Source organism: Pleurodeles waltl, chromosome 5 (genome assembly GCF_031143425.1).
Source record: "Pleurodeles waltl isolate 20211129_DDA chromosome 5, aPleWal1.hap1.20221129, whole genome shotgun sequence".
In the NCBI taxonomy this organism is placed as follows: Eukaryota; Metazoa; Chordata; class Amphibia; order Caudata; family Salamandridae; genus Pleurodeles; species Pleurodeles waltl.
Window position 1 is genome coordinate 83,019,252 of NC_090444.1, and position 1,038,541 is coordinate 84,057,792.

The following is a 1,038,541-nucleotide window of genomic DNA, read 5'->3' on the forward strand; positions in this document are numbered from 1 at the left end:
CTGATGTAGATTATGTATTTGACCCTAAACTGCAGACTCAAGAATTTCTTCAATATGAGATGGAATACCCTGTTCCTGCTGGTACGTTGCCTATTGACCAATATCAAGTGGTCATGTATACCGATGGCTCTGCGCAACCAGCGGTTGGGACTAAACAACAGTATTCTGCTGCATGTGCGGTGGTGAGCGGCACTATGGAGGGGGAAGTGTTCTGCCCCCGACATACTTATACTAAAACCTTGGGAGATTGCACGGCACAGCTGGCTGAGCTCAAAGCTCTATTGTTAGCGTTGGAGCACGCGGATCCGGCGATTTTAACCTTGCTGGTCTGTGACTCCTACTACTGTGTACAGTCTTTCAATGAATATTTGCACTATTGGAAGATGAATGGGTTCAGAGATTCTAAAGGCAACACCATTAAACATAAAATGTTGTGGGGTAAGGTTGCGGATCTGAAGGAAACGCTTCCTAACGTCCATGTTGTACATACACTTGGACACCAGCGCGTTGGAATACACGTTGCTGGGAATACTTTGGCTGATGAAGCCGCGAAATCGGCAGTGGCTGTCGCCACTGTGGCCGCAGTGACTCGTTCGAGTTCCAAACCAGACACAGAAATTTCGCCTGCCATAAAGGCTACGGCTGATGGCACGCCCTTTCCTAAAGGATTTCCTTCTAAATATAGTTACTGCTTGAATGGTGCGCTGAATGCTACTGTTACAATTCCAGGCATTGGTGTACGTGAAATTCCCAATAAAATTGAGAGACCTCGATTAATTTCTGCAGCACATGGGGGGGTGGCTTCTGCACATGCTGGGGTGGCTGCCACGATTTCACTTTTACAGGCTCGTTACTGGTGGCCTGGTCTCTATAAAGAGACAAAGCAGTATGTCCTTTGTTGTGACATCTGTCAACAAATTAAAGCATCGTCGGCTAGACGCCCGCAGCAGACGCCCCTTCTGATTTCAAATAAACCTTTACAGTGTGTGTACTTGGATCATTGTGGTCCGCTGACACCAGATAGTGCATACAAATATATATTGGTTGCTGTAGATTCGTGCTCCAGATTTGTGTGGGTATGGCCACAACGCTCGGCTGACGCTCGAACTGTTATTAAAGATTTGCGCATCTTTGTCGATACATTTGCAGTTGCGGCTTTTCATTCGGACCAGGGCCCTGCTTTTGCCTCTAAGGCATTCAGGGACACTATGGCTTCGTTGGGGGTCCAACTCCAATTCTCGTCTCCATTTCATCCCGAGGGAAATTCTGTCGTGGAGCGTTTAAATCGTGATTTAAAGCAATCCTTAACGGCCAGGGTTATAGGTACGGGTCGTGGTTGGCTAGCCCACCTATATGGAGTACAGAGAGCACTTAATAACTTGCCTAGAAGGTCACTGGGGGGTCGTACTTCATATGAGTGCCTGTTTGGAACACAAATGTATGTTCCTGATCTAGATGGTCCTGGTGTGGAGGCGGCAGATACGCCCTTTGACATAAATGATCGTGTCACTGTTTTGCAGGATTTACAACAATTCCGTGAAGATAACTCTTCTGCCTGTGCTGCCTCCTCAGGAATTAAGGATGCACACTTACTGGTTGGATACCCAGGATTGGGGATCTAGTGCGTGAAAAGGTCGCAGTTAAAAAAGAATTTGGTCCTTCTTATCGAGCACCTGTCCCTGTGTTGGGGGTAAGCGGCACGAGAACTGTGATTTTACCGCCGCTGCGAGGGGCCAAAGGAAATCGCTTTGTTTCCATTGATAATGTCAAGGTACAACATGTGGCCGATTCTGCACAGCAGACCAAGAGGGACACCCAGTAGTTCCGGAATCCCTCTCACTACTGGGGAAGAAGTCCTGCTGCAGGTGATTTTCACCGACACTGTTTCCTCTCCGAGCTTGGGGAGGGTGGATGATGATCTTGCGATTGTTCCACCGACGACGATTAATATGGAATCTTTTGATCAACTTGCTGTACGTTCTACTGATGTTTCTGAACATGTGGTTTATAGCGTGCCAAGGCGAGAGCCTCCATCTGCTTCTTTGTTCACAGTTGCACCTTTTGCTAGAACTGCCTCTGGCTGCTTCAAAAACGCTGATACTAATGTGTCCGGCTCCTCGTCCTCGATGTCTTCTGTCCACGGTCCACGTCGGATGCTGGATTGGCTTAAACGCACATATTTTGTTTTTCCTTGGAACTATTTGTGGCTGTTTTTGGCCGTGATGACTCTTTTATTATGGTTGGGATTTGTGGTTACTTTTTTTCTGATAATACGTGGTCATTTTCTTCCTGATCGATCTGACATTGAGCACGTGGAGACTGTGTTAAAACTGCATTTTTCGGCTCATATGGTTCGAAGAGACTTGTCCACAGTAAACATTTCTGCTATACCAATTCCGGATGGGATTGTGTGGGATAAATTAATGTTTGATATATATGGTCCCACTGAATTGATTCAAATACTGTATGTCCTCAAATTATCAATGAATGATATTGTTATACCTGGCATTGTTTCTGATGATTGGGATGTGAAGACAGTAGATTCTATGCTAACGGATCTGCAATATTATACTGTCTATGACGATGAAGATGCTTACCAATTTAGAGATAATCATGGTGACATGTTTTGCTACAACTATTATGGACACCACTTTATTCATAAAGCTAGTATCCCTAAGTCCATATTTAATTATGTGCAATGGGAACATTGCTCGATTCCTCCACAAGGGAGTTCGAAAACGTATTATGATAAATTTGCATATTTTTCTGGGCATGATCAACGAAATGCTAAGTCTTACTATTTTAAAGTTGCACCGTATTCCAATAAGCAAATGTTATTGACCGATACTAAATTACTGTATTCAAATTTGTTTGTATCTAAACTTTCGGTCGAGGGGTATAAATACTGGTTTAAAACTGTTGATTTGAAAAGTGTTTGGGGTTCAAAAAATTTGCAAATTCGAGGCAGGGACACGTTATTTAGAGCATGTATTATCCCTGTGCAGATGATTTTCCTCAATGACACAGTACACCAGCCTAGCTGTTTGGGCTTAGCGACAATTAGAGAGTTGACTTTGCCTAGTATACCTGTCCCTTCTAAATTGAGAGATTGGCAACATTATGTGAATGCTATCTTTAGTGAATTTACACATTGGGTCCAGAATGGTACGCTTAACATTTCATCGTTACATCCAGGCGGGTGGTTATTATGGCCTGTAGACACTAATGTGTGTCATCAACGTTTTGTCACCTCTTCAGGGGGGTTCAGGACTAGTAGGGCAGACCCTCGTTACATTTCACCAGAACATGCTGATATTATAACTACATACAGTGTGGGGAAGCTTTGTCAGCAATGGTTGAAGTCATCCACGCTGGATGCAGTTAAGTCACATCTCACGTTACTGTCTAATGATACTGATTTACAAGATTTTTTGTCGGGTCCCAAAGTACCACGGAAGAAAAGGTTCTTATACGAAGTTTATAATGAGATTTGGAAGCTTTCACAACAAGAGGCTGCAGCTCGGTTGAGGCAGATTGATCAGGAAAACCTGATGCAGACTTTGGGGGTCATTCTGACCCCGGCGGTCTAAGACCGCCGGGGCCAGGGTCGGCGGGAGCACCGCCGACAGGCCGGCGGTGCCCAGCAGGGCATTCTGACCGCAGCGGTTCGGCCGCGGTCAGAAGAGGCAAACCGGCGGTCTCCCGCCGGTTTACCGCTGCCCTTAGAATCCCCCATGGCGGCGCAGCTTGCTGCGCCGCCATGGGGGATTCTGACACCCCCTACCGTCATCCTGTTCCTGGCGGTTCGCCCGCCAGGAACAGGATGGTGGTAGGGGGTGCCGCGGGGCCCCTGGGGGCCCCTGCCGTGCCCATGCCAATGGCATGGGCACGGCAGGGGCCCCCGTAAGAGGGCCCCAAAAAGTATTTCAGTGTCTGCTAAGCAGACACTGAAATACGCGACGGGTGCAACTGCACCCGTCGCACCCCTGCAACTACGCCGGCTCAATTCTGAGCCGGCGTCCTCGTTGCAGGGGCATTTCCTCTGGGCCGGCGGGCGCTCTTTTGGAGAGCGCCCGCCGGCCCAGAGGAAATGTCTGAATGGCCGCCGCGGTTTTTTGACCGCGGTGCGGTCATTCAGCGGCGGTACCCTGGCGGACGGCCTCCGCCGTCCGCCAGGGTCAGAATGAGGCCCTTTGTCTGTTGTTGATAATGGCATGCATACCCTTTCTGACCGTGTTTACACGATTGACAGCATTGTTTCCTCTGCCATTGACATTATTAAATCAGATATGTCTTCTTTATATCATGGGCAGAGTCAGACGCGGTCCATCATGCAGCTGGGTTGGACTCTTCAGACCTTGAAGGCGGGTCGCGTTAGATCTTTATCTCTTTTAATTTGACTCGTCAGCAACAACTGATGGCTAAAAAGGAAGCAACATATGTTATGTTGAATATTGAGAAATTAGAGAAACTGCCTTTCACGGTAGCTGAGATTCCGTCAGCTGAGTGGTTGATTCATGGGGTTATTAATTTGCCTATCTCCACTTTGCAATTTACTTTGTGTTTGAAGCACATTCCGGTGGGTAGATATGAACTATTGGGAGACAGTTACATACACGAGGTGTGGGAGCTTCCCTTTCAGTACAGATGTGTTAATGGTTTGAGGGAGCTTTTTCTTAGCGGCAGCGAATGCGAAGCTTCTGTCAGCCATTCAATGGTTTGTAAACAGCTGTCCTTGCACGGGGCGTGTAACGCTTCGATTGCTAACTTAGCTTGTTATCGGAAGGGAGTTCCAGTCCCAGTTATTAAAAACACTTTCCAGGTGCTTTCTAACGGCAGTTACGTTGTTCTTAACAGCGAACGTTGCTGTGGCATGCGTGCCGGAATAGTTTACATCGTCGTTGTCAACAAGGCCGTTACGTGCTGCGGGAATGTGTTGTTTCCCCCACTCAAATTAGGGAGGTAGCAGACATCTGGCCTCATATTGCTACTTCCAAGGTTGATTTCGACAAGTTGAGTTGGCTAAAAGCTTTATTGTTTCAAAAGCATGTGGCCCTTACATCGGCAAGCGAGACCTACGCACTTCAAGTGGCAAGGTCATCGGCGGAGATACAGTCCCTTTTGAATACTAACTTTCCAAGTCACTTCGGTGAACTTGTGGGACGTATATTTAATGCATCCAGCACTGCTGGTATTGCACATTTTTCAAAAGCCGTTGGTGTTGGTTTTACTCACACCTTCTCTTCCATATTCGGTTTGATACCTTCGGCTATACATTCTATTTTCGGAAGCATTTTTGGGGGTTTCCCGATTACTTTGGCTTTATTGGCTGGAGTTTAGCTGTTGTTGCTATTTTTTCGCAATGGCTGTCCCGTCACGACAAGATCCTGTATTACTGCTCCCGTCAGCGCAGCTGTGTCGTGAACGCATGATGCAGCATTTTGGAGCAACACTCCTGGGACATTTGGAGTGTGACTGGTCTCTGTCATTTAGACCGGTTTTGGATTGTGTGCAACCCGTGTTTCGATGCCTTTGGTGCTCGTTTGAACATGCACTGGCTCTCTGTCTCTCACTGCAGTGCTCTCCAATGGTCGATGCTGATCTGTTGATGTTCCCGATTAGGGCTCATTCCCAGACTTGTGCACTACGGATGCGCTTGCTTCGTGAGGCGGTTTATGAGATTCCCTTCCTGGAGGAAGATGGTATTGTCTCTTTCATAGGCTCTGCACGGGGTGCCGCCCTGAATGGTTTTGGGGCTTTGGACCACACCTGCTCCATGGTACTTTGTGGCGTGGATCTTCCGGTATTAACATATATCGAAGTGGAGGAACTCCTGCGTTCTGTTGCTTCTGTTTGACGATTGGATTTTTTTTTCCTTTTTACGAAATTGACACAATATTGAATTTGGTTTTATGGTCACATGTTTCCTAAATTTATGACTTTGTTGTCTTCTCACCTTGACAAAATATATGATTTTATATATTGTTTATTTCTGGGGCATCCTTTTATATTATTGGAACCACTTGCTACCGACAAGGGGAGTGTGTAGTGTGGTCAGTTTTACGTATTCGTTGCGCTTTAGCTTCAGGCTTTAGGCCTTTGTGCACTTTGCCCTGAATATATTTTATTCATTTGCTGACAGCTTAGAGCCTCTGTGCACTTTGCTCTACATGCTTTTTATTAGGCTTCGTACTGTTATTTTTCGAATAGCCAGTTCTACGGTGTTGTTTTGTTATTCATATCACACTGTTTTGCCTACTTCAGCACTGGAGTTCTCCATAACATTTATTCTGTGCTTCAGTCAAGGATACAGTCTGGTACATTGCCGATAGACGTGGTAGGAGTTTAGACTTGGCATTCCTGCGTAGGGACATTTTGTGATCACGATGACATGTTAGTTATAAAATCACTTCCTTGTCCCAATACAAGCAAGAGGGAGATTCCGACCAGGGAACCACAACTAGACGCTGACTGCCTCGTTGCAGATGCTGAACCAAGATCACAGGTCTTTGCTCAGGTATGAGGTCTGATGTCTCCACAGTGATTCTGACAGGCAAGCTAGAAGCTTAACATGCTGTGCTATAAATAGAAACTGTTAGACAATATGATAGCTTTGTTCTTATGTTTTACTCTCCTGGTGACTATTTCGATCCTACTGTGTTGTATCGTTCTGGTTATTGCGGCTCACGCCTTAATATCTAAAATACAGTCGTTTTATTAAAAATATTATATAAAACTTATACTGTCTTTGCCATTTGTATATGAGATCATATTGGAAATAAGAGAGTTGGTTTGGATCTGAGTGACCACGACTTCCCTGAGAAGTTCCAAAGATGTCATGCGCTCGGCTGCCAAATCATTCCTTCCTCATGGGAAAAATGAGGCACTGCTAGTTAGCCGGAGCAAAAGCCGGATTTAGGGTGACAGAGTTTTTTACACGTGGGTCAGACTCAGTCCCCCACACCGTTATAGATCCTGCCGCCTAGAAATCCAGTAGTCTCATTTAGAATAATGAGAGCCCACGCGACACTCTGCTGCTTCCTAGAGATTTTCTCACCCTTCTCTTACATTTTCTTTGCATATTTCCTCCTTTGTCATTCATTCTTTCCCTCACTACCATTTCACTACTTTCTTTGCCCTTTTACCTTCTTTGCCACTTTCTAGGGGCAACTTCATTTTCCTTTCTCTTTTATTCTCTGACACTTTCTTGAACATTTTGACCCTTTCCTTGCAGTTTTTGTTCATCTCTCATTCTTTCTCATTTATTCCTTTCCGTTTTTTTGTGCGTTCTCTGCCCGATATTTATACTTTTTTAGCGTCGCATTTGCGTAATTTTTTGACGCAAAAGCGGCGCAAACTTACAAAATACAATTGTATTTTGTACTTTTGCGTCAAAAAGCAGCGCAAATGCGGCGCTAAAAAAGTATAAATATGGGCCTCAGTCTTTCTTTGCCACCTCTCTGTGAATTTCTCATTCTTTCTCATTCATCACTTGCTACTTTTTTTGTATGTATCGTAATGTTTCTTTGCGACTTTTCTGTGATTTTCATATTCTTTCTCACCTGGTCTTTGCTGCTTTTTGACCATTTCTCACTCGTGCTCCTTCCTCTTTTCTGGGTATCTGTCACTCTTTCTCATTCATTTTCTGCCTCTTTACTGTGCTTTTGCCTTTCATTCTTAACATATCTCTCTGCATTTTTCACCCAGGCCTTGGCTCCTTTTGCTTTTTTTTGTTTCAGCCCTTTCGCCCTTCTTTAAATTTCAAACTTTCAAGTAGTGCTGTTTTACTTTCTTTCTGGTCTTCTCCCCCGCCTCATCACCCGTACTGTGCTCCTTTCCCACTTATCGCTTAGCCCAACCATAAACCCCATGCTCCTCCCCCGATCCTACTTAACGCAGCCACAGTGCCGATGCACAGTGAATGCTTGCTGTAGGCACCAAAGGGAAGCCCACCTGAGCCTGTCTGCACACCACCCATGCCCAGTGCCAGGACCCGTGGTCCTCTTCCATTCCACTGTTTCTACTCCTTTGCTTCCCTCATCACCCGAATCCCAGATGCACATCCCACTGCTACTTCCTAGCCTCCTTGGCTGATGCCAAAAGTGGCTTCTCTGCTAAACGTGCCATTTCTCCTGCACCCTCATGCCACCCCTGCATGCACCACACACAATTACAGATCTCACGCTCTCCTCTTCTCACTTGACCTTCACCTCTGGCAGCCGCACCCCTCCCTTCCCTGCCTTCTCCTTAACACCTGCTCCCCCACCAAGTGCACCACTGCACTGTACGACCACACCAGAGACCCGCTCTTCCTAATAAAAACGATGTAGGCTGACTCACACATTGGCTCCCAACAATTCTACAGGTACCTCCACCCCCCCAGAAAGAAGACAAGGTCATTAGACAGGACACAAATAAAAGATCTGGACCTCTACCTCGGCTAGCACCAGCAGCACCCTGGGACATCTGACCTTAAAACACAACATCACTGCCATCTACAACCTTGATGGCACCCTCGTCTACTGACCCATTGGGCCATTGGGCCCTAAGCCAACTTTGGAAGCACAGTCGTGGAATTTGTCACCCTCTGATACTCAACTTAAGTGCCTTCATCCTCTTCAGAGACCTCAACTACGACCTGGAGGGGATCTCACTGATTTCAACACAGCCAACCTCCTGAAGGATCTGACAAATTTCAAACTTACCCAGTGAATGAGAGTCCCCTCCCGTGCACCCAGACACCCAGTGGGTTCCATCTTCACCAGCTTCAGCAAAATCACAGTGGACAAGCCCAAACCCATCACTTGGTCCAATCATGCCCTCGTCCATTTCATCATATCCATCCCTCATCACCGCAGAAACCCTCACAATGTGACTGGAATTTAAAATAAGAATTTAAAATAAGAGATTAAAGTCATTATCTGGTTGTTTGGCGTTTTGAGACAAGGGTTTGTATATGATCAATAATATTTTTTTAATAGTAAGAATTCATTGGTTAGACCACTTTTTGTGATGGGCCTTTGTCTGCTTTTATTTCAAGTGAACAGTTACATGTTCCTTATAGGCCCTGAAAAGGCCAGAAGTAAAGAGATCGAAACGCGTCGACTATTCAATACCAGGAGTCCTTATTGAATGCAGATTGATGTATGGTGACGAATGTCCATCAATTGTTCTACAGCTTATATAACTGCAGTGGACTGTGTTAAATGATGTCTTTATAATGGACTACCTGCATAAACGGACCTGGATGCTGTAAAGACTTTGTGGATAACAGCTGTTAAGAAATTAACACATAAGGAATACGTACAGATGATAGTTTGTTATTAAGATAATAGGTGGTGGTAAAGGTATGTATACTCTATGAATTAAAAGTGGCGACTGGTGAATACCGTATAGAGGGAGCTTTTTAAATTGATGAAAATGATAGAAATAATTTTATGAGGACAATAATAATTTATTTTTATTGATCCAAATGATGAATGTCTATTGATTCCTCAAGAGTCATTTTTTTGTTTTCTTATGAGTTGTTAGACTGCCCAGACTCTAGGGGGGTGCTATTGGGCAAACTTCTATATATGTATAAGAAGTGTTCCCGCGAGCAGCGTCTCGCAAAGACACTTGAACAGCAAGTTCTGGTTAGTGTCTCAGGTTGGCTTGTGTGCAGAAAATCCTGCTACGGCAATTCCCTTCACTGCTCTTCCGTTTAATTTAATAAATAAGCAGTGTTTGAGGGGATAAGAGTTTAGAGAGTAGTGTCTTGACTTGTTCCTGGTAAGACTTTTTTTCCTCATTACATTTCTACATTATTGGAAGTGTTCCTGTTGAGCCAAGTATACTGCAGGAAATAAAGCACTATTCAGACTACCATCTCTAAATAATTATATATATATATATATATTTATATATATATATATATATATGTGTATCATTTACACCACATGAAGAAAACAGAACAGAGAACTACGGGCATATTTATACTCTGTTTGCGCCGAATGTGCGTCAAAAAGTTTGACGCACATTCGGCGCAAACCTTGCCCCATATTTAAACTATGACGCCCGACCCCGTGGACATCAAAAAACCTCTGTGTGCATCATTTTTTGGATGTGGGAAACCACCTTCCGTTAATGACATGCAAGGTAGACGTTCCCATCCAAAAAATTACTTTAAGGCCTCTGCGCCTTATTTATACTCCTGGGTCATTTTGACGCACAGGAGGGGGCGGGCCTTATAAAATGGCGCACAGCCTGATGTGTGCCGTTTTTTAACTCCTGGGTAAGGGCAGGCGTTAAGGGACCTGTGGGCTCACTTCCATGGTCTCAGACCATAGAAGCAGTCCAGAGGTGCCCTTCCCTGCCCCCAGGGACACCCCCTGCCACCCTAGCCCACCCCAGGAGGACACCCATGGATGGGGGACCCATCCCAGGTAAGTACAGGTAAGTTGAGGTAAGTATTATTTTTTTATTTTTTAAAGTGGCATGGGCCCCCCTACATGCCACTGTGCCTAATGGCTGTGCCCAGGGGACAGAGTTCCCTGGGCATGGCCTCTGGGCAAGGGGACATGACTCCTGTCTTTGCTAAGACATGAGTCATTTCAATGGGGGTTGTGCGTCAACAAATGGTGCAAGTCCGGTTTGAGCCATGATTTTTTACTCAAACCTGACTTGCACCATTTTTTTACGCACAACCTCATTTTCCCCTACGCCGGCTAACGTCAATCTTTAAATAAGGCACCCGCATGGCACGTAGGAATGGCATTAGCCGGCGGTAACTTTTTTGACGCAAGCCAGTGCTGGTTTGCATCAAAAAGTATAAATATGGGCCTGCTTTTTTTGTGTTATTGAAAGAACTGTTGATTTTACAAGGACAGTACCATTTCCATTTAATCTATCCCAAATTTCAGACCTTCACTTAATCAGCCCCCTTGGTTGTCAAAGGAGAGTAGAGCACACTTTGCACTCATAAGGTAGTCAGATATTTTATTGAAAATGTGAAATCATAATTAGAGGTTATTATTAAGAAAGGTATGAATGCAATAGTATGTATCATATATCTCCCATCTGCAGGTAATTAACATCAATCCTCAAGAAAGAAAAGACGAATTGGGTACAAAAGACCAGGGTGAAGTGATTCCAGCAAAGCAGTCTCTCTTTTCTTATCCACTTCCCCTTTCCCCCTCACTGTTATTTCATACGGGCAGATGTTATAGCTGTCAGTGTGGAAATCGGTGGTGGGGCATTGGATTCAGCTTGTGCTCCTGAGGAACCTAGCCACAGGGTCTCCAGTGCTTGACAGATCCAACAAAGACTGTACTTCATCAGCTCAGCCTCACGCCAACCCTGAACAACTTGATCAACACAGCCACTTTTCCAGATGCCTGGAAGCACGCATTCTCCCTCTCCTATAGAAGCCCTCAGGGAACCCTAAAACATTAGCCAACAATCAGCTTATTTCCCTGTTACTGTTCCCGGTAAAAGTGGTAGAAAAGATCATAAACAAACATCTAGCCACGCATCTCATGTCGATGGCCGGGCGTGGTGTAGACTTCGGATCCTGGAGACCTTGATGTTGAAGAAAGGGCGATCTCTTCTCGAAGCCACCGTGCCAACAGGGATACCCCACGCTAGCAGATGCCCAAGAAAAGAAAACACTTCTGAAGGAGGAAAAGCCAATGGCCCAAAAACCTCCAAAGGAATTCATAAGGGCAGGAACCTCTGATAAGACCAGCCTGGAGCAAGGCACAAGAAAAAACTGGTCAGAAATACAAAGAACTGACAAGGAGCATGAACAGCGAACAGAAGCGTTTGCAACACACGCTAAACAAAGTCTCACTGCCTTATATATCAAAAGGTGACCTGGAAGAGGAAGTCTCACAAAGGAAGTAATTTACCAGCATATTGGATTGGGAGATATGCCTCGGTACTAATGTCAAGGAACTATCTTTGATAGGTTATTGTATATATGTGGAAATGGCATCTGGGAGAAAAAACAATCTTCATGAAATGGTGCTACTTGCCCTCTTAACCCGAGCACCCTGTGCTGCCTGCAAACACCCAGCCTCCCAACCCACAGATAAGGGGCAACGCAGGTGAACCACAGTCTGTGTGCTGCCACTGCAGCGGGCTGTTAAGACCCATTGTGTTCGGTTTCGAAAACAAAACGTGGCGCGCCCAACACCTCAAAAATCACAACCTCCTGGACGCCACCAAATCTGGCTTCAGACCCAACTACAGCACTGCAACTGGTCTCATCAACACCATGGATGATATCCCACTGATCATAAATAGAGGAGATATCACTACACTCAGCCTTTGGGATCTATCTGCTTGCTTAGATACCATTTCCCACCCTATTTTCAGTCAATGCCTGTACGATGCCAGCATACTAAAAGGGTTCTCCCTAAAGATACATTTGCACAATGTTTAATCAACAATAATATAATCTTATTGGACATAACCATATGCTATGGTACCAAAAGTTTATGCTTGATTAATTCATGTTACACACATCCTAACTCACCCAATTTAACCATATACATGTAAATCTGGCATGTTACAAAATGTGTTGTTACAAATCATGAAATTCTCACAACAAATCAATGTTCCATGAAAATGAGACTTCCTTAGATTAACTTTTCCTATCCCCCAGTCCCCTGTGTGAAATGAGGATACATTGGGAGTAATAAATAACCTGCAAGAAAACTGAGTGTAACCTACCTTGAGAGTAAATAAGTAATGATGATTAGAAATCTCTGCAAAGTGTTGGACCTGCCAGAGTCGCATGTAAAACCAAATTTTACGAAAGGGCTTGATAAGCACTACAAGGCTTGTTTGCAGTTGGTCATCATGGCTGTGTTTTGTTTTTGAAGTACATATTTGGTGTATTGCTATTAAAAAACAGGCACCTCTAAGGTGTAGTCTCTCTTCAGTGTTTTTTTAATGATAGAAAAATTAGAAGTAGAAAAACAAGATGAGAGGTCGCACCTCATGTTTTAATTACCTGGGTCCAGATTTATCAATGTATTGCATTGCCCTTGCGTCACGCATGTGGTCACAAAGGCAATGCAATACTAAAGTCATATTTACCAAGGAGCGCAAGGCCACGCTGCGTGGCCCTGTGTTGCTTGGTAAATCTGGAGTAACACAAGGCAGAGCAAGTAGCCGCCTTGCTTACTCTGCCCTGGGAAAGCACTCCAGACTTTATTCGTGGAGCGTGGGTGTTCCCATCCACCCATGGATTTTGGTGCATTCCCAGATTCACTAGGGCTGGTAAACCTGGGTATGTGTTTTATTTCTCTTTGTGGTTTCCTCTTTCTAAGTGTGCAGCTTTCCGCCTCTAAGGATTGTTCTTGTGCTGAAAAGTGTCCCTTCCCATCTGATAGCATTGCTTTTGAAACAATTTTACTATGACCTGTTTTGGCTTATGCTAACTAGGCCTCAATGTCATCTTGTTAAATATGAACATCTCACCCTGCACATTCACGATTTATTATTTCTCCTACAGGTATTCATGCAAGTCATGTTTGTTTCTATGTTTATTTCCAAATGACATTGATTTCGAAGAAGTCTCTCTAACGTGGCCTCAGTAATGTTTTCGCCTTTTAGGTGTCTTCTGCCTACTTGCTCTATTGCATTCATTCACAATAGTTCATTGTTATTTTGTAACTAGTTTGTTCTGCCATCTCTGGATGACATTAGCATAGAGGAGGCTGAATCAATATTCATGTGAACGGAAAGTGCGTAGGTGTGAAGGCCGTGTGACACTGTATGACACTTCATTGTGATGTTTTGATTTGCTGAACTGTAAGTTAGATAGTGCTAGAGACAGAGAATGGTTGAGATGGCTAGGGAGGTGCAGTCAGAGATGTACAGAAAGATGTAAGGTTGAGAGAGTCGTAGCATAGAGAGATAGGCAAAGTGAGAATGGAAGCATAGAAAGAGAGGTCATACAAAGAGAATAGTGATTCAAAGAGAAAGAGTGAGCCAGAAGGATGAAGGATGCAGAGAAGAGTTGTAAAGCGAAAAGAGGTGTAGTAGAGAGACTGATGTGAGACACAGAGAAAGAAATGCGAAGTTGATTCAGGGGTAGCAAGAGGGTACGAGGAAGACAAATTGGTGAAGTTGAGACAGAGAGGTAAGATAGAGAGATGAATAAAGAGAGAGATGAAGTAGAGAGGTTGTACAGAGAGATCAGAGAGAGAGACATTGAGGTGGTAATCATAGAAAAATGAAGGCGAGAAGAAATGCATAAGGTAATGAGAGAAGTGCGGCCAAATGGCAAGGTAAACTGAGATGAGAATGAAAACAAGATGGGGTGAAAAAGATGGGGTACAAACATAAATAGACGTTTAATGTATGTACAGAGAGAAATAGTGTACAAAGAAGTGAGAGTGGTGAGGTACAGAGAGAGGTAAGATAAAGGCAGTGAACTCAGAGGTATGGAATGATGGAGAGACAGAGAGGTTGAAGTTGAGAGAGATTAAGGAAATGGGGGAGAGAAAAGATGTAGAGAGGTGGCCGAGGTAGCGTAGGTCAGGAAGAAATGTAATGGTAGGCATACAGAGAAGAGTAGTCGTAAGAGGTAGTTGAGGTTATGAAAGAGGCAGGAAGAGGTGCGTGAGACAGAGGTGTCTGAGTGAGGGAGGTGAGATAGATAGAAATGAGCTGGAGTGTTTAGATATAGAGGGTGTAGCTACATAGAGGATTAGAGATGGCTAAAGAAAGAAAGACGAGGTACAAAAGATAAGGTGAATTAAGAGATAGATATCAGACAGAAAGGTATGTGAAGCTGAGAAAGAGGATAGAGGGTGGAAGAAACTGGTGACATTGAGGTAATTTGAGAGAGGGATAGATAGAGAAGTGAAGGAAAAAGGGTAGTGATTTAGTGATTGATTAGGTAGATAAAGCTAAGAGCTAGAGGGCCAAAGGTGAGACAGATGAGAAAGCGTTTAACAGTGGGAGGTACGGTGAAAGGTAAGTTGGAGGTGGGCAGAGAAGCAGAGAGCGGTAAAGGGGTGAGATCTGGTTGGGAAAGAAAAATAATAGAGCCAGTGATAGTTGCGTCAAAAAAGATAGCAAGGTTGAAGTACAACGGAAATAGGGATAGGGAGAGAGAAACAGAGTGAAAAATAGAGGTTTACAGAGACAGGATGAAAGTTTGAGATAGAGAAAAATACATCGGGGAGATAGAAAAAATCACTCTACTAGGGGCCACTCTTGAAGGTGGTGTTGCGTTGGCTCTCATTATACCAATGAGTCTGCTAGAGATGGGGTGTACCACTTGTGCCGGCAATCCTATCTGGTCGCAGCCTTGAAGAAAGCACAGAGTGAAAGAATGTCATGCTAAGAAATGTAAATGCTTTCCTAGGCGAAAGGACAGCACGATAAAGGAAAATAAAACATCACCACAAATGTGATAGTTTTTAAAAGAATAAAATTAAATAACACAATATGTTACTAGGCTAAACGGCGCAGGCCTAGTAGATAAAATAGCATGCCCACAAACATCACTAAAATGGCTCAACAACAGTAGGCGATATCCTATTTTGCTTTACAACATCTGTGCCAGACAAAAACACACACCTGGGTATTGAAACAGGACCAGCCATAGGACTTGAGACTAGCTGCAACCGTAAGCAGGCACTGAAAAGTCTTACCTCAGGATGAAAACAGAAAAGCAGTCACCAGGCTTGACTCCAAGGGCAGCATCCCTACAATATCCATGCTGGAGTTCCAAAGGCGAATGAGAAAATAAGTTGTTGTGCGTTCAAAGGTAAAGTTAGTCTATGTCTTCTGACAAATTGCTGCTTATTCTTTTAACTTAACATTGGTGTTTGCTTTTCTTTTTTGACTGCAAAGTGAGAGAACTTTATAAAATGAACTATGTGACAATCTTGTGAGAGAAGGCTGCGAGATCCAAGATTTTTCGAACACACAACAAAATTTTATGACAAATATTCTCTGATCCCCACTTTCCACACATTACAGTTGCTCCTGTGTGCTATATAGTTTTATCAGTAAAACTGTATGTCTTTGCAAATGTAGTGGTCATTTCAATGGAGAATGTGCTATCTGTACATGTAACATTGATGGCAGCACCACCACTCTGCAAATTGTTCCAGCACCATCCCATACCTCATAGCAACAGATTGGGCCTTGCTGAGACGCAGACATGAGACTATGGCATGCAACAACGCCAGGGCCCGTATTTATACTTTTAGCGTCAAAATATTTTGCGCCGGCTAACGTCATTCTGAAGCGCCATGCGGGCGCCGTATTTATTGAATGGCGTTAGCCGGCGCAAGCAGACCGGCGCTGCCTGGTGTGCGTGGAAAAAAACCACGTACACCAGGCAGCGCCGGCGTTGGGAAAAATGGCGCTAGGGCGTCTTAAAAATGGTGCAAGTCAGGTTGACGCAAAAAATCGCCTCCACCCGATTTGCTCCAATTTTAACGACGCCCAGACGCCATTTACATGACTCCTGTCTTAGTAAAGACAGGAGTCATGCCCCCTTGCCCAATGGCCATGCCCAGGGGACTTATGTCCCCTGGGCATGGGCATTGTGGCATGTAGGGGGGCACAAATCAGGCCCCCCTATGCCAAAAAAAAAATATAAAAAAAAAAAAATTATACTTACCTGAACTTACCTGAATGTCCCTGGGGTGGGTCCCTCCATCCTTGGGTGTCCTCCTGGGGTGGGCAAGGGTGGCAGGGGGGGTCCCTGGGGGCATGGGAGGGCAGCTGTGGGCTCATTTTGAGCCCACAGGTCCCTTAACGCCTGCCCTGACCCAGGCGTTAAAAAGAGGCGCAAATGCGGGGTTTTTGCCCGGGAGTATAAATACGACGCATTTGCGTCGCAGACATTTTTTGGGACGGGAACGCCTACCTTGCATCTCATTAACGCAAGGAAGGCGTTCACGCAAAAAAATGACGCTCTTTACTCCTACTTTGGCGCTAGACGCGTCTAACACCAAAGTATAAATATGGAGTTAGTTTTGCGTCAGAATTGCGTCAAAAAAAACGACGCAATTCCGGCGCAAACGGAGTATAAATATGCCCCCAGGGCTTGTATTTATACTTTTTGACGCAAAACTGCGCTAACGCAGTTTAGCGGCAAAAATTTTTGCGCCGGCTAACGTCATTCTGAAGCGCCATGCGGGCGGCGTATTTATTGAATGGCGTTAGCCGGCGCAAGCAGACCGGCGCTGCCTGGTGTGCGTGGAAAAAAAACACGTACACCAGGCAGCGCCGGCGTTGGGAAAAATGGCGCTAGGGCGTCTTAAAAATGGTGCAAGTCAGGTTGACGCAAAAAATCGCCTCCACCCGATTTGCGCCATTTTTAACGACGCCCAGACGCCATTTACATGACTCCTGTCTTAGTAAAGACAGGAGTCATGCCCCCTTGCCCAATGGCCATGCCCAGGGGACTTATGTCCCCTGGGCATGGTCATTGGGCATTGTGGCATGTAGGGGGGCGCAAATCAGGCCCCCCATGCCAAAAAAAAATAAATAAAAAAAAAAATGTATACTTACCTGAACTTACCTGAATGTCCCTGGGGTGGGTCCCTCCATCCTTGGGTGTCCTCCTGGGGTGGGCAAGGGTGGCAGGGGGGTCCCTGGGGGCATGGGAGGGCAGCTGTGGGGTCATTTTGAGCCCACAGGTCCCTTAACGCCTGCCCTGACCCAGGCGTTAAAAAGTGGCGCAAATGCGGGGTTTTCTGCCCCGCCAACTCCCGGGCGTGATTTTTGCCCGGGAGTATAAATTCGACGCATTTGCGTCGCAGTCATTTTTTGGACGGGAACGCCTACCTTGCATCTCATTAACGCAAGGAAGGCGTTCACGCTAAAAAATGACGCTCTTTACTCATACTTTGGCGCTAGACGCGTCTAGCGCCAAAGTATAAATATGGCGTTAGTTTTGCGCTATCAGCTGACACAGAGAAGTAGACCGCAGCCAGCAATGGAAGAACCACTAAAGCCTAGAAGAAAGGACCAGAATAAAGGCAGACAGTCATGCCCAGGGAGAACAACAGATGTTTTGAGCTCAAGCTAGAAGCTTTCAGGTCTAGAGCAGATATAGGATGCAACCCAGCAAAGTCCCCCAAAAGGTGTCCAAAATGTGTACATATATCATAGTTCCATAACAAACATCTAAAAGGATAGCCAAGTATTACCCATTTCTCCTCAATGCCATTAAAAACATTCAGAGGTCTTGGTAAAGACAATACAATACATCTGTTCTTGGCAAGTTGTGCGATGGTTATTTTTTCTTAATTTTTGCAAGCATATGGTATAAAAACTAAAAAAACAGAAACGTTGTTACATATCTTTATTTTTTTAATTAAAAAAAATTCACTGATGTGGCCATTTTTCTAGGGAAGTTTTTAAATAAGAAGCCTTTCGGTTATGCAATGTAGTTTTGCAATTATTAAATTATTATTATCATTATTAGTATTATAATTACTGTTATTATTATTTTTTATTAGTATTATTATTATTAATACTATTACTATTTGTGAAGGAGCCAAAAATAAACTTTACATAACCAAGCAGTGGTGGCTGGTGACTGAAAGCAGTAGTGGGGCACAAATACAAGACGGAATTGCACCTTGTGAGAGAGCCTCACTACCCACGTATTTCCATTCACCTACTCACCCATTGCCTTTGGTCACCTACCCATTTACTCATCCACATTGTCATCCACTGTCATTCACACAACTCTTATACACTGACACCCACATTTTCTCAGCCACTCTGTCAAGCCCTGTTAACACATTCAAACAAACACACATTGCCTCACCCATCCAGTATCCAGCAGTTTCAGTGATAAAAGGTACACGTTTATTTGAGCTGCAGATTACATGTTTAATATGACATCTCACGTCATTAGTCTGCAGAAGAAATAAAACAATAACTAGCCATGATAAATTACTGGAACCATTATTGCCTTTGAGAGACGCAATCACCTACAGAGGCAGTGAAAGGAGAGGAGAGCTGAGAGAACAGATTATTTTCTTGTTGTCTGTAAAAAAGATAGAGCTCCAACTTACTTGTGTGCAGGGCTGTCTTTGGCATATTTATAACTTGAGGTCTTCAGGTCACACTCCTGTCTCCCAGAGAGCCCTGGATGGAGTTATTTATTGTATTTATTCCATTTCTCTGCCACAGACTGGGAATTTTCTTTGCGCAATGCCACATTCTTTTAATAAAATGTGACCTCTGGTATGTAGACCCTTCTAATCACACCCCACCATTTGAGTAAATAGGAAAGGGTGGAGAATAATATCGGAGTGATATGAAGTTTTCAGAAACCTGGGCTGAACAAAAAATGCTCCAGGCTGTTTACAATCAGGGCTTCTGGTGGAGGAGGAGATAAGCCAGGTACGTCACTGGGTTCTGAGAAAACGTAAGGGCTTTGCGTGGGCAAGCCCTGTCAGCCCTATTGTGTAGCTTTCAGCCACATATTTACACAGGCGCAGTGGGGCTTTTCAAAGTGCACAACTTTCACTCCGAAAAAGTTGTGCAGAAAATGTTTTACTTTCATCATGTAATTATATTTCTGTTTCACTAGAGAGGCCAGAAAAGGCTAGGGGCGCAGCCCCTTAGCCCTTGAACACCAGCCGCCCCTGTAACCAAGCACTCAAATTGGAACCAGCTAGAGTGTTACTTACACACATTACAACTTTAAACAGAAGACGTAAAACGAGACCACATCACTTGTCACATACAGTGCAGGCAAAATAAATAAATAAAATAAAACCGCAAGCAACTGTTTTAAGGAGGATGTGAACAATGTGCAGAGGATGCCTGCAGTCACTCAAACTGAACACAGCCAATGGAAACAGTGGGCTGATTCATTACCCCGGGCTGTGTGCTGTGGTGGGCGGAAGCAAAACGGGCAGCACGTGAAAGACAGTTTAACAGACCAATAGATAATGCCCTTTGACAAAAAGCTCCTCTCAGTATGTGTATTGTGTGTGGTTTGTTTTTGTGAAAAGTAATAGTCTGGCGCAAGGCAGGTGAAACACGTTTCAACAGAATCTGACTATCAAGCACAGTCCTGAAAATTAGAGAACTCATTAAGGCCTGTACACAAGTCTTGTAACACAATCTGTTGGCTTACGTTTTAACTAGCCCCTGTATCAAATTGTAGGGTGGCAAAAGTGCTTTTCATAGGTGTGTAACTGATAGGACCAAGCAGGTGAGATGAAAGAAGTTTATGCAACTTATGATTTTCATGGAAACAAAATTGTGCTTGCTCCCTATACAGGGTGTTTCAAACAACTCAAATAATCTTCACTTGAGTAGAGTCAGATAGTGGAATGCCCTCATAGAAGATGTAAGAAAGATCAAAGGCCTACCGTGCTTTGTTAAAAGGTTAAATACTCTCCTATTTTAAGAGCCTGTGGAGTACTGTCATGCGATGGAGGCTGTATACCCACTGGTTCTGGCAACTCATACATGTTACAGCCATGATTAGGAAGGAAGAAGGCGTCACGCCAGGATAAACAAGTGAAGAAGGACTTCACAGGACCAAGGGCCCTTGTGACCCAACCGCAGCTGAAAGAGTACCACAAAGATGCTCCAGTTTAAACCAACACAATGGCAACCTTGTGAGGGATTCCAGAATGAAGAAAGGCCAAGAGGACCCACAAGTATCCGTACCCTCAAACAGCAGAAGAAAACAGAACCTTGCAGCGGCCACGAGTCCAGGTACCAACCAGCCTCAGATGCTGAGAGCCAGACCCCTAAGTAGTAGAAGTCCTGGGATAACCCATATCCCAGTGTTGCCACCCACAGCACAGGTGGATAGACTGCAACCAGGAGAGATGAAGCAAAGGAATTTTCCAGGAAAGCACAAGGATGACTGAGCACGGACAAAGTTAGAAGACGCTGAAAGAACGAAGCACAAAGACCCAACACTCTAAATCGCCCAATCCAGGAGCCTTTCACCACATGGGCATTGGGAATCTGAACACCCCCAGGTCATGGGGAATCTGAATTCACCTGAAGATTTCCCAGATGAGACATAAACCACAGAGCACACAAAATTAAACACCACCAAGCAGCCAGAGCAAACAAGCCCCCACTAAAGTGAACAGCCAAACGTAGAGACTGCATCACAAATGGGCATGAGCTTGATGTAGTGGGAACAATAAGAATGAGTCCAAGCTCAGAGGCCTCAGAAAGACCCAAAGAAGAAACCCATGCATTATTCTTCCACAAACAGTTGAAACAAACAAAGGAACAAAAACCCTACTCCCAGAAACACATGCTGTCATTGGGGTCATGGCATGTGACTCAGGCCACAGTGAGCATAGAAGTAACCCATTCAGGTTTAAATCTGGTTCTTCACCACACCTAAGAGTGGTAAGGAAACAATAACAAGAATACCCTTACATAAAATACTACCCTCAATTAAAACAGCTGAAAAACCACCATGTTGAAACCAGAAAGGTTCCCTGCGTGACTCAGGATGCCAAATAAGTTCTGTAGGGTTTTTACTTTTTGGCTCAGCACACAAGACAATCATGAATGTGCACGAAAGGATACCTGCGATACAGAAAGCAACATCTAGTGTTTTGTTTTAGGCTCTTTCTATAGATAACTTTAAGTGTCTGTTGAAAAAGACCTAGGCCCGTATTTATACTTTTTTTGCGCCGCATTTGCGTCGTTTTTTGACGCAAAAACGGCGCAAACTTGCAAAATACCATTGTATTTTGTAGGTTTGCGCCGTTTTGCGTCAAAAAGCGGCGAAAATGCGGTGCTAAAAAAAGTATAAATACGGGCCCTATTGTCTTAGAGTATTTAGAGGAGGGCGTGGCTACTGCCCAAGAAGATGGCCGCTTAGAGCCGGACTTCCACCATACCCACTGCTAACTGTGCCTTTTTCCAGCAGTCACACCACATTCTATCTCGCTCCATGATGATTGCGGACATAGTGGCGATGGGGGGCCTTGGTGACTTTGCCTGCCTCCTCATTCCGGCCCCTAAGACAGCAGTACGCTCAAGGCTCGCCCAGGACCACATGGCAGCCCAAATGTGTTGTGAGGGCTTGCCTAACCCTAAAATGGACGCTGCTGGTACAAAAGCATCTGAGAACAATATGTGAGTCTTCTCTAAACTGTTTTTTTGCTAGCAACACAATTTTATCACAATAACTCTCCAGGGGTGGAGACCCATTACACTTTCAAGGCTTGTGTACATCTAAAATCGAAATAAATCCGCCAATTAACAAAGCCAATTGCCTCACCTCCTGATGGCTGCCATAATCACTAATCATTAATGGATTATCATGATTAAATCCATAGCGTTGTTACTGTTGCTGATTGTCATATCGAGCTGGGAAAAGAGATCCCATCACGCCCAAGCAGGTCCGCTCAACAATGCTTCACCCAAGTCTTTAAGCTTCGCCCACGAAGAAAGAGGTGCCCTCCCCACAGTCACCCACCATCATCCGAAATGTATCTTTTACGGGGGGTCCAGAACACTCATCCCAGCACTTAGGTTCCTCACGGCATTATTACTCTTGAATTAATCTCACCGTCCAAATCGGACCAGGGGTCTCACAAACCCAGGGATGGCAGGTGGGGCCAGAATGGCATTAAACCTGCAACAAAGAGATCCCAGCAAGACCTCCTTGCCCAGGAATTGCCAATTATACCCAAAACAGATGCTAACCCTACTCTGGATCTCATCATGCAAAAGCTCTACGCTCTACACATTCTGGAGCAATCAACTAAAACCAGCACAGACTCCATGTAAAATGACCTCCCAAGCATTAAACAGGACATACATGGATTGGGAGGGATAATGATGGAAGCTGAATCTCGTATAGGTCACCTAGAGGACCACAAACAAAATGCTTCAAAAGCCATGTCCCCCACCATTTCAAGATTAGTCAGGTTGAAGAGAAACCCTATGGACTGGGAGGACACAGGCCTCATCCTGTGCTGCCTTCATAGAAAAATGGTTCCCACAAACTCTGGGTTTGACCTTTACAAAAGACCTTGAAATATTTAGGGCTTGCAGAGTCCCCATCTTTAAACCAAACAACAGCCCAATGCCCAGAGCCCTGATCTTTCACCTTCTTCGCTACTCCCACTCAGACTAAATCCTATCCCGAACAACGAAAGTGCAAAGGATCACCTGGAACGGCTCCTCCATGGGCATATCTCACGGCTACTCAAAAGATACGGTAAAAAGGAGGAAAACATTCCTTGCCCAAAGAAAGACTTTGAAGAACCTGGAGGGACAATTCTCCTTCATTGCACCTGCTTGACTGAAAACTACGTACAGCAGTAAACCCTCCATCCTCAAGGATGCTGCGGACTTGGATTCCCACATTGTGAAGATTGAGGAATCAAATATGAACTATTAAGTTACCTTCTTTTTGGTCCACTAACTCGCACATAATCCACACCTAACACTTAACATCTAGTGACGAACCATTAAGGTACAAACCCATTCCTAAGCTCCTAAACACTTAAGCATTTAACAACACCCCAAGATGAACTAAAACACCTCTCTTTTTGACTAACCAACTAATTTACCTCTCCAACCAATTCTTATAGTGCTACCACACCTTTCTCTTATGGTCATGGTAACTGACCCAATCTAACCACTTCTAATTCCACCACCCTACCAAATGGGGCACCTTCTAACTATGTGCATTTAAATCGCTGATTCTGACACTATGTTGTTAAAGCATGATTATTGATCCAGAAGCATGCACCTAACCTCTAACCGAGAGCACTAAGTCAGTATCAAAGTTTCTAGTTCAATACACCGCTTACAACCGCTTATTTACACAATTCACAACCTACTTTATCTCCCCAGGATATGTCCCTTTCCGGTGGCATCTATGTTCATGGGTCTTTCATAAACAGTTGTTGACTTAAAACAGACCTGGCAATCCATAACAGTCACTTGTGTCATGTTCACCATCAGTTGTAATGACTTAAAGAGCTTTAAGGTTGCAATGACCACACAATGGGTTATAGGTTTCCACTTTGCCAAGCATGTAAGTAGCACCATATAATCATTGGATGTTCATTATACCTACCAGTTTTACCCTGATATATTGTGTCTCTAGATAGACCATCATTTTACCTCACTACAATGTGCTTAATATTACTGACCTAGGCCAACTGGATATTTTGTGAACTTGATGTGTATTAGGACAAAAGGAACCACCCTCAACAGTTAACATGATTCCCCTCAACCAAAGTTTGACATTTACCTCACAGTTACATTATTTTGAGAATGCGGCTTTATATGTATATTATGTTAAATATATGAGATATTTTAGTCATGCACAATGTCACACTAGACCACTTACCAGACCTCAGGTACTTCATGGATACTTCCCATCTCTTAACTAGTTTTCTGCCTTAATAGACAGTTATGATAAATAAGTTACTGTAGTAACACACTTGTGGTACTACAACCTCCTCATAATATGTATCCCCTCCCCATCCTATTTATCACTCCATTTTATGACAACAACCACTGGATAAGCCCAGTTCATCTACTCCTCAGCCTTTACCACTCCTGGGGTATGGCACTCCACCTTTGACTCAGAGCTCAACTCCGTGTGGCCTCCATCGCCTTATCTCTCGCTGAAATTGGCATTCCAACTGGGTGCCTACTGAGGCACATGGATTTCTGTTCTTATTCTCCACTTCTCCTTTAGTTCTCATGGTTGTTCCTTCTTCTTCTCTCCCATCTTCCCAGCCCCCCTCCCATTCTCCACACATCACCATGACCTCCATATTGCCTGACCCATATTCTTCTCCTCCTTTCCACACCCCACCTATCTGCTGAATCTCTCCCTCTCCTATCCCTTCCTCCTCCAGTCCCTCACCTACGTCGGCTGGCATCGAGACCTTCACTCTGTCCTAACTCGCCATTTCAAATCTATAGACAACCCGAACACACAATTCCAAAAATGCATATCCCTCAATGTGAAGGGACTAAACCACCCCACAAAACACCAGAAAAATCTAGACTACTTCCATAAACTCATGGGTAATCTAATTCTCCTAAAAGCCACAAAGGTTGCCTTGAAAGCAGCCACATCCTAATCTAAACTACCTATCCTGTACCCCTGCTACTAAAAAGAAAAATGGCCTCATTAACCTTAAATCTAAACTCCAACTTAAATCAACTGAAACAAGAAATACAATTATTACAGCATGACCTTTAAGTAAACCCAGATAAATCACGCCTAAATCAGCTAGTAAAGCTGAAATATGAATTCAATAAAACTTTAAGCAACAAGGCACACATCATTGTACAAAAAAACAAAGGCATCTCCTTTAGCAGGCATAATGAGGCAGGAAGAATTATAGCCCTGTATCTTAAACAAAACAACTGCCTACCCAAGATAACCTATATTATCCAAGAAGACAGCTCACCATCCACGAAAGAAGTGGATATACTTGCTACCTTCGAATCCTTCTACCGCAGTCAAGTCCAGTTTACTCTAAAAGTATTCACATCCCCCACAAAATGTACATCCAATACCTAAACATGATTTCCATTTAAAAAATAGACAAGAAGGCCAAATCCTAGACAGTGATCCCCATTACTCAGAATGAGATCATAAAAGCAATCAAGCTACTGAAACCTGGGAAAGCACCAGTCCCTGACATCTTCCCTGTCTCCTTCTACCAAACATGGGGTGAATCCCTTATTTCTCCTCTGGAAGACCTCTTCTTTTACTGCTCGAAAACAGGAATGGTCTCAGAGACCGCTGTGGAAGCAACAATATTTGTAATTCCCAAAGAAGAGAAGGATCCCACTACCCCAAGAATTACCTCCCAATCTCCGTAATAAACACTGACTGCAAAATATACACAAAAATCCTAGCCCTCAGACTAGAAACAACAATACACCTGCACAAACAGGTTTTATTAAGGGTAGATTTAGCGCAGCTAATATCAGAGTCTTAAGTCATGTCACTGAGAAAGCACACTGCCTCAACCAATCTGCACGTGCGATTGCATTAGATGCAGAAAAGGCCTTTGACAAGGTCTTGTGGTCTTTTCTAAGAGCCACCCTTAGAGCATTTAACCTAGGCCCCAATCTCTCTAAAATTACTTTGGCTCTATAAAAGGAACCTACAGCCAGAATTAACATCAATGAAAACCTGTCACAAAGCTTCGGTTTGCACCAAGGAACTAGACAAGGTTGCCCCCCCATACTCTTCCTACTTACTCTGGAGCCACTGCTCATAAAAATTATCAGGGGCGCAGACAACTCATTAAACTCTTCACTTAAGTCTACTTTCAAGAAAAAGCAAAACATCTGGCTAAAACTATACACATACATCTCCAAGAACACTCCATCATAGATGTCGCCCCCTCCACTTCCTCTTTCCCCTCCCTAATCATCTCTCAAATTGACCCTTCCCTCCCCCCCAACCTCATACCCCACTCCCTACTTTGCTCTCTGCTTTCCACTAATCTTCCTCCCTCCCTCTCTCTCCCTATTTACCTCTACTTCCCTCCTTTGTCCCCTTTTTCTTTTCTCTCCCCTCTTCTATGCCAGAACACTACCTAAGGATATCCTTTGCTACAATCATGCTAACCATTACCCTTACAGCTCCAAAGTTACCTCTAACCCCCAAATCAACACTGCTCCATAGACACCAGAATTTGCTGCAACTATATGCCTCTTTGCTACCATACCTCAGTTATTAACTGAGTATTTAACTACTGTCATTCACCTTTCCCCAATATGAGATATATTTATTTTTTCCCTTTGTACTGCACTTCTAATGGTGGTTGTATAACATCTCAATAAAAATAATTTGAACAGAAAATACAGTAGTTAGAGTGTGCTTTGTGGCCTCTCCTTGCTCCGGAATGGATTGCTTTCTTGTCTATGTCAGTTCTCTGATTGACTTTACTGCCTTGCCTTATGTTTGTCCCACCCCTAGAGCATAGCTTCTTTACATTATTTTTTACTAGATTAATTTTTATTGTTCCCCTGCCGATGTGAGTGGACTTTTTTTTACTTCTTCATGATAATGCATTGCTCTCCTTGCTTTTTTCTCTGTTCCCCCAACTGTTTTATTTATATATTTTGCAAGTGCCCTGTAGCTACACACTGGTACCAGGCTGCCCGTATTTGCCCATGTGTTTAATGTCAGCTCTGCACAGCGCCATTTTGGGGAGGGGGAAACAAGTGTTGGCTAAGACAATAGATATCACAGATAAGACCTATTGGCTTTATCAATGCTTGTTTAAATTACTCTGCCAATCACTTGCAATGGTTCTTTTGGTCCATCCATATGTAACTGGGATGCCACTTGTCTCGGAATGCCAAGTATGTGTAGAAGGAGTGTGTCTACTACAAGTGGCTTTACCCACACCGTAGTTGATTTATAAATTAAAAGAGTTGGCCTTAAACTAGATGGTTGTAGAAAGGCCCAAACATGCAATGTGATATTAAAGTGGTTCTCCCTATTACGTCTGAGATATTTATATACCAGACTTGAGGTTGTGACGGATAGGAAACAGGACGATTTGTAGTGTCTCTTCCTGCTTCATTCCCATATGTGTCACACATACCAGCTTAAGTTGTGGTTCAGTGGGTAAGCCCTCCTGCTTTTGTGCCTTTGCTTTATGCTTTGTTTTGAAGACTCGCACCTCCACCACATAATCCTGTTGACACAATGAACAGTAACCAAGGTGGTCATTCTGACTTTGGCGGTCTTTTACACAGACCGCCAAAGCCGTGGGCCCAAGAAGACCGCCATATTATGAGTACTGAAGGATTTCTGCCACAATTTGGGCGGAAATTCTTTAGCAGTCGTGCTTGCGGTTGGTGGCACAGAGGCGGTTGCACAGCCTTCAACACCACACCACAAGGAGTCCGCCCGCTGTATTACGAGCAGTAATATGGTGTGGCGGTGTCCTAATGGTGGGGCGCTGCCGGTGGTGGAAGGGCCTGTTCCCGTTCCCTGGTAGACGACCTCCCTGTCGGACAAGGTAAGTCAATCGTCAGGCAGGGGAGGGGGGTCGGAGAGTGGGGGGTGTTGTGTATGCGTGCGCGCATGAATGTAAGTGTGTATGTGTGAGTGAAAGTAAGCTTGTGTGATTGTTGAAGTGAGTGCGTGTTGGTATGTTTGTGTGAATGCATGTCTGTTGGTGCGAGTGAATGCGTGTATGTATGCATGTTGGTGAACGCATGTATGCGGGGTGTGTGGGTGTGTGTGTGCACATGTATGCACGGAAGGTGGGGTGGGGGAGAGTGTTGCTGTCTTGGAAGGGTGGGGTGGGGGGAGTCATCTGCTGGCAACAGGAAAATAATTTCTGGCAGGGTTTTCGTGGAGGTGCTACCGCAGCGGAAACCCTGGAGGACAGGTGACTCCTAATACCTGTGGCGGTCTTCAATGGACAGCCGGCCTGGAGGTGCTGCCCTCCGGCCCGGCTTTCCTACCGCCCTGGCGGTATGAGTGGGGATGTGGGGGTTTGACAGAGGCCAAACCGCCACACTCGTAATGTGGCGGTCTTCACCGCCAGCCCGTCTGCAGTGAGACCACCACCGTGGCCCTGGCGGTCTTCAGACCGACAGGTTCAAAATGACCACCCAAGTCTGGACCATTCTAGGAGGATTACCCTTGGCAGAATTACCCTAGGCAGTAATTGCCTGAAACCGAGCCAAGAAGTAGACTAATAATATATACACAAACTGTGTCTGCAATTCCAGTAGGAGTATAGGACAGAAACTACCAGCCAGAGCTCTAAGATATCTTTGCTAGAAGCAGTAGGCCCCAGCAGCAGTGGAGCTCGTGAAACTCTTTTGTGTTCCAGGGTTGGGGTTGCTGACTGGCAGCTTCCCTTCACCAGGCTGGGGAAAGTGAAGCTACTCAGTCTGCAACCTTCCAGGAGAAGGGCTGCCTGAGGCCTGCCTTGAGAGAATGATCTGACTGCTGGCTGTGGAAGGGTGCTGGAAAAATTCTTCCATGAAGAAGGCTCTGCCTTGAAAAGAAAGACTGCTAGTAACTGAGGCAAGAGGTGCAGAGCACAACCTTCTCCACCCTAGGAAAGGATCCTAATTGCCATTGTATATTGAGAGGCTTAGCAATCCACTAATCCCTGCACTGTGCAGTGAAGTTGAAGAGCCCGGAAAACTTTACCCTCAAGGAGATGACATGTTGGGGTCTGCCACTGTAACAATATTCAGTGTCTGTGATTGCGTGGCACCTGAACAACCACATCAACAGCAGTTACACTCACAGATAGAAAGTGGATAGAAAGTGGATAGTATCACAGGATTGCACTCCATGGTGGATCTCCTTGACATATGTTGGATCACATAGGTAGAGGAGGAAATAGTAAAATTGATCATATCCTTGCCTCAGTGAACCGTAGGAGTACACCTATTAATTTCCAGGTGGGGGGAAAATTGTATTAGTGATCACAATCTGATAACCTTAACCGAACAAATACGTTTACAACCAGCAGATCATCTAGGTAGAATATCAAAAATCAACCCAGTCGGGTAGAATGGTAGTGAAATAAAATAGACTGGGTTGATCCATCTAGCTTCACCTTACTGGAAATCTAGGTCATATTTTAACCTGCCTTGATCATGAAGCTGATTATAAACAGATTATGAAAGCACATGTTCTAATTTCTAAATCTATCAGCCAACCTGTGACTGGGTTAATCAAGGGTGAACTACATTGGGGTTAAAGGATGGTTTAATTATAAATGCAGTTGTGCTCATAGTCAACTTATCAAGTTGGTTAATTGCCATCCTGGGAATCCTGCTGCTATCCAGGCTAGTAGAATCAGACATAAAGGGGCAATAAATGATAGGAAAAAAGAGTTACAAGAGGAAGTCTGGAAAAAATTAATTCAGACTGCACAGACCAAGGATAATACATTATTCTGGAGGACAATAAATGCCCCTCTTTTTAGGAATAATTCTGCACCTAATCTTGATTGCTCGATTCTGGCGGCATCTTGGAAGGATCATTGTGCCTCAATTTTCTTGCCATCTTTAAAATCGGATGTAGAAGTTGTGGCTACCTTGGAATCATCTTCAACCCATATTGTCTTTAACTGAGAGGATGTAATTAGAGCATTAGACAAAAGCCAAGTGGGAAAAGTTCCTGGCCCAGACGGTGTCCCAGTGGACACCTATAAGTATCTTGTTGCCCTATGGACACCCTTGATAAGTAAAGCCCTAACTGGTGCTGGATTTAAACCATCGTCCTGGTCTTAATCATTAATCATCCCAATCTTCAAGAAGGACTCAAAAAGTGACCCAAAGAGTTACTGACCTATGTCCCTGCTTGATTCTTCAGCCACATTCCTAGAAAGACTACAACACTAGGCTAAAGATAATATTCTGACTAGTGCACAATATGGTTTTAGGAGAGGGGTGGGGACTGTGGAACAGTGTCTCAACCTGAGCCTTTTGGTGGGGAAGTACAGAAAGGCAAAGGAAGGTAGCTTAAATATGTGTTTCACAGGCTTTATTGTGGTTTACCAAATCAAAAGCACAACTAAGCTGCAGAAGTGTATGGATTCACTGAAGGCCCTGAAGGACATGATTTGGTGCTAGCCTATATGTCTAGTAATCTATCACCAGGAGTACCGTGTAGGCCACTGGGGGAACTGACACAACTATTTAGGATAGGAAGACGAGTGCGCCAAGGAACTGTTTTAGTGTCATTTCTTTTCTTTATATATCAATGTTATTGATGGAAAATTGCAATCTCTTGGTGCTGATACTCCTAGAGTTGGTCAACAGCCTGTACCGATCCTTTTCTATGCGGACAATGCAGTTCCACTATCCATAACTCCAATAAGTTTCCAAAGTCCTACTAAACCTTCACAGAGTTCATGGAAAAGATAGAACTAAGGATTAATCAGGGAAAATGTTCACCATTTGCTGTGGTAAAAATAGATGGAAGACCTGTAACTTTAATATAAATGGAAGTAAGATTTAAAGTACTAAATGTCAGTTATTTAGGCCCACAATTATCATCATGGTTGGAATCATCATTGAGAAATTAGCTCTCCCAATATGCTAAGAAATAATGAAGGGATTTTGAGAATTATGACAAAATTAGGTACCAAACCTATTAACAAATGCTGACCCTCTACAGTGCCAAAACAGTTGCTGCAGCAACATATGGTGCAGGTATATGGTGTGCGAGAGTCAATGTAATATAATAATTACAAAGGCAAGAGAATAGGTTTCTGAGATGACTGCAGTACCAAACACCCCAGAGCCAGTTATACACATGGAATTAGGGCTCCACTTTCTAGTACATTTAATAGAGGATAAACCACTGCTTTTATGGCATTCAGTCTCATCTAAAACTCAGACTAAGTTTACCAAAATAATTCTCAGAGACTGTTTAGCGTTGGACCAGGAAACGTAAAATCCCTTGGATAGCCTATATTAGAAATATTATAAAGGGACTCGATCATTCAGATGGGAAACTCTGGAAGACTCTGGAAAATAAGGTACAGGTCTGAAAAAAGGGACTTAAAAGATTACTCCTTCGGGTTGACTGCACAAAAAAGGCTTTTCAGAGACCAGACAAAAACTACTGTGATGAGTTATATGTCACTTCATAAACATTGAGGGTTTCAATCTTATATTAGTTTCCCTCCAATGTGCACTATAGATGTCTCCTAACTCAATTCCATTTCTCTATAATCATTCATCTTGTTGCATTCCCAAAAAGCAACAACTCTGCCTCTCAAGCTGAGATGCGAAAACAATTTCCTGCATTTCTAAAAACCTATCTCTTCCCATAATGTTGTGCTAGTGCTGGGAAGCCGGTTCCGGGTAGCCATGCACATTATAAATTCCGTTAATTGAATAGAAATGGGGCTATTAGGGCCCTAATAATTTAAAATGTCCATGTGACAACAGATCCACTCAGTCAACACTGCACTGAGAACTTTTTTGTAAGTTGTATCTTGTTTATAGGAAACAGTACTTAAAACCATTATTTTAAGAGAGAAGTTGTTTCGTTCTTGGGAGGCATTTCAGTATTTGATCGATTTAAAAGATGGCACTATCTGCTATGCTGCAGAAAAGTTCTTTATTAATGTTCTCCATGCAAGAAAAGCTCTGACACATTTGTAAATGGGAGGTGCTCAGCTTAGCTGTTTGTAATTTTATTTTTGTATATCATGTGGGGTATCTGTAGTTCGATGTCGTCTCAGTACAACCTATTGGTCTATATTTTTATAAGGGCCTGCTGGGGTTTTAAAAATGTGAAATGCCCATGTGTCAACAGATTTATACATCATCATTGGATATAACACTTTAATATGATCTTTTTTTTGGTTTTTAGGAATATTCTTTTAAATGTTTATTTTAATCGAGGAGTTATTTGATAATTGAAAGATATTTTAATAGTTGATCGCATAACAAGATGGTAATGTAATGCTGTAAAAAATCATCTTATCAATGTAATTTAGGTGAAAAGGTTTTGACATATAAGGTTTCGGGATATCAGCCGCTGCTATCTTGTATTTACACATGATGCGGTTTATCTGTACTTAGCTGCAGAGATTTTCATCCTGTTATTATGTATCCACGACATTGATATGTATTTTCTTGTGATGCAATACAGTTTTAATGAGCGTTGATTAATGTTGTTTTATGGTTTTATGGTTATATGATATGGTGCTTTTATGGTTTATTTGGTCATAAACCAAATAAAGATTAAAAGAAGAAGATAACCAAACTGGTGTCAGTGGGAAAGGTGTAAGACAACCTCTTCTTAAGAAGTGTCTTCAGGAGAGTTGAGTATGTTGGTGAGATCTGCAAAAGATGGGGCTTTGAAGGATGACCATTGCAGAATTCCACCAGAATTCTAACAGACTCTGTGTTGTTGATGTGCTGTCAGCTAATAAACAAACATAAATAAGACAAGAATTCCAGATTTTATGAGTTTATTCAAAAATATATTCATTATGGAAAGCAAAAAGTGATTAGTCATTTAGGAATTAGCATTACACAAAATAATTAAAGTATAACTCTGCAAGAGGACTAACATGAGGTTTGTTTCTGAAGAAAGCCTGAGGAAAAACTAAATACAAACTTGTAAACATAATAATACAGAGTCTGTCTTAAAAGAAATAGGCCAAAAGAAATATGTATGAGTCAAACAGATAGACTGACATAGAGTCTGCTCAGTTAGAAAAAGAAAGAAAGTTCTGGTTCATCTCACGACACCCAACTGATCCTCTCCCTCACCAAGGACTCCGCCAAGACCAACGTCCACGAAGGAATGAAGGCCATCGCCCAATGGATGAAGAACAGCTGCCTCAAACTCAATTCCGACAAGACGGAAGTCCTCATCTTCAGCTCCAACCCCTCCGCATGGGATGACTCCTGGTGGCCTGCCACTCTCGGAGCCGCTCCGACTCCCACCGACCAGGCACACAACCTAGGATTCATCCTGGATTCCTCATTATCCATGACTCAGCAAGTCAACACCATCTCCTTCTCCTGCTTAAACACCCTCCGCATGCTCAGAAAGATCTACAAATGGATCCCACTGAAACCAGAAGAACAGTCACCCAAGCCCTCGTAAGCAGCAAACTGGACTATGGCAATGCCCTCAACTCAGGAACCACGGCCAAACTCCAGAAGAGGCACCACTGCCACATCACAGGCCATCTGAGAGACCTGCACTGGCTCCGAGTAAACAAGAGAATCACCTTCAAACTCCTCACCCACACTCACAAAGCACTGCACCAGACCAAAATACCTCAACAGACGGCTCTCCTTCTACACCCCGACCCGGCATCTCCGCTCCGCCGACCTCGCCCTTGCAACCGTCCCACGTGTCCTCAGAACCACAACCGGCGGCAGATCATTCTCGCACCTCGCCGCCAAGACGTGGAACACCCTTCCCACCCACCTGCGTCAGACCAAAGACTTCCTTACCTTCAGGAAACTTCTCAAGACCTGGCTGTTCAAGCAGTGGTAGCACCTCGGCGCCTTGAGACCCTCACGGGTGAGTAGTGTGCTTTTTACAAATTCCTGATTGATTGATCTCCAAAATGACACAGTTTTTATAAGATTGTATGGTAAGGAAGCCACACATACTTTATACATACTACCAATGTTGCAAACATTTAAACTAATCAATATTTTGGTAAACAAGATACTTCTTGAGACACCTACTTTCTATGCATTCTATTGGTTAGGCTATGCATAATTAATTAAGGAAACAAAGTGACATTTTATGTAACACAGCATGGCCCCCTCCTTAAGCCTCGTTTGGGCCCCATTATAAGGGCAACAATAACGTGTGCTCTCGTCATACACAGCCATATTACATCACTCATGACATGTTCAATAACATCACTGAAACATTAGAAATGACATCATTGATAATAAATTTGTGCATGGCAGAAGCGTGAATTATAGTAACCTTAGGGCACAAGTTATAGTTACTAGAGATAACTATAACTGGTGATTTTCAGTTTTGTTTCAGTTTAAAACATTATGGCCCTGATTCTGACCCCGGCGGTCTGAGACCGCCGGGGCCAGGGTCGGCGGGAGCACCGCCGACAGGCCGGCGGTGCCCCGCAGGGCATTCTGACCGCGGCGCTTTGGCCACGGTCAGATGTGGAAAACCGGCGGTCTCCCGCAGGTTTTCCGCTGCCCCTGAGAATCCTCCTTGGCGGCGGAGCGCGCTCCGCCGCCATGGGGATTCTGACACCCCCTACCGCCATCCTGTTCCTGGCGGGTCTCCCGCCAGGAACAGGATGGCGGTAGGGGGTGCTGCGGGGCCCCTGGGGGCCCCTCTATGTATTTCAGTGTCTGCTTTGCAGACACTGAAATACGCGACGGGTGCCACTGCACCCGTCGCACCTTCCCACTCCGCCGGCTCAATTCTGAGCCGGCGTCCTCGTGGGAAGGTTGATTTTCCCTGGGCTGGCGGGCGGCCTTTTGGCGGTCTCCCGCCAGCCCAGGGCAAATCCCAAAATACCCTCAGCGGTCTTTCGACCGCGGAGCGGTATTTTGGTGGGGGAACTCTGGGGGGCGCCTCCGCCGCCCGTCAGGGTCAGAATGACCCCCTATGTTGTCACTCAATTTTTCACCTAGCTATAAAGTCACGTTAACCTTTCTTTTCTTCAGTGAATTGCAACAGGCAATCAGAGAGGAGGCACCTAGTGGTTTGAATTGATAAATGTATTTATGTATTGCCATATGTATAACTCTGATTGACTTGTTTGGGCAACCTTTGACTGAACCATAAAGATTTTGCTGTGCAAAACAATCTTTTTAAGAGCTTGTGCATAGTCCTTCCACAGTTTCTAAAACAGTTTAATCTCAGTGCTAAATGTGTTATAATCCATAATAAACTTATATCAGAAAGCTTCGATTTGTTCTTATATTTAATTTTCTGCATTGTAACTAAGAGATCATTTCTCCTCTTCAAGCGCACACAATCCACAAATTAAAGTTTTTGCCAAGACTATTTGTGGATAACTCTTTTGTTTGAAACTATAAATAATTTCTATAGTTAGAAACTGAGTTATGATTCTGGCTCAAATGGCTAAAAACACTAAAATTCGCCAGATATGGTTTGCACAGCAGACTATAATTTAGGCCACCTCTTTGAGCTGCAGATGACTGCATACTTGACATTATAAGTGATATAATGGATTGTATCACTTATGACATCATCAATGACATCACCAATAACATCATTGCTTGTTGTTACAATGCATTAAGTTCCCTAAATTGCATTGTTATATTTTTACTCAGAACGCTCTACTGTTTCTTGAAGGTAATTAAATTAATTTTAGAGATCTGGTCCTGGTTGGTGTGAGAACTATGGTTTATTTGATGTACCAATTGTTGCTAAAGGTTGGAGTTCTATGTTGTTATTAGAAACATGTTTGGACAGCTACAATATGGTTCTTAGTTTAAAATAAAGGAACATAAACAATTTAGGATGTTAGCATGTAGAGCACCATATTATTCAGAATGAGAGTGTGCTTCTCCTTGCTCGTTGTCATTGGCTGCTTATTTTATTTGTCTTTATTTTAATTTGTGGTTGTATTTTATGTGGTCTTGTTTAATAAAGGATTTCTTTTAAGTTAGTTTCTTATTTGTTTCAAGCTTTTTTTTATCTATGGTCTTACAATGGTCTATGAAGATTGCATTGGTGTGTATGTTATTGTATGTTATCAGTAGTTTAGCGTATTCATATTTCTTTTTTATTGAGGCACATAGAGAAATAGGGTATAGGAAACATATAGGTGGCTTCCCATTGTAAAAGCAATGCAGGTACATAAACATGTTCATCATGGTATTAGTATATTGACACAGCAAGTCACTAAGGTGCAGAGATATAGACAGAAGGACAGACAGAGACAAATGATTATATTGTGCCCATCCCTCAGTGCTTCAGTTTCTTACCTTTTCTGTACTTACTTATATTTAGAGATATTGATACTATCAAATTGTTAAACACTCCTGCTCTCTGCAAGACATATCTTTACATCTGACGTCGTGACATTGTGTGGTTCTTAGCATTAAATTTACATTTTGTGTATTTGACCACGTCTTAGAGATTTTAATAGTGTTTAATTGTGTGTCTTGGTGTACCTGTACGTTTGTTTGTGTATAGAAATCTGTGTCTATATATGTGTACACGTGGACTGGGTTGATCCATCTAGCTTCACCTTACTGGAAATCTAGGTCATATTTTAACCTGCCTTGATCATGAAGCTGATTAAAAACAGATTATGAAAGCACATGTTCTAATTTCTAAATCTATCAGCCAACCTCTGACTGGGTTAATCAAGGGTGAACTACATTGGGGTTAAAGGATGGTTTAATTATAAATGCAGTTGTGCTCATAGTCAACTTATCAAGTTGGTTAATTGCCATCCTGGGAATCCTGCTGCTATCCAGGCTAGTAGAATCAGACATAAAGGGGCAATAAATGATAGGAAAAAAGAGTTACAAGAGGAAGTCTGGAAAAAATTAATTCAGACTGCACAGACCAAGGATAATACATTATTCTGGAGGACAATAAATGCCCCTCTTTTTAGGAATAATTCTGCACCTAATCTTGATTGCTCGATTCTGGCGGCATCTTGGAAGGATCATTGTGCCTCAATTTTCTTGCCATCTTTAAAATCGGATGTAGAAGTTGTGGCTACCTTGGTATCATCTTCAACCCATATTGTCTTTAACTGAGAGGATGTAATTAGAGCATTAGACAAAAGCCAAGTGGGAAAAGTTCCTGGCCCAGACGGTGTCCCAGTGGACACCTATAAGTATCTTGTTGCCCTATGGACACCCTTGATAAGTAAAGCCCTAACTGGTGCTGGATTTAAACCATCGTCCTGGTCTTAATCATTAATCATCCCAATCTTCAAGAAGGACTCAAAAAGTGACCCAAAGAGTTACTGACCTATGTCCCTGCTTGATTCTTCAGCCACATACCTAGAAAGACTACAACACTAGGCTAAAGATAATATTCTGACTAGTGCACAATATGGTTTTAGGAGAGGGGTGGGGACTGTGGAACAGTGTCTCAACCTGAGCCTTTTGGTGGGGAAGTACAGAAAGGCAAAGGAAGGTAGCTTAAATATGTGTTTCACAGGCTTTATTGTGGTTTACCAAATCAAAAGCACAACTAAGCTGCAGAAGTGTATGGATTCACTGAAGGCCCTGAAGGACATGATTTGGTGCTAGCCTATATGTCTAGTAATCTATCACCAGGAGTACCGTGTAGGCCACTGGGGGAACTGACACAACTATTTAGGATAGGAAGACGAGTGCGCTAAGGAACTGTTTTAGTGTCATTTCTTTTCTTTATATATCAATGTTATTGATGGAAAATTGCAATTTCTTGGTGCTGATACTCCTAGAGTTGGTCAACAGCCTGTACCGATCCTTTTCTATGCGGACAATGCAGTTCCACTATCCATAACTCCAATAAGTTTTCAAAGTCCTACTAAACCTTCACAGAGTTCATGGAAAAGATAGAACTAAGGATTAATCAGGGAAAATGTTCACCATTTGCTGTGGTAAAAATAGATGGAAGACCTGTAACTTTAATATAAATGGAAGTAAGATTTAAAGTACTAAATGTCAGTTATTTAGGCCCACAATTATCATCATGGTTGGAATCATCATTGAGAAATTAGCTCTCCCAATATGCTAAGAAATAATGAAGGGATTTTGAGAATTATGACAAAATTAGGTACCAAACCTATTAACAAATGCTGACCCTCTACAGTGCCAAAACAGTTGCTGCAGCAACATATGGTGCAGGTATATGGTGTGCGAGAGTCAATGTAATATAATAATTACAAAGGCAAGAGAATATGTTTCTGAGATGACTGCAGTACCAAACACCCCAGAGCCAGTTATACACATGGAATTAGGGCTCCACTTTCTAGTACATTTAATAGAGGATAAACCACTGCTTTTATGGCATTCAGTCTCATCTAAAACTCAGACTAAGTTTACCAAAATAATTCTCAGAGACTGTTTAGCGTTGGACCAGGAAACGTAAAATCCCTTGGATAGCCTATATTAGAAATATTATAAAGGGACTCGATCATTCAGATGGGAAACTCTGGAAGACTCTGGAAAATAAGGTACAGGTCTGAAAAAAGGGACTTAAAAGATTACTCCTTCGGGTTGACTGCACAAAAAAGGCTTTTCAGAGACCAGACAAAAACTACTGTGATGAGTTATATGTCACTTCATAAACATTGAGGGTTTCAATCTTATATTAGTTTGCCCTCCAATGTGCACTATAGATGTCTCCTAACTCAATTCCATTTCTCTATAATCATTCATCTTGTTGCATTCCCAAAAAGCAACAACTCTGCCTCTCAAGCTGAGATGCGAAAACAATTTCCTGCATTTCTAAAAACCTATCTCTTCCCATAATGTTGTGCTAGTGCTGGGAAGCCGGTTCCGGGTAGCCATGCACATTATAAATTCCGTTAATTGAATAGAAATGGGGCTATTAGGGCCCTAATAATTTAAAATGTCCATGTGACAACAGATCCACTCAGTCAACACTGCACTGAGAACTTTTTTGTAAGTTGTATCTTGTTTATAGGAAACAGTACTTAAAACCATTATTTTAAGAGAGAAGTTGTTTCGTTCTTGGGAGGCATTTCAGTATTTGATCGATTTAAAAGATGGCACTATCTGCTATGCTGCAGAAAAGTTCTTTATTAATGTTCTCCATGCAAGAAAAGCTCTGACACATTTGTAAATGGGAGGTGCTCAGCTTAGCTGTTTGTAATTTTATTTTTGTATATCATGTGGGGTATCTGTAGTTCGATGTCGTCTCAGTACAACCTATTGGCCTATATTCTTATAAGGGCCTGCTGGGGTTTTAAAAATGTGAAATGCCCATGTGTCAACAGATTTATACATCATCATTGGATATAACACTTTAATATGATGACCTTTTTTTTGGTTTTTAGGAATATTCTTTTAAATGTTTATTTTAATCGAGGAGTTATTTGATAATTGAAAGATATTTTAATAGTTGATCGCATAACAAGATGGTAATGTAATGCTGTAAAAAATCATCTTATCAATGTAATTTGGGTGAAAAGGTTTTGACATATAAGGTTTCGGGATATCAGTTGCTGCTATCTTGTATTTACACATGATGCGGTTTATCTGTACTTAGCTGCAGAGATTTTCATCCTGTTATTATGTATCCACGACATTGATATGTATTTTCTTGTGATGCAATACAGTTTTAATGAGCGTTGATTAATGTTGTTTTATGGTTTTATGGTTATATGATATGGTGCTTTTATGGTTTATTTGGTCATAAACCAAATAAAGATTAAAAGAAGAAGATAACCAAACTGGTGTCAGTTGGAAAGGTGTAAGACAACCTCTTCTTAAGAAGTGTCTTCAGGAGAGTTGAGTATGTTGGTGAGATCTGCAAAAGATGGGGCTTTGAAGGATGACCATTGCAGAATTCCACCAGAATTCTAACAGACTCTGGCCCTCATTCTGACCTTGGCGGTCTTTTCGCCAGACCGCCGAGTTACCGCCGCGGTGAAGACCGCCGACCGCGGCGGTATGCCGCTGTGCGCATTCTGACCGCTGGGAGCGTACCGCCGGAAAACCGCCAGCAGCCACACTGGCGGTCGGCGTGAAAGTGGAGACTGGTCAACCTCCACGCCACGCCAGCAAAACACCGCCCACAGAATTACGACCCACATTTCTGTGTGGCGGTCTTCTGTTGGCGGTCTTCTGTTGGCGGTCACCTCCCCATGGCTCCTGTCACCTCCCGGAGGACCAACGCACAAGGTAAGTTGATCGTCCGTGAGGGGAGGGGGTGGGGGGGTGTTGTGTGATGTGTGCGTGCATGGGGGTGTGCGTGGGAGTGTGTAGAGGGGGTGTGTGAGTGCGTGCATGCGGGCGGGGAGTGCTGCTGTGCCTATGGGCAATGTGTGTAGTTCGGCGGGTGCGCATGTCGGCATGTATGTGTGCGGGTATGTGTCCCCGTTGTGTATGTGTGTGTGTAGGGGGTGTGTATATGTGCATGTAGGGGGTGTGTGCATGTCGGGGTGCGTGTATGTGCATGTCGGGGTGGGGGTGGGGAGGGGGTTCGTACCACCTCTGGGGGGTGGCAGGGGGGTGGAGGGTGTGGGGGGAGGACTCGGGGGGCAGTGGGGGGTGGGGGAGACCCCTATCAGTGCCAGGGAAGGAATTCCCTGGCCCCGATAGTGCCTACCGCCATGGTTCGCATGGCGGTTCCCGACTGCCAGAAACCACGGCGGTAAGCAGGGTCATGATACCGTTGGCGGTCTTGGGTCGACCGCCGGACCGGAGTGCGCAGACTCCAGCCCGTCGGTCATGACCGCCGTGGCTGTCGGAGTGGGGAAGTGGCGGTCGGTCGCGGCGGGGACCGCCGCGGTCAGAATGCCATTTTTAATACCGCCGGTCTGTTCGCGGTCCGACCGCCGTCTCTCCGCCGACCGCCAAGGTCAGAATGAGGGCCTCTGTGTTGTTGATGTGCTGTCAGCTAATAAACGAACATAAATAAGACAAGAATTCCAGATTTTATGAGTTTATTCAAAAATATATTCATTATGGAAAGCAAAAAGTGATTAGTCATTTAGGAATTAGCATTACACAAAATAATTAAAGTATAACTCTGCAAGAGGACTAACATGAGGTTTGTTTCTGAAGAAAGCCTGAGGAAAAACTAAATACAAACTTGTAAACATAATAATACAGAGTCTGTCTTAAAAGAAATAGGCCAAAAGAAATACGTATGAGTCAAACAGATAGACTGACATAGAGTCTGCTCAGTTAGAAAAAGAAAGAAAGTTCTGGTTCATCTCACGACACCCAACTGATCCTCTCCCTCACCAAGGACTCCGCCAAGACCAACGTCCACGAAGGAATGAAGGCCATCGCCCAATGGATGAAGAACAGCTGCCTCAAACTCAATTCCGACAAGACGGAAGTCCTCATCTTCAGCTCCAACCCCTCCGCATGGGATGACTCCTGGTGGCCTGCCATTCTCGGAGCCGCTCCGACTCCCACTGACCAGGCACACAACCTAGGATTCATCCTGGATTCCTCATTATCCATGACTCAGCAAGTCAACACCATCTCCTTCTCCTGCTTAAACACCCTCCGCATGCTCAGAAAGATCTACAAATGGATCCCCACTGAAACCAGAAGAACAGTCACCCAAGCCCTCGTAAGCAGCAAACTGGACTATGGCAATGCCCTCAACTCAGGAACCACGGCCAAACTCCAGAAGAGGCACCACTGCCACATCACAGGCCATCTGAGAGACCTGCACTGGCTCCGAGTAAACAAGAGAATCACCTTCAAACTCCTCACCCACACTCACAAAGCACTGCACCAGACCAAAATACCTCAACAGACGGCTCTCCTTCTACACCCCGACCCGGCATCTCCGCTCCGCCGACCTCGCCCTTGCAACCGTCCCACGTGTCCTCAGAACCACAACCGGCGGCAGATCATTCTCGCACCTCGCCGCCAAGACGTGGAACACTCTTCCCACCCACCTGCGTCAGACCAAAGACTTCCTTACCTTCAGGAAACTTCTCAAGACCTGGCTGTTCAAGCAGTAGTAGCACCTCAGCGCCTTGAGACCCTCACAGGTGAGTAGTGTGCTTTTTACAAATTCCTGATTGATTGATCTCCAAAATGACACAGTTTTTATAAGATTGTATGGTAAGGAAGCCACACATACTTTATACATACTACCAATGTTGCAAACATTTAAACTAATCAATATTTTGGTAAACAAGATACTTCTTGAGACACCTACTTTCTATCCATTCTATTGGTTAGGCTATGCATAATCAATTAAGGAAACAAAGTGACATTTTATGTAACACAGCATGGCCCCCTTCTTAAGCCTCGTTTGGGCCCCATTATAAGGGCAACAATAACGTGTGCTCTCGTCATACACAGCCATATTACATCACTCATGACATGTTCAATAACATCACTGAAACATTAGAAATGACATCATTGATAATAAATTTGTGCATGGCAGAAGCGTGAATTATAGTAACCTTAGGGCACAAGTTATAGTTACTAGAGATAACTATAACTGGTGATTTTCAGTTTTGTTTCAGTTTAAAACATTATGGCCCTGATTCTGACCCCGGCGGTCTGAGACCGCCGGGGCCAGGGTCGGCGGGAGCACCGCCAACAGGCCGGCGGTGCCCCGCAGGGCATTCTGACCGCGGCGCTTTGGCCACGGTCAGATGTGGAAAACCGGCGGTCTCCCGCCGGTTTTCCGCTGCCCCTGAGAATCCTCCATGGCGGCGGAGCGCGCTCCGCCGCCATGGGGATTCTGACACCCCCTACCGCCATCCTGTTCCTGGCGGGTCTCCCGCCAGGAACAGGATGGCGGTAGGGGGTGCCGCGGGGCCCCTGGGGGCCCCTGCAGTGCCCATGCCAATGGCATGGGCACTGCAGGGGCCCCCGTAAGAGGGCCCCACTCTGTATTTCAGTGTCTGCTTTGCAGACACTGAAATACGTGACGGGTGCCACTGCACCCGTCGCACCTTCCCACTCCGCCGGCTCAATTCTGAGCCGGCGTCCTCGTGGGAAGGTTGATTTGCCCTGGGCTGGCGGGCGGCCTTTTGGCGGTCGCCCGCCAGCCCAGGGCAAATCCCAAAATACCCTCAGCGGTCTTTCGACCGCGGAGCGGTATTTTGGTGGGGGAACTCTGGCGGGCGGCCTCCGCCGCCCGTCAGGGTCAGAATGACCCCCTATGTTGTCACTCAATTTTTCACCTAGCTATAAAGTCACGTTAACCTTTCTTTTCTTCAGTGAATTGCAACAGGCAATCAGAGAGGAGGCACCTAGTGGTTTGAATTGATAAATGTATTTATGTATTGCCATACGCCATATGTATAACTCTGATTGACTTGTTTGGGCAACCTTTGACTGAACCATAAAGATTTTGCTGTGCAAAACAATCTTTTTAAGAGCTTGTGCATAGTCCTTCCACAGTTTCTAAAACAGTTTAATTTCAGTGCTAAATGTGTTATAATCCATAATAAACTTATATCAGAAAGCTTCGATTTGTTCTTATATTTCATTTTCTGCATTGTAACTAAGAGATCATTTCTCCTCTTCAAGCGCACACAATCCACAAATTAAAGTTTTTGCCAAGACTATTTGTGGATAACTCTTTTGTTTGAAACTATAAATAATTTCTATAGTTAGAAACTGAGTTATGATTCTGGCTCAAATGGCTAAAAACACTAAAATTTGCCAGATATGGTTTGCACAGCAGACTATAATTTAGGCCACCTCTTTGAGCTGCAGATGACTGCATACTTGACATTATAAGTGATATAATGGATTGTATCACTTATGACATCATCAATGACATCACCAATAACATCATTGCTTGTTGTTACAATGCATTAAGTTCCCTAAATTGCATTGTTATATTTTTACTCAGAACGCTCTACTGTTTCTTGAAGGTAATTAAATTAATTTTAGAGATCTGGTCCTGGTTGGTGTGAGAACTATGGTTTATTTGATGTACCAATTGTTGCTAAAGGTTGGAGTTCTATGTTGTTATTAGAAACATGTTTGGACAGCTACAATATGGTTCTTAGTTTAAAATAAAGGAACATAAACAATTTAGGATGTTAGCATGTAGAGCACCATATTATTCAGAATGAGAGTGTGCTTCTCCTTGCTCGTTGTCATTGGCTGCTTATTTTATTTGTCTTTATTTTAATTTGTGGTTGTATTTTATGTGGTCTTGTTTAATAAAGGATTTCTTTTAAGTTAGTTTCTTATTTGTTTCAAGCTTTTTTTTATCTATGGTCTTACAATGGTCTATGAAGATTGCATTGGTGTGTATGTTATTGTATGTTATCAGTAGTTTAGCGTATTCATATTTCTTTTTTATTGAGGCACATAGAGAAATAGGGTATAGGAAACATATAGGTGGCTTCCCATTGTAAAAGCAATGCAGGTACATAAACATGTTCATCATGGTATTAGTATATTGTCACAGCAAGTCACTAAGGTGCAGAGATATAGACAGAAGGACAGACAGAGACAAATGATTATATTGTGCCCATCCCTCAGTGCTTCAGTTTCTTACCTTTTCTGTACTTACTTATATTTAGAGATATTGATACTATCAAATTGTTAAACACTACTGCTCTCTGCAAGACATATCTTTACATCTGACGTCGTGACATTGTGTGGTTCTTAGCATTAAATTTACATTTTGTGTATTTGACCACGTCTTAGAGATTTTAATAGTGTTTAATTGTGTGTATTGGTGTACCTGTACGTTTGTTTGTGTATAGAAATCTGTGTCTATATATGTGTCAGTAGATCAGTGGTGTGTAATGTCTATGGTGGTCATTACAACCCTGGCGGACGGTGTTAAAGCGGCGGTAAGACCGCCAACAGGCCAGCAGTAAAAAAATTGGAATTGCGACTGTGGCGGAAACCGCCAACAAAGACAGCCACTTTAACACTCCGACCGCCACAGCGGGACAGACAAACAGCTTGGCGGGCACCGCCAACAGACAGGCGGGAGACAATGTACCGCCCACACTATTATGACAGGCCAATCCGCCACCTTTTCCGGGTGGATTCACCGCGGATAAAAACACGGCGGAAACAGGAAATTCGAAGAGAAAACGCTCACCTCATCACACTCCACGAGGAAGGAGGGCACCATGGAGCCGGAACTCCATATTCTTCCTGCGTTAGTCTTCCTGCTCCTGTACCAGGAGCACCAACGCCAGCGGCGAAGACCACGGTGAGTACTGCACCTACGACATAGGGGTGGGCGGTGGCAAAAAACAGGGACACACACACGCAACACCCCCACCCCCACCCCCACCCTCACCCACTACAACACACACACTAATACAGCATGTCCAAACATTACAGTAACACCCCCCAACCCCCTCGGAAGAATGCAAAGACAAAAGGAAATGAGTGTAACCATTGTATAATATCTAAATAGAGTAGGCAAAAATATACATATATACACTATTAACAAAATAGACACCACGAATAGTAGTCCAAGTAATACACCATTCATAGTCCGTGGACCACTGGGCCCAAAATGCATGGGCGAGGCCCACACAAGATACCCGAACATGACGGAGAGAACACTGCAGGGGCATCAGACAGAAATACAACAGGCACCTCAGGGGGAAGGGAAGGGGGGCACCTCAGCCGGATGAGTGCACGACGCCAGATCCACGAGGGGGCTCCATGCCCATTGATGTATCCTGGGGAGTGCAAAGCCACAGTCTCTCAAGTCTCTCCAGTGGGTGGTTTGCCCACTGCCTTATCCTGGGAGTGCAAAGCCACAGTCTCTCAAGTCTCTCCAGTGGGTGGTTTCCCCACTGCCTTATCCTGGGGAGTGCAAAGCCACAGTCTCTCAAGTCTCTCCAGTGGGTGGTTTGCCCACTGCCTTATCCTGGGGAGTGCAAAGCCACAGTCTCTCAAGTCTCTCCAGTGGGTGGTTTGCCCACTGCCTTATCCTGGGGAGTGCAAAGCCACAGTCTCTCAAGTCTCTCCAGTGGGTGGGTTGCCCACTGCTTTATCCTGGGGAGTGCAAAGCCACAGTCTCTCAAGTCTCTCCAGTGGGTGGTTTGCCCACTGCTGCATCCTGGGGAGTGCAAAGCCACAGTCTCTCAAGTCTCTCCAGTGGGTGGTTTGCCCACTGCTGCATCCTGGGGAGTGCAAAGCCACAGTCTCTCAAGTCTCTCCAGTGGGTGGTTTGCCCACTGTTGCATCCTGGGGAATGCAAAGCCACAGTCTCTCAAGTCTCTCCAGTGGGTGGTTTGCCCACTGCTTTATCCTGGGGAGTGCAAAGCCACAGTCTCTCAAGTCTCTCCAGTGGGTGGTTTGCCCACTGCTGCATCCTGGGGAGTGCAAAGCCACAGTCTCTCAAGTCTCTCCAGTGGGTGGTTTGCCCACTGCTTTATCCTGAGGGGTGCAAAGCCACAGTCTCTCAAGTGGATAACAGTCTCCACTGGTTCTGGAGGGGGACTGGTGCCCAGAGTGCTTCATCCTGTGCAGGACAGACTGAGTGGATGCATGTCTCCACTGGTTCTGGAGGGGGACTGGTGCCCAGAGTGCTTCATCCTGTGCAGGACAGACGGAGTGGATGCATGTCTCCACTGATTCTGGGGGGGACTGGTGCCCAGAGTGCATCACTCACCCCGTGACGGTCCCTGTTGCATCACTGCCCCTGCCGATCATGGGCTAGCGGTGCTTGAGTTGGCGGTCCTTGCTCTGTTCAGCGGTGCTTGCCCTGTTCAGCGGTGCTTGAGTTGGCGGTCCTTGCCCTGTTCAGCGGTGCTTGAGTTGGCGGTCCATGCCCTGTTCAGCGGTGCTTGCCCTGTTCGGCGGTGCTTGAGTTGGCGGTCCATGCCCTGTTCAGCGGTGCTTGAGTTGGCGGTCCTTGCCCTGTTCAGCGGTGCTTGAGTTGGCGGTCCATGCCCTGTTCAGCGGTGCTTGCCCTGTTCAGCGGTGCTTGAGTTGGCGGTCAATGTCCTGTTCAGCGGTGCTTGCCCTGTTCAGCGGTGCTTGAGTTGGCGGTCCTTGCCCTGTTCAGCGGTGCTTGAGTTGGCGGTCCATGCCCCGTTCAGCGGTGCTTGCCCTGTTCAGCGGTGCTTGAGTTGGTGGTCCATGCCCTGTTCAGCGGTGCTTGCCCTGTTCAGCGGTGCTTGAGTTGGCGGTCCTTGCCCTGTTCAGCGGTGCTTGAGTTGGCGGTCCATGCCCTGTTCAGCGGTGCTTGCCCTGTTCAGCGGTGCTTGAGTTGGCGGTCCATGCCCTGTTCAGCGGTGCCTGCCCTGTTCAGCGGTGCTTGAGTTGGCGGTCCTTGCCCTGTTCAGCGGTGCTTGCCCTGTTCAGCGGTGTTTGCATTGGCGGTCATTCATTGCCCAGCTGGGCTGGGGCTGGCGGGCCTTCATTGCCCAGCTGGGCTGTGGCTGGCGGGGCCCTCCTGGGCAGCTGGGCTGCGGCTGGCGGGGTCCTCCTGGACAGCTGGGCTGTGGCTGGCAGGGCCCTCCTGGGCAGCTGGGCTGTGGCTGGCAGGGCCCTCCTGGGCAGCTGGGCTGTGGCTGGTGGGGTCCTCCTGGACAGCTGGGCTGTGGCTGGCGGGGCCCTCCTGGGCAGCTGGGCTGTGGCTGGCGGGGCCCTCCTGGGCAGCTGGGCTGTGGCTGGCGGGGTCCTCCTGTACAGAGACGAGGGGACTGGCGGTGGCCTCCTGTACAGCGATGAGGGGACTGGCGGGGGCCTCCTGGGCAGCGACGATGGGGCTGGCGGTGGCCTCCTGGTCAGCGGGGAAGATGGCGGTCTTCTCCACCGTGCTGCTCCTCCCAGACTTTGCGCCTTTCTTCTGCCCGTTCCCCACCTTGGGAGGAGTCACAGCTGAGTCCACACTCCCCCCGGGACCCCTGTGAGCAGCTTGGGTGGCTGGAGTCTTCCCCCTCTCTCGTCAGGCACTGGCCAACTTCTGGTGCTTGACAGGGGGGGGACTGGCTGTGCTCTGGCTCCGTGTTACACTGGCTGGCCTGGTGGCCGGTGCACTCCACATACCTGTCACAACAGGCACCACTGGTCCCGGTGATTTTGTGGCTGAGGTGCTAGTACGGGACCTATGAGTTGGACGGGGGTGGTGGGAAATAGGTTAAGGGTGGACATGAAAAGTTGTATGGAGACACTGGGACGGTAGCTGGAGGGGGTTTGGGAGTGGACGAAGAGGTGGTGGTTGTAGGAGGTGTAAGTTTTGTGGATTTGGGTGCAGGTGCATGCGCTGGAGGCTGTCGTGAGGTGGATGGCTGTTGGGTGGGTGTGTGGCTGCGTTTGTGTATCTTGGGAGGGGGCGTCACAGACACACTGGGAGAGGACACAGGGGACGTGTGAATGGTAGTGGGGGTGGTGAGTGCACGTGAGCGGGGTGTGGTGGTGGGTGTGCTGGTGCGGGACGTAGTGGCTGTAGTGGTAGTGCATGCAGGTGTGAGTGTAGACGAGACTGGGAGGGGGAGGGAGACGACGAGGAGGGGACACAATGGAGGCAGTGGATGTTGGTGTGTCTGTATGTGTGTGATGCTTGCATGAGTGCATGTGGGATGTGTGGTGCTTATGTTTGCCTGAGCTTCCCTGGTGTGGTGAGGTGTGTGCAGACTGGTCTGATGGTGTGCTTGTGATAGGCAGAGGTACAGGGGATTGGGTCTGGGTGGAGGAAGTTGGAGGGGGAAGGCTAGACACAGGGTCAATGGCTGCCATCAGTGCTGAGGCCAGAGTTTGAACCGTTCGATGAAGGGCAGCCTGACCAGAATGAATGCCCTCCAGGAATGCATTTGTGTGTTGCAAATCCCTTTCTACACCCTGGATGGCATTCAAAATGGTAGACTGCCCAACAGTGAGGGACCTGAGGGCAGCAGAGGTGACAGGGGCAGGGGCTGAGGTGCCTGTAGCGAAGGAGATGCCCACTCTCCTGGGTGAGCAGGCACAGTGCGAAGGCTGAGGGGCTGCTGGGAGGGCGGTGCTGGTAGGGGGGGTGGCGGCTGTACCTGTTGAAGTGGGGGGCACAGATGTTGCCGCCACCACAAGGGAGCTCCCATCGGAGGACGAGTCCGTGTCGCTGGTTGCTGATCCTGTGACCGCCGTGGTGCTTCCCTCGCCCTCCGTCCCACTGGTGTATTCCGAGTCCGTAGTGTGGGCCTCCATGGCCATGTGGGATGCAGCTCCCTCGTGCTCCGGTGCCACTGCTCCTCCGCCTGATGATGCTAATGCACACAAGAACAGGGAGACCGCAAAAAAAGGGGGGGGAAACAGAAGAAAGACAGGTTGAGTGCATGGCTTACCGCTACCGTTGGTGGACAAGACAGACACAGAAGCCCCCTGCATTACGCCGCGCACTTGGGCTCTACAGTGCACTTCCTGGGAAATGGCCTACAAGGCTATGGACGACATCTGCACACATAGATGAGACAGGGGCATGAATAGCCGTACTTGGCACTCTACAGAGGTGGGGTGGGGGGCCACAGGGCCATGCCTTACGAAGGGGCCTAGCCTACGGAACTCGCCCTGGCCTAGGGAAACCCACAGCCCTCCTCCCCCACCCAGACACCTCCACTGCACGTAAAGTCAGCAGAATGAGAGTGTACTCACCCCCTTGTGTCTGCTGTGATGCCCTCAAGCGCCCATCCAACTCAGGGTAGGCCACAGCCAGGATCCGGAACATCCGGGGGGTCATGGTTCGACGAGCACCCCTCCCACGTTGGGAGGCCACCCCCAGCTGAGCCTCCGCCGTCTTCTTGCTCCAGCGGCGAATGTCCTCCCATCTCTTCCGGCAGTGGGTGCTCCGTCTGTGGTGGACCCCCAGGGTCTGAACGTCCTTGGCGATGGCACGCCAAATATCCTTCTTCTGGTGGGCGCTGACCTACATGAAATTTACAGGGGAAGAAGAGAAGTCACTACCAACTGCACCGTCAAAGTGATTGGCCCCCATCCCTACCCTTGCCATGTGGCACATGCACCCACCGTCTTTCATGCACGCAGGACTCTCCCCCCTTCCTTCTTACAACCAGCCCTCTCCACACAGGCATAGCCCATACAACATGCTCCCTGTGTACTTACCTGTTGGTATGGAGGACCGTAGAGTAGCGTGTACTGGGGGAGGACCCCGTCGACTAGCTTCTCCAACTCCTCCGATGTGAAGGCAGGGGCCCTTTCCCCAGACGCACAAGCCATTGTCTCTTCCAGACCGAGGTCACAGCAGCACTTGCAGTGTAGGTCCTCTCCTGTCGAAGATCAGGTATCGAGTGATTCAACAGATAGAAAATGGCGGTCACGTCCACGGCGGTGCGTACCATCACCGCCGCCGTACATCGTCATTGGCTCCTGGGACCCATAGGGTCCAATGTTGACCAATGCAGCATTGCGCCGCGGTCTTCGACCGCCTACCGCGACGGTGTACAACGCCAGCGCAGCTACCTCACATACCATTGTCCCGCTTTAGAGGTCAGGAAGCCGCAATTTCAGGGGCCCACATGGCCTAATTACCAACTGTGTCACACATACCTAGGCCTACTCTCAATACACATACAGGACAGATTTTGTGTATGAATCGTGTTCTGTGTAGACTGTGGGTATATACCTCTGAGTTGTTTGACTCTGTGCTCGCTACTGTCCTTCATAGGCACCGTCCGCTGGGACATGTGAGGAGATGGCGGAATCCTCCGGTGTACCGACCGCTGGTGGACCTGTCGACAATGGAGGAAAGAAATTTGATAATCACCTACAGGTTTGACCGTGCCACAATCCAGGAACTGTGTACCCAGTTGGAGCCAGACCTGATGTCAGCAATCTGCCATCCCACAGGAATCCCCCCTCAAGTGCAGGTGCTGTCAGTGCTCCATTTCCTTGCAAGTGGGTCATTACAAACAACTGTGGCCATTGCATCAGGGATGTCCCAGCCTATGTTTTCCAACGTATTGTCCAGAGTGTTACACAGCTACATCGTGTTCCCTCAGGTGGAGGACTTGCCTACAGTGAAAGGTGATTTCTGCCCTTGGACATATCCCCAACATCATAGGTGCCATTGATGGGACCCATGTGGCTTTGGTCCCCCCCACAGGAGTGAACAGGTGTACAGGAACCGGAAGAGTTATAATTCGATGAATGTACAGATGGTATGTTTGCCCAACCAGTACATCTCCCATGTGAATGCCATGTTCCCTGGCTCAGTGCATGACGCCTACATCATGCGGAATAGCAGCATCCCTTATGTGATGGGTTAACTACAGAGGCACCGGGTGTGGTTATTAGGTGACTCTGGTTACCCCAACCTGTCATGGCTACTGACCCCAGTGAGGAATCCCAGGACCAGGGCAGAGGAACGCTACAATGAGGCCCATGGGCAGACTAGGAGGGTGATCTAACGCACCTTCGGCCTCCTGAAGGCCAGGTTTAGGTGCTTCCATATGACAGGTGGATCCCTATTCTACTCCCCAAAGAAGGTGTGCCAGATCATCGTGGCCTGCTGTATGCTTCATAACTTGGCTTTGCGACGACAGGTGCCTTTTCTGCAGGAGGATGGTCCAGATGGCGGTGTTGTGGCAGCTGTGGAGCCTGTGGACAGTGATGAGGAGGAAGCAGAGGAAGAAGACATTGACAACAGGGAATCAGTCATCCAGCAATATTTCCAGTGAAACACAGTTGAGAATACATTCCTGCCTACTACATGTACTTTTACACTTCTACCTCTATCCTGTCTGTCGTTTTCACCCAGTGTATGGTTACTGAGTTGTCACTTTCCCTTACGGTTTCACAGATGTGGGTCCCAACCTGTGTCATCTGCTTAGATTCCTCATGGGCTAGAGCTGTGTGACATAGGTATGTTGACATTACTAATTCCTGGAAATGTTGTCACTTTCATTGCAAATACACTATTTCAAAATCACAGACAGACTCCAGATCTTTTGGTGCTTTAGGTGTGTTTATTTAAATACAAAAAATTGGAGGGTGAAGTTAAATGGTATGGGGTGATGGCGGAGGAGTGTCCATGGCAGAGTCCAGTCTATTTGTCTCATAGGTGCATTGCCCATATGGGCATGGGAAGTGGAGCTGGGGCAGTTCCAATATGGACAGGGTGACAAAGTGGGACAGTAGGATGACAATCAGGGTGGTCTCATTTCTTGGCGGGGGTCTTGGCATCGTGCTCTGTCTTGTTCCTGGATCTCAGGGACCGCTTGCGGGGTGGTTCTCCATCTGCAGGGGGTGGGGTGCTGGTGTGGCGGTCCTGTGGCGGTGCCTCCTGTCCACTAGCGCTGGCGGAGGTGGTGGGCAGTTCATCGTCCATGCTAGAGTCAGGGGCCCCTTGGAGTGCCACAGTGTCCCTCCTGGTGTTGAGTATTTCCTTTGCACCCCTACGATGGTGCCCAGGGCGGAGCTGATGGTTCTGAGTTCCTCCCTGAAGCCCAAATACTGTTCCTCCTGCATGCGCTGGGTCTCCTAAAACTTGGCCAGGACCGTTGCCATCGTCTCCTGGGAGTGGTGGTATGCTCCTATGATGGAGGAGAGGGCCTCGTGGAGAGTGGGTTCCCTTGGCCTGTCCGACCCCTGTCGCACAGCAGCCCTCCCAGTTCCCCTGTGTTCCTGGGCCTCCGTCCCTTGGACCGTGTGCCCACTACCACTGCCCCAGGTCCCTGTTGTTGTTGGGGTGGTGAGTTGTCCTGGGTTCCCTGTAGTGGTGGACACACAGCTGATTGACGTGTCCTGGGGACGGAGTTATGGGCCCGCAGGGTGGATGCTGTGCTGGTGTTACCAGAGGGGGGTAGGTCTGTGGTGGCCTGTGCCTGTGTGAGGGGAACCAACTGTCCCGAGGCCCACGATGGTCCGGGCTGGTCATCTAGATCCAGTTGGACAGAGCTGCTGTCATCACTGTGGGCCTCTTCTGTGGGTGGGGTGGAGATGTCTGGACCCTCCTGTCTGGTGACGTTGGGTAGTGGTCCTGCAGGGGTGTAAAAGCATGATTATTGCATCTGTGTGTGTCATGGTGTGCAATGGGTGGGTGACCGTGTACCCCAGTGCTTGCATTCCTGTGTGGGGGCTTGTGTGATGCTGGTTTAGGGGGGTGTTTGGGTATGTGCAGTGGGCATGCTTCAGTGATGGGTGTCCATGGGTTGGTGTTGCATGCAGGGCTTGGTGTTGGGATGTGTGGTTTGTGATATTGGTACATTTGTGAGGAGTTGGAGTGATAGGGGTGGGGGTATGTGATATCATGCAGGTAGGGTGGGGGATATGGTAGTTAAAGTTTTGACTTACCGGAGTCCATTCCTCCACCGACTCCTGCGAGGCCCTCAGGATGCAGAATCGCCTCCTACGCCGACGACACCCAACTTGTACTCTCCCTCACCAAGGACCCCGCCAGCGCCAAGACCAACCTACAAGAGGGTATGAAGGACGTCGCAGATTGGATGAGGCTCAGCCGCCTAAAGCTGAACTCTGAAAAAACGGAAGTCCTCATCCTCGGCAACACCCCGTCCGCCTGGGACGACTCCTGGTGGCCCACGGCCCTCGGCACCGCACCGACCCCCGCAGACCACGCCCGCAACCTCGGCTTCATCTTGGACCCTCTTCTCACCATGACCAAGCAAGTCAACGCCGTGTCCTCCGCCTGCTTCTTCACTCTCCGCATGCTCCGCAAGATCTTCCGCTGGATCCCCGCCGACACCAGAAAAACCGTGACCCACGCCCTTGTCACGAGTCGCCTGGACTACGGCAACACCCTCTACGCCGGGACCACCGCCAAACTCCAAAACCGCCTGCAACGCATCCAAAACGCCTCGGCCCGCCTCATCCTCGACGTACCCCGCAACAGCCACATCTCCGCACACCTGAGACACCTGCATTGGCTCCCAGTCAGCAAAAGGATCACCTTCCGTCTTCTCACCCACGCACACAAAGCCCTCCACAACAAGGGACCGGAATACCTCAACAGACGCCTCAGCTTCTACGTCCCCACCCGCCCCCTCCGCTCCGCTGGCCTCGCACTTGCTGCCGTCCCTCGCACCCGCCGCTCCACGGCGGGTGGGAGATCTTTCTCCTTCCTGGCAGCCAAGACCTGGAACTCCCTCCCCACCAGCCTCAGGACCACCCAGGACCACTCCGCTTTCCGGAGACTCCTAAAGACTTGGCTGTTCGAGCAGCGATAACCCCCCCTTTCCCCCCTAGCGCCTTGAGACCCGCACGGGTGAGTAGCGCGCTTTATAAATGTTAATGATTTGATTTGATTTGATCGCTAAGACCTGCTCCTCCCATGTTGTTAGTTGTGGGTGAGGAGGTGGGGGTCCGCCGCCAGTCCGCTGAACCGCCTGGTGGTGTCTTGAGACCACGGAACGCACCTTCCCCGTAGGTCGTTCCACCTCTTCCTGATGTCGTCCCGATTTCTTGGGTGTTGCCCACTGCGTTGACCCTGTCGACTGTTCTTCTCCATAGCTCCATCTTCCTTGCAATTGAGGTGTGCTGCACCTGTGCTCCAAATAGCTGTCGCTCTACCCGGACCATTTCCACCACCATGACCCTGAGCTCCTCCTCCGAGAACCTGGGGTGTCTTTGCCGTGCCATGGGGTGGTGTAGGTGATGTGTGGGGTGGTGTGTGTGGTGATAAGTGTGGTGATATGTAGTGGTGTGTGGTGTTTTGTGCGTGGAAGTTGTGTGGGTGATGGTGTTGAGTGCCTGTGGCTACTAGTTTGTGGATGGTGGTGTCTCTCTCTGGCCTTCTCTCTGTAATAGTGGTTGTAGGGGTTTGTGGGTGATATGGGTGTGTGTTTTATATTGTATTGGGTGTGTGGGAGTGGTGTGTTTATGTGTATCAGGTGTGTGTATTTCGAACTGTCCAATGTGGCTGTGTTTTGTATATGTGTGTGTATTTTGAGCGCGGCGGTGTGTACCGCCTATGGAATACCGCGGTTGAAAGACCGCCGTGTGGATTCGTGTGTCGTGATAGTGTGGGCGTATTTCTGTTGGCGTGACGGTGGAGGTTTTGTTTTCGCCAGTTTATCACTGACCTTTGGTGTGGCGGACTTGTGTGGGTGTCTGAATTTTGTCGGATTTCGAGATGTGGGTCATAATAGCTGTGGCGGAATTCCGCAGCCGCAGCGGTGTGTTGGAGGTCTTCTGCACGGCGGTAAGCGGCTTTTACCACCAATGTTGTAATGACCCCCTATGTGTCCCTGTATGTATGGCTATCAGTATTATTTGTAATGGATGATCTATTCATTGTATATTACTTCATCTTTTTGTAAATGTGAGTTTCTAAATATGAGAGTTAGAGTGTTTGTCTCATGGTTTTATTTATTCCCCTATGGTGTGTGTGTGTTGATTTTTTTATTTTTATTCTTCTTTGTATTTGTTTTAATATTGAATGAGTAGAGTTGTGCAAATATGTATCTGCAAGTCTGCCACACTGTCTCACCATGCATGTTAATCTTTATCTGAGTCTCTGTTGTCCTCCTAAAAGTGTGCTCAAGTGTACCTTTGATTATGCTGCTATACCTCCTAATTTGAGAGTTTGTGTGGGTGTGAAAGACAGCAGCATTGTGTAAATGTGTATTCCTAAGCGTGCCTCTGAGTGTGTCTCTATGCCTTTGTGATTCTGACCCGGAGTCTGTGGTGCCCTGCAAATGGTGTCCCTACGTGATACTCATTGTGAAGGTGTGTCTCATGAGTTGTGTGCTGCAAATGTATGTCGCTGAGTCTGTTGTCTCTTTAGTTACCCCAGTCTATATCTGAGACAATGGTGCAGTGCAAGTGGTATTTTGGTTTTAGTTTGAGAGTCCATTGTTACTTTTTCCATTATATATGTGTCTATGCTTTTGTTTGTTTATAGATGCAACAATGTCAATATCCTTGGTGGTGTCATAAATGATGTCATTAATAATGCCACTATTGACGTTATGCATGAAGTAATAGCTCTGAACAAGATCCCGGGCCTCAATGGCCTACCGCTAGAATACTACAGTACATTCTTGCCCTGCATCCGCCCAACCTTGTCACGCTAACACGATGCTCCGGGGTGAACTCTCTGCTGGTCTCCATCCCAAATCCAGACAGGAATTCTATAGATCTGACCTCGTATAGGCCAATAGCAATACTTGGTTCGGACTATAAAATACTAGGGAAGCTGCTGGTGGATAGATATTCTCAAATCCTCCCAAACCTTATACATATTGATCAAACTAGCTTCATGCTGAGATGAAGCACATCCCACAACATCCGCCGCCTGTTCCACTTACAGGATCAGTTCCGGGCCGCTACCCCCTTTAGGCCTGCCTGGTCTTGGATCTGGAAAAGGCCTTTGACACCTTGACCTGGTCCTACCTCTTTGAGGTGTTACACTGGGTGGGTATTGGACCTCAGCTGTTGGCTTACACTAAACTCTTCTACAACAATCCCTCTGCCCGAGTCTGCTTGGGGCATTACATTTCAGCGCTGTTCCCCTTCAAACGGGGGTACCCAGCAGGGATGTCCCCTTTCGCCCCTGCTGTTTTCTCTGGCAGTGGAGCCGTTAGCCCTGCGGCTCCGGGACAGTGGTGAGGATTGAGGCATACCATTGGCGGACAGGATCCATGCGGTATCCTTATATGCCGATTATCTCCTCTTATATATCTGAGACATTAACATGGACCTTGCTCCGATCCAAAGTTTATTGCAGGAGTTTGCCTCAGCTGCTGGTCTTCGAGTTAACTGGGCTAAATCAATGGTCTACCCGCTGTGCCCATGGCAACCACCCCAGGATGTAGTGCTCGGAGGCATTCCCCTCCTGGGGTACCCACAAGCAGTCCGATACTTTGGTGTCCATCTTTACCATACACCCCCTGATTTGTTCGACAGCAATTACTGTCAATTCTTTAACAGGATTCGCTCCCAAATGCATTTCTGCTAGGCTCTTCCCTTGGCCCTGTATAGGGGCGTGGGCGTTGGGTTCAATAGTACAGAGGCTCAGAGTCAGTTGATAAGGGTTTATACGGCTGAAGCCAAGGTTTATTGGTTCACCAGGGAAAATAAAAAAATAATGAAGGAAGGTGAATAACCCCAAAAAAAAGGTATTAATTAATCTTCTTCCATAGTCTTTTCACTGGCCCGGAAGTCTTGGGTTTAGGGGTGGGGTGGATGGTATAGATTCTCAAGGTTTCCTCCTGTTCTTCTCATAGGTGGTGTTCTGCTGACGGCTTCTTCCCTGGACGCCCGTGGACTCTCGACAGAACAACAGAACAGGTCTCGGTGAGTAGAATGGTAAGTTTACTATCTTTCTTATTTATTAGTCTAGGGGAGGGGTGTGAGGAAAAAGAAACGATGGGGGTGGTGTTGTTATGGGGTTTTGGTTATAAAATAGAGAGTGAACAAAGACCTGGGTGATTACGGGGCTGTGTCAGAGTAGAGGAGGGGTTTTGATATGCTCTGTGGCCCCCAAGCTCCCAGTTCCCCAACCCAGGCTGCTCTGTTCCCCTTTTACCGTCCCCAGTTCCTTTACCCCACCATTCCCCTCCCTCCGACCCCCTTATTGCGAGTATCCCTGAACAGGCTCCGTACCTTGTATAGCCACGACCCTCCTGGGTCGTGGCGGGATCCTTCGCGTTCTCGGGAGTTTTCCCTCTCTCCAGCGCGAGGACAGGTCTCCTGCTTCTTCCCTTGTTCCCCGTTCTCCACTGGCTCCACGCTCTTTACTCCTTTAAGTCTCTCCGCTCCTACTCCTGTCGGCTGGGTCCCCGTCAGGTCCGGCATTCCTCGTTATGGCGTCTTCCTTCCTTTTTGTGACGGCAACCCGGAAGTCCGGTTGCGCGTCTCCGTTCACTCCCCACGCGTCTCCATGACGACGCATAGTGGAGAGTGAGGAGAGACTTCGGCGTCGCCAGGGCTGCATCTCTGTAGGCGAGGTGTACGACACCCGCCTACAGGCCCCAATAGGCAAGGTAGCTCTGGCCAAAATGATTATCCTGCCGGGTTTATTATACTACTTCACCAACCTTTCACTTGTACCCCCGCTCCCTCTTTCGCGGAACTGAACACCCTCCTCATCGCCCTAATCTGGGGCACTAGCCATAGGCGGGTCTCACTTGCTAAATTGCAATTGCCGACTAACCAGGGAGACATGGGAGCCCCCTCTTTTGAGGCCTACTTTCTCACAGCACAGCTTCAACGGCTATCCAGATGCATGGTGGGCCATAACCTGGGGGAAACCATGGGTACCCTGGGGCAGATACCACTCCTGCTGCTGAGAGGACTCCTCCTGAGGAAGACGAACCCCACTGCGCGCATGGCCACTACAAGTAACAATAGCTTCCTGGTGCTTGACCTGGATACAGAGTCTATCTCACAACGTCCCGTTATACACCCCGTTGTTCCCACTCATCGGGTTACCTCATCAACACGGTCACCACACTGCTGGCGAACTACATGTGTGGTCCAACAAGGCTCTCAACACAGTGGGAAGTCTTTTCCAGAGTGGTCAACTGCTACCATTCGCACAACTGGCAGAGGAGAATGATCTCCCCGGTGGACAATTTCTTCTGCATACCAGGATGGTCCACGCATGCAGAGCACTCTGGGACCTATCGGAGGGAGAACCTCCCATCCATCTGGTACAGCATTCCATCCTCTTGATGGGGGAGGGTAGGGACCTAATCACATGGCTCCACACAGCAATTAGGGAAAACATGCATGTTCCACTAACCGTGCTCTGGCGGCAGTGGGAGGGGGATTTCGGAAGGGCACTTCAGGATGAGGAATGGTGCGTACCGATTTGGTCCCCCAAGTCAATTTCACATAACTCCTGCTTCAGGAACATACAGCTCTTTATACTACACAGGGCGTACCTCACCCCAGCGCGCATAAACCACTTATTCCCTAATGCATCGCCGACTTGCTTGCGTGGCCCAAACCAAAGGGTAGATTTCCTCCACATGTTCTGGTCCTGTCCGTCCCTCCAAAACTATTGGCACTCCGTGCACTCCACACTGCAAACCGTCACGGGACTCACAGATCTGCATACATGGGAGGCTAGCTCCCTAGGCATATTTCGACATACCATGTGGCAGCAGGTGCGACCCTGCTTTGTGTCACTAGCACTTCTTCTTGTGAAGTGTACCCTACCGATACACTGGCGCTCACTCTCAGCTCCCCCTGTGGCCACATGGCATGGTACTGTGTGCAAATGGCAAGTTGACGAAGAGGACAGCCTCCAATGTGAGGAGGTACGCCATCTCCGTAAATGTCTGATCTCCCCCCAATGGGCCACCCTGCTGGCACATTTCCATCAGATGACATCGCCCCTACCACGATTCCCACCGTGTAAAATTACCACCATAATCCACACCATCCACAAACCCGATGGGAGGCACGATACACAATACTTTCCTGCGCATCAATACAATCCCCCTTACTGACCGCACACCACCTAAGCTGCATCCCCCATTCTCTTCCTGAGTCACACGGCTGCTCCGCCCTTACTATCCCCTAAAACCTCAGTTCCCCTTAGTTTCTCTCCCCCCATTTGTTGATCCTATATGTTATTCACCCCTACCGTTCACCACAGTGGACCACAAGGATCCTGACCATTGCTCTACAGTCCACTGTACGCCACGCTTGCAGATCAAGGACAAGTTTGTATCCTACCTGAATCACAGTGTCATACTCGTAATCTGTAACATATTTTTGATCACCCTGTTTGTATTCTCTACCAGAAAAATTCATTAAAATGATTTTTTTTAAATGGATGAAGTCATAATTAGTGCAAAAGAGATTGGGGTTATAGTTTGCGCCATGAACCACAGCTGGTGAATTTCAATGGTTTTAGCCATTTGAGCCAGCACTGTTTTTTTTCAGTATTTTCATATTTAAAAAAAAAAAAGAATTGGAAGGTTAGATAAAAATGTTACATGTAGTATGATGCTGCATTTCATACATTAAACAATTGTCACTTATTACTCACTTACTACTTCTTTTTTCATAGTTTTACCCTAATTCTTTGAGAAAGCGTATTCCTTTAATCTTCAAAAACTGTTATTTTGAAATATATAAAACATATTCAGTAACTGTGGGCTTGACGTCATTGGTATATCACTAAGTCAATGACAGTGAGTATGTTTAAGTCTATACATGTACCACTACAGTGTGTGATTGAGTGACTGGTGGTGGGCGAACACATGCCCTTTTTTGTGACTCTGACTACGTCACTGTGCCATTGCCTCCATTGGTGTGTCACCAAGTTAGTGATGGTGAGCATGTTAAGGTTCCACAGTATTCCCCTCAGTGTGCACCTGAGTAAATAACAGAAGCATACACATGTCCCTGTGTGTGACTATGTGACTGTGACATTGCCTAAGTTAGTGTTTCACATGTCAACGACAGTGAGTATTACTCAGGTCCCTCAATGTACTCATCATTGTGTGCCTGAATGTATAATTGCCAGTGTTTCATAAAATGGAGGAGGGTTCTATAACATGATGTTTTTTCGAGCCAATAAGGCTGATAAAAAAAAATCAAATGTACTCATAATGTAATAATAATGTAATAATAATGTACTCATAATATACGTTGTTGTGACAAAATCTTTTACAAAGATCCCAAGAATTGATAGACTTGATCTGGCTCACCAACTCTTTACGTGGATAGATGCAATCACATGAAATTTTGTAATCCAGGTAGTTGACCTCATGCAACCCAAAAACCCACTTCCCTGCTTTCAAAATTAGTCAAGCCTCTTGTAATCTGCTCAGTACTTCTCTGACTCTCTGGTCGTGTTTTTTAACTTTGGAGGCAAAAATCAAAAAGTCATCCTGGTAACATTTTACTGCAGAAATACCCTTCAAAACCATCATCATTGCCCGTTAGAAAATGGCTGCAGCTGATATCAGCCCAAAGGGCATTCTCTTAAAATGATATACTCCCATGGGTGTCACGAAGGCTGTCCGATTCTGTGATGCTCATCAAGTTCTGTTTGATGGCATGCTGACACAAGATCTAGTGCAGTCAATACTTCAGCTTCAGAAAATATTGCAATCATTTTCCCAGTGTTCGGTAACAGGAATTTGTCTACTATTACCTCCTTATTAGGAGAGAGCAGATCCACACACAGGCAAATGTCCCCATTCGTTTTGTGTGCCACAACAATGGGAGCCACCTACTCTGTTGCTTTCACCTGCTCAATCACCCCCATCTCATATAACTTCTCCAATTCACTTGTTACTGCATGTATGCTCAAAGGAACACCCCTCACTTTCACCATCACAGGAATTGCAGTATCCCTCACCTTGATCTTGTGTTTGAACCCTGCTAGTTTGCCTAGTCTGTCCTGAAACAATCCTTGAAATTCCCTGATGAATCTGTCATCTTCCGTTATAACCTCCTCCACCTGAACCCATGAGACTTTGTTAGGATTTAAGCTTTGGCCCAATCTTCCTTGGTGAACCCACTCTAACAAATCATCACACTCATGTGACACATACATCTTGCCATGTGTATGCTTGTTTTTCATCTTGATGCAAGCCTCAAAATATCCCAGTATTCTGATAAAGGTTCCACCATACCCATCATCCATTTCCATTAACTCTCTCCTTTCAGGAAAACAATTCTCCAATGTATTTTGGGAGATTATGATGATTTGTGAGCGTGAGTCAAATTTCATTGGTAATTGTGGTCTATCAACTACCACTACCTCTGTGAGATAGCCCTTAGTCACCAATTTTATTTGCAACACTACTTCTTGACACACTTCTGAAATCTTATTCTTGGACCATTTCTTCATATTACTTTTGCAACATTTTCTAAAGTGACCTTTGCCCCCACAAGCATTAAAAGTCCGAAACCATGCCGGGCATGACTTACCATTGCTCTTCCAAACCAAAGCTAAAACATGTTCCATTAAATTCAGTTTCACTTTTCTTCTGTGAAACTTTGGATTATACTACACACACATCTGTTGCATTGTCTGTAGTTGCTCTGTTTTTTCCTTCTTTTCCTGCACTGAGTTCCTCTACACATTTCAACATGTGTTCCACTTGTTTGGCACTATAAGCACTTCCTCTAACGGTGGTTTGTCTTTCATCCATAGTTCCTCTCAGATTTTGTTGCTATTATACCTTAATACAAACTGGTCTCCAATCCTCTCCTCTATTGTCTCTCCAAATTTGCAGCGCGAGGCCACCTTCCTCAGACTAGTGACAAATTCCTCTACAGATTCATTTTGACCTTGACTCCATAAACTAGAATGATAGCTTTCTAATATTGTGCTCACTCTTGGTAAATAATGTCGGTTTAACTTAGAAATAGAAATTTCATATTCATTTAAATTTTGCATCTCATTTGGAGTTAGTTCTGGTAAATTTTCAAGGACTTCTTACCACTCTACTCCGAAGCAATGTAACAAAAGAGCATGTTTACTTTCAGCACTGAGATTTGTACCACAAACTTGTGCATACTTCCCAAAAACTTGTTTCCACTTGCTCCATTTAAAAATGTTTTTTCCCCAGGGGGAGGTGGGGAAGTAAAAAAAAAACAAAATGGTACAGTGACATTTTGCATTTTGCCATCTCTCAATGGTACACTGTCACTCACACGGTAAACAACACACACTGACTATTCTTCATTGAGGAGCTCTCACAGGCCTGATGCATCTATGTCCTGCCACTACCAGGGACATGCCTGACACCACGCATGTGACACTACTTCTTCACCACTACTGGACTTGCGCATATACTCATATCCCCGGTCCAGCCCGAATTAGGCACTCTGAGACTCTTGGCCCTCCTAAACAATTTCTGCTGCCACGCCTCACTCGATGTCAGGCTCCACTAGGCCCTTCAGGCAGTATCTTCCAAATGATCCTACACACCCCTCGATGCTCACCCGCAGGTGTAAGCGCTCACCGGCTGGAGCCTTGTGTAGCCATGGTGCCAGACATTGTTCTCCACTTCTTTGTTGCCAAAATTGTGATGTTCCTCCTCGAAGACGACAGGAGAAAGGTTGAGTTAAGAGAAGTCTTTATTCAGAATGTACCTCAGCCACCTCCACCAACAGCTCCCTTCCAACTGTGACCTCCAGTTCCCCCACTTTCTCATTCCATTACCTCTGCACATTATATTAGACCCTATCCCATGGACAATGTACTCATGGCCTATGATGGACTATAATTACAACACATTATACATGCCATATTTGTCAGGCTCTTACCTTTTTGCAGGAGTGAAATGAACACAAGCGGTCCCCTACTTCCCTGCAAGTCAAGCGGACCACCAAAATGATGATCAAGTCTGACCCACCTGGACGAAGGGACGAAAGCTGATAGATGCAGACACCAGACCTCCACATATGACCTCTGAGTTTGCCGGCCTTGTTTAGCTTCTACAAGATAAACAACAAGATTCAGAACACAATAATCATCAATGTAAGTCACCAATATACTGTGAACCAATGCTTAGTTTACCTAATGTCCCTTCCTCCTTTGTTGATCATACTGTTTTCACCAGGTAAGTATTCAGTACATTTGCAAGACAGAGCTACACATGTCAATTCTTAATATCCCAACATATGATATCATATGTAGAACACTCTAATCCTATGTATCCTAATCTTTCTAACACCTACCTACGCTTTCTATAAATAGTGACTTCCACTAATACTGATTTTCATTTCTTATACATATATAACAACTCCTTCTGGAGTACACATGTTTTAACCAAAATACAGTTTGAAAACAAATCACACTGATATTTACTCAGCTCGTTTGTCAGTGTTTTTTGGCTTTATCCTGCATGAACTTAAATACTTACACACATTTGTCTGTCTGTTTGTTCTTAGGATCCACTGAAGTCAACATACACCAACAGTTTCATGCTGCAGTTCAACAATATATATCCACGAGTTACTAACTTTCATCCAGAAGCGCCTTAGATGAGTTTAAATAATTATACAAATGCACAGCGTATTATCACTAATAAAGGGATTGCCGCTTGATACTGTACGTTGTCTATCAGGTATCTTGGTTTTTACGAAAATTCCACTGCAAGTTGCAAGCCCGATGGACCCGATGCCAAGAGATGAACCGCTGCGAAAAAACAGAAGAGCAGGAACTCTGAACGCCAGCAACACGGGACGCCACGGAAGGATGCCGAGAAGGAGGTGCAGGGCAGGAGTCAAGCACCACTGGAGCTGATTGCTTGGGCAGGACGTCAACAGCACAGGTGAGTAAGAGGGAACACTCTCAGAATGATGAGCAGCCGTTTATGGTGCAGTGCACAGCCTTAACGGCTATGCACCCCACTCATTAAAGGAACCGCTCCAGTCAAGACGCTGCACATGCAGTTCACCTAACAACATTGGGCTTACCTCCAGACTTTGGCCAGTCAATGCAGATGATCTTACTGCTTCCTAAAAAGACAAAAGCTCTGGGCAGGTGGCAAACATAAGCACAATGGTGTTAGCGGGGACACTGCATTTCTTAGAGCACAGCTCATAGCCCTTTGCCCATTTCACCATCCTTTTAAGAGTCCAATAAGTTCTATGGAGGGTACAAGGATAATTCCTTTTAAAAGTAGCCGGGCTGACAATAGCATAGAGAGTATTCAAAGATACTTGGCATAAAACTTCAGCTTCTCATCTGGCAAGTATCCATTTCACACTCAATACATGGTCTATCTCTCCATATCTTCCACAGTATACAGGAATCCGTACCATCTTGCCACCTCCTTCTTAAGTTTCGCATCTGAGTAAAGCTCTTCCGAAAAGCCCCCACTATCGTACCTTATCTCAATTTGTGTCAAATACCACAAAGAAATTTGGTTATATTTGAACCTTGAGAGTTTCCCGCTGGTCACAGTATTTAAAAGATCCCAGGATATTAAGCCATTAACCTTCATAACTTCATCCAGGTTATCCTCAGATCCTTGAAGGCCCAGACACAATTGTTGATACAAGTTTGCAACTTCTGAAGGGCTTTGGGGTCAAAGCGTATTGGGATATTATAAAAAACAAAATAGATATTAGGCATAATTCACATCTTAATTAAATTAACCATAAACTGACAAAGGGATATTATGCCATTTTGCCAGAGGTTTCTTACCTTCTATCATGGTAGATGTTCATCCCTATATATCTCATTCATTCAGTGGCCCTAATGGACCCTTTCGTGCCCCTCCCAGATCCCATGATATTACATTTGTTTTAATCCTGTAGAATACTCAAAGAGGGGTCCAAAACTACCCATGATTTTTTCATGTTTATGTACTGCGATCTCTGTGCACTTGGTAAATAAGAGCAAATCATCTGCATATAATGCAACTTTCCTCCTTATCCCTGACACTTTGGAAGGAGCTATGGCATCTTCTGCTAACCTCTAAGCTGGGGGTTCAATAAACAAATCAAAAGGAATCATCTGGTAATAATATCTTACTTTATGTTACTTTATCTTACCTTATATTTAAAAAAAAAACGTAGAAATTCACTTAAAAAATCGAAGGGTAAAGTGGCGTTATAGTTAGGTGAACATATCAGTTAAAATACAATTTTATACTCAAAAACACTACAATTCACTAATTATAGCTTACTGAGCTAATTATAACTCGTGCCCTCACCATGCACTGAGAGGACATCCCTGCCCCGTACCTCAGCCTATTAGAATCTTTTGGGTCAAACAATTCTTTACACAGATCTTTTCTGAGGACGTATAGTTTTAGTCATAAAACTATAGCACTTAAGTAATAATGTGCATAAATTGGATTTTTGTGAATATTTGTTGTTTGTATATCACCACGTAAGGTGTCTTGATGTGTTTTGATTTTATTAAAATCTTTATTTCCAGCACGCTTAAGAATTACCAAAAATGGGCTTCATGTGCGCTTTCCTAACTGCTAACTGCATCATTTACAGGTATTTACATTTTGTTGTGTGTTGAAATAAATTACATCATACAGCCTTTTCTTTCACACTCCCTGTATTCCAGCAAGAATATTGTTGGACCTGGCCTTTTTTGCAGGGTTATCCCCAAACCTTTTGCCTTCTTCCTCCTTTTTTTTCTGACCTGTTTGTGTTGGCTTTTAGGACTCTGAGCCCTTTACCACTGATAACCAGTGCTAAAGTGCATATGCTCTCTGTCTAAATTGTATTTGTGATTGGTTTCTCCATGATTGACAAATTTGATTTATTAGTCAGTCCCTAGTAAAGTGCTCTATGGGCCCCCAGGGCCTGTAAATCAAATGCTACTAGTGGTCCTGCAGTACTGATTGTGCCACTTACATGAGTAGGCCTTCAAACGTCTCAGGCTTGCCACTGCAGTGTCTCTGTGTGCAGTTCTAAACTGCGATTTCTACCTGCCAAGTTCACCCACTTGCCAGACCTAAATCTTCCTTTCTACTAGAGGAAAGTCACCCCTAAAGTAGGCCCAAAGCAGCCCCATGTGTAGGGTGGAGTGTATTTAAAAGGTAAAACATGTACTGGTGTGCTTTACATGTCCTGATAGTGAAATACTGCTAAGTAGTTAGAATCTTTCTGGACTGAGGACATTCCGCCAGCAAGAAGGGCAGGATGCTGTTGGATTGCCACTCTGCATGTTGCTTTGTTGTGCTGGCCTGCTGTATGCTGCTTCTGTCCTGGGATTGAAAAGACTGGACTTGGATTTCTACATCCTGCTTCAAAAGGGTCTCCAAGGGCTTGGACTGAGCTTGCCCCTGTTAAGAAGTCTCAGAGACATCAAAGACTTCATCTGTCAGTGACTGGACTCTTCTGCTGAGAGTCCTGACTTACCAAGTGGTGCCAGCTCTATTCCCTGGGCCCTTGAAAGTGCAAGCTGGTGATCTGATGGAGAAAATACACACATCAATGCGCCACGCCGGAAGAATCAACGCAGCGCCAGTGTTGTGGCTGAAAAATCAATGTATCGCCTGTCCCACAACTGCAGAGTTGATGCATCGCCTGACTTCCGGCTGAAACATTGACGCTGCACCTGTCCCGCAGCTGCAGAATCGATGCAGAGCTTGTTTCAATGCGGTCCCATCAACACAGCGCCTCTGGATTTTCCACACATTGTCCCTGGATGCCAATTTCTCATCGACCCTGCACCTCAGTAAGGAAACGAGGCCGTGTGCCTGGAAATCAACAAATCACCTTTCCTGCGAGGAAAGAATTGAGGCATCACCTCCCCTGCCAGTATGAAACCAAAGCATTGCTTTGCTTTTCCGGCACCTCACCTCCCCTGTGGCTTACATCATCTTTGTTTTTGACGCATACCAGGTACTTTGTGCTAAAGAGATACATCCATTGATTGCCATGGAAGTATGGCTTGCTCAAACTTTTAAAAAGTGAAATCTTGACTTGTGTATGTTGGATTTTTGTCTTTTTCGTCTTGTTTTAGTCTGATAAATATTGGCTATTTTTCTAAACTGGAGTGGATTCCTTTTGAAGTGTTTTAACTGTGTTAGTGTGTGTGTGTGTGTGTGTGTGTGTGTCTGAGTGCGTGTGTGTGTGTGTGTGTGTTTGTGTGTGTGTGTGTACACAAATGCTTTATACATTGAGATGAGGCTGACTGCTTGAGCCAAGCTACCAAGGGGTGAGCAGGGGTTATCTTAGCTGCTTAGTTCCGTTACCCTGACTAGAGTGAGAGCCATACCTGGACACGCTGCAAGCCACTGCCAACTAGAGACCCCATTTCTAACAATTATCACATCATTCACATTAAAAACCTGTCTCATTTTGCAGTGATGGGGGCTACACATGTCCATGTGTGTGACATTGCCTCAATTGGTGTGTCAGTGACAGTGAGTATATTCAGAGACATCAGTAAACTTAAGACTGTGTGCCTGAGTGTAATATGGCCAGTTACCTCTGAATCGAGGCTCTTCAGAAAATAGAGGGGGGTTCTGCAACATGATTTTTTCCGGTGAATCAGGCTAATGAAAAACTCACATATGAATGACATTTATCTGGGCAGCAGTTAAATACAAAAGTGATAACCCTTACAAGCCCACCTGACAACATTTTAAAATGTTAATTTATTTTAACGTAGTAGACCGATATACACCAAACTAACAAAAATATGCTTTTTGAGTAAAGTACTGCTATCATGTCAAGTTTGGTGTAAATCTGTTCAGTGATTTGGGCTGAACAAAATTGTCAAATTACTGAGAATAGGTCAACAGAAAAGACCATAGACAGTTCATACATGGAGAAGATGGAAGACAGGTTAGTAGAAACTACACTTTTGCAGGATGGGCACATCCAGCACTTTGCTATCTGCATACTGCCGCAACCACTAGAGGGTCGGTAGACTATGCCGACAGTGTCTAATTAGGTAGAGCCCTATAAAGACTACAGAACAGGTGTCTCCCAACAGCAGTTGTTACAACTATCTTGCTTTTGTATCAGTTTCTCACCGGACCTCATTTCCTCACTTTTATTGTTTCGTTCCACCCGTTGACTCTGATGGTACTTTCCTCCAGTCCTGCTTTGATTTGTGCCTGACTGTGAGTCCTCTTCAGCAGTCCTGTTTGACATCTTAGCACCACCCAGCCTTTCTCCAAAGTGGTGGAGTTTGATTATTTTCACTTCTATGGCAAATTTCCAGGTTTGCCTGGAGGGTAGTTAAACTGAAACTCCTCAGCTCACAGAGTAAACATTTATGTCCTCTCTCCTGGTGTTTATGTACATTGATTTTACATCCGGGGCTATACTTAGATTATTCCTGCCTGTCTGTGTTCCTCCAGTCGTGGTGATCCAAATAAGTGAATATGTGCAAACGGTAATCTGTGAGTCCAGTCTAGATCTTTCACCATTGTAGTTTGATGAAAATGTTAGTTAAAAAATACCATCTTATACTCAAAAACCCTGAAATTCACCAGTTTACTGAGCTAACTATAACTTTTGCTCCCACCATGCCGAGAGGACATCTCTATTGTGTACCTCGGCCTATTAGAACCATTTGGGTCAAACAATTCCTTACACAGCTCTTTGCCGAGGTCAGTGTCAGTGATAAAACTATATAGCACACAAATGATAATGTGTGGAAATCGGATTTTTGTAAATATTTATCATTTGTGCATCACCAAGCTAAGTGTCTTGATTTGTTTTGATTCCGTGAAAATCTCTGTTTCCAGCACACTTTAGAATTACAAAAAAAATAGTTTTTTTGGTTTTCTAGCTGTTGAATGCATCACTTACAGGTATCTATATTTTGTTGTGTTTTGCAAAAAAAGGACATTTTACAGTCTTTCCTTTCACACTCCCTGTACGCCAGCAAGATTATCACATATTTTACTTTAAAAACTCCTCTCACTTTGCAGTGATTGGGCAGACACATGTCCCTATGTGTGACTCTGACTATGTGACTGTAACATTGCTTAAATTGGTTTGTCACTGTGTCAATAGATGATGTCATCAATTATGTCATTTATAATGCCATCAATGATGTCATTGAACATGTCATGAGTAGTGGAATATATGAGATCATAAGTAGTGCCAGGCAGGGGCTCACGTTATAGTTAGCTCGGTAAATTTTAACTTATGGAGTTCAATGAGGTTTTGAGTTTAAATTGGTATTTCCTATCTGCCATTTTCACCTAATTATAAAATTTCTTTAGCCTTTATTTTTTCAGTGAATTTCTAAGGGCTTTTGATGTAAAGTAAGATATTATTACCAGAATTAACTATAACATCACTTTAACCTTTGTTTTTATGAGTTTAAACTGGTATTTTCCAATAGCCATTTTCACCTAATTATGACATCCCCTTAACCTATTATTTTCAGCAAATTTCTAAGGGTTTTTTCATTGTAAAGTAAGATATTATTACCTGAACTAACTATTGTCACTTTAACCTTTGATTATTTCAGAAAAATTCTGTTTTTTTAAACATGAAGTAAGATTGATTTAGCTTACTTCATTATAATGTCACTTTAACCTTTGTTTTTTTCAGTGAAGTTTTTACATCTTTACTGTTTTATAAAACAAAGTGATATATAACACTGGTGTTACATAAATGAAATCCTCTTAGTTATCTGAGCATCACAATTTTCCACAAAGAGAAATAAGAGAAAGGGCAGAAAAAACAATAAAGAAAAATTACAACAGTAAATTCATTGTACATTGTATATGTCCACTATGTTCAGTAAAGTAAAGTACAACTGAGAGAGTCAAGGGAGAACAAGAAAGATCTGATAACTGTATGACAGAATGCCAGAAAATAAAGTGATTATTCAGAGTGGCTTAATTTTAGTGAGATAAACGTCTAGCTTGTCCCAAGTCGGAGGAGTTGTGTCTTTACATGGAGATTGTAGAAGGGTTATATTATCAGCTCCAGTAATAAAGAAGAACCATTTTTTCAGTTTTTGAACCAAGGCCTTTCACAAGTCTTTCCTGTTATATAAAATAATCTTACATGCTAATGTGAGAAAACAAGATCTGAGAAATAAGCATCATCATTACTGACAGAATCGGAGTCTGTGGGGAAAGTCAGCAGATGAAGGAAGATTCTGGTAGGGATAATCTCTAAGACTACCTTAATAAAGTGAAAGCTCTGCAATCAAAATTCCTGTAATTTCGAGCAGATAAATAACATGTAAGCTAGATCTCCATTTGTCGTATTACAATTCCAGCATAAGGGATTCTCTCTTTGTTTAAGCTTATGTAACATTTGTGGTGTCTACTATGCCCTGTGAAGAAGACAGTATTTTGTTTATATCAGGGAAGAAGCAATTTTATTTTTCAAATTCTAAGCCAATTGAGGGTGTCCTGATTTGATTCAAATTCCCATTTGGATTGGGTCGCATGGACCAATTTTGCAAATTTCAGCAGGAATATGGAGTATGTTCTAGAGACAGCATGAATCTTACTCAGATTAGTGATGAATGGAACTATCAAGGGATCCAAACCACTTTTGTTTGCTTTACTTATAGAGGCTTTTAGCTTTGAAAAACAATAGAATTTAATAGTCTCCTAATCGAATATGTCTGTATGTTAGCAAATGTTAATTGCTGCGAGATGGCATCAAATTATCCCATTGTGATTATGCCCCTGGACAGCCATTAATGCCTTTCCAATTCTACCCATAGATTTTAATATCCTTATGGTGGCAAAGAGAGGCTAACTTTGAGGTTTTGAGCTGTATATCCATAGTAGAATCAATCTGTGATATAGCTTTTTTAGTGTCTTTAGAGAACGGTGTTAGAGTGGGGACATGCAAGTTTTGTAAATGTAAAATATGGGATGAGAGAAGCATTTAACAGGATTGTATTCTCTACATCTAACCATATGGGATGGTAGGAGTCAGGACTGGTTACCCACTCTAACCTTGTTTGAAGAGAAAAGCTGACTAATTTTAACCTTGCTGTTCCTTGGGGAGTCTGAGCTTTTTCGGAGAGATCCTTGAAAGTTTGTCGTTCCAGAGGAAGGAATTCAATATATTATCTAGTTTGGAGAAGAAATCATCTGATAGCATTTCTGGGATCATACTCAATATTCAGTTAACCTTTATAATGAACATAATGTTAATGGTCTTAATTCTTCTCCACCACAAGAATGTGGGAGACCAGCTCTCTACAGGAGTTAGTTTGTGTAAAACAACATTTTCACTATGTGTTATTGTCTCCAAGAGATCATCATTAAACTCAAAACCAAGATATTTTATATACTTGGATTGGCAGGCATGTCCCTAAGTGCTTAAAAGTTCTCTCCCTCCCAATTTATCTAACACCATAACCTCCAATTTGTCTCTATTCAGGGTGTTGCAGAGTACTACAAGTAGGTTTCTATAGTTTGAGACAGAACTGCAATAAGATTGTTCTGCGTTTTCGGTAAAGACCAGGAAATTTTATGCAACCTCATCAAACGCCTTTTCAGCACAAGGAGAAATCTGCACAGCCAGTGTGGCAGCTAACTTAGCCTTTTCTATAACATAATCTAGTAATATTATGAGAGAGTCGATGTTTAACAAATCTCACCTGAGTGGGGCGAATTAGGTCAGGTAGGAACTAGCCAATCTTATTACAAGGATTTTCACATATATTTTGCAATCTATATTAATCAATAAGATCAGTATATAGGTTTACGGTTGGGTAAGATCTCTGCCTTCTTTAGGTATAACCACTATGACAACTTTTGCCGGGGTTCCCTGATCTACTCCAGTGCTTGTGAAGATTTACTAGCGGGAATTGTAATCTGGACCAAAAGGATTTATAGAATGTATCTATGTAGCCATCCGTTCCTGGAGCTTTGTTTTTAATGTATTAATAACTTTAATTCTTTCATCAATAGTAGTTGAAAAATTAATACTGGTTCCATCCGCATCGGAAATTGAGGGAAGATCATGGTTGTCTAGATATTTTGAATATATTTGCGGGTCCGATGGATAAGTGTTTCGATATAACTTTGTGTAGAATGCTTTGACTGATTCCAGTATATGGTCAGTGTACGAGGGGTGAGTGTAGCGTGACGCGAACAGAATGGAAACAAGTTGGAATATATGGGGTTTTAGTTTAAACTTGTGCTATGCAGGGGAGACCCCTTAAGTTTCGTTTTCCTATCGTTTTTCAGTCTCAGGGTGCCTTTCACACAGTGTGTCTCATCACCAGGGAGATTGTCTTTTGTGAATCTTTTAGGGGCACACAGGGTTTGTTAGAGCTGTCACTATGCAAGATATAGATAATCTCACCAAAGCTATTGCAGAACTCCTGTCGGAACAAGCACTCTAAGCCTAGCATAACAGTAATGTGATTGAGCTAACTGGACAGAACATGAATATGAAATAACTGATAACAGTAGAGTATAACAGAATAACCTGAATATTGATTGTGCAATTTTGAAAAAAAAAACTCTTTTAAAACATCAGACATCACGAATTTAAATGATTGGTTAAATATGAACCTAAGGCGGCCCTGGAATAAACAGCAACTCATATTGAGTATCTGACCACATTACAACCAAGGAAGGACAAAAATTCATTTTTAGTGGATTAATTTATTGAAAAATAAATAAGTCGCCACTTAGCTACAGAACAGGAATAAGTGTTCTGTGTCCGTAGTGTGATTACAATATTTGTAGAAAATACATCTTCTCCACTCAGTCTGAGAGTCGTAATATGCAAATTGTTAGTATTAAATGTAAAAATTAGTCTCTCACCCAGGGTGGGATGCTCCCAAATGCCCTTTCTTCTGTTCATACCCTAGTTATTTATCCTTACAGGATGCGTGAGGTGTTATCAAAGTTATGCTGGTGGGTATTTTGTGAACTGCAGCTAGTTCACAGGCCCCTGAGACATATAATTCAGTTTTGCTCAAAGTAGGTGCAATCACTGTGTTTGTTTGGACCTGTTCCTTCCTGTCCCCGCGCCCTTAGAGCTCTACAGAAGCCTTCTAAATACCACACTCGGCGCAGCCAAGGAACGTTTCTGATTATAATGCTTCGTTTTTGAAACTGTATGTAATTAAATTATGTAGTGTGCAATGTCAGCGAAAATAAATAATGATTCCATATCTGCACCAAACTATATCGCTAGAAAGAGAGCACTGGAGACCTGTGCATGTATTCCAGACAAAGTACTGGATTCTATAAATCAGATGCACTGGGAGGCAACACCACACTTGAAGCCTCGGGTATATGTGTGTGTGTGTGTATACATGTCTCTGTGTGTGTGTGTGCGTATATACATACCTGTGTGTGTGTGTGTGTGTATATCTATATTGATAGATAGATAGATGTGTGTGTGCGTGTATACCTCTGTGTGTATGTGTGTGTGTGTGTGTGTGTGTGTATATATATATATATATATATATATATTGATAGATAGATAGATAGATAGATATATATGTGTGTGTGTGTGTATACATGCCTCTGTGTGTGTGTGTGCGTATATACATACCTGTGTGTGTGTGTGTGTGTGTATATCTATATTGATAGATAGATAGATGTGTGTGTGCGTGTATACCTCTGTGTGTATGTGTGTGTGTGTGTGTATATATATATATATATATATATATTGATAGATAGATAGATAGATAGATAGATAGATAGATAGATAGATAGATAGATATATGTGTGTGTGCGTGTATACCTCTGTGTGTATGTGTGTGTGTGTGCATATATATATATTTATATTTATAGATAGATAGATAGATGTGTGTGTGCGTATATACCTCTGTGTGTGTGTGTGTGTGTGTGTATATATATATATATATATATATATTTGTAGATAGATAGATAGAGATAGATATATGTGTGTGTGCGTGTATACCTCTGTGTGTATGTGTGTTTGTGTATATATATATAAATATATTTATAGATAGATAGATAGATACATGTGTGTGTGCGTATATACCTCTGTGTGTATGTGTGTGTGTATATACATATATAGATAGATAGATAGATAGATAGATAGATAGATAGATAGATAGATAGATAGATAGATAGATAGATAGATAGATAGATAGATAGATAGACTGCTGATCGTCGTGTTAAAACTCCGAAATAAAACTAAAATACAGTGCTTAATCGTTTCTTGTGTCCTTATGACGGTTGCGGCTTTACATTTTCAGAAAGGACACTCGACAAAAGTCTCGTTCATATTAACAAAATCCGCTGTCCTGGCTGCTTCCCTTCCACTCTCATGGCACATTTTTAAAAATGACTAAAACAGACAGAACAATTTGAGAAGACCTCTTTCTCTTTTGACATAAATACCTTTTATGTTTAGGTCAAAATATCAACCATTAGAAAGTCACATTTAATAGAAACCGTGGTTTCCTTCTAAGACTAACCAGGGAGGCCACAGTGCTCCACCTCCACCAGCACTGAGACAGCAACACAACACCCACGCAGGGAGCGTCACGAGACACAGTGACCAGAACCACGAGCTCCACATTCAAGAGGAAGGAAGGTCATACCACCAGGAGACCAAGAGGCCCAAGGAACCCAAGCAAAGGACTACAGGTGCTCCAGCCTGGGGTTAAAATACACACCCTTCTCAGAAACTGCAACTCCTACTACTGTCTTACTGCAGTTTTTGAGTAACACAGCACAATTCTATTTTAGGACCGGAGGCTCGGATTAGGCATTCTCTTTCTTTTACTGAAATTCACAGCAGCCAATCAAATTACAATAAACTAAAAACTACATTTCCCATGGTGCTAAAGTCCAGTATCACATGCACCAATCACTGCTCGTGACCTATTCCACAACCTGAATGAACTCACACTTCACTTCCTCTTTCTTTGCTGCTTCGCAGCAGATAAGTAGTGTTTTCATTTTCTCTCATGTGATTGTACTTATTTTATATTTATTTGTATGCATTTGTATGTGCTTTTATTGCGACACGATTTCGCTCTCGCTTTATTTGTTTATATTCTTCTTTGATCGGACTCCTCCGATTTGTTGTGCCCGTTTATTTAAAAAAATCATTGGTGGAGTTGGAGCGGATGCGTCTACGTGCGAGGCGCATAGTCTGTTTTTCCTTTCAAGGAAAACACGTGCGCATGCGCGACTTGTTTCACAAGCCGCTCTCTGTGAATTCTGAATCCTGGAGAACGGCTCGTATTCTCGCAGCGCGCGCTTCAGAAAAGGCTATTTTTAGCCTCTGTTGTGCCTCCTTCGACAGCGTGTTTATAGAAGAGCTTCATAGCTCTGTATGCTCCCAGACGCCCAGAGTGCCTGACACCTGGGTTGTAAAATTCATTAGGCTCTGCCTAGAGTGGTTGCAGGCAGCTCCCTCCACATCCTATTGGGCCCTTGAACAGTGCCTGCGAGGGTTTTTTTCCACTCCCCCTAATTATTATATATTTTGAAAAACAGAATTCAGAGCAATATGGCTCAATGGGAAGATCCAGAGACAGAATACTTCCCTGATGATTCTAGCAATCAGCTAGAGGTTAATTTGGTAGAGGCTTTAGATAACAGAGTACAGCAATCTGTAAACAATGCCCTAGTTAGAACCTTGGGACCCTTTTCAGGGCAACTTTGCCCAGTCGCAGGGCTGGTTGTCTAACCAAAATACTTCCCTTTTGGGAGAAGATTCAAATAAACAGAAAGCAAGATCTAAGACTACTGAAGATGTAAGATCCCCTTCTCTAGATTCTCATGCGGATGCCTTTGAAAAGATTTGCAAGAAAAGAGTGACAGAACATAATTATAGTTCTAGGAAAGACACCCAGCTAGTGTCTTCCTCCGATAAAGACTCTTCCAGTGATTCTGAGACTCTGATGTCCCTGGACCCAGGAAAAAAATCAGGAAACAGTCTCCTGCTTCACAGGTCTTAGACTTTGATCCAACTGAATTGATTCACCCCAGATCCTCCAATTGGATCCCTTCGGCTGAGGTGGCGCAATATGTACATTCTAATCTCAGGAAGGACTTTGATAAGTAAGTCTGCGTTTGTCTTCGAGCAGAATGTCCCAGACCTGACTTAGACAATAAGGTTTCAGACACTCCTGAAATAGACCCTACTATGGTCACTTTTATGAAAAAGTTCGGTAAAGACCCTAAAAAAGGCTTGGATAGGTCTTGGAGACTTTGTCAAGACAAGCTCCTTGACTTATCGGGACCTCTTACAAAAATCCTGGATATGGCCGTTAATGCAAAAGAGTCAGGGACTCCTGTTCACACAGATACCTTAATGGGTTGGACGCAGCGAGCCATTTGCCAATTAGGTAACACCAATTGTGCCATATCCTCAGAGCGCAGGAAGTCTATTTTTATGCGCATTGACCCTAAATTAGTGGACCAAGCGACTTCGGAAGCTGGTCCTGCGGCTGACAGAATGCTATTCGGCTCGTCATTCATTAAAGAATTGGCAAAATTCTGCTCTACTTTTTCTTCCCTTAACAAAGCCCAGATGTCTATCAAAAAAGTGTTCAGAAGGGGCCTTTTTGTCAGGGCCGGTCGTTTTGGTGGACGAATGCCTGGCTGAGGGTCCTATTCTAGTCCCCAAAACTATTACCCCAGAGGTAGAGGGGGATGGTATTGAGAACAATCGGAGCCTACCTTTTATCCCACCCGCACAAGAAGCAACCGGCCCAGATTCCGCAGAGGACAACGCAGAGGTCAACAGGGAGCCATCCAAGATGCTAGCTACTCAGGTAAACATTATTCATCACACTCAAGTTCTTCTTGGGGGCAGAGTGGGTCTATTCTTAGATAATTGGAAGAAGATCTCTGGAGACCCTTGGATTCTTCAGACGGTCGCTGGATTCCATTTAGAGTTTATCAGAACTCCAACCCAATTCGTTCCCCCTATACAAATGAATTTTTCCCACGACGTTTAGACTTTTATAGATACAGAGGTTCAGTCCTTGATAGACAAAGGAGCGGTAGAGTATTCTGTTCCTCACCCCTCTGGATTTTGCAGTCCTATCTTTGTAGTAGACAAAAAAGGAGGAGGTCATCGTCTAGTCCTCAATCTGAAAGAGTTGAATTCTTGGATTGTTTACAGACATTTCAAGATGGAAGGGATCCACATGTTGAGAGACATTCTATCAGAAGGAGATTGGTTGGTCCGTCTCGACCTGAAAGATGCTTATCTATCAATCCCAATCTCTCCCCCCCACACACGATTTCTTCAGTTTCGGTGGAAAGGCCATTGTTTGGAATTCAAAGCTCTACCCTTTGGCCTGTCATCAGCCCCTTGGTGTTTCACGAAACTGTTGAGACCAGTTGTGGAATCTTTGAGAACCAAGGGGGTCAGACTGATCATATATCTGGACGACATTTTACTGTTGTCTCAGGATCCTTGTTCTCTCCCGGTTCATCTGAAATGGACCATCACCTTATTACAAGATTTGGGTTTCCTGATCAATGCGCAGAAGTCGTCATTGATTCCATCTCAAGTGATGGAGTTTCTGGGATTCAAGATAGACTCAGTACGAGCCCTTCTGGTTCTGCCATCAGCAAAAATTTGCAATATCAAGAGGGAGTTGAGAGCAGCGTTAGCAAACACAGTTATCTGTCTAAGTACCACTGCCAGATTAGTGGGTCTGTTGACCTCCTCTATTCAGGCAATTTTCCCAGCCCCCTTACACTATCAAGCTCTTCAGAGATTAAAGATAAGACACCTACAGCAGGGTCTGAGCTATTCCAAGTTGGTTCCCTTGACGACAGAGGTCAGAGAGGAAATTCATTGGCGGTTACAACACATGGAGGCTTGGAATGGAAGAGCCATTTTTGGGACGCATCCAGAAGTAGTGATCGAATCAGATGCCAGTCAGTGGGGTTGGGAGCCCGATGCGGATCCCTAGTGACAGGGGGCAGAAGGTCACAGACTGAAAGTTCCCTCCATATCAATTGTCTGGAACTCCTAGCAGGCTCGTTTGCTATAAGGAGTCTTTCTCTTCAAAAGACGAATTGTTGCATACTACTGCGAATGGACAATATTTCAGCAGTACAGTATGTCAACAAACTGGGAGGGACGAGATCCCGAGTTCTAGCGGAGATAGCCAAGGAATTTTGGCACTATTGTCTGGAACAGCGATTAATAGTGGTGGCGGAGTACCTTCCGGGGACTCTGAACACTATTGCGGATTGGAACTCCAGATACCTGACGGATTCCAGCGACTGGAAAATGGACCCAGTCATTTTTTCCCAGATAATCATAGAATGGGGCCCTTGCGGTGTAGACCTATTTGCCTCTCAACTCAATTCTCAGACGCCGAACTTCTTCAGTTGGCGTCCAGACCCTCTTGCTCTAGCAACGGATGCATTCTTACAGGATTGGTCCCTGTTTCAGAGTTATGCGTTTCCTCCGTTTCTATTGATATCCAGAGTTTTAGCCCAAATACAGGGACAGAAAACAGATTTGATTCTAGTGACACCATGTTGGAGGTCACAACCCTGGTTCCCAATTGCTCTACAACTGGCGTGTTCCAGTCCCCTTCTCATTCCTCCTCGTCTGAATCTTCTTTTGAGCCCAGAGGGCCATCAACATCCACTGATACTTTCAGGGAAGTTGACGTTGATGGCGTGGTTAGTTTCAGGGAGAGATGGGGTTCCTCAGGCCTTTCGCAACAAGCTACGAATTTTATCAAACAGGCTTGGGCCCCTAGCACTCACAAAAGATATACGTCAGTCTGGCGTAGATGGAATAGTTGGTGCAGTAGAAGAACTTGTAATCCCGTGGAGTCGGGCATTGACTTGATAGTTAACTTTCTGGCTGAATTGGCTTCTTCAGGTTTAGCTTACAGGACCATCAACAATTTTAGATCTGCTATTTCAGCTGGACATTCCAATGTTGATGGTAAACCAGTGGGTGAACATCCTTTAGTATGTAAACTTTTGAGAGGTATTCATTTGACTAATCCTCCGCAGGCTAAATATTCCCAATTGTGGGATGTGAGTATTATTTTAAAGTTCCTGGAAGAATGGCCATCCAATAGATATTTATCCCGTAAACAGATTTCTGCAAAATTAACTATGTTGCTTTGTTTGATATCTTGTAAGAGGGTCTCAGATGTTAAGGCTTTAGACCTTGCAGGTAGAGTATATTCTCCAGACGGAGTATCATTTAACATTACTAAAAGAACGAAGACAAATTGCAGGTTAGTAATGTATCCTAAATTTCCAGACAATTCTAAATTGTGTGTTGTTCAATGCTTAAAAGATTATGTGGCAGTTACTGAAGAATTTAGGCAGAATTTAAATGTCCAGCTACTCATTTCCTTACAGAAACCCTTTAAACCTGTTTCCTCAGCCACTCTTGGTAGGTGGTTGAGATGGCTGATGAGTGAAGCAGGTATAGATATAAATATCTTTGGAGCTCACTCTGTTAGAGGAGCTAGGGCATCAAAAACCTTTGCTTTGGGTTCGAGACTAGAGGACATTATGAAAGCAGCAGATTGGTCTTCTGAGTCTACTTTCAAAATATTCTATCATAAACCAGTACTGGAAGTTGCTTCTGTTGTTATTGATCAGCTTTGAATGAGCATAATCCGAGACTCCGGTCCTGAAATAGAATTAAAAAAAATTCTAGCTTACACGTCTAGAATTTTCAATTCTATTAAGGACATGGAGGCGAGGATTATCCCACCCGGAAATGTTTTTAGACATGTTATAAAAGAATTATAAATGTAAAGTTATTTCAGATGTTATTATGATGCCCACCCTGTGTTATTAAATAAGATGTTTATATTTGTAGAGATATATCAAAATTATAAGATATTACCTTTTATTATTATTATTTTTAGGCTCTGATCAGAAGAATACTTGATTATTTGGATTTTGGATATCAGTGAAGATATTTTTTCCGATGGATCTTTGAAAGTTATTCATCTTCCAGTTTTCATGGAGTTTGGTTATGTTGGAGAAGAATGGAAGGTGTCGAGTTCTTCAGTTCTTTAAGACTTTTTCGATGCAGAAGTTTCAAGGCTATCGTTTTATTTTCGCAAAGAAAGAGGAAGTGACGTGTGAGTTCATTCAGGTTATGGAATAGGTCACGAGCAGTGATTGGTGCATGTGATACTGGACTTTAGCACCATGGGAAATGTAGTTTTTAGTTTATTGTAATTTGATTGGCTGCTGTGAATTTCAGTAAAAGAAAGAGAAAGCATAATCCTCGCCTCCGTGTCCTTAATAGAATTGAAAATTCTAGACGCGTAATCTAGAAATCTTTTTATCCACTTTACCAGCTAGACCACCTTCATGTCACTAAACCATGTCTTTAAAAGTCCTGTTTCACTGATGTGTGAAGTGACATTGTCCTTGCATCAGATACCCAGAGGAGCACCTCATGAGTGCCCAAGGAAGGGGGCGCTGAAGATTGCTCTTCTGACGGTACTCAAGGACTACCATAGCATGCATTGAACGTGGTGAATGAAATAAAGTTTTGCAGAGACAAGACTATGGCCCTCATTATGGCCAAGGCGGTTGGACTGCCGGACCGGAGATTAGCATTTCCGACCCGGCGGTCCAATGAAGACCACCGGTGGTATTAGGAGCCAGCTTTCCACCAGGGTTTCAGCGGCTGTGGCACCGCCACAAAAACTCTGTCAGAAAGGCTACCGGTGACAGGGTATTTCTTCCCTGTCACCGGCAAACGATTCCCCCCCACCCTCCCAGCAAGTACAATCCCCATCGTAATACGTCTGGTGGAATCCTTTTGGTGGGGCAGGGCAGGTGGTGGGACCGCCCATGCGCCTCCGCCTGCCAGCACAACTACTGCAGGATTCTCGCTTAGAATGTGGTGGAAATCCTGCAGTACTCGTAATATGGTGCGCGGAAGACCACAAGCACTGGAGGTCTTCTGGCACCCGCGGCTTTGGCGGTCTTTAAAAAAGACCGCCAAAGTCATAATTGGGGCCTATATATTGAGTGAAAAGGGATTGGCTAGAGCTCAATTGCCTCCTCTTTGTCTTGAGTGTATTGATGTTATTGAAGTAGGCACCAGATTTAGATGTATTAAGATTTATGTCACAAAAGGTGGTCACAATTTTGAACCAGTATCTTATTTTGCAAACCAACATATGTATTAATACGACAGTTTGCACAATTCTTATTCGGAGTGGGCAGCAGTTCAACCTACCTTATGAATATTCATTAGGCAGGTTACAAATTGTGACCAACTGTAAGGTTACAATCACAAGGATGGTGACCTGCAATGGTCAGCAGCCCACCATCCCATTGATTGCTTTTGTAAAAGGAAAACGTTTTTCAGGAAACAGAGCTGCTTTAAAAAAAAAAGTTGTCATTTTTCAAAAGTTGTAATGAATGTTGGCAGTGGTCCATAACACTCTGCCTGAAACATGCTCCCTAATTCACAAAAGAGAATGGGTCCAAAGGGAACCCCTTTCCTTTTCACAAATAAGTTAGCACCCCAACTTGGGAGCCAGTAACTTTTCAATGGTTTGAGACCAGGATTCCTTTTGCAAATAATTGATACATCTGGTACTGAATTGTAATTTCAGAGGGATGGACACCACATGCCCCTTCCAAACTGAAATTCTGAATCCAGTCGCAATCCTACTTTAGGATTCGGTAAGACATTATTGACTCCTTAAATGGGTTTTGTAGACGCCAAATAACTTTTTTGAGGTTGAAAACACTGAATTTGAGTGTTTGTGATCACAAAAAAGTTTAACATATTTGTCCCCAGACCCTTATGAGATGTTGTCTTTGGTCGATATAAACCTTTGTCTATTGCTCCCAACATGTCCTGCTAATTTAATTGTTCAATCTCTTCCTATGTAGCTCCTTGAAGAGCGTGCTTGCTTGGAACACATGCAGGCCATCTCAACCTATGCCCTTTGCTTTGGATAATGTTAGGCATGAAGAACAACAACAAAATACTTTCTCTGTTCCCAGTGTCACATCAATTACTGACGCATTTCATTTAAACATTCCTATTCTGTTACAATAACTCGGGACACCTTTATCATCTATCTTTCAAAAATAGATCTGACTGTACAGATAGTAATAAGAGCACGCAAAAAATTAATTAACAATATTAATTCACATATGTGCTATGTGTTTGTCCATCAAATGATGCAGAATGTTTTATGTTGCCCAGGCACTTTAAATGGGCAAATTGATCCTGCCTGCACTGAAGGACCAGCCTTTAGCGGGGAAAGGACTCTGTAGGCTCGTAGCGCAGCCCACCTAAGGCACCCTGTTGTATAAAGTAAGCTCTGGTCCCTTAGAGGCCAAATTAGAGTGTTTTGTTTACAGGTCTCAGGGTACATTTACAGTTCAATTTTTATGAATATGTTCTTAGGTTAATATCCATAGGTTTGGATTGTTCCTATAATTTCTGAGCACTTTTACGTTAAATAATGAAGGATGTTTTGTGTGTTTACATTGTTCGGATGCACGTGTATTGGTTTTATAGCTGGCACTGGTTTTAATTATCTATGCTAGTAAACTTGACTTTGACTTCAGCACATCATTTCCTGTTTCCCACATTTTGAACTCGAGGATGCAGTTCGTTCACATCACTGGTGCTTCATGCTCAGCATTTTCTGGGGACAGCCTGTAGAAGGCTCACTACATTATTACATGACAGAGGGGCAAGGCGTTTTAAAGCAGTATCTGCCACAACAAAGCTTGACATGCAGAACCTTTTGGCTGAACAAAATGTGATATGCTCCAATGATGATGACAATGTCTATACTCTTATATTATAAAATCAACAAAGAAACAGAGAAGTGCTCACTCGTCAGAACTTACAAAACCTTTCCTACAAGGAGGTGAGAGTCAGGACATGCTGTGTACAAGGGGCATGTTTTGGGGTGTCCCTGGGGGGCGTTCACCTTTGTCAGGATTATTGGGTCAGAAGAGACCAACACACAGTCCCCTGTGCTTGCCCATGAGTTGCAAATGGGTCTACAAACAGACAAGAGCACACACAATCACTCACCGATACACCTACCACCAGGGGCCTACAGGCAGACATGAGCACACACAATCACACACCAGTACACCTACCACCCTGGGCCTACGGACAGACAAAAGCACACACAATCACACACCAATACACCTACCACCAGGGGCCTACAGGCAGACAAGAGCACACACAATCACACACCAGTACTCCTACCACCATCCTCCTCATCATTTACCACTGGACATAAGTGAGTAGGTGTCTGGGTTAACAGTTAGATGCTGCTAGATAAACAAATGGGTTTAGAACTATAATAGTTGCACAGTATTTGTTGTCCTCTAATTATTATAGTTGTTAATCCTCTTGAAAGGTTCTATTGGTTTATGGCATATGTTTGATCACGGGCAAGGTTTGGTCGGTATTTCTGCACGGTGCTGAAGACATGACCTACCTAGGTTCACACTGCTAAGATTGCAAAAGATCCAAAACACCACAGCAAGACTTCTATTGCACTTCTACTCTAGGGATCATATGACACCGGCACTCCAAGCATTACACATGGTGCCCATAGCCAAACGCCTTCACGGCACCACGCATGGTCCACAGGCCCACAGAAGGCCTGCTGTACCTCCAACTATACTCCCGGAATATGACGCTCAATTCAAATGAAGCACCTCTAACCTCAGTCTTTCTTCCTACAAGAAAAGGTTTACTGGTGGAACATCATTCTTAAGGTAAGCTGCAAAACCTTGTAACTCTCTTTGAGTTAAGGCACAAAATATCCAGAATCATCTTAAATTCGGGAAAGAAGAAGAAAAAATCACACTATATGCAAGTTTGTGACTCAGAACATCTTATATCAAACAAAATAAAATTTGTGATCAATGCAGTGCACTCCGCAAGAAAATGAAAGCACTGTAGTCACTAGCGGGCTGAAACCAAAATCTTCTCATGACTGACTGTTGGCACATTTTGCAATTAGTTGTAATTATCCAAAAATAAAGTTGACAATTGGTTAACTTGTGAACCGCCCTTGTACATAAAATGGGCATCCTTGAGAACTCTAGTGTAGTCCATCTTAACTAACAGATCTGCTTCATATAGCTGGTATTCTGGCGAACTATAATATAGTCCATCCCTTCAGGTCCCAACAGCCTCAACAGTAAGTTATAGCCACATATAAGTGATGGCTCCAGGTCAAGGGAATAAACAGAAAAATAAAATACCCCTCCCACTTTGAGCCACATAGAACAAAGGGCCATATTTAATACAAAGTTGTGCATTAGAGCTGATGCGCCACTTTTTCTGCGCCCCCCCTACCTGCACCTAATGACACCATGGTTGTGCCGTATTTATGATACGGAGCACCATGGCGGTTGTCAGCACAATTAGCATCAACATTTTTGATGCTATTGTGGTGCTTTAAAGGGAAAGGAGGCCCATAGGTTTCTATGGGAGCATCAGTTTAACACCTGCTCTGAGCAGTCGTCAAAAATGACACCACAAATGGCGAAGGGAAATCTGTTAAATTTCAATGCGCCATTTTTGCAGGCCTCCTAGAGCCGGAACGCACCCCTAGCATAAATTATGTCTGGTACAGACAACATGTGGCGCAAGGGTTTACAAAGTGGTGCAATGCATGCACGTAGAAAATGCAACTTTAGCGTTTTCTTACCGTCAAAACAATTATGCTATGGCGGAGCTAAGGTGGCGCTAGGGGCTCTTAAATATGCCCCAAAATGTTCTAGCACAGTGAGCGATCCCACCCCTTTCTACTAAGACATTGCTCCCAGAAGAAAAAGCTTCAAAGTTATACATTCTACAGCATGTTTTGAAAAGAATGCGGCCAAATCTGCACATTTACCAGCATTGATGTATTTCTTTGATGTATTCTTTCCTTTTTTCACTCCATCTTTCTTTCCTACATTTTATTTCTTTCTTCCCTTTTCATTACCCTCTCATTCTGTTTTTCCATCTCTCTTTTCTTCTGCCCATTCTTATCTCATGTGTCTTTTGAAGTCTCTGTCCTTTTTTATATTTTTGTTCATTTTTCTACCTGCTTTCCACTTTTCTTTTCCTTAGTACCATTCTCAAATTCTTGTTCCCTCCATTCTTATCTGCTGTACTTCCTTTGCCCCTTTTCTCACCCTCTTTCTTCTTGAATTCCTTCCATTTGCTAATTCGTTATTTTCTTTCCTTTCACCGACCTTCCAGCCTTCTCTCATTTCTTTTCACAATATTTAATTATATTTTACTTTCCTTTCTTTCTCTCCTCCTATTTTTGTTTCTTTGTTTCTTCCTGCTACCCCGTTTCAATATGTTCTTCCTCTTCCCATTCTATTCCCCTTCCTGTCCTTCTTTCCATTCTTCTTTTTTGCCTTCCTCCCATCCTACTTCCTGTTTTTATTTGCATTCTTCTTTCCTTCCCTCAAGCTATTTCATTGTATTTGCCTGTAATGACCTGCAAGCCGGAGAAGAAAGTTATGAAGGGCCGTAAAACAATTAAAGTGTCCCAGGCCGTGCTTAATTTGTAAATAAAAGGGTGCTGGTGCCCAGAGCTCTCCTCTGAAACACGTGGCTGTTGCAAGTAAATGTGCCAGCACTGAATTCTGAGGAGGCATAATCCTGAAGCCATCTCGGGCCTCTTTATTCTATTTACAGCCACTCTCTGCCCCCTCAGATCACTCCTGCAGCTTTCTCCCTTCGTGATGCTTTTTCGTTTTTCTCTTCTTCCGCCTTTCCCATATGTGTCTTTTGCTTGCAGTAAATGCTTGAGGCCGAAAAATACGTGTTGGTGCCCCGCACCGGAAACCACCGGCTCAAATTAAACTCTGGTCCCAGGCACCCCCACTTAAGCTGACACAACAGGGGTTTTATTACCCCCTTGCTCCGGGTGGATCTCATACCTCCTCTCCATCCCCTTTTCACCCACCTCCTATTTTTCCAAAAACCAGCAAGACTTGCAGAGCCGGTCTCTAACTAAGGCTTTCCCACAAAGTCTTACATAGATTGAAATAAACAAAATACAGACAGTTTTTGTGTAATCACTGGAAAGGTAACATGGGTCTAGCAGAATGGACCGGTAAGTGGCCCACGAATGGAAACAATAGCCTGACAGCATCATCGTTTCACATACCCTGTCTCCAAAAGGCTTCCCAGGTAGGATTACAGCAAATACCACACCTGGCATCCAAGCACTTCCCACTCAAGATGTAGCATGTGGCAGCATTTATATAAGAAGCGCTACATACATTCTACTACCATGAGTACCCATTAGTTTCTGAAGTCAGGCCTTTTTGGCACAGTTTAACACTGCAACCAGCAAACTAATTAAGGAGGTAAAAACGAAATACCAGAATCACAATGTGAATGATAACATTCAACACTAAGGTAGAGGACGGCACAAGCCGGTGTGAGAGTGGAACAGCTGAGCACTGAACACGGAAATGACATCAAACATGCACCCTGCGCGTGAGGCCGCGCCAGGAGCTTGGCCAGCTGCAGTGGAACCGAGCTGGTTCTCCAGGAAGTGCTCCGGATGTGCATCTAGCAGCAAACATGAACTATTTCCGGTAAAGGCCCTACAAGTAACTCTACAGGACCCCGCCCTCTCCACTCTTTGGTGTTTACAGACTTCCAGGAGCTGTGGTGCTGACTGCCATAGCTCAGGGCACAAAGTCATAACTTATGCAAAGTGTGTAAACTATGCTTATGTGTTACTGGAGTTACAACTGCTATTTGTTTAATAGATTTTCAATGCATGGGCAATGCACGCACTGCATTCATTATGTTCTAGTTTATTCATATACATTGGTGACTTATGCTTCAGTTACTTACCAGGAATCCCATTACTCTGATTCTAGTTCCTCGTCTTAGTTCTTACATCTTGAGGTTTGTCCACACATTAGAGAGAGGCCCACCGCTGCCTGCGTAGAAGAAACAGGTGTAAACTCCTCCCTCTCCAGGTGTGTCTAGAAAAGACCACCTTTACCCAGAAACCCCCTGTGCTGACTACCCCAGGATTGCAGCAGACTGTGATGGAAGCCGGGCACACATCCTGAAGACTGAGGCCTGGGGGTAGAATCAGTATAATAGGATTACCAAAAAGTAATCAAAGGATTACCTAGTCTTAATTCCTCATTAGTTCCTTGTCCCAGCTCTTACTCACAAGTGTATACCACAGCACTACTCCCATTAACCTTGTGTAGTGAGCATGACTTATGGAAGTTTCGGAAAGCTTTAAAGACCTTGCTACAGCTCTTTAAAGATGAGTTTCTTTATGTAAGACTCTCAGATGCTGCATTGTTAGAGCCATTGTGCCTTCAGGTGGAAGGGCACTTAACAAACATCCAAAATAAATAAACAAAACAAATAGATAAATAAATATATACACACATTTATGTCAAAGTAGGCAGCAGTGGCATTGATTGCCCACCAAGGTACCCACAGTAGATTTGCAATAGTTAAATCCGCTTCCACACTGTTGGACTGAAACACAAACATTTAAAACCAAAAAAAGTCTGCCAAAGTGAAGATGCGTTCACTGGACCCTAAAGTGTGTGAGAGACAAAAACACAGAGAGGGAGGCCACGCAAGGCCCCTTGTATGGGGAAATAACAGAATCCCCCAAGGCTTTGTCCAGAGGTGTTTCCAGAGGGGCACATGCCTTACAGGACCACCAATTCACAGATCCAAAGGAGTAGATCTCTTCCAGTTTTATTTCCTACAACATTTTTGGTGACTTATTGAAGATGGGCCCAATGCTGTTATGCCTTGCCAACAATCTCTGGGGATCGTCCTCTACCTGAAGCCATACAGAATGTATGTGTTACTTATGTTTTTTTAAAAATGTGTAAACACTGTCACATGACGCCCCTGCCCCACCCCCTTAATCCCCCCAACTGTAAGTCTTGGTGGCTGAAGAATGGGCCTGTGTGATCAGAGAAGAACATGGAAACAGAGATCTGCCATTCCTTGGGCGCCATCTTGTGACATTGGTTTATGCCAATGATCTGCTACCATGCTAAAGACCCCCATCCTAATCTATCTATAATCTATAATCCGGTACCTTCTCTGGGCTAAAAATACATTGAAGAAAATCCGTACTTTCCCTTTAATGTCAGCCACTAGAGAATGTCCATTGAGCTCCTACCACTATGGACAACTGAGCCTGTCCACTACTTAGGAACAAAAGCACACAGAGACCCTGCACAGGGCATTAATGAGAACTATGGCGCAGCACTGGGCAGACTCACTGACAACAGGGTAGACAGATGGATAAAACCACCTTTGTCACTAGGGGGCCAGATCGCTGTCATGAAAATGGTTGTGCTGCCGCGGCAACTGTAATTCTTCCTTGATACTCCGATGGCTCCACCCAAGGCGTTTTTAATAATCTTGGTGGCTGGCCTGGGTGAGTAGCAGCCCTCATCGCCTGGCCCACCCTTGAGCTCCCGCATACAGGGGGGACCCTGATTTTTAGCGTTACTACAATGTCACAGATAGTCAATTTTTGTACATTTGGAGACACATCCCCAAGAACGCCACACATAACATTAGAAAAGGGTGCTACTGCCTCTAAGACTTTGGCAGTAAAGTTATTTGAGATTACCTTCAGAAAATACAGTTTTATAGATCTGGTAGGGAGTACCGCTTACGCAGAGTACTGGTTGTCACAGAAGATAGGTTGTGGAATGCAGGGCACAAATCCTAAAAAAGAAGTGGAGGGACTACCAAGTTAGGCAGTATGCAAGTGACATCACGGCGCAGCGCATGACATCACACATGGCATTACAGGAAGTGAGATCACAGGACGTGACATCACAACCCATGACTCTACAGGAAGTGACATTAGATCTGAAGACCTCACACATACATTTAGTAGGTCGATCATGAGTACATCTGAGTGCATTATAAGTATACATACAAACACTCCTCACATGTAACACCTACCTAATGCAAGGTAACGCAATGCAGGGCAATGTGCTACCTTGCGTTCATGTAATTTTTTTAACAAATCAACTCAACCAGGATTTGTGTGGCACCATAAATCCCAAAATAGATTTTGCATCAGGGTTGCACCAGAAAAGGGGCGCAACCCTAGCACAAAATCTGCGCCTCTACTTATACATTTGTTTTTAAAAACTCTTCCACAAAGAAACTGGCAAAAATGAGAAACAGGACAATAAATCTGTTCTACTTAATTGGTTGCAAAGTCTGAACTTTAAAATATCTTATGGGGTTAAGGCATCTGCTGCAAGATCTTTGGGTTCCTAGTAAATGTGAGTGAATAATAATAATGGTAAGGACACTTAAAGGATTAACACATTTGTTGGAAAGATCTGTGTTTTGTCTAGTGTCCCTTTGAACTTAAAGTGGCATAGATGGTTTTTGTGTCTCTTGCAAAGTACATCATGTAACATAGGACAGAATTTTATTTTATGTAGTAGGTAAGTCTGTACTGCTTTTAACACAGAGACATGTTTGTTACTTGCAGTTCATAAATTTGATTCCTTCTAATATAGCGCAGTGAACTATGAAGGATAATGTGTGACTCTAACACCTTGTAACCCTCACTGTCTTATGTAACATATCTTGAACATTGATGTACAAACTTGTGTGGTTGAATGCCAACGTAATGAATGTGTTTGATTTAAAGCGCTCTGACACCCTGCATTTTGATGAGTAGCGTTATAGCAGAAATAAAAACATTAATAGTTCTTTTGTGCAAATACCGGGATAGACCAACATATCTGACATTCTTACAGCAGTGCATGTATATCACTCATATGCAGGGAAGGCACAAAGTCGAAGTGTGTCTCTCTTAAGTACTTGTGAAGTCCTAATAAACTGTCACCCTTTGTTTCTCCTCCACTGCATTTACATCTAGATGTTAGGCTCAAGTAGGTGCAAGGCAGGATACTCCAACAAAAGGAGGCCTGAAGGCCTCTTAAATTTGGCCTTTGTTATGGGCCTATCTGGATCTTGAACTATGAAAGCCCCATGCAGCCTGCAAGTTGTTGCATGGACCGAAAGCAGACAACATGCAGACGTTGCTGAATGTGCCCTTGTGTCTGAAAATTACACCAAGCATTTTGTGGTAGGGTTCAGCTTAGTGGATGGATGCCATCCACCCGCGTGTACCCCCGATTTGTGCCCTGGCTGTACTCCCTGAATGTAAAAATTGACAGCTGTGCTTAGTTTCCAGTCTACTACAAAAGGGGTACGTGCAAACCTTGCAAAAATGAATATACTTACTTTAGGGGACCTGTTTCATAATAATTGATTCCTCCCCCAGCCTAGACCAGCTCAAAGCTCGTACCCGACTTTAAAAAGTCCAACATATTTTTCTATCACAGAATATGTCCAATGCAATATCCGTTGTCAGCCACTGATTTCCCACCTCTCCGCGCTGTCCTGGAGGTCACAGCCACACCCCCTTCGAGAGCGCGTGCGCATTCAGTGTCAGACCGAAGTAGGCGAAGAGCTAGCAGATGACCAATGGAAGTACCAATGGAAGTACTGCTGCTCAGTCAAAAGCAGCATATCCTACCCAACAAACATAGGTTGACCCACCTGAAATACTTACAACAATTTTATCACCCCACTGTGAAATTGCACAGATTTGGCCTAGGACATACTCTATCTGCTTACTGTGTCATTCCACCTGGCATGCGAATGTCCTAGGGTGGTCATGTTATTTAAAGGGCCAAAGTCCCCGAGCTCCACGGTGCATCTTTCAACATGTGCTCGAGGGTGTAACAAGTAAAGTGCACCCTAAGAAAATTAATGCGCTGCCCCCCGGGCAGCCGTGAAGTTGTGCTGCGCTGGGTGCAGCAAAGTCAGTGAAATATAGAGGTGACCTATTGGGTCGCACTATGAGTGTGCCTCCTAAGGGCCTGTTTGCATCTGCCCCTGCATCTATAATACAGCGCAGGCACAGAGGGAAAGAGGCTCCCTCATTTGCATGAGGCCACGCCCTATGTAAATGAGGGAATACCATCTCATGATATTGCAGACACTACGGGGCATATTTATACTCTGTTTGTGCCGAATGTGCGTCAAAAATTTTGACGCACAATCGGCGCAAACCCTGCCGCATATTTATACTTTGACGTCCGACCCCGCGGGCGTCTAAATTCCACCATATGCGTCATTTTTTGGAAGGAGGAACCAGCCTTGCGTTAATTATATGCAAGGTAGGCGTTCCCTTCCAAAAAATGACTTTAAGGCCTGTGCCCCTTATTTATACTCTGGCGTCATGACGCCTGATGGGTGCAGTTTTTTAACGCCTGGGTCAGGGCAGGCGTTAAGGGACCTGTGGGCTCGGAAGGAGCCCAGAGGTGCCCTCCCCTGCCCCCAGGGACACCCCTGCCACCCTTGCCCACCCAGTAGGACACCCAAGGATGGAGGGACCCATCCCAGGGAAGTAAAGGTAAGTTCGGGTAAGTATTTTTTCCGATTTTTTTTGTGGCATGGGGGGCCTGATTTGGGCCCCCCTACATGCCACTATGCCCAATGACCATGCCCAGGGGACAGAAGTCCCCTGGGCACGGCCATTGGCAAGGGGGCATGACTCCTGTCTTTGCTAAGACAGGAGTCATGTCAATGGAGGTTGGATGTAAAAAAAAATGGCGCAAATCCGGTTTGAGGCCTGAATTTTGCCTCAGACCTGACTTGCCCCATTTTTTGACGCACAACCCCCATTTTCCCCTACGCCGGCGCTGCCTGGTGTGAGTCCTTTTTTTTTACGCACACCAGTCCGCAGCGCCGGCTAACGTCATTCTATAAATAAGGTGCCCGCATGGTGCGTTGGAATGGCGTCAGCCGGTGGTAACATTTTTGAAGCACAACTGCGTTGGCGCAGTTGTGTGTCAAAAAGTATAAAAATGGGCCTCCATGTGCACCAACGCTATCAGTATTACAGAAAAAAACGCACAAGTGTCTGCAACCTCTTCTGTAGTACCATAGTGCCCCTAGGGTGCACAAAGTGAGTACATACGCTCTTTGCACCCTCCCGGTCCACAATGTACAATATGAGCCCAGGTGTACAAAACTATTGTGAGGAGTACACGAGAAATTAGAGAAAATGATGCATATTGAACTGATCCCTAAAATGGCTCTGCTGTGGTATGTGAAACGTGCCATCAGCGATGCGTAAGTACACAGCGTTGCCACTATTCCTCGCAAAAACACGTGGAGATGACTGGGTTAAAGACCTGATATACTGCAGTGCTGTGGCCTAGTAATTTCACCATGCTAATGCCCATCCAATTTACACCTAAAGATATATGGGCGCCACCTGCTATAATATATAACCAGAAATGTACTTATTACTACTTTTGCTAAAAATTACTGCTTATATACCTTTGCTATTATACGATAATAGTGTCGCTGGCATTCCCTGAATGTATTATTGCATACTTATTGTAACTCTGCTTCTTTTTGGGAAATTTAAACAAAGAAATAAAAACTTTTTCATTGTCTCTAGATCATAGGAAGGCCTGAGTATAGAAACACACCAAAAAGATAAAAAGTTCCTCATATTCAGGGCAATCACTACTTTATTAGCGTGTATGTGATGGCATAATTAAAATAAAACATGCTGTCACTCTCATAGAATCTGTCCATTCTGTGGCTCTTAACAAGTCAACAGGTTTCTGAACTAATGGCACAAATTCATTCAAATTCATCAAGCCTTAAAAATGCTCTCACTGACATCAATAACAGGTGTGAACAAACTCGGCCACAAAAAAACAGCACACAGAGCACCCTTTTGCGTAATTTCTTGAAAGGCGATATTTAAAAGCAGTGCTATTGAGATACTTATTGCAGTTAAAAAAGTTTGAAAATGGCAGTCACTACTAGGTAGTCATAGTTCGGACCCAGTTTCTACAGAAAAAACTTTTTTTGACATGCGTATATCTTTGGCGCCGGTTAATGAATCTTCACAAAATGTTCCACAACAATTTGACGTTCCCTTCAGCTGCTAGTCTGGAAAGTGTTGGGGTGATCCGTTAAGCAAGGGCTGAGAAAAAAGGTGGGTTGGGTCCCAAAATGTGTTTCCCCATGTTAATTCCCATAAGGTTTTTGAACACGACTACAGTGCGAACCGCTGGATGGAATTACACCAAATTTGGCAGAAAGGTAGCTTTTGGTACAGAAAGTGCCTTTTTTGTTATTTGTTGTAAATCCTTTCAGTTGTTTTTGAGGCATTAAAAGGAAACCAAATTTGTATATCTAGGGACATGGATTCTCTGAGGATACACAGTCCCCCTGCTGAAATCTGAATAGCTGCCAACACTTCAACCAGGAACCTGAAAAAATGTAAAAAAAAAAAAAACAGAAAAGGAGGCAGGGTAGAAATACCCTGACCCTTTAGCTTTGGTGTTGGGGTCCCAGAGAGACCCAGTTGGGGCAAAAAAGCATGTTTTTTACTTATTCGCCAAAAATTGTGACAGATTCATGACTTCAGTGAAAAAAAAAAAAAAAAAACAAGATTGGGCTCCTGCACTTGTTTGCAAAAAATCCCTGGGTGAGCCAGGTTCTGGGGGAATTGTTTGATAAAAGGAGGGGGCACATGGGATCCCCTCCTGAGGCTCTATAAGCCCTAGGGACCACCACTACCCCTGGGTCAAATCAGCAGTAATGGGGGGGTGGGCACACGGACTCCCCTTCAAGCCCCAGGGACCACAACCTACCTGGGGCTAAATCATATGTAATGGGTCTGCCCTGTGGACCCCCTTAGGCCCTAGGGACCACCACCTCCCCAGGGCCACATACTTTTAAAAGAATGGGAGAGCGGCCACATATGGCACCAGCGACCACCACATCCCTGGGGCGGGCCCATAAAAGTGAAGAAGGGGGGGGCTACGTGGCCCCCTCCTGGAGCCAGTAATGGCCTAGGGACCACCATCCCCAGGGCCAGCTACTGTATGTGTCAGGGTGCCCACCCCGGGACATAGCTGTTTACTTTTGCTTGGTGGAAGCTGAACTCCGGTTCCAGGCGACGGGAACTGTCAAAGTGCTCCCGCCCATTGGAAGTGAAGGTTTCATCTCTTTCCTTGCCCGCAGACATGCAGGCAGGGAAAGAGGTGAAACTATTACTTTTGCACACAGGGAGCTGCATGTTTAGCAACTCTCTGTGTGAAATAGTAATGCTGGCTGCTGCAGGAGTCGGAGAGCTGGCTGGGACTGCGTGAGCCTTGAGGCTCCCCCTGGGGTCCCGATCCTGCACACTGGGTGCCAAAGGACACCCAGGAGACATGGCCAGGCCCTGGGGGATGGGGTCCCCAGGGCCAAAATGGGCCTATGGAGGGGGGCCATGCGGCCCTACTCCCCCATTTGTTTTTGGCCGGGCCCCAGAGGATGAGGTCCCAGGGGTTGAAATCAGCCCGGGGAGGAGGGCCATGTCCAGTCCTCCATTAATTGTGTTTTCTCAGCAATTCCATATTGAAAAACAATCTGAAATCCTTTGTAGAGGTGAATGCAATTTGATCTATTGAAGCACAATCTGTATGTGACTGTGACGAGTGGGTTCTTACTTGTCCTTTCCTGGTAAGAGCAGAATCCATAGATTTCCTTTAAATTGCTACGAGTATGCAAATATGCAAATTACCTGGATGCTCCACCTGCTTAGCCCACCTTAACCGTACACAAAGGTCTTCCCGCCTTTTGTCAGGATGAAGGACATCTTACCAAAGGGTCACCCAGTGCGTTTTCTGCCGATTTTGGTGGCGCATTCTTAAATCCGAGGAATATAAGGACAGGTCCACAAAACAAAGAAGCACTTATGTCATATAGATTACAAGAAGGATCCTTGTTTGGTGGAGATTTACGTCTTTGTAGTCTCGTTGGCCTCTCAATAGGAGGAATCATGTTATCACATATTTCTGGACAAAGACGCACCAAGAACAATCATATTGCCAAAACGCTGAAGGTTCTTTGCTGTGCCTCTGTATAGTTTCAATCTGTTGTCAGCACAGATGCTTCTTTGCTGTGCATCTGTAAGTTTCACTCTTAGTGCTGTCAGCACTGAAGGTTGTTTGCTGCTCCTCTGTACTGTTGCGCTCTCATTCCTATCAACACAGGTGCTCCTTTGCTGTGCCTCTGTGCAGTTTCACTCTCATTGCTGTCAGCACACATGCTTCTATGCTGTGCCTCTGTGCAGTTTCACTCTAATTTCTGTCAGCATAGATGATTCTATGCTGTGCCTCTGTACAGTTTCACTCACACTGCTGTCAGCACATATGCTTCTTTGCTGTCCCTCTGTACAGTTTCACTGTCATTGCATCACAGATGCTTCTTTGCTGCGCCTCTGTGCAGTTTCACTCTCACTGCTGTCAGCACAGATGCTTCCTTGTGGTGTTGAGCATTTGTACAGTTAATTCTCACTTATATCAGCACAAATGGTTATTTGCTGTGCCTTTGTACAGCTTCACTCTTATTTATATCGGCACACATGCTTCTTTTACTGTGCCTCTGTACAGATTCAATCTCATTGCTGTCAGCACTGAAGGTTATTTGCTGTGCCTCTGTATAATTTCAATCTCATTGCTGTCAGCACTGAAGGTTATTTGCTGTGCCTCTATAATTTCAATCTCAGTGCTGTCAGCACAGAAGGTTCTTTGCTGTGCCTCTGTAAATTTCACTTTCATTGCTGTCAGCACTGATGGTTCTTTTCTGTGCCTCTGTACAGTTTCACTCTAATTTCAGTCAGCACAGATGATTCTATGCTGTGCCTCTGTATAATTTCACTCTCAGTGCTGTCAGCACAGATGCTTCTTTTTTATAGACATTCATGCTTACGGCTGTCACTAATGATGTTTCCTTATTGTGACTTTGTGCAGCTTCCCTCACATTGCTATCCATACAAGTTCCCCGTTATTGTGCCTTTATGTACTCAGGACATCAGATTTTTGTTGTGTTTTTGTACATTTCAATCACAGGGCTGATAGTTTAGAAAATTCACATTTGCTTTCTCGTACCTGTTGAGTTGTGCAAACACGTTTCATCTTTTTCTCAGGGAGAACATGTTTTTTACATCCATATGTTGGTATCTTCATACTTTACGCTGGCAGCAGCACAAGAGCACAGCCACAGAATCTGTTCTAGAAACTATGTGCAGCGTTCACAGACCTTGTTGTGGTCTTCTCAAGCCGCAACCCTCAGTCCAACAGCTGCATGGCCGTATATTAGGCCTCGCGAGCCAGGTCCTCAGGATGTGGTCACTCGCTGTGCACATTTTTGTGCTCTTGACACTTATCTCTTGAGGACTTCAGATATAGGTCGGTATGAGCGCGTCTCTAGCAAGGAGGAAGCTGTAGCTTGCCGCCTAAACTGCATCCTTTACATCTCTGACCACCGACCAGGCAACCAAGTCATGTGGTTGGGTGATCCGAAGCCCTCTCATTACACACGCAGGCAGAGGACGTGTAAATGTGGAACAGGGTAAGGTTGAGCTCCCCGGTTACCCACACTGTCAGTTGTCAGAGACAGATCTATCACAAGGTGTTCCACGCGCTGGTCCAGCAGGCCATGTCCATCACGTTATCTATCAGTGGTCGTTCTGCTTATAACTCTGAATGCCCTTTCTCCTGTTTGAGGCTAGCCTGGTCCTTTTGAGACATTTACTAACCCTGTGCTCCACCATTCCATCACTTTTTGTGAGGCAACGGCAGCACAAACCTTTAAATCATATTTATAAGGCCACGCAAGGAACTTGCATTGGTCTGAATGGCCTCATGGATATAGAGTAAAGCAAGGCACCGCAAATCACTGCGTTGCCTTATTCTGCACAAAGGAGGCGCTCCATGGGTGTTGCGGTGGGTGCTCCCACACAACACCCATGGATTTTAACACATCCCCTGATTTACAAGATCTTGTAAAACTGGGGATGCGCCAAAACCTTGTGCCTCCCCAGGATAGGCCCAACATTGAGAAATATCTTTATTTCTCCTCGTGTTTTCCTCTTACTATGTGTGCTGCACTCAGCAGCACATATCAATAGAGAAAAACGCCTCCCAGGTGCCCCTTCCTGCACAAAAACAATCCTGCCTGCAACGCAGACACCCATTCACCATGATGCAAGGGTGCCTGCAGTGGCGTTAGGCTTCCAAAACGGCTCCAGTGCAGTGGGAAAGGACAGGAATGCACCATGTGCCATAGATACGGCACATTCATGCCCTCTCCCTTTGACGCAGGACAGTGCAGCGATGTGACTTGCTGCCCTATGCCAAAATATGGGCCCTTGTCCATAAGAAACAGTCAAAATACCCTCTTCCAGGCAGCGTTAAACATGACTTCTCTACGGTGCAGTGCAAAGCCACCCACCACCAGTACTACCACATTCACAGCCTTCTTTGCAAGAGGTTCACCAGGGTGCATGTCCTGAACAAAGTCCAATTATTATATTGAACGTATAGAATTCAGATATCTGCCATGTGTCATGTCATTAATTTGTGTTTTTAAAATAGTTATCCTCCTTCTCAGGTTATAGTGCTTCTCAAATATCAACAGCTAAATGCTATCATTTACCATGCTGAAAGCAATCCCCAATGAACATTGCTTGATCCATACACCATATGTTTTAGGGTCTCCAGTCAGGGCCAGTAAAACATTCCCCCCAGCCTCCACCAGGGTGCAATAGCTTCTTCCTACTACAGCTGCACGGATGAGGTATAGTTTTGTCACTCCGCGGAGTCTGCCTGCCATCAGATGCATATGGTTAATGAAGCTTACAGAAGGGCTGCACTTTTAAGTTTCTAGTTGGCCCATTTCTGCTAGGTGGAAGGTGAAAAGTCATCAAGCTCTGTCAGGCTTGTTCCCTGGTGGTGCAAGTCATTGAGCACCCGGGTTTGCCAGAAGGTAAATATTCACTGACTTAAGGGCACTTCATTCCACATCCAATGAATTGTAAGAAGGCTTTTTGCTAGCCCTATCATGGGATGTAGTAGGAACCTCTGGAAGTTACTCCTACATCCCAACTGTGCAGCACACAAGCCTAGGAGTGTGATTCCAGGGTGTGTCACAGTAGGGCCACCCAGCCCTTTTGCAACACACTAAGAATGGCTCTCCAGAATATTCATATAAAGGCACAATCCCACCAAATACGCAAAGCTCGGCCTGCATCGCAGCTGCAACATCTGTACATATCTGCCTAAGGTGGTGCAGTGTGAAGTACTAATGAGACATTAATTTGTAAGATGATTCCTTATGTAATATATTTCTATGATATTTGGGTATGCTCTGCCAGAGGTCCTGCTTTTCTCCTTTTGATATTTCTGTGGCCTGTTCTCTTGACCAACTTTCTTAGTAATTTTAGGAAAGCTGTTTCCCTCAGTCTTCTAGAATAGAGTACATGTGGGATGCTAGTCTCCTGCAGCCCTCAGATATCCTCATATTCTTCTTCAATGCTGTGGGTGGTCTGACTACATTTATTTTAATGTATGGGTGGCAATTCCAGTGCCTTGGCACTATGTATTGTAATCTATCCCTCTCTGAGACCCAGAAATCTCATTTACACCTTTCGAATGATTCAACTTGCCGCTTTCCATACATGTCCTACAGTGTACGCCTCTCACCCCTTTGCCAAACTACAAATTCATTCCCTACTATTGCAGGGGAGACATCAGTGTTGAAGTGGACTGGTGTATATAAAGGTGAGAATGTGGTGAGGCCTCTCTTTCATTCCTGACAGTAAACCCTTCACAATCCAAGAGATATCCCACAAAGTTCTTCCCACTAGGGCTTGCTCCCTAAAGAGTCACTCTTCTGTCGCTTTGACTGGAGATTTGATTGCTATACGCAGGCGGGCGGTCCAGTAATAAATAACTATATCAGGGAAGGCTAAGGCCTGGATTCCCTCAGAGCCATGAGAATCTTCTTATTAATTCTAGCACATCAGCCCAAATAAACCAAAAAATACTTTGCTGCAGGGCATTAAGTTCACCTGTAGGGATAGGCATCGGTAGAGATTGGACAGGTGTAGGAGTACATTCATTTTAGATATATTGAAACAACCTATCCAACTTGAAACTTGAACCTTTTCATTAAATAAGGAGTGATTGCCATTTAGATAGATCAGCAGAGATCTGAACAAATGGCAATTTGCAGGGCATCATCATCCCACTGCTTCCAAATATTCAATCAAAGTTTGGGTCCAATTGAACCCTGCCAGTGCTTTCATGGACTGAGCTTGCTCTTGTGGTACAGATGTTGAGTATTTCAGATTTTTCTTTTTTTATCTTAAAACCCAATACAAAGTCTCTCAGTATTTTCCTTATTGTGAGGATACAAGCTTCTGGTTCTGAAAGCGAAAGGACGTTGTCCATGAAGTGATTCATTTTGTGATGAATTCTCAAATCGAATTTCACTCTTTTCAGTTACGCATCACATTGTAACGGTTGTTGCTTCAATAGTCGGGTCAAACAAGAGGGGTCACACCCTTCCTGGACCATCACTGGAACATAAAACTTGGATTCAAAACTATAAAGCCTGATCCCACCAACCGGGTGTTTTATTAACCATCAACCAATTTGTTTTTGATCAAGAATCACTTCTAAAATGTCTTAGTTCACCCTATCAAATTCCTTTTTTCACTTTCAATACCAATGTTTCGTCTGCAGACAGATCTCACCACAGAGCAGCCTTTGTTCCACGGAGGCAGCGTGCTAGGTGTGCCGGAAGGATTTCCTGCTTGCTTCACCCAGGACCATCGGTGAGTGTTGGCATGCTAACAGCTAAAGTGGTCTGGAAGGGTTTTCACAGGTGGTGGCTGCTCTGGGTGAAGTCCAGGATTTCAAGCTGAGAGTTTGGAGGTAGGAGTACGGTGGCACTGAGTTTCAGAGACACCAGATGGATAAATGGCTGGATACGGGGTATTCAATCTCAGTTCTTGTCCCTGCTGTACAATGATCATTCCATATTCATGTGATGGTGGGTATGATTAGGTTTATGTTCAATTCTAACCACGATGCTTGTCTTCTCAGTTTGTGCTGCTAGAACTTCCCTGTCTAAAATGGTGCACAACCATTTTCTTGTGAAGTCATTTCCCGTTCTACTCATATACAGATACTTTTCATCCCTGACTTTTGCTTCTTTTTTCTGCAGCTGTTTTTCCACGTTGGACTCTTCAGCCCAGGACATTATGCTAGACATTTTCTGTATTCTGCCTAAGGGTAGTTTTTTGTGTCTTGCTTCCCAATTTTTGTAAAGCTCTTCATCTTCATACATGTATTGCAAAGAGGGGTTATCTTCCATTGTGGCTTTTGTCCTCCTATTTGGGATTCTTTTAGGGAGCCATGTGACAGCTTTGACGCAGAATGCAATGTGGGACACCGACTCCTGGCAAGAGTCATCCTTTCTTCCGGCAATCACAAAGGAAACAAGAAAGAGCTTCACTGTGCCCAGCCCTTGACAAGCCATTAAGAGGGCCGGTAAATCTTTCCCCACTAGGGCCCTCATTATGAGTGGTCCAGTGAACGAGACAGATTTTCTCCACCCCAGAGTTACCTATATTGAGGGTACCAGTAACCCCGGGGTGGGGAAAAGCCGGCCCATTACGAGTTGGACCCCGAGTGTACACTATCAAATGGGGAATTACCATGGGAATCGATAACTCTGCATCAGATTACCCCACTAATTTCTCAATTTGAGCAGCACTTTTTACCGGTGATTTCAGCTGGTTTAGCAGGTAAGAGATCTATGGTGTTTCTGCTGTTGTCATCATTACCGGGGCTGGTGGCTGCTGTTACTGGCCCCATCGGATTTGAGAGGCCACTCATTGTGATCAATTTTCAATATATTATTCTGTCCTTGCCTACTCCTCAGAAAGCCCAACTGGTCCCACTCAACAAAGAAGAGCAGAATGTATCATCCCTTTTTGTAAGGACATTAGTAAATATTTTTGCATCATCATTAAATGATGCAATGGGCTCATACAACTTACAGTCTACATCGTCTTTACCTGGGTTGGAAATCTAGCACTATGTAGGAAATTTGGGCCTTCTGCCTCAATGGAGTTAGCGTCTCCACCTTTGAGAAAGCGTTAATAGAAGTTGCCAGTGTTCCTTTAAGGTCACCTTTAAAGAGTTATAAAAGAAAAACTGTGGTTAAACTCATTGAAACCTAGGTGTTATTAGCTTGCATATGCTAACATAATTTCATGTGGTTCTATAGTTTTATCCAACACGTTTGTTATCCTAAGATTATTTTTAAAGAATTTAAAATTATTGAATTGGCATCTCTTCTCTCAGTTTCCTGGTAGAACACTGCTGATAACAGGACAGGGTTGGAGCTCTCTTGGTACTCTCATCTGCCACCAGACTTTACCTGGTGTTTTTAGGCAGATTATAGACTTACCAGCGGTGTGAGCTTGAAGTCTCAAGGTAAGACGTCTATATACCTTATTACCCTTCTCATAAAATGTCTAATTCAGTTTCAGGCTGACTAGAACGTAAGGTACCCTCATTTACCATAATTCTTAGATACACTTGTGTCAAAACAACATACAGACTTCCTTCATCATGTGGTAAACGTTTAGTTCAACCTTGTGACTTCTGTTTCGGGAGCGCCAGCTCTACCCAAAGAACATTCAGTTGATCCTCCTGTGGTTCAACCCAATAGTTTTCTTTTTCTTCCTGTGATAGCTCTGTGGTGAGTTGCAACTGCTGGAAAGCCTTCTCCCTAACGCTATTGCAGGCCATCTCAAGGTAGTCTTATATTCATGTCAGTGCATTTCTAGGGAAGTATCTTGATTCTTATTGTCCTTAAAGAATTGCAGGATGCCCTGGTGCATTTATTTTCTTTGGGGAGGTCTTGAATGAGCCTGCGTGCCCTTGCGTATTCAACCCACTGGCCCCCAATAATTTCAACTCTAAATGTGCGTTGTCTTTGATTCAGTTTCCTGAAATGTCATCTCTTTGAAGCCCTTGTTTGAAGAACTAAGACATAACTACAGAACCAAATCAGATGTGTAGCTGTGAGTGAAAGGAGATGTGCTTGTTTACTGGGTCTTGAAAGTGCCATGTGTGTATCATCCCCAACTTGGAGCACAATCATTTAGGCATCGCTCTTGCACTCTGTGAATAGATTGCATACCTATCTTCTTCTGTATCCCAAACTACGTTAGGGTCTCCTTCCAGAATGATGTCTTCCTATACCTCTCACACCACTTCCATTAATAATCTATGCATCATATTATACAAACATTATCAAATTCTTTTGTATCTCCAGGGCACCAAATATATAGCTCCCACATGGCTCACTCTTGGTTTTGCCATAGATGAACGTGAGGTCATGTCTGTACAATATTACTACGCCTGTTGTCTTTGTATTTGTGGTGCCAAGAGACAGAGCTGCTATGATCTATGTCTCATTCCTAAATGATCGTCCATCAAGAGATGGGTGTCATCCAAAGTTTTAGGCCCCGAGGTGGCTCCATATTTTAGGAGTTTGGACACCTCACACTGAGAGATATGAGTTAAACAATTTAAATTATTCCATTGTGCTTCTAATATCCTGAAGCCTATCCCCATAGATATGATGACATTATATGTATCCAACTGACAACCCAAAGCACCTACTACAACAATAAGTGAAAACACCTTGAATATGAATCTGTGTGATCCACACCTCATCGCCCTGTAAAGCAAGAATTGTGGCCCATGTCTTCACAGAGATACCCAAAACCACCTTCTGAGTTGGTAAAAATCTTCAAACAGGCCGACACACAAATGAAGACACCCATCTTCCTTTGCATTTTCCCTGAAATGGTTCCCACTTCCCTTTCCTTAGAGTGGCTCCTTAGTTCGCATGTTTTACCAACCCAAGGTAGCATATCTCTGCTGCTGCCAAGGTGCATCAGGAGGAAAGGATCCCACAATTCCGATCAAGCTGACCCATTCTCTGTATAGTGAGCCCCTCTGTGGTTGTTTGTTGACTGTCCTCTGTTTGGGACCACACCACCCACCTCGTAAAATGGAGTGGCTAGGTTGTCGATCACCCCAAATAAAGTACATCACTGTTTATTTCTTTGCTTGATGCTCTCTCCTGGTGGCTTTACAACTGTGTGGTCTGTGTTCTGCCCCCCTTGTGTGATGTTCTGTATTCACTGCTGGCCATACTTTCTTGCACTTTGCTATGCAATTCTTCTGCTTTCCGAGGAGACTGGATTGTCACTACATTTCCATTCCACTGGAATTGCAAGCCACCCAGTATAATCAAACTGCAGAGCAATTGCTTTTTCACAAGAGGTTATTAAAGTCTGAGTCCATGAGGGTCCACAACCTATTTCTGACAGAGAAGATCAGCATGAGTAAATGGCATGTCCTTCAGACAACTTTGTATCCTCATCAGAAAGTTAAAAGACTTGTTATTTTTGGTGGCCTTCCCTTTGTCATGGTCATAGTCAGATTAAAGAAGTATTTTATGCTAAAAGTCTGAGAAGCAATGAGTCAGAACTTCGACTGAAAAGAGTCCCCTCCATATTTTCTTTATTTTGGGTGGACATCTCCTACTCAAGGGTGCATTGTGGCACTTTAGAAATCGGAAATAACAACACATGAATAGCAGGATGTAAAGTAACGCCTAGGTGTAAACTGAAATAAAATTAGCCCAATTTTAGCAATGGATAGGAGATGGAAGGAGACCTGAGAAAATAATGTATTTTAACATTTTTATGGTAGGGTACAGGAAATAAGACTGGGACAATGTACATGTGGAAACACATAGTGAATGGGGGTGAGTAATGGCCCTGATTCCCAATGATATGGGAGCAAAGGTAGGAACCTTGAGATCATGTAGCGATAATGCAGGGGAGAAAGACCAGGTTGGGGGGGCAAGATGTTGCAGTATCTAGTGGATTCCTCTGCTCCAAGTATAGTGGCTAGTGTGGGAGTTGGGGAGGCATGTGCTCTGCTGGACTTCATTGCTCTCATCATGGTGAAAAGGACATCCTCTGCCCCATAAACTTGGGATGTGAAAAGTCTGTTTGTTGCCCAATATTGATGGGGGTGTGAGAGGTCTTCTCTTCCTGTGGTTGGGACTGTGTTATGGTATGTAATTTTGCATTTGTAAACAACCATTGTAATGGATTTACAGGGCCTGCCTCAGAGTCAAGGACCCGATTGCCTCTTCCTATCCTAGCATCAAAGAGTGTGCAGGAGGTGAATTCTACCCTCCCATCAGAAACTGAAGACCTGACTTGAAGAGCCATTCAGAAGATCATAGATCAGACTTTGCTGTGCCCCTATAGAGTTTCACCCTCATTGCTGTCAGCACAGATGCTTCTTTGCTGTGCCTCTGTACAGTTTCACCCTCGTTGTCAGCACAGATGCTTCTTTGCTGTGCCTCTGTACAGTTTCACTCTCATTCCTGTCAGCACAGAAGGGTCTTTGCTGTGCTGCTGTACAGTTTGACTCTCATTGGTGTCATCACAGATGCCTCTTTGCTGTGCCTCTGTACAGTTTCATTCTCAGTGGTGTCAGTACATGTGCTTCTATGCTGTGCCCCCTGTGCAGTTTACCTCTCAGTGCTGTCACCACAGAAGGTTCTTTGCTGTGCTGCAGTGCAGTTTCACTCTCATTGCTGTCAGCACAGAAGCTTCTTTGCTGTGCCCCTGTACAGTTTCACTGTCATTGCTGTCAGCACAGAAGGTTATGTGCTGTGCATTGGTACAGTTTCACTGTCAGTGCTGTCAGCATAGATGCGTCTTTGCTGCGCCTCTGTACAGTTTCACTCTCAGTGCTGTCAGCACAGATGCTTCTTTGCTGTGCCTCTGTACAGTTTCACTGTCATTGCTGTCAGCACAGATGCTTCTTTGCTGTGCCTCTGTACAGTTTCACTGTCATTGCTGTCAGCACAGGTGCTTCTTTGCTGTGCCTCTGTACAGTTTCACTCTCAGTGCTGTCATCACAGGTGCTTCTTTGCTGTGCCTCTGTACAGTTTCACTGTCAGTGCTGTCAGCACAGATGCTTCTTTTTTATACACATTCATGCTTATGGCTGTCACTAATGATGTTTCTTTATTGTGACTTTGTGCAACTTCCCTCACATTGCTATCCATACAAGTGCCTCTTTATTGTGCCTTTATGCACTTTTATTGCTCTCAGGACATCGGGTTTTTGTTGTGTTTTTGTAAATTTCAATCACGGACCTGTCAGTTTGATCATTCCCATTTGCGTTATTGTACCCGTGGAGTTGTGCAAACACATTTCATCTTTTTCTCAGCGAGACCATGTTTTTTACATCCATATGTTGGTACCTTCATACTTTACGCTGGCAGCAGCACAAGAGCACAGCCACAGAATCTGTTCTAGAAACCATGTGCAGCGTTCACAGACCTTGTCGTGGTCTTCTCAAGCCGCAGCCCTCAGTCCACCAGCTGCATGGCTGTATATTAGGCCTCGCGAGCCAGGTCCTCAGGATGTGGTCACTCGCTGTGCACATTTTTGTGCTCTTGACACTTATCTCTTGAGGCCTTCAGATAGAGGTCAGCATGAGCGCGTCTCTACCGAGGAGGAAGCTGTAGCTTGCCGCCTAAACTCCATCCTCTACATCTCTGACCACTGACCAGGCAACCAAGTCATGTGGTTGGGTGATCCGAAGCCCTCTCATTACACACGCATGCAGAGGACTTGTAAATGTGGAACAGGGTAAGGTTGAGCTTCCCGGTTACCCACGCTGTCAGTTGTCAGTGACAGATCTACCACAAGGTGTTCCACGCGCTGGTCCAGCAGGCCATGTCCATCACGTTATCCATCAGTGGTCGTTCTGCTTATAACTCTGAATGCCCTTCCTCCTGTTTGAGGCTAGCCTGGTCCTTTTGAGACATTTACTAACCCTGTGCTCCACCATTCCATCACTTTTGTGAGGCAACGGCAGCACAAATCTTTCAATAATATTTATGAGGCCACAAAAGGAACTTGCGCTGCTTTGAATGGTCTCATGGATATGGACTAAGGCAAGGCACCGCAAATCACTGCGTTGCCTTATTCTGCACAAAGGAGGCGCTCCATGGGTGTTGTGGTGGGTGTTCCCACGCAACACCCATGGATTTTAACACATCCCCTGATTTACAAGATCTTGTAAACCTGGGGATGCGCCAAAACCTTGCGCCTCCCCAGGATAGGCCCAACATTGAGAAATATCTTTATTTCTCCTCGTGTTTTCCTCTTTCTTTGTGTGCTGCATTCTGCAGCACATATAAATAGAGAAAAACGCCTCCCAGGTGCCCCTTCCTGCACAAAAACAATCCTGCCTACAATGCAGACACCCATGCACTATGGTGCAAGGGTGCCTGCAGTGGCGTTAGGCTGCCAAAAAGGCACCAGTGCAGTGGGAAAGGACAGGAATGCACCATATGCCATACATACAGCGCATTCATGCCCTCTCCTTTGACACAGGGCAGTGCAGCGATGTGACTTGCCACCCTATGCCAAAAGATGGGCCCTTGTCCATATGAAACAGTCAAATACCCTTTTCCAAGAAGCTTTAAACATGAGTTCTCTACAGTGAAGTGCAAAGTCACCCACCACCAGTACTACCACACTCACAGTCTTCTTTGGAAGAGGTTCACCAGGGTGCATGTTCTGAACAAAGTCCAATTATTATATTGAACATATAGAATTCAATATCTGCCATGTGTCATGTCATTAATTTGTGTTTTTAAATTAGTTATCCTCCTTATCAGGTTATGGTGCTTCTCAAAAATATCAACAGATAGGTGTTATCATTGACCATGCTAAAAACAATCCCCAATTAACATAGCTTGCTGAGGTGGAAAGTCAAAAGTCGCCAAACTCTATCAGGCTTGTTCCCTGGTGGTGCAAGTCATTGAGCACCAGGGTTTGCCAGAGGTTAAATATTTACCGAGTTAAGGGCATTTCAGTCCACATCCAATGAGTTGTAAGAAGGCCTTTTGCTAGCCCTATCATGTGATGTAGTAGGAACCTCTGGAAGTTACTCCTACATCCCAACTGTGTGGCATACAAGCCTAGGAGTGTGATCCACACCTCATCGCCATGTAAAGTGAGAATTGTGGCCCATGTCTTCACAGAGATACCCAAAACAACCTTCTGAGTTGGTAAAAATCTTCAAACAGGCCTACACACAAATGAAGACATCCTTCTTCCTTTGCAAGGTGCATCATGAGGAAAGGATCCCACAATTCAGTTCAAGCTGACCCATTCTCTGTATAGTGAGCCCCTCTGTGGTTGTTTGTTGACTGTCCTCTGTTTGGAACCACACCACCCACCTCGTAAAATGGAGTGGCTAGGTTGTCGATCACCCCAACCAAATTACATCACTGTTTATTTCTTTGCTGGATGCTCTCTCCTGGTGGCTTTACAACTGTGTGGTCTGTGTTCTGCCCTCCCTTGTGTGATGTTGTGTATTCAATGCTGGCCATACTTTCTTGCACTTTGCTATGCAATTCTTCTGCTTTCCGAGGAGACTGGATTGTCACTACATTTCCATTCCACTGGAATTGCAAGCCACCCAGTATAATCAAACTGCAGAGCAATTGCTTTTTCACAAGAGGTTATTAAAGTCTGAGTCCGTGAAGGTCCACAACCTATTTCTGACACAGAAGATCAGCATGAGTAAATGGCATGTTCTTCAGACAACTTTGTATCCTCATCAGAAAGCTAAAAGACTTGGGCCCATATTTATACTTTTTGACGCAAAACTGCGCTAACGCAGTTTTGCGTCAAAAAAATTAGCGCCGGCTAACGCCATTCTGAAGCGCCATGCGGGCACCGTATTTATTGAATGATGTTAGCCGGCGTTAGCCGCCGGCGCCGTCTGGTGTGCGTTAAAAAAACCGATGTACACCAGGCAGCGCCGGCGTAGGGGGAAAATGGAGTATGGGCGTCCAAAAATGGTGCAAGTCAGGCTGAGGCAAAAAAATCGCCTCAACCCGATTTGCGCCATTTTTTTTTCACTCCCAACCCCCATTGAAATGACTCCTGTCTTAGCAAAGACAGGAGCCATGCCCCCTTGCCCAATGGCCATGCCCAGGGGACTTATGTCCCCTGGGCATGGTCATTGGGCATAGTGGCATGTAGGGGGGCACAAATCAGGCCCCCCTATGCCACAAAATAAATTTAACAAAAATACTTACCACAACTTACCTTTTCTTCCCTGGGATGGGTCCCTCCATCCTTGGGTGTCCTCCTGGGGTGGGCAAGGGTGGCACGGGGTGTCCCTGGGGGCAGGGGAAGGCACCTCTGGGCTCATTCTGAGCCCACAGGTCCCTTAACGCCTGCCCTGACCCAGGCATTAAAAAGAGGCGCAAATGCGGGGTTTTTTGCCCTGCCCACTCCTGGGCGTCATTTTTGCCCGGGAGTATAAATCCGACGCATATGCATCGGAGTCATTTTTTAAGACGGGAACGCCTACCTTGCATATCATTAACGCAAGGAAGGTGTTCACGCCAAAAAATGACGCTAACTCCATGAACTTTGGCGCTAGACGCGTCTAACGCCAAAGTATAAATATGGAGTTAGTTTTGCGTCGAATTTGCTCGAAAAAAACGACGCAAATTCGGCGCAAACGGAGTATAAATATGCCCCTTGTTATTTTTGGTGGCCTTCCCTTTGTCATGGTCTTAGTCAGATCAAAGAAGTATTCTACGCTAAAAGTCTGAGAAGCAATGAGTCAGAACTTCGACTGAAAAGAGTCCCCTCCATATTTTATTTGTTTTGGGTGGGCATGTCCTACTCAAGGGTGCATCATGGCACTTTACAAATCGGACATAACAACACATGAATAGTAGGATATAAAGTAACTCGTAGGTGTAAACTGAAATAAAATTAGCCCAATTTTACCAATGGATAGGAGATGGAAGGAGACCTAATAAAATAATGTATTTTAACATTTTTATGGTAGGGTACAGGAAATAAAACTGGGGAAATGTACATGTGGAAACACATAGTGAAAGGGGGGTGTAATGGCCCTGATTCCCAATGATAAGGGAGCAAAGGTAGGAACCTTGAGATCATGTAGCGATAATGCAGGGGGAGACAGACCAGCCTGGGGGGGGGGCAAGATGTTGCAGGATCCAATGGATTTCTCTGCTCCAAGTATAGTGGCTAGTGGGGGAGCTGGGGAGGCATGTGCTATGCAGGACTTCATTGCTCTCATCATGGTGATAAGGATATCCTCTGCCCCATAGACTTGGGATCTGAAAAGTCTGTTTGTTGCCCAATATTGATGGGGTGTGAGAGTTCTTCTCTTTCTGTGGTTGGAACTGTGTCATGTTATGTCATTTTGCATTTGTAAACAACCATTGTAATGGAATCACAGGGCCTGCCTCAGAGTCAAGGATCTGATTGTCTGTTTCCATCCTAGCATCAAAGAGTGTGCAGGATGTGAATTCTACCCTCCCATCAGAAACTGAAGACCTGACCTGTAGAGCCATTCAGAAGGTCATAGAACAGACTTTGCTGTGCCCCTATAGAGTTTCACCCTCAGTGCTGTCAGCACAGATGCTTCTTTGCTGTGCCTCTGTGCAGTTTCACTCTCAGTGCTGTCAGCGCTGAAGGTTCTTTGCTGTGCCTCTGTACAGTTTCACCCTCAGTGCTGTCATCACAGATGCTTCTTTCTAATGCCTCTGTATAGTTTTACCCTCAGTGCTGTCAACACAGATGATTCTTTGCTGCGCCTCTGTGCAGTTTTACTCTCGGTGCTGTCAGCACAGATGCTTCTTTTTTATAGACATTTATACTTAGGGCTGTCACTAATGATGCTTCCTTATTGTGACTTTGTGCAGCTTCCCTCACATTGCTATCCATACAAGTTCCCCGTTATTGTGCCTTTATGCACTTTTATTGCACTCAGGACATCGGGATTTGTTGTGTTTTTGTAAATTTCAATCACGGACCTGTCAGTTTGATCATTCCCATTTGCGTTATTGTACCCGTGGAGTTGTGCAAACACATTTCATCTTTTTCTCAGCGAGACCATGTTTTTTACATCCATATGTTGGTATCTTCATACTTTACGCTGGCAGCAGCACAAGAACACAGCCACAGAATCTGTTTAAGAAACTACGTGCATCATTCACAGACCTTGTCGTGGTCTTCTCAAGCCGCAGCCCTCAGTCCGCCAGCTGCATGGCTGTATATTAGGCCTCGTGAGCCAGGTCCTCAGGATGTGGTCACTCGCTGTGCACATTTTTGTGCTCTTGACACTTATCTCTTGAGGACTTCAGATATAGGTCGGCATGAGCGCGTCTCTACCGAGGAGGAAGCTGTAGCTTGCCGCCTAAACTGCATCCTCTACATCTCTGACCACCAGCCAGGCAACCAAGTCATGTGGATGAGTGATCCGAAGCCCTCTCATTACACACGCAGGCAGAGGACGTGTAAATGTGGAACAGGGTAAGGTTGAGCTTCCCAGTTACCCACGCTGTCAGTTGTCAGAGACAGATCTATCACAATGTGTTCCATGCGCTGGTCCAGCAGGCCATGTCCATCACGTTATCCATCAGTGGTTGTTCTGTTTATAAGTCTGAATGCCCTTCCTCCTGTTTGAGGCTAGCCGGGACCCTTTGAGGCCTATTTAGAATCCCCTTGTGCTGCTGTTGCATCACTTTTTGTGAGCAAGGGCAGCGCAAACCTGTAAATCATATTTATAAGACCACGCAAAGCCACATTGCATGGCTTTGAATGGCCTCCTAGATATGGAGTAAGTCAAGGCAGCGCAAATCGATGCTTTGCCTTACTCTGCACAAAGAAGGTGCTCCATGGGTGTTGCAGTGGGATTTTACTGCATCCTCCAATTTACAGAGTTTGTAAACCTGGGGATGCACCAAAACCGTACGCCTCCCCAGGGGAGGCGCAACAAGGAGAAATATCTATTTCTCCTCGTTTTTTTCTCTTTCTATATGTGCTGCATTCTTCAGCACACAGAGAAAGAGGAAAAAGCCTCCCAGGTGCCCCTTCCTGCACAAACATTATCCTGCCTACAATGCAGACACCCTGCCAGGGTGCCTGCATTGGCGTTAGGCTGCCAAAATAGCGCCAGTGCAGTGGGAAAGGACAGGAATGTGCCATAGATACGGTGCATTCATCCCCTCTCCATTTGACGCAGGGAAGCGCATCAATGTGACTTGCTGCCCTACGCCAAAAGCCTATAAATATAGGCCTTTGTCCATAAGAAACAGTCAAATACCCTCTCCCAGTCAGTATTAAACACAACTTCTCTACAGTGCAGTGCAAAGTCACCCACCACCATTACTACCACTTTCACAGCCTTCTTTGGCAGAAGTTCACCAGGGTACATGTTCTGAACAAAGTCCAATTATTATATTGAACATATAGAATTCAGATATCTGCCATGTGTTTTAAAATAGTTATCCTCCCTATCAAGTTACACATTTTTCTAATTCAAACTTTTATTCTAATTTGAAGTGCTTCTCAAATGTCAACAGCTAGGTTCTACCAATGACAATGCTGAAAGCAATCCCCAATGAACATAGCTTGATGAACACACCAGGGCCCATATTTATACTTTTTTTGCACTGCATTTGCGTCATTTTATGACGCAAATGCGGCGCAAACTTACAAAATACAATTATATTTTGTAAATTTGCGCCGCTTTTGCGTCAATGACGTAAATGCGGTGCAAAAAAGTATAAATAAGGGCCCATATGTTTTAGGGTCTCTAGTCAGGGCCAGTACAATATTCCCCCCAGCCTCCACCAGGGTGCAATAGCTTCATCCTACTAGAGTTGCATTGATGAGCTCTAGTTTCCCTTACTTCATGAAGGAGTCTGCCTGCCATCAGATGCTTATAGTTTAATGAAGCTCATATGAGGACCGCACTTTCAAGTACAGCAGAAATTCCTCTAGTTGGCCCATTTCTGCTAGGTGGAAGGTCAAAAGTCGCCAAACTGTATCAGGCTTGTTCCCTGGTGGTGCAAGCCTTTGTGAACCAGGGTCTGCCAGCAGTTAAAGATTCACTGAGTTAAGGGCGCTTCAGTTCACATCCAATGAGTTGTAAGAAGGCTTTTTGCTAGAACTATCATGGTTTGTAGTAGGAACCTTGGGATTATACTCCTATGTCGCAAATGGTGGGCACACAAGCCTAGGAGTGTGATTCCAGGGTGTGTCACAGTAGGGCCACCCAGCCCTTTTGCAACACACTAAGAATGTCTCTCCAAAATATTCATATAAGGGCACAATCCCAACAAATACGCAAAGTTCGGCCTGCCTCGCGGCTGCTACATCTGTACATATCTGCCTAAGGTGGTGCAGTGAGAAGTACCAATAAGACATTAATTTGTAAGATGATTTCTTATGCAATATATTTCTACGATATTTGGTTATGCTCTGCCAGAGGTCCTTCTGTTCTCCTCCTGATATTTCTCTCGCCTATTTCTTGACCAATTTTCTTGGTAATTCTAGGAAAGCTGTTTCCCCCAGTCTTCTAGAATAGAGTACAGGTGGGATGCTAGTCCCCTGCATCCCTCAGATATCCTCATATTCTTCTCCAAAGCTGTGGGTGGTCTGACTACATTTCTTTTAATGTATGGGTGGCAATTCCAGTGCCTTGTCACTATGGCCCGCATTATGACATTGGCGGTAAATCCTGCTTACCACCACACTGACAGCCGCCAACATACCGCTGCGGGGGCGGATATCTGTTCACTATATTATGATACACACACACCAATCTGATAGAATACAGCCACATACACAAATCTGCCAAACCAAAGGTCAGTGATAAAGTGGCGGTCTCAAAACCCATGCCATTATGCCAACAAAACAACGCCCATCACATTATGACCTACGAATCACCACAGCGGACATTCAATGGCGGTAAACCATTGGCAGTACATACCGGCGCGCACAGAATGGACACCCACATACAATATAACACAACATTGGCCAATACCAAATACACACACCTGACACTCATACACACACCACACCCACGGCACTATAAAACACACCCCCACATTACCCACAACCCTTTGCCAACACCAGTTGCCACCAGGAGACTGAAAAGAAGAGCACAAAGACAACTAGACACACACACCGCTTACACCCATATATCCCTCACACACTCCACATCACAAACCCCACCACATCACCCAACACACCCTCACCAACACACATCACACAACACCCATGGAACCACAAAGGCACCCCTGTTTCACTGAGGAAGAGTTAAGGGTCATGGTGGAGGAAATTGTCAGGGTAGAGCCACAGCTGTTTGGAGCAGAGGTACAGCAGATATCCATTGCAAGGAAGATGGAGCTATGGCAGAGAATTGTGGACAGGGTGAATGCCATAGGACAGCACCCAAGAACAAGGGACGACATCAGGAAGAGATGGAATGACCTACGGGGGAAGGTACGTTCCATAGCAGCAATGCACCAGTTCGCCATATAGAGGACTAGCTGTGGACCCCCACCTCCTCCCTTCCAGCCTACAGCATAGGAGGAGCAAGTGCTGGCATTACTGCATCCTGAGAGACTCACTGGAGTAGCCGGAGGACTAGACACACGTAAGTCAACATTTACTAATCATCACCCACCCCGAAAACCTGCATGCCATCTCACACCCACACCCTCACTTCCATCACTCCACTCCAACCCACACACTGCACCTATACATCTCACTAACCCCAATGCCAAGCCCTGCATGCCATACCAATACATGGACACCCCTCCCAGCCCTGTATGTACACCCATCACTAAAGCATGCACAGCATAGGGAAACTAACAATCCCACAATACATCACCATACACAAGCAAAAGCTGGCAGGGCAACACCAACCATAGAGCGGAAGCTAGGGATGTACAAATGTCATACACTTGAAGCATAATACATCACTTACATTCCCACAGGTACCCCAGCCAATGTCAGTGGAGAGGAGGTGCCATCACTATCCAGTCCCCCAACAGAAGAGGCCCCCAGTGATGACAGTAACTCTGGACTTCTGGATCAGTAGGACCTACCTGGCCCATCAGGGATCACTGGACAGCCGGTCACCCAAGCACAACCACAGACCAGCACAGAGTCACCCCCATGTGGATACAACACCACAGCACCCACCCACCACATCCAAACCTCGTCAATCAGCAGTGTGCCCACCTGTACAGGGACCCCAGGCCACACCTTGCCCCCAAGACAATCAGGAACCTGGGGTCAGTGGCAGTGGGCATACCGTTCAGGGGACAGGGGCACAGGCCAACAGGGAAACTGGGAGAACTGATGTGCGCCGGGGAAGGACAGGACCAGGGAACCGACTCTCCAGGAGGCACTCTCCGAGATCCTGGGTGCCTACCAACATTCCCAAGACACGATGGGCCAGATCCTAGAAAACGTGCAGGAGAACAGGCGGCTGCAGGATGGACAGTACCAGGTGATCGGGGTGGACTTGCAGGCCATTAACACTACCCTGATCTGCATAGCAGGGGTGCTGGCAGACATGGCCAACATCATGAGGGAGGCAACAGCACACCAGCGGGCCCCTACCACTAGCCAGTCCATTGACCAGCCTTCCACTTGCGCCATCACTAGTGGACAGGAGGCCCCGCCACAGGGCCCACAGGCCACCAGCACTCCCCCTGCAGAAGGTGAACCACCCCGCAAACATTCCCTGCGACCCAGACAGAAGCCAGAGACACTTGCCAAGACCACCACCAGGAAATGAGACTCTCATGATTTTACCCTTGTGTCCCACTCAGTCACCTTGTCCACCTTGAACTGCCACTGATCCACTTTCTATGGCCCCTTGGATACTGCACCTGTGCTACAAACAGACTGGAACAATACCTTGGACTTTCCTCCATCATCACCCCATTCCATTGCACTTTCATCTCAATTTCTTAGCACTACAATAAACATCCTTGGAAAAAAATCAACTACTAGTATTTCATGTATTGAACATTTGTATTGATAGAAACAGCTACATCCATTGCAAATGAACTGTATATAGTGAGAGCACAGAAAGAATGACCTGTAGCTGGCTGTAGTGATCACATCAGGACACTGTTGTCATATCACCAACATCTGTAAAATATTAATCCATAGGTGACAGTAAGTAGAAGTAAAAAGTGGGTAATGCCATCATGGCACAAGCCACACAGAAGACACCAATAGTCACAGAAATGTGAAGTTGCACTGTCTTACCTGTGTGTCATTGGAAGTACTGACGGATAACTGATGTTCTGTTGTCCACATCCTCATCCTCTGCCTCCTCATCGTCACTGTCCTTAGGGTCCACTGCTGCCACAGGGGCATCTCCAGTCTCCTCCTCCTGCAGAAAAGGTACATGGCGTCTAAGGGCCAGGTTGGGCAACATGCAGCATGCCACTACTATCTGGCAGACCTTCTCAGGTGAGTAGCACAGGGATCCACCTGTCAGATGGAGGCACCAGAACCTGGCCTTCAGGAGGCCGAAGGTCCTCTCAATGATCTTTCTGGTTCGCCCACGTGCCTCATTCTAACGTTCTTCAGCCCTTGTCCTGGCATTCCTCACAGGGGTCAGCAGCCACAATAGGTTTGGGTAGCCAGAGTATTGCAGGTATTGAGGGACAAAATTTAGCCACACACTATCCTATTAGGTTAACATCAGAGGCATACACTAACATACACAAGGTGGGGATCAAGGCTCAACTGTAAGCCACACCCTGGGCCTCTGTAGCTGGCCCATCACATTTGGGATGCTGCTATTCCTCAGGACAAAGGCATCATGCACTGACCCAGGATATTTAGCATTGACGTGGGAGATGTACTGGTCCACTTGGCACACCATCTGCACATTCATTGAGTGGAAACCTTTATGATTCCTGTACACCTGTTCATTCTAGTGGGGGAGGCGGGGACAAACGCAATAGGTGTCCCTTCAGTTGCACCAATAATAGTGGGGATATGTCCCATTGCATAGAATCCAGCCTTCACTGTGACCAAATCTTCCACCTGGGGGAAAGCAATGTAGCTGCACATGTGTTTTACCAGGGCAGACAAGACTCTTGCCGGCACGATTGAGAACATTGGCTATGACATTCCTGCTGCCAAGCCCACTGTCACTTGGAAAGAACCAGTTGCCAGGAAATGGAGCACTGATAGAACTTGCAAAAGAGGGGGGATCCCAGTGGGATGACGGATAGCTGATATCAGGTCAGGCTCCAACTGGGAACACAGCTTTGTGATTGTGGCCCTGTCCAGTCTATAGGTGAGTATAATGGGCCTGTCCTCCATTGTAGCTAAGTCCACCAGGGTTCTGTACTTGGGGGTATGCCTCCATCTCCTATTCATCCGCAGCAGTAGGTATCTAAGGGACACAAGAGTGAGTAGGCTGTCACAATTTGAACAACTAAACCACAACAGCAGTCCACATCGTGCAAGTATGTATTGGGACAGTGTAAATTTCTAAGTATGTCCCTATTTATCCTGTGACACAGCAATTATCGATAGGCCTGTTCACCCCCCCCTGAAATGGCGACTGCCTCTCCTGTGTGGAGGGACAGGGGGAAGTGAGGTAATTACGCCGACGTTGGGCGTCGTGGCGGTAGGCGGTCGTGAACCGCTGTGCAATTTCTCATTGGATAATGATGGGCCTATGGAATACAGTGGCCAATGGGGATCTACGCCGGCAGTGAAGGTGTACACCGCTGCGGACGTGACCACCATTTTCTAAATCACTCCTCACTTTCCTGACCTTCAACAGGAGAAGACCTACACTGCATGTGCTGCTGTGACCTGTATCTGGAACCTACCATGGCCCGTGTGACTGGGGAAAGGGCTCCAGCCTTCACTCTGGAGGCGTTGGAGCTACTGGTGGATGGGGTCCTACCCCAGCACGGACTGCTGTATGGGCCTCCAGACCAACAGTTGAGTACACTGTGGGCACAATGCATGTGGCATGGATGAATGGAAATGTGTGTGAAGACATCGTGTAAGGGGGGATTATCTGTTGGTGGTGTACATGTTGTACGCTGGCCAATGTGTGTGCCAATGGTGATGGAAACGGGTATGGTGGGCCATGTGTGTGACAGGCTGGACTGTTAGTCTAATGGTGTTCTCCTGTCTTTATTGCCCCTGCGGGTCTGTGCCCATGAAAAGAAGGGAATATGGCATGCCATCGCCAAGGAGGTGCGGACCCTGGGGTCTATGGCAGGTGGAGCACCCACTGTCGGAAACGGTGGGAGGACCTGAGACGCTGGGCACAGAAGGCCGAGGAGGCCCAGCTGGGGATGGGCTCCCAAAGAGGAAGGGGTGCCCGTCGGACCCTGACCACTTGATAGCCCGCATAGTGGCAGTGGCGTACCCTGAGCTGGATGGGCGCTTGAGGAAATCACAGCAGCCACAAGGGGGTGAGTACAATGGGTATCATTACATATTTTGGCTGGTGGGGTGTTATACAGGTGGTGGTTGTGTGTTAGTGAGTGCCCCTAAGGCCAGGCCAGACATTGCAGCGTGGGTACTCTGAAGGGCAATGGTTGCATGGCAAATACAGGTAACCTAGCTTGTTAGTAGTCATTTTCAGGCAGGGCATCGTTGGTCCCAGGTATGCGGCGGTGTGTGCTCCTCATCATGCCTTGGTGACTAGCCATATCACTGGTAGTGCACTGCATATTGCGTAGGCCTGTTCCCTGTGTGTGAGGTTGCTGTGTACACCAACAGTGGTGTTGGTGCAGTCATTGACCCAGTGTATCCTTTGTCTCTCTCCCCACCATTCTTGTTTTGTCATCCTATCCTTATGTGCATTAGCATCATCTGGTGAGGGAGCAGGGGCACCGGTGACAGAGGGAGCTGCATCCCACATGACCCTGGAGGCAGAGTCCACCAACACCGAGGGAACCAGTGGGACGGAGGGCGAGGGGAGCACCACCGCGGAGACTGTAGGAGAGAACACAGACACTGATATCTCCTCCGATGGGGGCTTCCTGGTGGTGGTGGACACCTCTGTGGCCACCCCAGCTGCAGGGTCAGCCTGCACCCCCCATACCAACACCGCCCTCCCAGTAGCCCCTCAGAGAGTTGCCCATGCCCGCTCACCCAGGAGGGTGGGCATCTCCTTCGCCCCAGACACCTCAGGCCCTGCCCCAGTGAACCCTGCTGCCCTGAGTGAGGAGGCTATTGACCTCCTGAGATCCATCTCTGTAGGGCAGTCAACCATTGTGAATGCCATCCAGGGGCTGGCATCCAAGATGCAGCAATGCAATGTATTCCTGGAGAGCATTCACGGTGGATTGGCGGCCCAACAGAGATCGATTAAGGCTCTGGCCTCCTCTCTGATGGCAGCCATTGTCCCTGTTTCTACCGTCCACCCTCCACCTACCACTTCCCAGTCCCACTCCTCTCAACCTCAACCCATCCCAGGCACACATACAGACGAGCATGCATACAAGGCAACACACAAGAGTGGCACAGGCAAATACAAGCACCACACTTCATCCCATAGGCTGTCACACAAACACCATACAGTTGCAGACACAACATCCACAGCCTCCACTGTCTACCCCTCCTCCTTCTTCTCCAGCTCCCTCCCAGTCACGTCCACATTCACACCTGCATGCACAACATCTACATCCACTATCAGCATCACCACACCAAGCAGAACACACACCTCACTGGCAGACACCTCCACAACAACCATGCACACGTCCCCTGTGTCCTCTCCCACCCTGTCTGTCCTCCCCTCCTAAGGGACACAAACGCAAGCATTCACACACCCAACAGTCACCCACTTCACATTAGCATACAGCCCACGCACCTGCACCCAAGTCCAGCAGACATACACCTCCATCAACCACTCCCTCATCCTCCAGTCCCATTACTCCTCCCTCCTCCCGCCCCAACATCCCTGAAAAGCTTTTCCTTTCCCAAATCTACCTCTTCCCTACCTCCCACCCATCCTGCACGTATGGGAAGGGTACCAAGGACACAGCCCAGCACCTCAGCCAAACAGTAGACGGGGACAGTGGCAGCACCACCTACTCGTGGTGGTAAGGATACCAGACCTACAACACAGAAGGGGAAGGAGCCAGCACCACCAGGGAAGAAGGGGAAGGGGCCTGCACCACCAGGGAAGAGTCCTGTACCACCAGGGAAGAGTGCGAAGGGGCCTGCACCACCTGTGAAGAAGGAGTCTGCACCACCCCTGCCAGGAAGGGTAAGGGATCAACGACCCACAGACAGGTGGAGATGAGGCACTCTATGCTAGCGGAAGCTGTGAGGCTAACACCGTCACCACCACCAGCTGTCACGGGCCCCCACCACCAGCTGTGGAAGTGCAGCCAGCAGGGAGTGCAGGGCCTGCCTAGGAGGCTCCTCCAACCACCACCACAATGCAGCCATCAGACAATGCAGGGGCTGCCCAGGAGCCTCTCCAACCACCACCACAGTGCAGCCATCGGACAGTGCAGGGGCTGCCCAGGAGGCTCCTCCAACCACCACCACAGTGCAGCCATCACTGCCAGAGGACGCCATGTAGGCCACCCTCCAGGGGCTGCTGTGCGGGCTGCCCCCTCCAAAACCAGTGGGCAAGTCACCCACTTGAGAGACTGTGGCCCTGCACTCCCCAGGAAACACCACTGGCATGTTGCTCCCTCCAGAACCAGTGGGCAAGTCACCCACTTGAGAGACTGTGGCCTTGCACTCCTCAGGACAAAGCAATGGGCATGTTGCCCCATCCAGAACCAGTGGGCAAGTCACCCACTCGAGAGACTGTGGCCTTGCACTCCCCAGGACAAAACAATGGGCATGTTGCCCCTCCAGAACCAGTGGGGACATAACCCACTTGAGAGACTGTGGCCTTGCACTCCCCGGGACAAAGCTATGGGCATGTTGCCCCCTCCAGAACCAGTGGGCAAGTCACCCACTTCAGAGACTGTGGCCATGCACTCCCCAGGACAAATCAATGGACATGTTGCCACCGCCAGAACCAGTGAGCAAGTCACCCACTTCAGAGACTGTGGCCTTGCACTCCCCAAGTGACAAAGCAATGGGCACGTTGCCCCATCCAAAACCAGTGGGAATGTTCCCGTATTCGGCTGAGGTGCCCCCCATTCCCCTGAGGTGCCTTCCCACTTGCATAATGATGCCCCTCCAGTGTTCTCTACGACTGTGTCAGGAAACAGGTTGGGCCTTGGACTGTGCCCTGTGGCCTTGTGTGCCCTCATGACGTTGGACTGGGCATTGGCCCTTTATGGACATTTGTATATATTTGGTTTGTGTGGTGGATTTTGCTATGGTAATACATTGTTGTTACTCCTGCATTATGGTTCGTGTTTTATTATGCTGTGTGTCATGTGCCATTGGTTTACATGTGCAGCTGGTTGTGTGTATGGTGTGTGTGTGTGTGTGTCAGTTGTGTGTTGTGCGTGTGTGTCACTCTCGTCTTCCTCCCACCCTCCCTTGTGTGCTAGGCGGCTGTACTCACCGTCATCGTATTCGTCAGCGTTGATGTTCCAGGTGGAGCATAACATAGAAGATCATCGGGAAGGCTTGCAGTTCAGTTCCATGGCGGCGTGGTTCTTCCCTGTGTCTCCAACGGTGAGTCCTTTCAGTTCTGAGCTCTGTTTCCACCAGGCTTTTGTTGGCGGTTTCGTGTATTATAATATGGTGGGCGGTACTTTGTCTCCCGCCTGGCTGTTGACGGCTACCGCCATGGTAACTCTTGTTTCTGCTGTGGCGGTTGGTGTGGTACATTGGCTGTCTATGGCAGTTATCACCGTCATGGTCATAATTTGGCAGTACTTACCGCCAGCCTATTGGTGGTATCACTGACACTTTATCACTCCACGCCAGAATCATAATGAGGGCCTATGTATTGCAATCTATCCCTCTCCAAGACCCAGAAATCTCATTTTCACCTTTCGAATGATTCAACTTGCCGCTTTACATACATGTCTTATATTGTACGCCGCTCACCCTTTTGCCAAATTGCAAATTCATCCCGTACTATTGCAGGGGAGAAAGTAGTGTGGAAGTCGACGTGCATTTGAAGGAAGGAATGCGTTGAGGTCTCTCTTTCATGCCTGACAGTAAGCCCTTCAAGAAACTAGGGATATCCCATCAAGTTCTTCCCACCAGCTCTTGCTTCCTAAAGAGTCACTTCTTCTATGTTTCTTATAATTATTAATTATAGTCCTTCAACCCAAATAAACCAAAAAATAATTTGCCGCAGGGCATATTAAGTTCACCTGTAGGGATAGAAATTGGCAGAGATTGGAATAGGTAAAACAGGTGTAGGAGTAAATTATTTTTAAATATGTTTAAACAATCTATCCAACTTGAAAACTGAAACTATTCATTAAATAAGGAGTGATTGCCATTTAGATAGATCAGCGGAGATCTGAACAAATGACAGTGTGCAGAACACCATCATCGCACTGCTTCCAAATATTTAATCAACGTTTGGGCCCAATGGAACCCTGCCAATGCTTTTAGTGCCTGAGCTCACTCTTGTGGTAGAGATTTTCAGTATCTCAGATTTTTCTTTTTCCATCTTAAAGCCCAATACAAATTCTGCCAGTATTTTCCTTGTTGTGAGGATGGCAGCTTCTGGTTCCAAAAGTGAAAGGACATTGTCCGTGAAGAGATTCATTTTGGGATGAATTTCCAAATCGAATCTCACTCATTTCAGGGACGGATCACATTTTAATGGTTGTTGCTTCAATAGTCGGGTCAACAAGGGGGTCACACCCTGCCTGGACCATCACTGGAACATGAAACTTGGATTAAAAGCCATCAAGCCTGATCCTCACGAACAGGGTGTGATAGTTCACCATTATCCAGTTTGTTTGTTTAATCAAGAATCACTTCTAAAATGCCTTAGTTAGCCCTACCAAATGTTTTTCTTTTTTCACTTTCAATACCAATGTTACGTCTGCAGACAGATCTCACCACAGAGCAGCCTTTGTTCCACGGAGGGCGCGTGCTAGGTGTGCCGGAAGGATTTCCTGCTTGCTTCACCCAGGATCATGGGCGAGTGTTAGCATGGTCACAGCTACAGTGGCCTGGAAGGGTTTTCACAGGTGGTGGCTGCTCTGGGTGAAGTCCAGGATTTCAAGCTGAGAGTTTGGAGGTAGGAGTACGGTGGCACTGAGTTTCAGCGACATCAGATGACTCAGTGGTCGGAGCTGGGGTATTCAATCTCAGGTCTTCGTCCTGATGTGCAATGACTATGCCATATTCATGTGATGGTGGGTGTGATTAGGTTTATGTTCCTTTCTAACCATGATGCTTGTTTCCCAGTTTGTGGTGTTAGAACTTCCCTGTCCAAAATGGTGTACAAAACATTGTCTTTTGGAGCCATTTCCTGTTCTAGTCATATACAGATACGTTTCCTTCTGTTTTCTGCAGCTGTTTTTCCATATTGGACTCTTCAGCCTGGAACATTATGCTAGACTTTTTCTGTACTCTGTCTAAGGGTAGTTTTTGTGTCTTGCTTCCCAATTCTTGTAAAGCTCTTCTCGTCATACATGTATTGCCAAAGAGGGGTTATCTCCCCTTTGTGGCTTTTTTCCTTCTATTTGGGATTCTTTTAGGGAATCTTTTACGCAGAATGCAAGGTGGCACACCGAATGCAAGAAAGAGTCATCCTTTCTTCTGGCAAACAAAGGAAACAAGAAAGAGCTTCACTGTGCCCAGCCCTTGACAAGCCATTAAGAGGGCCGGTAACTCTTTTGTTTGTGCTTTCTCTACTAGGGCCATCATTATGAGTGGTCCGGTGAATGAGATGGATTTCTTTCACCCCAGAGTTACCTATACTGAGGGTACCAGTAACCCCGGAGGTGGGCAAAGTCCGGCCCACTACAAGTTGGAGCCCAAGTGTACCCTAACAAATGGGGAATTACCATGGGAATCGATAACTCTGCATCAGATTACCCCACTAATTTCTCATTTTGAGCTGCAATTTTACCAGGAGATTTCAGCTGCTTTTAGCAGTTAAAAGATCTATGGTCTTTCTGCTGTTGTCATAATTATGGTGGGGCTGGTGGCTGCTGTTACCGGCCCCATCAGATTTAAGAGGCCACTCATAATAAGTGCCTATGTGATCAATTTTCAATATATTATTCTGTCGTTGCCTACTCCTCAGAAAGCCCAACTGGTCCCACTCAACAAAGAAGAGGAGGACCTATCAACCTTTCTGTGAAGACATTAGTAAATATTTTTGCATTGTCATTAAATGATGCAATGGACCCATACAACTTAGAGTCTACATCATCTTTGTCTAAGTTGACAATCTAGCTCTATGATGGAAATTATGGCCTTTTGCATCAATGGAGTTAGGGTCTCCACCCGTGAAGAAGAGTTAATAGATGTTGCCAGTGTTCCTATAAGGCCACCTTTAAAGATTGATTTATAAATGAAAAACTGTGGTTAAACCCCTTGAAGCCTAGGTGTTATTAGCTTGCATATGCTGAATGGCTAACTGAATTTCGTGTGGTTCTATAGGTTTGTCCAACACAGCTGCTATTCTAGGATTATTTTTAAAGAATTAAACAATTCTTGAATTGGCATCTCTTCACTAAGCTTCCTGGTATAATACTGCTGATGATAGGACAGGGTTGGGGCTCTCTTGGAACTCTCATCTGCCACCAGACTTTACCTGGTGGTTTTAGGCAGGTTATAAACTTACCAGCTCCTTGAGCTTGAAGTCCCAAGGTGAGAAGTCTATCTACCTTATTACCCTTCTCATAAAACGTCTAATTCAGTTTCAGACTGACTAGAACGTTAGGTACCCTCCTTTACCATTATCTTTAGATACACTTGTGTCAAAATAACATACAGAATTCCTTCATCATGTTGTAAACATTTAGTTCAACCTTGCGACATCTGTTTCGGGTGCGCCAACTCTACCCAGAGAACATTCAGTTGATCCTCCTGTGCCACAACTCACTTATTTTCTTTTTCTGCCTGTGATAGTTCTGTGGTGAGTTGCAACTGCTGGAAAGCCTTCTCCCTAATACTATTGCAGGCCATCTCAAGGTAGTCTTATATTCATGTCAGTGCATTTCCAGGGAAGTATCTTGATTCTTATTGTCCTTAAGGAAGTGCAGGATGCCCTGGTGCATTTACTTTCTTTGGGGAGGTCTTGAGTAAGCCTGCATACCCTTGCGTATTCTACCCTCTGGCCCCCAATAATTCCAACTCTAAATGTGTGTGGTCTTTGATTGGGTTTCCTGAAATGTCATCTCTTTGAAGCCCCTGTTTGAAGAACTTAGACATAACCACAGGACCAAATCAGCTGTGTAGCTGTGAGTAAAAGGAGATGTGCTTGTTTACTGGGTCTTGAAAGTGCCATTTGTGTATCATCTCCAACTTGGAGCACAATCATTTAGGCATCGCTCTTGCATTCTGTGAATAGATTGCATACCTATCTTCTTCTGTATCCCAAACTACGTTAAAGTCACCTTCCAGAACGATGACTTCCTATACCTCTCACACCACTTCCCTGAATAATTTATGCATCATGTTAGGTGTGTGAGTACTGACAAACATTATCAAATTCTCTTGTATCTCCAGGGCACCAAATATACATATATATATATTTACCCCACATGGCTCACTCCTGGTTTTGCCAAAGATGGTCCTGCGATCATGCCTGTACAATATTACTACTCCTGTTGTTTTTGTATTTGTGATGCCCAGAGATGGAGCTGGCATGATCTATTTCTCATTCCTAAACGATCAGCCATCAGGAGATGGGTGTCTTCCAAAATAGTAATGTCCAAAGTTTTAGGCCCTGATGTGGCTCCATATTTTTGGGAGCTTGGGCACCTAACATTGAGAGATATGAGTCCAACAATTTAATTTATTATGTTGTGCTCCTAATAATCTGAAGACTATCACCATAGATCTGATGACAATATATGTATCCAATTGATAACCCAAAGCACCTGTCACAGCAATAAGTGAAAACATACCTTGAATATGAATCTGCATGATCCGCGCCTCATCTCTCTGTAAAGAAAGAATTGTGGCCCATGTGTTCACAGGGATACCCAGAACCACCTTCTGACTTGGTACAAATCTTCAAACAGGCCTACACACAAATGAGAACATCCATCGTCCTTCGAATTTTCCCTCGAATGGCTTCCACTTTCCTTTCCTTAGAGTGGCTCCTTAGTTCACGTTTTACCACCTCAAGGTAGCATATCTCTGCTGCTGTCGAGCTGCATCATCAGGAACGCATCCTACAATTCTGTTCAAGTTGACCCATTGTCTGTATAGTGAGCCTCTCTGGTGTTTGTTGTCTGGTGGCTGTCCTCTGTTTGCGGCTGTAAAATGGAGTGGCTAGTTTGTCGATCACCCAAACTAAAGTACCTTACAATTTATTTCTTCCTGGGTGCTCTCTCCTTGTGAACTTACAACTTTTTGGTCTGTGTTCTGCCCTCTGTTGTGTGATGTTCTGTATTCGATGCTGGCCTTACCTTCTTACACTTTGTTATGCAATTCTTCAGCGTTCTTCTGATCGTCACCATATTGCCATTTCAGTGGAATTGCAAGCCACCCAGTATAATCAAACTGCAGAGCAATTGCTTTTTCACAAGCAGTTATTAAAGTCTGAGTCCATGAAGGTCCACAACCTATTTCTGACACAGAAGATCAGCATGAGTAAATGGCAAGTTCTTCAGACAATTTTGCACCCTCATCAGAAAGTTAAAAGACTTGTTATTTGTAGTGGCCTTCCCTTTGTCATGGTCTTAGTCAGATTAAAGAAGCATTTCATGCTAAAAGTCTGAGAAGCAATGAGTCAGAACTTCGACTGAAAGAGTCCCCTCCATATTTTATTTATATTGGGGGGGACATCTCCTACTCAAGGGTGCATCGTGGCACTTTACAAATCGGACATAACAACACATGAATAGTAGGACAGGGGCGGTTTCTGGTTGAGGGCGCCAGGGCTCCGCCCCCTTTACTTTCACTCCCAGGGCCAGCCATTGCCAAAATTAAAGGAAACTGTTTAAATCTGCTTCTTTAAAAACAAAAAAACACGCACACATCTCTTGCTTATTATCGGAGTTGACTGCTGCTCACTGTGCTCGTTTGTTTGTTGCTGTGATGAGTCATGAGTGACACACTGCCAGCCACGCCCAAAATCTACAGTATTTGCCTGCCTGACGATCTCACCGCCCTGAGGCCTGTGAGGTCATCAGCTCGGGAAAGACATAGCCTTGAGGACCAGTCTCCACCCCCTGATGACGTGGGAGTAAAGTTAGCACTGGGCGCTTCAGGCTGAAGCCCTGTAGCACCAGGGGCTTCATGTCAATCAGGGAGTTGAGAGCATGGTCACCCCACCCTTTTCCAAATCGTCACAGAGTGGGGTGTGTCCCAACCTCTGACAAGTTGGGAAAGGGTGGGGTAGAGGCTGCAGGCGGGAAGCAGACAAATCAAGTCTGCGCATCAGTTTTGAAAAAACACTGCACAGACTTCAGATATCTGCTTCCCCTGTTAAAAGGACCTTGGACACAGTTGAGCTTCAGTGTTTTTGGTTTCACCGGCAGCTGAGGTGCGGACAAGGTGGTGTGCATGTGTCTGTGCCAGATTAGACTTGAAGCTTCCCTCCAGTCACGACAGTGCATTGCAGCCCCCAACCCTGTGAGTTAATATCTGTGTGATATGGGAGACTACGGCCCAGCTTAACATTCTGCAGGGGCTGGGAGGTATCATCCTGTGTTATGCCACTGACTTCATTTTGTCACTTATTGCATGCTTCTATAAACAGACATTACTTTGTACAAGAAGCTGGGTACATCTATGAAGTTACCGTTCGAACTCCTCTGCAAGTAGGCACCAGAAACAGGTGTAATTCTATCAACAAAGATATTGAAATTTCCTAAGGACAGCTACACTATTCTAAAGGGACATACCTCTGAGGTGTATATGTTGAGTTGTTTTCCGCTTCCCACATCAGGAGCACTTTTTTAAGACACTATCTTTTCTTAAGCGCTATTCCACTTAAAGCTTCGCTGCAATATCTTCCTGCCAATGACAGACTAAGAACAAGAAATTAATCATAGCTATTTCCGATTTACTTTTTGGAAATGATATTTGGAATTACGAAAATTTGGAATTATATCTTTTTTGTGTTCTCATCAGTAGGTTGAGTACTGCGAGTCTGTGTTTAAATTGTGAGTATATTTTGGCTGTGGTGATGTGTCTAGTCTTTGAGGCTCTCGTCTGGTGCAGTGTGACCAGTTTTGCAGATCACATGTGGGGTACAGTGTGCAGTTGAAGGAACTGGTACTGGATAATGGAAGATGTCTATTTTCAATACAGAGATCGCATAGACAAGGGGGCTGCATTTGCAGTGCTGTGTAAACTTAGAATGAGACGCGGGTGGAGTCCAAGTGTGTGATGTCTTAGAAGCTGTACAATAAGTTACTAACTTCAGATAGAGCCTCCATCAGTAGAATGGCAGGAGGCAACATTAGTACATTCATTTCAGGGGCTGTGGCCCAGAATAGTGGTGGTTGCAAGGAGGTTCTGAGGATAGAACTAGAGAGCAGATAGATGCCCGGGGGGCTTAGAACAGGCAGGCCTCATTGAGTGTAAAACTATATGTCCAGTGCTTAATTTGAGCCTCTGGTTACCAGTGGGGCCTACCAGCACTAATTTTTGGGGCCTGGCACTTATTTTTCTGCATCAGACATTTGCTAAGAGCAAGAGAAGGAAAAACACCTAAAGGGGAAAGACAGAAAGGAAGAGAATGGCAGAAAAAAGTGTCACAAACGGAGAGCGCAGGAACCTGCAGGACTGAGGGAAAGGGTCATGGAGTGTCTGGTAGTGGAGTAAAGAGGCTGAGGTTCATGTAGGACTATGCAGCCCTGTATACCTTTTGTGCGCATTTAATTGTACCCGCTGCATGATTTGCATAGGAAATGGCGACCGATCTCACAAAAAAAGCTGTGACCGTCTAATATGAACCTCCTACTCAATCCGAGATTCCCCCCCCTAACTAATACCCACCAACACCCCACCCTGGTCAAGCCCAGCCCCACCACTCTTAAAGTTCACTAGCCGCCCCTGTAATAGGATATAAAGTAACACATAGGTGTAAACTGAAATAAAATTAGCCCAATTTTAGCAATGGATAGGAGACGGAAGGAGATCTTATAAAATAATGTATTTTAACATTTTTATGGTAGGCTACAGGAAATAAAACTGGGGGAAATGTACATGTGGAAACACACAGTGAATGAGGGGGTGTAATGTCGCTGAATCCCAATGATATGGGAGCAAAGATAGGAACCTTGAAATCATGTAGCGATATAAAGTGGGAGACAGGCCAGGTTGGGAACAAGATGTTGCAGGATCCAGTGGATTCCTCTGCTCCAAGTATAGTGGCTAGTGGGACAGTTGGGGAGGCATTTGCTATGCAAGACTTCATTGCTCTCACCATGGTGATAAGGACATCCTCTACCCCATAGACCTGGGATGTGAAAAGTCTGTTTGTTGCCCAATATTGATGGGTTGTGCGAGTTCTTCTCTTTCTGTGGTTAGGACTGTGTCATTTAGTATTTGTAGAGTACAAACAACCACTGTAATGGAATCACAGGGCATGCCGGAGTCAAGAACCTGATTGCCTCTTCCAATCCTAGCATCAAAGAGTGTGCCGGAGATGATATCCGCCCTCCCATCAGAAACTGAAGACCTGACCTGTAGAGCCATTCCAGAAGATCATAGAACAGACTTCTTCGCCTCCTGCACGGGGCGAGGGCTCTGCAAATGCCTGAACTGTACAAAGTGATGACAGCCAAGTCACAGACGCAGCGACTGCGAACAGGGAAAAACACAAGGTCCACCAAACACATGGGTAAAACTCCCTGCATGTTAGGGATACCACTTTTTGTTTTACAGTAACAAACCCCCATTTTAGTAGTTTGTATCTGTAAAAATAAATTAACAATGCTGAGCGGGCCGCCATGGCAGCACCGTCCAACCAGAATCGTCTATGTGATGAAAGTACTCCTACTACGTTGCCAGAATGCGTTCTCTAAGAAGTCCAGACCAACCTTGAGAATGACTAATTATGACTGGCAGTTTGTCGCCAGGATGATGGTTTGGCAAACCATCCACCATATTTGAAATTACCCCCTTAGGGCCTGACTTAGGCCATTGCAGGCTGGCTGCTAAGCTGCTGTGGTGATGGCACCCCCATATACCAGCCCTGTCCAGTTGTGCTGACTGGGAGTTTTCACCCATGGTGCTCCAGCTAACGCGGGGGAGCACATTCACTGATGACATGACTGGCTGGGCCGCTGTATCATGGCGGCACTCTTGCCATTTTTTTGTGTTCCTAAAACCAACAGGCAACATTTGGGAGTTACTGTAGCTTTTTTCTGGTTTGGGACCACCATACCTTACCAGGAAGTCACCAACAGGCAACAACAGTATCAGAAGGTCTGCAGAAAATAGGGCGCGCTTCCCAGCGCCTTAAAGATGATAGTCCTGTGCAGGGCCGACAGACCTTTTATTCCACTGGGCATGTCTCTGGTTGGCTGAAGCCCTTGGAGGCCGGTTTTGAAAGCACAAGGACCACTCCTGCTGGTCCCTTTGTCACTTTCCTCAGCTCCACAGGATTATTTACAGAAGGCACAGGGAGGCTTCAAGGGACAGAGAAAGAGAGGGAGGGAGGGGGAAGTAGAGAGAAAGTGATCAGAGAGGGAGAAGAGACACAAGAGAGAGGAAGGATGGATGAATGGAAAAAGAGCAACTGCTCATAGAGAGGAAAGGAGCCGGGCTGGTTTTAGCTTTTTTGCAAGCGCTTCTTTTGATTTCCTAGTACAGCCTTTGTCCTATAAAAGATAGACTGATGGCAAAAGGCTTCCCACAGTGCAGTGTGATGAGGCTCTACCATTGGAAACCTAGCATTTTTCCTCCCTGAAAACAAGGCAAGCTGAACTGGGTGGACAGAGAACTCTATGACTCTTAGCAGATGACTGCTTCTGTCCAACCTTTAATGATCCCCTTTGTACGCCGTTCTTCTTTAACAGGTATGCCCAATAAAGTTAAGTCTCATTTTCCCGACATAGTTTCTGCTGCAATTGGATTATATAAGGAAACCATTTGATTACATTGCTGCAAATACTTTGAGTCAGATTTGAGACTGCGTTGCCCCGGCATAGGCATGGGGTGATGCAATGCAAAGCGACACGGAACCACAGCATGGACTTACTTTCCAGCGCGAAAGGTGGCATTTTCATAGCACCAAGTCCACGCTGCACCACTTTGTGTCAAAGAAGCATTTCTGGGGATGATCACCGCAAACACCTATAGTTTTTTTTACACAAAGCCCGATCTGTTAAGGGACTCATAACAGAACTTGGGGTAAAAAGTCTAAAAGATTAGAGGAAGCAGGAACAAACAAGGGGGAAGGAGTTGATTTCCCCCAGAAACTGACCCATTGGATGTGTGCTGCAGTGCACAGCACTCACCCAATGCATCTGGCCCTTCTGTGGCACATGAATTTGCAGAAATGTATGCTTCAAGTACTGATGCTACCCTGGACCTCACACAATCGCCTATGTGCCATGGTGCGGGATTGTGCACGGCACAAGGTCTGTGCACTGGTTAGAGGATAACACCAGCAGCAGGACAATCCTAGTAGATACAGCTCTCCACTGTTTTTCCCCTTTGTGCAATAAAATATCAAATATTAGGATGCTGTGCTGTGTTATAAGCAGAGGTGCTCGACCAATTTTTAGAATGCGGGTGCTGCCATCAGCGCTACAAAAGCATAAGGAACAGATGATGGACGGAATGCTGAACAATGCATTCACCCCCAGTGACAAAGATCTGGGTTTAATCCATCACTTTTTTGCCCTGAAACCGGTCCCAGGATGCTTGTTTCCCATCCAGGGAGGACCTGGCTTGGCATTCAGGGCTGGACTATTCCCATGGGGAAAAGGGTCAAGACTGATTTGCATATGGCTGGGTCCAAACTCGGGTGGCGTTGTGGGAAAAAATACAATGGATTAAGCCCAGATCTTTGTGACTGGGGGTGAATGTTTGCATTGTTTAGGATGCTGTCCATCTATGTTCTTTTTGCTTTTATCAGTGTTACATCACCGAAGTCAGAGGGATTCTGAAAAATACAAGGGATTCACAAATCACAAGTGTAACAAATGAGCACCGCTAATTCAGGAGGGGCGTGGTAAAGATGTGGTATATAGCCAGTGGCGTATTTTGGAGTATTCAGTTGCAAATATATTACTAGAATATGATGTGGTAGTGCACTGTCACAACAATATAGCACACAAATGATGTCTGGAAATCTAATTTCTGCAAATATTTGTTATTTTCACATCACCAAGTTGTGTGTCTTGATTTACTTTGATCCTTCTAATGACTTTGTTTCTCGCACAGAATTACAAAAAATGTGCATCATTTTTGTTTCCTTAACTACTGATATATTTGGAAATATTTGGAAAGTTGATGTACATGTGTTTACATGTTGCTGTGCTAGAATAAAATTGACATCCTACAGTCTTTCCTTTCACACTTTCAGTATCGCAGCAAGATTGGCACAGTTTTTTATTTAAAACCAAACTTTACTGCGTATTCAAGAAGGACCCCATCTGTAATCCGCCAGCAGTACAATCATATCATCAAAACTTTGCATCGTCTGGTGCATCTTAAACAGATCAAGGTTGTACACAGAGTCATCAGATCAGCATATCATGGTGACTAGCTTACTTGGAGACAACTGCAGTTCCTCCTGAATCCACTCTTAACAATTCCCGCTAAACCCCAGCACCCCCCCCTTGCTGGTGCATTGCGTGGGCATAGGCAAGAGAGCAAACCAACTAACTTCTTTCCATGGTAGAGCTAGTATTAAGAGGTGACGAGGTCAACTTCATTTATCCGGGACTACCCCCTATTCCGTCGTTTGCACCCCATTCATTAGCTCATCTGAGGAGGGGTTCAGACTTCAGTTTGAGGGCGATCCTCTAGGTCCCTTAGGGAGTCTTCCAATGCGCCCCAGGAGACTGTCACATAGTTCACTTTACAAAATCCTGTCACTTTGTAGTAAGAGAAAGAAAAGTAAACACCAAAACCCATATTAAAAGAATAAGCAGCAATTTGTTAGAAGACATAGACTGACGTTAGACCTTTGTCTGTGAAAGCACAGCCACTGTGACACGATAAAAACATTTAAGGGCATCCTTATTGTCTTCTGAACTCCAGCACGCTTGTTGTCGAGGTGCTGCAGCACCCTCAGAACCCCTACTTCCAGCACCAATGGTTCCCGGAAATTCAAGTGAATCTGGGACCTTGACATAAATGCTCTTATAATTTGTCATTTCCTTCCTTTCATGGTCTCGACAGCCACTTTTTTCTTTTTCACCCAATGCATCACAGGCTTTATGTGACAACACCTACATTTGTGAAAGCAAGGACCAGTTGTGGGGGTGAAGACGCACACACAGGTAAGTGTGAATATCCAAATTTATGCTGACAAAGTGGGAGTCCACGCCCAGAGCTGCCAACTCCAAGAGAGCTCGGCCACCACTGCCTAGCAGGCAATCGAAGCCTCTGTGGAGTACCAGCCTACAACATGGAAGCGGCCAGAAATACTAAAAGAAACATTCTTAACATGAGATAAAATTCAAAGAGGAACATTCTTAACATGAGATGAAATATAAAGAGAAACATTGTTAACATGAGATGAAATACAAAGAGAAATATTGTTAACATGAGATGAAATACAAAGAGAAACATTCTTAACATGAGATGAAATACAAAGAAAAGCATTCTTAACATGAGATGAAATACAAAGAGAAACATTCTTAACATGAGATGAAAATGCACAAAATCAGCCGTACTTTGTTGTGCTGTATTGGTACCAGTCCTACCTGAGCTAACTATATTCTAAAAATGTGACTGTTCATCAACAAAGCCGCCAGTTGCTGATTTACATGAAGAGTGGTGTAACATCAGCCCCACGGTGTAGGGGGCCTGAGCTCCAGGGGGCCCCTCAGCACAGTACACTGTGCATGGGTGGCAGGGCCCTGACTGGGCCAGGGTACCCTCCGTGTGACTTTGCAGGGATCAGTGCATAATTTGTGCCTGCTGTTTCCGATGCGGAGCACCAGCACTTATTTTTAAGGCTGCCGCTTAATTTCCTGCCTCAAGCATTACTATGAGCAAAAGACACATATAGGAAAGATGGAGGAAGAGAAAAACCAAAAAGCGTCACAAAGGGAGAAACCAAAAAGCTGCAAGAGTGAGTTGAAGGGGCAGGGAGTGGCTGTAAATAGATTAAAGAAGCTCAGAGATGGATTCAGGATTACGCTGCCTCAGTATTCCGTGTTCGCACATTTAATTACAGCAGCCAGGTGTTTAAGAGGAGGGCTATGAGCACCAGCACGTTTTTATTTACAAATTAAGCACTGGCAGGGAAGCACCCTCAAGTTTTGTTACGCCACTGTCCATGCAGCTCAATAAATATTCTTTATTGTAAGCCAGCGATGACTTATTCCTTTTAGTTGCAAAACCTATTAAAAACAACTGAAAATAAGAAACTTTAAGCTTTGTGAGTAAATTGCCAGCTGTGAAATATTTTGTACTTTGTGATTCTGGACAAATAATGTTATCATCTTCCCCTGTTTGAGTTTATTTATTTTCCTAAATTTGGATCACTTACTGAAAGGCTAAACGCCCATCAGGAGCAGCATAAAATACTGGAGATTTGCGTGTATTTTCTAAAGACTTACAGCAAAAACAATCTCACATCCATGTGTCTTGTAACCATGCAGGGGAGATAGCTTCCATCGGTGCAGCTGGTGCAGTGGCGCCGGGCCCACTGAAACACAATTATTAATGTGTTTTGCAGTTCAAACGGCTGCCAGGGGACCAATTTCCTTCCTTGCACTAAGTCCCATGACACACTGGCTGCGTCACAGTAACCACGGGCACGTTGGCAACCATATTAACCCGACGCACATTTGCAGCCATGTTCGGCTGCATGTGCACGCGCAGCCATGTTCACCTGGGCACTTTTGCCGCTTGGCTCGCGCCGAGGGATTCCGCCCAGGGCCTCGGGGACAAGGCTGCTCAGTTTCCATTACAGGATGGGAAGGTCACGTCACTCCTGATATCACAGCGAAGCTCGCGCCATCATCCCCGCACGCAGCGCGCGCCTAATTAATGCCCCCGCATCCTGGCGGCAGCGTGCAAGGCGAGCCAATCAGGTTCCTTCCCACCCACAGGGCCCAAACGACCACTCCAGGCTGCACACCCCCCCTCCCCCGACGTTTAACATTCGCTGGATGGATTTGTGCGCGCGGGCAGAATGCACAAATGGGGCTGCAAATGATCAAGCTTGGAGGGGGTGGTTATCATATGAGGTAGATGGAACGTGAGACATACATCCACGCAGAAGAGAGAACACAGCGTGGAAAATACCGACCTCACTGCGTAGATTTGGGCGGTAGGCTGTTGTAGTTGCAGCCAAGCACCCCTGAAATAAATGATGTGTGGGTGAAAAGTGCATGCCCGGGGACGGTGAGATGATGTGAATTTTCCATATCAATCACAGCCGCACATACCTACGATTTCCGACCAGACACTGCTCATATCATTTTGTTTATGAAAGCAGAATTTTTGCATCGGCGTGAAAATTATATTTTTGTGCTGACTAATACCAAGTTTCCCTGCGGTGTAAATTTTTGTAATTCTGTTCCATTATCTACCTCCTAAAACGTCATTGCATCCCTTCCAAGTCACCTTAAATGGAAAGTTACTACCAACCAATTTCTAGCTACTTCTACGTTAGTCTTATGCCAAACAATGTCAAAGTTATGACAAAAAAACTGGACGACATAAAACACTAATGGCGCAGGATAAAAACATAGGCCCTCATTCTGACCTTGGCGGTCGGCGGAGAGGCGGCGGTCGGACCGCGAACAGACCGGCGGTATTAAAAATGGCTGGCATTCTGACCCTGGCGGGAACCGCCAACACAGACAGCCAACTTAACACTCCGACCGCCACAGCGGTACAAACAAACAGCGCGGCGGTTCCCGCCAACAGCCCGGCGGCAGACAAAGTACCGCCCACCCTATTACGACCCACCAATCTGCCACCTTTTCCGGGGCGGGAGCACCGCCGATAAGAACACGGCGGAAACAGACTACGAACGGGAAAACGCTCACCTCTACGCACTCCACGCGAGATTCCGGCAGTATGGAGCCAGAGTTACAGGTCATCCCCGCACTCCTATTCCTCCTCATATACCAGGAGCACGCCCGGCGGCGCGGAAGACATCGGTGAGTACTGCACCTACGACACAGGGGAGGGAAAAGATTACCGGCACACACCCACCCACCCACACCCACTACAACACACACATCAATGCATTCCCACAGATCACTGTCACAACCCACAAACCACCCCCCTCCGAAATAATGCAAAGACCAAAATAAGAGATCATAAACGGCCAGATATATTGAAATATGGACACCAGTAATCCAAATAAATAAATAAACTATGTACAAAATATATACAGCTACTAAATGTAGTCCAACCACTGTCCGTGGATCACAGGGGTCCTGTGCAAAGGGGCAAGGCCCAGTCCCACGACAAGAACTCCACGGAGAGAACACTGCAGGGGCATCAGAAAGAAAATAGGACAGGCACCTCAGGGGGAAGGGAAGGGGGGGCACCTCAGCCACTTGAGTACACGACGCCAGATCCACGAGGGGACTCCATGACCACTGGCCCATCCTGGGGAGTGCAAAGCCACAGTCCATACAGTCCATACAGTGGGTGGCCTGCCCACTGGGCCATCCTGGGGAGAGCAAAGCCACAGTCCATACAGTCCATACAGTGGGTGGCCTGCCCACTGGGCCATCCTGGGGAGAGCAAAGCCACAGTCCATACAGTCCATACAGTGGGTGGCCTGCCCACTGGGCCATCCTGGGGAGAGCAAAGCCACAGTCCATACAGTCCATAACAGACCCCACTGCCACTGGAGGAGGCAAGTTGGCCAGAGGACATCCTGCAGCCCTGCCCGAGATAGATCCTGCCCTGCCACGTCTGCCAAAAGGCCAGCGGTTCTTGCCCTGAAGGGCCCAGTTCAGCGCTTCTTGCCTTGAAGGGCCCAGTTCAGCGGTTCTTGAGACGGCGGGGCCCAGTTCAGCGGTTCTTGCCTAGAAGGGCCCAGTTCAGCGGTTCTTGCCTTGAAGGGCCCAGTTCAGCGGTTCTTGAGACGGCGGGGCCCAGTTCAGCGGTTCTTGCCTTGAAGGGCCCAGTTCAGCGGTTCTTGAGACGGCGGGGCCCAGTTCAGCGGTTCTTGCCTTGAAGGGCCCAGTTCAGCGGTTCTTGCCTTGAAGGGCCCAGTTCAGCGGTTCTTGAGACGGCGGGGCCCAGTTCAGCGGTTCTTGCCTTGAAGGGCCCAGTTCAGCGGTTCTTGCCTTGAAGGGCCCAGTTCAGCGGTTCTTGCCTTGAAGGGCCCAGTTCAGCGGTTCTTGCCTTGAAGGGCCCAGTTCAGCGGTTCTTGCCTTGAAGGGCCCAGTTCAGCGGTTCTTGAGACGGCGGGGCCCAGTTCAGCGGTTCTTGCCTTGAAGGGCCCAGTTCAGCGGTTCTTGAGACGGCGGGGCCCAGTTCAGCGGTTCTGGAGACGGCGGGGCCCAGTTCAGCGGTTCTTGAGACGGCGGGGCCCAGTTCAGCGGTTCTTGAGACGGCGGACGGTCTATGGCCAACTGCTAATTGCCTGGTGGTGCCCTCCTGGGCAGCGGGGATGGTGCTCCTTCACTGCCCACCTGGGCTGTGGGTGGTGGGGCCCTCCTGGCCAGCTGGGCTGGGTCCTCCCTGGGCAGCGGCTATGGGGGTGGTGGGCTCTCCCGGGGCAGCTGTGCCGGTTCCTCCCGGGGCAGCGGCTATGGGGGTTGTGGGCTCCTCCTGGGCAGCAGGCCTGCTGCCTGACCTCTCCAACTTGCTGCCCTTGCCCTCCTTAGTCGTCGGCCTGTGGCCCTTGCCTCCCTTTGGAGCTGTGGCTGGTGACTGTCTCTGGGTGGTGTCCGGGGGGGATGTAGAAGGCGGGCTCCTGCGGCGCCCCTTCCGCCTTCTGCTCCTCTTCCCAGGGGGTGGGCTGGCTGTCCCCTTGCTGCTGGGCGAAGATCCAGACATGCGGGCTGGCGGGCTCCAATACCCCTGCACCCTTGTCAAGGGGGCTGCAGGGCTGGTGGTGGCTGAGGTGCTCTTCTTACCCCGACGAGAAGGAGGGGGGGGCTCAGGGTCAGGAAAGAAGTTAGTAATGGCGAGGAAGAGCTTCTTGGGACAATGGAGAGTGGTAGGTACAGTGGGAATGGGAGTGGAGGGAGAGGATGTGGTTGTAGGTGAGTCACGTTTGCTGTCTTTGGGTGCAGGTGCAGGAGGGATAGGCTGTCGTGAGGTGGATGGCTGTTGGGTGGGTGGGTGGCTGCGTTTGTGTGGTGTGGAAGAGGGGGTGACAGACACAGTGGGAGAGGACACAGGGGACGTGTAAATGGCAGTGGGGGTGGTGACTGCACGTGTGCGGACTGGAGTGGAGGGTGTGCTGGTGATGGAAACACTGGCTGATGGTGAGGTGAATGGAGGTGTGAGTGTAGACGTCACAGGGAGGGAGGAGGGAGACGAGGAGGTGGGGGTCACAGAGGTGGTAGTGACTGTTGGCATGTCTGCATCGGAATGTTGCGTGTGTGAATGTCTGCGTGATCTGTGGTGCTTATGTTTGGATGAGCTTCTCTTGGGTGTTGAGGTGTGTGCAGGCTGGTCTGATGGTGTGGGTGGGACAGGCAGAGGAACAGGAGACTGGGAGGAGGGAGTTAGTAGAGGCAGGCAGGAGACAGGGACAATGGCTGCCGTCAGTGCTGAGGCCAGAGCCTGGAACGATCGCTGATGGGCAGCCTGACCCGAATGAATGCCCTCCAGGTACGCATTGCTGCGATGAACCTCCCTCTCCACCCCCTGGATGGCATTCAAAAGGGTAGTCTGCCCAACAATGAGCGTTCGGAGGAGGTCAATGACCTCCTCACTGAGGGCAGCGGGGGTAACAGGGGCAGGGCCTGAGGTGCCTGGGGCGAAGGAGATGCCCGGCTTCCTGGCAGAGCGGGCACGGGGCGAACGCGGAGGGGCTGCTGGGAGGGCGGAGATGGTGCGCTGGGTGGCGGCTGTACCTGTAATGGCGGGGGGCACGGATGGTGCCACCCCCGCAAGGGAGCCCCCTTCCGAGGACGTGTCCGTGTCGCTGCAGGCTCCAGTCGTCCCCGTCGTGGAGCTCCCCTCGCCCTCCGTCTCACTGGTCCAGTCTGACTCTGTGGCATGGCCCTCCTGGGCCATGTGAGATGCAGCTCCCTCCTGCCCCGATGCCACTTCTCCTCCGCCTGATGATGCTGATGCACACAAGCACAGAAAGACAAACAAAAAGGGGGGGGGGAGAGAGAAATAAAGGGATATTGAGTACATGGATCTCCGGTACAGTTAGCGGACATGACAGACACAGATGCCCCCTGCACTAAGTTGCGCACTTGGGGTCCGCTACGCATTCCGTGGAACATGCCCTACACGCCTAGAGTTGTCAACTGCACCCATGGATGACACGGCCCAGGGATGGCTGTACTGACACACTACTGAGGGTGGTGGCTGGGGACACAGGGCCTTACGGGGGTGCCCAGCCTACAGATATCGCCCTGGCCTAGGGGGACCCACAGCCCTCCTCCCCCACCCAGACACCTCCACTGCACGACAACAGAGTAGATGATGCTTGTACTCACCCCCTTGTGTCTGCTGTGCTGCCCTCACGCGCCCATCCAAATCAGGGTAGGCCACCGCCAGGATCCGGAACATCAGGGGGCTCAGTTGACGGCAGGCACCCCGCCTACGTTGGGAGGCCATCCCCAGCAGAGACTCGGCGGTCTTCTTGGTCCCGCGGCGGATGTCCTCCCACCTCTTGCGGCAGTGGGTGCCCCGTCGATGGTGGACCCCCAGGCCCCGGACTTCCTTGGCGATGGCACGCCAAATCCCGATCTTCTCATGGGCGCGGACCTATGTGACACGTACAGGGAGGGAGAAATACCACGTTCAAGTTACTCAGCATTTTCCTTTCCAGTGGCCCAACGCCCGCCATCCCCGCCAGGCCCCCCGCCAGCCCCAACATGCACCCCATCCCCGCCAGGCCCCCCGCCAGCCCCAACATGCACCCCATCCCCGCCAGGCCCCCCGCCAGGCCCCCCGCCATGCCCAACATGCCCCCCATCCCCGCCAGGCCCCCAAGCCAGCCAGTGGCCCCAAATCCAGATAGAATTAAACTCACTTGTTGGTCTGGAGGACCGTAGAGTAGCGCATACTGGGGGAGGACCCCATCCACAAGTTTCTCCAACTCCTCTCCAGTGAAGGCAGGGGCCCTTTCCCCAGTCGCAGCAGCCATTGTCCCTTCCAGACCGAGGTCACAGCAACACTTGCAGTATAGGTCCTCTCCTGTGAAAGTTCAAGTCGCAAGTGGATAAGTAGATAGAAAATGGCGGTCACGTCCGCGGCGGTGCGTACCGCGGCGGTGCGTCCCGCCACCGCCGGCGCCCTTCGCCATTGGCTCCTGAAACCCATAGGCTTCAATGTTAACCAATGCGGCTTCGCGCCGCGGTCTTGGCCCGCCGCCCGCCGCGGTGTGCCACGCCAGCGCATTGACCTCACATCCCATTGTCACACTTCACAGGTCAGGCAGCCGCCATTTCCAGGGCCCACATGGCTCAATTTCAACTGCGTCACACAGGCCTAGGCCTTGCATAGCCACTCATACACGCCATTCACTGCATAGAGAATCGTATACTGTGCTAGCTGTGAGTACGTACCTGTGGGTTGCCTGACTGTGTGCTCCATGTTGTCCTTCCTAGGCACCGTCCGCTGGGTTGGGCGAGGAGACGGATGAATCCTCCCGTGTACCGACCGCTGGTGGACCTGTCGACAATGGAAGAACGCCACATTATCCTGACCTACCGTCTTAACCGTGCCACTATCCATGAACTGTGTGCCCGGCTGGAGCCCGACCTGATGTCCCCCATCCGCCAACCCACAGGGATTCCCCCTCTGGTGCAGGTCATGTCAGTACTCCATTTCTTGGCAAGTGGGTCATTTCAGACAACCGTGGGAATTGCTTCTGGGATGTCTCAGCCCATGTTTTCAAAGGTGTTATCCAGAGTGTTGTCTGCCCTGATGAAATCCGTGAGGAACTACATCATTTTCCCTGAGGTGGGCGAACTGGCTACAGTGAAGGGTGATTTCTACGCCCTTGGACATATTCCCAACGTAATTGGTGCCATTGATGGGACCCATGTGGCTTTGGTTCCCCCAAGAGACAGGGAGCAGGTGTACAGGAACAGAAAAAGTTACCATTCAATGAACATCCAGGTGGTGTGTTTGGCTGACCAGTACATCTCGCATGTAAATGCCAAATTCCCAGGGTCAGTGCATGACGCCTACATCCTCAGGAATAGCAGCATCCCTTACGTGATGGAACAGCTACAGAGACACCGTGTATGGCTAGTGGGGGACTCTGGGTACCCCAACCTGTCGTGGCTACTGACCCCAGTAAGGAATCCCCGGACCAGGGCAGAGGAACGGTACAATGAGGCCCATGGGCGTACTAGGAGGGTGATCGAACGCACCTTTGGCCTCCTAAAGGCCAGGTTTCGCTGCCTGCATATGACCGGGGGATCCCTAATGTACTCACCTAAGAAGGTGTGTCACATCATCGTGGCCTGCTGCATGCTTCACAACCTGGCTTTGCGCCGCCAGGTGCCTTTCCTGCAGGAGGATGGTCGAGACGGTGGTGTTGTGGCAGCGGTGGAACCTGAGGAGAGTGACGAGGAGGAAGACGACGGGGCTGAAACAGACAACAGGGACAGAATCATTGAACAGTACTTCCAATAGGACACAGGTAACATTTCAAAGATAATTTAGTAAAAGTTAACTACTCTGCAGCATCTCTGCTGCCTGTCTATTTGCCCCAGTGTATGATGACTGAGTTTTGGCTTTTCCCTCCCTATTTCAGATCTGGGGTCCCCACTACGAGTCCTGTGCTTCGTTTCCCCATGGACTACAGCTTTGTGGCAGCTGTTTGTTGACTTCACCATGTACAAGGACATATTTGCACTGTCATGTCAATTACAATCTATTGAAATCACAGCCAGACTCCTGATATTTTGGTGCAAAATAGGTGTTTATTGAAGTGCTCAAAATGGGATGGGTGGTTTCAAGTGGGTGGGGGCTATGGTGAAGGAATGTCCATGGCAGAGTCCAGAGTAACAGTCACACAGGTGCATTGTCCAGAGGCCTGTGGAGAGATGGAGCATGGGCAGTTCGAGGATGGACAGGGTGACAATGTGGGACAGTGGGATGACATCAGGTGGTATCCATTGCTGGCGGGGGTCTTGACATCCTACTCTGTCTTGCGAGATCTCAGGGCCCTCTTGCGGGGTGGTTCTTCTCCTGCAGGAGGTGGGGGTCTGGTGGGCTGCTGCTGTGCGGGGGCCTCCTGTCCACTAGCGCCGGCGGAGGTGGATGGCTGTTCTTGGTCCCGGCTAGTGGCAGGGGCCCTTGGGTGTTGTTCAGTGTCCGCCCTGCTGTTTACGAGGTCCTGCAGCAGCCCTACCATGGTAACCAGGGTGGTGTTGATGGCTCGGATGTCCTCCCTGTACCCCCGATAGTGTTCCTCCTGCAGCACCTGGATCTCCTGGAACCGGGCCAGTACCGTCGCCATCGTCTCCTGGGAGCGGTTGTATGCTCCCATGATGGTGGTGAGGACCTCGTGGAGAGTGGGTTCCCTGGGCCTCTCCTCCCCCCCCTGTCGCACAGCTGCCCGCCGAGTTGCCCTGTTTCCCTGGGCCTCTGCCCCCTGGCCGGTGTGCCCACTACCACTGCCCCCAGGTCCCTGTTGTTGTTGGGGTGGTGGGTTATCCTGGGTGCCCTGTAGTGGTAGACACACCGCAGATTGACGCGCCCTGGAGACAGAGGCATGGGCCCGCTGGGTGGGAGCTGTGCTGGTGTTCCCAGAGGGGTTAGGGTCTATAGTGGCCTGTGCCTGTGTGAGGGGAACCGACTGTCCAGAGGTCCCCGATGGTCCGGGCTGGTCATCGGTGTCCAGATCGACAGAGCTGCTGTCATCGCTGACGGCCTCTTGGGTGGGGGGTGTGGATAATTCTGGCCCCTCCGCCGCGGTGTGTTGACGGTCGGGTCCTGCAGGGGTATAGAGGTATGGTTATAGTTTCAATGTGTGGCATATGGGTGTATCTGTGGGTTCCCGTGTCCCCAAGTGCTGGCATTCGTGTGTGGGGGCTTTGGTGAGGGTGGCTTGTGGGGGGGATGTGTATATGCATTGGGCATGCTTTGGTGATGGGTGTCCATGCTTAGTGGACGCATGCAGGCCTAGGTTTTGGGATGTGTGGGTTGTGATGGTGAGACATTGGCGGGGAATAGGTGTGCTGGGGGTGGGGGTGAGGATGGTGGTGGGGGTGAGGATGGTGGTGGGGGTGAGGGTGGGGGTGAGGATGGGGGTGGGGGTGAGGGTGGGGTTCGAGGATGGGGGTGAGGGTTGGGGTCTGATTTGGCATGCAGGTGGGGGGGAAGCAGTATTGAAGCTTCAACTTACCAGTATCCATTCCTCCGCCGACTCCTGCGAGGCCGTCAGGATGCAGGATGTTCAAGACTTCCTCCTCCCATGATGTGAATTGTGGGGGTTGAGGTGGGGGTCCTCCGCCAGTCTTCTGCACGGCGATGTTGTGCCTGGATACCATGGAACGCACCTTCCCCCGTAGGTCGTTCCATCGCTTCCTGATGTCTTCCCGATTTCTGGGGTGCTGTCCCACTGCGTTCACCCTGTCGACAATCCTCTGCCATAGCTCCGTCCTCCGGGCAATGCTGGTGTATTGGACCTGTGTGCCGAACAGCTGGGGCTCTACACGAACGATTTCCTCCACCATAACCCTGAGTTCTTCGTCTGTGAAGCGGGGTTGTCTTTGGGGTGCCATGGGGTGGTGTGTATGATGTGTGGGGTGGAGTATGTGTATTTAAGTGAGTTGAGTGTGGTGGTGTGTGTTGTTTTGTGTGTGGATAGTGTGTGGGTGATGGTGGTGAGTGGCTGTGGCTGTTATGTTTTGGATGCTGGTGTCTCGCTCTTGCCTTCTTTACAATTTTGTAAGCGTAGGGGTTTGTGGGTGATGTGGGTGGGTGTTTTATATTGTATTGTGTGTGTGGGAGTGGTGTGTGTATGTGTATCAGGTGTGTGGGATTCAAATCGTCCAATGTGGGTGAGTTTTGTTCGTTGGTGGGTATTCTTACCGCGCCGGTGTGTCCCGCCAATGGAATACCGCGTTTGAATGACCGCCGCGTGGATTCGTGGGTCGTAATGGCATGGGCGTATTTCTGTTGGCGTGACGGTGGAGGTTTTGTGACCTCCACCTTTCCGCCGACCGCTGGTCTGGCGGTCTGTTGTGGCGGTCGGATTTTCGGAGGTTTGCCTTCTGCGGGTCAGAATGACCGTGGCGGGTTTCCGCGACCGCGGCGGGATTATGGAGGATTTCTGACCGGCGGTAGGCGCCTTTTACCGCCGAGGTCAGAATGACCCCCATAGTCTCCTTTACCATCTAACGTAGTTTGGGTCACAGAAGAATATAGGTGTGCAAACTATTCACAGATGCCACACAAACAATGGGGTAGGGCGGGGTGGGGAGGTGGCTGGCGTCCTCCAATGTCTAACCAAATCGGGAGGTCAGTGAGGTAACGAAATTGAGGGCTAGGGGGCTGCAAATTACATGGAGGGGCCCCTATTCCACACTGTCATGTGCTTTGAGGCCAGGGTACTGTCCAGAGGGGACCCTTTGGAGCGAGAGCCCACCATTGTACCGCAGGGGCTGCGGGGGCCTATGTTACGCCACTGCTGGAGGTGAAAATCTTGGTTTGATAATCTGGAGGGTATGTTTAGTTAGTGACATTTGGGCTGATGGATCTCAAATTCCTCAAGTAAAGCAGCGGGCCGCAGGGTGGACAGGTGAGATGGCCAAGGTTCAGGTGGAATGTTTCCATGAGAAACGGGTCAGTACTGATTTTCATTAGGTGGGCCTCTGTCCCGAGTGGCGCAGTGGACTAAAAACTACGGGTTGGTATGCTACCCGAGCCATTGCCACTGGTTAGACTATTTGCAAATATTCATCCGATCACTGTTTGAGTGTTTGATTGCCAGTAGTATGTCTGGAAGATAAGAGGGACGGAGGCTTCCAAGTCTGCTACTGCTATTGTTCGTGAATTCCAAAAAGTAGTGAATTTACACCCATTCAAGGAGTACATGTATAGCTGCACAATTGGTACTTTTTTGGTAAACTGGTCAGATCCCGATCTGAAAACTGGCAAAGTTAGAACCTCTTAGTGAAATGAGAACTAGGAGAAAAAATTACACAGACATAAAACACCTGACTCAGGTCCCCAAGCCCAACTACCAAAGCAAAAGTGCATTTGAGGGCAAACACCCCCATTGAAGCTACACACCTGCTCATCCCCTGCTAGTTCTCCCAAGGAAATCATTATCACAGTCATGTACAACACAAGGGCCTGGAGACCATGCCCCGGGATCACATATTTTAAATGTATTTTCACTGCACACACTTGTCTTTGCTACAAGAAGCCTTACTGGCAGAGTTGTCAAATCGGTGCATGTGGGCAGGGCTCCACGTTTCTAGTCCTAGCTTTTTACAAACGGATTTATTAAGTGACTAACAGTCCCATGTACGAAGCCTGAGTTACAAATAGATGAGGGCCCGCAGGAAAATGAATGGGGCAGGCTGAGCCAGAGCCGCGCCACACCAAGGGTTTGCTTGGCTCCCAGAATCCGTGCACTAGCCAAGCCATGAAAATGTTTGTTGTGTACAATGTGCAATAAACCAAGGCCTAACCCAGTTAAGGAGTAATCCAGCAAGACAACTTAGTGCAATGTGCTGCGTCAAACGTGGAGAAGGAATGTGCCATTATCACTAACACATGGTTCACTCCTGCTCTCTCTGCGCTGGTGCCGCTGTGGCTTCCAAGTGCCAGCGCAAACCCCCTTGCGCCATGGTGCAGGGGTGCCTGCATTACAAACAGGATTGTCTTTGGGCAGGGAGGGAAATCTTCCTGTACAAAAACAATCACCAAAGGCATTTTCCCTGTTTCTATGTGGGTTGTAGAATGCAGCATACCTAGAAAGAGGAAATAACGAGGAGAAATAAACATCTGGAAATGGTTAGCATTTTGACGCATTGCCAGGTTTACTAGTCGTGGGAACACTCACACTGCACTCATGGAATGCCTTCCCCGTGCTGAGTAACGCAAGGTAGCAACTTGTGCTGACTTGCGTTACTCCAGATTTACTATGCTGAGCCACACAAGGGGGGTCTGCCTGGCATAGTAAATCTAACTTAAGGGCTTGCACTGGCTTGTGTTGCCTTGCGTGAGCAAGAGCAATGCAAGCCCTTGATAAATCTGGGTCATAATGTAAAAATACAATACAAACTCTTAAAAGTTTTTAAAAAGTGTATTTATTTAAAATGTGGAAACGTTTCACCTTAGTACATCAGATTATATGATTGCATATACAGACATTTATTACATTTATTAAAAGTGATCTTTTTAGAAACATTCATAGCTTGTTCCCTCAACAGCAATGCCATTAGTGAACAAAGAGGCAAGTCCGTCATGTATACCCTAAACGTGTCCTCCATGCCTATTATAGATGGAGAAACATTACAGTTTATTAAATCAAATGTAAGCTGCACACATCCTGAACTCAAGCTCTGTGAAATAAAATATGTTCCTAGGATCATACTATCTGGACAAGCAAGGTTGTAGGTATTGATTCCAGGTTATCTGGTTTCACATTTTACCAGATGGGTATTTCTGACCTCTCTTCCCTCTCCCTCAAGTTTACATGAAATGTCCCTGTTTTGCCTTTCATTCATGACAAGGAAAACCAACACAGAGATTGCAGACTTGACTCAGGATGCCCAGACCCAACAATAAAGCCAAGAATAAATTTATCTGGGGTGTGTCACACCCCAAACAACCGCCCTGAAGTGACGTCCCTGTTTATAATTGATTTGTGAGTGTGGCGCACAGAGGATATTTTCTGCTCCAGGCAGATAGGAGGATTGATGGGCTTCCAGTTGTGGAAACATGTTCACTCTAAAAAGGCCGGGGAAAAAAGTTTGGCAGGACAGCAAATGCAAATGCTGCACCATTTTAAAGCAGGAAGTAAAAAAAGAGAATGAATAAGATTTAAGAATAAAATGCCATAGAAGGAAGTGACCACAACAAGGAAGTGTAATGCCCAAACACACAAGGCAATGGAGAGTATATATGTTTGTAAAATTAAAGTTTTTATTTACTATGACAATGACAATCAGATGGCTCATTGAGGTTGTTAAAATTGATCGACCAGGCAGGTACGAAGCACTTTATACACAGAGAAGAAAGGGTAGTGGTGGTGAGCGGAATGCACTTCCCAAATGTCATTTAAGTATGAATATAATATATTTAGCAAAGAAGTGTGTTGCAGTACTGTTGAATGAGCTCCACTACCCTAGAGCGTGTAGTGATATTTCAAAGAAACACCACATAGTAAATATGAAGCACTTCTCAAGGCTGCAGATCTTTGCAAGCATCCTCGTCAAGTGCTTGAGCGCCCGATGACTACAGCATAAACAGAACCCCATTATTCCATGATGTCAATGAGTCTTGCTGGAGGCTTAATAATCCGATGAGGTCGAGAAGAAACAACTAAAGAAGAATCCAGTATAGGCACAGAGATAGCAGAGTGAGACAGACAGGGAGAGAAAGAGGATTTAATGATAGTACAGCAAAAGGTACAACATCACAGTTTGATTACCTGTAACTGTCATACCTGGTATCACTGACATCAGCTCCATGTTGACTCAATGAGTAAGCTATGGGTCCACTTTCCTACAAAAGGCCATCAATGGACAGTATTTTAAATGTCTCCCCCCGGAAAGTACAGGAAGTGGGATAAAGTTAGAGTGATGGTGTGACCATGTTGCTTTGTTGTCACCACGGAGTCTTTGACAGCTGGGACCATGTACGGTCCAGGATCATCTTTAAAATTCCATGTAGCTTCACCAACATCAGTTCTGCTTGCTACATTTTGGACACTCAAGATCTCCTTTTCCAGTTATCCTACTGCTTAATTTTTTTCCTTTTTCAGGGTGTCTCACGCTCTGTCCGTGTCCGTGTTGCTCTGTCCCTTCTACCTCCCACCCTCCCATTTTCAGTTTTCCTTCTTCCCGCCTACACTCTCACAGAGGAGTCTCCGGCTTCCAGTAAAGACTCAGTGGGGGTCTCTGGATTCCAATAGTGGTTCAGTGGGGATCCCCTGGGTCCAGTAATGATTTAGTAGGGGTCCACAGACATCAAACGTTTAAGGACCACTACTAACAAATTGTCAAGATCAATCTCAACTTGCTTTTGTACATTGCAAGGAATGCCATGAAAGTGATGAGCCACTGGCTACTAACTCACTAATGTGTAAACGCCTCTGGTGATTCATGAGTTTGCCGATACCTTGAACAATTCAGGAGACATTTGTGTGAATTCAGCTGTCCCTTATACGTCAGCAGTTTGTGCAGCGATCTGGCATAGTACTAGGACTATAGACATTTTCTTTTACACTTTGAAACTTTATAGATAGCCGGTGCCAGCTCTGTCTTCCATCACATATACGTTGCTGTCAGTAGGGTGCAGGAGATGACAACATTTTGTGTGAAATAGGCCATATGCGTAGACGTGGACACTAGTTGTGGTCAGTGGCGTTTGTTGGGCGTGTTTATGGAAGTACTATCGGTTATAACATTTATTGTGGAGTCAGAGTCCACCAAAAAGGGAATGGGTACTCCATGGGTGTCAACATGTGATGCCAGTTTAGACAAGTCCTCGCTATCATTTAGTACGCTGCCTCTAATGCTTCGGCTGACGAAGCTACTGATGAAGAGCCTGCATGCGGTTCTGCATCTCTTGAGTGATGGTGTGCCCTCAATGCGCGCTGGCACGTGGAATCGTGCAGTTTTGGACTTGGCAGTGGCAAGGAGTGTCCGAGCATGCTTTTGGGTTCTTTTGAACCCTTGCAGACTGTTTGAAAATGACCCGGCTTCTAATAAGGTTGGCAAGACTTGTGTATAGTGCAGCATAGACCAGAGCGATGCAGACGGTACGTACAATGGAAGCATCAGCATCTTGAAGCATTGTCTTTGGCTCACTGATCTTTGATACTGTTGATCATCTCCTCTGTCACATTCCCATACTTGTGTCTGCTCATTATCTGAGCCGCATACTCAGCAGAGTGAGGCGCATGAATCATGGACAAAATGCCCTCCACTTTCTATGACTTTTGAAGTTGTTTTTGGTGAACAGTCACAGGCTGCAATGGTTTGACACATAAGTAGTTTTCAAAGTTACAGTGGCATAGATACTCTTTTGGGTGCATGACAAATTAATGAATTGTTGCTTATTTGTTAAGAATTAAAAATGTACCTCTCGTAATCAACAGTCTTTTTTGTTACAAAGTATGCCTCAGACTGTCTTTGATCTAAAAACAAACACCCAATATTCAAAAGAACATGGGTTACACAGTCATTGAAGAAAAGTATTCCCCTAGGATTCATTCAAATACCAACTAAAAATATTAGAATTATATAGCTGGCCAAAACACAAGTTTTTTTCCTATGTAATAAATCACTCCACCATGAACTTACCTTGTGAGTCAAATCTTATTCTGCATTGAGCATATCCAAGATTGCACAGAATAGTTTAAATGAAGTAGGTGCTCCCAGTGGGGACGCACTGCAGGTGCATATAACACATTTGAGTGTAGGCAATATTTACAAACTATACATAGAGGGTTACACCAGTGTAATGACTGCAAAACTGTATAGCACAGTGTACAATAGATCTATATACAAAGTTTTTATTTGCCATAATAATCAGCTGGCTTATTGGGGTTGTTACAATTGATCAGCCTGGCAGCTCGGGATGGAGCACGGATCCACACTCCCTCAAGGCTGCTGCATAAGAAGCTCTTTCCGAGAGTCCTCCATTCCTGGAACTCACGCACTAATTGACAGGTCCACCTTCTCCCACTCATACGTACCTCCCAAGCGGAGGGGCGGACTTGCTTCGCGCCAGGAAGGGACATCTATGTGAGGCAGAAGAGTGGACATGACAGGACGAGAAAAAGATAAGGAAAGCATATTGCACTACCAACTGTGATCTGTTTGTAAACTCCATGTCACTGGCTTGAACTGCAGTAACTAGAGAGGGGCTTAGAGGGATATGAAGGAAAAAGGGGTGCCCTCCACTCAAGTAGACACAATAACAAAAACCCCTATTTCCTATACCCCTAAGAGAAACTCTTCACAAGTAAAAACCCCATTCTGAAGCCTTGTATGTAAGGGACTAGCCAGTTGAATCATCTGGCTCAAAAACAGGTACGGGTATGTGCAATTGCATTCAAGAAAAATATTGTACTTGGTGCTTGATCGTTTTTGCTAGAAAATTGGAGTCGCCTCATGTAAGCTACCGCCATTAACCACTGGGTGACAATCCCTCTAGCTACTGCTTCCCAACATTGGCAGAGCGCCTTCCTGCAGGGAAAACACATGGGATCACAACCCGTAAAATCATGACCCCCGGTCACTATTCCATAAATCACTGGGAGAGGGGGTTACAAAATGTACACCCCCCTTCAATATCACCCTGCAATTAATGTTTGTCAGGCCCTCAAAAACCCTAAGTGCTCAACTACATACAGAACACGTGGAACACTCTTCCTATCCACCTGCGACAGACACAGGACCTGCTAACCTTCAGGGGACACCTCAAGACCTGGCTGTTTGAGCAGTGGCAGCACCGCCCCCCCCCCCCACACTCCCCAGCGCCTTGAGACCCTCATAGGTGAGTAGTGCACTTTACAAATGCTATGATTGATTGATTGTAAAGGGAACTGTGCCAACTCAATTTAAATAGTCCAGACCATGATGCATGGTTGAAAACAGAATCACATGTTCTGACTAGTAATCATGAAAGGCCAACATGTTTCATTGCCATAGTGAGTTAAAGGCAATTTTGCAGGGCTAGAGGGCCAAGGCAGCGAGCACTTATTTTTTTGCTGCACCTAGAAAAGAGGTGAACAAATAACTAATTAAAGTGGTAAAAAAATAATATATATAATTTCTGATGTGAAAAAAAGTTTAAGAGATAAATAATTACCCAATGTGTGCCAGGTGAGTGCATACCAGTGGACACTGGATTCAGCAACTCATGTGGGTTCACACTGCTTGTATTGCCACCCAAAAACAGCTCAGGAGATCTTTTATAGACAGCAAAGCTTTTAAACAATACAGTTATGTGAAGAGAAACACAAGTGTTGTTACTCAGTTGTTAGGCAATAGCCACAAGCCACAGAAAGCACAGATAACCACAATCTCTTAACTGGGGAAATAATCATGTCATTCCATCCAAGGCGAAACGTGCCAATCTGACACATTTCTATCCGCGGTCAGCGGTAAAGCAAGGAACACGCGCGGAAGGATCTCCCACCCTTCGTCTTTCCTCCTTACCTGTAGTGCCGGTGGCTCCACTATGACAGGGAATCCACCGCCTCCCAATAGATATAAGCGGCTAACTTCCTGTGGCCCAAATCCTTCCCCCTCAACCAGACCTGCCAATCCAACAGGCGCCATCTTGGATGTAGCTCGAAACTTGTGGAGGGAAAATGGGCACCATTTCAATCCAGTGAATTATCCCTTTAACAGAGGGCACAATGTATCTGGGTGCGGCTACACCTAATACTTTTTACCTGACCTCTGTCACATAACTGAGTCGTTCTTAAAAATGACACAAATTATTCAAAACAACAGCTCATTTGAAATGTACCTGGAACATCCCTTATATTCAGATCATGGGCCAATACACACTTTGTTGGGGTGTGGGGTGAGGTGAATACTGTGTGGATCCTCATTCATGAAATGGCAGTCAGGCAGGCAGGGCAATGCCCCTTCAGCAAGGAGATGGGGTTTGATGACAATATTGTTAAGGTTAAATGGTGGAATGGGGGCAATGCGATGGGCAGCTTCTCTCTCTCTTCAGATTGGCAAATTTGGGGGTATATTTATAAGCCCCTAGTGCCACCTTGCGCCACATTTGTGGAACTTATTTTGAAGCAAATGTGACGTTAAGGTGGCATTCCCCACGCGCCATATTTACAAAGTGGTGCAATGCTTGCATTGCGCCACTTTGTAAACCCCTGCACCACATTATGCCTGCACCAGGCATAATGTATGCAAGGGGGGCATTCCTCCGTTAGGGGGGCCGTAAAAATGGCGCAAAGAAATCTAAGCGATTTCCTTGCGCCAATTTTTTCAACACTTTTAACCCCTGCTCAGAGCAGAATTTAAAAGGCGGCATACAATTATTTATAATGGGCCCCTCTGTACTCTGCAGGAGTAGCGCCAACATTTTGGCACTACTCCTGCAGAGTACATCAATAGCGTAAAAAAAAAAAAGACATCATTGCCCACTACCCTGCGCCATGATGCGCTGTATTTTTAATACGGCGCATACATGGTGGAGGTAGGGGGGCGCAAGGGAAGTGGTGCTGAACTAGATGCATCGCCACTTTTCTTAAATCTGCCCCTTGGTTCGTGGGAGGGGTTGTCGGGATGTGTAAGTGACTTATTTAGGGGAGAATGATTTAGGTGCAGTTGTGAGGGATTTCTCTTTTGAAAAGCACAAAGAGTGGTTTTAGGGAGTTGAAGTATGGGCTGTGACAGCAGTGGTTTGGACTGAGTTTTTGCCAAGTTGGGGTTGGCATGGGGCACTGTGTCCAGTCACCATTGGCAAAGCTAGAAGAAGAGGAGATTGAAAGAATCTGGCAGCACATGGAGGTTAGGTTTGAGGAACATCTGTTTGTTACATTTAGGGGAGACAGAGTCTATTTGATTTTTATGATAATGGAGCTGTCTTTGCTTGGGTTGCGTGAGAGTGTGGTACATTTATCAGCAGACAGGGCTTGGAATTTTTCTGAATGGCAGATCTTTGGGTTTTTGCTCTCGGCTGAAGGGCTGGTTGGTCTTGCAACTCGTCGAGTAGTTTGGGTCTAAACAGGGGCGGGGCAAAAGTTTAAAGATGTCGAGGAGGAAGTAATTGGAATTTGGTGGAACGGATGTTGGGCAGGGAGGTGACTTAAGCAAGACTGTGTGAGGATAGTTTTGAGAGCTGCAGTTTGGGAGGAGTTAAAGCAAAAGTGTTGGGTGTTTAGGACCTGGAGGAAATTGTTCAGGTACTTCTACATGTTTAGTGAGGCTACATAGAGTCTTGCCTGTGAGTGTCTCATTAAAGTGGCTCTTTTCACCCTTACATCTAGTGTGGCTCCAAGCATTTGCTCACTTGGCAGAGCAACAACAGCTCCCTCCATCTAAACCCTCTTTATTATTGCCTTGTCTCTTTCCTCTTCTAGGCAGATCATTAAAACTATTACCGAGACCCCCCTCAACCCGGATCCATTCCCGAGCACTTTATATTATTTGTCCAAGCCCATGGTTTATCCCTGTAATGCTTCATCTGGAATGTTGATCACTCTTACTCACTGTTCTATAAAGTCATACATGCAGGATTCTATCAGTGATTTACCTGACTTCCTGAGGAGCATCACTAGAAGTTAGTACATTTCATCTCAGGTCTGCCGCACTGCTCTCCTGGACTTCTGGCATGACACTGGAACTCTGCCTTGGTGTCCACCAACGCTCAGTGGCTTTGCAGCGTTGTCCCTCTGGCAGGTGCTCCACGTATTCCATCAAATGACCTACCAGGGGATATGGATCTACAAGAGACATATTTCTTAGATATGGAAATACAGGAGACATCTTTCTTAAAGGGATGATTAAGTCATTCAGCCAGGTGAAGAAGGATTACAGCATTCATGAAGCAGAACATGATACTACTGTGCTGTCCCTTGAAAGTGGAATATCTGTGGTACTCGAGAAAGAGGAATTTTATATCCTACACGTCAAGCACGACAAAACGATTGCTGCAGAGAGTCAAGTTGATGTAGCCCCGCCTCCCTGCGCATTCAGGAAGTGCCAAAGATAATCAGCGCTTCCTAATCCACAGGGGACTGTGCTGGGGACAGGGCTGGCTTTAGGGGGGTACGACTGGTGCGGTCGCACTGGGCGCTGACCTGGAAAGGGGGGACAGAGACAGCGTGGGGGCGCTGTGTTTAGCAATAACGTATGATTTAAAAGCACTGAGGCAGTTTCTTGTGGTCCAGCTTTCAAGCAGCAATAAAAATGTCAAGCTAACTCTTGTGATTAATGTTCCTGCTGGAGAGAGAGATGGGAGTTTTGTCTAGTGGTAGTTTTGACTCTTTATAAAGTAGCGCAGAAGGTTAATGTGCCTGCTGCAAAGAACAGATGTGCATTTTATGTGGATAGCAGAGTGGATTAGTAAAATCAGCCTTTACCAGTGCTTTAATACAAGTGAAATGTGTATGAGGGAGGGGCTATGGAGAGATGAGGGGCACTTTTGCCAGTTGGTAGTGAGGGAATCAGAGGAGAAGGACATGGGACGGGGCACCCAAAAAGATTTTCGCACTGGGCGCCACCAGCTCTAAAACCGGCCCTGGCTGGAGATGATTATGGATGGCACCACGTGAAACTGTGCTCTAAAATTTCAGAGAGTAGTCTTTTTAAACTAGTGTTTAATTCCAACATTATCAGGAAAATCTTGTTATCATGCAGCTGCTGAAACTGTTATTTCCTTTTGAGTTCTGTTTGTGCAAAGTACACAATAAACCCCAGGCCCCAAGGTTAGTAAAAAAGGCCTCTTTCTTAGGACAGGTCTGTAGTTTAATTCATAAAATTGCAATACATAAATAAATCAACCTCTTTAATAAATTTAAAATTTCTAATATCGGCCCTCCTGTACCTCTTTCCAAAATGTAAACAGCCCCCAAACAACTCCTTCCTACCCTGAGACATCCGTCCTTCTTCCATTCACAGCTCTTCCTTTGCATTCCCTAATTCTCATGCGGGTGCCCCGCCAAACAGATCCAAGTCAATTCCCTTTCTCTAAAGCCTCAAACTTGTCTTTTTCTCTTCTCTGTGTCCATTTTCCAAGAGGTGGATACACCCACACCAGACTCAGCCGGGCCCCCAAGCTACCACTGTCAAGGGAAACCATGGAAGGTGTTTTTTTGCCCCGCCCTACGCGAGCCGCACATCAATACCATGTATTCACCAAGATACCACAGCTTCTCATTCCACGTTCCTGCCAACATTTTCCTCAATTTCAACACATGATACGCATTTCCAAACAAGGTATCCATCCGACTGGTGTAAACAAGCATCCTTCCTTCTGATGGTCCCATGGTAAAACCATTTCTTTTTCAGCAGCATTAACTCCTCCTTCATTTGCTTAATCAATGTCAACCTGGCAGGTCTACAAGGTCATGTTCTCCTATATGGGTAACCGCCAGGTCTGGGCACACTCAACCGAAAAAAGCTCTGCTAAATAAGGTAACAACTTGCCCCATCACATGCCACTTTTAATTTACCACATTACCTCTTGTCTGCTACTATGCAGTGCCAGACAGCATCCAAATATCCGCTCTTCTGCCTATTTTACTGCCCAACGCACCAGAGAATGTCCAACAATCCATTTAACCATTGTACCCGCCAACTGGCCGTTAATACAACCTGTAGTAAAACCAAAAATACCTTTCAATAATCCTGATGTGACACACCATCCATTCTTCATTTTCAATTGTACTTGTCATAAAAGTTTTACTTCCATCTCCCAATTCGCCTGAAATCCTCTGAATTCAAACCCAATCTGGTTTTCTGTGTCACCACCCCAAATCTGAAAGAGTGTCTCCCATATTTTCCTGGTTGCAGGCTCAAAATATTTAGTGCTTTCCTCACAACTCCTAAAATATTAGCTGCCATCATCCAGGAGCATGGCAAAAAATGTAGTCATATCTCGTCCCAGGCCACACCAAGAATGTTTGCCAACCACTAACCTGGAAAAGGTCATCAGTCCCTCGGCTGTTCAACCACACCCATTTTCCTCTACCTACTTGATCCGTTTTTATTGCATCAGCCAAATCCATAGCCTTACTTCTTACATTTTTATTTTCTCTTTTCTCAAGCCCACGCTCCTATTCGGACCCAGCAATTCTGACACCTGAAATGCCCTGTAGAACATCCATAACAAGCACAACATAAAAATACTCTCTTCAAATTTATCATAACAACACCCAAAACCATTACCAGCTTCTGCAATAAGTCAAATGTAACAGGATGCCTCAATTTATTTTTGGAACCCCTCACCCTGCCTCTTCTGCCCGGTCATATTACAACCACAACTTTCCTTGAAGTGGTACCACAGCCAGTTTGCCTGCAATAGTCACTTGTGAATGACCTCTGTCAATCAGACTCAGAACACAATTCGGTAAACCCTCTTTTTAGCTTTCATCCCCTCCACTGCCCTCAGATCTCCTGTTTTCGAATTCCAGAAAATCCTCCCACGCTTGCTTCCAACCCATCCTAGAGGATACTGCAAGGGACTTTTCAAGTAAGGCAACAATTCTCATTCTCCTAATGCTCAAATATTCTGCAGCAACACATTCTTCCAATCGTCTGCTTCCGGTACCAGCATTTGAAACCGCTGCCCCATCGAACAAGATAAAGCATCAACAATATTACTGTTTGCACATGACACATAACATGCTTTGAAACAATATTCACTTCCAAACACCTTGAAATGAACCTTCTCAACAATCACAGCTCTTTGCTTGTTCACCAGTTCAGCAACTGCCATGTTATATACACAGAACATCACTTTCCTGTTAGCCAGTTCCCTCCCCATATCGCAAGTGCGAGAATCAATGAAAAATAAATTCCAAGAAAGCTATGCTCATTCCTAGTGGTACCCAATGCACTGGCCACATCCAGCCAACCAACAACCGTCACAGAAAAGCCCAACATTTTTTGCTTCTGAAGCATCCAAAAAATGTACACTTGCCACAATTTATCATCCACCCAAAAATTGACACATCATTGAAATCATCCAAAAATGATCTCCAAATGTACATGTCAGCTTTGACTGCCATTATGATCCTTATCCTATGATGCAGTAAAACTGCTCCTGACAAGGCAAAACCCAGCCTCCTACGAAATGTCCTGCCCACTTTCACTACCATGAATGCAAAATGTAGGCAGCCCAATAGCTTCTACACTTTGCTGAACTTCAGATGCCTCGCAACCCTGACCTGTTTCAAAAACTTTTTTCTCTCTCTCACTTTATTTCTGGCAGTCTAGTTACCATTTTCACTGTGTCCAGTTCAATTCCTAGAAAAGTCAACTTTGTTCATGGCCCTTTGTTTTCTCTGGGCCAGTCTTTTGTTCGCTCTTCGAAATTCATCAAAACTCTCAGTCACCTGAGTTGGCCTCGCCCACAAGCAAAACGTCATCCAAGTAATTTGTCAGCAATGTATGACCAGACTATACAAACTATGCCCATAGCAAAGAGGGGCTAAAGTGTCTCAAATAAGGAACAGTAGGTCACACATCCCATTGGCAGCTAACTCTCGACAATGATAGCGCCATCTAATTGCAGAGATAGTAGTAAAAAATCCTCAACTGTATATCAGCATTATGCTAAATGCACATTGAAAATCACATTTGCCAAATTAGCTCCTTCCCCACCCATCCTAACCAATCCAAAGGCATCATCAACACTAGCATATTTTACATCAGTATCTTCCAGCTACATGATATCATTGACTGAAGCCGCCCCCTGGCCATGACAAATGATGGATCAGGTGAAACCTCCCCTTCTGTTTTTTGGGGACTGACAGTTAAAGGGGAAATTATTGAGTCCTTTAATGGACACTCAAAAAGGGCCATGAAATTCTGCCTTGTGGTGTAGGAGTCTTTGATTAAATCTGCACTTGTTGTCTTCCACCCTCTTGCTGCTCGCCACTGTTCCCCATCGTGCACCAGTCCCAAACTTTGTGTAAGGGGGGTGTTTGCCTTCACATTTGGAACATTTGTGTTTATATCTGCACATCTGCCTGGCAAAATCCCCTATTAAACCCCTAACAGGATCCTGATGTTCCAACCTGTCCCCTTGTATATGTACCCACCCCCTGTGGGATGGGGCATTTAACTAAAGGTCAGAAATTGTTGGAAGCCCACTTGCTGCTTGCGCTACTGACGTTGGGTGAGTAGATGCCATCCATTCCAGCCACAATTCTAAATCTGCCTCCTCTGGCTTCTCCGGGTTAACCCTCAACCTTGTTATATCTGAGCCTTGCAAAATGTCCAAAATCGAGTTGTGCCATCCTTCTACCATCCATGCATTTGAATAGAGCAACAGCCCGGTCTGTTTAGTTTTCAAAAAGGCTGATAACCAGCTTTCAGTTTCCAGGCATCAGTGGACACCAAACCAGCTCCCCTCTTCTCCTTTTGATCCGTCCTTGAACTATATTTCTCTATGTAGTAACTTGTAAAGGTCAATAAATTAACTTTTCCATATCTTTTCATTTGTTTTATCCGATAAGTGTGAAACCAAAGGCACTGAGATCCCATATATAGCAACTTCTTTTTGTGGTCTGTCTTCACTTTCTCTTCTTAAGTTTTTCTTATATTTATCTTCGTCCCCTTGTGTGTAGCCCCTTTCAACTATCTGTACCTCTTTATCACATCCCAACTTCTTACACTCCTCATCCATTTTGACTGTATTGACCTCCTTATCAACTTTCTGTTTCCCCCTTGTTTCCTCACAGCCTTCAATTACCCCTTCCCCATTCCCTAATCCATTTAACACCAAGCTCCCTTTGTCTTCCAATACCCACATCCCAAACCGACTTCTACCTTGTTGCAGACTTTGCCCTTTGTCACTAAACACCGCCCTACTTTCTGCTACACTTCTATTTTCCAGCCTTTGATTCTTCAGGCCGAGGGATTGCTTTGCCCTTACGTCACACAAGGGAGTCACAAGGGTAACGCAATCCCTAAGTGAGATTTACCAAGCAACGCAAGGCAACCTTGCGTGGCCCTTCATTGCTTGGTAGATCTGGCTGCCTTGCACTTCTCTGCCCTGGGAAGGCACTCCTTGGGTGGAGAGTGGGTGTTCCCAGGCATCCACCCATGGATTTTGGCACATTCCCAGACTTCCCAACAATGGGATGCGTCAAAATCCTAGGCCTTCCTGGGAGAGCTGCAGCAAGGAAATATATCTTTATTTCTCCTTGTTGTTTCCTCTCTCCAAGTGTGCTGCAGAAGGCAGCAAACCTAGAAAGAGGAACACGCGTCTGAGGATTGTTTTGTGCAGGAAGGTACTCCTTCCTGCACAAAACAATCCTGCTTACAATGCAGGCACCCTTGCACCATGGCACAAGGGCACCTGCATTGGGCCAAGGCAACACATTGTGTGCCACCACAAGGAGAGGACCGGAATGCGCTATATAATCCCTGCCCTCTCCCTTTCACACAGCTCAGTAAGGTGTCTTGCTGCGTTGCATTGCATGAAAGGTAGATAAATCTGGGCCTTAGTGTTTTTGCTGAGTTCACTGTTGAAATCTGAAACGTATCAATGCTCCTTTCTCCTTTAGATACAACTCACCACTCATTTTCACTCTCTAACCCGACGTTTCGTTCTTCCAGGCTTCACCTTCACGCACTTGTCCATCCTCCCACTTATCACTCTCCTCATCATAATACAAGAGCACTCCTTCTCCGTCATTCAGACAACTCCAGCCCCTCGCACATTGTTGATTGTCATCTCACACACCCCCATCATACATTTTCCTCTCTTCATCTGACAATGTTAGTTTTCTGTGATGCAGATATCGCTCCCTCGATGTTATAGAGGCTGCCATAAACCTCTTCCTTCAGACTAGCTGTAGAAAAGTCCCCTCTTTCAGGCATGGTTACCCCCACTTTTTGCCTGATGTCAGTGTGCTTAAATTGTTTTTACTGGGATCCTGCTAATCAGGATCCCAGTGACTATGCTCTCGCCTCCAAATTTGGTTGTTTTGGTACTTCATACACCCCACAATTGGCATACTGGTGTACCCCTATAAGCCCCTGGTAGATGGTACTTAGGTACCCAGGGCACTGGCACACCAGGGGTCTCGCATAGGTTGCAGCATGCATTATGCCATCCAGAGGAGCCCATGCAAATTGTGTCTGCAGGCCTACCATTGTAGCCTGCATGAAAAGGTGCATGCACCCTTTCACTGCTGTTCACTACACTAGGCCACTGTAAGTCGCCCCTATGGTAGGCCCTTCCAGCTAAAAGGGCAGAGTGCAGGTCCCTGAGCTTGTGGGCATCCCTGCAAGAGCAGAGGTGCCCCTACGAACTCCAGTTCCAATTCCCTGGACTTCATAAGTGCGGGGAAGCCATTTTGTCTATGTACTGTCCACTGGTCACTACCTATGGTCCAGCTGCATAATGGTAACTTTGAATCTGGGCATGTTTGGTATCAAACATGTTGGAATCATACCCAATACTGATTCCAGTATTGGTGGCATGATTCCATACATTCTGGTGGTTCCTTAGAGGATCCCCAGTTCTGCTCCTACCAGTCTTCCAGGTTCTGCGGGCAGCTCACACTGCTGCACCCCCCAGACACGATTCTGCCTTCTTGCTGCTTGACCAGCTTGAGCAGGGAACAGCAGAACATAGGTTTTCCTGTAGGAGAGGAGTGCAACCTCCTCTCCAATGGAAACAGACGTTACTGGGCTGGGGAGGGGTAGCCTCCTCACGCCACCGGACTGCTTTGAAGGGCACATTTGGTGCCCTCCTTGCATAATCCAGTTTGCACCAGTCCAGGGACCATTGGTGAAACACACAAGGAAAGGGCAGTGACCACTCCGCAGTCCATCTTCACCCGTGGGGTGGTGCCCAGAGCTCCTTCAGGTGGCCACTTGGTTCTGCCATCTTGGGAACAAGATGTGCAGAGGTCTCAGGGAGCATCTGACTGGGTAGGCTAGGTAGCTGATGTCAGTGACCCCTCCTGACAGGTTGTCACCCCAGAGAGTGACCAAACCCCCTTTTTGGGCTCTTTAGGGACGCCCTTAAGGGTGGGTCCCCAGATTCGTCATGCAAGATACTGGAAGGATCTCTCGCAAGACATCTTCTACTCCTGGCCTCTGGAACCACTGCTGGGCTACACAGGAACCAAACAAAACTGCACTGGCTGAGAAGATTTATCTTTGCAACATTGTTTCCGCGGCTCCTGTCAGCATTCAGCAACATCTCCAAGGCTCTGCATCCTCTGGGGCCAGCAAGACTTTGACTGCACCAAGAAGCAAGAAGGAATCTCCCTTGCAGGAAAGGAGTCACTCCCCTGCATCACCAGGCACCTAAGGGAACGACGTCAGGCTGGTGAGATCTTCTGTCTGTCAGGTCTGCGAATATTCTCCAACACAGGTGGTGGTTCTGAAGGATCCCCTGGGCCCTCTCTGCCTTCTGTCCATCATGGGAGACGGTCTCACTGTGACTTACTGTGCCTGCTGCCAGTGGGTTGCTTCTTCTGGCTCTCTTCCATCCTGAGGGTCGGCCCGGACTCCCCTTCAAGGGTCGAGTCCCCAGGACCAGTGTAAACTGCTGCTGCTACCCCTCTTGATGTCCTCTTCTATGGCCTCCTCATCCAAACTCACGTCTACCCTAATACTCCTGGCCTAATGAGGCTTTCTCTGACATCTGCACACAGTACCTGCAGCACTACCCTCACCACTTTCCTAGTTTCCATTTATCTCACACTCTGTGTATCTATGATCTGTCTTACTCTACCCACTTGCAATTTTCTGATCATATTCACCCAAAACAGTCATGCTTACCTGTGTCTAATCATTGCCTGTCTGTCCAGTGAGGGTTGGAATTAGAGAATACCTGAACTCCTGATGCCCAGTCCCTTAAATGGTCCTGGCACTTAAACCCCGCGTTCTCCACCCTAAACCTATCTCATACCTCTTTTTCCTTTGCCACTCGCAGGAAGCTACCCCGGGAGAGACCAGCTTTGCCTTTTACTCCCCTCAGGAACCCTCATTGGGATTGTTCATTGGTTTCTGAGTGCTGTAACTCAGTTTACAAAAGTTTATGTGACAATCAGGATTCTCATTGCAATTCTGTGCATTGTATGATCTTCTGTGATAAGATAAGTGATCTATAACTGATCTTGTTACGCACTGTGGAGTCCTGTCTGAATGTTTAACCGGCAGGAGACAGTGAGTTGCGCATTGTATCCCAAAGTACTCCTTAGAAATGCATAAGATACTGATGTCTAAATACAGTTAAAGAGCAACAGGCAGTTGACAACAATGCACTGATAAAGGGGATACCAGATAGTGGTTGTGCAGCAATCTCCTTCCGAGGCTTGCTTTTTAATCTTCCCATTCCTATACATGCAAACATTTAGAAGAAAGAAAGGGGGAGATTTTGAAACATAAATAGAATGGAGGGAGTTTATTTTCCTCACTAACTTGGAATGAAGTGGAAGCAAATTTAGGTGGGAGAAAACTAAAATACAACAATTTTTGGCTTTAAACATCGGGAGCATCCTGCTTGCCTCAGGTGTGTTTATGTGTGTGATTCCCTTTTACCCCATGAGTTCGCACTTCCGCCCTTCACGGTAGAAGTTAGAGTCTCAAGCCGATGACATGTGAGTAGCCTTCAGGGCTACGGGACAACCCTGTGGCCCGCTGAACCTGAGGATACGTAAGTAGGCAGGCACCAGCTTTCTCCGATATTCTCTTCCCCAGGACACAAAAGCAGAAAAGGCGTGGGAAACCTCAGGGGCTACACTTGGGTGGGAGATGCAGTTGGGTTGCTCCGCTGGTGATGGAGGGGGTGAAGGTGTGGTGCAATCGGCCAAGTAGGGCGAGGGCTCTGAGCAGAGACACTGCCATGATCTCAACAGAGGGGATCCTGCTGGGTGAACAGACTGGTGTTTGGCGATCCCCTCCTGGGCTCTGTAGTAATGAACGGTGACATATGCTCCAGAGAGGCAGGGAAAGACCCCAAAAAGAGAAATGGTGATGAGGGCCCAGCACCAGGGAATTGTATAGGGCAGTGGCTCTTAACTTTTTGACTTCTGTGGACCCCCACTTTTTCTTTAATGGAACCAGGGGACCTCCAATGAATCATTATTGGGATCTAGGGACCCCCCTCATTGAGTCATTACTGGAAGCCAGGGACCCTGGCCTGAACATTGTCGATAATTTGAATCGCAAACCAATACAAACAAATAGAGAAACAGGCATTTATCAAACACACATGCATAAAGGATAACACATTTTATTTAATTTCCAAACAAATATAATAAAAAATATATATTTTAATAGGCAGGTTGAGCTTAAATTAAATTGAAGCCACACACCATCCCTACTATATTGTATTTGATGCACCTCCACTGCTCCCACCAATCAATCTGAGGGTGCTATTTTAAGTTTTAGCCTCCAAATTCAAATTCTTTGACATTTACAGAACATTTTATAATTTTCAGTGTACATTTAGCCACTTTATTTATAAAGAAAGGAAAGAACCATGTAACCTGACAAAAGGTGCACCAGCATCTGCAGGGGGTTACCAAAAGCCTTCCTGAAGGCAGTGACATGGGAAAGACATTGTGTTAAGGAGAAACAGAACCCAGAAACACCACGGGTCATCCCTGAAGGCAAATGCCAAGGGAGAGACTGTGGGACAATGATAATGTTTACACCTGAACTGCAGTGAAAAAAAAAGGGGTGCAAGTCCACTTCAAAATCCAAGTCTTCAAGAAAGCAAAAATGCAGGCGATAGCCCACTTCCTATTGCAACTCAGTGCACTCTAGAGGGATAGAGAAACAGAGACAAGGGTAACCAAAGAAACGACCACACTGCCTCAGGAATCCATTTGCCTTGTGTCACTGGGTTAGATTCTCTTCTGTGCTGCGGCAAATATGGGATTAATTCCATTTGTTTGGCTTTTTCATGGTTAAGCCTAGAATTGGCCATTTATGCCAGGATGACTTGCAGTCGAGCATTGGCTTCCATAAGGCCTCTACCAATTCTGTATGCCCGCACTATTTCAATGTGACAGTCCAGTTTCTCATGCAATATGCTCCTGTCCTGCACCTCTGTTTCTTCTTTAAGAGTCCAGACCAACTATAGTCCCTTTTAGATCTGCTCTACAGGTTCTCACACTTGTCCAGATGAGATTTGTTTGGGACCCCAAATGTGCAATAATTGTGCACCAGCTGTGCAAAGTCTGCATTTGTAGTCATCTGCCCCTCAATGCATTCTAACTTCTGGTTCAACATCTGCATGTCAGTTTTGAGATCCGAGATAGCTCTGAACAATGTCAGAATGTCCATTAGAGCATTCTCTAAAAGAGGCGGTGGGAATGTATCTCATCCCATAGGGGCCGATCTTATGATCTCCCTGTGATGGGGGTTGGGCCCAGATGGTTAAGAACTATTTTAAATTTGTGGAGTTATGTTGTTCGGTGTTTCCAGTATGTCCACTAATAACATGAGACTAAAATTGCTTGAGGGGATTTATTCATCGGTCCTGGAAGAAGCAATATTCAAGATACTTCCTCTTAATGTGAAGGGCCATAACTCCCCAAATTAGAGACAATAAATAAGGATTATGTTGCATGACCTTGACATAATATTTCTGAAAGAGACACATCTTCAATGGGATCAGTGCAAATGAGGCACAAAGTATACCTGATGCACTTCTGGACATTGGCTAGGATTAAATGCCTGAACTTCAATCCTAGGTAAACAAAGCTTAGGGAGTGACTATATAAAGATTAAGAGAGACCATGAGAGGATGGTAATATGGGTACTGATGCACCTACACATTAGGCCTTTTTTGTCAATATTTACACCACGCACAACAGACCTTCCGGGGGGAGCAGGGAGGAAGACCTTGAGAAATTAGCATCAACAGGCACAGGGGAGATTATCCTGGGTAGAGATCTTAACCTGACCTGGACTAACAGATGGATGGATCTAGGGCTATGTCCAAGGGTTTGAGAAAGCAGCTTGCAGAGACTGGTCTTGAAGACACAACATCTCTCCACACCAGATGCATTCTGTTCTCAAGTGCTCAAGACATACTAGCATATCCATTCCAGACCTGGCACTCTCACAATTGCTTCATAAACATGCTATTTCAGACCTCTCTGTATTGGGTCACACATATAATGAGATTGAGTGGCTGGGAAGCATAAAACACCCAATGGGAGGATCATGGAGGTTAAACTGGGAGGTTTTCAGAGAAGCCACAAACAGATGTGCAAGACAGGTAGTGGTATCATTTACGTGATATATTGATATATTGATTCTGTCACCACTCCAGCAAAAAAAAGTGGGGTGCTTTTGTAGCAAAGCCAGGAGAATAACCATAGGCATGTGTGCTAGGGCTGCCTGGGAGAGGAAGTTATTAGAAGATAAACTGACCAAAGAGCCAAAGATATTAGAACAGTCAGACAATTAGCGGTACATGAATTAACCTTGGGCAGATATCCATCATCATGTTCAACTCCATGTACTCAGGACAAATACAGCTGAGATTATTCTACTGAAAATAGGACATGTACTATATGATAAAAGAGACAAAGTAGGTACTATTGTGGCCAGAGGATAGAGAATGAAAATAACTAACAGGCGCATCACAATCATTATGAGACATGATGGGTATTGGGTGAAATGCACATTACACACATTACAAGACATCAAGGGGATTGGGCAAATGCACATCATATACATTACAATGTAGGATGGGTACTGAGTGATAAGAGAACAGTAAAGCCAGGCAATATTCCAAAACTGTTTTTCCAAAATCTTTATGGAAAGAACACAAATCTCAAGAGAATGTAATGGGGTACCATGTGCACATCATCCCACAGTATTGTGAGGAGAAAATTAGGAACTCCACAGGTACTGGTGAGGTCTGCGGGCACTGCAGGAGATGCGTACAAATAAACTCCACGGGCGGATGGACCCTTTGGGGCATACCTGGAGAAACAGCTGATCAGCCTATGTAATACTTTCATTATTCTGTTAAGGGATGCAGACATCCCTCTGATCCCAGAGCCGGGGAAGAACTACTAGGGCTGCGCCTCCTTCAGTCCAATCTTTCTAAAAAAAAAATGTTCACAAAAATGACATCAGTGTTTTTACTATGATATTGGTGAACAGACTTGGGTCCATATTTATACTTTTTTAGTGCCGCATGTGCATCATTTTTTTATGCAAAAGCGGCGCAAACTTAGAGTATAATGGTATTTTGTAAGTTTCCGACACTTTTGCATCAAAAAATGACACAAATGCGGCGCTAAAAAACTATAAATATGGGCCTTGATGCTTTGTAAGTCAAATCTGACCAGTTAGGATTATAACGAAGGAAGTATATGCAAGGACGTGACAATATAAGAAGGATAGTGCATATATTAAATGTTATAACACATAAATTTAAAGTGCTCATTCTTTGGGTGTTTAGTTTTCAGGAATTAGAACTTCCACATTGAAGCACTGAGATACTTACAAAGAGATATGCTAAGGTGGATCCATTCACTTTTACAGCTCAGCATGGAACCTTCTCTGACAAGTTACTTAAGTTATCTTTTGATTCTGTAGATATCAGGGACATCCTATCTACAATCTTAATCAAGAGCAGTGACGAGTCAGTGCGGCGGAGTCCCGTCTCTCTGTTTTCTCTCTTATCCCATCCCCTTTCCCTGTTTCTGCCATTGGCCTCATTTTACTAGGCCCGTGGTCACTGATGGAGGTGGCGAGAGATGGATGAGTGCATCGCTACCATTGGTTTTTATGCAAGGTTAGCGCACCCTGACAGATCACCACTATATGGACAGAGAAAGTCCCCTGGAACTGCCTTTAACCACAAAGATCCTTCCGCAGACAAGCCTACGCTTGCAGACAGCAGCCTCCCCAAGAACCTACGGAACTAGTGAATTCTGCAAAGCAGGGAACTAGTGGGGCATAGTTTAGTGTGAACGTTATCATCGTTTTCTGCCTGCTGCTTCTAGTGATGGATCTATTTTAGTAGTACATTTTCCATTTCAAACCTTCCCTGGTTTCGAAATTCTGGTCACCAACTCTCTGCTCCAATCAGATCCACTAGAACCCATTTGTAACCGGCCAACTGGAATTTCTAAAATAGAAAATAGTAAAAGAGAGGCGAATGCACCAAACGTTTCAATCTCCTTGCAGAGCTAGGAGCCACAGTGGTACATAACTCACTGTGTGTAGCCAACTAGGGCCTGCGTCAGCATCACTGCCTCATTACCTCAGTGGCTACTGAACAGAGCCGATGCCGTCGCATGGCAGTGGCTAGGGTTCTGTGACGGCCAAAGTGCCAACCATGCCATGAGTTCGCCTTTCACTCAGGATGCTCGGTGGCTACAAAGGCGCGCGAGGCTGCGCGCGCCCAGGTGGATCGAAACCTCCGGCTGCGCACGTGAGAACTGCAGGTGACGTCACCCAGGAAGAGGTTTTTCTTTTTTTAACAACTTGAGTCTGAGTTCCCCCGCCTGGCCCCATCACATCAGGTTGTAGGAAACAGAAAAAAACGCCTCTGCGGTTTCCGTGAGCCCCGAGTTGTAAACAGACACGTGCCCCTCTTCAGAGGCGTCTGTAGTAACACCTCGGGCCCCCCGCTTCCTTCCTGCCCCTGTGCTGGGTGCGCAGGCGGCTGTGGGGACCCTTGACTCACTGAGGGGACAGGTGGACAGCGCTACAACAGGAAAGGTCAACGGTGTTTGGTGAGAAAAGTGCTTGTCTTTTCACTGGATGCCACGTCACATAATGGTGACCGATAAAGAAAGAATCACAACATAGTTAATATTTTTTTCTTCAAATCTACGTCAAGTTCCTCTTCCAGTTCTATCTAATAACACAATTTGTCCCGGAAATAAATGCTTTCGGATGCACAACCTTATCTCCAGTAGCAAATGCTCGGTCTGACTAAATATTGCGCGGGCACTCGAGTCGCATGGCGCTGCACAATTTTGGTCTGTACCCTGCAAAACTTTTAATTTTAGGTAAATCAACACAATGCTTTGCGTCGCTTTGTGCTACTACAGTAGTGTAGCCAACGTGTCATGCGCCCTTGTGCATGGAAGCAGATGGGCCCCAGCTGCTGAGTGAATGATAAAATATAGCAATAATCAGTGTATTCAGTGGGCCCCTCAGGACCAGGTGTTACTCAGTGGGCACCTGCTACGTCAATGGAAGCTACGCCCCCGTGCTCCTGGGCACTGTGTTAATAAACAATCCACCGGTTACATTCACCATCTTCAATGACATCATCACTTTTGGATATAAAATAATCTCTAATCCAGTAACGAAACTACAGGGACACAGAAAAACTGGTCTCAACCTAATCTTTGCCAGAATGCTTGGTTGCACGATGTAAAATAAATCTAAATAGTTTATTTCTAATCTCAATAATCTTCCAACCACTAGTCTATAAATCCTTAATTCCTTGGATATGGTACTCCAACTAGCTTTACATCTGCAGACCTCAGCACCTGAAATCCTATTAATTTGTGGTTTTAACTTGTGGTTGACAACAGGCCTTCAGCAGACTTGACTGAACACAACCAATAGGATTCACCCAAGTTGTCAGCGGCCCAAAGCACGCAGCAGCCATGTGCTTGACTTACATAACATAATACCCTACATCTCTCGGTTTAGCCACAGATCTGGCCGGACTATCCTTTCAATACTCTCAAATGTTCTGTCCTGCCAGCATCCTCACAACAAAGCAGAGCCATCCCAGAAACCCATCCAAGTACCATGTCACAAGCACCAGAGCAAAGCACCCCAGCAGCCAACTATTACCAGGGACATTGTTAGGAAGCATTTACCATACATTTCTGACGTGCATGACAAGAGTGTCCCGTGCAAAACAGGACCATTTGATGATGGCTCCAAAGCACCAGCAAGTGGTTCAGTCTCGCTGTGGAAGAACTGAAAAAGACAATGCCGCAACTTGAAACACCAGATGCTAACATACCAGTGGAACCTTGTCCTGCAACCCAAGTGACCAATGCTTGTTATGATTGGAAGCAGACATGGCCAGCTCATAACCTACAGTAGGCATGTTCCCAGCCCGTTTGAAATATCCGTTCATATTACACGATCAGTAGTTGTTTGAGGGATGGCCTGCTTTTCTTTCCCTCTACCTCGTCATTGTATACAGAAAAAACGTCAGTTGATTGGCTCACCTAGTGGAGTTATTTAATCTAATATGTGGGTTGTTTCACCAATCACCGTTAAGGTACTGAATTTTCACAATTTCTAATTGTTGTAGAATAGAATTGCTTGACTTTTTGTGATTGGTTATTGATATGGATTTTCTTCAGCGCCATCATTACTCCGTCATGCTGATGCTATCTGAAATATTTCACATGTAGACAAATGAGAAACCTTCTCTGTAAAAGAAAAATTATAGCATCAACACACAAATGCTCAACTCCTGTTTTAATGCGTTTAGATTCTTATCATCGATATGGCCTAATATCATCCAGTTCGCTAATGGTGAAAATCTGCGAAAACGGATAGACATTTAATAATTGTAAACAACTAGGGCAGATAAACCATGAGAATGCTAATTTCAAAGGTTATTCAGTGGTTTAAAAGAATCACAAAACTAAGCAACTACACACATGAGAAGAGTTTTCCCTAGGACATACAGGAACTCAAAGAGAAGGCAAACTTTATACTAAAATATCAGTGAAGTAAGAAGCCTTGCAAAAAACCTTTTCCAGGAAATTGAGTTTTTGGGATACATTAGATCACAGTAATAAACAAGTCCAGTTTAAGGACTTGAGCTCAGTAAGGGAAGGCTACAATTATGGGCATTGTTTTTGAGTATTAGATCGGGGACAATGTTCAGACGGCCTTTATTGTATTCAAAATTCCCCCACCATAGTTCAAAGTTTAGAGAGATTGTAGAAGCAAAAGAGACTTTAAAATCCACATGGTGAACTTTTCAAACCAAGTTATTTTGTGAAATGAAAGAACGAGTTCACAGTGAGGGCTGGGATTTGATCCCACCACAAGATTCAACCCCTCCACTTGTTGGTCCCAAACTACTCAACTTTCTATGAACTAATTGCTTGTAACCTTCTTCCAATTACCCTCTTACACATTCAATTCCTCCATAATATTTAATATATGGAAAATCAATATTGAAAGTTATTGAACATTTGGAATGTACTCATTCAAAACCATCACAGTAAACAAACAATTTAGAAAAAGTTCTACATTCCCTTTCCATGAATGACAATTCAATATCAAACCTGCTGACAAATGCAAAGCGGTTATTACTATGGATTGACAATGTACTGAAAAGTGACATTACACACATTTGACGGTACAAACAGTGGGTAAAAGAAATCTTACATTCTGAAGAAATCAGAAAGAAGCAAAAGAGCCAAACGTTATCTCCAAGAAGAAGGAAGACCTTCTGTAGGAATAAAATTCATGCATTGCTCTGTTTTACATGCTGCTGAAGATACATAAGATCACATTTCTGCCACCTGCCATTTTTGCGAAATCAGAGATACTATCAAGACCCTTTTCCATCTGGGTGATGTACTGAGTCTAGCCTCTTCCATCTCGGACAATACAGACTTGTTGAACACAGGCAAGGAACTGAGCTTTGACGCCAACAAGGACTATCTCATCTCCTTAAACTTCAAAGCCCTTTATATGAGTATCCCCCAACAAACCAAATTTGGATTTCAAAATGATGCTTAACAAACATAAATTATGTTATTGGTTTTTAAATAAACTATTATTATTAGACTATTCAGGTACATTGCACACCTTTCGTATTGTTGTGCCTAAGTAGTGGCTTACTGTTGTTAGAAAGCAGAAGATCCCGGTATATTTCTGATATATTTCTCAAACTAATCAATATAGTCAGTGATGAGATTTGCATGCACAACAAAGGTATATAAACCAACAAAACTCAACAAGATGAGTCTGATGGCTGACATCTGTAATTTGCTATACTTTGGATCAGTGTTTATAAGCTGCTTTTAAGTGTACACTTCAGCTGAAGTTGTTGGTGTTAGCTAATGTGCTATGAAGTATTTAAACCGAACAGTATTTGTCCACAAGAAAGATTTATTGAAAAAAACCAATGTTTTAAATTCTTGTTGCCCATTCTCATTACGTTGTGGTGTAAGGCCAAATGGTAGGTGCGTCTGGAGATATTCAGTCTACCTTCTGTGCAGAATGTAAGGAGAGTATACATGACTTGGCCCACTTTACTTTAAGTCCTGACATGTTGCTGAATTCCTTCAGCATTGCAAACTTTTAGTTCAAGTCCAGAGCGGGCAACCTTTAGAAATAGGAACAGCTGCATATGACAAGAGCACATGTATATCATCATTAACCCTTAAACGTCTGTCCCTACCTTGAAGCCACACCAATTTTGCAAACAGCTCCATGGCCAATGCAAAAATACCTATGGGTAGAAACAACCTTGTGTCCCTCTCTTAAAGAGGTATGGCTGTGATAATAACTGACCATTACAGTCAGCTGTGAGTATAAGAAGGAAAACCACTTCAACACTTCTGGCCCAAAGCCCATTTCTTCACTTCTGTAAATGAAAACTTCCAGCTGATTGTATTGGCTGCTTTTTGTAAGTCCAGTACCATCACCGCTGAGTGTGATGGTCCTGGGACCGCCTCCCACATTACAAAGAGGAGCCATCTTATGTTTTATGAGGTTTTGTGCCCTGGGACAAAACCACTCTGCATCCACTATCTACATAAGTATTGGGAATATCCTGCTAACCAAAACCTTACCAAGTATGCCATAGTATATATTCAATATAGAGAGGGATGTATGTAGAGATATCCAGCACATCCTGTGTGGGCTTTAACAAAGATGCTACCAAGGCCTCATTAGTTGAACTAGGTGTGGTGTATACCTCAGCCAGTGTAGTTGCAAATATGTTTGCACATGTGTGTTAAATAACTCAGATGGTAGTACTTCTTAAACTGGGATTTTTCCTTTCACCTCATCCCCTTCAACATTTTTTCCAAACTTTACTTACCCTCTTTTTCCAGATACATAAGTTTTATATTTCAAGTTCAACAGAATGACACAATGCAAAACTGGTATTGAAAACACAATGCCACATCTTTACAATCCACAATTACTTTTGTACATCACAATATATTCTGATCTAAATATTCCCCTTCAACGGGACGTGTCTTTTCAATATATGTTATTTCATCATTTCTTTTTTTATTGTAAACAGATTTTATTGTAAGTTTTCCAAATTACAGTAACAACTGCAACTAGCCATGCCATGCATCTGTAATTTACAGCTAAACAGCCGGAGCTCCCATAGATGCAGTTATACAAGTCACTTGCAATACAACTTTGACTGCATACTCATAAAATTTCTGTAACTTCACCCCCTCCCTGAGTCGGTGTGACTGTGATTGTAAAGTTCTTAAGGGTTTGTTAGTCACCTTATTTTTTGACGTGTGGGTATACCAGTGAAGAAGCCAGTGAGCTGGAGTAGTTGGGACCGATTTCTCAGTGATCGCTGCCAATAGTCTCATGATCTCAGCCTAATAAGGGTTAAATTTAGGGCACACCCACATCATATGCAGGAATGAGGCATCCAGCATCTTGCACCTAGGACAGGCTGCCTTCTTTGTGCCAAAGTATTTGTTGATCCTATCTGGGGAGAGGTATGCTCTATGCAAGATGTGAAAATAAATTAGCTTAAATCTTGCATTCCTGGAGACCTTCGGAATTCTCTCTAGGATGGTCTCCCAGGCCCGCTGCGGAATTGAGGTTGCCAAGTCCAGCTCCTACTTAGCCAGGAGGGCATCAAGAGGCTGCATTGTCTCAGTCTGCAAGTAGCGGTACAGGCAGGTAACTGCCTTGAATGTGCCTGACGCCTGGAGCAAATATGTACAGCGGTGATGTTTCTGGGTTCCGCATTCCCCATCCTCCAGTGCTGACGGATAACTGTGTGTGCTGACCTGTGTAGCAGGAAACAACCTCCTGGTATGCCAAACTCCTCTCTGAAGTCATCAAAAGGGAGTAGAGTGAAGTCCCAAAAAAAGGTCTCCTATCTTGATAGCTCCCTCCTCAACTCAGGTGCTCAGCCCTTCCCATCTACTCTCACGCTTGAGCAGCAAATGGCTGCCAGAGGCAACACGGAAGAATATGGCAACGCGGTATTCGTCTTTCTTATGCAACGTGCCCAGCATTTCTGCATGGTCTGGAGGGGCCTGCGGGGGTAAATTGGGGGTACAGGCATTTTTATTACGAGCCTTAGTAGGGAATCTTGGGTAGGGGTAAAACAGTCTATGCACTCGTCAGGAAATCGCCGGCTTGCCATCCCCCTTGTGAGCCACTGCAGTTCAGCTGCTATGTAGTAAACCTCAAAGTCTGGGACTGCCAGACCTCCCTGCGATGTCGGGCGCTGGAGGGTGGAAAGTACTACCCTTCTCCGCCATGTGCCCCATATGAACGCCATGAAAACAGCAGTTAATTCAGTGAAGAAGGACTGGGGGCAGCCTAAGTGGGAGAGCCCCGAACAGATAGAGAAGGCGAGGTAAGGCCACTATTTTTAGTAGGGCAGTGCAACCCACCACAGATAATGGGAGCATCTGCCAAAAGGTACAGTGCAACTTCAAGTTACGGGTCGCCACTCCGTAGTTCCCCTCCAGCAAGTCAGTAGTGGAATGAAAAAGTTTGACTCCTAAATATGGAAGACAGCTGGGTTCCAGCTCCAAATCTGATGGAGCGCGCCCTAAATTGGCGTTCCTGCTGGTGGGAAAGAGTTTCATCTTCGCCCAATTTACCCTTAGCCCCAAGACATTGGCAAAGCTCTCCAGTAGTGTTCTAGCTCCCCCCAGGTCCCTCTCTGTGTCATGCAAGAACATGAGGAGATTGTCAATGTATAAAGCTATCCTTTTATCTTATCTCCAGTCTGGATGCCCTCGTAGTATGACCCAGAGCGGCCTAACAATGCTGGGGGCTCCATTGCAATCGCAAATAGCAGGGTGGACAATGGGCAGCCCTGCCTCGTGCCCTTCCCCACTCTCAAACTCTCTGAGAGCTGCTGACCCAGGCGGACCCGGGCTGCTGGGCTGGAACACAAGAGGCATGTCCAAACCACAAAGTCCGGTCCCTACCCAATATGCTTCATGACATTGTATAAGTAGTCCCATTCAACACTATCAAATGCCTTCTTGATGTTAACTGCCAGGATAGCAGCAGCATTTTTGCCGTAGGTGTCATCATTCAGGATAGCCATTAGCTGCCTAATATTGAAAGCAGTATTGCGTTAGGGAAATGAAACACACCTGGTCTGGATGGATTAGTTTGACCATATGGGGGAGGAGACGAGAGGCCAGGACCCTGCTCAATATTTTGTAATCTACACTAACCATTGAAAGCGGTCTATAGGCGCCAAGGTCTGTAGCCGACTTCCCTGGCTTCAGCAGAGGAACTATCAGTGCTTCCCTGCTGGACAGTGGTAAGCAGCTGTCAGCATTTGCCCCATTTCAGATGCCTATGTGATGTAAAACTCAACAGGTAGACCGTCCGAGCCAGGGAGTTTATCTCGGGCCATTCCTTTAATTGCCCCCAATACTTCCGGCAGGGTAGTATCCACCCCCAAACTATCTGCATTTTCTTGAGAAAGCTGCGGTATCGTAGGCATCCGGAGAAACCGGTGTCACCCAGACGCATGAGAGGGCAGTCTGCTGGTGTACAGAGTATGGTAGTAGGTGGAGAAACCCTTGTTGATTTCATCCTGGGTGACAAGGGACTTCCCGTAAGGAGTGATCAGCTCCACTATGGGCGCACCCCTAAGAGCTGGGTTGAGTAGCCATGCCAACAGGTGACCTGCTTGGTCCCATTCAACGTGAGATCGCTCAATGTATGCCTTATAGTTGAAAGAACGGAGGCACTCAGTGCGCTCCTCAACTACCTCCTGGGCGTCTGATAGGGATTATTGCAGGTCAGTGTGGCCCTGTCGGTCTAACTTCAGTGTGTGGAGTCGGGATTCAGTAGCTAATATTTTGCACAGGAAAGTAGCCTCCACCCCCATAGACCGCCATGCAATGACTCCAGATGACCACTTTAAATGCCTCTCATTTGATCTGACTGGCCAAAGATGTCCCCTCATTGTCAGAAAAGTAGCTCACTTTCTTTCTCTGATGGCATCTTGAAACGGGGGTCTTCTAAGGCTTCAGGTTTTAGCTTCAGGTGGGAATCTTAGCTAAGGGCCAAGTCCATTTTAATCGTAGCAAGACTAGGTTGTGATCTGAAATTGTACGGGACAAGTATTCTATCCCTCCAAAATATGAGTGTATGTTTGAGGAACAGAGGAAGGAATCAAGCCTTACATGCAATTCATGCAACGAGGAGAAAAAGGAATAATCCTTTCCTTGGGGGTGGTTATGTTGCTAGATATCCTGCAGGCCCCAGTTGTCCCTCCAATCACAGAATGCATGCACAGACTGGTGGGTTGGAGAGTCTGGCAGATTGGGGTCTGCCACACAGTTGAATTCCCCCCCACTACTACTGTGCCTGCAGTATGGTGGACAGTTGGGATGATAGTCGGTCAAAGAAAACAGGTTGGTTGACATTGGGGCCATAGATATTGACTAGTGAAATGTCTTGCCCATTCAGCTTACCCAGCACAGCCACAAATCTTCTCTCGGCATCTATTACAGAGTGCTTGAGTTGGAAGAGGACTCCAGCCCTGACCCATATCAGTGTCCCCCTGGCAAATGCAGAGAATGTAGTGTAAAAGGCATGCCCCCTCCATTGCTGCTGCAGCCCGGCTCCCTCCTGGCCATCAGGTGTGTTTCCTGCAAAAAAGCAAGGTTAACTCCCTGCCTCTATAAGTACGAGAACACTTTGTACCGCTTAACCATGGAGTGGATGCTCTGGAAGTTCCAGGTGATGATCTTATAAATATTCTCTTGTGCCATGAACAGCCAGCGGAATGCCCAGTGGGCTTCTCACCCAACTGAGTAAAATTATGTGGGGGGAATTACTAGTCTTCCCAATGTGTACAATGCAATTAATAGTACTTAGCATACAACTCAGGGAGGTGCCTCTCAATCCCCAAACCAAAACCAGAAACAACTTTTCCCAACTCCTGCACCCAAGGACAGGGAGAACCCCCCCCATCCAAACTATGGATCAACTGTGACTTCGTCTTTCTGGAAGACAATAACCAGCAGCACGCAGCTCCAGATACTCTAGGCACCGATTCACCCATCAGTGAGTCAATACTTGCCACACCCTTGTGCATCACATCCCCAGGTAGAGGAGCCCCCGACCAGGCAATGATTACCACATCATAGTAAAGACCATACATCCCCCCACCCATTTCTATGCGACCAAGTCTGTATTCAAACGCAGTCCCTCAAATCAGTCATTGGCCGTCCTGGGGGTTACGATTGGTAAGATAGCACTTGACTGGACTGATGCAAGTGAATTGCTCTCAGAGTCTGATTCCCCCTCGCTCTCCTGCTGAGATGGGGACTGCGGACCAGATGCCGTACAACTCAACGAGGCAACCACTTCGACCAGTCGCTAGGACTCCAGTTGTTCTTCCGCTTCCATTGGGTGGCCAGATAAGGCTGTAGATCTCCGCTTTGGCGTTGCAGGTGCCATCGTCTTTGCTGTGCCCAGGGCTTTCCGCTTGGGCAAGGGCCAGGTTGGTACTCTATCCACGATCAGGCTTCCTGAGGCGAGGAGAAGAACTGTACCCCCTCTGGCATCACCACTCTGAGCCTGGCTGGGAACTACATGGGGTACACCACTCCCAGTTTCAGTATTTTTCTCTTCACTTCTGTAATAAAGCCGCTCACTGGCACTGCACCTCCTGTGAAAAATCCAGAAAAAACATTTCTTCATGAATTCTCTACCATGAAAGTCTCCTTCCAGCGAGCTTGCTGCAGAATAAAGTCACAATCTTTGAAGTGTAGCAATCGTGCCACAACTGGCCTCGGAGGAGCGCCCAAGGGGAGCAACCAAGCTGAGACTCTATGTGCCTTCTCAAGAGCGAAAAAGGGGGATAATCCCTCAGGTGCAATCTTGCACCAGAGCCATTCCTCCAAGTAACGAACCATGTCTGAGCCCTCCACCCTCTCTGGTGGCCCCACTACCCTGATGTTCTTATGGCACACTCTATTTTCAGCATCTGCCCTGGTCTCAAGTGTCTTTAGGTGGGATTTGATGGAGCTCATTTGAGCGCAGGTCGCCTCCCCAAACGGGGTTGTATCGGAAAATTCCCTCTCAGCACCAGTGACCCTCTCCACTAATGGATGGTGGTCATCACAGAGGAGCCCCAGATTGGTGCTTAGCATGTTGATTTTGTTTTCCAGGGCCCCGGTGAAGCAGTGATGGCCTGTAATACATCTTGAAGTGTGGAGGAGAGGAGCGCAGGCCTGGCGGATGGTCCCTCAGGGTACCCGGGGCAAGTAGGTTTACTGCCAGGCTGCAAGGGGCCTCTCAAGTCCATATCCCTCCTTTTTTGTGCTCTTCATCATGCTGCGATGCCACTGGGTGGGACACCACAGCCAGGAGGGCACCCCCACTAAAATCAATGCTTATAAAGCGTGGCTAAACACCCATGAGGGACTCTGGACAGCTTTGGCTCCCCCTTCGCAAGCTTCTGGGTCCGTCAGCATGTTCCTCAGGGTGGTTTACTGCCTCAATCAGTAGGAAGCACAGGGGGCACCACCTAGGAGCTCACTCCCAAATCTCCAGGACATCCTAGTGTGAAGGTCCTGTTTCCAGCACTCTTCGCAGTGCCCCTGCTTGACGGCGTCAGCCAGAACCCCCGGGGACTTCCTCCAAGGGGAAGAGGTGAGCTGGATTGGTGGGGTCTCCTTGTAGTGGGCACAGTTCGTGGTGTCTCCCTGTGAATCAATGCCCCCGCCCCTTCCACGTAGGAGCCCCGCTCCCATCAGTTAACAATTGGGTGACGGGGAGGGGAGAGTATCTAATTGTGGTCAACAGGCCCCTGGGGCCGATCACTGCACACAAGAATCAACAATAGTGGGGCTCCAACCAATGGGTGCCAGTACAAGTACTCCCCCCAGCTCCTCACCTCTGGGGTGATTGGGCTTCACCTCTCCGGAGGCCGCCTCAGGGCAAAACTCTGTATCTCTGGCGGGCCACCACTGCATTCCTCTAGTGCAGCCCACTGTCCTCAGCCGGACTGCCCCCGCCTGCTGAACGGCCTCCCAGCCGGCAAAGCAGAGTCTCCACAGAATGCAGCCCACCCAGCAATTGCCCTCGGCCCGCCCCAAATTCTCCAGGTCCAGGTCCTCCACGGGGGCTGCATCCACCCCCTGCACACCTTCACCTGTCAGACAGTAAGCCGCTGGTGAGCTACTCCTGCCCCCACTGCTCCCCGGGTGTGTTCTCTAAGGGACAGACCCCGGCCCTGCAATGCAACAGGCCAGCCCTCCTTCCAGGCCCCGCCACCAAGCCAGGAGTTGCTCAGCGTTCACAGGGCTGGGTCGACCCCCAGCCACGGCATTCCGCGACTTGGTCTGCCGACCCCAGCGCACTCCACTCGGCTCACTGGATTCTGGCTACCACTAATTGGGCCAAGTGGCAACCACCATTTTGTATAGCTGCGCACCTGCGGCGGCAAACTTGTCCTCCACGTCGCAGTCTCGCTCTAGGCAGCGTCAGGGAGCATCATTTGCTGACTGGGGTTTTGCTGGACACCCTCAGCACCTGGGGCAGAGATGTAAAGTCCAGGATGGGTTTGGATGGGGCCAGACTCTCCGGAGCTCCCGGGTCTTCCATCCTATGCCATTTGCTGCTTGGCCACACCCTCCATTCCATCATTATTTTCATCATACAATATATAATAAGTATTCAATTCCATATCAGATATATAAGCTTCCGATGAGATGCTAGTGTTGCAAAGGCCTGATATGTGAATTTCTGCGGTCATGTGCCTTGGGCCCATCCAATACCACCCCTGTTCTTTGTGTATATTTTGAATGGACCCCATGTGCTACCAAAGTTGTTAATCTTCTTGTGAATCAGCGTTGTTAATTCTTCCATTTCATGATTGGATCATAACATAGACCACAAACTCACCAGAAGAAGGGAGGTGGGCAGTTTTCAACCATGGGTAATTGTTTAGGAGCTTCCCCATCATGGCGGTGTGTGGGTATTATCGGTAGTTACCAGTATCTCCTAGAAGTAAGGTAAGTGGGTTAGGTTTCAATTCAATATCTGTTATCCCCTTAACATGTATAATTATTTCTCTTTAAGATGGTTCGCATTTCGCTGCAGGATCACCACTTATGTGTCAATGTTCCTTTTTCCTTACGCCCCCTCCAGCATGTATCAAGGGATCTAAACATGGCATGGCGTCAAGGTGGAGTTAGGTCCCCCTTGTCAGCACTTTGTAACTGTTTCCTTATGCTGACTGCATATGGAGGATGTGGCAGCCTTGCACCAACTATTAAGCCACTTTTCATCGTAGGTTTCTGTTCCTAATTTTATTTCTAATTGTTGTGTATATTTGGGCTTTGGTGTTTCTCGTGGATTACCCAAATGTCTATAAATCTTATTTATGCCTTTTTTGTATGTTGTTCTTTCAATAAAGATTTAATAGATGTTAAATCAATGAATCATTTTTTTTTATTAATAAAGCTCTGTATGTTCTATGCCCTATTTTGCAAACGTGGAATCATATTTGTTAGATTATATTTATTGAAGAGTTCTCTTAGAGTTGCTTCAGTATTAACCAGCCATTTTATATAACATTTAGCTTGGACTCCATGAGGAAATCGAAGTTTTGTAATATAGGGGGCATTGCAGATGGACAGGCAGTCACACCTCCCCTTCTCACCTTAGTTTTTCAGAATGTATATGTGGTTTGGGTAATGTATTGCAATGTTTCATCATGTATTGTATCCAAGGTAGAACGTGTACTGTGTTGATTTAGTATACCCATTCTGGTTTTACCCCATAGCTATGGGCTGTTGGTTGAGGTTAGATCAATTAAGGGTCTAAGTTTGGTAGCTTGAATATACCACTTTGTGTTAGGAAAAGCCAATCCCCCCTCATATTTTCCTTTGTATAAAGTTGTTCTTAATGCTCTGTGCTCGTTCCCACCCCATATAAATGCTTTGAGTCGAGAGGGAAATAGTAACAGTACATAGCAATAAAATTCATTTTTATACTGGCTACATGGCAAACTAAGAAATCTCTAATAAAGCAAAAAAAAAAATTGTATAAAGTATCTAACAGAGGAGAAAGTTTGGCATTGAATATAGGGTGTCTGTTGTTTTTACAATTCTAGTGCCTAAATATTCTAAAGGTCCTGCAGATAGCCTGATCCACGATTTTCCATTTACTTTTATTGGGATGGTGTGACAGACCATCATTTGTAAAAGAATAAGTGCTGGGGGCCAAAATATTGCTCAGAAGCCCACAGTTGTTGCTGTAGAAGGTTGGGGGTACTGAAGGGGTTCCACTAAGCCTGCAGGAGGAGGCAGGGCACTAGTAGGGTAAGAAAACAAAAGGACAACTGGAGGTGTACAAAAAATGAGAATTAGATAGCAATTAAAACAAGCATTTGCAACACAATGGGTCTTGTGTTTGCTTGAGTTAAAGCTATTAGCGTTGTAAACTCCTAACCGGACTTTTCTTGCCACATAAACTGAAAATGAAAAGTAAAACAGTTTCACATAAGCGAACCGACGGCCGCCATGACCGCGAAGAAGATACACAAAAGGTAACAGAATTTCGCTCACAGTGAAACTTATCAACAAAAGTGCAATTCTCCATGTAACCACCGGCAAAAGTGCAATTATCCATGTATCAGGGTCGAAGTCATGCAAAGCGCTAGACTACTGCCCAGCCAGATTGCGCTGCCTGCAAAATAAAGAGAAAAAGTAGTCCAGAAACCAGGCTGAAAACATGGATCCTTGAATTTTTTCAGTAGTTGGCCAGTGCGCTCAAGGAGGGCTAAACACCGGAAAAGGCATGAGGTATGCATACCTTTCACTAATTAAATCAAGCGAATTTTAAAAGGCAATCCCACAAACCAACCAAACTGATGGGCGTGCGGTGTGCGTGGTTAAAATCCCACAGAGAGATTACAACAGGGACAGAACGCTTTGCACGCTCGACCCTAAAAAGAAAATGATTTAAGGAAACAAGTTGAAAGAGGAATGTACAGGAGCGCTGTACAGGATACAATCCCAAGTAGAGATACAGAGAAGAGAGGGTACACTTAGGAAGGAGGGGGAAGAAAATAGAAATACACACACTTATATACACAACTGTGTAGTGTGGTCAATCTTTGTCCGTTATAGGTGGCCCACCAGTTGTACCTTTAGCCCTTTGATAGCCTCCATAGAAATATTTTCTAGAGACGCCTTTGACTAGGATCCGTGGATCCAAAATCATAAAAAAAGAAAAAAGTATAAGACGAGGCCAAAGACCATGCTCTATCGACTAACTCTTCGGTGCAACGGGGATGGCTGCCCACATCAGGTTGGCGCAGAGCTTGGGAGCAGGTCCTATGCACAAAACACACATCATAACTAGCGCTGCCTGCCATGCTCAAAACACCAATCTGGCAGTAGTACAGAAACAAAAGAGCAATCAGAGAACAACAAGCAGCTTGTGAGTTATGTCACGCGCTCTATGCGCTGGTAAGCATAACTGGTGAATTTCAGTGGTTTTACATGATTGAGCCAGAAGCATAACTCAGTTTTTAATTGTATAGATAGAGTATCAAATTATAATATTATTAAACGTTATACTCATTTATTTTGACTATGCCACAATTAAGTATTTTGAAAACAAGTTGATTTTCATCTGGATCCTTTCACAAACGGAAGAATTTGATTGAGACCTTCTTCTAATCAACATTTTCTAATTGCAACCTTTTTATGGAGGGTTTTAATAGCTGACTTAGCTTTCTGTGGTAACATTTGTTGCTTAGAGTAAGTGTCATGTTTCTCACCACAGGGAGTACATTTGGGGACCCAGGCTGTCAAGTAGGTAGTGTCCAGTTCCCCTAAAGATGGTGCATAGGGGCTGTTGCCTGGGCCTTTACTTTCTCGAGGGTTCTTCACTTGGCCTACGTTCATCTGTCGGGTGGATTGATCCTGTGGCCACTTTGTTTATGGCCTTTTACACTAGGAGCAGTTGAACCTATGGACAGTCATTTAGAGGTCGCCAGGGGTCGCAGCTGTGACCCCTGGCTTGCCCTTTGCTACCCCTGGCACTGCCTTTGCGACCCCTGGCCTCAAAGGGGGCAAATTCAGTGCCAGGACACAGAGACAGCTCGTACTAGTGGACATCAGATGGGGCTCCACTCTGTTTTCTGTTAATTTTTATTACACTAACAGTGGATAATACTGTATTATTCACTATTAGTGTAAAAAAAAGAGAGTACAGTTAGCTGGAACAAGCCCTTGCACGGCAGCTGAGGTAAGTGAAAAATGCTTTTAAATGTATGTTTTGTGCGTGCTTGCGGGTGAGAGTGTGCTTATGTGCAAGAGCGTGTGTGTGTAAGTGTGCGTATGTGTGTGTGAGCGAAAGTGGAGGTCCAAGATCGCATGACGTCACTTCTGCTGCCCCCGGCATTTTGGTGAATTGAGGTCCTTGGTTGACCCCAGTAGATTCTGATCACGTTGTAAACTGGGCGCCATTGTGCGTTAGGCCAGAGTCTCTGCCTGCTGCCAGATTTGATAAACCCCACGAGGGTATACTTCACGCACTGGATCTGTGAGGCAGGTTTCTCTATCTTTGCAGTCCAAGCCAAGTGAAACTCTGCAGCTTTCAAGTCTCTGGGAAGCAGGGCCAGGCAGCTTAAACAATGTGAAACGCAGAGGGCAGGAGAGAGGCCGACTTGCAGTCTGATGGATGGAAAATCCAGCTGTAAATATTTACGAAGTGTGATTGATCACATGCCAAACCAGAGGGGATCTCTGTTTATCTGAACCAGCTTGCGTCGTTCCTAAAACCGGCCCATCTGGAGGTAAAATATGAAACAAGCGCAGCCCTGGTTTGTAGAGCCAGGCGCAACGTCGAGGCAAGATGGCGCTGTCTCCCTCTTTTGTGTCTACTGGCACCTTCTGCCAGTAGTGTACAGAAGTTTCCTTCTGTAAATGTTGAGCGGACGATGAAGTCCCCATTTTCCAGAAGAAGGGACGCCCCCCCCCCCCCAATCCTTTTGAGGCTGTGGTGGATGAAGGGCCCACTTCCAGGTAATAGTGCCTCGAAATTGCTGCAGGAAAGCTTCTAGCCACCCAGCATGAATGCTTACTGCCATGCAGTGCCTTAGGTAGAAGGATGAGGTGGGTGGTCGGTTAAAGGGGGGTGGCCAAAGAAGCATAACTAGGAATCCTTTACAAAAGGCGCGGTCTGCGCCCGTATGGGTGTGGCTGAAATCTTGACACCGCGTGCCACCTGACTTTTTCTATTGGTGCATCCAAATACATCAAATAACAACAAGCTTGTACGCCTAAATCAAGCCAGGCCTACTGGCTTTACCAGTGCTCGTTGTAGAACCTTGATGTAATGCGCATTAGAATCCTCGTGGTTCTGGGCGGACTCTGAACAGCAAATATGTAATGTATGGGGAGGTGTTAAGGTTTGGTTAACGGAAAGTATTATATAATGCCCAGTGTGTTAGCATATGCTGAGGAATAAAATAATGTTTGACCGCAGCTCCCGTGTGGCATAATTCATCGGCATGCTTCAGGGCTGGGGAACGATGCTACACTTGTCAGCCCTGATTTTGATCTAATATCACATAAATTAGTAAAACCAGAAAAGGGAGGAGATGTGGCCTAGCAGCTAGCGCTCCAGCTTTGGAACCAGGGGATCTAGGTTCAAATCCCTGCCTCGGCGCTTGACTCAACATCTTGTGATTCTGCTCAAATCACTTAGGGCCAGATTTATACTTTTTCACGCAAAACTGCGTTGCTGTCAATATTTTCTCCGGTGTGCACCTTCTTCACACACTTTCCAATAGAGTCATAAATACGATTGGCACATGCATGACCACTGCTCTGCGCGCTCTACAGAGAGGCCAAGGATTGGATGAGCATGCAGTGTGAATACCTTTATGACCCATTGACAGGCATTGTGAGCAAACATGCCATAGACCAGATTCAGATGGGAGATTCCTGATTTTTGAAGCAAAAAATTGTCTAAATTTCCCACCTGAAATTGCCTCTGTTTCAATAAAAGTCAATGGGAGAAATTCTCTTATTGTTTTACAAATCTCCCACTTTCCTCTTCTGAAATGTTGGCATGTATGACTGTGACATACTTGTACGGCCTCTGGCCTGAACTCCACAGCTGTGAATCATCCATACATTGGACTTACCCATAGCCCCAGAGGAAACTCAGTTCACAGTATCCACTTTACAAGACTCACGTTGCAAATAAACGCATCTGGGAAAAGGAAATACTCCTGGGAAATATGGACACATTTACATGAAGCAAATGAAGATGGATAGGGACTGCATCTGTAACTGGACAACCTTAAGGGTTCTTGTACGCGCTGCTGAGAAAATATGTCTTTCTATTTGTTAAGTTAACAACATAAATGTAGGGTTCTGCAGGGACCCTTTTCAGTGTCTGCATTTTAACTATGAATAGTGCTGAGGACAGTCAGGTCCCGCGCCACTTAAAGCCCCGCTGCTATGAAAGAACAGGCCACACACAGGGTGCATATGCACCAAATATGTATTTATAACAAGGTAATGGATTAAAGTCTCGCCCATGTGGAGGCTGTACATGGACAAACCTCCATTGTCAAGGCCCTAGCATGCCTAAAGGTACCCATGGACACTGAACCCCCAAGTGTGTGAGCAGCATTGCTCACACTGGAGGACAGCTTCTCCAAGGGCTGGCGAGGTGCACACAAGAATACATGCTCTTCCAGAGAGAGAAGCAGGACCTAAGGGCACATGGCCATCACAAGAGTGCCTCAAATCCTTCAGGTGCTTTTGGGGCGCAGCCTCCTTCCTGGCACCCAAGTCCTAAAATGGAAGAGGATTAGATACCCAGACTAGATAAAGCAGCAGAAGAGGCTGTAGGAATAGACAGTGCTTGAAATGGAAAAATTAAAGTGCCGGTACTCTGTGATAGAGTACCTGCTTGTTCCTGAGAAGTGCCGGTACTCTCCTATTAAAAGTATTACGTTTTACTTGAAATGTGCCGGTACTCTCCCTCTCAAAATAAAAAAGTGCCGGTACTCAGTACCGGACAGTACCGGCCCATTTAAAGCACTGGGAATAGACATACATTGGGTCCCACTTTTTTGGAAACTTTAGGCATAACTACTCACCAGCCACCTCCCTTTTACTGCCCTTAAAACCACAACCTATCACCCGATCAGCAGACCTCATCCCAGGAAAACCTTCACTGAGGAAATCACAGCTGTCAACAGCATCTCCTCCATCATGAAACCTACAGTACTGGTCCTTCAGGGTCTTTCACTTGAAAATGTTCAAGCAAGAACTCATCACACTTGTAATCACAACTGACTTCAAAGGTGATTTCAGCTCCCTCCTGCACTTAGTTAACCTGATCCAATATTGACACTCATGCCCCCCAACGGTGTGCTCTCTAGCCCATAGCATCATGTGCCACCCAGGAGCTCACTTGCAACAACAAACTGTCAGCAAGAAAAGAAAGAGCACAAAACCCAAATATGAGTCAGAAATCTCTGTCCTTACAAAGAAACCTCCTCTCAGTAGCCAAAGCCATTTATAACAATTATGCTGAATCTTCAAAGCAAAACTATCCAAGCCATCACTGATTGCCTCAATATGATTCCAGACCCACACAATGTTTGACTCAACTGGCAGTATCAGTATCAGTATCAATTTATTGTTCAGTTAATTAAAACCATTACAAGAAAGCACAGTGGATAATATTTGCATTACAATTTGGTCACATTAAATAACATTAAGAAGAAAGGAAAAAAGGGAAAAAAGGGAAAATAAATTGTTAATAAGGAGTTAGTGTTTCTCTCCATTTTCAGCACGAGGCGCTTAGATTTCCTTTGGCCCTACACAAACCATGCTGTCCACCCCCACTGACTGGGCTAGCAGCCGCCTAAGAATTATCACGTATTTTGCACATCTAGCCAAGGCCTATGCAGCAGAGCGTGAAAAGCAGAGATTGGATGTCTCCATGCAAGTCCGCACCCCCAGAGCCAAAGCTACTGGAATTATTAACTGCATCTTATCGGCTGCAAATATGGGACAGCAGCACAGAAGGTGTAGCCAACTTTCATGATGGTAGGAGCAGAGCCTGCAGGCTCCTTTGTCCCTATGTGCAGCCCAGGAAGGATTAAAGTCCTTAATTGGCAGGACTAATGTTCGCATATACAAAATCTGGTGCCGAATTCCTGCATTTATTGCTTCTAGGAGGTATGGTTGAGGGACTCCAATCAAACAAGAATCGTTTAACGCTGGCACTGTTGATGGTGATTTGGCTGACAGTAGATCATGCTCCCTTGAGATTTCCTTTTCTCTTCTGTTGATTGATTTTTTTCCAAGCACCAAATGGCACAGTGTCCGCCAGCTGAATGGATACGCCTGTTTCAAAGTTCTTCAGTGCTTTACTTAGCTGAGTGAACCACAGGTTGCCAGAAGTTTCAAAAATAGTTCTCAAGTGATGTTATAATGTGAGCGCATTGGCCTTCCTGAGCCTGATGTAATATTTCAGGATGGCAGCTCGACAATCTGTCTGCTGCGACACTAGGTGCAGTTCCAATCTGAGCCTGGAGCAAAGGGTGTACTTCGGTTGTTGGAAGATTTTTAAATATGCTCTTCAGTGAGCTTGTTCTATGGTGGGTTCTGAAGACCCAGGAAATGCCAAGTAACCGTATTGCAGAGCAGGAAGTAGGGTCGCCTTTGTTACCCTCAGTAATGGGGCAGCCAAAGCGCTTCTTAGTTGGTTACTCAGTTGGGAGATTCCATATGTGATGGTGACAGCTTTTTGTCTGATCACGCTTTTCTGTTTCCCTGCCACGTTATTTTCTGTGAACCGCACCCCGAGGTAATTATATTTCCTGGCTTTGCTAATGGTCTGGCTTCCCAGCTGCCAGGTTATGATCTTTTTGTTCTTGTACCTTCCAAATATGAGGACTTTTGTTTGTTCCTGGTTTACTTGAAGCTGATTAGCCATGTTGGAAGTGTTCAGGACGTTTAGAGCACGCTGCAGGCCAGTTTTTGTACAGTCCATTATCACAATGTCATCAGGTATTGGATGATTTGGAGTTTTGTGGGGCCAATCTTTGGTAAAACTAGACTGATGGCCTTCAGATGTTTCTCTAAGTCTGCAGTGTACAAATTAAACAGTACTGGGGCCAAAAAGCAGCCCTGCTTTAGGCCTCTGTTGGTTTCTATTTTCCGTGATAATGATCCTGGACCTGTTAAAACCCAAACCCAAGTGTGAGAGTAGAATGATTTATGGCTCTTAAGAGTTTTTGTGGGAATGCCCCATGTTGACAGCTTCCTCCGTAGTGTCTCACGGTCTACCCTGTCAAAGGCCGCACTGTAATCAACGAAGCAGCAGAATAGCGGGCGGTGATTGGTGTTAGCTGCTTGATGCTGCAGATATAAAAGCGCCACAATGTTGTCCACTGTTGAGGCCCCAGGTCTGAAGCCATATTGGAAGAATGGCTGGATTTGACACTGCTAAGCCCAGGCTTCCAGTTAGCCCAACCACAGTTGAGCATACATATTTGCCTCCACATGCAGGAGAGCTATTAGTCAATAGTTTGAAGATACTGAGCGATCCCCCTTCTTGTAGATTGGACAGAGTATATACCCTCTCCAGGAGTCCGGGACGGTGGTCAGCTGACACGTGCTATTAAAGAGCTGAGACAGCCTCCCTGCCCGGTCTGACAGAGAGCATTTGAACAGAGAAGCTGGTAGGCTGTTTGGCCCTGGGGCGCCGTCCTTCTTAGTACTCTTTATACCGTTCTCTATCATGCTAATGGAAAAATAATTCAGCTCTGTGCCTTTCACCTCGTCAGGTGCAACTGGATGATCTGCTTCACTCTCTAGATGTTCTTCAACCTTTGATGGGTTCCTTAACTTGTTTACGTGCTCCCAGAAACGGGCGTGATTTGGGTCCTTTAGAAGCTGGAATATGGTTTCCCATTCTTTCTGGTCTTTTGCCACCTTGTGCTCCCATATTTGTTTCTTGAGGGATCTTCTGATTTTTGTTATCTGAGCCACTGTTTCCTGTGTGGGCTGTTGTTTGTGCTTGCGTAGGACTCTACGAAGTTCCCGCCTTGCCTTGAGAACATTTTTGTCCAGTACTAATGTCGTACTTCCCCAGGCGGGGTGAGGTGAGTAAGCACCCGTTGGCTTGCCATGCAGCAGAGTGATTAGGTCGTCCACCGACTTCACCCCCCATTCAAGATTCAGGTTACACTCCAGAGGCTGAGATTTTAACCAGGTGGCTACTTTAGATAAATGCTCTGGTCTGCATTTAATTCTTCTCGCCAAGTGTACCTTCTCCGTGCCCTTGTAGGTTAGTGATCCATTTCAGAGGATTATGATCGCTCTCCGCCTTCTCCGTGACTTCAAAGTTGCTGAGTGTCTGCGTGAGTTTTTCCGAGAGGTACACGTAATCAGTAGTTGAGCCTCCCTTGAAGGATGGATGAAAGGGGCAGCCTTTCAGATTGTTCACGTACTCCTGGCGGGTTGAAGGTAATCTGAAAGTTGTAAGAAAATTTTGTAGTAGTTGATGGCCTCTGTCCTGGGGGGGAGTCCTCTAGTTGTGCATCTAGCCTGCTTACGTTGAAGTCTCCCAGCATGACTATTCCATGGCCGGGATGACTGAAGATGGCCGTTTCCAAGTTCTCCAGGAGTTTGAGGATTGTTATTACCTTTGATTTCTTTGGAGTGTTTATGTAGCAGTAGATCAGTATCAGATTTACCTTTTCTCGATCAATTTTCATGCTGCTAATGGTGATTACTTGGGCCATTTTGCTGTTGCTGGTCAGCTCAGTGGCTGCCAAACAGACTGCATGCTTTATGAAGGTGGATGAGCCACCAGAGGGCTGTGTGGCTGGCTGGAAGACCTAGTAATACCCTGGCAAGTGAGATGGAGTGCATTCTCACATTTCTTGCATACAGATGATGTCGTTAGAGTTTTAATGGAATCTACCTCGCTGGATCTGGCGATACTTCTGAGGCCTGCCACGTTCCATGACAGGAGTGACAGGGATTTGGATGAGCACAAGGGGTTGTGCTCTACGCTCTGCTTAGTTCTAGGCCCTCTACCCTGTTTCTACCCAAGTCCCTCTGCTTGCTTTGTGAAAGTAAATGTGTGACCGTGCGGACCTCTCTTCTGTTTTGCACGCTGACTACGGTTATAGTCTGAGGGGCCTCTGTTGTGGGGGTCCAATGATTCCTCCCCCCCTTTTGAGCCTCTTTAGATGGTTTTCAGCCTGTCTCTAGGGACAGTGTTTAAAAGGATAAACGGGTATTTGTCAGGCGGAAGGATGTACAGTTCAATGCCCCAGTCTGCAAAGGTCTCTCTTGCGTCCCAAACTGCAGCCCTCTATGCTGTGATTTTCCAGGTTGTTTTTGTAACCTCTCTGCTTGTATTTAGGAAGGGTGGCTCAAACCTGACCCATTCCATGTCTTCCGAGGTGATGTGCCTGGGAGCTGGCACCTAAGAGAATAGCCACAGTAGGTTCCTTCTGTTTAAAATGTTTATAAGTCCTTGTGTGGTGTAGTGAGGGATGAACATGAGCTCCAGAGGGTCCTGCTCTACTGATTCTGGTGTGTCGTATCCAGCGGGCGGCGGGCCAGTCTGGCCTGCTGCCGATTACTTGGCGCTCTAGCAGAATGAGAGGTATCCGTGCCAGAAGGGGCATGATGAGTTGTGTTTGTCACTAGATAGGGGGCCAGCTCTCTGCTGCTCGCGTAGCTGGTTGTGCCGGTTGGCTCTTTGAGCTGTGGTTGTTGTGCACTTTTTGTGCCAATTTGCGGATCAGGATAATTTTCTTGTATGCTGTGTGGGCTGGAGTACTCCCTTGCGCCCTCGTTGCTAGAGCAGGCTGTTGTCATCCTTACTGGGATTGTTTTTGGACAAGCCCTTAGATCTTTGATTCTGTGATCCAGGGAGGCCTTCTGAGCCCCTGGACTCCCTGATATATCTAATGGACCTCTTTTTCAGTTTTCTGGGGGAATGGGGGAATCGTCTTTGTCGCTGCTATGTGTTCTTGTAGTTGAGCCAGTTGTGATAACCTGGGTGTGCCAACTGTTGGCGTTTGTGATTTGAATGTAGCTTTCCCTTCCCTCCGTAAGGGGGCTGGTAGCAATTCTGCCGCTTGTTCTTATTGAGGGCCTTTTGTGTTGTGCATGTCTGAAAACTTTGGAACAGCTTTGCTGTGCCACTAACTTCCAGTACTTCGGGCGGTATTTGTTTTGTGCCTTTTGTCCGATCTCATTTGGCTTCTTTGTTTCCGGGCTTGCTTTTTTAGTTTCTTCTTCGCTCTCCTTGTAATGGTTAAAACTTGAATGGGCTTTGAGGGAAAGTTGCTTGATTGTGTTGTGTCACCAAGATTGGTGGTGTCTACTTCAAAGTTTGGTTCCAGTTTTTCATACTTACAGGGCTTATATCCCTACTTGGGGAGGGAAGGGGATCTGAGGTTCAGCACTTTGCCCCAGGACTCAACTGGCAATTTCAATGTCATCAGTCAATTATTTATTAAAACAAGGACTGATCTAGCACCTTGCCAATACCACAAAGCAACTTCTTGCTGTCTCAATATAACTAAGTAGACAGCTGTAAATGTGCACCCCTATAAATCCTGTAAATCTACTGCATGTGGAGACAACATTCTCACATCCACAATCCTGAAGACCCTCTCCAGAAAAGCACTCATACCAATCAACAGCCAATACACGCCTTTAAACAATTATCTTTGACAGGTCAGTCAAAACTGGAAATGTCACTATTTACAGTAAAACGGAAACCACAACCATGAAATCACTACCAACCCTTCACTTATATTCCACCAAAGTATTATATCCAAAAAAGTCTGTAAATCACCAATCAACCCTCTGAAACCATTTGTGGAGAGAAGCTCAAGGGGGAAAGACAAGATTAAATTTTATATCGTAAGATACCCAGGTTTAAACTAGTAGTCACATGAGGCAGCTCTCAAGAAGATTACGACCAGATGCCCAGATGAGCTCACAAGAAGGGTAACAAAAATGAACAGTCTTGTCCAGAGCAGGCTACTTCACTGTTGCCACACCTCGAGAGCCAAAACTCAACTCAACATCGGATAGCAGCACTTCCTGTAGGCAATGTCCACCTAAGAAACAAAGCATGGCTGAAGAACAGTTACATTAATAGGGCAAGTGTGTTTCACATTTTTCACAATCCCGCCCTCTTGCCCTGTTTGTTTGTGCAGGCCAAGACACTTCAGTATTCATGAATCAATACGCTTCTTGCTCTGAATCAAAATCTGATTTCCAATAATCATCGTCATCATCCTGAATTATTAATAGGTACAATGTAAAGGACTCTTTCCTGCAATAAGGCATGAGAAGGAGGCAATACACGCTCGGTCCTGGAGGAAAATCAAGAGAGCAACAAAAAATGTCAACACAACTTTCACTATCTTTATACCCATCCTCCAAAAATACTTCCCAACCATCACCAAAGTTCCCATCTTTTGAAACTCACCCTCTTTGTGTTATGCACATTTTTTACACCTTTTCTTATTTTATCAATCTGTTCATGGATGCCAACTGAAATGTTTGGAACATAGGAGCAATGTTTGACTCTGATTACAACATAAACACCTCCAGTACCAGCCAGGTTACAATCAAGAGGCAATTTGCAAAATCACGCTTTGGTGGGCCACTAATGGGGTTGTAATTAACTCTTGACATTTGCAGTTGAATTTGTTACCTCCTCCAATACTTTCTCAATTTGGAGTATCTTATAGATAGGGAGCCTCTTTCCACAGCGTGGGGTCCAGATGGCCAAGGATCAGCAGTCTCTGAAATGCATCTGGTCTGTCTCATGCACAGGGCAGGAGGGCGAGCAAGGAAATGTCTGATAGAAAGCACAAAATATGCAAGATCCACACAAGTTGCAAGGAAGCAACACATAAGCCCTGTTGCTGTAAGCATATAGGTGCCAGTAAGATTATCAAGCCACTGATGGCGAATAATGTACCAGAAGGAAAGATTTGTCATAGGATTTCAACCTAAGTAAAGACTAGAATACTAATTGTGGCAGTTTTCTTCAGGATGGACACTTTGCATTTACTGTGTCCAATGAAGAGAATGCTGTTTCTGACTTCAAAAAGCAATCATTGGGCAATTGATGCAAGATGTACAGAGGGGGGCAAAACCTGTAGCTCAGGCAATGTCTTTGTCAGATCAGCAACAGTTACACAGACGGTGTAGTTGTGAAATTCAGCAATAAAGTGCCTGTGCTTCCAGTCAAAAGAACTGGGAACATTGGCACTCATCCAATGGAGTCCATGGGCACATGGGAGAACTGTATGCATGCATGCATGTATGTATGTATATGGGATTTCTGTAGCGCGAACCTACTTAAAAAGAAAGGCAGTGAAGCTCTGTACATGGTCAAAGACAAACAGAGCCTATGAGTAAGAGGAGAGGAAGCTGAGTTGTGGGTGGGTTAAGCATTGTGATGTAGTGTTCTTTAAAGAGGTAAGTCTTCATCTCTGTCCTAAATTGGAGCAGCGTTGGGACGGTCCTGATGGATACGAGGATGTTATCCAATATCCTGGGTGCATAGATGGAAAAGGCCTGCTATCTTGTTTTTCTTTTTCACACTTCTTAGTCTGCAGTCTGATGTTGTCCTGGCAGCGGGTGTGCCGAGATCCACCAGAGATGGGGAGTTTGTCTACAAAATAAGAGACAGTATTGGTTTTTCAAAGCTTTGTAAATAATGCAGCTGATTTTGAAGATGGTGAGGGGTGGCAAGGGGAGCCGTTAGCGTTCCATCAGGATGAGGGTGATGTGATCATAGTTCTTCAGGCCCTGGATGAGATGGTCTGCAGTGTGTAGAATGGCCTCACTGGGTGCCAGAATGGAATCTGGAGGCCTTGGAGTAGGGTATACCACCATTAAGATCCAAGAGTATGAAGACTTGAACAGCACTTCTGAAGTCAGTTTCTGAAAAAAATGGTTTGACTTTCTTTAGAAGGTAGCAGACCATCTTTTTTTGGCAATGTGTTTCTTAAAAGTGAGGATGGTGCCCAGGGTAAATTTAAGTGACTTGGTGTTCGGTGAAAGTTGGGCATTGAAGCCATCAAAGTCAAATTCATTGAGCCTCGTTTGTACTGTATCTTTTTCATTGTTATTGGCAAATAAAAGACAGTGTTTGAGGCATTGGACTCCGAAGCAGAGGAGACGCTCAAGTAGAGTTGTGTATCGTTGGCATATTGGTGAATCTTGATGCTGTTATCTGTGAGTAGAGAACCAGAAGGCTCCATGTATAGGTTGAAGATTGCAGGGGACAGTATCAAGTCCTGGGGGACTCATAAGTGATAGACAACAAGCACAAGGCCTTTGCAAGAACCCATGGCAAAATAGTAGCCGATTCAGGCACAACAGTATTTACACCCTGCATACGTCTTTACTAGTTATTTTGATAGGTGGGATGGAAGTGCTGCAGCTGCTTACAGTGGGTACTAACACCTTCCACTTTAACAGAGGAGTAATAACCAGACAGATTCCTGTTACATAGTGAGTACTGAGGTATGCTCACGGACCTCTTCATTAGGTTCAACCTGATTTTGTCTGGTTCAGAAAGTAAAATACAACCTTCATTGCCAATATGTTGAGACCATAAAGAAGACAAAACGTGATTCAAAATATCAGATATGGTTCGAGATGGGAAATTCACAGCATCGTGTGTGTGCACGAACAATCATTTTCACATATCACCAAAATTGCATTTTCATTATCAGTTGTCACATTCAATAGACACCATCACTAGTTCAATGATGGGACCTAAGGAAATAGATACCAAGGTAGTAATTAGTTGAGGACTATGTGCAAGATCTAATTCACAGCTGGACGTATTATAAATAATATCTATGCTGTTGTCTCTATTGATATCTGTATTATGTTTTTGTGTTTACAAATCTGAGAAGTTACAACTTTATAGTATTTTTTGTTTAACTATGATTTGATTTATTGTCTAATTCACTTTTTGACATTTTGTTTATATATTGACATGCACTTCTCAATAAAAATATACAAAAACCGAAGAAAATGTGCATAGAAATGCCAGCGGCACCATTGGGTTTGCTTGAGAGAGAGCAACAGTAGCAAATTCAGAGTTTTTTAGGGCTGATGGACGAACACTATCAATGACGAATGAAGTAGACTTTCCGTTAATAATACATAGTTTGCACGCTTTTCGGATCTACAGGAATAAATGGATGTACACAGCCGTCAGCTCTCCTCGGGGAGTCCAACCATGCTAGCTAGCAGTTCTGTAGGGGAGGAAGAAAGACTGTTCTGGTTGAATATGTGAGCCCCAGGATTGTTGTAGGCAATCCTGGATACAGTGCCTTAGCTGGCTACAACAGAAACCTGAGGAGTTGCCAGACGGAGCAAACCCATCCGCCTCCCTGTCTGATTCGCTCCCCCCACTCACCTAAGCTCACATTTCCTCCTGCACCTCTCCCATCAACTGTTTGTCAGAAGGATTGCATTTGTAATTAGATTACTTTAGTTTCAACTGATTATTTCTTACACTCTTGAATAGCTCAGCGGTGTAACTTGTTCAGGAAGGTTGATGGGGGGTGAGCTTCAGATTTCTCAACCATCACGCTGGCATATCATATATATATATATATATATATATAGTGTTAAAATAAATTATACGACAAGCAGGACACACGAGAGGAGCTTAAGGAGCAGCGGAAAGGGAGAGGAATGAGGATTGGTAGGGGTACTAAGTGAAAGAAACACAAAGTTTTCTGAAATAACCAACATTTTGAGGACTTTCAAACCAAAGATGAAAGAGTGTGTGCGTGTTTTTGTCAGTGTGTGCATGCAAACATTCCAGGTGAAATTTGCCAGACACCTTACAATAACTGACCAAAAGCACCTGTAACCAACTATTCATCAGAAAATACATTTATTAGGGGGGTGTAACACCCCATACACCCCCCTGAAGCCACGCCCCTTGAATAGCTACACAATGATTTGCTACTGAAGCCCATTTGGACAGATTTTGTTGTACCTACCATTAAACATAGGGTCTGATTTAGATCTTGGCGGAGGGGGTTGCTCCGTCACAAACGTGACGGATATCCCGTCTGCCATATTATGATTCCATAATATCCTATGGCCATCCTAATGCAGTGGATGAGATATCTGTCACGGTCGTCCTCTATCTGCAGCAAAAAATGAAAATATTGCCATTATTTATTATATTTTTTTATATTATTATTTTGGGGTCCCCCCAACCTAGTGTTGGGACCCAGAAATTACCTAGACAGAAAGAGCACATTGTGCGGTGAGTTATGGGCAAAAATGTTGTGTAAAAGGAATGCCCCTCAAAGCATTAAGAGGCAATTTCCAAGTGCAGCGAATATTGTAGTATCTTGACTGCAATGCTCAGAACAGCACGTTGAGGGCACTACTATAAAAATAACATGTGTAAGAAATATTGTTATGTGACCATATACTCAGCCCCTAGAGAGCATAACCACATGAAAACAGAATGGCAGAAGGTAATGCAGTGTAACCATATATATAGCCCGTAGAGACCGTAGTGCATTACACATTTTCAGGCCTAGCAGGCCTACAAGAATAATATTACAAAAAAGGGAATTAAAACACAAACTATTCCCAGCTGTAAAACAAAAGTTCCATCCAAGAGAGAACTTAAACACACACTGACTGATGGGAGGGGTTATTATTTTACAGTACCCCCAACCTAGTGTGGGGATGCAGAGATGCCCTAGGCAGAAAGAGTGCATTGTGCTGATTTTGATGATGGTCCCATTGTCTTAGGATCACCACACAGTGAGTTATGGGCATAAATGTTTTGTAAAAGGAATGCCTCGCAAAGCATTATGGGGCAAGTTTCCGAGTGCAGCAACTATTGTAGCATCTTGATTGTAATACTCAGAACAGCCTTTAGTGGACACCACAATAAAAATAGCTTTTGTACGAAACATGGTTATGTAACCATATAGTCAGCCTCTAGAGGGCATAACAACATGAAAACAGAATGGCAGAAAGTAATGCAGTGAAACCATATATGTAGCCCCTAAATGGCATAGTGCCTTACAGATTTTCAGGCCTACTGCTATACTATTACAAACAAGGCCCTTAAAACACAAACTACTCCCACCTATAGAACAAAGGTTTCAGCCATGAAAGAGCTTAAAAAGACATTGAATGGTAGGAGAGGTTACTATTTTGGGGTCCCCCTTAACCTAGTGTGGGGCCCCAGAGATGACCTAGACAGATAGGGAGCATCGTGCTGGCTGAATGGTTTGGTGGTGGTCCAATTGTCATAGGACCACCACAGGCTGAGTTATGGGCAAATTCTTTTTTTAAAAGAAATACCCCGGAAAGCATTATGGGGCGAGTTTCCCAAGTGCAGTGAATATTGTAGTATCGGCTCTCCCGCTGTGCCAGGAGAGCCCCTTTGAGGATTTCTGTGTTTTTTTCTATGTTAAATGCTCCAGTTTGTATATTTTTCAAATGCTAAACTTGTTAAGTGGTACTCATGTAAAGCGCTCCTCAGATCCAGGTCGATCGAGTTTGCGCTATATGAAACTTCACGTCCTCAGGTAAAGCGCTCCTCTGATCGGTTTTGCCCTATATGAACTTTTTATTTTTAATTATTAAATTAAATAAAAATAAACCCTTTCCAGCTTGCAGCCTTTGCGCGGTCAGATACCACAAAGAAACAGCGGCATGCCCAAAACAAGGAAGAGAAAGATACAACATACGGCCACGGAGCACGGAGCGGCGAGGCAAAATAAAAATATTGTGCCCTACACTAAGCTAGATGGCCGATCGTGCAATAATCCATGGAACAGTGTCAGTCTCCAAGGCGGTAACAAAGCAGCCTTAAGGCGGGACAAACATAAAACATTTACCTACAAAATCAAGAGAATTTTGAAAGGCAGGCCACGGAACAAATGAAAATGATGGGCGTGAGATGGGCGAGTTGCAAGCCCACAGATGTAGATTGCAACATGTCAAGAGACAGCGCTTGCGCGCTCTCTAGCCTCGACCTAAAAAAGGGATGGGAAAAAAGGGAAATTGAAAAAGGTGGAATACAAAAAGAAAAGAAAAATGGAAAGGAAGTAAAACCTAAAGAAGAACCAGAGAGATATTGAGGTGGAAAGGAAGAAAATGCAAAAATTGAAACAAGTACAGAAATATGAAAATAAAGGAGGGAAAGAAAAGTGGAAAAAAGGAACAAAAGAAAAATAGAAATAAGGAAGCAAAAATTGAAACAAAATAAAGCATAGAAGAAAAGAAGCCAGAAATAAGGAAATAGAGTGGGGGAAAAAGGAAAGACATGGAAAGAAAGATTAGAGAAAAATGAGAGAAAATGGAAAGAAAGATATATTAGGAGTTCGTCAAAACCTTCCTCCCCCACCAATCCTAATATCTCTAGAGTGGATAAGCCTTATCTTGTGCACCTTAAATGTATCACAATCTTTCCAGAGCACACCTTTATGTACAAAACCCATAGATTTATCATCCTTATTTGAAATGTGTTTTGTAAAATGCATGACGTAGCCTGTCGCATAGGTTCTTGTTATCCTAATGAGACTACTGGATTCGGGAGGCAAAATCACCTGGTCTGTGGGGGACTCAGTCAGATCCCACACCATGTGACACCTGTCGGCCTAATCCCGGTTTTGTTCTGGCTAACTATCAGTGCCTCACCTCCACCCAAGAGCAGGGATGATTGGGCAAACCGGGCGCATGACATAAATTACTCTTCAGGGAAATCGTTGTCACTCAGATCTCATCTATTTCTCTCAGTTACATTAGTCTCACATATGCAAGGACAATCAGAGGCAGAGTATAGTTCCATAAAGTTTTATTGAAGTAACTGCATCTTAGATAATAAAGCATGTATTGCAATAACTAGGACGATGAAGCACAATAAGATTAAGATTGTGACAAGGAGAGTAAAACACAAAAATAACGCTACCATAGTGTCACTAAGATTGTTAAAGATAGTTCCTACCTAGGCTATGTTAGAGCACATTCATAGAGCTGATCTTCAGTTGCATTTATATACTTTTGCCATTTGTAAAATTTTACAGGGGCGGGAATGTGGGTGCATTCAACTCCTAAGTTTTTGCTAAGCCTAAACAACTTGTCTGCTGCACAGTTTCATTTAAGAATATCATTTGAACAGGTATCAGGCATGCTCTAAATAAAGCTTCCGTGCCCCTTTTTGCCAATTTTTTGTACCCCACACACTTTTTAAGTGAATCGACTTCAACCAATATTCATAGTCTTCTATAGCCAACCGGGAAACAAAGGAATCCAAATAAATTAATTTTGTATCCGTCAACAATATATGTACATTTTCCATAAATGGCAATTTGAAATAATATGACTCAGCATTTATAACATTGTTCCCCAAAAAATATGCACATTTTTCAGAATATGTTTTAGAACTCCCCTGTGGTGGAATTGGACAATGTTCCCATTGTGTGTAATTAAAGATAGTCTTTGGGGTACTTGCTCTGTGATTGAAATGATGTCCATAATAATTATAGCAAAACATGTCACCATGATTTTCTTTGGATTGATAAACATCCTCGCTTTCGAATACAGCAAAATACTGCAACTCAGTCATCAAAGAATCAACTGTTTTTACATCCTAGTCATCAGAAACAACTCCGGGTATTATTACATCGTTCTTAGAAAGTTTAAACACATATAGGTGGTCATTACAACCCTGGCGGTCGGTGTTAAAGCGGCGGTAAAACCGCCAACAGTCAGGCGGTAAAAATAATGAAATTAAGACCGTGGCGGAAACCACCAACATAGACAGCCACTTTAACACTCTGACCGCCACGGCGGTACAAACAAACACCGCAGCGGTAACCGCCAACAGACAGGCGGAACACAATGTACCGCCCACACTATTACAACCCACCAATCCGCCACCTTTTCTGGGGCAGATTCACCGCGAACAAAAACACGGCGGAAACAGGACTTCGAAGGGAAAACGCTCACCTCTACACACCCCCACAAGGAACCAGGACACCATGGAACCGGAGCTCCAAATCCTGCCAGCCTTCATCTTCCTGCTCCTCTACCAGGAGCACGAATGACGGTGGCGAAGACAACGGTGAGTACTACACCTACGACACAGGGAAGTGGGGAGGGGGGAGGGAAAAGAGAGTGACACACACACGCAACAAGCAAAACACCCACCCTCACCAACTACAACACACACGCTAATACACATTGATACATAACAGTCCTACCCCTCTAACCCCCCTGGAAGAATGCAAGGACAAAAGGAAATGAGTCGAATAATTGTGATATATTCAGTTGCATACATCAGAAATATTTACAAATACATACATTTGTACTATATACAATTATATACACCAAGAACACAAGTCCAAGGGATTCCACCATCATAGTCCGTGGATCACTGGGCCCAAAAGGAATGGGCGAGGCCCACACTCAATACCCAATCAAAACGGAGAGAACACTGCAGGGGCATCAGATAGAAATAAAACAGGCACCTCAGGGGGAAGGGAAGGGGGGGGGGGCACCTCAGCCGGTTGAGTGCACAACGCCAAATCCACGAGGGGGCTCCATGCCCATTGATGTATCCTGGGGAGTACAAAGCCACAGTCTCTCAAGTCTCTACAGTGGGTGGTTTGCCCACTGTTCAAACCTGGGGAGTGCAAAGCCACAGTCTCTCAAGTCTCTACAGTGGGTGGGTTGCCCACTGTTCAATCCTGGGGAGTGCAAAGCCACAGTCTCACAAGTCTCTACAGTGGGTGATTTGCCCACTGTTCAATCCTGGGAGTGCAAAGCCACAGTCTCTCAAGTGGATAACAGTCACCACTGGTTCTGGAGGGGTCCTTGTGCCCAGAGTGCTTCATCCTGCCAAGGACAGAGGTAGTGGATGCATGTCTCCACTGGTTCTGGAGGGGTCATGGTGCCCAGAGTTCTTCATCCTGCTAAGGACAGAGGTAGTGGATGTATCTCTCCACTGGTTCTGGAGGGGTCATGGTGCCCAGAGTGCTTCATCCTGCCCGTGGCTGACTCAGTAGCGTCGGAATCATTTGCGCTGACTGGCCTGCGGGGCTGCTGTCGGCAGTGTCCTGGGCAGTGGTGCTTGCGGCGGTCTCCTGGGCAGCGGTGCTTGTGGTGGTGTCCTGGGCAGAGGTGCTTGTGGCGGTGTCCTGGGCAGCGGTGCTTGTGGCGGCGGTGTCCTTGCCAGCGGTGCTTGTGGCGGCGGTGTCCTGTGCAGCTGTTCAGCTGCTGGCAGTCTTGTCCTGCCCTGCGGGGCTGCTGGTGGCGGTGTCCTGGGCAGCGGTCCAGCTGCTGGTGGTCTTGTCCTGCCCTGAGGGGCTGCTGGTGGCGGTGCCTTGGGCAGTGGTTCAGCTGCTGGCGGTCTTGTCCTGCCCTGTGGGGCTGCTGCTGGCGGTCGCTTCCTGGGCAGTGTGGCTGCTGGCGGTCCTGTCTATGGCAGCGGGCTGCTGCTGGCGGTCGCTTCCTGGGCAGTGTGGCTGCTGGCGGTCGCTTCCTGGGCAGTGTGGCTGCTGGCGGTCCTGTCTGTGACAGCGGGGCTGCTGCTGGCGGTCGCTTCCTGGGCAGTGTGGCTGCTGGCGGTCTTGTCTGTGGCAGCGGGGCTGCTGCTGGCAGTCGCTTCCTGGGCAGTGTGGCTGTTGGCGGTCACTTCCTGGGCAGTGTGGCTGCTGGCGGTTGCTTCCTTGGCAGTGTGGCTGCCGGCAGTCCTGTCTGTGGCAGTGTGGCTGCTGCTGGTGGTCGCTTCCTGGGCAGTGTGGCTGGTGGCGGACTTGTCCGCCGTGCTGATCTTCCCAGACTTGCCGGTTTTACTGTGCCCCTCTCCCACCTTGGATGGTGTCGCAGCTGTCTCCACACTCCCAACTGTACCCCTGGGAGCTGCTTTGGTGGCTGGTTTCTTACCCCTCTCCCGCCGGGCACTGTCCAACTTTTTATGCTTGACAGGTGGGGGACTGTCCGTGCTCTGGCTCCTTGCCACACTGCCGGCCCTGCTGCCTGGTGCACTCCATAATCCGGTGACTACTGGCACCACTGGTCCCGCCGATGTTGTGGCTGAGGAGCTAGGTTGGGAGCTGGAGAGTCGGGCCCTAGGAGAATGACGGGGTGGGGGAGGTGAGGGAAAGAGGCCAAGGCTGGCCAGGAAAGGTTTCTTAGGAACACTGGGACGGGTAGCTGGAGGGGGTTTGGGAGTGGAGGAAGAGGTAGTCGTTGTAGGCGGTGTACGTTTGGTGACTTTGGGTGAAGGTGCATGGGCTGGAGACTGTCGTGAGGTGGATGGCTGTTGGGTGGGTGTGTCGCTGCGTTTGTGTACCTTGGGAAGTGGCCTCACAGACACACTGGGAGAGGACACAGGGGATGTGTGAATGGTAGTGGGGGTGGTGAGTGCACGTGAGCGGGGTGTGGTGGTGGGTGTGCTGGTGATGGACGTATTGGCTGAGGATGTAGTGCATGCAGGTGTGAGTGTAGACGAGACTGGGATGGAGGAGGGAGACGAGGAGGAGGGGGACACAGTGGAGGCAGTGGATGTTGGTGTGTCTGCATGTGTGTGATGCTTGCGTGAGTGCCTGTGGGATGTGTGGGGCTTATGTTTGCCAGAGCTTCCCTTGTGTGTTGAGGTGTGTGCATGCTGGTCTGATGGTGTGCTTGGGATAGGCTGAGGTACAGGGGTGTGGGTCTGGGTGGAGGAAGTTGGAGGGGGGAGGCTAGAGACAGGGACAATGGCTGCCATCAGTGCTGAGGACAGAGTCTGAAAAGCTCGCTGAAGGACTGCCTGACCAGAGTGAATGCCCTCCAGGAATGCATTGGTTTGTTGTAACTGCCTCTCTACACCCTAGATGGCATTCAAAATGGTAGACTGCCCAACAGTGAGGGACCTGAGGAGGTCAATGGCCTCCTCACTGAGGGCAGCAGGGGTGACAGGGGCAGGGGCTGAGGTGCCTGGGACGAAGGTAATGCCCACCCTCCTGGGTGAGCGGGCACGTGGCAAAGGCTGAGGGGCTGCTGGGAGGGCGGTGCTGGTAGGGGGGGTGGCGGCTGTACCTGTAGATGCAGGGGGCACAGATGGGGCCGCCACCGCAAGGGAGCTCCCATCAGAGGAGTAGTCCATCTCACTGGTGTCAGCTCCTGTCCCTGCCGTGGAGCTCCCCTCGCCCTCCGTCCCACTGGTGAACCCATGTGGGATGCAGTTCCCTCCTGCTCCGTTGCCACTGCTCCTCCGCCTGATGATGCTAATGCACACAAGTACAGGGAGACCACAAAAAGGGGGGTGGAACAGAAGAAAGACATGTTCAGTGCATGCAATACCGCTACAGTTGGCGGATACGACAGACACAGAAGCCCCCTGCACTACGCTGCGCACTTGGGGTCCACTATTCAATCCCTAGGACATGGCTTACAAGGCTATGGCCGATTTCTGCACACATGGATGTCACAGGAGCATGACTAGGTGTAGTTGGCACTGTACACAGGTGGGGTGGAGTGCCACAGGGCCTGCCTGAAGAAGGGAACTTAACTAGCAAACTAGCCCTGGCCTAGGGGAACCCACAGCCCACCTCCCCCACCCAGACCCCTAACATGCGCGCTGAATCAGCAGAATGAGAGTGTACTCACCCCCTTGTGGCTGCTGTGATGCCCTCAAGCACCCATCCAAGTCGGGATACGCCACCGCCAGGATCCTGAAATCAGGGGGGTCATGGTGCGAGAGGCACCCCTCACCACGTTGGGAGGCCATCCCCAGCTGGGCCTCCGCCGTCTTCTTGCTCCAGCGGCGAATGTCCTCCCATCTTTTCCGGCAGTGGGTGCTCCATCTGTGGTAGACCCCTAGGGTCCGGACTTCCTTGGCGATGGCACGCCAGATGTCCTTCTTCTGGTGGGCGCTGACCTACAGGAATTGTACAGGGGAAAAGAGAAGTAATTAACAACTGCACTGTCACAGTCATTGGCCCATGTCCCTACCCTTGCCATGACGCACATGCGCTCACCGTCATTTCATGCATGCCTCATTCTCACCCCCCCCCCATCTTTCATCCACCCCACTCCACACAGGCATTGCCCATACAGCATGCTCATAGTGTACTTACCTGTTTGTCTGGAGGACCATAGAGTAGCGTGTACTGGGGGAGGACCCCATCCACGAGTTTCTCCAACTCCTCCGTGCTGAAGGCAGGGGCCCTTTCCCCAGACACAGGAGCCATTGTCTCTTCCAGACTGAGGTCACAGCAGCACTTGCAGTGTAGGTCCTCTCCTGTCGAAGATCAGGTATTGATTGATTGAACAGAGAGAAAATGGCGGTCACATCCGCGGCGGTGCGTACCGTCACCGCCGGCGTACATCGTCATTGGCTCCTGGGACCCATAGGGCCCAATGTTAACCAATGCAGAATTGCGCCGCAGTCTTCGACCGCCTACCGCGACGGTGTAGAATGCCAGCGCAGTTACCTCATATCCCCCTGCCCCACTTTACAGGTCAGGCAGCCGCCATTTCAGGGGCCCACATGGCATTACTTTTGACTGCGTCACACATACCTAGGCCTTGCCTAACCACTCATACAGGCAAATTTCGATTTATGAATATTTTCAGAGTAAGCTGTGTTTACGTACCTCAGAGTTCGTTGACTCTTTGCTCGCTGTTCTCCTCCATAGGCACCATCCGCTGGGGCATGTGAAGAGATGGCGGCATCCTCCCGTGTACAGACCGCTGGTGGACCTATCGACAAAGGAGGAAAGACATGTGATCATCACCTACAGGCTTGATCGTGCCACAATCCAGGAACTGTGTGCCCAGTTGGAACCCGACCTGATGTCAGCTATCCGCCATCCCACAGGAATCCCCCCTCAAGTGCAGGTGCTGTCAGTACTCCATTTCCTAGCAAGTGGGCCATTTCAAACAACAGTGGCCATTGCATCAGGGATGTCCCAGCCTATGTTTTCCAACGTGTTGTCCAGAGTGTTGTCGGCCCTGCTGAAACACATGCGGAGCTACATCGTTTTCCCTCAGGTGGAGGATTTGCCTACAGTGAAAGGTGCCATTGATGGGACACATGTGGCCTTGGTACCCCCCCGCAGGAGTGAACAAGTGTACAGAAACCGGAAGAGTTACCATTCAATGAATGTGCAGATGGTGTGTTTGGCAGACCAGTACATGTCCCATGTTAATGCCAAATTCCCTGGCTCAGTGCATGACGCTTACATCCTGCGGAATAGCAGCATCCCTTATGTGATGGGGAAACTACAGAGGCACCGGGTGTGGCTATTAGGTGAGCACCTGGACCCAAATCAGTGGGAATAGTTGTCTGGGTCTGTGGATGTCCCTATGAGTTAGTGTGTGTCTAACAGTTGTCCCTCACCATTTGCAGGTGACTCTGGTTACCCCAACCTGTCATGGCTACTGACCCCAGTGAGGAATCCCAGGACAAGGGCAGAGGAACGCTACAATGAGGCCCATGGGCGAACTAGGAGGATTATAGAGCGGACCTTCGGCCTCCTGAAGGCCAGGTTCTGATGCCTCCATATGACAAGTGGTTCCCTATTCTACTCACCAAAGAAGGTGTGCCAGATCATCGTGGCCTGCTGTATGCTTCCCAACTTGGCTTTGCGACGACAGGTGCCTTTTTTTGCAGGAGGATGGTCCAGATGGAGGTGTTGTGGCAGCTGTGGAGCCTGTGGACAGTGAAGATGAGGAAGCAGAAGAAGAGGACATCGACAACAGGAACACGGTGATCCTGCAATACTTCCAGTGAGACACAGGTAAGAAGACATAGCTACCTGCTACATCTAATTTAATTCTACTACCTCTCTACTGTCTGTCATTTTCACCCAGTGTATGGTCACTGAGTTGACACTTTGCCCCTACGATTTTACAGATGTGGGTCCAATGTGTGACATCTGCTTTGTTTCCTCATGGACTAGAGCTGTGTGACATAGGTATGTTGACATTACATTTGAAAGAGAATGTTGGCACTGTAATTGCTAATACACTATTTCGAAATCACAGACAGACTCCAGATTGTTTTGTGCTTTAAGGGAGTTTATTTAAGTGCTCAATATTGGAAGGGGTTGTAAAATGGTGAGGGATGATGGTGGAGGAATGTCCATGGCAGAGTCCAGTCTATTAGTCTCACAGGTGCATTGTCCAAAGGGGCATAGGAAGTGGAGCTGGGGCAGTTTAAGTATGGACAGGGTGACAAGGTGGGACAGAAGGATGACAATCAGGGTGGTCTCATTTCTTGGTGGGGTCTTGGCATCGTTCTCTGTCTTTGCCCTGGATCTCAGGGACCGCTTGCAGGGTGGTTCTCCCTCTGCAGGGGGTGGGGTGCTGGTGTGGTGGTCCTGTGGCAGTGCCTCCTGTCCACTAGCGCTGGCGGAGGTGGTGGGCAGTTCATCGTCCAGGCTAGTGTCAGGGGCCCCTTGCAGTGCCACAGTTTCCCTCCTGGTGTTGAGGAGTTCCTTCAGCACCCCTACAATGGTGCCCAGGGTGGAATTGATGGATTTGAGTTCCTCCCTGAAGCCCAAATACTGTTCCTCCTGCAGCCGCTGGGTCTCCTGAAACTTGGCCAGTACCGTTGCCATCGTCTCCTGGGAATGGTGGTAGGCTCCCATGATGTTGGAGAGGGCCTTGTGGAGATTGGGTTCCCTGGGCCTGTCCTCCCCCTGTCGCACAGCAGCCCTCTCAGTTCCCCTGTGTTCCTGGGGCTCTGTCCCCTGAACCGTGTGCCCACTACCACTGCTCCCAGGTCCCTGTTGTTGTTGGGGTGGTGGGTTAGCCTGGGTTCCTTGTAGTGGTGGACACACTGCTGCTTGATGTGTCCTGGGGACAGAGGTATGGGCCCGCTGGGTGGGTGCTGTGCTGGTGTTTCCAGAGGGGGGAAGCTCTGTAGTGGCCTGTGGCTGTGTGAGGGGAACCGACTGTCCCGAGGCCCCAGATGGGCCGGGCTGGTCGTCTATATCCAGTTGGACAGAGCTGCTGTCATCACTGTTGGCCTCTTCTGTGGGTGGAGTGGACATGTCTGGACCCTCCTGTCCGGTGACGTTGGGTAGGGGTCCTGCAGGGGTGTAAAGGCATGATTATTGCATCTGTGTGTGCCATCTTGTGCAATGGGTGGGTGACCGTGTACCCCAGTGCTTGCATTCCTGTGTAGGACCTTGTGTGATGATGGTTTAGTGGGGTGTATGGGTATGTGCAGTGGCCATGCTTTGGTGATGGCTGTCCATGCTTTGGTGTTACATGCAGGGCTTGGTGTTGAGATGGGTGGTTTGTGATATTGGGACATGTGTGAGGAGTGGAAGTGATGGGGGAGAGGGCGAGGGTGGGGGTATGTGATGGCATGCAGGTAGGGTTGGGGATGTAATAGTAAAGATTTGCCTTACCAGAGTCCATTCCTCCAGCTACTCCTGCGAGGCCCTCAGGGAGGCCCTCAGGATGCAGAATAGCCAAGACCTGCTCCTCCCATGTTGTTAGTTGTGGGGGAGGAGGTGGGAGTCCGCCGCCAGTCCTCTGTACCGCGATGTGGTGTCTTGAGACCACGGAACACACCTTCCCCCGTAGGTCGTTCCACCTCTTCCTGATGTCATCCCGTGTTCTTGGGTGCTGTCCCACTGCGTTGACCCTGTCCACGATTCTTCGCCATAGCTCCATCTTCCTAGCTATGGAGGTGTGCTTCACCTGTGATCCAAATAGCTGTGGCTTTAACCTGGATGATTTCCTCCACCATGACCCTGAGCTCCTCCTCAGAGAACCTGGGTGTCTTTGCGGTGCCATGGGGTGGTGTGGGTGATGTGTGGGGTGGTGTGTGTTGTGATGTGTGGGGCGGTATTTAGTGATGTGTTGTGTGAGGTGCGTGGATGTTGTGTGAGTGATGGTGTTGAGTGCCTGTGGATGCTGGTTTGTAGATGGTGGTGTCTCTCTCTGGCCTTCAGTTGCAATTGTGGTGGTAAGGGTTTGTGGGTGTGTGTTTTATACTGGATTGGGTGTGTGGAAGTGGTGTGTGTATGTGTATCAGGTGTGTGTATTTGGAATTGTCCAATGTGGTTGTGTTTTGTAAGTGTGTGTGTATTTTGAGCGCGGCGGTGTGTACCGCCAATGGAATACCGCGGTTGAAAGACCGCCGCGTGTATTCGTGGGTCATGGTAGTGTGGGCGTATTCCTGTTGGCGTGACGGTGGAGGTTTTGTTATCGCCAGTTTATCACTGACCTTTGGTGTGGCAGACTTGTGTGGGTGTCTAGATTTTGGCGGATTCCGGCCTTATGGTCATAATGACCGTGGCGGAATTCCACGGCCGCAGTGGTGTGTTGGCGGTCTTATGCATGGCGGTATGCGGCTTTTACCGCCAATGTTGTAATGAGGGCCCTAGTATTTGAATAACCTCCGTCGGGCCGTATATAAATGTGACTTTATCCCAAACAATCCCCTCTGGAATTGGTATAGCGGAAATGTTCACGGAAGACAAGTCTCTGCGGACTTTGTGAGAAGAAAAATTGAGTGTTAAGACCTCATCCACCAGTTCAACTGTTGATCATTCAGGAAGTTAATGACCATGTATTATTAGAAAGAAAGTAATAACAAAGCCAATTCAAAGGAGGAATGCTAATACAGTCAAGGAAAGCCACAGATAGTTCCATGGGAAAATAATGTAATTTGTTTTAAGCCAATTTATAAGCTTACATGTTTTTGGCAGTTCAGATGCAGAAGAGACAAATGAGTCTGAAAAGGAGTCAGTGCTTTCGGCAAAGTATCCAGAAGCAGTTTGTGCAAAAACTGGAGCCGTAATTGAAGGAGGAGGACTGGTGGAAGTCTCCTGCAGTGGTTCACAATAAATGTTGCCATCCGTTTGTGTAGAAGTTGAGTCAAATCAATCAGCAATTTCCATGTTGCTTGTTGCAATAGCTGTTAGTGGAACTAACAATGCAAGATCATTTTCCACCCTCCCCAAGCTCGGAGAGGTGTCAGGATTGCTGCTCAAAACTTGTAGAGGGACATCATGACCAGTAGTGAGAGGGATTTGGGTACTGCTGGTTGTTCCTCTTGGTCTGCTGTGCAGGATTGGCCACATGGTGTAACTTGACATTGTTGATGGAGACAAAGCGTTTTTTTAGAGCCATGCAGTGGTGGCACAATAACAGTTCTGGTACTGTGTATTCCCAGGACTGGAACCGTGCACGATAGGAAGGACCAAACTCCTTTTTCACAACAACTTTTTCCACGTACTAGATCCCCAACCTTTGGAATCCATCTGGTAGATGTTATTTGTACATCCTTAATTCCTACGGAGGTAGCACTGGCAGAAGCATTGTCACCACGGAACTGTTGTAATTCCTGCAAGACAGTAACACATTAATTTATGTCGAAAGGTGTTTCTGCCGCCTCCACGCCAGGACCATCAAGATCTGGAACATACATTTGAGTTCCAAACAGGCACTCGTATGAAGTACGACCCCCCCATGGACCTTCTAGGCAGATTATTAAGTGCTCTCTGGACTCCATACAGGTGATTAAGCGAACTACGACCGTACCTAATACTCTGGCTGTTAAAGATTGTTTAAATCCCGTTCTGTCGCTCCGCAACACAATTTCCCTCGGGATGAAATGGAGACGAGTAATGGAGTTGGACCCCTAACGAAGCCAAGGCATCCCTGAATGCCCTTGAGGCGAACGCAGGGCTCTGGTCTGAGTGGCAAGCCGCAACTGCATATGTGCCAATAAAGACTTGCAAATCTTTAATAACAGTCCGAGCGTCAGCCGAGCATTGTGGCCGCACCCATAGAGGAGTCCACAGCAACTAAGATGTATTTGTATGCACTGTCAGGAGACCTCAGTGTACAAGTACACACATTGTAGTGGTTTGTTTGAAATTAGGAAGGGTGTCTGCGGTGGGCGTTTGATGGTGGACCCCTTAATTTGTTGCCAGATATCACAACAAAGGACATACTGCTTGGTCTGTTTGTAAAGACCTGGCCACCAATAATGTGCTTGCAATAATGATATTGTAGCCGCCACACCAGCATGGGCAGAGGCAACCCCCTCATCCACTACTTTGATCAACTCTGGTCTTAGGTTTTTATTGGGAATTACTCAAACTCACACGCCTGGTATTTTTACTTCTGCATCTGGGAAACCTCCAATCCAGTAGGAATATTTAAAGTGATATCCTTTAGGTAAAGGTGTGCCGTCAGCTGAGGCTTGCATGGCAGCCAGTATTTCATCATCCGGTTTCGTTCTAGAACGAGTAACTGCAACAACAGAAGCCGTAGCTACTGCTGATTTGGATGCTTCATCAGCCAGTGCATACCCAGCAATGTGTATTCCAACGCGCTGGTGTCCAAGTGTATGTACAACATGGACATTTGATAGCGTTTCCTTCAGATCCGCTATTTTCCCCCACAGAAGTCGGTGTTTGAAGGTGTTAACTTTGGAATCTCTGAACCCAATAATGCAGATATTCATTAAAGGACTGGACACAACAGTATGAATCACAGACAATCAGCGTTAGCTGGTCAGGATCCGTGTGTTCCAGTGCCATCACCAGAGCCTTTAGCTCTGCTAGTTGTGCAGTGCAATCCCCTAGGGTTTGCATAAAGGTATGTTGTGGATAGAATTTACTACCCTCCATATAGCCACTTACGACTGCGCAGGCAGCAGGTTATTGATGCTTAGTGCCTATTGTGGGTTGTGCTGAGCCATCAGTGTACATGACTCTTTGATATTGATCAATAGGCAATGTATTTGCCGGAACTGGGTATTCTAGTTCATAATGAAAGAATTCTTGAGTTTATAATTTTGGGTAAAAAATATAGTCCACATCAGTGGCTGTCAGAGACGTTGCCCATTGGATCCAACGTGGATGTAATGCTTTAGCGTTTGGAACGCTGGCTTTGGTAACAGCCTCAAGGGCTGGGATTGGAGATACAACAATAATGTGTTTCCCCTGGGCCAGTGGTCTTTCTTTAATGACAGCCATCTGAACAGCAGTGAGAATTTTCTCAGTGGGAGCAAAACGTTGTTCTGCTGTTGAGAACAAATGTGATTTGTATGCAATCGGGACTGTCTCGCCCTCATTGAATGTTACATAGGTGAAACCAATGGCACCAGCAATAACTCTGATGACCAGATGTTTTTTATTGTCCCTTGTGTGTAGGTGTTGTGCTGCAAGCATGTTTTGTTGTAATGCTCTGAGAATGCATGTGTGTTTGACTGTCCAGAATTTACTGGAAAAGTCAGGACGTATTAAGTCATATAAGGGTTTTATGTGTGATGCGTAATCTGGAAAGTATGTTCTGCCAAAATTTAGAAAACCCAATAGGGACTGGAGTTTTTTAATGGTATTTGGAGGTTGTAACTGTGCGCATTTTTCTAAGAATTGTGGCGCTAGGCTCTTTCCTTCACTTGATAATTCGTATTCCAGAAATAGGATGCTAAGGAATGCTATTTTTTTTTTTTTAAGTTGAATTTAAAGCTGAATTCGGCAAATCCTACAACAATGCGGGGTACCCGTCTTAGATGTTGCAGTAATTCATCGTCTGTAAGGTAGATATCATCTACATAGGACAATGCTTCAGTGTCAATGTTGTGCAATATTGAAGATACACGAGCAGCGAACAGTCGTAGACTGTTCTTGTACCCCTGTGGTAAATTACAGAATTTTTTCTGGGAGCCTAGTTGTCAGGAATAAGGCTATTCGTGATCTAGGTCCCGCCCGAAACTCCGCTGCGCGGATTTGCGGCGCTTCATGCGCACCACTTGTCACCCCTTCTTGTTCCAAAAGTGGTCATCAGCGTCATCTGCCCTGTGGTAAAGCTCACGTAGCTGCAGGGTCAGGACATTGGTGGACAAGATGCACTTATCAGTGCTATTCTATGAAGGGACTACAATTCCCATGTTTTTAGAGGCAGCAGCCATCTTGGGGTGTGGCAGGCACATTGCTCACTATTTTGAAGACTTCGATGCAGTCAGACCTCGTGGGGGTTTCTCTGAAGAAGAGCAGAGTTCCTGCATGGCAGATTGGCATCAAATCGGAGTATCCTTGTTTCCATGGTGAATTAAAAAACGAATAGCTCGTACTCGTAGTGGTAAGGCCTTGATGGGTCCAATTTTGAAGGAAGTCATTACTTCCAAAGGAAAAGCTCCCTTTAGCACAACGAGCAAAGCGCTTTAGTCCACAGGTGTAAAGCGCTCTTGGCACAGCAACCAAAGCGCTTCAGTTCACAGGTGTAAAACGCTCTTGGCATGGCAATTCACGCGCTTCAGTCCACAGGTGTAAAGCTCTCTTGGCACGGCAATTCAAGCGCTTCAGTCCACAGGTGTAAATCGCTCTTGGCACGGCAATTCAAGTGCTTCAGTCCACAGGTGTAAAGCGATCTTGAAACGACAATTCAAGCACTTCAGTCTACAGGTGTAAAGCGCTCTTGGCACGGCAAATCAAGCGCTTCAGTCCACAGTGTGTAAAGCGCTATTGGCACGGCAATCAAAGCGCTTCAGTCCACATGAGTAAAGCGCCCTTGGCATGGCAATCAAAGCGCTTCAATCCACAGGAGTAAAAGGCCCTTGGCAGAACAATCAAAGTGATTCAGGCCACATGAGTAAACCGCCCCCTTAGCATAACGAGCATAGCGCTTCAGACAAGACAAGTAAAAGTGCTTCCTGGTATTATAATTAAAGCGCTTCAAGTTCGATGAGTAAAACTTTCAGGTCTATAGTTGTTAATATGAAAACATTCTGGAGATAAGCAAATTATAGTTTTCATTGTTCTTTTTGGAAAGCATAATATGTGAGATACATATTTAAGACTTAGAGAATTTCTAGGCCATGATCCAACGTTTATGTTATGAATGCATAGTAGTTACAGGATTGATATTCCGAGTATGACCATAGGCCAAAGCTCTTGCAGAGGTAGTAGTTTGTTCTTATTTCATGATTCAAAGAAGGGGCTTCGCCCTCATTTCACAAAAGGGTCTCAATCTGATATTCATGGAGATGCCTTTATTTTCAAGAGTCTATTGATGAGATAAACTACTATGAATGAGTATATGCATATTTGTTCTAACCTTTTTTTTTCAGATCTCTTTCCCTGCTTTTCCCTACCCTAATTCCCTTCCCCCTGCCTGGCTTCATCATAACTCTGTGCTATAATAGCTTTCTGAGTTGGTGACGCCGGGAGGTGGGCCTTTTGTTCGGCACCGTGCAGATCCAGAGGAAAGGGCACCGTGACACTAGTGTGCTGAAACTTGTTAGGTCTCTACTCAGGCGCTAGATTTGGCAGAAGAAGCCATTGGAAGTGTCCATTGTTGTTTTGTATTTTTTGCGCACTATGTTGTTCATAAGTGCTGTGCTATGAGAGTTTTGTATAGCATATTTGCATGTATGACTGTTTAAGTGTCTGTAGTCTAAGACTATTCTGTATGAATGGTCCGGTTTAGTTACAGGGAATAAGGGATTATTCATTGGTGAGACACAGGGTTCGATTATGCCCTGTTACTCCAGTTGTGTGAGGATTTCCCTCACAGGTGCTGTAGCATCATGTTTTATTGGGTACTGGGGTTGGGGTTGATTTTTTATTGGAATTATATGATAGGGGGAATCTTTATCCCACCGTACGTGGTTGTGATATAACGCGGGTGCCTGCGCCAATGCCCACTCAATGGCGTAGAATTCTGCGAGCTCATCTGGAACAAGGGCGAGAAAAAAGGCTTGATAACCTCTTTCCCATATGGGCAAGTACGGACAAATTCAGGTGGCCAATCCTTTTTGGCCAGTAGAATATCATAAATGTTTACGACGTGGTCCCAAAAGATTGCGTCAATTGTGCGTTCAATGTCTCCTTCTATCTATATCCTTACTTTGCACACCCTGTCAGGCGTGGAAACATGCATATCCGCCGTTTCAACTTGTAAGAAGTCATCAGTTGCTTTCACCTCCAGATGCTCTTGAAGATTCCAGCAAACTATTGTGACCTCTGCAGCGCTGTCTGGCAGAGCTAGTGCCCACGTCTTGTTCTTCAATAGAGCCCTCTTCTTGAGTGGCATGACGAATCGCAACTGCTGACACTTTTTTCATATTTTAAATTGGGTTTTGTGTTGGGGAAATTTCTCTTCTTTTTTAACAGAAACTTCTGTAGAGCGTTGTGATTCCTGTCTCGGTTTCATGTACTCATTTCTTCGCTCTGACCGCCCACCTCTCTCACTGCGTTTTTCCGGTGAGTCCTGAAAGGAACAAGATTGGCGTGTATCAGTATCTTGATATCTGTCAGGCGTTTTTATATTATCTCTATTTCTGAGATTATATCTATTCTGTGGGGTCTCCGTATGCAGAGATTCTCCCCTTTCTTTTTTAGGTGTTTGTTGTTTTTTATCCCAGCGTTTTTTAGAACCCTGAGGTGCTTGCTTGGTAGAATCTTTATTAGATTTACCCTGAAACTGTGGTTTTGTGGGTCTGGCCCCCAGACTATCTCGACCAATACTAGAGTAGGTCTCTGCGATAATCTTTGGCAGCTCACGTTCTTGATCCTGTGGAGGAACGTCCCATAGCCGCCTACGCACTGCTAGTGTGACTGCTTCCCCTTTAAGGTTACTTAATAGAATTAAAGATACAGTGGCAAAATTGCCCATAAGTTGCATCCCCAAGTCTAGGGCCGGGGCAGCCCCGTATTCATCTTGGATTTGTTTTAATTCTTCCGGAAGATCGGCAAGTGTCAGTATACCGTGTGCTGTAGTATAGAGCATGGCAAATACCGTGCCCCAAGTATTGCAGTTATCTACTGTGGGAACCATCGCAAATGCCAAGCACATAGTTAATATTCAATGCTTATCCTGAGGTCCTGTATGGGGAAATACTGCTTCCAGTGCATTTATGTTTTGAGCTAATGAAAGCGGAATCTCTTCCCGTTTGGCGGGTACCTTACCCATAATCGAATGTACAGTCGCAGGATTAATGCCTGGCGTTGCTGCATGTAGTTGCACCGGGGAAGCATGTGCTGGGTTTGTATTTAATGTTTGCAATACAAACTGTACTAACCGTCTGTATATTTCCGTAAGCTCAGTATATAAGCGGCGGACTTCAACTACCATCAAGGTTGCTGCATCAGGGTGCCATGTATATATGGCCAATAAAGGCCAGGTAGGACCATCATTACTTAGAGGACCTAATCTAACGTGTAGGATTGTATGTGGAAGGGCGCCATCAAGCCAATTATTATGGTCTTGATATGATAGAGATATTTCCAAATATGCATAAGCTCTATATTGTACAGGTATGTTTGCAGGTGTATAGTGACAAAATGTATTTGTGTTCCCATCAGCTGCTGGAAATGTGACCCAAGAATAGAAAGTTTCTGTTCTATAGGCTGGATGAGCCTCAGCAACAAATGTAACTGGACGCCCCTGGGCCGTTAGGCCATGTGCCAGTAAATGTGCGGTAAGGAGTGGTCGCATATTGACCGCAATTGCTACCCATTGCGGGTTCGCCATGGTGAATGGTAAATTTTGTTCAGAGATAAGCACACCTAATGGGGATTATCCTTTTAGGGTTCAAGCTTGAACAACGGTCAGCGTTAGTTAGGTACTCCCTACTTACCTGAGGAAAAATCCTCAATACCATGGACGTCTCCGTAAATAGTACTGAGGTGTCTTTGCATGTAGTGAGCCAGAGATACTCAGGAGGACCCGAAAATTAGTGCCTGACCAAACGTTGGCCATGCCATGTCACGTAGGTTCTCATTATCCTAATGAGGATACTGGATTCAGGTAGCAAAATCACCTATTCTGCGGGGGACTGAGTCTGATCCTGCACCATGTGACACCTGTCGACCTAATCTGGGTTTATTCCGGCTAACTAGCAGTGCCTCACCTCCACCCATGAGCAGGGATGATAGGGCTACCAGGCGCATGACATAAATGACTCCGCAGGGAAATAATGGTCACTCAGATCTCATCCGTTTCTCTCAGTTACATTAGTCTCACATATGCAAGGACAATCAGAGGCAGAGTATAGTTCAATAAAGTTCCATTGAAGAAACTGCATCTTAGATAATAAAGCATGTATTGCAATAACTAGGACGATGAAGCACAATAAGATTAAGATTGTGACAAGGACTTTAAGATACAAACATAACGCTACCATAGTGTCACTAAGATTGTTAAAGATAGTTCCTACCTAGGCTATGTTAGAGCACAGCATGTTAAGCTCTAATTCTGCCCTTTGGGTTTCCCTTGGGAAGACATCATCGTTCATACCTGAGCAAGAGGCCTGTAGTCTACATAAGCAGCTGTAGCGAAGCAATCAGCAGTCAGCATACGGTCGTGGTCTTCTGGCTGGAATCTCCCTCTAACGTACATGGGTCAAAGTACTGTTTTTGTAATAAAACAGCTGATGTTCCAAGAAAGTATCCCCACGTAAGAGTGTCTATGTTTCTGTGACCATTGGAGGCAAAGCGTACCACTTTTAGTGGCAACCTATCTCACTGCAGCCTTGAGAAAGCACAGAGTGAAAGAAATGTCTTGTTTAAGAACGCAGTGATGACCTAGGCGAAGAACAGCTAGATAGAGAAAATAAAACAAGACTACAAATGTGGCTAATGTTAAAATAATATAACAAAGCTAAAACAAAACATATCTAGGTTAAGGTGCACAGCGGCAGGCCTAGTTCGCTAAAATAACGTGTATAAAACTATAGCTAAAATGGCTACACAACAAGCCTATATTTGTTTTTTAAAAATAAATATTGACCCTTTAAACATTTCTGAGAAAGGTTAGGCCTTGAGGAGTCTGATTATTTCATGAGTGCTCATGCAGAAGTTTCTGTAAAGACTCTTTCTTTTTAATAAATGATTTCAGGTGTGGAAGCAACACCCGAAACAAATGCTGGGCTCACTTGACTTACTCACTCACTCACTCACTCACTCACCCACTCAATGTCCTTCGAGATATGATTCAAGGTGAGGATATGTTTTCTGGCTACTCCCTCGGAGCAGGGTTGGCCACTGACTCTGCACTCATGTCACATGTGACATTGATCTCTCTCTCTCTCCCATTCATACCCTCTGCCAGGGAGTATGTGCAGCCATGTAGCAACCACAAGATGGTGCTCAAGTGTGCTATGCAGAAATCTTAGGTTTTGCAGGACCCTTGCCAGACCTTTGCCTTAAAGCCAAACCTCTCTCCAGCAGTCAACTATTAGTATTACTTTCTGAATTCATTCATTCTAGAAATAAAATGTATTCACACCGTCATAAATCACTACTGACTAGCAGCCTTCAGCACTACACAACCACACAAGTTAGTCAAACCATCTCTCGGGAATTCCAAATAACTCTGTCCCTTGTTTCCCCTCACCTTCTCCAAACACTTTTATAAGGGTTTCCTTAAATGAGATAGGAAGGGTCTTTCAATGACTCACATGCCTGGGTCCAGGCTTCTCCAACTGGTGGCTCTCCAGCTACTTGTAAGTGGCTCTCCTGTGTACATTCCAGCTTACTAAATTAGAAGTTTTGCTTTGTTCCATATTTATATCAAATTTGCGATTATGTGCTCCAAACAAAAATGTGTTTATTTTCAGAAGTCACAGGCTGATGTTCGGAGAAAAAAGGATGAATTTCCAAAATCTACTTAAAGCTGATATTTGAGTGATAAATCATGCGGGGGAGACGTATTACTAACATTGGTGACAGGGGCATTGCAGCTAAGGCTGTTATGTATTACACATTTGGAGCCATTCCAAATTGAAAAAGCATTGTTTAAACTACTGATGGCAACTGTGCCTGATGCACTAAAGTGTTCACTTCTACTAATCTTGCCTATAGCGACCACTAATCCTCTGGATGAATTTCATTGAACATAACTAGCTATTGGTACAGAAATGGTTGGAGACCCCTGCCTGGAACAAACCTTCTTGCTCTGATTTAGGCCCCTGCAGTATACCACTGTAAGGCGTTAGTCCCTGGGTCAATCAGAATGCTCTATTTTTAAGAATTGGGTTGAGGGACTCTTGTGTGAGTCCCTTGAACCAAACAGACCAGATATACACCTTCTTTTGATCCCTAATTCTAAAAATCTCCTGAATGGATATCCACCAAATTACAATGAGCACATTTTCTGGACCGGGATCTAGCTTCTTGCCAAATTTGGTCATTTGGTTCAGCAGTTTTTGCAGTAGTGTTTCTTAAAACAGTCTATAGAAAATGGATGGGGATTTTGTGTTTTGGGACCCCCTTGTGTTTCTTGGTCCCTGCTTGACGAATCAACCTGAAGCTTTCCAGGCACAAACTGGGCAAAAGAGAAACTTCTTGTGGAGATTCCTCAAACAGCGCCAAAATTATCAGTAAAACATAAATAAGCATTCCCTATGGAAATACTGACCTAACTATAACTACCCAGTGGTGATCCCCACTGGGCAATATATAGATATATAGTTCACACAAATAAACACATACAAAGTAATTTATCCATCTTAAGATTACAAATTAAACATTACTAGGGTCTTTGGGAGGGGTAGTGGTCTTGGGAGAGCCTCAATCAGTCAGTCGAAAGGCCACTGTCCATATTTAGTAATGTTTGACACAAGGCAGCGCAGCAAAAAAAAGAAAAAGATGCCTTGGGAGGGAATATGACAAATGTGCCAGATTTATGCAGATATTGCATATTTTGCTCTCCGGTAACAGTGGTGCACGTTTGGTTACCACGCACAACACACACACCCTTTTGCCATAGTGCAAAGGGGTGGATGTTCTCTAAAGCACTGATTTAGATAGGGGTAGCCTACCAGTACAAAAACTATCCTTTAAGGCTTTTTCCACGTGGTATGTGTGTTGTATAATGCAGCACACATACAAAGTGGAAAAAATAAGGAGAAATGAAAATAGTTTTCCTTGTTACGAGTGCCTTGAGGACATGGAATGTTTTGGTGCAAATCCCTGTCTACATATGTTAGTAGCTAAGAATTTGCATTAAAGCCCATTGATGGTTTCATGGGAACACCCATGTATCACCCTTGGAAAACTCCCTAATGCAAAGGAAATCCTGCTTTACATTGTATAGTAAATCCCACCTCAACTCATTGTGTTGCATTTGCGTCACTCTTGTGATCCAAACCTGGTGCAAAACGTTTGTAAGTTATGGGCCCACTTTTTCTGCAGTCTCTCAGGTAAACTCTTACACCCATTTTCTCCTGATACTTTCCTGAAACCCTCCATCTGCATAGCTCATTCCTCATCTCTTTCCTCTACAACAACAGCGGCAGGCATTAGTAATTTTTAATATGTATTGAATTAATAAACAACTCTAAAATAGAGAAACAGCGCCAGCATGTGGCAGACTGTCAGAAGTGCCAGTGCCAACCCCCGAAACCAACAGCTCAAATTAAGCACTGAAAATGCACCCACTCACCTATAAGCAGTACTTTTTCTTTAACTTTTGCCCTGACGCTTTCGACAGTGGTGTACCTCTTTCACACACTCTCGCATAGGATCCCATTTACAATTGGCACACATCATCATCGCTCTATACGCTCAACAGAGAGACCAAGGATTGAACGAACATGCATTCTTAACCTCTTTCTGATCGACTGACCGACACTATGAGAAATTTGCTCTTCCTTCCACCTGAACTCCACAGTCCTCTATCATGGCCGGGTATAAATACTCACCCACGCCCTGAACTCACACAGATAGAGCCAGCTTTTTTCACACTACACTCTACACATGAGTAATATGTTGCATGACAAAAGCTACAGAAGCCCAACATCCTAAAAAAAAACCAGTCTTAGGGCATTCAAGAATAAATCAAACTTGAAATCTAAATGGGAACAACATTGCTGATGGCTGACAGGCCAGTGTCTGTTTCTGCAGGCTGAGGCTGTCATTTGGTGGTGGGGTACAACAGGGGCCAGGACAATTGCAGATGGGGTATCAGCCCCATCAGTATCCTTCCTCTTTCCCTCCCTCTCCCCATCGACACCACGAGTTAACAAAGATACTCTTGGATGCTTTTGTCAAACTTTTAGAAATCCAATAGTTTGGGCATTTGTATAGTGCAAAGGTTTTCTTAACGTGCAGGCACTCAGGAATACAGGATGTGAGCACCACTGAATGCATTTGAATGCATAAAAAGGTTAACAGAAAAAAAATATACCCCACTGAGTCATATCCGAATACCACTGAGTGAGCCAGGCCTTCGTTTAGGGGTTTGCTTCCACAAGATATATATATATATTTTTTAAATGTAGCCTAATGGTGCATTCCACACTTAGGGACTCATTACGACGCTGCCGCCCATGAAAGTCCTGTGTTGGGTTGACCGCCTATACGGCCGTCCCTTCACGGGACCTATTATGAGTTTTCCGCCGTCCAGCGGGAAACTCACCACAACATTGACGAGCCAGCGGCAATGTTGCGGTGCGTCGGGTACGACAGCACCCATCGCGCTTTTCACTGCCCATAATTCGGGAAGTGAAAAGCGCAACGGGCAGTCCAGGTGCATGGGCAGTGCAGGGGCCCTCATGGCCTGATGCCCCCTTTCTACCAGGCTCGCATGGCGGTCCAACCGCCATGCAAAGGCTGGAGGAAAGGGGACTCAGAGTGCTTCCCTGGGGAATTACAACTGCAAGGCTGTCGACTGGCGGCAACTTGGCGGTGCCAGCGCACGGACGGTGGCTGCTCCGCCATGGTCATAATGTGGCAGTCACTCGCAATGAGGGCCCTCGTTTCTTAAATAATAGTGCAAAAGATAGTTTACAGGAAGTTCTGCATAGGCACTTATGAATTTTTTTTTTTAAATCAAACTCATCAATGGCTGCCCCGTGTGGCTGACCTTCAGGATTTTGAAAGAGTTACTATTTACAAAGAAACATTTTAAAAACTTGGGCAATGTTGAGCATTTTACACAATATTTAATTGTGTTGGCTAAAAAAGTACAGGTTTTACAGGCAGTTTAAGGGCACTCATTAATATTCTGATGTATTTTTGGTGGAAAGACAAGGCCTTTCCATCTGTGGTATTAGGTGCCCATTCCCTCTCTTTCTATGTCTTTCTTTCTTCCCTTCCCCTTCCTTCTATTTTTGCATCTTTCATTTCTTGTTTCCTTCTTAATTTTTATATTTCTTGTTGCGTTTCCATTCTTCAGTCTTTCATTGCATCTTTTTTCTTCCTTACTTCGTCCTTCTTTTCCATCTTTGCTTCTTCCTTTCTGTCTCTATTCTTTCATTCTTGTTTCCACTGCATCTTTTTTACATTCCTTCTTTGTTTTCCTACTTATTTCTTTCACTTCATCACTTTTTAATCTTTCTTGCCTCATTCTTTCTATCTTCCATTTTACGTTCATCTTTTTTCCTGTGCTTTCTTCCTGTCTTTTTCATTTGCTTTTTCTTTCTTTTTCTTCAGCTAAAGTGGCAGAACTGACTTGAAGTATTATATATGACTTACAGCCACTTGTCAGCTATGTTTCGCAATTTAACATTTTTGCCTAATCCAAAAAAAAAAATGCTTGTTTCATAACTAAATTCAAAAGTAAACTTTGCTTACATATGTTGTGTTCCCTCATTCACACATGCACATCATGCATTTAAAGAAGCTTGAGCAATGTGGATAAACTTTTCTTAAGTGTAGTGGAAAGTTTAATAAAAACAAATTTAAAAAAGTGTGTTGGAAAGTTTTATACCAAGCGCCACAACACAATAAAAGGTACAAATAACACAAAGACAAGTGGTTGTTGCAGAATGAACATCACATGATTCTCTCACACATACAGGACAAGAACACCTCATGTAGCTAACACACTAACGAGAGAATGAGACGAGGTAAAGACTGTTGTACGCTCTTCGTAAACAGACAAACATACAAGAAGTACGACACTCAAACCTCCTCCAGAATCGCTATACATTCATTTACTCGAATAGTCAGGGCCGGCTTTAGAGCAGTGTGAACGCACCGGGTGCTCACCTGCATTGGGGGGCACTGACCTAAGAGGGGCGCTGTGTTTAGCAATAACTTACGAAACTTGGGTTTAAAAGCACCTGCTGAAAAGTTCGTTGTGCGTCCAGCCTTAAGGAAGCAATTAAAATGTCAAGATACCTCTTGTGATAGGGAGATAGAAATGGGCATTCTGTCTAGCGGTAGCTCTGACTCGCCCTAAAGTAGCGCAGAGGGTCAATGTGCCTGCTGCAAAGAATAGAACTATAATTTATGTGGACAGCTGAGTGGATTAGTAAAGCCAGCCTTTGCAAGTGCTTTGAAACAAATGTGTGTGAAAGGGGGCTATTGAGAGATGAGGGGTACATTTGCCTGGTGATAGTGAGTAAATCCGAGGAGGTGGTCATGGCTTGGGGGCACCAAAATAAACTGTCGCGCAGCCAGCTAAAGCCAGCCCTGGCATGATGAACCCTCACCTGCTTAGTGGGTTACACATCTAGTACTGGGAGATATCTAAAAGTAATATTCCTTATGGTTACGCAGTCTCCTAGTTTTGAGCTCCCTAGTTTAAGTGAGATTATATCACTTATGCCAATATTTATGTTCTTCCTTTGTTAACTCAGAGCTGTATTAAAGCTGTATGCAGGCAAGCTAAAAATATTTTTACTGGTGTCTCCCTAACCCACAATTAAAAACAGGAGGGCCCAGAAACTGATTCAAATTCTCTTTTCATCAACATGTTTCAGTACTCGTATATTGCCCCCACGGGGTAAGGCATTTTACTTAGGAATATAGACATTGCACATGAAATATAGTGAAACAATCACTGCTTCTTAGGGCAGGTTCACCAGATTCAGAAGAGGTAGGAATATTTTCTCACGGCCCTCATGACATGCTATTGGCGAGGCTAATAGCATGTTTTACGTGGCAAGTCACTGTAACCATAGCCTTTGCTATGAAACAGGATGTGTACACGCTGCCAGGCCACACTCGTTGCTGCCTGGTGAGGCCAGTGGGAAAGTATGGGCCTTAAGACTGCGAGCCAGGTGCCCTACACCCAAGCGTCTCCCGCCCCGCTACCAGTGTGTCAGGAATGTATGTCGGAACAACGCATGCTGGAACCACGCATGCCTGAACAAAGCGGTCGGAACAACGACCGCGTTGTTACCACTAAGGCCTTTACCACGAATGCCTTAACAACGATTTTTCGTTGTAAAGGCATTCCTGGTAAAGGCATGTGTGAACGGCATGCATGGTTCCAGCATGCGACCCCCTGGCTCTCCACCCCCACCCCTAAAATTACAGCGACCCCCACCCCTAAAACCTAAAACCACCCCAACCCCTCACCCCTAAATTACTGCGATTCCTCACCCCGCCCCTAAAACCACCCCAACCCCACACCTAAAACCTAAACTACCCCAACCCCCCACCCCTAAAACTACTGCAACACCCACCCCCACCCCTAAAACCTAAAACCACCCCAACCACCCACGCCGCCCCTAAAACCTAAACTACCCCAACCCCCACCCCTAAAACTACCACGACCCCCCACCCCACTGCTAAAACCACCCCAACTCCACCCCTAAAATTACCGCACCCCCCACCCCTGCCCCTAAAAACACCCCAACACCCCACCCGGCCCCTAAAACCTAAACTACCCAAACCCCCACCCCCAAAAAGTAAAAATACCCGACCCCCCACCCCGGCCCCTAAAACTAAAAATACCCCGACCCACCCACCCCGCCCTTAAAACTAAAAATGCCCGACCCCCGCCCCTAAACCACCCTGACGCCCCACCCCCAAAAACTAAAAATACCCGACCCCCCCACCCCTGTCCCTAAAACTAAAAATGCCCGACCTCCCTCCCCTAAACCTAAACCACCCGACCTCCTACCCCTAAAAACAAAAAATACCCCAACCCTTCCACCCCGCCCCTAAAACTAAAAATACCCCGACCCGCCCATAAAACAGCCCCAGCCCCACTTACCTGATAACGTCCTCCCCGTGGCCAACTCCCTTCTTCTGTGCCTTAACCACGCATGTGCGTGGTTCAGCCCATGCGTGGTTAAGGCTCCGAACAAGGAAGTCGTGGTTAACGAAAGTGTTGTTCCGCTTTTGTTGTCCACAACTTCGTTTTTCGGGAGTCGTGGTTTAGGCTGCTTCCCCTGTGTCAGTGGTAGTAAGGCGCTGATGTCTGGGTCCCATAATTCTCCAAGGCCTGTCTGTGCTGCATCCTGTCTGTAAAAGCAGCGTAGTGAAGGCTGAGGCAAACACATCTTAGCTCAACCTGGACCTACTGCAAGTGCCCCTGACTGCATCTCTATAGCTGAGGCATTTAACATGTATGAGAAAATGTTTACGTTGAATTTCTTGAACTTCAAGACCTTAGGTTATTTCACTGCACTGAGTGGCCTTTATGAGAATCAGTGAACCACTCCTTTCTTCTGTGACAATTTTACTACTGACTCAAGTCACGTGCCTTGTTTGTCCTATGTAAGCCTTTATTTTGTACAGCTGGAGCAGCATTATGGCCTACTAAACCACACACAAAAGGAATTATTGTACAATATGCATCCTGAAATTAATTATTTCAAAGTGCTCCCAAATATGATGATCATGGAAGAGGAGGCAGAGGGAAGAAAAGTAACTATCCTGGGTCACACAGTTTACTCAAGCTGGGAAGCTATGACTGAAACCATAGTCGGCAGGTCAGGGCCCTACTGTTAGGTTTTGCCTGGGTCCAACATTCAACAAACACTTCTCACTGGGCCAGGCATGTTGTGCAAGTACATTCAAAATATCCTTTATTTTTTATAAGATGGTGAAACAGCAGTGGAAATACACTTCTTCACAGAACAGCTACACTTTGGGCAGAAACAGTGCAAGCATCCCTCCTCCAGAGGGCAGGCATAGCTATGGTATCATCGGTACAGGCATTTGCCATCACAGGACAGGGAGAAATTTGGCAGCAGTAGTGCAAGCTTTACTTTCTCACAGACTAGGTACATCATAGCAATAAGAAAGCAAGCTTCATACTCTTACAGAAGGCAGCAAGTGCAAGCTTCAGTTTCCCAAAGAACGATTCCAGCAGTGCACACTCGTAGAAGCTTTCATCAATCCCACGGCATTCACAGCTAAGGCATGAGTGGCATGTAGGTTACAGGCAGATATCAGGAGTTGGTGCATCACTCAATGAGATGAATTAATTGGTGGATGAATGAGTGAATGTGCGAGATCTGAATTAGGTGATTTTCCAAATGAGCCCCCTGAAGATCCTGATGCTGTCGCTTTGATACCTATAGCAAACCCCAGCCTGCCCAATCAACGGAACCTTCGGATGCTGAAATAAAGTACAAATAGTTCTGTGGAAGGTGAAAAGTGAATTGAGTGGTTGTTCAAATTGCAAAAGTAAAAATGTTAGTTAATTTTTTTTGTCCATTTAATATAATATATTCGGGACACACAGCCCAAATGGTGAAACAAAGGATCTGTAAACAACGAAGCAGGATAAGATGTCACACGGAGGAAGCACCACTAGTCAAACATTTCACAGAGCTACAACACACGGAGGACCTGATGAGGTGGTATGTGGTTCATGTGGTCAAACTGGACTCCAGGGGAGGAAATCTGCACGAATTGCTCAACCTCCAGGAATGCAGATGAATGGAGCACAGTACATGGACTAAACAATGTTTACGAATTGGGATTAGTAGTAGCCTCCTGCAACAGAGTGTAAAGATGATGTGGATTATTCCCAACAGCGAATGATGTATATCTTGAAATACTTACATGCGTACTAGTTAGGGGCCTATACCGGAACTGGTGTGAATATATGTAATTATTCAATACAAAAGGCAGAGATGGGGTGTGATCATTCACTGCAGGACTCGATTGGATTCCTGCATGACTGTACAAACGTAGCGTCTGGGTGCTCGGATCTCTTTTCTCTGTGCGTGTTCACGATTCTGTTGGAGTGGAGGTTTGTGGGTGATGTGGGTGTGTGTTTTATATTGTACTGGGTGTGTGGGAGTGGTGTGTGTATGTGTATCAGGTGTGTGTATTTGTAATTGTCCAATGTGGTGGTGTTTTGTAGAAGTGTGTGTATTTTGAGCGCGGCGGTGTGTACCGCCAATAGAATACCGCGGTTGAAAGACCGCCGCGTGGATTCGTGGGTCGTGATGGCATGGGCGTATTTCTGTTGGCGTGACGGTGGAGGTTTGGTCATCGCCAGTTTTTCGCTGCCCTTTGGTGTGGCGGACTTTTGTGGATGTCTGTATTTTGGCGGTTTGCCTGTTGTGGGTCAGAATGACTGTGGCGGTTTACCGCGGCCGCGGCGGTGTTCTGGCGGTCTTCTGTACGGCGGTAAGCACCTTTTACCGCCAAGGTTGGAATGACCCCCTATGTGTTGATTATGCGTGAAAACTTCCAAAGATATAATATCTGATTAGAATTGTAAGTGGTGACACACGAGGCTGTATAAGGCTCTTATTGCAAAACCTAGTAACATATGCTATAACATGTGAACACGTAAGGAGTTGTGGGGTTATCTAAAGATGACCGCTGGTGTTAGCAGTCTAGCTTCCCAAATAAGACCAAGGGACTCATATGTTGCTGTTAGTATTACCCTATAATACACCTAACATGTGGGCGTTAGTGAGATGCAGGAATGGGATGATATACATGCATTTAATGAATACATCCGTTATAGGGAAGCATTTAATTTGGTTGCCCCCAAGTACACACATTACCATCAAGACTTAGTTTGAGCTTGTTTTAAGATGGCCACCACTGTAGAAAGTCTTTTTTAATATAAAGTAATTTTCATTACTAGAGGTTAATCCAACCACCGCCACGCACAGCCTTTGACCGTGTGTGGCGGGGATTGGCTGCAGGGCTTGACTGGTGGCCAGATCCTGCAGCCAACCTCTATAACCACCTAAACCTGTGCATGGCCTCTGGCCATGTGCAGCAGGGGTTGGCTGCAGGGCCTGGCCACAGGCAGGCCCTACTGTCAAGCCCTTATAACTACCCAACCCTGCCCTGCACAAGGCCTTTGGCTATGCACTGCAGGGGTGGGCCACAGGTCCTGCAGCCAAGCCCCTATAACCACCCAGAGAGAAATTCACAGAGGGAGAAAGGAAGAGAGTGAAAGAGCTTTTTCAGGCTTTGATGAATTATATAGTTAGAATGAGATCTTTTTAGACAAATTGAAAACAAAAATGCATTTGTCAAGTAAGTAGAGTGAGATCACTTGTTGATATGTACCTTAAATATTCGAATCTGAAAATATACTGAAGCACGCAAAATATTTTTTTTTAAATGTGAACGTGAAGGCTGTGGGTTCTAGTCTAGGTATGACTATTCACAACTAGCCTAGAACCCACAGCCTTCACTTTCACATTTATTTATTTTTCCAAAAGAGTAGAGGATCACGGGGAGAGCCTGAAGGCCCTGCGGTCCTGGCTTGCTCATCACTCCTGCGGGAGCTGGCATTGCTCCCGCAAGCAGGGAGCTGCTTGGAATAGCAGCCCCCTACTTATGGGAGCAATATTTTCATCTGTTTCCCTGCACACATATTTGTGTGCAAGGAAACAGATGAAAACTCTGCTTTCTGTGAGCAGGAACTGTTTGACAGCTCCGCTGTCAGAAAGCGGACTTTGCTTTTGCTTGGTGAGAGCTGTCAGCTTCCACCAAGCAAAAGCAAACAGCTATGTCCTGGGAATGAGCATCCCCGGATTTACACCACATTACAAATAGCGCAATCTGTGCAACAAGATCTACCTTCCTGACATATTTGGTGTAATTCCGTTCAGCAGTTTGGGTTGTAGGCATGTCTAAAGACCCTATAAAAAAATTAATGGGGAAAACGTGTTTTGGGAGCCCCTCCTTCTTCTCAGCCCCCACTTCACGGATCACCCCGAAACTTTCAAGACAGCAACTGAACAGACCAAAGTATAAGTTTAGTAAATGTTGAGCAGATTCGTCCAGTGGCGCAAAAGTTATCAAAACAAAAAAAACTCTTCCTATTGAAACTAGGTCCTAACTCTAACTACCTACCGCCAGTAGCTACTATATAGTAATTTAACTGCTGTACTATGGCACTTATGAGCCCTGCACCTTATTGATATATTGTCTGTTGTAAAGAACAATAAATTTGTGATTTTGCAGCTAATCAAACATTAATATTTATTTTTACCTCATGGGGAGTCCCACAGAAACTTTTTTTCTTTATGGCACTTTGAGACTGTCTGTTAATGTTGCCTCTTTGGGGTTCCATGTATTGAGAAGTCGGAACAAGGTATAGAGACCTCCCGCCCAGTGCCTTTACAAGTGATTGGGCGTGTGGTTTCTATTTCTTGGTCTGGTTCAGATTTGCCTGAATCTGCCCCCTAGTGTATACTTTGTTTAGGGGCCCTCTTCCTTGTTTTCTTATTATGTACTGGGAAGTCGCCATCACCTACTAGGCCATTTTGGGAAACATCCTGAACAACTAGGTCTAAACCACTACTTGCCTGAACCACTACTGCTAAACAACTAAAAAGTCTCTACAACTAAGTACTGAACAACTACTGTCTAAACAACAATTGTGCCTGAGTAACAATTGCCTGAACAACTAATTTTAAGGTAAGGTTTTCTTTTTTGATTTTTATGGTTTATTAGTTGTTTAGAATATATATATATATATATATATGTATATATATATATATATATATATATTAGTTGTTCAGGCAATTGTTATTCAGGCACAATTGTTGTTTAGACAGTAGTTGTTCAGTACTTAGTTGTAGAGACGTTTTAGTTGTTTAGCAGTAGTGGTTTAGGCTATAGTTGTTTTTGACCTAGTTGTTCTGTCACATATTCGGCCATTTTTATTTAGAGCGGCTCGAACACAGCCTAAGTGACTACGCTCAGACAGGCACATACGTGCCAACCTCTTTAAAAACGTTTTCATTTCGCATGCGTTGGGCGCTGTGGAATCCCAGCCTTGGTGCTGCACCTGTTGAAAATGTTGAGGGCCGCCAGTACCAGGTAGTGACAGCCTTCTTGTTGTGCCAGTTGATATGGGAATAGTTCCTCCTCATGACCCCCTGGGGTCCACCAGTGTGTTCGTCTAGGATCAGTGTCTCTCGCTGGGATGCTGTGAGCCATGATCTGCCAATATGGTAAGGTGCCCCTGTCTCAAGCTAGGCTCTTCCCCCTGCGTCCTATAAGCAGTGCTTGAAATGGAAAAATTAAAGTGCAGGTACTCTGTGCCAGAGTACCTGCTTGTTTCCCAGAAGTGCCGGTACTCTCCAATTGAAAGTATTACGTTTTTCTTGAGATGTGCCGGTACTCTCCAATTAAAAGTATTACGTTTTTCTTGAGATGTGCCGGTACTCTCCCTCTCAAATAAAAAAGTGCCAGTACGCAGTACCGGAGAGTACCGGCCTATTTAAAGCACTGCCTATAAGTCGGCCACAAGATATGAGCCCCCACTGTGGTGGAATGCAAAATGACACTGTCCACCCCTTACCAGAATGGGATGATGGGCCTGGAGTATCTTATATCTCACAGATACTCATTGGCCTTCAGGTGAAGGGGGCCCTCTGGAAGGCTGAGGGGCCCCCTGCACCACCAGGGTCTGCATTACACCCCTGGGCCCTCAGTGGGGGGGTGTCATGGGTTTACCGCCAGCCAAGGAATTGCTGTGCTGTGTCCCTCAACTCCTCCCGGTCACCTCAGCCCCTGGAGACGACAGGAACCTCAACAAGGGACGAGTCTGGGAATCTGCCTGCCTGTCACTGCCTGGGTCTAGAACCGGCCCATGCACCTCCTGGGTCCCAGAGAAGGCCTAAGCAAAACAGGATTATGCCCCATTTCAGAGCACACCCTATGTCCGGCAGGGCTAGGCTCACCCCCTCCCATCCTTCAGCAATAGCATAGATAGGATGCCGGGCCCTGGTACAAGCAAGGAAAATGACCCCTTTGACTGCTGTTGGGGAAGTAAAATACAGCAACATTCAGGGTTCAATGGGCCCCCTCAGTGCCCTGGGCCCCCGGTGCCACTGCACCTGCTACTCTACCAACGTCAGCGGGGCCCTCGAGGGCTGCCCCTCAGACAGCGACCCCAGCAGCCAGGCAAATCTACCTCCGCTGCAACACGTGCAAGTTATTAAATGAACCAGTATGAACATGAACTCCCCCCCCTCGCCGCCCGAGCCGACAGAAACCATTGCTTCTTTTTTTAAATCAGTCTGTCTTCCAGGAACAGAAACGCTGGTGGCTTCCAGGCCCCCACTCCAGGCCTCCTGCACCAACACAGACGTTCACACTTGCCTGTGGGCACGGGGGCCGACGTGCGGTGTAGGTGTGCGGTGCAGAGAGGCGCTATAAATAGGCGCCTGGTGCCGACTGGAGGCGTGAGGAGAGCGGCGCGGTGCAGGCAGGAGGGCCGGGGCGCAGGTGTGCGAGGGGGCGGTGGTGATGGGAGAGGGGTGAGTGCACACGTCTGAGACCAGGACAGTGGCAGGGCCGCCCTAGGCACGTCACTGGGTGGCAGCGGATGCCAGGCACGCGGTGGTGGTAGCAGAACTCACAGAAAGCTGGGCCTGCATCCCTCGCATCCCTGCGGCAGGACATGCAGACTCCAGCCCGCAGCATCAGGGGCCCTTCACCCCCGCAGGGGCGCGGCGTGGCCAGCAGGGCTGGGGGGTCAACACGCAACAGTCAAGCTGGCTCATAATGTTAAACCATATGGCATGGGAGGGGCTCAGAGGGCAGCGGAAAGGGAGAGGAATGCAGATTGTTAGGGTGCTAAGTGAAGGAAACAACTATATTTTGTAAATGAATCAACATTTTTGAAGACTTTCAGAACAGTGTGTGCGCCTTGTGTGTGCGTGCATGTGAAAATACCTGATGAAATCCGACAGACATCACCCTGCCCGACTGAGAGCACCTGTCCTCAGCTATTTAGCAGAAAATACATGTATCGGCAGGGTGGGGGGGCCTTAAGGCAGGAATGCGGCAGCTGGAAGACAGCGCCGCCCGTGTTTTGCAGCGCATTCTAGGCGCTGCGCTTTGGAAGGAGTGCATGGCAGGCGTTGCTCCTGCAGTGCCTTCATTCCAATCAGCAGCACCCGTGCGCTGCAGGAGCACGCCTAGCTCCCACTCTAGGCTTCAGCTGCACTCCGTGCACTTGTGCTGCAGGTCAGAGCTGATGACGTTTCATGTTGCCAAACACAAGCCTAGCCGCCTCCATCCTGGGAGGGGTTGTCGATGCTTCTAATACGACAAGTGAAACTACTCGTAGCACGAAACGTAATAAAAACAGCACTAGCTCTCCTGTGACTCTTAGCAACCTGAGCTGGGTATGAGATTCAGCACAGCACTGCACTACATACAGCCCTTCGTATTCTGAGTGTGCATTTTTAAAAGAGGATGGTGCAGTTCTGTAAAGGCAAAAAGCATAAGATAGGGCTCCTTGCTCCATGCAAATTCAGGTTCATATTAAACAATAATGGTGCTGAAACTCTTCACACCTAATGAATACATGGCTCGGAGCTATAGCTAGACTTGCATATATGATTTATTTTATACATCCACATTCACAAGCAGTTATAATGCATCTGAGCCCCACACCCCCCTCCCAGAGTTAAAAACTGTATCATCAAATACAATATTCTCTTGAGCATTAATCATAAATAACAAACAGGGAGTCAAATGTAGAGGCCACTAGCGTCTATTCCATTTTCCACACATACTCTAGCAAATATACTTCAGCAAGTCCTGAACTCCCAGTCATTATCCAGCTATCTACTACGATGTCATTGTTTCGGCTTGATCATGTGACTGGCCTTCATCAGGATAACAGATGTATTGACTGCTATTTCTTCAATCAAGCTGTGGTGCAGATGTGTCTCAAGTAAATGATGCCAATGCCCCTCACATGTAGGACTGAGGTCTACGGTAATCTGAAGAGATGCTTGAGTCAGAGGAGCACACCAGACAGTTGGAAAGAGAACACCCTTAGCCCCATGGGGTGAAACATATGTGTAGAATTTCCAAACGCTAGAGGCAAAAACCCGAGCTTCCATGGCACTCCGGACTGGGAGCGGGCCATTTAAGAGAAAGCCACTTTAATATTGATATGGCCCAGAACTGGTGTGACATATGGGATACCGTCGAGGACCTGGACACCTAGTACCTTGTCAGGCATTTGAAGTACTATAAACATTCAACTGCAAACAGCATAACTTAGCATTAACCTCTAGAGTGCGGGCATCGGCCACTAGCTCCCTGGTGCAGGTCACGACCAGTGGCTGACACCAGGGAGGGGATTACATTTTATTTTTTTTCTTTCTAAACACCCCGGGAGACACGGAAGAGCTTCTGTGTCTCCCCCTGCTCCCCATCCACCCCTCGTGACCCGCTGACATCACTGTTTTGTTTTTGCCGTCAAAGCAGGAAGCGGCCTTGTGGCCGCTTCCTGCTCCAACAGGGAAAACAGCCCCAAATGGCCCTCTGTCCCCTTTCAAACAAGGCCTTCCTGAACATGTTTCCTGGCCCTCGGTCACAGCACAGCTGGAAACCCCACTAGACACCAGGGATTTCACTTGGGTGGGTCGGCCCCCTCGGCAAACTGGCCGCCCCTCAGCCCCGGGGGCATATTTGTTTTTTAAAAAAAGGTAGGTGTCCCATGGGGGTGCGCGATCGGCTAAAAAAAGAAAAGAATTAGTAATTGACAGGGGGTCGCCCATGGGCAGGGCGACCCCCTGAAGGGCAATATTTTTTTTTACTAGTTGTATGGTGTCCCTGGGGGCCATTATGGCCCCTGAGGAAACCATACAACTACTAAAAAAATATATAGATTTATATATATATACCTAGCTATGTAGATAGATATATCTAGATAGATATATATCTATATATCTATCTATATATATATAGATAGATAGATAGATAGATAGATAGATAGATAGATAGATAGATAGATAGATAGATAGATAGAAAGATCACTTTTGTCAATGCATGTGTGGTTTCCCCGGGGGCTGCGATCGGCCCCCAGGAAAACCGGACACATATATAAAAGTAATATATATATATATATATATATATATATATATATATATATATATATATATTATAATGACTTTGGCTGTTGATGAAGACCGTAATGGTCGAAACGCGTTGCCAGGCTTGATAAGCCTTGTGGAATGGTTTTGAAGATTTAAAATAAACTTCGTCATTATTCAACAATTGTTGTGAGTGCCTTTTTTCTACTATCCATTTTGAGACATTTAAATATGGGTCATGCGCCCATAATGGTGCACCAGCTCCTGAAGGCCAGCGCTGGAAGAACAGCAGGAGCAGTTTGATTGATATTGATATATATATATGTATATATATATATATATATATATTTGCCACCGGTTGTCTTGCAGTTGCAGCTTGCGACTTCAAAGCAATGAACATACTTCAACTGACGCGTTTCAACTGTAGCTTTTAGGCAGCAATGAAAAAGTCAAGTAAGTCTTGTTTTTATGTTTGTGCTACAAAAGGATCAGACTTCTGTCTAGTCTCAGTTTTGATACCATAAAGTAGCACAGAAGGTTTATATGCCTACTGCAAAGAACAAATCTGTATTTTATGTAAATGGCTGAGTACATTAGTAAAGTCAGCCATCCTGCGCTATAATACAAATGAAATGTATGTGCAGGGGGGTGGCTATGGAGAGATGAAGGGTAATTTTGCTGAGTGGTAATGAGGGAATCTGAGGAGGAGGACATGGGAGTGGGAGCATCAATAATGATTGTTGGACTGGGCGCTAGAGGTGCTAAAGACTGTGACGAATGGTATGTGAAAAGGTGTTTTTTGAGTGTCTTGAAAGAACGTGCCGATTGAGGGAAGAAGCGCAGGTAAGGTGGCCTCTACTGTTCCACGTATCACACACACACACACCAGCAATTTTGTGACTGTCTACGTAGGCTAGTGTTTTAGAGGGACAGCTTAGCCAGTAGCAGAGATGACGCCTCGTTGGATGACTGCTGCTCAAGCCCTAACTATGGTTATAGAGGACCGCTCTGACATAGGATCAGAGACTGAGACATCAGATACTGAGACAGCATCTGAGGGATAGGAAAATGGCGCAAACTCTGGGAGTGATTTTTCAGTCGGAGGAGTCCCATTCGAGGACTCCTCTTCCAGTAATTATGAGGGAGGTGATGAGGACAGTCCTGCTGTCCCTTCGCAAGCACAGTCTGTGCAACTGGGTAATAGTGGGTTAGCCCAACCCAGAGAGCAGGTGAATGCGGCGGCAAGCACAGAGAGAGAGTGCTCTTGTGGGAGCTCCCCAATTTAGTTCAGCCCCAAATTCCTCCGCCCAAATCGTATTGTGGAGACATCAAAATTATCTATCACAAAACAAACTTGTTTTGTAAGGCAGGCGCCTGTGTTTTTGGTCCTGGGCTCGGCGGCCATATAGGGAAACATACTAAACCCAGACATTTCTGGAAACTAGACATCCAGGGGAGTCCACAGAGGTATGAATTGTGTGGATTCCCCAAAGTTTTCTTACCCAGAATACCCTGCAAATCTGAAATGTTGAATAAAAACTCATTTTTTTCTTGCATTTCTGCCACACCTACTACAGAAACAAGCTGGGATCCACAAAATTCCTACCACCCAGTGTTTCCCCACCTGTCCTGATAAAAACACTACCCCACTTGAGTGCCTGTACCTAATGCCTGCGTCAGGAATGGATCACCCCAGGGTCAACAGCTGCCCTCATGTAAGGACCAACATTGACCGCTGCGTGATCTATTCCTGTCGCGAGCACTAGGCCTACCCACACAAGCGAGGTACCATTTTTATCGGGAGGCTTGGGGGAATGCTGGGTGGAAGGAAATTTGTGGCTCCTCTCAGATTTAAGAACTTTCTATCACCGAAATGTGAGGAAAAAGTGTTTTTTTGGCCAAATTTTGAGGTTTACAAAGGATTCTGGGTAACAGAACCTGGTGAGAGCCCCACAAGTCACCCCATCTTGGATTCCCCTAGGTGTCTAGTTTTAAAAAATGCACAGGTTTGGTAGGTTTCCCTAGGTTTCCCTAAGCTAGAGGCCAAAATCTACAGCTAGGCACTTTGCAAAAAACACATCAGATTCCTATGTAAAAATGTGATGTGTCCATGTTGTGTTTCCTGTCACGAGCATTAGGCCTACCCACGCAAGTGAGGTACCATTTTTATCGGAAGACTTGGGGGAACACAGAATAGCAGAACAGGTGTTATTGCCCCTTGTCTTTCTCTTCAATTTTTCCTTCCAAATGTAAGACAGTGTGTAAAAAAGACATCTATTTGAGAAATGGCCTGTAATTCACATGCTAGTATGGGCACCCCGGAATTCAGAGATGTGCAAATAACCACTGCTTCTCAATACTTTATCTTATGGCCATTTCGGAAATACAAAGGTTTTCTTGATACCTATTTTTCACTCTTTATATTTCAGCAAATTAATTGCTGTATACCCAGTATAGAATGAAAACTCACTGCAAGTTGCAGCTCATTTATTGGCTCTTGGTACCTAGGGAGCTTGATGAACCTACAAGCCCTATATATCCCTGCAACCAGAAGAGTCCAGCATACGTAACAGTATATTGCTTTCAAAAATCTGATATTGCAGGAAAAAGTTACAGAATAGAACGTGGAGAAAAATTGCAGTTTTGTTTCAGCTCAATTTCAATATTTTTTTATTTCAGCTGTTATTTTCTGTAGGAAAAGCTTGTAGGATCTACACAAATGACCTCTTGCTGAATTCAGAATTTTGTCTGCTTTTCAGAAATGTTTAGCTTCCCGGGATCCAGCATTAGTTTCACACCCATTTCTGTCACTAACTGGAAGGAGGCTGAAAGCACAAAAAATAGTAAAAATGGGGTATGTCCCAGTAAAATTTCCAAATTGTGTTGAAAAATGTGGTTTTCTGATTCAAGTGCCTGTTCCTGAAAGCTGGGAAGATGGTGATTTTAGCACCCCAAACCCTTTGCTGATGCCATTTTCAGGTTAAAAACCACAAGCCTTCTTCGGCAGCCCTTTTTTCCCATTTTTTTGAATTTTTTTTATTTTTGCTGTATTTTGGCTAATTTCTTGGTCTCCTCCAGGAGAACCCACAAACTCTGGGTACCTTTCAAATCCCTAGGATGTTGGAAAAAAAGGGCGCAAATTTGGCGTGGATAGCTTATGTGGACATAAAGTTATGAAGGCCTAAGCTCAACATACCCCAAATAGCCAAAAAAGGGCTCAGCACTGGGTGGCGGAGGGGAGGCCCAGCAGCTTAGGGGTTAAAGTGGCTGTTCAGAGGAAATGTTCCCTGTGGATGTGTTCCTCTCATCCATCTTAAAAACATGAGCAGCCCTTGCCATGGTTGCTTAATGCCGGTAGCGGACCTCGCCTCAAGGGCTTAAAACCAGCTCTTTGAAATTATGCCAATGCTGCTGCTTCCCATAAAACCTCCCCTGAACCCCACTAAAACATTCCCTCAGCACCCCCTTCCTTCACCCAACCTTTTCTTGTTTCAGGTTCTCTATTTCTGCCAGCAGTTCCTAACCTTTTGACTTATGCTGACAACCACTGAATCACTAATGGAAGCTGGGGACTCCAGCCTAAGCAATTTCCACTCTTTTAATCTCAAAACAATACACAAAATACAGAAACAAGAAAACATCAAAACACAAATCCTGAAGTATTTTATCAAATTTACAACCAAAAGCTATACAAAAATAAAACTTTGCATTTTAATGGGAATTTTTTAATTATGTTTTATTTCACAAAGGCGAATCAATGTGCTAGACTATAGAATTTCACTGTTCGTTTTTTGCTCCTACTTTATGCCCCATGTGACGCCACCAGTCGTCCAGTTTAGATTCAGTTTGCTCTAATTGCGCTGATCTCATTAAGCTAAGGCTACCACCTTAATTTTTAGCCTCCAATTTAAAATTCTTTCACATTTACAGAACGTTTTGAAGGTGGGAGTACTTGGTGTGCTAAGCAAGGGAGTCATAGAGGTGATGCCCCTGGAAGTGAGGGGCACAGGATTTTACTCCTTTTCTACTTGGGTTCCAAGAATGATGGGGACCTTGGACCCATTCTGGACCTGAGGCTTCTCAACCTTTTTCATCTGGTAAGACAAGTGTAAAATGCAGGTGTCAGCCGGTCAATCTCCACCTCCCAGATCTAGGCAGGTGAAGGACAGCACTTCCTGCAGACGGAGGGTGATCGAGTTAATGACAGAAGGGGTAGGGCATAGCCATTGTAGATAAGGCGGTACATTCAGCAATCCATCATATTTGTCTCTCCATTGGTGAGACCCTCCCCTCGACTGGAAGATGTTGATAGAAGAGGAGGTGGTCAAATGTCTGTTTACGCTACAGATCCAGCATAAGACGGGAAATACTGGAGCTGCTGCGTTTGCTGTATTGTCCACTTCTCCCACAAAATGACTGCCAGAACTGTTGTGGAGTGTGGACCGGCTGAGAGAGCTGACATTGCCAGGAGTGCTGTCCTCTGTCGAAGCCCTGGAAGCCTCAGTATTATTGGTGGAATTATTTTGCTAGGGAAGCTTAACCCAGTGCATGGGCTATGGCACAGCTGTTCTTAAAATGCTCCAGGGAGGTTGCCTCCTCTCCATGTTACTTCCAGCCTCCTACCGCCCAGTAAACAAAAAAAAGTGCTATGGCTTGGCCAGCGCTGGCCACATCATATTGCTTTTCCCCCGCATGCTCTGTTATCGTTGTTGCCCCACATGCATCCCCTCCCTGCTACCTCCTATCACGCCAGCAATAAAAAAGCTAATAAAAAAGCTATAAAACAGCAAACATAGGCTGAGTAATAAAGCTTTTTAATGTTTTTTTTTTTTTTTAGTAGTTTCAGCCATGGTGTTTAATAACGCTGATAAAAGTCATTGACAAAGCCAATAGCTTTTTCGTATTGCCTTTCCCATTGCTTGGTTCTTGTGGGAATGCTCCTTGGAGAATTGCTCCTTGGAGACTTATACCTGAAAGAAAGGACAGGGACCACTTTGGGATAGTCTTTGTTGGCTCTTCCAAAAACTACTTGGACTTCTGCGCATAGACAAACAGGAGTCACAAGTCAAGGGATTATGATCAGACACCACTTGCAGATGTCATGTGGATCCATTAAAGACATCTTGTTACACTGTTCACATAGTTTAAGCCCAGAGACCTTAGGAGGTGACATTTGGCTTAGTTGCTATTGAATTTGCTTAAGTATTTAAATGGTGAATGGGCGAGAAGAGCTCAAGATCCCTTTTGTTAAGGAAAAGCAGGAACTGATGGCTGTATGCCAGATGGCACTATATAGAGCCTTAAGTCATCATATCTAGAGTGGATGAATCTACAGTTACGTGGATCACCTGGCAATGCTGGAAGGCTATTGCTGATGTAAAAAGGTTTTAGGATACAGTCTGGCCCCCTGGAGAATAGTTACAATGAGCAAAATCTGAGGAAGAAGAATCCATCATAAATATCCAATATGGTTGGATCAAATCTCAACAAGGAACCTATGTCACACAGGTCACTGTCCGGTTCCTGAAACAACACTGTTGGTGTGAATCACATGTCTGTATGTTCAGCATTTCCTTATCAATATACATTTCTAGGACTCCTTTTCTTAGGACCAACAGCATCACAATTCTCAGAGCGTTGGCCAGATGGCCATGTTAAAGGTGAAACCATGATAGAGTCCAGGTGCTCTTCTTACATAAACGTAGGCAGTGTGTTATACTTCACAAGAGAACACTAGCAATTTACTCCATAGGTACAGCATGTAGAAATCACTGCTAGGCTGACCACGTCCAAACCCCTTAGCCCTCTCTCCAGGAATGCGCTGCCAGCATTCCAACTATGACATCAAAAAATATTTGAATGTTGGCAGAGATCCACTACTTAAACCAGCCACAACATTATCTCTATTTTTTTTTCTCTAAACAGTCTTCCCCTTCACACACGAAAACCCCCAAATACATTGTGCCTATGTCTGGAACACAAAAATAACACAAATACCTACTAAAATACATTTAAATATTACAAAAAAATTACATAACCTACGGCCTCCGAAACATTCCCCCCCCCAAAAAAAAAAACACATAAACCTACTACAAGAAACAAATTAAAAACTTAATGTATAATGCCTTTATCACAATTTCCATGGCACCTGTGTAAAACGAGACTACCTATGAGGGGTATATTTAAGGAATTACAACTTTCTTTGCCCCAATGAGATGTTGCACAATTTCGCTTTTATGGGCACATTTTCGTGAGATGATTCATCTTAAACTACCTCTTTACCCACTTTCACAGCTCTTTCTGCATTCCATCATTGACGACCCTGCACTTTCACCGCATTACCACACACTTTCTCAACTCTGAGAGGGTTACTAAAACAAACATTACCCGTCATACAAAACCTGATTTTTCAACCAGCACCAAATCTCCTACCACTCACTTTTTATTTTTCGTATGTTCTCTGTTATTATAGTCAGCACGCTGTTTCATGTGGGCCTCCCTTACTCTTTTCCTATCGCATCCACACCCTGCTCTTCCTCCCCCTTGAACAGTTACTTTGACATCAGATCCAACCAAGCAGGAATCACAGAATTTAAAACCACATCAATGGGAGGTGAAAGCTGAACCAAGTACTATTCCAGTAATCCACAGGAGGTCATTAGACGATGAGTGTATAACTATTACAGTTACCAATTCTGAATATGCCGAACGTCAAGGGACTCAAACAGGGGTCAAAACGGATCAGCTTTGGGTAAAAAAGGAAGAGGGTCTGCCATCAAACAGCTGGAAAGGGTGAGATTAGGGGCAAAGGGTATGGTGGAATATCCCAGACCACTCTCAGAGGCACAGCTCCCAAATAGATCAGTTGCAAGGCCAAATATATCAAATCCAGGATGGCCAGATGAAGACTTTGTGCCACAGGTAGGTGTAACAAATCACAATAATACAGCCCAAATGGGAGAACAGGACGATTCTATAAGAAATCCCGACTACGGTTCACCCTTAGATTGCAAACAACTAATTCTGGAACCACAATATCAATCTAGGGGCCCATATGACATTCTAAATCGATGAAATATACTAAAACGTTTACAAGTTATTCCGGCCTTTAAAGATATGAAGTCTACTGATATTATTTCTATAGAATTCCAATTAGGGGATAAAAGCAATTAAGGCAAACTTAACAAATCAACCCTGGTAACTTGGAGGACATCCCAAGTGGCAAGTAGAGTCGTAAAAGAAAAAAGTTCCTTTTTAAAATGGGAAATTAAATTTGGTATGCCCCAAAAATAGGTTATCCCGACCCTCTAGAGGCCCAAAATAATATGCCCAATTTAAACAAATCAAAAGACTTAAATAAACCTTTTTCAGTCCTTAGATCTGGAATCGGGAGCCAAGGTACCGATGATCAGTATACGGGGCACAAAGCATCCAATAGTCACACCTCAGAGTAGCTAGATCTAGGGTGGCTGTCGGATGTAATTCACCAAGAAAATCGTCAGTGACTTCCGAATAGCCGGGCACACTCTGGGATGGTAACTCCCTACGATAAACCCCTCCAAGTCTGTTCTTGGAATATAAACAGGATTAAATCAAATATTCAACACAAAGACCTGACTAGTCTAATAAAAAAAAATCAAATTATCTTTTTACAGGAGGCTAGGGCTACCAACCCATTTACAATTGATGGATTCATAGGCTTTTTCTCCCCAGCAATAAGGGAAAAAAGGTTTGGCCACCCAAGGGGGGGGACTAGCAATCTTTATTTCAGGAGGTCTAAATATATCATGTACACGAGTAAATGAGGAAAATGAAGAGTTTTTGTTAGTGAAGTTAGATGGATGGAACAAAGAGCATTCCAGCTCACTTTTGCTAATTAATGTCTATATCCATCCAGATGCACGCTCCAGAAAACAGATATCCTCCAAACTGATAGACACAATATTAACTGTCTATCAGGATCTAGGATCCCCAGAGTTTCTAGTAGCTGGGGACTTCAATATGAAATTACTAAATCCTTTTGAAAGGGATGCTCAAACCATCTTGCAAGATCAGGTGTGGGCAGTCCTGCAGCAGTCCTTGGGGTCACTAGAGCAAGGTAAACCTGACACTAAGGCGCTTTCCGTAGTAAAAGATCTTGAGGCCCTCGGGCTCAGACTCCTAAACAGGAGGTTTCCACAAGATACTCCGCCGGCGACTACTTGCTATGCCACTGGAACTCAAGCAACAATCGATTACACTGCGGCCTCTTTATCCATACTTACTTTAATTTATAGGTATCATATTATAAAGTCAGATAAAAGTGACCATGGTCAACAATGTCTGGAGATTGGCTGTTGCTTTCCTATATTTAATCCTGCCCCAACCACATCAGGGGATGTCACGACAACGAACTATAAGAAACTTCGATGGAATGAAAAATCAATGGAGTTCATTGGAGAACGGTCAACTGTGATACTTGACCAATGCCATTACGATATATCCTGTGACCCAATAGCCATCTGGTTGACATTCCTGGACAGATGTGCAGTTGATCTCATAGATAGACCACACAAGAATTACCAAAACCAGGGGCGAGTTAATACAAAAAAGAATATAAAGATTTCAGCTCATACGACCAAACTAAGAAGACTACGAAACAGACTCTGAAGGCTGTATAAGAAAAACCCAACTGATTGTCATATTAAGGCTGACTTAAAAAACGTAAATAACATCTATCAGAAACAAATATGGGATGATAAATTACAGAATAGTCATGACGTTTGGGCAAAGGCTTTATTTCTGAGAAAAAAATCAAATGCACAAGGATTCTGGAAAATGGTTAATGAACTGAATAAAGCCCCAATAACCTTGACTAGCTCCAATATTGCGGAATCCACATGGTCTGATTACCTAACTCACCATTTTGGTGAAAATAAGAAAGACACTAAAAATTTAGAGGAGATAACAAATGAGTTAAGCCAAGAAGGAGTTTTATCAAAGACCCCAACTCTCCTAAAGGAACGCACAAATTTAATCTTCTCGATGTTGAAGTTGTGAATTCAATAAAGAACAGCAGAAGCACAGTGGCTCCAGGTCCAAATGGGATCCCTAACACATTATTTAAAACAAACCCGGACTTTTCCCGTGAAACCTTGGTCTTGATTTACAACCACTGTCTAGGATGCATTCCGAAATCTTGGAAGGGGACTATAATTCATCCAATATTTAAAGGAGTTAATAAAGTTCATCCTGAGAATTACTGATTGATTACCTTAATGGATGTAGAGGCTAAATACTATGCTGGGCTATTACTGGAGCATCAAAGCAGCTGGGCAACAGAGAACAATATAATTCCTCCCTAATCAGACAGCCTTTGCAACGGGCCCCAGAACAACTACAAACATCTTAACTCTCTCCATTGTCATCGACAAATGCAAACAAAAAAGTCAACCTTTGTATTTGTGTTTTGTAGACTTCAAATCAGCTTTTGATTTGGTACAGCAAAACCTTCTATGGGAAAAATTAGCATCCTGGGGCATACCAGACAAATTGTTAAAGGCCATTCAGCAGTTATATACTGATACATGATTCAGAGTAAAAATAGGGGACGGATCTTTTCTCTCAAGAAAAATTGAGACAAAACAAGGTCTGAAACAGGGTTGTGTGCTGGCACCGTATCTTTTCAATCTTTATCTATCAGATATGACCGTTATGCTTAATAAGGTGAATGCACACTCTCCTAAGTTTGGAGACATGTGTATCTCTAATCTGCTATACCGTGATGGTGTAGTACTTCTGAGCCAAACTAAAGTAGTACTACGACAGCTCATCCTCAATTTAATTGAATACGCAGAACAGAACGGAATGGAAATCAACCAGAAAAAACCCAAAGTGATGGAAATCAGTAAAAAAAAAACTTAGAGATAAAGAATGGCATACACAAAGGGGAGTCTTAGAACAAGTCAATCACTATAGATATCTCGGCGTACTATTTGATAACCGGGGTTCCTTTCTCCCATAGAAGCAGGATTTATATAGAAAAGGAAATGTTCTACTGCTTGCCTTTCGCACACTGAAAAAAGTCGCTAAGCGGCCCTAGCTACCGTCCCCTGCTACAAGTTGTGGCAGCTAAACTAAATTCAGCAATATGGTACGGTAGCGAAGCCCCGCATGGGCAAGATGCCGCCATCCTAAATGGTATCCTTGGAAAAATATTTAGGTCTGTATTTCAATTACCAGGGTATACTTCCCAAGCTCAAATCAGACTGGAGTTTGGTTACTTAAACCAAAATATAGCAAGGGAATGTAGCTATATTAAAACCTGGAAACACCTACAGCTATCAAAGGGAAATCAACTCTGCCAGGCGATTTGGAAGGAGATTAGTTTGAATCCTACAGCCAAATCCAGACAGTACCTAGATCAGACATTAGAAGATTCGAAAGTATGGGAACTATGGGACTCAAACCTGTCCTATTATGCATTTAAAAACAGTCTTAAACCGAACAGCGAAGAAGAGATCAGTAATAATGGATAAGAACCTGTTAGGAGCCAGGTCGCACTCTTGGATGGTAATAAATGAGTATAAACTCCTGAAATATCAGCCATACCTGGAGGCCGGATGGTCAAAAGCTGAGAAGGATCTTTTCACTAAACATTGATTTGACCTTATTCCTGGCGGTGTCCACCAAGCCCCATGGGAATGTACTACAACAATTCCCCAGTGTAGGATCTGTTGCTGTGGACTGGAAGACATTACTCATCTGATCTGTAATGGCCTACTGAATGAGCATAAGACTCTAGTGAAAGCAGCATTCAATCAGAGGGGAATACGGTCCTGCAGAGACACGGTGACACATGCTTTAAACCTTCTGACTATATCTTGAATACAAAGTTTTTATGTCTGACTTCTAAAAAACTATTGCAAGCTCATCAATCAGTATAAACTTAATATATGTTTCCGTTGGCATACAAGGCCTCCGCACAGTTTCCAGGAAAGTATTTTTAGCTACGGAGTATTAATTTAATTGTAAATATATTTACAACTTATTTTAAAGAAAAATTATTCGAAATTTTTAAGATACCTCTCTAACATGCTAAGAATCGCATACATAAGATGAAGAGAGTGGGAAATCAATGCACTTTATAGGAAAACCTATGTGGCTATGACTAAAACATACTCACTCTAATCAGGGGCTATTTTGCTAGCAAAAACAGCTAACAGTAATATTTTATGAAATGTATAATTAGGAGAAAAGTTATGGTTAGATATACTGATCTTATATTTTATAAATTTAAGAAGAATTATTAGACTAGAATGGAAGGTATTTGCTTTTTATTTTGTATGGGGTGAATAGTAGCTTTAAAAAATGTATGATGTATCGGTTTTTATTAACTATGCATTTAAATAAACTTGAACTTCTTTGACATCCATAATGAAACCAGCACTGAGGTGGGTTTCCGTCCCCTCAACAATTCAAAAGGAGAGAACTTGGTAACTCAATGAGAAATGGTGCGCTAAAACCACAGGGTGGCTCTTACAGACTCCTCTACCACACACCCATTACTCTTGGCCCACTTAACACAATCAGTTACAACTCTATTCATTCTCCCAACCAATCAATTGGTTTGAGGATGATACAGAGAACTCTTGAGGTGGTTAACCCCTGACTCAGGCAGAAATTATGTCATATCTGATCCACAAACTGCACACCATTACCTGAAATCAAAGATTCGGGGAATCCTTCTCTTGAAATAAAAAATCTCTTAAAAATTCTACAGCTTTTTTAGCCGTTGGCTCAGAGATAAATCATATCTTAGGCCACCTACTGTAATAATCCATAAGAACAAATGCAAATGATGCTGAGCTATTAAGAAATTAAGGAACCCACCATATCTATTCCTACCTTACTCCAAGAGCTACCAGTAAATTCAATAGGGTACAATGGTGGTGAACACACTAAAAACCTTTCTCAGAACTACTGCATATCACACACTCTTTCACCACAGCTGGAATCTCTCTGTCCATTGCTGGCCACCAAACTTTCGCTCAAATTCTTCTTTTAGTCATCGTGGAACCTAAATGACTTCATGACCCAATTTCATCAAATCTTTCTGCACACTAACTGAAGCAACCAATCTTTCTCCTCTTAGAACCACCCCATCTCCAACAGATAATTCACCTGCAACCTTCACAAATGGTTGTAACACACTTTGCACACTCTTTTCTTTTGGCCACCCATTCTCAATGTAATTCATAACCATCTTGAGCAAACAGTTGTTTTCACTCGCTGTTTTCCACGCCTCTTGCGAGCAAACACCCACTTTTGACACATCAGTCGCTGCAATGAAACAATTATCCACATCATCATCATCATCAGAGTAACATCCTCGCTCCTTAATGGGTAACCTAGAAAGAAAATAGGCTTATACATTTGCACATCCTGGAATGTGTCTCACCCCAAAATTATACTGTCATTCCTTTGTAGTATGTCTGGCTATGTGTGGTGTGTCACTATTCACTTTCTCACCATTCAAAATATACACAAGTGGTTTATGATCGGTCTGTAAGGTGAATTTTTTTTCCCATACATAACAGCCAAATGTTTAAATTGCCCAAACACATGCTAGCAATTCTTTTATTGCGGAATAATGCATTTTAGGTTCTCTCAGCACCCTTGACGCATAGGAAATGGTAAATTCCTTTTATGAGAATGCTGTGTCAACACTGCACCTAACCAATTTTTACTTGCACCCACCGCGAAAATACATGGTAGCACTGGATCATAAAAGATAAGTGATTTTGCATTAACCATGTAGAACTTCATTTAATCAAATGTAGATCGACATGCATCATCTCATACAATACGCATAGATTTTCTCAACATGTTTGTAAGGTTTTCATTTTTGAAGCATAATCAGGAACAAACTTTGAATAAAACTCACAACCCTATGAAAGAGCGCAAGCCAACCTTGTCTGCAGGCACAAGAAATTCTACCACACACTTCACCAACCAAGGCCTAGGTATTATGCCAGCAGAAGAAAGAGCAAGCTCCAAAAACTGTATGTTTTGTTTCCAGAACACTAAATTTTTAGGTCAAGCCTAGGCAGCACGCATGCGCTGCCTCTCGACATGTTGTAATCTACTTCTGTGGGCTTTCACCACGCCCGTCACTTTCGTTTATTCCTTGGCCTGCCTTTCAAAATTCCTTTGCTTTCTCAGGTAAATGATTTACATTTGTCCCGCCTTGGGGCTGTTTGCTAGTGCCTTGGAGACTGACCTGTTACATGGATTTTCACATGATGGGCCATATACCTTAGTATGGGCGCACTACTTTTTTCTTTTGCCTCACGCTGATGATGGTATGTTGTTTCTTCCTCTTCCTTGTTTGCGGGCATCTTGCTGTTTCTTTGTGATGTCTGCAGGTTCTTTTTTTTTTTTTGCAGTTTTATGTAGCACTAACTCAACATGAAGGTAGTGGGGCGCTTTATTTCTTTATTTTTCAGTTTTAAATAGCATGAAAGTATTAGAGCGCTTTACATGAGCGCCTGCTACATTACAGAAGGACACATTCATTTTTGGTAGCTAGGGGAGATTAAGTAATTTGCCCAGAATCACAGGATGTTGAGCCTGGCCGAGACTCGAACCATGTTCCCCAGCTTCAAAGTTGGCAGCTTTGGCCGGTGCACCACATTCTCTCCCCTTGGGCTCTTTGTCTGGTGCATGTTGGGGGGCAGTCTGGGAAGTTCTCTTGGTTGTTCTCGGCAAAGCCGGTGGTTCCTTCTTGAGTCTCATACAGAGATATTAGGGGCCTCATTACAACCCTGGCGGTCAAAGACCACCAGGGTTGTTTTGGCGATTGTACCGCCAACAGGCTGGCGGTACAATCTGCCTTATTACGACCGCCCCGGTCGCACTGCCGGGACCGGCGGTTTCCCGCCATGGTTGTCCTGGCGGTTTACCGCCATGGTTGTCCCGGCGGTTTTAATCCGCAAGGGCAGCGCTGCTTGCAGCACTGCCCAGGGGATTACGACTCCCCTTCCCGCCAGCCTGTCCATGGCGGTAGAGACCGCCATGGAAAGGCTGGCGGGAAGGGGAGTCGCGGGGCCCCTGGGGGACCCTGTACTACCCATGCACTTGGCATGGGCAGTGCAAGAGCCCCCAGGCACAGCCCCACCCTGTTTTTCACTGTTTGCACAGCAGACAGTGAAAAGTGCGACAGGTGCAGCTGCACCCGTCGCACGGCCGCAACACTGCCGGCTCCATTAGGAGCCGCCTCCAATGTTACGGCCCAGCAGGGATGTCGTAATGCGGCTGGCGGGATTGCGGCTGCATAGGCAGCCGCTCGGCGGTCCAACGTTGTAATGAGGCCCTAGATGTACACAGTGTGTATGTATAACTGCACTGCGCCGTTGTGCCAGACCAGACTGTGGGCTCCCCGGCGCTTTCTACCCTCTGGCCACAGTCAGTGCTTTCCAGGCATCATCCAGAAGGCATCGCCTTTTGTCTGCAGACCTCTTGACATACAGTGTTCACATCGCTAACTAGACTGGTTCCTCAGGCCCCGCGGTGCTCCTGGGACAGGCTGTCCACTGTGAGCCCCTCTGTACAGCTCCGGCCTCCTTCAGGCCGCTCCTTACATTTGTCATCGTCTCGCAGCATCAGGCGGGAGCTGTCACCTATAGCGAACAGCACAGCGCCTAACTAGACGGATAGCGGCAGGACCGGCTCAAATCAGAAAAAACTTTTCCAAATCGTCAAAAACGCATTTTGCCTTGGGAGGGAGGCAGGAGCCAGGCTGAGGGGGAGGGAGTGCTTGGCGCGCAGCTCTGCTCCAGGTGACGGTTTACTGTAAATAAAACAAAATAAATAAAATGTGGCGGAGTGGAGCCAGAAGTTGTTTGGAGGAAACGGGGACTGTTAGCTTTTTTGGGACAGGATGGAAAGATTTTTCACTTAACAGACTGTTTTCATTTCTGACCTCCGAGCGCCTCGTTCAGAGTTTCATGGTATATGTGCGCCTCAAACGTCACACGGGATTACTGTTTGCTACAACTGAAGAGCGGCCACATTTCAGCTCGCTTAATTGTCTGGTAACACAGTGAGACAGGTTTGACCCCCCCAAATGACGGGGTACAATAGAAGGCAGCCATTGTGGTGCTTTGGGCTCTGCATTAGTCAGTCAGCTTGCCCCAGATACGAGTGGGCGACCATGTTGTGCACTCACCCCGCAGGTCTCGGCTCTGACGGCTCGGTGGGCTAATGCTTCGCTGCTGGGCGGGTTGTGTGGGTTCACAATGGGTCCAATCAGAGTTTCTTCCATAGGTGACAGATGAAATACATACAATTATGTTGGTTCTCAATAATTATCTCTGCATTCCTTGTCCTCGCCCCAGTCATTACTTAGATTCTGAAAATGAAAGCCCCACCTGTACAACTGGGTCCCATAAGGAGGCTGGCATGCCCCGCAGCCTCCTGGTGTGTTTCCTGGTCCCAGGACGACGATGCATGATGGTTGGACCTCATATATGACAGGAGATCACTGTTGGTGCCTGCCTCCCTGCAGACTGGGGCTGTGGAACCTCCTTGCATCTGGGGAGCTGCTGATTCTCAGGGTCATTCTTGTGTTATCTTTCGAAGTGTAGACCCCTTATGCACTTACCACTTACTGTACTCAATCTAGTCTGTGGGTTTCACCACATCCATCAAACACCCATCACTTTCATTCGTTCCTTGGCCTGCCTTTCAAATTTCCTTTGCTTTCTTAGGTAAATGCTTTACATTTGTCCCACCTTGGGTCTGTTTTGACACCGTCTTGGAGACTGACATGGATTATAGAACAATGGGCATATCCCTTAGTGTGGGCGCACTACTTTTTCGGTGGAGCCACTGGAATTTTGTGGCAGAGAGGACTAAATTATGTGGCAGGGTTCACCAATCTATGTGGCAACAAAAGTCAATATACATGTACAAACACAATAGCTCTAACTCAAACAAATGCAAGACCTATTGCATTGCATATGCTTGTTTTTCTAAACAGCCAAGTCGCTCCCCGTTTTCTCCAGGCCGTAGACCTCGGTTTGAACGGGCATGCCTGTTGAGCGGCAATTTTCAGTCCCACTACACCTTCTTGGTGCCTGATGCCTCTAGCTGAGTCTCTCTGCCACTGCTAACCAGAAACATTTTTGCTGGGATTCCAGCAATGCGCTGTCTGAAATCAGAGTGATGATGCACAGCTTCTGTTCTAGTGGTGATCTTCCAGGATAACTCGTCGCCAAATTTATGTTATACTTCACTACAGGAGCCAAGTAACGTGAGTATAATTGAGATTTATTCCATAGATATCGCATGTAGAAATCACCACTAGGCCGGCCAGGTCCAAGCACCTCAACCTCCTGTCCAGGAATGTTACTGCTAGCATTGCAACTACAATGACATCAACAAATGTTGGCAGAGATCCTCTATATAAACCAGCGACAACACAGTGTTTGAAGTTTTCAAAGAGTACTCTTTTTTTATATCTTGTCTTTAACAGCGATTTGTTTTTCCTATGTAGCACCTAAACCCAGGGCACCAAGTTTTTCAAGTTCATGCGTGAGTAGCTTAACTCATCAATTTTTGTCTTTGAATTCTTGGACTTGTAAACCTGGTTTAGTAATGGGATAAGCATAACTGCAAAAACTAGAAGGCAAAGAAAAAATGGACTAATAAGCTACTCATACATTGACCTGGGAAGCTTTAGAGCTATTATAACCCGGTTGGGTGTCTAAGATCTGCTATAGCAGATGTAATTACAGAAAAAAATACACTGAAAATCATTTGATGGGCCTTGGAGGGATAAAGGGTTGAGTCAGCTGTATTACCCCAGTAAACTTCCTCACAGGGATTTGGATGTGTAATTCTCCTCAAAAACCCGATTCTCAACCTGCTCTCAACACCCTTTGACTGTCCTCAGTCCACAAACCTACCATACCACCTTCCTTGCGAGCACAGTCAATCCTCCATCTTGTTGGAGGTGGACGAGCCCCTGAAGGTTTGAACGGGGAGCCTGGGGCTGTGCTCTGACTCAGCTCGAGGACCATCCAGGACTCTTGAGCCAAAAACGAGCAGACCCTTCCTTGTAGCGTCTGCCTCGCAGGTCCACTCCCACATCATCATTTGCAGGCGTTCTCCACGCACCAATGCATGCAGCGTGGGAGAGGCTGGACAGAACCATGCGATCTTTGCATTTAGATAACCCCCTACTGATGTGGAGGGTCCAGGGTGGGGAAGCACCCCCCTGCCCAATCCTTTTCACAGGGAGATGTGCTTTCATGGACAGAAACCCATTGAAAGGCACAGAGAAGTGACCGTGCCAAACATCCCAACAACAAAACAGTAGGCAACATGGAGAAACCAAAGCTAGTAACAGAATGCTCCACTCTTCTGAAAGGGAATGCGGTTTTGTTGCTGGAGTCTGACACGGTGGGGTGTTCAGACTCGTCATCCAGTTACCTGCTCTCCATTCTCATGATTACAATGTTTGTTTTTGTCCTTTCTCCCAGTGATCGGGGAAGGAGATGTGGCTGTAGACTGTTGGAAATGTATCCTTTCTGAAAGGACATCCCAACTGTTTGCCATCAGTTGCTGAACCTGTTTCTTGTTGGCCATAAGACGTACTCCTGTTAGCCACTGGTAAAGTGCTTGTGCTCTCCCTTTTAAATATGGTACAATTGGCATCCAGGATTGGCACAACTAATTTACTTAAAGTTCCCTAGTCTATTGTACAACAGGTACCCAGAACTTGTCAATTAAATTATAAGAATGGGCTGCAGCACTCATTGTGCCAGCCTCTGAAGTAGCACTATAAAGCATACCTTAGGCCTGGCATTGCAGCCGAAGTGTGCAGTTTTAATCTGTCATTTCAACCTGGCAAGATAAACCTTTAGCCAGGTAGAAACCTTCCTTTTTATACTTATTAGTAACCCCTAAGGCAGGCCCTAAATGCCCATAGAGCAAAGTGCATGGTATTTAAAAAATAGGACATGTATAGTTAATGTTTTATATGTCTTGGCAGTGAAAAACCTCCAAAGTGATTTGTCACTGTAGCCAAGCTAACTCTACCGTATGCTAACACTGCTTTACCCTATTAAATTTAATAGGGGCTAAAGTCAGTTTGCGAGCACCTTGGGAAAATTTTCAAAGACCCATTTTGGCAGTAATTTAAAATCCGACTTAATGGTAACGTTGGATTTCATATTACTGTTTTGGAAATGTTGCTTGTAGAAAGATGTCATTTTCCTGCCTAAACCTGAAAGGCTTTACTGCTGGTATCCAGTCACCTGACCCCCAATAACTCCCCTGGGGTGTATGTGTATTGCTTCCAGAGAGTGGAGAAAGGGCTTGGGTGCGGCAAAGTGATGACCTTTCCTTTACAAGATGCCTGCTAACACCTCAAATAAGCCTTCCCTGTCACAAGCAGATGAAACTGAGGCCTAGGTCTGCCCCTACTTTTGTCCAGCAAGCCAGCTCCAATCACAGTTGGTCTGCTGGAGGTTTACACATAAACCTGGGGTGCACTTCAATGGCACTAGGACAGGATACCAAAACAGCTCTTGTAAATTCACTGTCTGCCTGCTAAAAGGCCAGCTTTTATTCAACCAGATTGATGTGTCTGAGGGTACAAGGACTATCTCAAACTGGATTTTGGTATAAGATGTGGGAAGACTCTTGTATTACCATAGTACACTCCTCATGCACATCTCCAGCCCTTAGAGACCCAAATTTAGTGTGGCCAAAGCCTTCCCCCATCTTGGAAAGGGCCATAGTGGGTAGGGTTAACATCAGGAACCTTTACCCCATTGTCAGGGCATCCAGAGGCATCATTCCTACCCACGATCTTGTACAAGGCATAAATATGGCACCTCCAGGCATCCACTTCAGAAAAATGCTGGACCTGAGGAACAGATGAGAACTAGACCTATTGTCTGTGATATGAGACGAGAGCTGAAAACTGACATCTCCCTCTTGTACTCAGGACAAAAAAGTGAAATCCAAGGGTCATAAAGCTGCCCTCCTGTTGAAGCTACAGGCCCACAGTAAGCTGAAGCTGCAAGAGGCCTTTTCCTGCAACTGCCCAGCTGACCAGTGTAACAGGATCTGGACGGGACCCTGCAGCGGCCTCTACTTGCCAGCCTGAGAGCCTTTGAGTTCCTCCCATAGGTCCTGGAGGCTTCAGAAGTGCTCGTAAACATTTAAAGGACTAAAGTCAGAAAGTAAAAGCTTTGTCCAGGACAAACCTAGTTAGTATATCATACCTGGGCTCCTTCGTGGTCAGTGTCAAATTGAGTCTCAGTTCTGTTTGCCCATGACCATTGACTATCTTTGGCACTCCGCGTTTCTTGGTGCTATTTTCAGTTAAAACTCAGAAAGATTCACAACTCTGGTTCCTCCTTTTGGAGTCTTGTCATTTTGTTAATTTTATCCTATTTTTCTAATTTGTTTTGGTATTTTTTCACAGTTATGCGTTTCAACTTTATTACTGTTTTTTTGTACTGCAAAATTAACTTGCACTTTGCTTCGAGGTTAAGCCGGACTGCTTTGTGTCAGTCTACCAGAGGGTTAGGGTTTAGTGGCTTTTGTAGTTCACTCTGGCAAGAATTTGGCTTATTTTTTTTAAATGGGTTTTCACCCCCTCAACTAATACTCCCAGTTTCGTACACCGACCAGGAACTTGGGGAACTAGGTTAAAATCCAGGCCTCGGCATAACATCTTGTGATTGTGGGCAAATCACATAACCTCCCTGTACCCGAATGAAAGTGTAACGTCTGGTTCTGTTGTAAAGCGCTTTAACGCCATCAGATCTAGAAACCTGCAATACATTAAAAAACATAATAGACTGCCAGGGAGGAAGCTTCTTAGTTCTCTGAGAGTTGTATTCTAAAAGGGTCCCACTATGTAAAGCTGGTCAGGTGCAGCAAATCAGCTTTGAGGTGCTGCTATTTTGAAATACTTTTTAAAGGAGAGATAAATGCTTTTAACAGGAGCCAATACAAACAGAGTGCCGCTGAACCATGTTTTTTTAAAGTGTGCATTCCAGTGTCCAGCATTTGTATACATTTATTCTAACATACAAAACATGCGGGAAGCTAAGTAGGTGGAAAAGGGAGGACGATGACCCTTGATGAATGTGTGACTACAGGGATCGCCCACCCCACTGCCTTATGAAGCAAACCGATTGTGTGTTACATAGCCTATAAAGCAGAAAATGTCCATTATGGTCAGTATGTCTCATGTCTGCTTCATGTTGTTTGTTCATTTGAAATGTTAAAGCGTTGGTAGTACCAACCACTACCTAGAGGGATTAAAAAACGTCCTTTAGTCATGCAGAAAGCCTGCTGACCCCGAGTGACACCATGAAGGGTGAAACATGTCGACCCACTGAGGTTACAGGTCATAGCACCCAACAACAACTCCTTGTTTTTAACCTTGCCAAAGGACCGTAATAGTAAAACAGGGCTGGGATCCGGAAGGCAGTTTTAACTGTACATTTGAGTACCCTTTAGCACTAATAAAGAGCTCAGCTTACAAACTGCGTTGAGCCCACCCACTCATACTAGGTGTAGTGGTTGAGGATCCGATGATGCAGCATGCCGCAGGTGGTTCTAGTGGATTAGGATCCTACTAATTCACCTGTGTGCGGACCCTACATCAGTCTCCTGATATATATACCATGAAGTGATCCTTTTAGAGTGAAGGAATCACCCCGGATTACTAGTGAACCCTCTTTTGTTGAGTTAGCTATGCTTATTCGTAGACAATATTTGGTTTTGTTTGCTTTCATCGCCCCCACCCTTTAAGATGTTCTTCGTAGCTCGGGTTGTGTATTCTTCACTGGGCTGGAGGTGTAACTTAGCAGGCAGAAATGCACGGTCTGGGTTAAGTGAGATGCCCTCAGGATGGTCAGAGACACGCCTGACATAATTGTAATGATTGAGGCACTGGCAGTAATATAAAAAATGCATTACGTTCAATCTAGGTATTATTAAAATCTATATTTTGGAAGCACCATTTTATCTTAAACCTTTTTGCACATTTTGTAGCAGTCTACCTTATACTGTGTGTAAAGCAAGTTTAAAATAAACATATATTCACAGTGCTTTCTGTCACAGGCTGTGACCTTGTAGCACTACACATACAAAAGTCACTTTTCTCCACTGCACCAACCAAGATTTAATTCTGTGGCTTTCTGGTTATACCTAGAGCACTGCAGTTCATTAACTAAGAGAGGTTTCATAATGTACTATAGTGCATTTCCCGCTGAGTAACTTTTTAAATGTATTTTTCATTTAATGTATGACGGGGAGCATTGCCCCCCTTGTGAGCAGCAGCTGCTGCAAACCTTTAACAATAAAACAATAATAAACATAGTTTATTATCGTTTTATTGTTTAAGGGGCGGGGCCATGGAGGATGACATAGACAAAGGGGGAGTGCATAGCACTCCCCCTCAGCGCACATGCATGTTTGGCCAGCCCATGCGCACTGTGCTTTCTCCAACGCAGCATTGTGTTGCCGGGCTGGAGAGAGTAGGCACAGGCTCCCAGTTTGCCTGGGAGCGCCCAGCCAGGGCACTCCAGCCAATCCTAACGTTGCTTTCATGCAGCGTTAGGATTGGCCGCAGGGCAGGCTGGGAGCCTGTGCCTCCAGTGACCAGGAAAGAGGAGCGGTGCGGCGGCGAGGCAGGTAAGTTTTCATTTTTGTTTTTTTAAATTGAATGCTTATTTTGGTCCCCTCCCCCCCTTGCCCCGCGCCACACCGCCCATTCACCACGCAGTGAGCCATGACTGATGAAGTTTCCTGATATTTTTTTTTAGCCACACCTTTGATCCCACCCCCACTGCATGCAGCGTTACAGTGCCCATACGTTTTCTTAATGCACTTCAACCACTGGGAAAGAGAGACATATGGGGGCGAAGTGGAGTATGACAGTCATTAGTGCCCAGAAGCGTTAGGCTGATCTGTACTTGATGTATGTGAAAGACAAAAAGATAAAAAGTGTATATGTGGGGGGGGATCAAAAGCAGTTACGGCGCACAGAAGGGGCGGGCGGCGTGCAGGGAGGGGGGAATAAACATTAAATTAATAATTTAAAAACCACTTACTCCTGCCGCTGACACCATTGTGCCGCTCCTCTGCTGCAGGCATAGGCTCCCATCCTGCCCTGCGGCCAATCCTGATGCTTTTCAGAGCAGCTTCAGGATTGGCTGGGAGCCTACTGTGCATGTATGTGTGTTTGGCCGGCCCGAGATGGCCGGCCAAACATACATGTGGACTGAGGGGGAGTACTGTGCACTCCCCCTCCCCTGCTCTTCACCCCTGTGGCCCCACCCCTTTACAAGAAAAAGATAATAAACATGGTTTATTTGTTTTCTAGGAACGGTTTTGCAGCTCCCACTGCTGGCGGGGGGGGGGGGGGACTCCCCAACGAAAGAGTCACCCCTGATCAGAAGTAAAAGAAAAAAATGATGCAGTGAAAGATAAGAAAGGCAACGGGCAGTGCTCTAAAAGGAAATACAGAAGGGCAGGTACTCTCTAGAGGAACTGTTTGCTCCTGAGCAGTGCCAGTAGTCATGCAATGTAATGTATTGCAACAGTGCTGAGAAGTGCAGGTCATCTCCCCTCCAGGTAAAATAAGTGCAGGTACTCTCCTCTCCAGGGTAAAGAAGTGCAGGTACTCTCCCCTCCAGGTAAAATAAGTGCAGGTACTCTCCTCTCCAGGGTAAAGAAGTGCAGGTACTCTCCCCTTCAGGGTATAAAAGTGCAGGTACTCTCCCCTCCAGGTTAAGGTTAAAGAAGTGCAGGTATTCTCCCCTCTAGGGTAAAGACGTGCAGGTACTCTCCCCTTCAGGTTAAAGAAGTGCAGGAACTCTCTCTTCCAGGTTAAGGAAGTGCAGGTACTCTCCCCTCCAGGGTAAAGAAGTGCAGGTACTGTCCCTCCAGGGTTAAGAAGTGCAGGTACTCTCCCCTCCAGGTTAAAGAAGGACAGGTACTCGCCCCTCCAGGTTAAAGAAGTGCAGGTACTCTCCCCTCTAGGGTAAAGAAGTGCAGGTACTCTCCCCTCCAGGTTAAAGAAGTGCAGGTATTCTCCCCTCTAGGGTAAAGAAGTGCAGGTACTCTCCCCTTCAGGTTAAAGAAGTGCAGGAACTCTCTCTTCCAGGTTAAGGAAGTGCAGGTACTCTCCCCTCCAGGGTAAAGAAGCAGGTACTGTCCCTCCAGGGTTAAGAAGTGCAGGTACTCTCCCCTCCAGGTTAAAGATGTGCAGGTACTCTCCCCTCCAGGTTAAAGAAGTGCAAGAACTCTCTCTTCCAGGGTAAGGAAGTGCAGATACTCTCCCCTCCAGGGTAAAGAAGGGCAGGTACTCTCCCCTCCAGGGTAAGGAAGTGCAGGTACTCTCCCCTCCAGGGTAAAGAAGGGCAGGTACTCTCCCCTCCAGGGTAAGGAAGTGCAGATACTCTCCCCTCCAGGGTAAAGAAGGGCAGGTACTCTCCCCTCCAGGGTAAGGAAGTGCAGGTACTCTCCCCTCCAGGGTAAGGAAGTGCAGGTACTCAGTACCGGACAATGCCTGCCCATTTAAAGCACTGCCAACGGGTGATAAAGTAGTTTAGGGGGGCAGAGAGTAAAGTGCCATTTATAAAACTCAAGTGGTTTTTGTGACTTTCAAAACTCGGGGATTTTTAGCTGGCCTGGGGCTTGCGCTAGGACTGTGGAGCCAGGCCAGACCCTGGCTCGGCTCGGCTCTCCCATGGGTGCTCTGGCTCGCCCCACATAGCCCCCACCTCGAGGGTTCCCGTTCCAGTGAGCCCCCCCTCTCCCCCACTGCATGGAGCTGGGTTTCACGCGCACGAGGACTCACGGGATTTCTGATTTATTCCCATTTGAAGCTCACCTGCGAGGCACTCTGCGTTCCCATAGCAACGGCCCCGAGTGGCGGAAAGACACAGTTTGACAGCTTTGTGTGATCAGGGTTCCCTCCCAAGCCCGTTGTTCGCAGGTGAACCTTTCAAGGGGCTCTCCTACCGCCAGCGCCCCAGATTTCACGAACCGGTACTAAACCAGGGCAAATCGATGTTTCCATCTGTTCTTCATGTCGTAAGGTGTTTAATTGTATTTATTTGCTGCAAAATTATTTCCAGCGTTTATTAAAAAAACTGCAGCTAAATAATGAGCTGTTCAGGGCCAGATGGGTTTCTGAGGCCTGTTCGTGAGGTTCTAAAATATTGATCGTGCCCCCCTCTCCCCCTTTTAAGTCTTGGATTGTGGCTTTTTAACTATAACATTCAACAACTCCTGCACTTCTAATCACCGCACAGATAAACTGGTAATCTGAGGTTATAGTAAAATGGAAAAACAACATCACATGTTGTGGTCTTTGTGGTGATGCGCCCCAACAGGCTGCATGGCACAATGCCCATTTGCAGGCGGGAGGGGGTCACAGAAGGACTTCTAATGACTGATAATTAGGGCAGTCACTACGTGCCATTTGCCAGTAAGGGATGGATGGTCATCTATAGGGGGCTGTAGACGGCCATCCCTGCGTTCACCTTCTTAAACTGCAAACTTTTTTTTAAGCACCAATACAGGTTTAATAAAAAGAGAAAAAGTATTTTGGAAGGACATCTGAGGAACGGGAAGAGATCACTTGGAACACTGCCTGCCCCCGCTCACCCCCATGGAACCTACTTCACACAGTTCTCAAAGGGTTGTATGCCCCAACTACGCATGCCCGAACCACGCATGCCTTAACGCGGATGGAACCACAACCGCGCCTTTACCACGCATGCCTTTACCACGCATACCTTTACAACTAATTGTGTTGCAGAAGCATGCTTAGTAAAGGAATTTGTGGAAACGGCATGCGTGGCTGTGTTATACAACCCCTCCCTTAACCCAAAGAACTACCCTGACCCCTCCATCCACCCTGAGGCCTATAACAACCTCCCACCCCATAAAACCTCCCCCCCAAATCCCTGGCCCCTGTTTACATAAAAACAACCACCCGACACCTCCACCGCCTGAGCCGTTAAACATCCCCCACCCCTAAAACCTTCCCCCACCCTGACCCACCCCCTGCAATGGTCCCTAAAAGCTTCCCCCAACCTTAAAAAATGTCCCCCCAAAGGCTGGCCCCAGACCCTATCTGCCTTGAGGCCTAAAACTACCCCCACCTCTAAACCTCCTACCAAAGCATGACCCCAGCCCCTTTCCGCCCTAAAACCCTGCCCCCTGTAAAACTTTAAATAAATAAATAAATAAAAAACGACCCCAACACCCCCTAAAACTCTGGCCTTTGTTTAAAAAAAAAAAAAGACTACCCTTCCACCCACCCCCAAAACACTGGGCCTTGTTTACAAAAAAAAAAACCAAACCTTCCCACCTCCCCCCCCGAAAAAATCTTCTCCACAAAACCTGGCCCCAGACCCTACCTGCCTTGAGGCCTAAAACTACCCCCACCTCTAAACTTCCTACCAAAGCATGACCCTAGCCCGTTCCCCACCCTGAGCCCTAAAACCCTGCCCCCTGTTAAAAAAAAAAAACTACCCGAACACCCCCTAAAACCCTGGCCCTTGTTTAAAAAAAAGACTACCCTTACCCTCGCAATTCATCTTTAGCCCTAAAACCTTTGCCACCCCTAAAAACGAAACTATCCCCGATCCCTCCACCCACCATAAGCCCTAAATCCACCCCATGCCTAAAAACTACCCCGAACCCCAGCCCCACTTACCTCATTGCGTCCTCTCCCGATCCTTCCTGCTCTTCTCCCTTCCTAAAACCTCCCTCTACCACTAACAATAAACTCCCCCACCCACCCTAATCCTTAAATCCACCCCTCCCCTAAAAGCTACCCTCCAAGCCCAGCCCCACTTTCCTCCCGTGTACTCTCCCGATCCTTCCTCCTCTTCTCTCCACCGCTTCGCACCACTAGACTGCTCTCTGCCTTAACTACGCATACGCCTGGTTTAGGCACATGCCTGGTTACGCCAGAGAACAAAGCAGTCGTGGTTAAGGCAAGTGATGTTCCGCATGTGTTGTAAACATCTGCGTGGCTTAGGCCGCGTTCTTTAGGACATCTCCCGTCTCAAGGAGGAAGCGGTCCCATAAGGGGTCAGTTACCACTTCTTTTGAGGAATCGGTATCTTTGCAATAGTTTGCAATCACAACTTCAGTAACAAAAACATCAACATATATAATCCGAACTGCATTGAGCGGGAGGCAACCTTTTCACACCCCCTTCTAGTTTCATTTCAGAATGAGTAGCAAAGTCACTTCTCAAGTCCTAACAGCGTTTCCAACTTGCAAAAGTGGTTTAATACAAGGTCAAATACCGTTTTGCGAATCGCAAATCCTGTGATTTTGTTATTCATAGGGGTTGCGATTTATAGGGTTTGCGAATTAAAATTTGTTCCACACACCTAGCTCTTACTTGGCCAAAACAGGACACCTTTTCAGACATCGTGCTGATGCCTTTGTGAGCATCCCTATACATTGTCTTCCTTTGGAGATGTATAGGTCAGTTTGGATCAAGTTAATGTACTCACTGACCATAAAAGAGGAGTTGCTTCCAGTAATCATCATGAGGAAGGACGAAATCGAGTATTGAGCAAAACCGCAAACTGGATCATATCTAGCACTGCCAGGCTAAAGAGAATAAGGGGGTTATTACAACTTTGGAGGAGGTGTTAATCCGTCCCAAAAGTGACGGTAAAGTGACGGATATACCACCAGCCGTATTACGAGTTCCATAGGATATAATGGACTCGTAATACGGCTGAAGGTATATCCGCCACTTTACCGTCACTTTTGGGACGGATTAACACCTCCTCCAAAGTTGTAATAACCCCCTAAGTGTCAAGTTAATTCTGATTTATATATTTAATTTGGTTTTAAGTGACACAAAACACAGCCAGCCAAATAAACAACAGACCAGAGGGGCGGCAGAAAGGAAAATGGTGAGGAAAAGGGAGAGTCGGAGAACTGTAAGAGGAAAGAAGGGTGCTAAAAAGTGTGTCTAGGCATTTGATAAGAGGGTCTGAAGCTGCCAAGCATGTGGTGGATCAGAAAGGAAACTTAGCGAGGGGAGACGTGAGATGGGCTGACGTATTCAAAGGGGGGGGGTGTTGGTACAGAAATAGTAAGAGGAGACAAATTATAATTTGTGAAGGACAGTGTAGAGTCTTATCTTATAATCAATGTTCAGAGTATCTTGTCTTCATCAAGGAGGGTCCCAGGTTTCTTCTTTGTTTGAGGGGGCTCCCCCCATCATGGGTTTGGAAGGGTAGTTATCCAGTGAACCACTAGGGCACTGGTAGCGCGAGTGCATCCTTGAACCATTTCAGAGTTGTGCTCTATCATCGATCTTGTTTTCAAGTCTGTGGAAGTGACTGACGGGTTATGGTCAATCCAGTTGGTTGTGATATTTTGGAGTGCAGCCGTAATTAGATCTAATTGTTTGACTCTTTCTCGGGCCAGTGAAGGGCATGGTTAAAAAAAAAAAGGTTGGGAGAAGAGTTTCTTAAAAAAGAAAATCAAGTGCAATAATGTTGAAGATCTATTTATGAGATCTCACTCTGGTACGACTAGCTTGGCAGAGTAAAAGATCACATGCTCTACAGAAGTACCATCTTTTAGACCCTGCCAGCAGGAGCCCATTTCTGAAAGAGATGGATTGCATAACCCATGCCAGTTTGGAACATTTACTGGCCCTCTCAAAGACTGCTCTATGATTTTGCGTAGGTAATCTAATTTAGATTTGGAGAGTGCTGCTTGTCACCCGTGAGAGGTGTTCTTGCCACATCTGTAGGAGAGTGGATACAGCAGGTGTGATCTGGTTTCTTTTAATGCATTTACGCATAAATGAACATTTTGTCAGTCGGCCCTACATAGGTGAGTTAGGAAGTGTGCACACTCTTCCCTGAAATTCAATGCACTGTTGTTTGAGATCCTCATAAGGTTTGGTTTATCCTTGAGAATTCTGGGGCATCTATTCCAATGATACACCATTCCTTGTCAATTTAATCTCTTCATCCCTTTGCCTAGAATTTCTTGAAGGACAGTAATTGGGTTTCCTTGATTTCTGTTCAAATTTTAAAAAAGCGGCTACCTGGATACTGATATCTGAACCAGGCAAACATGTTTAGACTTGATAAGGGATACAGTATGCTGAGAACACTTAGGCCCTCATAATGAACACAGCGGTGTTTACCGCCGTGTTCAGGCTGGCGGTCATTTAACTGACCGCCAGCCAGCCACATAAAGAACATTCTACTGGGCTGGCACCCACCGGCCTAGCAGAATGCCTGGCCGGGACATTGCCTCCACATGGAGCCGCCGTCAATGCCTCTGTGCAGTGGGTGCAGCTGCACCAGTCGCGCAGATCACTGTCCATAAATCGGGCAGTGGCCTGAGATATGGAGCACTGCACAGGGACCCCTGCACTGCCCATGAGCACCCCGCTGGTGGCTGTAGGGATCATTATCCGAGGAGCAGCAGCGCTGCCCTGTCGGATGATGATTCCTTCCACCATCAGGCTGCCTGTCGGAGGCAGCCTGGCGGTTGAGGAGGGCCGGCTATGGCGGCTCTCCATGTGTACATTATATTGCGGTTCAGCCCGCCATGCCGGTGGCGGGCTTTTAACCTGCCGTCGGCATGGCGGGCTGAACCGCCAGAGATCATAATGACCCCCTTAATGTTGTGTTTCCTCTTCCCGTAATCAAAGTGTGCAGCCTTTGTGCTCTCCTTGACCAGAGTCAGAACAGGATTGCCCAAGAAACCTGTGTTCACGATTTGTTGTTGCTACTGAGAGCATTTGTTACTCTGTGACCAGCTGTCATTGCATTACTTCACTTCTCGAAGTGCCGATGGATTTGGAATACCAAACCTCTGGTATGCCAACACAGAGCAAGAGATAAATTTTCTCTCTTAAGCCCCAGCATCCCCATCGATGAAGGAGATGATGCCGTCTTCAGAGAAATGCCAACCGTCCGAATATAAAAAGGACTGAGAACTTTCCAAGGCTGGGCTAGCCCAGATAGAAAGATTGGTTGGTGGGTTGGATCTGAAAAGGCTTAGCATGAGGGGACGTGGCTGAATGTGCGATGGGGAAAAACTGGAACAACGCAGAGATAGCCAAAAGGACACTAGGACAGATTTCTATGAGATGACACTCAAGCACTGTGTGTTGCTTTCTGAACACAGAGAAACATTAGGCTGAGCTGAAGATTTTGTTAATGGAATAACTGGGCGATGACCATGTGTGCTGAACTGACAGATGTAGCCAAAGATCTACAGTAAGCATTCTGTATTTTTCATTACTATCCTAATAACCCCTAACAGTGTAACCACTTCTCTTTCATCCCTGCCTCCTTCCCATGCATCTACCCCTTACACAATCCTACGGCTGATGGGGAACGTCAAGTTCAATTGAAGGATGTGACATGTGACATTGTGAGAATCTGGATTATACACTGAAAGAGAGCAAGGTGGTACTCAAGAATGTAGCTTCAGGGGGATATTTGGGGTGTAACACCTCCCACACTAATCAATTATTGGCTTGGTATTTGGGTCTGGAAGCCCTGAGTTGGGTCTGCCATGTCTGTGTCAGTATTTCTAGTTTGTCTGATTTCACAAAAAGGTTTTATCTTGTTTGCTTTATGCATCAGAACATTAATATATTTAGTGACCGGTTTACCACAAAAGCAGGAAAGCTGCACCCATAACAGTACTCCTTGAATGGATGAAAATCTAATGTTTTTTAGAATTGGCAGTAGTAGGCATGGAAAGCTGTGCCAGTCTTAGTTTCCCCAGACATGCCACTGTCAATCAAATCCAAAATGTAATGGCATGAATGCTTGCAAATAGTCTGACCACTGGCTATTCCTCATGATAACATTACAAACCATTTTCTTTTCTTTACCCACTGTGCCACTCTAGACAGAGGGCCTGATTTAGGATTTGTTAGATAGGGTACAGGAAGACTGGGTGGTGGAGAACTTTATATCTGCCATTCTATCTTTATTCTGCCTGCCAACTTTAGAGATGTCTGTCGGCCGCTTGGACATGATAGCTGGCTATCAAACTCTTACAACTTTTTTTTTTTGTTGTTGAAAAAAACACATTCATGATGGGGGAGCAATTAACAGCCTCAGGCAGCTGGAAATTCCTAGAAGGCCTCAGAAGGTTTAGGGCAGGAAAATGCTAACTTCCCAAAAGTGGAATTTTCAAAATTGTACTCTAAAATCAGACCTTACATTAAAGATGATTTTAAATTACAATTCACAACATGACATTTCTACCTGTTTCCAATCAAAGGTTAGTACTTATTAAATGTAATAAGGTAACCCAGTGTTATCCTATAGGAGAGGTAGGCCTCACAGTTGTGAAAAACATATTTGGGAGTGTTTCACTACCAGGACATGTAAAACTTAAAACAACATGTCCTATCCTTTAAATAGAATGCAGCCTGCCATATGGGCTGTTTGGGGTCTACCATGGGGCTGACGTATGTGTTAAGAAGGGAGGTTGAGGTATAGTAAAGATTTTTTTTTGCTAGGTCGAATCACAGTTTAAAATTACACCCTTGCTGCAATGGCAGGCCTGAGACATGTTTCTAAAGGTCTACCTAAGTGGGTGGCACAGTAAGTGCTATCTGCAGGCCCACCAACAGCATTCAATATACAGGCTTCGGGTACATGTAGTACCACATTAATTGGGACTTATGAGTACATTAAATGTGGCAGTTGGTTGTAAGACAATTTTATCATGATTAAAAGAGAAAGCGCAAGCACTTTGGCACTCGTTATCAGTGGAAAGTGCACAGGGTCCTAATGCCAAAACCCCACGAAATTCATAAAACAGGAGAGGTGAAGGCAAAAAGAATGGGGCAAGACCACAACAAGGATGACAGTCCTAACACCATCCAATTGTCCACTCTAAAAAGGATAAATGGATGTTTACTTCTGATACCACCTATTCTGGTAGAGGACGTTTTAAACTGACAGAGTAAATTTTACTCCGTTGCTGAAAAACTCGAGTTCCGTCTGACTTAAAATCAGGCAAGTGGACCCTGAGAGGCCTTGAGTCACTGTTGAAGTGGAGTATCTGTCTGCCAAACTCTACATCAGCCCCAGAGGCCCACCTGTACAAATAAATACTGATGCTTCGCCTCATGGGAACAGTCCATTCTAAACCTTGGTCTTCTCAGCCACTAGCCCGCTGTTTTTTTTTTAGTTGGGAAATTTGACATTCCTCTGGCTCTAATGGACTAAACTGTGACCCTGGTGCTGCTCCTGCAAGGTAAGTAACCTTACGGTAAAGAGCATATTTCAGTGATGAACGATATGCATACCCTTAGTACCTATGGCTGAAACAACAGGCTTGAGCGGAAAAAAAGCAAATAAAGTATTTAAGCACCACTTAAACAACATTAAAGACAGGATTCCGAAATGCATTTACTAAAAATAAAGATTAATGTATTAAGTAAAACACCATTGAATAGTTAAAATTGGCTAAAGGGATTGGGAGTTATGAATTTTTGACGAAAATGCCAAAAAATGCCCATAAGAAACAATGAGGAGGCATAAGTCAATGTTAGTCTATAGGGTGCGGATGACCAAAACACAGGCACATTTTTAGCCCAACCACAATTAAGCGCAGGTTGTCTAATACCTACTGGTTCATGCTTGTAAACAGTTTTACCTTTAGACTTAGGGGCTCATTATGACATTGTCGGTTAATACCGCCTACCGCCACGGTGACGGCTGTCAACATACCACCACGGCAGCTACCATCCTTCTGCCATATCAGGAGCACTGCCGGACTTCCGCCACAATAAGGGCAGAAATCTGGCAGTGTTCATGGTGGTGGATGGTGGTAAGCTGGCTCAGCTAACACCAGCAACGCCCCGCCAGAGAGTCTCCGCTAGCCGTGTTTTGACCTGAAATACAGCTTGCTGGTCTTCTGCTGGCAGGGCGCTGCTGCCTTTCCCGTTCCCTGTCGGACGACCTCCTCACCGCAGAAGGTAAGTCGGGCGTCCGACAGGGGAGGGGGGTGAGGGGCTTGAGTGGTGTTGGGTGTGTCCGAGTGTGTGCATGAGTGTGTGAGTGTGTGTGAATGCGTCTGTGAGTGTTGTGGTGTATTCGTGGTTATATGCATGTGAGTGAATTCGAGTAAGAATGGTGAAGTGAGTGCGGGTCTCCATGTCAGTGTAATTCTGTGTAAGAATGTGTGTGAGTATGTCTGGAAGTATGTGTGTATGAATGCGTGTATGCCAGTGTGTGTATGAATGTGTGCATGCCAGTGTAAGTGAATGGGTGTATGCGTGGTGCGTGTGGGTGTCTGTGTGCGTGTATGCAGGCGTGGGGTGTGTGGTGAGGGGCGCTGTGACTGCAGCAGGGGCGGGGAGAGGGGAGTTATGTGTGTGTGTGGCTGTGGGGGTCAGTTGTGTGGTGCATGCGTGTCTGCGGGTGTGTGCATGTATGGGGGTGGTGGGGTGTGTGAATGTATCAGAGGGGGTGGGGGCGTGAATGTATTGGAGGGGGTGGGGGTAAGTGAGTGGATTGGAGGGGGTGGAGGTTAGTATGTGTATCAGGTGGGTGGGGGGAGTGTGGATGGAGGGGGTAGGGGCGTCAGGTGAGTGTTGGGGGTGGGGTAGCCACCTACCCGTGATAGGGAAAGAATTCCCTGTCACCGGTAGATCCTACTGCCATGGTTTTCATGGCGTTGCTAACACCACGAAAACCATGGTGATAGGCCGGCTCATAATGCCATGGGTGGCACTATGTTGGGTGCCGGGCTGGAGATAGACATCTCTATCTGCAGCCAACCCACCAACCTCATAATGTGGCGGAATGGTCCACCAGCCTGTTGGTGGTAATACCGTCAGATAAACCCTGCCGGTCAGAGACCGCCAGGGTTATAATGAGGCATCTTTCAGTTTGATGCCAATGTTGTCCAGCGGGGTAATGTTGGACACTGGATATGTTTCTCCGAGTAACCCCTACAACACTCATAGAGACAACTTCTAGGATACTAGGCCCTGATAAGAGCTAGAGACAGGTTGAACTACACACTACAACCAGGATCTAGCCAAATTCCAGTAACAACTTGGTAAATGGAGTTTCTCTAAAAATGCCTTTCTTTTGTTCATCAGCTCCCTGGAAAGTATGATCAAAGGTCTCAGTCCCCCCACCCCCAATCCCCCCCCACTCTCCGCCGCCCCCAAGGGCAGACAGAAGTAGGTTATTGCTTCAGAGAGCATATCCTGGAATGACAGAATCCGGTTAGGCCATGGGAAAGCCCACATCAAGGGGAAACCCCCACTAGACACGTTTTAGTATAAACGTGATAATAGCAGCGCTCCTGGCTGTGTGGTTGGTGTAACTGTAACATCCCCCCCCCCACTCACACTCCTGAGAAGAGCAGAGGCGGGTGTTTGTGTAATTAACCACAATCTGCCTTCCGGCCAGAAATCTTCAGGTACAGCGGCAATCCGAAAAGGCCTTTTGTTCTCAGAACATGTGTATATATATAATAATTCGTTATCTCATAGTTAATTAAAACCATTCAATAAAGTGGATCAATACAATTCATTCAAAAAGAAGAAAAATACTATATGAGTGAACATGTTCTAAAATGCTGATGAAATAAAAAAAAACACGGTTTTGCCTGATATTGACGGCGCACGGATGCAATCAAATTAAAAAGAAATGGAATTAAAACTTCAAACGTCAGATTGTTTGAGCGACCGCAAGAAAAGTGCTGTGTGCACTGGGCACGTCCTAACATCTATTCTTCAAGGGGGCGGCTCCTGCCTTCGGCTGCTGAACGGTTCTCGATAAGCTGTGAGCATCTCACCGTGAGTTTTCAGTCTTTTTTCCTGAAAACAGGGCTTGATTGCCTCCTGGCAGGACTGAATGTGCACTTCCTGGGAGAGTGGCTTAAGCAGTATCCTTTACTTCTGGAAGGTGGGCAGGTGCACAACATAGGCCAAAGATTATTTCGGGTAGGGGCAGAGGAGACAAGAGATGTCTAGGCCTACAGGTTTCATCCTTGAGACACTTCCCTGTTGCCAAATAGACTCATTTGCTGTCTTAAGAATGTTAGACAGACAGGGACAGCGATAAATAATGTTTTGGTTGCAGCTCCGTATACGTTGGTGCTACAAATGAATGGTCTTGGCTTGTAGCATGAGTTGATCGTTTTGCCCTGATTGACTTTTCATAATTGTCCTCAGGAGACATCTGAAGCAGCCTTAGGAGATGTTCACGGTCCATGGTTGAACCATCTGAAGATCTCTGAGGCGCTTCTCTGTTACAGTTTGCCAGGGAAAGGCAGGGGAGCCGGTCAATTCTTCACCAAGGTGGAATTTGAACTCCTGGCCTCTGCCTTTTTGATTTGAACCTGAGCTTCAGCAAGTTTGTCCTCTGCATATGGACGGATTCCAGGTGGATCTGATCTTAGTGGAGTTTGAGAGTCTGAGCCTTTTGCTGGAATGCTGGCATTTTCCGATGCTATGCAAAGAGGTTTAGCAGTGTTGCCTAGTGATTTAGCTTCCTGAATACGGGAGACCTCGGCTGAAGCTATTGGACTGATGGATGAGGGTGGAAATGAGTGGGGGGGAGCAATTAGTGGTTTTTAGGGAGCCTGAGTTACACCATGGAGACCTGAGCTCCCGGGATCACCTGTTTGGCTCTTGAGGGCCATACTTGGACCAGCTTCACCTGTACTTGCTAGGTCTCCAACTTGGTTCTTGGGTGAACTAGACTGGGGGTCGTCTGCTGGTATTGCTGGCTTTTTCAGGAACAAGGGATATCGTTTCCGCTGACTTGTTATCAGTGTTGTTGTGCCCTTCTTGTATTTGTTTAGTTTTCTGAGTCTCTTGTAACTCTTTTTAGACAGAAATGGGACATGTCCTCTGTTATTTTGACTACTGGGATTGTTTGTAGTTTCCAGGTTGAGCGCAAGGTTCAGGTTCAATTTTCCGTCTTTGATAACAGATTTGTTGCGACTGGTTGCGGCCCGTCCCCGGTCTCACATCTAGCCAATGATGTTTTTGGGGACGTTTGCTCGCTAGATTTAAGGGGATCTGCATGAATTGTGTCACTAGTTCCATTAGTGGCTGCGGTTCCTTCAATGGAATTTAGGGGCCTGCTGCCTTTTCTGGTAGTCGGATTTATTTGCAAGGCCTGCGGCAGTACGCTCCATGTGGGTAGGTTGTGAATCTCGGCAGCAAAGATTATCTCCTTTGTTTGCATTTCTTTGTTTGTCCTGCTCAAGCTGTCGCCAGGCTGATTGAGTGTACTGAATTCATTGACTTAAAGTCTTTTATGATTGATTGTCAAATAGTTGGGACCTCTTCTAGCTTTGATATGATAAACTGACACGAATCAGACCATGAGACTAGGGGGGGCCAGCGAGGATGCTTGGGTTCTAACTATTAGCAAATTCAAATTGTTGAGCTTGGCCACAATTCCACCCCTCGTCCGTGCATTGCAATTCATAGGCGGCTGCTAGTTGCTTTTCCATAATCATAATTTGCCTTGATATGGCTGAGATCATGAAAGTTTGTAATGCAGAGAATTCATACTAATTAGAGGTGTTATTCTTTTGCATCCTGCATGGTATTTATTTCTGACTCCGTTGAGGTAAAGTGTTCCCAAGGATTGTTTGAGCTAATGTCAATAACTTCTTGTCGGTGACAAGAGGAGCTCTTGATAGAATCTTGGTCTCAAAAGAGGTCCTTACTTGCCTTAGACTCTGCGGTACAGGAGTGAGTTGTGGTGGTGGTGGCGGGGAGGGGGTTTCAATGAATGAGACAAACTTACTTGGTTGTGAAAGGCCTTGGTTGTTCATTCTTGTCCTGGTGCTGTGCCTTTTTTGACTGTTTTGGGTCCCCTCCTACTTATTATATATTTGCAACAGTCAAAATGGGGAGCACCCTGTCTTCCATTCCAGCATTTGTGACCCCAGGGCATCATGGTAAATGCAGTCATTAGCACAAATTTGAATAGAGTTTTGAAAGTTTTTCACCATAAGTTGGTGCGGCGAGTGCCGTATCTTCGGACACGTGTTTCTGGCTATTTGGCTGTCATCAGCGAAGAGCAACGTGTAGCTGGCGGGGTTGCTTGAAATGCCGCCTTGAAAGTATTCACAGGTTTAAGTACCACTCAAGAAGGCACACAGGTGCTTCACCCGAGCTCGTCAGCTCAGAGGCTCACGGGAGCCTTAATTACAACAGTCAAAATGGGGAGCACCCTGTCTTCCATTCCAGCATTTGTGACCCCAAGGAATCATGGTAAATGCAGTCATTAGCACGAATATGAATAGAGTTTTGAAAGTTTTTCACCATAAGTTGGTGCGGCGGGTGCCGTATCTTCGGACACGTGTTTCTGGCTATTTGGCCGTCATCGCGAAGAGCAACGTGTAGCTGGCGGGGTTGCTTGAAATGCCGCCTTGAAAGTATTCACAGGTATAAGTACCACTCAAGAAGGTGCACAGGTGCATATATTTGCGTTTCCACAGATGGGGCACCATTAGTTGGGAGCAGAAATAAAGATTTGTTTATGGAGATTCTTTGAGGAACAACCCTATTGGGGAGCCTTTTTTACACGTAGTGCCTTTGCTAGGCTTGGAACTCTACTGGCCCTCCTTCTTGAGGGCATCTTTGAGATGCTTGCACTTCTATTGTTTGGCGTGGTCAGCTTTTAATTTGAAGGCAGCGACACAATGATGGGGCAGAGGGCCTTCTAGAATAAGCTTAATATTGCCTTCTGGAGTAAGCTAGATATTATTTGGGAGGAGATAATAGTGGTTTCTTGGTGTGCCTGGTTTCTCCTGGTTGCAAAGGTTACTGAAATCAGAGGTGGAGTCCTACAAGTGCCAAACACCCTGATTCTTAGCCTCTCAAGCACTCGGAATCTCATGCTCCTGTACGATGTGGGGGAACAGTCCTGCAACCCACCCCAACACCTTAGAACCTCTCTTAATATCAACTCTCCATTCATTATTGACCTCTACTTTCTGGTAGCAGCATGACTATGTCTGCAGGGTGCACAGTGAGTTGCTGGATGACAGCCATGTCTTCAGTCACACATTAGGGTGGGGTACCCCCACACCAGAACCCACACATGATACCTATTTATGCCACTGGGTTAGTTTCTACAGCAGTTTCTTGTGGCCTAACATAAAAGTCAGATAAGCCAGTAGGTTAGAGCCAATTATTTGGCAATGCTGAGGGGTCAGATCAAATGCACAGAGAGGTATCACACAACCTCTCAGTCCCCCGAGTCCAGATATGCTGCAGAGCCACTCCAACAACATGGGTCAAAAGGTACTCTTGCCCATAGGCATGCTTCCAACTCAAGGGAATCGCTTTCACCAACGTTTCATCGTTGCTATAAAAAGGTTGCGTGCCCAAAGATTGGTGCTGGAGACGCCTGAGGCACATGACGCAGTTATTACCTCCTGTCTGCCTCTGTACATAAATGCCCCCTGCCTACACGTGATAAAAGAGACCCAACTTTATGTGAAAGGAACCCAGTAACTGGAAAGTCAGTAAGAGGCCTGCAGCTGGCAACTCTTTTTCGTAGTTTTACAAGATGGTAAAGGTACAAAGCCTTTTTCAAATCCCTGAGTGCGATTCCTAGGGCTAGACGGGTGTTAATGAGCTTTCTTAATCCTGTAAACTGTTTCCCAATTCCATAAAACGTGCACAGTGGAGCCCACAAGGGAGAGGTTTTTTTTTAAGATGATGAAAACTGGAAAGCTAAGTTTTCCAGCCGAATACTGTTGACTTTCTCTTGAAGAGAACGTGGCTAGACAATCAGAAAGAGCTGCAGATGGAGAAACAGCAGTATTCTGGGCTGAGATTTGAGAATTCCCCAAACATTTTGAAAAGCTTACATCGTTTAAGGAATCAGAGTTTGCTGGAGGTGCGCAAATTTTGCGTAATATACAATCAAAGAATTATGCGATTTTTCACGAAATTACTCAAAATTGCTAGTAATTAAGCGCAAACCAAATCTTTAATTTCACGTTAGATTTTAACACGAAATGTACCCTGATGTGAATTATAGGCACGATGATTCATTTATACACAAGTATGGCATACTCGTGTTCTGTTGTTCCCTTGCGTTTGCATTACATTTTTTACACCCAATAGAGCATTTTGTGGTATTTTTTTCCTGTGAGTGGTGTGTAATTCCGCAAAAAGGTATAATTTGGGGAATTTCAAATAAGCCTAACATGAAATTACGCAAATTACACTGGCCTAATTTAGATTCCACCCAGGCCTTGTTGACATTAGACTAAAAGTGTTCTTTATGTCCTGAAGGAATCCTTGCTACCCTTTGAGATTGAAAATATGAATCAATCCTCAATGGATTCTGAGCTTCACATGCTATCAACAACAGAAAACATGCTTTGGGTATTTTATCATTCGAATTGCAATATCAAACCGTGACAGAATGGTGGCTGCCATCACCTCCCACACTTTTGGAGCAGACAAGAAGAGCCCTCGGCTTGCATACCAATGGCATGCTTGAGGCCAAAATACGCAAACACATTCTCTGTTTACATAAACAGCAATAATAATGCCAAGAGACTGTAAGCAATGTGGGGAATTTATTAAATAATAGGCAGATGAGCGCGCATGGCTTCCAGTTTACATTTGTTTATCAGACAGTTTTGCAACATGTACAGGATTTTCAATGACATTTGTGACATTTAGTTGATGAAAAATCATCCACACACACACACACACACTTGGTGATAAACCAAAAAAACCACATCCATTCAACAGTGGTATCCAGTACCAGAGACAGAGCTCCTTGCAACACACTAGAGACAGGCTGCAGCCATGCTTTGTTTACTTTCCTTGTCACTTTATTGGATTTAGAGCTAGGGATGATTCTAAATAAACTGTGCCAGGGACAGGAACCCAGCCTGCCCCGTCCGCCAGTCTAATGGGGCTTCTAGGGACCTGACCAGAGCTGGGAGGACTCCCTGGAACTGCAAAGGAGGCGAACCACGTCACCGGGAAGGAGCCAGGGGCCACTTGGTGCAGCCACAGGAACCGGAAGCGTCCCTTTCAAGAACAGCAGGGAGAGGCAAGGAGGCCTGGCAGCAAGCCATGATCCCGCGAGAAGACAGAGGGTGTGGGTTGGGAGGCTCTCAAAGTAAAGGTTGTGGGAGAAACTACTGGTCAGTCAGGGAACCAGCCTGGGTCAACAAAGTGGAATTACTGTGCGGCAATGTAGAGGAAGACACGGGTCCTTTGATTATCTCGAGGTAAAATACACCATGGACTCTTGCAACTGCAGCAACCTTGGTGTTCTGTAAATATATTTTACATACAAACACAGAGCCACGTGCACCATTCACATTAGGCAAACAGATTGCAAGCTCTGGGAATCTGCAGAAGAAGGGAAATATGAAAAAGCATCCAGAAGGGGATTCACGGAGAGAAAAGCGATGTTGCCAGGGGACAAGTAAATACCATTATTTTGTATATTTTGTGAATAAGTGCCTGTTCGACACTGGAGAACCCAAACTCACAAACAATTACATTCAGATTTCACAGAAAAGAAACCCAACAAAAGAAATTAAATTCCTTCTCAACAGACACTAAAAACTTACAACCCCCACCAGCGAAAAGCAGAATGTTCATCAGGTTCCAGAGGTAGCGAGCCTGAGAAAAATAAGTCAAGGGAAGTCACAATGTTACCGTACTGAAGCTATGCTTTACATGTAAGGTTTTCAACCGCCCTTTGAAGTCGCCTCTCGACTGTCGACACATGCTGCTTTACCACACATGAAAGAGGTAATGCTCTACATGTGTGTGAGAAATAGCATGCAATCTCAGTAATAACATGCAGGCTCCCAATCCGACACAGGGCCACCAAAAACCTGGATGACTGATAACTTGGTAGCTGTGTGGACTGGAGAAGAGTAGGTGAGCCCACTCAAAGTTAGGCGTTAAGGTAAATCGTGGATGGTGGGTTAAGGAGCAACTTATCCAATTGAAATGTTCAGGAACAATCAAAACATGGTCAAGGTCATGTTGGTCGTCCAGAATTCTACTAGCTGTTTGGGCATCGGCTGGATGCTGAGAGGTTCCACCATAGGTGGCTGCTCCCTCACATGTACCATGGAGCCTTGGCTGTCTCTCTGACGCAAGGCACTTCACATCTTTGTGGTGGTCTCCAGTAGGTCCAGGAACTCCCTCGGGGTGACCTGTAATGCAAGGCTGTTTCACTGCTCACTGCAGAATTATGCAATGACGCTTTAACCTTTTTGTAGCCCTTGATTGCCTCCCAGATACTGAACTAGGGGACCGCTAGAGACATTACTTCACCATCTCATCTACCACGCATTACAATTCAGTCTCTTACAATTTTTTATATATTTTAAGAGTCACTCTGACATGATGCAGTATTCTGGGCTTTCAGCAGCCCTGCCTTGTAGTGCAAAGTGTGAGGCACAGGCATTTCCTGCTGCAGGCTAGAGGTGTTTTTTGAGACTCTGGCTTCTCAGACCCAGTGAAAAGGCGAAATATAATATACACAAACAGAAAAAATGTCTCATGAAAAAAATAGTTGTCCTGAAGGCAGTCAGTGGGAAGCTTGAGAGCAGATGGCAAAATACGATGCACGAAAGCAATCGTACTGCCAGTCAAACACACCAAAGAGGGAGTAGAAAAGTCATTTAGCAACCTCAGTCTCTGACAGACATGCCAAGCTTACAAGATTTTAAAAGAGTGTGAATCAATTAAAAGAGGCTTTTGACTTGCACATTATCACAACTGGGAGCAGGCCTCTTCTTCAACAAGGAATCAGGTTTCTGATCAAAAAACCAAACAGCGTTGTCATCCTGACCAGGTACAATAACCCCCGAATGAACTACCTATTGAGGCCATTACCAGCAGAATACATGTTCTCGAGTCAATCTACCCAACTCCAGAATGCTGCCAAATGGCTAGCACTGTCTAACACATGTAAAGATAAATACAAGTAGAGAAAAAGGTTTGTATAGTTGACAAACGTGACAAAAGTCAAGCAGTAAAAATGATAACACTTCTCGGTAAATAAAACCAAGGACATGTGTTCATGAATTGAAGGGACCAGTGTGACCACCTTGCTTTTCCCCTCCAATGTAAGAAATACAGAGAGGTTCAAGGAGTGGAGACAGCTGCCAATTCCACAAGTGCAGCAGATAATAGTAAGGATGGGGAACATTTCTACTCTCATCAATCCATGTCATAGCTAATGTACAATTTCCTGTCATTAAGGAAATCTACAGTCCGATTAAGGTCACGAAAGTGAGGACTATGAACTCTCAATCCTGCTAGAAAGCATGAAATGACAATACTCTTAACAGATTGGGGCAAATGCAGATTCCCAATAGCACTGGCAACCGAAAAAACAAATGATGTATTACATGGATCATCCATCCCTGAAACAAAAATTCCACAACGCATTCATTTTGAAATGGAAAGGGTCTGTACCATAAAGATTATCATAACAGTTCAACGTCGACGCCTAAACATCACATAACTCTTGGGTGAGTGTTGGCATCTGTGTCTCTAACAGAATGCTGCCTTTTCTTGACAATACCCGAAAAGTTTTACATTTGCCAGCTAGAGCAAAGGTGTGAAATACATTGGTTCAAAACTTACACGCTAATAATGAAGCAATGTCTGTCACATATATATATATATAATAATAATAATGTTTTTAAACCTGGATGCCTCCAGGCCAATAGTGTGTTTTAAGAATGTGTGCTGGCTTGTGAATAAACAAAAAGGCTTTGAAAGTCATTGCTTCTCTAACTGAATAAGCCTGAAAATTAAATGCTTCTGTATTTGCTGCTTGCACCATCCATTTGATCCATCCGTTCAATGTGGTCATTGCGACTATGTGCCAGATGGTTCATGAAATAAATTAACAATTTTAAGGGTGATTTGAATCCAGCTTCATATGTGATATTATTCTTAAGAACTCCTTACATGGGGTTACGAATGATTTGGAAAACATGAATATGCTACTGTAGGTGCGCTGAATCTAGGCTTACTGAAGATAATGAACATTACACGATCTGGAATAAAACTAGCTCATTTAGATCCAACACTCGTTTGCAATTCTTGCTTAGAAGAGACGAGGCAAGAGCATCTTCAACTTAGCAGGCAATACCTTCCTGGATAAATCATCATCCTCAAGCTAGTTTGTGCCCAGCAGCTGGATATTGTTACATTCAGGAAGTATTGTTAGACTCCCCTCAACAATCTGCACATACTACATGATGCTCACTGACCATCAGACATACTACTGGACTGGTGACTTGCAGAAACAGCAGAAGTGAAACATTTCCATTTCCTGGCATTTCCTGGCATATCTGTGCCCACAGGACAACAACCCTCTCCATACCCTATCTGCATCAGCCTGTTGAGGTAGACAAATATCTCCTACGAGGTCCAGCAGCCTGTCTCTGCTCGATGAAGACCAAAGCTGAAACTTGCCACTCCAACAAACAACATATGTGTTCTCTCAAAGCAGTCCTTTGCCAGAGGACTCACCCAGAAGTTAAGAAAAAGGATTACAAAATCTCAAGAAAGTTCCAGAAGAGCTAGAAATAATGCTTGCTAGTTTCAGAGCTGAGTTAGCAGGATCAGATCTGCTTTCTGTCTTCCCATTTATTGAACCTGCCTTCAGATAATTTTGTATGATGCAAATGAATATTTCAACTCAGCACACCAGTCCTACAGAAAAATGTACACAGGGGTAGAAGAAGAAATCTGACTCATCCATCTACTCCACTCTGGGTAATGAAGATGATATTTGTTAATCCAGCCACTCTTTGCCACCTATCTGTGATCAATAGAAATACTGGGAACTCTGTTCGTGCCACAGACGGCAGTACAAATCTCACCATGCCTTTCCCCAACCTTACTAGGGAGGTCTTGTCCAGTGGATATATTTTTTAAGCAGATTTATCAATTTTCTTCAAGGTAGGGTATATGTACAAACAACCTAGGGTTCCCCAGTATCCAAAATGTTCATTATGAGGATTACCGGGTCGAGGAGTTTGTCCGTATAGGCCTGTTAGAATCTGTCAATCTCCTTTGTAGGGTAATTTGCTAACAACCTCACAAAGGTGAGGATTATAATGTCAGGCACACCTTCCCCTCGGTAGAGGGTCGAGAACAGTTCAGACCCTCCATTTTTCAGCAGATGTACCAACACTTACCTAGCCAAGTGCAGTATATGGGACCCAGTCAGATGACTTAGTACATCTCTGGACCACAGGATTAAAATCATGTCCTACTCCTCTTCTGATAACTCTTTCTGATGGGGTGGCAATGCCCTTATGTATATGTCTGTAGTGTCCTTTTGCCTTCCTAACAAGTCCAACTTATTGGACACTTCCAAGTTTTCCTCCTCCTTTTCAAGCTAATTACTGCTGCTGACTTTGCTATTTCAATCCAAAGAATAGTCCGTGATTCCTATGGGCCTTTGGTAAAGGTCTTGATAAATGTTACTGCAGTTCCTTGTAGCCTAACAATAAGGACCATGCAATAAATGTGTAATTCACAAAGAAGTTGTCCATCACACTGGAGAAGATTCTTCAAAAGCCAGAAAGGCCTTCTGTTTCTTATGAATTCGTGCATGGTGGGGTTGTCCTCATACCGGCTGCTTGACAATGTGGACTCTCTTTGGTAGACTAGCAACAATGATACTGGTATATTTTTTGAAGCCTCAGTGGCAAGTTCATTTGTACCTGAGGATTTCAGGGTGCTTTAAAGCAGTCTGTCAAGTTAACCCTTAAAGTTATGGGGTTGGTTTATCACTGCATTTGCACAAAATCTATGGCCACACCACAAGGATTGTGGGATTTATATTGCCTACACAAGCATGAGCAGATGAGGACAGAAGGATTCTGCCCCTTCAGAGATTCTTGGTTGAACCTCATAGTGAAAAGGATATTTGTAACATTACTCTCCTTAAATATATCTTTGAGGGAGAAAGAGGTCTTCCTTTTAGGAGAAACAAAAACAAAAAGGGTAATGGGTCACAGTGAGGTTCAGATTCCAGACGTGGAAAATGGATTATACATATTTTGCCTGACTGCCCATTGACAGAAGCATATTAAGGAATTTGGCAACAGAGTGGGGCTCCTCTGGGCCGTGGTAACTCTGCTGTCACCATTTCGGGTCAGCACCCCTAACCCTGCTTGGTGCAATGAATGCCAAGCTGTCTGGCATGGAGGAGGGCCAGAGAATCCAGTGAGATTACCAGCTCACCGTGCTGGAGAGACATCGTGCCCTAAAAGACCATGGTGGGGTGTCCTCCGACAAAGAGTTTTGCCTGAGACCACTATGAAAATCCAGAAATCTGAACAGAATAACAGAAGAAATAGAAAACAGGGTACCTGGTTTAATTTAGATTCTGATCCACATAATTTAAAGGGCATAGTGTAAATGTCTATGGATTAAAGACGGGATCTTTCATTAACCAATGATTCAAGCTTTCAGAACAATAAACAAGGAATGTGTGGTGAAATCCTTCAAGCAATTCTAATGTTACTCTCAAAATCCAAGTCACACAAAGTTAAAACTACCCTTTAAAAATGAGATAGCACTTCAGGCCTTAGAGCTAGATGCGAAAAGAAACAAACCCATTTAAAGAGTTTCTGATCCCAAGAGCCACCCTTAGGACTCTTTTTACCGGCATTACTGGCAAGAAAAACTAGGAAAATTGGCTTTGCTACCAAGTAAAGAGTTAGAGACACAAGTAGATAAAACCTAACTGATTATTCTGGAAAAATTTAAATACCACAGAAAACACTCACAGTATGTAGAGGAAAACAAAAGGACACTTCCACTCTGTACGAAAAAATGTTCTGTTATAAACTACATTGATGTCACAGATTATCTAGCAAGAAGGCTTTCTTGCACCCACAGTTATCACAGGTATTTGCGATAGTCCAGTAACATCATTTGCACAACTATAGTAGTTTAAGTGCTATGGTTTGCCTCTTTAGAATCTTAGATATGTTACACATTCATATTCCTTATGTAACCCCCACCCTGCTTGGGTTACACAAAAGATCACACACACAGATGATGTGAAATAGCTTCAAGACCATTAACTCTTACCCCCTTGTCCTGTGGCTGGTCTCCACATAGTTCCTGGTCTCAGCAGGGTGGACATTTTATTTTAAAAAATCCTATCAGTGTCACAGAGGTCAAAACTCACAATGAAACTGTAGAATCTAAACTTCAAATATGAAGTCCTGTCTCTGGGAACGCATTTAGTTGCACTAGCTGGCAGAGTTTAGAGGCACATGGTAAAATGAGATTAACCCAAGCACAATATTGAAATAAATAAACAGTTTAAACTGCACCTTTCAAAACAATGCACTGGAAGAAGCTGTGAACAAGACAACAAACTCAGACTAAAATTATGATCAGTGGTGGCACTGATAGTAATAGGAACACAGACAGCTAAGAGACATCTTGTGACACTCACTGTACTGGACAGGAAACTAGATGTTTATACAAACTTAATACCATATTTTCAGTAAAAGGGTTGTACCGAGATGTGGAAGTAAATATTCAATGAGCGGATTTCTTCACTAAAAGTGATTCCGCAGATCAAATATATTTCATATATATTTCATAACAATATATGAAATATCTTCCAGATAGCCTGTAAAAAAGATGTATTTATCCCACAATTTTTGCCTTGAGGTCCGCCTGGGAGACCATCAAAATATGACAAGAAAAGCAGACAAAGGTAAGGCGTGTGATGTGGGCGGCCTGCAGACAAAAACCACAATGCTCTGCCCTCCTGCTTGCAATATTCTCTTCGCCTCTGGCATGCACACAGAACACCAGTCTGGACAACATGCAGCTACCAAAAGCTATGGACACAAAACATTATTATAGACACAGAAAACTTCTGTAGGTCTGTATCCTCGCTCCTTAAAAAATGGATCTGCATTTTTAGCATTTAACACACGACCCACTCTAGCTTTTAATCTGATGCTTGTACAGTATACCAAGGTAAAAGATTATGAATAAAACATCAGACTGAACTGACGACAACATCCCTTCAGTAGTAGAAATAAAATTAAATAAAAAAAATAATAATTTATTTGCTTTCGAGTGGTAAATACGCTTGAGTGGTAAATGCCTCTTTTTTCAGTCTGGCACCATTCCCTTCATAAGTGGAGATGGTCATACCAAACGTAGCTATGTAAGTCGTACATGCACAAATGAGGTACGAAGATGTCTCTGAAAGCCCCCTGGCCAGCTGAGATGTAGGCGTCCTCTGGTCTCCGACACCACAGGCGGCGGCGTCCTTCACTGGCACATGACTGAATGTATCAATTGAAATATGCTGGCGTTTCACAAGGATGTGGTAATGCCTGGCTCCGCGGGACGTTCTGTGCCTGCAGCAAAAGACAACAAGTGGACACAAAAAATTGGTCAAGATTTTTGAAGGGGCTAAACATTGAATTAAACTTTGCAGTGCCAATATAAACAACTTGCAAATGCAAAATCAAGTTAATATCCCTTCTTATTTTATTTATTTACAATGAATATGCATTACTTAGTGGAAACATTAAATTAAATATAAACATATAAAAAAAAAACAGCCGTGGTACGTGACAGGGGTGTCTGTATACTTTTTCCTACACTTCTAATTACCCATACAGGCGATCAGAAGACCATTTTCTTGGAAGCATTTTTATCATTGCCCTCCTGATTTTTAGCTCACAAGTCACTCCATCAGTTATTACCAGGCACCACTCTTCCTCTGTCGATAACCGTGTGGATGGCCACTACCACTCTAGGTGCAACCACCCAATTACTAGGCAGTGATGATTACATGGCACAAGTGCTAATGGGAGAGAGATATCCCCTCTAAAACCAACCATGATTGCTGAGGGTACACTTTTCTCTGCAGCAAGTAGTGATTTTAAGAAGAATCTTGCTCTAATACTACGTGGTCTCCTGGTGACCAGCCAGCACATAGATCAACACTGCTTTAAACCTGTTACGGTTATCCTATGCCAGAAAACTTTTCAACTTTCAAAACAACTTGGTTGACTGTGGTCTTCGTTCTGGAAAAAAAAGTTCAATTCTCAAATTCGCTTCAGCAGGAAATTTAATATTGCCTTGTTCCTTCACAATCCTTCACAATAGATCACAGAGAACAAAAGTAAATCAAAACCTGACACCACACCAGTCATGTTTGGTGTTCCACAAGGATCCAAGGTCTCTCACCCTTTTCAACCCGCTCATGGAACCGCTTACCGGTCTTTTGAAGCTCTCTGACATTCACTACTGCATGCACGCTGATGATACACAACTGTATTTGAAACTATTCTCTCCGGAAGACATCAATTTAGTCAACTGTACACTGCTGTATACACAACATTGGCTGACCCATAATCACATCAGGCTTAATACACTCAAAACTAAATTCCTCCTGATCTTCTCTCACAACAACTCGGCCCCCAGGGAGGAATGGCTAAAACAACTCACTGCCCTCAATTACGCACCTAACATGATCGATTGAACTAGATTAGGCATACTGCTTGTTAAATACTTGAACATGCATCTGTTCCGCTACCAGGAGAGCTATTTACCAACTAAATATACTGAGGAAAATAAAACCTTTCCTGCCCCAGATGATTTTCAGCTAGCTGTCCAATTCCTGGTCATCTCCTGCTTAGATTACTGGACCTCTACATTGGCAGGTTTCCCCAAAGTACGGCTGGCCCCTCCACGGGCCACTTTAACCACAGCTGCTAGGCTCATTAGTGGTTCCAGCAGATTCAACCACATTTCACCAGTCCTCAACCATTTAAAATGGGTCCCATCTGAAGCTAGAATACAGCTGAAAATAGCCTGCTTGACTCATAAGACCCTTCAATTCAACACACTTCTCTACTTGGCCCAAAAACATGAACTATGAGGTGGAAATCGCCCCTCAAGAAGCTCTAACAGACTACTGCTGAAGCCACAGAAGTTAAAAAAAAACAAAAAAAAACTTAAAAGCGCTCTTTCTCTGGTCTTGCCCCAAGAATATGGAACACACTACCAGCAGAAACCAGGACAAATTCCTTCTCTACAGTCTTCCAAAATGAAGTAAAAAAAGCTTCTGTTGAATGGACTCCTCCACTCATTCTCCGTGCTAGTTAATTTACTTGTGGACTCCTTTTGGATCATGGACCTACCGAACAGCTGTAGTTTACTGCATCTCTTGTCATGTTTGCATTATTCCCTATGTTTTTTATTGCACCACCCTTCCTGACATGACCGCTATCTGTACAGCGTTCTCATACCCGGATGGGTCATGTTCGCGCTTTATAAAACTCAGCAATTAAATAAATAACCTCCATCCCACTAGCTATTTTGTCTTCCCACATTAATTAGCCAGCCTGTTGGCGATACTACCGCCACATTAACACTCACTGCCGGGGTCATAACTACCCCTTAAATCTTCTGAGCAACAGCAGAGAACAGTAAATGAGGACCGGGGGCGAGACGATGACCCCAGGCCCCGTATGGCCTGGCCTTCCCCAGTAGCCCACAGGGATTGTCAAGAGTCACAGAGACCGGGGGACCTGCATGAAGGCCAGAGAGCCCGAACAAGCGCATCCCCTAACACATTTGTCTAGGCGCTTGGGTGAAAGAAGCCCCCTCCCCCGACATAGCACTGCTCCTGCCTCCCCCAGCTGATTCTCTGCCCGCACCCAGTAAGAGACAATAGTCTGGAGCCTGTGCCCCTTATTGCTGTCCATGCTGCTTCTGACCCCCCCGCTTTGACTGTTGCACCTGCTTCTTCATAGTCTGGGGGGGGGGGGGTCTGGGATGGCTGCCTTTGCGAGTGGGTCTTGCCTTCCCCCAACCACCCCCAGTAAGTGGAGCCCTTGCATGGGCAGTTGGAGCCCCAAAGGACATCAAGGTCAGTGTTTCACTGTGCTGAATCGAAGGAGGCCCCCAGGCTGTTCCTGCTGGGAGCCTGTGGCGGCGAGAGATACGAGGAGACCCGAGGAGTGCTGGTTGGACCCCATTGCCTTTTGGGCTGTTTTGGGGAGGATGTGACAGGCTTGATCCCCTACCAATTTGCGCGGCCTAGCCCAAATCCTGAAGAAGTTGATCTGTACCTGGTTCGGGTGACATTGGAGGCTTAGGAGTCCTTTCTGGCGGCACTGAGACACCCCTGACGCGCTGGGCAGAGGAGACACGGTTAGTGACCCGGAGGAGTGTGTAGCAGCCCTTACTACAGTTACACAGATCCTGGAGAGAGACTCACCCACAGAGTAGGTGCAATGGGCAAAGCCTCTTGGATGCACGACCTAAGCGTGCCTACACTGAGTCAGCAGGAAGCATGAAGCATGAAAGGGGATGACCCCACCACCGCTTGCTGAACTGCAAAATGGCCCTTCCCTACAGGACATACTGCAGCCTATCATGCACTCTAGGGAGGCCTTAGAGACTAAGATTGATACAGTGGGGGCTGATCTTAGCATCCTAAAAGATGACCATAGATGCTTGGCGGAGAGGGTCACGCCGGTGGAACGCTCCTTAACGGACATCCAACCAGATGTCACAAACCTTCGGGAAAGACTCATCCTCATGGAGGCCAAAGTAGGAAAACTGGAAATTAGGGCTGAGGACAGCTAGAGTAGGTCCAGAAGGAACAACATCTTACCTGAACACTCCAAGGGGCAAACTCTCCTGATGTTTCTGGAGCGCTGGTTGCAGAAGGAGGTGGCCCCGGAGGGCCTATCCCCCTTTTTTGCCCTGGAGAGGGCACATAGGGTCCCTGCCCAGTCACTCCAACCAGGGGCACTGCCATGACCTGTGGTAGCTCGTCTTCTTCATTACAGAGATAAGGATCACATCCTTGTCCAAGCCAGGAAGAGAGAAATCCTCAGAATGAATTCTCAAAATTATGATCTTCCAAAACTTCACAATGGAAATCCAAAAGCAACGGGCCACGTTTGTTGAAGCTAAGAGCCAACTGCACCAGATGGGAGTGCAGTATTCCATACTGTTTCCTGTCTGCCTACGGATAATAACTCCAGAGGGGACACTCTTCTTTCATACTCCGCAGGAGACAGAGCTGGATAGAGGCAAATCTGCGAGGGGGATTCAGCAAGGATTTGCCTTGGAAAGTGCAGAGGCCAAGAATGAGAGCTTGGCACAAGACAGCTGCGAGTGGGGACCCTGACTAAAGTGGAGGCATACAGGGAGCAACAACGAGCAATCAAAGAAGTAGTGACACTGAGTGGCAAAGGACTGGAGTCTCCCTCATCGAGAGGGTTAGCAGAGTCCCAAGCCTCAGAACTATCGAGCAGTGACAGTACTACAAGAACCTTATGATGAAGAACTCCCTGAAGCAATGCCACACACTGCAGGTGATCTGTTTACACTGCTGGTGCACTAGTAAAACTCTGATGTTTTATGTGCTGAAAGGTGGGATGGTTTTTTGGGGGGATTTCAATTCCACTTAGGCCTGGGATGGCACTGTAACAGCGATCCCCTATGTAAGTGGGGGCACACAGTACAGTATTTGTTTAATTGCTTTTTTTCTTCATGCTCACAGATGGGGGGGGGGGATCTGGGTTGGGGGTAGCTCGCTGGACCCAAACCCTACTTGGTTGAGTTTATTGTGGGTTCTCCCGCCAATGCCTGTTTCTTGGTTAAGAGTTTGGATGGGGGGGAGGGGTTTGGCCCTGCTTGTCCTGGTGAGGGGAAGTTTTGCAACATGTTGTTTATGTTTCAATGGAAGCTTGGGTTTGGCGTGTGTCCCACATGGCAGCTTTAAATTTGGTGGGAAGGGACTACTCACTTCTGCACAAATGTCAAATACTCTAAGGGGCCTACTAGACCATTACAAGAACCAGACATGACAACTCCAACACTGTATAAAATAATAAGTTGGAATGTTAGGGGGATGCACACAATGCACAAGCGCCACCCAGTCTTCTCATATTTGAAAAGGACGGGAATGCCCAAAGCACTATTACAGGAAACCCACATTATTGCTAAAGGAGTAGCCTTACAGCGCAGGTGGAGGGGCCAAGTTTACTATACCATATATTTGGTCTAGGGGAGGGGGGGGGGCACTAATTTGGATCTGCCCTTGGGTCCCTTTCCAACATTTACATTCTAGATGGTAGACCTGGAGGGATGCTATGTGGTGGTAGCTGGACAGCTGAATGGTAGGGATGTTGTGATTGGCAGTATTTATGGGCCCAATGTTGACCAGACAGCCTTTTTTGTGGACTTATCTAGGATCCTGGCTCCCCACTAAACTGGCTCAGTGCTACTGGGGGATGACTACACTTGTGTAGCAGACGTAGCTTTAGATTGCTCACACCCTCCCCTGCGGGATTCGCCGATGGCCAGTGCGTTTTCTGCTTGGCAGGCAGAATGGAGCTTGCTGGATTCCTGGCGTCTTCATAATTTGGGCATTCTGGTTTATTCCTTCTCCTCCACCCTCCATGACTTACATGTGAGATTGGACACATTTCTGTGCATGCCTGAGCTCCACGAACAAGTGACCTCTGCTGAGTGTCTCTCCTGCTCTATATCGGATCACTATCCTCTGCTGCTGGGACTGGAGTAGAGAAGAATGCGCCCCAGTATTACGATGTGGAAGTTGCGTCCAGAGGCTCTCGAAGACCTGGACTTCCGCGACACTATAAGATCGGTCATCACGCATTATTTCAAAGACAATGCGAGAACAGCCTGTATTCTACAACTAGAGTGGGAGCCATTTAAAGCGGTACTCAGGGGACGTTGCATAGCTGAGTCAGTAGGAGTATGGAGGACTCTTATGAATGAAATCCTGTAGACAGAAGCATCCTTGCGCAACTGTGAGCAGCATAGGCCTGGCCATCCGGAGGTACAGCCTGAGATACTAGAGGCTACTAAGCAAGTAGCAGAGCATACTCAGAAGCTGCAATGTTTTAATTATCTGGAATATATGAACTGAGCCTATGGCGATGGTGACCGGGCGGGGACCCTTCTGGCGTGGCTAGCGGACCCGGCTAAACGGAGATCGTAGAAAAAAGATACTGCACAGTGGCTAAAGCATACCAACAAGGAGACATCAATCGAGAATTCAGGGAATACTATACTAGGTTATACAGCAGTGCTGGAGAGACAGCTACCACTGATATAGAGGCCTTCCTTAAACCTTTGACCTTGCCTGTGACCTGGTCCGAAGTGGCAGAGGACCTGGGCAGAGATATTTCCTGATAAGAGGTGCGAACAGCTATGAAATCCTTGGCCCGGAACAAAACACCGGGAACGGACAGATTCTCAGTGGAATTTTACTCCACCTATGGTGAGAGCTTGGCCCCCCAGACTGACGGACCTGTATAAGGTGGCTAAAGATATCTGTCAGCTCCCACAGTCTACACGAGAAGCCATAATGGTGCCCCTACTGAAGCTGGGAAAACCAGCCACTGACAAATGAGCCTACCGCCCTCTGTCAATAATGAATACTGACAACAAAATCCTGAGTAAAATCTTAGCCTCCTGTCTGCTGCCACTCACGACCCTCCCGATACATCGTGATCAAGCGGGCTTTATCCCGGGTCGCAACACGGCTCACAGTATACGCAGGGTTCTTGAGATATTGAGGCCACTACAAAACCTGCAATTGATATAGAGAAGGCATTCAACAGCTGGAAGAGGCCTTCCTCTTACAGTGTGATCGAGTGCTTCGTGCTGGGCCAGGGGTTAATTTCCTGGACTATGTTGCTATATACGGATCCCTCAACTAGAGTTGGAACAGGGCATATGATCTCAGACAGCCACAGAATCAAGAGGGGCACCGCTAGGGTTGCCCCCTATCATCCCTGCTATTTACGCTCGCAATGGAGTTCTTAGCATACATTGCCAGAACCAGAGACATCTACTGAAGCCTCGTGGTGCGCAACCAGACACATCATATAACACACTAGGCGGACAACCTCTTGCTCTTCCTACAAGGGACTGGGTCGGATCTGGGGTCTTTCTGGACCGTTTTGCTAAGTTATATGGCCTCCGAGTAAATTAGAATAAATCCTGTTTGTTCCCTGTGCGGTCCACTGGACTATCTCCGAAAGGGTTGGAGACCTTACAATGGCGACCTCGTTGTCTACCTTACTTAGTGGTCCACATTTATCATAATACAGTGGAACTCCTGGAGGGAAATGTGGGTAGGGCTGTTTGAGCCTTAAGGGCTAGTACTGAGTTCTGGCGGACGCTTCCATTATTGGTGGCGGGAAGGGTGACGCTGCTGATGATGATTGCCCTGCCCTGCATTTTTGGGGACTTTGCCAGTGTGGATACCCCAGGCTTACTTTTGGGACATAAATTAGATAATTATAAGCTTCTTATGGGGTACCAGTCGTCAGAGTAGCTTTGTCCACCCTCCAGAGGGCAACGTTGGAAGGAGGCCTAGCGGCCCCAGAAATTGAGTTCCATTACCTAGTAGCACAGTTGTAGTGGTTAACGCAATGGATGGCAGGCAGGCTTATAAAGGTGGCCCCTTCAGCCCCGAAACTTCAATGGCTGGTGCAACTGTTACTACGAATTCTGCACCACGGGGCAACTGACAATCGTGAAACCCAGGTTTTTGCAGCTTTGTGGACCAGGAGCCAGAAGAAGGGGCAAACCACCTTATCTTACTCCCCGGACCTGCTGCTAAGGTTTCTTTGTGAGTTTCCACATGGAGGGGACCGGCATTGACTGGAGAGTGAGAGGCTGCAGGGGTGACGACAGCAGGGCCCTGTAAGGAAATGCCTCCTTGGCATGGTTACCCCCTGACTTTTTGCCTTTGCTGATGCCAAGTTATGATTTGAAAGTGTGCTAAGGCCTGCTAACCAGGCCCCAGCACCAGTGTTCTTTCCCTAAACTGTACCTTTGTCTCCACAATTGGCACACCCTGGCATCCAGGTAAGTCCCTTGTAACTGGTACCCCTGGTACCAAGGGCCCTGATGCCAGGGAAGGTCTCTAAGGGCTGCAGCATGTCTTATGCCACCCTAGGGACCCCTCACTCAGCACAGACACACTTCTTGCCAGCTTGTGTGTGCTGGTGGGGAGAAAACGACTAAGTCGACATGGCTCTCCCCTCAGGGTGCCATGCCAACCTCACACTGCCTATGGCATAGATAAGTCACCCCTCTAGCAGGCCTTACAGCCCTAAGGCAGGGTGCACTATACCACAGGTGAGGGCATAGGTGCATGAGCACTATGCCCCTACAGTGTCTAAGCAAAACCTTAGACATTGTAAGTGCAGGGTAGCCATTAGAGTATATGGTCTGTGAGTCCGTCATACACGAACTCCACAGCACCCTAATGGCTACACTGAAAACTGGGAAGTTTGGTATCAAACTTCTCAGCACAATAAATGCACACTAATGCCAGTGTACATTTTATTGTGAAATACACCCAGAGGGCATCTTAGAGATGCCCCCTGAAAACATACCTGACTTCCAGTGTGGGCTGACTAGTTTTACCAGCCTGCCACACACCAGACATGTTGCTGGCCACATGGGGAGAGTACCTTTGTCATTCTGTGGCCAGGAACAAAGCCTGTACTGGGTGGAGGTGCTTCTCACCTCCCCCTGCAGGAACTGTAACACCTGGCGGTGAGCCTCAAAGGCTCACCCTCTTTGTTACAGCACCACAGGGCATCCCAGCTAGTGGAGATGCCCGCCCCCTCCGGCCACGGCCCCACTTTTGGCGGCAAGGCCGGAGGAGATAATGAGAAAAACAAGGAGGAGTCACTGACCAGTCAGGACAACCCCTAAGGTGTCCTGAGCTGAGGTGACTCTGACTTTTAGAAATCCTCCATCTTGCAGATGGAGGATTCCCCCAATAGGATTAGGGATGTGCTCCCCTCCCCTCAGGGAGGAGGCACAAAGAGGGTGTACCCACCCTCAGGGCTAGTAGCCATTGGCTACTATCCCCCCCAGACCTAAACACACCCCTAAATTGAGTATTTAGGGGCCCCCAGAACCTAGGAAAACAGATTCCTGCAACCTGAAGACGAAGAAGGACTGCTGACCTGAAGCCCTGCAGAGAAGACGGAGACACCAACTGCTTTAGCCCCAGCCCTACCGGCCTGTCTCCCCACTTCGAGAAAAACTGCAACAGCGACGCGTCCCCCAGGGTCCAGCGATCTCTGAAGCCTCAGAGGACTACCCTGCATCTAAAAGGACAGCGGCCCTGTTCCAAAGAAACCAAAACTTGCAACAAAGAAACAACTTTTAAAGGACTCCATGTTTCCCGCCGGATGCGTGAGACTTTCCACTCTGCACCCGACGCCCCCGGCTCGACCTGCGGAGAAACAACACTACAGGGAGGACTCCCCGGCGACTGCGAGCCCAGGAGTAGCCAGAGTTGACCCCCCTGAGCCCCCACAGCGACGCCTGCAGAGGGAATCCCGAGGATCCCCCTGACTGCGACTGCCTGCTTCCAAGAACCCGATGCCTGGTAAAGACACTGCACACGCAGCCCCCAGGACCTGAAGGATCCGACCTCCAGTGAAGAAGCAACCACCAGGTGGCCCTCTCCCTTGCCCAGGTGGTGGCTACCCCGAGGAGCCCCCCCCCCTTGCCTGCCTGCTTCGCTGAAGAGACCCCTGGGTCTCCCATTGAAACCAATTGCAAACCAGACGCTTGTTTGCACTCTGCACCCGGCCGCCCGGTGCCACTGAGGGTGTAATTTTTGTGCTGACTTGTGTCCCGCCCGGTGCCCTACAAAACCCCCCTGGTCTGCCCTCCGAAGTCGCAGGTACTTACCTGCTGGCAGACTGGAAGCGGGGCACCCCCTTCTCCATTGAAGCCTATGCGTTTTGGGCACCACTTTGACCTCTGCACCTGACCGGCCCTGTGCTGCTGGTGTGGTAACTTTGGGGTTGCTCTGAACCCCCAACGGTGGGCTACCTTGGACCCAACTTTGAACCCTGTAGGTGGTTTACTTACCTGCAAAACTAACAAATACTTACCTCCCCCAGGAACTGTTGAAATTTGCAGTGTCTAGTTTTAAAATAGCTTATTGCCATTTTTGCCAAAACTGTACATGCTATTTTGCTGATTCAAAGTTCCTATGATACCTAAGTGAAGTACCTTTCATTTGAAGTACTGATTGTAAATCTTGAACCTGTGGTTCTTAAAATAAACTAAGAAAATATATTTTTCTACACAAAAACCTATTGGCCTGGAATTGTCTTTGAGTGTGTGTTCCTCATTTATTGCCTGTGTGAATGTACAACAAATGCTTAACACTACCCTCTGATAAGCCTACTGCTCGACCACACTACCACACAATAGAGCATTAGAATTATCTCTTTTTGCCACTATCTTAGCTCTAAGGGGAACCCTTGGACTCTGTGCATGCTATTTCTTACTTTGAAATAGTACATACAGAGCCAACTTCCTACAGGCCCTGTTCGAGGTTAATGTGCTCCTCCCCTTTGAGGAGTTCAGCGAACGATACGACCTACCTCCAAGGCAATTCCGCCTTTTCAGAGGAGTCACCACAGCCAGCCGCAAACATTGGAAACAGGGTCTGGCGGAGCCAGCACTATTAGCAAGCTGCCAATATGTGGTGACCGCCTCAGGAACCTTTAAGGCGGTGACTTGCTTATACAACAGACTGAGGAGTGACATTGATCAGCCCCTGTGGAGATTAAGAGCCCTCTGGGAGGAGGACTTAGGCACGGACATACCAGATACAGATAGGGAATACATACTAGTGTATATGGCTAGGACGGTCAGAAATGCAAAATTTACACTCATTATTTTTATGTCGTCCATAGGGCATACCTCACCCCTGGCAGAATTAATCAATACTTTGCAACCATGGAAGCAAAGTGTCCCCACTGTGCTGAGGTGGATGCTGAGTTCAGTCATATGTTCTGGGGATGCCCTAAAACGACAGACTTTTGGGAAGCAATCACTAGCAAGTTGGTCGAACTAACTAAAAGGGCCATTCAATGCCTCCCAATTTATTGTCTTCTGCCCAAGTTCCCCCATGCAGCCAAAACCTAAGTTACTAGTAAATTCCTGGACTTAGCTTTTGTCCTGGCGAAATAGGAGATAGCCCGGAACTTGAAGAATCCTCGAGGGCACAGAGTAGAAACATGGCAAAAGGAACTCATTAGATGGGCATCCTGCGAAAGCACAATAACCCTGTGGGACGCCAGGAGGTGCCTGGGGACATTGGAGGCAGCCAGGGCTTGGGAAGCATTAGTGGATTTATTACAATATCCTGAGCCTGCAACAACTGAGGAGAACTAATTCCATTGATCTTTTATTTTATGAATAATTCAGATAAGAGACCCCCCACAGACTGGCTCCAGGAGCTAAGGGCTCCTCCGTAGATAGGGACCCTTATGAGACTGTACATCTGATGGGTATAACACAGATAGTCCCCCCACACAATACCAAACATAGGAGACTCTCCGAAGACCGGATTCGGGCACATACCACAATTGGGTGGCGGTACGAGAGAATTAGTTGGGGTGAGAGTGTAAGAAGAATGAATGATTGTATGTGAGAATGGGGCCTGATACCACTGTGAACATTCCAGGCCGGATTAGGACTTTGATGGCTTTAGTTTGCTATCGCTTTGAGCTGAGACGTATGTGACGTCGATTATACAGTGTTGCCCTGTCCGACCTGACTTGCATTGCTATATTGGATGCCCAGTTGAATGAAGTTAAAATGTTTATGATGGAAGCCCAATAAAGTTTCTTACAAAAAGATGCAAAAACCTAATGAAGCGCCTGGAAGAGGCTGCTGGGGCCGGCATCACTTTTGAAGTGATGGTCACAGATTCTGGTGCCAGAATGGAAGTTGGCACCACGGTCAGTATGGAAACCAAAGGTCAGTATGGAAATCGAAACCAGTTTAAGGAGTGCACCTAGCGCACAGGATGAATCCACCAGCTTTAACTTGCAAGGAGGTCCCTGCGGATCATTGGCACTTGAAAGCGCACCAGATGGAACTGGAACAGGGCCAAAGAGGAGCAGCATGACCTCTTTAAAGTTCCCAATTTGCTGCAACATCACCAATGGCCCTGGAAGTTGAGGGTGCATTGGGATTAGCTGCTGAATTAGCTCCTTGGTGGAACAGGAGCGAGGTTAAGTGGCACATTGATGCCCTGGCAAAAATACAGGCATGCTAGTTAGGCTGGGTATAAAATTATTGGAACATAATTTTACTGTGGAGTATGTCCCGGGTAGTGAGAAAAGAAAACAAATCCACTTTTGAGATTACAAATAAGTGAGGAAAAAGACGAGGTGGTAGATTTGTATAAGGACATGAAATGTCTTGTTGCTGCTATATATATATATATACAAATAATAATATAATGAAGATCAAATGTTAGAAAAGGCCATGCTTTATTTAGTCAGGTTGGCCAATGGAAAGGTGTGTGGGGGTGATCAGGTCCATTCCACTTGAAAAGAAATGCAATATTTCCTTAAAGAGACAGATGTCACAAATTATAGGTCAAGCTTGCAATGGGCTGGTTTAGTGTGCCATCAGTACTGTTTGGGATTGTGTGTGTTCAAGTTTGGCAAATCATTTACCAATGCTAAGATGAAGGAACTGTTGTGAGCTTACCGTTGTGCAGAGCTTTCTACAACAAGCTTGATACCTTCTGAGGCATTGAGGGGAAGTACGGGGGTCACCTGTGTGGAGGTGCCGAACGGGGGGAAGAGTGTGACGGGTGCATGGTCTGTGATGTTAGAAAGGCCCGCCTTCACTTCTTCACAATGTAAGAGATATGACGTTTGCTGTAGGAATGGTCAGAGTTCGGTTGCCTGAAGAATGTAGCCAGGGAGAACTTAAGTTTGGTCCAGTAGGGGTGGTTAAGAGTGTGTCCAAAGCTGCAGTTTGAGACCAGGGCAATGGTGGAATAAGGAATGGGCAGCGAAGGTAGATAGGGAAAAAAGATTTTGAATGTAAGGGAACTAACTCAGGTGGTCTGAGGAAGAAGTCAGATAGAGAGAAATAATTTTAAACAACTTGAATTATCTTGCATTAGTGGGAATTGTACAGGTGGTTGCTAGCTGACTAATCTACGCGAGTCTGTAAGAACAAAAAAAGCTTGGATTTATTTTCATATTGTACCTATTTGTGTACATGCAATAGCTTGTCCTGGTGTTTGCTCTTATGGATTATGTTACTGTGTAGTCTTGTATAACTTTAGACTGATTTTCTAATTAAAACAGGCACTGGCAAAGCCAACAGGTATCCCCTATGAGAGAGAGCTATTAGCTTTGTCAAGGTCTTTTATCCATGCTCTCCAGTAGTGCAGCTCCTGTGCAGAATGGCTGAAAAGTAAACAGCCGCGTCATAGCACTTTTTTTTATTGCTGGGAGGACAGGAGGCAACACAGAGGGCATGCGGGGGGAAGAGGGGGCAACACAGGCAGCAACGCAAGCACCAATAGAAGGAGGCAGGGCGGGTGGGGGAAAGCACCAACAGAAGGAGGGAGGAACAAGAACAGAAGAGAGAAAATATAGGCCCTCATTAGGATCTTGGCAGCAAATGCTGCCTACCGCCATGCCGACGGCCGCCAACATACCGTCGCCGTGGCTACTGACCGTCCATGCCATTATGACCGTAGCCAGAATTCTGCCAGAGGGCTGGCGGAATTCATGCAACGGTCATGGCAGCAGACGGCGGTAAGGTGGCGCTGCTGCCAGCAGCAGCACCAAGCCAGCAAAACACCACCTACTGTGTCATGTTCCATGATACGGTGTGGCGGTGTTTTGCTGGCAGATGCTGCTGCAGGCAGCAGCGCTGCATCCCATCCCCTGCCGAAGGACCCCCTGCAAGCAGGTAAGTCGGGTTCTCCGACAGGAGAGGGGGTGGGGAGTGTTGTGTGCGTGTGTGTGTGTGACTGTGTGTGAATGTGTGCATGTGTGTGTAATGCGTGTGTGCATGGGTGGGTGTGTGTGTACGTGCATGTTGTGTCGTGTGAGTGCATGTGTGCCTGGATATATGTTAGTGAGTGATGCTGTGAGTGTGTATGAATGTATGCATGCGTGGATGAATGTAGGTATGCGTGTGTATATATGTGCATGTATATATGGGGGGTCAGAAGGGGGAGGGTGGGGGAAGACTCTGAAGAGGGGGTGGGGGAGACCCCTATCAGTGCCAGGGAAAGAATTCCCTGGCACTGACAATGTTTACCGCCATGGTTTCCATGGCGGTACATAAACCACAGAAACCATGGCGGTGGGCGGGGTTGAAATGCCATGGGCTGCCTAGTGACGGTCGCCGGGCTGGAGACTGAAGTCTCCAGGCCAGCGGTCGTTACCGCCGTGGCGGTCAGTGTGTTGACTTGGCAGTTTGGCTTTGGCTAAAAACCGCCAATGTCATAATAGTGGAGGTAGGTACCTCCCAGCATGTTGGTGGTAATATCGCCACTATAGCACCAACCACCGGGGTCGTAATGACCCCCATAGTATTTTAATAGACGAATTGAGAAAGATGGCTGATAGTGGGTGACCACAGGGCACCATGATAGTATTGTGTTGGTGTTCCTGAGAGGACTGAGTGCAGGTGTCCATAGATTAGAAGTAGAGAGTATGAGTTTAGGGATTGGATAGTGAGTTAGTTATCAGCATATTATTCTTACTTGAGTTTAGTTTCAAAACACTTGTTGGCATACAAATTCTGATTATGAACAAGCCTGTATTGAGACAACAAAGATAGCTTAGCTTCTGCAGGGCATAAAGTTCATGGCATATCGGTGTGGCAGTGGCCTCTGGAAGTTAAACCATAAGTGACAAAAAGCTACTAGCTGGAGTACACTCATTTTAGTTGTCTAGGAGTGACCATTCAGTGTTTGAAAAGCTTCAGCACTCCGTCCATCATCCTTTTGTGTAGTTAGGAGTGACCCTTGCCAACCTTCGAAAACCAATAAACTAGGCAGGTAAAGAGGAGATGATCCTCAGTTTCAAACGAAGCCAACAGATCAAGAAAAATAAGAGCACGTAGTGGCCATCTACCTCCAAGCCTACCTGAGAGCTCCTATATGTCATATTTTCATTGGAGCCGTCCGCCTTGTGCCGTACCCAGCTCTGGCGATCTGCTTACCGTCCGAACACCATCTATCTTTGAATCACCCATTACCTTCTTAAGAGATCATTGATCTAAGAGGATCCTAAAGGTTTTCACAACCTTCCACCAAGTGGCTGTGAGGCAAAATGTTCAGCACAATACAAATGATCCTCAGTAAATAAATTAGCATAGATGAAACTAGTGCTGTAAATGGGAAGATACTGGGGGTCATTCTGAGTTTGGCGGGCGGCAAAGACCGCGGGCCATTTCGACTTTCCCGCTGGGCCGGCGGGCGACCCTGCAACATAGAAGCCGGCTCCGAATGGAGCCGGCGGTGTTGCAGGGGTGCCATGGGTGCAGTTGCACCCGTCGCGATTTTCACTGTCTGCAAAGCAGACAGTGAAAATCCTGCTGGGGCCCTGTTAGTGGGCCCCTGCACTGCCCATGCCAGTGGCATGGGCAGTGCAGGGTCCCCCAGGGGCCCCATGACACCCGTTCCCGCCATCCTGTTTCTGGCGGTGAAAACCGCCAGAAACAGGCTGGCGGGAAGGGGGTCGGAATCCCCATGGCGGCGCTGCAAGCAGCGCCGCAATCGCGCAGATCTCAGCAGTAAACAAGTACTCTGGGGTATTGTGTATCTGAACATATATTTAATTTCAATAACTGGATCAAACCTTTAGTACAGTACTCAGACGGGAACAAAAGTAACTTTCCACTGCAAAGACCTGGAGCAGCACAGTCACTGTCCACTGTTGCATGCAGGGAAGCATGTGAACTGTATTAGTACATTATGTACATTTTAAGCATTTTGTCCATGAAGCTTTCTTTCTGTTTTGCATAAGCTTTGGATTTGGGATAAAAAAAAAAACCCAGACACAAGAACATGGTGTCCATTGACTTTGCTTCTGCCTAGCATCAGGCCACTGTGAAGCAGTGTGTACTTCTGTAAACATAAAAGTATTTGCACAGCACTTCATATCCTACTCCCAGGCGCCAAAGCCCATTACTGGACAGGTACCAAGTGCTGCCGCAGGAGAGGACTTGGTTGGTTCTCAGTGTACCACGGATTTGAGTCTCTGGAAAAATCAGAGGTTTTGTAATGTAAATGTCGAAGTTATTGTGCTAATAAATGCATTTACTTTCATGGGCTGTTATTTACATCCAGCAAAACCGGCTATAAAGCAGTGAAGCCTTGTAGGGTGTAGGTGGTCAAATTACCGTGTGATGGGAAGGGGGTGCCTTCAACTGGGGGGGAAAGGAGGGACGCATGATGAACGTACACAGGTCCAGAGTTACACGATGATGGAGTGTTCTGAGCTCTTGCCTGAAGCAGAGAATGGATGGAGCTTGGGTGATCTCTACTGGGGTGTTCCATCCCCTGAGGGTGCATCAGGAGGTCACTTGACCGCTTATAGAGGTCAGGTGAAACCATCAAACCCTTGCCTGCTGAGACTCTCCACACTGGACCTATTCTGATGGTGCACAAGGGCCAGCGGGACTTCCAGTGTGCCCATTCCCCTATCTGGTGGAAAACACTCTTGTCTGCCCTAGGTAAGGGCACCAAGGCACGTGACTTTTCTAATAACGCTAGAATGTTCTTAAAGACTGTTGACAAGCCCTTTTATTTCTCTAAACAAAATGTTAAAACATACTGTCAGTCATTCATTAAAGGTAATCAGTAAACTACATCAACATACAACAGATATGGAATCAGTACATTTTGCAGAAGCGCTTGTGATACATAATTACAGTACGGCGACTGGATGCCCTCACAGGTGACAAGCAGCGCTCTACCAGTCCACATCACGTTACAACTGACACATGTCAGTAGCAATGACTGATGCATTAATGGTGATCTGGGTTCCTATCTCAGCTTTAGTCTTAACATGATGTCAACACTAGAAGGTACAGAACACAAAGCAATAGTGCAGAATTCCTTTGCATACAGAATATGCACAGGTGGGCAGGGGCAGTGCAAGGTCCACTCATCCAGAGGACATGTTCTGGGCTCTCTCTTTTTTGATGGACATAATTTGCTGGGAGGTTTGGCCTGGACATCATGGAGAATTATGTTACGTTCTTTTGTAGGCCAATCATGGTTTACTATCAACAGTGGAAGCTCATATCAAATGTGTCCTATGTCCAGGGGCATTCTGTTTCCTCAATTTATGATAGCTTTGCTGAGAAATTCATTCTGTTTGGGTTCACAGGTGCAGGTTTTGTAATGTCCTCAATGGGAGATTTTAGTTTATAAACGTTCCATTTATTTTACTACGTCTGATACCTGCAGTATCAACTCTTAACACATTCAGGATATCATTTCAATACCAGTAGTACAATCCTGAGTTAATTCTAAACAAAATCCCAATGCCCCCCAATACACACGTTAACACTTTTTTCGCATAATGCTTCATTTGGGAATTACAAGTTATTAGATAATTGTATTATTTAAGTTCAGAATTCACTTAGGTCCATATAAAAGCAAAATATAAAATAAACAGCACAAAAGGCGAAAAAAGCAGAAGCACAAAAAAAGTAAATAACCATCTGTGTTTCATGTCTATTTGTTTTTTTCATAACCATCAATTCACACACTTGTCACGCTAACACAGATAGATTTCCATCTCAAGGTAGGGGTCTAACATAGCATGTATTTTACATTTATAAGAATGAAAACAAAAGTACATTCTTAATATTTTTGCATCGATCTGTTCTCACTATATGGCCAACTGATTAATTTGATTTCTTGTAACATAGTTCATAATGGTAGTGGGATTAAAGACTCTATTACAGGGAGTGCAGAATTATTAGGCAAATGAGTATTTTGACCACATCATCCTCTTTATGCATGTTGTCTTACTCCAAGCTGTATAGGCTCGAAAGCCTACTACCAATTAAGCATATTAGGTGATGTGCATCTCTGTAATGAGAAGGGGTGTGGTCTAATGACATCAACACCCTATATCAGGTGTGCATAATTATTAGGCAACTTCCTTTCCTTTGGCAAAATGGGTCAAAAGAAGGACTTGACAGGCTCAGAAAAGTCAAAAATAGTGAGATATCATGCAGAGGGATGCATCACTCTTAAAATCGCAAAGCTTCTGAAGCGTGATCATCGAACAATCAAGCGTTTCATTCAAAATAGTCAACAGGGTCGCAAGAAGCGTGTGGAAAAACCAAGGCGCAAAATAACTGCCCATGAACTGAGAAAAGTCAAGCGTGCAGCTGCCACGATGCCACTTGCCACCAGTTTGGCCATATTTCAGAGCTGCAACATCACTGGAGTGCCCAAAAGCACAAGGTGTGCAATACTCAGAGACATGGCCAAGGTAAGAAAGGCTGAAAGACGACCACCACTGAACAAGACACACAAGCTGAAACGTCAAGACTGGGCCAAGAAATATCTCAAGACTGATTTTTATAAGGTTTTATGGACTGATGAAATGAGAGTGAGTCTTGATGGGCCAGATGGATGGGCCCGTGGCTGGATTGGTAAAGGGCAGAGAGCTCCAGTCCGACTCAGACGCCAGCAAGGTGGAGGTGGAGTACTGGTTTGGGCTGGTATCATCAAAGATGAGCTTGTGGGGCCTTTTCGGGTTGAGGATGGAGTCAAGCTCAACTCCCAGTCCTACTGCCAGTTCCTGGAAGACACCTTCTTCAAGCAGTGGTACAGGAAGAAGTCTGCATCCTTCAAGAAAAACATGATTTTCATGCAGGACAATGCTCCATCACACGCGTCCAAGTACTCCACAGCGTGGCTGGCAAGAAAGGGTATAAAAGAAGGAAATCTAATGACATGGCCTCCTTGTTCACCTGATCTGAACCCCATTGAGAACCTGTGGTCCATCATCAAATGTGAGATTTACAAGGAGGGAAAACAGTACACCTCTCTGAACAGTGTCTGGGAGGCTGTGGTTGCTGCTGCACGCAATGTTGATGGTGAACAGATCAAAACACTGACAGAATCCATGGAGGGCAGGCTTTTGAGTGTCCTTGCAAAGAAAGGTGGCTATATTGGTCACTGATTTGTTTTTGTTTTGTTTTTGAATGTCAGAAATGTATATTTGTGAATGTTGAGATGTTATATTGGTTTCACTGGTAATAATAAATAATTGAAATGGGTATATATTTGTTTTTTGTTAAGTTGCCTAATAATTATGCACAGTAATAGTCACCTGCACACACAGATATCCCCCTAACATAGCTAAAACTAAAAACAAACTAAAAACTACTTCCAAAAATATTCAGCTTTGATATTAATGAGTTTTTTGGGTTCATTGAGAACATGGTTGTTGTTCAATAATAAAATTAATCCTCAAAAATACAACTTGCCTAATAATTCTGCACTCCCTGTAGAACGTATTTGTACTAAACAGAGAGCATCAAAAACAAAGTGATGGATGGAATGCTTCAACTTATCTCAGCCACTGGCAATCGCTCAGCGCTGCATCCTAATCCATGATTTTTTGGCCACTATGCCACCTCTGTTCGTACCAAGCAATATGAAAATCAGTCTTGTCACTGCTCCAATGGAAACAGTCTAGCCCAAACTGCCAGACCAGGTCCTGCCTGAACTGGTACATAAGCAACACAGGACCTATATTACCCTTATTAGGGCTCATCAGCCACATATAACTTGGTTCCAGTAGCTCACCAGTAATTAAACAAGCATTTGCAATGTAATGGGTCTCACATTTGCTCGAATTAGAGTTATTAGCGTTGTAAACTCCTAAACGGACTTTTCGTGCCACATAAATTGAAAATGAAAAGTAAAACAGTTTCACAAAAGTGAGCCGATTCACAGCGCCACGGCTGCCATGAGCATCAGCGCGAAGGAGAGACACAAAAAGAAAAAGACGTTCACTCGCACTCAGACTTATCGGCAAAAGTGCAATTAGCCATGTAACAGGGGCGATGGCCAAGGCGGTATCAAACACTCCCTAAGGAGGTACAAACGTAAACCACGAATGAGTGGTAGTGATGGGCATGAGGTGGGCGTTGTTAAAAGCCTAGATACATGCAAAACATGTCAGAAAAGCAGCGCTTGCGCGCTGCTATGCTCAGCCTAAAAAAGGGTTATGTTGCTGGGTTTGCATCATGTTGATGTAAAGTGCTGGTTTATATTTAGTTTTTATTAAATTATATATGCAGCTTTTCAGTTACCAACTGATCATATGACTTGTTAGTTACAACCAATTTGTTTACCAAAGTACTTGTAGCCATACTATGGTCTTGTAAAAATTCAGAATCTCACACTTTCTGGGGCTACCTCCTGATCACCAGCACTTTACTTTAGGAAGGTGTTATGTCAATGGTTCATCTTCAAAACATGTCCAAGATTTTTTGCTTGAGCAGTGCTGATGTCTGTTGTCTTCGAGATTTATAGAGAAAGTGTCAAAATCAGATCAGAGGGTACTTACTGGTGCCCGTGTCATTAGGTGTCAAGTGCATGGGCGACTGCCTTAAAAAGCCCAGGCTTTGTGTGAAGTAGTACTAAGGCAGGAGCCTGTGGAGGTGGGAGTCAGGAAGTATCGGAACTGGAGTGCTGTAATTGCTAAACTCGCAAGAACCAGCTCACACGTGAGGAGTGACCCATAAGCGCTTGCCATGGACTTTTTTTTTCAATGTCATAATTGACTTGACGAAAAAAGGCAGCTTAGTACTGGGGAATGGTGTGAAGATTCTGAACAATCCTGGTATTGGAACAGTTTTCTCGAGAAAGAAGAGAATCTCTCATTCCGTAGGTGTTTTTTGAAAGGATCTTTTGGGAGAGTTGGTCGACTAACCTGAAGGTGAGCACTTCGGCCTATCCCAGGGGCTACAGCCAAAAACAGCTAGCTTCCCAATCACGGATTACCTTTGGCTACATCAATAAACAGGATTTGCAGGCCAAGTAGGTCATGTTCTGTCATCATACAGGGGCTGCCAAAAAGACCACAATTTATGGCATCTGGAACAAAGTTTGAATCCCAAAATCTTTAGAGGAGACATTTGACCTAGAACTTCCTGAAAGTTGAGGAATTTTGTAGGCGAGGCACCGAGGAGAGCTCTAGACCCACATCGATAGGGAGCAGGTAAAAAAAGAAATGACACTAGAGCGCTGATTAGAGCCTTATATACTCAGATAGTGTCACACTGGGGTGGTGGACTCTTGCATGAGGCCCCCTGACCTCGCCTGGCAGCTCTGCAGAGCTATTGCTAGGGAAAACATTTTGAATTCAGTGTGATGCCACGCCAAGGATCCACATGAAGACATATCCCACGGGGATATAGTGACATGAATTGGGGAGGTGAAATGGTGTCTGTGGGGTAAAGGCAAAGATGTGTGATTTGAAGGGAGTGATGGAGGGCTACTTGAGGGAAGATGATCAACAGAGTTAAGGGGTGAAGGGTAGAAGATGACCCGGGGATGAAAGGTTTTAAACTTCTATCTGTGCAGACAATCTGCATGTGTATCCCTGGCCTTTGTAAAGCATAGCCCACACCATATAACTATCCCCAATAAAATTCAAATAAATATTATGTTAAAATATTGCTATTTGTAGGCACCAATACACACACAGCTGAGGTTACTGTCCCAAACCCTTATAGTATGCATGAGGTACTGTTAGAAATGGGGTCTCCAGTTGGCAGTGGTATGCACCCTAAGTAAGGACCCTCACTTTGGTCAGGGTATGGGTGTCACACAGCTAAGATAACCCCTGCTCACCCTTTTAATAGGTTGGCATGAGCAGTCAATAACCAATATTTATCTGAGTAAAGCAGGACCAAAATGACAAAAATCCAACATACACAAGTAAAGATATCACTTTTTAAAGGTTTAAATGTCTTAGAGGGTCATTCTGACCCTGGCGGGCGGCGGGAACCGCCAAATGGCCGCTCTGCGGTCAGAAAAACGCGGATGCCATTCTGGCTTTCCCGCTGGGCTGGCGGGCGACCGCCAAAAGAGCGCCCGCCGGCCCAGCGGGTAAGGCCCTGCAAAAAGGAAGCCAGCTCCGAATGGAGCCGGCGGAGTTGCAGGGGTGCGACGGGTGCAGTTGCACCCGTCGCAATTTTCACTGTCTGCTAAGCAGATAGTGAAAATCTTTATGGGGCACTGTTAGGGGGCCCCTGCACTGCCCATGCCAGTAGCATGGGCAGTGCAGGGGCCCCCAGGGGCCCCACGACACCCGTTCCCGCCATCCTGTTCCTGGCGGTAAAAACCGCCAGAAACAGGATGGCGGGAAGGGGGTCGGAATCTCCATGGCGGCGCTGCTTGCAGCGCCGCCATGGAGATTCAGCCCATGCAGGGGAAATCCGGCGGGAAACCGCCGGATCCCCTTTTCTGACCGCGGCTTTACCGCCGCGGTCAGAATGGGCTGGGAAGCACCGCCAGTCTGTTGGCGGTGCTTCCGTGGTCCCCGGCCCTGGCGGTCATGGACCGCCAGGGTCGGAATGACCCCCTTAGTGCACAGAAATCAATGGTTCTATGTTTTTTGCACAAAGTACCTGGGATGCGTCAAAAACAAAGACGAGGTGCCAAAAAATGCAAAGCGATGCGTCGGTTCCTTACTGCACAGGGGAGGCAACGCGTAACTTTTTTCCTCACAGGTGAGACGATGCGTCGGTTCCTTACTGGCAGGGGAGGTGATGCATTGATTCTTTCCTTGCAGGAAAGGCGATGCGTTGATTTCCGGATGCACAGCTTCGGTTTGTTACTGAGGTGCAGGGTTGATGAGAAATCAACAGCCAGGGACAATGCATGGAAAATCCAGACACGCTGTGGTGATGGAACCGTAGTGGAACAGGCACTGCGTCGACTTTGCAGGAGCTGCATGGATTTTTCAACCGTGAGACAGGCACTGCGTCGATTCTGCAGGTGTTGTGTTGATTTTTCAGCCATGGCACATCAGTGTGTGGATTTTCTCCTTGAGGTCACCAGCTTACACTTCCAAGGGCCCAGGGACTGAAGTTGGCACAACTTAGCAAGTCGGGACTCTCAGCAGAAAAGCCCAGGCACTGGCAGATGAAGTCTTTGATTTCCCTGAGACTTCCTAACAAGAGGTAAGCTCTGTTCAAACACTTGGGAGAACCTTGGAAAGCAGGACGTAGAAAGAAAAGTCCAGTCCTTTCACTCCGAGGACAGAAGCAGCAGGCCAGCACAAAAAGCAACAGGCAGAGTGGCAGTCCCTCCTACAGCATCCAGCTCCTGGCAGAATGTCCTCAGTCCAGAAGTGTTCTAACTTTGTGGGGTCAGAGGTCCAGTACTTATACCCATTTCTGTCTGAAGTAAGCAAACTTCAAAGAAAGGTCTTTGTAGTGCACAAGACCCTGCCTTTCCTGTCCTGGGCCCAGACACACTCCAGGGGGTTGGAGACTGCTTTGTGTAAGGATAGGCACAGCCCTATTCAGGTGCAAAGCTCAGCTACTCCCACCACTCTAGCTCAGGAAGACCCATCAGGATATGCAGAGCACACCTAAGCTCCCTTTGTGTGATGTCTAGAGTGAATTCACATACAGCCAACTGTCATCCTGACCCAGACCTATATTCCACAGACAGGCACAGGCACGGAATGGGTAGGTAAGAAAATGCCCACTTTCTAAAAGTGTCATTTTCAAACTTACAATTTAAGAACCAACTTCATTAAAAGATGTATTTTTATATTGTGAGTTCAGAGACCCCAAAACCCATATCTCTATATGCACCCAACGGGAAACTGCACATAAAAGATATTTCAAGGCGATCTCCATGTTACCCTGTGGGAGAGATAGTCCTTGCAATAGTGAAAAACACATTTAGCAGTATTTCACTATCATGATATGTAAAACACACCAATGCATGTCCTTCCTTTTAAATACACTGCACCCTGTCCATGGGGCTACCTTGGGCCTAATTTAGGGGTGACTTACATGTAGTAAAAGGGACGGGTTTGTGCCTGGCAATAGGGTGCACTTGTGAGGTCGAAATGGCAGTTTGAAACTACACACACAGACACTGCAGTGGCAGGCCTGAGACATGTTTACAGTGCTAGTCATCTGGGTGGCACAATCAGCACTGCAGGCCCACTAACAGCATTCAATTTACAGGCCCTAGGCACACATAGTGTACTTTACTGGGGAGTTACTAGTAAATCAAATATGCTAATCTTGGATAAACCAATTGCCAATACATTTTAGACAGAGAGCATAAGCACATTGGCACTGATTAGCAGTGGTAAAGTGTCCAGAGTCCTAAAGCCAAGAAAAACAGGTCAGGAAAAATAGACAAAAGAAGCCAAAAGTCTGGCGATCAACATGCAAAAAAGGCCAGCTCCCACAAATACCTATGCTGAAATCGACAACTGTAGTGGTGCACCCACTTCAGACTTTTCTTGGAAGACTACTGAAATACATTTTTGAAAGGATTGGCGCATGGGTAGGGTACATGTTGACCTGCATTTAGAATGGTAAAAGAAAAAGTAAAAGAGGAAAAAATACACAAAGCCAACAAGGTCTGTAAGAATCACATGCACCATACACAGCAGTTTGCGATCTCTAGCGTCAAAAGCCATGGGTAATTTTTTCACTGCTTACCAATTGCCAAGTATTCCGATTTGGGTCTTTTAAAAAATTATTTTTATTGTATTGACTTAAAGATAGCACTTAAATAGAACAGTTCACTGATTCCGATTTGAGTTTTGAATATTCAAAGAGTAGTGTGATTGAGCTGATGAGGCTTAATCTAAACACCTGCTCCTGCTTGACTTGTTGACAGCATTTGCTTCTACTATGCCACCAGCTAAATGATGAAGCTATACCTTAATGGTGAGCCTCTCCTAATAGAGCACATAGACAGGTTCTTCTGAAATACATTATATCCCACAAGTATAAGGAGATGGCTCTGAAACACCTTTGACTACTATTTACAGAGGTCCAAGCATGTAGGTCTTGTACTTGACACTCCGATCCCTGGCTCCTGGTTGGAACCCCACCACCAGGCTCTAGTCTATCCTATAGTAGCTCTTTAATCTCAGCAAACTCTTCAATCAAGCCTCATTGAAAAATTGTAACTCAACTCTGGTCTCTACTGATAATCTGCACCCACAAGCATGTTCTGTTAGAAGTACCAAGTTATTAAAGATATTCAAAATATTAAGGAGTAATCTAGGAGGTAACAAGGGAATGGGACATAAATTTGCATGAGTAATAGGTCACTATCTGGTTAGAACTAAATCTTTAAAATAATATGATCAACAAGAAGGTACTAGAACTGTAAAAACTGAGGTACACATAAAATGAAAGACAGTTTGTGCACATTTTGAGAGATAGGATCAAAAACGGTTCTACCGCACTTGCCTGGCAACGCCTTTCTCCTCAGAACCTTTTGGGTTTCAGTACTGTTAATATGGCTCTGATACATCTACTCTGCTTCTCGGTGGGCTTCGATGCTAAGTTGGAAAAGTAAACAGGTTACGTCCAGGCAAGATTCTGGCCCAGTTCCCCCCCCTCCAAAAAAATGTTTTGCACACCACTGAACCTGGAATCGGAATAAATATCGTACTGGGATTCCTTCTCACAGACAGTAAAGGTTTAGGGATTCCAACAAACTGGTTCAAAGAAAAGTCCCAGTGTGCAGTTAGCAGGGTTACCGGGACTCCAGTGGTTGGAGTCAATGTGGGCCAAGACGCAGTTCAGCATGAGACCAGTTGCTCCTCTAACTGGCCTCGAAAGTCGTAGTTCAAACATGGGGTGAATAATAGTGCTACATAATGGCTAGCACAGACACTAGGGGGCTGATCACGAGTTTGGTGGAGTGGAGTGCTCCGTCCCAAACGTGACGGATATCCCGGTCCGCCACATTATAACTTCCATTATATCCTATGGAACTTGTAAAACAGTGGGCGGGTTATCCGTCACGTTTGGGACGGAGTAATCCCCTCCTCCAATGTCGTAATGAGGCCTTAGGTCTTTCGACAGGTATTAAAAATTATAGGGATGTATATGATGAACGGATGATCAAAGCTGAAATATGAGGTGTGGTGACACTTAAAGGACCTAGAGTGGTCACGGGACGCACTGACTCAATTTTTTTTTTCTTTTTTAAACAATCTTTTTTATTGAAGATTTCCAGCAAAGAAATACACACATCCGAAATCCGCAGTACATCAAAGTATGTTACCTCGTATACACAGCAATAGACTGCTACAAGATTCCTGCAGGAGCCACTACTAGCTCATACTTTTAGCTGGGGAACAACAATTTAGGGTCTGTATTCACCAAACTTTTAGAAGGTGGTATTTGCAAAATCATATTGTGCAGTAATAATTTAAACTGTAACAGAAATGGGGCAACTCGCCATAGCGAACTGAATAGTAGTGTGGAAAAAGCGCCATGGGCCCTAGGACAAGCAAGGAAAATAAGCTCCTTGCACCTTGAGCAGGTAAGAAAAGACACGCATTACTTGAATGCTGAGGCCCCATCACCCACCTAGGCCCTGATGCCATTGCAATGTTTAGCCCTCATTTCTAAAATGGAGCACTACTCTAGGCCAAAGCATAATTCATACAGTGGTCCCTCAGGCACGAAATGGGACACACAGTGGGAGGGCGGGGGCGGGCTTTGTGATCACATGGATGACCAGGCATTATAACACAGGCACACAGCCCTTCCTTATTCAAGCGATTCCTCCACCTTGAGGGTTTTCGTATGTCATTGTATTCAGTAATGACCTACTGGACTATAAGCTCTCCAAGGATATTGTGTATCTCACTTCCTTCAGGTTTTCTCAGAGCTGGCCGTCAGTCAGCCGGGCTTCACTCTCCACCATCCAGGCCAGAGTAGCTCCACTCTTTGCCATGCAGTCAATAACTTCTCCAAGACAGGTTCTACAGCAGGTGTCTCTGGTGTTTTAAGTTTGGTGCTAGGTTTGGGTGGCGTTGGGGAGGGAAGTAAAATGCTGAACAGGATGCCCTGGTCAGACTTCTCCAAACTGGACTGCAGAATTCCTTCAGTGTCCAAAGTGAATCAAAACATTGGCTTCGGATGGGCAGTTATTGTACCCTTTCCACTTTCAAAAGCATACATCTGATCACTCTGTGCTGAGCACGTCTTTCGGGTCTCTTCCAGATAGGAGGGGAAGCGCCAAGCACCAAACGGTCAACTCAATGTGTGTTTGAGGTGTGATAAGCCAGACTCCCCCAACAGAGTTCTCTTGTTTCCAAACAGCTCATCAACAAGAGGCAGGCCACAAATGGCCATTATGATTTGGATTGGGCTCAACATAACCCAGTCATCCTGAGCTATACGCAGGCAGAAATATCTTAGAGGTCCAAATCATTCTTGCTTCCTAGCTGAGCGCAGGCATGCACTTAAATGGCATCCAGAAACAAGACCAGAGTGAAACTACTGAGAGATCTCAGGCAATGGTTCACAGGCTACTCCAAGGATATGAAAGCCTAAATGTTTTTCAGATAATGACTGCTTGAACCGCGTGCAGGATGATCTTGGAGAGGACATCACTCATACCATGCACTGTCTCCAGGCACACCACTGTAAGCACAATCACACAACGCACAAACACTATTGGGGAAATACAGAGTCCCAGTTACATAAGAGTGCATGGACTTAACACATTATCGGACCCCCTGTTCAAGGGTTAAGGTAAAAAGAGCCTCAGCCCTAGTGTTCACCCTCCACTATAGTTGGGGAACCGTTACGGCTGGAGGGGGACCTTTGTGGAGGTGAGACTTGAGGCTAGAGCGATGAACCACCACTAGGCAGGTCAGATTTAGAAACTGGAGGCGCATTGACTATCCATGAGAGACTTCAGTTCCTATACAATAACTTTGGAAGGAAGGTTTCTGCCTATTCCAATCACTTGAAAATTAATCTGTTTTTATAATTTACAGCCTACGGAAAAGGAAATCGAAAAGGCTGTTCATTATGTACTTCAGGTTTACCCGCTGGGGCACTCTACCATTTCCAACATAAACTACTAGGCACCATCTTCCTTCAGATTACCAATGTGGAGGCATTTGTTTCTTTACCCCTTCACTGTCCTTAGGGACTACATAGATGGTCTACTTTCAATCATGTGCACCCTTGACTGCAGGCACTGAAAGTGGCTCGAGTCATCCACAGGAAACATTTTTAGCGGGACGCTGTTTGATGTGGCTCTTTTCAAGGATTGTATGCAGAAAAGTTGTGAATGCAAAACAGACAAGCTTCTGCTCAGCTGTCAATGAAGTTGTTTCCTCACTTCATGCTGTTCGGTGAAAAGAAAATGCATTTGTACAACCTACCAAAGCTGTCCATTCCAAGTTGTGGATCTGGCGGGGGCGGGGTTGGGTTGATGAAAGAAGAGAGTGCCGAAGGGTTTGGGGTCTACAGGACTGGGTGATGGAGCAACTAATGGGACAACTGCTTCACCTATTACAGCTGGCGATACATGCCTAATGTTCCAAAATGGTGAACTACCAACTTGCATAAAAGATCACCCCTGAATATCAAAGCACCATGATTATACCACTGAACGCGTTATCAAGCTTTTGTTAAAGTTTGCAGCTGCTTCTCACCCATCTAAGTCTGTGTCTCATAACACAAGTAACAGTTTGAGACCTAGTTCTCAGGGCCATCAGAGGTTACTGGGTCTTCATTGTGACAACTGGAGTGATCGCTGATATTCCGAGGCCACTGTATTACTGGACCCCAAACTAAATTACCATGAACCCTCCTTTAGGACTTGACTCTCAATGTTATTCAAAGCTTACTCAATGAGGTGCTGTGGGCCAGACACAAGGAACCCAGCCATGTGACCCAATGAGGATACCCTTCAGTCAGTGCTTCATCTAAAATGAAGACCAACAAAGAATTTCAGAAATCCAGCCTCTCACAAGCCAGAAATCTGGGTTCAAACGGTATTAACATGTGCAGGTGTAAAGTGCTATTTTATTTCTTCACAAGATTAAATTCATTTACAAAGTTATCTATTCAAGCTTTTAATACTGGGTCAGCGCACCATATGAGGCACAATTCTGATTAGATGTAGTTCACCAGTCACACTGCTGCGCTTTCCGATTCTCAAAAAGAAATATATCAGTTTGTTTCACTGGAAGGTGGAGGCGGGGAATCACATACCACTTCAAGGAGTTGCAGGATCCTACAAAGTTTCTGTACCTTTGCACAGAAACTAGTTTCACCCAAACAGACAACTATCAACAAGGCCAGAAAAGTCTACCCTACCTTGTTGATCCTGATTAGACAAAAACAACATGTAGGTGCTCTCCTCAACCTTGGAAAGTCGCTCTGAGGTCTCAGTCCAAGTAATAAGAAGACCCTGAGGTGAGTACGCATGAATATTGTGCTCAATGGGAGAAAAAGTAAAACACTGCAACACCAAAACGCGAAAAGGGCACCACTTTGTCCTGACTTCACCTACCTACAAGCAATTCAGTTTAGCGTGAAGCATGATACAATCTGCTGTTTTCTGCCTTTCACTTTTGAATATCTTCACGCTTTGCAGCCCAGTCCTCTCTTGCCCCTTTCTTTCAGCCCTTTTTATCTGTTTCTAGGCGCTTCCAGAACATTACATTCCCCAGTATTCTATCACTGGACAGCTGGAGACTGTTAAGGTAAGGAGCAGCTTTTGATTGTGTCACTTACCAATAAACAATTGCATCTATTCGGCGGCTGATGTCAATTTAACACTGATGACAACTGCACATGTTAGTTGTCATCACTTCTCATGAAGACTGTGCTGGTTGCTGCTTTCCACCTGCTTATTTTCCACTGAAGCTGTAGTACCCTTCTGGCGCGTTACCTACCTGCGACAACCTTTGGACTATTTCCTGTTAAGCCCTGCTGCTCCTTGGTGAGGTTTTTGACTCCTTGTTCCTGATACAACTGAATCCTTGGTTGCCATTCATGTGGTTCCTTGGTTTCCTCCTTGCCTTAGTGCTTCTTGTGAGCAGGTTTCTTCTATTGACTGCAGCTCAGGGTACTGTTCCCCATGCCTATTCCTGTTGGGAAGGGTCTCATTTTGTTGGTGCTCCAAGTCGCTAGGCCAGCAGCATTAACTGCCCATTTGTCGTGTGCACCCACCCAACAGCTGTGGCGCTTGCTGTCTTCTGAGACTCGTTTCACAGGCCCAGGGTGTCGTGTGGAGCGTGCTTCTCCCACAGACGGCTCCACCTAAAAGACTCATCATTGAAGGCTCCTCCTCTAATAATATAACCAAGAAACAGAAAACAGACTACGTATTCCTCCTTTTATGCACATATAATTTTGCCTTCAGCTGCGCAGTGTCTTGTGAATTGTGTTTTCCCACCACTGGGTCTACCTGTAAGGTTCGTCACTGTACGCTCTAACACCTCCATGTTAATCAATCAACCGCAAACAGAGTACATTCCTTCGTACCTGGGTACATCATTTCCATACACCAGTTTCTTCGCCATAGAAATAGGGCTTCAGATTGATGTGTTCTCTGGCTAAAGGATTTTCATAAGCAAATTCTATATCACTGACAAATCTCCTTGTAGTTAGCTATGTTCAGAAATTATGTGAGTTGTTTTGTTATAGTGATGTATTGCTTACATTTATTATTTTCACTATTTGTGTCGATTATTGGTAACACTTATTTGTGTGTGTTTTGGTAGTGACTACGTTTGTGGACACAGTGCGGGGTGGCTATGTCGATACTTGTACATATACAATGAACTAATTGCACACGTTCTTTCAACATTTCTTGATTACTTAAATTAGTGTACTCAATCTTCCTTGAAAACATTATGTGAAACTAGTTGAATCTTTTTATTTCTCATGGTGGGGCAAGGGAGATATTACTCCAATGAGAAAACAAACAGCGGGTTGTAATGCACGATTAGGGAGCAGGGGATAGGAAAGCTGATGAAAGCCCCCTTGAACCACCAGATGTCGAAAAAGAGTGAGGGCTTTAGAGATGTCTTTCACACTGTGGTAAAGAAACTGAAAACAACATTTTGGAAGGAAGTAGAATTGCCCTTGAGAATAAGTATTAAACTACATAGCTGTTCTGTCCAGTAGACGAGTGTTTGGGGGTTTTGCATGATTCTTTAATTAGAAACCAGCTTGTAAAATGGACAAATAACCATCACATCCAAGAGAAGCTTTTAGCAGAAAACCCTGATCTTAGGAAAGCTGTGGAGATAACTAAGGGAATCAAACAGGGTAAAACGATGAAATGCTCATTGAACAGCAAATATGTACAATCAAAACTGAGGTAAAAATGACAAAGGTGCCAATGTACATGAAAAATGTTCTAACATTATTCTAAACACAGATGTCTCCAGAGTGGTAGAATGAGACACTCAGCCACTATTGTTGCACTTGTGTTGTGAAAATCTCAGTATGTACGGAATGTGGTAAAAGAGGGCCTTTTGCCCTTGTTTTTAGAGAGACTCGTGCCAAACAACTGGATGCTGTAGAATAAATGGAAGAAGGAATGAATAAGATGGCGTTTCATGAAAAAATGGAAGGTAAGAAGTCAATTGGCCTAGTTGTGAAATAACTTTGGATGGACAGGTAGTTCGTATTAAGACTGACTCATGTCCACCGTGCATCCTTAATAAGCAGTGAGGTGTTCAAATGTTTTTCCCCCAACAAAGAATTATGTATTTGAGAAGCCCGACTTTAATTCCGGGGGACGTAAAAAGGAGCTTGTGTCACTTGAAGTCCTAGTCATGCATATTATCTTTAGAGGAAGATTTGCTGTAGGTAAAGTGTATGTGATGAAAAAAGGATCACATATTTTAGGATGGAGACAAGGTGGTGTCAGTTTCGCTCCCAATTAAACAGACACTGTCCTTGTGGTAGACAGATCATTATCTCAGACTGGTGTTTGTGCAGATTGGCTAGAAGAACCCATAGACACGTTTAATTTACCTCAAGGACTTCAAACACCATAATAATGGAGGGTGTTATTCCAGTAATTCACAAAGCAAGGGCAGTGCCACACCTTTTCAAGAAACCTTTAGTGACCATGCTCAAGATATTATCAGACCTGGGTGCCACAGACAGCACCAAAACCTTGGAATGGTTAGCACCAATCACTGTAGCAGGTAAGGCAGGTTGCAATGCTTTACGAATATGTGTTGACTTGCCTGACTTGAATTTTTGCACATGGCTGGATTGCCACCTGCTACTTAATATTGTGAAAATATTGTGTTCAAAGACCTGTACAGCTTCATGGAAAATCTTCATGTTTTGGAGCATTAGAAAATTGTGGAAATTAGGAAGAGTGCTGTAAAATGAGCGCATATGGGAATGCACAAAATGCCGAAAAGCAACAGAACTGTGGAACACAGGTCCTGGTACAATGACAGAGGTTAGTAGACTACTGCCTACAGTAAACATAAATGCAACAACTGGAAGCCCTGTTGGCACATAGCTGCTTTCACCTCCACATGGTGCGGGACTGATGCACTTGTTTTTTTTTAAATTTTCATTTGAATTATGCTAGTTTCGGTTTTTCCTTCAGTTTATTACGTTTAAGTCTTTTGCTACTGCATTAATTTTTGTAAATCTGTTTCCAGTTTACTCCAGATTGTGCACATGTTATACAAGCCCCTTTTTGCTTCAGTTTAGTGGATGATGTGTTACACACTGCTTTATCTCCTTTGCACATCTTTCTGCATTGTACTGCTGTCCTCCCTGAGCCCTTCACCCAGCCTTTTTCATCGGATTTGAACTGGTGCCACTCAGAATACCTGAACAGTTTAGCCCCTCAAAAATGGAGCTGCAGACTGAGAAGGTAACACACGGATCTCGATGGTGCTGTTTGACATACCAATGAAAAGTTATCTTCATCTACTCAGTGACTTAGATTTTATTAATTTAGCCCAGTTGTCTCACATCACCCATAACCTCACCTCGTAACTAAGCAGCAAACATACCTTGTGGTTGCAAAACCATAGAAGCACTTGACAGGTTAATCTTAACATCCAAAGCAGATCTAAATTATGAGATCCTCACTCCAGAAGCCAGGATCCCGTGACGAAGGGTGCACTAGCATTTGCTGAAACAGTGTGGCTAACTCAGGGGGCATCAATGTGCCAGGTCTGCAGCAAGGCATGGCCTAAGCCCAGGTCACATTTTCAAATATTAAAAGAGAAAGTTTTCCATACTTACTTGAGTTAACTTCCATACACTTTCATCTAACCTGCAACAAATGAGAAAAAAACAATGCTTAGTACTGAACATCAAACATGCATTTAAAGTCATGACAAAGCCATGTATGTTTGTCTTCTGTGACATCACGGATGAGGTCTTGAGAAGTCATGATTGCGGAACAAAACTTAACTGGGAATTTCAATGGGCTATTTATTTTGCATCATACCTAAAACATTTGAAGATCTCCAATTTTAAGGGACTTTCTTTAAATGTGTAAGATATCAATCTTATAAGACAATTATATCCTCAAAAATAGTTTCCTCAGTCAATTTGTTGGGTTTAGATACAATATAGTTAAAACCTATCCTACTGTCATACTGGGCACTGCCTACAGCGGCCAGCAGTGAGCACTGGGCTCAGGACATGTCTTTGGCAGCCCTTGAGCCAGTATCCCTGCCTATAGTGCACTCTCCGTACTGGCCGGCCAACTCCTGACCAATGTCCAATATCTTATTTCCCAGTACATTACATTACACAGCCAGAAACATAAGGAACTAATTCACCCATGCCACGACCTCCATTTGGTGGTGGTGGTGGTGGTGGGGGGGGGGGGGTTGCCCTTAAAAGGAACAAAATCTGACTGCGGCTGACACGAGAAAGGTGATCTTCTTTGCCCTCGATGAAGACCCACAAGCTGCCATGATCTTTCTGCACATAAGACACTGGCTCAAAATAGTTTGCTGCTCAAACTAACAGGGTAGTTGGGCTGTCCGGGATATCTGCTGAAAGGATGCTACTTCTTCGACCAATGACGGTCCGTAAGGAACCTTCAACACATGGGGCACTGCGATCCCTTCTCTTTTAATAGCTGTCTGCATCTTAATTTCTAAGTGCTTAAACTGTATCCAGCAAAACCCGGATTTGCGTCAATGGGGACACAAGGAGCCTAGTCAAGATCACCAGCTGCCTACACAGAGCCCAAAAGTGGAGGGGCGACAGCTTGCTGCACTCAAATGGAGTCAGATCTGAAATCCTAGTGATAGGGGAGTGGGATGGGAGTAGAAATGGCAAACAGCATGGGAAAATAAAATCAACTAAAAAATTCAAAATGTACTTTTCCCGATACCTTGGTCCTTGCCATTTTGCATTTTTTCCTCTTCTTCTCCATCTTCGTCGGCTTTAATAAAACAGAAAAAACAAGTTTAGATTAAATATATATTTTTTGTAATGTTGCTATTTTTGACCCAACAAAACACTGCAGGTGGGAAATAAATATTTTTGAAACATGTGCTCCCAAGTTAATGGGTGCAGAAGGAATTCTGCTGTATTGATCTTGTGTTAGGCTATTTACAAATCTGGGCCATCATCTTTAAGTGATAAAGCAATGGATTTCTAGATCTGTTGCTATGAAACACCCATTAGTTATCTTCTCACTTTGTTGGCTCCAAAAGATGCACACGATTTGAAGGCAATGTAACTAGAAAAAGTAGCAGCACTGGTCTTTGAGCTCCTCAGAAAAGGCTTCATAGCACTACTGATAGATGCTGTGGCTCAGTCGTACACTATTCCAGGGAGAACTGACAGAGAAATAAGGCAAGACGACTGCATTCGTGAGGAGGCAGGGGCTGTGTTTAATACTTAAAATACAGTGTCTGGAGATCTTTTGGGGGGGGAGGGAGGAGGGGGGGAATGGCACAATTACCAAATGTTTATTTTATAAAAGTTACAAGAGAGAACAATTTGCTAAATCAGGGTATTCAAACTCAAGGAAGCCACTCAACTTGTGTGTACTGTTAGAAAACAATTTATGTATCAGAAAGTCACTTTATGTTAAAGTAAATGAAAGGAAAGCGAGAACACATAAAACAAAACTCGTTTCTCAAAAGTTTTCTAAAATATGTTAATAAAAGCCCACACTACCTATAGCTCCTATGGATTAACAATCAATATTGCATGTAAATCAAGTGTTAGTAAGGAAGGGCCAAGTCCAACCATGTGGGTGAACCACAGTAAAAGCACGAGGAATCAATCTGATTTTATTACATTTAATAACAGAGTGAAAAAAAGTGTTGCTATTTAATATCATGAGTTATTAATGAAAAAACACCACCATTTATAACCATGAAGTTAAAAGCGGGGGGGGGAGGGTTGTTAGTAGGGAGTGAGAAAAGTTAAAATGCCTCAGACCACAAATTTGGAACGTGAAAGACCTCAGAAACGTTGCTCCATGGGTAGAAAACCACTGTTGCAGTGGCCCTAGTTTTCACGAATTCAATTCATAAAACGCAATCGGGAGGTTTCTTGCTGACCCTGAATTTACGTCACATGCGCGTTCCTTGAAGAAGCACAGGCGTCTTAGTGACCTACTCACAAAGATGCGTGCAAGCAGTTGCGTCCTACCTGTTATCTGCCTGTGGCTTAGCATTTACTTTCCAGGAGTAGAACACACTTCCATAAAAATAATCTGTGAAATGGACAGTATGCGCTTTCCGTTGTTCACTGCTGGGATGGACTCACACCCGCTCAGCTCCAGGATACCCGCGGGTGATAGTGCGCTTTGCAAATACACATAACATAACCGCTGAAAACACAATGGTTTTTAACTGACTGTTGAGAGCTACTGGTTCTGTAGCTCAGGGTGGGACACAGGAAGAATTTGTAGAGAAGGATACTAGGAGATAACTGAGGAAGAAACAACGTTTAAAGATACAAATTATACAGGAGGCTGATAAGGTTATCTTCTGACGATAACAATACAAGTTAGTGGTTGAGCAATGCATAGGATTTAGACCCTCTCTTTAAAGTATCTCCGGACCTGTATCCAACAAGATTTTTGCAGCACTATTTTTAGAAAGCAATCCCCCTCCTGGGGATAGTCATTTAAAAAAAATTCTTGCACCTTCAGTGAGTGAAGAGAAAGTAGTAACGAACAAGTTGTTTCATCTCTTACATGGAAAATGAGCTGGGAAGAACACTGGTAGAGAAGTCATCTGTGAGAGGTGAACGCCAGACACTACTCTGGATACCTATGGTTGTTCCAAGTGTATGGTCACCTGTCCCTGGTAAAAACTGTAAGGGTGGTGAGGCCGATAGAGCTTACAGTTTTATCAGCCTCACCAATGAAGTACGGCAACCAGAAGAACAGTTTTCCACATCAGAAACTCTGATTTGTTGAGTTGAAAGGATGTTCAATGGTAGGGCCCTCAGACCACAGGAAAGGTCCACAAAGGCTCCTGTTTTTTGGGAACTATGAAGTATCTGGGGTAGCAGCAGACCTCTCAGATGAGGACACTTTTTGTCTCACATCTTCTCAAGAAAGGGAGGATATGACCAACCAGTAGAATCCACCGGTCCAAAGTTATCTCTTACCATCACTGACAAAACCATGCCTACGGCCCCTGACGTGCAAGAAGCACATGGGAAATGGCAAGTGCCGAGAGTGGTTTTCGAGTATTGTGGACAAGGGACAAAGATACGGAAGCCTGGGCCTGATGTCCTCATATTGAACACCTGCCCCTGCTTGAGTGAAAATAGCAATACCATCACTCCAGTGGCATCATTTTAGGATCCTTCTGGTCCTCGGATTCTTTAACAATGTTGTTCGTGCCATATGCCACCAGTGAAGAGGTACTGTTGTGAAATAGTCTGTATCCATACTGCTACCTGGAGGTGAGGTTCTTGTAAGGATTCTATGGGAGATTCTGTGACTGGATCTCAGATAATGAGAGAGGGCACAGATGGAGCAAGGTCTATGAAGTATTCTACTGAATTAATAAGGCCTTGCAAAATTTTACATTGGATTGATAAGTGTTTGCCAGTCATTCGGCATAATTTGAGCAAATGACTCTGTTGTTCTTGTTGGCTACTCAGCCAGTATATACATTTGCTAGCCTTAATTAATTCCAGTGCTTCTATAGCCTATCCCGAGATGCAAGACAGACTTCGCCCTTCTGGAAGTATCAAAAAGATATTTTCAACTTGTATAAAAGAGGCCCATTTCCCGCTTGCCAAAAAAGGCTCTCCAGTTCATATTTTTCTGATTTCAAAAGTTACTTAAGTCTTGAACTCAGTGGGAGGCATGGAGTGCTTTAGTATTCTCAAAAGGCAAATCTGGAATGATGCAGCTGTACTCAACTTGTAGACAAGCAGTACCATAGCTAGGCCTTCCTCAAGAGCAAAGCTTGCAGATCTAACTAATGAACAGAGTTTGAGAGATCTAATTGTGTGAGTATTTCTATTCACTTTTGGACAGGTAGGGGAGAAGTGCTAAAAAGCAGGAGGATTGGAGTTCTGGCCGGTCCCTTAACTTAGTCATGTTTGTAGGGCCAGAGATTCTGAGATATTGTTTTTATTTTTTAACAGAAGCCCTGTTGTCCCAATTAACTATTACTCATTGATTTACTCAGGATTGCACTACATTTGTGTTGGATTTGGAATCTTACAGCCTATTCCAGTGGAATGAATGAAACCTATTTTAAAGTGTATCGATACCCTAAAAAATGTATTTACGATGATGCAGAACAGAGGAAAATGTGTCTCTAAAAAGCCAGCTTTGAGGGGTGTGTCTAAGATGGTGCCCATGGGAGAGTGTTCTCATGGAACTCTGCTGTATGAGAGTTGCATTGGGACAGTCGCTGGGCTCCCCTGGGCTCCCTGGTAGCCAAGACCATGCTGGAGCTGCTCCTAGCTGCAGAGGGTGCTACACAACCCTGCTTTGGACGGCACAACCACTTCAGAGACTGGTAGGAGGCGCATTGCTTGGGCACTGCATGGCTAAGATGGCAGTCGCAGTGGGGCCCTGGTCCTGAACTCCATAACGGGCGCACTTGTCGGCCTTGCTGGCTCCACCGCCTTCTCGATCCCATAGAGAGTGGTGCCTCGACTGTCTGGAGATGTGGTGTCTCTCTGCTGCCGCCCAAGTGGCTTCGAACTACCCGATGGCCCCATGGCAGTACTGGACTGGGGCTGCTGCTTTGGGCTGCGAGCAGACTGCCAGGGACAGTCGCAATTCCATCTGGACTCTGCACTCTCCTTTGCTTCCATGCAGCTCGATACGGGCCGTGGGATGGTCCTTATTGCCTCCTGCTGCTTCCGGCCCTGAAAATGCCCAAACCTAGGCTGATGGACCTAGGGACCAATGCAGACATTGAAGGCCACTCTGGTAGACCCGAAGTATGTGGCAGCCTCAGCGCAACCCAGAGCAGCTCCCGGACGACTTTGAGCCATCCCATGTGAACTATCTCTGTATATGCCGCTCCTATGTCATCCGCCTGTTTCGCCACGTGGCCCCAGACCTGGCAGACCAGATGATTATTTTTTACCATACCCACAAGGTGGGCCGCCCCGCCCATTCCCCGGGACAGCCACAAGATATACTCTTACATGTCACCATTACTACAAGCAGAAGGAAGTTATCATGTTTGCGGTGCGAAAAAGGAATACTATTGACTTTGAAGGTACCACTGTCTGGCTCTGTCAGTATCTTTCCCCAATAAGACCACAGGGCCGCAGGGCTCTTAGGTCTCTGACTGACTTTCTCTGTGATGAAGGAATCAAATACAAATGGGGACATACCTTCAGGCTCCAATTTGTCTGGAACAATGGAACTAGGAGTAACCGGATCCCGAAAGAAGCCCGTTCCTCACTGCATAGGGTCGCTCTCCAAGGGAACCCCTCCACCCAGTCACCATCGCATTGAGCCACATCCCCTCCTACAGAGAAGTGCTGAACTACACGCACAACGAAGAAGCCCGCTCAAACCCACAGAGACTGAAAACCGCAAGGAAAGAGGGGCACTACTGCGCCAACTGCAACACTGTGACAACGCATCGGATCCTGACAGTCAACACTGATACAACGGGTGTTGTGTGGACATTCACATGCAGGCTACTTGTGAGCCCCCTCCTCTTGAGATCCATGGTCTCTATTGTTGGGGGCCTGAGGTGGCCCGGGGACCGGTCCCTCCATCTCTATTGTTATTTCTTTTGACAGCAGAGCTCACCTGCTACGACTAATTGAAGGACTGCCACGTTGTAGCTGATGACATGCACCCTCAGGTTTTGGTTTCCTATGTTTCCAGGTGGGGAACTTATCTGTTGCTGTGTAGGTCCGAGGGGTGTCTCAGGCACACCGCTGGTCAGACAGGGAAGAGGGCCGTCTGTTGATCGTTACTGCACTGGGTTTCAATTTCTTCAAGGCCTGGGGGCTGCAGGTGCAGTGGGTCCTTTGGCGTCAGTTATCTTCGTCCAGGGCAGTCGCAGTCAGGGGAGTCCTCTGGATTCCTTCTGCAGGTGTCGTCGTGGAGTGGTGGAGAGGTCAACCCAGGGTGGGAACTTGTCGCCGTCGCCTGGGGGTCCTCTCTGGTCGGTTGGGCCACCTGGACTCGGGCCGTGGGCACTGGGTGCAGAGTGGTCAGGACTCATGCTTCTGGAGTGAGGTGGGAGTCCTTCAGAAGAGGTTTATTCTTCTGTTCTTCTCTGGACAGGGCCGCTGTCCACAGGAGTTCTTGATCCTCTGTAATGCAGACAGTCCTCTGGAGGTTCTTCAGAAATCGCTGGATCTGTAGGACGCATCGCTTTTCTTCTGCAGGTTCTCTGAAGCAGGAAACAGGCCGGTAAGGCTGGGGCCAAGTCAGTTGTTGTCTCCTTTCCTTCTCTGCTGGGGTTTCCGATAGGCAGTCCTTCTTCTTGTGGAGTCGTCAGGAATCTGACTAGCTTGGTTCAGGGAGCCCTTATATACAAGTTTTAGGGGCGTTTTAGGAGTCAAAGGGCAGTAGCCAATGGCTACTGTCCCTGAGGGTGGCTACATCCTGCTTGTGTCCACTCCCTTTGGGGAGGGGGGCCCATTCCTAACCCCGTTGGTCCCTGTCCTCCAAACCAAGATGCAAGGAGGGGGTCACTTCAGCTCGGGATACCTTAGGGGTGGTTCTGGCTGATGTGGTGACTCCTTCATGTTTTTCCTCATTATCCCTCTGGACTTGACGCCAATAGTAGGGCTTTGTCCAGGGGGTTGGCATCTCCACTAGCTGGAGTGCCCTGGGGCATTGTAACACGAAGCATGAGCCTTTGAGAATCACCACTAGGTGTTACAGTTCCTGCAGGGGGAGTTGTGAAGCACCTCCACCCAGTGCAGGCTTTGTTTCTGGCCCCAGAGAGCACAAAGGCTCTCACCCTAGGGGGTCAGAAACTTGTCTCTCAGTGGCAGGCTGGCACAGACCAGTCAGTCCTGTACTGAATGATTGGGTAAAATACAGGGGACATCTCTAAGATGCCCTCTGTGGACATTTTTTTAATAAATCCAGCACTGGCATCAGTGTGGGTTTATTATTCTGAGAAGTTTGATACCAAACTTCCCAGTATTCAGTGTAGCCATTATGGAACTGAGGAGTTCGTTTTGACAAACTCCCAGACCATATACTTAATATGGCCACACTGCACTTACAATGTCTAAGAATGGACTTAGACACTGTAGGGGCATATTGCTCATGCAGCTATACCCTCACCTGTGGTATAGTACACCTTGCCTTAGGGATTTAAGGCCTGCTAGAGGGGTGACTTGCCTATGCCACAGGTAGTGTTTTGTGTGCATGGCACCCTGAGGGGGATGCCATGTCGACTTTGCCTTTTTCTCCCCACTAACACACACAATCTGCAATGGCAGTGTGCATGTGTTAGGTGAGGGGTCCCTTAGTGTGACACAACACATGCTGCAGCCCTTAGGGACCTTCCCTGGTCACAGGGCCCTTGGTACCACTGGTTCCTTTTACAAGGGGGGTTATCTTTGTGCCAGGGGTGTGCCAACTGTGGAAACAATGGTACATTTTTAGTGAAAGAACACTGGTGCTGGGGCCTGGTTAGCAGGGTCCCTGCACACTCTCAACCAAGTCAGCATCAATATCAGGCAAAATGTGTGTGTGTGTGTGTGTGTGGGAGGGTAACTGCAACAAGGGCCATTTTCCTACACCTAGCAACGAGAAAAATTGGTGCTTCATAGACCAAGCAGTGGTTGCCATTCATATAGGGAAGGTGCGGGAATTCAGGACAAGGTGCAAGTTCAAAGGCAACTGTCTACCCCCATTTCTCCCAGATGCCTATCATAGGAAACCCAGATTTTCCACCTGCGCTACATGGTACAGCGTTTATTCCATGGCAAGAAGCCAACTGCAAGAGGGTGGGTGACCTATTTGACATAGACGGCCTCATGGACTTTACACAGATTCAATCTACATATGGTCTATCTGCATACTGGCAATTTAATGCTATCCAACACTGGGTCTCACGCCCCCTGGTTCGCTCCCAAGCTGGTAGACCTCTTCACCCTTTGAAAAATGGCTCCTCACTCGTTCCTCAAATAAACGCCTTCATTTTTACATTTACACATTCATCACCGCACCACTGGCACCCCCTAAATCCCCTGAGCAGCAACACTGGGAGGAGGAATGTGAGCATACCTTCACCACTAAAGAGTGGAGAGATAACCTCAATCGAGCCCGTGCCTCTGCCCGCAGTGCATCTAGGAAAGAAATGCTTCTTAAAATAGTGCACTACTGGTATTACACGCCAGCTAGAATTACGCCGTGGGAAAAGGGTGGCGACAATACTTGTTGGAGGCGCTGTGGTCAGACTGGTACTCTTACACATCTTCTTTGGCATTGCCCCAAACTGAGTCACTTCTGGGCAGAAATCTTAGTGGCTGTAGACAAAATATAGGACACGGACCGCCCTAGATTTCCTCGCTATGTCCTACTGGGACTTCCGAATCCTTTGACATACCCCCTAAAGTCCGCAAAGGGGCGCACCGCACCTTAACGCTTTGTGCCGCCAAGCAACTTCTGCTGTCTCAATGGTGCTCAGATAAATCCCACCGAAATTGGATTGGCTGCATAAATTGTGGGAGCTGCTTGGTTTGGAAAAACTGACAGCCGTGACCAAGTCACTACCACAGTTTTATAAGACTTGAGGGCCCTGCATACAATACCTCTCAGACGAATTTAGAGAAGTAACTTGCCCGACATACTTGCGTGTTATTTGTCTGATGCACCCTGATCATGCACCTAGCTGACCCAGCGCGTGGGAGGCTATCCCTCATCCTCCTTCCACCCCCTCCTTTAGTGACTTAAGTCTCAAATCTGTCTGGCTGGCGGTGTTTCTTTACACTACCCATGGCAACCCCCTGCCCCCCCCCCCCCCCCTCCGATCCCTCCTCTTTCCTGCTCCCCCTTGGTTCTCTCTCCTTTTGTCATTCGTTATATGTGTCCCCACCGGCCATTGGATGTAGCTGGGATTTTGTTGTACCTTGCTGATTAAAATCGATACAAATATTTAAACCATAAAAATCAAGCCTTTTATTTTCTCCTAAACGGAGAATGGTGGGAGGGGTCATGAATCTTGGGAGGCTAGAGGCGGGATTTTCAAAGTTTGGCTGCAAAGATTGAGAAGGAGTGGCCACTTCATTGGCCCTTCTAAACCTTGAATCTCAGGGGTCAGTAAAAGCAGAGTGTAAACAAACAGAAGGACCTGGCGCGAGAGAAGAGACTGAGGATACACGTGCCATGACGGCCTCATGACACCGGCAGAGATCTCTGAAAGCAGACCGCTTGGCACAGGAAGCCAAAAGAGAGCGCTAAATGCCCAGTAAGGGATGACCGATGAGTGAGACCAACAACAAGGTGAGCCACAGCATGCTGCAGCAACTGAGGACGTTGGGTCAGGAAGGGAGGAGGACCGAGAAAGGGGAATTATAATAATTTAGTCTGGACATTACATTGGCTAGGATAGCTGCTTTGCAGCAGAAAAGGACATAACCTTGATGTAGATTTGAAGTTGAAAAAAGCCAGGAGAACCAGCCATGTTTGTATAACCTGAAAAGAATAGCGCTTTACTGAAAGTGACTCCAAGATTGCTCACAAAATGCGATGGAGAAGGAAGAGACGAGGATAGTGAGTTTTAAACGACTAAAACAATCAATACGTGAATGGGATAACTGTTCGACATTAAATCCCTTGCCAGGGTTTGTGTGCACACCCTCATAGAGAGTGCATCACACACTATGTGGAGCAGCTAAAAGCTCACAGGGCCGCCTCAGGTTACTAGGCGCTAAAGATACCATAGTGTCCCAAACTTATGTTTTATTCTGCTAAACACAGCTCAGTCTCTCACCTGAATGTAGCTCCTTGACGAGAGAAGACATGGTGTTTGTAATTGAATCAGCTGCCACCAATAGGTCGTTGCGGAGATTTCTCCTCGTACCTGGGGAAGAAAAGTTGAGTCAAATGTCAACAGCCCGTGATCGACGTTTTTCATTTCGCATCCGGATTGACACGACTACAAATTAACTGGTGTATTAACAAAATGGCATACACCTTCGAACAGCAATGCCTTTAAAGAAATGTACTTAACAACATACTTGGGTCAATATGAAATAAATCCCTTTTCAGCCAAAACTAAAGATAGAGACAGATACTAACGTCTCTCTTATAATTTAAAATCCAATCTAAACATTTTAGAAATGCAATAAAATGGGTTCACTGTTTTTGTCCCCATGATTTTTTACTTTCCTTATTTTTATCAGCACAGCCTGCGTTTTTATGGTGTAAATGTATTCACTGAGTTTTCCACACAACATCACCTGCAAATACAGTGATCTGCAGAGAATTTTAAACTTAAAAAAAAAAAACAACTACAACTCCCTCGCGCCATGACCCCGCTGCACTTACCAAGGCCTGAAAGTATTGGGGTTGACGCTGATGCCACAAAGCCTTAGACTGGCTCACCTCCTTCCTCACCGACCGGACCCAGAGAGTCCGCCTTCCACCTTTCCACTCCAACACTACTAAGATCACCTGCGGAGTCCCCCAAGGGTCCTCCCTCAGCCCCACACTCTTCAACATCTACATGATTCCCCCTAGCCAACATCCTCCGACCACACGGAATCACTATACTTTCCTATGCAGATGACACCCAACTCATCCTCTCCCTCACCCGCAACCCCACCACCGCCAAAACCAACCTACACGCTGCTCTCCTCGACACCGCCAACTGGATGACCACTAACCACCTCAAGCTCAACTCAAACAAAACCGAGATCATCATCTTCGGCCCCAACAAAACCACATGGGACGACTCCTGGCGGCCCACCACCCTAGGCCCCGCACTCACCCCCGCAAACCACGCACGCAGCCTCGGCATCATCCTAGACCCCTCCCTCTCCATGACACAGCAAATCAATGCCCTAACCTCCTCCTGCTTCCACACATTCCGCACTCTAAAAAAAATCCTTCAAATGGATTCCCCCAGAAACCAGGAAGACAGTCACCGACGCACTCATCAGCAGCAGACTGGACTACGGTAACGCCCTCTACGCCGGCACCACACTCAAACTCAAACGCAAACTCCAGAGAATCCAGAACACAGCCGCACGCCTCGTCCTTGGCCTCCCCAGACACGAACGAATCTCACCACACCTCAAATCCCTTCACTGGCTCCCCATAGACAAGAGAATCACATTCAAGATCCTCATCCACACACACAAATCCCTTCACAACACCGGCCCAACCTACCTCAACGAAAGAGTGAACTTCAACACTCCCACATGCAACCTCCAATCAGCCGACCTCGCCCTAGCCACAGTCCCCCGCATCCAACGCACCACCACAGGAGGCAGGTCCTTCTCCTACCTCGCTCCCAAAACCTGGAACTCCCTCCCCACCGACCTTCGCAAAACCAAAGACCTCCTGGTCTTCAGAAAGAACCTCAAAACATGGTTGTTCGATCAGTGACCCTCCCGGCACCCCCCTTGATTCACCCCCCAGCGCCTTGAGAACCTCACTGGTGAGTAGCGCGCTCTACACATTTTTTTGATTGATTGATTGACCTAAGTAGACACTAGAGAAGAGAAAGCCACCGTAGGGCCTATACGCGCAAACCCCATCTCCTTTCCATTGAAGTAATTGTAGAGGTTAAAGCCCCTTTCACACTCAAACACTTAAGCAAACTGAAAAGGTTCCTGGGAATAAATACTTGTCACCTTCAGATGAAGGGGAATGAGAGTACTGTATATCCAAAGGCAAGAGCCTACAACCTGCTTCAAAGGCCGCCCTGCCTGTCTCAATACTGGAGGTCAGCTTCTCCACCCACAGTAGTTTCAGTTAGGAGTGGGTGGTACTGACAAACTTGTCCTTGTGGCCTGCTTGATCACAGGAAGGGATTGAGAAATGTATTTTATCCTCCTGAGAAGGAAATACATCAGACACCAGGAGCCCAACACATCATCTCTGGGTTTTGTGACAGAGCAGCATAAGATTTTCTGGCAAGCACTGTCCTATGATCATTTCGGGCATATTTTGAACACATGAACCAGCTCTGGCCAACATCTTTCAGACTTACCCTTGTCTCGCATGTGCAAGTGTATGGTACCAGTACATCCTCGAGATATACAGCGACCTACTCCATCGAGAACTGCTCACTGCGTTACGCATTCTGATCCAAATGTCTTCCCATTATGTTTCAAGTCAATTCCTTACCCAAGTCCCGTTCCAAGCCCCCTTGTCTAGCAGCCTTGTCACTTCCTGTTTCTTAAGTGAGAAGCGTGTAAATCTCAGGTAGCAACACGCGTGCCTTTCTTCCCCTCACTCCATTTTGTGAAGGGTGAGTGCTCTTTTTCAGCCCGAGGTATGACACCCAGTGTCGCACATCTCTCCGTTTCAGGCAAAGGAATCTCCGTTTTCATTCGTTCAAATGGTTAATAATCCCATTTTTATACAGGACTAGAATTTTAATAAAACTTTATCTGTGCATAAGCACCAACTCTTATCTGTCTTGGTGGGTGTGAACTCTGCATTCAAAAACACTGGGGAAAAGAGAAGGTAATGAGGGAAGCCCTTTTGCCACACTGACTTTATCCCACACTGACAAGTTTGCCCTAGTTATAGTGAAACACTTCACAGACACGGGCCTCACCTTCTGTCCACGTGGGAGGCCATATCCTAGCCCATCAAGTGAACTGCTATCAACGCAACAGTCTGAGCGGGAGGGCTCTCAGTAACTTCGATGGGGCTGCACTGAGTTTTGGTGTTTGTTCTCCAGATACTTCAAGGTAGGTAGCGCGACAACTTACTTCTTCCGGATTCTCTGAGCCATCCTATTCAGCTGGGGCTTGAAGATGGGCGCCTTCTTTGGAGGGAAACTAAAGATGCCACAAATACATAGGGGACTTCATTCTTATGGGGCTACCATTGCCTTGATGGACAGAGCCTCCATGGCAGCACAAAATGTACCACTTGTAGTGGTGTGCATCCTTTCTGCCAATAACAGCTTCAGTGGCTCTGAGAATGTGCCAAAAGAGTAGACTTGAGAGCTGGGTTTCAGAAGCCTTTCCCAAGACCTGTGTTGGGTAAGGGTATCAAGGAGTAGAAGGAGGGGGCAGCCAGGCTGGTTTCAGAAGTGGGGAAGAGCTAGAGGGAGTGTTGCTGTAATGGGTTGTCCCTCTGGGTCGTGGCACAGTAGGTGGGACACCAGAAGCAGCAATGGGGCGCCGGTAACTGTGGAGGAGTCCAACCCAAAGTGTCACATTCTCTAGTGCTGGACTACTCCCATGTTGGAGTGCCCTCCCAACAAGACTTTGCCTGACAGTGAAACAGAGGCAGGCTGGGATGGGGCCTGTACCCTTCTGCCTCAGTCCTATACTTGTGCTTCAGGATCCCAAACACTGAGTAAGCCAGGCTTCTTTAATAACATTTGTTGCTAGCCAACCCAGTAACCACCTTCTTCGTGTAAACAGGGTGTATATTTTACAATAGGTAAGCCAGTGGTCAGTTTTACCAGGAAGAGTTTGCAATAGAGGATCTACCCCATGAGCAGGAAGCCCAGTCCCCTGACTGGGCGGAGAATGGATGCTGTAACTCAAGCAGAGGGAGACAGGCACTGACACCCTCTTGTGACTATCCAGTAAATCCAGCCAAGCTAAAGGCTCATTATGTAGTGTAATGGCAACTGTGCGATGTTATCTGACCGTGCAACAGAATCCACAGATCCTGCAAAAACACGTGCTTAGGTACTAATGTGGTTTTTGTAAGGAGGCACATTCACCCTCCCTGCAGTCAGCTGTACACCTGTGTAGGGCACTGAGGGAGACAGCAGCAGAGGCAGGAGGATGGAGAAACCTAGACGGACCAGCTTATCGGATTCAGTCATTAACAAACTGAATATTATCAAAAAATATGGCAATGTCCGAAAAAACACACATACCACACCTAAAATCAGACACTAAATATCCATATAAAGGGGAATAAAAAGAACAGAAATTTCTGAACCTCACTACTGCTTGTAAAACGTATTAACGAAAGACAGACCGGCGCGGAGGAAAGCAGTTGTAGATACTAAAGGAGTGTGGAAATCTCTGCTGCTTGAACTGCGCCTCCGGGGTGCCCGCCTGAATCACCAGCGGCACAGGGCCTCAGATGAGTCAAATACAACCCGTTCGGCGCATCAGGAATGATGTCCAGCTAGGGTTTCATATCCCAAGCAGCAGAGAGCAGATAGTAATTGGTCGTTAAGTCTAACTGATCCATAAAATGAACAGATGCGTGCAGACGTCCGAAGCCATTGGCTGCTCTTGCCACGAGGACAGCAGCATCCGCGCACAGCAGGGCAGGGGCGCGCGCTCGGATGGGACATCATGTCCGGGTCCCGCACGCGCGGCTGGCTCTAGGCAGCACAGGACTTACTGTAGGGTGGTGAGACCAGTTCACCTGGGAGGTGGAGGGATTGGCGAAAGGATGGGGTTGGAAATAATATAAATAGGGCTCCCGGTTTTATGGTATTTCTTTTTCCAACATTTCCTTCTGTATTTATCCATATTTAAGTTTTGGCCATCTTACTGTTGTTTATCCATATTTATTTTGTTGTTTACGAATAAATAAAGCTGTCACTCCTATATTCCCACAGTTATTTAACCAGTAAGCGCACACTCACACTTTGATATCTGTCCGATTTTGGGACATTAAAAGCAGACAAATATAATGAACAATAAACCCACATAAACATATTCACAAAATAGCACAAACATTTGTTGAGATGTGCAGTTATTTAAAGAAATGTAATGCGTTTTTTAACTCCATATGCTCTCAATCTGCACAGCTATTGGGGGGATTCATGAACAATAGCACGGAGAGTCACTGAAAGGATGCCCAGTTTTCTGTATTTTAGCTCTGTTAAAAATATGTAGAGACAGGAACCACACTGTTTTCTGTCTGTATTTATCTGTATAAATCAGTAGAAACATAAAACCGAAAGCCTTAAATATAAATAACTTATAGAGTTAAAAGCACATGCTGCAGAGTTCCCTATATGTCCAGCAGTTTTCAGGCAACAATAAAAATATCAAGATAACTGGTAATTAATGTTCCTGCTAGAGAGCGATCAGCGTTTTGTCTAGTGGCAGTTTTAACTCATCATAAAGTAGCGCAAAGTGTTAATGTGCCTGCTGCAAAGAATGTGCACCACGCAGATCACAACACTGTATTTTATGTGGAGAGCTCAGTGGATTACTGCTTTTGTCACAGAGATCCTTTTGTTACTTGCAGTTCATAAATTACAATCCTAATATAGAACAGGGACCTATGAATTGTCAAACAGCTGCCTGTAAACTGCAAGGTATAGGTTAGAATAATCTTCCCAGTCTTCTATTATCCTAATGTTGCTAAAAAAAAAACTTTGATTAGGGAGAAATACAATCATATAGGTAAAGTCAACCCAACAACAGTAGTACGCTTTTAAATCCAGAGTGATTGCTTCTCCAGACCAAGCACTTTTAATAAATTGGCTACTGGTACGGAGGACGAAAGTCTTCGGGGATCAGGGGGGAGACTCGCATTGCTGGCCTTCCTGGGTGAGATCCGTTGGACAGGTTAACCAAAGGCCGGCAATGAAGTAATACTTTGATAAAGGCTGTTGCTTAGGTCAAGGGTTCTACTAGCACTTAAAGGATTTGTTCCAACTGCTGAACCTCGTCCATTTGTGACAGCATCTGCTTGTACAGAACTGAAGACCAGCACTATTTCCTAAGTGTCTGCATCAGCAATCCTGGGTAATCAAGGAGTCATTCACTATGGAGTCAGGGATGTTGAGAGACCCTTATGCACTGATTGCTACCTTGAAAATAACCTACTCTTTGACAAAGATGAACTTGAACTCAAATGGTTTCTCTAAAAATTTCAACTGCTGCATCAGATCCGAGTGGCTGCTTTGGACGGAGACACAGTCTTAAAGCCGCAGATACTGAACCAACAGACAATACGCCACCTGGGCAGTACTGTCGGGTAAACACGGTAGGTGGAGGGTTAGAAATGCAATGAAAAAAGAATGTAGGGTGGAAAATAGAAAAAAAGCAGCTAAGATGGGCCCCCAGAAAGAGATGAGACATTTAGGCCACGGCCAGCCCCTTCTCACATGATCAAGATGCTGCTCTTTCGACTCATTGGGCAGCGCGATAGAGAGCATCCACGTGCTGAGAGACAATGCTTGGTGAGTCAGAGAAAGAAAGAGGGAGGGAGCCCTTCTCTGGCAGTGATTCCACCATGGGACAGCCACCAAACCAAAGTGTGATGGTCACTCTCACAATAAAATGTCCTAAAACTGTTTGGTTGTATCACAGCTGCCACTGTCACCATGACCCAGCTTTTCATGTTCAGTCTTGACTTCAAGCAAGACTCTGTGCACTAACCAGAGTAAGGAATACACCTGGGGCAGGATTCCTGACTGTCCTTCTGTGGAGTATTAACCAACAGGGACAAAAGACTAAAGAAACAACGGCTTGCTGCTTCTGTGACCTGGAGGTGGATGTACACTGCTCTACCTGCAGAGATCCTGCCTTACGTCAGCTGAAGAACTATGGGCGTTACTCCTACAAAACAGAATAGCTGCCACATCTAGGAGTTGCCCGAGCCTGGTGCTATAGGCCAGCTTGAAACTAAGATAGTCAGTGACTGGCACTGAAACACTTGCTACTCTTTTATGGCCTCCCTGATATACAAAGACGACGCCTGCCTTAAGCCGCGCCCTCAAATGTCCCATCTATCAATGCCTACAGTGCAGTAAATGACTCTGTAGTAGACTGGCCTTGACTGGCTGCTCACCGGTCATGACTTGATGCGTTGCGTTTTGCCATCTGTGGTATCGTAAAGGATGGAAAAGATGGCAAAAGAGGAGCTGCAATTATCCTGTCCAGGTAGATCCAGCTAGTGCAGCAATGCTCCTCAAGCACCTAGCTGCCTAGGTGAAGCTGTCAGCTAGAGCCTCTCTATCCTCTTGGTATATGGAACTCCCAGGGGAAAGAGGATTTGGAGTCAGACCTGCTATACACTAGGATGCATTTCAGGCTACCTTTCACACAACGGTTTGTTCTTCGAGACATTAATCTGCTGCTTGGATGATATCAATACTCCCAAGGGCAGTGGTTCTTAACCCATGGTCCGAGGACCCCTGAGGTTATGCGAGACCTACACAGGGGGACCGCGACTGGTTTACAAAATTAATAACAGTAAAATTAATAAAGTGCATACAAATAAAGAAGCAAAACTGAAAATTTCAAAACTTTTCTATTTTTGATTGTGAATTAAACAAAATATTTCACTAAGTCAATATGTGTTTTATGTAAACTTATATTTTTGTATATTGTTTTGAGGTTCAAATCACAGAAATTGCTTAGGCCGGTTGTCCACGGCTTCCAATAATGACTCAGTTGGGGCCCCCGGTAATGAATCAGTTTGGGCGTCCACTGCAGTCAAAATGGCTAGATCACTGGTGTACCCTGAAGGACCAGGATTTGAACTAGTAGCAGAGACAGAAGACGGCCCCTGCGTGACTTGGAAAAGCCTTCCCCCATGTCTTCGTTCCCCATAGTGAGTTCTGAATGTGAAGTTGAGGTTTATGCCTCAGTGCACACAAGACACATGCATGTCTGCTGAGGGTTAGGTGTGACACTGAGTGAGACCCAGAGCTGGGCTCTAGGATCTCAGGTGGGGCACCAGTTCCTGAGCCCTTCTTCACAGAGTACGCTGGGCTGAGGAGGAAAGACATTGGTGGCAGCAGGTTCATCTTAATAGTAGGGCCGGACAGGCCTTCTTACCTGTTACCTGCACTGGGAAAGGGGCCCAATAACCTCTCCTATATAAATTGCTCAGCCACTTGCAGCAGGGTCCTTTGCTAAACTTCCAGCGGACATGAATGTGAACTGTCTGGGCACAAGTGGTACATCTACCGGCCAGCAATGTAGACTTTAGGCAACCTCAAAAGCATTCCTGAGGTCCCTTATAGTTAACTAGACACTGGGGTGGTGAGAATAGAAGACAAAAGGTCCCTTTGCAGTGTAGGGACTGCCTTTGCCCATACACTGCTCCATTCTTCACTGAGAGGTGTTACCCGCAAATAGTTAAGTTGTAGTTAAATGGGGAAGCCTCTACCTTTCTTTTGGGTTCTCTTGATCGTGAGCTGTCAGCTCACCCCTCCTTCCTACTGATAGAGTCAAAGACTGTAGCTGGACCAGTCAAAGAGGAATTTGCAAAATTAAAAAACAAAGGATCTACCTCAAACCGGTCCCAGATCTGGACCACTGGATTCCACAATCTCGGTCTATGAACTGGTCATAAAGTTAGGGGTAGAATCCCCAGTTACTGTGCAAGGATTTCCCATCAACAAAGTAAAGAAGCTTGGGGAAGATGTTTGTGCACCAGAGTTGGGTTGCAGACTGACAACTCTCCTTATAAGGTTTGGTACCAGAAACCTGAGAAAGTATGCACTGTGCCAGGAAGAGCTCCCAGCAACAGTCTTGAGGGAAAGAACCCATTGACTTCTGGAGAGGATTACTGCTGGTGCCCATGCATGAATGAAAGGCTGCCTAGAAGGCCCTAAAGAGCTCGGCGAGAAACGCAGAAGATAAGCCCTTTGAAATCCACTTAAAGGACCAGCATCACCACGTCCTGTGATGAGAGCTTCTGTTGTGGGCGCTCTACAGCTTGCCCAGCCCCACTTATATCGCCGGTGATGAAAGGGCACTCTGAAGTATCAGAACCATGCAGGACGTTTCCGTCAAGACACCCCCAAAGCACATACGTGACATGGCGTCAAGAAACTTTGGTACCGTGATCAGCAGAGCACCAAGACACTTCCAAAGCACCTGAGAAGTGGGAACCAAAAAAAGCGTGTGACAGCCATCTCAAACATAGACTAGCACCTCTGATGGACTTAACGGTTTTGTAGATCATATTCACAATGCACAAATTGCATAATTCTTCTGAATAATAGTCTTATGCAATAAATATAAGCTTGTTACCAATATGTTTTTCTGTGTCTGAAGATTTGAAATGTGTTACACTATATGCATTGTAATCTGGACTTATACTAACAAAATAAATAATTATTGCAAAAATAAAATAGGGCTTCTAAAAATGGACCCAAAGTTAAGCATTTCCTGCATTCATGTCTATGGTTTATCTGTCCAGCTTCCATCAAGACAATTTCAGTAACTCGTGTATCGAATTGCTTACTCGTAGAATCTGTGTCAAAAAGTGATGAAAAGCAGGTGAAAATAAAGTATGATGGAGTAACGGAGGTGAGGGCCTTCAAAAGCTTTTGTAAATGGACTAGTGGTACCAAATGTATCAAGAGTGCCTTTAGATGCAATTATAGTAACTACAAAGCTGCCAGGATTTCAAATTGCTTATTTGTGACATGTACGTGTTTTAGTAAGTGCATGTGTGACATTCCAGTTCTATTTGTGTGACACTCGATCGGGGGTAAAACAAAGCTGCCTTTCCATATTTCATTCCTCAATGCAAGATTGTGGACTATAAAGTGCCTTATAACAGCGCCAAGAGTCTGTTTCCACGTTGGCTACATTGTTTTTCCATCTTTGAGGCGGGGTGAATATTCGGACGGTAGAATGGCCTGTGGTTGAATTGTTTGTGCAGAAATGTGTGTTCAAGCTCCAACGTTGCTGGTTCACAGTCCCAGAATGTTACTGGCGTGAGGGCAACTGCTGACAAGGATGGCCTTAGACTCCTGAACCCTCAATGCTTCACCTTTGACTATTATTGCTAAAGTACGACTTGTAGCTCCTTGAGGTGTTTGGGCATTCCATGCGTGCTTCATGAAGAGCATCTATGCTGTAAAGGGCTTGAGCACACTAATCTCTGATAGTAATGTATATTCATTAAAGGCCTTGCACTGAACCACACATGGAACCGCTCAACCCACTCCTACAGCTCGCAGTGGTGCTCTCTAAAGTGCTCTAAAGGTATCTACATGCAGAGTAATCCAGAACACGATGCAAGATGTAGTCTGTCTGGAAGAGGAGAGGGAGTGTGGGAGGGAGTCAACGAGGAGAGAGGGAGTTTCCCGCAAAGCTTGGGAAATTGCCATAGAAGATGGGCATGGGTTGAGTGACAACACAAATCTATAGCAGGGAGTGGGCTTTTGCTTACTTGCTGGCACCTGTGTAACATAATGAACTCAGTGTCCTGCTCTCACTTCTACAGACAAAGCACTACAGATGGGCGCTTCTGGGCTCACCGGACCGGAATCAGGTGCTCCTGAACTCTGAGATTAGTGCACTACTCAAACCAACATTGTACCTGCTGGTAAAATCGTACCATGTTATGTTTTATTTTTAGTTCATTATACTTAATGTGTGAAAATCTCAAGCGGAGAGGTAGGTGGGGAGGGCTACGGGGGAACTGGGGGAATAAAAAATTATTTAGAAAAACCTTACCTTCTCCCGTTGCCGCCGCTGCCACCTGCTGCCTCGATCCTCTTCTTCTGGTGTCCCAGCATTCACTGGGACACCAGCACAGGCTCCCCAGCAATCCTGGCGCTGCTTTCATACTAAAACTAGCAAGAAAGCAGCATCGGGATTCATCTGAGCGGCTTGGACTACTGTTCAGACACTGCCCTGGGGTCTGTGCAGTTTCTCCAGCCCGGCTGTTCCACACAGCCAGGCTGGAGAAACCCAAGTACGCATGTGCGTTTGGCCGGCCTGAGACGACCCGCGAAACACATGAGCACTTAGGTGCAGTCTCTCCTCCTCCCTTCTCCCCCCTCCCGTGGCCCAGCCCGCCCCTTTCTGAACATGCTGCTGGCTGAGCCAGCAGCTGAAAGATAAAATGATAAAGACATATCGTTTCATCTTTCAGCTTCTGGCTTAGCCAGGGGGGCAATGCTCCTTCGCCATTGTGAAGGAACCGCCCCTGCCTATGTGTTTATCTGATCTTCAGCAAACATAAAACTGAATTTAAGAAGCTAAACACAACTGGAGGTCAGAACAGGTTTCTTTATACTGCACAGCAGAGCTGGCTCCAGCCAGATTCTGTTCACTGGTGACTACAGCCACTGCCAGCATTCCTAGCTGGTGGCCAGTTTGTGACTGCAGGCGGCCGCACAGCCTTGTCAGGCACAGTACAGGAGGGAGGCGGGGACTAAAACCTAACAGAGCAACTGTAACCTTGGACAATCACTTTTCTGCCAGCCTAAAGAAGCTTCAGTCGAGGCAGCAGCTAAATGCTGTTGGAGTACTGAGCGCCAGAGCCCACCTCCGGGAAGGGTTGGACCTGTGCTTACAAATTACTAAGAGACTGCAGGGGGAGGGGCTTTAATTTGTGTGACATTTAGTTTTAGTGTGGTAATAGGTGCCCATATGCGCCAATTTAACCCCTGATGAGTGACACTTGGCAGGGCTGTCTACAGTCATAGTACTAGCGGTAGCGTGAACCTGCAGAACTGCTATGAGAAGTAGCTGGAGAGCGTGAGGAGTAGTATAAGTATTGTTAAGGAACTAAACGCAGTGCAACAACACCAAACGTAGCACTGGTAGTAGCTCTGATGGGGGAGCACTTTACGGTGAGGAAACAAACTTTATAGAGAAAGAATCGTTCATTTTAAAAAGGAAATGAAATTGGACTCTGAGGGACTGATTCTGTGGTGAATCCTAGTTTGTTTTAATAGGGATACAGGAGTTAGTTTAGCCGTTGGCTTGCAGGCTCGTGTCCCCGTCACCCGGTGACTTTTACCCTACTTAGCCTGCTCTGTTTTAGAACATTTATTTAAATAATTCTTTTAAGATGGCTGCCTTGTTTTGACTTAGGCCTATGTTTTGATTTTCCTTATCAGTGCCACCGTGCTAAGGCGTCAAGATCAGGTGACAAATACAAACAAACTGAAGGTGTCCGTGTTAGGTACTTTCCCTCTTCACGCTTTTGAAGGAATTGTTTATACTAATTACCGTTCCAAGCACGCCTTGTTATCTATTGTTTGGGAACTAACCCACGTCAGGGGTCCAGGCAGATCTGTATATATACTCCTCACTTCATCAGATAGAGGGATTCTGACCAGATGCCATCACTGCGGCACGTCGCCTTGACACTGACCCAGTCTTCGTGCTCCTGTGGAGTCTGAGCTAGAGACCTCATTCCAAGGTAACAAGGGTTGCGGGGCTCTTCTCATGGACATGGCATTGGCAGATTGAGGTTAACGCACGTAGCTCTCTTCTGGGTTAGAGGTTAGGCCTACAGACTAGGGAACTAGGACATAGCGCACACTTCATGATATCGAGTGATGTTGTTAGATAGTGGGGGTCTTTGTATTAATGACTCATCTTTACAATCCTGTTTCTTGCACTGTTCAATATCTTAATCATTGCAGCCCATGCAACTTATCGCAGATTGCAGTTTTAATTAAATAAATCTTATTGAAACTCTACTGCATCTTCTTCATTGCCTGTGTATGATTGAGACAAGTTGTTAATGTGAGAAAAGGGTAATCTCCGATTAACCACAACGTTCCCTGAGATGTCATGTTCTTGAGTCCATGCGTAAAGGCTGCCACAAATCACCTTTGACTATTTGGAGTCTTGGTGAGATGCTGCTTGTTAGCCGGAAGGGCTGGGACGACAGTTACGTTTTGTTGTAGGATTGGCATAGTCGCCTACAAACATAAGTTATGTCATTTTTTTTAACTAGCAGTCTTGCCTAGAGCAAGAGTCTAACTACGACATGGCGCCACCAACGATGGTGTTTAGGCACTAATTTATGGATACCTTGATTATCACAGTCTCACATACCGCGGGTACCCTAAGTACCATTTTTTCAGAGACGTCTGTGGTCTTGGGGAAAATCCTCTGCAGCTGAACATGGACCACCTAATTAAGCTGTAGGTTGTTCGAGCTCAAACTAATAAAAGCACTGCTCCCCCCCACTTGGTGTTCCATCTCTTCACTCATTTTTACAAATATGGCTAACGCCATAGACATTCCTGAGAATACTAGACAAGCATTAAGTTTATATCTAGTAGCGCATGGCTTAACCGAAGAGGGCGGGGATGTCACATTTATCGTAGAAGCTAATGAAGCTTACCAAACAGAAACATTCTACTCTTGGGTCACCTTTCCTGAGGAAGACAGCAGATCAGTCACATTTCACACATATAGAATAGCAAATGTACCTCCACGATACCAAGCATACCATTATCATGAAATACTGCTCACATATCAAGAGCATCAGAACTGGTTGGAAGGCCCCTACCACATGTAATATTATGTGTGCGGTTAGGTCCTTTTGGTAATGATGGAACAACATGGCCCATGTTCGCCACATACACACCTCACCCGGGTATACAAAACATGCAGGCAGCAGACCTGCGATAATTATATCTTGAATTAGTAACGCTATATAGACGACTAGTTCAGTTCGTAATGCGAACATTAAATACAACACCAGCGCGTCCAGCACCTGCTGGATACCAATTGGCGACTGGAATTAATCCACAAACAGTACATACCATTATGGGTAAAGTACCCACGGAACAGGAGAAAATACCGTTCTGGAAAGCCCAGAAAACAAATCAGCTAGAAGCTGTGTATCCCCATACGGGACCACAGGAGAAACATAGAATTCTCACTATATGTTTGCCTTTCGGGATGGTTCCTTCAGTGGAGGACTGTGCCACATGGGGTACAGTCTTCGCTGCTGTATACACTACCACACATGGTACCCCGACACTTGCTAATTTACTGGAAGTGTTAAAACAAATACAGAATGAGCACGGAACTGCACCAGCCCTAGATTTGGGGATAAAACTAATGCGTAACTTTGACACAGTCACCTCAATAAAACTCAGTAACATTAAAGGGGAAGCGGTAGCACTGGCTATACACCAGCGTTTCCGAGAGATTCCACATTTGGAGCAAGAGAGAGCTACCGAGAGTTACTTCCGACACCTATACCAGTGTAGGCCGGGATAACTTGGGAGCCGAACCGAAAAAGGTTGAAATACAAAGTACCACCAACTAAGGATGGTGTTATACAAAAACAAAAAAATACCAAAAAGCGCTGGGATAAATAAAAACAATTTAATGAAAGACAGAATAAGGGAGCAGATTCTCCACGTCCGGAGACCTCTGAAAGGAGGTACGCTCTCAGGAATAGAGAAAGTATAAAAACTTCTGACAGATATACTGATTCACATCCCTCTCGTTCCTTTCGGGATGCACCGGATAGACGTAGCGAGAGAGGGGGCTGTCCTGATCGACGTCCTGAGTACATGAAACAAAAGAAATACTTGCCGCAGTTTTCGGACAAAAAAGAAGATAAGTCCCCACAACAGAAGTCACAGTTTAAAAAGAAAAAGGTGGCAGCACTGTCAGTTAAAAAGGCCAGTACACTTGAGAGTATTGCTGAAGAACATGACGTGGGCAGTGACACTGTTAGACAGCGCAGCAGAAGTCACAATGTGTCGCCAGAGTCTGAAAGAAAATCTAGATGCGACAGCAACTAGCAATTTAACTGCAGTTGAAACTGTTGACGGTGCATTCTCCCACCCGATAGGGTATATGATTTAAAAATTCAAATTTAAGGGGACATAGAACGCATCATTAAGGTAATATTCTGGGATGAACTTAATTGTGACATTCTATTGGCCGAACGAGATTGGCTGCCTGACCACGTCCGTAAGCTACCACATGGGAAAGATGCCATTTTGCCTTCTTTCTCTAATCTTGTTCCAGAGGCGGTAAAACAAGCCTACGCTGTTGATTGGGCTTTAATGCAGGCACCTGCATTATACCGCAATCATGTAGGTTGGGACAAGGAATCTCCTTGCCATGTAACACCTATCAGGTCTACACCCCAACCTCAGCCCCAATATCCTGTTAAGCACGAGGCTAAGGCTCCAGTGAGGGAGATCCTCACTCAGCTCGAATATCAAGGAGTAATTGAGCCCTGTGCCTGTGCAATGAATAACCCGTTATTCCCGGTTGCGAAACCAGACCATTCATACAGAATAGTCTTAGATTACAGACACTTAAACAGTCATACACATACATACGCTATACAAAATTCACATAGCACGGCACTAATTAACAATATAGTGCACAAAAAGTACAAAACAACGTTGGATTTTTTTGCCAAAACGTAGCACAAGAAAGTCGGGACCTAAGTGCATTCTCATTCGGCTCACAGAAACACTTTTGTCGTTTGCCCCAGGGCTATAAGAACAGTCCAGGGCTGTTCTCAGCCCGCGTGACATCTATATTACATGATTTAGACCCTGAGGCGTTATCCTATGTGGATGACATCTGTCTCACAGACGATGACCTTACCATTCATCTTGTTAGGGTCGATCGAATATTTTTAGGGTTCTCAGACTTCGGTTACAAATTTAACTTTATGAAAAGTAAGATAGCCTTTCTCAGTGTATTGTTCCTAGGATATGAACTATCAAATGAGGGGAAGAGCCTGGCCCCACACTTTCTAGAGAAATGTGCACAATTGCACCCACTTAACACGCTCAAGAAGGTACAGTCACTGCTTGGCTTCTTTCATTTTGGCAGAACATACATTCCTGACTATGCACAACGTATCAAGCTACTTTATGACTTAATACGCCTAGATTTTTCTAGCAAACACTGGACAGTTGAACACACACGCATCCTTAAGGGATTGCAGCAGGATATGCTAGAAGCCAAACATTTACACACACGTGACAACAAAACAAATTTGGTTATCTGAATAATTGCTGGTGCCATTGGGTTTACTTATGTCACTTTCAATGAGGGTGACACAGTGCCCATATCATATAAATCACATTTATATTCGAATGCAGAACAATGTTTTGCACCCACAGAAAAGATTCTGACTGCAGTTCAAATGGCGGTCATTAAGGAGAGATCCCAAGGGAAACACATTATTGTTGTTACCCGGGTGCCAGCGTTAGAGGCTGTCACTAAAGCAAGCGTTCCAAACGCTAAAGCATTACATCCACATTGGAGTCAATGACATTGACTATATCTTTGATCCAAAACTTCAGACACAAGAATATCTCCAGTATGAACAGGAGTACCCACTCCTCTAGATATCCTACCACTTGACAGATATCATGCTGTCATTTATACTGATGGTTCAGCACAACCAGCTGTGGGTACGAAACATCAATATTCAGCCGCTTGCGCAGCCGTGAGTGGAATGATGGAGGATGGCATCTTTCACCCTCATAATACGTACACGCAGACCCTAGGAGACTGCACAGCTCAGCTGGCTGAACTTAAAGCCCTGCTATTAGTGCTTGACCACACAGAGCCAGGATTGCTGACTTTAATTGTCTGTGACTCATACTACAGCATCCAGTCCTACAATGATTATCTTAATCATTGGAAAGTGAACGGATTTAGAGACTCCAAAGGGACACCATAAAACATTGTGGGGGAGGGTGGCTGATCTTAAGGAGAAGCTACTGTGTGTCCATATAGTACATACATTGGGCCACCAACGTGTAGGAGTACACGTTATTGGTAATACTTTGGCTGATGAAGCAGCCAAATATGCAGTGGCTACGGCTTCTGTGGCTGCAGTGACTCGTTCTCAGACGACGTTGGATACTGAAATACTGGCTGCGTGAAGGCTTCAAAAGTCTCTTCCGAAAGCATACCCTATGAAATATACATACCACATCAATGCACAGAATGTTGCCTGTGCAATAATTCCTGGGGTTGGGGATCGAGCGATCCCCTGAGAAGACCAGAGACCAGGTCTAATTAAAGCAGCGCATGAGGGTGTCGCTTCTGCACATGCTGACGTTTCGGCCACAGTAACACTCATACATAAACGCTTCTGGTGGCCAGATCTATACAAACAGATGAAACAATATGTCCTTTGTTGTGATATTTTCCAGCAAATGAAGGGCTCCAATATCAAACGCCCTCCACAGACATCCCTCTTAGTGTCCAGCAGGCCACTACAATGTATGTACCTGGACCATTGCGGTACGCTACAACCTGATGGTGCATACAAATACATCTTAGTCGCTGTAGACTCTTGTTCTAGATTCCTGTGGGTATGGCCGCAGTGGTCGGCTGACGCTCGAACTGTTATAAAATAATTGCTGATCTTTATTGGTAAATAGGCGGTTGCGGCATTCCATTCGGACCAGGGCCCTGCATTTGCCTCTAAGGCATTCAGGGACCCCATGGGAACGATAGGTGTTGAATTCCATTACTCCTCACCATACCATCCCGAGGGAAATTCGGTCATGGAGAGGTGGAACAGTGATCTAAAGCAGTCCTTAACAGCCAGAGTATTAGGTTCTGGCCACAGCTGGCTTCATCACCTGTATGGAGTCCAGAGAGCACTGAACAATCTGCCAAGACAGTCCTTGGGGGGACGCACTCCATATGAGGTTCTCTTTGGGATAGCTATATATGTCCCAGATCTTGATGGCCCTGGTTTGGTGGTAGCAGAAACACCTTTTGACATAAATAAACGTCTCACTGTCTTACAGGAGCTTCAGCAATTTCGTGATGATAAATCATCCGCCAGTGCTGCCACCTTAGGAATAAGGGATTTACCAACAACTTCCATTGGCTGGATTCCTAAAGTCGGGATATGGTATGTGAGAAGATTGCTGTGAAGAAGGAATTCAGCCCATCCTACAGAGCACTGGTCCCAGTCTTGGGAATACAAGGTACCAGAACTGTCATCTTACCACCACTGCCAGGTTTGAGAACAAACAGATTCATTTCAAATGATGACATTAAGGTTCACCATGTGGCCGATCTTACACAGTAGACCCAGAGGTCCCTTGGGTAGTCCCCGATACCCTCTCACTACCCAACAGGACATACCTCTTCAAAGTAGAATTAACAACGCTACTTCAGACTACATTACAATGTCCAATGATATTTCAAACACTTCTCCGACCATGGGGAGGGCAGAAAATGAGCTTCTGCTGGTTCCAGTTGCCGCGTCAACGTCGGCACCTGTCCAAGATTTGGCTGTTTTTCACACCAACACTTCACAGACTGATGACACCGTCTCCCATGAGCCTCCACAAGCCGTGGACCAACATGCCAGTAGTGCACCAGCTCCACTTTTTGCAGAGACTGCTTCTGGATATTTCATTGACATTGATGATTTTTCTTCAGAGTCATCCACTCCAGCGATTGAAAATGAATCGAGGACACGTAGGCTATACATATGGCTTAAAAACAACTATTTAATTTGCCTGTGGAACTATATATGGTTCTGTTTGACATTTTTTGCATTGTCTTATGGATTGGGTTTGTGACTGTTTTCTTTTTATTCATAAATGGTCATTACCTTCCTGACCGCTCCTCAGTTGAGCTAGTGGATGTAATCTTAACTCCACATCATTCCTCACATAAGGTCTGAAGAGACTTGTCCCTTGTGAACATTTCAGCTGTACCAATTCCTGATGGTATTGTGTGGGACAACGTTCCATTTGATATATACGGGCCTACTGAGGTCATTCACGTTCCATATGTGTTTAAAATTTCAATGACAGAAGTCATTACACCTGGGGTTGTATCTGATGATTGGGATGTCCAGACGGTTGATTCTATGTTAACTGAAATGAAGGACTTTCGGTGTTTGAAAGTGGTGATGTATATAGAAATACAAAGAATTATGGGAAAATGTTCTGTTATACTAACTGGGGACATTACTAACTGCACGTGCCACTAGGCACAGAGCAGTACTTAACTTCACACAGTGGGAACACTGTTCTACACCACCAGTGGGGAGCCAAAAAACTATTTAGACAAATTCACATGTTTCGCTGGGCATGATATAAAAAAAATCAGCAACATATTATTTCAAATTGCCTCCTTCGAAGATTAGGAAAATGTTGCTAACTGATACTAAACTGATTTATTCAGCATCCTTTATTTCCTGTCTTACAGTTGAAGGTTACGAATACTGGAAAAACACTGTTGATTTAAAGAGTGTATGGGGAACACAAGATTGGCAGATACAGGGTAGGGAAGCATTGTTTAGAGCATGATTGATTCCTGTTCAAATAATTTTTTTAAATGACACTATTCAACAGACATCTTGTCTGGAGTTAGCAAAAATTAAAGACATGAACACGCCCAGTATCCCCACACCGGCGAAGGTTGTCGTTTGGCAATCCTTCCTGAATTGTCACTGAGTCTTCCTAGATGCAATGGTTCAGGCCGGTACTTATAATTCTTCACTTTCCAGTCCCGGCAGGTGGTTAATATGGCCAATTGACACAAAAGGATGTCAGGCACGGTTTTTGAATTCCTCTAGGGGTTTCAAGACTAGTCGGCCAGACCCTCGCTTTATCTCGGGTCAACACACAGGTATAGTTGCAACATATAGTGTGGGTAAGCTGTGCCAACAATGGATACAGTAGAACACGTTAGCCGCAGCTAAAGAACATCTTAACACTCTTTCTGAAGATGAAGACTGCAGGACTCTTTGCTAGGTCCTAGAAAGCCCAGTTCTAAAAGATTAATATATGCTATGTACAAGGAGATCTGGAAGCTCTCTCAGATAGAAGCCGCAACACACACTTAAGGCACATAGACAGAGAGAACCTGGAGAAGGCTTTGGCTGTTGTCGATAACGGCATGAATACACTGTCCAACAGAATTTATTCACTGACTAATATTGTGTCATCTGCGATAGATATAATTCATACAGACATGTCCCATTTATATCATGGACAAAGTCAGATGCGTTCCATTGTGTAGTTAGGTTGGACGTTGCAGATGTTGAAAAATGACCACAGTCCATGGAGTTATATTAACGGTAGTGAATTGTTCACTGCTTTTAATCTATCCAAAGAACAGCAGACAATGGCTAAAAGGGAATCAAGTTTCACCATGCTCCATGTAGAGAAGTTAGAAAAGCTGCCTTTTACAGTTGCAAAGAGTCCTTCAACGGTATGGCTCTTACATGGCATCATTAATATGCTCATTTCCACTTTTCGAAATGCAGGAAACATCTTGCTGTGGGCAGATACGAATGACTGGACGATAGCTATATTAAAGAAGAGTGGGAGTTACCTTTTGATTACAAGTGTCTGAACGGCGAAACAGAGGTCTTTCTTAGCGGAAGCGAATGTGAGACTACTGTTGGTCATTCAATGATATGCAAGCAGGTATCACTTCATGGCCTCTGCAATTCGGGGGACGTGAACTTGGCTTGTTTTCTGAAGGGTACTCCCGTCCCTTTGATTCGACCGGCATTTCATGTTCTTTCAAATGGAAGTTATGTGGTGCTGAGCGACCAAAACTCTTGCAGTATGCGACCAGGAATTGCCTACGCAATCTCCGTCTCTAAGGTCGTTACATGTTCCCACACGAGAGATAAAGGTATCAGAAATGTGGCCTCACATTGAAACTATTAATGTAAATTATGACAAGCTGAGCAGAATAAAGGCGCTACTGTTTCAAAAACAGTCGCGAGATGTATGCTCTGCAGATTGCACAATCATCAGCCGAAATACAATCCCTAATAAATACCAACTTCCCCAAGCACTTTGGAGAATTGGTTTCCAGAATTTTTAACGCCTCGAGCACAGTCGGGATTGAACATTTCTTTAAGGCTGTTGGGTCTGGATTTGTGTCCATCTTCCAAACTATCTTCAGAGTCATTCCATCGGCCATCCATTCACTCTTTTCAAGTGTGTTTGGTGGCTTTCCGCTTATTTTTACATTGATTGGCGGGATACTGCTGCTATTTCTTCTGATTCGAAGTGGTTGTGTCTTTTCAGCTAAACACAGCAATGGAGCTGCTGCCACCCGCACAACTATGCAGTGAGCACATGGTTCAGATCTTAGATGCTTCCTTGGTGATGGAATTGGAGCGTGATTGGTCATTGACATTCAGACCACTCCTACGGTGCGTGCAACCGGTCTTTCACTGCACATGGTGCCTCTCTGAACACTTGCCGACAGTGTGCCTTGCTGTTTCGCCAGTGCCTCCTGTGGACCAAGAACTGCTGATGTCCCCGCTGAGGGTTCGCTCACAGTCGTGCCCCTTGAGACTCAGGCTGATTCGTGAGGCATTCTATGCTCACCGAGTTGGCTCGCTACACCACAGAGGATGATGCTACTGTAGGTGAACCTGCACAAGAGACTTCTACGCACTACTGCTCCGTGGATCCATCTGCCTAGCCGGTGATCGATTAACATCTGACGGTGTGGCCTCTTTCTTGGGGTCCCTTCCGTTTAATGACTCCGGGGATGCTCTTCTAGATCATGACTATTGTAAATAATTTGATGATTGGCTTCGATTTAAATTCAAATTATACGTTTATTGTTCTTACTTTGGCCTGCATTGCTTGTCATGGTCGACATTATATCTCTTGATATGTTTTTTAGCTTTTGTTTTTAACATGTTTTTAAACAAAAAATTTTAGCTAGTTGTTATGCTTTTAGCTTTTAGTCCAGAGCATTTTTGCGTTTGCGATTTATTTCACCCTTGGTGACGTCCAGATACGGCATCATACTTGTTATGGCAATGGGAAGGGTATGGTGAATCCTAGTTTGTTTTAATAGGGATACAGGAGTTAGCTTAGCCGTTGGCCCCGTCACCCAGTGACTTTTACCCTACTTAGCCTGCCCTGTGTTAGCGCATTTATTTAATTAATTCTTTTAAGATGGCTGCCTTGTATTGACTTAGGCCCATGTTTTGATTTTCCTTATCAGTGCCACTGCGCTAAGGCGTCAAGATCAGGCGACAAATACAAACTGAAGGTGTCCGTGTTAGGTACTTTCTTTCTTTCCGCTTTCGAGGGAATTGTTTATACTAATTACCGTCCCAAGCACGCCTTGTTATCTATTGTTTGGGAACTAACCCATGTCAGGGGTCCAGGCAGATCTGTATATATACTCCTCACTTTATCAGATAGATAGAGGGATTCCGACCAGATGCCATCGCTGCGGCACATCGTCTTGATACTGACCCAGTCTTCGTGTTCCTGCGGAGTTTGAGCTAGAGACCTCATTCCAAGGTAACAAGGATTGGGGGGCTCTTCTCATGGACATGGCATTGACAGATTGAGGTTTAACACACCTAGCTCTCTTCTGGGTTAGAGGTTAGGCCTACAGGCTAGGGTATTAGGACATATCACACACTTCATGATATTGAGTGATGTTGTAAGATGGTGGGGGTCTTTGTATTAATGACTCTTATCTTTCCAATTCTGTTTCTTGCATTATCTTAATCATTGCAGCCGATCCAACTTATCGCAGATTGCAGTTTTAATTAAATAAATCTTATTGAAACTCTACTGCATCTTCTTCATTGCCTGTGTATGATTGAGACATATTGTTAATGTGAGAAAAGGGTAATCTCCGTTTAATTACGACGTTCCCTGAGATGTCATGTTCTTGAGTCCATGCGTAAAGGCTGCCACAAATCACCTTGGACTATTTAGAGTCTTGGTGAGGTGCTGCTTGTGAGCCGGAAGGGTTGGGACGACAGTTATGTTTTATTGTAGGATTGGCATAGTTGCCTACAAACATAAGTACTGTCCTCTTTAAACCAACAGTCTTGCCTACAGCAAGAGTCCAACTACGACAATTCACAAGCTAGGTTGCCGGTAAACTTAAGTTACATATACAACTAGCCTCTTTAATGCCTGTAAAGTATATTTGTTATTTACAAAACATGGCTTTACATTCACAAAAACGTACATGCATCCTTCTTCATGAGACTAAATACTCACTAGGATATAAAGAAGAAGAAAAACGTTATTCTTGGGCCAAACGGTTTTTCCCGTGGAAGAAATTAAAAATTGCACTCATTCAAGTAATTTTTCCACATGTAAAACGAGTACAGGTAAGCATAAGAAAATGCTTAAGCAGTCACAGATCAGGCTTCATAAAAGACTTACAGGAGTACTAATGATGCAGGTAACCAGGTGCGCACTCTGAAAACTTTGTGAATTCCAAATAACGAAATTTACTCCAAACGTAGGAAAAACTTAGGAGAGTACATTTCAGATTTTTTTCTATGAATTACATCAAATGTATCTGCTCCATTTAACGAGCCACTTAATGTTATGGCACTTTTTGTATGCAATTGTAAGGGATAAACTGATTGAGTTTAGTTAGCAGGAAAAGTCCCATCTCTCCAGCTGGTTCCATTTAAACACCACTCACCTTGTGAAAAGGCCTCCTGGACTTCTCCTCCCAGCCCAGCCAGGGTTTCTTGAGGTACATGGGTTGGGGTTGAGCCGGCTGACGTAGATCTCACAGGCATGGGCATAGGACAGCTGGCCCCATGGCTGGGCGATGAATGCGGCGATCCGGCCGTCTGAGCCTGGAGAAGAATGGACACTGCTTTTCAAAGGGTACAAACTCTCTCCTCGCAAGAGAAACTGCAGCACAAGCATAGTCCCCTTCCAATGACCTTGGTGAGACGTGTGGCTTGAGTTCACTTATTTCTGGCCTTCTCTCATTTACTGCACCCATGCAAAGCCTTCCCTCCCTGCACCCCACACAACCACTGAAGGGCAATCTCACCATACCTTGGCATGCACCAAGCCACAGAAACCTGAATTACTTTGGGTGAAGAGATAAACATTCTACGAGGATCACATTCTAAAATATTTCAGCAGAAACGTTGGCTTTAAGAATATCTGCAAGATATTAATCACAGGGGAAGAGGGGTAAAAGCCTTTAGAATGTAAACATGTATAAAAAAAAAGTAGAACATCCATCTACATACAACATTTGAAAAACACAGCTTCACAGAGAAGAAAAACGCATATCAGCATACACGACTCCATACACAACTCCTAAGTGATTGTTGGCGTATCCCCAGGGAGGACCTTCATCAGTTTCCAAAAAGATTTAAAAAGCGTTGAAATTCCAATTCGATGGAAAAAAACCAAACTCAACTATTTCAAATTGGCGGCTCATCATGTCCTTTTTACTGAGTTCTTTTTCTAACACGGATGGCAGCCAGCTGTCCTCGCTTTTCATCAATTTTTCACGATGGATCAGCCCTCTGAGTATCTTGCAGACAATTATCCTCCCGGATTTTGTATTTTGGAAAGATGAGTTTTTACCAGTGACGCCGTCATCTGCCACAGGGAAAACAGTGATAAGCCATCCTCGTTACAGGCAGAACCTTGACATGGATGGGTAAAACTACCCTAGTGGTCAGTTCTTGTATTGAAGGGGTCAATCACCAATCAACAAACAAGGACAAACTGCCTTGAAGGTGAAAGGAACATTGTAATCAAATAAGCTTTATTCCCCCACCCAAGCACAAAAGCCAAATATTGACAGCTCATACAGCTCCCCAGAGCTTTCTCAAAATGTCCAACTATGTGTACCGCAGTATGTATACTTTAATATTCCAACTTCCTCACCAGGTGTGCACCGTAGGTCCTACAGCAGGGCTCACCATAGCCAGACCCTGGGGCAGCAGCTGTATGACAGAATGTTAATATATCTGCCAGTTGTCATATGGGAGTTATGGTACAAGGATTAGACCACATCCAAAGGCAGAACAAGAAGACTTTGAGCCCCCCACCTATCCAATATTGTTCAGGGCGGGATCAATTCTTAAAGGAACATATGGGATTCCTTGCCCTAACTGGAATAGTGCCCTCCAAAACATATTTTCAACCCTTGCTATGGAGTCATGCCTGACTTACCTCCATTGTGGCTCCGCATAATGCAGCAGCAAAAGGCTCATCCCACTTACATTTAAAACAAACTGTCTCTCGCTTGAGGATGTTAGCTCTTTTTTTTCCAGCTGCAATTGCCTAAACCCAAAATGATGCCAATCTTGCACCCATTCAGTACTCATGACAATGGCCCTCATTATAACATTGGCGGTAAAAAAACGCCAACCGCCACGGCAACGGCCGCCACAAGACCGTCGCTGTGGCTACCAGACGTCCGCCATATTATGACCACAGCCGAATTTCTGCCACAAGAATGGCGGAAATCCGGCTGTGGCAATGCCGGTGGATGGTGGTAGGGTGGCGCTGCTACCACCAGCAGCGCCACACCAGTAGACCGCCGCCAGCCGTATTATGAAAAATAATACGGCCTGGCAATGTTCTGCTGGTGGGCGCTGCTGGCGTTAGCGGCGCCCCGTCCCGTCTCCTGCCGGAGGACCCCATGGATACAGGTAAGTCGGGTGTAATACAGGGGAGGGGTGTGTTGCCTGTGTGTGTGTGGGGGTGTGTGAATGTATGTGTGTGTGTGAATGTGAGTGTGTGATGAGTGTTGAATGCGTGTGTGCATGTACTGACGTGTGAGTACGTATATGTTGTGAAATGTGAATGCATGTCTGCTTGTATGTTTGGAAGTGTGTGCGGATGTGTGTGTGATTGGCTGTATGCATGCGTGTATGTATGTGTGAATGAGTGTGTGTATGCGTGTGTGTGAAGGGGGCGTGGATGTGGGGGGGGTTGAGGGGTGACTGGAGAGGTAGGGGTGGGAGACCCATATCAGTGACAGGGAACGAATTCCCTGTCACTGAAATGGCCTACTGCCATGGATATCTCCAGCCCGGTGGCTGTTACTGCAGTGGCAGTCGGATTGGTACATTGGCGGGTTGGCTTCAGCCAACCCACCAATGTCATAATGTGGCGGTAAGTACCGCCAGCCTGTTGGTGGTACTTTCTTATCGCCGACCGCCGGGGTTGTTATGACCCCCAATGTCTTTACTTTTGGCAGAATTTCTACCAACTGTTCTTTTTCCAATGCTTGTGAAAAGCCCCAAGTACTGCATGCAATACCGTCTCACTGCAGACCACAGAATCGAATCATCTGCAAATAAAACAGGGAGGCTGAGGACAAGTGGAGCGGCTGTACTCATTCTGTCTAGAAGACCTTTAAAAATACTTAAGCGGTGGAACCGGAGTACACCCCTGGTGTACGCCAACTGCAATACTCTGATCAAGTTTCCCCTTTGCACAGCAGCTGCTATGGAGAGCAGCATCCAGCTGTATCAACAGCTCTTTAATTCATGAATGCCACAAAGAATACCACACAAGAATCATTTTAAATGAAAAGCTGCCCTCTGTTCGATGAAACCAAAGAACAGATGGCCCTTCTTCAGCTTGCCAACCTTCAGGAGGAGCAGGCAAAGCCTGAAGGACTGTTTTAAAGTGCTCCCAACCTTCCTGAAAACTCCCTCTGCAGGGAAGACTGGCCCATTCTCATGTAAGATTCCCTGAATCCGAGAGGACAAATCAGGCAAAAATTATCTTCAATGAAGGAGATTGACTTATAATAAGCTGGGGATCTTTTTAAAGGTAGGCACAATCTCCGCTCCTTTGCATGAGAAGGTAATCACACTAGAGGAGAGAATTGTATTAAAATGAAAAAATAAGCTGGTACCCGAAGATCCATTTCACTTTCAGAAATATCGAAGAGAAACAATGCCCATACGAGTAGAAATATGACTGACCTCTTGAGTTTCTGTTATGGTTACTGCAGCTCTCTTGGCACCAAAGTGACCAATGAGCATTTCTTGAAGTTCCCTTTGAGCTTTTGTTAATACTCCAAAGCGAAATTTAAAGCTTAAGTGGAGCCCGCCGCAATCTTCTGAAGATCTTTCTAACAAAGTCATATCAGCTTTGCTGTTGGCTTTCTTCTCGATTGCATGGTTTTAGCAAAGTAAATTTCAGCATCTTCATTTTTCAGAAAGGCTGTCAAAGTTTCAGAGTTGACTCTAAAGGGTGAGGTTTCTAAAGAGTGCTGGCAAGAACAAACTGCTGAAATGTACCAGACCGTGTAACTAATCGAAAATTGTCTATGTATGTTCACGTACAAAACATGAATTTACCTGCAACCCCTGTTTAACCTAGAAGCTGGTCTCACCCAAAATATCTACCATTCACTTCCAATTAAATAGGTGATGGTCCCATTTGTTGCGGCTGTGGAAGATCCTACATATTTTCCTACAAATCAGAATGTTTGAGTAGTCCACTATGTAAACATGATCTTGGTGACAGCAGTGTAGCACGCTGAATGAACCAAACTAGTGCATGAGAAATAACTTTTCTCAATGTAAGGTAAGTGGTCGCGAGGCAAAGGGCTGAAGGTCTGCTTTTCAAGCTTCGACAGCTGAGAGCTGGTCCCACTCTGGAGGAGGTACTGAAAACAGCAACACCACCTCTGGTTCCTGTGCAGTCAGTGCAGTGAGGCATGGAGCTGCTTCCAGAACACAGAATTAAAGCTTCTTTAATACCGTCAGTGATGTCTTAACAGCATCCACACTGAGACCCGATGCTCAGTGGATATCACATCTCCACTGTGCATAGTCGAGTGTGGTCCCCGCATGAGTCGAGTGGTTTCAGAAAATCATCTGGTTACTAAATTTAGAGAACACACCAGTGGAATTTCCTCCCCCGTATGAATAGTTTAGGGGAATTAGTTCTTTTGGTGGGTTCTTCTACGGGTTTGGCACCTCCTCCGTATAGCTGAGGATTTCCTCTAGCACCCAAATAAGCATCAGCCCCTAAGTTATTTTCCTTTGATAACGTTTTTTTCTCATGGATACTCTTCTTTCAAGAAGATTACCAATCTATATAAATATGCCAGTAATCAGACTGGATATTGACATTTGTCATGTCTACTGCCCGGCCACCAAAGAGACTCCAGGAGTAGAGACGCGCACACAACAGAAAGAGAGCTGACGCTTGAAGTCCATGTATGCTCTACCCTAACCTGTTCACTTATACTCTATTCCTTCAAAACTGGGGTACTCTCCTGCCCCTCCACCACAGTAATATGGGTTATAAAAGTTATTTATTCTATCCATCAACAACATCAAGTACTGTGCAAAAGCTTTACATTTTATTCACACAGGCATGACCATATAAACTTTCGTCTCCACCAGGACCACATCATCGAGATACCAGCTACTAATCGCTTACTGAATACGCCCTAGTCTTACCTCTTCCACATGGCCAAGGGCCCGAACAACACTCCAGTAAAGAGCAAAAACAGGTCTCGTAGCATTTCGAATGGTCTATCACAATGCGTACTGCACCACGGGAAAGAATCAGCAATTTTTTAACAGACACTTTTTTGTTTTCTGAAGCGAAATGCAAATCTCACTTGTTAAATCAGATTGGATGACTCTCCTTCAAAAAGCACTGGCAAGGCCACACATTCTGGCTCGTATTTTAAGTCCTGGCTAAAATATTTAAAAAGGCCTGCTCCAGTAATAAAAACAAAAAAAAAGAATACTTTGTGTCCAATTCATCTGTCAAGTAAATAATTGAATGCGTGACCATTCAATGTACTTTTGAGATGTTAAACAGTCACTCTCCCCTGTGCAGAATCACCCTTGCACACCCTCTACTTGTTGGATGTCAGCACTGTCCCATTCGATTCATACTGTTACCTGGTTTTGTAGTTAAATACATATTGCAGATTATCCGTACTCTAGAAGCAAATATGACTTTGTCACAGAAACTTACAGGTTGAGTCAAACTTCTTTGGTATCCAACAGAAATGAATGCTGTGGCTTGTTCTTTGAGGACCGCCTCATCGCTCTGGAAATTTAGGAAAGGACTCAAGACCTGGCTGTTCGAATGAACAGAGCACCGCAAAGCAGCTAGAACTCCAGCGCCTTGAGACCCTCATGGGTGATTTGCTGTGCTGTATATATCCTGATTAATTTCAATCAACAATATACAACTCAATCATGAGTGGAGGCAGGAGGGTGAGGAGCAACATGATACAGAAGCTAAACAACTTGTTCTTCTATTGGTTACTTCTCACAGACTCATCTACAAAAAGGTAGGAGAGAAGGATTATAGGCAAAGCACTGAAGCACTGCTCAGACAACCCATGCTATCTCTCAAGCCTCTGTATCCAGCCACTAATGCCTCAGAAGGTTAAGAAGTGAATTTGCAATGGCATCACTACTGGAAGTGATGCTACGGCTTAGTATAGGAGCCAGAGGCAACTACTGTCCCTTTTGTTGTGCACCCGAGATGCAACAGAGCGGGAGTTACGCCAAAGTTTACTTTTTTGGTATTTTTAACATTCCCCCTATTTTTGGATTATGGGTTGCAATGCAAATGACTGGGTTCAAATCCAACAAGGACAGCAGGCATCTTGATCTCTGGCAGGAACGTAGCATCAGTCTATTTTGTGAGAGCAAGGAGACATGAGATGTTTCCAATCAGCTATGTTTGTCAGATAAATGAGCAGAACATCCATCTACTCTTTTAACCTTCGATTCAAGCCAGTATGGAGTAAAATGTAAGATCTTGGAAGTAATCATGAGCATAAGGGGCACAGCATTATTTGTTTTTGTTCTATCTTCTTGCTGTCTGAGATTCAGGTTAGGATGGGGAGTGTGTGCTGGTGTCCTAGGGCTCTATCCTGCCTTCTCTCCTGTTTAAGCTAAATAAGGATAAACTGGACGATATAGTGAATGAGCTGGAAATTTAGGTTCACCAGTATATGAAGACACACAGATGTATCTGCAAATGTCAGACCTTGGTACTGAACACCTTAAATTTTACCTTTAGAGGAACTGATTCCTGTTCAGTTTCGGCAATTGTTCTTCACCCATGACCACATTTCAACTTACTTCTAACAAGATGTGTCCCCTACCTACTCAGTTGTGGTACCAGAACATTAGGGAACCTGGAATGCCCTGGGTAAAGTTTTTTTTCTTTCCAGAGTGCCTTAATGCAAGTATCTGGTGGCCTGTTTTTGATTTTAACCCTAGCCTCACGCTAGCCTAGTGTGTGAGAAGGCCCTGGCTGTCCCTTGATAATAGTGAGATCCTGGGCTTGTCTGGAGAGCCGCACCAAGTGTGTCCTTATTTGCATGACAGTGGACTAGTATCCCCGTCATGCTTTAGCACGTACGGTTATGGAGGTAGCAACTGTGTTTGTGAATCAGTAGTAGTGACCAGTAATTTATCTGTGTCACTGCAGCGGAGGCCTACATACTCACTTCTGTAAAGCCAGGTTCTAGTGCTAACACAAGAAGGGTATGCTGTGTGTGTACACGGGTGGCATGTGTGGTAAATCATTGTGTGTATAAATGAACCAGGGTAATGGAGGTCTGCAGATTCCCTTTGGAAGCCCTTGACCTTTTCGTGTATACAAGATGAAGGTGAGGTTGTTTTACCAGGCACTGGAAGTACACTGCAGACATTCCTGAAGCTGTATGGAGGAGACACTGAAGCAGGGGAAGGTGATGAGAGGGTCAGCTCTTCTTGAGCTGTGCCATTTGGTAGATGGTGGGGGTGAAGGGTGGGGTTGCAGTCTATGTTGTTCAAAGTGTGAAAGGTCCTGTAGATGAGACCAGACTTTTATCTGTTTTCTAATTACCGTCCAGTATAGCTGTAGACAGCCACATACAGAAATCTCACTCCTCTTTGTGTCTCTGTTGTGGGTGCACCCGACTGGAAACTATCCTTCTGTGAGAAGCTTCACTATACACGAAGGTTGTGTCTGGAGAACATCCTGGAGAGGGCGTGGATAAAAATTCTGAAAGTGCACATAGAGAATCCACATCATATATCTTTTACTTTATAAAAGTGGGTGCCATTGACTCGCAGTTGCAAGTTATCTTTGACCTAGGAAGGCAGTGTGCCACAGAGTACTCAGAGGATTGCTGTGCAACCAGAACTGGTGTCTGCCTGACAATGCGCTTTGCAGAGGTGAGGGGACATCAACTGGAGCCTACCCTCAAGTGCTTAGAGGCCAACCAGCCTGCTAAGAGCGGGAAGGAGAGTGCCAGCCCTGCAGGACGTGTGACTGTCCAGAAGTTTTAGTTTAGTTTTAAGGATTTATAAAGCGCGTAGTGACCCGAAGGCATCCCAGCGCTAAACCTAACCTGACCAGTGCTAGCAATAGGAGAATTCAGAGAGCTACCTACAGAAAAGAATGGTCTTAAGTTTTTTTCTAAAAAGCAGTTCTGAGTGTTCATGACGGAGTTCAGAGGGAAGATCATTCCAGAGACGAGCGGCCTTGGTGGAGAAGGAGTTGGCCCCCCAGGCTCTCTTAGACCGCAAGATGGTCACAAGTCGAGAGGAGCAGGACCTTAGACTTCGAGAGGGGACATAAAGATATAGCCGCTTTCTAAAGAACATTGGACCCTTATCTTGCAGGGCTCTGTGAACAATGCATAGGGTCTTGAAATAAATACGCTGCTTAATAGGGAGCCAGTGAAGTATGGAAAAAGCAGGCTTAGTGGATAAATGTCTGGGAAGATTGACAAGAAGCCTGGCAGCTGCGTTCTGGACTGTTTGCAGCCTTTTTATGACATAAGCCGGGGCGCTGAGAAAAAGTGAGTTCCCATAGTCCAGACGGGAAAGGATCAGAGTTTGAACAAGGATTCTTCTGGCCATAGGGGGAAGAAGATTAAAGATTTTCCTAAGGACTCTTAAAATGCCAAAGCATGTAGAGGAAACTGTTTTTGCTTGATAATCCATGGTCAGACGAGAATCCACCCAAAAACCAAGGCTTTTTACCTGGTCCTTGGGAGGAGGAAGATTGTTGAAGGCCTCAGAGTATAGTGAAAGGGGAGGGGCTGGGGGGGCATTGCCTAGTACAATGACTTCTGACTTTCCATCATTAAATTTAAGCTTAGACTGGATCATCCAAACTCCAATGTCTTTCATACAACACGAAAGGTTGGCCGCCAACGAATCCCCAGAACTAGATAGTGACACCACAAGTTGAGTATCGTCGGCATAGGTGACCAAAGACAGATTGTAGGGAGCGATCACTTTAGCCAGCGGGGATAGATAAACAGAACAAGACAGAAGCAGTTGACCGCAGAGCTTGACTGTCTATACACCCAGGAAGACAAAGGATAATGATCTGCATGGTACAGGGACTGCAGCCCAGTCTCTCCTGATGAACAGCTGACACAGTGGCAAAATCATAAACGTGTACCCGAGAGGACTGTGCTGCTGCAACATTGAGAAGTCTCACCCAAGCAAGGCTGTGACACTGACACATCGCAAAGTTGTGCCTGAGAGGACTGGGCTGCTGTGCCTTTGAGCTGCATCTAGGCGGACTTACCACTAACCCAGCAATGTGAGCGTGACAAAATTGTGCAGCTTGTGGAAGTGTGCTTTGAGGCTTCCTTGTGACACTTAACTTCAGGGTCCATCACCCCAATTCAGTCGAAGCCCAGATGCAGGCTTGGAACCAGCCTAGTATCTGAGATGACACTTGTACGGAGTTGCCCTGAATGCCTAAGCATTAACATCTGGCAAGTCTCCTGCTGGAAGGCTGAGTAATAGCTAAACACATGCTGCTGGACCCTGTCACAGCTGAAAAGGACATCTGTGACATAAGGACAACTTAGAATAATAAGATTAAGTGAGCATACAAACTAAATAGGATGGATAACACCGTACCTGTGCCTGATACCTGTCCAAGACAGAACTTAAACTGGGGAGAAAGAGAGAGAGAGGTGGTAAGATGGTGGAGTTTGGGGTGAGGGGGCTGGAGATTACCAGTCACAAGTACCGCTACCCCACACAAGTGAATTATCTGTATATCTACAACTTGTAGTGTGTTTTATAAATTTTTCTGTGTGCTTTTTAAGTACTTTCTTTTAACAAAGGGAAACACTAGGATGAACCATCTGTTTTTGTGCTGCGATGTGACTGTTGAGGTCTAAGCCTGAAGCACCCCCACACAATCTCTGTGAGAGCCTGTGACTATTTGCCATCACTACCACTGAAAGTCAAGTGCTGAAGGGGTTGTACTTGGTCCAGTTTGCAAAGCTATATGAGGACAGACTCAGGAGACAGCAGAAGCAGACTACCTCAGGCCTCAAGGATGAGGCCCAGTAGCCCCTGCTTGCCCCGTGCCCCAAAGAATAGAATATGACGGCTATTTTGATTGTTATGTTAAACAATTTGGAGAGAGAATAGGTGTCCCAGCGACGGGACGTCCCAGCGCTAATCCTAAAAGAAGAGCTATCAGCCAGAAGCGACCTATCGCAGAGTGCTGCAGGAACAACTGAGAAGAGAACAACCTTGTCTTCAGAAGTTTCCTGAAGGACCAGTGGTGCTGGACGCTCCTAATAGACTAAGGGAGTGTGTCCCAAAGGGCAGGGGCCTCCAGCTCTGGCTCGTAATACGGGGAATACATGCTAGATTCTGATTGGCTGTGTAGTGAATCCTACTTCGTTTTTAATGGGATAACAGGAGTTAGCTTAGCCTTTGGCTTGCAGACTCGTGCCCCCGTCACCTAGTGACTTTTAACCTACTTAGCTTGCTCTGTCTTAGCCCATTTAGGGGCCAGATGTATCAAGGTTTTTTGCATTCACAAACGGTGCGAATGCCCATTTGCGAATGCAAAAAGCCAGTTCAGAATGTATGAAAGACATTCTGGACGCAATTTTAAGGAATCGCAAAAATAGCGATTCCTTAAAACTATGACCCTGTTTAGAGAGTCGCAAATTGCGACTCTCTAAATAAGAAATCGCAAATAAGGATTCTTTATTTGCGATTTCTTAGCACATGTATGAAGCCATTCCTAAATGCGATTTCGGCATTTAGGAATCGCTATTTACCACCAGGTTGAACCTGGTGGTAACCATGTGCAAAATTTAAAAATGCATTTTTAAAATGTACATGTAAAGCACACATGCCCTTTTGTCCCCCCCAAAAAATTGGGGTTTTGCATTTCCAAAATTGCGATTTCTGGTTAAGAAATCGCAATTTTGGAAATGCAAAACATGTGCAGATATGGGCCAACAGGCCCATAGGTGCGAATGGGGACAGATTCTCTATTTGTGATTCGGTAATAGCATTTGCGATTTTTAAGACATCGCTATTACCGAATCGCAAAAATCATACATACCTTTTTTGCATTTCTGAAATAGCGATTTCTTAAAAATCGCTATTTGAGAATCGCAAATCGGTTGTATGATACATCTGGCCCTTGATTATTTATTTCGTCTAAGATGGGTGCCTTGTTTATAGTTAGGCCACTTGTTATGAGTTACATTATCGGTGTCACAGCGCTAAGGCATCAAGATCAAGCAACAAAGACAAACAAACAGTAGGTGTTCACACTTAGGGATTTTCCCTCTCTATACTTTTGCGGGATTGTTTATATTAATTGCTGTCCCAAGCATGCCTGTTATCTATTGTTTGGGAACACACCTACGTCAGGGGTCCTTGTAGATCTGTATAAATACATCGCACTTTAGACAGATAATCAGAGGGATTCCGACCAGAGGGCATCGCCACCATCGCTGATATCGATGCTGCAGTCGTCTCGACGCTGACCCAGTCTTCGTGTCCCTGCGGAGTCTGAGATAGAGACCTCATTCCAAGGTAACGAGGGTTGGGGGCTCCTCTCATGGACATGGCATTGGCAGATTAGGTTTAACAAACCCAGCTCTCTTTAGGTAGGAGGTTAGGCCTTTCACATTAGGGTATTAGGGCATATTACATCTTGTATGTCTTTTCTATGCATTGCAAGATGGTGGGGGTCTTTATAATAATGACTCTCGTCTTCACAATTCTGTTCCTTGCAATATTCATTATCCTAATCATTGCAGCCCATGCAACTTTTGCAAATTGCAGTTATGTTAAATAAAAACTATTGAAACTTTACTGTATCTTTGTCATTGCCTGTGTTTGTATGAGACATGATATATTGGTGAGAAAGGGGTAATCTCCGTTTAACCACGACACTCCCTGAGATGTCTTATTCTCGAGTCCATGCGTAAAGGCTGCCACAAATCACCTTTTACTATTGTGTTTCTGGTGTGGTGCTGCTAGTGAGCCGGTAAGGTTGAGACAACAGTTGCGATTTGTTGTAGGAAGGGCGTAGTCGCCTACAAGCAAAAGTACTGTCATCCTTTAACCAGCAGTCTTTCCCAGAGCAAGAGTCCAAACTACGACAGCTGAATGCAGTGGCCGCAAGGGTAGATATGGGCACACTAGATTGGACAAGATGTGGGCCTCCTGAAAAAAGATCTTATGCGTGGCACACAAGGTCTTAAAGTGCACACACTTCTCCACAGGAACCCAGTTCAATTTACGAATAAGACCGCAGACAGGACAATGCTTTGGAAGAGAGAACAGCATCCTAGCTGCAGCATTTTGAGATAGCTGGAGTCTGCGAATCACAGCCATGTTGGTTCCCAGGTAGAGGAGATTACAATAATCCAGCGGAGGAAAGGATGGCTGCCTGAATGACTACTTGACAGATGGAAGGGTCAAAAAACCCAAGAATGGGTTATGACCACGCAGAAGTCCAAAAAACATGCCTGCCACTGATTTCGCCTGTGTTCAAAAGTTAAAGCGTTGCCCATCTAAACATCTAGGTTTTTGACCACCAAATTGGGACGAGGTGGGATTTCAAGTGAAGGAGGCCAACAATGGTGGTCCCGAAAGTCAGTATCTTTCCATAGAGGGAGAATCTCAGTTTTGCTTGTGATTAATTGCAGACAGTTAGCCTTCATCCACTCTGCAACAGGTACCATTCCTCTTTGGAAATTAGCCATGTCCGGAATGGTGTTGCTGGAAAAAGACAGCACGAGCTGGGTGTCATCTGCATAGGATGCCAGCAAGAGCCCCAGGGACCTCACAACCTGAGCCAAAGGTTGGATGTAGATAGTAAACAAAATGGGGATCAGAGGGAAACCCTAGGGAACACTGTGCTGCAGTGTGCAAATTAGAGCTATACAGGAAGGAGATAACATGAAAGGAGTGGCCAGAAAGATAGGAGACGAACCTGTCCAAAGCAGCCCGGCCTATACCAATCTACTGAAGGTGTTGAAGCTGAATTTTGTGGGACACAGTGTCGAAAGTGGCACTTTAGTCAAGCAGGATCAGGGCAGAAGATGTGCCTTCATCTAAGGTGCTGCAGAGTTGTTCAGTAACCTCAAGTAGAGCAGATTCCTTCCTGTGTAATGGTCTAAAATCATTCTGAGAGTTGTCCCGAATCTCGTTGTTTTCTAAAAATTCTGTTGAAATAGCATTGACATGTGTCTCTGTGACCTTGGCAAGAAAAGGCAGGAGAAAGATATGGCGCAATTCTCTGATTTGGAAGCATCCAAAGAGGTTTTTTCAACAGAGGGATCACCTTGGCACGCTTCCAGGGACCTGGAGCGACTGCAAACGACAAGGAGAGATTAATCAGTTCAGGACAAGGTAGGAGAAGACAATTTTGGAGTTTAAGAAATGTGTCTGGTTTGAAATGATCAGCGGATGAGCCTTATTTAACTTTGTTACACACAGTAAGGAGCTCAATACGGTGCAACTGGGGCAAAAGGAGAGCAAGGGCAGGATAGGCTTACTGTCACTAGCGTTAGGGGCAAATGTGGAGTAAATGGCACCTATTTTGCCACTTAAATACTCCGCCAACTTCTTGCAGTGGTCACTGGGTGCATCAATAGGGTCTGTTGAGAGTACAGGTTTGGTAAGACTATTTAGAAGGGAAAAAATTACTTTAGCCGGATAGGTACTGCACTTTATTTTATTAGCAGAGTACTCGGCCCTAGAGTTACGAATCAACCTGTGATAGGACTTGGTAGCTGCTCTGCACTGAGTTTCTTTTTGAGGATTATAAGACTTTCTCCCAGAGCGTTCCAGTACCTTACAAATCTTTCTTGCTGAAATCAGAATCATTAATCCGGGGGCAGCATGCTCTTTCCTTCCGCAGACCGGTCTGGAAGGGATAAAATTATCTAGGGCAGAGGTTAGCCTGGAGTGTAAGGTTTTGTTGTTATGTCCTTATGTAATATGAATTTTGTGTTTTCTCTTTTGAACCGTTCCTTTGTAAGGGCCTGCAAATATATAAAATGTCATCCTTTGCCCCTACAAGGTAGCTAATCTCTTGCACCTTCAGATGATTTTGCTTATGATATCCAGGCTCTTGTTCTGCTAAAGTTGGACTACGGCAGCACAGCGATTGGCTGACAAACAAGGTCCCCCCCAAATGTTTTTGGCCCAATGATGGAAGCCTGTATGCACCAGTGATATTTGGATCACTGGATACAGTAGGACGCCCTCGCGAAATGCTGCACACTATTAATGCCTGCGGAAGACGACAAGTCACAGCCCTTGAGTGCAATGAAAAGAATCTTGATATATTTACAAATAACGCTGTTTACTTTATCCCCATTGGTGCACTTCTGGATTAAGGTAACTCAGTGTAGATGGGGTTGCCTGGTGTAAATTGCCTCTCAGGCCAGCGAGGATGGCTGGGCCTGGACAAGCAATGAGGGGAGGTGGATGCGGGGATATTTGGCCACTGCGTTATGCTTCTCAGAAGGTTCCACCACCTTTCTTTGACAGCCATTTGGCAGACTTAGATGCCTGAGAAGCAAAGATGTATTGTATCTAGCATTTCAGTCTTTTAAGAGAGCTAAATCAAGGACAGTCATTTTCAAGAGGGGATGCTTAAATCGCGAACGCCCTGCAAGCATGTGGATGCCAACTAGGTCTTGCCCTACTGTGTTTTATGCCTGCCTTGTCTTTGAAACTGTACTACTGTTTTGATGTTTTAACTGTCAGCCCACAAGCGTGCACCTGGAACAATATTATACAAAGTGGCCCAAGCGTGCAACAGGCATGTGCGCCCGCTTTGTGCGCCCAGGGCTCCTAGGTATTCAGAAAGTGCCGCAGACACTTGTGCGGCCCTTTTTGTAATACAGATAGTGCTGGCGCACATATAGCGCCGGCACGCATATAACGCCAGCTCTATCACATGAGGGTGTTCCCTCATTTCGTGGCCCCATGCAAATGAGGGAATCCCTTTTGCCTCTGAGCCACATCATAGACGCAGAGGCAAAGAAGCTACCCCCCCTAGAAGCGCAGGAGGGGTGCCGCCTGCACAGTGAAACAGGGAGTGGCTGCTCCAAAGCTGCTGCGTTGTTCTCTTGAATGTGCTGCTCCCAGGGTGGTGCATGTTCGCAGCTACCCTGGGCGCAGCACATTCAATGTAACGGGTGCACTTTCTCCACCTGTTTTACGGTGCACGGTGGGGCAAACAGAGAAAGCGTACCCTATGTGTAATAGGGCCTCTGGTGTGCTCCAACAATAACATATCAAATCAGAAGAGGCAGTGGATTTATAAAAGTAGCTTCCATGCCTGAAATAAAACCTGGCATCTTCTGTGGCTGACAAACTACACCTGACTACTTCCTGAAACCCAGAAACACCACCTTATGCCTTATGACAGTAGCTGGCTCGTGCACTTTGAAATTTACCATCGCACTTCAGAAACAAACAACAAACTTATTGCACATCTCAGATATCTCTCCTTTTAATAAAGAACTTTATTTTGCCCGAACCAAAGCTCAGTAAGTGCTCTCAGATGGTGACTTTGAGTCATATGTGAGGAGTGGTCAAGAAACTTAACTGCACTGGTTAAAGACAAGTTTAGCACCCTGGGCCAGCTCATACCCTGAATGTGATGTGTGTGTGTCCTATCTGCATAGCACAAGCCTAACAAAGGCAGCAGAGAGCCGCAGAAGGGCATGAGCCATAGCAGAGGTGGCGGGTTTGTGGGCTGCTCATGCACCGTCATGTGGTGTCTTCAAAGAGTTGCATCTTCAACTCTTCCCTAAACCGAGGCAGCCTTGCGGTGCTCCTGGTGGCTCTGGGGCAACCATGATGCTAATTCAGACACACAATCCGTAGACTGGTATTCCCATGAGAAAGTGTTATTTGAAGAACCTTAAGCTACCCTGCACCTACTCAACATCAACCCACTGTGGAAACCCATCAAATGTGTACTTCTGCGCAGCGCTATCAACTTTACGTCACAAACTTAGCCACCCCGCTACTGCACTGTGTGTGCTCGGGTCGTTGATGTTTTCATGCTGATTGGTGTTTTGCAATTTCAGATCTCACTTTCTTTTTCTGCACAATTTTAGTTTGTCATATTCTTCGGTCTTGCCTGGCCTTGGTGTTGAATAATTTGTGAAATTAATAGAAATTTGTTCTAAAAAGCCGTTTACGGGGAATATTGCTGGATTTCTGTAACTACATTGGCATCTTGTAAAGGTGAACAGCAAACAAGTATCAAATCTTGACCAGACCCATGCCGTGTATCCAAGGAGACAACGCCAGGCAGTGTCAGAATGCACGCGGAGTCATCCCTGAAGATGAAATGCACCATTAGGCGGTGTTGGGATGGAGGAGGCTTAGTAATGAAGCAAACTGGATCCTCAACTCCTTCCTTCCTATTCTCCGGATGCGACCGGACTCTCTACTGCCCGCTCTTATCTTCTGGTGTATTCCTTCAGTTTCCCTTGCTCCTGTAATCTTTCTGTCGAGCACTGATTACCAGTGACCTTTAAACGCTGCCCCATGATCTAGTGATCCTTCAGCACTCCTCGGTCTCCAGTGATCTCTTGCCCCTGTCTCTGGATCACCAGGCAGTGGCAAATGGTCACCAACCAAAACCATGTGATACTGTCTGCACCGCAGATACACAGGGAGGGGTGCCTGCAAGAAATATCTCCAATATGGCCTTGTCCTCGGCTAGAGTGCAGCAGGGCGACACCTGATGTCCAGAGGACGGGGGAGGGAGTCAGTCGACACTACAGAAAGGTCATCGTCATGACCTACAAGATAAGAGAGGCCACAAAGGGTGTGAAAGGTGCAAACGTCTGTGTCCACCCACTGGGGATAGTTTGCTTTATTTAAGTAACTTTTAAACATTTTCAACCCTACTAAAAGGCATGCATTTAAGCAAACTATATTGAGCGCATTCGGGGAGCACAACTACACATTATCTCAATACAATAAATGTTATATTTCTTTATGGGTGGGTCTTCGATTATTCACAAAAATACTAGGGTTAGCGGAAGTGACACCACATATCCTTTGTCCTTCATGACATCACAGCAAGTGACATCATCTGACCCATATCACTGAATTTTCCCAGGAAGGCATGTCACGTGACCCTAAAATGACACTCACATTCTTATGTGCCCTCACATTAATTCATATTCATTCTCACTGTTCAAGCAATCACCCAGGCACTGCTCTTGACTCTTCCTGGAATGACCATACTTGGTGGACACTTCAATGTGGATATATGGATGCCTATGGGCACAAGAATCAGGTTGTATGAATGGACAGGTTCACCGGGGCTATGGAATCTTTGGAGGTCAGTTTCCTCTGGAATGGGCATACACATACTGTTCTCATGCCCACCAATCGTTATCTAGGCTGGATTATTTCCTACTGTCAACGGTTGACCTGCACATGGCCTTCAGCACTCGCATTCTCCCTACACGCCTATCAGACCTCTGCAGGGCTTGTTAATGGTTGCCCTGCGCTGGTCATGGGGATGTGGATGAAAGGGGGGACGGAGTGGGAGCGTGGAGGAGGAGAGGGCATCCGTTTTCCTCAGCAACAGGTCTCCACTTTCTCTGATAGAAATCTGGGCTCTGTTCCCTCTGCCACAACAATTTGGGAACCACACAAAGCAGTCTTAAGGGGACACACAATGCTCGTTTCTTTCTGATGGCCAGCAAAAGAAACAGAAGGAGAGCAGTGATAGGTCTGGAGGAAGAGACAGTGGAGCTTGAAAGGCAATTGATCCCAGCGCACAAGGAAGGAAAGTACCCTCCGGAGACTAGTGGCCTGTAGGCAATAGCTGAAGAATAGATTGTACAAACCAGCTGAAGTAGCCTAGGCTGCCACTCAGTTTTGAAGGAACAAAATGTGGGACCAGTCCGAAAAACTAATATATTGGCTGGCCAACAGAGACATCGGTCAAAGGTTAAAGCCAGCCATCTCTGGCCAGGATGAGGAACTTACCAGAGACCCCTCAAAATCGCCCCAATAAGTGCCTGCAACTGTTACAACTATGTGAGGCGCAATATATGCTGTGGTTGTGAGACCAACCCATACAGTACAGTGAGGTTTAGTTTGCCAAACTTTAGCTCAAACCTGTGTAGATGTGGCTTCGAGTAGTCAGGGTTTAACAAAGGAAAAAGTATGCAACATTTAAACAGCATCGAACCAACTGAAGAAGAAAGAAGACTCACAAGAAATCTGATACAATTTTATATAAATAGCTCATATTTTCATGAATTTATGGACAACAAAACAAAAAATATTCACCGGAGTGTTCCTGTGATACAAAATTTACAAGGAACAACAAAGCATTGGTGAATTAAAAAAAATTGCTACTTGCAAACTTTTTCAAGAAAATTTTGGTCAAAGTGAAATGAGGTCACTTAGAGTTACTTGGCCACCAACTCCATCAGGGAGCCTTTCAACAGTTAGCTCATCAAGAAAAGCAGACTTCAGTCCAGTTCCAATTTCAGTGTCAGTGGTCCACTGTCATCGACTTCTATGGAGTGGTCCTGATGCAAGGGATACAGGTCGCGGAAAATGCTGAAGGATGAGCAGTGCGGTTGATGGGGATCTTCCTGTCCTGGTAAGGCGATTCAGCCACAGGCGTCAATGTCCCTCAAAGTCCTCTTTGATCCAGAAAAACTCCAGTCGCCACTGGACTATTTGTCACAATGAACTTGCCAGTTTTGTTCTTTTGGCAAAAACTCTCTTTCTGGGTTATCAAACTGCACTGAGATGACGCTCCCAGGTCCAGCAGACTCAGGTGCAACTTTTGATAGTCTGCTCTCCCAATCTGCACTCCGACAAGGAGTGACAACCCATTGATCTGGGCTACCAGCTCACCCAGGAAGGGTTCTTCTGTTTTTATGGCCCTGTACTGCGAACAGGAAGTCAGTCAACTGACTCTTGGAATCGCTGCTTCTGACTGGGCTCGGATGACAACTTCTCCACAAGCAGGACAAAACAGGCACAGTCCTTTCCTTTGGTAGCGTAAGCAACAACAGGTGCAGTCCAACTATGGTGTAGCCTCTTATTTGCTGCTTCCAGGGTCAGCAGGCAATCCTTCTTCAGTCTTCTCCAGTCAAAGCAAGATCAGAGTTCTGGGTGCCAAGGGAGCCCGTTTTATGCCCAGGAAGTGCCCTCAGGGGAGGTTCTGGTCACTAGTCACTGGGCTAGTAGGTTCCCACCCCACAACTTTCTGCAAAATATGGCATCTCTCTAACCCACTATTCTGCGCACTCCCAAGATGTCGGGACCCCTTTCAGTGTATGGAGATTGGTTGCCCACACTAGAAGTGTGGCTACCTGTGGGCTATATGTCCATGTAAGAACCAGTTTGGCCAGTATTTCCCCCTCTCTGGCCACATCCTCAACCTGTCTACCCAGATAAAAGAGCAGCCCCTCTCAAATGTGGTTACCATCAGCCCTTCAAAGGCGGCTATCCCTTTCAAGATTGCTTTTGAGGCCAACACCCCATGTGGCGTCCTGCCAAGAGGAAGTAACACCATCTGCCGTGGCAGGCCTCTATGGTTGTCTGTCCTGGGAGCCGTTGACACGTCTCCCCAGGTGTGCAGAAGGCTGTCTCGTGGCCAGCCTCAGCAAATGGCGACTGGAAAATGGGCAACAGAGTGGAAACCTTCTAAAAGGTTGCACTGGGCAACGCGTCACATTAATTTCGACCTGGGCATCAAGGCAGACTTAATGTAACAAGCTGTTTGACACTTTTAAGTACCTAAGCACAGCTGAGTTGTCAGCATGTAACTCTGTACTCGCAAGTGGGGCTACTAATCTCGCCCACAGTAAAAACGACAATTGTGGGATTTTACTGTCAAAACATGAACTATACATGTTGTACTTTTGAATATGCTTCACCCTGCCTTAGGACTTGATAGGCATGACTTGCATACATTAAAAAGAAGTTTGAACTCTGCCATTGCTTCAAATGGCAAAGTTGAGTTAGCAGTTTTAAACTGCTCTACCAGTCTGCAGTGGCAGGCTGGGAGCCATGTTTTACATTGTCCCACCCAGGATAGTACAACAAGGGCTGCAGACCCTCAGAGGACACTAACTTACAGGCCCATGGTACCATTGGTACCATATACTAGGTACTTGGAAGTAGGTTAGCTTATACCAACTGGATAAATATCCACATTTAAGGGCCAGACCACTGGCACTGAGGTCTGGTTTGCAGGACTCAGTGCACTCTTGAGTTGAAAAACCAGCAAAATCAATCCAAAAAATGTTTGGGGTGAACATACAAAAAGAGGTAATTCCCTACAATCTCTATAAAGCATGGGTTCCTCCTAAACCAGAAATAGAATGAATGAATGAGTGTAGTCTTGTAAAGCATACAGCTGCTCCTGGGAGTGTACAGGTGCTGTGGACCAGCAGTATGGTGAAAATGGCATTTAGCCATAGGTGAAAAGCCAGGTTTTAAGGTGTTTCCCGAAAAGCAAATTAAAGCTAATAGTGCGAAAATCAGCATGGAGCTGATCCCATGCATGCACGAGTGGCCGAATAGGAAGAAGAGTGACCAACCTTTCTAGCCTGCCTGATTTTGGTTACCCCCACCAGAGAGGATATAGAAGGCCGGAGAACTTGTGTCAGAGAATAATGAAGGACCCTTGCTTAGAGATATTGGGGACAACAGAAAAATAGACACTATGTGCCAGAGTTTGCATCTTGAAGAGAATTCTAATATACTGTCAACCAATGTAGGAAATTTAGCCGAAGGGACATAGGCATCTGCTAAGGGAGCTTTAAAAATCAAAGCACTGTGGCATTTTGGACAACCTGATGCCTGGTAATCAAACAGTCTGGAAGACCAAGATACAAAAAGTTGACATCATCCAATCTAAGTATGATAAGAACGTGGACAACTGTCTTACTGAAGTTCTGAGGGAGAAGGAACATTTTTGTTTTTTAGGTCTTTGAGCAGCCCAAAGCATGCGCTAACCATAGATGACACCTAGGGGTGAAAAGTTAGCACAGTGTCAAATTTGTAACAAATGCGGACGGCTGAGGAGGGACAAGCACAGGACGGGACAACCTCTCTAACACCAATCTGGCTGAAAGGAACCAAACAATAAAATTTCCCACTTATCTGCATTGCACATCAAGCAGCTCGAACGCAGCCAATTAAAAACTGCTTTTAGACAGGACGTAACCGGAGAATCCACAGCCTCACACCTCTTCTCATCATCTCTTGTCACCAGCATAGAACATAACCTTAAATTCATGATTCAACCAAAGATACTAGTGGAGCCATATAGATGCTAAGCAACATGGGGCTAAGGCACCCCAATGGAGATGGGTTGTTGGCCTAGAAGATAGGGCCACACAAATGGTTTGCCCTCTGAACTCCTGGAAGGATTTAATCCAATCCAGGGCCAGGCCCCCTATCCCCAAGTCAGCAAGGCATTGCAGGATTGCACAGAGTACGGTATCAAAAGCCCCAGATACATTGAATAATACCAATGCAGCTCCCCCAATCAAGTTTTAGTTCCATGTATTCAGAAACCTCCAATAATGCTGTGTCCATACTATGTTTGAGTCGAAAACCTGATTGACTTGGGTGACGTAGTCTTTATTCTCCTAGAGCTTTGGAGAGCTACTAATTTTTCAGCTTCTCAAGCTTTTTCAACGCTGCTGGGAGAAGCATTATTGGTCTATAATTCGCCCATACATTAGGCTCAGTGGACGGAGTATTAAGAAGGGTACCAGTTTTGCTTGTTTCCAGACTGACAGTACTGAAACTGTTGATAGTGAGGTGTTGAAGACCTTGTTCAAAACTGGTTTAACAGCTCCAACAACAAGCGCCAGCGCAGACGGTGGACACTGGTCAGCTCGAGAGCCCGATTTGCTTGTCTAAATGGCAATGTTGGACTCTTCCCTAGAGAAGGAATTAAGTAGGAGGAGCAAACAGAGCCTGTGAGTAGCCTCTTGACCCAAATGCAACTCACCCCCTCACCTGCTGCAAATGCCACCATCAACGTGATCTGTGTTTCGATGATTTTCACCTCAAAATTATTGACAGCTTCCTGCAATGCTCCTGAGCAGGCAAGATCTCGCAGATATATTGTGGAGCCAATTTTTTTTTTACAATTTTTAAAATCTCCTGAGGGCCATTAGAAGCAGAAGAGACTTTGGTGTCAAAATAAGCTGCCTGAGCGGTTTTAATTGTGGGCTGGTATTTTTGTGAGGGACCCTTGTAGGCAGGGCAGGACTGGCCTTTAGCGCAATCTGGCAGTGCCTCGCGGGCTGTCTGACAAATAAGTGTGTGGGCCGCTTTTTTAGCAGTTTGTGGGCCTGTTTTATGGCCAGTTTTCACTGTTTTATTACTGTTAATTTTGCTGATATTACCACAGATATTGCCTGCAGCAAATGCATGCAGTCTCTGGAACCCTGCAATATAACCCTGCAATATACCCTGCAGCGTGTTTTTACTAAACTATCCTGATTTCCACTCTTTTAGCTAGCTGCTTCGCTAATGTTGGTCACTTTTATTTTGGTGCCCAGGGATATTTTTTTGTCACTGCCCGACCCTGCTTCTAAGTCTCCTTGCCTTTCTGTGAATAGTACATATTTCATTTTCTCTCGAGCTTCTAACAGGGTCTTTTTGCATTAGCAAGTGCTTGGTTAAACCACAGAGCAGAAAGTCTGCGACTGAGATCTCTGAGTCTGCAGGGGAGTTAAATGTCAGCGGCTGACTGAAGCCAGCTATTGACAACTTCCACATTGTGGTCAAAGTCTGACAGGTGAGACTAGAGAATCCTACTGTTAAGGACCTGATAATACCTTGACTCTCCCATAAGGATACGGAGGAACTGACATCCCATTAAAGGAAGATGAAATCCTGGAGGCGATTAATGCAATATCGTCTGGCAAAAGGCCAGGCACCAAAGGCCTGCCAGTTGAATATTTGTAAAACTTTGCCTCCATCCTGCCCCACAGCTGATGTGACTTTTTGAAGAGGTGCTTCGATCCACCACACAGCCTGACACTTGCATTATGCCGCTATCTCCATGATATTAAAAGCCAGATAAACCCTCAACGGTTCATGCCTCCTCTTGGCCCATCTCCCCTATTAACATTAAAACCCAAATCTTAGCAACCGTGCTGGCTACTCGCCTCCTGGCTGCCATCCCATCAATTCATTCATCAAGATCACAGCGGTTTCATGCCAAATCCGGAACCCACCACTCCCTCCAATGCCTACATGTCGTGCTTGACTGCAAAAGCCATCTGCGGGGACCCCAGGCCTTGATCCTCGTAGAAGTTGATGAGCATGTGATTTAGTCCTCTGGTCATTCATGCTGGAAAGCATGAACTTTGCCCCGCTATTACAAAAATATGCCAGGATCCTATATTGTTCCTCATGGCCCATTTTAGGGTGAATGAGGACATTTTCCTCTTCCCTATCAAGCAGGGATGTCCCTTGGTGTCCCTCCTCTTTGACCTTGTGATGGAATCCCTTGTCGAGTGCATTCATCTAGATTTATGGTTTAAAGGGTTCAATGGAAGAGCCGGGGAGAGTATACGGTGGCCTGTTACGTGACGGCATGCTATTCTATGTGAAGAACCCCAACTACTCTGTCCCCGGTCTAATGGAGATGCTACAGGTTTATGCCGGGTCCTCGGGCCTTGGGGTGAACTTTGAAGAAAAAAAAAACCTATGTCCTTGTCTCTAGAGTACACACACACTCCACCCCAACCATGGCTGAGCTCTAATGGGTGTCAGACCACTTAAAATATCTTGGCATCCACTTGGCAGGGAACCAGCCGAGATACTAGTAACTAAATGTGGACCCTCTCAAGGCAGGTGAAGAAGGGTATGATGAATGATGACCTGGAGTAAATTAACGGTCTGTATCGTGGGACGAGGTGCACTTTTTAAGATGATCTCTCTTCTGCTGCTGCTATGGTTACAAAACTATCCCTACCAAATCTTCTTAAAGGCCATCAGCAGACTTTAATCCTCGAAGTCCTTCCTATATGCTGGAGGCCCAGCATGAATATCCTTCACTAAGTGCGTAATGTCACTCTACAAGGGTGGATTACAAAAAGCCAACATCAAGTTGTTTCACTGGGCATCCAAAATAGCCCCTATTAACGATTGGATATTTTCAGATCGCAATGATCCAAGTATCTAACTTGAGCTGGAGCACCTAGACAGGTATGGTCTTCTTAGACCTAGTCTATGAGTGGGTGGGATAGGCAGACTTTCCCTCTTTCACATGAACACTCCACTCCGTTGCCAGCGTGCCTTGCAAGGATCTGCAGATAAGGCATCCCTACCGGGGACACCGTCACGAGGCACGGGTCCTGCTTTAAACAGGTTGGGGAATTGTTAAGTTTTAAAGCCTGGGGCAACATAGGTATCTGTTGAATGAGGGGACATATTTGAGGGCGACTATTTTGATGTTTACAAAATTAGCAGAAGCCTTTACACTATGCAAGTTCCAGTTCTACTGCTATCTTCAATAAGCAGACGTCCTTGAAACACACACAGATCAGGTGGGCTCCTTCCCCCAGGTCAGCCCTCCGGGGGCCGCGGTAACAATAGAAGATTGGATCACAAAGGCATTTCAATGCTTTACAGCAGTCGTTCCCAACCTTTTGACTTCTGTGGACTCCCACTTTATCATGAATGAAACCCTGGGACCCCCCCACTGAGTTATTACTGAAAGCTGGGGACCTAATGTTTTTAAATTGTTAATTTTCTAAGCAGGGGCGGACCCCTGGAGGAGGCTTCGCGGACCCCCAGGGGTCCCTGGATCACAGGTTGGGAACAACTGCTTTACAGGGTTCTTTCTGGACAACAATACCAAGGACCCTCTGAGGCTCCTCCGAGCAGGTTGTAAAGGGGACCTCGGACCGCTGGATGAGGTGGACTGGACCAAGGCAAAAAATGCCAACCCATAGTCTGTAGGTGCCAATGTGATTATGATTCTGTCTGGTAAACTTAAGTACTTTCAAAGACTTTACTAGAACTCCCAAAGGCTGCGGGAAATGAAAAGATGCCCCTCCACTAACTGCCTTAGGTGTGGACCTGGGAAAGGCACTTCCCTCCCTCCCACACACAGTATGGCTGTGCCCCAAAACCCAGCAATATTCGTGTGAGGTACATAAACTGCTAGCAGAGGTGGCATGTAGCTCCATTGAGCACAATACTAAAGTGGCATTACTGGGACTAAAGTATAATAGGCCTGCACGCTTGTGGCAACGGGGCTGTTCGTAGACAGAAGAGACATGGCAAAATACTGGCACAACGTCAAGGAACCTAAGTTACCACGTGAGGCAGGCAGGTGGCCTACTGCACCAAAGCGGAAGAATTGATTTACAAGGCCTAGGTTTGCCTGAAAACATATGTTGAGGCATGGGACCAATGGTCCGCACAATTTTCACAGGTCATCGGCCCACGTAGTTCGCATAACTCCTGGACAACACTGGACATGGAGATGGAAGGAGTCAGTGGACTTCTGTATAATTGCTATGCATCTAGTGTGTGTGATTGTCCATTTTATATCGGTGTTTGTTCCAAACCAATAAAGAGTTGTAATAAAATATATTTCTTCAGCATTGTTTCACTAGTCGTTCCGCACGAGGTATGCTGTAAATTCCGCCCAAAGTCTTCGAAGCATAAACCATTAAGTAACAAAACAAATCCTGAATATCATTCAATTACACTGTATATTAATTAGTATTTCAACTAATGTCAAGATCCCCTCAGCCAAGACATATCACCTCTTCCATTGGCATAGCAGCAAAAAAAAACAAAAAAAAAACGAAATGCTGCCTGATGCCAGGCCGCATCTAAAGATGTATAACAGCAGATCTGAGGCCGAGAATGTGTGTGCTCGGAGGAACTCTCCTGAGTATTTAATATCCATGTGAGGGGCATTCCCAAGCTAACTTCAAGAAGTCTGAAATACCTAGCAATGTTTTGCGATGGTGACACACTTAGCAACATTGCAAAGTGTGTACTCTCTGCACAAACTCTAGAGTCAAATTATCGTTTTGCACACTTTAACTTTAACTGGAGTAAAATCTCTAGTCTGTCCGTTGACTCTATGGGTAAGTGAAATGATAAACCCCACATTTAAGGATGACAGGAAAGATAAAGTCTTCCTCATAACCTAAAAGGCTTACCAAGTGTGTTAGAAATGGGGTCTCTAGTTGGCAGTCGGTTTGTACCATGTCCAAGTAGGGACCCTCACTCTAGTCAGGATAAGGGAGATACCAATCTCACATAACCCCTGCTCACCCCCTTGGTAGCTTAGCAAGAGCAGTCAAGCTTATCTCAGAAGCAATGTGTAAAGAATGTGCACAAAACACACAGTAATACAGTGAAAATACTACAAAAGGACACCACACCAGTAAAAAAAAACAATATTTATCTACGTAAAACAAGACCAAAACGAGGAAAATCCACCATACAGTAATAAAGATATGAATTTTGCAAGGATCAACTTAAAAATTCAGCTTCTTGAAGTCCACAGCTCCATCTGGGGCTACCACGGCATCGTGAACAACAAATCAAACAGTTCAGGCCGGCTGTGGCGATGCGAGCCAGCTACGGTGTCGGAAAGACCCTTGGAAGTACCTTGGAAGTGCAAGCTTTGTGATCCTCGCGGTGAGGTCCAGAGAGTGGCGTCGCTGGCGTTGCAGTGTTGATTCCAGAGGTCGGTGTGGGGGTCGTTGGGCCCTTCAAGTCACACGCGTTGCATATCGAACTCTGGGCTGATGAAGTCAGGAGCGCTGGCATGGATGGTGTCGGACTGCGGTGTGAAGTGGGGCAGTGTGAAGTGCAGTGTCACCAGGTCACGGAGCAGGCATCGTCGTTGTCGTTGCTGAAGTGCTGTCATTGGTAGGCCCAAGTCAGCAGTGCGGCGTGGGACGGGCTGCATGCGGTGTCCACGGGTCATGGTGCAGACAGGGGCTCCTGGTGATGACACTGGAGTCGATGGTGCTGGCGTCGGTGGACCGGGGCTGCAGTGTAGGACGGCGCTTCGTGTACCTCACAAGAGGTGTCCACAGGCCACGATGCAGGCAGCGGCGCCGATGTCAGCAGGAGCAGCGTCATCGGGGATGCCCAGGCTGCAGTGTGAGCAAGGCGATGCTGGAGTGCGGGGCCCGCAGGTCACGGTGCAAGCAGCGGCTCGTTGGCAGCGGCGGCGAGACCAGAGTTGCGGTGTGAAGCGGGCGGTGCGGCTCCATGCGGCGTCGGCAAGTCACGGTGCAGGCCAGCGGCATCTTTGGCAGAGTCGCTGTGGGTTTTCTTCTTAAACAGCACAGAACACACATTTCCCAGTGCTGCAGGCAGATGAAACTGAAGTCTTTAGTATCCCTGAGACTTCCAACAGGAGGCAATCTCTACTTCAAGCCCTTGGAGAACTCTCTCAAGCAGGATACACAGCAAATATCACCCTTTGCTCTCTTTTAAGGCAGAAGCAGCAACTGCAGGCCAACCCAACAGAGCACACACAGCAAAGAGGAAGTACTCCTCCTCCAGTTCTTCAGCTCTTCTCCTTGGCAGAGGTTCCTCTTGATCCAGAAAGATTCTAAAAGTCTAGGGTTTTGGGTCCACTACTCATACCCCCTTCTGCTTTTGAAGTAGACCTACTTCAAAGGAAAGCCTCCGTTATTCAGAAGATCTTGCCTTGCCCAGGCCTGGCTCCAGACACACTCCAGGGGGTCAGAGACTGTATTGTGTGAGGGCAGTCACAGCCCTTACAAGTGTAAGTGACCACTCCTCCATCCACTCTAGCCCAGATGGCTCATCAGGATATGCAGGCTACACCCCCAGCTCCCTTTGTGTCACTGTCTAGAGGGGATTCACAACAGCCCAACTGTCAGTCTGACCCAGACGTGGAATATACAAGCAGGCAGAGGCACAGAATGGTTTAAGCAAGAAAATGCCCACCTTCTAAAAGTGGCATTTTCAAACTAACAATCTAAAAAACAAAATTCACTAAAAGATGTATTTTTAAATTGTGAGTTCAGAGACCGCAAACTCCATATTTCAATCTGCTCTCAAAGGGAAACTGCACTTTAATGATATTAAAGGCAGCCCACATGTTAACCTATGAGAGAGACAGGCATAGCAACAGTGAAAAACGAATCTGGCAGTATTTCACTGTTAGGACATGTAAAACACATTGGTACATGTCCCACCTTTAACATACACTGCACCCTGCCCTTGGGGCTACCTACGGCCGGCCTTAGGGGTGCCTTACATGTTTAACAAGCAATTTCAATGCAACGGGTCTCGCATTTGTTTGAGTTAGATCTATTAGCGTTGTAAAGCAACAAAAAAAAACGCAGCGCGCTCGCGCTATGTAAAATGCAGCGTGATCGTGCTGCGTGGAAAATAAACAGATAAAGTAGTCCGGACTCCAGGCTGAAAACATAGAGCCTCGTATGTTTTTGGTACTTTACCGGTGCTGTGTAGGTGGGCTAAACACCGGAAAAGGCATGACATATGCATGCCTTTCACAAATGAAAGCAAGTGGATTTTAAAAGGCAGGCCCACAAACCAATGTAAGTGACTGTAGTAGCTTGGGCATGGCGTCAAGCCCAAAGAGAGATTACAGAATGGATGCAGCACTTTGTGCTCGCCCATAAAAAGGGAAGGTTTGGGCCTGGCAAGTGGGTACACTTGCAAGGTTGAATTGGCAGTGCAAGACTGCACACACAGACACTGCGGTGGCAGGTCTGAGACATGTTTACAGGGTTACTCATGTGGGTGGCACAACCAGTGCTGCAGGCCCACTAGTAGTATTTGATTGACAGGCCCTTGGCACATATAGTGCACTTTACTATGGACCTACCAGTGAATCAAATATGCCAACCATGGATAAACCAATCACCAATACAATTTAAATTGGGAGCGCTAACACTTTAGCACTGATCAGCAGTGGTAAAGTGCGCAGAGACAATAAACCAGCAAAAACAGAGTCCAGTATACCATAAAAACAGGAGGCAAAAAGACAGGGGAGACACGCTAAAAGCTGCCAGGTCCAACAGAGTGCCACGGTCTGAACAGGTAACTATTGATGCAAATGATCGACAGAGCACTTGTGAAATTGTGCACAATTTAAAGGCTGTCACATGTCAAAGTAGGAGCAGAGGCCTAGTGTGCAACGCACTGCACCCTGGGGTTGGCAGCTCCTCTGGAGGGTCACCTTTTATGACACAGACCTTTAGTTATACTTTAGCCACTGATTAGGTTTATCTTCTGCAAAGAAAACTACACACTCGGCCTCGTGGGTCAGGTTATTGTTCTCAGAGGAACCACTTCACGCCCCGAGCATTATGAAACCCATTAACAGCAAACATGGCAGACAAGCAACCCCTGCCTTAACTTCCACAAGCCCTTTACTTCTCACAATCAGTCCCGCAGCACCTGCACAAACACACTTTTTTATAGGGATTCGCAGCCTTCAGATAACCAGGCATTGCAGCATGGAGAAGGCTGGCCGCAGTGGACTCTGATCCGCAGACAGTCCCTGCCTCCTTGTAAATGGATGTCTGGCGTCTATGGGATCACTCTGGGTGAATTCAGTCCAGCAGGGACATGGAAAACACAACGAAGGAACTACAGGAAAGCGTTCACTGTTTGGCACAAAGATCAGCTTCAGGGCTCAATCGAGAGCCTTGCAGAATAAAGGCACACGACGTATCGTTACATTAAAGGAGCTATGTGTATGCGACAGTCTCCATAATTGTGCCTCATTATTACAAGTGCCATGGAAATCCTGATTCAGGCAAAAGCAAGAGTTTACACCTCAACTAGGATTGCAAGTAGCACAGATTTACGACACTTCAGAGTTCTCCCAGTTCAACATTCACTAACCGGGCGCGAAATTCTGCTAAAGCCAGCTCTGCCTCGTGCTGAACCTCTAAACCGCAAGCGGCTGGTTACATCGAGCGGGGGGTCTGTCAGAACCGGTGGTATTGACGTGTGGCCTGGAGGTACCGCCGCGCCATCAGAGGGACCTCAGTGTGGACACCCGTCCCCTCAGCGCCCCAAGTCAACGAAGGTCGAAACGTGATCGACCTATGTCAGCCGGCTTAAGGACCCCTGGATGTGGCAGGATGCTGCTGAATGCACATGTGATCATTCGTTCTTCATGCATTATATCTAATGACTAAAGTCCGGCCGCCGTGCTTTTTTTATGTTTCACCTGCGGCGAGCACCACCCTTTGAGAAGCACGGAATGCTCACCGAGCACTTAATGCACAATGCTTAAAAAATCCTCATGCTACGCCCATATTTGTTTGAAAAGTTAATTTTTGAAAATATATTCAGACAAATACAAATACTGGTGCCTTTTGTATAACTGAGTTACTATAATGCGCTTTTTGTTACCCTGTGAGACGTTGTTTGTATATTTACCCAGGTCTGATCTGGGTCTATGGGTTTTCTCCTGATGTTTTTATCAAGTCTCTCCCTTCAGGCTGCTTTAAATGTCTCACTCTACGGGTGAACACTTCCAGAACCCCACGAAGGACTTCAGGGTGAGTTTTGTCCACTGGTCACAGAAGCTGTATTCAGTCAGCTCTGAGAGCAGAAGAGACCAGACACTCTCACACAGTGACAAGTTAAGGCTCCAGTATAAGAGCAGACCGGTGGCATTATTAGTCAGGACAGCGCAGGAGTCGATCACAAACTTTGTGAGTGGTAATTGAGCAGTGCTTGATGTAAGCACCAAACAGGCCCCCATCATGTACCGTTTGCTGCTTCCAGCAGTATCTCATTAAATGGCACTCAGTAGTAAGCTGCTGAATCTCTGTTTTGAGAAATATTTAATGCCTGTCAACGAACAAGACATTAGCAAAGGAAACAAACACTTGCATTGCAATGGGTCTCGCGTTTGCTCGAGTTCGAGGTATTAGCGTTGTAAATTCCTAACTGGACTTTTCTTGCCACATAAATTTAAAATGAAAAGTGAAACAGTTGACATAAGCGAGTCGATTCAAAGCACCAAGGCCGCATTCAGCATGAGAGTTACTAGCTCCCTGCGTGAATGTCTGGAAAGGATCCTGGCTGGGAAGAAAGGCAAACCGAAACCAGAGGAGGGGCCATCACACGCGATAACAGGAGGAAGCGTGACGTAGTGTGTTGGCCAACAAAAATGTTCACTTAGTGAAATCGCCTGGGAGGGAACTCCGCACACAAAGGAGGGACATTTCACAAAATGCACCAATAAAAATGAAGTATTTAAGACAAACGCAACAAAGAATGAATAGCAAGAATGGTAAGGGTTAAACGCCCACAGAGAGATTACAACAGGCCACAGCGTTTGCTCACTCGCCCCTAAAAATAAGCGTATGTCAAAAGATGCACTTTGAGACATTTCCAAAATCCACAATGAATGCAAGACTTTTCAATAAAGTAACAACTAGGGGGCACCAAATGCCATTTCAAAATGTATAAAAGGAGGTAAAATAGCAAGAAATAAAGGCCTTTCAAAGTCACAAAGCTGAAAGCTTATGATTGATGCCAGTACAGCCGAGGTACACCTGAAATCTTAGAAGCCATGTATTACAGAACACACGACTTGCACATTCAACACACACAGCTTTAAAGGTGAGCTGTAAACACACGGGTCGCTGCAATGTACGGTGCACACACACACCAGGGAGGGAGAAACTAACACGGACTCAAAAGGATGCTACAGGTCACACTAAACACAACTTGGATGAGCGCTAAAACAGAGACTGTTACTGCGTGCCGTATAACATGACAATGTGTGGGCATGTGATCCCACGTCTGCCCCCAACCACACGCCTGGGGAACTTAAAAGACATCAAGTGAAATAAATGAATGCAAGAACACGGACACCACTCAGGAAAGACAAAAAAAACAGGAAGGAACAACATGCACAATTAGGAAAGTGCCCTACTACTGAGAAAAATGTGTTTGAGAAGTGTAAACGACTGATGCTGGTGACATTCACCACATTAAATGTAGATCCGTATAAATTTTCTGTTGTGGAAGACATTTCTTAAAATGTATTTTAGATGTACTTATTTATTGAAAATGAATTCCAAAACTAACAGATCAGAATACACTGATATCCCATACTGTGAATAAGAAATAAACCAACTCCGTCAAGAACCATACTATTTCCAACACCTTCTCACAATCAAAAGGCTTAAACATTGAAACATTTACAACCTTCATTTGAAAGCAGGAGACGGTGGGACTGGAAGAGGGATGGAGATGTGTGACAGGAGAGACATGGGGAATAGGGCAATGATAATGTGCCAAGTAGCTGCTAAGGAAGAGCAAAATGACTAACATAATACCATATTTTCTCTTTCTCTCATATATATATATATATATATATATATATATATATATATATATGCACACAAAAATTCTACAGAATGGGAAGGGAGATGATTCTTATGACATTTGATGTATCAAATCTGTACACAAGCATCAGACATGATGATGGGATAAAGGCAGTTAAACAATACTTAAGGTCACGTCCCCTCAAGTATTATGAACACACATAGAAATGCTACAGTGGTGTCTTACCAACAACATGTTTTTGTTCAACAATGAGTTCTATGGGCAGCAGAGGGAAACAGCAATGGGTACTTGCTTCGCTCCCAGCTCTGCTAATTTGCATATGGGTATGTCTGATCTCAGATGAAGGGAGTGAGTGCATTATATTATGGGTTTGATTCTTAGATGCCATCTTTATGATCTGGAGAGGAAGTGTTACATCAGCTGAAGGATTTGCATCAGAAATGATTGCGACATCGCTGCTGTGCCGACGACATAACCGTTACGTCCTGCACCCGGCCAACAGAGGGAGCGCTAGTTGCCCCCCCCCCCCCAAGTGGGCCTCACACCTACCTCCCCTGGTAGAGGAAGCGCATCCCCTGCCAGTCCGGCTCTCCTCACAGTGACATCTGATTATGTCAGTGCGCGGTTGCGTGCTGACCTCATCAGAGGTTGCCCCCATTGCGCTGGAAGCATGGCTTCCAGAGCGCCCAAGAGAGAAACTGATTATTTTCTCCACAGGACAGGAGAAGGGGAGGTCAGAGAGGCATGAGAAGGAAAGGAAAGGCTTTTCCATTCCTTTTCATGTTTCTCTTGTGCTGCAGGAATACCCACTAGACACCAGGGACTTTGTTTACATTTAGTAAACAAATAAGAGGAGAGGCCCCTCCTCAAGGGGGGCATTTTCGTTTTTAAGGCCTATTTTAATTAGGCCCATCTGCTCCCAAGGGGGGCAGAAACCTCTAAGCACCAGGTATCATTTTCTTTTTTTTTTAGGCAAAGGTCGCTCCCCAGGGGGCCAAATTTATTTTAGTCCTTTTCTGCCCCCCTTGGGGTAAGATCGGCCTATTTTTATTAGATTTATTACTTAGCAGAAACCACTAGACACCAGGGTTTTATAAAAATGTATTTATAATTTCATAAGGAGAGCGACCCCCTTATGCAAGGGTCGCTCCCTGGAGGGTGAGGGGGGTGCATATTCTATTAGGCCCTTTCTTCCCCCTTGGGGTTAGATCGGCTGACTTTTATTAGGCCAATCTGCCCCCAAGGGCAGCAGAAACCACTAGACACTAGGGATTTTTCTTTTTTTAATTTTACATAAGGGGAGCGATCCCTTAGGCAAGGGTTGCTTTTCCGGTGGGGCATATTACATCAGTCCATTTCTGCCCCCTTTGGGGGTAGATCGGCCTATTTCTATTAGTGTGTGTGTGTTTTGTTTGGGGGGGCGGCCCCTTGGGCAAGGGTCACTCTCCATGGAGGCACATTACTGTTGACCATTTCTGCCCCCTATGGGGGCAGATCGGCCTACTTTTATTAAGTCCACCTGCCCCCAATGGGGGCAGAAGACACTTAGACACCAGGGATCGGTGCATGTGTTTTGTTTGGGGGGGGGGCCATGGGCAAGGGCCGCTTTCCATGGGGGCACATTACTGATGGCCATTTAAGCCCACTGAACACCAGGGAAGATTTTTTTTTTTTTTAAAGAGGGTGTGAGTATGGCCATACTCCCACCCCAAATAAATGGGGACAAAGTTGTTCTGCCCACTGGTGGGCAGATGGAGCAATTACTCCCGATCCACTCCCGGGGAGGCAGGAAGCCTACTAGATGCCAGGAAATAAAAAAATAAATGGAGGGGTGGGGGTTGCCAACCAGTATGGGCATGGTTATGCTCCCCCCCCAACTGAAGGGGGTAATAGTTTTTCAGCCCCTCCTACAAACTAAAGGATCTTATCCCAATGGCAAGCAAGAGGACATTTCATTATTTTGGGTTTTGATTTTACATTTGGGCCAAGAGAGCTTGGCTAACTCTCAATATCATCCAACATCCAATGGTGTGCAGCTGCACTTTTTGGACTTTGGGACCCTACCACCTAGAAAAATCTACCAGACCTAGACACATTTTAAAACTAAACATCTGGGTGAGTCCAGGATGGTGTGCTTCACATGCACCCCACACCATTTTCTTACCCACAATACCCTGCAAACCTCCAACTTTGCTTGAATTCACGCATTTTCCCTACATTTTTGTGATGGAACCTTCCAGAATTCGCAGGAATCCACAAAATTCCTACCACCCAGCATTGTTGCATCTATACCGATTAAAATTCTGCCCCTCTTGTCAGCCTAAACATGTTTTTTTTCTAACTGCCCTTTTGGACCCGCTTTGGTTCCTTCTCAATTTCAACATGTTTTCGGCCCTTCCCTGTCACATACACTTGGCCCACCTATAAAAGTGAGGTATAATTTTTATTGGGAGACCAAGGGGAACATTGAGTGGTAGGAAATTTGTGCCAGTGCGGTGATCCCACACAGAAATGTGGGTAAAATTTGATTTTCTAGCTAAATTTGAGGTTAGCTGAGTATTCTGGGTAAGAAAACACTGGGGGATCCACACAAGTTACACCTCCTCGGGGTCCCTCAGAAGTCTAGTTTTCAGAAATGTCTGGGTTTGGTAGGGTTCCCTAGATGGCTGCTAAGCCCAGGACCAAAAACGCAGGTGTTCCCCTTTGTAATAATTTTGATGTGTCCATGTAGTGTTCTGGAACCTTCCCTGTCACAGGCACTAGGCCTACCCACACAAGTGAGGTACCATTTTTATCGGGAGATGTGGGGGAATGTGGGGTGGAAGGAAGTTTGTGGCTCCCCTCAGACTCCAGAACTTTGCAGCACCAAAATGTGAGGAAAAGGTGTTCTTTAGGCACATGTTGAGGTTTGCAAAGCATTCTTGATAACATAACCCAATAAGAGCCCCACAAGTCACCCCATCCTGGATTCCCCTAGGTGTCTAGTTTTCAAACATGGACAGGTTTGCTAGGTTTCCCTAGGTGCCGGATGAGCTAGAGGTCAAAATTCACAGCTAGGCACGCTGCAAAAAACAGGTCAGTTTTCATTAGAAAAATGTGATGTGTCCACGTTGTGTTTTGGGGCATTTCCGGTCACAGGTACTAGGAAATTACACTTAAAAGATATTTCAAGGCAATCCCTGTGTTAACCTATGTGAAAAATAGGCCTTGCACTAGTGAAAACCTAATTTAGCAGTATTTCACTATCAGGACATGTAAAACACACCTGTACATGTCTTACCTTTTAAATACACCGCACCCTGCCCATGGGGCTGTGTTGGGCCTAGCTTAGTTGTGACTTACATGAAGGAAAAGGGACGGTTTGGGCATGGCAAGTGGGCACACTTGCTGGTACGAAATGGCAGTTTAAAACTGCACACAAAGACACTGCAGTGGCAGGCGTGATACATGTTTACAGGGCTACTCATATGGATGGCACAATCAAGACTGCAGGCCTACTAGTAGCATTTGATTTACCATCTTGTTGCCTGCCCTAGGGACACAAATATCTAAAGGACTCAAGTTCGAGAGTGTACAAATGACGATGGAGGACCGGATTCTGGAGGAACCTTGACTGAAGGAAAACCTGGTGCTTGGAAGAGTGGCCCTAGGACCGCAGGAATGATCAAAAGGCTCTTTTCCAGTAGTTAGAGAAATGCAAGACCTAGTCATTTTTTTCCACCTCTGGAGAAATGGTAGAAGGTGAAGAGAAATGCTCACAGAGGGTGTGCATGGAAGGTGTGCTAGAAAAAGCAGATTTGTACCACTTGGAGCCTTTGTTGCGCTGAAACCTGGTTCAGTGGGCCCTCGCAGTAAGGGTATTCAGCCCTGTGGAGCCCTGCTCTATTACAACTTCCAGCCATGCTCCACAGGTGGATTTTGATAACCAAAAAAGTGACTAAGCCTGAAATGAAAACCTTGGACTGCGGTGAGGCAGCAAATCCACCTCAGCAGCAAAAGCACTATGGTAAATAAGAAATCCAGCTTTGTTCTGCTCAGAGTTTCTGGCGCCAAAACCAAGGGTAACATATCAGACTTCGAACAACCTTTAAAAGCTTAAGCTTTGGACCTTGCCCCACTAGAAAACTTTGATTTCCAAAGAGTAAATTAGGTCTCAAGCTAAAAACTGTGAACAGGGTGATCCTTTTGTGTAGTCGATAGCATTCTTTTGTTGTGAGTCTTAAATCATCGCCCGAGCCCCTGGTCAACTGTGAACTGAGACTTTACATTGGTACATTGCTTTTTCTAGGCACTATTTGCCTTAAAACTTTAAAAGTTCCTAACATAGTTAAGTATACCCGATTTTGTTTTGGTACCTTTTTGTGCATTGCATATTTCTCTGTTTTTCTAAATTGGTTTCAGATTTTTGTTGTTCTGCATTCTTTACTTTTAAATTGTTGGTACTACTTGAACGTAATACATGCTGCCCCCTGCTGGTGCCACAGCTACTAGAGGTTCAGCAGAAATTATCTAAAAACAGGGTTCTGGCCTCACCATAATCTGTTTATTAAATTGGTAGGTGTGCGCCCCCTCCCAGAATAATAATGCACATTCAACACATTTCCTATGATCTAACCGCCAACAAGATGAATCCACAAATAACCCGGACGGTTGCAGATGCACATAGAGCCAGTGGCATCTGTGTAATATTTTAAAGTTTATAGCAGAATATCATAAAGAAGAATTCCAGTCTCGCTTGGCAGAGATCCTAGTCGTGAGCAAGCAGGAGGGAAGCCCAGTGTTGTTAATCCAGGTCGATTTCTTGGAAAGCTGGCACTACCATGGACGTCATTTAGGCGACCCCGGATGACCCCTTGTGACCCCTGGCGTCAGGTGGAAAAATCTGTACCAATAACAACGCAGGGGCGGCGCCACATGCCTTGTTTTCTGCCCACTTTCATTACACGAACTGCGTATAATATTACATTATTCACTATTAGTGTAAAAAATGTATCACACAGCTCGAACACGACCCTTTGATGGCAGATGCAGTAAGAACAAATAGGTTTAAATGTATGCTGTGTGCGTGCCTGCGAGTGAGTGTATTTAAGTGAGGGTGTGTCTGTGTGAGCAAGTGTATGTGTGTGTGTAAGCACGTGTGTATGACAGTCTCACAGGTTGTGAGTAAGATCGTGTGAGATCGAGTGTACGTATGTGTGAGTATGAGTGAGATTAATAGTGAATGCAAGTCAGTGAGACTGAACATCACTGAGTGTAACTGAGTGTAAGAATGCGAGTAAGAGTGTGAGAAAGAATGTGAGAGAATGAGTGTGGGTGTATGAATTTGAGTGAGAATGTGATGTAATGCGTGTGGCTCTGTTTGTCCTGGCATAGTGAGGGTAATTATTGTCTTATAGACACATAGAGGTAAAAAACACTGGCACACCTGCATCAATATTCAGCAAGACAGACATGACAAAATACTGGGACTGGCACACTGGCACAAACGTTAAACTGGCGTTCTAGAGGAATTCGTGGCATATAGGCCTCACATGGAAAAATACTGGCATACGTGAGTAAGTTCTTGGCATGTGAACACCAGTGGCAAAACGCTGGTACTGGTGCTAATCCTTGCCATAAAGGTGGACAACCTGGCATATGGGAGGGAGGCAGCCATGACAAAATGCTGAGATATTGAGGTGCCTTTGGTATATGGAAGGCATAAAATGGGAAAGACAAATTGCCGGCCCTGGCACAATGGAGGTAATGTTGAGATATGGGAGCCCCCATAGCACACTTTGAAAACAAGTTAGATTAACTCCTGGGGAATGTGAGGTTTCATTGGATTGGCACATCATGAACAGATTTAAATATTTAATGAGGCTCTTTCAGCGCCTATAGCATTTTAGCAATTTATGTGAAAGGCACTATAACACTCCATACTTTATTTTTTTTCGAGGAGAGAAACCCAGTAGAAGGGGTCAGGCTTACTCACCTTGCTCACTCACTACAATGCAGAGCAAGTATTATGCCGCAGAACTTTCAAAGTTCAAGTCAGCACCACAATATAAGAAGTATATAAAATAAACATTTGGCTGTGCTATGTTTTCATACTAATCACAAAGTTATTATGGAACTTCAGTGATGTTAAGTCTTGAATGGTTAGGTTCATGTGACATGCCTTCCTGGGCAAAATTAGGGTGACGTGATGTCCCATCCTGTGGTCTCATTAAGCTCAAAGGTTATGGGATGTCACTTTGAATCCCACTGGCATTTTGGTGGATGGATGGCCATGGTGATTAGGGAAAATTATTAAAAGACCATGAAAAAGATTGGGCATGCACAATGCAGGATCACATGTGTGATACAAGCACAGTCAAGTAAAGCATCAGTGGCTGTGAAGGAAAGTAATCCGCTGAGAAGTGTCATACATTACATACAGAGCCTATATTTTGCAGCTCCAGGGAGTGGTGTTGCCTCTAGTTCATGGGCAGGCAAGAGATAATGACCAGCTAAGGGGCTTCCTCTTGTAAGCTTGACTCTAACAGGAGACTGGTCATCCAGCCCACGCTTACACCAGGAGGTACTCTGCAGAGGAGGAGGAGAACCTTCAAGCTGAAGGCCAAGTACGGCTGTCAGGAGTGCAGGAAGTATACAGAGTGGGCTGGGTAATGCCAATTATACTGAGCTTTCAGTGATATGGGTCTGAGAATCAAAAAGAACAGCTCTGAAAAAATAATCAGAAACAAGTCATTGTTGAGGAAGATGGAGCAAGGGGAGCACAGATGGAATCACACCATGAAACAGAGAAATTTATAACTGGTAGATGATTCAAGGTGCACCTCTCATAAAAACAATTATGAGGAAAAAAGCCTATTGGCACACCGAATCATATGAAGAAAGCTCTGTACCAAAAATCTATTCGATAGAAGATGAGTGTGCAAATGTAAGGCAACCTAATCACATTCATCCAACACCGTTCTAGGAACTTGGCTAATAAGTACTCCAGAGCACGGCAACGTCTCTACTGAATGATGAGCAACTCTAGGTCCTACTGTTAATGTATCGGACATTCAGAGAGATGGAGATCTTTTAATAAGATATCCCATTCAATAAACAGGAAAGACTTTTAGGTTGCAAATGGAGCGTGGTTTCTCTAATATTTGTTATACAGTTTTACATTTCTTAACAATTAATCCAAATTACGAAAGGAAAAGCTTTCTTGGCTTTCGGTTTTTCATTTTAAACTCTAGGGATGTAGCCAAAGCGACTACAGATCACCAGGGACATACACCAAGAACTAAAATATTGGCAAGCACCAGTAAGTATATCATTCAGCCTATTATGTCAAAACTCCCTCAAGCACTGAATGTTTTTCAACAATTAAGCAACTGTGATGTTGTTCAGGAGACCTTTACGGAACAAATGTCGCACAGTCGAAGCAGATCCAAACACACATTTTTTCAATATAAACCTGTCTCAGCCTTGCTCCCACACTGGGACATTACAAAAGAGTAAACTATGCAATCTTTGAAAACATTGCAGATTCTTGGTTATCCGGGCCTTGAATTCCACAAGAAGGTCCAAGACAGGTAGCCTCTGATGGAGGAGAATGGAAGACCAAAGAACGGAGCAATGAGAAACGACAAACAGTAGAGCGATGTGAAGGTGTCAATCTGTCCCTTGTCTGAATTTGCATCCTAGCAGCGGTGGGTACGTGATGATAACCACATTCACCAACAACCACAGCTCCCTTCCTTGCGGACAAGAATGTTTGCAGAAACTGGGAAGGGACAGGAGGTATCAGTAAAAAGTCACGAGACAGCTATACTATTATTCCTGCTAGCAGCACTGAGTCAGGCTGTGACCCAGAAATAAAGCATAATTTGTTTCCAAGAAACCAGAAAGAAGTAGAGGAACTGTAAGAAACGAAATTGAGTTGAGAGGGATGAAGCCCCACTTCAAAAAACACAATCCTTGTCAGAGTGAACCACTAAATAAATCTGTGTTTATCCCTATGGTAGCTTGGCACTAAAGCAGCCAGGTTTAACATAGAATGTATGAGTAATGTATTTATGCAGCACTCAAACAGTAATGAAGGGAAAACACCAATAAAATCCTAAACCAATTTAGAAAAATGGAATACATTTTAATAAATAAAATGACATCAAAATGACAAAACGCCCTAGAGTGGAACCAGAGAGATGAGTTTTGAGTTTTAGGTGAAAATAGCACCAAAAGGCACAAAGACACACTTGCGGTTATCTAGTCATGCTGGACTGGGGCAATTCACACATTCAGGCCCAGCAGGATAGATCAAGGGTCAGAACAGGACCAGCTTAGTCTTGCTGAAGAATTATCTTCACATGTCTCCTCGAAGAGTGCAGTTTGTGTTGGCGGGCGCCAGACATAGAGGTCGCTGCTGGTGTGAGGACCAGGTTGGGTGTTGCAGACTGAAGCTATTGTAGTGCAAAGAGGTGGAGCTTTGCATTGACAGTCATCATGGGCAGCAAAAAGCGTATAAACCTCTGTATCTTCAACTTTTCTTCAGGAGGAGTTCCCACGGATACCAGCCAAGGAAATGTCCAGGACCCGGGGAGCACCTGTTGGGGATCAGGACTCACTACGTTAGGGGTATCTAAAAGTAAGGTTTGCCAGGTTGAAATGGCAGTTTGAAACTGTACTCCAAGCCGCAGTGGCAGGCGTGACCTATTTTATATTGCTACTGTAGTGGGCGGCACAATCTGTGCTGCAGCTCACTTGTAGCCCTTAATAGTGTATTTAGTACCATTTACCAGGGACTTATAAGTAAACTGATTGTGCCATTTGGGTGTATTGCAATTTTACCATGTTTAAACGAGACAGAACAAGCACTTTATCACTGGTTAGCAGGGGGAAGTGCACAGAATCCTAATGCCAACAAAAACTAGCTCAAAAAGATATCAGAGGGAATGTAAAGTCTGAGGGAATGCCACGCTGAGGATGTCAGGTCTAACATGCACTATGGGCAAACTACTGCAAACAAGCCAGCCACGGCCTATTCAGCAAGAGAAACAAAAAAAAAATGTTCACAAGTTGCATACACACATGCGTCATCACGTAAGGGCAAGTATAAAAGGAGCAACAGAGAGCACACAGGTTACTGGAGGGGGAAGCAGCATCTGAGGGAGGAGGGAAGGAAAACTGTGCACACCCATGAACTGCTAAAACAAATCGCTGAAGTCACATAGAACAATATGGATTGTAAATTTTGTAAAATGAGTTAAACAATCTGAATGTTAGTGCCCAGAAATTATCAAGAAGGCACAGTTTGGAATACACTCTGAGCTGGTTGCCATGCTTCTATACCTATACCAGCTGCATTACAGATTTTTGTGTTACCAAAGGTTAAGAGAAATAAAACTGCAGTCGCGGCTCGCGACTGGGCAAAGTGGCAGGGCGGGGGGAGAAAAAAAATAATAATATATATATATATATATATATATATTGAAAATGTCACTTAACCAGTGTACATCTGTTCGTGGCATGTTCCGCTGCAGATTCACATGCTATGCATAGTCCTGCCATCTAGTGTTGGGCTCGGAGTGTTACCACTTGTTTTTCTTCGAAGAAGTGTTTTCGAGTCACGGGATCGAGTGACTCCTCCTCTTCGGCTCCATTGTGCATGGGCATCGAATTCATCTTAGATTGTTTTCCCGCAGAGGGTAATGTAGGAGTGATAGAGTGTATAGAAAAGAGATGTCCATGCAAATGGAATAGATATATATATACATATGTACAAATGAATGTTTTAACTTAAACGGCTACAGGCTCCCGGGAAGGCGCAAGTGAATCTGCAGCGGAACATGCCACGAACAGATGTACACTAGGTAAGTGACATTTGCCGTTCAATGGCATGTGTAGCTGCAGATACACATGCTATGCATAGACTACAAAGCGGTTTTTCCTCCCATAAGCCTGGTCAGCCTGTAGGAGTTGAAGTTGTTTGAAATAGTGTTCTTAGTACAGCTTGTCCTACTGTGGCTTGTTGTGTTGCTAACACATCTACACAGTAATGCTTGGTAAATAAATGTATGGGGTGTTGACCAAGTGGCTGCTTTACAGATTTCTGTCATTGGTATATTTCCTAAAAATGCCATTGTTGCTCCTTTTTTCCTGGTGGAATGTGCTTTTGGTGTTACTAATAGCTACCTTTTAGCTTTTAGGTAACATGTTTGGATGCATTTTACTATCCATCTAGCTAGTCCTTGTTTTGAGATAGGACTACCAGTATGTGGTTTTTGGAACGCCACAAATAACTGTTTGGTTTTCCTAAATGATTTAGTTCTATCAATGTAATACATTATAGCTCTTTTAATGTCCAATGTATGCAGCGCTCTTTCTGCTACAGAGTCTGGCTGTGGGAAGAAGGCTGGAGTTCCACTGTTTGGTTGATATGAAACGGTGATATCACCTTTGGTAGAAAGTTTGGGTTTGTACGAAGTACAACTTTATGTTTGTGTACTTGTATGAAGGGTTGTTCAATAGTGAAAGCTTGGATTTCACTAACTCTCCTTAATGAAGTAATTGCAGCTAGGAATGCAACTTTCCATGTTAGGTATTGAATCTGACATGAATGCATAGGTTCAAATGGTGGATCCATGAGTCGTGTGAGTACAATATTTAGATTCCACAAAGGCACGGGGGTGTTCTTGTTGGTATAATGTGTTTTTAGTCCTTCCATGAAGGCTTTGATAACAGGGACTCTAAATAGAGAGGTGTGTTGCATATTTTGCAAATAGGCTGAAATAGCAGTGAGGTGTATTTTGATGGACGAGAAGGCTAAATTTGATTTTTGCAGATGAAGCAAGTAACTTACAATGTCTTGTATTGATGCTGAAAGAGGGGCAATCTGTTTAGACTGACAGTAAAACATAAACCTTTTCCATTTGTTGGCATAACACTGCCTGGTAGTGGGTTTTCTAGCTTGTTTAATTACTTCCATACATTGTGTTGGAAGATGTAGATATCCAGACTCTAAGACTTCAGGAGCCAAATCGCTAGATTGAGTATTGCTGGATCTGGATGCCTGATCAGTTGTCTGTTTTGTGTTAACAGATCTGGTCTGTTGGGCAGTTTGATGTGTGGTACTACTGACAGATCTAACAGTGTTGTGTACCATGGTTGATATGCCCACGTTGGAGCTATAAGTATGAGTTTGAGTTTGTTTTGACGCAGTTTGTCGACTAGAAATGGAATGAGCGGGAGAGGGGGAAAAGCGTAAGCAAATATCCCTGACCAGTTGATCCATAGAGCATTGCCCTTGGATAGAGGGTGTGGGAACCTGGATGCGAAGTTTTGGCATTTTGCGTTTTTCGCTGGTGGCGAATAGGTCTATGTCTGGCGTTCCCCAGTGATGAAAGTATGTCTGAAGCACTTGGGGATGAATTTCCCACTTGTGTGTTTGTTGATGATTTCGGCTGAGAACATCTGCCAATTAGTTGTGTATCCCTGGAATGTATTGTGCTACCAGGTGAATGTTGTTGTGTATTGCCCAATGCCAAATGTTTTGTGCTAGAAGGGACAGTTGCGATGAGTGGGTCCCTCCTTGTTTGTTTAGTTAATACATTGTAGTCATGTTGTCTGTTTTGATCAGAATGTGTTTGTGAATGAGAAGAGGTTGAAAGGCTTGAGTGCTAGGAATACGGCTAGCAATTCTAGGTGATTTATGTGAAGTGGTTTGTGTTTGGTGCCCCGTTGTCTTTGAATGTTGTGATTGTTGAGGTGTGCTCCCATCCAATCATTGATGCATCTGTTGTAAGTGTGGTTTGAGGCACAGGGTCTTGAAATGGCCGCCCTTTGTTTAGATTTATAGAATTCCACCACTAAAGTGATATGCGTGTTTGGCAGTCTATCAACACTAGACCTTGAAGTTGACCCTGTGCTTGTGACCATTGCTTTGCAAGGCACTGTTGTAAGGGCCGCATGTTTAATCTCGCATTTGGGACAATGGCGATGCATGATGCCATCATGCCCAACAGTTTCATTACAAAGTTGACTATGTACTGTTGGCTTGACTGAACTTGTGCCAATACATTGTGGAATGCTTGCACTCTTTGTGGACTTGGGCTTGCAAGTGCTGTTTGAGTATTTAGTGTGGCTTCTAAATACTGTTGAATTTGCGCAGGTTGTAGGTGGGATTTTTGGTAGTTTATAGAGAACCCTAGTGTGTGTAGGGCTTATATTACATAATGTGTATGGTTTTGACACTGTGTATGACTGTTGGATTTTATTAACCAGTCGTCGAGATATGGGAAGACATGGATGTGTTGCAGACATGGATGTGTTGTCTTCTTAGGTAGGCTGCAACTACCGCAAGGCATTTTGAAAATACTCTGGGAGCTGTTGTTATCCCGAAGGGTAACACTTCGAACTGGTAATGTTTTCCCTGTATTACAAACCTTAGATATTTTCTGTGCGCTGGATGGATGGGTATGTGAAAATACAAATCCTTGAGGTCTAATGTTGCCATGAAATCTTGCTGTTGTATCAGTGGAACTACATCCTGTAGCGTTACCATGTGAAAGTGTTCTGATAGGATGTAAAGATTCAGAGTTCTGGGATCTAGTATTGGTCTCAAGGTTCTATCTTTTTTGGGAATAAGGAAGTACAGGGAGTAAACCCCTGTTCCTATCTGATGTTGTGGTACAAGCTCTATGGCTTGTTTGAGTAATAGTGACTGTACTTCTTCTTGCAACATGGAGATGTGTTGGGATGAGAGTTTGTGTGGTTTTGGAGGTATATCTGGGGGAATTTGTGCCAATTCTATGCAGTGACCATTGCGGATAATAGACAATACCCAATTGTCTGTTGTAATGGGTAACCAATTTTTGTGGAACGTTTGCAGTCTTCTTCCTACAGGTGAAGTGTGATGAGGGAAGATGTGGAGCGAGTCACTGTTTTGTCTGTGAAGCTTGTTTTGCTGGCTGATATTTTCCCCTACCTCTGGGGAATTGGCCTTTATAAGTTCCTCTGAACCCACCTCGTTAGTATTGAGGCTGGTAAGATGATTTGGATTGTGAGGTGGATGCCTCAGGTGTTTGTGGTTTAAAAACCGCCACTGTATTGAGGTTTTCGAAATGAACCTCTGTATTGTGTAGTATACAGAGCACCCATGGCTTTGGCGGTGTCTGAGTCTTTCTTCATCTTTTCAATGGCCGTATCAACTTCCGGGACAAAAAGCTGTTTTTCATTGAATGGCATATTAAGGACAGCCTGCTGGATTTCAGGTTTAAACCCTGACGACCGAAGCCATGCGTGTCTCCTAATAGTAACGGCAGTATTGATTGTCCTAGCTGCTGTGTCTGCTGAGTCTAGGGCTGACCTAATCTGGTTGTTAGTAATAGCCTGCCCTTCCTCGACTATTTGCTGTGCCCTCTTCTGCTGATCTTTGGGGAGATGGTGGATATCTTTCATCTCGTCCCAGTGGGCCCTGTCATACCTAGCCAGTAGTGCTTGGGAGTTGGCTATTCTCCATTGATTGGCTGCTTGCGATGCTACTCTTTTGCCAGCCGCATCAAATTTCCTGCTCTCCTTGTCTGGTGGTGGTGCATCACCAGATGATTGGGAGTTGGCCCTTTTCTTTGCCGCACTTACAACTACAGAATCAGGAGGCAGTTGTTGAGTAATGAATGCTGGGTCAGAGGGAGGTGGTTTATATTTTTTCTCCATTCCGGGAGTGATGATCCTGGCCTTGACTGGCTCTTGAAATATTTGATGTGCATGTTTTAACATGCCTGGAAGCATGGGAAGGGACTGATGAGTAGTGTGAGTGGAGGATAATGTATTTAAGAGAAAATCATCTTCAAAAGGCTCGGTGTGCATGGCAACATTGTGGTATGATGCCGCTCTAGCCAGAACTTGAGTGTATCCAGTGCTATCTTCTGGTGGTAATGGTTTGGAAGGATAGCAGTCTGGGCTGTTATCGGAAATGGGATCTGGATCATAGGGATCCCATGGGTCGACATTGTCGTGTTGTGAATCTGCAGAGTGTACAGGAGACTGTGCAAGTGTAGGAGTAGTAGGTGGAGAGACAATCAGGTGAGGAGAATGAGGAGGAGACTGATGAGGTGAAAATTGTGGAGGTGGAGATTTTTGCTTAGGCCTTGGCACTTTAGCTGGTGGCTGATCAGTGTCCAATTGTCCTTGAAAGGCTAGCTTCCTCTTAGTCTTCAGAGGAGGTGCAGTTAGAATCTTGCCAGTGTCTTTATGAATATGAATTCTGGCCTGCCTTTCATCAATGTCCTCCATTTGTGTAAGTTCCTCCGAAAATCTACGGCTTTCTTTAAGTTGTTTCGAAAGTCCATGCTCCTCTGTGTAGATGGGTCTTTTCAGCTCCGACGCAGTTTTTCTCAGGATCGAAAGGCCGGGAGTGGACGTTGGCCTCGGCTCCGAAAGGGATTTTCGAGGCTTCGACTCAATGGGTCGGTGTTTGCCTGTTTTGGAGCCTGTGCTTCGGCTCGAGTCCGAAGACTTCGGTGGCATGGCCTTTCTCGGTGCCGAAGTTGTTGCTTGGTCACCGAGGGTCTTTTTGCGGGTGGAGCCATGGCCTTCTGGCAGTGGCGTTCACGAGGCCTTGTGTTTGGGCTTGGATTGGACAGGGGCCGGTGTACTCACGTGCTGTCCTGCCGTGACCGGTCTGTCCTCGTCGGACTCTTGCTCGGAGTCGGAACTTCGAACGGAGACAACTGTGTGTCTGATCTCCTCCCCCTCCATGTAGAGACGTTCGGTGCTTCTCGACGCCATTTCCAACCTTCGCGCTCTTCTATCTCGTAGAGTCTTCTTCGAGCGGTAGGATCTGCAGGCCTCACAAGTATCCTCTCGATGGACTGGAGATAGACAAAGATTACAGATGAGATGTTGGTCTGTATATGGGAACTTGGCGTGGCACCGAGGGCAGAAGCTAAATGGGGTCCGGCCCATGAGGCTTCGACGCGGTCGACCCGACCAGGCCCGAGTTGGGCGTGGGTGCCCCGAAGGGCGAGTAAAGAAGTTGGATCCGCCGGTACCGAAGTATCGATGAGAGATGATATGCGATCGAAACAATACCGACGAATTAGAACGTTTTTAGAACTTTTCCGACTCGAACTACCGGAGCGAAAAGAAACACGTCCGAACCCAATGGCGGAAAGAAAACAATCTAAGATGGAGTCGATGCCCATGCGCAATGGAGCCGAAGAGGAGGAGTCACTCGATCCCGTGACTCGAAAACACTTCTTCGAAGAAAAACATCTTGTAACACTCCAAGCCCCACACTAGATGGCAGGACTATGCATAGCATGTGTATCTGCAGCTACACATGCCATCGAACATATATATATATATAAAAAAATGTAACTTACCTGTTCGCTGCCTCACCGCCGCTGCACTCCAGGCGCAGGCCCCCAGCCTGCCCTGTGCCAATCATGACGCTGCTCAGAGCAGCATTATGATTGGCTGGAGCACCCTGGCTGGCGCTCCAACACAGACTGAGAGCCTGGGCCGACTCTCTCCAAATCAGCAACACAGCGCTGAGTTGGAGAGCACTCTTCTGCACATGTGTTTGGCTGGCCCAAAACGGACGGCTAAACATACATGCGCACTGAGGGGAGTGCTCTGTGCACTCCCCTCACTGCTCTTCACCCCCATGGCCCCGCCCCTTTAAAAATACAACGATAATAAACGCCGTTTATTATTGTTTTATTTCTAATGGTTTGCAGCTCTTGCTGCTGCTGGCGGGGGGGATTTTGGGGGGCGAGTGACGCTCTTCCACCATAGCAGAGGAGCCACCCCTGTAAAACAGGCTTGTGTTTTTCATGTTGCGTCTGTTTACTCCAAATATAGTGCAGTGGCATCCCTACAAAATAATTTTTAAATGGTGGGGGGGTGACACAATGACACTGAATTGTGATAGAGGCACTTATAAAGGCCACATACAAGTGCATATGTTTGATTAAAATGTTTAAATCTTACTTGGTATGCGTGTGTATATCTGTATCTTTATAGAGCTATATACATACACACATACAAACTCAGATTTTAACATTTTAGGAAAACAGTGCTTTGCTGTGCAAGGATTTTGGACAAATCTGTGCTGCCGGTGAGTGACGAGGTGCAGTGTCTGTTTTTCTGTGCCGCGTGTGTATGTGGAAAGGTGAGTCTCTTTTGGTGCCGCCTCCTGGCACATTCAAAAGATGTGATGGAGGAGTGTAAGGGGGTTCAGGACACCTCGAGCTGGGGCATGGGGCCCATGTGCCCCCAGACCTCCTCACCCGGAGTCCTAAGTTAATAAAGTTTCTGCATGTTCATCATCTACATAACTCTTCTAATAAAGCACCCGGATTCTTTTCCCGGCTGTTTTTTCCCCGTCATGAATTCATTACTACTGTGTAACCTGGGTCATTTGAGCGCGTCATTCAACGCCTGGAAGAATTTCATAAGCAGGTGTACATTAGAAGTTTTCTTCTGATCCTTTAATGCAAGGAAAGTAGGGCAGTTCTAGACAAGAACAAAACTGATGACTAATCTTCAGGCTAACTCGACCTTTGCACAATAAACGTATTATCACGATGCCTACATACCTTCTAAACAACCATGTTGCTCAAATATGGCACTTGTTATGACAGAAGATCCATCACTAACCCAGGCTAATGACAATCCATCTTGAACTGAAAGCCTGACCCATCCGCAGCACTCTCCAGCACTCAGAACCAATGCAGGATATGCAATAATGTTTGCTGTGTATCTTGTGTTTGGGAACAGGTGGCAACCATGGAGTTGGGATGAGCTGCCAGTAGTGGACCTTTTACTTCAAGGGATATGAAGATGATAGATGTGGTGAGGGGTAGAAAAGAGATAAAACAGAGGGAACATGTACAGCAGTCCCTAGAGAATCACACTGTGCCATCGATTATGTGTGAGGCCAGGCTGCTGACCTTGTGTTGAATTGTGCATTGTGCCATACCAATGGATGGGTGAGTTGTTTGTCCTCATGGTCCTCTGTGAGACCAGGAAACTGTGGACTGCGTAGGAACAGCGTGACATCACCTGCTGCTGAGACCTCGTGTCAGATAGGGAAGTGCCAGGGGACATGAAAAATGGCCTCTGACTGGCTTTTACAGAAAGATGCGTGTATCCCGAAAAGTGTGTGGGGTCAGAGAGGAGAACCGAGAACAGTCTGGCCAACAGACACTGAGTGAGCCCAAATAGCTCAGAGCACTGGGGTTTGGCTGTGCTGAGGCGGTCCCAGCAATGGAATAAGGGCATAAACAGCTGGGTGACGGAGAACGGTCCCCACTCCAACTTCACGTGAAGACTGTTGGTGAAGAACTTCTCCAGCACTGTACTGAGCGGTGAGTGAGGGTTAATGAGATCTAGCCTCGAGGGAGGGCAGAGGCGGGCTTGGACTGAGGGCCTTGGAGAGCCATCTGGGTCTCACACATCACTTTGTATTTATTAAAAAAAACAAAAACAGCTTGTGTGCGCTCAGTAGAAAACTATCCTGTTTTAATGCAAAAATGAGTCTAATCAGCTTTAAAAAATGTGATATGTGATGCAAATTTCAATCTGTTCAACATAACAGGGGGGTTTTACTTTTGGAATAAATGCATGGGGTGTGCGGCTGGACAAGCCACGGTTAACAAAGGGTTGCATCAGAGACGACATGGTGCAGCGTGAAACGAACACATGCCGGTCGCACTTCAGCATTTCAATGGGGCTGGCAAAAAAAAAAAATCACTTGAACGGGGGAAAAAACCCAGCTCGTGCCGGAGTCGGCGAGGGGGCGGTGGCCATGGCAACGGCATGAAAGGGGCGCTTGATGCGCGCGCGCGGAGGGCGGCCAGGTGGCAGGTGCGCACAATTAACCTCCTTCTGCGCCGCCTGTTTGCACAAAGCAGCCCCCGCGCCCCCCAAAACACGGCTGCTCGGGGGAGGGGGCGCTATGCAAGAAGGCACTGTGCCCCGCGCCTCGGGCGCGCAAACCCCGATCCACGTCGGGCCTTTGTGGGCGCCCGTGGCCTCCGAAAACCGCAGCTGCCTGACTGCAGGGGGCGAGCGCGCGCCCCACGGGCCACTCTTTTGTTCCTCGTGCTTATGTGGTCGCCTGTTCCACCGTCACCGGTGTGGACAGTGACCCTCCCTCGGTTCCCCTTGTTATTGCTGCACAACGAGGCCTGAGCGCCAGAGGCACCCGGGGGCAGGGGGCCAGCGTGCGGCCGGCTGCAGGTGTCAGCTGCCCTCGTACGGACTGACTTACCATCAACTGCATGAAACCGCGAGTTCATTCCTCGCTGTACGTCTGACCCTCACTTGGCTCTTCCCGGGAAGCAGTAAGAGACAGTTCATGGAGCTCTGGGGCGTAACACAGGCCCCGCAGCGCGGAGGGAAGGGGGAGTGAGCTCCTGGGCCCCCCTCAGCACAGTACACTCTGCAGGGGTGGAAGGCCCCTGACTGGGTCCGGGGGAGAGGGGCGCCCCCTCAAGGGACTTTGCATGGAGGGGCTCAAGTTTCCTTGAGCCACTGTTGTTTGAGAAGCACATCTTTACACTATTAGAGGCTGAAACTTTCCTTTCTAGGTCTGGACAAGACACAGATTTAGTTGTCTCCTCAGCCTCATTAAAAACTATATGTATCTATCTCCACCGTACGTGCCACCGGCACGATTCTGACGGGAGACTCCAGACTTTCTAAAGCAAAAAAATGGCTTTGCTGTAGCTCTCTCTCGCCTAAAATTGCATCTGCAACAATATAAGTCAATGGGAAAATAGATAAACCGATTTTTTTCAAAGTCTTCCACTTGTCCGTTATAAAACGCCAGCATGTATGCCCCAGTGGTGGAAGTGCATCAACAAAAGTATTGCAACTTATGCTGTGCAAAATGGGGGCGGGGTGAGTGAGCATTGGGGTGGGGTCGAAGCGAAGGAAAAATATTCTTTAACTTTTTTTCAGTCTTTCACTTTCAGGTAACTACATTTAAAATAGGCGCTGCTTAAATACAAAATAAGTGAAAGTTAAGTTAACCAGTGGGAAGTGCACTACTGCACATCATGAAACCTTCACAAGTTAATACCGGCTTCCAAGCACCCTTTACGTCTGCAGGTGAACCATTTGTGCCCATTTACATTTCTTTGAGACAGGCAGCCACCCTGGCAAGGAGGCTTGTTTAGCTCTCTGTCCCTCTCCTGCACAGCACAGGCAACTCCCTTCCTGACACCCCAGCTGAAGCATCTGAGCTCTCGGAATTAACTGTCCCAGGAAGATTGTCTTTTCACAGAAAGCAATGGAACTGTGTTTCTTAAATAAAATATAAGAATGGGAACGTTGTGCCATTCAGATCCCACCCACTTTGACCACTTGGCATCTCTTACATGGACCTTTTGTTGGCCCTTTTCATTCACTGGCCTGTTCAAGCGTCAGTCACATTCTGCTCCCATCCACCACAGCATAAAGGGTGAGGCAATGGGTCAGCCCACCTGAGCCACTGACTTACTTAATTGTAAGTAAGTGACTGCATCTGGCGTGTGCCCATCCACTCCACCTAAAAAGCAGTCCACTTCAGTGCCAGGGATGGTAGGCCAATCTCAGATTTAATGTCACGCTTTTTTTTTTTTTTATTTACTTTTGTGATTGATCATGTTACTTATTTTGTTTACAAACATATGCAGACCACAGCGTTTTTACTTGTTTATTTTTAACATTTGAATGCTTAATGCATATTTTTGCAAAAAATAAATAAATATATATATATATATATATATATTGCAGGCTTAGTATGGCCAGTATTTATTAGCAAGAGGCACTCCATGCAGAAACTTGCACTGCTAATACCAGACTGGCACCTAGCACAGGAAGGAGTAAATTGTGTCAAGGTTTAAACACACAGAAAAAGGGAGCACATTGCCTCACACTCCAGCATAAAATAGCCCGAATGCATCATGGTAAATGCAGTCATTTGATTTAAAAATAGAGAAACTTTTAAAAAAGTCTTTCACCTTAAGTAGGTGCAGCAAATTCCGTTATTCCCGCCAACAAAACTGTCTTCAGGGTAAGAAGCCAAACCAGGCTCCAGCTGGGAAGCTGTCAAAAAGAGGTTCAAATGCCTCTGATGACTCATACACGGATGAAGAAAAAAGTGTCGCACATCTTTCAGAAAATACACTACTGGTGCCAATCTAAACAGGGAAACGTGATCAAACAAACACATCACGACAGACAGACCATAACGGTATACACCACTAGTCCCTGTTGGCAAAGAGATATTGCAATTCTCAAAACATCAGGCCTTTCAAATGGTACCCGTGGCCTAACCAGTGACCTGCATAGCTGGTTCTAGTGAAGGATGTCCGAACTATGACTTCATCAGGAAGGAAGGCAAAAGGACTTTAACTGGCACCACTCAATCTTCATGCATGCAGCTTCAGTGTTTGGGGACCGGAGTGGAGAACCTGGCCATTCTGCTGCAAGAGCAGGTCTGTCCTCCGTGGGAGGGAAAGGTGTGGCCGAACAGGCAGCAAATAGATTAGCACAGCGGAGTCTCTGAGCCCAGTCCAGGGCGGCCAGAACCAACAGTACTTGATCATGCCACGCGCTTCGCATTACTTTTGACAGACGCAGAATTGGTGGGAGCAGGGCTGGAGTCCAGGTGTACCTGAAGAAGGGAACTATTCAGAGAGAAGTGTGACACGCTGGACTGATGACACACCCTGTCCTGTGCCACTGTGAACACATCCATGGATGGAAACACTGATCTGAAGAATAGCATCTCCCACTTTGTAATGTAGCTACCACGTGTGGTCCTCCAGAAAGATGTGACAGTCAGTCCTCACACTGAGGGAGCCTACTATGTGAGCCGCGACTAGGAAAACAGAATGAAATAGTACACACATCAAAGCGGAGAGCAACATTGAACATTTAAATCGCAGAATTCTACATATGAGCTGGCACATGGGCTTTTGCCTCCAGGCAGCAACTATGAAATACCAGCCCCACTGCTTGGGAACTAACACTGACATTCGCTCGGTCCATCTTCACGCAAAGCTCCCAACTCTATTATAATCAACAGATTCGAGTAGCCAGCGTCTAGAAGCCATTTGTTGTAGCGTGGTATGCTATAAATTGTAGTAGACGTTAACTCGCTTTTATGTAGTTCTTCCCGCTGCATCGCTGTTATTTTAATAGTCATCCCTGCGCCAACCTCAGAAGGATGGACGGCTTGGCTGGCTTTCCTGGGATTCAAATTTGTGACCTGCAGATTGACAATGGCTGTCAGCAGCAGGCACCCAACCCGCTAACCACCGCAGGAGTATGTTTATGGAGGATGCTGGCAGAGCAACATAGAACATTTAAAAGATGTTTCCTGGTACGAATAATACTTTACATATACCAAAATTGCAATTCATGTAACTCAAACCAGGAGACTATATTCCTTTTTATTTAATAATGCGTTCCAGTAACCAGCAACTGATGAAATCAAAGGATACGGCCTATGACAGATGGAGCGTCAGAAGACCTAATGTACGAAGGAGCTACATCAGAAGACAGGAGATCAAAGATGCGTCACAGATCCTTTGCAGATGTATGTGCTTCTTCACCACAAGGCGGTTTGATTGATAGAAGAAACATCTTAAAAGAACTGTCAAACTTTTAGCAGATACAAATCTGTTATATATTCCATCTGTATCCGGAAGATTTAACCTTTGAAAAGCCAATGTTAGTTTGTACAGAGGGCATTAAACTGTTAAGTTCTAGCAAACGTAAAATGACAAAAGCACCGAATAATTTGTTGGTAAGGCCGGGAGCTACTCTGCAGACCACTGGAGCGCGTGACGCCCCTTACATGTTGCCCGTGGGCAGACTATAACGAGGTTACACAGGGAGTGACGTCACGTGTTTGGCCTCCCATGATAAAACAATGTGGTTTGGCCTGCGGTGTGAGCAGCGGTGAGGGGTGAGGCTCTGTAGGGTCAATCAATGTAAGGAATTCTCTGCAAATAGAAAGCACCAGCTGCGCCTACAACACTCACCTGATACTTAGCAACGGGGGCTATACGCAACACTACCTTAAAATAAAAGAAACCCTAACACCTTCAAGCAAACATAGCCAACTGTATCAGTCATAGATGAGATCTAACATGCTTTCCTCTACAGTCATCTTGTCCATGTTGATAACATTGGAACCTATTCATTTAAGCGCTTCACAAAACATTGTGTCATCTTGGGCAAGTCCCTTTCTCTCCCCCAGCATCTAAATGTCACGTAAGGCAATATGTGTGATGTGAACAATAACAAACTACCGGACAGCCCGGCTTCAACTACTGCTTCAGTGATATCTTCCTTTCACCCGGGCCCCGCCGTCTGGACACACTTTATTCCAAGCACAGCTGCCCTGCAGACACTGCACTAGCATACCTACAGCACCCATGCGCTACATGTTTCTGTAACATGCTCTGCTGTTTCAAGGGGCTAGGGCTGTGCCAATCCAATAAAATAAATAAAGTTAGAATCCATTTCTTTCACCTTGGTTTGTCCATGTCAGGACTACAAACCCAGGTTTTGCTCTATTTTGGGCCGATCTTAGTCCTTTTTGACTGAAGCCTAATGCGATTGGTCCAAACCAATAAGTTACTTACATTCGGTAAAGATTTCTGGTGAACATGTTAGCTGCAGATTCCTCACCTTTAGAATATCCCAGGAGCCAGACTGGACCTGTACATTTCCTCCAACAATGGCGTCATGGCGCTCTGCTCAATCTCATGCCACCATGTAGGTGATGGAGTGGGGCTGCACATAGCTGCCACCCCTGTGCACTAAAATCAGTTTCATAATCTTTATCCTTCCACACCCTCTGACAGATCATTACAAACAAACTGTAGGGACAGTGTGCCAACACAAAAATTGAGATAGTGACAAAGCAAGGTGTCCGAAAGCATGCAGCACGATGAGGCTCTCCGGGCCCCCTGTAGTATCTGTAAGTACCCTGGCCCGTGAAGGTGAAAAAGCTCTGATGGGCTCCTCTGTTGGCAGCCTTTAAGAGGTCCAGTGAAACCATTGTAAGTAAAATTGACACTATCTTTGTAGATTTAAGCCTCCTTAGTATGGATCTGCGAAAGTTTAACAAACAATCACTACAGACAGGAAAAACGGTGGTAGAACTGAAGTCTGAAGTGACTGACCTCAAGTCAAAGGTACACTCAGTCTAAGGGCTGCCACATCACCTGGATGCTAAACTCAAAAATGCAGATGGCATGTTCCGGTAGAACAATCTGTGGTCCACTGGATTTGCTCAACAGTGAGAGGGGGATGTCCCTGAATTATTTCTGGAAAAGTGGATCACAATGTCACTGATGACACAAGGTCGGCCTAACTTTTTTGTGATAGAAAGCGCCCGCGGGGTCCTGGGTCCTCCACCACCACCAATGCCCCGCTGAGAACTATGATCACCAGCCCATGAACTAACGAGACAGGGTTGTCATCCTGCAACAGGTCAGAAAGAACAGAGATCCAAAGTTTAAGGAGCAAACCATAAAACTATTTCCAGACTACACCCAACGGTACAGAAAAGGATGAAATTGTTGTGGTAAAATAGATGTTCAGAGCGATCAACAACATACATACTCCTGTTCCCTGCAAAGCTGAGAGTGATAACTGAGTGATAGTTTCACTTCTTTCCACGGCCTGAGGAAGTGTGACAGGTAGTTCTGTTTGTGGTGTTGTGGCTAACTCTCCATTTCCTGTTTATAGTGTTGCTTGGTGTCTCAAAGGTCTTCTTTGTACCAGCTGGGCTGCTTATTTGATCTACTATGCTTGTTGGGTTTGATGGGTGGAAGGGAGTCTGCACAGTTCTTGATCCAGTTGTTAATGTCCTTGTCAAGGATGTCTGTGCGGCTAGGTTGATACAGGCTGAGGGCGCTGAGCTAGACTGCTTCTGTGATTTCACCCCAGCTGCAGCCTGGAATGCTGAACCTAGTATGGGTGTTGACCTCAGGTGTGTTGATTTGGAAGTGGATGATGGAGTGGTCGTCCATGTAAGCAGTGTGGTGGTGTTGTATTTGATGCTGTCGCTTGTGGTGAAGATGGGGTCTAGTGTGTATCTTGTGGTGTGTGTTGGTTCTGAGACAAGCTGGGTGAGTTCCACGATGCTTCTGAGGAGTGTTGTGGAGCAGGGGTCATTTCGGTCTTCCAGGTGAAAGTTGAGGTCACCAAAGAGAATGTAGGCTTTGAAGTCAATGGTGAGCGGAGTGACAAAGTCGGTGGTAAGTTTGGTAAAGGTGGCTGATGATCCAGGTGGTCAGTAGGCAAGCTTTCTGTTCAGGGTGAGGTTTTCCGACATTTGCAGCTTTAAGTGCAGGTGTTCCATGAACAGCATCCTCTGTGGATGTTGTGCATTTGATGGATTCCTTGTAGGTGATAGTGAGTCCTACTCCTGGCCTGTGAAGGTGGTCCTGTCAAGCGATATTGTAGTCTGCTGGAATTGCCAAGATGATGTCGTGAGCCAGTGAGGGGCTAAGCCAGGTCTCTGTGATGAAGAGGAAGTCGGGTGTGTTGCTGCTCAGCAGGTCCTGTATTTCGATTGTGTGTTCGCTGAGTGTCATTTGGGGAGAAGCATGCATGTGAGTGGGTGGGGCTGTAGGCATTGGTGGTACTTGTGTGGAGTGTGTATTGGAAGGGAGTGTTAAGGGTGATGTTAGTATTTGCATGGTGGGTGAGAACGGGTGGCTGCTGGAGAACTGGCTGCAGGTGAAAGCTCCCACTGTGGTGTGAGGTGCAGCGCACCAGCAGTTGGGGGAACGCATCCAGGGACCAGAGACCTAAGGAGTGCTGTGGAGTAACGATGGACAATATTCAGACCAGGGTTCCTGGGTGCAGTCCAGGTGCAGACAGGACAGCCTTTGGCACCCCAGTGGTGCGCCCGCTGTGCACATCCACTGCGTGTCTAATTTGCAGCTGCTATTAAGTAGGTACTGGGAGGGTGAGAAGTGTAGGGGAGGTCATTGTGTCATCTACTGTGCTGATGAGTGATGGGAAATGAAGTCCTTTTGCTTGGCTTCTTGTTTTAAATCTGGTTTAGAGTTAACACGGGGACAACACCAGTTTGTTAGGTTAGGGTTTGTTTTTTACCTGGACTAGGGTGGAGCAGGTATGCACGGAGACAGATTTTACATACTCTGCACATAGACAGCCACATGAGAATGCCCCGTGCACATCAGCAAAGCAGAAAACGTAACTAAATTTGGGGTCATGTGGATACATCGAATGTCATGGTGATCCTGGTTCACACATAGCCAGACAGAATACAAGTAAACAAACAAAGGTGGTAGGAAATTTGAAAATGGTCACTTTGAATGTGGATGGCTTTAATGGCTTTGTGAAAGGGTAAAGGGTTGACAAATTCCTTAGAGGTTACGGTTTAGGGATTGCATTTTTCCAGGAACTCCAGCTTACAGAATCAGAAGAAATCATGGTCTAGAAAAGTGGGAGGGCTAGTTGTATTCCGTTGCACGCGAGGGGAGTGTCGACCGGGATAATGTCGGGATCCCCTTTCCGCACTTCTATTTAAAGGCAGGCATAGAGGAGGTATTTCCTGGTATAAGAACTCTTGGAGGGAGTGGAGACATGCCTTATTAATCCATATGCACCAAACGTAGACAATGGGATGCGTATTACCACGGACTGATGTCCGTAGGCTGTGGGAGGGTTTTTTAACTGTACAATGAATGGAGATATGGACAGACACCCTGCCCTTGGTCCACACACAAAACTCACAATGGTCAGATCATTGGCAAGAACTGATGAGCAGGCTGGACTGCACTGACATTTAGAGAGTGCTTCATTGACCTGGAGGGAGTACTCCTGCTTTTTGGGTACACACAAGATGCACAGTAGGCTAGACCACATTCTACTTTCAGGAGACCTAAAGATAAAAATCCAAGGTGCACAATATTTGGGACATTTGCTCTTGGATCACTCACCATTAATGTTTGAAAAAGGGAGGGAAGGGTGCAGACCAGACGTAACCCTGAGGCTCTACAGCATGGGGCTTTTAGGGCGGGTATTCAAATATTCATATGTGCCTTCATAGAAAACCACTGGGGTACGATGCCACCAGCGCTACAGAACCTGAAGCCTTAACCCCTTCTGTGCCGGGGACATAATGGTTACGTCCACCGGCACAGTGCTCCTGTGCCAAGGACGTAACCATTATGTCCTCGGCATGGAGCTCGCTCCCTCTGTCGGCCTCCCTCCCACCCCCCCAAGGCAGGGATGGAAGGGGAAGCCGTTCCCCTTCCACCCCGACCCCTCCGACCCCCCCAGTGACATCTGATGACATCAGTGCGCATTCACGCGCTGACCTCCTCAGAGGCGATCGGAAGAGAAATGCTAAGCATTTCTCTTCCGATCATGTGATGGGGGCCTGAGAGGCTTCAAAGGGAAGCAAAGGAATTTCCTTCCCTTTGAAGTCTCTCAGAGCATTTCAGAAGCCGGATCGTGAAGCGATCCGGCTTCTGAAATGCCCACTAGACACCAGGGATTTTATCCAAAAAGGAAACTGGCATAAGGGGAGCGACCCCTTGGGCAAGGGTCGCTCCCTGGGGGCAAATGTTTTTCAAGGCCTTTTGTTGTTAGGCCGATCTGCCCCAAGGGGGGGCAGAAACCTCTAGACGCCAGTGATCATTTTTTTTTTGTTTTGTTTTTTAGAGATGGCAAGGGTCGCTCTGCCGGGGGGGAGGGGGAGGGATCCACAAGACCTAGACACATCTGAAAACTAAACATCTGGGTGATTCCAGGGTGGTGTGTTTCACATGCACCCACACCATTTTCTTACCCACAATGCCCTGCAAACCTCCAACTTTGCTGGAAACCACACATTTTCCCAACGTTTTTGTGATGGAACCTTCTGCAATCTGCAGGAATCCACAAAATTCCTACCACCCAGCATATACCAATAACAATTCTGCCTAAAAATGTTTTTTTTCAAACTGCCCTTTTGGACCCGCTTTGGTTCCCCCTCAATTTTGACATGTTTTTGGCTCTTCCCTGTCACAAGCACTTGGCCCACCTACACAAATGAGGTATCATTTTTACCGGGAGACTGAGGGGAACGTTGGGTGGTATGAAATTTGTCCCTGTGCGGTGATCTCACACACAAATGTGGGAAAAATTTGATTTTTTACCTAAATTTTGAGGTTTGCTGAGGATTCTGGGTAAGAAAACATTGGGGGATCCACGCAAGTCACACCTCCCTGGACTCCCTCGGGTGTCTAGTTTTCAGAAATGTCTGGGTTTGGTAGCTTTCCCTAGATGGCTGTTGGGCCCAGGACCAAAAACGCAGGTGCCCGCCCCGGCAAAAACAGGTAGTTTTGTATTTGATAATTTTGATGTGTCCAGATAGTGTTTTGGGGCATTTCCTTTTGCGGGCAGTAGGCCTGCCCACAAAAGTGAGGTACCATTTTTATTGGGAAACTTGGGGGAATGCTGGGTGGAAGGAAATTTGTGTCTCCTCTCTGATTCCAGACCTTTCTGTAACCGAAATGAGAGGAAAAAGTGTTTTTTTGGGACAAATTTTGAGGTTTGCAAAGGATTCTGGGTAACAATACCTGGTCAGAGCCCCACAAGTCACCCTATCTTGGATTCCCCTAGGTGTCTAGCTTTCAAAACTGTGCAGGTTTGCTAGGTTTCCCTAGGTGCCAGCTGAGCTAGAGGCCAAAATCCACAGCTAGGCACTTTGCAAAAAACAGCTCTGTTTTCTTCGTGAAAATGTGATGTGTCCACATTGTGTTTTGGGGCATTTCCCGCCGCGGGTGCTAGGCCTACCCCCACAAGTGAGGTACCATTTTTATCGGGAGACTGGAGGGAACGCGGTGTAGAAGGAAATTTGTGGTTACTCTCTGATTCCAGAACTTTATGTCACCGAAATGAGAGGAAAAAGTAGTTTTTTGGCCAAATTGTGAGGTTGGCAAAGAATTCTGGGTAACAAAACCTGGTCAGAGCCCCACAAGTCACCCCATCTTGGATTCCCCTAGGTGTTTAGTTTTCAAAACTGTGCAGGTTTGCTAGGTTTCCCTAGGTGCCGGCTGAGCTAGAAGCCAAAATCCACAGCTAGGCACTTTGCAAAAAACAGCTCTGTTTTCTTTGTGAAAATGTGATGTGTCCACATTGTGTTTTGGGGCATTTCCTGTTGCGGGTGCTAGGCCTACCCCCACAAGTGAGGTACCATTTTTATCGGGAGACTTGAGGGAACACTGTGTGGAAGGAAATTTGTGGTTCCTCTCTGATTCCAGAACTTTATGTCACCGAAATGAGAGGAAAAGTGTTTTTTTGGCCAAATTTTGAGGTTTGCAAAGAATTCTGGGTAACAGAACCTAGTCAGGGCTCCACAAGTCACCCCATCTTGGATTCCCCTAGGTGTTTAGTTTTCAAAACTGAGCAGGTTTGCTAGGTTTCCCTCGGTGCCGGCTGAGATAGAGGCCAAAATCCACAGCTAGGCACTTTGCAAAAAACAGCTCTGTTTTCTTTGTGAAAATGTGATGTGTCCACCTTGTGTTTTGGGTCATTTCCTGTCGTGGGCGCTAGGCCTACCCACACAAGTGAGGTACCATTTTTATCGGGAGACTTGGGGTAATACAGAATAGCAAAACAAGTGTTATTGCCCATTGTGTTTACCTACATTTTTTCCGTCCAAATGTAAGACAGTGTAGAAAATACATCTTTTTGAGAAATGCCCTGTAATTCACATGCTAGTATGGGCACCCGGGAATTTAGAGATGTGCAAATAACCACTGCTTCTCCATACCTTATCTTGTGGCCATTTTGGAAATACAAAGGTTTTCTTAATGCCTATTTTTCACTTTTTATATTTCAGCAAATGAATTGCAGTATACCCGATATAGAATGAAAACCCATTGCAAGGTGCAGCTCATTTATTGGCTCTGGGTACCTAGGGTTCTTGATGAACCTACAAGCCCTATATATCCCCGCAACCAGAAGAGTCCAGCCGACGTAACGGTATATAGCTTTAAAAAATCTGACATCGCAGGAAAAAGTTACAGAGTAAAATGTGGAGACAAATGGCTGTTTTTTTCACCTCAATTTCAATATTCTTTTGTTTCAGCTGTTATTTTCTGTAGGAAACACTTGTAGGATCTACACAATCGATCCCTTGCTGAATTCAGAAGTTTGTCTACTTTTCAGAAATGTTTAGCTTTCTGGGATCCAGCATTGGTTTCTCACCCATTTCTGTCACTAACTGGAAGGAGGCTGAAAGCACAAAAAAAAGTAAAAATGGGGTATGTCCCAGTAAAATTTCAAAATTGAGTTGAAAAATGGGGTTTTCTAATTCAAGTCTGCCTGTTCCTGAAAGCCGGGGCGATGGTGATTTTACCACCACAAACCCTTTGTTGATGCATTTTCAGGGAAAAAACCACAAGCCTTCTTCAGCAGCGCATTTTTCCCATTTTGTTTAAAAAAAAACGAAATCTTTGCTGTATTTTGGCTATTTTTTGGCTAAAGTCTGGGTACCTCTAGAATCCCTACGATGTTGGAAAAAAAGGATGCAAATTTGGCATGGGTAGCTTATGTGCAGAAAAAGTTATGAGGGCCTAAGCGCAAAATGCCCAAAATTGTCGACAAGAGGCTCGGCACAGGAGGGGAAAAGCCCTGGCAGCGAAGGGGTTAAAGGGATTTGTGAGGGGAAAGTGTATAGGTAAAAAAGTTAGGGGCAATAATTAACTGCAGTGAGATGTGATCCAGCAGGAAGAGCTGTATGGTACAGCTGCAGAAGAGATGCACAGAAGGCAGTGTGGACAGACAATGGGGTGGGGGAAGATCTGGAGTCATGTCCAGACATGATAAACAGACTGGGGACACTGCACAAAGCAAACATGGCACAGGATGACAATAGTAGTGTGGAGGGGGGGCGGGGGGTAATGGACAAGTAATGCAGAAGGGCCACATTTCAGAGGGAGACCCAGTTGGCCAAAATGGTATCATCTGTATGCCAAGAGGTAGGCATAAGGTATGAAAAGAGTATGAAAAGAAACCCATGTCTATAGACACAATTATGGGCTTTAGAGGTAGGTGATGACACTGGCAACCTGTTACTCAGAGGGCTGCGTTTGAGGCAATGCATTGAACTGCTGTTAATGTGGAAATTTGTCAGACTTGTAATTATTGGCGGAGATATGCCAATGTAGACATGGTATAGTTGACTATCGGATTGTTATAGTTATTACAAAATTAAAATGATAACGTGTTAAAAAATGGGAACTTACTAAGCTCTGCAAATATCTACTTCACAGAATTGGGGGAGGAAGGGCAGTAAGGAATCTGATTAAATCCACTGGAACTTTATTGAAAGTAAATAACTTGATTTTCTGTTTGATACTTCTACCTGCAGATACCTCACCCTCAGAACAGTTGCCAAAACAGTAGCTTCTAAAAGTAGAGGAGCTGAAAAGTGGACTTAGACCAGAAAGCCTTGCAGGACAGACCATGTAAAACTGTCTCTCTCTCCAGAACTGGCTCTCAAGGCAGTAGTGCTTGTCGATCGTATGTACCAACATCCATGTCGCAGCCTGACAGATGTTAAGGACAGGGATTCATCTTGTCAGTTTTGAAGCTTTGTACCTGGTAGAATGGGTCCGAGGCAAACACATAATGTATCTGTTAGACTTGGCAGCTTTTTGGTGTGTCTCCGCTGTCTTTTTGCCTTCTTACCTCCTGGTTTTGGACTCTGTTTTTGCTGGTTTGTTGTCTATGCGCACTTTACCACTGCTAATCAGTGCTAAAGTGCAAGTGCTCCCCATATAAACTGTAATGTGGATTGGTTTATCCATAATTGGCATTTTTGATTTTCTAATAAGTCCCTAGTAACGTGCCCTAGAGGTGCCCAGGGGCCTGTGAATCAAAACCTACTAATGGGGCTGCAGCACTGGTTGTGCCACCCACATACGCAGCTCTGTAATCATGTCTCAGACCTGCCACTGCAGTGTCTGTGTGTGCAGTTTTGACTGTAACTTCGACTTGGCAAGTGTACCCACTTGCCAGGCCTAACCTTCCCTTTTCTTACATGTAAGGCACCCCTAAGGTAGGCCCTAGGTAGCCCCAAGGACAGGGTGCAGTGTATGGTTAAGGTAGGACATATAGGGGGTTATTCTAACTTTGGAGGAGGTGTTAATCCGTCCCAAAAGTGACGGAAAAGTGACGGATTTACCACCAGCCGTATTACGAGTCCATTATATCCTATGGAACTCGTAATACGGCTGGTGGTATATCCGTCACTTTACCGTCACTTTTGGGACGGATTAACACTCCTCCAAAGTTAGAATAACCCCCATAGTAATGTGTTTTATATGTCCTGACAGTGAACTATTGCTAAATTCGTTTTTCATTTTTGCAAGGCCTGTCCCTCTCATAGGTTAACATGGGGCCTACCTTTAAATCTGATTAAAGTGTAGATTCCCTTTGGGAGTGGATGGACATGTAGACTTTGAGGTCTCTGAGCTCACAATTTAAAAATACATCTTTTAGTAAAGTTGATTTTAAGATTGTGCGTTTGAAAATGCCACTTTTAGAAAGTGAGCATTTTCTTGCTTATACCATTTCTGTGACTCTGCCTGTTTGTGGATTCCCTGTCTGGGTCAGTTTGACAGTTGGGCTAGTTGCACCTCACACTAGACAGTGACACAAAAGGAGCTGGGGTGTAGTCTGCATTTCCTGATGAGCCATCTGTGCTAGGAGGGAGGGGAGGGGAGGAGTGGTCACTTACACCTGAAAGGGCTGTGCCTGCCCTCACACAATGCAGTCTCCGACCCCCTGGTGAGTGTCTGGGGCCTGACCTGGGCAACGCAGGATTTCACATTCAAAAGAGACTTTACTTTGAAGTAGGCTTACTTCAAAGGAGAAATTGGGTATAAGAAGGGCACCCAAAACCACAGAATCTTTCTGGAATCAAGAGGAACCTCTGCCCAGGAGAAGAGCTGAAGAGCTGAAGGCGGAGTACTGTCCCTTTGCTGTGTTGCTTTGCTGGACTGGCCTGCAGTTGCTGCTTCTGCCTGAAAAGAGTGCAAAGGGTGAACTTTGCTGTGTGTCCTGCTTGAGAAAATTATCCAAGGGCTTGGAGTAGAGCTTGGCTCCTGTTGGAAGTCTCAGGGACACCAAAGACTTCAGTTTCCTCGACCTGCAGCACTGGGAACTGTGTGTTTTGTGCTGTTCAAGAAGAGAAACCACTGCGACGCTGCCAACAACGTCGCTGGCCTGCACAGTGACCTGCCGACGCCACACGGAGTCGCATTGCCCCGCTTCACACCGCGACCCTGGTCTCACCGACGCCGTCATCGGACGACTTGACCGAGCCGCTGCTCGCACAGTGACCTGTGGGCCCCTCACTCCGGCATCGCCTGCTCACACCGCAGTCTTGGCATCCCCGACGACGTCGCTCCTGCTGACACTGGCGCCGCTGCCTGCTTAGTGGCCTGTGGATACCGCTCGTGAGGTACACAAAGCACCGTCCCATCCCGCAGCCCCGGTCCACCGACGCCAGCACCATCGACTCCCAAGTCGTCCCCCGGCATCCTGCCTGCACCGTGGCCTGTGGACACTGCTCGCGAGGGTCACGAAGCACCGTCCCATCCTGCACCGCTTGCTTGGGCCTACCAACGACAGCGCTTCAGCAACGACGATGACGCTGCCTGCACCGTGACCTGTGGACACCGCACGTTGCACCGCCCCGCTTCACACCGCAGCCCTGGACTCACCGACGCCGCTGGACGCCGTCACCAAGACGCTGCCTGCACCGTGACCTGTGGACACCGCACGTTGCACCGCCCCGCTTCACACCGCAGCCCTGGACTCACCGACGCCGCTGGACGCCATCACCGAGACTCTGCCTGCACCGTGACCTGTGGGCACCGCACGTCGCATCGTCCCACTTCGCACCGCAGCCCCGAAGCCATCCACACCGGCGCACCTGACTACATCAGCCTGGAGTTCGATCTGCAATGCTTGTGACCTCATCGGCCCGACGACTCCTGCACCGACTCTGGACCCGACACCGCGACATCAGTGACGCCGCCCTCCGGAGCTCACTGCAAGGATCACGACGCCTTGCAAACTCAAGGTACTGTTTGTGGGTCTTCCCGACACCGTAGCTGGCCCGCAACGCCGCGGCCGGCCTGAACTGTTGGTTTTGTTGATCACAACGCCGTGATAGCTCCACCTGGGGCTATCGACTTCAAAGAACTGTAGTTTTGAGTAAATCTTGCATAATTCATATTTTTCTTACTGTATGTTGGATTCTTATCGTATTTGGTCTTGTTTTACATAGATAAATATGGCCTATTTTTCTAAAACTGGTGTGGTGTCATTTTGTAGTGTTTTCACTTATTACTGTGTGTTATGTGCAAATGCTTTACACATTGCTTCTGAGATAAACCTGACTGCTCGTGCCAAGCTACCAAGGGGGTGAGCAGGGGTTATCTGAGTGGGTATCTCCTTTATCCTGACTAGAGTGAGGGTCCCTACTTGGACAGGGTGCAAACCGACTGCCAACTAGAAACCCCATTTCTAACAGTATACTAATACAAAGTACTACTCACTTTGACAGAGTCCTCTTATACAACATTTTGCCTTTCTTGGTCCCAGAGAACCCAAAAAACAGCTGGTTGGTCATGTGATGGTCCCTTGTACAACCAGTATAAATGCTTAGGGCTTTTTTTCACATTTTTCTTGAGGGCTGTGAGGGGAGGCCCATGGCATCAGCAGCCCCACCGCCTCACTGCAAGCTGCCCCAAAGCCGCACAAGAACCAGCAATTATTTTTTTTCTTTTAAATTGGGATGCCACGGTGCCCAACCTGGGGCACCCCACTACATTTCTTTATGTTGGAGTAGAGCCCTAGGTCCCCGAAGGTCCTGCTGGCTCTCTTCATGAGCCCCAGAACATCGCACAGGAGCCATTGGGGTGCCCCATTGCTCACCTGGACCCCATAGCATTTTATGTTCAATCAAACAAACATTTATAAAGCGTAGCAACTCTCCCTTGAGGTTCTCGAGGCACTGGAGAGTTGACTGCTCCATGGTGGTTTTATCGTTCGAACAACCAGGCCTTGAGTTGTTTCTTGAATTGCTGGAGCTACGGTGTGGACCTGAGGTGCATGGGGAGGCCGTTCCATGCCTTAGCTGCCAGGCGCGAGAAGGAGGAGGCATACCCTGCTGTTGGTTCGGCAGATCAGTGGGTTGTCTGGGAGGGAAAGGGAAGCGGATCTAAGATGTCTGGTCGGTTGGTGGAAGGTAAGGCGTTTGTTGATGTATGTAGGACCTTTGTTGCGCAGGGCTTTGTAGGCATGGGTCTGGATCTTGAATGGGTGGTTCTTCTGAATCGGGAGCCAGTGTAGTTTCTTTAGATGGGGTGTGATGTGGGTCCTTCTGGGGAGGTCGAGGGCTACTGGGTGAGCCCCAATGCAGGCCTGGCTCCCATGCCTCCACCTATCCGGGGTGCCTCAGGAGCCGGCATTGCCCCCTTGCTTGCACTCGTCTGGGGTGCAGCGGGAGCTGGCACTGCTCCCAACCAACAGGAGAAGCTTCTCTTTTGCTCCTGCCAGGGGGGAGCAATTCTGTGTTTCCCAACCCGCAAGAGCGCAGCAGGGAGAAACTTTTTTGGTTCCACCCAGCGGAAACAGCTTTCTGTTCCTGCTGGGTGGGAGCACATTAAACTTCTCTGATTGCATCTCTGTAGGGAAGGAAAGCACAGGTTCCCAGGGCCATATACTGACAGTAGGGAGAGGAGTAACATGTCCCCTCCCAATTTGCTTGTCGGCCCGGATATATAGGGTTGCCTCAGGGTCTGTTGAGGGCTCAGCGGGGTGGAGCTGTCTCCCTTCCCTTAATAACGTATTGGCCCCAGGGGATGGGGTCCACGGAGACTCAAAGAGGCCATACACCCCCTACCCTAATTAATAGATCTTCTCAGGGGATTGGGGTCGCCAGGGCCTTAAAGATGCTCGGTGAAGAGAGCCACAAGCCCCTCTCCCTTATAACAGGAGATTGTGCCACGCCCAGCCCTAGCCCATCGCATCGGTTTGTTTTTGTAATGCGCCCACAGAGTCTGTGCATTCTTTTTTTTTTTTTTTTAATGAAATTTGGGGTTGGGGGGAGGCCAGCACACCAGACCTGCAAAGGGGAAGGCTATACAAAGATTTGAGCCTTAATCTCTTAAAAACTACTGAACGGATTTACATAAAAGTACCAAAAACACACTTCCTGACACAAGATCCAGCTTTCTGCCAAATTTGGTATAAGTTCGTTCAGCTGTTTGGCCTGTAGCTGTGTCTAACTTTCCTATTACAAAATAATGGGGAAAATATGTTTGCCTCCTGCCTCCCCCCTCCCTTATCCTTATCCTCTGCTTGACGGATTATCTCAAACCTTTAAAGAAAGGCGCTGAGGTGGAAGATTTTTTAAAAAAAAGTTTTGTGAAGATTTATCAATCGTGCCAAAGTTTGAAGCAAACCACATATGCTTTTCCTATGGAAATGTGGTCCTAACCATAGCTACCCAGTAGCGAAATCCACTGGGTAATATAAACACACACATTTACAACTTAACTTGCAAAGTAAAAGTACTCCAGATGTAATAAAATGTGATGGAAAAGCAATCCCATTCTAATGGCCGTGATATAATGACTCCTTATGTAACAATCTGAGATACTTATACATTCTAGAGGAGCAGTTAAGAGTGTCTGGGGTTTAAATAAGTGTCTCCTGGGTAGGTGGCATGTGCAGGAGAAATTGGAAACAATAAATTCACAAGTGGAAATGAGAAAATGAAAAAAAAAACAAAAAAAAACAGAAAAGAATATAACAAAGGTATAGAAAATAACAAGGTAAAAATACATTTTTGAAAGACGCCAGACACAAAGCATTGCGGAGATGAAAAGCTGCCGAGTTCAATTACAAGTCACGAGCAAACCTGTAACAAAAGCTTTAATGATCCAATGAATATTAATATGAAAGGGAATGAGTCCATTCATATCAGTAACAATGTGGGTGCCGCTGAAGCAACTTTCGAGGAGGAACCATATTAATCGTGCAGCACACAAAGACATGGTCTTAAAAGCCTTTGTGGACGTATCCTAGAGCTGCTGTCAAAGCCATGCACAAAATACCATGTCTACAAATGAAGGTGCGGGGTTATGTAGCACCCTTTATGCAGCATCCCTCATGGTGCAATCTGGTATTTGGTTTGGATGGCGTGTGGACGCCAATAAATACTCGAATGAGAAGGGGGTGAAATGTCTAACTCGTGAGCAGACGCGGGTCCTTCGTTTGGGCGGAGGAGCGTTGCCCCCCGTCAGCAGCCATCGCTGGAAATCCTTTCACAAGGAAAGGATAATAAACTCTGTTTATTATCCTTTCCTTGTGAAAAGGGCAGGGCATTGGGGGTGACGAGCAGAGTGAGGTGCACTGTGCACTCCTCTCAGAGAGCATGTGTGTTTGGCCGGCCCGAGACATGCACACAGGGCTCTCTGAGAGAGCCTGCACAGGCTCCCAGTCTGTCTGGGAGTGACCTGGCTAGGCGCTCCCAGCCAATCCTGATGCTGCTCTGAGTACCATCAGGATTGGCTGCAGGGCAGGCTGGGAGCCTGTGCCTGCAGCAGCAACGGGAGAGCAGCAGCGCAGGAGCAGAGCAGGTAAGTGATTTAAAAACAAAAATGTTTTTATTTTCTCCCGCCCCCCTCCCAATCCACCCTGTGTCCCCATGCCCCGCCCCGACAAAGCCCCATGAGCCACTCCTGCTTGTGAGAAGTCGAACCAGGCAAACAGAGAAATAGTAAACAGCCCTGAATAAGCTATTTGGGCGCAAGACGCATGGATGAGGGTGTGTAGTGGTCATGCTTGGTCATGCATGGGCAGCTTAAAGAACCACAGACTAAAACCAACTTACAGCCTGCTTTTGTTCTTCTTCCTACAGAAGGCGGCAACAGAAAGGCGAAAAAAGACAAACAGGCCAGATTAATAATTTAATAAAAAAGACAGGCGTGCAAAGGTGAAGTATTAAATACAGATGATGAGAAAACACAACGGCCACTGAGAGGATAAAGTAACCTGTAGTGATGTGTCCTGTTAGAAAGGAACCGCTTCTAAGTCACAATCCACAGTAATCTAGCAACAGACCGTCAGGCTCCAACCTACTAACATCGTGCAGATCTCAGCCGCCAGCATTAATAAAAGGTACAGACAGATTCATGTGGACTGTTAATCACCATGTCAAGGACACTAAACCCAAATAATGCAGGAAGAGAGATGATACAGTTACTCTTGTTGGTGATACTATGACTCAGTCCTTAATTTGTAAATAAAAACTTGCCAGTCTCTTTAGTCCACTTACAGCCACTCCCTGCCCCTTCGGCTCACTATTGCAGCCTTCTGCTTTCTTTCTTGGTGACACTTTTTCATTTTTCTCTGTCTTTCCCATACGTGCCTTTTGCTCGCAGTAAATGCTTGAGGCAGAAAAATAAGTGCCGCCCCTCAAAAATAAGTGCTGGTGCTCTGCACCAGAAAACCACCAGCTCAAATTAATCACTGCTGTTACTCCTATACTTTGAGATCGTACCTTCTATTACCCTCTGAGCATCCTTACCACAGAAGTGGAAACAGCTTTCAGAGGTCTTTCAATACAACCCCTCGGTAATGCGTAAGTCACATGCACCCCACACTTCCATCCTTATGTACAAGTGCGCTGCTGACTAGGGAGGTTTCTGACCCATCGCTCAGAGGAGGGAGTCCAAGAGAAGAGAACTCATCAGGGACCCAGGGAGAGGTGGTCTTTTGGCCGGGTGCATTTACCTCCCCTGTAGTTCCGACCTAGCTAGAGCCAGTGCAGGTGACCACGACCCGTGACAGGCCCTGTGGAAGATACCTTGCAGTCTCACCAGCAGGTAGGGTCCTCAGTACCAGGATCGAAGTCTGAAACTCAGCAGCAATGATGTGGATTAGCTGCTACAAGTGGCCAATGACAAGTGCCTTGGCTTCAAGTTGGAGCACTGCTGAATAGGCTACATGATCTCAAGGAATGTTATGGACCAAAGGAACAGCGAAAGGTAGGCAGAAAAATACCCAAGGCAGACAGACTTGCAGGATATATATTAAATGACAGTACTAAAATATTGAAGCCAAAATATCGACTACCACACTACTGTGACGGTAGATATCTGTAGGTAAGTAAAGATTTAACATCCTTAACGCCACATCTACATTCCTTGTTGACAATTATCGTGAAGGTAGGTAGATGCAGTTAAAAGCAGTAAATCTGTACTCTATAGACTCAAACCTTCATGATGCTATGGTAGGTGATACTTTGGCCACGACGTTTCTTGGAAAGTGCATAACAGATTAATGCAGAGAATCATTCAGGGCCAAGGGGTATGGTTTGTAACTGCTCAGGACCTTTGGCTACATAGATGAAAAACTGACCGCTCAAAAGACCTTGGCTCTAGGCACAGTTCCCTTTGGCTCCAGCCTATGCACCCTCTCCTCCTCCTCGAAAGGATGCGGAGGACCGAAGAACAACCATAATGTAATTGACTGACAAAGCAAAAAATAACTCAACATTAGGCAGGAAGGAAGTGTGGATATGGTGTTGGTGTCCCAGCAGTCCCTGGGACACCAGCACAGGCTCCCCACGCAACCCTGGTGCTGCTCTCTTGCTATACCTATCATGAGAGCAGCGTCAGGATTGGTCTGAGACATTGCACTGGAGTCTGTGCTGTTTCTCCTACCCGGCTGTGCAACACTGTCGGGTTGGAGAAAGCTAAGTGCGCATGTCAGTTTGGCAGGTCTAAGACGTCCGGCCAAACTGACATGCACACTTTTAGGTTCACTCACTTCACTCCTCCTCCCTCCCTTGGCCGAGCCTCACCCTGCACATGCTGGCTCAGCCAGCAGCGGAAAAATAAAACGATAATTAAATATTGTTTTATTTTTAAGCTGCTGGCTCTGAGCCAGTGGGGCGATGCTCCTTGCCATTGAAGAGGTGCTGCTCCTGGGTATGCAGCACAAACTTAAAAGGAGAGAACAACGTAAAAGGGTTTTGAAGTAGCAAGGCTTGTGGTTCACTGATCTAGTGCCCTGATTTTACCACTATCAGAAACACAGTTTTCACGAGCAACAGTCTCAAAGAAGTAGTAGTTACAAACAGCCATTAGGACATAAGCATCTGGTTACCTAGATGAGGTTCCATTGTGGAGCTGCCAATGGAACAGAGGAAGTAAATACGTGAGACATATCTGAGTGGAAAAATTCTCTTTCCAGACAATTAAAAGAGTAAGCGAGGAATTGCCATAACTCACAGTGCTAAAGAAGGTTTAATACACACTGTTGTAATTCTGTTGTTGCTGAATGTTCCTAACCATTGTCAGAACCCAAAGGTCAGAGCCCATACAGGGTCAAGTAGATCCCGTACACTAAGTAAAGCAAGGCAGAAGGTCCACAACACATCTTTCAGTTTCTAATGCACCTTCTACACTACGTATCCAAAACATATATTTTCGACTTTAGAAAAATGTAATTTGTACCAACTACATTGTAAAAATCATTACTATTCAGGAATAATTTCCTTATACTGTAAGAATGTATTTTACATTATTACATTCAGTCACCTGAAAGGAGACCTTCGAACTGCAGCCCCCTCATTTGAAAAGAATAGAGGGTTATTTTTAAAGGAGGTGTTCACCAACTAGGCATATCAGCACTACACAGACCATGATTCTCATCTAACACAGTAGAGATACTCTGTACTTAACTAAATAGATGGGTCTTTAGTGCTCTCCTGGCCTGGAAACTGTTCCAGAGCTGAAGACCCATCGGGGACAGGGACCTACTCTAGGTTCTTGATATCCTTACTCTAAGCTCAATAAATCAGGGCTGTGAAGCTGAATGGAGAAACCATGCAGTATTATATAGGCTGAAGTGTGAGGCAAAAGGATACTTTTCTATCTCGTACTAGATCCTATGCTTAGAACAAAGGGGCTTAAAAGCAATCCCTACTTAGTGGGCAGTCAACAGTGGTTAATTTGAGCCGGTGGTTTCTGGCGCGGGGCACTAGCACTTATTTTTCTGCCTCAAGCATTTACTGCGAGTAAAAGACACATATGGGAAAGACAGCGGGAGAGAAGGAAGGAAAAGCATCACAAAGAGAGAAAGCAGAAAGCTGCAAGAGTGAGCTGAAGGGGCAGGGAGTAGCTGGCTGTAAATGGTTTAAGGAGGCCCGAGAAGGCTTTACGAGTACACTGCCTCAGTATTCTGTGCTCACACATTTAAATGCGGTAGCCGGGTGTTTCAAAGGAGAGCTTTGGGAACCTGCACGTTTTTATTTACAAATTAAGCACTGGCAGTCAGTGTAAAGAAATACATGCCTGTGAAACATGTTCACATTAGTTTAGTCTACAGATCAAACGTACTGCAAAGTTTTGAATAATCTGATGTTGCATCAGGGATGATTCTTGGAGACTTAAATAAAGCAAGTTGCAGCCATCTACTGGCTGGATACAGAGGACTCCTGGGAAAAAAAAACCTTATGAGGGGCACACACGCAGAGGGAGCTCTTCCGACCTTATTGGTGAGTGACTCACGGATTCCCCCGAGACACCCTACCTATTTAGATAAGTGACCACGATATGGGAGGGAGCTGGTAAGAGGGTGTTATGTGGAGCTCCATAATCACCAGCCTTGCCACTATGGATATTGTAGCGCTTCCGTAGGATGGCAGAATCTATGTCGCTCCGGAGATGGAGAGATGGGGGCTGCTCCACACTAGGGGACTTATACCTGGAGGGATGTTTTATTACATATCTTAACGTGGTAGAACGCTTCCAGTTAGGCACAGGTAAATTCTTACATTACCAAAAAATCTCAGCCACATCGAGGGGGTTTGGCCCGCATTCCCTGTCGCCCCACCCGTCTCTGCTACTCTTAGGACGTTAATGGAGATGGCTGGAGGACGCAATTTGGTATCCCATCCGTACAGAGCATTGCGGGAGCACATGCAGATAACACCTCTTATCTATTCATGCTAGATGGGAGGGGGCATTACCCAAGCCCATGTCAGAGAGAGATTAGATTTGTACTCATGAGGGGGTTCGTACAGCTAGTTCTAACGCTAGGTTTAAGCTCACACAGTATAACTATATACATCAAACTTACCTATCGTCCAAGACCCTGCAAGTAATATACCCCACCTGCTCCGTTGCATGCCCCAGGTGTCATAGACCTCGGTCCGACTTCTTGCATAGGGTCTGGAACTGTGCAGCCCTCTCTTAATACTGGTGGTTGGTACTCAAAAATATAAATAGAGCATTTGGGTGGAGGGTACCTCTATATTGGGCCTGATCCCCTCCCCTACGGGTAAAAACCTCAGCATGAAATATATCCTACTAGACATCATATTAGCAAAACACCGCATAGCCATAAAATGGATAAATGCGATCCTTCCGGAATATGCTGACTGGCTCAGAGACTTCCTAGAATGGGAACAGCAGAGGAGGTTTGCATGAAACGTGTTCGTAATGATGCTAAACTAGAAGACGACCTCCAGGCTTGGAGGGCTATGATCGCTGATATTCACAGTACACACACCACGGAACCTAATGATCACTCGCCTCACACTGCCTTTCCTTAAACAGAGAATAATGTTGTTATACTGCTGTCTCTGATTATGATAAAGTGATGAGTTTTCACAAGTTTGGGATGATGGTGGGGGAGTTATTGCACTACTATGCTCTGTTTCTAAGCATTTGAACTAATTATCTTATGTTTTCACATCCGATCTGTAATGGATGGTCTTAAACAAGAAAATTCAATAAAGACCATTAAAAAAAAAAGTCAAGTTACAGTAATCGACCCTGGCCATTATGCAAATAAATCCCACTACTTGGGAATGGTATTGAGTGGGTGAAAAAGGATGAATCATTTTAACAGGTCCAACTCACTGCGTTAGTCTGCGGTTCCAAAGAAAGAGTTGTCTAAGAGCAGTCCTAGAGACTTGACCTAACTTGCCATTTGTGGTGGTTGTCCCAGGGAGCAGGACATCAGGACATTTTGTCATCTTTCCATTTTCTTACCAATCAAAATATCCGTTTTACTAATGTTTAATTGAATACAATTGTACATCTAACTTTGTACAGCTGAAAGGAGGTTTGTTGTCTTGGCCCTGTTGGCTATTTACAATTCAACCAAACAATCAGCTGGGTATCATGGGTACAGGATATTGCAAAACATCCAAAATATCTCATCCAATGCATCAAAGCCTCATATTGATTGTTGCACCTGGCCCTTTTTGCAGGGTCATTCCCAATCTTTTTGCTTCCTTCCTCCTAATTTTTCTGACCAGTTTTTGTTGGCTTTAGGACTCAGGGCACTTTACCACTGCTAAACAGTGCTAAAGTGCAAATGCTCTCTGTGTAAATTGTACTGTTGATTGGTTTATCCATAACTGGCATATTTGATTTACTGGTAAGTCCCTGGTAAAGTGCACCAGAGGTGCCAAAGGCCTGTAAATCAAATGCTACTAGTGGGCCTGCAGCACTGGTTGTGCCACCCACATTAGTAGCCCTGTAAATATGGCTCAGACCTGCCACTGCAGTGTCTGTGTGTGCAGTTTTAAACTGCCAATTCAACTTGGCAAGTGTACCCACTTGCCAGGTCTCAACCTTCCCTTTTACTAGATGAAAGGCACCCACAAGGTAGGCCCTAGGTAGCCCCATTTGGCAGGGTGCAGTGTATGTTTAAGGTAGACGTGTACTGGCGTGTTTTACATGTCCTAACAGTGAAATACTGCCAGATTTGGTTTTCACTGTTGCAATGCCTATCTCATTCATAGGTTTACATTGGAGCTGCCTTTAAATAACTTTAAAGTGCAGATTCCCTTTCGGAGCAGATGGAAATGTGGAGTTTAGGGTCTCTGAACTCACAATTAAAAATTACATATTTTAGTGAAGTTGTTTTTTAGATTGCCAGTTTGAAAATGGCACTTTTAGAAAGTATGCATTTTCTTGCTTAATCCATTCTGTGACTCTGCCTGTTTGTGGTTTGTCCATCTGGGTCAGTGTGACAGTTGGGCTATTCACACCTCTCCTCTAGACAGTGACACAAAGGGAACTGGGGTGTAGCCTGCATATCCTGATGAGCCGTCTGTGCTGGAAGGGAGGGGAGGAGTGGTCACTCACACCTGAAAAGACTGTGCCTGCCCTCACATAATTCAGTCTCCGACCCCCTGGTGTGTGTCTGGGGCCTGGCCTGGACAAGGAAGGATCATGCAAACACTTGAGACTTTGCTTTGAAGTTTGCCAACTTCAAAGGCAGAAAGAGGTATAAGAAAAAGACCCAAACCCCCAGACTTTTAGAATCTTTCTGGAATGAAGAGGAACCTCTGCCAAGGAGAAGAGCTGAAGGAGGAGTGCTGTCCCTTTGATGTGCTACTTTACTGGACTAGCCTGCAGTTGCTGCTTCTGCCTGAAAAGAGAGCAAAGGGTGAACTTTGCTGTGTGTCCTGCTTGAGAAAGTTCTCCAAGGGCTTGCCTCCTGCTGGAAGTCTCAGGGACATCAAAGACTGCAGTTTCTTCGACCTGCAGCACTAGGAACTGTGTTTTCTGTGCTGTGCAAGAATAAAAACCACTGCGCCGCCGCCAACGAAGCCGCTGGCCTGCACCGTGACCTGCCGACACCGCAATGAGTTGCATTGCCCTGCTTCGCACCGCGACCCTGGTCTCACCGATACCATCATCAGATGACTTCACTGAGCCACTGCTCGCACCACGACCTGTGGCCCCCGCATTCCGGCATCGCCTGCTCACACCGCAGCCTGGGCCTCCCCGACGACGCCTGTTGTGCGGACACTGGCGCCGCTGCCTGCACCGTGGCCTGTAGACACCTCTCGTGAGGAGCATAGAGCACCATCCCATTCCCCACCGCAGGCCCGGTCCACCATTGCCAGACACCATCAACTCCAGTGTCGTCACCAGGCATCCCTGCCTGCACCGTGGCCTGTGGACACCGCTCGTGAGGGTAACGGACCACAGTCCCGCACCGCTGGCTTGGGCCTACCAACGACAGCGGTTCTGCAACGACGATGCCACTGCCTGCATCGTAACCTGTGGATACTGCACGTTGCACAGCCCCGCTTCACACCGCAGCCCTTGTCTCACCGACGCCGCTGGACGCTGTCCCCGAGCCCCAGCCTGCACTGTGACCTGTGGGCACCACATGTCGCATCATCCCGCTTCACATCGTAGCCCCTACGCCATCAACGCCGGCGCACCTGACTTCATCGGCCCGGAGTTCGATCTAGAAGGCGTGTGACTTCAAGGGCAGACGACTCCTGCACCGACTCTGGAACCGACACTTCAACGTCAGCGATGCCGCTCTCCGGAGCTCACTACGAGGATCACAACGCCCTACAAATCCAAGGTGCTGTTTGCGGGTCTTCCCAACACCATAACTGGTCTGCGACGCAGCGGCTGGCCTGAATTGTTGGTTTTGTTGCCCACGACGCTGAAATAGCCCCAGGTGGAGCTATTGACTTCAAGGAACTGTATTTTTAAGATAAATCTTACAAAATGCACATATTTAGCACTGCATGTTGGATTTTTATTGTTTGGTCTTGTTTCACACAGATAAATATTGGCAGTTTTTCTAAAACTGGTGTGGTGTTCTTTTGTAGTGTTTTCACTTATTACTGTGTGTTATGTGCAAATGCTTTACATATTGCTTCTGAGATAAGCCTGACTGCTTGTGCCAAGCTACCAAGGGGGTGAGCAGGGGTTATCTGAGAGGGTACCTCCCTTATCCTGTCTAGAGTGAAGGTCCCTACTTGGACAGGGTGCAAACCGACTGCCAACTTGAGACCCCATTTCTAACAGTGATGATAAATAGCCTGGGCCACAAGGTAAATCCCTGAGGCACTGCACACACTACTTCTTGCACACTTTACCAAAATGGTGTAAGAGCTACTATTGGAGGAAAGGAAGAAAAAGACTGTAACAGTGTCATTTTTGCCAGTTTCCTTAAGTCTGAGCAGTAAGATATTGCGATCCACATTCTCAGACACTGTGCAGAAATCAAGCAAACAACAAGGCTGCTGAGCCTCCTTGGTCAACACTTTGCCTTAGTTGGTCCAGTGCTAGAGTCGGGTATATTCTCTGTCAGGGCTGGCCGGGGTCTAGCCAGTTACATTCTTCTAGATATTCAACAATTTGTTTGGCTAAATTTTTGTCTGCTATACTGCTCGAGACTGGAAGGAGTGCTACGGCTCTGCAATTCTCAACCAACTCTGGGTCAAGATTCTTTTTTACGCAAAGGTTTAACCACTCATTTTTTACGTTCTTCTGGAAAAAAAAAAACAAAGAGTCAAGATACATTTGTGATGTTGTTAAGTAAAGGAGTCAGAGGTTGGCCATATGATTAGAAAGGAGACCGGACACAGGTCACCTGGCAAGTCTGCCTTTTAACTAATTAAGAACTGATTCAAATTCTAGGGTGGCAATAGCGAACGTAAATCTCATCTTCTGGGGTTCTATAATCTGAGGTGGGAGCAAACCACTCAGAGCCAACATGCGAATTTAATATCCCTTAAAAAATAGTCTTAATTTTGGATGTAAACAAAACTGGAAATCTTGTCAGAACTATTGTGAAGGTTGGGGCAGGTTAAAGCTACTTGAAGGAGATACAAATGATTACACTCACTCAAACAGTTCTATAATTAAATTACCAGAGACTAGGATGGTATTACACAAGTGGGATTATTTAGCAGTAAAGAGTTCATTTTGACACGATTTAAGCTTATCCTTGTATTTCAATGCACCATTAGGATCATATGATTCCCTCCACTTCCTTTCTGCCTTTCTATCTGTCTTATACTCCCCCCCTCAGACTATCCATAAAACAATTACTTTGGGATTTGGAGTATTGTGAAAACGCTTCAATGGACTGGAGACTGAGTCAGACGCAGGCAGTAAGTTAGATACTGTCAAGGCTCTGAATGAACCTCCCCAAATCAGGCACAGCCTGTCCTTTAGGGCAGAGGAGCCACGCCCCCCCCCCCCACCTTTTGCCCCTCATGAAGAGTGTCTGTCAGGCTGAATAAAGGTCAGCGTGACAGACACTCTTCATGTTCAGGTCAGGCAGCCAGGAGCAGACATGTGCGATTTGCACAGACTCCTGGCTGTCTGAGCTGGACTTTGCTGGGCTGAGGAGGTCACAGCTCCTGTGGGCGTGACATCCTCGGCCCAGCAAAGGTGCCTCAAGGCCCTCCCCTAAGTGACGAGGAAAGTGTCACCAATTGACTTCGACCTGGGAGCTTCAGGTTTAGGCCCTGAAGCGCCAAGGGCGAGTGTCAATCAGTGACACCTTGTCACAGAGTGGGGTGGGGTCAGCAGTCTCACTGACCCCATCCAACTCTGTGACGAGGCTGGGACTGCTACCGTCCCTCATTGGAAGGCAGCAGTCCCAACCCTCCTGGGACCTGAAGGTAAGTGTGTGTGATCTTTTTAAATGAATGTTTGGTGCATGCGTGCATGTTTGAATGTTGTTAATGGATGTGCGTGCATGTGTGTGACAGAATGAGTGTGTGCTTCTCGCCCGCCCCCCTCTCTCCTAAAGCTGCCGGCCGTCACTGCCCCAAATTAATTTCCTTCTATGCCCCGATAGGAACCAACTGCGCCCTCTGTCTCATTCATTTAACTTTCTTTACATCCCAGGCAAAATGTATTGGGGCGTGGACTGTCCATGGGTACTGGCAGGTTTTCACAAATGTCCAACACTTGTGGGGAGGGATACCCATTCTGTGCTAAACCACGTACCTCTAGAACGAGCCTCAGTCAGTGCACTAAGATCATGCTCATCATGAGTCAGAGGGGCATTTGTGTGCGTGCCTAAATGCTGCAATCTACATTAAAACAGCTAAATTGCACGCTTTTTCTGTAAGGCCTACTTGTGTGTGATTCTCTGAGGCAACATACAAAGCAAAAATAACCTAGGGCACATGGCCCAGCTCCATTTCCAGTTTGTTTTCTGTGAAACAGTGGCTAGCATAGTTACACTGATGTCACGCACAAGTGGCAAGCAATTTGCCCATGTTTCCATCATAAAATGTTCACTTGCACAAAGCGCAAGGCAATATATATGAGTCAGTGGCAAGAAACTACTTACGGTCCCCATTCCGAGTCAGGAAATGTACTGGCAGATTTCAAAATTTACCTGTTGAGGGAATGCGCTTGGTAAAACAAAATGTGTTTTAGTGCACAATTGGCTTCTGTTAAAAACAGGAGGTAAAAGCGTGGGAACAAGCCTGGAGTTAGGGAAAAATGACATACTCGGTTCTATTAGTTTTAGATTCAGCGCGTTATTCCCTATTCCAGGCCCGGTAACTCTGAATGACCAATAACTGGAGATGAGATGCTGCCTGGAATCAGTATCACTGGTCCTAGATCTTCAGGTGTCATCACTGGTACACACAAAACGGTGGTGGTGGTGGGGGGGGGAGGAGGAGGCAAAAAGGGGGTAAAGGGCTGGGAGTGGGGGGGGGGGTTGGTTTAATCTTTAGAACTAACTCAGAAACACAAAAAATGAGCAGAGAGACAAGCACCAAGCGTAGTTTGGATCTTAAACAGTGATTCTGACCTTGAGCAGCTTCATCAGCCCCTCCAGCTGCACCATGAGCTCGCGCCTGCTCTCCTGCAGCGCGGACATCCTGTGCTCCAGCTCGTCCTTCCTTTGCCTGTGGACACACAGAGAGGTAACCCGGTTACATAATCAGCGGCCTTCCAAGCTCTAAGATGCAAGTTCATGCACTGGGCCTGAAAGCGATTCTTGACCTGCACGACTAGAGCTCCCGAGGACAGTCTGCTAGAGTCTATCACAATACAGCAAACCATCCTTACGCTGGGTGACACTTTAGTGGCAGATGCCCAGGCTGTGATGCCAGTGAGCAGGGCCGCCACGTGAGATGTTTGAATGGTAAGTACCGAAGGCTGCCTGTTTAGTGGCACCATTAACAAAAGAGTGCCTTACGAAGTAGCACAGAAATGACTCCCTCAATTACAACACATTGCTTTAACTATCTGCCAATATACAAAACTATCGTAACAAGCATTCTAGTAATTAGTTTCATCCTACTGCTGTATAATTAATCTAATCTAAATTCAAGGTCTCCTCTCATTTTTTTTAATCATTATTTACATTTGTACCCAATAAAAGATAAGAAAGGCAGGGCGAGACAGACTAAGGTAACCTCAACGTGAGAATATCAGATTGTAGTAGATTTCTACTCCGAGATCATTGGAGGATAATAAGCGGTTCTCACAATCTCTGGCAAACATTACTTTTAGCTCTAAAGAGGCACCAGATTCAGGGGCAACTCCTTGCACAGAGGTATAAACATTTGACTTCAGTTCTAGGATTACTTTAATGCTATTATTGCTAGAAGGTACATTTCTACTGTAACACGGAGAGTTTTGTTTTAACAATGAAACCAAACCAGGCTGTTAAAAATGGATCTCTTGAGGTGAAATTTCTGGATCATTTTGTTCTGCAAAATATGTCTTCTAAAGTCCCCTGCAACCTATCGCAGTTCCACACCAAATGGTCAAAGTAACTTAGCTCTTTCGTGCAAGCACAACATAAAAATAGCTCGAGAGCTCCCAAAATAATATTTTTCTAGTCCAATTTCGGTTAAAGTGCACATTACTTTTATTTACGTCTGTACAAATGTTTTGTTCCTCACCTCCAGGTTTTGTTTTTTTCCTGTACGTACTTTATTGTTGCGGTAAATATAATTAGAAAGAATAGATTTACCAGCAAAATGATATAACTTAAGTACCTGAAAATTGTAGGCACTTATGCAATGCTATTATTACTATAAGTTTGTTGAACACTTTGATTTGCTCCTTACCACTTGTAGTTAAGGCAAAAAATCAATCTTTATATTTTAAAATCGCCTTTATAACCCCATATAGACAAGAAGCATTTCCAGTGTATTTTTTTAGCCTCTAATTTCCCAAGAATAAAGATTCTTCATGATGAACACTTTACTTACCTTCGGTAACGCTCTTCCTGGTGAATACGCCACCTAACTGCAGATTCCTCACCTTTATAATATTCTCAAGCGCCAGACTTGATCCAGAGAATTTTTTCAGCAATGGTCCTGCATGATGATAGATGGCGCTGTGTGGCTCCACAGTCACTGTAGAGCCCCAGAAGTGCCCGGTGTCTGTGCTGAGGTAAGTTTCTTAACTCTTTCTCCTTCCACGCCCAATGTCATTATGGCCAGTGCGTAACAGATTTTGATGCAGGGCACTAGCTACCTTGACAAGGTCCTCCTCTGCATTGCCTTCATTTTTTTGCTTGCTGGGCTAATGAAAAAACAAATAACAAAACCTCTGAAATTTTGGCATGCAAAGGGCCGGTGCGTTGGGCACCACACTGGTCAACAAATGTTTTCCAGCATAGATGGACGTCGTGTGAGGGCATCTGGCTGCAACTATCTTGGTCAGCAAGTCAAAAGTATTTAATTGCTGCTGCGCAAAGTACAGGGATGGGGGTGTAGGTTGCGGTGCAGGACCCTGCTCCATTGCTGAGACAAGAGATCCTCCAGAAATGACAGCCAGATCAGAGTGCAAACGATCAGAAACTTTTTCTGGTCCAGTCTGGGGCTGTCAAGATGACTTGGGCCCGATCCATTCTGATTTTCCTCAGAACTCGAGGCAGTGGCAGGAATGCACACAGAAGACTCTTGTCCCATTGCAGTTGTTGGAATGTGTCTCCTAGTGACTTTCATGAAGGAAACACTAGTGCGCAATACAGCTGAAACTGCTGCTCTTGCCAAACAGATGTAACCTGGGCATACCCCACTGATCGACAACGCTACTTGCCACCTCTGGGTGAGATATCACTCGTGATCTGCCAGCTGATATCTGCTGAGCTTTTCTGCTCTAGCATTCAGAGACCCTCCGAGATGGTTGGCTACCAGAAAGTTGTTATGCTGGTCAAACTATTTCTATAGGCAGATGAGCCTCTCTGCACAGGGCCCAGGACTCACTCCAAGCTGCTTACTGCAGTTTCACATTTTGGTCATAGAGAAGACCTGCACCAGCCTCCCTTCGATGAATGGCAGGAAGGCTTCCATGGTCAAACACATCACATGAAACTACAACAGGCTGATTTGGAGCTGGCTCTCCACTGGAAATCAGAGGCCTCTGATCTCTACCTTTCCCAGGTTACTTTCACCCCAGCAGGGACACATCTATCACAACCATGAATTCTGAGTGGGGAAGGGAGAGTGTTGTGCCGCAGGTCATATTAGCGTTCGGCTGATACTACTGAAGAGTCTAAGACGTCTCCTGCAGCATCTGGATGGAGTAGGAGAGACAGCCCTGGTGCTGGGCCCACTGAAACCAGAGGTTCCACTGCAAGGACCATGTATACTATCTGGAGTTTGGAAGAGGAGAATGCAGAAGTAAAGGAATCCAAGAAGCTTCAGAGACATCCTACTAGAGACCCAGGTCAGAGTCTGAAAGTCAGACCCGGACTCGAACGTTACCGTATTCAGGATAGCTCTAATGAAGAAACACAGGTGGGACTTCAGCTGGTTGATGGAAAACCCTGCAGATGTCAGGAGTTTGTCTGTTGTCCAAAGGTGGTCTATGACTGAATGACTGAGGTAAGGCCATCTGGAGCAGTCCGTCTTCAAGAGACACACTAATATCTCTGATCTCAGAAGGTGGGAAGCGAACAACGCCAACACTTTCAAGAACACCTGAGCAGCTGAGAGAAGGTTTGAGGAGAGAATGTCAAATTGAAAATGTGCCTACACCTCAGGTAATGTCTATGGGACTGAAGGATGGGCACATGAATTTATGCATCCTGCGGGTCCAAGGACACCAGTCAGTCTCCTATGTACAAAATGGACAGAATATGAGGCAAAGGTAACATTTTGAATCTGTTTCCTTAAAAAGGGCATTCAATGGCCGAAGCACCAGTATAGACCTTAGGCCTCTGTCTAGCATGAATAACATCGCTCTCCTCTCTCCGAGTCTGGGAGCTGCAAAAATGGCACCCTTGGACAGGAGAAGCAAAATGTTTTGGATCAAGAATGCAGAGTGAACCTGTGAAAGTCAGTCTGGTGTGGCAAGAAGATGGGCAAGGAAGAGATGAAAGGCAGGGCATAGCCCCTTTGAAAAATCTACAAAACTCACTTTTCTGATGTGATGGATCTCCAGTCGGGGAGTAAATAATGTATCCTGCTTTGCACTGGCTGGTCCTGAGCCTGTCTGGACAAACTAAGCAATTTGGAAGCCGCTGAAGCAAGGAGAGGATGAGTTGGAGGACTGCTGTCCCTGCTGGTGCTAACAGACTCTGCTGGTGCCATGGCCTCTGCCTTGAAAGAATGCGGTCTGCTGCTGTAGTAAAGGTTGGGCGGGTTGGTGTTGTCTGTACGCCAGCCATCTGGAAAGCCTGCTTGGCATCAAACTATGGTCACAGAGTTTGTGCTGTGGCACATATATCATTAAATTGTGTCAAATCAGTCTTCTCACTGATCAGCCTGGAACCATCAAAGGGCACATTTACAGGGAGTGCAGAATTATTAGGCAAATGAGTATTTTGACCACATCATCCTCTTTATGCATGTTGTCTTACTCCAAGCTGTATAGGCTCGAAAGCCTACTACCAATTAAGCATATTAGGTGATGTGCATCTCTGTAATGAGAAGGGGTGTGGTCTAATGACATCAACACCCTATATCAGGTGTGCATAATTATTAGGCAACTTCCTTTCCTTTGGCAAAATGGGTCAAAAGAAGGACTTGACAGGCTCAGAAAAGTCAAAAATAGTGAGATATCTTGCAGAGGGATGCAGCACTCTTAAAATTGCAAAGCTTCTGAAGCGTGATCATCGAACAATCAAGCGTTTCATTCAAAATAGTCAACAGGGTCGCAAGAAGCGTGTGGAAAAACCAAGGCGCAAAATAACTGCCCATGAACTGAGAAAAGTCAAGCGTGCAGCTGCCACGATGCCACTTGCCACCAGTTTGGCCATATTTCAGAGCTGCAACATCACTGGAGTGCCCAAAAGCACAAGGTGTGCAATACTCAGAGACATGGCCAAGGTAAGAAAGGCTGAAAGACGACCACCACTGAACAAGACACACAAGCTGAAACGTCAAGACTGGGCCAAGAAATATCTCAAGACTGATTTTTCTAAGGTTTTATGGACTGATGAAATGAGAGTGAGTCTTGATGGGCCAGATGGATGGGCCCGTGGCTGGATTGGTAAAGGGCAGAGAGCTCCAGTCCGACTCAGACGCCAGCAAGGTGGAGGTGGAGTACTGGTTTGGGCTGGTATCATCAAAGATGAGCTTGTGGGGCCTTTTCGGGTTGAGGATGGAGTCAAGCTCAACTCCCAGTCCTACTGCCAGTTCCTGGAAGACACCTTCTTCAAGCAGTGGTACAGGAAGAAGTCTGCATCCTTCAAGAAAAACATGATTTTCATGCAGGACAATGCTCCATCACACGCGTCCAAGTACTCCACAGCGTGGCTGGCAAGAAAGGGTATAAAAGAAGGAAATCTAATGACATGGCCTCCTTGTTCACCTGATCTGAACCCCATTGAGAACCTGTGGTCCATCATCAAATGTGAGATTTACAAGGAGGGAAAACAGTACACCTCTCTGAACAGTGTCTGGGAGGCTGTGGTTGCTGCTGCACGCAATGTTGATGGTGAACAGATCAAAACACTGACAGAATCCATGGATGGCAGGCTTTTGAGTGTCCTTGCAAAGAAAGGTGGCTATATTGGTCACTGATTTGTTTTTGTTTTGTTTTTGAATGTCAGAAATGTATATTTGTGAATGTTGAGATGTTATATTGGTTTCACTGGTAATGATAAATAATTGAAATGGGTATATATTTTTTTTTGTTAAGTTGCCTAATAATTATGCACAGTGATAGTCACCTGCACACACAGATATCCCCCTAACATAGCTAAAACTAAAAACAAACTAAAAACTACTTCCAAAAATATTCAGTTTTGATATTAATGAGTTTTTTGGGTTCATTGAGAACATGGTTGTTGTTCAATAATAAAATTAATCCTCAAAAATACAACTTGCCTAATAATTCTGCACTCCCTGTATAAAGGACACTTGCACATCTCCTGAAAATCCAGTGGTTCTCACCCAGGTGTGACTTCTAAGCACAACACTGGTGCCAATAGCTCTTCCTAAGGAGTCTCTAGTGTCCATACCGGCATGCAGAACATACATTGTCTAGTACTGTCCATCTTGTATTGTTTGGGTCAACTAGGTACGAATGACATCTGGCATAGCTGGCAAGATCTTGCTGTCCATATCCCACAAAGTGTGGAGGTACCTACCCAAAAGGAGTATTGCACCAAGAGGCCTCACAGCCAATCTGGCTGGAGATAACATTTTCTTTTTTAAAGCTTCAATCGGTTTTGACTCTCTTTTCAGAGGAGTGTGGGGAAATTAATTTGGGTTGACTTTAGTAAAGTACTAGGAATACCTAGGTTTAATCTGAATACTAATAGCTTTGAGTGTCTAAATCCTGAATGATTTATGATATTATTGTTTGAAGAGAGGGACTACTAGACATGATTATTCAAAGAGCATACTATAATTCTTATGAATTTAAGTCATATGTTTCGGATTCAAATTCCTCCTTCAGTAAGCGATACACATGTACGCAACATACTAGGTAGGTAATGAACTGTAGGCTACTGGTATGTGAGACAACTAAGAATCTTTGTAACTACTTGCATACACATGCATAGGAAATAGGGTGAGGAGAGTAATCAATGTGGTTTAATGTTAATTACAGATATGCGGAGTTATATATAATGTTTTTTCATGGATTGTTGGTATTATGAATCTATTTAACTTTTTTCTTTCTTTTCTTTTCGTGGTTTTTGTCTACATATACTTATATTTGCAATATTCTATGTCATTTTTAGCCAGAAATTTCCTTTAAATAGCAATAATCCCACTTGAGCCCCGAAGAAGCGACAACTTGCAAAATACGTGTTGACTATGGGACCACGTTTAATGCCTTTTGACAACTATAGGACTACTGCTGCTAGATTAGGACAAACTAATAAGGAATTATATAAAAATATATGTACAAAGTAGAGCGTAAATATAGTCCTTTATGATGACAATATGGAAAAAAAGTACTATAATTGTCTGAATTGATATATGCATTTTCTCTATGTTCTGAAAAGGCTTTACTCCTTAAGAACCATTTTAGAATTGTAATGTATATATCAGTTAGATTACTGGTCTCTAAAGTTGAGTTGTGCAGGGGAACTGGATCTGTAAAAATCTATTTTGTTCTTGCTACTGGTTATATAGCCCCATATTAGGGAACATTCAGCTCTTAAGTGCTTTAAAAGTTTTAAAATTCCTAATAGTAGCCTATAATACCTATTTGTCAGTAAAGAGTTTTTTGCTAAAAATTTAATACATTCTATTGACACTGTGTTTATTAAATTATTCAGTGTCCCCTCCCATCACCTCTGAGAGTAAGCCTCAACTACTCATCCACAATACTGATGGGGATTCAAGTGCCTAAAGGGATTATCCCACTTGACTTCAACAAATCTTATTGTCCAGGGATATCGATAAATGCAATACTCATCAACAGCACTATCCACTAGACTGCTGAAGGACATAAAAAAACCAGGCCTCACACTGCAGCAGGCCAGATGCATACAATGCGTGCAAACTAATCTAGACCAAATTACTGACATGACTGCTTGAACTCACAAAGTCCTCCACGTGGGAAACTGGCATCAAGCACACTACCAAATCCAAGAAAAACAATTATGTTGGCCATCACGCATCATGGGAAACCAAAACCTCAACATACTCATTAGATAAATTTACTTTAAGTCTGTTCTGACACATTCAATGTTCTGCTGCCAGCAGGGAATTACAGTTCCTTAAAGCATCTGGACTATCTTACAGATTACCGTTTACTGCTTTACTGCGTTAGCATAGTAACACAAGACAATGTTTTATCTATCATGTGAGCACCACATAAAGAAAAAAACCTGTCACGTTTCAAAATCCACCCCTTATGAAGTTACAAAACCTTCCCACATGCCAACAACCACAGTCAAAATCTTTGTCCTGTCTCAAAGATGGCAGCAGGCCTTTGTCAGTGTTGACACTATTCAATCCGTGCTGCATAATCTACAGAGGTAGTCATAAGAACATACCAGATTACCTCGCAAGCAATAACCACACCACTAGAGGATCATGTGGAATATGCAGAGCTTCTGTTAAAAGACTCAAAATCCTAAGGGCGGACAGAAGTAGCCAGGTCTGTAGCACAATCATCCCCTGTACCTCACACCGCCCCTCTTACTCCTACACTTCAGGGGAAAGACCAAAACAATTGCTTTTCTAGATTCCTACCACCAATGGCTGGGTCATTTTCCTCCACCCACCACCAATACCCTCCCCAACATTGTGCTGTCACCACTTTAATCCAAGCTACTTTAATGAGTTTGCGCACACAATGTACCAGTTCTCTTGCTTCATACATATAAGTGCTGGCCTTTATCCTTATGGTTATTCTCACAGTAAGGCAGAGCCAGGATGACACTAAGGAATTTACAAGCTATTTTACGGAGTTGCCACAAATAGCCACAGGAGGGAGTTATATAGCAAGAAAAGACATAAAAAGTGGCCTTGTTCCAAAGAGAGAGAGAAAAAGAGTCCAAACATCAAAATACTTTGCCTGGGATTCAGAAATAGCACTTTTGCTGCATCAGGACTACATCTGTAGAGATTAACTGCTCAGCACCTATAGACGATGGAGCAACACTGGAGATTCACCAAGGGCAATCTTCTCTCTACGATATGAAGATGAAAAATGGGGGCATCAGTCAAGCCTTTAGTATGCCAAAACTAAGGTGGAGTAGAGAATTTTTCACAAAAAAAGTCAGAAAATGAGGAGTCGGGCAATTATTACAGCTGTCAGAAATACTCACCACAAGACCTAAATTTATGGATGAAATGCAATAATGGATTGCACCTGGTTTGGACCAAGGATGGAATAGAGACCAAAGGCTTTTGGCGAGATAGTACAGTTGTTTAGTAGAAATAAGGCTGGAGATAAGTAGCCTTAAATAGGGTCCTGTTGTGATGATAGCCATGCTGGACGTTGCTTTGGTGGGGGGAGACTATACGTGTCTGATACACATTTTTTAGGTTATTTTGGCAGGGGTAGAACTGCCTCAACTAAACTATTTGGGTTTTTCCATGCAGGAAAAGCAAGGAGGTTGGTTCTGGCGGTTAACATTAGGTTGATAAGTGCAAAAAAGTGAGGAATGGAATGCGTTAATTTGAGCTAATGGTAATTCTGGGCAGCATTCCAGTTCATCGTTTATGCTTATTGTGCCACTTCAGACATGGATAACCCTTATGCAAACCAGCCTTGGTCTTGCCATTAGATTGTTCATCAGCAATAAGTTCTCTTATTGGCTTGAGATTATGGAAAATCGAGACTGCATAATTAGCAAACATGGTTAGTGTTTTGTATCACTGTTACTTTTGCCTTTGCATCCAGTTTACAAAGTCTTTAGCTGACAAACCTCTAACTAAATGATGACAGTACATTTTCTCTCCACATTACTGGAATGCATTTAAAAAGGGAAAGTCGGTTTTGGATAAGCACATCTGGCAGCTGGGGTACAAGTCTGTGCATAATCTCTCTAGGAATTTCTACAATGTGTTTTTAATTTCTGCCTTTGCATTCTTGTAAATGACAGTTATAAACTGCTGCCCCATGCAATGCAGAAGCATCTAATAATTAATCATGATGGACTGTCTATTTTTACCATTGTGGGGGTGGCATGCAATGAGCTGTAGTGGGTTCTTCCTTTGAGTAGTTGTTTTTCTTATACTACTGTGCTTGTAATGATTGTCAGCTTCTATTGTAGTCCGTTTCATGTGTCTTATGTAATTACGGATTGGGCCTGCTGGAGTGTATCTGTGAAGTCAGGCATTAAGAAATAGATAAAAGAGGGCACAAACTGCTAGATTGTGGTGACGTTAAAGGGAAAGTAAGGCCTGGGAATTGGTCATTATGCGTGTTTGGCAGTCCACCTACTTGTAGATTGAACTAACTGAGAAATCAAGAAATTTCACTGTGTTTATAACACCCCAAGGCTTGTTCCAATTCAGAACGATACCCTTAGGTCTAGCCTGTGTGGCATCCGTATTTCAGAGGGCAATGTTTCATATTTTCAAGGACTTGGGCAAATCTGTTAAATGTTTTCAAGATGACATCCTCATCTTCTCCAGGGATGAAAATGAACACAAGGAGCATGTGGTGGAAGTGTGCAAAAGACTGGAGAAGCATGGTTTGACAATTGAAGGAGAAAAGGGCAAGTTTTTTGTAACTCTGTGGAGTATTGGAGGCACGCTTTGTCTGGTGATGGTGCAGTTCCTAAACAAATCTTTGGTAGATGCCATCATTAAGGATCTGGCTTCTGACAATAAGGAAAAGCTGTTATCATTCACAGGGCTGTGTGAATATTACAGCAAGTTCATAAAAAGTTTTGCCACAAATATGGAACCTCTCAGAGAACTGACAAGAAATAGGGCTGAATTAATTTGGTCTGAGAAAGAACAAGCAGTGTTCCAACAGATCAAGGAAGAGTTTGCACAGGCACCTACTAACAAACCGTTTTATTTAAAAAAACTATGCATTACAACTGTGGATGCCAGTATGTATGGGATTGAAGGAGTGTTGGGTCAGAAATGTGGGAGGGATGAATGGTGTGTGGCACTTGCGTCCAGGACACTGACTGACACAGAGAGAAAAAACACGTTTTTTGAAAAGGAGTTCTTGGCTTGAGTCTGGGCAATTAACATTTCCACAACTATATGTGGGGAAGCAGATTCTTTCTTAAGACCGACCATAAACCACTGGTTGGAATTTTGTCACCGGGAGGCGGGTGGAATGCTACTGCAAGCAAAGCCAGGCTCACTTCTAGTTTACAATACAATTTTTGTGTGGGATACCTACCTAGGAAATGTAATGTCACAACAGATTGCCTGTCCAGATTGCCATGTCCTGATGACGGAAGCACTGAGGAACAAAATAACATTGAAATGGCGGCAACTGTTGAGGAGTTTGTGAGTGGTGAATTCACAGGTATCTCTGTGGAAGACTGGAAAAGAGAGATGAATGAGGATGCAGTAGGGCAACTTGTGAAGAAATACTTGATTGAAGGGTGGCCAAAGGAGAAATGTGCGTCTCCTGAAGTAAGACCAGTTTTTAAAGTCTCTGAGGAGATGGAAATGGAAGGGGACTTAATGTTCAAAGGAGGAAAATGTGTTCCTATTGTTAAAGTTCAAAAGCTGAATTATTTATAAACGTATTTTATTGGCAGCAGCACAGTACAAGAGGACTGCACTCAACAAGCCCTCTGGAAAAACCGTCCTCGGAGATTCTAGAACATCACTCTGGAGACAATAGAACAGATGTAGCACTGAAAGTAAACACAGCCCAAATATTATGTATTCTGGTGATACTTCTCAGTGTCATATACCTCATAGGGGAGTAGAGATCTGGCTGTGCAAGAGAAGTGTTTACTCCAGCAAAGTCTGTCAGAATGTATTGATGGAGGACCAGCATATCGATTATAAGTGTGAAACGAATGACCTCTCTGACCGTCTGGTATGAGGCACTGAGGGTACACTTCCAGACTTGACTCTGGGGAGGCCACATTTTCTATATTTTGGTATGCTCATGGAGAACTGGAATATTAGTGGTGGTGGTTTTGTAGCGTGTTTGCAATTCCTTGATGTTCAGGCATAGACTGGTGGTTGGTGATTCAGTCAAGTCTATCACGGAGTTAATTTTAGAACTAATGCACATGTGAAGCTATTGCTCATATATTGAGTTGTGCCCCAACCCTTACATGTACATTTTGTATATCATTATAACGCACCCCACTTGTTCTGCTAGGCGAAAAAATTATCAGATATAGGTCCTGAGGAAGGTGGTCAAGAGAGTTCTGTATCACCAAAAAGTATGTTGACAAAGGTTGTTTGGAGACTCCAGGCCAAGAAGCAACAACAGACGGCCAAAAGTAGTAGTCTTGTTGGGCTACTCAAGGATACTCTGGGGTTATTGGTAATGTGTGGCTGAAGTCTATATGAGTGTGATGATGAGGTATGAACGGGAGACAGTAAATAACGCATGGGGTGCTTCGTGACATTTTATGCTGATGTAGTCACTGTCATTTATAGGATGTATTTTAGGAGGGATAAAGAAGTGCAATCAGGAGGTTTTTAAATACAATTTCAAAGAAATGTTGTGCAAAATGTGTATAAAATATTAAATTTATGTAATCAAAAGCAATCTATGAATAATGTAATAAATATCTGAAAGAGGTTGTTGGGGTCAGTGACTATGGTGGATTAATTCCTTGTATTAACGCAAATAGCAAATTCAGCAGAAATGTTTATTCATAATTGATGTTTTGTTTTGTTTCCCTCCATTTCGAAACCTAATATAGTGTATTTGGGGGTGCCTTTCATGTTTAATTAAAGCTGTGCATATTGGTTAGGGAGGCTTAGCTGCTACGAGGTTATAAGTTGCTTGGGCCTCCAAGCCTGAGGGGTCTTTTGTGACCCGTACTGTGGTATGAGGCCAGGAGCTTGAGGAAAAGCTCCCTCAGCGCCTTCGGGTGCGTGTCGTGGCAGTCCTTGTGGGTCCCTCTCCAAGCACCACAAACAAACCAAGTGTGGTTCTGTCACAGACATCTGCCTGATAACAGGCACCACATGTTTTGAAACCACCTGGTTCCTTTGGGGACATCCTGTCACACCACGAAAGAAAATCTCACACAAAAAGGCTAAACAAAAGTCAAGAAAAAAGCCAATTAAAAAACGAATGAGGGCAACTTTTCATGGATCAGCGCTGTCTGGCGCAGAAAGGTAAGAACTGATGTCAATGTGCTGGGGTGGTGACTATATAAGGTACCGCACACGTTATTTCTGGTGCGAAGGACACCAAGCTGAACGACACCACCTACCAGTGCGCAGGGGTACTGCTCAAAAACATCCGGATCAAGTTTGACACCTGGTGAATATTCTAAGGTAAGTAATCTGCAGCTAGAAGTCTCTATCGGATGCTTATGACATACAAACAATGATTGACAAGGCAGCCATCCCCGTCACATGCATTACTGAACTGAATGTGGTACCTTAATTGCACTAAACCTTGGGCACAAACTTCATTTTTGATAGGTGTATTTTTCAGCTATGGTAAATACAGCATCAATGTACTTTCTGATCAGAAATTAAATAAATACCCTTGGAATCTACGATTGGTAGGCTAAATCCATAAACTTTAATTCCTTAATGTACACAATTTCTACTAAATGCGCATTCCAAAAATACATGAGACGAAACTCAGGGCTGGTGCCAAAATGCTTGGTATCCTCCCTTCAGCGCGGTCTTAAAGCAGAGCCTACTCAGGAACGACAAATAGCAAACAGTAGGAAGTTTTCTAACTATCCTGTTCTGCTGCTGCCCAGTTTGCATTTCTCCAAGCTTATGCTACCGAGGCACTTCCCCCCATCGCAGATCTAAACACTGTGCAGGGCTGCTGGGAGGCTTCCCAGGAAAATACTGCACATAGCATCACTAGAATCAAAACATGGCTATTTCTGAAAGGAAACATATGCATCCGACATCAAATATTGTCTAGACTGGAGAGGCAGATGGTGCTGGTGGTGCAGTCTGCCTTAGATGAAGGCCCATTAATTCACTTCAGCAATCTGTCTGAAGTACTGTGAATCAGTAAGGAGGAGCTAAGGAATGATGTACACAGGATGTCTTTCACTTCTCTAACTAATCTAACAGTAGAAGCTAAACACAAGGAAAACAAGATGAGGACCTAGACAAATAGGCACAGTGCTATAAGTCGACTAAAAACATTTTTTTTTTAAACTGTTGCTCCGAAAAATCCAAATCAGTTAAAAAACTAAATAGGATTTGCCGGTTTAAAAAAAAGGCAAACAATAATATAGCAAAAACGAATAAATAATAAAGAAAAGAAATGAAGAATTATCTAAAAAAGCCTCAAGTTCTCGCTTGGCCTAATCCATGAAAATACTGATTCTTTAAAAAAAATTATGCATATATAATAACAGCGTCTTTTCACATGCAATCATTGCAAAATGTCAATTTCAAAATTTAAGACTTAAATGAAATAAAGATTTAATATTTTATTTGTATTTTTTAAGCCTAATTTTAGTAACCTCCGTATGAATATCGAGGTCTTAATAAGGAGGCGTTGGCTGTTCGTACTGGGTGACAAAACATATTCAGGATACTGCGACTGTCGTAAGACTTGCACATGTATTGTGAATACTCTTATTTTCTGCAACTATTACTTTCCAAAAAACTTAACAATGTCTAAAATTAGTCACTAACAACGCCCACATTCTTATAGACGTATATCGTTTTTGCAGGGCAAAAACTATTGAAACATGATAAAGATGGAAAAAATTATCTTGAAATATGATCATCACATGGAAAAGTATCTAGTAACTAAAAACTTTTCAAAGCTGTAGGAATTAGCACGTGAACCCAGTGAGATTTAAAATGCTGTAAAAATAATGCAGATTTGTGCATGAACCTGCACTGAGACACCTATATAAATCTGGACAATTACCCTAAAGAAAAGCAGAATAAAATTGCCAAAAACTACGGTCTAGGTTTCTCCTCCGCGGCCAGTGTAAGCGACTGCACTTGGGGGGCAGTACTTTGTGTGTCTATTTCGTTCAAAGGTAGGCAGCCGCAGCCCTTGTGGTCCAGGGATTCCCTGCTCAAACCAAGGAGGTGGCCATCTTGGGTGAAATCTTAGGGTCCCCTTAATCACATTTTTGCAGAGGGGACATGTTTTTGTTCCGGAGTAAAAAGCAAAAGGATGGGGGATCTGTTGGTGCGGTGGAGCGATCCTTGGAAATACCACAGATTAACTGCTCCCCGCCGCTGACGAACAATAGAATGTTCTCTGACCCTACATGCAGCTGAAACCCAAAGTCCGACTGCAGCCAACAGCACCACAGTATTCCCAGAACATTCCAATATTCACAGTTTTCAGAGCAAGCAACAGACCTCTTCAAGGAGAGAACCCCGAGCACCAAGAAGTTAGATCGTGAGTCAATGCTCTCCAGAAGCAACCAGACTACAAACCGTAATAAACAGAGGACCATTAGAATCACTCATGCACACCCCACGGTCCTAAATTAAATACTGAAACTGAACTATGTGAAAAGAATCCTAAATCCTATGGTAGGTGTTGCTACTTAAAGTAATAAAAACAGCATTAGTCTCAAAGGTTACTCCACTTTTACCAAAAGCTGTTATCATTTCAGCCGGGACAATGTGTGGTTTCTTTGTTTCGAGGTACCCTGCCCAGTCTTGCTGACGCCCTCTTAAAGGATCCTGCACAACGTCATGGCTTATATCTGGTGTGCATCCTGCAGCCCAGTGCGAGACACTGGACATTCAAAGGTGTGTAGTCGCAGCCACAATACATGATGCATTGTCAAGAAACTATATTTAGATCTGACTCTTTTCTAGATTGCCTATACAAACCTTGCCAACTCTGCCCAAATAGAACAACAATTTCTGCTGTCAAAATATGTTCCTCCCACAGCCTAAAGCTCTGGAAGCAGGAAACACAAATATCTGGGGTTCATGCCGCCGAGGAGCCGGCTGCCTGATGCAGTAAATCGTTCGATTTCCACCTGGAGAGAAAACTGTGTACTGTTGCTGACGAGGTTCTTAACTCTTCCGGGTGAACTTTTTCTAAAGTGCTCTTTTAACTTAGAGTTCCTCAGAAAAATCTGTGAAACCCATGCGTATGAGCAGGTCCACTGTGGACCACCATGAATCTATGATGACACATGTATTGTTTTAACGCAGGAGGAGAGGTCGGAGTTGCAGCCCCTGGACAGCTCGGCAGGATCCAAGATTTAACCCCCTCTCCATCAAATTAAGCAACGCAATCATACTATCATACCTGAGTGAAGTACTAAGCGGTCCTAGTCCCTTCCTGCCACAAACAAAAATAAAAAGATGTATGTGTGTGTGTGTGTATATATATATATATTCATTGTAACCAAAGGGGTTAAAGTAGCGTTATAGTTTGGTGAATTTGTCAGAGGAGAATTGTTTTTAGATTTATTACTGTATTCTTGTTGATTCTTCAATAAGAAAGATTATCAACAATGCTCTATTTTTGTTTTGATGAGCCAGAATCAAATTTATAGAAAAACAAACTGGGCTCAGCAAAACTGGTCACAATTTTGCCAATTCCTGAATAATGAATAAACAGCAGCGGAAGAACTTCTGGGAGTTTGAAGTAAAGTGCTTCTGGGTGCTGGCAAGAGGTCTTCACTGCCAGCACATAAGTAAAATCAGTTAGACGGGGACATCAAAAGGCTCTGCACCTTCCTGGAGAGCACAGGAGAATATATTTGTTCAGACACTAAAAGTAAAATAAAAGTCTATCGGAGTACGTTATTGGAACACTGCTAAACCCTCATTGAGTACGGTGTTCGATCTATATACAACTGTTCAGAAAAAGGCAAAATAGTGAATGCCAATCCTAAAACAAATGCCCTACTATGGACAGCTTTTATCTCTATCAAACCCCTGACACACACTGAACCTAGACTAGGAACTGAAGTTGATTTCAGTAGAGAACTGGGTACAGGAAACAGTGTTTACTCTATGGAGAGTTCATTCTATTCCACACTGTTTGCAAACAGTGAAACTCATGAGAAATACACCACAGGGTATTCAAATAATGTATTAAGAACAGTGTACATTCCTCACAACGTTTGCCACAAAAGACACTATTTACTAAGAATAACCGAGATCTGAAAGTGCTAACGATCATATTCCCTGCACCCTTCATACCGTGTTGAAAACGTTACAGGTAGCCCATCTTCTGAAGCATAAAAAGCACACATTCTTAGGATAGTACCTGGTGCACACACACACCTCTATGCAGTTTAGAAATTGCCATGCTGACAATTCTGTCTAATAACTCAAGGCTGCTTACAAAAGTTAGTATCTGCTACACAGAATTTATGTCATGTTGGAACCTTTTTCTGAAGGACCACAAAGTTGTGTGGAGCATAATGAATACAAGTTAACTGTCACTTGCACGCTAAGTTACTCTTGAATGCAAACATTTATAAGGCTTTCAATACTTCTACACCGCTACGGTGCATTAGGAGCAAATGCATTTTGTAAAAAATCACACCCATAAAGTGGACCCAAGCTGTACAAAAGCAAGTAGAAAAAATAATATGGTAGTTACTCACCACTATGTAAACTGTAATACAAACTTGCACATGACGCCCCTCTCCCCAGACTGATTTTTGCCCTGGGGACCACATTCCTCAGCACAATTTTTATGAGGAGAGGGGGGCACATGGCCCCTCTCTGGGCCGATTTAAGCCCCATGGACCCCATCTCCCTGGTGCCAGGCATTATAGTGAATGGGGGGAGAGGGGCCTATGGCTCCCCTTCCTGGCCCAATTTCGGTCCTGGGAACTCCATCCCCATGAGTCCGGCTCAACAGAAGGTATGTGCCCTGGTGCCCATGCAGGGCACCCACAACACTGTCGTTGGGGGGAGGGATGTGGTGGCGGGGGAGGCAGCCCCAAGGCCCTAAGGCCCCAGCCAGCTTCCCACATCCAGTGGGAGCTGACACAGCTCCCGGACGCAGGGAGCAGCTTCTAAAGGTGCTCCCTGTGGGGGGAAGGAATATTTAGATCTGTTTTCCTGCCCGCATCACTGCAGATCTAAAGTCCGCTCCTAGCTGGGAACGGACTTGCTGTTTGCTCCCGCTTGCTAGGAGAGTTAAAAATGCTTCCACCATGCAAGAGCAAACACAGGTTTCCCTGTCCGCACTGGTGCATGTATGTATGTACCGGTGGTGGGGTCTCCAAGGCCATTAATGGCTCACAGAGGGGAGGTCGCACAGCCCCCCTCACTTAAAGGAATTGGCCCTAGGTATGGCTCCCTGGCCATTTTCAGGCTTGGGGAGGTTGCAACATGGACCCTGTCTCCATTTTCTGTTGCGTGGGTGGGCTCCAAAGGCCTTTAATGGCTAGGCAGGGGGGTGCATGCCCACCCTTCCCAATACAAAATGTTTTTGGCCCCGGGGTACGCTCCCTGGGGCTTATAATAAATAAATGCGCCCAGCCGTCAATGTTTTTTTGTTTTGTTTTTCTGATCCTGCGAGTCTTGACGGATAGTGGCATTTTTTGCATTTTTATGGGCCCCAGTGTGGCCTCTCTTGGTCCCAGTGGAGCCTAGGTGGTCAGGGTTTTTTTATTTTCGTTTTTTACACAACTTCAGGGCAGGGGACCAAGTCCCCAAGTCCTGTAATGGCTGCCAGCAACATTTTCCTCATGTTGCTGGCAGCCAATCACAGCACTTAGTCTTGCAGAAGTAGGACTCTCATAGAAGAGAGATGAACAAAGAAATAAAGCTCTCTGGGCCAATCAGAACACTCTGTATTTAAACTGGATCTACCAGAAGAGTCTCAGAGACTCTTGTGAGCCAAACTGCCAAAATATACAATTATTTTTTACCCTTAATATCTGGAAAACTACTGAACGGATTTACCGCAAATCACAAAAAGCATAATCTGCTGTTTCATGGCGAATTTGGTGTAATTCCGTTCAGCAGTTTTTGCTGCAGCTCTTCCTAAAAAAAGTCTATGGAAAAAGCATGGGGATTTTGTGTTTTGGGCCCCTCTTTTTTCTCACCCCCTCTTGACGGGTCAACCAAGACTTTCCAGCAAGGAGCTGAGGTGGACAACTTTTTTTTCTGGAAAGTTTTGTGAAGATTCGTCAAACGGAGGCAGAGTTATTAGCAAACAAGAAAACACTCTTTCTCTGGAAAAGCAGACCTACCTATAACTACCTAGTTGCAACTGCCACTAGGTAATATACATATATACATATATTCACTTAAAAACACAAAGGTTACAGGGATGTTATAGTTAGGTTCACATTTCACTCGCACAAAACCATAGAAATTTAGCAGTTATAGTTATCTAAAGTAACTATAACTCGTGCTCCAGCCATGCACAGTTTTATCCTCAATATTTTTACTGCAAATGTCACATTAATATTATCAAGGATGGTATCAAAGAGGACATGAGGGATGTAATATATGGGGTAGTTAGCAGTGCATGGCGAGGATTATAGTTACCTTAGGGCACTATATATATATATATATATATATATATATATATATATATATATACTGGCGGTTGGCAGTAGGTAGTTACAACTAGCACCATCTTTCCATAGAAAAGCATTTTTTGACTTGACTATCTTTGGCACAATTTGACGAATCTTCACAAACGTTTCCAATACAAGTGCCCCGGTTATTGTAGTTGCGCACTAAAAGCTTCAGGGTGATCCATCAAGCGGGGGCCGAGAAAAAGGTCCAAAAAGCATGTGTTTCCCATGTTAATTCCCATAGAAGCTTTGAACACGACTACAGCCCGAACCACTAGATGGAATTACACCAAATTTGGCAGAAAGCTAGCTGTCGGTACGCAGATTGTGCTTTTGGTTATTTGGTGTAAATCCGTTCAGTAGGTTTTGAGATATTAAAGGAAATCCAAATTTGTATAGACAACTTTGAGAATGACAAGCTTGTGCAGGGAAATGCACAACTTCAAGTAGAAAGTGTTGGCCGCCATCTTGGGACTCTGCTTCAGTGGAGTACCAACATAAAAGCGCTAAAACAAAGGAAAAGGGGACATAGTAGGGACACCCTGATCCCCTAGGTCTGGTGTTGGGTGCTTGAGGGGCCGCACCAGAGAAAAATATATATTTGTGATATTTTTGCTGCAAATTTGCGGCAAAAAAAAAAAAGAAAGCGCGGGCTACAGCGCATGTTTTTTTAAAGCCCCCGGGTGGGCCAGGTCCTGGAGGCATGCAACTGAAAATAAGCAGAGGTCGCACGGGACCCCTTCCTCCCTGGGGCTTTAATGAAAAGTAATGCTGGGGGACCGCGCATTCCTCTGCAGTCCCGGGGACCGCCACCTCCCCGGGACTGAAATGAAATGTGATGTGAGGGGGCCACCCCCCACACTGCCCTGGTGACCGCCACCTCCCCAGGGGTCTTTATGAAATTAAATTAAATGCGAGGGCTGCACGGATGCAGCCACGGGGACCGCGACCTCCCCAGGGCTCAAAATAAAAGTGATGCATGGGGCCCGCACAGCAACCATGCAGCCTTGGGGACCACTAAGTCCCCGGGGTAAACACAGAATTATGTACGGGGGGTTGTGCGGGCCCCCCGCAGCCACGAGGACTGCAACCTCCCCGGGGTTACAACAAAAGAATGAAAAGGGGTCCATTGTGGACCCCCGAGTCCTGGGGACCACCACCTCCCTGGGGCAAACAGAATGGTTGAGGGGCCCTTCAAGGAGCCACAGATGGGAGTGGGCACTGCCACCCTGCAGGGCCAGCTCCTGCTATTTCCTTGGGTGGGCACCCAGGTCACATGGCCCGGCCCCAGGGATGGGGCCCTGAGGAGAGGGGGGCCATGTGGCCCCAATCCCCCTAAAAAATAATAAACAACTAAACCCCAGGGCTGAGACTGGCCTGGGGAGTGGGAGCCACATGGACCTCCACCCCCAAACAAATTACATTTTTAGGCTGGGCCCCAGGGGATGGTGTCCCCAGTGCTATGATCGGCCTGGAGAGGGGGCTGTGCAGCCCCCCTACCAGGCCCGAGGTGATGGGGTCTCCAGTGCTGAAATGAGCCTGGAGAGGAGGGCCGTGCACTCCCCTCCCTCCCCCCCAAAAAAAAGAAATATTTAGGCTGTGCCCTCCCCCAAAACTTTTTTGTAGAAGGCCAGGTCCCGCTGGATGTGGTCCCCAGGGCCGAAACCAGCTAGGCGAGGGGGGCATGCGGATCTGCGGCCAACCCCAACTGCGCACCGTGGAATGGCGTGTGCAGCGCGGGTTGGGTGGTTATAGGGAAAACTCCTCTTCCCACACCCAAAGCTGTGCACAGTGTGGGGCGGGAGGTTGTAGGGGTAGGCCAACCCCACTACCAAGGGGTGGGTGGTTATAGGTGGCCAAAGGCAGTGCGCAGTGGTGGTTGGATTAAAGTACAGTAATGAAAATTACTTTACGTTAAAAAAAACATAGAAATTCACTGAAGAAACAAAAGTCACAGGGACGTTATATAGAAAAGAAATACAATTTAAAAAAAACAAAGGTTAGAGAGATGTTATAGTTAGGCTTACATTTTAAATGTACAAAACCATAGCAATTCACCAGTTATAGTTAAGTTATCCCAAGTAACTATAATCTGTTCTCTAAGGTAACTAACTTGCACCCTTGCCATGCACTGTTATTTACCCCACAAATTACGGCACTCATGACATCTTTGATAACATCATTAATAATATTAATCTAATATTTGCAGTACAAATTGTAATAGTTATAGTTATGAAGAGGTTCCTACCCAAGATCCAGCAAAGCCCCTGCTCCAGACCTATTCTGAAAAAAGAGGAAGAGGCTCATAGAAGCAACATGATATTGGGAAGAGCAAAGCAACAGGACCCTAAATCACAGAGGAGAGGTCAGGGAAGAGAACGAGGATCAGGCAGCCAACCCCAACAGAAGAGGTTGGAGCAACGAGAAGATAAGAACAAGAGTCATTGTGCATAAACCGAGGCACAAGGAAAATGGATGTGTGTCGCAACACACATGAACCTGCATCCTGGGTAAAGGCAGGGCCATCAGAAAGAAAAGAGAAGAGCTCCCTTGACTGCTGTAGCAATAACGCTAAGAGGGATGACATGAACCGTATGCTGCTCCTCCCTGATGAGCATCCTAGGACAGATGTTTGTTATAAACATACACATATATGCCATCTTTGGTATCCTTTGAATTTTTCTGTGTTATCCTGAGCCTGTTGCAGAGGAGTCCAACCACACACACCATTATAATTGGTGTAAGTAACACATCACTTATAATGTTTATACAGTAAAACTTTAAGTCATGGACTAGGGTTGGTAAGCCATATGTGCAACATTAACCTTCTGTGTATTTTTCATACAATGTTTTCTTTCCAATGATGTGTCCACGGTACGTCTACCCTCAAAGGTACTGAACGTGAAGTTTTATCCATCAGTTTCCTTTCCCCCATATTTTTGTGGTCAACACTTTAATAACTTTATACACATTTTTTGTTTTTTTATTGAATCACTATGATGCTTAGGCAGGATGTGTAACCTTAATATTACTTATTACCGCTTGTTTTTACATTTATTTTACTGTTATCTTTTACAGAATTCATTTTTCTTCAACATCGGAGTCGCAAAGGGAAAGAGGCCAGTGTGGACTCCTGTACAGCCACAATACTGTTCAGTGTTTCATCGTCCATACTATAGAAACATACAGCACAGATGAAGGGTATTTTCAAACCTTTAGAGGAATCTTTTCAAAGTAATCTCTTACCGTAGCAATCGGAGTTCAGCCAGAAGGGTTGGGTTCTGCTGAGCCTTCTCTGGAGTTGGCTGGGAGGCCTGCTCATGTTCTAGTCGAAGACGCTGAATTTCTTGTAATATTTCTCTGTGATATAAACACATATAAAGGTTGCAATGTGTCTAGTAAATGTTTGCCAACCTTAAAATATAAGACGCTTAGATATTTTAAACTTTATTAATCATGGTAAAAAGAATGTGATCAAGTGTATGGTAATGATGACTTACTGTTTCTTAAATTCCAGTTACAGAAAACGAATAGAGTGGACAGTGGTCCATTGCGATTAGATCTCTTAGCCAGGAGAGTCCGGATGTCAGGAGGGTTAAGTAATGTCCTACAGGATACTACAACATTGGCCATTTGTTGGTTTAATCATACTTTAGTTTGGTTGTTACAGCAATAGTCCATATTCTGTACCTCATCCAAACCCATACAGTGTGGGCTGTGAATGATTTTACTAGCAAAGCAACTGTACTAAATTCTCTACTAATGGGGATTCATGAGTTGGGATGGTGGTGCCTTCTTGGAAGGCTAGTACTTCTGTTATGATAGAATATTACCAACGATTTGCCATTCATCTTTCCAAAAGGTAGAAATTAAGCGGAAATCAAACATCACGTATTGTGAGAAGCCAAGTGTGTCTTACAATGCAATCACCATCAAATTTACCTAAATAGATAGGACTTCTTGTAGTATTAACAGGGAAAAATGCTGTCAAGGTAATTTAGCTTTAGCCATTATGAAAAGACGTCCTTGCTCCCCCTTTTCAAGACTTTATCATTGCATGGACAGTGTTCTAAACAAAAGCACCTGTTGAGGGTGTTGGTGTCCTCAGCAGGTCAGAGACTATATGGGTTTCTGAACAGGCTGGGACCAATATTAAAAACAAGAATTCACCGTTAATGATGGGTCCAACCGAGAGGCGCAAGGAAACCGGAGACATTGGGACATTAAAAGAGCATCATTTAGTAACTGAATGTGTCTACTGAGGAGTGACTGCGACCAGACCCACTGGAGGATAAGCTGCCCAGAGCGGTTCCATGGAGTCTATTCCGAAGTGAGAGGATCATCACCAATAGCACCAGGATCATTCTCATATGAGAACTCAAAGACTTTAGGTAAGATGAGTGATAATCTTTTGCAAATTATATATGGCTCCTAATTATCACTAATGTTTTATTAGGATGCTCTATAGTTTGCAGGCTTGTACAGAGAACTTTCCACTTATGTGTCATCTTCTGAAAAACAGATGATTACGAGCTGTGCCATTCTTGATAGAAGGTTCCTCCTGGTATACAACCTATATTTCAATTATTAAAAAGTTGGTCCATTACTATGGATTGCCCGGTGGGCGATACCAACCACTTTGAAAAAGATTTTTCTTGAGGCAGGTCACCAATGCTAGGCCTTAACGGCAACACTGATATGGGTGTGCCAACTAAGACTAAGAAATGTCTGGCAGCGACAGTCTGTATTTCCTGAACGTTGTTGATTAAATGCGTCTGAAGTCCTATGCAGTACTGATGCCTGCACTCCAGTGGGTTAGCCCAAGTAAGTAGTATATTGTTGATAGAAAGTTTTGTCACATTGTTGACCTGACTTTGGAGTGAGTCTTGTGCTTATAATCACACCCAGATTCTTAATTTGGTCTAATGTGAGAGATGTAATCGCCTAGGGCCAGGCTGTAGTAATCAGGGGAGATCTAATTGCCTAAGGCCAGGCCATGGCAGGGGTCATAGTTTTTCCATAGTCCAAAGGCGAAGATCTCCTTTTTTGACAGCTTTCATTTCAAGTGATTTGTATAATCCTAGTGTATACCGCCTGCAAGCATTTGGAGAGTAAAAATATCCCCAAGTGTATGCTATTCCAGTTTTAGGACAATTTGGGTGTCCTCTGCATAAGAAAATTAGTCACTTACCTGTAACTTAAGTTCTCCAGTATTGTTATCTTTCATAGATTGACATGCTTGAACCGTTCCCAGTAATCGAAGTGGGAGTCCCACTGTACCATAAAATAGCAGTGTGTGTTATTACAATAGGCCCTAATGGCAATGAACAGTCTCTTTAATAACATATCAATGTCCATTTAAAAAAGGACCAAATGACCAATCAGGCGACAGCACCCTCTAAAACACTCCCAAGAGAGGCTCAATCCCACAGATTTTCAAGCACAGGTGTAATGATTTTATATGAGGTATAAGGGGAGGCTGTCAGGCGAGGAGGGTGGGTCGCATGTGAATCTATGAAAGATAGATATACTGGAGAACTGAAGTTACAGGTAAGTAACTCATTTTCTTCTCCAGTATTGGATCTTCATAGATTAACATGCTTGAATCAGAATAGCAAGCAGTTATTATAAGTATGCTTTGAAGCAATATAAATATCCTTTGAGGATGGTGGGTAAGAAATCAATACAATATCATTACATTGTCTTACCTTAACGTTCTAGAGATGGAATAGCAGGCATACTTATAAAAAGAGTATGACATGGAAGTACACTTAAATAGCAATATACAAACCCCTCATAAACAGAGGCTCACTTTATTGGAACAGATGCCTTAACACCGCCTATCCTAAAGCTGCATAGCCATGGTGCGCTGATTCTAGGCAGTAGTGATGCGTGAATGTGTGGGTACTCTTCCACTTTGCAGCACGGCAAATCTTTTCCAATGGCACACCTGCAACAAGAGCAGTTGAGGTGGTTACTGCCCTTGTTGAGTGTGCTCTGGCTTTAGCTGTAAGTGGTTTACCCGCCTTTGAATGGCAAAACCGGATGGTAGAGGGAATCCGTCTTGCAATCGCAGCCTTAGTGACAGCAGACGCTTGATGCATTTGACTATATGATACGAAAAGTTTATCGGTTTTGCGTATCTGCTGAGTCCGATGCAAATAGAATTTAAGGCACCTTTTTACATCCAGAGTATGAAGTGATTGCTCAGTGGGGGTAGATGGATTCGGGAAAAAGGTGCGTAGCGTGATGGGTTCATTAAGATGAAATTGAATTGCCACCTTGGGAATGGATCTAGGATTCATCCTTAGATGTACATAGTTGTCGGTAAAATGAAGGAATGGTTTCTGCGTAGTGAAAGCCTGTATTTTGATGACTCTCCTAGATGAGGTGAGAGGTAGTAGCAACGCTACCTTCCAAGTCAGGAAGTTTAGGTCTGCTTTGTGAATATGTTCAAATGGCGGTTTCAGTAGCTGGGAGAGAACTATGTTGAGACACCATTCCAGAGGAGGAGCTCTGACCAGAAGGAAAGCCCTGAATAATCCCTTCATGAATTGTTGAATTATCCTTGCAGGGCACAGGGAAGGAGAGCGAGATGAACGCCTGTATTTTGATATTGCTGCAAGATGAACCTTGACAGACGCACCCACCAATCGAGATCTAGCGAACAATAGGGGATATGGCGAATCTGTTCAGGTGATGCTTTCAAGGGGTGCAGGTTAGAATGTTGACACCAAACACAGAATCTTTTCCATTTTAACCTGTATGTTTTGTTGGTGGATTCAGCTCTTGCTTTAGACAGGATATCTCTACAGTCCTGAGGAATGTCTAGGTCTTTAAATTCATTGAACTCAGGAGCCATGCACACAAGTGCAGAGATGTTGAATCCGGATGGTTAGTAATGTTGATAGTGGTGGGAGGCGAATAGGATTGCATTCCAATAAGAGGAGTTATGTAAACTAGTGATGCATGGGCCACCTGGAGGCAATTGGGATCAGGTGACAGTACTCTCTCCTCATTTTCCTGAGAACCTTCGGTACGATAGGGAAGGGGGAAAAAGCATAAGCATAAATCCCGACCATCTTATCAAAAGGACATTGCCCCATGACCCTGGGAGCGGGTATCCACTGGTGTAGAACTAGCATTTGGTGTTCTTGTCTGTCGCAAAAAGACCCAATGTCGGTGTGCCCCAGTGTGAGAATATCCTGCTTAGCTGTGTTTGATCCAGCTCCCACTCCTGACAACTGTCCGTCGTCCTGCTGAGTGTGTCTGCTAAAGTATTGCTGACATGTTCGGCTCTCAGCGATATTTTTTGAATAGTAAGCCAATTTCATAGATCCTGAGCCACTTGGGACAGTGTTAATGATCGTGTGCCCCCTTGTTTGTTTATGTAATGACTGCTGGTCGTGTTGTTCATACGAACCACCACTGAGGAGCCGGCTATCCTTGGAAGAAAAGCCTGTAGAGTGAAAAAGATGGCCTTCAACTCCAGACTGTTGATATGCAAGGTTTTCTGCTGTGTCTACCACTTTCCCTGAATTTGTAGGTCCTGCAGATGGCCACCCCAGCCCTGCAGAGAAGCGTCTGTGGTTATCACAAACTCAGGGACATGAGGAAGAAATGTTAGGACCTGTGATAAATGAGAAGCCTGGGACCACCACACTAGGGCCTTCTTCATGTTTGGAGTGATGGTCCCAAGGTCGAATGATCCCTCCGTCTGGATCCATTGTTTTTGCAATTCTTCTTGAAGTGGTCTCAGCTTTAGTCGTGCAAGAGGTACTACACTGATTGCAGAATACATCATGCCCAGCAAGGACTTGTACAAACTAACTGAAGCGGACCTTCTTTTTGACAGCTTGCCTGGCAGATCCCTTAGCTTGTGTTGCCTGACTTGGGATAAATAAGCCTTGTTGTGTATTGTATCCAGAAAAGATCCTAGGAACATTATGATTTGGTTTGGAATACTAACTAATTTCTGGAAACTGACCATAAGACCCAGTTTGTGAAATAAGCTGAGATAGGCTTGTGTGATTTTGGATGCTTGGTGCACCGTTGGGGCCTTGAGTAGCCAGTCGTCCAAGTAGGGAAACACTTGGTGACCTTGGTTCCTGAAAGCAGCTGCTACTGGTGCCAGGCACTTTGTAAATATGCGAGGTGCTGATTTGACTCCGAATGGGAGGACATTGAATAGGGAATGTGTACCGGCTATGGTGAAGCAAAGATATTTTCTGTTTTGGGAATGTGGAAGTATGCATCCTGCAAATTGAGAGTCATCAAGAAATCTCCGCTGTTGAGGAGGGGTAGGATATCCGAGAGGGTGACCATCCGAAATGTTTGCTTGCATAAGAATTTTTTCAGTTCTCTTAAGTCCATGATGGGCCTCCATTCCCTTGTTTTCTTTCTTGCAAGGAAGAATCGAGAGTAGAAGAAAATGCCTCTTTGTGAAAACAGAACTCTTGCGATAGCTTCCTTTGCAAGCATGGTGAAGGCTTCCTTTTTCTGTAAGTTAAGATGAAGGGGGTGCGCTCCCTTTGGAGGGTGGTTTGGTGTTGTTTGTACACATTTTAGAGTGTGGCCATAATCTACCAGGCCTAACACCCATTTGTCCGATGTTAATCTGTTTCCATTGGGGTAGATGGCTGGAAATCTTTGCACCCACAGGATGAAGAGCGGTGTCTGTAGCCGGTGCCCAGTGTAGGTCACTGTTCACGAACTGCATAATCGATGTGTTTTCCAAACAGAGTTTCCCCATCATAACCAAATCCAAGACCTTAGACTGGACCTCCGATCGGAAAGATGCTGATTACAGCCATCCTTAGTGCCAGAGGACTGCTGCTACAGCAAGTTGACGAAAACCGGTTGAGGGGATGTCTAGTGCGCAATTTATCATCTCAGAGGAGGTGCGCTCTCCCTCCTGTAGCATCTTTGTGGCTTCAACTTTCTTGATTTCAGGGATAAGGTCTATGAGGTTGGAGATGTCCGACCACATCTGCCTATCATAGCGGCCTAGGATGGCCAGAAAGTTTGCTGCTCGAACTACAATGGCTGACATGAGGGAAAACCTCTTGTCTACATTGTCCAGACATCTACCCTCCCTATCTGGTGGTGTAGAGATGGGAGCAGAAGGGTTCTTGGAGTGACTTATCGCAGCCTGCAATATAACTGAGTCAAGTTTGGGATGACCAGTCAGGCACGCAGGGGAATCTTCCAGGGCTTTCTACTTTTTGTCTACTTGGGGTGGCACTGCCGCTGGGTTCTTCATAATCTTTATCCCCTACTCCGTTCGTAGTGCCGCTTTGGCGGAGAAGCATAACATTGATGATAATGTTCCTCATCTTCATCATCAATATCATCATCTTCCTGACATTTACCAAAAGTTCAGATGGACTGTGCCCAGGCCCAAATGGCCCCTCATCTTCTGACTTCTCTATATCTAACAGATGTGATGGAGGAAAAGGTAATACCTTACTAGGAGAGCTGGAGTTATGGTCCTTGTGGCCACTTTTAAAATCAGCATTGATGGTCCCGTAGACAATGTTGTAGGCGATGTCATCGTTGATTCTGTGTCTGGAAGAGAGGTTGTCGTCGGCGGAAATGATGGTTTTGCAGACGACGGTGTCTTTCTTGGTGCTGCTGTCAACGGGATCGTCGACGGTGGGTGAATCCTCGTTGACGATATGGGAGCTTCGACGGCCGCAGTTGTCATTCCTGCTGACAATGGCCCCATGGATGATACAGTTACTACTGTCGTCATTGACGAGACTTCTGTCAAAGGTGGTGTCGTCAACAATGTTTTTGTAGCAGTTTTAGACACAGATGATTCTCCATATTTCTGAGATGGAGTAGTGGGTTGAGAGGAGGCCTTCTCTGTAGAGATATGGCACTTTTTCTCCTTTTTCGGGGGATCTTTATGGTGGGTTTTTAAGTCCTTCTAGCAGCCTCAGATGTTCCCTCAGAGGTCCTCGCCCTTTTCTCGACCTCTCTGAAGTGTCACTGTTCTCTTCAGAAGTGGTAGTCTTTTGGCTCTTAGACTTTTGTAGCCACATAAGTAGCCTCCCTCTCTATCTTTTAGAGTCTTTGTAGAGAAGGTTCTACATATCTTGCAGTCCTGTACCTGGAGACTGGGGTAGAGGCATTCCTTATGTGAGTCTTCCACATGAAGATGTTTTTCCCAAAGGACTTGCAGGATCTGAAGAGTCCTTTCCTGGAAGTTTCAGACATTTTCAGCAGAACTGTAGGCTGAAGTAAGGAAAAAAAACTGAGCAGAGTTTAGGGAGACTCCCTTCACACAACGTGTGGTAGAAAATCTGAGGGAAGCAGCTTCTCTTGGGAGTGTTCTAGAGGGTGCGGTTGCCTGAATGGTCATAGTTCAAGTTTGGTTCTTTATCAAAAAGGACAGGGATATGTTATTAAAGAGACTTTTCATTGCCATTAGGGCCTATGGTAATGATATATACTGCTATATTAGGGTACCATGGGACTCCCACTTCGACTACAGAGAATGATTCAAGCATTTGGACAGTTAGGCACTGAAGAGAAGAGGGGAGATCATGGAGCCTTGTGGGAACACCTGCTTTTTGTGAAATTGGTGCTGAGAGGAATGGAGAGACAGATACGATTTGTATTATGTCTGTGATGTACGACTTAATCCACTTTAGGGCCATGCCCTGATTCCTATCTCATTTCGCCTTTGGATTAACAGTTAGTGATCGAGAAAGTGCAAATCTGCGGAAACATCAAGTATGCACAGTGTGTCAGCCAAGATTACAATTATTACTGATTCAGCAGCTCTTGCAGGCTGAAAAACTTACTGTTTTTTCAGAGAGCAGGTAGTTTTGGCCAAGACAATCTGAGATTTGAATTAATACTGCTATTTTAGTCTGGCCAGAAATGGCTTGTTTGATAGGAGTGTAATTTGTCACTTCTTCAGGAATGAGTACTTTCTTTTGCAAGAATAGGTTCATGTAGGAAGTTTTAATTTACTGGGGAATTCTCTAGTTAAGTGTTATTCGGTGAGGATGGCTCTGCCCCGGATGGCCATACTAGAAGCTTAGAAAAATTTATTGAATATATTTAGGAGGGCAAGGGGGTTCAAACTATGCCAATAGTTTTAATGAGTTCATTGGTTTCCTTAATGGAGAAAGTGGTGAAACAACAGATTGGATTGCGTGTAAATGTGGACTGAATCCAGCCTGACTGACATAGAGGCATGGTTATGGGCAGCTTTTGTTAAAAGTTGGGTCTCAAGGTCTTTGGGTTTTTACTCCAAGAATTCTTGAGTGGTTTGCACAGTCTGAGATGCAGTCCAGGTTTCAAAATCATGAGATCCTTTTGAAGAGGTGTTTGGTTAAATAAGTGGCATTCATAATGAACTGAGGCTAGTAAGATTGTTTGGCTTATTCATGATTGGTTTAAAAATGTATTATTGTTGCAGACTGTTCTTTTTCTAGTTATGCATGGTTACCTTTTCTTTTTCAAGTCTTCTGATGTTCCTGTTTTGTAGTTTTATGTAAGAATTGAGCCAGTAGACCTTCTGGGGTGATTGCCAGTGCCCCAGTAAACCAATGGTAGATTTGGTTGTCAGGCATCAGTGGGTTCAGTGGCTTTGTTACCAAGAATTGTATTCTCAAGGGGTCTATGTTGAAACTCTGCCATGGTCTGTTAAGGGACAGATCACTAGATGCTGTTGGAGTGGGAGGCACAGTTGAGAGGGTTAACCTTAAGGTAATGATGTGGTTATCACTCCAGTAAATGTGAAGTATATGTTTAATGTAGCTTAGATCAAGGGAGGCAAATATGGCATCAAGGAATTTATCAGCGTCATGAGCTGTCCCAATTACAAGCTGTTGCTAATTGAGCACTTCACAGTAGAGAGAAGAACTGAGGTCTGGTAGAGATTATCCAACTAATTACTGAGATCTCTCAGCATACATGGTTACAGTGGTGAACTGTGATATCTGACAGAGGGCATCACTGAAGGGTGGAAGTAGTTGGTATTTGAGAAGGAATGAGGCAGCGAAATATGGTTTACAGCAAACAAGTAAGGTAGTCACTAGAGAGTTAGTAAACACCAAAGCTAGTTAGCCTCTGCACCTCTTTGTTTCCGGTTACTGTACAGCATTAGGAAGCTACTGGTGATGAGTCCATGTAGTAAAGCTTGAGCCATCCATGTTACCATGATAAAGCGATAAAGAGAAGGACCAGCTGGAATTGCATGATAGGATGTATATATGAATTAGGTTCTCCCTTAAGGATCTGGCCTTGAACCTCAACCTCAGAAAGGACAAAATCAGTCAATAACTCACCGTCCTACTCAACACCTGTAACCACAGCCTCGTTCCCAGTGGACTGGAAGCATACCGAAATCAAACTCTTACTCAGGAAACTGTCAGCTGACCCCAGCAAACTCAAGAACCAGAGACCAATCTCCTTGCTCCCATTCCCAGACAAAGTTCCGGAAAAGGCCATCAATAACCAACTCACCACCCACCTCGAGCTACACCACCTATTGGACTCTTCCCAGTCCTGATTCTGCAGTAACCACAGCACCGAGACTGCCCTCATCGCAGCTACAAATGACATCTGAGCCCTCCTTGATCTAGGAGAAAAGGCAGCCCCGATCCTCCTCGAACTTTCAGCAGCATTCGACACGGTATCCCACACATGCTGATCACCAGACTACACAGCGCGGTATCCAAGGGAACACCTTTAAATGGATCGCCTCCTTCCTCACTGGTAGAACACAAAACATCTGCCTACCCCCATTCACCTCCAAATCCACAGTAATCATCTGTGGTCCCTCAGAGCTCATCCCTCAGCCCCACCGTCTTTAACATATACATGACACCCTTGGCCAACATTGTCAGATCACACTGGCTCAACATCTTCTCATATGGAGATGACACTCAACTTTCCAGGGATCCTACCACTACCAGAACAAGATTCCACAGCTGCATCCTGAGCGTTGCCAACTGGTTGAGACAGGACTTCTTAAAGCTCAACACCAATAAAACAGAAGTTCTGATCTTCAGAAAAAACTCCACCCCCTGGAATGAATCCTGGTGGCCTTCAGAACAAGGAACATGCAACAAGCGGACCATAAAAGCCCACGTCAAGGCAGTCTACTCAACCTGCTTCTTCGCCCTGCACATACTATCGTAGATCCTCAAGTGGCTACCCACCCACATTAGACGCACCGTCACTCAGGTGCTCTTCACTAGCAGACCTGGCAATGGCAACACCCTCTTATATGGAATCTCTATACACCTCCTCCATAGACTATAGGCCATCCAGAATGCTGCAGCCAGACTCATCCTCAACCTCCCCCCACCTCAAGGAACTCCACCGGCTCTCAGTGAATAAGAGAAGTTAATTCAAGCTACTGACCTATGCGTCCAAGGCCCTCCACAACCCAGGACCAGCCGACATCAACCACTGCTTGAACTTCCACAAACTGACCAAACAACTCTATTCTGCCTCCCCAGCAGGACACTCCTTCCCCTACCTCGCAGAAAAGATGTGGGACAGCCTCCCCCTTCAGCTCTGTTCCTCCCCATCCCCACCCCATTGGAATTCAGAAAAGCACTCAAAACCTGCCTCTTAAACTGAGCCTACCACACCCTGCAAGCGACTGGATACCCTCAGGGGTGATTAGCAGCTCTTTACAAATAGAGTGACTGATTGATCAATTCTAGATGCATTAAATGTGTTTTTGTGGGAAGCACCAGAAATCAAGTGAACCCCAATGGCTTTGGTCGTATTGGTGACTCCTTTTGTTTCTAGTGCTGCATGGGGTTGTGTCTTGGAGTCCATTGGTTGGGGGTAATCAGCAGCCAGGAGTTGACACTTGTTGTTGGAGAGTAATTCGCCATAGTGAACAAAGTGATAAATAAATGGTCAGATGGTAGCTCCACTAGTTGCTTTGAGAGTTGCTCTGGCTCGAATGGATTCAAGAATGGAGCCCAGGAGGACCTTTCATCAGGAGTAGACTGACCACTCTAGCAATACTTGGTAGGCTGTACACTCTGGGGCTACTTTAAGAGCAGGACAGCCTGCCATGACCCAAGCATGCTCAATGGCCACATTATAGTCATAGCTTTCTACCGTGAGAGGCTGGTATGAACATTTTTGCCAGGCCTCACTTTGATTTTAAGTCACTTGCTGCCTTGCGTTATTTTCTGATGCTGTTTTCTGAGAGGCTGGTGAGAGAGGGGTTGTAGTTATGTGGTCCCTACAAGGTAAAGTAATAGTTGACCTGTAGGGCATTGGTTGTATCGAGGTTTGCTCAGTCTGGTGTGACAGCCAGATGATCGGGTTTATCCAGAAGACAGAGTACAGATTTAACAGGACTAGGATTCATTGAAGAATGCAGAGAAATTAGATTGTTTCCAATAAATAGATTAACCGGACTGGTGCAGTGGGTAGTCTTTAGAGCAGGTGGGGTGTAGGGTAGGATTGAAATTAGGATAGGATACTTCAAGGCTGCTTAAGATGCAAATGAGAGGGATAGGATGTAGACAGACTCTTTGCAAAAGTAAGCTATGTAAGGGACATTACAGCAGAGATTATGCATGAGGAGGGAACTAGTGAAGGTTTAATGTCCATGATGTTGGTAATAGATGCAATGCCTATTGACAGTTGTTTAACTAGGGAGCAACAAACTGTGGGTGAAGGGAACAATGAGGCTGGTAATGAGACAGTGAGTTTGTAATAGAGTTTGTAACAGGGAAGCCAAGGGGGATTTTGGGCTGATAGTAAAGGGCACGTCAAGGGTGTGAGACGGAAGGCAGCAGAAGGAGCAGGGTGTGGTGGTAGCAATGGTAAAGTGATGGGGACAATATTCAAATAGAATATCAGAGTGAAGGAACAGAACAAGCGACTTAGTGGCAGGAAGGAGGGGAAAACTTGGAGGAAGGGAAACTAAGATAACTGTTGAAAGATTGATAGTTATGGGCGACGGGGGAGGCTTAGAGAGGGAAAGTTACAACCTAGCTGGCGACAGGCTACGGCTGGATCAACTTACAGGGGTTGCGGTTGTTGGGAAGAAACCCTTGGACATGTTGTGTGTCTGCCCAGTGCTACTGGACGAACGCACATCCAGGCTTCAGAAGTGGAATAACTTGAGAGTTCGCAAATGCAAGCCTCTTAAAACCCCGACAATACTACCTTGAATATTCTGTTGACAAAATGTGTCATTTCTGCATTAAATAGGTTTATCAACCTGGAGGCCCCATCGGGGGTCCTGGATATGGGCTCTGGGCTTAAAAGGTTGACTTTTCTATAATCTGGGAATATAGCTGTGTCTTTCCTTACCCCAGTCCTGTCTGGCTGCGTGCCTGGGAGCACTGCAAGCAATTGCTGACAGATTGCTTAAGCCTCTTTTGCTCTTGCTTCATGGTTTTCTTATTGAACCTTGCTGACTGTGCGCCTAGGAGCACTGCGAGCAACTGCAGACTGATCGACCTCCGTTCTGGATCATATGGACTATGGCGCCACGCCAGGATACTAGTATTCTTGAACTCTCTAGGCAGTAGTCAAAGAGATTGGTGAGCCAGTCCGCCCAGGTGGTTACATCCTGTTTAAACAGCACCTGGGGCAGACCGTTAGGTCCTGGGCCCCATCTGGTTTTGCTCCGAGTATAACGCACTGCAAGTGGCGCGAGAGGGGCTGCGCGGCCGCGATGAGGGAGTACAGATAACCAAATTCTGCTGAGAGAGAACTGATTGGGGGACCAGTGGAGCTTTGCATGCCCTTATATTGTAAATTATTATCCCACTCACTGGCAGACAAATGTTCTGCGAGGAAAAGTGCCCATTCTCCTTCCGTTATGTTTGCACAGCCCTGCCCCCTGGATCGGTTCAATTGTTTGTTAACTAAGACCCAAAAGTTCTTAGAGTTGGAATCTTTAATAGCGTAGAGATGTTCTGACCAGAAATAGTGTGAGCGCGTGCGTTATTCCTCAAAAATGGCCTGCCTATAAGCTTTCTGAGCCTGCTTGAAGGCCTTCAGAAGATACTTTGATCTTGGGTACTTCTGAGTTTCCCTCATGACCTTATTGCGGACATTCTTTAAACCTTTAATTGCAGCTCATGTAATTATTTGTTTAGGTGAGCCAGGCTGACTGGTTGGTTGTTGAAGTTTCATCAGCATTTGAGTAACAAGACAAGCCCATATCTTGATTGGGGACTTGTTGTCGGCTCTCACGGAGTCTAAATACTTCACACCTTCTGCCATTGTTAAATCACAGGAGGAGCCATTCCATTTGAGATGCTTTTTTTTATTTATTTTTGCAAATTTACAATACAACCATAACCGCCCTGTGAGCAGTACAATGAACAAGTGAGATGCTGTAGTGTACCAAAATATCACAGGAGGCCATCAGAGGCAAAGTACAATAAACATGAATCTCAGCCATTTAAGTTTGACGAACATCAGCAGCCTCCCGGCCATCCAGTAACATAGCGACAACAAGCACACCACAGGGATATACCTCGCGAGCACTCACACGGGCCCAAACATAACCAACATAAAACCAACCAACAAAAAGGAGGCGGCAGAACATGCACGTATAGCAGGGTCCACTATCAAACATTCCATACATGACGCACAGAGTATCTCAACCGATCCAAGCAAAGCCAGAATGCGACGTGACACATAAAGCATCATCTCACTCCAGTCTATCCTGCGAGTCCAAAAAAGCGCGGAACGGTGCCCAAATATCTCTAGGACGAGAATTTGCAGGGGCCAGCTCCCAGAAGATTGACAACTGTTCCTGACTGAATGCAGCATCGGGCAGACAGTCAGCTCTACGCGGCACCCTACCCCTTCCCCAACACATCGCCACCCTTCTCTTTGCCAGAAGAAGCAGCATACCCACCAGCCACCTCCAAGCCGATGGCACCCCATCCAGCAGCCCAAGTAGCGCCAGCACAGGAGAGAAAGGCATAACCAAGCCAGTCATTCCGGAAATTTCATGAAGCACATCCTCCCAAAAGGCATGCACCTCAGCACAGCTCCACGCTAGATGCAAAAAATCAGCATCCGGAGCATGGCAACGTTCACAGTGTGCATCAACTCGCAGGCCCATAGCACATAAACTACGAGGAGTGTAATAGAACCGATGCAGGAGTTTAAAGTGGATGAGCCGCAGCCTATAATTGGGTGACAGCAGGCACATATGCGCACAGCAGCTCCGCCACTGTTCCTCAGTAAGCACCTCCCCCACATCCAGCTCCCATTTAGCCTTAGCCACCACCGCCACTGTCTTCCGCAGCTCCTGCATGCACCCATACAATCGAGTAATAAGCCTCCGAGAAGACTGCGCCCGCCACAGCAACTCCAATGCTCGACAAGTCTCAGGCACGGCCGGGAGGCCAGAATACCGCGCACAAAGCATTGCATAAACCCTCAATAAGTATAACCTATGCAACGGGTTGTCAGTACCCGCCCGCAGCCCCTCCTCCGGCGCAATCAGACCTTCATTCACAAACCAAGCTCCCAGTAATGACAACTCAGACGCCTCAAGAAACTCATGCATGCGAACAACGCGAGACATCCGCTCATCCACCACATCCAACACCGGCATTGCAGGGGCAAAAAGCACCCCCGTTCCAGATCTACGCCCCAAAGCCGCCCAAGCCCTGAAAGTACACTCCACAGTATCCACCCCTCTCACACACGTCCGAGACAGACATCCAAGAACTCTCGGCAGCCGATCCGGCCAAACCAAATCACTCTCAGGCGCAGCATGAGGCAAATACCATATAGGATGAATCCAGAAGTATGCAAAGTGGGCATGCGTGCAATAATAATAAAGCTCCAGATCCGGGGCAGCAAGGCCCCCCATTTCGAACAGCAGCGTCAATTTCTCCCAGGCAATCCTAGGCTGCGCGCCCGCCCACACCAAACGCACCAAAGCAGATTGAAGCCTCTTCAGAAAATTCACAGTAAGCACCAGCGGCAGGTTAACAAAAAGATACAAAAACTTTGGCAGAACAACCATCTTAGCGATGCCAATGCGCCCACTAAGCGAAAGCAGTAGCGTGCGCCACACCTCCAGTTTATCTTCCAGCCAGGCCATCAATCTGCCATAATTGGCAAACCACAAAGTTTCTACATCACAGCTGAGCCACACTCCCAAATAACGGACCGGGCCCGCCGCCCATTCAACTGGGTACCGCGACGAGCAGTGCGCCGTACCACTAGTGAGGGGAAGCACCACCGACTTAGACCAATTCATCGTGATGCCCGCGAAGCCGCCAAACCGAACGACCTCAGTCAACAGGACATCCATATTCACACCCGGCTCCCGCACATACAGCACGATATCATCCGCATACAGCGAAATTAAAATCGGTCGCTGCCGGAACTGCAGACCCCTACGATTGTGATGCTGCCTCAGATAAGCCGCCAACGGCTCCATAGCAATAGCAAATAGGAGCGGGGATAAAGGGCAGCCCTGACTGGTCCTCCGGGCCACAGGAAAGGGCTCTGAAATACAACCATTCAGCCGCAATCGCGCAACCGGGCCCGAATACAGCAAGCGGATCAACTTAATAAACCGGGCACTCATGCCCACCCTGCCCAAGAGCGCGAACAGATATGGCCAGGCCAAAGAATCAAACGCCTTAGTCGCGTCCAAGAACACAGCAGCAGCCTCTTCGCCCGCCGATAGGCAACCCAACACCGCAAAAAAGGTACGAAGGTTATGCACAGTCGACCGCTCCGGCACGAAGTAAGACTGATCCGGGAGCACTAATCGTGGCTTCAGGGGCTGCAGACGCAGCTCCAACAGCTTGGCGAGTATTTTATTGTCAACGTTGATCATGGAAAGTGGTCAATACGAATCACAACTGTACGGGTCCTTGCCAGGTTTAAGGATCGTAACAATCAGTGCTTCCCTCAAGGATGCAGGGAGAAATCCTGTCTCCAGGGCCTCAGCATATACCTCTAACAGATAAGGAGCTAAAATATCAACATACTCCTTGTAAAAGGCAGGGGTGAGTCCATCCAAACCTGGGGCCTTCTCACCAGGCAGCCCACTGATAACTGCCTTGACCTCCTCCACTGAAAAAGGCTCATCGAAATAGGCCCTATGAGCCTCCTCAAACCAAAGCAAACTAATCTCGGAGAAGTAAGCCTGCGCCGCATCAAGATTGTGCTCAGAGGGAGCAAAATATAAATCCGCAAAATAATGTGTAAAAACCTGCATTACACCTTCAGTACCCAGTACCCGCTCACCCCCCTGCCCATCGATTCCGGTCACGTACCCACTCGCCCAAGGCTTGCGCAGCAGATTCGCCAGTGTCCTACCGGCCCTGTCCCCTTCCCCATAACGCCGGGCTCTTGCATATTTGCCTAAAAAACAAACTTCCCGTTGAGCAGCCTCCTCATATCTAGAAACCGCCTCACGTAGAGCCGCAACCAATCTGTCACCAATTTCACCTCCAGCTCAGATATCCGCCCTTCCAGCTCGGGCAATTCCCTCTGCAGCGCACAAAGCACCCCATGCTGCTTGGCAAGACACTCTCCCCGTATGACCACCTTAAAGGCCTCCCAGAGCGTTCCCGCCGACTCTACTGACCCACCATTCTCAGCAAAGAAATTCACAATGGCCTTACGAATCTCTTCTCGAAACACCTCGTCCCGAAGCGCCCCCCGCGGCAAACGCCAGGCAAACGCAGCACTGGGGGCTCCAGCTATGGAAAGCCGCAGCATCACCGGGGAGTGGTCCGAGAGGGTCCGAGACCCATTTGAGATGCTTAAGTGTCTCTGTGCAGGTTCCTATACTGGCGTCTCTTGCTGTGGTGTGGCAGGTTGGACCGTAAAACCATAATCCGTGGACGGTGATCACTCTCTGTTCGTGGGGCAATGTAGTATTCTTCAATGAGGGGGGGGGGGGACATTTTAACATTACGGGTGGTATAATCCAGGAAAGAGCAAGTTTTCCCATCAGTTCTAGTCCAATTTGTTGGAGATGACCATTCACTACTATGTAGCCCATGCTGTTTAGCTATAAAACCTTGTGCTCACCCAGCTGGCTTCTGGGACTGCCTTTAGGCTTAGATTGATCTGGGACAGGCAAAGTGCTACAAAGGACGAGCCCCTCGAAATCCTCAGCAAGGTCTTGAAAGAGGTTTATATTAAAGTCCCCTGTGATTAAACAGTTGGCCTGAGGGTAGTCGCAAACTAAATCACCCATAATTTGTATTAAGTTGTTCAGCTTTACCCTCTTTTCCTTTGTTCCTGGATTGATGTGAACATTTATCAGCAAAAGGGCTTGCTTTGCTCTCCAGATGCTGATCAAGACTCCATACAACCGGTCCTCTGTTAGTGTACTTACAATGATATGTCCTTTTAGTTTGACTGCAATGTATAAGGATAGCCCGCCTCTTGGTCTGCCGTTTTTAAGTCCTCTGGAGGCCGGTTTCCAGGACTCAATGCAACCTGTTATCGCACGGATTGATCCGGCCCAAGTTTCCTGCAGTGCTATGATTTAATGAGCATTTAGAAACGTGATTATGTCCAGGACTTGTAATTTCTGATCCATACCATTGATATTCCAAGAGCACAGAGATATCGGCGGATGGTTGGGCCGCTGGGGCAGCCCGGCAACAATTCAGTCTGAGCATTGACAAAATAAGGCTGCGGGCAACCAGACCCAGTTTGTCACTATGGAATTAGTTAGTTCCATCCCCTGATGACTGTATTTCGTGATGGTACAGCCTTGAGCGTTTTTCAAAATTGAGTATGATTTCCTTCCATGGAGTGCTTTCGGAGTTAGTGGTTGTGCCAACAAGGAGGGGCATCCAGTCCTCTTAAAGAGGCTGATCTTGATGCCCCATGAATAAAATATTTCAGCTCTGGCCCGTATTGACTGCACTAACGAAGGGGAGGCGAGTGTTACCAATGTGGATTCCGCTTATTGAGTGCCCTTTGTAGGAAGAAATTCAATTGAGATAATATCACTAAGTCTTTACCACTCAGCTCGGGAACTGCCTTCCGCAATCTTAAAATGTTCCCCCTGTTTAAGTCATAAGAGCCTTACAAGGAGTACTCAGGGAAGTCCCAGAATGTCCAAACTTTCTGGGACTTTGCCAGGCTGGGATCCAGAAGGTCTAAGGGCGCTCTGGACCACCTTCCAGGGCTCCCTTATGGATTCCTGATGCCACTGCTCCGGGGGATCAATATGTGAGATTTTGATTTTATGAGTTAACGTTCGTTGAGGGGTCAACCTACCTGGATGCTAACATCACCTGAAGAGTATCAGAACAAGAACCTACTAAGTTGTTGTTGGCAATGTTAGATGGAAAAACTTCAGTGGTTACCTGCCTTCCCCTTCGGGGCTTGCAGAGGCGGGTGTAATGATGACATTATTTTTGGTGTCTGGGTGGTTGATCCTGCCCTTGGCCATTTGCACTTGCGGATGAGCATTCGGGCATTAGGGGAAATTCACTTAAGCCTGGATAGCCAGACTCTATGCTCGGCTCTGTGCCGCTTGGCTGATGCTGCTGCTCCGAACTGGCCAGCGCTGGGTCAACTGACGTACTCAACACTGCAGTAGACAGTGGCTGCTGAAGATCGGGATAAGCAGGTTGTTGAATCTTTTTTGTGAACAGTGGGAACATAGAGGGACTTGATATTTCCTTCCGTTATTTGCGCAGCCTTTTCTTTTCTCTTGCTTTGGGGACATAGCTGTGAGAGAACTTCCCCAGAATTCTTTTAACTTAAGAGGTCCGCACTTAGGTTACTAGAGTTGTGAGGGGACTGTGCTTTATCTAGAGACACCGTCCCTTGAGTGCTGGCCGAGGGACAGGCTTAACTAACTGGAAGTGCCTGTTCGACTGGCCTGCAGGAGCCATAGGAGCTGAGATTCAATTTAATGCCTTTTGAATCTTTAGGGGGCCAAAAACAGTAATCTGGAGTTTTGCCTTTTGTTGGTACAACTACGGGTGGAAGAAGCACTTCTGCCGGATGTTCAGGATAACCCAAACCAGCCGGACACCTCTTAGTCTCAGTCAGGACTGTGCTGAGAAACACTGGGCGCGAAGACAGGCTTTCTGTAATCGGAGAACAGCAATTGGTACTGGCTTGTGCTCTGATGAGCAATTTGTTTAGATTATCAAGTTTACAGTCAATCCCAGCCACAAATGTGTCTAACGTGTTCAATAGGTGGACATGTACATCTGATGTATCAGAATGGTAGTTTCGGGCAGAGACCATTGATTGTAATGTTTGTAGAAATTGGATCCAGACTAAACTGGTAGAGTCTACTGTCATGTTAGGAGCACTTTTAGAATGGGAACCCAGGGCTCTCTGTAGGCTTAGTATGAAAAAACGACAAGCCCAGGAGCAAGAGATCATTAGGCTCCGTTCCATTGAAGTCGTGCACGGCATTGCCTGCACCAACCGAGCTAGGTGATTTCACTAGCGACAGGGATAGAATACTGTCTGTTGGAGCTCTGGTCCATTGCGCGGCAGGTGGACTGGTACTGCAACCCGCACTTATGACCTGCTGAGGCTTGGGCCGCTGACAGACGCTGTAATGGAGTCCTTGCACATTTTGTGAAGAAAGTTCCTTCGCAGGAGGTGCAACTTCTAGGGCATTGAGTGAGTTATCACTTGATACAACAATTGGCAAAGCATTGCACTCAGGCAGACCCGGAAAGCTGGTTGGAGGCTGGAGTGGCCGAAGTGGCAGCTTCACTCTTTGACTCTAACAAGTCCGCAGCCAGACCCACAGCCTCTTGACTGGCAACAGGACCATTTTGGCCCAAGTAGCATAACGCTGGCGGGGTTGAGTGCACCACTGCTTATAACTTGAAGGTCCGGGGCCTTCTCGTAGGGTGCTCCGGGCTGCTGTTTATAGAGATGGCACTCTCATGACCTGCATGCAAAATGCCGCTGTTGGCTGCCCTGGCCACGGTAGAGAATTTTTTTTAAAATATGCCAAAATGGTTGCCTCAGGAGGAGCTGGGGAGCCGGTCACCTTACTAATTTCCTGATTGGTAAGTACAGCATGGTCCAAGGCCGTAAGCAGCTCAGTACGTTTAGGCTTTACGGAGGTGGTGTCCAATGGAGATGTCAGATGCCAAGAATGTTGTGGGGCTTACTGCTGAAGATTGCTGGCTGGCCCCCTGTCCTGGCGGAAGCTGATCCTTAATTCCACAAGGGGGTCCTCCCTGATTACTCTTCTAGCACCTTTGGGCGATCAATGGATCTCCCCCAGCTCTGCCCAACTGCATGGCTCATGAAGTAATGGTCAGCTGATGGTAGTGTCGCCTCGCCTCCCTTGAGGGCTAGTACTCTAAACCGAAGTGAGGGGCATGAGCACGCTGTCTCCCTTGGCGGCTTCAGGAGAGGTTCTAGATAACTGATCGACTGACTCTTATCTTAAAAGCAGTGAATGTCTTGAATATCTTAGTTACTTTAAAAAGGATGTTAGCCTTCAGCAGTCATAGTGGTTGCAGCCTCGCCTCACCTTCCCAAGGCTTGAAATGACCACTAGGGCCAAGGGGAGGGGCACAAGCACGCTATCTGCCTCCCTTGGCTAGATTAGAGAGGAATCGTTGTGGAAAAGCTTGTAATTCCCAATTGTACTTGCAAGCAGCCATTTGATTTCTTGTGGGACAGGGGAGCGGATAGGCAGGGTGAGCAGGGTGGACGGGCAAGCTGCTGGTAAGCCACAAAGTTCACCTAGGCCTCTCACTCCACCCACCACTTCACACTCTACCCCACCTCCTCGCACTCTCACCTCAGGATGATAAACAACTGGGCTCTCCACACACACAGCAGATGGCATCTCTGCTGGTGCCTCTTAGGGGCCCGTCCCATCCAGCCAAGCCCAAATAGTGGTACAGGGCAGGTCCAAGGCACTGAGGAGGATGAAAAAAGGCCGGCCCGGGAAGGGGCACCTTTCTCGGATGTGCCCAAGACTGGAAGCCGGCTGCCCGGAGAGCCTCATAGGGGACAAGATGGCCTGCCGCCTATGCGAATGGCAGATCAAGGGCACGTCTGCAGACCGCTGCCGTGAATCGCGGCCGCACGGACCCAAAGCTGGAAGACCTGGTGCATGCTTCCACCAGAGAAACGTATAGAGTCCCATCTCTGTGGACATATCGCGATCACTAGCCTCCTGTAAGTCCTCGTACCAATTTTCAACCTGGTAGAGTTGAGCAAACCTATCACCCGAGTCATATTCATTGTCTGAGTCTGTTCCACAATGGGAATGTAGAGTGTGTGTTCTCCTTTTTGGAAGTGGTGAATCAAGTGGGGGATTTGGTGCTTTGGGTAAATCAGAGTCAACTTCAGTTGAGGTTGGACCTGTGTCTCAGAGTACTATCTGGACATCCTCCTCCTGTGTCGGAGTTTGCATCGGCGTAAAAGTGTCTGGGGCTGGCATAGGTCTTGGCACCGGAAAAAGGGTCAGGACTAGATTCAGAGTCAAGAAGGGCTCAGAGGGTCCAAATGGCACCAAGGGAGAACCTTCTGGCAGTACACCACAGTGGAGGCCTCTTGGTTCCTTGTGGCCTGAAAGCGTGCCAGAGGGAGTAGGTAAGGCTCCAAAGCATGGCTGCTCGGAAACCTTCAATCTGATGTGGCATGGCTGTTGGCCCTAGAAACTCAGGTTATGTTGGAACCAATGGCAGGATCAGCTCTCAAGTCGGCCGATGTCGGAAGTGAGATCAAGAGGTGTGGTGCTGCTCCCGAAGCTGCTGAGGTGAATATGATTGGCATGAGGGAGTGAAATCCCACTTCGATTTCTTGGGTTTCTTTTTCCACTTACATGGCGATTTTGACCGCAACCCAGACCAGCCTGTAGAGCATCTTCGTCGACTCCAGGAAAGAGAATTGGAAACAGGATTGAATTTTCGATGCGGACCACAACTTGGAGGGTTCTCAGCGAAGTGTCTTTTTATTCTTGGCGATGCAAAGCTTCGCCTCACGGTCCCTGATGGAATTCTGGTTCATGGACACGCAGTCACGACAGGCCTTGGAGTTGGGCCAACTCTAGACAACACAGGCATGCTTGGTGGAGATCTGTCACAGACATTTGTTTGCAACATTTCCTATAGGGTTTAAAACCCATAGTTTTCGGAGGTGATATCCCTTGCACACTGAAGAAAAAATTTGAGGAATGACATGAAGGGAGCTCTGGATCAGTGTCTGGTGGAGAGAAAGGGACTGATGCTAGTGCGCAGGCGTGGCGCTTACATGAGATTTGAACATAATTTCTGGAGAGGAACAGCATCAGTGCAGAGCCACACAGCGCCAAGTGACAGTCTGCCGAGGTTCTGCCGAAATGTTTCTGGATCCAGTCCGAGGCCTGGGGAATATTCAAAAGGCAGGAATCTGCAGCTAGAAGTCGCCATCATAATAACACCTACTGTCAAATTGTCACAGATTTTTTTTTTTTCAGGTGCTGCATACATTAACAAAACAAAATACCTCGGCGTACAGGGCTTTGGAGTCTGCGTTACGCATCTAAGCACATGAGGTCACACTCTGGCATAAGAGGCAGCACTAAAATAACAGCTTTCGCTGAGAGGGAACCGCAGAGTCAGGTACTGGGACCCCACGTTTGCTTGGAAAGCTTCCCAAAGAATTTATACTGAAGGGACAAGAAGTTACCGAGCAAATGATTAGTGCTTCGACGTCGGCCGTCAGCGTACCAACCAAGATGCACTCGCGCCGTGCCCTTTCTAAAGGAAGGTCCCCTTGAAGCAACCAAAGTTGGCAACTATATGCAGGTACTTCTTGAAAGTATCGCTTTCAATCCCTCATCTCCACTGGCTGCGGGTTAGGCACAGAATTAACCTTAAACCCCTCTGCCTCCTATATACGGTGCTGCTCTCATCTCTGAAAAATCACTTAGCACAAAGTTCATGTGCTACATGCCAACCAAAAATCCAAGATCAAAAAATGTGTTGTTATTGCCCAGGCCACAATTCCGCTGGGTGAAGTTAGGTGGCCGGGCATCCTCAGTGGAGGCCTCTAAAACGTGGAATGCCCGTCACTATTAAACCAGAACGGTCGCTCCCTTTAGAAAAGCCCTGAAAGCCTTGTTTGTTTGTTAAATCTAACTCTTGCTGTTCGGGTTTTACCTCGGATCCTTTGCTTTTTCAGAGTGAAGTTACCTAAGTGTGATACAGGCTCTGCAAAACGAAATAAATAAAATAAAAAATAACACGAGTCTGTACTTGGTCACACGAAGCCACAAAGCGAATGTTAAGTCATAGCTGCAATAACATGTGTAGCTTTGCATCTTGCGCCTCACCAGGTGAGGCGAAATGCACCTGTGCGTGTGAAAACAAGATGGCACATATGGCAATCTTGCAACTCTGCAAAGACAGGCGTCTGAGTGAGGCTGCGCTGCCAAGTAAATCATGTGTGGCCCATTTCTGCCGATGTAGCGCTGGGCGGAGGACAGAGGCAGCCTGAGTTCTGCGTAAAGATTTCCTTTAAATATATTAAAAGGAAGAATAAGGTCTAAACCGTCTGCGCCACCGGAAGTTCCACCAAAAGACACAAAAAAAGATAAGGACATCGGGATTCCGAGATCTCTTAGTAGGAATGAAATCAGTTTACGAATGGTTGCGAAAGGGCGCGAAAAGCCCCCACTCAAGACATGTGACGCTTTTCGCTTTCCCCGCCTTTCCCATGTGTCTTTTGCCCGCAGTAAGTGCCTGATGCAGATAACTAAGTGGCGGCCCTCAAAAATAAGTACCGGTGCCCCGCACCGGAAACCACCGGCTCAAATTAAGCACTGGTTTGTTCAAAGGAAAAAGGTTATTAGAAAAAAGAACAGGTCGATGCTTGTCGGTGATAATGCATTAATCTGCAAAATGAGTTGCATACATCTGTTTCTGAGAGGCGAAGCGAACGCGTCAAACTATTATTAGAAGGCATTTTATAAGAATAATAAAGGGGGACATTAAAGCCTTGAATATCAGTCTGTAGTAAGAAGCGGGGCAGCGGCGCATCCGGGGCTGAACCTGGTCTCTCAGACCGGGGGAAGTGACGCTCCCCACTCTCACTGGAAGGAGGAACTGGACAACGAAGTGTCGAGCGCTACGTGATCTGCGCATGTGCTCGGAACAGGAACGAGGTGATGAACACAAACAGGGCAAACACACAAGGTTTGGCAAAGCCAACAGGTCAGGTTTATATTTGAGTAAAACACAAAAGAAAAGCCAACCACAGAGGAAAAACAAGAAAAAAAAGGATTCCATTGTGTACATATTGTATATAAAACAAAGAACTTAATGTATGATGACTGAGCGCCCTTTTGAGATGTAAATAAGTCCCCATGACCTTGCAAAGCGGGTTCTACAGACATTCACACGAGGCGAGAGGGGCACTTGTCTGGGTGGAGCCAAAGCTGTGTACATTTTAAAGAACTGATAACAATAGGTCTTGGGAACCACTGGGTGGAAAAGGAAACCTTAAAAAAGGGCTGGAGAGCTCATGTATGACACAGGAGAGGCTGGTGGAGGGTGTATCAGTCACGCTCATTCAGCATCACCAGGGGGCAGCTGAAAATGGATAACTTCCCTAACCAGGGGGGCTGGAGACAGACAGCAGCAGCCACACATCATACCTGCACTTCCCTAACCGGGGGGGTGGAGACAGACAGCAGCAGCCACACATCACATCTGCACTTCCCTAACCAGGGGGGCTGGAGACAGACAGCAGCAGCCACACATCACATCTGCACTTCCCTAACCGGGGGGGAGTGGAGACAGACAGCAGCAGCCACACATCACATCTGCACTTCCCTAACCAGGGGGGCTGGAGACAGACAGCAGCAGCCACACATCATACCTGCACTTCCCTAACCGGGGGGGAGTGGAGACAGACAGCAGCAGCCACACATCACACCTGCACTTCCCTAACCGGGGGGGAGTGGGGACAGACAGCAGCAGCCACACATCACATCTGCACTTCCCTAACCAGGGGGGCTGGAGACAGACAGCAGCAGCCACACATCATACCTGCACTTCCCTAACCAGGGAGGGGGGGGGGGTGGATACAGACAGCAGCAGGTTACACATCACACCTGCACTTCCCTAACCAGGGGGGCTGGAGACAGACAGCAGCAGCCACACATCACACCTGCACTTCCCTAACCGGGGGGGAGTGGGGACAGACAGCAGCAGCCACACATCACATCTGCACTTCCCTAACCAGGGGGGAGTGGAGACAGACAGCAGCAGCCACACATCACACCTGCACTTCCCTAACCAGGGAGGGGGGGGGGTGGATACAGACAGCAGCAGGTTACACATCACACCTGCACTTCCCTAACCAGGGGGGCTGGAGACAGACAGCAGCAGCCACACATCACACCTGCACTTCCCTAACCAGGGGGGAGTGGGGACAGACAGCAGCAGCCACACATCACACCTGCACTTCCCTAACCAGGGAGGGGGGGGGGTGGATACAGACAGCAGCAGGTTACACATCACACCTGCACTTCCCTAACCAGGGGGGCTGGAGACAGACAGCAGCAGCCACACATCATACCTGCACTTCCCTAACCGGGGGGGCTGGAGACAGACAGCAGCAGCCACACATCACATCTGCACTTCCCTAACCAGGGGGGCTGGAGACAGACAGCAGCAGGTTACACATCACATCTGCACTTCCCTAACCGGGGGGGAGTGGAGACAGACAGCAGCAGCCACACATCACATCTGCACTTCCCTAACCAGGGAGGGGGAGGGGGTGGATACAGACAGCAGCAGGTTACACATCACACCTGCACTTCCCTAACCAGGGGGGAGTGGAGACAGACAGCAGCAGCCACACATCACACCTGCACTTCCCTAACCGGGGGGGAGTGGGGACAGACAGCAGCAGCCACACATCACATCTGCTACGAGCCATCAACCTGCAAATCGTTATTTTGCTGTAAAACATTGACCAGTAGGTTGGGAGTTTACCTGTTCTTGTTTTCCAGCTCTGCTATCAGCTGCCTTTGCTGTTTGTTCACGTCAAAGTTGAAACTCAGGTCAGTGGGCGGGCGGGGCTAGTAAAAAAAAAATCTCTAAGTTGGCAATTCATTTATATTACAAGTACATGTCGCTTTAACATTTGTCATGGCGTTGCAGCAGGACTTTAACCAGTAACCAAGCTCCTTACTTGCTAAACTGCTTCATCTATGTGGGTATCCTTTACATCTTGAAAACTATTAACACTATTGTTACACCGAGGACTTGTCAAACTGTTTATTAATCAACCCGACACTGGACCAAAGCAAGCAAGAAAAACTCAGCACTATCACCTATCAGTAACTACAAAAATCTAGGAAAAGACATATAACGTGCAAAACGTAACTATGAAAGAAAACCTGGTAAAGCTAGTGAAGATATCTATTCCACAGAGGCCACAGTCAGCAAACCGGGAAGAGTAGAGACGACATACTACAAAGCGGCCCAACAGAAATCCCAAACAACTCTCCAGAGAGGATCTTTGGAGAAGCCGGTCTTGGGGCTCTTGAGCCCCCCCGCCCCCACCCATCAAGGGATCGCACCAGCAACAGTCACTCAGAGGTCACAGTCACTGCCTCTGCTGGGAGGAGACCTAATGCTCCCTCATGTACCCCACTCTCAGCTTCACGGGGAAGCAGCCAAACCCTTTGCAAGCGTGTCATTCTTCACTGCTAACAGTTCCCTTCCTTCCCAGGGCAGTGGGGTGCAAGCAGGGTAAAATAACTATCAGCTCAGTCCAGGGCTCCCCTGTCCTTCACACCACACCTCAGAACTCCTCGCCAGTCCAGCGATTGGACCCTCTGTTCCTGATTTCATCTGTCAGCTTTGTTTTTCCATCAAGTTATCTTGGAGTTTAATTCAATAGGTGGGACCAGGTTCGGGTACAGCTCCAACAATCTCACGTTGCCCTCTCCATCCATCTTACCAAGGAAAGAAGCCACTGATCTGCAGGTGTGTGGGGGTACCTCTCAGGACTCTGAGGAGCTCCACCCGCCACCCCACGGCTGTCCAAAAGCATCAGCTGCTGGTGTGTGGGGGTACCCCTCAGGACTCTGAGGAGCACCACCCCACGGCTGTCCAAAAGCATCAGCTGCTGGTGTGTGGGGGTACCCCTCAGGACTCTGAGGAGCTCCACCCCACGGCTGTCCAAAAGCATCAGCTGCAGGTGTGTGGGGGTACCCCTCAGGACTCTGAGGAGCTCCACCCCACGGCTGTCCAAAAGCATCAGCTGCTGGTGTGTGGGGGTACCCCTCAGGACTCTGAGGAGCTCCACCCCACGGCTGTCCAAAAGCATCAGCTGCAGGTGTGTGGGGGTACCTCTCAGGACTCTGAGGAGCACCACCCCACCACCCCACGGCTGTCCAAAAGCATCAGCTGCAGGTGTGTGGGGGTACCCCTCAGGACTCTGAGGAGCTCCACCCCACGGCTGTCCAAAAGCATCAGCTGCAGGTGTGTGGGGGTACCCCTCAGGACTCTGAGGAGCTCCACCCCATGGCTGTCCAAAAGCATCAGCTGCTGGTGTGTGGGGGTACCTCTCAGGACTCTGAGGAGCACCACCCCACCACCCCACGGCTGTCCAAAAGCATCAGCTGCAGGTGTGTGGGGGTACCCCTCAGGACTCTGAGGAGCTCCACCCCACGGCTGTCCAAAAGCATCAGCTGCTGGTGTGTGGAGGTACCCCTCAGGACTCTGAGGAGCTCCACCCCACGGCTGTCCAAAAGCATCAGCTGCTGGTGTGTGGGGGTACCCCTCAGGACTCTGAGGAGCTCCACCCCACGGCTGTCCAAAAGCATCAGCTGCAGGTGTGTGTGGGTACCCCTCAGGACTCTGAGGAGCTCCACCCCACGGCTGTCCAAAAGCATCAGCTGCAGGTGTGTGGGGGTACCCCTCAGGACTCTGAGGAGCTCCACCCCACGGCTGTCCAAAAGCATCAGCTGCTGGTGTGTGGAGGTACCCCTCAGGACTCTGAGGAGCTCCACCCCACGGCTGTCCAAAAGCATCAGCTGCAGGTGTGTGGGGGTACCCCTCAGGACTCTGAGGAGCTCCACCCCACGGCTGTCCAAAAGCATCAGCTGCTGGTGTGTGGGGGTACCCCTCAGGACTCTGAGGAGCTCCACCCCACGGCTGTCCAAAAGCATCAGCTGCAGGTGTGTGGGGGTACCTCTCAGGACTCTGAGGAGCACCACCCCACCACCCCACGGCTGTCCAAAAGCATCAGCTGCAGGTGTGTGGGGGTACCCCTCAGGACTCTGAGGAGCTCCACCCCACGGCTGTCCAAAAGCATCAGCTGCAGGTGTGTGGGGGTACCTCTCAGGACTCTGAGGAGCACCACCCCACCACCCCACGGCTGTCCAAAAGCATCAGCTGCAGGTGTGTGGGGGTACCCATCAGGACTCTGAGGAGCTCCACCCCACGGCTGTCCAAAAGCATCAGCTGCAGGTGTGTGGGGGTACCTCTCAGGACTCTGAGGAGCTCCACCCCACGACTGTCCAAAAGCATCAGCTGCAGGTGTGTGGGAGTACCTCTCAGGACTCTGAGGAGCACCCCCCCACCCCCCCACACGACTGTCCAAAAGCATCAGCTGCAGGTGTGTGGGGGTACCTCTCAGGACTCTGAGGAGCACCACCCCACAGCTGTCAAAAAGCATCAGCTGCAGGTGTGTGGGGGTACCCCGCAGGACTCTGAGGAACTCCACCCCACGGCTGTCCAAAAGCATCAGCTGCAGGTGTGTGGGGGTACCTCTCATGACTCTGAGGAGCACCCCGCCACCCCACGGCTGTCTACAAGCTTCAGCTTCACAATGCCTATAGCTGACAGATCCACCATTGCAGTTCTAATACCGGACGTGCAAATCCCCAGCTCACTGACTGTCTGCAACCTTGCCTCCAGACCCTTCTCCATTATAGTCACCACGACACCAAGGCACACCATCTTGTGTTGCACCATTGCCACAGTTCCCTCCATGTTTGTGGTTTCCTCAGCTAAGTGTGCATGGAAATCATTAATGGACCACACCGATATTTTCAGGAGTGTGCCACCGCTCTGTGCCTCTTTTAGATGTTCTGGGAGAGCCTGGTGTGAAAAAGTCCTCCTGTTTGAAAAATGATTTACCGACAAGGTCTCTGTTTTTACCGTGCTCAAGTTAGAGGCCTGTTTGGGCTCTTTAATCTGCAGAAAACATCTGGGTCTATGTCTCCAAGAGGCGATGCAGGCAGGGCTCAGGTGCCATTACAGGCCCAGCTAAGCTGCCTCTGGTGACCAGGAAGTGCAATAGGACATGTCCGCCACCAAAGGACCTGGCCTGGATGGATCACCCTTGGAGACACCTGCTCCCTATATCGCCAGGCAGGCATCGCCAAGGCACAGGTTAAGCTACAACACCCAAACCAGCAAAATGGCTATTATGGATCTGATGCTTCCAATCACATACATCCCAGGGTCAGGAGCGCCCCCAGCAGCCCGGCACAGAACATGCTTCCTGCACTTGGGTTGAGAACGACATGATGGAGGGCTATGTAGCTCATTCTGCCACAATGGGGATGAGTGGCGCCTCTTAGTGTCTCCTCCTCAAAGCGAAACCATTCCGGTAGGCACAGTGCCACTCCACAGGACCACAGCGGCAGGCTGTTGAAAGATAATCTATGCAGGAGCTCAGAAACGTGGTGGCCATCTTGTGCTCCACCTGACTGCAGCCGCTTGAAATCTCTTAAACCCTTTGTGGAGACTGCAGTGCCCAACCCCTGGCCAAGCAGGCGACAAGAGAACCATCTTCACATTTCCCCAGCTCAGCTGGAGGAAACTGGGGGCTGTGGAAGACCGTGGGGAGCAACACATGCTGTGATCCGGCCCAAGTTTCCATTCCGCGTCAGGTCATTCTGCAATGGGGCACTGATAGATGAAATAATCTTTGCCAGGCTGCGGTAACTGCGTTAAGTTTAGACGTACATTCATGTAGTTATACATATTTCAGCAAATCAACTGAAAGATGGCACTACTAAACCAAGGCACTTTCAGCATAGCTCTTAGAAAGCTTGGGAGAGGAACTTTTTCAAGTTGCTGTTGATGTTTGAATGAGACTACTATCGACTTTTGTTGCCGGTGGTGCCAACTATTACACACTGGCCCATTTTACAAAGACAAATATACAATGGCTTTAAATCTCAACCCTTTTAACGGCCGAGCCCCGCCCACCCTCCAGCGTCAGCCCCAGGCTCCGCCTCCTGAGAACACAAGAGTCCAAAGCTGACTGCACGTTCCCTTCTGCAGGGATGCTGGAACAGCTGTCCACGCCAGGGCCGGCTTTAGCACTGGTGGCGCCCTGTGCGCCAGTCTATTTAGCCCCCTCCACGAGCTCCTTGGTTTCCTGCACTATCACCGGACAAGAGTGCCCCCATCTCTCTATAGTCCCTCTCTCACATACATTTCATTTGCTTTAAAGCTCTGGCAAAGACACACTTTACTAACCCAGTCAGCTAGCCACATCGAATACAGATCTGTTCTTTGCAGCGGGTATATTGACCCTTTGCACTACTTTATGGCGAGTCAAAGCTGCCACTGGACAAAACTCCATCCTGCTATTTGTCAGGGACATAAATCACAAGAGTTATCGTGACATTTTTATTGTTCCTTGACTGCTGGATGCACAAGGAACTCTGAAGCAGGTGCTTTTAACCAAACACAGCGCCACCTCTCTCCAGGTCAGCGCCCAGTGCGGCTGCACCAGTCGCACTATGCTTAGCCGGCCGCAGGCCTACCTGGGATCCCGGGGCAATGGCAAGTTAACATTTTGAGCTGCCTGGCGAGGGGATGGTAGTTAATGGACCCTGGTGGCATTTGCACGTCTACAGCACCCACTGGGAAACCCGGCGGTGCAACCCCCAAAGAGAGGGTTTTTGCCTCATGAGGCGGACAGTCATATCCGCGTGGGACCATAGCGCCTGTACAGCAGTCAGTGTGCAGTAGGCACATTGTCAGCCAACTGGTACTCAGGATAGAAGAGAAGCGGAGATGCATTTCCACTAGGTGAACAAGAGGTTTCATAATATCTCAGAAGCGTGGCGCGAGGTATAACATCCCGCCTGCATATGTAACACCTCCTACCTGTAAGAACGTCTGGCCTGGGTACCTGAGGGGCCTTTAGGTTGCTGCTGCCTTCTACACACGAGCGTCATGTACCTTAATTGAATGTCGAACTAAAACGTTTTAATATATTGTATACAAATAAGGTCTATTTTCGGTGACAGCTAACGAGCCGCATAAAACTGTAAAATCCAGAAAACGAAAGAAAGGAGAAATTGAGAACTGGAGCCCCCCCATTGTCCCTGGGAAACCATGGCAATGGCACCGAGGCTAAGCTGCGAAATTTTAAACTACTGCAGGCGAGATAAGAGACAACAAAAAATCACGGATATTTTATTTTTTAGTAAGAAGTACCTATTGAAGTAAACAAAATAAACAAGTTACTTAGTTTAAGTAAGGCTCTTTCTGGTGGATACTCCATCTAACTGCAGATTCCTTACCATTGAATATTCCTCGAGCATCACACTAGATCCAGAGATTGTTTCATGGCAGTACTCCTACGCATCGCTAGGGGGCGTCAAGCAGCTCCACACTGGCTGTGCACCACCCAAGAAGACAAAGGAGAATTGCACATAAGTACCACCCTTGCACACTGACGTCATTTTCTGATCTCAACTCTTTCTTCGCCCTCAGGTGCAAGGTAACAGTGAGATGAATACTAACTTGTGACCTTATTAGATATTAAAAGAAGTGGTCACTCCACAGAATAGGGAGATGGAAGGCAGTGAGGAATCTGCAGTTAGGAAAGAGTATCCACCCAAAAGAGCATTCCAAAGGCAAGTAAGTTGTTCTTTTAATGAATACTTTGGACCACAGATTGCTCACCTTAGAATCAATACCAAAGCAGTACCTCACCAAGGTGGAGGGTCTGTCGAGAAGGCTTCAACAAAAACATCTTGCAGGACTGATTGGGCAAAATGTCATGCCTGCACCACCTGGGGATGCAGATGCCACTAATGATCTTCCAGGTGATGTATGCTCAGTTCATCCACTTTGGCATTAAGGGACCTTTTTAGGTGATTTGCAATCAGCAAGATGCCCATGAACTTCAACCACCTCCAGAAATACAAAGACTCTTGGCACAGGACACCACTGCATCCTGCCTTTTGCACTAGCACAAGGTGGTGGTGGTGTCCATTAGAATCTGCCCCAGATTCCCCTTGCTGGATGGTAGGAAGACCTTAAGACTCAGATGAACGGCATGCAACTTCAGCAGACTCAAGTAGAACCCGCCCTCCACTAGAGACCAGAGTCCTCCGACCTCCACCTCCCCCAGAAGACCTCTACAGCAGAACTATGACACATCTGTCACCACCATCAGCTCCGACTGGGGAAGGGAGAGGGGCCTCTGAATCAATCCATTGCGTTCCATCTGACATCACTGCAGGTCTCGAGCTGCTTTCTCCAAGGTGTCAGAAAGGATGCCTTGAGGCTGAACCCACTGGAACTACAAGCTCCATTTTAGAGCACACCTGTCCCACCTGGCAGAGATGACCATGAGGATGTATGAGGCCAAGAAGTGATCCAGAACTGAGCAAGAAGCAACATAATCATAGACCGAATGTCCTGGACACACTGCTGAGGAGAAAAAGCCCTGACCTCGTGTACAGGATTGCCACTACGGATGGACACCTTTGCAAAGGAATCAGGAGGATTTAGCTTGTTTATAGTAAATCCCAAAGATGTCAAGAGTTCCTGCATCGTCTGGAGGTGGTCCACAGTCGGCAGCAGTGAGCCCACTTTCTGCAGCCAGTCATTGATTACGGGAATACAGGAACTCTCGACCTCTGAAGATGGGCAGTGACCACCATAATCACTTTCCCAGGAGTGCTGGTGATGTCAAAGGGTAGCAAGGCAAACTGAAAATTCTCCTGGACAACCTTGAGCCAAAGACGATGCCTGTGGGACTTCAGGGCGGGAATATGAAAATACAAGCCCTGCAAGTCCAAGGACACAATCCAATTGACCGGGTCTACAGCAGACAGGAACTGAGCCGACATGGACATTCTGAATTTGACCTTCCATAAGAAGGCATTCTGGGGGACAAAGGTCCAGAATAGGTCTGATGTCCCCATCCCTTTTTGGGAAGAGGAAATAGTGCCTTTTTTTGGCTTTGGTACCCTCACACTGCCATCCTTCAAGAGAAACAAGCATACCTCCTAGCAGGACTGACAGATACTCCTCTGAAATTCATTTTGGTGCAGGAGGCATTGAGGGTGGGGTGGAGAGAAAAGACAGGGCATATCCCTTTTGAACATCATGAAAGACTCATCTGTCAGATGTGATGGATCCCCAAGCTGGAAGGAAATGTTGAATCCTTACCCCTATTGGATGGGCATGCACCACTAAGGCAACCTAAAGCAGTTTGTAGGCCATTGTAGCAGGGTATGAGGAGTTGGAATAATGATGCCCCTCCTAGCCCACATGCTGTCTTCCAAACCGGAGCCTGCAATCTTGAAAGGACTAATTTTTCTGCTGCATCGCTGGCTGTGAAGGCTGTCGTTGTCTATACACCAGCCATCTGGAATATCATCTGCACCTCTGGAACCGATGCGGAACCTTTTTGGCAGGGGCCATCAGCACCAAGTAACAAGCCGTAGCCCTGCTGTGTTAACAGCACTCTAAAGCATGGTCTGCCTTCTCTCCGTAAAGGTGGGACCCAATAAGTGGCATGTCCATTAAGAAGGCCTAGATTTTGCGGGAGAATCCAGTGAACCTCGTCCAGGAATGTCTACAAATGGCAACAGTGACAGCAACTGCCCTACCCAGGCAATATGTGGTACATACGCCTGCCAGATAACATACTTGGCCATGTCCTGTCCATCATGAATCACCTAGGACAAAAAGACCCTTCCAGAGCCCCTGGCAAGAACTTTCTGGACAAGTCCCAAAATATGTGTGTAGCGGTCCAGCAGGCAGACTTCATTCACAGACTGCAGTGCCAGACTGGCAGAAGTAAACATGTGTTTCCCAAAAGCATCAATCCTCTTGGATTCTTCTTCCAGGAGAGAGGCTGAAAATTAATTTGAGTTCACTGCACTGGTTGAATACTGCACAGTAAAGTTCTCTAGAGTGGGGCGTTTTGTTAGAAAATCTGGGTCACCAGGCAGAAGTCTATGACATCTACCCACTTGCCTAATCACAAGGGCCAAGAACATGGCTTCAACCATGTACCTTCAGAGTATCTGTGATGGAGCCATTAAATGCAGAATTTCCATAAAACATTTGCTTTGGTCTTCATGGAGGGCAGTTGTAAATCTAGTATCACAGCTACCCTCTGCACCACCACAGCAAAAGAGGCACTCTCTTCCACTGGTGGCTATTGTGACGAGTCCAGCGCTGTCTCAGGAGAGGTTATCAAGCCCACTGGCATTCTGTAAATCATGGAATAATGTATCATCAGTATAATGAGTGGGAAGCAACACACCCATCATCAGCATCCTGGGCTGCACCCTGCACTGGCACAGAATCAGAGTCAATACCAAAAGATAATGGAGTATCTGCTGGTAGCTGAGACGTGGCAGAGGAACAGGGTGGAGTTAGGCTGCATGACGAGGGGTAGCACTTTTGCGTTTCAGGCTATGACACTGGCACCAGATCATCCTTCAGCTACGGTGGTGTCAGCACAGGCGTTGAGGTGGCAGGGACCGGAGCAGGGCTAGAAATCTGTACTGGAGTTGGTGCAGGCCCAGTAAGGGGGCAAACAGCGCTGGGGAGGAACCTGCAGGCGATAACCCAAATGGTGGCTTGGGGTCCGAAGAGAAAGCCGGAAGTGCACTGAAAATTTGCAGAGTTACCTTGATTTGATGACAAATTTGGGAGCAGAACTCAGGATCCTAGTCGGAGGGAAATCAAAAAAAGGACCTGTGTAAGCGCAAGTCCCTTACTTCTATCCCAGAGTGCGGGCTCCACCTGTGTCATGAATCTACTGTAACCTGTGGCCTGCCTTTTAATTAAAACATGATTATTGAAGCAGCCTAGGGCCTTTTTTCAAGGTGACAATATAAAAGCAAATAGTACTGATTTTGCCACTCGGCTCTTCAGACACAAATTGTCTTGTTTCCTCACTGCATAATCTCATTTCATTAACACCCACAAACAGACCATTAGATCAATGAAATTCTTTGCACCATTCTAAAGTTCATCATGTGCAGCCTTAGATATCAGACTGCTAACCCATGAAACCACTTCAGAACTAACATCAGATCACAACGTTATACAAATGACAGTCAAGATTCTACCTGGACCTTCTACTAGAAATATCCTTATCTCTAGGAGAAAAGACTCCCACAACTAACCCAACATTCCTTCACCAAGCCCACAAGTACTTCACGCCACACTTGCACAACACACCATTTGACCTCTTTAAATGTGTGCTTAGTTACACCTTCCATACTCACTATCTTCTAAGGGCATGCACTCCAACTTCCCTAGTCCCACAGCCATTGGTCTCACCGGACACACAGGCACTAAAAACCAAGAGGAGGGCATTGCCACATAAATGGCAACAATCGAAGACAGCCACAGGCCTTAAAGGATACAAACTAAAGCTACATACCCAATTCACCAACTTTAACAATGCCACAACCTCTTACAGTCAGGCCCTCATCACACCTATCAAACAATTCCTTTGGGACAGACTCACTCAAGCCTTTAACAAACTCATCTCTCCCCCACAAGTTACAGTTTCAATCCCATCAGTCAATGGAGTGCAACCTATTCTTCTCCAAATACCACAAACATCAGAAATAATCAACACACAAACTTCTTCAAACCAATCAAAGCTCAAACTCTACAGGTGCCTCTGTCATAGTTCCCAACTACCTCGCCAGCTGAACTCATTCCTGTAACTACAACTGAAAAGCCATTGTGCGCACTGCAGACCCTTTCACTCAGGTCATCAATTACTGCACATTCCCTCTCTTTTCAATCACTTTCTTCCCACAGGCACATACCTGATATGCTTTACATCCACGGTGGTCCAACTTTAACCCAAAACAAAAATGATCCCTCCTTTCAAGCTAGCACCCAGCACCACAACTCAGCTTTTTCTCAAAAACACTAGAAGGATTGGTTGGTCCTTATATGCTTGTCACTATACTTCTAGACCACCAACCTCCTTGATCTCCTACAATCATGGTTTCGTACCTTTCCATGTCAGTGAAAATGCTCTGGCACAGATGTAATTTGAGCACTACTGCTTGCCACAAGCATGTCTCTCCAAACCCTATATTTCTAGATACACCATTCTACTGCCTTCAGTACTGCTGACTACCCTACACTTCTATACGTCATTCACTTGGCATCACGGATCAAGTGCACACATAGATTACCCACTACCTCTTCAACTGCGCCTTTTAAGTCGCCTAGAGTTTAAGGATATCTGTAACCACTCCTGTCAGAGTGGACATCCCACCAGCATTGCGCCCCTAACCTTTTCCCTTCTCTCTTTACGCTGCCTCTCTTGGTAATATCAGCGGTGGTGTTGTCACCACAAGACTTGAAAATGGTCGGGTTCTTATGGAACAGTGCAAAAAACGGTGTAAAATGGCTCACTGGTCCAATTTGACAAAGTTGAAAAAATTCACTCAAAAATGAACTTAGGGGGCGCTCATCCAGATCCACGCTAATGTCGCAGAAAGAAGGAACAGGCGTGGAAAGAAGGAACTGAGGTCAGCGCACTAGTGTGGCACCTATATAGGCACCCGCATGCCATTTCTGAAGCTGTCGCCGTCACACGGGGCCGAACTAAGCCACCTACCGGCACGCAAGGTACTGCCCAAAAAAATTCCAGATCCAGTCTTATGCCTTGGCACTACTGTATGGTAAGGAATCTTCGGCCAGGAGTCTATCAGATGTACCGGTTTGCAAAGGTGAGCACCCGATACATAGTTAGTTAGTGTCAGCTCAATTAATTCTACTGCGGCTGAAGCAGTGGGTATTTTGGCCGTCAATACAGATCCATGCTCAGGCCCTTTTCAGTAACGCTCACTATTCCAACCCCGTCTAAAATGACAACTTCCTGGCAGCTCTGTCAACAGGTGTGCTGAAGAGCGCATAACCTAGAGCATGTTTACATTAGAGGCTCTTGCCCTCAGGTGTCCACAGTAGGACACACCAATTCCTCAGAGCAAAGAACATGGGCTGTATTAAGTCAGGCTGGCCCTCCGACGTACATTCCCTCTGAAGATTACTACATAGAAAATCAATACATAAAATAAGGTAAGGTGACTAACAATTCACAATATTGAACAATATCTTATAGTCCTTACAGAGGTTCCAGCTTCTGCCGCCAGCCTAGCCGCGTATCTCGCTATCAACCGGTGTTCTTCATCCAACCTGCTGGGGCTGTCTAACACACTGCCGAATAAAGAAAAAAAGGATCAAAATCAGGGTCACACCATTGTTTATGTTTTATTTTACTCAACTACTTTTATAGCAGATCTCGCTTGGAGGGCAGTGGAAAAAATATAATGGGGACAGTTTTCATAAAATGGGAGCGGGGGATTACACATATTACACATATTATGCAAAAATTATACAGAGATGCACATGGATCACCGGTTTTGGAATACATTTGGGTAGCACTGACGTCCTTAAACTGGAGGCTAGGGATTGGCAGATGACACGGCTGAGAGCAAAGGAGGGCATATGTTGAACAGCAATTGATCAACTAGGTTTGGGGAGGAGGGGTACATTCAAGCAGTAGGAAGCTCAATGGGGAAGAGGCCCATCTTTAGTTCTGTCCTAAACACAACAGTTCCTTGATTAAAATGCGATGCAGTCAGTATTCATGACCAGCATCTGCAATCATCGGAAGGACATCCAACTACAACGCCAGGGACTGGAGTTTCAATAACTGATCAAGTGCTAGTGCTGTGAATTATACTGGAAAAGATTGTTTTACTATACACAGTCACACACTCTTCTTGGAATTTGACTAGAATAGCACTAAATACAACAAAAATAATTTCTACAATTTCTTGCAAATTTGGTTGAAGATAAAAATATGTTCTAAAAAGTGAGATATATTGGTCAATTCTGTTTATTAAATCGCCTACAACCCAGGGGGCCGGCAGCATCATAGAAGCGGTCAGGGTTTAGGATAGACACTGCTGTCTGCCTACAACCCTGGGGCTGGCGGCTTTGCTAGATGGATTCTATAGATCAACTCTATTTCAATACCGTGGCAGAGCGGAACGGAGTTTCGCGCAGATGAATGCCTACAACCCAAAAGGGCGGGCAGCGTACAAGCATGAGACGAAAAGTGTATAGAGCCTACATCCGTTGTACTAAGGAGTCTACAACACTACACTAGAGACCAATATAAGAAGAAACATACCCTGGAGAACAAACCCCTCCCCCCATTCCTTCTGGAAGCTCAGGTAAATGGTAGACAGTGGGAGACTAACTAATCAAGGGCCTGGTGGCGGTAGGGGTGGTGGCTCGATGATGGTGAGTGGGGCTGTGCGTTGACAGAGTCAGGAGTGGGCAATAGTCGCAACAGGTTTCAGTAGGGAAGGCAGGCCAATTTGTTGAATTCTGTAAACAAGATGCTGAAGAAGGGAGCCCAATCTGTGGAGTAATCCTCTAGCCTCTGGCCCAGCGTAAGAGACATCCTCTCCATGCCTAGGATGTACCATCATTTATGGAACCAGGTTGAGTACTGAGGGATTCTGTCGGTGCCCCAGGAGGGTGAGGATCACCTGGTGAGCCGCCCCTATTGCCAAAGCCATTTGCTTACTTCGATGAGAGTGTAATGAAATTGTCAGCGGGTTGCGAAGCCCAAGGATCGTATAGGCAGGAAACCTAGGGATAGAAGTGTCAAACGCTGCATCAATGTAATCTAACACCTGGGTCCAGAAGCGCAAAAGGTTAGGACAATGCCATAGTAGGTGCAGTAGCGTGCCCGTTCCGCCACCGCCCCTCCAGCACTCTTTAGAGCCTTCAGGGTTCCATGGGTTGAGCCTGGCCGGGGTTAAATACCAACAGGATACTATCTTATTTGCTGCCTCTGTGCTTGAGATATTGTATGCCGTGTGTCGAGCTATGTGGTAAATATCTGCCCAGTCTGCGTCTGAAAGCGGCCGACCAATCTCTGCTTCCCACCGCTTCTGTCCCGACGTACGGGTGTGAGTCTTATCCCTTATAAGGATGATCTACAATTTGGTGCTAAGGCGTTTATCGTTTGCCTTCAGGATTAACCATTTTCGGAGGGTGTCAAGGCCCTCTCGCCATGAGGCCGGATGGCTGTAGCACTCAGTGATGGACCTGAAGGTATTGAACCCGATCTGCCTCCTCCAGTCCGTACTCATCTTTGAGCTGGTCAAAGGGAATTATCCCTTAAGGGTCGAGAAGACATCCAATTCCCTCGCAGCCCCCCTCGCGCCACCACCGAAACAGCTCGAGTTCGAGCCCCAGAGTGAACTCAGGATTGCCAAGAATTGGTGTCATTGGGGAGAGGAAGGTCGTTAATCCTGCTTTGACTGCCACTGCATCCCACGGGTGGAGGATAGCGCTCGTTACTGGGGAAGAGTAGAGACCCCAAGCCCCGTGCCTCTTAGAGAGCCAGGGTTCCTTCCAAATATGGGAGCTGGCCACTGCCTGGTCCATAAACCACCAATGCTTCCCAGTGAACGGCCTGCTCCAGTCCACCAGGAACCGCAGTTGTGAAGCTTGGCAATAGTTCAGGAGGGAAGGCCCAGCGACGGCGCCCTCAAGTACGGAGCGGTAGGGGAGGTGTCAGTGGATGCGGGGCCTCTTTCCTTCCTAGATAAACCTACTGATGTCTGATTGTATAGTGTGGAGTGCTTTTTTTTCAGGTGGGGTCAGCAGTAGTGCCTGAAAAAGGTAGAGAACGTGCGGAAGAGTGATCATCTTGATGGCCACAATTCTGCCTAGCCAGGAAAGACCCAGGCACTCTCAGGTGTTCATATCCGCCTTTACTTATTTAGCCAGGTTGCTATAGTTAAGGGAAATGGTTTTAGGGAGTGTACTGGGCAGCTGGATTCCGAGGTAAGGTATGTGTGAGGAGGCCCATTCAAATGGGAATTGGGCCCGCACAAAAGATTCTATTTGGGAAGAAAGAGAGATTTAAGATAAGCGATTTATGCATATTAACTTTTAAGCCAGCGATGCTTCCAAAAGTTTGAAGTTCTGTGACTAGAGCAGGGAGGGAGGGAGGTCAGAGGGTCAGAGAGAGTCAATATCAAGTCATGTTTACCTCCAAACGTGATGCCAGTAATATCAGGGTGAGCTCGTACGTGTTGGGCCAGAGCCTCCATGTAAAGGGCGAAGAGGAGAGGGGACAGCCCTGTTGCAGGCCCCTACAAATGGTAAAGGGCAGGAAGGAAAGCCCATAGATGCACACTGTGGCCCTAGGAGAGTTATATATGCTTCTAATCCAGTCACAAAACATGGGGCCAAAGCTGAAAAACTTCTGAGTCTGGTGCATGTGGGGCCAGCGAACTCTATTAAATGCCTTTTCTGCGTCGATGGAATAAGTAGGGCTTCTCTTTGCGTCCTCATCACCTTATCCATCAGGTGATAAATTCACAGTGTTGTCTCTGCATTGGCGCGCCGGTATAAAGTCTGCTTGATCAGGTGAGATCAGTCCCGGCACAAGTGGGTTGAGCTGGCGGGCCAGTATACTAATAAATAATTTGGCATCCACGTTCAGGCGGGATATGGGCCTATAAGATCCGCATAGTGTCGGATCATTGCCCGACTTAGGGATAATTGATATGGAGGCTTCTAACATAGAATTGGTAAGAGAGCCCAAAGAGGCTAAAGAGTTGAAGAGACGTGTTAAGATTGGGGCTACTTCATGGTAGAATGTTTTGTAGAATTTAGGGGAAAAGTTATTGGGACCCGGGGACTTCATAAGTTTAAGACAGGCAATAGCAGAAATTACTTCTTCAATGGGGATGGGAGTAACCAGGGAGTCAGCTGTATGCAGCGGGAGCAGAGTAGGGGGCATGATGAAAGGTAGTCAGAAGGTTCAGTGGAGGCACCCGGCAATTCTGAGTAAGGGGATTTGTAAAAAGTGTGGAAAGCGTCAACTATCTGTGAGTCTGAGGGTACCTCCGTATTGGGAGTGGGGCGGATTGTGCAGATGGATCCAGACTGTATCTTGGCCTGTAGGAAATGACATTCTACCACATCAGTTCCCGCCCAAGTAGTACTTATGCCTCAGGAAATGAGGGCATATGCAGTTCTATTTAGGTCTAGTTGTCTGAGGAGCAAGCTATTTCGTTCAAGCTCTCTCCAGATTCGTGGGGCCCCAGTGCGTTTGTGAATCATTTCAAGTTCAAGGACTTTCAATTCAAGCTCTTTTTTGCTTCTCCTTCTGGAGAGGGTTTTCTGAGGCAGATATGGCAATAAGTTGCCCCCTGCCGACCAATTTCAGGGCTTCCCAGAGGAAGCTCAGTGTAACCTGGTCTGAGTCACTAGTTTGTAAGTAGTCGACAATAGTCTTCTTTATGACTGTAATCATAGCGGGGGATTGGGGCAGCAAGCCTCCAAGGCACCAGCGTGAAATGTTAGCTTCCATGGAGCTAGGGACGTGGTGAGACACAGGTGCGTGATCCGAGAGCGACCTCAGCTCAATGGAGGAGTCGCTAACTAGTGTTTCAAAGGCGGTGGTCGCTAGGAAATAGTCTATCCGAGCATATGTCTTGTGTGCTACTGATTAGTGTGTGTAGTCCCTGGAGTCAGGGTGGTGTGCACGCCAAACATCGACTATGCCACAATCTGTGCGCCAGTGAAGTCATGGGGCGATAAGGCCCCCACTTGGCCTGAGCATTGGGCATAGCGGTCAAGGGCATTGTCCATTACTAAGTTTAGATCGCTGCATCAGGAGTTTGGAGTAGGGGTGCGAGGGCGTTCAGGACAAATGATTCTTGCTGTTCGTTTGAAGCGTACATACTTGCTAAGGTGAACTGGAAGGTTTCTAATTGGAGTCAGTATGCAAGGAGTCGTCCCTTTATCTCAGTGACTTTAAAAACAATGCCGCTTGATGGGGCTGTTGAAGCCTCGGACTTTGAGGCTCGTAATCTTAAGTTCCAGGGTCGTCAATCAAAGGAATGCTAGGGCTGTGCCGGGTACCAGCTAGAGGGGGGAGGAATCTGGAGTGACGGGCCTAGCAAGAGATCCCACTCACTGCCCAGCCTAGACATGCGTTAGTGCCACCATGCAGGATGGAGGAATAACAGCCCCAAGAAAGGTAAAAAGGGAATAACATCAACCATAATGCATCATATTGAGAAACTTCATCATCAATGGGTGTCAATATAGTCGACCAGGCCGAAGGAGAGGGGAACAAAGATTAGCAAGGACAGGGTCTAAAGGTTGTTCCATCTGCAGGAGACATCTGCAGGAGACATCTGCCCCTCCACCCTCATGCAGCCCTCCTGCCCAGAGGAGCAATGTGGTAGGGAGGACCTCTTCTCTATATCATAGTCCCCCTGGTCGCTCAGTGTCTCCCGCCAGTGCCTGCAGCACAGATTGTTGTTCTTTGGTTATAGAGGGGGGGATCCGGCTTGGCACCCGCAGAGGCCCCACAGCCGGGTGCCACCAAAATAGCTTGTGCTGCTTGTTGTCTGTTGGCCTGTCAGGGCTGTCGTTCATTGCAGAGTCTGCTATGCCAAGGAGGTTGCATGCCTCAGTAAGCGATCACAATTGGAGCAATTTTCCATTGTGGTGGAAGATGATCCAGAAAGGATGGCCCCAGAAATATGTGATCCTAGCTTGGCGTAGGTGGGCTGTGACGGGGCGAAACTCTTTCAGTTTTTGAACTGTTAATACTGCTTGATCTTGGTACAAAACTGAGGAATGACCCCGGAATTGGTTCGGATGAACCTCCAGGGCATTGCAGAGGATGTTTTCTTTCATTTGGAAATCATGGACACAAGTCAGGATATCAGCAGGAGGGGACTTGTCTGGACTCAGGAGTCACACTCGGTGAACACGATCGAGTTGAATGTCTGGGTCCTCCGGTACTCCCAGGACATGGTGAAACAGGGCCTCTACGTATTCGCTGAGGTCTCATCCCTATGCACACGGTGGAACCTCCATGATTCTCACACTATTCCGCCGTGAGTGATTCTCTAGGTCTTCGGCATGAGCCTGGAGCTCGACGTGCTGCTACCTCAGGCGCAGGACTTCTTGGTGCAGCCATTCCACCTCTTCACCTCATCCAGATTTGCGATCTTCCATTCCAGATACCCTTTTGCCAACTTCTTCTAAGTGCTGTCAAACCTCTCTCAGGTCTGCGGAGAGGTCCTTCTTCACCGTCTGTAGGTCGTCATGAAGCGAGATAAAGAGGGCTTCCATAAAGGATCTTGTCCCTGGCCCCTCCTAACCCCCCGTGTTGGGAGGGTGGTCCATGCCTTGCACAGGGGATTTACCATCGTCCACGGGCCCGGTGGGTATTGTAAGCATGTTTCTAATTTAGTGGTCCTTTCTGGACCATTGGTGGACATGGTGGAGGCTCTGGAGAACAGCACACCAGGATGGGGCAAAGAGAGTGGTGTGGGTAGCGCTCAAGCGCCTGGTCCTGAAGGGCAGTCAGCTTAGACCAAGAGGTGCAGGAGGACTGTCAATATTGTGCCACAAAGTAAGGTGTCTGGTGCTGTCCATAGCCCCCTGGGGTAGGAAGGTCAAACAGGTACAGGAAACGAGGTAGCCAGGTCCGGAGTCAGAAGGGCGTACAGCCCCCCCCCCTATGGGGGTGCCTTTCGTCCAAAACGGTGAATTGGGAGGTACAATGTCCGTGTCCTTGACTGTGAGGGTGCACAGGCAGTGCCAAGCCAGCTGTGATCACCGCCCAGGAGAGGGAAGACTGCTGGATAGTTCGCATGTCAGGGGGGTAGCAGTCCGTTCAGGGTCCAATAGGGCAAGTGCTGCATTGCTTCTCTAGGCTTGGCTGGGGCCCTGGCAGGGGTCAGACGGTCTTTCGAGCCCCTCCCAGCCTCCTGTGCCCAGTGTAATAGTCCCAGGAGTTGAAGAGGGGAGGGCGGACCCTCATCGCTCCCTCCCTTCTTACAGGGTCCGTGCAATGTGGGCAAAAAAGGGCACTATAGATGGCGATAGATGCAGTGGGAATGGAGAGACTGTCCACCATTCTAGCCTTGCCCACAAAAGTGAGATTTAAAACAAAACTATAGACAATTATTTTCTTTTTATTAGAGCTACATGTGTAATAAAATAGGAGTTTAGAGGTAAAGGTATTGTGTTTACAACACATATATTTGGAAAACTATTGCAAGGGAACATTTTAGACTAACAATGATGGGTCTGAGATGGCAACAAAGAAGGGCCTGTTAGCAATGGGGTTTGCCGTAGCTTACAGCCGTCTTAAGCTGGAGACTTCACTTGCATACGGCTTTTGCATTAGGCCCATCTCAAGACTGTCCCCTCCCTCGCTTAACACTGTTTTAAAGCAGTCCCTTTTCTGGCTTACGGGGCCTATATTTTCCAAATCCCTCTTGATTTTTAAAATACAGCTTGAAAGTTATTCAGTGCAAGCACTTTGTCTGCCATGATCTTTACAGCAAAATATGGACTCTGGATTTCTAACGAGATATAAATCTTTTGGTCATCCGTAAAAGGTGGCGGGGGTGGGGGGGTGGGGGGGGTTGGGAGGTGCGTGGTCGTGATCCAGTAGTTTTTTTTCCAGGAAGTTAGATGGCACAGGGCCCACAAAGAACTTGGAGAGATTTAAGAAAATTTGTTATAATCCCTAAAGAGTTCCCGGAAAAAGGAATTTTATAATGCAAATATACCTGGAGGCAGTCAAACAGGTTTCTATGGCGGCTGTTCTAGGGCAGGCTTCACTTCAGCAGTATCTGAGCAAGGGTGCTCAAAGGACAAAGTATAGACAGAGAGCAGTTGAACCGGTGAATGATTTCAGATGGTCATGAGGTGAAAAAGGTTGGGGCTGTGATCCTGCACCCCTAACTTCCACCAGCATAGGCAATGCAAAATGATGGCCTCACCAGCCTGGTGAGGCAGGCAGGACCCTGCAGAGAGGAGGGTAGCCAACTGCTAGAGACAGCAGCAACCTATTAGGAGTGTTTAGAAACTGGAGGATGAACAGGGGAGGACAACAGTCTAACTGTGACTGGCAGGCAATCCCTTGGAGACACAGAGTAACTGGTCTTCTATTGGGCTCTTAGCAGAGGGTAAAAATTTACACACTCGACGGCTACAAGATCATACACTGAGAGTGCACCAACAAACAAGGCGAGGACACGGTTAGCATATTCAAGAACACCTTTCGAGTATTGCCACCAACGACAACACCGCACCCCTAATGGAACACCTCAATTTCCAGCTACAATCTGACGCCAAAACTACCCTAAGAGGCACCTCTTATACAGACCCTCAGAACCCCAACCAGCCGTCTGCGACACCATCCCCAATATCACAGCACCACTAACCATCAACTCCAACCACTACATTCTACCCAGCGACCTTAATTTCCACATCGATGACCCCAACGACACCAACTCCACCACCCTTCTTGAGAACCTGAGCAGCATAGGCCTCACCTAACTAGTCAACATACCCACACACAAGGCTGGACACACTCTCGACCCCCCCCCTTTCACCTCCAACGACAGAGTCGGATTCAACTACGTCACAGAACTATCCTGGTCTAACCACTGCAACGTCCTCTTCACCATTGCTGATGCCCAAAACACCACCACTAGAAACCACAGAGCTGACTACCGCAACTGGAGCAGAGTAACTGAATCACAGTGGATGCGGGCCCTCAGCTCATCCAAACCCAAGGCCTCATCCGATTTTGACCAGGCCATGTTGAACTTCTCCTTCTGGATCACCGAATGAGCTGACTCAGTTGCCCCAATTAAACCAGTCAGAACCAACAAAATCTCTACAAACATCAGCTGGTACACTATGGAGCTCAGAGCCTCCAAGCAGAGCTGCTACAAACTCAAGAAACAATGCGATTTACCAGGAAGCCCTCCGATAGAACAGCCCACAAAGCACCCCTCAGCAACTACTACCAACAACTCAAGGAGGCCAAAAGAGCAGCCATCATGACACACATCAACTCAGCATCCAACTTCACATAAGAACTTTTCAAAAAAGTCAAAGAATACTCCAACTCAGCAGCCACAGAGAACACCATCCACCCCTCCCAAGAACTGTGCAACATCCTCTCAGACTACTTCTACAGAAAGATCGCCACCATCTACAACAACCTTTACCCCAACCCACGATCTCCAACCTCAGCTCTCTCGACCCCTCCCAGCGCACACCAACAGTGTGATCTCCGCTCACCACTCAATCCACCTCAGCCATCATGTCATCCATTCACTTCGGGGCACCCACTGACCCCCACCCCACCACCTGTTCAACCTCGGAACCAACCTCATCAGCGAGGAACTCACCAGCATCCTCAACACTTCCATCACCTCTGCAGTTTTTCCAGACAAATTGAAACATGCGGAAATCAAACCACTCCTGAAAAAACCCTCCGCCGACCCCAATGAACTCAAGAATTACCAACCCTTGTTTCTACCATCCTACCCGGCCAAAGTATTCAAGAAGGCCATCAATCAGCAGCTCACCAGCTACCTTGAAGAAAACAGTCTACTGGACACCTCCCAATCATGCTCCTGGTCCAACCACAGCACAGAGACTGCACTCATCACCGCCACTGATGACATCAGAGCACTCCTCGACTGTGGGGAAACTGCTACCCTGATCCCCCTCGACAAATCAGCCACGTTCAACACCATCTCCCACCACACACTCATCAATAGACTCCACAGCATTGGAATACAAAACGACGCCCTCGAATGGACTGCCTCCTTCCTGACAGGACGCACTCAGAGACTCCGACTACCCCCTTTCACCCCTACAACCAAGGGCATCATGTGTGGCATAACCCAAGTTTCATCCCTCAGCCCCACTCGAATCAATACCTACATGACCCCCCTGGCCGACTTCATTAGAACTCAAAGACTCAACATCATCTCTTACGCAGACGATATTCAACTTGTCCTCTCACTTACTGAAGACCACCTCCACCACCAGAACCAACTTCTGCAACGCCATGACCACCATAGCCGACTGGGTGACAACCAACTGCCTAAAGCTCAAATCTGACAAGATGGAAGTGCTGATCTTTGGGAAAAACACCACCATTTGGGATCATAGCTGGTGGCCGACTGTACTCTGACACACTCCCACAGACCAAGCTTGCAACCTTGGCATCATCCTCGACAGTGAAATGACCATGAAGCGGCAGATCATTGCAGTTGCCTCCTATTGCTTCCACATCCTCTGCAGAATCTTCGGATGGATTACAGTCAATGTCAGGAAAACCATTACCCAGGTCCTCATCACCAGCGACCTCAATTATGGCAACGCTCTCTACGCCGGCATGTCCACCCAGCTCCTAAAGAGACTCCAGACAATACAGGACACCTTTGCCAGACTCATCCTGGACCTTCCCAGGTGCACCTACATCACCCCCTCCTCAGAAACCTCCACTGACTCCCCGTCCAGAAGAGATGTCATTTTAAACTCCTCATGCACACCTACACGATCAAGGACCAGACTACAGCAACCACCGTCTACACTTCCACCAACCCACCAGACACCTGCGCTCTTGCTCTCTTTTCCTGCACACACACCAAGAATAGGTGCAGCTGCAGTGGCTGCCGATCTTTTTCATACATTACCACCAAGGCCTGGAGCGACCTACCCCTCTCCCCTCCAAACTGCACCTTCATTGGCAGACTTCAGAAAGAGAGTCAAGTACTGGCTCTCCGACAGAGACATCGCATCCCAGCACCCAGATACCCCCAGGGGTGACAGTGACGCACTCTAGAAATGACTGATTGACACATACCAGAGGCCCTATCAATGCTTACTGGGAGTGGGGCGGGCAGTTTGTGTAAATGCGATTCCTTTAATTCCACGTGGCTGAATTTTTTTAATTCTTTAAACAAGCTTCCCTTAAGCGTCAATCTTTGTGGGTTTAGAAGTGAATATCCAAATCCCAGGTCATCTGTTTTTGTCATGTGCTAGTTTCAGAACATAAGTATTGGTCATGTCTGAATTTAGAGGTGCATTTGTGTGGAGGTTGTAACCTACTGTATGAGTGGGACATTTTAACTTTAATTCAAGATTAGTTAAATACTCAGACATTGTTTACCAACACTCCAACTTTGCTAATATCTTTGAATTTTCTGCTCGTTGTGCAACTGTGAGTAACGCTGCTTGTGCTTTGTGCTTTTAGTTTCAAGGCCCCAATGTTTTGCGTATTTTGGTATGCTGCCATGGTATAAAATTACCCTGCAATGAATACTTAGGGGGGTCATTATGAACACTGCCGGAAACCCGCTGTGTTCATGCTGGCGGTCTTATCACAGATCGCCTTGAGACTCTGCTGGCCGAATAATATACATTCTGCTGGGTCTGCGGGCGGAAACACTGTTTCCACCTGCCGGCCCAGCAGAATGCAGGGCCGGGACATTGCCGACAGCTCCACATGGAGCAGTCGTCAATGCCGCTGTGCGGCAGGTGCAGTAGCACCCGTCGTGCAGATCACTGCCTGTAAATCGGGCAGTGACCTGCGCAATGGAGCACTGCACAGGGGCCCCTGCACTGCCCATGCCAGGGAGGCCCCGGAGCACCCCTTTCGCCAGCCTTTCCCTGGCAGAGTAACTGCTAGGGAAAGGCTGGAGGAACAAGGGTTCTTTATCCGGAGGGCAGCGCTGCTTGCAGCGCTGCCCTGTTGGAAAAAGTAACCCGCCATCGTCAGGCTGCCTTGTTCAGAATATGGCGGTTCAGACCACCATGCCTGTGGCAGTATTTTCTGCCACCGCCAGCATAGCGGTCTGAACCGCCATGTTCGTAATGAGGGCCTTAGTTTGAAAATTGAGCTGAATGTGGAAATAAAGGTGCGAGCGGTGGAGACATTTTGTGGAAGTCCTACATGGACATCCCTTTGGGAGCACAGCTGGCCCACGGTGCGAGGACGGACAGTTATGACAGTCAAACAGAAACGTGTAGTTTGGGGGTAACATGCCAGTTTGGCCTTTCAACTGTGCCAATAATATTTCTGAGCACAGAAATGCGAGTCACCTCAAGGCAGAACAAATCTGAGACACAGGAGGCCGCTTCCTGAAGCCCACAGGCCCACTCAAGAGAGGATAGCTCCTCAGAAGCCCATCTCGTGTGTTCAGACCCTGGTTGGAGAGGAGGGTGCTGATCCTAGAATGTCTTGAATCAGTGCTTCATTTGTAAAATTATAAGTGCCGGGGCTTGGAATTATAGAGGCGGAAATACATAGCGAAAATGCTTTAAGTGAGTTCACTTCAGAGATTTTTCATCAAAGGAAATGTTGCAAAACAATGTTCTTTTGCTTTTTAAAAGTTCTTATTTTCAACAAAATATGTTGAAACAGAAAACTGTCCCCTATGCCCTTTTGATGTTCAGTACCTTCAAATGTAATTTCTGACGTAAGTCGCCAACTTGCCAACATTTTAAAAACAAATACAAAAGCACCTCCTTCAGTGGTGCTACGCGGTTTAAGTAGTTGAGGTATACCGCCCGGCCCACCCCAAGGGAAAAATGTCTAAATCATGGGTACTGGCAAAGATTTTCCCAGGGGTCAAAATTTTGATCTGTCATGTGACAGAGGGCTGCGATTATGCCAACAGGGTGGAGGTCATGCTTGGGGGTGTGATGGGGGCAAGGTGGGATTTAGGGGAGCGAAGCATAAACATCTAGTGGCTCAATTGCACAATGTGAAACCAGAAAACCTTGGATTAATTCCAGCTTCCCTACTTTACCAAACTGTGTGTGCCTATGCAACTGCTTTAAACCACTTTCCCTCCATTAACACATATAAGAGGAGTTGAAATACAGGTCTTCAGGATGCGGTGTACGAAACCTTCTACTGTGTTTGATTTAATAAACAATATTGTTCTCCCAGGCCCCTAAAGAGTCACATAACAACTAACTTGCCTGTTAGTTCACTATTGGCATTGTTGCCAGGGTGGGGAAGAATGAATGTTTCTATATTCATGCTTAAAAAATGATCACTTCAAAGAAACACTTCTCAATGCACTGATATAATCTGATTTACTAAGACAAAACGGTTCTGCATGTCAATAAAATACACTTTTTGAATTCTGAAGAGACTTATTACGTTTTTACACTTTCGCTGCACAATGTCTTTAAAAATGAAAGTGTTCATAAAATTAATTGGTGTAGGACCACCTAGTTAAGTCCTTTTTCAACTTCAATTAATCTGAAAATAAATGCCAGCCTGCTTAGTTAACATCTTTTTAATGTTACTGCTGAGCGGACTAAAAAGCAGCTCACTGCTGCTGTTGACCAGGGGGCTGCAGGTAAAGGTACAGAGGGCCGCATGTGGCCCGCGGGCCGTACTTTGAGTATCACTGGTCTAAATCCTTTCGGCCAAATTACCTAAAGCTGTCCCCCCGCCTGAGCACCTTGCGTTAAAGTCACAGCTGACACACCCTACGCCAGTCACTGGTCGGGTACCATCATCTTCCTCCAGAACAAGACCATTCTCACCAGTGCAGTCAAAGATGCGTTTCCCTCCCCAGGGCCTTGAGAACTGGACTAACAGGCTACATGTCGCAGTGGATCTGTAGCTGCTGGGGAGGGGGTAACTTTCACAAGGTGCTCCCCTTCAACAACAGAAGCACACTGCTGAACATTTGTTTGCAAAACCTTTACTGTGATGTCTGTTAATTCCACCAAGCAATGCTCTATTTGAAAATACAAAGAAATACTTATTTCTGGAAACTTATCGCCTAATCAGAATCCAATGAAACATTTTAAAAAGCTCCACCAATGGCCGGTGTCTGATAGGGCAGTTCTGTATCAATAGCATGACTAATGCCTCAACATGTCTTAATTCAGATTTAGTAAAATTAAAATAGAGGAAATCGAAAACACTAATTGCAGTGTTGAGAGACTTTACTCAACAAACGTGCTTCATATTGGCACCCTCGGGGGTGGGAGGGTGAAACCTATTGGGAATGCATCACCTGCAGCGCACTGCAGGCGCTATAGACTCCTCGTAACGCAGAGTTGAAAGTGACATACATGGCAAGAGGCAGCACTGACTCGGACTCCCTACCCGCAATAATAATGTAGGCGCTTACTACACATGCAATCTGTGGGGTTTATCTTCTGCTGTGGGATAATGGCTTGTGTTACCGACTGCACAGCAGGTAACAGTGGGTGAGGCCTTGTGGGTTGGAAAGAGGATGACTCGCTGGGGCCCACGCTTTGTCCTATAAGCTCAGCCAGGGGAGTCGAAGTTGACAGAAGGGCCCAGATCGTTGAATCTCTGGCCACACAGGAAGGACACGGTTGGTGACCAGGATCCAACAGACCTACTGGTGAAGGTGCAGGTAAGGGGTGGGTGGCCGGGTAGAAATAGGGGCTGCACCATGCTTCTGTGCAACCAGCCTTTTCAAGTTCTCCTTTAATGTATCTCATGTTATCAAAGATTGGGGCATAATCATCCCCATTCATGTATCACTGCTAGTGGCATCAGCTTTCCTAGGTTGGCACAGGGAACTAGGTCAACGCACTGCAACCGGGACCTCGCAATCACGAAGCATAATTACGAAGGAAGAAGTCCATGCATGTGCATGTCTGCTAGTGTTGTGCGAAATGACGCTGATGATCTGAGTGGACAGTGTACATATCATGCCACGACAAAGTCAAACCACACCTGAAGCCACAGCGTCTCTCTGTGCTCCAGAGAGCATTTTCTCTAGCAGAGGGGGCTCAACATACTTGTGAACATAGACAAGAGAGACAGACACACTGTCCAGTGCACCAAACAGATATGCACAATTAACTTTGTCCAAGGATGCAGTCTAAGGGGGCACCAGCCTCTCCAAAGTAATCTGAGTCGAGGCATAGTCTCAATGACTGGATTCAGTGTAAGCTCATTGCAAAACAGGAGGATTACAGATATTTCATAAAGTAAAGGAACAAGTATGTTGTTAGATCTTTCTAAACGAAAGCAGAGTGCGCTGGACCTTGAACTTCATAGATGAGAGTTCCGGTGGGCAGCAGCTGCACTGGGGAGGACTTATTTTGGCCTTGAGAAGTTCTGAACATTGGTGATCTACAACAGAGGGTGCCTGTTCGCTTTGGAGGCCTCTTGGGCATCCACAGTTGACCTTTTTTCTGAAGTCCTTGAATGGAGTGTACTGAAGGTCAGACGGACTGGGAAGAGTGGCTTTCTGCAGAGGACCGATGATGGGAACAACCCACCTGTAGAGCTCAAGCCATTGCCCAGTCCTAGCTGGAGCAAAACTAACTGTGCCTAAACCACAAATACTGCTTAGACTTCATTCCATCCTGTTCGAATTCCATTTGATTTCTCATTGACCAATAAATATAAAAAAAGAGCCTTCACACTTTTTTTTTTTAATGGCATTATTGAAAATGATCACATTCTTCAGCTGAAGAACATGTCCTCCATGTTGTTTCTGCCAGTGTCAGGCTTGAGGATTACAAATGTACACAGAGTACAGTGAAGAGTGTAGAGATCTTCAAAGGATCCATAACAAGGATTACAATTATATGCATTCAGGCTTGAAAGACTGAGATAGGCTAGCTGAATTAAAGGCACTTGGTTCTTATCCACCCAGGCCACAAATCATTAAGGCTCTTGCTCTCACTTCCGAGCTCTCATCTGTCTGATGTCTCAACTCAACCACTCACTAACATCCTATCCACAATGCTCCAAATTGGAAGTGGTCTTACCTCTTTGAAAGAAACCCCATGCTGATCTTTCCTCTCTATCCAACTATGTTGGCCGAAAACACCAAAATAACTGGTCGTCACATGTGATCCAACAACTTATTCAACTGCCTCTGATCAGGTTTTCGTACCCTCACCTCAAATGACGCTGCACTTTTGCATGCATCAAAACTTCATCAGAAATCATCTTTCTTCTTTTTGACAATTTCCAGTGCTTTAAACAAAGTAGAATATTTTTTCTATGCTAGCCTCTCAACTCACTAGGAATTACAGTCCTCGTGCATGAGTGGATCATCTCTACTTCTCCGGCTGCTCTTTCTCAGTCATCTGGGGCTCAAACCTATCAATACGTCACTCACAGTGAGCGTTATCTTAAGCTTGAACATTGGCTCGCACCTATTCTCACTTTACGCCACCTCACTGGGGATCATCAGATGTTGCTCACCATACGTACACTGAGGACAACCAAACCTTTTTCTCCCTTGTCGCCTTTCTCCCTTCCATCCCTCAGGCACAGCATAATGTTCCACTGCGATCAGTCTGGACGGCCCTACGCTTCCTCATGTTAAGCTCCATTAGAGGTAGGGTTTCATCCTCATAAGCACATCTCTCTCTGATTCTGTGCACTCACTCCATCACCTAAAGTTGATCTGCTTCATTAGAAACATTGGGATTTTTTTCAGTCCCGCCATGGAAATGAAATCCTTTATACCCAGTGCAGAACAATACCAAATACTGGACATTAACACTGTAGCTTGTTTCATTCATTAGAATGGGCGAATGAAAACGTCTGCTAGTGACCCTCCCCCAATATTCATTCAGCCCACTAACAATATTCTCAATTCGAAAAAAATCGGACCTGGGCTGATTAACAAACATTTTCGAGGCTTAGGGTGGTTGTGGATGGAGTGATAGACAGTTTCTTGTTTTAGGGGAAGGAGCACATGATCCACCCACGGGTTACACATTTCGCTGGCAGCTTCATAAGACAAAATACCCCCAAAATGGCCATTTTATCTATTTCCATCTGCTCACCGTTTGTTAAACTAAATTAAGCCTTTTTACTAAACTAATGTATTTTGGTTATCCTAAGGGTGCATGCAGGGATGAAGCAACAGAACTAAAAAAATGTTAGTTTTGAAAATGTTCCAGGACCCTCCTTCTAAAACTTTATTTGAGAAAAAAAGATTTTCCTGCACATATTTCAAAAAGAGTTTTTATAAGGAAATAGAAATGTTTCCGGAATTTTTGTAATTTAGCAAACCATTCAAAAATGTTCGTTCTGTGAACATTTTTGTGCAGTTAGAACTGGTTTACTAGGGAGAGCTATCCCAGAACTAACCGTGTACCATTCTGCAGCCGGGTCACATAGTCGGCTATCAATGCGTGTTCATCTGCTAATCGACTGGGGGTGTCCACGGCGTACTGGGACCTAGGAATGCGGAGCGCGAAGAGAGCAAAGAAAATGGGAAACAAAGTAATCAATTAAAAGAAATTAAAAGTTAAAAAGGTTAACACACGAATGAAAATCATAAATGAATTCGACATACTATAGGCAAACATGAAACAAACTTTCTTTCTAAAGCAATCCACAAGAGCCCCTGGAGTGGGGTGTTACAGAACTGCAGAAATGAATTATTGACTGCATTCTACTGCACATTTCATTTTAAGATAACTAGTACTACTCCCCTAAAAGGACTAGTCACTCTTGGTAAGTCGAAAAAACACACTACAATCTTCTCTTGCACATTATTTGGAGGTGAGTTAACTAAATATCTATTTTGCATGTTGACTACTCTTTCAAAAAGTACACTCCCAAGAGAATTTCAATGGCGGTTCCATCACGAACTGTTTTTTATTTTGAAATAGTATTTTAAACTAAGATGCCACTTTAGGAAAAGTACATTAGTGATAGTAATTCTAATAGCACTACTCTACCAGCTAAGTCATGGTCACTAACGCCTAGGATTACTCTTCTAGCACCTTGTTGCAAGAAGAACAATGTAGTTTAGTAGTTAAAAGTACAGCCCCATGGAAGGAAGAGTGCATCATGGCCTGAGACCACCCCGCCTCCGCCCGCTCTGTGATGACACCTCACCGTACGACTAAGCAAAAGGAAGACAGACTCATGTATGTCTGCCTTCTGCTTCTGGCAGGGAGGCTGCATGGGGCTAGCTGACCAGAGGGAGTCATATCAAGTCACTTACCAGTAACCTTCCGCAGGTCTTCCTCATCACAGTCTAAAGACTCAACATTTGGCTTCCGTTTGACAAGATGTTATTTCATATTTATTGTTATTTTAGGGAAATCTTTCTTTCTCTTCTTCTTTTCTCACCCCCAACATGTCCTGAGATAACTTTGAGGGTTTGCTGTGCCCTGGGATCTGACTGCAAAAGCCGAGTGTTGGATTCCTGGCAGTGAGACCTGGGGATATGGCTGCCAGGGCTGGGGAGATCCAACGAGGACGACCTAGATTCTGAGTAACGAAGATGACCGGTGAGTAAATGATACAGTACCTTTTCAGCTATCTTTCTTGATATGGTCTTTACGGCATGTGCCAGTACCCTTAGCCCAACAGCTTACACCCAAAAACAAGACAAAAGAACAGTATACTTCATCACCACGGGCATGTACTTCAGAGGTACAGAGAACAGTCAACCCCATATCCACTCGTGAGGCAGGATACAGCTGAGTTATTCCAAGGGATGATGGCAAGACCGGGATCTTGTCAATTCTGTTGCAGCAATTGTATGTCACTCTCTTGTCCGAATACTATGAGTCGCTTTACGAAGACAAGCAAGTGTGAAAGGAGAGAAATGGCTGAAAGTCATATGAATCAGCTGGGACATCCTCATGAAAGTGTGCCCACTGCTGCAGCTTATTACATGGTCCTTGGAGTGAAAACTCTTTTAGAAGTTTCCATCTGCTACATCTGTGGTGACAACCTTAATACTGGGGGGGGGGGGCATCCCTATGCCCTCCGAGGACACTGTATCCTTCACACACAAAATAAAACAGACATGTTTCTCACGCTCCTTTTGAGTTACATTCATGAGAGTTAGGGATGCATGGAGTTTGGGCAACCTCCAACAGAACATCTTGTTCTTGCAGATGGGTGGTGAGGGAACCCTGCATTGACCAGAATAACAGTGTACACACAGACAGTGGTACTTGGAAATGGTTAGAATATATTATGTGCAATTGTTCTGCAAATCATGTTGGTAAATTATAAGATGGGTGAGTATGAACAGGAGACACAGTCCAATAATACTTACTCACACCTCCCTAACCTTTAGTCTAAAACCCTACTTGCCTTGCAGGGTCCTATTATTAAGTATATATGCAGAGTCATGTAAAACTTCACAAATGCATGTAAGAAAAATACCTCAAATTGGATACTCTTGACAGCATCTCCCCCTTCAACTATTGTTTTCTCTGGCCCAATTACCAACTCACCTTCCCTCAAATCCTTTATGAAGGAGAATGGGTCTAATGCACTCGGATCCTGTATTTGCAAGACAAGACTGAAAACTACTCTATTAAAACTATCATAAACCGAAGAAACAGCAGCCCTTGCTCACCAGCACATAACTCTACAAGATCAACCTGCAGAAGCCTGTTGAAGCCACTTGTTAGCATGCAACACATGAAGTATGAAAACTCATGTTTAATGAGGCATGAACTCCAAGCACCAAAGCCTAGATGTAATCAAAGGTTATTAAACTGAGAAAATCATGTTCACACACAAACCTGCCGATGCACTGCCCAGAATCTAGGCCTGGATGTTGATTTTCTATGGGTTGCCTTTTATTGTCAGTATCCTTTATTTAACTTGAGAAAATAAAATATAATTTTGATGCCAATAAAGAATGTTAAAACAGATCTGCCAAATCTCACCCTGTGCTGCAAGCACAGGATTCTCCCCATTAACATGCTCTCACGCAACAACATGGAAAAGGGAGAATTAGCCATATAAAGGGAGTGCGTTTCTTCGTGATTCTGGAGGGGCGGCTATCCGGCACACCGATTGTCCTGTGCTGCATGTATGCCCCAAATCAAGACCAGATCCCCTTTTTGACGAAATTATCGAGCCACCTCACCCGCCAGAGGAGAGGAGAGCTTTTGGTTGGAGGGGACTTCAATAGTATATTAGATGTAGACTTGGATAGATCCTCCCCCCCACTACAGGGTGCAATATCAAGTAAGATAGCTGGGAAACTTAGTGAATGGATGAGCTACTGGGGGCTAGTGGATATATGGCGGGAACAACACTTACACGACAGGGATTACTCATATTATTCGGGCCTTCATCGACTCCACACCAGAATCGACAGGGTGGGGTGTACGGCTGACCTTGCACGTGGGATGGTTCACTCAGACTATCTGGGCCGTACACTGTCCGACCACAGCCCCCTATTGGTAACATGGAGGGCAGCAGAGATTAGGCCCCCCATTCCGGCCTGGAGATTATCCCCTACAGCACTTGAGGACCCAGCATATAGAGACGCCCTGAGACAGCACCTGACTGACCATATTCAATTTAACAGTGGATCCACCACCTCTAGATCTACGGAATGGGAGGCCCTCAAGGTGGTGACAAGGGGTTTTTGTCTTGGACAATCGGCCGGAGTGAGACGCACACTTGAAAGGGAGCTGACTACGCTAGAGAAGATAATACATGAGGGAGAACTTACTCAGGGGACTGGCACACTAGTAAATGAGAAATATACTCAGGCAAAGAGGGACCATCCCCAGATTGAAGAACAACTTAGATGTCACAGCACACAAAAATACTTTGCCTCCCTACAATCTGAAGAGGGTAGGTCTGGGAAAATGTTAGCCTGGTTGGTGAGGCCGGGTGGAGAGGCTGAGCCCATCACGAATGTGCTGGATAAGGAAGGGTCATGCAGAAGTAGACCAGGCCCTGTAAATGATGCATTCAAGGAATATTACACCTTTTTATATGGAAAACCGGCTGAAATCAGTACGGAGGTGTTTGATAATTACCTACAACATATACCTATAACGAGCCTGATGGCCGGAGACAGGGATAGGCTGGGGGGCCCAGTGACGGTGGCGGAGGTCGGTGAAGCTATAGCTCAATTAGCCTCAGGGAAGACCCCGGGAACAGACGGCCTCCCCATGGACTTTTATAAAAAATTCGAGAAGCAACTGACCCCCCAGTTGGTAGAGATGTATACAGAATCGCTACAGAATGGGATAATGCCGTGCACCATGAGAGAGGCAATGGTAGTCCCACTCCCTAAGACAAAATCTAGGCAACCTTCGGTGACTGACTTCCGCCCCCTGTCAATGCTAAACAGTGATTTTAAAATACTAAGCAAGATCTTGGCCAACCGTCTACTCCCTCTTGTACCAACTCTGGTACATGTAGACCAGAATGGTTTCGTCCCGAATCGCAGCACCTCCTTAAACCTGAGACGTCTCTTTGCGGTCCTGAATATGCCTAGCGACATGAAACCTGCAGCAGGGGTGTTGCTCGCGGTGGATTTTGAGAAGGCATTTGACTCGATCAGATGGGACTACTTGAGAGCAGTGATGCTCCGTATGGGAATGGGTGAAGATTGGGTCAAATGGGTGGACTTGTTGTACACGTCACCGCTGGCAAGAGTGAGAACAGGTAAAACAGTATCCGGAACTTACCCAATTCACAGGGGAACCAGACAAGGTTGCCCATTGTCCCCACTTTTATTCGCCCTGGCCATCGAGCCGCTGGCGTCCCAGATGCGGCGGGAGGGCGTGGGTAGAGGAGTGGAATGGGGACACCAAGAACATATCATCTCGCTATATGCTGATGATATACTTGTCTACCTTAGGGACGGAGAGAAGGATCTCCCATGGGCGCTGGGAGTGCTGGAGAACTATGGGAACATATCTGGACTTTGCCTCAACCGTAGCAAGACTTGCGTGTTCCCTATGGCTCCGGGCGGCGAATGCCCGACGACATGCCCTGGGGATATGATTTGGGCCCCTCGAACCTTTAAGTATTTGGGCATACAGGTGTTTCACGACAGGGCAGACTTGCGCGAGGGTAACCTGGGCAGAGCTCTACGATCTCTAAGGTCCTCAGTGGGGTTCTGGCGGTCGCTGAAATTAACGATAATGGCCAGAGTAGCATTGTCCAAAATGGTCATGCTGCCCCGGCTTCTATACTACTTCGCTAACCTGCCCCTTCTGATTCCAACAGCGTGGTTTCGTGAACTAAACACCCTACTCAGGGAACTTATATGGGATGATGGCCGTAGACGCACCTCGCTCCAGATACTATGCAGGCCAACTAACAAGGGGGGTCTAGGAGCACCAGATTTTGAAGCCTACTACCTGGCATCCCAGCTGCAATGGGTTGCCGGGTGGCTCACAGGTAAGGGTCACCTGGAGAGATACGCCGACCAAGTAGTGGAGGACATAAATCAGTTCATTGCTCGAATGACAAATAGGAAGCTTAATCCCCACATGCACAGCCTGATGACAAAAGTGGCGTCAGCATGTTGGAAGAGGTGCGTGAAAAGGGATGGCACTGTCCCCCCGTACTCTCCGGCTCTACCCCTGGCGGTACTTACGATCGAGGCTGGTGAGAGGAACCTGGGAGGCATGAGCCTCGGAACCTGGAGAAGAGCAGGAATAGAAACGGTGGGAGACCTGTTTCAGGAGGGAGTGTTGAGGTCTTTCACTAATCTTGTTGACAGTGGAGTCTCCCCGGGTCAGTTCCTTATGTATCATAAACTGATACATGTGCTGAAAACGCACTGGATCACGGTCAATGCGGAACCAGCTTCCCACAGGGTGCTGCATCTCCTATTGACGTCAGGAGACGAGTCCCATCTGATATCTAAATTATACCGAGTTCAAGTTGAGGATGCACTAGATTCCCTGCGGCCACTGAGAGAGAGATGGGGGAGGACAGTCGGTAGGGAACCGTCAGATGCGGAATGGAACAGAGCTTTGGCTTACCCCCGGACCGTAGCTCGCAGCACGCGCCTGAGATATATACAATATAATTACCTCCACAGAACGTACCTCACCCCACATCGGCTAACAGTAATCTATGGGGGAGTTCCTAGGGTGTGCCCCAGATGTAAAAATGTAGACGCAAATTTTGACCACATGGTATGGACCTGTCCAGAAATCCAACTGGGGTGGGAAGAGGTGATGTCCGACCTATCGAGACTCCTTAATATGAACCTGACTCCGACCCCTGACAGATGTTTGATGGGCTTTGGGAATGGGTTGCCGCGGGGAAGAGTGGAGACCCGATTTCTGAGTCTGGCACTGGTATTATATAGGAGACAGATCACAAAGAACTGGAAGGCACAGTTTCGGCCCCCCCGGGTTGGGTGGAGACAAGACGTTACAACATGGGCTAGAGCCGAACTCCAGGTCCTGAAGAGCGAGGAGGGGAGGGGACTGCGTCGCCACCCTATAGCACAGAAATGGGAAGTAGCAATGACAAGCTGGGACAATATATTGAGAACAGCGGACGCAGACACTCCAACAGGAGTGGAGACTGGATAAACATAGGAAGGGAGGAAATGTTGCCTCGCCCTCTAGGACATGATAAGGGAAGACACGATAAGGCCGAGATTGAACAAAAGGTGGACAACAGGGGACCGAGCCCATGACATTGGTTAACAGACAGGCTGAACCCGGTAGACGCCCCACCCACCTGAAACCAAACAAGTCTATGAGTAATGACACCATACATACTGGAAAAGCCAAGAAATGGCATCCCCCTGCATTAGCAGCCTCCACCCCCTACTTTGCCATTGTGTTTAAGTTTAAGTTAATTAATGTTTGAAACGAGTTATAGGTGTTGTATAATAGCTAGCAAAACATGACTCTGCTACACTAGGCCAACTGGGCAACCCATACGAGAAGAAGCGCCACTGTTGTTCCATTCTTGCATACGTTTGAAGTATAAAGGTTATCGAATAATTAATGAAGTAGAACATTCAAACAATGTAGACAGTAGTGATATTAACACTGTTATGCACTAACACGAAGCAAACAAGATGGTGCTGTAAACATAATACTGTTTATTGAATGATAAAATGTTAATAAAAAAATATTTAAAAAATAAAAATAAAATAAATAAAGGGAGTGCGTTTTAAACATTATTATTTTTATCTCTCCAAATTTCACTACGGTCAGCTTTCGATATTCCATCTTTACTCCAATATTCAGCAACCAAAACAGACACCAATATAAGAAAAATAGAACATTTTCTAGCAACGTCTGGGGAGAAATTACAAATGCACGAATGGATCCAGATTGCTTCAGCATATCTTATGCACGGATACTTCACTCTTTGATGCTCAGCGGCCAGCTGAAGAAGATTCCCTCGTCATTGGTTTAACTCTGGTTCTTGCTAATTCACTTTGTGTTACTTGACTTGGTTTGTTGATGGCAGTATTTCTGTGAACCGGTTTGCCTAGTGCTTCTTGCTTACTTGTTGATGCTCTGCACCGCACCCCGTCACATGTGTGGGGAGAATTATCAGACGTGCTCTTACAGGTCACCCGCACTGACACTAGTCTGATGGCTACCTCTCACCAGCACATGAGCTTGGTTGGGCGAATTTCTTTTATTTTAATAAAACTTTAAACCTCCTCTTCAAATAACAAGACAGTCTCCCCTGTTCCATTATGTTCTGGTGTAGGTGTGAGGGTTCTGTTTCTAGGACTAGTTTGTGACATGTCAGTACTTAGAGGTGATGGCTTTCTACTGCAGGCAAATGTATTCACAAGGCAGCAGAGACCTCATATTCCATTGGTCCACAGTTTTTTGGAGACTGTTTCACGGCCCCTACACCGTAAAGTGAAAAAAAATGTGGCAGCTTGCATGAGGCCGTTGAGGCAAAACATTTCATCAGGTCTCAGCTTCCTCCATACCCGTGCAAAGCTGACCCTGATACAAACACCACTCTCAAGAAACCGAGGAGGGAAGCCCCATGGATGGAGACCAATCTGTAAAATCCTCATGTCTGCTCTAGGGATGGATTTGCATGCCCCCTCCTCTCGGGGGGATGCGGATCCATTCACAGTCTGGCAGGCTCTGGTGACAGCATGGAGCAGGCTGATAGGTCATCCTCCTTGGAAGTTATGAGGCGAGGAGGAGCTTGGCCCTGCATCACAGATATTCTTGCGTAGGGCTGTTTGCCTACCCATGAAGAATTAACGTGCTGATGGAGTTTGAATGGTACTGTGCTGTTTTTTTTTCAACATGATGAGCCCCAAAGTGCATTAGTCGTGAGATAGTCGCTGAAAAGGCGAAGGTAAGGCGCAATGCAAAAAGCCCTGCCTCGGTGGCCAAGAGGAATAAACTGTAGGCATTGAAGAATGGGTGTGTGGAGTTAGGAGCCTTGTTCAGCCCACTTAACGGTAGTAGAGGGAGAAACATCACTTATTCAGGAACCCTTAGGGGCGAGGTGTTGCCCATTGTGTGATTTTGAAGATTAGGCGTATTCAACCCATCTTTTCCTCACATTTTATTTTTGAGTGGCTTTTCTCTCTCCTTCCCCCCAGGCCTACACTTTGTCACATTATTGGAGAGATATTTAGTTACTGTGGTGTCAACATCCTACTCTTACAAATGCACTGCCACCCCCTTCTAACTCACTCCAAGAGCTCTTGTTTTGAATATGGCTAATAGCTCATCGCGCCTGCTGTGAATCTGGCTTGGAGTGTGACACCACACCCCTCCAAAAAAATGTATTCTTTGTTTGAGAATCGGGTCGGCGGGGCCCCAAGTTGGACCTGCTAGTCTTTATTATTTTTTCTCGCAGTCCTCATTTAACTAAGAGGTTTTAACGTAATGTTTTTTATTCATGAACGTGTGCGTGTGTGTGAGACATAAAAGTACTCCCTGAATGGATGCACATTTACTATATTTTGGAATTCACAAACATTGGCAGCAGTAGGCTTGGAAAGCTGTGCCAGAATCAAGTTTCCAGGCAAACTACTGACAGCCAAACCCCCAAAAGCCGATGGGGTGAGTGCTTGCAAATAGTCTAGTCTCTGACAATCCCTCTCAGCCCATCGTTGTGCCTACTGTGCCCCTCTAGGCAGAGGCCCACCCAATGCAAATCACTGTTGACCGTCACACCCCCAAATCTCACTGACTAAGCAACGCCCGGGCAGTGATGTGACTTTCCTTTATAACTACTACAAGATAAATAAAAAAATAACCACCGGATGGTTACATTGTGCATATATTCTATATATATTTATGGAAAAAAATACTTTTTAGTGGTAAGATCCATGGTTTTCATTCACCTCAAACTAATAACTGGAATAGCACCAGTCAAAATGTCGTGGAAAAAAAGCAAACAAAGCAAACCTTTTGTTTGCTTTTATTTATTAAACTAAGCAAAAGAATACCTCCGTTTTGTTTCACTATTTGAGAGGCATGCACGAACATCATCAGTCATCACGATCAGCTAGTACATCAGGCAAAAAATATCTTTTGAATTTCTCCATCAAATCATTTTATAATTAAAAAGGACATACAAAGTACTTAAGGAATGCTAAATTAATTAATGCACATCATACAGGTGTGAACATTAAAATCAATACATTACTTTGATTTACAAAGTATAACTTCTCCTTAATGATTTTAACCTAACTTGCCATAATTACTTTCTATTTGGGCTCAAGCTATTCTCCACTGCCCCTAGGTTCTAACTAAACAAAGACTTTATATCAGATCTAAAAAACTCAATTGCCTTAATTCATTATATTGTAATAGAGCAGCATAAAGTGCATTTTATTCCTCACTTCCTCCAAGACAAGATAATGAGGCGTTTTTGCTCCAAGTAGAGGTTCTGCCCGTCAGGAATGATAGATGTAATCTTGGCATAATTATCTGAATTCTGAGGCTAGGAGCTTCAAGTACGGACCAATCTGGTATATTGTTCTCATACTGAAAACTCACCTTCCTTCACCCACATCAGCGCATTTCAGTGCCCTGCATTCAAACATGCCAGGCCGTATACTGAGTATGCTTTATATGCTACCCAGGAACAGGCATGCTACATTGGCACAGAACATACTGGGTGAGACACCCTGCCCAGTGAACAGAATAAATATAATATATATATCACCTAGTGTCTATTGCCACTAGTTAGTTATAGCTAGGACCTAGTTTCCACCGAAAAAAGCATTTTTTGTTTTGCTAATAACTTGAACGCCGTTTGATGATTTTTCACAAAAGTTTCCAAGAAAGTATAACTGTCACTTAAGCTGCTGTCTGTAAAGTTTCAGGGTGCTCCGTCAAGCGGGTACGTACAGCGAAGAAGGAGGGGGTCCCAAAAAGCATTTTCCCCATTCATTTTTCCATAGGCATTTTGAACAGCGATAGCACCCAAACTACTGGATGAATTACACCAAATTTTGCAGAGAGGTAGCTCTTGGTCCACAAACAGGCCTTTTTCTTGTTTGGTGTAAATCCGTTCAGTCGTTTTTGAGAAACTAAAGTAAATCCAAATTTGTATATATAGGGAAGCGAATGCTTTGCAAACCCTCCTGGTCTTGTGCTGAGATCTGATTGGCTGCCAACACTTCAACAAGAGTTGGAAGCCATGTTGGGACTCCGCTTCAGCCAAGCGCCAGAGCAAAACATGAAAAAAAAAAAAAAAAGGGACCAGGGTAGGGTCACACTGACCCCTTAGCTCTGGTGCTGGGATCCCAAACGCACCCCCCCCCCACCAGAGCTAAAAGGCGTTTACAAAATTTTTTTTGCCGCAAATCGCGGCGGACCCACAGATCTGGCATAATGGAAAAGAAAAAAAACAAGCGTGGTCTCCAGTGCTTATTTCTGTGAGACCCTTGGGTGGGCCAATTATCGGGGGCATAGCCATTTTAAAGAGGGGGGCCGCCCACCCTCCTCTCCCCTGCAGCCCTGGGGACCACCACCTCCCCAGGGCTTCCATCAAATAAAAATGCAGGGGGCCACACAGCCCCCCCGCAGCCTTGGTGACCACCATCTCCCTGGGGCATTAAACAATTGTAACAGGGTCCCCACCCCGGCAGCCCCAGGGACCACCACCTCCCTGGGGCTTTTAACAAATATAATGGGGGGGGGTCATGCGGCTCCCCGCAGCCCCGGGGACCGCCACCTACCTTGGACTTTAATAAAAGAGTGAAGGGGGTCTGTTTCGGACCCACAAACTCCATGGACCACCACCTCCCTGGGTTTTCATCTGTTTCCCTGCAGGCAAATATGCGTGCAGGGAAACAGATGAAAGCATTGCTCCCACCAGTAGGGGAGCTGCTTTTTAAAGCAGCTCCCTGCTTGTGGGAGCAATGCCGGTTCCCACAGGACACGGGGAGACGGCTAGGACCGCAGGTGCCTTCAGGCTCCCCAAGGTCCTGTCACTCTCTCTCTCTCTCTCTCTCTCTCTCTCTGCCATCCCACTCTCCATGCAATGACTTCAAAGAGTATGACTAGCAAGATGTTTGGTACGAATGTTATACTTAAGTTTGGATGCAGAGCAGAACAGAACAGAGTCCCTTCTGACCTAATGGTCAAGGTCTTGTGCTGTCATTCAGTAGGCTGAAGCTTCAAATCCTGGTATCGCTTTGCAGTGTGTTTGTTTATCAACTAGTGTTTGGGCTGTTAAACCTTCCTAGTGATGGAAAATTCATGTTTTTTTCCTATCACATGAGTGGGTTGGATGTCATAGGTATATCTGGAAACAGGAGGGTAAGGCGTCACCTGTGGTGTAATGGTTAAGGCCAAAGATCCTAACACTGAAAGTTGAGCGTTCTACTCCAGGTGTGTCTGTGGTCTTTTCTCTTCTTTAATTTAATCTTGAAAAGTTAAAGGTTCATACTGAAAGGCGATCACACATATTTTAAATGACCAATACACTTTTCTTTTTAATTTGCCCTAAAATATCTCATTCTACATATATCATTCATCAAAGCCTAAATCGCTGTGTCTCATTGAATCTCTGAATTACTCTCTCTCTCAGGGTTCGATGGTTGGGGGGTTGGCCGCAGGCCAGGTCCTGCAAGCAACCCCACTGCGCATGGCCGAAGGATGTGCGCTGCGCAAGGTTGGGTGGTTATAGGGGGTTGGCCACAGGGCCAAGTGCTCAGCAGTGTTGGATTAACGTATACTAATGAAAATTACGTTACGTTAAAAAAAACATATAACTTTACTGAAGAAAAAAAAAAGGTTACAGTGACGTTATAGTTAAGAAGCAGAATTTGAAAAAACTATAGAAATTCACTTAAAAAACCCAAAGGTTAAAGGGATGTTTTAGTTAGGTTCTGAATTTACTCGTACAAAAACATAGAAACTCACCAGTTATAGTTATCTCAAGTAACTATAACTCGTGGCCTAAGGTAACTATAACTTGCACCCTCACCATGCACTGCTAATTACCCTACAAATTACAGCACTCATAAACCTTTACAAGCATCATCGATAATATCAATGTAATATTTGCAGTAACATTTTTGACAAAAAGAAAACGTGCATGGCGGGGGCACGAGTTATAGTTACATTAGGGCACAAGTTATGGTTATTTGAGATAACTATAACTGGTGAATTTCTATGTTTTTGTACAAGTAAATTCAGAACCTAACTATAACATCCCTGTGACCTTTGTTTAAGTGAATATATATACAAACACACACACACTTAAACACTCACAAATTTGTGATTTGTTCTAGTTTTTACAAGTAATATCTACTTTAATCGTGTTACTCTGACACAATTTAATGGATAACACTGAATTATCCATTTATCTCTCTTAGAAGGATGAAAGCTGGTATTTCCGGTATTTAAACATGTGACCTGCAGTTCACACTAAATTTAAGTTACATTCGCTTATCTTTCTGGGCCATTTCAGTAGGGGATCCAGTGTGTGGTTGTTATGTGGTTTAACACAAATACTGAGTGTAAAATCAGTGGAAGAGCTGGGATGCCATGGGCCCGGAAACACATAAGGGAAAATGCCTTGGTTTTGTAGTAAAAAAACAAATTGGGGTACCGTTAGCCCGATACCTCCTTGGCCCCGGTGCCATTGCACCTGCAGCACTATTGAAAGCTGTGCCCCCGCAGTTAGTCTCTGCTCACTCAATGTCAGCGCTATTATGTCTGCTCACAATGGCACAGCAAGAATGTCGAGGGCCCTAGAGCAGTGGTCTTCAAACTTTTTTATGCCGCGCCCCCCCAGTTGAAAAAAAAAAACATTGGCCCCCCCCTCAGAGTTTTTCACAATTATTTTAGAAAGATGGCAATGTTTAAATAGGTCTATGCCTATTTAAACATTTCCGTTAAGTACGGTTACCTTTTTAAAACTGCAATAACATGCTTCTGCTCAAAACAAAGGCATGTTATCTGTATAATATTTCTTTTGGCCAGAGTTTGGCGCCCCCCCCGGGATCACTTGAGGCCCCCCAAGGGGGGCCGCCCCCCAGTTTGAAGACCTCTGCCCTAGAGGAAGAAGGAAAAGGGGCCCTGACTGCTGTTCGGAAAGTTAAATCTGGGCCCTGGTGCTACTGCACCTGCTGCACCTCTGAGAACTACGCTTATGTGTAAAATGTACACCGACCAGTCTGTCTGGCAATTTCTGACAGCAACTTTACCAGTCATTGCCCCACTATCAACATGTGAAGTGCCAGTGTGGCACGGTGCCAGGATTCATTAACATAATGGACGTGTGACGTGTGACGCTAACGCGAGACGTGACGAGGAGTAGGCGGAGCCTGTTACCGCCACTGCTGCTGCCACCGCTGCCTGACTGCCGCTCACTCACTGCCCGGGTGAGCAGCCCGGCCTCTGACAGCCACCTGCCCCACTTGCCCCGAGTACTGCTCTGATCACTGCCCGCTGCTGACCGTAGCCGCTTGCTGCTGATGGCACTGACGGCGGCTCACAGTGACTCCTGAGGCCTTGGTAGCAGTTGCGGCCCTCAGCTGTGGCCCTTAGTTGCAGCCATCGGTAACCTGTGCTCCTGAGGGACGAAGTGCTGCAACCCCAGTGGACGCCGGAGGAGGTGCTATCGGACCTGGGCTGCCTGACTGCCTTCTTATTGGCCTTGGTGGCTTGGTGCGGGGGGGGGGTTGTTTGTTCATCAGCACCTGCCATTTCTTGCCCCCCTCTTCCAACTTCTGTCTCCCGACCACTGCCTAATCCAACTTGGCCCAACTGTCCTGCCTAAGGACATCTTTGTCTTGCCTTTGTTCCAGCTCCTGCGTGTTCGTGCCCCTCCCACCCCTGTTGGAAGAGGGCCAACCAGGGAGGAGTGTCCCAGGGGTGCTCCAGAAGACCCTGAAGACCCGGTAAACCTAGAGAGCTCAGAAGAGCCCCTGTCACAACACCTGGCAATACCTGACACAATACCTGGTACTGCACCATATGGCACCATGTAGTAAGCAGAAGCAACAGCTGCAGGTGAGGAGGTCCAGAAGGGTATGGAAGGCACTAAGCCCCCTATAAGCAGGTTGAGCCACGTACCATAGAAGCAGTCAGGCTAGGTCTTGGAATGGCTTGTGGCCAGGTGAAGCTCCCCACCTTCAGACTCTCACCTCCATACACAGGCTGTAAAACGTAATCGCGCAACAGGCGCACAGTGTAGGTGGACACGGCTATGCTCAAACAACCATGGAATAGTACCCAGCTGAGTTCCAAAGAAGGAACATGCGATCTGGCAAAAATCTGCAGCCAATTATAAATAAGTCACGCAAGAGGCCCACCTCGAAGCACCTACCGGCTGACAGCAGGAGAGCAATGGCAAACAATACCACCCGGATGGAGTTTCCCACTCCAAAAACTGGTACACTGCTCCCCTTCCTGAAAGATCCAATGGCTGCAATATACGCAATCTCAGACGATGCCTCAGCCCTTCCCAGTCCTATCATCCCACTTAAGAAGAGCATCATAGTGGAAACAAGTGGTATAATTGGTACACATCAAATGCCACTGTCAGCCTCGAAACTTAGAGCTCCCTCAGCATCTAAACAAGACCTCATATCACACAATCACGTTACCCCTGGTTCTGTAAAAACTCTAGAAACAACAGCAGAAGTTCATCGCTCTCTCACAATGACAAACGAAGGCATTCATATTCTGTCCTCAACTCATGGCACTGCCCAGGTCCCCGCAGCTGCCTGTCTTCTGCCAGGAACTCCAGTTAGGCACCTGATACAGGCCCTAGAAGTTAAAACTATCAATATCGAGGAAACACATCCTTTGAAGAACCTGGGAAGTCCAGCACCAAGCAACACAACCCAAAAACCGATAGTACAATCTTATAGTGCATGTGAATTCAAGGCGGCACCATCAGATCTTGAAAAAGGGGATGGTACGCTGGAAATGTCCATGCCAAGGGTAACGCAGATCTCCACTGATATTAGGACCTTTACAACTTATCACTCATCACAATGTACACCAAGGCAGGACCGTAAAAAGGCGTGCCCAAAAAATCTCCAGCAAATCTCTTCCCTAGTGTGAAAAAATGACCAAGCTAATCGGAAAGACCCAATCCAAGTACTCAATCATGCACATAATCAAAAATCAAACACTCCACAGTGGTGGGACATCCTACTTGTAATCCTCCAATCATCCACTGAAGTTCTAAAATTCCAGTCAGATAAGCTGGATACACAGATCGACATCATGAACTTAATGGCAGAGCAAATTGCAGGAATAAATACAAAAATTGAGATTCTATCATCCATAATCGTGAAAAGCCAGGTGGGTCTCACAACGAACTATGAGCAATGTTCCTGTAGCCCAATGAGAGATAAACTAGCAGTACTTCCAGATATACTGTCAAATAACTTAAAATCGATACAACACCCCAGTAAACACAAAGTAATAATCATCATCTGCAAGTTCAGCTAAAAAATTGGAAGTGAATCACACCCAACACGAGCCGATCTGCGATTTGCAAATGCCCATTACACAGACCAACCCAGTCACTCAACTTTGCCACAAGGAAGCCCCACTGGAAGGGTGTAGGAGGCTGGCCTGGCTTATAGTGGGTACCTGATGGTACTTACACCTTTTGCCAGGTCCAGTTATCCCTTATTAGTAGATCAGACTTATAGAGGTAGCTATAGCAGAGCAGCTTAGGCTGAACTAGGAGACAGGCAAAGCTCCTACTATACCACTTATATCATATAGCACTATATCACAAGAAACACAATACTCAGAGTTACTAAAAAATAAAGGTACTTTATTTTAGTGACAATGTGGCAAAAATATCTCAGAGGATATACTCCCTTAGGAGATAAGTAAAATACACAAAATATACACACAAACCAAAATTATGTAAGTAAACAGTTAGAGAAGTAGTGCAAACACTGTAGAACACAATAGGAGACAATAGGCCTAGGGGCAACACAACCCGTATACTCCAAAAGTGGAAATAGACCCCAGGCCTAGTGTAGTGTGGAGAGGATCGCTGGGAGTGTAAGAAAACACTAAGGGTGTCCAAGATACCCCACCCCAAGACCCTGAAAAGTAGGAGTAAAGTTACCCTACTACCCCAGAAAGACAGTAAAGTCGAGATAGGGGATTCTGCAAAGGCAACAACTGACTGCAAAGCACTGAAGACGGATTCCTGAACCTGAGGACCTGCAAAGGAAGGGGACCAAGTCCAAGAGTCACGCAAGTGTCCGGGGGGGGGGTTGGGGGGAGGGGTGCAAAAGGGCTGCCTCCGGGTGGAGGAAGCCGAAGATTCTGCAACAACGGAAGGTGCCAGGAACTTCTCCTTTGGTCAAAAGATGTCCCACAGCTTGCTGGAGGATGCAGAGTTGTTTCTACGCAGAAAGACCGCAAACAAGCCTTGCTAGCTGCAAGAGTCGCGGTTGAAGATAATGGGTGCTGCCTGGGCCCAAGAAGGACCAGGAGGTTGCCCCTTGGAGGAGGAGACAGAGGGGGCGCTCAGCAACAGAGAGAGTCCACGCAGAAACAGGCAGCACCCGTAGAAGCACTTGAACCGGCGTTCAAGAAATCTGAGCACAGCGGTCGTCTCAACACAACAAAAGAGGGTCCCACGAAGTCGGTGGTCAACTCAGCGAGTTGAGCAATGCAGGACGGAGTGCTGGGGACCTGGGCTGTGCTGTGCACGAAGGAATCCTAGCAAAAGTGCACAGAAGCCCTAGCAGCTGCCGATCACACAGGATTACTGTCTGGCGTGGGGAGGCAAGGACTTACCTCCCCCAAATTTGGACAGAAGGACCACTGGACTGTCGGGGTCACTTGGATCCAGCTCCGGTGTTCGAGGGACCACGCTCGTCAAGATGAGAGGGGACCCAGAGGACCAGTGATGCAAAAGTTTGGCGCCTGCGTTAGCAGGGGGAAGAGTCCGTCGACCCACGGGAGATTTATTCTTGGCTTCCAATGCAGGGTGAAAGCAGACAGCCCTCAGAGCATGCACCACCAGGAAACAGTTAAAAAATCCGGCAGGATTAGGCGCTACAATGTTGCTGGTAGTCGTCTTGCTACCTTGTTGCGGTTTTGCAGGCGTCCTGGAGTAGTCAGCGGTCGATCCTTGTCAGAAGTTGAAGAGAGAGATGCAGAGGAACTCTGGTGAGCTCTTGTATTCGTTATCTGAAGAGGAACCCACAGGAGAGACTCTAAATAGCCCTCAGAGGAGGATTGGCTACCTAACCAGGTAAGAGCCTATCAGGAGGGGTCTCTGACGTCACCTGCTGGCACTGGCCACTCAGAGGTCTCCATTGTGCCCTCACAGCTCTGCATTCAAGATGGCAGAGGTCTGGGACACCCTGGGGTGGTGATGGACAGGGGAGTGGTCACTCCCCTTTCCTTTGTTCAGTTTCGCGTCAGAGCAGGGGTTGGGGGCTCCCTGAACTGGTGTAGACTGGCTTATGCAAGGAGGGCACCATCTGTGCCATTCAAAGCATTTCCAGAGGCTGGGGGAGGCTACTCCTCCCCAGCCCTTAACACCTATTTCCAAAGGGAGAGGGTGTAAAACCCTCTCTCAGAGGAAATCCTTTGTTCTGCCTTCCTGGGACTGGGCTGCCCAGACCCCAGGAGGGCAGAAACCTGTCTGAGGGTTGGCAGCAGCGGTAGCTGCAGAGAAAACCCCAGAGAGCGGGTTTGGCAGTACCCGGGGTCCATGCTGGAGCCCCGGGGATGCATGGGATTGGCACCCCAATACCAGATGTGGCATGGAAGGACAATTCCATGATCTTAGACATGTTAAATGGCCATGTTCGGAGTTACCATTGTGAAGCTACATATAGGTATTGACCTATATGTATCTTCTTTTCGGGTCGATTGGTCCTCTTTCTATTTTTATATATAATTATCCCATAAGAGGAATTTTTTTTTATCACACTGGAACTCTTTTATTATGTAAATGGCAACTTTGTTATGGTTTTAATGAACTGAAACAATAAATTAAATCTGAATATGAATCATTAACATAATAGCCAGCCTACTTACAGGTACATGCATGTTCTTCCCCTTGGGTCGTGATAAGGATGTGCCAGGTAGTGTGGAAAGGCATTGGACTGTGCCATGAGTACTTTAATTACTGTTACACGTAGCCCTGCTTTACTCGCCACAGTCCTCACACTAGGCGGGGAGGTATGTGGAGAGATCAAAAAATCCAGCCAGGCATTGAAATTTAAGACAAATAATACATCTGACCCTTGCCAGGAAGTCGTAGATACCTAACCCTTGACCCCACGGCCACGTTTGTAATAACTTAGCAGCACAATGGTTGATGACCGACCGCACGTAGGAGAAGGAAGCCAGGGTGGTGGCAACTTAGAGCAAGACTCGGTGCAGCTGGGATTAGAGGTAAAAAACGGACTAAAAGGAAGGGCTACAACGTCAGAGGTCAGCAAGTAAGAACTTTGCAATCCGCCTACACCAAGCAACCTGTCAGTGTGAGCATGCTGCACATGCGCCAATCTCGTAAGTGCACCCCCCCCCAACATAGGCATGCATGCGCAGGGCCCAGTGAGGGCAGCATATAGATGGATTGAAGAAAGATACAAACAAACTTTAACTAAACCGGAGACGGCACCCAGCCACCACTGACAATAGTGTGCCACATCACACCGTACATCGCCCAAGTGGGCAAGGAAAAGGACCTGGAGGGGATTAGGTGACCTACAACTGTCAGGAAGTATGTCAATGTATTATACCCAAGGGCCTTGGAAGCTTTCTCACCGCTCCTTGCATATCTAACAATCACAGCAGGAATGACAAAGCAGTGCACAGTGAAATGCACACGCGTCGCAAGAACCAAGCCATACTCGCCCAAGACGTCCTTGAAAGTCAAGAGGACTATGCCACATCAGTGAAACAAACATCTGCTCTTACTGACACACATCCTAAGAGAAGAGGTGCTAAGTGGTACTCATTCGTGCCTACTGCCCCCAACATGGGGGGCCCACTGAACCCCACCAGCAGTGGCCCTGAAATATACCAGAGTGTCTTCAGAACAGGGGCTGGTGCTTCCAGAGCTGCTCCATCAATGATTGGATGGAAATGTTGAAATACTTTGGGGTAGAATGAGGGAGGGTGACGTACCAACACCTCGGGTGATTACCAAGTACTGAGACAGGCCACCAGAAGCTGTCAATAGTAAACAGCATAGCAAAAAAAAAGATGTTCAAAAGAGGACATCTCAGAATCAAGAGAAAAACAATAAAACGTCTTAATAGAAGTGTATCAGATCATCTCACAGCCCTGGCTGGGACTCACAGTGGAACTCACATGTATTGCACCATATTCACTGGTGTGCTCAGGGGGCGGGCAGGAGCACTCATGACTTTGCAACTTTCACTAAATAGGAGGAATCCCCGGAAAAATGCTCGCCTTTTCAGATCTGGTAGCCTTGGGTGAAATTTTGTAGACTTCAAGTGTCAGCTAAAAGTGAGATGCAGCGCTCACACTGCAGAGTGACTTTAGGCAATTTTTCACAAAATCTTTTTTGTTAGCACACCTGCTGGCGTTACTTCCTCTCACGCCATGCTAGCGTGTCAGAGTGTGATTAGAAGCTAACACCCTAGGACCATCGTTTCCAAGGCGTGCAGATGCACAGGGAGAAGGCTGTGATCGTGTCTCACCAGCAAGCAGCTGTGTCCAGGGGGCTGCAGGAGCTTCAGTGTGTCTATCCGTGGGCAGAAGAGCCTGACGCTTGTAAGCTGGTAAAGAAGCCCACCAAGGAAGCTCCTGGCACCGGCAGCCCCGGGAGGAAGAACTAACAGGGAACACCATCACCCTGCACCAAGCTGAGATCTTACCCCTTTACTGCCGGTGGCACGAGCCGAGCACCCATGACAAGAAACACCACCACCCTGCACCAAGCTAAGATCGTACCTCTTTACCGCAAGTGGCACAAGTGGAGCACTGCCAACAGGAGACACCATCATTGTGTACTAAGTAGAGAGCTTACCCCTTTACTGCCAGTAGCACGAGTGAAGCATCGACAACAAGAGACCCCATCAACGTGTATCAAGCAGAGATCCTAACCCTTTACTGCCAGTGGCACGAGTGGAGCACCGATAAGAGACACCATCATTGTGTACTAAGTAGAGATCTTACCCCTTTACTGCCCGTGGCATGAGTGGAGCACCAATAACAAGAGACACTATCCTCCCGGAATGAGCAGGACACTGCCCCTTTACTACCCGTGGCATGAGCCGCTCATCAAATGCTGCCAATAGGAGTCATCCATGGTACATTGAAAACACTTTCTGGCTTTATTCAGTCCTTACATTATTACTTTAACTTTATTTTCACAAAAACTCACAAGCCCATTGTGTTAAAAGAATAAAGAAAGGCACCAAAGCGCTGAGAGACACACACTGTGGCGAGATATAGTACATTGGCTCATTTTCAGTCTCCTTCATGTTTACGTGCACTGCAACACTTGCCAGCAACCTGGGGTTTTAGCTGTAATTGGGTACAAAACGTCCTGAAGAGACACACAGGGTCGACTCAAGGGGGGTGCCCAAAGCTGGACCAAGGGACTGGATCCATACAAAACTTTCAGTTCTCGTGGAATAATTTTACATACACTTTACCTCCCTGAACCTCTACAGCATGACTGATTCTAATCTCACTGTCTACAGGTACACCGCACACCCCGACCCACCTGAACCTAATTTGATTCAGGCAGCAACTGCTGACGGGGGTGAGGTGAAAGGCTTTAAGGCCCAATCTCACTGCGAACCACCAGAGTCAACCCACCATAAACTCCACATTTACATGGGTTAGGATGGAAGGACGCAAAACCCATGCTACCAGTTACAGAACACCTATATAAGGATTAACAACACCCACCAAGCCACCCATCCACAAAGTAGGTAGAAACCTCAGCAAAGAACCAAGATGCCCAGTAACTGGTGATCCAGTACCCCACAAACGTACCACAAAAGGGAATAATTCACAGTTATTCTAAAAAGCTAGAATGAATCCAGCTCTTATGGATCAAGGCTGGACACCTTAGGTCTACTGCTCATGGGCAGGCAGAGAGACACCGGTGCATCATCTCCAGAGGGAGAGCCTTAGCTGACCTCTGGGCAGTCCTCGGGCAATTTACAGATGCCCACTCCTCGGGCGCCACTTACATGCCTGATGATCTGTTTGGAACTTCCTCTCTTAATGTTACTGTAATAGACTTATCGTTTCAGATAATTATTTCAGAGATAATAAATAATTTCAATAAAGCCATTAAAGACCAAGATCAGAAAAGGAGTGGCATGCAAATGGTAAATTGCGTCTGTGAAACACCAAAGTGTGTAGATCGCTGCTGCAGAACACGTGGTCTGCTGGCACTTCCTGTGTATTTTGCATACAGCACTTCCTGGGGTCTTATGTCCTCTCCTTACATCACTTTCCAGACTGGACAGTTTTTAGCCTGTTAAATGTGTATAAATGCAATATTTCATTCATTCAGCAATTTGAGTTCCTATTTCCCATGTCTTCCCTGCGTTCTTTACATGAGTGATTTATATTCCCTATCCTTTTCTGTGTCCTCTACCTTTAACCTTCTTGCTTTTCCCATTATTAGGCTGCTCGATGCAGGTAGCATCTTGCAGGTTCAATGCTGACTCTGCATATTGACACTAGTGTCCATGGATTCTAGTTGGTATACTTCATTGATTAGACATTCAGGCAAATTACACAAAATATCAGTAAGGCTGGAAGTGACATGGCTCACCCGGGTTGGACTGAGTGCAGAAGTAAACCAGGACACAGTGCCTTCTTATCAGGGAATTACTGGTTCACCAGATACCTCTCCCCTCTATGTCAGTGGTCCAGAGTACTGGCCCACCAGGCCAGAGAGCCCATCGGTCATTCCCTTTTTGCAGAGACTTACTAATTGTTTTGGTTTCTATCACTAATAGTTAGTACTGACAGCTTCCTGATGTTAGTGATGGTAGTGGGAAACTGCAAATCTAGTGTCTCAGCTGCTCTCCGAACCACCACTGCTAACAAAGCACTTTCCCGAGTTCGTGGACCACCTGGACTGTCTAGCTTCATTTCATGAGATGTGGCTAGCCTATTGGCATTTTGCAAGTTTAAATACAATGCATCATCTGTATAATGAACAAACATCAAGTTGTCGTCCTCATTATCATCAGAATCCTGAGAGACTGAGCGCCTCTTGCACTGGGTCCGAATTGGATCCAAAAAGAGTGTGAATCCTCTGATGGTGCAGTCGGTAAAGTAGAGGCCTCAGATTGGAATCCAGTTGGATAATTACTGATTGTCATTTGTGACTTAATAGTCTGACAAAAGCCTAGAGTGGAGCGAGTTCTGTTTGGGGTCAAAGATCAGCACCAGGATCGGATCATCGACCAGCACCACCAGAGCTGGTACAAATGGAAACAGTGTGGACCTTAGAGCTAGAGTAGAAGTTAGTACCAGAATAGGTAAAGGACCTGTAAAAGTTCCCCAGTGGGTACATGGCATCCGACCCATAGAGCTAGAGTAGAAGGTAGTACCAGAATAGGTAAAGGACCTGTAAAAGTTCCCCAGTGGGTGCATGGCATCTTACCCACTGGCAGAAGTCTGCCTAACAACCCCTGTGGCTTCCTGGGGCTAGAAGACGCATCAGAGCTGAAGGCTGCTATTTGCTACAAGGCTGATGACTGCCCAGGAAATTCCGGGCACACCAGGGCCAGCTTGGAGTTAGGAGACATCAAGGTAATTTATCTTGGCACCGTTGAGACTTCCCACTAGACTTTGAGCAGCAGGTCGGAGTATCTGCAATAAAAAGTGCTAACCCAATGTAGGAGGTGATCAGGACCAGGTGATCAGGACCGTGTGTAGCATTGGAATGGAGCATCCCTATCACTGAGTGCTCCCACCGTCCAGGACTTTATATTGTTCTCTACCTTTTTCAACCTCTACGTGGAGCCTCTTAGTGCTCTACTTACAAACGGAATCAAGATTCACCAATATGCAGATAATACACAACTCTACTCAAAAGTCTCCGCTGCTTTAGACTTCCAGGACTTCAAACACTATCTGCATTTCATCCAGACCTAGATGTTTAGTGCCCACCTGAAGCTCAGTCCAGCGGACAGGCAGAATTTCTGTTACTTGAAAACCACAACAAACAAAAACAGTACAAACATGGCTTAATGCTACGAACCTGGACTGCTTTGATTTCCAACTTTCACTGAATGGTAAGTCATTTGGGGCCCGATGTATCACAGGATTTTACCCATTCTGTGTCTATGGAAAAATGTTTTAGTACATCTGGCCCTTGGTGTCACCCTGGATACGATCCTCAAGCAACACAAAAAAAAACCAAGATAGCCTAGAACCACAGTTTCTTCCAGAAAAAGACTTCAATATTGGTGTTCACGCCATTGTACTCTCGCATCCTAATGGCAGAAACCCCCTACTCCATGGTTTCCCAGAGTCTACAGTGTCACCTATTATGGGCATCCGCAGACTGTCTCATTCAGGGCCTGGAGAAACTTGACTACATCACCCCCATCTTGATGGGACTTCATTGGTTTCCCTTATTGGCCAGGATCATCTTTAAAACCTGCTGCATCATCTACAGCCAGCATGACTATCACCTACATTGCAGACAATCTCACCATCTGGGGTGGTTCTTGGCACATCCTGAGGTAAGAGACTGCAGACGAAGAAGTGTAAGAAAGAGTAAACAAAGCAGCAGGCTTTATTCCATCTATGCACCCAGGATCTGGAACAACATCCCTGTAACCATCAGGAGCACCCCAACATTGCTCCAATTTAGGAAGAAGTTGAAGGTTTGTGCTATAGAAACACCAACTATTATGTGCACAATGATGGACTAGATGGAGGCAGGCCAGGATTAATAATAGCAAACCACTCCAGAAGCTGCCTCTCTATGAATTCAATTAAAGGGACTCATACTACTCGATTTGTGTAGTCTGCTTACGAATTCCAGTACTGTTTAAATTATTTTCTAACTGCTCCAACTTCTCAATAATGGTGCAGCCGTGCCAGCAGACAACAAAACAAACTGCCCCACTATTCACTTTGCAGATCAATTCCCTTTCTCTGCTTGCCTGTGCCATAGGTGTTTGTGCAAATAAAGAAAAAAACTGACACATAAAACCCTGGTCATCTTTCTTTGTGAGGAGCACACGCATGTCCAGCCAAAAGACCCTTAAAAGCGTGTCAAAAGCTGATTAGGAGGCACCCAAGTTTCTAACAGAGCTCGCACGGCAAATCAACATCACAGCCACTGACTTCAAAGAAGGGGGACACTATTATCTATTTCAATGGTACTTCAACACCTGAAGGATGTAAAGCTGGACCAGTCTGGTCAGGACTCCACTGTGAGGTAGCCAGGCTCCACTCAGAGATAGCCTCCTATTCCAAATCTACCCAGGGTTCCCTCAAGCTTTGTGTTTACTGAAGGGCTAACATTTCAACTGGAGTAATGTGTAGTGGTTGGATCTGACTGCTTGATCGGACCTATAACTATTCAAAAGGGAGGAAATCTCAACTAAACATGAAAGTTTTTGGTACAGCATCCTTGCAACACAGTCTGTTCACCTCAAACATACAGAAGGGTGTAAAGGCAAACGTGATTTGTGAGGGCAAAATAGAAAGACATACAATCCTAACTTTAGGTGCCCTTTTATACGATGTTAACCTTAGGCACAGATCCCACTTTCTGAACCTTTCTTCCAGCCCGCTGTTTCGTCTTCATGAGGGCAGCAGTTTTTGTTCCAGTGCAGTGGTTTTAACCTTTTGTCTTCTGAGGACCCCCCACGTAATCATTACTGGTACCCGGAGACCCCCCCATTGAATCATTACTGGTACCCGGCGACCCCCCATTGAATCATTATTGAAAACTGGAGACCCACACTGAGTCATTACTTGAAGCCGTAACCAAGCCAATGCATTTTCGAAGAATTGAACCACAAACCAATACACAAAAAATACAGAAACAGGCTTTCATCAAGCAAGTACACAACTGATAAAATAATTTATTTAATTCACAAACAAATATAAAAAAACTATATTTTAATGGGAAGGTTGAAGCTTTTCTAAATTAAATTAAATTGCGGCCACTCACCATCTACACTGTATTTTTTCTTATGCACTTGCTTTGCTCCCATGAGTAAATCCTAGGTACCAACTTAATTTTTAGCCTCCAATTTCAAATAGCTTCACATTATCCCCATTTCCCATTTGTTTCCTCCAACTCCGCCTTTCATTTAATTCTCCTCCGCCATTTTCTCTTCATATGCATCTCCTCCCCAAACCTTCTCTCCCCCACCCTCTTGCAACCTTACCTGGTAATCCAAGCCCCCACCGACCAGGCTCCCATCTGGTAACTGTGCTGCTCGTTACCGTGTAGAGCAGAGCCCAAAGTACACACAATGAAATAAGGGTGATCATATGCTCTTGAATGTGGAGGGGCTCTCTTAGTAGGAACATTGGCAGAATAAACACCCTTCATCCACTGCCCTCTAGCCACCCTTCATTGGTCTATGCATTTTAATGCAAAGGTGAAGCAGGGCCAGCATTTCATGAACAAGAGATTTTCACAACTTTGAAGGGGTGTAAAGATGATGGCAAAGCACCAGTAAGCTGAAATAAATGCACCATCTAAGGAACTAGATAAATATTTCACCATATCAAAAGCACACGTTTGGCTTTGCCACCACTTGTTTAATTTTTTCTTTAGAGAACCAGAAGTTCTGAAGGCCCATGAAAATGCACCATTTGCCTGCCAGAGTTTGACTGCAGATGTTTGTAAGTAGTTGGAACCTTGAATTCAACCAGCCATTGAGCGCTGCACTGTCTGTCCGCTGACGAACTGTGCAGGCCTCCACATCTGGCAAATGGTAATGAATCAACACACCCTAAGGTAGCAAAGGGCGCCTAGCAACACACTTAATAGACACATTACTTTCCCCTCTGTCCATGCCCCCGCGTCGTCTCTTGGTTTATCATGGCTGTTCTGAAGTGGCGGGAAACGACCGTAGCTCTGTCAGTCCCGCACAGGACAGACGGGTGCACAAGATGGCAGAAGACCCTCATCTCTCTCCTTCCAGACACCCGCTCCTCCCTGGTACTCGAGGACCAGGACAGTAAACAAGTCTACCTTTAGACGTCAGTTGGCAATGTATTTATTCATTTATTGACGATATCTTAGGCACCACACGTTGCTTCGTCCACCTCGTAGAGGCAATGTGAAGGACCTAATTTATCTTTCAGGCTTCCACTCCTGGGACAGGAGTGTTTAGGAAAGATGGCGACTGTCTCCCTCCCATCACAGACGCACACATCTCAGTCATTTGCTTTTTTTGATTTTTAAATAAGGTATTTGCTTTTTTTCTTTACCATAGTTCACTGATGCTTGAACAATCAGGCCTTAAATTAACCTAGGCTTCTGGTTTCCTAACCTACAACATGAAGATGAAGTGTTAATTCATTTTCACGGATCACAAATTTTTCTAATTTTACTACCAGTACTCCAGTACAATTTTCATTTGATAGAAAAAATATGGGACATCAATGTCAGTGTTGTAAAATGGCACAGGATCCCACCCGCTTTGTCGCTCTTAACTTCTCATCATAAAGCACCTCTAGAGAGATAAACACTGACATCCAGAACAGGAAGGAAGTCAGCCCTCTAAAGAAGAAGTTAATCCATCATCTTTCAAACCGTAAAATAGAAGGTTAGAAAAATAGATTTCTAAACTTAAAAAACTAGGGGCCAAAGAGTCTACTTTCAACAAGCAGAGGTAAAGATTAAACAAACACTTCCAAGGAAAAAATTTAAACTTATAATTTAACACAGTCCGCAGTGAATTCTGTTGCAAATCTTGAGAGAAAATATATAAATTTAAGATTTAACACAAATCACGGTCAATTTCTTATCCTAATCTGAACATGCATTATTTTTTCTTTATTTATTTATTTCGGATTATTTCAAATCCATAAAAGAAAACACACAATCAAAATGCCTATAAAATTATACATAACACAATATCATAAATCATGATCAAGTACAAACCCCAAAAGCAATGAACACAGTATAAAGAAAGTGCACTCAAATCTCAATAATAAATTACAATAAACAAGTTAAAAACTTTAAAAGCAAGTAAAAAGGGAGTGCACTCAAATCTTAATATTAAAATGATAATGAACATGTTAAAAACTTTAAAAGTAATTTAAAATTCCAGCTACCTACAGCAAGGTCGGGGTACCCTGACGCCTATTCCTTTGTCTAATGGCCCATGAAAAGAACCTGGCTACATAATCACAGACTACAGGAGACTAACAATATAGCCTTAGAACCTGCCGTAGCGGGATCTACCGGCTATTAAAGGCCCGCTCCCGCGTTCGGCGAGGGGCTTTAACAAGGGAGAGGGCCTTTAATAGCTGGTAGAGCCAGACACGGCGGGTTCTAAGGCTATTAGAACATTCTGCCACTCAGGGGAGAATGTTCTATTAAATAAAACAAATTCCTCACGAAGCCCGAGGGGATTAAAATCCCCTCGGGCTCCGTGAGGCTTTGTTCACAGCTCTTGCTGTGAACAGAGAACATTGGAATGTTGGCGCTGCGGGCTTTTACCGGCCAGTAAAAGCCCGCAGCACTCCATTGTTTCCAATGGAGCTGCCAACGTTCCAATGTTCTAATTGCAGGTAAATCAGGGCAGGCTTTGCCTGAGTAAAACCTTGCCCCCTTAATAAGGGGACTATATACCACTGTCTTAAAGTGCAATAGTGACTGCAGAAAAAAATATAGTGCTTAGTGTCGTGAATTGAAAAATGATCACAGGAGCAAGTGGTCAAAATATCCCTGTTAAAACGAACCGGGGGAGTGTAGGGTGGGGGTTTTAGGAGAATCAGCTAAAATACAATGTAAAAGGTTTAACCTAAACCGAGTTAATAAAAAGAGATGGTGTGCCAAGTTTACACTACAGAGATAAGGCTCTGTGACTGCAGCCGTCTTTAAGATCATAAATGAGCTGACTGAGGTCTTTTGCAGCTCATAGCCTTCCCTCACCCCTTCAACTCTTTTCATAAAGTTCTGTTTTATCAAAGAAATGTATTTTTGCTCGATTCGTTCAGGGGCTCCAATGAGTTCTTAATGTAACATAGCCATGGAATACTGAGGCCATTATCTAGAACGAGGCAATCTCCGACGATGACCTGATTAAGTTCCAGTGCAGGATTTGACTAGAGTTTAAATCAGCTAATAACTGGGGACATAGCCAATTTATCAGAGATATAATCAAGCCCCAATTCCTCGCGGGCAACAAAAGTAGATACAGACTGTAAAAGACAAAGCAATCTTTTTAGGAAGGTGTTCTCCACTTTCTGTAACCCATCACAGTCCTTATAGCCCCATAATCCACTACCATAGCTTGCTATGGCCAAGCACTTGGCGACAAACTTTCAGAATAGCCCGCATTGGCCTGGACCCCAACCTAGACGCAAAATCAAAAAGCAAGGTCACTGCCCTAGCCATGACATTTCTTTTTACCCTCCTCTGTGGGTCCAAGATTCTCTCTCGTCAAAGATGAACCCTAAATAAGGAAAGGTCTAGACCCTCGTCGCCTCTTGCCCCCCACCATAACTTTTTTGTATGCTGCTTATTTAGGTTCCCAAATGACATTAAGTGAGACTTGGAGTAATTTACCTCCGTATCCAAAGAAAACATAAAGGAATCCAACAGGTGCTGGAGACCCACCACGGTACTGGCCAACAAAACTGTATCATCTGCATAAATTAAAGTGGGTGTCATTCGGGTCCCAATACGAGATATATCCTTGGAGGCTGAAGTTGGCACTGAACACATTCTGTTTATATATAAGGGAAACAATAAAGGGGCCATGATACATCCCTGCCTCACCCCCTACACATTTTATTGGGAGTTGTTAAGGACCCCTCATAGTTCTATCTAACCCTCGCAGTAAGGTCATAGTGTAAATTGTGCAAGATATTCACAAGACTAAGATCAAGGCCCTTACCAATGAGCATGGACTATAGCTTAGTTCTGTTGACCCAGTCGAAAGCCACCCAAAGGTCTCAAAGGCTAGATGTAATGTCTCATTTTGTGCCACAGTGTATTTACTCGCCAAGAGATGGAGGTTAAAGCATTGATCCAAAGTGCCCCTTCTCTGCCTAAAGCCATAATGGAAACAGGAGATGACGTTCCTATAATCTAGCCAAAATCACCCTACCCAATACTTTAACAGAAGAATCAATAAGTGAGATTGGTCTATAACATTTCGGATCAGACCTTGCCCCTTTTTTCAACACTGGGATGATGACTGAACATTGCCAGGTTTAAAGAGGACCCGCACGCCAACCTGCATTAAAAACACCAGTTAAAACTTTAACCCAAAGGCGAATGTACTTACCTGGGGCCTTATTTGTTGACACTGCAGCAATAGCGGCTTCGGTCTCCTCTTCTGTGAACTAATTGGGAGGATGTTCCCCAACTCTTTCTAACCCACCAATGGTCGTGCTGCCATAGATAGCCAAAAAATGCTTAATCCAGTCGTCTCCTAGAGTAGTGCAATTTAAAGTCTTGTTTACCTTCCCAGATAAAAAGGGGTGATTGATAACCTCCCAAACAAGGCACTGTTACTTAAAACGTAAGAATTACGTAAGTCCTCCCAAGCTTGTTCCCTAATCTCCTTTTTCCGGGCTTCAACAACGACCTTCTAAGCCTTACAGCTTCTAGCAATTGCAGACCTATCTCTTGGTTCCTTCTTAAGCATTGCTTTTAAATTATACGGGGCCTTAGAGCATTTTTCTCTCAAGGGATGACCCTGCCTCCTAGGGACCTTAAGGTTACAATCAATCTGCTTACAAATCCTTTCAAAAGCCCCAAGAAGCACAGTATCATCTTCTGTATCAGTCAAGCATATTTCAACATCTGATTTAATCTCAATATACAAGGTTCTGAGAAAAAATCCTGTAACACATTGCTCCACTTCAGCCTACGTCCATGGTTGTGTGAGATAATCTCCTTATTTGAAGGGCCTGTCACTGCAGCCCCATCCCATCGGGATCCCCAGTCCAGACTATAATGGATTATGGTCGCTGAAAGCCGACCAACAAACCCCATAAACAGAGACCAACCTTGCCAAAAAAGATGAAGCAAAAATGTAGTCAATGGTGGTGTTAGCTCATCTGCCCTTAAAGGTAGGGACTAATGGTCCTTCTAAACCCTCCCCAACATATTTGCTAAATTGTAATCAGACAAGACTTCATTTTTAAAAAACTGCCCTCGGGGAAGTGCTCAAAATGGCTAACCTGCTCTGAATCACCCACTTCATTTACACCAATCCCATAACAATTCAGAGGACACAGGTGCAAGTTAAAATCACCCAAGAGAACCAGAAAATAAGGGCCCTTATACTTTCCTTCAAGGAACTTCAGGGCTGAGCAAAAGGAAACTAAATGTTCAATGGGAGATTTCCGGTCATGTGAATAATAAAAGTTCAACAAAAAGATGCTTGGGAGTCCCTCAAAATCTAGTTTGACCACCAATAGATATTTGGTACCAAGAGCTATCTGGGAAAAGGCACACCTTAAGTTAAGCGATATGAGAAAGAGCAGACCTCCCCTACCTCTACCGAGCCGGGATGGTTCAGCTGGTACTAAAAAGGTGACATACCCATCTACAAAGAAGTTCAGTTGCAAACCCACAATATCAGATTTTTTTATTCCCCCAATCTAGGCTGATTCCTGTTGCTTGTTAGCCACCCCAGCTACGTTCCAGCTACTAATCTTAATGATGGCGATTGATAACACTGTGCCTCTACCTGGTGTATAACCCCTACCTGAGAAAAGTTACTGAGGGCCATGCTTTGTCAGTCGGTGGCGTCAATATCCTCCAGCGGCTTAAACCTGTTCCTCAATTCCAATGAGGGCCATCTATCACCTGACAAATTTTCCTCTGGTAGATGAAAATCCTTATGAGCCCTTGGTGACAACCTCCTTATTGGGGGTTAAAAAAAACTAATGGGAGAACCTTAACATTTGACCTTATGCCACCCACAGATGGATAATTGAATATCAACTGCCCAGCTATATCTGCTTGATTAAAATTCAACACAATGCAATCTCCCTCAAACAGTCTTTCCCCTTTGCCCAACCAACCAACTCTTCTGGCCATAATAATGTTGCCACACTGCCTAACTAGCAGCCCCCCCCTCTAGTGACACCAATGTCTAATTTTCCGGATAAGGTTTCAAAAGGGTTCATCCACCCCTTCAACCAGAGGGGGAACATTCGCCAAAATGGCGACATGGGGGTAGAAGCTGGAGGATGATTTAGTCTTAAAGATTATGCCCTATGCTGATCTTACAGATACTCTGACCCCAAGTTGACTACCCCCCCTAGATGAGGAAGAGGCCACCACAGAATGCTGCTCCTGGGAGGTAATATGGCCAGCGTTCATCTCCAAATCTCAGCATTCATTCTCTCATATGCTGGCCGCTGCAGCCCCTGCTCTATGAATAGGGGGCTTATCCATGGCTCTATACATAGACAACTGTTTATTTAAGGATGTTTCACCTGAAGCCCCCCTCAGTACTCACTCTCCCCCTCATTAAGTGTCCCAGAAAGGGCATTTACACCCTGGGCCAGTGGTGACCCTCTGGGAGCCCCCTGAGATACAAGGCAGAGGGGCCCCAAATGTGACTCGATTAAATCCAGCCGAGCTCTAATAGGGGTCGAATGAGCTTCCAACATTAACTCCATCCACTTATAAATGGCCTCCATATCGATACCCCCGGGGGTAAGATTGACTACCCCATTAATCCCCCCTGCTGCCATCATTTGCAATTTCTTCCCAGCACCCCGCGGCCCGTTTTTTCCTTTTGGCCGCCGGCTCAATCGGCAAAGCAGGATTTTCCTTCCGTCAAGGGCTCCTTCCAGATACCTGAGAGGTAGTTCCGTTCAGAGGCACCATATCACGACCAACTGACAGGGGCCCGTCCCCCACATACTTAACTCTTCAGTCAAATCAATTTCATTTGTCACTACCCCAATCACCCACTCCAACATAGTGCCAATGCTAGTAGGCTTCTGAGGGGCAACAGAACCCCCCACTACCTTACGTTTACTGGGATAAAATAAAAGCACTCAGTATCTCTCACCAGTTCCGCCTCTAATATGAAAAGGACCAAACCCTGGGTATTAGAGGGGAGGCCCTGCCCGGGTGCGGACACGTCCTGCGCATGTCCCATGCAGTGAGGCCCGATGAATCCTATTATTGTGCCTATAGGCACGTTAATGATGCCAAAGCTGCCTTCCTGCCGCGTTTCCTGTTGTGGGTTGTAGTCCGGCTCCCCCATACTGCCAGTAATAAGTCACGTACTATTTTAAGTATTACATTTTTGTGCTTGGCTCTGCAGAAGACAAGCACCTTCTGCTTATTTTCTATTTTGTTATCATTTTAAATAATTTCTTGAGGAATTGCTAAATGATTATCAGAGCAGGCCAAAAAGTAAACAGCTTTACTGGAGGACTGTGATTATTTTAATACCATTGTAAAACGTATAATAAACAAGCATTTGCAATGCAACGGGTCTCGTGTTTGCTCGAGCTAGAGCTATTTGCGTTTTAAACTACTAACTGGACTTTTCTTGCCACATAAACGGAAAAGTAAAACAGTTTCACATCAGCGAGCCCATGGCCACCATGAAGCGTGACAGAGACACACAAAAGGAAATAGAAGTTTGCTAACAGTGAAACGTATTGGCAAAAGTGCAATTATCCATGTAACTGGCAAAAGTGCAATTAGCCATGTAACAGGGTCAAAGTCATGCAAAGCGCTCGACTACTGCCCAGCGAGATCGCACTGCATGCGAAATAAAGAGAAAAAGTAGTTCAGAAACCACACGGAAAACATCGAGCCTCGTATATTTTCAGTAGTTGGCCGGTGGGCTAAACACCAGAAAAGGCATGACGTATGCGTGCTTTTCACTAATGAAATCAAGCAAATTTTAAAAGGCAAGCCCACGAACCAACCAAACTGATGGGTGTGACATGGGCGGGGCTAAAAGCCCAAAGCGAGATTACACCAGGGACGGAGCGCTTTGCATTTGACTTTAAAAAGATAGAGCTCACGCACTAAGGAACAACTAACTGTTTGTTACTCCAGTAAAACACACCACTTGAGCATTCTTACTTACTGGAGAATGAATAAATGATAAATGCGAAGCACAAACTGGACCCGCTTCTATGAGCTGAAAGGAGAAGCGTGGAAATGAAGTGTCAGTGCCAATCAGGAGCTGTTTTTAAGGGGGGGCAGCTCACATTTGAACCCTCTAAGCCTGGGCCACAGTTACTCAATGGGGCCACAAAAACAGCTCAAATTAAGCCGTGTCTGGGCCGTGACAGAGCTGTGTCTGGGCCACATGTCTGTGGGGACGGGCCAGAGGGTGCCCAAGCTGGACAACCTGTTGCCACATAAAAAAGGATGCAACAAGTCCATTGTTATTCAAGAGTATCCGAGGTGCAGATGGACAGTCCTTTCACGCCCAGAGGGTTGGTGTCAGTGGTATAAGAACACAAAATGACAAATCCACTTTTCCTTCCTTGATTTATACACATAACCTAGAGGTGTCTGAATCTCGCTCTCATGTGCTTTTAAGACACATTAGTGTAGTAAGGACATATCACCAAGTTCAAAGTGGAACTTCACCTGAGAATCACGACCGAAGCGTCAGCTGTAGATAAAAGTCCATTTACACTGTGAAGCTCACCCAGGTCCACACTACACACGTTCCACTGTCTGCCAATGACCCTGGGCGCTGCCTTCCAGTATTTCACCCGGGGGTATCGTGGTATACTGAGACATCCCTTCATTACCATCCCTGTGATTTACAGATGCCCGCACCTACGGTTAAGGCTTATTCCTTCCCCGATCCCTCCTTCAGACCCCTACATATTGGATCGCTGTCTGTCCCAAAATCCTCTACCTCCGCTTCTTGAATACCGCCTTCACCCTATAGACCTAGTCTCATCCATCCTCCCCAGCAATGCAGGAGTCCTGTTCACTTCCGGATTGAGAATGGACTCCTATTCACCATCATCACAGCTGCATCACATGGCAACAATCTGCCTGCACATTCCCTGTCAGATGCTTGAGCCCTCATCAGTGCATTGCTCATGAGCAAGCTCCAGTTCTTCCACAGCTTGCTTGTGGGCCTCCCCCAACATGACTGCCCTTTCTAGGGCATAACGATTATTTCAGCCACAAACGTTGCATGCAAGTGGTCCACCATCCCTTCATCCATGCAAAGCTGGATGGGAGTCTGCTAAACAGATCCCTTAACCCCTTCGCTGCCAGGCCATTTCCCCCTCCTGTGCTGAGCCTTTTTTTGGCTATTTGGGGCAGTTCGCGCTTAGGCCCTCATAACTTTTTGTTCACATAAGCTACCCACGCCAAATTTGCGTCCTTTTTTTCCAACATCCTAGGGATTCTAGAGGTACCCAGACTTTGTGGGTTCCCCAGAAGGAGGCCAATAAATTAGCCAAAATACAGTGAAAATTTCGTTTTTTTAAAAAAAAATGGGATAAAGGGGCTGCAGAAGAGGGCTTGTGTTTTTTTCCCTGAAAACGGCATCAACAAAGGGTTTGCAGTGCTAAAATCACCAGCTTCCCAGCTTTCAGGAACAGGCAGACTTGAATCAGAAAACCCAATTTTTCAACACAATTCTGGCATTTTACTGGGACATACCCCATTTTTACGATTTTTTGTGCTTTCAGCCTCCTTCCAGTGAGTGACAGAAATGGGCATGAAACCAATGCTGGATCCCAGAAACCGCAACATTTCTGAAAAGTAGACAAAATTCTGAATTCAGCAAGGGGTAATTTGTGTAGATCCTACAAGAGTTTCCTACAGAAAATAACAACTGAAAAAGAAAAATATTGAAATTAAGGTGAAAAAAACACCAATTTTTCTCTACGTTTTACTCTGTAACTTTTTCCTGCAATGTCAGATTTTCGAAAGCAATATACCGTTACGTCTGCTGGACTCCTCTGGTTGCGGGGATATATAGGGCTTGTAGGTTCATCAAGAACCCTAGGTACCCAGAGCCAATAAATGAGCTGCACCCTGCAGTGTGTTTTCATTCTATACCGGGTATACAGCAATTCATTTGCTGAAATATAAAGAGTGAAAAATAGCTATCAAGAAAACCTTTCTATTTCCAAAAAGGGCACAAGATAAGGTGTTGAGGAGCAGTGGTTATTTGCACATCTCTGAATTCCGGGGTGACCATACTAGCATGTGAATTACAGGGCATTTCTCAAATAGATGTCTTTTTTACACACTCTGTTATATTTGGAAGGAAAAAATGTAGAGAAAGACAAGGGGCAATAACACTTGTTTTGCTAATTTATGTTCCCCCAAGTCTCCCGATAAAAATGATACCTCACTTGTGTGGGTAGGCCTAGCGCCCGCGACAGGAAACGCCCCAAAACGCAACGTGGACACATCACATTTTTTTAAAGAAAACAGAGGTGTTTTTTGCAAAGTGCCTACCTGTAGATTTTGGCCTCTAGCTCAGCCGGCACCTAGGGAAACCTACCAAACCTGTGCATTTCTGAAAACTAGAGACCTAGGGGAATCCAAGGTGGGGTGACTTGTGGGGCTCTGACCAGGTTCTGTTACCCAGAATCCTTTGCAAACCTCAAAAGTTGGCTAAAAAAACAAATTTTCCTCACATTTTGGTGACAGAAAGTGCTGGAATCAGAGAGGAGCCACAAATTTTCTTCCACCCAGCGTTCCCCCAAGTCTCCCGATAAAAATGATACCTCACTTGTGTGGGTAGGCCTAGCGCCCGCAACAGGAAATGCCCCAAAACGCAACGTGGACACATCACATTTTTTCATAGAAAACAGTGCCTACCTGTGGATTTTGGCCTCTAGCTCAGCCGGCTCCAGGGGGGGCAGAAATGGCCTAAAATAAATTTGTCCCCCACCCCCCCCAACACCCCCACTGCGTGACATTGCCGCCAAAAAAACAAATCCCCGGTGCCTAGTGGTTTCTGCCCCCCTTGGGAGCAGATTGACCTAAAATCGGCCGATCTGCCCCCAAAGCGGGCAGAAATGGGCTAAATACAATTTGCCCCTCCAGGGGAACGACCCTTGCCGAAGGGGTCGCTCCCAATCTCTAAAAAGACAAACAAACAAACAAAACAAAAAATTTGCCCTGGCACCTAGTGGTTTCTGCCCCGGTGGGAACGACCCTTGCCTAAGGGGTCGCTCCCCTTACGTGAAAAACAAAAAAACAAAAAAAACTCCCTGGTGTCTAGTGGTTTATGCCTCCCTTGGGGGCAGATAGGCCTCATAAAAATAGGCCAATCTGCCCCCAAGGGGGGCAGAAAAAGTCTTTAAAAAAAATGCCCCCCTGGGAGCGACCCTTGCCCAAGGGGTCGCTCCCTTATGCCACTTTCATTTTTGAAAAAGACATCCCTGGTGTCTAGTGGGCGTTTTGACAGACGGATTGCTTTACAATCTGGCTGCCAAAACGCAGAGAGAGACTTCAAAGGGAAGGAAATAACTTTCCTTCCCTTTGAAGCCTCTCTGCCGAGGCATTGTGATTGTCAGCGCGCGCTCACGCGCTGATGTCACAGGGGGCATGGGGGGGGTCGGGGTGGAAGGGGAAAGGGCTTCCCGTTCCATCTCTGACTTGGGGGGGTAGGGGAGAACCCCACAGAGGGAGCGCTAGCGCTCCCTCTGGGCTGGGTGCCCAGGACGTAATGGTTACGTCCTGGGCACAGCAGCACTGTGCCGCAGGACGTAACCATTACGTCCTCGGCACAGAACCGGTTAATACAATTATTCTCAAGCTAGCGTTCAAAGCCACCAAGAGACACAAAACCCTCTGTTTCTCAGCTGGTCACAGGCTCCAGTTCAAGCTGATTCTGGAGAACAGCCTCTACCAGTAAACAATGCCTGGCCAGCTCTGTGCCCCTCCAGGTTTGGATCTTTCAAGCTCCTTGACTTTCTTCCTGAAATACCCTTTCATACAAATGCTGCAGTCTACTCTGGATGACACCTCCAAACCCATCGCCTTGAAATGGCTTAGCTGGCCCCTTTGAAACCACGATAATCGGAGGATGTGGCATCATCCTCCTTACGAATGTAAATATACAAATACATGTACAACAAGACAGTAAATTTAAAATAGTGGGAGTAAGGAAGTTATCTTATGGTTAACATCTGGAGCACTGTTCTTGTGAGACTACCAAAACTCGAAAAGGTTAATTTTCCAAGTAAGAATAGAAATGGCACTCAGATTAAGTCACCAGGTGCCACAGCACGCAACTCAAACAGTGATGGAGATACATCCATGGTGAAAATGACTAAATCACCTACAAATCAGCCTGCAGTTCTGCTATCAGTAACTTAGATCCAGCAAATGGTCAGTGTAGTAAGTTGGCTCTGTATACTAAATCAAAATGAAATATAGTGAGCACAGAGTCCAGGGGTTCCCCAGACGCTTAACAGAGGCTAAAGTAGATAATATCAAAGGCACCCTTTTAGTGGGGGTTAGTGGTTCAGGATGACCCCAAACTTACACCACCAGCAACACAGGGCCGGCCAGGTGCAGAGGTCAAAGTTGAAGGTAGAGTTAGAATGGGATCCTATGGAGACTGGGGGCACTCAGAAACAGATCTGCTAGCAGGCAAGTACCCGTGACTTCGGAGGGAAGACCTGGGGGGTTTCAGTGAGCACCTTGGTAGGGTGGGGGGGCCACAGTTCAGCACCAAACACACACCCTCAGCGGCACAGGGGCGGCCGGGTGCAGGGTGCAAACACAGCGTCGGGCTCCCAATGCTTTTCAATAGGAGGACCCCGGGGGTCACAAAGATGCTGCAGGCTGGGTCGAGGGGGTTGGTTCTGAAAAACCACTGGCTGGACAATGAGAAGGGTTGCCTGCTGAACGTTCCTGGACCAGTGGTTGGATTCCCCAAGGCCAGGGTGCTGCGGGTGCAGGGGTACCTGTAGGCGTAGGGAATCTTCGTCTGGTTCTCTCACGGTCTGGGGGGATCCTCTGGATTAAGGCTGCAGGTGTCATTGTGTTGGCCAGGAGGGGTCAACCCAGGGTGGACACAATGTCGGAATCACCTAGGGACCTACTATGGACTGGTGGGCCACATGGAAACGAGCCGTGGGCGTCGGGTGCAGAGTGGACGGGACTCGCAGATCTGGGGCAGTTCTGGAGTCCTTTAGGATGATTATACGACGGAACACCGACTTAAAAACAACTACTAACCTTAACAACGAGGTCGGAACACCGACCTCGTTCTTACTACTAATGATTTTACCACGAATGCCTTAACAACGATATTTCGTTGTAAAGGCATTCCTGATAAAACCATTACTAATAGGCACCATTCACCCTACATCCCTCACCCCACCCCCCCAACCCCACCCCAAAACCTAAAAACCCCTAACCCCCCACCCCCTCCCCAAAACCAAAAACGCCCCACCCCCAAAACCTAAAAACCCCCACCCGCCACCCCCTCCCCAAAACCAAAAACGCCCCACCCCAAAACCTAAAACCCCCTAACCCCCACCCCCTCCCCAAAACCAAAAATGCCCCACCCCCCCAACCCCACCCCACAACCTAAAACCCCCTAACCCCCACCCCCTCCCCAAAACCAAAAACGCCCCACCCCCCAACCCCACCCCAAAACCTAAAACCCCCCACCCCCTCCCCAAAACCAAAAACGCCCCACCCCCCCAACCCCACCCCAAAACCTAAAACCCCCTAACCCCCCACCCCCTCCCCAAAACCAAAAACGCCCCACCCCCCCAACCCCACCCCAAAACCTAAAAACCCCCTAACCCCCACCCCCTCCCCAAAACCAAAAACGCCCCACCCCCCCAACCCCACCCCAAAACCTAAAAAAAACCACCCCTCCACCCCCTCCCCAAAACCTAAACCCACCACTTACCTTAGTCAACCCCTTGTCACCTGCGTCGTCCTCCTTCGCCAACTCCCTTCTTTGTACCTTAACCACGCATGTTCGTTGTTCAGAACATACGTAGTAAAGGCACAAAAAAACGGAGTCGTGGTTAAAAAAAGCGTTGTTGCGCTTTCGTTAACCACGACTTTCGTAAAAAAAAAGTCGTAAAAAAGGATGTTTCCCCTTTAGGATGGTTTCTTCTGGACAGGGCTGCTGTCCTTGGAAGTTCTTGGTCCTCTGGTGGGCAGGCAGTCTTATAGGGATTTGGGGAGGTCGCTGGTCCTGCAGGATGTGTCACCTTTTAGTAGCAGAGTCCTTGAAGCTGCAGACAGGCCGGTAGAGCTGAGGCCAAGTCAGTTGTCATCTGGAGTCTTCACTGCTGGCGGTATGGCTTAGCAGGCCTTCTTTTTTCTTCTTGTTGAGGTCGACAGGTATCTGGTGAGCTAGGTTCAAAGAAGCCCTTAAATCCTAGATTTAGGGGTGCTGCAGAGGTCAGAGGGCAGTAGCCAATGATTACTATCCCTGAGGGTGGCCACAACCTTCCTGTGACCCCTCCCTTTGGGGATGGGGGCACACTCCTAACCCTACTGGCTGGCCCCTGTCCTCCCAACCAAGATGGAGGATTCTGCAGGGAGGGGGTCACCTCAGCTCTGGACACCTTAGGGGTGGTCCTAGCTGAAGTGGTCACTCCTCCCTGTTTTACCTAATTTTTCTGCTGGACTTGCTGCCAAAAGTGGGGCTTTGTCCGGGGGAGGCAGGCATCTCCACTAGCTGGAGTGCCATGGGTCGGTGTAACAGGAGGCATGAGCCTTTGAGCCTCACCACCAAGTGTTATTGTTCCTGCAGGGGCGAGGTATGAAACCCCTCCACCCAGAGCAGGCTTTGTTCCTGACCCCAGAGAGCACTAAGGCTCTCACTCCGTGGGGTCATAAACATGTCTGCTAGTGGCAGGCTGGCACAGAACAGTCAGCCCTACACTAGAGGGTTGGGTAAAATACAGGGGGCATCTTTAAGATGTCCTGAGTGTGCTTTTTACAATAAATCTAACATTGGCATCAGTGTGGGTTTATTGTGCTGAGAAGTTGATACCAAACTTCCCAGTTTTCAGTGAAGCCATCATGGAGCTGTGGAGTTCCTAATGACAAACTCCCAGCCCATGTACTTAATATGGAGACACTGCACTTACAATGTCTAAGAATGGACTTCGACACTGTAGGGGCATATTGCTCATGCAGCTATGCCCCCATGTGTGGTATAGTGTAACCTGCCTTAGGGCTGTAAGGCCTACTAGAGAGGTGACTTACCCATGCCACAGGCAGTGTTTTGTGGACATGGCACCCTGAAAGGGATGTCATGTCGACTTTGCCTTTTTCTCCCCACCGACAAAAACAATCTGCAATGGCAGTGTGCATGTGGGTCCCTTAGGGTGGCACATACATGCCACAGCCCTTTGGGACCCTCCTGCCACAGGGCCGTTGGTACCACTGGCACATTGTACAAGGGACTTATCTGTGTGCCAGAGTTGTGCCTATTGTGGAAACAATGGTACAGTTTTAGGGCAAGAACACTAGTGCTGGGGCCTGGTTAGCTGGATCCCAGCACACTCTCAGTCAAGTCAGCATCAATGTCAGGCACAAAGTGTGTGTGTGGGGGGGGTATCCATGCCTAAAGGGGAACTTTCCTACACAACCTCCTCCCAAATGAAAGAGGATGAGACTAACCTTTCCTAAGAGAGTCTTCACTATCAAATTGGAAGAACCTGGAAAGGCCATCTGCACTGGCATGGACAGTCTCAGGTCTGTGTTCCACTGCAAAGTCAATTCCCTGTAGGGAGATGGACCACCTCACAAGTTTAAGGCTCTCACCTTTCATTTGCATTACCTATCTGAGAGGTAATGCACAATGAAGTGAGTACCAAACAAGTATGGTCTCAACTTTTTCAGGGACCAAACCACAGCAAACGCCTCCCTCTCAATGGCACTCCAACGCTGTTCCCTAGAGAATAACCTTCTGCTAATGAAAGCAACATGATCCCTAACTTGCTCCCCATCTGAGGGCAGGCCTTCCTCCTAAGCAGGGTGTTCCCTTGTGTAGTCTGCCAAGAGTTCCTGGAGTTTCACCTTGGCTGGAACCAGTTTTGATGTTTTTCAGTCTGTAGAGGGACCTTAACTCTCTCATCCCAAGATGGAGGTAAGAGGTGAGGTTGAGCTCCACAACCATGTCCTCTGAGCTGCTCATTTTGTTGATGAAGTTGGGGATTACTTTTAGGAACTAAAAACTACTTCTAGCTACTAACCCTTAATTATAATAACTTTAAATCTAATAAAGAAATGCTAAAGGGGACTCAATCAAGGCCCTAGCAGGACTTTTGGAAATATAGAAAAACAATTGTCATTTCAAAAATCAATTGAAGCTAAAGGCAATTTTGGAATTAAGTTTTGTGGTCAGGTATTGGCTGAATTGTCCAGCAAATTAAAAGTTGTAGACCCCACCGCTGATCCACCAATGTTGTAAGCTGGCCCTGCATATACTATATGAAAATGAGATATAGTGTGCACGGAGTCAAGTGGTTCCCTAGAGGCTAAAGTAGATAATACTAATGCTCTCTTTTGCGGAACAGTTAGGCTTATCAGAGGGCAGTGCAAAGCATTTTTTGTACACACACAGTCAATAAATGAGACACACACACAATGACTAACTCCAGGCCAATGTATTTGTATTGCAAAAATATGTATTTTGTTACATTATTTCTATAACCAAAGAGATCACGTTGCAGGTAAGCACATTTGCAAGGAAGTATTAAGCATATGTATCAAAGACACTTTGTTTAGTTTTGTAAATAAAACAGTTTACAGGTAAGTAACACTTTTCACTTTTAAAAGTTGACAGTGCAATTTTCAGAACAGCCCGGGGGGTGAGTGGGTGGGGGAGTGTTTGTACAGTTTTGAGGTAAGTACTCTACTTACAGTTCCAGTTTCTGGGGGTTAGGATGTGTACAGGTCGGGGCCTCTTGCCTCCACACCCTAAAGAGCCTCAAAAAATCTTCAAATACTCGCTCAACACTCAGGCTCTTATCACCAGCAAACTGGACTATGACAAATCACTCAATGTCAGCATCACCTCTCAGCTCACCAAGAGGCTCCTGGTCATCTAACGTTGCAGCCAGATGCACGCTCAATCTCCCACCTTGCATGCACATCTACACACATCTCAAAAGCTTCCACTGGATCTGCGTCTACAAAGCACACCCTCCAAGTACCACATACATGTACACAGCCCTACACAATCCAGGCTCCATATTCCTTAACAGCTGCACTGGGTTCCACATCCCAAGCCGGATGCCGGATGCCTGCTTGACAAGTCTCCCACATACGAAGAGCCAGAGCAGGTGGACGCGCTTTCTCATACCTGCCTCCGAAGGCCTGGAACAACCTCCATTAACCCATCAGAGCAGCCAGCTCAGTCCTCAAATTTCACAAGAAACTGAAAATCTGGCTTTTCCATTAGGCCCCAGTCAGAGCCGGCACAGGTCCCTTTTTCTAGCCCCTGCATGCCCTCCTGGGGGAGATGCGAGTTATACAAGATGACATACCATAAACATCATAAATGTAACAAATGTAACAAACAAATCACTCTTCAGAAAGTTTAGAGTAACTTTTTACATGTGTCGCTGATGCAGAGGGACCCCATGGCATAGTTTAAGAGGGTGACTTTATTACTTCTTATAGACTTTATACATTATTTCACTTGGAAGATATATTTTTTTAGCAACCTCTCCTTTACATGATGAACAGCTAAAGATTGTTAAAATCAAGGATAAAGACTTTTACATAATACCTGGAAGTCTTAGGCTATTTATTGCAGCCTTATCCACCATGAGTAACCATTTATATCATTTGGTGTCTATGTTGTGGAATCTTACTCTTGTAATGTTTACCCTGCATTAAAAACATAATTTTTTTCTGTCTCTAGCTCAATCATTTTGCTGAAATCTCGCTATCCCAACAGTGGTCCCTATGTAACCACCATTACTGTATGAATCAAGGAAAGGTAGGCTTATGAGCAAGATAGCGACCCCGTAAGTATCCCAGTGTGGAATGGGAGGGTATGAGGTGGAGCGAAGCGCCCAAAAAATCAAGAAACAGAATAGGCGCTTGGTGTCAAGGCACGACAGAGAAGAAACTATGAAGCTATCTCAGAACACAGAATAACTGGGCTGCTTAGGAAGGAGAGGCATTCCAGGTCTTAGCCGCGGGTGGGCGAAGGAGTGACCACTCTGTTGTGCATGGGTGGGATGCAAAGCAGATCCCAGGAGGATCTCAAGAGACACACTGTACAGTAAAAATGTAAAGCACTTATGTTCAAAGAATGCATGAATTCCGGCAAGACACTTTCTGAGTGCAAATTTAAACCTAGCTTATAACCAGCCATTTTTCACAATTTCTCAGAGCTGGGTTTTTGGCACACAACCCGTATTTACCGTAAATATATCTTCTGCTGTAAGTTCTCATCATCATATCTGTCGCACTAAATACTGTGAATACGGTAAACCTTTGGGGTGGTCAAAGTGCAAGTATTTGGCCTAGTGAGGTCATTAGAAACAGGCATGGACGTCACTTTGTTGTAGATGTGACCCCTGGCTTGCCCCTTATGACCCCTGGCACAGATTCTGCGACCCCTTGGCCTCGGAGGTGGCAAAATCAGTGCCAGGAAGACATAGGCAACTTGTCCCTAGTCCTTACGAATGTCAGCTAGGGCTCCACTCTGTTTGCTCTCATTTTTTATTTCACTAATAATGCTCCATTATTCACTATTAGTGTAATAAAAATGATGTACAATTAGCTGGAATATGATCTTCCCTGGATGCTGAAGTAAGTGAAAAATGCTTTTAAATGTACGTTGTGTGTGTGCTTGCGGGTTAGTGTGTGTTTACATGACAGAGAGAGTGTGTGTAAGTGTGAATGTGTAAGCATGAGAGTACAACTTTAGTTCAAAGTTCGTGTGATGTCACTTCCGCTACCTATGGCATTTTGGTGAACTGACGTTCATCGAAACTGGTGGCTAAAGTGTGGGGGTATAAGGCTGGTGAGGTCTGGGATAGGAGGAGGAGCAGAGCTAACACACTGAACTTGGATCTGAAGGGCGGAAAATAGATGCTGAGAACCAAATATTCCAGACCAATGTAGAAGAACTGAGCACGAAGAGTGAATGGTCCTAATTCTGACGTGGTCTGACAGAAATAAGTCAAATCAGATCTGCAGAGCGCACAGCTGCCAACCAAGCATCTTGGTGCTACAAGCATTCAAGAAGGCACAGATTGTCAAGATGCTAAAGACTGAAGAACCATGCTTTTAGTTGTTTTCTGAACTGGCTTTCCTTTGTGAGCTGATGTATCGAAAATAGGAGCTTGTGCGCTGACTCACTATCGACGAGCGACCCGAAGGATCCACCATGCAGTAGCATTTTTGACTGCCTGTAGGCAATCTAACAGGCAATTGGGCAGGCATAGATACACGACATTGCGTAATCTATTCAAGAGGTAAAAGATGCATGTACAATAGTATTTTTGGACTTTCATCAGAATATATTACAGGGATTTCTTCAAGGTCCTATGAAGGGAAAAACAGGTACCTGCAACTGCTAATATCTGGGGGCAAAAGGATAACTTGCTATTCAAACTTAACCCACAATTTTTTGGTGATTGAAGTTGGCTTGGGGGCCGGGCCAAACTCATCAGGCTACCAGTGCTTGGACCAACCTTTGGATGCCTCACAAAACAGCAGTACTCTTGATTTGCTGGACTTACATTTCAGGCAACTCTTCCTCATCCATTCCACCACTTCAACCACGCATCTGTTAAAGGCAAGCTGGCCAGTGCCAGCTTTTCTCCCAAGTGACAAGATCAGGTGGGTTTCATCAATGTAGCTGATCACCTTGATGCCATGGAATTCGATGATGGTTGCCCTTGGGGCCATACATACATTAAAATGCATAGGCCTCATGAGGATGCCTGAAGCACCCTATAGTTGAGTATTTTAGATGAACAGGTGAATGACTCAAGGGTTACAGACTGTCCTCTGCCAAAGAGGAAAGAATGGAACCACAGCGGCCAACCCACAACTCCGCGAGTCTCTGCAACACCGTCAAATCAAGAAAGATCAGGGCAACGACTGGTCCTGATCTAGGAAGGTCTTGATGGATCCAGACACTTGTAGCAGAGCTGTCTTATTGCTATGTCTGGGGCAGAAACCAGACTGGGAAAGATGCAGCAAGTTGAAGTTTTCCAAGTAACTGGAACAATTGTGGTATTAAGAGAGATGTTAAAAATGTAATTACGAGTGAGATTGGTTATTTCAACCACAGAAGGTAGGAGGCCAGAGGGGCAGGGGACTGTGGAAGAGCTAAACTTCAGGAGACAAGTAAACTGTACTCCTACCACTAGAAACTCAAATCAATTCATGCACGGTTCACGTGAATCAGTCGCATCCTGCAAAGAAGTTGTTAAGCTATTTTTACTTTTAGCAAAACATAAATCAGTCATCTCTTTAAGCAACAGAAATAGAGCACAATGCGCAGAAGTCAAAAATACAACTTTAACTGAAGGGATGTGTGTCCTCAAAAAACATATATAATAAACTAATGAGAGAGAGCTCACATATGGCTGAACACCAACAAAGCGAAAAAGCTATGCGAATTCAACAAAGCAGGTAAATTCCTAGCCAACTACCTAAAGGTGGAGAAAAGCCAGAACTCCTCGATTACTGCAATCAGGAACAAATCAGGGAAAACAGAAACCAGAAACTGGGACGAAGAAGATAGCCATCTACTTTGCACAATACTACAAAGATCTATACAATCCAGATTGGCAACCAGACATCACAGATTGTGGAAAATACCTCAAAAATGTTAATCTCCATTCAATTAAAGACACAGACTAAACCATCCTAAACAAGCAAATTGAAATACAAGAGATAGATAAGGCAAAAAAACACTTACAATTAGGAAAGCACCAGGGCCTGATGGCTTCACAGGCTACTTTCACAAAACCTTCCAGCCACAACTTACCCCGCACCTAAAATCCCTCTGACTTTTATGTCTCCAAAACAAACTGGCCTAAACTTCACGGAGGCTATAACAACAGCCATCCACAAAGAAAACAAAGACGCATTAGACACCAAAACTATAGACCGATATCCCTACTCAATGTAGATTGTAAACTATATGCAAACATCTTAGCTACAAGATTGGAAAAACTACTCCTGTCACTAATACATCCCTCCCAAACTGGCTTTATAAAAGGAAGACATCCCTCTGATAACATCAGGCTCCTTCCACATGTCCCAGAAAAAGCCCCACTCCTCCATTTCCCAGCGATAGCCATGGACTTAGTCGATGAAAAGGTCCGTTAATTCAACATATGACCCTCCTTTGAACAAATGGTATCCGCACTATGGTGGTCATTATGAACATGGCGGGTTGTCCCGCCATGCCGGCATTGGCGGCTGAAATCACCAGCCAGCATGGCGGGACAACCCGCTGCATGATGAACCGGTTGAGGGCCGCCATCGGCAGCCCTCACTCACCGCCAGGCTTCTGCCGTCAGGCAGCCTGGTGGTGAGAGGAAACACTATCCGACAGGGCAGCTGTGCTACCCTTGGGATAATGTTTCCATATCCACCAGCCTTTCCCTGGCGGGTTATCCCGCCAGGGAAAGGCTGGCGGAGGGGGTGCCCCTGCACTGCCCATGCACTTTGCATGGGCAGTGCAGGGGCCCCGGTGCAGCGCCCCGTCGCGCAGGTCACTGCCCGATTTTCGGGCAGTGATCTGCGCGATGGGTGCAGCTGCACCCGCCACACAGAGGCATTGACGGCGGCTCTCAATGTCCCGGCCTGGCCTTTCTGTGAGCCGGAGGGTGGAAAGGTTCTTTATTTGGCCGGCGGGGTTGTGGGGTCTCTGGCGGTCAGTGTTTTGACCGCCAGCATGAACACGGCGGTTGTTACCGCCGTGTTCATAATGACCACCTATATGTTAACACTTCAGCCAGAGTCAGGGTAAACAGTTCCCTTTCTGAGAAGTTCAAACTATCTCAAGGTACAAGGCAAGGATGTCTTCTATCACCACTACTCTTTCTTTAGCCACAGAACCCCTCCTAACTGAATTATGGCAATTCCATCATCAAAGGCATCCCATTTGGCTCCAGACCCATAAGGTGGCAGCATATGCTGACGATGTCCTCCTCTTCTCGGAAAGACGCAGAAGCAGCCATTCCTGAAATTCTCAACCTGATTAATGCCTACTCTAAAGCCTCAGGTTAAACCATGAACAAAGAAAAAACAGAAGTCTTCCCTTTCAACCCTATATGTATTCCTACAATCCTTTGCAACAGCAACCTCAAATGGCAAAATCATCACCTTAAATACCTGGGCCCAGAACTCGGTGAATCGCCACCCGACACTTGTACACACATTGAAAACACGCTCCTTAAAGAAACTATAGGACCTCAACAAAACATGGTCGCCCGAGCACATCACCTGGTGGGTAAGATTAGAATGCACCAAATGCTAACAGCACCGCAGGTAAGTTTCATAATTAGCATGTTCCCTCTACAACTCTCTGCTACTTTTTAAAAACTCCCCAGCAAGGCTATTATTCAGTTTATTTGGCAAAGTAAAATATCCTACATAGCTACCAATGTCATATTATTGGACAAAGAGAAAGACGGAGTCGGTTTCCCCAACTTCAGCAAGCTTCAAATGGTATTCATACTCAATCCATACATTGGTTTCACCCGCATTCCCTGTCCCCCTGCCCATACGGACAGACATCCAGAGAGATTTCTTCTCCCCGTTCACCCTCCTTGTTGGCATCTCAATGAATCGCTTCAAGCCCCTGCACTCCATAAATATACTCGGACACAATACTGTTAGTGAAACACCTGGACAGCAAATGTATGTCAAACTCAAACACTCTTCTTATATTACACTCTGGCTTTACCCACTTATAAAAACTGACGGTAACACCCTCTCTTGCACTCCTGGTCCTCACACAATATCTTCTACATTAAAGATGAGATTGATAGAACCATCTCTATTGTGTTCTTACTTATACTGACAATAATTCAGAGTAACTGGTAGTATGAGAGGTTGGTTCAGATAAAAACCCACTTCGGACAAAGGGTCCTGAGACAGAGGTATTCCCATCGCCTAGTTACTATTCTCTGGTATAATGGTCGGCTTCCAAACCAGCAGCACGGCTGGCGCTGGATGCAATCTAAACGCGGACTGGCACAGACAAACATGCCCCTGGTGTGCTTTTGGTTCATGCGTGCACCGGGCCTTTTGTAATAGGGTGTCAGACTCATTCCATGGCTGCTAGAGCGCTGACCTACCAAGATGGTGCTTCCGATTGGCACAGGGAAGTAGAGATAGCTAACCTAGGGATCATGTTCTCCCCGATGACAGAAACATGGACTGGACAGCGCGCAAAGAATACGATTGTGTAAATTACAAAAACTGTTATAATAGGGAAAAAAGCACCTGGGAGCTAAATAATAAAAACTTCTAGTTCTAAAATTCAAAAAAGAAGTAATAACGATAAAAGGTATTTCTGGGTGACAGACTGTGCCAGGTAGCAAAATAAGGTGCCCAAAGCTTAGCTTCCAGTTGAGGTCAGCTTTCACTATGGGCAAAACTCTGCACAGAGATTAAGTGAGACCAAAAAGCAGATTGGTGCCATAAATTTCCTGCAAACATAGGTGATCTACAAATTTTATTCTCATAGCTGCACACTTGTAACAGATCCCGTTAACAAATGGGCAACGGAGTGTGAGGCGACTTGGAAGTCAAGTTTGTTAGCTATGAACAGCTCATCAGCCGGCTTCAATCAAAAGCACTGTGTGATATCTACGTATAGCCTTCTTTGTAGCATTCATAGCGCCTTTGAGACAAACAACAACACAATTAGCTCTCATTGTGCCTTATGAGCTAGAACCCTTTGATTATGTACTGAAGATCATTCTGGGATTTTTCCTAAACAAATAACTTAATTTGCAGCATCAATGCATTTGACAAGCCACTGTTCCTCTTCCAGACAATAATTGTACATTTCCTTGCATTTAACTTCATGCCATTAATCACTCTGAATGACTAATGCCTGCTGATGTCTTTATGGAACACAGGCTCATCCATCTCAGTCTGCGACATGCAGCCGAGTTTAGGGGCATCTGGAAGAGGAGCCCTAAATCATATTTATACCTCTTGACAAGTTAGTCTGAAAGTGCAGCACCTAGATTTTACACTTCACTGCCCAAGTTAAATAACAGGAAGAATGAAGCAGAAAAAGCTTACTTTGCACAAGACACCAACCTGCCCATGAAGTGATCTCACGCAGAGCAGCAGTAAGGTACGATACCCATGTGCATCACTGGGATTCAACCCAAGGACAACAAAATTGAGTGTGAAGGAAGGAAAAATCTGAATTGCGAAGCACAGAGACAAAGCTTTTGTCCATTTTTGCCCTCTGCTATTCGATTCTGGCATAGAGTCAATACTCTCCATTAAGAGTTTCACTAATGATACCACAAAAGGGTGGCTGTATGTTTACATCTGAGTGTTGGCTAATTAGGCATATGTCCAGTGTCAACCATTCTTGACTTATCAACTCAATGGTGCCAGTCTATCCTTTGTAAGACACACTACAAGGGTAGTTGGGAAGCACCCACTTTTGATTTTGTTTAAGGGATTCAGTTCACTGGGAGTGACTGCAGCACATATAAGGCCCAGTCCCTCAGCGGCAAGAGGGGGGGGGGATAACTTTCTGAAAAGTTTTAAAGTCTCTGCTGAACCACTGGTGGTTCTCAAGTGACATCAAGAGGGCATATTAGCAATTTCAAAACTTGCCCTGCCACACACAGCATTTAGCTCCTCTTGGATTGATTACCTTAGTCTGTGTGGGCTGTAATGTGTTGAGATTTTTCATAGGTGGGTTGACCCTCTAAAGTCTCATTTACTGAACAAATGTCTGTGAATCATGTTTTTGCTCTTCTGAGAGGCAGTGGAGCTCTTTCAAGGGTGAGAGTGCGTGACTGCTACTTGAGGTTCGAGCATACTCTTACTGCCTTGTTCTGAAGTCTTCATAGTGTCTGGATTGGATACCTGGGGCAGCTGGCTCAGATGGGTTGATGTGATCATGATTTCTGTGATTGGGGGTACAGTGTTGCCACCTTTTCTGTCTGTGTATTTGAAATCAAAGAGGTCTGTTGTAGAGGTTGTTTTTGCAGCCAACCACTGCTTCTGCCAGTGGCACCACAGGTCCTGCTAGAAGCTTTATGGTAAGAGCACTAACTCCCCATGTGAAGGGTCTGTGAAGTGGATTCTGTCCTGCAGGGTGTTTAAATCAGAGTAGACAAAATGCCCTTCCAACCAGACCTCGCCATCAAGGTGGTAGTGCTTTGTGAACATATGCACTGATGCCAATGTCACAAACTGGAAGACGTCAAGGCAGGTACTCTGCGAGCCAGTGCAGTTGTAGAAGCCTTAGACCTGGTAGAATGGGCTCTGAGACCTTCCAGGGGCTGCTTCTTGGCCAGTGCGTAGCAGATCTTGATATAGGGGGCACCCTACTTCGACAATGCCCTCTTTTGCACAGCCTTCCCATTCTTCATCCCAGAGGACCCCACAAGCTGATCATCCAACACTGTTCCTTTGTACAACTGATGTAAGAGCTTGAAACAATGTTGGATTCCAGAAAATGGAGCAGTGACTCCTCTTTCGAGGGGTGAGGGTGAGCAAAGATCACTGGCAGAGTGGCGGATTGCCCAACGTGAAAGGGGGTCATTACTTTGGCAAGAATGCCATCCAAGTCCACAGCACTAATGTGCCCCAGAAAGTACTTGCAGTTCATTTACTTAATGAACGGACATAATTGCGATGAGGTAGACAATCTTCAATGTCAGGAGATGTAGGGAGCAACAATGCATCGGCTAAAAGGGCACAAATAGGAGAAACATAAAAAGCAAGTTAAGATGCCACTGTGGAATCACAAACGGCTTTGGAGGGAACATGTGGGTCAAGCCTTTAATAAACCTCATCACAACAGTTGGTTTAAACAAGTATGGTTGGTCTGGTAAACTTAGAAAGGATGAGAGGGCAGACAACCTTTAATAGTGCCCACTGTAAGGCCTTGCTGGGCCAAAGATAAAACAAACAAAAGGACATGCAACACCTTTATATGCAAGGGATCAGTCTTAGGATCACCACAGTAGACCACAAATTTGCCCCAGCGCCCTCATAAATCGATTTTGTGACAGGCCGGTTGACAGCAAGGATGACCACCACCTCAGGAAGTAGATCAATATTAGTCTGTTGCTGCCTTTCAATTTCCACACATGTAGGTGTAGATTATGCAGACTTGGGATAAGGACACCTCTCTGTTGCTGCAACAGGGGAAATGTCCAGAACGATGATGCCGGAACCACAACATTAGGGTAGTTTTATTTTTAGAGCAAGTGGGGGGGTCTGTTAATTTAGTTTTTAGGGGTGGGGTTGTTTTATTTTTGGGGGTAGTTTTATTTTTGGTGGGGGAAGTTTTTAGGGCAGGTGGGGGGTCTGGTTAGGTTTTAGGGCTCAGGGTAGCTGGGGGGTGTTGGGGTAGTTTTTAGGGGTGGGTGGGGAGTTGTGGTAGTTTTATTTGTAGGGCGGGTGGGGGGTTGGGGTAGTTGTGCTTTTAGGGTGGGAGTGGGGGGGTCAGGGTAGTTGTGTTTATAGGACAGGTGGGGGGTGGTATGCGAAAACCACACATGCCGTTCCACACATGTCTTTACTAGACATGCTTTTACAACGAAAAATCATTGTAAAGGCATGCGTGGTAAAGGCACTCGTGGAAACAACGCAGTCTTGTTCTGACCGCTTTGTTCAGGCATGCGTGGTTGGCACATGTATTGTTCCATCATACATCCCTGCAATAGAAAATTCTAACAAAGTGCCTGGTTGGAGGACAGATGCTCATGCCCAGAAGCTCTGGGTACAACACACTGCTCACTCAATGCAGAGCCATAAGGCGGACTTGAGTGTAAATGTTCTTGAGCTTCTTCAGGACTTATTGTAGGAGAGGCGGAAAGGTATATAGCAGTCCCATATTTCATTTCAGCCAGAATGCATCTCCTAACGAGTGTTCTTGCAGAAACTTAAACATGCAAAATGTTGGACACATCGATTTTGACAATGAAAAAACAGATCAAGCCAAGCATCTCCCTACTGCAGGAAGATGTCCCGCAGTATCTCAAGAAGTAGACCCCACACATTATCTGCCTGATGCCTCCAGCTCAGCTCAACCGCTCTGGCATTCAGGGACCCTGCTATGTGGTTCACAATCATAGAAATGCTGAGGCGCTCCAACCAAACCCTGAGGCGCAAGCTCATCTGGCACAGAGCTGAGGACCCCACCCTACCCTGCTTGTTGCAAATGCACATGGCAGTGGTATTGTCAGTTATTACCTGCATCAGCTTCCCGTTGATGGATGTCACGAAGGCCTTCAGAGCCAAACAAACGGCTGCAACTTCAAGAAATTGATGTGGAGACAAGAGTTCTCAGATCTTCACCTCCCCAACCCAGCAAGAATGCATCGGTCACCACTAGCAGCTCTTGGTCTGGTAGAGAGAGTGGCCTGCTGGGCCAACTGCATCCCAGCAGCCACCACTGCATATCATGAGCTGTCTCACATGAAATCTGGATGTCACTCATCAGATTTTCTTGATCCTAGGCCCACTGGAACTTCAGATTCCACTGCAGAGCTCACATTTGCCCCCCTGACGTAGCTGCCAAGGAGTATGCAGGAGACACAGAGGCCTAAGAAGCCTCAGATCTGCTCTCATATTGAACCAAGATGGAGACTGGAACATTGAGATCATTGCCCGAGTGCCATAGAATCGTTGCAGCAAGAGGAAGGCCCTGCACAGCACTGTGCCCAGGATAGCTCAGACGAATAGAACCTTCTACAAAGTGATGAGGTGTGACTTCATGACTGATGATGTCAGGAGGTTCACCGTCTCCCGGAGGTGGTCTACGATAGACTGTGGTGGGCTCGCCTTTACGAAACAGTTATCAAGGTTAGGGGAAGACTGGTATCTCCGACCTTAGCAGGTGGGCTGTGACACTGCCATCACTTTCATAAACAACCGAGGGGTGCTGGTGAGGTTAAAGGGGAGCACAGCAAACTAAAAATGCTCCTGGCCTACCTTGAACCACAGAGGTCTGTGGGACTGCAGGACCGATATATAGAAAATGCATCCTGAAGGTTCAAGGACACTCTCCCGCTGCCCACGTCCAGAGCACGCAGGATCTGAGCCAGTATGAGCATTTTTAATTTCTCCTTCCACACAAAGGTATTCAGAGGCAGAAAGTATAAAAAGCCTGAAAGCCCCATTCTTCTTCAGAACAAGGAAACAGCAAGTGTAATAACCCTCTTCTCTTTCCCATACTCTCTCAATAGCACAACTGGAGAATAACACTCATACCTCTTGCAGGAATAAGTAGGTGCTAGTCTGAATTGAGCTCTGATGAGGAAGGAATTTTAGGCAGGGATAAAAAAATAAAAGACTGAGCCTGACCATGTTTAGCGATTTGTAAGACCTGTCTGTCAGCAGTGCTGGTTTTCCACCCTGGGAGGAAATGATGAATTCTGTACCCTGTGAGATCAGCATGCAGAGTTAATGGTAAATTAAAGTGGTTTGGTGGCTGTAGCAACAGGAGAAGAGGAATGGAAGTACTGATGCTCCTGCTGGCCCATGCACTGCCTGGCAGACCCGCATCCATGGCCTTTCGAAAGACTGAGATGTATACAGCATCACTGGTTAGGAAGGCTGTTTGTTTATAAGCCAGCCCTCTCCTCTGAACTACTAAAACAAATGAAAAAAATGTTTCGAAGAGGCCAACCGCTCCAAGGAAGACACTTTTGTTCTGCTGTCTTTGAAGTGGTTCCAAAGTAGAGTCTGCCTTTTCTCCAAAGTAGCAGACTACAATGCATGACCGGTTGATGAAAACATGCTTGCCAAAAGTCTCAGTCCTCTTGGATTCCCTGTCTGGGGGCATGGCTGGCAATGAGATGGTATTTACGTTACCAACTGAGGTCTGTATAACCAGGCTATCTGGAGTAGTGTTTGATTAGACACTCAGGGACATCAGGGCTGGTCTGTGATGCCTAGCTATCTGCCTATTCATGGGTGTGCAAAACCTGGGATTCATCCTAGGGGCCAGCAAGGTTATCAGTGAGGGCCTAGTTACAATGGAGAAAGGGCTCAGAAGTAACTGGCCCAGACTGTAAAATCTCTGTTAGGATACTTGTTTTGATCTCAACTGAAGACAGCTGGAAACCCAGTACTTAAGGTGTCCTCTGAACCACCATTGCACATGTGGCACGTACTTCTATTAGTGGCCCGAGTGGCAAGTAAAGCCCTACCTCAGGAGAGATGTCAACCCCACTGGTATCTTGCAAACTCATGTAGAAAGCATCATTTATATAGTCAAGGGGAAGAAAGCCATCCAATCACCATAGGCCTCGACAAAACTACTCGCCCACTCACTATGGCGAGTCAGATTTAATCAGGGCACGCTACATTTAGGGCCTACTCACCCCTTTTGGAAAGCTGACAAACAGGTGTTATGTTCACTCACAAAGTGAAGGGGCATTAAAGATGCCTTTAAATCTTGTCACATTTATTCTCTATCCAGAGACAGAGATCAAAAGTCAGTTTACATCTACGACTACTTTTCTTTCTCTGACTACAAAGCTTGAGTATTTTGTAAAAGGAAACTGTCTGACAAACATGCTGTTCAAAACAAGTGAAATGGAGGGCTGTAGAATGTCATGTTTCAGTCTAATGCATTTAAATAGGTAAAAAGTGAACTGAACAAACATTTCAAAGTAAATTTCAATAGTCATGAAAGTCCTTGTTTTGTAATTATGTGTGATGAAAAATAAATAATAGGATGAAAACAGATTAGAACAATTTACTTGGTGGCAAATGATAAATAGGTTTCCAGATTGTTTATACACTATATAGTTTTATAAGTAAAACTGCATGTGTTTGACCATTTCATTAGAAAATGTGCCTTCTGTAAATGACAGTGCACTGCCACCTCATTCTTTAGTAATAATATTTATTAACACTTTTTAACCACGAACTGAGAAACATTCCTGCCCCTGCCCTGGTGGCAATGCTAATAGTGAAGTATGAGGCAAGTCAGTGGTCATGTGTACCCTATAAGTGGGCTAGATTCTTATTATGCATGGAGCAAACATGTAGTCTATTAAATCAAACCAAATAGGTTTTTTGTACAGCAGGAATGTCGCATATTGGAAGGTGCTTTCATATGGGATAGTGAATAAAAAGGTGGCTCGGCAAAATAAGATATTTGCCCAGGATGACATAATGAGACCAGTTTATGGGTCAAGTACATTACAGTTGGGTTGAGACGGTTATTCAAGTTACTAGCTCGCAGGTCTAGTAACATTTTTATGTTTTGTTGTAGGCCAGCATCTTCATCCACTTCCTGGGGTGTCTAGGTGGAAGAAACCAGCACAGGTTCCAGATATGAAATGTAAGTCTGTACTAGTGTTGGTACAGGTTATATAATAGGTCCCAAGGGGCCCGATGGGGCAGAGAATGGATTCACCAACTATACCTGACTAGAGGCCACTGCAGTTCCCTTATACTCACAGGTGGGGCAGAAGCACCCCTACACTTTGCAACAGGCCCTCCTTGAAGGCTACTATCAGTTGTAGTGTCGCAGATGGCCCTGGAAACTCCAGGCACAGCGGAATCAACTGAGGTATCTGCTCTTCAGCAGGAGACCTTGAAGGTGCATTACAGCCACCGTGATGCCCTGGTGCCTTCTCTATGGTCTTTAGATACAGAGTGGTGGGATGCGGCTTGGGGGAAGGGTTTATACTTGGACTTCGATTTCGACTTACAGGAGGACTTAGTGTGTGAAGTTTACTGCTCGCTGGATCAGCCCCAATGACCAGGAAAGATACATTACCTCGACTTGGAGCAGGAGCAAAACCTCTGCGAATGCCGCAACAGCTTATTTTCAGTGACAAATAACTTCCCCTCCTGGTTTAAGATGGCTTAGGGGTGCATGAGGGCCCAATTATCACATACCTTGCAGTTATATCCCGAACCCACACACCAAAGATGCAACTTGTCTGGGTCTGTGAATGACATCTGCTTTCTACAGCCACAGCATTGCCCGACACTTGCCATTTTAAGAGACAACATCACTCCTTAGCACTCAATGAGACGGTTTTGAAGTTATCAGAAAATTGGGAGTGGAGATCCGGATCAGTGTCCCAAGGTGCATAAATAAAAAGGGACTGACGCTTATATTATGGTGCAAAGTTATATTTTACACCTGTATGTGTAAAGAAAAAACTGAAAATGCTCCTGGTCCACCCTGGACTGCACATCTGTGGGACTGTTGGACAGGTATATGAAAAAAATGCACCCTGCAGGTCCAAGGACACCGACCACAAGACATTTGTACCCGACTAGTCTTCCTCCATGATCTAATCCGCTTGAGAATTTAAGGCATCTTCACACGGGAGAAACTAATTTAGGATTGCTGGAGTCCAGTTATTCTACAGTGTTCCAGTGTAGGTCATTTAAGGGAGCTGCTGTTTAGCCTGCAGGTTTTTCACTCTCCAGCAGCAGGCACAGCAAGAACCTTTGATAGTGATAGTGCAAGTGAATGCAACTTGCCCCCTTCCATACCTCTTCGCAAGTGGTGCCCAGCAGTGCTGGGTTACTGCTGCATATACTGACTTAGTCTATCGTGTCCAGCTGTGTGGATCCCGCTATGCTTTCCCTTGATTGACCTTGTCACAAAGGTATAAGAAGCATCAAAGTCTAGAAGTACAGCAGTCAAGTGTTGCCTTGTTACTTGCTGCACTGCAAGTCTACAATTCCAGATGTTTATAAAGGGGCGCCTCTGCTCACGGAATACACTACGGCGTAAGGGAACAGGCAGCTTGTGTGAGCTGTGAACCACCATCAATCAAACCCTCTTTAATAAGAGGAGCTACAACTGAATTGTAATGTTTGATGAATCAAACAGGGGACACATGCAAATGTGCTGCCAGTGAACTACCCCACGCACGTGCCCTTACCTGTTGTATGAACATGCCTATCAAACTAGTAAACAGAGCGGCACACTCCCCTTTCGGGGTAGAGGATGGAGACCTGGTGAGGACCACGTAGTATATCGGGGTTTGAGTCACACACACATGGCACTGTGTCACACCACACACGGCTACAGTGCCACAGACTTACCTTTTAGTTGGAGTTAGTGCCCCAGGTGGTATGTGGGTAACCATGGCATCATTCATGTTGGTTAGGGGTCGAGGAGGGCTGCAACAATACAAAGAAAACAAGGGATTTAGATCAAAAGCGCTCTATGAACAGCAATCAGAGAATTCAGATGTGCAGCACACCAAGACAACACCAGGGTGATTCTAACATAAAAGGCACCGAAAAACAATCAATGTGATGGACTTCAAATAACTCATACTGAATCCAGGCAAGGTACCATCATCTGTTGAACAAGAAGAAGAAACATAACCATAACACAAGCTGTTCAAATAACTAATGCCGACTCTAGGCAAGGCTCCATCATCTGTTGAACAACAACAAAAAACATAACCCTAACACAAGCTGTTCAAACAACTAATGCTGACTCTAGGCAAAGCACCATCATCTGTTGAACAGCAATAAGAAACATAACCATAACACTAGTTGTTCAAATAACTAATGCCGACTCTAGGCAAGGCCTCATCATCTGTTGAACAACAGCAAAAAACATAACCATAACACAAGCTGTTCAAATAACTAATGCCGACTCTAGGTAAGGTGCCATCAGCTGTTGAACAGCAAGAAGAAACATAATCATAACACTAGCTGTTCAAATAACTAATGCCGACTCTAGGCAAGGCCCCATCATCTGTTGAACAACAACAAAAAACATAACCATAACACAAGCTGTTCAAATAACTTATGCCGACTCTAGGCAAGGCCCCATCATCTGTTGAACAAAAACAAAAAAACATAACCCTAACACAAGCTGTTCAAATAACTAATGCTGACTCTAGGCAAAGTACCATCATCTGTTGAACAGCAACAAGAAACATAACCATAACACTAGCTGTTCAAATAACTAATGCCGACTCTAGGCAAGGCCCCATCATCTGTTGATCAACAACAAAAATCATAACCATAACACAAGCTGTTCAAATAACTAATGCCGACTCTAGGTAAGGCGCCATCAGCTGTTGAACAGCAAGAAGAAACATAACCATAACACTAGCTGTTTAAATAGCTAATACCTACTCTAGGCAAAGCGCCATCATCAGTTGAACAAGAAGAAGAAAGATAACCATAACACTAGCTGTTCAAATAACTAATGCTGGCTCTAGTCAAGGCGCCATTATGTGTTGAATAACAAGAAACATAATCATAATGCTAGCTGGTCAAATAACTAATACTGACTCTAGGCAGGGCACCATCATCTTTTCAATAACAACAACCATAATTGTGATACCTCCTGCTCAAATAATATGGACTTCAGGGAAGGTGTCTTCTGTATAATATTCACAATAAAAACCTCAAAATAATAAACCACATCCTAATAGTTGCTACTCTTTATAATGTATGGCTTCCCAACCTTGAAATATGGCACTATTACTCCACTTTAATTGCACTTAATATTGTATTGTAATCGTATTTATTTAGCGCTTACTACCCCTGACGAGGCATCGAAGCGCTTTTCGGTGAGTAGCACGCTACTCTGGAACCCAACAAGAATTAGTGATGGATTAGTATCGGGAAATAATGAGTACAGTTTTAATATTATTATGAGTTAATTTGGGCCGCGGATAGGAGAGTTTGTTAGTTAGATTGACTGGAGTAATGGAGGGATAAACTTCTGTAAATTAGCACTTGTATAGCGCACTACTCACCCGTTAGGGTCTTAAGGCGCTGTACTCATACCGCTATGGAACCCCTCCTGGCTTTTCCCTGTGAGGCGCCCACTCCTGAGCACCCCCAGGGTGAAGCCAGGCATCCAAGCGCTGTTGGGGCCGTTGTGGAGATTAAGCAAGCTATTGCCCAGAGTTGCAGAGTGGGACCCATGAATTAGATTAGGCACCGAGGCGAGAATTATCTGGTCAAGGGGAATTGAGCCCAAGACCTGCCGAAGCGGGACTTGAACCCTGGTCTTGAGCCAGATCTCTGCTTCAGGGTCTGCCGCTCTAACCATTGAGCCACACTTCTCCACTTAGAGATAAAGGGTAGAGTAAGGCATGCTAGGATTTGAACCTATGGCCTGCAAGGTCACAAGTACTTCTCAGTAGAGAGCGCTTAACTCACTGAGCCATTGTGCTACTTATCACAGGTACAAAACTTGTGTTTTTTTAAATCAAACATGGACCCTCTCAACAGAAGACTCTGATAAGGGGTAAGATAACCGGAAATGATGGAGGTGTCCAATGGTGCCTAGATCACTGTGAAGAACAGAGCTGAATTGTGCACTAGAGCAGTGGTTCTTAGTCAGTGGTTTGGAGAACCCTGGGATCTGCGACAACCACTAGGGGGGTTCGCAACTACTTTGAACAATAAATAATATTAACAGATTAATAAATGGTACATGAGTAAAAATGTAAAATTAAGAATTTTAAATGTTAAGTGAACGGTACGGAATTTACAATAAGAGGCAACAAAATAAGTCGTTGTCCTCAGATTGATTTGTGGGATCAGTGCAAATGCATCAAACACAATATAGTATGGACGATCGGTGGCCTCAGCTGAATTTCGAAAAAGCCCCAAACTTGCCATTAAAATGAAAATTGGGGATTCTTTTACAAATATTTGTTTGTAAAGTAAATTAAATATTTCATAATTTCTGTATTTATTTGATGAACGCTTATTTCTGTATTTTTTATTATTGTTTTGGGGCTCATATCAAAATTGCTGAAGATGGGTCCCTGGGTCCTAATGACTCAGTGGGAGTCCCTGGAATCCAATAATGATTCAGTGGGAGTCCCCGAATTCCAGTAATGATGGCGTGGGTGGATCCCTGGATTCCAATAATGACTACGTGGAGTCCACAGAAGTCAAAGCTTAAGAACCACTGCAGCAGGAATTCCTCTACTAGACAAGGCAACTCAATGCCTGGCTGATTTAAACAGCAGAGGTAGCCTGGATGTTACGCATGGAAGGGCACCGTCTGCCCGAGTGGAGTCAGTGCGCACCTCGAACTGATTTAGGACTTTCCTGCTTTTAGGACATCTTTCAAACTAATTATTTTGCTAATTTGTACCGCGTTGGACTTTCTAAAATTAGATTCCCGGCGCCAGGTAACCTCTGGGGCCAGTGAGCGCTGCCCTCAGCTCTCACTCTGGTGCAATGGCCACCACGATGAACGTTTCCTCTCCATCCGCTTCTGCCCACGATGACATCCTGCTTAATCTATGGCTAAAGCTCTCTCGTAGTCACTTCGAGTCTCTTCAGTCTTCTTCAAATGGTGTTCACACATAGACAGTGGTCGTTAGTACGACATTGATGAGTATATGACGACCACCCCTGCTTTCAAATGTACTAAGTGAGCTGTCCACGGTGCAGGCAACTCACCAGGCCTGCCTTCGCCCTCCAGGGACAGAGCCTCCCTGTGGCATCAGTGCCACCTCTGGGGACAGGGATGTTGTGTTCATGAAACACAGCAGCAGGGATCAGAGGCGGAAACAGGGCAGGTTAGAAAGGGGTGATTCAATGGTTTGGGGACGCACGCTGAGGTGCTGCTGCTTGAAGAGTGAAGGATGGAAGTGAGGTGAGGCCTCCTATGCTGCTACTGGGATGGGGCACGCACAGCCCTCTTTGGTCATGAACCCCTTGGATTCCAGTCATTGATCTCACCTCCAGGAGGGCTGTGATACTTCTAGTTATGCTTGGGGGCCTGAGAAGCAGGAAAGCAGACTATTTTTAGGGTCGAGCCTGCGCTAGCATGCGCTTGCAAATGCGTATCGCTTGCGAGACGCTTTAGTAGTTAGAAAAGGGCTCGGAGCCCCGTCCATGTCACGTCAGTGTCTTTCATTGGTTCGTGGGCTTGCCTTTTAAAATCTGATTGCTTTCATTAGTGGAAAGCATGCACACGTCATGCCTTTTCCGGTGGTTAGCCCTCCTTGAACGCAGCGACCAAGTACTGAAAACATGCGAGGCTCGCTGTTTTCGGTCCGGTTTGTGGACTACTTTTTATCTTTTTTCGCAGCATGATCTCGCTTGGCAGAAGTCGAGCGCTTTGCATGACATCAACCCTGTTACATAGTTGATTTAACTTTTGCCGGTTACGTAGATAATTGCACTTTTGCCCATAGGTTTCACTACGAGTGAACTGTAGCAGCGCGATCGTGCTCTTTTTTCCATTTAATGTCGCAAGAAAAGTCCAGTTGGGAGTTTACAACTGCTAATACCTCTAACTCGGAGAAATGCGAGACCCGTTGCATTGCAAATGCTTGTTAATGTCAGGCTTGCTAGCGCAGCTCTCGCCAGACAATTGAGTGAGCATCACCATGACAGCGGCTTTGGCTACACCCATGTTTTGGGAGCTATGGCTACATGTTTTGATTAGACAGAAGTTGTATGCTTCCACAAAAAAGTGCTTGCCCGACACACAACTGTGATAATTTTGTTTGTTTATCAAGCTACCAGTATGTGAACTTTCTACAGCACACGCATGAAATTGTAAAGCTATTAAAGTGTCTTAGATAAGCAGATAACTTATGTTGTTCTTCTCTAGCTGCAGCACAGATGGGAGAAGGGTAGTCATTCACTAACATGATTTTTTAGGCCTGGCTGACAGTGCAACTGTCATCTAACCTTTTACCCTACACTGATATTATTCTGCAGTTCTTTCCTTCCATATCTATTTCCATGTTGTTTACTTGTGATGCTTCACAGTACTATACAACACTCCTTTAAAGCCAGACCTATTGATATTGCCAATGCTCACTGACCTTTCATCATAGTATGCAATAAATGTTTCTGGCCAAAAGTGAAACTTTTAATTTACTTGCCCCGTTACAGAGAGTGATGCTTCATGGGTAGATCATTCTGTAGGAGTTTTGCACCCGTTCTCTGGAGAAGGCATAACCATGGCACTGGGTTGCAATATATCCTTGATGTATGCCAGTGACCAGCTGTGGGTGAACTGTCTTGGTGGTGGCAGACAATACTTGCTGAACAAAATCAAGTCTTGAACAGGAGACCTAGGTAAGGAGAGCAGTTGGGGGCACTGGTGGACCGCAGAGACGGAGGGGTAAGGGAGAAATGCAGTACTGGCACTGGATGATAGAAGGACATGTTGACATATAAGGTAGTGAATAATAATCCCAGTGTCTTCCCAGTGCCAGGGTTGCATCATGGCATCTGAGCACTATAACAAGCGGGTTCACAACTTTTTTACTCTCTCACCGGGGACAGATGAACCTCTGAAATTATTACTAGTTTTACTGCTGCCTAATCTCTGGTCCTTTGGCATTTCACTTCTGCTCACTGAGAAGGGGTTTCTACCTTTTATGTCTACTTAACAGTAAATCCGAATGATTAACATCTTAACTAATGAGTAAAGTTGAACACTAGTTTTGAAGAATGATGTAATTCAATGGAATGTTTGCATCCCTTTTAAAATATGTTCTTCTTGGGTAAGGAAAGTAGCTAATCTTCAAGATGAGCTAACAACATTTTGATACATCAGCGCTTTAGGTTCTTTGAAGCTACACACAATGTGGTAATTCCTTTTTTGAGTAGTTCATTGATATTCATTTTCATTTTTTTATTTACTGATTCTTGGGACTCGACCACAAGAGCTTTTTCCATGTATCAAAAGCCTAAATATATGGAACTTTCACCGGGTGACGGTTTCCTTCGGTCACCAGTATCAATCAATCAATAAATCAAATAATTTCTCAAGCGCACTACTCACCCGTTAGGGTCTCAAGGCGCTGTGGGGGCGCGGGGGTTGCTGGTTATCCATGTTTTAAGGTGCTTTCTGAAGTATAGGAGGTCCTGGGTCTTGTGTAGGTAGGTGGGGAGGGAGTTCCAGGTCTTGGCGGAGAGGTGGGAGAAGGATCTGCCGCCGGAGGTGTCCATTTATAATTCATATTCTTAGCATTTTTTTCAAGTATTTTTCCGTCCCTATTATTGTATCTGGTTTCATTGTAAATCCTTTACAATTTAGTTTGCACTGCAGTGTTTAACGTTTTAATTTTTGTACTGTGTCCATTCTTTATCTGTGTCTTCATTCTTGTCATTCTCATTTTGGTCTGTTACTGTTGTACATTTGGTTTGCTCTTATTAGAATCAATTTTTTGGCCCTGATGAAGCGAGACATATATATATATATAATCTGCACCAGTGGTGAAACACCTGTTGGACTTTCTTTTGTTTAAAAATAATTTGTGGTAAAGGACTATTTAAAAATAAATAAGATATTATGAAATTTTGTAGATTTAGCATTAGGAAGGTTTAATTCATGCATTGCAGTAGCTTTAGACAATCTAGGAAGCAGATGGCGTTTTGAATTGCAGTGAGCTTCAGGGAAAATAACATGTCATCATGTTGATGCATTCTGATACCTGTGTCCGCGAGGTGCTGACTTGATGCTTCCATTTATAGGTTGCATAATGTCAGCACTAATACAGAAACTTGTGGGACTCCCTGAGGCACTTTTTTTTATCTCTGCTAGGTGTTTGCTATTTTCATTAGGTGTCTCCTATTACTGAGAAAGGATGCAAGCCAGTCGAGGACACAATTGACAAGGCCTATTCTGTGACGAACAACATTCAGCAGTGTTCCATGATCCACTGTGTCGACAGCTGCAAACAGATCTAACATGACTAATAGGGAGAGTTTTCCTTCATCCAGGAGACTGATAATATCACCTAGTATCTCCAGTGTCCGTCACTGTGCTGAAATCTTCTCTGAAATAAGATGTATGGTTGTCTACAAGAGCCATGGCTGTTTAGTATTTGTTGAATTGTAAGATCAAGCATTTCTTAATGATCAGCCCTAACCAAGTTATGTTGATTACTTGTCTGTAGTTAGCTAGTATTACTGGTTGGCATTTGAATACTTCGATATTGCTGTTACCAATTTGTTTTGGGAATTTGTTGTTTCAGAGACTTACTAATGATATTTAGCCAGCATGGGTATTTGCTGTGACTGCACTTCGTATGATGAAGTTCCTCACTTTAAGGCAGGAGTCTCTAACCTTTTCTGTAATGACAGCTACTTAGGACAAATAAGAATCATCTTGAGCTACTAATCTGCTTAGTGGTAATCCCCCTTACACAGATAATACATAATAGTCCTAGAATAAATGCCACTGGCACCAGGGTAATAATACTAGTAAAAACCCTCCCCAGTGCCACATGATTTATCACTCAAATATCAGCTTTAAAAATATTTTGGAAATTCAATCATCAGCTGATCGGTTCTGAAAATACACACATTTTTGTTTTGAATACACATTTTTCAATTTTGGTATTCATATTTAGTCAAGCAAAAGCTTCTAATTTAGTAGGCTGGACTGGACACAGGAGAGCTACTTCTAGGTAGCTGTAGAGCTACCAGGAGCTCACCAGCTACTTGTTGGAGAAACCTGCTTTAGGGAGGAATCCCATGTGCTTTGAGTTTTTGGTATGAAGCTTGAAGTCACCGGTAATGTTGTAGCGATAAATAACTGGTTTCTTTTTATTGATAATGAGAAGGTGTTGCCTTCTGAGTCCAAATTCTCATTAATTAATTTGAACACTTCTCTTGATGGAATATTGGCATTTGATATCTGCTCCCGAACGTGGGTAGTCTTCGCAATTCTTTTTTGGGTGTTTATGTTTTGCTATTGATTTATCGAATATCCCATTTCTTCAGTTTTTCTTTGGCACCTGCTTTTGATTCACTTAACAAAATACTGAACAATTTACAATTCCTCCATCCACCCACCTGAGTAGCAGAGTTTTGATGCGCCATTGTTACATGGCTGGCAGACATTCTCCCTTGTACTGTTAAAATTGTAACGCGCACCAATATTACTAGATACTGTATATAAAAATGTGAAATGAACAGTTTTACATCTAAAATGCTTATTCTATAGCATTTTAAGACTTCTGTATTGTTCCTCTGGATGTCGTCTTTACAGATAAGCTCCAACAAGTTCCATTAGGCATAAGACCAATGCACGCGTTCATAAAATTAAAAATACAGACAACTACACAAATTAACAAAAGTCTATTGTACTGAAAACAAGCGTAACCAAACAGTACCAAAAAAGTTTTTATAAGCACATTTTTAAAATTACTACTGAAAGACAAGAAATCATAGTGTTGCTAATGGCAAGTGGGGAATAATTCCAATTTTAAGAGCACACCAAGCAAATCTTCAGGATCCCCATCTTCCCTCCTGAGGGGGGTACTTGGAATCCGAAAGTTCTTTCACTTCTGGTGGCTCCCAAGCCCCTGGAGAAGGGCAGCATCTCAGGACGATACTCTGGCTTTATACAGATGATGTCTGCACCCAAGTGCAGTCAAAACACTGGAAGTTGTATTCAAACACCCCGAAGCAGTGAATACCTTGAAAATAACTTGGACTGTATTCCCCAGGCACTGCCTAAACCGGTCTGAAAATCTTTAGACAAAAATGAGGTGTGGCGGCTCCTTCGCTATGGTGGAGGAGCACCCCCTCACCCCCAAGCAGCAACTGCTGCAAAACCGCGCCTGTGTGTTTGGCCGCCCGTCATGGGCTGCCCAAACACACATGCGCACTGTGCTCTCTCCAGCCCGGCACTGTGTTGCCGGGCTGGAGAGAGTCTGCACAGGCTCCCAGTCTGCATGGGAGCGCCCTGGCTGGGTGCTCCCAGCCAATCCTAATGCTGCTCTGAGCTGCGTTGGGATTGGCCGCAGGGCAGGCTGGGAGCCTGTGCCTGCCTGCTGCTGAGGAGATGGAAGAGATGTGGCGCAGCGTGCTGGAAGTTTTTTTTTTTAATTTCTTTTTTATTTTGTTAATATTCTCCCCCACACGCCACCCGCACCCTGTAACCCCTCCGAGCCGCGACTGATGAGGTGCTTAAATCTATAAAGAATGAAGATCCCGGCTGACAAGAGTTAGCCAAGGCAATCACACAGCGATCAGTCACACAGCAGAGCCTGGAGTACAACAGGCCTTCTCAATACACCTGCCAGCGGTGCCTCGAGGCTGCTGAAAGTGATCGCAGCGCTGCTGTCCTTCAACTTTACTGACTGGTTCAGAGTTTACAAAAGTCAGTAGCCTGCCTTACTTTCATAAAACCTGTAATTTGCTTTGTTATGCAACAGGTTCTAAGTGGTTTTCAGTTTGTGGGTGGCTGACGCCTGGGAACGCACAGGCTTCTAGCAGCTTTTGGCCCAGCCACAGAGCAGGCTTGGCCCCAAGCAGGCTTCAGCTGGAGCCCTTCCACCACATTTGAGTCATCGCCTTTTGAATTTGGGAGGCTGCTCCGCGAGGGCTATTTTTATCCTGCTCATTGATCCCAAGCACTTGACATGCAGCACGTGCGGTGGATCCGGGCTCCACGCAGTCAGACATGGCTCGCTTTCTGCGCGGCTTTCATCAGTTTATGCTGATGAGGAGCTAAAGCCCCCTGCAGGAGGGGAGCCAGTTCTTACGGCGCTGACCCCAAAAATGACCCGGCAGGAAACGAATTCCCAGCTTCATTCACATCAATAAGCAGCGCTTGCCAAGATAACTTGGCAATGACAAGCTCGAAAAGAAATGCTCATTTCGGGTCTGCAAACACTGAACGAAGCACTGGAAAATGAAGATCAGCTTCACTGAAAGCTGTTCCTGCCAAAACAAAAAAATGTACCCGCCCGTGTCCACACAGAAGTGCCCATGGAAACTTAAAGAACAACTCACAAATTAGAATTTATGATTCTTCCAAACCAGGCCATGAAAAAACTGCAGTGGGTTCAAAGAAAGGACCGACAGGAAAGACAGGTGGAAAACACTTCCGGGGGGCTCCCAAAAGCAACTAGGTGAGGATGCCCTGTAGAAGGGCCACCCTTGCCACCAGCTTGTCCGAAAATGTACAGGAGGTGAAGGAGATGATACTTGTGGCCTCCTTTATAGGATGTGTTTGTCCAGGGATACAAGAGGGGATGCAATGACTTCATCTCCCCACTACGGCCCATGCTGAGGCACAGGCGGATTAGAGGAAGACAGGTGCCCAATATTCTTGGAGTCATGCTAAGGGCTCAGACCAAGCCCAGGCTGGTCTGCACCTCTGACCAAGGCACAAGCAGAACGCGCAGGCGTGCAACTCCCCACCTGAAATGTCATGTCGGAGGAAAAGTGGATGTATTTGTGGGAAGACTGAGAAAGATGAAGGCCCAGAACCTCCACTTGTGGGAAATCAACTCACAGGGCTTACAATTGTAGCACAAACAAACTACTGAGGACATAAATTGAAGGTACCAACAACAAGACTGGGGCAGGATGGGGTGGGCGGAAAGAGTGACTCAGGAGAAATATGTCCCTAAGTCTCCTAAGAGGACCCATGGACTCTGGTAATCTACTGTCGGTCAATGGTGAGAATGCAGTGGATGGAAAATAAATGAAGATGGGGAGTGGAGATCATGCTCCAGCATGCTTCTTTTGGGAGCGGTTGCGTAATTCACTATAAATCTATCAGGATACAGAAATTTGCAGCTTCATCGACTATCAGTAAACAGCTGTGGGGTGCAGCAAGAGAGCCGAGGAGCAATCGATGGCAGGGAATTGAAACAGAAGGTGCTGCCTTGCACACCAACAGAAGAAGGAATGTTTAAATTAAATGTCTGGCATTACTTGCAAGGGCAGACTTCACCCATCCAGGACCACGGAAAGACAGGACTGGACCACTGGGTGAATATGACCTGCATCGGACACTCCTGGTGGAAGCTGATGAAGGCTAAGGATACAGTCATGAGACTGGCTGGAGGTGCAACTGGGGCACAGACTACATGTTCACTTCCGGTTCCAAGAGACCCCGCCTCCCCGGCCTCTTGACTGACCACCTGATTTACGGGGATACTACTTGCTACAAGCCCCCTTGATATTTCTCCTTGAACCCTGCCAGATACTCCTTTTCAACAGCATCAATCTTATAAATGACCAAGACGACCTAGCGTTAAAGGAGTCACTTCTACTGAGTTACATGGTATGTTCTTGGCAAGGGAACCATGCTGAAGAGGCGCATACTGGATGGGAACTGATTATGTTTCCCTCAACAAGGATCTGGCTGCTACGTGCAGGTCAGTCAGGTCCATAGACCATGAGCATGAAGAAAAGTAGAGTCTCAGCAACGGGGGAAAACCAGTGCCAACCACTGGGTTTGTGCCGTGAAGGCGACTTCCAGGCAAGAGGAAAGAACTATTGGAACAGATTTGTCGCTTGCCCCTCTGGGCAATATTTATCTACCCATCTCCTTTGTTAGGGGGTCACGCATGTCAGTGGCCTCAATGCGATCGCAGCGCACAAGGCAGGTGTGCATGGGATGTCCCTTGTCAAGGGAAGATACACAACAAGAATGGTCCTAAGCGGCTGTAAACACCAAGGGGGACAGACTGAGGTATGGAGCCAGAAACAAGCAACACAGGGAAGCCCAATCTGAAGCAGCAGGAGAACAGCTGGACGATGCAAAACCGGACCAGGTGAGGGCACTGCGGTGGGAATGGTTGATCACAAGAGGAGCAGGCCCTGCTCCGCACTGCTCGTCAAACAAACACTGGCAAAAGTCTGCACTCATTTATAATGAGTTCACGCATGTCAGGAACCAGGCACGGCGTTTTAGTTCTTGATGATTTTGAGAAGAAGTTTCCAGTCACACCACTAAGTATGTGGATAACTCTGGATTGGGAACAGGAGGTGGTCAGGAGGTACCAGCAAGCTGTGCATCCTTCTTTAATACGGCTAAGGTGCACTGCTTCGTCGACACACAATAAGCAACGCCACAGAAAACGAGCAATGGCTGTGCTCGAAACTGGGGATCGTCTCCCCGAGTTTGCACATCATCCACGACAATTCTGCAACTCAATGTGTACACAAACACAGAAAGGCAAACAAAGGCAAAGTGAAAACATCTTTTAAACCATACAGGGCAGACAATAAAAGTAGTCCACTTAAGAGATGCAAAGTGTGTGATACACGCGTATATCCCATGTATGCACAGAAAATTCAATGAAAGCCATTCTAACAATAATCTTTTGGAAATATGCTCTGGCTGCAAAAGCCCTGGTAAGTAACAGTAAGATTGTATTTTACACTGAATATTCTCTACAACTGATTTCCTGCGAGACTTTACTGGGGTAAAAGCTCTCACATGCCTAACCACTTAGATGTTTGAGGCAAGATGTTCTTTTTTGCAACACATTAAATACAGCTTTCTCCACAATGTCCCTATGCAACCACATTAATGTGATAGATGGTAAAGCTGTGCTATGTCGGTGAGGAGATGAGGTGCCATGTGTAATCACTTACAATTTATAGAGAAATGCATTGCATATCAGACATTCTCTGTTGGCTTCCTCTTGAACAGTCCGTCTAAGCAGGCTCTCGAGAACGTTTTCCACACGAGGGGACCCTTTTTCCTCATATGCATGTTGTTTTTCGAGGACCCATCTCTAAAGTCACATTTTGAGAACCTGATTACAAGTAGACGAATAATTATTACATCCGATAAAAATCTGACACTGAGGAGTTCAAAACTTATCAGATAGGATAATTATCGCCTATTGTGACTTTTTGGGGAACGGCATGTGCATTTTGGTGCTTCCTGCACCGAAATCCACAGGTCCCCACAGATATCTTTTTTTTATCCGAGTGGATCGTTCGGGTAATTTTGAGCGAGAAACTACAAATCGGAATGCGAATGGCCAGTGTTTAATTTGTAAATAAAAACGTGCCGGTGCCCAAAGCTATACTCTGAGACACACGGCTGCTGCAATTAAATGTGCAAACACAGAATACTGATGCAGCGTAATCCTGGAGCCACCTAGGGCCTCTTCAATCCATTTACAGCCACTCCCTGCCCCTTCAGCTCACTCTTGCAGCTTTCTGCTTTCTCCCTTTGTGAGGCTTTATCGTTTTTTTTCTTCCACCATCTTTCCCATATTTGTCTTTTGCTCGCAGTAAATGCTTGAGGCAAAAAAATAAGTGCCGGCCCTCAAAAATAAGTGCCAGTGCCAGTGCCCAGCACCGGAAACCACCAACACAAATTAAGCACTGCGAACGGCAGAGTTGCAGTTCCTTCAACGTGGGCCGTCAACCAACCTTTCAGGCAGATTTTTTTTACACTGAGGGGATCACAGGGGCAATTTTCGAGTGCAAAACCACAAATTCAAACACGAGCAGCAATGTTTTGAATGTGAGCAACCGGATATCAACTCAAAATTACATTTTTGACTTGAATTTGTAACTAATTGGACTGTTAGGGTATTTTGTTTTAAGTGCAACATGCATTTTGCGTAATTGCAGTACACAAAATTACACAAGTTACTCCCACCCCTAATATGCTCTTATCCAGGATGCATCTAGAGGCAGTGTTGGGTACAACTGTTGCTCTCCCAGCTGCACCCATCACTCTCTACCAACGCCGCAGGCAGGCTCAGGTCCACTGCTGTCCATCTGCATGTTTCGTAGTGACATAAAATAAACTCAAGACATTTGCTGCAAGCTACACTGTATTGATGGCTGTAATGAGCGGAAGGTCAACGCTCCAAGTTGTGACACCAGTGCTTAATTTGTGCTTGTTGTTTCCGGTGCTAAGCACCGGCACTTATTTTTGAGGGCCGGCGCTTATTTTTCTGCCTCAAGCATTTCCTGTGAGCAAAAGACACATATGGGAAAGAGAGTGGAAGAGAAAAACGAAAACGCGTCACGAAGGGAGAAAACATAAAGCTGCAAGAGTGAGCTGAAGGGGCAGGGAGTGGCTGTTAATGGATCGAAGAGGCCCGAGATGGCTTCAGGATTAAGCTGCCTCAGTATTCCTTGCTCGCAACTTTAATTGAAGCAGCCGCGTGTTTAAGAGGAAGGCCTTGGGCACCGGCACCTTTTAATTTACAAATTAAGCAATGTCTGACACCCTATCCCTCCTCCTCTCCAAAGTCCCACGTGTATAGGTCCATACCAAACATCTGAGGGTCAGTCACTGGAGGTCCTGTATAAAGCAACTGAAGACCATGTCCTGGTGCTGAGCAGTCATCATTGATTAGAAATGAATATTCCTTATCTAGCATAACGAGGTTCTAGAAAGCAGCAAAAAAAACACATCCTAACTCTTGCAAGAAGGATAGTTCAGACATTCGTGCACAAACTGGTAACCATAATGTTAGATAGAGACATCAGGTTATGGAGGACCCCTGCAAGTGCCCCGCCACTATCTGTTTCTTCATCGGTGGGAAGAAGGTGGGCAGAACGCATACTAAGAGCACCAGGATCCCTAAACCAGGGCTCTGCCTATTTATAGCCTGCTCTGCCATCACCCAACCCAGAGCTCAGAGGACAGATTCTTCCCACAGTATCCGTGGCCCAGTCACACCTACAGGTCAACCTCTCACCAGAAACATAGGGAGACCAAGTTCAAACTGGGGGAGTCAGTGGCTATTTACAAAGGTTGCAGTCTTTACTGCCCCAGAGCCGGATTCACTGCTAAGTCAGCGTGGAGTGGCTGGAGTGGACTCTGTCAGCTCACATGGAACAACAGACATGGAACTGACCACTGAAGAAGTTATCAGCATCCTTTACTCAAGTCTGATATCGCAACAAAGGACAGTTGGTGTTGGGATGGGGATGTCCCCTGCATGGTGTACAGCTGCATTCCCCTGGCCTGAGTGCCCGACTGTAAGTATCTTGTATCCTGGTTTTGGTATTTGAACCTAGCCCCGACCTAATCTAAAGGGTGCGCCGACCTTGATTGGTCCCTGGAATGAGTTGGCCTGGGACCTGTCCCGTGATGCACCAGGGTAACCTCACTGAACTGGCTGTGGACTACCATCGTTGCCATCCCTGAGGCGCTTGGTACATATAGTGGTAGAATACTGTGTTTTATGAATCCATAAATATGGCTGAAACTTATCTGTGTCACTGGAGCAATGGCCTATATACTGGCCCTCGTGTGCAACATTCCACCTATATACACTAAACCAGATCCTAATACTAACATCCCAACTGTGCTTTGTGCTGGTTTGTGCAGGTGCCAGCATGGTACAAGCAGCATTTTGTGTATGAGTGAGTCAGTGTAACGGAGGCCTGTGGGATTCATTTTGGATGCCACTGGCTCAGCCATGTCCACAACCTGGAGGTTAGGTTGTTTCCCCAGACAATGGAAGGTTATTGCTGACATCCCTGAAGCTAGAGGGAGGGCACCTAGCCACTGAAATGGGGAGAGAATAGTCAACTCACCTTCAGTAGTCTGAATAGGCCTTTTGCTGAAAGGTATTGTTAATTAGTTTTTATTTAGCACTGACACCTAGTAAATGGTGGGGCTCTAGGGTGGGACTGCAGTTTGTTATTCAAGATGATAGGTACCCCTTAGTTGAGGCCAGCATTTAGTTTTTCCCCGGTCGCTGTCCACTGTGCTCACACGTCTTTGTGCCTTTATTGTGGGTGCTCCAGGCTTGGAGACTACCTGTGGGAGGCATCACTATACACAAAGACTGTGCCTGGAGAGCAGCTTGGAAAGGATACTTGCAAGGAGAACCACCCTAAGCCAGTTCTGAAAGTGCAAACAATGAATCCACACCTCCTGTCTGCTTTTACTTTATAGAAGTGGGAGACACTGACCAAAGATAGTTCCAGTTTGAAGTTCTCTCTGACCAAAGAAGGAAGCGTTCCACAGCGTACTCAGAGAACTGCTGGACAACCAGACTAGTGTCTGCTTAAGAGCCAGCTTCCCATGAGTGAGAGGACATCACATCACATCTTACCTTGCAGGAAGAAACTGTTCATCTGACCAGCGTTGCCTAGAAGCCATAGCCCAATGAGAGATGGAAGGAATCTGGCAACCCTGCAGGAGGTTTGACTGTTCAAGAAGACCTAGATGCAGCAAGACCCTGGTACTGATGGAGTCTAACAGAGGAAGAAGTATGGAGCAAAGCGATTTGTGTTCTCCGGGTGCTGGCGGGCATCAGACTCTCTGATTGGCGGATGCAGTCGGGAACAGTGGAATTGCAGCTTATCCTGTGCCGCTGTAGTCAAGAAGTGCAACCGTGGCCCATCCAGTTCTGTTGTGATACAGGGAATGGCACTGCCCCATGCATCTTTGCGCCACTACCACCACCCAAAGTGCGCAGCAGAGCAACCCTGACCAGACACACTTGAGCGGCCTCCGCAACTACAAGTTAACTGAAATTACTGGCTGGAGCGCCTCCGACACCTCCTGCCGGTCCCGTACTGTGACCTCATCAGAGCTGAAGTAGACTGCACTCTATCACTGCTTGACTGCAGGCCTCGGCCCTGCATTTCACAGAATTGCATCCAGGTTAGATACCAAAGATTAATGAGAAATGCGATGAACTGAGCACACTAAAAGTACACAGGGGGTGGTGGGTGTTTCTGCACCTGAACCTTGATTCATGCTAGTAGAGGGGACAATCGTCCCGTTTAGAGGAGCTAGGAACCCGGGTGGAGGGCAGATTGAGGCACAGTAGTTCACCACCTATTCCACTAAATTGTGCCTATTCACTGTTACTTGACGTGTCATACAGTATGTTTCTTTTACAAAGTAAAGCACTGAGTTTGAAAAACAGTTATTGTGCTGCTAGGTGATTGCTTGGGTCTGAGCTGAGCACGTCCCCACTACCTCGCTAAGAAAGCAGTGACTGCTCGACATGGCTACAGCTGAGAGTCAATTACTGAAGGGGCTGTACCTGGCCCAGATTCCTCAGCCATAATAGGATGGACTCCGGAATAGGTATAAAAGACTACAAACCCCACAGTGGAGGCCCCGGTGCCATGGTTTGCCCCCGGCCCCTGAATGATGACTGAAAGTTGATGTCTCTAGGCATTGAACATTATAGTATTGCAGCCATTTTTTGTGTCTTCCTGGCATTGGGGCCGATAGGCAGAGGTGGTCCACAACACAATTTTAACTTTACCTCCTTTTTATATGGCATGTGGTGTATTGTTTTCCTGTTAGGAGTGCCTTCATTCTCCAGACCTTCATATGTAACTCATTAGATTGATGCAAAGGATCCTCGCACTACGTGCTATGTGTAAGGAAATGGGACATTAGTTGTGTAGCCTGCACAAGTAATGGGTCCACAATCTCCCCTCACTGGGAACCAAGCACCCCACTGTAGCGCTTGAGTCTCTCAGGGTAGTGAAGCAGAGGTGTCCAAGGCTTGCCTACTCAGGGGAGGTGGTGTGGGCTTGTGATCACCGTTCGCTGGCACGCAATAACAACTCTCAGTAAAGGATTGTCCAGTCTGTGCTTTGATTTAGAAAAGTAAGAGTACATCTCTTACACACACACAACTTAATCCTATGCAGTAATTTACAAATATAAATAAGATGGTGGAAATACCTTTGATAACATTACCTTTGACCCCTAGAGGGTCATAATCCCAAATATCACAGTACCCTCTCCCATACAATATAGCACATAACTATATAGGACGATGTCACTGTAAATCAAGCAGGTCTATTGGCTTTACCAATGTTATCACACTTAAAGACTAGAATCACATATCATAATACATCATTCCGTCACTGACTTCAGTAAGCATAATCCATTTCAATCATGATAAATCATAAAGCTTTGCAACCATGTGCACATATGATAATAAAGCATTGCAGCCTTTCAGAGACAATCATTTCTGCCAGCCATAACAGCATCTTTAAATAAAGCATTGTAAAAACATAAAACGTGTCTATGTCTTTCCTGCACCAACTTAGGCCACAAAACCTACAGCTGTAGAACCAACCGAGGTTGCTGCACTCCTAAACTATACAACAAACGTTGCAGCCTTGGGAGTGCTCAGCTTTGGCGCAGTTTCTTAGACCCTACAACCTTAGGGTCAGTACCTTTCCAGAACCTTCTTTGTGGAGTGGGTGAGAGCTGGGGGGTGCCGCCATAGTCCTGCAGCCCCGACCCCGGCGCACCAGCATGGCCTCCTTTGTTGGGGTCAGCTCAGTGAGCCCACCCCCTTCTGCCCCTGTCGGCTCCCCGCCCAGTCCAGCAATCTCCCATGCTGGCACAGGATCCGGCAGCCTGCTTCTCTCCTGTCCATTCAATGTGGGCAGGTTGCATCTTTGAGCACGAGGAGCAGGGGACGGGTCCACCACAGCTGGTGGTCCGGAGAAGTTCACCCAAGCCCCCCGGGGCAAAATTCAGCCCGGCGGTTGGGATCCCTGGGCCTCAGGATCTCTGGGGCCCCACGCAACATACCCTTTAGGGCTTCGTAATTTACTAAGGATACTTGAGTTGACCACTGGTCTCTGGCCAACCCCAGGGGTTCTTGGTAGACTTTGCAGTGGAGCTGTACGCACTTCTTTTCTCGGGAGGGGTGGGGGTGTCAAAAGTCAAATCCTTTTTTCTTGCGTATCTTGGGCCCAGTTTGGCTGTTTCAAACAACCTTTGCCCTTGCTGGTGAGCCATAACTACCTGGAGACTCTTCCTCAGGCTTTTAAGGTAGCCACTTTGCAGGGAGCTGGTTGCCATCCTTTCTCCAATTGCTTGTCCTCTGGAGCTTCCATACTCCTGTGGGGGCCAGTAGTCCAGTTCTTACCACTAAGTGGTCCTTATGAGCTGTAAGGCGACCAGCTTCCCTGGTCCTGGAGGGACGCATTGGTCCTGGGATCAACTGAAGACAAAGGCCCTCATTATGAACTCGGCGGGAAATCCCTGCGAGTTCGGTGCTGGCGGTCTAAAAAAACACCGCCTGCGCGTTGAAGACCCCACCCGCCAAATGAACAACATTCCGCTGGGCTGGCGGGTGGAAACAGTGTTTCCGCCAGCTGGCCCAGGGGAATGCAGGGTCTGTACATTGCTGCTGGCTCCACATGGAGCCAGCAGCAATGTAGCAGTGCGACGGGTGCAGCAGCACCCATCACGTACATAACTGCCCGTAAATCGGGCAGCGACATGCACGATGGGCTGTGCACGGGCAGTGCAGGGGCCCCCCAGGGGGGCCCCAGAGCACCCATTCTGCCAGCCTTTCCCTGGCGGGCTAAACCGCCAGGGAAAGGCTGGGGGAAAACAAGTACATTATCCGGCGGGCAGCGCTGCTTGCAGCGCTGCCCTGTCGGATAAGGAACTCCACCATCGCCAGGCTGCCTGGCAGCGCTAACAGAGTTCCGCCTGTGGCGGTCTCGCCATGTACATTATATGTTCCGGACTGCCATGTTCATAATGAGGGCCAAAGTTCTTAGTTCATTACGGTTTCAATGGGTTTCTCCATCTAGTTGTCCATGGTTGCCACTGTCCAGTCCCAATGTCCAGCCCCAACAAAATGCACTCTCTCTCCCCTGTGCAAGCGTTTTTAAGTGGTAGTGGAAAGCTCTAGAAGCCAGGCACCACTGGCCAACCCTAGGGTGTCACGTCCCCTCTCCACCCCGGTCCCAACCTTCCTGCACACAATGCTGGGACAATTCAAGATGGCCCCATCATGAACTCACTGGTCACATCTCCTCTTGGGGCCTCAGATTCGCCCCTCATTGACATCACTTCCAGGCCCTTCCTGGCAAAATTTCATGGAGAAGCCCTCTCCTGTGTTGGCTCCAAAGGTGGTGGGGTCTCTCCTTTGTGAGGTGGGCCTGGGCTGCCAGTGGCCATGGCACAGAGTGACAGTTATTTAGTGGATGCAGATTTTCTTCCCCACCCCTTCCTCCTTAGGAGGTGAGTGAAGCCATTAAGTGCTTCCTATGTGTAGGGAGGCTGTTCCCTCTCCTGGAGAGCTATGTAATTAACGTGGCCCAGCAGGATGACAAAAGGCTGGGGCTCTCATTCTGAGCTGAGCAAGAGAAATATAACAATTCTGGACAACGCATAAGATGTGCATGTATCGCTTTAGCTATGCATATTTCAATTGGGTGCACCCTTTTCACCCCCTTTGATATCTCTCCAGACTTTAAAGGCCAAAGGGAAGTGAAACTGCAGTCTAAGGCAGATTTCCCCTTATGTGTTTAATAAAGCGCCACTGCAGATAAAACAGTAAATCTTAACGACTTTCCTTATGAGCGTTCACTAATATTATAAGACCTACCCCAGGTCAATATTTGACCTGGTGGATCCACTCTGCGCCAGGCTACCCGCATCTTGTTACCAGGCTGCGCATGACTATAGTCTCACACATGTAGCCCGCATGCATGTTCACATGTAACCAGCCAGGTGCCCTTCTCCCTTGCTGCATTGCATCAGCCTTATCTTAAAGGGTGGACACTGGTGGTAAACATGAGCAGTCCATTTACCGCATAATTACCATGGGTGAGACGCCAGTTGTGAGGCTCACCCACAGTAAAAAGTTAAAAAACAGATGATTCAAAGCAAAAAGTAAGGGCAGATTAAATGAGCAAAACCCATTTAGCTAAACTATGCTATTCCACTTGCACATGTAAAGGTTGAAATAAATGAAGTCAAAACCCCATGTGCGTGGACACAATTTATGTCGCAATAATAACCCACTAGGAGAATTGATATTAAGGTTTAATAAATTTTTCTTTTGAACAACTGCGTAACAATGCGCTCCAACATCATATGTAAACTACAAACAACTTTCTGAATCAGGCGTTAAGACTTAACGTCTACCTAAGGTGTACAATGAAACTTGTTAGAGCTGTGAAAACTGAGAAGTCCCGATCAGAAAGAGCCTCCTCTGAAGACTTCAAAGCTCTGGTATGCTGCTAAAGTGTCTTGCTCTCAAGTCACTGGTACAAGAATAGTCCTGTATGGTAGTGACTAAAAGTACCAGGCGTACCATGTGAAATTAGTTTGATGGTCCCAGACAGACTTTTGGATGGCAGTCAGTTTATCTCAAAAACAAAAAACACATGCAGTGGTAGATTTATCTGTAATTTTAATCTCAGAACAAAGTCCTGAGTTTGGGACTTCAAAGGTGTATTCTGGTGTTTTTATGGTGTTATTCTGATGTTTTTCCAGATCAGGCTCACGTTGAGGCTGGAAGATCAGTTTGGAAAGCTTCCCCCTGCATCTGTTTGCCACCTAGGCCTGTGGATGTCTGTGAGAAGGAATGTACTTTGGTGCATGCAACAAGTTGCATTGGGTGCAGGCTTCACATTGGAACCCACAGCTCTCGCCGCGCACCCCCTCGGGCACAATCAGAGTTCTGAATCAAAGGTTCAAGAGCTTGCACTTGGTGACTTCCTTAAAACAGAAGAAACATTATTACATGACTCCTATTTAATAGCATTCACTGGATTGTGATATTTCTCGTGTTATATGTCCAACTGTCTAACGGAAGAATAGGTGTAATCCAGGCATCCAGGCATGCGGAAAGTTCATGACTATATCAAGGCTACAAAAAAGTACTTGTTCGTCCATTTCCTTTTTACAAGCACCAGAAAATGACCCCCAAGTGAGTTATGTTTATTAGTCTGGATACCACTAGAGAGTTAATACTAAGTACCATCTGAAGAGGAGAATAGGAAATTAAGAGTGAAAATCCATTACAGACGCAAAGGTGAAAACTGAGAGTCCACTTGTAATAATCAGCAACCCTCTCCCACCGTCCCCTGACCAGTTTACATACCTTATGTGCCTCAGCTACTTATGACCACAGACCTCCCAGAGGTCCATCTCTGCTACAATTACCCCTCAGAAATACAAAGCCTACCCGTCTCCCCCCACTGCTAGTAAAGTAGTTATCACTACAGGCACTACAGGGAGTGCAGAATTATTAGGCAAATGAGTATTTTGACCACATCATCCTCTTTATGCATGTTGTCTTACTCCAAGCTGTATAGGCTCGAAAGCCTACTACCAATTAAGCATATTAGGTGATGTGCATCTCTGTAATGAGAAGGGGTGTGGTCTAATGACATCAACACCCTATATCAGGTGTGCATAATTATTAGGCAACTTCCTTTCCTTTGGCAAAATGGGTCAAAAGAAGGACTTGACAGGCTCAGAAAAGTCAAAAATAGTGAGATATCTTGCAGAGGGATGCAGCACTCTTAAAATTGCAAAGCTTCTGAAGCGTGATCATCGAACAATCAAGCGTTTCATTCAAAATAGTCAACAGGGTCGCAAGAAGCGTGTGGAAAAACCAAGGCGCAAAATAACTGCCCATGAACTGAGAAAAGTCAAGCGTGCAGCTGCCACGATGCCACTTGCCACCAGTTTGGCCATATTTCAGAGCTGAAAACATCACTGGAGTGCCCAAAAGCACAAGGTGTGCAATACTCAGAGACATGGCCAAGGTAAGAAAGGCTGAAAGACGACCACCACTGAACAAGACACACAAGCTGAAAAGTCAAGACTGGGCCAAGAAATATCTCAAGACTGATTTTTCGAAGGTTTTATGGACTGATGAAATGAGAGTGAGTCTTGATGGGCCAGATGGATGGGCCCGTGGCTGGATTGGTAAAGGGCAGAGAGCTCCAGTCCGACTCAGACGCCAGCAAGGTGGAGGTGGAGTACTGGTTTGGGCTGGTATCATCAAAGATGAGCTTGTGGGGCCTTTTCGGGTTGAGGATGGAGTCGAGCTCAACTCCCAGTCCTACTGCCAGTTCCTGGAAGACACCTTCTTCAAGTAGTGGTACAGGAAGAAGTCTGCATCCTTCAAGAAAAACATGATTTTCATGCAGGACAATGCTCCATCACACGCGTCCAAGTACTCCACAGCGTGGCTGGCAAGAAAGGGTATAAAAGAAGGAAATCTAATGACATGGCCTCCTTGTTCACCTGATCTGAACCCCATTGAGAACCTGTGGTCCATCATCAAATGTGAGATGTACAAGGAGGGAAAACAGTACACCTCTCTGAACAGTGTCTGGGAGGCTGTGGTTGCTGCTGCACGCAATGTTGATGGTGAACAGATCAAAACACTGACAGAATCCATGGATGGCAGGCTTTTGAGTGTCCTTGCAAAGAAAGGTGGCTATATTGGTCACTGATTTGTTTTTGTTTTGTTTTTGAATGTCAGAAATGTATATTTGTGAATGTTGAGATGTTATATTGGTTTCACTGGTAATAATAAATAATTGAAATGGGTGTATATTTGTTTTTTGTTAAGTTGCCTAATAATTATGCACAGTAATAGTGACCTGCACACACAGATATCCCCCTAACATAGCTAAAACTAAAAACAAACTAAAAACTACTTCCAAAAATATTCAGCTTTGATATTAATGAGTTTTTTGGGTTCATTGAGAACATGGTTGTTGTTCAATAATTAAATTAATCCTCAAAAATACAACTTGCCTAATAATTCTGCACTCCCTGTATACTGCTGGTTATGCTACTAGTAGAGACACAAGTGCTCCTAGTAGTCTAACCTTAGAAACTTCAAGCAGAAGTATTACTACTACTGGTCTCGATGAGTATTACTAATAAAATGGTACGAAATGAAAAAGGAAATCTGCACCTTTGCCGCTGTAATGGGTCTTTCAGAGGTTGCATTCTAGATTAAGGAAATGACGCATGACAAAATAAGGAGGAAGGGGTGTTTTCAATGGCAAAGCAACAGTAACATAACAACATTGTTTTTTATCAGGTCCCAGTTGTACAAATCCAAAAGGTTCCTGAATGAAAAGGGGGTAATCAATGTAATAACGCCGTATGCATCCTACCATCGAGGAAGGTAGTTGTATTACACGGTCTAGCCCTGGTCATGACTGCCCTCTGCACTATGTAGGTGACAACATTTTTCAGATGCTGGAACAACCCCTACATATTCAATATATAACTAATACGAGTAGGTGCAGTCTACCAGAGTATATTAAGAGATTCAATATTAACAAACATCAAGCAGAAGCCCCACAAGTGATGGGAACCCAAGGAATAGGTCCATCGAGGCCAAATTAGTTTTACCAGAATTATAAATGAGGGAAAGAAGAGATGCCCCCATCCATGCTCTCAAGCTGTGTATGTAGTTTATGGTTAAGACTAGGCACTTGAAGACTAAATGAAAGCTCTCAATATCAGAGAATATAAACTATATCGGGGTCTGGGACGGGAAACAGCCTAAACTACGAGGGCTCAGCCACACGTGCTGTTTGCGCAAGCGGACAATGCTTGCCTGAACCACGCATATGCATGGAGTCAGCCTGAAACACGCATATACGTGGTTGAGGCAGCGGTCTAGCTGTGCTGATGGTCGGGCACGGATCAGGAGGAGGAAGAAGGAGGATCGGGAGAGGTAAATGGGGCTGGGGCAGGTTTGGGGGTGGTGGGTTGTTTTTAGGGGTGGGGGTTGGTTTTAGGCCTCAGGGCAGGGAAGTTGGGTATTTTTTTGATTTAGGGCTGAGGCCAAGGGGGGAAGGGGAGTTTGGGAAGGGGGTTGTTTTTAGGTGTGAGTGGGCGTTTTTAGGGCTCAGGGTGTGGGGAAATCGGGGTAGTTTTAGGGCAGAAAGGTTGGGGGGGTCAGGTTGTTTTTTGGATTTAGGGCTCAGGGTGGGGTGGTCGGGATAGATTGAGGAGTGCAGTTTTTAGGGGTGAGTCGGTGGTTTTGGGGCCCAGGGTGGGGGGGGACAGGGTTGTTTTGGGGATTTAGGGCTCAGGGCGGTTGGGGTAGTTTTAATGGCAGGGTGTCTGGGGGGGCCGGGTAGTTTTTTGGATTTAGGGCTCGGGTGGGTCGGGTAGTTTTAAGGTTGGGGGACAGTGTAGTTTTTTGGATTTAGGGCTCAGGGCGGGGGAGGGATCGAGGTAGTTTTAAGAGCAGGGCAGGGGTGTCTAGTGTTAAGGCACAGGCCGGGGGTGGATTTACTACACATATTTATTTACCACATATGCTTTTACAACAAAATTCATGGTAAAGACACGGTTGTGGTTCTGACCGCGTTGGTCAGGCATGCATGGTTGTGCCATACAACCATCTGGGATTAGAGACTCCATGGTGTGGTCAGAAAATATAACAACCTTACCAGGTATACACAGGTTGCCATTGTCATTAGTAATCTTGTCTCAAATGTTTCCCTGATGAAAGACTCACCTGCCCAGCCCTTCCTTTTTCACTGATTTAACTCCGGCGTCTTTGGTGGGATCACGGTGACTATGTCACACTGAAAACTGCGGCACCACCTTGGACATGTGAATTTGTCTTATATTGCCACTGTTCCTACTGGTGATGGACATGAACCACAACAAGAAAAACCCATTAAGTAGTTTACTCAATTTACATCCAATTATGACTACATTCATGTAACACTACTACTGAGTGGCATTGTTCAAGAAGAGTTAATAAACCTCTATGGTGTCCTCACATTACTCTAAGAAGGGTCTAACTGACCTACATAGTAATCCAGGTATAGGAAACATGCCTTCGTAGAGTTACATTCCTTCACCTTGTTTACTTAAACACATCATGACACATAGGCGGTCATTCTGACCCTGGCGGTCAAAGACCGCCAGGGCGGAGGACCGCGGGAGCACCGCCGACAGGCCGGCGGTGCTCCAATGGGGATTCCGACCGCGGCGGTAAAGCCGCGGTCGGACCAGCACCACTGGCGGGCTCCCGCCAGTGTACCGCCGCCCCATTGAATCCTCCACGGCGGCGCAGCTTGCTGCACCGCCGCGGGGATTCCGACCCCCCCTACCGCCATCCAGATCCCGGCGGTCCGACCGCCGGGATCCGGATGGCGGTAGGGGGGGTCGCGGGGGCCCTGGGGGCCCCTGCAGTGCCCATGCCACTGGCAGGGGCATTGCAGGGGCCCCCGTAAGAGGGCCCCTACATGTATTTCACTGTCTGCTGCGCAGACAGTGAAATACGCGACGGGTGCAACTGCACCCGTCGCACAGCTTCCACTCCGCCGGCTCGATTCCGAGCCGGCTTCATCGTGGAAGCCTCTTTCCCGCTGGGCTGGCGGGCGGTCTGAAGGCGACCGCCCGCCAGCCCAGCGGGAAAGTCAGAATTACCGCCGCGGTCTTTCGACCGCGGAACGGTAACCTGACGGCAGGACTTTGGCGGGCGGCCTCCGCCGCCCGCCAAGGTCAGAATGACCGCCATAGTATGTTGTTTGAGAGGCTGCACCCGTTACTCTTCTCCGGGTTTCTATTTGGAAAGCACCTTTGTAGGTCTGTCTGCCAAAGCTGTCACACCAAGAAGCAAGACTGGCGGAGGGGCTTTTCCCTCACGCCTGGGTAGATCATTATCCTCACAGCAGCTCAGCATTTGATTGGGCAGCAGCAGTATTGGACATTGTGAAGAGTGTTACCATGTCCTACTACAGTTGTTAATCCTGATGTGTTAAGATGGCCGCCGTGTTCACACGTAACTCTGCGGCAGTGTGTGCAAGCTTTTATTTCTGTGACATGCAGAAAAGGGCGGCGCTGTGGCAGAGCAGTGGCTCCGGTCCAGTCCATAACAGAAAGCCCGCAGGCAGAGATTGCACGACACCCGACATCCTCAGTGCTCCAGTGGAGTAGGTGACAGTCTGGATGGGTCCTTTTACCGACATGCACATACTTCCTTGTTCCTGCACTGAGCTTGTCCTAACAAAAGGATCCGGCATCATCAACCTAGCCAGGGCAGATTAACCACAAGAACAAATCTTGCCTGCAGAGGGAACTAAACTGTAGGCATGGCCCTTGCCATCTGCCCATGGGTATGGCTCTACTTTGTAAGTTACGTGTCCCACACCTATGTGTGCACAGGGCAGTTGTGTGCCAGCTGGACCTGCCCCTCTCTGCCCACGCCGCAGGTTTGGAAAGCTCTGACAGCTGGTGAGAGTTGGCGCAGGAGCGGCCCTGGGGGTGATGAGGCTGGGAAGAGGCAGACTGGGAATACAGCCGGGGACGGAGAAGCAACACAGACTGCGGCCTCCAACTCCACACACCTAGATGCGCGTCTAGTGCCAGCCACTAGGGGCTTCAGAGAAGATCTGCCATCCACCCAGTCCAGTGGTTGACCTTCTCCATCATGGGATACCCCCGCAGAGGGAGTGCTGAGCAGGCCAGCGGCAGAGCCCTGGAAAACAGCAGATGCAGCGCTACGGAGGGGCAGGTAAAGTGTGCCGAGGCACCATGTTGACAGGGTACCCCTGGTGAGCGAGATCTTTGGGGCTCACATCTGCACACGTAGAACCTCGATCATTCTGCCCGGCAGGTGCATCTCCTCCAGGCGGCGGGCACGGGGCACCGTAGGGCGACAGATGTGGCTCCAGTACGGTGGATGGTGGCCACGTTAGGAGAGAATGGGGAGGGCGCTGTCAGCCCAGTACCTGATCTCGGCCTGGAAGTGCAGGGTCCACGAACAGATGAGCTGCTGAGGGCCACTGAAGAGTCCTGATGGTGGGCCCACGGACAGTGCTATGAGGGCGCCTGGGGGCTTGTGTACTCTGTTTAACAGACCGCAAGGGTATAACCTGGCCTTAGTCTTTGGGGTATTACTGCATTGGCGGGCTGCCTGTATGCCTGGGGGGGGGGGGGGGGGTAGCTATCCTTGGGTGCTAATGTGTGGCAACTGGTGCTGTGGAAGGTGCCCACCCACCCCATCCTCCAAATCTGAAGAACGGGGCTGGGCTGTGAGCACATGGACCACAGTACACTTTGGCTCAGCTTACACACTGTCTGCTGAGATGACCCTCGGAACTGACCACTGCTTGGACACTGCTCCGCTGCCTCCGTGCAGTAACACCCCAGGCCCGGCCCTGGACTTGAAACCAGCGATATGGATGATCTTCCAAAAAATGGCTACGACTCATCCTGTGCATTGTGAACAAGCATGGAGAAGTCTAATGCAGGTAGGCCAAGTTTGGATCCAGGTGGGAGGAAAAAGCGCCGGGCAGTCAAGGTGCTCAAAACCCCTCAGAGCCTGAAATCATCACCCAGGTATGTGCGACCCCGGCGTGAAAGCCGGGCGGATTGACACGCAGAACAGCCTGTTATGAACTGACAATAAAATCCACGTCTTAAGAGAACCGGCGCTGTGGCCTGGTGGACAAGCCCAAGAGGAGAGCACGCACCAGAGGCCGAATACACAGCTCAAAAAGCAAGGGGCGCCTATCAAACAGAGCTAAGTATTCCACAGCATGTCCGTCCATTCACCCAAGTGCCGGGGTACGGAAGTGACATCACATGCCTTTTGACCTTTACTGTGAGTCTGACTCACACCTGCTTCTACATACAAACACTCTCAGACAAACATATACTCACCGCAAGCATGCACACCACGTACATTTGAAAACAGTTTTTACTTACCTCAGCTGCCAGACAGGGTAATATATCAGAAAATTGTACTCCATTTTTGTAGGAGGCTGGCCTGGCTTATAGTGGGTACCTTGTGGTACTTACACCTTGTGCCAGGTCCAGTTATCCCTTATTAGTAGAATAAAGGTGTTTCTAGCAGCTTAGGCTGTTAGAGGTAGCTATGGCAAAGCAGCTTAGGCTGAACCGTGAGACATGCAAAGCTCCTACTATACCACTTATATCATATAGCACAATATCATAAGAAAACACAATACTCAGAGTTACTAAAAATAAAGGTACTTTATTTTAGTAACAATATGCCAAAAGTATCTCAGTGAGTACCCTCACTTAGGAGGTAAGTAATATACACAAATTATATGTACACAAACCAAAATCAGGTAAGTAACAGTAAGAAAAGTAGTGCAAACAATGTAGAATCACAATAGAATGCAATAGGTAGAAATAGGCCTAAGGGCAACACAAACCATATACTCTAAAAGTGGAATGCGAATCACAAATGGACCCCAGGCCTATGGTAGGTTGTAGAGGGTCGCTGGGACTGTGAGAAAACAGTAAGGCTGTCCAAAATACCCCACCCCAAGGCCCTGAAAAGTAGGAGTAAAGTTACCCTACTACCCCAGAAAGACAGTATAGTCGAGATAGGGGATTCTGCAAGAACCACAACTGCTACCAAAGCACTGAAGACGGATTCCTGGACCTGAGGACCTGTAAAAAAAGGGGACCAAGTCCAAGAGTCACGCAAGTGTCCAGGGGGGGCAGGAGCCCACTAAACCCCCGGATGAAGGTGCAAAAGGGCTGCCTCTGGGTGGAAGAAGCTGAAGATTTTGCAACAACGGAAGGTGCCAGGAACTTCTCCTTTGGTCAGAAGATGTCCCACGGCGTGCTGGAGGACGCAGGAGTGTTTCCATGCAAAAATACCGCAAACAAGCCTTGCTAGTTGCAAGAGTCGCGGTTAAGGATTTTGGGTGCTGCTGGGATCCAGGAAGGACCAGGATGTCGCCCCTTGGAGGAGGAGACGGGGGGGCGCTCAGCAACTCAGAGAGCTCCCACAGAAGCAGGCAGCACCCGCAGAAGTACCCGAACAGGCACTTAGAAGACCTGAGGACAGCGGTTAACTCAGAGTCACAAAGGAGGGTCCCACGACGTCGGAGTCCAACTCAGCGAGTTGGGCAATGCAGGACGGAGTGCTGGGGACCACGGCTAGGCTGTGCACAAAGGAAGTCCTGGAAAAGTGCACAGAAGCCGGAGCAGCTGCAAATCACGCAGTACACAGGTTTGCTGTCTGGCGTGGGAAGGCAAGGACTTACCTCCACCAAATTTGGACAGAAGGGCCACTGGACTGTGGGAGACACTTGGACCCAGCTCCTGTGTTCCAGGGACCACGCTTGTCAGGATGAGAGGGGACCCAGAGGACCGGTGATGCAGAAGTTTGGTGCCTGCGTTGGCAGGGGGAAGATTCCGTCGACCCACAGGAGATTTCTTCTTGGCTTCCAGTGCAGGGTGAAGGCAGACAGCCCTCAGAGCATGCACCACCAGGAAACAGTCGAGAAAGCCGTCAGGATGAGGCGCTACAATGTTGCTAGTAGTCGTCTTTCTACTTTGTTGCGGTTTTGCAGGCGTCCTGGAGCAGTCAGCGGTTGATCCTTGGCAGAAGTCGAAGAGGGAAGTGCAGAGGAACTCTGGTGAGCTCTTGCATTCGTTATCTGAGGAATAGCCCAGAGGAGAGACCCTAAATAGCCAAAAAAAGGAGGTTTGGCTACTGAGAAAGGAGGCTTGGCTACTGAAAGAGGTAAGCACCTATCAGGATGGGTCTCTGATGTCACCTGCTGGCACTGGCCACTCAGAGCTGTCCATTGTGCCCCAACACCTCTGAATCCAAGATGGCAGAGGTCTGGGACACACTGGAGGAGCTCTGGGCACCTCCCCTGGGAGGTGCAGGTCAGGGAAGTGGTCACTCCCCTTTCCTTTGTCCAGTTTCGCACCAGAGCAGGGCTGGGAGATCCCTGAACCGGTGTAGACTGGCTTATGCAGAGATGGGCACCATCTGTGCCCATCAAAGCATTTCCAGAGGTTGGGGGAGGCTACTCCTCCCCATCCCTTCACACCTATTTCCAAAGGGAGAGGGTGCAACACCCCCTCTCAGAGGAAGTCCTTTGTTCTGCCTTCCTGGGCCAGGGCTGCCTGGGCCCAAGGGGGGCAGAAACCTGTCTGAGGGGTTGGCAGAAGCTGCAGTGGATACCCCGGAAAGGCAGTTTGGCAGTACCCGGGTTCTGTGCTAGAGACCTGGGGATGCATGGAATTGTCCCCCCAATACCAGAATGGTATTGGGGTGACAATTCCATGATCCTAGACATGTTACGTAGCCATGTTCGGAGTTACCATTGTGACGCTACATATAGGTAGTGACCTATATGTAGTGCACGCGAGTAATGGTGTCCCCGCACTCACAAAGTCCGGGGAATTTGCCCTGAACAATGTGGGGGCACCTTGGCTAGTGCCAGGGTGCCCACACACACAAGTGAGGGTTAGACATATGGGTGACTTATAAGTTACTTATGTGCAGTGAAAATGGCTGTGAAATAAAGTGGACGTTATTTCACTCAGCTGCAGTGGCAGTCCTGTGTAAGAATTGTCTGAGCTCCCTATGGGTGACAAAAGAAATGCTGCAGTCCATAGGGATCTCCTGGAACCCCAATACCCTGGGTACCTAGGTACCATATACAAGGGAATTATAAGGGTTCCAGTGTGCCAATGAGAATTGGTAAAATTAGTCACTAGCCTGTAGTGACAATTTTAAAAGCAGAGAGAGCATAAACACTGAGGTTCTGGTTAGCAGAGCCTCAGTGATACAGTTAGGCACCACAATGGGAACACATACAGGCCACAAACTTATCAGCACTGGGGTCCTGGCTAGCAGGATCCCAGTGACACATATCAAACACACTGACAACATAGGGTTTTCACTATGAGCACTGGGCCCTGGCTAGCAGGATCCCAGTGAGACAGTAAAAGCACCCTGATGTACACTCACAAACAGGCAAAAAAGTGGGGGTAACAAGGCTAGAAAGAGGCTACCTTCCTACAATTTTCTATTACACAAATTGTGAATACTATTATTCACAGTTTGTGTGATAAAGAAACTGGCAGAAAACCCGTAAAGTGGATCCCCAACCAAGGTCCGTTGGAGTGAGCTACCCCTGTGCTCCTGGCACTGATTGTGCCAACTCCAAGGCCAGGGGTTGCAAGGGCAGTGCCAGCGGTCGCAAGGGGGAAGACAGGGGTCGTAAGGGGCAAGCAGGGGTGGCAGCTGTGACCCCTTCATGGCGTCTATGGGCACTCGTGGTATCCGTGCAAGTGAAGGTTTATGTGCGCTCAAATGCACCCACTCGTTAGAGTTTTGTTGGGAGGGCTCCGATGTGTTTATGATTAATGAATCAGTTGAGTTGTTAATGGCCCCGGGACACGATGCTGGTGGTAACGCCACACATTAGTACTGCTGCACTCATACTATTGCTTCTGGTCTCCCGTCTCTGCGGTAGTTGGTGGAAGACACGAAAGGGCTTCCACACGGTAAATACCAGTTGTAGTCCACACAACCCTAGATGGGTGTCCTTAGTTGGGCTAGCTTTCCTGTTAAAAGCTAGAGCCCTGGAGTTATCGGGGAAGGAACTGAAATTAACTGGTGAGGTGGGGATGTCCATGTGGGAGGATGGCGGGAAACTAGATTCAGGAAAACGCTATAAGATGCCGTCACATATGTGCCCAAGTGTCATTGTCTCATGGGAAGCTGCCGCGTTGGATGTCTTCAATGACTGCATAGCTAGGCCTCGAAGGCGGACTATGGGTCTGACACTGCAGGCTTCAAGTTTGTATATTACAGGCCCTGGTATTTTACCACATGTAATGCTGAGCGAGGGCATTCAGGCATCCTGTGGATAGCAGGGGATTGAGTGCTTTATACCAGTGCATGGCCAGGTCCAAGCCCTGCAAGCTGTGGGCAGAGGCTCCCAAAACATTCTGTTATTTCAACAATAATATTTACTACTTTCTACAGAAACCTTAGATTTCGAGTGCCATGGATGACCTACTGTACATAACGTGTTGACAATCTGCCTTTTGTGCTGGTTTAGGAGATAACTGGGCTTTAATACGTGAACAGTGGTGTTTTCAGTATTTATTGCCAGAAAGATGTTTGCTGAACTTCTCCTAGGGGCGAATGTTCGGCATCTTCACAGCTTTGCAGTGGCTACTTTAAGGCTTTGGACTCCCTATATGCACAGACTGCATTAGTTTAATGTATAGTTTAAATGTAACCATCGCCAGACGGAAGATGGGGCAACTGGGCTTAGATCACTTGCCACAGAATGGGGGGGTCCATTCTTGTTAGGTTCTGCAAACCAGGACAACCACAACCCTTTCCGTATTTGACTCTCCAGGTGGCAGGGTGAGCAATCTCAGGCTTTTCATGGAGGCGCACCAGCTCAAAACTCAACAAAATCAACAACCACAATAAGGTCCATGTCCATCCCGGTCTTTTTTTTTTTTTTTTAAAGAGAACAAAGTGCCTTTTTGATCTCACATCAGTTCTAAATATTACACAATTCAATCCAGTAAGCATGGTAAGGTCATGGTTATGCTTTTCTCCCTGTTCTTACTCAGTTGACATGTTTGAGAAGTTCTTAGCCAGGGTGGTGTGTAACGAGTTAGTCTCTCAAGCGCTTCCAGGACAGCGGGCTTGCTGTCCTCCTGCAGGGGGAGATCCATGGCAATTGAAGGCAGTGCGAGGGGCTGCTGAAGAAGCAGACGTGCAGCGGGTCTTGGGGAGCGCGCCGCCCAGGGTCAGCTGTGTGGTGAGCCACGCCTACATCATAAGTGGGAGAGTGGAGCTGCAACACCTGAGATCTTGTTAGCTGCAGCTTAATGCCTTCAGACGTGCTACCTTTAGAAGTCTCAATAAGGAGGCATACAACTCCCAACAACCAAGTGAGGAGAGCAGCCCTGCACTAACTGCCCCAGATTGTTCTCAAGTTGGTAAGGCGGTGCTTCTGCAGTTACCTTACAGGGGATTGCAGTAGAAACACGCCAGAGCAGATTCATTTTGTTGCTTATTTCATAAAGGAGTGGTCAGTGATTTGCAAATGGTGCCTATGTGCCCGTGGAACTAACCAAACAGCTTTTTAGCATGCATGCCAGTAAAAAGGGGTTGCAAGATATAGGATATCTTGGTATGGTATTCCAGTTGTGGATTGGCAGCATACTGGATGATTTTCTGGTTGTATCCACAATACCCATGCCTATTCATCCAGGACACGGCACATTCATTCATCCCTTGTGGGATACTTTGCATTGCCACTTGCTCTGCTTCCCCCCAAAAGATGAGCTGCTTAGAACCAGATTTCTCTCTTGGAATGAGAAATATTCAGAAAGAAAGTAACATTAACACACTGATGACATCCAAAGGGCGATTTGACAAGCACAATAACATTATGAGGTTCCAGGTAATCATATGGTTTCTGAACCCTCACTTTATTACTGACTTCCTCAATGAACCCCACCTTGTTTTAATGTATGTTTCCCAGACTTAAAAAACGTATGCGGCCTCAAAACCGGCCTGTTTCATCCAGGGCTAACCTGGGAGCTGATTAAATGTGTGTATATATATATATATATATATATATATATATATATATATATATATATATATGTATATGTATGTATATATATATATATGTATATATATATATATATATATATATATATACATATATATATATATATATATATATTTATTTGGCAGTGCGGTATACCATCGATCAGAATGTAAGAAACACATTAGTTTCAGAAATGGTATCAAAATACATTCTGTGCACTATGGAAAAGCAACGTGCCCTGGCCATGATTTGCTACAATGCAGATGCTTAACACCACCACAGTATTGAACATTTGTACTCTGCCAAATGATGTGGCCTTGATCCACTCAGGAGTTTTGCTTACGGCTGCTTAGACCTTGGCACAGCCACGGGAAAATCCCAAAGCTGTTCTACAATGCAGGCGAGCAGGACTGTTCGTGAACCCTGGCGGCTTCACTGCAGTCTACCTCCCTGATGCCCCAGTAACTGAAGGTCGGGATCTGCTCTTATGGTCATCAGGCAGGGTACTGCCAGGACGCTGAGTGGAAGGTGTAACCTGCTTCCTCTGATACAGATGTCTATGACTCCAGCAGCTGCACTCAAGCCCCTCTCCCAATCTAGTTTCACAACCAGCCCAGAAGGCCTACACCCACTTGTGCAGCCTCCACACAGTTAAGTGCCCTGCAAATGCAGGCATAGACCTTCAACACGAAAATAAGAGGATCTCTTACCCTCAAAGGAATGATGGGGGACATCACAGTAAAATAATCTGCAGAGGAAGCCTCCCACAGATACCCCTAGGCAGATACACTTCTGAGATAATTAGATTGGTGTACAGAAATTGTTTTCAATGCATCAGCATCCATTCGAATTCCTTATTCGTCTCTTGCAGCCCCTGATAGCATGGGGCACAGGGTGGATAAAACCATTTTTGTCCTTGGTGAAGACAACTGTTCAGTAAGGAAGAGAAAATGTTTAAAAGAAGGTTGCTAATAAGGGACAAATATCCCTCCATATAGAACAGTCCCTCCAAGACTCTGATACAGCACATGCACCCCCAACACACAGGTGCACGTGGTGCAGAAAGGAAGGCAGGATAAAAAAGATTGCTGTAAGCACTGGAAAAACATAGTGCCTGCGGGTTTTTGGTGGTGCTCAAAAGTGTAAACACTGATAACCACAGATTTGTACAAGTTTTCAAAACACTGGAAAACGGTCAAAAAACCACTGGAATTCACAACAAATACAAACTGAGAACAGGAAAGCGTAGGAATAGACGAGAGGAAAGGCCTGTCCTAGGAACTTCCTCACCAAGCATAACCAAAACTGAAGTCCCACCGCCTACCCCTACCAATAATAACTGTTCAGCGAGACCCTGTGTATAAAAAAGCCCTCTTGGAATGTCTGAAGTTAGCCCTGTCTGTTCTCGTCGCTTCAATGCCTATATATTCATCCTCCAGCCACAGAAATGCAGGCAATGCCCTTCCACTGTCCGAGGAAGCAATCCTCAATCTCCATTTTGTGCCATGCATAACTGGGGCATTCAAATGGAGCCCACTGGTTTCTGTACTCGGACTCACTCACACATGGAGTTGTACTACTGCACATGTGCTACATGCACTCTAGACACATTGAAGATGTCAGCTCAAGGTTCTGGGTATTCACATAACAGAGGAACTTTATAGAAGACTAATTTGTTGGTCTTACTCTGAGGGACACAAAAAAATGCCTGGTCCTCTGTTTACTATGAGGGCATGCTTGGTACACCCCTCCCTGTCAGAGGATACATCCACGCTTGGATTAGTGTGATGCCAGGGCCAAACTTTAAGCCAGGATACCAGATCCACTTGCAGTTGGGAACCCAGAGCAGGGGAATACAATCCTATCCACACAGAGGATATTCCCGTCCCAACATTAATCTCAGCGATGGGCACTGAACTTGCAACTGCCTCCATTTACAGAAATAAAACAACCATGATTTTCTTTTCTTTTTTACAGAAGTTTAACAGAAAATTAGACAGCTCACCATCACTTTCTTAACATAGAGGAACAAGTTACTTACTTTCAGTAATGCTTTATTTGGTTGAGACCATTTACCCACAGATTCTTTACCTTAGGGCCCTATATAGTGCCTACCTCAGCATGCTGACATTTTTCTTTTGTGACATTTCCACACTAGAAGCACAAAGCCACCACATAATGCAGCTTGGCCAGTATGCAGACAATATGGACCTACAAGGGTCACCCTATGTAGGGAAATCCTTTCACTGGGAGGATCAGTAAGCAATCTGCAGCTAGACAGAGTCTCTACCAGATGAGGCATTACCAGTAAGTAACTTGTCAATCTGTTAGAGACTTCTAGCTGCACATTCCTTACCTTAGAACAGATTCTCGAGCAATACCTCTCCAGAAGTGGGTGTGCAAAAAGATTTAGAGCATAAAGTACTGGAGGACCGACCAGGCAAAATGCCTGTCACAACAGACTTGACCATCCAGGCAGTAGTGCTTGGTAAACGTGTGCAGAGATGCCCTCATTACAGCCTGACAGATGTCCAAGACAGCAACTCTGCAAGCTAATGCTGTGTTCCTAGCTTCGGCTCTGGTGAAATGAATCCGCAAGCCCTAAGGGGGTTACTTCTTGGCCAATTAATTTTAATGCAGAGCTCAATCCATCTTGAGATTGTCTTTTTCTACATGGCTTTTCCTTTCTTTGCTCCGGCAAACTCAATTAAGAGTTGGCCCTCCACCAAGTGTTCCTAAATGCAATCAATTTAGAACATTAGCACTCTTTTTTGGGTCCAGGCAATACAGTCTTCTCCTCTTTGGAAGGGTGAGGTGGAGCAAAGAAGGTCAACAGTATGATGGTCTGACCAACATGGAAGGTTGTCACTACTTTCGGCAGGAAAGAGGCACGTGTTCGCAGAACCAGTTTGGAATGAATGTAGTGTATGCACTGTGCATGGAGAGTGCCTGCAGTTCGCTAACCCTCCTGGCTGATGTAATGGCCATTAGAAAGGCAGCTTTAATGGTCAGAAGATGTAGAGGGAATTGGTGCATAGGTTCAAAGGGTTAGCACATCAAGAATGTCAAGCATAGGTTCAAAACCCATGGGGGCATAAGAAAGGGTTTTGGACGAAACGTGTTATAGTGCTTTTAGAAAATGAGTCACAGTAGGTGATATAAATAGGGAGGGCTGGTGCAATAACCACAAAAACACCGATATGGCAGAAAGAAACCGTTTATCTGTGCCCAAAGCTTTAGCGGGCTAACAAAAGAACAAACACCACCTCAGACAAAGGTGCAGAGAGGAGAATCAACATTTTTGGCAGCACACCAAGCCACAAATTTGTCTCAACAGCAGGCGTATACTGTCTTGGTTGAGAGACGCCTGGCTGCCAGAATGACATTGCAAACGTTTGCATGGAGGTCAAAAACTGTCACTTTTTGCTGCTCAATTTCCATGCCTGGAGGCAGAGTCAGGTGAAGGACTCTGCCCTGCTGCTCCAAAACAAGATCCTCTGATGGGGCAGCCTGATCCGAGGACCGATGCTCATGCTCAGTAGTTCAGGATACCACACTCTCTGTGCCCAATCTGGAATCATAAGAATGACTATGGCCCAGTCATTCCTGATAACTCAGGGGAGGAGTTGTATCAACAGAGAGTCAAGCAGTGGGCCCCGGAATCCACTTGAGATGAAAAGCGTCGGAGCGAGAGCCTTCTTGAAAACTCCAGCACCCAGAAGAGCTGACACTGCACATTCTCAGTGGTGGTGAATAGATGTAACCAATGTTCTCCCCAGTCTCTGAAGAGACCTGCTAAGCACAGACAGCTGAGTTAATCTAATCTGGCATTCAGAGGGCCAACCAGATGTTGAACCAACAGGATTATCTCCTGATGTTCCAGAAACGTAGAAAGATGCAGGGCCTCCTGACCCAGGGCTCACGACCCCACCTTGCTTGCTGCAATACCACATGGCGAGGGTGTTGTCTATGAATACCTGAAGCAGCTTTCCTTTGATGGAAGGAAGGCTTTCAAAGCCAGGGAAATTGCACTCACCTCCAGCAGGCTAATGTGGAGCTGAGACTCTGTAGGAGACCAGAGTCCTATGATCTCCAGACTGGATAGACATCTGTCTGTGGGTTGCATGAGGCTTGTGAAAGCCATGTCCACTGCCACAAAAGGACTGGGTAGCCTATTGGCTTTTGTGGCTGGGTGGGAATTGATGTGGCTGGTAGCCCCTACTTTAGCCACAAAAAGGGTTACAGGCAGAATGGGGTTGGAGTGAGGCCAAGGAGAGATCCAGGGATCAGGCAGTGGTCCGGTTGTCCTTAAAACACTTAAGTGTGGAATCTGCCTTATAGCTGAAGAGGCGATGCCATCTAAAGGCATGCCCTTGAAGGAAGCCTGGACATCCCCTTAAAAGTCAGTAGATCTCAGCCAGGTATGGGGTCTGAGTGCCACTGGTGATGCAATCACTCTGCTTAGCAACTTAGTCTTATCTAGTCTGCAACAAATGGTAAACTTTACTTCATCTGTGTCATCGGTAATGCCTGGGTCAGGATGGCTTGGGCCTCTTCAGAGACCATGGGCACCAATCGCGCAACCAAATCCCATACGTGGGTGCATTGGCTCAAGAGGTATGCGGTGTTCACTGACCATAGTACAAGGCTGCCTGAAGAGAACACCTTCTTGCCAAAAGTATACAGCCTCTTAGATTCCCTGTCTGGTGGTGTGGTAGGGAACGCACCAGGGTTGACTTCGGAGGTGGAGGCCTGGACAACCAGGCTCTCTGGGGTGGGTTGCTGGGTGGGGAAAGCTGGATCCCCATGAGCGGGATGGTGACAGTGGGCAATTGTCCTGTGCGCAGGAGCCCCTGTGCAGGGCTTGGACCATATTCCAAGCAGGACATCTGTAGGGGCTTCATTAAAAGGGAAGAGAGGTTCTGTGGAGACGCCGCCAGGCTGAAGCAGCTCTGTCAAGACACTAGACTTGACTGCCACTGATGGCAGCATAAAGTCCAGGTCCTCAGCAATCCTCCTCACCATCATGGCAAAGGAAGTCCCTTGGTCCAGCCCTGCTAGGAGGAAAGGCTACGCCAGTAGCAGGACAGGTGTCCAGACTACAGGAATCCGCCAGCTCCTCATACCAGTTGTCTTTAAGCTCTTCTAAGGGGTTGTGGTAGCTAAGAGATACTTTTATCCTCCTTGATGATTTTTTGATAGGGCCTGTTGAAAAAAAAGAATCACCTATTTCTGATAAAAAAGTTGAGTTCCGACCGGCGGGGGAATCGATGTCAGGTGACACCGATTCAACTATGTATCAGAGTCGAGTATGAGGATGAAGTTGGCGCTGTAGGGCACAATGTCAAAAGAACAGGCTCCCAAGAGTCTAACTGGCACCTAGGGCAGAAATCCAGTGGGGACATCCACCCAACCCATGGGGCCCGAATGCACTCTAGAGAGATCGGTCTATTCAGATAGAAGGTGCATGGCCTCATAAAATTCCCTTATCTGTGCACTGGTCGATGCAGCAAATTTCAGGATGTGCAGAGCGGACACGGAGACAAATGCTGCGGCTGATGTGTTGGAGCGGGGCCTAGAGTGATGACACTGCTCCTGTGCCTCATGCGGTCACATGGACACGTGCTGCAAAGTCTAAGAGTGCTTCTACTTCTTGCATTGCCTCGTTTTTTTGCCAGACTTACCTGACAACTTCAACAAGATGACTAATGCCTGAAATGTCTCTAAGAAAAGACCCAGGATCTTCCATGTGACTGGGATCTAAAGCGTTGTGGAGTTGACTGTCTTTGGGAGACCAGGAGCTTCAGTGAGTGCTTCTGCAGTGCCTTGGGAATAATGGTGCAACAGTTTTACCAGGCCTTGGAGTTGTGGCCCTGCTCCTGGCACCAGAGGCAAACCTGATGGTGTCTGTCAAAGACATCTGCTTGTGACAGAGACAACAGGGTTTAAACCCCACAGGTTTTTTGGGTGACATCTCTAGCACACTGGGAGACAAAGCTCAAGATAATTTGACAAAAAGTTAAAAAAGTTGTCCAAAGAGGTAGCTCTCTCCAGATCTGCGCTGAATGCATGGACAAAATAGAACTGTCGTCAGCCCACTGGGGTGGCACCTATATAGGCACTGCACATGTCACTTCCTGCTGAACTGCACCACCTACCGGAGCATAGCGGTACTGCTTGAAAATGTCCACATCCCAGTCAAACACCTGGGGACTATTCAAGGGTAAAGAACCAGTGGCTACGAGTCTCAGATATAGTGCAGATTTCACAGAGAAACGCTATCTCACGAGACTTTTTGGTTTAAAATAATGTTAAGATGATACATATTTGAGAGTACGGCCTTATGAACTTTAATATTAAGGGAAAACTATGCAGATGAAAATTAGAAAGAAACAGCTAACAGGCGAGTGCATACACTAAGGGCCAGATGGAGGTAGAAAGCAAATTGCGAGTTGCAAATTGCGAGTCCTTCCGACTCGCAATTTGCAACTCGCAATTTGCTATGCAGAAAGGTGTCTCAGACGCCGTCTGCGACTCGCTATGGGGTCGCAAAGACCCACCTCATGAATATTAATGAGGTGGGTCGCAGTTTGCGACCCCATAGCGAGTCTGGGCACTCACGGGGATGGTGGCCTGCTGGAGACAGCAGACCACCATGCCTGTGACTGCTTTTCAATAAAGCAGTTTTTTTTTTCTATCTGCAGCCCTTAAAGGAAAACGAGCTGCAAATAGAAAAAATTACCGAAACCTTTTGTTTCGGGTTTTTCAGAGCAGGCAGTGGTATAGGTCCATGGGACCACTGCCTGCTCTGAAAAAATACTTTTGTGATCATTCACAAAGGGGAAGGGGTCCCACGGGGACCCCTTCCCGTTTGCGAATGAGTTACCATCCACTTCAAGTGGATGGTAACTGCGAGTTGATTTGCGACCGCTTTCGCGGTCGCAAATCAACTTACATCGCGATGCGAGTCGCAAATAGGAAGGGAACACCCCTTCCTATTTGCGAGTCGGAAACACATTTTGCGAGTCGGTTCCGACTCGCAAAATGTGTTTCTGCATCGCGTGCGGGCATTAGCGCCTCGCAAACTGCGTTTTTTGCCGTTTGCGAGGCGCTAATGCCTTGCTACATCTGGCCCTAAGTGTTTATGTATAGATTGCTTTTCAAGCTCAAGGAAAGAACGAGACTGACACTGAGAACAACTAAAGTGCTTTCTCCTTCTCTCCACAGCTAGTATAATACTATTTGCAGCACACACTTCCCAGAGGAGGCAATGCTGAAGCTTCATCTTTTCAGACAAAGCACACATCTGGATACAGTGAAATTCACCCCATGCAGCATTGATTAGTGAAGCAGGGCCAACACTGACCAGGCTGAGGCATCCATCACCATGGACAGCCATGGAGACCCAACAGGAAGCCGTGGAGAAACGGAGCACCCTGGGTCTGGCATCACCTGGAGCATTTCCCACTAACTGCTTCATGACGAAGAACTGCAAGCTCTGTTGTAGCTCAAGGCTGAAAGGAGCAGCCAGATAGGAGCCTCTTGGAGGGATGTGAGAAGGTAATGAGAACTATCAAGAAAACATGTGTTTAGATCAATGTCTCTTAATGAGTAACCCAGAAGTCTCCCAGCAACAGTGACCCTTTATTTCTCAAACATAATAACCTCACAGACGTTTTCCTGCAGAGGCTATCTGCATAATCAGGGAACATGCAGCGAAAAAAGGCAAGAATTAAAGGTAGTTGACACTATTGGACCTTTGCATCTAGGACCTAGAAGCTTAAACCTGGCATCCCCTTTCTAAAGCAAACAGTGAATCATATATTTTGCTATGCTTTTTGGTGTGCAACCTTGGTGTGCTGCACATTTATGGTTAGACTCTATTTTATTGACGTTTATTCTGCTACACATACACCCACCTACAATAACAGGTCAGTGGAAACACAATCAATGAAGAAACAGCAATGAACAGTACTCATACTCTGGCACCTGCAGAAAATAACCTTTCATGCATCATGGAATGCATTAGAAGTAGTCAATGGGCAGTCCAATAACCGAAGTATCCCTCTGTCCTGTGGTACAGGAATGTGTGAGGCAGAGCACTCAAGTATCTGGGACACACGAGTGCTCTGGATGCTTGAGACAAGAAGGCTATGCACAGGCCCCAGGATTTCTCTAAGTGGTTTGTCCTTCACTCTAGGCAAGCCCAGAGCGTCTCCACTTCCAACAGCCCCCACAGGCTTGTAAACCGTGCACTGTAATCTGGGGGAACATCTCTTCCCCATAGCACTGTGATTGCTCATTTAGCTGCACATGGTGCTAATTTATCACTTTGCCTCCAGCTAAACCGAACGGGTGAGTCAGCCTCTTGGACAAGTCCAACAGGATGGAAGCTGGAAATTGTATGTCTGAAAAATACTGTGTAAACATTAGTCAGGACTTCTTGCCAACATCAATAACTGTCAATGTCTCATTCTGGCCACACTTCCTCCAGATTTTGCGAGGGACAAACCCTGGATTTGAGCAGGGGTCTAATACCAAGATAGGGAGACCTTAGTCAGGAATCATCGGGCGCAGCTCAGGAGTGGGTTCTGCAAAATATTTCTGCCCGTTCAGTATCAGTCTCCTCATTCTAGTTCAGCCTCCCACCTTATAATCTGAGGCTCTTACCTGGGGGACCGCCTTACAATGCATTTTGTAAATATCAGTTATAAGATATTTATCATTAGATAAGGTGTTAAGTCACTTCTCAAAAGGGGTTAATAAGTTGCATATTTATAAGAAGGCAAAGAAGCAGTGAGACTAATTAGTTCAGACAGGTGAGCTCTTTCCTCTGGAATTATTAATTCCAACCCAGGCAATGCAGCGGGGAGGGCATGCGAAAGAGGATGTAGGAGAAGCGGGCGAGAGTGGGTGAGAGAGGGGCAGACAGACAAAGAAAGGGCAAAGGAGGGGAAACATGTGAGGGCATAGGAAAGAGAAAGCGAATCAAGGACTTCACAAACCTAAAGTTGTACCCAGATGGAAACTGTCCCAAACTTTTACAGTAAAGTCAGAAAACAGGCAGCAAAGAAGAGATGTAGCAGAGGATAGACCTGGGGGAAACACGCTCGTCACCTGTATTTCTGCTTGGCCAGCACTAGCCACAGTGAGCACAGAAACGAGCCTTATGTACACCTACTGCTCATTAAGAAGTCAGTCAGCAAGGAAGGACCAGAAAGCAAAATCAGACCTTCAAACCAGTCTACGCTGCAGGAGGTGCGGCTATAATGGGGTAATGTGCGCATGGCTGGGTGATGGCAGCTCATCCAATTCAGAAAGCCAACTCCAAGCCTGCAGTCCACTGGGAAAATGCCAGAGTGGCAGAATGGCAATTTTGGTCCTGGTTTCTGCAGCATCTACAACATGGATGGCGCTCTAAACAATTCTGTCAATGGAATTAGCCCCAAAAAGTGTTGCCAGTGTGAATCTGGGCCACCGTGTGAAGTAACTCACCAAATGAGATGTGCTAGACCTGTGAAGCAGTACACACATCTGCAAGTGCTGACGACTAAGTGTCTTTCTTTCTTTCTTCCTGTGGGTGTGGCTGCCTGGTGTAAGCTGACACTCTACCTTGCCAAACTAGAGACTCTTTAATGCACACATGGCAACTTGTTGAGAGTCTCAGTGGAGTAAGTGAGTTAACTATCAGAACCAGAATGCGATCCTACATATCTGTGTTGGGTTCTGCTGAATCTGTCTGTGCTACACACCACCAAAGATGCTGCATTACTTCTCTAAAAATGACATGCCTTCGGGAGCTTGCCTGGTTAAAAACATATACATCTTATTAACTGAATTACATTAAAAGTTGTATGATCACACGGGCTAGCTCTCCAGGGAGAACAGATTATCTGTTTAGAGACTGGTGAAATCCTGACGATGATAGAGCCGCATTTCCCTCCAAGCATAAAGGTCCAGATCGGACTGCTAAAAACAAAGGGCACAGTACAGGCAGCAAGGGTCAGGCTCCAGGCACATAATGCAAAGACTGGGTGGGTTAGTTTTGGAAAACTGGGCCTGGCATGAGCAACACTGCATGAAGCAGGTCACTCAAGAAGGACGTAAAAGGAGGATGTAAGAGCCCATTTAGGGCACAAAGAAAACTGTCCAAAAGGCGTAAAGAACTTGAAGCACTATGCATCAAGAAATTATTTAGCAAAAGAAATGGACTGAGGCATGGGGGAGACAGTCTGCATGCAAGTGACAATGCTTGTTAATGCACCCTGGAATCAATTCCACTGTTTAGGTCTTTGCTGTGAGTGAGAAGTTCAGGACCTTAGCCAACAATCAATACATTTTCTTGAATCGACATGGGGGAACCGGAGTACCAACACAAGCCCTAAAGCACTGGAGTTTGGCAAGTTTAATTAGTTATTATTATATTTTAAATAATAAGTTAGCCACCCCACCTTAAGACATACCCTGGAGTCTTGAATGTGATTCTCTGGCAATGCCCTTCACTGGTTCTGCTCCTACTTTTTCAACTTACACCAGTTTGTTCACACGGGCACCTCTAGGTCACAAAAGATCCCCATCACCTGTGGAGTCCCCCAGGGTCCCATCCTCCGTTCGTCTTCAACACTGATATGGAGCTGCTTGGTGCTCTACTCACAGATAATACAAATGCTGATGATGCACAACTCTATTTGAAAGTCTCTACTTCAGACACCAAAAGCCTCAAGCACTGCTTGCACTTCATCTTGACCTGGAAGTCCAGCCCCTATTTGAAGCTCAACACAACCAAGACAGAATTCCTGTTATTTGCTAAGAACAATAAACAAGACACAGTACAAACCTAGGTCAACGGCATGAACCTTGCTGGCTTTAAACCCCAACTTTCACCGAAAGCCAAGTAACTTGCTTAACAAGCCCTCGTGCTTGAGCATCTGGATTGTCTCCCAGATGCCACATGCCACCCTTCCCCCCGGGTCTTATCTAGGAACTGAACAAATATAATCACATACCCACCCACCTGCCCTGATGGAACTCCATAGGCTACCTTAGCCAGCCTACACCATCTTCAAAAGCAGGAGTTTCATTACAAAACTGTTACTACCAGAACACCTGCTTATCTTGCAGACAAGCTCATCAATTCCGGTGGATCTTAAACAACATTAGACTGCTGACTAACAAGTGTCGAAAAAAGAAAAAGACGGTAGGTCTTTTCCATCCATTCTCCCAGGATCTGGAAATCCGTATTCATCAAGACTACTCCAAAGCTGCTTCCATTTGAACTATCCTGTATGTAAAAGTGTGAACTGCAACTGTGATATATGTAAAGTAGATGTATAATTTACAGTGTACATCCCCAATTGAAGTATATACTCTTGTATCATCTCACAGCACTCCCCAGATGGATGTGCTTACATAAACATTGGCACATGCATATCAACAAGCCAAGTTTGTCTTCTTCATTTTATTTGTATTGACCTAACTACAATACGAGAAGAGCACACACAAGCTAGTAAGGGTGCTGGTAATTAGGCACCTCTTGCGCCTAGTTCCCATTGTGAAAACAATGACAGATTTACTCATATCAAGCCCAGGAGTAAGTGCTGCTCTAGGATAGTAACGGAGAGAAAAACACAAATATTCCAAGGGGGTGTCAGAGACTGGGTTTTTCCACAAAGAAAAATATTTTCCCATGGTGAATGTCCCTCTTCATACTGAATTTTCCGCCAGGTAGTAAGTATTTTACATGTGACCACTCCAACTGGTGTACATTTCTTAGACTTCTCCTGGGATCCCTTGTGAATTCAATGGAAGTCCATTTATGCGCCCAGGATCTGGAACAACATCCCCGTATCCATCAGGACCACCTCAGCGCTGTTCCAGTTTATCAAGGAGTTGAAGAGTCATCACTTGAAAGTTAACTACATCACAGTGCATTAAGCAACCACAACCCAGCTACATCCCCTGTCACTCGTTGACTTTATACTCGTCTTTGACTATGTACAGCGCTCCGCTGCCTTTGGCTAGATTTCCGCTACAGAAATACCATATACAGAATAGATAAATAACATTATTTTAAAATTAACACCAGAAACAAAGACCCAGGCAAAGGGGGGCGAGACAAGTCCAAATCACTAAATCCAGTACCCACAAAAAACATAACATAATTCCCTATGGGTGTAAGTGTTTTTGGTTTTCATCATATGTATGAGACATCTGTGAAAGACTTAATTTAAGGTGTTCGAGAAATTTTACAACGCAAATAAAAATGCCACACATTCTGACCCAGTGTGAATTATTCTGGCATAAACCACTGACAGATGTACCCTAACAGTGAGAAATTGTTTTTCTTCTCTCGTGTAATTTGGCCTTCTGTAGGGATCCAGCACAGCACATTACAGAGGAGTTAATGCTTATTCCTGTGAACCACGCCTGGGAGAAGGAACCCTTTCTGTCTCACATCTCATTACTACGCATATATTGGCTGCTAGAAAACGATGTTAGATGATGTGTTCTTGCAGCAAATTTGCTAAGTCAATTTCTTTTCTTAAATGGAAAAAATGAGTTTGCTTAGTTTAATGAGCTTCCTGGTAAACAAACAAGGCCTTAATTGCATCTCTTCACATCCCTGGATGCCCACAGTTCATTTATTTTTTATTAGGCGACTGTTCACCCTTTCATTTCCCAATATAAAATAGGCTCTCTTTATTTCTAGATGTATTTAATGATTAAAAGGGCTGTTGTAGTTCTGTGTGTACTTTCTCTACAGGAGGTGCTTGCCATCTTCAGCAGCTAGACTTTGTTAAGGGCCTCATTTCGAGGGATTCGGACCCTTACTAAGGGGTCTGCGCCTCCCGAGTTACTGTTAACTAGTGTTGTGTTAACTCTGGGGGTGCGGAATTTGCAGGTATTTGGAATATAATCCTGAGGTCTAATGAGGAAATGGGGAATTACAAGGTTGATCTAATTCTGTGGCCAATTCCCCGGTAATTCCCAATTTCTCGGCCAGTTTCCACTGGAGGTTTCAGTTGGGTCAAAAGACCTCAGCCTCCTAGGAAGTTCCAGGGCTAGCATGATGAGTTCTATAGCACATTTCCGAGTGTTCTATTTAAATCCCTGTTAGTCCCCCGTCCCGGAATTATGGTTATTGGGGGTTCATGTAATTCCGAGGCCTGGGAAACAAACATACAGAAATCTGTTTCACAGGGAGATTTCATTTGCCTTCAGACTCCTAAATCTTTGCATAAAAATCAAAAACCTATAAGTGAGATTACTGGGTCCGCTGGAATGCACGGTCCGCTTGTAGTCAAGGTTTAAGTATCTACATACCAAAGTGCAGTCACATTTTGAGAATAGTGCAACATTTGGGTGAATAAAACCTCCAAAGGGAATAAGGCCAGCATGCTGGACCTGGTCAGCTTTTTGGTTCAAATCCATTGAGCAAGGAGCTGCCACAATCTCTCTCCTTGATCCATAGGTTACCATGAGCAACTTGCTCCCGGTATTAAATGGCTGAACATGAGTTAATGCCTGGAGGAAACTAAATTTGCAAAAAACTTGGGAAAATCTGCGTGGAACTAGTGATTTAAAGTCGGGCGCAATCGCCTCCGAGGACAAATTAAGTAACCATAACAGTCAAGCATGCTTCAGCCCCAGCGATGATGTTATGCAGCAACACATTCAAGTCAGAACCCCAAGATGTTTGTTTCGCTGCTCGCCCAACCTAGAAGCAGGTACAGCATTCTACAACTCTGCAAACTAAGTGAAGAGGAGACTCAGACACCAGGGCTTGCTTAAGAGGGTTTAACTTTAGCCTCTTCTCAGTGACATCATCAGTACAGCACAGCTAGACACTGAGCAGAGCACATCTGGGCACCGGGCCAGCACTTCTCTGGAGGCTTTGGTCGAATAAGCTAAATTACAAGCACATTGTTCCATAACTCTGCTTCCGTGTCTAACAAGCAAGCCACTGAGTCCAAAGGCGGTTAAATCAGGACATACATGTTTAATCTTTTAAGGCAACCCAGTCACGGCTTAATTAAAGCGCGGCATTAAATTTCCTTGGCTGTCAAGGTATGACAGCTGAAGAGCAGGGGATCTTCATGTGATATCTGAGACAGGATAATTACACACGAGGCAGGTGAGTTTTCCTAGAAAGGCGCCCCAGGTGACGAGGCGGTGCTCTGCAGCAGAAGGTACAGAGACAACTCCCTGCAGCAGCACAGAACACAAGCAGCTGTAGATGCTCTGACAAGTCACTCAGTGAAGGAATGAGGAAGACATCTCATGCTGGGACTTACAACCACATAGTAACAAAACCCCGAGAGGATGGAGATAGCTGGAAAATAGGAGCGAGCTGAAGGGAGCGGAGGGCAGTGCTAGCTGCTGGCCACTATGGTGCCAGAGGAAGCACTTGACTTACCCCGCCTCCTATCTATCCTTCTACGGCAGGGGTCTACACTCTCGGCCAGGGGTCTTCACTCTGGGGGTGAGCCCCCCTAACAAGGCCTCAAGTGATCCCAGGGGGGCGCCAGGCTCTGGCCAGAAGAAGTCTTATGCTGATAACGGGGATTTGTTTTAAGTTGAAAAAATGAGCAGCAGTAAACACTCTGTAAAAGGCCATCATTAACATGATTTGTCATTTATAGCCAGGCTAGCAGCATGTGTCAAAAGGAAAGAGACTCCAAATACTCTTCAAAACCCCAACCCCACTTCTAATAATCACACTGTGGATACTTTTACACGTTAGTGTGTCCCGCCTGACCAGAATAGTATGTTTGGCATCATGCATTTGATTGCATTTTTAAACAGTAACATAACTTCAAAATTTAAATACGTCTACACATATTTAAACATTGCCAATTTAATAGAATAATTGTGAAAAGTGTGAAGGGGCGGGCCCAAATGTATTTATTTTCACTGGGAGGGCGCAGCATCAAAATGTTTGAATACCACTGTTCTACGGAAATAACTTCCCGCCTCACTGACAGTCTGGTTCCAGCTCCAACCCTGCGCGGGACACTGGAGCCTTATATCGTACACCTCAAATCCATATTTGTTTTCAGATCACTTCACCTTGGCACACTTTTTTTTTTTAACCCTCATAGTCAGTTTTACAATTCGACCACTTCATTTTGCAAGCCTATCTTGGGTGTAGTGAATCTGTTACCCGTGCAGTTAGCATTTTGTACAAACACACAATAGTAGATTTGTCCGAGAGTCACATGTTTTATGCAGTTTTTTTTTAACAGAAGTGATAGAACACATGAATTTGATCATTCATTTGATGAGAAAATAAAGTTGCCGTGCAAGCACAGGGCCCCAAAAGGGTCTCAATTTTCCAGTGGCTTCTGAGGGCCCTGAAAACAGTTTCTTTCGCTAAGAGTATGTTCTGTCTGACAATGCATGCCACCAAAAGGTGCAAGCAACATTACTTTCAATTTCAAGACGAGAAAGTGAACAGATAGAACCCGTGCGAAGGGTTGAGTCTGATCGATCCCAACATTTATGCTTCAGAGGTAGAGTAGCACCGATGAAGGTGACTCCAGTCAAAAGCAAAAGTCCAAGTTGCTCAAGCAAAGTTACATATACATGATAAGGTTCCTCTACCACTCTACATTCAACCGATTCTTAGACTCAAGAGCCAAAAGATAATCAAAACCTAAATATATTCACTTAACTTTTAGTTCAAGAAAGACAGCACCAAAAAAACCTAACTATCTGCAGTAACAATACTTTCAGTGAAGCGACTCGGCGCCAGCACTTGCATTCTCAGCTTCATTACCCAAGGGTTTAGTTAATAGAGCGCTAGTTTCTGGGCACCCTCAGGCCCTGAGCACAGGTCTCAAATCAGCAAGAGCCCATCACTGCTAGCGATAATGGGATCCAAAGAATTGCTTCACCATTAAAGTCTATATACAAGCCGACTGAGCTAGACATAGCAAAAACGGTCAGTCAAAAACCTTTATGCCTTTAGGCCATAAAAGGATGATACACACAATGACAATAATAATAATACATGTACATAAATAATTAAAAACACCACAAAAACAGATACCATTAGTGATAAAACACATGCATGTGAGATTTTTAAAACACACCAAGGGTACATAACATTATAAAATGTATTAATTTAGACATGGCTGGCGAAAATTAGGCCAATTATATATAGATAAGACACTAGTATAAAGCAATTTAAGTTTCATCAAGGTTAACCAGATTCATCGATTTTCTAAATGTAAAAGCATGACATGCAAAGTGTTGGGAGGATAAGAAAATCAAGATTAGCACCGTGAGTGGAGAAGGTTCATCTGTACAATGCACCTGCATATCTAATCTATCGTTTTAGGAAGCTTGCCTCAGAGGCTGATGACTGGTTTATCACCACCTTCTGAATGAAAGAAGCAATCTCTGTCCATACTCTACAGACACCAATTTGGATGGCTAGTACCAATGTAAACTACTGCAAACTTCTCACCTCAGTCTTTAACAGCTATTCCTGATGCTGCCCCAGCTTACCTATAGGGAATGTTAAGGGGCATCACTCACAAACTGCGGTCAACCAGTCAAAAACCTTCTTGATGTCTGTAAATCTTCCTGAACCTCATTCCTAATTCGCGGATTTGCACTTCCATGGCCTTTTCAACGGAACCCTCCTCAATTCCACCGCCAATGACATGATATGACAGTCATGTGCTCTCGTTAATCAATTAACAAATGGTTTATCATTCAAATGCATTGCCATTTGTTATTCTCTGTTAAACAACAAATTGGAGAGTTAAACATGTGCTTCGGTTGATGAAACTTTGTTTCAAAGGTTAAACTGGTGCCTCATATAATAATCAATGGGTAATCCTTCAGTAGTTAAAAAAGCATCTTCAAAGGAAAGACCGAAATACGCAAAAGTGGCAAGTACATGAACGTTAGCAAATTATTTCAAGTTTAAAGAGGGACCCTCTATTGAAGTCTGCATATAAAAATGGTGTATCAGAAGAGTCAACATTGCTAAAGCATACAAAGGAAAGGTGTCATGCTTGTAAGTGGGAATGGCCATTACTGTTGGATAATTGCTGGTTGTTGTCTTAGCTCTTTGTTGATTACTCACCAACAAGACACATCGCTAAGGTCTGTTTGTAGTGCAAAGAAAGAACACGAGAGGAGGCAGGATACAATGGGGAGATGGAGATGAAAGGAAGGTAGGTTATGGAGAATAAAACAGACTATGGAGAAGTGATTCCAGGCACAAGAGTGAAGAAGAGACCTTGGCCCAAAGGGAGGGAAAGTCCTGGATGCAGACCCAGAAGTGTCCATGGTTTTCAGTATCCTTTTGAATAAAAGTTGGTTTGGCATGTTTCTACGAGGGTACAAGGTATTCCATAATGCAATACCTTGTCCTATCAGTTTTTTTCTTGATACTCCTTTTCCCTATCTTTTGGCATGTGTATTCCATTAGTCGTATCTGATCTGAGTAGCTGGTCAGCAATAGTTCAGGGTTGGTTCCTCCAGGTAGCGAGGACTATATTCATCTTTCAATTTGCATAAAGTGAAGTTTTAAGCAATTGTTTGTTGAACAGGGATGCTGGGGTCACGTGGTCCTGTCTTCCAAATTCAAACAAACGTGTACTGCTTTGACAGCGTCTTCTAGAGTTTTTGCATTTATTTCTTTAACTTTGTTTCCAGGTTTCAAATGTTGCGGACTGTGAATTAGAAATCAGTGTTCATCTGGTACTTCATAATAAACACCATTAGTATCAGTTGGCTGTGGAAGTCAAGGAAAAGCAGTGCTGCCATTTACCTGGGATCTGGAGTGACTCTGGGAAGCCAGAGTACTAGTCGTGGCCTCTTGGGACAGTACATACGGTGGCACTCCATCTGGGAAGATAGTTAATACTTATTGGTCGCGGAGCTCAAACAGTCTTTGGTTATTGGGTGATACCTGCGATGGATGCGGCATAGTTGTACCGGCTTATGGAACATAATGGGTAAGTACATAAGTGAAGCAGATAAGGGCAAAGTGGAGACCCCTGAAGCTCGGTCACGCAGGAGAGGAGCATAAGAACATAAAGGTCTTGTCCTATAACCCTAGGAACGAAGGGCAGTGTATCATCAAGGAGACGGTGTTTCCCTTTGGGACTGGCACTGTACATGATTTCAGACACAAATTACCTGATACTTTTGAGGAAGCGATTTATTCCTCAATCATTTCATATATACACTGTCAAGCTGGAAAGATGTGCCTTCGTGTGAGCAAAAGCTTAAGTGTGTGTGAGAGAGACTGAGTGAGAGAAACATAGTCACACCTGGGAGGTTCTATTTTCAGATAGAGGGAAAGGCAGAGTGAAGGATACCATCAGTCATGCTTCCTGAAGAAAGCCACTCAGCGGGTAGAAATAGGAAATTCACCGTGCCCTGGTGAAAACGCCATCACAACTTGTGGGTAATTGCCCACACGTTGCGGTGACGTATGCGCTTAACAAGCATAGCTGATGTTCTGGGAGTTTTCACTCATTACGTCGGGAATACTTGTGTGATGTTCCTGGCAAGTCCATCATGTGTGCATGGGGATCTTGCATGCATTAGTAGTTTTGAACCTGCAAGGCTATACTGGGGTGGTGGTGAATCACCAGCACCGCAGGCACTGGGGTCTCTGATAGTGGCGCTAGACAGAGTTTCTGCAAGCTTGAAGCAGAAACGACTTGTACTATTTTTATGAACATCTTGTTCATGCCCTACAATAAATCAGGCCCTAACGGTGCTGCATAGGGCTCCTCCAAAACATATTGTGCCAGGCCCCATAAATCCGTGAGATGGCCTTGTCTCTTCCTTGTACCATCGTTCTCTTAACCCTGAATCTCTCAGGGCAGCATACAATTAGTAAATATGCAGATTTAGAGTGTGTCACACTCAGTCTCCCTTCTCCATCCAAAGTGCTTTATTGCTTTGCACTGTTTGTTACTGTGACAAGCTACAGAAGACATTACTCTGAAGCACCATCACCCACCAGTTGAAAAAAAGCTAAACATTTTTAGGACTTAACAGGGCTCAAAGAAGTAAATTTCTACAGTGCATCGACATCTACCAGTTCAGAAAAAAAAACTTAGATGTTCCAAAAATATGGAATGCAAAGCAAACTCTCATCAAACTGCATTCCAGGGCCCTGCTGCCGCTACACTGATAGCTGCATCCCTGCTGAACATACTCGTGGCTTGATTACAAGGCGGGCAGAACCTACAATCAGAGGCACTGGACTTATTACAAGGAGTGCTTAGCTATAGTAAATAGAAATCTGAATTACAGATGCCAAACTGTGGTTCCCACATGTGGTACCTGCACAGAAAAAGTCTGGCATAGACACAGTCAATGTGGGCACCTTTATAAGTATGTCCCCGATTATCTCCCCAACTTTTAACTTCAAGGGAGGTACCTAGTCCATACTCCTGGTTTTAGCAAAGTGCATGCACTTTTCTTTGAAAAACATACATACGTATGAAGGGAACCTACTAATGTGTGGCTGTCCTTTATAGATATGGTTTCTAGGGCTTTATTGTTCTTGGGGGCAGGAGGGATGTTAAATGTCTTTATTCGGGTGGATATACGCCTACTGCATACCTCTGCTGGAGGTGGTAACATGAGGACAGCTTCCGGGGAATACCTGGGACGCGGACTATCTCTTTCCGAGGACCACGGAACACATTGTTATCCCAGTCATAGCAGTTTAGGGTATACTCCTTGGTGAAGTACGGTAAAGGAATAATGCAGATGATTGGAGTAACATCTACAATACTCCAGATGTTCAAGGGCACCGCTCATTTGTTTTATTTGAAACTGAGAACAAGAAACTTAGCTATAATCAAGACCTTAACCAGGAGAATATTTTGATCTGGATGCAAGAGGAATTTGATTATTGGCATCTTCAGGACAAATGTTATGCTAAATGCCAAAGTTAATTCAGAAAATTACTTTAAAATACAACTTAAAGCTCACTCCCGGCTGCAAGGTAAGGTCTGAAGGAGGCACCCGACAGGGTTTACTCGATCATACTCTGCTCTTTTGTTATAAACTGGAGGGATATTTCCTAACTATACTGAGGATTTGGATACAATAATATGTGTGGTCATACCTTCCTTAATGGATGAAAGTATACTTTCTTGGAATAATTGAACTGCTGAAGCCAAGTGAAGAACACTCAGTCTGTAAAAAGTTATTAAGTAGGCCGGGGAAGAAGCTAAATCTGGATAAAACATATATTTTCCAAAAAAGTAAAATGAAATGTGAGGATTAAGGTGGACGGGGGTGGAGGAGCGGGGCAGGGCGGGCTAAGGCGTGTTAGATCAAGTGCTGACTCCATTTTAACAAACAAAAATACATTAATAGTAAACTTAAAGCTGTCGCTTCACAGATGAAAAGTATATCATTATTTGAAATTTCTTCTGAGTCACTGCATACAAATGGACATATGCTGTATTATGATATGTCTTTGTAAGAATTATAGGCCTGATTACAACTTTGGAGGTGGTGTTAATCCGTCCCAAATGTGACGGATATACCACCAGCCGTATTACGAGTTCCATAGGATATAGGGGGTGATTCTAACCTTGGCGGGCGGCTACCGCTGCCCGCCAGGCGGGAACCGCCATGCGGCCGCAAATAACGCGTCCCCCATTCCAACATTCCCGCTGGGCCGGCGGGCGCTAACCATGTTTGCGCCCGCCGGCCCAGCGGGTAAGAGGCCGCAACACAGGAGCCGGCTCCTAATGGAGCTGGCGGTGTTGCGGCTGTGTGACGGGTGCAGTTGCACCCGTTGCGTTTTTCACTGTCTGCCATGCAGACAGTGAAAAGCAGGCCGGGGCCCTGTTAGGGGGCCCCTGCACTGCCCATGCCAGTGGCATGGGCAGTGCAGGGGCCCCCAGGGGCCCCAGGACACCCCTTACCGCCAGCCTCTTCCTGGCGGTGTAAACCGCCAGAAACAGGCTGGCGGTAAGGGGGTCATAATCCCCAGGGCAGCGCTGCTTGCAGCGCTGCCCTGGCGGATTATCACCGCCAGGGGAAAATCGGCCGGAAACCGCCGGCCCCGGCTGTGCGACCGCGGCTTTACCGCCGCGGTCAGAATAGGAAATGAAGCACCGCCAGCCTGTTGGCGGTGCTTCCGTCATTCTTGCCCTGGCGGTCCAAGACCGCCAGGGTCAGAATGACCCCCATAATGGACTTGTAATACGGCTCGTGGTAAATCCGTCACTTTTGGGACGGATTAACACCTCCTCCAAAGTTGTAATCAGGCCCTATGTTTTAAAATGTGTGATAAAAGGAAAGCGTACCCTGTACAGCATGGACAAGGTCTTAAGGCAACCACAGGTTGACATAGCTTTTTTCTGCATTATGAATCGCATATCTCCCTGCAACCTTCAGTTGAATGGATAGGTAAGGACAACACATTAATACGAAAATAATCCAAGTTTGAACAGAGAGAGGGCTTTGACTTGATAAATAAGGCTTCTTACTATAGGTACCAGCAGTAAATCAATGCCCAACATCTTCCTGGAAAAGAAGATAAAGTTTCTCTGCTCTCAAAATCACTGCCTTCATCTTTACATGGCTGGGCTGCTGGCCTGCATGTAACAGACTTACAGAGATCAGCTAAGCCCATCAGCTGCCGCGCTCCAGCTTCAGAGACCAGAGGTAGGGGAAGGGGGAGAGTATCTTACAAGAGGATCGTCATCTTGGTGAGAGGAGCTGGCTAGGCTCATCACGCAGAATATCTAACACTTTCCTTGGAAAAAATTTAAGAATCTGCCTTTCTGCAGTACTGAGGACATGCTCCCCTGTACCAGCCAAATCACAGATTCATAGCCCAGGGCATCCTTGCTCTATAATGACTTATTTCCATATTTTAAGGCAGCATCGTCGCCGCTCACAAAGAGTTATTAATGATCTGTCTGGAACAGACCAAATAACTCAAGCAGATGCGCTCCAGTAATAGGAAATACACAACAATGCATCTGCTTTCCTATCATGGCTGTTACAGAATGACCCACCCCTGTCGGCTAGAAGGGGTGATGCTGTGGGGGTTGGTGGCTGACAACTGAAGGATGTAAAGGGGCTACAAACATCCCAATAAAATACTGAGTGCTTCTCAACTCCTACGCCTAATAACAAAATCATTCCCATTTCTTCTTTTGAGTTACCACGACACTGAAGCCATCATTGGAAAGAAATTTCATCCCAATGAGCCTGATCTTCTGCTCTAATGCGAGTCTAGATGCAGCGGCGTAACAAAGGCTCTGCATCCCTGTGGTGCAGGGCGGATGGGGGGGCGAGCTCCAGGGGGCCTCCCTCAGGACTGTACTCTGGCCTGAGAACTCCTGCATGATCCCAGAGGGGGGCCCCCAGTGTACTGTGTAGGGGGGCCCTCAAGTTTCCTTACACCATTGTCTAAATCGGGCCCTTGTAAGGAGCCCCGATCCAATCCCCCCCTTTTGCGAGTAGCGCACTGGTACTCGAGCATCATGAAGTAAAAGGAGTTTTTGAATTTATTACAGGCCGATACCTTACCTTGGATATCCTAAAATGTTATTTGCTACACCTTGAAACCAATATATTATTAAGGTCTTGCCACTAACAAACATTAAAATAATAACATTTTTGGAAGCAACCTGAGGTACCTAAAGGAGTTCCCTGTATGGATGGCAGCACAGTACCAAATGCCTGTATGTCGGTCAATGGAACTATTTTGTAGAAATGGGCCTCGACTACCCTTTTCAGACTACTGTTTTCAGTTACCTTGAAAATTTCAAGATGAATGGGAATCGCCACACTAACCAATATAAACTTACTTCGCTTCAAAACTGAAGTTTGGAATGGTTTCCTTCTCGAGAAGGACACAGTCATTTATAAAGTGGCCAATTGGAAAACAACCCCCCAATGGCCCTTTAGCCTTTGAGTCTGCTCTGCTGCTCCATTTTCATATCTCTGCTCTTCACTGCTGCCCACACCTCCCTCCATCCTCCTCGCTCATGGAATTCAGCTATTACTTCCCGCCTTTTTTGTCCCCTCCATCCTCCCTTTGCTCAGATATTTATTTTCTTCTCTCTTTGCCAGCAGTTCATGTTTTTAACTCACCCCACGCTACAACATGCTGTAGCCCTGTCCCTTCATCACCCTACCACTTCCCCCTCTGCTAAACTTTCTCCATAATTTGGCTCTTTATTTTAAGTTTTTTATAAAGCGCTCCTACGTCTAAAAGATACAGCAGAGGGCTGGGAGCATGAAGGAGAAAGGCAAGAGCGGGGCAACTGGACGATTCAAGTAACTCAGGAGTAATCGTTTTGAAGAAGCAAGTCTTCAGTGGTTTTGAAAATATCTGAATTAAGTTTCACTGTGCAGATGCAGTGGAACGGAGTTCCACAGAGATAGTCCTTGGTGGTGCAGCGTTATTACCTCAAACTCTGTAAAAGTGGTTGGGCGATCGTCGAGATGACTGAGGGGGTCCTCCAGCTGGTTGAAATAGAGTGAATATATAGGGTAGGTAGCCTGGGACTGCACCATATACTGATTTTAGTATCAGACACATAGTTTTTAGAGTCAACCCTTTGTCTGATATCTAACCACTGGAGTGATTTTATGGCAAGAGTGATGTGATTCATGTCTTATGTGTGCAGATTGGCCGATAAGCACATTGGCTTCTATGCAAAAGCAGGGAAACCTGAAGTATATTCTAATTTAAAAGGCCAGTCTCCTAAAATGAAAAGCATGCAGGTAGGTTTGCAGCCGACAATTTCAGAAAAAGATATTTGGTGGGGGGGGCGGGGGGATCACCAAGGCGTGTTAAGGAGACTGTACATGTTTAGTAAATACCAGATCCTCACTAGATCACTATAGGTCTTCAAGGTGTGTAATAGGTATTTTACAGTCATTCTGCAAAGGTATACTGTTGCCATTAGGGAGATGTCTACTACGAGGCAGGATAACAACAACTTCATCCAGCTGTATGCTTCATAACATCTGTCCAGTCCTCTTTAAGTAACTTCTAGTGCTAATTATAAGATGTCCACAAACTTCCATTTCACTATGTGACAAAATGGCCTCAGTAAAACAAAAGGATAGGTGTGCTGTGGCTGGTGCCAACTTATTTCCTGGTACTTCTTTCATTTCTTGTTCTACTATGTTTCTTACCAAAGCAATCACTGCCTGTGCTTGTGAGTAAATAAATAACTGGCTTTGCATGATTCTTTTTTGGATATTACACTTGTCCAAACTTGTTCTCAAGCTCAAAGCTTTACCTGTACATTACGCGTTATGGAAAAAAGGTCAGTGGTTTTAGTGTTAATGGTCTGCTGCACATCGTTGCCTCGTTTCATGCTCCATCCTACTTTCTCTTCTTGGAACCCTTCCTCCCCACCCTCCCTCTCTCTCACATCCCATTACCATCTGACATTCTCCTACCCCGCTATCAGTGAGTCTTAACACTCAGGTTCTTCACGCGTGATAGTGGTGTGGGTTGTGTCTGTGGCCAAAAGGGAAAATTCCAAAATGACTAACAAGTACATGGTAACAATAGCTGTTTTTTGCCGTTCGGTTTTAGCTTCGGCTGTCAGACAGTGGTACAGATGAGAATAAACTATCCTAAGATCTTTGATGATTTTCAGGACACTCTGCGGGATCACCAGCAGCCATGATGGAGGTGCAGCCAAAATGGCTGTAAACGGTGGGCTAGAGGATTGACAGAGACTGAGAAGGAGAAAGAATACAACGGAGCCCTAAAGAACCGCACAGAGTAGAGTCTGCACGTTTGAGGAAAGGGAAGGCAGTGTAGGTTATTGGGTCCTGTGTGGCAGAAAGGATGTAAACCAACTTGTCACCGAATCCTTTACACCAAGATCCCCAAGGCTACTTATTAAGAGCTGGAGACCTACTGCGTCAGACAGGGCTGGTAAGTCTAAGAAAGGCCATTCCAGCGTGCAACGGAGCTCAGTGTGATAACTGTGGAGCATTTATTGAAAAAAGACATCCTACCAGTGCGTGGGTGGAAACTGCATCCAGTGAAATGTTTTCAATTACAAAATTAAGTAGGATGGCCAATAGCTAAAAAAAAAAACTGTCTGGTTTCTTGCAGAATCTGATCAGTGCAGTGAAGAGAGGAGATGATATGTTTATCATCAACTACAAATTACAGGCAAGTGGTGATTTCTCAAGGGATTCACAAACATAATTTACAAGTTAGCCCTCTGGATCTGCAAGAAGTTAGACAGCCATTTATGAACATGGCAATCGCTGAATAAACAAAAATAAACGTAAAAAAGCTTATAATGGCAAGCATTCTACCAAGGATCACACACACACACATCTTTCCAATTATGTTTAAACAAAAGTGAAGTCTGTTAAAGCTCAGCGGTACTTTGTATAAATACTTTCCTGATAGGAACTATAAAGTCCCAAATTATTTGCTGTTTAGGACAATAAATATGATTGGCAGAGTATGGTAGGGTCGCTAGGAGTGTTTTAAGGGTCCAAAAAGGGATGGGGTAAGTAGGCACATTTTCATCTGACACGTAATATTTTTAGTTTCCTTTAAACTTTTTTCCTTTAATAAATTCTTATTTTTCCAGTTGTTTTTTTCAATTCATTACACTAAGTTGAATATTTTTTATGTATAATATATTCGGCTTGTTTCTTTAAATTATTCTTTTGCACTTTAAGGTAACAATGAGGTCAAGATCCACTTAGGGCGATAGTAATGAAGCTATGAACCATCAAAATACACTACCTATGAGAGCTAACCAAGAAGACATAAAATCCAAAAAGCAGATTAACGAGTTTCCTTTAATTGGCCAAAGGATAGCCACAGGAGCGCTTGGTGAAATGGGTGATGAAAGATTCCCAATCAGAGCAAATACATTATGGAGTGGAGCGGAGCACTGAGTCATCAGACCCTCACACTGGGTTTTCCCTGGTCAGGGTCTGTGAAGCACCTTTGCTCTGCTACAAGTCAAATGTGATGTCTGACAATAGGCCTACAGCTTCAAATCCCTCAAAAGGATCCTACGCCTAGGAACCTTTGTTAGCATGATAAAGTGCCGGTCTGTAGGCAGGCGCACGGACATGTTTAAACATGTATGTTTGGAGAAACATAACAGGTGGACATTGGCAGATGGTAAGGTGTAATGCCAAAGTGCATTTAGCGGATTTATTTTCTCTTTTTATCCTCAAGAGAAAAACATTTTTCTCCAATGTGAGTCCCCTTCTCCTGTACCACAACCAACTTTGTAGATGCCTCCTCTCTCCATATCCACAATCGAAATATATTTACCCCTGTGCTTATCAGGCAAATCTCTGACCATTTTCAGGGTGGTAAACAATACACAGATGTTTTAAGAATAGGCAAAAACTTGAGTTTCAAGATGCTCACTCAGCTTTGCAGATATCCTCCTCTTGAGAAGCCCATAACGTATGCCTGAGGGTAGATCTACTCACATATCCAAGTACAGAAGGTTGCTGTAATTCTACATGTGACAAGTGCACCTACGGGGGCAGATTCAAGTTCTGGGAATAACTAAGCTGAACGACAGTCAAACGCTGCTACCAGTGCAGCTAAGTTCCTTCAAGATGCTCAAATATCATTGTTAATAAGGTCCATGGGGAATATTAACTGTTCTCAATGCAGTTGGCCTGTTGTTTTATTTCTCTGTATCCATGCAGGAAAAACATTTGACTTAGTTTTTACCTTCCTAAATTTAGGAATCTCCAGGAAGAGGGACTCTTGGCTTCTTTACCATCTAGTGTCCAGAGAGATGTAACCTCCTCTCAGAGATCAACTTACAAATCGGTATCTTTTGGAATCAATCACTTGCCCACTGGTCGTGGATCCCTGGGGCTCCACAACGTCTATTCCTAGCATCTGCAACTGTTTGAAAATTAAATAATATTAACAAATTAATAAAGGACTATGAAGATAGAAAGAAAAATGTAAAACTGAATATTTTAAAGTGCTCTGTAAATGAGAGGGAATTTGCAAACGGACAATATAAATTCCCTTGGTGTCCGTAGCTTGATTTGTGGCAGCATCACCGGTACAGCAAACAGGATCCAGTATAGCCGATGGGTGGGCTCAGCTGAAGCTCCTACTTTTCCATTAAAATTACATTTTTTGGCATTTTAGTATGAATTAAATAACATGTTCCATGCATTCTATATGAAGATAATAGCTAGGCATATGGTAAAAAAAAAATAGACTTAAAATAGCAAAAGTATATTAATTAGATACCACTAATAGGTCAAGGTTAAGAAAGTGGCAGGGCACCCTGTCCGAGGGATTCCGCTTGAGGAAAAGCCTCCGCACGCAGGCCCTAGCACGCCCAATGGGATGTTCGAGTGTGCCCAATGTCCTCTGTGGTGCACACTCTGAGATAGTGTTGGGTGTCTTCATATAACAGACATCCTTGTGTTCAGTAAAGGTCACCGCAGCCAACATGAGCAACAGGAAATCAACCCTTTAAAAGCCCATATTCCATTGGTGTGAGTTTAGCCAACACTTTCAATTGCTAAGAGCAAGAAAGTAAATTATTCAACCACCATACCGACAAGCTCAGTCTGCCCCTTAAAAATAAAGCAAGGACTTCTTGACCACCAACAAGAGTTTGTCAGAGAAGCAGGCTCTCACTTAGCATGCAGGAAGGGATGTAATACCAAAAGGTTGGTACTCTCTGTGCAACCTGCATAAAAGCCACCCTGGGGCTCACAGGGCAGTGCCTTCTGGCTGTTCTGATCCATGATACAGCACTCCATCCTCCCAAGAAAAAGGAATTCTGAGATGGGACAAGAGCAGATGACAGCTCGAGATGAAAAAGAAAGGAATACATGGGAACTCTTGAGTAATCCAGGGCGTAAGCAATTTCGATTATGTGATCTGCAAACCAATACACATGAATAAAGAAGCATTCAAACAAATTCACTAATGCTGGAATATTTCATTTAATTCACAAATATTTTTTTTAAAACAAAACTTTAATTTAATTGGAAGGTTGGAGCTTTCCTAAATGTAAGTGACACACCCAGGGTCTATACTATATTCAGTCTGGCGCACTGCAGTACTCACACAAATCACTCTGACTATGTTAACTCCGTTTTTATCCTTCAATTTCAAATTCCTTCACATTTACAGAATCTTTTGAAATTTACATTTTGCTTCTTTATTTATACACGTTAGTAATCTGGTAGTATTGTATCCCCAGTGGTTAAAAACTGCTGCTTTATAGAAGAAGGAACCAGCCCCCCCTGTCACGGTACACCCAAATCTTGTAGAAACACCAGTGACGTGAGGGAAAGCAGATCCTTGTATCTAGAAGACCCGTCAGAAACATGGCATGGTTTAACAGTTACGGCAGAACTTCAAACTTATGTTTTTTTAAGTACCGTGAATACTGTGTTTTCATTTGGCCAAAGTACCTGGCCTTTAAATCATCGACTCGTGTTATGGCAATAGATAACTTTGTTTTGGACATAATGCACCGCTGTGTCACGCCTTGTGCGCATCGTTCGTTCTACATATATGAATCACAGTATTTTAGAAAAATATATTTTCTGAAATCAAACATGCGCCCTGGTTCTAAAGAAATGCTGCGCCCATTGATGACGCCATCACGAAAAGTGAGAGAGTAACCTGACGTGACCTCCGGGGTGTCTGTACTGTTTCCACAGCTGCAATGAGTCAGTCTATTCGTACTATTTTGTAGAAATCACAACGACTTGCCCAGACCTGGTGAGACACATTCTGCAACTGTTACGCGGCCGATCTGCTTATCAATGTATTGAGCGTGGAAAGCAATCAATGGACAGCGAGGGAAGGGGGTGTTCGTAAAACGGCCAGCGATGCAAATTATGTTGGAGCCCCTGCACTGCCCCCTGCACGCCTCTCAAGACCCGGGGGGCTGGGGCAGATTACTGAAGAAGGAGTGACACCGAGAGCCGAGGGTCGGGCCACCTCAAGGCGCTTTACCCGGCTATCAGAGTCCCACGGGGCAGTCAGTCCAAGAGATCACTGCAGACCCATCCTGGCCGGACGTGCCGGCGACCACCCATCACAAGCAGGCTTCACCGAGGGGGGGCGCAGGTCCCAGAAGCAAACCAAGGCGGAAAAGTAAGGAGAGGGGGAAGGTACTCACAGTATCCCAGCCCAGAGCCCGCCAGCACCGAAAGAGCCACAGACTGCCTCGTTGCAATCAGTGCCTTGCATAAAGAGAGGAAATCGGACCTTGTCACTTCCTGTGGCTCAGTTGCCACTGAGCTCCCGTGGAGTTTCAAGGGATGCAGTTGCGCTTCCCCTACTAATTTGTCCAGACAGTAGATCCTTGTCATAGGATTCAGCGCGCTGTGAACTGGTACAAACTCATCCAATGACCCAAAACATGTCTTTCAATGAGGAGAAGAATGGGCTGGAGCGCAATGTGACCAAGAGAGCAGAAGGAAGCGCGCAGCCCACTACAGAAAGGAATGTGCGCATCACCAGATGAGGACCAGCGAGTTCCTGCTTCCAGGGAGGATGCTTCAGCCTCTTAGGGAACAAAGGTCAAAGACAGACTCAAGACCTCTTAGGAAGTCGCTAATCAGAGAGTGATGAAAGACTAAAAGCCGCTTCCCTCCATTTACGCCTTCCGCTCTACCAAAAGCTGTACACAAATACCAACAATGGCACAATCCTACTCATCGGCAGCTCAGCTAGAAGCCTAGTTATCCAGCAATGCACTCTCAGCGCAGGAAGCAGCAGCCAATGTTCTCAATAGCATCAAAATGCAAAAGCAGAAAGGCGAGCGGACGAAAGCAAACCTTGGTGCTCAGCGGCGCTTGCCTCCTCCTTCCTCTCCTGAACAAGCATCTAATGCACTACGCTGCTGTTGTCTCTAAGGAGACCAAGATGTCACATGATCCGGAGTCGCTGCTCACGCGGTGCTCGATCCAAGAGAATATTCTCAATCAAGGAACAGGTGCAGCAGATTCAGTCCAAGGAGGGGGCAGCTGTGCCAGGGCCTCTGCAGAAGGATGGGCACTCCGAAAGATACAGCTTTCTTCCTCATGAGGGTCGTTGATCAACCAAGATCTGCTTATGCAGCGCGATCACTAGTGAACAGTCGCCTTAAAGTTTGCACTTTCCCAACATGCCTTGCAGTGCCTCGAAGCCCCCCGCCCACTTCACCTTCCCCAGGAGAACAGTTTGTCACTTGGCAGCCCCAGATTCCAACAGTCATTTCAGGGGGCGCAAGCCCAGCGTTTCAACACTGCATGCCAACTTTGGCGAGAAACATTTACCTTGTTTTTTATCAAGACCCAACTCAAAAATGGGAGTGAATACATTCACGACCTTTCCACTCTGAAACCATATTTCACAAAGTGATGGGAAGGAAAGACTGGCACGCGCCAATCGGTCCTTTCAAGGGGCTGTGTACTGAGCACAAAGTCAAGGGTATCTTACAAGGACGACACCAAATCTTAGTCTAGTATGGAAAAATATCTCAAATGCCCTTTTGTTGATCCATGAGTAAGTTGTGATCAGTAGCCATGTTTCAACAACATATCTTCTTGTGCTTCGAGCTGTTTTAAAAACAGTTTTATTTGGTATATTTAAATTTACATTTTGTAACAAAAAACAAAACATTAAGGAAACGGCCAAATTATTGTTCTACATAGACGCATACATGTTTTTAACTTAAGTTGACATGTATCTTTCCCACATTATTTTCCGGGATTTTTTTTTTTTAAATGAATGAAAAATTCTAAATGAATAAATGCATCGTGTTACAATCGCCAGATATTAATTCCAAGAGAACCCTTCACTCCGGAGCAATTTACTCCGACCTCGTTAGAAGTGTCATCAGCCTCCTCCTTCCATAAAAGACCAAGTACAGTGAAAAAGCAAATGAGCTCGGGAGATAGTCTCGATTCCCAGAAACATCTCTCAAACTTTTAATGTCACCGCTGTTCAACCAGTACAAAGCAGGAAATATTGAACCCGGAGCAAACGCTGCGGCCAAACTTTAATCCACCAAATGATCTGATGCATACCACTCAATGGGCCATTTAACGGGATTTAAAAAATATTTTTGGCATAAAAATAAACAATCAAACGTTTGTTTTTAGGCTTAAAAAGGTGCAAACCGAGCCTTTCCCCTTCATTTCCCAAAAATATACAATCACTCTCACATCAGAAAATATTTCACTGCACCTTGCTAGGTCAACTACAGTGTTAGGGCCTGATGTCCTAAAGTATTTTTGTCACAAAACTTGCAATTCACAAAATCACAGAGTGTGTAACCGCAAAAGGATATTTTAGTACTTCCTACACCCCTCTTGTAATTCAGAAAAGCCTTTCCTAATTGGAAAGAAGGTTTTGTGACATATTCCGAATAACAATTAGGAGGGCGGCGGGCGAAAGGTGCGTCAGTCTTTACTTTGAATGTCAGTTAGGTTTATCAATGGTTTGTGAGCACAATTGCGGCTGTGAAACATTGAAATGTTACAGATTCCTCACAAGAGGTGGTAAGAATTCAAAAAGGAAAGGTGGTCCAATGTGGACTGCCTCCCCCGTGGGAATCGCATCGAGTAGCCATGGGAACAAGCATTTGCAATGCAATGGGTCTCGCATTTGCTTGAATTAGAGCTATTAGCGTTGTAAACTCCTAACCGGACTTTTCTTGCCACATAAATAAAAAATGAAAAGTAAAACAGTTTCACATAAGGGAGCCGATTCACAGCACCACGGCCGTCATGAGCATCAGCGATTCAGAGAGACACAAAAGAAAAACAAGTTCGCTCACAGTCAAACTTATTGGCAAAAGTGCAATTAGCCATGTAATAGGGGCGATGGACAAGGCGCTAACAAAACCTCCCCAAGGAGGGACAGAAGTAAACATTTACCAATGACATCAAAGGATTTTTGAAGGCCAAGCCCATGAACGAGTGATAGTGATGGGCGTGAGGTGGGCGTTGTTAAAAGCCCACATACCAACACGTCAGAAAAGCAGTGCTTGCGCGCTGCTATGCTCGACCTAAAAAGGGAGGGATGTCTTTCCAAATGGGAATATTTTATTACTGTTTAAAGCACCACATATGTTCCTTTAAGGAACAGTGGCTGCTTTAAAAAACATTTTTGAATAAAAACACAGGGAAAGAGGTTTGCTTTTCCTTGCAGGCCACCATCTCTGTGTTTGTAGTCCATTACAGAGGGTTGCAAACAGTGACCTGCCTAATTAATGCTAGTTAGGCAGCTAGGTCTATGGCTAGAGATTTTGTGATGTGACTTTATAGTACATTATTTGCTTTTTACAAAATTACAGAGTGGTTGCAAGCAGTGCGCAATTTACACCCATTACTTCCAGACTGACTCCTTAAAAACAATCATAGCAGTGAAAACTGCAATTTTCCCCTTCTAATGGATTACAGAGCTTCAAATGTGTATCATCAATTTATGTGCACATTGTCGCTTCAAACTTTTTTCCCTAGGTCTTATATCCTTATAGATCCCAGGCCCCAGGTTTAGGAGGTGCAGGTGGCTAGCATGTTTAGAGTGGAAGCTAAGCAATCACTCACCAGTGAAGAGGTGAACTGATGGTCTTCTTTGTTTTGTGAATCTGCTACAAGGGTTGTTTGAGTCCTCGCTCTTTTTCCCTACTTCTTTGCCCTTGAACGTCTTCTGTTCTGGCTTAGATAGAAAGGCATTCAACTCTGACTGGCCTGGGTGCCTCTTGTGACCCTATTAGGCTTAGAGTTCGGCCCTGACTCGTCTGGCTTGGCCATTGTATTTCTCTTGTGCCCTGTGCTGGTTTTGGGGTTTGAGATATTGGACTCTGCTCACTTTGTCTTGCTCTTGTACTCCCAGCTGGGCCTGGAGTGTGGGTATTAGATCACAGCCATCCAGTTTTCGTGGATGCTCCCTGTTGGCACTGGAGTTGTGGACTAAGCCTCTTTCCCTCTCGTCTCCTCTTCTGCTCCTTGCTTGTGTTGGAGCTTGTGGATTCGGCCTTGATTGCATTGTTTCTCTTATACTCCATGTTGAACTTAAAGCTCATGGGTTAGGTCTTGGTCACCCTGTTCCTGTGCTGCATGCTTGGCTCAGGAGCTCAAGAATTAGGCCTTGATCACGCACCTGCTCTTGTGCTTCGTGCTAGGCTTGGAGCGTGTGGTCATTCTGCTCCTCTTGTGCTACTGTGTTGAGGTTGGCGCTCATAGGCTAGGCCTGGCTCACCCTGTTGTTCTTGTGCTGAACGCTGGACTCAGGAGCTCATGGTTTAGGCCTCAGTCACTCTCCTCCTCTCTTGCTCCATGCTAGGTTTGGAGCTTGTGGTTCGGGTCACCGTTCCTTCTCTGGTGCTCCATGCCAGACTCTGAGCTCATGTATTAGGCCTTGCTCATTCTGTTCCTCTTGTTCCGTGCCTGGCTTGGATCTTGTGGATTGGGCCTTAGCCCTCTGTTCCTCTAGTGCTCTATGCTGGGTTTGGAGCTTGTGCGTCAGGCCTTAGTCACTCTCCTCCATTTGTGCTCCACACTGGGTATGGAGCTTGTGAATCTGGCCTTGGTCACTCTTGTGATGGATTTGGACCTTGTAGGTTAGGCCTTAGTCGCTCTAATTTCCCCTTGTGATCCAGGGTGGGCTTCGAGCCTACAGGCTGGGCCTTGAGCATTCTGGCTTCCTCTTCAGCTCCCTGCTGGGTTAGGAGCCTGTGGTGCAAGCGTGTGGCTACTCTGGCCTCCTCTGGTACCCCATGCAGGGCTTAAAGCTTGTGGTGCCAATACTTGGCTTCTTTGAGGGTCGCCATTAGACATAATGCTCCCTTCACTTTCAGCTTTCTGAGGTGCCAGATGTTGTGATTTAAGCCTCTTTCTGTGACTTCTTTCATCAGTTTTATTTTCAGCAACACTAGCCGTGGGTTTTTATGTATGCTCCATGATGTTATGCTGATTTGCATAGCACACTAATCACCTAAGGGTGGTGTGTGTGTGTGTGGTAGGTGTAAGAGAGAGGGGGAGTAAAAGGGGTGGGGTTTTACATCTCGGTTCTATTTTACTTCTCAGTTAAGTGTTCACTGCTCTTGACTGCCACATTCTCCTTTTTGGGTGGGCCAGGGGTTGATGGATTCTGGTTTCCTTTTCAAGCCACCTTTTACACATGATGGAGATATGCTTCTGCTCTTCCTCCTCTCCAACATTTGACTGGGTGGAATGATGGATTGGGGCTTGTCCGGTTTGATTTGTCTTGTGGCGGCATTGTTCTGAGACCCCACTGACAAGCCTTCTGGCTTAGCTTTGGAGCAGTTCTGAGCCTCGTATCTCTGGGTGCCTTTGGCCATGCCGTATCAAGTCAATGTGCTATTATCATGCAGTTTTGAGTTTATGATGGCGCATTTTAGGTTGAGAGGCACTCACACCTCCCTGGCCCAGTGCTGCAGACCTTCAGCTTTTTCCAGTCTCATGAAAGAATACTCTTTTGGAGACTCTTCATTGGCCACAGGTTGTTCTGTTTCTTTCCTAGTTGTCTCCATTTGTGATTCAATGTAGGCGGCTGGATGTTGGATCCGGATTCTTCCCTTAAGATGTTCATTTTCTCTTATTAATGGCTAGTTTGTTTTAGACAGGTGAGGACACTCCATTCAGGTTTCCAATCCAGGGGTAGTTATCCTGGACTTACGCTTCCTATTGCAGATTTGTGGACTGGTTGTTTCACTTATGCTTGGACTGACAAGATATGTTTGGGCTTCTCTCTGGGTGTGCCGGCCTACTGCTCTGAAAATCCAATGTCATTTGGTCATGGGTATGCAGTGGATGATTCTGCTTTATGCGACTCACGCTTTCCTGCTTGCATTGCCTTTGTTAATACTGTGCCACTTTTTTTAATAAGGCATATTAAGTCGCATAGAGGTTGTCAGTGCTCGGTAGTAATCAGGTAATGAGATTATTGCTCTGTATATCCTCATTACTATGGAATGGATTATGTCTGGTTTGAGGAGCTAATGCGCTAGTTACTTACTAGCAGCCTTCATTACTCTGTACTTTTGTACACCCTTACTTTTCATGTTCACAACCTCGAACCCCAGTGCCTGGGCCTGGAAGAGGTGCTGTGGGTCTCCACTCCCCTCTGTGACCCTCCTGAGGGTTGGGGACTCAAGGGAGGGATGCAAAGGCGATGAGTGAGGCCTGTTTGGACGATCTTCTATGTCACGTGGTGCCTGGGAAGAGGCTGACACACCTTATTTACTGAGTCCCTGGGAGGAGGAAGGGTACTTGGCGTACAGATGATTACCATTAAGTAATCCAGGCAGTTCTAAGATCACAGTTTTCCAATTCATTTTTTTCTCGAAGATTGGATTATTCCTGCCCTCCCCTAAGCTGTCTCTTCGCTGTCCCAGGTTTCAATCTTTGCCTCACAGGAGGCAAGCATCCTACACACAGGGTTTAGGACGGATCTTAGATGAGGTGCACACTGCGCATCAACAGTGAGCCAGTAAAGCGTCTCCAAGTCATTAAAGCCGACAGCAGAAAATGGTTAATTTGGCACAATTTTGGATTTCCTTCCTGTGTAAAAGAATTTCCTTTCCAAAATAACTGGGTCTTGTAACACGTACCCTTGAAGCTGCAGCATTGTAAACAGACAGGAGAGTGTCCAGGGCAGATATTTTGTCTCAACAGTGCAAAATACCACACATGCAGTATTTTAGAACAGTTCTCCGTCTTCTAAAAGCTGGTGCTCTTTGAAAAAATCCACCCACGTCTTTGTGCAGAGAGACTTCTGCATGTTCATCAGTTCCTTGGAGTCTCCTCCCAGGTGCAAAGTTTTACACAGTCCTGAAAGAGCTGTAGGCATGGAGGGCTCTGTGAAGAGGAGGCCTGTCGTGCTGGGGCGCCAGACCCTCGAACGTCAGCACTAGTGATCGAGTGTTGGATCCTGGACCCACAGAACTTACACCGAAGCGCTGCGCACAGCCACAAACCCTAAGGGAACGCCACCAATGTAGGGTTGCCCCAACTTTCAGCCCATCATCCCCCAGGAGTAGATGCACCCTTGTGAACATGAGCCAAGTCAAGGTTATTGTCAGAGGCATTTATGAAAAGGGGAACACAGTGACTTTCTATTTCTTAATGGCTGTTATCCAACAAATTAAAATTGTGAAGCTCAAGTGTAATAATGAATCGACATTTTTGCACTATTAAACCCAACATGCAACTCTACCAACTGGTAGTGCAACAAGATTGCTCACTAAAGGGCACTGAGTGTTTTAGGTCTGACGTTAACCAAGACCTTTTGATTGTACTAAAATTATATGTATGATATACATAATTACAGATGCTTTATTCATCCATTGGTCTGTTCTATTCATATTTTTCACTACCTACTACAGCCTGAAATGCTAAGAACTCCGACTGCAATGAATGTTTTTCAAAAACACAAATATATTTTTCGCTTTGAGGCAATTTTGCTCTCATAACATTTATAAGGGCCCAGGGTTTGCCCAAAAATAAGTTGTGCATAAATAATGACAAAAGAAGACAAGCATTGACAAAGCTAAAAAGCCAAGCCAATTGGGTTTGCCAATGCTTGTTTTTATTTTGAGGAAGTCCATGCCAAGAGAAGGGGGACTCGTCCCATAGTCCGATTTGCTTTGACGGGTTCCGATTGTAGATAAGAATTAGGCCATCCCACCCATGGAGTCAGAAGCCGGGACCCTGATGCTTGGACCCTGACTTAGTCTCATTTAGTTTTATGTCGCACGAGGATGAATGGCATTAATGTAACACAATGCCACAGCCCTCCACTTGTTGGTCAAAATGCAAGGTAGGAGGACATCAGAAACTACAACATCACTCTACGCCAAATAGAAACAGGAAAAAAAGCCTCTCCGAACTACTACTGCTAGGAACAAGGCACATTTCACGTAAAGTATGTCTGAGGTAGAGGGATGGGGAGCAGCAGGATCCACCCCTTTCCTCCGAGATGCAGAGCTGGAGGCAGCAGACAGTGAGCGGTGGCACATGCTGGACCGCCTGGCTTCGCCACTGATCAACCCCCTGCCATTAGTTTGCATTGCCTTAGAATAAATGGGCTGATCTTCAATACAGAGTCGTGCACAGGCCTGCCATGCCTTACGGAAGCCCCCATGCGTTCTCTTTCATGGGAGATATGTTGATTACCTGCACCTTTTCAGAAAGGTGACAAAAACATATCCAGTTCTAGCTAAAGTAGTTCACATTTCCCTGTAGCAGTCATTACATTTCATCAACTGAATTTTAAGAAAAAGGCTGGAGCAGGATCACAACTTTCCTTTTCGGTTCATGTCCTTATGCCCTTAAGCATCGTAATCCCCTAGACACGAGCATCCTCCCACACCAAGATGAATTTGGATTGTTTCATCCCCCTCACTTCAGAGGTGCATTTACATTTCATCACAGACAATAACAGGCTTATAGGGTCAGTTATGCCTAGCTGCAGGGATGACTTGAACAGGAAGGGGAAGACACGTCTAGCCATTATTCACTCAGCATCTACTGAGGAACAACTATACAAGAAGTCATTTATCAATCGAACGTTGTTACTCTAAGTCAATGGGTTTCTCTCACATTGACCTCTTTGGGGATGGGTGGACTTTGTGCCTGGAATGGGAGATACCAGTCGATCATTTACAAGACACTGGGTGATGGTGGTGCTCAGTTGCCAGGAGTACAGCAGTAATAGCTGAGCAACTGTCTGGAGATTCTCTGAACTCACATGTGAAGTTTACACAGATACCTTGAGTCCACTTCACATCTACATTGTATAGGGTGTTGAGTAGAGTCTAGACAACAATGTCAAGACGTTGAAGTGCAGCTTAATGATGCCAAAGCTCACAGAACATGTGCCACCCTAAGAGCACGGAGTATGTCAAGACATGGGTCCTGGGGCCACTGTGCCGCTGGATTCAAGCTCGCCTGGCTGATGAGGGACGATACCCTGAAACCGCTTCCAAGGATGCTTGTTTTCTGATCCAAGGAGGACCTGGACTGGCAGTTCATGCTGGACTGTTCCCATGGGCAGCAGGGTCAAGACTGATTTGCATATGTCTGGCTCCAAAATGGAATGCATAGCGAACCAAAAAACGATGGCTTTAGGCCCAGATCTGTGACCAGAGTGAATGTATGACATTATTTGCCATTCCGTTCATTATCTGTTCTTCTTGCATTTGCCACCCTAAGTGGGAAGGATATGTTCAGATGTGGGTCCTGTGCTTGCCATGCTATTGGATTCTAGCCTGACTGATGAGAGGTGATACCCTGAAACCGGTCCCAGGATGTGTGTTTACCGCTCCAGGGAGGACCTGGCCTAGCACTTCAGGCTGTTCCAATGTGGAGAAGGGTCAAGATTGATTTGCATATCGCTGGGTCCAAACTGGGATGACAAGGTGAGCAAAAAAACAATGAATTTAAGCCCTGACCTGTGACTGGGGGTGAATGTTTGACATTGTTCAGCATTCCATACCGCACCTGTTCTTTTTGCATTTAATCAGGGGCGATAACCCCGAAACCAGCCCCAGGAACAGCGCAGGCACTGGCTCTTGCCCCGCTGCTCCTGTGCACAAACAGAGAGGAGGATTAAATATTCAGAAGGCATTTGATACTAAGAATTAATCAAACACTGGCGAATGCAGCCCTTGCACTAAAAGACTGGTGCTCCCGCAGCGTGCAGGCTGCTCCACTGATGCGGATGGCGTGTGTGACAGAACGAGTGTCCAGCAGGCGAGCAACACATTGAGTACATCATGAAGGAAGGACAAGTGCAGCCCTTCCACTCATGGACTGGTTCGCCTGTGGCTTGAAGAATCCTGCTTACCACAAAGGGGAAACTGAGGTAAGGAATGACCAACTAAAATAATTCATGCCTTGCACTCACTACTTCTCGCCCCCTCAACCCCCCCCCCCCCTGAATCCAGGGGCCCGAGCGCTGCACAGTCTTTTCACGCACTGCAACGCATACAATGCCATGCACCAGGACCAAAATGGTTGTTAAAAGACCATCTGTTGAGCACAATACAGAGTAATGGCACATCACAGGCCGAAGTGCTAGAAAACACTAACAATGGCAGCAGAAAGCGATGGGATGAAACATTGTTTAACATCTAGTGGCTGTGTTTAGAATGAACAGCTGGAAAGGTTCACAGTGAAACAACATTCTGAACTTTACTATGAGTCCAAGTATGGACAGAGAATACTTCATCCAGTGGTCATGAACTTTGGGCTGAATAAATTATTTATTCTCTGTCTGAACTGACAGCCTTTCAAACAGCCCTAACATTTACATGAAGCATGTGCCCCACACCTTGAAGCCAGCATGAAGGCAAACGAAATGGGTGAGAGGAATGCGGAGAGCTGAGATTTCAAATGACAGCTGGTACATTTTCTTCACTTCTCAGGCTGAGAATAAGGATCAGCATTTACAAGTGGTCACATTCAAAATCATTTGGAAACCACGAAGCTGGGCAAATAAAGTCAACCAAGGTAGAGGTGATTCAGCAAGCACTTGGCATGTTAGGGTGAATTTTAAGGTTTCTGTGTTCCAGTGCGGACAAAGTATGCTCATGGTGTCCAAGAATGAGCCCCTCAACTAGGGGCCTGCTTCTTTAGTCAGGCAGATCCTTGTACAAAGGGGACTTGGAGAGAATGACCATCACCGATCACCGGACTCAATGAATCGTGATCGCTGAGAAAAGGGAACTAAAGTCGGGCCAAATAAAGACCAGAGCCCCGAAGGATACAAGTATCAGCACAGGCTGGCATGGGAAGTGCTGCCTGAAATGCCAAACACTCTAGACCCACAGGTGTGAGAAAGTCCTAGATGGCACCATTTAATCGGGGCATTTTGAAATAGGACCATTGCTGCACAGCAGTTCAGTTCTTTATTGCCTTAAAAGGGCCGGGGGAGGGGGATGGGAAGATTCATCAGCTACTCTTGGTACTCTGAGGTGACAGTATACAACACAAATGCTGATAGGAGACCTTGACCCTAAGACAAAAAACACACACCTCTTTCTAGGGAAGCTGGAACAGCTCAGAAACTAAGCTGACGTTTCTGCAACCTCTTAGCGGCTTGTAATTCCTTTTAAGGGCTGGAGCAATGATATATCATGCCCAGGAAAAAACTGATCCAAGAGATTGCAACTGGGGAATATTGAATCATTGTCATGGTTTCCCAGCTCCAATTTTGTACTGTTCACATGATGAGCTCACTCATGTTAATCCTGACAAATTTACAAAATTCCTTGTAATTTATCGTCTGCTTACACGATTACTGCTCCCCCACTAGCTCTGCTGTTCTCTTCAACTGTGTTTTAGTTACCGCCTGGTCACTTTTCTGTTGCGCTTTATTTTAATCCTGACACTGTTTTTATTACAGAAATGTGGCTTCGTGAGGCATCTGGGCCAGATATTGCCAATCCTGTTCCAGGGGGTTATAAAATCCGAGCAGACCACGTCCTTTAAACTGATGGAGGTGTGGCCAGTATTTGGGAATAGCATATCTCCATCGAACCACTTGCCCAAGTTATGTTCAGTGAGTCTGAAGGCCTCCCACATATCCTAACTGTTTATCCCAACTGTTTGATCAATATCCCTTTGCCTCTGACCTCCAAACTCGTAGAAAGAGATGTGACTATGCAACTATCTTCTTTCCTGGAGAATGCACATGCAATAAGGCTTTCGACCTTTTCATAGCATTGCGTCTGCATTACAACCCACTGTCAACAAATTTAACATGACTGTGGACAAAGGAAGTACCCAGCATTTTGACACTGTTATTCGTTTCATATTAGGACTGAGGTATCGAAGGCAATGTTCATCGGTGCCTGGGACCTTCCCTTCTCACCGACAGGCTGTCTGTTTTCCTCCCTATCAGGTCAATTTCCATTATAGTCCGTGTGGCACCCGCAAGGGGTAGATAGATAGATAGATAGATAGACAGATAGACAGACAGACAGACAGGCACACAGATAGATAGATGGACAGACAGATAATTAATCCCAGGCTAGACTTGTTGCTTTGCATGGGCTGTCTGTGTGCTGATAATACTCATCTCACCTTGCGTTTTGACCAGTTACTAAGTGTTGCTCAATCCATCTTCTGCACTAGTTTCCAAGGTGGCCCACTGGATGGCTCATAATCAAGTTAAATTAAGTAAAACCAAGAACTGAAATTGTTCTTGATGGTGGCTCCTCACAGACCTGGAATGCTAGATGGCGACCATCTTAGTTAAGTCCTTCTCCTGTTCCTACCAACTCTGTAAAACAAATCTGACAATCTATTCTGATTCTCATCTATCCCTTTCCACTCAGATTAACAAAGTCTGCTCAAAATGATTATTTCAGGCTGAGAACGATCAGGAAGATAACCTATCTTCACGCTGAACATAGTGATTCAATTTCTCTCATGGCTTGATTACACAAATTCATAGTAGTTGGGCCTTCCAGTTGCTTGAGCAAATGCAGATATTTAGGCAAGAATGCTGCTGCTAGGTTTCTCCTTAAATTTCCCTGTCACTCTCACATCTCTAATGGCCTAAAGTAATTGTGCTGGCGCCCCACCGAAAAGCAAAGTCTTTTCAAACTCTCGAAATGAATTCCTTATCTGACTACTGCACTCTTAGTTCGTTTTCTTTGCTGCTTCTCTGTGTTTCCAAAGTCTTTAAGTCCCTATGGGAAGTCGGTCCTTCTTCCTTGCCTTGAAGGGCTGAACACGCTGCACTTGATCATTTTGATTGGAATCAGATTATCATTTTAATGAATCAAAACAAACCATTTTCTTCTCAAACCCTCAGATTCCTTAATGAGGATTTCGAGTTGCCGTTCTTTGCACACTGTGTGAATGCCCTCTAAGATAGCAGTGCAACCAACAAGTTGATGATATCATCAATTCTGTGCACCACCTGCATATGAAGTCGCAGGCCACCATGCTAATTTACTCAGATCAGATATCGGTGAGCGCAGCCTTGACGACAGTAGGCATGGTTACATTTGTGGATTGTTTTGTATGCAAACTCCTTGGTTGTTTCCAACATATGCACCCATCCATCAGTCGGGCAGTCACAGGGACTAGTATTCTTGTGGTAGAATTATGTGTGTTTCTCTCCAAAAAAACGTGAAACTGAGCAGGAGGAGCCAGTCTCTGGAGGCCTCTAAGCAGGTTGTGGCAGGAAAGAACTTAAAACAGAAGTCACTTGTTCTACAACAAGATATTCCGGCTGATGAGCTGCTACAACACAGCTGAATCCAATTACTTTCGTTGATCCATGAATGTTTTTGTAAAAGTATTTGACTTAATAATTAAAATCAGCATCCTCTTTTTTGACTCACAAAGTGACATACTGTGATTATTCCTCATGTTTTACAATGATCATTTCCAAACTTGACACAAATCACAGATTAATGTACAGAGTGCACAAGGTTAGTGCGCTTAAGTGGTCTGATATGGTAATCAGGGATGAAAAAGAAGTGCACTGTTGAAACTTTCTTTTGGCTACAAAAAACAATTTAGAAATATCCAAAATGCGTAGAAACAGTTGTTGAAGTGATCAGCGAAAACTAATTGTCTCCCACTATTTTTGAAGGCAAGGAGAGTTCAAATGAGAGATCTTCTGAGGAATGTTACACCCCCTGATTTCAGAAAATTGACTCTGATCACAAGTACCACAGTAGAAGAAGTATGCGCGCTACCTTTGTTTGGGCATTTATTCTGCTTCACAGGCTGCAAGCAGGGTTCAGGATCTAGTAGCAGCATTGTTTTAAAATGATGACATCAAGGATTCCATCTGTCCTTGTTGTTTGTAGTCCTGACAGTGCTGGAATAAAGTACCGACAGTGAGAGGTCACATCACGTCCCCCAGGAAGATAAACTGAGCATCACACCCTTTAGGACACTATATTATATTGGATTTTATTCTGTCAACCGAATTAGGCTGATCTTAATTTATTTGGCAGGTGAGAGTGACATCTCTGCAATATGGCCCTAGAAGGAGGGTAACTGGACAAGTAATACGTGGCAGGGAAAAGAGTCCTCGTAGACAACAGTAAACATTTTGCTGACCCGGTCAGTATGGAATCCACTGGGAGGTGGGAATGTCCATGGCAGGTTGAGACGTTCGATGTCTTGAAGTCATCCAACATCTGGGAGGAGATGTACAACACTGGTACACCTCCTCCCAGCGGAGATGTACGAAAGGTAGGAGTAGAACTCCTGCCCAGGCTGAGAGGAGTACAACACCGACACCCCAAATGTGTGCATGGACGGCCTTGGCTGATCCACAGGACAGGAGTACTGAAGTAGTCCTGAAATAAAGGCATGACTAAGACTTCATGGACCTGTCACTGATAGAAGCAGCAGTTAACGGAGTAGTTTGATGGGAATTGGGCTACTCTTGCGGGCAGTTTTGGTTAGTCAGTGATGAGGTGCTGCCATAGAGAAGGTCGAGATGACAATATTTCTACTGAGGGGAGATGGGTTGACCGAGCTGCACCATCACCAGAGGGAGGGCTTAGCAGAATGCCTGATGTCTTGAAATGGCAACAGTATATCACTATGAGTTGGGACATGTTTTACGTTGACAGTGATGCGCACCACACAGTTTAATCATGTAAGGTTCCATCTGAAAGACATTATTTTTTTGATTGGTAAAGATGATCAACTAAGGGAACTGTTGAGAGGGTTCCTCCGTTTCTTGAAATATTAAGAGCAATGCATGCATATGTCAAGATCTGAATGCACCCCCTCACTGCTTCTCATCGGTGCTCTTCAAAGTGGCAGCGCCCAATGTTAGTCCATGAGTGCTGTGGGCAGCATATGTTCTCGGGCACCCCTTTTCCCAAATAAATCTCTTAAATGTAGACTCGCTGTATGGAAATGTATATCACGAGCAGCCTAAGCGGAAGGCATGGCTAAGCCTTCGTGGACCTATGATGGATGTCCCTGCTCCAGAGACGTCATCCTGCAGGCATGAGTATTGATGCCTCTTTGGGTAAGCGGGTGTTACCCAGGCAGGTTAGGAACAACCTTTCACGCTGCTTTGGGATCCGGGTGCTCCCTGGTGCCCAGAGAGAGGGACAGAAGGCCAGAAAGCACAGCCAAAAGGCCCTCGGAGCCCAGAGAAGCGCTCGACAGCTCATCAATATGAAAAGGCAGCTAAAAATATAAAGACGATGACATTTCTAAATTGCATGTGGCAGCCGGAATGAAGAGCAATTTGAGAGTTTGAGCAGGACGAGGCAGAGCTCTGTAACCCTTCAAGCACTTGACTCGCCAGCTAGGTGGAGATGGCAGCCGGTTCCAAGGACAGCCTCGTTCTGGCGCATGTCTTCTGTATCATGTATTCTACCTTGTTGTGGAGAGGAGCTATTGCTGTGATGCTCTTGGATGGATTTGTTTATGCGCCTGCGGTGCCATGTATGTGCCTGGCGTGGCTTTGGCTTGGATTCTCAATGTGTTTGAGTGATGGGAGCTAATCCGGGTTGAAGTATAAGTGAACAGAGCTGGGCACTCTGGTTACCGATGCTTAAAGGCAAGAATTATGTGCAGCCACAAAAGAGCTCCAGTCCTACAGTTTTCTCTGCCTGTAAAGAGCGCCGAGGAGGATGCCAAGATGGCAGAGTTTCAATGACGGCCACAGCTGCCACACAGCCCCACGCTGCCCCCGGTCACTGTGACGGGCTCAGGTACAGGATGCCAGATGAGATGCCAACGTGAGCAGTCACTGGCAGGCGAGGAAAACTGGCTGCGAGACAAGACTGGCGCAGCACAGACCGAGATGAAGGAACATTTACCTGGCATTGTTGGCATCCTTAGTACTGGGCTAAACTCACCGATGGCACCCAGTAACTAGGATCACAAACCGAAAACATTAACCGCAGCTGCAGAGATTGATCCGACAATATACAAAAAATATCAGAAACCATTACCAGTTTAGCTTTATTAATTTTGTCACAGTTGCTCCTGATATCTGCTGCGGCTGACGGGACACCCCTTACAGCGCGTCCCTCTGTATGTCTCTGCTACCCTGAAGCCCCACGAGTAGTTGGCGAAGCAAACGTTTAGCAGGCACGGGGGTGAATCAGAGAGCGTCCAAAATGAAGAACAGCCCCACTGCCAGGTGACCTGTTTAATTAGGAGTGTAGAGATAATGAAGATCTTAAGTATCTTAAGATCATTATAGACATATTGTGTAAAATTGAATATTGACTATAAAACACTTACAGAAAGGTGTATGGTGCTTATAGATAAGGTTGCTTTAGGAAACATTAAACATAAGTATCCACCAATAAGATGTCTTGTATAGTTTTGGGGCCCTTAGAATGGAAGCTGATTTTCCATTAGTTAATACTGATTACACTCTTGGGACAGAAGTTGGCCTGTAATGAGGTGACGGCTGGCACAACACCTGGCCCAGGGGGGTACAGTTCATTATATTAAAAGCGAATCCCACATGGTGGTCAGTGCATTGCTGGCTCTTGCAGTGGAGATAAAAAGCATGCATCAGCATGAACACCCTACAAGACAAAATAATCCCCGTGTTCCAAAGTGTCGCATTGTAGAGCCCCAGCTCCCTTCTCGATGGCACCAGGTGGCTGTCATGACATGGGGAGAATTTGGCAGGAGAATGAGATGCTTTACCTGATAAGCAGGTATATACCTGGACTGTATAGTCATGGGCGTTCACTGGACCCCCCTCCCCGCCCGCCCCACCCATGGATTAGGTAGAGTCTGGTGTGCAAGCTCACAGCGCAGCGTAACACTACAGCCGCCGTAGTGTTACGCTGACTCAGGATGAATGATGTTAAAATTATGCCCACCCCCTTGAAAAAACGTCTGTGGACGCCGGTGTGTATAGTGTTAACATTGTACGGCCATTAAAACAGAGAAAGATTATGACATGTTGCCATGCTTGACCTGGCACTGTACACTGACTCTCTCCAGTGCTACATCTTGTAGGACGATGAAACGTGTGAGAGCAGATGGGCGGTTTCTCCTCATCCGCAGTGACCTGGTATGGAAGTCTTAGCTCAGTCATGGGCGGTTTCTCCTCATCCGCAGTGACCTGGTATGGAAGTCTTAGCTCAGTGATGGGCGGTTTCTCCTCATCCGCAGTGACCTGGTATGGAAGTCTTAGCTCAGTGATGGGCGGTTTCTCCTCATCCGCAGTGACCTGGTATGGAAGTCTTAGCTCAGTGATGGGCGGTTTCTCCTCATCCGCAGTGACCTGGTATGGAAGTCTTAGCTCAGTCATGGGCGGTTTCTCCTCATCCGCAGTGACCTGGTATGGAAGTCTTAGCTCAGTCATGGGCGGTTTCTCCTCATCCGCAGTGACCTGGTATGGAAGTCTTAGCTCAGTCATGGGCGGTTTCTCCTCATCCGCAGTGACCTGGTATGGAAGTCTTAGCTCAGTGATGGGCGGTTTCTCCTCATCCGCAGTGACCTGGTATGGAAGTCTTAGCTCAGTCATGGGCGGTTTCTCCTCATCCGCAGTGACCTGGTATGGAAGTCTTAGCTCAGTCATGGGCGGTTTCTCCTCATCCGCAGTGACCTGGTATGGAAGTCTTAGCTCAGTCATGGGCGGTTTCTCCTCATCCGCAGTGACCTGGTATGGAAGTCTTAGCTCAGTGATGGGCGGTTTCTCCTCATCCGCAGTGACCTGGTATGGAAGTCTTAGCTCAGTGATGGGCGGTTTCTCCTCATCCGCAGTGACCTGGTATGGAAGTCTTAGCTCAGTGATGGGCGGTTTCTCCTCATCCGCAGTGACCTGGTATGGAAGTCCTAGCTCAGTGATGGGCGGTTTACATACTGTGCTAAATGAGGGTGTGCATTGGCAAACTATAGTTTTCAGACCTAGAAAATTAGCTTCACTCCTCTAGAGAGTTACTTATTCTCAACTTAAAACCGTACTTGAAATGCTACAAGTTGCCACTACCACATCACTGGACCACGCTCCGCTGGGGCGGAGGGATCAGAACAAAGCTCATAATTGCCAGAGACGGTTTCAAGGGGAAATGCCTGGAATAGCCTTGCGAACACCAAGGATTTACATGCTGCGAAGTAGGCACGGAGCATGTATTTTAATAGTGGGAATGAAGTTGACCACCAGCACCTCACCGCACAGGATGCCTCCCTTCTCTGAACAGTCGCCCTCCAAATCCTCTCCACATTCTATGTTTCACCCACAACCCTTAGAAAACTAGAACCCCACATATCTCCCCCCCTTAAAAACAACAAAAACATTATGTAAAACTTGTTGCACAGAAATAAAATAAACGTGTAGAAATAAAGTTGCATATAAGTACAATGCACAGAAGCACAAAAATGGCTGAACCAATGCAAGCATAATCCTTAAAGTATGCAGGAACACAACGTTTCCTTATTGGGAAAAGGTCGTGTGTTTAGCTCTTCACTGGGGAACCACCTCCAAAATCACACCCCATTCTCAGTTTCACAAAATTCTGTTGCCCTCAAGTACAACCACAAATCTTTCTTAATTTGAACCTCTACCGTCGCTCGTACGCACATCATTCAACCAAACTTTCACAACCTGAATGGAAGAAGTAAACGTAGACTCCCCAGAAACCACATGATCTGGGTTTCTCACGCATACCCAACATGCTTTCCGAGATATGTCCTGCACTCATCTCTGCTACTACCAGTAGCAACTTGCATTGTGGTCTGAATGCATCTCCTTAAATCCTCAACTCCTTGCAATGATTTGGGATCAGTAGGACGAGAATCCATCTACTCCCTCCTAAGCTTAATGCCAGGCACATGCCCTCTCAACAAAACGAAAGGGGAAACACCTGTGCTGTCATTAGGGTTAGTTTTCATTGCCCAAATCTTGCTGTCAATCACTGTTCTCCAACTGAATTGGTTTACAAAGGCCAACTGCCTAAGTCCTTTTAAAGTATGATGAAATTGTTCAAATAATCCATTGCTCCTAGGGTGATAGAGCAATTCTAATGTGTTTAGTCCTTACCTTTTATAGTATTTTTCCATTTCTACCGAGACGAACTGTATTCCATTATCAGTCACAAACTCACTTGGGTAGCCTTCCCTTCCAAACAAGTTCTTCAGAAATTGTATGATGATCTGTTTACTGTGTTCACAAATTTCACCTCAGGCCACTTAGTCAAATAACCAATGAAGACCATGGCATATCTAGACATCACTCCTAACATTCTACATGAACCTGAAATATTCAATGCCAATGTATGCCATGGTGCCATAGGTACCTCAGGAGTGGTGACCAAAGACTGATGCATAATTTGTGTTTCATCACTTATTACACATGCACTACAATCCTGACCTAACTTTCTACTGCCTTGTCCACACCTGGCCACACCAATTCCTGTTGGATCCTCCGTTTCATGGCTTGGCTTGCCGTGTTCTTCTACATTGGGCTAGTTCCAACACAAGATCTTGTAATTCCAACAGCACAACCAACTGTTGCACGTCGCAGCAAACCATTTTCCAAAGTCAATTCCTGGAATACTTGGACAAATTATTTAAACTCAGCCCCAACCATCTTAGCATCGGGCCAAAAGGACACAATCCAACTCTTCACCTGAGTCAGTAGATTCCATAGGGCTTCTCCACTCTCCCTTATGTAAAATACCCTTGAAAATACTGAAATACACCCCAAGGTACAAATCATATCAACGTCCTCCACACAGTCTTTTTCACCCTCATCAGACACAGGCAGATTTGGCAAACAGTCATCCGCAATGTTTTCCTCCCCTGGAAAATACTCAGTTTCACAATCAAATTCTTGTAACCAGCACTGCCATTTAGATATTCTGGGTGTGGCATCTCCAGTATTCTTTATGGTAAATACATTCACTAAAGGTTTATGGTCCGTGCAGATGGTGAAATGTCCACACCACATGTACGTTTTAAAATGCTGTGCCCACACCCACAACACCAACGCTTCTTTTTCAATGGCAGAGTAAGAAGCCGCTGCTCCACGAAGCGTCCTTGAGGCAAAAGCTATAACTTCCTCTCTTTCATCCACCATTACCTGCATTAGCACAGCCCCTAAACATTCTTTGCTGGCATCCGTTAATGTTACATTTTCATCCCTAGTATCAAAAGGGTTGGGAGGATTGCATTAACAATGTCCAAACAAACATTTTCGAAAGCCAACTGACACTCGTCATCCCAAACATACTTCTCCCCTTTCTTCATCACCTTCCCTAGCGGAATGTCTTGTTAGCTAAATTTGACACAAAAGTTAAAATAAAATTCAACCAGACCCAGAAATGACCTCAGTTGGTCCTTGTCACTGGGCATGAGAATTTTCTCAATCCATTTCAGGATTTTTCTTTTTAGGTTGTAGCCCTTGCTAAGAAATATGACAGCCCAAATAGTCCACACCATCCTACTGAACCTGCAGTTGTCGACACGCAATGTCAGATCATGATCACACAGCTTTACTGGGACCAGTCTCAATCTCTCATCATTTATCTACACACAGTCTCCATTCACCAACAAATTGTCTTGATGACACAACACGCCCTCTTCATCCTTAAATATCAGCCTCATTAACCTTTGAAATACTGAGGATGCAGATGTGAGGCCAAATGGCATGCGTTTGTATCTATATTCACCCTTTGGCATTACAAAGGAATTAAGGTGTGTACGATCCTCAATTAACTGCACCTGAAGGTAATCGGTGGACACATCAAGGGTTGTAAATTTCACTCCACCCTTCATCATGCTCAACATTTCTGATATGTAAGGCAATGTTTAACAATCTACCCATATATTGCAATTGAGATTGCGGAGATCAATGCATAAACGTAAAGGGTTTATCACATTTGTGTGCTAAGACTACCAGCGAAAGCCAATCAGTACTCTCCAATGGTTCATTGATATCTAACTTGTACAGCTTGTCCAGGTCTTTTTGCTAACTCCTCATTAGGACACAATGGCACAGGGCAAACTTCATGCACCACTGGAACAGCTCTGTCGTGCAACACTATTTTGTGATGATAGTCCTTTAGTTTTCCCAAATAATTTGAAAATACTTCAGGGAATTATTCAACCCATGAATCCACAGTATACACACTAATCTCACACACTGGTCCACTTCCATCCAATTTTTTTCTTGAAATAGCCTGATCAGGGTGGTTGGGATCAAGAATAATATCAACATTTCCTTGATTATTCCATTACAGAAAATTCAACTCTTTCTTAGCCACATGAATTGTACACAACGCACCCTTTTCTTTCTGAAACTCCCCAACCAACTCATTTTGTTTGCCTCCATAAGTAAATAATTTTCCTGATGCTTTACCCATGGGTAATGGTTGCAAACCCTTAAAAGTGTCAGGACCAATAAGCAGGGCGTAGCTTGGTCAGTATGATTGGGGGGGGTGATCGCTACAGATTTCCCGACAATCAGGCTGGCACATGATGTCAAAATATATTATGCAATAGGTGGGGTACATGAGGGGTGCTTAAGGAGCAGAGGAAAGGGAGACAAATTTCTATTGGTAGGTGTACTAAGTGACAGAAAGCGCATTATTTAGTGAAATAGCCAACATTTTTTAACTCTTTCCAAACAAAGAGAGGGAGAAAGCGAGTATGTGTTTTTGTCTGTGTGTGTAAAAATTCCTGGTGAAATCCGACAGACACCTCGCCATACCTGACTGAAATCACCTGCACCCAACTATTTATCACAAAATACATTAGGAAGTGTAACACACCACACACCCCACCTGAAGCTATGCCCCTGCCTATAACAGTAAATGATGAACCTGAATCTCCCATCAAGCAAACTTCTACCTCATCCATTTGCACTTAACACTATGGCAGATTCCTCTTAACACTGTGTAAAGCATTTACCTGTTGTTCATCACACTTTCAAATGTTCCTCAATGCACAAAATGACCTCACCATCCACATCCTGGTCATATTGCTCATGAAGTTTGGCTATGGATGTTTTCTGTACAACCCCAGCTTGGCATACTCTTGCGAAATGACCTTTGTGATTACATTCAAAATACACAAAATGAATGGCTGGGCAATTCTTTGCGACCCAATGTGGCTATGACTACCAAACCTAAAACAAACTAAATTGTTAAAATCTTTCCTAACATTCTACCGATTGTCAATTTTGGGTTGGGATTTTCTGACTGTATCCTCGTGGGAATTGTTCCCACGTTGAACCTTTATCTGTTTGCACTGCAAAGCGTTCGACAGCTCTCTGAAATATTTGACAACATTTTCAATGCTCCTGGCAATGGTTAGAGCAGATTCTAAATCCGTCCGTCGACAACAGTTTTCCTTGGATTCAGTGGTTAATAGGCCTTTTGATAGCTGATCCTGAATGATCTCATCTCGAAGGTCACGGTAATTACAGGTGATCGCTAGCCTTCTTAAAGGGGACACAAAATCAGCTATAGATTCCGCTAGGCAATTGTGAATTTTGTAGGAACGTGTGTCTTTCAAGTATTAGAACATTGGAATGTTGGGGGCTCCATTGAAAACAATGGAGTGCTGCGGGCTTTTACTGGCCGGTAAAAGCCCGCAGCGCCAACATTCCAATGTTCGCTTTGTTCACAGCAGCAGCTGTGAACAAAGCCTCACGGAGCCCGAGGGGATTTTAATCCCCTTGGGCTCCGTGAACATTTTTTTTTAATAGAACATTCTGCCCTGAGTGGCAGAATGTTCTAATAGCCTTAGTACCCGCCGTAGCGGGCTCTACCGGCTATTAAAGTCCCTCTCCCTTGTTAAATGCCCGAGCCGAACGGGGGAGCGGGCCTTTAATAGCCGGTAGAGCCCGCTACGGCGGGTTCTAAGGCTATATTACATTTTTCACCAGAGAAACCCTTTTGCCTAATGATTTTAAAATAGTGGCATACTCACCCACGGCTTCGATTTATATTATTTCTCCTGCAGCACTCTCCTGGGTGACCAGTACTTTCACTTCTTGCATTTGTAAAGTTTTAATATTTGATCTTCCCTGGGAGCCTAAATTATGAATTAAACGTGTTTTTTTTTTTTACTTATTAGTCCCATCTATTACCTCAAGATATGCCAAGAATGATTCCTTCTACCTTTGCTAATCCAAGAAGGGCACTCCAGTCTCCAGTAAAATGGAGCAGGAGGCATAACACCTTCCATTATTTCAGGTAACAAAAGGAAAACTAATTTTTCACTCCCAAAGCAGGTACCAAAATTCACCACAGCCCCCCTAGATCCAATGGATAACCTCACGATGATAAATGATAGAATGGAGGCTAAATTGCTTGAACAAAAGGGCAGTATGGTCAATTAAACTGTCCAGTTAATTATTTGGTCACAGTAAGTAAAGTCAGGCATGTGTCAAAAAAAAAAAAAAGGGCAAAGAGTAAGGTCAGGCAATATGGCCGATGAGGATTGGGATAATTAGCTGATACTTATGATGATCAAGTGAGACTCCCGACGTTGAGCGCGTTGAGGGCAATGCGCACGCCACAGCCTCCAGTGTCCTCCTCATAATCCCAAAAACGTTAAAGTGCTGACATCCACACCAAACTGCCAGGATAGGTTGGCCACTCCGCACTCCAGATCACTCCCATGACAATGGACTGCCGGCAGGACCAGCGCCTAAGTCAGAGAGTAGGGCGTCAGAGACACCCAGCCTTCTGCGATACAGGTCGCTGCGTCGCTGCTAAACGTCCACCAGTGCACTCAGTGGAAATCTGATGGTCGCGCCCCGCTCGTCACCAATTTGTGAAGTACAGACACGGAGGCAAATTATCTGTAAATGTATTTCAATAGTGGGAACGAGGTTGATCACCAGTACCTCACCACACACAATGCCTCTCTTCTCCCAACCGCCGCACTTGAGTCCTGTCCACACTCTACGCTCCATCCACAAGCCTTGGAGAACTAGAACCCCACAAATGCTTAAAACTGAAGCTCTGCTGGGAATTCCTCTAGCAAAGCAGTTCCTGAAAAATAATTAAAATAATCTTTGCTGAAATTAGTGTGGACCCAATGTAGCACTTTCTTCAAAACGTAGTAAATTTGGAAAAGTGAAATCCATAAACCAGAGCTGCATTTCGCTGAGACGTTCAGTGCTGAACTAAGTTCTACATTAACTTGGTATTGCTACATGAGGGGCACGCTGGGAGAGTGTGGGGACAGGACTGAATGTTGGCAGCAAAAGATATTATCATACCTTAAAGGGGAAGGTGTTAAAAGAATGACATTAATGATACATCTTAAAAGTGAAACACAGCACCGAATTGTTCTTCCTGGAAATTTTATTTCAATATCAGTATCCTTGAAACCAGGAGCAGCTTGCAGTAAGGTGAAGGGGTGGAGGCGGGGATAATTAAAATATATATTTAAAAAAAAAAAAAAAAAAAAACACAAACACTTACCTCCTCTGCCACATGCCGCTCCTCTGTCCCTCATCAACTGAAGGCACAGGCTCCCAGCCTGCCCTGCGGCCAATCCTGATGCTGCTCAAAGCAGCATCAGGATTGGCTGGAAGCGCCCAGCCATGGCGCTCCCAGGCAGAGACAGCCTGCCAAACACACATGCTCTTTGAGGGGGAGTGCTGAGCACTCCCCCTCACACTCCTCACCCCTGTGGCCCCGCCCCTTTTACCAAACAATGATAATAAACACAGTTTATTATTGTTTGGTAAAAGTTTTGCAGCTGTCGCTGCTGGCGGGGGAGTGATTCTCCTCTGCCCTCATGGAGGAGCCGCCCCTGCTTGGAACCAGAGCTTTATTCCTGAGCTGTGATGGTTCAGTGTGCTAGAGCAGTAGTTCCTAACTTATGGTCTGGGGATCTCTGGGAGTCCACAACAACTACTTAGGAGGTCCGCAAAGGCTTAGAAAAATAATATTAACGGATTAATAAGGTGTATATAAAGAGGCAAAATGTAAAATTGAAAATTTTACAATGTTTACTAAAGGTGAATAAATATGAGGCTAAAAATTAAGTTGGTATCCTCAGACTGATTTGTGGGAGAAGTTAAACAGAATACAGCACGGAGAATGGGTGGCACCAACTGAATTTAGAAAACCTACAGCCTTCCCATTAAAATTAAAATTTTAATTTTTTATATTTTTGTGATTAAATAAAATATTTAATCACTTGTGTATTTGTTTGATGAATACTTGTTTCCATATTACTATGTATTGTTTTGTGGTTCAAATAATCAAAATTGCTTAGGTCAGGGTCCCCTTATTCCATTAATGTCTCAGTGGGGGCTCCTAGATTCCAATAAAGATTAAGTGGGGGTGCACAGAAGTTGCAAGGTTAAGAACCACTGTGCTAGAGGGACAACAAGAGAGCTGAATATTCAGTTATTCGGGGAGGGAACAAGGGAGTGGTGAAGGGGAAAAAAAGCAGGTCTGTCTTTTCTAGATACAAAGAAGAGCTAAAAGATTGCTCCATTTGATGTTTCAGAGTTCATATAATTCAGATTTGACAGGAAGAAAATGCAAAACCAGTGTCAGTGCATGAAGCCCAGCAATGTTTTCACTTGACGCTACAGATTAAGTGCATTATGGAACAGCTGAATATATTAGTTAGCTATGAAAAATTATACCTCTGAGATGCAACTGGATAGGCTGGTATATCTCTTCAAATACAACCCAACGGGAACACTTACTGTCTCAGTAAGTTAGAGTCAGTAGGTGAGTACTTGTGCTGGAACATTTAGTGCACGAGTGAGAAATGCACTGTTTATGTTGAGTATGTGTGCTGATGTAAAATGGAGTTCGATTGAATTACCTGTGTTTAAGATCGGGCGGGAACACACACTGCAGCGTTAGTGACAGATTTAACAAAAAGCAAAGAATCCAACAAAAAGGTAATTTTTAGGTCTCGCCTGGCAGACAGTGCAAGCTGCCAGGTTGCATAAGGCCTACTGTGAACTTGCAGTTGGCTTGCAGCTTGCCCACTACTTACAATTGGTTGGCTTTGTGACTCATCTACTTGCTTCTTATTCAACGCCTTTTCTTCCTCCTCTTGTGTGTCTATCCTCTGGAGCAGAGGCGCTTTCCTATTCTTTTGATTGGCTCACTTGTATCCTTTCAATGCGCACATCTGGGGAATTATTATTATTTTTTTTTTAATTTAACACTCCTTCAGAATGCATGCGGTTTCTCGTTCTCTCCCTCGTGGTGCTGGTCTGCCCCGCCCCCATAGGCTGTGTAGCTGCCACACTGGCCCATTTTTCTGTAAAAGCACAGTAACATGATTGTGCTGGGGTAAGTGTGAAGAGCAAACTTTAAGGGTTGTTTTTTATCTCCTGAATTTCACAAAATGCATGTAAGCAAAGCACAAACTTTAGCACACAAAGGCTTCTAGGGAAACATCCTGAACAACGAGGTCTAAACCACTACTTGCCTGAACCACTACTGATAAACAACGATTTTGCCTGAATAACAATTGCCTGAACAACGAATTTTAAGGTAAGTTTTTCTTTTTTGGTTTATCGTAGCCTTAGAACCCGCCGTAGTGGGCTCTACCGGCCATTAAAGGCCCGAGCCGAAGGCGAGGGCCTCTAATCAAGGGAGCAGGCCTTTAATGGCCGGTAGAGACCACTACAGCAGTTCTAAGGCTATTAGAACATTCTGCCAGTAGGGGGCAGAATGTTCTATTAAATAAAACAAATTCCTCACAAAGCCCGAGGGGATTAAAATCCCCCTCGGGCTCCGTGAGGCGAGAAAAGAACATTGGAATGTAGGCTCCGGGCTCTTACCAGCCAGTAAAAGCCCGGAGCACTCCATTGTCTGCAATGGAGATCCGAACATTCCAATGTTCTAATAGTTGTTTAGAATATATATATATATATATATATATTCTAAACAACTAATAAACCATAAAAAAAAAGAAAAGAAAAACTTACCTTAAAATTAGTTGTTCGGCAATATCGTTGTTTAGACAGTAGTTGTTCAGTACTTCGTTATAGAGACTTTTTAGTTGTTTAGCAGTAGTGGTTTAGGCTATCGTTGTTTAGGACCTAGTTGTTCCGTCACATATTCATAACACGTCTCCTGGAAGTCTACAAATCCTCTCCCTGGGCTACTACAGAGGGACAAAGGACTGAATTCCGTAGAAAATAAATTAGGCCTTGGCAAACATTTCCCTTAACATTGTGACGCTTCTTTATTCAATTCTGCCAAGTTTCTCCGGAGTGAAAAGTATTTGAAAAGTAAACCTTGCCACTGAGAATGATTGAAAACACTGGAATCAATGTAGTTTTGAGATACCATAAAATAAGGGTCTGCTTTTCCTCCAGTATTTAAAAAAAGAAATCTTAAAATTTTTAAAACAATACTTTACAAACATTGGCAAACCAAACTCCCTGGTACTCGTAAAGGAGGCGACAATTGGCTTTGACAGTGCTTGTTTTTTGTTACTGTCTGTGGTAGGGGGAGAAAGGTGGGTAGGTGGCTATCAAGTTGGATGGAGTTACAATGATCGCTCAGAGGTGAAAAAGCCTAAGCTACGGAGACAATGTAAGCAGTTTCCACATCAGTTTTTGTCGGTGGGCTTCTCTAGCACAACAGTTGAAAAGTTGGTGTGTGCACATTACCAGTCATGGGGACAGTTTGGCTAACAGCGCGCTATGTATGCCAGACAAGGTGAAGCATCCTTAAGAGCAGAGTAGCCATCATGTTAGACCTGGGATGATGCACATTGCAAATTCATATGCCGGGGTTATAAATTAGCTCTCTATATTTGCCCTGAAATGTAGGACCAGTCTAATTCCCCTGACGCTGCTAAGTACAGCCCGGATCTACTAACACCCTAAAAGACATTTAAAGTAAACAGTGATGCCTCCTGGACTTCGGGATGGTAGTTACCTTACAGAGTGGAAACAGGACAGCTGACAGACATCTAGCACTTTACTGTGCAAACATATAGGTGGATACACCATGTACAAGTGAAAGTTCAGTCCTCTGTGGACAGGGGCCCCAAAACATCCAAGCACAAACGAGTTTTGCTTAACCTCACTAGCATCCAAGAAGCAGCTCAGGTGTGTGATGTTTGCACCAGTCTGCCAGCAAGCATTCCAAGCCCTGAAGCATGATCTCCGTGGCGCTCCTGTGCTCAACTTACCATGGAAGCCCATCTACCAAAAAATGGTTCCTGATATGGGTTGTCCTTGGCTTGCTGAATGAGAATGAGTATAGGGAGAAAATGAGTTACCAGGCCCATATTTGGTGCCAACCTGCATACTGGCATCAGCTCATTTTTCTGGACCTTACCAACTTGCCCCAGAGTTCTTTTTCACTGCTGCACTGATGAAAATTCCTCAGCAAATACACCAAAAGCCTTCTACCAAAGTTTCAGGTTTCAAGCTCTGTGGCAAGTGCCATCAGATGCGGTCTCCAATAATGCTACAACATCTGCATATGGTGCCTCTGCATGACTCCACAGCATGGGACTCGTGTTTCCTGTTCTACCTGAAACCCAACAGGCAGAGGAATGCTAATTTGTTTTTGTCTAAGGCCCTCAGAACATGCCAAAGCTTACTGTTTCCCCATATTTAAGTCTCCTGATAAGGAATGATTTCCCAAGAGGTCCACTCACAAAATCCTCAACAGTATGGAGAAATCCTCTAACTCGAGGAAACAATCTTGTCCGGAGTTGGCCGATGTTAGGCCCTTCCTCTTATTCGGAGGAGATTCTGAAGAAGCAAACGATCCAGCCAGAGCTCCCTCCTCTATTTACCAACTGACGCAGCCTGAGGCATTCCACCAGGCCATGTTGGATATCTTTAGGATAGCTCTGGTGGACTCTAGGGGACTCTGCTGGTCTTGGAAACCATACTACTCCACACCTGCACAAGCTCCAGCTCCGGCACACAGAAAAAGATAATTGCCAGATGCTGTCATTTCCTGTCTACCTGACAGTCCATGACATGATGATGCCCCCAAACCAATCACAGCATCTCCCTCCTGAGTCATTTCAAAGTAAGGTGAAATAATTTGGGTAGCTAAGATAAAGATCAAAACTTGCCTCGATGAACAGCCTCTTCCTAGAGCACAGAAATTGACCTGGATGCCCAATATGCATTATGTCCACACGGAAAATTACAGTGATTCTCAGGCCAAAAATCTGTTTCCGCCTTCGTACTCCGATTCTGGCCTTTCTCTTTAATTCCAGAAAGTATACACCCCTTTATCACAGTGGTGCGTCAAGATGCAGAAACTCTAGAAGTGACTTTACCCATGAGGAGCTAAAATCTAACTGTTTGATAGAAATCTTGGAACCTCCATCAGCTGCAAATCGCTTGATTGCATTTAACAAGGTACTACTGGAACCTGTTTTGTATACCTAGAAAAAACCCTTCTGAGGTGCAGAGGCCCAGAGAAAATACTAAATGCCGCAGGCATCCTCCAGGTGGTCCAAATAATAATCGTCATTTTGTCGCCTAAGGTTCACTTTACCAGTTTCCTCCCAATCCATTCAGTGTTTCTCAGGGAGATCTGAATTTTGTGTTAACCTCATTAATGGCACCCACTTCGAGCCGGTGTGAAGTTGTCCACTTTAACTTCTTGCTTTGAAAACAGTGTTGTTGGTAGCAATGACTCCAGCTTGTAGGAATGCAGAACATCAAGTCTCTGCTTTTTCAGGAAGGACATCAATTTACAAACAAGCTCTGTGTTCAATCGCTCTACTGTTTCTTAAAAAAAACCTTTACTAAGCAGATCACATGCCCATGCTGTGCATGGTTAATTAGGTTTTCTTTTCCATGTTTGACTGAACATCCGTCACATCCACGTACTGCATATTTTTTTCCTTCCATGTTCTCAATTACATTACTTCTGTATCTATAACTTAGAAGAATTTCATAAAAGCACTTGTCTTCTAGATGTGGACTTCTTCTTGGATAGCATGTATCCAACATATTTGACATCACAATGTCTGTACTTTCTGGTTCAAACTCTGCAAGGTACTGAATTTCAGGGAAAGGCTACAATACACTGTTTCTCGTAGTAGATAGACCAAGAGTTACCCGGCAGTTAAGGATAAGATGAATGCTTTCCCTTTCTTTATGTCCCTGATCATCTGATAAGGAAGAGTAATTAGGCCAGTCTGAGATATTTTTGACTGTGCTTTATTTAATATAAAATTACATTTATTTTTCAGACATTAATGTCATTCCGGCTGGTATTTGGTTTCCGATTCCTGCTTACTCTAGAATTAATGACTGTAGGTAGCACTCGGAACACCACTTAATACACCACCATGTGCAGCGCGTTTCTGGTGCACTAGCAGCGCCCACTGCAGGATCATGCATGATAAGAGTTAGGGCATGCTCAAAAACTAATGGGGACCCAGTAGATTCCCCAGAGTCTAGTAAATTCAGGTTTGCTGTCTTGTTTGGCTAGCCACAACACTGATAAATATCAGATTTGTTATACTCCGTCGCATTAAGTTTCATAAATGTTATGCCACCTTACCTCTAATAGGAGTCTGGTACAGCCATCTAAATGGAGAATTCTGAGTGGACGCATAAAAACCTTGGTGAAATATGGGTGTCCATGCCATGCTAAGATAAGATCCAAGTCTCGCTATAAAGAAACCTAATTGATTCCTTCACAAACCTTGAGGTCAAAAAGTATTAATCTAACATTCCCTTTCACTCCCAATGTCATACGGTATACTGCTGACCCCCATCTTCAGTAGGGGAAACATAGGACTGATAGTGCCAGTCTGCCAACACTGCACAAAACAATTCAGCTTCAAGGAAGCCATTAGGTAATAAGATATGCAGTGGATGTAAGTAGCTCTACGACATGCACTATTCAAGAAAGAGGGCCTGTCTGACCTTCAATCATACATGCAGCGGAGACAACCTTGCTTGTGACCAAGGCAGCATTAAGCAGTGTTGTAGAAGCCATACACACCAGTTGCTTTTGCTGCATCAATTGCCCTTTACTAAAGCAAAGGAGCATATATTTTCTGACTTCTGTTTGCTACATGAGAAAAACCAGATACATGTTCAACAAAAACTAATTCTGTTTAAAATGGCATCCTCAGCGTGGTTTCCCCCTGTCTTTTTGCCTCTGTCTCCTGTATTTCGGACTGTGTGCTGGACTTAGTTTTTGCTGAATTTGTTACTCTGGGCACTTTAGCCCTGCTGATCAGTGCTAAAGTGCAAGTGCTCCCTGTGTAAATTGTGATTATGATTGGTTATCCCTGATTGAAATATTTGAGTTACTAGTAAGTCCCTAGTATAGTGCAACATGTGTGTCCAGGGTCTGCAGCACTGATTGTGCCACCCACATGAGTAGCCCTGTAAACATGTCTCAGAACTGGCACTGCAGTGTCTGTGAGAGCAGTTTTAAACTGCCATTTCGACCTGGCAAGTGCACCCACTTGCCAGGCCCAAACTTACACTTTTTACTACATGTAGGGAACCCCTAAGGTAGGCTGAAGGTAGCCAAATGGGCAGGAGGCAGTGTATTTAAAAGGTAGGACATGTACTCGTGTGTTTTACATGCCCTGATAGTGAATACTGCCAAAGTCAGTTTTCACTATTGCAAGGCCTATCTCTCCCATAAGTTAACATGGGATTGCCTTGAACTATCTTTTAAGTGTAATTTCCCATTGAGAGCAGATAGAGATTTGGAGTTTAGGGTCTCTGAACTCACAATTTAAATATGCATCTGTTAGTGACAGTGTTTTTAATGTGTGTTTGAAAATAGCACTTTTAGAAAGTGGGCATTTTCTTGCCTAACCATTCTGTGCCTCTGCCTGGCTGAGGAATACATGTCTGGGTCAGGATGACAGTTGGGCAGGTTGTGAATTCACTCTAGACAGTCACACAAAGGGAGCTGATGTGTGCCCTGCATATCCTGATGGGCTTCTGGGGCTAGGTTGGTGGGATGCACAGACACTTGCACCTGAATAGGGTCGTGGCTTTTCTTACACAATGCAGTCTCCAACCCCCTACTGTGTGTCTGGGACCAGGGCAGGAAAGGCAGGGTCTTGTGCACTACAAATAATTTCCTTTGAAGTTGGCTTACTTCAAAGGCAGAAATTAGTATAAGTATTAGACCCAAAACCCCAGACTTTTAGAACACTTCTCGACCAAAAGAGACTCTGACAAGGAGAAGAGCTGAAGAGCTGTGAGGAGGAGTACTGCCCCTTTGCAGTGTGTGATCTGCTGGGTTGGCCTGCAGCTGTTGCTTCTGTTTTAGAGAGGACAAAAACTTAACTTTGATGCGTATCGTGTATGTGAAGTTTCTCCAAGGGCTTGGACTGAGCTTGCCTCCTGTTAAGAAGTCTCAGGGACATCAAAGGCTTCACCTGCCAGCCACTGGGTTCTCTTGCTGAGGACCCTGACTTGCCAAGAGGTACCCACTCCAGTTCATGGGCCCTTGGGAATGAAGTCTGGCAGAAAAACAAATATACCCAGGCACACCGGATGACTCCAGAACCGACACCGCTGTCCGACTCTGTGCCGCCGCCTGCACCCAAAGCTGTGGTCCCCGCTGAACTGCGATGACCAACACCACAGGCCCGACGCTGCTGCAGAGCCTCTGAAGTCCCGCAACATTGTGAGTCCCGAGTGTTGTTTCACCGAAGTCCGAGACACCCGACTCTGCCACGGCGCCTGTGGCCCCATGGTGTGACAGCGAAACTGTGAAATTGCCTCATTGCGTCTTGACCCGCTGGACTTATCGGCCCCATCGGATTATAAGGAACTGACGCCTCGCCGCCACCACCTCATCTCTGCTGCATTCGTAAGGAACTGATGCCTCACTTCCCCTGTGTAGCAGTATGGACCAGACGCTGCACAGGCTCCAGCGACCCATCCCCTTCCCAACTCCGTGCCACGTCTTTAAGGTACTGTAATTGGGGTCTGTGCTACTCCGTGACCAGCGCCACACTCCCTCGCGAGTGGCACTGGACTGTTGGGAATGACTCCGTCACAATTTATGATAGCACCAGTTGGAGCTATTGTGTTTCTAAACACCTCAATTCAGATCTTTACTTGTGTATGTTGAATTTTTGTCATTTGGGTTTTGTTTTACTTAGATAAATATTGGCTATTTTTCTAAACTGGTGTGGTGTCAATTTGTAGTGTTTTCACTGTGTTACTGTGTGTGGGTACAAATACTTAACACATTGCCTCTGAGATAAGCCTGACTGCTCATGCCAAGCAACTCGGGGGTGAGCAGGGATTATCTTAGGCGTTTGACTTCCATACCCTGACTAATGTGAGGGTCCCTACTTGGACAGGGTGTAAACCAACTGCCAACCAGAAACCCAATTTCTAACAAAATAAAATTCTCAATAGAATAGTACTTCCTCCAGAATAACAGAGGTTATAATTGCAATTAGTATGGCATGACCATACACAGACATGAAATTAAGTTATGGTAGGTGGAGCAGATAGGGCTCTCCCATTGCCAGCTTAACTTTCCTGAAGTCCATCTTCATACCAGTTGACTCATCATCTAAACGAACCCCTTTTGGCAGACCCAGTGATCTTGCACACAGTGGCTTGATTGTTGGACTGAGGGACAAGGAGTGACCCGTCACAATCCAGGCTGCCCAGCTGTAGGAAGCTGGCTCTGCATATACTATATCAAAGTGAGATATAGTGTGCACAGAGTCCAGGGGGTCCCCAGAGGCTTAACAGAGGCAATAATAGATAATACTAATGTTCTATTTGTGGTAGTGTGGTCGAGCAGTTAGGCTTATTAGAGGGTAGTGTTAAGCGTTAGTTGTACACACACAAGCAAAAGAAGAAACACTCAATGACTTAACTCCAGACCAATAGGATTTTATATAGAAAAATATATTTTTGTTACTTTATTACTAGAACCACGAGACTCAGTTCAGAAGTAAATACAGTTGCAGGTAAGTACTTAGCACAGACATCAATCTAACTGTGTTTCACTTTAGTCAAGTAAACAGTTTAAAAGAAAACTGAGAATATCTATTCTAAAAGTGGACACTGTGCATTTTCAGAACAGTTCCTGGAGGAAGAAAATAAAGTACAGTTTTAGAGGTAAGTACATGACTTACAGATCCAGTCTCCGGGTTATAAGTAGTCCACCGTTGGGGGTTCAAGTCAACCCCAAACACCCACCAACACAGGGCCGGCCGGGTGCAGAGGTCAAAGTTGAGCAAGTTTAACGTGGGCTCCTATGGAGACAAGGGGTACTCGGAATTCGGTCTGCCAGCAGGTAAGTACCCGTGGCTCGGAGGGCAGACCAGGGGGATTAGAGGAGCACTAGAGGGGCCACAAGTGAGCACCAATCCCACACCCTCAGCTGCACTGGGGCGGCCGGGTGCAGGGTGCAAAAACGGTGTTGGGTTTCCAATGAAATTGAATTAAGTGGGGAGTCTGGGGGGGAGGTAGGGGGCTGGGGGGGGGTGTCTCGGGCACACCACCGGTCAGACAGGGAAGAGGGCCGCCTATTGATCGTCGCTGCCCCGGGTGTCGATTTCTCCAAGGCCTGAGGGTGCTGCGGGTCCTTTGGCGTCGGTTATCTTTGTCCAGGGCAGTCGCGATCAGGGGAGTCTTCGGGATTCCCTCTGCAGGCGTCATTGTGGAGAGGTCAACCCAGGGTGGGCAAAAAGTTGGGGGGTAATTGCAACAAGGGCCATTTTCCTACACCAGCCACACATCAATCTTGTGTGAGGCCTTGGGGCTTTGAGCTGCAGCAACATTCTGCTATTGGACTGACTGGAGTGACACTTGTTGAGCCACACTAACACTGGATGCAAGGCGTGTATCTTTGCTATGACAAGAGAACCAAAGGCACTGATGCTGCTGAGAAAAATGTAAATAAGAGGATACGGACCAGCTAGCTGTGTACAAGCAAGCCAACTTAGTCCATGTCAGGAGTGCAGCTTGCTAGGAGCTGGCTGGCAGCAGCATCAAAAAGAGGGTGTTGACCTTCCAAGGACCTGCTATACACCCTGTAAGATAGACCATGGCTGATGGCGATGGACCTACATGCCACTGATGATAATGGGTAGAGGTTAGTCACCACAGTAAAGGAGATGGTGAGCAACACCTGCACTGATTGAGTAGGAGTCTCAGTGGAATGGGTTTGAAGCAAGTTCACTATTGAATTCTGCATCCCATCCTGTTTGACCTGTGCGGCTTTAGTCTGAATCAGAGGAGGAAAGACCAAGTTGTCTCAACTGGTAGCCTGCAGACGTCTTGTCATGGTGGACCCACTGACATCACATCATGGTGGGACATTCCATTAGGGTGGACCTACTGACACTGCAACTTGGTTGATCAGGGGATATTCCTTCATGATGGAACCGTCCTTTACTAAAGCAAATGTTTTCTGAGCTCTATTTCCCACATGAGAAAAGTTGGGCACATGTTCAACAGACACATTCTGTCTAAAATTAAATTCTCAATAGAACAGTCCTCTGACCAGAATACATTAACTACAACTGCAATTGGTATGAAATGACCATGTAAAGACAGGTAATTAGTTATGGGAAGTGGAGAGACGAGAAAGCCGAAGGCACTAGTAACTGATACTACTGAGAGAAACACTAAGTAGCAGAGCATGGACCATCTAGCTGCACACAAGCAGACCAACTCATTCCTTCCTCTCTAGTAGGAGCTGGCCCGCAGCAGCATTGCATAGGACATGTTGGCCATCCAGGAACCTGCTATGGTGCTTCAGAGCCTGCTTTACACCCTCGGAGATAGACTACGACTAATGGCTATGGGCGCATGTGCCACTGATGACATCCCTGCTACCGTGAAGAAGATGTTGGTAGGACTATGGGTGCGGAGCGACTAGGGGTCTCAGCTGAATGAGTTTGAGGTATACCGCCCTGTTCGACCTGCATGGCATTCATCTTCAACAAAGGCAGTAAATACTCTGCAATCTCAACTAGTAATCTGCTAACATCTTGTCATGGTGGATCTACTGAGATCCCATACAGGTGGGCTTGCGGAAGCTCCATCAGGCTGGGCCCGCCAAAGCTCCATCAGGCTGGGCCTGCTGAGGTCATGCACTGGTGGAGCTGCTGAAACTTCACCAATTTGTATCTGCTCAGGTTGCGTCATGGTGGAGCTGCGGACCTTCCACCAAGGAAGACCTGCTGACCTTCCATCATGGTGGTACTGATGAATATGTGAGTGCGGAGGCTCTGTTGACAATTCATCAGGTTGGACCTCATTTAACGCTAGAATATTAAAAGACTCTCAAAGATTATTTCTAAAAGATTACTGTATCAAAAGATTTGAAGGAAAATCAATGTTAATTGTTCTCCAGCAGCATCAGAAGAAGCCACTAAATCAAACTAACAGTTATTTCAAATGCAAAACGAAAGCAAGGAACCTTTTAAAATACCTGCTGTTTTCTTAGTACCAAGAATATAAATATTTTAGTATGGAATGACCAGTGCATTTCGTTAACTCGAGATTTTTCAGTATCACCATCTCTACAAAGCAAGGGCACAAGGCGTTCTTGAGGTCCAGACAGCGCAATGTCCCCTCAGCCAATGAGGAATAAGGACCGGGAAGAATTCCAGAGGAGGATGTCTCCAATAAGATGGAACTCTGAGAACAGATGAGGAATGCGGACTGGGAAAGAATTCCAGAGGAGGATATATCCATTAAGATGGAACTCTGACTACAGATGAGGAATGCGGACCGGGGAAGAATTTTAGGAGGATGAACTCTTCTTTTATATGAAATTGAGACAGAACTTGGAAGAAATTGCGACACCAGAGATCAGCCTTGATGTTATGGAGCACAGGTGGTCTCCAAGACGGATAGGGCTTGCACTGCACTTATGTGCCAGGATGATGTTACGGCCACCACTGCAGACCTTTAATTATCTTCAGCAGCAAATACAACTACAGAAAAATGGGACATGAGATAAGAGCATCAAGCTGGGGCTACATTGCTGCCCTTCTTAACTTTGCCAACAAAGCCTATGATTCTGGGCAGATGACCCTTTCAGTCTCTGCCCCCGGATCTGTGTTTTGTCCTGTCTGCTACTGTCTACGGGACAAGAACACGATTGACTCCCCGTAAAATCCTGGTTGTGGACTCGAAGTGTAGCTAGCAAACCCTTCTGCGTGCAGCACCTCACGTTTCTGGTGCGCCTGCTCTAATCAAAATGTTCTCCGAGCAGCGCTTAATTTGTGATTATTGTTTCCGGTGCTTATTCTTCTGCCTCAAGCATTTTCTGCGAGCAAAAGACAAATTTGGGAAGAGAAAAACGAAAAAGCGTCACAATGGAAGAAAGCAGAAAGCTGCAAGAGTGAGCTGAAGGGGCAGGGAGTGGCTGTAAATGGATTAAAGAGGCCCGAGATGGTTTAGGATTACGCTGCCTCAGTATTCCGTGCTCGCATTTTTAATTGCAGCAGCCGCGTGTTTAAGAGGAGAGCTTTGGGCACTGGCACCTTTTTATGTACAAATTAAGGACTGCCTTCGAAAAGTGCACCACCGCGCCTTGGAGCAGCATTCAGCTGTACCAAAGGCCCACTATAAAGTAAGAGGGCTTTAAACTGAGGAACGCCGGAGGAGTGAACACAGAAAACATGAAATACGATCCACTGTAAACCTGCAAATGCAGAGATCTTCCAAAAAAGTGTCTGCAGAACGCATATGAATACTGAGTGCCTTCCGTGCTGATGTACACACCATCTAGGTGTATATACACCGCAGGCATCCCACAATGGCCACCCCGACCCCATGCATCAGGTCCGGGCAGGGAAGGTGGAAAGTGCCGGCCATGTCAGTGCCACGATTCCTCATCCTCTGACGGCTCGCGGTCTAGACACGGCGCACGAGGCGCTGCCTTCGTGTTTGACACGCGGGCGACGCTTGAAATGACATTAGATTAGAAAACACAGGTTCATTCCGCATGTCACGGGGCTCATGCATAATGCAGCGCGGCGCCTGATTAGCTTGAATGCAAATTCAGATTGCAGACTACGGGCGAGACAGACGTCACGGGGCGGCGGGAGGCGGCCGAGCAATCCTGGCCTCCATGCCCAAAGGCAGACACTGCGCGCTGAACTGCTTCTGTGCGCTACGCAGGGCTCACGCCCTGACCGTAAGGAGACACACTTGTCAGTCAGAAGATCAAGCACTGGCAATGGCAACACACCTGTGTTGAGTTCAGGCATTCAAAAAGGCAACATAAACGCACTCCATCACTCACCCTCGAACTCAACTCACTCTCGCATTCATCCGTAATAAGAACAGACACAAACTCAACAAGTTCATGGAGGATAACGTAAAGCAGTGGTTCCCAACCTGTGGTCCAGGACCCCTGGGGGTCCGCCAAGCCTTCTCAGGGGGTCCGCAGCTGCTTAAAAAATGTAACAGATTAGGTTCCCAGCTTTAAGTAATGAGTCGTTGGGGGGGTCCCCAGATTCCAATAATGATTAAGTGGGGGTTCCTGTTCTGATAATGTGGGGGTCAAAAGTCAAAAGTTTGGGAACCACTGATGTAAAGGAATACAAGTATAAAAGCCATGCTGCGAGTTAAACTTGGTGGGTATATACTTACAACACAAAAATACAATTACACAGCCTCAGGTGGGATGGAGGGTCTTGGGGTGGTATTGTACACAGTGTACTGTTCTTTAAAGTTTCAACATAGCTGCCACAGACAGCTGCCACATTTAGAAGCAAGCTGGTGGCCATCTTGGTGAGAAGAAACAAGGGTAGACTCTTTACAATTCCATTCCAAGGCCTCTCAGTACACACTGCGCTGGGCAGCTCTCTCCTGTAGCTGGGGTGGGTCACTGCTGTACTGAGTCAGGGTGGCCAACATAGTGCTTCTAAACAAGGCAGATATCTGAGCACTAAAAACAAAGGTACACTATGGAAAATGTTTAGAAATAGTGGCTGCACAAGATGCAGAATAATGCAGAAGAAATGAGCAGCAAGCAGGCAGCCTGACAGAAATGTCTATAGAGCTGCAGGATTCACGAAATGAGAAGGAAAGAAATAATAGAAGAAACAAGAAAACGAAAAAAGGAAACAAGCATTGGCAAAGCCAACCGGTTTCGCTTATGTGAGACCTATTGGTGATGGCAATGTTGTTTCAAGACGTTGCATAGCAGCCGGAGCAGCTGTGCACCATGACTAAAACTAAATAAAAACAAAGCACTACAGTGCAGCCAGCATTGACCACTTCAGTGTTTCTTTTGTTTAATTTATGTTGCGCAGCAGGTTTGTTGGAGTCTTTTAAAGAGGATGTAGTATTAAGACCCACAAAACTGAGAAACCAGTTCGAGTCTCAGTGTCAGCTCAGCATCCAGTGATTCTGGGCAATCACTGAAACTCCCCAGGCCAAAAAATAAAATAAAAAATGAATCTGTCTTTGTGTAAAGTAAATAGCACTCATGTAAATCAGTCCAATACCTACAGGTCAAGTTTGTGCTAAACCTGAAAACATTTTTAAAAATGCAACGAGAGAGAGGAGGGTGGGAAACAAAGGGGATGAGATGGATGGGTTAAAGAGAATGACAAGGGTGCCGACAAGTCAATTTTTTTAAAGTACAAAAAGTACCTTAAGGAGCCTGTGGCCAGCAGAAGGACACTGGCTACAGGAAGCAGTACTTGGTCCATGCTCTATGGCAGGGACACGACGGGATGAAGACTGAAGCCCACGAGGAAGCCAAAGGCGAGGAAGAGGTGCTGATCCACAGCAAGCAAAGCAACAATAGTGATGTGGAAGTCAACCAATGGTAAGTAAAGTTAAGTAAGGGGTGGGGCACTAAGCCCCTTTAAAGTATTTTTTAAAAATAACAGCAGCTTTTGCAGACAGTGCATTTGCGCTGTAGGAAAAACCTAAAAATTGAAACTTATAGGGCTGGCCGCCAGTGCAGGCCCTGAAGTCAATGCCTTTTCAGGTGGATTGCACAGGATCAGAGAAAATGTTGTTACTTACAGGACAATCGAGCCAACGGCAGAAGTGGGCTAAGCTACTGCGCCATGCAGCATCCCGTCACCAGGAGAACAACGTGAAGGAAACTCGCAGAGAAGCAGGCTCCTTACATGACAATCTATGTATGGTCAGTTCATTTGTGTACTTTTTATTATAAAGGTCTGAAGACAACAACACCTACCAGGCCCTCCAAACAGAGTCTTCACAAGGAGCACCACAGTGCAAATCTTCTACCCCAGGATTGAAAAGGGCTGTAGTAAACATCACAGCCTTTGCTGACTACAGTTATCTGTGAGACTCCATGTAAGAAAATACCCGTCTACAGGCAGTAGCCCACTCTGATATTAATTCACACATAAAAGCCCATGGGCTTTAACATATGGCTTTCGCAGTAGGTTAGGCCCATTGCTTTTGTTGTAATTTGTTTTACAATAAACAGATACGAATACATAATTGCATCTGCCATAACTTTTCCTAATGAACCCCCATACTCCATTTATCATTGGGTCATCACAATAACCAGCTCAGGCCTACTAAATCAAGCATAATATGTTTTACAAGGCAACCATCAGCCAAACAGTATCTTAGAGGTAGCCAACACCAAAACAGATGCTTGCTAAATTAATCTGTAAGATTTAATGTAACAAAAGTGTTCTAGTCTTTAGCACTTTCAGAGGTTGAGCAAGAAACACCATATATTCCTGTTCTTTATTAGATAATTTAAACAGTGGTTTAGCAAAGTTTCAAACTACAAACCTCGAAGGCTAAAAGTTTTGCTAAGTTTCCACAGTGTGCATATTTTCCCAACTTCACTGCTGGAGACGTTGGATGTGAAACAGAAACGATTTGCTAGAAAATTGGCTCAGAAAGACGTACTTTGAGGTAGACTTCTATTAATATATGTTTATATTTTTACAGTGTTTGCCTTCTCCAAAGTTACTTTCAGTAAAATTATTTTCCCAACCTTTTTAAAGAAAGTTCTAAAGATCGGCAAGATTACGACGAAAGTAATTTCATGAAGCTGCAAAAGAAAACCCTATATAGCTTTTCACAATCAGGATTATGTGCATTTTATATTCTGATATGGACATTTTAAAGAGTCCCACGTTGAAACGTTACACAGTAATACTATCTTGAAACAAATCTGAGACCATGTATTAATGGTGTGGCTATGAAATGTACATATACTCTTACTTGACGTTAAAGTCCAATAAATTTGAATGTCCCACCCCAGCTTGCAGTGTAAGACCCAGAATTGCCCAAGTGATAATCTGCAGCTTAAAGTTATCATCTAAAATGTACTTAGGTGCATACAATAGCCTTGATCAGGACAAGGGAATAGGATCAGTCCTAAAGGAACATATATGCCTTGTTTCTCTTCCATTGTTATTGTCATTGGGCATTTATACAGAGCGCAGGTGGCCATTAAGGTCTAGCAGTGTATTTGGTAGGCCTGCACTGAGTTTCCAAACCCTTTGGATATACTTCAGTGCTTTAATGAGTCAACTGGTCTAAGTGATGACAAGTCTCAAGCATCAACGACTGCACTGTGCGTTTTTCAGTGCTGTACAGCAGCGGTTCCCGATCTTTTTGATTTCTGTGGACCTCCACTTTATCATTACTGGAACCCGGGGTCCCCCACTGAATAATTATTGGAATCTGTGGACCCACCACTGAGTCATTACTGGAAGCCGGGGATCCAGGCCTAAACACTATTGATTATTTGAACAGCAAAATAATACACAAAAACACAGAAACAAGCATTCTATCAAACACATACACAAATGTTAACACATTTTATTTAAACTGCAAACAAGTAAAATAAAATAAATGTTAATAGGAAGGTTGGAGCTTTTCTAAATTCAATTGAAGCCACACATCGTCCAAACCATATCCTGTTGGTGTACCTGCACTGCTCCCACGAATCAATTTGAGGATACTAATTTATTTTTAAGCGTCCAATTTCAATTTCCTTGACATTTACAGTATGTTTTAACATTTTCAGTTGTACATTCAGCCACTTTATTTATATACACTTTATTAATCTGTTAATCATATTTAATTTTCTAAGCAATCAGGGCCCCCCTGAGGAGGCTTTGCGACCCCCAGGGGGTCCCTGGACCACAGGTTGGGAACCACTGCAGTACAGAAATGCCCATCTAGCATTATGCATGTCATCTGCAGCAATTCATTGGGGGCCTGATTTAGAGACTGACGGACGGGCTACTCCATCACAATTGGATGCCTATCCATATGCCTTATTACAACTGAATTACATCCAATGGCATTTGTAATACTGAAGATGGGGTGTCTGTGAGGTCCTATGTAACACCTGCTAATATTTGCAAATCAGGCCCTTCCTCTTTAAAGTGTCTGTACTGTAGTTTCTGATCGTCATACTTAGTTCTAAATTCCCTCTAGACAACACTTTGGAGTTGGTTTTGCCTTTGGCTTCAATATCCTGAGGGCTAAAAATATCACTTTATCAGTCATGGCAGCTGTAGCAGGGGGGTACTTTCCTGGGCACACTGGCCCAAATCACAAAACACAGTTTTAAAAAGACAGAATTCTACTTGTGGAGTTGGATTCTTCAGGTTAGGCTGTGATTCTAGCAGACATGCAATTAGCGGAATAAGCCTCAACCCTAAACAAAGGCATTCTGGGACACTGCTCTGTGCAACTGGGGTCAGGACATTAGACCCTTGTATCGTTCCGAGGTCCGGGATACATGTTATGGCCTTGGGCCCGTCATGTATGTGGATGCTAAGTTCTAGCTGCTGCCAGGGGCCATCAATAACTGAGGGACTAACACTGCTGCAGGGTGGCTTTCTCTCTGCTAGCATTACTTTAACTAGTCTGCAAAAGCTTGTAAATAACGATAAGGGATTAAAGGATAACCATGGCTGAGCTGGAAGCTGTAGAGAATACAGTGACGGACTGAAAGAGAGAGGATGACCACGAGAGAAAAAGAGATAGAGGCAAAGAAAGGAAGAGTGGCAGAGAAAGGAGAGAGCGTAAGGAGAACAGACAGATGGAAAGAAAAACAGCAAGGAGGGAGAGAGAAAGATCAATGAAGAAAGAAGGGAAAATTGAAAAGGAGGAAAGGGAAAGGGGCGATAAAAAAGAAAATAAAGTAAGGGATGGAGAAAGAAAGGGAGAACAAGGGAGAAAGTGAAAGAAGACAAAGTGGCGGAGTGAAGAAAGAAATGGACGATTAAGAAAAAAGGGAGAAGAAAAACAAAAGGAAAGAACTGAGCGAAAGAAGGAAAGAAAAAAGGATGAAACAGCAGGTAAAGAACAAAAAAACAAAAACAAAAGGAGACGGAAAGAAAAAATTGAAAGGGGGAAACAAAGTAGGAAATAATGAAAGGAACAAAAGAAAAAAAAGGGAACAAACAATGAAAAGAATAATGAAGTGGAAACTCTCAATCCCTTCCTCAGATCCCAGCACTACTCCAGACACCAGTAATGTCCAGTGCGGACGGCAGTCCAGTTGTACTGTAGAAGCGCCAAGATGATGGATGGACACTGGGAAGCCTCAGCAACAGGCGATGCTCAGGGCCACATTCCAGTCCATTATTTTCTTTTACCCACTGTGCCAATCAGCCACAGTTCTGCTAAAGATAAACAGTCCAGGCGAAACTGCCAGCCAGACCACGGCAGAATGGGAACAAAACCCACCCAGTACTCATTTTAGCCTGGTAAAGCCATACCAGGACTCCCATGGAAAGCAACTGTCCTTTGTCTCAAGACCTTTCTGCCAAGAGCTGCACGACGTGATCAGATTTCTTAGCAACAAGTAAATCTTGCACTGCTTGAAAATGCCAAAAAGACGCAAGATAATTAATGAAAGAAGAAAGAAATGGAAAGGAGGAGAGAAAATGGGGGATTAACAGGAGAGAAATAAGGAGGTATAGAAAAAGGAGAAGAAACAGATGAGGCAAAGAAACTGGCAAAAGAAAGTAATAGGGGAAAACATTGATGGAGGAGATGAAAGAAAATGGAAAGATTAGAGAAATAGAAAGAAAAAAGGAAGACAGAACAGGGAGAAGAAAATGTGAATGGAGTATCAGCAGAAAATGAGCAGAAAGAAAAGGAATGAAATAAAGAGAATTAATTCAGTACAAAGCAAAAATAAACGTAGAAAGGCCAAGAAGGAAACAAAGGGGAAAAACACATAGAAACAAAGAAGGGTATACAGAAAGAAAAAACAAAGAAGAGAACTAAGTGAAAGAAAGAGAAAAAGAGGGAAGTAAATGAGAAGAGTATGACAGAAAAATAAATGGAGTTAAAACAAACAGACTAGGAGTTGAAGAAGGCAGATTGAGGGAGGACAGGATAAGTGGAGAGATGAGTTGAGTAGAAGGACAGATGAGGACTTTAAAAGTGAAAGAAGAGGAAGACAGACTGAAAAAGGAGAGTGGTGAGACATAAAGGAGGGGGTTTAGGGTTTTAGCTGTTTGGAGAACGGCCTCCTGAAAATGAACACAAAAGGCACATTCTAACCCTATTTTCGGAACAATGTTAGAGGAAGATCCCCCCACCCTTCCAGAGCGCGTCGGTGCTCTCAGAGTTACAGTTCAAAGTGGAGAGCACTTCCTCGGTGCTCCCAGGATACTGATACTTTTCTATTTGGGATGTGGTGCACCCACTGGCGTAACAAAGGCCCCCGAGCTCCAGGCCCCCCTCAGCACAGCACCTGGCCTGGGTGAGTCCGGGGGGGGGGACCCCTCCATGTTCTGTGTCAGTTTGGTTACGCCACTGGATGCAGCCAGTATTTTCTGCTGCTGCCGTGCGCTGTATCTCTTGTCCAACATGTCCACCTCTGGAAGGTCCCTAGGAGTGGGGGCGGCCCCCGCTGTTCTTCATCCAGGGTCACTTAAATCCACTCCAGCGGGTGCCCTGCTGGGTTTGGAGCGGATGTCTGGCTTTTGCGGAGACTCGCAAACGTCCTCAGTGGTGGCCCTGGACATACACGATAGTCATAGGTTCATCCCTATTGAGTATCACCAACCAGGTGAATAATGTACACGAGTATTCCCATGGAAATGTCCATCTATACATTAGTCCCCTCCCCCCTCCTCTGACAGTATATTTTATCCTTTGTAGAAACCCTACCCTTGAAATCTGAGGGGGATCCGCTCCCCAGTCACACCTCGAAAACATTTACTCCAAACTCGGCTTTCCCTGGACCCTCCCATAAGCATCCCATGACATTCCCCTCTCCCAGCCGAACCCTACATTTAAACCCTGTAAAACCCGTCCCACTGTCTGCTCTTCCAGCACCGGGAGTGCAATGCACGAGTCTAAAATTCCATTTATTCAGAGTCTGTGAATCAAGACGGTGCAGTTTACAGCTGAAAAGTTTTTTTGTTTTTTTTTATACACCCGGGACAGAACCGCGGGCATTTGACCCTGAATAAACTTCTGTGGGCGCCAGGAGAGTCTCTGTCGGAGACAGCACAGGCTGGGCCAGGCTGCAGAAGAAATGTGCTATAAAAATGAAGTAACACGAAAAAATTAAATGGAATGGCTTCATACTGTCCGACAGGTGGCCTTTCTGACCGGGCACACGTACGTGGAAGATTTATGACCGCACCGAAAAACGCCTGGAAGCGGATTAGTCATTTTAATTAAGCGTCATTTTTTCCAAGCAAAACAAAACTGTTTCCGAAATGGTCATCAAACGTTAATCACAAATTAAGCTCTCAAGAAGGAAACATTAGAAGCATGAACTCCTAGTGAGGGTTCCCCGGGGCCGTGACGCGACCCCACGCACAACCACGGCCGACGTCAGCAGCGAGGGTTGTACTGTTCGCACCAGATGTGTTTACGTCGTTCTTTCCATTGTACGTGTGAACTGAGTGGCAGGAAGTCAAACTGCTTAGCTGGTATTAAAAGCCATAGCTGCAGGTGCCCAGGGTTTCTCAGGTGCCTGGTCTTGAATGCGTCACAAGCCCTTCTTTTCGGCGCCCCACACTTCACTCTCTATCAACAGCAAAGCTGCGGGGTCTCGATTCCACCTCCTGCTCCTTTCTTCCACCCCCTGTGCTTCCCGCCTCTTTATCTCATGAGCACCAGGGCTGTCGGGTCTTGATTCCACCTCCTGCTCCCTTCTTCCACCCCTGTGCTTCCCGCCTCTTTATCTCATAGGCACCAGGCTGTCTGATCTCGGTTCCACCCCATGCTCCTTTCTTCCACCCCCTGTGTTCCCTGCCTCTACCTCATGAGCACCAGGGCTGTCGGGTCTTTATACCACCTCCTGCCCCTTTCTTCCACCTCCTGTGCTTCCCGCCTCTTTATCTCATGAGCACCAGTGCTTTAAATGGGCCGGTACTGTCCGGTACTGAGTACCGGCACTTTTCTATTTTGAGCGGGAGAGTACCGGCACATCTCAAGAAAAATGTAATACTTTTCATTGGAGAGTACCGGCACTTCTCAGAAACAAGCAGGTACTCTAGCACAGAGTACCTGCACTTTATTTTTTCCATTTCAAGCACTGATGAGCACCATGGCTGCCTGGTCTCGGTTCCACCTCCTGCTCCTTTCTTCCACCCCGTGCTTCCTGCCTCTATCTCATGAGCACCAGGGCTGTCGGGTCTTGATTCCACCTCCTGCTCCTTTCTTCCACTCTGTGTGCTTCCTGCCTCTTTATCTCATGAGCACCAGGGCTGTCTGATCTTTATTTGCACCTCCTGCCCCTTTCTTCCACCCCTGCGCTTCCTGCCTCTTAATCTCATGAGCACCATGGCTGTCTGGTCTTTATTCCACCTCCTGCTCCTTTCTTCCACCCCCTGTGCTTCCTGCCTCTTTATCTCATGAGCACCAGGGCTGTTTAAGCCTTGGTTCCATCCCCTGCTCCTTTCTTCCACCCCCTGTGCTTCCTGCTTCTTTATCTCATGAGCACCATGGCTGTTGGGTCTTGATTCCACCTCCTGCTTCTTTCTTCCACCCCCTGTGCTTCCTGCCTCTTTATCTCATGAGCCCCAGGGCTGTCGGGTCTTGATTCCACCTCCTGCTCCTTTCTTCCACCCCCTGTGCTTCCTGCCTCTTTATCTCATGAGCACCAGGGCTGTCTGGTCTTTATTCCACCTCCTGCTCCTTTCTTCCACCCCTGTGCTTCCCGCCTCTTTATCTCATGAGAACCATGGCTGTTGGGTGTTTATTCCACCCCTACTCCTTTCTTCCACTCTGTGTGTTTCCTGCCTCATTATCTCATGAGCACCATGGCTGTCGGGTCTTTATTCCACCTCCTACTCCTTTCTTCCACTCGGTGTGTTTCCTGCCTCTTTATCTCATGAGCACCATGGCTGTCTGGTCTTTATTCCACCTCCTGCTTCTTTCTTCCACCCCCTGTGCTTCCCGCCTCTTTATCTCAGGAGCACCATGGCTGTCTGGTCTTGATTCCACCTCCTGCTCCTTTCTTCCACCCCCTGTGCTTCCTGCCTCTTTATCTCATGAGCACCAGGGCTGTCTGGTCTTTCTTCCACCCCTGTGCTTCCCGCCTCTTTATCTCATGAGAACCATGGCTGTTGGGTGTTTATTCCACCCCTACTCCTTTCTTCCACTCTGTGTGTTTCCTGCCTCTTTATCTCATGAGCACCATGGCTGTCGGGTCTTTATTCCACCTCCTACTCCTTTCTTCCACTCTGTGTGTTTCCTGCCTCTTTATCTCATGAGCACCATGGCTGTCTGGTCTTTATTCCACCCCCTGTGCTTCCCGCCTCTTTATCTCAGGAGCACCATGGCTGTCTGGTCTTTATTCCACCTCCTGCTTCTTTCTTCCACCCCTATGCTTCCCGCCTCTTTATCTCATGAGCACCAGGGCTGTCTGGTCTCGGTTCCACCTCCTGCTCCTTTCTCCCACCACTGTGCTTCCTGCCTCTTTATCTTATGAGCAACAGGGCTGTCGGGTCTTGATTCCACCTACTGCTCCTTTCTTCCACCCCCTGTACTTCCTGCCTCTTAATCTCATGAGCACCAGGGCTGTCTGATCTTTATTCCACCTCCTGCTCCTTTCTTCCACCCCCTGTGCTTCCTGCCTCTTTATCTCATGAGCACCAGGGCTGTTTAAGCCTTGGTTCCATCCCCTGCTCCTTTCTTCCACCCCCTGTGCTTCCTGCCTCTTTACCTCATGAGCCCCAGGGCTGTCGGGTCTTGATTCCACCTCCTGCTCCTTTCTTCCACCCCCTGTGCTTCCCGCCTCTTTATCTCATGAGCACCGTGGCTGTCTGGTCTCGGTTCCACCTCCTGCTCCTTTCTCCCACCACTGTGCTTCCTGCCTCTTTATCTTATGAGCACCATGGCTGCCTGGTCTTTATTCCACCTCCTGCTCCTTTCTTCCACCCCCTGTGCTTCCTGCCTCTTTATCTCATGAGCACCAGGGCTGTCGGTCTTGATTCCACCTCCTGCTCCTTTCTTCCACCCCCTGTGCTTCCTGCCTCTTTATCTCATGAGCACCAGGGCTGTCTGGTCTTTATTCCACCTCCTGCTCCTTTCTTCTACCCCCTACGCTTCCTGTCTCTTTATCTCATGAGCACCAGGGCTGTCGGGTCTTGATTCCGCCTCCTGCTCCTTTCTTCCACCACCTGTGCTTCCTGCCTCTTTATCTCATGAGCACCAGGGCTGTCTGGTCTTTATTCCACCTCCTGCTCCTTTTTTCCACCCCTGTGCTTCCCGCCTCTTTATCTCATGAGAACCATGGCTGTTGGGTGTTTATTCCACCCCTGCTCCTTTCAAGCCACCCCCCTTCGCTTCCTGCCTCTTTATCTCATGAGCACCATGGCTGTCGGGTCTTTATTCCACCTCCTACTCCTTTCTTCCACTCTGTGTGTTTCCTGCCTCTTTATCTCATGAGCACCATGGCTGTCTGGTCTTTATTCCACCTCCTGCTTCTTTCTTCCACCCCTGTGCTTCCCGCCTCTTTATTTCATGAGCACCATGGCTGTCTGGTGTTGGTTCCACCTCCTGCTTCTTACTTCCACCCCTGTGCTTCCCGCCTCTCTATCTCATGAGCACCATGGCTGTCTGGTGTCGGTTCCACCTCCTGCTTCTTTCTTCAACCCCTGTGCTTCCCGCCTCTTTATCTTATGAGCACCATGGCTGTCTGGTGTCAGTTCCACCTCCTGCTTCTTTCTTCCACCCCTGTGCTTCCCACCTCTTTATCTCATCAGCACCAGGGCTGTCTGGTCTCGATTGCACCTCCTGCTCCTTTCTTCCACTCCCTGGGCTTCCTGCCTCTTTATCTCATGAGCACCATGGCTGTTGGGTCTTTATTCCACCTCCTGCTCCTTTCTTCCACTCTGTGTACTTCCTGCCTCTTTATCTCATGGGCACCAGGGCTGTCTGGTCTTTATTCCACCTCCTGCTTCTTTCTTCCACCCCCTGTGCTTCCCGCCTCTTTATCTCATGAGCACCATGGCTGTCTGGTCTCGATTCCACCTCCTGCTCCTTTCTTCCACCCCGTGCTTCCTGCCTCTTTATCTCATGAGCACCATGGCTGTCTGGTCTCGATTCCACATCCTGCTCCTTTCTTCCACCCCTGTGCTTCCTGCCTCTTTATCTCATGAGCACCAGGGCTGTCTGGTCTTTATTCCACCTCCTGCTCCTTTTTTCCACCCCTGTGCTTCCCGCCTCTTTATCTCATGAGAACCATGGCTGTTGGGTGTTTATTCCACCCCTGCTCCTTTCAAGCCACCCCCCTTCGCTTCCTGCCTCTTTATCTCATGAGCACCATGGCTGTCGGGTCTTTATTCCACCTCCTACTCCTTTCTTCCACTCTGTGTGTTTCCTGCCTCTTTATCTCATGAGCACCATGGCTGTCTGGTCTTTATTCCACCTCCTGCTTCTTTCTTCCACCCCTGTGCTTCCCGCCTCTTTATCTCATGAGCACCAGGGCTGTCTGGTCTCGATTTCCCCTCCTGCTCCTTTTTCCCACCCCCTGTGCTTCCCACCTCTTTATTTCATGAGCACCATGGCTGTCTGGTGTTGGTTCCACCTCCTGCTTCTTACTTCCACCCCTGTGCTTCCCGCCTCTCTATCTCATGAGCACCATGGCTGTCTGGTGTCGGTTCCACCTCTTGCTTCTTTCTTCAACCCCTGTGCTTCCCGCCTCTTTATCTTATGAGCACCATGGCTGTCTGGTGTCAGTTCCACCTCCTGCTTCTTTCTTCCACCCCTGTGCTTCCCACCTCTTTATCTCATCAGCACCAGGGCTGTCTGGTCTCGATTGCACCTCCTGCTCCTTTCTTCCACTCCCTGGGCTTCCTGCCTCTTTATCTCATGAGCACCATGGCTGTTGGGTCTTTATTCCACCTCCTGCTCCTTTCTTCCACTCTGTGTACTTCCTGCCTCTTTATCTCATGGGCACCAGGGCTGTCTGGTCTTTATTCCACCTCCTGCTTCTTTCTTCCACCCCCTGTGCTTCCCGCCTCTTTATCTCATGAGCACCATGGCTGTCTGGTCTCGATTCCACCTCCTGCTCCTTTCTTCCACCCCGTGCTTCCTGCCTCTTTATCTCATGAGCACCATGGCTGTCTGGTCTCGATTCCACATCCTGCTCCTTTCTTCCACCCCTGTGCTTCCTGCCTCTTTATCTCATGAGCACCAGGGCTGCCTGGTTTCGATTCCACCTCCTGCTCCTTTCTTCCACCCCTGTGCTTCCTGTCTCTTTATCTTATGAGTACCAGGGCTGTTGGGTCTTAATTCCACCTCCTGCTCCTTTCTTCCACCCCTACGCTTCCTGCCTCTTTATCTCATGAGCACCATGGCTGTCTGGTCTCAATTCCACCTCCTGCTCCTTTCTTCCACCTCCTGTGCTTCCCGCCTCTTTATCTCATGAGCACCAGGGCTGTCGGGTCTTGATTCCACCTCCAGCTCCTTTCTTGCAACCCCTACGCTTCCTGCCTCTTTATCTTATGAGCACCAGGGTTGTCGGGTCTTGATTCCACCTCCAGCTCCTTTCCTCCACCCCCTACGCTTCCCACCTCTTTATCTCATGAGCACCAGGGCTGTCTGGTCTCGATTCCACCTCCTGCTCCGTTCTTCTACCCCCTGTGCTTCCTGCCTCTATATCTCATGAACCCCAGGGCTGTCTGGTCTCGATTCCACCTCCTGCTCCTTTCTTCCACCCCCTGTGCTTCCCGCCTCTTTATCTCATGAGCACCAGGCTGTCTAGTCTTGGTTCCACCCCCTGCTCCTTTCTTCCACCCCCTGTGCTTCCCGCCTCTTTATCTCAGAAGCACCAGGGCTGTCTGGTCTCGATTCCACCTCCTGCTCCTTTCTTCCACCCCCTGTGCTTCCCGCCTCTTTATCTCATGAGCACCAGGCTGTCTGGTCTCGATTCCACCTCCTGCTCCTTTCTTCCACCCCTGTGCTTCCCGCCTCTTTATCTCATGAGGACCAGGCTGTCTAGTCTTGGTTCCACCCCCTGCTCCTTTCTTCCACCCCCCTGCGCTTCCTGCCTCTTTATCTCATAGGCACCAGGGCTGTCGGGTCTTGATTCCACCTCTCCTTCCACTACCCTACACCCTCGATCTCCTTATCTCCCTCAGTTTGCTTTTTCTCCACTGATCTCTGCGCTTCTCACCATTTTCCCATCTGCCCTTCTCTTGATGCGGTCAACGCCTGAAAAATAATAATAAAAAAAAAAAATAAGCCCCCGTGCCCACCACCTGAAGCTACCAGCACAGAGTAAGCCCTGGAGTCCACACAGCCACGCAGGGAGTTAGTAAATGAGCGACCTTTCACTTGTCGAAGAAATAGGTACAAGAATTGTTTGTTACTTATACCCAAATGCATGAGTAAAGCTGGTCGCTCCAGGGCCGCAAGGCTGGCACTGCAACACACGGATGTGCAAAAGGTCTCTATTTATCATCAAGAAATCTAATACTCTGTCCCACAGTAATAACTGTTTCAGTTCTACATGCTTACCAATTAAAAACTTTTTCCACCAATCTTAATTTTCCGTTATTTGTAATCACTGCCCTCAACATTTAGAACAGGATTTGACATCACAGGAGGACAGAAGTAAGGTGTCCAGGTGTTTATCACCGCCACAAAGGTGAAATCATTAACTTCAATACCTCAATGAATCTGTAGGTAACAATGCTTTCACCCTGTCCTCCCCCAATTCACTTACTAATAGAGTCGAAGTGAGAAGAGGCTAAGAAAAAGGTAAATAAAAAGGTTAAATAGAATTACAGGTTCGTAGCCTTTAAGAAGAAAAATCCTTGGTAGGTTAAGACATTAACTGTAGGAACAATGGATCTTTTCACCGGGGTCATGTGGAGCGGGTGCAGACAAACCACATGCACCACGACCCCTCCCTCCTTGTGCCATCCTCCCCCAAGCAATAAAAGTAACCCCAGGCTTTCTGCACATACAAGGGTCATGCCAAGTGTGGCGAACACTCCTCACTCCCAGTTTCACCCCATCCCAACTGAAACGCGAGCCCGCTTGGATGGGCACAATCTATGCTTACTGGCGCAGTATTAGGCAGGCTGTTCTTGACTTTGTAAGATATTTGTCTTTTGTATTTAATCTGAGAAGCATTGCTGTATCTTAATACAGCGCTCTACAGATTGGGTAGTTCAGTAAATCATTTCCCACTTGCAGCTAAGGAGTTGGTATTTAGGATCTGATCCTATCGAGTGTTCTTCCAGGTGAACTGCCCTCGCTTGGTTTACAACGAGATATTATCCTGCAAGGTCACGGAGTTCAGTAACGTTCCCAGCAGCTTAGCCTTTTACACGCAGCGCTAGGTAAAACCGGTTCCTGTTTCTCATCTTTTCCGGTCTTCAGTGGAGCAAGAGGGCTGGTGATGACATACATCTCTGTTGTGCAGCACACACTGAGGGGCGGCTGCTGCCCCTGGGTTACCTTCAGAGAGGTGCATGATTTCCTTTACACATGTGATATTGACTCCCTTAACCTTTATCATCACATAGTTCGAGAGGTAGCAAACTTTACAGATGACATCCTTTAATATGTGCTGGTCTAATGAAGTTTGGAATATGTGGGAGTCTGCGGTTTCCTCTCTCCGCCCCCTCCTGGTCTCAGGACTTAAGAAGCACCCGGAGAGGGTGGTCTGCACTTCAGGGGTCTTTTTCGCGACCCAGAACCTGTTTTGCCCTCTACAACAACCACAGTGAGGAACACGTTGGCAAAGCCACACCAAGCTGCGCTCAGACTGAGCCACCGAGGGACATTCATGCACAAAAGGGACCGGATCCACAAAGTGTACTTCTTCCTCTAAACTTCAATTCCACCTGCTTCTCAACCACGAACTCATCACACACTTGTGTGAACTAGTTCACAACTGATTTCAAACCTAAACACAGACCAAGGCTCTAAATAAGGACTTTTGAACATTTCAGTTTCGATACTGATGGTAACTAGAGTATCAGTTGACATCAACGTGGTACCAGTGAGCGGTGTCTAAGCCACACGGCTATTCTGTAGCCTTCATGAGCCTCCCCTCAGACTGTGAGGTCCCGAAACATTTTGCCTTTTCCTCACTGTGATTTTTGCAGGTGAAGGAGATGTGAAGCCTATATAAATGCCTCAGCCGCTAAAGGTTTCTGTTTAAATGGCTAGCACCCACCCCACCACGTGCACATGACAAAGGTGACATGATAGAGGACTAACAAAGTTCACGTCTGTGTGCAGATACAGACTGCAGATTTATTTTCAGGATGAAAGCCGTTCAGTGTAACCGGTGCGCATTACCTGCCTGCTCCACACATCCTTTAAAGGGAATTGGAAAGCATTCCCCTCTGCGCTGTCCAGCCCCCAGTGTGGCCCTGTGTGCCACAGTAACATTCAGGCCAGTGGATCAAGATGGAACCTCCTCCATTAGCGTACACACTCCCAGCTCCCTGCGGATCACAACTAGACTCACACGTGCAGTTTGACAAATGACAAGCGTGAAGTGCCAGGGATGCTCTTGGAAGGCCACTGCAGCCTGCACCATGCATTGCCACTGCCAGCGACAGTATCAAAATGACACCTATCACACACCTACAAATGTGGCAATTCACTCTATTTCGGGCTACACAAAGCTCACAAAACTTTCACAAAACTGCGTGAGAGGCTGGTATTAATCATTTTCAATGTGTTTTGACTAAATAAATGCAGCTGTTGTGTTCTTCTCAAAATTAGACAGACAGCGCCACCATGTGGTGGACTGTCAGTAGATCCGGTGCTGACAATTAAGTGCTGGTGCCGAGCACTGGAAACCACCGGCTCAAATTAGGCACCACTTTGAATTAAAGGGAGACCGAGGACACAGAGACTCTTAACAGAAAGTGGAGACCTTTGTTATCGGAGAGTTAAAGGAACCACACACACAACCTTCATGCTGGGAAGGCAATTGCCACCAAACTTCCACAAGGACATGGTAGTAAAATTAGGCGTAAAATAGTTTGGGCAGCTTACTGCAACTAGTGCAAATGATAAATGTATAACGTTCTCCGATTTTGTAGCAGTTCTAGTCACTGTCAGACTGATCCTGTTTACAAGAGGTGCCCCAGCAACAGGTGCCCCAGAACTAACTAGGTACTGTCATGTGTGTGCTTTCCTGCTATGGGAGATCCAAATACCTGCACAGGCCCAAGTGCCCAGGCAGCTATGATGGCCACACAGTTCTACAGTTTGACTTTGAAACTTCTTGTGAGCCAATAATTTGTTTACTTTTACCTAGATGGTCTGCACTGGAAAAATGAAACCAAATTGTGTGGCACCCACATTGCTTGCTCATTTGGTGACCACATTGAAAAGGTATTGTCTAGTCTTCACCCACAATCACACATCCTCTAGGCACAGAGGAACCACCATTTTGAAAGACATACTGCTGCTGTCAATAGGCTGTAGTTCCAGCACACTGCTAAAAGACTGCAACAAGATAGATAATTAACTATGTGCCAGGGTAAATTGAGTTTGCTCCAGCCCCACCAATCTCTGAAGACACCAGGGAAACAGAGACACTAATGAACATCATGCTGTGCTGAGGAACTCTACTAATGTTCGATAAGACCATTTCTTCTTCTGAAACTTTCTATATGTTCCACTTAGACCTGCTTAGCAGGTAGTTTTGAATTGCATATCCTCAAAAAATACACCTGGACATTTCTGTGAAACAAATTAAGAACTTGTTATTTCTCCAAAACTATTTTGCTCCATTTTCCATTACCACATTTCTTTTAATGTTGTTTAGAAACACAATTATCTCTTCTTTGAGAAGTTGATTTGGACTCTACATTCGTTATTCTTTTGGTTTACACCTGGAGGGTTATATTGGCCAGTTGGTTGAGGGAGCATAGCCCTACACATGCGTTTCTTGCACTGACATTGCTCTTTTCTCTTCCCTTATTCCTCCAAGCATCGAGAAAATTGAATTGCACCCAAGGAGCTTACCAGCTTTGGAACAGAGTCAGGAGACTTGATGGCCTACATGCAGGAAAGCACAGAGTAATGTTAGCAAACATGCGGTCACTACGTAAAGCGCCAAGTGGCCTACAGAGTATAGTAAAGAGTGACTTGGTTAACAAGCCCTTTTGAGTTATGCGCATCTCGTTACGATAAGAAACAAGATAGGACCAAATATCACTTAAATGTCTACAAAGGTTTTTCTGCGCTGCCAAAGCCTCAGGTAGTGGTAGAGGATCCTGAAAGAAAGGACTCCTCAAGGAACAAGTTAGTGGATCACAACTAAAGGCTGAGGGTTCAGAGACCCATCTAAGGTGACACAAGAAAACAAAATAAAATGCAGAGATGTAGAACTTGAGAATTTCCAATACTCACAGCAATAACTACACCAAAACATGAAACTTTTTGCATTACTAAGCTGCACACAAAACACCTTGAAAGCAGATGATTTTGCAAACATACATCCAAGTGACATCACATTGGGGAGAAGGTGTGCATCTTTCACCTACCCACACTGGCCTGCACATTACAGTAGAATGCCCTTCCTGAACAGATCCATATGTGGTGCCACGCAGCCGATGCAGACTAACACAGGGACGTATTGTATGCCCCTAAGTTAGAATCTCCAAGGCACAGCATGCTGAATGTTCTCTGCATCAAACAAAGGGCTCTTTTATGTTTTTTTTTGCTACTGTAAATAACACATCTGATGAATTCTAAGTGACCTCTCACAAGGGCCACTACAAGTACCACAACTAACAACCCAGCACATGGACAACAAAGAACGAAACCTCGATGAGAAAACATGACTGTGTCCACGAAGCCATGACACCTCGACACATTTTTGGAAACAGTGTACACAAAACTCCAGGCTCTTCCAATAACAACTGCAACAGTTGACCAGACAAATTCACAAATTTCAAGGCTTGCAATCTGGCAAGGCAAATTACAGAAACCAGTAAAATGAGTACCAGTAACTTAGGTAAAGGTAATATCTATTCTTTACAGAGATTGAAACGGGGAAACTATTAAATACAGCACACACTATCAAGTCAGGATATTATAAAGCAATGTGCTTTATATATATTTTTTTTACAAGTTATACAGAGAAAATGTTCTAGACAAAATACTTACACTATGTGGGCCAGGTCCAGGGGCTTCTCTGGGTGTTCTGGAAATAAAGGATGCGGGGGCTCTCTGGTGGGAACACAACCGAGAGACTTGCTGATAGCATGGCTCAGCTTCTTCGCAGGAGATTTCTAAAGCAAAGAAGACATGGAATATAAGATGCGAATGCAGACATCTCATTTCAAAATGGATATTTTCTCAAAAAATGGAGTTGACTCAACTACAGCAAGTGTAAGTCAGAGAAGGGTCACAGCAGCTCTTAGCAACCTGTGATCTAATTCCTAGCTTATTAAGGAGTTTATTGTTGTTTCCGAGAAAGCCATCCTCTATTTATAACTCTAGCTCATCTCAGCATGCATCTTCATCCAGCTGCTCTAAAAGCATTTTTGTGGTTTATATCACATCTAAAGAACAATTCAGAACAGAATAACAAGAGGGGTGTCTTTCCTATCTGAAAGTACAGTTCGTCGGCTTTGGCATATTTCATATCATATCCTTTAAATACCGCCTCATCAACAGAGTTGAAAACACTGCATTAAAATTGCACTATTAAAGTCCACACAATGTATGGGAAGTTATCCACCTCATTATCTGGTCGTTTTTGTCTCAACCAATGACACTGCTGGGGTTTAAGATGTGCCAATCGGAGGGCCTCCTCGGATTCTACATCTCAGCTGGTAGAGATGCATCACCATCACTTTCACATGCTTAGTACCGGGACATGAGAAGAGCTTGCTGGGGAGAGTCAATTCTTTGTAAAGTTTGGAAGATGGGAGAAACTGAACATGGAAGGGACGCCAAACTCCTGGGAAATGTCTGGCAGAGGACAACGATCAAAAGTGATAGGTATGGGGGTGCTGTGGGCGATCTTGGTAATAACAGAACCATTATTTAGCACATGCTCGGATGGTTGAATTGTGGCGGGAAGCAGACGTTAAAGAGCTGAGAGAGGGAGAGGAGAACTCTGAAAGAGGAGATTCCCCCGTTTGATGACAGTGTGCAAAAAGGGATGCGTGGAGCCCAGGGAAGGCTTGAAGAGGTGGAAAAGGAAACGAGTTGCAGGGTTGAAGGGGAGGAGCAAGGGAGGTGCGCCTGAGGATAGAGGGAGGAAATGTCAAGCGTCTCAGCATTTCAGGTAAGGATAATTTCAGAGAAGGAGAAAGTGAAGTTGATGGAAGAGAGACAACTGGTGATTGGACGAGGGAGCTATATGCACAGGTTGGGCACAGTGTTCAAGGTTACAGAGCGGCAATGGGATCATTCATGATAATAGGATGTTTCTGCTGAACTCGGCACTAACGTGACGGTGTTATTACAGCCTACTGATAATTGCTATTTGGTGGTCCTATATGGACTGGAACGTGGCTCCAGCTATTGCCAGAGGCTGAGATTTTTGCAAACATTCTACCCATCATCTTTTGCGATGCCGTATTCCTTCAACCCATTGGCCACGGAGGGCGGAGTGCTGCAGCGTCTTGAGGGAGAGAATGGTGCACTTCACAACCTCCATAACGAGAGAGGTGTGGACTTGGGGGCCGGGGGGCTCTATCCATGAAACACCACACCAACTAGGCTAATTGGATACTGATTATTGATGCCAGATGACTCTAGTGAAAGAGTAAATGTCTTTGTTATCTGTATTCCTGAAAGAGAGATGGCCTACTGGTCACTGCCCTCTGCAGTACATACAATCACCTATAAAAGGAATTCTTACTTTCCCCCATATTGCATGGAGTGCTGTGCACTATGAGGCAAGTTTCACATGAGTAAGAACCCAAGAGACTGCAGGCAGGGTGGACGAAGTCAAGGGAGGAAATGAGACTGCAAAAGTATCCAATTCCTAACTTGAACCTTCTAATGTTTAATGCAGTTTGACTTACCTTGGCCATTGCAAAATTCCTCTAACCCCAACACCTAGTGCAACCGGCCTTAATATGATGCGCTCCACCTTGAATTGTTGAGTTTTCCTGACCACAGAAATGCAACTCTTGACTTTGACAAGGCTTAATGGCATCAGATTTTAATTCAGCATGCCTATCTCTATTCGACCTCATGGTTACTTAAGCACTCTAACAGTTTGACACGACTTAAAAGAGTTCCCTGCTGGCCCCTCGCAGGCCCAACTGCTGCCTTCACCAGAAGTTCAACGAAGCCGCAAGATAGCACTGTGCTGTTTTTTCATTGCTGCCCTTTCACCTGCATAAGAAACAGTTCCCTAGCTGTAAATTTTATTGTTTTTAAGCTCTATATGATTAGTAACTTTTCATCCATTGATCCAGTTTGGTTTTGACCTCCGAAGTGTTTACATCTTTTGACCATGCAGTTGTGTAAAATGTGCGGAGGGTGGGTGGAATGCTTGAATTAATATCCACAGGCAGCATCCCAGTCCAGATTTGGTTTGCCCACCATGCCACCTCAGGCAGGACCCAGCCAAACGCAAATCAGCTCTGGTCCTGCTCTAAAGGGAATTGTCCAGCTCTCTGTCAGATCTGGTCCCATCTGGACTGTAACACAAGCAACCACAGACTACTTTCAGCCGGCGAATGAGGTATAGCTTGGGTCCTGTGGCACAGTGAACACAGGACCACGTCTCGGAATAGCCATGGGATTTCAAGCATCACACTGAGGGAAAAAAAGTGAAAAAGTGATGGGTGGAATGCTCGGCTTAATCTCAGCCACTCATTACACTAGCTGCATATCAGCCCATTTTTGCCCCAAATATGCCACCTCAAATAGAAACCAGCAATATGCAGATCAGCCCTGGTCCTGTTCCATTAGGAACTACCCAACGGAAACTGGCAGGCAAGGCCCAGTCCGAACTGGAACACAAGCAACCCAAAACCAATTTCAACCTAGAAAGCTATACTATAAGGCATACCCACACAGACAGCCCCTTGTCGCTAGAACATCTTGCATAAAATGGTCGATTTGTCAAAGGGACTAAGAAATCTGATCACATCTTCCCAAATGTGGAAGACATCCATTAGCTACTACTAGAGACAGAACCCGCTTCAAATCGGCCTGCATCAATCACAGGACCATTCATCTTAAGAACAAACTAAACTTCGAGGGAGGACAAAAGTAAATCTTGCTCCTTTTGGAAATTACAATAAGAGGAAAGACAATGAACAAAGTGAAAACACGAGAATAAGGAAAAGAGGGAGAAAAAATGGTAGATAAACCGGAAGTAAATTAAGAGGAAAAAAAGAAAAGGCAATAAAGCTGAGTGAAGCTGGGTCCACAGGAGACAAAAAAAAAAAAAGTACAGAAAGGTGTGGGGACAGTAAAGGTGAGCTTGGGGGGGGGATGTGGGAGCACCCAGGTGGAGGTGATATTTGCAGATGAAGCAGCACATGAGGGAGAGAACTGAAAAACGTGCACTCTCATGGAGTGCTGAAGGAATAAGTAAAAAAAATAGCTCCCTGAATCTGAGCGGTGGAAAAATACCAGTCATTCAATTAAAAGGTTGGTAAAGAAGCTCTGCTACTGGGGAGAGACCAACACAGGAAGATATAGGCAAGAGACTGAACAAGAAGCAAGCAAATAAGAGTGACAGTAAAGCCAACCAATGGTAAGCAATTTTACAGCCAATATATACAAGACTGTTTGAGACAGAACCATCATATGTGTGAATTAAACTTAGCAGCGCAGAAGTGAAATAATCATACGCTGGGCATTATGAATCCACAAAACTGGTCTAATGTGTGTAACAAAAATGATGTCTCCACTGCATGAACCTGAAATATATTACACACTTTAAACTGCAGGATTTTATTAAAGAGTCACAGAGGGCGCAGAACCTTCCACAGCGAAATATGATATATGCTTTCCTTTAAAGAACAGGACAGGGTGAGTTATCACAGATATTAATTTCCCACAGAGAAAGGGATTTATTGTTCTGCAAATACATTCACAATACAGAGACACCATCTAAACGAAAACGAGGGAAGGAGGTAAAATTCACCGCAGCAGGGTATGGAGCAAAAGGAGATTACGCATAAGGGATCACTGATGAATTTACACACAAGGCCGCACTCAGGACGCGCTGCAGCAAAAATTTATTCTGACTTAAATGGACTGAGGTCTGCTAGTAACAAAAAGGGGACTGAAAGGACTGGACTAAAGATGCTATATAGTCAACACCTCAGATAAATTTGGCAGTTGTGCAAGTCTAAAACCCAGTTGTTAAATGTGTGTGTGTTTTCCAACTCCAAGAGCTGAGGCAGTGAAGTGGAAGGGCTTGAATACAAATTGCGGTAGCAACTTTTTATTTTTCTTGCAGGGAGGCACAGAATGTGTGGTCTGAAGGGAGAAAGGACTGAATACTCCCACGGTCAAGAGGAAAGGACCAGAAGGTCATCAGTGTACTGATGATATGAAAACACAAGTGCGAAGTAGACATCGCCAAGAGAGGTGCTGGAGAGGGGAAAAGAACAAGTCCCCAGGCGAAAGCAATGAAGGCACCAGCATGCAGAGACCTGTAGAGCTAGATGGGGACCAGCAAACAGAAAAAGAGGTGATGCAAGAGGGATATCTAAGGAAGATTGTTTGCATTGGCAAATGTAAAGGCAGGTTGAGTAAACAGTCCGGCAAAACATATCAATGCAGAGAAACAAGTCATTGGGCAACCACACACTTTGCAGGTGCCACCAATTCAAGTTTAGATATTTTCATCTAAGACGGAGCTACCTGTTGAATCATATTTCAACTATGACTAAAGGGACTAGAAATCCGTAACGTAAATTAGCAGGTAAGGCTATTGGTGTATGGCTCCTATATATTCTAATAACAGACACACTGTGTTGTCATTTTTAAGGCTTTGCAGATCTGTTAATAGAGTACTGTGTTGGCTTGGAGAGGTCAATTGCTTTGGCCAGAGTGCTGTGTTGCACTTGGTGAGGTCCAACTTGAAGATGCCTTTGGGCGGTGCTGGGTGCATGTATACGGTTCTCACTGATGTGCTCTGTAAGAGGTTGTGATTATTTGTTATTAGGGTTGACACTATCTTGAGCTCAATGATACTCAAGTATATGGTTGTCTGAGGGGGCAATGCATGTGTGCACAGTGATTTGTGTAATGTGTCCTGCTGGATGTTAACTAGTGGGAAGTACTGCTGTGTGCGCGGAGACACCTAAGTAGAGGTCATATGTATGCGGAGCTCCAAGAGGTGTTCTGGTCGGTGGTGTTGATCGGCTCAGCTCTGGCATCGTCCCCATCTGAAGTGATGCTGCGCTGCCCATGACACGCTGACAATTTCTTTTGTGACTATTTCCACACCAAAGACGCAGAGCCATGTAAAAACCAATGCTTGACAAGTGAGCAATCTTAAGGGCTAAGAGCCCTGTTCGCAGAGAGGAGAGAATGAGAGGGTCAGTGAGAAATCTGCAGTTAGAGTCTTTATCAGAAAAGGAGCCAACGAAGGTAATTAACTTGTTCTTCTAGTAGGGACTTCTAATCACCTATTCCCCACTTTAGCGTAGATACCCAAGCAATACTTCCCTGGGAGTGGGTCTGCAAACTGTCTCAAACCAGAAAATCCAGGAGCATTGAACAGGCAAAGTGAGGACTGTCCAGGCAATAGTGCTTCACGAACAAGAGGAGTGACGCTGGTGTAGCAACTCAGCATATGTCCGGGACGGGTACCCTACTTGCGAAAACAGTAGCAGAGGCCTTGGCCCTGGTGGAATGGGCCTGCAATCCATCAGGAGGCTGTTTCTTACCTAATGTGTAGCAGATCTTAATGCAGAGGACAATCCTTCAAGAGATGGTCCACTTCCACACTGCTTTGCCTTTTTTTGCTCCAGTGAACCAGATGGGGGGGCTGATCGTTCACCAGAATGCCTTTGATGTTATCAATGTAGAACGTGCAAGCTCTCTTTGGGTCCAGGCAATGGAGTCTTTCCTCCTCCTTTGAAGGAAAATACTCCGACCGATATGAAATAAGGTGACAACCTTCAACAGGGGCATGTGTATGCAGGACCAGACTGAAGTCCAATTGAGGAATCACCAGAGGAAACCAGTGATGCAAGCCTTTCAGAAAATGAGTCACATCAGGTGACTTGAGCTGAAAGGGTTGATCCAGAAACTGCAAAAAAGCAGAAATAGTTGATTGGTAACCTTTAACAGTTCCCAGTGCTAGGCCTTGCCGGGCTAAGGTCAGAACAAACAGTAACATCCCCAACAGCAGGGCAGAAAGGGGGGTCCACATGATGTGAGGAACACCAGGCCACAATGTTATCCCAACGGCAAGCGTACACAGTTTTAGTAGAGAGACGCCTGGCTGTCAAGATGACATGACAGACCTTGGGAGGATGATCAAAAACCTTCAACTGCTAGTGCTGTATCTCTATTCATGAAGGTGAGGATGATGAGCAGAATTTACGGAGCGCGCTGATGCCGCTAGGAGTGTCCCAGTGCTAATCTTGGTTGAGTGTGCACTGGTTCGGGTGCAGGACCCTGCTCTGTGACAGGAGACCCTCCCGAATGACAGCCTAATCAGAGGACTGACACTCATGCTCAGGAGTTCGGTATACAGTACTCTGTGGCCAATCCTGAGGACAATTTGGGCCCAGCTGGTCTGGATCTTCTTGACAACTCTGGGCAGGAGAGGTATCGGCAGAGAGGTGAACTGGAGTCCTGAATTCCACTCAAGAGGGAATGGGTCTCCTAGCAAGAGTTTTTTTTTTTTTACTTCAAAGTGCAGAAATGCTGACACTATGCATTCTCATTGGTGAACAGATTGAGCCAAGGTTCTCCCCATTCTTAGAAGAGACCTAATGCCAACTCCAGATGTAGTCACTATTCGTGATCTACAAGGCATTGGTCACTCAATCCATTCGTCCTAGCCTTTAATGAGCCTGCCTAGTGCTGTACAACCAGGAAAATGTCCTGGTGTGCCAGCCAAGTCCACAAGCACTGAGTCTTCTAGCACAGAGTCCACAACCCCTCCCCACCTTGTTATTTGCAATACCATATGGCGTAAATGATGTCCGTGAATACCTGAAGCAGTATTCCCATAACAGAATGAAGGTAGGTTTTCAATGCCATGCAGATCAGCTCCAGAAGATTGATTGGGAGCTGAGATGCCACCGCAGACCACAGTCCTCTGATCTCCACCTCTCCCAGATTGCCATCAGATCAGCTCCAGAAGATTGACTGGGACCTGAGATGCCGCCACAGACCAGAGTCCTCTGATCTCCACCTCTCCCAGATTGCCATCCCAATCCATGAGTGATGCATCTGTCACCACTGTCAGCTTCGGGTGGGGAAGAGAGGGTCTGCCACATACCTAAACATGGTTTGTCAGCCACTGCTGTAGATCTTTTGCAATCTCCTTCGAAATCAGGACCAGGTCGGAGAGTTTCTCTTGGTGCTGCACCCACTGGTACTTCTGACCCCATTGTATGACATCTGCTTTACCTGCAGGATGCCATCCGACCCAGCAGCCTCAAAGTCAGTCTCACCAAAATCCAGGAGTGAGGCTAAAACAACATGATCATAGCTCCAATTTCCTGGACTCTATGCTCCTGACGGTAGGTGCAGAAATGTACTGTATCCAGAATGGCTCAGATGAAAATGAGTTTCTGTGGAAGAGTCAAGTATGATTCAGCATGTTGATAAAGACCCCTGCTGGTGTAAAAGGTTTGCTGTAGTCTGGAGGTGGGTTACGACTGCCTGGGGTGAGCCTGCTTTAACAGCCAGGAATTGATGTCGGGGAAGACTGTGTCCCCCAACCTCTAAAGATAAGCTGCAACCACTGCCATTACTTTTCTGAGCACCCGGGGGCCACTGGTGAGGCTGAAAGGGAGCACGGCAAACTAGAAATTCTCATGGCCCGCCTTGAACTGCAGGTAATGAAGATGGGCCTGGGGAATGGTAAAATAAAAATCTAATGCGACCATCTAGTCTCTAGAGTCCAGGGCAGACAGGACCTGAGCCAGGGTGAGCTTATTGAATTTATCTTTCCATAGAAAGGTGTTGAGAGGGCACATGTCTAGTATAGGACAAAGACCTCTGTTCTTTTTCGGCACCAGAAAGTAGCAGGAATAGCAACCACAATCTACTTCTGGCACAGGTACACTCTTGATCCTTCGGCCAGAAGAACCAGCACTTCCTGACAAAGCAAGGAGAGATGGTCCTCAGTTAGCTGTTTCTGGGATGGTGGCAAGGGTGGAGGAGTTCCACAAATGGAAGGGCATACCCCTTCACAATAATCTGAAGCAGCTGCTTGTTGAAGGTGCTGGCAAATCATTGGGCTAGGTGGTACCTGGTCCTGCCACCAACAGGATGGCTGTGCTGGGTGCACTAAAGCATCTTAAATGCTGCAGCAGCCAGGGGGTGCGGACCTAGATAGTACGCTGGGTCTGGGTCTTGTTTCCTCTTTAGTATACGGAACCCTGTCCACGAAAGGACTGGGCAGTCTGCTGGACTGGCAGGTATGGTTGGTATTGTGGATGCCCATACAAGCCCTAACCACAGTCGTAGTAGGGACCAAAGAACTGTTGCTGGGACTGGGCAGACAGAGAAACCCCAAGAGATGTGGCTCTAACAAAACTGCTTGAGTGCCATGCCCACTTTGTCCCCGAATAGGTGACAGCCATCAAAGGGCAGGTCAATCAGGGATGACTGGACATCCCTCGACAACCCAGTGGAACCTAACCAGACATGACAACTGCATCACCACAGAAGCAATGGCTCTACCCAGGGAGTCCATAGTATCCAGTACACACCCCAATGGCGAATCTCGCTGCATCCCCACCATCGAACTAAGGCTTAGTTGAGGTTGGCTAGGAAGCTATGGAAGCAGCTGCGCAACCAAGTCCCATAACACACGAAACTATGGGCACAATGGGCATGTGGTGTCCATTGACTGCAAGCCTAGGCTGGTGCAAGAGAAATAAGCTTCTCAAAGATGCCCAGCCTCTTGGATTTCCAGTCTGGTGGAGTGGATGGGAATGCATTTGGGTTGACCTTGGCCGTTGAGGTCTTTATATCTAGGTTTTCAGTGGAAGGGTACTGGGAGAAGACAACTGGGTCTCCTGGGGCAGAACAATGGCATTGGGTAATCATGGGTTGCTTTGGAGCCCCTGTGCAAGGTCTGGCTGAGGTCCACAGGAGAACATTGGTGAGGGCTTCTTTGAAAGAGCAATAGTTCTGCTGAACCCAGTCCTGGGTGAAGCACCTCTGTCAAGATGTTAGTCTTGACCTTGACTGTTGTCAGCTGTAGGTTAAGGACTTCCGCCACCCTGCGCATCACTGTGGTGAAAGATGTGCCTTCCTCTGAAACCAGGCCTGGAGGGGAAAGCATGCCAGAGACTGGGAAAAGTCCAAACCACTAGCCATACCCAGCTTCTTAAATTAGTTTTTTTCTGGCTCTCTTCCAGGGGACCCAACCCTTCCCTCTCATCTCCCCTTCAGGAAGGAAGAGTTTATCTAGGGGCGGAGAGTCCAGGGGTTGGTAGGGCCTTGATTGCACTGGCATCGCCTCTGATTTGAGGACCCTGATGGGCTCATCATCGAGGAGCGCAGAAGCATCAGGACGTTGCTGGGTGTAAAGGAGCCGGGGATGAAAAAAGCATCTGTGGTGGCGTCATTCTGAATCCGGGGAAGTAACAGCTGGGGGGAACCCAGCTGTGGCACCTCGCTGATCTGTGGGGCGCAAAGGCATGCCAGAGGGAGTCAGGGACCCGAAGATGGCATTCATGGTATCATAGAATTCTTTTAATTGAGCAGGTGATGCTCCTGCTCCGGGGAACTAGGGGTAGCATGAAGTGGGCTTGCCCTCCAGCTCTCCAGGTGGTGTGCCTGAGCAGCGCTTACAAGCACGTCATTTGGATGAGGAATCAGAAGAAGGCTTCAACTCCTTGTGCTTCTTAGTCTTACCTGACTTGGAGGAAGAAGACTTGGAATGCAATGACATTCATCCATGGGAATGGCTCTGCGCACAGACTAGAGATCGACTCCAGGACTGGCAAGGGCCTTCTGTTACTCTGCTGGGAACTTCGTCGTCTGCTTGCAAATCTCCTTGAGGTGTATCGACTTGCACGCAAGGCCTTGAGGTTGTTACCCGACCCCAAGCACCAGAGCAGACCAAGTGGGGATCAGACACAGACATCTGTGGGTGACATTCCCCACAAGGTTTAACCCTGTAGGTTCTGCACGGGACATGTCCCTAGCAGAGCAGAAGTGAACCATTCAACAACCACATTAAACTGGTTAAGGATCGCTGTTGAGAAATAAGTAAGTGTGTTTGCTTGTAAAGTTAACAATATTTCAGTTTCTGTTTCAAGGTCTCAGATTCAGACAGCTTTAGCTGTCTCTTGACAGACCTAGTGTATGAATTACATAACATAGAGTTAGGCCGAGCTTTGGGTCAGCCTCTTGCTCATGAGTATCTGAGTAAATTCCTGCGTTTTATACAATAGCTTTTCTCCCTTTTGCTGTGTTTGTCCCGCCTAAGAGCATTTGGGTCTCTGTGTCCTAACTCGGTGAGCCTGGTCGTTCCACAGCGGACTGGAGGGGACTCTTGTTATTTTGCATTTACATGTTTTTACTGGCGATTTCTCCCACCTGTTACTGTGTTTTTAGCAGCTGCACTCTTCACTCTTCTCCCCATCCTGCTTCCTGCTTTCAGTATTTTTTATGAGCACATGGCAGCTGCTAATTTGACACTAGGCTGCTCACACTTTTCTTTTACTTCTAATTTACTGGTCTAAAAGGGATGTCTGTGGTGTCAGATGGGTACATTAAAAACTGCTGCCATGCATAACTACACAGGTGTGCAGCTGGATCATAATACATGCCTCGGCGGCCATCTTGGAATGGGCTGTGATCGAAAACCCACTGTCAGTCGTGAGCGCATGCATCACGATGCACGTGCTCACATGCAGCCCTAAATACATATCACTAGCAAAGGAACTGGCTTGGCCTTTTAGGGCCAGGTCCTATTAGCTTTGCCAATGCTGAGCACTGGTAGGACCTGCCTCGCACAAGCAGCAGCAGCACCGTGTGTACACAGAGCAGCCCGCGCCAAGTTCTTCCTGCACCGCTTCTCCCGCCGGACCCAAGTCACAGCTAAACAACCCCAGCATAACATGGCAGCCCCAGCATAACATGACAAACCCAGCATAACATGGCAGTCCCAGCATAACATGACAACCCCAGCATAACATGGCAGCCCCAGCATAACATGACAACCCCAGCATAACATGGCAGCCCCAGCATAACATGGCAACCCCAGCATAACATGGCATCCCCAGCATAACATGGCAGCCCCAGCATAACATGACAACCCCAGCATAACATGGCAGCCCCAGCATAACATGACAAACCCAGCATAACATGGCAGCCCCAGCATAACATGGCAGCCCCAGCATAACATGACAACCCCAGCATAACATGGCAGCCCCAGCATAACATGGCAGCCCAAGCATAACATGACAAACCCAGCATAACATGGCAGCCCCAGCATAACATGACAACCCCAGCATAACATGGCAGCCCCAGCATAACATGGCAGCCCCAGCATAACATGACAGCCCCAGCATAACATGGCAGCCCCAGCATAACATGGCAGCCCCAGCATAACATGACAGCCCCAGCATAACATGACAGCCCCAGCATAACATGGCAGCCCCAGCATAACATGGCAGCCCCAGCATAACATGACAACCCCAGCATAACATGGCAGCCCCAGCATAACATGGCAGCCCCAGCATAACATGGCAGCCCCAGCCTAACATGACAACCCCAGCATAACATGGCAGCCCCAGCATAACATGGCAGCCCCAGCATAACAGGACAACCCCAGCATAACATGACAGCCCCAGCATAACATGGCAGCCCCAGCATAACATGGCAGCCCCAGCATAACATGGCAGCCCCAGCATAACATGGCAGCCCCAGCATAACATGACAACCCCAGCATAACATGACAACCCCAGCATAACATGGCAGCCCCAGCATAACATGACAACCCCAGCATAACATGGCAGCCCCAGCATAACATGACAACCCCAGCATAACATGGCAGCCCCAGCATAACATGACAGCCCCAGCATAACATGGCAGCCCCTTTAAGTAAGCAGATAGGGTTAGGGATCCCGTGTAAATGCATTCAGGCACAATGGGATGCAGGTGCAAAGTCAGGGAGAAAATCAGGACGCTAAACACTCACCACAGAGTTCTCATTTTCATTCAGAATCGCTGTGATTAGCGGCATGCACACGCGGCCTGTTACTGCGCCCTAGAAGTTAATTGCTGATGAGTCAGTGGTGTTCTTTGTCCCCTACTAATGAACTTCCGTTATCACTCTAACAGACGTCAAACCGGATTCATGCAACTAAACGGTATCCCTTTATCTCCCTGACGTCCCTCGCCTTGACTACAGTATGAAGATACTAATTACCAACAGTCATTGGAATAGACATTTCGGTAACAGAAACCGCTTTGCATGAATAAAATACCAAGTTTTCTCTCTTGACCCGACTGGCCATCAATATCTTATCCCAATTCCCAACCTGTAAAACCAGCTTTCTCACAGACGCCTTCTGGTCTCACAGCAACTTAGCTCTTGCTTGTCTGCCAATGACCCGTCCCCTTGCAGGCTCACATGTGAACTCAACCAAAACCAAGAATTCATTTCCTAGGCATCCCAAAAGGTGAAAACCTCTGGTTCCATTCAGTGTGAAATACCCCAAACCTCTCCTTAAGACATTCCTTAAACACATCGCGACCTCTGAACACCTCCAAGTGTCTGCACACCTTCACAAATGATTTAATTCACCCTTTCCATCAAGCCATTATTTTTTGGGAGTGTACACAATTGCTCTATTTAACTCTTATGTACAAAACCCGCCACTGTATGCAAACTAAACGTAACTGCATTATCCATGATGATCGAAATAGAGAACCCTCCTCAATATTTTCCCTACAAAAGTTTAAAAACAGGTCCTGTGGTAGGCACTTTCAAAACCTTCATCTACACCCCTTTTTGAAAAGTAATCAACAATTGTTGCCAGATACCTTGTCATTCCACAGAGCTTGAAAGGGGTGAAGGAAAGCAATGGCCAGGTTTTGCCACAGTCTATTTGGAAAGCTAACGAGGCTATAAGGAGCACACCAAATCTTACAGTTAAAATACTCTCGCACAAAGTACTGCACCACAGAATTCACATATTGCCACCAATCTGACTCCCCCATAAGTTGCTTGGCTGCAGTGTGTCCTAAGTGGCCAACACATGTTTACTTTAAACTGCTGCTGGTGGCACAAACTGGTCATCTCAGATTAACATGGTCCCTCACCTGACAAATCCTCAGATCCTCCTGAGATTCAGGCTTCAGACCCTTGTGCTTTGGGGCAACCTTCAACAAACGTTTTGACTTCTCACATAATCCTTTTCTTTTCCAATGACTCCTCAACTATCTCCATGGATTTCCTGCATAGATATGTTTACAGCACTGCAGAATATTGTGTACTGCATTTCAAAATGAAACTCATAACCCAGATAGAATTACTACCACTCTAGAGGATGCTTTAAAGTAGCATTAATTGAGAGCAGACACAAGCTTCTGGTTATCCATTTTAATTACAAATGATTTACCCCAAATACATTTTCTGAGACCCTAGGAGCAAAACCCAGTCTTTTCCCATCTTTAGTCTTATGAGCTAAGACAATTTGGCCAATACCACTGCCGCCAACTGTGATTATACTTATGCAGTCACTAGGAAAAGTGGTTACAGCAGGAGAACCCCTAGTCCTTTTCTTCACTTCCTCAAACACCATCTTCAATTGCTTATTCCATATAAGCTTAGCATGTTTCTTCATAAGTCTTCTCCTGGAATTAGCCAATGAAGAAAAAAATAAAAAAACTTAGTACTCAATCCTGAAAATGAAGCAAGCTGCTCTTTGCAATCTGAAGCAGCGGCAATTGCAATGGCTTTGCATAAAAAATCTTTGGACTTAATACCATCATGGCAAACCAATGGAATGTTCAACTTGTTTAGAGTAATATATATGGTTTTTCCATTTCCAAGGAAATATCTTTCTCTTAAATGACCCAATCTAATCTAATATTATGCTCCTCCAGTGTGTCTGCAAAAAGTGAAAAAGTTACCTTCGTTAACACTTTTTCTTGTGGATACTCTAGCTGCAGATTCCTCGGCTTGTGAATACCCCCAGGCGCCAGACTCAATATGCTCACGTGTCAGTAGCTGTTATTGTGCAGCTCCGACCCACCCTGAAAGTGGCATCTGGGCACCGGCATAACTGCCACCTCTGCCAGCTGACATCAGTTTCTTTCTGATCTCCATCAGGACGTGGATCCGTTGGAAATCAGACTGTACCAGTATGCCAATATTTACATTGGAACCATATTATATGGACTAGATAAGTTAAGTCCATTCCACAAAATGGGGAATATGGTGGCTCAGTTAAGTTAGCATATCCACCAGAAAGAGCATTACTGAAGGTAAGTCATTTTTTTCTTCTGATGGAAACTTCTAACTGCAAATTCCACATCCTCTGAACAGATACCCAAGTAGTATCTCTGCAGGTGTGGGTCTGTGGAATGGCTCAGACCAGGAAATCCTGCAGAGAAAAAGAGCCAAATGCCCCTCCCAACAGACCCGGCTGCCTAGGAAATAGTGTTTTGTGAACATGTAAACTGACACCAACATGGCCTAGCAGAAGACCAAGACCGGCAAGCTGCACACCAACACCACAGTAACAGCCTTTGCTCTGGTGGGATGAGCACCAAGAAAGTGCCAAGATCTTCTGGATGCTGTTTCTTGGCCATCCTATCACAGATCTTAATGCCCAAGACAGTCCATCTGAAGATGTTTTTCTTTTGCACAGCTTCAAACGTTCTCGCCCCTGGAGAAACATACAAAGAGTTGAACATTCACTAGATGCTCCTTGGTGCAATTGATGTAGAATTTCAGGGCTCTCTTGGGATAAAGTCAAGAGTCTTTATTCAACTTTACTAGGAGGAAGTGGGGCGAAGAAAGCTGGCAGAGAGATAGACTGCCCTATTGTGGAAGGGTATGATGACCGACAACAGATAGGGCTTGTAGCTCACTCACACAATGAGCTGACGCGATTGCTATGGGGAAGATGCCATTCAGCATGTGGAAGTAGAAGAAACAGCTGTGCATTGGTTTAAATGGGGCTCACATGAAATAAGTGAGAACCAAATTAAGATCAATAGTCAGTCATCAACTGTCACTGCTCAATCTCCCCACGTGGATCGTTAAATTGTGCAGGTTTTGGTGCAGTACTCTGTCCTGCTGCTGCAACAGGGTGTCCTCCTGAAGGCGCAGCTGGAGCAGAGGACAAATGCTCATGGCCAGTAGTTCCGGGTACCATACTCTCATCCCCCAGTCCGGGGCCACTAGGACGACTTGAGCCATCTTTCCTTATCTTCTTTAGAACTCAGGGCAAAAGAGGTAGAGGTGGGAAGGGTCACAGGAGTCCTAATCGCTAATCAAATTGTAAGGAATATCCAGGTGAAAGCTGCCTTTGGAACTCCAACGAGCAAAAGTTAGGATGCTGCCCGTTCTCTGCACTCACAAAAAAGTTTGGCCTAGGAGTTTCCCCGTTGTTGGAAGACACCCTGTGCCACCTCGGAGTGCAGCTGGCATTCATGACTTGCTTAGCAACATCAGCAGAGTTTGTCTGCCCTGTTGTTTAAAGATCCTGCCAGCTGCTGTGCGACCAGGGAGATACTCCGGCTATTCAGCCACTTTCAGAGGCACAGGGCCTCCTGGCACAGAACAAATACTACTCTGTCATGTTTGTTGTAGTATCACATTGCAGTCGTTTTCTTCCTTGACAGTCGGAAGGAACACTTTCAGTGCCAAGCAACAGCCTGCAAATCCAGCAACTTAATGCAGAGGCAAGCTTTCACTGGAGACAGGAGTCCTATGATCTTCACCTCTTTCAGATTACCTCTATCATGCCCATTTGCTTTGGGTAGGGCAGAGAGAGGGGTCTGCTAGCAGTCCTTTTGCAGTTTAGCAGCCAACACTAAAGGTCCTTTGCAGTCTTCTCAGACACATGGTTGGAATCTGAAAGGTTCCCTTGGTACTGAGCTCACTGAGACTTCAGATCCCACTGCCTAGACTGCATGTGCCACCTAATGTGGTTTACCAGCAGGATACTGAGAGGCCACAAATCCTCAGAGCCAGTCTCACTGAGGAACAGGTCAAGGGTTGAAACATAGGGATCACAGCACAAACGTCCCAGACTTGTTGAGCAGAGGGAAGGATGGAAAGAGCACCGTGTCAGGGATGACTTCAATGAAGGACAGCAGTTGTGAAGGAGTCAGGGGTGACCTGGGTTGGCAGTTCGGGCTGGACTATTCCCATGGGGAGCAGGGTCAAGACTGATTTGCATATAGTTGGGTCCAAACTGGGGTGGCATGCTGGGCAAAAAAACAATGGATTTAGGCCCAAATCTCTGACTGGTGGTGAGCGTTTGACATTGTTCAGCATTCCGTTCATCATATTTCTTTTTTAATTTGTCGCCCTAAGTGCGCGTGGTATGCTCATATGGGGGTCCTGGGCTCACTGTGCCCCTGAATTCAAGCTGCCCCAGCTGATGAGGGACATACCTCTAAAATGGTCCCAGAATGCCCGTTTCCGATCCAGGGAGGACCTAGCCTGGCTGTTTGGACTGGACTGTTGCCATAGGCAGCAGGATCAAGACTGATTTGCATATGGCTGGGTTCAAACCAGGGTCGCACTGTAGACAAAAAAAAATGGATTCAGGCCCAGATCTAGGGTGAATGTTTGACATTGTTAAGCATTCCGTCCAAGATCTGTTCTTCTTTTCTATTGTGGCAAGTGCAGCATAAACGGCATTGCAGTAGTTGTGGAAGGACATTCACCAAGCTAAAAGCAAGAAGATATTTGTTGATAACTGAATGCTAATAAGTTCTGTTATTTGTTGTCTTTTCCTCAGGGCCCACAACTTCCCTCTTTTTTTTTTTACCCCCTATCATTCGATTTCACCCACCCATCAGCTTTTTCTCTCTGCCTTCTCCCTTGCACAACCTTTTTGTCCTGCTTTCTCTAGTTTTCCCTCATTCCCTGTTCCCACTTCTTCAAATGTTCTCCTTCTAAGCCAGCGGTCTTCGGGCCATCGCACCCATCCATTTCACTGTCTCTAATTTATTTGTTATTCAATATTTCTATAATTGTTTCCTACAGTACAATTATTGTATTTGTATCATGTGTCATCCCAAAGACAAGGGCCCAAAGCATACTTCTGTGGAAAGGCAGCATACTACTCTAAACGTTACCTGGAAGAGAGCACATTTGTAGCGTTTCCTATAGTGGACGTATTTAGGTGATGTACGTGAAGACCGTAGGGATAATCTTACTGTGTAACAGAGCATGAGATTAGAGAGAAATGAAGAATGGTGATAGAACTGCTTATGCTTATACATACCATTATTGTCTACATAAGTGTAGGATTAGAGGGTGGCCTACATTGGAAGAGTTTTGGTGTTGTGTGCCATGACCAGAGAAATGCTCTTATCGTACTGAGATATTGTTACTTCAAATAGGCTCAGAATAAGGGTTATAAATAGCTCTGCGAACATCGATTGGTTCTACTTCCTGCCCAAAGTCTTCTGTTGGGGAACAGCCAGTTTCTACTGCCCTACTGAATTCCAGGTAATCTTGGATTGTCCTAATCTTTGTCTAGAGAGAGCTCAAAATTTGTCTGCATGGCCTGAAAAAGAGGTTCCACCGATAAGCATTTTTTAAATGGCAGCATACTCATATAAGGGTGCCAGACTAGAGTGCTTGACTTTATTTGTGTGCATCACAGAAGTTTCACTTGAATGAAGGATCGTCCAGTACAGTAGATGGGCTGGTGGGCAGTTCACAGCGCCTTGAAGGAGAAGAGTCTGGCCAAGAGTAGCCTCTGGAGCACTTGGAGTGTAGAAGTGATGTGGTTATGTAGGTGTGATATTTGCCTTAGCAATTTTAAACTATTTGTGGTCTTATAAGGGGGTAGAGTGGTACTCATGGGCATAGTCAGCTTACTCAGAACTAGTGAAATGGTGGTCTGGACCCTCTGTGGGAAACCTTGGTGTGGTAATGTGTCTTAGGGTCTGTATGATGAACAAGGCACTTCCAATACCTTGGTTCACATCCATGCTGAGTACATCCATGCTCACTCCCAAGTTTTATCTTCAGTTCATGTCAAGTTCATGGGGCAAGATGTAATGGGCTGACACCTCCCCCATTTCTCACAGCTGAGGATCTTGTTTATGGATGACATGAATTTCAGAGGGTTCTTTAAGAGTCCGCTTGTCGGCCGCTCTAAGGCAATGGAACAGAGCAGAAGTATCTAGGTTATGTTGTTCTTTGTAGCTTGAGCGTGATTTCTGCATCATTGGCATGGTTGTAGCAGGTTGGTCTAGCATGGAGGTAAAGGTGGAGTGGAGAAATGGGACCTTGAAGCACCCTCAATTAGTACAGAAAAGGGCTGATGTGTACTAAAGACGTGAGATGATGCATAATCTGTCCAAGAATGCAGAGGAGACCCAGACATGGCACCACCTCAACCTGCACGACACAGGCCCCACAGCAGAAGCAGGGGGAGGATCATCACAATGGAGGACAAAAACACCGCAATCAAACAAAACTCGTGAGCATCCTCAGTAGCAATCACTTCAGCTGGAAGCAACTGGGCTCCCCAATTGAGAGAGCGAGCTGGTACAGAGCCATTAGGGAGCTGCCCGTACAGCCCTTCAACACCAGACTCAGCTGCAGCCGGATAGACATTCAGAACAGAAGCATTGAGCTTGGGATAGGAGAGGGCCAAAAGAAATGATATAAGGCAGAGCCATTTACTAGCCATATCACCTAGGGCCACATTGCATTTTAAAGCACTTACTTATACTTTGCAGCACAGTGACTTGGGATAGGTGCTACGTGTTGTGTCTTGCTTTCCCTGTATTCTTGCTGTCCCATGTACCAACTTGAGCACGATGTTACCTGGAATGTTTCTATGTCACTGGGAGTGTTGGTCTGTTTTTGACACCAGTTGAGACCAGAAGCTGAAGCAAGAAAGTCCTACACTACTGGTAGGGTATCCTGTACCAATATACTTGTAATCTGCAACTGAATCCAACGTTCTTAAATGGATCCTGATCTGTGAATAGATAAGCTAAGGGTTGCACTGCAGAGTCCAGAATGATTACTGTACACAATAGACACTGCAACACCAGCCTCACAGATGCCAGCAGCCATCTCCTGCTCCTTAGACTATCTCACCTCAGAGTCCTCCTAAAAAGTCTCACCAATCAGACCTAGCGGCCGGTCTGCCTGTTCAGCGTAGTTCACTCAGACAGGGCACACTTCATTAAAAAATAATGCTATGTGCCCTCAAAATTATTTGTAAACGATTTGTGTTACGGACATTCATACTGTTTATATAGCCTATAGAAATGTACATGTATAGTCTAGCGTATTATATGTGTAGTGAGACAGGTGCAGATTAGTTGGAGAGAGATGGAGGAAGGATATGGGGTTCTGGTGGGATGTAGACTCATCCTAGTGTTTGCTTAGAGGTTAATCGGGGAGTGGGTGGAGTTACAAATCTGATAAGGGATGTGTGCACTTCAGTAAACATTTTGAGCACCTACATTTGTGCAGACATTCATTACTGTGTTGTCTAATGTTCTATATTTAAAATATGTTTTTGACGTGCAGTGGCATTTCTGTAGTGCTTTACAATGAAATGGTGTATGGCAATGCCAAGGGCATAGGCATCCTTGAGGGGTGAGCCTGTACAGTGCCCCTCCAGCACTGTGCAGGGATGCCTCAGTGGCTCCTAGAGGGAGCTACATTCTATGCATGTTTCTGATATTGGCATTCTTTCTAGGTAACATGCAGATCATCTGTGCAGGTTGATGCCCATGTCTGTATGTGCTATATATGTGGCCAACAATCATTTTAGGGAATTCTTTGAAATCATGACACTGTCCATTCCACTCTGTGCAGGGGCTGGCCTGGCCTTGTTAAGCATGTCTGACTGATCATCCTAGGATTGGATCATGCGTGTTGAATATAGTACTTGTGCAGTCAGTAGTCTTAGGTAATTTGACTTTGAGCATGTGCTGAACTGCAGGGCAGAAGGCGGAGCGTGACCTTGTGATAACCTTCGATAGGATGTGACATAAACCTCCAGAGCAGCGACCTTGGGACAGGGGAACCCGGTTCGAGTCTCGGCGTCGGCTCCACATCCTGTGGTTCTGGGCACTTGATCTGCCCGTGCCTTTAAAAAAAAATAGAATGTGTCCTTGTGTTATGTAACTGGTGCTCATGTAAAGCGCTCCAATACTTTCGGGTGAAGTAGGCACTATATCAAACTGCACGAAGAGAAAAAAACTAGCCCAGAACATCGGTACACTGCCCACGTGACCAGGTGCAAACTTAAACCTGAAAAAGCAGAGCCCAGTCCTGCTGAGGCACACAGCAGAGGTACACGGTGAGTCACGTTTTAGCAACGACGGGCTGCGCCGAGAAGCAAGGCAAGAGGTGCTCTTTCCGCTACATAGATCAATTTAAGAAGCCTTTCACTCGCCTGTAGGGGCGATGGTCACCGCCTCGGAAACAAAAGTACTCAGAAGGTTACAAACTACGAAAAAACCTACGGCTGGAGGAGCTTCAGCACAACCAGAAACAAAAGGACCAATGGCAAACATGGTACATATAACACTGCCGAGTTTCCACGGCTAGAGGACAAGCCTCACTTGAGCTCCTAGCTGAGGAAAGCCTTCCCTCCCCCGCCTCTGTACTGCCAACCCTTTCGATGTTCACTCCAGAGTCCCAAGAATGCACACCCTGAGACATGCCATGCTGAGGGCATAAAGTTTGTAAGTCAGCTACACCATTGTTGTTAACACTGTCCACCGTTCCATCCTGTCCAAGAAAAACAGATCCACCTCAGTTCCACCTCGCGGGGAGACCACATTAATGATCCCCCCACAGCATCAGGATACTGACAACCTGTAGGTTACAGCTTCACCTAGGAGGACTCCTGTGCGTAGGTCCACCTACGCACAGCGCACAACCCTCAGTAGGTCGGTCACGCAGAAAAGCAGCAACCACACTGCACCACCCATGTGCACCCCACTTTCACCGAGGACATAAACCCTTCGTCTAGTCGCCAGGTACATCTTCAACCAGGATCGGAGTTCACCGAGTCTGCCGAGCATTAACCTCGCAGTGAGAGTGGTGTGAAGTCGGGCAGGTGTACCAGGCGCTAGGCCAGGGGCCTCCAACCTTTTCTGTAATAAGCGCTATGCGCAATGAAAACCATCCTTGGCTATAACATCATTCGTTGTGTGTAACAGCGTCAGACAGATTACATTGGTGATCACCACACGCAGGATTCCCAGCAGCCATCACCTTGGTCCATCGGGCACAGTTGGCAGCCGTAATGTGAAAAGTTATGTCCATGCGGAATGCCTCGACTTGCCATAGCTGCGGTGCCCTCGCCACCAAGGTAATACGGCCGGTGATTGGTCTTCCCAATGCCATACGTTTTCTCTCTCAAATATCAGCTGGAAATGTGTCTTAGAAATTCAACATTTTTCTAAAAACATCAGCTTATGATTTCTGAAAATACTTGTTTTCGTCTCAAATATACGGCTTTCAGTCTTCGCATGCATGTATTGATGCAGTCACGGCAAGGCTTCTTTAGTGGGCGGGGCTGTGCGCAGGGGGGGGGCGCCTGCAGGGGGGCTCTCGGGGGCTCTTCACCGAGGCTCAGCTCTGAGCACTTTACTCTTGAAGGAGCCAAGGTGTGTTGGCCACCAAACTCGGGCTCCCGACTTGAATCTTTAGTGACAAAACAGAGGGTGACACCCGTCATGCCCACCGCACCCCTTTGCTGAGGGAAGGTACAACAAAAGGTTCCTCAAAAAGAAAAAGAGGCGGGCGGCGTATGATGTGCATTGTAAACCATGACGACGAATGTCTGTGTTTTTTCCTTTCTTAGGCTGAAGCATAATTAATCTAAATTTCTTCCGGTAAATATTGATACTGGACAACAAATATAAAATGTAAGTAACAGTTATTAAACCAAAAAACAATCAATATAAAAAAGTAGGGATAAGAAAAGGAAAATGAACCCAAACTAGCATGGAATAATTGCGACGCTCCGCGGTGCAGGGCGGCGGCGCCAAGAAGCGCAGCGCTATAAACCCAGCCTGAAGCCACAACAGGGGCCCCGGCAGCTGCAGCAGCGCACACAGGACACCGAGTGATGTGCTAACAAAGGGGCTGTGCTCTGGGAGGCTCGCCATACTCGTATTTACTTTAATCATCCAGCCATGGCTTACCGTAAACCGCAGAGCACGTGATAAATATTATGACTCGAGTAGTTTCAGCCACAACACAAAACAGAAGACTTGTAAATGCGCACAGCGAGTATTACACATGGAGCTGATTAAAGAGCAAACCCAGAGGGCATTAAAAGCAGCCCACAGAGACCACGGGGGCACCACGGGGGCTCCACTGGCCTCGGAGGACAAGCGACCCCCCGCCTGGGACATCAGCGCAGCATCAGGCCACATTCGCACTGTGCTACATCACCGGCGCGTGCGCCTGCAGACTGCCTAATGCTAAGTAACACGAGGACACCAAATGAATGACAAGGGAAGCAAAGCATTCTGGGGGATGACCTGGTAGAATTTCAGAGCACAAAATGGAGTTTCACCGCACAGGTAGTTAACACTGGATGCGCACGTTATCAGCAGCCACCTTTGAAGACATGGCTAATATGTGGCCACAAAGGGATATTTACGCATGCAAACCGGGACTGCCAGTCTACACGCCTGACGGACAAGTTACTTACCTTCGGTAATGCCTTATCTGGTGGACACTGTCTAGCCGCAGATTTCTTACATTAGAAAATTCCCCTGGCGTCAGACTGCATCTGGACGTTTTTAAGCAGTACTCCTGCGCGTTGCTAGGTGTCTGCATCACCATCGGCTGTGCCTGAAGTGACACGTACAGTGTCTATGCAGGCACCACCCCGGCGCTCCGCCATCCATTCCTTTTCACCAGGGACGTAGCATGGTCAGTTGGACTCGGGGGGGGGGGGGTGTTAGGGGGGAGGGGAGCTTCAGATTTCCCAACAATCATGCTGGCGTGTAATGACAAAATTAATTTTACGACAAGTAGGGCACATGAGAGGAGCAATAGGGGTAGTGGAAAGGGAGTCAGATGCGGATTGGTAGAAACACTATCGGAGAAAAAACAATGTTTTCGAAAATAACCAAAATTTTTGAAGACTTTTAAAGGCAGAGAGGGAGAGAGTGCGTATGTGTTTTTGTCTGTGTGTAGGAAAATTCCTAGTGAAATTCAACAGGCACCTCACTATACCCGACTGAAAGCACCTGTACCCAACTATTTTCCAGAAAATACATTTATTAGGGTGGTGTAACACACCAAAAACCCAGCTGAAGCTACGCCCCTGCTTTTCACAACTTCCCACGTCAGGAGCCCAGAGCCAAGATGAAGATCAACAATTGGTGTGAATTTCGACCTTCGAAGGGCGACCGTCACACTGTAATCAGTTCGCAGAGAGGAGAGGATCTGTACAGAATCTACAGCTAGACAGTATCTACCAGATAAAGCCTAATCTAAATTAAATAACTTGTTAATCTGATAGAGAATTCTGGCCGCAGATTCCTTACCTTACAATAGATACTCAACCAATGCCTCCCTGGAAGTGGATCTGCAAACTGACTAAAACTAAAAAGTCCTGCAGGTCCGAATGGGCAAAGTGCCCATCATGATGGACCTGACTGTCCAGACAGAAGTGTTTGGTAAACATGTGCAGAGATGCCCATGTAGTTGCTTCACAGATGTCCAGGACAGGGACTCTGAGAGCGATTGTAGTGGTCGTAGCTTTGGCTGTGGGAAACAAGCACGCAAGCCATTGGGGGTTACTTTTTGACCAACAAGGAGCAGATTCTAATGCAGGGTACTATCCATCTTGAGGTGGTTTGTTTTTGCGTAGACTTCACTTTCTTGGCTCAGACGTACCCTACGTAGAGTTGATCGTCTACCCAGAGCTCCTTTGTGTGATCAAGGTAGACCAGACGGTGTAGTCTCTCCTCTTCTTTAGAAAGGTGAGGCAGAGCAAACAAGTAAAGCAGGTAATGTGTTAGCCTACATGGAAAGGAGTCACAACCTTCGGGAGGAAGAAGGCACATGACCGGAATTCCAGCTTTTCCAGATAGAAGCTGGTACAAGGAGGGTGCACAGAGAGTGCCTGCAATTCGCTGACCTCCTGGCCAATGTAATCGCCACTAGAAAAGCAGTCTTGATGGTTAAAAATCTGAGAGGGCAGTTGTGCAGCAGCTCAAGGTGCACATTTTTCCAAAAAGTCAGGGCCAGATTTAAGTCCCATTAGCGAAGGATGAATGGCCTGGGGGAAATGTGTTGTAAACTTTTAAGGAACCTAGCCGCAACAGATGACTTGAATAAAGAAGGCTGAAATGGTCAATAAATAGCCCTTAACTGTGCTCAGAGCAGAGCCCTGCTGGGCCAAGGATAGAAGAAACAGACAAACCTGAGAAAGTGGTGTAAAGAGAGGGCTAATTTTTCTAGGTGCACAACATGCCACAAATTTACCCCAGCGGACGACGTACACAGATTTGGTGGGCAGGCAACTGGCTGCCGGAATAATATCACAGACTTCACAAGGAAGGTCAATAGCTGTTAACTGCGCTGCCCAAATCTCCACACATAAGGTGGAGGGTGCGCAGGTTCAGGTGCAGGACTTTCCTCTGTTGTTGCGACAGAAGATCCCCTCAATGAGGCAGCCTGACCGAGGGACCGATGCTAAACTATTCGGGATACCAGACTCTTGATGCCCATTCCAGAGCTGCAAGAATGACTTGGGCCGGTTGTTTCTGATCTACTTGAGAACTCTGGGCAGGAGTGGTATTGGGAGAAAGATGTACAGGAGGCCAGAGCTCCACAGAAGAGGAAAAGCATCTCAGAGCGAGAGCCACCTTAGAAGAACCAGTGCATAGAATTGCTGACATTGCACATTCTCAGCGGTGGTAAACAGATCTAACCAAGGCTCTCCCACTCCTGAAAGAGACCTTGCACCACATCTGAATGGAGATGCTATTTGTGACCCGCTAGGCATCGCCAACTGAGTTTGTCTGCCCTGGCATCCATGTCAGAGCGATTCCCCTCATGCTGTGCCCACTGGAATTTCAGATCCCACAGTAGAACCTGCATATGCCAATGGACATGTGTTACAAGCAGAAGGCTTTGAGGCCCAACAGTCTCAGAGTCAGTCTCATCAAAATCCAGGATAGAGGGTAAAACCTCATTACCGTAGCCTGAATATCCTGGACTTCGTGCTCAAGATGATAGGCCCGAAACTGCAGAGTCCAAAAGGCTCCGATTAGAGGGGACATCTGAGAGGGAGTCAGGTGTGACTTCAGCAGGTTTATAGTGAACACCAGAAGGTTCGCAGTATACTGGAGGTAGAACACTACTGCCTGTCTGATTAAACCTGCCTTCAAACAGCCAACTGTCAAGGTAGGGGGAAGAATGGAACCCCTGACCTCCGCAGATGTACTGCAACCACTGCCATCACCTTGCCGAACAATTGAGGGGCACTGGTAAGCCTGAGGGGGACGCAGCAAACAGAGTGCTCTCGGCCCATCGTGAACCGCAGGTAACGTCTGTGGGCAGGCAGGATGAGGGATGTGGAAATATGTGTCGTGAACATTCAATACTACCATCTAGTCTCCCAGGTCCAGGGCAGACGAATCTCAGATAATATTGCAGTATTGGCCCTAGAGACATGTGGTGTTCACTGATTGCAGTGCTAGGCTGGTAGAAAAGAACACCCTCTTCCCAAAAGTATCCATTCTCTTGGATTTCCTAGCTGGTGGAGTGGTAGGGAATGTGTCGAGATTGACCTGAGGTGGAGGCCTGGACTACCAAGCTCTCCGGTGTGGACTGCTGAGCGAACTAAACTGATGTCCCTGATGGCGCCAGGCAATTGTTCTGTGCACAGAAGCCCCTGTGCAGAGTTTGGACCAGGTCCAGAGTAGAACGTTGGCAAGAGCTTCAGTAAAGGGGATTAAATTATCAAATGGGGCAGCACACGGCTGAAGAGCCTCTGTCAAGACATTAGCCTTGGCTGCCACTGAGGTCAACTGACAGTCCAAGATCTTAGTTACCCTAAGCTCCACCATAGCGAATGAGACACCCTCCTCCATAGTCACAGTAGGGTGAGAGACTAAGCTAGTGTCCAGCGAGGTATCTAACCCAATAGCATCCACCAGTTGTCCTTAGTATCATCTAGGAGATGCTGGTATCCATAAGTGTTCTCAGAACCCCCCCCCATTCATTTCCCTCTCCAGGCCTCTCATTTGTGAAAGACACTGGCTCAGACTCACACAGCGTGGTTCTGATCAGAGTTAGGAATGACGATGGGGATAGAGCAGCTGTGGGACGTCGGCAGTGCCAGAAGCGCTGGTATTAAAGCAGGTACCGAGAAAGGTTTCGGCCTTGCCGGCAGCGCCGCCCTGGACCCAACACCGAATCCAAGGGGCCTAACTGAAGTTGAGGGCGATTCCGTCAGCAGGGATCCAGTGGGGGCCCCTCCCGAACCCGTGGGGCCTCCAGAGGGGACAGGCCACCCAAATCTAAGGTGAATGGCCTCACAGAATTCTTTCAGCTTAGTGGCTACGCTCCAGGAAAGTCAGGGAAGCGTGGAGTCGAACCGGTCTCAGGCGCCACCGAAGCGCTGGGCCTGGAGTGCTGACGCTACCGCACCTCGTCTGATGATTTAGATGGGCCTGGCCAAGTGGAAGATCTCTTCGACTTTATGGACTTGTTGCAGTGGGACTTCCCCAATAACTTGGAACAAGACGATGACCGCTGGGTGCATCTCCGCAAGCGGTCCCAGGACCTTCCGTGCAAGCAGGATCTTTAACATTGTGGCGTCACACGACATTGGGTGGCGAAGAGCTTGAGAGAAAGCTCCCTCAATGCCTTCAGGTGCATGGTGTGGTAGCCCTCACAGGTCTTTGAGTCGTGGTCCCTCTGTGAGCACCACAGACAAACCAAGTGTGGGTCTGTAACAGACATCTGCATTTGACAGTCACCACATGGTTTGAAACTAGTGGGTTTCTTTGGGGATATCCCTATCACACCAGGAGAGAAATCTCCAAAAAAGTTTGACAAAAGGTCAAGAAAAAAAGTCAAAAAGCAACTGAGGGTAGCTCTTCAAGGATAAGTGCTCTCTCGCACGGAAATAAAGAACTGACGTCAGTGTGCTGTGGTGGTGCCTATATTGGCACAGTGCACATCACTTATGGTGTGGACAACGCAGAAACGAATGACAACACTTACTGTCACGCAGGAGTACTGCTCGAAAATGTCTGGATCCAGTCTGATGCCTCAGGGATATTCTGCGGTAAAGAATCTGCGACTAGAATTCTCTATCAGATAAAGTGCTCAAGAGTCACCACGACTCCAAATGCAAAACTATTTGGGCTAGGAATCTGGATCAAGTTAACACCACTCAAGTACCCAAAACTCTTTTCAGCAGGTAAACAGCCTTCACCCTAGAGTGGCGCTGACAACTCTTCAAGTGGATCTGGAGCTAGAGGTCTGGGGTTGCAGAACCGTGGCCTGTACTATTATGCCACCCACATTCAAGATGCTGCTCAGTGGCTGGCGGAGGAGAATAATTGGAACAGATGACTGCCGGAGGGTGCATGTGGGGGGCTGGAGGGAGTAATAATTGTCTGTAATGCTAATGAGAGGAGGCAGTTTGGGGCCTGGAGGGCCGTACGTTGTACGACACTGTCCACATCTGGGAATGGATTGTTAAACGGGTGGTTGAGCATCTAAGTTTTGCAAGGGACTTCAGCAATTGGGATCTGCAACCCTTCCGGCAGATTAATGGTGACATGAGGATTGCTGGACGGAGGGAAGGAGGCTGCTGGTTACTTGGTGATTTGTACAGAGGGGATAACTTTGTTTTGTTCCAGGAAGCACAGGGCACCTTTGGGTTGGCCCAGGGAAGTTCCTACACTATGCCAAACTGGCTGGAACTGCCAGGGAAGTGTGGACGGGTCTTCCCGGGGCCCCTCCCACAATGCACATCCTTTAATGCCTCTTGCAGCATGGTGCACCATCTAGTCACACTGACTTATAAAGCTCTAAAGGCTGATTCCTCTCAATCTACATATAACACCAGACGTGCTTGGGAAGGGAACTTAGGTGTCCCATTGATGGCCAGTGAACAGGCAAGGACATGTCAACTGGTATGGAGTGTCAGGGAATGCACAATTTAAATTAATACATTTTAACTTCTTTCATTGCAAGTACCTGACCCAGAGTACATTGTCAAAAATATACCCAACCAAAGCACTGGACTGTCCTCTGTGTGGCGCGGGTGGAGAGGCATTCCTGCACAAGGCCTGGTATTGCCCGGAAGTCTTGGAATATTGGTATGAGGTGGAGGACATAGGGATGGGCATTGTGTTCCCTATGCAGCCTCGCCGAACATTGTTGGGTCTGGTGGAGCGATTAAAAAGGGCATAAATGCAATATGAATTTCTTCAGTTAGCCCTGCTGCTAGCAAAGTGGCGGATTACAATTGCCTGGTTAGGTGCGCGCCAACCCAGCACTGAGCTGTGAATGCGCAACACAGTGGAATGGGATCAGACAGCCCAGGACGACTTTAACACGCAGGACACAGGGGAACGAGAGGCTAGTCAAGCTACAAACCAGTCTAGTGATGGGGCTGGGACATAGGAGGGACTATTGAGAGAATCACTGTACCTATAGTACGACAAGCTGGATGTAAGATGTGCTAGCTGGAGTAACTGGACATGGGAATTCATGGGGGTGACTGAAGCTGGTTACACAGCATGGTGCCTAAACAAATAGGTGAGGGTGTTGAAAAGCACAGGAGGAACACTTCACAGTCAGAGATTTGTACTCTTTATACTTAATGTGCCCATCTGTTAAGAACTGATAAATGAGCATAACAGGATGGTTCTTGAATGTTTCATAAAATGCTTAAATAAAAAGTTAAAACTACTCAAAACTATTTTGCAACCTGGGATTGATGGTTTACAAATGAGAAGTGGCAAGGCTGTGGAGTGTGAGAAATGCCACTAGACTTAAACAGAAAAAAAACACATGAACTGATTACGGGAAACTGAAAAAGTCACATGATAGTCAGAGCTGCCCCAAATAGTTTGAAAAGGTTGAGGGTCCTGGAAACCATTCAGAGGCAAAAAGTGGACGCTCCCGAGTTCTTATGGACAATAACAAGCACCTGGAAATAGTCCTGTTGTAGAGAGAACTAATTAGGCACTTGTAAGGAAATGCCTTCCTTGGCATGGTTACCCCCTAACTTTTTGCCTTTTGTTGATGCCAGTTATGATTGAAAGTGTGCTGGGACACTGCTAACCAGATCCCAGCACCAGTGTTCTTTCCCTATACTGTACCTTTGATCCCACAATTGGCACAGCCCTGGCACACAGATAAGTCCCTTGTAAATGGTACCCCTGGTAACAAGGGCCCTGTGGCCAGGGAATGTCTCTAAGGGCTAGAGCATGTATTAAGCCACCATTGGGACCCCTCACTCAGCACATGCAAACTGCCTCAGAGCTTGTGTGTGCTGGTGGGGAGAAAATGACTAAGTCGACATGGCACTCCCCTCCTTGTGCCATGCCCACCTCTCACTGCCTGTGGCATAGGTGAGTCACCCCTCTAGCAGGCCTGACAGCCCTAAGGCAGGGTGCACTATACCACAGGTGAGGGCATAGTTGCATGAGCACTATGCCCCTACAGTGTCTAAGCAAAACCTTAGACATTGTAAGTGCAGGGTAGCCATAAGAGTATATGGTCTGGGAGTCTGTCAATTACGAACTCCACAGTTCCATAATGGCTACACTGAAATCTGGGAAGTTTGGTATCAAACTTCTCAGCACAATAAATGCACACTGATGCCAGTGTGGGATTTATTGTAAAATACACCCAGAGGGCATCTTAGAGATGCCTCCTGAATACCAGTCCGACTCCTAGTGCTGCCAGTTTCTGCCAGCCTGCCACAACCAGACGAGTTTCTGGCCACATGGGGTGAGTGCCTTTGTCACTCGGTGGCCAGGAACAAAGCCTGTACTGGGTGGAGGTGCTTCTCACCTCCCCCTGCAGGAACTGTAACACCTGGCGGTGAGCCTCTAAGGCTCATGCCTTTTGTTACAGCACCCCAGGGCATCCCAGCTAGTGGAGATGCCCGCCCCTCCGGCCACTGCCCTCACTTTTTGCAGCAAGGCTGGAGGAGATAATGAGAAAAACAAGGAGGAGTCACCTACCAGTCAGGACAGCCACTAAGGTGCCCTGAGCTGAGGTGACCCCTATCTTTAGGAATCCGCCATCTTCAGTTTGGAGGATTACCCCAATAGGAATAGGGGTGTGCCCCCCACCCCTCAGGGAGGAGGCACAAAGAGGGTGTAGCCATCCTCAAGGAAAGTAGCCATTGGCTACTGCCCCCCAGACCTAAACACACCCCTAAATTCAGCATTTAGGGGTGACCTTGAACCCAGGAAATGAGATTCCTGCAACCTAAAGAAAGAAGGACTGCTGACCTGAATATCCCAGCAGAGACGACAGAGACGACAACTGAATTGGCCCCAGCCCTACCGGCCTGTCTCCAGACTCAAAGATCCTGCACAGCGACGCATCCGACATGGACCAGCGACCTATAAGGACTCAGAGGACTGCCCTGAACCTAAAGGACCAAGAAACTCCAAAGAACAGGAGCACTGTTCAAAACCTGCAACAACTTTGCAACAAAGAAACAACTTTTAAAGAACTCTCTCTTCCTGCCGGAAGCGTGAGACTTCACACTCTGCACCCGACGCCCCCGGCACGAATTCAGGAGAACCAACATCGCAGAGAGGACTCCCAGGCGACTATGACGACGTGGGCACCCTGAGTCGACCTCCCTGCACCCCCACAGCGACGCCTGCAAAGAGGAACCAGAGGCTCCCCCTGACCGCGACTGCCTGGTAACAAAGGAACCCGACGCCTGGACCAAGCACTGAACCCGCAGCCCCCAAGACCAAGAGGAACCACCTACCAGTGCAGGAGTGACCAGCAGGCGGCCCTCATCCTAGCCCAGTCGGTGGCTGGCCCGAGAAGCCACTCTGTGCCCAGCCTGCATCGCCTAAGTGACCCCTGGGTCCCTCCATTGCTTTCAATAGCAAACCCAACACCTACTTTGCCTACTGCACCCGGCCGCCCCTGTGCTGCTGAGGATGTGTTTTGTGGGCTTGTGTGTGTGCCCCACCCCACAGTGCTCTACAAAACCCCCATGGTCTGCTCCCCGAGGACGCAGGTACTTACCTGTAAGCAGACTAGGACCGGAGCACCCCTGTTCTTCATAGGCGCCTATGTGTTTTGGGCCCTCCTGTGACCTCTGCACCTGACCGGCCCTGTGTTGCTGGTGCTGTGGCTTTGGGGTTGCCTTGAACCCCCAACGGTGGGCTGCCTATACCCAGGAGACTGACTGTGTAAGTGCTTTACTTACCTGAGAAACTTCACCAAACTTACCTCCCCCAGGAACTGTTGATTTTTGAAGTGTCCACTTTTAAAATAGCTGATGGCCATTTTAACCTAAACTGTGTATACTACTGTTTTAAATCAAAGTTCTATACTTACCCGTGTAAAGTACCTTGCATTTTATGTACTTACCTCAAATCTTGAATCTTGTGGTTCTAAAATAAATTAAGAAAATATATTTTTCTATATAAAAACTATTGGCCTGGAGTTAAGTCTTTGAGTGTGTGTTCCTCATTTATTGCCTGTGTGTGTACAACAAATGCTTAACACTACCCTCTGATAAGCCTACTGCTCGACCACACTACCACAAAATAGAGCATTAGTATTATTTAATTTTGCCACTATCAACCTTTAAGGGGAACCCTTGGACTCTGTGAACACTATCTCTCACTTTGAGACACAGAGCCAACTTCCTACAGCACTGTTAAACAAACACTGAAGACATGAACAATAATGGTAAGTGGTGAAAAGTTTGCAATAAGAACTGATATACATTTCCCTAGCGTTTTGCCTAATGGATATGACTGTGCCTGCAACGTGTATGTTTTTCTTATTGAACAGAGAAAAGTTTAGAAATAATATATATATATAAAAAAGCTTTCACCTTGTTGTAATGTACATGTTCATTATTGCTTTTCTACATATACACACAAAACAAGAAAATAATGTATGTTTGTGTGATATATATATATATACACACACACATAGATATATTATGGCATCTTCTCACCCCTCTCCTTTTCATGGTGTGCTCCTCCAATCTTGAAGCTGGGGTTGGAATGTTGGTGAGAGGGAGTTTAGTTTATGGCAGGTGCTGTGGAGTCGAGCAGAGCTTGGAAGTATCACCAATAAATAAAGTTTACTTCTCTTGTTGGTCACTTATCTTTTCCATGATTTCAACATACCTATAACAATAAAAAGCTAGGGGTGCTGTCTCTTCTAGTTTTGAAAGGCCACCTATCCTTTGAGACAGTCTTTAAGAAGAGCATATGATTAGGATTATAATAAAACTTCTCTTCAGGTTCCTCACTGGACACCTGATCCACAATAGCCAAAGAATTAGCTTTGGAGATAGACCCTGCTCAGACAAAATTCTGCAATCTTTTCTATTCAACATTTAGGATTCCTAATTGTAGGAAACAAGCATTACATTGCATTACTAAAGAAAACTAAAACAGATCAAAGTATTATAGCTAAGCACAGATCCATCCTTCTCTCCCCTTTCATGAAAACATGGTTAATGTCAGGCTACTAGCATTTCTGGAGACGAGAAATATTTCAAACCAGTATCGTTCGTGATGTTAGTCCTCTCATACCACAGAGACCGACATTGCCTGCTAATTATCTTCTTAAGTCAGCCAGATGATTCTGGAAGGAGGCAGAGAGGCTGCCATGATATTATTGGAAGTCTCCATAACTTTTGAGAAGGTATCGCGTATCCTTTTGCTAGAGCGACTTGCAGCTAATAGGGTCAGCAACTGAGCCCTAGACAGGTTGCTTCTTTCCTGAGTATTCACTACCACACAGTGTTTCAGGCGCCTTTCGGTTCTTCTTGCAAACACATCTCCTGCTGGGTGCCTCATCCCTACTTGGTTTAATAAATATGTGGAACCTCTTCCTTTCCGCCATCAAGAGTTTCATTTAAGACTATATTTTTATACTGACTACACTTAACTAATTCTTAGGCTGGAAGGAGATATTAAGTCACTACAGCACGAGTACCCCAACAAGGTGTGCCACTGCTATGAGGATGATTGACAATAATGCCTGGCTTAATTCGGACAAAACTGACCTCTTTGGAAAGACAGATCTGGAACTAAGGCTGGTGGCTGCCCCAGCTTGGGCCTTCTCCCACACCAGATACCTCCACCTACAATTAGGGAATCATTTTTTATCTATTCTCTTTCTGGGAACAAGATGAGAAACTAGCATCTACCCCTTTTCTCTATGCAGGTGCCGTTTGCAGGGTTCTTGAGATTCTTCTCTCCGATTTTCATAAGAGAGAAGGTCAAGGCTGTAATTATATCTTGTCTGGACTCCTGCAGCTTCCAATATCTAAATATCCCTGCCTATCTAGTGTCTGAGAAACAGTGGGTTCATCTTGTGGTAGCGGGTCAGCTGGTGCGCTCGGGTCTCCCCTCATGTGATCTTTTTGTATTTGTTGTAAGCACGCAAAACATGACTTTTCATGACTTTGTGCCACAAAGTTATGCACTCTTTCACTCCCAACTATTTGCAAAGACTTTCTTCTCCCTAAAAACCCATTAGAAGCCTTTGCTCTGAGAACCTCCTTCTTCTCTCTGGATATCAGACTAGCACTGGTGGTTGAGGGTTATCAGTAGTCACGGTGTAAGCTTGGAATTCTCTTTCCTCTACATAGCCTATATAGCCTTCCTGCCTTTCAGACAGGCTTAGTTCTTCATGCATTTGTGTTACAGCTAGGGCACTCCTCCCTGGTTATTGGTGCACTCTGAACTCCATTTATTAATACACTTGCACAAGTGAAGTGCTTCAACCTGTCACAATTCAGGCCTCCAACTCAAACTTGCAAGAATGACACTTTAGAAAAGCCATCCTGGCCCTCACCCTTTGTTGCGTTTCTGGATGCACCTGCAAGTGTTTTAGACCATACATCCTCCATACAGTTCTACAGGTAGCCAAAACACTAGGAAGTGCAGTGCCTGCCAGCGCTCAAATTGTAGGAATTTCTTTTGATGTTTCAGTACAGTCATATGAACATGCTCATTGTGGAGAAACACCACCAATCTGCTGCCCAGTACAACACACCAAGCTGTAAAAGATGCCAGTAACAACCAAGTAGAAGACCGCATTCCAATGAGGAATTTGCGAGAGATGATGTTCGACAAGGGGCTTGACTCCTGTCTATTGCTTTCCATTTGTGGGCTTCATTGTCACTTATTTGCTGCATTCTAATTGGGCAGCACAAGCCGCTTCACGTACTCTTCTTTCAAGCGGGAGCACGGACCAAGTACTGACTGCTTCAAACAGATTAGTGTCCTTCCGCTGCCGGCGCTACCACTGAGGTACCAAATAAAAAAAAAATGTCTTTCTTCTTCTCCTGCCGTCCTTCTCAGTAACGCTTCTTTCACCTCCCACCCCCTCTGTCTGTTTTGCTTATACCCCCCAAAGTGTTGTTTAATTTCCTCCCACTCTCTGCCTAGCTGTACTTCTTATTCCCTCATACCTCCTTGTTGTCCCTTTTGCTTATTCCATCCCCCAGTGCCATCCCGTTCCTACCTGCACTCCTATTCTCCACCCCCACTAGAATGGCAAAGTATGCAAGACCTATTGGCTTTGCCAATGCTTATTTAAGTGTATTTTGTATGTTCTTGTGTTTGCAGGCTCTCGACATTTTGGAGCAGCCCCTCAAGACTTTGAATGTTTGGGTGGTTATAAAAAGCTTTAGTCCAGTTTATATGCCCAAGTGGTGCTGTGGGTAGTCTCCAGGGGAATTTCAAGTGGTAAGAAATGGCAAGGCAACAGTTATCAAATTCTTGAGTTTTTTTTTTTTTTACTGTACCCAAACAGATACTTTTTCCTAGGAGCCTTTGCTTATCGTGTGTCTTTTTCTACTCTTGTTACTGTTAGCAGCTGTAACACAGACTGAGAGACGAAAGACATCAGAATATCTATGCGACTCCCACTACTTTCTTAAGAGAACAACTGGTCACACACTAAACTGATCCCGCTATCCACAGGCCAAAGACGGTGGGATTACCAAGTACTCCCACTGCTGCGGTAAACTCAGATTGACCTTTGAGCCCTAGCACCACCAACTATATTCCAAACCAGACTATGTAGAGAATGACCTTGGGGAGCAATAACATCAGTAACATCTACCTGTTAGGCCAAGTTAAGAGGAAAATAAGGGCTCACTATCCACACGCTCTGAGTTCAACAAAGACCCTAGGTAAAGTGACTTTCTACCAGTACCCATGAGTATTAAATATTCTGAATACATCTTCTTCCATGGTAATCCTATTTCATTGTTTAAAGCTTGAAGACAGATTATTATTAGTTTTATTTTTGGACTACCACTTTCTTCATAAATGTACAACAGTGTTTACTAATTTTATAGAAATACCCATTCAAAAGGTCTTTATGAGTCCTGTAAGGCAGCATACCAGTTTGTAATCTAAGACGTGTGACTTTTGGACGCAAATTTACCTTGGCATTTTCTCTAAAGTGTACTCTCAGTACACTCGCCCACCATGAGGTCTACTGCTTCTGTAGCTCTCCTTGGCTACAGAAAAGGTTGCCAGTTTGGAGGTTGTGAAAGGAATTGGTCACATTGATTTAAGAAGTTTCGCATTAATTTACTATCAAAGCTTTTTCACTGGAAAGACCACAACACTATGAATACTGCAAGTTGTTCACTGTAAACTGAAATCCTACTTTGACCAGCAGTACGTTTTGCCAGGCATTTGTGCCCATGACATAGCAACGCCAAGATGCCAGATGGCAAAAGAGAATCCCTCAAGCTATTGAAGAATTCACCTTTGCATTTCTAACATACACCTCTGTCAAGGAGTTGAGGCAGCTCCCATGTTGTGAAGGATCCAAAATCTCAAGCCTTTAAACCATTCTGGTGACACACACCTAGAACCTCATATGGTCAAGATACCTTCTCCCTAGCTTACATAACAATAGCACAACCATGACACCTGCAAATGCATGAAACGAATCCAAACCAGAAATTGTCAGGAGATAAGTACGGGTACCGGATACAAGATGGGCCAGTATGAAGAAGCAACGACTCGCTTATATCCCTCACAGCAAGGCTTCACAGAACGGAAGGTGTAGAACAAGACTTACGATGGATTGAAGAGGTGGAGGATGGACCTGTGGGATTAGAGGGAAGGACTGGCTACACGACCTGACCCACAAAGCCAATCAGAGATGCCCCTCAGTCAACGGGATAAGGCACGCACTTTCACTTGACCTTGAGTATCAGGAGCGTTAATGAGTCTATGCCTCTGGGGTTCCCACTTGCCTCTGTCCAATCACCATTAGCATCCCCACTCCTTTGTTGTCTTCACCCCTTTCCTCTCTCCTATCTGTAGGTTCCTAAAACAACTGGCATTTACACCTTCGGACAAAGTTGACTGGCACAGTCTGGGTTTTGTCAACAGCAGGACATTTGGAGTATGGGGTGAGTTTAGACATAGCTTTAGATCACATGACTAACCCGAAATATCAGCTACTGAAGTATTAGCTGTCTCCTCTAAGATTCCACCCCCGCTTTGAAGCCGTATCCTGAATACCTGGGATGGTCTACCTGTCATTTTGAAGCCAGTAGAGGAGGTGTAACAGCAGTGTTGTATTTTTTCAGTCTCCAAATCCGTAGCCCCTTATCCCCTTGCCAAGTTCCTGGTAGTGACATTATATCCGAGTTCAATTGGCCTGCCCTCTCAGGGAGGCGATAAGTAGATTAATATCAGATCATAGTTCAAGCGAGTCCTCTTAGGCCAAATCCTGACACCCTGAATTTCTTCTATTGGTAGTTCATGCAATGTTAAGTCAAGGCTGGTATCAGGAGTACAGCAATGGAATGGTTCAAAATCGAACCTATTCTCATAGTTGGGGCCCAGAAGAGGAAAATTACCAAGACAAAGTTGTTACACGCTGAGCAGACACTTTCATGCACTGATTATGCCAAGAGCATACGCTGCAGCCTATCTGAATTCCCAGCTGCCAAAGTGCAAATGATTTAAAACCTCACAGTCAGGCTAATTTAGTAGGTGTAAAAGTAAGAACATTTAATAAGCATGAACAGCCTGCATCAGCAGGCTGTGAAGCGAAGTATCTCTGTACAGTCCATCGCGTGTATCAACAAATCAGTCAATCTTTTTGGCCAATGCGTTGATACCAAGTACTGTCACATCAGGTATGACAATCCTTATAAAAGTTTCCCACTTGCAGAGGACTCGGAGAAGGGGGTGCATTCTGAATTTTGAGCCTTTGATTTTGGAATTATCTCCAAAACTCTAGCAGCTCGAATGAGGAGCAACAGTTCCACAAAAGATTAAAAGTCATTTTTATTTTGGCAACCGTCCGCTTGTGATCTTCTTGGTCACAGGATAGGGTCTGCCTGTTTTTGGTTCCAAAATGGTCACGGTTGAAAGGATCATCTTATACATATTGTTATTGAAGGTTTTGATAGCATAATTAATAAAGTGCAAAAAAAATACAAGCTACCCAAAGGTAAGCACCTGGGAGGTAAATCTCTCTGCTCTGGGATTCCAAAGTGTAGCCATTGCAATTTTACTGTTAAAAAGTTCACTGATTTCCCAGATAACTGATCCTAAAATCACTCATCCTGACATGAGTGATCTTGATTTACTTGTGAGGCATCAGTGTAGACTGTCAATACAAGGGTCTCATCATTCAAGATTTCATAGTGAAATAGTGTGACTGGGGGGGGGGATCAATGTCTGCGGTGGTAGAGGTAAGCATCCAACTGGACAAAATCCTTTGTGAGCTGGTGTTGGGAAGATAGCTTCACTCAAAGCTCAGAGACATCCTTGATGATGTTGCCCTTAAAGGATATGGCCAGTGCCTGATCGAGGTTGGGGGATCTCCAATGACCATGCATGAATGAATGGGGTCTTTCAGGATCCTGTGACACATACAAGATTATGAAAGTTTTTCCTGTATGTCTGTATCATGTTGAAACAAAGAAAGCATATAAACATGTCACTAAAGTGATACATATTTATGAGGACACTCTTGAGGGAAACAGGTTCATCGTTGAAGACAAAGCATTTGAAACAAGTAACACGAAGCATGCTGACAGCTGAAGCCAGAAGAAGAAGTGGCTTTTGAGATAAACAAAAACTATTTAAGACTTGCCAAAAGGAAACAAATGATAATAAATATTATTTTTACAGTAAAAGCTAAAGAAGACAAGCCTCACTAGAGAATAGGCACAGAATTGTTTAACACACCGCTTCACAGAAAAATGAGAACTACCTTATTGAACTGAAAATACATGAAGACAAGAGCCAGGCACAGACTCTTCCTTTTCTTTATTTTAATCTTCCAACTTGGTCTGTCTCAACAGTTTGCATGTCTTTTCACAAGGACAGTCAACGAAAATGTGGCTTGCAGTGCTTAATTTGTGAATAAAAAGGTGCCGGTGCCCAAAGCCCTCCTCTTAAACACGCCGCAGCTGCGATTAAATGTGTGAACACGGAATACTGAGGCGGCGTAATCATGGAGCCATCTCGGGCCTCTGCAATCCATATAAAGTCACTCCTTGCCCCTTCAGCACACTCTTGCAGCTTTCTACTTTCTCCCTTTGTGACGCTTTTTCGTTTTTCCCTTCCTCTGTCTTTCCCATATGTGTCTTTTGCTCGCAGCAAATGCTTGACGCAGAAGAATAAGCCCCGGCCCTTAATAATAAGTGCCGGTGCTCAGCACCCGAAATAACAAGCACAAAGCAAGCATTGGTGTCTTGTTTTACAGTCACTCAGGGTGACTCTCCTATTCAGCAGCAAATTAGAAGTTTGCAACATCCGCGAAATGGTGAAAAATATATGATGTACGTTTTATATACATTAGGTGGTTTATAAGAAAAATGTGGATAATCATCACTACTGCTTGACATCAAAAGCAGATCTCACTTGTCTGGTGACTCGGTTGTGAGCTCAAGTCTAGCTGTAAGATGTCAGGTTGTGGTGAGGTGAGTCCCAAATCTTGCACAATCAAACAGAGTGGATCTAAGTCAGAATAAATATCAGATTGCTTTAAGTAAATTATTAATACAATGGCCGCAGCACCAAACACGTGAATGAGGACGAGTGAGTTAGGGGTATTAGAATGGAGTAGATTTCAAATTACTATAGTTGTAAATAAAATCAGTGTACTCGTTATATAAGACTTTTTACGTACACAGTACGTAAAGGACAGAAACACAGAAATTATAGTGAGGCACAGATGTATTAGTTTTAGGAGCACTTATCTCTCAGCTCCCACCCAAGATGGCTGCTCCTTTTGCCATCCTTCATAGCTGGCACACACTTGTGAAGCGAGAGAAGAAAAAGCTGGGATGTTTGAGTGCAGTTGTTAGTTCCCTCTGGGTATAGCCCACTTGGGCATGTTGGAGTAGATCTTTGACAGCAGTGAGATCAGAACATCAAGGAAGCTTATTCACCCAAGATGGCTGCTCCTTTTGCCATCCTTCATAGCTGGCACACACTTGTGAAGCGAGAGAAGAAAAGGCTGGGATGTTTGAGTGCAGTTGTTAGTTCCCTCTGGGTATAGCCCACTTGGGCATGTTGGAGTAGATCTATGACAGCAGTGAGATCAGAACAGTAAAGAAAGTTTACTCACCCAAGATGAGTGCTCTTTCATTTGATGCTGGTTACTATGAGGGCCGCTGGCATGGCCGCGCCAAAAACAATTTTGACAGAGCTGGTAGCTGTGACACTGCTGGCATCTGTAGCGGAAACCCATCATGCTCTCACAACGACAGTAGGAACATTCAACAGGATGGAAGACTGGGAGAAAAAAACAACAACAATTAAATATTATTGGACAAATATCACTGAAGCAAAACAAAGGCACTAATAAATAATATTCTGATTATAAATAAATTCTTACATAATCACTGCAAACGAGACTTATGAGAGTTTGCTGGCAACAAAAGATGAAACTTCATAAGAGAGTAAATAATATATTTTGACATATCCTACAAAAGAAAACGATTATTTTGGTATATAAAATGGTTTAAAAAAAAGTGTTGCGTAGGCTCTCATCATTCTAATGAGACTACTGGATTTTGAGCAGCAAGATCATCCACAGTGTGGGAGACTGAGTCTGACCCACGGTGGGGGACACCTGTCGCTCTAAATCCGGGTTTTGCTCCGGCTAACTAGCAGTGCCTCCTCTCTACCAGGGGATAGTGATGATTGGGCAGCCGAGCGCATGACATATTAGGCTTCTCAGGGAAGTCGTGGTCACTCAGGTCACATCCGGTTCTCTCATTTACAATTCAGTCTCATATATAAATGACAAACAGAAGCAGTACATGTTTTAATGATTAGTTTAATAAAACATCAAAAAAACAACAACAGAGAGGGGCAAAAATGGGAGATTCGGAGAAAAAGCTCCTGGTCCCGTGTGTAGAGTTCCCAATAGTCAATAAATCAAATATAGTACACAAGGTTCCAAAAATGCAAGAAGGTTTCTTTCAAAAGGGTGGTTCAGCATTTAATGGAAACCAAAGTTTTCGAAGCAAGAGCCCTCACTCACCTACCGGTGACATGCTTCATCATAGGGCCAAGCTCCTCGTCAGGCCGGCACTGCAATGCCTGACGGGCCCCACACGGGGGCTCTTTGCCGGAGATCTTTTTGAGAAGAATGCACAACCGGTCAAAAGATAGTGAAGGATTGGTATAAGGGAGATTTAAAAATGACTAGAGGTAACAAATAGTAATTTTATTCTAATGCTGATACCTCTGACATGATTAAAAACAATATATAGGGATATAGTAAAATAATGTCTACACTCCCCATAAAAAAACAGATAGGTATAGTTACTAAATCTCGTAGTAGAGATTAGTAAAAAGAAGAAAGTAAACACAGGATCCCCTGTGTCACTCTATATCGTTGGAATAAAATTACTATTTGTTACCTCTAGTCATTTTAAATCTCCCTTATACCAATCCTTCAATGTCTTTCCACCGGTTGTGCATTCTTCTCAAAAAGATCTCCGGCAAAGAGCCCCTGTGTGGGGCCCGTCAGGCATTGCAGTGCCGGCCTGACGAGGAGCTTGGCCCTATGATAAACCATGTCACCGGTAGATGAGTGAGGGCTCTTGCTTCGAAAACTTTGGTTTCCATTAAATGCTGAACCACCCTTTTGAAAGAAACCTTCTTGCATTTTTGGAACCGTGTGTACTATATTTGATTTATAGTTTAATAAAACGACTGCATCTTAGATAGCAAAGCCTGAGCTGCAATAACCAGGATGACACAACATGACAGTATTTAAATGGTGATGAGAAGAGTGAAGCATAAGAATAATGCTATCATATTGTCACTATGATCGATGGATTATTTCCTATCTAAATCATAATCTGAGCACAGCATGTTAAGCTCTAACTCTGCCTTTCAGGTTCCCCCGGGAGGACATCAACCCTCATACCTGAGCAAAGGGATGTAGTCTGCGTTAGCATCTGTAGCGAAGCAATCAGCATACAGTTGTGGTTCCCTGGCTGGAATCTCCCTCATAACGTATAATGGGACTAGGAAGTGTTTTTAAAATAACACAGCTGATGTTCTATGAAAATGTCCCTACATAAGGATGTGTATTTTCTACGAATGTTGGAGATTAAACTTCTACCACGTTCACCGGCAATGTACCAAACTGTAGCCTTGAATGAAGCACTGAGTGATCAAGGATGTCTTGTTTGAGAACACAGTGCTGGGCTAAGCAAAACAGTTAGATAGATGAAAAATAAAACAAGACCGTAAAATGGTTATTGTAAAAATAACAATGCTAAACCGAATAAAATATATCTAGGTTAAAGTGCACAGCGGCCTAGTGTGTTAAAATAACGTGCATGGAGCTATAACTAAAATGGCTATACAACACACTCCCCTGTCGGTTGAAAGTGGTTCAAAGCCAAAACTAAAATCTCATTTCTAAAAGCTCAACCTAAGATATATGTAAAAACCCCATCAATTTGGACAAGTTAAAAGGACACACAAGCATACTACGTGGCAGTTTAAAACATGAGCATGTGACTTATAATCGAATCCAAAGTACATGTCAATTTCGAAAAGTTCCAAACTAGGTATGAGTCATGGAGAACAGGAGATCTTCCACTTCGGCAGATGTGAAAGCCGGAAAGTCCTAGCCAAAAAGAATTAAGGAGCAGGTGTGTTCCATAACCCCAGTGTCAACCAAGGAGGCATCCCGTGGAGTGTTCATTGATGAGTTGTCGACAACTTCCTCCAGGAAGGGTAACTCATAATTAGCTTCACGCAGCAAACGCAACCTCAATGTGCATGTCTGGTAATGAACCCTCAGCGAGAACATCAACAGATCAGCATCTACTTTAGGCAAGGGCTGCTGTGAAAGACAGACTTCCAGTGCATGTTCAAAAGAGCACCAGAGGCACCGAAACACGGGCTGCACACAATGCAAAACTGGTCTGAATGACAGAGACCAGTCACACTCCAATTGCTCCAGGAGTGTTGCTCTAAAATACTGCATCATACGCTCACGACACAGCTGCGCTGATGGGAGCGCCGTAATTTCTCCTCGTGGTGGGACAGCCATTGCGCATAAACAACAGAAACAGCAGGATGCCAGCTAATAACGCCAAAGTTATCGGAAATCCCCCAAAAATACTACCAAAAATTTAGTGGATAGCTGAAGGTATCAAACCGAATATGGAGGAGAAGGTATGAACGAAACCAGAACCAACAGCTTTGAAAAAATGTGCGATTCCAGTTGTACTGGATGCATTAAATATTCGTCCCACGAGTTCACCAAAGTGTCTCAGAAAGTTCGTATTTAACAGGGACTGTATTTCTGCTGATGACCTTGCCACTGGAAGTGCGTAGGTCTCGCGTGCAGATGTAAGGGCCACATGCTTTTGAAACAATAAAGCCTTGTGTGTACTTAACTTATCGAAATTCACATTTGAAGTAGCAATGTAAGGCCAAATATCAGCTACCTCCTTAAATTTAGTGGGGGGAAACAGTACGTTCCTGCAGCATATAACGACATTAGAAACCGAAACAATGTAAACTATTCTGCCCCGCATGCCACAACATAGCTGCCGTTTGAAAGCACCTGGAACGTAGGTCTAATCAATGGGACTGGGACTCCCTTCAGATAACAAGCCAAGTTTGCAGCTGAGGCGTTACACGCCCCATGCAAGGACAGCTGTTTACAAACCATCGAATGGCTGACTGAAGTCTCACCTCTTTCATGCCATTGAAGCATTTGTACGAGAAGGGAAGCTCCCACACCTCATGGATGTAACTATCTCCCAGCTTTTTATATCTGCCTACTGGAATGTGTTTCAAACAGGAGGTGAATTGTAGTGTGGAAATAGGCAGATTAATGACCCCATGTATAAACCACTCAGCAGATGGTATTTCGGCCACAGTAAAAGGCAACTTTTATAACTTCTCGATGTTAAGCATAACATAAGTCGCTTCCTTCTTAGCCATTAGTTGTTGTTGCGTTAAATTAAAAGAAGAAAGTATCTCCCGTGCACTGACGTGCTGCCATGGGACGTGACCCGCCTTCAATGTCTGAAGTGTCCAACCCAACTGCATAATGGACCTGATCTGACTTTGTCCATGGTGTAAAGAAGACATATCTGATTGTATAATGTCTATAGCAGAAGAGACAATATTATTTATGGTATATATCCAGTCGGACAAGGTGTTAATCCCATTATCTACAACAGCTAATGCCTTTTTTAGATTTTCCTGATCTATTTGCCTTAAATGGGCAGCAGCATCCAGTTGGGAAAGTTTCCAAATCTCATTGTATACTGCATATAAGAAACGCTTCCTACGTGGTGTTCTGGGGCCTGACAAGAAATCTTGTAAGACAGTGGAGTTAGACAGGAGACTGAGGTGTTCTCTAAACGTGTCTAGTGAGGATGATTTTAGCCACTACTGGCATAATTTTCCGACTCTATATGTTGTAATTATACCTGCATGCTCTGATGATATATAGCGAGGGTCTGGCCTACTCGTCCTAAAACCCCCTGAGGAGTTAATAAAACGTTGATGACACCCATTGGTATCTATTGGCCACAATAACCCCCCTGCCAGGACGTGCCAGTGAAGCATTAAATGTACCATTCTGGACCCACTCATCGAGCTCATTTTCAGTTGCATTTGTATATTTTTGCCATTTATAAAACTTTGCAGGGGCAGGTATACTGGGCATGTTTAGTTCTCTAATTTTAGCTAAGCCTAAACAACTTGTCTGTTGTACCGTTTTGCTTAAAAAGATAATTTGTACAGGAATAAGGCATGCTCTAAACAATGTTTCCTTTCCCTTAATTTGCCAATTTCTTGTTCCCCACACACTTTTCAGATCAATTGATTTAAGCCAATATTCATTGCCTTCTATCGATAACCAGGAAACAAAGTATTCCGAATAAATACTTTTCGTATTGGTCAATAACATATGTATATCCTTAGTAGGTGGTACTTTAAAATAATATGACTCAGCATTCTTTTGATTGTGCCCAGAAAAATATGCAAACTTTTCAGAATATGTTTTGGAACTTCCTTGTGGCGGAGTCGGGCAATGTTCCCATTGCGTCTAATTAAAAACAGTTTTAGGACTGTTCGTTCTATGTATGAAATGGTGCCCATAATAATTATAACAAAACATATCACCATAATTTTCTTTAAATTGGTAAACATCTTCGTTTTCAAAGACAGTATAATATTGCAATTCAGCCATCATAGAATCAACTGTTTTCACATCCCAATCATCAGAAACAGTGCCTGGTATCACTATATCATTCATTGATAATTTGAACACATCTGGTATTTGAATAACTTCCGTGGGACCATATATATCAAACATTACTTTGTCCACAACAATCCCATCAGGATAAGTCTCCTCGGACTTTATGTGACAAAAAATGTGGTTTCAAAACCTCCTCCACCAGTTCAACTGTTGATCTTTCAGGAAGAAAATGACCATGTATTAATAAGAAAAAGGTAATGACAAAACCAATCCAAAGTAGAAAGGCTAGGACAGTCAAAGAGAGCCATAGATAGTTCCATGGAAAAAAAAATATGTTTCTTTAAGCCAGTTTGTTAGCTTACGTGTACTTGACAAATCAGCTGTCGAAGAGGCAAATTAGACTGAGAAATCATCGTTGAAGTCGGCAAAATAACCAGAGGAGTTCGTGCAAATGGCGGAGCCGTTGTCAGTGGTGGAGTTGGTGTTTCCTGCGGTGGTACACTATAGAAAGCACCATCCATTTGTGCTGGGGTCGAGTTGACTTGGTCAAATGTTTCTAAATTAGTTGACGTTAGTGGAACTAATGCAAGATCATCTTCCACCCTCCCAAGCTCGGAGAGGTGTCGGTGTGGGTGTAAACAACTTGTAGAGGAACTTCTTCGCCAGTAGAAAGAGGGATTCGGGAACTACTGGATGTACCTCTTGGTCGGCTGTCCAGGATCGTCCACGTGGTGTAGTTTGACATTGTCAATGGAGGCAAAACGATTTTCTTTGGCACCCGCCAACAGTGGTAGAATAACAGTTCTGGTACCGTGTATCCCTAGTACAGGGACTGGTGCTCAATAAGAAGGGCCAAATTCCTTTTTCACAGCGACCTTCTCACGTACAAGATCCCCAACTCTGGGAATCCAGCCGGTAGATGTTACAGGCACATCCTTAATTCCTGTGGAGGCGGCACTGTTCGAAGAATTATCATCACAGAACTGTTGCAATTCCTGTAAGACAGTGACACGTTCATTTATGTCAAAAGGTGTTTCTGCTGCCTCCACGCCAGGACCATCAAGTCCCGGAAGATACATTCGAGTTCCGAACAGGCACTCATATGAAGTACGACCCCCCAGGGACCTTCTAGGCAGATTATTTAGTGCTCTCTGGACTCCATACAGGTGGTTAAGCCAACTCCAACCCGTACCTAGGACTCTGGCTGTTAAGGATTGCTTTAAATCGCGGTTTAATCGCTCCACAACACTATTTCCCTCGGGATGAAATGGAGACGAGCACTGGAGTTGGACCACCAACAAAGCCATGGCGTCCCTGAATGCCTTTGAGACGAAAGCCTGGCCCTGGTCCGAATGGAAAGCCGCAACTGCATATGTACCCATAAAGACTCGCAAATCTTTACTAACAGTCCGAGCATCAGCCGAGCATTGTGGCCACACCAATAAAAACTGGAGCATGAATCAACAGTAACTAAAATATATTTGAGTGCACTATCAGGTGTTAGGGGACCACAGTGTTCCAAGTACACACATTGTAATTGTTTGTTTGAAATTAAGAGGGGTGTCTGCGGCGAGCGCTTGGCAGTGGAAACTTTGATTTGTTGACAGATGTCACAACAAAGGACATACTGCTTAGTCTCTTTGTAGAGACCTGGCCACCAATAACGGGCCTGTAAAATCGAAATTGTAGCCGCCACACCAGCATGGGCAGATGCCACCCCCTCATGCGCTGCTTTAATCAATTGTGATCTTATGTCTTTGTTGGGGATGTCTCGTACACCTACGCCTGGTATCTTAACCTCAGCGTTCAGCATACCGCCCATTCAATAATGATACTTGTTAGGAAATCCTTTAGGATAGGGCGTACCATCAGCCGTAGCTGTCACGGCAGCCCAAATGTCTCTGTCCGGTTTTGAACTCAAACGAGTCACTGCAGCTACAGCGGCCACAGCCACTGCTGACTTTGCGGCTTCATCAGCCAGTATATTTCCAGCAATATGTATTCCAACGCGCTGGTGTCCAAATGTGTGTACAACATGGACATTCAGTAGTGTCTCTTTTAGGTCAGCCATTTTCCCCCACAGTAGTCTGTGTTTAATGGTGTTGCCTTTGGAATCTCTGAACCCATTCTGGCGCCAATAATGCAGGTATTCATTAAAGGACTGGACACAATAATATGAATCACAAACAATCAGCGTAGGCTGTGCAGGATCCGTGTGTTCCAATGCCATCAGCAGAGCTTTTAGCTCTGCCAATTGTGCTGTACAATCCCCTAGGGTTTGTGTAAAGGTATGCAGAGGACAAAATTTATCGCCCTCCATGTAGCCACTTCTGCGCAAGCAGCAGAATATTGATGTTTAGTTCCAATTGCAGGTAGTGCTGAGCCATCGGTGTACATGACTCTATGATATTGTTCAATGGGCAATGTATTTGCTGGAACTGGATATTCTATTTCATATTGTAAGAATTCCTGAGTTTGTAGCTTTGGGTCAAAAATGTAGTCTACATCAGTGGCTGTCAGAGACGTAGCCCATTGTATCCAACGTGGATGTAATGCTTTTGCGTTTGGAACGCTAGCTTTTGTAACAGCCTCTAGGGCTGGGATTGGAGAAACGACAATAATGCGTTTTCCTTGGGCCAGAGGTCTTTCTTTAATGACAGCCATCTGTACAACAGTGAGAATTTTATCAGTGGGAGCAAAGCGTTGTTCTGCTGCTGAGTCCTGAGCAATCAGGACTGTCTCACCTTCATTAAATGTCACATAGGTGAAACCGATGGCCCCAGCTATTACTCTGATGACCAAATGTGTTTTGTTGTCCCTCATATGTAAGTGTTCCGCTGCCAGCATATCTGTCTGCAACTCTCAAAGAATACGTGTATGTTCAATTGTCCAGAATGTACTTGAAAAATCGGGACGTATTAAGTCATATAAAGGTTTTATGCGTGTAGCGTAATCTGGAATGTATGTTCTGCCAAAATTTAGGAAACCCAATAGTGGTTGGAGTTTTTTAATCGTATTCAGTGGTTGTAACTGTGCGCATTTCTCTAAAAATTGTGACGTTAGGCTCTTCCCTTCACTTGACAACTCATATCCCAGGAACAGGACGCTAAGGAAGGCTATTTTAGGTTTTTTAAAGTTAAATTTGTAGCCAAATTCAGAAAATCCTACAACAATGGGAGCTACCCGTCTTAAATGTTGTAGTAATTCATCATCCGTGAGATAGATATCATCTACATAGGACAATGCTACAGGGTCAATCTCGTGCAAAATAGCAGTGACCCGAGCTGCGAACAGTCCTGGGCTGTTCTTATACCCCTGAGGTAAACAACAGAATTTTTTCTGGGAGCCTAGTGCACTGAAACTTGTTAAGTCTCTAATCTCAGTCGCTATATTCTGGCAGAAAAATCCATTGGAAATGTCCAATGTTGTTTTGTATTTTTTACGCACTATGTTGCTCATTAGTGCAGTGCTATGCGAGTTTTGGATAGCACAGGTACGTGTATGACTGTTTAAATGTCTGTAGTCTAAGACTATTCTATATGAATGGTCAGGTTTAGCTACGGGGAATAATGGGTTATTCATTGGCGAGACACAGGGTTCAATTACGCCCTGCTACTCTAATTGTGTGAGTATTTCTCTCACTGGTGCTTTTGCTTCATGTTTTATCGGATACTGCGGTTGTGGCTGAGGTTCACTTTTAATTGGAATTACATGGTAGGGGGATTCTTTATCCCATCCTATGTGATTTCTGTATAATGCAGGTGCTTGTGCTAAAGCCCATTCAATGGAATAGGATTCCGCGAGTTCCTCTGGAACAAGAGGTGAGAAGGAAGGCTTTATGACTTCTTCTCCATATGGGCAGGTACGGACAAAGTCAGGTGGCCAATCTTGTTCGCCCAACAAGACATCATATACTTTTACTACGCGATCCCAAAAGATTGCGTCTATTGTGCCTTCAATGTCTCCTTCTAACTGTAACGTTACTTTGTACACCCTATCAGGCGTGGAGACACGCATGTCCGCAGTCTCTACTTGTATAAAGTCATCAGTTGCTTTCACCTCCAGATGCTCTAGAAGATTCCGGCGAACTATTGTGACCTCTGCCGCGCTGTCTAGCAATGCTAGAGCCCAATTCTTGTTCTTCAAGAGGACCCTCTTCCTGAGTGGCATGTCGGACCACGACTGCAGCCACTTTTTTCTTTTTAAATTGTGCTTTCTGTTGGGCGGGTTTCTCTTCCTTTTCAACAGAAACCTCCGAAGAGCGTTGTGATTCCTGTCTCGGTTTCACATACTCTGTTCTTCGCTCTGATCGCCCACCTCTCTCATTTCCGATGAGTCCTGAAAGGAAATAGATTGCCGTGTATCAATATATTGATATTTATCAGGCTTTTTTATATTATCTCTGTTTCTGAGATTATACCGATTCTGTGGGGTCTCCATACGTGGAGATTCTCCCGTCTCTTTCTTAGGAGTTTGTTGCTTTTTATCCCAGCGTTTCTTATTACCCTCAGGTGCTTGCTTGGGGGTATCTTTGTTCGATTTACCCTGAAATTGTGTTTTCTGTGGTCTGGCCCCTAAGCTATCTCGACTAATACATGAATAGGTCTCTGCTATTATTTTAGGCAGCTCTCGTTCCTGATCCTGTTGTGGAATGCCACGGAGCCGCATGCGCACTGCAAGTGCGACCGCTTCCCCTTTAAGGTTACTTAAAATGATTGAGGATACTGTGGCAAAACTGCCCATCAATTGCATCCCTAAATCTAGGGCCGGGGCAGCCCAGTATTCATCTTGAATTTGTTTCAACACCTCTGGTAAATTGGCAAGTGTCTGTGTACCGTGTGCGGTTGTATAGAGCGCGGCAAATACTGTGCCCCAAGTATTACAGTTTTCTACTGTACGGACCATCCCAAAAGGCAAGCACATTGTTAATATTCTTTGTTTATCCTGAGGTCCGGTATGGGGAAATACTGCCTCCAGCGTATTAATTTTTTGTGCTAGCCAAAACAGAGTTTACTCTCGTTTGGCGGGTACTTTACCTATAATGGAATGTACAGTCGCAGGATTTATACCTGGCGTTGTTGCATGTGGATGTGCTGGAGCAGCACGTGCTGGGTTTGTATTTAGTGTTTGCATCACAAATTGTACTAATCGTCTATATATCGCTATTAATTCAATATACAAACGACGAACCTCAGCTATTGCTAAATTTGCAACCGCAGGATGTGGTGTATAGGTGGCCAATAAAGGCCAGGTAGGACCATCATTACTTAGTGGACCTAACCTTACTGGTAATATTGTGTGGGGTAGGGTTTCATCAAGCCAATTATTATGTTCTTGATAAGATAGAGGTATCTCTAAATATGTGTATGCCCTGTACTGTCCAGGCGCATTTACAGGTCTATATTGGTGAAATGTATTTGTGTTCCCATCAACTGCTGGAAATGTGACCCAAGAGTAAAAAAGTTCTGTTCTATAAGCTGCATGGGCGTCCATCACAAATGTGACTGGACCCCCCTGGGCCGTTAAGCCATTTGCTAATAAATGTGCAGTTAGAGGTTGTCTCATGTTAACCGCTATCTGTACCTGTTGTGGATTCGCAATGATAGTAACACTATGAGTTCAGAGAAGGCACACCAAATAGGGTTTTCCTTTTAAAACTCAAGCTTGAACTACTGCCAGCTGCAATAGGATCACCTACGCAGCTGTGGTGAAAATACTCAGCACCATGGACGTCTACGTATTTGGTATTGAGGTGTCATGATATATAATGAGACAGAGATACTTCGGAGGACCCGAAAATTAGAGCCTGACCAAACGTTGGTGGCGCCATGTCGCGTAGGCTCTCATTATTCTAATGAGACTACTGGATTTTGAGCAGCAAGATCGTCCCCAGTGTGGGAGACTGAGTCTGACCCACAGTGGGGGACACTTGTCGCTCTCAATCCGGGTTTTGCTTCGGCTAACTAGCAGTGCCTCATCTCTACCAGGGGATAGTGATGATTGGGCAGCCGAGCGCATGACATATTAGGCTTCTCAGGGAAGTCGTGGTCACTCAGGTCGCATCCGGTTCTCTCATTTACAATTCAGTCTCATATATAAATGACAAACAGAATCAGTATATGTTTTAATGACTAGTTTAATAAAACAACTGCATCTTAGATAGCAAAGCGCGAGCTGCAATAACCAGGACGACACAACATGAAAGTATTAAAATGGTGACGAGAAGAGTGAAGCATAAGAATAACGCTATCATATTGTCACTATGATCGATGGATTATTTCCTATCTAAGTTATAATCTGAGCACAGCATGTTAAACTCTAATTCTGCCTTTCAGGCTCCCCCGGGAGGACATCAACCCTCATACCTGAGCAAAGGCCTGTAGTCTGCGTTAGCATCTGTAGCGAAGCATTCAGCAATCAGCATACAGTCGTGGTTTCCTGGATGGAATCTCCCTCTTACCGTATAATGGGACTAGAAAGTGTTTTTATAATAGCACAGCTGATGTTCTAAGAAAATGTCCCTACGTAAGGATGTGTATTTTCTACGAATGTTGGAGACTAAACTTCTACCACGTTCACCGGCAATGTACCAAACTGTAGCCTTGAATGAAGCACTGAGTGATCAAGGATGCCTTGTTTGAGAACACAGTGCTGGGCTGAGCAAAACAGTTAGATAGATGAAAAATAAAACAAGACTGTAAAATGGTTATTGTAAAAATAACAATGCGAAGCCGAATAAAATATATCTAGGTTAAAGTGCACAGCAGCATAGTGTGTTAAAATAACGTGCATGGAGCTATAACTAAAATGGCTATACAACAAAGGAAATCACTGATCAACAACTTTCAGCAATATCTATCACACACAGACATGAGCCGTGGAGAAACCCACATGGAACTTCCTCAAAGACCATTTCTTAATGGTCCTAGAATCCGTAAACTGGATCTCTGGGCGCAGTTCATCTCGATTAATAAAACCTGTAATTGTAGTTTTAGTATTTTGTCAGTCCAACAGTTAGATCACCTGTTCAAAGAGGTAATGAGGACCCCTCATGACGTGTATCCCCTTTATTGTGGAGGACATGACTTGGGTGCCTTCTGCACCATCTTTACAGAGCGGAGAAGGTGAGTGGAAAGCTCTGATGCTCGCAGGTGCCTAAGGGCCACCCACATACATGGGGTGACATTTGTATGGGGAACAACATGGGGATGCTTGATGGTAGGACAGCTGAACGTAGCTGGAAGTGCCCAAGCCTACTGTCACACAAGTAATAGGAACATTAGTTTCTTTTTTTTTTACTTTGACATCTGCTGGGCATTCAAATTAAGAAAAGAGGTTGGTGCATCACCCTATATTCTAGTTTTTCAGAAATGCCGTGGGCTGGTAGCATCGCCTAGATGACAGAATAATAGTAATCTCCAATAGAAAGTGACAAGAAATTATTCTATTTAGGCAAAGAATTGACATTGACATGGCATCCCAGGCAGTGGGACCAAACCCCACAACTACCTGAACTTTCCAGCACAGAAATGTGAGGAATTGTTTTGAGTCCTCATTTGATGTTTGCAGGGTATTCTGATCACAAACCACACCACCCTAACTTTCACCTGGCGTCTACTTTTCAAAAATGCTATGTAGACTAGAATGCTCAATGACAACTATGTACCTGGTGCAACTCAAATACTTCCTCCCTGCTCAAGAGTTTCAAACCTCAGTACACTCCCTGGTTCTCTCTAGACCACACTAATGAATTACAAGATTCGAGGGCCTTTTAAAGATCAAGGATTACACCGTTAAATGATTTCTTAAAGAGGCTGCAAAATCAATTTTGTACTACAAAAGACAGATTACATCTCACCTGTCCTAAAATAACTCACTTGGCCACCTATGGACAGCCAAAGCCTACTAAGAAATAAAGACAGGTGATCCAAGAAATTAACAGGGAGAGGCGAGCCAAAGAACCTGTGCAAGAGCAGAACCTAGAAAATATCTGGCATATAAATCATGCAACAAACATGCTAGAATATGATATGGTGTCTTCAAAATCCAAAAAGTGTATTTCTTTACCCACTGATGCGTTTCACCTTACTACATTAGACCATATGAATACGCTGAGAAGTATTTAATTAAAATTTGAGATTTTAAACATGCACTGAGAAACGTGTCTGACTCCACCATTATGATAAAGCCATTAATGAACTAAGAGGTAAGTCAGTTGTCAAGTGTACTCTGTGTGGCCTATATTGATAAGGATGGGAGTAACATTATAGGCTATTAGATCAAATACAAGAGTTTTATTTTAAAGTGCACCTCCTAACGCACCTTTAATATGTGATAATAAACAAAAAAGGAGGCTCTGGAAAATGAAATATTTGCCTAGGATCACACAGTTTAGTCAAGCAGGGAAACTAGGACTGATACCAGATTTTCCAGTTTCACACTGTGCAAATGAACCACAAAGTAGGCATGTCCCTCTGACATGAAGGTTAATATTTTGTCCTTAATTCTTGGAGGAGGAGATCCGAGTGTGGTAACAGGCAGAATCCACATTTTATTTTTTAGAGTTTTACACAGCGCAAACCTTGCCCAAGATCCTAGGAGCGCTTCACAGCAGACACAGACTATGCTACACCCTTTTCCAGGATTTATAGGATGTTGACTCGAGGCTAGGGTTTGAACCTGGTCCTACATTTTTCACGGTCTTCAGCTGTAGCCACTACGCTACTTTGCCTCCCGGGAAAGCTTGTCTCTTTTTGGCCTTGAGATTGCAAGAGGACTTCAACCAGAGCAAGGCTTCTAGTTTGAACTTTGGGTTGCTCGCCCACTTCTACTAATAAAACTACATGTATCACCTGCAAAAGCCCTACACCATCTCTGCTTGACACACCAACACAGAAATGAAACATCATGGATGCAGGCAAAAATGAAAGAAAAAATGTGCTCACTCGTACCTTCAGTAAACAAATCAAGCATTGGTAATGAAACAAGGTCTGGCTTTAAATGAATGTTGTATGGTAATGTGGAGCATTAAAAGTAAATAGCATGTGAATGGGTATGTGTTTGTGTGGAAGCAAAGAGCTGTAGAGTAACATCGCTGTAGGCTAAAAGGTCTGGTCACAGTTGCAGTCAAGCCAGACCTAAAAATCTGTGGAGGGCAGGCACTTTCTTGTGGAATCAGACTTCTTTGGCCCAATCAAAACATGTACTCCTAACTTCCAACATGTAGGCGGAGCCAAACCCCTTCTCTAGTGATGCTTTAATAATTGTCTGAAGACGGCTGCGCCCTCAAAACAGACCATAAAAACTGCCAGCCCTCCTCTGGTGCTGCGCCAGGAATCTGGAAAAGCATCCACCCGCCCCGAAACCAATCAACTCCTATGCGGTCTGCAAGATATGCATGAATGAATTCCGATGGAGCAGTCCAAATCCAACCGGCCACGGACAACTAACTCCCTGGCAGCAGCTCAAACCATCTACAATAAGCAGATGAGCCACAGAATACATTAAAAAAAAAAAAAAACACCCTTCCTCCGCGTATTATCCACGATGTTTAAAAAGCACACAGCTGTCCTGTCACTGTCATGCATAATGTGTTTGAGGCGGGGTCTGTCGTGTTTACAGACATCGGCATTGACGCCGAAAAGGACGTGGTCCGCCCCGCACCAAGCAAAACCCGAATGGAATGAGCGAGCTGCACACGGCGGTGCAGTCAGTCCTCACTCTGCCGCTGTCGGGAGACCTTGTTACAGCACGGACTGTGTCGCTGTGCAATACCGCCATCTAGCGGACGGCAGCGGAATGCTTATTTTTTGCTAATGGTCACCCATGCTCTCCAGTGCTCATGTTCTCGTTGTCAGCGGGCTCTGGGGGTATGAAGCGTACTGCTGCGCCCACCCCTGGGGAGGGAGGGTCGCCTGACAGTCTTCAATGAACAGAGGCTGTCGGGGGCTGGACCACCTCTCTCCCGAGGGCAGAGCGGGCCCCGAGGAAAGCTTTCAGGGCCCGGTGGCTCTGCTCTAAGCACAGCTGCTCGTGCGCGGGGGGCCCGGCTCCCTCGCCCACTGTGAGGAGCTGCCAGAGTTCATTCCTCCATAGGCTAAATGCCTAAAAGTTCAAAATCTGGCCCACAAATGTAAAAAAACAACTCAACAATGCTTCTGAGAACCTCCTTAGATTGATTATATTCTCAGTTCCTCTAGAAAAGCTGTTAGGGTTAGGGTGACCACCTGGCACTGAGGCAAATTCTGGACAGGACTGTAAAAAAATTCAGGACAAATGGTCAAAATCCAGGACAAAAATTCAAGAACAAACGCCAGTTTTACAGACACACGCAAGAGAGGCCATGCCTCACTATGTTGTCAGTGCATTTATTTACTCTTTTTTAACATAGTACTATATATTCACTGTGGACCTTTTGTGATTGCCTCCTGGTGTGCTACATTCAGGTGTGACATTACGTCCTTGTTCAGTAGTAAATTAATGCCCTTCACGGCAAGGCCATCACCCCTACCCAAATCTACCCGATCTTTCCTGAAGAGAAAGTAACAGCAAAATTTTGATTATGTTTCTGAACATTTCAAAACCCTTGGCAAACAGTTTGGGAAACATTAAGGTAATTAACCTTATGCTAGTTTAAACAAATTGAACAAAAACATCTGGCTTACCCCAACATGGACTTTCAACCTAATTTTTTTTAAAGAGGCAGGGCAGATGGTCTGGGCGACAGACTCCCACCTAATGTCAGGATGTGATGTACCCATAACTTGTCTGTAGTCTCACTGCACTAGAGTGTATGTTTGGGACTCTACATTTATCTCAGAAATGGGAGCCCGGATTACCAATCAAAGATAATAAAAGAGTAGGATGAAATCGAGATCAAATGGGAGATCCACGGCAAGTAATTCAAAGGATTGTTGCTAACAACTGGATAAATAAAGAAGAGAAGAACAAGGTGGGACAATTCCTAAAATCAGACAAGATGGGTCCACCAAGACTATTTGAAGGTATTGGGTACCTGGGGAGTTGTCTGCACACAGGAGCGAAACAGAAGGGGCACTGTCAAGTGGTTTAACAATCAACACCCATCCACCTTGGCAAACTCTTCTGGTGCAATGGTTCGCTGTTAGTGCTTGTGAAGAGTCAGCAGGGGCCAGACCCCTTGCAAGGTTGTGCAAGGCAATTGCCCGCTTAGTCCATGTCTTTATATGGTTTTGAAATTGAGCAAAAGCCAAACTAGAGATCTGGGTTATCCCTAAGTGTCAAGTACACATAGAATCTTCAAAATATTTGGGATGTAAATTGCACAAACAAAATTTACAAATTTTAAAATTTAATTAGTGTTTCTTTAACATATGGCACTGTTTTCGCCTTCATACACAATTAGATCTCAGATTGAACTGGGAACCAGTTACCTTTTGATACGTAGTGATTAATATCTACCATTCTTACACTGATTTCCAGGATGAAAATCTCGGCAGAGCGAACGGTCCCTCCAAGCCCAGTTTGCTTTTTGGTCTTCTCTTCTGCTTTCTGTAGAGGCCATGTGGCACTAGCAAAGATGGTGTGCTACCCCAATGATAGTATTATTTTGCAAACCTTCCCCTGCTCGTCCTTCTTCAGACAGGCCACACATCTGATTTGGTCGCTGCGGCGCCATCAGGAGCTCTTTCCACTCTAAAGCTAACTGTGACTGCGGGTGGATTAGATCTTCTGGACTTAGAATGCTTTTATTCAGCTGCAGATGTCCAATGGGTGGCTCACTGGCTTTCTGCCCACCTCTCTGCATGAGATGGGGTTTACCAGTAAAGACTTTTAAGGAAGGCTTAATGCACTGCTCATCGTTTCCTACTGACCATTCTATGGATCACCATCCGGGGTTATCATGCATGGCTTTCTCTTGCCTTGCCAGAACCTGTAAACTCACTGACACGAAGAAACCCTATGCTCCTGCACTACCTTTGCTAAGCCTTCCCACTCGCACAGGATGGCTGTGCTCAGAGCAACTCCATCAGTGGCATGTTGCAGGTGTCTTAAAATTGGGGACTTTGTTTCTGAACAGTGAGCTACTAAATTTCCAAACCCTTGTGGCAGACTACCATCTTCACCCTGGTCAACTCCTTACTTACAACCACCTTAAATAATCATTAAATGCCCTATTTCATGTCTGCTACCTAGCACTAACCCTACAAGAGGTGTGCCAGAAGCTCTGTACCATAGGAAATGGTGGCAAACTGATGGAATGGGTGTACAGACCTATCCTGCAACATGGAAACCACTCCAGGTCTTCTTGTCATACTGCCTGGGTGATTGATGTACCAAACCTCTGCAAGATATGGACTAAAATACTGGACTTTCCCCACAAAGTATCCCACAGCTGTCACTTTAAGTAAATCCATAGTGCTTCCTTGTGAATGCATTCTGCCCGTTGCTTTCCATTGGCCTTGTGGTTTGTAACTCACAATTTGTTGCTTTCAATTTGCTGGCTTTATTTGTTTTAGGCTATGCAGCTTGAATTCCTCCCTTCCCTTGCCAAAACCTTATTTCCAGTATCCTGCCAAGTGCTCCCTTTCTGTAAACAGGCCTGTAAATATCTTGTTCTTATCTTATCATATTTGCTGTGCATTTAAAGAACAAAGTCAAATGTCAGGCTCTGTCTTCGGTGGGAACTTAGTGTTTACTTTCCTTTCTCTGACTTCAAAGTGAGAGGATTTCTGCGACAATCTTGCTGGATACTGGGGTTAGAAAATAGTTTTTTCTATCACATGACAACATTAAAATAGACTTCAGAATATATCAGAATTAGAAGTACAAATCAAGCACATTTTTGTTAATTCTGAACTGTGCTGGAAACAAATACCTTTACATGTTTAAAACAAATCATTGCATTAGGTGATGCAATTTCCACACATCATCGTCTCTGCACAATATAGTTTGATTTGAAAAACTATATATCTGTGCAAATGTAATGTTAATTTCAATAAAAAATATGTTGTCTGTAATGGCAGTGTGTTACCACACCATGCATGCTCCACTCCACACCACTGCACCCTACTCTGTATCACTCCACTTTACGCCACTCCATGCCACTGTACTCGTCTCCATTCGGAACCACTCCACATTATGCCACTGCTCTCTATGCTACTTCACACTATGCCTCTCTACTCTACTCTGTACTACTCTACTCTAAGCCACTCACTTTATGCCTCTCTACACCACTGCGCTCTGCTCGTCTGCACGCCATACCACTCCAGTCTAGGCAACACCAATCTAATCCGCACAACTCCACTCTCTGCCACTCTGCAACGCTGCACTGTACGCCACTGCACTCTAAGCTAATACACTCTATGCTAATGCACTTTACTCTGTAACACTCAACTCTATGCCCCTGCACTCTACATCAATACACTGTACATCATTCTAATCTACTCTACACCTCTGCACTCTATGCCACGGCACTCTACACTACTTTACTTTATGCCATCACACTCTATGCCACTTTATGCAACTCCACTCTAACCTGCACTTCTCCACTCTAAGCCACCTCACTCTACTGTGAGATAATCTACTTTAGGCCACTGCACTCTGTGCCACTGCATTCTATGCCACTGCACTCTACCCTGCACCTCTCCACTCTATACAACTGCACTCTACTGTGAAACAATCTATTCTACGCCACTGTACTCTATACCACTCTGACCACTGCACTCTAGTTCAATGCACTCTACACCACTGCAAGCTGACACTCTGCAACACCACTCTGCTCTGTACTACTGCATTTTGCACCAATATACTCTATTCCACTGCATTCTATGCCACTCTACTCTGCCCAATGCCACTCTATGCAACTGCACTCTACACCAGTGTACTCTAAACAACTGCACTGCCCTTTACTCTGCACCACTGTACTCTATGCCACTGTTCTCCGTACCACTCTACACCACTGCACTGACACTCTACTCTGCAACTCTGCATTCTACACCACTCTACTCTATGCCACTGCACTATAGGCACTATACCCTACTCTACACCACACTACAATACTCCACTCTGCACCACTCTACACCACTACACTCTATGCCACATGAGTCTACTCTGCACTCTATGACACTGCACCACTCTGCATTACTGCACTCTCTGCTACTCTATTGTATGCCACTCTACTCCACTGCACTCTATGTAACTCTACCCCATGCCACTCTATGCCACTGCACTCTGTGCCAATGCACTCTAAACAACTGCACGCCACTGCCCTCTACTCTGTACCACTGTACTCTACGCCACTGCTCTGTGCCACTCTACTCCACAAAACATCACTGCAATGACACTCTACTCTGCAGTGTTGCTCTCTCCACCACCGTACTATACACCAATGTACTATGTACTACTGTATTCTATGCCACTGCACTCTATGCCACTCTAATCTGCATCACTCCTACTCTGCACCACTCTACACTACACCACTGCACTCCCTGCAACGTGAGTCTACTCTGCAATCTATGCCACTGCACCACTCTACACTACTGCTCTCTCTGCCACTCTATTGTATGCCACTCTACTCCACTGCACTCTATGCCACTCTACTCTGTCCCATGCCACTCCATGCCACTGCACTCTAAACCACTGCACTCTACGCTAACGCACTCTAAACAACTGCACTGTACCCCACTGCACTGTACTTTGCACCACTGGGCTCTACGCCACTGCTCCTATGCTACTCTACTCCACTCCACACCACTATGCCACTAGCTTTAAGCCATGCTGAACAGCAGCTACTCTGGTGTATAACATGGCTAATGGCTAAAACACATTAGCAAAGCCAATAACTCTTTAGTAGATGAGACCTATTGCTTTGCCAATGTTTGTTAGTACTATGAGGTACAGAGGTACCTGAAAGAACTGTAAAAAATACAATTAAATCATAATAAAGGCTGTTACAAAATGCGCAAATACATTTCGGTTAAATAAAAAAAAAGTGCTTCTCAAATACAGATTTGAATAATATACAGTTTATACCTAGTGCTAAAAAAATGTTATAACACTCCACTAAAACCACACACCCCACAGCTCACCTTGGAACACCATTACAATACCTCTCTGAAAGAAATATCTTTGCCACCAGAAAACTTCAAGTCGCTCCTTTTAGTAAAGTCAATGCAGGTTTTCAAGCCCCTTTGTATTTGCAGATTTACCAGTTGCCCACATTTGTATGTGTTTAGGGAAGGAGACCCCCTGGCAAGAAGGCCTTTTCTTATCGGTCTGCCCCTCCCTCCCTCAGAGCACAGGAGACCCCCTGCCTTCCAGCCCGGCTGGGGAAACTCCTCTGCCCGTAATTTCGCCCTGCCTCCGTTGCCCTTTAGGTGAAAGGCTAAAATTACGGACAAATGCCGTCCGTTAAAGCTTTCATCACGGACAACGGACAGCAGGGCAAAATTACGGACAGTCCGTGAAATTCACGGACGGGTGGTCACCAGTTAGGGTACGAAATCTAAATTTGCGCTTTCCAATGAGCATATAAGCAGCCGGTGTACCCTAAAAGATGAGTATTTATCGGTCAGTCGAAACAATTGCGCTATAATGTCTTCCACCACTGCTTTAAAATGTGTTATGCACCTCAACTTGTCACAGTATTATTGGAGGCCCTCTTGCTTCCCTAACATTCCTTGAGGACAACAACAGTCAGATTAGGGTCCAGAAAGCGGTTTAGTTGTGCACTCAGGGCTGGGGCACACGTCCATTACCATGCAGAGGACTTTTCCGCCCCAAGGGAATGGCTGCACCACTAGCACCTGAAGCTCACTCACGTGATTGGATGATGAGATTGCAATGAGGAAGACAGTCATTAGAGTCAGAAGAGGCAACGAGCAGATGTGCATCAGCTTGAATGGTGCACACGAGACACATCAAAGCCAAAGTTAAGGAACCACTGTGCATTACAAGCGGAGCGAATGTGTGCTCAACTTTTAAAAAACCACCGCAGGTAAATTGAACAAGGACGGGTGGTCTAGCAAACACAAAAAGATTGAAAGGGCTGACAACCTTTCAGAGTGCCCGCTGCAAGGCTTTGCCGGGTCAAAGACAAAACTAACAGTTAAGCATCTGTCAGTTTGGCTTGTAAAGGGTCTGACTTGCAAAATCCACACTATAAATCAAATATGTCCCATCGGCCAGCATAAAAGGACTTCGTGGGAGGGCGTCTGTCGGCAAGGAATGACTTTGTCACTTCAGGTGGCAGATCGAACGCAGTTAACTGTCGCCACTCAAACTCCACACATGAAGGTGTAGATTGTGTCGGGAAACATACTTAACAATGCGTCCTTAAGAACACGGACCTTTCCCACACAAAACCACGCTTGCCTGACCAACACATAGCTTTTTCTATGCCTCAACCACGCATGTGCTGAACTACACATATGCATGCTTTAGGCACAAAAAAGCCAATCAGTGTTTGGGAGAGGATGCAGAGGACGCGGTGAGATAAGTGGGGTGGGGGTTGGATTAAGGGATTGGGGTGCGTAGGTCGAGCAGGCTATTTTTTTGTTTTTATTAAGGGGCGGGGGTGGGGGTTTTGGTAATGTTTTTAAGGGATTAGTGTGGGTGTTCAGGGTATTTATATTTAAGTGGTGGGGAGAAGAAGGGGTGGGTAATTTTTTAAAATTAGGGTTTAGGGTGGGGTAGTTTATTTTTAAAGGGGTAGGGGACGTATTAACGATGGGCGGGAGGAGAGAAGAGGAGGAAGTATCGGCAGAGGGCGCGGTGAGGTAAGTGGGGTTGGGCACGGTTGGTGGGTAGTTTTTAGCAGTGGGGTGGATATAGGGCTTAGGGTGGGTGGGGGGTGTTGGGGTACTTTCGTTTTTAGTGGTGGGGGTCACGGTATTTTGTTTTTAGGGCTCAGGGTGGGGAGGGTTAGGGATAGTTTTTTTTAGGGCTCAGGGCAGGTGGGGAGTGTCAGGGTAGTTTAGTTTTTAGGGCTGGGGGACGGGTAGTTTTTTTTCTCTTAGGGCTCAGAGGTAAGGTATTAGGGGTGGGGGTTGTTTTGGGCCTCAGGGCAGGTGGGGGTTGCATGTCAGAACTACAAATGCTGTTTTGCATGCGCTTGCACAAATGCCTTTCCTAGGCATGCTTTTACAACTAAATTCGTTGTAAAGGCATGCGTGGTACAGGCATGCGTGGAAACGATGCGGCCATGGTTCCAACCGCGTTGTTAAGGCATGCGTGGTTCCGGAATGCGTGGTTTCATCATACAAACTATTATGTCAGTTGCCCTACTGTTGCAAAATAAGGTCCTCATGAAGTGGTAGCCTGATCGGAGGGTGGATGCTCATGCCCAGATGTTTCAAAGTACCAAACTCTCCAGGCTTAATCCAATCCACTACGATGACTTGGGCCCAGTCGTTTGCAGGGGTGGGAAGGCATGGCGGAGTCCCTGTGGTCATTCTACCTGTAGAGCATCTACTAGCGAGTCTATATGTGGAAACTCCAACATGCAAAACGTCACACTGAGTTACTGACAGTGGTTAAAATATCAAGCCATGGTTCTCTCCATTGTCAGGAGATGCCCTATGCCACCTTGAGATGTGCAGCATGCCATTGTGACCCACCTTGGCCCATTGGCTGAGCTCGTCCACCGTGGCATTCAAGGATCCATCCAGGTGGTTCAAAACCAGGGACATGTCCTGATGCTCCAGCCAACTCCAGAGACACAGAGCCTCCTGGCACAGGACCAAGGACTCACTTCACCATGCTTGGTGCCATACATTATGTCTTTAAAATTGTGATTAGACTGAATCACAGTGTGGCACCTTTCACTTTATTTATAACACATAGAGGATGATGTAATGCTTTCCTTTACTTTTCTTTTTCTTCACCTTGTTATTTCAGCCTTGATAAAGCCCTGGGATTGCATGCAATTTTAAGGGGAGAAACACATGGCTGTAAAATGGATAATACCATGTAAACATGTGATGCGTGCATAAAGATATTTTAAGAACAAGGTCCTTCAAAGCAATTCTGAGAAATAAAAAAAATATTTGGAATGGTTTCCAAGAGACTCTCCTCTGAGTCATTAGACTTAGTACATTTTTCTCGTTTTTACTTGGACCTTTGAATTACATTAACCTAGTCTTTGTATATACTAATTTGAGCATATAGACTGATGACCTAGAGGAGTTTTTGGCACAAGTCTTACATGAGTGTCCAAACCCATTTTAATTAACTTTCAGGTACAGGATAAGGGCATTAATTAGCAGATCTTGAGTGTGTCGAGCCTTCAAAGAAATTTCTCCATATCGGAATTCAGAGCCTGTATTTGGGTGGTGACCATGCTGGATATGTTGTGGTCTCTGTAAATCCTCCTTTGTCCTGGTAGTGGGCACATCCTCTTTCAATTTCAATGTCATTTTCACTGAGGTGGTCCCCACCTAAGCCGCGTCTCCTTGGTGGGTTTCCTCACCACTCCAGTAATGGACCAGACCTTTTTGTTTCTCTGGCTTCTTGGGTGACAGGGGGCAAGAGAATGTTGGACGTGATCCCAAAGGAGGGGCTGGAAGTGAACCGGAGAATCACTGTGCCACACCCTCTAAAATACAGTTAGGGGGTGGGTGTGGAAAGTGGATGGGGAAAACCCCCCACTGGAAAGCAGGTGGTCATTCCTCTCTGTCATCAGCTGTGCAGTGAACTGAATCTAAACCTAAGTCCCCCCCCCACCAAGTACCTTAGCAATCCTCAGGTACAGTGGTTATCTCTGCTGATGGGGCTGCGTTCCAGAGCAAGCTGGATGTCTCACTGTGTGTCTCACTCTGTGGTACAGGGGACCTCATAGGCCTATTGGGCCCAGTAGGCCTGTTGAGTTAGCACAGAAAGCACCACTCTTGCAGCTGACCGTGGTCAGTGCCTCATCATGAGGGTAGCCTTATTATGGTGCTGCCGGTTCCTCAGGACAACACAAGATGGCTGGGGTCTTTCCGCAGGAACCACGATTGCAAGCGGCCCACTCATTCACCCCCTGAGCGGGGGATAGACCACAGGGGAGCTCACCAGAAATACTTCATACGCATCCCCCCCAGGCCAAGTAATTTTCACGTAAAGCCCAATGCCTTTAAATATGGTAACCAGTGTTTTTACATTTCAGTTTTTAGGGCTCTTTTGTCAAAAATGAGCACAAGCCTCATTCCTACCTCTTAGGTCCTAGGCTGAGATCCTGAGCGCTACTGAAATTATGGTGATCAATAGCCATACGCAATAGTAACATGTCAGTATGGGCTATACCCAATCACTGGTACAGTGATCTTCACCAACAGAAACTGAGTAAATTAGAAAGCCACTGAATGAAGTCTCAACTTCCAAAGGAAGGGACATCATGCACCTGCCATTTCCACTCTCTCTGACACTAGCAATGCCTTGAAAGAACTGTACAGAGTATACTTTCAGTACTCCGTCTTTGCAGGTCCATGACAATACCTCTGCAACAAACCAATGGTGTTCATGAGGGACAGGATGGCCACAATCTGGGCAAACATTCCACAAGACTGTGATCCAAAGTCTCTGCCAACCCCACCACCCACAACCCAAACAAGAATACCATGGTCCTTTACCATTGTGGGAGCTCATCCCCATTTCTGTGGAAGACATAAAAATACTATCTACATTTAGGCAGAGTACCCCCAACAGGCACATACAATGCCACGGAGCTCAGCTCAAGTCACACCTCCGTTGACTCCCTCGGGTGTCTAGATCTCAGAAATGTCTGGGTTTGGTAGGTTTCCCTAGATGGCTGCTGAGCCCAGGACCAAAAACGCAGTTGCCCCCCCAACCGCAAAAACAGGTAGTTTTGTATTTGATAATTTTGATGTGTCCAGATAGTGTTTTGGGGTATTTCCTTTCGTGAGCACTACACCTAACCACACAAGTGAGGTACCATTTTTATCCAAATTTAGCCAAATTTTGAGGTTTGCAAAGGATTCTGGGTAACAGAACCTGGTGAAAGCCCCACAAGTCACCTCATCTTGGATTCCCCTAGGTGTCTAGTTTTAAAAAATGCACAGGTTTGATAGGTTTCCCTAGGTGCCGGCTGAGCTAGAGGCCAAAATCCACAGCTAGGCACTTTGCAAAAAACAGCTCTGTTTTCTTTGGGAAAATGTGATTTGTTGTGTTTTGGGGCATTTCCTGTCGCGGGCGCTAGGCCTACCCACACAAGTGAGGTACCATTTTTATCGGGAGACTTGGGGGAACGCTGGCTGGAAGGAAATTTGTGGCTCATCTCAGATTCCAGAACTTTCTGTCACCGAAATGAGAGGAAAAAGTGTTTTTCTGTCCAAATTGTGAGGTTTGCAAAGGATTCTGTGTAACAGAACCTGGTCAGAGCCCCACAAGTCACCCCATCTTGGATTCCTCTAGGTGTCTAGTTTTCAAAAATGCCCAGGTTTGGTAGGTTTCCCTAGGTGCCGGCTGAGCTAGAGGCCAAAACCTACAGCTAGGCACTTTGTAAAAAACATGTCAGATTTCAATGTAAAAATGTGATGTGTTCATGTTGTGTTTCCTGTCGCGAGCATTAGGCCTACCCACGCAAGTGAGGTACCATTTTTATCTGGAGACTTGGGGGAACACAGAATAGCAAAACAAGTGTTATTGCCTCAATTTCAATATTTTTTTTATTTCAGCTGTTATTTTATGTAGGAAACACTTGTAGGATCTACACAAATTAGCCCTTGCTGAATTCAGAATTTTGTATACTTTTCAGAAATGTGTAGCTTTCTGGGATCCAGCATTGGTTTCACTCTAATTTCTGTCACTAACTGGAAGGAGGCTGAAAGCACAAAAAATAGTAAAAATGGGGTATGTCCCAGTAAAATGCCAACATTGTGTTGAAAAATTGGATTTTCTGATTCAGGTCTGCCTGTTCCTGAAAGCTGGGAAGATGGTGATTTTAGCACCGCAAACCCTTTGTTGATGCCATTTCCAGGGAAAAAAACACAAGCCTTCTTTTTTCCCATTTAAAAAAAAAACTAAATCATCGCTGTATTTTGGCTAATTTCTTGGTCTCCTTCAGGGGAACCCACAAAGTCTGGGTATTTCTAGAATTCATAGGATGTTGGAAAAAAATGACGCAAATTTGGCGTGAGTAGCTTATGTGAACAAAAAGTTCTGAGGGCCTAAGCGCGAACTTCCCCAAATAGCCAAAAAAAGGCTCGGCACAGGAGGGGGAAAAGACCTGGCAGCGAAGGGGTTAAGGAAGCAAATAAGAAGACTTACTTCTCCTCCTTGGATAAAGTAAAGATACACACCTTGACACCCTTCTTCCTCCTTAGACACTATTGGCCACATGTCGCTGCTAAAACACTTACAAGTGATGGCAGATTTATTATTATTATTTTTTTATTTTTTTTACACAGCCTGACTAGGATCATTTTCTTTTACTGGAAAAAATGCATCCAGCATGGAAAGTGGGCTTGACACTTCAATCTTAAGGATATAATCTATTGCATTTCCTATGGGCAAGAATTGCCAATAATTTTCTTCATTGTACAAATGGTACAAATTTCCCACATCTTAACTATAATGCCAGCTGCATGATGTCCAGACGCACCTCAATATTCAGAAATATCTGGGCCCAATATGAAGTTGCTGACTGCCTGTCACATGTCTAGGTGTAGAATGAATCAGAAAAGGCGTTGACTCAATGTGTCAAATGAGATTTGGATGCAAGTAAAGTTGCTCCTACAGCCCAAAATTAAAGTGGGCTCTACTTCACTAGTAAAGGTATTTAACCATGAAGCTATCTTGGACAAAAATGGTTATCTCTAACCCTAAATTAATGTAGTCACTTAAAATACTCTTTACCACTTAAGACCTATGCATGAGGTCCTTCACCCTATGCCTTCAAATAAGCAGCTTAGACCCACGTTCATCACTGCCATATACTTGTCAGCCTAACTGTTAAGCTACTGAGCAAAGTCTAAACACCCAGGACTTTGACATGTATCCTGCGTACGAACAGAGTAGTAGCGGCCTTGGCCCTGGTGGAAAGGGCTTTCAGAAGGCTGCTTCTGAGCCTATGCGTAGCAGATTTTAAAGCAGAGTACAATCCATTGAGAGGTGGTCCTTTTCTGCATAGGCGTGCCCTTTATCACTCAAGTAAACCCGAGGAAGAGCTAATGGTCCACCCTATAGTCTTTGATGTGAACCCATGTGGAACGAGAGAGCCCTCAATGGATCCAGGCAATGGAGTCTCTCTCCTCCTATGGAAGGCGGGGGAGGAGTGAACAACAAACTATATCTAACGCACCTTCAGACCGGGGTTCCTAAGATACAGAATCCCAAACTCAGGCAAAATGATAATATCAAGCCAAAACAATAACAGACAGACACAAACCCCAAATATCCAAAACAATGATTCTGAAACAACTTTTAATATTTAACACAGGATGTATTCATTAATATGATTGTTGAATAAAATTAAGTAATACCAAAACAGTTCTATATCCCCTGGGACACAGTCAAGAAAAATAAAAAATAAGCATTCACACAGTCTCAATCATACAAATATAAAAAGACAGACCGGAACAATTATCCATGACAGGCACTATTGACCTGGACAAAGACGGTTCATCGGATGCTTTCTCCCGTCTATTCCTTTCTTTTTGGAGCTATGATTAAACAATAATACTTTTCCATCAACCAACAAGAAAATTCTCCTGAGATATAAATATTATATCTAAAATAGAGGACTTCACAACAACTATGTACAATAATTCTTGTCCTTTTTGACATTTAATTGTGATGATTGAAGTACTGTAATCTGGTTGAATCTTATTGGGACTAGTTTGTCCCTAGGGAAAAGCATTACATGTGTATGTTGTATATGTCATGGATAATTTGTCCGGTCTGTCTTTTTATATTTGTATGATTGAGATGCTGCATCTTAGGAACCCGGGTCAGAAGGTGGGTTAGATATAGTTTGCTGTTCAATTTGCCCCTGTCCCACTTCAGTATTTCGCAGTTGGGAGCCCTTTTGTGTTTAGGCTGAGGAGGAGTGACAATGTAGGGAGAGAAATGCCCCTAACTACATGAAACGGACTGACAACCTGTGGCAGAAAAGAGGCACACATCTGAAGAACCAGTACGTCAGGGGGAAAAAAGCTGGTGTACGGAGGGTGAACGGAGAGAGCTTGAAGCTTGCTGACCCTCCTGGCTTATGTACTGGCCACTAGGAAGGCCACCTTAATGGTTAAGAGCCGCAGAGAACAACTGTGCAGGGGCTCAAAGGGGGCACACATGAGGGATGTGATAACCAAACAGGAGGTACCCCTGGAGAATCACAAAAGGGGGTAGGAGTGAATAATTGTTTCAAACCTGTCAGAAAACAAGTTACACCAGGTGATTTGAACAGGGAGGATTGATCTGGCAGTCGCAGGAAAGCCGAAATGGAGAAGTAATCCTTAACAGTGCCCATGGCAAGCCCTTGTCCAGCTAAAGACACAAAGAAAACAGCAACAACTCCGACAGCGGTGCAGAAAGGGGATCCACATGGAAGAGGAACACCATGCCACAAATGTTTCCCAACAGCAGGCATATACAATTTCAGTGGAGAGACGCCTGGCTGCCAAGATGACATCACAGACCTACGGAGGAAGGTCAAAATCCTCAACTATCACCACTCAATCTCCATACATGAAGATTGAGAGTGTACAGGTTTGGGTGCAGGACCCAGTCCTGTTGCTGTGACAGGCGATCCTGACCAGTGCTCAGGAGGTCGAAATACCAAACTCTCCACGCTCAATCCGGAGCCTTTAGAATGGCTTCGGCCGGGTCAGCTGTGAACTTCTTGAAAGCCCGGGACAGGAGTTTTATCAGCAAAAAAGGTGTACCGGAGTTCCACTCGAGGTGGAACAAGTCTCCTAGCGAGAGTCGCTTTAGCAACTTCAGTGGACAGAAGTCCTGACACTGCGCGTTCTTTGCAGTGTCAAATGTCCTGGTGTTTCTGCCGAGTCCAGAGGCACAGGGCCTCACAGCAGAGAGTCAACAACCCCACCCGCTCTGTTTGTTGCAATACCACATGCCGGTGGTGTTGCCTGAACCAGCCTTTCCTTGATGGAGGGGAGGAAGTCTTTCAATGCCAAGAGGATAGCCCTCAATTCAAGCAGACTGATGTGGAGCAGAGTCGCTGCCAGAGACCAGAGTCCTCTGATACCCACATCTCCCAGGTGGCCACCCCACCCCAGAAGTGATGCATCTGTCTCCACCGTCAGCTCTGTGTGGGGAAGGAAGAAGAGCCTGTTGCTGGACCAATCACAGTTCATTACCCACCACTGCAGATCTTGTGCAGTTCCCTCTGACATCTGGACCAGGTTGGAGACATAATGTGTCCACTGGGACTTCAGGTCCCACTGCAGAGCCTGCATGCGCCATGTATCACCAGCATGTTACAGGAGGCGGTGAATCCCAGCAGCCTCAGAGTCAGTCTCACCAAAATCTAGGATAGAGGATGAAATATTGTAATGATACCCTGAATATCCTGGATTTGGAGCACTGAAGGCTAGGTGCGAATTGCACCGTATCCAGAATGGTTTTGATGAAAGGGAGCATCTAAAAGGGGGTCAGGTGTGACTTTGGCACATTGATAGTGAACCACAACGAATGCAGGAGGTATGCTTTATTCTGCAGGTCGGTAACTACTGCCTGGGTCAAGCAAGCCTCCAGCAGCCAGTCATAGAATTAGGGGAAGACTGGAACACCCCCATCTCTTCAGATGGTCTGCAGCAACCACCATCACTTTTGTGAACACTTTAAAGGCACTGGTAAGGCCAAAATGGAACACAGCAAACTGGAAATGTTTGTGGCCCAGCTGGAACTGCAGGTAATGTCTGTGGGCTGGCAGGACCTGGATATGGAAATATGAATCCTGCAGGTCTAGCGCTACAATCCAGTATTCTTGATCCGGCGCAGATAGAACTTGAGTGTAGGAAGTTGGCTCTGTATGCACTATTTCAAAGTAAGAAATAGCATGCACAGAATCCAAGGGTTTCCCTTAGAGGTAAGGTAGTGGCAAAAAGAGATAATTCTAATGCTCTATTTTGTGGTAGTGTGGTCGAGCAGTAGGCTTATCAGAGGGTAGTGTTAAGCATTTGTTGTACACACACAGGCAATAAATGGGGAACACACACTCAAAGACAATTCCAGGCCAATAGGTTTTTGTATAGAAAAATATATTTTCTTAGTTTATTTAAAGAACCACAGGTTCAAGATTTACAAACAATACTTTAAATGAAAGGTATTTCACTTAGGAACTTTGAATTAGCAAAATAGCATATACAGTTTTCACACAAATGGCAATACGCTATTTTAAAACTGGACACAGTGCAATTTTCAACAGTTTCTAGGGGAGGTAAGTGTTTGTTAGTTTTGCAGGTAAGTAAACCACGTACAAGGTTCAAAGTTGGGTCCAAGGTAGCCCACCGTTGGGGGTTCAGAGCAACCCCAAAGTTACCACACCAGCAGCTCAGGGCCGGTCAGGTGCAGAGGCCAAAGTGGTGCCCAAAACACATAGGCGTCAATGGAGAAGGGGGTGCCCCGGTTCCAGTCTGCCAGCAGGTAAGTACCCGCGTCTTCGGAGGGCAGACCAGGGGGGTTTTGTAGGGCACCGGGGGGGACACAAGTCAGCACAAAAAGTACACCCTCAGTGGCACGGGGGCGGCCGGGTGCAGAGTGCAAACAGGCGTCGGGTTTGCAATGGAGTTCAATGGGAGACCCAGGGGTCTCTTCAGCGAAGCAGGCAGGCAAGGGGGGGCTCCTCGGGGAAGCCACCACCTGGGCAAGGGAGAGGGCCACCTGGGGGTCGCTTCTGCACTGGAGGTCAGATCCTTCAGGTCCTGGGGGCTGCGGGTGCAGTGTCTTTACCAGGCATCGGGTTCTTTGAAGCAGGCAGTTGCGGTCATGGGGAGCCTCTGGATTCCCTCTGCAGGCGTCGCTGGGGGGGCTTAACTCTGGCTACTCACAGGGTCGCAGTCGCCGGGGAGTCGTCCCTGTAGTGTTGTTTCTCCACAAGTCGAGCCGGGAGCGTCAGGTGCAGAGTGAAAAGTCTCACGCTTCCGGCGGGAAACGTGTGTTCTTTTAAAAGTTGCTTCTTTGTTGCAAAGATGTTTCTTCTTTGGAGCAGAGCCGCTGTCCTCTGGAGTTCTTGGTCCTTTTAGATGCAGGGTAGTCCTCTGAGGCTTCAGAGGTCGCTGGACCCTGTGGAACGCGTCGCTGTTGCAGTTTTTCTTGAAGTGGGGAGACAGGCCGGTAGAGCTGGGACCAAAGCAGTTGGTGTCTCCGTCTTCTCTACAGGGCTTTCAGGTCAGCAGTCCTTCTTCATCTTAGGTTGCAGGAATCTAGTTACCTGGGTTCTGGGAGCCCCTAAATACTCGATTTAGGGGTGTGTTTAGGTCTGGGGGGGTTAGTCGCAAATTGCTACTAGCCCTGAGGGTGGCTACACCCTCTTTGTGCCTCCTCCCTGAGGGGAGAGGGGCACATCCCTAATCCTATTGGGGGAATCCTCCATCTGCAAGATGGAGGATTTCTAAAAGTCAGAGTCACCTCAGCTCAGGACACCTTAGGGGCTGTCCTGACTGGCCAGTGACTCCTCCTTGTTTTTCTCATTATCTCCTCCGGCCTTGCCACCAAAAGTGGGGCCGTGGCCGGAGGGGGCGGGCAACTCCACTAGCTGGAGTGCCCTGGGGTGCTGTAACAAAGGGGGTGAGCCTTTGAGGCTCACCGCCAGGTGTTACAGTTCCTGCAGGGGGAGGTGAGAAGCACCTCCACCCAGTACAGGCTTTGTTACTAGCCACAGAGTGACAAAGGCACTCTCCCCATGTGGCCAGCAACATGTCTGGTGTGTGGCAGGCTGCTAAAACTAGTCAGCCCACACTGGAAGTCGGGTATGGTTTCAGGGGGCATCTCGAAGATGCCCTCTGGGGTGTATTTCACAATAAAATGTACCCTGGCATCAGTGTGCATTTATTGTGCTGAGAAGTTTGATACCAAACTTCCCAGTTTTCAGTGTAGCCATTATGGTGCTGTGGAGTTCGTGTATGACAGACTCCCAGACCATATACTCTTATGGCTACCCTGCACTTACAATGTCTAAGGTTTTGCTTAGACACTGTAGGGGCATAGTGCTCATGCACCTATGCCCTCACCTATGGTATAGTGCACCCTGCCTTAGGGCTGTAAGGCCTGCTAGAGGGGTGACTTATCTATACCTATAGGCAGTGTGAGGTTGGCATGGCACCCTGAGGGGAGTGCCATGTCGACTTAGTCATTTTATCCCCACCAGCACACACATGCTGGCAAGCAGTGTGTCTGTTCTGAGTGAGGGGTCTCCAGGGTGGCATAAGACATGCTGCAGCCCTTAGAGACCTTCCCTGGCATCAGGGCCCTTGGTACCAGGGGTACCAGTTACAAGGGACTTACCTGGATGCCAGGGTGGGCCAATTGTGGAAACAAAGGTACAGGTTAGGGAAAGAACACTGGTGCTGGGGCCTGGTTAGTAGGCCTCAGCACACTTTCAAATCATTACTTGGCATCAGCAAAGGCAAAAAGTCAGGGGGTAACCATGCCAAGGAGGCATTTCCTTACATTGAGCCAATATGATCTTTCTGAATTTCTCTTTCTTCAGAAAGTAGTTGAGAGGGAGCAGATCTAATATAGTTCAGAGGCCTTCATTATTCTCGGGCACCTTAAGGTAGCGGGAATAACAACTGTGCCCTGCTTCTGGTGCTGGGACCCTTTTGCCAGACGAGCCTGTACTTCACGAAAGAATTAAGTAGAGATGATCTCCGTCAGGATGGTGGCAAAGGCGGAGGGGTTTCCACAAATGAAAGGGTATACCCCTGCCATACAATCTGAAGAACCCACTTGCCGGAAGTGATCGCAGGCCATTGGGGCAGGTGGTGCCTGATCCTACAGACAACAGGACGGTGGAGATAGATGGCAGGTGGACTAAAGCGGCTTCAAGGCTCCAGTTGCCAGACGGGTGGGGGAGTAGACAACACACTGGATCCTGCATCCTGCATCCTCATCGAAATCTGCAACCCTGCTAATGCAAGGACTGATTGGTCTGCTAGACTGGGGTACCGCTGGTCAATGGTAGGAGTGAAAGACCACTGTTGAGACTTGGCAGACATGGAAAGACCAATGGATCCAACAGTGGCCAAGCTCTCTCAAAAGAGCATGAGCACTGTTTCGGCCTTGTTGTCAAAGAAGCTAGAGCCAAAGGGCATGTCGATCAGGGATGATTGGATATCTCCTGAAAACTCAGTGGACAGCAAGGAGGCATGGCGGTGCAGAGCCACTGTAGAAGCCGTGGCTCTACTCAGGGAGTCTGTGGTGTACAGTGCAAACCTAATGGTAGACTTAGCTACATATCGGCCATCTACCAGGGCTGGGTTCTTGGCATGCAAGGGCAGCAGTTGCACAACCAGCAATGCATGAAAATATCGGCCCAAGAGGCAAGCGGTGTTTACTGATCGCAAGGCTAGACCGGTGAAAGCAAAAAATACGCTTTCCAAAGGTGTCTGGCCTCTTGGATTCCCTGTTTGGTAGAGTGGAAGGGAACATACTTGGGTTGACCTTGGACACTGAGGTCTGCAAAATAGGCTCTCCTGAGAGAAGAGGTGGGAAAGGAAGGCTGGGTCTCCTTGGCAGGACAATGGAGTAAGGCAATCATGCGATGCACAGGGTCCCCTGTGGTGGCGGCTTCTTTGAAGGGGAGCAGCGGTTCAGCTGAACAGACTATTTTGTGAAGCCCCTCTATCAAGATGTTGGTCTTCATCTTGAGAGCAGGCAGCTGAAAGTCCAGGGCCTCTGCCACCCTGAGAATCACAGTGGCAAAGGATGCACCTTGCTCTGACACGAGGCCTTGAGGGGAAAGTATGCCAGAGTCAGGTGGAGTGTCCAGGAAACTGGCGTTACCCAGCTCCTCACAGCACTTTTCCGCTGGCTCAGGGTCTTCCTCTAGGGGACCAAACCCTTCCTCCTCAAATTTCTCTTAAATCTTCAGGGAGGAAAAGTTTATGTAGGGGCGGTAAGTTTCAGAGGTAAGCAGGGCCTGGATGGAGCTAGCATAGACATTGAAAGGTATTGGTTCAGATTCGGGAATGACAATGGACACATCGTTGAGCAGCACCAGTGGCGTTAGGTTCAACATCGGAATGGATGGTGCCAGGGTAGAAGGCGGCACCCACAACGGTGTCAGTCTGGACACAGAGGCAGATCGAGAGGGCCCTAATGGCATCAAGGGTGAACCCACCATCAGTATTCTAGTAGGAGTGCCTCTCGCCTCCATGGGGTGCGCCAGAGAGAATCATTCGCCCCACAGATGGTATGCATGGCATCGTAAAATTCTTTAATTGGGTGGGCATTGCTCTAGATCCATGGAAGTTGGCGTAACAAGGAGCAGGCCTGGACCCCAGTTCATTAGATGGCATGCAGACACGGAGCCAAGAAACACAGTGTTTGGACGGGGAAACAGACGACTACTTGTGCTTTGTGGACCTACCTGATTTGGAGAAAGAGGTGTTCAACAGTGAAGATGATCATCCGGAGGAATGGCCTTGTGATCTCCCTAAGGACCAGGATCGGCACAGAGCATTCTTTTGCCATGCAGCCAGAAGCTTCAATGCCCGCTTGTGAATCACCTTCGGATTCATGGATCTGCAGTCAAAGCTGGCCTTGGAGTCATGGTTTGAACCCGGGCACCACAGGCAAACCAAGTGTGGGTCAAAGACAGACATCTGTTGGTGACATTCTCTACATGGTTTAAACCCAGTGGGTTTGTTGGGAGACACATCCCTGACACACTGGAAGCAAAGCTAATAAAAAATAAAGAAGTAAAAAAATAAAAAAAAAGACCAAGGTAGCTCACCAGATCTGCACTGTTGGCGTAGATAGAAAGGAACAGATGTCAGCGTGCCGGGATGGTGCTTATATATGGGCACTGCAACATCAATTCCCACGTGGACAATGCAGATTTGGAGTCAATCAACACCACCTACTAGAGCGGAGAGGTACTGCTCAAGATCCTCTGGATCCAGTTTGGCACCTGGGGAATATTCTAAGGTAAGGAATCTTCAGTTAGAAGTCTCCATAAGAACTGTGATTACATCTCACTATTCGAGGTGGACGAAGACTAGTCTCTTGGTTTTATAAGTTAGTGCCACATATGCTTAGAGCGGATATGCAATCCACTAGGGACAAGTGGCAAACCCGTATGAATAGGGTTCTTACAGACAAACAGTGGGAAAGGGCCATGAAATACACCCAAAGTCTCCTTCAGTGCCAGGCCGACATACACACAGCTAACTTCATGCAAAATATCTAACACACAAAGGACTGAACTGTATGCTTATATTTTTTTTAATCAAAAATGTTCATTTAGCAACCTAATTGATACTGATTACATGCACAAGGTATGGGACTGTCAGATAACCAGTGAGTTCTTGAGGCAGGCCATTGAGGCACTAAGCAAGGCATTTGGAAGGGTGATCCGCCATATCCTCACAGTATACTTGTTAGAGCTTTCACCCGGACCTAAAGCAACAAGAACAAGGAATACGTTCATAAACTTCACCCTCATATTGGCTAGAAGGCACGCAGACATTAATTGGGAGGCAGACCATGCACTGCCGCTGGGCAGTGGGAAGAGTAATGTTTCTAAATGGCCTTACAGTGAACATTTACCTCAGACGCAGGAGGAATATAGCGGCTGTAAGAACTATCTGATCGCGAAGGGTTTTTGGAGGGTATGTGGAGAAATTACCAGCCTCAGGGCACCCACACTGGACACCAGAACTAGCTTCCTTCCAATAATTAAAGGTTGCACTTGGATTTTTAGGTGAAGGAAGCCTGTGAACAGATCTCATGCATCACTGAATGAGGGCATGGGACAACATTCGTCGAATTCTAAGTGACCGAATTCCAGCGACTTATGTTTTGAGTTATCTCACCTGAATTATAACAGTTCAAAGTACCCACCCTGAGCACACAACTCTACTCTCCTGCAGATCCACCTACATAAAGAAGATTCTCACTATCAGACTACCAGGTGCTTAAGCTCTCCCCCCCACAACGTGCCTGCCATTCATCCAGGCAAGTGCCAAAGATCTAGCAGGAGATTCTCTAGAACCTACTACACACCAGAGCACTTTGTACTATTCCACTACAGCTGAAAACCCATCCTTGTATAGCTCTCACCAGCAAATAAGAATAGCAGCTGGTGGTTGTCTCTCCCCATTCCCTGGCCTATATACTATTTATTTTTTCCAGTTCTGTTCTTAAGTGCTCTCAAGCAGCACAGGCCAACACCCAAAATAAAATGTTTTATAAATGTAACTAGGAAATGACTTGATGCACAGAAGGTATAACAAATTTAACTTTTTCAGTGGTTGAATTCTCCCCCCACCCCCCCCAAAAAAAAAAGACTGTGAAAGTGATTCGGACAGAAGGCATAGCATTGTAGATGTAAATGTCGCTGGTCGAAATGTGCCCAAGTCCCAGAGACACATATCTTTAATATGCTTTCATCTTCCTTCCAGAAGGTGCACACTCATGTGAACTCAATGGTAGAAAAAACGAACTTGGAAGAGCCACTGATGTGTGTGGCATTGTGCACTTCAGACAGTGACTCATCCAAGAAGCACATTTGGTAACATGGATTTATACACACCCAGGATAATCTGTTTAAACCTAACAACTGTATACTGAAATTGTTCACCTCATGTGAATCTATAATAGAGTAAGGCAGCAAAATGGAGAAAGTTGCCAGCCTCAGTATCATAACAGCTTGTTTGTGTGGAAGGTTGGGCCTAGAAATGTAAACCTCCAAATCTACTGAACATAGAGGTAAATGTATATGATACCTGAGGTCCCCACTGGCACCAAAAGAGTAATGGCATATGTAAAGCACTTTAGAAACATTTGAGGAATCTAGTGACATATCACCCTCAAACATCAAAAGAATGTGTGCCCAAAGGAACCCATCAGTGGGCTGTAAGCCATGATACAGATTTTGCGTTTCCGAAACTATTTCTCAAAAGTTGCTCTGGTGATATTTATTCAAAGGAAAGGACAATGTCAGCAGCAAATGTAAATGATCTTAATTCTTCCACTTTCTGCTCTCAAGGGCTCTTAACAGATATGTTTGGTTTGCACACAAGTCCTGGCTTACACCTGCTCATAAAACTGGGTATCCGACTAATATTCCATTGATTATATGTTATCTCTACATTCAGTCTGTAAACAAGTAGAGTTCACAAAAGTATGAAATAAAAATATTTTTGGCTTTTGAATACTGTAGAAGATTTATGGCTGGGGGTGGACTTTTGTCTTCTTTAATGGCAGCTACTTAACAAGGCTTCCTGAAAGCGGGGTTCACGCACATTTGTAGAAATGTTTTTAAAATCTGGTAATTTGTTTATGTGCTCTCCAACAGGACTTGGAAATGTTGGCAGGACTTGAGTGCTAAGTGAGCTTCGGTGTATAGCAGCATACCTGGCAGCATTGCAAGTAGGGCACTACACACCTGCTTCTTAAAAACACCTATGGTACTTATCTAAACGTAGTTCGAGATGTGTGCTGCAAGAGAATCGCTAGGTAAGCGGGCATGAGTGCCAGGAGCTAAGCATGACTTTTGAGGGTGTGGATGGGGCAGGCTGTACTGTGGACTGTGGAGATAGATACTTTGGATATTTCAGTCCTGTGGTGATATGATGCAACTCCCTACAAGGATAATAAAATCTGTTTCTATAGATATAGAAACAGGTCACCTACATGTGTCTCTCTCTCGATATACAAGTTCTATGAGTTTAAAGGTCTGCAGATCTCCAGTGCACACCTGGCTCCCATAACCAGTTCCTCACCTACCTTGTCATCCTCCGGTATGTCTACTTCTCAAAGTAGTCTAAGTGCACAGGGGTCACAGCAGGGCATTGGTTTATGCACAGGGACACACTGGGTTTCTGTCTGTGGTGAAAGATTTGTGTTGGTGACACACAAAACACAGCTGGAGTCACAGTGCAAAAACCGCAGCACTGCTGTGACCCCAACCTACCATCAATGATGTGGTTACCCCGCGCTCCTCAGACCTGGGGCTTTAAATACTGTATCGCATGAGGCGGCTCTGTCGGATTCACTTACAGAGTTCAAGAAAAAACTGTTTCCAATACACACATAAGAGTTAAAAGTCATAACTGACAATTTATTTAAAACAAACATTGCACCAAACAAGTATACAATGATTTCTGTTTAGGTGGTATGTGATGGGTCACAAAGTGCTTGTGCAGTGCAAAAATTGCTGTATAAAAATAATCAAAACAAATCCATTAACAACATTCACAACAGTTTAAATGAATGCCTGGTTGATCCAAATAGTTAGTAGACGAGCCATATGGTTTCCAAGGTGTGTGATCACCCAACTCAGTCCTTATTTGATACAGGCAAAATGTATAGATTTGTCAACGTTTTTGACCCACAGAAGAAGTGTGTTAATAGCGCATCGAAGAGGGGTCTTCTTCAGGACATGCAAAAGTAACACCCAGAGTCTAAGGTTAGATTTATAGCTTTGCTAGATGTAGAGAATAAACAAAAAATGGAAATTAATGAATTGCCCACTGTTCACAAATTCGGCAAATTGAAGATGTGCTAAATCCATCAAAATAATTCAGAAAAGTCGTATACGCCTGGAACATTACCTCAAAGTTACCCTATGAATTTTGTTTGTATCAGTTAAGGACTGAGTTTTCTTATATTTAAAGTTAAAGCAACAAGGTGATGGATGGAATGCTTGAATATAGCCTTAGAACCCGCCGTAGCGGGCTCTACCGGCTATTAAAGGCCCGCTCCCCGCGTTAAATGCCCGAGCCGAAGGCGAGGGCATTTAACAAGGGAGAGGGACTTTAATAGCCGGTAGAGCCCGCTACAGCGGGTTCTAAGGCTATTAGAACATTCTGCCACACAGGGCAGAATGTTCTATTAAAAAAAAAAATGTTCACGGAGCCCGAGGGGATTAAAATCCCCTCGGGCTCAGTGAGGCTTTGTTCACAGCTGTTGCTGTGAACAAAGCGAACATTGGAATGTTGGCGCTGCGGGCTTTTACCGGCCAGTAAAAGCCCGCAGCACTCCATTGTTTTCAATGGAGCCTCCAGCATTCCAATGTTCTAATTAATCTCAGACACTGGAAATCACTCAGGCCGTATTCTAGTACATCATTTTTTGCCCACCATGCGACTCTAGACAAACCCATCTTACACAAGCCAATATCACTCCTGCTCCTCAATATAACAGTGTGTTCTGAATTTCTAGGAAAGGCCGTCTGTCCAGAGGGGTCAACAAGCAACCCAAGGCTAGGTTTGCCTTACCTGGGGCTCATCAGTAGGGTGCAGCTTGGGTCCTGTGGCCCAGAGAGCACGGGCCCATGTCTGGCCATACCCATCAAACTCAGGGAGCTAACTTCAGCAACAATGAGTTACGAATGGAACGCTCAGCTCAGCCACTGGCAATTGCTCAGGTCGCATTCAAGTCCATTCAGGTCCATCATGTTTTGGCCACCATGCTATTCTAGAGCTAGGCCTGCCTTATGCAAATCAGTATCAACCCTGCTCCTCACGAGAACAGTCCGTCACGAACTGCAAGCAAGGACCCCGCCAAAAGGGTACACAAGCATCCCCTGGCCGGTTTTGCTCGATTTGGGGCTCTGGGGATTGTCAGTGGGGTGTAGCTCGAGTCCTATGGAGGACCAGGGTCGGTACAGATTTGCACGTTTTTGTGTATGTCTGGCCTACATGTCCCAACACATATCATGACCAATTTTATACTTTTATCTGCTAAAAGGAATCCTAGAAGAGGACCTATGTACCACATACACACACCAATAAAGACTGGATGCCATGGCCTGGTCTTTAATCTCCTGCGAAGGGGTTCCCACACACACCGGTGTGGCACGAAAGCCATCTGGACCACTACAGAGGAAAGGTGATCCAAAACATACACACATCCCCTTTAGACTGTGAAACACAGAGGTATGTTATTGATGTTGGCATCCTCTGCTCAAGTCTGTCTGTTCACCTTTGCAGTCACCTAGAACTGTCTTCTACTTTCTGTGAGGCTGAATTCAAACAGCTCGGCGAAGCAGGGCTTGTGAGCAGGTGCAAGTGTCTTTCATTCTGCATCCCCTAAAGGTCCAACAAAAGTCAAGAAGACCGAGTCCCAGGCTGGGAATCTTTTATCTGTAACCAAGGGGTGTGTCATGTGTGGGGCATATACAGCCCCTAGATAAAGATGAGAGGTTATAACTATTCCCCTGCCTCACTATCTCTGGACCGTGACATAACACAAGGTGACTCACAGAGCCTCAGCTACATAGTGAGACTTGGAAGTTGTATGGTGTGGACTTCAACTCAAAGGTTTTACATTCGCTGTACATTGAGCCAATGATCCTTATGGGGACAAGACTGGCCTGAGGATGTCTGCCTAGCAGTGTCCAAACACTTGCTTTCTGATACGCTTTGTAGCCTTTGGGTCCTCAGGGCTCCAGTCTATCCTCAGAAGACTTCCATCCTCAGCCTTCCTGAAGGATATCTTTCTTTCCCACCTTCAATACTGGCACTGCTTCTGCAGGCCCACCTAGGAACATCTCTATACAGCAATCAAAACATCCTCCCCTCTTATTCTGTAGCACTCTCTTGTAAGCAGACAGGCAATCACTTACCCTTAGGATCTGTCACCCTTTCAGAATTACTACAGACATACCCAGCCTATCCTTCCAGGAACACTGGTCAAAGGTGCCTCTCGGCCTCCTGACCACACAGGCTGTGGCAGCCCCGGTGAGAGCCTGCGGATGGACTGCGTTCAGAAAACATGTCCATACCTGAGCCCGAGTCTCCAGGTACTCCTATCTTAGAGAAGAGATCTCCTCACTCCTGTGCCCAGGCTGTGCCAAGGGGAGTCAAGTCACAACCTAAGCTGATGGGTCTCAGATTGAATAAGGATTCAAGATGCCTTCACATCTGTACCACTTTGTCAGCTTCCGAGAATCAGGAAGATGGCACTGCGTTTGCAAACTTTAATGCCCAAGCGTGCCACTCCATCGTTTCACATAAGGTTCTGCAGGCTTTGCAGCTTACAGTCCCTGTTTTACTGTTCTCTGAGGTTTACATAATTGTGTGGTTGGCAAACACACAAGCACTTTCCGCTGTCTCAGGGACCATGAAAGGACACCCAGACACACACATTTAAAATATCAAGGGCACAATTGTGTTCTGCGAAGTTGCTTTCGGACGAAAAATGTGCAACTTTCTTTGTAACTAATGGCAGGTGGGGAAAGCCTCACTTACCGTTTTCCACATGAGCGAGCCTGTGCATGAGAGGCAGCCAGACAAGGCACTGGGGAGGGGGGTCAGCCATCAGCGTGTCTAAGAACATGTTCAGCATCACCTTTTTCTGTACAACAAGTGAACAAAAGCAGCCGTTAGAGTCAACTTGTACAATGAGGAGCATATTTCCATGTACAAACACGTTCCGGAATAGATCTGACATTTATTTGAACGCTTCCAAAATGATACCTTTCACAACAGAAATGACACAGTGCAAATATTGAAATAAAATACATGTAATATATAACCCCCCAAAATCCCATTTACTCATCATACCTAAATGTTCAAAAAGTGACAGTAAAGATAAAACATCGCCGGCTGACACACAATGCCATACTGTAATAATATAAACATATCGTGACACGGGGATTGTTTTGCCAAAAAGAACGCAAATTATTTGTTATTCTAACCACCTTTGCCGTCTCTCTGTCATGAAGTAATCACATCCGTCCTTCTCATATTTAAGTTAATATGATGCATGTGACAATAACACATGAAAAACACACCAAGCCAAACAAATGTTAAAAACCTGATCACAAGAGCAGCTGCCCTCATTATGGGCCTCATTTCGACTTTGGTGGTCCTTTTCAAGGACCACCGAAGCCTCTGCAGGCAAAAGTCCTGGAGGTCTTCTGCCCGCAATTATTAGGATTGTCCTGCTGGGCCAGCAGGCAAAAACCGTGTTTTTGCCGGCTGGGCCAGCGGCACACTCAACACAACATTGACGCCGGTGGCAATGTTGTGGTACATCGGTTGCGACAGCACCCGTCACACATTTCACTGCCCGTAATTCAGGCAGTGAAATGCGCGATGGGGCTGTGCATGGGGGACCCCACACCCCCATTCTGACAGCCTTTCCATGGTGGTGTTTACCGCCATGGGAAGGCTGGCGGATGGGGACTCGTAATCCCCATGGCAGCGCTGCCCTGGCGGATTACAACCGCAGGGACCACCTGGCTGCAGGCTGGCTGCAGCCTGGCGGTGTTGGTGGTTTGACCATGGCCGCTCAACCACAATCATAATGGGGCTGTCAGACCGCCCTGTCTGCGGAGGTCCAACCGCCGCCATTGCGAGCGTGGGGGTCTTGAGACCGCCACATTCGTAATGAGGGCCCATGTCTGCACTGTTGCAAGAACCATATCTCGTTTATGGCAGTTCTTAGGTGATGCGTGTATCAGTCTTTGCGAAATAACCGCAATATCCGATCTCTCCACATGCAAGGCCCCGTGGAGTTTTATGAAGTCCACTGTGACCTACTGGTTCCACAGCTCCTGCGAGTGCACAGTGAGGCACTGGATACGTGCACACTCCAGTTCACTCTTCATTCAGAGAGGCTGACCTTGTGACACTCTTGAAACCTGGCAACTTCCCCACACCGGGCACTATCCCTCAATAACGTAGATGCAAATATACTCGCTGAGGTGCTTGTTAATGGGCTAGCACTTCTGTTACTGGGTTTGGTTCTTTCAGATGAGGACGGATTCAATCCTATGAGAGGTTGGGGGTGCCTAATGAGCATCGGATTTCCTAACAATCATGTTTGGTCATCTTGTTCAAACACATTTTGTGAGAAGCAGGACATGAGGGAATTTAAGGGGGAGTGGGAAGAAAGAGTGTGGATTGTTAGGGGCATTTAAAACTCAATATTTCTCAAATTAATTAACATCCTTGAAGGTTTTCAAAACATAGATGAAATACAGAGTGTGTTTTTGTCAGTGTGGGCATGTAAAAATTCCAGGTGAAATCCAACACACTTCACATTACCCAACTGAAGGCACTTGTACCCAACTACTAACTTTTTTTAGGGGGATAACACCCCAGACATGCCCCCCCTGCAGCTATGCCCCTGCCGATAACCCTAGGGAGAGGCACTTCATAGGGTTGCCTGCTCTCTCAGTTCACATGCCCTGGTGTTGGAGCTCTGGCCTGCTCAATCAGGAAACTGCACGCACAAGGACGTCTGAATTTTCATCAACTGCAAATTAAGTAGTATCACGGTATGCAGATGATATTACCATATACCTGTGTGACCCGGGTGATAGCCAAAGCCCCATTAAAAGAGAATGTACCCTCTTTAAAACACTAGCAGGAATTACTATTAACTGAACAAATCAGCCACCGTCAACTAAATACCTAGGGGTGGTGGAGACAAAACTAGCTTAATATCAAGAGAATCACAGCACAGATATAACTAAGATTGAAGAGCAGATAAACCTTCTTGATGGGCAGGCCTGACCCCATTAAAAAATGGTGATATCACCCAAGCTGCTATATATCTATTTTAAAACGTTCCATCTGCACTAACTAAACCATTACATTAAAACGCTAAGATCCCACATGACCTCCCTAGCAGGAGAGCAGCCAAGGGTTCATTTTAAAATGTTCATGTTACCCTATGAGCAGGGTGGCCTTTCAGCACCGGATTGTGACTATTACAAGTGTGCTCTGGCGCATTTTGCTCACTATTGGCTGCACCCCCTGTCACTCATAATCCGATTAGTGATAAAGCATGACATTGCATGGCCCTCCCCTCTCTGTGCTGTGATTGGTCCTCAGGCCAAATGTCACTGAGCTGAGATTGATCCAGTTGCCTACACTCAGTTAGCTTGTGATAGCCTATGTAAAAATGCTTAGCACACTCACATTATATGTTCCATATAAATGCCTGACGCATTTCTCTTAAATCCCACTTACTGCAGATGGATCACATCTCGGCACACATAACAAATGGGGTACACACAAAATGAGTGATATTTACCCCAACAGGCACTCCCTGACTACAGATACTAATGAGATTTATGCACCGGGTTTGCCATATGCACACTCTCAGTGAAGCCTCCTGGCAGATTCTGACTGCTTAAGATGTACAGCCCTAGATGACTGCCCACCTTGCCTGGCACTGCCCAATGGTTCATTAAAAAACACCGGGACAGAACACAGAAGCTTTCTAGGAGCTCACGCTAGCCTCACTTAATCTCAGGAAACACAAAAATGCATGGAGCCCACCTACAGTATATCGCTCAACCTCCCTTATTCTATGAGTTTTTTAGATGTTACTCTTCCTATTCCAGAGTTAAATAATAAACGAATCCTAAAAAAATCCTAAAGATTTGGACAAGGTGGGCGCACTCACATAATGTGACATGCTTCATCATCGGCCACCGCGTCCCACCCTGGTGAGATGGTACTACCATGACGGACTCAACCTCAAGTGGGGCTATCTTGAGGGAGTTCTTAGAAATTATCTAGCTGGACATCAAAACTCTGGTCCAGGTTCAATTAAAAATATCTGAGGATAAACCACAAAGAAATTATTTTATTAGGTGGTACCCTTGTTAAGATTAAAGACACCTGGGAAACAGAGGTGTTCTTTTGAGGTGGTCAAATAGGCATTATGCCCAATCCTACTCATTGGTGCCAACCTGTTTCTGCCCATTCCTTTCTAGCAAAGCAGTCTCAGGGATTCATCAGGGCTAAAACCTGTGCCCTTCACCAGGAAACAGTATTTCAGGAAGATGCAACTGGTAGGCTGTTACAGGAGATGGGGGCAGGTTATTGGAGGGCGCTTCTCCTTGACTACAGGAGACGCCTCCCTGGAACAAACCATGAGGAGAATAAGAATAGGGGGCCTAAAAGTATAAATTGGATGGAAGAAACAGTTGGTAAGGTAGGTCCACTAACTATACCCAATGTTGGTTTGCACCTTTTTGGAAATAATGTTCATCTTCACAATTCTGCTTCTTTTACTGTTCTTTAGCCTAATCATTGCAGCACATTAATTTCATCATAGATTGCAGTCTTTCAATAAATCTACTGAAAACTCTCCTGCATCTCCTTCATTGCCTTTGTGCGTATGGGACTTGCTGATTATGAGAGAAAAAGATAACTTCTGTTCCACCATGATTTCCCTGAGAGGTTGAATCTAGACTCCGTGTGTAGGGCTGCCAGAAGTCACCTTTGCTTTCTGAGTTTTGGTGAGGTACTGCTTGTGAGCTGCGAGGGTTCAGCCAACAGTTGCAACTTGTTGTAGGAGTGCCTCAGCTGCCTACAAACAAAAGTGCTACCACCCCTAAAGCAGTACTCTTACCTAGGGGTGAGAGTCCAACTACGACAGATGAGTCTGTATGAATGAGCTTCTCCTTCAAAGTAAGGTGTGGGTGATGGGGGTATGGACTCCTTTGTTCAGTGCACCTGTGGTATCACAGATACATCCCAATAAGACTACTCTGGATGGCAAGATTGACACGGCAGGCCCAGGAATGGCCAAGGCTTCTCTGTGGCTTCACTTTTTTCCAATGCCTATTGTGCATGAGGAGCGCAGAGTCCACTTGAACACAAGAAGATGTAAGTCATCTTGGGTTTTTCTTGCAAATGAGTTTATTGATGGTTGCCTCAGTGAGTTTCATTTCACCTCTTGCACCAGGCAGAAGGGCTCAACCTTCTGGAAGAGGAGGGGGATCAAAAGAGTGATAAGCCTGGTAAGATGGGGTGCAACAACAGAAGGAACCCATGGGAGAAGCTAAACTCCAGGATCTGGTTCAAGTCATCTGATCTGGGACTTGGTTCCCTGGCCTGCATACAGAGGGCTTTCTCAAACACAAGGCCTGCAACTGGAGTCTTGTTAAAAGAGAAATGTTTAGTCCAAACTGTCCAACATCACTTTGACATGCATGGGCAAAACAGGGAATAATTGATGATCAACCTGATAGTTCATCAATCTACAAAGCGAAGGTGGATAACACAGAACAAATCCCAGCTTCTGGGTGCATGTTGCTAATTTCGTGTATCTTAGCAACTGGGTGTTCCACATTTTGGTAGTTATGTACACCACTTGCTTGGCAGGAATGGCATGCAGACTACATGAGGTGGCCTATACTCTGTAGTTCTCTCTTGAGTCTTCTATTGATGAAACTCAAGGACACATAGAGGAAATGTGCACTTATACTCTGAGTAGGCAAGGTTTTTCCAGGCACTCTGTGAACAGGCAAAAGAGGCAGAGGTTATGAGAGTCTGGTGCCACAAACAGTTGGTAGCACAACATGCAAGGCATAAAGCCAGATTATTGGACCATAAGCTATCCGAGCTGAATGAAAAATTATAAGAGGGAGAGAAAAAGCAAACAGGTTTCAAAAATCCAGCAAAGCAGTTGTTTGGCAGAAAAATAGGGAACTGGGGAGTGAGTATATGAAGAAAAGTCAGACAGGTGCTGTGTTTGACATACTTGCCTGTGCAACACTAGAAGAAAAACTCCAGCTAACAGCTTTTAAAACAGTTTCTGGTCAGGCGACATACTGGTAGGGATAACCAGAGGTTATGCATGCAAAAAGCTATGTTTTTAGAGTAGAAACGTGTGTAAAGCGGATAAAATGAAAATTGTTTGGAGTTATTTACCATACTCAAAACCAGATGCGGACGTCCACGGACTCCAGGGTATGTATGCCTCAGAGTAGACGGGAAAGCAGGATTTCGATCAGGTTAGCAGCAGAGGAAGAAGAAGTAAATTAATTTTATTTTAGTTGAAAGGCAGCAGTTGCCTCTACTGAAGTAGGCCGTCCTACGGGTGTAAGGACTGGAAGAGGAATGGAGACAAAGTGATACTGGCAGAGCGGAAGGCCTGGTGTGATGATTATAATGCTCCATCATTACTTTCCCAAAAAGCACAGATGGAAACGAATGCAAATTCGACTACGGATCCCACAGAGATCGATCGGATCCATGAGGCTGTCATCAGTCCTGTTAGATCGTAACATATATAAAGAATCCTATGATATTACTGGGATAAACAAACCGGTAAAGACAGATATGTGGGCCGGCAGGAGATGTGCAGGTTTTCTGATGACCTTGCTTATGCCTTTAGCAAGAGAAAGGAGCAAACCTAAGTTTGATCACTGCAGTAGGTAAAAGAAGCATTTGCATTTTTAACACACAAAAAAAGAGTTATATATATACTTTTAAGTTATTGTTACCTGTTGCGGGAAGCATGTTCGAACCGAGTGCTCCGTATAACCAAACGAAGGCCCCTCAAAAACAGCCGTGGGGAGTTTTAAAACCTCTCGAAGGAACTGATCAAACTTCGTGAACACCATAAACCCATTGGAATCAGACATTTGTGAGAATATATCTAGTAAAGAATAAAATGGAGGTAATAATGTAAAACGCCCTCATTCTTAACAGTTCATGCACATTAAATAAAACCATTAAATAAATAGATCCACAGGCACTGAAAAGAATGTCCGTAATCCTTTCCAGCTCAGTTGCATGGCAAATGTATTTCATGCACCCAATTATCCATTTTATATTTTGTAATGCATGAAAGAGTTTTAATCCCCCTATGAAACGCTGGCAATTGTATTAATACAAGTTACTGCTGACATGAGTGTGTGTGTGTGTGTGTAAAAAGAAAAATGCATCACTAGTCACAAGTAATAAATTATTACAGGCAACTAGTGACAAGACTGTTTTTTTTTTTTTTTTTACTCAGAAGAGGATGCCCAGGGCACTCCAGTTTTTACTGGGTTTTCGATTTATAATCTGCTCAGATGTGCTGACCCGGTTGCTGCTCTGGCCACAGGCCACTAATAAGGAAAGTAGAAGCTATAATTACTAATACATAGCCGCAAGGCGCACTGTGAGGCGGACAGAAATCCGCTATCACTGAAAGTTCAACTAATGACATCTCTATTGCACTTTTCAAACTTCATGAACAGTTCTATTGTTTCTCATTAGTGAAATGATTCACTTTTTCATTATTTCCAAATGAATAATTCCCAGTACATTTCAGACTGGCCATGCTTCGTCAGGGGAACATTATTAACCAATGCTGAACAATGAAACAAATCGACCTTAACTGCAGGGGATCAAAACATTAAAATAACTTTATGGTAATGCAAAGTCCAGAAAAAAGAGAGAAGAAAGAGTGATTTACATAAAGTGAAGGTTTTGTACTTGCTGTGGGCTAAACCGTGTTTACGATTGTATCCCTTACTTACTATGAGGGAGCTGTGCGAGAAACTTATGAGCATAGATTTAAGTTTAACACGCCAGATCAGCGACAACAGTTACTGAAGAACACAGAATAACCTGTGAAAATAAATGTTATATTTTGTGCACCAAATGGTAAGGTACACCAGTTGTGTTCAGTCACCCTCAAATGAGAGTTAAAGTTCACTAGTGAATCAACAAGCAGCACTGTGATGTCAATGCAGAAGCTGTGCTTAACTGATAAAAAACACTGTTGGCTTGAAAGCAAAGCTTTACCTGAGGAGTGTGTGTAGTGGGAGTTCCCGTGGCAAAACAGCATCTCTGCTTGTCGCAAAAAAGAGCATTCACATGGCGTGGAACGCTAAAATGAAAAGTAAGCCCGAGACGTGGCGGCCATAATGCAACGACCAGACCACATGATGTGTAACCCGGTGTACTGCAAGTGAAGCGTTGTGAGAAAAGGTGAGGAGGCCATTCACAGAATGTTAAACCTGGTGGGTTGGTGTAACTTCATGTTAAAGAACTGTAGATATGGTTAAATAAATGATTAAGTAAACGAAAGCAACAAAAGAGATAAAAAAGAGAAATTAAGTTGATGAAACAGATAAAATCCAAAGTAAAAACTAATGTAAAAGCAGTATCAGTTGTAAGTCCTTGATATAACTGCTTTGGCCATCTTTAAATGGGTTCTCAGCAGGTGTTGCGATTTATGACAGGACTTCAAACCTGAGTCTGTGCATATAAGTTATCTGGCTAGCATTCTGCAACAGGTGTAGTGAATAGTTGATGAAATGTTTGCAGTGTACATAACTATGCCGTTGTCATTATTCCAAGGTATAAATATGAAAGCAATGAAGACAACCACCAGGAATTGTCCTATCATCCAAGTAAGAAGCCATTTCAATACGATTGTTTAGGCCGCATGGTTGAAGAGTGTCTAGTCTTTTTATCCAATAGAGTTCTCTATCTAGCAGTCTTTCTTTGATGTCCAATTCTGGAATTTCTTTAATGTGTTCAGTAATTCTTAGTTTAAAGTTCTGAAATCGAGGATTATATTTAGTGAAGTGTTTAGCTAATAGGAATTTGTTTGAGCGTTAACAAATAGTACTTTTGTGTTCAGTGATTTCTTAATTTGATTCTCCTTCGGTCATTCCAATGTATAATAAGTCGCATGAACACTTCAAAGAGTATATGCAGTTGTTGGTGTTACAATCACTACTCTGTTTCAATTTTATTGCTGTGCCCTTGTGTGGATCAAACAAACTGGACCCATAATGTTGTTTCAGTGTACACAGTTGTGGCATGGGTGATTGCCTGGTTTCTTAGTACTGCTGGCCCTCACACATTTGTTAGGGACAAGTTCTTTTAAATTCTTGGTACGTTTGTAAGCAAGCAGTGACCAATCTTATATTTAAGGATTTAAAATCAGGTTCAATTCTCAAAGTGTCCCATCTGTTTTTAATTATGCACTTTATGGCTGGACTTTTTGTGGAGAAGGAAAACAACAGTAATTTTCGTAGAAGATGGTTTATGTTGTTTTTACTAAAAGTTGGTCTCTTGTTAGTGATTGTAATCCTTGCAATGAATGTTGAAGAGCTGGTATGCTGCAACCTCTATGCACGAATCTAGCAATGTGTTCTTGTAATGCTGTTTGTAAATCCTGGGGTTCATGTATTATCCTTTTAATTCTTGTCAATTGTGAAAATGGTAGATGTTTTAGACGCTCCGGATAGAAACTTGTGGAGTGAAGAAACTTGTTCCTCTCAGCAGGTTTTCTGTAAATATTTGTGACGATTCTCTGATCCCTGATATGCACGAATACATCCAAGTATGGAATTTGCTTTTAGATTATGTCACAACTGAACGTAAATTGTTCACATTTTAGATTTGGTACTTGTATATCGATTTCAAGGCTGTCTCTACTACCATGCCAAATTATAAAGATGTCATCTATGTATCTGGTGAACATTATTAAACTAAACCATCACGTTTAGTCCTAAAGCCAACATTATGCAAAAACAATAAATAATTCATTCAAAAATGGTACTCTATTTTAAACAAATGCTCCTCGGCCTGGATTTTGCTAATAATTGAAGAACTAGCAAAATGTCTCAGTGAACTAGAAGAAGAAATTCACAATTTGAAACCTGAATTGACAAAGGATAGAAGACACCTGGCAAAAAACATTGGAAGAGATCACTAATAAACTGAAGACCTATACCAAAGAAATTAATGACCAAAACATTTGTTAATTCTGACCAGACACAAATGACTACAAACTAGAGGACGTTTACACATGAGCAGAAGCATATGCCAAAGGGCACATTTTTAAAATCATCTGTCTATAGCAGGCGTTGGATCTACCAAATATACCAGAAGGTCATCATAAGAGAGAGAAATATTATCGCCCCGCTCATTTTCCCACGCAAGCTAATAATCAATGCATCACGTCATATTCAACAGGTGAGGAGTTCCAATGTTAGGGCAAAAACAAGGAGAGACCAAGGCAATCACTGCCAAGTGGCTCTCGCAAGGAGAAAACGTAGCACCATTTACTTTGACCCACACAATCGGTTGGGAGTACAACCCTTCTACCCATGATCAAGGATGGTCCAAAGCCCATTAATGTATAGTTTTACTAAATTATGACTGGTGGATCTATCAGGGATTAAGCGATGAAGCACGAGTGGTCACGATGTATTATCCAAATCTCCAGCACTGCTGGGCCTCCCCTGCCAGTTATCAGGCAGGAGGCTTGATGCAGGCCTCAGGGACAGGCTAGACCAGACAGGACAGGTCACCCACACAATATAAGGGCTAGAACGCTGTGCCAGAGGCAGGGTGGCAGATATTTAAAGGAAGTTGCTCGGTAAGGAAGTGTAGCCCGCTACTACACAGACATTGTGGGTGCTGTGTAGGCCAAACACCACTTTGTTGCTCAGTGCTGTCAACTAAAGGATTTAAGCATATCTATATCAGTGGCAAAATAGGTTATGGACACGGGTATCTCAATGACAAGTCAACAGAAGAAGCCTGGAGGAATTAACAGCAATGGAACTGAGCCGTCTGTAAGTCTTGTGCTGCAATAATGTCAAGAAGAACGAGATTTTCTGACACCCTAGGCCAGGACCCGAAAACAAGCGAAGATTTCTGTAGCATGAACCAGGCCCTAAGAGGTCAGTCAGAGCACTTTACAGAGACTTAGTAAAGAGGACTATGTACATAATTACTATCTTCTACATGGTACCGGGGCGGCTCCTTGCCTATGGAGAAGGAGCGTTGCCCCACTGGCTGAGCCAGAAGCAGAAAAATAAAACACTATTGTTTTATTTTATTGCTTCTGGCACAGCCAGCAGTACTGGGAGGGGTGGGGCGTGGCTGGGAGGTGTCTGAAGCTGGCCAAACACACATGTGCACTTAGGTTTCTCCAGCCGGCTGTGGTTAACAGCCGGGCTGGAGAAACTGCACAGACCCCAGGGCTGTGTCTGAGCGACTGGCCAAGCCGCTCAGACCAATCCTGGCGCTGCTTTCATGCTAAGTTTAGCATGAAAGCAGCACCAGGATTCCTGGGGAGTCTGTGCTGGTGTCCCAGCAGTGAATGCTGGGACACCACAAGAGGAGTGACGAGTGAGGCAGCAGGGATAGAGGCAAGGTCAGTAAGTTCAGCCCACCCAAAGAGAGCAAAAGCCTGTGTTTGCAATGTCTGAAGGCAAGACGTTTGATTGGCACATAGAAAATAGAAGTCATTTCAGCTTTTTTATTAAATGCCGCTCAGGAATGTTAAGAGGTTGATATTTGTGTCCTAAATAGATAAGAGCTACCACCAAAGATGCGCCCACTACTATCAAGGATAAAGTTCCCACAAACTCCTTCTTCAACACTGAATGGCCACACAATACAAAACTCCAGAAAGATTTTGCAATTCTATTTTTCATTGCAACTATTTTCCAACTTTAAAAGTTGAAACTTAATACGCTGCAGCCATAATCTTTCTTCCTTCTTTCTATTATCTGGCACACATCAACTAGAAAAAAGCAGATGCTATTGTGTTACTTTACGTGGAAAACAAGTGCCAATATGTAAAGTACGCAGGCCTAGGTAAATAGATGAGTACACACTGAAAGCCATGTTTTTATTCAACCAAAATACTGAGGGTGCGAAGGCTTAGACTCAAACACCATAAATGCGCACTTAGGTGCAAAGTGAACCACGGGACGCCCATGAAACCTTTGACCACTCAACTGTTCAGACATCTTCATCAAAACTCAACACAAAAGATGGGTCAAAATGGAATAATTTCTGACACAGTTCTCACACCCGTCCGATTAAACGCCAACTTTCCCTAATTGGCAAGCTGAATTTTACTTCTGCCAAGAACGCTCAAATAAATGGAAGGGTGAAAATACTTCATAAAGAAAGTGGAACCAAAACATTCCCGCACCTCTGGGTCAGAAAATGCAGGAGCATTCCCACTGTTAAGTGATCATTAGCCAGAACACTCTGCAGTTCAACCACACCTGCTCAGTGTCCACCTAGCGTGCTGGTGCTCTGAAGTGACCAATAGGTGCTCCCCAAGACACCAAATAAAGGGACTGTCAATCGTGAACAAGCCACTGCCACCAGCAAACCCCGACTATAGGCAGCCAAAAATGATGCTTTGTTTTAAGATTTATGGGTGGGTTTTTGAGACTTCTTTTGACAATAGCTATGATGTGTGCTTCGCTGTTATGAAGGACGAATATTACTAATGAAAACAATTCTGTATGCTTGCAGATATTAGAACATGGCATATTAGTAAATGAACTGCAATATAATGACATTAACATTATTTAGGTTACATTTTTAAAAAACAGCAATCTTCAAAGCATGTCTACCCCTAGCAAGCACCATTCAAAAACATGGCACCCTGTTAGAAGACACATGAAAGGCTGTAAACTTCCTTCTGACCAGCAGAGGGCGCACACTCAATACCTTGCAAGACTATTTTCAAATAGTTTCAAAGTGATCCCCAGTACTTACATCGTAGTTTGTCTAGTATTTTCCCGCCACACATGGTTGCCAAGATGGATTTGACTGAAAACACTGTCAGCTTTCCATGTCCTTCACTGTAAGACAAAAGAAGAGGGCAATGGTCGCATCACTGCCATCTCAAAATCCACAATACAACATCCTAAGCAAAGTATCTGGATTAAAGGGTCTGATTCATGAAGATTATGAAATGTGTGTACATTTTGTCCATTGCGAGATTCACAAAATATCCCCACAACAAGCAGGAGCTGCACTAACACCCTCCTGCTACATGAGTCTCCAATCCGAAACTAAAAGGATTTTCAAGCGAGATGTAGTTTCCTTAGGGTAAAGCACCGAGTGAAGAAACATTTAACTTATTCCCTCCACCTACACACTATGTTTACCTGGAAGGCATCGAGGTCTCTGGAGCTGGTGAAGGTTGCTTCTCTTTAAGGCCCACAGCACACTTCGCTCTTCTGTAGGAGTCATTCATGCAGCTTCGTGGCTGGGCTGGGGTGGTGGGTGGAGGAGCTTGTGGATGCCTACATCATTACTTTGAGGGCTTTTTAATCATTTCCAGGGCCACCTGTAGATACTACCTTACTTTACTCTCTTCTTCTGCCCCACTAAAAATATGACTGTGGATCTGTAGGAAACGTAATTTGTGATTTGTGTAAATCGGGATTTCGGATTTATGGCTGCAATTAAAACTATATCCGCACCCACACTGTACATTTTTTGATTCTGCACCAATGATTATTTCGACATTGATGGACATCAGAACATTGATTGTCTCTTTTATGAAGGGTCAGTAAAACTATCCCCACAGTTGAGATTCAAAGCTAAGCAGCATACATATCCGAAAGAAGTATTTTGCTTTCCTGGAGCTAGGACAATTGTGGGCTGTGTCACGCAGAATGCTAAGTTATCAGAGACTGAAGCATGGTTTCCCAAACACAATCAATTTACTTGAAGTTGGCAAGAGAGTAGAAGTTTTTTCCCAAGGTCTGTCTGCACCAGCTGAGCACTGCTGCCCCAACCTGTGGCCCCACTGCCTCTCTTGAGCCATTGGGTAAGGCTCAGGTATGTAATAAACGAAATTGGGTGATAGGGGTGTACCTCATGCACCCCCCAAAGAATGTAGCCCAATTAGTTCAGTGCAGATGCCAGCACTGATGACGCGAGTGCGGGAGGAGTCAGCTCACGCCAGTAGCATAGGACAGCTCTTTACCCCGCCTTTGATCACTGACGCCCCCTCCAGCCAAGATGAGGCTTCCCGCACTTATTGGTGCACCACTTGACAGAGGACAAGAAAGGTTAGTCTAACTGGCCCTGACCGTGTCATCAAGCAATGTAGGTGAATCAGGGCAGGCACAGAGCGATGGGCCCAGCTTGAGGGACAGACTGGAGTTCACTGCGTTCCCACCCGCAAGTACCATTACAGGAAGCCAGGCGCTGTGAGTGCAGGACTGGATGCAATCATGTAGGGGGCCATGAGTCAACCCACCAGAACCCTGTGGAACGCGGGCATCTTCTTGCCCTCTGGATTGCAACCTCATGAACCGCTCCCATGCAGGTTGAAACCATTCTCATATAAAGGACTCTGATAGCCAGTGGTCCATGGTTGCACCGTATAGAACTGTAAAATAAATCATAGTTGTAGGCTTCATAATCAAGCAGTTAGTACGAGTTTGTCTTTTAGGTCGAAGGGGAATAAGGTGGAGGGGAAATTGCATTCCTATGTTTCACTATGTCTATGATCTCGGATAATGTGCTCACATTACAGTCTACCAGGCACTTGTCTATCCAGACCTGCTGAGGGGAGATCTTGCAGACAGACCCAAACCCACAAACCACGTTCTGCTGTGTTCTTCCTTCTCCAGCCACTTCCCCAGACAGGCACCCACAGACTTTTCCCCATTAAGCTGAACTTCTGGTCTTGACAGGGAGGAGTGGGGTTTACATCAGAGTCCTGACATGTACTCAACAAGCAATGAGTTTGTGATAGTTGGCGAGGTTGCTTTCTTTCACTATCGACTCCAATGTTGGACCCATGGGCGCAGGCTATTATTAAGATTGAAGAGGAGATGGAGAAAGCCCTTCAGTTCCATCCAAAATGGGCTTACCTGCTCAAATAAATGAACCAAGACAAAGGCTCTCCTCCAACTCCTGTGATACCAACAGGGACTAGGGGTTTCACAATTACTATGATGGTAGGAGGAACCAATATTACTTCTCCTTCCAAGAGAGGATGGTGCTATGCATCACACTCTGCTACGCAGAAACATTGCACCACCTGGTAAAATTTACAGGTGACCCCTATAACTTTCAAACATCTCTGGCATAGTGTAGTTTACAGTTTATGACAAAACCTCAGGCCTTTACTTCTAACACGCAAAGAATGCTTTTATGCCGCCTTATAAGACAAGAAATGTATTAGCCTTTTCCACATCTTTAATTAATAATCATAATCCCTGGCTGTCCAATTACAGAGTTTCTGAATCACTTTTAAAGTGCCTGTGGTAGACAAGAGACAAAACATGATGCTCACATTAGTTTGTGAACTTTAAGTCTAGTTTCATAAGATCAGATTGCCTATTTTAGCCATCAATTAACATCAGAATGTAAATGGACCACTGAGGAAGTAGCTCCTGCCTTTTATCAGGGTTTGAGGGAGGAATTGAAAGGTGTCCTTTTAACTGTGGTCAATAACCTCCAAACTCAGGTGCTCATTAATTTATTCTACAGATTGACACCCAAAAAAGATTTCAGGGTGACAGGAAATACCCACATGCAAAGATCTGTAATAGTAACTCCAAAAAAAACATGAGAGTTCTGAAGACCTATGCAAATAGGACATTTAGAGAGCTTATGTATTTATTGCAGTAATGCCTTGCCTGGGAAACAACAATGTTTAGCTTTAAAAGGTGAACCCACGTCAACCCCTGCTCACAGTGACTTACCTCATCCAAAGAACATTCTTTTTTCCTTGGAGTTGTCCACTCCTTGTGGGCCTCATTCCGTGTTGGCCCCATAGGATTGTAGAGCACCTGGATCCTTTATTAACTGGTGTTTAAGAGACATTTGGCATTTCCCAATGCAAGAAGGCTTGAGCAGAGGCTATCAGGGGACTAGCCTTCAGGAGGTTAAGTATGGAAGACTGAACCTTTAACCCTTGCTATAGAGGCTCCTGCTTTTATCATGGCAGAAAGGAACTCCCTAGATAAGGCAACTCAATCTGTGTATTAATTTGACCATAGAAAATATTACATTTTAGAGTCAATAGAGTCATGACTGCTGTACTCACCAAAAAGGACGCTTTCTCAGGCTGCCGCTGCTTTTGCCTTTTTGTGGTATCTGGGGTAATACTTCATCCCCCAGAAAACTGTGTGAATCAAGGAGGACAGGTACATTATCACCAATGTGCTAAAAGCGCTCTGTTTTCCCCGCACGCAGGACACTTTCTCAGGCTGTTGCTTCTTGTGCCTCCATTTGGTATCTGGGGTAGGACTACATCCCCCAAATAATGTTTCCCTTCTCCTTGACTCACACAGTATCACCAACACAGTGAAAGCGCTCTGTTTTCCCCGTGGCACAGAACACGCATGGGCGCATGTCCGGCGAAGACAGGACCGAGAGTGGATCTGGCTGCGCCTGGATGAGGTTGGGCTGGGCCACGACTCTTGGCTTTTGATTTTTGCTCTAGATCTAGCAGTTGATCTCCTGTGAATGGTAGATCTTATCCAGCAAAGTTGTCCTACGCAATTCCATATGCTTTGGTTCTCCGTTTGTGGGGAGTAGATATTGTAACATGATATCGCTAGCCGCAACTGGTTGACTACTCTGACCGATGGGGGGGAAAAGCCTTTCTGGGCACAAGCGTGGGGATACCGCTTCACATTCTAATCCCTTCTATTACCTCCTATCTTACTACGGCAATGAGCTCAATTTCTACTGAACTAAACCTGGTGGAAGATCTCATAGAGGCAGGGCAAAAGTTGATCACTGATCCTCCTTCGCTACCTGAGGTTCAATCTGGGGTGCCTGTTGCAGATCCTAACCGGATCCCCGACGTCATCATCCAAAAGGATGCATTACCATCTAATCCTAAACTGCTGAGACGGAATAAGGGCAAATCCAAAACCCATGTGTAGTGCATGACGATATAAGTGTCATTACCCTGGGATTACTTAGCAATAAACCCCCGCCCTCCAAAAGAAAGCAGGGTGAAAGGAAAGAACTGGGACCCCTCAAAAAGAACATGTATCCTTGGACCTTTCCTAAAAGGACAGAGATGGAGCTTTTTCATCTCCTGGCTCCACAGTCAGCAGCAAATAACCATATCACTATGGATAATATCTGAGCAGCGCTTCAAACAAGTTGTCAACCTTTTGTTGCAAGTTTGGAGGCCATGCTGAAATCTTTCTTGCAAGACATGTTGGGCCACTAAATAGAGTCTTACCAGTTGATACAGGGGAACATAATGCATTTGTTTTACAGAACCAAGTAGCTCAATGAAACACCAACAAGGCCTCCTTAGGCCAACCAATTGCTTCGGAAGAGAGATCTAAAGCTCCATTAGCACACATACGAAAGCATAATTCCTCCCCACCCTTTTAGGAGCCCTCATACTCATTCATACTCAGCGGGCCTTATCTTCAGCACTAAGGGGCAAACTGGTCCCTCTACACTTGCCCCCAAATGCACCCCGTACGTGATAATTTTGGAGGGGGTTTAGCCTTTGGAGGAAGAAGTTCAAGAGGACAGTCAAAACCTTATAAATAAAGCTGCGTATTGATGTAAGAAAAAAGCAGGATGCCAATTTGACCCAGTGGACAAGATCCTTAAGGCCCATGAGATGGGTGGGCACTTCGCCCAAAACCGTGAGGGGGACTGTGTGCCTCTCAATTTTAAAGACCCTGATCTTGTTTGTTTTTGTTGCCACGTTTGTGCCATTTATCAATCCAGCAAACAAAAATGCATGCCCTTCCATTACGTTTTTTCTATCACCCACTTCCTATCAAAGCCACTGACACTAACTGGCACCGACCAAGTTGTAAAAATACTCAAGGACCAGCAATATTGGCTCCAGTTGTTACCACTAATCGCTTTGAACCATTATAAAGCCTTTCAGAAATTGACTGACGGTATTTGCCTGCTACTTTGAATGAAGACACTAGCCACCCAGATATTGCTCTTGACGCTTCCAGATTTTCCCAGATGGTATTAAAATCAAGCAAGGTACAGAAACCAGTTAAGACACCTCTGGATTTTCAGTTCCTATCTTGGAATATTGCAGGGACACGCCAGACATTGAGAGATGAGGACTGGTTATCTTTCATCTAAGATTTTGACGTAATATGTTGTTAAGAGACCTGGCTACTGACTATTCATGTTGATGGTTTTAAATCCTTTCGTCCCCTGCTACTGAGTCAGCTGCAGGAAGGGGGAAAGAGGCTTTGGTTGTTTTTGTTTCCATCACCATCAGGAATTTGAGGGTTAAGGTCCTGGTTTCTAAACCATAATATCAGATTTTAAAATTGTCTCAGTCAAAATCAGTTGATTATTATTAATACATTTTTATTTTAAATGTTCCACAGTACAACCAGTAGGTATTATCCAAGAGTTGGAGAGAACTGTAGAGGAATTAATGTATAACGATAGAAAATATGTATCACCTATGTGGGTAGGCAATTTTAATATTGTCAAATGCATTCATTGTGGTAACCATATCTGTGGTATTACGGACGGTCTAGGTGAAAATACCAGCCACTTTGCACATTCAGCATAAGGGAAAGCTCTGAATCGGATAGTACTTACTCCTAACTTGTATTTTTCATCAGGCATACAAAGTTTAGGTCTTACTAATTTCCCCGCATTTCATGGAAGAGGCAAATGTAGCATAATAGAATTTATCTCACTCTCTGCGGCGCTGGCTTATAAACTGGTGAGCTACGAGGGGCACCCTCTACCTTATAAAGAGTTTCACAGCTGAAGAATTTGGATAGATTTGTAATACCTTGTAAGTTAAGCATAAGAAATATGAAGTCATATGCACTGCAACTTTCTATCTTTTCTTTCATACAATAGCCATTGATACAGGATTCATTAGTCTCAGATTTGTACATTTGATTAGGGCGTTTCCTCATCTACTGTAGCCCTATGCTCAATGTAATACCTTTTGTCCATTTTAAGTTTGTAGAAACTTCAAGAGCAAAATGATCTTAAAACATAAGTATTCAAGGGATAAAATAATTAGAATCAGATGATACAGGTCTGACCCAAGGTCTTTATCAGACTATAAAATCATTCAGACGAGTGCCTCCCTCAAATTCTAATTTAAGAAAGAGCTTGAATATATATAGTCCCAAAAACTAATTCAAAAAATGTCCTTATTTGAAAAGGAAAGGAATAGCAGATTTACTTGTCCTATTACTCAAGTTTAAGAATAACAAATAGTTTGGATTGTGGGTGTTTAAAACTAAGAATTTAGAGAACTTTTTAAAACCTATAAACTAGGTTTCCCAAGGTAAAGATATACTGTTAATTAGATACGCATTGGTAAGGAGCAAAGTAACTTTCGGAATCGAGTTGGCCTTTGTTACAGGACCCCTGTTCTGACATTCTAACTTCTCAAACTCACTGGACGCTTTTTTATTTGTAAATAGAATGTTAGTAATCGTAACAAGCATTGCATCTGAGAACAAGAATAGCCTATGCCTTGAGAATGTGCTGAAGTGACCAATTATTAGTTTCTGTTCTTTTTATTGTCTAACAAAAAGAAACATCAATTTCGGATATACTCCAGGCTCTCCTTTCTTAACAAATATCCATACTTTGGCTGAAGATCTTTCTATTATCAATGCTTCTTTCGAACAAGGTTTCTGTGCAGCTGAAACTGGTAAAAAGTAGTACTTTCATTGAAAATACTCCAACCTGGCCCCAAAAATTCCTTTACATTATAGGACGATTTATACACTGCTATTTCTTTGAAAATGAATGGAGGGTTAAGTCACAAGGCAGCTGCTGGATTTTCATGCAAGCAACAATTTGTTATATTTTTAGGGGTTCAGTGGCTCCCAGAAGCTCTGAGGTTATGAATATACACAAGGGGATACTTGCTCTGGGAGCTATGGGCAGGCCAGTTGCTTTGCCATTGTTAGATTGGGCTGAAGCAATTAATACTGTGGACCATAATAGCCTTCTTTTTCATCTGGCCAGTTGGTGGGCATCAAGAACAGGCATTAATATGGATCCACTCCAGCTGCATGTGTGGAGGTCAGCACTTCCAGGGGAGTAATGTTTCTGTAAACATCTCCCCTGCCCTGTGGGCAACGTCTAGAAACTCCATTGCTCGTGAGGGGTTAGCCGAGACTTTTTTTTTTTTACACAAGCTGGGAATACCTCAGCTCATGGAAGAGCAAAACGCAATGTTAGAGGCTTCTCATACTAAACGGTGAGTTAACAGAGGCATTAAAAGGCGAAGGATAGGGCTTCCCAAAAGTACTATATAAAAAAATCCCAGGCATCCTCACTGAGGAACTATTTGAAGTCTTTCAAAAAGCAGTGAGGTGCACAGCTGTTCGCAGCTCAGTGAGGGATGCCATTATCACCATGATCCCTAAGCCTGGTCTGGAACCACATCACTTCTCCTCGTATCTCTACAACTTTGAAGAATACGGGCACAAACATCCCGACCAGAGTACTGGGCAATAGGGTCAGGAAAGGGGCCATTTTATTAGTGCATGACTACCCGGGCAGTCACATACCGGGCAGAAGCACCGCTCCAAACCTGGGGAGACCACCAGTGTCCTACAATTACTGGCATCAGCCGAAAAACACCACGCATCAGCACTGCTGGATGTAGTCACAGTGCATGGCAGTATCATCAGCAGTCGTGACTGTCACACAAAGAGAAGCTGCAGGCAGCATGTTTGAAAGCAAATCTGTTCTCCCCCTCTAAGACACACCCACAAGACAACCCTGCTCCTCTCAATACCATAGGTGGTCAGCGATGCCTGACCAAATGAAATCTGCTTCTTGTCACACCACACAATCGATGAGTCAAAGGCGCCTCCTCCCACATTTGTGCAGTACAATCCTCTCAGTTCAAGTATCGAAGCCCAGCTAAAGTCTTAAGGAGAATACAGCAGTTGAATATGTGGCTTTAACTTACAGAGTTATTTTTCTTAACTTAGGCCCTGCAATACATCCTCCTTTTTCTGAGGGGAAGAATATGCTATGGTCCCCATATGTACTAAAGCAGTGGTTCCCAACCTGTGGTCCAGGGACCCCTGGGGGTTGCGAAGCCTCCTCAGGGAGGTCTGCGACTGCTTAGAAAATTAAATATTGTTAAAATATTACATCCCCACCTTTCAGTAATGACTCTGTTGCGGGTCCCGGGATTCCAATAATGAACCACAGGGGTCCCCGGGTTCCAGTAATGATAAAGTGGGGGTCCACAGAAGTCAAAAGGTTGGGAACCACTGTACTAGAAAGATCAACTACATTAGCCTCCTTCAGAAAAATTGGACATTTGGCAGAATTATGTGTCACTGGCACAGAGGTGAAGGGAGAGAGCTTCCTAAATGGAGCGGCTTGGCTCATTCGCCTACCTGGCCCTGGCACAGTGGAAGAAAGTACAGTCTCCTAGCTCCCGTAGCCAAAGGTCACACCTAATCCCCTCGGAACAAAACAGAAGGTCCAAGGTTTGTCAGCAGAGCTGTGCCAGGGATCCAGGGTTAATGGTCATGGAAAAAACCTGAAACCCTCAGCCGAGACCACATCAACCCATCTAAAATCCTTTCATGAACACAATGTCAGTATGCCTGCAAACACCATGTCAGTGGATCAAAGGCAATTTAAAGTGAAATTGTGACAAAGTAGTATGCAGCCAAAAGCCCAGAGCATTTTCAACCTACAGCCAAGCCACACCTTGATGCAAATTTAACTTCAAGCCCAACAAGCCCTCTTTCTTTAGTTCAATATAAGATGCCTTGTTCTGCTTCTGCACTCACTGCTTTCATTTTCAGGTCAGCTTCTGAGGGACTTTCAATATTAGTCTGACTCTTCTAGCTTGGTTACCTACTGTCTCTGCCTCCCCTTGATTAGATTCCCATCCCTGTAGCATCCTCTCCATTGCAAAAAGCTATTTTCTGCTCCTTACCTTTCATCTGATTAGATGGCTTTTTATTGTACACAGCTAGACTCCTTCAACAGGTTATCAGTTGGCTGGAGATCTGTTCTCAGTACTCACCATACTAGGGTGCCCAGGGGGAAACAGCAAAGAATCCTGCAGTACAGTGGTTGCACTCTTTCTGCTGCTAACTACCTAGTTTGAACTCTCATGCATTGCTGCCGCCACTGGTCCCAGATGCACCTCGTCCAAAGGCTCCGTCTGCCACTGGCAAATCAAATATATCAAGGGCAAATATGCAGCTGAACTGCTGCATCTAGCTTTAGAGACCGAAAAACAGTGTACAGACCAGAATTCCAGAAAGCCCACAATGCAAGCTAGAAAAACAATCCTCAAAAGGGATGCCAAAGAGAACAATTGTGTTTAAAATCTGAGATCTGGAACAACAGCTCCACAGCCAGTGTTCTGCTTTCTGCTTTCATTTTTTCAGTCCCAGGACCCTACTTTTTGTTAAAAGTAAAAAACAAAAATACAGAATGTTTTCCATACTGTAAATAGGACGTCCGTCTGCAAGCTCATCAAGGAACTCCATCCCTGTGAAAAATCACAATCCCATAGTTTCTCCTTGCACCAAGGCCTAACTCACCTAAACAGATTTTTTTTTAAGTACCTGTTTAGATACACACCAGTGCGGTGGAAGGTGATGTGCTGGCCTATGGCATGCACTTGCAAGACTGGTACCTGGGTCAAAAAATCTCACAGAACAGCCTTGAAGCAGGCTCTCGTCCCACCACTATAAGTGGCACTCAAAAGTTGAGAATGGAAGAGCGGCAGGACTTGGAAGCAGTTATAAGACATTTTCGTATTTAACAGTGCAATAACTTTTGTTTAGTATTAACTATTTTAAATGGCCGTGTTTTCCATACAGTTACATGGATTGTTACTCGCCTGTCATATGCAGCTATCATGAAGTTGAGCAAAAGACTGATGGACTGATCCACGCTGATTTGGTGTGTAGACGGAAGGCGCTTATTTAGCTGGTAGTAGATGGATGAAATGATAGTTTCCAGACGGGATACATTAATCTCTGTATTGTGATCCAGAGTGTTAAGGCCATTATCTCTAAAGGCTTCAATCATATTCCAGATATCAACAAGGTGGACTGAAACAAAGCAAGACAAAATGGGTTCATTATTTAACATATACAAAGCATTACATTACTGAAGCATTCAATTAGAGGCACAATTATCATTGATGTTTATCATTACTATAAGAGGCCTCGAAAAAATTATAAACATGTTGGTAGACCTGCAGGTTGAGTAACCTGTATAATCTACTCAACCTAACTGTAATAACCTGACCAGTAAACTTTTTTCAAATTGTGTGATCCTAGGCAAATATGATAGTTTACAGAGTCTCCGCGCGTTCTGACCCCTGCTGTAATCTCTCTTTGGGCTTCTACCCACGCCCATGTCACGTCAGACCCTTACATTGGTTCGTGGGCTTGCCTTTTAAAATCCACTTGCTTTCATTAGTGAAAGGCATGCATACGTCATGCCTTTTCCGGTGTTTAGCCATCCTCGAGCGCACCGACCAACTACTGGAAACATACGAGGCTCCATGTTTTCCGTATGGTTTCTGGACTACTTTTTCTTTTTATTTCTCCATTGAATGTGGCAACAAAAGTCTGGTTAGGTGCTTACAATGCTAATAGCTCTAACTCGACGAAATGCGAGACCCGTTATATTGCAAATGCTTGTTTATATTCTCACATACGAGTGCACCTTCAAATATGTGAGCTCAGCATTTCTGCTGTAGAAATAAAAAAATATTGTTTGATTAAATAGGCTAAAGGGTTTATTACCACCCCATGGTGGCGGTCTCCTGCCCTTGGGAGCGGCGGTTTGGCCAGCCTGCTGCCTGCTTCCCTGGGGTCTGCAAATGGTACCTTGTTCAACTGCACTTGGAATTTGAAGCCATATTCGCGGCTCGCCAGGACTAATCTTCGAAATGACACAATCAGGCTGGGCACGGCCTCGGAGGCCTGGTGGTCAGATAGATACAACTTTGACGCACTTCTTGCGGGCCCACAGAAAGCTATCCCACCAATGCCAAGAGAATGTTAGTTGGAAAGCTCAGTGAAGACTGCTGTGGGCCCTCACAGCCCTGGGGTGTCACGCTTCTGCCTTGGTGCGTGGTGACTGATAAACTGAGTGGCGGTGCAGTTATCGGCCCTAGGAGTACTTGCCTCCTCTTGTTGATGGCCCGTTCTCCTTCGGGGGTGGCAGCTCGGTTGAGTGTACCCGGGGATATGGGGTGCGACAAGCCCCCTCATACTAAGGAGGTGCAGACAAAAATGCCCAGGGAGACGGACGGAGGCCTGGCGCCGGGTCCGGCGAAAGAGATGGAGGGGACCCCTCCCACCCGCCAGACATGGTGACACTGCTAAAGGCGATCCAGGAATCAAGGGAGGCAGTGGAGTCCAAGGTGGATGGTGTCCGTGTGGACCTCTCCCTGGTGCGCCAGGACCGAAGGCGAGTGGCTGAGAGAGTGATGGAGACAGAGACAGCGGAGCATGTGGTGACCACCCTCCAGACAAGAGTCTCCGAGCTTACCTCAAAGGTGGCCGGCCTGCAGGAGAGGGCCGAAGATGCCGAGAACCGTTCTCGCAGAAACAATCTTAACCTGGTTGGTTTGCTGGAGGAGATAACAGGAGGCAAAATTGAGGAACTCATGGAGACCTGGTTGTGCTCCTGGGTTCCTGAGGACAAGCTGTCAAGTTGCTTTGTGGTGGAATGGGCGCACCGAGTGCTAGCAAAAAAGCCCCTGCCTGGGGCTCCTCCCCGGCCTGTATTGGTCCAGCTCCTCAACTACAGAGACCGGGACACTATTCAGCGGGAGGCCCGCTCCCAGGCGGAGGTACGGTACTCCAATACAAAAATACTGATCTTCCCGGACTACACTTGAGCTGTTCAAGAACCTCAGCGGTCGTATGAGGAAGTTAAACATAAACTACGTACGCTGAATGTGCACTACATACTCCTTTTCCCAGCCAAGTTGAAGGTTATCTACGGAGCTTCTACCCTTTTCTTTGAAACACTGCAGCAGGCATGGGAATGGGCCGCCGAAGCAGAGAAAGTGTTGGTTTAGAGGCCCCTGCCTTTATGATCCGCCACCCTTGTGGGTCGCCCTTTTGTCCACTGGGGTGCCTCGTGGGCTGCACACATCCATTCCTATTCTAAATATGATCTCTGTAATTTCATGGAATGTTAATAGGCTCCTAGATCGCATTAAACAGACCGCAGTACTTCGTTACATCAAGAGGCAAGGCCCGGGGGTGGTTCTACTGCAGGAGACATTTACTGGGGACCCGCTGCTCCTTCTTGGGGCGTTTCGGATATGACAGGGTCTACCACTCTGGCTTCATGCGTGGGTCCCGGGAAGTGGCCCTGCTGTTGCACATGTTGCTACCGTTGACAGTGACAAAGGTTTACAAGGACCTCTTGGGGAAGTACACTGGTGTGGAGGGTCAGATAGAGGCCAAGCAATACAATCTGGTGTCCTGCTTTACTCCCCCACAATTTTTGCAGCCTACCTGTGAGGCGCTTGGATTGCTCTTGTCGTCGCTCCCAGCCGGTTTCACACTGGTGGGGGGAGATTTCAATGCGGTGCCGGACCCGATTGGGGAGGTCTCTGCAGAAGCCAGTCCCACCTGACGCCTCCGATCTGCGTGCCTTAAAGCCTGGGCGGACTTGTGGGGTCTTTGTGGTGTGTGGTGGGTCTGGCACCCGCATGAGCGTGCTTACATCCACTGTTCTGCTGCCCACCACACCGAGCCCCAAATAGATCTCATGTGGGTCCCAGCAACGGACGTAATGAATCTGAGGTCTGATTGGATCCTCCCAGGGGCATATCAGATTACGCACCAATTTTGGCGGCTTGGGGTGCGGGGCAACAGGTACAGCGGCCGACCTGGAGACTCAACGCATGGTACTTGAAGTCCCCAGAGTGTGCTAATTTTGTTGAAGGGGAACTCAAGGCTTTCTTTTGCTGCAATGAGGGCTCGGTGGACTCAGGGCCGACGCTGTGGGCGGCATGTAAACTGGGGCACTATCAAAAGCTACACCCATGGGCAGGAGTGGCGCCAGAGTGCGCAATGTGTTCAGCTCGAGGACGAGATACCAGAATTGGAGGGACAGGCCAGGCACTTTGATACACAGGTGACGCAATGTCACCTGGCAGTGGCACGGTCTGAACTACATCAAATATTCCTTGAGGACGCTAAGCAATGCTGGCAGGCGTTGACCAGCAGAATGTATGGGATGGGTGACAAATTAGGCAAGTTGCTCTATTGGCTAGCAACGCGCGGGGCAGCCGCCAGGGTCGTGCCATCCATACGCGATAGGGAGGGAAACACCCAAGTGGGATTGGCAACGATAGCTCAGGCCCTTGCGACTTACTACCAAGACCTTTATACTAGACAGATTTGACAGATGAGGGCTCTATAGTTTGGGACCTTCGGGTATTGACTATCCCGCCCAATCTTGCTCAAAACTTAGATCAACCACTGACGAAAGAAGTAGACGCTGCAATATCTGAGCTTACAGAGTGGGAAATGGCGGGGCCCGATGGGTTCCCAATAGAGTATTACAAAAGATTCAGTTCATTCCTGGTGCCTCATCCCCTAAACTTCCATGCAGAGGTGCTGTCAAAGGGAGCTTTTCCCCCTGATCTAGATTGTGCTATGATCATGATCCTGCCAAAGGAGGGACTGCCCCCGGACCAGTGTGCATCGTATTGGCCAATCTCCCTCATCAATGCTGACAAAGATATACGGCAAAATACTGGCAACACGTCTTACCCGCACGCTGGCCCATCTTATCCATCCGGATCAGTATGGCTTTATGCCAGGCATGAGTACAAGGCACTGCATCCGCCGAGTTCAAGTGGCCCTATCTCAGGGCTCACAGTCCAGTGGTCCCCTGGCCCTACTTCTTATTGATTTTTGCGAGGCATTCGACACGATCTCATGGGAGTACATGGAGGTAATCCTACTACGTATGGGGCTGGGGAAGTTGCTCCGTCGCATGATCTGTATCCTTTATCAGGATCCCGCAGCCCAGGTCCGGGAAAATGGAGTGCTCTGCCCTACATTTCCTATCCAGCGAGGAACGGGTCAGGGATGTCCCTTATCCCAGCTGCTCTTCGCGCTGGCTATTGAACCTGGCATGCCTGTTGCCGAGCGACCCTCTGATGTGGGGCTGGAGATGGGGGGATGGGGTGAAGGATAGAGTGGCGCTGTACGCAGATAATGTCCTGATATTCCTGGGGGATCCAACCATGTCAGGCCCTAGATGCATGGAATTACTGGAGAGGTTTGGGGAGTTTCTAGTTAACACCAATAAATCAACACTGGTGGATGTAAGGGGGGATGCAGAGGGACGACTGTGGTGCCCCCAATTCTCAGTGCGGAGGAATGCGTTTAGATACCTGTGGATCCACATCTCTCTTCTACCAGAATTAGTTTGGGTACTAAACTTTTGGGGCCTAGCTACACACTTTGAGAGGGACCTGCAGCGCTGGAAAGACCTCCCATTAAACGCAACTGGGCATACTGCTCTCTTTAAAATGATGTGGCTCCCCCGCTACCTGTATGCCCTCACAAATTATCCCTATCAGATACCAAGGGAGCGGTTCCAAGCACTCACATCTAAACTTACTAATTTCATATGGAACGGGGGTGACACAAAGTGGCCTTTAATACATCACTGCTTCATCTCCCTCCTAGTCAGCATCAGATCGCCAGAATAGATCAAGGAGAGAGAGATCAATTATCCTCACGGGAAGGATGGCACAGTCCAGCGTCCTGGATGTGCCTGAGATATGCAGACACTCTCTGTCCCCGGTCCATCTGGTCTCGGCCTCTTATACTTTGAACAAACAAGAGAGGAAAAGTCTAGAACCTCCCTCTCCTTGCAGAAGTTTAGTTATTCAAAAAATGCTGATTGCTTTAGGCCTGCTTTGAAAATAACATGTCGGGACTTGGCCACAATCCCAAGGTGTCAATTCAAAACAAGACCGTCACTGACGTCTGAGTACATTCGTATCAGCCTAGGCCCTTGGTGGGAAAAAACATGAAGAATAAAAACATGAGCACAGTACAACGTGGAAAACTACTTGCAGCTTTTAACGTGGCAGTGGCTAATGCTAAAATAAAGTCAATAGGCAAAATGAAGCTGGTCGTCACTAATGTGACGGTGTAGTGCTAGGCTAAGTGCAACATGGAGTCAGTGGTCAAAACTCACATATCATTACACCACCTGCAACAGAAATGGGCACAATGGGCTGGGTAGCTGGATGACGACGACTGGCGGGAGGCGTCACTGCCCCCCAGGGAACTAGTCATCTCAGCTAGGCAGCGGATGATACAATTTAATTGCCTCCATGCAACTTACATAACCCCAGCAAGACTATCAAGAATGTCCGCCAGGATGCTTTCCACCAATGCCTGGTGTGGCCTCTCCGAGAGAGACTTTTTCCATGTGATCTGGAGTTGCCCTCAGTTAAGGTCCTTCTGAGAGGGGGGTCAGTAAAGAAATTGCGGAGGTACTAGGGCGCCCTATAGACGAGTCCCAAATTAGCAGTGCTGGGGCTACTGGAAGAATTGGGTGGCCACTGAGCAGATCGGATATTTGTAGGGGTGGCATTCCTGGTAGCCAAAAGGGATTTAGCCCGCAATTGGAGGCAACCCAGAAGTCCATCCAGTAATTGAATTCACTAAAAATAGAGTAATGCTTGTGGATATGCCAAAGCCGTAAGGGTCTTCTTTAGCTGCTACTTTAATTTCAGTTGCATCTCTGCAGGCGTGCTCACATCCAGGAATATTAGATCTGGGACCTTTTGTACAGGACTTATCTGTCTTATCCTGTTCAAGAGCCACTCAGTTTCCTAAGGCTTACGATAAACGTATGACCAGCATGCTCATCTCGGGACAGAAATATGTTGATTTCCCATCTTCATTGAAAACAACATCGCTTAGGCTTCAGCAGGGACAAATATAGTGACATTTAACAATGCACAACTGGGAACTGCCCTGCTCCATACTATACTATACTATAACAACAACAAGGTGTGGATGGAATGCTAGAATTATTCTCAGCCACTGACAATCACTTAGCCTGTATTCCAATCCATCGTTTTTAGCCCACCATGCCACCTCAGTTTGGACACAGCCATATGTAAATCAGCCTTGAGTCTGCTCCAGTCAGAACAGTCCAGCCTGAAATGTCAGGCCCGGTCCTCCCTGATCCAGAAAACAAGCAACTTATTAAGGGCTCATCAGCCAGGTACAGCTTGATTCCTGTGGCACAATGAGCGTGGGGCCATATCTGTTCTCATCCCAGACCAGACTAGATGATCTACATATAAGGGAACAATTATCTCCTATAAGGTTCTTGTTCCAGCAACTCATGTTTTCCATCTTAGAATTCTGTTCACGTGAAGATATAGATGGAGGAAGTGGAGAAGTCCGGGTCATCGATTACCACATCATTTGCCACCACTGTTCTCAGTGTTAATCACAAACAGGTGAGTAAAATAACCAGTAATCCACAAGCCTTGACCCACACGAACACAGCCTAGCCAAGACAACAAAATAACATTTAAGCTTGGACAGGAGGTAACGAAGATCACAGATGCTGGTCTGTAAGACGTAGTGGTTCCCAGCCACAGTAAAACCTGACATTATTAGATTATCATTTAAGAATTAAATCAGCCAACCTGCAGGAAAGGACTAACTACAGACTGATGCCCAACCAGCCTTTTTACTGGCAAGATCGTGAAAGGTGAGGTTCCACAACAGCTGCTAATATTCATGGAACCTAACCAGATTTTACATTACAAATAATCTGGGATTAGATCGAGAAGAGGGATGGATACAACAATGGTTTATGGAAGGCAAGACATGCCATGCGATCCTCCAAGGATGCAAGCTGCTCACAAATTCTATTCCTCTTTGACTTGTCCATATACTATGACACTGAGGATCATTAGATACTTTTGAAACACCTAGCGTAATGGGGTGGAAATTATGTTTACAAAGGACACCAATTCTTGTCAAATCTAACTCAACAAATGAAAGTTGGAGTCCTCATTGTCAATGAAAACCATCTTAGGCATAGGCATCTTTCCTGTTGGCCCTTTTTGTATTCAACACATTCAAGACCACTGGTGCAGCTGATCTCCATCTACCAATTACATTTCCAAATGCACCAAATGATAAGCAACTACAGGTACGTGTGGGTAGTAACTAGAATCAGCAACTGGACATCACCAGCTGGCACATTCACTCACAGAAGAGGGTCAGCTGCCTTTGCTTGACCGGGTCAAAAACTGAACTACTTAGAGTTGGAGATCAAGGTCACCTTGGTGACAGCCTTCTATTCTATTGGCTGGAAGAACTAGGGGCCATGCCTACTGATACAAAAGCAACTTTAACACCTTTGAGTGTGGTTTGGCATTTTTTGTCCTCACATCTTAACTGTAAACAGAAATATACATTTGCTTCTCTTGCTGTTATAGCTCCCTCACCAAATTCAGTTAACATGGTAGTATTGCATACTTTGTGGTACCAAGCCCATCCCTTGACTAAAACTCAATTGAATCCAGCCAGCAAAATTGGGCATTTTTTGTAGGCTAACAGGTTATATAAGGAGAGGGAACGCACTCTAGGAAAAGGTGAGAACTGACTATTGCAATGTAGTTACAACAGGCCAACAAAGACCAAAACAGTGAAATTTCAATATTATTTAGCTAGATTGTTTCAATTTACAAAAATCAACCCACTCCACACCAGACGTAACAGAATTACATTGACGTCTAGATGAACAGAAAATAAAAATCATTATTCTGTGCTATGACTTGAAAGCTCAATCAGGGCATGGGCCAACATATCTTCGGCCACTGTTTCTGAACAACAGATCAAAAGCAAACATGATGCGTTAGGCCAGATTCTGATGAAAGGCCTAATGCATTAAGTCGACCTGCATGGCTGAGGACCAGCTGTAGATTCTGTATCCAAAGATGAACAACTTAACTTGGCAACATTTGAAAAACACATGAGAGCAACCCTATTCAAAGAAGAATTTCCAAACATACACAAAATCTCTGGGTTGCCCACCTCTCTGCCTAGAAAGGACAGGGCTGAAATCGGTTTCTGCATGACCCGACTCACTACATATTTGGATGCTGTTTTATCCAAGTAATGGAGGGCTCTAGCTTCTAGATCTGCACAGTCTGAATATCACATTTACTATTAAGAGCCAAGGTGTCACAAGCCAGTACTTTATAAAATAAATAAAAAATCTGTTGTTTAGTGTCATCTTCCAACTTCTTTACCCCTTGTCTCCAGCCTCGAGATTACCTCATTTTGTCTGGAACATTTTGTTTGTCACCACAATGGATTTTCCAATTCTTTGTAGCATCCAACCAACATGCTTATCGGGTAATGAAGATCGGGGTGAGCATATTCCCATAGGAGTCTTCCTCCCAGTGTCTAAATTTACATGAAGAAATCTGACCCTTTCCTCCCTTTTCCTCCAGTGTGGTGTTTAGGTCCAGGAGGCATTAGGACAGTGTACAGGCGCTCACAGCAGAATGAGGCAAATGCACAGATTCCCAGCTGAATTGTAAAAAATAAATATTTGTTTCCATTTATTTTTTAAACGTATCTTACTGATTTTTACACTTTCATTTTTATTATATTTTGAGCAGCCAAGAAGCATCCAAGTCCAGATCTACAGGTGTGCACCATGAATATCAAACACAGAATATGAATAAGACAATATAGAGTAAAAAATAATGAGAAATAAAATAGACAGGTAAGTCTAGATCTTCTATGTCCAACTCCAGATAGAGCTACCTAAGCGGTACGTATATGTTTAACGTATGTAGATGTAGAGTTAGGAACACTAAATCAATACATCTCTATATGCACTTACCTTTCAACATTTTGTCCCTTGATATTGCGCACTCAATATTATTCTATTACAATGTTTGGGGGGGATCGATACCCAGGAGTACAATCAAACGTTCTACTACAGTAATCAAAGACTGTTTCATCCCCTGCACAGGCAGCATTTATTTTAAAAGCTCCAACAGTGCCTGTCCTCTCATGTTTGGCATCCAGATGGCCGCTGCTTGGGGAGGAGGAGCCTGGACCCAAAGTGAAACATGAATGCTGCCACTGCTACAACATACTTCAAAGACTGGGAGTCACTTTGCCCAAAGATCCACTCTCAGGAGATGACACCCTTATCCATAGCATTGTTTGGGTCAGGCTGGTAGTGACCTGCCACACGAGGAATAACAGCACAGCTGAACCAATGTAGCAAGGTCCAGAACTCTCACCATGTTCTTGCTTTTCATCTAATCCCTCACAGCTATCTCAGACCTGCCACTGTGCAGTGGCAAGTTCCTACAAACACACCAACCTTCAAGGAATGCTGGGAGTTAGGATCATTATCAGGCAGACCCCATGGCATCTCTCACACAGAAGCTCAAAGTAATCATGTTCACTGCCTCCAAACCACACGACTCTTAATTACATTTATTTTACAGAAGGGAATGAGAACATGTTACAGGTGGATGTAGTTTCAAACTCCACGGGTGAGGGAAAGATGCAACAGTAAGTTGAATAACTCCCTAACAAGACCACGGACATTCGGACAAGAGACTGTGGGATTTTGTGGTAAAGGAGTTATACAGGCCCCAGACTTTGGATAATGAACCAGGAAGTAAGGACAGATGCAACTAGTAATTCTATGGATTTTGAGAAACATAATCTGTCCTGCTATTGAGATGGCACATGTCTTTCAAGACAACACTATCTTTTGAATATGCAATCATACTTGTAAAGTAGAAGTAACTAGATCTGAGTCTTTGTATCCATATAAATAGAAAAGTAAATGCTATTTCAGAGATGGTTGAGTCAAATGAGGCAGAATATGTAAAAGAATAGCTAATATTTGAAAGGAGGAGGGGAGAACACTAGAACATTGTTTGGTTACCCAGATGAGATGGACAGAATAACATGGAAAACATAGCCATAGAAAATGGCTCACTGGTTTCCTTCACTGTATCTACCAAGCTGTGTCATTAGCCAATTTCCCTAGGGATGAATAAGAATACTTCAGTCACTAGAGGAAGGAGATTTCTGACAAATATACTAATAATCTAACCGAGACCTTTGACCAATGCAAAATGTAGTTTGAGGAAAAAGAGTCAGAAAAGCTAGACACCTGCAGATCAGGCAATGTGTAATTAACTACAAAGTATGAGCAAAAGCAAGAAGAAAATCTATGTATTTTGAGGATCTCCAGAAGTCCTGAAAGTGACCAGTATCTAGGCAGTACAAATCTCTGTACGATTATTAGTAAAACAAACTGACATTGAAAAATGTGGAATGGGTTTAGGTTTACAAATTGATGGGGATAGGCCCTGAAGAGACCCATCCAAATCCTCAGGCAATAAGAAATCCAGATGAAACAAAACTATACTATCATATTTGGATGGTACATTACTCAGAAATAACTGCAGAAAATGCTTCTAAATGTATAAGACATTTTTTTTGGGGGGGGAGGGGTCATAACGTGCAAGCCTCATAATTGTTGAAAAGATGTCCAGGAGGCCATCAAAGCTTGATTCAAGGGAGTAGGATAAGAAACTATAGTTCTTGGCTCAAGAGATATTAATGTGGCAAAGGCCAAAATGATCCAAAAGAGACTTTAGCTTCTGCTGCAAGCTGCTAAGACCCATGCAGTGACCTGCTACAGAAAAACTAAATCCGAGATTCTGCTACATAGATTTATACAATTATTCCATCTCATTACAACTGCAAAAAATAATTCACTGGCTGTAGGATACTAAAAATACATTTTACATTAACTGGGACATTCTGATCCTAGGGCTTGCGTTGGCCATTTGGAAACAGCTCCCGAATCCTGTGTTCGATATGCAGCTCTGCTGATGCTTATCTTCCATCTCGCTGAGGAGGATTGCCAACTTCCCTCTAGACCGTCTCTCTGGCACAACTATCCAGGTATGGGGGGCTATCTCCTACATCAGGCATAGGGTACACCCTCTGTGCTCTCAGACTGTAGGTAAGGATGTATCGAAATTAGTTGCCATAGTTGGAAAATCATTTTATTCACCATGTTAGTACTGCTGATTACAATGCTTTGTTTTGTCTGACTAATAATCGCAGCTCATTCTCTGTATGCAAGAATACAATTGTTTCAATAAATGTTTGAAAACCTTACTTCATATCTTTATTGTGTTTACCCTGGGCATGCATAAGTAAACAATTAACGGGGCAAGATCTATTTCCACAACTTAGGTGTAAGTCAGAGGGTCATGTTAGAGGTTGCTGAAATCCTCTCTTACCCTAGTAAGTGTGGGGTTCAGGTGAGGCACTGTGAACTAGCTAGGAATTGGGCCGACTGTTCTTGAAGGTGTAGACTGGCTCAGTTCCTACATCTTGAAGTTGTTGTCTGAATATGCAGTCCAACTTTATTTGTGGGAACCTCATAACAATCCAAGACTGAGCGCAGAAATTCTTAGATATAGGTTGGAGGGCAGGGTTGAAAGACTGGAGGTTTGAAGGGGATGGTGTTCAGTCTACTAGAAATAAGGATTAGAAATATGAAAAATAGGAGTGAATGGAGGCAAATTAACAACATGTTGGTCACCGTGAGTGAGATGGAGGGAGTGGGCAGGAGAAACCTGAGTGAATACGTTTCAACCTCAAAAGTATTTTCTAAACTTTTCAGGGGGGAAAAAAAAGCTCAGTGGCTGTGGTGCACTTTTTCCTTTGGTGACATAACCGGAGACTGTCGGGAATCACTGATTCATTCTCAGATAATAGTTTTTTTTTTTTACTTTAAGTTGCATGAGTTCAATATGTTTATTAACATTTCAGTACCAAGATAATTAAAAATGACATATTACAGCTGCAGATAAGAATAAAAGAAGATGGAAGTACTGCAGGGGGAAGTTAGAGGGAATGGATAGGATCCTTAGAAATATGGAAGATGCACAACTTTAAGCATTGTGATTAGTCATAGAAAAGCACTGTGGTAAAACAAGGAAAGTATTATGGTAAGATCTGCCATCAAATTCTACCTCTGAGAAAAAGGCCACCTGTATGAACATGGCCATCAGGGAGTTAACTCAGTCTCAGGCTGTTGCTGTGCTTGGTTAGGGAGAGGCTTGGGAAAACCTCTGTTCCACCAATGCTTGATGGTACGTGGGTCTGGGGATAGCAAGTTTGCTGTGACTATATAGAGTGATCGAACAAGATTATCCAGGAGCCAACTAATGGTGTCATTAATGGGCAGGTTGACAGGGAGATTGTGGCACAGTAGTTGTGCCAGACCTTTATGTGTCGTGGGGCTGATGACCTGAAGTACTGTGCCAGAGACAACCAGAAATTATTGTTGAAGTTTGGATCAGGCTAAGAGCATATGCTTCACATTCACATCTTCGCCTCTGTTTCTTCAACATGCTATATTATCTTTCACCCAGCTTGGTACAATCTGTGTGGGGACCCAAAGTGCTCTAAGTAGTATAAAGAACACGGATTAGGTAACAAGCCAAAGTCGAACATTTTGAGGCTTACTTTCATATCAATCATGGACTTGGCCAGTGTGGAGGAGTAACATTCACTTTGTGTAGCCATTAAGGGTTTGATGGGATCTTGGGCCTGACTGATGGGGTATTACTTTCTATCTCTGTCCTGACACAGTTTTAAATTAGCTTGGTCTTAGGAACTGTACATGGAGAACTCCGGTTGATCTGAGTCCAGTCATTATCAATTTTCCTTTCAAAGTCTTGTCTACCTATGGCCTTCTTTATATTACTTGGACATTTAGAGGTTCAGATGAGGGGTGATTCAGGTGGTTCCTAATCAATTCATGACATACATCAAAATTCTCTGGATAGAGGTACATAGTAGAAGAGATCTTTTTCCCCCGCCATACATTAAGAAAAGATGTCTAGCAGTGGCGTTTAGTTCTTGGTTATACCAGAGTAAGCTGTTGAGCCAAATCTTTTTACATCTGTTGTTCAGTATCACATCTATTTATGATTTTTTTGTATTAGCTATCACAATATCCACTAGGGAGTCTGGAGGTGCTTGTGGAGCTAGAATTCGTCAGAGGCTCTGAAGTGGTGGAACTCGCTTCTAAGGTAACCCAAGGAGGTAACAGCAGCCTCTCTTTGTAAAACCTGTGTTAAGATTATGGAATCCTGATAACCCTAGAAATTTGGGAAGTTCACTCCACCTTCTCATTTAAGACGTTAGTGCTTCTGTATAGAGATGTTTGGAGATTTGTCATTCCTTGTCAAAATCTTGATCAGGTTTTGAAAGAAGGAAATGAGGACAGGAACTGGGAACATGCTGATCAGGTACCATTTTGATGATGCATGCTTCAAAGAAATGTTCAAATGGCTGAAATGTCTCTCTGTTGATTAGGACACAAGGCTAATTCATTAATCTGTGACATCTCCTGAGCAGGGTGCCATCAAACATTTCCATTTCGAGGGCACTTAGGGTTCAAGGTTCTAAAACAATCAGGGGCATGTGACAGCTTGGGAAATGTATCGGGGAGCATCACTTTCCGTAACTAAGGGCTCCAAACTCTGGAAGGCTCTAAACCCCCAGTCTGATTACATAATATAACCATCATGAATCCCATCTCTCCTGCAAATATAGCTGTCCAGACTAATGTTCAAATGCAGTCTTACAAGGTAGAGGGTAGCTGCTAGGGTTGTGAAAAGTTTTTTTCCCTGCAAGCTAAGTTTTCCAGACATTCCAGTGTTCACATTTTGCAAGTTTACAACTATTTCCAGTTTACTTTTTCCCAAGCAAAGATTTTTGTGCAAATGTTAACACTTTTCTCTGCAAAGCAAGATCATTTCCAATCTAATGTAGCTCAGCCAAGCAGGAAAACGTATGGCGGTCTCCCTGCAAGTTAACTTTAATTAATCATGTTTATGTAAACACTGAAAAGCAAAAAACCTTGTAACATTGGTGGATTGCACATTTTTCCTTAGGACCTTGTGACTGATGCAAAAACAAAAAAATCACACTCCTAGGAGACACTGAAGAATATCACACCAGTGATCTCACTGCACATCTGACTGGAACCCAACTACCCATAAACCAGTTGGCCATTAACTAGTAAATAATCCAATCATCTGAAAGTGGCAGAAGGTGACATGAGGCACTGTATAAATATATAAACATAAATTAAAGAATGTCTATAGAGTTTTGTAAAAATATGTTTGTGAGTTGTGAAAGCTCCCAATACAAGACATGTCATCCCCATAACTCAGTCACAGGAGTGTAAATGAGAAGACCAACTGCAGGGTCTCATAAATATAGGCATTCCAGGCAGGAGTAGCTTTCCACAACTAAGTCACCTCAGATACTAAAAGAAATTAGGTATCTAGTGGAAATGTTTTCAAAAGTCTGCACATCCTAATAGAACACTTTTGTGGTTGCCAGCCTTTCTTCTCCAGATTTAAAGGCCAGGAACATTGCCTGAGGTTTGTTATGGAATTCACTGCAGAATTGCTTTTCTTTTCTGTCCTTGTCATAAAGGAATTTGCCAACGGAAAGCCACAAAGTGGCACAGATATCTCTGACATCTTGTCCCTTATCTTCTGCCTATTTCCTACTTTAGCTGCTGTTTCTTTCACTAGGGGATGCTTTCCATTCCCCTACTTGTCACCAGTATGTTCCAAAATATCTTCTGAACTTCAACTTATGCCACCTTACATATCCTGAACATCTCAATGAGAGCCCTGTTCCTGCACAGTCATGGGTTCTTACCCTGCTAAGTTCCACATGGGGTCTCTGCTTCATTCCATAACTATGACATTCACCATGTATCTTTTCCATTACCAGCTCAGCTCTTTGCTCACCAGTCCATCGTAAATCCATTCCATGATCTGTCCCCAAACATTCTTAGATACTTACAACCCGCTGTGACCCATTCTCTGGCTTTCTGCTACGAACTGCTTATGACCCTGAAATGCGACGCTGAATGAGTTCTGCATCTGAAGCCTCTCTTTCATGGACAGATCAGTGTATCTAAGAACCATCTCTAAAATCTCTGTTCTTCTGATGTTTCTCCTACCGAGGTCCTTCTGCAACTCTTAATTATCTCAGTTCTTTATAACAAATTACACACTTTGCATCTTACTTCTGCTCTCTGTTGTCCTTCAATCTTGCTGTACCTTTATTTTCCTACTCTCTCCAAACTGAACAAAAAGGAGGTTGACAACTGTGTCACGCTATGAGCAAAACCTGATTCTGCCCTTCAATCCTACCTCCCACAAACCAATTCCTACAAGGTGAAGCATCTGAAAATAGAGGCCATAGTGAGAGAGTCAGAAGGAAAAGGAATATAACTAAGGAACCTATTCAGTCACTATCACATTCGACCTGCATCCTATTTCCCCAAGTCAATGTAGAAGGTGGAAGTTTTAGGGCAGAATGATTATGGCTGAGAAGAGGAAGCCTTGTTGGTGCTTTGTTTGTTCACTTTTTTTCCTACATTGTCTTTAAGAACATAAAAGAGTGAAGTTTTATACACCCAAGACTAGCCTCACACAGTCTTAATCAAAGTATATTCATTTGAATTATCTGACAAGGGAAGCATCAGCACCTAGCATAGCAGTAAATGACCCTTGGTGCACAGGTTAAACTTCACCCCAAGAGATATCTTACAACTGCTGGGGAGAAACTTCTTTAGAAAGCAAGGAAGATATGTATTTGTGGCACTGAGTCAGGAGGCCTAGTATAGCCAAATAGCCTAAGGGAAAAAAGATCCATGCTGTACCATTTTGCCTGGTTGAACTCAGCACCAATCTGGACAGCACAAAGGGGCTAGTGGCCCATCTACATATCTTGAAAAAGTAATAGAAAAATAGAACTAGTGGATGTTATGCAAAAGAGTTACAAGCCAGAGTTGTGGAATATAAAAGGCTTTACAGCTGCTAAGATATGGTGCTCAGCAAAACAAAGACAGCAGTAAAAGAAGACTAAATGTAAGAGTACTAGTTTTCAAATCTCTTTACCAAGTGAGATGACACAAAGGTCTACTGATTAATCAAGTAGCCCCTTGTGTTAGCCCAACATGCAGTGTTGCAATGAAGGGTGTTTATCACAGTTCAGCTTTTAGATTACGGTTTTACTCTAAACTAATATATATCTGCTGATATGTGAAAACTGGAAAACAAATGTACAAGTAATTTTCCTGTTCTGTTCTTCCCTTACAGACTGCATATTTAATTATGCAGAAATGTATCCATGTAAGTCTTGAATCATCTGCAAACAGAATGAATTCAAATCTCCATAACACAAACTTAAAACATATGTCAAAAGTTAAAGAGCGAACTGCTGAGAGAGATTATTTAGGAGGACCACACACACCAAACTTTTTCAAGGGGAAAAGAAAAAAAGGGCATCTTACGAAAATGCATTGAAGCAGCACCATAAGAAATGAAGCAAGGCTCTCCAAGGCAATAACATGGACACCAGCCACCAACTTCTGCTGTTTTACTGATCACTGTGAGATTGAGCGGATCAAAGCCTGCAGATACTGCCAACCTCACAACAGCAGAGTGCTGCCACTGATCAGTTCAAACCTGTAATTCATTCTATATAGCCTTGGCGAAAATTGAAAAAAACAGCAGTCCAAAATTATACTGTTGTACACGAAAAGGCCCAGGGCAAGTTACTGATTATCTTTTCAGCAACACTTTTTGAAACAGACAAGCTTGAAAGAAGGCTTCAATTAATAGAGTTATTTACATTAAAGGCGCCGCTTTTTAGCACTGGGATGAGCATCATTTGTTTGGTAATTAGACAACTGAATAATTCATTTCAGAAAGAGCTGTGGGATTGCAGAGAATCCTAGGAGAATTTGAAAGATGTCACTGTAACTAGGAAAGACAAGAGTCAATCTATAAGTACAATAATCAAAACAAATAGCTACAGATGTAGAGGACTATGGCATTGCCCCTCAGAAAAGACAGATGATTAGGACACTGACAAGCTCATTGACAAAAAACAACCACATTTTGATACATTTTTCTGAAAATATTTCAGAAGGAACTGTCATGCATGTGGTACTGGTGAATTCTACACGGGATTACTGAGTGATAAGACCACTCACCAAATTTTGGGGATAACTCGATAAACCTTCTGTATCATGTCCTTGCCTTTACAAAATTTGATTAAGTTTGTCCATATGCTTTTGCTGCTGGAGGATTACATTTTCTACAATCTCTCCCTGCTCAAAGATCCTGCCATTGCCGCTCTCTAACCTAAAGAGATCTAAATTGTGGTGTTTTAAAGGTTCTAGTCATTGTTTTCTAAAATGCATCAGATCATTGGTGATCTATAACACACAACAACAAAAAATCAAGAGGCTTTTTTATCATTAGCAACAAGAATGCGTCTACAACAAAATGAGAAACTTACGATTGCACTTTTTTTGCACAAATCTCAGTTTGCAAGCTGTCCGATAGGTTGAGAGGCGAATTACATCAAAATTTTGAGCCCCTAAAAATGAAAAGGCAACATTTATTTGAGTTAATTTTAAAATTGACTGTGAAGTTCAACTGCAATTGAAAGAAACAGAATCACAAGTTAGAATGACCATATATAAAGTTATTTCTAAGTCCTAATCTTCTAGGCCTGGTCTTCCCATCTAATCTTAGGTTTCAATATATTAACTGATACCCATCAAAAATTATTGCAATTACGAAAAACGTGCTGCAAGATATTTGAAATGACGTATAGTCTGTAAAGTAATGCCACAATCCTAAACATACAGAACCAAGTAATATCAAATATCAGTATTGCAAAAACCCACCGTGAGGCATCGCTTCATGTTCTTTTTAATCATTTGCAAGTCCTGCATCAACTACTGTGCAACACAACACAACACAAGGGGGGGGGGCGGGGTAGAGCCCAACGTCCTTTTAAGGGTTCAATCTTGAACAACCTACAGCCTAATTAGGTGTCCCCTATTCAGCTGAGGAGGATTGCCCCGAAGACTATGAAAGTCTCTGTATAATGGTACTTATGGTACCAGCTGTGTGTGAGACAGAGATACTCAGGATATCCGAAAATTGGGCCGAAACACCAACGTTAGTGGGGCCGGTCGTAGTTGGACTCTCGTTCCCTAGAGAGACTACTGGTTAAGGGATAATAGCACTTTTGTTTGTGGGCAACAGAGTCACTTCTACAACAAGTCGCAACTGTCGGCCCAACCCTCTCGGCTCACATGCGGTACCTCACCGAAACTCAGACAGTAAGGGTGATTTCTGGCAGCCCTACACATAGACTCTAGATTGCGACTTCTCACTGGAGTCGTACACACATAGGCAATGAAAGAGATGCAGGAGAATTTTCAATATATTTATTGAAAAGACTGCTATCTATGGTAAAATGCATGAGCTGTAATGATTATGATAATGAATAAGAATAAAAGCAGAATTGTGAAGATGAGAGTTGTGAATATGAAAACCCCCACCATCTTACAATAAACATATGACATGCAATTCCTAGCAAAGAAAGCCTAATCTCTACCCTAACAAGAGCTAGGTGTGATCAACCTAATCTGCCAGTATCATGTCCATGAGAAGCACCCCTAGCACTTATTACCTTGGAATGAGGTCTCTAGGTCAGACTCCGAGGTGACACAAAGGCGGAGTTCTGCAGCAAGGTGACGTGCAGCATAGATGGCATCTGAAAGGAACCCCTCTAATGACCTTGTCGTGTGAGATGTATTTCTACAGATCATGTAGGATCACTGACGCAGGTATGTTCCTAAGCAACCGGTAATGTGGCAGACTTGCGTCTGCAATGCATAAATAATCCTTAACAAGTGCGCATGATGTTTCTATCACACATAAGTGGTAAAGGGACATGATGATAATACCTACATACATCACTAATCATGATGATGATACCGACACCATTTCAGAATGGCACTGATAAGGAAAACCAAAACATTTTTTATAAAATGTAAGCAATGATAAAAGCAGAAAGAAATGTTAAAATAAAACTGAGCATACTAAGTAGGTAAAAAGCTCACTAGGTGACGGGGGCACAGGCCTGCAAGCCAGAGTCTAAGCTGACTCCTGTGCCCCAGGGGGAAACTAAAATGGATTCAACCCCCAATGGTTTATGCCTATCGCTATGGACTCCAGTTCTTGTTGGTTTGGACAGCCCACGCCCATAATCACCATCTTAACTCCAGTATTGTGTGTACAGCCTCTCTTTGAGATGCTATTAATTCATAAAACCTTGATGTAGGCAGGAAAGGCCCCTCCAAAAACATTTTGGTTATGAAACAATGCAAGACCTCCCTGAAGGCAGGCATTCATCTGCAGCGGGCCTCGATGGCCTTTAATTTTCTAGCATTTGCTGCATTTTTCAGGAGCTCTGAAATTGCATATGACAGGGCAGTCCTTAAAATGATAGCATCTAGGAGACTCTGAATTATATTCCACAATGAGCTTCTCGTTTAGGTCTGTGGATCTTCACATCAGAATCCTTATGAGATGCACCTCTTTATCCTATCCAGCACACGCTCCACTGCTGTTACCCTGTTTTCTATCTGAACAGACATTTGTTGCAACTCACTCTGCATGTGCATCAACACGGATTCACTTCTGGTTAGAACATCCTCAGCAGCATCTGCGTCTCTGAAATTGTGGTTCAAGACCTCTTTCAGCATGGAGATCTAACGGTAACAAAAAAAAGTCCAAAGCCCTTTCTGTTTGCTCTCTTTTGGAGCATTACAGGTATTCATGGATGAAAACCTTCAATGACAGCCTGCTCAAAATAAACTGCAACAGAAGGCACAATGCAGAACATCCTATACAGACAAGGCGGTCCTTCTATGATGTTCCATCTGGAAGGGATGGGCCAAGATTGATACTGGTGCGAGCCGTGAAACCAAGCTATATAATGGTTCTCTGGCATTCCTACTTCAGCATGAGTTTCTCAGGCCTCTCTGGTGCCAGCACTGAACCCTGGCTGCTGAAGCGCTACCTCGGATCTCAGTTAATCTGAAGCTCTCGGACCGCTGCTACCCAGCCTCTATTTCACCTTAGTGCCAGCACTTGGGAAGACCTGTCTCGAGCTCTACAGCTGCATTGCCTCCATCTAGTGAATCCATGGATGAAAGGGCAAAGGAGGTCAGCTAGCCCCTAGTATCAGGCTTGCTGCAGTGCGTCCCATCAACTCTGAAACCCATCTTCAGGTACACCATAACTATGCACATACCTCTCAACACTCACGCTAGTCTTATAACTGAGCAGCAATATGCAGACATAAGTGCGCATGGGAGTGGCAGATTCCTCAGCAAGCTTTGTCTAATTTTACTCAAAAAACACCAGGGTTACATAGAAATGTGTTATAGATTGAAGGCCAGAGCTGAAGCACCTGATCTTTCAACATAAAGGGTAATTATGCGTTGCATAAAACTATGGTCCACACCACAGCAAACATGTAGTGATAAGGAACTAGTGTACAAGGAGCAGAAAATCAAAGACATTGAAGTATACACACTTCCATAAAATGACACGTGGGAACTGTATTCTGTGGTATTTTTCATTCTGAGGATTTTGAAGCCATAAACCGCCCAGGGTAGTTTGTAGAGCTGGAGACCAAACAGACACATCTTTGGATATTTTGCTGTATATTAGAGGGAAAAAGTTTTTTTGTATTTAGCAAATGTAAGACAAAATTATCTACTTGCCTGTAACTCCAGGTTTAGTAGCACATCCACCTCATTTGCATAAAACTGGAACATCCCCTAAGGTGGAACCTCTGAGCTCTCCTACTCCTGATAGAGGCCACCATAACTATGATTTCATAGCACAAGTGAGAAAAATTCATATCATAGTAGTTAGCCTCTGAGCAGGGGGTGGTCACGTATCAATCTATGAAAGACACTAATGCTAGATAACTGGAGTTACAGGTAAATAATTTCTTCTTCAGCAATGGATCTTTCAAATATTCACATGTTTGAGTGAGAATAACAAGCAGTTCATAAACTTAACATTTGAATAAAGCTTTCAGCAGGCACACCTTACTGAAACTGGTGCCTGTAACTGCTTGCCCTACTGCTGAGTTGACTGTTGCCCTCACCTAGGCAGGGATGTCTGGTGAAGGTATTCCTGATTTTCCACTTGGCTGCATGGCAAATGTCCTGTAAAGATACTTTAGCACACAGTGCAGCTTTTGCCATGCATCAAGTTTAAGTATGCTCTTACTCTGCCCCTGAACATCTACTTTGCTTTGCTTTGATGGAAGGTAATGCAGGCAGACAGCCAAAGTGTGGTGCACTCTTTGGAGAACAGGTGTCCTTTTCCTGGATGGTTGAATGAGACAAATAATGAATGGATTCGAAGAGTGTAAATCCTTGCGTTTGCACACCTAGAACCTGATGCACCTGCAGACATCTAGTGAGTACAAGAATCTCTCAGCAGTAGTGGATGGATTGGGGAAGGATGACAGGCTCCTTAAAGGGAAAGTTTGGTCAGGTCTTTTAGAATGAATCTTGGGAGGCAGCATGAGTTGGATCAACACAGTGTTTACTGACTATAGAACTGTATAGACCCTTCATGAACTGCTTTATAACTCTCTGTGAGAATAATGATAAGAGCCTTCAGTCCTCTGGAACCTGGAAACTGCGGCCAAATGAATCATCACAGACTAATACTTGAAACCACTCTTGGCTATCTCTAGAAAGTATCACTGTATTTGGGGGCCTGAATGGAGATTTGCATGGAGACTTGCTTAGGGCCATTATCTTTGAACCATCTACAGACTATTTTCTGATTACCTTTGTAGGTTTCGGTATGGATGACACGTATGCCTGCACCAAGTCTCTGCGGTTTGAAGGGTTAAGGGACCAGGCAGTCAGGCTCAGTGGCTTGAGGTCATGATGGAGAATTTCTTTTGAGTCTTGAGAGGATCAGGAAGTGATTCTTTATTTCAACTGGTGGGAATGGACAGCCTCAGCAGGTTGTGGTACCAAAAGTGACACAGTTATACACAGGCAATCAAAGTTAGGGAACCATGAACTGTGGTAGTCTTTCTTAGTACCTTGGGGATGAGGGTAAATGAAGCAAAGGTCTAAGCAAAGACATTCAACCATGTCTTCAAAAAGGCATTGCCCACAGACACTGGCTGATTGAACCTGCTGCCATAGTACCAGCATTTCCTGTTCTTCTGGGTAGCAAACAGCTCTATGGATGGCTGATCCCGCTTTTGAAAGATGCATTCTGCATGATCCTGGTGGTGCTTCCAATAGTAGCAATCTAAATGGGCATGGCTCAGAGCACCTGCTTGGCCATTTTGGCATCCCGGAAGATGCTCTACTGAAAACTCTTAATAATCGATGATGGCCCAGTTCCATAGCATCTGTTCCTCTTCTGATAGAACATGAGACCTCATTCTTCCTTCTTTGCACCTAGTACATAAAGGTCATGTTGACCATGTGGATCAATACTGCTTGCCATTCTAAACTTTGTTCGAATGACTGCAAGCCTAGTCTGATGCCCGAAACAGGATGTTTATGTGGAGCTCCTTCTCCACCGTTCGCAAGAGGCCTCTCTTAGACATCTCCTGCCTGTGTGCGCCCCATCCTTCCAGTGACACATCTGTTGTCAAGATCATTCTCTTGGTTGTCATTTATACTGAAGACATGCTTTGAGGCCCCACCACATCAGGGCCTGCTTGAGCCATCCTGTGACTTTTACAGTGTCTGTCCATAGGCTAGTGAACTGCTGCCACTGGAGATGCAACTCCTGCTGAATACGCCTCATTTGAAGGCTTCAGAAATTAATTCAGTAGAGCCCTAAGAAGGATTCATATACCCTGACACACACTGTCTGCTTAGAGCAAAATAAGTTTCCCCACTTCAGTGTCCCAGATTACCATTAGGAATCAATCTTGCCGCAGGATGGAGGATTTCTTTGTTCAGGGTCAGTCCTAGTTTATGGAACAAGCTAATGGAGTAAGCTGTGGAGGCAGGAGCTTCTTTCTTTGACGCAGCTTTGACGAGCCAGTTCTCCAAGTATGTGTATGCTTGTGACCTTGTCTTAAAATTATGGCAGTTAATGGCACCAGGCACATTGTACAGGGCACATACTTCAGACCAAATGGAAGTGCCCTGAATTGATAGTGCTGTGCTGCCACTGAAAATCGCAGTTATAGCTTGTGATTTCGATGTATAGAGACATGGAAATACACATCCTGAAGATCTAGGGAGGGGAGGTGCTCACTTCCCTGAAGGCCTCAGGAGCACCTCTTGGAGGGTCATCATTTTGAAGAATTGATATTGTTTTAAGGAATTTGCATTTCAAATTTAGATGGTCCAGTATCGTCTCATTGGTCGATTTTTTCATAAAAATCCTTAATTCCTCTTGTTCTGTCAGACGGTCTTTACTGTTTCTTTCAGAAGGATGTAAATCACTTGCTGATGCTCCCATAGATGCACATACTGTTCCTTTCTGCGCAGAGAGGCAGGTGGCTTTTGAATAACAGATTCTACTATTTGCAGCATGCAGCAAACTGTAGCTATTGCTTCCTAAGCGGGGGGCAAAAGAAACAAAATATTCCCCAGTCAGGAATAACTTGGGTGGGCTGATAGGGCAGGCGGCAAGAGATGGACAGCTGTTGAAAGTCAAGCTATCTTGTAGTTGTCGTGGGTGCATGGTTGAAACTTTCCTTTTTCTTTGCTGATATTCTGCTATTACCTGAGCACAGACCTCTGCCTGAAGAGTAGTCTTTATGGTACTCAGATTGTTTTGGTGCATTATTAGGCTCTTTCTTGGCTTCCATAGTGGAAGAAGCTCCTTCTGTAGGCTTGAAATCTTCTGAAGCCCCAAAAAGGTGTGGAGGCAGGGTGTCTGCACCGTAAAGCTCATACTGAGTATGTCTTGTCCATCTTGATGTTTTGATGTTCCAAAGTGTAGTTATCAAAAAGCATGACTACAATATTTTTGTGTACTTCTATCCAGAAGTACACACAAATAAAGTTAATTAAAGGCATCCTTGACTGCTGCGCCCAGTGTGAAGAAGATGAAGAAACAATAAGTAGACTTAAAGTGGATAGTACCAGTTTTAATGAGCATTAATGGTAACATCCTCTCACAGCCTCAGCCCAGCAGCAACTGCCAACTCCATCCCACAACACACCAGAACCCCACTACACCATAATGGTCCCCTACCGGCAGCACAGGGACACACACCACCAACTGGGAGGTGATGGAAGCCTGTGATGAAAACATCAATTGCTGCGTCAATGCCAGCTAACGCAATTGCACTTTAGATGGTTATGGCATTAGCCTCTTCCCTTGCATCCTCCTGGATGAGACGTGTAAGAGATGAAATGTTGTGCAACATTTTGCGGTCCTAATTGGCCAAGACATTTGCAGGTTTCATAGATGTCGCAGCAAAGGACCAAACTGTGCAACAGGTAGCTTACGCGCCTGCCATTCCTGTCTGGAGAAGCTTAAGTCTGGGTGACATGATTTCCTGATCGATGCTGGGCAGCTGCCACGGTGATGGAGTCAGGCTTTGGGTCACCATTCAAACATGCTGCCACAGATTCCGGTGCCCTGTGGCAGGGTACGACTTCCTGAACTGCTTACACATTTGTTTGAGAATCACTAAACAGAACAAAAATCTGAATCTGGGTGGATTTCGAGGCTTTCTAAGGTTCTTCTTTAAAATCATATAGAAAACCTTACTGCTCCACAGAAGTCACAGAAATGTTAAAATGTTTTGTTGCTCTTTACAGAACGCAGGCAATGTCATTCGGAGGCGAATCAGTTTGTGTAGGTAATGTGCTGCCTTATTTAGGAAAAATGTAGTCTTCGCACTCATCATCATGACCACCCTCATCATCCAATCTTATCCCAAAAAGTTTGCCTTCTTCCATATCTGAGATGTGATGTGTCCTGTTCGCCCATTTCCCTAGGTGTCCCTGGGAAAGGGCATGTAAGTGGAGCTGGTGTCATGGCAATAGGTGGAAGCAGGGAGACACGGATCTCCACTAATGGAGGAGTAGACGATGAGGATGTTGGACCCCAGGAAGGAGGTTGCATTGGTGATGTCAAAGTTGAGGTTGATGTGGAAATAAACTCTGGAATGTGCCCATCATCTGTTGGAATGTAGTGATGAATGGCACAGTAACCTGTATCATTGCTGGGTCCCTGTAAGGACACCATGGGTAAGACTGGTAATGGCTGCTTGGGTGGCCTTGCCACGCATAGGTCTAAAGGTTGGAAATCCCTTAAAAATAACTCACAATTTGAAAAAAAGCTGAAAATGGGGCTTGAAGTAGTCAACGGAGGATGAAGTAAAGATTGAGAAGTACCCAACACGAGGTCAAAAACATGTTACAGCAGAGCTCTTCTCAGGGACTCGCATACACATCTGACGTGTGGTAGAAATCTGAGCTATGGTGGCCTCTAAGTGTGGGGGGGGGGGGGGGTTATTCAGTGTCTTTATGTTTGAGTAAAAAATGTGCCAAAGACATTTTTTGGTACTTTCACATTGGAGCACTACATCGTGTGCACTTGATTCCCCCTTTCAAGTACAACTGCCACTGAGATGAGAATATACATATTCGATAATATGTATATTATGGACAGAAAACCAGTACTTTCGATTGTTTTTTCATCTTGTTTCAATTAACACTGAAAACATTTGTTGTATGGTGAAATAGTTAAGTTATTACATAAAGTATTCCGTTGATATTAGGAGCTATATGATTGTAAGTGAGTCCCACAGGACAACTGTACATATATTATACTGCTTCGGAATGGGCGCTGTTTGAGCCGAATCCATTTTCTGTCATAGCTTCTACTGTCCGTCCCCTTGCGTCCCATCAGGGACTTGCAGAGGCAGCTGCAAAGACTTGAAGCTTAACTTCCCAATTCAGAAAAGAGGGATAGCGTAACAGTTCCACCTTATGATGTAACCAATCTAGCTAAAAGAGGCATAACAATGCATTGGAAGACTACCAGGGGCCCGTGTGCAGACCGCAGGAAAAAAGCATTGTTGATGCGCAGAAATAGAAGGGCAAGTGGTATATATAAACGTGGCAAAAGGACATTATGGTCCTGACATAGCCAGGGGTTGGGAATCGGCTGGTTGACTGAGGGCACCTGATTTGTCCACCCCTGACAGCTCCATGTTCCCTGCACAACATGAGCATGCTGATGGAGAAGGAACCACATAAGACATAATATATCAGTGTAAACCGTAGCGTAGAATGGGACACGTGATTAGGGCGGTATCATTTGTCAGATGAGTAGAGGATGTAACATGGTGTGTAAATTGAAAATGTTAGACTGTTGGTTTCACCAGGAGGGCGGCTAACAATACCTAAAGTACACTACAATATTTTATGATGATAATGATTACTGTACAGTGCAGGTCTGCACCCTTCTCTGTGGTGTGTTTTCAGTGAAATGCCGATAAAGGTCTGTTAAAAAAATGATATAATCAACTTTTCAAAATAGGAGACATTATCATGAGAAGAAAGGAGCAGTTATGCATTTAACATCCAAAACAGGATACAACACATTTGAGTGAAACAATGACAAGATAGAACTCATTCTTCTGATTCATCAAATCTCCAATAGGAGACATTGAATCAACCGGCATATTCATCATCTCATAAATATTGAACACATATTTACTCCCAAGATACTACAAAGGCATAGAATTGCAGGTTATACTGACAACAGTACCAATGAGGTTCACAAATAAACATGGTCACTGCGGTCTATCGCTGTAAATCTTACACATTCTTACTTTAATAAACAGCTTATCGAGTCTGAGTTTCCATGAATAAGAACTGGGGCACTGAAAAGAAAATCGATTGCTGGGAAGGATCAACAGTAATGTTATCTAATCTCTTAGAATGTCCTATTAAACCTGTGATCAATAATCACAGCAAGAAGCATTATTCAGCTAATACCTCAAACTGTGGTTTTAATTACTCTCAAATATGTTAAGCTGTGTGATCAGTATTTGCAGAGTGGACATCTGGGCGGGCCCTTGCAGGGCTGTGGAACATATCTTATGTGTGGTTCTACGTGCAGGATTCCAGGTTTCCTCGCAGACCATAGCCGGAGTCCGATCATGATGTGTTTTGGGTATTGTGTTCTTGGTCATCTGTAAGACTATGGCCATTGTTTAATGTGAAGGTTGCACATTGGGTTCAACTGCAGGAGAGCTCAAAACTGGTCATATTAAGACGGAAGACTGGCAGAAATGAATGTGTATACGTATACAGTGGCACCGTAAGTACTGTGGACACCAAATGTGGACAACACCAGAGAGACCACGGACTGTTACCTTAACATTAAAGGATATACAGCCCTGCCTGAGTTGAACCAACAAATATGTTATCAACAAGTATATTGGACCTTTGACCATTAAAAGGCACCAAAGGGCTTTCAGACCCTGGCACCCTATTTATTCAGCCCTCAGATCTTCATCCATTACCTGTGTGTCAGTTTTTGGTTGGAATGGTCTTGATATGGTTAGTAAATATTGGTTAGTAATGGTTCATGTTGGCTAAAGTGCATGTAAAAGGAGTTTGACCCTGCAGAAGATCTTTGTAGTGTGTTAGGTGTATGGATGGCTGCGCACAGGACTTTGAAGGTTTTGGTTGGGCACAATGTTTAATTGTCCATTGTCAAGTCTGCAAAGTTTGTCTTTCCGACTGCTTTGCTAACTGGTAAACAGCTGTTATGCACATGTTGGTATGGCATGTTTACTCTAATTTTATCTGGCAGGTTCTAAGATTGTGATGGTGTGGTTCAGGGAGCACGGTTCAGCTATGTGTGTTTGGTGTCACGTTCGTCGTAGGAGGGCCTCAGCACAGAGCTGGAGCCTCCGTTTTACATAATTTTACTCCTCATACTGAGAGGCCAGGAAATTAGGGACACTTTATATCAGGGCACCATAACAATATTTCATGCCAAGTAATAAAACAGACTTACTCATTTCCATGAAGAGCTGGCGCTTCTCAGCCATTGTCCTTCTCCTCTTCCCACTCTCTTCGATCATTCTGCAGAGAGAACAGCGATAAAGTCACTTCGAGACAGCTGCAAACCGGTGCAAAGAGCCCCCTCTGAGCCCCCCAAGATGGAATAAACGAAGGATGCAGACCCGCATCTTCGACTGCAAGTGCTACTCAGTGCAGTGTGTCACTCTGTAGCAAGTGCCACTCAGTGCAGTGTGCACAGCGAGCACCAACCCGCATCTTCGACTGCAAGTGCTACTCAGTGCAGCGTGCACAGTGAGCACCAACCTGCACTCACTCTGTGGCAAGTGCTACTCAGTGCAGTGTGTCACTCTGTAGCAAGTGCTACTCAGTGCAGCGTGCACAGCGAGCACCAACCTGCACTCACTCTGTAGCAAGTGCCACTCAGTGCAGTGTGCACAGCGAGCACCAACCTGCACTCACTCTGTGGCAAGTGCTACTCAGTGCAGTGTGTCACTCTGTAGCAAGTGCCACTCAGTGCAGTGTGTCACTCTGTAGCAAGTGCCACTCAGTGCAGTGTGCACAGCGAGCACCGACCTGCACTCACTCTGTGGCAAGTGCCACTCAGTGCAGTGTGCACAGCGAGCACCAACCTGCACTCACTCTGTAGCAAGTGCCACTCAGTGCAGTGTGTCACTCTGTAGCAAGTGCCACTCAGTGCAGTGTGCACAGTGAGCACCAACCTGCACTCACTCTGTGGCAAGTGCCACTCAGTGCAGTGTGTCACTCTGTAGCAAGTGCTACTCAGTGCAGTGTGTCACTCTGTAGCAAGTGCTACTCAGTGCAGCGTGCACAGTGAGCACCAACCTGCACTCACTCTGTGGCAAGTGCTACTCAGTGCAGTGTGCACAGTGAGCACCAACCTGCACTCACTCTGTAGCAAGTGCCACTCAGTGCAGTGTGCACAGTGAGCACCAACCTGCACTCACTCTGTGGCAAGTGCTACTCAGTGCAGTGTGTCACTCTGTAGCAAGTGCTACTCAGTGCAGTGTGTCACTCTGTAGCAAGTGCCACTCAGTGCAGCGTGCACAGTGAGCACCAACCTGCACTCACTCTGTAGCAAGTGCTACTCAGTGCAGTGTGCACAGCGAGCACCAACCTGCACTCACTCTGTGGCAAGTGCTACTCAGTGCAGTGTGTCACTCTGTAGCAAGTGCTACTCAGTGCAGCGTGCACAGCGAGCACCAACCTGCACTCACTCTGTAGCAAGTGCCACTCAGTGCAGTGTGCACAGTGAGCACCAACCTGCACTCACTCTGTAGCAAGTGCCACTCAGTGCAGTGTGTCACTCTGTAGCAAGTGCTACTCAGTGCAGCGTGCACAGCGAGCACCAACCTGCACTCACTCTGTGGCAAGTGCCACTCAGTGCAGTGTGTCACTCTGTAGCAAGTGCCACTCAGTGCAGTGTGCACAGCGAGCACCGACCTGCACTCACTCTGTGGCAAGTGCCACTCAGTGCAGTGTGCACAGCGAGCACCAACCTGCACTCACTCTGTAGCAAGTGCCACTCAGTGCAGTGTGTCACTCTGTAGCAAGTGCCACTCAGTGCAGTGTGCACAGTGAGCACCAACCTGCACTCACTCTGTGGCAAGTGCCACTCAGTGCAGTGTGTCACTCTGTAGCAAGTGCTACTCAGTGCAGTGTGTCACTCTGTAGCAAGTGCTACTCAGTGCAGCGTGCACAGTGAGCACCAACCTGCACTCACTCTGTGGCAAGTGCTACTCAGTGCAGTGTGCACAGTGAGCACCAACCTGCACTCACTCTGTAGCAAGTGCCACTCAGTGCAGTGTGCACAGTGAGCACCAACCTGCACTCACTCTGTGGCAAGTGCTACTCAGTGCAGTGTGTCACTCTGTAGCAAGTGCTACTCAGTGCAGTGTGTCACTCTGTAGCAAGTGCCACTCAGTGCAGCGTGCACAGTGAGCACCAACCTGCACTCACTCTGTAGCAAGTGCTACTCAGTGCAGTGTGCACAGCGAGCACCAACCTGCACTCACTCTGTGGCAAGTGCTACTCAGTGCAGTGTGTCACTCTGTAGCAAGTGCTACTCAGTGCAGCGTGCACAGCGAGCACCAACCTGCACTCACTCTGTAGCAAGTGCCACTCAGTGCAGTGTGCACAGTGAGCACCAACCTGCACTCACTCTGTAGCAAGTGCCACTCAGTGCAGTGTGTCACTCTGTAGCAAGTGCTACTCAGTGCAGCGTGCACAGCGAGCACCAACCTGCACTCACTCTGTGGCAAGTGCCACTCAGTGCAGTGTGCACAGTGAGCACCAACCTGCACTCACTCTGTAGCAAGTGCCACTCAGTGCAGTGTGCACAGTGAGCACCAACCTGCACTCACTCTGTAGCAAGTGCTACTCAGTGCAGTGTGCACAGCGAGCATCAACCTGCACTCACTCTGTAGCAAGTGCTACTTAGTGCAGTGTGTCACTCTGTAGCAAGTGCTACTCAGTGCAGCGTGCACAGCGAGCACCAACATGCACTCACTCTGTAGCAAGTGCCACTCAGTGCAGTGTGCACAGTGAGCACCAACCTGCACTCACTCTGTAGCAAGTGCCACTCAGTGCAGTGTGCACAGCGAGCACCAACCTGCACTCACTCTGTAGCAAGTGCCACTCAGTGCAGTGTGCACAGCGAGCATCAACCTGCACTCACTCTGTAGCAAGTGCCACTCAGTGCAGTGTGCACAGGGAGCACCAACCCGCACTCACTCTGTAGCAAGTGCCACTCAGTGCAGTGTGCACAGTGAGCACCAACCCGCACTCACTCTGTAGCAAGGAGCCCTGAGAAGGAGAACTACCTCGATGACCGCAGAAACAATACAAGGAAGTGTCTTCAGAGCTGCGCTTTCTGTTTCACTCCTGAACTGAAGCACAGAAGAGGGGTCCTTATGCAAAAACAAAGACCGAACAAAAACAGACTTCAAAGACAAACTCACAAACATCTACTGCCAAATATCTAAACTAGACACATACTTATTGACAAAGCAACAAAACCTGTATCTCAACCCATTGTCAATCACTCACCCCCTCTATTACACGAGGACTGAGTGAGAATAGTAAAGAAGAAGAGAAAAATAGTGAAGCCTGCAGTGGAGTTGGCTTTAGGAATACACATTGTTTTGCAGAGAGACATTTATAAATGATGGATATTTAGCTCTAGACTTTTCATTCGATTTTGTGAACTGTATTTTTTCTCAGTTGATGTTTTCACATTGAACCCTTTAAAAAGCTGGTACTAAGCATATGACATACAGTGGTGGCTGGTGATCTTGGAAATCAGTGGGGCCTAGTACTTCACAGGAGTCACCCCATTTCTTTCAAAATGTACATTAAGAGTTTCCTTCATTGTGCCAATTCTAGCATTTTGTTATGGTTACCCCCTTCTGCCAAGAATTGCATACAATATGGGAGGCTCACGCCAAAAATTACTTCCAGTATTTCAGAGGCAACATTTCATGGTTTCCTTCTCCCAATGCGCCCCCTCAGCCCCAGTAAGCCTCGACTGCCCTCCCTGAGGTAAAGAATTACCCCCAGTGCACCAGGACCATCATTGTCCCAGTGGTTTCGAGTATTAAGTCTTGTATTTCAGGGTCAGCATTTGGCATTGGGGCCCTCGCTTATGCCAGTAATTTCCTCCAGTAAGCAACAACTTTTTCCAACAGGGCAATATGCCAAGAACATTTCTAGCATCTCAGGGACTTTATTTTACCATGGGTCGCCTTCCTTACGTCAAGTATTATATCCAATATGCCACTGACAGCATGTTACTTTAGATGCCACCACAAGCCCAGAATTACATTGAGGATGCCATGGACAACGGCAGACTCACAATTTATATACTCACTCTCTCACATGTTCACTGTCTTCCCTCTCACTCCCTCTAGCTCACACTCTCTCACTTACTCATTCTCATTCATACTAACCCCCACTCACACACAAAACATACTCAGTTGGTTCTCTCGCAATCAGACTTACACACACCGTTTTCACACTCAATGGCTCTTGTGCACCTGCACCAGCTGTAGCATCGATAGCTAGACCCCTGACTAGCTTCCACTCCCTCTCATAATCTCCAATTGCTCACTCCTTCCAATGCACTCAGATTCCTTCACTCACTGCTTTTCACTTATATATAAACTCTCTCACACTCAGAATCTCACTCACTTTCATTCATTGGCACTAAAACTCATTGACGCACACTCTCTCAATCCCTCACAAACATAAAATGCACAGAGAAAAAAATGATTATTTATATATATATATTTAGTTTTTTTCACTGAAAAAAACAAAGGGTACAGGGACGTTATAGTTAGGCTCTAAATGTACTCCTACAAAACCATAGAAATTTAGCAGTTTTAGTTAGAGTTCTTTCAAGTAACTATAACTCGCGCCTTCGCCATGCACAGCCAATTGCTCCACATATTATCTCATTGATGAGATCTTGTATGGCATCTTTGATATCACTGCAGAGCTTGCAATAACATTATTGATAAGAAAACTGTGCATGGCAAAGGCGCGAGTTATAGTTACCTTAGGGTGTGAGTGGGTGCGTGAGTGAATGGGTCTGAGTGGGTGCATGAGTGTCTGAGTGGGTGTGTGAGTGGGCACCTGAGCCTCTGAATGCATGTATGAGTGAATGAAATAGTGTATGAATGAGTCTGTGTTTTTCTTTCAAATTTTTCAATTATATGCCCCTGGGACCACCACACCCACAGCAAATGTTAAAAAAATAAAGGTGGTCCCTATGGGACTCCTGCATCCCGGAGACCACCACACCCTGGGGCTAAGTTCTTGTTGGAGGTGTGTCGTGCGGACCCTCTTTTGGAGGGTGTGTGGACTGGTGGCCTTGGGGACCGCCACCCCCCAGGGCCGGCTCCTGCTATGTCCCAAGGCGCCTCTAATGAGGCAGGGCTGCACCCTGAAGCTCTGATAAGGAGTGGCTACCAGTGACATTTCCAAGAACAAGATTTGATTTTCTAACCTCGGCAAACACCTGCTAAAACGGGTGTCTCCAACCAGTCGATCACGAGCTACCAGTAGCTCCCACACCCCTTCAGAGTAGCTCACAGCCTGGAGTTCATTAGGTCGAGCATGCAAGCGCTTTGACCTGTTGTAAGTATTGTGGGCTTTTAACCACACCCATCACTTTCACTCATTCGTGGGCTTGCCTTTCAAAAATCCCTTGATGACATTGGTAATTGCTTTATTTGTCACGCCTTGGGGAGGACAGACGCTGCTACATGGATAATTGCACGACTGCCAATATACTTCAGCATGTCTTTTCCCTTCGAGCTCTATGGCAGCTATGGCCCTCACAGCACTCACAGCACCAACAGCGCAAACTCCATCCGCGGTATTGGAGAGCTGGTCACATTGTCCACACTGTTATCTTATCAGAGTCATTTCATTTAGCTCTCCCCTTCATGCTCCATAGCTTTCTCAAAAATACTTATAATTGATAAATGCTTTAAGTAAAAAACAGACATCCACAAAAGTCTCTCCCTGCACAGCGGGAGAGCTGATACTACAATATTCACTGCACTCAGGCACAATCTCCCCTTAATGCTTTGCAAGCACTCTTTTTCAAAACATCTCTGCCCAGAACTCAGCCTGTGATGGTCCTTCGACAACGGGGCCACCACCAAAACGTTAAACATGACGCACTCTTTCTGTTTACGTTGTTTATGGGTCTCCACAAGTTAGAGGGGACCCCAAAATAATAACCCCTTACACCATTCAGTCCCTTTTTAATTTCTCTTATGGCTGGGAACGTTTGTTTTACAGCTTGGAATAGTTTGTGTTCTAAGTGTCTTAGTATTGCAGTAGGCCTGCTGAGCATGAAAATGTGTAAGGCACTATGCTCTCCATGGACTAAATATGTGGTTGCACTAAATTACTTTGTGTTATTCTATTTTTGTGTGGTTATGCCCTCTAGGGGCTAATTATATGGTTACATTACAGTCAACGTACTACAATATTTGCTGCACTCATTCGTCCCATAATGCTTTGCAGGGCATTCTTTAACAAAACATTTTTGCTCATAACTCAGCCTCTGGTGGTCCTAGGACAATCGGACAACTTTCAAAATGTTCATCACAACCTGATCCTTCTGTCTAGATCATCTTCCCCACACTAGGTTAGTGGTGACCCCAAAATAATAACTCCTCCCTCTATTCAGTGTCTTTTTAACATCTCTCACGGCTGGAACTTTTGTTTCACAGCTGGGAGTAGTTTGTGTTTTAAGAGGCTTGTTTTTAATATTGTTGCAGTAGGCCTGCAACTCCTGAAGATGTGGAACGCACTATGCTCTCTAGGGGCTAAACATATAGTTACACTGCAATACTGTCAGTCATTTTTTTTTCATGTGGTTATGTCCTCTAGGGGCTAACTATGTGGTGACATGAGCAAGTTTTTTACAAATGCTATTTTCATTATGGTGTCCTCTAGGGGCTGTTCTGAGCATTACAGTCTAATGCTAAACGTTTATTCAAACTTCACGGTTACCCATGCTTGTTTCTGCTGTGGACTAAAAAGCTGAGATTTACATTTTCTTTAAAAATCTGTATCCCCGGAACACTTAGGTGGATTTTGCTCATCTTAGTGCTTAAATATATAATCTATTTTTAGGTCGAGCCTAGACAGTGCTTGCTCCATCTCGAGACAAGTCGTATCAACCCTGTGGGCTTACAGCCCACCTCTTGCTTGCTATTTGTTGGTTAATATGTCCTTTAAATATCCTTCCTTGCAAGTGGTTAATGTTTGTTTTTTGTCCCACCATTTTATTTTTTTGTTCATGCCTACGGAGCAGTGCCCCAGCACTTGTCGCCTTCCACTTATCCTATTTTAGTGTCTGCCTCAGGGACTCTTTTTTTAGTTGGGAAACTGCATTTCAGAGCAGAGTTTGTGTTTTGACCACCTCTCACTTGTCACTTTCTTCCCCCTCCCTCACCAACCAGTCCATGCCTGTATCCTCTCTTACCCTACCCTGCTCATTGATGTTGGTGGCTAACTCGTTAGCAGCATTCCATATCGCCACTTTTAATCACTGCTTTCAAAACACCCAGCTTTAGCCATGCTCTGCACAGGCCTCCTGGGACTTTGCTCGAGGCTCTCCCATCTGCCTCACCCGGTCCGCAGCTTGTCGGCTGCAGCACCCATCCCGGTGCCATGCCCGGAGCCTGACATCCAGTACAACTTATTGGCATTCCACATCTGAGATACACCATCTTGTTTAGTTAGTAATTGAGCATCAACGTTGCTAAATTTAATCGCAGTCCGTAAGACTTTGGAAACAGCCAGAGTCCTTGCCTGTGTTGCTTTCATATCCATTCCCCCACTCAACCCCATGTTGCTTTCAGTCATCAACCCACCCCTTCCCTGTGTTATCTCTGCGTTCACCGCCCAACTTTAACCCTTGTTTTTATTCTTTGACCAGAGTCCAACCTCTCGCCCACAGCAGAAACAGTCCTACTCCAGTCCAAACCTGCTCTGCACAGACCTTGTAGGACTTTGCCCCAGGCTCTCCCATCTGTTTCACCGGTCCACAGCTTGTCGTAATGCTGTCAGAATGAGGGACGCTGCTGCTCCACATGCCCTATCCACATACCACCCCTGCCCTCGATGTCATACGGCTTCCCAAAAAGTAATTGTTAAAGCTAATAGGTCCCAGAGGCGAGACCTATTGGCTATGTCAATGCATGTTATAAACTAGCACTGGATTTCTTTTGTGTTAGGTGGCTTTCTTATTCTGTTTGGTGCTTGTAAATGCTTTGCACTAATTCCTATGTTTAAGCCATGCTGCTCGAAGCCACACACATCCACAGTTGAGAAAGAGATTTTACAAACGAGCCTGACTGGACCCAAGATGGTTTTGTGAGTGCATTACACGGTATAAACACCAGAATCCTTACATTTAAAAACGCCCAAATTCTGCCTACTTTTATTAGGTTAAAGGAAGCCGACTTTTCGAGCCGGGATTTGAGAGCCAAGCCTCTCTCAAGCTCCTGAAAGCTCCAAAAGGCCAACCATCCTTAGTCGGTTGTGGCTTAGAGTCTAGCCAGGCTGGCACTCAGCACATGCAAGAAAGAGGGTCAAAGCATACATGTCAACATTTTCAAACTGGGAGGATGGAGAAAGAAATTGGGGGAATGTAATTATTTATTGAGTTAAATTGCAGTAGAAGCAATTTTAGGCAGGAGACACATCAAATAAATCAATTTTGGCTTCAAACATCACGATTCTCCTACCTGAATCGGGTTTACGGGTATATTTGGAAAAGTCAGATACGTTGCTCCAATGGTCCAGAACTCTCTTCTATTCAAGAATGCCCTTTTTTCATACAGCTGTGGGCCACCAATGGAGGTGTGGACCACTTTGCCCCAAGTAAGTTCCTAAACAGTATATGTACCTACGGCTTTCTCAAGGCTGCAAGAACATAGAAAATAGGTTAACAAGAACTTAAGTTCTACAGACATAACCACCACCCGAAGTGCAGAAATATTGAGTCCTTGAAAGGTTCTTTCCCTATGTAAAAGTGATAATTTAAATGGAAACCATTTATAAAGGTGAACCTAAATAAATGTGAAGAGAAAAAAGTAAAAATATCTATACCCCCACGTTAGTTATCAGGTGATAATATTGAAAGTATAAAAAGTGTATAGATTATTTACACAACAATGCTGACAACTGGTCAATGCTTAGAGCAAAAAGAAACTGATTTCAGATGAAAAGAAAATGAGTTTGAAGATAATTTTTGATAAAGATTACCCAAGGGGGCGAAACACATGTCGGCTGTCGCTTTTGAAGTTTCTGTAATAAATGGTCACTGAACTCATTGACATTGCTTAGAGTACTGATTGAAAAAATCTTTGCATGTGAAGTTTGGACTATCACATCGGATTTATGGTGGGCCCACTGATCTTTTCTCGACTACAATGTATGGAAAAGTGTTTGTTGGTTGCTACTTTAACAGCCCAAGAGAGTCTGGCCTACCTCATGTCAGTCTTCTGTCCTCACCCCTTCATGAGATCGCCCCCTTGCTCTTCCTAGTTTACGTAAGGAGGCATCCTCCTGACCTTCTATAATTACCTCCCAGCCTACTTTCACTTTCATTATTTGTAGGTAAAAGGTCAAAAGGAGACAATATGGTGAAGAGACTTAACCTGCTTCCATTGTTTCAGCTAGGATGGCAACAAGGCACACATTTGGTAGTTCCCAGTTTCTTCAATCTTTGCCCAGCTCTTCTCAGACAAGTGAGACTTGCAAAAACTACCTTTCTGTATATCTCTCCACAAGTTAACCTCCCTTCAGATCTCCTTTGTCTGTACTCTTCTCATTCACCTCCATCTCTTCCATTAACCCTCCTCTCACCTCTAGCACAAGGCCTTTGATCCAAGACTATAATAGCCAATTTGAGTAATTTTCTCTTCTAACGCACTCTTAACTGAACTTCTCTGAATGCCGCTCAGGGAAGCGGTGTGTGTTCATTGAGTATGCGAATACTGAACCTCAAGACTACTGTGGGAGAGCAGAGTAGAGTCTTGGCCTACATTATTTATTCAAAACCTCTAGCATTGGGCCACATAGGCACATTGTAGTTAAAAAAATTAAACTACCCTTACTAATTTAAGGCTTCTTTCTATGTATACAGCTAGCTAGCCTTGCTGATTCCTGGACACTGAGTCCCATCAGAATGACCCTTCCCATCATAGAGAGACCACCCGCAATCCACCTTTATCAGCATTGGAGTATGAAAGCACAACTAGCCCTGCCAGCCTGGAAAATCTAGCTACACCCCACAGCTTTAAGGCTGGATGTTTTAGGCTAGTCTTTCTGATTCCTAGACAATTTGTCCCGTCCTACTAATCATACTCATTGAAAAGATATTACCCACAATCTACCATTATCGGCATCAGACGAGGAAGGTATACCAAACCCTTCTAGCAAGGAATATTTACATTACCCCCAGCCGCCTTAAGGTTTGTCGCAATGTCTAAGGTTAGCCTTGCTTTACGTTGTTCAGAGTTCCTTCTTCAGATTTTAAACTGCTGGTGAAATTAGACAGAGTAATTAAGCTCCCTGCACAAGTTCAATGGTAATTATTTAGCAATGGCTGACAGAACAACTGTCTCCAGACCTTATGTAATCAACTCAAAAAGAATAAAAGAAGTTTTACCAAGAGAGGGGCTTTGTTTCCACTCACATTTATTTTCCTTCCTACAACATATGACTGGGCAGATGTGTGCTTCCATTGAAAAATAGTGCTTGTATTGCACGTTTTGCTGTGTAGGGAAAGCTTATAATCAATAAAGATAGTGTGAAAGGATTATGTTATCTATACCGCAGAGCCACTGGAATTATGCGGCAGAGAGGGCCAAATAATGCTGCAGGGTGCAGTAAGTTATGTGGCAAGAAAAGGCAAACTCTGCGGTGTAATGCAGTACATTTGTGATGGTATTACTCATTATTTTGTCATTTTTTATACTTGTGAACACTGCCTGAGTATTGGTTGCACCTCAATACCACTTTAACCCTTAAATATAGCAGTAAGCAACAGAAAGATGACCAGTCACCCTTTGCAAACGGCCATCCACTACGCGACAACACTTGTCAATGTGTTTTTAGTAACTTTTGAACCGTTTGAGCTAGAAAAAAAAATGTTTGCGAAAATCTGCAGAATATTTAGCAGACGATGGATTATGTGGAAAATGCGGCAAATCTATAATTATGCAAAAAACGCAGCGGCCACACAATCGCATAATTCCAGTGGCCCTGTCTATTCTTATAGAGTATATATATACCCAAGTTTCTTGGTGCTATAGAAAAAAGAAACACTAGAGATGACAATGGCAGTCAGATAAGAACAATCAAAATAAAAAGGAGAAATTTCATATTGTTTAGCAAAGCGAACATAAAAAGAAAGGCACAAAACTTCAGAAGGAAGTATTTCCACTTTTTAGCAGTATAGACAGAGAAAGCCATGTGTCTTAAAAAAAAAAAAAAAAAAAACAACCAAGCTAGACATCGGGGCATTTAACAAAAGCTGGGCGCGCCAAGGTAGCATGTATAGCTGAAGCTTGGAAGGAGAGGTACAGTAAATTGCAGAGTAAACCATAACCAGGATCCTGAACAATACTCTTATCCTGATGGGGAGCCACTGTAGGGATCTCAAGCAGGTGTGATATGATCACTTCTTCGAGAGCCGCTGACAAGCCTGGCCATGGCATTTTGCATCAATAGCAGCCTTCTAAGAAGCTGGTCTGGCAGGCCCAGGTATATGTAACTACCATACATATACCATAGTCAAGTTGGGATTGCACAAAGGCACTGACTACGGTAATAGAGAGTTGTGAATCAATGTAGGGCAGAATTTTCTTCAGAACTTTAGTTTGCCAGAAATGTGTGCTGGCTGCTTTGGACACCTGGCATTCAAAGGGGAGGTCCACAATAATGTCAACCCCTAAATTGTGGACAACTTTGAAGGGGTGCAGTGGTGGGTACATAACCTGCAGGCACGTGGAGGGGTTCCCTTTGGAGATCATGGTGAGAAGCTAATAATGCAAGAACCCATAGGAATGATCTGGTTGTTATGAAAATATATGACAAAAAAGTAGGCCTCTTTATTTATTGTGGAAAGCTTATGTTAAAGTCAATAGGTCTTTAAAGGTGTACTGTTACTGCAGAGCATTAATGCCTGCAGAAAAGCCAGAGATATCCATAGTAGGCAATAATTTTGATGCTGCTTACCCCTTCTGACAAACCCTGGGAACCGAGTATTTGCATTGTGATAATCCTTGCCTGCCCTTTCTGTTGCAAACTGTTATTTTGTATATAAATGATAAACAAGCTGCTTGTTTATTAAAGTACTTTTTAGATCTGGCCTGACAGTGTTAGCACTTGAAATAAAACTACAAATCATAAACATACACAGAAACAAAATGTAGATGGGTTTTGGGTCAACCCTCTTCAGCCAACAAACAAACAAAGGCCAACAGATCAACGGGTCCTCTCAGGAGAAAACAATATGGGCACCATTGGACTGAGCAGAGACCCTGGCTGCTGCCATCATCCAGGCACGACTGGCTTTCATATGGCGCACATTCTAAAGCCTCCAAAACCTCTGCCCACTCCCCCAACCCTTCTGCTGGGTGTGGCCCACAATCCATGCTGTTTCCTGAATAGAGTTTGTACCATAAGAGGTGTTCTTGGTCCCACCTTCTTCAAAAACCTGTCCCATCCGCTTCCTCTGTTTGCTCATGACAACATATCTGCCTATGTCTGTGTTCTTCTGCCACCTGTCTCATAATGCAATCAATGTTTCTCAAGCCATTAACCTGAGGCCAAGACAGTCAGTGTCAGGTTATTGCAAATGTTTACACACACCTGCTCTTCTAAACAGGTCAACTTCACTCTGGTCAACTTCAGGTAGGCATGTACTATCTCCTGATTGTCTCCTAGGTATGTCTCTCCCCTTGAGATAACATGATGTTTGGAGACCACATACGGGCAAAAGTGGGTAGATTGTTATGCAAGACCAATGACTATCTCAGATGACATTTCACCTGATCATGTGTGCACATCCATCAGAAGTAAAATGTTACTAACTCTGTAGTGTGTAGTCCAGCAGATTTGCATGCGCTGCATACTCCTGCCTTCTAGTGTTGGGCTCGGACTTTACCAAGTTGTTTTTCTTCAAAGAAGTTTTTTGAGTCATGGGACACACTGTGATTTCTTTGTGGGCAATGGGCATGAGCACGATCTCGAGGTTAGATTTATTTTTTGCACATTGGGTGAGCACATGTATGGAGTGGTGAGTCATCTGGCTTTTAGAGCACAGCCCATGGACTCTAGGTGCTCGTATCTGGAGGCACAGTTTGAGCATTTCGCATTGCCATGGAGGCAAACAGGTCTATCTATGGAGCGCCCCAAAGGTGGGAAGGAATTGTGATTGGGGTTCCACTTGTGGACTTGTTGATGCACCCTGCTGAAAAGATGGTCAGCAAAGTAGTCTCCCCCCAGAAGGTAGTCCACCAGGAGGTGTATGCTGTGGCGGGTAGCCGAGTGCCACATCTGTTGGTGAGGCAAGGTTGTGGTACAGGGAGAGACAGAAGTTCCAAACCTTGCGGTGGTCTGACCATGGGTACTTTTTTTGTGGCAACAGGGGCAGTTCTGGAAGGGCATCTGTTCCATTACCCTGTGAAGATCCACATTCTCCTGTGTCGAAAGTTGCTTCAGCACTACTCACTGCGTGTTAGTGTCCTGATGGTGTTGATTAAGTGAAACTCAGTCGACAAATTGGTTCTTCTGGGACTGAGTGTTGAAGTTTCACCGTGTGGGCCCCAAAAAGTGTGGGAGACATTTAATCTCAGAGCCTGGTTGGTACACTTCCGAACCCAACGGTGGTTAAAGAAAATAATATTACTAAAGAAAAAAAAAATTCAGCCTGGTGTCAGTGCCCATGCACATTGCCCCCAAAAGGAGGAGTCCATGCATCCCATGGCTCGAAAGACTTCTTTAATGAAAAACAATTTGCAAACATCCAAGCCCAACACTAGTTGGCAGGAGTATGCAGAGCCTGCGTATCTACAGCTACACAAACAATGAACAGTTTCTGGAAGTACCAGTCCATAGGTTTAATTTTATAGGTTCCTTCCTTTTCCTGTTCTACACTTTCCTACCACTCCAAAGGGTTTCTCGTTTCGTAACCCCCAGAGTCTCCCTTATAGTATCAGACTATTTTACCTTCTCCCAAAATTTTCCAGAACACTTTGTTTTGCTGTTAGGGTTCATTAGGTTCCATGGGGCTCTCCGTTTGCTTGCTTTGAACTGTATTCTAGGGGCAGCTGTCAGACTCCAGAATCAGCTTAGGCATGTTTGTTTATTCTCTAGCCACAGGAGCAGCTGTCCTTATGAGGTATACTAATACGGAGGGACGTGGCCAAGACGGCAGCTGCAACAGACGCGTTTTAGAGTGCTCCATGCTTGGCCCGTGCAATTATCCAGAAAGATCCTGGTTATTCAGCCCTGCTTGTACCCCCCATTCACCCATCAGACTTTGCCTCTGGGGACTGTACAGGCCTGAGATCCGAACAGTGGTGAGGCGCCTGCCTGGCTGGAGTGCTGAGACCCACACGGCCTACTATGAGGGATCCCGACCCATTCCTATAGTGGAGGTCTGTTCGGATTGAGCACCTTCTCCCCCGGCTGAAGGTACACAAAGGAGCTTCTCCCGTCATCGTGGAGAGTGCGCCCTGCTTGTTGCAGAGAATTGCCCCCAGAGCCATCAGAGGGAAGAGCAGAGTTAGTCGGTGAAAGCGGAAGGGCGTGGGAGGCAGAGTGGGCCTCCTGCACACTTGGTGAAGCCGATGTGACCCGTATCACACATGACTCCCCCCACTTAGAGTGACACTGCCCTCCTTCGATGCACCTCTGTAATGGTGGGGACTGCTGCCTGCTAATTATCCTGAGGGAGGGGGGGGGGGGGAGGGAAAACAGGCACTCATCTCTCTTGCAACCTGGCAACGCTGCTAACTATCGTAACCAAGGTGCTGCTCCGACCCATCTATAGGTGCAGCGCCCAATTAGCCCCCAAGACAACTCGTCACAACCCCAGGATGAAGCCTCCCAGCATCTCACAGTGTCTACACCAGGACGGCAGCAATCTACCCGAGGCGGACTGAAGCAGGCCCCGGTTCGCGGCTGGGTGGACCAATAGGGGCTTGACTTTGGTGGTGAGACTGATGTGGACTGCTGTGCTACCGGGGTACTCCTGTGAATCCCCTGGGGATCAGAGACGAGGTGCGGCCCGTTGAGCAGCTCCCGCCTCTATCTGGATTGGGTGGCAGCGCCCAGCCCCGCTGTGCCTTGATTGCCCCCTGGGCACTTCCACGATGTCCAGATATGCTGCCGGACACAAGCTCTCTACGGGCCTCTCCTGATGACTGCTTAATAGAGGGGCGAACTGCCATTTATTGCGACTGCCTGGGAGGCAGCAGATAAGGTGAGCCTGCCGCCTGGCGCCAGTTCATTACAATTAGAGGCAACCTATGGAGACTGGTCAGTGACGCCTTGCCCAGCTCACTCTGTGGCCATACAGTTCTTTTAAAACTTATTATATCGTCTAGATGAAATGCATAGACATTGATACCGCCTCCACATCTTCAGGCACTCACCTTGGCCTGTAGTGAGATCTGTATCATTAAATATATTGGGCAGATCCTGGATTTACACTCCCCCACGCTGGCTGAATACATGTGGGGCGCACCAGCCACACGGTGCCATTGGTGAGCTGCTCTACCTGGAGATCCCACGGCCCTGGACTCGTTGACACTGAGATCCAGGAACATTCGCAGGTAGCTCATTACTGGAACACCTACCAGCCTGACTGCTTTGAGCTGGACCCTCGGTGATGCAAATGGGGTTTCACCCATAACAACACTCTTTCTATTTATTGAAAGCTTCAACACCCCTGCTTAATATTTTTGGCCTGGCCTCCCCTGGCTGAGCAATAGAGGGGGTGCCTCTGTGGTGATGATTGGAAGACGGCAGGACTGCAGAACACGTCACCCCATTGAACATAGGTTATCTGGCCTGGAGACCACACCCCTCTAACTCAGACTTTCATAACCACACCCTGTCCTGTATCTGCTGCCTTAAATGACCAAGGGACACCTAGATTGACCCTGACACTGGGCAGCCTGCCTCCTGCTCTGTGCCCTACATCTCCTATCTGCGACCACAAAAGCTCTCCTTGCGGGATAGACCACCTGGCCTGACCACACGGGTATCCTTGGTGAGGCTGCCGGGTATCTGCTGCTCTTGTCCTTCATTAGCCGCTCTCAGGATCGCCCGGACTGGCTGATAATGGTGGGGAAGTCTAAGACCACTAAACCACTGCCCACTGGTACCGGGGAGGAGACAACACTCTCCGCACCTGCTGACAAGACTCTTGACAGCCTTCATCAGCTTTAAGTGATCCTCCAAACTCATTCTACTCAGTTTGACAAACTGCTCCAAGCCATCACGGATACTAAAATGTCCCTGGAAGACCACATTGATACTGTCTCAATAGACATAAATCTGCTGCAAGTTGATCACTGCAAGCTATCAGACAGAGTGGAAGAAGCAGAGGCCATCCTGGCTACAGTGAGACTGTCGGTGGGGGACCTCGAGAAGTGCCTGACTCAAATAGAAGAGGAGGTTGCAAACCTGCATCGCCAAGCGTAGGACCCAGAGGGGTGACCTAGACACAATAACATCTGTTTGTTGGGATTCCCCGAACGCCCGGAGGGTCCTAGCGTGGAATTATTCATCAAAGAATGGCTGGTGACAACGGTGCTTGAAAATAAGGTGCCAATTTTTTTCTATTTAACAAGCACATCAGACACCAGGCTGGCGGCCCTCCTCAGGACCCCACTGCGGCCCATCATAGCTCGCCTTCTCAATTATCGTGACCGTGACTTGCTGCTGCAATGGTTCCGCACCAAGGGCCCTTGGCGATATGAAAATGTAACTATCACGGTGCATCCTGACTTTACCAATGAAGGGTACAGAGCTGCCGAGGTTCTTATTCTAATGTCATGCAGCGCCTCCCTGAATTGGACTTTAAATATGCTCTTCTGTATCTGGCAAAACTCAAAGTGATCGATGGTGAAACTACCCACATAATCCACTCGTTGGGAGATGTATCAACCTGGCTCCATGCTAAGGATTTGGTACGTCCTCCACCTGAGGACCAGAGTCCCGGAGACTGGCTGAAACCCAAATCAAGATGGAACAACCGCAGATCCCCCAAAGCGAAACCAACCAAGGATCAAATGGCGGCACAGCAAGCCCGAGTGGTGTCGGAGACCCCTCTCCACAGCATAAACTCTTTCACTCTTCTCCGCCTTGATGACCTATCGGAGTCAGGATCGGACTCGGGTGGCTCGCTCTCATCTATTGCTTGGGCCATCAAGGCCTGAAAGTCACCCTACGATCAGCGGATGACTTGTGAGGTGAATCCTCCTAACTGACGGGGTGGATGTCCTGGTGAGGTTTATACTCTCTTGGGTTTTTTACCCCACCCCCCAAAGGTAAGCCGCAGGAAGGAAGGGGGGAGCTGGATTCAACATCATCCGATATGGAGTCAAACCACAAACACATTGAACATCAACACTTTCACACTCCACACAGCCTCACTTGGCTTGCCCCTGACTGAGTACTCTGCATGGATTTGACTGTGCTGTAGGCATCTGTTACGTGCCAGTTGCACTGTTTGGGAGGTTGTGGCATGGGGCCAGAAGGCACTCAGGCATGGGAAAAGGGAGTTGTTTCTCAGAGTTGCTTGAGTGTTCTTTATTTCTTGGATGGTTGGACGGGTGGTCCACATGATGGGAGGAATGCAGGAGGAGGGGCATAAGTCCTAGGGATCTCAAGATGCACGATTTGCATCATGGCTGTTACCTTTAATGCTTCAGCTTGGAACATCAGTGGTATAGCGAACCCGGACAGGAGGCACAGGATATATGCCTACCTTTGGGGCAGGCATATTCATTTCACCTGTCTCCAGGAGTCCCACTGGACCACAGGGGAATTTAAAGTTGTAGTCGATAGAGTGGGCAGGTTCACAGCACCAGATATTATGCACAGATGGTCCTTATCTGGGTTGCTCCAGAGGTGCTGTTTGTGAAGTCTAGAGTCCTAGCAGATAGGGAGGGTCACTATATGGTTCTAGAAGGTACCTTGGATGGGCGCCCCTTATCCATTGTGTTCCTCTATACACCCAACACCTCACAGGGTGTGTTCCTGTATACTCTTTCCCCAACCATGTTGCTGTAACTCCAAGCTCGGGGGCTATGGGGACGGGACTTTAACTGCATACACGGCATGGACTTCGACCGATCAGCACTCCTGCTCCTGGGTATGCCAGGACTCCAGGCAACAACACATTTCCAGTGATGGTCCAGGTTGTCTAATGTGCATGATGTCTGGCACTTGGGGCACCCTGGGTAGGCAGTGTACTTTTATTATGCACCAGAACATCAGGTACAAACTTGGCTGGATTACCTTTCCTGCAATGCGGACTGCTGGCCTCTCATGCATAGTTCCTAGTACCTACACAGGACCCTCTCAGATCATAATCCACTCCGGGTCACATTTCAGTGGGGGGGCACAAAGCCCCTATTTAAACACAGCAGCTTTGGACAGAGGCCTTCCGGGACAAGGTATACAGAGACACTATAGCCACAAATTATTTCCAGGTATTTCAAGGAGAACGAGGGCTCAGTGGACTCTAAAGAACTGGAGTGGGATGCCCTGAAGGTGGTCATGAGGGGGCACTGCATCACTAGTTGTCACCAGTTAAGTCAACTCTTGCTCGTGGTGTGATGACTTTAGAGACTCGCATGAGGACCACAGAGTTGGTGGTACTGTTGCTACCTGACGCTCGCCTCCATCTGACGGCCTTGCATCACCAATATCAGGAGGAAATGAAGCGAGTCTGCGATCTTGATTATAATTTCTAGCCCACCAGCATACGGATGGCGACAAGCCGGGGAAAACATTGGTGTAGTTGCTGCAGATAAACATCCCCAGGATTCTAACGGGCACCATATGTGATAGCATAAGCCACGTGAGGAACACTCAGGCAGATATTAATGAAGTGTTTGCGCAGTATTATGAACGGCTGTATTTTTCCCCTCAAGGGACCCTCCTTGGCATAAAAAAACTACGGGGTCCATGATTCTTCACCATGGTGTGATGCCGGGCTCACCCAACTGGGTGAACTATACAGTGATGGTGCCCTGCTCTCCTTTAAGGGGTTGCAAGAACTCTACAATCTTGGAGCGGGCTTTTTTCTTGCACACAATGCAATTGTGGCAGCGATCAGTGACATATGGGCACTAGGGCAGGCCGAGCCGCTACTGCACCTAGGTTTGGAGTGCTTCTTAACACATGGGCTGGACTGTCAGGCGGTTTCAGTGCTGTTCCCGGCACTGCAGTGGAGATGCAAGGAATTTCTAACCTGGGGAAAACCCAAATGGGACGACTGCCTAGGTACGAAACTGACCACTGAGCAGTGCACCATGGCCTTGGTGCAGGTGAAGCGAGTTTCCTGTAATGCCAGCCTAAACTTCACAGACTTTAACTACTTGCATCAAACTTAACTCACACCACACCGCCTACACAAAATGTTTCCAGCAGTGTCCCCAGTGTGCCGGAGATGTGGCCACACAGATGCCACATTTATGCACATGGTATGGGAATGCCCGCCACTGATGCGCACATGGATCCAAGTGATGGCACATGTATCGACAGTGATTGATTTCCAGTTACCACCGGACCCACTCCTTTGTCTCTTGGGGATTACGACACATACCAAACACTATTAGTATTGGTCCTTTTTAATTGCTTAATCGCCATGAATTGGAAGGCCCCTCATCCACCCACGACCAAGTGCTGGCTTCATGCGACTCACAAATGGGCCCTGGCAGAAGTGGACGCCATGATACATAATTGTAGATTGCAAGGGGGGGGAGGCACAACGATGTGGGATACTTATGTACTCAGATTGTTACACAGCCTGAACCCTCTCCCCTCCCGCCCACACCCCCCCACCACCCAGGCTGACCAGACTATACCACTGGGCGACCAACTTATTTACGCACACTCGCTCAGCACACATCAACAAAGGACCCTGCACTCTCCAAAGTGAACTCAATAAAGGTTAGCCCCTCTACCCCTTCCTCACCCTAGAACAACCACTTGCCTGGATATCCTCTCTGTGTGTAGTATGCTCCTGCTACTCGCATTCCCGCCTGCCAGAGGATTTCACAAGTTACTGTTTTGTTTTATTTCACGATGCACAGGTTGGCTACTCCTCTACAAAACAGGGTACAGTATTCTGCTCTGGGTTATCAGCCTACTTTCGATTACCTACACCCTGCTACCCCTCCATATTGATGTATGATCTGCTACCTGAATATTGTCAATGTAAGCATGCTGGGATGTGTTTGTCCGTCCACTTAATGAACAGATTTTTAATTGTATCCTGTACACCTCGTAGAGATGTTTGATAAAATGGCAATAAAGAAATTTAAACAAACAAAATGAGGTATACCAATACCAGTCTAGAATCACTCACAGTGAATGGCTGTCACTGGAGTGATGGGCTGACTCACTGTCCCATGCTGTATGACATAGTGGGTGGGAACAAATTGAATGACAATAACAGACAAATGAATGAAGAGGCTCCCTGAAAGCCTCTATAAGTTCATATATTATTATACATATACTTGTGGTGAAATCAAATTGTCCTGGTTCACCCCAGGCCTAAAAAGTCTGGTAAGCGTGTGCTGAGTTCCTCGCATAGTTTGTAGCCTACCTAGTAGCAAAGACCACGGGGACAGAGGGATTGCAAAGCCTGAGCAGTGCAAAGAAGCAATCCCAATGAGAGTTAAATAACAGATAGGAGTGTATTAAAATGACACTGCAAGAGGCAAATGTTTTTAGACTTCATATGTTAATACTGTAATAAAAGGGAGTGACATCGAGGCCATCTTGGGATTCACTAGAACAGTACTGATGCTCTGTGGCCGGTCAAGGAGTCGATAAGCATTTAAAAGGTTATACACTGACTTGGCCAGTCCATAACCATTCAGAGAGCAGAATCTGACAGAAGCGGCTTCCCCTGAGCTAATGTCCTGTGCTCCTTGCAGGCCCCCGCCACCTCTGCATTCACCGCAGGTACCAACGACTGGTGAAGGAGTCCTGGCTCACATACTGATGAGGCGGGACTTCTGAGAGTCCTTATGACCAGACTGTGCGAGGGGTCCCACTGGTGAGGAGCTAGCGACTGGCCAGGTCCTACAGGACTGCGGTGGAAACAGCCTGCAACGTGACCTGCTTTGTAATACAGGTGGCCATATCTAGGGGGAAATACCTGCTCTGTAATAGGTATGAAAATGTCTGCCCCAACCTTTAAGCAGAACAATACGAGTTCTTGCACAACACCGGTAATTTTCATGTAAAGGAAAAACTGAGCACATCTTTCATGCACTAAATTACAAACGCTGATAGAGATTAACAACTTGGTAGGAAAATGGAGCCATACTGATGGTGCAAAGGGCCCCTCAACACCCTGGTCCCTGTGTTACTTCACCTGCTGCATCATCAATAGCTACTTCCCTGCCAGACAGGTTTCGAAAGCCCTCGTGCTTTCGACTGCGAGAAGGCGTAGAGGGTCAATCATGAACTGGAAGAAGTGATTTCTGGCCCAGCAAGCTTTAGACTCACCACTGACATTTGAGCTGAACTGAGCAGCAGGTGGCATTAACTAATCCAGGGACACCTAACTCCAGGTATCATCATTATGATGTTGGAACATTTGTAAACCCTTCATTGGTAATTGTAAAACAATATTTGCAGCAGTGAAGAAAAGCAGAAGGGCAGTATTAAGATCTGCATAAGAAAGTTATTGTTATGATAAATATATTTTGTGACCCTCTGCAGTGAACCTAAATGAAGAGTTGTATATTAATATCCTGAGATTAACTCTATACAGGTATTAGTGACACCTTTGCATTGGGGATGCAGAGGACTAAACAAATCAGAATACCCAAGAGCAAAAGTTGTAAAGTGAAAACCATGAATAGTAACCCATGCAGAACACCAGGCAGTCTCTTCCCACTGAACTGGCTGTCTAAATTCTTCTCACACAAAACTTATCCGGACTGGCAGGAGGGATATCCCTGCCCAAGTAGGACGACAGTGACAAAGGTGAGCTCAACTATCTGGGGAGGCTTCCATGTGACTAAGCAGAAGGCAGTAGGATCTCAAAATACAACTCACGAATACTAGCAACAAACTTCAAGAAACTACTGATATACCAGCAGGAGACAGTGAAGCAGCCAAACCATTGTGAAAGGCAAGTAAGGGAAAGACAAAAAGAAAGGTAAATGCGCATGAGTCAGAGGAGAGGGTAAGATAAGGTAAGACTCTAAAATATATTTTTTTTAAATAAAAATGTACTCTTAAAAAAACGTGTTCCACTATGGATTACAAAAAAGAGCTAAGAGCAACCCCGAAAGCCTTTCCCAGTTACTTAAAATCTTGCCTATGAATTACAACCATTAACCATGCAGCGGGAATTAGATCTACAAAAGTCGCAGAGGGTAAGGTAGCATAAAGAGAAAGAGGAACCCATTACTGAAGCCTGCAAATGGAAGCCATCCAAACAAAGAGATGTTAGGGTAAATAAATTATAGACATTTCTGTAGTTTCAATACCAAAGCAAGGAGCCGAACCTGAAGCCTGAGCCAACATTTGAAAAGATTTGAGAAGACCTTTAAACAGCAGTGGCAAAACCAACCTGCTTGGCTTGCACTGTGAGAAGAGCTCAGCTAGGAGTGGCCTGGAGGGACCCAAATTCAGCGTGAAAGGGCTAGACCAGTGCAGCTAGCAGGGTCTGGGAGCCTCTGGTATGAATTAGCTGCAGGGTCTGGGGAAGCTCCTTCTGCTCCTGACAGATCTGTGATGTCTGTGTGTGCAGCAAGAAACTACTTTTCCACAACACCAAAGCTAATGGCATAGTGTAATCATCCGCAAAATGTCATGACCCTGTACTGATCACATGAGCGCTCAAGAGGCAGCTAAGGCTGATGCTAAAAAAGTGAGAGATTGATTGTTATGTAAATGCACTAATAAGTAAAGAGTTGAGTGAAGCAAGTCAGGCTTCTATGCCTACTGCAATCCCAGAAACCATACCTTCGGCTGAGGTTAGATGAGGGCTGACTTCTGAGAAAGCTCTTCAAGAAGGAGGTGAAAGTCAATGGTTTATAGCAGAGGGAGGCCACAGATCCTACAGGTGGGTAGCATGGAGGGTCCACTTGAAGACAGACAACTAATCATCAATAATGTAAATCGTGGTCGAGGTGACAGCGGCAAGTGGCTCAGTGATGTAGCTTCTTCAGACGTTAGGGAAAAAAGAAGCAACGAGCAAGAAGGGAAGACAAAGTATTGTCTGGGCAAGAAGAAAGACAAAACGCCCTGAAACAGTGACTACCAAGCACTACACAGAGTCCATAAGAAGGTAAACCAAAGGTCTCAAATTCAACAGAAAAAGATAGCGAGTGTCTGAAGTTAAATTTAAGATTTTAAGATCTTCAAGAAAGGACCAGCACTTTAGCCATGCAATAACCAGATTTATCTAACTACGAAGAAACTGCCTTTTCCATTAAATGCATCACAATTGGAGAATGCAAATTAGCGGGCAGTCTTGCCACGAATAGAGACAAAACGTGGCAGCACTTTTTATTTTCTAATTTTTTAGTCCATAATCACCTTATTAAATATGAAATGACTAGTCTTAGAATCCAGCACCAACTTGGCTGGCTAAAATGTCATGCCATGGTAGATGTGCAATCTAAATGCGTTTTTTTTAAGGAGGTACTAGTGTTTATTCACATATTTAACAAAAACATAAAATAGTTGCATCTTAGGTTCCTTCTACAATTTGGGCAGATTTATGACATGCATAGGTCTACTGCCCTTTACTGAGCCCCAGTATTTATACGTAGCACAAACAATGCTCGGGAGCGTACATGTCAAAAAAAGCACCAGCACACGTCCTTTTTTCATCTCTTAAAATATAATTTTGAAAGATGAGGGGTACAGGGTTTACGGATATGGAAAGGGAACGAGAAGAGGTGTGGTAAGTTTTTGATGGGTTACTTTTAAAGATTTTAATTTGTACATGCCTTTCATGTGGATAGGGTACATTCAGAATGAAAGGTAACTACATTTTGTACAATATCATATTAGTTTTATAAAAGATCTGCATCTGTCATGAAGATTATTTACCCGAAACCGGGTTAAAAAGATGAGGTTTATACATTTGTGGAAGTAGGATGGGGTAGAAGATATATTTCGGTATCCTGAAAGGCTAGTCATTTAGAGCTGCAATAGGGCTCGATTAAGAGAAGGGAAACGTCGTGGTGTGCGGGAGCAGATGAATCTCACAGCAGAAAAGGGTTATCAGCATTTTGCACATGGTAGGGAAAGAACTGTTTAAAAGCAGAGTGACTAGCTGAAGGAGTTTGTCAACCTCGTGATAAGACAGTGGTAGATGATCAAATGAAGACCAAACACGCAAGATATCAGCCTTTTCAAATTCTACGGTGTCAGCTCAGTGAACCTGCTCTCCAAGGACCATGGTAGGATGCTTCAGAGCTGTCATCACCGCCCATCAAAAGGCTGAATCTGATTAAATGTAGGAGACATAGAATCTTTTTAAGAGAATCTGAATCAAGCTATTGAGGGTTCCAACCTCAACAATTTTGGCAAGTACATTTGTGTAAACTGATTGAGCCTGCATGAAAAGGACAAGGTGTTGGATAAGAACTAACAGGGGACTCTTAGTAGGGACAATCCGGGTACCTACACAGGAGTAAGAGACAGCCACGGTGATAGCCATGGTCAAGTGAAGCCTTAGCAAACTTCCTTCACTTTCTTGTAGACTTGAAAGAGCCACCAATGAGCACCATCTGTGGCGTGGAACAAGTGACATGAACTCCGTGCCATGCTCCTGAAATACAACAGCTTCACAAATACACAGAGAGCAGCCGGTGCCTTCCACCACACATGGTGCTATTGCCTCTGCGCTCATCAGAACCAGAGGGTGACTTTACAAAACAGGAACCGCGTCAGTGCTAAGCTCCAACACAACTGCCCTCTCTCAGTACTGTACTTGCAGAAGATATACCGACATGTTGTCCAAACTGCACAGAAGCGACAACCCTACAAAGCAGCAAAACTCAGGGCCAGGCTGCCCCCGTGCCACCTCCAGATGTTGATGCATCAAGAAATCAGACTGCAGGGGAGGTTTATATGAGGTGAACCCACACCCTGCCTAGGAGGCGGCCATGTTCTGCCAAGTTCACTGTTTTCCCCGGTGCTGTTTGTCGATGACTTTTCCAATGGTTACGCGGGATCAGTCGCCATATTTCTCTCACAGCGCCACCGCGGACGGATTCTGAGATGTATGTTTTTAACTTGATAGTTACTCATGCATGACAAGTTAATACTACAAAGAACCAATGCAATAAATATACTTTATGGACTACAGAAATAGAAGGATTACAGCACAGAGGCACATTTATTGCGCCTTGAGATGGAGCAATGAATCTATGGAGGCGATAATTCTCAGGCCTAGGTCGGTAGTTTTCTTTGATTTAAAGTAAAGTAGAGGTGTCACTGCGCTCGGATACGTGCGTTTGTTTTACACAGAACAGAAAAATAAGACAATTAAAACAAAAAAAATACAGCATGATTAGTACAGCTCCCACTACACTGCTGTACCTGTTCGCTTGCACAGTGGGACTTTAATTTCTGCACCATTTTAAGGACATTGCGGTGCATTTCCGTAAAATAAATTGCAGAATGCAAAGCTAGCAAAAATAAAGACAGAAAGAAAGGAATAAAAAGATAGGGAAAGAGCACGACATAATATCACAGAGATGGCAGGAGGAATGGTCACTGAGAGATAAAACAAATGACAGAAAGAAACCCCTGGAGAGAGACAGAACAAGATGAAGAAAGGCCGGGAGACGAATAGAGTGCCAAGAAGACACACATACACCTAAGGGAGGAACATCCAGTGCCACGAGGCGAGGTGAAGAAAGACATGGTCAGAAGACTTTATTATCCCATTCACACAAAAAATGGAGACCACATGGACCTTAAAATTCACGGAGGTGTTAACATAGGCAGCAGCCTTTTAAAATGGCTTTCTGCCAGCCTAATAAAAGAATTCAGGCAAAGAGGCCGCCCACGGGAGTCAAATAGTTGCCTTCAGTAACCACAGGACAACAAATCACACACGCCCATTACATGCCAGAGTAAAGAAGAGTAAAGTCAATGCCACGCTTTGCGGATTTCCAAAAGGCATCAGGCACACAGGACTCTTTGCTAATCCTCACTGCAGGGGGTGCGGGATGCAATCAAAGCAATGTGCTCACAAAATACATTTAAAAAACGCAAACTCGGACCGTTTCACGCAGGAGCAGCGTGTGAAACACGGATGCTGCCCTAGCTCACTGCCATACAAGCATGAACAACCTATGAGCCACCCCACAAGAGTCACCACCCCAATACCAGGAAGCAGTAGCAGTGCTTGCACGACCTAACAGGGGATCTGGCATTCCTGCAAATAAGCTGCAGTGAGCGTGAGATTCTACTACCGGTTCAATAACAAGGAGATAACTTAACACACAACTAAACGGCGCCTGTATGGAACCAGCTTTCAGCAGATCGGAAAGCTTTTAAGCCAAGGCACCTGGAGGACCGAGGTAAGCTAGTATTCACCTCTGCATGTTCCAACCTCCCAGGAAGTCCCTGGCGAGGATTGGGAGGCTGTCACACCACAACTTCTAAAAGCTGCAACCCCTAGCAAATGGAACAACAACACAACTTCAGACAGTGGAAAGCCTCTTGCTCCTCTACTAACTCCTCCAGAATATTTAACTAAAGCGCATCTGCTTGACCGACAGCAGAATCAGGCCGTCTATTTCCATGTGAGCTCATAACTGAACTCGACAACAGACTGCAGAATCTAAAATTTAGCAGAGTCAGCTCCTCTGCTAAGGCGGAGGAGCGTCGCCCGCTGCTTTCAAGCAGAAGGGGAAGAAAAAATAAAATGATAATAACAAGGCATTATTATCATTTTATTTTTCCTGGGAGCTGGGTTAGGTGGGGCGGGGCTAGGTTGTGCTGGAGGGGGCTGGATTACAGCAGGATGCGCAGATTAATGTGCACAGTAAGTATGCATGTCTGTTTGGCTGGCCGTGTTCGGCCGGCCAAACAGACATGCGCACTTTGCATTTCTCCACCCGGCTGCGGATGGATAAAGTGCATAGGCCTTCACTCCCTCTGTGAACGCCGAAGCAGGGCACTCACACCAACCGCGACACTGGTGTCATGCTGCTGACAGCAGAGTCATGATTGGCTGTGAGCCTGTGTGCAGTGCATCCGGGAGGAGAACGGAGGAGACGCAAACGCATCTCTGAAAGAAACAGGTGTTTTTAAAGAAAATGTATTTATTTTTTTATTGCCGGACCGCCACCCCCAGTTCAGTGGCAGCCGCCACTGAAAGTTAGCATGTAAGTGAAACACATTATAGGGTAAATACATAACACACCCCTGAAACAAGATAAAATGATGCATACATACCATTAAAAAAACAGGAATAATCTAAAAACAGTCCAACTCCGCAATCATAACGGAACAAAGCAAAATACGCAACTGACTGGGAAACAGACGGAGCTGAATCAAATGCTACAAACATCTAAAAAGTAACCAAGACGCAGTGGAATACTCACTCGCTGTGAAGAACCCCAACCACAGGCAACTAATGAACAAATCGAGGATCACCAATTTCATCGCTCAGATCTAATAAGGGAGCCTCAAAGTCCAGGAAAAAAAGAGCAGTAAGAAACAAATACTACCACAATATCCCCAAATTCAAAAAGCTGATGAATGAACAAAAACATCTTCAAGACCTAGAGCTGGCAGATCTCTGCTTCAGGGTCTGCCGCTCTAACCATTGAGCCACACTTCATCCAATACGACAGGATAGACAGAGTTTAGGAAAGACCCTGAAGCCCAGCTACCCATTTAGATCCAGCAGCCCCCAGCCGAAGCCTCCCTTGGTGCCCATCCCCACTCTCCCTTCCCCCTACTCTTCCCCTTCCTGGTCTCTTGGAACTGCACCTCTTACTGCACAGCGCTGTTGCTTTCCAGCTGGGTCCGCACCATATAAAATGTTACAGCATCCGACTATGCATTTTGAGAAACACTGAAGAGATACGTAAAGACAGAATGTCAGAGTGAAAGACTGACCGAGATCGAGAGCAAAATGGTTGATTAATACCACATACAGCCTTTTGTATTTGGAAAATTAGCAAAAGACCAATAAAAGAGGGGCTCTCAAAGGTCATCCAACCCATAAGAAATCCTGATGGAACAACAATCCTTAGCTAGACTTTTGGCAATGTTCTACAAAGCACTCAATGCAGGAGACAAGGGAGGAGAGCAAGTGAGTTAAAGGGGTAGAGGCTGGAAGGAACAGTTCTGCATTATTCTTCCTGTTGGGTTTGATGGCTGTTGTGTGGAGCTATATGACATCACACAAGTGAGTATCTGTGATTTATTGCATATGTGAGCAGGCAGAGTTTAGAGTGGATGCAGATGCTTGATGTTTGGGGGAGTGGAGTTTTGAGGGAAGGCAAGTGGTGGTGAGCTAGAGTGGGATCATAAAGGGCCAGGATGTTTAGTAGATTAGAGAACAGGACATGGGCACTTGCAAACGTTTTCGCAGGGGCCAAAAAGTTTGGTCTGTGGTGTCACTGATGGCCACAGTGATGCCGGCAGGGTGGCAGTTGGGCGAGTTGATGTGGTAAGGTGAGTGTACGGGAACCGAAGCATGCACATCTAGTAGCTGAATTACACAATGTGAAACCAGAACCCTAGGATCAATCTCGGCTTTCCCAGTTGACAAAATTGTGTGATCTTAGGCAATTGTTTTATTCCACTTTTCTTCATTACCAGATATAAGAAAACCACAAAATACATGACTTCAGAATGTGTGCTGTACAAAACCCTCTCGTCTGTTGATTTAATAAACTGTAATGTTGTTCATGTATAATGGCAACCCAGGCCACCCAAAGGGTGCACATGAGAACTGACATGGCTCTTAGTTCACTATCGACATGGTTGTCACGGAGGAGGGGAAGCATGAATGTTTCTAAATTCATGTTTGAAAACTATCACTTTTAAAAAAAATACTTAACAATTTGTGGATTTGAGGTAAAGTCGCTCTGCATGCTAATGAAATAAACTTTTTGAATTTTGAAGAGCCTATCATATTTTTACTGTTGTGCTGAATGAAGGTATTCCTAAAGTTAGGCGTTGCAGGACATGCTAGTTTCTTTCTTTAACTTCAATTAACCTTTAAAAAAATGCTTGCCTGTTTACTTTTAATCTTTTTAATGTTCCTGCCAAGCTGGACCTGGCGTTCCAACACCCAGTAATTTCAAATGTAAAGCACTGGGCTACCCAGAGCTGGACCTGGGTGGCCAAGTCTTAATGAAGGCCCTAGAAAGCAGCAGATCATAGGGAAAAGAATTTATCAGCTGGAAAAAATATATTTCCAATCAGAGAAGCTTTTATTAAAGAAGGAGCTGCACACAGGCACCAGTGATTATCAAGTATAACACTAGTTTTCCTTTTGTACAAAAGGACATAAGGGTAAAGGAGCATAGCTTTGGTAATACCCTTATATATTTTTTGAAGTACAGGGTCCCTAACTGGGCAGTCCTTGTTCCACTGAATATGAAATGTTGAAGGCAATCGGATCCAGGACCATGGGTACCGATTATGAATTTTGTTCCGTTTTGTTTTTCTTATTCTGAACAATTCTCAAATATTAATAGGATAATCAGTTCCATTGTTTAGGAGAAGCATCCTACTTACCAAGGTTCCTGCAACCCATAGACAGTATAATCTTAGCACGCACGGATCTTTTTGCTCGTTCTTCATTCTAAAGTTTTGAGGATTTTATTCTATTTTGCAGAGAAGGAGGTAAACGTCAGAAATCGTCTAGTCTCTGGTAATCACCCATAATTCGTGGTTAAGACATCATTCTTATACTTAAGGGTTTCTAAAAAACTACAATTTGCAAAATAAAACTACCAGATGTATATATTCACACAAACAGAGAAAGAGCATATACGTAACCGGTAACTATGTAATATGGACCATATATTGCTATTGGGGTCTTATGGTGACATCATAAGTCATGAGGTCAAATGATTAGTGGTTTATAAATGTCACCGGAACACCATAATGGCAGTATAGGACCATATTATGCATTTTACTCAAAATGCATTTTATATATTACATGCTTTATTAATTGATTTTAATTATCTTTAGGTAGATTATGAACTTTTGGGAGGCACTCGTTTAGTAATCACTGTTTTTCTGAAACTGCAGATATGTGTGTCAATGCTTTGAGAAATGTGTGATTTTGTTCGGGATATTAGGAGAATATTAAAAATATATGTTCTCATGCAACAATATGCATTATTTAAGACGGTTTCTAAATGCAAAGCAGCAATGCAAGGAAATTCAAAACGTGCAATCTAAACTGAGCTTCTATTTTGTAGTACACTGACGCTGTAGTGTAGCTTTCACAATACATAAAGAAAGAAAATAAAGTAGAATTTTGCTAACCGGGTTCTGAGTTCGGAATATTTATTTTCACACACTGGGGAGGACTCATTGTTATATGCTTGTAGCAAGGATGGCCCTGCTATAGTGAGCTTATCAGGTGTGCTGATGAACGCTCTGACAGCAGCACTGCCAGGCCCTTGGATCCTGCCATTGGTTGGCACGATCTGAAGACCATATGTGATCCTACCGCCATCATGAACACTAATTTGTAACCTCTGCCGCACTTGTGGGGTCATTCACAGACTTCACTTACTGTCTCTGAAACAAGATCTAGTTCATATTCCATTTCTGTGTTTACTCACCGTCTGATGTCTTATGGTACTTGTATGCTTTACCCAAGGCCCATAACTCGAGAGTACCTTTTGTATATTGCATTTCTATAGTGCTTACTACCCCTGAGAAGGCTTTGAGTAGCTTTTGAACAAATGTAAGTGTGCTTGGACCACTTCTTTATCCCTTTTCTCCCTTTCATGAATTCCTGAAACCTGAAATGAGATACGATCTGATCTTCAAACCTAGAGTTTCATTCTTCCCACTTGCTGCTTCCTGGAACCTCCATGCACGCCATCAGACAGGCCGCTGAAGAAGGCGCCCGTTTGGAGTTCCAATCATCCTGTGCGGATGTGATACGGATGATGGATTAAAGATTGGCTTCTACTTTCAAAATTTGTTCTTAAACTGTGGCTAAGGGGGGCTCCTGCTGTTTTCTCCAATTGCCTGCATTGGTGGATCTTTGAAAACCTGTGGAAAATCACATTTCCTGCTACTGCTTTGTGCAGTGTCCTGTTTTTCTGTAGTTGCTCTAGGCAGCACTGCAGTTTATCTGTAGCTTCACTCTGTAGTCTTTCTTTGATTGCACCTTTCGTTTCTGCCAAGATACCCTGAACGTCTGTGTTTCCCCAGCTCGACTTCTGACCAAGTACTCGCTGCTTTGAAGCAGTTCTTTGCTTCATTGCATTTGATAGCCAGTTAATCTTGTTCTGAATTCTCGCGTTAACTCCATGTACTAGCAACATCAGTTGTTGCAGTGCCTGTTGGGTACATCCCTTGAGGTCCTTGCTTTGAATCCTACTTCCAGATTTGATGTACCAACAGGGCATTCGGATATACAGCACCTGTAGGGTACAGCCTAATCTTAATCTCAGAATTTCTGTTTCTTGTCTTGGTTCCCCCCATGACTCCTTGTCATCTCTATTGTTCCCTGACCTAGTGTAGCATCGGTCTTCAGTCTCTATCTTCTGTTCTCTTGTATTGTCTGGTTTCCTGCTCTTTTTTGGAAAATTTGTTTTGAGGTTTTTAATATATACAGAAAACAATGTACAGTTGAGTCAAACACTCATGTGCCCTCCCAGTCTTCTCAGATCTGTCTTTACATAATACACGCTTCTGGTTTCCTGCTCTTGAGATTTATCTATCCTACATTCTGGCTATTCCTTCCACTCTGGTGTTTTCTGTTTCACTGCTGTATCCTATTAAAGTGTCACCCCTGGCATTGTCTAATTTCTAATCAGGATAGGGAAAGACATCTGTTGTACTCCCAAGGCTGTTTGGAGTCTTACCGGTCTCACTGATCTTGTCAGCCACGGTCAACCTTGCAATAAGAACAACAACCTCTACTGCAGCAGGCCCAAACTTCAACTTTGTTGTACATCTGCTATTAAGAGCACTCTGCTGCTATAAATCCAAGAGGCTTTCTCCAAGCTAATAAGATACTCTTTGTCATATACTAAAACATAACTTATTTTGATCAAATCTCTTTCTCCTGTATCCTTGCTTGTCTCGTGTATCTCTTGTGACTTCTTACAGGCACCTCCTGCCCCTCTCTAGTCCTGTGACCACAGTTCATTCTTTGAGCAGCCTGGCATTTACCTTGCCCTCTCAACTTGCTAAGTATACTTCTGGCATCACTCCTTTACAAGCACTGTCCTTCTGAAGTCATTTTTTACCAGTACTGAAAGATGCCGTATTAACTATCTTTGTGGCTTTTTATTTGGCTTAGGGAAGATATATACTGCAAATTAATTCATCGCTTAGAATTATGAGGCAATTCACAGTGAATACTCATCTGTAAAATATGAGCTTTGAAGCCACTGGCAAGCATTTAATAAGGCTGATTCAATCGATATATGTATTTGACAGGGTTAGCTTCTCACAAAAAAACTGTTTTCAAAACCTGTGAATGGGGATGGAATGAGGTCTTGTACATGGAGGAGACAATATAACTTACTAGAGAAGTAAAACTGAACAACGCTCCAAATGTAGTTAAGGTAGGTATTTGTTGAAATAAAGTTGCCTAACGTAACAAAATAAGATAGAAAAACAGTGACATGGCATATCACTACATAAATTAAAATGAGACATTCAGCAAAAATTAAGGCCTCAAAAACAGAGCTGTCTTAAGCTTCAAACATTGTTTTTGACAACTGCCAGATGCAATATATGAATTCACATATTGTCACCAACATTGTCTTTCTTTCTATATTGGTTCCTAACAGCTTTAAAAAAAGCTCTACGGTTAGAGCCGAAACAGGAGCGAAACCAGTGTTGGATGAATACACATGAGCTAATCTTCTTGAGTTATGGAATCTATTTTTAGGGATCTCAACAAAATTAAAAAAGATACGATGAATCACCCATCTGAAGTCATAACTTTTTCTGTTTAAGCCCTTTCTTTCGCTTATCACAAAACAGTGGCTATCTGCACCCTGAGAAGCATTAAGTCCCAAACCTCTGGCTGTGGTACAGATAAGAATGATGTAAGATAGGGCAGGAAGCATGGCAGCCAGATTGGGAATGCCATCAACAATCAGGACAGAGCGGTCCAAACCAGCACACCTTGCATAGCTGGCAACCCAAGCTGCCTCTTCGACAAATGTGAATGCATGGCAGGACTATGGCCCAGACATTATACTCTTCAGCAAGCTTCACTCAAGCTCACTGGATATACCAAACTATGGTGACATTGTCCCAGCTCGTTCAGAACCCATGCAATGAAGTTAAGAGAGCAACATCTAAAGAATGTTGCTTGAAATCTTTCTGACCACCTTCATGCAGCTACTTTTTTTTTCTTATTCACAATAATTAAATGTGCGGCGGTGCTCGTACGGTTGACAAGCTTCTTTAAAAGCAATTTCAATTTAGTCTTTTGGGTTAGCGCACAGGGTGAAAACAATGCTCAGGTTTAGTATAATACAAATGAAATCAATGTATTCCTTCAAGGACTTCCTAGTATTGTCTCTTAGAGTAGTCCAAACTGAACACAAGAGCCCTCCCTGCTCATAGTGATACATACAGAGCAGAGTTACCTGTTAGCGGGTGAGCTAAGGACAGACGCTAGGACAGTCTGAGATGCAAGGACATTCTATATTGTGTTAAGAATGACAGCTAGTCCTTAATGCCAACCTGCCAAATACACATGAGACACAGAGGCCATGATACTCAGCTAGTCAATATCAAACAAATCATTTAAATAGAAAGTAAACACACTTAAGAGGTAATTAAGATGCAAAATACAAATGGTTGAAGCCAAAGCTTTTATATTGGGACATAAACAAAGTGACACTAAACCTGCTTTTATTGATACTAAAAGCAGGAGGCTTTACATAGCAAAAAGCAACTACTAAGACGTTAAAGCATGCCAACAAGCAGTAAAGAATGCTATGGAACGAGTGGCACAAAAACACAAACTTCCAACAAAACGCATTAATTGAGACCACTTTGCACATATGAACTATTGCATATGTCACACCAATGGCCATCACTGTGCTCACAACAGCTCCTGCACCTTAACCCGCCACACAACACCAAACTCCAGCAGAACACACTGGACACAACTAGAGCCAGAGCCAACACAGGCCAGATGCACCATGCACTCAATTATGATGGGAGCAAACAACAATCGCCACTTCCATCCGACAACACACATTACACAGCACCTTTTCAATTACAGTTATAATTCGCTTTTCTCAAGGAGACTATGCTAGACACACTTTCCAAGAGAGAAATGCGCGCAAAGCATGAAAGCCCTGTAGTTAGCAAAGTTCTACAGCCGAACTGTGTTCCCAACCACAAAAACATGCACTTTCGAAACAGTCAGATAAGATTAGTTTAAGTACACCACGTCATCACACCATTGCATCATGGCTATTTATCTGTCTAATAATAATATCTAGCAAACAATCTGCATAGGTGAGGCAATGGAAAAAAATACAGCCCGGCCCAAAAAAATGGTAAAGTTTTACACAACATTCACCCTTACACAATAATCTGCAGAGATCTTCAAAGGGATGAACCAATTTTACTTTCACATTTACTATCATAAACCAGCACTAGAGAATGAACCAATCTCTACTCGCCATACACAACAAAACTTGCAACATGTCACTGATTGGTGTTAATCCCACAACAATGCAAGAGCACCCCTATTTAGAAAGTGCATTGAGTTATACTTATGGCAGAAGGCACTATGCAAAAGCTAACAAAACCACACAGACACAGAAAATACTTACTTGAAAAGCTCCTATCGCCGTTGGTCAAACAGCAATGTAGGAGTCAGATTTACAAGCCAGTTTGGGACCACAAACCGGGAGGCAGCATTCAGCTGCTCATCATTTGTAGAGATGGACCTGAAAATCAGAAAATCATCAAAAGTTACAGACTTTAGCATTACATTAATGTACAAGTTCCAAGACAAGCACGAAGTATAACATGAAGAGGCACTGCCTGTAGCATGAGGAGGTATTTGGCAAAACAGAATTGCACACTCTTAAAGTGTTTGGAACCACTGACTTACTAAATAATTAGAACCAAACTATATTGAGAGAAGTACTTAAGAGCACAATACGCTTCATCTTTTGTTTTATAAGCAGCTGATCACGTACTTAAATAGCCAGACATTTACAAAACAATCAACCTTCCAGGATATAACACTTGAACATGTACCCCAGGACATAAGGTGTGAGATTTTAAGATTACCCGCAAAAATATGAAGAGAAAAGAAAAAAAAATGACTAAGAAGTTAGAGTAGAAGGAAATCTGATAATAAGAGTTTTATGTAGCGCAGTAGGTCTAAACGGGTTAAGGCAAACGAGAGACTGCATGTGTCCTGTGTCCACAAGATACTTTATTGTTAAAAAAAGAAGCACATTTGAAAAAATACAATAACTTGTTGCTATGCCAATTCAAAGCTTCATGTTTAGGAGTGTCAAAGCAACCTTCTGACCTTTATAAGGTGAAACGATGAAAATCTGGTGCGCGATTACACTGAATAAAGATAATGGAACAGTGAGTATTGGGAAGATATAGAATAGGGTTGTGAAAGAGCAAAATATAAAAGTGTTTGAAAGAGCAAAAAACAGGAAAAGCAAGCAAAAAAGGGTAAAGGAAAGCACGAGAGCAGAAAGAAAGCAAAGAGCAGCATTTGAGAAACAGCAAGAGAAAACTAGAATAAATAGTCAGAAAAGAAGAGTACAATAGAAATGTATTTAACAAAGTGAAAGCTGAAGTACTGGAGCACAGAAGGCGCGGAAGGAGAAAAAAGGAGTGCATGAAAATGCAGAAGAAAATTATTTAAAATCAAAAGACCGAGCGTTAGAAAGACTATGAGGAAGCGAGAGAGCTTCAGGGATGAAGTCCCTAACATGTCTCTGATGGGAATACCAACAGTTTTCATAAATGCGTGGATTTGGTAGGTTTCCCCAGGTGTTGACTGAGCTGGGACCCACAATCCACAGCTACCTAAATTGAAAACAAGGGTCGGTTTTGAGAGGAAAAATCTGATCTGTCCATGTTGCGTTTTGGGCCCCTTCCTGTTGCGTGCTGTAGGCTCACCTACACAAATAATATAATATTTTCATCGGGAGGAGTGGGGGAATGTTGAGTGTTAGGAAATATGTGGCTCCCTGCAAGTCCAGAACCTCCCTTTAAAGAAATTTGAGGAAAATGTCATTCAAAGCCAAGATTTCAGGCTTTCAAAGGATCTGGTTAAGAAAACTTGTTAAGAGACACACACGTCAGACCAACCCTGGACACTCGCATGTATCTAGTTTTCCTAGGTGGCATCTAAACTAAGGCACAAAACCTGCAGCTACCCACATTGTAAAAAAAAAAAAAAAAATGTGGATTCTGCTGGGTTAAATATGTTGCCTCCAATTTCAGATTTTGGGGCATTTTGTATTGCAGGCACTAGGACAAGGCATGCAAGTGAGGTACCGTTTTTATCGTGAGACATATGGGAACACAGAATAGTAAAACATTTGTTGCTGCTAATTGGCTTTTGTCTGCATTTGTGGCTTTCAAATGCAAGCCAGTGTTCAAGAAAGACATTACGCAAAATGCCCTCTTAATCACAGGTGTACAAATAACCACTGTTCCTAAACACAGTGGGGGTCTTCTAACCCTGGCGGTAAAAACCGACAGGCCGAATGACCGCGGTAGCACCGCCAACAGGCTGGCGGTGCACCGCTGGGCATTCTGACCGCGGCGGTTCAGCCGCGGCCAGAAACGGAAAGTCGGCGGTGTACCGCCGACTTTCCGCTGCCCTTGAGAATCCTCCATGGCGGCGGAGCGCGCTCCGCCGCCATGGGTATTCTGACACCCCCTACCGCCATCCTGTTCCTGGCGGGTCTCCCGCCAGGAACAGGATGGCGGTAGGGGGTGCCGCGGGGCCCCCGTAAGAGGGCCCCAAAAAGAATTTCAGTGTCTGCCTAGCAGACACTGAAATTCGCGACGGGTGCTACTGCACCCGTCGCACTCCAGCAACTCCGCCGGCTCCATTCGGAGCCGGGTTCATCGTTGCTGGGTCTTTCCCGCTGTGCTGGCGGGCGGCCTTTTGGCGGTCGCCCGCCAGCACAGCGGGAAAGCCAGAATGGCCGCCGCGGTCTTGTGACCGCGGTGCGGTCATTTGGCGGTAACCGCATGGCGGGCGGTGACCGCCGCCCGCCGCGGTCAGAATGACCCCCAGTATCTTGTGTTCTTTACTGAAATATGTTTCCTTCATACCCATTTTTCATTCTTTTTGACCACATGAACGGATGAATAGTCTATGCACACTGAAAAATCATTGTAAGGTGCAGCTCAGCTGCTGGCGCTGGGTATCACATGTTCTTGGAAAACCACAAACCCTACATGTTGCAGCAACCAGAAAGATCTGTCAGATGCAATGGTGTATTGCTTTTATAAATCGTCCATTGTGATATGAAGTTACAGATGAAAAAATCACAAATAACTTTTTTCTCACTCATTTTCAATAGTTTTTTTAATTTAACAGTTATTTTTTTGGGGGGAAACCTTGAAGGACCTACACATATGATCTCTTGCTGAAATCAGTGCTGGCTACTTTTCAGAAATGTATAGCTTTCCGAGCTCACCCCTGGGTTTCACACCTGTTACCACCACAAACTGTAAGTAGGTTGATAGCACAAAAATTATCAAAAATGGACTACCTCTTAGAGCAATGTCAAAACTGTGGTAAAAATAAAATAGTTTTTTATTAAGTTCTGTTTGTTTTTGTAAGTGAGGGAAAATTGAGATTTTAGTACAACAAACCTTTTGTTGATGCCATTTTTAGGGGAAAACAGACTTTCTTGTGCAGCACTTTTTCCCCCAGCTTTCACAACATAATTACAAATTAGCTATATTGTGGCTAATTTCTTGGTCCCCTGAAGGAGAATCCAGAAATCCTGGGTACCTTTAGAATCTCCATGATGTTGGGGGAAATGGTGCAAATTTGGAACGGATACCTTACTTGGAAAAAAGGTTATGGCAGCCTAAGCATGAAGTGCCCCAAAGAGCCAAAATATGGCTCAGAACTGAGGTGGAAAAGCCTCAGCAGTCACAGTGTTAAAAAGAAAGGGATAAAGTAGTAAAAGAAACATGTGGAAAAAAATGACAATCTGGGAAGGAAAGGTACCTGCAAGAGTGAGATGAAGAGACAGGAATTTTAGAGTGTTAGAAGAAAGAGGCATGAGGTGGACTCAAGACAAGGCAACTTGGGTATTCTTCAATATGGTATTCAGCTGGGTCCCTGAGATAGCTGACCCAGAAAAAGAACACAACCCCTAAGTCACACACCCCACAAGAAAATTCAACTAAATGTCAAAAAGCTCCTATGGCACAGGAAAGTCAGAAAACACCAGGGATGAATACAAAAGAGCATCTAGGGTCATGGCACAAACAACCCACACACCAAGGGAAATGTTCCTAAAAAAGAAAATATAGAAAGTGGCTCACAGAAGCAACCACCAGGAGCCTGTTGGCTAGTGCTTACCAATTGGCTTGTTTCATCATCATTGGTACTTTCCTATTATGGGAGGGAAAACACAAGTGTCTATCTATACCGGATGAATGCCATTAACTATTCCAAACTAAACTCCTACATCAATCTTCTGCTCATAAATGTAATGGGGTCCTCCGACTTCAAGAGTTAGTCCTTTCCTCTTAGCACAATGATATAAACATTAGTCCGCATGGCATCCCTCAAAATCTTTAATGTATGTGACCGGGCTCATGGTTAAAAACACAATGATGTGTTTTAACCATAGCCTGAAGAGCGGCTATAGTGTTTCATCGCCATAGTAAACTTACAGGCAAATTCATCAGGGCATGAGGACCCATGTCTCACCCAACTGTGCACCGTACCACACAGCCACCAGGTGAAAGCCTAGCAGTGGACAATGGGACTAGTTTCAGAAGTAACCGGGACAATGAGACGCCTTCTGTGCCAGCGGTCGAAGGTTGAAAAAGGCCCCTGAAACAGCTACCAGATATGTATCATCATCAGACTTGGCATGCACTGTGAGAACACTATTAGGTAACCCACTATATATGTTTACCTCTATATAAAAATGAGATGTTTTGTCTATTGTTATGGGCAGCTTACTAAGCTCAGCAGCACAGATACAACTTGTTATTCATTCTAATAAAGTCTGACTTCATATTTTATCTTGAGAAGTGCAAAGATAATTTGATGCTACACTTGAGCTAAGGTATCTAAAGGGTACCAAGTAACTTAGTCCTTGTCCACTACTTGGTGGTATTTGAGGACTTCAGTTACCTCTGCAGCTAGTGCAGATGTCAGTACAGGGCGTCCAGCACTTCAGTTAGAATTGCTCCATCACATGGTATGAGACACATCCAGTTTAGTATTGCATAATGAGTTAAAACAAGGGGACTAGTTTAATATCCAAAACATTCACTTTAGAAAATTGACTGAGGGTCGGGAGGGGGGCTCGCGGTAAGGAAGAGGGTATGTTTATTCTTTGATTCTTTATTTCTGTTGGTAAGAGATTGAGAAGATAAAATCTAACAAAATGTTGTTTGACAAATTTAACAAAGACTGGGTGGGGGGGTCATTGTAACATTTTGTGACAGGTTGATCAACATATCACTTTTCAGGAACATTTGAAGCGAATTCTATCTATTTCATCAAGGGTTAATAGGCTCAATTTAAAGCATGTATCATTCTGACTGACTGGTTCAGTGCTCCCTTGATTCATGGCTTAGGGCACAGACCAAGTTCTATTTTAAGAATCCCAAATTCAAGAAGAGTGAAGTTTGGTCATTTGTGTAAGTACAAGGAACTCCAAAGGATCTTGAGGAGTTGGGTAAGCGAGTGTTGCCACCAAGAATAAATCAGCCACAAGCCATCAGCCCACCCATTTTGGCAGATGGGATGCTGATGGGACCAGGGCATGCCAACCCAACAGCTCCCCCACCAAACTTACATCTGTGTGTATAGAAGCACTGTAAATGCTTGGAGACAGCTCCTATTCAAGTTCCCTACTATTAGATGTTCATTACAGAGCTTTTAGCTCACATCAATATATGTGGCTCTACTAATATAAACCTAGGACTGGGAGTACTCGGATGTATCCGAAGGGATAAAATAATCTGTGTTTTTAGTCATCCCCAATGTCTTAACCCAGAGCCAAGAACCAATATCATTCCTCACAGCTATCAATATCACACATGAGGCAAGAGTCAATTATTTTATTTACCATAGTTTTCCAGTTTATCTACAAAACCAGCAGAAATGCAAAGATAAAGTGACACAAAAAAATGCATCTTACATCTTTTCAGCAAAAATATTCACAATACAAAATAAGGCATGAAACAATAGTGTTAGGACAAAACGCAAACTGAAAGAAGATACAGGGTTTCTGTACTGTATGACAGCAGCAGAGACATTTACAAATGAGAGAACACAAGAATGTACAATTTACTATAGATAACAGTTTTAGGTGGTTTTATGGGACAGGCGAGCTTCCTGGGTCAATCCATTATTAACAGCTCTTGTCACAAGCAGCTAACTAATATAGCATAATAAGGATGTTATCAAACATTCAACAGGGAAGAAAGAACGACGTAACAGAGCAGCAGAAAGAACTGGAGGAATAACAGGAGAGGACTACATGAAATTTGCAAAGTTATGCAAATGTTTTTAGTTAATAACATGCTATATCCTTTGTTAAACTGCGAACCGAAAGCGTTTGATTTGCAGGTGTACGGGGCAGTGAACACAGCAGAGCTTTCCATTAAATGCATACAAAGCTTGTATAGTCACAGGACATGTTCTGGTAGCAAATCATTACATTTGAGGTTAGACCAAATCGATGATCGGGACACTGATTCCCCCTCTAGTGGTCCATGAGCTCTAGACCCACTCATGCTTCCTGCCGCACCCTCGCTGTTTGATTACCACCCTCTCCACCCTAGAGCAGTAGTGCATCCTCCAGGACCACTCATGCATCAAGGGGGTTTCTGGCTCTTGCCAATGCTTGACAATATCCCTTTTCACAATTAGAAAGACAAACCCCACTAGGGTTCTCTGGACTCAAAAAATCTGTCCATTGCACCTACAAAAGAGTCACATTTGGGTCAGGAGGGCAAAAATTAAGTTGGTGTCCTGGGATTGACACGTGGGAGGAGAGCAAATGGTTGAAAAATAAGGTAGTATGGTCGACAGGTGACCTCAGATGAATATAGAGAAGCCAAATCTTACACATTTAAAATGCATATTTTGAATTTTTACATTTGTTTGTGAATTCAATAAAACAGTTCATCATTTCGGTCTTTGTTTGATGAATGATTGTTTCTGTAATTTTGTGTATTCCCTTGAGCTTCAAATCATTGATACTTCTTAAACTGGGACTCCCCGATTTCCAGTAGAGACTCAGTGGAGGTTCCAGGATTCCAATAATGAATGAGTCAAAATGTTTATAACCACTGCTTTACCTCATGGCCAGTGCTTTAAATGGAAAAATAGAAGTGCAGGTACTCTGTGATAGAGTACCTGCTTGTGTCCGAGGAGTGCTCTCCAATTAAAAGTATTACGTTTATCTTGAGATGTGCCGGTACTCTCCCTCTCAAAATAAAAAAGTGCCGGTACTCAGTACCGGAGAGTACCGGCCCATTTAAAGCACTGCTCATGGCCAATGTTAAATATAGAGAGTGATGCTTATTTAGCAACATATTTATTTTAATTTACAGAAGACTGGAGAACGCCACTTTTGCTTGTCACTCGTCTTGCTTAAAGTTTGCTCAGTACACGTGAAATTAATGGGATTCAGAATTTATTACTAATATGGACCGAGAGAGAGAGGGCTAGAGGGAGCAGTAATAGCACTCACTAATTAATTATATAATTATTTTCAATGCAATTTCTGTTTATTTGTTTGAAGTTAGACTTCATTGTTTGCTGTAGTCAAATCGGCAAGTACGCAGCATGTATATTAACATACCCCGATGCCCCAAGGATTCGTTCTCCTCCTTGTATCTGTGATCTTTAATTACTAGATTAAACTCTTTGGATTCTTACTGACAACATCATCAAGCTCAGCTAAAACACCCAAGGCATCCAACTCCAAAATCTCCTCAGTGAATTACATCCAAAGACTCAGAATCTGTCATCATGTAATACAGAACTGGAGGTCAAGCTCCTACATAAAAGCTCAACCCAACAACAGAGGCCCTGCTCAGCAAGAGCACCAAACAGCTACAGATTCAATATAAACAGCAATGGATTAACCCTCCAGGACTGACCTCAAACAGACCTCTACTTCAAAGACTGCGTCGCCATGGAAACTCAATCATGATTATATCAGCTCTCTTTAACAAATGAAACCCTACCTACCAGAAACAGACTACAGGACAGCTGTACAAGCATTAGTTCTGTTGCATGGACTGAGGAATTGCTCTGCTCAAAGGCCTCTGCTGCATGACCAAAGACTATATAAAAGTGAAGCAAAAGAACATTTCGTCAATGGCCTGAAAATGTTCAACCACATCAACTCGAAACTGAAGCAACATTGGCTCCACCTTGAAGCCCACATCACCTTCAAGTCCAGCAGCATCGCCTACAAGGCTACCAGTGACAACAACCATGTATATCTGAAAGAGAGAATAACTACCTTACACAGGCACCAACACACCAAAAGTCAGAACTTTGACATGAAGATAAAGTAATGTAGGAGGGAAACAAAATTAAGAGACCTTACCCAACCACACACTCGGGAACTGGAGGATAGAGTCTTCAGCATCAAAACAACACCTACCCTCTATGAATTGTAGGCCACTGTAGTAAAATGTATTGGCTTTGGAAATCACAAAGATATCATCGGATGGCACTTAGCCAACTATCAGAAGGTTCCACAGCCAGCTTATCTCTTTTTTAATATATATATATATATATATACACATATACAAACATGCAGGAAAAGTCTGTATATTCACCTTTATTTTTTATTTCCACTGGATACATGACTGCCTAGACTCAGTTTTATAAAATCTTGTCATAGAATTCTTCACTAGTCAAAATAAATAGTTGTAGTTTTTGAATTGCTAACAGTACTTAGTCAACATGACCAGGACAAAACCTAAATCACTGTGGGGTGGGTGTGGTTCCTTCCATAGAGGTAAAAGAGGCATCTGGTCATCAAAATAGAGTACAGATTCTTCCTTAGAAACTAAAGAGAGCAAGGGGCAAACCAATGCTTGCATGGTCTGTGAGTGGAGTTGGTAGTTAACATCTGCAGAAGAATACTGTTGTTTACCTATATCACACCTATGAGTTCCTTCCATGACATTTCTCAGCTGTTAGCTGAGCAGTGGCGCTTACTGTTGAGACTGAAATATGTCACCCCAACGCAGGAGTGCTTTGACCTCAGAAGTATTTGGCAGCTATAATGAATAAAAAGAGGATTCCTGGTCATCACCCCTAACACTCCTAGAAGATGCTGTCCAGTCCAACTGAACAAAAGTAAAACTTGATGGCTTCCTCCCTGCTTCTCCTTTACCAGTAATCCCAACAGGCTTCACCTTGGACAGCTCCATACCGCTATGGCACCACATAAAAAAAAAAACTCAGTAAGTTCACAAACTTCTACCTCAATGTCCACAAAAAGTTCAGAAAGCTTGTAAGGCTCAAACAATCAAATTCCACGGTTCATGCACTCATCGCCTGCCCAAACTTTGGCAGTGCAATATTGGTGGGAATTCTTTAAGCCAGTGGTTCTTTACCTATGGTCCCGGGGCCCCTGGGGATCTGAAAAGCATTCACAGACCCCGCTGAAATTAAACACACTGTAATTGTGAAAGAGTTTGAAATTGGAGGCTAAAAACTAAGTTAGCATTTTCAAATTGATGTGTGGGAGCAATGCAAATGCATTAACAGAGTATAATATGGACAATGAGTGACCTCAGTGAGTTCAGAGATTTGTTTGTGAATGAAATAAAAGATTATCATTTGTGTGTGTGTGTTTTTGTAATGAACCCTTGTTTCTGTATTTTTTGTACACTGTTTTGCGGTTTAACATATGGAAAATGCTTAGCCAGGGTCACTGCCTTCCAATAATGACTCAGCGGGGAGTCCCTGTATTCTAGTAAGGATTCAGTGGGAGTACTCGGGCTCCAGTAATGATTGAGGTGGAGGGTCTATAGAAGTGAAAAGATTAAGAATTGCTGCCCTAAATGACCCAGATCCGCTTGTAATCCATTCGGCACTCAATAGCAAGGCTTGTCAATGTCAAGAGGAAATTCATTCGCATCAATCCAAATTTGAAGGATTTGCACTGGCTTCTGCTCAAAGCAAGATTTAAAATCCAAAATCTGCTGCTTAACCTACATAGTTATCCAACAGACAAGTTCAGTTTAACTGTCCATCAGTTTCAAAAGGCCTACGCTGTCTGAGAAGCAAAGATTCTCTTCTACCAGAAATATAAGTATAAACCATCTGAAGCCATGAAAGAATTATCAGGGATCAACACCTACCTAAGGAACTTTCTTCTCTCCTTCCAAAAACATTTGAAGATAACATTTTCTCAGAAGCACCTGGCCTAACTCTTACCCGACTGACTTAACCCGAATACACACACTGTACTACTAATGTACATCTGTAATTGCCTTAGTCACCCTACAGAAATGTTGCCTGTCCATTTACACAGGCACCATCTACGCTTGTACAATGTAAAGTGCACCTATGTGATGCTGCTTGTATCATACGGCACATTAACAACACTCAGTGCAATTAAGCTATAGAAAAAAGTTCAATAAAGAAGTAGGGCCCTACCAGGAATGCTTAATATTGGATCCAGTGATGTTATATAGATGTACTGGAGGAAAATCTGTGGTATATTGTTTGAGATGCAGGGGTGTGGAATGCTATACAATATTTATTTGTAAAAGGGTGAGGATGCTTCAAAAATCTACTTGTCCTGTAAAAAAAAGTCAATTTGTCTCTTGATGTTTTTCAGCAAGATGGCAATTTATGAGAGTTTTCAATATTTAAGCGCGGTAACACAACTCTGGATATGCCATAGATAATATATCAGGGTTTGTATCCTAAGGCTCTGATTTTTCAACTTGCAGGGTCTACAAGTAGTGGGGAAGTGCTAGTTCCAAGGTTGGAACACCATTGAGTCAATAACACCTAGAAACTGACCTTTTAAACAGTATTTCTTAACACCTCTTCAATTTGTTCATACAGTGGAAAATGTAAATATACTACTGACACAGGCATGAGTAAAAACATTTACAAGGGTGTGATGAAAAGAGGGTTTAGGTAAAGTAAATTTACAGTTGCTAAGCAGATTATCACATGACAAAACATAAGCATGTGTATAATCGCTTAAGGAAAAATGGAATTCACAAATGTTTGCTAAGAATACGGTTTACCGACCTACTTCTGTAAACTCTTGTGAATTCCTGAAAGTCGTAAATCTGTGCTTATGCAAGAAGATAGACAAACAGGTGCACTTTAGTGACTTTTCTGTATAGAACTGAGCCCCTAACTTATTTTCCTGTTGCCTATAATGGTTTTCCACAGTTTCACCATAATTAAACCCTCTACTGTGCTGGACAAACCATTCACATCCACCGCACTCTCTCTAGTGCAGCAGACAGTTCGTCCACCATAGTGGGCATCGAGGAACCTCCGGTGCTTGCACCGGAGGCTTTCCCTATGGAATTATTTACAGTGTTGACAAGGCTGATAGCCCTTTCCACACCCATCAGTGAGCCTTTCAGCATGCTGACGTCATTATCCCACTGGACAGTGCGCCCCAAGGATCAGGTAAGGGCAGCTCTTCATGTCTAGTGGAATTTCTGCCCTCAGCCAGCATTTTCTTTCTCCCTTTTTCAGTCATACATCTCTCAAAAGGATTCCTGATCACAGCTCATGGACACCTCATGATGGCCAAACAGGCAACAGCACTAGACACCAGAGAGCATTATGTTTTGGAGGGATAAGGAGGCCTGCCTACCACAGGCCCCTGAGGAAGGCGGATCAACACCTCCCACCCTCCAAAACCTCAAACACCCCCCAGGCTGGAAAATACAGTTTTCCTTGCCAGGCCTGCAATCTTGACACGAGGGGCACGAATTGGAAAGAGTAAGAGACTCCCCTTTCCAATGATGCATCTCTGTCGTCGATTTGTACTTTGGGATCACAGCTGGGACTTCGATCAAGCATCCCCTTGTGGGGGTAAGGAGGTGAAGAGACATCTGCCACCCCTTGCAATGGGGCCGACCCACCTCTACCACCAGGAGTATAATTACATTTTGGCAACTGGGCCAAAGGATCAGCCCACATCAGCTACTGGTCTATTATTGTGTCATTCATATTTTGTTTTCGCCCAAAGCATACAGCACTGGGCAACACACTTCAGTCACTCATCTTTATTGTGCCATTTACATTTTGCTTCTACCTACAACAGCATATAGCATGGGGCAATGGTCAACCCATTTTAACCTTTGGCTATCTTCACTCTGCCCACTAAATAGTTTGTTTCAGTGCCACAGACTACTAGACTAATTTCTTATTTTCCAGACAAGAAAGAAAAAGAGCTTAAGTTAGCCTTTCTGCATGTGTTGCAACTTGAACCATTTTTTCCTATTTTTTTCTTTTAGCATCTTCAGCGAAGTTCTTCGCATCACAATCATAAAAGCTAACTGTTTTGGAATTGTATTCTTTTTATTGAGATAATGGTTTTTCTTGTCTATTACCTTTGTAATACACCCTAATACAGCATTGTATTGTATTCTCACTCAGCTTGTGTCACACACAATGGGCCTAATTACGACCTGGGCGGATGGGATACTCAGTCACAAACATGACGGATATCCTGCCTGCTGTTTTACAAGTTCCATAGGATATAATGGAACTTATAATACGGCGGACTGGATATCCGTCACATTTGTGGCAGAGTATCCCATCCACCAAGGTCGTAATCAGGCCCAAAGTATTTTCAGTGCAGTCAAATTCTTTGAGTACCTCGGCATTCTATCTAGGGCACTATAATTGAAGAAGGTAGTTTTCGAGAGTCAGTCGAGGTGTCTTGTGGGATGACTGCTGCACAGCCCCAACTAAAATAATGGACAGCTCTGAAGCTGGTTTTAGTGCGGAAACTGCATCTTGGGAAGAGATCATGGATAAGAATCTGGAAGTGAGTTCTCAGTTGGATGATTTCCATCTGATGGCTAGTCTTACAATGATTTTAAATTCTCATTCTGAAGAACATGCCCTCTGCAGTTGTGATGCTTCTTTCCAAGCACAATCTTAGCAGTTGAGAGACAGTAGCAGTTTTTCACAACCCACAGTGCAGCCAGGCACCTTACAGAGCCACCCGAAGAGTACTCACTTGGAAGCCCCTTAATATGTCAGCTGCACATTCCCCAATTTACTGGCAATTCCAGATCAAAAACCAATATTGCATTTTTTTTTTAAATTGACGACTTCCATCATTTCGTTTAGGACGTGCTCCTTGAGGAAACTGTGCACCAAATGAATCTCTATACTGAACAGTTTTCAAGGGAGCGTGAAAACAATCAAGCACCTCATTTCAGACCTGTGGATTCTTACTTCACTTGCGGAGTTGAAAAATTTCTGGTTCTTATACTCCTAATGGGAATAGTGCACAAACCAACTGTACAGTCTTACTGGTCCGCTCATGTCCAGAGGAAGGTTTAGGATTCTGAACTGTATGCTGCATTTCAATGAGAACTCTGCAGCATTGCCCTGGGGTCACCCAAATGATGAGATATTGTTCAAAATGTGGCCTGTTGTGGAACACCTATCTGCCAAGTTTCCAAAGATTTATACTCCTTCGAAGAATTATAGCGGTCAAAGAATCATTTATCCTATACAACGGTAACTGTATACCGAGCAAAAGAGCTTATTAAAGCATCATGTGCAAAGGTCCAGTGTTTAAGTGTGCACCGTGAGAGAATAATATGCAATTGACTCCAGTATAAACCCTGCAGGCTGTTCTATGTTAGGAATTATTGAGAAGATTTTATGGTAAATTGCACAATCACTCGCTTATAAAAGTTACGTTTATGTGTAGGAGTCCTGCTGTTTGGCGAGATGTTCAGCGCTGGCTCTGTGGCATTCAGTAAAAACTAAGTTACTATAAAGGAGTCTTCAGAAGCCTATTTGTAAGAAGCTCTAAAAAGGGCAGTGCATGGAACTGCTGGGAGGTAATAATTTGGTGGACTAGTTTTCAGAAACGTGTAGGATTAGTAGATTTGCCCAGGTGGCAACTAGGCAAAGGTGGAAATATTGCAGCTACCCAGATTGCCAAAGCGGGTCTGTTTTACATGTTACGGGCGGTACAGGTTTTATCAGGTGAAGATTTAGAACACAGAATAGTAGAACGTTAGTTATTATCAAACTGAATTTCTCTACATTCATGGCTTTAATTTTATTGTGTGTGCAAGAAAGAACACATTTTGCTAAATGCCTGCTGATTCAAATTAAATTATTGATAACCCAAATTCAGATTTGTACAAATAACCACCACTCCTAAACTCAGTATCTGGGGTCCATTTAAAAACACCTAAGTTTCTTTCATACCAATATTTCATTTGTTACATTTTACCATTTGAACTGCTGGATGGAGGATACACAATTGGATATCCTAAGCTGCAACAGAGTTGTTGTCTCTGGCTTTCGCCTGGTTATGGAGAACCAGCAAGCTCTATATATTTCTGAAGCCAGAGGGATTTGACTGATGGTAACAGTATATTAATTTTGGAAGTCAGCCAATGGGGTAAAATGTTACATTTGAAAATGTAAAAATCAAACTGCTATTTCTTCCTAATTATTTTGATTATTTGTTTTAACTTCAACAGTTAACAGATAGTGTGCTTTGCAGGTTGAGTCAGCCAGACAGTGCAAGCTGCCTGGTTGCAAAAGACCTTAGAAAAATGCAAAAACTGGTATAAAAAAAGTTGTTTTTAATACTCTGTTGGTTCATAAAAATTTGGAAACATCTTGACATTAGCACAGCAAACCGTCTGCGGATGCCCTTTTTCAGGAAAAAAGTTTTATTGTGCTGCACTGTTTTCAAATTAAAAAAAATACACTATAGTGTGGCCATTTTCTTGGTTCCCTAAAAGGGAATCCACAACCCCAAGGTACCTCTGAAAGACCCAACATGTTGGGGGGGGGGGGGGGGGGACAATGGATACTTTATGTGGAAAGAAAGTTATGAAGTCTTAAGCACATAGTGCCCCAAATATCAAGAAATGGGCTCACCACTGGGGAGCATCAGCAGGTTCGTTTTATTTTTTTTAATTCTGGCTTGCATCAAACATGTTTTACTAAATTATGCTTCAGAGAAAATGATACCTAAGATTGCACAAATAATTTAGCAAAAATATTTGTTTTTCAAGTTGCTAATTTTTTGTATACTTTTATTAAGAAAGCAAACAATCACCAATCTTGGTTTAAGGCTACTGAGTGTTTTTTAATATAATCAAGGACCATTCTGGGAGCATTCTACTTCAACTTGTTAAATTTAGCATATTTATGTATTTTTATACTAGAACCACTGTTAGTAGTGCAAGCTGAGCTTACCCCTCACTGCATTTCCTAAGACCGTTCACCCTAATTTTAAAGGGTTTCCATTAGTGACCGTGTATTATATGTACACGTTTAAACAACGTATACATATTGTAGAAAGTTTGCTCTGTATATACTATCTCAAAGTGAGAGATAGTGTGCACAGAGTCCAAGGGTTCCCCTTAGAGTTTAATTCTAATGCTCTATTTTGTGGTAGTGTGGTCGAGCAGTAGGCTTATCAGAGGGTAGTGTTAAGCATTTGTTGTACACACACAGGCAATAAATGAGAAACAAACACTCAAAGACTTAACTCCAGGCCAATAGTTTTTATATAGAAAATATATTTTCTTAATTTATTTTAGACCCACAAGATTCAAGATTTGAAGTAAATACATAAAATGTAAGGTACTCCACACAGGTAAGTAGGGAACTTTGAATTTAAGCAGTAGTACACACGGTATAGATTAAAATGGCAATAAGCTATTTTTAAAGTGGACACTGCAAAAATCAACTGGGGGAGGTAAGTTTGGTTAGGTTTTGCAGGTAAGTAAAGCACTTACACAGTCAGTCTCCTGGGCATAGGCAGCCCACAGTTGGGGGTTTAAGGCAACCCCAAAGTCACCGCACCAGCAACAAAGGGCCAGTCAGGTGCAGAGGTCAAAGGAGGGCCCAAAACACATAGGCGCCTATGGAGAACAGGGGAGCTCCAATTCCGGTCTGCTGGCAGATAAGTACCTACGTCCTCGGGGAGCAGACAAGGGGGGTTTTGTAGAGCACTGGGGGGACACAAACAGGCACACAAAACACACCCTCAGCGGCACAGGGGCGGCAGTGTGCAAAGTTGGCGTCGGGTTTGCTATAGAAAGCAAAGGAGGGACCCAGGAGTCACTTAGGTGATGCAGGCAGGGCACAGGAGGGCTTCTTGGGCCAGCTACCGAATGGGCTAGGAAGATGGCCGCCTGCTGGTCACTCCTGCATTGGAGGTTGGTTCCTCTCAGTCCTGGGGACTGCGGGTGCAGTGCTTGGTCCATGCGTCGGGTTCCTTGTTACCAGGCAGTCGCGGTCAGGAGGAGCCTCTGGATCATCTCTGCAGGCGTCACTGTGGGGGCGCAGGGAGGTCGACTCAGGTTACTCATGTCATCGCAGCCGCCTGGGAGTCCTCTCTGCAGTGTTTGTTCTCTGGAGCTCGAGCCAGGGGCGTCAGGTGCAGAGTGAGAAGTCTCACGCTTCCGGCGGGAAGGAAGAGTTCTTTCAAAGTTGTTTTAAAGTTGCAAAAATGTTGCAGTTGGTGAACAGTGCCGTTGCTCTCAGGAGTTTCTTGGTCCTTCGGGTTCAGGGCAGTCCTGAGTCCTCAGATGTTGTTGGTCCCTGTCTGATGCGTCGCTGTGCAGGTTTTTTGAGTCTGGAGACAGGCCGGTAGGGCTGGGGCCAAGTCAGTTGGTGTCTCCGTTGCCTCTGCAGGCGTTTCAGGTCAGCAGTCCTTCTTCTTTGTGTAGGTTGCAGGAATCTGATTTCCTTGGTTCTGGGTCACCCCTAAATAATAAACTTAGGGGTGTGTTTAGGTCTGGGGGGGCAGTAGCCAATGGCTACTGTCCTGGAGGGTGGCTACACCCTCTTTGTGATTCCTCCCTGAAGGGAGGAGGGCACATCCCTAATCCTATTGGGGAAACCCTCCAATCTCAAGATGGAGGATTTCTAAAGGCAGGGGTCACCTAAGGACACCTTGGGGGCTGTCCTGACTGGTGGGTGACTCCTCCTTGTTTTTCTCATTATCCTCTCCTGCCTTGCTGCCAAAAGTGGGGGTAGTGGCCGGAGGGGCGGGCATCTCCACTAGCTTGGATGCCCTGGGGTGCTGTAACAAAAGGCACGGGCCTTTAGGCTCACCGCCAGGTGTTAAAGTTCCTGTAAGGGGAGGTGAGAAGCATCTCCACCCAGTACAGGCTTTGTTCATGGCCAAAGGCACTCATCCCATGTGGCCAGAAACTCGTCTGGTTGTGGCAGGCTGGCAGAAACTGGTCAGCCTCGCACTAGGAGTCGGACTGGTATTCAGGGGGCATCTCTAAGATGCCCTCTGGGTGTATTTTACAATAAATCCCACACTAGCATTAGTGTGCATTTATTGTGCTGAGAAGTTTGATACCAAACTTCTCAGATTTCAGTGTAGCCATTATGGAACTGTGGAGTTTATATTTGACAAACCTCCAGACCATATACTCTTTATAGCTACCCTGCACTTACAATGTCTAAGGTTTTGCTTAGACACTGTAGAGGCATAGTGCTCACGCACTTATGCCCTCACCTGTGGTATAGTGCACCCTGCCTTAGGGCTGTAAGGTCTGCTAGAGGAGTGACTTACCTATGCCACAGGCAGTGAGAGGTGGGCATGACACTCTGAGGGGAGTGCCATGTCGACTTAGTCATTTTCTCCCCACCAGCACACACAAGCTGTGAGCCAGTGTGCATGTGCTGAGTGAGGGGTCTCCAGGGTAGCATCAGACATGCTGCAACCCTTAGAGACCTTCCCTGGCCACAGGGCCCTTTGGACCAGGGGTACCATTTACAAGGGACTTATCTGTGTGCCAGGGCTGTGTACATTGTGGGAACATAGGTACAGTTTAGGGAAAGAACTCTGGTGCTGGGGCCTGGCTAGCAGGGTCCCAGCACACTTTCAATCATAACTGGCATCAACAAAAGGCAAAAGGTCAGGGGGTAACCATGCCAAGGAAGGCATTTCCTTACACATATGTACACAAATCTTGATTTAGTTGAAGCAATGCTCTTGCACAGATCAATGCTGTGGTGCTGTAAACTGGAAACCAAAGGATTTGTGCTGCAGAGGATTGGGCCCATCTGTCCTGTCCAGTGCACAAAAGAAATATGAAAACCGGTTATCCTCGAACCCAAACGATATACCCTTATTGTTGAGCTTTATGAACTCCACACCCCTGAGATGTATTGCTTTAATGGGGAAGCAAGTGCAGGGAACAAGACAGGAAGCAGGGGTGGCACAAAGTCTTGGCTAGCTTGGAGTGCCTGCGAAACAGTGGGCAACTACCGGTTTGTACCATGAGTTGGCTTTGGCACTCACTGTGTCCCTATGAAGAGTGGAGCAGTGAGTTCCCACTGTACTTTTTCCACAGAGGATTTCTTGGAGTTTGTGAACTTTTAGCCCTCCTGCCCATCACCCCCAAGGTGTTCATCCAGCTTTACACCAACTGTTACACAACAATGCATCCTGTTCCAAGATGGCAGTGCATGCACTCTCATAAACAAAATCACCTTGACAAACTGTAATGTCATGCTCTTTGCAGAAGGCGCAGCACTTGCTGATTGTTGTTCATCTTGTTACGTTTGCCTATTGTACCCATAGAGTTAAACAACACTGTAATAAGTTTATGAGCCACTAGATAGCAAAATGAGAACAATGTATACATACCCAAAACCTATCAGTTACAACGTGTACGTATCATTAGTGTGCAGCAACAGCCAGATTCCATCAAAATAGCAAACCAAATTAAAGGACAGCAAAAAAACACAAGCTGCTTTGGGAAATACACATATGTGCTTCGGACAATGTTTTTACTCCTAATGGTGGAAAGGAAATCATGCCATCTAAGACTCTAGTCACAAACTGCCTTAGGTTGTATCTTATACAGAAGCTCCTGTACAATGAAATCATTCAGTGTAGAGCTCAGGCCATTTAGGCTGTGGGTGGTTTCTATTCTGTAGTTGAAGCCTCCAAAAGAAGATGAACGACAGGCTTCGTTGATCTGAGTAAGAAGCAAAAATCATGTTTGAAAACAAAATGTGTGCAAGATATTATTTCTAAGAACAGTGTAGGCTGCTCAAAGATGGTGCAGTACACAAAATGCAAAGAAGCAAAAGCACTCTTCAGAGATATGTGCCACTGCTTGGGGTTCCTATGGAAAATAAGCGCATTCACTAGCAGGTAAAGCACCTCCTGCTGGAGTGAAGTAAACCCACATTAGCCAGAGAAGAACAACGTATTGACAAAACACAAAAGAATGCTTCTTTGTGTTCCTATTCGGTTAAAGGAAACATGTGAACATCTTATTTAAGGTAACAGTCAAATGTATGCCAAACACTGGAAGAATTTTGATTTTAAAAACGATATGCTGATAACCGTGTGTAAGATCACTGTGGTGGCAACATGAAAAAATCAGGGTTCCATGCTAACGCATCTATGCAGTCAATTTAACTACATGTGAGTGGTATAGCGTATAAAATGTAAGAAACAATTACACACATTTCAAAAACTTTAGTCTAGAATTCTATTTCATCAGAACTTATTTTATCAGTGCCGCTAAGTCATTTCAGATTATTCAGTTATATTTACAAACAACTTGAAATTTGTACATGAAGATCAAATGCAGGAATAACCAGATCATTCCTCTAGGTTTTTTTTCTAGAACTGTACAATATTTTTACTACCTACTATTATATACAGCAAAAGACTGGTGAGACTGCAGAAAACACTGAAAACAGTTTAAATGTTTGATTCTATGGGAGAAAATCTATTCTTTTCTGCACGTCTATTCTATATCAACATGAAATGCTTAATTCGGTGCAATGCCATGTAACTTGTTGCCACCGTTATCTTATGTGAAAAGTTCTACGAAAAGGAAAAAACATATGTAACAATGCAATACCAAAAATTGGTAAAAGGGTGCACTGTTTCACATCACAGTGAACAATGCTAAGGGTAAGTAGTAGCTTATTTTGCTGGCTATCCTGTTTTAGGTACAAACCTATAATAACTGATTACACTCTACTGAAAGATATAGACAGTGATAAACACCAACAGAACTACAAACTAAAATTCAATTCAAAGAAAGAAAGGAGGGAGAAAGAATGAGTCGTTCCATTTCATCCCAAAGGGGCCAACACAATGTAACTTTGTTACAATGCAGAAGCAAGAAAGACTTAACCTAAGTTGTTTAGGAATGTCACTGAAATATTGTTTCTTCTTCCTTTTGTTTCCTCCAATTTTATATGGTTGGATTAAAGGTGCCGGATTTAGAATCATTTTTTAGGTCTGATTGAATTATTTTATGCACTGTAAAGACTCTGGAAATATTAATATCATATGTGATCCTTTGGCAGTGTTTAATTCTTTCACTGATTGGTGAAATGGCTGGCTCATAAGAATACTGACCAATACGTACTATCACATTTACCCACAGACACAGAAATGGTAAAACCCTTTGGTACATCAGCCCCCTTTCTTACCCTGCTATCAATTACGGCGTCTAAATGCCAAACACCCTAGGCTTTAAACATTCAGTGCAAGGTGTAGCGGCAGATACCTGTGAAAAGAATTATGTCATCATGCACATGGGATAGCGGTGAAAACAGAACACGTTACTTTTGCACATACCAAAAAAATCCATAGCCCCATGGTGACCAATTATGTGCAATACCTTCAGTTAACCCTTGTATTTTACCCAACTGCATTTTACTGCTGAGGTTTTCGAGTTCATAGTTATAATGTTCACAGCAAAATGCCAAGCCCCAAAATGCAATGCTGTGCCTGTTAAAAGGGCAGCACTGACAAAGTGAAACATCTACCAAGGGGACATTTGGCAGCTATGAATGTCCACACATTTGCAGCACCACTTTAATGTAGTCAGGAGAAGTGTGAAAAAAAGCAGTGGCAAGCATGTTTAAAGCTTCAAGTTTAAGGTATCTTAGAACTATTTAAACTAAAAATAATCTAGTGTAAATCAAACTTTTAAAGGCTTCATATGGTACTATGCTATTGGCAGGGATGACCACTCTACAACATTATAATATTTAGTAAGGAGTTGGTGAATAAACCCCAGCTATCCCCAGAAATGTGTCTATTAAAACGTTTTGTATATAGCACTCTTAATGTTTTAATCCATCAATAGTCCTGTAAACCCGACAGAGTACCGACAGAGTTCCGACAGAGCGAGCATGAGAAGTGGTGAGATATGAGAAAGGGTAATGAGGTGTGAGCGAGCACACTACACAGACTTTCTATGCTGAAACAGGGTAACATATGTCCACTGACACTTAACACCTGGCATTACATCTCCTTTAAATGAATTATGTGCTTTATAATAATCACTACAAACAAAGCATTGTTTGTGAACACTGAAAAAAACATATTTTTTATCTACAGGGAGTGCAGAATTATTAGGCAAATGAGTATTTTGACCACATCATCCTCTTTATGCATGTTGTCTTACTCCAAGCTGTATAGGCTCGAAAGCCTACTACCAATTAAGCATATTAGGTGATGTGCATCTCTGTAATGAGAAGGGGTGTGGTCTAATGACATCAACACCCTATATCAGGTGTGCATAATTATTAGGCAACTTCCTTTCCTTTGGCAAAATGGGTCAAAAGAAGGACTTGACAGGCTCAGAAAAGTCAAAAATAGTGAGATATCTTGCAGAGGGATGCAGCACTCTTAAAATTGCAAAGCTTCTGAAGCGTGATCATCGAACAATCAAGCGTTTCATTCAAAATAGTCAACAGGGTCGCAAGAAGCGTGTGGAAAAACCAAGGCACAAAATAACTGCCCATGAACTGAGAAAAGTCAAGCGTGCAGCTGCCACGATGCCACTTGCCACCAGTTTGGCCATATTTCAGAGCTGCAACATCACTGGAGTGCCCAAAAGCACAAGGTGTGCAATACTCAGAGACATGGCCAAGGTAAGAAAGGCTGAAAGACGACCACCACTGAACAAGACACACAAGCTGAAACGTCAAGACTGGGCCAAGAAATATCTCAAGACTGATTTTTCTAAGCTTTTATGGACTGATGAAATGAGAGTGAGTCTTGATGGGCCAGATGGATGGGCCCGTGGCTGGATTGGTAAAGGGCAGAGAGCTCCAGTCCGACTCAGACGCCAGCAAGGTGGAGGTGGAGTACTGGTTTGGGCTGGTATCATCAAAGATGAGCTTGTGGGGCCTTTTCGGGTTGAGGATGGAGTCAAGCTCAACTCCCAGTCCTACTGCCAGTTCCTGGAAGACACCTTCTTCAAGCAGTGGTACAGGAAGAAGTCTGCATCCTTCAAGAAAAACATGATTTTCATGCAGGACAATGCTCCATCACACGCGTCCAAGTACTCCACAGCGTGGCTGGCAAGAAAGGGTATAAAAGAAGGAAATCCAATGACATGGCCTCCTTGTTCACCTGATCTGAACCCCATTGAGAACCTGTGGTCCATCATCAAATGTGAGATTTACAAGGAGGGAAAACAGTACACCTCTCTGAACAGTGTCTGGGAGGCTGTGGTTGCTGCTGCACGCAATGTTGATGGTGAACAGACCAAAACACTGACAGAATCCATGGATGGCAGGCTTTTGAGCGTCCTTGCAAAGAAAGGTGGCTATATTGGTCACTGATTTGTTTTTGTTTTGTTTTTGAATGTCAGAAATGTATATTTGTGAATGTTGAGATGTTATATTGGTTTCACTGGTAATGATAAATAATTGAAATGGGTATATATTTCTTTTTGTTAAGTTGCCTAATAATTATGCACAGTGATAGTCACCTGCACACACAGATATCCCCCTAACATAGCTAAAACTAAAAACAAACTAAAAACTACTTCCAAAAATATTCAGTTTTGATATTAATTAGTTTTTTGGGTTCATTGAGAACATGGTTGTTCAATAATAAAATTAATCCTCAAAAATGCAACTTGCCTAATAATTCTGCACTCCCTGTATTTCGGGTTAGGTAGCTGAATAAAAACTGATGAGCACCGATTTTAAAAGCTTTGGAAAACACAGAGTACCACTGAAATCCGCAAAAAATAAACACTAAAATCAGGACAGTGTACTTATTAGACATTGAAATATGCTTCAAATAAACCTTCATGAAAACACAGATAATGGGATCTTGTGGCTGTGAAACAAAATGTATAAACGGCTGTATGACATTAAAATACATGCCTTTACCACAAATATGTCTTAACAACAAAGGTAAGTATATTTAAATCCATATATATATATATATATATATATATATAGATATATATATATATATATATATATATACACATATATATAAAATTCACTGAAAAAGGTTGAAGGGGCGTTATAGGTTCTGAATTTACTCATACAAAACCATAAAAATTCAGCAGTTATAGTTAGAGTTCTTTCAAGTAACTATAACTCGCCCTTTAAGGTAACTATAACTCACGCTCCGCCATGCACAGGTTTTGCTTAAAAAATTTGACTGCTAATGTTTCATTTATACTTTTAAGGACGTTATAGAAGTTCTCATGACTGCTGTAATATCTGGGGTAATTAGCAGTGCATGGCGAGGGCGCATGTTTTAGTTACTTGAAAGAACTCTAACTAAAACTGCTGAATTTCTATGGTTTTGTACGAGTAAATTTAGAACCTAACTATAACGCCCCTTTTTTTCAGTGAATTTCTAAGGTTTTTTTATTTCCATTTCCTAACTATAACGTCACTGTAATCTTTGTCTTTTCAGTGAATTTCTACTTTTCTTTTAACATAAAGTAATTTTCATTACTATCCGTTAATCCAACCACCATCATGCATGGCCTTCGGCCAGGCCCCGCGGGCAGCCCCTATAACAATACATCCCGCGCTGCGCACGGCCTTTTCAGCCCTGGGGTTGGGGGTCTCTCTGGGACCCCACTACCAGAGCTAAGGGGTCAGGGTGTCCTTACCCTGGGCCCTTTTCCTATTGTTTTCCACATTTTTAGTGGGACTTGGCTGAAGTAGAGTCCCAAGATGGCTGCCAACACTAGCTGGTTTGAAGTATTCGCAGCCAATCAGAGCTCTGCACTTGTCGTGCTGAGCTCTTAATCTTCATGAAGTTGTTGCGGCAAGAGATAGACAAATTTGTTTTTCCTTCAATCTCTCAAAAACTACTAAACAGATTTACACAAGCTAAGCGAAAGTGTAATCTGTGTTCCAAAAGTTAGCTTTCTGTCAAATTTGGTGTAATTCCCTCCAGTAGTTCGGGCTTTAGTCATGTCTAAAGGTCCTAGGTATTAACATGGGAAACGCAACTTTTTTGACCCCCCCCCTTTTTCTCGGCCCCCGCTTGAAGATCACCCCGAAACTTTCAGTGCGCAACAAGAATCACTTTTTCGCGAAGATTCGTCAAACGGTGCCAAAGACATAGGCAGGTCAAAAAACACATTTTCAAAGGAAACATTGTCCTAACTATAACTACACAGTGGCGACTGCCACTTGGTAATACACATCCCCTCAATCAACTGAAAAGTACTCACATTTCGGTCATAGCCTTGATCATGGTTGGAGAGCAGAAGTGATCTGTGCCATTACATATGTTTGATTCAACATAGAAAATAGTCTTGTAATAAAAAGGAACACACACACAGTGTGAGAGCGGCCGCCATCTTTTAACATCACTGTATCATGTAACTTAGTGAATATCTGCATTTTTCATAAATTGCTCTACCATCCTCAAATCTTGCAAAATATATCTCACCACGTTTTCCATATTATACAATTTCATGTCAAAATACTGGAAAACAAATTTAAATAATAATGGACACTCTTGCCCACATCAACTTGCATGTGGCCGGTAAATAGTACATCACATACATATTCAAAATAAACATCTTCTGAATACATGTGCTTGTCACAGAATATCACGCCACGTGGCACATTATATCCCAGATCCCCAAGTGCCAACATAATGTTCCCACCTCCACCAATAAAAAAGTCCATTAGGTTTTAGGGTGGCTAAAAGTGATGAAAAATGCCCATCTGAAGTACCTATAGTCTCGGTACATCAGGTACAACATTTAATGTTGAATGCATAGGGTCCACACCTACTACCCCAGAAGTCCCAGAAAAAAATAAAAAGGGGCCAGGGTAGGGACATCCTGACCCCTTAGCTCTGGTGCTGGGGTCCCAGAGGAACACCGTCAGGGAAAAAAAGCACTTTAAAAAAATAAATATTATGCAGCAAATTTGTGACCAATTAGTGGCAAACATTTAAAAAAACAAGTGTGGTCTCCTGCGCTTGTTTTACTAAAGCCACTGGGTGGGCCAGGTCCCAGAGGCATGTTAAAATAAAGGAGGGGGCGCATGAGCCCCTCTTCGTACGGTGTTTTTTAGGGCCTACGGACCGCCACCTCCCCAGGGCAAATATTCATGCGCCACTCAACACTCCCTGCCGCCCCAGGAACCACCACATACCCAGGGGGAACACAATGAAATGTGCCAGGAATCACCACCTCCCCGGGGCTAAACAAATTGTGTGTGTGGGGGGGGGAGGGGCTGCTACCTCCCCGGGCAAATATTAAATGAAATGTGGGTAGCCAGACAGCCCACCCGCAGCCCCCGGGAATGCCACTTACCCGGGGCAAATATCCAATGAAATGCAGGGGGCCCATGGCCCCCGCAGCCCCAGGGACTGACACCTCCGTGGGGCTAAACAAACTATGTGTGCAGGGGGAGGGCTGCTGGGCCCCTCCACAGCTCGGAGACCGCCACCTTCCCAGGGCTAAACAAATTATGAGTGTGGGGTGCCATGTGCCCCCCCCTCACAGCTTCGGGGACCACCACCTCCCCAGGGCAAACATTCAATGAAGTGCAGGGGGGCTGTGCTGCCCCCGCAGCCCTGGGGACCACCACCTCCTCGGGTAAAATAAAAAGAATGAAGGGGGTCTATTGCAGACTGCCAGACCTGGGGACCACCACCTCCCTGCGGCACATACAACATTGGAGGGGGGCCGCCCGGTCCACCTTCATGGAGCCATACATGGCCCTGGGGACCACCAACCCCCAGGGCCAGCTCCTGCTAGGTCCCGGGTGCTCACCCCCAGGACACAGCTGTTTGCTTTTGCTTGGTGGGATCTGACAGCTCCCACCAAGCAAAAGCAAACAAACTCCGCTTTCTGCAAGCTCCTGCTCACAAGAAAGCAGAGTTTTCACCTGTTTCCCTGCACGCAAATATGTGTGCAGGGAAACAGATGAAAACATTGCTCCCACAAGTATGGAGCTGCTATTTAAAGCAGTTCCCTGCTTGCTGGAGCAATGGTGCTCCCACAGGAGTTAGGAGCCGGCTAGGACAGCAGTGGCCTTGAGGCTCCACCAGCATTCCTGTCTCTGTCTCTCTCTCTCTTTCTTCCATCTGGGATGGAGAAGAGAGAGATCATTGTTGCAATGGTCTCTCCATGCATTTACTTCAAAGTGTCAAACTAGCAAGACGTTTGGTTCAAATGTTATAGTTACGTTTTGATGGACAGCAGACCATGGTCACTTCTGGCCTAATGGAAAAGCTCTTGTCAGTAGGTTGGAGGTTCTAATCTTTGTGTCTCACGGCAGTGTGTCTGTTTATTTTCTGGTGTTTTGACTGTTAAACCTTCCCACTGATTGCACATTGAAGTCTTTTTCCCATGTGAATCTTTTTCACCAACAAAATCTTTGGCTTGAATGTCAAAGTTATGTCTGGATGCTATACACTAAGGAATAATCTATGGACTAGTGGTTAAGGTCTCTGACCCTCACACTGAAGGGTGAGGATTCCAGTCTTTGGGCCTTATCACAAACTTGACAGAGGGGTTTCCTCCATCACAAATGTAACAGTTATCCCTTCCGCCCTATTACGATCCCCATAGAATATAAGGGAATCATAATAAGGCAGATGGGATATCCATAACATTTGTGATGGAGGAAACCCCTCCACTAAGACACTTAGTGTGTCTCTGTTTGATTGCCTAATTTGAATAGTTTTCAACTTCAAACGTTTAAAATATATACTGAAAGGTGATCTCACTCTCTAAATGACAATTACATTTTTCTTTTCAATTTGACCTAAAAAATATCATTTGTTTAGAAAAACCCTCTGGTTGGTTACAGGGAGTTGGCTGCAAGGCCTGTCCACAGCCCAGGCCTTTCAGCCAACCCCTGCTTCACATGGCCAAAGGCAGTGGGTGATGCAGGGTTGGGCGGTTTAAGGGGCTTGGCCGCAAGCCGCGCGCGGCTATAGTTAGAATAACATATAGTAATTGTAGGAAAGTCCTCCTTTTTTTGCCTGATCACCCCCACTCTTTTTGGATAGGTACTGGTGGTTACTGACTCTTGGCTGTGCCCTGGGTACTGCTAACCAGTCCCAGGGCCTGTGCTCTGTGTAGAATGGATATGCAAATTAGGCTAATTATAATTGGCTAAGTTAACCTACCTATAAGTCCCTAGTATATGGTAGGGCATGTAGGTTTAGGGACCACAGCATAGGTGGTGCACACCTAGGTGCACTGCTGAGGTGCCCAGTGTCATTTTAAAAGCAAGCCTGCATTGCTGGCTGCTTTTAAATTAAAGTTATATGCAAATTCGACTTTGGAATTAAAGGTACTTCCAAAGTCTTAAACTACCTTATTTTTACATATAAGTCACCCCTAAGGTGTGCCCTATGTGCCCCTAGGGCTGGGTGCCATGTAACTATAAGCAGGGACTTTATAAAAATAGATTTATAAGCCCTGGTGAGGTAAAAACAGCCAAATTCGTTTTTCCCTCATTGAAGTAAATGGCCTTCATAGGCTAGAATGGGCAGACTTTATTTTAAATTTTAAAGTCTCCTTAAATGTTACATACCAAGAATTTGGTATCAAATTAATTGTTGTAATAAATCCCACAACTTCCAGTTGTTGGATTTAATATAACTTGTTCAGGTAAAAAGTTTAGACTTTACCTAAAAAGTTGCCAATTTCAGCTCTGCATTGTTTTTGCTGCTGTGCTCTGATTGGCCAGCCTGCAGCAGCTTCTGCCAGGCTGCCTTGATGAGGTGTGAAGTGGCCTGGCTTCACACAAAGGAATGTGCTTGGGGGAGAGAATCTCCCCTCAGCAGATGGTGAGGCAGGAAGGGGGAGGGCTGCCAAACTGGTTTTCAAAGGCAGAGAAGGACATCTGGAGCACCCAGCAACACCCCCACATCCTGCAACCCCAGACACCTAGGTGCCCCCTTGATTAGATTAGGAGAGGGCAGGAGAGGGGTGTGTTTATGATTTTTAGCCACACCAGTGGGTGGGCTCAGCCAGATGTAACCTCCAAAAATCAGATTCAGCCATGTTGGATTTTTAGAGACTGTTGCCTTTTGGGATGGATTTTTGCCACACTTCCCAGGAAGTGGTCATCACAGGGGGACGACCCTGTACCTGATTGGAGGACCAGGACCCCCCTGCTTTTCACCCAGGAGCAAGGATAAAACTGGCAGACCTGCCCCCACACCTCAGATCCCTGCCAGATTTCAAGAAGAAAAGAACTAAAGGAGAAGAAGGACTGCCCTGCTGGACCCCTGGCCTGCACCTGGAACCTGCACTCAGAAGGACTGCACCAGCTGCACACTTGGGCTTCACCACAAGAAGGACTTTGCCTGGCTTCAACTGGTTGAAGGAGGGACTCCCTGTTTGCTACTGGTGAAAAATTGCTAACCAGAGTCCCCCTGCACCAACTCCTGAAAAGTGACCAGCTGACCACTGTCCAGTGGCCAAAAAGGAGTTTGCGCCAGGTGCATTCTGGGAGTTGAAGTCCGCACCCCCCAAGGACCATCACAGAACTTCTGGACCCTTGGGGTGAGCTGTGGACCCCAAAAGAACCTTAAAAGAACATCTGGGTGAAGCCCCAGAAGTTTGGAGAAGATTTGAGAATTTTTGAAAAAAAGTTCCAGAGAGGGACCGACCCGCCGCCGAAATTCTTGCCGGCTTGCCTCAACCGCGACCCGGCCTGACTTGGTGGTTCGTCCCGGTAAAGAAAAACCTCCGAAAAAGAGACTAAGTCCGAAGGTAAAAAGTTGTCCGGGACCTCCCAGCCATCGTATCCGAGAAGGGCTCCATGGACGTCGGATCAAGATCCAGGTTTACCCCGGTCGTAGGATTTTCATCTCGAAAAAACGACTAAGTCCGAAGGTAAAAGTCTCCACCGAGGAAACCCACATCGCGTATCCGGACAAGGGCTCCAGGAGGTCGGATTCAACTGGCAGGTTCGTCCCGGTGAAGAAAAACTTCAAAATAAAGACTAAGTCAGAAGGTAACTTTTTAACCGAGGCCTCCCGCGACTTGTAGCCGAGCAGGGCTCCATCGCGGTCGGCCTGAAACTTTGACTTTGCCCCGGTCGAGGTGCAACCAGATGACCCGATTGGCGCTTTTTGTTTCTAAGCGCTAGAAAAGTAATAATTCTTTAAAAATTCATATCTCCGGTTCCCTTTATCCGATTTTATTAGTTTTTGTGTCATTTTAAAGATAAAAATATAAACTATTTTTATAAATTGGTTTTGGATTTTTAAACTGTTTCCTGTGTTTTATTTAATTACTGTTTTGTGATATTTGAATGCTTTACACTCTGTCTCCTAAGTTAAGCCTTGACGCTCGTTGCCAAGCTACCAAGGGTTGAGCTGGGATTAATTTACTGAGACCTAACTGTACCTAGGTGGAGGTTAGTGGCTTGTTGCTAGGTGTAGGTACCTACCTGCCCTTACCAATAACCCATTTTCCAACATTTTTGGTGGCAGCGGTGGGATCCTGTACTTGTGTTCAGTATCACGTTACAGTTTTAGGTAAACCAAATTAAAAATCCTTTAAATTGTCTTAGTGCAAAAATAAATTTTTTAAATTTTTTAATTTTAATTTTTTTAATTAATTTGGATTAATTTCAATTATTGAAGTTTTGTAATTTTTCTAAATTCTTGTTTCCAATTTTTGCAAAAAGTTTTTGTTGACACAAAACTAGGGAACCATGGAGCTTGATCTGGCTAGCCTACCCACACTGACAGTAGTCCAGCTTAGGGGGTTGTGTATTGAAAGAGGGTTGCCTGCAACCACTGATCTCAGGAAGCAAATCCTGATTAAATCCCTGACAGCATGGGCTGAGGCCCAAGAGCTAGGCACAGAGGAAGCTCCAGAGGAGGAAGAAAAAGGGGAGGATGCTAACTCTAACCTCTCAGGGGAGGGAAGGCATCTGAGCCCAAGTGAGGATGAGGAAGAACGGTCCTCAGTAGACACAGTCACTAGGGGCAGACCCAAAGCTAGTGGTAGGAAGGGGGTCCCTTCAGGAGGAGAGAACCCATCCATCAGAGAAAGAGAGCTGGAGGCCCAGCTAGCATACATAGCTTTGGAAGCAGAGAAGCTGGCCCTAGAAAAGAAAAAGTGGGCAAGCAAAGAGAAAAGAGATGGTGGCAGCGATAAAGAGGCTGAGGTGTCCCTGGGTGGGGGTTTTGCCCCTAGATTACCCAAAGGGGTGGTTCCTGCCTATGTAGAAGGGGATGACATAGATAAGTGGCTGGGGGCCTTTGAGAGGGCCCTCCAGATGAGGAAAGTCAAGCCTCAGTACTTGGGTTCACTTCTTTGGGAGTTAGTTCCCAACTCTGGGAGGGATAGGCTCCTAACCATGAGTGGGGAGGATGCAGACTCATACCCCAGTATGAAGAGTTGCTTGACTAAAAAGTTTGGTCTGACCCCAGAGCAGTATAGGCTCAAGTTTAGGGACACCCAAAAGACAAGCACCCAGTCCTGGGTGGACTTTGTGGACATTTCAGTAAAGGCACTGGAGGGCTGGATACAGCGCAACAGGGTAAGTACCTTTGAGGGGCTGTACAATTTGATTATGAGGGAGCACCTTCTAACTAATTGTGTCCAAGAGAGGCTCCGCCAGTATCTAGTAGACTCTAGGTTGACCAACCCCAGAGAGCTGGGGGAGGCAGCAGATGACTGGTTAAGAACTAGGGTTAACCAGAAACCCCCAGGGGGTGATCAGAAAAAGGGAGGACATGGTTCTTCTCAGGGGAAGAACCAGGGGAAAGATGATAAAAAACCCAAAGAGTCCTCACAAGAGTCCCCAAAAACTTCTCAGGGAGGGGGAGCCCCGAGCCAATTCACTTTTAAAGGGAAAGGGTATCAGGGAAAGAATTATGATCCTGCTAAAGCAGGAAGGTTTCAGGAGCTTGCTAAGGCCGGCAAGTGTTTTGATTGTCATCAACCTGGACATAAAAGAGGAGATGCTATCTGCTCCAAGAAGCCCCCCACTGGTGGGCAATCCCAGGGGATTGCTAGTGTAGGGTTGGGGGTGGAAGTTGGCCCAGGGGTGGAATCAGGGTACACTGAGGTCACCTTAGTATCCGTGGGTGGGGTGGACATTGCAACTTTGGCCACCTTACCTCCCATCATGGAGAGGTATAGGCAGAGGCCTAGAGTCAATGGGACTGAAGTGGAAGCTCTGAGAGATACAGGAGCCAGTGTGACAATGGTCACGGAAAAGCTGGTTTCTCCAGAGCAGGTCTTACCTGGTGTCTTCCACCAGGTGACTTATGCAGATAGCAGAACCAAACTCCATCCCATGGCTATGGTGAGTCTGGAATGGGGAGGGGTGACTGGCCCTAAAAAGGTAGCTGTAGCTCCTGCCCTCCCAGTAGAGTGTCTGCTGGGAAATGATCTTGAAGCATCTGAATGGTCAGAAGTGGAGAGAAGGGTCCATGCACAGATGCTGGACCTCCCTGAATGGGTGTGTGCTGTGACCAGGTCACAGGCAGCACAGCAGGGAAATGCTGGACACTTGGACCCTGGAACAATGGGCCAAGCCTCCAAGAAAAAGAGAAAGGGCACTGGGTCTGGATTGCCAGCCCCAACAAGTACAGAGGGTCAGGAAGAATCCAACCCTGAGGGGGAGGATCTGAACTCTGAGGGAGGGACACTTTCCCTGCAAACTATGCCTGATTTGGCAGAACTGCAAGGGGCAGGTGGGCCCACCAGAGAAGATTTGTGCCAGGGACAAAGAGAGTGTCCCACTCTTGAGGGCCTGAGGCAGACTGCTACCAGGCAAGAACAAGGGGATACCAGTGGGTCCCACAAGGTTTACTGGGAGGATGGAGTTCTCTACACTGAGGCGAGGGCCCTCAAACCAGGGGCTACTAGGAGAGTAGTGGTCCCCCAGAAGTATAGAGAATTCCTCCTTACCATAAGCCATGATATCCCCTTAGCTGGTCATTTGGGACAGACCAAGACCTGGAACAGGCTGGTCAACCATTTTTATTGGCCCCAAATGTCAGAAAAAGTCAGGGAGTTTTGTAGCTCCTGTGTCACCTGTCAAGCCATGTGGCAAGACAGGAGGCAAACCAAAGGCTCCCCTGATACCACTGCCAGTGGTTGGGACTCCCTTTGAGCGGGTGGGGATTGACATAGTTGGTCCCCTAGACCCACCAACTGCTTCAGGTAACAGGTACATTGTGGTGGTAGTGGACCATGCCACCAGGTACCCTGAGGCAATACCCCTCCGGACAGTCACTGCTCCCACAGTGGCTAGGGCCCTACTTGGTGTGTTCACCAGAGTGGGATTCCCAAAGGAGGTGGTCTCAGATAGGGGCACAAACTTTATGTCAGCCTATCTGAAAGCCATGTGGGATGAGTGTGGTGTTACTTATAAGTTCACCACCCCCTACCACCCACAGACCAATGGTCTCGTGGAAAGATTTAATAAGACCCTGAAGGGCATGATCATGGGTTTGTCTGACAAACTCAGGAGGAGATGGGATGTCCTCCTCCCATGCCTGCTGTTTGCCTACAGAGAGGTGCCACAGAAGGTGGTTGGATTCAGCCCCTTTGAGTTACTGTTTGGGCACCCTGTAAGAGGCCCATTGTGCTTGGTGAGAGAGTCTTGGGAAAAGCCTCTCAAAGAATCCAAGGAGAATGTGCTAGATTATGTGCTAGGCCTGCGGTCACGCATGGCTGAGTATATGAAGAAGGCAAGCAGAAACCTGGAAGCCAGCCAGGAGCTCATGAAGCTCTGGCATGATCAAAAGGCTACCATGCCTGAGTATCACCCAGGACAGCTGGTGTGGGTTTTGGAGCCCATGGCTCCTAGGGCACTTCAGGCCAAATGGACTGGGCCCTATCCAATTCTAGAGAAAAAAGGTGAGGTCACCTACTTGGTGGACCTTGGCACCCCCAGGAATCCTCACAGGATCCTGCATGTAAACAGGATGAAACCCCACCAGGACAGGGCAGACATGACCATGCTGATGGTCACTGATGAAGGGAAGGAGGAGGAGGGTGAACCTCTGCCAGACCTCCTGTCCTCAAAGGCAAAAGATGGGTCAGTGGAGGGAGTGGTACTCTCTCCCAAATTGACAGATCAGCAACAAAAAGACTGTAAGCAAGTTTTGGGACAGTTTGCTAGTCTGTTCTCCCTGACCCCAGGACTCACCAATTGGTGAGTCCATGATGTTGACACTGGTGACAGCTTGCCTGTCAAGAACAAGCTGTACAGGCTGTCTGACCAGGTCAAGGCCAACATCAAAGCTGAAGTGGCTAAGATGTTGGACCTCAAGGTAATTGAGCCCTCTGATAGTCCTTGGTCCAGTCCAGTGGTACTGGTGCCCAAAGCTAATCCCCAAGGTGGGAAGAAAGAATTGAGATTCTGTGTGGACTACAGAGGTCTAAACGCAGTCACTAGGACTGATGCTCACCCCATACCTAGAGCTGATGAGCTCATTGACAGGTTGGGGGCTGCCAAATTCCTGAGCACATTTGATCTGACCTCAGGATATTGGCAGATTGCCTTAAGTCCAAGAGCTAAGGAGAGGTCAGCATTTTCCACACCAGAGGGCCACTTTCAGTTCAAGGTGATGCCCTTTGGCATGAAAAATGCTCCTGCCACCTTCCAACGGTTGGTGAATAGAGTCCTATCTGGGTTGGAATCTTTTAGTGCAGCTTATCTGGATGATATAGCTGTATTTAGTTCCACCTGGAAGGACCACCTGGTCCACCTGAAGGAAGTGCTTCAGGCCCTGCTTCAAGCAGGCCTGACTATCAAGGCAAGCAAGTGCCAGATAGGGCAAAGCTTTGTTGTGTACCTGGGCCACCTTGTTGGTGGAGGCCATGTACAACCTCTCCAGCCCAAGATCCAGACTATTCTGGATTGGGAGGCTCCTAAAACCCAGACTCAGGTCAGGGCCTTTCTTGGCCTGACTGGGTACTACAGGAGGTTTGTTCAGAATTTTGGGACCATAGTGGCCCCTCTGACTGAGCTTACCTCCAAGAAACAGCCCAAGAAGGTCATTTGGACCCCAGAGTGTCAGAAAGCTTTTGACACCCTAAAGCAGGCTATGTGTTCAGCACCAGTGTTACTGGCCCCTGACTATAGCAAGGAGTTTGTAGTACAAACAGATGCTTCAGAGGAAGGGATTGGGGCAGTGTTAGCACAAGTTAATGAAGAGGGCCATGATCACCCAGTTGCCTTCATCAGCAGGCGACTACTCCCTAGAGAGAAAAAATGGAGTGCCATTGAGAGGGAGGCCTTTGCTGTGGTCTGGTCCCTGAAGAAGTTGAGGCCTTACTTGTTTGGCACTCACTTCCGTGTACAAACTGACCACAGACCTCTCAGATGGTTGATGCAGATGAGGGGGGAAAACCCAAAACTGTTAAGGTGGTCCATTTCCCTACAGGGGATGGACTTCACAGTGGAGCACAGACCTGGGACTGCCCATGCCAATGCAGATGGCCTTTCCAGGTTTTTCCACTTAGCTGATGAGGACTACCAGGGTGTAGGTTAGTACCCATCACCTTTCATCTGGGGGGGGGGGGCAGTGTAGGAAAGTCCTCCTTTTTTTGCCTGATCACCCCCACTCTTTTTGGATAGGTACTGGTGGTTACTGACTCTTGGCTGTGCCCTGGGTACTGCTAACCAGTCCCAGGGCCTGTGCTCTGTGTAGAATGGATATGCAAATTAGGCTAATTATAATTGGCTAAGTTAACCTACCTATAAGTCCCTAGTATATGGTAGGGCATGTAGGTTTAGGGACCACAGCATAGGTGGTGCACACCTAGGTGCACTGCTGAGGTGCCCAGTGTCATTTTAAAAGCAAGCCTGCATTGCTGGCTGCTTTTAAATCAAAGTTATATGCAAATTCGACTTTGGAATTAAAGGTACTTCCAAAGTCTTAAACTACCTTATTTTTACATATAAGTCACCCCTAAGGTGTGCCCTATGTGCCCCTAGGGCTGGGTGCCATGTAACTATAAGCAGGGACTTTATAAAAATAGATTTATAAGGCCTGGTGAGGTAAAAACAGCCAAATTCGTTTTTCCCTCATTGAAGTAAATGGCCTTCATAGGCTAGAATGGGCAGACTTTATTTTAAATTTTAAAGTCTCCTTAAATGTTACATACCAAGAATTTGGTATCAAATTAATTGTTGTAATAAATCCCACAACTTCCAGTTGTTGGATTTAATATAACTTGTTCAGGTAAAAAGTTTAGACTTTACCTAAAAAGTTGCCAATTTCAGCTCTGCATTGTTTTTGCTGCTGTGCTCTGATTGGCCAGCCTGCAGCAGCTTCTGCCAGGCTGCCTTGATGAGGTGTGAAGTGGCCTGGCTTCACACAAAGGAATGTGCTTGGGGGAGAGAATCTCCCCTCAGCAGATGGTGAGGCAGGAAGGGGGAGGGCTGCCAAACTGGTTTTCAAAGGCAGAGAAGGACATCTGGAGCACCCAGCAACACCCCCACATCCTGCAACCCCAGACAACTAGGTGCCCCCTTGATTAGATCAGGAGTGTTTATGATTTTTAGCCACACCAGTGGGTGGGCTCAGCCAGATGTAACCTCCAAAAATCAGATTCAGCCATGTTGGATTTTTAGAGACTGTTGCCTTTTGGGATGGATTTTTGCCACACTTCCCAGGAAGTGGTCATCACAGGGGGACGACCCTGTACCTGATTGGAGGACCAGGACCCCCCTGCTTTTCACCCAGGAGCAAGGATAAAACTGGCAGACCTGCCCCCACACCTCAGATCCCTGCCAGATTTCAAGAAGAAAAGAACTAAAGGAGAAGAAGGACTGCCCTGCTGGACCCCTGGCCTGCACCTGGAACCTGCACTCAGAAGGACTGCACCAGCTGCACACTTGGGCTTCACCACAAGAAGGACTTTGCCTGGCTTCAACTGGTTCAAGGAGGGACTCCCTGTTTGCTACAGGTGAAAAATTGCTAACCAGAGTCCCCCTGCACCAACTCCTGAAAAGTGACCAGCTGACCACTGTCCAGTGGCCAAAAAGGAGTTTGCACCAGGTGCATTCTGGGAGTTGAAGTCCGCACCCCCCAAGGACCATCACAGAACTTCTGGACCCTTGGGGTGAGCTGTGGACCCCAAAAGAACCTTAAAAGAACATCTGGGTGAAGCCCCAGAAGTTTGGAGAAGATTTGAGAATTTTTGAAAAAAAGCTCCAGAGAGGGACCGACCCACCGCCGAAATTCTAGCCGGCTTGCCTCAACCGCGACCCGGCCTGACTTGGTGGTTCGTCCCGGTAAAGAAAAACCTCCGAAAAAGAGACTAAGTCCGAAGGTAAAAAGTTGACCGGGACCTCCCAGCCATCGTATCCGAGAAGGGCTCCATGGACGTCGGATCAAGATCCAGGTTTACCCCGGTCGAAGGATTTTCATCTCGAAAAAACGACTAAGTCCGAAGGTAAAAGTCTCCACCGAGGAAACCCACATCGCGTATCCGGACAAGGGCTCCAGGAGGTCGGATTCAACTGGCAGGTTCGTCCCGGTGAAGAAAAACTTCAAAATAAAGACTAAGTCAGAAGGTAACTTTTTAACCGAGGCCTCCCGCGACTTGTAGCCGAGCAGGGCTCCATCGCGGTCGGCCTGAAACTTTGACTTTGCCCCGGTCGAGGTGCAACCAGATGACCCGATTGGCGCTTTTTGTTTCTAAGCGCTAGAAAAGTAATAATTCTTTAAAAATTCATATCTCCGGTTCCCTTTATCCGATTTTATTCGTTTTTGTGTCATTTTAAAGATAAAAATATAAACTATTTTTATAAATTGGATTTGGATTTTTAAACTGTTTCCTGTGTTTTATTTAATTACTGTTTTGTGATATTTGAATGCTTTACACTCTGTCTCCTAAGTTAAGCCTTGACGCTCGTTGCCAAGCTACCAAGGGTTGAGCTGGGATTAATTTACTGAGACCTAACTGTACCTAGGTGGAGGTTAGTGGCTTGTTGCTAGGTGTAGGTACCTACCTGCCCTTACCAATAACCCATTTTCCAACAGTAATCATAATTACTTTACCTTAAAAAAAAAAAAACATAGAAATTCACTGAAAAAAAGAAAGGTTACAGGGACATTATAGTTAGGTTCACATTTCACACATAAAAAAACATAGAAATTCAGCTGTTATAGTTACAGGAGCTAACTATAACTTGTGCCCCCCCAATGCACTGCTTACAACCTCACATATTACATCACTCATGACAGTCAGCGACATCACTCATGACATTTCAAAAGACATCACTCATGACATCATCCAGTGAGTGTGAGTGGTTGTATTGAAGTGGGAGTGGCTGTGTGGGTGCGTGGTTCAGTCAGTTTCTGTATGGGAGAGTGAGTGGATGTCTAAGAATCTGTAAAGGTGAGCAAGTGGGTTTGTGAGTGGCTGTATTGGTTGAGTGAGTGGGTGTGTGAGTGCTTGTATGAGTGAGTGGGTGAGTGTTTGTATCGGTGAGTGAGTGGGTGAATCAGTGACTGTATGGACGACTGAGTGAGTGTAGGAGTGGCTGTATACAGAAGTGAGTGGCTGTATCTGACTGTATGGGAGAGGGAGTGGATGTGTGAGTAGCTCTATTGGCAAGTTAGTGGGTGTATGAGTGGCTCTACGGGTGAGTGTGTGGGTGTATGAGTGGCTGTATGTGTGAGTTACTGTCTGTTAGTGACACATATGTGTGAGTGGGTGGGTGTGTGAGTGGTTGTATGGCTGTGCAGGTGGCTGTGAGATTGCTTGCATTGGTGAACGAGTGGGTGTCTCCGTTGGTGTGTGAGGGAGTGGCTGTGTTAGTGACTGTTTGGCTCAGTGTGTGGGTATGTGAATGGCTGTATGGGTGAGTGAGTGGGTGTCTCAGTGGATGTGTGGGTTTGAAAATGGGTATGTGAGAGGTTGTATAGGTGTATAAGCAAGTGTCTGAGTGGCTGTATGCATATGTGAGTGAGTGTGTGAGTAGCTGTATGGGTCTGTGAATAAATTAGTGAATGACATGAGTGAATGGTTGTGTGAGTGCTTGCATGACTGAGTGGGTGGGTGTCAGTAGTTTTATGGGTCTGTGACTGGGTATGTGAGTATTTGTGTGAGTGGACATTTGAGACCTTGTATGGGGTGTGAGTGTGTGTGACTGGTTCTGTGGATGATGTCATTAGTGAGGTCATTTCAGATGTCATCAGTGATGTCACCGACTATGTCATGAGTAATGTAATATGTGAGGTCATAAGCAGTGCATTACTGGAGTGTAAGTTACAGTTAGCTCAGTTGAGTATAATTGCTGAATTTCCATGGTTCTGTATATTTGAAATGTAAGCCTAACTATAATGTCCCTGTAACCTTAGTTTTTTTCAGTGAATATATGTCACTAAAACAAACAAAGGTTACACGGGTGTTATAGATAGGTTCAGATTTTCATGCAGAAAACCATAGAAATTCAGCTGCCCTAAGGTAACTATAGCTCGCGCCCTCGCCACGCACAGTTTTCTCATTAATACATTTACTGCAAATGTTACAGTGGTATTGTCAGTGATGGCAGTAGTGATGGAATACCTGGGATAATTAGCAGTGCCTGGCGCTGGTGTGAGTTACAGGTACCTTAGGGCAGAAATTCCATTGTTTTGTGCATGTAGAATCTGAGCTTAACTATAACATCCCTGTAACCTTTGTTTTTTTAGTGAATTTCGAAAGGGGTCTTTTTTTTTTTTCTTTAACAAATTATTTGCTTAATATAACATCCCTGGAACCTTTGTTTTTTTTCAGTGAATTTCTAGGGTTTTTTAATGTTAAATAAAATACCACTGCAATTCACAGGGGTGGTTATGGGGACTTGGATGCAGGGTCTGGCCGGGCCTTGTGCTGCCCCCTCCCGTGCTTGCTGCTCCTGCTCCCCCTCCTCCTACCCATCCTTGTCCAAGTCCATGCCCCCGCTCCCTCATTACAGCCCTGTGTGGCCTTTGCTCTGTCACTGCCCTTTCCACCTGCCCTGAAAAGTTAGCTTGCTACCCCATCCACCTCCTCCTTACCCTCAGTTATTCGAGTCCAGGCACCAGCACGCTCCCTCCTGCCCTGCATGGTCTGATGTGCTGCCACTGGCCTTCATTTAGCTTGGTATCCCTGCCCACTCCTCCTGCCCTCCGTTGGCCAACTCTAGGCCCCATCTTTGTCCTCTTGCTTAGCCTCGGTGCTTGGCTTGCTGCCACTATCCTTCTTTCCCCTGCCCTCCAAAGCCTGTGTTCTTGCCCTTGCTCCCACCTTTTTGCCCACCATGGTCCATGGACCTGCCACTGCCCCTCCTATCTACTCTGAGTGTTCTGTTAAACTGCCACTGAACCTACCACCTGCCTCGCATGGTCAGAAGACTGGCGCCTGTTGTTGCCACCTCCACACTGCCTGTCCAATGTTCATGCCCCCATCTCCTCTCTCCTGTCCCAGGGTCATTTTGTTGCCACTCCCTTCTGCCCTCGGTGCTCTGTTATGCTGCAACTGCTCCTCCTGCCTACCCAGTGTGGTCTGCTGTAAAGCCACTTCCCCTGCCCTCTCTGGTCTGTTTCCAGGCCCCACCTAACCCTTCTGTCCTCCATTGTCTTTGTGCATGCCTCTGCCCCCTCCCTCTTGCCCACCATGGCCGTTGTGCTGCCACTAATCCTCCTGCTTGCCATGCATGGCCTTCTGTGCTGCCACAGCCCCTCCTACCCGCCTTGTGTAGTCAGCTTGCTGCCCCTGACCCCACTCCCATCTTTCCTCCATTGTCTGTGTGTATGCCATTACAGACTCATTGGTCCCTTCCATGGTGTTTTATGCTTCTACTGCCCATCCTACCTGCCTTCCATGGTCCGTTTGCTGCTCCAGCCCTACCCCTTTGCCCCCTGCTCTCCGTTTTCCATGTGCAGGCGCCTATCCCCTCCCTCCTGCCTTGCCTGATCCGTTGACATGCCCTTGCTCCCTCCCTCCTGCCCTTCATGGTCAGTTATGCTGCAACTGTCCCTCCTGTGTGTCCGGTAAGGTCAGCTTGCTGTCCTTGCCTCTTTCCCCCTCTGCTCTCTGTTATCCATGTGCATGGCCCTGTCCCCTCCCTATTGCTTTCCGTGGTCCGTTATGCTGCACTGCCGTCCTGCTTGCCCTGTGTAGTCAGTCTATTGTGTTCCTGCAACCCCTGACTCCTGCCCTGTAAAGTCAGTTTGGTGCCCTTACCCATCTCCCTCCTGCCGTCTGTTATCCAAGTCCATGTCCCTACACTACTCCGCCTGCCCTCCATGATCCAATGTACCATACTTGCCAATATTTTGAACTTGGTGAGAGGGAGATTTTGAGAGAAAATAAATTTGGGGAATTGATTTTCCCCATTGACTTACATTGAAAAAGAGGAGATTTTAAGCAGGATACAGATAAAATAAAGCCCTTTTGGACTTAAAAACATCGGGAGTCTCCTGCCTGAATCAAGTCTGTTGGCATGTAGGGTTGAAATGCCACTGCCTCTTCCTTCTGCCCTCAATGGGCTCTTATATTGCCATAGCCTCTCAGGGCATTACTTTTACAAAACATTCTTGCTCATAACTCAGCCTGTGGTGGCCTTAAGACAATGGGACTACCTTCAAAACATAGACCACAATGTGCTCTTCCTGCCTACATCATCTCTGGGTCCCCACACTATGTGCAGAGGAGGCTGCACAGTGTGATTGTGCTGATAGGCTAGTTCTAATCCCAGAAAGTCTTTTTTGCTGGGCCTGCGTATCCCTGGCTTGTCCGGGGCCAGGCTACGCAGAGGAGGGCGAAAAGGGGATGGACAGAGGAAGGCACTCCAATGTGACCTTCTGGGGACGCTGGGCCTTTGCCCCACAGCTTGTCCGTGGCAAGGCTGCGCAGACCCAGGGGGGAGCAGAGGAGGAAACTCCTGCATCACGGAGGATATCTCCGATTTCCCTGGTGGAGGGATGGGCTGAGGATTCCTGGCTTGACCGGGACCCAGCTGATGCCCAGAAACCAGGTGGGTCGAGGAGAAGCCCTCCAGGAAAGGGAATATTCCCGCACATAGCTACGTGGAACCGGAGGATTTGAAGCAGAGAGTCCCCGGGCGCACTTTGAAAGTGCACAGCCCAGGGACACTCAAAACAGCCAGCCACACACCATCACCCCTGAGATTAGGAACACCTGACCTCCGGTCAGGAAGGGTAAAGCACCCCTAGTGGTGAACATCGGAGGGCAGTTGGAGAGATACAGAGAGGAAGGGGGGATAACCAACTTGCCATAGATTGGGAGAGTCCCTGGGCGCACTGAGAAAGTGCTCGCCCGTGGACACTCACAAAACTTCTGCAAGAAGGAATTCACGCCCTGATTGCAGAACTCCCTGCTTAGAGAAGACATTTCAATACCAATAAGATGGCTGCATCAAAGAGTTATGCAGCAGCTGCTCGCGGTAGCAGTTCAGGAAAACAATTAGAGAAACCAGAGGAATGGAAACAATACTTACAATGGAAAGAAATATTCTGTCAGATTTGAAGTCATGGAAGATGCAAAGCACAAAAGGAACATGAACCACCTAATGGACACCACATTTAAACAAGTATTTCAAATTAAACCAGAACAAATCAGATGTATGCAAGATTTTCGTGTAAGGGGACTTTTTGACATTACCTTTCAAAGCGAAAATGTTTATCAGGATTTTACATATAAATTAAATCAAATTCGTAGTAATAAGGAATTATAGGGGTATGTAATTATACCGCTAGCTGCACCAAGGGAAATTCCTGTACATATGTCCAACCCTTTTGCATCCCCATCTGAAATAGAACTGTTTTATATAGATATTGTCAAATCGTAAGGGGGGGAAATGAAGTTATAAATGAATGGGGAGTGTGGAATGGTAAAAGAAGATATATGGTAGTACTCCAGAGAGATGATGAAGGGATTGGGGCCACCAAACAACCGCCGCTAAACTTCTCCATAGGGCCCAATAGAGGTTTTTTATATTACCCAGGACAACCCATGTTTTGCCAACTAAGTTTTCAATTTGGTCATGTAAAAGAATGGTGCTCAGGGGATATTTGTAGAAATTGTGGGGACAAGAGACATATGGCTCATGAATGCAAGGCACCCAAAAGGTGCAATTTGTGTGGAGAACAAACCCATCGCTACAAAAATTGCTCTGCAAGACCAGACGCAAATTATGAAAATATTTATTTCAAAGGAACATCAAAAATCAACAAAACAAATGACATAAATGAAAAAAATTAGATGAGCCCAACTTTTAATCCCTAAAATAACGCACATGAAGATCAGGGCTTAGCTTCATCCATTTTTACTTTAAGCCTGGAAAAGGACTCACAACAAGATTTGTCTACACACGCTATTCCAGAAACGCCTGAAGAAAGTATGCCAGATAATACAACAAATAAAGAACCAGGCGCTCGTGCCGCAGAACCAATCACAAAAAATTCTGAAAGGCGGCCTGAACAAAAAGTACCCACAGAATACAGCGAGGAATGGCTTTTTTCAACACCATCACTATCAAGCAGCACACACAATGCAAACTTCTGAAATGTTCTTTTCCACAGAAGAAATCATGGAGGAAGAAGAAAAAGAAAATGATTGGAAAAAAGAACAACAATAGCCCAAAAAATCTACCAAAAAAAACAAGAACAGTGAAACCAAAGAATTTTTAAAAGAAGCAACTTTGTCAGACTCAGAGCAAGAAGAAGATTTAAATATGACAACACACCAATCTTTAAATCCGAAGGAAAACGAAAGTCTTCCAAGACAATCAGTAAGACACATGGAAAGAATAGACAAATGGAAATAATAAAAAAAGGAAAGACAAAAGAAGCCCACGGTTCTGAGAAGAGGCAGTCCAAAAAAGAAACAAAAGGAAAGCATCAACACAAAAAAATGATGCGATTTCCAAAATCACGGTGGTACCAAGTTCCATGTTCAGTACCCTACTGGACCTCTCAGATTCAGAAGACATTCAACTTGAGGGTCTGTCTGCAGCCTTTAAAGAAAATATACCTACACCTTTAGAAGAAGGGAAATCTCTTACAGATTTCATTGATTCTTCACCCTTTTTGGGAAAGGAAGAGGAGATTAACACTGGGGGGAGTAAATCCATTCTTCCACAGGATGAGATTGAAAATTAGGTTTTATAGCAATAACCTTACAATGATGTTTTTAAATATTATAATGGCTATCACCTTAGCCACCTTAAATGTAAGGGGTATTAGACAGCAGTCCAAAAGAGCTGCCATTTTTAATTATTGTGAAAATTTACATGCAGACATTATTTTCTTATAGGAATATAGCATACCTTATGCAGAAAATTACATTTTTTGAAAAAAGAATGGAAACAGGGTCCATCATCCTGGTCAGGAGGTGGAAAAATGCTGGAATTGGAATTCTATGCAAAAATAATAATTTTAAAATTTTTCAAGAAACTGTTATATCCCCTGGAAGAGGTTTGACCTGTTCCATAAAACATTAAGAAACTGTTTTTAAAGTAATTAACATATATGCACACACGGATAAACATGAAAGAAATGATTTATTTAATGATTTACAATTCTTTGTTACAGGATCTCAACCTACACTCATAGCTGGAGATTTTCATTACATGAGGTCACCCCAGGACAGAATAGGCTCTGCCACCTACCACAAACTAGATATATCATCCAAAACATTTAACAACATAATTAGTAATTGCTCATTACAAGATACCTTTCAGACATGCAACCCAAATAACAGGTTTCACATGATGTCAGGGGATGGAAATACAACTTCCAGAATAGACTACATTTTAGCATCACAACACCTAAAATGTATATCTTCACAATTACAAGACAGTTGCTTATCTGACCACCAGACACTTATCTCTGTATGCGAGATACCTACACATAACATAAATGGACAAAGTTATTGGAAACTAAACACTTAAATTTTACAAGAAGAAGATATTGTTTCAACCTTTGAAATACAATACCAAAGATGGCAGAAGAAAAATTTAAATTTTCAAACATTGGCTTTATGGTGGGAGTATATTAAAGAACAATGTAACACTAACATTGGAAAACAAAAAGCAAAGTAAAAACAAAAAGAACTCTTTGATTTAAAAAGAAAATTAGCGCTTTTGTGGGAATTGGAAGATGCAGGAATAAATGTTTTAAAAAATGTAACTGGCACCAAAAATGCCATTAGAAAATGGTACATGCAGAAAGGAAAAGAAACAATTTTTAATTCCAGGGTTAAAGAATATGAACAAAATGAAAAATGTAATGCTTTTTTCTTTAAAAAAGCAAAACAAAATAATAACTTATTTTCATCCCTACAAAATACAGAAGAAAAACTAACAACAGCTATTAATGAAATGTTGAATATTACACATGATTTTTTCTCCACAATATACACAGAAAAATATATAGATGAAGGCATTTGCAAAGATTTCCTAGAGGAATTTGAAGGAACTCTCCCACAAGAAGCACAAACCTTTTTATCTAAATCTTTGGATGGGCAGGAATTTCTGGATGTAATATCCAAGGCGCCCAAAAACACATCTCCTGGTCTGGATTGGCTCCCATGGGAGGTTCATAAATCTTTCTGTGATACCATAGCACAAGATTTTATTCAAATGTTATCTGAAGCAATCTCTAACAAAAACTTACCAAAGTCTTTTTTACAGGGAACAGTAACTTTATTTCACAAAAAAGGGAACAAACTAAATCTAAAAAATTGGAGACCCATTACTTTACTAAATGTGGATAGTAAAATTTTAACAAACATAATCAAAAAAGTACTAGCCTCAGTGATACACCCAGGCCAGACCTGTGCAGTGCCAGGGAGGAAAGTCTGGGACAGCCTAATAACAATAAAGGATGCAATATGGATGGCGGTAAACAATGATTCTACACTTGGAGTACTGTCTTTAGATTTACAAAAAGCCTTTGACAGCATGTCACATAACTATATGTTCAAAGTTTTACAAAAAAATGGGTTTCCCTCAACAGTTCATTGAAATGGTACAACTGCTATATAAAAATGCTGTACGTTTTTTTCCAGATTAATGGTTTCTTCACAAAACAGGTACAAATAAAAACAGGGGTCAGGCAAGGATGTCCCCTATCACCAGCTTTTTTCATTTGCGCTCTGGAACCCCTGCTATCCACTTTGAGAGAAGATAAGGTAATAAAAGGAATTTTTGCTCCAGGAGCATGGGGGGAACGCTGCCAAATGAATAGCATATATGGATGACATAACAATCCTATGTCCAGATATACCAACGGTAAGAAGAACTATTCTACATGTAAACATTTTTTCACCAGCATCTGGTCTCAAACTAAACATAGAAAAAAGTAAATACCTAACAACAGGGAGATAGGACAACGTAGCAAAACTACAAGTTAATACCACTACTCAACCAATCAAAATACTGGGAGTATTTTGTTCTAACAGGCAAAGTGAATTAGGACTCTGTACAGAACAAAAGTCAGCAGAAGTTGTGGCTGTGGAAAACCAGATCCTTAACTTTGGTTGGGAAACTTTTGGTAATAAAAGCTGTGATTCTGCCTTTAATTCTTTATTATACCATGGTTTTCCCTCCACAGAAACACATTTTAAATAAACTACAGAAAATGTTGTGTGATTTCTTTTGGTCATCCAAAATGGAAAAAATAAAAAGAGAAATTGTCTTTAAATCAACAAACAATGGAGGAAAAGACTTACCAAATTTATACTTTTATATTATGAATAATTGTATGTTTTTATGTTTGAATGCAATTTGAGAAAAAAGAAATATAGCATTGTGTTTCATTAAATATAGTATAAATAATATTTTCAGGAAATTTAAACTTGTGGAACAAGACAATGCCATACCCACTTCTTTTTTGTACCAAAAATGTATGATTTGATTGACCCTTTCCTGCAAAGTTTTAAAAAATTGCAACTGGAGATTGAAGATTTTGCACAAAAAAAAGACTTTTAAAGCTGCCATCAAAATTACTGAGATCCTTTTCCCCGCAAACAATCTAAATGAAGAACAATCTAAGAAAGTCTGGAAGAAAGCCAACCATAAAGAAATGACAAACAGCCAAAAGGACTTGAACTGGCTAACAATACATACAGGACTGACCCTCAAGACCTTCCAACATAAAAGAGGTCTGTCAACAACTCCAAGATGTCCAAAGGAAAATTGCCACACTGAAGAGACAGTACTACATTTTCTTTGGAACTGTTCTTTTGCTCAAGAGAATTGGAAAGCAATTGGACACCTAATAAAAGTGGTAACAGGCCACAAAAGCATAAATTGTGAACTTATATTATATGGCATTTCATTTTCTGTTACAAGTTTTAAAGAACTTTTCTGTGGAAAATTGTTTCAAGTACTAAAGAAGGTTTATGGGTAACTCATAATTTAGGAATATATCAACATAAACAGTTTAAGATTAAAGATTGTGTTAAAATAAGTTTAGATAAGCTAATGACATTATTGGGTAGATTTTAAAAAATATGGCAAAGAGGATGCAGAAAAAATATGGAAACAAAAAAACTGGAAAGATTGGGTTTCTTAAAATGATTTCATCTTAAAATGATATACTTTTTGTAAACTTGACATGAACCTATGATAAAGGCATGACAAGTCCAAAGTTTCACCACCCGTATGGTTCGGGATTGGTTAAAATGTAAATATATTACCTAATTTTCAATAAAGACTATTTTTACAAAAAAAAAAAAAAAGTTTGTAATATCATTGCAGTAGGCCAGCTGGCCCTACAAAAAACACTTTCTAGGGGCTAAGCATATGATTACGTTGCATTGCTTTATCCTGTTTATTTTCATGGGGTTATGTCCTCTAGGGGCTCGCAATATGGTTACATGACCATGTTTCATACAAATGATATTTTTGGTATGGTGCCCTCTAGAGGCTGTTTTGAGAATTACAGTCTAATGCCAAAAGTTTATGCTGATAAAGGTGTATATGATAATTGTATATATGTGTTAATAATTTCTACTTATTAGAATTATGACCATAACTCAAGCCATCTGAACTTCCTTATTACACTATTACTGTTTGAACACTCTTGATATGTTTGGGAGACCCTTCTAGTTTATTTCTCCTCTGTGGCTGTCTTGTGTCATTTTGGGGGGAATTGTGATAGCCAACCAGCATCTCTGATGGTGGGGTGGTGAAAGTGATATTCTATTGGAATCAGCATAGCAGATTTAAATTAGGATGCTAAATGGCAACATTTTCATTTTTTGCTGCAGATTGAGGAAGAAGGTAAATGGAAGTGTTATATGCATGGCCACTGGAATAAAAAGACGAAATTATGAGGCAGGGTGACCAACTTATATGGCAAGAAAAGTCCGGTTATAAATTTACAATGCCAATAGCTCTAACTGAAGCAAATGTGAGGCCTACTCCATTGCAAATGCTTTTTTTAGCACTTCTTCCCATTTACTGATGACTTTTGGCCCACTTTCACAGAGCCTTCAGTCAAGGACAGTGGGGTCGGATGCTAGGCAGGGGTATGAAATGCTGGGATTGGGCTTTGGCCAGGCACTGTGCTGAGGTCCCTTAAGGACATAAGTCACTCCACCTTCGACTGTGCACAGATGGAGTGGAGTGCAGGCTCATCTCCATTCAGGCTCTGCCCTCGTATTAAAAAACCCACTAAGCATGACTTAAGCAGGGCACAGCAGGGGTTTGAGTAGAGTGTATGGCCTTCAGAGATGCCTGAGATGAGTTCCTGTAAGGGTAGATGCAGTGAACATCCTACAGAGTAAAGGAAAGGCAGATAACAGATTGATCTGTTTTCAAGAAAATTACCTGAATAAGGACAGCTAAGGAAAACTAATCAACTGATAGTCAAATCTTCATTCAGTGTATTTAACTTCTAAATCTACTTCTTCCCCTGGATGGCCAATAGGCGATCAATATTCTGTTTCATGTTATGTGCCTGGTGGTTGTTATTACAGTAATTTTCAACAAGGGGGTTGGAATTCTAAACCAAACATCCAATCCCAGATTGATGTTGCAAGACGCCTCTTGGGCCATGCAGAGGGTTAGACACAGGGCCCAACCTGCAAGCAGGCTCTGAGCCCTACCTTCTGCCTTCCAAGCAAAGCCACTCATTTTATTGCTTGGCATTGGTTGTGCTTTTTTTTTCAGTGCCTGGGACGGAAACGAATCCTGTACATAAAATGGTGTTTTTTTCTCACAAGAATGCCCTATATTTTGCATGTATCTGGGCACCTTTGACCAGTGCCTTGGGGCTGGCCCTTACATAGCTGTGGATATATATATTTATATTTTTTACAGTGCAAAACTAGATGCGAAAAAAAAATAATTCAGCCCTAATTCATCCAATCACATTGTGTAAAAAACTCAAAAAGTGACTGATCGGTTTCACAAGATATGGGGTATGAGTTAAAAGGAGTAATAACCTTTAAATACTGGTTGGTGCCATGTTTTTTTAAACACTAGTAATTCAAAACTAGTGAAGAGATTTACACCCAACCAAAACTAAGTATAGCTTCTGGGTCTATTGTCCTGGTGTAGGGCCATCCAATGGTTTTGCTACATCTTCAGCAAACTTTCCTAAGGGAGCTAAGGAACTAAAAAGGGAAATTACTTCATTTTCCACCCCCCCCCCTTAACTTCACTTGTCAGTGGATGAATTTTTCACATACCTTTGATTTTCACATAACTAATGATAGAGTAAGTATCCAGCCACATGTTATGAAAATCCATCTAAGGGGGTCAAACGTTCTAGGCAAATTAAAAGATGATTTTTGAATGGAAACAATGTCCTAAATGTAATGTAATGATATTTTTATGTGCCCCCAGCTGGTGTGTAAAGAGTAATATGCTATTATTACCATTGGTGAGTTTGGGGAGGGGCCATGACTCACATAAGGCGAAGACTTGAGTGGGTCATGATACCCTTATATCACTTATTGCGATGGCAATAAAGAGCATATTAAACCACAACTATCTAAATGTGTTGTTTAAGTCATGGTATTTTTATGTGTACTTGATTCAACAAAAGGGATTTAATAAAAATTGGGATGCAATGGGTCTCTAACACTCCTCAGAGAGGGAAATTGAAGTACTCCTGAAGTCTTTGAAGGGTGGAGTCATTAGGTACCTTGAGGGATAGTACTGCAAAGGGCAAGCAGATCCAACTGCTAAGACCCATAAGACAGTACTTGGGAAGAAACATCAACGTAGCCTATGCCCCAAGCACTCTGATCCATAGTTCACCTGAGATGGGAAGGAGTGGGGTGGAACTGTCAGACGGAAATCTAGGTAGAGGCAGAAGCTGTTACATAATCAGACCTTTACAAAACAGGAGTTGAGAAATAATTTCAGGACAAAACAAAAACAAAGTGGGACTGTTCCTCGCCTGGGGGAAGAGAGAGATACAGCACTCACCTGGGGAGGCGACAACTTAAAAACACCCATAGAGTACTGCAGTTGCTGCTTGTGCTGGGAAAAGGCAGGAAAGCAGAAAGGATGCCATAGAACTCATTGATCAATGTGACGAATGTGCGCTATATGACTTGTGGATCATAGTGTCCAAGATGGAGAACTGAATGACGAAGACTTCACACTGATTCTAAGTTATACATCAAAAATGTCTTCAACCGCTAGATTTAAACTCCTGCAATTTAATTACTTACACAGGAACTACTTCAGCCATGGAAGATACATAGATTATTCCTGATCTCCACCGCCTGATGCCCCAGAAGTGTGGGCTTGGAGGCAAACGTACCACAATGAACAGACTTGCCCATACATCACTGATTATTGGAAAATAATCAGGAACCATTGAGGGAGCGGCAGAGAGGTGAAATCATGGAACCGAAGGAGAGTCTTCTTCCTCAGCCAAAGAAAGACAGACAAGTGAAAGGATTATAAATCTGGCACGGTGCCTAAATAGAGAGGAATCGCTTTTCACTCGAAATTTGTGAGTGTCATGGCAATTGGGCGATGTTAGCAGGAGGTGACATGATGGACTGACTACACATGGAGGTCAACAGCGGGTGAGAAGGAGCTGATGATGGGCAGGAATGATATTGAATATTACAATCCACCACAGAATGATGCTGGGAACACTAGTGACCACAGCAATAGGCTGATAGGCTACTGTAGGCCCTACACCACCGAGACACCCTAGTGTACACAGTAAAACACAGTAAATACACATATAATACTGCCCGTGTACGGATTCTGAGAGAAGGATTCTCCTGGTCTACCAGTTACACTAATTCATTCTCCTAAGTAACACAAAATAGTCAAACAATACAGGATATAGATAGATTTTGCCAGGATCCAGTAACTATTGATTCAAATATTGTGCCTACACATTCTACCATTCACTTTATACAAATCCTTAGGACACTAATTCGTACTCTCATTATGCACCCTAACTTAAATTTAAAAGGATGACTGAATTCCTAAAGGGACTAAAATTCCACCATCATCATAAGGCTACATTCTCCACATGTGGCCCCCTACCTTTGACTCTTTGATATGCGATACCTTTTCTGCAAGTCATGAATTCATAATCATTTCAACACCCTTTTGATCATCTCAGGATGGCTAACCCTATTATGGCAACATCAACTCTTGCCAGATCACCACTTACTAGTAGATTCAACCAAAGCTAACCCAACAACTCAATCTCATAACCACCAAATGCCACAGTTTAATACCTGGAGGACACAACAAACCTCCTTCCACCCTAAGACAGACACTTCGCTTCCTCAGCAATGTTGTTATACATCAATTCAGAGTTGACACGAAATTTAAAAGGCTCATCCCAACTTTCTACCAAAATAACACTGGCCATTCACATCATGCTTACGACCTGACAATTAGTACTTCGTCTGTTAACCAGCCTATAAAATACTTCAACTTACCGTTTAGTACTAATACTATGTAGCTTCTCTTTCTTTCCAAACTGCAGCATAACCTGTGTTTATTTTTTCTCTCACTTGCTACTTCCCACCTCTTAGTGTTCCATCAAGTCATTCCTCACCTGCAGATATCATTTTCCCCCTCCATTCACTCCCTGTTAGTCTTTAATTTCTTGATACACAAAGATCAATGCCTACTTCCAAACCAGTGATGATTATTACCGCATTGTAAACAGTGTACAAACAGCTGTCCTACAGTGGTCACAGGCCCTCTAGGTTGCATTGTAACTGTCAGTGGAAGCTTAGCCATGCCCCTGCAAGCCCATTTTGTACTTGCCTCAGAATGCAGCCTTCAGTGCTCCCTGCTGCCCTGCACTTAGACACGGAACTCTTCTCTCTTGCAAACCCTCTGCTCTTCTGCCAGGCTACTATGACCTGACCAGCTAACTCTTCCAGATCCTCACCCATATTTTACCCCTGTTCTTTCACTTCTGTAAAATTAAGACACACTGACATATTTAAACTCCACTGAATCATCCCTCCACAGGGGCACAACCAATAATCGTATTTCGGAACTACAGGAGACTAAGGACATGGTATTCTAGTACATTTAAGTCTGGCCATCAAGTTCAGCAGGACCACCTTCCCCATTTCCCCTAACCATACCGTTTCACAAGCTCTGCTCATACACAGACGAGCTTCATTTCCAGATTGTTTTTTTAGAGTTGTGCAGGTTATCACTAGACAGCAGTGGGAATTATACCTTTTCCTTCAACTTATGTGGCTTAATAAAAACTGGAGTGACTCTTCACAGCTCCTCTTCTTTGCACCTACTCCTGTTCGCACCTTCTCTGGTGAAGTGGGGACATGCACACACTTTCTAATAATCTTCCGCTTTTGTAAACCTACCTATTCTTGCCCACATCCCAAAAGACATTCCACTGGGCTCTAAAAAGAGACCGAAGCTCTCAATTACATAATGAAAGTTGTGTGCTCGCAAAGGCAGCCAAGAAATTCTCACACCTCCCAGAGCTTAGTAAATTAACAGCCAACATGTGTGTCCACTCTCATGAAAGCTTTCATGGAGCATTGCAGCGGAAAACGGCAAATGTACTGCCAAAGGCAAGACTCCTCCCTTGTTTATTTAAGGCCCCCTCATTTAATGAGGGCATCACTGGATTTAGTACACTGTACAAGCTCATGGGAACTGCAAGCTGCCAAATGCATCTCTGCCCCAGCCTTTTATAAAGCCCCCTTCCATGTCACAGCACCCCAGCAGCCGCAACTTCTGTGGCTTTGACTTAGCGGCTAGACGTCAAGTCCCAATCAACTCAACCCACTGTAGTTTGTACTCATTGCCATGCTGTCCTTTGTGGCCAGCATGCAGTGCCAGGTCTCGACTCAGCCAGAGGCATGTGTGCCTCTTTGACATCACTGCAGTAGGTGTTCATGCAGAGCAAGCATTGGTCATGCAAGCAGCTCCGGAAAAGACCTCCCCACAGTTTTCACATTGCCTCTGGCCTCCTACCTCTACGTCCAATTATGACTGGACCATGCTAGACCATAGTTTCTACTTACGTAGTTTTCACCTAATCTATACAATACAAACCTTTGATGCCATATCCTGCATGCGTAAATTTAAGTAACAATTTGACTCAAATCACTTATACGCCAGGTAAGCTAGACAGTAACAGATACACAAGAAATCCAATTCAGCCGTACACAGCTTGGCCAGACAGCATCGCTCTCCATTTAGTCTTTTAAATTTGTGGCTTTTACCCAGTCAATTCTAGGTAGCGCTTAGACCACGTTTTCCCAATGTATACCTTATGTCCAGTGTGCAGCCAGTGCTGCACAAGCACACAACTCAACTGCACTTTTCTACGACACACTCTGCCATATGCAGACATCGAGTGACAGGCCTCATCTCTCTCTGTCACTTAAGCACACATTTCATATCCGTCTTCAAGCCACTGCGTTCACACCCATCCTTCACGCACCTCCGCATGGGCCTACACTGGAGTAAGCTGCTCATGCCTGCCCGTGGGCTTCAGTCCGTCTCAAGGACGAGTGACCGGCGGATATGTCGGGGACACTCTGTGACAGCTGCCCAATCTGCTTGATGAGCGCACATGCCTTCCATGCTCTCTGAAGACCACAAGACGGTATGTTAGGACTGCAGATGATTAAGCACAAAATACCAAACACCCCAAACAAATCAATACTTTACGCACTGATTCCAACGCGACGTGGCACCTCTGATCCTTTATCTTGTATCCAACAGGGCGCAAATACAAAGTCAACAACAAAGCACTCAAAGTAGGAAACAAGCAAGCCCCCTTTAAAGTTACAACTGTTTCAACACTACTAGTAAGAAGCCACATATTGTTCACTGGATCCAGAAAGCTAAATTTCCAATCGCACTATAATTCACCGACTCATTTTGTACCAGGGAAATATTACATCAAGAACTTTATGTAACAACTGATTCCCAACAATTTCAGATTCTAACTATCTTTGCCCCTAAATCTCAGTATATGTCCACAGGGGGCGCATCATGAGACATGTCCAGCTTGTCAAGACTTTTTTAGCCAGCTGTATATTGAACTTTAGTTTTGCTTTTAACATTTTAAGTACGAGGCCAAAAATGGCAACAGAAAGCACTGTTGGTACAAAAACAGTGCTATCTGCGGGTACCATAAGACATGGCACTACTTGGCAACTGGACATTTCCCTTATGGGTATCCTACATGCCAAATTAGGTGTGTGTGTGTGTGTACACATACACGCCCACACACACAACTTCCCCCCCTCTCAAATTTCCTTCTGTGAAACCAAAGTCTGGTACAACATCCCTATATCCATCAGTACAGTCCTAACCTTTCTCCAATTTAGCAATCACCTGAAGATGCACCTTTTAAATTAAAACAATGGAAATAACAGTGAATGTCCACTCTATTACCTCTCCAATTAGAGACTATTATATCTCCGACTCTGGCCCTGAACACTTCTCTACCGCCTTTCAGTGAAGTTTGCACAACATAAATACTAAGTACGTAGATTCCTTATCTCTACATACATTGTGGCCCGAACCCAGATCCTATGGTTTTTTCTCCTCACTCTACCTTTTCTTCGGCCTTGGTAGGAAGCGCATCACTCAGCATCTCCCACCACCCGAAGATACCCACTAATGGTCCATGCTCCATTGTACCCACTACAGATTGTAATCAAGTGTGTGGGCGATTGAACTTTCACCATGCCACAAAGCCCTTCAGATAGGAGGTTAGTAGATTACGGTAGGTAGGAACAATGAAAGTGAGGATTTGAAAGTCCTTAGTGCAGTGGCCTTGATCCACCATTTTATTTTTTCAAACAAACTTTATTGAGTTGTCATGAAGGCCATTCAACAACATTCAATTACATTATCGTTAATTCAACATACTCTGGTACCACTATCGTCTACATGACAGGGCATTCCTTATTCAGTGTATCTCAATATGCCTGGTGCTTCTTTCGAACCACAACATTCATCAAACTTGACAGTAGATAGTAGCTTGTCATGAAACCGCATTTAATGTTCCCCAACCATCTCCCTTCCCTCCCTCCTCCTTGGTGCATCTACTAACATTGTGCGCATATGCTGCCCTGCTTTTCCTTCTCTTTGTGGAGATGATTACTAGCTGGAGGTGTGCCCAACCCCAATCTCCGGCAACAGTCTGGAGGTCCTTTACCCGTAACTGAATAGTAGCATACATGATGGGAGCCTTCAACCCTCCCCGGGTGTGCTGCATCAATGGGACCCTTTCCTTGTTTAGCATCACGGAGCCTCCCCTCTGCCTCATGGTCTGCCCATTTACTAAGTTCTCACTTCCATGTATGTGAGCCAAGGCCTCGTGGATCTTTCCAGTGTCTTGCAATATCCCTCTTTGCTAGGAAGAACGGCAAGTCCTGAAAGCGACTAGTGACTTTCACCTTGGCTGTGTGAGGGAAGCACCCCAACAGACAATGGTGGGCCTCCTGTGGGACCTCTCGCCCTTTGCTCATGGATAGTGCCTCCACCACCTTCCACCAATACTCAGCTATCTCAGGACTGCTCCAAAACATATGGTAGAATTCTGCTCCTATCTCATGACATCGCGGGCATGCATTACCTGTTTGCACAAAGTATGTATTTAACCTACCGGGGGTGAGGTATGCCCTGTGAAGCACACAGTTAATTAACTTGAATCCTACGTTCTTAGTTGCTTTGGCTGTGTTATATAAGATGGTCTCCCAGTCCTTGTCACCTATGACATGCCCCAGGGTCCCACTCCCACGTACCCGTCAGGGGCAGTAGCTAGGACTGAATATCCCCCGTGATATCTCCAAAAGAGGCAAGTGAATGCCTTGCGTGTTTCTGTGGCCGTAAGAATGTAGTGGAAGTCGGCAGCCTGTGGGGGTTCCGCCAGTCCCAACCCTCAATGCTTGCAAATAGCCGTTGTGATTGCTCCATGCAAAAGGAAATGCCCCTGGGGCAAGCCATATCTGAATTGCAATTGGTCAAAAAGCAAGAACGCCCCCTCCTCGTAAAGGTCCCCCACTGTAGTGGTCTTGATCAACCATGCTCACCATTTCAGCATTACTGAATGACAGTGTATGTTCGTTTTTTTCGCGAAAGAAACATAACCTAAGACAGCTGTCTCCCTTGTGAATTCCAGTAGGCCAACCCTACCCCACATGTCCATCTTATTAGCCTTGGTTCATCTAAGATGTCAATGGAAGAGGGAAGGACTCTGTTGTGTTGTCACCGCACGTAATCAGAACGTTGTTAAGAGCATGGTCACTCTTATAATCAGAAGGAAAAAAAAAGTGGCTGGTTGCCCAGCCTCCTCCACCCCCTTACTCCACAGGGCTGTCGGAAGGGATTTTTTACGACCTGAAACAGAGTATTCTCTGCTTTGATTAATCCTTAGGTCCACCCGCGTATAAATTTGGCAGCCAGACCACATTGTTGGCAGTAAGGATACTTTGTTGCCGTCGCAACAGAATATCCTTACCGCCAAGAATTAAAATCTGGCCCTTAGTCCGAAGAACAATTTATTATTCCTAGCTTTTCCCTACCTAGCACTTGTCTCTACGGCTTTAAGTCAAGCACAAATACCAGCCGAACAATTCTGTGTGGTCAAACACCTTATTACAAAGAATATGAACTAAATTTGTCAGCCCAGAAGCAAGCGACTGCCAGCTGCCAACCGCCCTCCTTGCTCCCTCCCTCCCCCAACCATACATCGGGAGCTTGGAGCCCTGTCAAGGATAGTCTCACACTGGGGTGTTAATCAACAAACCCTGCACCCTGCACACCCTACTTTGAATGAATCTATCCAGATGCCCTCAAAAATGCTACAAGTCGCTCTACTCCTTAAGAAGGCAAAAAAAGTGAGAAGGATAAAGCAAAATATAGGCTTGTACTGAATATTCCAACCTCACCTATAATTGTAGAGTGCTTCCTAAGTTACAAATCCAGTACAACATTTAAGAACAAAGCATCCATACCCTATTAGTTTTCAAACAGGCACATGACAGAGAGACAGCCTTGATGGGAATTCAGTAACATCTTCTATCCATAGCCAAACAAGGTAGAGTGGGTGGTGCCCATATAGCATGACCCCGACAGCTCTGAAGTTGGCAATCAGGTGCTATTGGCTAGAATTGAAAAACCACTGGGCACGAAAGGGGTGGGACTAAAGTAAATTGTATCCTTTTTGTCAAACCACATTAAGCACTTTAATATTCTTTTTTGCCTCCTTCAAGTGTCCACAGAAATGTTTTCCCTGAGGGATCATCTCTATGCATCTTACTAATTATCTATTAGAACTCACTGGGTGAAATTAAGTCTCTTCATCTCCTAGGGTTTCACATTTGTAGTCACAACTCTTAAAGTACCTAAAAGGGAAGTAACAAACCAATGAAAATAATTTGCACCACATCTAGCTGTACATGACTGCCTATTTGAGGTACTGATGGATAAAGGTGAGGGGACTAGCATCAATGGGGCAAAAACTTTGGTTGAGGTGATAGGACGAGAGAAGCCGTCAGCTACACATAGTTCCTTTCCAACAGCCACATACAAAAAGGGGTAAAACATTTCAGTGACGATCATGAGAGTTAAGCTGTAAAACAATCAAATTAGAGCCTCTGCTTGATGAAAATAAATCTTACTCTTCCCTCTCAAAGAGGTGGGACCTCTGGTCAGGCTGGGCATTTTGTCACACCTTAACTTAAACAATTCTCTGTTTAAATGGAGAAAAGGCAACTAAATATCTGCACCCAAACAAGTTTATCACAAAATAACTTTGGATTTTTTTTTACCTCTCTGTACAACTCAACTAAACCTACCCAAGACCTCATAAAAATAATTCAGAAGCTCTCTAACCCCACTGGACTACAAGGAACCAATACAAAAACTGTTAAGTGTAATTTTGTTACTCTGCAGAGTTTGGGGGGGGAGGCAGTTTTAGGTCCGCTATGCAGGGAGGGGGGATTTGCTGAAGAGTCATTTTGTTCTGTTTTTTCACAATTGTGTTCCAATGTTATTTGTGTAGGAGCACTGTCATCAACGCAACCTAATTGCCGTCACAGGAGTTCCAATTGCGACATAAGGTTCGTTCTGAAATGGTGTGCTTTTGCCCACCACCCTGCTCCTCTTTCCATCAATCAACCAATCAATCATTTCTAGAATGCACTATTCACCCATAGGGTCTCAAGGCGCTAGGAAGGGTCCGCAGAGGTCAGTTGAAGAGCCAGGTCTTGAGGTACTTCTTGAAATGAGGTAGCGATGGTGACTGTCTGAGGTGCAGTGGTAAGGTGTTCCAACCTTTAGCTGCCAGGTATGAGAATGACCTTCCTCCAGCCAAGGACTTCTTTATGTGGGGTATGTTGGCGAGTGACTGTTGGGATGAACGGAGAGGTCTGGAAGGAGAGAACCAGGTGATGCGGTGGTTAAGATAGATGATTCCGTTGTTGTGGAGTGCTCTGTAGGCATGTACAAGGAGTTTGAAGTTGATCCTCTTCTCGACAGTGAGCCAGTGGCGGTTCTTCAGGTGGTTCTGTGATGTGTTCTCAACGGGGGATGTCTAGGACGAGTCTGGCGGCAGCGTTCTGAATTTGTTGCAGCTTGTTTATGTACTTCTTGGAAGTTCCTGCATAGATGGCGTTGCCATAGTCACGTCTGCTTGTGATTAAGGCGTGTGTCACAGTTTTCTGGCAGTCGGTTGGTATCCATCAGAAAATCTTTCGGAGGAGTCCGAGGGTGTGGTAGCAGATGGATGCGATGGAGTTGACCTGCCTGGGCAAGATGATCAGTGAGTCGAGGATGGCACAGAGGTTTCTGGCCTGTAGGGGAGGCGGGCCAGCCGAGTGTAGAAGACAACCAGGAGTCGACCCAAGCTGACGGGGATGGTACCAAGATAAGGAGCTAGGTTTTGTCGGAGTTCAGCATTAGGCAGCTCTCCCTCATCCAGGTGGCGAGTGATTCCATCCCATCTCTGAAATTCTTCATGGCTGTTGAGGAGTTCTCGGTCACGGAGAGGATCAGCTGGGTGTCATCAGTGTAGGAGACTATGCTCATGCTGTATTTCCTGACGATGGGGGCAAGAGGGATCATGTAGACGCTGAACAGTGTGGGGCTCAGCAATAATCCTTGGGGTACTCCGCAGCTGATGCCAGCGGGTTCTGATAGGTGTGGCGGGAGCCTGAATTTTTGTGTTCTGCCTGTTAGGAAGGAATGTATCCATGGAAGGGCCTTGCAGCGTATGCCTGCCGCATGGAGTCTGTATCAAAGGCGGCTGAGAAGTCCAGTATGATGTGGGCTGATGTTTGTCCACGGTCGAGGCTGCAAGCAGGGTGGTTTCAGTATTGTGGTTGGTTCTGAATCCTGATAGGGAGATGTCCAGGATGTTGTTGTCTTCGATGTGTTGGCGTAGCTGGGTATTGATTGCTTTCTCTGTGATTTTCTCTGGGAAGGGTAGCAGTGAAATGGGTTGGTAATTCTTGAGGCTGTGGGTTTTTTCAGAAGTGGGCGAATCTTGGCCTCCTTCCAGTCTTTGGGGTAGGTTGTTGACTCTCCGGAGCAGTTGATGGTCTTGCAAAGTTCAGATGCGATTGAGGCACTGGCCTTGTTGAAGATATGGTGTGGGCAGGGGTTGGTCAGGGGCTCCTGAGTGGATGCTGCCCATGATGATGTGGGTATCATTCGTCATGAGAGAGGTCAAGGCATGCAGGACTTGTCTGGGTTCGGCCGGACTTGGCAGGGATGTTGTTGGTGGGCTTGGAGAGTCTTGGGGGATGAAGGTGTTGTAGATTTCTTGGATCTTCAAGTGGAAGAAGGTGGCCAGTCTGTTGCGGAGATACTGCGATGGAGGGATGTCTGTGGTCTTGGCTTGTGGTTTGACAAATTACAGTTCTTTGGTGTTGTGGGTGGTGGAGTTGATGCGGTCCTGTAGGGTGGATAATCTGGAGGACCTGATGAGGCTTTGGTAAGATCTTATGGCGGCTTTAAAGGTGGCCGGGTCTTGTGGGGATTTGCTGTTTCTCTACTTCTTCTCCAGCCTCCTGCATGAACGCTTTGATTCCTGGAGTGCAGGAATGAACCAACTGGCTTTCTTGGAGGAGTGTTTCCCTAACGTGGTCCGGGGAGTGGCTGAGGTGTCGGCGCAGTTGGTGATCCATTCGTGGAGGTTGCAGGCTGAGGTGATGGCGTTTGTTGTGTCAGGGGTAGGGAGTTGCTGAGGGTGCTGGCAAGTTGCTCCTCAGAGACCTGGTTCCATTTTCTGTAGGCGGGTGTGTTGAGTGGCTTTGCGCTGTGAGTGTTGAGATGGAAAAATGGAAGCAGAGGTGGCCAGTCCAGTGTAGTGGGGTCACATCATTGATGATGAGGTTGCTGCTGGTGGAGAAAATGGGGTCGAGAGTGTGTTTGTCGGTGTGAGTTGGTGAGGTGACCAGTTGCTAGAGCCCGATTGTGTCCAGGTTCTCGAGTAGTGTTGAGGTGTTGTGGTAGCTGAGATTGTTGAAGTGGAAGTTGAGGTCACCAAGAAGAATGTACTTGCTAGAAGCAAGTGCATGGGGGGCTATGAGGTCGACGATAGCATCACTGAACACTGGGCATGGTCCAGGTGGTCTGCAGATGAGGGTGCCGGGGTGATGGTCTTAGGGGTGGTGTGAACTTGTAAGTGAAGGTGCTCCATGATGGGGGTGATTTCCTGTATGCTTAGCGTCAGTCGGAGGGTAGTGTTGTGGGCGATGGCAATGTCGCCTCCCGGTCTGGATGGGCAGTCCTTGCATAGCAGCTTGTAGTCTCCAGGGATGGCGATGTCTGGCCCGGATGTTGTGTTCGTCCATGTCTCAGTGAAAAACGCGATGTCCGGGCGGGTGGTGTTTAACAGGTCCCAAATCTCCACAGCGTGTTTGTGTAGGGTGCGGAAGTTAAGAAGGATGCACTTGAGGTGGCTTGGAGATGGTTCTGGCGCTGTGAGGGCTGGCGTTTGGCGTGCGGAGAATGTGAGGTGGCAGTGGGGGCAGGAGAAAGGTCCATGGGTGTCCTTGGGGGAGGCAGGGTGACAATCGCTCTGGCATCCTGGGTTCAGAGCATGGAGGGTCCTGGTGTCGTATTGATGGGTCGTGCAAGATTCAGGGTCTGTGGCTCAGGGTGCGAGCCAGGCACAGATGAGCACAGATGGGCTTGCCTTTGGTGCGCCATCAGTGCGCCCACTGCGAGCCGCGGCCACCCTTAAAAAGGGGAAGGAAAGGGGGTTTGGTCAGCTGACAGGCAGGAGGGCGGGAAGCGCTACAAGGGTGGGGCCACGTGGGCAGCAGCAGGGAAAGCACGGGAGCAAGAAAGGAGTGAAAGGAGAGTGAAAGAGAAAAAAGTAGTCAAAAAGAGAAAAACAGGCAAAAACAGGAAAAAGAATGAAAGCGATAAAAGGCAGACAAATCAAATCAAATCAAATCAAATCATTAATATTTATAAAGCGCGCTACTCACCCGTGCGGGTCTCAAGGCGCTAGGGGGAAAAAGGGGGGGGTTACTGCTGCTCGAAGAGCCAGGTTTTTAGGAGTCTCCGGAATGCGGAGTGGTCCTGGGTGGTCCTGAGGCTGGTGGGGAGGGAGTTCCAGGTCTTGGCTTCCAGGAAGGAGAAGGACCTCCCACCCGCCGTGGAGCGGCGGATGCGAGGGACGGCAGCGAGCGCGAGGCCCGAGGAACGGAGGAGACGGGTGGGGGCGTAGAAGCTGAGGCGACGGTTGAGGTAATCCGGTCCCTTGTTGTGGAGGGCTTTGTGTGCGTGGGTGAGAAGTCGGAAGGTGATCCTTTTGCTGACTGGGAGCCAATGCAGGTGTCTCAGGTGTGCGGAGATGTGGCTGTTGCGGGGTACGTCGAGGATGAGGCGGGCCGAGGCGTTTTGAATACGTTGCAGGCGTTTTTGGAGCTTGGCGGTGGTCCCAGCATAGAGGGTGTTGCCGTAGTCCAGGCGGCTCGTGACGAGGGCGTGGGTCACGGTTTTTCTAGTGTCGGCGGGGATCTAGCGGAAGATCTTGTCAGAGTTCAGCTTTAGGCGGCTGAGCCTCATCCAATCTGCGACGTCCTTCATGCCCTCTTGTAGGTTGGTCTTGGCGCTGGCGGGGTCCTTGGTGAGGGAGAGTATAAGTTGGGTGTCGTCGGCGTAGGAGGTGATGATGATGTCGTGCTTGCGTACGATGTCGGCGAGGGGGCTCATGTAGACATAGAAGAGTGTCGGGCTGAGTGATGAGCCTTGAGGTACGCCGCAGATGATCTCGGTGGGGTCTGAGCGAAACGGAGGGAGGTAGACTCTTTGGGATCGGTTTGAGAGGAAGGAGGCGATCCAGTCCAGGGCCTGGCCTTGGATCCCGGTGGAGCGGAGGCGGGTGATTAGGGTGCGGTGGCAGATGGTGTCGAAGGCAGCCGAGAGGTCGAGGAGGATGAGGGCGACTGTTTCACCGTTGTCCATCAGGGTTCTGATGTCGTCTGTGACTGAGATGAGGGCGGTTTCAGTGCTGTGGTTGGTTCGGACAGACCTGACAGACGCTGTTGGCCACTAGGCCACTAGGCCACCAGGGATGAGGCACAGGCAGGTGCCTGCAGGTGGAGACGGGCCTCAAGGAGATGACAGCAGCAACAGCAGTCGCCATGCCGGGGGGGGGGGGGAGTGATGGACACTGGCCAAAAGGTCAGTTCAGTTGCCCCTCACTGCGCAGCGGTCATCCTTAAGAAGGGGAGGATTGGTCGGCTGGGAGGCGGGTGGGTGGGAAGCACTACGAGGGCGGGCTGCAGCAGCGGCGGCAGGGAAAGCGCAGGAGCAAGAAAGGAGTGAAAGGAGAATGAAAAAGGCAAAAACAGCAAAATAATGAAAGAGACAGAAGGTAGCAGACAGACCTGAGAGACGCTGATGGCCACTAGGCCACCAAGGATGAGGCACAGTCGGGTGCCTGCGGGTGGAGGTGGGTTTCGAACACAGAGCCAGCAGCAGCAGCGGCCACACAGGGGGGAGCGACGGACGCTGGCCAAAAGGTCAGTTCAGTCGCACCTCACTGCGCAGAGGCCACCCTTAAGAAGGGGAGGAGGGGGGATTGGTCAGCTGGGAGACAGGAAGTGGTATGAGGGTCGGACAGTAGCAGCAGGGAAAGTGCAGGAGCAAGAAAGGAGAGTGAAAGAGAAAAAAAAGAGCCAGAAAGAGAAAAAGAAGCAAAGATAGCAAAAAGAATGAAAGAGATAGAAGGCAGACAGACCTGACAGACACTGATAGCCACTAGGCCACCAGGGATGAGGCACAGGCAGGTGCCTGTAGGTGGAGGAGACGACAGCAGCAGTGGCCACACAGGGGGTAGCGATGGACGCTGGCCAAAAGGTCAGTTCAGTCACAAAATCTATTGCTTTGATGGCCTTCAGGAGGCCCATCTCCAGGCAAATACCTACAGGGCGCTGGACAGGTGGGGATACAAAATCATAGGCTATGTTGGCTACATTTCAGGGTCTAGAGAGGGGGGCATCCTTATGGGAAAATTCCTTCCATTCACAGTGCACAATGGGTGGATCAATATGGGAGATACGCTGCACTCACTGGACAATGGGAGGGTAATATGTTTAACACTGTAACAGTATATGCCCCCCAAGCCACTTGAAGCGGTATTCTCCGACCTGGGTGCACTCCCTTTGCCACTTCCAGATGGGGCACTCATTGTGGGCAGCGATTTCAAAGCAGCCTATTGTGAGAATGCGGATCGGTGGCCTCCCCGACAAACCAGCAGAACTCATTGAAGACAAAATAGTGTAGGTAATATGTGACCTTAACTCTGTCAAGGCAGTGGGTTTCAATGGTCTCCCTATTGAGCTTTACAAGCTGATGGCACCTACAATAGCCCCACACCTCTTCAAAATGTTTCTTGAAAGCCGTGGAGAGGGATCTTTGCCAAGAGACTAAAGAGTGGCCAATATAGTCGCTATACAAAAAGACATCAAACCACTAGAGGATTGTGCCTCGTATAGGCCTATCTCACTCCTCAACACAGAGTGAAAATCATGGCCAAGCTACTGACCTCACAATTGATCAGAGTGAATATGATACTGGTCCACTCGATGCCCGAATGGCTTTTGACATCATTGAGTGGCCACATATGTCCGAGGTCCTGGTGCAGTTCGGCTGTGGCCTACGATTTCTGTCATGGGTGCGGCTCCTCTACACTGACCCTCTAGCTCAGGTAACAGTGAATAGTGGCACATCATCTGCATTTAAACTCCAACGTGGCACCCTCTTAATATTCAACCTGGCATTGGAGCCACTTCCTACTTGGATACAGGGGGACCCGTTGATCAGGGGTGTTAGATGGACAGTGGACTGGGAAGATAGGCTCTCCCTCTGTGCAGATTGCACTTTGCTCTGTCTCTGACCTAGGCCATATCCTTGACAGAATCATGCATTTATTCACCCTTTTTCATCATTATTCTGGATATACTATTAATTGCAACAAAATCCGGATCTACCTTCTGCATGGACGGGCTTCACGATTGCCCAGAGACTGTGCCTCCCGTATTGTTGTAGAGGGGTTCTGTTATTTAGGGATCTATATTACTGCGCACCCACAAGTTTTCCAAACTCAAAACCTAGAGTCGTTCCCCCCCACCCCAGCACGTTTGCAGAGGAATGCACAGCATTGGAGGGCACTGCCTTTGTCGCTTCTGGAGAAAGCTGCTTTATTTAAACATAATGGCGCTTCCCCGCTTTCTTTACGTGCTCCAAAATACGCCCTACCCAGTCCAGACATCCTATTTCCAGGCTATTAATTGAGGACCTCGAATGTTATTTTGGGATGGGGAACCTCATGAATAGCCACAAACAAAATGATGAGGAGCTGGTGCGATGATGGGATAGCCCTACCAGACATACTATTGGGCAGCGCAACTGGTAGCCATCAACAACTGGGTCCACTTCCCTGACTGAGCTGGCTTAGCACATGGATAGGCAAACCATGCAACCGGAGGGCTGCTTCAGGGCCATTCATGGGGGACTGGACTCTACCTGCTTTCCAAGTCCCACGGCGGTCACCCTCACAATTTGGCATAAAACATTGAGCACCTTGGGGTGGCCGGACAGGATTACATATGTCACTCCCCTGTGGGACACTGCACGACTGAGCACCTTGGGGACACATTCGGGATTTCACAAATGGAACCTCATTGGCAGTTTAATGGTGGGGTGATCTATGGACACAGGGTAGGGGTTACTCCATTTACTCATTTACAGACTGAATACCATTTAGTACTCACACAAATCTACTGATACCAACAGATCACCATGCATTGCAGAAGGCACTGTAGAAAGGAGAGGAGCTACCGGAAGCATCTCCACTTGAGGAAAGACAAAGGGGGTGATTCTCACCCTGGCGGGCGGCGGAGGCCACCCGCCAGAGTTCCCCCCTCCAAAATACCGCTCCGCGGTCGCAAGACCGCTGAGGGTATTTTGGGTTTTGCACTGGGCTGGCGGGCGACCGCCAAAAGGCCGCCCGCCAGCCCAGTGCAAAACGGCCTTCCCACTAGGACGCCGGCTCAGAATTGAGCCGGCGGAGTGGGAAGGTGCGACGGGTGCAGTGGCACCCGTCGCGTATTTCAGTGTCTGCATAGCAGACACTGAAATACAAAGTGGGGCCCTCTTATGGGGGCCCCTGCAGTGCCCATGCCATTGGCATGGGCACTGCAGGGGCCCCCAGGGGCCCCGCGGCACCCCCTACTGCCATCCTGTTCCTGGCGGCAGGATGGCGGTAGGGGGTGTCAGAATCCCCATGGCGGCGGAGCGCGCTCCGCCGCCATGGAGGATTCACAAGGGCAGCGGAAAACCGGCGGGAGACCGCCGGCTTTCCGCATCTGACCGCGGCCGAACCGCCGCGGTCAGAATGCCCTGCGGGGCACCGCCGGCCTGTCGGCGGTGCTCCCGCCGACCCTGGCCCCGGCGGTCTCTGACCGCCGGGGTCAGAATGACCCCCAAACTGTACATATGCCCAAAAAGGCAATTTTCCTTACTTACTCCAAGTTACTCAACAATTCACCTGACACCCTGGTGCGTTTGAGGGAAGACAGGGAGCTGGACCTGGAGGATGACGCATGGCCTGAGTCACTGGCATCCCCACAGAAGGTGGTCATACGATCTAGATTTCGCCTAGTACAGCTCAAAATACTACATAGGTGCTATTACGCACGTACTACCCTTGCGAAAATGGGCAGGGCAAGCACAACACTGTGTTTTAGGAAATGTGGTCAAACAGGCACTTTTTATCATATGCTATGGAGCTGCCCTGCCGTACACTGTCCGTGGGAGTGCTGTTGAAATTTCCCAAAGTGGTGTCAACTAAACATATGGGAAGAAACTGACCTCAACCGCATGGATGGACTTTGGATGACCTTGGGGCTAATGGTGGATAAACGTAATATTGCTCGTGCTTGGAGAGCTGACAAGCCGCTGCATCTGAATAATTGGCATTTGGATTTGGACTGGTGCATGCTTACAGAAAGGGCAGTCTACGAGAGCAGGGGCTGCAAAGGTAAATGTACTAAAATATGTGGGAAATGGAACGATCATCGTGGTGGACTATGCTCCTCTCTTAGAACTTTGAGAATTAATGCTTGGTGCCACGAACATCTGGACAATAATAAAGCCCAATAACTTGTCTGTTTGTGGGCAGGCCATAGGAAATGGGGTTAATGGGCATAATAGGGGGATTAGATCTAATTGGTTGTGTCTTGATGCTAAACTCTATTGTGTTTTTATTATCTTTTCTGCAAAAAAGAGATTTAAAAAAAGTGTCATTTAGTTAACATTTCTGTCTAGCACAGCTCTTGCTGGATACTTTGGATACTCGTTCTGGAGAGGGTCTTGAAGTGCTAAGTATCTTCTGCTGTTTGAAGAATTTCCAAGGGAAGGAGGCGTCATTATGCACAATGGGATCTTCCTACCTGCAACCCATGAGCCGTCTGTGTCATATGCAGACTGTTTTGCCTGGTGAAGGGGGCTTGGAGCAGGGAAGTAGAGCGGGGGGGACTGATTTTGTGACATACACTACTTTGACAGAATTTGGCCACTGCAGTCTACCAATGTAGGTCCTTGTTGTGGGAGCAAGGGATTAGACAGTTTGGGTCCCATGACTTTCTAGCTATATATTCCAGAGCTAACTAGCTCCTTTATTTATCAGAGACAATAGTCTTAACACCTCACCGCATTTCCACGCTGCAATATTGTGACTCAGAAACCAAACTACCCTATATTTAACCTCTGTGAATTTCTTAAGAGCCATTTGGACCCTAGCAAATGACACAGGCAGGCCTCCGGTAAGGAGGGGGGCTGTCGGTGGTCAATATTGTGCAGTGTTTAACTGGCTTTGACAGCCATCTATAATTGAGTTAGTGCTAGCCAATCTCAGAGTAGTCTTTCTTCTTGGCAACAGAAATGCCATGACTATAGGCATTGAAGGCTCGACTATCCATCTAGACCATATTATTATTGAAGTATTCCACAACAGCATCAGCCACCTCCCTAGGAAACACAGAGTTTAACAAGGAGGAATCCTCACAGTGCCACTGTATGAACTGTATAATGTATTTAGCTACACAATACAAATCACACTAGGGATTGGTTAGGCAGGGTATGTTGAATCATCTCAAAACTAACAACTCAATGTGAAACAGATGTCAAACAATATTTATGTCAGAAGCCAAAGTGATGCACTGCTCAGTCAAAGCTAAATTTGCTGTCCGGCCGGAGGTGATCACTCCAAACATAGATGATCACCCGCTATTCCATTTAGTTGCTGCCTCTGGTAGAGATGCAACCAGAGGGCAGCCAACTACCAGCTGTCCTGTTCACAGCACTGGGTTGAAATTGTCATCCCATACTATTATAGAGTCAGGGTAAGATATAAATCTGTCTACCAATGTTTTCATTGAATCAGGGACCATGGGAACTTACCTATATGATCATGTGTTCAGCCATCACACACCACGCCACCAAAAAAGTATTCCCCGTCCTTATCTGCCACTCCCTCTTTAGATTTCAAGGGGAACAATTTCTGGTTCATCTTAGTAAACTCTCCTAGAATAGTTGGAATGGCTTGAGAAACACTAGTGACTACCTCAATAGTCTGCCATGATAGATGCTTTCCAGGAACAGATCTGATCTGTGCCATATCTAGAACTGAAGGCCAGCAAACGGTGGACCTTTCAATTATTAAAGTGATGGACTTTTCATGAAAATTCGGAGACCGAGCACATGCACTTAAAATTTTGAACTACAACCAGACAAGGCTCAAAAACAGTGTGCATTGTACGGCTCAGACCAAAACCTTCACGGTAAGATCTGCTATGGTCACATTACTCTAATGAACCATACAGTGGTCAGTGGAAAGGCCAACCCCAACTACCCCAAACAAAGGCTGATTTCATACTAACAACAAGTAATACACTGAAGTCATATCTACAAATGCACATGCCTGCTGCACTCATCTTAAATATAGGAGTCTCAGAGTAATATGAGATCTGCACTCATCTGGTGTAATGTTGTTGTATATAATTATTATCAGTTGCTAGTCATACAGACCCAAAATTGTAAAGAAGTGGTGGAAACAATTTAACACCCAAATCACGTCTTTAAAACAAAAATGTTCTATAACACTGAGACATCCTTGAAGCCATTAAAATCATTTCCCAAACTGATAAAGGACAAGGACTTTTCACTAGGAAGCTTAGATTTGGGATCATTAAACGAGTGAGGGATGTCTCCAAAGGCAGATGCAGTTTTGACAAGCACCACATCAAGACTGAAGCAAATGCTGCACCACCTTCACACCAGTCCTCCCTATGACCCGCAGCGCTGAGATAAGGGAATAATTTTTTCATGAAAGTGGTGTTACTCAAGTGAACCTCCACCCTCTTCTTCACCGCTCTCAAGATTTCAACTCCAAATAAAAATTGAGCAGATCTGCACCCTAGAGGAAGACAGACTTTTTGAAGTAGAAAGTGTGTAGAGAACAAGGCCTCATCAAAAATGGGGTTGGAGCGTTTTAGGACTCAATACTTTCCACGGAGCGCATGATGCACATAGTATTGTGCATTGAGTGCTTCATGAGATCTTCCTATGCTATATCTAACATGAACTGAAGGTGCTTCATTAGATAATCTAACTGGGACAGGCTCATCTTTGCTGATACATCCAGATAGTCTGATTCTGGCTGCATATGGCTATTAGATTTAGTTTTGTAAGTGTGGTTGGTCATCACTTTATCCAATATTTGCTACATGGTAACTTACTCTCTTCAATATGGTGTAGGGTGGGAATAAGGTATGTGCACCAGGAGTTAAACTGAACCCAGTCCGACCTTTTTACCCTTACTAACACCTTTGGTGGGGCATGTTTAAAAATGAAAAAGCACTGTTCCACATGGGCTTCCACTACATTCCCACACATGCAGTGGAACATAAGAAGGCATAAAACAAACTGGCAGCATACAGAACTTATATCAAAAACCTTTTTTGACACTGTATGGGGCTCCGCTGCCTTCTGGTTAGGTTTGCATATACAAATAGCGCATACATATTAAAAAAATGTGGCACACTGGCAACAGCAACAAACCCAAGGCACAAGCCAATATACTCCCAACAACTCATGACCAAGAAGGTCATGTGTCCAAAATAAAAATAAATAGATTATCCAGTAATTTAATTCAGGCAGAATGCATTTCATCCAGCGAAAAGAGCAGATGCTATACAATGTGCACTCTGAAAACCCAGCGCCATGTTCCACTAACAGTCTGAGGTTGCCAGCAAGTGAAAGAAGCCATAAAGGCCTAACTGCCACGGTACAAGAGGCGTTGACCACTACGGCGTGCCCCGACATCGCTATGCAGACACAACCAGAGTTGCATGAGGGCCATTGCAGTTGTCCAATCTGGCACCCAGGGGAGATGAGCAGTAACTGGGAAGGAGCATATTCCACAAGGAGAGAAGCAGGACAGTTGAGTATAGAATCAGGCATCATGACGTGACCCTCAGCACCACTCACACCCAAGTGCCATAATAAAGTAATTTTGTGGGATGAGGAGCTAAAGTGATGTGCAAGCAATCCCAACAATGGGAACATAGGAGAACAGAATTTGGGAAGGCTAGGGCCTGCAAAGACTGCTGTATCCCGATGCCAGAGACACCACTGACACTAGTGCCTCTCTTTCTTGTCCCAGCACAAGCTGATGTAACAAAGTGGGGGACAGTTAAACTAAAAAGGCAAGAGAGCTACGAGCTCCTACGTTTATTAGACGTCACCTCATTATGCAACTAAATGCCAAGATAGTAGATTTAGAATTTCAGGATTACAAATACAGTAACTGGAGATCATTCAAGAGATTTAGAGTCCCAGCAGTAAGAGCTCCGATTTGTTATAATTAATCTTACCTCATGGTATGGAGCCATAGTTCAAGAAGTTGAACAGCAGACATAGAAGTGCTATGGTCTGATTTGATAGAATAGTGAACAAAGATATTTTACACATTATAGGGCAGATGAAAATGCCCCCAATAACTTATTTTTGTCAGATTTCCATTGTAATGGGTTCTATTATAAGAGCACAGAGCCAGAAACGTAGTGGATATACCCCCACCTTGCATGGGAAGAGAATGAAGATCAAACAGAGCCAAGAGCTGCGCCTAGAGTGGTTACGCTTTCACATCCAACTTAGTCAAATTACTATTGAGCATCTTATGCCAAAGCAACGGCATCTGCCCCTAAATGAGCCATCAAGTAGTGACCATACGCTACCCTTATCTGGTCTTACTGAACCAAAATTATAAGGGCGGTTGAGCAGTGTTGCTAAGAATTTGACAAAAGTCTTGGCATCAATGCTGATGTGCGAAATCAGGCTATAAATAAACAGAGACCTTGTCCAGATTTGTAAACAACACTGTTATGGTCTCTTTTATAGATACCAGAAATTATGCCAAAGCATCACAAAACGCATTACAGCTTAGGGGTTAATATGTCAACAACAGATGGTGAAAATATAAAGGGGGCCAGTTGGTCCCTGCAGCCAGTATTTTGTATGAATTTAGTAGCAGTGTCCATTTCCTATTTGGTATTGGGGACAACCCAGTTTCTCTAGTTCAGCATCGAAAAACTTTTGGAAGAAAGACATAGACCTAAAGATAACCAAATCCAAGATTAATGTTTTTGACCTGGGCAACAAATTCTTGTGGATGTGGTTCGTTATACTCACTTAATACTTACGCTTTAGGCGTCAAAGGCTTGCCACATGCTAACTAGCAGCATTTCTCAAAATGTATTTTGGCCCATGCGTTAGACAATTCCGTAACGTGCATTCTTGGCTTTTCAGGCTTGCAAGATCTCAAATTATCACAAATTCTTAAGTGTGCCCTCTAATTCCATCAGCTAGGTTGTCAGTTAATCTTTCTAAAAGATACTCATCTTGCCAGACCAGTTGGCTTTACAAGACCCCTGAAATACTTTCTCGTACTTGATCTGGAGAAAAGGTACTGAACAGTACATTTCTATGGCAAGATAAAAAGGACCTACTTCCTTAAAAGGTCATTCAATATGACGGCGGCGCGTTGGGGGAATTGGGAGGAAATAAACATTTATTTAATAACAAAATAAAACACTTACCTTTCCTCGCTGCTGCGCCGCTCCTCTCCGTTGCCGGTTGCTGCAGGCACAGGCTCCCAGCCTGCCCTGCGCCAATCCTGGCGCTGCTCAGAGTAGCATCAGGATTAGCTGGGAGTGCCCAGCCAGCACGCTCCCAGGCAGACTGTGAGCCTCTGCAGGCTCTCTCAAGCCCGGCAACTGTGTTGCCGGGCTTGAGAGCTTACTGCGCATGTGTGTTTGGCCGGCCCGATATGCTGAGCCCTCCCCCTTGCTGCTCTTCACCCCCGTGGCCCCGCCCACTTTACCAGAAAACAATCAAACGGAGGAGCTGCCACTGCTTAAGACAGGATATTAAAAACTGAGATTGTGTCACACGGTTAGATATATCTTCTTATTTGCTAAAAGAGAACTGATTTGAAAGGGTTATGCCGAAATATTCTAAGACATGACGGTGCCAGATGTGGGGAGCCCATCTATAAAAGCCACATTGAATAGTGAATATAAGAAAACCACTGCCTAGGCCAAATCCACTGATGACTGTATGAAGATGACAGTGCAAAGAGAGGACTTGTGACAATGCAGTTTGTCGTCTAGCATAAGTCTCATGCTTTATTTAGGTTGGCACAGTAAGCATCAAGTGTGGGGTAGCTGGTCCAAACCTTTAAAAAAAAAAAAGTGATTGGCAGGGGTCTGCCTGAATGTACAACACTAGTCACGTACTGAGCATACTGATAAAGGCTTTGGATATCCAGTTCTAGTCACTAAGATATACCAAAATCCAGCTTTCACCCAGCATTACGATTTGAATAATCAAAACGTTTGGGTGTATACCATCCAATTGAAAGACTGCATCACGGCAAGATTATCGGAGAAAGTACAAGTAAGGCATTAGCTACAAAAGAAAATTCAGTAATTTAGAGGCTGCAGGCACGCCTGACTGACACGCCATCTTTTTCAGCAGTGAAAGATGAAGACTTTGAGTTAGATGGCGCAAGAGAATTAAGTGCAAAAGTTTTAAAATCAGTGTTACTCCAGCTACACTATTTAATTTTGTCAAATTTACAGACCTCCCATAACAATGAGATGCTACACTCTGAATTATAAGTACAGATTATTTGGTTTACTAAAACCCAGTTAAACTCTATAGTGAATATTCATGCTTAACATCACAACTTATTTATAATCCATGTTACAAAATTACCTTCATGGCGATCGTCCATCAATAAAACTCACATCAGATCACTATTTAACACAAGAGTACAGTAGTAGTATAATAAATACTAATCATGCCATGCACACATTTTCTGGAAAATGTTAAGGGTGCACACAAATTCACTAAATATGTAAAATAAAAAGTAAAAAACAAATAGCTACTAGTAGGTATGAAAACAATTACCGGAGAAGTCACTAGCACCCACCAATTAGACATACTACCTTTTAACAATGCTGCACAGGTGGCTATTTAAAAAGGACAAAAAGCATGATGACACGGCGCCGCGTCATTGTGTGGTTACGCTGGTGTGTTCAACATGCATGGGCATGCCTACGAAAAGATGCAGGTGTTTATTTCTTTTTACTTACCTGTCCAAGATGGATCGGTGAATATTTGGAGAAAAAAAAAAGGAGTGAGAAAGTGTGGCTTTAAAACAGTGCAAAAAAGGCTTAAAAAACGAAAGGGGAATGCTGGATTGCAGGTTGGAGGAGTGGGAGCAACACAGGTGACAGTGGGCAACGTGGACCACAGGGTGGACGAGAAGCACACAGGGGAGAGAGAGCAACATGACTGCAGGAGTTAGGAATAGAAGAAGCCCATTCTTGAGCGAGAGCAACGTGAGGAAAGGGGATGTTGGGGGGGGGGGAGCACATGGGTCAGATAGCTGGGAAATACAGGCACCCTCATGGAATGCTTAAACAAACAAAAAAACAAAAGTAGTTCTCTAAAAGCCAACAGTGGAAGCACAAACGCCTACCAATCAAAGAGATGGTTAAGAGGCTTCATGGGAAGGACAAAAACAAGACTGACAAGCTGGGACACAAATAAGAAGCAGGCAAATTAGAGATACAATAATGCCAACTAATGGGAAGGAATGGGTGGGATGCAGGCCTCTGTATGTTCCTGGTAAGACCGCAATAGGTCTTTTGCAACCAGGCAGCTGGCCCTGTCTGGCTGATTCAACCTGCAAAGCACACTAGACAGTCTGTCAAGAATTTTAGCTTTTCCATGCTAGATTGTGCATTGAGTGAGCTTTCTTGGACTGATTTATAAAGCCTTTCCCCTGAGTAACTGTACATTAATCCAGATTAAGGAGAGACTTACTCTTGAATTTTCAAGAATAAGAGATGCTTAGTCTTATGAAAACAGCATCATAAATTACACCCTAAAAGTTGCAGTTTCTCCCACTGTATTACCCAAAGTTATCAGTAACTACAAAAAGGAGCAAGAGGACCAAAAAAAAGTTCAACTACAAAACACAAAAGGCTCAAGTGTAAAAACAAGTACTAAGCAGAAAAAAGCAGTTGCTCAAAGACAAAAAGTAGTTGGTTAAAAATAACCATGTACCCAAACTTTCTGAGATGTCCTTTTTAGACAGTGTTTAGACTTTTTTCACCAGCGGCGTCTCTAGAGAGGTGGTCAAATGGGGCCCGTGCCACAGCTCTGCATGACCCTGCCCCCTTGTGCCACACCACCACAGCAGCTGGATGTTACAGGAGACAACACATAAAAATAGACACAGCACCATGCCACATACACTAACTTGCTCAACAATCTTTCATCGCAAAGTAGCGCTTGCTTATAATATTTAAATCTGATGGTGTATATGTTTTAAACAACAACAAAATACAAAGCTTAAAGCTTAGTTATAGTTATGGAAAATGTATTTATTATTTCGATACAAACCAAACTACACCAACATTAGAAATTCTAAGGTTATAATAGTACCATAAATTACTATAATTCGTGAATCTCCATACACAATGTATCAACTCGCTACCCACACTACCGTAACATAAATGTGTATATATATATATATATATATATATATATATATATATATATATACACATATATATATATATATACTCTGAAGAAAACAAAGGTTAAAGTAATGTTATAGTTGTATGTATTTGTCAGTGACGACATTAACATTTTGAACAGCAAAAAACAGCTATAGTTACAGAGCTAACTATAACTTGTGTCCATGCCATGCCAACAGACAGCTTTCTTCCAGCCTTGGGAGTAATGTGAGTGACTCTTAGGCTTAGGAACAATAGCAGCCTGCAAAAGAGCGAGGGGTTACCTCCCCTTAGCAGGAAGCCACTCGTGGGGTTAGCCCAAAAGACGATCGTCAAAGGGGAAGCCACCTTTGGTGGGCAAATGGCAATAACACTACCGAAAGGCTGCCCTTTGTTCAGGTACACAGGGCCAGAGAGGGAAGACTAATTCCCAAACTAGTTTTCCCATGGAGGTGTTTCCCCAGGTAGCCACACCTCTAGGGTGGGCTAACGAGCTCCTCACAGTTGAGGGAAGGTTCAGACATGATGTACAGAATAGTACACCTTAGGATTGCACCATGCCACACATTGCCTGAAATTCGTCACCCAAAGGGAGGGGACCTGGTAGCCCATTGGCTAGTAGCTGCATGTTCACCTCAAAGGACTTTCCTGGGATAAATATGGCACCCCAAGCCTCAGATCACACCAGAACTAGAACAAGGACTAAACCAGAACTGTCCTGCCACACGTGGACCTGCACAAAGAGAGGCTGCCCGGTCTGCTGGACTGCAGCTGGTGCATGTATGGAGTGTGGCTGTGGCTCCTGGCATAGGGAAAAGTTGTGCCCAGCCATAGACCAGGACAAAAAGAGCTGAGCTGAAGAAGCCCAAACCACTAAGTTGGTAGTCACTGCAGAACATCCACAGCTACTAACTGCTGGGCACCCCAAGAGACATATCCTCGACGGACAATAGTTCACCCACATCAGTCAGACCATGGAGTGCCCCAGAGTCCAGATTGGTCACCTAAGAGGGACACTAGCCTCCACCAAAGGGTTGTCACTCCATGAGCTCTGTCTGGAGACCAGTAGCCCAGCAGCAGATGTCTCCTACTGGCTCAAAGAAGAACTTGTGAGACCCTGACCTCTGTGGTCAAAGTCGCCTCACATCACCCGTGGACTGAGGAATCAACACAAAGGAACTCCCGTCAACCGCACAGTAACTGGAGCATTCTTCAGCATCTTTTCATCCTGCATCCCCAGCATCAGGACCACTCCATTACAGTCTATAGCGGTTGTGCTGTAAATTTAGGAATTAGACCAGGAAAATGCTCTGGTGGCCAGGTAACTGTCCAAATCTACTCCTTGGCCCTGCAGACCTCTATCCTGACAGATTTGGTCACCCAAACTGGCAGTAGCCAAACTAACTTTTACAAATTTTTGAATAGTTGCCAAACTTTTTGTTGACCAATGCTGACTTGCAGTTGCATTAAAAAGCGATAACATCTTAATTAATCTGTATCTCCGGAACCCTCTGGTTGATAATGCTCATCAAGATCTCTAAAAATAGAATCTATTTTTATAAATTGCCCTGGCTCTTTTGTGTTGTATGACATTCTTATTTTGTTGGGTGGTACTGTTAAATGCTTTACACTAAGTTCCTTTGTGCAAGCCGTCCTGCTCGAAATCCATAACTACCCAGGGTTGTGCCTAAGGTAGTTTAAACTAACCCGACTGGACCCAAGATGGGTTTTTCCAGTTTATTCCTCAGTAAGGCCCTGTGTCGTATAAGACACCCAAGTCCTCACAGATATCAGAGAACATGTTATAAGTGATGTAATATGTGAAGTCAAAAGCAGTGAATGGATTATACACAAATTATAGTCACTTCGGGAAACAATAACTGGCAGGTTTTATGCGTTACGCTGTCCAACTATGACATCACTTCAGTTAATTTCTAGAGTATTTTTTTTAATGTGAAGTAAGATTTTAGTACCATACCCAACTATTCCAACCCAATGCAGCACACGACTTGTGGCACCTAACATCCCCCCTTTGGCCATGCACGGATTGGGGTGGGGTCCCAATGCCCGCTCCCCCCACCCTCTACAGGTGAGCAACCTTCGTTACGTGCGGCGGGAGAGTCACACACACACACAAACCACTGTACGCCATTGTAGGTGGCCCCTCCAGTTCTATCTGTAATCCAATGCATAACAACCCCACAAAAAATACACTTCTAGAGGTGCCCCTAGTTTTTCAAGCTGTTCTAGTGCAACCCCGCCTTCCAAGGTTTGAAACTTAGGGCCATATGTACGAACACATTTTCCCATAGACACATAATGGGCAAAACTGCTTGCTACATCTGGCCCTTAGTTTGCAAAACATAATTAAAAAAAGCACTCGTGTTATTTTTTGTGCCGCCCAGACCTGTACATTTTCACAGAAAGTACTGATGCCAGTTGCGGTTGGCAAGGAATCATTTCTCATTCTAAGGCAGGTAACATGTATTTTTCAGTGCGGTTTCAAGTGTGATGCAAAACATATCATTTAAACGAAGGGGGTTAGCGCGAATGACGTTTGAGGTCAGCCAATTGTTCAGTTCATTCTTTTCATAGTGCATTCCACACATTCCAAAATGTGCGTGTTTGTCACTGCTGGATAAGGTTTGGGGAAGGGATGGCTACTGATCAGCAAACTCCAGGTGTACAAGCGGCTGCGGAAATATTTCCAAGACAACGTGATAATGGGGTGATCGTTTGAATTGTGTACAAAAGAAGTGACAGGTAAACAACTACACAGTCCTTCAGGTTTGAAAAAAGGGTCTATTTATGCTGCAATCTCATCCGCATCCATCTGTGATTAAATCAGGTCGTATTTTTCTACCCTTGTTAAGCAGCACAAGACCGGCATCGAGTCCTTCACCAGGCAGAATAAACGGGCTCGAAATTGTCTGTATTTAAGACAACCTTTAGCTGCAATTAAAAAGGAATACGATAAATTAACTATGAGCAAAACTATTACTGAACTTGTGGTACAGTTTGTTCAAGAATCCCTGGCAGGTTTTAAGCCACTGTCAAAGTTTATTTAGGGTTTACAACACATAAAACTCATATACAATCCCATCGTGAATAGAAGACTTGCAGAAAAGACTGATTATGAGACAAAATAAAGTAAAAGACGCAGCCCTGTGTACGGGAAAAAGCAGCTCCCTGATCCCAGTCATGCAATTCTTAATCACCAGCAACTGGCCTTCTAGAAAGCTCCTTTCTTTGATGACGTCTGTTAGAGCCTTGAGATGTGTTCTGACGTCATTCACCAGGTGGCATTAGAGGCAGGTAGACCGATCGCCTTCGTCAAACAATCACAACTAAGAATTACAATAGGGGTTGCCTCCTGGCAGCAAACATTATTAGGACCCAACGAATCAATAATTCCACACGGTCTTTAAGTTTGCCACACTGATAGCAAACATCTAGATGCTGCAAATACCTGTCCAGGAAGCACAATCGATTTGGCAACCTTTAGGTTTCTGCATAATTCCGACTGGTCAGATTTCTTTAATTTCAATCTTTTTTATTGACTTAAAAATAAATAAAAAATATCAACTAAACAATAGTGCTAGACATCTCTGCCATAAAGCAAAGCCACCAGATTCATTTCTCGTTTATAAACAGAGGAAAAAAGCCCATAAACTACACATGGTGCCCTAGGCACCTGGAACATCTACAATAAATAGGATAATGAACCCTGATGGCACCAAATTAGATTAATAATCTCGGACATCAGTATTTTATAAAGAAAACAAATTACTTAATGTCCAGGACTTTCGGACTGACTTTCTAATCTTAACATACATTGATCCACCCACCTTTTAAAATGTATGTACTGTATCGTATCTTAAGTAGGCTTCTCTATGCGTCTGTCCTGGAACCACTGCTGAGGGCTTTACAAGGTGCAACAGTCGTCCATGGAAAAGGGATGGGAAACAAAACTTAAACTAGTGCCTCAAGCAGACTAGATAATGTTATTTGAAGCAGAAAATCTAAGTTTTCTGTACAGCGCCCAAACGTAGTTTTGTGTACAGGATGTTTTCGGCAAGAGGCTTCCTTCAAAGCTGGTTAAGGCTTGGCAACAAGACGGCTGGAGGTTAACAAACTGATTTTGATGGCTATAAATGTGTTTGGTCACGCCCGCGGCCAATATTCTTCCCTGTACACTGGTATGTAATTGCAATGGATGTACATTGGGTTGCACTAATAATGAATGATCAATGCAAAGAGCTAGCCAAACAGTGTACACTTGAGAAAACCACCATAAAGCAAATGAACACCGTTTTAGCCTAGAGTAATGCATTTTATGCATTACTATAGGAACACAACTCAGCCATGGCCCAATCTCGTCCACTTTAAGAAAGAGCGATTTCTAGCAATATGCAAAGGTACAGTGGCGTTTTAGCAGGTAAGCTCATATTTTCAGTTAAGTAATTCTCAACTATCATTATCTGAGCACAGTTTTAAGTCACTAAAAGGACATGTATTTAAGAGTGAAAAACGTGAACCAAAAGATACCTGCAGCACCGAAAGAGAGTAAACAGCAGCAACGATGGTACTGAACATGCAAATACAACAAGGGGCTATTTTATTTCATTATGCATGCTGGTAAACGCTCTGTGGGAGGGATCTCAGTGTGCTGTGCATTCAACTGGGTGAAGTTTGACAACTTCACCAACACAGAGAACAAGGGAGAATAATCAGACAGTGTCTGAGTATTTAATATTAGAGGGCAAGAACACGTTTAAAAGGCGGTGGGGGGGGGGGGCGGAGAAAGTATACAAGAGGAAACTAGGTAAGACTTGAAGCTGGTAAGACCGGTCGGCTGACTAAACGCAAATGCGTCTTTAGAGAAGATGTTAAAGAGATCCAGAGAAGATGCCAAGTGGAAAGCAAGACTGGAGGAGGGCTGGGGGAGCAAGAGGAAAGAGGAAGTAAATCATCGACAAGGCATCTTGACCGAAGGAGATGAGGCGAACGCGTCGAGTTAGATACATTGACTGAAGAGACGAGAATGGCATTAGATTAGATGTAGGTTGAACAGGAATGTATTCATTTTTCTCTCGAGCTCAATAAGGATTCGGACTCGAGAACAGGCCAGAAATTGGCTTTTTAGATTGATCGGCAATCTTATTCTGCAAGTGGCCAACAAAGTCTACATTTCAATGCAATTTACATGATGAAGAGGCAGAAAACTCATTAAGACAATCAAACGCACATAAAACACAAAACAGAGAGAGGGGTGGCTTGGACTGAGAATGTGGAAGTTTCAGAGTCACCACAGGACCAAAACAAGACACCCTTGACTTGCTGAAACTCAAAAAGGGTGACTTGCACACTGGAAGAAAAAGAGGTTATCACATTGTACTGCATCAGGAGTCCTTTCTTACAATGGCAGAAACCAAGAAGGGACAGTGTGCTCAGTGGACAGAATTCAGAGGAAATTCTTGGAGGCAGGAGCAGGGACACCTTCTATTAGCACACCCCACTCATGCATCTTTCAGTACTTGGCTGCCTGGCATGCCTCAGAGTCACAGAGGAAAGAGACTGAACACAGAGGAAAGCTGCACTCTGTGGAATCCTGATCTATGGCCATTGTGTGTTCGGTCCCTAGCACTCAACTTGTAGATTCTGTAAAAACATTTAGGAGTTAAATTCGACTCATCTCAAATGGACATCCAGGCTGCTCCAGTTACCTCTGTCTGCACTTTCTAAACGAGGAAATTCCGGCTAGCGCTTGTTCTTCTGTCTGAAGAGAGAAGGCGTGCTTATGGGCTCTCAACCCAGCTATTGGAGTGGGATCAACTCTGTTAATCAGTCGTCTCAACTGTTCAGTATCCGGCTGCTCATTTGGTAGCAGCTGTTACCATGTCAGCAGTACTGCCCACACCTTGAGATCAGTATAATGGCTCAGATCAATGTATTAAGCATCACTAGTGTTTTAATTTGTGGAAAGACCTCGAGATTCATTAGCAGCTGTCCAAGCAGATACTCTATGAAGAGATCACTTTGTTCCTACAACTATTTGTACTTACGTATATCAATAGTTCACAAAGCCAGCCTCAGTGGCAGTGCTTTCGCCATTATGGCTCCAAAGCTCTGGAACGCTGTACCAATGCATCTTAGGTCGACTACTTTATTACAGTCAGAAAAGCGCCTAAGATATCAGCATTTTCTATACTACCTTCTCTGCTAGGAGACATCAAAGTCTAAGGCTCAACACCAATGGATGGTTGAACGCTCTCTATGAGCCTATTAGCACAGCAATAACAAAAAATACTACATTTGCTTAGATTTAATCATGGATCCCTCATTCCAGATACACTTTCTAACCATGTATCAAGCTTTGTAAAAACGGTATTAGGAGAAAAGGATCAGAACCTTCATCCCTCCAAGTGACAGCAGCACAGCAGTGCAGGCTTTCTTTTTGTAAAAGATCAACAGAGGAAACATTCTTCTCTGTGGTCTTTTAAAACCTACCCATCCCCCCAACAGCCATTCTAAAACTAGCAGCCTGTCTCCTCTTGAGGGCAAAAACCATGCCCCAAACCAGACCATACTGCTGCAAGGACTGGATCTAAAGCAAGATGGACTGGATTAGGTTCAGGATCATCCACGTCCAACTACCTTCTTATCTCAAAGACAAACTGACCATAAGACTGGAAAAGGAGCTACAAAACATAGTGGTCTCCCTGCATAGAATGCCCTCGAACACGCAGTTCACTCATTGCTTTGCTCTCAGTTGAGGTCTGCTTTCTCTGGCTGTTATACTGGGAACACATTGGGCTTCTCCTTCTGGACAGTTGTTCCTTCTGAACGTCCAAGCAGTCTCCTTTTCTCAGCAGACAGGTGTCTAGACAGTAAGCAGACACTAAGCAGGACATGATTCTTCAACAGATGGACTGATAGCCATCTGACGGCTGCACCGATCCCGTCGAGTATCTCCCAATCGTCGAAACCAATTAATTCCAATACGCTCGTATTCAGTTCATGGATTTATTTCCTTACACAGGTAACCCATAGTCCTGAATGTAATGTCTGTCAACGCGTTTCGGCAAAACGCCTTCTACTGGACAATTTGGTTACGGAGCCAACATCATTTACAAACAAATTCAGAGTCCTTCATTTCTTTCCATAACACCCTAGTGTGATATAAAGCGTCGGCCATTTTAAAACATGCAATAATCATTATTTAAATACAACACTTGATAAAAGAAGCACCTACATTCATAAGAATACTTATGGAGAAATTGGAATTAGGAAGTCATAAATAACAAATATTTGGTCTCATAAAGAAATTACTCGAATACAAACAGACCTACAATACCTTATTTTAAATATTTAAGCTATTGTTTTTTATAAATATATAGCCAGTTGGTATCATGTATCAAAATTCTATTTGATTATATTATAGTACTTGAGTATGTTTCTAATGCCTATACAATCCAAATTAATTCATCTCTGTCCTTATCTGTGTAGTAGGTGGCTCTATAGATACATGTTAATAAATTATGTTTAAACAGGGCCTCAGCCTAAAGTGCATAGTGCTAAAAATCTATAATAATAATACGTGCAAAAGAGCATATAAAGTGCATCAAAGTGTTACAAAACCCTAATTAAAAAAATGTTATATATTAGTTTCTTTGTCTCTTATCCTTTTCCATATATATATATATATATATATATATATATATATATATATATATATATATATATATATATATATTGATTCCATATTCTGCATTTGCCAAATTACAAGGAAGTGTAATTAAAAAATCATCATCAATAGCACAGTGAAAACCTACATAGTCATTCATAAGACCTTGTTTCATATAGATTTCATCAGACTACAGTATGGAGTCAAAAAGGATGTAGATTTCTAAGTCATGACCCCTTTAAAAATTCTTTCATGACATATTTTTGTGTGTTAATTATACTCATCTCACCTATCCTCAAAAACATGATGCTGGTAAAATGATACTAAATTGGCAATACTGTTTAAAGAGTTGAAAGGCATTAAGCGTCTCTTTCTAAAATCAAAATAGATACAATTGATGGTATGCTGTCATCTAAGATGGACATAAAGCTCTGCATCAAGATTATGCACCCAGGGGGATTCAGAGCCTAATAATAGAATCATTTTGGATTCCATTTGTCTAAGCTCTAGCGTTCTGTTTCAAGCTCTGGGATTGTTTTTAATGTGTTTGATACCAGAAAAGGATAATGTGCTACATTCTCCTTTGTGTACCTCCCAGAAATGTTTAGCCAAAGGATAAGTTCTATCTTGATTTTTTATGGCTCTGAAATGTTGTAGGAATCTGACTTTTAACTTATGAATAGTGCTTCCAATATATTTTTTATGACATCCACACTCAATGACATAGATCACAAATTCAGTGTCGCATGTAATTCGATCTTTGATCTCGCACTGACGACCATCAAATATTTGGTACGTATGCGTATTTTGAGCATATTTGCAGGCCTTACAATGGCCACATTTCCAAAACCCCAGACTTTTTTGGCTCAGCCAGGATGTATTGGCTTTTAACGAAAAATAGCTTTTAGTCAGATAATCTCCCAGTGAGCGCGCTTTGCGAAAGGTTAAGGACGGGTGTGTATCTATATGATCATTAATGATAGAATCATTCTGTAAAATATGCCAATTTTTTTGAAGTATATTTCTTAGTGAGTCATGTTGTTGATTGTATTGAAAAAATATTCTAGGTGATGATGGCTTAGAGTCACTGCTGGTCACTGTGTTATTAAAAAGTAACTCATCTCTACTTTTGTTCTTTACCCTGTGTAGTGCATCCCTCTAAATTTTAGGAGGATAACCTCTACTTAAAAATCTGTCCACCATTGCCTTGGATTCCAAGTCATATTTGTTCTCATCAGAACATATTCTGCGAGCCCGCAGTAACTGACTGTAAGGTATTCTCCATTTTAGTGCCTGGGGATGCCCACTATTGGCATGTAGTATGGAGTTGCAGGCCGTGGGCTTACGATATATAGTTGTCTCTAGATGATTGTTTTCTACTTTTAGTAGAACATCTAAGAAGGAGATAGTGTCTCTGCTGAAAATGGCATCCAAATAGATGTTAAATTGGTTGTTATTTAGTACACTTATGTATTCCAACAGCAATTGTTCTTTACCATCCCAAATGATAAACAAATCATCGATATATCGCACCCACAATATCACTCTATCCATATAGATGTTATTACTTTCTGACCATGCCACCTCCTTCTCCCACCAGCCCATATATAAATTGGCATAGGTGGGAGCAAAGGATGCCCTCATAGCTGTCCCTTGTTTTTGTAAAAAGCTTTCATTATCAAAACGGAACAGATTGTGTGTTAGGCATAATTGTAGCATAGATAAGAGCATATTAGTGTGCTCGAGGAATTCGATGGATCGTGTTTGTAGAAAGTACCTACAGGCCTGTAACCCATATTGATGTTTGATGGATGTATATAGGGATGCTACATCCATAGTGACCAGCAAGTAGTCTTTATGCTATGGGATGTCATGTATCTTGGCCAAAAAATCATTTGTGTCACGGAGGTACGAAGGTAGTTCTGTAACAAAAGTACATAGAAACAGGTCCAAATATCGTGAAGTGTTCTCAAGTAATGATTGATTCATACTGACTATTGGTCTACCTGGAGGATGTGTTTTGTTCTTATGGATTTTAGGTAGGAAATAAATACATGGAATTTTAGGATGATCAATTTTCAAATACATAAACTCATCATAGTCCATCAATTGCTTGGTATGCCATTCATTTAACATATCATGATATATCACTTTATATTGAGTTAAAGGGTTGATCATCAGTTTGTCATAGTGCTCTCTGTTCATCAATTGCCGATGTGCTTCTTTGGTGTAATCAGTTGTATCCATAACGACAATATTTCCACCCTTGTCAGAGGGTTTGATGACAATAGGAGAATTGGATCTCAATGTGTTTAGATCTTGCCAATCTTGCTGCATAAAATTGAATCTCGTCATTCTCGATGTCTTCCATGGGCCTTTGCTACGAAATTTGTCGATGTCATTGATCACTAGTTCGTGAAATATGTCTATCAAATTGCCACTAGGTAGTGGAGGATTAAATCTACTCGACAATTTTAGATGGCTATTATCATGAAAATTAGTTACAAATCCCATCAGATTAAGCGTATCCGTACTGTTGTTCGTATCATCATCTATAGAGCATCTGGCTTCATTACTGTCGCTATCTAAGTCATTGATGGCTATCAATTGTGAACTATCAGCAATATTGAATCCAGAGAGTCCAGCCCTCTGATTGACGTTGTCTGCCATTTGATTCAGCAGAACATGTAGACTTTAGGTAATGTCCCATCACCTCCGAAGACTATCAGACAGAGATAAAGCCCTGGTTACACAGCAGCTCTTCGATTAATCTGTGGAGCACTTCTGTCTTTGGTTAAGAACTTGGAACCAGAGCAAAGTGGGGTGGTTTGAATTCCACTGTATAAACATTTAAGAGAGAGGTGATGCCGATCCATTATACGAGGCTTCAGAACTGGTTTGGGTTGGTTCTCTTTCAAATTTCAATTTCTGGCTGTTTCTCAGACACAGCCTTTGTGCAAGATGATGGCACTCACAGCAGGTAGCAGTAGGACGTGCTCCAAGCTCAAGTATGAAAATCAAGGGCAAGCGGAAGTGCTAGATCTCTGCATTTGCTTGCCATCAGTCATCCTGAAGAGTCTGGGACAAGCAAACGGCAGGCTCTACCTATGAACTTCCTCACCTTGAACAATAGAAACTGCAGTCCAAACCTCATTACTATCATCTACCAAACAGCAGTGCTCAACAAGAAATCTGAAGCCTTTTGCCAACACAACTTCTAAAGAAAGGCCTAACTGATTCTCTCCCGTTAGTGTCTGGTTCTTCCTCCCTCCAGCCACAGTAATGCAGGTAATACATTTCCACTGTCTGGGGAAGCTGTTCACATCCTCCATACCACACATGGAGCCCTACTACCATACTTGAGCTACATGTTCACCGAGCACACACACTCAGCATGCATACAGGAGGTCTGTGCAAGATGCTGGTGGCTCACAGACATTTACACACAAGGAATTAGTAGACAGCACTTTCTCTGACACACAGAAAAAGTCTGCTCATTACTGATTCACTAACTGCAGCATGCTGCTGCTGTCACATGATGTAATTCACCCAGGGCATGGACAAGAGTCCTCTGACCATGAGGGGACTCATGGTGCAACCCTTCAGGTGACAGAACAGGTTGTGGGCATTGCATTACCATGGACAGGCCTCTGCAAACTCACTAAACTAGTGTGATGTCAGGGCAAAAAATACAAAGTTTGTATGCAGTTGGCAGGGGTACATGCCGGTTTACCATGCAGGGGATGTTCCTGTCCCAACAAAGAAATAGAATTTATGCCAGCAAGGCATTCTGTTCACTTCAGAACGCCTGGCCTTCTTGCTCATGTTTGGGACAAGGCCGTGACTAGATGAAGGTATCCCTGGAGTATCCAGGGGACTCTGCCGCCTCTGCATGGCCTTTCCCTATGCAATCCTAAATTCAGCTTCATTTCACTCCAAAAGAGTGATCATTGTGTTGACGTGGTTCACTCCTGGTTAAATTAATCCAATAATTGAGACTGTTCTTTTTCCTTCTTTAATTATATCTATTTTGTTTACTGTGGAAGCAATACAACTGTCACTGTCTCTTTTTTCCAATATCACATGCCCAGCAGTGGGCATATCTCTATAACAAGGAATCTACATGCCGTAAAGCCCTATGTATTGCCTACATGCAAAGTAATTGATACTCAAGTTATTCATCTTGTGTTGCTTACGTTTACAAGATGTGTATGTTGTATTTATATAGCACAAAGCCAAGTCAAACCAAGTAAAGACAGAGACTGTGTCTGACAGGAGGCGTAGCATATTTCTGAGATTACAAGTGTAATGTTACTGTATGATGATGTTCCCTTTTTTAAAGAGGTGCATTTTGAGCGCTTTTCAAAATAAAGCTGAATTGGGACGTCCTGGTACATATAGTGTGTCCTACGAGAACCTGGGCACAAAGATGGAGAAGGTCTGTTGCTTCTTTTTTGCACTTCTTTGTCTCCAGTCTGATTTGTCCTGTCTGCAAGCGTGCAGAGACTTCTTAGCTCATTGCAAGTTACTTTTGAAGTGGAAGGTCTACTCCTTATCCAACCTTTGATTTGCTTTTATTATTATTATTATTGTTGTTTACATTTATGTGTTGTCTTAAGACTTGGTGTAGTTCTTGTGCATGTATTGAGGGTCAAATCTTTTTTTTTTTTTAAAGTTACTACAGTCAACGTCACACATTGCACTAACCATTTTTGCGCAACAACAGCTACACCTAAAACGCTTTCTCATTTACTGTTACCACGCAAACCACAATTATGCATTACATCACTATACACACACATATTCATAAACCCTGAAAGACCCTTACTGCCCTCCCCTAAGCAAAAACAATTCCCTTTGCTCCCCCCTCAGCACTACCCATCCCGGACTCCTAAAAAAAAAAAAAAACTCCTTGCTACCCCTATGCAACACCGATCCTTGCACCGTAAAAACTGAAATACCACACCATACAATATCTTCCTCCGAGTTGTAAAATACCCTTCCTCGCCCTTCTCTAAACCCTAAAAAACTCCTTTACCCCGTCCCACAGAGTACACATTCCAGAACTCTCAACCTATGTACACTACCCATTACTGAATCCTAAACAAGCCCCTTACAACTCTTATACAATTACAACCCTTAAATGTGTTGCAATTATAATGTGTCATAACTTATCTCATAGTAGTAAGTTCACCATTATAACTTTGTTGTAATGGTTATATGTTGTTGTGGGTGTGTTCATTTTAACGGTCACCAAATTATGTTTCTATTGTTTTAGTTGCAGTATGTACACAGTGTGAATATTGCCAAGAGGGCAACTAAGTGCTTTATGTGGTGAGCATCTAGAGGAACAATATAAAATAAAAAAATAAATAATAAGTGCAGCTGCTTGAGATCACTGGGCTCTCTGTATCGTTTCCACTTTGGCTTGCAACAATACATTGTGAGAACAAGCATCACTGTTGATCCACAAGCCACTGTGAGGCCAAAAAGCTGGTTGTGCTGTTGTCAACATCTGGAAATGGAGCAGCACTGCTGCTCAAACGGAAGCACTCGTCAGCTCAGAGGCTGAAACTGCTTAAGAGACACCATCATGGAGGTCTCACCTTGGAGGCCAAAACTGCCACACCCAATGACCTGTTTGTACCTGAATGGGGAGGGTGTAACAGCCAAAGATGAGTGCCACTGTGCAGGCCTGTCATGCATAGTATGTCCAAAAGTCTCCTCTCCAACCAAAGACGATCGCAGCACAAACAGAAGTAAAGCTGCTGATGCAAGTGCACGTAGGTAAAGTGCTCCAACAGCACCACTAAAACTGCAGCCATCCAGCAGGTAAAAGCAGGTGTTGGACCTGGCACTTTTTACAGGGTCATCCCCAAACCTTTTGCCTTTCGCCTCCTATTTTTTCTGACCTTTATGTCAGCTCTAGGACTCTGAGCACTTTATCACTGCTGCTCAGTGCTAAAGTGCATGTGCTCTCCCTTCTAAACTTGGTATGACTGGCTTACACCTGATTGGCACATTTAATTTATCTACATGTCCCTTGTACAATTGTATCCCTTATGCCCAAAGCCTGTAAATTAAATGTTACTAGTGCGCCTGCGGTGCAGCTTGCGCCACCCACAGAAGCAGCTTATCAGACCTGTCTCAGGCCTGCCACCGCACAGGGCCTCCGTGTGAAGTTACTGCCACAAGGACCTGGCATCTAAATTACCTTGCCAGGCCTAGAACACTCCTTTTACTGCATATGTCACCTCTAAGGTAGGCCCTAGCTAGCGCTATGGGCAGGGTGCTGTGTATGTAGAAGGCAAAACATGTGTCTTTTTGGACTACATCTCCCAGTAGTGACAAATCACATATTTAGCTTCTCACTAATGTGAGCACTGCTCCTCTCATAAGATTGCATTGAAAATGCCTTAACATATGTCTAAGCGGTACTGTCTAATCTATGAGGGGTGGCGTAGGCCTGTTTGGTATGATTGGAATGGTAGTGAGAAATGCTGCTTACTGGTGTAGGTGGATTTTTTTTTTTTATTACCATTGTGGAAATGCCACTTTTCGAAAGTGAGCATTTCTCTCTGCTTATAACTCTGGTATTTTGCAGCTTGACTCAAATCCATGTCTGGGGCAGAGTGACAGCTGGGCTTGTGAATACTTCTCAAGACAGCCTGTACACAGGGTTGGTGGAGGTGTTACAAGAGTGCATCTGCATGCTGAATGGCCTTCCTGGGCTGGGAGAGGTAGAGGCGGGGCACACATGCATTTGTAAAGGCTGCGCCCTGGCCTCACACAAAGGGCTTGTTTACCCCCCTACTGATGTCTGGAGCCAGTGGTGGAGGAGAAAGGGCTCATTCTGGGAACCGGTTAGGGCTGGTTGACACCCCCCCCCCCCTTTTGTGGAAGCTGCGCAAAATGAGTATAAGTACAGGGGGCTGTCACCCACATTTCTATAGCACTTTTGGAACCGGGAAAGAACTTCTGCCAGAGGAACTATTAGACTGCACAAAGGACTCATCTAGACTGCTCTTCTGTGTGTTGCCCTGCAGCCTGTTGTCTGTTGGGTGGCACCAAGGACTCATCAGGAGTACATTTCTGTTTGTTGCCCTGCTGACCAGCTGACCCCCAGACTTGGACTAGACTGGTACTGCTGGACTGTTTGTAGAGATTGCCCCTACCTGTCCGTGGCTTGCTCGTCTCCCTGCCAGCTGATGCCTGTGTGTCCCCTGAGTGTGTTTGGTGAGTCCATCGCATGAGGAGCACCATTTCCTGCTCCCTGGTGTGATCCAGAGAGTGAAGAGTGCCTTATGTCCTTCTCTTTATAGAACGTGCAGAGCACTTTTCCCTGCAGTGCATGAAGGGTGCAGTGTTCCATTGGTTTCTGCCAGCATGAGGGGGGGGGGGGGGGGGGGGGGGGGGGGGGGGGGGGGGCTGCTCTTTATCCTTGGTCAAGGCAGCAGCACGAGTGAGCGTGCCCGACCTTTTGTGCTGGCCTGGCCCCCCCGGCACAGGAGAAGGGAAGAACAGCTAGGCGGTAGCATCTTGTGTGCGCGGACGAAGCGTGGTGTGGTTGATGCCCCTGGGGCACAAGCAAGTACCTGATTTGGGTACAGTCACTGCCGCGGTCTGGGATCGTGACACCATGGTGGAGAGGCTTGCGCACTTGTTGGGTACTTTAGTGGAGACGATTATGATGATGTCTTGGCATTTCTGGTAATATTTTTACTGACGTGTGCCTTTTTGGTAGTCATGACAACCTGATTACTACTTGTGGTATAGAATATCAGCAACCTATATGTTTACATGACTACTACTTGAATTCGCAAAGTAATAGTCATCTCCGTTATGTTCCAACAATTGCTTTTGTTGTAGGGTATTACTGATACATGTCTTGTTTGGTCCAATGATGTTTTATGCAACACAGTTTATTTTTATATAACTTGCTGTTGTGGTTCCTTTGTGGTATATTTATTATGTTACGTGTGTTGTGCAAACGCTTTACACATTGCCTCTGGGATAAGCCTAACAGCTTGTGCCAAGCTACCAAGGGGGTGAGAGCAAGGGCTATCTTGGGGGTGTAGCTCTATTGCCCCGACTGGAGTGGGGGGTTCAGACTGGCTGAGGTGCGTACCCCAGCCAACCAGAAACCACACTTCTAATAGCAGGGATTAGCCTGTAACCAGAATATGAGACTAGAAAGTGCATAAGAATCTGCATTTGACACATAATCCATCATCCGCTGATTTTAACAAAAAAATTGTTTCTAGCTCAAATGGTTCAAAGGTTACTAAAAATGCAGCAACACATATTGCCGCGCAGTGTGTAACCCTCTGTAAAGGTTGAGTAGTACAATATCTTTTGCTTACTGATATATATTTGGGTGTTAAACCGGTACTAATAATGTACAAAGAATGCAAAGACAGTGTTAGTAGTGTAAAAATGAAGCAATATCACAAAATGTGCTAATTTACACTGCAGAATCTGCCTTTTCCTGCTGCATAATTTACTCAAATATGCCACATAATTTCCCCCCCTTCTGCTGCATAGAGGAGTGAAAAATGAGGAACTGAGTTAAACATCTCATCAGTAGGGTAACTTAAATGAATATGCACCTGTGCCTACTTAATGACTATACCCAGAGTATACCGGGGACTGAAGCCATTAAAAATCACCTAGCATGGGTAGAAAGTACCAGACGGGGGACTGCCACTGGGCTAACTACACTAATTGCAATTTCTAGTGAACAGTTTAGCATTTCATGTCGCTGCAAGATTAAATACTTTCTTTTAACTGAAGATAAGCACTGGGCTGGGTAGTACATTATGTTGTCTGTTGTGTTCCGAGTCCTTGGCCCCACACTGCTCCCTGAAAGTCTTCTGACCGCTCAGCCTCGCCACCCTGAAAGCCAAGAGATGAAATGCTTGTACTTGGCCTGGTTTGTCCGCCAAATATTAGGATGAGCACCGGGACGCTAGACGCAAACCCCCTCGGCCACCACAGACGGGGCCAAGGAGCTGCTGTGTGCCACCCGCCCCCAGCGGGTCTGACAATCACTATTCACTAGAACAAGCATCCTTCGGGGTCCATATTAACCGACAGGTCTAACATTAGCCCCTTTTGGGTAAAAAGTTACATAAACGTGGCACTGCAATGAGACCATTCCATGTCTGGTGCAGTTCACACAGATGGCATACTGACAGTTTTACAAGAAAATAAGCCCCTAATGTTCGGCCCACAGAGGCAGGTGCGGTTTGCGTTAGTAAGCAGGCATCCCGGGATGCAGGAGACCGCGAGCTGCTGGAGCTGAAGCAAGCGGCCCCAGCACACGGGGAGCACCAAACTGTAGTGTAAACCCATTTCCTTCTTTTCACAAGTCAGCCGATGAACAGTGTAATCTACATCTGGGCACGCAAAGAGCAACAGTTCATCCTGCTCAAAATAGTTTCTTCAAAATCAAAAATACTTCTCCAGCAATCCATCGCTCCTTCTCGCCTACAGTGCTGAAACGAGCTACGCTTTTATTTAAACAGAGTAAATGGGTCTTCTTTCTAAACAAAAGTTTGCCAAACTATAATCCATTTGGAACAACAGTGAAACGGACGGTCGATGAAGGACATATTAATTAACTCAATATTTGTATAACTCGTTCAAACCAACTACGAGCAACATAGACAACCAAAGGACTACTGAACTATGCCAGACGCGGGCAGGATTCCCACCTCTGGGGTTAGTCATGGAAAGCAACATGTGCCGCTACTGGACGAGACAATGTGGCACTTCTGAAAAACCAGTTCCTGGCGCCAAATCATGTGGTAACCGTGCTACATGGGTGGGGGATTCATCTCTGCAAACATGTCGATTAACAAGTTCACTCTCGTTTCTTAATTTCTATTCGGCCACACAAAGGGTGGGTTGCAAAATTGCCTTTGCCAGGGTGCAGAGGTCCTATTTCTACATGCGGAGCAGGGAATGCCTTCATCAGTGCCTACAGTAAACGGACGGTGAAGGATGGGGGTAATTATGAAGGATATAGTACGTGCTCCTTAGAAAAACACGCGATTCATACAGCATGTGAAGCAAGGAGAAAACATTTAAGTGTGGACAAGGTAATAAAGACAAACAGAAAGTACCTTAACATCAGACTTTCTAGAAGAGAACATGAACTATGGTGCGGAATGGTCCACTCCCTAAAATCCTACAGATTTAAAGTACACCCCCCCCCCCCCATCTGCTATCAAGTGGTGCTGCTCCTCGTGAGATGCGATATCGAGCTACGCTTGGCACCATCTTAATGAAGGAAACCTGACCTGCATTTTACTAAGAGAAGGTAGAACCCCACAGGACAAGAAACAGCCCCTGCCCAGCAGCACAACCTGGCCAGCGTGACGGACAGAGGCTTCCTGGTTCACCGCTTTACATGAGCGTGTTCTAATCTCCACTGTAAGGCGGTTCTAATGACCATCGAGGCGAGAGAGTTAAAAAAAAAAATACTGTATAGACCCATTCTCGCCCATTGTGCGACCATTCACAGGAAGCCATCTGCCAACAGATCTTTCAAGAAAAAGCTCACCCTTAAGACCAAACGATAAGCAATCAAACGTGGTTGAAAAGAAATAAATAAAATAAACAATCACGTATAAACCATGAGAGGCCAAGCCCTCCCTTCCAGAAATGACAAAAAGAAAACCCACAGGCGATCCCAAGATAGACTTTCAATCATAAGAGATCATTCACATTGGAGGACTCAATTGTCAATATTATCGTCATCTGGTAGACTTCTACTGTGATTCTACTAAATAAAACATACCCAACTGCTAGCAATGCGGTGAACCTGTTGGATAGGTGTGTATGAGGGCCAGTTATGTTTATTATCACGGTTTCAGAGGACAGGCAGATCACCTCTGTGTGTTAAGGGAAGAGTCGCTCACTGCTGTGCTTAGTAATGCAGTCTGGTGCTTAAATCACACATACACACAAATACGCACGGAGCTGCAGCACAATCTGCCAGTGGGATGGCATCATGCCTGTACATAACAGAATGCCTTCAAGTAATTACGTGAACGTTTACATGGAACTAAAGCACTTGTAAAAGCCGGCACCAACAACAGCACGAAATTGCCCATTAGTTTACAGTTCATGCAAACATGTTTGATGTGAGCAATTGGGAAGCCCATTACCACAAGCACTGACAAAGGCACTTGGCCCTTGTTGCACTGCAGTGTGTGCTGTTTAACCTTTTTGCTCCGAGTCGCCACAGACTATCGCAGAGACTGTTACTGCACCATTAACAGCTCCACAGTGCAAGTGTTAATCTACTGTATGTGTCACACATTACAAACAGGCTGCAGCCCCCGTAAGCGACTGGCGCAGGAAGGATGCTTATTCACAGGAAACACCCCAAGCCTCGAGTGCGGAGGCAAGCAGAGGGTGTGCACTGGGAGTTCCATCTTGGCAAATGAAGCGATCACTTATGGACATGCGGGGCACTGAAAACCCTCCCCACCCAGCATGCGTGGTTACTGATGGAGTACAACCCTCCCTACCTAGCATGCGTGGTTACTGATGGAGTACAACCCTCCCCACCTAGCATGCGTGGTTACTGATGGAGTACAACCCTCCCCACCTAGCATGCGTGAGCAATGATGGAGAGCAAACCTTCCCACCCAGTATGTCTGGGTACTGAAGGAGAGCAAGCCTCCCCACCCAGCATATCTGGTTACTGATGGAGTACAATCCTCCCCACCTAGCATGTGTGAGCAATGATGGAGTACAACCCTCCCCACCCAGCATGCGTGGTTACTGATGGAGTACAACCCTCCCCACTTAGCATGCGTGGTTACTGATGGAGTACAACCCTCCCCACCTAGCATGCGTGGTTACTGATGGAGTACAACCCTCCCCACCTAGCATGCGTGGTTACTGATGGAGAGCAGTGTGTGTGGGTACTGATGGAGTACAACCCTCCCCACCTAGCATGCGTGGTTACTGATGGAGTACAACCCTCCCCACCTAGCATGCGTGGTTACTGATGGAGTACAACCCTCCCCACCTAGCATGCGTGGTTACTGATGGAGAGCAGTGTGTGTGGGTACTGATGGAGTACAACCCTCCCCACCTAGCATGCGTGGTTACTGATGGAGTACAACCCTCCCCACCTAGCATGCGTGGTTACTGATGGAGTACAACCCTCCCCACCTAGCATGCGTGGTTACTGATGGAGAGCAAACCTTCCCACTCAGCATGTCTGGGTACTGAAGGAGAGCAAGCCTCCCCACCCAGCATGCGTGGTTACTGATGGAGTACAACCCTCCCCACCTAGCATGCGTGGTTACTGATGGAGAGCAGTGTGTGTGGGTACTGATGGAGTACAACCCTCCCCACCTAGCATGCGTGGTTACTGATGGAGTACAACCCTCCCCACCTAGCATGTGTGGTTACTGATGGAGTACAACCCTCCCCACCTAGCATGCGTGGTTACTGATGGAGAGCAAACCTTCCCACTCAGCATGTCTGGGTGCTGAAGGAGAGCAAGCCTCCCCACCCAGCATGCGTGGTTACTGATGGAGTACAACCCTCTCCACCTAGCATGCGTGGTTACTGATGGAGTACAACCCTCCCCACCTAGCATGCGTGGTTACTGATGGAAAGCAAACCTTCCCACTCAGCATGTCTGGGTACTGAAGGAGAGCAAGCCTCCCCACCCAGCATGTCTGGTTACTGATGGAGTACAATCCTCCCCACCTAGCATGTGTGAGCAATGATGGAGAGCAAACCTTCCCACCCAGTATGTAAGAGTACTGATGGAGAGCAGTATGTGTGGGAACTGAGGGAGAACAACCCTCCCCACCTAGCATGTGTGGGTACTGATGGAGAGCAGTGTGTGTGGGTACTGATGGAGAGCAAACCTTCCCACCCAGCATGTCTGGTTACTGAAGGAGAGCAAGCCTCCCCACCCAGTATGTCTGGGTACTGATGAGAGCAAGCCTCCCCACCCTGTATGTCTGGGTACTGATGAGAGCAAGCCTCCCCACCAAGCATGTCTGGGTACTGATGAGAGCAAGCCTCCCCACCAAGCATGTGTGGGTACTGATGGAGAGCAAACCTTCCCCCCAGTATGTAAGGGTAATGATGGAGAGCAGTATGTGTGGGAACTGACGGAGAACAATCCTCCCAACCTAGCATGTGTGGGTACTGAAGGAGTGCAGTATGTGTGGGAACTGAGGGAGAGCAAACCTCCACACCCAACATGTCTGGGTACTAATGGAGAGCAAACATCCCCACCAAGCATGTGTGGGTACAGATGGAGAGCAAACCTTCCCACCCAGCATGTGTGGGTACAGATGGAGAGCAAGCCTCCCCACCCAGTATGTCTGGGTACTGATGATGAGCAAGCCTCCCCACCTGCATGTGTGGGGTATTGATGGAGAGCAAATCACCTTAACTAGTATGTGTGGGTACTGATGGAGAACAAACCCTCCCACGTAGCACGTCTGGGTACTGAAGGAGAGCAAGACTTCCCACCAAGCATATGTGGGTACTGATGGAGAGTAAATTACCCTAACTAGTATGTGTGGGTACTGATGGAGAGTAAACCTTCCCACCCAGCTTGTGTGGGCACTGATGGAGAGCAAACCTCCCCACCTAGCATGTGTGGGTACTGATTGGGAGCAAACCTCCCCTCCCAGTATATGTGAATACTGATGGACAGCAAACGTCCCCACCTAGAATATGTGGATACTGATGGAGAGGAAACCTACGAGTGAAGCAACAGAGCCCCCTCTGAGTACAGTACCTGAAGCACCTCAGGCTGTGTAAAGGTCTCACGGGCCTCCAGGTACCCGAGCACGTAATCTGCAGTTCAATAAAGCGTGTGCCAGGCCCACCGGGGAAGCAGGAGCAGTAACACATACGAGAGCGACGAAGGAAGACAGTAAAAAACATCATCCAGGACACAGTGGCACAAAGAAACCACAGAGGGTATGAACGTAGAAAGTGGGAACTCCATCATCCCAGCTGCAGTTCAGCAGACAGTGTCCAAAGCTGCAAACTGGATCAAAACACCAGTGTAACAACCTAGCAGAACACCAACCAAAAAATGCCTATTTTATAAGGTTTCCACTCAGTGCGCCCCACTCTTGGGTAGTACGAAGCGACCTTTCTGTGCACAATTAAATCAGGAAGCATGTGATACTTCGAACTGCAATCAAGGTGATATTAATCAGCCGTGTTTTGCGCAAGGTACTTGTAGGCACATCTTGAATTTGGATGGTGACCCACGCATACGCTGGGGGATTTCATTTATAGTAAATAAGGGCCAGATGTAGCAAGCAGTTTTGCCCATTCGGTGTCTATGGGAAAATGTGTTTTTACATATGGCCCTAAGTCACAGAAATATTCACTTTGTGCTGAACGCCCTCATCTTAGGGCTAAAGAATTTCTCCCCTACAACTTTTAATGCGAAATGAAGGGATGGAAATATTTTGTACAAAACACACAGCACTTGCAGAAGAGCGCTGCCTCCAAATACGGCCTGGAAGAGAGTGTGCGACTGTGACAGCTCAAACTCAACCGGAGTTTCTTTAAAGCTTCCAGCCGCCCACCTCCAAAGAGAACACACCATTCGGCTTCAGGCACTGACAATACAACCCACGTCTTCAACAATGACTAATGCTCCCAGAAATTGTGCTACTGTGACTGCAGCTGGAGAACAAAAGGTTGTTTCTATCACCGCATCTCTTCACACAAGAAGGATGCCACACCAGTGGACTGCCCCCTTCTAAGGCAGACGAAGGCACGGTCTTACAGGGTGGCTGGATGGCAGGACTTTCATCACAGAGACATGTTCTGCCCGCCCCCCCCGCACTCCCCCTTCAGCGCATAGACACTTCTGGTGAGGTCTGTTTGTGTGGTTTAGATTCACAGTGTAACTGCCTCAGCCCTACACACTGCCCGTACGGGTGGGTGGAGGTGGAAACTTGGTCCAAAGTGGTAAAGGGTAACAACAGCAGCGGTCCGCAAACTAAATCATAAGAAAAAGGGGCCCTGGACATTTGCTAGGGCTCAAACAAACCTCAGTGGTAGCCCGGGATCCCCTCATTAGTAATAATGTGTCACCCTCTAGAAAGTATCACCATGAGCTGCAGAGGCTGCCAGCTACGGGGCAACTCATGTCAGAAGATGACTAGGAGACAACTGTTGCGAGGTGTTATCCACTACAACAAAAGATACTGGCCAATTCTCATGTTAAACATTACGCAGGCTCCTTAATAGTTTAGTTTACACATCATTGTAAAAAAAAAAAAAAAAAAAAAAAAAAACCAACATCGAGCTCTAATGTGCACCACCTTAGCAATCGAAATACTCAACTAACAAGAACATTACAACTTTTTAATGTATGCAACATTACATGCCTAAACATCTGAACCTTAACAAAGCAACCTACCTCAGTCCCAAATTCCAGCAGCACAATACCACACGATTCAAAGCAGAAGCCCTACTAAAAATTAGTAGCACTGCACCATACAAGCCACACAAAACCTTCAAACGAACAGCACTACTATCCGTTAAGTGACACCTACAGCTAGTGGCATCCGTACCTCTCAAACGGCAGCCAAACACCAGAACTTTACCAACACAGCTGCTTCTGAAGAAACATTCCCAACAAAACAGTAGCACTGACGGTTCAATAATAACCAGAACCGCAAACACATTTTATCAATTTAGTTATATGCCAGGTAGCACCACTCACCCAAACCTTATCGACAGACAGCACTCAGCTAAAACAGCAACCTGCATATTTAGATATCAGCAACAAATCACGTGCTGAATCCAAGCAAAACTCCAAACATGCAAGCTACATTAGGATAGCTATCTCCCAAACAATGTCCAACAAAAAAGACTAGTAGCACAGATACCAGTCAAGCAGTCCTCTAGTTTGTAAATCGTATTAGAAGCAAAGCAACATCCCAAACTAAAGAGTATTGCATCACCCACTTCTACGCTGCACAGCAACAGCTCAACCTAAGTAGGACCGCGACCTGCAAGGCAAGCTCGAAAGCAACCTTTACTTCTCAGTACAGCAACATCCCAAAACACGAAAATCAGCAACAGTACAACTCTCCTAAACCTTACTTTGCCAGATACCCCACAAACAACAAGTCCTCAGCAACCAACCAACCTAGGAGCAATAACCAAACCGGAGCAATGTATCAACCAACAATGTAACACAGGTCTGGTAACACAGCACCCAAAGGTCAGAAGAGGACACACCTCTAGTTCAACCAGCACTTACATCTTAGCTAACTCATTGAGTGCTAAATCAACCCAGAAATAAACACCACCACCCTAGCCTTCGCAGCACCTCCTACACAGAACTCAAATATCCGAAGGATGACAAGCCTCTGGTTCAGACAGCACCCACACCTTAGCTTCAAAGCTGCCTCGCGAAAACACTGCAATAACCAAACCTCGACACTACATCAACCAAGTAGTGACAACATCACTTAAGCCTTGGCAGCACAGCACCCTCATATTTGCATCACAGGCCCTCACAAGCAACATCTGAATACCCAAATCTGAACACCTAATCAACCCAAGTAGTAGCCATCATCCTAGCCCTGGCAGCACAATACCATCCTTCTGACACAGCACCCAAAGCTCAGAAGGAAGACAAGCCTCTAGTTCAACCAGCACCCACACCTTCACATCACAGCTCACTCACAAGCTACAGCACAATATTCAAAGCTGAGCACCAAATCTACCCAGGTAGTAACACCACCACCCTAGTCTTGGCAGCACAGCACCCTCCTAGAAGCGCAAAAGGGTGACAAACCTCTGGTTCAAACAGCACCAACACCTAAGCATCAGTTGCCTCACAAGCAACATCTCAAATACCCAAAGCTGAGCACTAAATCGGCCCAAGTAGTAATACCACCACCGTTCTGGCAACACAGCACCCTCTTAAACTGCACCCAGAGGTCAGAAGGATGACACGCCTCTGGTTCAAACTGCACCCACATATTTGCATCACAGGTCCCTCACAACAACATCCGAATACCGAAATCTGAACACTAAATCCACCCAAGTAGTTATACCACTACTCTGGCCGCACAGAACCCTCCCAAACAGCACTCAGGGGTCAGAAGCTATGATAAGCCTCTGGTGCAAACTGCACCCACATATTTGCATCACACCTGCATCACAAGCAACATCTCAAATATCCAAAGCTGGGCACTAAATAGACCCAAGTAGTAATATCACCACCCTAGCCCTGGCTTCACAGCAGCCTCCCAAACAGCACCTAGAGGTTACAAGGATGACAAACATCTGGTTCAAACAGCACCTAAACATTTGCATCACAGCGGCCCCGCAAGCATCACCTCCATACCCCAACCTAAGAGCACATCCACCCAAGTGGCAACCCCACCACCCTGGCAGCACAGCACCCAAAGCTCAGAAGGGTGATAGCACCCCGGTTTAACCTAGACAAGAAACACGGGCACCCCCGCCCCCCCCCAGCAGAGGTGTGCTCCCCAGTCCTACACAAGCACCCCCACTTAACAACAAAGGCCTCCCCCACCTCTGACACAGTGAAGAGCGCCCCCCAGCAGGGCGCAGGCAGGAGCCCCCCCCCCCACATGCTGCACACCTCTGCGGCTCCATCCGGAAGTGAGGCTCGGCGCCCCTGCCCCTCAGCCTGCATCCCCGGCTCGCTCTCCTCCTGCCCCTGGACCACCCCCGCCTCTCCCCGCTCACCTCGGGCTGCCCCCCACCCCGGCCTCGCACCGGCTGCGGCGGCGGCTCCTTCCCCTTCTCACTTCAGCCTGGGAGCGCGGCCGCGCGCACCACCGCCGCCCCCCCCACCCTAGCCCCCGGCGCGCGCACATCTGTCCGCGGCGCGCGCCGAGCGCTCCATCCCTCCCACCCTCCCTCCTCCTGTGGTCCTCCGACTCCACCAACAATCACCAGCGCACCTTTTCCGTTAGCAGCGCGTCATGACGCAGCGGCGGCGCCTCTCGCGGTGCCCCCTGGACAGCGTAGTCCGCGAGGCTCTGGCCGGAGGCGCCATCTTTTGTTCTCAGGGTGACCGGCGGGCACGGGCTGGTGCGCCCAGGTGCGGTGCCCTGCCGGCGGCAAGGCCTCCTCTGTGGAGCAGACGGGTACACTTACTTACAACCTGTTTGGAGTCACACCTGAATTAGATAAAGCTTCTAACTGTAAAGGCTTTTTTTCACAATGTTTAGAGATACAAAGATGTGTTATATAGCCCCTCAGGGACAGGTAATGACGTACAGTTTATTATTATGTTAACAGTTATTTGTATATTTGTACTTGTTTTCTAGCTCCCCCCGGAGGATGAGGGGGAGTGTTGCCAAGAAACACTTCTTAGCTGGTGGTGGCTGCAATGATGAATAGGAATTCAATATTGTTCTCACAGCCTGTGGAGGAAGAATGAGAGAACCTGAGAAAATTATTCGTTCCTTTCAACTTTTCAACTTCTCACACACACGTACAAATCCCAACACAATTTAGGACCAGATTACCTGAACAGCCGCATACACTTTCACCAACCCACCAAACACCAGCACTTTGCCTCACTCTGACTCGCACACATTCCCTGCATCCGCAAAATCAAAACTGGAGGTCGCCAATTCTCTTACATCGCACCCAAGACATGGAACTGCCTCTCCCTACACATCAGAGCCTTCTCTTCACTTCTTGAGTTCCGCAAGAAGCTGAAGACTTGTTCCTTCTTATAAGCATCTTGGGGACCACAAAATTACACACATGCTCACGCAACGGGACACCCTCTTGGGTGATTAGTGTGCTATACAAATCAATATAACATAACACCACTTATCTCTTGAACCCAACTCCTTAAGTAGTCATGGTTAAGTCAGTTTTAATTGCAGCCAGTGATTAGAGGTGTGGCCCACCCTCCCTCATTTTGGAGAGACAGCACTTATTTTTACTCAACATACTTTGATCCAGAGCAAGAGTGAGAAAAACAAACAAGCATTAATAAAGTCAATAGGTTTCACCTTTGTTTTTTCTTTTGCATTTTATCTTAATAACTGGATTATAAATATTAGAAAAAGGTTACAATAATGTTTGTTTTAAATTTGATAAACCAATAATGGTTGTTTATGTTGTGATGTATGGGTTCCAAACTTGTAATTTGTACCTTATTTAATATGGCATTATATTAGAGTATAGTAATGTGCAGTCAGTAAAGTGCCACTGCACTTGCTGCACCATTCAAATCATGCCTCTTTTAACTGCAAGGTAACCGCAATTGTGACTGCCTATTTAGTAGTAAAATATAGCAATATTTGGTGTTTAGCGGAGCAATGGCAACTTTGGGCCCCAGTGCTGTTGCACCAGCTGCGCCACTCAAATCATGACCTAAATGCATACACAATAACTGCACTTGTGACTCCCTGTATAGAAGTAAAAATTGGTAATATTTTGTGTTTATTAGGGTTCCTAGAGCTTTTAGGCACAGTGCCACTGCACCTGCTGCGCCATTCAAATCATGACCCTAATGCTTGCGAGGTAACTGCACTTGTGACTGCCCGTTTAGTACTAAAATGTAGCAATAATCTGTTTTTAGAGGGGTTCTGACACCTTGTGGCACTGGTGCCACTGCACCTGCTGCACCATTAAAACAATGACCCTAGTGCCTGCAAGTTAACTGCACTTGTGACTGCCTGTTTAGTAGTAAAATATAGCAATATTTGGTGTTTAGAAGGGTTCTGACAACTTTTCGGCCTTGTGCCACTGCACCTGCTGCACCATTTAAATCATGGCCCTAGTGTCTGCAAAATAACTGCAATTGTGACTGCTGATTTAGTTGTAAAATATAGCAGTAATAACTGTTTAGTGGGGTGCCTAGAGCTTTTGTTCCTGTGCCGCTACACCTGCTGCACCGTTGAAATCATGTCCATAGTGCCTGTTAGATAACTGCATTTGTGACAGCCTGCTTAGCAGTAACATTTAGCAATAATCTGTGTTTAGAGGGGTTCTGGCACCCTGTGCCCCAAGTGCCACTGCACCTGCTGCACCATTCAAATCATGACCTTAATGCCTGCAAGGTAACTGTATTTGTGACTGCCTGTTTAGTAGTACAATATAGCAATTTCTGGCGTTTAGAGAAGTTCTGACAACTTTTGGCCCATGTGCTACTGCACCTGCTGCACCATTCAAATCATGGCCCTAATGCCACCAAGATAATAAGTCAGCGAGAGAATAGCAATTTGAAATAAAATGTCGCCCAATTATACAAATTCCTTCACTTTAAAAATGAGTAAGTGGTAATTTAAGAAACACACACACAAATCATTTTAATATTTTCAACTGTTATTCATCAGAATGTAAGTATTAAGTAATGAAAAACACAACATAATGAGAACACTCGCTGCTTGCTTTACACCTGCACTCGATACTCCATTGCAAGATGGGCAAAATGTTTACACATGTTTCAAGACAAATTGACTTGCGTTCAGTTAATCTTTTCGCATACAAACACTAACAAGTAACCAGTCACTAAAAAACAGAATCTGTACTTTGGCTATGCTCCACACGACAGCAAAAGCAGAACAGAAAGCAGAGCAGAAGATCAGGAAGTGACCTGTCAGCCAATAAAAAGCAAGTAAATTCAAGCAACGTTGGAGTGATGTTTGAATGAACAAACAGGATGTTCAGGTAGGTAAGGAGCAGGTTCTAAGTCCCTTTAAATAATTTTGTCTTAGTAACATAAGACTTCGCAATACGCTGTGCTGGTGAAACCTAAAAAGGAGGTAAGAAGGAGGAAGAAAAAAACTGTGACAAACAGAGAAAGGAGGGGTGGGAAAAAATCCAGTTAATTTTTTTTTCAAAGGCAGGGAGTGTCTAGTGGTTGATTAAACACACCTGAGGTGGACTCATGACTACGCAGCTGTTGACAACCAAATATATCTAATTATAAGGGGTTTGAGTTAAGGGAAAGATAGAAACCTTGGTATAGAATATTTAGCTAATAGTATTAGGGAAACGGCTTGAGACACTAATCTCAGTTCTGTTCATTTATTCAAATAACCAAATAATAATTACAGAAGGCAAAATGTTGGGAAATTAACATAATCAAATCATAAGCAAAAGCATAATCTAGCCCTCCCAAAGTGCCAAACAGACTGATATACAGCCTGTCTCCTTCAAGGATGAAAGCTAAAGTAAACCAACCATCACTGCTCTTAAGGAGAAAGTAAAATGTAAAAACAACTTCTAGCTGTTTCCCAAACATAATATCTTTTATAATGTTTTAGACGAAAAAAGTACACCATTTTCATAGCCTGATATTACATAAATATGCAGTACCAAAAGTTTACTTACAAAGCATTAATCACATTATTATTATTTTAAAGTAGCACATACTTGCATTACCCAACGTTGCACCTAGTTTGTTGCTAATGCTAAACAGGAGAAACAATTAACTCCTTTCGTACATAAATAACGTCTAGATGTTCATGAAGGCTCAGCTGAGTGGCATTGCAGTGTTGCAACATTTCAACATCATGTTCTGAGGAAGTTAGTGAAACATTATGGTGGTCATTACAACCCTGGCGGACGGTGTTAAAGCGGCGGTAAGACCTCCAACAAGCCTGCGGTAAAAAAATTAGAATTACGACCGTGGCGGAAACCGCCAACAAAGACAGCCACTTTAACACTCCGACCGCCACGGCGGTACACACAAAGTACCGCCCACAGTATCACAACCTACCAATCCGCCACCTTTTACGGGGCGGATTCACTACGGACGAAAACACGGCGGAAACAGGACTTCAAAGGGAAAACGCTCACCTCTACGCAGCCCACGAGGAATCCGGACGCCATGGAACCCGAGCTGCACATCCTGCCAGCCCTCATCTTCTTGATCCTCTACCAGGAGCACGAACGCCGGCTGCGAAGACAGCGGTGAGTACTGCACCTACGACATAGGGGAGGGAAAAAACAGGGACACACACACGCAACACCCCCACCCTCACCCACTACAACACACAAACTAATACATATTTATACATTATAGTTACAGCCCCCAGCCCTCCCGGGAGAATGCAAAGACAAAATGAAATGAGTGTAACCATTGTAATAATATTAAAATCAAGTACACAAAAAAAAAATATATACACCATAAACAAAATATACACCAAGCTTAGTAGTCCAGGTAGTGCTTCAATGAAGTCCGTGGAACACTGGGCCCACATGGTATGGGCGAGGCCCACACAAGATCCCCGACCATGACGGAGAGAACACTGCAGGGGCATCAGAGAGCAAGAAAACAGGCACCTCAGGGGGAGGGAAAGGGGGGGCACCTCAGCCGGTTGAGTGCATGATGCCAAATCCACGAGAGGGCCACATGCCCACTGTTCAATCCTGGGGAGTGCAAAGCCACAGTCTCTCAAGTCTGTACAGTGGGTGGGTTGCCCACTGTTCAATCCTGGGGAGTGCAAAGCCACAGTCTCTCAAGTCTATACAGTGGGTGGTTTGCCCACTGTTCAATCCTGGGGAGTGCATAGCCACAGTCTCTCAAGTCTATACAGTGGGTGGGTTGCCCACTGTTCAATCCTGGGGAGTGCAAAGCCACAGTCTCTCAAGTCTATACATTGGGTGGGTTGCCCACTGTTCCATCCTGGGGAGTGCAAAGCCACAGTCTCTCAAGTGGGTGACAGTCTCCACTGGTTCTGGAGGGGGCATGGTGCCCAAAGTGCTTCATCCTGCTAAGGACAGAGGTAGTGGATGACAGTCTCCACTGGTTCTGGAGGGGGCATGGTGCCCAGAGTGCTTCATCCTGCTAAGGACAGAGGTAGTGGATGTATCTCTCTACTGGTTCTGGAGGGGGCATGGTGCCAAGAGTGCTTCATCCTGCTAAGGACAGAGGTAGTGGATGACAGTCTCCACTGGTTCTGGAGGGGGCATGGTGCCCAGAGTGCTTCATCCTGCTAAGGACAGAGGTAGTGGATGACAGTCTCCACTGGTTCTGGAGGGCGCATGGTGCCCAGAGTGCTTCATCCTGCTAAGGACAGAGGTAGTGGATGTATCGCTCCACTGGCTCTGGAGGGGGCATGGTGCCTAGAGTGCTTCATCCTGCTAAGGACAGAGGTAGTGGATGTATCTCTCCACTGATTCTGGAGGGGGCTCTGTGCCCAGAGTGCTTCATCCTGCTTGTGACGGACTCAGTAGCGTCAGTGCCCTTGGAGCTCATGGGCCAGCGGTGCTTGTGGCGGCGGTGCCCTGTTCAGCGGTGCTTGTAGCAGCGGTGCCCTGTTCAGCGGTGCTTGAGGCCGCGGTGCCCTGTTCAGCGGTGCTTGAGGCGGCGGTGCCCTGTTCAGCGGTGCTTGAGGCGGCGGGCTCCTTTGCAGTGACTCAGCTGCTGGCGGTACTCTCTGTTCCAGCGGGGCTTGTGCTGGCGGTCCTCTATGTCCCAGCGGGGCTTGTGCTGGTGGTCCTCTCTGTCCCAGCGGGGCTTGTGCTGGCGGTCCTCTCTAGCCCAGCGGGGCTTGTGCTGGCGGTCCTCTCTGTCCCAGCGGGGCTTGTGCTGGCGGTCCTCTCTGTCCCAGCGGGGCTTGTGCTGGCGGTCCTCTCTAGCCCAGCGGGGCTTGTGCTGGCAGTAGCCTCCTGGGCAGCAGGGCAGGTGCTGGCGGTGGCCTCCTGGGCAGCGGGGATGATGGCGGTGGCCTCCTGGGCAGCGGGGATGATGGCGGTCTCCTCCGCCATGCTGCTCTTCCCAGACTTGCCAGGTTTCTTGTGGCCCTTCCCCATCTTGGAAGGTGTCGCAGCTGACTCCACACTCCCACCGGGACCCCTGGGAGCGGCTTTGATGGCTGGAGTCTTCCCCCTCTCCCGCCAGGCACTGGCCAACTTTTGATGCTTGACAGGTGGGGGACTGTCCGTGCTGTGGCTCCGTGCCACACTGGCTGCCCTGGTGGCTGGTGCACTCCAGATTCCAGTGACTACAGGCTCCACTGGTCCCGGAGATGTTGTGGCTGAGGTGCTAGGTTAGGACCTGGAGAGTCGGGCCCTAGGAGACGGACAGGGTGGGGGAGGTGTGGGAAAGAGGTCAAGGTTGGACAGGAAAAGTTTTTTGGAGACACTGGGACTGGTAGCTGGAGGGGGTTTGGGAGTGGAGGAAGAGGTTGTGGTTGTAGGAGGTGTTCGTTTGGTGACTTTGGGTGAAGGTGCATGCGCTGGAGGCTTTTGTGAGGTAGATGGCTGTTGGGTGGGTGTATGCCTGCGTTTGTGTATCTTGGGAGGTGGCATCACAGACACACTGGGAGAGGACACAGGGGACGTGTGAATGGTAGTGGGTGTGGTGACTGCAGGTGAGCGGGGTGTGGTGGTGTGTGTGCTGGTGATGGCAATAGTGGCTGTAGATGTAGTGCATGCAGGTGTGAGTGTAGACGAGACTGGGAGGGAGGAGGGAGACGAGGAGGAGGGGGACACAGAGGAGGCAGTGGATGTTGGTGTGTCTGCATGTGTGTGAGCTCCTCCGATGTGAAGGCAGGGGCCCTTTCCCCAGACACTCGAGCCATTGTCTCTTCCAGACCGAGGTCACAGCAGCAATTGCAGTGTAGGTCCTCTCCTGTCGAAGATCAGGCATCGAGTGATTGAACAGATAGAAAATGGCGGTCACGTCCGCGGCGGTGCGTACCGTCACCGCCGGCGTACATCATCATTGGCTCCTGGGACCCATAGGGTCCAATGTTAACCAATGCAGCATTGCGCCACGATCTTCGACCGCCTACCGTGACGGTGTACAATGCCAGCGCAGTTACCTCACATCCCATTGTCCCACTTTACAGGTCAGGCAGCCGCCATTTTAGGGGCCCACATGGCTTAATTTTTAACTGCGTCACACATAACTAGGCCTAGACTCAACACACATACAGGCCACTTTTCGGATTAGGATTTGTGTTCTGTGTAAGCTGTGGGTACGTACCTCTGAGTTGGTTGACTTTGTGCTTGCTTTTTTCCTTCATAGGCACTGTCCGCTGCGACATGTGAGGAGATGGCGGCATCCTCCGGTGTACAGACCGCTGGTGGACCTGTCAACAATGGAGGAAAGACATGTGATCATCACATACAGGCTTGACCGTGCCACAATCCAGGAACTGTGTACCCAGCTGGAGCCAGACCTGATGTCAGCAATCCGCCATCCCACAGGAATCCCCCCCTCAAGTGCAGGTGCCGTCACTGCTCCATTTCCTTGCAAGTGGGTCATTTCAAACAACAGTGGCCATAGCATCAGGGATGTCCCAGCCTATGTTTTCCAACGTGTTGTCCAGAGTGTTGTCTGCCCTGCTGAAACACATGCGGAGCTACATCGTTTTCCCTCAGGTGGAGGATTTGCCTACAGTGAAAGGTGATTTCTAGGCCCTGGGACATATCCCCAACATCATAGGTGCCATTGATGGGACACATGTGGCTTTGCTACCCCCCGCAGGAGTGAACAGGTGTACAGAAACCGGAAGAGTTATCATTCCATGAATATGCAGATGGTGTGTTTGGCAGACCAGTACATCTCCCATGTGAATGCCAAGTTCCCTGGCTCAGTGCATGACGCCTACATCCTGCAGAATTGCAGCATCCCTTATGTGATGGGTCAACTCCAGAGGCACCATGTGTGGCTATTAGGTGAGCACCTGGAAGCAAGACAGTGGGAATGGTTATCTGGGTCTGGGGTTATCCCTACAGGTTAGTGTGTGTCTTACAGTTGTCCCTCGCCATTTGCAGGTGACTCTGGTTACCCCAACCTGTCATGGCTACTGACCCCAGTGAGGAATCCCAGGACAAGGGCAGAGGAACGCTATAATGAGGCCCATGGACGAACACAGCGGCTAATAGAGCGGACCTTCGGGCTCCTGAAGGCCAGGTTCAGGTGCCTCCATATGACAGGTGGATCCCTGTTCTACTCACCAAAGAAGGTGTGCCAGATCATTGTGGCCTGCTGTATGCTTCACAACTTAGCTTTGCGAAGACAGGTGCCTTTTCTGCAAGAGGATGGTCCAGATGGTGGTGTTGTTGCAGCTGTGGAGCCTGTGGACAGTGAAGACGAGGAAGCAGAAGAAGAGGACATGGACAACAGGAACTCGGTGATCCTGCAATATTTCCAGTGAGACACAGGTAAGAATACAAACCTGCCTACTACATGTACTTTAACACTACTACCTCTCGACTGTCTGTCGTTTTCACCCAGTGTATGGTCACTGAGTTGTCACTTTCCTTTACGATTTCACAGATGTGGGTCCCACTGTGTGACATCTGCTTTGATTCCTCATGGACTAGAGCTGTGTGACATAGGTATGTTGACATTACAATTGAAAGAGCTTTTTACCACAGTAATTGCTAATACACTATTCCGAAATCACAGACTGACTCCAGATTGTCTTGTGCTTCAAGGGTGTTTATTTAAGTGCTCAATATTGGAGGGGGTTGCAAAATGGTGAGGGGGTGATGGTGGAGGAATGTCCATGGCAGAGTCCATTCTATTAGTCTCACAGGTGCATTGCCCAAATGGGCATAGGAAGTGGAGCTGGGGCAGTTTAAGGATGGACAGGGTGACAAAGTGGGACAGAAGGATGGCATTCAGAGTGGTCTCATTTCTTGGCGGGGGTCTTGGCATCGTTCTCTGTCTTTGTCCTGGATCTCAGGGACCATTTGCGGGGTGGTTCTCCCTCTGCAGGGGGTGGGGTGCTGGTGTGGTGGTCCTGTGGCGGTGCCTCCTGTCCACTAGCACTGGCGGAGGTGGTGGGCTGTTCATCGTCCATGCTAGTGTCAGGGGCCCCTTGTTGTGCCACAGTGTCCCTCCTGGTGTTGAGTACTTCCTTCAGCACCCCTACGATGGTGCCCAGGGTGGAATTGATGGTTCTGAGTTCCTCCCTGAGCCCAAATACTGATCCTCCTGCAGGCGCTGGGTCTCCTGAAACTTGGCCAGTACCGTTGCCATCATCTCCTGGGAGTGGTGGTAGGCTCCCATGATGGAGGAGAGGGCCTCGTGGAGAGTGGGTCCACTGGGCCTGTCCTCCCCCTCTCACACAGCAGCCCTCCCAGTTCCCCTGTGTTCCTGGGCCTCCGTCCCCTGGACCGTGTCCCACTGCCACTGCTCCCAGGTCCCTGTTGTTGTTGGGGTGGTGGGTTAGCCTGGGTTCCCTGTAGTGGTTGACACACTGCTGATTGACGTGTCCTGGGGACAGAGGTATGGGCCCGCTGGGTGGGTGCTGTGCTGTGCTGGTGTTTCCAGAGGGGGCACGGAAAACTATAGACGTGCGTGCCGTGCTGATCAAATTATACTGAGGAACGGTCATTCATGGCGTTATGTTGAGCGTGTTGCGCTCGTTTTCATTTCATATTTTTACTCTGCAAATTCCAGAGGATCACGCAGGAGGGTAAAACACACGACGTCTAAGTTCTTAAACACAAGTAACGAGCGTGCCGCGTTGTACTTTCATCATACAGAGACTGTACACGCATACTGCACAGTGTAACAAGAATTCAAAGTACCTTATCTATTTTCTTCTGAATTTCAAGCACAATGTAAACAAAAATTTAATTCCAAATAATCTTACTGTCTACACTCCAGTCTTCACAGTTGCTCTCTCGGAACTGTAGTGTTTTTTTTCTGTCTCTGGAACCATATGTTAAGCAATTTCTTTTTGAAAGAGAGCTCAATGTTGGATTAATGAAACAACGAAGTGGATAGAAAGTGAAATTTCAAGTCCTATAATAATAATATTTCAGAAGGAGTATTTATACGTAAGCAAATCATCTAGTTTTTTAAAAATTGAAAATGCTCCTGTTTAAAAAAAATAATAGAAATGCAAAACATTTCACCTCCACCGTTTTTTTTTACCATGCCAGGGGAACCACCAATAAAATGGTCTAAATGGAAGAAAACTTTCCTACATTATTCGAGAGTATGTGGAACTAATCTTTCGAATGAAAAGACGACAGCTCTGTTGATGCATTGTTTAGGATGTGAGGGGCAAGAGATTTTTGAAAATGTACCCGACACAGGAGACGAAGGAACAGATTTGAATGAATTTGAAATATATTTGAAAAAGTTGGACCTACATTATTTACCAAAAGTTAGTACCATCTTGGAACGGCACCATTTTGGTATGAGGGAGCAACATCCTGGTGAAAGTATTGAGGATTATATCACAGCCTTAAGAAAACTTGCATCTACGTGTAAATTTGAAGCTACCAGTGAGGAACGTATTAGAGACCAATTTATGCTAAGATGCTCAAGTGATAAAATTCGTCAGGAACTATGGAGCAAGGATGATCCATCTTTACAAGAAGTAATAGTACTGGCTAAAGGTGTGGAACACACTTTAGCTTGTGTGGAAGAGTTGGAAAGAGGAAAGAATAATTCAGTAAACAAAGTGTCTACAAAAAAGGAAGATGTAAATAAGGAAGCATCTGGTGGAAAGGAAGAAGATAAAGTGACTCAAGGACAGTGGTTTAGATCTAAGGATTTGAGGTGTTTCCGCTGTGGCAATATAGGTCATTTTGCTTCGTATAAAAAATGTCCAGCTATCAATAGCATCTGTAAGCTGTGTAATAAAAAGGGGCACTTTGCTAAATGTTGTAAATCGAACAAAAGCCAAGCGTCTGTGAAGGTAGTGGAGGATTGTATTTTGACAATTTCAACGGGTACTCAAAGGAAAGGTAATTCGAAAGACACTATTTCGATTTTAAATGAAGATGTTGAAGTATTAATTGATTCAGGAGCATGGTTGACTTTGATTTCGAATGAGTTTTTTGATAAAAAGTTGAGTCACAAGGTTAATTTAAAAGATTCAGATGTGGTTCCAGGGGCGTGTGGTGGTCAAACCATCCAACTCAGGGGCTATTTTGAGTCAGAAATTTCATTTAAGAAAACACTATTTATGGGAAAATCTATGTCCCGGTCAAAGGAGACAGTGTCTTAAGTTGGCCGCATCAACGAGAATTGAGTGTCATTCTAGATCCCAACTCAACCACACCGGTAATGATTAGGGATTAATTTATTGAACAGGTGCAAATGGTTAATGAATTTCCAGTGCAAGGAATCAAAAGTGATATTTTGCCAAAATTTGTTGAAGATTTTGAAGATGTATTTAGTGACAATCTAGGTTGTCTTAAGAACTATGTTCATCGCATTAGAGTAAAAGAGGGATCAGTTCCAGTAGTTTCAAAAGTACGTCCTATCCCTATTGCAATGAAAGATGATGTGGAGAGAGAGATACAAAGGTTATGCAAGGATGGAATAATTGAGCCGGTGGAATCATCAGAATGGGTGTCACCAATAGTGGTTGCACGCAAGCAGTCTGGTGATATCAGACTGTGTGTGGATTTGAGGAATCTAAATAAATGTGTTGTGAGTGATCAATTTCCGTTACCTAACATAATGGAGATGGTCACACTGTTACATGGGTCCAAATATTTTAGCAAATTGGATCTGACCTCTGCTTATCATCAGGTCATGCTGCATGAAGACTCAAAATACTACACCACTTTTGTAACACCTTTTGGGACTTATAGGTTTAAAAGGATGCCTTTTGGTTTGGTGTCTGCTGCGGCAGTATTTCAGCGCCTGATGTATAATATGTTTGGCTCAGAACCAGGTGTTAAATGTTTCCAAGATGATATTTTGATACATGCACAGACTGAAGAGGAGCATGAGAGGAGAGTTAGGAAGGTGTTGAAAATTTTGAGAGAGCATGGGTTGACTCTCAAGATAAAAAAATGTTTTTTCTGTAGGTCTGAGGTGGAGTATTTGGGCCATAGGGTAACTCCTGAGGGGGTGTGTCCTAAAGAGGACCTTGTAATGAACATTTTAAGTTTACGTGAACCAGAGAAAAAGGAGGAACTCCTATCGTTTTTGGGAATGGTTGAGTTCCATGCAAAATTTTTACCAAATTTGGCATCGAAGACGACTAACATGCGGAGATTATTGAAGAAAGGGAGAGAGTTTGTGTGGGATGATGGGTGCAGTAGAGAGTTTGAGAGTATTAAAAAAGATCTGACAGTTGTTGAAAATTTAAGTTCGTTTGATCCAAATAAAACTTGTGTGGTCATGACTGATGCCAGTGTGAAGGGATTAGGAGCTGTACTTTTACAAGACGTGGGAGAGCATAACCTTAAACCTGTTGGGTACTGTTCCAGAACTTTACGTGGAGCCGAAGTGAATTATTCAACAATTGAAAAGAAAGTCTTGAGTGTGTTTTGGGCTGTTAATAAATTGAAAATTTCCTGTGGGGAAGAGAATTTCAAGTTTTTACTGACCACAAACCTCTGGTCGAGGTCTTTATGAAAAGAGGTCTGGATATGATCTCTGGTAGGATTAGTAGGTGGATTGTTGGATTACAGGATTTTGCTTTTAAGGTGTTTTCTGTTCCAGGTCCGAGTAATAAGATCGCTGACTGTCTGTCAAGATTAGGTACAGAGGAAGAAATTAGTTTGGAAAAAAACCATGAGGATATTATTAGTGTTTACAATGTGACATGTGGTGTTGTTGAACGAGATGAGTGGTTGAGAGCAATGTTGGAGGATGCAGTGTTACAACGCGTACTTAGAGAACACAGTAATGGATGGAATTTGTCTATGAAGGGCGATGAAGATTTGGGGGGATTTTGGAAGGTGAAGGATGAGTTGTCTGTTGAGGATGAGATTTTGTTGCTGGGGTCCAGATTGGTTGGCCCAGTTTTTTTGAGAGAGAAGATTATAGCTCTAGGACATGAAGGTCATCAGGGTATGAGTAAAACTAAGGCGAGAATTCGCCTTACTTATTGGTGGTCAGGTATGGATCTCATGGTTGAAAGGAGGGTAAGAGATTGTCATGATTGCTGCAATAGTGATAAAGTTTACAAAATAAGAGTACCACCCATGTGTACCCGTGAATGTTCTATCAAACCGTGGGATGTTGTGGCGGTTGATGTGGTAGGGCCTGTTTTTGGGAAAGGAGGATGCAACTATATCTTAATTTTGGTAGACCAGTTTTCGAGATGGGCAGAAATAGCCATTAGTGGTAGTATGGAGAGTAAGAAAGTGATTGATTTCTTCTTAGAGATTTTTAGTCGTGAGGGTTTGCCGAACACTATTCTCACTGACAATGGGCCCCAGTTTGTGTCAACTGAAATGGAAAGGTATTTCAAGTCCAGGGGTATAATCCATAGGAAATGTTCTTTGTACCATCCGGAAGGAAACGGTACGGTGGAAAGATTTAATAAATGCATAAAGGAGTGCATACAATTGGAAGTTGCAGCTGGGAGAAATTGGATGGATGGTCTTAGGAATTTCCTTCATACATATAGATTTTCACCTCACTCCACGGCTGGTAAAGTACCATTTGAAATTTTTCAGGGGGCGGAAAGCTAACACACTTTTGGCACCAGGATGGGTGTGTTGGGGTAAGAATGAGGGTGTTACATGGTGTGACATGAGCAAAGAGGAAAGGGAGAAGGAGGAAAAGTGCTTAGAGAAAAGGAAGGAAAGCTATGATAGGAGGAAGAACACGTCCAAAATTGAAGTAAAGGTGGGGGACAAGATCCTAATCAGAAGTCCTAGGTTGAGTAAGTGTGGAAGCAAGTTTATGGGTCCATTTGAAGTTGTCAAACTTTTCAGGAATACAGTGAAAATTAAGGATGGAAGGGTGTGGAATCTCAACCATGTTGTCGTTTCTAAGAAGTTGTAATGTTTCTGTAAAATCCCAAAAGTGTTCTAGTTCGAAGGAAAAGTATTTCTTTTTGAATAATTGGTTGGGTATTAGTATTTTCATTAAGTAAAATTTCCTTTCTGTATATAGTTTTATTGTTATTTCCTTTTATTTATGAATCTGTATTTTTCAGGTATATTGAAGTGTTTCTTATTTATAAGCAGCCCTCCCAGTTCCCCTGTGTTCCTGGGCCTCCGTCCCCTGGACCGTGTCCCACTGCCACTGCTCCCAGGTCCCTGTTGTTGTTGGGGTGGTGGGTTAGCCTGGGTTCCCTGTAGTGGTGGACACAGCTGGTATGGGCCCGCTGGGTGGGTACTGTGCTGTGCTGGTGTTTCCAGAGGGGGGAAGCTCTGTAGTGGCCTGTTACTGTGTGATGGGAACCGACTGTCCCGAGGTCCCCGATGGGCCGGGCTGGTCATCTAGATCCAGTTGGACAGAGCTGCTGTCATCACTGTGGGACTCTTCTGTTGGTGGTGTGGACATGTGTGGATCCTCCTGTCCGGTGACGTTGGGTAGGGGTTCTGCAGGGGTATAAAAGGATGTTTATTACATCTGTGTGTGCTATGGTGTGCAATGGGTGGGTGACCATGTACCCCAGTGCTTGCATTCCTGTGTGGGACCTTGTGTGATGATGGTTTAGGGGGGTGTATGGATATGTGCAGTGGGCATGTGTGGTAGAGTGTTACCAATATAATGTGAGGGACCTCATCCTTGGGACTGATGTAATGTTTGACATCAGAGTAGAAGGTTGAGTGGTTCCAAGGAAGCTGTTGATGAAGTGACTGTTTTGTGCTCTCTCCTGTGGATAAGATACTCTTATTAAAGAAGAACCTACATCCTGAGACCTTGGAGTTATTTATTTACCACAGCATGCTTTGGTGATGGGTGTCCATGCTTTGGTGTTGCATGCAGGGCTTGGTGTTGGGATGTGTGGTTTGTGATGTTGGGACATTTGTGAGGAGTTGGAGTGATGGGGGTGAGAGTGAGGGTGGCGGTATGGGATGGCATGCAGGTAGGGTGGGGGATGTAATAGTTAAGATTTGACTTACCAGAGTCCATTCCGCCATCTACTCCTGCGAGGCCCTCAGGATGCAGAATCGCCAAGACCTGCTCCTCCCATGTTGTTAGTTGTGGGGGAGGAGGTGGGGGTCCGCCGCCAGTCCGCTGAACTGCAAGGTGGTGTCTTGAGACCACGGAACGCCCCTTCCCCCGTAGGTCATTCCACCGCTTCCTGATGTCATCCCGATTTCTTGGGTGCTGTCCCACTGCGTTGACCCTATCCACTATTCTTCGCCATAGCTCCATCTTCCTTGCAATGGAGGTGTGCTGCACCTGTGATCCGAATAGGTGTGGCTCTACCCGGACAATTTCCTCCACCATGACTCTGAGCTCCTCCTCCGAGAACTTTGGGTGTCTTTGCCGTGCCATGGGGTGGTGTGGGTGATGTGTGGGGTGATGTGTGTGGTGACAAGTGTGCTGATATGTAGTGGTGTCTTGTGTGAGGTGCGTGGAAGTTATGTGGGTGATGGTCTGGTGTGCCTGTGGACGCTTAGTAGTAGTTCATAGTGTCTCTCTCTGGCCTTCTTTCAGTGTTTTTGTCGTAGGGGTTTGTGGGTGATGTGGGTGTGTGTTTTATATTGTATTGGGTGTGTGGGAGAGGTGTCTGTATGTGTATCAGGTGTGTGTATTTTGAATTGTCCAATGTGGCTGTGTTTTGTAAAAGTGTGTGTATTTTGAGCGGGGCGGTGTGTACCGCCAATGGAATACCGCGGTTGAAAGACCACCGCGTGGATTCGTGTGTCATGATAGTGTGGGTGTATTTCTGTTGGCGTGACCGTGGAGGTTTTGTTATCGCCAGTTTATCACTGACATTTGGTGTGGCGGACTTGTGTGGGTGTCTGAATTTTGGCGGATTCCGTGCTGTGGGTCATAATAGCTGTGGCGGATTTCCGCAGCCTCGGCGGTGTGTTGGCGGTCTTCTGCACAGCGGTAAGCGGGTTTTACCGCCAATGTTGTAATGAGGGCCTATGTTTTTTACATGCAAATAGTGACCATGGTTTGCAGCTGAATTAAAATGATTTTCTGGAACAGGATGAATACATGAAAATGCAGCATTTGTGCATATAAATAGGCACTCGTTTAATTGCTGCAACCTAATGCAGCCTTGTCATGCCAACTAAAGTAGCCTTGTCATGCCAACTAAAGTAGGCACAATATTTTAATATGAGAACACATCTTTCCTCCGCAGTGCTTTCAAACTGTTGTAGATCGCTGCTTTATGTTTGCCCAGAGCAGTCCTTCATTCAGCTGCCATCTCATCGTCTTCTTCTTCTTCTTCTTCTTGTTCCTGCAATTACACCTAGAACCCGTAACACAAAGTGAGTCATAAAACTTGAATGTTAGACAAACACTCAACTACTCTGATTATTGTTAGTGAAAAAGCAATCTTCACTAATACATCTTTACCCATCCCTATCCCATTCATCCATGAACCTCATTCACAATGTTAGTTAAATTGTTAATATGTTGGCTAATATCCTCACTATTATCTGGAATATATTTACAAGTCTGTTGTACCTTCACTGCGTGACAGATTTATGCTTCTTCTTCAGCCAAAAGCATATCTAAAACTAGGTGATTTTGAATCACCATTGGTTTAATTGCAAACATCTGTTCTTTAATCCTAGCTAAAGTACTTGCCGTTTTACCTGCCAAAAGCTCTATGAAAGATAATAATTCTGTAAGCTTTGCATTGTTCAAAGGAATGACTATAAGATGAATTAAAACACCAAAAACATCTAATACTTGGCCTAAAGTTTCTCTCTTCACTCTTCCACGATGCACATCTGTCACACTATTCACATGATAGATCTTATGATCGATCTTAGAGAAATCTAAAACTAGATAACAAGAACCTGTTAAAACTTGTGGAAGAGTACAATAAGCAGTTTTGTTACAAACAAGTTATATGCCTCTAAACAAAGCAACACTAGCTAGCATATAAATACTATGTATGAAATAGTCAAAAGCACACATGCTATTTCCAACTATAGCTAGTCTGTCATATTCACTACGCTTATTCACATAATACACACACTCCTTCTAGTTATTTACAAATTATAAGGCTAGGACGTATTTCCAAGTGTAGTATTTGGGAGATGCCCATTAGGAGGATGTGTATACACTAACATGCCTGTAAGTATAACAGAAATAAGACTTATTAAAATTATTTGGATAGCCATGGAAATTCTTTCTTTACTTGAAGGCAGTTCCTCCAGCACTTTATAAAATAGTTTTTTCAAAATAATTTTGATCTTCAAAAACAAGAATAGGAAAGTAAAAAGTAATTCAGCAGTAAACGTCCAGAGGTAATCCATTCTCTAAGTCAGCACTTTCCTTAACAGTTTCAGCTGATTTTCACCACTTTTTGATAAAATCCTTCTTGCAACACTTTGCTGCTTTCGCTCACCCCCCCTGGCAAATCAGCTTGAAGCAAGCTTCCATCTTCAGTTTCTTTTGCTTTATCTGATTTAGTTTCATTTGTTTCTTGTGTAGCACAGTTTGCAAGTGGTGCTCTTTGATGTGCTCTTTGGATTCTCAGAGTTCTTTTTTCTTCTTCTTCTTAAACTCCTTGTTCTTGCCTCCCTGGATCCACGCAGCAAATTTAAGTTTGGCTCTGTGAGTCAACGGTTTGTGTCATTGTTTCTTCATCTACAGAACACACTCTGTTGGGACGGAAAAGTTATCCACAAGGTGATGGAAATCTCCCTTGCCCTAAGTGCTCGAACTGTACTGATGTCTAGATTCCTAGGGCCCGATGTATCATCCATTTTTGCATTTGCAAACAGTGCGAATGGCCGTTTGCGAATGCAAAAATGCCTTTCAGTATTTATGAAAGGCATTCGCAATGCAAATTTAAGGAATCGCTAAAATAGCGATTCCTTAAAATTGCGAGCCCATTTAGAGAATCGCAAATTGCGATTCTCTAAATAAGAAATCGCAAATAAGGGATCCTTATTTGTGATTTCTAAACCACATGCAACAAGCAATTCCTTAATGCGAATTGGGCATTAAGGAATCGCTATTACCACCAAGTTGAACTTGGTGGTAAGCATGTGCAAATTTTAAAAATGCATGAAAAATGCATTTTTAAAATTGACATGCAACTCACACATGCCCCTTTGGCATGTGTGCGCCTTACAGGTCCTTAAAAAAAATCTTGGGGTGCAGCAGAGGGGGCCTTAGGCCCCCAGCACCCTGGGTTTTGCATTTCCCAAATTTGCGAATTCCAGTTAGGAATTCGCAATTTGGGAAATGCCAAAAATTCACAAATATGGGCCTACACACCCATAGATGCGAATGGGGCCGGTATCGCAATTTGAGATTCGGTAAGAGTATTTGCGATTTTTAAGAAATCGCTATTACTGAATCGCAAATGTGATACATACCATTTTGCGATTCAGAAATAGCGATTTCTTAAAAATCTCTATTAGAGAATTGCAAAATGTTTTTTTGATACATCTGGCCCCTAATGCTTATTTTTGTCATAGGCAAACACAGATCATGCATGTGTGCAATGACATAGTACTGTCTCAGGGATGGCAGTTTTGTTGGACTGGGAGGGGCACCCCAAGTGCTACTCTTATAGTGGTGAAAGGCTCCTGCCTTTACCAGGTGTTAAGCAGCACGATCGCGGTGATGGCAGCATACTGTGCAGTGATCAGTAGGAGTGAACAGGTCCTTTTTAACCTCTGTTATCTCAGCTCTTGGCCTACATCAGTGTGTTGTGAAGTGCTGCATAGCGTATGAGTGGTGTATTTGCACTGGGTGTATGTATGCCTGAGAAGGGTACAATAGAGGGTTAATGAAGTACTAGGCAGTGTGTGCACGTTGAATGCATGTGCTGGGTGTAAGTGGTAGAGTACACGAAGAATGTAGTGCTGTGCAGTGCCTGCATGTTAAATGCACGTGCTTGGTGGATGTTTGCATGTAAATAGTACAGTACATAAGGGATGTAGTGCTGTGCAGTGCATGCATGTTAAAGGCATGTTATGGATGTATGTCGGCCCATGAATGGTACAGACACAAAAGATACAGTGCTATGTAATGAGTGTAAGTTAAATGCAGTTGCTGGGTGTATGTGTGCCTGTGAATGGTACAATACATGAAAGGCTATTGGTTCCATTTTGGAAGACCTATGGCTGCATGGTGTAACATGGGGTGGTAAAGGAATTCCCCCAGACATATTTGTGTGTTGCTGCATTCCTGTAGGCTGGGTGGGAAGAAGCCAGTCTTTCTCCATACACTTCAAAGGGTGCTCTTTCATTCAGAGAGAGGTCACATGGAAGGGGCTTGGGCTCATCTCAGGAAAGAGAAGGTGCTGATAAGGGAATCATAAAGAGTAGGGCTGGAGCTGTGGGCTAATATTTTGATACACACGTCACTGTGTTTGACATCCAAGTGTGAACTCTAGTCACTCCTATATGCTGTGTTGTGGGGCTGTCAGCTTTGGAGTTGCTCCTGCTGTGATAGAGTGCTTTCTAGAGGAAGTGAGGACAGAGGAGTCGGCACTTCAAAAGGAGCAGACCCCCAATATAAACTTCAAAGACTCAGACCCAAAATCACATTTGGTGTCTGAAAATGGAATAAAGGAAGGGAAGATTCTAGTGGCCTGGCCACCCGCCAAGCAAAATGGCCACTTACTAAAGCGCCTCCCGATACTCATCTGACAAATCCCCCACAATCCATTCATTCATCCATCCTCCATGACTCTCAGGCTACTGTCTTTATGATCAGGAGTCGTGGGCGCCTCTGCACCGGTAATCTTTGTCAGAGGTTTTTCTACATGACGGGGCACAGGCTTCCAGACTCCCCTCCATTCACAGCGCTTCTGTTTCCAGCATGACAGCAGCATCATGATTGGTCTGAGCATCCAGCTTCGGCACTCAGACAGGAAGTAGGGCCCTGTGCACTTTCTCCGGGTAAAGAAATGCAAAGTGGGTATGACTATTTTGCCAGCCAAAGCGTCAAGTGCACTTATGTGCACAAACCACTCCTCCAGCCCTCCTCCTCCAGTACAGCTTCCCTGCTCTAACCCAGCTCCAGAGGAAAAATAAAATGATAATAACGCTGCGTTGTTATCATTTTATTTTTCCATTTCCTTCACTGCATAAAGCAGTGGGGCGACGCATCCTCTGCCTTAGCGGAGGAGCCATGCTGCCCAGCTGTAGATTTCTTTGTGGAAGACCTCATCCTTAAGAAGCTGCAACTCCATGGCCTATCCAATTACTTCTCTGGGGAACAAGCTCATAGGATCCCAGGGTCCTTGCCTAAACAGTGCAATCATAGCAAGGATTTTTTACTTTAGGGATCGAGATGTAATCCTCCAGGCCACTCGTAGTGCCTGCTGGTCAAATATGACAATACAATCATCAACTTCTATCCGGATTTCAATCTCCACTTGCAGAGACTTTGCAGAAGTCAAACGACCCCTGCAACAACAGAACCAGAAATATTCTATTATGTTCCCGTCTCAGTTTCATATACTGGCAGGAGGAAAGACCCGGTATTTTACGACTCTGGAGGCAGCGTGGGACTGGCTGGAGAAGGTGGAGACCGGTTTGAGAAGCAGGTCAGTGCAACCAACCTCGCCGACAAAGACCTGATAATGATCCCTTGTACTGCAGCAACTACATCAATGAATCGCAACAGTCCCAAAGAATTCCGCAGCAACACACTATGGGAATAGCAACTCACCAAGACCAGGGCATAGACTGGTTTGATGGTTATGGGTGAACTTAATGCCTTTTTAAACTGCAACAGCCCTACATACACTCACTACGATGGTGCTGTTTCCTCTGAACAGGGGCATTATGCTCGGGAAACTGCGGATGACTGCTGATACCAGTCCATTTTGATGGCACTTGGTAACTCATAAGACCCTTCTTGGGGGGATTGCTTGTGGCGGCCACTGTCTCCTACTGTCCTACTGTTTTAGTTTTGGTTTGGGGCGACAGATACTCCGCAATGTTTGGGGGGCAGGCAGTTTTGAGTCTGCTGTGCAAGGACGAAGGAAGGGTGGGTTTGTTCGGGGGAGGTTTGTTTACTATTGTTATTTTTAGGTCTGAAAGTTTAGTGGTCATGTGCATTACCAACACTGCAGTTACATTCACGCATACGCCGGATATCCTAACACACCTCCTGGTGCTTGCTGCGAGGTTCAGTAGCTCACTGTATCTCAGAGACTCCACACACCTACGGAAGACTTCACTGATACATCAACCATAAAACTGTTATCCTGGAATCTGAATGGCCTGGGGGCAAAACCAAATGGGGACTCGCCCTGCATTACATCAAGTATCTGGCGCCTGACATGGTCCTCTTCCAAGAGACTCATATGCTGGGTACTACTTATTGTGCCTTAGGTTGATGGGGGTACAAAATGATCACTCCCATGTGTTGTTCAGCGGGTCTTGCCAGACACATATGGTAGATATGTAGCCAATACTGGAGCTGGGAGGGAACAACACTTAACATCTGCTCAGTTTATGTCCCACCCCACCTTCATGAGATCACATCCTCTGACCTGAGCGCCCTGCTCCTCCAAATGCCCGACGGTAAATTGTTAATGGGGGATGACTTCAACACGACTGCATGTGAATGCTAGAAATGGGGCCTCTAGTTGGCAGTCAGTTTACACCCTGTCCAAGTAGGGACCCTCACTCTAGTCAGGGTAAGGGAGATACGTGGCTCAGATAACCCCTGCTCACCACTTGGTAGCTTGGCACAAGCAGTCAGGCTTATCTCAGAGGCAATGTGTAAAGTATTTGTACAAACATACACAGTAACACAGTGAAAACGTCACAAAAGTACTCCACACCAGTTTAGAAAAAAGACCAATATTTGTCTAACTCAAACAAGACCAAAACAACAAAAATCCAACATACACAAGCAAAGATTATTTTTTAAAGTAAACTGAGTCTTAATCAATAGAAATCAATGGATGCATTGTTTTAGCACAAAGTACCTGGTATGCGTCAAAAATAAGACCGCACGGGCGAGTGTGCGGAAAGTCAAGCGATGCATCGATTCCTCACTCGCAAGTGAGGCCGTGCTTCGATTCTTTCTCCTCCGGGCAAGCGATGTGTTGATTCTTTCCTTGCAGGGAACACATGCAGCGATTACCAGGACAATTAGACTCTGGTCTGTGCAGTGATGTTGAATTTTGACGCCCAGGGACGATGCGTGTAAAATTCTGACGCGATGTGCGAAGGGTCCGTGTTGAGAACAGGCGCTGTGTCGATTCTCCAGCCGCGAAGCAGGTGTGCGTAAATTGTTTTGCGTGGGACAGGCGCTGCGTCAATTTTTCTGATATACACACACAGCAGTACATGGATTTTCTCCCGCAGGTTACCAGCTTCCACTTTTAAGGGCCCAGGGACTGGATGTGGCACCACTTAGCAAGTCAAGACTCACAGCAGTAGAGCCCAGGCACTGGCAGATGAAGTCTTTCATGACCCTGAGACTTCAGAACAGGGGGGCAAGCTCAGTCCAAGCACTTGGAGAAACTTCACAAGCAGGATTCCAGAAAGCAAAGTCCTGTTCTTTCCGTCTTAAGGCAGAAGCAGCAGTCCAGCACAGCAAAGCAACAGACAGAGTAGCAGGTCCTCCCCAAGCATCAAGCTCTTCTCCTTGGCAGAAGTTCCTCTTGATCCAGAAGTAATCTAAAAGTCTGGGGTTTTGGATACACTACTTATACCAATTTCTACCTTTGAAGTAGGCAAACTTCAAAGGAAAGTCTCTGTTGTTCACAAGATCCTGCCTTGCCCAGGCCTGGCCCAAGACTAGGGAGTTGGAGCCTGCATTGTGGGAGGACAGGCACAGCCCTTTCAGGTGTAGTTGTCAGCTCCTCCCTCCCCACTCTAGCCCAGGAGACTCATCAGGATATGCAGGACACACCTCAGCTCCCTTTGTGTCACTGTCTAAAGGGAATTCACAGACAGTCCAACTGTCAGTCTGACCCAGACGTGGATTCCTCAGGCAGGCAGAATCACAGAATGGTTAAGCAAGAAAATGCCCACTTTCTAAAAGTGGAATTTTCGAACAGTCTAAAAACCAACTCTACCGCAAAATGTATTTTTAAATTGTGAGTTCAGAGATTTCAAACTCCAAATCTATATCTGCTCCCAATGGGAAACAGCACTTAAAATATATTTTAAAGCAGCCCCATGTTAACCTATGGGAGGGATAGGCCTTGCAATAGTGAAAAACGTATTTGGCAGTATTCCAGTATCAGGACACGTAAAACACACCAGTACATGTCCTACCTTTAAATATACTGCATCCTGCCCATAGGGCTACCTGGGGCCTACCTTAGGGGTGAAGTACATGTAGTAAAAGGGAAGGTCTGGGCCTGGCAAGTGGGTACACTTGCCATGTCGAATTGGCAGTGCAAAACTGCACACACAGGTACTGCAGTGGCAGGTCTGAGACATGTTTACAGGGCTACTCATGTGGGTGGCATAATCAGTGCTGCAGGCCCACTAGTAGCATTTGATTTACAGGCCCTGGGACTTTACTAGAGACTTACCAGTAAAGCAGGTGTGCCAATCAGGGAAACCCAATTACCAATATCTTTTAGACAGTGAGCACTTGCACTTTAGCACTGGTTAGCAGTAGTGAAGTGCCCGGAGTATCAAAACCATCGAAAACTAACTACAGCACAGGATCCAAAAACAGGGGGTCAGAAGACAAATAGTACAGGGAAACCACGTCAAGAGCTGCCAGATCTCACAGTGACCAATGACACTGGTGGCCCAACAAGCCGACTGGCTCTTTCTGTCGCCCACTAGCATAATTCTTGACTGCCCGAGCCTGACTGATATCTAGCAAGCACTTAACCCCCAGGCCCAACAGTATACGTTTCACTCTGGAGTGCATGGCAGCCTTTCACATATAGATTATCTCAATACCCTCACGCATCAACTACAAATATATTCAGGGGTCCAAGTCGTGGTTCATGGGATAACAGACCACACCCCCACGTGGGCCGAGTTTGCTTCATATAGAGGCTCAACCCCTCAGTGTTCTCCCTGATATCTCGAGGTACCTCATATTAAAGAGAGTCTTCTTACAACAACAGAGCAATACATTTCTGACAATGAGAACTTGGTTGACTCTGCTCAGATACTATCGGAGGCGCATAGGACTGTTATAAAAGGGCAAAGTCTCCCCTTGATAGAGGGGCATAAACGAGATAAGAGGACCAAAATGCAACAATTAGAGAAAGGAATCCAGACATTTCGGCAAAGCCTGCTGTATCGCCAATGCACTGATACTAAAAATGCCCTTCAAATTAAACAGAAAGAATACAAAGATATGGCCGCAGATGCCACCAAAGTGAGTCACCTAGCCTCTAACGTTCGCCTCTATGAGGTGGGCAATAAGACAGGAAAACTCCTGGCATGGTTAGATAAAAGAGACCAGGCTGGTTGTTGGGTATTGCAGGTCAAGGCCAAAATGGGATGTAGGAATAGTAAACGTCTTTGCCGCCTACTGTGCCCATCTCTATTCACCAGCAGTTTCTGCCACAGCGCAGGAATCTAAAGAACTCCTGACTGATATCTGTGTCCCTAGCCTCTCAATTACTGATAGAGCCTTACTTGATGAAGAGGTAACAGAAGATGAAATAGTGAAAGCCATACATGACCTAAACTGTTGTAAGGCTTGTGGTCCCAACAAACTACTGATTGAGTTGTACAAGCTCCCCTGCGCATCTACATCCGGAAGAAGGATCAGCAACGCCCCACTATCTCCGCCCAACCGTGGGATGGATCAATGAATTACCCTGCAAGGAGGAGCCACAAGGAGCATGTGAGGACCTCAGGGAACGTCAAGTGCAGCACACCTGGGCTGTGTGCAGTGAACTCACCTGAATCAGCTGCAGAGAGAGTGCATTTAGTAACTCTGGATGCCCCGATCCTGCAGGTGGATGTAAGGTTAAATTCAGGCCAAGTCGGCCCCAGGGGCACTTGCTTGCTAGATAGCGCTTTGGCGGTGGAACTCTTTCATTTTAAAATAGAGTCAAAGTGGACTCTTGAGACTCGGACTACTAGAGGAGCTTACACTGGATGTTGCGTATAGTGAATAGGGAATAGCCAATGTTGCTAGGGGAGGGAGGGAGTGAGTTGGACACAGGGAACTACATATAAAACTAGAGCCCCGACCTCAGGGGGGCTGTTTAGTTGTTTGTGAATGTTGTATTTTCCTTTGAGTTAATAACACTAAGATAAAATATTTCTTTTATCATAAAAGTGAGTATTTGGCTGGACAAACATCTATTGCTGCTACTGCATGTATTTTGAGTTGTGAGCCAGTGTCTGCCCCCCTGTAACTTTCCCCCATCCCCCTGCCCCCACCCCTCCAAGGGAGCCGTGGACTGCTAGGACCACCCTATTACTGAGAGTGAAGTGCTGAAGGGTTACTTGGCCCAGTTGTTCAGGATCCTCAGTAGGTCAGGCCCTATGACATAAGGAGTGAAAGACCTCAACCCCACGGTTTGGACCCTGTAATCCCTGCGTATCCTGTGGTACTCTGAATGGGGTTCTGGCACACTCTTTTTGTGTGAGATGCATTGATCCAATATGGCAAACCTCCACACTTGACATCTGTATTTGTCACAGATATCATCTCCGGGTTCTAGGTTATGACAAATGTTAGTACTTACAAAAGGTGTAGCAAGCTTTACCTGTTGAGAGGTAGAGTGTACTGTATCAACAAGCTAGGCCTTAGCAGTAAGCCAAGACCAAATCAACAGTAATATTTACAAGAGCAGCTGATGCAATACCAGTAATTGCCATACCTCTTCCCGTGATCACCTCAAACCCGTCTTCTTACTTAGAGCATATCTCTATCTCCTGCTAAACAGCACAAATTGAAGAACATCTTGCCATTTCAGAGATGTTGAGGCACACACCTTCGCTAATTTCCCCTTCATTATGCCATTTACACGCTCAAAAATGTTCAAAGTAATCTTTAAGATCTTCATGATTTTATTCTTAAAATGCATGCCCCTGTCTGTCTCAATTGAAGTTGACAATCTAAACCTCTGGATCTACTCTCCAACAGCAGTTTGACAACTGTCAGTGCATCACATCTTCTTGTTGGCTATGCCTCAATCCATTCTAAAAGTAAGCAAGCAATTACTAATATATATTTCACCCTATTGCAGAGTAGCGTCTTTACAAAATCTACCTCCAGTGTTTTCCCTACCTGGCTTACCTTCACATGGTTCTTTTGTCCAACATTTTTTGTTCCTATGCATCTTTTGTTGCATATCCTGGGACTCTTGTCTATATATACAAGGTTTGGCTGCCTTACCCAGTGGTGCGTTGACAGAGTTCAGTGTACCATTGCTTGAGCAGGATAGTCCCACACAACCCACTAACCACACCTGCTGGTGTGGTATCTTTGCTTTCTGGGTTATTAACTGTCCTGTAAAGGATTCAGTGATGCAGTGGTAATTCAGACCCAATTTTGTTCTTTATAATAGCACAATCAGGCACTGCACTAAGAAGAGGGACTATACATTTAAAACTCTTTTATTTCAACAGTATCATCCTGGTGCTTAGTACATGAGTAATAACCACACAGGATTTACTTAAATTACTACCTACACCTCTCCACCATTGGAGACGGCCAGAAGACCTCATGAACAACGGCACCGTATTGATGTTATTGTAAAGGGAAATGGTCTCTGTATGTACTCTGATGTGTTTTTAGTTATGCACATAAAATCAGTAAAGAGATTAAAAAACACTACTTATACATGTTGCTAGCAGCAAGAATAAAATGAGAAGTTCTAACATAAATAGAATGTTTCTAGCAGCCTACCAACCTAAAACTACTTTAATGTGCTACACTATGAGAGCATGGGGTAGCTAACTTGCCTCTAGTGTTTCTTGGGGCCCAGTGCACTGCACAACTGTTCACAGCGAATCAGGTGTGCTTATCAGATTCCAACCGGAAGAGTGTTCCCTCAGAAGGAAAACACACAATCAGCTGGGCTCAGCTCCTCTCATATCTGTATTGATTCTTGGTATAACTCAAGAGACAGCTAGACTGATGTAGCATAACTACAGCAGTCTAGTGGTCTGTCATGATAACCTGGTGCAAAGGCTTCCCAAATTCAGTGGTCAATTCATGAAGTTTATACAAGGTTGTCCACTGACTTTTTCCCTAAATTGGAGGACTTTCCGTTGATATAACAAGAATAAACCAGCATGATGAAGGAACTTCAACTCAGACTACACATTTATTCTACTCATCTATTGTCAAACGTTCAAATGTAGATATTGTGTAGCTTGAAGCAGACCTGTGCCACCTTATGTGATAGCAAAATCTTTATTCTGATAAATTGACACTTTCACAAGTTCTGTGAGAAATAATGCTGAATGTGGACCAAAGACTGACAGACTAATTAACATGCTCAAAATTGAGCCTGGCTTTGGAATTTTACGATGCTTTGGCACAAGATTTCTCCAGTATTTAAATACATGAAGATTAAACTAAACATTTTTGAAAAGATCCACCATGCCATCACATTTTACATGGGTAGGTCCATGCATTAGTCCTGCCATCACCAGTATCATTGAATCTGGCAAGACAAACATCCCATCAGTACATCTCCAAAGTTCATTTTCATCTTGCTTACATCCTGCTTTTTCCCACTTTTTCTTTTCATCAACTGACATTTCATTCGGCAGGTTTCTTAGCTTATCTGTTGTTTCACTTAACCTTGAGTGAAAATTATTTAAATTTTCAAAAATTGTCTCATTTGTGTGTTCTGGCAACGGTGCCAACCTGAGTACACAATACTTGGCAACTTGATCAGAGAAATTACTACCCAGTGTTATCAGATCATTGCCAGTTATGTGTGCAGCACATGTGATAACTGCTATTTTCTTTGGTAATTTTAGTGCATGGAACAAATCAAGAATGCATGGCCAATTGAGATTTACAGTCTCAGCAGGAGTCATAAAACCTTGCGGTGACCATAATTTGTCAAAATCCTGCAGCACTCCAAAATAATACTGACTATCAGATTGTAACACTCAATTCATTGGCTATGCAACAATTTCTAGTAATGGCAATCAATTCAGCGATGTATGCTGAGGATACATTACACAAGTATGATGAGTGCACAATGTATGTTAATGTGCAAACAGTATATGCTGCTTTTAAATTTCCACAGGCCTCTCTAAAGCATGAACCATCCAAAAATGAAATGAAATCAGCCATCTGGAGTCAAACATCATGAATGTCTGGTCTCGGTTTAGTGCTCAATTCTGTTACATCAATGCAATCATGATAACACTCATTTTCCATCTCTTGGCAATGTTAAAAGAGTTACAGGATTCAAAATGTCACACTTTATAATGGAAATATTTTCATCAGCCAGGATAATTTGCTCATACTTAGTCAGTCGGTGACTAGTTAAATGCTATGTTTGTGGTCCAGTGACTGGTGGCCGGAGGAGTTAGGCTCTGTACTTTCTAGCAAGAAGGCTAGATATCTAGATGCCCTTCTTGATGAGAACTTGTCCATGAAAGATCAGATGATGTCTATTTGTGTGTTGCTAGTTTTGGCACCATGTATCTACGCAGCAAGGTATTTCAATGGTTACCATTAATTTCTAGGAGAACACTTGCTCAGGCGTTAATAATCATTGGCCTCGATTATGGAAATGCCTTATTGTTAGTGGCCAACAAGCCTCTTCTCTCTAAAATGCAGACTGTACAGAAGACAGCGGCCCACTTAGTAAACTTCTGTCAGGCTCCCCATAGGCCCCCTTGCTCACAGCCCTCCACTGGCTCCCAGTCAGGAACAAATCTTTGTTCAAACTTCTCTGCCTTACATATAAGTAATGTCCGGAAAGGATCCAGTATATTTACAAGAGAGACTTGCTTTATACTGTCCCAGTAGAAACCTCAGATCAAAAGAAAAACTATTGTTGTGTCTTCAATGCATCCATGCAATATGGTGGATGATCTTTTTCATACCTTGCTCCTTACCACTGGAACTATCTTCATTTATATGTCCGCTGCTGTCCTGATTTTACAAGCTTCATCTGAAAACCTGACTGTTTTGACTTGTTGTTTCTGTCCTCCCAGGAGTGAGCTGTTGCGCTATACCAAATTCCTTTAAGATAATGTCACATATCATTACTTGAAATGTTATGAATTGAGTTAATGTCTCCACTGATTGAGGCACTAACATGATAAGTATGTAATCCATACCTATTGGTTCTCATTATAATAGAGCAATGACAGTTGCTCCAATAATTTCATGTATCCAAGCAGAGCAGATGCAACTGGATCTAATGTAGTAGCAAAATATTCAATTGACCTCTTTGCATTGCCATGCTGCTGTGTGAGAATAGAAAGTGAGCACTCTTCTATTTGATGACAGAATAAATACAAATCTTTGTTATAGACATTCCTAAAGTGGGTGCTGTACACAAAGTGTGTCTTATCTCCAGGAAGGCTTGCATACATTCCTCATCTCTGAACACCAGATCTGAAATGTCATTGTACATTAGTCTCGGTAGAAGCTTTGCATTCAAGGGAAATTTTGGCATCTTCTGGCGACAGTACCCAACCATTCCCAGAAATATTCTCACTTCTCTCTCTGTTGCTGGTGGATTCCTGTTCAAAAGTGCAGAGATATTTTCTTTATATACATTTCTCATTCCATTCTTAATTTGATGTCCCAAATAAATAATGTTTTTCTGCCAATATTGCTTGTTTTTAGGGAAAACCTTATACCCATTTTCAGGCTACTGATTCAACTCCTTTCACGTAAAATCCTAAACTTCTCTTTACACGTGTGTCTTAAATCTGGAGGTAAGTCTTTGTCTGTACAAGCTGCAAAAATACAATTTTTTGTTTCTATTGATTTTCTATTGAAATAACACCGGATCATTTGTTTGAATACAAACAACATCCGTTGCGCTGTAAATTACACAGTTCAACTTACAGATCACAACGTATTAGATTTATTGAACTTGTTTAGCTAATTACAAATTCATGCTTATTTATAGCTAAGACTATTTTTATAGGAATATTCACTGACAACTTTTTAGTCACATATTTTTTTTAAATGTGTACTACTTGGACTTCTTTCCAGAGAAGGGTAGGTGTGGAACTTCCACTGGTCTAACTGTGAAACAGGTAGAAACTGTATCAACCAAAAATTATATGGGATGGCAGTCTACCTCTACGACTTCACCAAGCATACAAACCTCAAACACCCTCAGGGACCATCATTGTGTCTGACTCGATCCATAAGAACTTCAAGTGTAGCTACAAATTTGGAGACGTGTGGCTAATTACTGTTTGTGTGATTTGAGGCTGAGCTAGATTTTGCTGTTATTTAAAATTCGGTGGCAATCCCATTACATTATTCGGCATTTCACATTCTAAAGCTGGAGTTGAGGGTCTAATTCTATTGAACTGCCTTGTATTCTGCATGGTTTACACAAGTTCTGGTAGGGCTGGGACAATTGAGTGTCATCTCATGTCTTATTGGAGTCATTTTTTGCTGCATCAAATTCATATTAGGCACCATTTGTCTTTCATTTGCAATTTGTGTTACAATAAATCTACAATTCCTTTTCTAATGGCGATCTTGACCACAGATATGACAAGCTCCAGATTTAATTGGACCATTATTAGCACTCTTATTAAAACCTCTACCTCTACCTTGAGAATTATTTTCTCCATCTCATGTAGGACCCTAAAATTGCAAACCAGGAGTCTAAAAGACTTGAGTCTGCACTAGCATAAACTTCTCTTTAGATGACTTCTTTTTCAATTCACGATAATCACTACAATATTTCACATATGCAATTATTTCATCCAATGACTTTGCTTACCAAAACATCTTACTCTTGCTGAATCTGTGAACTCCTGATGCAGACCCAACACAAAAGCTGCAACTAATCTCAACACTCTTTCCTTTGAGGGACCATCCATTGCTCAATATTACATGTAAAACTGCATTAATCTTGCATAGTATGCATGAACTAGCTCATTTACATATCATGTCAATCTCATCATTTTTGACCAGGTAACCTCTTTTGCTGGAGCCTTTACTTTTAAATGCTCAATTATTTTTTACTAAATTTTTTGCACGACAATTGGTGAAGACTTGTAACTAGGCCATCTCTACATGAATCGTACCCTGGCTACTTCATAATTTTTTTATACTTGTTCCATAAATCCTGAGGCACAAGAATTTAAAATAATGCATTCAGTTTTTCCCAAAACACTTTTGAAAGAGTCACAGTCTTATCCACTTCTCTGTACTACATTTCCAACTCGTCTCTGAGTTTTGGAAAGCCTTTTGTAAAAGTCCAAAGATCCTCTTTACTCCACCGAATGTGCACCTATGCTCAGCCAGTCACTTCTGTCAATTGGGACTCTCTTTCAACAACTTCACATTCATAACCACTCAAGAATTTTTCATTTTGCGTTTCTCTGTCTTTTCATTCCAGTAATTTCGGTGCTTCCTTGGAAGTTCTCTGTCTCTAGTTAAATCTATATTTTCTCTTAGACTTGCTCTTAATTTGTACAATACTTTCCATTTGTAATTCAGATTCTGTCATTCTGATTTTATAAAATTCTCAAATTCTCTTTTTAGCCATACTCAAGCACATTTTTTCATCCATTATTTCAAGTTTTTCCATATGCGCGACGGGAGCACAGCACTGCTTCCAAATTAAAAAAACACCACTTCATCAAAAGCCAATATTTTAAATTTAACATTGATACATATTTGAATCCACAGATTCTTCTACAACCTACTCTGTGTTTTGAAGCATTATTTTTCACAAATCATGCCTACATTTTTGATAATTCAGCAGCCTCATTAGAATTATCTTCCCGTTCACTTGATTCACTCAACTCCGGCACTTGAATCTGAGCTTGATGCTCATTGTGAGGAGTTGGTGTTGTCACAATTAATACATCATCCCTAACGTTGTGTTTTTCCTCAGAATCATTCTTTCTCACATCTTTATTTGTATTAATATTCTCCTTTACTTGGTTTTATTTGGGTCACTAGCAATTTAGAGGAAATGCAGTTTTCAACACTTTTGCACACCATGCAGTTTTCCTCAAACCCAGTGTACTCTTATGGGTTTATCATCAAAGGTAAGAGCGAGTATGTAGTGTTTTACGGTGCTATTTATTTAAGTGTTGACTAATACAAGTAAATTTGGGGCATTGGGTAAAGAATAAAGAACACCACTTGTAGGTAAAAGTTCCAGTTTCTAGAGTTCAGTCTGCATGAGGGCTGAGTTTCTGGATAAGGTATTTTCCTCCAGGTCTTGAAGTCTTCCCGCTCTTTTCCCTTTTAGGACTTCTTCGGTGGTACTGGACTGAGTGACTCCTGCCCTTGGGGAAGAGTAGAGACTTCAGGTAAGTGATGTGATGAATACTTATTCTCTGCTTTCTCTACTTCTTCCCTTTTCCTTATTTCCATGGTACTGAGCCTTTCATTCTGAGCATTCCTTGTTTAAAGTGACCTGGTGAATCCTTGGTAGTTATCTAGGTAGTGGTTTGGGTGGAAAGTGATATCCAATGATATTAAGGAAGCAAGGAAGTAGAGTGAATGTAAACAAGCCATAAGGTGCGGAAAAAGTGTTATTTTCCTTGTCTTCAACTCAAAAGGGAATTTGCCAGTATCCCTTAGTAATATGGATAGTAGTGATGTATTTAAATTCACAAAATGTATTCTATTAATTTGTCAGGTCTTGGTAAGGGATAAGTGTTAAATTTTAAAATGTTATTTACAGCTCGCAAATCTATGCAGAACTTTTATTGACCGATCAAATTTGAGTACAGTCACAATTTGAGCACCATTGACAACATGAAGGTTCTAAAATACACAATGATGACATTTGTTCTACCTCTTCCTTAATGGCAGAGCGCTGGGCCTCTGGTATGCGATATGGACTTTGTTTTACCACTTTACCTAGTTTGGTCTAGATTCCAATAGTTGTTATTTCGATTGTAGTAGGTGTCGTGTTGTTGCTGTGTCCTCTCGAAGTTACTCATGGTTAATTCTCATAGTTTTCCTAGGAAATGCATTAACTGCCTGTATTTTAATAAGGTTCTTTCTTCTTGACAGTGCTTATCCAAAACGCAAAGGTCAACTCTAATCTAGTTCTTGGTTTTCAATGGAATAATAACTTGAAAGAGTAAACTAGATTGTGTTGGTTTTCCTATGACAAAAAGGGCCAAAAGTAATAGTCTGTCCAAATCTTTACTTTCCTCCTGCAAAATGTTTTTCAAAGGTAAGTTTGAGTGTGCCATTATATCACTCCACTATGGTGTCCGCTTGTGGGTGAAATACAGAGATACATAGTTGTTTTATTCTTAACTGTTGACAAACTTGTTGCATTAACTTTGATGGAAAAAGGTGTTTCCTGATCTGGTAAAATTTAGTTAGAGAAACCTACTTGTGAAAAGATTTCAGTGACTGCATTGTGTTAGAAATGGTGTTCCTGGTTGGCTAGGGTAGGCACCTCAGCCAGGCAATAACCACCACTCTAGTCAGGGCAAGAGAGCTACACACCTAAGATAACCCCTGCTCACTCCCTTGGTAGCTTTGGCCAGAGCAGTCAGGCTTTTCCCCAAGGCAATGTATAAAGCGTTTGCACAGCACACATAACCCAGTGACACAATAAATACATTACAAAAGAGAATTTACACCAGATAATATAAAAAATAAACTGTATTGTACATAAACATAGACCAAAATGACATGAATCAGTAATATTGTGCCAAACAGCCAGTTGTCAAACCACCATGATGCAACTGAAATTAAACATTTCCATATGGCACATGTCAGCATAAAAGCATCATAAGAGAAACATTACGATGCATATCATATGGCTCGTGAAACAGTATTTGTACATACATCAATCTCAGATCCCCGGAAATGCAGCACATAACGCAGCAGGCATGGGAATCACCCAACATCACCCCTAACTAAAGAAAACCCATAGATATTGCACACCTGTGCTTATATTACCTGTATGGTGTTAATCTGTTCCCAATGCCTTGGCTCCTGTGCCATCGGCCCACTTACAACAATGAGAACACTAAAAATGAAGGGGGCATGGCCAGCACTGGACCTCTGCCAAGATTTCCTCTAGGTCCAGCAAACCCCTGGTGAGTGAGTGCCCCCTCAGGAGATATGCCGTTGATGGCGGGAGAGGGCACATGCAGATCTCCTAACAGCAGGGAGACCTCTCTTGGACCCCCACAAAGAGCCGAGCACTAAGCCAAACAACAGGCAGCCACCCGCACCCACGTGAAACGACTACAAACTTCATCGGCTTCCCAACCAGCTGGGTCCAACTGGAAGCACGTCCGGAGCTCTCCTTTGTCAGCTCAGGCTGTGGCAGTGAATCCAGGAGCAAAAGAGCACTGTGCAGATCCACGTCTCCGCTCCCCAGAAGTGGAAGCCCACCGGTGCCCGTGTGGGGGAAGCACATTTTGCGATTGGTCGGGGCTCCCAACATGGAGGCCCTGCAATTGTCCTACCACCAGGTCGGTCCTTGTGACCCTGAGGACTCCTTCTTCCCGTTCTCCCAGAGAACTGATCTTGCCCAAAAACGAAGCACTGAAAACCGGAAAGAGACGGAATAGTGCTCACCACACCCTAGTCCCTGACATAACGTGCCATGGCTGGTGCAGCGCTCACTGCACGCTGTGTGAAGTGAACTTATGGCGTGCCATCCATGAGCTAGCTAGAGGGCGAAAGAACACTCCAGCACAGCCCTTCACACACTGGAAGAAGGACTTTTTGCTGAAACAGGACGGGGGGGGGTTGGCACACCACCTAATCCCTGGAGTACAGCTGGGTAGTTCAAGCGCAGGGAGCCAGCAGCCGACCAGCACATCAGGGTCCCTGAAGCAAGGGAGCATTCCTTTTTGTGATTTAGTAGGCCATAGGTCAGCACATCACCAGGTCAGTTCTAATGGTGATTCCTTTTAGCAGCATAACAGTTCCTCCTAGCAGATCCACGCAGTGTCTAAAAACATAGGGAACAACCCCTCTACTTATAATAATTTTGTCGCTGATCTTAGGGGGCACTTCAAAGAACCTTTAGGAGTGCACCCCCCCCCTTCAGCCCCAGCCCTGGCTCCAGACATCAGTAGGGAGTAAATTAGTCTTTGCGTGAGAGCAGGACACAGCCTATGCAAATGTAAGTGCGCCTGCCTCTCCCTCTCCTTGCCCAGGACGACTATCAGTATGCAGATGCCTCTTCTGTCATACCCATCACTTCCTGTGTTATGGCTGTCTGGAAAGTATGCACCAAGTAGAAGTGTCACTCTGCCCCAGATGTGGATTGGAGTCAGGCTGCAAAGCAGTAGAGTTATAAGCACAGAGAAATACCCACTTTCTAAAAGTGGCATTTCTACAATGATAGTTAAACATCCACCTACACCAATAAGCAGGAGTTGTTACTACCATTCCAAACATACCAAACATGCCCACACTAGTCCTCATAGATCAGAACTTCCCACTTAGACATACATAAGGGAATTCCCAGTGCAAACCTATGAAAGGAGCACCTCCTCCCCCACAACTAACAACATGGGAGGAGCAGGTCTTGGCGATTCTGCATCCTGAGGGCCTCGCAGGAGTAGGTGGAGGAATGGACTCTGGTAAGTCAAATCTTAACTATTACATCCCCCACCCTACCTGCACGCCAGCACATACCCCCACCCTCACCCTCACCCCCATCACTCTAACTCCTCACAAATGTCCGAACATCACAAACCACACATCCTAACACCAAGCCCTGCATGCAACAACAAAGCATGGACACCCTCACCATCACTAAAGCATGCCCACTGCACATACCCATACACCCCCCTAAACCACCATCACACAAGGTCCCACACAGGAATGCAAGTACTGGGGTACACGGTCACCCACCCAATGCACACCATGCCACACACAGATGTAATAACCATCCGTTTATACCCCTTCAGGACCCCTACCCAACGTCACCGGACAGGAGGGTCCACACATGTCCCCACCACCAACAGAAGAGGCCCACAGTGATGACAGCACCTCTGTCCAACTGGATCTAGATGACCAGCCCGGCCCATCGGGGACCTCCGGACAGTCGGTTCCCCACACCCAGTCACAGGCCACCACAGAGCTTCCCCCCTCTGGAAACACCAGCACAGCACCCACCCAGTGGGCCCATACCTCCGTCCCCGGGACACGTCACTCAGCTGTGTGTCCACCACTACAGGGAACCCAGGCTAACCCACCACCCCAACAACAACAGGGACCTGGGGTCAATGGCAGTGGGCACATGGTTCAGGGGACAGAGGCACAGGACAACAGGGAAGCTTGAAGGACTGCTGTGCGACAGGGGGCGGACAGGCCCAGGGAACCCACTCTCCACGAGGCCCTCTCCTCCATCATGGGAGCCTACCACCACTCCCAGGAGACGATGGCAACGGTACTGGCCAAGTTTCAGGAGACCCAGCGCCTGCAGGAGGAACAGTATATGGGCTTCAGGGAGGAACTCAGAACCATCAATTCCACCCTGGGCACCATCGTAGGGGTGCTGAAGGAAGTACTCAACACCAGGAGGGACACTGTGGCACTACAAGGGGCCTCTGACACTAGCCTGGACGATGAACTGCCCACCACCTCCGCCGGCGCTAGTGGACAGGACGCCCCGCCACAGGACCACCACACCAGCACCCCACCCCCTGCAGAGGGAGAACCACCTCGCAAACGGTCCCTGAGATCCAGGACAAAGACAGAGAACGATGCCAAGACCCCCGCCAAGAAATGAGACCACCCTGATTGTCATCCTACTGTCCCACTTTGTCACCCTGTCCATCCTTAAACTGCCCCAGCTCCACTTCCTATGCCCATATGGGCAATGCACCTATGAGATTAATAGACTGGACTCTGCCATGGACATTCCTCCGCCATCACCCCTCACCATTTTACAACCCCCTCCAATATTGAGCACTTAAATAAACACCCTTAAAGCACAAAACAATCTGGAGTCTGTCTGTGATTTCGGAATACTGTATTAGCAAAAACTGTGGCAAAAAGCTTTTTCATTGGTAATGTCAACATACCTAAGTCACACAGCTCTAGTCCATGAGGAATCAAAGCAGATGTCACACAGTGGGACCCACATCTGTGAAATCGTAAGGGAAAGTGACAACTCAGTGACCATACACTGGGTGAAAATGACAAACAGTAGAGAGGCAGTAGTGTTTAAGTACATGTAGTAGGCAGGTTTGTATTCTTACCTGTGTGTCACTGGAAATATTGCTGGATCACTGAGTCCCTGTTGTCCATGTCTTCTTCCTCGTCTTCACTGTCCACGGGCTCCACAGCTGCCACAACACCGCCATCTGGACCATCATCCTGCAGAAAAGGCACCTGTCGTCGCAAAGCCAAGTTGTGAAGCATACAGCAGGCCACGATGATCTGGCACACCTTCTTTGGTGAGTAGAATAGGGATCCACCTGTCATATGGAGGCACCTGAACCTGGCCTTCAGGAGGCCGAAGGTCCGCTCAATCACCCTCCTAGTTCGCCCATGGGCCTCATTGTAGCGTTCCTCTGCCCTTGTCCTGGGATTCCTTACTGGGGTCAGTAGCCATGACAGGTTGGGGTAACCAGAGTCACCTGCAAATGGCGAGGGACAACTGTTAGACACACACTAACCTGGAGGGATATCCCCAGACCCACACAACCATTCCCACTGACTAGCTTCTAGGTGCTCACCTAATAGCCACACAGGGTGCCTCTGGAGTTGACCCATCATATAAGGAATGCTGCTATTCCGCAGGATGTAGGCGTCATGCACTGAGCCAGGGAACATGGCATTCACATGGGAGATGTACTGGTCTGCCAAACATACCATCTGTACATTCATCGAATGATAACTCTTCCGGTTTCTGTACACCTGTTCATTCCTGTGGGGGGTACCAAAGCCGCATGTGTCCCATCAATGGCACCTATGATGTTGGGGATATGTCCCAGGGCATAGAAATCACCTTTCACTGTAGGCAAATCCTACACCTGAGGGAAAACGATGTAGCTCTGCATGTGTTTCAGCAGGGCAGACAACACTCTGGACAACACGTTGGAAAACATAGGCTGGGACATCCCTGATGCTATGGCCACTGTTGTTTGAAATTACCCACTTGCAAGGAAATGGAGCACTGACAGCACCTCCACTTGAGGGGGGATTCCTGTGGGATGGCGGATAGCTGACATCAGGTCTGGCTCCAACTGGGTACACAGTTCCTGGATTGTGGCACGGTCAAGCCTGTATGTGATTATCACATGTCTTTCCTCATTTGTCGACAGGTCCACCAACGGTCGGTACACCGGAGGATGCCGCCATCTCCTCACATGTCCCAGCGGACGGTGCCTATGAAGGACAACAGCGAGCACAGAGTCAAACAACTCAGAGGTACGTACCCACAGCATACACAGAACAACATTCATTATCTAAAAAGTGGCCTGTATGTGTGTTGAGTCTAGGCCTAGGTATGTGTGACGCAGTTTAAATTGTAGGCATGTGGGCCCCTGAAATGGCGGCTGCCTGACCTGTAAAGTGGGACAATGGGATGTGAGGTAACTGCGCTGGCGTTGTACACCGTCGCAGTAGGCGGTTGAAGACCGCAGCGCAATGCTGCATTGGTTAACATTGGACCCTATGGGTCCCAGGAGCCAATGACGATGTACACCGGCGGTGACGGTACGCACAGCCGCGGACGTGACTGCCATTTTCTATCTGTTCAATCACCCGATACCTGATCTTCAACAGGAGAGGACCTACACTGCAAGTGCTGCTGTGACCTCGGTCTGGAAGAGACAATGGCTCGAGTGTCTGGGGAAAGGGTCCCTGCCTTCACATCGGAGGAGTTGGAGAAACTCGTGGACGGGGTCCTCCCCCAGTACACGCTACTCTACGGTCCTCCAGACAAACTGGTAAGTACACTGGAAGCATGCAGTATGGGCTATGCCTGTGTGGAGAGGGGCGGATGTAAGAAGGAAGGGGGAGAGTGCGGCGTGCATGAAACGACGGTGAGTGCATGTGCCACATGGCAAGGGTAGGGCTGGGGGCCAATCACTTTGACGGTGCAGTTGGTAATAACTTTGTCTTCCCCCTATACAAATCATGTAGGTCAGCGCCCACCAGAAAAACATATTTGGCATGCCATCGCCAAGGATGTCCACACCCTGGGGGTCTACCACAGACGGAGCACCCACTGCCGTAAAAGATGGGAGGACATTCGCCGTTGGAGCAAGAAGACTGGGGATGGCCTCCCAATGTGGGAGGGGTGCCCGTCGCACCATGACCCCCCTGATGTTCAGGATGGGCGCTTGAGGGCATCACAGCAGCCACAAGGGGGTGAGTACACTCGCATTCTGCTGATTTTGCGCGCAGTGGAGGTGTGTGGGTGGGGGAGGTGGGCTGTGGGTTTCCCTAGGCCAGGGAGAGTTCCGTAGGCAAGATCCCTCCGTAAGGCAGGCCAGGTGGCACCCCACCGCACCTCTGTAGAGTGCCAACTACACCTAGTCATGCCCCTGTGTCATCCATGTGTGCAGATGTCGTCCATAGCCTAGTAGGCCATTTCCCAGGAATTGAACAGTGGAGCCCAAGAACGCGGAATAGTGCAGGGGGCTTCTGAGTCTGTCGTGTCCGCCAACGGTAGCGGTAATGCATGCAGTCAACATGTCTTTCTTCTGTCGCCCCCCCCCCTTTTTGTGGTCTCCCTGTTCTTGTGTGCATTAGCATCATCAGGCGGAGGAGCAGTGGCACCGGAGCACGAGGGGGCTGCATCCCACTTGGCCATGGAGGGCCACACTATGGAATCGGACTTCACCAGTGGGACAGAGGGCGAGGGGAGCTCCACAGCGGGGACAGGAGCTGAGACCAGTGACACAGACTCGTCCTCTGATGGGAGTGCCCTTGTGGTGGCGGCAACATCTGTGCCCCCCCCCATCTACAGGTACAGCTGCCACTCCCCCTTCCAGCACCGCCCTCCCAGCAGCCCCTCAGCCTTCGCCCCATGCCCGCTCACCCGGGAGGGTGGGCATCACCTTCGCCCCAGGCACCTCAGGCCCTGCCCCAGTCACCCCTGCTGCCCTCAGTGAGGAGGCCATTGACCTCCTCAGGTCCCTCACTGTTGGGCAGTCTACCATTTTGAATGCCATCCAGGGTGTAGAAAGGCAGTTGCAACAAACACATGCATTCCTGAAGGGCATTCATTCTGGTCAGGCAGCCCTTCAGCAAGCTTTTCAGACTCTGGCCTCAGCACTGATGGCAGCCATTGTCCCTGTGTCTAGCCTCCCCCCTCCAACTTCCTCCACCCAGACCCAATCCCCTCTACCTCAGCCTATCCCAAGCACACCTACAGACCAGCATGCACACACGTCAACACACAAGGGAAGCTCAGGCAAACATAAGCACCACACATCCCACAGGCACTCACGCAAGCATCACACACATGCAGACACACCAACATCCACTGCCTCCACTGTGTCCCCCTCCTCCTCGTCTCCCTCCTGCCTCCCTGTCTCGTCTACACTCACACCTGCACGCACTACCTCTACAGCCACTACTACCATCACCAGCACACTCACCACCACACCCCGCTCACGTGCAGTCACCACCCCCACTACCATTCACACGTCCCCTGTGTCCTCTCCCAGTGTGTCTGTGACGCACCCTCCCAAGATACACAAACTCAGGCACACACCCACCCAACAGCCATTCACCTCACGACAGCCTCCAGCGCATGCACCTTCACCCAAAGTCAGCAAACAAACACCTCCTACAACCACAACCTCTTCCTCCACTCCCAAACCCCCTCCAGCTACCCGTTCCAGTGTGTCAAAAAAACTTTTCCTGTCCAACCTTGACCTCTTTCCCACACCTCCCCCACCCCGTCCGTCTCCTAGGTCCCGAACTAGCACCTCAGCCACAACATCTCCGGGACCAGTGGTGCCTGTAGTCACCGGAATCTGGAGTGCACCGGCCACCAGGGCAGCCAGTGTGGCACGGAGCCACAGCACAGACAGTCCCCCACCTGTGAAGCATCAGAAGTTGGCCAGTGCCCGGCGGGAGAGGGGGAAGACTCCAGCCACCAGCTCCCAGGGGTACAGGTGGGAGTGTGGAGTCATCTGGGACACCTTCCAAGGTGGGGTAGGGCCACAAGAAAGTCAGCAAGTCTGGGAAGATCAGCACGGCGGAGAACGCCATCATCCCAGCTGCCCAGGAGGCTGGGCCATGAAGGACCGCCAGCAAAAGCCCTGCTGGGCCATGAAGGACCGCCAGCAAAAGCCCCGCTGGGCCATGAAGGACCACCAGCAAAAGCCCCGCTGGGCCATGAAGGATCGCCAGCAGCTGAGTCACTGAATGGAGACCGCCGCTCCAAGCACCGCTGAACAGGGCACCACCGCCTCAAGAACCGCTGAACAGGGCACCGCCGCCTCAAGAACCGCTGAGCAGGGCACCGTCGCCTCAAGAACCGCTGAACAGGGCACCGCTGTCTCATGCACCGCTGAACAGGGCACCGCCGCCTCAAGAACCGCTGAACAGGGCACCGCCGCCTCAAGCACCGCTGCCCCATGAGCGCCAAGGGCACTGACGCTACTGAGTCCGTCACGGGCAGTATGAAGAACTCTGGGCACCATGCCCCCTCCAGAACCAGTGGAGAGATCCATCCACTACCTCTGTCCTTAGCAGAATGAAGCACTCTGGGCACCATGCCCCCTCCAGAACCAGTGGAGAGATCTATCCACTACCTCTGTCCTTAGCAGGATGATGCACTCTGGGCACCATGCCCCCTCCAGAACCAGTGGAGACTGTTATCCACTTGAGAGACTGTGGTTTTGCACTCCCCAGGATGGAACAGTGGGCAACCCACCCACTGTATAGACTTGAGAGACTGTGACTTTGCACTCCCCAGGATGGAACGGCGGGCAACCCACCCACTGTAGAGACTTGAGAGACTGTGGCTTTGCACTCCCCAGGATGGAACAGCGGGCAACCCACCCACTGTAGAGACTTGAGAGACTGTGGCTTTGCACTCCCCAGGATGGAACAGCGGGCAACCTACCCACTGTAGAGACTTGAGAGACTGTGGTTTGCACTCCCCAGGATGGAACAGTGGGCATGTGGCCCCCTCGTGGATTTGGCGTCGTGCACTCAACCGGCTGAGGTGCCCCCCTTTCCCTCCCCCTGAGGTGCCTGTTTTGTTGCTCTCTGATGCCCCTGCAGTGTTCTCTCCGTCATGGTCGGGGATCTTGTGTGGGCCTAGCCCATACCGTGTGGGCCCAGTGTTCCACAGACTTAATTGGAGCACTACCTGGACTACTATGCTTGGTATATATTTTGTACATGGTGTATATATATATATTTTTGCCTACTTGATTTTAATATATTACAATGGTTACACTCATTTTCTTCCGGGGGGTCGGGGGGGGGGGGGGTAACTGTGATGTATCAATATGCATTAGTGTGTGTGTTGTAGTGGGTGAGGGTGGGGGTGGGGGTGTTGCGTGTTGCGTGTCCCTGTTTTTTCCCTCCCCCCTCCCCTGTGTCGTAGGTGCAGTACTCACCGTGGTCTTCGCCGCCGGCGTTCGTGCTCCTGGTAGAGGAGCAGGAAGACTATTGCAGGGAGAATTTGGAGTTCCGGGTCCATGGTGTCCTGGTTCCTCGTGGGGTGTGTAGAGGTGAGCGTTTTCCCTTCGGAATCCTGTTTCCGACGTGTTTTTATCCGGGGTGAATCCGCCCCGGAAAAGGTGGCGGATTGGTGGGTTGTAATAGTGTGGGCGGTACATTGTCTCCCGCCTGTCTGTTGGCGGTGACCGCTGCACTGTTTGTTTGTACCGCTGTGGCGGTCGGAGTGTTAAAGTGGCTGTCTTTGTTGGCGGTTTCCGCCACGGTCGTAATTGCAAAATTTTTATCGCCGGCCTGTTGGCGGTCTTACCGCCGCTTTAACACCGTCCACCAGGGTTGTAATGACCACCTATATACTGTAGTTTTAAAGTGTTTTATTTCAACTGTATCATCTTGGTGCTTAGTACATGAGTAATAACCACACAGGATATGCTTAAAACAGAACTTATACCCCTCCACCATTGGAGACAGACAGAAGACCTCATAAACAACAGCACCGTATTGGTGTTATTAAGATGTAAAATTATCTCTGTATGTATTCTGATGTGTTCATAGTTATGCACATAAAATCAATAAAGAGGTTAAAAAACACTATTTATACGTGTTGCTAGAAGAAAGAATGAAATGAGCAGTTCTAACATAATTAGAATGTTTCAAGCAGCCTACCACCCTAAAAATACTTCTATGCGCTACACGATGAGAGCATAGAGTAGCTAACTTGCCTCTAGTGTTTGTTGGAGCCCAGTGTACTGCATACCTGTACACAGCAGATCAGCTGTGGTTATTAGATTTCAGCCGGGAGAGTGTTCCCTCAAAAGGAAAACACACAGTCAGCTCGGCTCAGCTCCTTTCATCTCTGTATTGATCCTTGACATAACATGAGAGACCACTAGACTGCTGTGGCATAACTACAGGAGTTTAGCAGTCGCTTGTGATAACCTTGGGCAGAGGCTTCCCAAATTCAGTGGTGAATTCATGGAGTTTATATACAGTTGACCACTGACTTTTTGCCTACATTGGGGGACTTCCCATTAATATGACAAGAATAAACCAGCATGATGAAAATACTTCAACTGAGACTCACTTTTATTAAACACATCTGTTGTCAAAACTTCAAATGTAGATTTTGTGTAGTTTGAAGCAGACCTGTGCCACCTTACGTGATAGCAAAATAATTATTTTAATAAATTGACACTTTCACACGACCTGTGAAAAATAATGAAATGCTGAATGTGGACCAAAGGCCGATAGACTAATTAACAGGCTCAAAATGGAGTCTGGCTTTTGAAATTTACAAGACTTTGACTAAAGTTTTCTGCAATATTTAAAAATTAAGATTAAACCAATACTTTTTGAAAATATCAACTGTCCCATCACATTTCACACGTGTAGGTCCATGCATTAGTCTTGCCACCTGCAGTAGCAATGAACCTGGCAAAACAAACGTCCCATCAATACATCTCCATAGTTCATTTTCATCTTGCTTGCATCCTGCTTTTCCCCACTTTTTCTTTTCCTCAACTGACACTTAATTCTGCATGTATCTTACCTTATCTGTTGTTTCACTTGACATTGAGAGAAAATTATTTACAATTTCAAAAATTGTCTTGAATGTTTGTTCTGCCAATGGTGCTAATGTGAGTACACAATACTTGGCAACTTGAAATGCACACTCTTCTATGACTCAGCCCGAAACAATGACATAACTACCTACATGCCGCCAAAGAAGTCCTAGAGTAAATGGGTGTCTAATTATTTCATCCTATCAGAGACAATGTCGACCAGTGGTGACACCCCTACACAAGCCATTATAGCCCTCACAAAAGAGGGCTCCTCTCTTCACTATGTGAGTTTAAGTCTGAACTCAGGGAGTACTCAAATCCGACATTGCTGCCTCCTTTGATTTGTTCAAGACCAAAATCAATTCCAGTCTGAATTCCCTCCAGACTGATGTCAACTCTGTTGGCCAACACGCCCTGGACCTAGAAACAAAACACCAGGATATGGAACGTTGACTTCAACCAATAAAGCAAGCCTCAGGACACGTTCACTCACAACTACATCTGGCTCTACTGAAATATGAAGACTTGGACAACAAGTCAAGGATGGATAACATTCAAGTGAGAGGCCTAGAGGAAGGAGTGGAGGGCCCTGATCTGGAGGCTTTCTTTGTTGGCTTATTCTCAGACATTCTAGGCGAAGAGAGTGCATAGGGTAGGTCCTCAATTCCTCTGAAACAGCAGGAGACCAAGGGACATTCTTGCCAAATTACGCTCTTCCAAAATTAAAGAACTGATCTTCCAAGCAGCCTGGAAGAGGGACACTCTCTCCTGTCAGGGGGCTACTTACTGCCTTTATAGTGACATTGCCCCCACAAACATTAGCACAACACATGCAATTCAAACCGGTGACAGAAGCTCTGCATGAAGACCGAATTAAATACCAATGGACCTTTCCTTTCGGTATCACCTTCGAGCTCCATAACAAACAACACCATTGCACAACATTTCAGGAGTCGGCCTCCGTGTTGGGCCTCACACAGCCTGAGTGCCCAAGGCCATGCGGTACTAATGAAGGATCGATGACAGGTTCTGCTAACGGATCCTCTGCGGGAGAGTGGCGCTTTCAGAAGAAGGGACGGCTCAATGTCAAAAGATGAACTATCCACATCAATTCTTGGTACTCTTGCCTGTTAAACGAACCTATTACACTTCTAATATGCCGATTCTGACTACCATGAGTACCCTATTCAGTGACTTCCAGCATACAACTGCATTGAGAAGTATGCTAGGACCAACGTGAGGTACATAGAATGGAGGACCAACCCCTTCAAACATTTTAGGTATCTTGGCTCCCCATGCTGTTTCATGAACAGTTTTAACTGTACCTTACCATCAGATATCCACTTTGCATAAATTACAGCTATCTGTAGTGCGCAGCAGTGGGCACAAGCCCCATACGCCCGTTTAGATCGTTGCTTGAATGGACCCAGTTGTCCATAGGGAGCTTACACTCCCAAATCGTACTTGTTTCTTTTTATCCAGTGTTAGAAATGAGTCTCTAGTTGGCAGAGGCAATTTGTAAAGTATTTGTGCAATAACTCATATAGTAACACAGTGAAAACACCACAAAAAATACTCGACATCAGTTTAGGCAAATAGAGAATATTTATCTGAACAAAATAAGACCAAAACAATATGCACAAGTCAAGATATTACTTTTTAAAGGTTTAAAGGAACCTCAATCCTTAAGAATCAGTGGTAGTATACTCTTAACACACAGTACTTGGGATGCATAAAAAATGATGAGACACGGGGGCTGCAGAGGAGGTAATGTGTTGAAAAGTATGGCGCTGTGTTGGAGTTTTTGCGCAGCACAGACGATGCATTGTTTCTTTCCACGCTGCAAGGTGATGCGTCAAGGTCTAGGAGCGCAGCCTTGGTTCCTCACTGCTGTGCGGGGATAATTTGATGCCCAGGGACAATGAGTTGAAAATCCTTGATGCGCTGGTAAGAAAGAGTGTTAGTAGTTGGACTCTCACTCCTTAGCGAGACTGCTGGTTTAGTGGTGGCAGCACTTCTGTTTGTAGGTGACTGAGTCACTCCTACAACATGTCACAACTGTTGGCCAAACCCTTCCAGCTCACAAACAGTACCTCTCCAAAACTCAGACAGTAAAGGTGATTTCTGGCAGCCTTACACATGGACTCTAGATGCAACTTCCCTGGGGAATTGTGGTGGAATGAAAGTAACCATTTTCTCTTGTTAGCAATAAGTCTCAGACACGCATAGGCAATGAAGGAGATGCAGATTTTTTTTTTATATATTAAATGAAAAGACTGCAATCTACAGTAAAATGCATTAATTGCAATGGTTAATAATAAAAGCAAAATTGTGAAAATGAGAGTTGTGAATATGAAAACCCCTACCATATTGCAATAAACATAAGATATGAAATTTCTAACAAAGAAAGCCTAATCTCTACCCTAACGAGAGGTAGGTGTGGTAAACCCTAATCTGCCAGTACCATGTTCATGAGACGCACCCCCCATCCCTCGTTACCTTGGAATGAGGTCTCTAACTCAGACTCCGTGGAGACACAAACGCTGAATTCTGCAGCAAGGTGACATGCAGCATAGATTGCATCTGGACGGAAACCCCTCTAATTGTCAGTGTGAGGTGTATTTATACGGCTCATGTTAGGATCCCTGATGCAGGTATGTACCTAAACAACTGATAATGTGGGAGACTTGTGTCGGCAATTACCTAACAAGTGTGGATTGTGTTCCTGTCAAACGTAAGTGAGAAAGGGACATGATGGCAATAGCTATGTACATCACTGATAATGACGCTGATAATGACGCATTCTCAGAATGAGCACTGATAAGCAAAAGCAAAACATTTCTTATAAAATGTAGGCAGCTGCAGAGTGCAAAAAGAAATTATGAAATAAATAGGATAAAACAGAGCATACAAAGTAGGTAAAAAGTTACTAAGCCGAAGGCTAAGCTGCCTCCTGTGCCCAGTGGGAAACTAAAATGGATTCACCGCAGGATCAGGTGCTGCGTCGATCCGGTAGGCGATGTGATTTTTCAGCCACGAGACAGGCACTGTGTTGATTTCTGCAGGCATTGTGCCAATTTTCCAATGCACGGGGATTTTCTTCTCTTGGGTGAAGTCTTTGTGGCCCTGAGACTTCAGAACAGGAGGCAAGCTCAATCCAAACCCTTGGAGAGACCACTTGTGGGGAAGGCAGAGTCCTTCCAGTAGAGTCAGGGGCCAGCAGGCAGCAGAGCTTCTTAAACACCCTTAATGATTATAGCAGAGGGAAGTTGAGTGAGTTGGAGTAGAGATCAGCTACCCCGCACAGCCTTTTGATTTTTGCCTGGAACTTAGGAGGATATAAGAAACATTTTACACAGGATTTACTTAAAGTGGGGCTCGGAAAGTATGATAAAGTGTGTTTCCAGGCAACTTGGCTTTGCGAAGAACCCAAACCAGTAGATGGCTTCTTAAGACTCTTTAAGGAGGCCACCCGTTTGGGCCCAGGACGACCCTCGGGTTACCTAATTACTTTGACGTCAAATAGAATACCCAACAGATTTACAAAGATAAAAACAAAAAGCTGCTGGCTAGGCTATTAGCAGGTCAGATAGACTTTTATAATGATATTGGAGGGTCAAGGCAGCTTATTGTAATTAATGTATATATTCAGCCGGGAATGACAGCTGATCACGATACCCAGCTGAGTCTGTTTGAGGAAGATTTAGGGGATTTTAATCATAAATTAGTACCAACAAGTGGTGATAAATTACACAAAGAGCTGCTGTCCGCTACTCATGTGCCACCAGCTATTTCCCTAGATTAGAGGGTACCGCACAGGATAGGACTTTAGTAAGAATTTTAAGCTCTCTAGGATTGTTTCGCGTCAATGGACGTATGCAAATAGACTGCCTTGCAAAGCAGACCTTACGATTAGGTAATAAGGCTTGCCCTATTGATGATGCCTTTGTAAATGCTTGGCATTTTAAGGAGGTGATAGGATTTAAAGTCACGCACATAGTGGGTAGTGAACATTGGCCACTACAGTTAAAACTCAGAGCAGGAAATAAAGGCTTTAGAGAAGGAGTGATTGCATTACAGGTGGAGTACTCGTGCCGGATAACTACCCGTATCTTAGAGAATAGCTTAAAAGCACTCAATGAGCTGATGATAAACTATAGCGGCCTCAGTATGACTGAAGATCCTAATGATGTGTTTATGGGATACGAAAGGATAATTGAGCAAGTAGTAGGTTGCTTGAAAGTAAAGTTAAAACGAATGCATGTGAACAAAGATCAGGGACAAGTCAGATGGGGCCATAAATATACTTGGTATAATCAAAATTGTAGGGTTCAGAAGTTGAAGGTACGGTAGCTGGAAAGAGAATTTAGGAAAAGACGTACTAAGGGAATAGAGCAGAAACTCTGCATAGCCAAGCAAGAGCATAAAAATACCTTGAGAAAAAGGAAATGGGAATATAGAAATATGAATTGGGAAGTTATGTTAGATGTGATAAGATCCCACAATACTGGGAGATTTTGGCAGCTGGTAAGGGTGGGGAAAGCCTCTGGGAATTTGTGGTGTTTTGTTGGAGATAATTGGAACATGCATTTGTGCAATTTATATGGAGGGAAGGATGCTGGTTTAGACCAGGAGAACAAAATTAAGGTAGGCGGAGATATAAGGGCATATCTTTCCCTTCAAAAGATAAAAGAAATAATTGCGGCTCTTAAGTTAACTAAAGTTGCTGGCCTAGATAACCTCCCAGCAATAATAATAAAAAATAATGTCGATTGGTGGGCAAGACTTTTTTATGCAATCTTTCATAACATTTTTGACTCTGATTGCTTTCCTGAGAGCTGAAAGGGTGCAATAATGAGACCAATTTTTATAAAGGATGACCCAACACACCCAAAGAATTACTGTCTAATTAGCCTATTGGACGTGGGTGAAAACATTTTTGCAAAACTATTGTTAGGCTAAATGAAGTCTTGGGTAGAGTTAAATAATTTGATCCCAGTAGAGCAAGGTGGCTTTTGGCCAAAAATGGGTGGGTCCCACATTTCTTGTTTATTATATGCGGATGATTTGGTAATAGTTGATATGACGGAGCTGGGATTGCAAAGAAAATTAGATGCTTTTTATAATTATTGTCAAAGTAAAAGCTTAATGTCAATCTGGACAAAACAAAAATAATGGTATTGGGAAAAGGGAAGAAGACATTTCCTTGGTTTCTGGGAAGTGACAAAGTAGAAATGGTTGACAAATACAAATAATTAGGTATGTGGTTTGACTCGGAATTAAGATGGAAAGAACATATTGAGACATTAAAAGCCACGGTATTAGTATGGGTTTGTGGTTTAAAGCAGTTTAGTTGGAGTATGGAGGACCTTCTCTCCAACCGGTACTTTCCGCCTTTAATGCTATGGTGCGTCCCCAATTTCTATTTTTAACTCTTGCGAGGAAGTTGAATTGAGGTGCAGAAGAAAGTAAATGTGTGAAACGTTTGCTTATGCTTCCCCCCTCAAGTATGATCCAGGCTGTTACCACTGAATGCCTAATGACAGCGTGGGACAACCAGGGAATCCAAACCTCATTGACATTTTGGTTGAGCCTGCCTGAAGAAGGTATTTCTGAAATTGCGCAATTACTTAAAAGGGAGATAAAGACAAGTGATAGGCCGCCCAAGTGAGAGGTCGACTAGAGAAGATCTGTGCTAACTTTGGTTACCAAGTACGAATCATGTGTGGATCTGTTTTATGTACCTGTCCTCCATTATACTCACTGTAAGGTTGGTGTCTTTTGTTCCCTATTGAAAAGGAAATAAACTTCGATATAAAAAATTTAGAATTTTATTAAACCCATGTTATTTGGATCTGAAAACAAGAGCCATAATGAAGGACGAATTGGGCTTATGTACATGTGGCCTCAAAGAAAAATGTAGTGCCCAACATATTTTGGGGGATTCTGTGTGGTTTTTATGGTTCAAATTTCTTTATTGAGTTTCAACAGGCAATATAAACAAAGGCGAAGTCATGCCTTCCAACAGATAGAAAAACAAAGGAGGAAAACAGACCTTGGCCAGTATGCCCCCTCCCCCCAACCCCTCCACTGCTCACCCCCCAAGGTGCCCCTATGACCACTGAACAATGAAGAGTGTGTGCAATACTATTATTGTGTCCTACTGTCTCTCGTTTCTCTGGGGACTGTCGCCTTCTGTGAGATGCAGGAGTCTTAAGTATTTAGGACAGGTCAGCTCTCGGAATTACCTAGCGAGCAGAGTCAGAAAGGGGTGCCATAGTTCTCTAAATGGGTGGTCTTGTGCCTTCAGAGTGAGAGTGAGCTGTTCCATCCCCAGAATCTGCCATAGCTGATGTAGCCAGCCCAGCTTTGTGGGGACTTGTGGGGAGCCCCAGTGTGTCAAGATGTTTTGGAGTGTGGCGCCTAGTGCGAGGCTGATCTGGTATTGTTTTAGTGATTTGAGTAGAACTTTCAAGGGGTTTGGCAGGCCCAGAACGATGTAGGCTGGAAATCTCGAAAGTTGAATGGTCATGTGACGGTCTATTTCGTCCTAAATACCCTTCCAGTATGTGGACATTCCCAGAGGATGTGTGTCAGTTACCTTGACCTCCACAACCTCTCCAACACAGTGGTGAATGCGAGCTGTCGTTCCTATGGAGCTGGGCTGGGGTGAGGTACCAATACGTGGCTATTTTCACTGCGGTCTCTGTGCTGTGTGTCTGGGCCTATAGTAATTCGACTCCCACTCTGTGGGTGTGAATTGTTTCCCCAGTTCTGTCTCCAACCTCATCTGGCTCGAGATTCTAGGTTGCGAGGCTGCGTTCTATAGTAAATCATACAGGTCTGAGATTATATGGTTATCTGTTGTCTTAGTCAATAACCATCTCTCAAACTTCAGGAGGGGTTGCGATTCCCCCTCACGCATCGTTGGGTTCATCACCCAGTGACGTATCTGGAGATAGCGCATTCACTCGGTCTCAGGTAGTGAATGTGCCTTCCTTAAGCTATCAAAGGACATTATGCTGTCTACGTCAAACAAGTGTCGGATGGAGCGACACTGGGGTGAACCAAAACCGGTAGGAACTCTGGCCCGGCTTGAATTCTGGGTTCCCCACTATGGGATTCAGAGGGGACAGGAAGGTAGTAAGCTCCTTAGTGTGGGCCACCTTGGTCCCATGCCTTCATTGTTGCTCAGGTGACGGGGGAGGAGTACAAACCCCATGGACTATGGCAACACAGGAGGAAGGGGATCTTCCAGACAGTGGCCCCCACTATTGCTCTATCCATAAAGAGCCATTGTGTATCGGACTCTGGCCAGGACCACTCTAACAGGTATTGAAGTCGGGCCGCCCTGTAGTATTGCTGAAGGTCAGGAATGCCCAGTCTGCCCCTCAGCGGGTGTTGACAGGATAGGTGTCTGGCCATTCTAGACTTCCACCAGCCCAAATGAAGTGGCTAATATCGTGCTGTAGCGTTTGGAGGGATCCGGGTGGGGGTTCTGCCGGGAGCATGTGAAAAAGGAATAGAGCTCTGGGCAGGACCAACATTTTTATTGCGGCTATTGTGCCCAGCTATGAAATGGGATGGGTTCTCCACTGGGCCAGGTCTCGTTTGATACTCTGGAGGAGGAGCTGGTAATTCAAATGTGCAGACTCCGCAACTGTCCTAGCTATCTGAATACCTAAGTATGGAATGGATTGCGGTTGCCATTGAAACGGTTACCGCCGGGCCAACAACTCCACTGTTTCCTTCGGGGGCGTGTGGCTGAGAGCCTGTGAGTTTGAGAAGTTTATCTCAAAGCCAGACATCCCCCCAAAGGTCTCCACCTCCTTCAGAAAAGCCGGCAGGGCCCTTGTTGGGTTGTTCAGAGCCACCACCACATCATTCCCGTAAAGTGCTATTACGTGTTCTTCCCCTCCAAAAGCAGTCCCCGTGATCTCTGGGTCGTTCCTTACACGCTGCACGAAGAGCTCCATATAAAGAGTGAACAGCAGGGGGGGAAGCGGGCATCCCTGCCGGGTCCCCAACCCACTGGGAATGAGGCAGATGCTATTCCATTGACTCTAACTGAGGCCTTCGGGTGACTATACACACTAGTAATCCATGCACGGAACTGTGGCCCCAGTCCAAAGTGCTCCAGAGTTGCCTGTAGATGTGGCCAATGGACCCGGTCAAATGCCTTTTCAGCATCAATGCTGAGCAGCATTTGTTCTCTCCCCAAGCGCTGAGCTTTATCTATGATGTGCATGACCCGTTTTTTTATTGTCCCCGCACTGTCTGTGTGGGATAAAGCCTGCCTGGTTCGGGTCCGCCAGGCCGGGCATCAGCTGGTTCAGGCGGGAAGTCAGGATGCGTTAAGTAGGGAAATGGGTCCATAAGACCTGCATTGTGTGGGGCCATTCCCATGTTTTGGGATGACCACGATGGATGCACCTAGCATGGATGGTGGAATTGAATCCGGTCCCGAGATAGCGTTAAAAAGGAGGGTCAGTATCGGGGCAAGCTCACCGCAGAAGGCTCTATAGAACAAGCCCAGGAAGCTGTCTGTTCCCAGGGACTTCAGAGATTCCAGCCTGGCTTTTGCTGATATAACCTCCTCTATTCGTATGGGATCCTCAAGCCTGGCTGCGTCATCTGCCGAGAGTTGTGTCGTGTGGGCGTCGCTGAGATACTGCAGAGTGGCACCTATATTGGGCCAATGGGGAGTATACAGGTCCTGGTAGAAATCTCGGAATGCCGGAGCTATCTTCGTGTCACCGACCACCTCTGTTCCATCCCCTGACCTCACTGTCGCCACCAACGTGGATAGCCTCTGGGCGCAGAATCTGTTGGCCAAGAGGCACCCTCACTTGTTCCCCTCCCTACGTAAAAGGAATGGTGCAGCCGGAGTGCTGCGTACTCTGCCCTGTCAATGTCTAGGCTTGCTAGCTGAGCCCTAGCTACGCTTAGCTTCCTTCTGACGCTCGGGCCCCAGTACGTTTATGAATCCTCTGGAGTTCTGTCACCTCCAGCTGTAGCTGGGCCCTCTTCTCTCGTCGAGTCTTGTTGTCTGCTGCTGAGATAGCAATGAACTTGCCCTCATGAATGCCTTAATTGTTTCCTATAGTAGGGAGATCGGGGTATCTGCTGTGTCGTTAATGTCTAAAAAGCTGGAGCTAGCCTTCTGTAGCTGGACCACTACCTCAGTCCTCGACAAGAGAGTGGTCCTGAGCTGCCAAGAGTGGTGGGCCCTGGTTGAGCAGGGATAGTCAGTGTAAGGAAGACAGCCACGTGGTCCGACAGGGCTCATGGCTCTATGTCTATCTCCTTCAGAGTCTGTTGGATGTCTCAGGGACCCAAGAAGAGGTCAATGCAGGCATAGGTTTTATGAGTATGGGAGTAAAAGGTGTAGTCTCTGGTTGTGGGGGTTGTGGGGTGTCTATTCTTCCATAAATCACTCAAGCCTAACTCCTCCAATCTCTGTAGTCCCCTTGTGACATAGCTCCTGCCCCCCCATATCTAGAGGCCGACCTTTCCCAATCGTTGTTGAGGACAATATTAGAGTCGCCCCTTATGAGTACCTGTCTGTCCTGTGTGGTCACGAGCTCGCCCAGCGCACAATGTTTGAACACATCATGCTTCTCATTAGGCACATAAATGGAGGACACGACGATCTGGGAGTCCCCTAGGTGTATCCTGAAGGCTAGTAGCCTACCCGGTATTTCAACGATTTTGTCTGCCGCCCACGGCATGATCGTGATACTCGGAGTGCCACTCCTGCTACCTTGTTTTATTGTGAGGAAAAGTGCTGTATAGGGAAGGCCCGTTTTCGTAGGCTGTGGTGTTCTGCGGGACATTCATGGGTCTCCTGCAAGAGACACAAGTTCGCCCTGGTACTTTCCAGGTACGAAAAGATGGCCCGGCGCTTGGTTGGGTTGTTCAGCCCCTTAACATTGAGTTTTACTACTTTAAAGATGTGCAGGTGCTAAGTCATGGGCTTGTAGACCTCTACCCCTTTGCTAGGTCCCTCTCCCCTGGTGTGGCTAAAGCGTTTGGGGGCCACTCTCCCATTGAGCTTTATATGCCTATGTATAAGCTTTGTGGCACCTTCTCCAGAAAAAAAAACCTTAAACAACAACAACATTCTTAACAGCCCCGTCAGGGGGAGCCGGTACATCAGGCGTAGTCCAGAAAGATAGTCTGTAATCTGGAAGAAAAGCACCCCAGTTACCATTCCGCCACCAAGTGCCCCACCTGTTCCACCACGGCCCCCGCCACGCCGCTCTGTGTCCTGATGTCCTCAGGCCCCTCATTCCCCCCCTTCAGTTGTCGCTGAATCCCCGCGAGGGTCTCCAAGACCGCTGTTCGCTCTGAGGCTATTGTCTCTGGGTCTGGCTTGGTGCTCCTCGACGAAACAGTCTGTCATTGGTTACGCTGCCGGCGCCCATGGTCGGATCTTGTCGGCCGTGGATAATCCTCTGAAGGCATCTCCAGTTGCAGCAAAATACAGGCATCTTTCAGTGAACGCAATTGGTGAAGCTTGCCTTCGCATCAAAAGACCAAGCAAAAGGAATGGCCCCAGGAATAGGAAACCCCTTTGGCCCTGAGGTATGAGGTGATCGGCCTAAAGTCCCTCCTCTTTTGTAGGGTGATTGCCGCCAAGTCCTGATAGAGGAGCAGCGAATGGCCGGAAACCTCAGCGGGTGTTGCTCCCTTGCTAGTCTAAGAATGCGCTCCTTAAGGTGGAAATCGTGGACACAAACCAAAATATCCGCAGGGGGTGCATGGGCTGGTCTCGGTGGGCCCACTCTGTGTACTCTGTCCATTCGCACCTCCTTATCCAAGTCATCCTCTAAAATCTGGCAAAAGAGGGAGCCAACATACTGGGCGATGTTGTCCTCTTCTGCCCCCATTGGGGCCCCCCTGATGCGAATGTTATTCCACCTCAAGCGGTTCTCCAGGTCCTCCGTGTGTGCTTGGAGCATGATTTGTTGCTCCTGTAGGAGAATTACTTCTTGCTGGAGTTGTTCTATCTCCTTGTCGCAGTTGTGCTCGTGCTCCTCCAGGGTGTTCACTCTTTCTCCAACTGCTTCTAGCTCGTGTCGCACTTCCTTCAGGTCCCGGGACAAGTCTCGCTTTCCCACCTGTAGGTCCTCTTTTAGAAATTGAAATAGCTCCTCAAGGAAGGACCGCATGATTGGGCCTTCTCCATCTTCGCCACCCTCTCTCTGCGTCGTAATGGGGATGGGAGTGTCTTCCTCCGAGTTACCCTTCATGGCCTTGGCCAAAATGTCTTTGACTAATCTATCTTTTTTGGGGAATGCTGGGCATGCTGAGGCCATTGCACCCCTCTTCGCCTGTCGGGTGTTGGCGGGCCCCCAACTCTGTCGTCTCCTTCCCATGCTCGCGCGGGACCCCCCAACATCGGCTCACCTCTGGTCTGGTGATGTGTTGCGGCTCCCTCTCCCCTGCCACCTCTCTCGGGCTCCGCTGGGGTCTGGCTGGCAACCTGGCCACACCCAAGCCCCCTGTTGGTCTCCTGTGAAGGGTGATCTATGGGGTGCTCCTTGCCCCAGGACCTGAAGGCCGCCTCTCCCGTCCCCGGCAGCTCTCTCTGCGATTTGTTAGCGGCTCGCTCGCTTGCCCCTGGTGGGGCCTCCTTCACTTCTACTCCACCCGGCCCACAGCCAAGGTGCGGGCCTCTGCGAGGCTCTTCGATAGTCGCCTCGGTCAGGCCCGCCTCCCTATGTTCTTTGCGTGTCCTTGATTATTGAAGGCCTCCGTGAGGCCTCCGAGGGCGATAGGTCAAGGGGTCCCAACGATCCGGCGCCTCTCATCTCCTGTGAACTCACGCCCAGTCTCATGGTCTTGTGGTGTTCTTTGCACCTGCTGGTCCAGCTTTAAGGTATGGGGAGTCCCGGTCCGCTCGCTCCTATCCGTCGTGCTGTGCCCATGTGCCCACGTGTGCTCTGGTGTTCTCGGTGGTCCTCAGTGTCCCCCCAGGCTGTCGCCGGGCTCTTCTGCGCTCCTCCTTGTGCACACTCCAGACGGGCTCCCCTTCTTTCTCCGTGGGGCCCCCGGCATCAGCTCCCCGGGCCCTTCTTCTTCGAGCTCCGATGGGTGCCGCCATCTTGGAAGCCACGCGATCGCAGGTCAGCAGGCTCACCTTCTACCGCTTGCTGGCTCTCGCTGCCGTTCCTCGCGCCTCTCTCCGGCTCCCGGTTCTCTCTGTCTCCTCTGTGCTTCAACTGCCCCCAGGGGGGCCCACAACCGGCGGGGACCGTAGGCGGCAAGCGGAGAGACACCGGAGTCAGTCTCACCAGTCTGCCATCTTGGGGGTGTGTGTGTGGTTTTTAGAGGAATGAAAAAAAGTTTTTAAACTCAATTTTCAGGGAATATAATGTTATTAACCGAGTGCAAGCACTTTGCCTACTGGTAAATAAGCAATTTTGAATGTGACATGTGCCTTAGGGCAATTTTTAAATGAAATAAGAGGTTCCCTAAGGGGACCCTTCGGTGGTTTGTAAGGAAAGATAAAGTAAGTACCCAAGGTATAATTAAACATATTTTATAAGGTTTAAACTATTTTAATAATTGTCCACAGTATAAGGAAAGCGTAAATGTTAGTCAGTATGCATTTAGGGTTAGGTAGGGCCATACCCCCAAGAAATACAATTAGTATTACCATGAGATCTGTGAGAATTGTTGTTATATTACATAATGCTGCCCTATATGATTTAGCAAGACTAGGAGATGATGTTATTTTTATTTTATATTATGAGCATGTTCTATTTTAAATAACGATGTCAAATGTGAATTTTAGGTTTAAGAGTTTAAGTTATTGTTCTTATTTTCTTAGATTTTTATACATGTTAAAAAGCTGCTCTTCATCCAGGGGACATAGAAAAAAAATTATTTATTCACACGTCATTGGAACTGGGTTTTAAAGTAAAGCACAAGTCACTTTATTTAGAAGCTAGATGAATTAAGAACATCTATGAGGATGTAAGCTATGTTCTAGATCTTGTCTTGTGTATATTTATTTTATGTACTCATGTATTATACTTTTATGGCATTTTATGCTGAATAAAGAATTTATTGTCTGACTGACTGACTAACGGACTGACTTCTCAGAATGGCACCGATATGCAAAAACAAAACATTACTTATAAAATGTAGGCACCTGCAGAGCATTAAAAGAAATAATGAAATAAATAACATAAAAAAGCATGCTAAGTAGGTAAAAGGTTACTAGGTAAAAAGGGCAACAGGCCTGCAAGCCAAAGGCTAAGCTGTCTCCTGTGCCTAGTGGGAAACTAAAATGTATTCACCACACCCTCCCCATTGCCGGAACAAGGATGCTAACTCATTAGCAATGATGCATGAGTCCAAATTAAAAAATGCTTGGAACTCAAAGCCTAAAATCTAAGCTAAAAACATACAAAAGAGATATAGGCCCTCATTTTAACCCTGGGTTATTATGGCGTTAGTCCCGCCAACAGGCTAGCGTTACTACCAGCCGCATTATGACCGTGGCGCTTCCGCCACGGTCATACCGCCGGGACCGACGGTATACCGCCATGGCGGTCCCAGCGGTTGTAATCCGCCAGGGCAACGCTGCAAGCAGCGCTGCCCTGGGGATCACTAGTCCCCTTTCTGCCAGCCTGTCCATGGCGGTGAACATCGCCATGGAAAGGCTGGCGGTAAGGGGACTCGGGGGCCCTGGTGGGCCCCTGCACTGCCCATGCACTTGGCATGGGCAACGCAGGGGCCCCCAGGCACAGACCCATCGCGCAATCCACTGCCCGTATTACGGGCAGTGGATTGCGCGACGGGTGCTGCTGCACCCGCCGCACCGCCACATTGCCGCCGGCTCCATTAGGAGCTAGCTGCAATGTTACGGCCCTGCGGGGACGTCGAAATGCGGCCGGCGGGATTCAGGCCGCATAGGCGGCCTGATGGCGGTTCAATATTGGCAGGTGGCCTCCGCCGCCCGCCAATGTTGAAATGAGGGCCATAATGTCAACCATGACAAACAAGGCAGGCTAAACCCGAGACAAATTAATAAGGCAATTTGGTATCACATGTTATATTTTTTTTAAAAGCCATTTGTCACATTTTACAATATGTGTGGTCCTGTAGAAAATCATTGAAGTCATCAAATGGGAATGCGTCCAGGAAGGACTCCACATCGGCAGATGTCAAATCAGGATTGGCAGAAGGATCCACTTAGCAGAAATGTGCAGAAGCCTCAGATGCAGGATCACCCGCATAGACGGCACTGTCCATTGTGCCATATGTCAATGGAGCCAAGTAGTTCAGAAGCGGTGGCTCATAAGTGGCATGGAGAATCAACCTCAGTCTCATGGGTCATGACCGTGAATAAACCCTCTTCGTGAACATTAACAGGTCCTTGTCCACAGGAGGCACTGGCTTGAGAGCAAGACACACTATCGGTGTGCATTCATAGAGGCACCAGACACAATGAAACAGGATGCACCCACCATAAGACCGGCCAGAATGGCAATTACCAATCATGCTCCAGTTCTTCTAGCAATGGAGCACCAAAGTACTGCATCATGTGGTCATGACACAGCTGGGCTGGTAGTGGCTCCATCACTCCACTTAGCTGAGAAAGCACAACCACTGCATATCAGGAATAGCAGTAGCAGTATTCTGCCAATCATTGCCAAAGTTATAGGAAATCTGTCAAAAACACTTAAAAAGAGTGAATGGATAGCTGAAAGAATGACTCTGAAGACGTTCTGGAAGGTGGAAATAAATCCAAAACCAATAGCCTTAAAAAGTGTACAAGCCCTGCAGTGCTCAAGGTGTTAAAAATCCTGCAGTCCCTCTCTCCAAATGCTTTCGGAAGTTGGTATTTAATAAGGACTGTATCTCGGCTGATGAGCTCTCTATCTGGAGAGTGTATGTCTCCTTGGCCGATGTCAACACCACTTGTTTTGAAACAGTAGCGCCTTTAGTCTGCTCAGCTTGTCAAATGTGAGCCCACATTTCTGCTACTCTTATCTCTTGCTTGGGGGGTAATAAAACATGGCCGCAACAAGTTACCATTTGAGAAACTGAAATTTTGTAGGCAATTCTCGACCTCATTCCGCAGCAACTCTGATCGTTCAGAACCACATAACTTCCATTCAAAAGTATATTAAATACTGGACGAATCAAAGGGACGGAAGTACCCTTCAGAAAGCATGCCAAGATTGCGACCTCCACATTGCAAAAGCTGTGAAGGAACACCTGCTTACAAACCATTAAATGACTAACAGTAGTCTCACATTCTCTTCCACCCAGAAAGACCGCAGTGTCGTGATTCGTACACTTGAATTCGAAAGGCAACTCCCATTCTTCCTTAATATAGCTATCTATTAGTCGTTCATATCTGCCCACTGCAAAATGTTTCAGACATTTTTTTTTAAGAGAGGTGGAAATCAGCAGATTTATAAACCCATGTACTAACCATACTCTTGATGATGTCTCTGCTTCAGTGAAAGGCAGCTTTTCTAACTTTTCAGTGTTAAGCATGGTGTAACTTGCTTCCTTTTTAGCCAATATCTGTTGCTCCCTGGACAAATTAAAAGCAGCAAACAATTCACAACTGTTTATATATTTACAAGGGACGCAGCCATTTTTCAGAATCTGCAATGTCCAACCCAACTGCATGATGGAACACAGCTGACTGTGCCCATGTTGTAAAAGGGACATGTCATTCTGAATATTGTCAATCGCAGTTGACATGATATTTTTAAGTGTATATATTCTGTTGGACTTGAGACATAGGGAGGGTCTGGCTGGCTAATCTTGAAACCCCCTGAGGAATTAACAAAACATGCCTGACACCCATTTGTATCCAAAAGCCAGAATAACTACCTGCCAGGACATGAAAGTGAGGAATTAAAGGTACCATTCTGAACCCAAGCATTCACTTCTTCTTCGGTGACATTTAAATATGTTTGCCAACTGGTGAATTTTGTTGGTGTGGGAATAATGGGCACATTCATTTCTTTTATTTTTACTAACCCTAGGCAGGATGTGTGTTGAACTTATTTCTTTCAAAATATAATTTGTACAGGAATTAGGCATGCTCTAAACAAAGCCTCCCTACCCTGAATTTGCCAATCTTGTGTTCCCCATACACTTTACATATCAATAGTGTTCTTCCAATATTGATAACCTTCAACAGAAAGCCGGGAAACAAATCTATCTGAATAGATTAATTTGGTGTTGGTTAGCAAACTTTTCCGAATATTAGAAGGTGGTAATTGAAAATAATATGACTTTGCATTTGTAGTGTCATGCCCAGAGAAATATGCAAGTTTATCTATATATGTTTTGGGGCTCCCCACAGGTGGAGTTGAACAATGTTCCCATTGTGTGTAATTAAATACTGCTCTAGGTCTGTTAGCTCTGTGCAGAAAGTAATGTCACCAGTGATGGTAACAGGACATTTCCCCATAATTCGCTGTTTACATATACACATCTTCACTTTCAAATACAATATAATCCTGCAGTTCAGACAGCATACAATCAACTGTTTTAAAATCCCATTTATCGGAAACAACACCAGGTGTAATTACATCAGTCATTGAATTCTTAAATACATAAGAAATTTGGATAACCTCAGTAGGCCCATATATATCAAATGGTACTTTATCTTAAACAATCCCATCAGGAATTGGCACCGCTGAAATGTTCACAAGGGACAAGTCTCTTCAGACCTTATGTGAGGAGAGATATGGTGTTAAAACTTCATCCACTGGCTCAAGAGCTGAGCGTTCAGGAAGATAACAACCATATATCAGGAGAAGGAAAACAGTCACAAAAGCAATCCATAACAGAAAGGCAAGCAGTGTCAGTAGTGTCCACAGATAATGCCATGGATAGACCAATTTGTTTTTTAGCCATATGTACAGCTTACGTGTCTTTGAAAATGTTTCAGTTGCAGATGTAGATGAAGTTGAAGAAAAATCATCTTGATCATTGAAGTAACCCGAAACAGTCTGTGAAAACACAGGAGCTGGTGCATTACTGATGGATGGATCCACTTCATTTGCAGGTTCATAGTAGACCATGTCATCAGTTTGCGTTGTATTGGGGTAATAAACAACCACATCTTGGACTCTTCTTGTCGGTGAAGTGGTAACAGGAAATTATCAGAAGAGGTATATCCTGTTGGGTAGTGACATGGGGACCGAGAACTACCCAAGGGACCTCGAGGTCTACTATGCAGGATCGGCCACATGGTGCAATGATATTGCCAATGGTGACAAATCTGTTTCCTTTGGAACTTGGCAGTGGTGGTAGAATGACAGTTCTGGAGCCTTGGATTCCAAGGACTGGAACCAGTGCTCTGTAAGATGGGCAGAATTTCTTCTTTACAGCACTCTTCTATGAACCAGATCCCCAACTTTAGGAATCCAGCCTGTGGATGTTGTTGATAAATTCCTTATTCCTAAGGTGGTGGCACTGGTAGATGAATTGTCATCATAAAATTGTTGATGCTCCTGTAGGATAGTGAGACATACATTTATGTCAAATGGTGTGTCTGCCACCACCATACCAGGGCCACCTAGATCTGGGACATACATAGCCAAAGAGGACCTCATAAGGAGTGGGACCCCCCAAGGACCGTCTTGGTGGATTATTCAGTGCTGTCTGGACCCCATATAGGTGATGAAGCTAACTGCGGCCTGAACCTAATACTCTTGCTGTGAAGGACTGCTTTAGGTCACAATTCCTCCTCTCCACAACACTGTTACCCTCGGGGTGATATGGGGAAGAGTAATGTAGTTCAACACCCATCGTCATCTTGGTGTCCCTGAATGCCCTAGAGCCAAAAGCAGGGCCCTGGTCCAAATGAAATGCTGCAACTGCATATTTACCAATAAAGACCAGCAAGTCTTTAATAACCGTTCGAACGTCAGCCGACTGCTGTAGCCATACCCACAGGAATCTAGAACAAGAATCAACAGCGACTTCGATGTATTTGTATGCACCATCAGGTTGTAAGGGACCACAGTAGTCCAAGTACACACATTGTAGTGGCCTATTGGACAATAAGAGGGATGTCTGTGGTGGGCGTTTAATGTTGGAGCCCTTTATTTGCTGGCAAATGACACAGCAAAGGACATATTGCTTGGTCTGTTTGTATAGATCCGGCCACCAGAAGCGTTTCTGTAAAAGTGATATTGTGGCCATCACACCAGCATGAGCAGATGCGACACCCTCATGCGCTGCTTTGATGAGATCTAATCTCTGGTCTTGGTTTGGGATCACTTGATCTCCTACCCCAGGAATTGTCGCAAAGGCAATATGTTGTGCACTGATATGGTAGGAATATTTTGCAGGGTATGCTTTTGAGAGAGGCTAGCCCTCCGCCGAAGCTTTTACTGCGGCCTGAATCTCATTATCCAATCTTGTGTGAGAATGAGTCACTGCAGCAACAGAGGCCGTAGCTACTGCAGATTTGGCAGCTTCATCAGCCAAAGTGTTTCCTACATTGTGTATACCTACACGTTGATGGCTCAAAGTATGTACTACGTGGGCATCTGGTAGCTTATCCTTTAGATCAGCTACCCTACCCCACAGAGTTCTGTATTTTATGGTGTTCCCATTTGAGTCTCTGAACCCGCCAGGAATTGAGATAATCATTGTAGGACTGGACACAGTAGTACGAATCGCACACAATCAATGTGAGCTGTTCTGGGTCCCTGTTTTCCAGTGCCAAGATAAGAGCTTTAAGCTTAGCCAGCTGTGCTGTGCCGTCCCCCAGGGTCTGCATGTAGGTATGTTGAGGGTGAAATACACCATCCTTCAGCACTCCGCTCACAGCTGCACAAGCAGAGTATTGATGTTTTGTACCTATAGCTGGTTGTGTTGAATCATCAGTGTAAATGACAGTTTGATATCTGTCAAGTGGCAAGATGTTAGTAGGTGCTGGGTACTCCTGTTCGTATTGGAGAAATTCATGTGTTTGAAGTTTTGGATCGAAGATGTAATCAACATCAGTGGCAGTCAGGGACGTTGCCCATTGAATTCAGCGTGGGTGTAATGTTTTAGCATTAGGAACGCTTGCTTTGGTGACAGCCGATAAGGCTGGCACCGGGGTAAAAACAGTAATGCATTTCCCTTGAGCAAGTGGCCTCTCCTTGATGACAGACATCTGTAAAACAGTCAGAATCTTTTCTGTGGGTGCAAAATGTTGTCCTGCATTGGAGTATAAATGTGATTTGTATGCTATGGGCACCGTATCGCCTTCGTTAAAGGTGACCTAAGTGAACCCAATGGGAACAGCAATTATTCTGATGATCAAATTTGTTTTGTTATCACGGCTGTGTAAGTGTTTTGCTTTTAGCATGTCCTGTTGCAATTCTCTAAGGATGCGTGTGTTCTACTGTCCAGTGTCTGCTAGAAAAATCTGGGCATATTAAATCATAAAGTGGCTTGATGCGTTGTGCATAATCAGGAATATATGTTCTGCCAAAGTTAAAGAAACCAAGTAAAGACTGTAGTTTCTTGATAGTATTTGGTGGCTGGAGTTGAGCACAGTTTTCTAAAAAAATACGGGGGCCAGGATCTTGCCTTCATCCGAAAGCTTGTATCTGGGGAACAATACACTGAGAAAGGCTATTTTAGTTTTCTTAAAATTTTATTTGTAGCCCTTGACAGCAAATTCTAAGACAATCCGATCGACCCTGGCAATATGAATGTTGAGATCGCCATCTGTGAGATGGATATCATCCACACAGGACAATGCCTCAGAATCAATATCATGCAATATTGATTTTACACGGGCAGAAAACACCCCTGGGCTGTTCTTCTAGCCCTGTGGTAAACGACAAAAGCGCAGCTGAGAGCCAAATGAGAATGCACTCAAGTCCCGACTTTCATGCGCTAAGTTTTGTCAGAAAAAACGTCGGAAATATACAATGCTGTTTTGTATTTCTTATGCACTATGTTGTTAATTAGTGCAGTGCTGTGTGCAGTTTGTATTGCATATGTGCGTGTGTAGTTGTTTAAGTGTCTATAATCTAAGACTATTCTATTTGAATGGTCTGATTTTCCACTGGGGAGTAAGGGATTATTAATTGCAGAGACACAGGGCTCTTTTACGTCCTCGTACTCTAGTTGTATGAGGATTTCATTCACTGGAGCTTTAGCCTCATGTTTGACTGGTTATTAAGGTTGAGGGTGGGGTGTAAACCTAATAGGTATTACATGATAGGGGTAATCCTTATCCCACCCTACGAGGTTGGGGTACAACGCGGGCACCTGCGCCAAAGCCCAGTCAACAGCATAGGCTTCCTTTACCGCATCTGGAACAAGATTTGAGAAAGAAGGCAAAATTACTTCTTCCCATTGTGGGAGCTTGCGGACGTACTCGGGTGGCCAGTCTTTTTCTGCCAATAGGATATCACAATTCAGTTCTTCCCAAAAAATTGCACTAACAGTGAGCTCTGTGTCTCCCTCAATTTGGATATTTAAATCATAAACACTGTTGGGTGGGAGGACGCGCCCGTCCACAGTCTCCACTACAAGAAAGTAGTTAGTTGCTGTCACATCCACATGATTTTTCAGACAATGGCAACAAATCGTGACCTCTGCAGCGCTGTCTGGCAGAGTCTCTGCCCATGCATTGTTCTTCAACACATCCTCAATGTTGCTGGCATGTTTAACTGTTATTGCAGGGCCTCTTTCTTTTTAAATTGGGGCTTCTGTTGGGGAGATTTGTCCTCTCTCTTGTCTGAGGAACGCTGTGAGTTGTTTTTTTTCTTCACGTAGTGTGTTGCTCTGACCAACCCACTCTCTCGCTCTGTTTATTTGGCGTGTCCTGAAAGGAACAAGAGGGACGTGTATCAGTATATCTGCCAGGAGTCTTTAAAGTTTCTCTATTTCTGATATATCTCCTTTCGGAGCTCTCCGGATACGGAGAGTCTGCTCCCTGAATTCTTCTGTCTTTATTTTGTTTTTGTTTACCGAGTGTCTTTTTGAACCATTTTGTGTTTGTTTAGTACCGTCCTTACGGGTGGTACTCTGAATTTCAAGTTTTTTTCGGCTTGTCTCCCAAACTATCCCATTGTATACTAGTATAACGTTCTGAAATAATTTTCGGTAGTTGACTCTCCTGTTCCAACTGTAGAATCTCCCGGAGATGCTGGTGAATAGCCAACTCTGCAGCTTCCCCTTTAATGTTACTGGGTATTTTTGAGAAGATTGTGTTGAAGTTGTGCATCAGTTTCATCCCCAAATCCAGGACTGGAATAGCCCGTGTTCATTTTGAATTTGTTTTAACACTTCTGGTAAGATGGCAAGTGTTGGGTTACCATGCGTGGTAATGTAAATCACAGCAAAGACTGTACCCCATGTGGTGCAGTTGTCCACTGAGGGAACCATTGTGAATGGCAAGCACCTCATGAGAATTCTATGTTTATCTTGGGGTCGCATATGGGGAAACACTGCTTCCAGCTGGTTAGTTTTTTTTGCTATCCAGTACGGAATTTTCTCATGTTCCGTGGGCACCTTGCCCATGACAGAATGTACTGTTTGTGGGTTAACCCCAGTAACGGCCAATTGGCGCCCAGCTGGGGCGGTGTTCAAGGACTGCATAGCGAATTGCACCAATCGTCTGTAAAGTGCTACGAGCTCATTATAAAGTGTGCATATGTCAGCTATTTGCATTGCTGGTACGACAGGGTGTGGTGTATATGTGGCAAACTTGGGCCACGTTGGTCCGTCATTACTTAAGGGACCTAATCTCACGGGTTGTATTACATGTGGTAGGGCACCATTGAACCAGTTTTGATGTTCTTGATAAGAAATCGGTTTCTCTAGATACCGGTAAGCCTGGTAGCTCTGTGGTACGTTCGCTATTTGATATGTATGAAATGCGTATGTTGTCGTGTCTTCCTCAGAAAAGGTAACCCAGGAATAAAATGTTTCAGTTTGATAAGCTGTGTGAGCTTCTACTATGACATCCCTGCCCTCATCTGTTAAGCCATGGGCTCCTAGATGTTGTATTAATGCATGGCTGACATTTTCTGGAATGTCTATGGCGTTAGCCATGTTGAATATTGGGTACAGAGAAGGAACACCAGATGGGGAATATCCTTTTTTAGAGTTCAAGCTTGAACAACCTACAGCCCATATGGGTGCTCCCTATTCAGCTGAGAAGGATTACCCCTAAGACCACGGACATCTCCGTATAATGTTACTTAGGGTACCTACTGTGTGCGAGACATAGATACTCAGGATATCCGTAAATAAGTGCGAAAACACCATCATTGGTGGCGCCATGTTGTAGTTGGACTATCACTCTGTAGCGAGTCTGCTGGTTTAGGGGTGACAATACTTCTGTTTGTAGGCGACTGAGTCACTCCTACAACAAGTCGCAACTGTCAGCCCAACCCTACTAGCTCACAAGCAGTACCTCACCAAAACTCAGACAGTAAAGGTGATTTCTTTCAGCCTTACACATGGACTCTAGATGCGACCTCTCAGGGGAGTCGTTGTGGAATGGAAGTTACCCTTTTGTCTCGTTAGCCATAAGTCTCAGACACACATAGGCAATGAAGGAGATGCAGGAAAGTTTTCAATATATTTATTGAAAAGACTGCAATCTATGGTAAAATGCATGAATTGCAATGGTTAGGATAATGAGCAATAACAAAAGCAAAATCGTGAAAATTAGAGTTTTGACTATGAAATCCCTCACCATATTGCAATAAACATAAGATATTAAATTCCTAACAAAGAAATCCTAATCTCTACCCTAACGAGAGCTAGGTGTGATAAACCATGATCTGCCAGTACCATGTCCATGAGAAGCGCCCCCCATCCCTCGTTACCTTGAAATGAGGTCTCTAGGTCAGAGTCCGTGGACACCCAAAGACTGAGTTCTGCAGCAAGTTGACGTGCAGCATAGATGGCATCTGGAAGGAGACCCCCTCTAATGACCTTGTCTGTGTGAGGTGTATTTATATGGCTCATGTAGGATCCCTGACACAGGTATGTACCTAGACAACTGATAATGCGGCAGACTTGTGTCAGCAATTACATAAACAATCCCTAACAAGTGCGCATTATGTTCCTGTCAAACGTAAGTGAGATGAGGCCATGATGATAATACCTATGTAAATCACTGATAATGACTGGCACTGATAAGCAAAAGCAAAACATTTCTTATAAAATGTAGCCAGCTCCAGAGTGCTAAAAGAAATAATTAAATAAATAGGATAAAACAGAGCATGCTAAGTAGTTAAAATGTTACTAGGTACTAAAATGTATTCACCACAGGAGCAGGCGCTGTGTCAATCTGGTTGGCGATGCAGTGACTTTTCAGCTGCGAGACAGGCGCTGCGTTGATTTCTGCAGGCATTGCGTTAATTTTCCGACGCACTGGGATTTTATTCTCTTGGGTGAGGTCTTTGTGGCCCTGAGACTTCAGAACAGGAGGCAAGTTCAATACAAACCCTTGGAGAGCACTTGTGGGGATGGCAGAGTCCTTCCAGCAGAGTCAGGGGCCAGCAGGGCAACAAGCACGGCAGCAATCCTTCTTAGCAAAGCAGTACAGATGAGTCCTATGGGCAGCCAAACAGTCCCTCTGACAAGAGTCCAGTTACAGGTCCAAAAGTGCCTTTAAAGTGGAGGAACCTTCAAAGAGAGGTTTTGAAGTGCACAAGGTCCCCTTTCAACCCAGGCCTATCTGCCTGGTTCACTGTGGGGCATTATCAGTCCTTTGTGTGGGGTCAGGCCACTGACTTTTGAAATGTAAGTGAGAGCCGCTGCACCCTTTCTGGCCAGGGAGACCCATTCAGTATGTAGATGAATGAAGATGTGACTGAGTGTCCTGTGTTGATGGCTATCTGTGTGGAATGCACTAGGGGAGCTGCCAACCAGCACAGCTCAGACGTGGATTGGAGACAGACTGTAAGGCACAAAAGGCAGTAAGTGCAGAGAAATGGCCACTATCTAAAAGTGGCATTTCCAAATTAGTAATTTATGATGGATACAACTGCCTGTGGATTCCTCACCTCATGGATTCTCCCAATGTGGCAGCATTCCCCGAAAATTTTTCTTATCTCTCCACGTCGACGAGGACATCATAATAGCACGGTTTCACACGCCTCTCTGTCTGACCTCATCGAAGCCAAAAGAAGTCCTCGCCGGCATGCTGACGTCAGTTCCCTTTTTTCCACGCCTTCTACGCTAACAGTTTTCTACCTCTCTGTTGTTTTCTCAACTGTTTTGAGGGAATTTCATACAGCACTACTATGTCTCTGCCGTCAAACCTTGTAGCGAGTGCGGAGGTCACATGTCGGTTAGGGATCCACACGAGAACTGCCTTTGGTGTTTAAGCTTGGATCCAGAGATGACAGCCCTTCGTCGGTATCTCAGTTCCTAAATGCTATGTTCAGCAGTTTTAATAAAGTAATGGTCCCCTCTGGTGCGCCTACTGGCCCCACGGGTCCGTTGGCCTTTACAATGGGGATGCCGGCACAGTACAGGCAGGCTCCATTTATGCCTCTCCTACCAATAACCCCTTTTGCATTGACTCTCTATGCGCCGAAGATGACACCGCCTCTACCCCAGATGACGGCTTCGGTGGCATCGGTACCAGCGTTGGATAGACCTCGAGCGACATCGGCTCAGTCTACTCCGGTGCGGAGCGTGGATCTGGCTTCTCCTCCTCCAGCACTGCCTTCACCATTAGGGGCCTCGTCGACATCAGTGAACTCTTTATTGACGCCACGCCTGGAGTCCAGACTAAAATCTAGAAGGGAAGCCTTAAGACTGCTGGAAGAGCAGCAGTATCTGGAAGAACAGCAACAGGGGGAAGAAGGGGAAATACCTGTGCCTTCAGATGAATACCAGGAGCTTGATGTTGCTAGTGGACTGGATACATCCCTCGAGTGAGAGCTATTATCCCTTGGAGGTGTACTTTTGTCGGAAGTAATGACCTACCATGGGGTAATTAGGAAGGCAGCAGAACTTTTAGATTTCCCTCTGCCTGCTTCAGAATTAAAGACTAATATTCTGACAGAGCTGCTGCATTCTACAGCCTCATCTTCAGAGCCCCTACTTCCATTCAATGGTGCTTTGACGCAACCCATATTAGAAATATGGAAGAAACCGGTCACTACTCCTGCGGTGTCAAGATCTGTAGTCAGGAGTTACACGGTTGCTCCAGGTAACCCACAATTTTTAACCCAACACCGGAAAGCTTGGTAGTACAAGCTTCTTGTTCCTTAAAGTCAGCCCCAGGGTTGTTCCCTACAACTCCTGCGGATAGGGAATCGAAGCGCACGAAACAGTCAGCAAAGAAGACCTTCTCCTCAGGAAGCATAGCTTTAAAATCATTGAACCTAGACATTAATGGATACGGCGAAAGAGGTGGTCCCTAAATTGCCACAGGATGGTCAGAGCCATTTTGCTGGACTGTTACAGGACAGTCAGGCAGCAGCCAAACAAGTGATCCAATCAGGCCTGGACACTGCGGACTCTGTTACTTGAGTCATGGGGACTTCGATTGCTACTAGGAGACAGGCTTGGCTCAGAGGTTCTTGCTTTTCCTCGGACGTGCAAGCCACATTGATGGACCTTCCATTTGATGGTCCCAGGCTGTTTGGTGCCAGGGCGGACTCAGCCCTGGAAAGATTCAAGGATAACAGAGCCACTGCAAAATCTTTGGGCCTTCAGTAATCATCTACGACCCACAGACCATTCCGTAGGTTCAGAGGGTTTGGACGAGGTTCATCTTTTCGTGGGAGGCAGCAGCTCCACGTCCAGCAGCCTGCCAACCCCCTCTACAGGTCCTACAAAGGTCGTGGAAGAATTAGAATGCAAGGTGCCGCCCAGCAGCCTTCCTCCTCCTCTTCATCCTCTGCGGGAAACCAGTTAGATAAGCAGCCCTATTTCTCTCCCCTTTTGCCAGCAGGTGCCCCCCATAAGGGGAAGGTTTTTACATTTTCTCTAGGAATAGGAGTTAATAACATCAGACTTATGGGTATTGAGCATAGTCAGAAATGGTTATGCCCTTCCCTTTCGGGAGTCCCCTTCCTCCCCTCCCGACATTCTTTGTGCTCAGAAGAGCATCTTCTGTTGCTTCAACAGTAGTTGCAAAGTCTACCGTTAAAGGGCACAATAGATTTGGTTCCCGAGCAGGAAAATGGTCAGGGATGTTATTCAGGGTATATCCTGATACCCAAGAAGGTTGGTAGTTTGATGCCCATTATGGACCAGAGGATTAAGAATTTGTTCCTCAAACAGAAGAAATTCAAAATGCTAACCCTAGCAGAGGTGCTTCTTGCGCTGGACAAAGAAGACTGGAAGGTGTCTATCGACTTGCAGGATGTGTTTTTTCCCATCCCATTTCTGAAGTAGCACAGGAAGTATCTCTGGTTGATGGTAAGGTCACAGCACTACCAGTTTGCCGTCCTTACATTTGGTCTTACTTTCGCACCTCGGGTCTTCACGAAGGTGAAGGCAGTGGTTGCAGCGCCTCTCAGAAGGAAAGGAATATTGGTATTCCCTTACCTGGACAATTGGCTGATCAAAGCCAAGTCCCCAGAGTTGATGCTGCACCATTTGCAGGTGACAACCCAGTTGTTCAACCTAGCTTTTTTCGGTAAACGTGGCCAAGTCTCACCTGGATCCCTCTCAGTGCCTCCTGTTCATAGGGGCAGTATTGAACACAACACTGAATCAGGCATACCCTCCTCCCCAGAGGATTCAGGACATTCAGGCTATGATTCCAATGTTTCAAAAGAGAGTGGCTGTTCCAGTCCTAAAGGTCCTATCCTGTCCGGTCTGTTTACTTCCTGCATTCTGTTGGTCACTCTCGCACATTGGCACATGAGGACACTCCAGTGGTGCCTCCGCAAGCAGTGGTTTCAACACAAAAGGGGCTCTCGAAGGGTCAATACTGATCTCCAGAGACACTGCAGTGGATCTGCGATGGTGGAGTGCGGACGACAACCAGTCTGAAGGAAGGCTGTTTTGGCTTCCACCTCCGATGACCACAATCATAACAGATGCTTGCACTCTAGGGTGGGGAGGTCATCTGGGGGATCTGGAGATCAAAAGCTTTTGATCTCCAGTAGAACAGATGTTTCATAGTAATCTGTGGAGTTGCGGGTGATACGTCCGGCTCTCAAGGTCTTCCTCCCATCCATTCGTGGTCAGTCGGTACAAGTCTTGACAGACAACACTACTGTGATGTGGTACATCAACAAACAGGGAGGAGTAGGGCCACCAGCACCCCTCCTCCTGCAGAAGGTGAAACACCCTGCAAACTTTCCCTGGACCAGACAGAAGCCAGAGACACCTGCCAAGACCAAGACCACCACCAGAAAATGAGTCCCTCCTGAATGTCCTCCTTGTGTCCCACCTTGTCACCTTGTCCACTTTGAACTGCCTTTGCTCCCCTTCCACTGGCCCTTGGACACTGCAACTGTGCTGAAAACAGACTGGAACAATACCAGACTGTCCTCAACCATCACCCCATTCCACTGCACTTTTCCGTCAATAATTTGCACTACAATAAACACCCTTGAACACAACCTAATTGAAAGTGTCTTATGTGATGAAAGTGTGCATATATGGAAACAGTCACATCATGTGCAAATGATCTGAACACCATGATAGCATATATTTTATGAACTGTATCTGTCTGTAGTTATCACATTAGTACACTGTTGTCATATCACCAGCATCTGCAAAATGAGAAGCAATAGGTGACAGTAAGTAGAGATGCAAAGAAAGTGAATGCCATCCTGCTACACCCACACACAAAACATCAACAATCATTGGAATGGTCAGTTCCACTGTCTCACCTGTGTGTCATTGGAAGTTTTGACGTATAACTGATGTTCTGTTGTCCACATCCTCATCCTCTGCATCCTTATACTCACTGTCCTCAGGGTCCACTGCTGCCACAGGGGCTTTTCCAGTCTCCTCCTCCTGCAGATAAGGCACATGTTGTCTGAGGGACAGGTTTTGCAACATGCAGCATGCCACTACTATCTAGCAGACCTTGTCGGGTGAGCAGCACAGGGATCCACCTGTCAGATGGAGGCATCTGAACCTGGCCTTCAGGAGGCCGAAGGTCCTTTCAAGAATTCTCCTGGTTTACTCATGTGCATCATTATAACGATTCTCATCCCCTGTCCTGGCATTCCTCACAGGGGTCAGGAGCCATGATAGGTTTGGGTAGCCAGAGTCACCTGCAAGTATTGAGGGACAAACATTAGCCTTACAAATGGTATAGGATCAACACCAGAAGGCATACACTGACATACATTGGGTGGAGAGTCAGGCTCACTAGTTAGCCACACCCTGTGCCTCTGCAGTTGTGCCATCACATTTGGGATGCTCCTATTCCTCAGGACGAAGGTGTCATGCACTGATCCAGGATACTTGGCAGTGATGTGGGAGTTGTACTGGTCAGCCAGGCACACCATTTCTACATTGAGTGAGTGGAAACTCTTCCGATTCCTGAACACCTGTTCATTCTGGCGGGGAAGGGGGACAAACGCAACTTGTGTACCGTCAGTCGCCCCAATAATGTCGGGTATATGTCCCATTGCATAGAATCCAGCCTTCACAGTGGCCAAATCTTCCACCTGGGGCAAAGCAGTGTAGCTGCACATGTGTTTCACCAGGGCATACAAAACCCTTGCCAGCATGATTGAGAACATTGGCTGTGACATTCCTGCTGCCAAGCCCACTGTCACTTGGAAAGAGCTAGTTGCCAGGAAATAGAGCACAGATAGAACCTGCACAGGAGGGGGGATCCCAGTGGGATGATGGATATCAGATATCAGATCAAGCTCCAACTGAGCACACAGCTCTGTGATTGTGGCCCTGTCCAGTCTATAGGTGAGTATTATGTGCCTGCCTTCCAGTGTAGCCACGTCCACAAGGGGTCTGTACACAGGGTCTTGTCTCCTCCTCTGATTCCTCAGCAGTGGTAGGTATCTAAGGGACACAAGAATGAGTAGGCTGTCACAATTTGAATAATGGAACCACCACCTCAGTGTACATAGAGCAGTAACATGAGGGGACATTGGTAATGGCAATCTATGTGCAAATTATAGATATGACGCAGTTCTCGATTATCTGAATATTGTCCACCACCATAAAATGGCGACCGCCTGTCCTGTATTTAGGGACAGGTGGAAGTGAGCTAACTCTGCCTGTGTTGCGTGTCATGGCGGAAAGCGGTCTTGCACCGCGGTGCTATTTCTCATTGGATAACATAGGGCTCTATGGAGTACAGTGGCCAACTGGATCACCGGCGGCAGTGACGGTGTACACCGCCGCGTACGTGACTGCTATTTTCTGCCTATAACCTCACTTGTTTCCTGACTTTCCACAGGACAACACCTACACTGCGTATGCTGCTGTGACCTGTGTCTGGATCCTGCCATGGCCCGCGTGACCGGGGAAGGGACCCTTGCCTTCACTTCGGAGGAGTTGGAGCGCTTGGTGGATGGGGTCCTATCCCAGTATGGGCTGCTGTATGGGCCTCGAGACCCACAGGTGAGTACACCTTGGGCACGAGGCATGTGACAAGGTTGCATGGAGATGTGTGTGTAAGCATCATGTCATTTGGGGGGGTCGTATGTCTGGTAGTGGTGTACATGGTGGGCGCTGGGTGATGTGTGTGCCAATGGGAATGGAAGGGGATTTGTGGGCCATATGTGTAACAGGCTGGATTATCTGGTTAATGGTGTCCTCCTGTCTGTGTTTCCTCTGCAGGTTAGCACCCATCAGAAGAAGGGATCGTGGCGTGCCATCGCCAAGAACGTGCGGACCCTGGGGGTCTAGAGCATCACACCCTGAGACTTCATAGCAGGAGACAAGCTCAATCCAAGCCCTTGGAGAGTACTTGTGCAGAAGGTAGAGTCCTTCCAGCAGAGTCATGGTCCAGCAGGCAGCAGGGCAACAAACAGGGCAGCAGTCCTTCTTAGCAGAGCAGTCCAGATGAGTCATTTGGGCAGCCCGACTGTCCCTCTGACAGAGTCCAGTTGCAGGCCCAGAAGTATCTGATTTGTTGGGGTCAGAGACCCAGTGTATATACCCAAAAGTGCCTTTGAAGTGGGGGGTACCTCAAAGAGAGGTTTTGAAGAGTACAAGGTCCCCTTTCAACCCAGCTCTGTCTGCCAGGATCCCTGTGGGATGTTATTGTAAGTGAAAGCCTCTATACCCTTTCAGCCCAGGGAGACCTATTCAGTATGTAGATGAATGTATGTCTATGGCTGTCTGGGTGGAAAGCACTAGGGGGGCTGTCAACCAGTACAGCCCAGACGTGGATTGGAGACAGACTGTAAGGCACAAAAGGCAGCAAGTGCAGAGAAAGGCCCACTACCTAAAAGTGCCATTTCTAAAATAGTAATATTAAATCCAACTTCACCAGTAAGCAGGATGTTCTATTACCATTCTGGCCATACTAAACATCACAGGGCTACTCCTTTCAGATGAGAATCTACCCCTTTAAAAGTATATGAGAGCATTTCTAATGCTGCCCTATGAGAGGAGCAGGCTTCACAGTGCTGATAAAATGACTTTGTGAGTTTTTCACTACCTGGACATGTAAAACACATAGGGGTTTATTCCAACTTTGGAGGAAGTGGTAATCCGTCCCAAAAGTGACGGTAAAGTGACGGATATACCACCAGCCGTATTACGAGTCCGTTATATCCTATGGAACTCGTAATACGGCTGGTGGTAAATCCGTCACATTTGGGACGGATTACCACCTCTTCCAAAGTTGGAATAACCCCCATAGTTACATGTCCTGCCTTTTACTTACATAGCACCCTGCCCTATGGGTTACCTAGGGCCTACCTTAGGGGTGACATATGTAAAAATAGGGAGTTTAAGGCTTGGAAAGTAATTTTAAATGCCAAGTTGAAGCAGCAGTGAAACTGCACATACAGGCTTAGCATGGTAGACCTGATACATGGTTAGGGGGCTACTTATGTGGGTGGCACAGTCACTGCTACAGGCCCACTAAAGTGTTCTTTACTAGGGATGTATAGGTGAATTAAATATGCCACTTGGGTATGAGCCAATGTTGCCATGTTTTAGAGAGAGAGCACATGCACTTTAGCACTGGTTAGCAGTGGTAAAGTGCCCAGAGTCCTAAAGCCAACAAAAAGGAGGTCAGAAAAAGATGGAGGAGGAAGGCAAAACGTTTGGTGGTGACCCTTCAGAGAGGGCCATTTTCCAACATCCAGTTTCCCTCTACTTGTAGGATGATTGAATGTTTTCGGTCTAAGGGAAGGGACGGGAGGTGAGCATCCGTGGTGGTGGGGGTGGTTTGACACGGGAGAGTAATGGGGAATGAATGGATCAGTTTAACTGGACCTTAAGCTTTTTAGAATGGTTTACTACTGCATTATCCCATTTTATGCCCTCCTCAATGGTACTTAATACTTTAACATGGAACGTAAAGGGGCTGAACTCCCCCACGAAAAGTCACCAGATATGGAAATATACTCTCAATAGACGACTTGATGTTATAGCTTTTCAGGAAAGTCACCTCAAATGTAGTGATGAACACAAGCTTCAACACAAAACAATGGAATAGCACTCCTCTTCCACACTTCAATAAAATTTCAGGTCATGGAAGTAAATCGGACAAGGATGGGTGGATAATGATGGTCAAGGGTTTTTTAGAGGGCCACATGTGCACCATGGCAATGATTTATGCCCTGAACTCGGGCCAGTCGGATTTCCTACTGTCTTTCCTTTCCCTCTGAGGGGGGTTTGCGGAAACGGATATCATTCTGATGAGAGGCTTTAATCTGATACAGAATATCACCTTAGATAGTACTTATCAACATAGGACGCTAGAAAAACTAAACTATCCCTTAAACAACTAGGCCTGCTTGATGCATGGAGAGAACTCCACCCCACCACATGGGATTACACTTTCTTTTCCCACTCCCATCTAACCTATTCTAGAATCGACCACGTCTTTATTAGCCATCTCCTACAACATTCTGTCTTGTAGGCTACTATACACCATATAGCTCTCTCGGATCATGCCCTCGTGGAAGTGGTAATGGATTGGAACACCCGACCCCGAAATCTTGTAGATGTTTTTTTCCAAATATTCTGACGCACGATCCCCTCTCCCCAGACGAGCTCTGTAAAATGATTAGGGAATACTTCCAATTGAATAAACCCCAAGACACCTCCAACTCTACAAATTGGGATGCATTTCAAAAGGTTATCCACGTCAAATTCATATCTCTGATGTCCACCCTGACCTTACAAAATAACAGGGAACGTCTAGCGTTGGAAGCTGACTTGCTCCAAGCTAAAGGAGAGCACAAAAATACACCTATTTTTCCCCTCCAGAGGAAGGTCACGGCAGTGAGAAGTAAACTTAAATGCATATATACCAATAGGGCAGAATTAACAATCCTTCATCTAAAGAAAAATACGTATGAACAAGGCAACTAAGTAGGCCCACACCTAGAAAGACAATTGAGGGTTAAACAAAAAAAAGCATATATAAGTCACATTCGAGAAGACTCCGGGACTGTTCACTATGCTGAGGAGTAGACGGCAGATGCTTTTAATTTTTTTTACAAACAATTATATATCTCTGACCTTATAGACGCAGGTAAACAATTGGCTTATTTGGACGAAGTAGCTCTACCTCAGGTTCCCCCAGCCCTTCACAATACTTTGAACAGTCCCACAACTAGGGAGGAGGTACAGATGCTATAAACACTCTTAAACTTCAAAAATCCCCCAGCCCGGACGGACTTAATGCACATTTCTATAGAACTTTCAGCTCAGACCTGGCCCCTCCTCCAATGGAACTCTATAATCATATTGCAGACTCCTAAGCAGTGACTCCTACAATGGTGGAAGCCCTGAATTCAGTTCTCCGTAAACCGGGTAAAGACCCTCAACTCTGTGTATCCTACTGGCCTATACCATTACTTAATATTGATGCCAAGTTGTATACAAACATACTGGCCACTAGATTAGAAGATATGATGCCGGAATTGATAGACCTGGATCAAGCTGGATTTATTAAAGGAAGGCAGACTCATGATAATCTGAGACGGATCATACACTTAATCGAGAAGGCTACTAAAAAGAATATTCCAGCGATCCTTCTGAAAAGGCCTTTGATCACGTGGATTGGAATCTTCTTTTCCACACATTACTCCGGTTTGGATTTGGGGAATGTTTATGAAAATGGTACAAGCTAACTATATATCCCCCCTTCTAGAGTGTTGGTGAATGGGGTATCCCCAAGACTTTTTCAAACTTTCCCCTGGCACCAGACAAGGATGTCCCCTCTCCTGATTACTCTTTGCCACTCAGCATAGAGCCACTCGCGGCAAAGCTACCGGCTCAAACTTCGATTTGTGGCCTTTCCTTTGGCTCCATTGAACCCAAAATTTCCTTATTTGCTGATGACATTTTGCTACCCCTCACCTTCCCACAAACATCACTCCCAACACTACAACCAGAACTCCAACTCTTTAAATCAGTAGCGGGGTTTTGGGTTAATCTCAGCAAATCCTTCTTACTTAACCCAACGGTCCACGAGTAGGGATGAAAGGCATAGCGACCACCTCTCCATTCCAATGGGTGAAAAAAGGCATTACCTATCTCGGTATAAAGATTACTCCCAAAATATCAGATTTATAGAAAGCAAATTACCCTCCCTTATTATGGCAATAAAAAGCAGACTTCAAGAGTTGGGCCCCTTTATATTTTACATGGATTGGGCACATCAATGCTGTCAAATTGAACTTGCTACCACGCATCTTACATCTCTTCCAAGGGCTCCCTATTAAGTTAGAGAAATACTTATTTTCTACACTTCTCACTATGGTAATGAAATTCATATGGCAAAACCGTAGGGCCAGGCTTTCCCACCAACTATTGACTCTTCCCAGAGACACTGGTGGACTGGCTTTGCCCGACATCCCAAGTTATTACAGAGCGGCTCAATTAAGAGTCATTGCAGAGTGTTCCCTCAAAGCCTCTGAAAAGCACTGGCTCCACATGGATAGGGCAGTGGTGGGAAGGACGATTTGGGATGTCCTGTGGAAGCCCAAATGTAGTTGCCCCAAAAAATGGCTACTTAAGCACCCGACTGCTACTACACTGGCATTTTGGGACAAGGTAACTCAACTGAACGGCTTAAGAACGTTTCCTTCTCCCTATCCACCAGCACTGCAGCCCGGCGCCTTTGACAGATGGCATGAGGGCGGATGCATTATTATTTCAGATCTGTTCCACGGAGCGGATATCCTGTCATTTGAGAATTGCCACTGCAATTTTCAATTGCCCCCTTCCTAGATTTACCACAATAACCAACTGGGCTTTATCTCCAAGAATGCCAGAGGCAGCTACCAGAGAGCTCCTCCCAATAGAGCAATTTGTGAAAAGAGAAGGGACCACTCGGGGATACATATCCTTCCTATACTCACTCTTAAAATCTACCACGTGGACTCCCACGCCTCACTGTGTTACATTTTGGGAACACACATTGGGAACTCCCTTCACCGATACACAATGGCTGACACTGTGGAAAGACATATCAAAGTTCAGCCCCTCCTTAGGCCTCTGTGAGGCACACTATAAAGTACTTTACGATTGTTTTTTACACCCAGCAAAACTTCAGAAGATATTCCCAAACACCGCAGACCAGTGCTGGAGGGGTTGTGGATTACTGGGGGACTTCCAGCATATCTGGTGGGACTGCCCAACCATACAACCCTAATGGATAGAAATCTTGGCCCAAATCAAAGACATTTTAGGCTACCCAATCCCATGCACTCCCAAATTCGTCCATTTAGGTCTCCGATCGCCATCCCTTAAACACCAATTGGGTGACTGCTCTATTTTCTGGCTCTGCTTAGGAGCGGCCAAAATGGCCTTAGCTTTGGCATGGAAAAAACTCAAAGCTCCTTCTATATCCCAATGGCATGCTCGCCTCTGGCAAGCCCTCTCAATGGAATGCATGGCGGACATAATAACGGATGCTTGAAAGGGGTTTGACTTTATATGGGGCCCGCTTGTACAGTTTCTCTCACGAGGCTCGTCACTTTTCTCCTGCTCCACCCACTTACGAGTGTTGCACCGCTTCCAAACATGATGATTTTCCCCCACTTCTTCTGAAACAATACTACCCTCACCGAACCTCTGGTCGGTCCTCATGACAGGCCATATCCCAGGTCCTCCCCTTCCCAACCAGTTCAATGACAATCATTACAGTTTTTGAAGGTTATGTAAGTTGTATTTTTTATTCACTTGAGGCACTACTGATCCCTGAGACAATACGACTGATGTTACGCAGGGTATTACCTTCTATTAGATGACTTGGTGCTCTTTTCACTCCTGCCTATTGTGATACTTGTGGGAATACACAGATATGTATCTAAGTTTTTGATTTTTTAGAAACTGTCCTGGTCAATTGCAATTTTTATGATAGACGACCTATCTGTTTTGATAATGTAATGATTCAAGATGTGCCTGTTATGAAAAATTTCAATAAAAACAGTTTGATAAAAAAAAAAAATTACTGCAGTGTACCATGGCCAAATATATCACTAACTTTTTGTGCCTTATTGTAGGAAAGTACCATCCTGCCTGGCATGTTACCCCCATATTTCACTGTATATATGTTGTTTTAGTCTATGTGTCACTGGGACCCTGCCAGGCAGGGCCCCAGTGCTCATAAGTATGTGCCCTGTATGTGTTCCCTGTGTGATGCCTAACTGTCTCACTGAGGCTCTGCTAACCAGAACCTCAGTGGTTATGCTCTCTCTGCTTTCCAAATTTGTCACTAACAGGCTAGTGACTAAATTTACCAATTCACATTGGCATACTGGTACACCCATATAATTCCCTAGTATATGGTACTGAGGTACCCAGGGTATTGGGGTTCCAGGAGATCCCTATGGGCTGCAGCATTTCTTTAGCCACCCATAGGGAGCTCTGACAATTCTTACACAGGCCTGCCAGTGCAGCCTGCGTGAAATAACGTCCACGTTATTTCACAGCTATTTACCACTGCACTTAAGTAACTTATAAGTTACCTATATGTCTAACCTTCACCTGGCGAAGGTTGGGTGCAAAGTTACTTAGTGTGTGGGCACCCTGGCACTAGCCAAGGTGCCCCCACATCGTTCAGGGCAAATTCCCCGGACTTTGTGAGTGCGGGGACACCATTACACGCGTGCACTACACATAGGTTACTACCTATGTATAGCGTCACAATGGTAACTCCGAACATGGCCATGTAACATGTCTAAGATCATGGAATTGAAACCCCAATACCATTATGGTACTGGGGGGACAATTCCATGATCCCCCGGTTCTCTAGCACAGTACCCGGGTACTGCCAAACTGCCTTTCCGGGGTCTCCACTGCAGCTGCTGCCAACCCCTCAGACAGGTTTCTGCCCTCCTGGGGTCCAGGCAGCCCTGGCCCAGGAAGGCAGAACAAAGGATTTCCTCTGAGAGAGGGTGTTACACCCTCTCCCTTTGGAAATAGGTGTGAAGGCTGGGAGGAGTAGCCTCCCCCAGCCTCTGGAAATGCTTTGATGGGCACAGATGGTGCCCATCTCGGCATAAGCCAGTCTACACTGGTTCAGGTATCCCCCAGCCCTGCTCTGGCGCGAAACTGGACAAAGGAAAGGGGAGTGACCACTCCCCTGACCTGCACCTCCCAGAGGAGGTGCCCAGAGCTCCTCCAGTGTGTCCCAGACCTCTGCCATCTTGGAAACAGAGGTGTTGGGGGCACACTGGACCGCTCTGAGTGGCCAGTGCCAGCAGGTGACGTCAGAGGCTCCTTATGATAGGTTCTTACCTCTCTTGGTAGCCAATCCTCCTAACCTGGTAGCCAAACCTCCTTTTCTGGCTATTTAGGGTCTCTGCTTTGGGGAATTCTTCAGATAACGAATGCAAGAGCTCACCAGAGTTCCTCTGCATCTCCCTCTTCACCTTCTACCAAAGGATCGACCGCTGACTGCTCAGGACGCCTGCAAAACCGCAACAAAGTAGCCAGACGACTACTAGCAACATTGTAGCGCCTCATCCTGCCGGCTTTCTCGACTGTTTCCAGGTGGTGCATGCTCTGGGGGTAGCCTGCCTTCACCCTGCACCAGAAGCTCCGAAGAAATCTCCTGTGGGTCGACGGAATCTTCCCCCTGCTAACGCAGGCACCAAAAGACTGCAACACTGGTCTTCTGGGTCCCCTCTCATCCTGACGAGCGTGGTCCCTGGAGCTCAGCAACTCTGTCCAAGTGACTCCCACAGTCCAGTGACTCTTCAGTCCAAGTTTGGTGGAGGTAAGTCCTTGCCTCCCCACACCAAGACTGCATTGCTGGGTACCGCGTGATTTGCAGCTGCTCCGGCTCCTGTGCACTCTTCCAGGATTTCCTTCATGCACAGCCAAGCCTGGGTCCCCGACACTCCTTCCTGCAGTGCACAACCTTCTGAGTTGTCCTCCGGCGTCGTGGGACTCCCTTTTGTGACTTCGCGTGGACTCCGGTTCACTTTCCTTCCAAGTGCCTGTTCAGGTACTTTTGCGGGTGCTGCCTGCTTCTGTGAGGGCTCCCTGAGTTGCTGGGCGCCCCCTCTGTCTCCTCCTCCAAGTGGCGACATCCTGGTCCCTCCTGGGCCACAGCAGCACCCAAAAACCTCTACTGCAACCCTTGCAGCTAGCAAGGCTTGTTTGCGGTCTTTGTGTGTGGGAGCACCTCTGCAAGCTTCATCACAACTTGGGACATCCGTCTTCCAAAGGAGAAGTCCCTAGCTCTCTTCTTTCTTGCAGAACTCCAAGCTTCTTCCAACTGGTGGCAGCTTCCTTGCACCCTAAGCTGGCATTTCCTGGGCTCCTGCCCACTCTCGACACTGTCGCAACTATTGGACTTGGTCCCCTTGTCTTACAGGTAATCAGGTCCGGAAATCCACTGTTGTTGCATTGCTGGTCTTTGTTCTTCCTGCAGAATCCCCCTATCACGACTTCTGTGCTCTCTGGGGGTAGTAGGTGCACTTTACACCTACCTTTCAGGGTCTTGGGGTGGGCTATTTTTCTAACCCTCACTGTTTTCTTACAGTCCCAGCGACCCTCTACAAGCTCACATAGGTTTGGGGTCCATTTGTGGTTCGCATTCCACTTTTGGAGTATATGGTTTGTGTTGCCCCTATACCTATGTGCTCCTATTGCAATCTAATGTAATTCTACACTGTTTGCATTACTTTTCTTGCTATTACTTACCTAATTTTGGTTTGTGTACATATATCTTGTGTATATACCTTATCCTCATACTGAGGGTACTCACTGATATACTTTTGGCATATTGTCATAAAAATAAAGTACCTTTATTTTTAGTAACTCTGTGTATTGTGTTTTCTTATGATATTGTGCATATGACATCAGTGGTATAGTAGGAGCTTTACATGTCTCCTAGTTCAGCCTAAGCTGCTTTGCTATAGCTACCTTCTATCAGCCTAGCTGCTAGAAACACCTCTTCTACACTAATAAGGGATAACTGGACCTGCCACAAGGTGTAAGTACCTCTGGTACCCACTGCAAGCCAGGCCAGCCTCCTACACTTATGCATTGACGGTGGCAAACTTACACTTTTCAGTAAGTTTACCATTGTTTCCTAATCAAAAAGGCATTTTAATGGTTGTATCTTTATGACTGCGGAGTGGCCTCACTTAAAAAGGTAAGACTGTCCTCTATTTTTATGTGTGGAGACTCCACTGTCTTAATGATACTACTCATAAAATACCTTTGTGAATAGCAAACAATCATTCTCTTACACAAAATCGCAAGTTTATCTTTTTGAATCAGGCCCTATAATTTTAAAACCACACAAAGCAACATAGATCTGCTTCCAAAAGGGACCCTTTATAACACATAATTTATAACATATTTCTTCTACATCCGTTCAGCCATTTTCACGCTAAATATCTTTAAACAATACTCTATGACACTTCAATTTCCTCCACTGTGCAACACGCCACTCCACTCTATGAGACATTACTTCACTCCACTCTATGACACCCAGCTCCACTTTGTGACAGTCCAGTCCACTCTGTAACATTACCATGCCACTCGGCTCTACAACACACCATCCGACTGTATGACACTCCAGTCTACCGCATGCCACTCCACTCAACAACATACATCTCCACTCCATGACATGTCACTCCTCTTTATAACATGCTACTCCAATCTACCACATCTCACTCCACTCTGACATACCACTTCAGTCTACGACATCCCAGTCCAGTCTATGCCACTATGCCCCTCCACTCTAAGACACTGTATCACACACCAGTCAATGACACCCCACTCAACTCTACAACACACCACTCTACGACAGTCCACTCCATTGTATCACACCTCCACCCCACGACAATCCACTCTACCACATGCCACTCCACTCTGCGTCAAGCCGCTCCACGACGCTCAAGGCCACTCCACTCTGTGGAACACCACTCCATTCTACACCTCTCACCTGTATGCTATTCCACTCACTTCTACGCCACTTCACCCTCCACTGCGTCACTCTATGCCACTCCATCCACCGCTTCACTCTATGCCACTGTACACTATGCCACTCCACTTTACGCTTTCCACTTTACGCCACTCGATTATATGGCACTCTTTGTTATTCCACTCTACACCACTCTACGCCACTTCACTGTAAGCTTCTAGTGCTTCTTCTGCTTATATGAATTGACTCTTCCTTCCAACCTTGTCCAGGCCAACGTGAAGCGGTGGGGGCTTGAGTCAACTAAAACAAGACGTTGAGAGTGTGGGAGGGACTTTTATGTGGTTTTTAATTTGGAGTTGTGACTATGAGGCTCGTAGCCTTTCACCGTTTAATCTAAGCAAAAGAAGCACCTAGAGTAATGCTGTTACCATAACTGAGCCATTCTCCCGCCTCCCTGTGATCACACTCTGTGGCATGGGCAACTCCTTACATTCTTTCTTTCAAAAGTACCACAATGCACCTTCTCAGTTATTTTAGGGTGCACATTTTGCAGTGACAAACCTGGCACAGTGGAGGGCCTGGGGGAAGGGTGTGGGTGAAAACTATATTTTATGGCTGGGACAGGTCAAATGTGTCTGCAAGGAGGCAAAAGAGACAATGTAAGGAATGCTATGAGAAAGGCGGACGAGGAGGGAATGACTGCAGACCTGGGTCGTCTAGAGAACAAAAACCTGCCCCTCTGTAACAATATTGCGGCCCTTCTTTGGACAGCTTAATGTCTCCATCTAATCAGCGAAGTGTTGTACAGTAGAATACTACAACACCTATGTTTTAACTGAGTTTGAAATTCATTAGAGCACTCCATTAAGCGTTATCCCCGTTGTATCTTTGGTTGGCAGGGATCCTGTGAAGTTGCTGAGCGATAAAAGATTAATTTGCAAGAGTCACATTCAGAAGTGCGGGAGATGGAGGGCAGGTTTGCCTTGGCATCTCAATTAGCAGGCCCATCATTTATGCAGAGCCGCCTCTCGTGGTGAGCTATGAAGGACACGGAGGCCTACTCTCCCATCCATCCAGGGAGGCGCGGCTGGGAGGGCGGAGGGTAAGTAAGAGAGTCCGAGTCACTGATTGGACAGCCGCATGAGGGCGGCACAAGCAGCACCGCAGCAGGAAACAGTGGCTGTGCGCGCAAACTCACACCATAGTGTTGCACGCGTGCAGCAATGCCTGTTGACGTTGGATGATTAATTGTTCTTCTGGGTGATATTTCTGTAAAAACTGTGACCTGCTACATCAACTAAGGTTAAATAAGGGTCCAGCTGGTAGCTGTCATCGATCAAAGACGACAGATTTTTCTCCATGTTTTTAGAGAGCCCAGGCTCTTTTCTGGGTTGCCACCAGGAAGGGCGCCTCGGTGTTCTCTACTCGTGTCCTCAAGTCGGAGAATCAGTAGATGGCACTGCGGGGGCAGTCTACTGACCTTGCGGCGTTCTTGACACCAATTTGAACGATTTAAGAAGGCTGGTAGGCTTCGATTTGCCCGCTGCCTTATTTAAGACGTTTCTGCACTGTTACGGTTATTGCAACTTTTCAGAATTACATTTAGTCATAATATATATGGTTTACGAAATGGAAGCCTTGTTGCTCTTAAAAATGTTTTCGAAACTCTAAACAAAAAGGCATTGAAGTGCAAGTGAAAAGGTGCGTTTACGCACAACCGAGTAACTTCTGTGGGTCCTGCCATCACTGTAAGGTTTTTTTTCCGTTACCCCAGATGAGTCAACACTATGCGTGACAAGCCCAGTGCTCAACATCTCATAGTTCTTTGTTTTTTTGAGTCTGGTGGAATTCTATTCAAAGTTTTAACCTAATTTTGAAAATAGGACGTGCCTCCAAAACTATCTTTAAAGAAAAATGTGCCTTTTGAAAGGATTGACAAGTGTCAGGAAATAAGGCTGGTTTTGTAAAGAATGATTTAGTGTCTGAAGAGGCTTGACAGAGCTTTGATCCCAAGTTTAAGTTTGGTCCGGTGTCACAATTGAGGATGCGAGAGGATAACATCCATGCAGGCCCGGTTCTAGCGGGTGGGCCAGGCCCACCCAAACACGACCTTTGGCCCTCCCAGTTGACAGAAGTGGCCATGGAGAACGCACCTGTGAAATGCTTCCTCAATGCGGACAGCAAACCCGGTGATGTTTGTTTACTCTGTTGACATTCATTATCAGTAAGAGATAGGGTCGCCACATTTCCAAAAGAAAAATGCCGGCCATTTTCTGTAGTTTTAAGAATGTGGAAAGGCCTGGCCGTGACTCTAAAATGGACTATAAATAAAAACCAATGAATAATTTGGAACATGATTTTTTTGTCTTCATTTACTTTATCTATTAGTCAGGAATCTTTGCAGCTCTAGAACACATTTAAAAGTGTTTTCTATTGTATTTCCTGTTTGAAGTATGTACAGGTAAGGACTAAAATACTGGCCTCTGGTGATTTGAGTTATTTTTTCATTGGCTGGGACATTAAAATTACGGTGGTGCAAGAAGAAAATATTCCAGATGGCAACCCTAAGAACACATTTTTAAGTGCATTATTTTCATAAATAATTATTTAAGTATGTTCTGAAAAGGGTACACATGCAGGCTTTATATGATATTCTCTATTTTTGTGCTGTTTGAGACATTAAAATATTCATGTTGTAAGAAAATGGCCCTGTGGCAACGCTAGTTCGTGTTTGAAGCAAGCTGCTGTTGGGCGGTGTGTACTGGGGGAGTGGGGTCAGGGTGTTACCTGCCAATGATGCAGCTGCTGTAGTAGAACAGGGATCAGGGCTGCAAGCATCCTTCTGAACCTCAATTATGTCTGTTTTTGTATGAGATTTCTAAACGTTTTTATGAAGACTTCGTGTCACCTCAAAGTCACACAAAGTGACGCAAACTGGTGCAAAGGCTTGATAAACTATTTGCTTTTTAGTGCAAAACTATTTTTACATTGGAAAACAGCCTCAAAGTAGAACAAGCAATCATTTGTACTGCTTTTCTCTACTTTGCACCATGTGAGCATGACATGTGCGCTATATGGGTGTTCTCACTCTACAACCTGGTGTTTTTGACGCAAAGTCCTGTCTACTAAAAATGTTAGACAGGGCTTTGTACCAAAAATAACATCTTCTTGAGGCAGGTGTTCAGTTGGAGGAATGTTTTAATTTGTTCTAACTTTTTACACGCTGCATGTGTGCTGCACTATACAGCGCACATCCAATGTGTAAAAAGTTTTAAAGTTTGTCTAGGTACAGTATTTAACTGTCAAGTACAAAACGTATGCCAGACATCACGCACATACTTTTGCACTATTGTGCAAAAGTATGTGTGCATCTTGCTAGGCAGCCGGTTTGTGCACCAGTACTGGAGAAGAGAGCATCAGTGCCATATCTAAGTAGATATGGCTCCACAATGCTCTCTTCCCCTAGTGTAATGCAGCATAGCAACTAGTGAATGAGTAAATATAAGTGAGCATGAGTGAGAATGTGGTGTTATGCTTGTGAGTGTGCCCTTGACCCTCGCATGCTGAAGGTAGTTGTTGACTTAAAGCGACACCTATGGCAAAATTCTGCCAATAGAATTCTGTAGGCAGTTTGTTTGCAAGCACCTGGGAGAAAATGCTAGCAAACCAGGGCACACTAAACATAATACTTAGCATATGGGGACACCTATCACAAAATGCTGGCACATGAATACTGGATGCAATTTGTGGCATAGGGGGAAATTGCTGTCATTTTTTAAAAAAAATCTCTTTATTGCCATTCGATACATAACATTAGTCATATGCATTCGAGCGCAACAGCGCTGTCTGTACCATAATACCAACTTGGAGGTCCACAGTAGAGAAAAAAATAACGGTATTGAGAGTTCGAAAGATGTTAAAAGAAAGGTTGAAACATACAGAGGAATAAGTTAGAGATTGGTTGTGGATGGCCTCAGGTGGGAGGGGGAGAGACGAGGGGGTCAGAGGAGCCAGCGGGGACCCGCCCCCGACTACATTATTTATGCTCGGTTACATAAGTCATTCACTAAAGTAAACAGTTGATTAGTAGTTGGAGGCTGATAGCCACACCGGTCTATCGTTGTGAGCATTGCGGGTGATAGTGCGGCCAGTTCCTTTGTGTGGGTGCTGTGGATCTGGATAAGGAACGCCAGGGGGGGCGTGCGGTGTCCGTCACACTGTGTGTGTTGGGTGGCATGGTTACAGGCACCAATTGTGTCGGGCCCAGGGCGTATCCCTCCAGATGTTCTAATCAGCTATATGTAACCCCGCCGTGTGGAGAGTGAGGCGTTATGTTGGAACGTATTCCCATGTGCGTGCCCCTGTGTCCTCGTACCTTAGCAATGCAATGGATGTGTGAGATAAATGTGTTGAGTAGAATTGGTAGTAGTTTAATGGCAGGCTTATGTCTTCTTTATTCTCAGTTGAGACAGTGAGGGAGTCCCATGTGTCCAATCCCTTGATCATCAACCCTCTATCCTGGAGTGAATGCAGGAGAAAAATTGCTGTCATACTGAAGAAAATTCTTGGCATAGGGGCCCAGTTGTCAAAATACTGGCACATTGAAGGTCATTTTTGGCATAAAAGAGGAAAACCATGGTATATAGGAGGGGGTAATTATGACAAAGTGCTGGTCCTGACTTACTAGAGGTTTTTGATGTTGGAATCGCTCACGTTATATGGGTGGCGCTAATGACAACATTCTGGCAGTGGCATATTGTATGTAATTTTTTTGACTTAAGGGTCACATGGCATATGTGGGGTACCCATGAAAATATATTGTATTTGACACAATGGAGGTACTTTTTTTTTCATATGGAACATCTCAAGCGCATTTTGGAAAAAATGGCGTGAACTCTTGTTAGCATCAGACTAAATAGGCCTGGCACATCATGAAAGACTTGAATATTTAATGAGAGCAGAGCCTTTGTTTTTTTAGCAAATGTATGTGAAAACCCTGCTTTAAAATGCATTATTGGTGCCAATGTTTTCAAAATTTTCATCAGGGTATCCCGCTGAAACCCTCCCTATACGATGCCAGGCTCACTCGCTTCATTCTCTACAATTCAGTCTAAGAATTACGACTCACCACTTTCAAAAATCACCACCCACGACTCCCAAAAAAATTGTCAAACAGTGTCTTCTTGAGCACTGTTTACTTTTTGCAGTTTCCACTGGCATTGGGATATTACATGTTAGATTTAGTTAAATAAATAAATTCAGCAGTGCAATAAGCACTCTTCTGATTAAGTAAAAATAAACTAAAGAACAAACTTTTTTAAACAATTTGTTGTGATGTTTCATTATTGTGAATACACGAAAAATTAAGTGTCTGAATAAAACCTTCACTGTTGTGCTTCCCATGAGTGATAGAACCCTGCAGGAGATCTTTAATCAAAATGTATTAACAGTAAAGTATAATTTAGGGTAATATTCAATATATAGTCAACTCTACATCAATTAATACATGTGGACATAACTACTATTGTTTTAAATCAATTTTTTCCTCTTATGATTTATCAATACATTTCTCATTGCAGTATACAGTAGCGAAACTAATAAATAATGACAGTTTGTAGTGTAAAACATATAGGCTTCAAGTGCTGTTGTGTGTTTTGTTGTACTCTATTTTTTACAGATGAACACCTAACCTTTCAAGTAATACTAAAAGAAATGACTAATGCTCTCTTTGCATATCACATCAGCACCCTAATACAAGTAGTATCTAAAACAGATTTTTTTCCATGCTGAGTTATTATATTATCAACATACAATAATTGTCACATGGGACTTATTTTAATCAGGGCTTCTAATCCAAATGGTCTGTGAGCCGGTGAGGAGAACTTGGAGGGAGGCGGATGAGTTCCCCCAGGTACTTAGGTTTCCAGTCTTTGTGACTTCCTCCTGTTTACAGGCCTCTAGCCTTACAGCAATTGACTTATAGCAAAATTGGCACTACTGTGAATGCTACTACTTGGAAGTATGTTCTTGCCTGAGACCTCCGTTTTCCTTTGGGGCATCTAAGTTTGACTTGTGGGGTCATTCCTCGACTCAATGTGTGTGAGGTGGACAATGGCATCCTGAGGAGACCCCTTGAGTTAATTTAGGCCAAAACGCCAACAATATTCTCCCATTTGGTTAAAAATGACTTATGAGTGAAGGGAGTAGTCTTGACATACAAGCCTACCATTCTGGCAATACCATTGGGAAATGTATAATGTGCAGTTGTAATATGTTATATATATGTGTTTTGTATGTTTATGTGAGCACTGCGTCATCTGCACTATTGATTCACTTCTTCACACAATGTTCATTTTGTAATGTTTGACTAATAATTGGATTTATTCTTACATGATGAATTCAAATGATTTGTCCAGCATCCTTATCTTAAGTATGCTTTCTGTAGCAATAGCTATACTACTACAGAAACTGTTGCTCAATTAAATTGTTTTTTTTATACTAAGTGAGTAAATGGGAATATAGCTTTCACAGACCATTGGGATTAGAAGCCCTGATTAAACTAAGTTCCACGTGAGAACTGTTGTATGTTGGTTGTATTCACCCCAGCCCCGTGGGTGTACTAGGTGGTCCTTGTTGTGTGAGGTAGTGTTATTATATTAGTCATGCTTTTATTATGGCTTTAATTTGTAACTTCAGCGATGTCAATTATTGTGATGCCATCAGGGTTAAGGTCATGTGACATTACTTCGAAGGAAGACTGAATAACAAAGGTGATGTCACTTCCTGTGATGCCATTATGGTCTAGGATATGTGATGTCATTTCCTCTACGCTGGGCATTTTGGTGAATTGACGTCCAAGTTCAAATCTAAGGCTTGGAGGCTGTCCCCAGAATTGACCTAAATTGGGCCCTCATTGGCCCACCTGAACGCCCCCTTGGCCCATCCAGATACACAAAATTCTGGAACCACGCCTGACTCTATGATAGACAAATAATCATAGGTCTGGGCTTGGGGGTCCTGAAAAGTGTAAGCAGTTACTGTGGCACATACTTTTGTGCTAAGGACTCATTGGATTGGATTGGAACCTTGGAAGGTTCAGTAAGGCTGGTGAGGTTGGCATCAGGGATTCGTTCGTACCAAATTAATTTGCAGTATATTTAGGCAGCAAGAATGTGTGTGTCAGTTGTCTATCCAGATTGTGCTAGTGGGTTCTGGAAGATGTTGTGAATAATGATGTTGAATGTAATTGCAAGTGGCACACATTTATACAGCCCTGAGGATTGGTAGTTGAAGAATGGAGCTCTCCATTACAACAGGATACAAATATACAGGCCTGCCATGGACACTGTCATAACCTGTTTGGGAGGCACAGGACAAGAAGGAGGTACTGACTCCCAGCTGTGGTGGTTGAATTATTTTGCCACTGGAGTGCATCCTACTGTGGCTCTACAAAATGGGCCAACAATATCATTTCTGCACTTGACTGCTAAAGTAGCGAATGCGAGCAGTCCAAGGCTTCTCAGAGAAGTGCTATTCTTTTAAATAAAAAAAAGTACTTTAATCACACAGTGTTACTAAGTACTACATACACTAAAGGTGGGTCAGTTGCAGAGCTGTACATCTCTTACAGGATCTAATAAAATGCAGATAACCTGATCCCATTTCAAGTTTGTGCTGGCAAAGGTTAGCGGTAGCAGATTTCCTTTGCTTACATTCAGGCAAGTATCACAGATTGCACAGACACAGTATTTCGTTACGTCATCTGTGACACTGGTGAATCCAAGGTGCAGTGCAATAAGCATCAACACACTCGAGCTTTGTTACTGAGGCAGGAGACCACAAACTGCAGCATAGCCCTCTTCAGAATACTAGGCATTGAGCAAAACACACTTCTGGGTTGTTGGTTGTCATGGCCTTCGGTCAACAGGTGAGTTTTCTTATTCAGCAGCTGCAGCCCTGGGGTCGGTACAGTTGGATGCTCACCTTCAGCAGTTGTGACCTATAAAGCTGATGCAAGTGAGTGCTATAGGAAAATGCCACTGTTGCCATGGCTACCCCCTCACTTTTTGCTAGTGCTGATGCCAGCTTTGATTGGAAGTGTGCTGGGACCCTGCTAACCAGGCCCCAGCATCAGTGTTCTTTCCCAAAAAACTGTACCTTTGTTACCCAATTGGCACAGCCCTGGCACACAGTTAAGTCCCTTGTAAAAGTACCCCTGGTATAAAGGGCCCTGTGGCCAGGGAAAGTCCCTAAGGGCTGCAGCTTGTATTATGCCACCCTAAGGGACCCCTCACTCAGTAGTTGCACACTGCCTTGCAGCTTCTGTGTGCTGGTGGGAAGAAAAGACAAAGTCGACATAGCACTCCCCTCAGAGTGCCATGCCCACAAACCACGGCCTGTGGCATAGGCAAGTCTCCCCTCTAGCACGCCTTACAGCCCTAAGGCAGGGTGCACTATACCACAGGTGAGGGCATACCTGCATGAGCAATATGCCCCCACGGTGTCTGTGTCAATTATTAGACATTGTGAGTGCAGGGTAGCCATACTGAGTATATGGGCTGGGAGTTCGTCATTACGAACTCCACAGCACCATAATGGCTACACTGAATACAGGGACGTTTGGTATCAAACTTCTCAGCACCATAAACCCACACTGATGCCAGTGTGGGATTTATTGAAAAATGCACACAGAGGGCATCATGCCCATCTGTATGTCAGTCAGCCTGGTAGTGTAGGACTGACCAGTCTATGACAGCATGACACTTCCAGATGATTTTCTGACCACATGGGGTGAGTGCCTTTGTGCACTCTGTGGTCAGAAACAAAGCCTGTCCTGGGTGGAGGTTCTTCACACCTCCCCCTGCAGGAACTGTGACACCTGGCGGTGAGCCTCAAAGGTTCAGGCCTCGTGTTACAGTGTGTAGGAAGGTAGCCTCTTTCTAGCCTTGTTACCCCCACTTTTGGCCTGTTTGTGAGTATATGTCAGGGTGTTTTTACTGTCTCACTGGGATCCTGCTAGCCAGGGCCCAGTGCTCATAGTGAAAACCCTCTGTTGTCAGTATGTTTGATATGTGTCACTGGGATCCTACTAGCCAGGACCCTAGTGCTCATAAGTTTGTGGCCTTATATGTGTTCCCTGTGTGGTGCCTAACTGTATCAATGAGGCTCTGCTAACCAGAACCTCAGTGTTTATGCTCTCTCTGCTTTTAAAATTGTCACTGCAGGCTAGTGACTAAGTTTACCAATTCTGATTGGCACACTGGAACACCCTTATAATTCCCTTGTATATGGTACCTAGGTACCAAGGGTATTGGGGTTCCAGGAGATCCCTATGGGCTGCAGCATTTCTTTTGCCACCCATAGGGAGCTCAGACAATTCTTACACAGGACTGCCACTGCAGCCTGAGTGAAATAACGTCCACGTTATTTCACAGCCATTTTACACTGCACTTAAGTAACTTATAAGTCACCTATATGTCTAACCTTCACTTGGTGAAGGTTAAGTGCAAAGTTACTTAGTGTGTGGGCACCCTGGCACTAGCCAAGGTGCCCCCACATTGTTCAAGGCAAATTCTCCGGACTTTGTGAGTGCGGGGACACCATTACACGCATGCACTACATATAGGTCAATACCTATATGTAGCGTCACCATGGTAACTCCGAACATGGCCATGTAACATGTCTAGGATCATGGAATTGTCACCCCAATACCATTCTGGTATTGGGGGGACAATCCCATGCATTTCCGGGTCTCCAGCATAGAGTCCACCCTGGGATGACCTCTCCACCCCTCCACGATGACACCTGCAGAGGGAATCCCGAGGACCCCCCTGACCGTGTCTGCCCGGGACAAAGATTTCCGATGCCTGGAGAAGCACTGTACCGCAGCCCCCAGACTCGAGAGAGACCGACCACCGGTGCAGCAGTGACCACCAGTCAGCCCTCCTCCGTGTCCAGTCGGTGGCTTGCCCGAGAAGCCCCCCTGTGCCTCGCCTGCAGTGTCTAAGTGACCCCCGAGGTCCACCCATTGAGTTCGATTGGGAACCCAACACCCTGTTTGCACCCTGCACCCGGCCGCCCCGTGCCGCTGAGGGTGCATGTTTGGTGCCCACTTGGGACCCTCCCCAGTGCTCCTCTAAACCCCCCTGGTCTGCCCTCCTACAACGCGGTTACTTACGTGCATGCAGACCGGAACCGGAGTATCTCCTGTCTCCATAGGCGCCCACGTTATTTTGGCTCCTGTTTGACCTCTGCACCTAACCGGCCCTGTGTTGCTGGTGCTGGGAGTTTGGGGTTATCTTGAACCCCCAACAGTGGGCTATCTATGCCCTGGAGACTGAGTCTGTGTGTCGATTACTTACCTCCAAATCTGTACTGTATTTTCCTCCCCCAGGAACTGATGAAAATTGCAGTGTCCACTTTTAAAATAGCTTTTTGCCATTTTAAAGAAAACTATGTATTGTCGGTTTTGATTCAAAGTACTGAACTTACCTAAGCAAAGTACCTTTCATTTAATGTACTTACCTGCAAACTGAATCTTGTGGTTCTAGAAATAAATTAACAAAATATATTTTTGTATATAAAAAATAATTGGTCTGGAGTTTTCATTGAGTGTGTGTTTTTTTACTTATTGCTTTTGTGTGTACAACAGATGTTTAACACTACCCTCTGATAAACCTAACTGCTCGACCACACTACCACAAATAGAGCATTAGTATTATCTATTATTGCCTCTGTCAAGTCTCTTGGGGAACCCCTGGACTCTGTGCACACTATATCTCATTTTGATATAGTATATACAGAGCCAGCTTTCTACAAATGCTTATTGTCTGCAGTTGCACTCTGGAGGCTGATGCAGCAGCTACTCTCAGGTGAGCACCTCGATTGGCGGCAACAGCAGCATTAGGTCCCTGAGATTGATAGCAGGAGCGTTGGGCCCCATGGTGATATTAGGGTGACTAATTCTTTAGGCAGCTCTCGGTGGAAGCTGCAGTGGGAGACCCTGCATATTTCTGGGTACCCCTGGGCTTATCCTTCTAGAAAGCCACTTCAACTGCATGACGAGACACTTCCTTTCCCTCTCTGAGCAGGAAGGAAGACATCTAGGTGCTTAGTCAGAACCTTAGTTTCTCCAACATGTTGCAGGTTTCAGGTGATGTCCCCTCGCTTTTGGGAGAATTGCTGTCATGCAGAAACCAGCCCTGGTCACAGAGTAGTCCTTCATGCACTTTGGGGAACATTCTCTTCCTTGGTCAAGAAGACCTAGGAAAAGAAAAAAAGGGGAGTAGTTTGTATCCCACTATTATGCACATTTTTCAGTCAGGGGTAATGTTGATCCTCAGTCTGGGGCCTCAAAACTAGTTGGAGTTGGTTCTCTTTCAAATGGCATCTCCAGGCTAATCTGCAGACACAGTCTTTGTGCAAAGTGACGGTCCTCACGGCAGGTAATAATGGTGATGGTGGCTACAAGCAGATGTATGCAAAAGATGTGAACACTGACATGTGAGTTTTCTACACCTGGCTTCTATTACCTTGGTGAAACAGAAATCAGAGACAGATAAAAGGGTAAGCCCTGTCTAGAAACCTCTATATCTTGAACAACAGAAACTGAAGCCCCACCCTTAACCCCTGTCATCTACCAAGTTGTAGTGCTCAGGAAGGACTAATCAGCAGTCTTTTGCTAAGAATGTTCTCATGTAATTTGTAAAGGTAGCCCTGTCTCCGCACCTCCTCACATTAGTGTCTGTGTGTCCTTCCTTCTGCCGCAGTAATGGAGGTAATACACTTCCACTGTCTAGGGAAGCTATACTCATCTTCCACTTTGTCCGTTGCTACACCTGAGACATCCAGTATGGATCCCTGTGGCCCCAGTGCTCAGACTCGTACAACACACAGTCCTTCTACCATGTGCTACACAAACACTGCACATACACACACACAAGGTTGTGGATTTCAAATAACCGCAGAGATTTACACGAGAAGGATCAGTAGACACAGTGAAGCACTAATATAGTGGTAACACTATAATTCACAAAACACAGTTTGCTTCCACCACCACCACTTTATATGATTTCCAAGGAAAGGATAGTCACATTTGCACACTTGGTGGCCCCTCCAGGCCACAGTATAGGTTGTAGACCCACATTGTCAGGGACAGGCCTAGGCTTCTGCCCACATGCTTGATTAGAAAATAAGCATCAGGATACCAGTTTTAATTGCAGTTTAGCAATCACAGCTGGGGTACATCCCAGTTT

The 1,038,541-nt window shown here is 45.6% G+C and overlaps 1 protein-coding gene across 6 annotated transcripts; it reads right to left on the bottom strand.

The window, feature by feature from the left end:
- Positions 1–270,283: 270,283 nt before the first annotated feature.
- Positions 270,284–942,604, bottom strand: DTNB (dystrobrevin beta). 6 transcript variants are annotated; one of them, XM_069233643.1, is made up of 22 exons: positions 942,494–942,604; positions 843,108–843,224; positions 808,286–808,353; positions 797,721–797,801; positions 780,119–780,332; positions 770,044–770,129; positions 764,010–764,164; positions 758,005–758,110; positions 716,522–716,688; positions 676,525–676,649; positions 557,316–557,393; positions 499,890–499,979; positions 483,016–483,103; positions 471,617–471,702; positions 445,920–446,033; positions 423,978–424,074; positions 413,251–413,271; positions 344,354–344,513; positions 321,040–321,129; positions 312,009–312,059; positions 310,901–310,931; positions 270,284–278,130 (listed from the first exon to the last, which is right to left on the bottom strand). In XM_069233643.1, the coding sequence occupies exons 3-21, from the start codon at positions 808,350–808,352 to the stop codon at positions 310,927–310,929; spliced, it is 1,881 nt and encodes a 626-aa protein (XP_069089744.1). In that variant the 5' UTR covers position 808,353; positions 843,108–843,224; positions 942,494–942,604; the 3' UTR covers positions 270,284–278,130; positions 310,901–310,926. The 6 variants fall into 6 exon arrangements, 5 of the variants coding, with proteins under 5 accessions (XP_069089744.1, XP_069089746.1, XP_069089745.1 ...); XM_069233645.1 differs by lacking the exon at positions 499,890–499,979; XM_069233644.1 differs by lacking the exon at positions 413,251–413,271.
- Between the last annotated feature and the right edge of the window lie 95,937 nt (positions 942,605–1,038,541).

Excerpts from the sequence above, each read along its gene's own strand:
- DTNB (XM_069233643.1), bottom strand. The coding sequence starts at position 808,352 with ATGATCGAAGAGAGTGGGAAGAGGAGAAGGACAATGGCTGAGAAGCGC. Across the intron at positions 770,130-780,118 it reads ATGATAGCTGCATATGACAG|TGAAGGACATGGAAAGCTGA; the intron begins GCGAGTAACAAT and ends TTTGTCTTACAG. Across the intron at positions 413,272-423,977 it reads GGCTGATGAAGCTGCTCAAG|GAAGAAGAACAAAAGCAGGC; the intron begins GTCAGAATCACT and ends CGCCTTCTGTAG.